The sequence below is a fragment of the Bufo gargarizans genome, chromosome 6 (assembly GCF_014858855.1).
Source record: "Bufo gargarizans isolate SCDJY-AF-19 chromosome 6, ASM1485885v1, whole genome shotgun sequence".
Classification (NCBI taxonomy): domain Eukaryota; kingdom Metazoa; phylum Chordata; class Amphibia; order Anura; family Bufonidae; genus Bufo; species Bufo gargarizans.
This window is the reverse complement of record NC_058085.1, coordinates 370067670-370921923: the sequence shown is the minus strand read 5'-3', so window position 1 is coordinate 370921923 and position 854254 is coordinate 370067670. Positions and strand designations below refer to the sequence as shown.

Below are 854254 nucleotides of genomic sequence, written 5' to 3'. Positions count from 1 at the left end.
AAATCATCAATATTAAAACAATAAAAGGCTTGAACTACTTCAGTTGGTGTGTAATGAATCTAAAATATATGAAAGTCTAATGTTTATCAGTACATTACAGAAAATAATGAACTTTATCACAATATGCTAATTTTTTGAGAAGGACCTGTATATACTGAGGGTGGAGGAGCTGTGTATATACTGAGGGTGGAGGAGCTGTGCATATACTGTGGGTGGAGAAGCTGTGTATATACTGTGGGTGGAGGAGCTGTGTATAGACTGTGGGTGGAGGAGCTGTGCATATATTGAGGGTGGAGGAGCTGTGTATATACTGTGGGTGGAGGAGATGTGTATATACTGTGGGTGCAGGAGATGTGTATATACTGTGGGTGGAGGAGCTGTGTATATACTGAGGGTGGAGGAGATGTGTATATACTGTGTGTGGAGGAGCTGTGTATATACTGTGGGTGGAGGAGATGTGTATATACTGTGGTCGGAGGAGCTGTGTATATACTGTGGGTGGAGGAGCTGTGTATATACTTTTGAAGGAGGAACTCTGTATATACTGTGGGTGGAGGAGCTGTGCATATACTGTGGGTGGAGGAGCTGTGTACATACTGAGGGTGGAGGAGCTGTGTATATACTGAGGGTGGAGGAGCTGTGTATATACTGAAGGTGGAGGAGATGTGCCTATACTGAGGGTGGAGGAGCTGTGTACAGTACAAACCAAAAGTTTGGACACACCTTCTCATTCAAGGAGTTGTCTTTATAAAAAAGTGTGAAACAACTGAAAATATGTTATATTCTAGGTTCTTCAAAGTAGCCACCTTTTGCTTTGATTACTGCTTTGCACACTCTTGGCATTCTCTTGTTGAGCTTCAAGAGGTAGTCACCTGAAATGGTTTTCACTTCACAGGTGTGCCCTGTCAGGTTTAATAAGTGGGATTTCTTGCCTTATAAATAGGGTTGGGACCATCAGTTGCGTTGTGGAGAAGTCAGGTGGATACACAGCTGATAGTCCTACTGAATAGACTGTTAGAATTTGTATTATGGCAAGAAAAAAACAGCTAAGTAAAGAAAAACGAGTGGCCATCATTACTTTAAGAAATGAAGGTCAGTCAGTCCGAAAATTTGGGAAAACGTTGAAAGTGTCCCCGAGTGCAGTCACAAAAACCATCAAGCGCTACAAAGAAACTGGCTCACATGCGGACCGCCTCAGGAAAGGAAGACCAAGAGTCACCTCTGCTGCGCAGGATAAGTTCATCCGAGTCACCAGCCTCAGAAATCGCAGGTTAACAGCAGCTCAGATTAGAGACCATGTCAATGCCACACAGAGTTCTAGCAGCCGACACATCTCTAGAACAACTGTTCAGAGGAGACTGTGTGAATCAGGCCTTCATGGTAGAATATCTGCTAGGAAACCACTGCTAAGGACAGGCAACAAGCAGAAGAGACCTGTTTGGGCTAAAGAACACAAGGAATGGACATTAGACCAGTGGAAATCTGTGCTTTGGTCTGATGAGTCCAAATTTTAGATCTTTGGTTCAAACCACAGTGTCTTTGTGCAGGGTGAACGGATGGACTCTACATGCCTGGTTCCCACCGTGAAGCATGGAGGAGGAGGTGTGATGGTGTGGGGGTGCTTTGCTGGTGACACTGTTGGGGATTTATTCAAAATTGAAGGCATACTGAACCAGCATGGCTACCACGGCATCTTGCAGCGACATGCTATTCCATCCGGTTTGCGTTTAATGGACCATCATTTATTTTTCAACAGGACAATGACCCCAAACACACCTCCAGGCTGTGTAAGGGCTATTTGACAATGAAGGAGAGTGATGGGGTGCTGCACCAGATGACCTGGCCTCCACAGTCACCGGACCTGAACCCAATTGAGATGGTTTGGGGTGAGCTGGACCGCAGAGTGAAGGCAAAAGGGCCAACAAGTGCTAAGCATCTCTGGGAACTCCTTCAAGACTGTTGGAAGACCATTTCAGGTGACTACCTCTTGAAGCTCATCAAGAGAATGCCAAGAGTGTGCAAAGCAGTAATCAAAGCAAAAGGTGGCTACTTTGAAGAACCTAGAATATGACATATTTTCAGTTGTTTCACACTTTTTTGTTATGTATATAATTCCACATGTGTTAATTCATAGTTTTGAATCTACAATTTTCATAGTCATGAAAATAAAGAAAACTCTTTGAATAAGAAGGTGTGTCCAAACTTTTGGTCTGTACTGTGTATACTGAGGGTGGAGAAGCTGTGCATATACTGTGGGTGGAGGAGCTGTGCATATACTGAGGGTGGAGGAGCTGTGTATATACTGTGGGTGGAGGAGCTGTGTATATACTGTGGGTGGAAGAGCTCTGTATATACTGTGGGTGGAGGAGCTCTGTATATACTGTGGGTGGAGGAGCTGTGCATATACTGTGGGTGGAGGAGCTATCTATATACTGTGGGTGGAGGAGCTGTGCATATACTGTGGGTGGAGGAGCTGTGCATATACTGAGGGTGGAGGATCTGTGCATATACTGAGGGTGGAGGAGCTGTGTATATACTGTGGGTGGAGAAGCTCTGTATATACTGTGGGTGGAAGAGCTCTGTATATACTGTGGGTGGAGGAGCTCTGTATATACTGTGGGTGGAGGAGCTGTGCATATACTGTGGGTGGAGGAGCTATGTATATACTGTGGGTGGAGGAGCTCTGTATATACTGTGGGTGGAGGAGATGTGTATATACTGTGAGTGGAGGAGATGTGTATATAGTGAGGGTGGAGGAGCTTTGTATATACTGTGGGTGGAGGGGCTCTGTATATACTGTGGGTGGAGGAGCTCTGTATATACTTTGGGTGGAGGAGATGTGTATATACTGTGGGTGGAGGAGCTGTGTATATACTGTGGGTGGAGGAGCTGTGTATATACTGTGGGTGGAGGAGATGTGTATATACTGTGGGTGGAGGAGCTCTGTATATACTGTGGGTGGAGGAGATGTGCATATACTGTGGGTGGAGGAGCTATGTATATACTGTGGGTGGAGGAGATGTGTATATACTGTGGGTGGAGGAGCTGTGTATATACTGTGGGTGGAGGAGATGTGTGTATACTGTGGGTGGAGGAGATGTGTGTATACTGTGGGTGGAGGAGATGTGTGTATACTGTGGGTGGAGGAGCTGTGTATATACTGTGGGTGGAGGAGCTGTGTATATACTGTGGGTGGAGGAGCTGTGTATATACTGTGGGTGGAGGAGCTGTGTATATACTGTGGGTGGAGGAGCTGTGTATATACTCTGGGTGGAGGAGCTATGTATATACTCTGGGTGGAGGAGCTATGTATATACTCTGGGTGGAGGAGATGTGTATATACTGTGGGTGGAGGAGCTGTGTATATACTGTGGGTGGAGGAGATGTGTTTATACTGTGGGTGGAGGAGATGTGTATATACTGTGGGTGGAGGAGCTATGCATTTACTGTGGGTGGAGGAGCTGTGTATATACTGTGGGTGGAGCAGATGTGTGTATACTGTGGGTGGAGGAGATGTGTATATACTGTGGGTGGAGGAGCTGTGTATATACTGTGGGTGGAGGAGCTGTGTATATACTGTGGGTGGAGGAGCTGTGCATATACTGTGGGTGGAGGAGCTGTGCATATACTGTGGGTGGAGGAGCTGTGTATATACTGTGGGTGGAGGAGATGTGTATATACTGTGGGTGGAGGAGATGTGTATATACTGTGGGTGGAGGAGATGTGTATATGCTGTGGGTGGAGGAGCTGTGTATATACTGTGAGAGGAGGAGCTGTGTATATACTGTGGGTGGAGGAGATGTGTATATATTGTGGGTGAAGGAGATGTGTATATACTGTGGGTGGAGGAACTGTGTATATACTGTGGGTGGAGGAGCTGTGTATATACTGTGGGTGGAGGAGCTGTGTATATACTGTGGGTGGAGGAGCTGTGTATATACTGAGGGTGGAGAAGATGTGTATATACTGAGGGTGGAGGAGCTGTGTATATACTGTGGGTGGAGGAGCTGTGTATATACTGTGGGTGGAGGAGCTGTGTATATACTGTGGGTGGAAGAGATGTGTATATACTGTGGGTGGAGGAGATGTGTATATACTGTGGGTGGAGGAGCTGTGTATATACTGAGGGTGGAGGAGATGTGTATATACTGTGTGTGGAGGAGCTGTGTATATACTGTGGTCGGAGGAGCTGTGTATATACTGTGGGTGGAGGAGCTGTGTATATACTTTGGATGGAGGAGCTCTGTATATACTGTGGGTGGAGGAGCTGTGTACATACTGAGGGTGGAGGAGCTGTGTATATACTGAGGGTGGAGGAGCTGTGTATATACTGAGGGTGGAGGAGCTGTGCATATACTGAGGGTGGAAGAGCTGTGTATATACTGAGGGTGGAGGAGCTGTGTACAGTACAAACCAAAAGTTTGGACACACCTTCTCATTCAAAGAGTTTTCTTTATTTTCATGACTATGAAAATTGTAGATTCACACTGAAGGCATCAAAACTATGAATTAACACATGTGGAATTATATACATAAGAAAAAAGTGTGAAACAACTGAAAATATGTCATATTATAGGTTCTTCAAAGTAGCCACCTTTTGCTTTGATTACTGCTTTGCACACTCTTGGCATTCTCTTGATGAGCTTCAAGAGGTAGTTGCCTGAAATGGTCTTCACTTCACAGGTGTGCCCTGTCAGGATTAATAAGTGGGATTTCTTGCCTTATAAATGGGGTTGGGACCATCAGTTGCGTTGTGGAGAAGTCAGGTGGATACACAGCTGATAGTCCTACTGAATAGACTGTTAGAATTTGTATTATGGCAAGAAAAAAATAGCTAAGTAAAGAAAAACGAGTGGCCATCATTACTTTAAGAAATGAAGGTCAGTCAGTCCGAAAATTTGGGAAAACTTTGAAAGTGTCCCCGAGTGCAGTCACAAAAACCATCAAGCGCTACAAAGAAACTGGCTCACATGCGGACCGCCCCAGGAAAGGAAGACCAAGAGTCACCTCTGCTGCGGAGGATAAGTTCATCCGAGTCACCAGCCTCAGAAATCGCAGGTTAACAGCAGCTCAGATTAGAGACCAGGTCAATGCCACACAGAGTTCTAGCAGCAGACACATCTCTAGAACAACTGTTAAGAGGAGACTGTGTGAATCAGGCCTTTATGGTAGAATATCTGCTAGGAAACCACTGCTAAGGACGGGCAACAAGCAGAAGAGACTTGTTTGGGCTAAAGAACACAAGGAATGGACATTAGACCAGTGGAAATCTGTGCTTTGGTCTGAGGAGTCCAAATTTGAGATCTTTGGTTCCAACCACAGTGTCTTTGTGCAGGGTGAACGGATGGACTCTACATGCCTGGTTCCCACCGTGAAGCATGGAGGAGGAGGTGTGATGGTGTGGGGGTGCTTTGCTGGTGACATTGTTGGGGATTTATTCAAAATTGAAGGCATACTGAACCAGCATGGCTACCACGGCATCTTGCAGCGACATGCTATTCCATCCGGTTTGCGTTTAATGGACCATCATTTATTTTTCAACAGGACAATGACCCCAAACACACCTCCAGGCTGTGTAAGGGCTATTTGACCATGAAGGAGAGTGATGGGGTGCTGCGCCAGATGACCTGGCCTCCACAGTCACCGGACCTGAACCCAATTGAGATGGTTTGGGGTGAGCTGGACCGCAGAGTGAAGGCAAAAAGGCCAACCAGTGCTAAGCATCTCTGGGAACTCCTTCAAGACTGTTGGAAGACCATTTCAGGTGACTACCTCTTGAAGCTCATCAAGAGAATGCCAAGAGTGTGCAAAGCAGTAATCAAAGCAAAAGGTGGCTACTTTGAAGAACCTAGAATATGACATATTTTCAGTTGTTTCACACTTTTTTGTTATGTATATAATTCCACATGTGTTAATTCATAGTTTTGAATCTACAATTTTCATAGTCATGAAAATAAAGAAAACTCTTTGAATAAGAAGGTGTGTCCAAACTTTTAGTCTGTACTGTATATACTGAGGGTGGAGGAGCTGTGCATATACTGTGGGTGGAGGAGCTGTGTATATACTGTGGGTGGAGGAGCTGTGTATATACTGTGGGTGGAGGAGCTGTGTATATACTGTGGGTGGAGGAGCTGTGTATATACTGTGGGTGGAGGAGATGTGTATATACTGTGGGTGGAAGAGATGTGTATATACTGTGGGTGGAGGAGATGTGTATATACTGAGGGTGGAGGAGCTGTGTATATACTGAGGGTGGAGGAGCTGTGCATATACTGAGGGTGGAGGAGCTGTGCATATACTGAGGGTGGAGGAGCTGTGTATATACTGTGGGTGGAGGAGCTGTGTATATACTGTGGGTGGAGGAGCTGTGTATATACTGTGGGTGGAGGAGATGTGTATATACTGTGGGTGGAGGAGATGTGTATATACTGTGGGTGGAGGAGATGTGTATATACTGTGGGTGGAGGAGCTGTGTATATAGTGTGGGTGGAGGAGCTGTGTATATACTGAGGGTGGAGGAGCTGTGTATATACTGTGGGTGGAGGAGATGTGTATATACTGTGGGTGGAGGAGCTGTGTATATACTGTGGGTGGAGGAGATGTGTATATACTGTGGGTGGAGGAGCTGTGTATATACTGTGGGTGGAGGAGCTGTGTATATACTGTGGGTGGAGGAGATGTGTATATACTGTGGGTGGAGGAGCTGTGTATATAGTGTGGGTGGAGGAGCTGTGTATATACTGTGGGTGGAGGAGCTGTGTACATACTGAGGGTGGAGGAGCTGTGTATATACTGTGGGTGGAGGAGATGTGTATATACTGTGGGTGGAGGAGATGTGTATATACTGTGGGTGGAGGAGATGTGTATATACTGTGGGTGGAGGAGCTGTGTATATACTGTGGGTGGAGGAGCTGTGTATATACTGTGGGTGGAGGAGATGTGTTATAATGTTGCTGTCACTATTATGCAGTATTTTGTGCTCCAATGTGGTATGTGGTACTGTTGGGGTTAGTATGCTGTAGTATTCTTTTGATAAGACATGCTGCCATTTCCCCCCACTTTTGGGAGAGGAAAATGTGTGCGATATATACATGGGCCTGTGCCTCTGATTTTTTAATACCCTAGCAATGCCCCTGCCATAACTACATGGCATCTTGAAGTAATAGAACAAATTCCCTAAATTTGTATTCTAATGCAGTTACTGCAGTAAAGCGTGTTCACTAGCACAGGTATAGTAATGCGTTTTTTGCAGTAAAATGCTTTTATTGTAACTGATCGCCATCTTGCAGTAATACAGTGTGTTCAATAACCCGAGTATATTGATGCACTGAAATGTGCTGAAAATGCCTAATTATAAACAGTAAATTTAGGTTTTTAAGGTCCTTTTAGGCAGGACATTTAGCAGGCGATTCTTGGGAAGGAAGCGTTCCTTCACGGCGATCGCTAATGCCCTCGCTTGTCCCCATACAGACTCGCTGCTTGCTGGCAGCAGATCAGCACAATCTGCTGCTGGCAAACAATGATTTAGGAGCCCACAAGGGATGAGCGAACCCAAACTGCAAACTTCGGGTTCGTACCGAATTTTGCGAGTTCAGGTACCTGGACCCGAACCCAGACTTTTTCACTGAAGTCCGGGTTCGGTGTTCGGGTGAATTTATTAATTTTCTGTTATAACATGGTTATACCGGAAAATAATAGTATTCTAAAGACAGAGTGCAAAGGAATATGGGTATTTAGGGGTAAAAAAACAAACAACTCACCTAATCCACTTGATCGCACTGCCGCAGTGTCTTCTTTCAGTGGGAACTTCAAAAGGACCTGTGATGATGTCATTGCGCTCTCCACGTGGTGAGCGTGGTGACGTCATCGCAGGTCCTTCTATCTTCATACAGCAGGACCTCCCAAAGGACCTGCGATGACATCACCATGCATACCACGTAGTGAGCGCGGTGGCGTCATTTTAGGTTCTTTGGAAGGTCCTGCTGAAAGAAGATAGAAGACGCGTTCAAGTGGATGAGGTGAGTTGTTTTTTTGTTTTGTTTTTTACCCCTACCCCCCTATATTCTTTTGCATTCTGTCTTAAAAATGCTATTATTTTATGCTATAACCATGTTATAATGGAAAATAATAAAGTGAAGTTCGGGTCGACTTTGACCTGAATGGGGTTCGGGTTCAGGGTCAAGTTCGGGTCCCGAACCCGAACAATTGACCTGAAGTTTAACCGATCTTCAACGGGTTCGCTCATCCCTAAAGCTCACACAAACGATTCAATTACCTGATGAACAAGCATTTCCCTCGTTCATCAGGTAATTGGTGGCACCTTTTTGTGAAATTGGTAACAAATCTGATCAGTTTAGAATCGAGTCGTTCATCTCGAGTCCCCATTGCCCTGTCCATTGTGTCTATGGCCCATGTAGCTGTTCATAAAAGACAGAAGGTCTTAACATGCCTTGTGGCCAATGTGAATTTAAAAAAAAAAAATTATGTTTTCTAGAAATTACCAAAAATTCTTATAAAATGTGTTTAACATACAAAAGTGATTTAAACAATAAGTTATTTTCTGATGACACATTCCCTTTAATGATAAAATATTCAAATATAAGACAATAAGTTAAAGTGATGTGAGAAGAACCAGAAGTAAGAACACAGGAAGAGGATCTCAGGAAGCCGAATGACTAAGGAATGAGTTACATGAGATGAAAAGAGCAACGAGTGACTAATATCAGGAGAAAGCATGAGACAATAGAGTACACAGTGTAACACAGTGATCATTACCAGTCAATGAGTGATGAGATGCAAAATATAAGAAAAACAAGTAGGAAAAGTGAAGCCAAGCAATGTGATAGGAAGAAAGAGGCAGGGTGATATACTAATATGTGACGAGGCACAGTATGGGAAAAACAGGGGGTGAAAATGTAAAATCAATGAATTAGAGGATACAATAGGTGATGCATTCAAGAAACCACAGGAGACAACAGAACATTGACTGAAAGACAATGGAACAGGACAAAAAGAGCCAAAAAGTAACAGAACAATGAGTGAAAAAGACAAAGTAACCGTGCAATGAGACAATTAGGGTACAGGCACACGTTCAGGATTCACGTGCGAAGTATCCGCACTGAAATCCGTAGGTGTTCGCAGGCAAATCCGTGTGGTCAATTGATGCGGATTTGCCTGCAGATTTGGCGTGGAATTTACTAAGTGAATGGAGAAAATCCGGTCAGGAGAAATAAAATAAATTGACATGCTGCAGATTTTAAAATCCCCACCGCAGGTCAAAATCCGCACAGAATTGTGTGCATTGAGAATTTCAAATTCTCATAGAATACAATGTACATGACCTACGGTGCAGATTTTCCGCACGCAAATCCACGCTGAAAATCCGCACACTATCCTGATCGTGTGCATTTAGCTTTAGAGATGATCGAATTTCTCAAAAATTCTATTTGGTGGGTTCGCTGAATTTTCCAAAAAGATTTGATTTGACTCTAATTTATTCGGGGCGAATCGTGTAAAAAAAAAAAGGTATTTCCTGGCTGCAGAGAGCCTTTATAGCGGTGTAGAACACTGTGCCTTGCAGTAACACGCATAGGGAGTCTGCTGTGGTAGTGAAATAATACTGCGAGTCCGTATGACATGCAGATGACAGGCGTCGCTCTTAGAATCACTGCACAAGTCATTTATTTGGGCAGTTACGGGGCCAAAACTGACCAAACAACTCAAGTATGAACTCAGCCTTACAGGTCAATGTTAGCGCCAGGTATAAAGAACTGTGCAGAGGCCGAAGATCCTACTATAGCGTGAAAGAGCACAGTCCTTTTACACCGTCGTCAGATGATTCCACATAGATGTCTACAGAACCTGTTCTATTAAACACTTATACAAGTAGAGCCCCCCGACAGAGTGGAGAGGGGGTCAGCAGTAAGTTTGTATTGATGTCACTGATTATGTTGCCCTTCCTCTGATCCGTCAGAACAATAACCCCACAAAAAACGGATCCTGTTTGTGGAGCATCCGCCTTCACTCGGTCAGCATTTGGTCAGTAATCCATCAGTATTGCTAAAGCCCCCCCCCCCCCCAAAAAAAACTGGAGTGTATCCAAAACAATTCAATGGGCTTCGGGCGGGGAAAGATAGTATCCGGGTATGACGGATACAGTAAATTCTGGGAGGCTGTTACTCTGCAGATTTTAGCACTAGTGTAAAACTAGTTTGACAGAACAATGTGAGACAGTGAGAAAAAGGAGACAGTGTAAGAGACAATGAGTAAAAGAAGTCAAAGCAACAGAACAAAGAGATAGGGGACATTGTAGCAAAACAGTGAGTGACAGAAGACAATGTAACAGAACAACGAGAGGCTAGAAGTTAACAGAACAATGAGTGACAGAAGACAATGTAACAGAACAACGAGAGGTTAGAAGTTAACAGAACAATGAGTGACAGAAGACCATGTAACAGAACAACGAGAGGCTAGAAGTTAACAGAACAATGAGTGACAGAAGACAATGTAACAGAACAACAAGAGGCTAGAAGTTAACAGAACAATAAGTGACAGAAGACAATGTAATAGAACAACGAGAGGCTAGAAGTTAACAGAACAATGAGTGACAGAAGACAATGTAAGAGAACAACGAGAGGCTAGAAGTTAACAGAACAATGAGTGACAGAAGACAATGTAACAGAACAACGAGAGGCTAGAGGTTAACAGAACAATGAGTGACAGAAGACAATGTAACAGAACAACGAGAGGCTAGAAGTTAACAGAACAATGAGTGACAGAAGACAATGTAACAGAACAACAAGAGGCTAGAAGTTAACAGAACAATAAGTGACAGAAGACAATGTAATAGAACAACGAGAGGCTAGAAGTTAACAGAACAATGAGTGACAGAAGACAATGTAAGAGAACAACGAGAGGCTAGAAGTTAACAGAACAATGAGTGACAGAAGACAATGTAACAGAACAACGAGAGGCTAGAGGTTAACAGAACAATGAGTGACAGAAGACAATGTAACAGAACAACGAGAGGCTAGAAGTTAACAGAACAATGAGTGACAGAAGACAATGTAACAGAACAACGAGAGGCTAGAGGTTAACAGAACAATGAGTGACAGAAGACAATGTAACAGAACAACGAGAGGCTAGAAGTTAACAGAACAATGAGTGACAGAAGACAATGTAACAGAACAACGAGAGGCTAGAAGTTAACAGAACAATGAGTGACAGAAGACAATGTAACAGAACAACGAGAGGCTAGAAGTTAACAGAACAATGAGTGACAGAAGACAATGTAACAGAACAACGAGAGGCTAGAAGTTAACAGAACAATGAGTGACAGAAGACAATGTAACAGAACAACGAGAGGCTAGAAGTTATCAGAACAATGAGTGACAGAAGACAATGTAAGAGAACAACGAGAGGCTAGAAGTTATCAGAACAATGAGTGACAGAAGACAATGTAACAGAACAACGAGAGGCTAGAAGTTATCAGAACAATGAGTGACAGAAGACAATGTAACAGAACAACGAGAGGCTAGAAGTTATCAGAACAATGAGTGACAGAAGACAATGTAATAGAACAACGAGAGGCTAGAAGTTAACAGAACAATGAGTGACAGAAGACAATGTAACAGAACAACGAGAGGCTAGAAGTTAACAGTACAATGAGTGACAGAAGACAATGTAACAGAACCGTGAGATACAGTCGACAATATAACAGAGTACGTAGAGACAACAGTTAGAGACAAGAGACTTACAGGACAATGTGAGACATAACACAGAGAAAGAAGAAAGTATAACAGTGTATGTGACAGGAAACAATTAATAAGAACTATGGGTGACAGTAGACGACATAATACAGCAATGATTGATGAATGTGATGGATACAATGTAACTGAGGAATGAGTGACAGGAGATGATATAGATGAACGTGGGATGGACCTTGGTGTGCAGTAAAAATGAAACCGCAGGAGACATTGTAACGAAACAATGAATGAGGAAAGACAATGTAGCTGGGAATGTGATGATACAACGTAACAGGACAATGATTGATGGGACAGAATGCTTCCAAACAACGAGAGGCGGGAAGTTGTATGATGGAACAATGAATGGTTGGAGACATGGTGACAGAATAACGAGTAACAGGAGACTGCATGACAGATAAATGAGTACAAGTAATGTAATGGTGAATGACAAGGACACGTTGACAGCACAATGAGTGGCAGCGCGGGAACAGATCTTGCAGGTGAAAAGAGATTCATTGTTGTGGAGATGGCTTTAGCCTTTACTACACCAGGCATGTGAGGGCTGATGTGATAAAGTGAAGCATTTCCATTTAACGATCCTATATAGAGTTACCGCATCCTGAGTGACAGAACCGTGACTCAATATCAATGGGTTCAGATGAATGGCTTTGAAATTCCAGCAGTTTCCTGATGAATATCTGTAGATCCATCAGTCCTGCAATAAGTCACGGGACCCAGGGCACCAATTTTTCCTTTCCGCTACAAGTTCCAATTTATCCTCCTTACCTCAATATACATTGTTCCCAATATCTCTCAAACTGGGCGCACCATCTGCATAGAGAGACAAGGAGTTTATTGTGAAATCTAGCACTCAGTGGTGGGTCCGGTGCTTTCTCCCTTCACATAGACATTTCTCTCTTTCCCCTGCCTTACAAAAATAACATTTCAAATCAAGCAAGCCCTGACGGTATTGTAAAAAGTCTCCACCACGTTGAGCAATAATTGGGCAGCTGGTAAATTTCCCTAGAGGCAGGTTGAAGAATATATTTCTTATCTGGAAATGGAAACATCATCTTTAATGCTTGTTACAGCCGGGGGTTGGCATAGCCCACTGCAAACTACAGCGGAGACTTTTAATCACCCTCCATGCTGTAAATATCTAATATATAGCTCAACTTGCTTTTTCTCTTAGTTCCTATCCAAATGGATAAAGGACAATGTTACAGGAGACCTGACCATTGTATAGATGGCGCTTGTTTATTCAGTACTCATTCTGGAGTTATCTTCTGGGGGCAGAACCTTAATACAACCTTCTATAGAATTACATTTGAAGAGCAGCTCCTTATAAAAAGAACTTCTCCGGTAAATACCACTCCTTGAATTTGCCACTTTAGTCAAGACTTGCAAACTGTTAACTGAACAGACTGCAATTCACATCACAACCACCAGGTGGCTGCTTTTAGACACATTCAGCATAAACAACTCTTGACAAAGTACCCAAAAAGTGTGTTTTTTCTCCTTTTTTTAAAAACTGATAATCTTTTCATCTGTAAGGAGATGTTGAATCATGAGAAAGCACCAAAGAACACATCTGTATCTGTACATGTCCATCAGAGATGCCGTGACTGGGCAAGACCACCATCATGGCCAACCAAAAATTCTGGTAAACATCTGAGAAACAGTCAGAGCTGACTTGAGTAACAATCAAAGTGAGCCCCTCCGCTCTTTGATATCATATAGGAGACACCAGGTTTGGAAAGTCCCTGCAGCTATACCAGGGGGTCTCAGCTGCCAGATCCACGGTAAGTTCCTGGAATTTCTGCATTTGGACAGAGAATTGTCCTGGTAGGACCATACCTTTAAAGTACATCCATGGACTATACCAGCCGATGAATTCTGCGGTTTTCATTGGCAGGACAGGAATATATTTATCATCACAGATAGACATACAGAGGTGTCTATCCTTACCGTACGTAAGGACTACAATTTCTCACAATATAATTTCAGTACAACCATTGAAAGGCTGCAGTTTACACCGTAAGCACTGGATGGCCACACATAGACACATATAGCATAAGCATCTCCCAACAGAGTATAGCAAAATCATGTTTTTTTTCAAAATGAGTCATCTCACACCATTCATCTTGTAACGATAAGGAAGACACATCTGTATTATCATCCTGATAGCAGAATTATCCATGCGTCCACGGCCTCGCTGACCACGCCTCACGTCCACCTCATTCCACTGTAGTAGCGGGAGTTATCCAGTAGAGCAAAACCTGCTCGATAACAAAGTGATTTTTTTTCTCTTCAGCCTTTACATAAACAGTTAGAATTATAATTTCTGACAATTTTATAAAATTGCAATAATTCAAGGCCAGCTCTAGAATAGAGCGTAATCACACAAAACAAGAGCTAGCAGGTGATATTTATAGCAAACCCATTTCCCTGAGAAAAAAGCAGCGCATATTCTGGCGGTGAAACTTCACATCAGATTTTTATATGTTTTATTTTTCCATTTTAGCAGAAAATTGGTGAAATAAAGCTGGCCGGGTGTAGAAGGCACGTTTCTTTTATCGCTTCATAAAGCCATGGGAGGTGCACAGTAAGCAAGACGGCGCCTTCCATGTTTTTATTTGCAGTTTTGCTGTTGTGCAGATATGATGCTATTTCACGGGAATATTTTATCATAATATATCAGGAATAGATAACCGCTGATGCCTGGGAATCACGTCGAGCTGTCTGGAAAAGTCGCCGTGCTGTTATGCCTCACGGGTATCTTCTGAACAGAGATACAAGCTCTCTACATAGACGCTAATATAATTGTCATCACAAGTATTGATTTTATTTTTAATCACAAAACAAACAAGGCTAATAACCTGTCCATGGATATAACAATATAGGCATTGATATACCCCCCCAAAAAACTGGAGCTGTGCCTCACTAGAACTGGATGAACCATTAGTTACTTCAGCCACCTGTATATCATAGTGGCTGAGGGAATGTATGGCGCGGACGTCTGCGCTGAAACCGCTCCATATGTGGCGGATGCCAGCTGTATAATACAGTAGGCACCTAGCCACAATGACTGGGGCCAGCGATGATGCTGAAACCGGTCATTTGACCCCTCAGATGCCGCATTCAATAGTGATCACAGTATCTATCAGGTTAGGTAGAGGGATGTGGCTCTATATGCCTTCCGATCAGAGCCCCCACAGTGAAATCGCAGGGTTTCAATTGCTTACTAGTGATGTCCCGAACTATTCGGCGGCGAACATGAGTTGTTCGCGTTCGCCGCGGCGGGCGAACATATGCGATGTTCGGTCCGCCCCCTATACATCATCATTGAGCAAACTTTGACCATGTACCTCACAGTCAGCAGACACATTCCAGCCAATCAGCAGCAGACCCTCCCTCCCAGACCCTCCCACCTCCTGGACAGCATCCATTTTAGATGGATTCGGAAGCTGCATTCACAGTGAGAGGAGGGACAGTGCTGCTGCTGCTGCTGATTCAATAGGGATAGCGTTAGCTAGGGCATTGTTCTGTGTCCACAGACTCATCTGCTGTAAGGACAGCGTCCTGACTGCACCCCAAAAAGCCCTTTTTAGGGCTGGTACATCAGTCTGCTTTTTTTTATTTTTATGTATATATATTGCAGTTGCCTGGCTGCCCGTGTGTGAGAGGCTGCAGGCTCAGTCACAGACAGCACTGTGTGCACACCATTCATACAGGGTGTCACAATACCTTGCAGATAAAACTAAAGTCAATTTTTTTTTTCTCTGTAATAAATATACTCGCAGTTGCCAGACAGTGACTCATATCGGGTGTGAGAGTAAATTGCACGGCGCAGACTCAGTGACCGTGGATTTAACCATCTCCCCATTCGAAAAATCAATTCAATTCACCTTTTGGGGACCCTTGGTGTTGTACGGGGCTGGGTGGAGGAAGAAACCTTCAATGACATCAACGGGACATGGCTAGCTTGGTATCCAACCTTGTGCAAATGGGAAGTTTGCGGTTGGGCAAATGGACTGTTTGCGGTGCATTAAAAGGGGAGTTTGGTCTGTCACTGTGAAGCGGGTGTAACCCTTACACTACCTGATCGATACAACATCATACCTGATCGTATACACACACTGGATGTTTTAAACCACGTTGTTCAAAAATTTTTTGGAATGTTAGGTGATTTATGCCCTTTATGGATTAAAATCCAACTCTGCGTCAACTAGGTAATTTTCCATGGGAGTTTTGCCATGGATCCCCCTCCGGCATGCCACAGTCCAGGTGTTAGTCCCCTTGAAAAAACTTTTCCATCACTACTGTGGCCAGAAAGAGTCCCTGTGGGTTTTAAAATTCGCCTGCCTATTGAAGTCTATGGCGTTTCGCCCGGTTCGCCCCTTCGCGAACATTTGAGGAAATTCGCGTTCACCGTTCACGAACTGAAAATTTTATGTTTGCAACATCTCTATTGCTTACCATGACAGCCTGGAGCCTGCTGAATGTTCCCAGGCCTGTCGTGGTAATCTGCCTGTGTAATACCCCAGAGAGGCATTACCACCTCCTCTATACCCCCTACTATCTTGGTTGGTGCCACAAGTGTCATCTCATATACTGTATATTTACTGCCATTTCCTTCAATGTTAACATGTAATGTGCCTGGTTCACCAGCAGGTCAAAGTGCTTCACAATGTAAAAGAATATGGCACCGGCGGACATAGCCATATGTTCACCCGTTCGGCGAACAGCAAAGTTTACCGCAAAACGACTGCCGGGTGAGCCGCTAGGCCAGTGATGGCGAACCTTTTAGAGACTGAGTGCCCAAACTGTAATCCAAAACCCACTTGGTTATCATGAAGTGCAAACACGGCAATTTAACCTGAATCCTACAGTCCAGTGTAGTATATCTTCCATGTACTTGATCATTTAGCTATAATATCCTGCCTACATTCACTGCGCTGCCTGTGCTGTTCATAGTGCGCCCTGTGCTGATGAATGGCAGGAAAAGGCATATTGGTACACCACACTATAGACTTTTTCAAGGGTGCAGGTGCCCACAGAGAGGGCTCTGAGTGCCACCTCTGGCACCCGTGCCATAGGTTCGCCATCACTGCGCTAGGCCATCTCTAATGCCTAATGTTCGGGACCTGTACTCCACTGGCCTGAAGTAAAATTGTTATTTAATGACCGCCTAATGTACCTCCAGCCACATAATCAAATGTTCTTTTCTGTCAGATGAATGCCTAATTTTTGGGACCTGTACTCCCCTGGCCTAAAATAAAAAATTTCTAGGCTCCAACAGGGCACATTTTTTGAGAGTTTCCCTTTAAGATGCATAAAAATGGCCCCTGATTAAAATACATATTTTTTGTGGGAATTTTTGCCATTAATCCCTCTCTGGTATGTCACTGTCCATGTTGTGGGACTATTTGTGCACTTCTAGTAAGTATTTGGTGGCTGCTAATATCTCCTGAAGGTTTTTCAGGTTCGTCTGCCATTAAAGTGAATGGGGCCCACCGCAAACACGCGGTTCGCGAACATTTGATCGCAAATGCGCGTTCGCGAAACGTCCCGGCCGATGTTCGTCCATCACTAGCCACCATCCTCCTCCAAGCTAGCGGCCATCTAGCAACCCATGTCCTCAGCTCTATACCCAAAATCCAGATGACAGGTTCCCTTTAAATGACAAAAAAAACACATTACCCTAAAGTGGCTTCACCTGGAATGGTGGATGTAAACGTCTGGGTCTTTCTCCACTGAAGTCTGTTAGAGCTACTCCCATAGACTTTAAGAAATCGGCAAACATGATTGTCTCCTATTCCAACACCTACTGTTATAAAAACAATAATCACATTCATGAAAATAAGAAAAAAAGTCTATCTGACATACATAGCAGCCAAAACAAACATAAAGAGTAACCTACGTACAGATGTGTTCTTCTTTACCTTTCCTCTTGGCCTCACATATCCTGAGATGTTGGGATGTGACAACCAGCTTTGAGAAAAAAAAAAAAGATTTCATGATATCCTGTTGGTAGATGTTTATGCTATATGTGTCTATGTGCGGCCACCCCGCGGTTGTTGTGACTGTCAAGTTAAACTCCCCTGGTGGTCCGGACCTGCCTCCTGCTCTGATCCTCCAGGAGGACCTGGCTGCTGGGCAAACTCTGTCACTCCACAGAGGCCTGCTTGCCAGCAAAGCCCCTCCACCCATGCCTGTAAGGCATGTGCGCGTTGTCTTCTGCTCCCATAGGGTCAGCGTGCATGATCCCTTATCTTTCCAGCCAATGGCTGTCAGTCTTTGTGTACTTAAGGCACTTTCCCTAGCATTAGGGTACTAAGCAATAAGGTTCCTTAGTTTACTAAAGTTCCCTACAAAGGAGTCGCTCCAAGTCAAATCTATTGGTTAACACAGTTGTGTACTGACCTCTGCCTGTTTTCCCACATTGCGTCTGAATTACCTGTGCTTGTTACCATACTTATCCCTCACTGCTGCCCTGACCTCGGATTGTTTAGCGTATTACACATCCTCCACCAGCCCTGACCTCAGCCTGTCTCTGACTACGTAATCCTTCCTGACCCCTTAGTGCCCTGCACCAGTGTCTGACCCCGATTTGTCAGCTGTTAAAGGGATTCTGTCACCAGTTTTTGACCCCCACATTCAAAAATATGGTTATGTGCATGGTGCCCTTGTGATTTCTAATGTGGTCTTATAAGCTAAATCTGTAGGCTCATTTAGTGTAAAAAACGTTTTATCTAACCTGTCATTCATCAGATTAAGGTGCCCAGGAGGACGCTCATGTCTCCAAGATGCCGCCCGCCGCTGCCGCCGTTCGTGCCCAGCTCCTCCTTTGCTTTCATCAGCGATGTGCCCAGCTCCTCCTTTGCAGTCCTGCTCCAACGGTCTTCAATCTGCCCAAGGGGCGGCGTTTCACCTCTCTTGCGCCCAGCCAGCCTCCCCCAACTGCCGCTTTGAAGCGCCGCCCAGCTCATGAATATTCAGTTTGCTGGGCGGCTTCTGCGGTCCCCGCTCTGAAGCGCTGCGCTGAACAGTGCCCGGCGCATGCGCCGGATCTTGTGAAGTCCGGTACAGTAAGAGCCGCCCAGCTCATCAATATTCACTTCGCTGGGCGGCGCTTACTGTCCCTGACTTCACAAGATCCGGCGCATGCGCAGGGCACTGTTCAGCGCAGCGCTTCAGAGCGGGGACCGCAGAAGCCGCCCAGCAAACTGAATATTCATGGCGCTTCAAAGCGGCAGTTGGGGGAGGCTGGCTGGGCGCAAGAGAGGTGAAATGCCGCCCCTTGGGCAGATTGAAGACCGTTGGAGCAGGACTGCAAAGGAGGAGCTGGGCACATCGCTGATGAAAGCAAAGGAGGAGCTGGGCACATCGCTGATGAAAGCAAAGGAGGAGCTGGGCACGAACGGCGGCGGGCGGCATCTTGGAGACATGAGCGTCCTCCTGGGCACCTTAATCTGATGAATGACAGGTTAGATAAAACGTTTTTTACACTAAATGAGCCTACAGATTTAGCTTATAAGACCACATTAGGAATCACAAGGGCACCATGCACATAACCATATTTTTGAATGTGGGGGTCAAAAACTGGTGACAGAATCCCTTTAACGACATGGAGACTATTCCAGAAGGTAGAAGCCTGATTGTTCGCCTGCAGCAAAGTCCAGATCCCTGCATAGGGGATTAATGGCTGAAAACTGCTAAGATGACATTCTTAGGAGTAGCCTCTGGTTAACACAGTGGTTTTACACCCACTGCTGTAACAGCTGTGATGTGAACTGTAGACTGTCGAGGGTTTGATAGCTTATTGCAATATTGCATTGAATGAGTTCGTAAAGAAAATTAAGGAAAGTTAAAGCCTACCTGCTGTTTCACTTGACTTTTCAGAATGTGTCAGTGAAGGATAACACATTATATCTGTCACTTTTCTGCCTGTGCGTGCTTCATTTTTAATTCTCAGTGGGTGTAGAATTGCTTCTATCATGTTTCTTAAACACAAAGAGAAGAGGAAATCCTACTCCCCTGTCTAAGCAATCCCCGGTCAGAAGGAGCAGCAGCATGGAGGACATTACACAGCAGTACTGAGCAATGTAGCTTTCAATCCAGCACTGAGGTGAGATAGAAAATCTACTAGAACCAGCAGCAGCTTTTCTTCATTTCTCGGCCTCTGTCTCCTTCCAGCAGGTCCATCCTCCCCTTCACCTCTCAATAGACTTCCATGGGTACTGTAGCTTAATCCTTCAGTCAAATGATATTTAGAGATGGGCAAATCTATTCCACATTTTTCAAATAATTTGGATTCTATACAATCAGAATTTCTAGTCACTCAATTTAAGAGAATTCTTGTAGAGGTTTAACGAACCAGCGGGTGTGTCCCACTGTGCCACTGACTGGCAATACTCTGGAGGGGTGTAACTAAGCAACACCAGGTCTTCACTAGCACCTCTGGTGGTGAGGATAGACTTGAGCCACGGTAGTTGCCAGGGGCGACTCCAGAACGTAGTGGCAGCTGGTCCAGCAAACCAGAAGATACCAACAATGGTATCAGCAGAGTCAGACAGCGATACCGATACAGATTCAGATACAGATACCACAGACAGGCAAGGCATAACAAAGGCAGAAGCAGTTACCTGCGCCGCAAGCGATAGAAGCTAAGCGGCCCCAAGCAGAGCTGCACACAGATGGACAATTCCCCCTCCGGGGAAGCCAGGGACCCTCTTCCGAAGGTGGCCATAAAACAAGCAGAGACAGAAACTGACATGAACAGAACAGGAACAGAAGCCAGAGAAACAACAGGACAGACATGGGACAGGATACATCGGAAGCAGTTAAGCACTGCCAGGCTCTCAGATGCAGTTACGCACTGCTAGGTGAGGAGCGAACAGACCAGGAACATAACAACATAATAAAGGGCAGGTACAGACAGAACAGGACATGGCATAAACATGATACAAGATACAGAATACAACAATGAAACCTAGGCGGAACCATACAAACAGATGGTAAGACCCCTTGGGTCAGCAGCAAGGAGCTACACCTAAAACGGAACAGGACAGACTGACAAAGACTGACCCCCAGAACCACAGCTACAGGTCTATATACTGTAGCTGGGTAACGAGGCATCTGAGAAGACACACCCAGGCACAGCAGACAGGGGAAGTTAACCCCAACAGAACCGGAGCTCAGACAGCCAAGACACACAGGAACAGAATTGGACGTTGCCCCTGACAACCAGCATACGCAGATACAGAACTGGGCTTTGCCCTTGGCAACCAGCATACATGGATACAATACTGGGCGTTACCCTTCGCAACCGGGAACACTGAACAGAATACAGATACAGTCAAAGGGTCACACACGTACATGGGCAGGTTCATACCAGATACCGCAGCCAGCATGTAGCCCCTAGCAACCAGCCTGCACAGGATTTCAGCCTGCAGCCAGTACGCAAGGGCGCATGCACCCAGCCTGCACGGCAACACACTTCACGGTTAACCGCACTTTGACATTACCTCCGCCCTGCCTCCGAGGGTGACATGAACGCCAAACAGAACATGCTGAAATCCTCTTAGCGAAGGTTAGACTGGAACACAGGTACAGGTGAACAGAAGCAGATAAGCTCTGCTAGGCTCTCAGACGCAGATACAGCTCTGCTAAGCTATACAGATCACAGATACAGGAACAGAACAGAGTGGTCTCAGGTTTTGCATTCTGTCACATGCCGAGGGTCCAAGGCAGACCTCCGAGACATACTACGAGCAGGACACAGGCAACCAGAACAGACATGACAGAGATCGTTAAGGTGAGAGGAAAATAAACAGCGTTGCGGCACTCACCAGGATAAAAAATCTTTATTGTGGCTTCCTTAGAAGAAGATACATGTGGGTCCAGAGGCGGATACACTGTTGCGGGCGGCGACGGCCGTTTCGCGCGTAGGGTCGCGCTTCCTCAGGCCGCTGAATACGTCATGACGCTAGTGCGTTTTATATAGAGGCAGACAGGGTTCGGCCGGCGCCGTCATCCACAGCTGTTCGCCCCTGGAAGTAATGACGTCTAAAAACAAGCGCACAGCAGTGACGTGATAAGTACCAACAAGGTAATAGCACAAATACATGATTCAATGTGTTGATCTGCATGCATCTCCACAGAACGGGGGATGCACGTAGAAATCCGGATGCTTAAAGAGGACACGTATTAAGACAACATACATTATATATCCCTGCGCTAGGGGAGAGGGGGCGCACAATATAAGTATGGGATTCCATGCATTACATAAATAGAGGGATCGAACACTATATCACAGACATGGGATGAGAGTAAAAAGAAAAGAAATATAGAGATAAAGGCCAACTCGTGACTAAGCATAGAGGGACAAGGACATGAGAACGTATATATCAGTGATGCAAGTTGTTGTTTTTTACAGGAAGACAGACATGTCATTTCTGTCATTCATGCCTGCTGGGCCCATTGCGCCTGTCTGAATGATCCACCTTGCCTCCCTCTGCAGGAGTAGACGATGCCGGTCCCCTCCACGAGGGATAGGACGGACATGTTCCACCCCCGCAAAGGAGAGGCAACGCGGTTGAGCATCATGGGCGGCCCGAATATGATCAATAAGGCGGGGGCTACCTCTTCCTGATCTAATAGACCCAACATGCTCGCGTATCCGTTCAAAAAGGGGACGTATGGTTTTACCCACATAAAAACGTCCACACGGGCAGAAGATCACGTAGACAACATAAGGGGTGCGGCAATTAATGAAATCTCGCACTGTGTGCGTGATACCTCCAAAAATTAAGTACTTGCTGCATATATTGAGTGTACAAAACGAGCAATGACCACATTTAAAGTTGCCCTTAGGTTTACCTAACCACGTCTCGTTCTTAGGTGTGGAAAACACACTATTGACGAGTTTATCTTTTAAAGTAGGGCATCTCTTAAATGCAATCAGGGGTTTCTCGCTAGTTACACTGTCCAGGGAGGAATCCCCCTTTAAAAGGTCCCAATTCTGATTGATCACTTGCTTAACCATGTCTGCCGCTGCACTATATTGAAAAGAAAATGCAAAACGTGAAGGTGCAGAATTGACTGTTCTCTCTTTAAGTAGGGAGGCACGATCCAACTTAGCCGCCTTACGCATGGCTGTTGAAACATCGTTCGACGGATAACCCCTATCCAGGAGTCTCCTACGGAGTTCCAATGCCTGTTTAAAGAAACTTTCATCTGTGTCGTTAATCCTACGGAGACGAATAAATTGACCGTAAGGAACAGCACGCTTGACTGAGGTTGGATGAAAACTGGTCTGGTGGAGGAGGGAGTTGGTGGCAGTAGATTTACGATGGCCACTAGTATGTATAGTGCCATCCTTAACGGTAACTTGTACATCCAGAAAGTCTAGGGATTCATTGCCAAATTTGGCAGTGAACCTCATATTCATCCGGTTGTGTGTATTTAAATATTCTACAAAAGCCCAACACAACTCCTCACTCCCCCGCCAGACCATAAAAATGTCATCCACATACCTCAGGAGAAGGTGGATATGGCATAGATAGGGATTATCCGTCGAAAAGATGTATGTCTCTTCAAATACCGCCAGGTACAGGTTTGCAAATGTGCACGAGACCGGGGTGCCCATTGCAGTACCTAGTACCTGGCGGTACCAGAGACCATCAAATTGGAAAACATTATTGCTCAGAACTAAGTCTAAAGCTTCAAGAACAAAATCAATAAACATAACACTTTTATCAGTTTTTTGTAGGACCGTATTAATCGCCCGGAGGCCTAAATCGTGCGGAATACGGGTGTACAAGCTCTCGACATCAAGAGAGACTAGGTGAAGGTCCTCCTGCCACTCAAGATGATTAAGTGCGCGGAGGAAGTCACCTGTGTCTTTTAAGTAAGTAGGAGTGCTACTTAACAATGGCCTCAAGAGCCAGTCCACGTAGCCAGAAAGGGGCTCCATCACTGAACCGATCCCCGCAATGATGGGACGGCCGGGGGGTCGGGTCAGTGATTTATGTATTTTCGGTAGAAAATACCATGTGGGAGTTATGGGGAACGTTGGTATTAAGCGGTCTACCATGTTTTTGGGGAGGAATCCATTAAGAATATAGCGATTAATGAAAGCATATAATTTTGATGATATCTCAGGTATTGGATTTCCCTTCAATTTAGAATAAACCGAACAATCGCTCAAATGCCGGAACGCCTCCTCCTGATAATACTCCCTGGGCATCAGGACCACATTCCCTCCCTTGTCGGCCGGCTTGATGACCATACTGGTCTGTTTTTTCAGCCACAACAGAGCCTGAGATTCCTCTATCGAGAGATTAGAGGATGCTGCCGGATACACCAGCGCACGAATATCTTTTAACACTCTTTTGTGAAAAAGGTCTATGGGAGAGCCGGCCGGCATGGGAGGAAGGAAGGTGGACCTGACGCCCCCTGTGTACTTATTCAAATGGCCCCCAGTGGCCACTGGTTCATCAAATCCAGTATCGGATAAAAAGTGTATGCACGCAATTTCTTCCTCAGTGAATTTACCCGACAGATGGAAGTCGGTAAGGGACATGGTTGCTGGAACCTCTCCCTGTAAAGGGTTAATGCAGCAAGAGGAGCTTTCAGCAAACATTTTCTTGAGATATAACTTACGAATAGATAAAAAAAGGTCAATCTCAAAATCAACAAGGTTGAACTGCCCTGGTAGGCTGTATCCCAGCCCTCGATTGAGGAGTGGGATACAGCCCAGTGGCAGTTCAGAGCCCGTAAGATTGATGACAATATTATGAATCGGTGCATCATTGAGCAATTCAGTCTCATTTATTGTCGCCAAGTCACTTGACGCCTCCTCCGTGTGGACTTTCGGGTCTCTCTTGCCGTTCCTGGAATGTCGGCCACGCCCCCTTCTCATCCTTTTTCTAAAGGGGCTGTCTCTTCGCCCGAATTCCCTTCATTGCCCTCGGATAAACTGGATTCGGAGTCAGTGGCCCAAAAGTTGTTACGGCCTCTGCGAGGTGTACGTTTAGGGCGGATCTTTCTTTTGCTCCAATCAAATACGCGGTCTTGATCATAATCTGTTTTGTCACGGATAAATTTGTCCTTTTTATGGTCTTTGACCTCTGCTTGTGTGGCTAATAATTTTTTATTTAATCTCCTCTCAAATCCTGCCATCTGTGATTCTAGGAGCCGTTTCTGAAGCTCCTCCCGTGCTTTAGCTAGCTCCTCTATAACCGCTGCATATTCCCGTTGATCACGGGCTAAAACGAGCTCCATGAGCTCCATAGAAAAACGCTGGTGTGCAGCTTTCCACTCCCCTGTGAATTGGGGGTCATCTTCATATTGAACAATGTCCTTAAACAGACGCAAGCCCCTAGGGACTCGTCCGCTTTCTTTGTATGACTTAAAAGACTCAATCGTCCAGAAAAGTCTTACTTCTTTGTCCGCTAATTGAAATATTCAGACATGACAGAGAAGCAGGTAAACAGAAGTGGTTATGGTACCACAGGACTAAGAGTACCGGAGGACCACAGCAAAACCCAGAGGGCGGAGCCAGTGAGCCCCGTACTTCACAGAGCCTCGGATGGTGGTGATGACTGAGCCGAGGGCTCACTGGTCGCACCACCTGGAAGGTCCAGGTACACTTGGCCCCTACCTGCCAGGAACAGGCTGGTGAAACCTCCAGCAGGACAGGCAACCAGAACCAGAGGTACACAAAGGTTAGCGATTCCCCCTCAGGGGAAGCCAGAAACCCCCTTCTGGAGGAAACATAAAACAAACATACAGGGCAGAAACAGATAACGGATGCAGTTACGTACTGCTAGGCGCTCAGATACACTCTGCTAGGTGAAAACAGGGAACATGTAACATAATACAAGATAGGCAAGTACAGAACAGGACATGGGAGAAACAAGATACAAGATACAGAATACATGAATGAAACCTAAGCGGAACCATACAAACGGGCAGATGGTAAGATCCCTTGGGTCAGCAGCAAGGAGCTACACCTAGAACGGAACAGGACGGACTGACAAAGACTGACCCCCAGAACCACAGCTACAGGTCTATATAGCTGGGTAAGGAGGCACCTGGGAAGACAGACCCAGGCACAGCAGACAGGGCACGTTAACCCCAACAGAACCGGAGCTCAGACAGCCAAGAAACACAGGAAAAGAACTGGACATTGCCACTGGCAACCAGCATGCACGGATACAGAACTGGGCATTGCCCTTGGCAACCAGGAACACTGAACAGAATACAGATACAGTCAAAGGGGTTCACAAGTACACGGGCAGGTCCATCTCTTCTCTCAAGATGGATTTCATTAGTGAATTGAGGATGAATGATCAGTTTAGGAAGCAGGGAAAGGAGAAAAGATGTCTGATAAGTGGAGAAAGAGGCATTTTCTGTAAGATAAGATATATTACAAAGTGTCTTACATATGCTTGTATTTTTGCTAAGTTTGTTGAAAGCACATCGCCCATTTAAGGATGGAAACATCTGTAAATGTAATACTGATAATAATAATATTCAAAATAACCGTTTTGGGTCATAGAGAAGTGGAGGTGGCTTCTTATTCATATAATCAGTGACTTTTGTGCAAAAAATGTCCCCAATCTCCTAGCCAGTGTTGAATATGCACCACTAGCTGATAATATATAAGGCCATGATTAATTAAGATTCATAAAAAAACAGACGAGAGTTGTAAATTTTATTGGAAACAGTCGGTGGATAAACCACAACGTATCCCTGGAGCACCTCCATTATTGTAAGTAGCTTCTATATTGTTTTATTCCACAGTGACAGTGAAATAGTTAAGTAAGACTCCAAAAATATATTTTGGATGCAGGCAGGCGTCAGAAAGCTGGCACTCATCTCCTCTCCGCCTGCTCGGGCTTCGTGTGATTGCAGACATGCTCTAACAATAGTAATATGACACATTTCAAATTAACGTTATGCAAGAAGATGGCTGCCCGGGGAGCAATGCGCAGGAGTGTCACGAAACAAGGCGATGTATTTGCACACGTCTTGCAACAGGTACAGTGCATCATTACAATGTATCAATCTCATCCAGAGAAAAACAAAGGAAAAATGGGGGAAAAGTTTTGTTTTATTTTATTTCCATTTTGTGTTAAAAAATACTGGAAAATTTTGCCATTTGTCTAATGAACAAAAAAATTCAAAAATAAGAAGGATCCTTGTATGATAAACCATCAGTCTGTGTAACTAGTCATCTTAAAAGGGAACTCTTCCCATTGTGTTAATGGATACTGCTATGGACATTTAGAGTGTTAGGGATCACAGAAAATGGTAAAAGAACACGTGGAGAACATAATGCGATTTGAGCTGAGACTGACAAACTATAAACTGCCCGTGGTGCTCGGTCACTGGCCACACAAGGTGGTACCCCATTTATTTTGGGTTCTACATGTTGAGGCAAGGGCACATTAATACTGCGAGGCATCTCCCTTTATTGCAGCCATACAGGCTGCCACTCTGGTATGGTGACATCATACAGATGCTGGATATCCTCTTGTGGTCATTCCAAGCTCTTTCATCTTGGAGCCGTAGTTCAGACAAGGTGGTTGTTGGCTGCTGTACATGGGAGATCGGTCACCCCATCCAGTCCCAGATATTCTCCATGGGGATCTGATGATGAGGCTGGCCAGGGCATCAGTTGGAGACCATGTAGAGTACATTGTGTTGCATGGACATGTGACATTGTTATCTTGTTGGAACTTCACATCTCGTGAGTCAAAAAAGTAAGTAGTACTGGACCCACAATGTCCTGAACATACCAACAGCTGGTCAATCTTCCCTCCCAGATAAGAACGGCCATAGGAGCTAATGGTGCCCCACATTATGACTCCAGTGATTGGCCCTGTGTGTCTCTGCACTATGCATGACGGCAGAAGGACTAATTCCACAATGTCCTGGACATGCTGAAGGCGAGTCAATGTTCCCACCATGAATACCCGACAGGTAAGGCTATGGAAGCTAATGTCGTCCCTCAACAGGACTCCTGATGTTGGTCCTGTGCATCTTTGTGCTATGCATGATGGCAGAGGACACTCTCCAGCTCTCCTGAGAATTCTGATGTGGGCATCTTTAGTAACAAGGCAGAACTTGCTGTCATCACTGAACACTATGGCTTGCCACTGATAGCCACATTAGAGTTCAGAGGAAGTCTGGAGAGCATCTACTGCCATCATGGTAAGTTCTCACCAAGAAGAAATATTACTTATACCAGTCGTTCATATGTATCGTCTACAGAGACACCTAGATGCAGAAGCACCTTACTGTGATGGTTAATGGTAACTTGAATGTACTGCGACCCAGTAACACCAGTTTCATCTGCTCGTGCATTATATCTGTCAGGCAGGAATCAACTCTGGTCCTCTACATCTGTTAGGTTTTCTGTTGATGTGGAATGAAGCGGTGGCTGTTGGTGCGATGCAGTCCACAGTCACAGCTACAGCTTCTCTCTGCAGCAAAACAACTGCCATATGAATTACTGACCTGCACTTCTTGATTCTCTGGCCAAAAGTTCATCAAAACCCAATGAGCAATCATCAGACTTTTACCAGAGTTTGAGTACTAAAAATAAAAAATCTGGATAAAAGCAGAGGTAAAAAGGTGCAATATGGCGCATCTCTACAATACAAGTGACATCAGATCAGTCACATCAGGAAATAAAAATATATTCTTGTACATAGAGAGCAGTATTATAGTAGTTATATTCTTGTACATAGGAGCAGTATTATAGTAGTTATATTATTGTACATAGGAGCAGTATTATAGTAGTTATATTCTTGTACATAGGAGGCAGTATTATAGTAGTTATATTCTTGTACATAGGAGCAGTATTATAGTAGTTATATTATTGTACATAGGAGGCAGTATTATAGTAGTTATATTCTTGTACATAGGAGCAGTATTATAGTAGTTATATTCTTGTACATAGGAGGCAGTATTATAGTAGTTATTTTCTTATACATAGGAGGCAGTATTATAGTAGTTATATTCTTGTACATAGGAGCAGTATTATAGTAGTTATATTCTTGTACATAGGAGCAGTATTATAGTAGTTATATTCTTATACATAGGAGCAGTATTATAGTAGTTATATTCTTGTACATAGGAGGCAGTATTATAGTAATTATATTCTTGTACATAGGAGCAGTATTATAGTAGTTATATTCTTGTACATAGGAGCAGTATTATAGTAGTTATATTATTGTACATAGGAGGCAGTATTATAGTAGTTATATTCTTGTACATAGGAGCAGTATTATAGTAGTTATATTCTTGTACATAGGAGCAGTGTTATAGTAGTTATATTCTTGTACATAGGAGCAGTATTATAGTAGTTATTCTCTTGTACATAGGAGGCAGTATTATAGTAGTTATATTCTTGTACATAGGAGCAGTATTATAGTAGTTAGATTCTTGTACATTGGAGCAGTATTATAGTAGTTATATTCTTGTACATAGGAGGCAGTATTATAGTAGTTATATTCTTGTACATAGGAGCAGTATTATAGTAGTTATATTCTTGTACATAGGAGGCAGTATTATAGTAGTTATTTTCTTATACATAGGAGGCAGTATTATAGTAGTTATATTCTTGTACATAGGAGCAGTATTATAGTAGTTATATTCTTGTACATAGGAGCAGTATTATAGTAGTTATATTCTTATACATAGGAGCAGTATTATAGTAGTTATATTCTTGTACATAGGAGGCAGTATTATAGTAATTATATTCTTGTACATAGGAGCAGTATTATAGTAGTTATATTCTTGTACATAGGCGCAGTATTATAGTAGTTATATTCTTATACATAGGAGCAGTATTATAGTAGTTATATTATTGTACATAGGAGGCAGTATTATAGTAGTTATATTCTTGTACATAGGAGCAGTATTATAGTAGTTATATTCTTGTACATAGGAGCAGTGTTATAGTAGTTATATTCTTGTACATAGGAGCAGTATTATAGTAGTTATATTCTTATACATAGGAGCAGTATTATAGTAGTTATATTCTTGTACATAGGAGCAGTATTATAGTAGTTATATTCTTGTACATAGGAGGCAGTATTATAGTAGTTATATTCTTGTACATAGGAGCAGTATTATAGTAGTGATATTCTTGTACATAGGAGCAGTATTATAGTAGTTATATTCTTGTACATAGGAGGCAGTATTATAGTAGTTATATTCTTGTTCATAGGAGCAGTATTATAGTAGTTATATTCTTGTACATAGGAGCAGTATTATAGTAGTTATATTCTTATACATAGGAGCAGTATTATAGTAGTTATATTCTTGTACATAGGAGCAGTATTATAGTAGTGATATTCTTGTACATAGGAGCAGTATTATAGTAGTTATATTCTTGTACATAGGAGGCAGTATTATAGTAGTTATATTCTTGTACATAGGAGCAGTATTATAGTAGTTATATTCTTGTACATAGGAGCAGTGTTATAGTAGTTATATTCTTGTACATAGGAGCAGTATTATAGTAGTTATTCTCTTGTACATAGGAGGCAGTATTATAGTAGTTATATTCTTGTACATATGAGGCAGTATTATAGTAGTTATATTCTTGTACATAGGAGCAGTATTATAGTAGTTATATACTTGTACATAGGAGCAGTATTATAGTAGTTATTCTCTTGTACATATGAGCAGTATTATAGTAGTTATATTCTTGTACATAGGAGGCAGTATTATAGTAGTTATATTCTTGTACATAGGAGCAGTATTATAGTAGTTATATTCTTGTACATAGGAGGCAGTATTATTGTAGTTTTTCTCTTGCACATAGAGCAGTTTTGTTCTTGTACATAAAGGTCAGTAATCTAGAAGTTTTTGCACGGTGTCAGGCTGCATTGTATAATCTTGTCAGCTTTGCTCTTATTCTTTGGTTTTTGATGTTGCTGCTTTATTCCTTTCTCACTGATCATTATGAGGCAGAAAACTCTGTGATTTGTTAGGATTGTGATTGCCGGGATTCTGCTAGAGTCTCATTGTACAATATGAAGCTTTCTGCCTTTGACATCAATGTAATTATGTTCTTTAAGATCCTGTGACTTTTTCATTTTAAACCTCAGCACGTTTGAAAAGATATTACTGTTACCATCTACTGTCTGTAGAAATTAAATAAATTGAAAGCTTATATATGATAGAAATGACGGGTGAGGAATCTTGACTGGGTAATCCCAACACAGAATACGAAGAATAAAATAAGCCCAGGATTTACTGATCTCTGATTGACATCTTCCCATGGATTGTATATGAGCAATACAAGTGATTGTACTTGACAATGTTAACAGTATTCTGCTGTTGTTCTGAAATGAGAACTCCCATCATCCTCTGAAATCGCAGCATCTGGAGACCACTAATGTAATCTCCTAATAACTGTAAGACTTGAAAGGGTTTTCCAACTCTTTTCAAAGACAGTCATCAGTATCTGATCGGTGGGGGTCCGACACACCGGACCCCCTCCAATCAGCTGTTTGAGATGGCACTGACCCTCCTGGTCTTCTCGGTGCTCAGCAAACACAGCGCCGTACATTGTATAGCGGCCGTGCATGCACCGATGAATGCGTCGGCCAAGGAAAAGCTGAGAGAAGGCTGTGGCGCTACTGTGAGCACCGTTGCCTTCTCAAACAGCTGATCGGCGGGGGTCCCGGGGGTCAGACTCTCACTGATCAGATACTGATGACCTATCAAGAGAATATGTCATCCCTTGTAAAGTCCCTGAAAACCCCTGTGAGTCTTTGCAGCAATGTAGGACAATTTAAACCATGTTGTATTCCAAGATTATGGACCCTCGAGATCCATTTACTGCATCGTAATTTGTGGCATGATGGATGGAATCTCATTGTTCTAGTCCCTAACCTCTCATAGTCTTCAGAGGTTCTAAGGTGTTGGCTTCTAGTTATGTCTTTGGCCGGGTACAGTTCCTGGAACATTAGACAGAACAGAAATCGGGCGCTAAATCTTCAATTCTCGTATCCTTTAGTTCATCTTTGTAACAATGTAACAATGGACACATTTGTAACAATGGAAACGTTTCGGCCCATCCAGCCTTCGTCAGGAGCTGACGAAGGCTGGACGGGCCGAAACGCGTCCATTGTTACATTGTTACAAAGATGAACTAAAGGATACATGAATTCAAGATTTAGCGCCCCCCTGGGATTTCTTTGCTATATGACATATCCTAGCGTTATGCCATCAATGTCCTAGATGGGAAAACCCCTTTAAACCTCTGATCATAACTCAATGGTTTAGAAGCTCATTCTGTATAAAAGTATTTCTAGTTTAGCTTTTTTACTGCATACATGAGACTTTCTACAACTTCTTTATATAACTAACCTTTAAATTCTTTACAATTCTCCAGATATTTGATTGCTGTCAGTGAATTAGACATGGATAAGACCTCATGCACATGACCGTTCAGTTTTTTGCGGTCTGCAAACCGCGGATCCGCAAAAAAAAACGGAAGCCGTTGTGTCCCTTCCGCAATTTGCAGAAAGTAACGGTCGGCCCATTGTAGACATGCCTATTCTTTTCCGCAAAACGGACAAGAATAGGACATGCTATAATTTTTGGCGGGGCCTCGGAACAGAGCAACGGATGCGGACAACACACAGAGTTCTGTCTGCATCTTTCGCGGCCCCATTGAAGTGAATGGGTCCGCACCAGAGCTGCAAAAACTGCGGCTCGGATGCGGACCCGAAAAACGGTCGTGTGCATGAGACCTAAAGTTGTATCCCAGTCTACACAGTGCTCTATTAGCTATACAGCCTTGGACTCCAGACTGATACATTGTAGCAGAGACACAGTTCCTGCCCAGGTTCTACACACCAAATAGAAAAAGGGATAAGACCAATATGGACTTGACCATCTTCCTTCAAGGGCTTCATAGCAGCTGCACCATGTGATCTTGAGACAGCAGAAGACCCATGTTTCAGGAAGACTAGTATGACTTGCACATTACTTTTTTGCTTATCCTAGAAAACTTTCTTAGTTGCTCCTTTGCAAATCCCTTAATAGTTTGACAATACTTTAGGTGGGTCACACTGACCTAATTAGCCTCAGCCATTATGTCCGTCATTAGTGCAGTCCCATGGCAAAGTGTTAGTGGACTTCCTTGTCTGCTAGACAGGTGGCATATCCGCCTCGGAGCTTGCCGCCCTTTGCTAACTATACGGATGAGGGAACCTCATTTGGACTCAGATGACCATTGTCTCAGTCTCTGTAAAACTTCTGACCAGAACAAAGTTTCTGGAGACAGTGAAGCACAGTCCAGAGGGTTGGTAGACAGAGCTTGATGACTGCTTTCTAATGGTAAGTCTGTTCTTTGTCTTGCCAGTAGGCACTGATTAGTTAAGAAGTAGACCGGAGGGTGTGATAAGGAGTCAACAGAGCAGTTAGGACTCTTCGCACCAGCTGTTCTTTCTCCTAACAACAAACCTGTCCAACATGCTTATATTAATACTCTGCTTACTGCCATCTTGATGGCTCAAGCTCGTGAAATAGTCCATTTCTAGGTCTGTAGAACAAAGCCTCGAGCAGCAGGATTGCTTTATTAATGCGACAAGGATCAGATTCACTTGTTTGCAAATTTGTGAATGAAGAATGTGCGAATAAAATTGACTATATTTTCATTTCCCTTTCAGAAGATACAGATTCTGCTTGTGGAGATTGAAATGTCTTTAGGATAATGCTCCCTGGGAAAAATATGCAGAACAGAACTTCTCCAGAAGGACGGAAACTGTCTCTCTAGTGGTCACAAAATCTAAGTCAATGACTATAAGAAAACCAGAGTTGCAATGACGTCAGTCAGTCTGCATCTGTCAATGTCTGGACTGTGGACTGAAATTCTTGTCGTATAGTCCAGTCAGTGTCACACGCCCAGGCATCCAGTAGCAGAGGTCCTTAAACCCTACAAAGACTACAAAGAGTCCCCTATTCAGAAATCCATGAGCGTAACCAGCAGGAGGGACAACAGATGATCTGCTATGGGGCCCAGTAGAAATGACGGCACTCTTGTCTACTGGTCACATCTGGTATTGCAGCTTTGCTCCATTGAATGTTCCATTTAAGGAACATTCTGAGCGGTCATAATGGCATTTAAAAAATACCAAAGTAACCAAAATTCTCTTCTGCTGGCAACCAATATGGCCTCGTTATAGATCCTACAGAGTTTGTCAGCCATCCTTCTTATAGCTCTTTGTGGCCATGCGTTATTCAAGAGTAGCTGGTGGACAACCCCTCTCGGAGAAGCAATGGCGACCATATCAGTTACCCACCAATTTTTCATGAAAGATAGTTAAGAAAATTCAGAACAATCTGACAGAAGAGGATGAGCCAAGTTCTTATGAATATCGGAGGTTTTGTACATGGACGCACAAATACTATCAGAGTTTTTTTTTAAAGTTTGTGCCTCCTCTTCCTCATTTGCATTCTGTATTAAGGGTGAGACGGATCTGATTTAATTAGAAATCTCTTATCAGGCGCCGGAAAAATAATCTTCCCTCACTAACATCAGATCATGAAGTGTCTACAGTCCAGGTAATATATTCCGGTGTTATCTCAGGTCAGGATGATGTTCTACAATATAATGATAGAGTCGAAAAAGAGAAATCAAGCAGGAGCGACAGCGATATACGGCTGCTTTTAAGTGGATACTGATGAGGGTGGTGATTCGAGATTTACAATAAAAGGAGGTGTGAAGTCCTTATCCTGCGGTGAATCTGTATTGTGTTGGAACAGGTACAGGCTTTGTAAGGACAGGGAGGGGGGATATATTGCTGGAGGTGCGCGGTATAAATCAAGGGTGACGGTTTTATGTTTTGAGGCTCCAGTAAGACCTGACAATGAGTGATGTGCTCAACTCTTGTCACTGGACTCCAGAACTTCAGTAATTGCTCTTAAGAAGAGGCAGGGACGGCAGAAAGATGTGATGTCAGCCTGGAAGGATTACAGTCCAGCAATAAACAGAAGGTACAGGCTGTACCTCAGGCTGTCAGCAAAGACATAGAGCAAGAAAATGTAGCACCCATTTGTCACATTATCTGCATTTTCCAAAACTTATGCTCCATCAGTTTTCCTGCAAGTTGCATATAACAGCCTAGTCGGAGGCCTTGGCTTGTAATGGCCTAGTCTGCATGCGGTGGACAGTCTTTTTAAATGTAAGAGCCTACTTTTAAAGCTTTGTGGTGGCCTAATTGGAAAGTGTCTCTTTGGATAACCAACTTGGAAAATGTGCACATGAGAGTATCTGTTTGGAAGGTCTCTGCTTGCGATGATCTGTTTGGAAGAGAACACGTAGAGCAAGAACATGTAGCACGTTTGTCATGTTTGTTTTTTACATTTTCCACTCCATAGTTGTTCCTTTAGTTTACTTATAAAAGGCTAGTTGGAAGGCTTGGCTTATGATGGTCTAGTTTAAACCTATTTGGAACCATCAAGTTGGAAGGCCTCTTTAGAAGTCATCTGCTGGCAATGATCTAGATTGCATGTGGTGACCTTGGTGGGCAGGCTTTTGCTTGTAAACGTTTAGTTTTAAAACTTTGTGGTGAGCTAATTGGAAGGTATCCCTTTGGATGATCTAGTTTGGAGACATCTACTGGAAACAGTCTATTTGGAATACATCTGCTTGTGATGGGCTGGGCTTATGTTTGCATAAATCAAGCTGGAAAACCTCTTTTGATGGCTTAGCCTAGGTCAGAATATGTAAAAAAAAAAAGTTATTTCCCCAGTTTTAAAACGCAAGAAAAACTATACATATGTGGTATCCATGGGTTCGTACTGACCTTGAAAATGAAGAGGACAAGTCAGTTTTACTGAATAGTGAACCCCCTTTAAAAAAATAAATAAAAATTAAAAATAAAAAAGTTACACTGTGGGGGAATTGCGTTGTTTTACAATTTCACTACTTCCTATGAAATATTAAACGGTGGCATTAGAAAGTACAACTTGTCCTGCAAACAGGCCCTTAAACGGCTATGTGATTGGAAAAATAAAAAAGTTATGATTCTGGGAAGACAGGTAAGAAAAAAAATTAAAAAAAAACTAAAAAGCCTCCGATATCCAAGGGGTTAAAACCATAACACATTGTGATATTGGGATAAATTCTGAAAAATGATTTATCTCTGCTACGTTGCATGAACTTGGTGATGGAATTGATTCATCCATTGGTTCCAATAGGGGGTCAGGAAAACAAATTGAAGTGATTACTCTTCTTCAATAAGCCCGGGATTGAGAAACATACGGTAAGTAGGAGAAGTCCACGAGTTTCCCTCTCAAGTAAAATCTTTTAATATTCTATTCAGCAATATTCTATTCAGAGTTTTACAAATGCTGATTTTGCAAAGTTGCCAAGTACTAATGGGAGCCATTAAGGTGCCCATAGCTTCCATAGACCTTGACTGGCACGAAGGTCTATCACCCCCCCAAGTCTCTCCTGCATCACTGCTCACTGCAGTCATTGTTCATGTACTTAGTCTATGGATTCATGGCAAAAATGGGGTGCCCTGCACCTACAACCTCAATCATTTCCTACTTGTCCGAAAGTGCCAACCACTTCTCCAATATTAGGTGCACAACGTCAAAGCCAGCCATACTCAGTGATATCAGGCTCTCTGTGCTGTGGGGTACAACCGGCATCTCTTCTCTTCAGGCTTTGTGGAGCAGCAACCCTCTGCTGTGATGTGCTGCCCCCAGGATTAAAATCTAGGGGTGTGAAAAAAACCCACAATCAATGGTATACACAAAGGATTACCTATATAAGTAAATAAAAAATAAAAAGATGGTGGCAGCAGAGGAATAAAAAACCAAGATTGGATCATCAAATTATTTCAGAGTCCAGATCATACCACAGTAGTAATTCAGACCCCAGACCAGACCACAAAACTAATTCAAATCCCAGATCAGACCCCAGACCAGACCAATAAAATTAATCCAGACCCCAGACCAGATTACAAAATTAATGCAGACCCCAGACCAGACCCTACAATTAATGCAGACCGCAGCCCCGACCCCTCATATAAATGCAAATTTCTGACCAGATGTTCTAATTAATTCAGAACTCAGAAGAGACCCCACAATTAAATCAGATCCTAGACCAGACTCCAGAATTAATTCAGATCTCATACTAGACTCATACTGACCCCCATTTAGTTTAGAGCAGATCCTTAAAGTAATACAGACTTCAGCCTAGACCATGTAAATAAATCAGACCCCAGAGCAGACGATGGTAGTTACATGGCAGTGCTCCTCTGTCCTGAGTCCTCTTCACCTCTGGGTGGCACCGCACCAAATACTGGCTAGTGTCAGGACCTTGTGTACTGGGCCAGAATGTGGAGCTCAGCCCCCTTAGGACCACGGGTCTCATAGCAGTAGTTATCGTTGCTATGGCCGCCCAATTGACTATGGGAACATTCTTGTTTACATCCAGAAGCTGAAAACCCACCCCAACTTATGGCTTCTCAAAGCTGTTCTCCAAACGGATACATTTTATCTGCACTGACATATTGTAGCAAGCTACTAAGGCAGAAGATATATTTGCATCGCTGCTGTGTTTAGCTCACACAGGATTATATATTTGTATACATATGATACAGGGTGATGTTTGCACATGCAGCGGGATATGAACTCATGACCAGTAAGCATCAGTGCCCAAAAAGCTTTAAAGAGGCTCTGTCACCAGGATCAGCCCTATTAAACCAGACATACTGTCTAGTGGGGCTCATCATGCTGATTAAAATTACACCTTAATTTTGTCTGTATAAATAAATAGCTACAGAGATGTCTGTGTTTTTATTCATATGCAAATAAGAAGTTCGAGCACCAAGAGGCGGGGCTGAATCCTCTGAGCACTGCTTTGTAACACTCCCTGTTCTCTGCACACTCCCCCCTCCCCTTGATTGACAGGGCTAGACATGCTGAGGGCAGAGCTGTGTCCTAGTATCTACAGATCATATACACTATGTACTATAGCTTTACCACACTGAGATCTGCTCAGAAAGATAATCTACATATTACTGCTTTATTAACAAGCAGAATTTATGACTATAGACCCCAGTGATATGTGATAGCTTATAAGCATAGAAAAAACATGCTTTTCTATATTTTTTCTCAGTATGGTGAAGCTATAGTACATAGAGTACATCATATGTTGATGCTAGGTCACAACTATGCCCTCAGCATGTGTAGTCCTGTCAATCAAGGGAAGGGGTGTGTGTGCAAAGTAGTGCTCCAATGATTCAGCCCCATCCCCTGGTGCTCAAACTTAACATTATGAATAAAAAGGCAGATTTCTCTGTACCCTTTTATCATACAGACAAAACATATCATTTAACCCGTAGGAACCGGCGCATTAACCCTCAGAGCTGACCATGGCATGTGCGGTGCCCCTGTTGGATCCCCGTGTCCATCGGGTCCTTGCACTGCGGGGTCAGGGACCTGGTGGCTGGGAAGGCAGCCTGTTGCCTTCCATAGGCATTATGGCTGCCTTCCCTGTAAGCCTGTGAGACCCAGCCCCCTTGATCTCACAGGCAGGAAGCTGTAAGTGTATTACACTGGTAATGCACGTACAGCCAATGCATTACAATACAGATGTATTGTAATGCATTGTAAAGAGGATCAGACCCACAAAAGTTCCCACGGTGGGGCAAAAAAAAAAAAGTAAAAAATAAATAAAAGTTGTCCCCAAAATTAAGTTAAAAAAATTGTCAAAATCAGGGAAAAAAATAAAAGTAGACATATTAGGTACTGCTGCGTCTGTACCGACCAGTTCTATAAACACACCCCGTCAGGTGAACGCTGTAAAAAAAAAAAGAAATTTAAAACAGTGCAATTTTCTGGTCACCTTGCCTCACAAAAAGTGTAATACCAAGCAATCAAAAAGTCGTATGTACCCAGAAATGGTACCAATCAAACCGTCATCTCATCCTGCAAAAAATGAGACCCTTCCTAAGACAATCACCAGAAAAAAAAAATATGTATGTCTCTCAGAACATGGCAACACAAAAAAAAGATTTTATGCTATTCAAAAATGCTCCCACTGTTTAAAACTTAACAAAAATAAAAATAATAGAGACTCTGGGCATCGACATGTCCGTAACAACCTGCTTTATAAAAATATCACATGATATACTCTGTCAGGTGAACGCTCAAAAAGTCATATATACCCCAAAATGATACCAATGAAAATGTCACCTCATCCTGCAAAACATATGAGCTCCCACATAAGAAAATCACTCAAAAATAAAAACCAATGACACCCGTATACTAATCCATCAAAATCTGCGCTGCAAAAGCCATATGGTGCTCCTTCCATTCTGAGTCCTACCATGTGCCCCACCAGCAGTTTACCACCACATATGGGGGCCATAGTCAGGAGAAAATGGGTAACAAACTATGGGGTGCTTTTTCTCCTGTTACCCCTTGTGAAAATGAAAAATTTGTGGCTAAAGCAACATTTTATTGGAAGAAATTAAACTTTTCATTTTGACAGCCAAGTGTTTCCAAATTCCGTAAAACACATAGGGGGTCAAAGTGCTCAGTACACCCCTTAATATATTCTTTGAGGGGTGTAGTTTCTAAAATGGGGTAACTTTTTGAGGGTTTCCACTGTAGAGGTATGTCAGAGTCTCTTTAAATACAAAATGGCAACTAAAAACTCTAGCAAAATCTGCCTCCAAAAACCATATGGCGCTCCTTTCCTTCCGACCACTGCCACGTGCCCGTAGAGCAGTTTACCATCACATATAAGGTATTTCTGTAAGCTGCAGAATCAGAAAAATGTATATTAAGGCTTATTTTGCAGTTAACCCTTGCTGTGTTGCTAGAAAAAAAAAATTAACAAACACATTCCCCTCCATTTTCCTTTAATTCGAAGGGTTAACAAAGTTTGTAACATCAGTTTTGAAGAATTTGAGGGGTGTAGTTTCTAAAATGAGGTCATTTATGTGAAGTTTCCATTACATAAGCCCCTCAAAATCACTTTATAACTGAATTGGTGCTTAAAAAAAAGGTTTGGGAAATTTAGTTTCAAATTTGAAAAATTGCTTCTAAAATTCTAAGCCTTCTAACGCGCTAAAAAATTAGAATGACATTTACAAAATTATTCCAATATAAAGCAGATATGTGGGGAATGTTGATTGATATCAATTTTATCAATTGAATACATAAGATGACATTTTATTAACCATAGAGGAGATAGTAGCAAGGCGCAAAGGTGGTAACGGCACTCTGGGGCGTTAGAGGTTATTGGACAGAGTCAGAAACACCTGTTACTGGAAACACCGAGCAGTACCTTTACTGCAGACTGCTGGAAATGTATTGGTATACTTCTAGCAGGAATAATAAGAATGGCACAGCACAGAGTCATAAGAATAGATTCTTCAGAATGGTTATTACATGAGGGAAGCAAGCAGTTACTAAAAAAGACATGTCAGGAGAGGTGACGAGTCCTCTTTACAGAGGCGGACTGGAAACTTAATGTGGCCCTGGAAAAAAAAAAAACGGCCCCAAGTTGTTGGTGAGCCCAAATTGACAAAAGTAGGCGGGGCCAGCACAAGTCACAAGTAGGCGGGGCCAGCAATAGAGTAGTTCAGCATAAAATACTGCCCCAGCAGAAACAGATACCATAGTGCAGCACAATATACTGCCCTATCACCATACCGAGAACGGGGATACCTTCCTGGGCATCGCCCCACCAGGAAATTTTCCCGTAGGGTCTATGGCCAGTCCACCCCTGCCTCTTTTAATGAGAGAACAAGCTCTGCTACATCTATATTATCCTAAGTTCACACTATGGGCATCAGTGATTGTTTGCCGTCCATCTACCACTGCTGATGGCTGAAGTATTGGAAGCTACCAGTGACTACTGGGCATGTCACCGTGGCCATTCACCTCTATGGAGGACGAGTGGGGGTAATCCGCATGCTCATGCCACTACTACAGCACAGAAGCCGAATACACTGCTCTATGTGAAGAACGAGGCTTCAGGTGACGTTTCCGCCGATGACAAGTGAAGAGATTGCTCTATCAAACTAATTACTTTCTTATAAATGGAACCCACCGAGGAAATATCAGTAAACTAATAGGGAATAGACGCCACGCTGCCATTTATGAGACGACTGGTGAGCGGGACGAGGCAGTCAATAAACGTTAGTCTCCGTGGAGCATCACTTCATAATTTAAAGACTTCATGGGGGAGGGGAGGACGGGGTGACATAATAAAATTTTGTGCAATCAACTTGTAAAGCGTTTTATCAGTTTTACCTAAGGTAACGGACCAGCAATTAGCATTATATTTCATCTGCATCCTGCACGTCAGACACTAGTGAAGCTTAGAGGGGGGCACTGTGGTGGGCATCGGGCAGTTCGGCTTAGAAGTGAACCATTTTGGCTGACAAAGAGAACATAGTACCTGCTTTGATGTCAGCTCCCAAGGGGCACATTGTGGCTGTCATGGGGCATTGTAGCTAGAAAGGGGGGTAAAGTTGCTGCCATGGGGGCATGGTGGCTGTTATAGTTGCATAGTGGCAATCTTAGGGGTCATTGGCTGCTATACGAGCATTGTGGCTGGTATAGGTGGTATTGAGGGCATTGTGACTGCTATAGAAAGTATTGACAACATTATGGCTGCCAAGGGTTCATTATGGCTGGCATAGGGCATTGTGGCTGACCTAGGGCATTTTAGCTAGAAAGGGGGTCACTGCCATTGGGGTATGATGGCTGTTACAGTTGCATAGTGGCTATTATCATAGGGTCATTTTGACTGTTATGGGAGCATTGTAACTGACTTAAGGGGTATTGAGGATATACAGGGTATTGACAGCATTGTGGATGCCAAGGGGTCATTGTGGCTGTCATTGGGACAATCTATAGCTTTTATGGGAGGTACATGTGGTGTAAAAGGAAGCCTTCATACCATTCTAGGATGAATGGGGCCCCCATATGAACCAGAACTGAAGGCCACTCTTAGCTTGGTAGACCCATCATCCCATGTATTACATGGCCAACATGCAATTCTACCTTTCTCTTGCGGTAATCATACGATCAGCAGCAGGGGCTTCTAAAGTTTGACCTGCAACAACCAGCTGCGGGTCTGGCTATCTTGACATGGGTAACGGGTCATTGAGAAGGAAGAAATCCACAATGTAGCAAGAAATTCCCAGCGGGCGCTTGATCTTTAATTCATGTATCCTTTATTTCATCTCTGTAACAATGTAACAATGGATACGTTTCGGCCCTTCCAGTCTTCTTCAGCTCGAGCTGAAACGCGTCTATTGTTACATTGTTACAGAGATGCAATAAAGGATACATGAATCAAAGATCAAGCGCCCGCTGGGATTTTCTTGCTACATTGTGGATTTCTTCCTTTCCGTGTGGGCGTCCCACGAGGTTGTAAGTGCTGAACACTCTTGACTACGAATTGAGAAGGAAGCGTCATGGACAGGAGGCAAAATCACTTCTTATGTTCTCCTAATGGGAAATGATAGAGCTGGCGGTGGTAGCTGCTATATACATCATGTAATAGAGCCCCCTGCCCCAGCTTGGATAGACTGTCATACAGATGACAACCTCGAGGCAAATCCCCTTTAAATATCGAATAAACATCGTAAAGAACTAGAATGAATACGAGCAGGCACACCTCTATATACTTATATACTCAACCTGAAAAATGTCCAATGCAGGTGTTTGGAGCAGCATGCAGATTTTTGCAGTAATAACATTTGATGGGAACATCTGTAGATTCCTCTCTAAAACTAAAACCTCTTCAGGTCTTTACCGAAGAGCGAATCATAAAACAGCAACAAAATCTAACACCAAAGACGTAAAACAAACACAAACGGGAAACAAAGCATCAACGATGAGATGCGTCCATCATGTGGAGTGCGAGTTATTCTAAAATAACAAAGTGCAGTCAATGTTATAAAGCTACAAAACATCTCAGAATAATTCTGGGTATCTAGTCAAAAGTTTTTATACACAAAAACATTATAAAACAATCTCCCGGGCCCCCACCTATTTCCTGCTCTTGGCTCTTTGTATAACTCCAAGCTCAGAAACCTAGTCATTCAATTCCATGGGGGAAGATGACCTTTATTAGGGAATGAGGGTGACAAAGCCTAGTTTCTCCCAATATGTGAGGGCCCTAGAGGTGTGACCCACCCCTATCACGTAGTTATAGCATATCCTGTGGATATGCCATAAATCATAAATGTTATGATGTAACACCCCGTTAAATGTTGTCACCATGTCCCGAAAAGATATAAAAAAACACACTCCCACAGGGGACGTATTCCTAGCTATATACATAATATCCAGCTTTTGTTTTTTATTATTCTGATTCTCTTAAGCTGTTCTGGCGACACTCGCAGCAGGAACTCCCAGCACTAAATTTGCCAAGTAGTTGAGTTACATGCAGCCCAGTAACTGCCTTTCAACTAAGCCTTGTCTCTCAATGTTTGGGCTTCAAAGGGCGATCATTTTAACTTACTACACATTGGCAACAGAAGGAAAGTTCCAGGACTGTAATGGAAATGGTGGTGAGAAGTAGTCTAGTTAAGACTTCATTGAAGGAAGCAGTCTCCTTAATGCAACCTATCTATTCCATCACCTGGAGGAAGAGAAATGTCTTGCGTCAAGGACTAATTAGTATGGACTATGGAATTTGATATTTTTCATGCCTATACTGTATAATGTGTGTAATCTACATCTAAAATGTGGAATAAAGCAAATCTTCAGATTCTTGGGAATAATGTAGATCTACTTTTAATAGAAATGAACTACCTATACTGTAGGTGGAGGAAAGATCAACAACCTCCTGCATCATCCATCAACTACTGATTCTGCCTAAGAAGGAAAGTGTAATGAGGTCCCCTTCCCAAAAGAAAGATGGCTCCATGTGGTGCCCACTGCGTGTTGTGTTGAATACTTTCCCATAGGTATGTTCATTTCCAGCGGGATCCTCAATCAAGATGGTGGCGCCTGACTCTTCGCTCAAACGGATGAGGTAAGTATGATTTGTTTTATTTTTTTACCGCTATTCAGGGAAAACTGATTCGTTACCATGTAGCTTCGCAGCAAATTGAATTTTCCCTGAAATTCGTATCGATTTGCTCAACCTTAAATAAGACCATTAGCGGGGGTGTGGCTAGGCTGCCGAGAGTGATGGCTGCATGGATGCTCCAGCATCAAGCGTCTGAAAATCCAGCTTATCCCCTACCAACAAAGGATATTTTTCCCTCTACAAACACCCAACCACCATCTAGAAGCTATGGGAAAGCCAAAGAGACAGCTACCTTGACTGAACAGCAACAGAAAACTATTTTGAAAAAGACAGAACCAAAGATGGCGCCGAAGCAAATTGCAAACCAGCATCACCATCATCCATCCGCAGCATATCTCCCCTGCGGTCACCGAGATCCCCATCTCCTCTACCGAATCCGGATCCACCACTGTTGTTTGAAACCTCATCCCCACCTTTACCACCGACACTGGATGACGTCAGTTCTTCTGCCGGGACGAGGCCCGAACTCCAAGATGGCGCCCACTCTCACAAGTCACCGGACTCTCCTTCAGGCAGCCCGCAGAAGCAAAGACCGTGACTAGAGATCCCGGGTCCCCTAAAGGTTAGTGCACCCTCCTGCACTCCTCCACAGGGAACTGCTGACACTGACCCCTTCCATAATTACCCCAAATCTGATAAACCCCTCTCAGAGGATACTCTAAAGCAAATTCTTATAGCTCTCAAGGCCTACCTCCACACCAACATAGCGGTGCTGATAAACCCAATTTCTGCCAGAGCGCAAGAAGTGGAGGACAGGGTCCTCCACATAGAAAAAAAAAATGGATGAATTTGCCGCCTCTCAAAACTCCATTATTGACGCCCACAATGACATGGTGGACGAATTAGAAGCCATAAAGTTGAAAATGGCGGACTTTGAAGATCGATCACGGCGAAATAATATAAAATTTAGAGGCATACCCGAGGATATCACATCTCAAGAATTACAATCATATTTGAAAGGCCTGATGTCTGTGCTTCTCCCAAATCTCTCCCCTCAAGATATGATTATTGACAGGGCCGACAGAGTACCGAAACCTCAGCACCTAGGCCCTAACATTCCGTGTGATACATTTGCTGCGCATTAATTTCTTTCATATAAAAGATGCAATGATGGCGGCTGCAAGGAATAAAGGAATCACATAGTTAAAATGTATGCAGATCTGTCAGCGGCGACCCTTCGCCTACGCCGAGTACTACTACCTATCACTGCTGCCCTCTGGGACCACAATGTTGCATACAGGTGGGGATACCTCCTTAAACTGCTTGTTCAAAGAAATGAACAGATCCACACTATGAAGACCTTCGAAAGTGGGAAAGACTTACTACAAACTTGGCAAATTCCTTTGCTAACCCAGGATCCTGACAAAAGACCCTTACTAAAGCCTGCCAAACCCATGTGGCAGATAGTGAACTCACAGTGAGACCATAATGTTCACTAACCAACACTATCCGGACAAAGAGACTTTCATCAACATTCTAACACTAAAGCGTCAAGCCTCTCTTGGGAAGACCTATATTTACAATCTCACCAGGGGATGAAGACTACACCTCACTTTCTGGTGCAGACCCTCTACCAGTGAAAAACTATCTTTATGCCATCTGCTCTCAACCTCATTAGTGGACTCTTGCCCCATGCTGCTGTAAGCGATTTATGGCCGTTTTGTTTTTCAGATGTGGTTTATATTCAGTTAACCTGTTAATATGTTCCTCTTTATTATGCACTTTATACGCTCTTACAGACACTGTAGAATCAATCAAGCGGTCCTCTTTCCATCACCATGCGGCTTAAGATCATGTCATTGAACGCAAAGGGGCTCAATTGCCCTCAGAAATGGTCCTATACATGGAAAGAAGCATTGTCATCTGGTGCTGATGTCCTTTGCATCCAAGACACTAATTTATTGTAAACTGATGCCGCTAGAATGCACCACCACCTTTTCCCTAACATTTTTCATTCCCATTTCAGCAAAAAGTCCAGGGGAGTCTTCATAGCCGTTAAGAATACAGTTGCTTTTACCCTCATCGCCAGCAGAGCTGACCCTGGGGGCAGATACTTTATTTTGATATGTTCCATCAACAATATCACATACACACTGGTCAGCATCTATGCACCCAATACACACATCAACTGTCTTTCTCACATAAAGTTATGCGACACACTAACAAATAGAAGACAGGAAAGGTTATATTATGTGGAGATTTTACCTCCATAATGGACCCTTCCCTGGACTCCACCTCCTCCACAAGGCGATCTGAGACAGGAGTGGCCTTTTTCTTGCAATCGGAGGGTCTTATTGATGTGTGGAGAGCTCAACATAGTCAGGAGAGGGACTTTACCTTCCCCCCCCCCATTTATCCTACTCCTGAATTGACGTGTTTATGGTGGACCATACAACGCTACTCCACACCTCTTCCACAGATATTGGCCTTATTCAGTGGTCCGACCATGCCCGATCACTATTACCTTGAACAAAATATTTCAATCTCACTTAGGCCTTATCTGGAGAAACAACACATTCCAACCCTAAACACATTGATGAGCTTACCACTGGACTGAGAGAATACTTTTAGCTCAACATAGGTTCCGTTTCAGACCCCTTCATCCTATGGCAGGCCCACAAAGCCTACATGAGGGGTTCCTTAATTAAGTTGGGCCGTAAAGTGAAAAAACTTAGAGAAAAATAATCTGTCTCCCATATACTTACATGAATAGCCTACTTGAAAAGAGCCAATAAAAACTACCCAACAACCCAAAGATCAGAAGAGCTTAGAATTGAAAGAGACAAATTCAGAGAAGTCATACTCCACAATTATAGTAAGTCTCTTCTCAGGCTTAAATCCAAGTATTTGTCACGCTTCGGTGAGGGAGGGAAACCCACACCGAATGTAGGAGGAAAAGGGGTAAGGGGAAAAGGCCTGGAAACTAGGGAAAGGAGCAGGTCACCTCCTGGAGAAACCCTAATTTAAGTCTTGACTGACTGCAAGTATGAACTGACCCCAGAGGTAGGAGAGTTCATACACAGGACCCTAGAGTCCTAACTCACCCTGAAGGACCCTGTTACTAATGTCAGGACAAGAGACAACCTGTTCCTCTAAATGGTAGGATGAACAGGAGTCTCCCTCAGGCCTAAACACAAATGGCAGGGAAAAAAACAACACAAGAAAACCCAAACAACAAAACAACAGGGGAAGGAGACACTTAACTTTAAGTAGCTATGGAAGCACAGGAACTCCACCGAGATCCAAACACCAGCAATCCAAAACAAGACTTAAGCTATAAACCGCACCACATGGTGGGAGAAGCCACAGTAAATAGGGAAGGTAAAAGGACCACATAAGCAACAGCTTTGGCGAGGGGTATGGCCATTACCAGAAGCAACACAGACAAGAATTGATCCACAAGGAACCTATCAGATCAAACCACGTGTTGCCAGTATCACTGATCTCCTGGCACCTGTCACGGGAACATCTGTGACAGTATTATGTCCAAGGCAATAAAGCAGGTGAACTACTTGCTCACCAACTTAAAATCCACCAGTCAAAATCCAAAATACCAAATATATTACATCCCTCTACTAAAGACAAATTAATCGACTCCAAAGGCATCGCAGAACAATTCCGCCTTTATTACAAAGGCCTTTATAATCTTAAAGATAATACTTCATTACCAGATAATTATTAATCCCTTGTTCAGGACTAATTGACAAAGGCTTCACTCCCCACACTTACTTCCTCACAACTTCAGTTTTTGAACGCCCCACCCACAGAATTGGAAATTACTATATTGATTCACTCACTCCACCTAGGAAAATCCCCGAACCCCAATGGCTTATCCAATGGAGGGTACTGTTTTCCAGCAGATATGCTTACAGCTTTAATAGTAACCCTCTCCAACCCAGGAAAATCCCCAGATGTTCCCCAAAATTTCAGACCTATCTCTTTACTTTATTCAGACATAAAGATATTTGCTAAACTAATCACCAACAGGCTATCTCCAATGCTCCCTTCTGTTATTAAAGCAGACCAAGCCGGATTCGTAGCTGGGAGACTTGTAGACTTTTTTAATTACGCTGAAGTCCACCGTTCCCCTATGCTTGCGGTAACCCTGGATGCCGAGAAGGCGTTCAACCGCCTTCATTGGTCGTTCACCTTCTCGGCCCTTCGAGAGATGGAGCTCGCCGGCCACATAATGAAAGTCATTGAAAATCTTTACTCATCCCCTTCTGCTAGAGTGTGGGTCAATGGGGCTGTCTCAGAAAGCTTCCAGATCTCAAATGGGTTCTGTCATGGCTGTACTTTATCACCTCTGCTTTTAATTTTTGCCTTGGAACCCCTGGCACAACATATAAGGAACTCACCAAACCTCAATGGTATCAAGGTGGGAGACCAAACCCACATTATTGCCCTCTATGCCAATGATATTATCCTCACGATGGTGGACCCTGTTAGTTCCCTGGGGAATGCTCTATCCATAATATCACATTTTGTCTCTCTCTCCTATTACAAAATAAATAGCTCTAAATCCCAAGCCCTCCCCATTAACATCCCTCCTAGGGAGGCGTCCCTCCTACAATCCCTATATAATCTCGATTGACAATCTTCCGAATTGCCATACTTGGGAATCAAACTTACATCTCCATGCTCCCTTCTATATAAACATACTGTAATTACAGTATGTCCCAAGACTTCTCCAATTTTGCAATGAAAGCAGTGTCTTGGGTGGGCAGAATTGCATCATTTCAGATGATGACCCTCCCAAAGCTCATATATATATATCTTTCGTGCTCTTCCTATTTCCCTTCCTAATACATTTTTCAAGAGAGCCCAGTCTATTCTAAATACCTTTTTGTGGAGATCTGCTAGACTCAGAATAACTCAAACCTTGATGTTTAGAAACCAAAAAACTGTAGGCGTGGGCCTCCCATCAATTAAAGACTATCACGAGACAATAGGACTTTTATTTATCCGTGGATGGTGGTTATCTAATAGTTCTAAAACATGGGCCCAAATAGAGAGGACCATTTAATACAACTAGTTTGGAACCTACATCTTTCAAAAGCCAAACTACTAACGGCAGCTCACGCGGGAAACCTATGGGCCCAAATCCATAAAACACAAGGGAACTCCAAGTTATTACTTATTTCCCACTGCACTACATATACACTGGAGAATCTTATATCTAATCTTATATCAACCTCTCTGCCTGTTGCACAGGTGGGGTCACAAATCTTGCACAACTTATGGATGCCCACTCAGTCCTTCCTTTTGAAACAAGAATACCTTTTTGTTATCTAAAGGAGAGTTTTACAACTACTTAAGAATATGCCATTGCATCACTAAACTCCTCCAATCCCCCCCAATGATCAACAAAGATATTATTAGACTATATACCAACATCCAACTCTTTTCAAGAAACACTCCACAAGATATATTTATGACCTACTCTGAGATAAAGCTACTTTTGTCAAATCTCCCCCTAATAGAAAATGGGAATCTGAATTGGGAAATTCTTTCCCGGAGGAGGAATGGGCTATAGCAGTGGGCTTCCTCTCTACCAACTTTAAATGTATTACCCATTATGCATTTAAAGTTGGTAGAGAGGAAGACCACTGCTATAGCCCACTGCTGTATTACCCATTATGAAGCAAGGGTGAAGATCCTTTTTCAATGGTATTTTACCCCTCAACGGCTGAGCACAATATACCCAGGAACTTCCTGCTGCTGCTGGAGAGGATGTGGCCATACAGGCCCCCTATATCATATTTTATGGGCCTGTCCCAAACTCGCTTCTTTTTGGCAGCAAATTTTTGACTTAGTATCGGATCTGACCTTAGTGAGAGTAACCACATCCCTGGAGCTAGCACTGTTGTTCCTGGGTATACAGTTAATTAGCCCTACCTATAGAAGTCTTATAGGACATGTGCTACTGAGTGCCAAACTGATAACCCGCCACTGGATTTCCATGCGCATCCAAGGTGAACTGCTCGCTCTAATGACATCATGATAACCCTTGACTGTGAATGAGGTACCTTCTAACTGACCTACTTTACCTATCTTTTGACTCTTAGGCCTCTTTCACATGGGCGTCCCGGAATTGCTCCTGATGTGTCACATGTGCATTGCGGGAAACCCACGCGAGTGCGCATGCAATTTTAGTCAGTTTTGACTGCAGTTGCGTTGCGTTGTTCAGTTTTTATCACGCGGGTTCAAAGCGTTTTGCACACGCATGATAAAAAACTGAATGTGGTACCCAGACCCGAACCCGGACTTTTTCATTGAAGTTCGGGTTTGGGTTAGGTGTTCTGTAGATTTTATTATTTTCCCTTATAACATGTTATAAGGGAAAATATTAACATTCTGAATACAGAATGCTTACTAAAATGTCTATTGAGAGTTAAAAAATAAAAAAAATGTACTCACCTCATCCACTTGATCGCGCAGCCGGCGTCATCTTCTTTCTTCTTCTTTCAGGACCTGCAAAAGGACCTTTGATGACGTAATCGCGCTGTCCCACGTGGTGACATCAGCGCAGGTCCTGCTTAATGAAGATAGAAGGATTACGTCATCAAAGGTCCTTTTTCAGATCCTAAAAGAAGAAGAAAGAAGACGATGCCGGCGGTGCGATCAATTGGATGAGGTGAGTTAATTTATTTTATTTTTTAACCCCTCAATCAACATTTTAGTAAGCATTCTGTATTAAGAATGCAATTATTTTCCCTTATAACCATGTTATAAGGGGAAATAATACAGTAAATTGACTTTAATGGGGTCCGGGGTTGCTCATCCCTATCATCTCCTAACAACCATGAGTGAATATCGCACCACATCCGCACTTGCTTGCGGATGCTTGTGATTTTCACGCAGCCCCATTCATTTCTATGGGGCCTGCGTTGTGTGACAAATGCAGAATATAGAACATTCTACGATTTTCACGCAACGCACAAGTGATGTGTAAAAATCACCGCTCATCTGCACAGCCCCATTGAAGTGAATGGGTCCGGATTCAGTGCGGGTGCAATGCATTCACCTCACGCATTGCACACGCGTGGAAAACTCGCCTGTGTGAAGTTGGCCTTAGTCTTACCCCTGGATTCTCCTATCGTCATCTTGGTCCTTTGGATTGTCGCTTACTGCTCTGAATATTTCATCTCATTCTCTTGCCTTTGCTTCTGTCCAAAATGTTCGTAGCAGCATCTCCATCACCAGTGATTGGGGAATCTGACCAGCTTTAAGAAAACTTTTTTCCGTTCTATATTTGTATATTAGTGTGGTCAACTAGTGGCTGTTATGTGAATTGCAGCCTGTTAAGAGATTTTTAGCATGTTTTTATATTGTATTGAATTTGTATTGAATTGTATTGAAAGTTAATGGTGGGAACCTCTGTAGCTTCTTGTGGGGGTTAAGAGTAAAGAACACACACTTCAGTTTGACCATTGCCAAAACAGTTGGTGGCTGAAGGTTCAACTTCTCCAATAAGGACTATAGGACCATGAGGAGGAGGTAGACAAGCCATTGAGTCAAGGAAAACAAGGACTATAAGACCTTGACTTATAGGGAGCCATTTCCAGAAGATGGCACTAGCGAGATGGTTCTCTTTCTCTAGGAGATGCCTCTTTGCATATTTTTCCCATAGAGCATTGCCAATAAGCCTCCATACACAACTGGTCTCTTTAAGGAAAGACAGCACCCTGCCTAATCTGCATTACCAGGAGGAGAAGCTAGATGCTCTCTTGTGAAGTCAAGGAGACCAAGGACTTTTAAGAAGTATGATTTATAGTGTTCTTTTTTATTTGTATGCAAGTTCTTTTTGTAAAATGTGCAACAAATAAGGTCTTGAGAATCAGGAGAAGACTAGAGATCAGGCTTGAACAGAAAAATATAAATTTAGGTTGAGCTCGGGTCCACCTGGATTTTAGGGCCAAATCAGGAACTTCCACAGTAGTCCAAATTTATACGTTCCTTCCCATAAATCTGCTGGTGCATTGAAGATCAGAAGCCAAAACCTTTTGAAAATTTTCCACATTTTAGAAGAACATAAATCCTGCTGAACTAAAATTGCTCAATTTATTTCTATTTGCAATTAATAACGACATTATTTCATTTTTTACGCTAATTTGTGTGCAGCAACAGTTCTCATTTATCATGGGAGCCGGATCTGCTTATTCAGCCGGTTTCTGCCCCGGTTTATGTGTAACCTTTCTCAGCAAAACCTAGAGGATGAAGTAAAGATGAATTCTCCTTTTTATTACAGAAAAAAGTGGGCGAGACCTGCCAAGAAGCCCATAAAGATATTGTAATTTTCTTCCTCCCGTTCATCAATCTTTTTTTTGTCTGTAAGTGAAACATCCCCTTTCATGCATAACTCAGTCAATTCCATGTGAGCACAAGAAGCCGCTAACTTTTTTATTTTATTATTTTTTTCTTGGCGCGCGTACAGCGACGCCGGGGCTTTTTATTGCTACAATAACACTGGAGCTATTTTTCAAATTGAAAATCAGCAGGGCATCTTTAATAGAAGACATAAATTAGCAGGAGACTGGATGGCAGGCTGTCTTTTTAGGTTTCTATTTTTTTTTGTTTTTGCTTGTTTGTTATGATTTGCAAAAGAGTTGAGAATTTGTGTGTGGATTATGGCTCCTGAGCTGGAGAGAAATAAGGTCATTCACAGCAAAACTAACGCAACAGACAACTGTCCAACTTGTCGATGGTTATGGCATGAAATAAAATCTGAAACTTCACATGACCCACTGGTCAGACAGAAGGTGAAGCTTGTCCAAGGTCTTTTTTTCAATTCCGAAGTCAAGTAAAATTACTTTTGTCGAACCATAGCATCTGGTACAGCCAAATTATTGGATGGTTGCACAAAAATATATAAAGTTCATCATTAAGGGTCAAAAACCTCAAAAAACCCAACTGTTCACATTTTCTTCATCAGAAATGAATATGATTTTTAAACAAATGTTTTTTTTTTTTTTAGTAGTCTTTTCCGATTCTCACTAAGCTTTGTCAGACACTTAGTTGTCCCTTAGTTGTCAGAAGGAGGAATGGACTTTCCCAGGCGGATTCCCAGGTCATGATCCTCAGAGTTTTTACCAAACATTGGATGGCCCACTGGAGCAGAAGCAGAGGTGAAGTTGAGAAGGTTCTCATCGGAGAAGTAGATCCTTGTGCTGCAATTGGTTTAATGCTAGCTTTACTTTGGCGAATAGTCCAATGGAATCTCCATGTTCTTCATCCCTTCATGCAGGTATGTAGTTTACTATTTAGATTCCCAGACTGAGGTGGCCAGTCGCTGCTTGGTGAGGGTATGATGTTAGGAACATCTGGGTAGAAGTAAAGTCAAGAATTGAGTCAAGGGTTGTCACCAAGAGAGCATTCCAGTTGCCACAAGCCAGAGGATGAGACATGCTTAGAAGATGGGTCTCTCAGAACCAGAAAGTTGGACTACAAGTACCAAACGAGAACTTTGAAGAAGCAAGGAGCAAGACAATGACTGAATGTCTGGGTTGTGTAGTAGGAGTCAAGCCTTGTCTGGCTCAAAATGAAATATATTGATTGTTAAATAGTTAACATTTTCCAATTCTTTTCCTTCCCTGTTGTTTGTGCTGCTTTGGGCCATGTACTATGTTGTTTAACGTATGCTCTTATCCTTGAGTTGCTAGTATATTGTACTTGATGAAAAGAAATGTACACCTTGACCTATGTTCACAGTTTTATGTTTTATACCTTGTATATGTTATGTATTATTGAGAAGCCATAGAATTGATTCCCATATATCTTTGTTAAACCATAAGTCTGGGTATTTTTCGTATTCATTTTCCTCCCGTCCTCCATTTAACACCCATGTTTCAAAAACAGAATGACAAAAAGAAGGAATCTGTAGATAGAAGAAAAAATGACTTCCTCTATCTGTTGTGTCACCCATGGGCAATTCAATCAATTCTGCTGATTGAAGCAGAAAGTATTGTAATAGGGCCCCCCTCCCCTTCCCAAACTCAAGTCGACAGTAATGTCCATAATATTCTATGAGATGTTGAAGGAGAAACGTGCCACCCTCCAGTTAATGTCAAACTTTATAAAAACAGAAACCAATGGGCAGGAATACTCCAAGTGGATGGAAAGCTCCTCCAGGTCAACAGATGTTTGAAGTTTATTGAATGACTATTCCTAATCCATTAAAGATTGTTTGAAGAACATGTTTTACGGAATTTACATTGTGAGATGGTTGTGAGACATTTGCATGGTGATATGTCCTCTCCTGTAGTCATTCACTTTGTATTAGATGCTTTTTAAGCTGAATTGTTTTAAGATCATATGTAAAAGGGGTTTTCCCGGCTCTAATATTGATGACTTATCTCCATGAATTTTCATCAATTTCCAGTCGGCAGGGGTCTGACTAGATCTGCCAGAAGAATATTTACCAGTTCTTTATTGCGGGTTGATCCCTAGAGTTGTCCAGTTTTCTTCTAAAACCAGCACCCCTTTAATATTACACCACCCATCTATACCTTGGACCCTGTGACTATTACAATTTCAGTTCATCATAAAATAATCAGAAGATGCATAAACACAGATCATTCAGTTTTTCAAGACTCGTAGCAAATAGTTGCACAAGTGAGAACTTGCCATATCTTAGGTCCTCAAAGACCATCATGAAGACGTATCCTAACCTCTAGTGGAGACCAGCCAAGTAGCCATTGCAAACCAAAAGGTAGAAGCAAAAATATGTAGGAGAGTTGAAGAAAACCATATGAAGGAGGTTATCTTTTTGAATCTTAGCAAGCATTTTACCTGATTTAATGGGATTGATCCTACTGGCTGGTGCCCTATAAGAGTCTGAAAAAGGTCCCCACAAGGGGGTCAAGTAAATTCTTTACCCAACCTCCAACTACAGCATTAAAGCAACAATGAAGCTACGAGCACACCTGTATGATAGGTTCACCTGCCGGCTGGCGTAATACCCTATATTAGACAACACCCCAAATATATGGCACAAAACTGACAGATCCAGAGTAATAGGTGAACTCTACAGGTCCCTAATCCAAAATCAGTATTTGGACCTCCACCTCCCATGTGCCATTGTAATACTAAGTTCTCTTATGAGTTGAGCAGCCTGAGGCACCCAGACCCTGGAGGCACCGGAAGCTCCGCAACTTTTTCCAAAAATATTTGGCCCATACTGCATCTTTACCCATTGATATTCATCTTGTACGAGAAATAATAATTTGAAGTTTTGCAGGATAACGCTACCCTTGGGCGCCATATTTAAGAATAAGCAATGAATGAGGGCGACCCATAGGGAATACCTTCCATCTACATTTAATCTAATAAAGGGAAGCATTTCCCCAGTTGAGGCTTGACAAAGTCATTATAGCAATCGGTTGTATTAACTTAGATGGAATTTCTGGCTGAACCGCTTCCAAGTTCTCTTCATAAAGACCAATTAGAAAAAAGATCCTTTAACGCAATCCCCATGACAGGACTCTGGGAAAATGTCATCATACTTTTCATTTACAATAATATCCAATTCTTTTGATGGAGTAGCCGAATCCGATGCTTACATACATTTCCCGGATGGATCCCCACTTGTCCGACATATTGTAATTTATCTGTATTACGTTCTACCCCTCCGCAAAGTGAATAAGTCAGGCGGCGTGGCCCACAACGGAAATCAGATCTGCTAATCAAAAGCCTGAAATGGAAATGCAATTACTGTGACCTTCACAAATATCAGCTCGTTATTATCTGCTTGTTTTGTCTTTGTTGGCGCAGTTAAGGGTAATTACATTTATTTGGAGTATTGATATTTGCATAGACGGTGTTGCTAGCCAAGCTCCTCCAACCTTCAAACACCTGGTCACCATCTTAATGCTACTCCACCAGGATGTTCCAGTTTCTTCTTAGGTCTTCAAGTCTCTTGATGATGTCCCCATCCTCTTCTTCTCTTTCTTTTAAAGGGATTGCATCAGAACATTGTATATTATTCAACTCAAGTTTTTAGTATGAATATTTTTTTTTTTGTTGTCCGTATAAATTCTGACATATTCCAGTTTTGTTTTGGCCACTAGGGAAGTCACAATAGGTTGCCAATTCCTGTTTTCTGCAGCTCACTTGTCTGCTTTGCTGTATAGATTGGGGTAGGGTACACAGAGTCATCTGAATGACAGCTCTGTTGCACTGTAGGAGGTATAGATAAGGCAGGATAGTAATGCTATATACTATAAATGCAGCAGAGGCTGTGTATGCATCTCTCCCATCACTTTTTTCTGTCTCTGGGGAAGGGCTATACTTCATCATTTCCTGTAACCTGTAATAATCTATGACAATTTTCTGTCAATTGAATCTCATTCATTACAGCTGCCAAAAGGCACATACTACCAAGGCAATCTCCATAAACGGTTATCACTGCAACTTCAATCACTTTCAATGGGACTGGCAAAAATAGCCATGCTCTGCACTTTACTGTCTTCTTCGGTGCCACTGGCAGAGAATGAAGTATTAGTGTACACGTGTGACCTCCACTGCATTTAAACAGAGTATTCAGGGCCTCTGTTCTCATGACTGGTGGGGTCCCCTATTCTGTGAATTAAATGCCAGCAGTCAACATGAGCTGGCATCTTTCCTTTCCCTGTGGTCATGGTCACCAGAGTTCTCACCTCTCCTGCTGCAATCCATGGCACTTGTGGCTGCTCCTGCCTCCTGTTTGTCTGAACTCCTATAGGGCATGGTCACTCTCCCCAGCTCTTAAAAAAACAGTGCATACATGTAGAGATGGCCTTGCGGTTCACCCGGCTGTCGTTTCGCAGCAAACTTTGCTCGTTCGCGATTCGCCGAATATGCAAACATATGGCGATGTCCGCCGGCGCCATATTATTTTGCATTGCGCCAAACTTTGACCCATGACACATCCATCAGGTGGGAGAGGACAGCCAAATGAGACGTTTTAGCACATGGATACACCCCCAAGTCTATAACAGAACCCGATCTGGCAGCCATTTTACATTATGTGTTTTGTCAGTGTAGGGAGAGGTTGCATTTTGGAGCAGGGACAGGCTGTTAGGAATTTAGGGACACCAAACGCTAGCTAATAGGGCCACAAAAGACCTTTTAAGGACTAGTAACGTTGTGCTAGCAATAGATGTGATACACAGAGGGGTGTGATATACTTATAATATACTTTCTAACATAGAAAGTATATTATAGTGCATTTGTATGCTTCCAGAAAATACTGATTGAGGGCTGCAATCTATCAGCTTCCACAAAATAGTGATTGAGGTTTTCCATATACCTGCGTCCACAGAATTACTGCTTGAGGGTGATATACCTACTTCAACTAACAACTGATTGAGGCCTTCCATATATCAGCTTCCACAAACTAGTGATTGAGGATTTCCATATATCTGCATCCTTAAAATTACTGCTTGAGGGCGATATACCTGCTTCAACTAACAACTGATTTAAGCCTTCCATATATCAGCTTCCACAACATAGTGATTGAGGTTTTCCATATACCTGCGTCGCGTCCACAAAATTACTGCTTGAGGGCGATATACCTGCTTCAACTAACAACTGATTGAGGCCTTCCATATATCAGCCCCCACAAAATAGTGTTAGAGGTTTTCCATATACCTGTGTCCACAAAATTACTGCTTGAGGGTGATATACCTGCTTCAACTAACAACTGATTGAGGCCTGCCATATATCAGCTTCCACAAAATAGAGATTGAGGTTTTCCATATAACTGCGTCCACAAAATTACTGCTTGAGGGTGATATACCTGCTTCAACTAACAACTGATTGAGGCCTGCCATATATCAGCTTCCACAAAATAGTGATTGAGGTTTTCCACATACCTGCGTCCACAAAATTACTGCTTGAGGGTGATATACCTGCTTCAACTAACAACTGATTGAAGTCTGCGATATACCTGCTTCTACAAATATTGCTCTTCTCTAGGGACTTTGGCACAGGGTCATTTTGAAAATAACAAGCAGAGGAAGAGGCAGGCCCTTCCACAGGAATGGTAGGGGTCAGGCAGGTGCACCAGGCCGGAGCCTAAGTGGGAAGTTGGAGAAGGTGCGTGCGATTACTTCAAAGGAGGCACCAGAGTTGGTTAAGTGGCTCATTTAGCCTTCCGCTACTGCACTCTCCTCATCCTCTGCATCTGCACCCTCCTCACTCTCTGCTGTGTGCACCCCCAAAGACACCACCACCACCACCACTACCACCACCATAGCCCCTCCACTCGAGTCAGAGGAATTATTTTCCCATCCTTTCCCAGAACTTACCGATGAGCAGCCATTCTTTAGATGAGGAAGAGGAGGTAGCAACGGCCGTCACCCAGCGGTCTGACGACAGTACCCAGATTTCCAAGGAGGGTGGTCCCCGCTGTTGCTGCCTACATTAGATCTATAACGTCAGTGGTGGTGGCGATTATGACGTGTCGATGGATGTCACGTGGGTGCCCACAAGAGAGGAAGAGAAGGGGAGTTCAGAGGGAGAGAGTCGGAGCAGCAGAGAGGGAGGAAAAGGAGGAGAAGCAGGCAGAACTCACAGTGCACAGAAGGCGCGGTAAGCCCAACACTCACTGAGGGACCACCGCCTTAAGAAGGCACCTGGCCTCCCATCACCGAGCCCAGTGGGAGCAACACCATCAGAACCCACAAAGCCACACTCCCGGAGCTCCACGTCCTGCCTCTTCTCCTTCTCCGCTCTCCTCCCATTTGTCCTCCACTCCACCTTCCACCGTGCCGTCGTCATGTTCATCTGGCAGAAGGCAGGCTTCCGTGGCCCAAATGTTTGCGTGTAAAAAAATGATGAAGCCGGATAAGCCTCTTGCCCAATGACTGACTGCTGGCTTGTTGGAACTGCTAGCCCGCCAACTACTGCCATATAAACTGCAATGGAAGGTCCACGGAAGGAAATATTTCTCCCAGAAGAGCATCCCAGAGCAATATGGCCATGTTCAGCGGCAAGTGAATATACCTCTGGCACATAGTGTCGGTGGCAAGATACATCTGACCACAGACACGTGGTCTAGCAAACACGGGCAGGGAAGGTACATAACTTTTACAGCCCACTGGATTAACCTTCTGACTGCCGTCAAGCATGTAACCCGTGGCACCCATGTGGATTTGGTGTTACCGCCACAGATTAAATGCAGGCCTGCCTCTTCTCCTCCTACTCCATCCTCAGTCTCCTCTTCGGCTGACTCCTCCTTTTCCACTGCTACCGCCTCTTCCGCTACACCCCTCAAGCTCCCCAGAACCTATTCGACGTGCCAGGTGAGATGTTTCCATGCTGCGGCTGTTGTGCCTGGAAGCCAAGAGCCACACCGGTCCTACACTGCTATTAGCACACGTCATGAACTAAGTCCGGCAGCAATTTGTTGCCAAATACCCCGGGGTTCAGGACGTCTTGCGGCAGGCCAAGAAAATCTGTGGCCATTTTAGAAGATCTTACACGGCCATGGTTCGCCTTGCTGACGTTTAGCGGCGACACCACTTCCCGTCAGACGTCTGATTTGTGACTGCCCGACGCGATGGGACTCCACATTGTATATGCTTGATAGGCCTGTACGAACTCTGCGGCAGGACAGGTTCTGGGAGCTTGGTTTTTTTACACCGCGCCAGTGGCTGCTTATGCGCGACGCATGCAGACGTCTGTGATCATTTGATGAGATCACCAAACTGGTCAGTCGCAGCCAGGGCGCCATCAGTGACATCGTACCTTACGTCTTCTTTCTGGAGCGTGTTTTGCGTCGTGTCATTGATCAAGCCATCGAGGAGCAGTAGCTGGATGATGAGGAAGTCGCAATGCTGAAAGAATTCCCAGGGGGGGGCTACTCCATCTGAGACAAGTCAGCAGGAGTTTAAAGAGGAGTCAGAGGATGATGGTGGGGAGAAGCAGGAGCAAGAAGAGCAAGCTTTAAACTTTTCAGGGATCCCTGGTGTTGTCTGTGGCTGGGGGAAGGAGACCGAGGACGACATACTCCTGGGCGCTGAGCATGAGCCAGGACGCTCCACCGCTTCCAATTTAGTGCAAATGGGGGCCTTCATGCTCCAGTGTTTAAAGAGGGGCCCCTGTATAAAAAGCATAAAGGTCAAGGACCTGTACTGGGTGGCAATGTACTTAGACCCCCAGTACAAACACAAAATGGTAGACATGTTACCAGCATCACAGAGGGCTTTCAGAATGCAGCATTTCCAGGCCTTGCTGCGAGAAATGCATTCTGCTTTTGCGGGCACTGGCAGAAGAATTTCCACCCACAGCAAAACAGGTGCGGGTACCAATCCTACTGTGCCTGGAAAAATAAGGCGGTTTGAAGATGTGTTGGTCACTTCGGAAATGAGATAATTCTTGCAGCCAACGCATCGACAGCCTCCCTCTGGATCCAGCCTCAGTGAAAGCCTAGACCGAGAGGTGTCGACTACATTGGTTTAACGGCCGATGTGGACGCTCTGAGAAGCGAGAAATCCCTTGACTACTGGGTGTGCAGGCTTGACCTGTGGCCAGAGCTGGCACAATTTGCCGTGGAACTCCTGGCTTGCCCCTCATGAAGTGTCCTGTTCGAAAGGACGTTCAGTGCAGCAGGGGGGATCATGACCGATAAGTGCACTCGCCTAGCTCACATTTATAAAAATGAATGAGCATGGATCTTGGAGGAATTCAACACCTGTGATGACCACTTGTAATGGAATTTCCTCATGCCAGCCCACACATATCCGCCACGATCCTGAACAAAGAATGGTTCTTGCCTTATGTATATACAGCAGCATCAAAGGCCTTTTATGTTCGTTGAATGCCTTATTTTTGGGGCCTATACTGGCCGAAGTTACATATCCTGTGACAGCCTAATGTACCTCTAGCCACAGAATCCAAAGTTCTTTGCTGTCAGGTGAATGCCTATTGGGTAATTTTTGGGGCCTGTACTGGACGACAGTTACATTTTTTATCTCTAGCCACATAATTACACCCCTGTCTCACTCCTCTGCCTCTCATTATGGTGGCGTATGAACCGAATTTACCATAAGGACCTTCTAATGTCACAGGGTCATGTGACTGTGCCCCCCACCCCGTACTGTGTCCCTCACCCCGTACTGTGCCCCCTTATACCCTGCATTGTGCCCTCTTACCACACCCTGTGCAGTGCCCCTAGTCATTCCCTGTTCTGTGCCCTCTTATACCCTTTTATCCGATATGGCTGTGTTATCGGGTCACTGTACAGAGGTGTTATCCGGTCAATGTATGGTGGTGGTATCCAATAACTGGATGCCCATAACTGTATCCCCTTCCCTGCCCACACCATCCTTTTTTAGACCTGGCATGAGCGGGAAAAATATGCAGATTGCGGTGCTAAGGACCTTTGCGCCACAATCTGTGTCAGAAATACGCCTAACATAGACGCATTTCTATATAATAAATGATCACCTAATTGTATTATTATTCGAGGTAGGGCTAATATCTTCATATTATATAGATTCTAGTGTATTATACTGTGCCCTGTATTTCCCAGTAGAAAAATGATCCTTGGGAAACACAGTCCTCATCCCTGACCACCAGGACCAGGCAGCGCTGTGTCAGTACATGGCGGCCTCCCCTCTCCGCCACGCTGCTCCGCTGTGTACTGGGGCTTATTCTGACACTAGGGCTGGGTTCACATCCTATTTTTGCCATCCATTTAATGCATAGCAAAAATTTATATGTTAACAGATGCCTCATACTAATGCCTTACAGCGGCGTCCGTTCACCATACAGTTCCATGGTAGAAAAAAATTTACGTTAACATAGTAACATAGTACATAAGACCGAAAAAAGACATTTGTCCATCCAGTTTGGCCTGTCATCCTGTAAGTTGATCCAGAGGAAGGCAAAAAAAAACTGTGAGGTAGAAGCCAATTTTCCCCACTTTAGGGGAATAAAAAATTCCATCCCGACTCCAATCAGGCATCAGAATAACTCCCTGGATCAACGATCTCCCTCTAGTAGCTATAGCCTGTAATATTATTATGACCTGAAGGTTTTTCATGTTCGCCTTCCATTAAAGTGAATGGGGCACGCCGCAAATGTGCGGTTAGCAAACATTTGATCGCACACACACATTCGCATTTGCAAAACGTTCCGGCCGATGTAAATATGTCCCTAGCCTAAAAAAGAGGCTCCCTGGGGTATATATGGAAGTGTACCCTAGGTGCATGAGCAATAGGGTTCCTAGCTTGTCTAGTTCCTGTGAAGGATTCCACTTGTATGTGTTCTGGCTTCCTGTGTTCTGACTTGTGCCTGATAATCGTATTAATTCTGTGCAGCTTACCCTGACCTATTGCTTGTTTTACTGTGTGCATGAACTCTGCTTGTCTTAACCTCAGCTTGGCTTTGCCCAAACTTTTGCTTGTACCCTGAAAAGCCACCCAAAGACTTCGGAAAAGACAGTGAACAGCATTCAGGTTATTTACGAGCACAGTCCTAGAAAGTTGACCAGGCTGACTAGTATGGAACTACAAGTGCAACTAAGCACAATATATCAAAGAATAGGAATAACTAGAGAACTCCATGTTGTCTTCAACGAGCAGATACATCTTTATGCACCAAGCTTTGAAACGTTTCAACTATCCTGAAAAAGACTGAAGTCAAAAAGTTGCAACACTTGGTGAATAACGTCGTATCTGCTCTTTGAAGACAACATGGAGTGCTGCGGTTATTCCTTTTCTTTGATTTACTGGAGCCTGGAAGCTACAACCTAACGCTACTTGCACTACCACAAAACAGGATCATCTTGAATATTACCTACTGAAGTAGTAACTAACAAGCGTGCGCAGTATTTTTTTTAGCATGGACAAACCATGGTATGGCGTTTCTTTAAAAACGTATTCGTCCTAAGCCATACAGATTACTGGGGCTGAAACTGGATGACAAACTGAAGCACTGTGACTTTTGCATTGACTTGCGGGGCCGACTGGAAGAGGACACATTTGCTGACAGGCTGGTGTTCAGCGATGATGCTGCCTTTCACCTCTGTTGGAAATTTGTGCAATGAGCAGGGCCAAAGTCTATGGTCCCTTCTCCATCTATGGAAATGTTAAGGAATAGCTTGTACCACAGATAGAAAAATATCTGCCAAACATAGTCTATCAGCAGGGTGGCACTCCTCCTCATTTCCATTTGGATCTTCACTGATTAGAACTCTATGGTTACGTTGGATTGGCTGCGCTGGAATAAACTATTCTCCAACGCTGTGGCGGCTCCACGATCACCAGATCTAACACGTTGGGAGTTCTTCCTGTGGGGCTACATCAAGAACTAAGTAAATTTTCCCCTCTTCCCCCAGCCATAGGATATGAACAACCTGAAACAACGAATCCATGGAAAAATGTAGTCAATATCCAAGAAAATGCTGGCACGCGTCTGGACAGAACTGGACTACCGCCTAGACATCTGCCGTGTCACCAGTGGAGCTCACATTGAACATTTGTAGCGTATAGATAAAACTTGGACAGATAGTGTGTCTTTCTATGTTTCTATGTCAGATTGTGTTATGTTCTCTGTTATGAATACCGGGGCTGTAATTTTGCGCCATTCTTTTCGAATCACCCTGTGTAACCTTTAATTCAATTGCTGAACAAACCGCAGTGATGTTAATGATATGTACGGAAGAGCCTGATATACACAGCAAACAGATGTCGCTGATCACTTAGGATATGTCAGGGGAGTGTTTTCTCCAATAGCAGGGGATCCATGTAATCCATTGTGCTCTACTGATGCTTACATAGTAGCTCAATGGTACGATGAATGCTGCACCAGGTTTGTAATATTGTACTTATCCTTATACTCACCCTACCCGGTCTACCTGTGGAGCAACCACCCGGAAATGAGCAACCCAATGGCTTCCTCTGTTAATCTGGTGTAAAACCCTTAAGCACACGTCCTGCCAGTATCTCAAACAATGGCGCACACTTTGCAATTTAACTCCACAGTTGTGCTCCCTCTCTCCTCGCAGCACATGGTATTACATGTGGTTTTGTTCGAAGTGAGGCACCTCTGTGCTGTGTATGTACCTGCTGGCAGGCTAGCTTGTCTTGGTCACAGACCTGGTTTAACTTCAGGTCTTTGGTGCTCTTACCCTTTGTCTCTACTCCTCAGATTCATCTTTTCCCAATCTATGCAGCACCTGTATGGCTAGTGACATTCACTTCCACTGCTAGCTAGCTACATGCAGGAATCTGCAGCGTCTCCCAGCGTACACCAGTGCTTTATGTCTCTTTCCAGAGTCATTCTTCTGCGTCTCCCCACAAGTCTCTTCCTGCACTGCTTGCTTGCATGAAAATGCTGGTCTAGTGACCCTTATGCTGACCTCTAACTCAGCCCGCCTTTGTCATGTTACCAGGAAGTTAACCCTTCATCACCACCAATGTTTGAAAAGTAGTCAGTGCCCCTTCACACCCTGTCCAATGAAAATCTCTCATCTAAAGAGAAGGCTGTGGATGGCTATATGATTGCTTTGTAGCAGTTGTTGCTGGAGAAAACTTTCTATCACACAGTATTCATTCAGACAAATGGGGAGCTATTCCAGAGGTGCACCTAGGGGTTCAGCATGGGATGGAAGGGGGTTTTACAGGGACACGTCAGAGACCTGAATGGGCCTCCAACCCAGGGAATGCCACACTATGACCACTACCAATACCACTAAATAGTGACAATAATATCATACCATACTATTACTGAACAGACCACTATACAATGACCAGTATTACCCCCATACAGGGACCATAGAGTGGTAGATACTCACTCTACACAAGAGGTCTGAAGAGCTTATAAGTGATTACAGTGCAGTAAATTCCACTGGCAGTTGACAGTACATGCTCTCCAATTGGAGTTGTTCACTTTTACCATTTTTGTCCATCCGACCCTAACCACCATGAAGATTTCTTACAGCCACAACTTGTGTCAGCAAAGCTTGTAACAGAGATATCCTTGACTCCTCACTTTTCCGGCAACTGCCCTACCTTTTCCCAACCTATACAAACTCCCCTTCCTGCTGATACATCTAATTCTTTGCCTATTGCTACAGTACGTCATACGCCAGCCACAGATTCCCAAAAATAATAAAAGCTGTACTCACTTCATAAAGATCCCTCAACGAGCAAGTGGTAGGGCATGAAAGTCCATTCACTTCTATGGGGCTGACGTGGACATGCACACTACCGCTTTATTTAGAGAGGGGATTCCAGGACCCCTCATTCTTGGGGTCATGGGGGTTCCAGTAGTCAGATCGCCCACAATCTGTTTATTATTCGTGGGATAACCCCTTTAAAGCAGTGCATTGCAATGACAGTTATAGGAATGCTTATGGAAGAGGAAACCAAGGTCATGTTCCTGGGGCCAAAATACAAGATGTATTAATCCAACTAGTATATTTCCCATGGAATCACAGCAGAAATTGGAGGCTCACCCTCATTTTCAGCTGCGGTTTTCAGATTGCACTTCTGCATAATCCGCTTGTGGATTATCCGAGGCTCATCCACATGTGGCTGCAGTTTCGCACCCCAGAGAAAAAAATTCAGCTGTAAAGATTTTTTTAAGTGGATTTTTGTGTGGAAAACAACAACAAAATCTGCATACAAATTCCTCTGCGCTACAAGGGGTATATGCCATCGATGTCAGATAGGCGCGGGTCCCAGCTCTGGGGCCTGCATCTATCTCCAGAAAGGGGCTTCAGAAGTGAAATAATTTTTAACTATTTTCTGAAGTTCTGCAGCAGTGAATGAAGGGTGCACCATGCATACATGGCCACCACTCCATTCACCACTATGGTCCTGCTAGAAATAGCTGAGCTGATGAAGGGCTATTTTCAGAACTCCCAAAGGTGGGACCCACTCCTATCTGAGATGGATGGCATGTCCTAGCAATCAGGGGCATAGCTAAAGGCTCATAGGCTCTGGTACAAGAGTTCAGTTTGGGGCCCCCCTACCTTCAATATCCCTTCACACCTCAGCTTCAGCTTTAACCTCAACCTCAACTTCTTATCTCAACACATCTTGTACGTTCCAGCTCTACTCACACTGTAGGCCACCCGCGCGCCCCTCTGCAGGCAGGCTCCATGCTCTTCTGGCAGCTTACCTGCATCTCTGGAATCACTCGGCACGGGCTATCTTCTACACCGCATGTCCTCACTACATCTGGTCTGGAAGTTCCTATTCGCACTTGCTGCAAGACCATCACATGCACTGCGGCCCTGTTCATGCATTCTAGGCAGCCTGCGCATCTTGCTGCATGTCCAGTGTAGGGATGAGGCTGTCCGGGAGCAAGAATTCATCAATAGTGCGGTCAGTCCGTCAGTGCTTTGTGACAAGGGGCATGGCTGCACCTAGCGTTTCTGCTGCCTAAAAATGTAAACGGCACCCTCCCCCTACTCTTAAAGACATACTAGGAAAACATTACAGCATTACAACACAACATAATTGTGCAAAGCTGATACTTTCCTAGGGTGCCCCCACAGTAATAGTGCTCATGCCATATGAGGGCTTGTTTTTTTTTTTTTTGCAAATCTTTCTAATGGAAATGTTTGTATATGATGTTGTGGGAAGGTGGAAAAAATTCAAAATGGAGTGGTTCAGACCTGGGTTGGGATTCTCTAGCAGATCTCACCTCAGTCCCAACATTTATATGACTGCCGCCGGTAGTTTGAAGCTGTTCGGCTGAAGGCATTTGGGACCGGCTTCTATCTGCCTCTTGCCTGTGCAGGCCCTGAGGAGCCAGTGGAGAGAATGGGAGCATTAGTGGCCTTGATGAGATGAGAGGTCACGGTTTACTCCCTCGGGCTATTGCTCTCTGGTGATCAGTGCAGTGAAAAGGTGGTATAAGGAATCAGTCCAGAAGTAGAAGAAGAAAAGTCTCTTTTTACAAAGTGAAAATTGAAAATTTCGAGTACATCCAGTCATAGTAGTTTGTACACAGTGCAATTTCTCTCCCAGATGATGAGATATGGTGGCTGGCAAAGTGACAGATGATGGCACCTCTGGTATGCTATCTTGAACATTTATCTCTCCTTAACTTCTAGATAACAGCTGAAAGCTGGCCCTTCTGGCTGTAGGTGTTCACTATGTAATGCAGGCCTTTTTTTATTTGGCCTGGCCTGGATATTTTCTAAGGTGATGGGTGTCTGAGTCGTAGTCCCTCACCTGCAGCAAAGTCTGGACAGTTGTGGTTGCTGGTCACTCTGATAACTGTAACACTGTCATTTTTCAGAATATCTATTGTTTTGGAATCCTTCGGTCTTTCTGGAGTAGTGGTCTCACAAATGGGTTTATTATCTGGTCCCTAAGGCCCTAGGAGCAGGAGCAATAGGATCTGCTTCTTTACTCCTCACAGTCCTAGCTAAAAAAAAAAAAGCCCCCCCCCCTTGACAGGAATCAGGACCAGCCCACTCCTACCAAGAGTGGTTAGCCTCATTCCTGATGTCAACCATACCTGCTGGTGTAGAGTGAAAACATCAAATAACATTACAAACCAAACATTTGCTGATACCCCTGTACTGGGGTACTGCACATGTGGAGTGGTGGAACTCAATAACGTCTTTGTCCCCTGTAGGGGACATTCTCATGGTCATCATCAGTCTCAATTTCGGGGACAACTTCTGATCCTTTGGGACCTCAGTCTTCCATCAGCAAAGGCTAGAAAGAAACAAGAATATAATAATGAGAGTGCGAGATAGAAATGGAGCTACAGTCTACATAGGATATCCCACCCAATTTAACTGTCCCTAAAAATTCCCCTTACCTTCATCTCCTGATTGGTTCATCCATGAGCTCTGGTCAATGGCCAGCTGTAGGAGATCCCAGTCGCTCATTGCTCCTTGTAGTAGGTGGTTATATAGAAGATTGTAGATACCCCAAATAAGATGGAATCTACCATCCAGAAGTTGTACCGATGTTACGTGCACTGAACAAGTGGCTTGGCACTAGCCTCCGCTTAGGAAATGGTCCTGGGGACCAATAGGTTTTTGAAGTTGCCACCGCTTAGAGAATTTTCGTCAGAGCTTCTGCTTAGAAAATGGTCCTTAGGAGGTTTTGGAAGTAGCCTACCAGAAAAAGGCATTGAAGTGACTGTGGATGGGGTTCTTTATAGATATATGTCTTTGTGATATCATCACTAGTGATACCACATCCTGCATTATGACATCACATGTGTTCCATGATGTGACATCCCTTCCTGCTGGACTGGGAATGGGAAAGATTGTTTTTTTTTCAAATTTACCCCAAAGTGGGAGGTTTATGGGAGCTTACTAGGAGTTTTGGGGTGGTAGTGAGGGCAGAGCTTATTGGTCTTGGGGTAGGGCTTAAATATCCAGGGGTATGTTGGACTTAGAGTTGCCAACCAGCCTTTATCTCACCAGCAAGGCCGGTATTTTAGTGGCCCTGCCGGTGGTTTTCCTAACAGGACTACTACTAATGAGCGCTTCCATTGCGGAGCGCTAATGCCTTTACTTCATCCCCTCCCCCCATGTTAATAAAAAAAAAAAAAAAACACTCGCCTCCTCCAGTATTTGCTCCCGCTACTGACTGGAGGGCAGGACCTGCGAGACGTATTCACGTTGGAGCGCAAGTCCTGTCCTGAGCTTCCAGTCAGAAGGGGGCGTTCACAGCGGCGCGAGCAAATGAATGAGGTGAGTGTTATATTTTTTTTTTTTTGCAGAAACAGAGAAGGGGGCACTAATGGGGGCATTATTCTAACTGGGGGCATTAATAGGGGGCATTATTCTAACTGGGGGCACTAATAGGGGGCATTATTCTAACTGGGGGGCACTAATAGGGGGCATTATTCTAACTGGGGCACTAATGGTGGGCAATATTCTAACTGGGGGCACTAATGGGGGCATTATTCTAACTAGGGGCACTAATGGGGGCATTATTTTAACTGGGAGCACTAATGGGGCATTATTCTAACTGGAGGCACTAATGGGGGACATTATTTTCCCTAGGGGAACAAATGAGGGGCATTAATTCCGGGGTGCACTAATGGGGGCATTATTCTTACTGCAGGGCACTAATGGAGGGCATTAATTCTGTGGTGCACTGATGGGGGCATTACTATTACTGGGGGCACTGATGGGGGCATTAATATTACTGGAAGGCACTAATGTGGACAGTATTAATTCTGGGGAATGCTAATGGGGCATTACAATTACTGGGGGCACTAAAGGGGCATTATTAATTCTGGGCGGCACTAATGGGGTCAATAATATTATTGGGAGTCACAGTATGATAGCGACTTTACACCCTGTGTTAAGCCACCCCCTACAGCTTAACGTGGCCGGTATGTTTTGTTGGGAACGGTGGTAACCCTAGTTGGACTGTGCACAAAGTTTAGGACCCCAGGGAAGCCCTTCCCAGGTGCAGATTAGTAATAAAAATGCCGTGGGCACACTGAGAACAGGAGCTCAGGGGTGGTGCTTAGCAAAATTATAGGGTGGAGCTTATCAGTGAAGACAGAGATTAGCAGTGCAGTGCAGGCCCCTAGACATAACTTTCCTTGGGGCTCCAGAAATCCGAATCTGCCACTGTAATTGACCCTGGTATTCAGTTAACCCTGTCCAAGTACATAACAGGTGAACAGTAATTTACTGAGGAGTAGAACTTTACAAGTGAGACCTCATGTGAACATGGTTTCTCCGCGTGATGTCACCCGTACAGTATTACTGTTCATAGCAGCTCATCATGTCGGTCAGTATCCATGGAGATGCCGCTATAACAGTCTTCTGTGTGTTTTTTTTAACATTTAACTTTTTGATCTCCAGTAATTTTTTTTTTATTGTGAAAATCGGCAATCGGAAAATTGTCGATACAAAAATTCAACACTACTCCTAAAGTCAAAGATTTTGCAGCCTTCTCATCGGCCCACAAGCAAGAAGCAGGGAGGGATCATGGGTACTGATGAAAAAAAATCTAGAATATTTGCGATTACGAAGATATAGCACTATATTCTAGATATTCGCGAATTCTCGAAGTGCCAATATTCGCGATAAAAATTAGCGATTAGAATATTTGCGATCAACACAGTTTTTTAACAACATAAAGGTGTTACCAAGAGGTTTTTAGCAAACTTTACTAACCCCATCCTGATACGGCCACATTTTGCAAAACTGCTATGTAGCACTTTATGTGGTAACTTTAGAATGCTTGTATCTATCCAAGCCATCCTGAGAATGTTTTCTCGTGACACATTGCACTTCATGATAGTGGTGAATTTGAGTCGATCTGTTTTAACTTTAGTTATAAAAAAAAAAAAGTTTGGAAAAGATTCTATTTTTTAAATTGGAGTTTTTTTGCTTTGCTTTTAAGATGGATAGTGATACAAGGGTGCATTCACACAACCGTATGTATTTTGCGGTCCCCACAGATTTGCAAAATAAGGATGACTTCCGTGTGACGTACGCATTGCACCTATTTTTTTTTTTGCAGACTCATTGGCTTCAGTGGGATCTGAGAACCGCATTTTGTGGCCAAGCAGAGGACATGAAGCACATGGACGTCTTCCGTGAACTTTCCACATCCATATGTGCATTTCGCAACAGGTAGAACATCTTCAATTCTTTGACGCAAATGCAGACCACAGACCCATTGAGTTAATGGATGCAACACAGATCTGATCCATATTTTTCTGATCAGCATTTTGTGGACCGCTAAATACATACAGTCGTGTGCATAAGGCGTAAAACCATATGCAGCCAGCCAGTCGCAGGGGGTACACGTGAGGTGCACGGTGGACCGATGAGGGGCCAACTGGTATAACACACAGTTCATCAGTTACTCACGATTAGCAGAAAGCCTCCCTGGGCTGGCAGCACAGTGTTGAGGTGGACAGCACGAAATCCTCCGGGGCATGCTCTGTGGTAGGAAGCATCAGCCAAGGTGGTGGTTGAGGTGCCCTTGATGTTAGGGGTGCTTAGGGTGCTTGTTGCGGCTGAGTCCCTTGATGGTTTTTGTCGTGACGCCAGTACCGTTAATGGTGGTACAACCATAGGTAGTGATAATGAGGTAGAGAGTGGTAAGATGCAACTCACAACTTTTACTTTGGATGTCTTTCAGTTGCAGTAGTACAATAATGCAGTCTTTAGATGATACAGAGGCAATTCTACAAATCCACTGTTGTAGGCTTGTCAGGTTTTGTGGTTTTGGAGCAGTGGGTTAGGTGTACCTGGTTCTTTTAGATGCGCTGGATCCTATTCCTTGTCTTTCCCTACAAGCTAAATATTTTTAGACAGGAAAACTCAACTGTCCCTTAGAAGGTTGGTGTGGCTGTCTGAAGCTATAAAACCTCCACCAAGGTGTCTGTGGCCCTCAATAATGGCTCTTATCACCGATTAATTCCTAGGAAAGCTTGTTTCTTTTCCAGGGAGGCAAACTCTTCTCCTACTGGTCAGGGATGCAAGTCTATAGTCCGGCTACAGAAGGAAAATGCTCTTCTACACCTCACATCTGAGTATCACTTACTAGCAAAGTTGGCTCCACTCACTAATCTGTGTTGCGAAGTCTTCACTCTATCTTTCCTCCCACTAACTTGGTCTGACTACCTCAGATCTGCTCTCTTCTGACTACATTTTCAACTGCCTAATCTCCTCTCATCTCCACAACTCATTAACTAGGCCTGACCTAGGTATATATATATATATGAACTAAGCTCTATCCCCATCTAGTGGTGGGATGTATAAATTACACCTAATAGGCCTGTTAACAGGGATTTTGCAGTTACACAAATGCAAAATTATACATGACAACCTAGTGCTTATAATAAAGTAAAAAGTGCTTTTAAGCAGTGCCCACACACACGTAGTGGGACGCTACACATATATCTACTTTATGGCGGCATCTGTAATAAACATACCTGTCTGAGCTCCAGCGGCGCAATCCCCAGCCTCGGCGCTGTCTTGCAGGGAGAGACGCGATGCTGAGCCATGCTTCCTGGTGACACGATCCTTAGTAACAGGATGCAATGCTCTGTTTTCCCTTCAGCGGGCATGTACTGGAGGAGTCTAGCGGTGGGCTGATTGCTCAGCTGCTCTTTTACTGTGTGCTAGTGTTCTGACTAGTGGAGGGCAGAGTCATGGACCTATCAGGTTCTGATCCAGGGACTCAGCGCTCTATTTAAACCCCTTCCTGGCCAGATATCAGTTTTTTTTGGCTCACTAGCCAGGTTCCCTGTTTCCTGTTCCTGCATTTGCATACTGAATACTCTGTGCTTCTGACTCCGGCTTGTCTTCTGCCCACACTCTGTCTCTCGTTTGGTACTGCGCAACCCTCCTGGTTCTGAACCATTTCTGTACAATTCTGCTTTGGTACGTCTCTGCAATTATTTAGAGTAGGGGCCGTCGTCCAGTTGCGGTTCTGCCCAGTAGGGCTAATACTGGAAGTCGGAAGGGAAAGCAGGCTAAGTTCTAGGTTAGTGCTCACTGTGCTTGTCTGTCCCTACCACAGGTGTTACAGCATCATTTTGTAAGTGTCATTTTATTTTTTAGGATGTTAGAAGGCTTAGAATTTCAGAAGAAACCACTTTTTTAGAGACTGATTCAATTATCAAGTGACTTCAAGGGGTTGACATGATAGAAACCACCCACAGAAAATGACTTCATTTTATAAACTACTGTACACCCCTAAAATTGTTCAAAACAGATTTTACAAACTTTGTTAACCCTTTAGATCTTCCACAAGACTTGGAGGTGAATGGACGTGAAATTTCAAAATCTAACCTTTTTTGGGATATTTTCCATTTCAATCATTTTTTCCGGTAACACAACAAGGGTTAACAGCAAAACAGACATCAATATTTAATACCCTGATGCTGCAGTTTGCTGTAACATCCCATATGAGGTCATAAACTCCTGTATGGACGCACCGCAGTACTCAGAAGGGAAAGAGATCCATGCAGTTTTTAGAGGGCAAATTTCACTGGAATGGTTTTTCGGTGCATGTCACATTTGAACAGACCCTGGGGCACTTCATACGTTTCAAAGAGTAATACATTTATGCAAAGAGTCAGTGTTTGCAGTGTTGGCCCTTCTTTTTCAGGACCTCTGCAATTCGACTGGGCATGCTCTCAATCAACTTCTGGGCCAATTCCTGACTGATAGCAACCCATTCTTTCATAATCACTTCTTGGAGTTTGTCAGAATTAGTGGGGTTTTGTTTGTCCACCCGCCTCTTGAGGATTGACCACAAGTTCTCAATGGGATTAAGATCTGGGGAGTTTCCAGGCCATGGACCCAAAATGTCAAAGTTTTGGTCCCCGAGCCACTTAGTTATCACTTTTGCCTTATGGCACGGTGCTCCATCGTGCTGGAAAATGCATTGTTCTTCACCAAACTGTTGTTGGATTGTTGGAAGAAGTTGCTGTTGGAGGGTGTTTTGGTGCCATTCTTTATTCATGGCTGTGTTTTTGGGCAAAATTGTGAGTGAGCCCACTCCCTTGGATGAGAAGCAACCCCACACATGAATGGTCTCAGGGTGCTTTACTGTTGGCATGACACAGGACTGATAGTAGCGCTCACCTTTTCTTCTCCGGACAAGTCTTTTTCCTGATGCCCCAAACAATCGGAAAGAGGCTTCATCGGAGAATATGACTTTGCCCCAGTCCTCAGCAGTCCATTCACCATATTTTCTGCAGAAGATCAATCTGTCCCTGATGGTTTTTTTTGGAGAGAGGTGGCTTCTTTGCTGCCCTTCTTGACACCAGGCCATCTTCCAAAAGTCTTCGCCTCACTGTGCATGCAGATGCGCTCACACCTGCCTGCTGCCATTCCCGAGCAAGCTCTGCACTGGTGGCACTCCGATCCCGCAGCTGAATCCTCTTTAGGAAACGATCCTGGCGCTTGCTGGACTTTCTTGGACGTCCTGAAGCCTTCTTAACAAGAATTGAACCTCTTTCCTTGAAGTTCTTGATGATCCTATAAAGTGTTGATTAAGGTGCAATCTTAGTAGCCCCAATATCCTTGCCTGTGATGGCTGCACGCGTTTCTTTGCAGGTCACCATGGTTAACAATGCAAAAACAATGATTTCAAGCATCACCCTCCTTTTAACAGGTCAAGTCTGCCATTTTAACCCAATCAGCCTGACATAATGATCTCCAGCCTTGTGCTCGTCAACATTCTCACCTGAGTTAACAAGACGATTACTGAAATGATCTCAGCAGGTCCTTTAATGACAGCAATGAAATGCAGTGGAAAGGTCTTTTGGGGATTAAGTTAATTTTCATGGCAAAGAAGGACTATGCAATTCATCTGATCACTCTTCATAACATTCTGGAGTATATGCAAATTGCTATTATAAAAACTTAAGCAGCAACTTTTCCAATTTCCAATATTTATGTAATTCTCAAAACTTTTGGCCACGACTGTAGGTTTTGAGAAACCGATGAAACACAAGGTTGAACACGCGGGCTAGGCATGGGATGTGTCTGAGCTTGCCGAGCTCCAAAGCCGCCACCAAGTTATGGCCATTATCAGATACAACAATGCCTTGTTCTAGGTTGAGTGGTGAGAGCCACAGCTCAGTCTGGTCTCTTATACCCTGCCACAGCTCTGCGGCGGTGTTCTGTTTGTCCCCTAAGCATATCAACTTCAGAACGGCCTGTTGCCGCTTCCCCACTGCAGTGCTACACTGCTTATAGCTACCAACTGATGACTGACTTGTACTGCACGCAGATAATTCGGAGGTGGAAGTGGAGGAGGCGAAGTGGGGGTTGGTGCTGGTGGAAACCCTGATCGACATAGGGCCCACAATCCTTGGCGTTGGTAGTACCTGTGCCATCCCAGGGTACGACTTGCTCCCGGCATCCACAACATTCACCTAGAGTGCCGTCAGGGAAGTGTAGCGTCGCTGGCTGAATGCACTTGTCTATGTGTCCATGGTTAAGTGGACCTTCCCAGTAACTGCGTTGGTCAGGGCACGTGTGATGTTACGGGACACATGTTGGTGTAAGGCGGGCACGGCACACCTTAAAAGTTTAGTGCTATGGCCTGTGGGTGGGTGGCTGGGTATTTGCACTTGCGTTCAAATGCCTGGGGTAAGGAAATTTGTACGCTGCGCTGGGACACGGAGGGTGCTTGCGAAGGTCCCGGTGCAGAGCGGGAGGCATCCGGACCTGCACCTTCGACAGGGGATTGGCCAGCACATAACAAAGGGGAAGAGAAGGCAGTGGTGTGACTTGCAGACACAGATTGTGGATCCAGGCGTTCGGCCCACCTATTACGGTGCTTTGATGCCATGTGGCGGATCATCAACCTCTTGAGACAGTAATTGCCGTTAAGTTATTGGCAACTGTGTCTCATCATCATCCACCTCATTAAACAGTAATTGCTGTTCCCCACCGTCATCTTCTTGTGATTGTGGATGTTCAAGAGTTTGGGAATCAGGGCACAAGATCTCATATCCCTCTTCAAGCGGGCTTGGTGAGAGGGCCAAATCAAGGAATGGTACTGAAAAGAGCTCCTCAGAATATCCGAGTGTGGGATCACTTGTTTGCCTAGACTCTCCATGGTGGGAGGAAGGAGGATCAGGCTGAGAATTGGGTTGAACAGACTCTTGGCTACTGAGACTGGACTTGGTGGAAGACAGGTTGGTGCTTAACCGACTGGAAGCATTATCTGCTGCAATCCAACCGACCACCTGGTCGCACTGGTCTGACTTCAAGGGTGGTGTCCTGTGCCGCCCTGCAAACTGGGACATGAAGCTAGGTATCGTGGATGATAGTTTTTCTTGTGCTCTGGCAGCAGGCACAGTTTCACCGTGTCCAGCAGCATCACGGCCACTGCCCCGTCCCTTACTGCTCGCCTTCTTCATATTAAATGTTATATATGATTGAAAGTCTGTCACACGTACAGTAGCGTAGGATTTGGAAGTGTATGCGCAAACAAATTTAAAAAGGTATTTTGGATTGGTAATGTCACTGTCCGCAGCGTCTACGCAAAAAAGTTAAAAGTACACTGTATGTCACAGAAACATTTTTGAAACGCACGCGTTACAGTGCAGATGTGGCCCTGGTAATGTCACTGTAAGGAGCAGACACCATATACGGAAAAAGTACACTGTACAGTCAGGTCCATAAATATTGGGACATCGACACAATTCTAAAATTTTTGGCTCTATACACCACCACAAAATGAAATGAAACGAACAAGATGTGCTTTACCTGCAGACTGTCGGCTCTACCTTGCAGACTGTCAGCTCTAATTTGAGGGTATTTACATCCAAATCAGGTGAACAGTGTAGGAATTACAGCAGTTTGCATATGTGCCTCCCACTTGTTAAGGGACCAAAAGTAATGGGACAATTGTCTTCTCAGCTGTTTCATGGCCAGGTGTGTGTTATTCCCTTATTATCCCAATTACAATGAGCAGATAAAAGGTCCAGAGGTCATTTCCAGTCTGCTATTTGCATTTTGAATCTGTTGCTGTCAACTCTCAAGATGAGATCCAAAGAGCGGTCACTATCAGTGAAGCCATCATTAGGCTGAAAAACACCACAAACCCATCAGAGAGATAGCAAAAACATTAGGCCTGGCCAAAACAACTGTTTGGAACATTCTTAAAAAGAAGGAACGCCCCGGTGAGCTCAGCAACACCAAAAGACCCGGAAGACCACGGAAAACAACTGTGGGGGATGACCGAAGAATTCTTTCCCTGGTGAAGAAAACAACCTCCACAACAGTTGGCCAGATCAAGAACACTCTCCAGGAGGTAGGTGTATGTGTGTCAAAGCCAACAATCAGGAGAAGACTTCACCAGAGTGAATACAGAGGGTTCACCACAAGATGGAAACCATTGGTGAGCCCTGAAAAACAGGAAGGCCAGATTAGAGTTTGCCAAACGACATCTAAAAAAGCCTTCACAGTTCTGGAACAACATTCTATGGACAGATGAGACTAAGATTAACTTGTACCAGAGCGATGGGAAGAAAAGAGTAAGGAGAAGGAGAGGAACTGCTCATGATCCTAAGCATACCACCTCATCAGTGAGGCATGGTGGTGGCAGTGTCATGGCGTGGGCATGTATGGCTGCCAATGGAACTGCTTCTCTGGTATTTATTGATGATTTGACTTCTGACAAAAGCAGCAGGATGAATTCTGAAGTGTTTCGGGCAATATTATCTGCTGATATTTAGCCAAATGCTTCAGAACTCATTGGACGGCTCTTCACAGTGCAGATGGACAATGACCCAAAGCATACTGCAAAAGCAACTGAAGAGATTTTTTTTAAGGTAAAGAAGTGGAATGTTCTGCAATGGCCGAGTCAATCCCCGGACCTGGATCCGATTGAGCATTTCACTTTCTGAAGACAAAACTGAAGGGAAAATGCCCCAAGAACAAGCGGGAGCTGAAGACAGTTGCAGTAGAGGCCGGGCAGAGCATCACCAGGGATGAGACCAGCGTCTGGTGATGTCTATGCGTTCCAGACTTCAGGCTGTAACTGACTGCAAAGGATTTGCAACCAAGTATTAAAAAGTGAAAGTTCAATTTATGATTATTATTCTGTCCCATTACTTTTGGTCCCTTAACAAGTGGGAGGCACAGATGCAAACTGCTGTAATTCCTGCACCGTTCACCTGATTTGGATGTTAATGCCCTCAAATTAAAGCTGACAATCTGCGGGTAAAGCTGACAGTCTGCAGGTAAAGCTGACAGTCTGCAGGTAAAGCTGACAGTCTGCAGGTAAAGCTGACAGTCTGCAGGTAAAGCCGACAGTCTGCAGGTAAAGGACATCTTGTTAGTTTCATTTCAAATCCATTGTGGTGGTGTATAGAGCCAAAAATGTAGAATTGTGTTGATGTCCCAATATTTATGGACCTGACTGTATGTCACAGATACATTTTTGAAGCGCACACGTTACACTGCAGATGTGGCACTGGTTATGTCACTGTCAGAAGTAGACACCATCTGATGAAAAAGTACACTGTTTGTCACAGATATTTTTGGGATGCGCACACTTTACACTGGAGATGTGGCGCAGCTAATGTCACTGTCTGCAACGGACACCATCTACGGAAAAAGTACACTGGACGTTAGATTTTTTGGGGATGCGCACACTTTTACAGATGTGGCGCGGATTATTTAACTGTCCGCAGCAGCCTATTAGATGCTATTTAGCACTAAAAATATAGATTGCTGCTGTCACACACAATAGTCCTTAAAAGGACTTTTGGGTCTCTGAAAATTTCTGTTTTTCAAATAAATATCTTCCAATAACACTCCCTACACTGCCTTTTCCTTCCTACCCTCTGCTCTCCCTGACTAAGACTGAGCCGAACACGTGTCATTGGGTGCTATATAGCACCCGATGGCGCGTTCCGGCCAGCCAATACGGTAATGCCATTAACCAACATGGCTATGGCATTATAGCAAGGGCAGCACTTACCTGCACGTTTATTGGCTGCGTAGCAGCCAAGAAACGTGCGGGGAGGAGACTCGAGCATGGAGCTCGAGCACATACGGTACTCGGCCGTGCATGCTCCATCAACACTAATAGATACATATGAGATAAATAGTGAATAGATAGATCCAAAATAGATATATACTGTAGATAGATAGATTAGATATGATAGACATGTGTCTGTACATGAAACCCATCTTCAGCGATTAAATGTTCCTGAGGATAAATATCGTTATAATAAAGTTAGAATAATCTTGGGTATTGATGGTAATAACTGACTAGAGTTACAACCCACCAGTGGAGACGAGAGAATTCTCCTCCTCCGCTGGTTCACCAGATCAGTAATGACAATCCATCAGTGAATCACAGTAATGAGAATGACCTAGAGGTCGCCTCATGATTACAGTCACGTCTGCCTATGCGCCTGCTCTCCTGTAGTAACTGTATGAGACATGATCTGGCACAACCCTCTGCATTCTAACTTGGTCAACCAATCATTGGCTGACTGATAGATATATAGATAATAGGTAGATTTGAGATAGATAAATAGACAAGACTAACTTGAATACATAACCAAAAAAAGGATTTACAATCCATCATATATCTGTAGAGAAAACATGATTGTAATGAAATGCTGTGAAGTACTAATTACAGAAGGTAGTTTTACTATCTGCAGTGCAAAACGGGCAAAAAGAGGGGTAGCTGTAATGTTAACTAGCAGGATTGCAGATAGTATCAACAGTGACCGGACTGCACCTCCACTATGTCTGTAACATAGTATATAATAGCAAACTATGGATATATGTGCTGTGATCACAGCAGCATAGACACTGCTATAATTAAAACAAGTTCCTTTTCTCTCTGCAGTCTAAAAGGGGTAAGTAGAGGGGGAGAAGAAGGTAGATGTAATGTTAACTAGCAGGATTGCAGATAGTATCACCAGTGACCGTTCTGCACCTCCACTATGTCTGTAACATAGTATATAATAGCAAACTATGAATATATGTGCTGTGATCACAGCAGCATAGACACTTCTGTAATTAAAACAAGTTCCTTTTCTCTCTGCAGTCTAAAAGGGACAATAAGAGGGGGAGAAGAAGGTAGATGTAATGTGAGCTAGAAGGATTGCAGATAGTATCACCAGTGACCGGACTGCACCTCCACTATGTCTGTAACATAGTATATAATAGCAAACTATGAATATATGTGCTGTGATCACAGCAGCATAGACACTTCTGTAATTAAAACAAGTTCCTTTTCTCTCTGCAGTCTAAAAGGGGTAAGTAGAGGGGGAGAAGAAGGTAGATGTAATGTTAACTAGCAGGATTGCAGATAGTATCACCAGTGACCGTACTGCACCTCCACTATGTCTGTAACATAGTATATAATAGCAAACTATGAATATATGTGCTGTGATCACAGCAGCATAGACACTTCTGTAATTAAAACAAGTTCCTTTTCTCTCTGCAGTCTAAAAGGGGCAAGAAGAGGGGGAGAAGAAGGTAGATGTAATGTGAGCTAGCGGAGTTGCAGATGACGAACTGTACCTTCACTGTGTCTGTAACATGGTAGACAATAATAGCAACCAATGGATACATAGATCTAACTTTAACATGGTAGACGATTATATCAACAAATGGTTTAGATATGACGGGAAAGACTTCACAAGGTTCTGTGTGATCTAAGAGAACTGTGGTGTTTTTCTTTTTTTCACTGGACATTCAGTACAGCAAGCAGAGATCTTGAAAGCTATGAGCTTTAACTACAGATATACTTTTCAGTACACAGCGATTAAGCTTTCTCATGGAGTATCCACAAAAAATCCCGAAATCTAAAGGGTGTTTCAATCACGAGGAAATCTTCATTTCATGTGCAGGATTAGATCCACAAAACTACAAAGTGCGTAATTACGGTGATTGAACCTCCTTCTCGCCTCCAGCAGGTGACCGAGATAAATGCCCCCCGAAATAATCGCTCATAATTCATGCTTCACAATAAGGATTCAGGTCATGTTCCAGGAGAAGCAACGAGAACAACGGTTAAGAGTTATATTTATTTCAGGACATTTTATGCCAAGTTTTTTTCTACATTTCTTTTTTTATTAAAATAATAGTTTTAAAATAGAAAAATTTCTATATTCATTCAGATTTTGAAAACCATAAAAAATGAGAACAGATTTTTTTTATGAAAATATTTCCACTTTTTCTTTTTGTTTTTTTTTTTTAAATTAATGATATTTAATGCATGAAAATCACATTATTTTTAGCCTCTGAATAATTGTTTGTGCGACTTTGAAAACAGTTCTGCTCTCTACAGCAACTTAGCTGATGTGGGATTATTATTGGATTCATGTAGAATTCCTCTGCCCCCCCCCCCCCCCAAATACATTATGTGCAATAATGCATAAAAATGCAGATGGATGTGTAAGAGCAAATGTAATAAATGTAAACTCGGAGCAGGGGAAGATTATGCCTCCTTTTTACCAGGACTGTTTGTAATTTTTCTAATTATAGGGGACCCACTGGGATCTAGACATGCCTTCAGTGTTTGTTCAGTGAGGGTCTGACCGCCAGAATGAGGGTGCAGGTCGGACCTCCACTGATTAAACACTGATGTGAAGAAAGTCTATTATGAAGCTCAGTAGCCGGAGTGCAAAGTAAAGCATTTTTTAAATGTAGGCAAAAGTAGATAATAGATAGATAGATAGATAGATATGAGATAGATAGATAGATAGATAGATATGAGATAGATATGATAGATAGATAGATAGATATGAGATAGATAGATAGATAGATAGATAGATAGATATAGATAGATAGATAGATAGATAGATAGATATGAGATAGATAGATAGATAGATAGATAGATAGATAGATAGATATGAGATAGATAGATAGATAGATAGATAGATAGATAGATAGATAGATAGATAGATATGAGATACATAGATAGATAGATAGATAGATAGTTGACAAAAAAGGAATTTGCATGACATACATCTGTGGAGAGAACAAGATTGCTAATAAGCTCCTGTGATCACAGCAGCATAGACACTGATTAAGGGCTTTTTCACACGACCGTATGGCTTTTTCAGTGTTTTGCGGACCGTTTTTCACGGATCCGTTGTTCCATTTTTTGTTTCCGTTGTGTTTCTGTTTCTGTTCCGTTTTTCCGTTCCGTCTTTCCTTATGGCATATACAGTATACAGTAATTACATAGAAAAAATTGGGCTGGGCATAAAATTTTCAAAACGGAATGGATATGGTAGACCTATGGATGCATTTCCGTATGTGTTCAGTTTTTTTTGCGGACCCATTGACTTGAATGGCGCCACGGAACGTGATTTGCAGACAATAATAGGACAAGACTCAAAATGTAGTGGAACAGAAATACGGAGTACGTTCCTTTTTTTTTTTTTTTTTTTGTGGACCCATTGAAATGAATGGTTCCGTATACGAACGTATACGGAACGCGATAAACGGCCAGTATACAGAACGCAAAAAACATTCATGTGAACAAGCCCTAAAGCAGATAGTTTTTCTCTCTGCAGTGTAAAGGGGGCAAGAAGAGGGGGAAAAGAGGGCAGATATAAAGTGAACCAGCAGAGATGCAGATAGCGTGACCTGTGACCGGACTGCACCTCCACTGTGTCTGTAATATGGTCGATAATAATGGCAACATATGGATAGATAGACATGAGATAGATAATACACTGACGATCAAAAGGAGGACGATGTTTTTGCACTTCTGACTTTCAGGCTCCATATCTCTCATCCACTACAGCTCCAGACGTGAGACTCCCATCATTGTACAGTCGTCTCCGCTATCTCACACATACACTGGACTTGTAACTATTCAGCATATGGTCAGTTCTGCAGATTCTTCTCATGTAACTGCATTGTGACTGTTCTGCTCCTGGTAGTGGAACAATCTTTTTCTTCTTATATAATACAAATTACAACCTGTTCTCACATTCCCTAATAGCTTTGTGTGTTTTTGGGTTGATTCCCAAGTGAAAGGTCACTGGTCCGAATCGAGGAGCAGCCATGAAGATTTCCCAAGAAAAAGAGAAACGGACTCATCCAGCTCATCGATAACAGTATCTCGGCCAAGAAAATTGCCAGACGTAGTAGGTTGACAACTTGTGTTTTACACTAGAGAAATCTTTTTTGTCCTCCCAGAGTCAGAATGTGAGTTTTTACAGCACCAGCTATCTGGCCAGAAGTAGCAGTAGTAGTAGTAGCAATAGGAGTAGTAGTAGGCCATAGTTCTCCCTGGCTTCGGAAAGGTGCTACATTCTCGTTGAGGAAAAACAGGATGAGATTGTGGATTGGATGGCTCACTCCTGTTCTTATCCACAGCCGGATGACATTGAGGTGACTTCAGAGTCTGGAGCCAGAGGTCACAGCATTCCTCCTACTCCCCCTCTTTGCAGCCACAGAGAAGCCTTTCAGTGCTATCCTCTCTGTCTTGCCTCGTCATAGGAAAAATGAACGCACCCCACCAGGTGAGGACAGTCAACAAAAGCCCACCATGCCGTATGGCAGACAGTCAAGAGAGTCTCCCTGTTGATGACTTGTGTGAGAGCAGTCAGAGTTTGGACTGCCCTGAGGAGGAGGTTCAGGAAGAGACTGGGGTCTCTATACATAGCTGTATTGGTGGTGGTAATAGTGGCACTCGTAGGCACGGTAGTGGTAGTAGGGGCAGTGGTCGTGAAAGTAGCACTCCGTTCAAACAAATAGCTGGGAGTTGGGAGGGGGCCAAGGAGCCTATCATGAGATATCACAGTCTGACAAAAGTGGCGCGGAAGATGAGGACTATGACGATGATGGTGTGTTGGATAGGAGCTGGATCAGGGTGCTGAGGACAAGGTAACATCAGAGGAGGAGGGCGCTCGCAGTGGCAGCAATACAAAAAAATAAGCAATGTATGGCTAGAACCTCCAAAAGCACTGCCAGGGCCAGATCTGCTTAGGGAACTGGGTAGATGCTGTGGGTCATTAGGCCAAAACATGCCAGGGCTAAGGCAAGCCTGGTGGCAGCTAGCTCTTGTTGCGAGTATCTCCCGTCTTGCAGTTTTTCTCCACACTGTTGGAAGAGAGAAGCATTGCCCTGTGCAAGCTCTGTAAGAGTAAAGTAAGCTGTGGGCAGGCAAACACAAACATAGGCACTATAGCTTTATTAAACAACATGAAGTGGCATCACCAACAGAGGTGGGCACCAGCTACCACAACAGGAGTTTCCTCGTCTTCATGGTCTCCCTTGCGGCAGCCAGGCCCCATCCACGGGCAGTATGGTGTCTTTTACATTGTCATCTTCATTTTCTGCCTCTCCCGCTCAGACTCTTCCTCCTCCACTCTATCATCTGCCATCAATTATGTAATGCATGGCCAGGAAACAACTGTACATGTCCACAAATCCGCTCATGTGTTAGCTTAATTCCCACCTGGCCAAGTTGCTGACGGTGCAGTTGCTGCCGTACCATTTAGCTGAGTCTACTGCCTTTAGGGAGATGATGGCGTGTGCCACCACCACCACCATCATGCCACTACTGTAGCCTGTTTGCCAACATGTGTTATATGACTGCTGCAGCAGCAACTGCCCCCAGCTGGCACTCCTTGCTGCCAATCCCATACTGCCACCACTATTAACACATCTGCCACTACTACTACTACAGCATAGACAGCTGACCTACTGCCTTGCATGTTCCCTGCTGTGCCACTTCTGCTGCCGCTATTTTTGCAGCCACGTGCTTCTTGTTACCCTACCCTTTCCACATCCACACTGCACTGCTGCTGCTTCCAATTAAAAGTGAAACATTTTTTAGGCTCGTTCTACAGCGAGACACTTTTTCTTCTGACAATCAACATTTGTGCGCGTCGTACGGGCAGCATTCCAACTCTGACAAGGCATCATTTTTGGTCGCCCAAGCCACTTTTTTTTATCCATCCCATAACACAGTGTGTGTTTAAACTTCATCTGTCCCCCGATAAGGGACAATTTCTGGAAGCTTTGGAATATGAAAAACCATGAGACATGTGGCCGGCGCAGGGTGATATTAAACACGTTGCCTGTTAGCGCTGTCAAGAGTGCGTTTACCCACAGCGACGTATGTCAGTGCCACTCAGACAGCATTTACTATTGCTGTCATTGAGGGGAGGGGATAGAAAAAGCAACAAATTCATAAGATAGAAAAAGAGAGTCTTAGGAAAGTAGAGGGTGTTATATACCTATTTCCAGGAAATTGGAACAACTTTGGGTTGGTTAGAATTGATTTGGGTACAAATTAATATTTTTTTATTTGACAAACCTGAACCGAACTCAAAGGTTTGCTCTGTTACAGCTGAGAGCTAACTAATGCTTTGGGACATTGTATTTTCTTTACCTGGAGATAGGGTTGTGTTTGTGACTACATTTGGCTTCCTCTGCTAAGATTCAGTGACTCAAAGGCTTGAACTACTGAATATTACAGTGAATATAGATAAAATGCACAAATAAATTGAGGCACCCTTTGTAGTTTATGATTCATATTGATCCTGAGGTACATCTTGTATTATGCTCCAGAGCTGCACTCACTATTCTGCTGGTGCAGTCACTGTGTACATACATTACTTATCTATACTGATCCTGAGTTACATCCTGTATTATACTCCAGAGCTGCATTCACTATTCTGCTGGTGCTGTCACTGTGTACATACATTACTTATCCTGTACTGATCCTGAGTTACATCCTGTATTATACTCCAGAGCTGCACTCACTATTCTGCTGGTGCAGTCACTGTGTACATACATTACTTATCCTGTACTGATCCTGAGTTACATCCTGTATTATACTCCAGAGCTGCACTCACTATTCTGCTGGTGCAGTCACTGTGTACATACATTACTTATCCTGTACTGATCCTGAGTTACATCCTGTATTATACTCCAGAGCTGCACTCACTATTCTGCTGGTGGCAGTCACTGTGTACATCTATTACTTATCCTGTACTGATCCTGAGTTACATCTTGTATTATACTCCAGAGCTGCATTCACTATTCTGCTGGTGTAGTCACTGTGTACATACATTACTTATCCTGTACTGATCCTGAGTTACATCCTGTATTATACTCCAGAGCTGCACTCACTATTCTGCTAGTGCAATCACTGTGTACATACATTACTTATCCTGTACTGATCCTGAGTTACATCCTGTACTATACTCCAGAGCTGCACTCACTATTCTGCTGGTGCAGTCACTGTGTACATACATTACTTATCCTGTACTGATCCTGAGTTACATCCTGTACTATACTCCAGAGCTGCACTCACTATTCTGCTGGTGCAGTCACTGTGTACATACATTACTTATCCTGTACTGATCCTGAGTTTTACAGCCAGACACGGAGGCGAGTATTGCTATCTCCTTCTTTACTTTCCACCAATAGCAGCAAAGAAGAAATTTACATAATCATAACAACAAAGGCCCCTCCCCTCTCAGATCCTATATCAATCGGCTCCTCTTCAGAATCCTCCTCTTTCTTTGCTGCTCCACCAGCTAAGTACATCTGCATTTCTCTTGTCATGTTGCTATATTGCTGTGTTTCTTGTAGGATTGTTTGTCTGCGCTGCTTCATCTAGGGTGACTAACCCTTATGTGCAGCGCTTCCTGGTGGGTTATTTCCCCACTGTTTTTTATCCCCCTTTAGGTTCTGTATTTGCCTTCAGTTTTCACTGTCCCCATTTTGGCCTGTGTTTCATTTTCATCCCCTTGCCACACTCCGTTTCTGCGCAGCGTTCCCCTTCAGTTTTCACTGTCCCCATTTTGGCCTGTTTTTCATTTTCATCCCCTTACCACACTCCGTTTCTGCGCAGCGTTTCCCCTTCCCGACCGCTTGTCTCTACATCGGGAGGCGGGGCCTCCCTCCCCGTCTTCCTCGCTTCACTCTGCCCGCGATTCGGGCCTTGCTCCCCGGCCGGCCGCGAGATCTCGCGACATCTCGGCGGCCATCTTGGATGACGCGATTGTCCCGCGAGATCTCGGCGGCCATTTTCGTTTTCTTGGTCGCGATTTCTTGTGGGCAGTTCATACCCTGCGTTCCCTGCTTGCTGCTCCTGCCGCCCTCGTTCTTCTAGCTGCGCCCCCCCCCCTGTATTGTGGTACCTTGCGCTGTGCGTTACTAGGCTAGTCATTGCTTAGTTACGTCCCCCTTACTTGCGGCCAGTTATTTTCAGGTCTGATTACCTCATCATGTCCCACCCTGCCCAGTCTCCCACTAATGCCCCCCCCCTCTTCTCCTGAGGATCATAGGGCACCTGGGGAGGGTGCACAGGCACAGGATTTTCTGCGCTCTGTGTCTGATGCTGTCATGGCTGCCATGGGCTCCATGACCACCATTCTGTCCCAGAGCATTACCTAGGCGCTATCTGCGCAGCCTACAAGAGTAGCTCTGCAGGATACCCAGAACACACCGCAGCCTACCTGTATTGAGCCTCCTGTTTCTCAGGAGAACTTGACTGGTGCGCATCCTGCCACCCAAGGTAACGTGCATAGTTCACGTGCAAGGGCCTCATCACGCCAGGCAGAACGGGCGCGAACATGGAAGTGCGCTAGAGCACAATCCCCTAATATGTCTGACTCAGACAGAGCATCGGACGAGGAGGCTTTTGCGGATGTGGATTATGTGTCAGAGGAGGATATTTCTCCCCCATTTGAGGGCCCCTCAGTTTCCGCTCCTGCGGCCTCCTCTGCCAAGGACGTTGCGTCCTCCTCCGCCATGTGTCGGTCAGACATTCTGCTGGACTCAGCGGGTGAACCTATGTTCAACCCCGACACTTTGCATCATCGGCGGAGTGGCTTCCCACTGAACAGGTGGGTAGCTATTTGGAGCACTGGGTGCGTCGCCCCCTGAGCTGTGAAACACGGAACAAACTTAGGGCCAAGTGCCCCAGGCCACTAGACCCCATTAAGGTGTGTGACACCCCTGTGGTGGACCCCAAGATGTCTCAGTTTTTGGCCAAAACTGGTTGGAACCCTTAAAAGGGCCTGGACTCAGCCCTGCACAGCTGCCAGGATAAAGTGCTGGATATCTTCGGCCCGCTGGCCGAGATTTTCGAACTAGCTGAGGTAGCTAGGACTGAGGGCTCCCCTATTGACCCTGAAGAGTTGCGGGGTTGGACCCAAAGGGCGATCTGCATCTCTGGGAATGCCAACACCACTTTGGCAATCAAAGGCGTAAGGCCATTTTGTTTAAAATTGATCCCAAGTTGTCAAATTTGGCGCGCACAGAAGCGGGTAAGGACGCCCAGGGTCTCCTGTTCGGCGATTCCTTTATTAAGATATGGGGCAATTTGTTGGCACCTTCACCGTGCTAGACAAGGCCCAATAATCCATGCGCAGGGTATTTCAGGGACGGGTCTCTAATCGGGCCGGCAGTAGCAGGGGCTACCTGTCCGGCCATGCAAACTTTCAGGCCCGTGCCGCAGGTAGAGGTTCCTTTGGTCAGCGACCTCCCTTCCAGGGTCAACGCGACCCATCTCCTTTCTTCTCGTCCAGAGGAGGCCAGTGGCGATCGCGCTCCTTCAGAGGCAACCCGACCTCTCGCAGACCCTTCGGTAAGTTCTCCTCTGATTGGGGATTCTATGGCCCCTTGTGTAGGGGGCAGACTCCATCTTGTTTCTCATGTTTGGAGCCTCATCACATCAGACCCATGGGTGCTGACCACAGTCAGTTTTATTTTTATTTTTTTGTATAGAGCTCACGGGGTCCCGTGCATGCTTCCCCTCCCCCCCTGCCCATACCAATGTCGCGCCCGGATTGCGCACTAGTAGATTCGGAGCCCTGTATACGGTGGTGCGCTACCGTCATTTCAAAATGGAGGGGATTCACCTCCTTCGAGATCTTTTGACACCAGGAGATTGGATGGTAAAGCTGGATCTAAAAGATGCTTACCTGTCAGTCCCGGTGGACCCTCGTTCCAGGGACCTTCTCCGGTTCTTTTGGAGAGGAGGGATCTGGAGGTTCACTTGTCTCCCGTTCGGGTTGTCTTCGGCTCCTTGGTGCTTCACCGAACTGCCGCGTCCGGTCGTGTCATGGTTGAGAAGTCGGGGTGTTCGCCTCATCATTTACCTGGACGACATCCTCCTGATGCACGAATCCAGGGCGGGTCTTCTGGAACATCTGCAGTGGACGGCGGACCTACTGACGGACCTCGGTTTCCTCCTCAACGCGGAAAAATCATGCCTCATCCCATCGCAGAGGATGGAGTTTCTGGGCTTTAGGGTGGATTCGTTCTCGGAATCCCTCAGCCTTCCAATGACGAAGTTACGTGCGATCCGCAAGGAGTTGAGACATGCTCGTCTTGTCCCTCACCTTTCATTATGTCACCTGGCCCGCATCATTGGACTCCTAGCATCTTCAATTCGGGCCGTGTTTCCAGCGCCGTTGCACTACCATGCTCTCTAGAGGCTGAAGATTGCGCATCTTCGGATCGGTGCCTCCTTTGCGGACGTGGTGGTCTTGGACTCGGAAGCCCGGGAGGAGTTGCGTTGGTGGATCGCCAATCTGTGTGGAATGGCAGGGCGATCTTCGGCTTCCTTCCGGAGTTGACCATCGAGTCGGATGCGAGCCTCCAGGGATGGGGGTCTCATTGCAACGGAGTCTCCACGGGAGGATCTTTGTCGGCGGAGGAGTCTCTCCTCCACATCAACGCCTTGGAGCTCCTGGCCGGTTCCTTCGCGGTCAGGAGTTTTTCCAGTGGGATCGCCAATGCATGCATCAGGCTGCGGATGGACATCGTCTCGGCAGTCCGTTACGTCAACCGGTTGGGAGGTACCCACTCGGCAACCTTGGCGCGGTTAGCCAAGGAGTTTTGGTCGTCTTGCCTCTCCAGGGACATCAGGGTGCAGGCGGAATACCTGCCGGGTCTGAGCAACGTCTGGAACTCTCGCTACCTGTCGGATGGCAGCGATTGGCAGTTGGATCCGGAGGTGTTCTCGGCGATTTCGGACATGTGGGGCCTGATGACCATCGATCTCTTTGTTTCTCGGCTCAACCGGCAACTCACCCGGTTTTACAGTTGGCGTCCGGATCCGGAAGCAGTGGCGGTGGACGCGTTCCTCCAAGACTGGTCGACTTCCCGCCTTTACGCTTTTTCCCCGTTCGCAATGATCCCGCGGACTCTCCTTCGGGTTCGTCGCCGTCGGGCGGATTTGGTACTGGTGGTCCCGTTCTGGGGGTCTCAAGTCTGGTATCCTACGTTGCTGGGGATCCTAGTGGAGGTACCTGTTCTTCTCCCGTCTCTCGTGGACCTCCTTCGCAACCCTCAGGATCTTCTCCTGCTCGGCGGTTCCCTTTGGCTGTTGGCGTGCCGGATCTCAGGACACCTGGAGCTGTCGATGGCATTTCGGAGGCGACTCGACAGTTACTGGACAACGCATGGGCTCCCGGCACCAGAAAGTGTTATCGGGCAGCCTGGAGAAATTGGGCTAGCTGGGGCTTGGAACGGGACTTGGATCCCGTTTCGGCACCTGTAGCTCACCTTTTACAGTTCCTCACCTCCCTTTTTGAGGCAGGTAAGGCGTACCGGACCATCAACCTCTTCAGGTCAGCTATTTCCTCTACCCATCAGGGTTATAAAGGCGTCCCTGCGGGTCAACATCCTTCGGTTTCTCACCTTTTGAGGGGTTCTCGGTTGGTGCGCCCTCCTCGGCCTCGTTTTTCGACTACCTGGGACGTCTCTCTGGTGTTTCCTTTTTGTCCTCTTGGCCGGAGAATTCGGCTCTCTCTTTGAGACAGTTGTCCGCTAAATTGTTGGCGTTGTTTTGTCTTATTTCTTGCAGACGGGTCTCGGATGTTCGGGCCCTCGACTTTGGCGCACGTTCTTTTACCCCGGAAAGGCGTCACTTTCAACATTTCGCGTCGCACCAGGACTTACATCAATTCTGTCTCCTATCCCAGTTTTCCTTCTGCTCTGATTTTGTGTCCTGTGGCTTGTCTGAGAGAATATGCGTCCAGGACTAGAGCCCATCGTTCTTCGATTGGAGGACGTTTTGCGGTTGGCTGATTGGTCTCATGTTACCACGTTTAGGGAATTTTATTTTCGTCCCCAGTCTCATTTGTTTTCTTCTATTATAGATCGGCTTTGAACTTGCAATATGAGCCTCCGTGTCTTGCTGTAAAACTTAATGATTTTCCTATTCCATGACGTAAAGTCATAGTTTTATTAAAGACACGGAGGCGAGTATTGCCCACCCTATTCCCGCCCTTGGGTCTCCTCACGGTTTTTTATTGCAGTGGATTTTTTCCTTGTTTTTCTGATGATGGTCGTTTTTTGTTAATATTGTTATTGTTATGGTTGTACCTTTTAGTGTTACTGTTATCAGATCTTTTATGCTCTTATTATTTATATTATTATTATAATGCTTATTATTATTATCGTATATTGTTGATCTGTCATTTTATCCCTGTCATGTATGTTTGAGTACTGGGATTTCCGGATGTGACAGGGTCTTGACGTGTATGTTTCACCTGGGCCTATGGTCTGTTCTCTTTTTCAGGTTGAAGGTCGATTCGGAATTCGGTGCCGTTTTTCTGGCTGAGTTGCCACGGTGTCTATGGTTCTACGTCGTTCTGAGTTTACAGAAGTTAGCCAGGGTGGCTCGATTTTGCGGTTTGGTGGACCTGAATGGTGGTCGTTCCTCGGGTCCAGTTCCGGTTCCAGTTTCAGTTACGGTGTTATGGATGGTGTCGGATACAAAGAAAGAGGAGGATTCTGAAGAGGAGCCGATTGATATAGGATCTGAGAGGGGAGGATCCTTTGTTGTTATGATTATGTAAATTTCTTCTTTGCTGCTATTGGTGGAAAGTAAAGAAGGAGATAGCAATACTCGCCTCCGTGTCTTTAATAAAACTATGACTTTACGTCATGGAATAGGAAAATCATTAAGTTACATCCTGTATTATACTCCAGAGCTGCACTCACTATTCTGCTGGTGCAGTCACTGTGTACATACATTACTTATCCTGTACTGATCCTGAGTTACATCCTGTATTATACTCCAGAGCTGCACTCCCTATTCCGCTGGTGGAATCACTGTGTACATCTATTACTTATCCTGTACTGATCCTGAGTTACATCTTGTATTATACTCCAGAGCTGCACTCCCTATTCCGCTGGTGGAATCACTGTGTACATCTATTACTTATCCTGTACTGATCCTGAGTTACATCTTGTATTATACTCCAGAGCTGCATTCACTATTCTGCTGGTGTAGTCACTGTGTACATACATTACTTATCCTGTACTGATCCTGAGTTACATCCTGTATTATACTCCAGAGCTGCACTCACTATTCTGCTGGTGCAGTCACTGTGTACATACATTACTTATCCTGTACTGATCCTGAGTTACATCCTGTATTATACTCCAGAGCTGCACTCACTATTCTGCTGGTGCAGTCACTGTGTACATACATTACTTATCCTGTACTGATCCTGAGTTACATCCTGTATTATACTCCAGAGCTGCACTCCCTATTCCTGCTGGTGGAAGTCACTGTGTACATACTATTACTTATCCTGTACTGATCCTGAGTTACATCTTGTATTATACTCCAGAGCTGCATTCACTATTCTGCTGGTGTAGTCACTGTGTACATACATTACTTATCCTGTACTGATCCTGAGTTACATCCTGTATTATACTCCAGAGCTGCACTCACTATTCTGCTGGTGGAGACACTGTGTACATACATTACTTATCCTGTACTGATCCTGAGTTACATCTTGTATTATACTCCAGAGCTGCATTCACTATTCTGCTGGTGCAGTCACTGTGTACATACATTACTTATCCTGTACTGATCCTGAGTTACATCCTGTATTATACTCCAGAGCTGCACTCACTATTCTGCTGGTGCAGTCACTGTGTACATACATTACTTTTACCTTACTGATCCTGAGTTACATCCTGTATTATACTCCAGAGCTGCACTCACTATTCTGCTGGTGCAGTCACTGTGTACATACATTACTTATCCTGTACTGATCCTGAGTTACATCCTGTATTATACTCCAGAGCTGCATTCACTATTCTGCTGGTGCAGTCACTGTGCACATACATTACTTATCCTGTACTGATCCTGAGTTATATCCTGTATTATACTCCAGAGCTGCACTCACTATTCTGCTGGTGCAGTCACTGTGTACATACCTTACTTTTACCTTACTGATCCTGAGTTGCATCCTGTATTATACTCCAGAGCTGCATTCACTATTCTGCTGGTGCAGTCACTGTGTACATACATTACTTGTCCTGTACTGCTCCTGAGTTACATCCTGTATTATACTCCAGAGCTGCACTCACTATTCTGCTGGTGCAGTCACTGTGTACATACATTACTTATCCTGTACTGATCCTGAGTTACATCCTGTATTATACTCCAGAGCTGCACTCACTATTCTGCTGGTGCAGTCACTGTGTACATACATTACTTATCCTGTACTGATCCTGAGTTACATCCTGTATTATACTCCAGAGCTGCACTCACTATTCTGCTGGTGCAGTCACTGTGTACATACATTACTTATCCTGTACTGATCCTGAGTTACATCCTGTATTACACTCCAGAGCTGCACTCACTATTCTGCTGGTGCAGTCACTGTGTACATGCATTACTTATCCTGTACTGATCCTGAGTTACGTCCTGTACTATACTCCAGAGCTGCACTCACTATTCTGCTGGTGCAGTCACTGTGTACATACATTACTTATCCTGTACTGATCCTGAGTTACATCCTGTATTATACTCCAGAGCTGCACTCACTATTCTGCTGGTGCAGTCACTTTGTACATACATTACTTATCCTGTACTGATCCTGAGTTACGTCCTGTATTATACTCCAGAGCTGCACTCACTATTCTGCTGGTGCAGTCACTGTGTACATACATTACTTATCCTATACTGATCCTGAGTTACATCCTGTATTATACTCCAGAGCTGCACTCACTATTCTGCTGGTGCAGTCACTGTGTACATGCATTACTTATCCTGTACTGATCCTAAGTTACATCCTGTATTATACTCCAGAGCTGCACTCACTATTCTGCTTGTGGAGTCACTGTGTACATACATTACTTAGGGTACTTTTACACTTGCGTTAGAGGATTCCGGCAATACGTATGCAAACGAATGGCATTTGTTAGACGAATCCGGATGAGGATCTGTCTTACAAATGCATTAAAATGCCGGATCCGTCTCTCCGGTGCCATCTGGAAAAAAAACGGATCCGGTATTTATCTTTTTCATATTTTTAAAGGTCTGAGCATGCGCAGGCCAGATCCGGCATTAATGCATTTCAATGGAAAATAATGCCAGATCCGGCATTCTGGCAAGTGTTACGGAATTTTGGACGGAGAAAATACCGCAGCATGCTGCGGTATATTCTCCATCCTGAAAAGGTAAAATTACTGAACTGAAGACATCCTGATGCATCCTGAACGGATTGCTCTCCATTCAGAATGCATTAGGATAAAACTGATAATTTTTTTTCCGGTTATTGAGCCCCTAGGACGGAACTCAGTGGCGGACAAGAATAACGCTAGTGTGAAAGCGCCCTTATCCTGCACACTTTGTGCTTTGATGCTTCTATTCAGACATAATGCAGACTTTGTAAAATGCAGAATAAAACTTTGTGGTTGGTAATAGCCAAATTAAGGAACTCTGCACTTTGGGTTTATGTAAAGTGTAATGAGTGCACTTACATTTCTGTCAAATCCCTCTCAAGCCATCAGCGGGATTGTCTTTGATTTGCCATCTCCATCATGGGAAGTTTCATGTGGGAGTTTTGTGAAGTCAGAGCTTTGAGCTCCCATCAGGAAGGAGCGTGTGGTTGGCAGTAATGCCGCCCGTAAATCTGGGAGGAGTAATTATTCCAATTTATTAAGAAAATGCTGTGGATTAGAAGTCGCTGCAGTCATTTTAGTATTAATCAGGCTTGTATTCTTCAGCTGAGCTCTGCTGCGATCATGAGGGACTTAAAGTTTGTTTGCTTCATTTTATTTACTAATTAAAAATAAATAAATAATGAAAGCGGGTGTGAAGAATTCTGCAACAGGAGGATACAGAGAGGAATACTGGCAAAATGCATCACTATTCGTGGCCTGATTTCCCACATCTATGAGGTGACGAGGAGATGTCCAGCAGGTCATGAGCACTTATCATCTCAATCACCATTTTAACACATTTTGGCAAATTTCGTTCGCTGGTAGAGGAGAGAAAATTGATTCTATAGAATCCGACTTTGCCTCAATTTTTTGAGAAAATTTCGATTCTGTAGAATGAGAATTATTGGTGGTTCAATTTAAAAGCAAGAATGAGAGAGTCGGACCCTCCTATCACCCCCCCCAAAAAAACTGCGGTCACTATTCTAACGCACTGAGGTCTGGGGCTCTCACTTCTACTGCTCACTCTTTTCTCCTCTCTCTATTGTCCCTCCCTTTTTTGCTCTACCTCTCCTCTCTCTCCTCTCTCTCCTCTCTCTCTCTCCTCCCCAGTTCTCATTATCCCTCCCTTTCTGTCACTCTCTCTTGCTTTCAGTGTGGTCTTTCTCTACCTTCATCTCTATTTCCATCCCTTCCTCTGTCTCTCTTTTCCTCTCTCTAGCTCTCTGTCCTCTCTCTTTCTTTCTCCTCTCTACAGACTACACCTGTCGCTCTTCTTTATTCTCTCACTCTTCCTCCCCTTACTCTGTCCCACCTTCTCTTTCTCACTTTACCTCTGCTCTTACTTTCTCTACGCTCTCTCCTCTCCTCCCCACTCTCTTAGTCCAGTCTCTCTTTTTTATACCTCTTCTATCCCCTCCTGTCTCTTACTCCTTGCACTCGCTCACTCCTCTCTGCATCTTACTCTCTTTTCTTCTATCCCCTCTCTTTCTCCTCTCCCCTTTTCTCTCTAGCCCTGTCTGTCATTCTCTCCTTTGCTTTCAGTCTAGTCTCTCTCTCTCTTCTCTCCCACCTCTCTATCTCTTACCCTCTCGCTTTCTCTAAATCTCTGCTCACTTTTTCTCTTTCTCTCACTCTTTTCTCTCTATGCCTCTCTTTGTCTCTTAATTTTTTTAACATATTTTTTTTTAAATCTTCCAATCAGCACATATAATCTGTTTACTACCCCCCCCCCCCCCCCCCCCCCACCAACACCTCTTCCCACACTTGACTAGCCAGGTGGGAGAAAAAAAACATATTAAACCTCTGATTCAGGAGTCAGGACTAAGTCTCCCAAAATCTGTCCATTTTTTTTCAACTGGCCATTGTTAATATCATAGATCTTCTTATATCTGTTGTCAGCCATTCAGATATTGTTGGCGCATACATTGAAATCCATTTATTTTTATAAAATTAACTTTTGCCAAAATAGAGTTCTTTTATTCACTATTCATAACCAAACCCAAAGGTACAGTTCATAACACCTACTTCCACTGTGAAATGTATGTTTCATTTATTCTTCTTTCATTCTTAGAGAAAATCCCCAGTGGATATTTATTAATTGTCTCCCACTCTTCTCTCTCACTTTCCCAACCTCTATGTCTCTCTCCTCTCTCTTGTTCCTCTCTCTCATGTAGGTAGGTAAATATTTAACCCTCAGTCACCGCTTAAACCACTGTCCTTACCTACTTGGACAATCTGCTGTAAACTGTGGCCTCCAACTGGTCGACGGTCCCTCTCCTGACTAAGTGCTCAGAACCTAAGAGGGGTAAACGGACAAACACAGAGTCAGACATAAACAAAGTCAAAGCCATGAGATCATGACAAAGACAAATAACAGGCAGCAGGTCAAATATCAGGAGGTGACATCAGCTGCAAAATCGGAAAACAAAAAGGCAAAGTCACAACACAACAGAAAGGTATGAAGACCTATCACAGTCCACAGTGGCTAGTAGTTGCCTGTTTAAATACCCTGCCGACAGGAAGCATGTGATGCCTGCATTGAGCCTGATTGGCCCAGCATCTCTGCTCCGTGATCGGCCAACCACCCGTACTGACAGCAAGTCTGATTACCATAGCAACAGAGCAACGCTGTTGGCACAGTGGCGCAAGGACTGGATTCGTTGTGGGAGTGCAAACAGGTGAGTACGGGACATTAACCTTCTTCTCTTTGTTATATTTGGCATAATATTCAAGAATGTGCATTTTCTATAAATATTTATTTTATGTTTCTGGTGTTTTTTCAGACATTGCTGTGCGATTTAGTGTAATGTTGTTTGTATTGCCATGTGAGTCTACCAAATAAGGCCACGTCATGGGCTACATCTTACTAATGTGTGTTTTAAGGCTAGGACTTCGAGTTGCCCGTTCTCCACAGTACAATTTTCATGTACTTACCTGTCCATGCTCCTGCGGTGGGTCCGGCCTCTGTAATGAGATGCCCCCAGCTTCATTCCATTACTGTAGCAACCAGCCAAACTGACATTGGGACTGATTGCCTTCCAAGGAGCAAGGAAGTTGGGTCAATTAGGCTCAGTGCCGGCGTCATGTGCTGCTGGCCATAGTTGCCTGTGATTGGTCTTCCTGTCTCGCAAGGTTTTTTGTATGTTCTCTGGATTCTGGCTCTCGTACCTGCTGCATGTTTGTGACCTCGCCTCTTTCTGTTTACTTTGCCTCTGATGTTATCTCCTGGGTTTGACCCTGCTTGGTATTTGACCTGTGTGTTATCTCTTTTTTGGTACCGTGATGTGACTCTCAGGTTTTTACCCAGATTGTCAGTCTACACATTGTACCTTAGATCCAGTGACCTTAGTCAGTGTCACATTAGGGTGTGGGAGGGAAGCACCACACCGAACATAGGAGGGAAAGGGGTGAGGGAATAAGGCCAGGAAAGTAGGTAAAGTAGATGGACACCTCCTAGTAAAACCCTAATCAAAGTCCTGACTAACTACCAGTATGAACAGACCCCAGAGGTAGGTGAGTTCATACACAGGAATACCTAATGTCCTAACTCGCCCTATAGGACCCTGGTACTAATGTCAGGACTGAGACAACCTGTTCCTCCAAAAGGAAGGACGAACAGGAGTCCACCTCAGGCCTTAATACAAATGACAGAGAAATAAAACACACAATATAACAAAATATAAAAGGGAAAGAAAACACTTAACTTCAAGTGGCTATGGCAGCACCAGGAACTCAGCCGCGATCCACACACCAGCTATCCACAACTCCAACTGAAGCTATAAACCACACAGCATAGTGGGAGAAACAACAATAATAGAGAAGGTTAAATTACCATAATAGCCACACCTGGGGAAAGAAGGTGTGGCAAGTACCAGAAACAATAAAGATGTCATTTGATCCAAACGGAAAACATGTCAGATCAAACCACGTGTTGCCAGTCTCACCGATCTCCTGCCAGCTGTTGCGGGAACATCCGTGACAGTACCCCCACCCCTTCTACGGGAGACCTATGGGCACCCAGGACCAACCTTATCCAGATGAGACCTGTAAAAGGCTTTCACCAAACGACAGGCACTCATGTCAGATGCCGTTACCCACATCCTCTTCTCTGGTCCATATTCCTTCCAGTGAACAAGATACTGAAGAGATCTACGGAGAACTCGAGAGTCAATAATCTTGGCAATCTGGAATTCCAAACTGCCATCCACCATGACAGGAGAGGGTGGCAAGGGGGACGACTCCAAAGGTTCAACATATCTTTTACACAAAGATTTATGAAACACATTATGAATTTTTAGAGCCTGAGGGAGTTCAAGACGAAAAGCTACAGGATTAATAATGGCAGTGATCTTATATGGACCAATAAACCTTGGACCCAACTTCCAAGAAGGAACCTTCAACTTAATATTTCTTGTGGACAACCACACAAAATCACCCACAGTTAGGCCCGGACCATTCATACATTTCCTGTCAGCCACACGTTTAAACTTGTTGCCCATATCCATCAAGTTATTTTGAATTTTCCGCCATGTAGAAGACAAAGATGACAAAAAACATTCCTCCTCAGGGATACCGGAAGTATCCAAACCAGAGAATGTGGCAAATTGCGGGTGAAACCCATATGCCCTAAAAAATGGCGACTTACCAGTGGACAAAAACAAGGAACATTCCTCCTGCGTCTCAGAGACAAAACATCTTAAGTAAGTCTCCAGACTCTGATGAGTGCGCTCCGTCTGTCCATTCGTCTGAGGATGAAAAACAGAAGAAAAAGACAGTTGTACCCTCAGCCAAGTACAGAATGCCTTCCAAAATCTGGACACAAACCGAGTCCCAAGAACCGAGACCACGTCAGAGGGAATGTCATGAAGTTTCACAATGTTGTCAACACTTGTGCAAGTGTTTTAGCATTAGGTAGGCCAGGCAATGCTATAAAGTGCACCATTTTACTAAAACGATCAACTACCACCAGAATAACAGTTTTTCCAGACGAATTAGGCAGATCAGTAATAAAATCCATAGGCAAGTGAGTCTATGGTCTGGACGAGATGGGCAACAGAAGTAAAGATCCAGAAAGTCGAGTATGTGTCACCTTAGCGCGTGCACAGATACTACAGGCCGACACATAGTCCTCAACACACTTACGCAACCCCAGCCACCAGAATATACAAGAGATGAGGTCGGCAGTGGATCTACTCCCAGGGAGTAGCACTCCTTAACCGCATAAAAAAAGGCTTGCAATGCCGAATCAGACAACACTGAGACATCTGTCCCTTTCTTAGTCATGTCAGTTATGGGTTTCACCACTGTTGAAAAGTTCTGAATACATTTTTGGTAATAGTTGGTGAACCCCAAAAACTGCATAGGAGCCTTCAGATTTTCGGGTTGATCCCAGTCCAATACAGCACGGACGTTCTCTGAATCCATTTGAAAACCCGAAGATGACTTCAGGTAGCCTAAGAATTGTACTTCATGTACAGCAAAAACACACTTCTCTAATTTTGCGTACAATTTATTATCTCTTAGGATCTGTAACACTTGTCTAACATGATCCCGATGAGTCTCCACTTCTGGAGAATAAATTAGTATGTCATCCAAATACACAACAAACCTCCCCACCAGGTGATGAAAAATGTCATTCACAAAATGCTGGAAAACCGCAGGAGCATTGGTCAACCCAAAAGGCAGGACCAGGTTCTCAAAGTGACCCTCTGGGGTATTAAAAGCCATCTTTCATTCATCCCCTTCCTTGATCCTGACCAGATTATATGCCCCTCTTAAGTCCAACTTGGAGAGCACGTTGGCACAACAATCTGGTTAAACAAATCAGGAATCAAAGGAAGGGGGTAAGGATCATGGACAGTAATCCGATTGAGCTCACGGAAATCCAGACATGGCCTAAGGGTTCTGTCCTTTTTTTTTTTAACAAAAAAGAACCCTGCAGCCACTGGAGATTTGGAAGGTCTTATGTGTTCTTTAGCTAAACTCTCGGTAATATACTCTCTCATGGCCGTTCTTTTGGGGTTCAGAAAGGTTATACAACATAAATTTTGGCAACTTAGCTCGGGGAATAAGGTTGATAGCACAATCATATTCCCGATGCGGAGGTAAATCCTGGCATCCACTTTCAGAAAATACATCTGCAAAATCAGATATAAAAGAGGGTAATGTTTTTGCGGTTAAAGCAGAAAAAGATGTATTCAGACAATTGTCAACGCAATAATGACCCCATTCCAGAATCTGCCTAGCTTGCCAAACGATGGTTGGATTGTGCTTGCTTACCCACAGTAAACCCAGAACCAATGCAGCAGGGAGACCCTCCAACACAAAACACAAGATTAATTCCTGATGAAAGTCCCCCACTCTTAATCGGATATCATGCACCATCTGAGATAAACACTTCTGAGTTACAGGTGCAGAATAAATAGCAAAAACTGAAATATTTTTCTCTAATGTACTCGGTGACAACCCGCGCATACGGACGAACTGAGCATCAATCAGGTTCACCCCAGCCCTGCTGTCAATAAACACTTCAATCCCCACAGTCTTGGACTCTAGCTCCACCTCGGCAGTCAGGAGAAATCTGGTACTACCAGTCAAAGACAAAGTCACGTTCTCTGCTTCCCCTCTCACCCCTCCAAGAGTCAGATGAGAATTAGACGTCCCCTTTTTTTTTTCTTTTTGATGCTGAATGCATGGACATACATCAATAAAATGTCCCTTTTGTCCTCAGAAAAAACACACTCCCTTCTTACGACTAATACGCTTAAAAGCAGATCCAGGTGTAGCTCCCCCTAACTGCATGGGTTCGCCCCCAGACATAAACCCAGGAGTAGCTTCACCCAAAGTGTCAGAGGAAGACGATACGTTATGTGATAGTACATCCTGAGAGTGAGGGTCCCTAGATCTCTTTCTCAGGCGTCTATCAATGCGTACTGCAAGAGACATAGCAGCTTCCAGAGACTCAGGATTCTCATGAAAGGCCAAAGCGTCCTTCAGCCTCTCTGATAATCCCTGACAAAACTGACTACAAAGAGCAGGATCGTTCCACTAAGTATCCGTCGCCCACCTCCTGAACTCAGAGCAAGAGATCTCAGCAGAACGCTCTCCCTGACTGTCATGGAACCATGAACCAGACGTACAACAAGAGATAAGTGGAAATAAGAAGGCTTTATTGAAAATCAAGCCGTAAGGCAAAAGTCCAAACGGATGGCTAAACCGAAGCAGGGTCTTGCGAAGCCAGAGGTCAGGAACCAGAAGGGTAGTCAGACGAAGCCAGGATCAGGAACCAGCAGGGTAGTCAGACGAAGCCTGGATCAGGAACCAGCAGGGTAGTCAGACGAAGCCAGGATCAGGAACCAGAAGGGTAGTCAGACGAAGCCAGGATCAGGAACCAGAAGCAGCTGCAGTCTTTGAAGCATGTGAACACAGGAGGACCAAGCAAGGAACTGAAGCCACAGACCTCCTATATATATGAGCTAGGCATCCAGCTCCTCCCAGTGGGAAGGAGAAGCCGCAGGGTGGGAGGCTACAAGAAACCCAGAAACCAAGATGGCCGCCAGCACATGTCAAACGAAGGAGAACAGCAAGAAGGTAAGACCATGACAGTACCTCCCCCTCAAGGGCCCCTCCTCCGCGGAGTAAAGAACGGTTTCTGAGGGAAGCGTGCGTGGAAGGCTCGGAGCAAGGCAGGAGCATGGACATCTGCGGAGGGAACCCAGGAACGCTCCTCTGGACCATAACCACGCCAATGGACCAAAAACTGCACCCGACCGCGGACCAGGCGTGAGTCCAGGATATTGCTCACCTCATACTCCTCACGATTGCCCACTTGGACCGGACGAGGCCGAGGAACCGAGGAAGTGAAACGATTACACACCAGTGGCTTCAACAGGGAGACATGAAACACGTTGGAGATCCGCATGCCAGGAGGAAGCGCAAGGGCATAGGCAACCGGGTTTACCCTGCGAAGCACTCGGAAGGGACCAACAAAGCGAGGCGCCAGCTTGGGAGTGGGCACTCGAAGGTTGAGGTTGCGGGTGGACAACCATACGCGGTCTCCGACCTGGTAGGAAGGAGCGGGCGCTCGTCTGCGATCAGCCTGGAGTCTCTGGCGCTGCGCAGAGACCTCAAGGGACCTCTGGATCTGTACCCAAGAAGCACGTAGGACGGAAAGGTGATCCTCCACAGCCGGAATATCCTGGGGAGAGAATACCTCCGGTAACACGGCAGGTTGGAACCCATAATTGGCCATGAAGGGAGACGTCCCTGAGGAAGAGTTCACCGCCGTGTTCCTGGCAAACTCAGCCCAAGGCAGGAGGTCAACCCAATTGTCTTGGTGATCGGAGACATAGCAACGAAGGAATTGCTCCAAGGCCTGATTGGATCGTTCTGCGGCCCCATTGGACTGAGGGTGGTAGGCCGAGGAGAAAGAGAGATGAATCCCCAACTGGGAGCAAAAGGCGCGCCAGAACCTGGACACAAACTGACTCCCCCGATCCGACACAATCTCCTTGGGCAAACCGTGCAACCGGAAGACCTCCCTGGCAAAAATCGAGGCCAACTCTTGTGCAGAGGGTAACTTCTTGAGAGGAACACAGTGGCACATTTTGGAAAACCGATCCACAATCATGAGAATGACCGTATGGCCTTGGGATGCAGGGAGGTCCACAATGAAATCCATCCCCAGGTGTGACCATGGACGCTCCCCGGTGGCTATGGGTTGCAAAAGGCCCAACGGAAGGTGCCGAGGGGACTTACTCTGGGCACAAACGGAGCATGCCGCTACATATGCGGCGATGTCGGAACGTAGAGAAGGCCACCAGAACAGACGTGAAACAGCCCAGGACAGCTGATTCTTTCCAGGATGCCCCGCGGGCTTGGAGTTATGGTAGGTTCGCAACAACCGAGTGCGCAACTCCTCAGGCACAAAACATCTGCCGTTGGGTCTCCCAGAGGGAGCACCAGATTGAGCCGCCAAAATCTGCTCACCCAGGGGAGAGGTCAGGCTGGTGCGAATGGCGGCCAGGATCTGATTCGGAGGTATGACCGAAGTCGGAATCGACTCCTCCCCGGACAGCTCGGAGTACTGCCGTGATAAGGCATCCACTCTGATGTTCTTGGAACCGGGTAGGTAGGAGACCACGTAATTAAAACGTGACAAGAACAGAGCCCATCTGGCCTGACGTGGTGTCAATCTCTTGGCCTCAGAGAGGTAGGTCAGATTCTTGTGGTCCGTCAGGATGAGAACCGGAACCACCGAGCCCTCGAGCAAGTGCCTCCATTCTTTAAGGGACTGCACGATGGCCAATAACTCCCTGTCACCAATCTGATAGTTGCACTCCGCGGAAGACAGTTTCCGGGAGTAAAACCCACAAGGAAGCAGAGGACCCTCTGGTGTTCTACGCTGAGACAGAAGGGCGCCTACTCCCGTCTCAGACGCGTCCACCTCGAGGACAAAAGGCAACCCAGGGTTGGGATGCGACAGAATCGGAGCCGACACAAAGGCGGACTTTAGAGCCTCAAAAGCTCGGATGGCCTCGAGCGGCCAGACCTGGGGATTACTGCCCTTCCTGGTCAGATCCGTGAGAGGCTTGGCTAGCATGGAAAAGTCCCTGATGAACTTCCGATAATAATTGGCGAAGCCCAAAAAGCGCTGCAGGGCACGAAGACCACTGGGCTGGGGCCACTGTAAGACAGCCGAAACCTTCTCAGGATCCATGGAGAACCCCTCAGCGGAAATGATGTAACCTAAGAAGGTTACCTGGGATCGGTGAAATTCGCATTTCTCAAGCTTACCGAACAGCTTGTTCTCTCGTAACCGTTGCAACACTCGTCTGACATCCAGAATGTGGGCCTCCATGGATTCAGAATATACCAAGATGTCATCCAAATAGACCACCACACACTGCTGCAACAGGTCACGGAAAACATCGTTGATGAATTCCTGGAAGACTGCGGGCGCATTGCACAACCCAAAGGGCATAACCAAGGATTCATAATGACCGGTCCTAGTGTTAAACGCGGTCTTCCACTCATCGCCCGCCTTGATCCTTACCAGGTTATATGCCGCCCTCAGGTCGAGTTTGGTAAAGACCGTGGCCCCTTTGAGGCGATCGAACAGCTCGGAAATCAAGGGTATCGGGTAAGCGTTCTTGATCGTGATGCGATTGAGACCCCTGTAATCGATGCAAGGCCTCAACTCACCGCCCTTCTTTTTCACAAAGAAAAATCCAGCCCCTGCCGGGGACGAGGATTTGCGAATGTGTCCGCGTGAAAGCGCCTCCCTCACGTACTCCTCCATGGCCTCATTCTCCGCTACCGACAGTGGATAGACTTTGCCACGAGGAGGAACGGCACCAGATTGTAACTCTATGGCACAATCGTATGGGCGGTGCGGAGGTAGGGCAACCGCACGCACCTTATCGAATACATCCCGGTACTCCTCGTATTCAGGAGGCAACAGAGAGTCCGAGGAAGTACACAGCAACTTGACAGGCCCATGGATGCAACTAGCCCCACACTGCGGTGACCACGAGAGGATCTCGGCCGATCTCCAATCGAAAGTCGGATTATGCCTCTGGAGCCAGTGGTACCCCAAGACCACCGAGTAGTGTGGAGACGAAATAACCTGGAGACAGACCGACTCTCATGTCATGTGCTGCTGGCCATAGTTGCCTGTGATTGGTCTTCCTGTCTCGCAAGGTTTTTTGTATGTTCTCTGGATTCTGGCTCTCGTACCTGCTGCATGTTTGTGACCTCGCCTCTTTCTGTTTACTTTGCCTCTGATGTTATCTCCTGGGTTTGACCCTGCTTGGTATTTGACCTGTGTGTTATCTCTTTTTTGGTACCGTGATGTGACTCTCAGGTTTTTACCCAGATTGTCAGTCTACACATTGTACCTTAGATCCAGTGACCTTAGTCAGTGTCACATTAGGGTGTGGGAGGGAAGCACCACACCGAACATAGGAGGGAAAGGGGTGAGGGAATAAGGCCAGGAAAGTAGGTAAAGTAGATGGACACCTCCTAGTAAAACCCTAATCAAAGTCCTGACTAACTACCAGTATGAACAGACCCCAGAGGTAGGTGAGTTCATACACAGGAATACCTAATGTCCTAACTCGCCCTATAGGACCCTGGTACTAATGTCAGGACTGAGACAACCTGTTCCTCCAAAAGGACGGACGAACAGGAGTCCACCTCAGGCCTTAATACAAATGACAGAGAAATAAAACACACAATATAACAAAATATAAAAGGGAAAGAAAACACTTAACTTCAAGTGGCTATGGCAGCACCAGGAACTCAGCCGCGATCCACACACCAGCTATCCACAACTCCAACTGAAGCTATAAACCACACAGCATAGTGGGAGAAACAACAATAATAGAGAAGGTTAAATTACCATAATAGCCACACCTGGGGAAAGAAGGTGTGGCAAGTACCAGAAACAATAAAGATGTCATTTGATCCAAACGGAAAACATGTCAGATCAAACCACGTGTTGCCAGTCTCACCGATCTCCTGCCAGCTGTTGCGGGAACATCCGTGACAGTACCCCCACCCCTTCTACGGGAGACCTATGGGCACCCAGGACCAACCTTATCCAGATGAGACCTGTAAAAGGCTTTCACCAAACGACAGGCACTCATGTCAGATGCCGTTACCCACATCCTCTTCTCTGGTCCATATTCCTTCCAGTGAACAAGATACTGAAGAGATCTACGGAGAACTCGAGAGTCAATAATCTTGGCAATCTGGAATTCCAAACTGCCATCCACCATGACAGGAGAGGGTGGCAAGGGGGACGACTCCAAAGGTTCAACATATCTTTTACACAAAGATTTATGAAACACATTATGAATTTTCAGAGCCTGAGGGAGTTCAAGACGAAAAACTACAGGATTAATAATGGCAGTGATCTTATATGGACCAATAAACCTTGGACCCAACTTCCAAGAAGGAACCTTCAACTTAATATTTCTTGTGGACAACCACACAAAATCACCCACAGTTAGGCCCGGACCATTCATACATTTCCTGTCAGCCACACGTTTAAACTTGTTGCCCATATCCATCAAGTTATTTTGAATTTTCCGCCATGTAGAAGACAAAGATGACAAAAAACATTCCTCCTCAGGGATACCGGAAGTATCCAAACCAGAGAATGTGGCAAATTGCGGGTGAAACCCATATGCCCTAAAAAATGGCGACTTACCAGTGGACAAAAACAAGGAACATTCCTCCTGCGTCTCAGAGACAAAACATCTTAAGTAAGTCTCCAGACTCTGATGAGTGCGCTCCGTCTGTCCATTCGTCTGAGGATGAAAAACAGAAGAAAAAGACAGTTGTACCCTCAGCCAAGTACAGAATGCCTTCCAAAATCTGGACACAAACCGAGTCCCAAGAACCGAGACCACGTCAGAGGGAATGTCATGAAGTTTCACAATGTTGTCAACACTTGTGCAAGTGTTTTAGCATTAGGTAGGCCAGGCAATGCTATAAAGTGCACCATTTTACTAAAACGATCAACTACCACCAGAATAACAGTTTTTCCAGACGAATTAGGCAGATCAGTAATAAAATCCATAGGCAAGTGAGTCTATGGTCTGGACGAGATGGGCAACAGAAGTAAAGATCCAGAAAGTCGAGTATGTGTCACCTTAGCGCGTGCACAGATACTACAGGCCGACACATAGTCCTCAACACACTTACGCAACCCCAGCCACCAGAATATACAAGAGATGAGGTCGGCAGTGGATCTACTCCCAGGGAGTAGCACTCCTTAACCGCATAAAAAAAGGCTTGCAATGCCGAATCAGACAACACTGAGACATCTGTCCCTTTCTTAGTCATGTCAGTTATGGGTTTCACCACTGTTGAAAAGTTCTGAATACATTTTTGGTAATAGTTGGTGAACCCCAAAAACTGCATAGGAGCCTTCAGATTTTCGGGTTGATCCCAGTCCAATACAGCACGGACGTTCTCTGAATCCATTTGAAAACCCGAAGATGACTTCAGGTAGCCTAAGAATTGTACTTCATGTACAGCAAAAACACACTTCTCTAATTTTGCGTACAATTTATTATCTCTTAGGATCTGTAACACTTGTCTAACATGATCCCGATGAGTCTCCACTTCTGGAGAATAAATTAGTATGTCATCCAAATACACAACAAACCTCCCCACCAGGTGATGAAAAATGTCATTCACAAAATGCTGGAAAACCGCAGGAGCATTGGTCAACCCAAAAGGCAGGACCAGGTTCTCAAAGTGACCCTCTGGGGTATTAAAAGCCATCTTTCATTCATCCCCTTCCTTGATCCTGACCAGATTATATGCCCCTCTTAAGTCCAACTTGGAGAGCACGTTGGCACAACAATCTGGTTAAACAAATCAGGAATCAAAGGAAGGGGGTAAGGATCATGGACAGTAATCCGATTGAGCTCACGGAAATCCAGACATGGCCTAAGGGTTCTGTCCTTTTTTTTTTAACAAAAAAGAACCCTGCAGCCACTGGAGATTTGGAAGGTCTTATGTGTTCTTTAGCTAAACTCTCGGTAATATACTCTCTCATGGCCGTTCTTTTGGGGTTCAGAAAGGTTATACAACATAAATTTTGGCAACTTAGCTCGGGGAATAAGGTTGATAGCACAATCATATTCCCGATGCGGAGGTAAATCCTGGCATCCACTTTCAGAAAATACATCTGCAAAATCAGATATAAAAGAGGGTAATGTTTTTGCGGTTAAAGCAGAAAAAGATGTATTCAGACAATTGTCAACGCAATAATGACCCCATTCCAGAATCTGCCTAGCTTGCCAAACGATGGTTGGATTGTGCTTGCTTACCCACAGTAAACCCAGAACCAATGCAGCAGGGAGACCCTCCAACACAAAACACGAGATTAATTCCTGATGAAAGTCCCCCACTCTTAATCGGATATCATGCACCATCTGAGATAAACACTTCTGAGTTACAGGTGCAGAATAAATAGCAAAAACTGAAATATTTTTCTCTAATGTACTCGGTGACAACCCGCGCATACGGACGAACTGAGCATCAATCAGGTTCACCCCAGCCCTGCTGTCAATAAACACTTCAATCCCCACAGTCTTGGACTCTAGCTCCACCTCGGCAGTCAGGAGAAATCTGGTACTACCAGTCAAAGACAAAGTCACGTTCTCTGCTTCCCCTCTCACCCCTCCAAGAGTCAGATGAGAATTAGACGTCCCCTTTTTTTTTCTTTTTGATGCTGAATGCATGGACATACATCAATAAAATGTCCCTTTTGTCCTCAGAAAAAACACACTCCCTTCTTACGACTAATACGCTTAAAAGCAGATCCAGGTGTAGCTCCCCCTAACTGCATGGGTTCGCCCCCAGACATAAACCCAGGAGTAGCTTCACCCAAAGTGTCAGAGGAAGACGATACGTTATGTGATAGTACATCCTGAGAGTGAGGGTCCCTAGATCTCTCTCTCAGGCGTCTATCAATGCGTACTGCAAGAGACATAGCAGCTTCCAGAGACTCAGGATTCTCATGAAAGGCCAAAGCGTCCTTCAGCCTCTCTGATAATCCCTGACAAAACTGACTACAAAGAGCAGGATCGTTCCACTAAGTATCCGTCGCCCACCTCCTGAACTCAGAGCAAGAGATCTCAGCAGAACGCTCTCCCTGACTGTCATGGAACCATGAACCAGACGTACAACAAGAGATAAGTGGAAATAAGAAGGCTTTATTGAAAATCAAGCCGTAAGGCAAAAGTCCAAACGGATGGCTAAACCGAAGCAGGGTCTTGCGAAGCCAGAGGTCAGGAACCAGAAGGGTAGTCAGACGAAGCCAGGATCAGGAACCAGCAGGGTAGTCAGACGAAGCCTGGATCAGGAACCAGCAGGGTAGTCAGACGAAGCCAGGATCAGGAACCAGAAGGGTAGTCAGACGAAGCCAGGATCAGGAACCAGAAGCAGCTGCAGTCTTGGAAGCATGTGAACACAGGAGGACCAAGCAAGGAACTGAAGCCACAGACCTCCTATATATATGAGCTAGGCATCCAGCTCCTCCCAGTGGGAAGGAGAAGCCGCAGGGTGGGAGGCTACAAGAAACCCAGAAACCAAGATGGCCGCCAGCACATGTCAAACGAAGGAGAACAGCAAGAAGGTAAGACCATGACAGTACCTCCCCCTCAAGGGCCCCTCCTCCGCGGAGTAAAGAACGGTTTCTGAGGGAAGCGTGCGTGGAAGGCTCGGAGCAAGGCAGGAGCATGGACATCTGCGGAGGGAACCCAGGAACGCTCCTCTGGACCATAACCACGCCAATGGACCAAAAACTGCACCCGACCGCGGACCAGGCGTGAGTCCAGGATATTGCTCACCTCATACTCCTCACGATTGCCCACTTGGACCGGACGAGGCCGAGGAACCGAGGAAGTGAAACGATTACACACCAGTGGCTTCAACAGGGAGACATGAAACACGTTGGAGATCCGCATGCCAGGAGGAAGCGCAAGGGCATAGGCAACCGGGTGTACCCTGCGAAGCACTCGGAAGGGACCAACAAAGCGAGGCGCCAGCTTGGGAGTGGGCACTCGAAGGTTGAGGTTGCGGGTGGACAACCATACGCGGTCTCCGACCTGGTAGGAAGGAGCGGGCGCTCGTCTGCGATCAGCCTGGAGTCTCTGGCGCTGCGCAGAGACCTCAAGGGACCTCTGGATCTGTACCCAAGAAGCACGTAGGACGGAAAGGTGATCCTCCACAGCCGGAATATCCTGGGGAGAGAATACCTCCGGTAACACGGCAGGTTGGAACCCATAATTGGCCATGAAGGGAGACGTCCCTGAGGAAGAGTTCACCGCCGTGTTCCTGGCAAACTCAGCCCAAGGCAGGAGGTCAACCCAATTGTCTTGGTGATCGGAGACATAGCAACGAAGGAATTGCTCCAAGGCCTGATTGGATCGTTCTGCGGCCCCATTGGACTGAGGGTGGTAGGCCGAGGAGAAAGAGAGATGAATCCCCAACTGGGAGCAAAAGGCGCGCCAGAACCTGGACACAAACTGACTCCCCCGATCCGACACAATCTCCTTGGGCAAACCGTGCAACCGGAAGACCTCCCTGGCAAAAATCGAGGCCAACTCTTGTGCAGAGGGTAACTTCTTGAGAGGAACACAGTGGCACATTTTGGAAAACCGATCCACAATCATGAGAATGACCGTATGGCCTTGGGATGCAGGGAGGTCCACAATGAAATCCATCCCCAGGTGTGACCATGGACGCTCCCCGGTGGCTATGGGTTGCAAAAGGCCCAACGGAAGGTGCCGAGGGGACTTACTCTGGGCACAAACGGAGCATGCCGCTACATATGCGGCGATGTCGGAACGTAGAGAAGGCCACCAGAACAGACGTGAAACAGCCCAGGACAGCTGATTCTTTCCAGGATGCCCCGCGGGCTTGGAGTTATGGTAGGTTCGCAACAACCGAGTGCGCAACTCCTCAGGCACAAAACATCTGCCGTTGGGTCTCCCAGAGGGAGCACCAGATTGAGCCGCCAAAATCTGCTCACCCAGGGGAGAGGTCAGGCTGGTGCGAATGGCGGCCAGGATCTGATTCGGAGGTATGACCGAAGTCGGAATCGACTCCTCCCCGGACAGCTCGGAGTACTGCCGTGATAAGGCATCCACTCTGATGTTCTTGGAACCGGGTAGGTAGGAGACCACGTAATTAAAACGTGACAAGAACAGAGCCCATCTGGCCTGACGTGGTGTCAATCTCTTGGCCTCAGAGAGGTAGGTCAGATTCTTGTGGTCCGTCAGGATGAGAACCGGAACCACCGAGCCCTCGAGCAAGTGCCTCCATTCTTTAAGGGACTGCACGATGGCCAATAACTCCCTGTCACCAATCTGATAGTTGCACTCCGCGGAAGACAGTTTCCGGGAGTAAAACCCACAAGGAAGCAGAGGACCCTCTGGTGTTCTACGCTGAGACAGAAGGGCGCCTACTCCCGTCTCAGACGCGTCCACCTCGAGGACAAAAGGCAACCCAGGGTTGGGATGCGACAGAATCGGAGCCGACACAAAGGCGGACTTTAGAGCCTCAAAAGCTCGGATGGCCTCGAGCGGCCAGACCTGGGGATTACTGCCCTTCCTGGTCAGATCCGTGAGAGGCTTGGCTAGCATGGAAAAGTCCCTGATGAACTTCCGATAATAATTGGCGAAGCCCAAAAAGCGCTGCAGGGCACGAAGACCACTGGGCTGGGGCCACTGTAAGACAGCCGAAACCTTCTCAGGATCCATGGAGAACCCCTCAGCGGAAATGATGTAACCTAAGAAGGTTACCTGGGATCGGTGAAATTCGCATTTCTCAAGCTTACCGAACAGCTTGTTCTCTCGTAACCGTTGCAACACTCGTCTGACATCCAGAATGTGGGCCTCCATGGATTCAGAATATACCAAGATGTCATCCAAATAGACCACCACACACTGCTGCAACAGGTCACGGAAAACATCGTTGATGAATTCCTGGAAGACTGCGGGCGCATTGCACAACCCAAAGGGCATAACCAAGGATTCATAATGACCGGTCCTAGTGTTAAACGCGGTCTTCCACTCATCGCCCGCCTTGATCCTTACCAGGTTATATGCCGCCCTCAGGTCGAGTTTGGTAAAGACCGTGGCCCCTTTGAGGCGATCGAACAGCTCGGAAATCAAGGGTATCGGGTAAGCGTTCTTGATCGTGATGCGATTGAGACCCCTGTAATCGATGCAAGGCCTCAACTCACCGCCCTTCTTTTTCACAAAGAAAAATCCAGCCCCTGCCGGGGACGAGGATTTGCGAATGTGTCCGCGTGAAAGCGCCTCCCTCACGTACTCCTCCATGGCCTCATTCTCCGCTACCGACAGTGGATAGACTTTGCCACGAGGAGGAACGGCACCAGATTGTAACTCTATGGCACAATCGTATGGGCGGTGCGGAGGTAGGGCAACCGCACGCACCTTATCGAATACATCCCGGTACTCCTCGTATTCAGGAGGCAACAGAGAGTCCGAGGAAGTACACAGCAACTTGACAGGCCCATGGATGCAACTAGCCCCACACTGCGGTGACCACGAGAGGATCTCGGCCGATCTCCAATCGAAAGTCGGATTATGCCTCTGGAGCCAGTGGTACCCCAAGACCACCGAGTAGTGTGGAGACGAAATAACCTGGAGACAGACCGACTCTCTGTGAACGGCACCAATGACCATCCCCACTGGAAGGGTCTCCTGAGTCACGTGTGGCGGCAGAAGGGGTCTGCCGTCTATCGCCTCAAGAGCCAGTGGGGAACCTCGAGGCTGCAGAGGAATGGAATTGGCGGCAGCGAACACACTATCAATGAACAAACCACCAGCACCAGAGTCCACCAACGCCTGGGTCGTCACCGAGCCCCCGACCCAGGAGAGGACAACAGTAATCAGTGGTTTGTCAACACGGGAAACCGGGGACGAGGAGACTCCACCCAAGATCTGCCCCCGACAGGATCTCAGGTGCGAGCGTTTCCCGGACGGTTCGGGCATGCCAACCGAAAATGCCCACCGAGACCACAGTACATGCATCGGCCCTCGCGTCTCCGGAGTACCCTCTCCCCCTCGGACAGGCGAGCAAACCCCAGCTGCATGGGTTCACCCCCAGACAAGTCATCCCCAGGAGGCGTGGGAGGAGAGGGAGGCACGGGTGGGACAGCAAACGTAGGCGCCAATCTGTTAGAAGACCTCCGCAGGCTCTCCTTAAAGGAAGGTCTCTCCCTGAGTCTGGTGTCAATCAAAATCAGGAAAGAAATAAGAGACTCGAGCTCCACTGGTAGGTCCTTAGCTGCAACCTCATCCTTCAAGGCATCCGAGAGACCATGAGAGAAAGCAGCGACCAGAGCCTCATTATTCCAGCCCACCTCTGCTGCCAGGGTACGAAACTCAATGGCGTATTCAGCTACGGATCGTGAACCCTGTCTGATGGACATAAGGAGCTTCGCAGCAGAGGCAGCACGAGCCGGCACATCGAATACCTTCCGAAAAGAAGCAACAAAACCGGAAAACTCGGCAACCACCGGATTGTTGTTCTCCCATAAAGGGCTGGCCCAGGCCAAGGCCCTGTCCGAGAGCAGCGAGATCAAGAAGCCCACCTTTGATCTCTCAGTAGGAAAGGCATGTGGCAGCAACTCGAAATAGATGCCCACCTGGTTAAGGAAACCTCGGCACTGAGTTCGCTCTCCCCCAAAGCGCTGTGGAAGGGGGGCAGAACCGGTCATACCCCGAAACACCGCAGGCGCAGCAACAGGTGTCGGGGTAGACTCTGGCGCAACAACCGGAGCGGCAGTAGGAGCGGGCCCAGGAGCGACAACCGACCCATCGGCAACGGAAGCTAAATGAGCCGTGCGTTCAAGCAGGGTTTGCAACGCCACAGCGAACCGACCCAACAGGTGATCCTGCTGATCAAGTCTGGCAACCAGCGTAGGTAGCGAGGATGGCCCTGTACCGTCAGAATTCATGGCTTGGTCCTAATGTCATGGAACCATGAACCAGACGTACAACAAGAGATAAGTGGAAATAAGAAGGCTTTATTGAAAATCAAGCCGTAAGGCAAAAGTCCAAACGGATGGCTAAACCGAAGCAGGGTCTTGCGAAGCCAGAGGTCAGGAACCAGAAGGGTAGTCAGACGAAGCCAGGATCAGGAACCAGCAGGGTAGTCAGACGAAGCCTGGATCAGGAACCAGCAGGGTAGTCAGACGAAGCCAGGATCAGGAACCAGAAGGGTAGTCAGACGAAGCCAGGATCAGGAACCAGAAGCAGCTGCAGTCTTGGAAGCATGTGAACACAGGAGGACCAAGCAAGGAACTGAAGCCACAGACCTCCTATATATATGAGCTAGGCATCCAGCTCCTCCCAGTGGGAAGGAGAAGCCGCAGGGTGGGAGGCTACAAGAAACCCAGAAACCAAGATGGCCGCCAGCACATGTCAAACGAAGGAGAACAGCAAGAAGGTAAGACCATGACACTGACGAAGGCCATGTAACTTGGTCTCGGCCAGGGAGGACCGATCCGGTTCATCATAGATGAGACCCAGAGCTTTGAAAAATTCATCCAACCGGTGAGACTGCGATACGGTCGGCAGAGAAAAAGCCCATGACTGAGTGTCCCCTTTAAGCAACGAAATAACCACACCAACTCTCTGAATCTCATCCCCAGATGAGTGTGGACATAGCCTAAGATACAATTTGCAATTTGCACACATCCCTAAACAAAATGAAATTATCACTTCCCCCAGAGAATCTGTCCGGAAGGGCCACTTTAGGTTTAAGACAGGCCTGGTAACCACCACTAGGACCAGCAGCCTGTGGTCTCAGGATCTGCCAGATGGTCGTACGGAGGTCAGCTACCTCCAAAGACAGCCCCTATAGCTGTCCAGCCAATGCAGCCATAGGATCCATGGCTGTACTGAAACAAGCAAAAATAAATGACAGTTTTGGCAGTTTATAATGTCACGTTCGGGTGTGGGAGGGAAACACCACACCGAACATAGGAGGGAAAGGGGTGGGGGAATAAGGCCTGGAAACTAGGGAAAAGAAGAAGGACACCTCCTAGTAAAACCCTAATCAAAGTCCTGACTAACTACCAGTATGAACAGACCCCAGAGGTAGGTGAGTTCATACACAGGAATACCTAGTGTCCTAACTCACCCTATAGGACCCTGGTACTAATGTCAGGACTGAGACAACCTGTTCCTCCAAAAGAAAGGATGAACAGGAGTCTCCTGCAGGCCTTAAAGGGGGTTGTCCGAGTTACATTTATTAATGACCTATCCTCAGGATAGGTCATCAATATCAGATCGGCGGGGATCCGACACCCAGCACCCCCGCCGATCAGCTGTTTAAAGAGGAGGCACGCATTGAAATGAATGGGACGGCTTGGGTGTAATTACACCTACTCACCACTGCAGATGCAACAGCGAGGAGGTAAACAGTGAAGAGGAGGCAGCGCTGGCACGGCACGTGCCTCCTCTTCAAACAGCTGATCGGTGGGGGTTCCGGGTGTCGGACCCCGCCGATCTGAGGATAGGTCATCAATAAATATAACTCGGACAACCTCTTTAATACAAATGACAGGAAAATGCAACACACAAAATAACCCAAACAAAATACAAAAGGGAAAGAAAACACTTAAAAGTGTTCAGCTCTGAACCCGGACATACCCTTATTTTAACCCAGGCAGCCCCCCTGAGGCTAGCATCGGAACAGTTCATGCTACGATGTGCTTTCTTCCCTGCATTAAATCGCGCAGGGCACGGGCTCTTTTGTTCATCATAACACACTGCCGGGCTGAAGCTTCCGCCCGGCAGTGTGTTCGATGACGTCACCGGCTCTGATGGGCGGGCTTTAGTGCTGCCCTAGCCCATCAGTGCCGGTGACGTCACCAGGCTTCCTGGCAGCCCCATGGAGAGCCCGGTACGTCACCGGATCTCCAAAAAATGCCTTTGCCCTGCGCGATTTAGCGCAGGGCAAAGGAGAGCATCGAAGCATGAACTGCTCCGATGCTCAAGTCAGGGGGATGCCGGGGTGAAAATGGAGGTATGTCCGGGTTTAGCTCTGAACCTGGAAAACCCCTTTAACTTCAAGTGGCTTTGGCAGCACCAGGAACTCAGCTGAGATCCACACACCAGCTATCCACAACTCAAACTGAAGCTATAAACCGCACAGCATAGTGTGAGAAACAAAGCAAGCAGCAAGCACCAGAAACAAAACAGTCGTCGTTTGATAGAAACCACGTGTTGCCAGTCTCACTGATCTCCCGCCAGCTGTTGTGGGGAACGTCCGTGACAGTCAGGCTAGGGACTGTCGCCCAGTTGGAGGCCACTATTTAGGGCGGATCATCCAAGTAGGCAGAGACAGTATTGTGGGTGGAGTTCGGGGCTGCACTGCTCCCTACCTAACAAACAAAAATGCCAGCATTACTGCAACGTGTGCATGACTTCCAGGGGCGGATTAAGTGCATGATAGGCCCGGGGCTGTCTACCCAACTTGGGCCCCCCCTCCATTTTAGTTTAGTTTTTTTTTGTATGAAGAGGCTGCGTTGCTTCATGGGCGCCACAGTCTCTTCTTAGGCCATATGACATCTTCAGACAAAAAAAAAATACCCCAAATTGGGTCCTAAACTGAAAAATGCGGTCGCCAAATTTAAAATACATATAATTGTAATAAAAATGAGATGGAGGAGAATACAGCACCACATACCTCTTACATCCAGTGACATCTCCTGTCATGTAGACCTTCTCTTTCCTCTTCTCCTCCATTTGACCCAGACCACCATGGCAAATTCTTTCAGCCCCATCTCGTCTCTACAGTTTGTAACACAGACACGTTAGATTTCTAAATTTTTCCATCAACCTCCTCATCCTGGTGTCCCCACAGTGTCATCCTGCTGCCACCCCCAATACTGTGCCCGTTGTGCTCCCCAATGCCCCAGGAACTATACTGCTGAAAAAATAGTGACCCTAATAGACATAATTGGGGTCATTTATCAAACTGGTGTAAAGTAGAACTGGATTTCCAAAAGAGCTGTCAAATATGAAAGGTGGAATCTGATTGGCTGCTATGGGCAACTAAGCCAGTCCTACTTTACACCAGTTTGATAAATTACCCCAAATGTTCCTATAGTGTCCACAGCAGCTATAATGTCCCCTAGAGACCCCCAGTAATAATAACACCCTATATTGTGCTCCAGGTAATAATCTGTGTATAGTGTCCCCAAAAATAATAGAATTGCCCCTACAGTGCCTCCCCAATAGCAACACCCCCATATAGTAATTTCCACCACACTGCCCCCACACAGTAATTTCCCCCAAACTGCCACCATATAGTAGTTTGCCCCCATATAGTTATTTGCCCCATACTGCCCCCACATAGTAATTTTCACCACACTGCCCCCACATAGTAATTTTCACCACACTGCCCCCACACAATAGATTTCCCCACACTGCCCCCACACAATAGATTTCCCCACACTGCCCCCACATAGTCATTTGCCCCCACATAGCAATTTCCCCACACTGCCCCCACACAATAGATTTCCCCACACTACCCCCACATAGTAATTTGCCCCCACATAGTAATTTGCCCCCACACTGCCCCATATAGTAATTTTTCCCCACATAGCAATTTCCCCACACTGTCCCCACATAGAAATTACCCCCACACAATAGTTTCCCCCACACTGCCCCATATAGAAATTTGCCCCCACATAGTAGTCCCTCCCATAATAATTTGCCCCCACACAGCAATTTGCCCTCACACTGCCCCATCTAGTAATTTGCCCCCACATAGTAGTCCCTCTCATAATAATTTGCCCCCACACAGCAATTTGCCCTCACACTGCCCCATCTAGTAATTTGCCCCCACATAGTAGTCCCTCTCATAATAATTTGCCCCCACATAGTAGTCCCTCTCATAATAATTTGCCCCCACATAGTAGTCCCTCTCATAATAATTTGCCCCCACACTGCCCCCACATAGCAATTTGCCCCCACACTGCCCCATCTAGTAATTTGCCCCCACATAGTATTTCCTCCCATAATAATTGGGCCCCATACAGCCCCCACATTCCCCCCCCCCATGTACTCGATTTATCTTCCCTAATATGTCCTCCTGTGTCCCCCCCCCCCCCCCAAAGTAGGCATATGAAATAAAAAAATAAAAAATGAACAAAAAATGAAAAGATAAATACTCACCTATGTCCAGGGCCAGGCGCTTGCTCACAGAGGAAGGCGGGATAAGTCAGGCGCGTCACAGTGCTGCGTCCAGGCACAGGCGCGCGATGACGTCATCACGCACGCCTGCGCCAGGATTTCACTACCGCATAGGCCTCAGGCCTACAAGGCCTGAAGCCTATGGCGGTGATCGGCGACGAGACAGGGAGCTATGCGTGCCCCGCCGCAGTATGTGGGCGTTCGGGTCAGCGTTGGACCCCCCAGCGGTGCTGGGCCCGGGACTGCCGACCCGAACGTCCCTATTGTAATCCGCCACTGATGACTTCATTAAGACATAGTCATCTTTCTCCACTTCCAGCAGACTCTAAATCTTCTTTTCCAGCCTGAAGGATCTCTGCAAATTTTTACAAACCTTCTCAGTCCATACAAAAATATGTTTAGAGTAAAGTAGTAAGAAGACAGGAAGGAAGGGAGAAAAGGGGGATGTAGCTGCAGGTTCTTCCTCAATGTGTCCAGGAGACAGTCTCCATGATGGTCCATGGAGGAGATGAAACCTCACCACTGCTTCCTGGTATCTGCCCACAGATGACAGCTACTTGTTCTTCTGATGATGCTTTTCTCCATTATATATATGTAAGAATACTAATAATTGTGATTTTCTTTCTGAGCCTCTTCTATTATCTGTTCCCTCAAATAATTTTTTACAGAATTTCTATTAACACAAATCAAGGAGCTCAAGAAAAAATTCTAATGCTCTTTGTACTTTGCTGATTTCTGTCTCCTGCAGCGTTCAGCAATACTTTAGATGGCTTTCAGGGCGCTGCAATGATAACACATAAAACGAATAAAAGCCACTCGTTGTTTCCTTTGCTTCTTAGGCCTCTTTCACGGGGGCGAGATTTCCGCGCGGGAGCAATGCGTGAGGTGAACGCATTGCACCCGCACTAAATCCGGACCCATTCATTTCTATGGGGCTGTGCACATGAGCGGTGATTTTCGCGTATCACTTGTGCGTTGCATGAAAATTGCAGCATGCTCTATTTTGTGCGTTTTTCGCGCAACGCAGTCCCCATAGAAGTGAATAGGGCTGCGTGAAAATCGCAAGCATCCGCAAGCTAGTGCGGATGCGGTGCGATTTTCACGCATGGTTGCTAGGAGATGATCGGGATGGGGACCCGATCATTATTATTTTCCCTTATAACATGGTTATAAGGGAAAATAATAGCATTCTTACTACAGAATATATAGTACAATAGCGCTGGAGGGGTTAAAAAATTATAATAATTTGACTCCCCTTAATCCACTTGTTTGCGCAGCCGGCTAATCTTCTTTCTTCTTCTTTGCTGTGCAGGAGGAAAGAGACCTGTGGTGACGTCACTGCGCTCATCACATGGTCCGGCACATGATCCATCACCATGGTGATGGATAATGTGATGGACCGTGTGATGAGCGCAGTGATGTCATCAAAGGTCCTTTACCCAGGTCCTGAAGAAAGAAGAGATGCCGGCTGCGCGAATAAGTGTATTAAGGTGAGTTAAATTATTTATAATTTTTTTAACCCCTCCAGCGCTATTGTACTATGCAGTCTGTATTAAGAATGCTATTATTTACCCTTATAACCATGTTATAAGGGAAAATAATACAAACTACAAAGCACCTAACCCAAACCCGAACTTCTGTGAAGAAGTTCGAGTTTGGGTACCAAACATGCAGATTTTTCTCACGCGTGTGCAAAACGCATTAAAATGTTCTGCACTCGCGTGGAAAAATTGCACATTTTCTCGCGACGCACCCGCATCTTATACGGCCCTAATCCATGACGCCCGTGTGAAAGAGGCCTTAGAGACATGAGTTACATATAGGAACATTCGTACATTACTGCCCAGGAGCGAGGCTCCCACCACCATGTGCCTGACCTGGTCACATATCACAAAGAGCAAGGGAACGGGTTACTACCCCCACTAGATCCACTTCTGAAATACTCTGTGCTACGGGGAGACTCAGACCCTATATATTCAACTATGTGACATTTGGCAAGTGACCTCAAAGAAGATCAAAACTTTCCATTCTTGAAACTTCCACAATGAAACTGTAGCTCTCTAATCTCCCATAAGCCTAGCACAGTCTTCTCCTGACATACTCTGTGCTGCTGGGGAACACTGCTCCTTCCTCTATAAAACATCCAGTCTCTGATCTTCCAAAAACTCAGCACACTACTCTGCTGACATACTCTGTGCTGCTGGAAAAACCCTGCTTCTTCCATTATAAAGTTCTCAATCTCTGATCCTCCATAAACTCAGCACACTCCTCTGCTGACATACTCTGTGCTGCTGGAGGCACTTCTACCTCTATGAAACATTCAGTCTCTGAACTCCCATAAGCTCAGCACACTGCTCTCCTGACATACTTTGTGCTGCTGGGGGATACTGCTCCTTCTACTATGTCCGGCAACTTTCAGTCTCTTACTTCCAACAAGACCAGACAGCACACTGCTCTTCTGAAATACTCTGTGCTGCTAGTGGGGCCGATAAGCTGTCGGTTAAGCATCAGTCACACTCATCAGAAGCCGGGTCTGGCAGTGTTATTACTGGAAACCACTGTGCAGTTGTGAAGAGAAGTTACTGTCTGCGATATCTAGAAAATATCTGCTGAAATATTCTGTGCTGCTGTTAAAAATCTCAAAAAGGAGTGCAGGCTGTTCTGCTCCTTGCAGACTGGATAGAAGACCTGAAGAATAAACCAGCCGAGGTCTAAGGACTCATTATATGGTATGTTATAATAGGTGACATAGAGCAACCGCAGTAAACATTCGCAGTCTGTACGTCAATGTTTCCTCGTCCGGATGAATCAGGTCAGGGATCCAGGTTGAGATTTTCAATAGTTGGTTGCACTCATATTCCATACCTGGTTGATTGGAGATCTGCCGTTCACCGACGTTAATCTCATTTTCCTCTTGAATGGAGAGCGGATGCCGGCAATCATTTAATGGATGGGATGGACGCTGCGGCTTTACATAGGACGGGCCCATTATTTCCACTAGTAGTTACATTATCATTCATGAAGCAGCTGGAGATCCTGGATGTGCGGCCCCTATGGAATCTGCATCACTTAATGGTCCAGCAATCAACAGTGGATGTAGAAAGACCAAAGTAGTGTGAAGATGTCGCAAATCAGATATACAGGGGAAACTCGGAAAATTAGAATATCGTGCAAAGTTCATATATTTCAGTAATGCAACGTAAAAGGTGAAACTAATACATGAGACTCATTACAGGCAAAGCGAGAGATTTGTTATAATTTGGATGATTATGGCTTACAGCTTATGAAACCCCAGAGTCACCATATTGAGGTCCCCTTTGCTCAGGGGGTATGGATTAATTAGCGGACTAGAGGGCGACACTTTGAGCCGAGAATATTCAACCTTTTCTTAAAATTCTAATTTTAAGCTGCATTAAAGCAATTCCTTTTAATTTGCATTAGTGAAATAAATGGACTTTTGCACGATATTCTAATGTATACAAAATATCTTGATTGAGACAAAAAAATGAACTGTTAAAACCCTGTATTCAGAAACAACCAGGACGAGGCACTAATTAATAACCTACCAACCCTGCAAGCCCCGTACCTCATTAGTGACCCTGGACCAAAATACTGGATCAAATATCTGTAGCAAAGATGTCCAACCTCATGCTCCATAACACAGCAGAATATAAAGCAGGCACAGATCAGCTGTCAGACATCAAAACTGCAAAATATGTTTAGCCCATATAAAAAAAGCATGCTCTGTTTATCTGGGGACTATATGTTCTATTTATCTGAGGAATATGCACTTATTTTCTCTAGTGACTATATGGTCTATTTATCTGGGCATAATATGCACTCTTTATATGGGCATTATACAGTGTGCACTATTTATCTGAGGACTATATACACTATTTATCTGAGGACTATATACACTACTTATCTGGGGACTATATACACTACTTATCTGGGGACTATATGCACTATTTATCTGGGGACAATATACACTACTTATCTGGGGACTATATACACTACTTATCTGGGGACTATATACACTACTTATCTGAGGACAATATGCACTACTTATCTGAGGACTATATACACTATTTATCTGAGGACTATATACACTACTTATCTGGGGACTATATACACTACTTATCTGGGGACTATATGCACTATTTATCTGAGGACTATATGCACTACTTATCTGGGGACTTCATGTACTATTTATCTGGGGACTATATGCACTATTTATCTGAGGACTATATGCACTATTTATCTGGGGACTTCATGTACTATTTATCTGAGGACTATATGCACTACTTATCTGAGGACTATATACACTACTTATCTGGGGACTATATACACTACTTATCTGGGGACTATATACACTACTTATCTGGGGACTATATGCACTACTTATCTGAGGACTATATACACTACTTATCTGAGGACTATATACACTACTTATCTGGGGACTATATGCACTACTTATCTGAGGACTATATGCACTACTTATCTGGGGACTATATGCACTACTTATCTGGGGACTATATACACTACTTATCTGAGGACTATATACACTACTTATCTGGGGACTATATGCACTACTTATCTGAGGACTATATGCACTACTTATCTGAGGACTATATGCACTATTTATCTGGGGACTTCATGTACTACTTATCTGGGGACTATATACACTACTTATCTGGGGACTATATGCCCTACTTATCTGGGGATTATATGCACTACTTATCTGGGGACTATATACACTACTTATCTGGGGACTATATACACTACTTATCTGGGGATTATATGCACTACTTATCTGAGGACGATATACACTACTTATCTGGGGACTTCATGTACTATTTATCTGGGGACTATATTCACTACTTATCTGAGGACTATATACACTACTTATCTGGGGACTTCATGTACTATTTATCTGGGGACTATATGCACTACTTATCTGAGCACTATATACACTACTTATCTGGGGACTATATGCACTACTTATCTGAGGACTATATGCACTACTTATCTGGGGACTTCATGTACTATTTATCTGGGGACTATATACACTACTTATCTGAGGACTATATACACTACTTATCTGGGGACTTCATGTACTATTTATCTGGGGACTATATGCACTACTTATCTGGGGACTATATGCACTACTTATCTGAGCACTATATACACTACTTATCTGGGGACTATATACACTACTTATCTGAGGACTATATACACTACTTATCTGGGGACTATATACACTACTTATCTAAAGACTATATGCACTACTTATCTGGGGACTTCATGTACTATTTATCTGGGGACTATATGCACTACTTATCTGAGCACTATATACACTACTTATCTGAGCACTATATACACTACTTATCTGGGGACTATATACACTACTTATCTAAGCACTATATACACTACTTATCTGAGCACTATATACACTACTTATCTGGGGACTTCATGTACTATTTATCTGGGGACAATATACACTACTTATCTGGGGACTATATACACTACTTATCTGAAGACTATATGCACTACTTATCTGAGGACTATATGCACTACTTATCTGGGGACTATATGCACTACTTATCTGGGGACTATATACACTACTTATATGAGGACTATATGCACTACTTATCTGAGGACTATATACACTACTTATCTGGGGACTTCATGTACTATTTATCTGAGGACTATATGCACTACTTATCTGAGGACTATATGCACTATTTATCTGGGGACTATATGCACTACTTATCTGGGGACTATATACACTACTTATCTGGGGACTATATCCACTACTTATCTGGGGACTATATACAGTACTTATCTGGGGACTATATACACTACTTATCTGAGGACTATATACACTACTTATATGAGGACTATATGCACTACTTATCTGAGGACTATATACACTACGTATATGAGGACTATATGCACTACTTATCTGAGGACTATATACACTACTTATCTGGGGACTTCATGTACTATTTATCTGGGGACTATATACACTACTTATCTGAGGACTATATACACTACTTATCTGGGGACTATTTGCACTACTTATATGGGGACTATATGCACTACTTTCCTGGGGACTTCACTTACTACTGTATTTATCTGGGGACTTGACGGGGGTGCGGGTTACCTCCTGCTCGACCCCCCCATCGCCCCGACCCAAATTTCCCACACAAAACCTCACTCCCCACCTGAACCCAAGTAACTTACCCCCCACCTTTCTCTTCCCGACTTTCTCCTTAAGAACCACACTGACGCCGCAGCACTGAGGCTGGAATTGATTGGCCACAACAGCCGTTTAGTAAACAATACAACATGTAAGATATATATATAACAGTATATAACAATATATATAACCGATTCCTTGCAAAGGGGAGGTCCTTGAAGCCCCAAAATCCCCAAAATTTCCCTGCTGGGGTGCCACCTTGCTCCCAGCCGTTCTCACCAGTTAGGAAGCACCATTGAATGGCCCCCCAACACTTCGGCCCAAACTGGGAGTCCAGCCCCACCGCGGAGCCCTCCCATCCTCATTACCATAGAACAACACCGACTTCAAGGACCTCCCCCCGCAGCAGCCGCCGTGACAATTGTACCCTCGAGCCAACTTAACCCCGTACTTTACCAATCACCTCACCCGACTGCACCCATAACCATAATAAAGAGAAGCTTGGTGCCCATAACGGGCGGGTGGGTGGGACACTTTCCTGATTTCACCAAAATGGCCCCTTTCTCTCCCCAATGCTAACTATTTAACCCCTTAACGCCACCCCTCACATTTAACCCAACCAATCCCTGACCCCCCCCCCCGCCAACTCTAGCTCCACCCCCACCAACCCCCAGCAAACCCCGGGGGGGGGGGCAGAGAACAACACTGAGGGGAAAGGAAGAGAAGAGGGAGGAGAGGAGAGATGGCAACCGAAATGAGGGGTCTTCCTTGTAACGGCATACAAGGGAATGCTCCAAACTCCGAACGGAACCTCACAAATAGCTGCTAGCAGACGAATAGGAAACGCACCCAAGCGGCTTACACTCCTAGCAATCAGTCTCTAACAGTATACAGTGAATCCCCCCAAGAACGAGACCAAGCTCCATGTTGAGGGTAAAGCAGTGGACAGCCAGAACTTATTGTTCTTATATAACATTGTTACACACTAGTACCACCCACAGGGTTTTGTAAAAACGACCAATAAACACGTACAGTACAGTAAAACACTCCCACACAAAATCCTCCCCTCTGCCTGTGATACAATTACCTTACACAATGGGTTGATGTAACTATCACAGGCAGGAGAATACACAATGTCTTCTGTCCTGGAGACACCTAAGGAGTAATTCAATTATCTCTCAGGACAAAGGAAAATCACCAATACACACGTGGAGACAATAGGACAGACATCACTACTCAAATATGCAATGTCCCAACCATTACAGTACACATAGATATTTAACATATCCCCAGATGGCACGAATTAGACCAGGGGTTCAAAAGTTTGTAAAAGTCCTTTGTGAACAAAGGAAGCATGGCTTTTCTGCCCAAAACCAGTTTTTACAGAGTTAGGCTGTGTGAGATAATTGGCTTAACTGGGTGTGGTAAGCCAACTAGATACAGAAAATACCTCTATTCACAACAGCAAAACTACACAAAAATACATAACTCCTATCAAACTGAACAGAACCCCCACATTCAACTTATCCCCAGATGGCTTGGCTCTGAGCGCTCAATATATCCGAACGGCGCTCAGATGCCACAAACACAGTCAAATCGCCATGGGGTTTAAGTTTAGCATGGGCTGATGAGAGGGCCCATAATCCTGGGGCCAGAGGCTGGCAACCAGACTTCTCCACCACCCAGTGGCGAGGTTGGTTTCGCCACATTCTTGAACCCGACCCCACGTCATGTCGGCCTCCCCCTAAGGCTCCCTCTCTAGTCCATATGCTCTTTTTATCCGAGGACTATAAACACTCTTTATCCAAGGACTATAAGCTCTATTTATCTGGGCACTATATTTATCTGGGCACTATATACACTATTTATCTGGGCACTATATGCTCTATTTTTCTGGGCACTATATGCTCTATTTATCTGGGCACTATATGCTCTATTTATCTGGGCACTATATGCTCTATTTATCTGGGCACTATAAGCTCTATTTATCCTAATGTCCCCAGTATTTACAATGCCCCCTACTGTTATAATGCTCACCCTGAAATACCCCAGTATTTATATCGCCCCCTACTGTTATAATGCCCCCACAGTGTCCCCAGTATTTATATTGCACCCTACTGTTATAATGCTCGCCCTGAAGTGTCCCCAGTATTTATAATGCTCCCTGCAGTGCCCCTTGTAGTTATATTCCTCCATTTACTGTCCTCAGAAATTATAATTCCTCAGCCCCTCCACTATAGAGTCCCATGTAAATAACATCACCCCTAGGGGTGGGCGATATAGGCGATATGCACAATATGAATTTGTGCAATGATACAGATTTTGTCTATATTGCATATATTGCCGGACAGCGATATTACCACGGTCCGCACCGCGCTGTAGTGTCCAGGGCCTGTGTGTGATGTCAGGTCCCGCCCAATGCATGCTGGGAAGAAGACGCGACACCTGCGGACTCCAGCTGCTGCCGAGCACCCTGCAGGTAAGTATAATAACACGATTCTTCTGGGGGGGCTGGAGATCTATTTGCAAAGGATGGCCATGGGGCTGATCTGATGGCACTGGCTCTGGGGAACATGTCTGATGATGGCAAATGCCATGGGGCTGATGGCACTGGCTCTGAGGGAGCTGTATGATGATGATGGCAAATGCCATGAGGCTGGGGGTTACAGAATGCACATATTAAAAATTTCTTGAAAAGTTTTGTAATTTGTATTTTTTGTATACATACAGAAGAAAATAATATAATAATAATCGCAATATCGCACGTGCTTCAAATTAGATCACAATATAGATTTTAGGCCTTATCGCCCACCCCTATAAATATTCATTCCCATGTAAATAACATCACCCCCCCAGACTCCCTCAACATACAGTCCCATGTAAATAAAATCACCTCTTCCCTAGCCACATCCAACTTGCAGTCCCATGTAAATAGCATTACCCCTCACTATTCAGTCCCATATAAATAATATCACTCCTTCCCACAGCCACCTCCAACATGCGTTCCCATGTAAATAACATCACCCCCTCAACTTTCAGTCCCATGTAAATAACATCACTCCACCCACTGTCCTATGTAAATAATTTTCCTCCCTTCAGCCCTAACATACAGTCCCAGTTAAATAACTACAACTCCCGAACATTGCTCTGCCGCTCACACTGAGTAATCTACCCCTCACTTACCTCTCCTCATGTACAGACCTTACCACAGCTTCTTCCCAGGACTTCTCTTCACTGCTGAGCTCTCCTCTCCTGCACTGGTCACATGCTGGTGACTTCATCGCGGGTCCTTTTCAACTACTGCATTAAGAACTGATCACATGGACTGTGATGTCATCACAGGTCCTTCAGCTCTTGCAGGGCATTACATTCAATTGTATTGCCACCCTGAGGATGGCAATACAGTTGTATCTGCCTGGCAGGTAGGACATTCGGTGCCTGGGACAAAACATCAGGGCCCAGGCCCCGAATGTTTGAACCTAGCAACGCCCCTGGTAAGGGGGGCATAATTACTGTGAAACAGATTACCGTGAAGCAGATTACCGTGAAGGGTGCACAATGTGTGCATAACTAATGTGAAGGGGGCACAATGTGGGCATAACTACTGTGAAGCTGGCACAATATGGGCATAACTATTATGAATGTGTCATGGTGGGGAGTGGGGGAAACCCTACACCATACAATGTCAAGTATAAAGGCGGAGCAGCTAGGCCAGGACGCTGGGATCAGGTCGCCTCCTATTGCGTCCCTAATCCTCGCCCTAACTCCTAACCATATGAACGAACCTTGATGGTAGGACGGCTCATACCCTGGATACCTTTGGCCTTGAGTCGCCCTGAGAATCCCTCACATAGGAGCAGGGGAAAGACGACCTGTTCTTCCCAGACACGGAGAAACAGGAGTCTCAAAGGGCCTAGCTGCAGGGAAAAGTGGAAGACTGAATGCAGCAACAGAGTCGGCAAGTAAGAACACCAGACAACACGCTTACCTGCCGCTGCCTCCACGACTGGAACCTGTGCATACGTACAGGAGCCCACACACCAAACAGGACTCCGTACCAACAACACCACACACAGGTATCCAGCACACCTGATACTGCCTGGGCCCAATACAGCAAGGTGCACGGCAGCCCCAGGCAACACTGCATACAGACTTATGGTTCACCCCTCCGGGAAACCAGCCCCCTCACGGAGGTAGACAAGTAAATGTCTAGCAAACATGCTGGATGACAACACCAAACACACCAAACATGGAACAACAAGCTAGACATAACAACACACCACATACCTAACCCCACACCAAATATACACCACATGTAAGGGAGGGAAGACATAGCTGGAGAACTCGGGATGACATCGCTGATGACATCAATGTCCTACAAGGTGGCCCTCAAGGACAGAACACCCTGGACTGGAGCAGAGCTCCAGCACCAACGACGGCTGGAGTACCACTGACTCCAGCCAGGGAGCCACAGGTAATAAAACCCAAGTGACCACACCCAGTCAGGGAGTTAACCCTACCAGCACCAGACAGAGAGAGGAAACCACTAAAAGGGGAAGTGCACACAACAGCCAACAAGCAACACGTTACCACAGGCAACAGCATGCGTGGCAACCATGTCATGGCGCACACAGCAAAAGCCAAGACACTGCCACCACATGCCATAACAGCAACATATTGCCCCAGGCAACTGCAAGTGTGGCAAAAGAATGGGGCACAATGTGGGCGTCTAAAATGCCGGTCTTAGTAAATGACCCCCTACACATGTGTGCCCACCTACCAGCGCCAAGGTGGTCTCAGTCCGGCAGGTCCTACTCTAAAGCTACCTATGGCATTGGGCATCTACATCTCTTTGTGCGCTGAAATGGCGACCAGTAGCGATTATCACCCAGGATATTTGAATTGCAGAGGAAACATTCTAACAATTTTCTTCCTTTATGACAAGGACTTCACTGTGAGTTTTGGCTCCTGAATACAACAAAATATAATTCATTTCATTTTTAATTGTATTTCCCCAGTTAGTTCTGTTCTATAGATGAAGCCAGAGGCATATATTACATATTACGCTGGCATGTCCCATAGTAACTGTGCCTCGTCAGATATCTAAATCTCTTCTCTAAGTATCTATAATAAAATCCACTCTATTAATTTAACAAGGAATCGGCCAGAGCTGGAACAGTATCGTTCCCTTTATTAAGTGCACGTGCATAATCAGCCGGCATTAAAGGCAGCGACGGAGATGATTACTTCTCTTGTTCTGTGCAGAATGGAACTGATAAAATAGGAAAGAGTAAAAAAAGCCTCAAAATCTGCATGCTTCTGCTCTGAAAGGACCTCTAATGTCCTCCTCCCCTCCCCCACACAGCCCATGGTGATGATGGAAATTATATATAGGTTATAGCTACAGCTCAATAACTTTTTCTCGATTAAATATCCAGATTCCACATCTGTCTCACAACCTGCCGAGGGCGGCGTAAGGCTGGGGGTTAATACTTTTATCAGAGGAACATATATGATCAGTGCTTTTATTAAAGGTCATAGATAATGAGTCAATTCACTATTCATATATTCAATATTTAACCATAAAACCTTGGTATTAACATCCAAATATCAAATCATCAATTCCATATCATAAAGGGCATGAAAGACGATGATGATAGATAGATAGATAGATAGATAGATAGATGGATATGAGATAGATAGATAGATAGATAGATAGGAGATAGATAGATAGATACTGTACATAGATAGATAGATAGATACTGTACATAGATAGATAGATAGATAAATAGATAGATAGATAGATGATAGATAGACTGACAAACGGACAGATAGATATGAGATTGTTAGATAATAATTAATTGTTCTACAATGTATAAACCCTCTTTTGTACTGAAATGTGATTTTTGAGTAGTTTGCAGTTCAGGAAGGTAAATTAGTACCTTGCACTGAGCTTTGTCCTGAACGGTGACCCGGCGAGCGAGGTTATGATAACCGCGGTCTTAACGCTTCACATCCGCTTCTGACTTGTTTGCCTGAGCAATTTACCAAAAGTGCCCCATGATTGTTCTCTTCAAACGCACTTCACCTCAAGAGCTTTTCCCTTCAGTAACTCGAAAGTCTGCGGAGAAATCACGAAAATATATCATCAGAAGGACGGTATGCAACAGCAGAACATGGCGGCACTACACAGCAAGATCTGATACAAAAACCATCAACTCACTGTAAGGCCTCATGCACACAACCATTATTTTTTTCCGTTAACGGGCCGTTTTTTGTGTTCCGTATACGGTGCGTATACAGAACCATTCATTTCAATGGGTCTGCAAAAAATAACTGAATGTACTCCGTATGCATTCCGTTTCCGTATTTACGTTTTTTCTGTCCGTTGAAAGATAGAACATGTCCTATTATTGCCCGCAAATCACGTTCCGTGGCTCCATTCAAGTCAATGGGTCCGCAAAAAAACAGAACACATATGGAAATGCAGTCCGTATGTCTTCCGTATCTGTTCCGTTTTTGCGGTAACCATCTATGGAAAATGTTATGCCCAGCCCAATTTTTTCGATGTAATTACTGTATACTGTATATGCCATACGGAAAAACGGAACAGAAACACAACGGAAACAAAAAAAAATGAACAACGGATCCGTGAAAAATTTACTGAAAAACACTGGTCGTGTGCAATAGTCCTAAAAGAGAAAAAAATCTCTTAAAGGGGCTGTCCACAGGTAGGAAAAATATGGCTATTTTCTCCAGCTACAGCACCATTGAAGTGAATGCCGCTGAGCTGCAATGCCACTTGTAGCCTGTGAAGCCAGGTGTTGGCACTGTTATGGAAGAGTCAGTCATGTTTCTTGAGTGATTTCATTGAGCTTTGCAAATGTCGTTGAGTAGCTCCAGTCTAGAGTCAATAACCCCAGGAGAAGAAGAGCCGCGGCTAGATCCAGCAGAGTGGGGTATTGTTGCTGGTTTGAGGAGAGGTAGCACTCATACAGCGTCTCACTACAAAGTAGCCGTATACTACAAAGTGAATCTGCAGCCTTATTGCCCAGTTGTGTAAAGCCCCCCCCCCCCCAGCCGAGCACACTTTCTCAGCAGCTTGATCACCTACGTAGAACAATCCACATCCCACAAAGGGCACTGTGTAAGTGTACGGAAATCTGTTCAAAAGTACAGAACGTAATCTGATGTTTAGGGTCCACCCAGTGATTGCATTACCTAAAGAAAAGTGTGCATGCTTCTGTTCACGTCAGCTAGAGAAGTTCAGTGTAAGGAGACGACCATGCCTGTTACCTACCTCTATCTTGTGTGCTGACTGCCGGTCTGTGCAAGCTAAGAACTGTCCTGATATGTTTGCATTTGAATTCTTCAGGAAAGAACTGTTCTGCTGCACAACTGCCTCCTCATTGCTTCCTGCACCGCTACGCTGCAAAATTTTGACATTGTGAACCGGGATCCTGCCTTGCACCTCAAAACCTTCAACATCAAGAGCACATCAACCATCCTCAGACTGGAGATACCCCGGAACCACAGTGTGTCCAGTATGGAAGAAAGGTGCCCCCTTCCCATGACTGCACGGCCCAGGAAAGCATCAGAGTGAGGGAGTACTACTACCACCATTCTTGTTACTATCACTCTTGTCCTCCTCCTCTGCTCTTCTCCCCTGCACTAACATAAATTCACTGAACACAAGCATAGTTGGATAAAATCAAAGTCCTGCATACTTTAATGGCTTCTAGTTAGACATCTTGTCCAAAACCAATTTTTTTTAATCTTTTTACTCTAATTATTTAAAGAGAAATTGTCTTCTGTTGCCACCTGGAAACCATCAGCAAGCTGCTGCTGATGGATCTGTTATTTGTCCATCAATGATGTCCTGTTGTGAGCCAACGTTATGAACGATAAAGCTTCGCTATGAAGATCTGCAAAACTAAGCAAATGCCCTGAAGAATGCTGCAAAACAGAGTTACAGTAATAAATCCCCAGGTCAGCCAAACATGCCCCAAAATACAAGCCATAGATGCTTCCTCCAGAATTCCATGGATCTCTAAAAGTGCCTGCCACAGAGGTCCCTATAGTACCAGCTACTTCAATCCCACCCAAAAATGTCCCTCATCCCAGTCTTATTTCATGTATTGGGCATCCATTTGAGACCTCTAGTGGAGAGAGCACCATGTAATTCTTCATATCTCCTCTAGAGGCGCTGCAAGAGAATGAATGTTTTCTGTTAGGTTCCTCTACTCCTTATAACTCATCACTGGGGGGTCCCAGAAGTAAAACAGCTTATTATCATCTTATTTTTGAGAACCCTTCCTATAAAACTGAAGTAAACATGTGCCAAGGGCAGATAAAACCACATGTGGGGTCCTCTGCCACCTTAAAGGGATTGTCCGGGTTCAGATCTGAACCCAGACATACCCATATTTTCACCCAGGCAGCATACAATGCTCCGATGCGCTCCCTTGCCCTGCGCTGGATCGCGAAGGGCAAGGGCTTTTTCATTTACAATAATACGCTGCTGGACGGAAGCTTCTACCCAGCAGTGTATTCGGTGACGTCATCGGCTCTGATGGGCCGGCTTTAGCGCTGCCCTAGCAGGTTTACATGCTAGGGCAGCACTAAAGCCCCCCCTATTAGTGCCGGTATGTCACCGGAACTCCTGAAAATGTCTTTGCCTTGCGTGATTCAGTGCAGGGCAAAGGAGAGCATCGGAGCATGAAATGCTCTTCTCAGGTGGGCTTCCTCGGTGAAACTCTGGGTATGTCCAGGTACAGCTCTGAACCCGGACAATCCAAAAGCAGCCAGCAGGATCCCATGGTCCTTTGGATTGCGTGTAAAGAGCTGAGATAATACGTTCCACAATTACAGCAGATTGCTGGTGATGTACAGTATAAGAAGGATGCTACATGAATGAAGAGCAGGGGCCAATACGGAGGAAACAGGGGCCCTCTGCCGCCCATGCCCATCCCTGTGTGCTGCATTTTTTGCATGTTTTCCTTTAGGTTGTATTTTGTTCCATCTGTATTTTTTCCTAACATGCATGTGGAAGGTTGTGGAGCAGTGGGGGCTGTTGGAGACTAGTGATGAGCGGGAGGTGCCATATTCGATTTCGCAAATATTCGATTGAATATTCGTGTTATATTCGTCAAAATCGAATATTCATAATTATTCCAATTACCGCGAATAATATGCGATTTAATTAATCACGTATTGCGATTTTTTTCTTTTTATAGTATAAGGCAACGTTCCTATGACTAATTGACTATGGCTAGGCTAATATGTGTATTTTACGAATATTCTTAATATTGCTCTAACTTCGTCTTTTAGAATATTCGTAATATTCTAAAAGACGAAGTTAGAGCAATATTACGAATTTTTGTAAAATACACATATAGATTGTAATTTAGCTAATAGTTTTTTTTTTCTAATTTTTTTTTGCCTCTTATGAACTTAAGTTTTGTAAAATATGTACACTATTAAAAAAATTACTATAGCAGTATATTAGCTAAATTACAATCTATGTGTATTTTACGAATATTCTTAATATTGCTCTAACTTCGTCTTTTAGAATATTCGTTATATTGCTCTAACTTCGTCTTTTAGAATATTACGAATATTCTAAAAGACGAAGTTAGAGCAATATTAAGAATATACGTAAAAAGTTGAAATCGCTATTTGATTGTTATAACTTGAATTAATCGAATTGCGATTTCAACTTGGACCTGGTTTAGTTGTGATTAAAAATTAGCACTGCTAGATTCAATATCAGTTAAGTTCGTTAATTCTAGACCCATTCCATTAGAGAATGCAGCTTCAAGTTGAAATCGCAATGCGATTAATATAACTCGAAGTAAGTCGAAGTAATCGACTTAATATAACTCGAAGTAATCGCATGGCGATTGGCGATTCGCATGGCGATTTCAACTTAGTACTGCTATATTCCATATTCGTTAATTCTAGCCTAATATGGAATATAGCAGTGCTAAGTTGAAATCGCAATTCGCTTAATTCAAGTTATAATAATCGAATTGCGATTTCAACTTGGACCTGGTTTACTATGGTTGGCTTGGTAGAATTAGCAAATATGACGAATGTATTCGTCATATTCCACAAAACGAAGATAACAAAGTATTCTCCATCTTCGTTTTAGCTACCTATTCATCAACTTCGCTAATTCTAGCAATCATATAGGAAAGTTGACTATAGAGACAGCTAAGTTTAATTCGCTATGCGATTATATTACTTTGCTTTTTTTAAAAATAAATGGAATAATTATAATACCTGATAATTATTATAATTATTCTATTTATAATACAAAAAGCAAAGTAATATAATCTCATAGCGAATTGAACGTAGCTGTCTCTATAGTAAACTTTCCTATATGATTGCTAGAATTAGCGAAGTTGATGAATAGGTAGCTAAAACAAAGATGGAGAATACTTTGTTATCTTCGTTTTGAGGAATATGACGAATACATTCGTCATATTCGCTAATTCTACCAAGCCAACCATAGTAAACCAGGTCCAAGTTGAAATCGCGATTCGATTATTATAACTTGAATTAATCGAATTGCGATTTCAACGTAATTCTCAAATCCGACAGTACATTCTAGTATATCGAGACATCCCCATGGTGATTGGGATGCTCCATGAGCACGGAAGTCGGCAGAAGCGGCAACGGCCACTGACTGGAGCAGCCAGGAAGCCAGGAATCCTAAGGACAGGTAAGAACTACTTTAGGGAAGTGGGAAAGAAAAAAATATAACAATAAAAAAAAAATATAAGAACTATAGTCTAAATATTCGCAAAATCTCAAAGTTACGATATTCGAGAAAAAAATTAGCAATTCGAATATTCGCGCTCAACACTATTGGAGACACAGGTTTGCTTGTAGTTTGTAATCAAAGATTGTGAGTCACGACTATTTTCAAAATTGTTTCCTAGTTGTGATGGTGGAACAGATGTTGTTAAGCCTCATACACTTCCCTTACCCCTTTATGCCCCAGACAACCTTGTTCCTTAGATTTGCAGAGTCGTGTAGATTCTATAGTTATACACAACCTCCACTACAGTGATGGAAAAGTAAGCAGTGCATTAGGGGCTCAGAAAGATGGGGCCAATTCTCATATACAGTATTACACAGACACTGCACCATCTCAGCCAAAGACACTATTTTCGTCCGAGCTAGACCACCAGATATGCTATCATTAATACTTTCACTACCCTAGACCACCAGAGATTTTATCATTAATAATGTTACTGCCCTAGACCACCAGAGATGTTATAATTAATACTTTCACTGTCCTAGACTAGTGTTGATCATGAATAATCGAATTTCGAATTTTTATCGCGAATATAGGTACTTCGAAAATTCACGAATATTTTGAATATAGTGATATATATTCATAGTTTCAAATATATAGATTTTTTTTAAATCTGTACACATGATCCCTCCCTGCTTCTAGCTTGTGGGCCAATGAGAAGGCTGCAGTATATTTGACTTTAGGAGTAGTGTTGTTTGCAAATTTTCGTAACGCGAATTTTTGTAGTGCGAATTTTTATTGCAAATTTTTCAACTTACAACTATTAGACAAAGAAGATTATAGCACTATATTAGCTAAATTGCTCTATATTCGTTTTTTTTTTTTTTTTTCGAATATTCGCTATATTGCTATAACTTCGTTTTTTTTGAATATTCGTAATATTCTAAAACAAGAATATATAGCAATATAGCGAATTTTGTCTAATAGTTGTAATATTCGCTTCATTGCTATGTATTCTTGTTTTAAAAACTTAAGATGAGAAAAAAAATTACAACTATTAGACAAAAAAAAAAAAGATAACATTCCCACTCCCACCTGCAGCTATATGTTAGACAGAAATGCTGGGATCTACAGATTCTGGATAATTTCCTCCCACTGTGTTGGCGGACTCTTTCTGGAGTGATGGCAGCTTCTGGACTCTTAACTGATTATAACTCCTCCTCTACTGAGAAAAAAGAGACTGCCCAGCTGCACCCCCCTCCTCCCGGTGAGGTGTCCTTGGATGGAATGGTTGATGTGGACAGGAGGAGTGCTTAATGGAGGATGTGGGGTTATTCACATTTTGACTGGGGTCAAGCTTTTCTCAAGTTTAGTTCCTTCCTTTATTTGTTTTTTCATTATTTGTATTCCATAAAAAGAAAAAAACACTGGAAAATGTCTAAAAGATGGTAAATTACAATAGGTAATATTCATCTGCACTGGTGCAAGATATTTGATCCTCAGAGCAACTAATCAGATTCCAGCAGCAGCTGACCTACGGGAAACTACTTCACGTTCACTGTGCACTAATCTTCAAAAATTTCCCCAAAAAGTCAGGTTTATTAAGATAATTCCCCCACGGTCATCAAAATACCCAATGGTGGGGACAGAAAAAAAAAAAAAAAACAGGGTATCTTAATTTCCACAAATAAGATGGCAAAATTCTTCTCCTTCCCTTTAATTCTGCATGTACGGTACTACATCACATATTTTTTGATGGTTTGGGGAAACTATTCCAATCATACTAATGGTGGTATAAAGTGGCTAAATGGCTAATATCTAGTATCTCTAGTATCTCTGGTGGTGTAGTGTAAGAAAGGGGTAAATATTTTTACACATTATCCATCAAGGTCTACAGTGGTTAAGAGGTTGATATTTAGTTTTTCTGGTGGTCTAGTGTGATGAAGAGGTTAATATCCATATCCGTTAAGTGGTTAATATCTAGTATCTCTGGTGGACTAGTGTAATGAAAGGGTTATAATTCATACCCATTATCCATGGTATGGTTTTCTAGAGTGTTTATAAGGTCATAAGAGACCCTGGTGCTCTAGGGTGGTGGTTAAGTGGTTAATATCTAGTATCTCAGGCGGTCTAGTGTGTCGTAGGGGTTAACATTGATACGCATTATCCGCGGTGGTCAAGTGCGATTATATGTTTATACGAGACCCTGGAGATCTGGGCTAGTTTAGGATTATATCGTTTAGTTTTTTTTATTTAACCCAATGTTTTCTTCAGAACTGCTTAGATGAGTTAGGTGTTACTCAACCGGGGCCTGAGGCATCCAAGGTCCAAACCTTGTTGAGAATCTTGAAGGTGGAGGATAAGTGTTTTCTTCAGACTCTGCACCTTGGCTTATCCAGTACCACCACTAAGGAGACATGTAGCATTCTCATTTGGATTTGAGATATAGTAGTAAAAGTATAAGCAACCCCAAAGGCCCACGTCTGTCTCTCCTGAGGACAATGTAATATTCAACACAATCTCTCCACCAAAATCATCTGTCAGGAAACCCCCCCTACACATCAGATAGCCGATTGGATACTCCAAAATTGGAGGAATTTGGCTAAAATGAATCTAAAGTCTATGGGCATCTTACCCCTTTCAAGACCGGATGATTTTCTGTTTTTCAGTTTTAATTTTTCCACCGAAAGCCATTTTATTTTCGTTCACATAGCAATATGAGGGCTTGTTTTCTGCAGGACAAGGTGTACTGTCACAACCAGACAGCTGAGAAGCTCTGACAGAAGCCTTTCAGAACCTCCTCCTTGAGTTTTCTTTGTTTTGAATTTCAGTTCCTCATCTCGTTAGCCTCTCTCAGCTGTCATGTAGTTGGACTGATTGCATCCCTTTAAATTCCTCCCCATAATGCATTAGTGTGCGGCTTATACAACTTCTTGGAGTGTGTGTGCATGCTGATCCTATTTTCCAGCCTTCTACAAGATAAGTGCTGTACATTTATTTGTGATTTTCTGTTTGCTGGATCCCAGGTGACCCTGACTCCCTCTGTGTCTAGTGTAGGGAGCCGGTGGTCGTGTCCCCTCACTATTGTAGGGTGTTCAGGTGGTATATAGTCGAGGTACGTGGATATGCCATCATCCACCATTGGGATTTTCGCATAAGCTGAGCAGACAGGGAGAGAGCCAGGTCTGATGCAGGGGTCTCCCTTTTGTTCCTTAGTTTTGGATCCAGTGAGTCATATATTCATTTTTCATTGTCTTGTTTCCTGTACACCTTCCGTGACATGTACTTTTTAATGGCACCATATACGGTTGCATACAATGTGGTGGGAAGAAGATGAAATGCAGTAAAACATTATGATTACAACAATACGAAACAACCAAAAACTTTGGAAAAAACTTATTTTTTTGTATTGCCATATTCTGACCCCAATAACTTGTTTTTATGTGTACAGAGTTGTGTGAGAGCTCATTTTTTTGTGGGATGATCTGTACTATTCATTGATACAATTCTGGGGTGTGTGTGACTTTTTGATACATTTTCATAAAAAAATTTATGGGAGGTGAAGCGACCAAAAAACTGCACATTGGCCATTTAGACTTTTTTTCGGCTTTACCATTTGCCGTATGGGATAAATATTTTAATATTTTCATAGTACGGACGTTTTCGCATGCAGCGTTGCCAGTGATGTTATTTTTTTTAATTATGCATGTATTTTTATTTTTATTTTGGGAAAAGGGGGTTGATTTCATCAGGGTAGCCGGAGAACAGCCGTCTTCTCTATCGCATACATTAGTCCTGGGTGCCTGCTGTTTAAATGCCCGACCACAGAAGTAAATTTTCATTGGGAGGTCGGGAAGGGGTTAAGACTAAAGTCTTCAACTTTTGGTTCTCCAGCTGTCTCCAAAACTACAACTTCCAGAATACTGAGGACCCCTGGTCTGATGTTGGTTATACCCTCCTATAAGGGGAAATCATTGCCTTCTGCAGCCGGTCTATTGTGCAGAGGAGATACATTCTCCATGCACTCATCAATGTTTCTGTGAAATAATGAGCTGCCGTCCCAGAAGAATCGCAATATGAATGAAATGTGTCTCGACTGCCGGCAAATGAGCTGATTAGTTTATACTTAATTAATGCTTTGGCATAAAACAATTTAAACAAGTATCCTTGTAATCCTAACAGACACGACTCTGCACAGAGAATGCACCGCCACCGCCGCCGCCGCATGTTCTTCAGCCGCAGGACCGAATAATTGAGGGAACTTTATAACAACGATAATGTAATGTCATTAAACCCCAGCCACAGTATTACATCGTGACCCCGATGACTCAACCAGGATGATTTTGAATCTCAATATCACTAAAATGCTCAAAAAATATTTAATACATTAGTATAATAAAAATGGTATAATGTACAGTGGTCCCTGAAGTTACAATATTAATTGGTTCCAGGACGACCATTGTATGTTGTGTAATTGGTTCCAAAGCCCTAAAATGTCATCCAAGATAAGAGAAAATGAAGATTTAAGAAAAATAAGCTAATACAGATAAAACAAGTCCTTACATATAATAGCTGCTAACTAATACAGATATGTGGCCTTTATTGGTTGGATCTGGGTCTGAGACATTGGATGTTGAGTCTAGTTTCAACTTACGAGTCAGCAAAGACCATTGAATGTTGAACATATTGTATCCTGAGGCCTGATCTAATACATTGTAATATAATACAATATAAGATGATTAGCCCTTGGGTCTTGCCACAAGAGAGAGTAAAAATTCTTCCTCTGCTGCCCCCTACAAAAAGAATCTCAGAGGCTACTTTTGGGTAGTGTACCTCTTAGTGAGAATCACCTTATAGCAGTTTAATGTGATCTATATGCAGTTGTGTTATGCATGCATGCATTATACAGTTATGCTGACATCTTATAGCAGTGAGCAGCCTTATGTGGCATTATGTGGATACTGCATTATATCATCATGTAGAAACCTCTTGCTAAACCTATGTGATCCCTAAATGCAGCACCCAGATTTCTGTAAAATGCTCCGTGCAGGTTTGTCTCAGTAAGATATGTAAATCATCACAGCTGTGGTCTGATTAGACACTGGGTCTTGCCACAAGAGGCCATGAAATTGCTTTCCTCGTTGCCTTATAAAAAGGCTCTCAGAGGCTACTTTGGGGTTGTTTACCTCTTGGTGACAGATCATTGACTGCTAGACATACCTCTACAATGAACTGGAAGACATTTTGCCCAGTTGAAAGACAATGGACTGAGAGAAGAAGAATAGTCTTTTCGACAAACTGCCTGCCATCTATGCCGTCCTGACCTAGCTGTTATGAGGTGTTGGGAGCAGTGGTTATGTGAGGGCACACACAGTGAAAATGCTCTGGATGTCCCAGACAGAACATCAGTAGTTAGGATCGTGTGATCCACCGACAAGCATTAGCATGGTGGGGATGAGTATGGAGGCCTTATGGTGAACGTTCCAATCCTGCATTTCCCAAATGCTGGTGTCATGATCTGGGAAGCCATCGCATACGACACTAACAGCTCAGCGATATGCGCAGGACGTCCTGCCGCCACATGTGTTCCTCTCATGGCAAGGCTTCCAACTGACATTTCTCAGCAGGATAATGCTCCTCCACACACAGCAAGGGATTCCCAAGAAAGTCTCCCCCAGATTACAGTGCTTCCTTGGCCGCCCAGTCACCAGATTTATCACCAATCCAGCATTTATAGGTCCAGCTGGGACTTCAGCAAATTACGAGTGTGCAGGATCCACAGGCCGAACTGTAACAACTGTGCGCAAATGTGCTGCATGATACTATATGGAACCTTTATGCCTCCATGCTTAACCATATCTCATCTGTATCCAGTCTAGAGGCTGAATCTAATCTTGTATCCAGGCTAGAGGCCATTTCTCATCTTGTATCCAGGCTAAAGACTGTATCTTATCTTGTATCCAAACTACAGGCCATATCTCATCTTGTATTCAGGCTAGAGGCTACATTCCATCTTGTATCCAGGCTAGAGGTTGTATCACATCTTCTATCCAGACTAGAGGCTGTACCTCATTTTGTATCCAGGCTAAAGGCCATATCTCATCTTGTATCTAGGCTAAATGCTGTATCTCATCTTGTATCCAGGCAAGAGGCCATATTTCATCTTGTATCTAGGCTAGAGGCTGTATCTCATCTTGTATCTAGGCTAGAGGCTGTATCTCATCTTGTATTCAGGCTAGAGGCCATATTCCATCTTGTATCTAGGCTAAAGGCTGTATCTCATCTTGTATCCAGGCTACAGGCTTTATCTCATCTTGTATCCAGGCTAGAGGCCATATCTCATCTTGTATTCAGGCTAGAGGCCATATTCTATCTTATACCCGGGCTAGAGGCTGTATCTCATCTTGTATCCAGTCTAGAGGCTGTATCTCATCTTGTATCCAGTCTAGAGGCCGTATCTCATCTTATATCCTGGCTAGAGACTGAATCTAATTTTGTATCCAGGATAGGGGCCATTTCTCGTCTTATATCCAGGCTAAAGGCCGTATCTCATCTTGTATCCAGGCTAGAGGCCGTATCTCATCTTGTATCCAGGCTAGAGGCCGTATCTCATCTTGTATCCAGGCTAGAGGCTGTATCTCATCTTGTATCCAGGCTGGAGGTTGTATCACATCTTGAATCCAGGCTAGAGGCCATACCTCATTTTGTATCCAGGCTAAAGGCAATATCTCATCTTGTCTCCAGGCAAGAGGCCATATATCATCTTGTATCCAGGCAAGAGGCCATATCTCATCTTGTATTTAGGCTAGAGGCTGTATCTCATCTTGTATTTAGGCTAGAGGCTGTATCTCATCTTGTATTCAGGCTAGAGGCCATATTTAATCTTGTATCCAGGCTATAGGCTGTATCTCATCTTGTATTCATGCTAGAGGCTGTATCTCATCTTGTATTCATGCTAGAGGCTGTATCTCATCTTATATCCAGGCTAGAGGATGTATCTCATCTTGTATCCTGGCTATAGACTGTATCTCATTTTGTATTCAGGATAGAGGCCATTTCTCGTCTTGTATCCAGGCTAAAGGCCGTATCTCATCTTGTATCCAGGCAAGAGGCTGTATTTCATCTTATATCTAGGCTAGAGGCCATATTCCAACTTGTACCCAGGCTACAGGCTGTATCTCATCTTACATCCAGTCTCAATGCTGTATCTCATCTTGTATCTTGTATGCAGGCTAGAGGCAGTATCTCATATAAACCTACAGTGTTGTTAATCGACAAGCAGCAACAAAAAATGCCCAAAGTAATAAAAAAATATAGTTCATTTTATTGTAATAAATAAATAACATATCATGATATACATAAAAATAAAGATAACAGGGAAGAGAGCCAGCAGAAAGACACATGCCGCAATCCACTGGCCTATACCGCTGTCACCCACCAAAAGATGTAAAGCATGTCAGGTATACAGATGGTATATATAAAAATAATAATAATCCAGTCGCTGAAAAGCAATAATAATAATGCTACTATTGCTTAGTATAGGACATTAGATCATCACCGTCAGAGGGGACACAGCTCTAGAGTGAAATCTCAATAAGGATAATAGAGATGAGAGACACTAGCCAGAGACAGGAATTCAGCAGAGGCTAAATCTAGAGGCAAGAGGGAGGATTAGTCCCTCAAAGAATAACAATCAAGACCCTATAGTAAAGGGTAAACTGAGCCCAGCAGAAAGTCATAATCAAATCAATGTATTCCGCAGGACATGATGGGGGGGTGAAGACAGCAGCACAAGTCAGGATAGGAACCTCGACGCGCGTTTCGCCTCAGCTTCGTTGGGAGGTAAATAACATGTAGCCATAAGCCCCTATTTATATCTCCCATAAATACCAGGTGCATATGATGTAAGTAAAAATCAAAACAGCTGATGCCTAGTACCGAGCGCTTCATACCTGGTGATGCACGCCGAGCCAGCAATGGCGACGACGCACTCGTCAAGAGGAGAGGTGGAACGCACGCCATGCGTTCCAGCCTGCCTTCCAAGGAAACGTAGCAGCGTCCCCACGTGACCCCGCGCACAGCGCACCACGGCAGAGCACTGCATCAGCTGACCTGCTAACCAGGACCCCCGGGTAAATAGAAATATGCCCAGAGCATCAGCCCCAACAATATGTTTACCCTTTACTATAGGGTCTTGATTGTTACTCTTTGAGGGACTAATCCTCCCTCTTGCCTCTAGATTTAGCCTCTGCTGAATTCCTGTCTCTGGCTAGTGTCTCTATCATCTCTATTATCCTGATTGAGATTTCACTCTAGAGCTGTGTCCCCTCTGACGGTGATGATCTAATGTCCTATACTAAGCTATAGTAGCATTATTATTATTATTGCTTTTCAGCGACTGGATTATTATTATTTTTATATATACCATCTGTATTGAACACCAGATACATCTTTATTTAAAACCTATTTTTATTATATCTTTTAACATATGTCCAGATAATTTTTATACATATAAACAATTAAAAATTAGAAATTAAATAAGCCAATAAAATACCCAACTGAAACTAATAAATACTATTCATCCAACCAAATGTGAGTGTGCCATCACAATTCTGTTTTCCTATACAATACATTCTCGCGGTTTTTAGGTGTACCGGTGATTGAGCACCTCTATCCATATTGACCAATTGGTGAGCCTCAGTAACACTATTCTATACCATCTGTATACCTGACATGCTTTACATCTTTTGGTGGGTGACAGAGGTATAGGCCAGTGGATTGCGGCATGTGTCTTTCTGCTGGCTCTCTTCCCTTTTACCTTTATTTTTATGTATATCATGATATGTTATTTATTTATTACAATAAAATGAACTATATTTTTTGATTACTTTGGGCATTTTTTGTTGTTGCTTGTGGATTAACAACACTGTAGGTTTATATTGGTTTCCAATTGCCCAGACTTATAGCTTTGTATATTGAGACTTTTTTCTTGGTTTTATAGAGGCAGTATCTCATCCTGTATACAGGCTAGAGGCCATATTCCATCATGTATCCAGGCTAGAAGCTGTATCTCATCTTGTATCCTGGCTAGAGGCTGTATCTCATCTTGTTACCAGGCAAGAGGCTGCATCTCATCTTGTATCCAGGCTAGAGGCTGTATCTCATCTTGTATCCAGGCTAGAGGCTGTATCTCATCTTGTATCCAGGTTAGAGGCTGTATCCCATCTTATATCTAGGCTAGAGGCTGTATCTCATCTTGTATCCAGTCTAGAGGCCGTATCTCATCTTGTATGCAGTCTAGAGACTGTATCACATTTTGTATCCAGGTTAGAGGCTGTATCTCATCTTGTATCCAGGCTAGAGGCCGTATCTCATCTTGTATCCAGGCTAGAGGCTGTATCTCATCTTGTATTCAGGCTAGAGGACATATTCAATCTTGTATCCAGGCAAGAGGCTGTATCTCATCTTGTATCCAGGCTAGAGGTTGTATCTCACCTGTATCCAGGCTAGAGGCTGTATCTCATCTTGTATCCAGCCTAGAGGCCGTATCTCATCTTGTATCCAGTATAGAGGCTGTATCTCATCTTGTATCCAGGCTAGAGGCCGTATCTCATCTTGTATCGAGGCTAGAGGCTGTATCACATCTTGTATCCAGGCTAGAGGCCGTATTTCATCTTGTATCCAGGCTAGAGGCTGTATCACATCTTGTATCCAGGTTAGAGGCCGAATATCATCTTGTATCCAGGCTAGAGACCGAATATCATCTTGTATCCAGGCTAGAGGCTGTATCACATCTTGTATCCAGGCTAGAGGCTGTATCACATCTTGTATCCAGGTTAGAGGCCGTATCTCATCTTATATCCAGGCTAGAGGCTGTATCTCATCTTGTATCCAGGCTAGAGGCTGTATCACATCTTGTATCCAGGCTAGAGGACATATCTCTAGAGCCTCCTTTCAGTTGTACAGTTTTTACCAAAAACCTTCTCTTTCCTCTAGTATTGGAATCTATTACATTTATCATCATTACATTCGCATTTCAACAATTCCTTTTCGGTGCAGGATTTTTTTGTCAATGGTTGTAATTGTCATGGTCTCTATGGATGCAGCCAACACACACACTGTTCCTATATTAGATTTGGCTTAGGACTAAACTGGGGGTAGAGTCGAAGATGTTTTGCAATTTTTCCTTTAAAGGGGTATTCCTATCTCAGACATTGGGGGCATATCGCTAGGATATGCCCCCATTGTCTGATAGGTGCGGGTCTCAGCTGTAAACTAAGCCATATGAAGCTCAAAGTTATTCTGTTAGGACCCCTTTAAATTTCTTTATCCAGTCCCAGCTCTTTCCCCCAGTAGATGGTCAATATCAATATATGTAAGTGCTTAGAGAGAGAAAGGGGGCTCCAATGACACCTACCATTGCAATAGCAAGGTACCTATGGGTTTCCATGGCAGTGAAGTTCCTTTGTAGTCCAATACGGTTAAGTCTGTTAGTTAGACAAAAAAAAAATTGAAAACAATAATTGGTATGTTAAAAACTTTTTATAAAAAGAAGAAAAACTATAAAAATCCTTTATTATAGAAAAACTATAAATTAAAAAAGTACAAACTTTTGGTAATGCTGCAACTGTAACAGCTATAAAAATAACGCTTTATTCATCTCACACAGTGAAAAACCCAAACAAAAGAATAGTTGCTTTTTGTTGATTCTGCCTCGTAAACAACAGAATAGTCATAAAGTACTATGTAATTAAAATAGCACCAAAAGAACTACAAAAAAAGGCCCAATGAAGCTCCCTCCGCAGAAAAAAGTAATAGGTATTTTAATGCAGTGACCCGAAAGCATGTTTAAAAAAGGAAAAAGTAGTAAAATACTAAAACAATAATACACATTTGACATTATCGCCATTGTACAGACCCATAGAATAAAGTTATCATGTCTACTATACTAAACAGGAAATGTAAAAACAAAACTCAAAATCAATCAGTTGTTGTTTTTATTCTTAGCCCCTCTCCTACCAAAAAATGATAAAAGTTATATAATGCACTATACACGTACAATGCAATAATATGCAATTATAGTGTTGAGCGTGAATATTCGAAGCGCGAATTTTAATTGCGAAGATCGCCACTTTGAGAATTTGCGAATATTTAGAATATAGTGCTGTATATTCGTATTCGCGAATAGTGTTGAATATTCTAATCGCAAATTTATCACAAATTTATTACATTGACAATTTTCGCAATCAAGTAAACAATAACCAGATCACGAATTCTCAAATTTTCTAATTTATGGCTAATATTTGCCCAAAAATTCACGAAATTTTGCAAATTCGAATATTGCCTGGACAAATAATAAAGTTATGGCTTTCAGATGGCAGAAATAGGAAAAAAATGCCTTTGCTAGATTGTATTACTATTCCACTACTCACCGGTCTGCTCCTTCATGGACAGTATAGAGAAGATCCGATGACATCATCGGATCAGTGGATACATTTTATATGAGAACCGTTACGGAGAAGTTGGGAAATATTTTTGGTAGGAGACGTCAGAAGGGACGAGATGTCTCTGGCATTTGCAGGGTTTGATAAGGGTTGCTAATTTTAGTGTCTAGTTAAATTTTTCCTGATTACTTTAAGATGCACAAAATTAATGTTTGTACGTGGAGTAATTATGGCACTTACCTCTGTCTAACTAGGAGTCAGACTGACGTGTGAGGCAGCGAGAGCGCTGCCATACAGGTTCAGAGGAGGACAATGAAGACTGAGCATTAAAAAATAAAGAAAATGAACTACGAGGATTACTGCGGGATAACTTTAGAATAACTAAAAGGAAAGGGTTAAACAATCAAAGGGAAGCTCCACTTATAATTAATATTGAGTCTATAGTCAACATATGCCATCTGTTTAATAATTTTCACTTATTTTTTGCCAGTTTTCACTTATTTTATGCCAATATTGCTACAAGGAAACCATCAATAAGCTGCTGTTGACAGATATGTGTCTATGTTTGCTACGTTAATTGTATAAGTATTTAAGTTTTAATATTAATGTAAAATGAGGGTTAGAGATTTATGTATTGGTGAGCTGAGGTGTTCTGGGTAGTTACACAAGGCATCATTACAATTAGATCTGTCAGCAGAAGCTAGCCTGCTTGTTGACTGTTTTCAGGCACCAACAGATTTTTTTCCCCCTACATTGTACATTATACAAAGTTGCTGTATTTTCCCTTTACTATATAGCTATTGTTAGTCAAATTAGCATATAAAAACTTTGGTGTTGCCCCCAGTGTTGCGCCCAGTCTGAGTATCTAAATGTGGGTGGGATCTGTAGTAAGACTGACAGCTCCACTTTCAGGTCTACCGCAGTCAGACCTAATATCACAGGGAATCAGACGACCCTGAACAGCCAATCTCAGCTGCAAATCATCTCTCCTGCAGAAGAAATAAAACTGCCTCCCTAGCACCACCTACAGGAGTTACTCCGTAAGTCACTGTCCAGCCTGTTAACCCTTTCAGCTCCGGGTGATCTTCCATTTTTGCTTTTTCCCTTTTTTTTACTCCTTGCCTTCCCAGAGCCGTAACTTTTTTATTTTTCCACTCACTTTTTGTGTGGGACAAGTTGTCTTCTCTAATTACACCATCTAATGTCACATACAGCGTAGCGAGAAGCTGAATACATTTTTTTAATGCGGTGGAATCAGTAAAAACTGACCTGTTCACTATATTCTGTGGGTCAGAAAGATTATAGCAATACGACAGTTATCGTTAATTTCTAACGATAATTTGTTTTCCCTTAGTCCTAACAGCAGCACAGATGGGGTTAACTGCCCCTGTGGACTGGTAGGACCGGCGGAATTTTAATGAGCCCAAGAACCAATAAACGATCTTCAGCTCCCTGAAAGGGAGGAGATCACCCCCCAGCCCACCGTGTCTTTAACAAGTATGATGTAAATTAGGGAGGGATATTTGTGTGCTGCTGTTAGGACTAAGGGAAAACAAATTATCGTTAGAAATTAACGATTCCCTTACGTCCTACCAGCAGCACAGATGGGGAGATAGCAAGATAAAACCCCTAGGGAGGGTCCTCATGCCTGGCAGAAGTAAGAACTGTCTGCCCGAAAGCCGAAAACTCTGCCATCCTAGCATCTATCCTATAATGGGAGATGAAGGTTGACTCAGAGCTCCAGGAGGCCGCCTTACAGATCAACTCTAAGGGGAGAAGGCTTCTTTCCGCAACCGAGGTGGAGACCGCCCTAGTAGAATGGGCTCTCACAAACTCGGGAGGATCTAAGGTTTGGGAGACAAAAGCTTCCTTAATGGCCTCCTTGATCCAGCGACTAATGGTGGCTTTAGACGCTTTACGGCCTTTAGACTTACCGGCAAACAGGATAAGGAGATTCTCATCTATCCTGAACTCTCTGGATCTATCCACATAGATCTGGAGGCATCTAGAAATATCCAGCGGATCTCTAGCTGGAGTATCAGAGGAGGAGGCTGTAAACAAAACTGGTAAGGAGATTACCTGGTTGATATTCTGAAAAGTAGGCACCTTAGGTCTGAAGTATGGTAGAAACTTCAGGAGTACTCAGTCCTGTAAGAAAATAATATATGGATGAATTGCAGAGAAAGCCTGCAATTCAGAAACTCTTTTGGCTGAGGCTATAGCCAGAAGAAAAACCATCTTTAAAGTCAAATATTTGAAATCAACCTCCTCCAAAGGCTCGAAGGGGGAAGATGCTAGACCCCTGAGCACTACTGAAAGATCCCACTGGGGAATGGGTTTCAGTATAGTAGGCTTTAGTCTTTCCGCCCCTTTCAGGAAGCGTTTGATGAGTGGATCCCGAGAGTATGGCCTGTTGAGACAGGCCGAGATGGCACACATTTGTACCTTCAAGGTAGCTGGAGATAGGCCTCTATCTAATCCGTCCTGAAGGAAATGTAGTATCGCAGGAAGGGGCGGATCTGCAGACGCCACCTGTTTGGAATCACACCATGCCACGAAGATTCTCATGATCCTGGAGTAGGCCTTGTTTGTAGACTCTGCTCGGGAATGCGACAAAGTTCTCAGGACCGACTCGGAAAGCCCTTCTATGTTGGGAAGGGGCTGATCAACCTCCAGGCTGTCAGGTTGAACCTGTGCAGATCTGGGCAGAGGTGAGTGTCCCACGACACCAGGGTCTGCTCCGGGGGGAGTCTCCAGTATTGTCCCCGACTCATCTGAATGAGCTGGGTAAACCAGGATCTTTTGGGCCAAAACGGTATGATGGCTATTACCGAGGCCTGATCCTGACGGATTTTCATCAATACCCTCGGTATCATGGAAAAAGGAGGGAAGATGTAAGCCAGCCTGAACCTCCACGGTATCGACAGAGCATCTATCGCCAGGGGGTTGTCTTCCCGGTACAGGGAACAGAACCTCAGCACCTTGGCGTTGAACCTGGTTGCCATGAGGTCCACCTCTGGCATACCCCAACTGTGAACTAGCTGCCTGAAGACCTCCGGATGCAGAGACCACTCCATGGTCGGTAATCCTCGACTTAAGCGGTCTGCTATCATATTGAGGGAACCTCGGATATGAACGGCAGATAGATGGGAAAGGTTCAGCTCTGCCCACCGAAGAATCACCCCGATCTCTGATAGAAGGGGTAATGACCTTGTGCCTCCCTGCTTGTTTATATAGAGAACCGCAGTCATATTGTCTGACTGGACTTTCACCGCTTTGCCCCGAATCTGAGGGGCGAAGTGAAGGAGGGCTAGCCGGATAGCTCGCATCTCGCGAAGATTGGAAGAAAGATGCCGCTCCAGGGGGGACCAAGATCCCTGCACTTGGGATCCGTCCAGGTGAGCGCCCCAGCCTACAAGGGACGCGTCTGTAGTCAATATAACCCAAACTGGTTGGGTCATAGACTTCCCTGCTGGCAGTCGAAACCACCATCTGAGGGAATTCCGGGTTTGACCGGACAGGGAGCACAGGGAATCTAGCCCCGCAGGGCTGCCGTTCCATAAGTGTAGGACCTCCGACTGAAGAGGACGGAGGTGCCATAGCGCCCAAGGGACTGCGTCCGCAGCCGCTGACATGAGCCCCACCATCTTCATGAGAGTCCGAATAGAGACTCGACGAGGGACATGAAGGACCTTTGCCAGGTCCTGAATCCGCGCTTTCCTTTCTTGAGTCAACCGGAGGGACATCTCCACAGAGTCGACCACGAATCCTAAATATTGGATTGAAGATGATGGGCTCACATTCGACTTCTGCCAGTTGATGATCCAGCCTAGGCGGAGAAGAAAGGAGATTGCGATCTGAAGATGGTGGGTAAGGATCGGAACTGAAGAGGCTATGAAAAGCCAATCGTCCAGATAAGGAATGATAGTCAGCCCTTGGAGTCTCAATGCTGCCACCACCGATACCACCACCTTGGTGAAGATAAGGGGGGCAGAAGAGATTCCGAAGGGGAGCGCGGTGAACTGAAAGTGCCTGCGAACCCCTGAAATCTGGACCGCGATCCTGAGAAATTTCCGGAAGGCGGAATGGATCGGGATGTGAAGGTAAGCATCTTTGAGGTCCAGGGTAGCCATGACATCCCCGAGGTTGAGGATATGGGTGACTGACCTTATGGTTTCCATACGAAACCTTGTTTTCCTTATAAATCGATTGAGAAATCTCAAATCGATGATAATCCGGAGGTCTCCCGTCTTCTTGGGAACCAGGAACACTGGTGAATAAATGCCTAGGCCTCTCTCCCCTGCCGGCACCTCCTCTAGGGCTCCCTTGGAGATATAGTCCTGGATGTAAGATTCCAGGACCACTTGTTTGGCCGGCCCGAAGTTTCGTGTAGCGACGAATCTCTCTGGGGGGAGAGAGAGAAAGTCTACCCGGTACCCGATGGAGACCAAGTTCAGAACCCAAGGGTCTGCGATCAACTGACTCCAGGAGTCTTTGAAAAAGGAGAGACGGCCCCCCACGGGTGTTTGGGGGAGTGGTATGGGAAAGTCTAGAGGAGACACTGCAGGGGCAGCAGGGCTTATCCAAGAGCCTCGAGGAGGCCCATAGTCAGGAGGGTTTTGCCTCCTTGGCGGGTTTACGGGAGCGCCTCGAATACTTACGAGACGGTCCCCCCCAATCTCTGCGCCTAGATTGCTGCCCCGGGCGTCCTTCGCGCCTCTTTCCCTGCCTGGGGCGTCCCCGAAAGGGCTGCTGGGGGAGGCTCTTCCCCTTTTTGTCGGAGAGCCCCTCCATTATCTTGTCCAATTCGGACCCGAACAGCCTGTTTGGTTCGAAGGGGAGCCCACAGAGGTTGAATTTGGACGCGTTGTCCGCGATCCAGGGTTTCAGCCAAAGTGGTCTGCGGGCAGCCGAAACTAAGGCCATAGTTTTGGCGGCCAGCTTCAGCTGTATCTGGGTGGAGTCAACTAGGAAGTCCATAGCCAGGTTGGCTGATTTGAAGGCTGCCAGGATATCATCCCTGGATACGCTCTGGTCCACGTCTGTTTGGATCTGGTTGAGCCTAGAGCGTAAATAGGTGGCCACTTCAGTGGCCGCGATTGAAGTTGACGCGGAGGCAGCGGCCGCCGCATAACTCCTCCTAAGGGTGCACTCTGCCCTCCGATCAAGAGGGTCCTGCAGACTAGACCCATCGTCTGCGGGGACTAGAGTGCGCCGGGACAACTTGGCTATAGCCATGTCCACCTTGGGAACGGAACCCCACGATTCCACCAAGGGTTTAGCCATCGGGTACATGAGTTTAAACTTTCTGGTGAGAACTGGGCCTTTCTCAGGTTTGCGCCATTCTGTGCGCATCACAGAGAGAAGGGTCTCATCCGCTCTGAAGACACGCTGTGTCCGTACGGCGGGATCGGAGGACTCCCCAATGTCAACATCCTGGTCCCCCGACCTGATGGACTTAAGTAACTTCTGCGTCTTTTCTGGAGGGAAAAAGCAAGAAGTATTTTCTTCTTCCTCAGAAGAAGACCCCACCGGCACCACTCCCTTAATGGAATCATCCACGTATGTCTTCGTCCACTGAAACATTTCCTGCATCGTGGGTTCCGTGGATGTCGTGCGACAACTCTCACACCTAGAATAGGGACAGCCGTCGTCTAGGGGCGTGTTGCAATCAAAACACGCCAAATGCTTCCTCTTGGCCCCAGACTTTCGCTGATCCGGATCCCTGGGGGAAGCCATAGTCTGTAATTGGAAAGAAAAGACAGGTCATAACTAGAGTTGAGCGAACACCTGGATGTTCGGGTTCGAGAAGTTCGGCCGAACATCCCGGAAATGTTCGGGTTCGGGATCCGAACCCGATCCGAACTTCGTCCCGAACCCGAACCCCATTGAAGTCAATGGGGACCCGAACTTTTCGGCACTAAAAAGGCTGTAAAACAGCCCAGGAAAGAGCTAGAGGGCTGCAAAAGGCAGCAACATGTAGGTAAATCCCCTGCAAACAAATGTGGATAGGGAAATGAATTAAATTAAAAATTAAATAAATAAAAATTAACCAAAATCAATTGGAGAGAGGTTCCATAGCAGAGAATCTGGCTTCCCGTCACCCACCACTGGAACAGTCCATTCTCAGATATTTAGGCCCCGGCACCCAGGCAGAGGAGAGAGGTCCCGTAACAGAGAATCTGTCTTCATGTCAGCAGAGAATTAGTCTGCATGTCATAGCAGAGAATGAGGCTTCACGTCAGCCACCACTGCAACAGTCCATTGGCATATATTTAGGCCCAGCACCCAGGCAGAGGAGGGAGGTCCCGTAACAGAGAATCTGTCTTCATGTCAGCAGAGAATTAGTCTGCATGTCATAGCAGAGAATGAGGCTTCACGTCAGCCACCACTGCAACAGTCCATTGGCATATATTTAGGCCCAGCACACACACAGGCAGAGGAGAGAGGTCCCGTAACAGAGAATCTGGCTTCATGTCAGCAGAGAATCAGTCTGCATGTCATAGCAGAGAATGAGGCTTCACGTCAGCCACCACTGCAACAGTCCATTGGCATATATTTAGGCCCGGCACCCAGGCAGAGGAGAGAGGTCCCGTAACAGAGGATCTGGCTTCATGTCAGCAGAGAATCAGTCTGCATGTCATAGCAGAGAATCAGGCTTCACGTCAGCCACCACTGCAACAGTCCATTGTCATAAATTTAGGCCCAGCACCCAGGCAGAGGAGAGAGGTCCCGTAACAGACAATCTGGCTTCATGTCAGCAGAGAATTAGTCTGCATGTCATAGCAGAGAATGAGGCTTCACGTCAGCCACCACTGCAACAGTCCATTGGCATATATTTAGGCCTAGCACACAGGCAGAGGAGAGAGGTCCCGTAACAGACAATCTGGCTTCATGTCAGCAGAGAATCAGTCTGCATGTCATAGCAGAGAATGAGGCTTCACGTCACCCACCACTGCAACAGTCCATTGGCATATATTTAGGCCTAGCACACAGGCAGAGGAGAGAGGTCCCGTAACAGACAATCTGGCTTCATGACAGCAGAGAATCAGTCTGCATGTCATAGCAGAGAATGAGGCTTCACGTCACCCACCACTGCAACAGTCCATTGGCATATATTTAGGCCTAGCACACAGGCAGAGCAGAGAGGTCCCGTAACAGACAATCTGGCTTCATGACAGCAGAGAATCAGTCTGCATGTCATAGCAGAGAATGAGGCTTCACGTCACCCACCACTGCAACAGTCCATTGGCATATATTTAGGCCTAGCACACAGGCAGAGGAGGGAGGTCCCGTAACAGACAATCTGGCTTCATGTCAGCAGAGAATCAGTCTGCATGTCATAGCAGAGAATGAGGCTTCACGTCAGCCACCACTGCAACAGTCCATTGGCATATATTTAGGCCCAGCACCCAGGCAGAGGAGGGAGGTCCCGTAACAGAGAATCTGTCTTCATGTCAGCAGAGAATTAGTCTGCATGTCATAGCAGAGAATGAGGCTTCACGTCAGCCACCACTGCAACAGTCCATTGGCATATATTTAGGCCCAGCACACACACAGGCAGAGGAGAGAGGTCCCGTAACAGAGAATCTGTCTTCATGTCAGCAGAGAATTAGTCTGCATGTCATAGCAGAGAATGAGGCTTCACGTCACCCACCACTGCAACAGTCCATTGGCATATATTTAGGCCCAGCACCCAGGCAGAGGAGGGAGGTCCCGTAACAGAGAATCTGTCTTCATGTCAGCAGAGAATTAGTCTGCATGTCATAGCAGAGAATGAGGCTTCACGTCAGCCACCACTGCAACAGTCCATTGGCATATATTTAGGCCCAGCACACACACAGGCAGAGGAGAGAGGTCCCGTAACAGAGGATCTGGCTTCATGTCAGCAGAGAATCAGTCTGCATGTCATAGCAGAGAATCAGGCTTCACGTCAGCCACCACTGCAACAGTCCATTGGCATATATTTAGGCCTAGCACACAGGCAGAGGAGAGAGGTCCCGTAACAGACAATCTGGCTTCATGTCAGCAGAGAATCAGTCTGCATGTCATAGCAGAGAATGAGGCTTCACGTCAGCCACCACTGCAACAGTCCATTGTCATAAATTTAGGCCCAGCACCCAGGCAGAGGAGGGAGGTCCCGTAACAGACAATCTGGCTTCATGTCAGCAGAGAATTAGTCTGCATGTCATAGCAGAGAATCAGGCTTCATGTCAGCCACCACTGCAACAGTCCATTGGCATATATTTAGGCCTAGCACACAGGCAGAGGAGAGGTTCATTCAACTTTGGGTAGCATCGCAATATAATGGTAAAATGAAAATAAAAATAGGATTGAATGAGGAAGTGCCCTGGAGTCCAATAATATATGGTTATGGGGAGGTAGTTAATGTCTAATCTGGACAAGGGACGGACAGGTCCTGTGGGATCCATGCCTGGTTCATTTTTATGAACGTCAGCTTGTCCACATTGGCTGTAGACAGGCGGCTGCGTTTGTCTGTAATGACGCCCCCTGCCGTGCTGAATACACGTTCAGACAAAACGCTGGCTGCCGGGCAGGCCAGCACCTCCAAGGCATAAAAGGCTAGCTCTGGCCACGTGGACAATTTAGAGACCCAGAAGTTGAATGGGGCCGAACCATCAGTCAGTACGTGGAGGGGTGTGCACACGTACTGTTCCACCATGTTAGTGAAATGTTGCCTCCTGCTAACACGTTGCGTATCAGGTGGTGGTGCAGTTAGCTGTGGCGTGTTGACAAAAGTTTTCCACATCTCTGCCATGCTAACCCTGCCCTCAGAGGAGCTGGCCGTGACACAGCTGCCTTGGCGACCTCTTGCTCCTCCTCTGCCTTGGCCTTGGGCTTCCACTTGTTCCCCTGTGACATTTGGGAATGCTCTCAGTAGCGCGTCTACCAACGTGCGCTTGTACTCGCGCATCTTCCTATCACGCTCCAGTGCAGGAAGTAAGGTGGGCACATTGTCTTTGTAGCGTGGATCCAGCAGGGTGGCAACCCAGTAGTCCGCACAGGTTAAAATGTGGGCAACTCTGCTGTCGTTGCGCAGGCACTGCAGCATGTAGTCGCTCATGTGTGCCAGGCTGCCCAGGGATAAGGACAAGCTGTCCTCTGTGGGAGGCGTATCGTCATCGTCCTGCCTTTCCCCCCAGCCACGCACCAGTGATGGACCCGAGCTGCGTTGGGTGCCACCCCGCTGTGACCATGCTTCATCCTCATCCTCCTCCACCTCCTCCTCATCCTCGTCCTCCTCGTCCTCCAGTAGTGGGCCCTGGCTGGCCACATTTGTACCTGGCCTCTGCTGTTGCCAAAAACCTCCCTCTGAGTCACTTCGAAGAGACTGGCCTGAAAGTGCTAAAAATGACCCCTCTTCCTCCTCCTCCTCCTCCTCCTCCTGGGCCACCTCCTCTTCCATCATCGCCCTAAGTGTTTTCTCAAGGAGACATAGAAGTGGTATTGTAACGCTGATAACGGTGTCATCGCCACTGGCCATGTTGGTGGAGTACTCGAAACAGCGCAACAGGGCACACAGGTCTCGCATGGAGGCCCAGTCATTGGTGGTGAAGTGGTGCTGTTCTGTAGTGCGACTGACCCGTGCGTGCTGCAGCTGAAACTCCACTATGACCTGCTGCTGCTCGCACAGTCTGTCCAGCATGTGCAAGGTGGAGTTCCACCTGGTGGGCACGTCGCATATGAGGCGGTGAGCGGGAAGGCCGAAGTTACGCTGTAGCGCAGACAGGCGAGCAGCAGCAGGATGTGAACGCCGGAAGCGCGAACAGACGGCCCGCACTTTATGCAGCAGCTCTGACATGTCGGGGTAGTTGTGAATGAACTTCTGCACCACCAAATTCAGCACATGCGCCAAGCAAGGGATGTGCGTCAAATTGGCTAGTCCCAGAGCTGCAACGAGATTTCGCCCATTATCACACACCACCAGGCCGGGCTTGAGGCTCACCGGCAGCAACCACTCGTCGGTCTGTTGTTCTATACCCCGCCACAACTCCTGTGCGGTGTGGGGCCTGTCCCCCAAACATATGAGTTTCAGAATGGCCTGCTGACGTTTACCCCGGGCTGTGCTGAAGTTGGTGGTGAAGGTGTGTGGCTGACTGGATGAGCAGGTGGAAGAAGAGGAGGAGGAAGCCGAGAAGGAGGAGGTGGCAACAGGAGGCAAAGAATGTTGCCCTGCGATCCTTGGCGGCGGAAGGACGTGCGCCAAACAGCTCTCCGCCTGGGGCCCAGCTGCCACTACATTTACCCAGTGTGCAGTTAGGGAGATATAGCGTCCCTGGCCGTGCTTACTGGTCCACGTATCTGTGGTTAGGTGGACCTTGCCACAGATGGCGTTGCGCAGTGCACACTTGATTTTATCGGATACTTGGTTGTGCAGGGAAGGCACGGCTCTCTTGGAGAAGTAGTGCCGGCTGGGAACAACATACTGTGGGACAGCAAGCGACATGAGCTGTTTGAAGCTGTCTGTGTCCACCAGCCTAAATGACAGCATTTCATAGGCCAGTAGTTTAGAAATGCTGGCATTCAGGGCCAGGGATCGAGGGTGGCTAGGTGGGAATTTACGCTTTCTATCAAATGTTTGTGAGATGGAGAGCTGAACGCTGGCGTGTGACATGGTTGAGACGCTTGGTGACGGAGGTGGTGGTGGTGGTGTTGGTGGTACATCCCCTGTTTGCTGGGCGGCAGGTGCCAACGTTCCTCCAGAGGCGGAGGAAGAGGCCGAGGCGGCAGCAGCAGAATAGGCCGAGGCGGCAGCAGCAGAAGAGGTAGCAGGGGGAGCCTGAGTGACTTCCTTGGTTTTAAGGTGTTTACTCCACTGCAGTTCATGCTTTGCATGCAGGTGCCTGGTCATGCAGGTTGTGCTCAGGTTCAGAACGTTAATGCCTCGCTTCAGGCTCTGATGGCACAGCGTGCAAACCACTCGGGTCTTGTCGTCAGCACATTGTTTGAAGAAGTGCCATGCCAGGGAACTCCTTGAAGCTGCCTTTGGGGTGCTCGGTCCCAGATGGCGGCGGTCAGTAGCAGGCGGAGTCTCTTGGCGGCGGGTGTTCTGCTTTTGCCCACTGCTCCCTCTTTTGCTACGCTGTTGGCTCGGTCTCACCACTGCCTCTTCCTCCGAACTGTGAAAGTCAGTGGCACGACCTTCATTCCATGTGGGGTCTAGGACCTCATCGTCCCCTGCATCGTCTTCCACCCAGTCTTGATCCCTGACCTCCTGTTCAGTCTGCACACTGCAGAAAGACGCAGCAGTTGGCACCTGTGTTTCGTCATCATCAGAGACATGCTGAGGTGGTATTCCCATGTCCTCATCATCAGGAAACATAAGTGGTTGTGCGTCAGTGCATTCTATGTCTTTCACCGCTGGGGAAGGGCTAGGTGGATGCCCTTGGGAAACCCTGCCAGCGGAGTCTTCAAACAGCATAAGAGACTGCTGCATAACTTGAGGCTGAGACAGTTTCCCTGGTATGCATGGGGGTGATGTGACAGACTGATGGGGTTGGTTTTCAGGCGCCATCTGTGCGCTTTCTGCAGAAGACTGGGTGGGAGATAATGTGAACGTGCTGGATCCACTGTCGGCCACCCAATTGACTAATGCCTGTACCTGCTCAGGCCTTACCATCCTTAGAACGGCATTGGGCCCCACCATATATCGCTGTAAATTCTGGCGGCTACTGGGACCTGAGGTAGTTGGTACACTAGGACGTGTGGATGTGGCAGAACGGCCACGTCCTCTCCCAGCACCAGAGGGTCCACTAACACCACCACGACCATGTCCACGTCCGCGTCCCTTACTAGATGTTTTTCTCATTGTTATGGTTCACCACAACAACAAATATATTATTTGGCCCAATGTATTGTATTCAAATTCAGCGGGATATAAATTTGAGGCCTAGTATTTAGGCGCTGGGTGACCGGTATGGATTTAGTGACAGAATTAGACTTGGAAATGCACAGAAGCGTGTGTGTGAAGTTATTCTGAATGACCCTATGTGCACCTTCAATATGATCTACCCTTTTAGGGATAGATTTCAAATAGCTCTGATATAGCAGAAACGACTAAATTATGAAATTGCTAAATTGGGAATTGTATTTCAACCCAGAACAAAAAATGTGCTTTGACGGACACTAAATAACTTTCCCAGCCACAACAGGACAGCGGTAACGAGAGATTTAGCGGGATATAAATTTGAGGCCTAGTATTTAGGCGCTGGGTGACAGGTATGGGTTTAGTGCCAGAATTAGACTTGGAAATACACAGTAGCGGGTGTGTGTGAAGTTATTCTGAATGACCCAATGTGCACCTTGAATATTATATACCCTTTTAGGGATAGATTTCAAATAGCTCTGATATAGCAGAAACCACTAAATTATGAAATTGCTAAATTGGGAATTGTATTTCAACCCAGAACAAGAAATGTGCTTGAACGGACACTAAATAACTCGCCCAGCTACAGCACTAAGGACAGATTTAGCGGGATATAAATTTGAGGCCTAGTATTTAGGCGCTGGGTGACAGGTATGGGTTTAGTGCCAGAATTAGACTTGGAAATACACAGTAGCGGGTGTGTGTGAAGTTATTCTGAATGACCCAATGTGCACCTTGAATATTATATACCCTTTTAGGGATAGATTTCAAATAGCTCTGATATAGCAGAAACCACTAAATTATGAAATTGCTAAATTGGGAATTGTATTTCAACCCAGAACAAGAAATGTGCTTGAACGGACACTAAATAACTCGCCCAGCTACAGCACTAAGGACAGATTTAGCGGGATATAAATTTGAGGCCTAGTATTTAGGCGCTGGGTGACAGGTATGGGTTTAGTGCCAGAATTAGACTTGGAAATACACAGTAGCGGGTGTGTGTGAAGTTATTCTGAATGACCCAATGTGCACCTTGAATATTATATACCCTTTTAGGGATAGATTTCAAATAGCTCTGATATAGCAGAAACCACTAAATTATGAAATTGCTAAATTGGGAATTGTATTTCAACCCAGAACAAGAAATGTGCTTGAACGGACACTAAATAACTCGCCCAGCTACAGCACTAGGGACAGATTTAGCTGGATATAAATTTGAGGCCTAGTATTTAGGCGCTGCGTGACAGGTATGGGTTTAGTGCCAGAATTAGACTTGGAAATACACAGTAGCGGGTGTGTGTGAAGTTATTCTGAATGACCCAATGTGCACCTTGAATATTATATACCCTTTTAGGGATAGATTTCAAATAGCTCTGATATAGCAGAAACCACTAAATTATGAAATTGCTAAATTGGGAATTGTATTTCAACCCAGAACAAGAAATGTGCTTGAACGGACACTAAATAACTCGCCCAGCTACAGCACTAGGGACAGATTTAGCTGGATATAAATTTGAGGCCTAGTATTTAGGCGCTGGGTGACCGGTATGGATTTAGTGACAGAATTAGACTGGGATATGGCCAAAAAATAAACAGACTATTGCTGGTTAAATGCACTTGGTGTGACAGCTTCACCCTGATGTAGGCTTTAGCCAAAAAACAACCACACCATTGAGGGTTAAATGCACTTGGTGACAGGCGCAGCTTGCCCCTGATTTAGTATATGGCCAAAAAATGAACAGACTATTGCTGGTTAAATGCACTTGGTGTGACAGCTTCACCCTGATGTAGGCTTTAGCCAAAAAACAACCACACCATTGAGGGTTAAATGCACTTGGTGACAGGCGCAGCTTGCCCCTGATTTTGTATATGGCCAAAAAATGAACAGACTATTGCTGGTTAAATGCACTTGGTGTGACAGCTTCACCCTGATGTAGGCTTTAGCCAAAAAACAACCACACCATTGAGGGTTAAATGCACTTGGTCGCAGCTTGTGCTGGCGCACCACAAGACACAAAATGGCCGCCGATCACCCCAGAAAAATGTGACTGACAAACGGTCTGTGCAGCCTAAAAACAGTGAGCAATTGAGGATCAGCAGCTCAATGATCCACAGCTGCAGATCGATCAGTTAATCAAGTCCTTTGGAGGAGTTAATCTGCCTAATCTCGCCCTACTGTCGCAGCCGCAACCTCTCCCTACGCTAATCAGAGCAGAGTGACGGGCGGCGCTATGTGACTCCAGCTTAAATAGAGGCTGGGTCACATGGTGCTCTGGCCAATCACAGCCATGCCAATAGTAGGCATGGCTGTGATGGCCTCTTGGGGCAAGTAGTATGACGCTTGTTGATTGGCTGCTTTGCAGCCTTTCAAAAAGCGCCAAGAAAGCGTCACAAAAGCGCGAAGAAAGCGACGAACACCGAACCCGAACCCGGACTTTTACGAAAATGTCCGGGTTCGGGTCCGTGTCACGGACACCCCAAAATTCGGTACGAACCCGAACTATACAGTTCGAGTTCGCTCATCCCTAGTCATAACACCTAAAAAAATTGGAGGTGGAGAAACAAGACCTTAAGGGGGCCCACCAGCACTAGAAGAAAAATAGAGCTGCAGCAGAGGAACACACAAACCCACGTCAAGCAATACTACTAAGGATATCACAAGGCGCAGGGAACTCTGGAGCTAGCTTGTCAAAGCGATGCAACCAGAGCACTGAATGACAGGCTCTGGGCGCTTAAAAGGAGAAAGCCCCGCCCCCTGGGCGGGTCCCAGATCGTGAATAGCCCAGATATATAAGAGAGCCAAATACTGGCTCAGCCTGCTGTAGATAGCTCCCCTGGTTCATCCTGGATCCCAGGATGTATATAGGGGAGCAACTTTAATCAGGGAGGTGAGGATAAAACCTCAGATCGCGCTGCGAAGAAACCGGAAGTGACGTAGCGCACCAAGTGCGCGTCACTTCCGGAAGATGGCGGCGCCTATAGAGCCGCATGCATGCGGCGATGGGAAGGAACGGACACCAGAAAAAACTGAAAGGAGAGGGGAGGGGGACACCCCACTCCCCGACGGTCCCCAGGTACAAAAAATCGCCGCAATCAGCCTAAAATAAAGGCAAAGAAAGAGAGCCAAAAAACGGGGCGATCCTATATAGACGAAAGGAGCCCCTGACACTCTCAGCTCCCTGAAAGGGAGCGATACGCCAGTCCAACCTGTCCAAAGGACAGAAAAAAACACGGTGGGCTGGGGGTGATCTCCTCCCTTTCAGGGAGCTGAAGATCGTTTATTGGTTCTTGGGCTCATTAAAATTCCGCCGGTCCTACCAGTCCACAGGGGCAGTTAACCCCATCTGTGCTGCTGGTAGGACGTAAGGGAATATTGTTTTTCTTCTGTTTTAATGCTTAGAAAAATTTAAAACTTTTGAAAAAATGTTTTCTTTGCTGCACCATATTCTGAACCTCACAACTTTTTTTTTATATTTATGTCTATGGAGCTTTATGAAGGCTCATCTCTTTGTGGGATGATTGATAGTTTTCAGTGATACCATATTGGAGTCTGTATGACTTTTTGATCACTTTTTATTCATTTTTTATTTAGGGGGAGGTGAAGCAATTTAGATTCCCCCCCCCCCCCCCCCCAATACTGCGTTCATTGTATAGGAAAAATGTGTTTACATTTTAATGGTTTGGTCATTTTGGGATACGGCAGTGCAAACAATCTTTATTTATTTTTTTTGTTTATTTTAATTATGGGGAATTTTTATATGTGTTTTATATGTTTTCTATTTTTTTAACTTTTTGTAATACATATTTTAAGTCCCCACTTAAACAAGCGATCATTGGATCACTTGTCCCATAGACTGCAATGAATAACCATTGCAACCTATGGGAGTTGAGTTATGTTCCTATCTAGCTATGCCACCTTCAAGCTGTGATAGCCTTGGATCCTTCAGAAGGACCGTGTCTACCACAAGAAACAACATGCATGCATGGCGCTGGTCGACAAAGGTTGAGGAGCCTTGAAACATTACTTCAGATATCATTTCAACCAAACCAGAGAGTCCTCCAAAAGGAAGAAACATTCATCTGCACCCATCAAAGATTGACCAGCAACATACAAGTGCATCCCTTTAAAAAGCAGACACCAGGGCCTAATGTCCTCGACCAGAAGTAATGCCGATCGTGGACTTTTTACCCTTCCGATGTCAAATGTGACCTCGGCATCTGTACTTACAAAAACCCGGAAGCGTACATTTCCATGTGTGCTCCAGCACCCCCCAGTAAGGATTGGGGGGAGATGCAGTGTGCTGCAGCCTCTGTCCTCCTGAGTGACAAGAGGCTGCTGCACATTAGTTCCTATGGAGCGACTGCCTGTGGTAGGGCTCCATAGGAATACAGTGTATTTATTATACACTCCATTGCTATTGCTAGCACCATTTTAGTGCACATGTCGGTGGGAACCAGCAATATGCAAAATAATTGTGGAGCCCCAGTTATGGGTCTTCAACACAGTGAAAGCCAGATATCCCTCAAAGGAAGGAAAACCGAGCAAAGGGGTGTCCCCATTACAGAGATCACCAAATCCACCATATTAAGTGGCCCCTATGTCAAGATCCCGCTCTTTTACAAGCTTTAAGGATGTGACGGGGAAGACCTAAGCCAGTTATCCATCCACAGACAGCTGTTTCAGGGTGTCACCCCTCATCAGTGTGGAGTAGGATTCTGGATAACCGGGAGCAATGCCTTGGAGACTACTCAAACAAAACAATGCTACAGAAAACACTGTTGAGCCTCATTTAAGAGTCTCAACACAGCAATCCAAAGTGCAAAGCTCCCTGGGAAACAGTAATATGCAAAATAATTGTGAAGCCCCAGTTATGGGTCTTCAACACAGTGAAAGCCAAATATCCCTCAAAGGAAGGAAACCCAAGCAAAGGGGTGTCCCCATTACAGAGATCCCCAAAAAAGGGAGGAAGACGGGGTCTCACATGACCATGAGAGAAATTGGGGGGGGGGGGGGGTGCTTGCCCTGATTGGCTCCCAGGCTGAGAGGCAGCCTAGATGAGCCAATCTGTGCTCCAGCAGGAACGCCAGAACGCCATCCTGTGTTGGGCTATGAATGAGGGTGTTGGGTGTTACAGTGTCTGCCAGGAAAATGATCTTAGGGAGTCAGGAAGAGTGAAAAATCAATCAGAAATCAATCAAGCTTATTGCCAGGGAGAGTGAAGGGAAAGGCTAAGATTACACAGAAGAAGAAGAATTTTGTGTGTGTAGAAATGGGACAGGCAGGGCAAGCTGTCAGCCAGGGAGTGAGAAGTGTGGGCTAAGGCTGCTCTGCCTCCTAGCATAATTGCAAATGCTACAAACCTCAAAAGCAGCTACCTGCAAGGAAATTACTGTCATTTTTTTCATTTTGACAGAAATCTTTTTGTTTGGAGGGGCTGAGGGTGGGTGGAATAAGTAATAAGTGAAAACCGTGAAACATGTGTTCTACCATCAGTCTAGCATAGCATGTAGAATACTAGTGAGAACTCCGTGCCAGGGCATCACACATGATTATTTTTTTTATTTTTTTTTACTGTATAAATCAGGGATTGAGAATGAAATATTAGGACTAAATGCATTTATTATCTCCACACACAGTTTAATTCCAATTTTTTTTTTCCGTTTGGGGGGGAAGGTTATTCAATTTAATGAAACCAGCATATAGGTGATCATACACCAATACACACTTGGGTAACAATTTACCTGTGATTGTTAACACAATATGAAGGATCAAGCCTCAATCGTTTCTATATATTCAGTTTCAACACGGTTGGAAATATACAGTACAGACCAAAAGTTTGGACACACCTTCTCATTCAAAGAGTTTTCTTTATTTTCATGACTATGAAAATTGTAGATTCACACTGAAGGCATCAAAACTATGAATTAACACATGTGGAATTATATACATAACAAAAAAGTGTGAAACAACTGAAAATATGTCATATTCTAGTTTCTTCAAAGTAGCCACCTTTTGCTTTGATTACTGCTTTGCACACTCTTGGCATTCTCTTGATGAGCTTCAAGAGGTAGTCACCTGAAATGGTTTTCACTTCACAGGTGTGCCCTGTCAGGTTTAATAAGTGGGATTTCTTGCCTTATAAATGGGGTTGGGACCATCAGTTGCGTTGTGGAGAAGTCAGGTGGATACACAGCTGATAGTCCTACTGAATAGACTGTTAGAATTTATATTATGGCAAGAAAAAAGCAGCTAAGTAAAGAAAAACGAGTGTCCATCATTACTTTAAGAAATTAAGGTCAGTCAGTCCGAAAAATTGGGAAAACTTTGAAAGTGTCCCCAAGTGCAGTCACAAAAACCATCAAGCGCTACAAAGAAACTGGCTCACATGCGGACCGCCCCAGGAAAGGAAGACCAAGAGTCACCTCTGCTGCGGAGGATAAGTTCATCCGAGTCACCAGCCTCAGAAATCGCAGGTTAACAGCAGCTCAGATTAGAGACCAGGTCAATGCCACACAGAGTTCTAACAGCAGACACACCTCTAGAACAACTGTTAAGAGGAGACTGTGTGAATCAGGCCTTCATGGTAGAATATCTGCTAGGAAACCACTGCTAAGGACAGGCAACAAGCAGAAGAGACTTGTTTGGGCTAAAGAACACAAGGAATGGACATTAGACCAGTTGGAATCTGTGCTTTGGTCTGATGAGTCCAAATTTGAGATCTTTGGTTCCAACCACCGTGTCTTTGTGCGACGCAGAAAAGGTGAACGGATGGACTCTACATGCCTGGTTCCCACCGTGAAGCATGGAAGAGGAGGTGTGATGGTGTGGGGTGGCTTTGCTGGTGACACTGTTGGGGATTTATTCAAAATTGAAGGCATACTGAACCAGCATGGCTACCACAGCATCTTGCAGCGGCATGCTATTCCATCCGGTTTGCGTTTAGTTGGACCATCATTTATTTTTCAACCGGACAATGACCCCAAACACACCTCCAGGCTGTGTAAGGGCTATTTGACCATGAAGGAGAGTGATGGGGTGCTGCGCCAGATGACCTGGCCTCCACAGTCACCGGACCTGAACCTAATCGAGATGGTTTGGGGTGAGCTGGACCGCAGAGTGAAGGCAAAAGGGCCAACAATTGCTAAGCATCTCTGGGAACTCCTTCAAGACTGTTGGAAGACCATTTCAGGTGACTACCTCTTGAAGCTCATCAAGAGAATGCCAAGAGCGTGCAAAGCAGTAATCAAAGCAAAAGGTGGCTACTTTGAAGAACCTAGAATATGACATATTTTCAGTTGTTTCACACTTTTTTGTTATGTATATAATTCCACATGTGTTAATTCATAGTTTTGATGCCTTCAGTGTGAATCTACAATTTTCATAGTCATGAAAATAAAGAAAACTCTTTGAATGAGAAGGTGTGTCCAAACTTTTGGTCTGTACTGTATATTTTTTGGGACTTGTTCATTTTAATTAAACCAGCATATATACGTGATTACTACAGCAAAACACAGCATAGGGCAACAATCTATATGTGAGTGTTAATGTGAAATTGAGTGTTAAGCCTTAATTGGTAGTTTTCGTGAAATCCATTTCCACGCGGTTAGAATTATATTTTCCTCGGGGGGATTGTTCAATTCAATTAAACCTGCATATATATGTGATTACTCCAGCAATACACAGGGCAATGCAGCAATCTACTTGTGAGTGTTAACGTGAAATTAAGCATCAGGTCTGACACGTAATCATCTGTTTACATTCATTTATTTGGGGACTTGTTCAATTTAATTAAATCAGCATATAGGTGATCAGTACACAGGCCAGCATGCAAAAGTATCTGAGGGATAACAAATTTAGACCAAAATCCATTTCCCTTAATTTCAGTCTTCATATGTTTTCAAATTTTTTTTTGGGGGGGGGGGGGGGGTTATTCAAAACATCATATATGTTACTACACCAAGAGGGTAGTGCGCAACATAATCTGAGAGGCCCAAAAATGTCAGGGTTACGGAAGGATTCCAAACGAAAAACCCAGAGTCAGAATGCAGGTAGTAACGGCACCAACTATCCAGCCAGAAGTAGTGGTAGTAGTAGGCCGCAGTTATCCATGCTGGCTTTGGAAAGGTGCAACAATAAAGTTGAGAAGAAAGAGGACGCGATTGTGGATTGGATGGATCACTCCTCTCAGTCGCAGCAGGATGACATGGAGTCAGAGTCCGAAACCATGTTGTGGAGCCAGGGGTCACATTGTTCCTCCTCCTCCTTGCAGCCCAAAAAAGAAGGCTTTCAGTGGAGTCCTCTCTCTCTTTAGTGCCTCTTCCTAGTTAAGCTCCTTCCTTTTTTCTAAGAAATAGCAAGTAAGCCCCACCACACCCTACAGCAGATAGTCAAGAGAGTCTACCTGTTGGCAGCTTGAGTGAGAGCAGTCAGTTTTTGTTCTGCCCTGAGGAGTAAGTGGAGGAGGAGGCTGCAAAGAACCCACCATGATATCCCTCAGTCTGATAGAAGCAAAAGGGAGGGTGAGGACTCTGATGATGATTGTGTGCTAGACAAGACCTGGGGGTCAGCTTTGGGTGCTGAGGAGGAGGCAACTTTAGAACAGGAGGGTGATAGTTGCAGCAATAAAGAGAAAAGGCCACGTACCTTCCAAAGAACAGCCAGAGCCACGTCTGCTTCGGGATCTGGTTATGCCACTGGAGCAGTGGTTGTGTTAGGCCCAAAACGTGCCAGAGCTAAGGAGAGCTTTTCTGCTTCTACCTCTGATGTGCGACTATCTCCCGTCTGGCATTTTTTTCTCCATGCTGCCGGAAGACAAAAGCATTGCCTTGTGCAAGAGCAGAATAAGACAAACACAAACGTAGTGACCACAGCTTTATTAAACCACATGATGGGGCATCACCCCATCCCGTGAGCAAACAGAAATATCAGCCAGCCATTGCAGCAGGAGTTCCCTCTTTCTCCTGGTCCCCCTGTGCCAGCCAGGCCCCATCTGCGGGCAGTACGGTGTCTTTCACAACGTCATCATCCCTTTCCACTTCTCCCGCTCAGACTTATCCTCCACTCCATCATCAGCCATCGATAACAGAATGTGTGGCCAGGAAACGACTACAAGCCCAACAATCGAATGGTGCGAAAGCTTAATTTCCAAGTTGGCCCAGTTGCTGGCGGTCCAGTTGCTGCCATACCATTTAGTTAAGTCTGTTGCCTTTAGGAAGCGAATGGAGTGCGCTCAGCCTTGCTGGAAGCTTCCCAGCCTGCATTATTTCTCCCAAAAAGCCATCCCTACCCAATACTCTCAGGTAGCGGACAACGAGAGCTGCATTTTAAGCTGTGCAGCAAGGTTCATGCCACGGTGGACACCTGGAGCAGCTCTTACGGGCAGGGACAGTACATGACTTTCATGGCCAACCGGGTCATTGTTTTTTCCAGCAGCGGAAAGACAGCACCCCGGCAATGAGTCCTTTTGACCCCTTCCCCCAATTGTGTCGGCCTGGTTCACACATTAGGCACATTCCCGCCTCCTCCTCCATGGACACATTCCCATATCCAACAGCAGCAGGGCACAGGTTTGCTCACACTACCCCTCCTTCCTATCATGTGTCACACAATGGGTTGCCACGCCATGTTGGAACTGATCGGCCTGGGAGAGAAGTAACCACACCGGTGAGCAGTTGCTCAGGTACATCAAGCAGCAAACATCCCACTGGTTGTAATCCCGCCAACTCCAACTAGGCAACGTGGTCAACGATAATGGGTGCAACATCATGGCTGCCCTGAACACATCTGTGCCCGTCTACCAGCACCAAGGTGGTCTCAGTCAGGCAGGTCCTACTTTAAACCTACCTGTGCCATTGGGCATCAATATTCAGGAAAGCAGACCCTGCACACATAGTGTCCTGCTCCTAGTTACCTCTGTCTGCACCAAGCAACCAATGAGAGGAGGAGCACACACAGCTATATGTACCACCTAATCAAGGTCACCTGTGATATGCACACAAAAATGCTACTCCCAAGATAATAGTAGCGCATTTACACATAGGCAGGCCCAGATGTGTTTTGATCAAAATATATTGGCTGAGAGTTTCAGATTTTATATAAAAAAAATCACTGAAAAAATGATAATAATGCACTAACAAACTAGATGCAAGCGTTATATATGGACTAAGCCCTCATTCTGATTCTGATGTTATAAAATTTGAGACTCGAATGAAAACACATCTGTGCCCGCCTACCCGCGCCAAGGTGGTCTCAGGTCAGGCAGGTCCTACGCTAAACCTACCTATGCCATTGAGCATCTTAGTTCAGGATCAGGAGTGCAGACTCTGCACATTTATCGTATCAGAGTGAGGGCTTAGTCCATATATAATGTTTGCATGTATTGTATGAGTGCATTGTTTCTTAAAATGTTATCTTAATATAATTCAGCATGAAAAATGTGTTACCTCTGTAATTTACTTTCTGCTACAAAAATGCTCCCTCTTTATTCTCTTTACTTCATTATATAATGGTTCCCCCTGGTGTTTAAATCTGTATAGTCATGTGCATGTCTGCCAACTGCCACCAGATGTATCTGCTGTTAAAAGCAAAAGCTGCAGCGAAAAGGGCATGCCCCTGAGGTGCAGCAGGAATGACAGATCCTTGAGAAAGGACTCACACCTGAGCTGCAGTAGAAAGGACACACAACTTAAGAAATGAAATGCTCCAGAGCTGCAGCAGAAAGGATACATCCCTGAGAAAGGACACACACCTGCAGTAGAAAGGACACACAACTTAAGACAGGACATGCTTCTGAGCTGCAGCAGAAAGGACACACAGCTTAAGACAGGACATGCTTCTGAGCTGCAGCAAAAAGGACACACCCTGAGAAAGGACACACACCTAAGCTGCAGTAGAAAGGACACACAACTTAAGACAGGACATGCTTCTGAGCTGCAGCAGAAAGGACACATCCCTGAGAAAGGACACACACCTGCAGTAGAAAGGACACACAACTTAAGACAGGACATGCTCCTGAGCTGCAGCAGAAAGGAGACATCTCTGAGAAAGGACTGGCCCCTGAGCTGCTGCAGAATGGACACACCACCTGAGAATGTACACGCTTCTGAGCTGCAGCAGAAAGCACACATTAGATATGCCCCCCTGCTGCAGCAGAAAGGGCACCCGACATGAGAAAGTACACGTCCCTGAGCTGAAGCATAAGGGATATGACATCTGAGAAAGGACATGCCCTTGAGCTGCAGCAGAAAGGACATGCCCCTGAGCTGCCAGCCTGAAGAGAATCCAGCAGAGGAACTGGAGTGATAAATGGGAGATCTCTGGATCCATGTGAGGTCCACCAGGGCTGGTTCTAGCTTTGTTAAGAAGAAATCGTCATATCCTAAATGATGTCTGAGTTCCATTTTTGCAGCAGCCATGTCATGTCCGCTTTAAGCCTTCTCCTGACAGTATATGCAGTATGTATCCGCTATAATTACATTGTTGCGCATCGCTTGTACGTTTTTCATGTAAAGTAGAGAACCTGACACCTACAGAAGAATTCTAAGTGTAATGAACCTTGCGTAACATTAACGGCTCCGGGCAAAAGAGATGTTTCCAGAGCTAATTAGTAAAACATATTAAAAGTAATTAATAACATAGTGTTCTTGTGCACTGAGCTCAGCCTCCTCTCATCCGGCCCAGCGGCGTGTGGCGAAAACGAGACGCCGCTGGAGTCCCCGAGGGCCAACATCAAATTATAATGACAATGTCTTAGTAACCAGTGATCGCAGACAACATTCACAGCGCCTCGTGTGGGACCCTCGGGGACGAGCCGCTCGGACTGTTCCCTTTATAGAGTCCGGTTTTTTTTTCTGTTCCCTGTTGTTTTCATTAATATTTGTTTTCTCTTGCTGTAAAATTGCACGGAGGGAAGAGATTGCGGCGGTACGTCCCAGGTCACACTTGTTGTGCCATAGGAAAGAGTTCATTCTGTCAACAGTTCCGTCTGTTCTATCAGATGCTGCATTTTTCATACATGAGAAAAATGTTTTTTGTTTTTTTTGTTAAATGGGGTTGAATACGTTTGCTGTGTTATTTTACATACATTCTCTCCTACAGAGCTGAGCTGCGATACCGAACACAACCCGCGAACGGGTGCAGAGCTGTTTCTGGAAGAAAGCAGACATGTTTTTTCCTAACCCCATTAAATAAGATCTATCATTTCAATAACAAAAAAATCCCAATTTCCCCTGAGGAAGCTGTAATGTGCATTAGCTGTGGAGCAGACAGACACGCTTCTGCATGTTTTGGATATTTTTCCTTCTCTTTGGAATGTCTGTACATAGACTTTTTCTCCCTCTCTTCTTGCTGATTGAGTTGACCTTCCTTGCTGTGATATCAGATGTGCTATGGACTGTGAAGCAATCAGGACCCCCCTGCTCATCCTTCTACCCTTCCCCTTACACTGTTTCATTAAACTAGTGAAAGGGTTAATAATCCTGGTGGTCTAGGGTAGTAAAGGTATTAATAATCCTGGTGGTCTAGGGTAGTAAAGGGATTAATAATCCTGGTGGTCTAGGGTAGTAAAGGGATTAATAATCCTGGTGGTCTAGGGTAGTAAAGGGATTAATAATCCTGATGGTCTAGGGTAGTAAAGGGATTAATAATCCTGGTGGTCTAGGGTAGTAAAGGGATTAATAATCCTGGTGGTCTAGGGTAGTAAAGGGATTAATAATCCTGGTGGTCTAGGGTAGTAAAGGGATTAATAATTCTGGTGGTCTAGGGTAGTAAAGGGATTAATAATCCTGGTGGTCTAGGGTAGTAAAGGGATTAATAATCCTGGTGGTCTAGGGTAGTAAAGGGATTAATAATCCTGGTGGTCTAGGGTATTAAAGATCTGAATCATCCTGGTGGTCTAGAGTAGTAAAGGTATTATTAATCCTGGTGGTGTAGGTTAGTAAAGGGATTAATAATCCTGGTGGTCTAGAGTAGTAAAGGGATTAATAATCTTGGTGGTCTAGGGTAGTAAAGGTATTAATAATCCTGGTGGTCTAGGTTAGTAAAGGGAATAATAATCCTGGTGGTCTAGGGTAGTAAAGGGATTAATAATCCTGGTGGTCTAGGGTAGTAAAGGGATTAATAATCCTGGTGGTCTAGGGTAGTAAAGGGATTAATAATCCTGGTGGTCTAGGGTAGTAAAGGGATTAATAATTCTGGTGGTCTAGGGTAGTAAACGGATTAATAATCCCGGTGGTCTAGGGTAGTAAAGGGATTAATAATCCTGGTGGTCTAGGGTAGTAAAGGGATTAATAATTCTGGTGGTCTAGGGTAGTAAACGGATTAATAATCCCGGTGGTCTAGGGTAGTAAAGGTATTATTAATCCTGGTGGCCTAGGGTAGTAAAGCGATTAATAATCCTGGTGGTCTAGGGTAGTAAAGGGATTAATAATCCTGGTGGTCTAGGGTATTAAAGATCTGAATCATCCTGGTGGTCTAGAGTAGTAAAGGTATTATTAATCCTGGTGGTCTAGGTTAGTAAAGGGATTAATAATCCTGGTGGTCTAGAGTAGTAAAGGGATTAATAATCTTGGTGGTCTAGGGTAGTAAAGGTATTAATAATCCTGGTGGTCTAGGTTAGTAAAGGGATTAATAATCCTGGTGGTCTAGGGTAGTAAAGGGATTAATAATCCTGGTGGTCTAGGGTAGTAAAGGTATTAATAATCCTGGTGGTCTAGGTTAGTAAAGGGATTAATAATCCTGGTGGTCTAGGGTAGTAAAGGGATTAATAATCCTGTGTCACAAATGTATGGGGAGGGGAGGAACAGGACCTTTTAAATGGCAGTGGACTGGACTTTCGCTGATGGCGTCGGGTTCGCTCAGATTTCCCCTTACACTGTTTCATTAAACTAGTGAAAGGGTTAATAATCCTGGTGGTCTAGGGTAGTAAAGGGATTAATAATCCTGGTGGTCTAGGGTAGTAAAGGGATTAATAATCCTGGTGGTCTAGGGTAGTAAAGGGATTAATAATTCTGGTGGTCTAGGGTAGTAAAGGGATTAATAATCCTGGTGGTCTAGGGTAGTAAAGGGATTAATAATTCTGGTGGTCTAGGGTAGTAAAGGGATTAATAATCCTGGTGGTCTAGGGTAGTAAAGGGATTAATAATCCTGGTGGTCTAGGGTAGTAAAGGGATTAATAATCCTGTGTCACAAATGTATGGGGAGGGGAGGAACAGGACATTTTAAATGGCAGTGGACTGGACTTTCGCTGATGGCGTCGGGTTCGCTCAGATTTCATTAATAATTATTTTCTCTTCCTGCAGGTGCACACACAGGGAAGATATTTTGGAGGGAAGACTCAGCTCACGCTCGTTTTGCTTCCGACTTCGTGTGGCCCTGCCACATGTCGTATCTTTGGCCACATATTGAGCATCGAGGACCCGTTCATCCGATGTGGGGTGCACACAGTCCATGCTCTCCGGATCCGTGGTTTGTGGTCTGCAAAATAGACATGGTCCTTAGTCTTCGTCATTTTCATGCAGATCTGTAGCTGTGCAAATCTGTCATAGGAATCTGGGGGTCAGCCTTAGATTTCTGACACCAAAAGTAGATATATCCATATAGTGTCATACCGTGCAGTATGGTTTCTTTATAGCAGTGCCATACATTGGCTTAATAGCACTTCCTATATAGTGCCACCACCAGCATACACTGTCTACATGATATACTGCTCAAAATAATACCCCCATACAGTTGCCAAATACTACCATACCACATAACAGCCAGATAATATCACTATACTGTGCTCAAATAATACCACTATGCAGTGTCTAAATAATGCTGCCATGCAGTGCCCTTATAATACCACCATACAATGCTCAAATAATCCTGCCATACAGTGCCCTAATACTACCACCTAACAATACTGAAATAATACCACAATACAGTCATCAAATGGAAGCTTTTTACATAAAAGTAATCTAATTGAATACTGCTATGCAATTCTTGTCATGATTTATGGTGATCACAAGCTGAGCCCCCTGGGGTTCCCCTTTTAGTAACCTGCGCAATCGGATAATCCAAAGACCCCCCCCCCCCTCCCTGCATGGACACCCCCTGCAAACAGTCCCCCACATCTCAGTTTCCTGCACCCCTGCAAGTGCAAATTGGTAAGAATGCAACATAAGGGTTATCTGCAGTCAGTGATTTCATGAGAATGTTCAATCTTTTTGTGCTGAATAAAAGTGTTTTTATGGGGCAGGCGGCAGTGAGGGGGTTAATGGATGCAGCGGAGAATAATATCACATCTGGCGAAGTGCGAGTCATCTAATCAAGGGGCCGTTTGGATGCGGAGACACGTAATCTAGGAGTATTGAATATAAAAAAAAAGGCCATTGAGTCCCGGACTGTGGTGCGCACAGTGATATACGCCGAGAGGACTGGGACGCCAATGACTTAAGATGTTCGGGCAGAGAGAAGATAGGCCAAGTGGGGAAGTGTAAAACAAGATCTTCCAGAAGACGTATGTGCTGCACCGGCTCCTATTAATCCGAGCAACAAGCAGAAAAATAGAGAACACCTAAGAGCAGGCTCCAAAAAAACAGCAAAAACACTAATTATTGCCCCAGGCATACATACTGTATATATACATCTATATCTTACTGAGCGAGAGGCTCCAGCTCCTCTGATTGCTGTATCCATCATGTTTATCTCTTCTGCATCATTACTGTCAATAGGGAAGAGCACATTTTTGGATTTCTGAAGATTATTTTAGCCAAAAACAGTCAATATTTTACATTGCTGTCTACTTGCTACAGCATGTAGACAGCATTGTAAGGGGGTATGCATAACGTGAGGGACAAGTGCCAGATTCTGGTCACATTTTGGGTTCTCCGTGGCTTCTCTGTGAAATCCTGGTTTCCCTTATGGAGATCAAGCTGGTAGCAATGCACTCTGGGTAAACATATGCAAATTAGCTCTACTATATAGGGGAAACAACTGACTATTGCCACCTATAGATAGCTACCCTGTAAGTTTTACCCATTGTGGGGCTTCAAACATGACTATGAATATCAGTCACAACGTGGGTTGAGAAACAAAACTTGAGCCTTGCACGACCAGCTTATAGGGAGGGCAAAAGAGGGAACAGAGATCCCTTCCTGACTATTCGGTAGAGATGCATGCTCTTATGAAGGTCAGTTGTCTTGAAATCGACATAACACCCACAGAACTTCAATGGAGTGGGCCACTGCTTGGATGGGGAGTTTTTTTCCATGTGGACCTCCACCAACCTTATTTCTTGTCATGAGCCATCTACTCCATAGATGGGCTTTGGTGGTCAGCCAGTACAAAACAGATGGCCCTTGTTGGCTCCCATCTCACCTCTGAGTCCCAGATTGCAGCTTGTGGCCCTCCCCACTGAATTCCATGGAAGTTAGGAAAGCAGCCTCCAAGTTTCTGGAGGCTCTAGGTTACATTCCCCTTGTGCCCCTCCTGTGACCTGGCCCTGAACTTCCCCTAATACTCCACAAATAATTGCTACAACTTTTGGTATGGTCTGGACAATGGTTAGGTTATGCTGGGAGTTGGGACTGGAATACAATACATTCAGATAGTCTTCAGATCCTTTCACTTTTTACACATTTTGTTGCTCCTTCTGCTAAAATAAAAATAAAAATCCCCATAAATCTGCAATACCCCATAGTGAGAAAGTGAGAATAGAATGTTAGACATTTTTGCAGACTTAGTAAAAAAGAAACACTAAAATATTGCAGGTGCATAAGTATATCTCACATCTGACAATCCATATCAGAGCAAACATAAAGCTATGGGGAGGAAGGAACTGCCTGTAGAGCTCAGAGACAGTATTGTGTGAAGGCACAGATCTGGACAAGGGGACAAAACATTTCTGCTGCACTGAAAGTACCCAAGAGCACAGTGGCCTCCATAATTCTTACATGGAAGAAGTTTAGAACAACCAAGGTCTTCCTAAAGTAATCTAGGGACGAGAGCCTCTGTTAGAAAGGTGACCAAGAGCCCAAAGGTCACTCTGGCTGAGCTCCAAAAATCCTGTGCGCAGATACAAAAAAAACTTCCAGAAGGTCAACCATCAGTGCAGCACTCTCCACAGTCAAAGACACATGAAACGCTTCCTGGCATTTGCAAAAATCACTTAAAGGACTCTGAGACTGTGAGAAACAAGATTCTCTGGTCTAATGAAACCAAGATTAACTTTTTGAACCTCAATTCTAAGCACCATGTTTGGAGAAAACCAGGTACTGCTCATCACCTGCCCAATACGATCCCTACAGTGAAGCATGATGGTAGCAACATTGTGCTGGAGAAGACAGAGAGACCAGTCAGGATGGAAGGAAAGCTGAATTGAGCAAAGTACAGATATATTCTTAATGAGAAGCTGATCCAGAGCGCTCTGGACCTCAGACTTGACCCTAAGCACACAGCGAGGACAACACAGAAGCAGCTTAGGGACAACTCTGTTGAATGCTGAGTGGACCAGCCAGAGCCCTGTACCCAAAGGTTCAGGGAGTCCTGAAAATGACTGCCAACCAATGGCCCCCATCCAACCAGAGCTTGAGAATATCTGCAGAGAAGAATGTCAGAGAATCCCCAAATCCAGATGTGCAAACCAAGTGGCATAATCCCCAAGAAAACTGGACGCTGTAATCACTACCAAAGGGGCTTCAAATAAGTCCCGAGTAAAATATTTGAATACTTATATTCTGTCTAAAGGGGCTGAAGACATGTAAAGGTGATTGAATACTTATGTCCTGAGTAAATGAGCTGAAGACTTACCATATTTTTCAGACCATAAGACAGTGTGTCTTATAGTCCGAATGCTAATGACCGCTTTCATTATGGTACACAGCAAGACCCAAAAGAAGCGATAGAGCCTGGATCTCCAGCACCGTCTGGAGCGAGGTAAGTTTATTGTTATTTTTTGTAACATCTGATCTGAGGTCTGATAGGGGCTGGGAGGTCCGATCTGAGGCCGATTGGGGTTGGGGGGTCCGATCTGTGGCTGATAGGATCTGGTTGGGGGTCTGATCAAAAATATGATGGGGGCTGGGGGGGCTGATGTGGGGCTGATATGAGGCTAATGGAGGCAGGGGGGTCTGATGGGAGTCTGATCTGAGGTTGATGGAGCTTGGCGGTATGATATGAAGTCTGATGAAGAATGGGAGGGTCTGATGAAGATTGGGGGTCTGATGAAGGTCTGATCTTAGGTCTGATGACGAATGGGGATCTGATTTGGAGGTCTGCTCTGAGGTCTGATTGATAATATTTTTTTATTTTCCTCCTTCAAATCCTAGATGTGTCTTATAGTCTGGTGCTTCTTATAGTCTGAAAAATATGGTATGTCCTGAGTAAAGATTTCTAACATTCTGTTCTTACTTTCTCAATATGGGGGACTGTTGGCAGATTGATGAAGGAAACTGATAGCACAAGGAACAAAAGTGAAAAAAGTGAAAGGGGCTGAAGACTTTCCGAGCACACTGTAGTTTGCTTGGAAAGAGAGTGTGGTTGGTGGTGGCCCCTAAGGTGTTGAAGGCCCTGGGATACATTCTCCTTGTGCCCTTCCTGTAATCTGGCCTTGAACTTGATGAGGATTACATTTAATGAGGTGAATGATCTACGACCTGATGATTCTAAACAGGAATTCACAGAACTGCATCCTGTAATCCCCACAAAGCAGGCCCGTGAGCTCAAGCTGACCCCGGCTCGTTGACCACCCTTTTATTTTGACCCTTTTTTTTCCTAGGTTTACAGCTGCTGAATGTTTTCGCTAAAGTTACGGTTTTCTGTTCAAAGCCACAAACATAACAGAGAACAGATCAGAAAACTGCTGTCAGAGCAGATACACATTAAGTGGCAAATAATTGTGAAATTTTTGCAAATCTCTGTTCATTTTGCCCTCTCTGTGCTGCATAAATCAGCAGGTGCCTACCCCCGCTGTCTTCCCTTGGCTCACAAATGGCAGGTAGGAAAGTTTGCAGGCGCATTGTGCTGGAAGGTAAATGAAGGCTTTATTTGTACCACTCGCTGCCATGGTAATTGACCAACTGCAGCTGTTGAGTTTCATAATGGAAAACGTGACATGGGCCTGGGGAAGAAGGGATGTTATTAAACTAGTAGAAGGAGAAGAAAAAATGCGTAATGTGATGGGTCAGGCACCGCAGTCCTATGCAAAACCACAAGCTACCTATTCAGTACCTAAGCTCCACCCACTAGTGGTGGTCCTAGTCCCCAAAGTGGTAATCCATCCTAAAGCATTTATCTATCCTAAAGCATCTGATCTGAGGCTTGGGGTCTGATCTGAGGCTTGGGGTCTGATCTGAGGATGGGGGGTCTGATGGGAGTCTGATCTGAGGCTGGGGGGTCTGATCTGAGGATGGGGGGTCTGATCTGAGCCTGGGGGGTCTGATGGGAGTCTGATCTGAGGCTGGGGGGTCTGATCTGATGATGGGGGGGTCTGATCTGAGGCTGGGGGTTCTGATGGGAGTATGATCTGAGACTGTGGGTCTGATGGGAGTCTGATCTGAGGCTGATGTAGGCTGGGAGGTCTGATAGGAGGCTGATGGAGGTGGGGTGCAGATCTGAGGCTGGGGAGTCTGATGGTGGTTTGATATGAGGCTGGGGGGTTCTGATGGGAGTCTGATCTGAGGCTGGGGGGTCTGATGGGAGTTTGATCTAAGGCTGGGGGGTCTGATGGGAGTCTGATCTGAGGCTGGGGGGTCTGATGGGAGTCTGATCTGAGGCTGATGTAGGCTGGGAGGTCTGATAGGAGGCTAATGGAGGTGGGGGTGCAGATCTGAGGCTGGGGAGTCTGATGGGAGTCTAATATGTACCTGGGGGTCTGATGGGGGTCTAATCTGAGACTTGGGGTCTGATCTGAGGCTAGGGGGTCTGATCTGAGGCTGGTGGGTCTGATGGGAGTCTGATCTGAAGCTGATGTAGGCTGGGAGGTCTGATAGGAGGCTGATGGAGGTGGGGGTGCAGATCTGAGGCTGGGGAGTCTGATGGTGGTTTGATATGAGCCTGGGGGGGTCTGATGAAAGTCTGATCTGAGGCTGGGGGGGTCTGATGGGAGTTTGATCTGAGGCTGGGGGCTCTGATGGGAGTCTTATCTGAGGCTGGGGGGTCTGATGGGAGTCTGATCTGAGGCTGATGTAGGCTGGGAGGTCTGATAGGAGGCTGATGGAGGTGGGGGTGCAGATCTGAGGCTGGGGAGTCTGATGGTGGTTTGATATGAGGCTGGGGGGGTCTGATGGGAGTCTAATATGTAGCTGGGGGGTCTTATGGGGGTCTAATCTGAGACTTGGGGGTCTGATCTGAGGCTGGGGGGTCTGATCTGAGGCTGGTGGGTCTGATAGGAGTCTGATCTGAAGCTGATGTAGGCTGGGAGGTCTGATAGGAGGCTGAAGGAGGTGGGGGTGCAGATCTGGGGCTGGGGAGTCTGATGGGGGTCTGATCTGAGGCTGGGGGGGTCTGATGGGAGTCTGATCTGAGGCTGGGGCGTTTGATGGGGGTCTGATCTGAGGCTTAGGGTATGATCTGAGAAAGGGACAAAGGCAGGGACGGTTTCAAAGGAAGAGGCAGGGACAGTGGCAAGGAGAGTGAAAGCTTGGTGAACCCCTCTCTGGACCCCAGCTTGGCTGCCATTAATGGCAAATAAAGAACTAAATACATAACTTTCTGAACTTAAAAATTAGGCTGCTATGTGTGGTCAAAATGGCACCTGTACTATTTGTAACATACAGTGCAGGCAAAAATACAGCGCTCTAATTTTTGTTTTAATTAAACCACAATTTATGTTACTTACTAAGTCAAATATACAGTATGTTTGACTACATATAGCATTCCAATTTTTACGCTAAGAATTTTGTATGGCCCGCGAACAATGTTACAAATATCCAAATGGCCCTCGGTAGCAAAATGGTTCCCCACCCCTGCTGCATACAGTACACAGTATGTAATAAGCTCCCCCTAGTGGTGAACACAGGAAGTAACATTTATATAATGTAACTATGTGTCTATTATAGATAGATAGATATGAGATGGATAGAGAGATAGATAGAGAGATAGATAGATAGATAGATAGATAGATAGATAAAAATCTCTAAAATGAAATAATCAAGTAGCATTGTAAACAATCTTCATTAAAACTCTACCGTTTCATATATACAGTTGTTTTGTAGACATGTGTCTCCATAGTAACAGACAACAAATAAAACCTTTGTAGTCTGATCCGAGGCACGCAGACTAGAGTTTGTGGTGTAACCCTGGAGTCACATAGGATATTTTTTAATGAAGTCTTTTGCTTATTTGTTTTTGTTTTAGATGCATTAGTGAAGAAAACTATACATACTTGGGACTTTGCAATACCTCAACTCTCAGCATGCTTGAAGCAGTAGGAAAATGCTGGGAGATGTAGTTGCAATGTCTGGAGACCCCCAGCTTGTAAGCGGTTTCTTTATAGGATTGATTTCCTGTGACTCCTGAACCTTGGCGTGTATGGCACGACGGCCGCTCTGCTGGGAAATGTCAGTGCAGCTCAGACTTTAATCATCTTTCTCCATTTGGTCACGGCTTTCACTCCTAACCTGCGCCGTACCTGACCACAGCTGACCAAGGTCACCAGGACCCCAGCCCGGAGCCACGTCATAAGGAAACTCATTTTTGACTCCACAGCGGGGAGTACTGATTACTCCTAGTAATCAGAGCTATTTCCAGTAGCTGCGAGCAGTCCGCGGAAAGTTCTATATATAGATAAAATGATGCTTGTCAATCTTTCTAACTACCCAATCTATCAGGCGGGAACTTGTAAGTCCCAACACGTAAGAGCCCATTAAAGTAATCAGTATTACCCTGCAGCATGGCAGAATATCAACAAGAGCAGGGCAGCCCTGGTTAAACACGCCTGTCAATAGTTCTGTAGTATGGTGATGTATAGATAATTAGGTTATACCTGGGGGGCGGGGGGGGGGGATGCAACGCTGTCCCGGGTGCCCATTATAGCCTATTAAAGCTGGACGGTGACCGCTTACCACCAGATGGCTGTAATGATGGCCTCCTCGCTACCTGCACATCATACGCCTCAAGCGTCAAATCACTTGAGTTGTCCCAAGAATGAGTAATGTCTTTATTTATTTAGAGGACCCCTGAAAGAGACTATTAAGAGCATAACCTCCTGCGGCCCGGCACACGCTTTCACATCCAAAGCAGCAAGTCCAAGAGGTTGATGCTTCTCATGAACTTTTTAGCATCCACTGCCTATAGATACACCTAAAAATATAGTACGGTATATATAATTCATCAATGTAGCCATACAAGAGTTTTATTTTTAGGTCTCTACAGCTAATCAGTGTTGTAGTTGGGTAGAATCAGTCTCCTTTCCCCCCTGGGAGCTGACAATATAGTATTTTCTTACTTCCCCTGTAGGATGAGCTTTCTTAGCTATACTGCCATGTACTTCAGCTCCTTCCTGAGGTCTGATGGAGGTCCGATTTGAGGGTGGTGGGGAACTGACCGGAGGTTGATAGAGTTTGGGGGTTCTGATCTTAGGCTCATGGGTGGAGGGTCTGAGCTAAGGCTTATGGGGTCCAATCTAAGGCTGATGGGTCCGATCGGAGGCTGATAGAGGTCTATTCTGAGGCTGATGGGGATCTGATCCTAGGCTGATGGAGGTTGGGGGGTCTTATCTGAGGCTGATGGGGTCTGATCTGAGGCTGATGGAGCTTGTGGGTCTGATGAGAGTCTGATCTGAGGTCTGATAAAGCTTGGCTGTCTGATGAGGGTCTGATTTGAGGTCTGAAGTAGCATGTGGTTCAGATTTTGGGGACTGATCTGAGGTCTGATGGAAGTCCAATCTGAGGCTAATGGGGGACTGATCTGAGGCTGATGGAGGTTGGATGGATCCGATCTGAGGCAGATGGGGGTCTGAGCTGAGGCTAATGTGGGTCTGAGCTGAGGATGATAGAGGTTGGGGGGTCTGATCTGAGGTTTGATGGTGCTTGGGGATAAGATTTTGGGGTCTGATCTGAGGTCTGTTGAAGAATGGGGGTATGATTTGGGGGGCTGATGAGATCTGCTGAAAAATATATTTTTCTTGTTTTCCTCCTCCCTACGTGTGTCTTATAGTCCTAAAAATACGGTAAATGGAAAACATGGTTTATTCTTTAGACTTAAAGGGGTTCTGAACTTTGTTTAAACTGATGATCTATCCACTGGATAGATCATCAGCATCTTATCGGCGGGGTCCGACACCCGGGACATAGAAACATAGAATGTGTCGGCAGATAAGCACCATTTGGCCCATCTAGTCTGCCCAATATACTGAATACTATGGATAGCCCGTGGCCCTATCTTATATGAAGGATGGCCTTAAGCCTATCCCATGCATGCTTAAACTCCTCCACTGTATTTGCCGCTACCACTTCTGCAGGAAGGCTATTCCATGCATCCACTACTCTCTCAGTAAAGTAATAATTCCTGATATTACTTTTAAACCTTTGCCCCTCTAATTTAAACTATGTCCTCTTATAGCAGTTTTTCTTCTTGTAAATATTCTCTCCTCTTTTACCTTGTTGATTCCCTTTATGTATTTAGCAGTTTCTCTCATCTCCCCTCTGTCTCATCTTTCTTCCAAGCTATACATGTTAAGGTCCTTTAATCTTTCCTGGTAAGTTTTATCCTGCAATCCATGTACTAGTTTAGTAGCTCTTCTCTGAACTCTCTCCAAAGTATCAATATCCTTCTGGAGATATGGTCTCCAGTACTGAGCACAATACTCCACATGAGGTCTCACTAGTGCTCTGTAGAGCGGCATGAGCGCCTCCCTCTGTCTACTGGTAATACCTCTCCCTATACACCCAAGCATTCTGCTAGCATCTCCTGCTGCTCTATGACATGGTCTGCCTACCTTTAAGTCTTCTGAAATAATGATCCCTAAATCCCTTTCCTCAGATACTGAGGTTAGGACTGTATCACTGATTGTATATTCTGCTCTTGGGTTTTTACGCCCCAGTTGCATTATCTTGCACTTATCAACATTAAATTTTAGTTGCCAGATTTTTGACCATTCCTCTAGTTTTCCTAAGTCCTTTTCCATTTGGTGTATCCCTCCAGGAACATCAACCTGTTACAAATCTTTGTGTCATCAGCAAAAAGACACACCTTACCATCGAGGCCTTCTGCAATTTCGCTGATAAAGATATTAAACAATATGGGTCCCAGAACAGATCCCTGAGGTACCCACTGGTAACAAGACCTTGGTCTGAATATACTCCATTGACTACAACCCTCTGTTGCCTGTCCTTCAGCCACTGCCTAATCCATTCAACAATATGGGAGTCCAAGCCCAAAGACTGCACTTTATTGATAAGCCTTCTATGTGGGACAGTATCAAAAGCCTTACTAAAGTCTAGGTAAGCGATGTCTACTGCACCTCCGCCATCTATTATTTTAGTCACCCAATCAAAAAAATCAATAAGATTAGTTTGACATGATCTCCCTGAAGTAAACCCATGCTGTTTTTCATCTTTCAATCCATGGGATTTTAGATGTTCCACAATCCTCTCCTTAAGTATGGTTTCCATTAATTTCCCCACTATTGATGTCAGGCTTACTGGCCTATAGTTGCCCGATTCCTCCCTACTACCTTTCTTGTGAATGGGACCCCCGCCGAACAGCTGTTTATGAAGGCAGCAGCGCTCCAGCAGAACTGAAGCCTTCTCACTGTTTACCGCTGGCCCAGTGTTGTCACGACTTGTATCAACTAGCCTGGGCGGGGCTAAGCTCCATTCAAGTGAACTGAGCTTAGTCGCGCCCAGGCCAGTGTTACTAGTCGTGACGTCACTGGGCCAGAGGTAAACAGTGAGAAGGCTGCGTCTCTCAAAAAGCTGATTGGAGGGGGTGCTGGGTGTCGGACCCCCGCCGATCAGATGCTGATGATCTATCCAGAGGATAGATCATCAGTTTGCACAAAGTGCAGAACCCCTTTAAGAGTGCAGTATTTTTCTTTCTTTCTTTTAATCTCCGAATTCCATAACGTTTTGATTTTCACATTGACATAGACATACAGTAGTTTAGCTTGCTTCTTTGTGAGTCAAGTTTCATTTCTATATGGTACATCTAATATATTATATAACCTTTATTCAATTTTCAAGGGAAACAGCATGGAGAAAAACAGCAATTCTGCCACTGTTTTTCTAGCTTAGTTTTTATGGTATTTGCCATGTGGTATAAGTGACATAATAGCTATATTCTGCAGGTCAGTACAATTACAAAGATACCAGACAGACATAGGTTATTTTATTATGTTTTCTACTTTTAACAATAAGACCTTTATTTTTGTGTCACTGCCTTTAAAAACCCAGAACATTTTTAGGTTTTCATCCTTGAAGTGGTGTAAGGGCTTATGTTTTGCAGGAATAATTGCATATGACTTTTTGATCAATTTTTATAATATTTTTCTGGGAGTTGTAATGAGCAAAAAAAATAAAATTGGGGCTTTTTTTTATAATGTTCACTGTAAAAATGAAATAACATGACTACAGACTGACAAAATAATGCTATTTTACAGATCGTTATGGATGCAACAATGTCAAGTAAAATATATTTGTTTTTACAAAAATAAAGCTCTTTTGTAAATTACTATCGATAGATGGACAGATAATTTTTTCCTGAAATTTTTCCCCTAAAACACTTTTATTTATTTATTCTTCTCAGTAAAGAACTTGAATCAGCGATCCTCTGATCAGCCTTACAATACACTGTAATACTAATGTGTGGCAGTGTATTATGTCAGCTACAATGTACAGTACATACCTGGTAGGCTGCCTATTACACTCTGTCATTGTTTGGCCCCTGACTGATATGACAACCCCTTGGCACCCCATGATCACTTTCTGGGTATGGGGGAGGGGGCAGGGGAGGGTACTGAAGGGGGGTAAGAGATAGAGACCTCTGTCTAACCACTTGTGGTCAACATTAAATATGGCCTCTAAGTGGTTTCTATTAAATACTGAGCAAGTATGCATGATAGGAGTAGTGATCAGTCACCCCACTCGGTGCACAGACTTCTATACTTATAAACATTGTAGCTGGTAAATTCATGGCCTGAGAGCCCCACCCCAAGGACACTCAAAACTGCAAAGAATGCTCTGATATAGGTAGGACTTAACTAAGCTGTGCCAATTTTCAGACCAGGGCAACCTGAATTTGGAAGGACTGTCTCTGAAAATTGGGGACAACCCCTGCATATTCAGGACTGTTGACTAGTGTTGATCGAGCACCAAAGTGCTGGGGTGCTCTGGCCAAACACATCGGTATGCTCGTGTGCTCTACCGAGCACAATGGAAGTCAATGGGAGAACCCTAAGCACCCACTACTCAGAAGAGAAGAAGGTGTCTGGTTCACAAAAATATGTTAGAAATTGATAGAAACCCCATCAAAATGGTTTGGAAACAGCATTAAGAGGATCGCTGGATGCGTCTTGGACTCCTATTATCTATGGCATACAATAGACAACCGCACAAAGGGTATATGCCAAAAGCCAGGTATGTGGAAGCCATCAATCTATCCATGAGACAGATAATAGTCAGCATAGCTTACAATGGCAGCCTTGTGTACTATGAGACTATTCCAAACCAGCTTTCATCTGACTAAAAGCCAGAAAACCTCAAAATTGCTTCACATCTGCTGGGTGGCTTGGGTGGACCTGCGCAACTAAATCAATATCATTAGGGTGACAAAAAGTTTTCTGATTGTCCTAAAATAATATTCAATAACCTTTCTATGCAGTTTTGTCATGCCATATGGGAAAGACATGCAACTGAGCAGAATCTGCCTTGTTTTTCAGCTTAAAAACCATTTACATGGAAAATTTGTGATCTACTCTACTCATGAACAGCGCCATCTATTGGTTTCATAGTCTTACGACAAAATTATTAGTCTTGTCATAAGACTATGAAACCAATAGATGGCGCTGTTCATCTTGTTGTGGCACTAGTAAGTGGGGCACCCTGCTCAACAGAGTCCACACACCGTGTAGCACTCAGCCTATAATAGCCTATGCTAACAGTGAGGTGTATATCGGATTGCTGCTATGATTCACACATCTGCGGTAATATAAGCTTGCTAGGGTGTATCTGACTCATCGACAATGCCTTGCTTGTAATCGACATTGCCTTGCTTGTAATGACTCATCGACAATGCCATCTATTGGTTTCATAGTCTTATGACAAGACTATGAATCCAATACATGGTGCTGTTCATGAATAGTGTAGATCGCGAATATTGTAATGTTTCCATGCAAACGGCTGAGTGCTACACGGTGTGTAGACTCTGTTGAGCAGGGTGCCCCACTTACTAGCGCCCCAACAAGATTAACAGCGCCATCTATTGGTTTTATAGTCTTATGACAAGACTAAACCAATAGATGGCGCTGCTCATGAGTAGTGTAGATCATGAATTTCCAATGCAAATGGTTTTTCAGCAGAAAATTCTGCTCATTTGCATGTCTTTCCTATATACCCATGTTTATGCAAATTCGTTTTTACATGACAAAACTACATAGAAAGGTTATTAAATATTATGTTAGGACAATCAGAAAGCATTTTGTCACCCTAATGATATTGATCTAGGTGCGCAGGTCCACCCAAGCCATCCAACAGATGTGAAGCAACTTTGAGGCTTACTGGCTTTCAGTCAGATGAGAGCTGGTTTGGAATATCTCATAGTGCACAGGGCTGCCATTGTAAGCTATGCTGACTGTTATCTGTCTCATGGATAGATTGATGGCTTCCACATACCTGGCTTTTGGCATATAGCATTTGTGCGGTTGTCTATTGTATGTCATAGATAATAGGAGTCAAAGACGCATCCAGTCATCCTCTTAATGCTGTTTCCAAACCATTTTGATGGGGTTTCCATCAATTTCTAACCTTTTTTGTGAACCAGACACCCTCTCTTCTTCAGGGCAGGGGGTACCTGGTTTAATGCTTGGGTCTCCCATTGACTTTCATTGTATTAAATTGTACTCGAGCACCCGCAGTATTCCGCCGAGCGCTGCAATGTGCCGAGCATAGCGATGCTCAAGCCAAACAGCAGTTCGGCCGAGCATGCTCGCTCAACACTACTGTTGACAACTATGCTTCTGCCTGTCTGTAGGAATTCTCTTTGGCAGGAGCGCAGAGTGAGAAGAGTCTGGAGATTAATCTTTTATTCCCGGTTACTGTGCATAATACTAAACTGTTAACCAGTTTAATCGATACAGAAAATTAGAAGAAGAGGATGTTATTGACAAGCGAGAATCCACACATGGATCTGTGCCCTTCATCACTCAAAAGAATCACATCCGAGCATTTACCCATCTGAACAGCCATTAACTGTTCAATATCTGCACTCACAATGACTTGTGGTGCTTAATTATACCACTAATGAGCTGCAGGTGAAATACATTCATCAAACCCTCCCAGCATGGTAATATTGCCCCCTGGATGCCCAATGCCTCACGCTGAGAGTCGGTCACAAAAATGTGCAGCTGCAGTATGCAAAGAGAAATAAAGCTGGAAACTGGAAAAGAGAAATAATGTACAGGAACAAGAAAGACATCTCTACAAAAAGCGGGCGGTATTATAGTAGTTATATACATAGGAGCAGTATTATAGTAGTTGTATTCTAGTATATATGAGGCAGTATTATAGTAGTTGTATTCTAGTATATATGAGGCAGTATTATAGTAGTTATATTCTTGTACATAGGAGCAGTATTATAGTAGTTATATTCTTGTACATAGGAGCAGTATTATAGTAGTTATAGTCTTGTAAATAGGAGCAGTATTATAGTAGTTATATTCTTGTACATAGGAGCAGTATTATAGTAGTTATATTCTTGTACATAGGAGCAGTATTATAGTAGTTATATTCTTGTACATAGGAGCAGTATTATAGTAGTTATATTCTTGTACATAGGAGCAGTATTATAGTAGTTATATTCCTGTACATAGGAGGCAGTATTATAGTAGTTATATTCTTGCACATAGGAGGCAGTATTATAGTAGTTATATTCTTGTACATAAGAGCAGTATTATAGTAGTTATATTCTTGTACATAGGAGCGGTATTATAGTAGTTATATTCTTATACATAGGAACAGTATTATAGTAGTTATATTCTTGCCATAGGAGCAGTATTATAGTAGTTATATTCTTGCACATAGGAGGCAGTATTATAGTAGTTATATTCTTGTACATAAGAGGCAGTATTATAGTAGTTATATTCTTGTACATAAGAGCAGTATTATAATAGTTATATTCTTGTACATAGGAGCAGTATTATAGTAGTTATATTCTTGTACATAGGAGCAGTATTATAGTGTTTTATTCTTGTCCATAGGAGCAGTATTATAGTAGTTTTATTCTTGTCCATAGGAGCAGTATTATAGTAGTTATATTCTTGTACATAGGAGCAGTATTATAGTAGTTTTATTCTTGTCCATAGGAGCAGTATTATAGTAGTTATATTCTTGCCAGGAGCTTGGAGTGTGGCCTGCAGCATGGAGATGATGGAAGCGATAATCTGGAAATGGTGGCTGGTGAGTCAACTGAATCTTGTAGTGCTTCAGGATTGAGTACAATTGTGACAAAGAAAAGTTTATTTAAACTGGAAAGGCACATTTAAGTTAAGAGATCGGATTTAGGCCTCATGCACACGACCGTTGTGTGCATCCGTGGCTTTCAATGGGTCCGTGGAAAAATCGGAAAATGCACCGTTTTTCAGCCGAGACCGTGATCCGTGTATCCTGTCCGTCAAAAAAATATGACCTGTCCTATTTTTTTGACGGACAACGGTTCACGGACCCATTCAGATCAATGGGTCCGTGAAAGAACATGGATGCACACAAGATTGGCATCCGTGTCCGTGATCCGTGGACGTAGGTTACTTTCATACAGACGGATCCGAAGATCCGTCTGCATAAAAGCTTTTTCATAGCTGAGTTTTCACTTCGTGAAAACTTAGATCCGACAGTATATTCTAACACAGAGGCGTTCCCATGGTGATGGGGACGCTTCTAGTTAGAATATACAATGAACTGTGTACATGACTGCCCCCTGCTGCCTGGCAGCACCCGATCTCTTACAGGGGGCCGTGATCCATACAATTAACCCCTCAGGTGCTGCACCTGAAGGGGTTAATTGTGCTATCATAGCCCCCTGTAAGAGATCCGGGCTGCCAGGCAGCAGGGGGCAGACCCCCCTCCCTCCCCAGTTTAAATTTCATTGGTGGCACAGTGTGCGGCCCCCCCTCCCTCCCTCTATTGCATTAACATTGGTAGGCAGTGTGCGCACCCCCCCCCCCGCACCCCCCTCCCTCTATTGTTTTAATACATTGGTGGCAGTGTGCGGCCTCCCCTCTCCCCCCCCCCCAGATCATTGGTGGCAGCGGAGTTCCGATCGGAGTCCCAGTTTAATCGCTGGGGCTCTGATCGGTAACCATGGCAACGAGGACGCTACTGCAGTCCTGGTTGCCATGGTTACTTAGCCTTAGCAGTAGTAGAAGATTCATACTTACCTGCTGGCTGCTGCGATGTCTGCATCCGGCCGGGAGCTCCTCCTACTGGTAAGTGACAGCAATGCGCCGCACAGACCTGTCACTTACCAGTAGGAGGAGCTCCCGGCCGGCCACAGACATCGCAGCAGCCAGCAGCCAGGTAAGTATGATGCTTCTACTCCGCTGCCACCAATGATCGGGGGGGGGGGAGAGGGGAGGCCTCACACTGCCACCAATGCTATTATTACAATAGAGGGAGGGAGGGGGGGGCGCACTGCCACCAATGCTATTATTACAATAGAGGGAGGGAGGGGGGGGCGCACACTGCCACCAATGCTATTATTACAATAGAGGGAGGGGGGGGGCGCACACTGCCACCAATGCTATTATTACAATAGAGGGAGGGAGGGGGGGGCGGGGGGGCGCACACTGGCCACCAACGAGTTAACTACAGGGGAGGGAGGGGGGGGCCCACTGGCCACCAATGAGTTAAAAACAGGGGGGGAAGGGTCTGCCCCCTGCTGCCTGGCAGCACCTGCCAGGCAGCAGGGGGCAGTCATGTACACAGTTTTTTTGTATATTCTAACCTGAAGCGTCCCCATCACCATGGGAACGCCTCTGTGTTAGAATATACTGTCGGATCTGAGTTTCACGATGTAGCTCATATCCGACAGTATATTGTAACATAGAGGCGTTCCCATGGTGATGGGGACGCTTCAAGTTAAAATATACCATCGGATTGGAGAAAACTCCAATCCGATGGTATAAAAGAACTCCAGACTTTACATTGAAAGTCAATGGGGACGGATCCGTTTGAAATGGCACCATATTGTGTCAACATCAAACGGATCCGTCCCCATTGACTTGCATTGTAATTCAGGACGGATCCGTTTGGCTCCGCATGGCCAGGCGGACACCAAAATGACTTTTTTTTCATGTCCGTGGATCCTCCAAAAATCAAGGAAGGGAAACCCACGGACGAAAAAACGGTCACGGATCACGGACCTACGGACCCCGTTTTTGCGGACCGTGAAAAAATACTGTCGTGGGCATGAGGCCTAAGACAGAGACTGATCCAAAGAAAAAAGCTGATGAAGTGTGACTGACTGCATGCATGAACTTGCCATATTGAAAGATAAACTAGATAACGGCACAAACAGAATACCTAAAGTAGAAAGGTGGGCAATGGAGAAAAAGAGGGAGGCCAGAGCCCAGAATGTGGAGATAAAAGAAATCATAGAGAAAAAAGGTACTGATTATGGCGTTGTGTACAGTATGGTGGAGCAAGGAACCCCTCAGAGATGTGTGGGTGCAGCGCCTGGAGCGACACTGCTTTCAGGGTCACTATGTATGGTGTCTGAGCAGTCAGTCTCTGAAAAAGCTGGAAATACTATGGAGCAAAGTGTGTCATCCAACAAGGGGTTATTTGCAATGGACTCAACTTGTAACGCTGGTGAAGTGAATGTGAGCAGCAATCCTGAGTGTGAGCAGGAGAGTGCTTCATGTACGGACATTGTGAATGAGACCCCGCTGAGTGCTGTGGAGGAGACCCCGCTCAGTGCTGTGGAGGAGACCCCACTCAGTGCTGTGGAGGAAAGTAAGCTCTCAGAGGAGACATCTACACAGACTGGAGCAGACATGGAGGTCAATATACAGGACCCTCAGTCGTCCATAGTGTCAGGTACACAGCGGTCTGGAGCAGACACAGGTGGATCTGCAGGACAATCTGGAGTCAGTAAGCCTGTAGAGGAGAGGCCCAGCACTGATCCTCCTGCTGACCGTCCACAATTCAGGAGATTGTTCTCCAATGTCACAAGGCCGGCTAACCCTCCACCTCAGAGGAGGAACGCTGTCAGGATTAAGTATACGGGTCCAGAAGAAGACCTCCCCTCCAGACTGTACATTGGGAAAATTCTTCTAAAGGACTTCATAAAATTTAAAGCATCTGAGGTGTACACCCTGATCCATATCCCCTCCAGCAGGATCTATGACATCAGCTTTAAGCTGCAGTATGATCTGGACTTATTATGGAATATATATAATGACACGAAGAAACAGTCAATCTGGGAGCATCTGCAGGTGATCCAGCTGTCCAAGCCTCAGGTAGTGAGGGCCACCATCTTGTTCCAGTCTGAGGTGGTGGCACTGGCAGATCTGGAGCATTGTCATTCGGAAAAAATCTATGATGAAGAAGACATCTGGAATGGCGGATACACCGTGATGATACAACTAGCGCAGAACAAAGGTGTGACCAGACATCTGCCGCACTCCTTCTACCTGGGCTCAGAGAGAGGGATATGCTACTACCCCGGTCAGCCGCGGCTGTGTCACAGATGTGGGGGCAGGCACCTCTTCATCAACTGCTCCCGTATTAAGTGCTCATTTTGTGGACAGTTTGGACATTCAAAGGACGACTGTACATAATTACACAGTTAATACGTTTGGAAAAAGACAAACGACCATCAAGTTCAACCACGGGATCGGTGGGGACGCGAATCCCAGAAGGAAATGAGACTCAGATTTCTACACGTTTTCATAAGCATTTATGTTTTTTACTTTTAGGAATTTGTCTAAACCCTTTTTGAAACAGTCCACTGTTCCTGCTGTGACCGCGTCCTGAGGAGTCTATTCCACAGATTCACGGTTCTTACAGTAAAGAAGCTTTGACGCTTCTGGAGACAGTACTTTTTCTTCTCCAGTCGGAGGCAGCGCCCCCTTGCCTTTTGAGCACATTTTACATGGAACAGTTTTTCACAGTATTTTTGGTACGGCCCATTTATATACTTGTACAGGTTAATCATGTCCCCCCTTAGACGTCTCTTCTCAAGACTAAATAAATTAAATTCTTTTAATTTTTCTTCATAACTAAGACCCTCCAGGCCCCTTATCATTTTAGTCGCTCTCCTCTGTACTTTCTCCAGTTGCAGGGCATCCTTTCTATGGACTGGTGCCCAGAACTGGACTGCATATTCCAGATGAGGCCGCACCAGCGCTTTGTAAAGTGGTAATCACATCCCTGCCCCACGAGTCCATGTCTTGTTTAATGTATGACAATATCCTGGTGGTCTTAGAAGCAGCTGATTGACATTGAATGCTGTTATTTAATCTACCATCCTCAAGGACACCCAAATCCTTCTCTATAAGTGACTCCCCCATTGCTACATCACCTAGGACATATGAAGCACAGAGATTATTACTACCAAGATGCAGAACTTTACATTTATCCACATTGAACCTCATATGCCAAGTTGATGCCCAATCACTCAGAGGGCTCAAGTCTAGTTTATGGACATCTTCCATAGACTGTACAGTACTACACAGCTCAGTGTCCTCTGCAGAAATAGATATGGGGATATTAATCCCGTCCTCAATATCATTAATTAATAAATTAAATAATAGAGGGCCCAGCACTGAACCTTGGGGTCACCACTTATAACCTGGGACCATTCTGAATAGGAATCATTGACCACAACTCTCTGGACACGGTCCTTCAGACAGTTCTCAATCCAATTACAAACTATACTTTCAAAGCCTATAGACATTACTTTACTTATTAAACGTCTATGAGGGACAGTATCAAAGCCTCAAAGCCTTTGCAAAATCCAGAAACACTACATCCACAGCCGCCCCTCTGTCCAGGCTTCTACTCCCCTCACTACATCCACAGCCGCCCCTCTGTCCAGACTTCTACTTACCTCACTATAACCACAGCCGCCCCTCTGTCCAGACTTCTACTTACCTCACTACATCCACAACCGCCTCTCTGTCCAGGCTTCTATTCCCCTCACTACATCCACAGCCGCCCCTCTGTCCAGGCTTCTACTCCCCTCACTACATCCACAGCCGACCCTCTGTCCAGGCTTCTACTCACCTCACTACATCCACAGCCGCCCCTCTGTCCAGGCTTCTACACCCCTCACTACATCCACAGCCGCCCCCCTGTCCAGACTTCTACTTACCTCACTATAACCACAGCCGCCCCTCTGTCCAGACTTCTACTTACCTCACTATAACCACAGCCGCCCCTCTGTCCAGACTTCTACTTACCTCACTACATCCACAACCGCCTCTCTGTCCAGGCTTCTATTCCCCTCACTACATCCACAGCCGCCCCTCTGTCCAGGCTTCTACTCCCCTCACTACATCCACAGCCGCCCCTCTGTCCAGGCTTCTACACCCCTCACTACATCCACAGCCGCCCCCCTGTCCAGACTTCTACTTACCTCACTATAACCACAGCCGCCCCTCTGTCCAGACTTCTACTTACCTCACTACATCCACAACCGCCTCTCTGTACAGGCTTCTACTCCCCTCACTACATCCACAGCCGCCCCTCTGTCCAGGCTTCTACACCCCTCACTACATCCACAGCCGCCCCTCTGTCCAGACTTCTACTTACCTCACTATAACCACAGCCGCCCCTCTGTCCAGACTTCTACTTACCTCACTACATCCACAGCTGCCCCTCTGTCCAGTAATCTACTCACCTCACTACATCCACAGCCGCCCCTCTGTCCAGGCTTCTACTCACCTCACTACATCCACAGCCGCCCCTCTGTCCAGGCTACTAATCACCTCCTCATAAAAACAAATCAGGTTAATCTGACAACTTCTGTCCTTGGTAAACCCATGTTGGTTATCACTTACATTATTATTTACAGTCACATACTCCTGTATATAGTGCCTTAAGAGTCCTTCAAACATTTTTCCCACAACAGAAGTTAAACTAACTGGTCTATAATTACCTGTGGAGGACCTTGATCTTTTTTTGAATATGGACACCACGTTTGCCTTGCGCCAATCACTTGGCTCTGTACCAGTCCCTAGAGAATCCTTAAAAATTATAAACAAGGGCACAGCAATTACTGAACAGAGCTCTTTAAGCACTCTTGGGTGTAATCCATCTAGACCCGGAGTTTTGTTCACATTTATTCTATTTAACTTCTCTTGGACCATATCTACAGTTAGCCAATTGAGTATATCACTGGATGTACTAACAACCCCGGCGCCACAGATATCAGCTCCTTTCTCTTCTATTGTATATACAGAGCTAAAAAAACTATTTAGGGACTCTGCCTTTTCCTTATCTTCAGAGACTACCGCCTCTTTACCATTATTTAGGGGACCTACCTGCTCAGAACTATTTTTTTTTTTTAGCATTTATATATTTAAAAAACTTTTGGGGATTTGTTTTGCTTTCTTTTTCTACCTTCTGTTTGTTTTGTATCTTTGCTAATTTTATCTCCTTTTTGCAGATTTTATTAAGCCCTTTGTAATCTTCAAATGCTACAGCTGACCCCTCAGATTTGTATTTCTTAAATGCCCTATTTTTGTCTTTTATTGCTCTTTTTACAGTAGCTGTAAGCCATGGGGGGTTTAATTTTAGCCGTTTATACTTGTTACTAGGGTTGGAGCGAACCCAAACTGTAAAGTTCGGGTTCGTACCGAACTTTAGGATTTTTGGACCCCGGACCCGAACCCGAACATTTCCGTAAAAGTTCGGGTTCGGTGTTCGGCGATTTCTTAGCGCTTTTTGAAAGGCTGCAGAGCAGCCAATCAACAAGCGTTTAACTGTCTGACCTTAGAAGCCATCACAGCCATGCTTACTAATGGCATGGCTGTGATTGGCCAGTGTAGCATGTGACCCAGCCTCTATTTTTCATGCTAACCCCAGCCCCTACTAAATCTACACTATCTACCCCCTTATTAGTATGACCCCACCCTCCCCCCCGATCCTAGTTTAAAAGCTCCTTCAGCCGTCTAACCAGTTTTCCCACAGGGTAGTTGTAACCTCCCCATTGAGGTGCAGCCCGTCCCTACTGTAGAGCCTGTAACCGACAGAGAAGTCAGCCCAGTTCTCCATGAACCCAAACCCTTCCTTCCTGCACCAGCTTCTGAGCCACTTATTTAACTCCCTAAGCTCCCGTTGTCTCTCTAGTGACGCTCGTGGCACTGGTAGTATTTCTGAAAACATTACCTTGGAGGTCCTGGACTTGAGCTTCTCACCTAGCTCCCTAAAATCATTTTGTAAGGACCTTCCATCTCCCCCTGACTTTGTCATTGGTGCCAATGTGTACCATGATTGCCGGGTCTTCCCCAGCCCCACCCAGCAATCTGTCAATCTGATCCGCAATATGCCGAAACCCGACCACACGGCAGACAACACACTGTTCAGCATTCACGGTCTCGGCGACAGATGACCCTGTCTGACCACCAGCATCTGTCTAACCTTTGCTGCACTACTTTTCCCATCCTTCCTGTAGCGGTCATCCTCCTGGTTGCTAGGAGAAAAGCCATGCTGCAGTGTAGCTGGCCCTGGGCTTTCATCCCTAATATCAGCCAAACAGGCATATTTACTAGGGCGTGCTAGCTCAGGACTAGTCTCCCTGGCACTTTTCCCTCTACCCCTTCTTTCTACATTAACCCAACTGCTGATCTGATAGTCCTGATCTTGCCCTCCTCCTCCCACCTCCATTTTACTGACCCCAGTCAGCGCCTGCACAGTGAGGTCTAAGCCTCTCTCCAGTATTTCAAATTGCTTATTTAGATACAAGATGTGGGCTTCCAAATATGCAACATTATTGCATCTAGTGCAAATGTATTCCTCCTCGAACGGCACGGACACACTGCACAGGACACACACTTAGTGGCATTGTTCATGGAGCACATGTTTAATGGGGATCAACAGTAAAAAAGTAAAACAGTAAATATGAGTTAGAATTAGACCCCGTCTGCTGTAGTTGAAGGACTAGCTAGAATCAAGCCACCAACACACAAGGAAATTCTATCGAACTTTAGTTTCTTGCTCATTATCTTAAACTCCTTTTCTTTAACTCCACTTAATCAGAAGCCACTTGGTACAGCAAGCCTCAGAAGAGCAAGCTCTGGGAGAGTTCAGTGGTTCAACTTATAGAACCTGGTTGCCCAAGCCACTCTCCTTAATGAAGAAAACAAAAAAGGGAATGAAAGTGGATATCAAGCAGTCTATAATAAGTACCGCCAGGAGACACAGTAATGTGCGGTATATGAGGTATTCTGCACTGAGGCTACAGCTAAGCCGGTTCTATGGCCGGATAAATAGTGGAGAGAAGGTGGACAGTGAGAGCGTCAGCCAGATAAAGCAGAAGATGAGAGAGCTGCAGTCTGACCGCCTCAAGTCTCTTAAGGCAGAGGGCCAGTTTGATAATTGGGGGGTTCACAACTAAGACCCCTATATTGCCTGTAAAAACAGGGTTAGTAAGAATCTTATGACCAGCCTGTTAGATGAGAACGGGACAGAGCAGTTAGAGCAGAAGAAGCTCCAGCAGATCATTGAAGATTACTATGGGAATCTGTTCAGAGGGGTACAGATTAGGGAGGATGACATCAAGTCCTATCTGAAGAGTGTGACTCTGCCCAAGTTAGACCCAGTGCACGCAGAAACCATGGCTGAGCCCATAAGTGAAGAGGAGGTGAAGAGGAACATTGACTCTTTAAAACCCAAGAAGAGTCCAGGGCTGCACGGCCTGACCAGTAAGTTCTATAAAGAGTTCAGGGACTTATTAGCTCCAGACCTGGTGCAGGTTTATAACAGTTGCCTCTCTGCTGGGAAGATGCTGGCAGTCTCACTATAAATCTGTTCTGGTTCTTCTGGCAAAGAAGGGAAATCTAAAAGATATTAAAAACTGGCATCCATTGTCTTTACTGAACACCGATTATAAAGTCCTGGCCAAGATCTTGTATTACAGGCTGAGTGCAGTGGTGGATGACCTGATCATCTCCAACCAGATGTGTGGTGTGAAAGGCCGGACTATAGAGGACTCATTGCTGCTGGTGAGAGAAGCGGTGACATACATCAGACAGCACAGTGGAGGAGCATATGTGGTGGGGTTAGACCAGAACAAGGCCTTTGACAAAGTCCATCATGACTACCCGTACCAGGTGTTGTTGGAGTACTGACTTCCTGCACGCTTTGTACAATGACAGACAGAGGCAGGCCACCCCCCAGGGGCAATCGTGGTCGTGGTGCTGTGATTCCCTTTGGCCCTAGAATAATGCCCAGTGTTCAGAGGCCACGTACCTTGAACTCGAAAAGTTCTGAGGACATAGTTGACTGGCTAACACAGGACACCCAATCTTCTACAGCCTCCGCTCGGAACCTTGACGCACCATCCTCCTCCAGCTTAGCTTCGGGCACCTCTCAAGTTACCACTCGTCCGCCTGCCGCCACCACCAACACTAGCACCACAGCCGCTTCACTTGATCTGTCAGAGGAGTTATTTACACATCAGTTGGAAGAAATGAGTGATTTGCAACCATTATTGCCAGGGGATGTAGATAACAGGGATATGTCTCAGTCAGGCAGCATTACACACATGGACGTACAGTGTGATGATGATGATGATGTTGTACCCGCTGCTGCTTCCTTTGCTGAGTTGTCAGATACAAGTGAAGCGGTTGATGATGACGATGTGTCCGTGGATGTCACGTGGGTGCCCGCTAGAAGAGAAGAAGAACAGGTGGAAAGTTCTAATGGGGAGACAGAGTGGAGGAGGAAACGAGTTGGATTCAGGGGGAGGTCGTCGCAAGAAGCTAGTGGCACAGTCAGACAGCATGCATCGGCACCCGGGGTCAGCCAGACAGCAAGCCAATCAACGCATGCTGTTGCCACCGCCATAAAGCAGTCATTGCAGAGCTCAACAGTGTGGCATTTTTTTTTGTGTGTCTGCCTCTGACAACAGTGATGCCATTTGCAACCTGTGCCAAAAGAAACTTAGTCGTGGGAAGTCCAACACCCACCTAGGTACAACTGCTTTGCGAAGGCACATGATCGCACATCACAAACGCCTATGGGATCAACACATGAGTACAAGCAGCACACAAACTCAAAGCCGCCATCCTCCTCCTGGTCCAGCATCTTCAGCCACGTCAACCACTGCTGTCCTCCTTGCCCCCTCTCAACCATCCGCCACTCCGTCTCTCGCCTTGAGCAGTTCCTGCTCATCTGCCCACAGTCAGGTGTCTGTCAAGGACATGTTTGAGCGTAAGAAGCCAATGTCACAAAGTCACCCCCTTGCCCGGCGTCTGACAGCTGGCTTGTCTGAACTCTTAGCCCGCCAGCTTTTACCATACAAGCTGGTGGAGTCTGAGGCCTTCAAAATATTTGTAGCTATTGGGACACCGCAGTGGAAGGTACCCGGTCAAAATTTCTTTGCACAAAAGGCAATCCCCAACCTGTACTCGATTGTGCAAAAGGAAGTAATGGCATGTCTGCCACACAGTGTTGGGGCAAGAGTCCATCTGACCACTGATACCTGGTCTGCAAAGCATGGTCAGGGCAGGTATATCACCTACACTGCGCATTGGGTAAACCTGCTGACGGCTGCCAAGCATGGAATGCAGTGGTTCTGCAGAGGAGTTGGTGACACCGCCACGACTTGCAGGCAGGCCTGCTGCCACCTCCTCTACTCCTCCTACTCCATCCTCTTCCATAACCTCCTCGGCTGAGTCCTCTTCTGCTGCTGCGTCTTGCTGCACATCAACTGAATCCCCCCAGCTCTCCAGGGGCTATTCCACATCCCGGATACGACAGTGTCACGCCGTCTTGGGGTTGACTTGCCTGAAAGCAGAGAGTCAAACCGGACCAGCACTCCTGTCCGCCCTAAACGCACAGGTGGATCAGTGGCTGACTCCGCACCAACTGGAGATCGGCAAAGTGGTGTGTGACAACGGAAGCAATTTGTTGGCGGCATTGAATTTGGGCAGGTTGACACATGTGCCGTACATGGCACATGTGTGTAATCTGATCGTACAACGCTTTGTTCGACCGCCTGCTCCAACATGAAAAAGCCATCAACGAGTATTTGTATGACCGGGGTGCTAGGACAGCCTCTGCGGAGCTGGGATTTTTTTTGCCACTTTACTGGACGCTCATGCGCAAAGCCTGTAGGTTCATGCGTCCTTTTGAGCTGGTGACAAACCTAGTCAGTCGCTGCTGAAGGCACCATCAGCGACATCATCCCATTTGTTTTCTTCCTGGAGCGTGCCCTGCAAAGAGTGCTGGATCAGGCCGTAGATGAGCGTGAAGAGGAAGAGGAAGAGTTGTGGTCACCATCACCACCAGAAACAGCCTTATCAGCATCGCTTGCTGGACCTGCGGCAACACTGGAAGAGTAGTCTGAGGAAGAGGAGTCAGAGGAGGAATGTGGCTTTGAGGAGGAGGAGGAAGACCAAACACAGCAGGCATCCCAGGGTGCTCGTTGTCACCTATCTGGTACCCTTGGTGTTGTACGTGGCTGGGGAGAAGAACATGCCTTCAGTGAGATCAGCGAGGACGAGGAACGGGACATGAGTAGCTCGGCATCCAACCTTGTGCAAATGGGATCTTTAATGCTGTTGTGCCTGTTGAGGGACCCTCGTATAAAAAGGCTGAAGGAGAACGCTACTAGACCCCCGGTATAAGCAGAAAGTGCCTGAAATGTTACCGAATTACCGGAAGTCGGAAAGGATGCAGAAGTTCCAAAATAAATGAAAAAGTATGCTTACACAGCGTATAAGGGTGATGTCACAGCACAACGGGAATCTAACAGGGGAAGAAGTGAAAGTAATCCTCCTCCTACCACAACCACGCCGGCAAGGACAGGACGCTTTAAAGACGTGTTGTTGATGGAGGACATGCAGAGCTTTTTAAGTCCTACGCATTGCCACAGCCCTTCGGGGTCCACCCTCAGAGAACGACTCGACCGTCAGGTAGCAGACTACCTCACCTTAACTGCAGATATCGACACTCTGAGGAGCGATGAACCCCTTGACTACTGGGTGTGCAGGCTTGACCTGTGGCCTGAGCTATCCCAATTTGCGATAGAACTTCTGGCCTGCCCCGCTTCAAGTGTCCTGTCAGAAAGGACCTTCAGTGCAGTAGGAGGTATTGTCACTGAGAAGAGAAGTCGCCTAGGTCAAAAAAGTCTAGATTACCTCACCTTTATTAAGATGAATGAGGGATGGATCCCGAAGGGACTGACAGTGGGCGATACATTCAACTAAAAAAGGCCTGATGACTGAGATGAGCTGCCTTGGGCTAAAAATGGTCCACACGCTGCTGTATTTTATCTCTGAATGCCGGATGACTTGCGTGACTTATCCGCCACCAACTAGGGTACAAGACGCAATGTTTTAGGGCACTTTCTGCCTGGGAAACATCGATTTTTCTGGATGCTGCTACAGCAGCGGCTGCAACAATACCAAAGTTTTCAGGCATGTGTACATGCCTAATTTTTCTGGCCTCTGGTGCTGCACTGTGGCTTCAAAAGCCAAACAAAAAAAAAGGCACATACATTTGTCAATTCCCCTTCGTGATCGTTACCTTGTTGTGGTGAAGGGGCTTGCGTATCACAATGAAGCCACCACCTCTATGAGTGTGTTGGTAATGGCAATGTTAGCACACCCCAGATGATAAGGTCGTTGCTTCATTGTGAACAGACCAAAAGCGATCGGCTGGATAATTTTGCATAGAAAAAACATTAATTTTCTTTGTGATCATCTAAGGTGATCATTAAAGCTTACTAGGCCAACAATAGATTCACACTGAAGGCATCAAAACTATGAATTAACACATGTGGAATTATATACATAACAAAAAAGTGTGAAACAACTGAAAATATGTCATATTCTAGGTTCTTCAAAGTAGCCACCTTTTGCTTTGATTACTGCTTTGCACACTCTTGGCATTCTCTTGATGAGCTTCAAGAGGTAGTCACCTGAAATAGTCTTCCAACAGTCTTGAAGGAGTTCCCAGAGATGCTTAGCACTTGTTGGCCCTTTTGCCTTCACTCTGCGGTCCAGCTCACCCCAAACCATCTCGATTGGGTTCAGGTCCGGTGACTGTGGAGGCCAGGTCATCTGGTGCAGCACCCCATCACTCTCCTTCATGGTCAAATAGCCCTTACACAGCCTGGAGGTGTGTTTGGGGTCATTGTCCTGTTGAAAAATAAATGATGGTCCAACTAAACGCAAACCGGATGGAATAGCATGCCGCTGCAAGATGCTGTGGTAGCCATGCTGGTTCAGTATGCCTTCAATTTTGAATAAATCCCCAACAGTGTCACCAGCAAAGCCCCCCCACACCATCACACCTCCTCCTCCATGCTTCACGGTGGGAACCAGGCATGTAGAGTCCATCCGTTCACCTTTTCTGCGTCGCACAAAGACACGGTGGTTGGAACCAAAGATCTGAAATTTGGACTCATCAGACCAAAGCACAGATTTCCACTGGTCTAATGTCCATTCCTTGTGTTCTTTAGCCCAAACAAGTCTCTTCTGCTTGTTGCCTGTCCTTAGCAGTGGTTTCCTAGCAGATATTCTACCATGAAGGCCTGATTCACACAGTCTCCTCTTAACAGTTGTTCTAGAGATGTGTCTGCTGCTAGAACTCTGTGTGGCATTGACCTGGTCTCTAATCTGAGCTGCTGTTAACCTGCGATTTCTGAGGCTGGTGACTTGGATGAACTTATCCTCCGCAGCAGAGGTGACTCTTGGTCTTCCTTTCCTGGGGCGGTCCGCATGTGAGCCAGTTTTGTTTGTAGCGCTTGATGGTTTTTGTGACTGCACTTGGGGACACTTTCAAAGTTTTCCCAATTTTTCAGACTGACTGACCTTCATTTCTTAAAGTAATGATGTCACTTGTTTTTCTTTACTTAGCTGCTTTTTTCTTGCCATAATACAAATTCTAACAGTCTATTCAGTAGGACTATCAGCTGTGTATCCACCTGACTTCTCCACAACACGACTGATGGTCCCAACCCCATTTATAAGGCAAGAAATCCCACTTATTAAACCTGACAGGGCACACCTGTGAAGTGAAAACCATTTCAGGTGACTACCTCTTAAAGCTCATAAAGAGAATGCCAAGAGTGTGCAAAGCAGTAATCAAAGCAAAAGGTGGCTACTTTGAAGAACCTAGAATATGACATATCTTCAGTTGTTTCACACTTTTTTGTTATGTATATAATTCCACATGTGTTAATTCATAGTTTTGATGCCTTCAGTGTGAATCTACAATTTTCATAGTCATGAAAATAAAGAAAAACTCTTTGAATGAGAAGGTGCGTCCAAACTTTTGGTCTGTACTGTATATTAGAGAGGATATTGTGTTGTCAGGGGATAGTCAGATGTCACTGCTGTGTATCCGCAGGAAGGTGTGGATTGGGCTTGCGGTCTATCTCAGAGGAATCTGTCCCTTCAGAAGTACAATATTTTGAAAAATGGAGTCGCATGGCAAAATTGCGCATTTTAATTAGAACTTGATGTCGGGTCCGTACAAACCTCTTGTATTCTGTAAGTGGCTCCATTATTTGATTTATTTTCACTGCCCTAATTTGTGAAATTGCTTCAAGATAAAGTCAACATTGTTCGCCTCCCGTCCTGCTTTGCTGAATATTAAACCCACGTCTTTGCGGCCGAACAGGAATAAAATATTTAGAAGGCTGCTTATTGTAATTCTTCACTTAAAGGTTCATGGTGGAAAGCCATAAATATTCGTGCATGCCAGATGATGAGAAGTTTCCAGCAAAGTTTTTTTTTACATTATTGTATCCGCCTTGATTATTTCTTAGAGGGTTAGACCACTGGATCGGACCTGTGAGGAGGGACTATGGACTTAGGGAAAGGTCATTCTGAGCCCATGATGTAAAAGAAAGGGAAGGTCAAAAGTCTGATTCATAAATTGTGGAGTCGAATCTCTGGGAGCCAGCAGATAAAATATGCAAATGATGCATCTAAATAATATTTATCATATATATATATTTGTATATGCATGGACAAGAACCTGACTGCAAAACTTTTAAGAAGATTGTGCCCACATTTACATGTTTTTTTCCAAAAACAGTCTTTTCCCATAATGAAAGCGACAAGACATTTGGATGCAGGTCTCCAAAGTAATTTAATTTATTAAGAAAGTCAGAAAAAGGCACAAATTGTGGTGAAATCTGGTTTTGATGTAGATTTGATTGTCTGATTTTTATATACAGTGGGGGGAAAAAGTTTTTGATACACTGGCGATTTTGCAAGTTTTCCCATATACATAAAATGGAGAGGTCTTTAATTTTTATCATAGGTGCACTTTAAAGGGCTTCTGTCACCCCCAAAACTAATTTTTCATTTTTGGGCATATTAAAATCCTTATTGGACGACTATTCCCTATATAGGGCTCTTACCTTGTTCTGTGTCTTTGTTTCACTAAAAATCGATCTTTTAAAATATGCACTTCACTACCAGCAAGTAGGGCGTCTACTTGCTGGTAGCTGCCGCATCCTCCTTTAAAAAAAACACCCCCTCCACCTGCTGATTGACAGGGCCAGCGAGCGCTCTCCTCCTCCGGCTGGCCCTGTCTGCAATTCAAATCCCGCGCCTGCACCTCATTTGGTGCAGGCGCTCTGAGAGAAGGACGCTCGCTTCCTCAGCACTTCCTCAGTGCGCCTGCGCTGATGACGTCTTCTCTTTCGGGTTTAGAGGTGATGTCATCGGCGCAGGCGCACTGAAGGAGTGCACTCGCTGTGTTTGAGGAAGAAGAAGGGATAAGTAGAACCCCAAGAACACTGTCCCAACCGTGAAGCATGGGGGTGGAAATATCATACTTTGAGGGTGCTTTTCTGCAAAGGGGACAAGTCGACTGCACCATATTGAAGGGAGGATGGATGGAGTCATGTATCGCAAGATTTTGGCCAACAACCTCCTTCCCTCAGTAAGAGCATTGAAGATGGGTCGTGGCTGTGTCCTCCCGCATGGCAATGACCCGAAACACACAGCCAGGGCAACTAAGGAGTGGCTCCATAAGAAGCATTTCAAGGTCCTGGAGTGGCCTGAACCCAATCAAAAATCTTTGGAGGGAGCTGAAACTCAATGTAGCCAAGCGACAGCCCCGAAACCTGAAACATCTGGAGAAGATCTGCATGGAGGAGAGGGCCAAAATCCCCGCCGCAGTGTGTGCAAACCTGGTGAAGAACTGCAGGAAACGTCTGACCTCTTTAAATGCAAACAAAGGTTTCTGGACCAAATGTTAAGTTCTGTTTTTCTGTTGCATCAAATACTTATTTCATGCAATAAAATGCAAATTCATTATTAAAAAATCATACAATGTGCTTTTCTGTTTTAAAAAAAATTTAGATTCTTAGTGTACAGTACCTACAATAAAATTACAGATCTCTCCATTCATCTTAGGTAGAAAAACTTGCAAAATCACCAGTGTATCAAATACTTATTTTCCCCACTGTACCTCTAAAAGAAAGTCTTGTGGACAGAGGCCAGCTCCTCTTGCCCCTGACATCCGCCATCATTTAATTCATATCAAGCACCAATATTAAAGAGATTATCAGTAGAGTTGAGCGAACACCTGGATGTTCGGGTTCGAGAAGTTCGGCCGAACATCCCGGAAATGTTCGGGTTCGGGATCCGAACCCGATCCGAACTTCGTCCCGAACCCGAACCCCATTGAAGTCAATGGGGACCCGAACTTTTCGGCACTAAAAAGGCTGTAAAACAGCCCAGGAAAGAGCTAGAGGGCTGCAAAAGGCAGCAACATGTAGGTAAATCCCCTGCAAACAAATGTGGATAGGGAAATGAATTAAAATAAAAATTAAATAAATAAAAATTAACCAAAATCAATTGGAGAGAGGTTCCATAGCAGAGAATCTGGCTTCCCGTCACCCACCACTGGAACAGTCCATTCTCAGATATTTAGGCCCCGGCACCCAGGCAGAGGAGAGAGGTCCCGTAACAGAGAATCTGTCTTCATGTCAGCAGAGAATTAGTCTGCATGTCATAGCAGAGAATGAGGCTTCACGTCAGCCACCACTGCAACAGTCCATTGGCATATATTTAGGCCCAGCACCCAGGCAGAGGAGAGAGGTCCCGTAACAGACAATCTGGCTTCATGTCAGCAGAGAATTAGTCTGCATGTCATAGCAGAGAATCAGGCTTCACGTCAGCCACCACTGCAACAGTCCATTGTCATAAATTTAGGCCCAGCACCCAGGCAGAGGAGAGAGGTCCCGTAACAGACAATCTGGCTTCATGTCAGCAGAGAATTAGTCTGCATGTCATAGCAGAGAATGAGGCTTCACGTCAGCCACCACTGCAACAGTCCATTGGCATATATTTAGGCCTAGCACACAGGCAGAGCAGAGAGGTCCCGTAACAGACAATCTGGCTTCATGACAGCAGAGAATCAGTCTGCATGTCATAGCAGAGAATCAGGCTTCACGTCAGCCACCACTGCAACAGTCCATTGTCATAAATTTAGGCCCAGAACCCAGGCAGAGGAGAAAGGTCCCGTAACAGACAATCTGGCTTCATGTCAGCAGAGAATCAGTCTTCATATCATAGCAGAGAATCAGGCTTCATGTCACCCACCACTGCAACAGTCAATTTTCATAAATTTAGGCCCAGAACCCAGGCAGAGGAGAAAGGTCCCGTAACAGACAATCTGGCTTCATGTCAGCAGAGAATCAGTCTTCATATCATAGCAGAGAATCAGGCTTCACGTCACCCACCACTGCAACAGTCAATTGTCATAAATTTAGGCCCAGCACCCAGGCAGAGGAGAGAGCTCCCGTAACAGAGGATCTGGCTTCATGTCAGCAGAGAATCAGTCTGCATGTCATAGCAGAGAATGAGGCTTCACGTCACCCACCACTGCAACAGTCCATTGGCATATATTTAGGCCTAGCACACAGGCAGAGGAGAGGTTCATTCAACTTTGGGTAGCCTCGCAATATAATGGTAAAATGAAATAAAAATAGGATTGAATGAGGAAGTGCCCTGGAGTCCAATAATATATGGTTATGGGGAGGTAGTTAATGTCTAATCTGGACAAGGGACGGACAGGTCCTGTGGGATCCATGCCTGGTTCATTTTTATGAACGTCAGCTTGTCCACATTGGCTGTAGACAGGCGGCTGCGTTTGTCTGTAATGACGCCCCCTGCCGTGCTGAATACACGTTCAGACAAAACGCTGGCTGCCGGGCAGGCCAGCACCTCCAAGGCATAAAAGGCTAGCTCTGGCCACGTGGACAATTTAGAGACCCAGAAGTTGAATGGGGCCGAACCATCAGTCAGTACGTGGAGGGGTGTGCACACGTACTGTTCCACCATGTTAGTGAAATGTTGCCTCCTGCTAACACGTTGCGTATCAGGTGGTGGTGCAGTTAGCTGTGGCGTGTTGACAAAAGTTTTCCACATCTCTGCCATGCTAACCCTGCCCTCAGAGGAGCTGGCCGTGACACAGCTGCCTTGGCGACCTCTTGCTCCTCCTCTGCCTTGGCCTTGGGCTTCCACTTGTTCCCCTGTGACATTTGGGAATGCTCTCAGTAGCGTGTCTACCAACGTGCGCTTGTACTCGCGCATCTTCCTATCACGCTCCAGTGCAGGAAGTAAGGTGGGCACATTGTCTTTGTAGCGTGGATCCAGCAGGGTGGCAACCCAGTAGTCCGCACAGGTTAAAATGTGGGCAACTCTGCTGTCGTTGCGCAGGCACTGCAGCATGTAGTCGCTCATGTGTGCCAGGCTGCCCAGGGATAAGGACAAGCTGTCCTCTGTGGGAGGCGTATCGTCATCGTCCTGCCTTTCCCCCCAGCCACGCACCAGTGATGGACCCGAGCTGCGTTGGGTGCCACCCCGCTGTGACCATGCTTCATCCTCATCCTCCTCCACCTCCTCCTCATCCTCGTCCTCCTCGTCCTCCAGTAGTGGGCCCTGGCTGGCCACATTTGTACCTGGCCTCTGCTGTTGCCAAAAACCTCCCTCTGAGTCACTTCGAAGAGACTGGCCTGAAAGTGCTAAAAATGACCCCTCTTCCTCCTCCTCCTCCTCCTCCTCCTGGGCCACCTCCTCTTCCATCATCGCCCTAAGTGTTTTCTCAAGGAGACATAGAAGTGGTATTGTAACGCTGATAACGGTGTCATCGCCACTGGCCATGTTGGTGGAGTACTCGAAACAGCGCAACAGGGCACACAGGTCTCGCATGGAGGCCCAGTCATTGGTGGTGAAGTGGTGCTGTTCTGTAGTGCGACTGACCCGTGCGTGCTGCAGCTGAAACTCCACTATGGCCTGCTGCTGCTCGCACAGTCTGTCCAGCATGTGCAAGGTGGAGTTCCACCTGGTGGGCACGTCGCATATGAGGCGGTGAGCGGGAAGGCCGAAGTTACGCTGTAGCGCAGACAGGCGAGCAGCAGCAGGATGTGAACGCCGGAAGCGCGAACAGACGGCCCGCACTTTATGCAGCAGCTCTGACATGTCGGGGTAGTTGTGAATGAACTTCTGCACCACCAAATTCAGCACATGCGCCAAGCAAGGGATGTGCGTCAAATTGGCTAGTCCCAGAGCTGCAACGAGATTTCGCCCATTATCACACACCACCAGGCCGGGCTTGAGGCTCACCGGCAGCAACCACTCGTCGGTCTGTTGTTCTATACCCCGCCACAACTCCTGTGCGGTGTGGGGCCTGTCCCCCAAACATATGAGTTTCAGAATGGCCTGCTGACGTTTACCCCGGGCTGTGCTGAAGTTGGTGGTGAAGGTGTGTGGCTGACTGGATGAGCAGGTGGAAGAAGAGGAGGAGGAAGCCGAGAAGGAGGAGGTGGCAACAGGAGGCAAAGAATGTTGCCCTGCGATCCTTGGCGGCGGAAGGACGTGCGCCAAACAGCTCTCCGCCTGGGGCCCAGCTGCCACTACATTTACCCAGTGTGCAGTTAGGGAGATATAGCGTCCCTGGCCGTGCTTACTGGTCCACGTATCTGTGGTTAGGTGGACCTTGCTACAGATGGCGTTGCGCAGTGCACACTTGATTTTATGGGATACTTGGTTGTGCAGGGAAGGCACGGCTCTCTTGGAGAAGTAGTGCCGGCTGGGAACAACATACTGTGGGACAGCAAGCGACATGAGCTGTTTGAAGCTGTCTGTGTCCACCAGCCTAAATGACAGCATTTCATAGGCCAGTAGTTTAGAAATGCTGGCATTCAGGGCCAGGGATCGAGGGTGGCTAGGTGGGAATTTACGCTTTCTATCAAATGTTTGTGAGATGGAGAGCTGAACGCTGGCGTGTGACATGGTTGAGACGCTTGGTGACGGAGGTGGTGGTGGTGGTGGTGTTGGTGGTACATCCCCTGTTTGCTGGGCGGCAGGTGCCAACGTTCCTCCAGAGGCGGAGGAAGAGGCCGAGGCGGCAGCAGCAGAATAGGCCGAGGCGGCAGCAGCAGAAGAGGTAGCAGGGGGAGCCTGAGTGACTTCCTTGGTTTTAAGGTGTTTACTCCACTGCAGTTCATGCTTTGCATGCAGGTGCCTGGTCATGCAGGTTGTGCTCAGGTTCAGAACGTTAATGCCTCGCTTCAGGCTCTGATGGCACAGCGTGCAAACCACTCGGGTCTTGTCGTCAGCACATTGTTTGAAGAAGTGCCATGCCAGGGAACTCCTTGAAGCTGCCTTTGGGGTGCTCGGTCCCAGATGGCGGCGGTCAGTAGCAGGCGGAGTCTCTTGGCGGCGGGTGTTCTGCTTTTGCCCACTGCTCCCTCTTTTGCTACGCTGTTGGCTCGGTCTCACCACTGCCTCTTCCTCCGAACTGTGAAAGTCAGTGGCACGACCTTCATTCCATGTGGGGTCTAGGACCTCATCGTCCCCTGCATCGTCTTCCACCCAGTCTTGATCCCTGACCTCCTGTTCAGTCTGCACACTGCAGAAAGACGCAGCAGTTGGCACCTGTGTTTCGTCATCATCAGAGACATGCTGAGGTGGTATTCCCATGTCCTCATCATCAGGAAACATAAGTGGTTGTGCGTCAGTGCATTCTATGTCTTTCACCGCTGGGGAAGGGCTAGGTGGATGCCCTTGGGAAACCCTGCCAGCGGAGTCTTCAAACAGCATAAGAGACTGCTGCATAACTTGAGGCTGAGACAGTTTCCCTGGTATGCATGGGGGTGATGTGACAGACTGATGGGGTTGGTTTTCAGGCGCCATCTGTGCGCTTTCTGCAGAAGACTGGGTGGGAGATAATGTGAACGTGCTGGATCCACTGTCGGCCACCCAATTGACTAATGCCTGTACCTGCTCAGGCCTTACCATCCTTAGAACGGCATTGGGCCCCACCATATATCGCTGTAAATTCTGGCGGCTACTGGGACCTGAGGTAGTTGGTACACTAGGACGTGTGGATGTGGCAGAACGGCCACGTCCTCTCCCAGCACCAGAGGGTCCACTAACACCACCACGACCATGTCCACGTCCGCGTCCCTTACTAGATGTTTTTCTCATTGTTATGGTTCACCACAACAACAAATATATTATTTGGCCCAATGTATTGTATTCAAATTCAGCGGGATATAAATTTGAGGCCTAGTATTTAGGCGCTGGGTGACCGGTATGGATTTAGTGACAGAATTAGACTTGGAAATACACAGTAGCGTGTGTGTGAAGTTATTCTGAATGACCCAATGTGCACCTTGAATATTATATACCCTTTTAGGGATAGATTTCAAATAGCTCTGATATAGCAGAAACCACTAAATTATGAAATTGCTAAATTGGGAATTGTACTTCAACCCAGAACAAAAAATGTGCTTTGACGGACACTAAATATCTTGCCCAGCAACAACAGTACAACGGTGGGTAACGAGAGATTTAGAGGGAATTAAATTTGAGGCCTAGTATTTAGGCGCTGGGTCACCGGTATGGATTTAGTGACAGAATTAGACTTGGAAATACACAGTAGCGGGTGTGTGAAGTTATTCTGAATGACCCTATGTGCACCTTCAATATTATATACCCTTTTAGGGATAGATTTCAAATAGCTCTGATATAGCAGAAACCACTAAATTATGAAATTGCTAAATTGGGAATTGTACTTCAACCCAGAACAAAAAATGTGCTTTGACGGACACTAAATATCTTGCCCAGCAACAACAGTACAGCGGTGGGTAACGAGAGATTTAGAGGGAATTAAATTTGAGGCCTAGTATTTAGGCGCTGGGTCACCGGTATGGATTTAGTGACAGAATTAGACTTGGAAATGCACAGAAGCGTGTGTGTGAAGTTATTCTGAATGACCCAATGTGCACCTTCAATATTATATACCCTTTTTGGGATAGATTTCAAATAGCTCTGATATAGCAGGAACCACTAAATTATGAAATTGCTAAATTGGGAATTGTATTTCAACCCAGAACAAGAAATGTGCTTTGACGGGCACTAAATAACTTTCCCAGCTACAACAGGACAACGGTAACGAGAGATTTAGAGGGATTTAAATTTGAGGCCTAGTATTTAGGCGCTGGGTGACAGGTATGGGTTTAGTGACAGAATTAGACTTGGAAATACACAGTAGCGGGTGTGTGTGAAGTTATTCTGAATGACCCTATGTGCACCTTCAATATTATATACCCTTTTAGGGATAGATTTCAAATAGCTCTGATATAGCAGAAACCACTAAATTATGAAATTGCTAAATTGGGAATTGTACTTCAACCCAGAACAAAAAATGTGCTTTGACGGACACTAAATATCTTGCCCAGCAACAACAGTACACCGGTGGGTAACGAGAGATTTAGAGGGAATTAAATTTGAGGCCTAGTATTTAGGCGCTGGGTCACCGGTATGGATTTAGTGACAGAATTAGACTTGGAAATACACAGTAGCGGGTGTGTGTGAAGTTATTCTGAATGACCCTATGTGCACCTTCAATATTATATACCCTTTTTGGGATAGATTTCAAATAGCTCTGATATAGCAGGAACCACTAAATTATGAAATTGCTAAATTGGGAATTGTACTTCAACCCAGAACAAAAAATGTGCTTTGACGGGCACTAAATAACTTTCCCAGCTACAACAGGACAACGGTAACGAGAGATTTAGAGGGATTTAAATTTGAGGCCTAGTATTTAGGCGCTGGGTGACAGGTATGGGTTTAGTGACAGAATTAGACTTGGAAATACACAGTAGCGGGTGTGTGTGAAGTTATTCTGAATGACCCTATGTGCACCTTCAATATTATATACCCTTTTTGGGATAGATTTCAAATAGCTCTGATATAGCAGAAACCACTAAATTATGAAATTGCTAAATTGGGAATTGTACTTCAACCCAGAACAAAAAATGTGCTTTGACGGACACTAAATATCTTGCCCAGCAACAACAGTACAGCGGTGGGTAACGAGAGATTTAGAGGGAATTAAATTTGAGGCCTAGTATTTAGGCGCTGGGTCACCGGTATGGATTTAGTGACAGAATTAGACTTGGAAATACACAGTAGCGGGTGTGTGTGAAGTTACTCTGAATGACCCTATGTGCACCTTCAATATTATATACCCTTTTTGGGATAGATTTCAAAGAGCTCTGATATAGCAGGAACCACTAAATTATGAAATTGCTAAATTGGGAATTGTATTTCAACCCAGAACAAGAAATGTGCTTGAACGGACACTAAATAACTCGCCCAGCTACAGCACTAGGGACAGATTTAGCTGGATATAAATTTGAGGCCTAGTATTTAGGCGCTGGGTGACAGGTATGGGTTTAGTGACAGAATTAGACTTGGAAATACACAGTAGCGGGTGTGTGTGAAGTTATTCTGAATGACCCTATGTGCACCTTCAATATTATATACCCTTTTAGGGATAGATTTCAAATAGCTCTGATATAGCAGAAACCACTAAATTATGAAATTGCTAAATTGGGAATTGTACTTCAACCCAGAACAAAAAATGTGCTTTGACGGACACTAAATATCTTGCCCAGCAACAACAGTACAGCGGTGGGTAACGAGAGATTTAGAGGGAATTAAATTTGAGGCCTAGTATTTAGGCGCTGGGTCACCGGTATGGATTTAGTGACAGAATTAGACTTGGAAATACACAGTAGCGGGTGTGTGTGAAGTTATTCTGAATGACCCTATGTGCACCTTCAATATTATATACCCTTTTTGGGATAGATTTCAAATAGCTCTGATATAGCAGGAACCACTAAATTATGAAATTGCTAAATTGGGAATTGTACTTCAACCCAGAACAAAAAATGTGCTTTGACGGGCACTAAATAACTTTCCCAGCTACAACAGGACAACGGTAACGAGAGATTTAGAGGGATTTAAATTTGAGGCCTAGTATTTAGGCGCTGGGTGACAGGTATGGGTTTAGTGACAGAATTAGACTTGGAAATACACAGTAGCGGGTGTGTGTGAAGTTATTCTGAATGACCCTATGTGCACCTTCAATATTATATACCCTTTTTGGGATAGATTTCAAATAGCTCTGATATAGCAGAAACCACTAAATTATGAAATTGCTAAATTGGGAATTGTACTTCAACCCAGAACAAAAATGTGCTTTGACGGACACTAAATATCTTGCCCAGCAACAACAGTACAGCGGTGGGTAACGAGAGATTTAGAGGGAATTAAATTTGAGGCCTAGTATTTAGGCGCTGGGTCACCGGTATGGATTTAGTGACAGAATTAGACTTGGAAATACACAGTAGCGGGTGTGTGTGAAGTTACTCTGAATGACCCTATGTGCACCTTCAATATTATATACCCTTTTTGGGATAGATTTCAAAGAGCTCTGATATAGCAGGAACCACTAAATTATGAAATTGCTAAATTGGGAATTGTATTTCAACCCAGAACAAGAAATGTGCTTGAACGGACACTAAATAACTCGCCCAGCTACAGCACTAGGGACAGATTTAGCTGGATATAAATTTGAGGCCTAGTATTTAGGCGCTGGGTGACCGGTATGGATTTAGTGACAGAATTAGACTGGGATATGGCCAAAAAATGAACAGACTATTGCTGGTTAAATGCACTTGGTGTGACAGCTTCACCCTGATGTAGGCTTTAGCCAAAAAACAACCACACCATTGAGGGTTAAATGCACTTGGTGACAGGCGCAGCTTGCCCCTGATTTTGTATATGGCCAAAAAATGAACAGACTATTGCTGGTTAAATGCACTTGGTGTGACAGCTTCACCCTGATGTAGGCTTTAGCCAAAAAACAACCACACCATTGAGGGTTAAATGCACTTGGTGACAGGCGCAGCTTGCCCCTGATTTTGTATATGGCCAAAAAATGAACAGACTATTGCTGGTTAAATGCACTTGGTGTCACAGCTTGACCAACCACACTACTGAGGGTTAAATGCACTTGGTGACAGGCGCAGCTTGCCCCTGATGTAGTATATGGCCAAAAATAAACAGACTATTGCTGGTTAAATGCACTTGGTGTGACAGCTTCACCCTGATGTAGGCTTTAGCCAAAAAACAACCACACCATTGAGGGTTAAATGCACTTGGTGACAGGCGCAGCTTGCCCCTGATTTTGTATATGGCCAAAAAATGAACAGACTATTGCTGGATAAATGCACTTGGTGTGACAGCTTCACCCTGATGTAGGCTTTAGCCAAAAAACAACCACACCATTGAGGGTTAAATGCACTTGGTCGCAGCTTGTGCTGGCGCACCACAAGACACAAAATGGCCGCCGATCACCCCAGAAAAATGTGACTGACAAACGGTCTGGGCAGCCTAAAAACAGTGAGCAATTGAGGATCAGCAGCTCAATGATCCACAGCTGCAGATCGATCAGTTAATCAAGTCCTTTGGAGGAGTTAATCTGCCTAATCTCGCCCTACTGTCGCAGCCGCAACCTCTCCCTACGCTAATCAGAGCAGAGTGACGGGCGGCGCTATGTGACTCCAGCTTAAATAGAGGCTGGGTCACATGGTGCTCTGGCCAATCACAGCCATGCCAATAGTAGGCATGGCTGTGATGGCCTCTTGGGGCAAGTAGTATGACGCTTGTTGATTGGCTGCTTTGCAGCCTTTCAAAAAGCGCCAAGAAAGCGTCACAAAAGCGCGAAGAAAGCGACGAACACCGAACCCGAACCCGGACTTTTACGAAAATGTCCGGGTTCGGGTCCGTGTCACGGACACCCCAAAATTCGGTACGAACCCGAACTATACAGTTCGGGTTCGCTCATCCCTAATTATCAGCCAATTCTGCCAAAATCCAAGAGTTTGGATGATTTTTCCTTATGTACCATTGAACTCAATGTCAAGAAGCAGCTGCAAAAGCAAGTCTGAATTTAGGATGTATTAGAAGAGACATGATAACTTGAGATCCAAAGGTAATACTGCCATCCCTTAAACTCCTTATGAAGTCTAATCTTGAATAAGGCATTGATTTTTTGGGTTCCTCTCTGTAGAAAAGTCATAGAAAAGCTGAAGGCTAGATTCAAATCTAGGTCGGGAGGACTTTCTTACATTCAGATGGACATACAGTATGGTACCTTCATTTAACAGTCCAGATTTTGGATGCAACACCTGGACTCTGCTGAACTTACAGCACCATTGACCCCTTTTCAGGCAGTTGTACTCAATGGCAAAAGGGTTGCTTACTCCATTGCTGCCTGTCACGAACCAGCGGGTGTGAACCCACTGTGCCACGGGTCCTACCTCCTCTAAGAGCGTTGTCTAAGTGAACCCCTGGATCTCCACACTACCCCTTATGAAGGGGATAGACTTCCCCAAAGGGAACACCAGATCGCTACCTCTTGAGGAGGATAGGCTCATGAGTCAGCTGGTCCAGGCAGGCAGGAGGTACAGGGAAAGGTACCAGAGGTGCAGAACCGAAGGATGAGGCAGAGCCGTAGTCAGACAGGCAAAAGTTCAGGGCAGGCGGCACAGGTACAGGTCAGGCAATCCGGATCGGCAACAGGAGAGTCAAGGCAAGCAGGTAGGGATCTAACAGGTAGCAGAGTCCAGGAATACAGATACGAGTCGGTAACACAAGCGGAAAACAGGAACCTTAGCAGGACACAAGGACCTTGACACTGAGGCATCTGGAAAGTGGGCTGAGCCACTTATATATGAGCTGGAGGGCTAGGATTGGTCAGCAAGGTCACATGACCTAACCCATAAAGCCCAGGAAGTGACATGCACCAGCCCTTAAGGAAGTGCTGCAGGAAACAAGCAGCAAGCATGCTGTGGCCAGGGCTGAAAGGAAACTGTGGAGCGGATCCTAGCACAACAGCACCCTCACAGACAGAGCCCGGGACTGCCTTGGTGAATGGGAAGCAGCGGCCGCAGATCACCGCTGAACATGACGCCCGGGACCGTGGAGGGAAGCAGGGGAACAGCGGCGCACAGCAGTCGCTGTTACACTGCCTTACCTGTTTACCAGAGTCTTTGTTAATTAATGGTTCATTTTTATATAATTTATATTTGTAACCAATTTATATCCATTAATACAGCATCTAATCATCTAGAGAGACCAGTGCCCATTGTTTTCTCATTCCCGGTCATTTCTACCAAGAGGGAATTGCATATTAAGCCATTGCCCAGCATGTTCAGAAGCTCAGGGTCACCGCTAGGCCACACGTTGCACTCAGGATTTGTCTGTCCTTTGTGTATTTGTGCTGTTCGCGGTGCATTATAAATCGCTTGCTGTGCAGTAATTCTGTCTTGTTAAAATATGTATTAAAACAACATGGCTTGGCAGCGGCTGCGGGCATCGTCTCCTGCTCCTGACACTGCTCTTCTCTGAATTCTTGGATCAGGTTCTGCTCACTTGCCTTATCTGCACTTTGTCCCACCTGCATTGTCCCCGGAGCCCTAATTAAGGACGGGTGGGCGGGCAGGAATGGGGGTAGGCTTTTGGTCCAAGCTGCTCAGTTGGCAATGCGTTAATTTTCCAGAAGCGTTCACCCATCCGGGGAAGGATTTAAACATCCAAGCCAAGATTACTCAGCGGAGAGGGAATGAAGCGAGGCGACTCCTCCAAGTGACCATCCACGTCTGGAGAAAATCAGAACTGTTTTATCTCATCAACTCATAGTCACATTTTGAAGGTTAGGTCTGGATTATTGCATTGCAGATCCCTTCTGTCCCACAATGTGCACTAATATATGGGATTTACACTGGCAGGGCTAGCCTCTGGTTGGATGCTACCCGATGCAGAACCTTCTATTGACTCCCACCTCTCCTGTATATTAATATAGTGCCTAAATAATACAGTATAGAAGTAACCAGTTACCATTCTATATAGTGCCTACATAATACAACAATACAGTATACAAGTAACCATACTATACAGTACACACATAATAAAACAATACAGTATACAAGTAACCAGTTCCCATACTATATAGTGACCAAATAATACAATGATATAGTAAACTAATAACCATACTATACAGTACACACATAATACAATACAGTATACAAGTAACCAGTTCCCATACTATATAGTGACCAAATAATACAATGATATAGTAAACTAATAAACATACTATACAGTACACACATAATACAATTCAGTATACAAGTAACCAGTTACCATTCTATATAGTGCCTAAATAATACAACAATACAGTATACAAGTAACCATACTATACAGTACACACATAATACAACAATACAGTATACAAGTAACCAGTTCCTATACTATATAGTGCCTAAATAATACAATGATATAGTATACAAGTAACCATACTATATAGTACACACATAATACAATGATACAGTACACACCCTACGCCATCACTACTATCCATAACCATACTACCATATATATATTTTTCCCAGAAACCCAGAGGAACATTGACGACATTGTTGACAGTACTTACAATACTCCTCGTCCATACTTGGTGCCTTTCATCAAAATCATACCCCAACCAAGGCCTCTCAGGCAGCCAAGTACATTTTCTTTGCTGTGCCCTGTTAAAGGGCAGTTACCCGTAAAGAGCTTGACTCCTGATAGGAAACACTCAATTTTCCTTTCCGGAGAACTATTATGTGCGGACACAAGCACAGCTGTACATAAAAAAATTCTTATCATAAAAAAGCACTTATTGAACAGTTTGAGGCAAAGACTTAGGGTGTCATTTCCGATTAGTAATACACCTATATTAGGCGAATTTCTGGTGCAGATTGTGACACAAAGTATATTTACGCTGCAATATGCGACTGCGACTTTTCCCCACTCGCCCCAGGTGTATAAAAGTAGGGGGAAATGAATGCATGAAGCACCGGAAGGTATGTACAGTATAAAAATACATACTAGAAATGAGCAAATCGGTTTTAATTATTTGGAACTCATCACAAATTTCTACGTTTCTAACACACCTGAATTTTTTGTGATTCATTTTAGGAAAACCAAGAGCAAGATCTGCATGTGACAAACATGCAATTCAGCTTTTTACCAAAGTAATTAAAAAAGCTGGGTGTTTTGTACCAGCAGATACAGCACAGTCATCCAATAATTGCTCTTTTTGTCTTGTCTTTCAAACAGCCCAACATCGTGCAGGGTGATTGGCATTTGCCTAGAGAACACCAAGATTGGCAGATTCAACATTGGCACCCTGTGCTCTTCACGGATGAGAGCAGGTTCTCCCTGACCACATGTGACAGACGTGACAGAGTCTGGAGACGTCGTGGAGAACGTACTGTTGTCTGCAACATCCTCCAGCATGACCAGTTGGCAGTGGGTCAGTAATGATGTGGGGAGGTTCTTTGGAGGGCAGCACAGCCAGAGGAACCCTGACTATGCCATTAGGTACCAGGATGAGATCCTCAGACCCATTGTGAGACCATATGCAGGTGCAGTGGGCCTTGGGTTCCTTCTGATGCATGACAATGCTAGGCCTCATGTGGCTGAATGGTTTCAGCAGTTCCTGCATGATGAAGGCATTGATGCTATGGACTGGCCTGCCTGTTCCCAAGACCTGTATCCAATCGAGCACATCTGGGACATCATGTCTCGTTCCATCCACCAACGTCACGTTTTACCACAGACTGTCTAGGAGTTGACTGATGTTTTAATCCAGGTCTGGGAGGAGATCCCTCAGGAGAACATCCACTGCCTCATCAGGAGCATACCCAGGCATTGCAGGGAGGTCATACAGGCACGTGGAGGCCACACACACTACTGAGCCTCGTTTCCTTGTCTTGAGGCATCTCCACTGAAGTTGGATCAGCCTGAAATTTGATTTTTCAATTAGATTTTGAGTATCAAAAACCAGATCCCCATGGGATATTAATTTTGATTTACATTGATCATTTTGATGTTTTATTGTCCTCGACGCATTCCACTATGTAATAAATCAAGATTTTCAACTGGAATATTTCATTCATTGAGATCTAGGATGTGGTATTTTAGTGTTCCCTTTATATTTTTGAGCAGTGTAGATTGCTATGTATTTGGTTGCTTTATATACTTATGTTATGTAATTGTGTGCTACGACTGTCAGTACCTGTAAGGTTATCGATGGCAAAGGTTAACCAGGAACAGGGCTAACCATGCTGTTCTCCCCTCTTGATAGGAGGGGGGCTGGTCCTGCTTTCTGCCAGGAGTTGGAGTTCCTGCTGAGACACTGGAAGGAGAGGAGGAACATGTCTAGGCTCCTGCTGTTACTAAAAAATCTCTAGAGAGATGTATCCTAAACCTCAAGTGCACCATTGAGAAGACAGGCAGCAAAGTGAACAGTAACATCCAACATTTGAAGACACTGCTGTGAGGCGAGGGACTACGGCTAAGACACCCATCGCCCAGAACATTACTAGGCCAGTAGGACCTGAGTGCTAAAGTGCAGCTATCCAACCTGCATCTAAAATCTACTGCTATTAAATGTATTTGAAGTTCTATGTTAATTCTGGTCTCATTTTTTAATACTACATTTCCACTGCACCGATCCCCAGGGAGCCAAGCCTGAGGAAGTGCGCCAAGACCCAGCACATCAACAGGGCAACTACCACTCCCATCATCTGCACCAGCTCCTCCAGGGTTGGATTCACAATCTGTACACATCTGACTACACAATGAGCAATGACCCTAGGTGCCATTTAAAGCAGCCCATTAGAACAACTGTCTTGAAATCTCCCCCTTACTAGTTGGGACATCTCCTAAACAACGCACTCGGTATTGGAATGTACATTCTCGGAATTCAGAATCTGTTTTGCAGAAAGGCCAATTCTTTCTAACTGCATTCCTAATAGTATCGGCCATAAGACTAGATGTAAGAGGGGAAAAAACATACATTTAGGTCCATAAATATTGGGACATGGACACAATTCTAACATTTTTGGCTCTATACACCACCACAATGGATTTGAAATGAAACAAACTAGATGTGCTTTACCTGCAGACTGTCGGCTGTAATCTGAGGGGATTTACATCCAGATCAGGTGAACGGTGCAGGAATTACAACAGTTTGCATCTGTGCCTCCCACTTGTTAAGGGGCTAAAAGTAATGGGACAATTGGCTTCTCAGCTGTTCCATGGCCGGGTCTGTGTTATTCCCTCATCATCCCAATTACAATGAGCAGATACAAGGTCCAGAGGTCATTTCCAGTCTGCTATTTGCTATTTGCATTTGGAATCTGTTGCTGTCAACTCTCAAGATGAGATCCAAAGAGCTGTCACCATCAGTGAAGCCATCATTAGGCTGAAAAACACCACAAACCCATCAGAGAGATAGCAAAAACATTAGGCCTGGCCAAAACAACTGTTTGGAACATTCTTAAAAAGAAGGAACGCACCGGTGAGCTCAGCGACACCAAAAGACCCGGAAGACCACGGAAAACAATTGTGGTGGATGAGCGAAGAATTCTTTCCCTGGTGAAGAAAACGCCCTTCACAACAGTTGGCCGGATCAAGAACACTCTCCAGGAGGTAGGTGGATGTGTGTCAGAGTCAGCAATCAGGAGAAGACTTCACCAGAGCGAATACAGAGGGTTCACCACAAGATGTAAACCATTGGTGAGCCTCAAAAACAGGAAGGCCAGATTAGAGTTTGCCAAACGACATCTAAAAAAGCCTCCACAGTTCTGGAACAACATCCTATGGACAGATGAGACCAAGATCAACTTGTACCAGAGTGATGGGAAGAGAAGAGTATGGAGAAGGAAAGGAGCCTGCTCATGATCCTAAGCATACCACCTCATCAGTGAAGCATGGTGGTGGTAGTGTCATGGCGTGGGCATGTATGGCTGCCAATGGAACTGCTTCTCTTGTATTTATTGATGATGTGACTGCTGAGAAAAGCAGCAGGATGAATTCTGAAGAGTTTCGGGCGATATTATCTGCTCATATTCAGCCAAATGCTTCAGAACTCATTGGACGGCGCTTCACAGTGCAGATGGACAATGACCCAAAGCATACTGCAAAAGCAACCAAAATAGTTTAAGGGAAAGAAGTGGAATGTTCTGCAATGGCCGAGTCAATCCCCGGACCTGAATCCGATTGAGCTGCATTTCACTTGCTGAAGACAAAAATGAAGGGAAAATGCCCCAAGAACAAGCAGGAACTGAAGACAGTTGCAGTAGAGGCCTGGCAGAGCATCACCAGGGATGAGACCAGCGTCTGGTGATGTCTATGCGTTCCAGACTTCAGGCTGTAATTGACTGAAAAGGATTTGCAGCCAAGTATTAAAAAGTCAAAGTTTGATTTATGATTATTATTCTGTCCCATTACTTCTGGTCCCTTAACAAGTGGGAGGCACAGATGCAAACTGCTGTAATTCCTGCACCGTTCACCTGATCTGGATGTAAATACCCTCAGATTACAGCTGACAGTCTGCAGGTAAAGCTGACAGTCTGCAGGTAAAGCTGACAGTCTGCAGGTAAAGCACATCTTGTTTGTCTCATTTCACATCCATTGTGGTGGTGTATAGAGCCAAAAATGTTAGAATTGTGTCCATGTCCCAATATTTATGGACCTGACTGTACCAATAGTCTTACTTCTTGTGATTCCCCAGTACCGAGGATCGCCTCTCCGGCCGGGCTTGAAGCTCTAGAAAAAGTTTATATGGAGTATTCACCATATCCCCTCAGTCTCCATAGTTCTAAAAAAATCACTCCATTCATTGTTACTCCTACCTAGCCTTAGGCCCCTTTCACACGGGCAAGAATTCCGTGCGGGTGCAATGCGTGAGGTGAAAAGTGTTGATCACGAATATTCGAATTTTTATCGCGAATATAGGTACTTCGAAAATTTGCGAATATTTTAAATATAGTGATATATTCGTAATTTCGAATATTCTTTTTTTTTTTTTAAATCAGTACATATGATCCCTCCCTGCTTCTAGCTTGTCGGCCAATGAGAAGGCTGCAGTATATTTGACTTTAGGAGTAGTGTCGTTTGTGAGATTTCGTAATGTGAATTTTTGTAATGCGATTTTTTATTGCGAATTTATCAACTTACGACTATTAGACAAAAAAGATTATAGCACTTTATTAGCTAAATTGCTCTATATTCGTTTGTTTGTTTTTTCGAATATTCGCTATATTGCTATAACTTAGTTTTTTCAAATATTCGGAATATTCTAAAACAAGAATATATAGCAATATAGCGAATATTCGAAGAAAAAAACCCGAATATAGAGCAATTTAGCTAATATAGTGCTATAATCTTCTTTGTCTAAGGCTACTTTCACACTTGCGTTCGAAGCGGATCCGTCTGCATTATACAGGTCCTTCTCAAAAAATTAGCATATTGTGATAAAGTTCATTATTTTCTGTAATGTACTGATAAACATTAGACTTTCATATATTTTAGATTCATTACACACAACTGAAGTAGTTCAAGCCTTTTATTGTTTTAATATTGATGATTTTGGCCACAGCTCATGAAAACCCAAAATTCCTATCTAAAAAAATTAGCATATCATGAAAAGGTTCTCTAAACGAGCTATTAACCTAATCATCTGAATCAACTAATTACCTCTAAACACCTGCAAAAGATTCCTGAGGCTTTTAGAAACTCCCAGCCTGGTTCATTACTCCAAACCGCAATCATGGGTAAGACTGCCGACCTGACTGCTGTCCAGAAGGCCATCATTGACACCCTCAAGCAAGAGGGTAAGACACAGAAAGAAATGTCTGAAGGAATAGGCTGTTCCCAGAGCGCTGTATCAAGGCACCTCAGTGGGAAGTCTGTGGGAAGGAGAAAGTGTGGCAGAAAACGCTGCACAACGAGAAGAGGTGACCGGACCCTGAGGAAGATTGTGGAGAAGGACCGATTCCAGACCTTGGGGACCTGCGGAAGCAGTGGACTGAGTCTGGAGTAGAAACATCCAGAGCCCCCGTGTACAGGCGTGTGCAGGAAATGGGCTACAGGTGCCGCATTCCCCAGAAACAGCGGCAGAAGCGCCTGACCTGGGCTACAGAGAAGCAGCACTGGACTGTTGCATGTCATTCGGAAATCAAGGTGCCAGAGTCTGGAGGAAGACTGGGGAGAGGGAAATGCCAAAATGCCTGAAGTCCAGTGTCAAGTGCCCACAGTCAGTGATGGTCTGGGGTGCCATGTCAGCTGCTGGTGTTGGTCCACTGTGTTTTATCAAGGGCAGGGTCAATGCAGCTGCTATCAGGAGATTGTGGAGCACTTCATGCTTCCATCTGCTGAAAAGCTTTATGGAGATGAAGATTAAATTTTTCAGCACGACCTGGCACCTGCTCACAGCGCCAACACCACTGGTAAATGGTTTACTGACCATGGTATTACTGGGCTCAATTGGCCTGCCAACTCTCCTGACCTGAACCCCATAGAGAATCTGTGGGATATTGGGAAGAGAAAGTTGAGAGACGCAAGACCCAACACTCTGGATGAGCTTAAGGCCGCTATCGAAGCATCCTGGGCCTCCATAACACCTCAGCAGTGCCACAGGCTGATTGCCTCCATCCCACGCCGCACTGAAGCCTCCTGGGCCTCCATAACACCTCAGCAGTGCCACAGGCTGATTGCCTCCATGCCACGCCGCATTGAAGCCTCCTGGGCCTCCATAACACCTCAGCAGTGCCACAGGCTGATTGCCTCCATGCCACGCCGCATTGAAGCCTCCTGGGCCTCCATAACACCTCAGCAGTGCCACGGGCTGATTGCCTCCATGCCACGCCGCATTGAAGCCTCCTGGGCCTCCATAACACCTCAGCAGTGCCACAGGCTGATTGCCTCCATGCCACGCCGCATTGAAGCAGTCATTTCTGCAAAAGGATTCCCGACCAAGTATTGAGTGCAGAACTGAACATCATTATTTGAAGGTTGACTTTTTTTGTATTAAAAACACTTTTCTTTTATTGGTCGGATGAAATATGCTAATTTTTTGAGATAGGAATTTGGGGTTTTCATGAGCTGTGGCCAAAATCATCAATATTAAAACAATAAAAGGCTTGAACTACTTCAGTTGTGTGTAATGAATCTAAAATATATGAAAGTCTAATGTTTATCAGTACATTACAGAAAATAATGAACTTCATCACAATATGCTAATTTTTTTAGAAGGACCTGTATTTCAGAAAAAAGTCTAAGTCCAATTTGTATTCAGACGGATCCGTCCAGACTTTACATTGAAAGTCAATGGGGGACGGATCCGTTTGAAATTGCACCATATTGTGTCAATGTCAAACGGATCTGTCCCCATTGACTTACATTGTAACTCTGGACGGATCCGTTTGGCTCCGCATGGCCAGGCGGACACGAAAACGCTGCAAGCAGCGTTCAGGTGTCCACCTGCTGAGCGGAGGACAAACGGTGTCAGACTGATGCATTCTGAGCGGATCCGCGTCCACTCAGAATGCATTGGGGCCGTACGGATCCGTTCGGGGCCGCTTGTGAGAGCCTTCAAAAGGAACCCACAAGCGGAACCCCGAACGCTAGTGTGAAAGTAGCCTAATAGTTGTAATTTTTTTCTCATCTGAAGTTCAGATTGGAAAAAAATTACAACTATAAAAAAAAAAGATTACGAATATTCGAAAAAACAAAGTTATAGCAATATAGCGAATATTTGAAAAAAAAATAAAAAAGAATATAGAGCAATATAACTAATATAGTGCTATATATTTGTTTTGTTTATAGTTGTTATTTTTTTCCAATCTGAACTTCAGATGATAAAAAAATTACAACTATTAGACAAAGCTGATTATAGCACTATTTTAGCTAAATTGCTCTATATTCGTTTTTTTTTCTCGAATATTCGCTATATTGCTATATATTCTTGTTTTAGAATATTACGAATATTTGAAAAAACAAAGTTATAGCAATATAGCGAATATTCGAAAAAAACGAATATAGAGCAATTTAGCTAATATAGTGCTATAATTTTCTTTGACTAATAGTTGTAAGTTGAAAAGTTTGCATTACTGAAATTCGCATTACGAAAATATTACATGATCATTACCTTGTTGATTTTTCGAGTAAAAAAAATCGTAGAATATAACGAATATTCAGTGAAGAAGTCCGGGTTCTGGTCCGGGTACCACATTCAGTTTTTTCTCACGTGCGTGCAAAACGCATTGCACTCGTGTGGAAAAAACTGAACAACGGAACGCAATCGCAGTAAAAACTGACTGAAATTGTGTGCCTACTCGCACAATTTTCCCTGAACGCACCTGCATTGCATCCGGCCCTCACACGTGCCGCCCGTGTGAAAGAGGCCTTAGAAACTGACTATACGGTGTAGCCTCTTTACCATGAGTTGATGAAAACTGTACTGGAAGAGAGCATTCGGGCCGTGGGCTTCCTGCAAGCCATGGGCATGAGTTCTCCATCCTCCACCTTTATGTGGATATCAAGAAACTCTATATTTGAACCACCACATTTTGCACTGAATTACATATTCAGAGGTTATCCCATGATTGATGTAAACAAATGAAAATCGTGCATCATCTAGTACAGTGATGGCTAACCTCCAACACTCCAGCTGTGAAGAAACTACGACTCCCAGCATGCTCCATTCGATTCTATGGAGTTCTGTGAACAGCCAAGCAAGTGTGCATCTTGGGAGTCGTAGTTTTACCACAGCTGGAGTGCCGGAGGTTAGCCATCCCAGTTCTAGTACATGCCAATCTCTTTCTAACAAAGCTAGAACCAGCCCTGCACCTCACATGGATCCAGAGATCTCCCCATTCATTGCTCTGCTAGATTTATATCAAGCTGACAGATCAGGGGGGTGTCCTTTCTGCTGCACCTTTCTCCCCATCACAGCTCATTAGGCAGTAGAAGGATGAAACTGAGCATGTGCGGCCATTCTCAGTGAGCAGGTACAAAGAAATAAGAAAAAGAACAAATAGCAGGAGGCGCTCAACAGATACAGTTATATTGAATAACATACTGGTTATGTTGAAATTTTAAAGGGAATCTGTCACAATGAAAATGCTAAGTAAACTGCAGACAGCATGTTATAGAGCAGGAGGAGCTGAGCAGACTGATATGTAGTTTTATGGGAAAAGGTTCAGTAAAACACATCTCTTTTCTCTTATACTGTATATAAAAATGAGTTTCTGTCTGTCTGGACGTTCTTTATGTGCAACCAAATCTCTAGGACTTACTGTTCCTGAGATATTCCCAAAAAATGACCTGCATTAGCCAATAGAAGCCAGCAACTGCCATTTACACGGTCACATGTCCCTTATTAGCCAATAGAAGTTCACAGTTCCTAACAACTGATCACAGTTTTTAGCAGGTCCTTAAATCTTCAGTCATATAATGTATGACGACACAACTACACTGCTACATGCATGGGGGGCAGGGGCCACTATTAAAGGGACGGGTGCTGTGGAGGTCACTGTTAAAGGGGCGGGCACTGTGGAGGTCACTGTTAAAGGGACAGGCACTGCGGAGGTCACTGTGGAAGTCACTGTTAAAGGGGCAGGTACTGTGGAGGTCACTGTTAAAGGGGCGGCCACTATGAAGGTCACTGTTAAAGGGGCGGGCACTGTGGAGGTCACTGTTAAAGGGGCGGGCACTGTGGAAGTCACTGTTAAAGGGGCGGCCACTATGAAGGTCACTGTTAAAGGGGCGGGCACTGTGGAGGTCACTGTTAAAGGGGCGGGCACTGTGGAAGTCACTGTTAAAGGGGCGGGCACTGTGGAAGTCACTGTTAAAGGGGCGGGCACTGTGGAAGTCACTGTTAAAGGGGCGGGCACTGTGAAGGTCACTGTTAAAGGGGCGGCCAATATGAAGGTCACTGTTAAAGGGGTGGTCAATGTTAAAGGGGCGGGCACTGTGGAGGTCACTGTTAAAGGGGTGGTCAATGTTAAAAGGGCGGGTACTGTGGAGGTCACTGTTAAAGGGGCAGGTACCGTGGAGGTCACTGTTAAAGGTGCGGGCACTGTGGAGGTCACTGTTAAAGGGAAAGGCACTGTGAAGGTCACTGTTAAAGGGGCGGGCACTGTGGAGTTCACTGTTAAAAAGGCAGCCACTTTTTATTTTCTTGTGAGGTGAAGGTGAGGCTGGGTGGTGATGAGCAAATAAAATATCTGTATAACGGAAGTTAAGTTATATTGTGTATTGTATGTATTTTTTGGAAAATTAATAAAGAGAATTTGTAAAAAAAAAAAAATATTGTTATTGTTAAAGGAGCGGGCACTGTGGAAGTCACTGTTAAAGGGGCAGACACTGTGAAGGTCACTGTTAAAGGGGCAGCCACTATGAAGGTCACTGTTAAAGGGGTGGTCAATGTTAAAGGGGCAGGCACTGTGGAGGTCACTGTTAAAGGGGTGGTCAATATTAAAGGGGCGGGTACTATGGAGGTCACTGTTAAAGGGGCAGGTACTGTGGAGGTCACTGTTAAAGGGGCGGGCACTGTGGAGGTCATTGTTTAAGGGGCGGGCACTGTGGAAGTCACTGTTAAAGGGACAGGCACTGTGGAAGTCACTGTTGAAGGGGCACACGGAAACATTAAATGAAATACATGAAATATACCCATGTGAAGCCGGGTCCTCTGCTAGTAGATATATATATAAAAATGAGTTTCTGTCTGTCCGGCTGTCTGTTCTTTATGTACGACCAAGACACTAGACCAGTGATGGCGAACCTTTTACAGACTGAGTGCCCAAACGGCAACATAAACCCACTTATTTATCTCAAAGTGCCAACACAGCAATTTACCTTGAATACTACAGTCCAATATAGAATATCTTCCATGTACTTCATTTATTTACAATATCCTGCCTACATTTAGTGTGCTGCCTGTGCTGATCATAGTGCGCCCTGTGCTGCTGAATGGCAGGAAAAGTCTAAGGCATATTGGTACACCATAGACTTTTTCCAGGGTGTGGGTGCCCACAGAGAGGGCTCTGAGTGCCGCCTCTGGCACCCGTGCCATAGGTTCGCCATCACTGCACTAGACCAAACTTCACCAAATTTGGTACACGGGTACATCAGGTATCCAGGAAGGTTTTAGACCGGGTCTCAGCTCTCTAGGGCGTACCGTTCCTGAGATATTCCCAAAAAATGACCAGCATTAGCCAATACAAGCCTGCAAGTCTTTCACTTCATATCCCAACTGCCATACACTCGGTCACATGTCCCTTATCAGCCAATAGAAGCTCGCAGGCCCTTAGTCTCCACACACACACAGCTTTACTCCAGGTTTCCATAACAACCCAGCCATTTTTCTTCACTGCTGTAGGTCAGCTTTAGGCTAGGGCTACACGACACATAGGGCACAACTACACTACTACATGCATCCATCGTGTAGCAGTCGCAGTGTGACACCATAGCCTATCATTATAAAAATTGTTGCGCGACACATGTCGTCCTGTAGCCCTAGCCTTAAAGGGGAAGGGTACTGTGCAGGTCACTGTTAAGGGAGCAGAGGGACACTATTAAAGGGGCATCTGCTGTGGAGGTCACTGTTAAGGGGGCAGGGGCCACTATTAAAGAGGCAGCTGCTGTGGAGGTCACTGTTAAAGGGGCGGGCGCTGTGGAGGTTACTGTTAAGGGGGCAGGGGCCACTATTAAAGGGGCAGCTGCTGTGGAGGTCACTGTTAAGTCAGCAGGGTACTGTGAGGTCTCCGTTAAGGGAACGGGGTACTGTGGCAGTCACTGTTAAAAGGGACGAGTGCTGTGGAGGTCACAGATAAGGGGACGGTCACCTATGGAGGTCAGTGCTAAGGGGAGCGGTGCTATATAGGTCACTGTTAAGGGGGTGGGCCCCTAAGGAGGTCAATGTCAACAGAGTGAGGTGTTGTGAAACTCACTGTTAAAGGGGCGGGCTGCTGTGAAGGTCAAAGTTAAGGGGATTGGCTGCTGTGGAGGTCCCATTTTAAGGAGGCAGGGCACTGTGGGGGGTCAGTGTTAAGGGGTGAGGGGCCGTGGAGTTAACTGTTGAGGGGACGGGGTGCTGTAGAGGTCACTGTTATACTGTCTATATCTTTTAACGACACACACAAACATTAATTGAAATAGATTAAATATACCCGTGTGAAGCCGCGTCCTTCTGCTAGTATTTTATATATTTAAATTCTTTGCAGTCCAGGAGGCGGTCCTATCAGTGATTGACAGCTCTCTGTATGCACAGTCATAGTGGGAAGGATGTCAATCACTGATGGGACCGCCTCCTGGACTTGAAAGCCCAGAATGAGCTGGAATTTAAATGTATAAAATATATGTTTTACTGAATCTTTTCCCATAAAACTATTTAACAATCTGCTCAGCTCCTCCTGCAACATGCTTTAGGCTAGGGCGACACGACGACAACAAGTCGCACTGAATATTTTTCACAGGACAACCCCTTTAATAAAATCAATGAACTTGATGAATTGATCTTCACTACCTGACCATACTACCAGAACATCATTAATAAACCGTCCCCAATAAAAACTAGGTTTTAGAGGAGGAAAATTAATCAGTCCTCAGATCAGACTCCCATATTAGATCTTCAGATCAGACTCCCATATTAGATCCTCAGATCAGACCCCCATATTAGATCCTCAGATCAGACCCCCATATTAGATCCTCAGATCAGACCCCCATGTCAGATGTTCAGATCAGACCCCCATATCAGATGCTCAGATCAGACTCCCATATTAGATCTTCAGATCAGACGCCCATATTAGATCCTCAGATCAGACTCCCATATTAGATCCTCAGATCAGACTCCCATATTAGATCCTCAGATCAGACCCCCATACTAGATCCTCAGATCAGACCCCCATATTAGATCCTCAGATCAGACCCCCATATTAGATCCTCAGATCAGACCCCCATATCAGATGCTCAGATCAGAACCCCATATTAGATCCTCAGATCAGACTCCCATATTAGATCCTCAGATCAGACTCCCATATTAGATCCTCAGATCAGACCACCATATTAGATCCTCAGATCAGACCCCCATATTAGATCCTCAGATCAGACCCCCATATTAGATCCTGAGATCAGACCCCCATATCAGATGCTCAGATCAGACCCCTATCAGATCTCAGATCAGACCCCCATATCAGATCCTCAGATCAGACCCCCATATCAGATCCTCAGATCAGACCCCCATATCAGATCCTCAGATCAGACCCCCATATCAGATCCTCAGATCAGACCCCCATATCAGATCCTCAGATCAGACCCCCATATCAAACCTCAGATGACACTCCCATCAGACCTCCATGTCAGACTCCCCATACAAAACCTCAGATCAGACCCCTTTTGGACCTCCATGGTAGATCCCTCATATGAGACCTCAGATCAGCCCTCTTTTAGACCCTTCATGTCAGACCCCCATTTCAGATGTTAGTTCAGACCCAAAATAAATAAGCTTGCCTCTCCTGCTCTATCGCTACTCTGCAGGTCCAGTGATCTCCCCGCACTCTTCACTCCCTGGTCTTCCTCCTGGCATCGCGCTGCACTGTTCTGATTTCAGACAGCTGACACAGTGTGCGCACTATATCCTGACGTTGTACGCAGTAAGGTCACAGTGCAGCGTCCGCCCGGAGAAGACCAGGGAGTGGAGAATGGCAGTGTGTTTTATAAAGCCAATATTAGTGAGCGCTTTCATTAGTGCTCACTAGTATGCAGACGTTACAGGGAGCGGTAAGTGAAGCCCTCAAGCTCTGCCTGTATTCACTGCTCCCTGGTCTGCCTCCTGGTGCTGCGCTGCACTGTCCTGACTGCGAACAGGACTTAGCGTGCACACTATGAACTGACGTTGTACGCATAAAGGTCACTTATGCTTGAAAGGCATCACTTACTGCTCCCTGCACAACCTGCTTACTAGTGAGCACTTCCATAATGAAAGCGCACACTAATATGCGCTTTATAAGATGCATTGAGGTTTCCCCCCCCAAAGTGCGTGAAAGTGCGTCTTATAAGGCGAAAAATACGGTAACTCCATCAATGTCTGTTTATCCTACTGTGTTATATTATCACCTAACAAAACCCAAGAGGACCTATATTGGCAAGTGTATTCCTTGCTTCATCCTGCAGCATATTCCTTGATTGAAGCATCCTGTGCAAATTTAATTTTCTCAATGCTTTACTTAAGTCCACTATAAACTCACTCTCATCAAATGCCTCAGTGATGCAAAAATTAAATCCCATAGACAGCAATGCGATAGCATCTCCAGGCAATGTTATAGGAGATAAATTAATGATATCACTGGTAACATGTGACTATGAGATGCATAGTATTAAGGCCAGCAGCCACTACTAGGGGGAACTCAGGGGCTTACTGCATCTTGTCTTATTATTGAGGCCTGCAGTCACCACTAGGGGGAGCTTGGGAGCTTACTGCATACTGTGTTATTATTGAGGCCTGTAGCAACTACTAGGGGGAACTCAGGAGCTTACTGTATCCTGTCTTATTATTGAGACCTGCAGTCACCACTAGGGGGAGCTTGAGAGCTTACTGCATCCTATCGTATTACTGAGGCCTGCAGCCACCATTAGGGGGAGCTCAGGTGCTTTCTGCATACTGTGTTATTATTGAGGCCTGCAGCCACCACTAGGGGGAGCTCCGGAGCTTACTACATACTGTGTTATTATTGAGGCCTGCAGCCACCACTAGGGGGAGCTCAGGAGCTTGCTACATTGTGTCTTATTATTGAGACCTGCAGCCACTACTAGGGGGAGCTCAAGAGCTTACTGCATACTGTGTTATTATTGAGGCCTGCAGCCACCACTAGGGGAGCTCAGGAGCTTGCTACATCCTGTCTTGTTATTGAGGCCTGCAGCCACTACTAGGGGGAGCTCAGGAGCTTACTGCATACTGTGTTATTATTGAGGCCTGCAGCCACCACTAGGGGAGCTCAGGAGCTTGCTACATCCTGTCTTGTTATTGAGGCCTGCAGCCACTACTAGGGGGAGCTCAGGAGCTTACTGCATACTGTGTTATTATTGAGGCCTGCAGCCACCACTAGGGGGAGCTCAGGAGCTTGCTACATTGTGTCTTATTATTGAGGCCTGCAGCAACTACTAGGTGGAACTCAGGAGCTTACTGTATCCCGTCTTATTATTGAGACCTGCAGCCACCACTAAGGGGAGCTTGGGAGCTTACTGCACCCTATCTTATTACTGAGGCTTGCAGCCACCACTAGGGGGAGCTCGGGAGCTTGCTACATCTTGTCTTGTTATTGAGGCTGCATCAACCACTAGAGGGAGCTCAGGGGCTTACTGCATCTCGTCTTATTATTGAAGCCTGCAGCCACCATAAGGGGGAGCTCAGGAACTTACTGCATACTGTGTTATCATAGAGGCCTTCAGCCATCACTAGGGGAGCTCAGGAGCTTACTACATACTGTGCTATTATTGAGGCCTGCATCCACCACTAGAGGGAGCTCAGGAACTTACTGCATACTGTGTTATCATAGAGGCCTGCAGCCACCATTAGGGGGAGCTCAGGGGCTTACTGCATCTCGTCTTATTATTAAAGCCTGCAGCCACCACTAGGGGGAGCTCAGGAGCTTACTGCATACTGTGTTATCATAGAGGCCTGCAGCCACCACTAGGGGGAGCTCAGGAGCTTACTGCATACTGTGTTATCATAGAGGCCTGCAGCCACCACTAGGGGAGCTTACTGCATCCTGTCCTATTATTAAGGCCTGCTCCGGAGCTTAATGCCTTTTGTGCTATTATTAAACCCTGCAGTTCTGGAAACCACCAGCTTGTTGCGTTTGACTGATCTGGTATCTTGGTAATTACCAACAAGCAACTGCTAACAGATGTAGGATCTTGGAAACCACCAGCATGCTGCTGTTAACTTATCTGGCATCAAGATGGTGTTGACTGATATGATATGTTGGACACCATCAGCATGCTACTGTTGACTGATCCGGTAATATTGGAAAAGATCAGTAATCCTGAGTTGACTGACTGGTCACCTGGAAACCATCAGCAAACTGCCATTGATTGATCTGTCCTTCTTATCATGTACCCTCTTTAGTCCTTTGAGTGTATATTGTTTTTCTGTTGTGAACAGGCTCATTAACCCTTAATTCCCTGTGACGGTTTGCATGCCTCTTATGTAACACCGAGGACCAATGGGCCCTCCAGGACTAATGACATGGTTGCAGCTGGCCCTTCTTTAGCTATGGCATTACATGGCGTAATCTCTTCCGAGAACTTAAGACGTGCGGCGCTGCTCGCTTTAAGGGTGAAGAATGAATGTGTTACGAGGAACATTAGGTGCGGAATGGGAACACAAGCAGACGAGCGGAGTCTCCGCCTCACGCCATAAACGCAGCCATGAGATGATGAGACGAGATGATGCTGTGGTTACAATGTCATTTCTATTCATCAGACCAAATTTAATAATCCCTCAGCCACATGAAAATCTGATGGAACGGGCTGATTACCGATGCGCGGACAGGCGGCAGACACACATTACAACATCCATATTTACATCCGAAACAGCGGCTTTATTAAATCTGGACCCGGAGAACAGACAGTTTAGGGGTCACGTCTACGAGCGCACCAAGTGTTAGCTCATCCCCCGAAACAGCAGAATGCAGATTTAAAGGGGATGTGCATTAAATAAATAATAGCCCTGCATCTAGGAATGTAAGATTGGAAAATATTTCCTTCACTTTTCCACCATTAGGTGGCGCTGTTTTAATGTTACCAGTTGCTGAATATCATGAACGCCGAGCTATTAAACAATTCTAGACACTATCAATGTTAGGCCTCATGCACACGACCGTTGTTTTATTCCGCGTCCGTTGTTCAGTTTTTCGTGATTTTCTGCGGACCCATTGACTTTCAATGGGTCCGTTAAAAACTCGGCTAATGCACCGTTTGTCATCCGCGTCCGTGATCTGTGGTTCCAGTCCGTCAAAAAAATATAACCTGTCCTATTTTTTTCGCGGAAAATGGTTTGTGGACCCATTCAAGTCAATGGGACCGCTAAAAAACACGGAGGCACACAAGATTGTCATCCGCGTCCGCGTCCTTTTTTCCCTATCATTTGCATCGCAAACCTGTCTTAGATTTTTTTTTACTTTCCTTCATGTCTGGTGATCCTCCAAAAATAAAGGAAAAGACACACGGAAACAAAAACGGAAACGGATCACGGAACAACGGAGCCCCATTTTGCAGAACGGAACACAACAACGGTCGTGTGCATGAGGCCTTAAAAGCAGGGGCGTAGCTAAAGGCTCATGGGCCCTGGTGCAAGGGTTTAGCTTGGGCCCCCCTTCCCTTAGTGCTCAGTGCTTTGTGGCCAGGAGCAGGGATGCAACCCCTTTCCAATGCCAAATTCTTGACCTAACCCCTTCCCTGCAGCCAGAGGTATAACTTGACCCGCATGCATTTTCTATAATACTGGTATATATATATATGTTATATACTATAATGCGGCACAGGGGTCTTGGGCCCCCCTCAGGGTCCTGGGTGAGGTAGCGACTGCTACCTCTACACCCCCTATAGCTATGCCCCCAGTTAAAGGGCTTGTTCCGAGTTAAAATAAAATAATTTTTTTTTCCAAAAACAGTGCCACATTTGGCTCAGGCAGCAGTTCTGACCAATTTACGACAATGTGGCCAAGCTGAAATAGCAGCAACAACCCCTAGGCTGGTGAGGTGCCGTCTCTAGACAGGATTTCCAGGAATATCAATTGACAGGATAGCTTATTAGCGCTGGTACAGCCTAGCTCCATTAAAATGAATGGGGGATAGTTCGGGCTCAGTGCAGTACCAGACACTGCCACATCTGAGACATGGCGCTGTGACAGCACCAGCTTTGCCTGATCGTTGGTGATCCAGGGGAACAGCTAGCCTCAGCTCTTCATGTGATAAAAACTTAAAGGAATTCTCCAGTCAATATAAAGAAATAAAATGACGGCAGTAAAGTGACAACGGCTAATGCAGGAAAAAAAAATCCAGTTTTTTTGGCCGCATCTTGATATTTTCACCTGTTTCTTGCTTTACATCTTTGCAATGTTGGAAAATGACTCCACAGAAACCATCAATAACCTGATGTTGACAGATCTGCATTTCTTAGTATTGTATTGGGTCTTCACCACATTCATGATGCTTCCACCTATTTCTTAATCCAGTTCTTTACAGCATAAAAAGTTGACCTGTGGAAACCACCAGCAAGCTGCTCCTGCCAAGTTGCTTTAGTACCTTGGAATCACTCACAGGCTGCTGTTGACTGACCTGAATTTTATTATGTTACATCTTTTAGGAACATGAGTCTAATGAACTCTTAGGCCCCTTTCACACGGGCGAGTATTCCGCGCGGATGGGATGCGTGAGTTGAACGCATTGCACCCGCACTGAATCCTGACCTATTCATTTCTATGGGGCTGTGCACATGAGCGGTGATTTTCACGCATCACTTGTGTGTTGCGTGAAAATCGCAGCAAGCTCTATATTCTGCGTTTTTCACGCAACGCAGGCCCCATAGAAGTGAATGGGGCCTCGTGAAAATCGCAAGCATCCGCAAGCAAGTGCGGATGCGGTGCGATTTTCACACATGGTTGCTAGGAGACGATCGGGATGGGGACCCGATCTGTATTATTTTCCCTTATAACATGGTTATAAGGAAAAATAATAGCATTCTGAATACAGAATGCAAAGTAAAATAGTGATGGAGGGGTTAAAAATAAAAAAATAATTAACTCACCGAGTCCACTTGATCGCGTAGTTGTGGATCTCTGTCTTCTTCTGTAATGTTGAGCTGCCGGCTAAGGACCTGTGGTGACGTCACATCACATGATCCAATCAGATGGTCCCTCACCATGGTGATGAACCATGTGATTGGACCATGTGATGAGCACAGTGATGTAATCAAGGGTCCTATTCCTGTGCACAGCAAAGAAGAAGACAGAAGGAGATGCCGGCTGCGCGATCAAGTGGATTAAGGTGAGTTAAATTATTTTTAATTTGTTTTTAACCCCTCCAGCGCTATTTTACTAAGCATTCTGTATTAAGAATGATATTTTTTTTCCCTTATAACCATGTTATAAGGGAAAATAATACAATCTAACACCTAACACCTAACCCGAACTTCTGTGAAGAAGTTCGGGTTTTGGTACCAAGCATGCCGATTTTTCTGACGCTCGTGCAAAACACATTACAATGTTTTGCACTCGCGCTGAAAAATCGTGCATTTTCCCGCAAGCACCCGTACCTTTTCCTGCAACGCTCGTGTGAAACCAGCCTTAGACTGACAGATTACCATAGGAATGTTTTACAGGTTGCTTATAAAAACATCACTGCCTGTATACATACTAAAATAAAAAATAATAAATCTTAGAAAAGTTATGAAATTCGTTCACGCTTCGTTTACTGGAATTGCGTTATGGATTCCGTTACGCAATTCTATGACGGAATGCTTAACGGAATGCTTTTAGAGGCATTCCGTTATTCATTCCATCATAATAGAAGTCTATGGGCTGCAAAACGGATCCGTCCCGTTTCCGTTATGCAGGGGAGGACTTCTGTCATAGAATTTCGTTATGGTCCGTGGTAACGGAATCCATAACGCAATTCACCTTTTACCAGTAAACGAAGCGTGGACGAATTTCAAAATATGAAATTTGCTCATCTCTAGTCTTACCCTTTGTTGTTCAATTTAGAAAGTCATTCTATGGAATGATACATATGTATCTGCTATTGACATATGTATCATTTTTTTGCTTTTTTTTTTAGTACTTTTACTGGCAGAAAATCATAAATAAGCTGCTGTTGATGTACCTACTATATTTCTGTAGTGACACCTTAATATCCTAACCTTTTGTATTTTTCAGTGTAGAAAACCACTGCATGGAAACCATCAGCAAGCTGCTATTGACAGATGCAGAATTTTTGTGCTTATTTAGAACTTTTACTGTCTGGAAACCATTAGCAAGCTGCTATTGACATATACATATTATTTTTTCTTATAGTTTTTTTTTTCTAGTACTTTTACTGCCTGGAAACTACAAGCAAGCTGCTATTGACATATATGCTTTATTTTTTTAGGTTATTTGCATTTTTACTGGCTGGAAATCATTACCAAGCTGCTGTTGACTGATCTGCCTGGTTATAATGGTGTTCTGCGGTGACTGGACTGTGAGTGTAATTACATTATTAACTCTTCGTGCCCCACGTAGCCTGTGCAGGTATTCGATGCTTATGTGCTTGTAGGTTTTATTATGTGGTCCCAGCGGTTTACACCTGATGAAGGGGAAATACCTCCCCGAAACGTATTGTAATATCTGCAAATAAAAACAGAAGATCTCTTTTCAATGCTTACGGACAATTTGGCTGGTTCCTTGCGCCGAGGGATGTTTTTTTCCTGACCAGCACGGGCCTTAGCATAGTCAATGGCAGTGGGGTCTTGGGCCGGGCAGGCGGTGTATATTGTAATCTGGTTTATTGGTCTTTGTTTTGATAAATCATGACAAGGAGCCTTGGAAATGTTAAGAAGCGAAGGCTCCGGCAGGAGGTGATTATGACAGTGCTGCGAGCATTGCTGCTGCGTACTCTGTCGATGGAGCAGCAGCCTGCGCGCCGTAGATCACTGCTTTCTAATATCAGCCAGAATAAATTGTCCCTTTAAGGATATATGTATAAATCAGAGCTGACAGTCCTACAAAAGAACCTGATGTAGTGAGCGCGCTCCACAAACTCACGCTGATCCGTTCCCCTGTAGCCTGTAAAGTAAAATTAAGTGTAAGCCCGAGACACATTCCTCTTCCCGATCCGGCTCCCGCACTCCTTACATTTTTTGCCTTCATTGCAGAAGATGCTACATAATTATCTTGATTGGTGGCCAAAGAAGTTGTAATTGGTTCCAGGGGGGATATGGAGCTGCAATGAGACGCAGTGTGACAAACCGCGTCATTTACATAGAGGGGAGAGCGTCTTTCCATCTGCAGTGGTTAACCCTGCACATCCCGGGTAGGTCTACGTGAAAGGGGGATTCAACTTTAAATGAGATCTTAGAGATGAAGTCTGTATTATACTTGGTGTTATTTAGTAAGAAAAAAATGGCCGCCTCAATTCACACAGTAGGGTAGGTCTACGTGAAGGGGGATTAGCCTTAACTAATACCGATCACAGACCAAAACCTCTAAACTAATACAGACCCTAGACCAGACCCCCTAAACTAATACAGATCCCAGACCAGACACCCTAAACTAAAACAGATCAGAGACCAGACCTTCTAAACTAATAAAGACCCCAGACCAGACCCTCTAAACTAATAAAGACTCCAGACCAGGCCCTCTAAACTAATAAAGACTCCAGACCAGACCCTCTAAACTAATAAAGACTCCAGACCAGACCCTCTAAACTAATAAAGACTCCAGACCAGGCCCTCTAAACTAATAAAGACTCCAGACCAGGCCCTCTAAACTAATAAAGACTCCAGACCAGACCCTTTAAACTAATAAAGACTCCAGACCAGGCCCTCTAAACTAATAAAGACTCCAGACCAGGCCCTCTAAACTAATACAGACTCCAGACCAGGCCCTCTAAACTAATACAGACTCCAGACCAGGCCCTCTAAACTAATAAAGACTCCAGACCAGACCCTTTAAACTAATAAAGACTCCAGACCAGGCCCTCTAAACTAATAAAGACTCCAGACCAGGCCCTCTAAACTAATAAAGACTCCAGACCAGGCCCTCTAAACTAATAAAGACTCCAGACCAGGCCCTCTAAACTAATAAAGACGCCAGACCAGACCCTTTAAACTAATAAAGACTCCAGACCAGGCCCTCTAAACTAATAAAGACTCCAGACCAGGCCCTCTAAACTAATAAAGACTCCAGACCAGGCCCTCTAAACTAATAAAGACTCCAGACCAGACCCTCTAAACTAATAAAGACTCCAGACCAGGCCCTCTAAACTAATAAAGACTCCAGACCAGGCCCTCTAAACTAATAAAGACTCCAGACCAGGCCTTCTAAACTAATAAAGACGCCAGACCAGACCCTTTAAACTAATACAGATCCCAGACCAGACCCCCTAAACTAATACAGATCCCAGACCAGACCCCCTAAACTAATACAGATCCCAGACCAGACCTTCTAAACTAATACAGACCCCAGACCAGACCTTCTAAACTAATACAAACCCCAGACCAGACCTTCTAAACTAATACAGACTCCAGACCAGGCCCTCTAAACTAATAAAGACTCCAGACCAGACCCTTTAAACTAATAAAGACTCCAGACCAGGCCCTCTAAACTAATAAAGACTCCAGACCAGGCCCTCTAAACTAATACAGACTCCAGACCAGGCCCTCTAAACTAATAAAGACGCCAGACCAGACCCTTTAAACTAATAAAGACTCCAGACCAGGCCCTCTAAACTAATAAAGACTCCAGACCAGGCCCTCTAAACTAATAAAGACTCCAGACCAGGCCCTCTAAACTAATAAAGACTCCAGACCAGGCCCTCTAAACTAATAAAGACGCCAGACCAGACCCTTTAAACTAATAAAGACTCCAGACCAGGCCCTCTAAACTAATAAAGACTCCAGACCAGGCCCTCTAAACTAATAAAGACTCCAGACCAGGCCCTCTAAACTAATAAAGACTCCAGACCAGACCCTCTAAACTAATAAAGACTCCAGACCAGGCCCTCTAAACTAATAAAGACTCCAGACCAGGCCCTCTAAACTAATAAAGACTCCAGACCAGGCCCTCTAAACTAATAAAGACGCCAGACCAGACCCTTTAAACTAATACAGATCCCAGACCAGACCCCCTAAACTAATACAGATCCCAGACCAGACCCCCTAAACTAATACAGATCCCAGACCAGACCTTCTAAACTAATACAGACCCCAGACCAGACCTTCTAAACTAATACAGACCCCAGACCAGACCTTCTAAACTAATACAGACTCCAGACCAGACCTTCTAAACTAATACAGACCCCAGACCAGACCCCCTAAGCTAATACAGATATCAGACCAGACCTTCTAAACGAATAAAGCGCCCAGACCAAACCCCCTAAACTAATACAGACCCCAGACCAGATCCTCTAAACTAATACAGATCCGAGACCTGACCTTCTAAGCTAATACAGACCACAGACTAGACCCACTAAACTAATACAGACCACAGACCAGACCCCCTAAACTAATACAGATCAGAGACCAGACCTTCCAAACTAATACAGACCCCAGACCCCCTAAACTATACAGATCCCAGACCAGACCCTCTAAACTAATACAAACAACAGACCAGACACCCTAAACCAGGCATCCTCAAACTGGGGCCTTCTAGCTGTTGTAAAACTACAACTCCCACAATGCCCTGCTGTAGGCTGATACCTGTAGGCTGTTCGGACATGCTGGGAGTTGTAGTTTTGCAACAGCTGGAGGACAGCAGTTTGAGGATGCCTGCCCTAAACTAATACAGACCCCAGACCAGACCCCCTAAACTAATACAAATCCCAGACCAGACCTTCTAGACTAATAGAAACCCCAGACCAGACCCCCTAAACTACTACAGACCCCAGACCAGACCCCCTAAACTAATACAGATCAGAGACCAGACCCCCTAAACTAATACAGATCAGAGACCAGACCCCCTAAACTAATACAGATCAGAGACCAGACCCCCTAAACTAATACAAATCAGAGACCAGACCCCCTAAACTAATACAGATCAGAGACCAGACCCCCTAAACTAATACAAATCAAAGACCAGACCTTCTAAACTAATACAGACCCCAGACCCCCTAAACTATACAGATCCCAGACCAGACACTCTAAACGAATACAGACAACAGACCAGACACCCTAAACCAGGCATCCTCAAACTGCGGCCTTCCAGTTGTTGTAAAACTACAACTCCCATAATGCCCTTCTGTAGGCTGATACCTGTAGGCTGTTCGGGCATGCTGGGAGTTGTAGTTTTGCAACAGCTGGAGGACCGCAGTTTGAGGATGCCTGCCCTAAACTAATAGAGACCCCAGACCAGACCCCCTAAACTAATAGAGACCCCAGACCAGACCCCCTAAACTACTACAAATCCCAGACCAGACCTTCTAGACTAATAGAGACCCCAGACCAGACCCCCTAAACTACTACAGACCCAAGACCAGACCCCCTAAACTACTACAGACCCCAGACCAGACCCCCTAAACTAATACAGATCAGAGACCAGACCCCCTAAACTACTACAGACCCCAGACCAGACCCCCTAAACTACTACAGACCCCAGACCAGACCCCCTAAACTAATACAGATCAGAGACCAGACCCCCTAAACTAATACAGATCAGAGACCAGACCCCCTAAACTAATACAGACCCCAGACCAGACCCTCTAAATGAATACAGATCAGAGACCAGACCCCCTAAACTAATACAGATCCCAGACCAGACCCTCTAAATGAATACAGATCAAAGACCAGACCCCCTAAACTAATACATACCCCCGACCAGACCCTCTAAATGAATACAGATCAGAGACCAGACCCCCTAAACTAATACATACCCCAGACCAGACCCTCTAAATGAATACAGATCAAAGACCAGACCCCCTAAACTAATACAGACCCCAGACCAGACCCTCTAAATGAATACAGATCAGAGACCAGACCCCCTAAACTAATACAGATCCCAGACCAGACCCTCTAAATGAATACAGATCAAAGACCAGACCCCCTAAACTAATACATACCCCAGACCAGACCCTCTAAATGAATACAGATCAGAGACCAGACCCCCTAAACTAATACAGATCCCAGACCTTCTAGACTAATACAAATCCCAGACCAGACCTTCTAGACTAATACAGACCCCAGACCCCCTAAACTACTACAGACCCCAGACCAGACCCCCTAAACTCCCCAGACCAGACCCCCTAAACTATTACAGATCCCAGACCAGACTTCTAAACTAATACAGACCCCAGACCAGACCCCCTAAACTAATACAGACCCCAGACCAGACCCTCTAAACTAACACAGAGGCAAGACCAGACCCTAGGGTCCAGTTAAAGGGATAATAAGAAGAGGGTTTGGGGGTTTCTAAAATATTATGTTATATAATGCAACTTCAAAATATTAAAAAATGAAATTGTGGGATGCTTTAATGACATTTGCTAGAACATTTCCAGAACATTCGGTAATCCATAAACTGTCAGGTCCGCTAGCTAAGGAGTCTGAAGGGGCGTTTGCCCCGGGGTCTGGTGGTGCCTTTGGCCGGAGCATGGTACTTAGATGCAGGGAAATGGATCTTTGCCCCGGAAATCCCAGCTCCGGCTCCTGGCCCCTCATATGCCAGATTGGAGGAATTTCACTGCACAAATCTCCGAGTTATAAACTTCAAGCCCTTTTCTCAGAGGCTCATAATCTTTTCTGTCATGTTCCTCCCCTGAGAAATCTAAGAACACAGAAGTTTTATTTTTTTCTTGCTCTGTTAAGATCTGGAGACTCCGGATATTTTAATGGTCCTGATCAGTTCAGATTAGACCCAGAGCGATGACGACTCATCCATATGGAGGAGGACTATGGAGTCATGAGACGCTCTGTCAAACAATGGGGCTGAAGATCTGCACATCAGAAGACGGCCCCGGCCAAAAAACTTTCTAATTGTCATCTTCAATGGATACATTCCACCATCTGGAGACCTCGTGGGGGAAGGAGGAGACGCTCAGGAGAATTTGGGGTAACAACTAGCGAAATGTATGAAGTCGGATAGCAGAAGCTAGGCTCAGCTTCAGATTTGCCTCCAAAACCATTGGCTTGATCCACGATGCAATTTTTTTAGGTCAACCTTCCCCTGTCCTTATCCCTTAGGCCTCTTTCACTCGAACGTGTGCGCTCCGTGGCCATATTGCAGACCTGCAATACACGGGCGCCATTCCGTAGGCATTCCGCATCACGGATGCGGACCCATTTACTTGAATGGGTCCGCAAATGCGGAGATGCGGAATGGTGCGGAACGAAAGCACGGAACGGAACCCTACGGAAGCACTACGGAGTGCTTTCATGGGGTTTCGTCCCGTACTTCCGTTCCGCAAAAAGATAGAACATGTCCTATCTTTTTGCGGAACGGGCTGATCGCGGATCCATTAACCTCTTAGGGACATAGGGCGTACAGGTACGCCCTTGTGCCCTGGTACTTAAGGACACAGGGAGTACCTGTACGCCATGTGTATTTTTTATCACCGCCGCGCGGCCGGCGGCGATCGGAACCCCATGCCTGCTCAAATCATTGAGCAGGCACTTGGGGCAAATGCGCCGGGGGGTCCGGTGACCCCCCCATGTATGCGATCGCAGAAAACCGCAGGTCAATTCAGACCTGCGGTTTTCTGCGTTTCCGGGTTATTCGGGCCTCTGAAGACCCAATAACCCGGAACAGGATGGTGATGGTCGGGTGATTTCACCCCACCAATCACCATCCAGCGATCCTGAGTGGTGATAGTGACATCATCACTCAGGATCGCTTTCTGATTGGTCTGTGGGCGGTCCGGCGCGATATTCAAAAGAGGCAGGCGCTCCTCTCCTCCTCCTTTTGTGTTCCGGAGCCGAGGAGAGAGGAGCTGCTTGCACGTGTGTCCGCCATTGCTGCCAGCACCCCGATCTGTGCCCTCAGGACCCGATCTGTGCCACCAGCACCCCATCAAGAACATAGGGACAGCATAGGGAAAGTTTGGGTTAGGCAGGGAAATAAAAGGGAAAGTTAGTTTTTGCAGTTTATTGCATCACCCTAAGTTAGGGTGTCTGTGTGACCCTAGACCCCCCAGGGGTGCTGCCGCTTGCCACCCCTGCCCCCCCCACACACTTTTTTGGGGTGCATTATTATTATTTTTTTTTGTGTACGCTGACTGTGGCCGGCACTCTTAGCGTCCGGCCACTGTTAGCGCATCGCACACCCCACCACTGATCAACTTCGGACAGTTGATCAGCGGTTTTGAATTTTTTTCCCCACATTTTTTGCCCTTTTTTTTAGTTAGTTTTTTTTTTATAAAGATTTCCACACACGCACATATACACGTAGACACATGACCAGAGTGGGGGGACATTCTGGGGGTTGAATCCGGAAATTTATTAAAAGTAGACATATTAGGTATAGAGTTGAGCGAACACCTGGATGTTCGGGTTCGAGAAGTTCGGCCGAACATCCCGGAAATGTTCGGGTTCGGGATCCGAACCCGATCCGAACTTCGTCCCGAACCCGAACCCCATTGAAGTCAATGGGGACCCGAACTTTTCGGCACTAAAAAGGCTGTAAAACAGCCCAGGAAAGAGCTAGAGGGCTGCAAAAGGCAGCAACATGTAGGTAAATCCCCTGCAAACAAATGTGGATAGGGAAATGAATTAAAATAAAAATTAAATAAATAAAAATTAACCAAAATCAATTGGAGAGAGGTTCCATAGCAGAGAATCTGGCTTCCCGTCACCCACCACTGGAACAGTCCATTCTCAGATATTTAGGCCCCGGCACCCAGGCAGAGGAGAGAGGTCCCGTAACAGAGAATCTGTCTTCATGTCAGCAGAGAATTAGTCTGCATGTCATAGCAGAGAATGAGGCTTCACGTCAGCCACCACTGCAACAGTCCATTGGCATATATTTAGGCCCAGCACCCAGGCAGAGGAGAGAGGTCCCGTAACAGACAATCTGGCTTCATGTCAGCAGAGAATCAGTCTGCATGTCATAGCAGAGAATCAGGCTTCACGTCACCCACCACTGCAACAGTCCATTGTCATAAATTTAGGCCCAGCACTAGTGTTGAGCGGCATGTCCCATATTCGAATTCGCGAAATTTTGTGAATATTCGAAAGAATATTCGTAAAATATTCGCGATTATTCAAATTCGTTATTATTTCGCATATGCGATAATTCGAATTTTCGCATCGCATAATACATATATTTTATGCAAAATTCACATGTGCGCTAATGAAATCGCCTTACGAAGATTCGCAACTCAATTCAATCACTAATGTATGAATGCAATGCCCTTTGCCTCTGTTCTGGGACAAGTGTAGATATTCGCATGTGCGCTAATAAAATCGCCTTACGAAGATTCGCACCTCAATCACTTTCTAGGGAATGTGAGACTTTTGGGAATCAATCGAGATACAGTGGGGGGTGATGACAGTAGTTGACAGAGTACAGATCAATGTAATCTGTAAGGTGGAAAGTAAAATAAAAAATACGAATTTTCGTTAATCGAATTTTACGAAGTTCTACGTATTCGCGAATATGGTGCTATACTATATGAATGCACAGGCCTTTGCCTCTCTGTTCTGGGGACAAGTGTAGATATTTGCATTTGCGTTAATAAAATCGCCTTACGAAGATTCGCAGCTCAATTCAATCACTAATGTATGAATGCAAAGCCCTTTGCCTCTGTTCTGGGACAAGTGTAGATATTCGCATGTGCGCTAATAAAATCGCCTTACGAAGATTCGCAACTCAATTCACTAATGTATGAATGCAAAGCCCTTTGCCTCTGTTCTGGGACGTGCCGATATTCGCATGTGCGCTAATAAAATCGCCTTACGAAGATTCGCGCCTCAATCACTTTCTAGGCAATGTGAGTAAGATCTGAGCTGTTGGACCTTTGGGAAACAATCAATTATATGTGTACTGTAATTTTGTGGGGGGGGGGAAAAAACAAAAAACGAATATTCGTTTTTACGAATATATAGCACTATATTCGAAATATTCGCGAAATCGCGAAGTTGCGATATTCGCGAAAAAAATTTGCTTTTCGAATATTCGCGCTCAACACTACCCAGCACCCAGGCAGAGGAGAGAGGTCCCGTAACAGACAATCTGGCTTCATGTCAGCAGAGAATCAGTCTGCATGTCATAGCAGAGAATGAGGCTTCACGTCAGCCACCACTGCAACAGTCCATTGGCATATATTTAGGCCCAGCACCCAGGCAGAGGAGGGAGGTCCCGTAACAGAGAATCTGTCTTCATGTCAGCAGAGAATTAGTCTGCATGTCATAGCAGAGAATGAGGCTTCACGTCAGCCACCACTGCAACAGTCCATTGGCATATATTTAGGCCCAGCACACACACAGGCAGAGGAGAGAGGTCCCGTAACAGAGAATCTGGCTTCATGTCAGCAGAGAATTAGTCTGCATGTCATAGCAGAGAATGAGGCTTCACGTCAGCCACCACTGCAACAGTCCATTGGCATATATTTAGGCCCAGCACACACACAGGCAGAGGAGAGAGGTCCCGTAACAGAGAATCTGGCTTCATGTCAGCAGAGAATCAGTCTGCATGTCATAGCAGAGAATGAGGCTTCACGTCAGCCACCACTGCAACAGTCCATTGGCATATATTTAGGCCCAGCACCCAGGCAGAGGAGGGAGGTCCCGTAACAGAGAATCTGTCTTCATGTCAGCAGAGAATTAGTCTGCATGTCATAGCAGAGAATGAGGCTTCACGTCAGCCACCACTGCAACAGTCCATTGGCATATATTTAGGCCCAGCACCCAGGCAGAGGAGGGAGGTCCCGTAACAGAGAATCTGTCTTCATGTCAGCAGAGAATTAGTCTGCATGTCATAGCAGAGAATGAGGCTTCACGTCAGCCACCACTGCAACAGTCCATTGGCATATATTTAGGCCCAGCACACACACAGGCAGAGGAGAGAGGTCCCGTAACAGAGAATCTGGCTTCATGTCAGCAGAGAATCAGTCTGCATGTCATAGCAGAGAATGAGGCTTCACGTCAGCCACCACTGCAACAGTCCATTGGCATATATTTAGGCCCAGCACACACACAGGCAGAGGAGAGAGGTCCCGTAACAGAGGATCTGGCTTCATGTCAGCAGAGAATCAGTCTGCATGTCATAGCAGAGAATCAGGCTTCACGTCAGCCACCACTGCAACAGTCCATTGTCATAAATTTAGGCCCAGCACCCAGGCAGAGGAGAGAGGTCCCGTAACAGAGAATCTGGCTTCATGTCAGCAGAGAATCAGTCTTCATATCATAGCAGAGAATCAGGCTTCACGTCACCCACCACTGTAAGAGTCAATTTTCATAAATTTAGGCCCAGAACCCAGGCAGAGGAGAAAGGTCCCGTAACAGACAATCTGGCTTCATGTCAGCAGAGAATCAGTCTTCATATCATAGCAGAGAATCAGGCTTCACGTCACCCACCACTGTAAGAGTCAATTTTCATAAATTTAGGCCCAGAACCCAGGCAGAGGAGAAAGGTCCCGTAACAGACAATCTGGCTTCATGTCAGCAGAGAATCAGTCTTCATATCATAGCAGAGAATCAGGCTTCACGTCACCCACCACTGCAACAGTCCATTGGCATATATTTAGGCCTAGCACACAGGCAGAGCAGAGAGGTCCCGTAACAGACAATCTGGCTTCATGACAGCAGAGAATCAGTCTGCATGTCATAGCAGAGAATCAGGCTTCACGTCAGCCACCACTGCAACAGTCCATTGTCATAAATTTAGGCCCAGCACCCAGGCAGAGGAGAGAGGTCCCGTAACAGAGGATCTGGCTTCATGTCAGCAGAGAATCAGTCTGCATGTCATAGCAGAGAATGAGGCTTCACGTCAGCCACCACTGCAACAGTCCATTGTCATAAATTTAGGCCCAGCACCCAGGCAGAGGAGAGAGGTCCCGTAAAAGAGGATCTGGCTTCATGACAGCAGAGAATCAGTCTGCATGTCATAGCAGAGAATCAGGCTTCACGTCAGCCACCACTGCAACAGTCCATTGGCATATATTTAGGCCTAGCACACAGGCAGAGGAGAGAGGTCCCGTAACAGACAATCTGGCTTCATGTCAGCAGAGAATCAGTCTGCATGTCATAGCAGAGAATGAGGCTTCACGTCAGCCACCACTGCAACAGTCCATTGTCATAAATTTAGGCCCAGCACCCAGGCAGAGGAGAGAGGTCCCGTAACAGACAATCTGGCTTCATGTCAGCAGAGAATTAGTCTGCATGTCATAGCAGAGAATCAGGCTTCATGTCAGCCACCACTGCAACAGTCCATTGGCATATATTTAGGCCTAGCACACAGGCAGAGGAGAGGTTCATTCAACTTTGGGTAGCATCGCAATATAATGGTAAAATGAAAATAAAAATAGGATTGAATGAGGAAGTGCCCTGGAGTCCAATAATATATGGTTATGGGGAGGTAGTTAATGTCTAATCTGGACAAGGGACGGACAGGTCCTGTGGGATCCATGCCTGGTTCATTTTTATGAACGTCAGCTTGTCCACATTGGCTGTAGACAGGCGGCTGCGTTTGTCTGTAATGACGCCCCCTGCCGTGCTGAATACACGTTCAGACAAAACGCTGGCTGCCGGGCAGGCCAGCACCTCCAAGGCATAAAAGGCTAGCTCTGGCCACGTGGACAATTTAGAGACCCAGAAGTTGAATGGGGCCGAACCATCAGTCAGTACGTGGAGGGGTGTGCACACGTACTGTTCCACCATGTTAGTGAAATGTTGCCTCCTGCTAACACGTTGCGTATCAGGTGGTGGTGCAGTTAGCTGTGGCGTGTTGACAAAAGTTTTCCACATCTCTGCCATGCTAACCCTGCCCTCAGAGGAGCTGGCCGTGACACAGCTGCCTTGGCGACCTCTTGCTCCTCCTCTGCCTTGGCCTTGGGCTTCCACTTGTTCCCCTGTGACATTTGGGAATGCTCTCAGTAGCGCGTCTACCAACGTGCGCTTGTACTCGCGCATCTTCCTATCACGCTCCAGTGCAGGAAGTAAGGTGGGCACATTGTCTTTGTAGCGTGGATCCAGCAGGGTGGCAACCCAGTAGTCCGTACAGGTTAAAATGTGGGCAACTCTGCTGTCGTTGCGCAGGCACTGCAGCATGTAGTCGCTCATGTGTGCCAGGCTGCCCAGGGATAAGGACAAGCTGTCCTCTGTGGGAGGCGTATCGTCATCGTCCTGCCTTTCCCCCCAGCCACGCACCAGTGATGGACCCGAGCTGCGTTGGGTGCCACCCCGCTGTGACCATGCTTCATCCTCATCCTCCTCCACCTCCTCCTCATCCTCGTCCTCCTCGTCCTCCAGTAGTGGGCCCTGGCTGGCCACATTTGTACCTGGCCTCTGCTGTTGCCAAAAACCTCCCTCTGAGTCACTTCGAAGAGACTGGCCTGAAAGTGCTAAAAATGACCCCTCTTCCTCCTCCTCCTCCTCCTCCTCCTGGGCCACCTCCTCTTCCATCATCGCCCTAAGTGTTTTCTCAAGGAGACATAGAAGTGGTATTGTAACGCTGATAACGGTGTCATCGCCACTGGCCATGTTGGTGGAGTACTCGAAACAGCGCAACAGGGCACACAGGTCTCGCATGGAGGCCCAGTCATTGGTGGTGAAGTGGTGCTGTTCTGTAGTGCGACTGACCCGTGCGTGCTGCAGCTGAAACTCCACTATGGCCTGCTGCTGCTCGCACAGTCTGTCCAGCATGTGCAAGGTGGAGTTCCACCTGGTGGGCACGTCGCATATGAGGCGGTGAGCGGGAAGGCCGAAGTTACGCTGTAGCGCAGACAGGCGAGCAGCAGCAGGATGTGAACGCCGGAAGCGCGAACAGACGGCCCGCACTTTATGCAGCAGCTCTGACATGTCGGGGTAGTTGTGAATGAACTTCTGCACCACCAAATTCAGCACATGCGCCAAGCAAGGGATGTGCGTCAAATTGGCTAGTCCCAGAGCTGCAACGAGATTTCGCCCATTATCACACACCACCAGGCCGGGCTTGAGGCTCACCGGCAGCAACCACTCGTCGGTCTGTTGTTCTATACCCCGCCACAACTCCTGTGCGGTGTGGGGCCTGTCCCCCAAACATATGAGTTTCAGAATGGCCTGCTGACGTTTACCCCGGGCTGTGCTGAAGTTGGTGGTGAAGGTGTGTGGCTGACTGGATGAGCAGGTGGAAGAAGAGGAGGAGGAAGCCGAGAAGGAGGAGGTGGCAACAGGAGGCAAAGAATGTTGCCCTGCGATCCTTGGCGGCGGAAGGACGTGCGCCAAACAGCTCTCCGCCTGGGGCCCAGCTGCCACTACATTTACCCAGTGTGCAGTTAGGGAGATATAGCGTCCCTGGCCGTGCTTACTGGTCCACGTATCTGTGGTTAGGTGGACCTTGCCACAGATGGCGTTGCGCAGTGCACACTTGATTTTATCGGATACTTGGTTGTGCAGGGAAGGCACGGCTCTCTTGGAGAAGTAGTGCCGGCTGGGAACAACATACTGTGGGACAGCAAGCGACATGAGCTGTTTGAAGCTGTCTGTGTCCACCAGCCTAAATGACAGCATTTCATAGGCCAGTAGTTTAGAAATGCTGGCATTCAGGGCCAGGGATCGAGGGTGGCTAGGTGGGAATTTACGCTTTCTATCAAATGTTTGTGAGATGGAGAGCTGAACGCTGGCGTGTGACATGGTTGAGACGCTTGGTGACGGAGGTGGTGGTGGTGGTGTTGGTGGTACATCCCCTGTTTGCTGGGCGGCAGGTGCCAACGTTCCTCCAGAGGCGGAGGAAGAGGCCGAGGCGGCAGCAGCAGAATAGGCCGAGGCGGCAGCAGCAGAAGAGGTAGCAGGGGGAGCCTGAGTGACTTCCTTGGTTTTAAGGTGTTTACTCCACTGCAGTTCATGCTTTGCATGCAGGTGCCTGGTCATGCAGGTTGTGCTCAGGTTCAGAACGTTAATGCCTCGCTTCAGGCTCTGATGGCACAGCGTGCAAACCACTCGGGTCTTGTCGTCAGCACATTGTTTGAAGAAGTGCCATGCCAGGGAACTCCTTGAAGCTGCCTTTGGGGTGCTCGGTCCCAGATGGCGGCGGTCAGTAGCAGGCGGAGTCTCTTGGCGGCGGGTGTTCTGCTTTTGCCCACTGCTCCCTCTTTTGCTACGCTGTTGGCTCGGTCTCACCACTGCCTCTTCCTCGGAACTGTGAAAGTCAGTGGCACGACCTTCATTCCATGTGGGGTCTAGGACCTCATCGTCCCCTGCATCGTCTTCCACCCAGTCTTGATCCCTGACCTCCTGTTCAGTCTGCACACTGCAGAAAGACGCAGCAGTTGGCACCTGTGTTTCGTCATCATCAGAGACATGCTGAGGTGGTATTCCCATGTCCTCATCATCAGGAAACATAAGTGGTTGTGCGTCAGTGCATTCTATGTCTTTCACCGCTGGGGAAGGGCTAGGTGGATGCCCTTGGGAAACCCTGCCAGCGGAGTCTTCAAACAGCATAAGAGACTGCTGCATAACTTGAGGCTGAGACAGTTTCCCTGGTATGCATGGGGGTGATGTGACAGACTGATGGGGTTGGTTTTCAGGCGCCATCTGTGCGCTTTCTGCAGAAGACTGGGTGGGAGATAATGTGAACGTGCTGGATCCACTGTCGGCCACCCAATTGACTAATGCCTGTACCTGCTCAGGCCTTACCATCCTTAGAACGGCATTGGGCCCCACCATATATCGCTGTAAATTCTGGCGGCTACTGGGACCTGAGGTAGTTGGTACACTAGGACGTGTGGATGTGGCAGAACGGCCACGTCCTCTCCCAGCACCAGAGGGTCCACTAACACCACCACGACCATGTCCACGTCCGCGTCCCTTACTAGATGTTTTTCTCATTGTTATGGTTCACCACAACAACAAATATATTATTTGGCCCAATGTATTGTATTCAAATTCAGCGGGATATAAATTTGAGGCCTAGTATTTAGGCGCTGGGTGACCGGTATGGATTTAGTGACAGAATTAGACTTGGAAATGCACAGAAGCGTGTGTGTGAAGTTATTCTGAATGACCCAATGTGCACCTTGAATATTATATACCCTTCTTGGGATAGATTTCAAATAGCTCTGATATAGCAGGAACCACTAAATTATGAAATTGCTAAATTGGGAATTGTACTTCAACCCAGAACAAAAAATGTGCTTTGACGGGCACTAAATAACTTTCCCAGCTACAACAGGACAGCGGTAACGAGAGATTTAGAGGGATTTAAATTTGAGGCCTAGTATTTAGGCGCTGGGTCACCGGTATGGATTTAGTGACAGAATTAGACTTGGAAATGCACAGAAGCGTGTGTGTGAAGTTATTCTGAATGACCCAATGTGCACCTTCAATATTATATACCCTTTTAGGGATAGATTTCAAATAGCTCTGATATAGCAGAAACCACTAAATTATGAAATTGCTAAATTGGGAATTGTACTTCAACCCAGAACAAAAAATGTGCTTTGACGGACACTAAATATCTTGCCCAGCAACAACAGTACAGCGGTGGGTAACGAGAGATTTAGAGGGATTTAAATTTGAGGCCTAGTATTTAGGCGCTGGGTCACCGGTATGGATTTAGTGACAGAATTAGACTTGGAAATGCACAGAAGCGTGTGTGTGTGAAGTTATTCTGAATGACCCAATGTGCACCTTCAATATTATATACCCTTTTAGGGATAGATTTCAAATAGCTCTGATATAGCAGAAACCACTAAATTATGAAATTGCTAAATTGGGAATTGTACTTCAACCCAGAACAAAAAATGTGCTTTGACGGACACTAAATATCTTGCCCAGCAACAACAGTACAGCGGTAACGAGAGATTTAGAGGGATTTAAATTTGAGGCCTAGTATTTAGGCGCTGGGTGACAGGTATGGGTTTAGTGACAGAATTAGACTTGGAAATACACAGTAGCGGGTGTGTGTGAAGTTATTCTGAATGACCCAATGTGCACCTTCAATATTATATACCCTTTTAGGGATAGATTCCAAATAGCTCTGATATAGCAGGAACCACTAAATTATGAAATTGCTAAATTGGGAATTGTACTTCAACCCAGAACAAAAAATGTGCTTTGACGGACACTAAATATCTTGCCCAGCAACAACAGTACAGCGGTAACGAGAGATTTAGAGGGATTTAAATTTGAGGCCTAGTATTTAGGCGCTGGGTGACAGGTATGGGTTTAGTGACAGAATTAGACTTGGAAATACACAGTAGCGGGTGTGTGTGAAGTTATTCTGAATGACCCAATGTGCACCTTCAATATTATATACCCTTTTTGGGATAGATTTCAAATAGCTCTGATATAGCAGGAACCACTAAATTATGAAATTGCTAAATTGGGAATTGTATTTCAACCCAGAACAAGAAATGTGCTTGAACGGACACTAAATAACTCGCCCAGCTACAGCACTAGGGACAGATTTAGCTGGATATAAATTTGAGGCCTAGTATTTAGGCGCTGGGTGACCGGTATGGATTTAGTGACAGAATTAGACTGGGATATGGCCAAAAAATAAACAGACTATTGCTGGTTAAATGCACTTGGTGTGACAGCTTCACCCTGATGTAGGCTTTAGCCAAAAAACAACCACACCATTGAGGGTTAAATGCACTTGGTGACAGGCGCAGCTTGCCCCTGATTTTGTATATGGCCAAAAAATGAACAGACTATTGCTGGTTAAATGCACTTGGTGTGACAGCTTCACCCTGATGTAGGCTTTAGCCAAAAAACAACCACACCATTGAGGGTTAAATGCACTTGGTGACAGGCGCAGCTTGCCCCTGATTTTGTATATGGCCAAAAAATGAACAGACTATTGCTGGTTAAATGCACTTGGTGTCACAGCTTCACCCTGATGTAGGCTTTAGCCAAAAAACAACCACACCATTGAGGGTTAAATGCACTTGGTGACAGGCGCAGCTTGCCCCTGATTTTGTATATGGCCAAAAAATGAACAGACTATTGCTGGTTAAATGCACTTGGTGTCACAGCTTCACCCTGATGTAGGCTTTAGCCAAAAAACAACCACACCATTGAGGGTTAAATGCACTTGGTGACAGGCGCAGCTTGCCCCTGATTTTGTATATGGCCAAAAAATGAACAGACTATTGCTGGTTAAATGCACTTGGTGTGACAGCTTCACCCTGATGTAGGCTTTAGCCAAAAAACAACCACACCATTGAGGGTTAAATGCACTTGGTCGCAGCTTGTGCTGGCGCACCACAAGACACAAAATGGCCGCCGATCACCCCAGAAAAATGAGACTGACAAACGGTCTGTGCAGCCTAAAAACAGTGAGCAATTGAGGATCAGCAGCTCAATGATCCACAGCTGCAGATCGATCAGTTAATCAAGTCCTTTGGAGGAGTTAATCTGCCTAATCTCGCCCTACTGTCGCAGCCGCAACCTCTCCCTACGCTAATCAGAGCAGAGTGACGGGCGGCGCTATGTGACTCCAGCTTAAATAGAGGCTGGGTCACATGGTGCTCTGGCCAATCACAGCCATGCCAATAGTAGGCATGGCTGTGATGGCCTCTTGGGGCAAGTAGTATGACGCTTGTTGATTGGCTGCTTTGCAGCCTTTCAAAAAGCGCCAAGAAAGCGTCACAAAAGCGCCAAGAAAGCGACGAACACCGAACCCGAACCCGGACTTTTACGAAAATGTCCGGGTTCGGGTCCGTGTCACGGACACCCCAAAATTCGGTACGAACCCGAACTATACAGTTCGAGTTCGCTCATCCCTAATTAGGTATCGCCGCGTCGGTAATAATCTCCTCTATAAAACTACCCCATGACCTAACCCCCCAGATTAACACAGTCCAGAAAAAAAATAATATAAAGGTGCAAAAAAAGTTTTTTTTGTCACCTTACATAATAAAAAGTTTAATAGCAAGCGATCGAAAAGTCATTTAGCCCCCAAAATAGTGCCAATAAATCCGTCATGTCATCCCGCAAAAAATGAGCCCCCACATAAGATAATCGGATAAAAAAAAAAAAAAAAATGACACAGACTTTAGAGATACAAAATTATTTTTTTGGTATCAAAAACGATAATATAGTCAAGAACCTAAATAATTGTAAAAAAAGTAGACTTATTAGGTATCGCCACGTCCGTAAGAATCTCCTCTATAAAAATACCCCATGACCCAACCCCCCAGATTAACATGGTCCAAAAAAAAAAAAAAAATAGGTGCAAATAAAAAAAATTTTTTGTCACCTTACATAACAAAAAGTTTAAAAGCAAGCGATAAAAAAGTCATATAGCCCCCAAAATAGTGCCAATAAAGCTCATCCAGCAAAAAATGAGCCCCCACATAAGATAATCGGATAAAAAAAAAAGACACTTAGGCCCCTTTCACACGGGCGAGTATTCCGCGCGGATGCGATGCGTGAGTTGAACGCATTGCACCCGCACTGAATACCGACCCATTCATTTCTATGGGGCTGTTCACACGAGCAGTGATTTTCACGCATCACTTATGCATTGTGTGAAAATCGCAGCATGCTCCTCTTTGTGCATTGCGGTGCGATAATCCACGCAACGCAGGCCCCATAGAAGTGAATGGGGTTGCGTGAAAATCGCAAGCATCCACAAGCAAGTGCGGATGCGGTGGGATGTTCACACATGGTTGCTAGGAGACGATCGGGATGGAGACCTGATCATTATTATTTTCCCTTATAACATGGTTATAAGGGGAAATAATAGCATTCTGAATACAGAATGCATAGTAAAATAGCGCTGGAGGGGTTAAAAAAAATAAAAATAAAATTGAACTCACCTTAGTCCACTTGCTCGCGCAGCCGGCATCTCTTCTGTCTTCATCTGAGCTTTGTGCAGCAACAAGGACCTTTGGTGACGTCACAGTCATCACATGATCCATCACATGATCTTTTACCATGGTGATGGACCAAGTGATGGAACATGTAATGACCGGAGTGACGTCACCACAGGTCCTGTTCATGTATTTAATGCTCACCCCAGGTCCTGTTCAGCAAAGGAGCCAGAAGGAGATGCCGGCTACGCGAGCAAGTGGATTAAGGTGAGTTAAATTTTTTTATATTTTTTTTTAACCCTTCCAGCGCTATTTTACTATGTATTCTGTATTCAGAATGCTATTGTTTTTCCTTATAATCATGTTATAAGGGAAAATAATACAATCCACAGAACACCGATCCCAAGCCCGAACTTCTGTGAAGAAGTTTGGGTTTGGGTACCAAACACGCGCGATTTTTCTCACACGAGTGCAAAACGCATTACAATGTTTTGCACTCGCGTGGAAAAATGGCGGGTGTTCCCGCAACGCACCCGCACATTTTCCCGCAACGCCCGTGTGAAAGGCGCCTTAGACTTTATAAATACAAAAACTTTTTTTTTTGTATCAAAAAGGATAATATAGTCAAAAACCGAAATAATTGTAAAAAGGTATCGCCGCGTCCGTAAGAATCTCCTCTATAAAAATATCCCATGACCTAACCCCCCAGGTTAACACGGTTAAAGAAATAAAAAAAAACTGTGCCAAAACCGCTATTTTTGGCACTTTTCCATTTCAATCCATTCTTCCAGGTAACAAAACAAGGGTTAACAACCAAACAAAAGTTAATATTTATTACCCTGATATTGCAGTTTACAGAAATGCCACATTTGTGGTCGTAAACTGCTGTATCAGTAAAAGGCAGGCCGCAAAAGGAAAGGACCGACATGGTTTCTGGAAGGCCGATTTTGATGGCCTTTTTTATTGACACCATGTCCCTTTTGAAGCCCCCCTGATGCCTCCTAGAGTAAAAACTCCCTAAGGCCTCCTGCACACGACCGTTGTGTGCATCCGTGGCCGTTGTGCCATTTTCAGTTTTTTTTCGCGGACCCATTGACTTTCAATGGGTCCGTGGAAAAATCGGAAAATGCACCGTTTTGCAGCCGAGGCCGTGATCCGTGTATCCTGTCCGTCAAAAAAATATGACCTGTCCTATTTTTTTGACGGACAACGGTTCACGGACCCATTCAAGTCAATGGGTCCGTGAAAGAACACGGATGCACACAAGATTGGCATCCGTGTCCGTGATCCGTGGCCGTAGGTTGCTTTCATACAGACGGATCCGAAGATCCGTCTGCGTAAAAGCTTTTTCTGATCTAAGTTTTCACTTCGTTAAAACTCATTTCCGACAGTATATTCTAACACAGAAGCGTTCCCATGGTGATGGGGACACTTCTAGTTAGAATACACTGCAAACTTTGTACAAGACTGCCCCCTGCTGCCTGGCAGCACCCGATCTCTTACAAGGGGATATGATAGCACAATTAACCCCTTCAGGTGCGGCACCTAAAGGGGTTAATTGTACTATCATATTCCCCTGTAAGAAATCAGGGCTGCCAGGCAGCAGGGGGCAGACCCCCCCCCCTCCCCAGTTTGAATATCGTTGGTGGCACAGTGTGCGCCCACCATCGCCCCCCCCTCCCTCCCTCTATTGTAATAAATCGTTGGTGGCACAGTGTGCCAACCACCATCGGCCCCCCTCCCTCTATAGCAGTAACAACATTGGTGGCAGTTTGCGGCCTCCCATTCCCCCCCCCATCATTGGTGGCAGCGGAGTTCCGATAGGAGTCCCAGTTTAATCGCTGGGGCTCCGATCGGTAACCATGGCAACCAGGAAGCTACTGCAGCCCTGGTTGCCATGGTTACTTAGCAATAGTACAACAGTAGAAGATTCATACTTACCTGCTGGCTGCTGCGATGTCTGTGAACGGCCGGGAGCTCCTCCTACTGGTAAGTGACAGTTCTTTAAGCAATGCGCCGCACAGACCTGTCACTTACCAGTAGGTGGAGCTCCCGGCCGTTCACAGACATCGCAGCAGCAAGCAGGTAAGTATGAATCTTCTACAATTGTACTATTGCTAAGTAACCATGGCAACCAGGGCTGCAGTAGCGTCCTGGTTGCCATGGTTACCGATCGGAGCCCCAGCGATTAAACTGGGACTCCGATCGGAACTCCGCTGCCACCAATGATGGGGGGGGGGAATGGGAGGCCGCACACTGCCACCAATGTTGTTACTGCTATAGAGGGAGGGGGGGGCCGATGGTGGTTGGCACACTGTGCCACCAACGATTTAATACAATAGAGGGAGGGAGGGAGGGGGGGCGATGGTGGGTGCACACTGTGCCACCAACGATATTCAAACTGGGGAGGGGGGGGGGGGTCTGCCCCCTGCTGCCTGGCAGCCCTGATCTCTTACAGGGGAATATGATAGTACAATTAACCCCTTTAGGTGCCGCACCTGAAGGGGTTAATTGTGCTATCATATCCCCCTGTAAGAGATCGGGTGCTGCCAGGCAGCAGGGGGCAGTCTTGTACAAAGTTTGTAGTGTATTCTAACCTGAAGCGTCCCCATCATCATGGGAACGCCTCTGTGTTAGAATATATTGTCGGATCTGAGGTTCACAAAGTAGCTCATATCCGACAGTATATTCTAACATAGAGGCGTTCCCATGGTGATGGGGACGCTTCAAGTTAAAATATACCATCGGATTGGAGAAAACTCCAATCCGATGGTATAAAAGAACTCCAGACTTTACATTGAAAGTCAATGGGGACGGATCCGTTTGAAATGGCACCATATTGTGTCAACATCAAACGGATCCGTCCCCATTGACTTGCATTGTAATTCAGGACGGATCCGTTTGGCTCCGCACGGCCAGGCGGACACCAAAACGACTTTTTTTTCATGTCCGGAAGACCCACGGACTAAAAAACGGTCACGGATCACGGACCCACGGACCCCGTTTTTGCGGACCGTGAAAAAAAACTGTCGTGTGCAGGAGGCCTAAAAGTGACCCCATCTAAGAAACTACACCCCTCAAGGTATTCAAAACTGATTATAAAAACTTTATTAACCCTTTAGGTGTTCCTCAACAGTTTATGGCAAATGGAGATGTAATTTTAGAATTTCAATTTTTGGTAACCTTGCCTCACAAAAATGGAATATAGAGCAACCAAAAATCATATTTACCCTAAAAATAGTCCCCCAAAAAATGCCACTTTATCCCGTAGTTTCCAAAATGGGGTCACTTTTAGGCCCCCTGCACACGATCAGGATTGCGTGCGGATTTTCCGCGCGGATTTGCGTGCGGAAAATCCGCACCGTAGGTCATGTACATTGTATTCTATGAGAATTTGAAATTCTCAATGCACACGATGCGGATTTTTTCCGCGCGGATTTTGACCTGCGGTGCGGATTTTAAAATCCGCGACATGTCAATAAATTTTTTTTTTCCTGACCGGATTTTCTTCATTCACTTAGTGAAATCCGCACGAGGAAAATCCGCACCGAATCCGCACCAAATCCGCATGCAAATCCGCATGCAAATCCGCACCAATTACTGCGGATTGACCGCACGGATTTGCCTGTGAACACCTGCGGATTTCAGTGCGGATTCTCCGCACATGAATCCTGAACGTGTGCATGTAGCCTAAGGGAGTTTCTACGGCCACATATTGGGTGTTTCTGTAAACGGCAGAGTCAGGGCAATAAAGATACAGTCTTGTTTGGCTGTTAACCCTTCTTTTGTTAGTGGAAATATTGGGTTAAAATGGAAAATTAGGCAAAAAAATGAAATTCTCAGATTTCATCCCCATTTGCCAATAACTCTTGTGCAACACCTAAAGGGTTAACGACGTATGTAAAATCAGTTTTGAAAACCTTGAGGGGTGTAGTTTCTTAGATTGGGTCATTTTTAGGGCGTTTCTACTCTAGGGGTGCATCAGGGGGGGATGAAACAGGACACGGTGTAAATAAACCAGTCCATAAAAATCAGCCCTCCAAAAACCAAACGGCGCACCTTTCACTCTACGCCCCGCTGTGTGGCCGTACAGTAGTTTACGGCCACATATGGGGTGTTTCTGTAAACGGCAGAGTCAGGGCAATAAAGGTACAGTCTTGTTTGGCTGTTAACCCTTGCTTTGTTAGTGGAAAAAATGGTTTCAAATTTCATCCCCATTTGCCAATAACTCTTGTGCAACACCTAAAGGGTTAACAACGTATGTAAAATCAGTTTTGAACACCTTGGGGGGTGTAGTTTCTTAGATGGGGCAATTTTTGGGTGGTTTCTATCATTTAAGCCTCGGAAAGTGACTTCAGACCTGAACTGGTCCCTAAAAATTTAGTTTTTGTAAATTTCTGAAAAATTTCAAGATTTGCTTCTAAACGTCTAAGCCTTGTAACATCCCCAAAATATAAAATATCATTCCCAAAATAATTCAAACATGAAGTAGATATATGGGGAATGTAAAGTCATCACAATTTTTAGGGGTATTACTATGTATTACAGAAGTAGAGAAACTGAAACTTTGAAATTTGCAAATTTTTCCAAATTTTGGGTAAATTAGGTAATTTTTTGCGCAGAAAATATTATTTTTTTTACTTCATTTTACCAGTGTCATGAAGTACAATATGTGACGAAAAAACAATCTCAGAATGGCCTGGATAAGTCAAAGCGTTTTAAAGTTATCAGCACTTAAAGTGACACTGGTCAGATTTGCAAAAAATGGCCTGGTCCTTAAGGTGAAATAAGGCTGTGTCCCTAAGGGGTTAAAGTAAATGGGTCCGCGATCAGCTGCGGCTGCCCCGTGGTGGGAGTTCGTGCATTGCGGCCCACAATTTACGGGCCACAGCATGGCCATGGGGTGTGCACGTTCGTGTGCAAGAGGCCTTAGACTGTAAGCTCCTGTGCTCAGGTTTCTTTCTCCTACTGTTCCTAATTAGATGATTTAACCCCTAAGCCTTAATGTTATATATTATGTCCTGCTTGGGCACCTTGACCTACTATTTTTATATTATATCAAGGTGATCCTATGGGTGCTGCCACTGTGCCCACGGACCACAGCCATGTATCTACCAGGTAGGTAGATATAGTAGGTTTGCTAACTTATTTTTTATTTTTTAAATGTAGCCAAAAATGAAATCCCCAGCCTGCCCATTGGAAAGCAAGAGGTCCTCACCCTAGCTCCAACTCCATTGTCTCACCAAGACCATTTCTGTCCATATGCCCTATTAGGACACATAGATGCCATAAGGCCCCTTTCACACGGGCGAGTATTCTGCGCGGATGCGATGCGTGAGTTGAACGCATTGCACCCGCACTAAATCCGGACCCATTCATTTCTATGGGGCTGTTCACATGAGCAGTGATTTTCACGCATCACTTGTGCGTTGCGTGAAAATCGCAGTATGCTCTATTTTGTGCATTTTTCACGCAACGCAGGCCCCATAGAAGTGAATAGGGCTGCGTGAAAATCTCAAGTATTCGCAAGCAAGTGCGGATGCGGTGTGATTTTCACGCATGGTTGCTAGGAGACGATCGGGATGGGGACCCAATCATTATTATTTTACCTTATAACATAGTTATATGGGAAAATAATAGCATTCTTAATACAGAATGCATAGTACAATAGCGCTGGAGGGGTTAAAAAAGAAAATAATTATAATTTAACTCACCTTAATCCACTTGTTTGCGCAGCCCGGCTTCTCTTCTTTGCTCTTCTTTGAGGAAAAGGACCTGTGGTGATGTCACTGCGCTCATCACGTGGTCTGTCACATGATCCATCACCATGGTGATGGATCATGTGATGGACCATGTGATGAGCGCAATGATGTCATCAAAGGTCCTTTACCCAGGTCCTGAAGAAAGAAAAAAGAAGAGATGCCGGCTGCGCGAACAAGTGGATTAAGGTGAGTTATATTATTATTATTTTTTTAACCCCTCCAGCGCTATTGTACTATGCATTCTGTATTCAGAACCATGTTATACGGGAAAATAATACAATCTACACAACCTTGAACCCAAACCTGAACTTCAGTGAAGAAGTTCGGGTCTGGGTACCACATTCAGTTTTTTATCACTCGCGTGCAAAATGCATTGCACCCACACGATAAAAACTGAACAACGAAACGCAATCGCAGTCAAAACTGACTGAAAAATTGCGTACCTACTCGCGCGGGTTTGCCGCAATGCACCGGGACGCATCCTGAGCCAAAACGTGACGCCCGTGTGAAAGAGGCCTAAAGGTGTGTGGTGAACACCCATAGTACCCCCTCTATGTTCCAGAGTAGATCCGACTCCCAGTATGACCATGCATTATCTAGATGACCACCACATAGCCGGCAAGTTATTTTTTTCGTTTACGGGCAGTTTTTTGCGTCCTGTATACGGTCCGTATACGGAATCATTTATTTCAATGGTTCCACAAAAAAAACGGAATGTACTCTAAATGCATTCCGTTTCCGTATTTCCATTTTTCCGTTCCGTTGAAAGATAGAACATGTCCTATTATTGACCACAAATCACGTTCCGTGGCTCCATTCAAGTCAATGGGTCCGCAAAACGTATGTCTTCCGTATGTCTTCCGTTTCCATTCCATTTTTGCGGAACCATCAATTGAAAATGTTATGTCCAGCCCAATTTTTTAAATGTAATTACTGTATACTGTATATTCCATACGGAAAAACGGAACAGAAACGGAAACACAACAGAAACGGAACAACATATCCGTGAAAAACTGACGGCAAAACACTGAAAAAGCCATACGGTAGTGTGAAAGAGGCCTAATGCTACATGTCCTATGCAGGCTGATCGCTGCAGGTCTAACGTCTTAGGGTCCATTCAAATGTCCGCAATTTCGTTCCGCATTTTGTGGAACGGAATTGCGGACCCATTCATTTCTATGGGGCAGCACTTCCGGGTCCGCAATTCTGTTCCCGAAAAAAATAGAACATGTCCTATAGGCATATTCTATTAGTGCCGGCAATGAGCTGTCCGCAAAATGCACATCACCGATGTCCGTGTTTTGCGGATCCACGGATTCGTGGATCCGCAAAACATACACAGACGTGTGAATGGACCCTTAGGGTCCATTCACATATCCGTGTGTGTTTTGCGGATCCACGAATCCGAAAAACACGGACAGCGGCAATGTGCGTTCCGCATTTTGCGGACAGCACATTGCCGGCACTAATAGAATATGCCTATTCTTCTCCGCAATTGCAAATTGCTATTTTTTTCGGGAACGGAATTGTGGACCCAGAAATGCGGGTCCGCAAAAAAAAAGGATGACATTCCGTATGGCATCCGTTTTTTTTGCAGATCCCTTTTTTTGGCGGATCCATTGTAACAATGCCTATCCTTGTCCGCAAACTAGAACAAAATAGGACATGCACAATTTTTTTTGCAGTGCAACGGAACGGACATACTGATGCGGACAGCACACGGTGTGCTGTCTGCGTTTTTTTGCTGACCCATTGAAATGAATAGGTCTGCATTCTTTCTGCAAAAAAAAACCGTAACGGACACGGAAACAAACAGCGTTCGTGTGCATGTAGCCTTAGGCCTCATGCACACGACCGTTCCATTTTTTGCGGTCCGCAAATTGCGGATCCGCAATTTACGGAATTGCGGATCCGCAATTTACGGAACGGAATGGGTGGCTCGTTGTAGAAATGCCTATTCTTGTCCGCAAAACGGAGAAGAATAGGACATGCTATATTATTTTTTTGCGGGGCCACGGAACGGAGCAACGGATGCGGACAGGACACGGAGTGCTGTCCGCATCTTTTGCGGCCCCATTGAGGTGAATAGGTCCGCAACCGAGCCACAAAAACTGCGGCTCAGATGCGGACCAGAACAACGGTCGTGTGCATGAGGCCTTATTGTCAGGGTTTAGAGAAGCTGGGCCCACCACAATCAGCAGCTTTTTGGAAAAACTGGATATAAATGGGTTTCACCTCAGATCTTTCCTTCACCCACTATAATGAATTGCGTGCTCACTCATTTTACCTGCACCTCAGAAACATGTCCAGAATCTGCCCCTGATCCATCTCCAGAATCTGCCCCTGATTCATCTCCGGAATCTGCCCCGATCCATCTCTGGAATCTGCCCCAATCCATCTCCAGAATATGCTCCGATCCATCTCCAGAATCTGCCCCTGCTCCATCTCCGCAATCTGCCCCTGATCCATCTCCGCAATCTGCCCCTGATCCATCTCCGAAATCTGCCCCTGATCCATCTCCGAAATCTTCCCCTGACCCATCTCCAGAATCTGCCCCTGATCCATCTCCGGTATCTGCCCCTGACCCATCTCCAGAATCTGCCCCTGATCCATCTCCAGAATCTGCCCCTGATCCATCTCCAGAATCTGCCCCTAATCTATCCCTGGAATCTACCCCTCATCCATCTCTGGAATCTTCCCCTGATCCATCTTCGGAATCTTCCCCTGATCCATCTTTGGAATCTGCCCCTGATCCATCTCCGGAATCTGCCCATGATTCATCTCTGGAAAATGCCCCTGATCCATCTCCAGAATCTGCCCCTGATCCATCTCCGGTATCTGCCCCTGACCCATCTCCAGAATCTGCCCCTGATCCATCTCCAGAATCTGCCCCTGATCCATCTCCAGAATCTGCCCCTAATCTATCCCTGGAATCTACCCCTCATCCATCTCTGGAATCTTCCCCTGATCCATCTTCGGAATCTTCCCCTGATCCATCTTCGGAATCTTCCCCTGATCCATCTTTGGAATCTGCCCCTGATCCATCTCCGGAATCTGCCCATGATTCATCTCTGGAAAATGCCCCTGATCCATCTCCAGAATCTGCCCCTGATCCATGCTCTTTCTTGATTCCTGTAACTCATTCATATTCCTCTTCCATTCACTAAACTCTCCCCTCTCCAATCTTCTCTGAACACAGCAGCCAGGCTGATCTATCTGTCCAACCGCAACACTGATGCCTCCACCCTGTACCAGCCACCGCACCGTTGCCTCCACCCTGTACCAGCCACTGCACCGTTGCCTCCGCCCTGTACCAGCCACCGCACCGTTGCCTCCGCCCTGTACCAGCCACCGCACCGTTGCCTCCGCCCTGTACCAGCCACTGCACGGATGCCTCCACCCTGTACCAGCCACCGCACCGTTGCCTCCACCCTGTACCAGCCACTGCACCGTTGCCTCCGCCCTGTACCAGCCACCGCACCGTTGCCTCCGCCCTGTACCAGCCACTGCACCGTTGCCTCCGCCCTGTACCAGCCACTGCACTGTTGCCTCAGCTCCATCCGGTACCAATCACTGCACTGATGCCTCCACCCTGTACCAGTCACTGCACCGTTGCCTCCATCTTGTACCAGCCACTGCACCGTTGCCTCCACCCTATGCCTGTCCATATATCATATTTAGCACAGCAAGGCCCTTGGGGTCATCTATGGACTTTCAACCTGCCCTTTGTTTGCAAGGCCCAATCCTGTGGTCATCAGCTGCCGATAGACACATCTGTTGGCTTTAGGTAATGTGATGGAAAAGGAATCCAGAGAGGAGACCCCATTAATAACTCCCCCTAAGGGCTCATGCACACAACAGTATGGATTTTTCAGTGTTTTGCGGTCCATTTTTTATGGATCCGTTGTTCCGTTTTTAGTTTCCGTTGTGTTTACGTTTCCTTTCCATTTTTGCGTTCCGTTTTTCCGTATTGCATATACAGTATACAGTAATTACATAGAAAAAATTGGGCTGGGCATAACATTTTCAATAGATGGTTCAGCAAAAACGGAGCAGGATACAGAAGACATACAGATGCCTTTCCATATGTGTTCCATTTTTTTGCGGACCCATTGGCTTGAATGGAGCCAAGCACCGTGATTTGTGGACAAGAATAGGACATGTTCTATCTTTTCATGGTACGGAAATACTGAAGCGGAATGCACATGGAGACACTTCAGTTTTTTTTTGCTGAACCATTGAAATGAATAGTTCAGTATACCGCATACTGAACGCAAAAAACGGCCAGTATACTGAACGCAAAATACTGTCGTGTGCATGAGCCCTAAGAGTCAGAACCGGCTTTATGCTGATGGATACAATGTTTCTGTTTTCATCCACATCTGAGACATCTTGTATCACTGTGCTGGACATGTTTTACAGTGGAGGACGTGAATACTGTATCAGCCAGGGGAAAGTAGTCACTAAAATCCCTGGAGATCATTTATTTTTTACAATGAAGGACAGAGATTTTTAAAGGAACATTAAACCTGAAAACGCATGATACAAGTAAGGCCTCATGCACACGACCGTTGTTCTGCTGCTGCAATGGATTCATCTCGAACGGGTCCGTGATCCATCCGCACCGCAAAAAAATGTATTCTTTTTTTGTGGTGCGGAGGAACGGACAGAAACCCTACGGAAGCACTCCGTAGTCCTTCTGTGGGGTTCCGTGCCTCCGTTCCGCACCACACCTTCCGGATTGCAGTCCCATTCAAGTGAAAGGGTCCGCAATCCGTGATGGGGTGAGCACACGGCCGCTGCCCGCATATTGCGGACCCGCTGTCTGCGAGATAATCTTGTCCACAGGATTGTCTGGATTTTCTGCAAACTCCCGAAACAGTCTTGTGGAAATCCTGCAGAGAACACAAGGGTTAATCCACTGCTGATGTGTGCCATTTTGGACTGGTGAACAGATAAGGGGCGGGGCTTAGTTAAAGGGGTTGACTATATGTCCCAACACAGACAGACAGAGCAGAGAGGGGGGGGGGGGGCTCCTGCTGCAGCCAGACACTGAACAGTAAGAAGGGAGAGGAGGAACGTGGCCGGGAAATCTACAGGTTTTTTCTAGTATTTCTCAATTTTTCATGAAAATGGGACATTTAGGATGAAAAAAAAGAGTAAGGAAGGGACTGCTGAATTTATTTTAGATTTTTTTTTTTTATGCATTTTCAGTGTTTAGTTTGACCTCGAGCGATTGAGATGTTTTCACTTTTCCAACCCCAAAAACAGTTTCTTGGCACTTCCTTTTCCCTGTGGCCCTCTGTCGTGGCATTGTTTTGGAAATTGGGAGTCACTTGGAGGTTCATGAACTTCGTCTAACAGCAGTTGCTTTGTTGGTGATTATAAATTTGTATTGATATTTGTTTCAATGACGTACGATTCAGGATGGAGCGCCATTAACCACTTCCTGACCAGGAGATATATTTTTTTTTCTCTAGTACATTGCAACTTTGAAAGCCATTACTTTTAAATAAATAAGTAAATAGTTTTTGCAACTTGTGACACATTTTTATTTTAGTATTTTTATTTTTTATAACCAGAAAAATGTGAAAAAACAAATGGGGGGGTAGTCTGTTTTTCACGTTTTTTATTCATTTATTTTTAACTAAAATATATATTTTTTATTATGTTCCTTTTCCATAATGATTGTTGTGGTATATGGGATGTATAGTTTATAGCGACTGGGGGCGGGGCTAGAAGCTGTGGTTCAGTGTACTGCGACAATTTTTATTTTTTATCTTTTAATTTTTTATTTTAAATTCTGCCTTTGTTTTTTATTTATTTTACATCAATTTTTTTTCTTTACTATTGCTGATTTCTCCTGTAACTGGGACTGACAATTCCGACCCCTGGCGACTGCATGACTACCGGGATCGGAGCCGCTGTCTGATCTAAACACACAGCGCTCAACGAGTAGGGACAGTAAAAAAAACACATCCCTGCCATCCCCGCTCCCCGCTCCAGCAGCTGCAATCTCTGCAAGGACATTACATTTTGGGCCCAATGCAAATTTTGCAACATGCCCGCCACTTACCATGTTACATTTATAATAGCGGAGGGGCATTCGGGCACCAAGGCTAAGAATTGACCTGCTCTGGTTACCTCTGCGCCCATCGCCATTAGGAGTTGGAATACCCCTTTACCAGTTGCCCAGGATCTGCTCGTTAAATCTTTATTCTGTCTCCATACTCATTTAATATTTTTTTTCCTCGATTTCTTTTTCTGCAGAAAAACCAAAACCCGTCTTGAACTGTTCAATTGTTAAAATCTGCTGAAGACCTTTACTCAGGATGATAATCAATAATGAAGACAAGTTCTGCATTATTTAGCAACTTTTGGTGAAACAGCTCCCCCTCCTCTTACAGCTTCTTTTTGTATAAGACACCGGACCTAAGGCTTTGGACAAAGAAGAGTCTCCCGACAATAGGCTGATCAGTGGGGGAACCCAGCAGTAAGGCCCCTTTCACACGGGCGAGATTTCCGCGCGGATGCGATGCGTGAGGTGAACGCATTGCACCCGCACTGAATCCGGACCCATTCATTTCTATGGGGCTGTGCACATGAGCAGTGATTTTCACGCATCACTTGTGCGTTGCGTGAAAATCGCAGCATGCTCCTCTTTGTGCGTTTTTCACGTAACGCAGGCCCCATAGAAATGAATGGGGTTGCGTGAAAATCGCAAGCATCCGCAAGCAAGTGCGGATGCGGTGCGATTTTCACGCACGGTTGCTAGGTGACGATCGGGATGGAGACCCGATCATTATTATTTCCCCTTATAACATGGTTATAAGGGAAAATATTAGCATTCTGAATACAGAATACATAGTACAATAGCGCTGGAGGGGTTAAAAAAATAAAAATTTAACTCACCTTAATCCACTTGTTCTCGCAGCCGGCATCTCTTCTGTCTTCTTTTGTGAAGAATAGGACCTTTGATGACGTCACTACATTCATCACATGGTCCGTCACATGACCCATCACCATAGTGATGGATCATGTGACGGACCATGTGATGAACGCAGTGACGTCATCAAAGGTCCTATTGCTCACAGATGAAGACAGAAGAGATGCCGGCTAAGCGAACAAGTGGATTTAAAAAAATAATAATTAACCCCTCCAGCCCTATTGTACTAAGCATTCTGTATTCAGAATCCTATTATTTTCCCTTATAACCATGTTATAAGGGGAAACAATACAATCTACACTACAACTAACCCAAACCTGAACTTCTGTGAAGAAGTTCGGGTCTGGGTACCACAGTCAGATTTTTATCACGCGCGTGCAAAACGCATTGCACCCGCGAAATAAAAACTGAACAACGGAACGCAATGGCAGTCAAAACTGACTGCAATTGCGTTCCTACTCGCGCGGGTTTGCCGCAATGCACCGGGACGCATCCAGACCTAATCCGGACACGCTCGTCTGCAAGGGGCCTAAGTGTTCCTCAACAGCGCCTCCACAGAAGAAGTGAAATGAACGGGAGGTGCAGATTAATGTTCATGTTCTGGGTCCTCCAAAATGTAAGATGCTTTGTGTAGCCGATCTCCACTTGGCCCATAGAGACTATGCCGCAACATGTCCTTCAGACACATCCCATGAGAAGGATCTGAATAGGCATCATGTGCAGGAGTGTGTCACAGCTCCATACAACCTCCATGTGTGGTCATGCTAGAGGTCCATGATGGTACCATGCCAAGCACCACAGAAGGTCATAACTCGGAAATATTCTCCACTAGAGCCTTGCATTTCAGAGAATAACCCCACACTATGTAATAAGCGGCACGATTTGGTGGCCACAGGGTTTCTGTGCCACTGTCCTGCCTCCTGCACAATGCTCTGCCCTACCTAGGATCCAGACAACCTCCTAAATGCGCTGATCGAATGGCGACCAACTATTGTCCCAAAAAGTTGAGCAGCACAATTTTTCTTACAATATGTCAATTTGGATCTTTTTTATTTTATTTTTTTAATCTCTTTTGTTCCATCACACGACCGTATGTCTTTTTCAGTGTTTTGCAGGACATTTTTCCTGGATCCCTTTTCTTTTATTTCAGTAGTGTTTCCGGTTCCGTTCCGTTTTTCCGTATGGCATATACAGTATACAGTAATTACATTTAAAAAAATTGGGCTGGGCATAATATTTTCAATAGATGGTTCCGCAAAAACAGAACGGATACGAAAGATATACGGAGTACATTCCGTATGTGTTCCGTTTTATTTTTTTTGCGGACCCATTGACTTGAATGGAGCCACGGAATGTGATTTGCGGGCAATTATAGGACATGTTCTATTTTTCAACGGAACGGAAAAAACTAAATACGGAAATGGAATGCATATGGAGCGCATTCAGTTTTTTTTTATGCAGGAATCATTGAAATGAACGGTTCCGTATTCGGATCGTATACGGAACGCAAAAAAAAGCCCGTATACGGAACTAAAAAAACGTTAGTTTGAGGACTCATTCACACGAACGTGTGCTGTCCGTTGCCGTATTGCGGATCGCATTTGCGGATCCGCAATACACGGCCACCGTTCCGTGTGCATTCTGCATCACAGATGCGGACCCATTCGGTACACTACGGAGTGCTTCCTGCGGTTCCGTTCCGTGCCTCCGCACCGCAAAAAGATAGAACATGCTCTATCTTTTTGCGGAATTAAGGGATCACGGACACATTCAAGTGAATGGGTCCAAGATCCCCATGCGGCTGCCCCACGGACGGTGCCCGTGCATTGCAGACCGCAATTTGCGGTCCACAGCACGGGCACGGGCTTCACGCGTTCATGTGAATGAGTCCTGAACGAGCCCTGACAAAAACACAATTCCAAGTGGATTACCTGTAAAGTGAGAGGCGCTGACGGAGGAAGGGGGCGCCCGTCCATTCTCCTTCCCATGCCCTCTGAATGTTCAGAACACCGAGCAGCGAGGGTCATGATCTCAGCGCCATGGTCATCAGCTTGAATGGTTTCACAACTGAGAACCAGTCTGCGGCTCCCTGATCACATCCGTCATGTGTCGCCATCGAATGGCCTGGTGAAAAAAAATCCGTCATGGCGTACGCCAATACGAGGGTCGCAGCCGGACTTTCCTTCACCTGGGGCAAGAGGTCAGTTTCCCTTCCCTAGACCTGTATCTAAATGCCCTGGTCTTGGCAGAGTGCCATTGGGAGCCGCCTCCTCCTCTACCAACTGGGCACATGCCGAGTCTGGCCAGTTAACCCTTTAAATGCCATAGTCCGTGACACGATCCAAGGTGATTCACCCCTTTGATGGTGTCACACAGTTTCCCAATACCTGAATAAGAGTCTAGGGGTCACCCCGCTGCGAGGGTGCACTACAGTAAGTGCCAGCCTGACAGCAGCCTGTGTCATACAGACGCAGGGAATAATGGGTTAATACAGAAGAGTAAACTAATTGTAGAAATAAGTTACTAAAATAGTAAACAAATTAGTAATAACAAAAATTAAAAAAAATTAAAAAAGGCTGCAAAAATTACTTTTTATTGTGCATAAATCACACAAAATCGAACAAAACTGAACCCTCTCTCTTCCAGTGTCGCTGTGCCCCCTGCTGCGCAGCCACTGCATACTACAAGTGACCACTGCAGCCAGCCATTGACCTCAGGGGCGTTCCCCGCACTGTGATGTATGGGCTGGTGGTGAGGAATGCGGGGCAGCAATGATATCTATAACTATATCCCTGTGAGGCAGTGATCCAGCTGCTGCAAAAACCACAGCTCCCAGCATGCCCCGGGAGTGGGGTAAGGTCATCAATGTTCATGGACTCTTGGAAAGCAGTAATAAATTGAGTAATTCTGGCTGCCTGCAGTCACCACTAGGGGGAGCTAACTGCACATGAATCCCTACAGCTGTCATAGAACTCAATGGAGGGATTTTATCAACCTATGTATGCTGCTATTCTGCTGCAAATTCTGATGCCATTTCATGAATTTTTGTGATTCTACACCTTTGAAAATACCAGATTTATCAAATGCAAATTTTACAGGCCGCCAGAAAAAAATATATATAAAAATGTTACAATCCCACTCTGATGTGGAGGTGGCAAAAAATTGGAGCGACGCCTCTAGATCAAAGTGTTACTTTTAGAAAGCGTGGAACATTTGAACATTTTTCTTTTTTTGCAAAGTGCTGCAAATCGGACTCCAAAATATCCCCTTCCTCCATATGAGTAGTCAGTAAATGAGAATGTAATGCACCTCTATGCAGAGAGCTCCCCTAGTGGCAGCCGGAGGTACTGCTCTGAAAGCATCAGAGCCAGAAGTTCAGTGCCATGCCCCACCACCAGGTGGCTCCACAGCAGTCCTGTGCCCTATGGTAGATATCAATAATCTTCCTAGGAGAACAGAGGAGACATACTCATTATGGTGGAAGGACGTATTAATGTTAACAAAGACCTCACCAAGCACAATAGCTCCCCCTAATGGCTAGGGTCATGTAAGGATGATGGTGACATCATCACAGGTCATTACCACTTCTCCTCTCCGGCCTGCACTGATCACATGATGGTGACATCATCACAGGTCATTACCACTTCTCCTCTCCTGCCTGCACTGATCACATGGTGGTGACATCATCACAGGTCCTTACCACTTCTCCTCTTCTGCCTGCACTGATCACATGGTGGTGACATCATCACAGGCCCTTACCACTTCTCCTCTCCTGCCTGCACTGATCACATGGTGGTGACATCATCACAGGTCTTTTGCCACTTCTACTCTCCACTGCTGAGCTCAGGTCCCACCTGCACTGATCACATGATGGTGACATCATCACAGGTCCTTACCACTTCTCCTCTCCACTGCTGACCTCTGGCCCCACCTGCATTGATCACATGATGGTGACATCATCACAGGTCCTTACGACTTCTCCTCTCCACTGCTGAGCTCTGGCCCGCCTGCACTGATCACATGATCTTGACATCATCACAGGTCCTTACCACTTCTCCTTTCCCGCCTGCACTGATCACATGATGGTGACATCATCACAGGTCCTTACCACTTCTCCTCTCCACTGCTGAGCTGCACTGATCACATGATGGTGACATCATCACAGGTCCTTCAGCTCTTGCACTGTAGCAGATTATAGTGCAGGCCCCGCAGCAGCATACCTTCCCCCCTCCCTTAAGAATCCCGGCCATTTTTAGTAATTTATAAACCCCGGCTGGACAACATTTTTAGGCCCCAGAACGAGGACTTGTTCGGAAAAAAGAGATTGCATGGTCACCCTAAAACAAAGCCGTAGCTGGGATCCGTTTACTGCCTTAGTCCAGCATCTAAATGCCCTGAGGGAGGCAGAGTGGGCGTTCTGTGCCCTGGGGTGGTGCACCCTCCTGGCACCCAGCACCCGGGCACATGAACCACCTCCTCAGCGGCTCCCGGTTGCACCTCTGTGTATGTTACAGTATGGTTTCTACAATGTAGCAGCTTGTGGCCATGCAGATATGTGTCAGGCTCCACCCCTCCCAGATGTCAGTCATGTGATATCTCCGCTTCGCCCAGACAAGGAAAGACAATGGACGTTTGAAAATAATGTGCATGATGGGACATAACTTAATAAGGGACCACAAGGACTAGGGTTCCTACATGGAGGAGGGGTATTAATATAACATTGTATGGTGACTGGAGTTCCCCTTTAACTATAAATAGTTATTACGTTGTGGAGGATGGGGGTTGTGATCCCATCCATGTCTATGGAAGGATTTGGGATCTGCCCATTGCCCTTGTGATGTCTGTGCAGCTGTACGCGAGGAGGGGTCCTGACGCCGGAGCGGCTGATGCACGATTTCAGCGGATGATAGACAGCTGTGTGCTGCAGGCGGGGGGGGGGGGGGGGCTCCTGCGGGAGAACTCTGACAACCTCCCGCCTGACATTTAGCCAAGAAAAAATCACCATGACTGCAGAGCCGCCTGTAGTGTGCAGGAGCGGGACGTCACTGGCATCAGGTCAACCGAGGGTTAAGAAAAAAGATTTACATGTCTATACGAAATCTCCAGGACTTATGTTTGCTGTCAGTGAATGGAAACCTATACAGACCTAACACTTCTCACAGCTGACTGTTTGTTACAATTGTATTAGGTCCAAGCAACCTGGACTCCGGACTGACACATTTCACCTGCGCTGATACATTGTAGCTAACGTTCTTATGATTGTCTAGGCTGCGTACAACTGTAACAAACCCTCAGCTGTGAGAAGCATTAGGTTAGGCCTCATTCACATGACCATATTTTGCATCCATGTCCGATCCTCACCCTTTGCAGATCACACACGCAGGATCCATTATTTTATATGGATTCACAAAAAAACGGACAGCGCGCGGATCTCATCTATGAGCTGTCCGCTCCGCAGATTCTAGAACCTGTCCGGTTGTGTCCGTATTGTGGATGAGAGTAGTCATCTATAGTGATGGGAGTGAGAAGAATGCGGAGTGCACACGGACGGGGTCTGATGCGGATCCGTGGTTTGCGGACCACAATAGGAATACGGTCGTGTGCATGAGGCCTTAGATAGTTTTTTTTATCTTAACCCTTGGTTGACCTAATACTAGTGATGTCCTGGTAAGTAAAATCCTATCTATCTATTTCATATCTATCTACCTCATTTGTTTTTCAATTATGCAGTATGTTCAAGATCTATGCTTGCTTTCAGTGAATGGAAAAGGAATGAAAACCTTCCCAGCCCTAATCTCACAGTTTAGGGTTCATTACAATTGTATCCAGTGTAGTGTAGACAATCCTCTATGAGGAAATTGGTTTGGACTCCAGACCGATACATTGAACCTGTGCTGATACATTGTAACAGACTTTGTGCTGCTGATTGTCTATACCATTGTAGCAAACTCTCAGCTGTGAGAAGTATGAGGTCAGGATGGGTTTTAAGCTTTGAAGGAGGGGGTAAGTTCTGCCGTTACTTAAATAAGTTGTCCACGATTAGAAACTCACGGCTGTTTTCTTCCAGAAACAGCGCCACGTCTGTCCACTGGTGGCGAATGGTATTGCAGCGCAACCTAATTCACTTCAGTGCATCTGAGCTGCAGTACCAGGCACGACCATGGACAAGTGCGGCGCTGTTACTGGTAGAAGGCAGCCATGTTTGGGGTTGGATACTGGTCAGTACAGGCATGGTCAGCTTGTCACCGGGGCTCCGCAGGAACGCACAGCCCCCTCTGAGCGGTGCAGGGTTCCTCCAGCCTCTCCAGACACCTGGATTTACACCCTACTCAGAGAGAGACATCGGGCACAAGGAAGTCTTCACGGATCCAGACCAAAACACGACCCCTAAGGCCCCATGAGGGTATCAGATATAGCAGAGCTGAGTTTGTCAGATGTGTCTCCGCAGAAGCGAGGTTGTCAGATGTAACAATGTCTGAGGTTGTCGGATCAAGCATATTTGAGCTTGTAAGCAGAGGAGAGGGCCCGTCAGATGTGGTAGAGTAAAAGAATGGGCTCTGTCAGATGAAGCAGAGCTAAATATGACGGTGAGAAGTAACATAACGGATTATACCAAATGTAGATGAGTGTGGTTATAGTGTAGCAGTAATGTGTTTGTCAAGTGGTTCAGTCAGAAACAGCAGGAGTGAATTTGTGCCATCTAACAGAGATGTGATTATTGGTGAAGCAGAGACGAGTTTGTCAGATGGACAGAACTTGCCAGGTGCAGCCAAGCTAACAGCAGCGGGTCTGTCGGATGTAGCAGTGCTGTGTCGGATTATCAGCGTGGGTTGTCAGATGAAGCACGGCTCACTTGTCAGAGGCAACAGAGCAGGTGCTAATAAATGTAGACAAATAGGGTTGTCAGATGCAGAAGAACCAAGGTAGTCAAAGGTGACATTATCAGCGCTGCAGGGCTGAGTTTGTCTGGTGTCACGGAGCTGACTTTGTCCTTTGCCATATTTCATTTTGATTTTGAAGGTAAACTCTCAACGTGCCCCTGCTACATCGACCTCTCTGGCACGGGCAGGGTTAATGATGGCAGCCAGTGCTTCAGATGGGTTTTTAACCTCTGCGCTGCTGCCCCCCAGTGGGTGAGAACAGGTGCATGGGGAGAGCCTTGCATTGGTGCTGCATGGAGCAGTCGCTGAGCTCTGCAGTCTCGCAGCGCTCCCTCCTCCTCCCTCGCTGTCTCTCTCTCAAGCCCTCAGTTCCCACTTCAACTTTATCTCCCCATATCCATTGCTCCCTCTCTCCATCCTCCCCTCTCTCCGTCCGCTCTCCTCTCCATCCAGCTCCACCCCTGTCTGCCAGATCCTTCATCAAAACCCCGAGCGGCACCATCAGCTCTGCAAGAAGACTCCCTTTTTTCCATCCTTGGCTGCTCCATCCAGAGCTGAGAAACTTCTATGGAGTTGGAGTGAGAGGGGAGAACCTCGAGGAGCTGCTGGCATGGGGGGTCGCCCAGACTGGGGGCTGCTGCTCTTACTCATCACTATTTTAAGGATTGCAAAAGAGGGCAAAGGAGACCTGACCTGCTCATCCTGTCACCATCACATTCGTCTGCAGGGCACAGGCGCTGGGCACATTGTCAAGAGGGTGCAGGGGGGTGCACCAGGTGACTGGCCGGAGACTTTCGCCAATACTGGCCACCTGACGGTTAACGGTCAGATGCAGGATCACTGGGACGATGGCCGGGATCTCGGAACCTGGAGCAGGACGGGGGGAGGGGGCGATGGCAGATATTGGGCTGATGGGTATGAAGGGGCCGGTGACAGGTTAGGGGATGCCAGTGCCAGCTTTTTGGAGACTTGGGTTAATCAAGAGGGTCAGGAGAAGAAAGGGCGGCAAGGAGAACATGTGGCTGCAGAATACTTCATGGATGTAGACAGTGATTTGAGTGGCAGGACCGATCAGATTGTGGATGCCAATGAAAGGAATGTCCAATTGGTGGGTGAGGGTCAGGATTGGGGTTCCCAGACCAGTGACACGATGCAGACTGACCAGTTTGGAGGGACTAGGAATGATGAAGGTGACAGTGTGAGTGGAGCGATGGCTACTGACCCCCTCGCAGGTGCAGCGTTCCCGACACACAGCCATATGCCAAGTGGGCACTCTGCCAGAGACTCTCGAGAGATGCCCAGCAGGACAGGGAGACGGATCAGAGAAGCCGAGGGACACAGGGTGGCCCGAGCACAGGCCGGTGACCCGGACAGGGTGAGCCGCTTTCGTGTGGAGGAACTGAAGTTAAGCAGCACAACGTTTGCTCTGACCGGAGACTCTGCTCACAACCAAGCCATGGTGCACTGGTCCGGACACAACAGCAGCGTGAGTACTGGGCATGCATGTACCCTCAGCACACGGGGTGGGAGGAAGGATGATGATGAGAGGAAGAGTACGGCCACACGCTCAGGTCTCCTGACGCCGTTTTGGAAGTAAAAATCAGGAGTGGATCATAAAGGAGAGAAAGTATAAAGGACGGACACAACTGCTCCACTTATTTATTTACTTAAATTCACTTCTGATTTTGGCTTCCGAAACTGCATCAGGAAACCTGACCGTGTGGTCAACTCTCAAGGTGTTTGGGCTCCTGGTGGCCATACGAGCAGGGCTTCTCCACTAAGTCCTGTCTTGGGTTTGGGTGACCACCAAGCATCTGTAAGGAATGTACTAAACAGTAGAGAGAGCCTCAGTCTTCTTCTTGTCAATTGTAACTCCAGGTGACCACATGACCCATGCTTCTTCAAAAAGTCATGTTTGGGTCACTCATCTTCTTAATGTTATTTGCTTATGGCTTCATCATCTTCTCCTTGTGGCTTCTGGTGACCACATATGACCGGTGTCTTCAAGCTTCTAACTTTAGCTTATTTGTGACTTCATCTTGCCAAAAAGTCATACTCGTCTTCATTTCTTTCTATCTCTCATTCCCTTTCTTCTACTTCTGTCTTTCTCTCCCTTTTCTTTGTCTTCTTTTTCTTCTATTTTCTTCTTTCTTCTCCTTCCTCTTCTTCTTCTTCTTCATTTTCTTCTTTCTTCTCCTTCTCTATCTTCTTCTTCCTTTTCTTCTTTCTTCTCTCTCTTCTTCTTTCTTCTCCTTCTTTTTCTTTCTTCTCTCTCTTCTTTTTTCCTCTCCTTCCTCTTTTTCTTTCTTCTTCCTTTTCTTCATTCTTCTCCTTCCTCTTTTTCTTTCTTCTATTTTCTGCTCCTTCCTCTTCTTCTTTTCTTCACTCCTGCTGGCCATATGGACATTGTTTCTCCTCAATGTCTAATCTTCTCCTTGTGTCTTCAGGCTTCTAGATGTAAAGTACAGTATTTATGACTTCATCAAACAGTAGAATAATCCATAATCTGCCTTTTTCCCTCTTCCTCTTTTCTTCCTATTCCCTTTTTCCTTCTCCTTCACTCTTGAAGATATCAGTGTTCCTCTTTTCCTACTGTATTTTGCTCTTGGGTCTTCAAGCTTCTCACTTGTGGCTTTATTGACTATACATATTTCCTCTGTGACATTTTATGTGTAGTGTCACTTTACAGTCAGATTAATACCAACTCTGCATCCATCAGTGAAACATCACTTACATGGAGAGACGGAGTTCTTCCATCTGCCATGTTACACAGTCCCTGAGGTTCTGTTGGCTCTTCTACAGTGGGGTTGCATATAATCTTCTGTGTAGAGGGTCTGGAGGTTATTACGTCTCATGTAGCGGGATGGAGTATAATCTCTGGCTGTGTAGAGGGTTTGGGGGTTATTACCTCTCATGTAGCGGGATGGAGTATAGTCTCCTGGAGTCTGGGGGTTATTACCTGTTATGTAGCGGGATGGAGTATAGTCTCCTGGAGTCTGGGGTTATTACTTCTCATGTAGCGGGATGGAATATAGTCTCCTGGAGTCTGGGGGTTATTACCTCTCATGTAGCGGGATGGAGTATGATCTCCTGGAGTCTGGGGGTTATTACCTCTCATGTAGCGGGATGGAGTATAGTCTTCTGGAGTCTGGGGGTTATTACCTCATATATAGCGGGATGGAGTATAGTCTCCTGGAGTCTGGGGGTTATTACCTCTCATGTAGCGGGATGGAGTATAGTCTCATGGAGTCTGGGAGTTATTACCTCTCATGTAGCGGGATGGAGTATAGTCTCCTGGAGTCTGGGGGTTATTACCTCTCATGCAGCGGGATGGAGTATAGTCTCCTGGAGTCTGGGGGTTATTACCTCTCATGTAGCGGGATGGAGTATAGTCTCCTGGAGTCTGGGGGTTATTACCTCTCATGTAGCGGGATGGAGTATAGTCTCCTGGAGTCTGGGGGTTATTACCTCTCATGTAGCGGGATGGAGTATAGTCTCCTGGAGTCTGGGGGTTATTACCTCTCATGTAGCGGGATGGAGTATAGTCTCCTGGAGTCTGGGGGTTATTACCTCTCATGTAGCGGGATGGAGTATAGTCTCCTGGAGTCTGGGGGTTATTACCTCTCATATAGCGGGATGGAGTATAGTCTCCTGGAGTCTGGGGGTTATTACCTCATATATAGCGGGATGGAGTATAGTCTCCTGGAGTCTGGGGGTTATTACCTCTCATGTAGCGGGATGGAGTATAGTCTCCTGGAGTCTGGGGGTTATTACCTCTCATGTAGCAGGATGGAGTATGATCTCCTGGAGTCTGGGGGTTATTACCTCTCATGTAGCGGGATGGAATATAGTCTCCTGGAGTCTGGGGGTTATTACTTCTCATGTAGCGGGATGGAGTATAGTCTCCTGGAGTCTGGGGGTTATTACCTCTCATGTAGCAGGATGGAGTATAGTCTCCTGGAGTCTGGGGGTTATTACCTGTTATGTAGCGGGATGGAGTATAGTCTCCTGGAGTCTGGGGGTTATTACCTCTCATGTAGCGGGATGGAGTATAGTCTCCTGGAGTCTGGGGGTTATTACTTCTCATGTAGCAGGATGGAGTATAGTCTCCTGGAGTCTGCGGGTTATTACCTCTCATGTAGCGGGATGGAGTATAGTCTCCTGGAGTCTGGGGGTTATTACCTCTCATGTAGCAGGATGGAGTATAGTCTCCTGGAGTCTGGGGGTTATTACCTCTCATGTAGCAGGATGGAGTATAGTCTCCTGGAGTCTGGGGGTTATTACCTCTCATGTAGCGGGATGGAGTATAGTCTCCTGGAGTCTGGGGGTTATTACCTCTCATGTAGCGGGATGGAGTATAGTCTCCTGGAGTCTGGGGGTTATTACCTCTCATGTAGCGGGATGGAGTATAGTCTCCTGGAGTCTGGGGGTTATTACCTCTCATGTAGCGGGATGGAGTATAGTCTCCTGGAGTCTGGGGGTTATTACCTCTCATATAGCGGGATGGAGTATAGTCTCCTGGAGTCTGGGGGTTATTACCTCTCATGTAGCGGGATGGAGTATAGTCTCCTGGAGTCTGGGGGTTATTACCTCTCATGTAGCGGGATGGAGTATAGTCTCCTGGAGTCTGGGGGTTATTACCTCTCATGTAGCGGGATGGAGTATAGTCTCCTGGAGTCTGGGGGTTATTACCTCTCATGTAGCGGGATGGAGTATAGTCTCCTGGAGTCTGGGGGTTATTACCTCTCATGTAGCGGGATGGAGTATAGTCTCCTGGAGTCTGGGGGTTATTACCTCTCATGTAGCGGGATGGAGTATAGTCTCCTGGAGTCTGGGGGTTATTACCTCTCATGTAGCGGGATGGAGTATAGTCTCCTGGAGTCTGGGGGTTATTACCTCTCATGTAGCGGGATGGAGTATAGTCTCCTGGAGTCTGGGGGTTATTACCTCTCATGTAGCGGGATGGAGTATAGTCTCCTGGAGTCTGGGGGTTATTACCTCTCATGTAGCGGGATGGAGTATAGTCTCCTGCTGGGATTAGTGACCTCTGAATATTTCTAGTGTTTATTATATTGTTACAAAGTATCTCTTTCAAGTTCAAATTGTTATTATGAAACACAGTATCAGTTATGACATAAAGTTGTGTGACCTCATCTCCCTGTGACAGCTCCACCGCTGAGCGCTATAACACACGTATGTATCATGTCTTCCATGTGTAACGCAGGACGTGTGTCTTTACCGTGTAATCATCCTTCATCGTGCTGCATGCCTCTGTTCTCACAAAGTGCCATCGAGCCGGACCGCCTGGTGCCTGGACTGCGGCTGCTGTGGTCACAGCCCCCCAGGCTTTACCGTCCCCCCGTCAGCTTCACGCCATACTATGCAGTACCTGCAAGGGTTAACCGCACGCGTGAGCCGTGATGACATGTGCCTGTGGTTATGGGCTAACAGGCCCCCAAGGAGTCAGGATAGCGCCAGATTCAGCACCACAGCCAGCTACCGTGCACTGTGATACCTGGGCTGAACTGCTGTGGAACTACAAGTGCCAGCATGCCCTGACATATCATAGGTGCTGGAACAGAAAACCATGTAGACTAGTTGGTTCGCCTGCAGTGTGTATACCCCAAGGGGAAACGCCACCTACGTGGAGGGTGAGCGCCATCTCTCCAGGGGACATATGTATATACATGCCTTATCTGCATGTTATCTCTCTAAGGGCTGCACACCACGTCTACAGGGGTGCATGTCACGTCTTTTGTGGAACTTTGCCTCTCCACCATACTTTACACTGAAGCTCTCCTTGTTGAGACTGGCTGCTATGTATACGCACAACCTCACAAGCGGTCAGCACATTGTGACCTGATACCCCATGCATAATGATCATCAGGAGGGGAGGGGCCTCTATAAGTGGGAGGGGACTGGAGAGATTGGGCAACAATTGCAGCTCCGCCTCCTTCACAGTCCTTCTCCTCATTTATCCAAACTGTGGTGTTTTGCTGTAATTGGACATGTAAGAAAAGCCTTGATATGACAGCGGTGTGTGAACAGAGCCTAGAGGGGAACATAAATAAATATATATATATACACACATTACTGGATCTGGCCAGAAGGGGGCGCTGCACAGGAATAATCTGTGTCCATAATCCTCTCATCCCTCATCTATACATATACATGTATATCTGTGAAATCATCAATCATCACAGCGAATCCACAGCTGTGTGCTGCAGAGCTGAGAGGGTCAGATATAGCAGGGCTGAGAGTGTCAGATGCAGTAGTGCTGAGTGGGTCAGGTATAGCTGAGCTGAGATTGTGTGATGTAGTAGGGCTGAGAGTGTCAGATGCAGCAGAGCTGAGAGTGTCAGATGCAGCAGAGCTGAGAGTGTCAGATGCAGCAGAGCTGAGAGTGTCAGATGCAGCAGAGCTGAGAGTGTCAGATGCAGCAGAGCTGAGAGTGTCAGATGCAGCAGAGCTGAGAGTGTCAGATGCAGCAGAGCTGAGAGTGTCAGATGCAGCAGAGCTGAGAGTGTCAGATGCAGCAGAGCTGAGAGTGTCAGATGCAGCAAGGCTGAGAGTGTCAGATGCAGCAAGGCTGAGAGTGTCAGATGCAGCAAGGCTGAGTGGATCAGGTATAGCAGAGCTGAGATTGTGTGATATAGCACGGCTGAGAGTGTCAGATATAGCACGGCTGAGAGTGTCAGATATAGCACGGCTGAGAGGGTCAGATATAGCACGGCTGAGAGGGTCAGATATAGCACGGCTGAGAGGGTCAGATGCAGCACGGCTGAGAGTGTGAGATATAGCAGGGCTGAGAGTGTCAGATATAGCAGGGCTGAGAGGGTCAGATATAGCAGGGCTGAGAGTGTCAGATGCAGCAGAACTGAGAGTGTCAGGTGCAGCAAGTCTGAGTGGGTCAGGTATAGCAGAGCTGAGAGTGTCAGATATAGCTGGGCTGAGAGAGTGTCATATATAGCAGAGCTGAGAGTGTCAGATATGGCAGTACTGACAGTGTCACATAGCAGTGTTGAGAAGCTCAGGTATAGCAGTACTGACAGTGTCCTATAGCAGTGTTGAGAGTGTCAGGAATAACAGCACTGAGAGTATCAGATATAGCATAGTTGATTGTGTCAGATGTAGCAGTGCTGAGAGTGTTACAGGGCTGAGAATGTCAGGTGTCCCACAACTGACTGTATCACAGATATTGCAGCACTAGGAGGGTATGATGCAGTTGATATGAGTTTGTCGGACGTAGGAGAACAGTGTTAGATGTAGCAGGACTGAGAGTGTCCCATGAGGCTGAGCTGAAATTTTTATAATGTCACTTAGTGGCAGTGGGAGGGTCAGCTATAGCTAAAGTCAGGTTAGTTGTAGTATAGCTGAGTATGTCAGAACTAAAAGAGAAAGATATAGTAGCACGCACTTTAGTTGAACTGAGATTGTCAGCAGATCTGAGATTCAGCAGAGATGAGATTGTTTGATGTGGCAGAGCTGAGATTGTCAAGTGTAGCAGAATTACTGCACTGCATTTCAGACTGGTGGAAGCAGCAGCACAGAGGATTACAGGAGAGGAGTGTGCTGATCTTGTGAGAGCCAGGGACCTGTCCAGTCATCTGATAAAAGGTAGTGAAGGCAGGAGTGCACTTGACAGGGGAATGAGGTAGGTAGAAGACTAACACAGTCACAGCAGCACAGAGTATTTCAGGAGAAGAATCTGCTGTTCTTGTCGGGGTAGTGGACCATCCATGCATCGGATGATATCAGTGAGGACAGGGCTACCGGTGAGAGGTGCAGTTGTAATGTGAGGAAAAGTATGGAGAGCTTTATAGTGAAAGAAGCAGGGTCTCCAGCAGCACAGAGTATTTCAGGAGATGGGTGTGCTGACCCTTTGGGATCTGACCATGTGACAGATGTGAGAAGTGATTGGCAGCCGTTGTCACACAGGACTGTGCCGTCAGCGATCCCTGTGGCCGTCTATGATTGATGAGGTAGCCCACAGAGCTCTGCTGCATCCACACCTACATCCCAGGCGGCAGAGAGAGCAAGGCATATTCAGTACTAGGTTCTGTGAGGCATGCTGGGAGTTGTAGTTCACCACCACCGCTATAATATATGAGTAGTGTACAGATGTAGCCCACTTGCCGCCATGACACCTGCACACTCCATAAAATGCATTTTTAAGGACCGGTGACCACATCCTTTACGGCATTCGCTGCGAACGCGGAGTTAATTTCCGTACGGCGAGGACTTCACCCGACGAGTGGCGATAAAATAAAATCATATCGTTAAACAAACACTTAATGAAATAAGTGGACGCGGCCTAATGCAATTATAGGATATTGTTCCTGGAGGACTGCGGGTCGGAGCGGCACCCCCAGGCGACTTGGCACCGGATTTCCGCGCGAGCTCTCCACGACCTGGCTCATCTTTAAATAATGAAGGCTGTTATTTTCCAGGGCATTTAATAACTTTGCAGCAGAACGTCCAGTCAATTATGCAGGAGATCGCAGCACGTGGCGCGGCCTGACCGATCAGCAGCCTGCCACATACTCCTCTCTGCTATGTCATGCACCAGGAATACAGTGCTCATCGTGTAGGAGATCTGTTATCAGTCAGTAGACATCAGATAGGGTCCTGATGCAAATGGATGCAGACTACAGATGTAGCAGAGCTGAGTGTGTCATTGATCATTTTATGACTGGCCTAGAAGCCCTGCTCATCCCCACGGATCGTTTAATCTTAGACGTATCTTCATTCAGCAGGACCTGCGCTGATGTCATCAAAGGTCCTTTTGCAGGTCCTGAAAGAAGAAGAAAGAAGACGATGCCGGCTGCGCGATCAAGTGGATGAGGTGAGTTAATTTTTATTTATTTTTTAACCCCTCAAGGCACATTTTACTATGTATTCTGTATTAAGAATACAATTTTTTTTCCCTTTATAACCATGTTATAAGGGAAATTAATTAAATATACATAACACCGATCCCAAACCCGAACTTCTGTGAAGAAGTCTGGGTTCGGTTCTGGATATCACATTCAGTTTTTTCTCACGTGCGTGCACTCGCGCGGAAAAAACTGAACATCGGAACGCAATCGCATTCAAAACTGACTGCAATTGCGTGCCTATTCACGCGGGTTTCCCGCAATGCACACGCGCGACGCATCCGGAGCAAATCCGGGACGCTGGTGTGAAAGAGTCCTAAAGAGATAGGAGTAGGTTCCAGAGGTAGAGACCCCACCTTAAAAGTCCTTATTTATACCATCAGATGACTCTCTATATGGAGCTGTTATGTGGTCACTGTATGGCAGCATTATTTATACCATGTATAGCACTATTAGATGGCTCCCCTTTATATGAATCTATTTGGTCACTGTATGGCAGTATTATTTATACCATGTATGGCACTATTAGATGGCTCCCCTTTATATGAATCTATTTGGTCACTGTATGGCAGTATAATTTATACCATGTATAGCACTATTAGAGGACTCCCCTTTATATGAATCTATTTGTTCACTGTATGGCAGCATTATTTATACCATGTATAGCACTATTAGAGGACTCTCCTTTATATGAATCTATTTGGTCACTGTATGGCAGTATTATTTATACCATGTATAGCACTATTAGATGACTCTCTATATGGAGCTGTTATGTGGTCACTGTATGGCAGTATTATTTATACCATGTATAGCACTATTAGAGGACTCTCCTTTGTATGAAGCTATTTGGTCACTGTATGGCAGCATTATTTATACCATGTATAGCACTATTAGAGGACTCTCCTTTGTATGAAGCTATTTGGTCACTGTATGGCAGTATTATTTATACCATGTATGGCACTATTAGATGACTCCCCTTTGTATGAAGCTATTTGGTCACTGTATGGCAGCATTATTTATACCATGTATGGCACTATTAGATGACTCCCCTTTATATGAATCTATTTGGTCACTGTATGGCAGCATTATTTATACCATGTATAGCACTATTAAATGACTCCCCTTTATATGAATCTATTTGGTCACTGTATGGCAGTATTATTTATACCATGTATGGCACTATTAGATGACTCCCCTTTATATGAATCTATTTGGTCACTGTATGGCAGCATTATTTATACCATGTATAGCACTATTAAATGACTCCCCTTTATATGAATCTATTTGGTCACTGTATGGCAGTATTATTTATACCATGTATGGCACTATTAGATGGCTCCCCTTTATATGAATCTATTTGGTCACTGTATGGCAGTATTATTTATACCATGTATAGCACTATTAGAGGACTCCCCTTTATATGAATCTATTTGTTCACTGTATGGCAGCATTATTTATACCATGTATAGCACTATTAGAGGACTCTCCTTTATATGAATCTATTTGGTCACTGTATGGCAGTATTATTTATACCATGTATAGCACTATTAGAGGACTCTCCTTTATATGAATCTATTTGGTCACTGTATGGCAGTATTATTTATACCATGTATAGCACTATTAGATGACTCTCTATATGGAGCTGTTATGTGGTCACTGTATGGCAGTATTATTTATACCATGTATAGCACTATTAGAGGACTCTCCTTTGTATGAAGCTATTTGGTCACTGTATGGCAGCATTATTTATACCACGTATGGCACTATTAGATGGCTCCCCTTTGTATGAAGCTATTTGGTCGCTGTATGGCAGCATTATTTATACCACGTATGGCACTATTAAATGACTCCCCTTTGTATGAAGCTATTTGGTCACTGTATGGCAGCATTATTTATACCATGTATAGCACTATTAGAGGACTCTCCTTTGTATGAAGCTATTTGGTCACTGTATGGCAGTATTATTTATACCATGTATGGCACTATTAGATGACTCCCCTTTGTATGAAGCTATTTGGTCACTGTATGGCAGCATTATTTATACCATGTATGGCACTATTAGATGACTCCCCTTTGTATGAAGCTATTTGGTCACTGTATGGCAGCATTATTTATACCATGTATGGCACTATTAGATGGCTCCCCTTTATATGAAGCTTATTGGTCACTGTATGGCAGCATTATTTGAGCACTGTATGATGGTATAGATTTGTGGCATTGCTACTAAGTTGCAGCTATTCAATCGAATGTATCGAAATGTTTCAGTATTGGGCCACATATGGCGATATTACTTGGGCACAGCACTGCATGCTGCTTATAATGGGTGTTTGGTACAATATATGACGGCGCACCATATGGAGGAGGTACCACACGGAGGCGACACCGCTTCCTAATATTGTGTACCAGGTGGCGGTACATGCGTTCTGTAAACTTCCTATTATCTGGAGGTTCGGGTTTTATGTTTTCCACTGGTTTATGTAGAGGACATGTTACTGGAGGCTTCGGAAAGTGCTAAAAATGTCTGGAATCTGAGAGCAGGCGAATCCTGGAGGAGAAGGTCAGCCAACTCCAGCAGATGGCCGGAGCGAGCGGCGGCGGCGATTTAGGCCGGAGCGTATAATACACACGGAGCAAGAACACAAATATAAATGGATATTAAAATGGCGATGGATGCAGGGACACAAGAGCTTACAAATGGGGGGCGAGGGGGCCCCCTTTATACAGTCACAATTATGGATTACAAATATGTCTTTGTGTTTTGCTGTAACCTTTGACAGGACAAGGAAACTGTCGTTCATCTGATTCCACAGGTGGATACCATCAGCATGCAGTATGTCAAAATACACCCCATCCTCCTTTACATCCTCAAACTGCGGCCCTCCAGCTGTTGCAAAACTACAACTCCCAGCATGCCCGAACAGCCTACAGCAGGGGATTGTGGGAGTTGTAGTTTTACAACAGCTGGAGGGCCGCAGTTTGAGGGTGCCTGCTTTGGGCTAAAGGGAAATGGTCCCTGTCTGCTGGGAAGGGGGTGTAATACCTAATTTCCCCTGTGGTGGCGCTGCAGTGAAATGGAACACTTACAGTCATATTAAAAGACGATCACTGGGGAGATCCCCTTTAATATGCACAGGGCTATTGCCTTACAGAGACCACCGTCATCAGTACAGCCCAAGTCCGCTGGCATTACTAAATGGAGCCATTGTTTTTCATTGCGAATTCTTCCCTGCAATCAGGATGCGCGATGTCATCGCCCTCTCTTGTAGGTTTCCAATAATAAGATATCAGGCAGGCTGTGTCTGGAGAGTCCAGGAATGCACTGCTTTTCTGTATATCTCTATATACTGTATATATAATCTGCTGTTATCCCTGCATCTTCCAGGCGTCCTCCTGTATTGCATGTGGCATGCTGCACGCTGCTGCGCAGAGCGCGGTCTCCGGCCTCTCCTGGGCCTTACACCTGAATATACAGCTCTGAAGCACAGTGTGATCCCTAAACCCACAGCTTCAGGTACAGATGTGATCCGGCCACTATTCCTGGGACGTGTAGTTATCCCCTGCAGACACCACTCTCTATAGTCACGATGGCAAGTTAGTGTCGCCATAGGGAAACCTGTTACAATGTAGACAAGGTGAGAGTGATTTCAGGTGTTTGGTTGGAGTTCCCCTTTAATGTAGCGTTTATTAAGTTCTATACATTGTTTCAATAGTTTGATAGCAGCAGATGTCACAATCTACGGCTGGAGCTCGTCCAGGTCAATGACATTTCCTGCCTCTTTCTGGGATCCACACGAATTCTCCGTTCTCAGCTTTATTATTCATTATTCATAATTAGATGAAGAAGTAAACTGATTGTTTCTTGGTGTTGGCAGACATTGAGATCATTGAAGACTATCCAATTAATTCATGTTCCTCTGGAAAGCCTACTCCATAATCACATTAGCCGCACAAGGTCACCCCCCTGTTTACTCATCGCTTCATACATACGAATCCCAGGCAATTTCTCAAGACGCGTCCAGCGAGAGAGGTTTATAGAGTTAATAAAGCGGCTGCTGGGAATTCTGCTGTAATTACGCGGAGACCACTTGACGGGATCCGGGGCACCTCAATCTCAGGAGGTCAGGAGATGGGAATTACCTGACCCAGGTTCCAAATACCTCCATGTAGTCAAGATTCTAATTTATGACTGAGATTGAAAACGAAGGAATTTTACTGATGGGTTTCCGATCTCCTCTATAAGGCCCCTCGCACACGACCGTATGTATTTTGCGGTCCTCAAAAGAAGGATTTGCAACAACAAAAAAAAAAACGGATGACGTCCGTGTGCATTCTGTATTAGCCGGCCCCTAATAGAACAGTCCTATCCTTGTCCGTAATGCGGACAACGATAGGACATGTTCTATTTTTTTGCGGAATGAAAATACAGACATATGGAAACGGAATGAACACAGAGTAACTTACGTTTTTTTTTTTTTGTTGACCCATTGAAGTGAATGGTTCCGCGTATGGTCTAAAAAAAAAAACAGAACGGACACGGACAATCTGTGGGGGACACTTCCTCCTGAGCTCCGTGTCGCCCTCTGCTGACTAATGCATTGTGTGTCATCTTGTAGTCTAGAAGGTGGGAGTGACGCTGTTTTATCCCTGAAATGCATCTTTTTGGGGTTGTTTGAATCTTTTCTGCCGCTGCCATCAGATTTCTCTCCACTCCTGAAATTAATATTATTAAAGCCCTTGTTTGAAGAAGACTTTTTTAATTAAATGATTTGCTTGGGACAGTGTGTTTCTAGATAAGTGCGCGACATCCTCAGCTTATTTTAATTTCTTTAATTATAAAAATCTCAGTCTGTTCCAGAAATTAGACAAATCCGAGCTCGGTGGAGACAATGTCCCAGTTTGAGGAGGAGAAGGAGGAGGGAGAGGCTGAAGGTGGACACGGCTCATATCAATCCTCTTAACTCAGGTGGTTTGGAAGTATCAGAAATGTGTTCTACATGAGATGCAGAATCTGGGGCACGCGGAGCTGGGAAGAGGAAAATACATGAACTGTCTTGTTTTTAGTAAAATGTTTTAAAATCCTAAGTTTTATACAGTGAAACTTATTCATATATATATCACCTTCTCAATACTAAGGAAATCCTGAAAACATGACCGGCTGGTGGTCCCTAAGGACTGGAGTTGAGGAACACTGCTCTAAGCCAAGTTTGAAGAGTCTTCAGATCTTCTCTTCATAGTAAGGCAAGCACAGCACCATATATTGTATAGTGGCCGTTCCTGGTATTGCAGCTCTATCCCATTCACTTGGACAAATGGACAGACAACCATCTAATATCACCATAACCCTCCACCCCACTCCTACTTCTACCCAGCGTCCTATACCTATCCACTACTCCACTTATTCTATGACTGATACCCTTCTCACCGCTGCTCTCTAGCCCTGGGCCTCCTTGCTGGTGCTCTCTTCTGGGACCTCTGGTGCTGTATCTTACACTCATGCTTCTAGCTACCTACTTCTTAAAGGGTCAACATAAGCCAAAAATTTCTTCTTCAGTTAATGCCAAGCCCCCCTCCGCCAAAGCTTCTTAAGAGCCCTTCTCCAGTGACCAGAGCCTGAGCAAAAAGGCCCATTATGTACCAGTAAGGTATTCTCCTGGTCCATGTCTTCTGACCATGACTACCTGTCTCCTGCTGTGCTATTCAGCCTGCCTACCATTGTGAATATACGCCTTTGTAGAACTTTCCCTTTGTCTTCTGCCTGATGCCTTAGGACCACAAATTGGTGTCTCCTGTCCATGCAGGTTTCTAGCAGAGACTTCTCTGAGAAGAAGCATACTGGGATAAGACCTTCATGGGAAAGTTCATGCCTCCTGGTTCTAAGGTGAAGAACGCACCATCGCTTAACCTCCACTCATTGGTTTCCCTCATGTCAAGCAACCCAATGGGTCCAAAACTCCAAATCATCTCCAGTAGGGTGTAGGACAGATGCCATCAACGTGTCTATGGTCTCATCCACAGATGACATTAGTGGGACCCATGGAGATGAGCTTGTTGCTAGCTATGAGCTCTTGGGTTTGGAGGTCCTACCTGATGCGTGGCCTCATCTTCCCTTTGATAATATTTGCATAGTTCTTACATTGTAACATGATGGAATTGTTTCAGAATGCCTCGTGTAGTCTTACATGGGGGGTTTACTCTTGAAGGAAGACGTTGGTCTTGGGTGCCATTTCAGCCTGTTGCCAGTTATGGGCTCTTGGGTTTGGAGGTCCTACCTGATGAGAGGTCTCATTTCCCTGTTGATTATATTTGCATAGCAGTTCTGTTGTAAACATGATGGATTTGCTTCATAACGTCTCGTGCAGTCATACACGGGGGATTCACTCTTGGAGGAAGACGTTGGTCTTGGGTGTGATTTCTTTAAGTCTTTTCCGGCCGTCCAATGATTTACACATGGCCATTGAGATGCAGGCAGCGGTGTGACTTGTAGAAGATGACTTTGCAGCATCTTTAAGTAATGTATTTTTTAAGCCATCATTCCTGACTTCGCAATGTGCCTGGCGGCCATCAAACATGCTGGTCTTTTAGAATATTTTAACCTCGATATTACGAGGGCCAGTGGCATAATGGAGGGATGACAGATGCACAGAGTAAAATGCCGCCTTTGTAGAACTTTCCCTTTTTTTTCTATACCAACTTTGAAAGTGTTTTACTTGGCTCTGAGGCGGCCGCTGTTTAAACGATTCCCCGTAGGATATGAATGAGCCACTTAAGAGGACTGGAGGCAGAATTTCTGGAAATAATAATAATTTATGTTTTATGGGGAGTCGCAGATTAATAGAACGCGGGAATGAAGCCGCTCGGTTCATTTTGGGCTTTGTCTTCTCCAGACATCACAGAAGTGGATTGATAAATCAGAACTGATGGCGAGGACACCAGACAACAAGCTCAATGTCACCGCAAGAAGACGAGTGCATTACTGTCATCATGCCTTGTTTAGGACTTTGCTGGTGTCTTTAGCGATGTAGCTGAGCTGGACATGCTAACTTCTCACAGGCCTGCAAGTAAGCTTAGTGCAATGTCTTAAAGGGATTGTCCATGATTGAGCTGATTGTCAGGGGTCTCACTGCTGCAGTACCCAGTGATCGGCTGCTTTCAGAAGAAGCTTGTGGTGCCTTCACATTTCAGTGGGCAACCATGTAATATATTATATGGCCATGCTGCCTCCTTCAAAGCAAGAGCTCCCAAAGGTTGAACTTGAGTGGAGTAACTCTTCTATGATGTCTACGTACCCTAAAAATCCATATGAACTGGGGTGTCTTGAAGTGACCACTCCTTTAATCTGTCGTAAGCCTTATACACCATGAGCTCACCCTTAGCTCCAAGAGAGGACAGACCTACCCTGTGCGTCATGCCGCAAATGCCGTCATGGGGAGGTAGATGTTTGTTATGGACCCCCTCCCCCTATGGACATTTCTGTCATACCCCGAAGAGTTAAATGACAAGTTGTGCACTTCTATATCTGAAGATCCTGGAGGATTTTTCTGAAACCCAATGGAAAACTGCACCCATGTTATTGCCGTTGGTGGCCATAGAGACGTCTGATTTTATCGCGGTTCCGGCAATGCAAAAGTGTCAAAATGTATCAGCTCATAAATGGCCCCATTGTGTGGAAATCATCATAATTCCCCGTCTCCCGCTCTTCTAGTCTGGGAGGAAAAACTATTAAAAATAATCTATCCGTTTACATCTCTGACTCCTTGTGTCTGACCTCACCCGGGGCACACGAGGTAGTCTAGTGATCTAAAGAAAAAAGGGTTAAATTGGCAATAGACCACTAGTTTTTGGTTGCCCTACACACGGTGGCTTGTGCTGCGCTCCGAGAACCACGCTGCAAAAAGTGCACCGCTGCGCGCAGTTTTATTGTGAATTGCAATGGTTCTGCAATGCAGTTGGCACTGCCCAAATATTACAAGCACAATGCCCAAGCAACAAAAATGGCAAAGTAATAATGCCATACAGTACCCTAATAATACCCCCTGCACTGCCTGTAGACCAATGCTATGCAGTATTCAAATAGTACACTGCCTACAGAACAATGCTATGCAGTATTCAAATAATACCCCCATATACTGCCTATAGAAAAGCATTGTACAGTACCATAATAATACTGTCCTAAACTGCCTAAAGAGCAGTGCTATATAGTGCCCAAATAATATCACTAGTGTCGAGTGAATCAAAGTATTCGAATTGGACTTCGGTCTGAATTTCAGGAAATATTTGATTTGTCATGAAGTTAAATTTCCTTGTGCTTCGTGGTAATGAATCAATTTTTCCTAAAATGGCAGTAAAAAAACAAAAACAAAAAAACATACTCACCTCATCGATTTGCTCGGGGAGAGGCTGCCGCGGTTATCTTGATTGAAGAAAACGCGCCAAATCTTGTGCACGCTGACATGTGATGTCACCGCGTCATCGCACTGTCCGGACGCATCAGTAATGATTCACAAGCAAATGGTTGAGGTGAGTATGTATTTTTTTTGTTTTTAACCCCTTAAAGGCCTCAATGTGACTGTCAGATGCCGCGATCAGCATTGAATGCGGCATCTAAGGGGTTCAATGATGGGGAGGGTGGGGCGGCGGTGCGATCTCCTTTCCCTGTCATTGCGCTCGCTGCATACAATAATTCGTAACACATCTAATTTCTTTGTGAACTTTGGTGAAGCACAAATAATACCGCCATACACTGCATATAGAATAGTGCAAGATAGTGCTGAAATAATACCACCATGCACAACCTACAGGACAATGCTATACAGTGCCCAAATAATACCGTTAAACGCTACCTTAGTGCTGGACAGCGGCAAAATAAAATCACCATACACTGCCTATAGAGCTTTGCTACATAGTGCCCAAATAACACCACCGTACACTGCCTACAGAACAGTGCTATGCATCACCCAAATAATACTGCCACTTACTGCCAATGCTATATAGTTCCCAAATAATAACACCATACCGTACACTGCTATAGATAGTGTACAAGTAATATTGCCATACACTGCATATACAATAATGCTATATAGCGTCCACCACACACTATAAAGTGCCCACATAATACCACCACACGTTTGCTTTGGAAGAATGCTATAGATAGTGTACAAGTAATATTGCCATACACTGCATATAGAATAATGCTATATAGCGTCCACCATACAGTATAAAGTGCCCACATAATACCACCACACATTTGCTTTGGAAGAATGCTATAGATAGTGTACAAGTAATATTGCCATACACTGCATATAGAATAATGCTATATAGCGTCCACCATACATTATAAAGTGCCCACATAATACCACCACACATTTGCTTTGGAAGAATGCTATAGATAGTGTACAAGTAATACTGCCATATCCTGCATATAGAATAATGCTATGCAGTGCCCAATAATACCACCATGTACCATCTATAGAACAATGCTACTGTACATAGTGTCCAATACACTGCCTATAAGATAATACTATATAATGCCAAAATAATACCCCCATATACGGCCTATCTAACAGTTCTGTGCATTGCCCGAATAATGGCCCCATCTACCCTGTGATGTCATCGTGATGTCATGACAGATGCCTCACTTGTCCTCCACCTCGCGGCTGAACATTTTCCCCTCTTCCTCGGATTGTTTGGTTCTTTCGCCTACGTCTTCCCGCCACGTTCTGAATCGTCTCCCCTGTGATTTGCTTGGCCCGTTTTCACGCAGAGCGATTTGTCTGAGAATGTGTTGTTTCCTGTGTTTTGTAAGCAAATTAAATATTTAGCTCATTTCTTCAAATCAAATTAAATAATTTTTGATAAGACAGATCTCATTTGGCGGCGCGCGGTGAGATAATGAGCTCCTGTTACTTTCTGACTGCCAAGGAGACAGTTTTATCACCAAACAGAGCGCTGTACGTCCCGGATAAACAGCTCCTGTCCGGGCGCCAAGTTCAGGGGCGTTCAGTCAGGGGTATCGGGCTCCACGCAGGCTCGGAACCGGCGGCGCAGGAACATTATATAGAGGTTACACAGTAAGGGCGCATTCACACGGATACCGGCTCAAGTGCGTTCCACAATTCGCGGAACCGCACCTGTTTTGCAAAATATCTAGAATGGATGCGGGCACATAAATACGGTGATGTGAATGAGCCCTCACATAGCTGATGAGGTCCGTCATATCCAGCCTATAATCCTGGAGAAACTCCTACGTGGAATACGCCAAACGCCTCCGTATTCCGTTCTGGCTGCAAATCAGAATGTATCCAAATCAAAAATCCCTTTCTGTCTATAGGTTCAAGCACACAAACGTATATTTTATTTTCCCCGCGGGTCGGATGCGGACCCATTCACTTCAGTTGGGCCACTGTGACCGTCCGCATCCCTATGTCCTATCCGCAGTCCCACAACAAATATAGAGCATGGCCTATCCTTCTCTAACGGACAAGGCATTGTTACAATGGGTCCGCACAAAAAAACGGATACAACGCGGACTGAGATACCCAGTGCTGTACACAACGCTCCATGTGTGACCTCTATAGTATGTCCTATCAGGAGCAGCTTTTCCTCTTCTGTTACATCCCTTTATTGTATGTGCCTTGGCAGCAGCTGCCTGGCACCGGTCACTATCGCTGAGTTTACAGTGAGACAATATCTTTTTCAGTCTTTTTCGGTAAACCCGAGGGTTTTACCGCTTAATACACAATTGTACATTTTCCTCTGACCTTATAAGATTCCAGATTGACCTTTCTCTGTCATTTCTTCATCCGAGCCTCCAGCTTCCTCAAATCCCTCCACAATATTATTCTCATCCTCAGAGCTGGTGACTGTTCAGAGCTTAGAACTTTCCCTCTGTGAGCCCCCTACAAAATCATAAAGTCCAACATGGACCCCACTGGTAACTGTGACCCCCTCCAGTACCAACCCCTGCGGAACCCTACTACTCTGGAGTATAATACAGGATAAGTAATGTATGTGCACAGTGACTCCACCAGCAGAATAGTGAGTGCAGCTCTGGAGTATAATACAGGATGTAACTCAGGATCAGTACAGGATAAGTAATGTATGTACACAGTGACTGCACCAGCAGAATAGTGAGTGCAGCTCTGGAGTATAATACAGGATGTAACTCAGGATCAGTACAGGATAAGTAATGTATGTACACAGTGACTGCACCAGCAGAATAGTGAGTGCAGCTCTGGAGTATAAAACAGGATATAACTCAGGATCAGTACAGGATACGTAATGTATGTACACAGTGACTGCACCAGCAGAATAGTGAGTGCAGCTCTGGAGTATAATACAGGATGTAACTCAGGATCAGTACAGGATAAGTAATGTATGTACACAGTGACTGCACCAGCAGAATAGTGAGTGCAGCTCTGGAGTATAATACAGGATGTAACTCAGGATCAGTACAGGATAAGTAATGTATGTACACAGTGACTGCACCAGCAGAATAGTGAGTGCAGCTCTGGAGTATAATACAGGATGTAACTCAGGATCAGTACAGGATAAGTAATGTATGTACACAGTGACTGCACCAGCAGAATAGTGAGTGCAGCTCTGGAGTATAATACAGGATGTAACTCAGGATCAGTACAGGATAAGTAATGTATGTACACAGTGACTGCACCAGCAGAATAGTGAGTGCAGCTCTGGAGTATAATACAGGATGTAACTCAGGATCAGTACAGGATAAGTAATGTGTGTACACAGTGACTGCACCAGCAGAATAGTGAGTGCAGCTCTGGAGTATAATACAGGATGTAACTCAGGATCGGTACAGGATAAGTAATGTGTGTACACAGTGACTGCACCAGCAGAATAGTGAGTGCAGCTCTGGAGTATAATACAGGATGTAACTCAGGATCGGTACAGGATAAGTAATGTGTGTACACAGTGACTGCACCAGCAGAATAGTGAATGCAGCTCTGGAGTATAATACAGGATGTAACTCAGGATCAGTACAGGATAAGTAATGTATGTACACAGTGACTCCACCAGCAGAATAGTGAGTGCAGCTCTGGAGTATAATACAGGATGTAACTCAGGATCAGTACAGGGAAGGTAATGTAAAGTATTTGGAAAGTGATTATATATATAATGTTATGTTGGATCCTTTTTAAAACATTCCTGAATGGCAACTAAGGAACCGCATTGACTTATAATGAAGTACAGTGGGTTTTAAAAAGCAAGAATAAGGCTGCATGCTGCTCTGTTCTTCCTGTAAAAAAGTACAATAAAAAAATCATGTAAGAAGTTAGGCCTCATGCACACGACCGTTGTGTGCATCCGTGGCCGTTGTGCCGTTTTCCTTTTTTTTTCGCGGACCCATTGACTTTCAATGGGTCCGTGGAAAAATCGGAAAATGCACCGTTTTGCAGCCGAGGCCGTGATCCGTGTATCCTGTCCGTCAAAAAAAAATATGACCTGTTCTATTTTTTTGACGGACAACGGTTCACGGACCCATTCAAGTCAACGGGTCCGTGAAAGAACACGGATGCACACAAGATTGGCATCCGTGTCCGTGATCCGTGGCCGTAGGTTACTTTCATACAGACGGATCCTGAAAATCCGTCTGCATAAAAGCTTTTTCAGATCTAAGTTTTCACTTCGTGAAAACTCATATCCGACAGTATATTCTAACACAGAGGCGTTCCCATGGTGATGGGGACGCTTCTAGTTAGAATACACTACAATCTGTGTACAAGACTGCCCCCTGCTGCCTGGCAGCACCCGGTCTCTTACAGGGGGCCGTGATCAGCACAATTAACCCCTTCAGGTGCGGCACCTGAAGGGGTTAATTGTACTATCATATCCCCCTGTAAGAGATCAGGGCTGCCAGGCAGCAGGGGGCAGACCCCCCCCTCCCCAGTTTGAATATCATTGGTGGCCAGTGCGGCCGCCCCCCTCCCTCCCTCTATTGTAATAATAGCTTGGTGGCCAGTGTGCACCCCCCATCGGGCCCCCCCTTCCTCCCTCTATTGTAATAAATCGTTGGTGGCACAGTGTGCGCCCCCCCCCGCCCATCGGCCCCCCCCCCTCCCTCCCTCCATTGTAATAAATCAGTTGGTGGCACAGTGTGCGCCCCCCATCGGCCCCCCTCCCTCTATAGCAGTACCAACATTGGTGGCCAGTGTGCGGCCTCCCATCTCCACCCCCCCCCCCCGATCATTGGTGGCAGCGGAGTTCCGATCGGAGTCCCAGTTTAATCGCTGGGGCTCCGATCGGTAACCATGGCAACCAGGACGCTACTGCAGTCCTGGTAGCCATGGTTACTTAGCAATAGTACAATAGTAGAAGATTCATAGTTACCTGCTTGCTGCTGCGATGTTCGTGTCCGGCCGGGAGCTCCACCTACTGGTAAGTGACAGGTCTGTGCGGCGCATTGCTAAATGAACTGTCACTTACCAGTAGGAGGAGCTCCCGGCCGGTCACAGACATCGCAGCAGCAAGCAGGTAACTATGAATCTTCTACTATTGTACTATTGCTAAGTAACCATGGCAACCAGGGCTGCAGTAGCTTCCTGGTTGCCATGGTTACCGATCGGAGCCCCAGCGATTAAACTGGGACTCCGATCGGAACTACGCTGCCACCAATGATCGGGGTAGGGGGGGGGGGGAGATGGGAGGCCGCACACTGGCCACCAATGTTGTTACTGCTATAGAGGGAGGGGGGCCCGATGGGGGGCGCACACTGTGCCACCAACGATTTATTACAATAGAGGGAGGGGGGGGCCGATGGGGGGTGCACACTGGCCACCAACGATTTATTACAATAGAGGGAGGGAGGGGGGGCCGCACTGGCCACCAATGATATTCAAACTGGGGAGGGGGGGGGGGTCTGCCCCCTGCTGCCTGGCAGCCCTGATCTCTTACAGGGGGATATGATAGTACAATTAACCCCTTCAGGTGCGGCACCTGAGGAGTTAATTGTGCTGATCACGGCCCCCTGTAAGAGATCGGGTGCTGCCAGGCAGCAGGGGGCAGTCATGTACACAGTTTTTCAGTATATTCTAACCTGAAGCGTCCCCATCACCATGGGAACGCCTCTGTGTTAGAATATACTGCCGGATCTGAGTTTCACGAAGTAGCTCATATCCGACAGTATATTCTAACATAGAGGCGTTCCCATGGTGATGGGGACGCTTCAAGTTAAAATATACCATCGGATTGGAGAAAACTCCAATCCGATGGTATAAAAGAACTCCAGACTTTACATTGAAAGTCAATGGGGACGGATCCGTTTGAAATGGCACCATATTGTGTCAACGTCAAACGGATCCGTCCCCATTGACTTGCATTGTAATTCAGGACGGATCCGTTTGGCTCCGCACGTCCAGGCGGACACCAAAACGAAGTTTTTTTCATGTCCGTGGATCCTCCAAAAATCAAGGAAGACCCACGGACTGAAAAAACGGTCACGGATCACGGACCTACGGACCCCGTTTTTGCGGACCGTGAAAATAAACTGTCGTGTGCATGAGGCCTTAATGTTTTCATTATATAAAAGTCTAGAAATAAAATCTATTGAATTCTACATGGATGAAATCTCACAATCCATTACAGGGATCTGATCCTCTTTACTTTATAACTTTCTGGGGAAAACCGGTGACTGTGTCCTGAATCCAACCTGAAATCACCAGTATTATCTGACCTCACGTGATGGGGACTGATACAAATATCTGACGTGAGAGGATTGGTTATAACGGATTCTCTCTATAAATATGTATAAATAAAATAAATTACCAATAAAACGGTTATCGAAATACTTTGTAAATATTTGACTCCGGGGATTGTTATTCATAATTTAAGAGGTTTCTGGTTTGGATAATTTGAAGGTTTTTACTTTATTAGGCAGATCACAAAGAGCGTGATTAACGGCAGCAGAAATCTGAGGCTGGAAGTCGGATTCGCGCCATCCGATCCACACTTGGATTGGCCCCGCTCTCTTTCGATGAGGTTAACCTGCAGTTTTTTCATGCGGCATTGCCTCTAGAGATAGCCTTGCGGTTCGTCCGGCGGTCGTTTCATGGCGAACTTTGCGTGTTCACTGTTGTGAATGGACGAACATATGGCGATGTTCGCGCCTGCCATATTTTTTTACATTGTGAAGAACTTTGACCCATGACACATCCATCAGGTGGTACAGGACAGCCAATGGAGACGTTCCAGCACATGGACACCCCCTACCTTATAAATAAACCTGATCTGGCCGCCATTTTACATTCAGTCTTTTGCCAGTGTAGGGAGAGGTTGCTGTGTGGAGCAGGGACAGACTGTTAGGGAAACCAAACGCTAGCTAATAGGGCCACAAAAGTCATTCTAAGCACTGGTATAGGTGTGCTATCGATAGGTGTGATATAGAGGGGTGTAATATACTTATAATATACTTTCTAACATAGAAACTATATTACGGTGCATTTGTATTGTGCGGCAGTTGTGTGCGGTTCTGCTGCGATACCGCAGCTAGATAGAGGGACAAGCGTTATTGGGACAAATCATTTCTACTGGTGTGATTTATCAGTCGCCCCCCCCGAAAAAACGGATTGAAGCAGGGGTGTTGTATACCAATAATATACTTTCTATATAGCGCATTTGGGTAGTGCAGCATTTGTCTGCGGTTTTGCTGCGTTCCCGCATCTACAGAGTGACAAACGCTATTTGAAGAAATAATTTCTACACACATATCCGCCACCACCCAGAACAAATCATGGTCCCTGTCTTATGTATATACAGCGGCAGAAAAGGCCTATTATGTCCGTTGAATGCCTAATTTTTGGGGCCTGTACTGGCCGAAGTTGCATATTTATCCTGTGACCGCCTAATAAAACCTCCAGCCACAGAATCCAAAGTTCTTTGCCGTCAGGTGAATGCCTATTGGGTAATTTTTGGGGCCTGCACTGGCCGATAGTTACATTTTTTTATCTCTAGTCACATAATTACACCCCTGTCTCACTCCTCTGCCTCTCATTATGGTGGTGTATGAACCGCATTCACTATAAGGACCTTCTAATGTCACAGGGTCATGTGACTGTGCCCCTCACCCCGTACTGTGCCCCCTTATACCCTGCATTGTGCCCTCTTACCACACCCTGTGCAGTGCCCCTAGTCATTCCCTGTTCTGTGCCCTCTTATGCTCTTTTATCCGGTCATGGTATGGCGGTGTTATCCGGTCACTGTACAGAGGTGTTATCTGGTCACGGTATGGCAGTGTTATCCGGTCACTGTATGGCGGTGTTTTCCGGTCACTGTGCAGAGGTGTTATCCGGTCACTGTACAGAGGTGTTATCCGGTCACTGTATGGCGGTGTTATCCGGTCACTGTATGGCGGTGTTATCCGGTCACTGTACGGTGTTATCCGGTCACTGTACGGCGGTGTTATCTGGTCACTGTGCAGAGGTGTTATCCGGTCACGGTATGGCGGTGTTATCCGGTCACTGTATGGCGGTGTTATCCGGTCACTGTATGGCGGTGTTATCCGGTCACTGTATGGCGGTGTTATCCGGTCACTGTATGGCGGTGTTATCCGGTCACTGTATGGCGGTGTTATCCGGTCACTGTACAGAGGTGTTATCCGGTCACGGTATGGCGGTGTTATCCGGTCACTGTATGTCTGTGTTATCCGGTCACTGTATGGCGGTGTTATCCGGTCACTGTATGGCGGTGGAATCCAATAACTGGATGGCCATAACTGTATCCCTTTCCCTGCCCACACCATCCTTTTTTAGACCTGGCATGAGCGGGAAAAATATGCAGATTGCGGTGCTAAGGATCTTTGCGCCACAATCGGTGTCAGAAATCCGCCTAACATAGATGTATTTCTATATAATAAATGATCACCTAATTGTATTATTATTCGGGGGTGGGGATGATATCTTTATTATATAGATTCTAGTGTATTATACTGGGCCCTGTATTTCCCAGTAGAAAATGATCCTTGGGAAACACAGTCCTCACCCCTGACCACCAGGACCAGGTAGCGCTCTGTCAGCACATGGCGGCCTCCCCTCTCCGCCACGCTGCTCCGCTGTGTACTGGGGCTTATCCTGACACTAGGGCTGGGTTCACATCCTATTTTTGCCATCTATTTAATGCATAGCAAAAATATATGCTTTACCAGATGCCTCAGACTGATGCCTTACAGCGGCGTCCGTTCACCATACAGTTCCATTGACGTTAACGAATGCATTTTTTTAATGGACTCTGCAGGATACAAAAACGTGGAGTGCTGCACATTTGTATACATCAAACCGACAGGAAAAATATATTTTAGTTGTATTTTAGTTGTATTTTTCTCTGCTTTCTGTTTGCATTCTTGTGTACTGTACTTGTATTTGATTTATTAATTTGTTTCTTTAAATATAAAATAATTATTAATGATATTTCAGGGAATATGTATTCATTTTATTTTTCTGGTGTCTTACTTTATGAATATAGAATGCAAAATAAAAAAATAAAAAATAAAACTTGCGATGTGAATGAGGCATAAAGCGCCATTCATCATGACTGAGGGGCCCTGCCGCACTTGTTGGACCCTGTGACCCTTGTACTTGTGTCCAACCTCTTTGTAACTGCTGAGAGCTTTATTCGCCCAGCGCTTAAATTGCTAAAATGACCCCCTGCCCCCCTCTGGAGCGGAGTGTTGGCCCACAGGAGCCCCGTCTATTGTTCCCCTCGCAGCATCAGACCCTTAACATTCCTGCCCGTGGTTAGAAAGCACGGAGGTCATTCTGTGGCTTGCAGATTGCTGTACACAAAGATAAGGCTGTTTACCGCCAGTGGTTATGGGTTATGAAAACTGAGCTGTGATTTGGCCGGAGCAGCGCTCTCCCCGCAGTATCCGCTTATTCTGTGTGGCCCGCCGGGTTAACCCATTCATAGCCACACTAGTTTAGCCCAAAGGCTTGCACTGATGTTTGAGTTTCTGGCTATGCTCCTATCAGAAATGGCTATGTTTTCATAACTTGTATCATTATTTTTGTTGTTTTGTATATTGTTTATTATGATTTATTACTTTTTTTTTTGTGTGAATTTTTTATTTATTTAAAGGGGTTGGCCACTTTGCTGCCTAATTACAATAATGTAATATGCCAGCATGTGATGGCACTAGCATCTGCTAATTGGCCACTGGGCTTCCCTTAGTCTGCATGGAGGTGGCCCTACTCGATGTCCAGGGTAGCGATGTAAACAGTCAGTGTAGGTGCAGATACAAGACATCATGGAAGCACTGGACATCCTGTTTCTGTGCCGGTACTGACTGCAGGGACACGTGCACATTACACCAGTAAGGCTGGTTTCACACGGGCGTTGCGGGAACATGCACGATTTTTCCACGCGAGTGCAAAGCACTTTAATACGTTTTGCACGCGCATGAGAAAAATCGGCACGTTTGGTACCCAGACCAAAACCCGGACTTCTTCGCAGAAGTTTGGGTTTGGGTTCAGTATTCTGTAAATTTTATAATTTTCCCTTATAACATGGTTATAAGGGGAAATAATAGCATTATTTAATACAGAATGCTTAGTAGAAGGTCAATTGAGGGTTAAAAAATAAAATAAAAAATTTATTCACCTCCTCCAATTGATCGCGTAGCTGCCGGTCTCCTGTTCTTTCTTCAGGACCTGTCAAAGGACCTGTGGTGACGTCACTAAGCTCATCACATGGTCCATCAGCCATGGTGATGGATCATGTGATGAGCCTAGTGATGTCACCACAGGTCCTTTGACAGGTCCTGAAGAAAGAACTGGAGACCCGCAGCTACGCGATCAATTGGAGGAGGTGAGTTAATTTTTTATTTTATTTTTTAACCCTCAATTGACCTTCTACTAAGCATTCTGTATTAAATAATGCTATTATTTTCCCTTATAACCATGTTATAAGGGAGAATAATACAGTGAATAGACTTTCATCCTAAGCAACCATGGGTGAAAATCGCACCGCATCCGCACTTGCTTGCGGATGCTTGCAATTTCTACGCAGCCCCATTCACTTCTATGGGGCCTGCGTTGCGTGAAAAACGCACAATATAGAGCATGCTGCGATTTTCACGCAATGCACAAGTGATGTGTGAAAATCACCGCTCATGTGCACAGCCCCATAGAAATGAATGGGTCCGGATTCAGTGCGGGTGCAATGAGTTCACCTCACGCATTGCACCCGTGCGGAAACTCTGCCCGTGTGAAAGGGGCCTGAAGTCTTTGTCCACTACGGAGCAAGGTGTCGACTTCCCAGTGCACGTCAATCAACTGCACATATAATGGGTTAGAAGGGTTTACATCCGAAGAGTCAGGACAGTTCACAGTTTTAGGAAAAGCCAGCGGATACTTCTTTTCCTATTTGCATTATCACATGGGTTCATGAAATGCCATTTTCGTGAAGTATGATTGGTGGCTGTTAGGAGCAAAAGAGGCCTCCTTCCTTAATTTGGACAGTTCCTAATGCTGCTACCTTGCATTTGAATCTGGGATGGATATCTCCGAGTTTTGCCTAACTGATTAGGGTGGAGTTGCTGATTGTTGAGCCTTTATATATCCAGGCCGTACTCCATTCTGTATCTTGCTCTCGCCTCTTGCTGTGTTTGGGATTTGTTTGTTGCTGTGCTGTTGCAGTCTCCAGGCTGGTTTGTTGACTTGGTCTCAGATAAGGTCAGTTCAGTATTTTCCCATTTCTATTCACTTTCATTACCCACCATGCCATACACCTGCCATACCCTCATTTACTGGAGTATCTCCTTCTTCTGTGACCCTCAACACTCGGTTCCTGACATCCAGCGGTGCGTTAGTTTTAGTGTCTTTTTGTCTTCCAGTGTTGATGAATGCTTCATTTATGTGGTTATTGCGCAGTGCAGCCCTGCTGTAAGTCCTGGGGGTATCTGCGTACCATGAGCCACTGTTAGGACTTGGGAAAGACGACTGCTATAGGTGAAGTCCAGTTTTTTGTGCCCACCGTCTTTACGTTGGCATAGGTATATTTATACTTGACTCCACAAGATCAGTGCAGCAGAGTTTGCAGTTTGATGGGCTTGAATGGGCACAGTAATTTCATATACAGCATGAATGATTTTGGCTTCACACACAGTGGTATATATATATATATATATACAGTCACTGCTTTCAGGGTAGGATATCTATGTAATGCAATGGGGAAAGCATCGTAACACATTGGGGGTTATTTGCTAACAGAAATACGTTTATATTAGGCATATTTATTTGCACTGCAATCTGCAACTTTTTCCCTCTCGCGCCACGTCTAAAAAAGTGTGCGTAGCATGGGCGAGGAAAGGGGATGAGCCGGTAGGCCCGTCTCATTCATCATTTTCTACACCTGTTTACACCGGCGCCTCTACTGCCACTGCCACCACGGGGCCTTATTAAGACCGTCATCTAAAATGGCGGTCTTAATAAATGAACCCCATTATGTCTAGTACTACATCCAGCTTGGCTCTTTATTCTTGGCCATTTTTGCGTCTATGACTGTTCTTTTTGGCATCATGGTATAACACAATCCATGGCGGTGTACCTACTGATCCACATAGAATGCATGGCTCCTCATGTCCAGGAGCCATCTGGAGGAAAGTTTCCATTGTCCTGCTTTAAAGGGGTTCACTTGTATTATAATGGCATTTTTTTTTATCTGCCCAGAGTACCCCAAACACTGCATATGTCTGCCTCATATACCAGATTTTCTTGTCAGAACTTTCCTTCCCCTGTTCTCGGCATCAATGCATCCTGGCACAATGTTTACATGCAGAACTTCCTGTTATCATCAGCTTCCTGTTGTATTTTCTTTGGAAGCAGAGACCCATTTTTGGCCCAGAATATTTTAGACAATCATTGTGACGGTTTTTGGAGGGGCCTGTTTGCCAGCCTCTTGCCTCAGGATTATGGCCCATATACAAACTTTGAAGGAGAACTTTGTGACTTCCATGTCAATTCGGGAACCCCTGCTCAGATCTGGGTGATTTTTGGATATGTTGTTCGCCCAGATCAGATCTATCCATGAATGTATGATGGGGATATGTGGGGTTTTGAGGTGTTTTCTGTGTTTTGGGAAAAATGTGTGTTTTCTGCCTGTGAGTGATTAAGTTAGCCCATTGTATTTGGTAATTATATCACAGGCAGAGCCTATTGTGTTTTGTTAATTGTGTTTGGTAATTGTATCACAGGCAATGCCCATTGTATTTTGTTGATTGCATCACAGACAGAGGGGGAGGGGTTTGTGTACAATTGCTGGGAAGGTTTAAAAACTGTAAATGCATGTGATTGGCTAAAATATAAACTGTCACAGTCTTCCACAAGGTCCCCAGGGGGAGTGTCCCTTGCTAGGAGACCTGCATAAAAGGCTGAAAAATAACCCATTAAAGAGTTCCTGTTTTACCCTCAGCATAGAGCCTCGTCTCATGTGTGGGGGGAAAGATTGCATCTACACTGGGGATTGCTATACGCTGTATACTCCCCTGGCTATAATCACTGAGCTCTTTTAAGAGCTTGTTCCTGGTTCCTGTTCTCTGGATTTAGGAGAGGTTCGCCCATTGGAAGCTGAGCTTGGGTCCAGGGTGGGTGGAGGACGGCAAGACCTCAACCAAGCTTCGGCGGTTCGTGGGGTCTGTGATGGTTACGGTGTCGAGTGGAGTGCTTAGAGTCCTCGGGAAGCACTAGGAGCATCCATCAACGGAGGTACCCAGTTGGGGTGCAAGGAGATCTGTTATATTCATATTTTAGACAATATTGCCCCAAGAGGAGGAAATCTGGATAAGAAACCTCTACATAATGAGTCTCACTGGATTTATAAACTGAACACGATGAGTCCCATAGGTTTGAATGAGGGTTTTTCTTACTCTGGGAGAATTTACTGATAATAATAAATACAACTATATTTAGTGTTATTTAGGACACCACAAAAATGAAAAGCCAAAAATTGCAAAGCCTACCAAAAACCTATATAAATGTTAGACAAATAAAAATAATAGAAATTAATAATATGGAAGGGATCACTATAATTAAAGCATATAGCCTTAATTGATACCAGGAGGACATATAGCTATATATATATAAAAAGACAGTAGATAATTTAGGAACTACACTACGTGCAGAATTATTAGGCAAATGAGTATTTTGACCACATCATCCTCTTTCTGCATGTTGTCTTACTCCAAGCTGTATAGGCTCGAAAGCCTACTACCAATTAAGCATATTATGTGATGTGCATCTCTGTAATGAGAAGGGGTGTGGTCTAATGACATCAACACCCTATATCAGGTGTGCATAATTATTAGGCAACTTCCTTTCCTTTGGCAAAATGGGTCAAAAGAAGGACTTGACAGGCTCAGAAAAGTCAAAAATAGTGAGATATCTTGCAGAGGGATGCAGCACTCTTAAAATTGCAAAGCTTCTGAAGCGTGATCATCGAACAATCAAGCGTTTCATTCAAAATAGTCAACAGGGTCGCAAGAAGCGTGTGGAAAAACCAAGGCGCAAAATAACTGCCCATGAACTGAGAAAAGTCAAGCGTGCAGCTGCCAAGATGCCACTTGCCACCAGTTTGGCCATATTTCAGAGCTGCAACACTACTGGAGTGCCCAAAAGCACAAGGTGTGCAATACTCAGAGACATGGCCAAGGTAAGAAAGGCTGAAAGACGACCACCACTGAACAAGACACACAAGCTGAAACGTCAAGACTGGGCCAAGAAATATCTCAAGACTGATTTTTCTAAGGTTTTATGGACTGATGAAATGAGAGTGAGTCTTGATGGGCCAGATGGATGGGCCCGTGGCTGGATTGGTAAAGGGCAGAGAGCTCCAGTCCGACTCAAACGCCAGCAAGGTGGAGGTGGAGTACTGGTTTGGGCTGGTATTATCAAAGATGAGCTTGTGGGGCCTTTTCGGGTTGAGGATGGAGTCAAGCTCAACTCCCAGTCCTACTGCCAGTTTCTGGAAGACACCTTCTTCAAGCAGTGGTACAGGAAGAAGTCTGCATCCTTCAAGAAAAACATGATTTTCATGCAGGACAATGCTCCATCACACGCGTCCAAGTACTCCACAGCGTGGCTGGCAAGAAAGGGTATAAAAGAAGAAAATCTAATGACATGGCCTCCTTGTTCACCTGATCTGAACCCCATTGAGAACCTGTGGTCCATCATCAAATGTGAGATTTACAAGGAGGGAAAACAGTCCACCTCTCTGAACAGTGTCTGGGAGGCTGTGGTTGCTGCTGCACGCAATGTGGATGGTGAACAGATCAAAACACTGACAGAATCCATGGATGGCGGCTTCTGAGTGTCCTTGCAAAGAAAGGTGGCTATATTGGTCACTGATTTGTTTTTGTTTTGTTTTTGAATGTCAGAAATGTATATTTGTGAATGTTGAGATGTTATATTGGTTTCACTGGTAAAAATAAATAATTGAAATGGGTATATATTAGTTTTTTGTTAAGTTGCCTAATAATTATGCACAGTAATAGTCACCTGCACACACAGATATCCCCCTAAAATAGCTAAAACTAAAAACAAACTAAAAACTACTTCCAAAAATATTCAGCTTTGATATTAATGAGTTTTTTGGGTTCATTGAGAACATGGTTGTTGTTCAATAATAAAATTAATCCTCAAAAATACAACTTGCCTAATAATTCTGCACTCCCTGTATTGACATCAAATAAGTAAGAGTGAATATAAGGTTTATAATTATCCTCATGATTATTTTTATTAGTTTTATAATAAACCTCTAAGGTAAAAACATCAACAGGATCTAAAATAAAAATGAATGTCTTAAGTATCAAAATAAAGTGAATATAGGGTTGAAAAGATAGAAGTCTAAGGATATGCACAGGATATCACAGGAATGGACAAATAGGACAGATTTGGACCTAAGTCCAAAGACATGCGCACTGAATAGATAAGAAAAACAGATAAAGACATGATACATGCACTGTGTTGGAGAAAGAACACAGCGGCCAATTTTGGAACTAAGTTCAAAGACATGCGCAAGTGAGCAGACAAGAAAAAACCACAAAGACGCGAAACATGCGCTGTAAAACAGAAAGGATCCCGTCTCCCTCTAAGTTCTAACGTAAGCGCAAGGTAGGAAAGCTGATAGGCTAAGAATACAAAAGCTGGCGCTTCTAATAGGAACAGAGACATAGAAGGGCTCGCCTCCTCCTTAAAGACATGAGAAATGGAGCGCTCATGTTAGGCTACTTTCACACCCGCGCTTGGTGCGGACCCATTTATGGATCTGCTCAGACGGATCCATTCAGATAATACAACCGTCTGCATCCGTTCAGTACGGATCCGTTTGCATTATCTTTAACATAGCCAGGACGGATCCGTTTTCTATGGTGTCAGAGAAAACCGTTCCATTGACTTACATCGTGTGTCAGGACGTTTGGCTCAGTTTCGTCAGACGGACACCAATACGCTGCAAGCAGCCTCCAGACCGGAATGGAGGCGGAACGGAGCAAAACTGAGCCAAACTTATCCATCCAGAATGCATTAAGGGCAAAACTGATCCGTTTTGGACCGCTTGTGAGAGGAGAGCCCTGAACGGATCTCACAAAAGGAAACCAAAAACGCGAGTGTGAAAGTAGCCTTAGGCCCCTTTCACACGGGCGTCATGTTTTTGTCCCAGATAAGATGGGGGTGCGTTGCGGGAAAATGCGTAATTTTTCCTGCGCGAGTGCAAAACATTGTAATGCGTTTTGCACGCGCGTGAGAAAAATCGGCATGTTTGGTACCCAAACCCGAACTTCTTCACAGAAATTCGGGTTTGGGTTAGGTGTTCTGTAGACTGTATTATTTTAACATGGCTATAAGGGAAACTAATAGCATTCTTAATACAGAATGCAAAGTAAAATAGGGCTGGAGGGGTTAAAAATAAATTAAAAATAATTTAACTCACCTTTATCCACTTGATCGCGCATCCCGGCTTCTATTCTGTATTCTTCTTTGCTGTTCACAGGAATAGGACCTGTGATGATGTCACTGCGCTCATCACATGGTCAATCACATGATCCATCACCATGGTAAAAAAAAGATCATGTGATGGACCATGTGATGGTGGCAAAACATGTTTTGGGAAAAGTCCTGTTAATTAAGTGATACTTGTTATAGATACACAGGAGAACTATTAACTCATGATCTAGGAAGTGTTTATCTGTAACAGATACTAATGTTGCAAACAAAAATAACAAAAAACAAAGTGATCTGATTAAGATACCAAAAGAAAGTTAATATATTTCCTAACAGCTACACTAGTAAGAAACAGATATCTCTCTGTGTGTATTATCTATATAAATAATATAAAATGATTTACAAAAACGTATAATCTAATAAGAGAGATGGTGTGAAAGAAAACATATCTACTGTTTAGACACAGAATTGATACACCACCATTACCTGTAGAAGTCAGTAAAAAACAAAGAAAGAAAAGGGAAATAATAACACTAATGTCCTTTGAATATTTTATTGTCACTAAAAGGCTTTTTGGAAAAATGAACACATATCTTATTTTGTTTATTTTACTTTTAATATAAAAAAAAAAGGTTATTTTTTAGAAAGACAATAGGCCATAAACAGAATTAATATAGCCTTTGGCAATTGAAATCTGACCGTTGTATTTTCCAACCAATTCCAATGTGCGGGGCTCTGTAGTGTTTCTCTGGGCTTGCTCCACCTAACTATCTAACATGGAGAGGGGAGGTGTAAGGTGTGTGACTACTGCAGAGAGAACTGTGCAAGCCCAGAGAAATATGATACAGCAAGCTGGGATTAGTTGGAAAACCTATCAGGAATCTGAGGTAAACGGGACGTTCTGCATGTAAACCTCCAGTCAGGATGCACTGATGCCGAGAACAAGGGAAGGAAAGTGCTGACAAGAAAAACAGGAATATGGGGTAAAAATATGCCGTGTTTGGGGCACTCTGGACAGATAAAAAAATAATCATTATGAACCCCTTTAAGGTTATTTCACCTCAGTCTGCATTTATGAGGGCTTCCTGACATGTACTATACAGTTTATATTGTGTTTGTATAGGTTTTTATGTTCTTTTCCATTTTTCGCCTCTCCCAAGACTCCAGGTGTTGACGGCTGCCTGGAATCACATTGACTAAACGTACATGTTGTGGAAATCACGAGGCGGCAATGAGCAGGGAGCAGAAGTAATGTTTACAGAAGGGTGTGAATATTCGGCGTACTTGCTGATAGAAATCACAGGGCACGGGTGTCAGTTTATTACTGTTTTTCTCGCTTTTCATTCGGGTTGAGATGGCGGATAAGTGGCAGCGGCATGGTGCAGGCGGTCTGTTATTATAAGGTAAGGTGACCGGATCTCCCGACTTGAATCAAGGCTCATAAAATATTCATCCCACCGGCTGTATTAATATCCAGATAATGGGAATTATGCAGTAGCGCGCGGCTTGAGCGTAGGCACGGCTCTAGTGCTGTTAAGTGTGCATTTACTCCTTTGAATGATTTTTATTTTATTTTCATCTGATTATTCCAGTGATCACGCAGTTTCCTGTTTTCGTGGCGTTCCCTCTGACTTTTAGAGCTGAGAAAAAAAAAGATGTGAATGATTTCCATGAGCTCGATAGGCCGGAGGCGATAGAACAAGCTCCTGACTGAAGGCTCTGCAAATGATATCAATGGCTCGTCAATGCAAAGCATAACCCGGCTTGTAATAGACGCGTACGGTTGGGGCTCTTGCATACGTTTTGTATGGAACCATAATAGGGCCACCACTGGGGTTCATGAGTCCTCTACTTTACCTTCGTATGCCTCCAATCGAGGTTGCATGCTCAGTCAGACCCTGAAGGAAATCTTCTAGAGGACAATGCTTCCACATTCTCACAAAGTGTCCCCTAAGGTCATTCTCACTACTGGCATACACTCCTTTATTAAAGGAGGTGCCCAGAATTTTGATATTGACGGATTGTTCTCAGGATCCATCTGATTGGTGGCGGTCGCGCTTGTCAACTGCGTGAAGAGTCTGCGGTGCTCCAGTGACTGCGGCGACCTCCTCCTAGGCCAGTCACATGGCCTATACACAACTCCTATTTAAAAGGATTATCCAACCCAAAAAATTACCTTCCAAATGATCGGGCCCCGCAATGCTAGGGAGGTTCGTTCCGGTCACTGCCTGCTATTGACTACTTCCCCTCCATCGCCGGATATATTGATCCGCGTGACAGGGAGATGCAGCGGTGGCTGCGTGGGCATCAGAAGCAACGCGGGTTCCGGGGAGCAAGGTAAGTACAATCTGTGTGAGGGGCTGGGGCATTTTTGGGGCTGGATAATCCCTTCAAGTAAATGGGCCTGGACTGCAACGGACAGCGCAGCCACTATCGTATGTATGTGTTTGGTTAACACCAGAGCGCCGCAGCCTCTTCAAACAGCTGATCGGCAGGGGTGCCGGGAGTCGGGCCCCCACAATCAGATCTTCGGAGCAGATTTTGAGATCTACTGATAATTTCTCATCTCTAGCGACGTCTGATGGTCGCATACACTCAGCGGGGTCGTGGTGGTTCAAAAACCTTTAGTTACTCGACTTTCATAACGTCGGAATACCATTCAGACTTTTTCTTCTTCATTCCTTCTGAAGCCAGGTATGAAAGAGTCCGTCCTGTATGCATCCCCTTACAGCCTCTTCTTCCAATGCCGACGTGAAAAGCATTTCTCCAAGGAGGTTTTGTCTGTATCGTGGCTGAGAGGCTTCACACTGCTGCTCATTGTTAAACCTGCTCATCTTGAAGATGTGTCCTTACAAAGGAGAACTAGAGAAAGGAAGAGATCCTCTGTGGTGGTAGGACAATGGAGGCCCCACAGACTCTGTACTGCTTATATTATCATTTATATTCGGTCCTCCTGCAATACCATCCACCGATTCACCCCTCTGTCTGACAGGGACCTAATGCCCTATTCATCCTGGGGCATGAACCTAATTCCAGAACAACTGTAAAGACTGACACCCAAGTAGAACAGTGATAGGATCGGAGTATGGAATCTACACAATGGAGATTTTCCTACCTCCATAACATGCATAAAGCAATCCCTGAGGCATCTTGTGCCTCACAATAGGAGGAGAAGCATGAATTCTTTTATGTTTTTCTTTTCATATTATCTGAGTTTACCTGGTCTTTTGTAGACACTGAAGAGCTTGAAGAATTCCAAATGCAGCTCTGCACTATGATGCGCATAAGTCCAAAGAATGGCGCCATAACTGTCTAAAAACAACCTTTTTTAAGTAAATCTACACAAGCCACGCCTCCTTGTGGTGCAGGGACCTCCCATGAAGAACCAGTTTGTTGAAAGGTCTGATAATACAGACTGAAAAAGACAGCTCCTGCTGTAGAGGACCTGATGCAACCATGTAGTGCATGCCAAAGAGATGTGTGGGAGGAGTGGGGCCTCAGATGTCCCCTGATTATTGGGAGCGAGAGGAGAGTTTTATAAGTAGGGGTTGTCCTAAGGGAACGTCTGTATATTTTCTGGCCACCATGTTTGTGAAACTGCAGCAATTGTGTGCAATATCGTGACATACCTGCCATCTGCCCAGACCGTGGTGCCCGTAAACTGTGGGTCTGCAATACATGGGCACTGACCGTGTGAACTCCATTGACATCAATGAGTCCACGATTAGCAAGATATGGCAAAAGATAGGACATGTCTCGAAAGGGAAGGGCTTCTGAGTGTTTCCGATCCATGCCTCCGCTCTGCAAAACATTGGACATGTCCTATCTTTTGCCGTATCTTGCGGATCGCGGACCAATTCAGGTCAAATTGCTGCATTTTACCTCTCCCCGTTCATTGACCGCCCCCTAGGACTCATTTGCTTAGTAAATAGTTTCCTCCATTGTTTCCCGTTTTGTCCCCTCAAGGTCAGTGCAGTCAGAAGACATGAAGCAAAATGCTGCTTTCGTATCTTATATCGAACACGTCATTTATTTCCAGCGTACCGGTTCTTTGATCTCCTTCCCAGAATGCACTGCTCTTGTTTCGCCCTCATTGAGTAATGATTCCTTCCCGAGAAAGACTCTGATAAAAAAGCGAGTGATATAAATACAGGCGCCTGGTTTATAAGGCATTTGCTCGGGTAGCGAATGTTTCCACTCGTATATCTGCGCGTTTATGGGGATATATCGCTGCCGCGCAGTATGGCCTCCCGTACAGTGGTTTATTACAGATCTCTCACTACAGGAATAAGCGCAAGAACCGATACAGAATATATGAAGCTGAGACCGCTCGCCCTGCTCCGTGATACAAGAAATCCCTGGGTCTCCAGAGCAGGATAACTCATTCTCGTCCTGCAAATGTTTGGTGTCAAAAAGATGGAAGGTCCATTACCGGAATATTCATACTGATGGATGGACTGGAGATTCCCTTTAAATTGACTGTACTACATCTAGAAGGATTACCGAGCTTTATGTGCAGGTCGGCGTTCTGAGAAGTTGTGCGGGGAACATGCAAATAATAGGAAAATGAGACGTTGTGCTGAGCAGAATCCTGTCCACTCTGAGACCTCCAAACCCCAACGGCACAACATAGTCAAGATCTAAAATATCAAAGACAATGTTACAAAATGTTACAACATCTGTCAAACAAACAATATTCTGTAGTACTATTGATTTGTTTTCTGATCCTTCTTTCGTAAAGGAGTGGATGAGGAGGATGATGGAGAGACAGAGATTCAGTTTATATAGAATTGATTAAATGTATCTGGTTTCCTTAGGTGGGTCCTGCTGAGATTTCCTGCTGAGAGAGGAGGAGATAGAGCTGCTTGGTTCAGGCCGGACACAGAGCTGTTCACAGGGCGCCTATACAGAACACACACTGTGACATATCGGTATTTGTAGTGATGTCTGTGTAAACTATGGAGATTTATGAAAGGGTTTTAATAAACAAAGTCGAAAGTTACAGGAGCGAGGCGGAAGACGTGTCCCTGGAGCGGACAATTCTTCTTCATGCTACATCTGCTTCTTAGATAGATAGATAGATAGATAGATAGATAGATATGACATTATAAAAGAAATCCACCGCACTCCTCTGTAAATGGTGAAAAAACAAGTGTATTTATTCACACGTCACAGCGACATTTCAGTCCCCTCGTGGAACCTTTCTCAAGCCAAGTTATGAAATATGTTATGAGTTATGAAATTAGATAGATATGAGATGGATAGGAGCAGGGCCGTCTCTAATATTGATTGGACCCTGGGCAAGAATTCACTTGTCTGAAAAGGCAGCGTTTACATTAGAAAGCTTGCAGAGACGCGCTATATACACCAGAACTACGACGTTTAGCTGTTGTGGTTCTGGTGACTATAGTGTCCCTTAATATAGAGGAAAAAAAAGAATCAGCACAAAAGTATCAAATAAAATGTCTGTATCATTATTCTAAAAATTAAAAAAGCGCAGCTTCTAACACAAATATATGGTATTTTGCAGATTACGTTTTAATTATTTTTTACAATGCGCAGATAGTACTGTACTACTAACCTCTCCCCCCCTTCTCCATCCCCCCTTCCTTCTCCAACCCCCCAGCCCCCTTACTCACATAAAACAAGCAATATATAATACAGCTTACAGTGAATTCCTGTAAATACTTAGTCCTGAAGACTCCAGCGGCTCAGGATCAGTGCTCTGGGCAGCTGGGCTCAGGCTGGAAGTGGGCGCCGCTCTGCAGGAAGGAAGGAGACCGGGGCTCGGCTCACCCTAGCGTTGCAGTGTCTCCACGTGACATCATGCGGCGTACGCAAAGAGCAGGGGAGGTCGGGAGGAGGAGCAAGCAAGTACCATATTTTTCGCCCTATAAGACACACCAGCCCATAAGACGCACCTAGGTTTTAGAGGGGGACAATAAGAAAAAAAATTCATGACACCTCAGGTCAGACCACCAATCAGACCCCCAATGTTAATCAGAGCTCAGCTCACAGCCCCAATAAGATCCCCAATGTTAATAAGACCTTCAATCAGACCTCAGATCAGACCCCCAATCAGACCTCAGCTCAGACCCCAATGTGAATGACCCCCAATCAGACCACAGATAAGAGCCCCATGCCTCTCATCAGCCCCCATATGCCTCATATTAGCCCCCATATGCCTCATATCAGCCCCATATATCAGCCCCATATGCCTCATATCAACCCCCATATGCCTCTCTTCAGCTCCAATATGCCTCTCTTCAGCCCCATATTCCTCTCTTCAGCCCCCATATTCCTCTCTTCAGCCCCATATGCCTCTCTTCAGCCCCATATGCCTCTGTTCAGCCCCATATGCCTCTGTTCAGCCCCCATATTCCTCTCTTCAGCCCCCATATTCCTCTCTTCAGCCCCATATGCCTCTCTTCAGCCCCATATGCCTCTCTTCAGCCCCATATGCCTCTGTTAGCCCCATATTCCTCTCTTCAGCCCCCATATGCCTCTCTTCAGCCCCCATATGCCTCTCTTCAGCCCCCATATGCCTCTCTTCAGCCCCCATATGCCTCTCTTCAGCCCCCATATGCCTCTCTTCAGCCCATATGCCTCTGCTTAGCCCCCATATGCCTCTCTTCAGCCCCCATATTCCTCTCTTTAGCCCCCATATGCCTCTCTTCAGCCCCATATGCCTCTCTTTAGCCCCCATATGCCTCTCTTCAGCCCCCATATGCCTCTCTTCAGCCCCCATATGCCTCTCTCAGCCCCATATGCCTCTCTTCAGCCCCCATATGCCTCTCTTCAGCCCCCACTATGCCTCTCTTCAGCCCCCATATGCCTCTCTTCAGCCCCATATGCCTCTCTTTAGCCCCCATATGCCTCTCTTCAGCCCCCATATGCCTCTCTTCAGCCCCATATGCCTCTCTTCAGCCCCATATGCCTCTCTTCAGCCCCCATATGCCTCTCTTTAGCCCCCCATATGCCTCTCTTCAGCCCCATATGCCTCTCTTTAGCCCCCATATGCCTCTCTTCAGCCCCATATGCCTCTCTTTAGCCCCATATGCCTCTCTTCAGCCCCCATATGCCTCTCTTCAGCCCCATATGCCTCTCTTCAGCCCCATATTCCTCTCTTCAGCCCCCATATGCCTCTCTTCAGCCCCCATATGCCTCTCTTTAGCCCCCATATGCCTCTCTTTAGCCCCCATATGCCTCTCTTCAGCCCCACTATGCCTCTCTTCAGCCCCACTATGCCTCTCTTCAGCCCCCATATGCCTCTCTTTAGCCCCCATATGCCTCTCTTGAGCCCCCATATGCCTCTCTTTAGCCCCCATATTCCCTCTCTTCAGCCCCACTATGCCTCTCTTAGCCCCCATATGCCTCTCTTTAGCCCCCATATGCCTCTCTTCAGCACCCATATTCCTCTCTTCAGCCCCCATATTGCCTCTATTCAGCCCCCATATGCCTCTCTTCAGCCCCCATATGCCTCTCTTCAGCCCCCATATGCCTCTCTTCAGCCCCCATATGCCTCTCTTTAGCCCCCATATGCCTCTCTTCAGCCCCCATATGCCTCTCTTCAGCCCCCAGTGCCTCCATCAGCCTCATATAAAGTAAAATAAATAAAAGCACTTACTTTTCCTGCTCCGGCCAGCTGCCGCTCCTCACCGCCCGCACTCGGTTTTCCTCCTCTTTAGTCTGCTGTGCATTGAACTGGCGCGCACAGCGTGAGGTTACAGCGCGACATCACATCTGCGCAGCCTTCACAGCGCAGAGCCGAGGACCAGCAAGAGGTGAGTATAGAGCTTTCACCGCTTCCCGTTCAACAGGTAAGTCCTTCACTATGCGAGCCATGCCTGGTCGCATAGTGAAGGATAGGATCGGGACACGGGGCCGGTGATTGTGGGCAGTGGCCAGCCGGGCTCAGGAGCAACTGGGTCCGGGGCAGCTGCCCCTTTTGCCCCGCGTTAAAGACGGCTCTAGATAGGAGATAGATAATTTGGTCACATGATATCCTACTCCAAATTCACACCCAGAATCCTCCTGTGCAGTATAACTGTTAGGATGATGTGAGAGCTCATTTCACAATTGTCTATTTCCAAAGGATTTTGAAGATTTCTGGAGATTTTTAGAAGCAGCTTTAGATGTGACTGGAGTATTAAGCAGCACCAGGGTTCACCCTTAGTTTAACATGCTGTAGCCTGGGGTAAAAGTAGTCAACTTGTAAAGTTCTAGAACATGTAATATTATATTATTTTTTTCTCATTTTAATGTATCAGACCCCAGAAAACGTTGTAATTTCTACTCAATTCTTATATATTATCAAAAAAATAATTTCCCGAGACATTTATTCCAAGGCAGAACTCTATATTAATCTACCAAACATTGACAGTCGCCATATCAAACTTCCATTCCTCAGGCTCGGCCTCCACCGCTGCAGTCATTATGGAAATGGCTGAAAAAAAATGATGATTTCAGCTCTTTTACTTCCACTGATCAAAAAATAAATACAGTAAAAAAAAAAAATAAATCTCCTGCAGAAATTTCCAGCTGCCTGCCCATAAATGAACCGTCCTGGCATCAGGGGCCTCAGTCACCGGCGGTGATACATGACAGATCTATACATTATCGCTGCTGCTGCTGATTATTATTATTGTTACTATTTCCTATAATTGATACTTTGGTTGCTCTTGTTATTAGGATTATTTCCATCCCTGTGTCACACTCCTCCTCCTCGGGTCTAGTAGGACATTGGAGAATGTTTACTAATCCTGTCTAATATTAAGGGGGAAACGTATTCCTTGTCATCAAAACAGTCGAACATTTTTGCAGCACCTTTTTGTGATTTTACGCCATTGTAGGCAAAAAAATGTGAAAAGTGTAGCAAAATGTGGAATAATACGTGCAGAATTTGCAGTGGACAGGTCAAAGGACTAAGCAATGTAGCTGTCAACTCCAAACTGGACTGAGATAGAAAAGCGCCTCTGTGGGTCTGTGCCTCTATGGGCAGCTATAACCTGATTCCTCAGTGAGCTGATGACCCATCTCATGTCTCAGGAAGGATTTTGGCAGTGAATTGAGGGTGAATAAACGGTACAAGAGGCAAATGGAGATGGAGTGGCTGTTAAGTGAAGAAAGAGGCATTTATCTCTAAGAAGATATCGTGCAAATTTTATTTTATTCACATGTGTTAAAATACATTTTTGTATTTGTTTTTTTTGCATTGATTTATTCGCTTTTGTTATGTTTCGCTGTCTAGACCTCGGTTTCTGAACGGTCATTTAATTAGCATACATTTGCATATCGTGGAGGGGCAGCAATTCAGATAATAGCGCACAGCAGCGGGTGTTTAGCCTGTAACATGCAAAATGTGGGAACAGATGCTCAATGTTTGTTCTCTGGCAAAAGAAGAAAGTGAAGCGGACAAAGCGAAAAATAAAACCGAAATAAATCCTGCGACTCTGGTGAACAATGGGAGGGAGCTCCGGGCGCAGTATTGTCAAGATGCAGCAGCACAGAGTATTTCTGGAAAAAGGTGTGTGCTGATCTTCGAAGAGGTCATAAACTGAGAGGGAAGAAGTGCTCTGGTCTTCTAGGAGGTCACCAATTGAGGGTCACATAGTAGAAGAAGTATGGTCTCCCAGCAGCACAGAGCATGTCAGGAGAGGAGAGTGTGGATATTGTGCAGGTCATCACATAAGAGTCACATAGTGGCAGAAGCAGGGTCCCCCAGCAGCACAGAGCATGTCAGGAGAGGAGAGTGCTGATCTTGTGGGAGGTCACAGACTGAAAGAGAGGGGGGGGGGGGGGCCAGAAGCACAGAGTATTTCAGCAGAGGATTGTGCTTATCATGTGGGGGATCACAGACTTCATGGTGCCCAGATGTGCAGAGTATTTCAGGAAATTTGTATGCCAATCTGGTAGGACACCACAGACTGATTTCATGGGAGATCACATACATCAGGGTCCACAGAAGCACAGAGTATTTTAGGAGAGGAATGTGCTCGTCTTGTGGGAAGTCACAGATAGAGCGTTTTTTATATGAAGTGGAAGCAGCAGTGTCCCCAGAAGCACAGAGTATTTAAGGAAATATATAATGCAGATTTTTTTTTGGGGGGGGGGGGGAGAACAGAGACTGGGAGTTACATAGTGAAGTGATCAGGCACCCAGCAGCACAGAGTATTTTAGAAGTGAGGCATGCTGATCTTGTGGGAGATTGCAGATCGCCTCAGCTGGCCTCATCGGTGGTGCACCCCTGGTGTACTGACCTCTGGGAGATCAGACTGAGAATGCTATAGCAGCACAGAGTATTTAAGAAGAGGTGCATGCTGATCTTGCAGGAGATTTAATTGTCTACAGCAGCACAGAGTATCTCAGGAGAAGAGTGTGCTCATTTTACAGACTGAGAGTTATGTACTGGAAGGTGTAGGATCTTCAGAAGCACAGAGGATTTCAGAAGAGGAGTGTGCTGAGGGTCACAGCGTCCTCAGAAGCACAGAGTATTTTAGGAAAATCCAGGTGTAGCCGGGGACGTGTGACATCAGTGGCTTTTACAGTGCTGCTGACGTCCCTGTCACCGTCGCCTGCTTATGGTGACAACATAATGTAAATCATCATTTAATCTAGCAGGAGGGTGTCGGGCACCTGCGGCCCCCTCCCCCCGGGTGCCATCAGATTTCCATTTTACTGCTTGCTGATGAGGTGTCCAGGTGCTGCGGTCACACATCTGCGCAGCGTTATTGATCGCCACCACTCCGGCGCTGATAATGTGATGCAGACATGATGGATGACATCGCACTCTTGCATCTTGTTTGGCTCGCAATCTCCTCCAGTCAGACGTCCTCTCCTAAATGAGCTCGATCCAGGGGGGGTGGGGGGCACGGGTCGATCCATGGGCTGGAAGAGTGCCAGCTCTGGTGATTACACCACGCTGCGAGACCACCATACCCCTTATCTCAGCCGAATATAGGAGAGGGTCCTCTCCAGTGATGTCTATAGGAGCTATGGAGCCACATGCATGGTCACCGCGCCATTTCTCCTCGGCTGAATAGGATCCCCAGCCTGATGGGGACCTCGAAGGGAGCAGTGACTACTCACATAGACGCTGTGAAAACATTGTGAAACCTTTGAGGCTCCCCCCTTCTGCTGTAAATGAAAGGACCTCTTCTTGTACACAACAGACTAAGCAGAGCTGCAGTGTAAAGCATGGCAAAGGAGGTGAATTTTAGAGTTGGGATCACTAATCATAGCACCACTAGGGGGCGATTAGGAGTTTACTGCAAGCTGGAGATGTATGTACGAACAGCATGCAGGGAGCTCCCCCTAGTGGTGGCTGCAGGTAGAGAGAATTTTATCATATAAAAGTTTATATCTCTATGTCTGTCCCTTTAAATGCTTTATGCTCAGCAGAGAGATGGTGGCGGTGACGGAAATGTTCTTTATGTTAATCTTTGGCTAACTGGAGTCGTATTGATTTGCGAGCGGACAATCTATGAGAAGTCTGGTGGGAATTAGATTTTATAACCTCAATAAATTCTTTTGATGGATTTCTCCGAGATTCCTTCACTTCACTTGTTGTATTTATTTTACATAATATCCTGATTATCTGGATAATGGATGATAACGAGCGAATCTGAAGAATTTATGGAGGAGGCATCCTGAGATGAGAGCCCGAGATGCGAAGGGGCTGTAGATAATTCCAGACATTACTTGTGTCGGTTTTTCATGTTCTTTCTTGTTGACTTTTATTTACAAATGTAGCGAATGTTCTGCATGAAAAACATTGTTGCTTATTAAACGGGTCACGTGACACTGAGCAGATCATAAAGTTTGCCCCCATTGATCAGCTGGCATTAAGTTGTCATTTTCCCTGCAGCACCCCCACAGGTAAAATGAAGTACTGCATCACCCATTCACATCAAGGTGATATCTGTGTAATGCAGGACAGGTCCTCCAGACTTTATAACTGCTCTCGATTCAGGCCAAGAGATGCTGATCTTCCCATAAGTCATCAAGGTGTAGCCCCTGGTGCCTCTGTGCCGCTATTCCCCGCTCGGCCCTATTCACTTATATGGAAGACCTGCCGTAGCTAGTACAACACTGAAAAGGCCACAGATAGAGGATAGCTATTAGACTGGTGAGGGTCCGACCGCTGGGACCTATTATGAGAACAGGGGTCCCATGCCCATTGAATGGAGCGAGGTTGAACTTGCTCACCACTGCTATATTCCTATATTAGAAAATCTATGGGACTGCTGGAGATATCCAACCTCTGTACAGGGTGAGTCAAAAGTCTCAGGACACCATTTTATCTCAGAAATGAAAGGGAAAGATAAATATCTGAAAACCCCAGGAAGTAATGGGTGAAGGAACCTATCTTTTAGGCTATGTCGGGACATGGCCGCCATCTTGAAAGCCGCCATATTGGATCAAGAGAAACATTTCCAATGGGAAGGGGATCATGCAGCATATCAAAGAGCAGAATTTTCTCAGAAATCAATTGCCTTATTCAGATTTGCAATATCTCTTCTTGTGGTTCAAAAGTTATCAACACAGAAAGATCAAAACTTCAAAGTTGAACAAGTCAAATAGCTGTGCATCACCGTTCCCAACTTTTTGCTGAACCACAAACAAGAGATATTGCAATTCTGATTGCGGCAATCGATTTCTAAGAAAATTCTAGTCTTCTTTGATATCCTACATGACCCCCTTCCCATTGGAAAAATTTGCCCTTGATCTAATATGGTGGCTTTGAAGATGGAGGTCATGTTCCAGACATGGCGTAAAAGATAGGCCCCTTCACCCATTACTCGCTGGGGTATTCAGACTTCATTTTCCCTTTCATTTCTGAAATAAAAGGGTGTGTACTTCTGCTATACACAGCAATCAGAAATGAATTGAGCATACAAGACCTGCGCTCTATTCAAATAGGAGACACAGGCCCCCATTCTCATGATCAGTGGGGTCCCAGAGTGTCCCAATCCAGTGGAAAGGGCGTAACTAACACCCCTGAAATGAAAATTTTATGTATGAAATTTTCCAATTTCTCAATATCTCTGTTTGCTGTTATAGAATCTGATCCTTTATTTTCGATGTCCTGAGGATGACAATTTGTCCAGGTCATGTGATGGGCGCACAGCTTCACCTCATTACAAGAGAGAGCTCTGACTGTAGAGAGCCGTGCACCTGTGGGATATTATCACATGACTGCGGGCGGAGATGAATGTTCTCATTTATTGACTGCAAGCAGAGATCTTGAAAATTATGTAATCGTGATACACAAAATGTATCCAATGTCTATTAAAAGTGTCCATTGATGTGTGCAGTCCCAAATGACTGCAAGCAGAGATCTTGAGCGGAATGAAGAATTGATACAAAGTATTCGAAAATAGCAACACGATCGGTGATTCTTTATGCCCCTCCCAGAACCAGTTTACAGGAGAGGTGGGCGGAAGCTTGGGAAACCATAGAATGGGGAAGGCAGCGATGCTGGATTCAGAGCGCCAGAGGCCCTGGACTGTTCACAAGATCTGCACCCCAACAAATCTATGGTCAGCAGCAGGCGGGACAAATCATTTCCACCCTGGAGATCAGGTGCCCCTCTCTACATACTCCGGTTTGGGAGCCTCAGGCCCATATTATAATCTACTCGTGGAAAGCAGTGCTGGAACGCTGTGAGAGCTGGAGCAGGCGCCAACCTCACCGCTGACGCCTGCTATATCACCTGTCGGAAGGTGCAGGCAGTGCATTATTACTGGAGCAGTGCCACCTGCTGGGGGATCATGGAAATGCAATCAAATGCAAATGTTATAGGGGTGCAAAACTAAAAGTTTCACCAGAGCCCCCCGGCCACATAAGGACACCAGTAAAGAAGTTTTTGGCACAAGTAGCCGGTTCGCTTGTTGGTTTGGCTGCTGTCCTATAGGGCACCTAATGAAAAGATCAGAGACTTGGAACCTTCTCCCCCTGATATGTCGGTTCATTAAAGGATTTTCTAACATCTGCTGAGGCCCTTTTTTTCTCTGGGAGTAATAGAGCCACGCAGACCCCAGTGTACAATCAGTCAAGCAAAACCAGAGCTGGGAGGAATGTCCCGGAGATTAATCTCGGGGAGGATGGACGTGAATATAAAACGAGGATGTCGGCTATAAATCCTGCTCTGGTTTGGATTTCTCCAGCCGAGGGGGAGAATTTACCGCCCTGAAGACACGCCGAACCATGATTCAACATCGCTTACAAAACCCCAAATAAATCTTGACTGCAGATGACATCTTCCATAGGTATTATATTTTATTTTCATTTTATGACGTTGTCATCTTCCAAGGCAAGTGAAGCCAAAACAATTCCTGAAATACTCTGTGCTGCTGCTAACATGCCTTGTCTTGTATTTTACGCCCCTGTGCACTTGGCACACACTGGCTCAGGCCGGTGTTCTAACAAAAAACCCAGTGTCCACACCGGACATGACGAAGATCAGCTGGAGGAGGGGGTGTGCGCAACAGCGCAAGCGCACTACCACGGGTAAGGTAAAATTACAGGCCGCGATGTACTCCTGTCGGCCACAAATGTCGGGATTACACTGCGTGTGCGCTCCATCGGGCAGGGATCGCTCGCACAGCGAACCACCATCCGAACTTCCTACCCCTCAGTGCGCAAGCGTGGAGCCAGCACAGCCTGACTTTTGTGGCCGATGGGCTGTACATGGCGGCTTGCACCCCCCCTCATATCGCAGCTAAGGCTCCATGCGCAGGCGTAGTGTCTCCCAGAGCCTAGCTGTTGGTGGTCGCGCATGCGCATTTGATGGCCGCTTCTCTCGCAGCGCTCCCTGTAATTTTACCTTACCCGTGGTAGTGCGATTGCGCACCCAGTGGTAGTGCGCTTGCGCTGGGGCGCACACCCCCTCCTCCTGCTGATCTTCGTCATGTCCGGTGCGGCCGCGCCACCGGAAGTCACAAGGGGTAAGGGATTTTCACGGGTTAAGGTTTTTTATTAGAACACCGGCAGTAATGGCTGTAGACGCCTCCTCCGCTCTCCATGGTCCTGAAATATCAGACCTTACTTCCAATATAAAGAGGACCTCTCGCCTCTCCTGACAAGTCTTCTCTCGCCAATTCTGGGGCGTTTATTCTTATAACTCTCTGCTGTGCCTTCCTTTATTATTCCTGCTAGAAGTAAATGCATTAATTGCCAATAAGGGTCCATTTGGGCGTTACCAGTTTGGGGAGGGGGGTCTGCACAGTTTGACACTATCCAACCAGTGCTGCCAGGTATCATACTGTGAAGGGACCCATCCCCGAATTGTAACACCCAGATGGGCATTTATTAGTAATTCATAAGTTCTAGCAGGAATAATAGAGGAACAACAACACAGAGTCATAAGAATAGATGCTCCAGAATTGTTATTACACGGGACAAACAAGTCGTTACTAAAACAGACGTGTGTCAGGTCCTGACAGCTGGGGCCCCATGTTCCCCACACTGAAGGGGTCGCCCCTGTGCAGGAAGCTACATTGCAGCTCCACAGATTTTCTAAGAGGACGTCTGTTCCCTCCTAAGCGGAATCTGAAATACAATGTGCAACGGATACATAGTAATTATCATGTACAATAATAACACATGATGGTAATAGGACACTCAAAGGGTTAATAAGAAAACCTACTCCGGTCTGTAAGGTTCACATATCCCGGGGTAGAGGCCCCTTAAACAGTCCTCAAAGGGATTTTCCTAAAAACAAAACGTATTCTCTATCCATAGGATATGTAAGTGTCTGATCACTGAGGGAGTGACTGCGGGACCCCCACTAATCATGACGAGGGTCTTGTTTTCCCTAATTTGAATAGACCAATCATCACACTGAATCTATAGGACTGCCAGCGACAGCAAGCACTGTACTGTCTATCCCATAGAGATGAGTGACATGATAGCAGACATGTGCGACCACCACTCCATTTGCTTGGTGGAGGTCCAAACCTGATGCTTACCACTGTTTACTCAGATACACCAGACATCTGGCACTGCAGCTCCGGTGTATTCATTGCGAGGACTACAGCCCCTTCCTTCTATTAACTGTAGCGTCTGCTCCTGATCCCCAGTCTGCCCTCAGACAAACTGTCTGCTGGCACCACTAGGGGAAGATCACTTCATACAGATTATACAGCCACCACTAGAGGGAGCTCACTGCATACAGATTATACAGCCACCACTAGAGGGAGCTCACTGCATACAGACTATACAGCCACCACTAGAGGGAGCTCACTACACACAGATTATACAGCCACCACTAGAGGGAGCTCACTACATACAGATTATACAGCCACCACTAGAGGGAGCTCACTGCATACAGATTATACAGTCACCACTAGAGGGAGCTCACTGCATACAGATTATACAGCCACCACTAGAGGGAGCTTACTACATACAGATTATACAGCCACCACTAGGGGAAGATCACTTCATACAGATTATACAGCCACCACTAGAGGGAGCTCACTGCATACAGATTATACAGCCACCACTAGGAGGAGCTCACTACATACAGATTATACAGCCACCACTAGGGGGCGCTCACTACATACAGATTATACAGCCACCACTAGGGGGCGCTCACTACATACAGATTATACAGCCACCACTAGAGGGAGCTCACTACATACAGATTATACAGCCACCACTAGAGGGAGCTCACTACATACAGATTATACAGCCACCACTAGAGGGAGCTCACTGCATACAGATTATACAGCCACCACTAGAGGGAGCTCACTACATACAGATTATACAGCCACCACTAGAGGGAGCTCACTACATACAGATTATACAGCCACCACTAGAGGGAGCTCACTACATACAGATTATACAGCCACCACTAGAGGGAGCTCACTGCATACAGATTATACAGTCACCACTAGAGGGAGCTCACTACATACAGATTATACAGCCACCACTAGAGGGAGCTCACTACATACAGATTATACAGACACCACTAGAGGGAGCTCACTACATACAGATTATACAGCCACCACTAGGAGGAGCTCACTACATACAGATTATACAGCCACCACTAGGGGGCGCTCACTACATACAGATTATACAGCCACCACTAGAGGGAGCTCACTACATACAGATCATACAGTCACCACTAGAGGGAGCTCACTACATACAGATTATACAGCCACCACTAGAGGGAGCTCACTACATACAGATTATACAGCCACCACTAGAGGGAGCTCACTACATACAGATTATACAGCCACCACTAGAGGGAGCTCACTACATACAGATTATACAGCCACCACTAGAGGGAGCTCACTACATACAGATTATACAGCCACCACTAGAGGGAGCTCACTACATACAGATTATACAGTCACCACTAGAGGGAGCTCACTACATACAGATTATACAGCCACCACTAGAGGGAGCTCACTACATACAGATTATACAGGCCACCACTAGAGGGAGCTCACTACATACAGATTATACAGCCACCACTAGAGGGAGCTCACTACATACAGATTATACAGCCACCACTAGAGGGAGCTCACTACATACAGATATACAGCACCACTAGAGGGAGCTCACTACATACAGATTATACAGCCACCACTAGAGGGAGCTCACTACATACAGATTATACAGCCACCACTAGAGGGAGCTCACTACATACAGATTATACAGCCACCACTAGAGGGAGCTCACTACATACAGATTATACAGCCACCACTAGGGGGAGCTCACTACATGCAGATTATACAGTCACCACTAGAGGGAGCTCACTACATACAGATTATACAGCCACCACTAGGAGGAGCTCACTACATGCAGATTATACAGTCACCACTAGAGGGAGCTCACTACATACAGATCATACAGTCACCACTAGAGGGAGCTCACTACATACAGATTATACAGCCACCACTAGAGAGAGCTCACTACATACAGATCATACAGTCACCACTAGAGGGAGCTCACTACATACAGATTATACAGCCACCACTAGAGGGAGCTCACTACATACAGATCATACAGTCAACACTAGAGGGAGCTCACTACATACAGATTATACAGCCACCACTAGAGGGAGCTCACTACATACAGATTATACAGCCACCACTAGGAGGAGCTCACTACATACAGATTATACAGCCACCACTAGAGGGAGCTCACTACATACAGATTATACAGCCACCACTAGAGGGAGCTCACTACCTACAGATTATACAGCCACAACTAGAGGGAGCTCACTACATACAGATTATACAGCCACCACTAGAGGGATCTCACTACATACAGATTATACAGTCACCACTAGAGGGAGCTCACTACATGCATATTGTAGTGGTATCTCTGTTCTCAGTGATTAGTCTATCTTCAGTTAACTCTTAACTAGGGATGAGCGAACTCGAACTGTATAGTTCGGGTTCGTACCGAATTTTGGGGTGTCCGTGACACGGACCCGAACCCGGACATTTTCGTAAAAGTCCGGGTTCGGGTTCGGTGTTCGTCGCTTTCTTCGCGCTTTTGTGACGCTTTCTTGGCGCTTTTTGAAAGGCTGCAAAGCAGCCAATCAACAAGCGTCATACTACTTGCCCCAAGAGGCCATCACAGCCATGCCTACTATTGGCATGGCTGTGATTGGCCAGAGCACCATGTGACCCAGCCTCTATTTAAGCTGGAGTCACATAGCGCCGCCCGTCACTCTGCTCTGATTAGCGTAGGGAGAGGTTGCGGCTGCGACAGTAGGGCGAGATTAGGCAGATTAACTCCTCCAAAGGACTTGATTAACTGATCGATCTGCAGCTGTGGATCATTGAGCTGCTGATCCTCAATTGCTCACTGTTTTTAGGCTGCACAGACCGTTTGTCAGTCTCATTTTTCTGGGGTGATCGGCGGCCATTTTGTGTCTTGTGGTGCGCCAGCACAAGCTGCGACCAAGTGCATTTAACCCTCAATGGTGTGGTTGTTTTTTGGCTAAAGCCTACATCAGGGTGAAGCTGTCACACCAAGTGCATTTAACCAGCAATAGTCTGTTCATTTTTTGGCCATATACAAAATCAGGGGCAAGCTGCGCCTGTCACCAAGTGCATTTAACCCTCAATGGTGTGGTTGTTTTTTGGCTAAAGCCTACATCAGGGTGAAGCTGTCACACCAAGTGCATTTAACCAGCAATAGTCTGTTCATTTTTTGGCCATATACAAAATCAGGGGCAAGCTGCGCCTGTCACCAAGTGCATTTAACCCTCAATGGTGTGGTTGTTTTTTGGCTAAAGCCTACATCAGGGTGAAGCTGTCACACCAAGTGCATTTAACCAGCAATAGTCTGTTCATTTTTTGGCCATATCCCAGTCTAATTCTGTCACTAAATCCATACCGGTCACCCAGCGCCTAAATACTAGGCCTCAAATTTATATCCAGCTAAATCTGTCCCTAGTGCTGTAGCTGGGCGAGTTATTTAGTGTCCGTTCAAGCACATTTCTTGTTCTGGGTTGAAATACAATTCTCAATTTAGCAATTTCATAATTTAGTGGTTCCTGCTATATCAGAGCTCTTTGAAATCTATCCCAAAAAGGGTATATAATATTGAAGGTGCACATAGGGTCATTCAGAGTAACTTCACACACACCCGCTACTGTGTATTTCCAAGTCTAATTCTGTCACTAAATCCATACCGGTGACCCAGCGCCTAAATACTAGGCCTCAAATTTAATTCCCTCTAAATCTCTCGTTACCCACCGCTGTACTGTTGTTGCTGGGCAAGATATTTAGTGTCCGTCAAAGCACATTTTTTGTTCTGGGTTGAAGTACAATTCCCAATTTAGCAATTTCATAATTTAGTGGTTTCTGCTATATCAGAGCTATTTGAAATCTATCCCAAAAAGGGTATATAATATTGAAGGTGCACATAGGGTCATTCAGAATAACTTCACACACACCCGCTACTGTGTATTTCCAAGTCTAATTCTGTCACTAAACCCATACCTGTCACCCAGCGCCTAAATACTAGGCCTCAAATTTAAATCCCTCTAAATCTCTCGTTACCGTTGTCCTGTTGTAGCTGGGAAAGTTATTTAGTGTCCGTCAAAGCACATTTTTTGTTCTGGGTTGAAGTACAATTCCCAATTTAGCAATTTCATAATTTAGTGGTTTCTGCTATATCAGAGCTATTTGAAATCTATCCCAAAAAGGGTATATAATATTGAAGGTGCACATAGGGTCATTCAGAATAACTTCACACACACCCGCTACTGTGTATTTCCAAGTCTAATTCTGTCACTAAACCCATACCTGTCACCCAGCGCCTAAATACTAGGCCTCAAATTTAAATCCCTCTAAATCTCTCGTTACCGTTGTCCTGTTGTAGCTGGGAAAGTTATTTAGTGCCCGTCAAAGCACATTTTTTGTTCTGGGTTGAAGTACAATTCCCAATTTAGCAATTTCATAATTTAGTGGTTCCTGCTATATCAGAGCTATTTGAAATCTATCCCAAAAAGGGTATATAATATTGAAGGTGCACATAGGGTCATTCAGAATAACTTCACACACACCCGCTACTGTGTATTTCCAAGTCTAATTCTGTCACTAAATCCATACCGGTGACCCAGCGCCTAAATACTAGGCCTCAAATTTAATTCCCTCTAAATCTCTCGTTACCCACCGGTGTACTGTTGTTGCTGGGCAAGATATTTAGTGTCCGTCAAAGCACATTTTTTGTTCTGGGTTGAAGTACAATTCCCAATTTAGCAATTTCATAATTTAGTGGTTTCTGCTATATCAGAGCTATTTGAAATCTATCCCTAAAAGGGTATATAATATTGAAGGTGCACATAGGGTCATTCAGAATAACTTCACACACACCCGCTACTGTGTATTTCCAAGTCTAATTCTGTCACTAAACCCATACCTGTCACCCAGCGCCTAAATACTAGGCCTCAAATTTAAATCCCTCTAAATCTCTCGTTACCCACCACTGTACTGTTGTTGCTGGGCAAGATATTTAGTGTCCGTCAAAGCACATTTTTTGTTCTGGGTTGAAGTACAATTCCCAATTTAGCAATTTCATAATTTAGTGGTTTCTGCTATATCAGAGCTATTTGAAATCTATCCCTAAAAGGGTATATAATATTGAAGGTGCACATAGGGTCATTCAGAATAACTTCACACACACGCTTCTGTGCATTTCCAAGTCTAATTCTGTCACTAAATCCATACCGGTGACCCAGCGCCTAAATACTAGGCCTCAAATTTAAATCCCTCTAAATCTCTCGTTACCCACCGCTGTACTGTTGTTGCTGGGCAAGATATTTAGTGTCCGTCAAAGCACATTTTTTGTTCTGGGTTGAAGTACAATTCCCAATTTAGCAATTTCATAATTTAGTGGTTTCTGCTATATCAGAGCTATTTGAAATCTATCCCTAAAAGGGTATATAATATTGAAGGTGCACATAGGGTCATTCAGAATAACTTCACACACACGCTTCTGTGCATTTCCAAGTCTAATTCTGTCACTAAATCCATACCGGTGACCCAGCGCCTAAATACTAGGCCTCAAATTTAATTCCCTCTAAATCTCTCGTTACCCACCGCTGTACTGTTGTTGCTGGGCAAGATATTTAGTGTCCGTCAAAGCACATTTTTTGTTCTGGGTTGAAGTACAATTCCCAATTTAGCAATTTCATAATTTAGTGGTTTCTGCTATATCAGAGCTATTTGAAATCTATCCCTAAAAGGGTATATAATATTGAAGGTGCACATAGGGTCATTCAGAATAACTTCACACACACCCGCTACTGTGTATTTCCAAGTCTAATTCTGTCACTAAATCCATACCGGTGACCCAGCGCCTAAATACTAGGCCTCAAATTTAATTCCCTCTAAATCTCTCGTTACCCACCGGTGTACTGTTGTTGCTGGGCAAGATATTTAGTGTCCGTCAAAGCACATTTTTTGTTCTGGGTTGAAGTACAATTCCCAATTTAGCAATTTCATAATTTAGTGGTTTCTGCTATATCAGAGCTATTTGAAATCTATCCCTAAAAGGGTATATAATATTGAAGGTGCACATAGGGTCATTCAGAATAACTTCACACACACCCGCTACTGTGTATTTCCAAGTCTAATTCTGTCACTAAATCCATACCGGTGACCCAGCGCCTAAATACTAGGCCTCAAATTTAAATCCCTCTAAATCTCTCGTTACCCACCGCTGTACTGTTGTTGCTGGGCAAGATATTTAGTGTCCGTCAAAGCACATTTTTTGTTCTGGGTTGAAGTACAATTCCCAATTTAGCAATTTCATAATTTAGTGGTTCCTGCTATATCAGAGCTATTTGAAATCTATCCCAAAAAGGGTATATAATATTGAAGGTGCACATTGGGTCATTCAGAATAACTTCACACACACCCGCTACTGTGTATTTTCAAGTCTAATTCTGTCACTAAACCCATACCTGTCACCCAGCGCCTAAATACTAGGCCTCAAATTTAAATCCCTCTAAATCTCTCGTTACCCACCGCTGTACTGTTGTTGCTGGGCAAGATATTTAGTGTCCGTCAAAGCACATTTTTTGTTCTGGGTTGAAGTACAATTCCCAATTTAGCAATTTCATAATTTAGTGGTTTCTGCTATATCAGAGCTATTTGAAATCTATCCCTAAAAGGGTATATAATATTGAAGGTGCACATAGGGTCATTCAGAATAACTTCACACACACGCTTCTGTGCATTTCCAAGTCTAATTCTGTCACTAAATCCATACCGGTCACCCAGCGCCTAAATACTAGGCCTCAAATTTATATCCCGCTGAATTTGAATACAATACATTGGGCCAAATAATATATTTGTTGTTGTGGTGAACCATAACAATGAGAAAAACATCTAGTAAGGGACGCGGACGTGGACATGGTCGTGGTGGTGTTAGTGGACCCTCTGGTGCTGGGAGAGGACGTGGCCGTTCTGCCACATCCACACGTCCTAGTGTACCAACTACCTCAGGTCCCAGTAGCCGCCAGAATTTACAGCGATATATGGTGGGGCCCAATGCCGTTCTAAGGATGGTAAGGCCTGAGCAGGTACAGGCATTAGTAAATTGGGTGGCCGACAGTGGATCCAGCACGTTCACATTATCTCCCACCCAGTCTTCTGCAGAAAGCGCACAGATGGCGCCTGAAAACCAACCCCATCAGTCTGTCACATCACCCCCATGCATACCAGGGAAACTGTCTCAGCCTCAAGTTATGCAGCAGTCTCTTATGCTGTTTGAAGACTCCGCTGGCAGGGTTTCCCAAGGGCATCCACCTAGCCCTTCCCCAGCGGTGAAAGACATAGAATGCACTGACGCACAACCACTTATGTTTCCTGATGATGAGGACATGGGAATACCACCTCAGCATGTCTCTGATGATGACGAAACACAGGTGCCAACTGCTGCGTCTTTCTGCAGTGTGCAGACTGAACAGGAGGTCAGGGATCAAGACTGGGTGGAAGACGATGCAGGGGACGATGAGGTCCTAGACCCCACATGGAATGAAGGTCGTGCCACTGACTTTCACAGTTCGGAGGAAGAGGCAGTGGTGAGACCGAGCCAACAGCGTAGCAAAAGAGGGAGCAGTGGGCAAAAGCAGAACACCCGCCGCCAAGAGACTCCGCCTGCTACTGACCGCCGCCATCTGGGACCGAGCACCCCAAAGGCAGCTTCAAGGAGTTCCCTGGCATGGCACTTCTTCAAACAATGTGCTGACGACAAGACCCGAGTGGTTTGCACGCTGTGCCATCAGAGCCTGAAGCGAGGCATTAACGTTCTGAACCTGAGCACAACCTGCATGACCAGGCACCTGCATGCAAAGCATGAACTGCAGTGGAGTAAACACCTTAAAACCAAGGAAGTCACTCAGGCTCCCCCTGCTACCTCTTCTGCTGCTGCCGCCTCGGCCTATTCTGCTGCTGCCGCCTCGGCCTCTTCCTCCGCCTCTGGAGGAACGTTGGCACCTGCCGCCCAGCAAACAGGGGATGTACCACCAACACCACCACCACCACCTCCGTCACCAAGCGTCTCAACCATGTCACACGCCAGCGTTCAGCTCTCCATCTCACAAACATTTGATAGAAAGCGTAAATTCCCACCTAGCCACCCTCGATCCCTGGCCCTGAATGCCAGCATTTCTAAACTACTGGCCTATGAAATGCTGTCATTTAGGCTGGTGGACACAGACAGCTTCAAACAGCTCATGTCGCTTGCTGTCCCACAGTATGTTGTTCCCAGCCGGCACTACTTCTCCAAGAGAGCCGTGCCTTCCCTGCACAACCAAGTATCCCATAAAATCAAGTGTGCACTGCGCAACGCCATCTGTAGCAAGGTCCACCTAACCACAGATACGTGGACCAGTAAGCACGGCCAGGGACGCTATATCTCCCTAACTGCACACTGGGTAAATGTAGTGGCAGCTGGGCCCCAGGCGGAGAGCTGTTTGGCGCACGTCCTGCCGCCGCCAAGGATCGCAGGGCAACATTCTTTGCCTCCTGTTGCCACCTCCTCCTTCTCGGCTTCCTCCTCCTCTTCTTCCACCTGCTCATCCAGTCAGCCACACACCTTCACCACCAACTTCAGCACAGCCCGGGGTAAACGTCAGCAGGCCATTCTGAAACTCATATGTTTGGGGGACAGGCCCCACACCGCACAGGAGTTGTGGCGGGGTATTGAACAACAGACCGACGAGTGGTTGCTGCCGGTGAGCCTCAAGCCCGGCCTGGTGGTGTGTGATAATGGGCGAAATCTCGTTGCAGCTCTGGGACTAGCCAATTTGACGCACATCCCTTGCTTGGCGCATGTGCTGAATTTGGTGGTGCAGAAGTTCATTCACAACTACCCCGACATGTCAGAGCTGCTGCATAAAGTGCGGGCCGTCTGTTCGCGCTTCCGGCGTTCACATCCTGCTGCTGCTCGCCTGTCTGCGCTACAGCGTAACTTCGGCCTTCCCGCTCACCGCCTCATATGCGACGTGCCCACCAGGTGGAACTCCACCTTGCACATGCTGGACAGACTGTGCGAGCAGCAGCAGGCCATAGTGGAGTTTCAGCTGCAGCACGCACGGGTCAGTCGCACTACAGAACAGCACCACTTCACCACCAATGACTGGGCCTCCATGCGAGACCTGTGTGCCCTGTTGCGCTGTTTCGAGTACTCCACCAACATGGCCAGTGGCGATGACACCGTTATCAGCGTTACAATACCACTTCTATGTCTCCTTGAGAAAACACTTAGGGCGATGATGGAACAGGAGGTGGCCCAGGAGGAGGAGGAGGAGGATGAGGAAGAGGGGTCATTTTTAGCACTTTCAGGCCAGTCTCTTCGAAGTGACTCAGAGGGAGGTTTTTTGCAACAGCAGAGGCCAGGTACAAATGTGGCCAGCCAGGGCCCACTACTGGAGGACGAGGAGGACGAGGATGAGGAGGAGGTGGAGGAGGATGAGGATGAAGCATGGTCACAGCGGGGTGGCACCCAACGCAGCTCGGGTCCATCACTGGTGCGTGGCTGGGGGGAAAGGCAGGACGATGACGATACGCCTCCCACAGAGGACAGCTTGTCCTTACCCCTGGGCAGCCTGGCACACATGAGCGACTACATGCTGCAGTGCCTGCGCAACGACAGCAGAGTTGCCCACATTTTAACCTGTGCGGACTACTGGGTTGCCACCCTGCTGGATCCACGCTACAAAGACAATGTGCCCACCTTACTTCCTGCACTGGAGCGTGATAGGAAGATGCGCGAGTACAAGCGCACGTTGGTAGACGCGCTACTGAGAGCATTCCCAAATGTCACAGGGGAACAAGTGGAAGCCCAAGGCCAAGGCAGAGGAGGAGCAAGAGGTCGCCAAGGCAGCTGTGTCACGGCCAGCTCCTCTGAGGGCAGGGTTAGCATGGCAGAGATGTGGAAAACTTTTGTCAACACGCCACAGCTAACTGCACCACCACCTGATACGCAACGTGTTAGCAGGAGGCAACATTTCACTAACATGGTGGAACAGTACGTGTGCACACCCCTCCACGTACTGACTGATGGTTCGGCCCCATTCAACTTCTGGGTCTCTAAATTGTCCACGTGGCCAGAGCTAGCCTTTTATGCCTTGGAGGTGCTGGCCTGCCCGGCAGCCAGCGTTTTGTCTGAACGTGTATTCAGCACGGCAGGGGGCGTCATTACAGACAAACGCAGCCGCCTGTCTACAGCCAATGTTGACAAGCTGACGTTCATAAAAATGAACCAGGCATGGATCCCACAGGACCTGTCCGTCCCTTGTCCAGATTAGACATTAACTACCTCCCCATAACCATATATTATTGGACTCCAGGGCACTTCCTCATTCAATCCTATTTTTATTTTCATTTTACCATTATATTGCGATGCTACCCAAAGTTGAATGAACCTCTCCTCTGCCTGTGTGCTAGGCCTAAATATATGCCAATGGACTGTTGCAGTGGTGGCTGACATGAAGCCTGATTCTCTGCTATGACATGCAGACTAATTCTCTGCTGACATGAAGCCAGATTGTCTGTTACGGGACCTCTCTCCTCTGCCTGGGTGCTGGGCCTAAATTTATGACCATGGACTGTTGCAGTGGTGGCTGACGTGAAGCCTGATTCTCTGCTATGACATGCAGACTGATTCTCTGCTGACATGAAGCCAGATCCTCTGTTACGGGAGCTCTCTCCTCTGCCTGGGTGCTGGGCCTAAATTTATGACAATTGACTGTTGCAGTGGTGGGTGACGTGAAGCCTGATTCTCTGCTATGATATGAAGACTGATTCTCTGCTGACATGAAGCCAGATTGTCTGTTACGGGACCTTTCTCCTCTGCCTGGGTTCTGGGCCTAAATTTATGAAAATTGACTCTTACAGTGGTGGGTGACGTGAAGCCTGATTCTCTGCTATGATATGAAGACTGATTCTCTGCTGACATGAAGCCAGATTCTCTGTTACGGGACCTCACTCCTCTGCCTGGGTGCTGGGCCTAAATTTATGACAATGGACTGTTGCAGTGGTGGCTGACGTGAAGCCTGATTCTCTGCTATGACATGCAGACTGATTCTCTGCTGACATGAAGCCAGATTCTCTGTTACGGGACCTCCCTCCTCTGCCTGGGTGCTGGGCCTAAATATATGCCAATGGACTGTTGCAGTGGTGGCTGACGTGAAGCCTCATTCTCTGCTATGACATGCAGACTAATTCTCTGCTGACATGAAGACAGATTCTCTGTTACGGGACCTCTCTCCTCTGCCTGGGTGCCGGGGCCTAAATATCTGAGAATGGACTGTTCCAGTGGTGGGTGACGGGAAGCCAGATTCTCTGCTATGGAACCTCTCTCCAATTGATTTTGGTTAATTTTTATTTATTTAATTTTTATTTTAATTCATTTCCCTATCCACATTTGTTTGCAGGGGATTTACCTACATGTTGCTGCCTTTTGCAGCCCTCTAGCTCTTTCCTGGGCTGTTTTACAGCCTTTTTAGTGCCGAAAAGTTCGGGTCCCCATTGACTTCAATGGGGTTCGGGTTCGGGACGAAGTTCGGATCGGGTTCGGATCCCGAACCCGAACATTTCCGGGATGTTCGGCCGAACTTCTCGAACCCGAACATCCAGGTGTTCGCTCAACTCTACTCTTAACATCCCCAAGTGATGGCTGCATGTAGCCATACGTTGATCTTGTAACTTTGGAGGAAAGCTGGAAATTTGGAGCTCTACAACTATTTTGGATCTATTTAGATAAAAAAAAAGTCATATAATCAGTGCTGTATACGAATCCTGTAGATCCAGCCATCTCTTCCTTCTCTTCTCCTTGGCCCAGAACGGGGGCTCCTTACAGCCCTGTAATATACTGACATTACATACATAATGAGGCCCACTTTGCCTACACCCCGCCTCGCCTCTCATATTCTGGATATGCTGACCTTTGGAGACATATTACCATCCAGTTCGGTCCAAGTCATTTCCTAGAGCTGTAAAGCTGACAGATCTCATCTGAAAGCCGGGTAATGACATTGAGCTCTAATGAGAGATAGAAGAGAAGTGATGGCGGAGGGGGCTGGGTTGGGGGATGACTAATATACGCCGGACTTATTGCAGGCAGGGGTGTGGACCGAATAAAACTCTGCGTCTTACTTCCAGTATAGAGACCGGTCACTGGTTGCTTGGTTATCAGTCTCCCCCATTAGTGTATTATTAGGAGACTGTTCAGACTCGTGCCTCATGTTAACCTTTATGGGAACACAATTGGCTACTTTTAATTTCGTGTTTTGAGAAACTGAAACAATGTTTCAAATAGTAATGGATTACTTTTTCTTTCATTAAAGGAGCTGCCCCGATTTAGAAAACCATTTCCTTTCACCGTATTACGAGTTATTAGAGGGGGTCTTATGTTCAGGACCCTCCTCTTTAGATGAGAATGGAGAGTGGTTACAAAGAGTGGCTCTTCCTCTGGAGGATCTGACCATGTAATGCTTAGGTTCCCCTGAAGGGGAGCTGTAGGGAAACTGATCACATACTGACAGGTTTGTATAGATGTTCGCTGGGGGGTCCCAGCACTGATCTGATTATTGTCAAGAGACCCTTGTAATAAGTTGGGTTAATCCAAGTGGGGGGAGGCCCTGCTGCTTCCAGCCGCCTTCCAGCCAGACAGATGTGACTGAAGTTTGTCACAAGGCCCCTGAGGCTGATTTCCTCGGTAAAGAAGAATTCTTTGGATTTTTTCTCATAGTTTTGATTGTAATATGAGACGGAATATGATCCCAGCAGATTTTCTTCTGTATATCTTATAATAAAGGAGTATCCAGAGGGAGAGCTCCGCATGAAGAATTACAGCAATACCTGCAGATCTCGATTAACGTTGCGTGTTCATTCATCTACTATTGATTAGCCTTAGCATGTTGGCGGTGGCCGCCTCCGTACCCGGGCGCTGGATTCTATAGATGTCTTCTCAGCGGCCCGGTATGACTTCCCATGTCACCTTGTTCTGTTCACAATCAGATCTGAAATGTATTCAGCATCAGGCTGATATGTAAAATAATTATGTTCTGCGTGCGCCGAGCTTGAAAACCGCTCTCCCCGGCATCACAGGCGGCTTTCTTCTGCCTTGCAGCAGCGAGTCGCAGCCTTTTATTGTATTTAGAGCCTTTTACTCGCTGTTCTGTCGCTTTCAATGGGAGAACAGTTATAAACCTGATTTTTAGACATCAGCGATGAAATAGGCCGGGCCCCGCAGCACCAGCCGACTCAAAACTTTTTTTTGTCTTTTGGAGACCTTGAGCGTGACGGCGCCGGTCTGTAACTAAAATATAAAACATTTGTTCTGGTGCTGTTTATCACATTATGGATATACCATGGTGGCTCAGTGGTTAGATGCCATGGTGACTCAGTGGTTAAATGATATGAAGACTCGATAGATGCCATGGTGGCTCAGGGCTTAGAAATTATGGTGGTTCAGGGATAAGATACCATGGTGGCACAGTGGTTAGATGCTGTGGTGACTAAGTGGTTACATGCCATGGTGACTCAGTGGTTAAATAACATGGGGGCTAAGTGGTTAGATGCCATGGTGACTCAGTAGTTAGATAACATCGTAACTCAGTGTTTAGATGCCATGGCTCAATGGTTGGATACCATGGTGACTCAATAGATGCCATGGTGGCTCAGTGGTTAGATAACATGGTGCCTCAGTGGTTAGATACCATAGTGGCTTAAGGATAAGATACCATGGTGGCTCAGTGGTTAGATGCCATGGTAACTCTATAGATTCAAAGGTGGCTCAGCAGTTAGTTAACATGGCTCAGTGGTTAGATACCATGGTGGCTCAGGGATAAGATACCATGGTGGCTCAGTGGTTGGATTCCATAGTGACTCAGTAGTTAGATGCCATAGTGACTCGAGAGATGCCATGATGGCTCATGGGTTAGATAACATGGTGGCTCAGATGCCATGGTGGCTCAGTGGTTAGACTGCATGGTGGCTCAGTGGTTAGATGCCATGGTGGCTCAGTAGTTAGATAACATCGTAACTCAGTGTTTAGATGCCATGGTGAATCAATGGTTGGATACCATGGTGACGCGATAGATGCCATGGTGGCTCAGTGGTTAGATAACATGGTGCCTCAGTGGTTAGATACCATAGTGGCTCAAGGATAAGATACCATGGTGGCTCAGTGGTTAGATGCCATGGTAACTTTATAGATTCAAAGGTGGCTCAGTGGTTAGATACCATGGTGGCTCAGGGATAAGATACCATGGTGGCTCAGTGGTTAGATTCCATAGTGACTCAGTAGTTAGATGCCATAGTGACTCGATAGATGCCATGATGGATCATGGGTTAGATAACATGGTGGCTCAGATGCCATGGTGGCTCAGTGGTTAGACTCCATGGTGGCTCAGTGGTCAGATGCCATGGTGGCTCAGTAGTTAGATGCCAGGGCTTACACAATATGGTGGCTCAGGGATAAGATGCCATGGTGGTTCAGTGGTTAGATGTTATGGTGACTAAGTGGTTACATGTCATGGTGACTCAGTGGTTATATAAATTGGTGACTAAGTAGTTACATAACATGGTAACTCAGGGATAAGATATCATAGTGGCTCAGTGGTTAGATGCCATGGTGACTCGATAGATGCAAAGGTGGCTCAGGGGTTAGTTAACATGATGGCTCTGGGATAAGATACCATGGTGGCTTAGTGGTTAGATTCCATAGTGACTCAGTGATTAGATGCCATGATGACTCAATAGATGTTACAGTGGCTCAGGGATAAAATACCATAGTGGCTCAGTGGTTGGAGTGACTTAGTGGTTAGATGCCTTGGTGGCTCAAGGGTTAGTAATGTCGCTCTGCAAACAAGAGGTCATAGTCCAACAGTGGTCAATAGTTTCATGGTGATTGGTGTCGGTAGGGTCTACCAATGCTTGTATGACCCCCTGATACTCTAAAACCTGAGCTGACCGTACACATTAGATTTATGTTGTCTGAAGTTGCCAATTTTGGCAGGATGGGCTGACCAACTAAGGTGTGTGCGGGACTCCTGGCTCTTCCTCAATGGCAGAAGTTTGGGGAGAGATGGGGTGGGCATGTTGGATTTCAACAAGACAATCCTTTTGTTCTCCGGGCAAAGAGGTAACTCGCATTGTCTTTCCCCCGTGTCCCATTCAGAATATATGCATGCTTTGCCGAGAATCAATGTGTATGGCTGTAAGGCCAAATAAAGTTATCTCATGTGTATGGCCTGATTTACTGATAGGACATCCTCTGTCCATAAGAAAGGGTAATCAGATTGTGAATTGATACGGGTGACTGGATACTGTACTTCATGCTTCTGTCACTGAGCCACTGGAGATGAGGAAATACAGTCGCTTCAACCCATCAATCTGAAGTGATTTTAACTCTTAGAGTCTACAAAATCATCTGCCTGGGTCTTCATGATATATATGATCATCTCCATCCACCTTCTTCCACCTCTACCTGCCAGTACTGGTCTTCCCAATGAGTTAGGTCTTCTCATTATCCATCCCAGGTCACATAATGTATTAGTCTTGTCATTTTCAGTTATAACATTTTCCAGACCCTCAAACTGTTCTCTTTGTATATTTTCTCTTGGCAATGTTAAATTGTTACGTTGTATCTAAACTAGAAATGTATCTAAAATATAAAACAAATTTTTGTTTTATAGTTATACTTTTAGGATGTTTCTAGCATGGTTGCCCTTTAATCTGGAGGTCATATGCTCAAATTCAACTGTGGCCAATATCAGTATGGAATTGGTAGGGTCACCCAATGCTTGTATGAATGTTTCCTGAATGTCCAAACTCTTATGCAGCATTTACACCGCCCGACACTGCAGGCAATTATTGGGAAGTAAGCGTCCCTGATATCTGCCTGCTCATCAGTGGAGGTGAGGAGCTGCATTTACAATCAGTAATCCCCTCCACCGTATAGGGATGAGTGATGGCTGCTGCTATTGATCATCCTCATACTGATTAATTGTCTCTGGGCAGCAGAGCGCTGTTCACACAGCATAAATCTGCTTCCCAGAAACAATGATTCAGTGTGCTGCAGAAAAGATCATTTCACCCACTTTCATTCCCAATAATCATCGTGAAAATCGGGCGAAGCACATGGCTATGGGATAAGGAAATGAGATTGTGGATGACTGCCATCTGCTTACAGATCATTGACTTATGTTGGCGCTACTGTATATGAGCCATGAGGGACGAAGAACTTGCTTCAACATATCAATAGATTTTTATTCTTAAAGGGATGGTCCAGGATCTTTATGTTGATGGCCTATCTGCAGGACACTCAGATATTCTGAAGTAGCTCCACCATTGTTCAGCTTCATCCATTGTGTAGTGGATGGAGCTGGTTACTATTCACTTTAGGGCTCATTCAGACAAACGTATCTGTTCTGCAGTCCACAAATTGTAGATCCACAAAACATGGAAACCGGCCGCGTGCGTTCCGCATTTTGCGAAATGGAACGGCCTGCCCTATGATAGAAATGCCTATTCTTGATTGCAAAAACAGACAAGAATAGAATATGTTCTTTCTTTTTTGTGGGGCTGCAGAACGGAAGTACGTACGCTGTGCTGTCCGCATCTTTTGTGGCCCGATTGAAATGAATGGGTCCGCATCCGTTCCGAAAAATGCGGACACAAATATATGGTCGTGTGAAAGAGCCCTTAATTGGAACAGCACTGCAGCTGTGTGGGTCCGGTGCTGACTTCTGGTGCTACTGGTGCTGCTTCGGAACAGCTGATCCGTGGGGGTGAGGGATGTCTGAACCATAGGCCTTTCTTCCTCTGTTTTTGGAAAATTCAGATGGAATTGACAAATTTCATAATCGATTTGCTCATCTCTGCTCCTAACTGTTGCCTGGCAGATGATGTCTGGAGAGATAAGGATCAGGCATGTTGAATTTCTCTTCTGTCCTTTTGTTCTTCAGAGGGAATAAATGTACATGTATGGAGGTGTCGGGAGAGATAGCTGTCAGCTAAGTGATTAGCCACCAGCTATTGAAGGAGAATGGCCCAACATTTGCTCAGCCGACAGCTATCACTTCCACTCTCCTCATATGCATGCTTGCTTAGCTTGGCCAAGCCAACATATTCTTAGTAGGAAGCGGGGGAGGAAGCCATCGCCAGAATGCTCTGGTAGCAAGAACAAAAGGATTGAGCAGTTGAAAACCAACTGTCCAATCTTTATCTCCCCTGACATTTGCCATCAGGGAAGAGTCAGGAGGCCCCCATAGACATTAGATGGTCTGACGGTTCTGCCAAAATTGGTGAGTTTGGCTGCATACATATAATATGTATAGCTAGCTTTAGAGTCACCAAAATGACCCAACTTCTGTTCGGTTTTGAGGTTACTTAAAGAGGTCCTCATGGTCCATACCTCTATCCATATTGTCGATAGTTGTGCTCTTATTCCACCAACTCTACCATCCATAACTGGTGTTTCCAATTAGCTAAGTCCCCTCATGATATGTCATCTGAAACCTGCCTCCCTGCTCGTTGGTGCTTGAAGGTTTATCTTGACATAGTCAAGGACCCTTTGGTTTTCTCCCAATGTCTACATTTCATGATATTTATAAAAGTTACCTTCTGAAGCTAGATCTGTCTTCACTAAATTTCTATATTCAGCTATAATTGCCGAACTGGTCCTCTGATATTTGGAAATTATAGTAACATGGTAACATAGTTTAGAAGGCTGGAAAAAAAAACTCCGTCCATCCAGTTCGGCCTGTCATCCTGCAAGTTGATCCAGAGGAAGGCAAAAAAAACCTGTGAGGTAGAAGCCAATTTTCCTCACTTTAGGGGACAAAAATTCCTTCCCGACTGCAATCAGAATAACTCCCTGGATCAACGACCCCTCTCTAGTAGCTATAGCCTGTAATATTGTTACACTCCAGAAATACATCCAGGCCCCTCCTGAACTCTTTCAGTGAACTCACTAGTGTTGATCGAGCATGCTCTTCACATTGCGGTATTCGGTCGAATACCGCATGTGCTCAAGTTGCAATGATCAAGTCTCCTCCCCGCACGCTTTTTGGCTGCTATGCAGCCAATAAATGTGCAGGTAAGTACTGCCCTCACTGTATTGCTGTAGCCATGTTGGTTACTGGCATTACAGTGCTTGGCTGGCCGGAACGCGTCATCGGGTGCTATATATCACTCGATGACACATGTTCGGCTCAGTGTTAGTTAGAGAGAGCTGTGCTGTAGAAGGGACAGAGTGTAGGGAGAGAATAATATATATTTTTTTAAGTTGAAAAACTTGTCAGAGACCCAAAAGTCCTTTTAAGGACTATTGGATGTGGCAGCAGCACTATATATTTTTAGCGCAACCTGCGCTAAATTGCTAAAACTTTACAGACCTAAAAGTCCTTTTAAGGACTATTGTGTGTGGCAGCAATATCTATTTTTAGAGCATCCTGTGCTAAATAGCGTGCAATAGTTAGACTGCTGCAGACAGCGACATTATCTGCGCTAAATCTCCTGTGTAACGTGTGCCCGTCCCAAAAATATCTGTGAAATCCAGTGTACTTTTTCCGTAGACGGTGTCCGCTGCAGACAGTGACATTACCTGGGGTTCATCTCCTGTGTAACGTTTCCACATCCCAAATACCTGTGACATTCCCTGTAATGTTATATTAGCCGCTGCTGACATCAGCGACATTATCTGCGGTATTTCTCCTGTGTTTCCACATCTCAAATACCTTTTTTAATTTATTTGCGCATACACTTCTAAATCCTACGCTACTGTACGTGTGACAGACTTTCAATCATATATAACATTTAATATGAAGAAGGCGAGCAGTAAGGGACGGGGAAGTGGCTCATCCACGATACCTAGCTTCATGTCCCAGTTTGCAGGGCGGCGCAGGACACCACTCTCGAAGTCAGACCAGTGCGACCAGGTGGTCGGTTGGATTGCAGCAGATAATGCTTCCAGTCATTTAAGCACCACCCTGTCTTCCACAAAGTCCAGTCTCGGTAGCCAAGAGTCTGGTCAACACAATCCTCGTCCTGATCCTCCTTCCTCCCACCATGGAGAGTCTTGGCAAACAAGTGATCCCACACACGGATATTCCGAGGAGCTCTTTTCAGCGCCATTCCTTCATTTGGGCCTCTCGACAAGCCCGCTTGAAGAGGGGAATGAGGAGATCGTGTGCACCGATGCCAAAACTCCTGAGCATTCACAGTCACAAGAAGATGATGGTGGGGAACGGCAATTAGTGTTTCGCGAGGTGGATGCTGATGATGAGACACAGTTGCCAATAAGTCAATGGCAATTAGTGTCTCAAGAGTTTGATGATGAGGATGAGACACAGTTGTCAATAAGTGAGGTTGTTAGGTGAACAAGTCAGGAGAATGAGCAGAGTGAGGAAGTGGAAGAGAAGGTGGTGGACGATGAAGTCACTGACCCAACCTGGGAAGGTGGCAAGCTAAGCCAGGACAGCAGTACAGAGGGGGAGGGATCCGCAGCACCGCAACAGGCTGGAAAAGGCAGTGGGGTGGCAAAAGGGAGAAGGCGGGCCACACCAAACAGGCCCGCAACTGTTCCCCGGTACACCCCCTTGCGGAAATCTCCCTTGCCAAGGGGTAGGTGTTCCGCATTCTGGCACTTTTTTTTAGGAAAGTGCAGATGACAAAAGGATTGTAATTTGCAACCTGTGTCATACAAAAATTAGCAGGGGCATGAACACTAGAAACCTCACCACCACCAGCATTATCCGCCACATGGCATCAAAGCACAGTAATAGTTGGGCCGAACACCTGGGTCCACAATTTGTGTCTGCGGGTCACACCACTGCCTCCTCTTCCCCTGTGTTTCATGCTGGCCAATCTCCCTGTTGAAGGTGCAGGCCCGGATGCCTCCCGTCCTACACCTGGACCTTTGCAAGCACCATCAGCGACCAGATCCACTTCTCCTCCTCTGCCTCATCCTCCACTACCACCTCAGAATAATCCGCGTGCAACCCCAGTCAGCCATCAGTCGGTAGCTGGAAGCAGTGTAGCACTGCAGCGGGGAAGCGGCAACAGGCCGAGCTTAAGCTGATCTGCTTAGGTGACAAACAGCAAGCCACCGCAGAGCTGTGGCAGAGGATGAGAGACCAGACTGAGCTGTGGTCTGGCCACTCAACCTAGAACATGGCATGGTTGTGTATGGTAATGGCCGTAACTTCGTGGCAGCTTTGGAGCTCGGCAAGCTCACACACATCCCATTCCTAGCCCACATCTTCAACTTCAGCGGTTCAGCGGTTTCTCAAAACCTACCCCAATTTGCCTGAGCTACTGGTGAAGTTGCGCCATGTGTGTGCCCATTTCCGCAAGACATCAACAGCTTCAGCCGGTCTGTCAACGCTGCAGCAGCGCTTACAATTGCCAGCTCACCGACTGTTGTGCGACGTGAGCACGCGCTGGAACTCCACGTTCCACATGTTGGCCAGGCTTTGTGAGCCGCAGAGGGCAGTAGTGGAATACCAGCTGCAACATGGTTGTCGCCTTTCCAGTCAGCTTACGCTACTCACAAGCGAGGAGTGGGCATGGATGTCTGACCTCTGTGAGGTTTTAAGAAACTTTGAGGAATCAACACAGATGGTGAGCGGCGATAACGCTATTATCAGCGTCACCATCCCACTTCTGTGTCTACTGAAACGCTCGCTGCTCACAATTAAAGCCGACGCTTTGCATGTGGCAGAGGTGGAAATGGAAGACATTAGCGTGGAAGACATTACACAGGGTGATAGTAAGACTACCTTCAGTTTGTCATTTGAGCGCGAATTGGACGATGAAGAGGAGGAGGAGCAGGAGACGGTTGCCTCCACTACAGAGGGTAGTACACATGGAAGTTTAATTCCATCTGTTCAGCGTGTATGGGCAGAAGAGGAGGAAGAGGATGAGGAGATTAAGAGTCATCCTCCTGATGACGACAGAAAAGTCTTGCCTGTTGGGACTCTGGCACACATGGCTGACTTCATGTTAGACTGCCTTTCCCGTGAACCACGCATTTTGCGTATTTTGGACAACACCGATTACAGTATACTGTTCTCTGTAGTATATACAGACGTGGACAAAATTGTTGGTACCCTTTGGTCAATGAAAGAAAAAGTCACAATGGTCACAGAAATAACTTTAATCTGACAAAAGTAATAATAAATTAAAATTCTATAAATGTTAACCAATGAAAGTCAGACATTGTTTTTCAACCATGCTTCAACAGATATATGTAAAAAAATAAACTCATGAAACAGGCATGGACAAAAATGATGGTACCCCTAACTTAATATTTTGTTGCGCAACCTTTTGAGGCAATCACTGCAATCAAACGCTTCCTGTAACTGTCAATGAGACATCTGCACCTCTCAGCAGGTATTTTGGCCCACTCCTCATGAGCAAACTGCTCCAGTTGTGTCCGGTTTGAAGGGTGCCTTTTCCAGACTGCATGTTTCAGCTCCTTCCAAAGATGCTCAATAGGATTGAGGTCAGGGCTCATAGAAGGCCACTTTAGAATAGTCCAATTTTTTCCTCTTAGCCATTCTTGGGTGTTTTTAGCGGTGTGTTTTGGGTCATTGTCCTGTTGCAAGACCCATGACCTGCGACTGAGACCAAGCTTTCTGACACTGGCTAGTACATTTCTCTCTAGAATTCCTTGATAGTCTTGAGATTTCATTGTACCCTGCACAGATTCAAGACACCCTGTGCCAGACGCAGCAAAGCAGCCCCAGAACATAACAGAGCCTCCTCCATGTTTCACAGTAGGGACAGTGTTCTTTTCTTGATATGCTTCATTTTTTCGTCTGTGAACATACAGCTGATGTGCCTTGGCAAAAACTTCGATTTTTGTCTCATCTGTCCACAGGACATTCTCCCAGAAGCTTTGTGGCTTGTCAACATGTAGTTTGGCATATTCCAGTCTTGCTTTTTTATGATTCGTTTTCAACAATGGTGTCCTCCTTGGTCGTCTCCCATGTAGTCCACTTTGGCTCAAACAACGACGGATGGTGCGATCTGACACTGATGTTCCTTGAGCATGAAGTTCACCTTGAATCTCTTTAGAAGTCTTTCTAGGCTCTTTTGTTACCATTCGGATTATCCGTCTCTTAGATTTGTCATCAATTTTCCTCCTGCGGCCACGTCCAGGGAGGTTGGCTACAGTCCCATGGATCTTAAACTTATGAATAATATGTGCAACTGTACTCACAGGAACATCTAGTTGCTTGGAGATGGTCTTATAGCCTTTACCTTTAACATGCTTGTCTATAATTTTCTTTCTGATCTCTTGAGACAGCTCTTTCCTTTGCTTCCTCTGGTCCATGTCGAGTGTGGTACACACCATATCACCAAACAACACAGTGATTACCTGGAGCCATATATAGGCCCAATGGCTGATTACAAGGTTGTAGACACCTGTGATGCTAATTAGTGGACACACCTTGAATTAACATGTCCCTTTGGTCACATTATGTTCTGTGTTTTCTAGGGGTACCATCATTTTTGTCCATGCCTGTTTCATGAGTTTATTTTTTTACATAATTCTGTTGAAGCATGGTTGAAAAACAATGTCTGACTTTCATTGGTTAACATTTATAGAATTTTAATTTATTATTACTTTTGTCAGATTAAAGTTATTTCTGTGACCATTGTGACTTTTTCTTTCATTGACCAAAGGGTACCAACAATTTTGTCCACGTCTGTATACACAGTATACTGTCCTCTGTAGTATACAGGTGAAACTCAAAAAATTAGAATATCGTGCAAAGTTACAGCTTATGAAGCCCCAAAGTCACAATTTTGAGGTCCCCTTTGCTCAGGGGATATGGATTAATTCGCTGACTAGAGTGTCACACTTTGAACCTAGAATATTCAGCCTTTTCACAAAATTCTAATTTTAGGCTGATTAATGCAATTCCTTTTAATTTGCATTACTGAAATAAATGGACTTTTACATGATATTCAAATTTTTTCGAGTTTCACCTGTATATACACAGTATACTGTCCTCTATAGTATATATATACAGTATACTGTCCTCTGTAGTATATATATCCAGTATACTGTCCTCTGTAGTATATATGTACAGTATACTGTCCTCTGTAGTATATATACAGTTTACTGTCCTCTGTAGTATATATATCCAGTATACTGTCCTCTGTAGTATATATGTACAGTATACTGTCCTCTGTAGTATATATACAGTATACTGTCCTCTGTAGTATATATATCCAGTATACTGTCCTCTGTAGTATATATGTACAGTATACTGTCCTCTGTAGTATATATACAGTTTACTGTCCTCTGTAGTATATATATCCAGTATACTGTCCTCTGTAGTATATATACAGTGTACTGTCCTCTGTAGTATATATATCCAGTATACTGTCCTCTGTAGTATATATGTACAGTATACTGTCCTCTGTAGTATATATACAGTATACTGTCCTCTGTAGTATATATGTACAGTATACTGTCCTCTGTAGTATATATATCCAGTATACTGTCCTCTGTAGTATATATGTACAGTATACTGTCCTCTGTAGTATATATACAGTTTACTGTCCTCTGTAGTATATATATATCCAGTATACTGTCCTCTGTAGTATATATGTACAGTTTACTGTCCTCTGTAGTATATATACAGTGTACTGTCCTCTGTAGTATATATATCCAGTATACTGTCCTCTGTAGTATATATGTACAGTATACTGTCCTCTGTAGTATATACAGTCATGTGAAAAAATTAGGACACCCTTTGAAAGCATGTGGTTTTTTGTAACATTTTTAATAAAAGGTTATTTCATCTCCGTTTCAACAATACAGAGAGATTAAAGTAATCCGACTAAACAAAGAAAACTGAAGAAAAGTCTTTTCAAGATCTTCTGTAAATGTCATTCTACAAAAATGCCTATTCTAACTGAGGAAAAAGATAGGACACCCTTGCCCCTAATAGCGAGTGTTACCTCCTTTGGCTGAAATAACTGCAGTGAGACGGTTCTTGTAGCCATCTACCAGTCTTCGACATCGGTCTGAGGAAATTTTACCCCACTCCTCAATGCAGAACTTTTTCAGCTGTGAGATGTTTGAGGGGTTTCTTGCACGTACAGCCCTTTTCAAGTCACCCCACAGCATCTCAATGGGATTCAAATCTGGACTTTGACTTGGCCATTCCAGGACTCTCCATTTCTTCTTTTTCAGCCAATCTTTGGTTGATTTACTAGTATGTTTTGGGTCATTGTCATGTTGCATGGTCCAGTTCCGCTTCAGCTTTAATTTTCTAACTGATGGTCTCACATGTTCTTCAAGCACCTTCTGATACACAGTAGAATTCATCGTGGATTCTATGATGGTGAGCTGACCAGGTCCTGCTGCAGCAAAGCAGCCCCAAACCATGACACTTCCACCTCCATGCTTCACAGTTGGTATGAGGTTCTTTTCTTGGAATGCTGTGTTTGGTTTACGCCAAACATGTCCTCTGCTGTTGTGTCCAAATAATTCAATTTTGGACTCATCTGTCCAAAGAACATTATTCCAGAAGTCCTGGTCTTTGTCAACTTTATCTCTGGCAAATGTCAGTCTGGCCTCGATGTTTCTCTTGGAAAGCAAAGGTTTCCTCCTTGCACACCTCCCATGCAAGTTAAACTTGTACAGTCTCTTTCTGATTGTAGAGGCATGTACTTCTACATCAACAGTAGCCAGAGCCTGCTGTAGTTCTCGAGATGACACTTTAGGGTTTTTGGAGACCTCTTTTAGCATCTTGCGGTCTGCTCTTGGGGTGAACTTGCTGGGGCGACCAGTCCTGGGCATGTTGGCAGTTGTTTTGAAAGCCCTCCACTTGTAGACTATCTTCCGGACAGTGGAATGGCTGATTTCAAAATCTTTTGAGATCTTTTTAAATCCCTTCCCAGACTCATAGGCTGCTACAATCTTTTTTCTGAAGTCCTCTGACAGCTCTTTTGCTCTCACCATGGTGCTCACTCTCACTTCAACAGTCAGGAGCACACCAAACTAAATGTCTGAGGTTTAAATAGGGCAAGCCTCATTCAACATGCAGAGTAACGATCTACTAATTATGTGCACCTGGTGTGATATACCTGTGTGAGATCTGAGCCAATTTAAGAGGGAATACATGTGAGGGTGTCCTATCTTTTTCCTCAGTTAGAATAGGCATTTTTGTAGAATGACATTTACAGAAGATCTTGAAAAGACTTTTCTTCAGTTTTCTTTGTTTAGTTGGATTACTTTAATCTCTCTGTATTGTTGAAACGGAGATGAAATAACCTTTTATTAAAAATGTTACAAAAAAACCACATGCTTTCAAAGGGTGTCCTAATTTTTTCACATGACTGTATACAGTATACTGTCCTCTTCTGTGTCAATTACTTTGCACAGTTTAGTGTCATCTGCAAAATTTTTTATTTTACTGTGCAAGCCTTCTACAAGATTATTAATAAATATATTGAAGAGAATAGGGCCCCATAATACTGACCCCTGAGGTACCCCACTAGTGACAGTGACCCAATCTGAGTGTGTACCGTTAATAACCACCCTGTTTTCTATCACTCACTATCACCAGTTACTTACCCACATACAGACATTTTCCTCTAGTCCAAGCATTCTCTTTTTATATGCTAAACTTTTATGTGGTACAGTGTCAAATGCTTAAAATGTTAAAAAAAATTATGCTTAAAACATGCAAAAAATGCAAATGCTAAGCATATAAATAATCTATGACAAAATACCAAACAGTAGTCCTAAATTAAATACTTCAGACATAAATAATATACTACTGTTGATGCCGTCCTTCACATTTCCTTTCCTATGAATATTCATTCGGCTCCTCGGATGACCATGGGGTATAATTTACTTTTTTATGTTAAAGTTTTTTCATTACAGAAATAACCAAAAATCAATCATTTCCGTCTTCTCAGTCCAGTTTCTACTATTCCCCCCACGTTTGTAGATCCTTCCTGTTCTTTAGTTTTTTATTTCCAGCTAATTGACCTCATTATTTTCTGCTACCATCAACTATGAAACTCCAGATCATTAACCGAAACAAACCTTCTGCTTCAGATAATGTCCTCCTGTCTGCATCTGTCACACAGCATCACTACCTGTCTCAATGACCACAGAGTCTGGTCCCCTTACAGCACTAACTATTGTGGTCACAGGTAATGATTAAATAGAGATTTGGGAGGGAAAATAAATGGAAAACTCCACCCATGAAGAGAATAGGGCAGGAAAGCTCCACTTATATAGACAACAGAACAGCAATGCCCCCATCAAGAGAACGGGGCAGGGAGGCTCCATCTTTGAAAAGAACAGGGCAGGAAGACTCCATCTTTGAAGAGAACAGGGCAGGAAGGCTCCATCTGTGAAGAGAACAAGGCATTAAGACTCCATCTTTAAAGATAACAGGGCAGAAAGGCTCCATCTTTGAAGAGAACAGGGCAGGAAGGCTCCGTCTTTGAAGAGAACAGGGCAGGAAGGCTCCATCTTTGAAGAGAACAGGGCAGGAAGGCTCCATCTTTGAAGAGAACAGGGCAGGAAGGCTCTATCTTTGAAGAGAACAGGGCAGGAAGGCTCCATCTTTGAATAGAACAGGGCAGGAAGGCTCCATCTTTGAAGAGAACAGGGCAGGAAGGCTCTATCTTTGAAGAGAACAGGGCAGGAAGGCTCCATCTTTGAATAGAACAGGGCAGGAAGGCTCCATCTTTGAAGAGAACAGGGCAGGAAGGCTCCATCTTTGAAGAGAACAGGGCAGGAAGGCTCCATCTTTGAAGAGAACAGGGCAGGAAGGCTCCATCTTTGAAGAGAACAGGGCAGGAAGGCTCCATCTTTGAAGAGAACAGGGCAGGAAGGCTCCATCTTTGAAGAGAAGAGGGCAGGAAAGCTCCACTTATATAGACAACAGAACAGCAATGCCCCCATCAAGAGAACGGGGCAGGGAGGCACCATCTTTGAAGAGAACAGGACAGGAAGGCTCCATCTTTGAAAAGAACAGGGCAGGAAGACTCCATCTTTGAAGAGAACAGGGCAGGAAGGCTCCATCTGTGAAGAGAACAAGGCATTAAGACTCCATCTTTAAAGATAACAGGGCAGAAAGGCTCCATCTTTGAAGAGAACAGGGCAGGAAGGCTCCGTCTTTGAAGAGAACAGGGCAGGAAGGCTCCGTCTTTGAAGAGAACAGGGTAGGAAGGCTCCATCTTTGAAGAGAACAGGGCACGAAGGCTCTATCTTTGAAGAGAACAGGGCAGGAAGGCTCCATCTTTGAATAGAACAGGGCAGGAAGGCTCCATCTTTGAAGAGAACAGGGCAGGAAGGCTCCATCTTTGAAGAGAACAGGGCAGGAAGGCTCCATCTTTGAAGAGAACAGGGCAGGAAGGCTCCATCTTTGAAGAGAACAGGGCAGGAAGGCGCCATCCATTTAGAGGCCGCACCCATGAGGAGAATATGGCAGGAAAGTTCCAACTATCATGTCTTTTTTCCCCAGTCACGGACTGATTTAGGAGGATCAGAGCGTAAACTAGAGGATACAATACCAATAAACCGAAATAAACTGTCATAAAGTGCAAGAATTTTTCAAAGGGAACTCTTACTCTCGAGGGTGTGGCAGGTTGGTGCATCACACGGACAGCCTAACAATTTAAATAGGCATTGTAATGCTTCACTTGCCTTGCGGTGGCGCTGCAGGGATATCAAACACACGGTGCCATGTGCCCCTACGGATTGATGAGGGTTCTAGCCACAGGAAACCCCACGATCATCATAAGAAAAAATATTGTCCATGGCAGACACACCCATTTAAGGGAAATTTCGGATTTTGATTTGCTTCCAGAATCTGCAGTGCTGTCAGCTACTCAATAAACATCTAAAGGATCACCATGAGAGCTATAGAATAGTTTATTCTGTTTCCAAGTTCCTTCCATATGACATCTCTGAATGTTGATGTAGCAGGGTTGGGATTATTGCTGTAGATATGCAGGTCATACTCAGAATGCCAGCGGGGTACCTGACACATTCCTAGGCTCCTCGCCGATTTCTCAAGATGTCAGGCTAATACTGGTTTGATCAATAATCCTTAATGCCATGGAGAATAGAACTAAATGACTGACTGTATCTCGCATGAAAGGTGAGGATCCATCCAGAAGCCACGCTACACGCACTTTCCATCTGTTCGCTCCATAACACATCTGAGAATCCTTTAATCAAGGTTTTCAGACTTGAAAAGGCTTTTTATCTTCCAAAGGACTGACCTATTGGGATTCTCTTGTGCCTGTGAGGACTTTGAGGAGGGTTTGCAGTAGAAGCTGATTCCATATTGGACACTCCACCAATTCACCGTCAATACATAGTATATTATATAAAACGTTCAATGGAATTTTTCTCTTACTCTCTCAATTTTGGTTGCCACAAGGAATAGAAAGATGATGGTCTTTAGGGATCAGCTTCTTCTATTTCCCTCATATCATTTGGAAGATTGAGAGACCGGGCACCAAACTCTAAGGTTTCATGCTCGTCTTTGGATATCTATCACAGTAATGAAAATTTTGAATTTCTCGATAAATGTTTGTCCACAGTTGTGGCCTTGCAGGTGGCCACTAAAAATTGCATTGAAAAAATGGTCTTCTAGTGTGATGGTCTTCTCACATAGCAAATGAAGGAATTGCAATTTGAAAATCCATCACAGAAAATCAGGTCTAGATAAAGAAGTCTCACTGTCTAATCTGCACGAGGACTGTGTCAAGGATTTCTGATAAATGATTCACATCTTGGAAGGTAGACAAGAATACAATGTGAGAGTGAATCAAGAGCTGAGAAGGTCGACCCCTACGGAGGTGTTTGAGGTAGGTGGACCAATTATACAGTGCCGACTTGTAAGAGGCGCCATGAATACTTTATTAATAGGAAAGCAGACTTTTTAGTCTTCACATAAGAAAGAATAGACTTAAGTGGGAAAGCTCAACCACCCAGCCGACAAGTGAAGTTAAAAATGAGCTTTGAGATTCAGTGTTGTCAAGAGAAGATACTAAGGAAAGGGAGGTGTACGCCAGCAGAGTCTTGGAAAGCAGTCAGGGGAATATAGAGAATTCTTCAAAGTTTATCCACTGAATCCAAAAGATGCTGGATGCATAAATACATGATACTAAGTCAGAAATAGTATCCAGAATAAAAGGTAAGGGAATGAGATAGCATCTAATGACTAATCAGGAGTCTGGAGGAGCATTGTCTTTAAACATCCCAACAACATAGACTAGACCAGAATCAGCTCTCATGTTCTGATGTCCTCAAGCTCTGCACATTAAAGGCTTCATGGTTCTATTAGTCGCCGTTACAGTATGGTTATCACATTGTAGCGACCTTTATCTCCATGTTACATAGTTTCTCAATGGTATAATTTAAATAATAGCATAGAATGTATGAATTTTTAATGAAGAGAACGGAGCAGGGAGCCTCTACCCAAGAGTACAGAGCAAGGAGGATTATTATTTATAATATTTAGGTGCATTTTACCAAGATAATAGGGCAGCAAAGCTTCACCAATGAAGAGAAAAGGGCAGGGATGCTCCAACTATTAAGAGAACAGCAAAGCAAGGCCCCCATGAAGAGCACAGTGCAGGGAGCTCCACCCATGAAGAGCACAGTGCAGGGAGCTCCACCCATGAAGAGCACAGGACAGGGAGCTCCATCCATGAAGAGCACAGGGCAGGGAGCTCCACCCATGAAGAGCACAGTGCAGGGAGATCCACCCATGAAGAGCACAGGACAGGGAGCTCCATCCATGAAGAGCACAGGGCAGGGAGCTCCACCCATGAAGAGCACAGTATAAATTACTTTGTCATGAATCGCATTCCATTGTATGTAGCGGGCGCAATGTCGGGGAACGGCAATCATGCCACCCCTGGTCATCATTGCACCCTTCAGATGCCGTGTTCATCGCTGATTGCAGCATTTGACATTAAAATTAAGGACAGAAAGAGTATTTTCCCAGACTCCTCTAACATTTAGGGACTCTTCCATCTGCAAGTCAAGAGATGTTTAAGTGAACAGCCAAAAATACAAGACTTTTAATATAATTTGTTTTATTAAATGTCTTATTAAAAGGAGACTGTCAGCAGTTTGGACTTTGCTAAACTGCTGATAGCACTAGGTTGAGAGGAGCAGTACAAACATACCTTTTTGAGTTTGTATTAGCAGAAGTAGTGAGAATATAAACTTTTATTCCGACCCTCAAGTGCCCAGGAGGTGGAGCTTTCCTGCTCGCTGCCTTGAGATTCTGCAAAGCCCCTCCCCTCTGCTCTGAGTGACAGCTGTAGTGGCCTTCTGGTTGGATGCTACGGGTGTCACTCAGAGCAGGGGGAGGGGCTGTGAATCACTTGCAGTTACAGAACCTGAGAGAATAAAACTTCATATTCACACTACTCCTGATGATACAAGCACCACACAAGGTATCTTTGTACTGCTCTCATCAGTCCATAGCTAGGGCTGTCAGCAGTTTACCATGTTCAAAACTTTTGATGGATTCCACCTAATATTTTGTACTTATAGTCAAAACTTCTTGCATGAAGTTCTGATGCAGTCGTGTGCAGTTTTATTGCTATGGGGGATAGTAAAAATTGGCTGCTTATCTCCTGGCTAAACAAAGGATCGGGTTTGTTGGACATTAGTTTCCCCGACTATTGATCAAGATTGAGGCAATCTAATGTTTCCATGGTCATGTCCAGCTCAATGACATTAATGTCTCATCTTCATGATAAGCCATCAGTTGTGTCTGGTGGGTTACAACGAAAAATACCCCAACCGATGAGCAGAGAAATGGTCCATGCTGTGGTACACCAGATCTGGTTAGACATGAAGAGTCTACTGATCATTGAAGATCCTGGGGTTCATTAATCCATCAATCACACATTTATGTCCAGTTCCAAAGACAAATCAATCTCTTTTCCCAATATCTACTGTTGAAGAACCTTACACCAACATTTTAATCTAAGATCTTTCACAAATCTTGATTCATCTCTCCTTCACCCCTCTGTTTGGGATCCACTATTTGTATACAGTAGATGGAAGACTGTGAGCCTCCCAAAACCACCAGTCCCTTGGCATATAAGTCTACAAACTTTATTGGTAGAAGATTTATTGTCGCATGTTGACAATTCGCAGGGTTGTCCACCCTCGTCCAAACCATATACAACAAACCAATAAAGAAGCCTAAAGCAGCACCTGCCGAGATGACTACAAGAAAAAGTGCCTTGTTTTTTTATGTCAATAACCCGTGGTGTACGCGGAATAACAATGAATTTTTGGTATTTGTGAACGTTTGGATACATTGAGGTAACAGTGAAGAATAAGCAGTAAAGAAAAAAATACCAATTGTAGATATGAACCTGTGCGCTCCCCGGAGCCGCCCGCAGATTGACAGCTGTGCCATATTGTTCTGCCCAGATTAGATTGAGATCGCCGGAGTAATTGCTCTTTGGATATGACCGGAATTTGAAGCGTGGAGCTCGGGTGGGGAAGTGAACTGTCAGCTTTCCTCCTGCCGCACAGATAGCTGCAAACTTTCTGGATAATTAAAAAGAGATTGTGGGAAAAACCTGCAGAGGGTGGAAGATGAGTTATGGACAAATCTATAAAGTTCTACCGCAATTCACACAGTGTATAGGCAGAGGCATTGCCAGGGTCTTCCAGGTCAGGGGCACAAGCCCCAAGTGTATGATAAGTCAAGATACACCGGCCCAGCAGTAAGATGTCTCCAGATATTACTGCAGGATCTGGAACCTGTATCCAAAGAAGTTATAATTTGTAAGTAATAATTTGTGCTGTGCTAAAGGTTAATCTATATATGATAGCCTACCTCTAAATAGTACAGCCATATAGTTACCATGTAATACCACGGTACAAGATTCAAGGAATATTATCACCATGTGGCCATTTAGCAGTAGATACCGGTTCTACACAGGACTGCAGACCATAAATGTGATTACAGTGCAGTTATATCCAGTGACTTCTTCACTGATTGGAGCCGTTCACCTTCGTGATTTTTTTTTCTCTCTGATCCAGACCGCCATGACAACATCTCCTGATCATGATTTGTCTCTGCAGAATTTGATACCCAGACATCTTTGACTCCCTGCATTCCAAGCACCCTCCCTATCTATTTTTCACCCTCCTTGAAAGTTGTCTATTCCCTTAAACAATACTATTCTGCTGCTGCCCTCAATACTGTGCCTGATGCTCCCCTAGATGCCCACATAACTGTACCTGGATTGTAGTGCATTCTCCTAAATAATGTACATACTGTTAGAAATAATGATGTCATGTCACTGCAGCGTATTAATGACCCTCTCTGTGTTGCCATACAGTAATATTGCCCCTTAGTGTCCCTTCACAGTAATGATTTCCTCTTACTACCCATACAGAGTGATTGTGCCCTGTTAGTGACTCCCCAACATAGTAATGGTGTCATTATAGTGCCTGTTTATAGTAATAATGTTCCATTTCCTTAGTAATCCTATACAGTACTAGAGCCCTTTGATGCCCCATTCACAGTACTAATGCCCTCTTACTGCACCCAACCAAGTAATAGTGCCCCCTTAGTACCTCCTACAAATTATAAGAGCCCCCTTATTACCTCCTGGAAAGTATTAGTGTCTCCTTATTACCTGTTAAAAAGTATTAGTGCTTCCTTAGTACCTTCTAGAAAGTATTAGTGTCCCCTTATTACCTGTTAAAAAGTATTAGTGCTCCCTTAGTACCTGTTACAAAGTATTAACGCCCCCTTAGTACCCCTTAAAAAGAAATAGTGCGCCGTTAACTTCTCCTACAATGTATTAGTGCCCCATTAGTACCTCTTACAAAGTAATAGTGCCCCCTAGTACATACCTCCTACAAAGCAATAGTGCCCCCTTAGTACCTCCTACAAAGTAATAGGGCCCCCTTAGTATTGCCTACAAAATAATAGTGACCTCTTAGTGTTCCCCAACAGTAATAAAGCCCCTAACTGCTGTAAGGTCCAACACAGTACAATTGCCCTAACTGCCCCCTCAAAGTAATAGTGCCCCCTTAGTTCCCTCTACAAAGTAATAGTGCCCTCTTACTGCCTTTTACAAAGTAATAGTGCCCCCTTAGTGTCCTCCACAATGTAATAGTGCCCCTTTAGTGGCTTCTACAAAGTAACAGTGCCTCCTTAATGCCCTCTGCAAAGTAATAGTGCCCCCTTAATGCCCTCTACAAAGCAATAGTGCCCCTTAGTGCCCTCTACAAAGTAATAGTGCCCCCTTAGTGCTTAGTGCCCTCTACAAAGCAATAGTGCCCCTTAGTGCCCTCTACAAAGCAATAGTGCCCCTTAGTGCCCTCTACAAAGTAATAGTGCCCCTTAGTGCCCTCTACAAAGTAATAGTGCCCCTTAGTGCCCTCTACAAAGAAATAGTGCCCCATAGTGCCCTCTACAAAGAAATAGTACCCCCTTAGTGCCCTCTACAAAAAAATAGTACCCCCTTAGTGCCCTCTACAAAGCAATAGTGCCCCTTAGTGCCCTCTACAAAGAAATAGTACCCCCTTAGTGCCCTCTACAAAAAAATAGTACCTCCTTAGTGCCCTCTACAAAGTAATAGTTACCTTGCAGTGTCCATAAAGAGTGATAGAGCCTCTTAGTACTGTTAGCTCCAAAAGAGTAGAATTGCCCCTCACTGCCCCCCCCAAAAAAAAAAAAAATAGGAGTGATAGTGCCCCTAACAATTATTGCTCATCTATTCCCATGATATATCTGGCGGCTCAGGCTACATGTCTGTTATGTCCTGGGACCTGGCATAGGTAAGTGCAAAGCCTTCAATGCACCTTCACCGAGGTCCCAGTGCTGCAAGGACGGCGGACCTGAAGAGTCCATAATATCTGACAGTAATCAGCTGTATCTCAGACCTGCAGATGGAGCGTGCTCAGGCTACAGCATGTGAAGCAATTATGGTGGCTGAATGCTTCAACTGATTAACCTAGAGTTTTAAGGGGAGCGATTAGTGACCACCCATTGTGAACATCCTAATGAGCTCTCCAGTTCTGGACCCTGCGCAAAGGCTGCAAAGAACGTCACTTGCTCTGAAGGAACCAGGCAAAGCATTGATTTCAATGGATACTGTGCAATGGCTAATTTCCCCTGGTGGTGGGATTACAGCCGATCACTGGGCTCACAGGAATGATTTCTAAAAATCCCTTTAAGGCGTTAGAACTGGAGGGAAGAGTGAGGCCATCCTTTAAGGCCCTAGAAGAGCGCCCTCCAGTCACTTGTAAGATAATGTGGAAAATATTTGGTGAGGCTAAAATACAGAGCATCTCTCATCCGGCTCCACACGCACTGCCTGTTTCAGCCATTAGGGGGCAACCTGTTCCTGTTTAGATGGTCAGACTCTGTATACAGATCACACCCCCTAGTGGCAGCAACAGGAAGAATAAATGTTCTAAGTGTACAGAGTAAACCAAACAGTGTGCCATACAGACACCACAGCCTTATCAAATGTATAGGGGAAATGCCCCAGATCCTCTGTGCTGCTGATTTTTGTATTTTTTTTTAAAAGATGCAAACAGTTGTTACACTTTAAGCATCGTTGCCAGATACGGATGCACATGGTCTTGCGTACAGGCAGTGGCCGAGACCCAAGCAAAGTTTGTTTGGGGGTCTCTATTGCACTGCTCATTTCTGCCCCCATCAGCCCCCTAAGCTGTACCCTTATCTTAGCAGTATAGCCTGGGCACCTCCGCTAATGCTGTACAGCATACAAGGGCCCCCCCCCGGGCCCCTCTGCAGCTGAACCGGCTGCACAGGTCTCTTTGCAGCCCCTGATCTCCAGAGTTCGGTTTTGCTGGTGGTAACAGAGTATTTTTTCCCCCCTTCGTTAACTTGAAAATGTTAAGTGAAGGCAAGCGGCTCCGTTTAGCGCTGGAAACCTGTCAGCTCGGGTCGTGTTCTGACTCATGCAGACATGGATCCTTTTCCTACCAATTAAGTCCTTGCTCTTTTTTTCAGTTTTTTTATCCATTAAGCTATTTCCTGTCACAGTAATCCTCGATGCTGCAGTAAAAGGTGGGAATAGGTCTCACGAAGCCGTCTGTAATTCAACATCCCCGGCAAATTAATTTCTTGCTCGTCTTTTAGAGCAGTATTGTAGCTCAATGAAGTCTGCAATACCAGGCACAACCCAGGTGTGGCGCTGTTTCTGGTAGCAGCCATCGCTGTCTAATCCTGAACAACCCCTTTAAGGCTACTTTCACACTTGCGGCAGGACGGATCCGTCCTTCCGCGAACTGCCGTACTACGCCGGAGCTTCTCCCCGTTCCCATTATAGTCAATGGGGATGGAGCGGTGGTCCGGCGGCACGGTGAAATAGCGGAAGGACGGATCCGACAGGGTGAACAGCCTGTCGGATCCATCCTGCCGCAAGTGTGAAAGTACCCTTAGGCCAGTGTTCACTTCTTATAATCTATCCTCCCTTCCCATAGATTTCAATCTTTGGCTTGGTGGCCTCTTGCCCTACCAGAAATGTCCCCCATTTCTCACCCTAACCACACCAAGCCCCGGCTACTAACCGAGCGCTATCCCATTAAAGGGGCTTAAAAAGTTGTATGTACCCCAAAATAGTACCAATAAAAACTACAAGGCGAAAGAGAAAAGTCCAGAGCTGCTCTCACCTGATTCCACTTGAAATGGAGGCACGGACTGCGCTGGGATTGGAAGCGCACTTAAAAATGTAGAAAAAAAACCATAGAGAGTCCAGCTTCCAAAAAAGTGTCGTACCAGGTTGCCATGTCGGATTTTAATATATTTTTGGAATAAAGTACGACACTTTGTTGGAAGCTGGACTCCCTATGGTTTTCTTTCTACAATAGAAACTACAACTCACGGGCAAAAAACAAGCCTTCATGCAACTATGTCGATGGAAAAATAAAAAAGTTAAGGCTCTAGGAAGGCGGGGATGAAATAACAAAAAAAGACGTCATCTAAACTGGCTTTGTCCTGAAGGGGTTAAGCCTCATTCACACATCCGTGTCCGTGCTCAAATCTGTGAGCAGGTGGTCAGTGATGCATCCGTGAAGCTGTCCGTGAAGGATCCGTGTTGGGTCCGTGTTGCATCCGTGTTTCACTGACTCTGAACAGCTGAAAAATAATTTTCAAAGAATGTCTTCTTAATGATCCGTGAAACACGGATGCAACACGGATGGCATCCGTGGTTTTCATGGACCCATGCACTATAATGGGCTTGATGGATCCGTAAACACAGAAAAATTAGAGCATGCATCCGTGCTAAAAAAAACTGACCCAATGACTGTGCTGAAACACTGATGTGTGAATGAGGCTTTAAAGGGGTTCTGCAGTTTTTTTAAACTGATGATCTATCCTCTGGATAGATCATCAGCATCTGATCGGCAGGGGTCCGACACCTGGGACCACCGCCGATCAGCTGTTTGAGAAGGCAGCGGCGCTGGCAGTAGCGGCGCGGCCTTCTCGCTGTTTACCGCTGGCCCAGTGACGTCACGACTAGTATCAACTAGCCTGGGTGCGGCTAAGCTCCATTCAAGTGAACAGAGCTTAGCCGCGCCCAGGCCATTGATATTAGTCATAACATCACTGGGTCTGCGGTAAACCGCTACTGCCAGCGCCGCTACCTTCTCAAACAGATGATCGGCGGGGGTCCCGGGTGTCGGTCCCCCGCCGATCAGATGCTGATGATCTATCCAGAGGAGTTTAAAAAAACTGCTGAACCCCTTTAAACCATTTTTTGATCTTGCTCGAAGGTGTTAAATCACCGTAACGCTAGATGTGTCTGTGATCTCCCCGATGATTTATGATTGATAAAAAAAGAAGGTTTCCTCACTCTTCCAATTTTCAAAAGAGGAGATGAAGAATTCGGAAAGGCTTATCAGCGGGGGCCATTAGATTGTCAGCTCTTTGCCCATTAATCTTTTGCAAAGTGGAAGTGAGCGGGATGAAATATGAGCTTAGCGTGCACTTCCTATAGTCTCGGGCTGCGGGTAAAGTGGCTTCTGAAGGTAATAACTGTTAATGGGAGCATTCACCTATATTTAATTAAATCTGTGGATGGCCCGGTAATTAAAGGTAATTGAGAACTGGGTGTATTAAAGAAAGAAATCAATGAGAGATTGGCAATGATAAGCGGCGAGGAGAGAGAGTGAGCGCTGCTTCATCAAATCTAACCTTGGGGAACACCGTGGTGAGCGGCCAGGAGAGACGAGTTTTTGCATATCTTGTGAAGGTGTTAATGGACGCCAAATTCTTGGAAGGAATTGAATGACCTCCATAATATCTTGTAGACTCCACATTAATCATAGACGGGATCTGATACAAAGAGGGGTCTCAAGGGTATGTGAAGGAGGCATCTCCATGATGAGGCCAACTCTTGATGAAGTCTTTGGGATGTCCTTGAAGTGGCATGGCCGGAGAGGAGCACAGGTCGTACTTCAGAGCCTGAGAAAGTCCCACTATTATAGGTGGCACATGGTTCTCCTTCACCTTAGCTCAAATTTGGTTAAAGACTCCAACTAGAGATAAGTGGACCTTTTGAGATTCGGTTTAAAAAAATTTGGTTCGGACCTGAATCGATTCTGCCTGAACCAAAGTAGCACAAAGAGAAAGTCAGACTGACTGATAGTGTTGTATATTACACCTTCTAAGTATACGAATCCTAGTCTAAATATTAGATTAAAGGGGTCATTTATTAAGACCAGCGCTGGTCTTAATACCCCTGCACTGGCAGTGGAGGCACCTAAGGGTGGGTTCACATCACGTTTTATGCTGCCGTTTGACATATGCGTTAGAAAAAAATGATACAAAAACCAGCAGACCACATTCTTGTATCTTGCACAGTCCAGGAAACAATGGAACTCTATGGTGATTGAACGCCACTGTACGGCATCAGTCTGAGGCATACACGGAAAACGTGATGTAAATCCAGCATAAGTTATGTAGAAGTTGCGCCTTTACATAACTTAACTTTGGCGCTTGTTCCTACCAGCCGTGCAACATGGTTTAAACTATGCCAGCTCCTTTGCTGGCGCAGTTTAAGACCATTTTCCATGCCATAATGTGGTGTAGAAAATAGTAAATGAGACGGCCCACCTTCTTCCCTGCCCATGACCCCCCCCCCCCTTTTTCCCGCCACCTTAGAAAAGTAGCGTGAGTGGGGAAAAGATGCTGATTTTGCGGAAAAACCTCTTCGCCAAAAAATCTATGCCTAAAATACGCTAAAAAGTGGCATCTATTTCTTCATAAATTTACTATTCTGGCACATGGACCTTTGTAAATTAGGAATATTTTAAATGATGTGCCAGATTTGCCGGATTTGCGCTAGAACTCCGTTCAAAAATGTGATCAAACTCCAGAATTTTGTCCGTGCACCCAAAAAAAAGTGTCTGTATGGCAAAAAAAAACCTCTCTAGTGTAAGTTTAGGCTGCCTATAAGTTGGCACATGGAGGTACATTTAGTAAATGCCCCCTTTTTCATGAAACAGCCCCCTTTTCTCGTGAAATCACGCCCTCTGATTGGACGAAGCGTAAGATGCTTAGAAAAGAGTTGTCATTGTGTTATATTTGATTGAATGGAGCGGACGGCAGCCAATGGGGGGGGGGGGGTATAATTCCATTTTTTTGTATATTAACTGTGAACTTATAGTGATTTGTATAATTTAGGCAGGGGTCTGCCTTCCTTTATAGGGTAAGGTGCTTGATGTCGATAATTGCTATATTATGTAGACTGATTTGATCACTATAATGTATCGCGTATTTATGTTGTGGTTTCTAAAATAAAAATAAATATTTAATGTAAATAGAAAATAGTGTAAAACAGTAGCTTTTTCTGGGTATCTACCTGCTATTAGTGCTAAGCAAAGAAACTTGGCTTGGCTGCCTGAGAGGCCTTGGTTGGGGTGCTATTTCTTCTTATGCAGGGCGCTGAGTACACATGAGGAGTATCATATGCCAGTCAATGTTCTTCTGGGTTTCTTAGAAAAATATGTAAAAATTAGCACATCTTAGGCTACTTTCACACTGGCGTTTTGGCTTTCCGTTTCTGAGATCCGTTCAGGGCTCTCAGAAGCGGTCCAAAATGGATCATTTTTGCCCTAATGCATTCTGAATGGAAAAGGATCCGCTCAGAATGCATCAGTTTGCCACTGTTCAGTCTTAATTCCGCTCCGGAGGCGGACACCAAAACGCTGCATGCAGCATTTTTCTGTCCGTGATGTGGTGCGGAGCAAGCCGGATCCATCCTGGCACGGAATGTAAGTCAATGGGGACCGATTAGTTTTCTCTGACACAATAGAAAACTGATCTGTCCCCCATTGACTTTTAATGATGTTCATGACGGATCTGTCTTGGCTATATAAGACATAATACATCCCCGGAAGAAGCCAGGTTTACTGGCGAAACGGCGTTGGGTCAGGAGTCGGCCGAGAGTTCGATACACCATTCAGGGTATGCTTATTTTGTTCTTTCACCAGACCTCAATATTTCCACAATTGCCTCTCTTGTACTTTGTTTGGGGCGTTATTGCCATGAGGCTCTTTGGCATGTTTTTCCAGCTAGCATTCTTTTTCCCTGTCTTTTTGGTGTCTGATCTCCCGGCCTCTCCTTGGGTCCCGTTACTCATCTGCGTGTCCCGCCTTGTGCTGCCTTTTTTTTATTATTATGTATATATGTACTGTTTATGTATATTTACAATAAAGCTTTTTGGGATTTTCATATATAAGAAAGTCGTGTTTATTTTTTGGCGATAATTGTGGCTCCGTGTGGGTCGTTTTTTTTTTGATTCATTCTGTGCGGTCAATATTGGTTTACAACAATAAGACATAATACAACCGGATCCATTCATGATGAATGCATGGGGTTGTATTATTGTAACGGAATAGTTTTTGCAGATCCATGACGGATCCGCAAAAAACGCTAATGTGAAAGTAGCTTTCCACCTGCTGGCATCAGATAGGATTAGGAAAGCTAATTTAATGTTTTAATATAAACTTTGCATTGTGATGTCATTGGAAACTATTAAGCAGTATTATTTTGCAGTATAGGACTTTAGAAGTAGTAAAACCAGCAAAAGATGAGGATGGTCATCATTAAGACCTGTCCCCCCTAAGGGGTACAGACTGGATGGTATTAGTTGGCATGCTGGCATCAGAATTATAAAGGCTTCCATCTTATTGGTATTGAATTACTTGCTGTTGTAGAAATAAGTAAATGTATGAATAAATAAATAAACCTGACACAGAATAAGTCTCCCTGCACTTTATCTGAAGTCTCCCTGCACTCTCCCTGCAGTTTCCCTGAAGTCTCCCTGTACTCTCCCTGCACTCTCCCTGCAGTTTCCCTGAAGTCTCCCTGCAATCTCCCTGCAGTTTCCCTGAAGTCTCCCTGTACTCTCCCTGCACTCTCCCTGCAGTTTCCCTGAAGTCTCCCTGCACTCTCCCTGCAGTTTCCCTGATGTATCCCTGTACACTCCCTTCACTCTCCCTGCAGTTTCCCTGAAGTCTCCCTGCACTCTCCCTGCAGTTTCCCTGAAGTCTCCCTGTACTCTCCCTGCACTCTCCCTGCAGTTTCCCTGAAGTCTCCCTGCACTCTCCCTGCAGTTTCCCTGATGTATCCCTGTACACTCCCTTCACTCTCCCTGCAGTTTCCCTGAAGTCTCTCTGCACTCTCCCTGCAGTTTCCCTGAAGTCTCCCTGTACACTCCCTGCACTCTCCCTGCAGTTTCCCTGAAGTCTCCCTGTACACTCCCTGCACTCTCCCTGCAGTTTCCCTGAAGTCTCCCTGTACACTCCCTGAACTCTCCCTGCAGTTTCCCTGAAGTCTCCCTGTACTGTCCCTGTACTCTCCCTGCAGTTTCCCTGAAGTCTCCCTGCACTGTCCCTGCACTCTCCCTGCAGTTTCCCTGAAGTCTCCCTGTACTCTCCCTGCACTCTCCTTTCTCCAATATTCTTCTATTAATGGGTTTCAGCAACACTGTCCCTAGCACGTGAGCACTTGCCCCATATCTCCCTATGCTCAGCTTACAGGACAATGGAGGGGACCGCGCAGGATGAGGGATTTATATGGCTGTGACATCACAGGGGATGCTATCTGTGGATTGGCTAACTGCATAGCATTATGATGTATCTTGCTTTTCCGGGCTTGTGTCTTTTACTTTCATTTTGCTCTGTAACACGTGCTGCCGCCATTTTAGGAAAACCTGATTCGTTACCACGAAGCACGAGAAAATTCAGATTCGTTGTAAATCAAAGTTTTCCTAAACTTCAGACCGAATTCCGCTTCAGATGCTTCGCTTCGCTCAACACTGGTTGGGAGGTATTACACAGAAGAAGCCGTTATGGCACTATTATATGGCAGTGTATGCTATTGTTATTTTGGAATTGTTTGGCACTATTATTTGGGCAATTATGGTACTGTTACAGGCAGGCTCCGACTGGCCCACAGGGGTACAGGGGAATCCCCCGGTGGGCCCCTGAGCAAGGTGGGCCCCTAGTCTCCCACCCCCTGCACAAGTGGCACATAACACATTAGATTTAGTGCACTACATACATATATTCAGTGTACAGCACCTCAACCAGCTTATGTTCATATAAAAGTTAGATTATTTATTATATTTGAATGTATCCATACGGTGGGGCCCCAAAATACATTTTACTGGTGGTCCCTAGGTACCCCAGTCCGACACTGGTTACAGGGCAATGTATGATTTTGTTATTTTGGAACTGTTTAGCACTACTATTTGGTGCGGCATTATTATTGGGCAGTGTATGACATTATTTGGGAACTGTTTAGCAGTTTGGGCAGTGATGGCAGTGTTATTGCATGGTGTACAATATTGTTATTTGAACTGCCAAGTACTGTGGAGGTAGTGTATGGTAAACTTATTGGGTAATATAAACTATTAGTAGTTAGGGATTAAATGGCATACTTACAGTATTTGGGCACTGTACAGTAATTGTACGGCAATAATCAGGTAATTATTTATGGCATTTTTCAATGCAATGTAAAGACATATTCTCTTTTCTACGATGCGCCTTTTTGCTTATAAATAGAGTTAATTTTGATAGAGTTGATACTATGCACTCTATGCATAAATTGTGTCAGGTACTTTCTGCAGCATTGGCTGCATTGTATCAAGCACTGAACATCGGCATATGTAGATAGTGGCAGTGTTTAGTACTAATTCGTATTACTTATATAGAATTATCACTTTATATTTTATATATGTTCCGTTATATGTGTCAGTCTGTATATTCATTCCTTGTTATATTTCAGTCATGTCAGTCTCCCTTCACTGTCTGATTTATTATTTATCCTGTAACATATATTCAAAAATAGATTTTTATTTTCATAATTTCGTGTTGAAGCAAGTTCTAGCCTTCCGTTATGTGTACGCAGCACCGCCTAGATGAAATGCTATAAGTGTTCTTTAGCAAAGAAGCTTTTTCATTCTTCTTTTTGTTGTATAATGAGGTCTCCCGGAGCAATGAATCTGTGACTAAATTACGATGTGATGAGGTCCCCGCAGGCTCATAATTAGATATATGGCTTTTTGGAGCGTCATGTGGAATTCACACACAAACATAAAGATGCCTTCATCATGGAGGTAAATTGTACAACCAAAGGAGACAACTTCACCAAGTGAGAAAGTGATGAGCGTGATGGGAAATTTCCTTGAGGATAAACATTTTGCACAGGAATAAGAAAAGTCCCTGAGTCACCCCCCCCCCCCATACGTTAAAGGCTATGTACACCGTCAGAGGGTATTTTTATTTTATGATTGCATGTTACCCATTTTTGCCTAAAAATCTTTTTTTCAAGTGTGGCCTTTATTAAAAATATTGAGCCGTTCTGTCACAAAGAGTTTCCTGTTTATTTAGCTGTGTGACTGGTACTTTCACTTTGTGCTGTCATCTAATAAACCTTATCTCTAAACTACTGAGAGGGCATAAACACTCTGTACAGAAAAAAGGAAGCCATATTTTTTATAAAGTTATTTTAGTTCAAAATGAGTACAATTCAATAATAATAAAAAAAATCCCCCCAAAGATATTTATAGCCTTTAAGCCCCATGCCCCCACTTCTAATTAGTCCAGACGAGTGTTCTCCGAACCTTGGCTTATCAAAATGTTTGAAATTACAGGGTGCCAGGCCAGTTGTTATGTGGAAATGGGGGAAGAACAATAGGTGGGAGATTGTTGGACTAGAAAACCCAAACTAACAGCTTTTACAGTAGCCACAGAGATGGTCACCAAGCTTCCCTTTCACCTGTATAAGCCTGAAGCCATTTTTTCTGATTCATAGCTCCAAACCTGCATAGAGATAAACTTCTTGACCCATAATGATTACCAATATAGGTTTTTTCGGTGGTCAATACTAGGATTTATTCTAGACCGGCCAAGAATAAGTGTTGCTTGGATCTCCTCTGGTGTGAAATGCAGGAGCCCGGCTGTCACATGCTCTACTCTTTATGCTCTAGGCCGTTCAAACCTTTAAATGCTGAGGTCAATAGCAACTGAGGCATCTAAGTGGTTTAGAGGGAGAGGTTCCCTCTGTCAGGCATTGGCACCATGCGAATGAGATCGTGGGGTGCAAATGTCTTACCATAGAAAGCGTGGGGCCTAATAAAGGCCCCCTAGTCCGCCTGCCCTTTATGTATCTATATGCCAATTAAAGGGGTATTCCCATCAACAGTTTTCATACTTACCTGTGGCGAGCGCGACCTTCACTTCCTGGATTCGGCTGGGCGGGCTCAGTCAGCTTCATTGACGTCCTTCTCCCGGCCGGGCTGCGCAATGTCCTGAACGCGCGCGCCGCTGCGCATGCGCCATGGTGACTTATTTTATGGCCTGTATAGTCCAGAGCCGGCGTGCGCGTTTGCGGTTCTGTACTATACTGGCCAGGAAGAAGTCACCATGATGCATGTGCGGCGGCGTGCGCGTTCAGGACATTGCGCAGCCCGGCCGGGAGAAAATCTTCAGTCTTCTGCGCAAGCGCGGCCACAGGATTCAACAGGCAAGAGGTGGCTGTAACCAGGGGAGACGAAAGACAACAATCAGGGTGGGAATTGGGTAACAAAATGTATTTACAAAAAGATCACTGTCAAATCATTAACAGATTTAACAGTGATCATTGTGATGGGAATACCCCTTTAAAGATTGCCAGACCGCATGAAATATAAATATAATTTATTAACACGATTTATAAATGACAATCCATACATAAAACCAAGTGCAGGGAAAAGGCGACATCCACATCAGGAGACACAAATGGTGACTCAATCCCTCATATACATAGTAATAAAGTGCAAGTGCATATAAATATCCAATACATATAATACATATAATACATAAAGTCTATTTACCCATTATGTGTCTCCTCTGGGATGGCGCCAGCCCCAACGAGCGTTACGGCGGACCTTCATCTGCGGGTCACCTTCGTCTGGGGGTCCTGTATGTGTGACTATCAGGCTGTGTCACTCTAGTATGGCCTTAGAGTGCTTAGAAGTATAGCACTGACATTTTAATACACTTTACAGTATGAGCAGTAAAATGTATTTTAGAATCAATCAAAGGATAGCCTGTCAAAGTTCTTTTGTGGGAATACTAAAATAAAGAATGAAAGTTTTATTAAAAACAAAATCTCCAATTTAAAAAAAAGACATCCGTAGCAAGCTGCACTATATAAATAGCATGTAATTTATCGAGCACAGTGAATGCCAAAAAAAAAAATACAGTGGCAGTATTAAACAAAAAGAAAATTAAACAAAAAGCAATCAAAAAATGGTGCCAATAAAAAATTATAAGTTGTCCCACAAAAATAGAGCCCTCACACAGCTCCAAAGAAAGACAAGCAAGATAACAAAAGCTATGGTTCTTCTATAATACTACCTCCTATGTACAAGAACATAACCAGGGGCAGATTGGCCATAGACCCTACAGGGAAATTTCCCGGTGGACTGATGCCCCAGGGTGCCACCCAAGTCCTCCTCTCTGCTGCTGACTGGGTACATAAAGAGCTCTCAACAGTAACTAATGCTGTGAGAATCGGGTAATCATGAATCTGCTCGGTGATCACACATGTCCTTCTGAATTCAACCTCCTAAGCTCCCTGCTCCATAGACAACTGGAAGAGGAGGACAGAAGATGGTAGCCATTGATGGCCACCAAAGAAGGTCTGCTTTTGGGCAATATACTGTTCTACACTCTTATTTGGTTTAGATGGGATGGTATTTTTGCCCTATGGTATTGTTGCCCCGCCTTTTGTTGAATTGGACCTGGCTACAAAATAGGGCAACTTTATTTTTTTCAGGTCCACTTTAAGTTCCCAGTCCAATCCTGAATATAACTACTATAATACTGCCTCCCATGTACAAGAATATAACTACTATAATACTGCTACTATGTACAAGAATATAACTACTATAATACTGCTCCTATGTACAAGAATATAACTACTATAATACTGCTCCTATGTACAAGAATATAACTACTATAATACTGCTCCTATGTACAAGAATATAACTGCTATAATACTGCCCCCTATGTACAAGAATATAACTACTATAATACTGCTCCTATGTACAAGAATATACCTACTATAATACTGCCTCCTATGTACAAGAATATACCTACTATAATACTGCCTCCCATGTACAAGAATATAACTACTATAATACTGCTACTATGTACAAGAATATAACTACTATAATACTGCTCCTATGTACAAGAATATAACTACTATAATACTGCCTCCTATGTACAAGAATATTACTACTATAATACTGCCTCCTATGTACAGGAATATAACTACTATAATACTGCTCCTATGTACAAGAATATAACTACTATAATACTGCTCCTATGTACAAGAATATAACTACTATAATACTGCTCCTATGTACAGGAATGTAACTACTATAATACTGCTCCTATGTACAAGAATATACCTACTATAATACTGCCTCCTATGTACAAGAATATAACTACTATAATACTGCCTCCTATGTACAAGAATATACCTACTATAATACTGCCTCCTATGTACTAGAATATAACTACTATAATACTGCTCCTATGTACTAGAATATAACTACTATGATACTGCTCCTATGTACAAGAACATAACTACTATAATACTGCTCCTATGTACAAGAATATAACTACTATAATACTGCTCCTATGTACAAGAATATAACTACTATAATACTGCCTCCTATGTACAAGAATATAACTACTATAATACTGCTCCTATGTACAAGAATATAACTACTATAATACTGCTCCTATGTACAAGAATATAACTACTATAATACTGCTCCTATGTACAAGAATATAACTACTATAATACTCTCCTATGTACAAGAATATAACTACTATAATACTACCTCCTATGTACAAGAATATAACTACTATAATACTGTTCCTATGTACAAGAATATAACTACTATAATACTGCTCCTATGTACAAGAATATAACTACTATAATACTGCTCCTATGTACAAGACTATAACTACTATAATACTGCTCCTATGTACAAGAATATAACTACTATAATACTGCTCATATGTACAAGAATATAACTACTATAATACTGCTCCTATATACAAGAATATAACTACTATAATACTGCTCCTATGTACAAGAATATAACTACTATAATACTGCTCCTATGTACAAGAATATAACTACTATAATACTGCTCCTATGTACAAGAATATAACTACTATAATACTGCTCCTATGTACAAGAATATAACTACTATAACACTGCTCCTATGTACAAGAATATAACTACTATAATACTGCTCCTATGTACAAGAATATAACTACTATAATACTGCTCCTATGTACAAGAATATAACTACTATAATACTGCTCCTATGTACAAGAATATAACTACTATAATACTGCTCTTATGTACAAGAATATAACTGCTATAATACTACCTCCTATGTACAAGAATATAACTACTATAATACTGCCTCCTATGTACAAGAATATAACTACTATAATACTGCTCCTATGTACAAGAATATAACTACTATAATACTGCCTCCTATGTACAAGAATATAACTACTATAATACTGCCTCCTATGTACAAGAATATAACTACTATAATACTGCCTCCTATGTACAAGGATATAACTACTATAATACTGCTCCTATGTACAAGAATATAACTACTATAATACTGCTCCTATGTACAAGAATATAACTACTATAATACTGCTCCTATGTACAAGAATATAACTACTATAATACTGCCTCCTATGTACAAGAATATAACTACTATAATACTGCTCCTATGTACAAGAATATAACTACTATAATACTGCCTCCTATGTACAAGAGTATAACTACTATAATACTGCTCCTATGTACAAGAATATAACTACTATAATACGGCATCCTATGTACAAGAATATAACTACTATAATACTGTGTTCAGCCAAGACAATGATTTGCCTTCTTGGCTGTCTTGGTTGCAGAGAGTTCATACAGTAGTTTGCTTTGTCCATCATTAATAAAATGTCTGCCCAGTGATGCAGTCTGAGAGATTATTTGGGGTCAGTTCACATGGATTTAGAGCTCAGACATGGCAAGAGCTTTATGGAAAGCACAATTTAATCATTAACTTCAAGTTAAATATTAAAAAATGTATGTGGTCATCCTGGCGGTGTCTGCCTGTCACAGAACCTTGTGTATTCCCTGAAGATGGCTGACATCGTTACTTGAAACAGAAGACTAAAAGGAGATCAGAATGTGAAGTTCTAAAACCGATCACAGTGAGAACTTCAGCCCCTTACATCTTCTGTTATTTAGCATTAATAATCAGTGTATTATTGCTCCGGTATAAACACAAATCATAGATGTATAGAACTGCGTATACTCTAAAGTACAAGTTTTTACCAGCTGTACATATATAATTATATACAGGAGATGCCCAGGTTATACCAGCATGCTCCATATCACTATATACAAGAAGATGTATAACTTATACCAGCTGTACATATATAATTATATACAGGAGATGCCCAGGTTATATCAGCATGGTCCATATCACTATATACAAGAAGATGTATAACTTATACCAGCTGTACATATATAATTATATACAGGAGATGCCCAGGTTATACCAGCTGTACATATATAATTATATACAGGAGATACCCAGGTTATACCAGCATGCTCCATATCACTATATACAAGAAGATGTATAACTTATACCAGCTGTACATATATAATTATATACAGGAGATGCCCAGGTTATACCAGCATGGTCCATATCACTATATACAAGAAGATGTATAACTTATACCAGCTGTACATATATAATTATATACAGGAGATGCCCAGGTTATACCAGCATGGTCCATATCACTATATACAAGAAGATGTATAACTTATACCAGCTGTACATATATAATTATATACAGGAGATACCCAGGTTATATCAGCATGGTCCATATCACTATATACAAGAAGATGTATAACTTATTGTGCATATAAAATATTTGAGATGAGCGAATCAAAGTTGACGAAGTGGATTTCGATCCGAATTTCAGGAGAAATTTGATTTGCACCGAAGCCGAATTTTCTCACGCTTCGTGGTAATGAATCACATGTTTTCCTTAAATGGCTGCTGCACTAGTGAGGACATGGAGCAAAGAACTCTGGGAAGGTGGGATCACCCACAATGCCATGCATACGGCCAATCAGTAGTCAGCTAGCCCGGTGATGTCACAGCCCTATAAATAGCCTCAGCCATCTTGGATTCTGCCATTTTCCAGCGTACTTAGTGCAGGGAGAGACATCAGCAGGTGCTAGGGACAGTGCTAGGAAAGACTTCATTGTAAAACAATTTATGAGTTCAGGGATGGATTATTCAAGGTACATCAGTAATTTCAGCAAACCTTGCTTTTGATTGGGATGCAAGTTCTCTGTTCTACAGCCATTCACGGGGTGTATTAATAGAAAAGATAAGTACGTCCTATTGTCACGGATGGTGTTGCAGAAAACAAGAAGTAACAAATAAAGATCCGACTGACTTGATCCCAAACTAAGGCACAAAAGGGTGCTCAGCCCATGCAAAGATCTCTGTGATAGAAAGTTGCATGTCCACGTACCTAGATTGAGTGACACCTGAAAACCCTATAATAGTGAGGGGACACGACCACCGGCTCCCTGCACTTAATACGGGGGGAGTCAGGATCACCTAGAATCAAGCCAACAGGAAAACACAAATAAAGGGGTTGACTTAACTGAGAAACCAGCAGCAGCAAACTTCTAGCAGTGAGCACAATCCAGGAAGTAGTATAAACCGCAAAGTGAGGCAGTATGGGAGGGGATATAAAGGGAGGCAATCACTGCTAATAGATGACAGCTGGGAGAGGGAGAAGAGATGTCAAAGCGAAACCAAAAGAAAAGAACATCATGCAGGAGGTACTGAAGAACGTCTTTCAGAACTTCTCAGATATCTGGCGGTGACACCTATTAGCCGATCTGCGTTGATTTTACATTGTTTTACTTTTTTTGGGGGGTGTAATAATAGCAATAAAAAAAAGGAAATATTATGTCATAATTGCTGTTCAGCACTGAAGTTACATTGTACTACAGCCATTTAAATGGTATATTAAAAGGAAATATGCGTATGTCCCATTAGCCGTTCTGTGGTGAATTGTGATTGTTATATTTCTTTTTTTGGGGTGTAGCAATAGGAAAAAGAATATCTTATTTTCTGTTCTGCAGTGAATTGTGATGGTAATTTTTTTGGGGTGAAAAAAAAAAATATATGTCTTAATTGCAGTACAGTGAAGTTACATTGTACTACCTCCTTTTTTGGGGGGTACTATTTAAATTGAATTATTTTATTATACAGTATGTTAGACAGACAGGTGACAGGCCCTTCAAAGGGAACAGGCAGTGGCCAAAATGTTTCTGTCCCAGGCAGCAGAAGAATGGTGTGGGGGGGGGGGGGGGTGGGTGGCAGCAGGAGTCGCAGCGAGACTCCTGGTGTCATCTAGTTGTCGTGTCTTGACCAGCAACCCAATGGTTCTTTAATGGTTGACTTGGTACAAGAAGATGTATAACTTATACCAGCTGTATATATATAATTATATACAGGAAATGCCCATGTTATACCAGAATGCTCCATAACACTATATACAAGAAGATGTATAACTTATACCAGCTGTATATATATAATTATATACAGGAAATGCCCATGTTATACCAGAATGCTCCATAACACTATATACAAGAAGATGCATAACTTATATTACAAGTAGTGTTGGGCGAGCATGCTTGGCCGAACACCAGTTCGGCTCGAGCATCATTATGTCTGGCCGAATATCGCGTGTGCTCGAGCCTCGTGTATTTAAATCTAATTTAGCCTCTATTTCTGAAAATTTTCTGGCAGGATTCAAACTCACAACCTTCTACGTTACAGCCCAGAATGTTAACCACTACACTTTAGAGCTACATAGCCAGTTACTAATAAAATAAAGAGTATTCCTATTCAGCAGAAGTCTATTTTTTTTTTCTTTTACGCACCTGGCCATGCAGCTCTATAGTGTAGTGCTTAACATTCTTGGCTGTAATGTAGGAGGCTGTGAGTTCGAATCCTGTCAGAAATTTTTTAGAAATAGAGGCTAAATTTAATTTATATATTTTATATTTTTTTTAGTAATTGTAAAAAATGTGTAATTACTAAAAAAATTTAAATAAATCAAATATATATATATATATATATATATATAAAATCATACTTCTGATATATATGAATGCATAATATATGGGAAACTACTACTGATGTTTTAAGCCATAATATATTTACATATGTTATAATATATTATATATTAGAAATATATAATAATATATGTAAATATATTATGGCTAAAAACTTATATATATGTTTAAATTTAATTTAGCCTCTATTTCTGACAGAATTCAAACTCACAACCTTCTAAATGACAGCCCAGAATCTTATCCACTACACTATACAGCTGCATGGCCAATTGCTTAAAAAAAAAAAAAAAAAAAAGGAAGTATTCCTAAACAGCTACAGCAGAGGACTCATATTATTATTATTTTTTTATTTATTTATTTATTATTATTATTATTTTATTTTTTTTTTATTTTTTTTATAACTAACTGGCCATGCAGCTCTATAGTGTAGTGGTTAACATTCTTGGCTGTAATGTAGAAGGTTGTGAGTTTGAATCCCACCACAAACTTTTCTGAAATAGAGGCTAAATTTGATTTAAATACACTGGGTGTCCCCAAGCACTGACTCCATATATGGACATAGCTATATATGGAGTCAGAGCAGGGACTTCTAAGCCAAACTAGAGTCCTGACACCCTCCCATCTTCAGAGCAGGGGGTGCCTGGTTTAATGCTTGGGTTCTCCCAATGACTTCCATTGTGCTCTACAGAGCACCTGAGCATCGGGAAGTGTTCTACTCGAGCACACGAGCACTTTGGTGCTTGACCAACATTAATTACAAGTCATTTTTGATGAGAGATGTTTGTGGTTGTTCATAAGGATGAGTGAATTTCTTGAACTTCATTTTGTTCTGACAAAGAAATTCAATTCAGGTACAAATCAATTCTACCTCAATCAAACATACTTTTAATGAGTGGGAGACAAGACAGATTGATCTGCTTCTTATGGAGAATTCCTAATTGGTGTGAGGAGTTGATGCTAAACCCTCTGGGCCCCCCTGGCTTAGGCGACCGCCGCAACCCCTATAGTTAGTGCTCCTCTAGCGTTCTGGGAAAAATATAATAATTAGCTTTCCTTCCAGAAAGCTAACGGCTAATTCACATAAACATACTTGGTAGGGGAAACATGGGTGGTGTGTCGGTCGCATCTCCCGGATCAACCACAGCTCCCCTGACTCGAACTGCCTGCATCATATTAATTTATGATACAGTCACTTCCTTGCTGATCATAGCTCTATTGTACTGACATGATGTGTGAATTAGCCCTTAGCTTTCTTTTCCTTTTGAAAGGAAAGCTATTTTCTCAAAAACATAAATAAGTGTTTTCTGGCCTGTAAGATTCCTCATGTAAGAAGAAATAGTACCCTCCTAGATCCTGACCAAGGCCTCTCACCTAGTGAAGCTAGTTATTTCTGTTCTACACTGGTGAAGGGCAATCACCCCAAATCCACTGTCGGCAGATGTAATGCTGTCTTAGCTCTTTGTCACGCTCTAGTGTGGGAGGGGAACCCCACACCGAACATAGGAGGGGAAGGAGAATGGAAAGAAGGCCTGACAACTATGGAAGGAAGATGGAAACCTCCTAGTGAAAGCCCTAACCAAAGCCTTGACCCCAGAGGTAGGTGAGTTCATACACAGGAATACCTAATATCCTAACTTACCCTGTAGAACCCTGGTACTAATGACAGGAATGAGACATCCTGTTCCTCCAAAAACAAGAATGAACGGGAGTCTCCTGAAGGCCTAATACAAAACAACCAGGAAATGCAACACACAGAAAAGCCAAAATACAAAGGGAAAGGTAACACTTTACTTCCAAGAAGCTATGGCAGCACCAGGAACTCAGCCGAGATCCAAACACCAGCTATCCACAGGTCCAACTGAAGCTATAAACCGCACAGCATTGTGAGAGAGACAGCTATAAATAGGGAAAGTTAAATGACCACAATAGCAAAACCTGGAGGTTAGGGTGCGGCCAGTACCAGAACCAACACAGCCGCCTATTGATCCACAATGTAAACATGTCAAATCAAACCACGTGTTTCCAGTCTCAAAGATCCTCCTGCCACTCACAGTTGCGGGGACGTCCGTATGTCTTGGTATACCCGTGACACTCTTATACAAATTATGCTTCAAGGACTGTTTAAAGGGTTGAGCATTGACTTCTCACAAACAAGGCACTCTCCATAAGCAAAAACTCTCTCTCTCTCTATTCGCCCCAAATTTTTCAGAAAGAAATTCTCATTCTGATGAATCAGAATATTTGGAAAAATTCTGGTAAAATTCGGATTCTATACAGTGGCGTGCCTTGGGTGTTTGGTCCCGGGGCAGGTCCTTTCTCTGCCCCCCGCCCCCCAATACTTTGTACTAATTGTACCTCCTCACAGTAGTATTGCCCTCATTGTACAACTATAGTTTGTACAGATGTGTGCCCCCTGACAGTAGGTATGCCCTCTCTGTGCCCCTTTTACAGTTGTAATGCCCTCTTTGTGCCCCCTTCATAGTAATAATCCCCATTGTGTCCCCTTTATAGTAATAATGCCCATTGTTCCCCCTTAATTGTAGTAATGCCCACTGTGCTAGTAATGCCCTCTGTGCCCCCTCGATAGTAGAAATCCCCATTGTGCCCCTTCACAGAAATAATGCCCTATGTGTCCCCTTCTGAGTAATAATGCCATCTGTGCCCCCTTCATTGTAGTAATGCCCATTGTGCCCCCTTCACATTAGTAATGCCCTCTGTGCCCTCTCCATAGTAGTAATGCCCTCTGTGCCCCCTCCATTGTAATAAAGTCCTCCTTTACCTCCTCTGTATTAAAAAAAAAAAAGCAACACAGTAACTACTCACCTTGTCCCGTTCCTGAAGCTCACAGTCCTCTCTTCCCTGCAGACACAGATCGCTCTGCAGCACGGTGTGGGAGAAGCTTATGCAGATTAACGGGCTGCAGGCTCCGCCCACACAGGCCGGCAGCACAATCTGAATGGTGGAGCACGGAGAAGTCTTCCTGCTTCACCATTCAGAGCGCCGCCGGCCTGAAGGAGGGGAGGAGCGCGGGGAGCAGAGCGGTGAGTGACAGGACATCAGCTTCCTGCGCTCCAGCAATGAGCGCTTCTATCTGTATTGATGGAAGCGCTCATTGCTTCTAGAATCCTCCTGAGAGCCGGCACCCAGGATGGACCGCCCCTCACGCTGCTCCTTAGTTCGCCACTGATTCTATAGAATCGATTTACTAATCCCTAGTTTGTCACAATTGTTATATTATTGCAAAAATTTGCAATAAGCCATTTTAAAGGTCGGAATTTGATACAATGTTTGGGTAAACTCTGCAGATTGTTTCGCCTCCGGTTGGCTGAGTTCATCATTTTGGATGGGCGAATGCTCTAATAAAACGCCGCTGTGAGATGATTTCCTACGTTATGCCTTTTCTTTGTCTTTATGTTTCATATATTTAGATGTGGACGTTTGTTGTTACCTAGGATCGAGTGTGAGTCACGTTATTGCAGAAAGTTTCCCTCATCTGTCTACATTCGCGTCTAATTTAATAGTTTTATCGGCCTCAAAAATGACTTTTTGCAATGTTTAATGTCTTCTGTGGGTAATAAGCGCCGCACAGATCCATCCTGCTGCATAATAATCCAATGGAGACCTAAATATCTGTGCCCTTAAGAGCTTACAGCCTAATTCCACCGCAGGAGAGACAATGAGTGGCCCAGAGACATGGACCTCTATTACTGAGCTAATCCACATAAATGAAAGGAAATCTCCACTTTTATACAATCATTTACATTTTCAATTGGACCGTAAATGCGATATCACTCAGTTAATATTCTGCTCTTCTGCAACATTATGTTTTCTGCTCCAGTCACCTCCAGAGCTGTGTTCTCAATAATGTATTTACATTCAGGATATTTTTGCTTTATAACATATGCCAAATTTTTATAAAGTGTCATCCAGGAGTAGTGATGAGCAGCAAGGGCAATATTAGAATTTGCGATATTTCGCGAATATTTGGGTGAATGTTTGCTTTATATTGGAAAATTCGTGATCCCCAGTCATTATTTTCTTGATTGCGAAAATTGGCATTACGAAAATTCTCAATCAACACTACTCCTAAAATCAAAGATACTGCAGATCACCACCAGATCTTTGAGAAGTTCTGATAGACGTCCTTCAGTACCTCCTGCATGATCTTCTTTTGTTTTGCTTTCGTTTTGACATCTCTCCTCCCTCTCCCAGCTGTCATCTATTAGCAGTGATTGCCTCCCTATATATCTCCTCCCCATACTGCCTCACCTTGCTCACCTTGCGGTTTATACAACTTCCTGGACTGTGCTGATGCTAGAAGCTGCTACTGCTGCATCCACAAGATAAGTCTGTTCCTTTATTTCTGTTTTCCTGTGGTCTTGATCCTAGGTGACCCTGACTCCCTCCGTATTTAGTGTAGGGAGCCGGTGGTCATGTCCCCTCACTATTATAGGGTGTTCAGGTGTCATACAGTCGAGGAACGAGGGCATGCAATTATCTACCATAGAGATTTTTGCATAGGCTGAGCAGTAAGGGAGAGAGCTAGGGCTGTTACAGGGCTTACCCTCTTGTTCCTTAGTTTTGGATCAAGTCAGTCGGATCTTCATTTGTGTCTTCTAGTTTTCTGCAACACCATCCGTGACAGCAGCCTTCTCATTGGCCCACAAGCTAGAAGCAGGGAGGGATCATGTGTACTGTTTAAAAAAAAAAAATCTTGAATATTCGAAATTACGAATATACATCACTATATTCTAAATATTTGCGAATTCTCGAAGTGTAAATATTTACATATTCGAATATTCGTGATCAACACTATCCATGAGAATCTGAGAAGCAATATAATAAGATGCTTACTGAATGCTGTGCGCAGATAGAGAATATAAAACTGGATGCACAGAGCATGCCCACTACACTCCCATAGTAGGAATGGAGCCTAAAGCAGCGACTATACATGCTGCTCTGTTCGTTATATCCCAAGTAGCTACAGTATCTTCCTTATTACAACATTATGGATGAAATATGTGAGGCCATTTTTTTTAAATTTAATTTTCATTAAATTTTTATCTAATTCTTTCCTCTTCCAGTTCACTAAACCCTTAAAGGGATTGTCTAAAACAAGTGTATTTTTCCCCCTCCTCTTGCCCATAGACTGGGTCTATTTTTTCAGCTCATTTCTATTTAAAGGGGTTGTCTCATTCTAGACGCTGGTGGCATATCGCTAAGATATGCCCACCTCTGGTAGAACAAAGACTGATCAGAGCACTGATGAATTCAGGCTTTGAATACACTCCGAAGTGACAAACAGGCAATGGGCCCCTATCCAGAGGAGGGGGGGAGTATACTTATTTAAAATATAGCTTTTAATATATATTAAAGTAGACAGGATAAAAAGGACTCACTAAACATAAGAAACATACATACACGAATAGGACCAAATTAGTGATACCCAGCTGGTGCAGATAAAAAATTCTGCTCCGTCGGTGAGGACGCGAGCAGTCTTACCAGACCCTTAGTAGATAGTGGGTAAGGTTCCTTGATGACAGGAGACAGGAAACACTGGGTGTGTGCCGGCGGGATGGAGGTGCTTCTCCTGTGTAATTGGGTGGATCAGGAAGTAGGAGGGGTCCTATATATCCCTATCAAGATGAAAGGGGCTATTATGCTACTACCTGTCTACACAGAGCACTCGCCTTGGAAAAGGCGACCCCGTCCGGTAGCCTGTCCCTATATTGGACCTGTACCCTAAAACTACAGAATTAATTTACCAGTGATGGATGGATGGTGATACTTCCAGTGGTCTCCCGACGTGGCACGTTTCTGTCCGTGACTTCTTCAGGGGAATGACTGCAGGAGGTAACAGTGTAGCCGCAGGTATCTAACCTAAGGCTAATTTGACACTGGGGAAAAAAGAACAGGCTATAAAGGCCTGTGGTCTGCTAAACCCAGGGTGGGATGCAGAGTCTGCCTAATCCAGGGTGGGATGCAGAGTGGCACAGGAGGGGTGGTCCTGTGCAGGACGGTCTGGGGGATATAATAATCCCAAACTAATGAAACCCCTGTGGTTGGGGGTAACAGTATGATAGACCAGCCGCAAATGTGTGCTTCAATAGCGAGTTTAAATGGCCGCGCTCCATCTCAGTCGCCCCTCCCTCCCAGTGACGTCATCGCCGCGCGACGCCATCCAGGAGCACCGCCGTCCGCCCGGTCACGTGACCCAAACACCAGGGAAGCCTGAGGAGAGTCACCGCACACAGGGCAGAGGGCGGAGACAGCCAGTGACGCCACACGCCGACAGTATCACATGGGAAGGGCGGGATTGCGGCGGGGGGCGGGCCAAAGTAGTGATCACTCAGCCAATATTTTGAGATGGTCTGGTGATCACGTGGGACGCAAAGTGTATGCGTCACCTAGGTAACCTAGTAAATAGAAATAAAGCCTAAAAGCGGCTAGTGGCATTTAGTGCAGAGTTAACTTGGTGCGGGACAGGATGCAGATGATGCTAGAGATCTTGCTAGCTAGGCCACATGAAATCAGATAAACGTATGTGGGTGCGCTTGTGTAGTGGACAGGGGTGCACTGTACTATCAGCCAGGGATACAAGTACACCACACAGCGCAGACCCCTATGCGGCATGGATTGCAGTCAATTGATAGCTGCATCAGACCCAGAGAAATTATGCTCAGACGTATAGATACGGAAGATACGGGAGTGGCAATGGGGAAGCTCTACATGATATGCATGTATACCATAATGCGCACCAGCGGTTTAGAGGGCGCAATCATCAGTGCACATCAAAGTACCACATGCTTCCCCAGGGGGAGGGCCATGAGGGAAAAGCACAATTAGATTTGTATTTATGATGGATACACAGAGTCTTTTTTCTTTTTTCAGAGGAAGCAGGCATAATTTAGCCGTTCATTCATGCCGCCTGGTGCTGCTGTCTTCAGATTAAAAATCCAGCGTGCTTCACGTTGGAGTAGACTCTTGTCCCAGTCCCCCCCTCTTGGTGGGGGCTTCACCAGGTCAATGCCCATGAACTTTAACCGGGCCTTGCCATTGTGATTGGTGTGCACATGTTTGGACAGAGGGGTGTCCCTCTTGTGTGTGACATCCCCTATGTGCTCACCAATCCTCCTCCGAAATTCCCTTATGGTTTTGCCGACGTATTCCAAACCACACTCACATTGGATGCGGTATATCACACCTCTAGATTTGCAGTTAATGAAGTGTGGAATGGAATACGTCTTGCCCGTCACCGAGCTAGTGAAGGTTTTAGTGGTCAGGATGTGTTTGCAGGCTACACACCTGCCGCATCTATGACTGCCCACGATGGTGGACCGTAGCCATGTTGAGTGTGTAATCCCAGGAACAAAATGACTGCGGACAAGTTTATCACGCAGGTTAGTGCCACGTCTGTATGTAATTTGTGGACTGTCTCCTAGTATATCCTGGAGGTCAGGGTCCATCTTGAGGATCCCCCAGTGGCATTGTAAGATCTTTCTGACCTGGCTCGAACCTCTGTCAAACGTCGTGATTATACGAGACAGTTTAGTTGTCGAGGCGATCGGCTGTTTTGTCATTAGTAAGGTGGGTCTCTGTCGTGCAAGAGCTGTTTTGTAGGCAGATCTTAGAATATAATCGGGGTACCCCCTTTGTAGAAATCTAGCCCTTAGGTCAGCTGCCTGAGCCACAAAATCCTTCTTGTCTGAGCAATTTCTGCGCAGACGGAGATATTGCCCTCTTGGTATTCCCCTCCTGAGTGGGAGAGGGTGACTGCTCTCCCATCTCAGGAGAGAGTTAGTGGCATTAGGTTTCCTATGAATCGAGGTGTCTACTTCTCCCTTGGAGTTCTTGGTGATTTTGATATCCAAAAATGGTAGGCTAGTTGGATGCGTCTCATGTGTAAATCTCATGCCTATCTCATTTCGATTCAGTCGAGACACGAATGAATCAAACTGAGAAGGACTACCATTCCAGGTGATGAAAATGTCATCAATATACCGCGCCCACAATCCAATTCTAGATAGATCATCCGGATTCATCTCCCCGAATACCAGGGTCTCCTCCCACCAGCCCAGGAATAAATTAGCATACGCCGGGGCACACGGACTCCCCATCGCAGTACCCCTGAGCTGGTGGTAGATTTTGTTGTCAAAGGAGAAGAAGTTCCTGTTGAGGGTAAATTCCAGGATCCGGATGATGAATTGGCTGTGGGCGCGGTATTGACAACCTCTAGATTTTAGGAAAAATTCAACCGCCACCAATCCCAACTGGTGTGGTATAGAGGAGTATAGTGCCTCTACGTCAATGCTAGATAGCAGGCATTCATTCTCAAGGCATAGACCCTCCAATTGTTTGAGGAGGTCCGTAGTATCCCTGAGATGAGACGGTAACGTAGAGACAAAGGGTGCTAGGACTCGGTCAATGTAGATCCCCAGGTTTTGATTCAAATTGTCTACCCCTGACACTATAGGCCTCCCTTTCAAAGGGGTTGTCCCCTTGTGGATCTTGGGGAGACAGTAGAATGTGCATCTACGGGGAAATTGGGGTAGTAAAAACGCGTACTCATCCCCCGAGATGACTCTGGAGCCCTTGGCTTCATCAAGGATGGATTTGAGTTCACGCTTATACACATCAGTGGGGTCCCTTTCCAAGATCTCATAGGTCTCTGTATCGGATAACAGATTCCTACACATGTCCCTGTATTGCCCAGAGTCCATGACCACAATGTTACCGCCTTTATCAGCCGGTTTAATGACGATTAGGGGGTCGTTGGCGAGGGAGGAAATCGCGGTGGCCGTGGACTCTGTGCAATTGGAGTGATGCGAGGAGATCTGGAGATTTTCCAGGTCATTGGTGACCATGTTACAAAATACATCTATGCATGAGACTTCGCTGGAACTGGGTGGCATCTTGATACTTTTACATTTAAGGTCTGTAAAAGGGCCAAGGCCAGAAGCTGGTAGCCACACGTATCTCCAGAACAAGACTTCCGAAGTGAGGTCCCCGAAGTGGTCTCTATTCATTTCTATGGGAGTTCCAAAAAGAGCAGAGCGAGTGCGCTTGGATATTTTTAACAGTCCCGTAGAAACGAGCGGGGGGAGTGCACAGCGCATGCATGGCTGGCTGCTCTCTGCTCACTTTGGAGGTCTTGTTCTGGAGATAGAGGTGGGACCTCCTGCACCTATCTTAAATTGGTGGCGTATCCTAGCAATATCCCACCAGTGTCTCAGATAAGAAAACCCCATTAAGTGAAAGAGGCAGCGATGCAATACCAGGCTCCATACGTGGCGCTGTTTGTGGAATGACTGTGCCCACAGGGGTGGTCGGCCACCTTTCTATAGACCCTGAATAGCGTGTGAATCTCTTATAGCTCTTTACTGAAGTTCTTGCATTTAATTTAGGAACCCAGAGGCTCTGACTGAGCAAATCCATAGGAAGTAGTGGGATCATCGGTTGTGCAACCTCAAGTTTTAATGAATTTTTTATTTTTTTATTTTGTTGGTCTTTAAGGGGTTATGTGGAGGTCCTTCATGCACTGGTTATTTTTTGCATAGATTATTGTATCTCTTAATGAAGTCGCCGCAGTTTTCTTCAATGTTGTGATGCATGAGCCCAAAGCAGCTCCCAGGGGATGAGGTCAATTTAAATGACCCTCGTGAGGGGACGGGGGGGCAGATAATTAATGCTACGTAATTGACTAATGGTAAGAACTGTTAATGAAGCGGCAGGAAGGGCGAGGAGCGGAGGAAACAAGTTCACTGTGACATTTCTGGCGACCACAGCGCTCACCGGCTGCAAAGCTTTTCCATCAATAACTTTACACGCCATTGATCCCGTGAAGTGCACAATAAAACTCCACCAAGATTGTCCTCCCTGCTTCCGTTTCTTCTCGAGAGGGAAGAGTGACAAACCCCCCCCACCATACCATAAAACATAACGAGAGGCGCAGCTCCAGACATTACGTTGCGGTGGATAGCTTCGCCATTTTTACTTGCGCCTGTTTAAATTAATGTCATCTTAACAAAGGCATTAACCGCACATAACGCGCCGTGCAGCCGACCGTAAACATCTCATAAGTAGATGGCGGGGACACTCGGCAGGTCCTTATGTGCAGTCCTGTAACAACTTCTATGCAGTTATGGGTTGATTGATGCACGGTGTGGCGGCATTGTGGCTCCTGCTGTTCTCTTGCGCTGTAGGAGGGGTTTGTGCTTCTTCCCGCTGGATCCACTTCTGGCTTCGGCTCAAAGAATATCCCTCAAACTGTACGGAAGTCCTTCGTCAGTCCTGTGGCACTTGCTGGGAAACGGCACACAGCACCATCCATAGCAATGTGGCGACGTCTGGTACTGCATTTCAGGGGACGGACAAGCTCTCTTGGTGTCAAGGGCAGGATTTCCAGAATGCACCCCCTAATGTGCTAAAAAAAACACCCACTGGACTCCGGCGCCTGTTATCAGCACTTTGGTCAGTGTCTAGTGGCTTGGACAAAGAGTTTTAAAGGTTGCACCTAAAGGGAATATGTCAGCAGGAAAAACTCTGTTATACCAGATATGCCGCCTGGTGGGGTAAATGGTACCTGTCTTGTGAAAACCTGTTTCAGCAATTCTGAGAAAATTGACTTGTATTCTTTATGCAAATGAGGACTTTAGTGAACAAAGAGTTTGGGGGCGAGCCCCTTCGTGCACCTCAGTTTTCCAATGCTGGCTATGCCCCTCGTTACACTGAAACCTTCATTTGCATCGGGAAGACAACAACCGATTTTTACAAGGCAGGTATCCTTTTAATCAGCAGCATCAGTCCTACTAGGCAGAATATTTAGTTTAATAGCATTGATCCTGCTGAAAGATGCTCTTTAAATTTCTCCCCCGGACCTCAATGGCAGACTAGCATGTCACCCACTCTGCTTACCCCACATCTCGTTCTCTTGAATGGGGCTAACAGGTAAAAGGAACTGAGCTGCAGTACCAGAAACAACCACATGAATGAGAGTGGTGCTGCACTTAGTACACATGGGGGTATTTGGGTTCAGATGCCTAACCCTTTGATGTTCATCTTCCTATCCTGGAAAGCAGCGCCATTCCTGTTCTGGAGAGCAGCGCCATTCCTGTCCTGGAGAGCCACGCAATTCCCATTCTAGAGAGCAGCGCCATTCCAGTCCTGGAGAGCCACGCAATTCCCATTCTAGAGAGCAGCACCATTCCTGTCCTGGAGAGCAGCACCATTTCTGTCCCAGAGAGCAGCGCCATTTCTGTCCTGGAGAGCCACGCAATTCCCATTCTAGAGAGCAGCGCCATTCCAGTCCTGGAGAGCCACGCAATTCCCATTCTAGAGAGCAGCACCATTCCTGTCCTGGAGAGCAGCACCATTCCCACCCTGGAGAGCAGCACCATTCCCACCCTGGAGAGCAGCACCATTCTCGCCCTGGAGAGCAGCACCATTCCCACCCTGGAGAGCAGCGCTTTTACTGTCCTGGAGAGCAGCACCATTCCTGTCCTGGAGAGCAGCACCATTCCTATCCTGGAGAGCATCGCCATTCCTGTCCTGTAGAGCAGTGCCATTTCTGTCCTGGAGAGATGTTCCATTTCTGTCTAATTCCTGTCCTAGAGAGCAGTGCCATTTCTGTTCTGGAGAGCAGCGCCATTCCTGTCCTGGAGAGCAGTGCCATTCCTGTCCTGGAGAGCAGCGCCATTCCTGTCCTGGAGAGCAGCGCCATTCCTGTCCTGGAGAGCAGCGCCATTCCTGTCCTGGAGAGCAGCGCCATTCCTGTCCTGGAGAGCAGTGCCATTCCTGTCCTGGAGAGCAGTGCCATTCCTGTCCTGGAGAGCAGTGCCATTCCTGTCCTGGAGAGCAGTGCCATTCCTGTCCTGGAGAGCTGTGCCATTCCTGTACTGGAGAGCAGCGCCATTCCTGTCCTGGAGAGCTGTGCCATTCCTGTCCTGGAGAGCAGTGCCATTCCTGTCCTGGAGAGCTGTGCCATTCCTGTCCTGGAGAGCAGTGCCATTCCTGTCCTGGAGAGCTGTGCCATTCCTGTACTGGAGAGCAGCGCCATTCCTGTCCTGGAGAGCTGTGCCATTCCTGTCCTGGAGAGCAGTGCCATTCCTGTCCTGGAGAGCTGTGCCATTCCTGTCCTGGAGAGCAGCGCCATTCCTGTCCTGGAGAGCAGCGCCATTCCTGTCCTGGAGAGCTGTGCCATTCCTGTCCTGGAGAGCAGCGCCATTTGTATCATGACTGTAAATACAGTAGGTCATATTCACACAGGTCCATGAAGCTGAGATTTAAGGAACTGTTTGTTTTATGGTTCTCAGTACTTAAATTATCCCTGTGCTTGTCATTGCAAGATAAGCTCTACAGGGTCAGACATAGATTTGTTGACCAAGCTCGGGGCATTTCGAGATGTTTTGTGGAATTCTGGGAACAATATTATGGTTGGTCTCCATTCTACAGTACTGACTAATGAGTCTTTATGTCATGCGGCCACCTCTTGAGGGGTTAATGCCGCAGAGGGGGAGGTTGATTTGGATTTGGCTGAGGTGGCTTTGTGCCCGACTTTATATACAATAGAGGAATGATTAATTAATCATTACTTCTCTGTAAATTATTGATACAGTAAGACCGCCAAAAAACTTAATGGAAAAAAAAAATCGCCTTTATGTATTTAATTCTCTGCCCTGTCTGAGCTTATAAATGTATTTCAAGAGATTTGATAAAAAATTGCTCAAGACTGAGGCTTAACAATGCTTTGTATACCGCGGTTGCCACTTTGGATAATTATTTTTTGTTTAAAGGGTCCCCAAAAATAAAAGTTGATCACAGTGTATCCTGCTACTGAGATCCCCAGCGATCAGCTATGATCTGTGTGGGAAAAAGTGACACTCTTTATAGCTGTTCTTCACTCAGGCTAATGAGATTCCTAAGCAGAGATCTCTACTCATTGAGAATTAAAATGAGAAATTATCTTTTTCTTCCATCTCTTCTAGTGGGGTAAAGCAAAAAAAAAAAAACAAGGCTTCTTTTTTTTAGAAACAACATCCCACCTATCCATAGGTTATGTCTATTATTGCCAAACGTATGACCTGCAATACCACACATCACCTGTGGTCTGTTGTGGTGCTGTTACAGTATTTCTCTGGTATACATCTCCACTGAGGGATGTGATGAGGAACTAAGGTCAACATATCCCAACAAAAGAGCAGAGGATGCTTCAGGGGGCCCAAGTAGTGAGATCAGAATGGCTCCCCAGAAGACCAGAGAATGCTCCAGTGGGCCCAAGAAGCAAGGTCACAGTGGCTCACTAGAAGACAAGAAAATGCTCCAATGGGCCCAAGAATCAAGGTTAGAATGGCTCACCAGAAGACCAGAACATGTTCCAATTGCCCAAGAAGTCAGAAAGCTTTATGAGAGGATGCTCCAATGGGCCCAAGAAACAAGGTTAGAATGGCACACCAGAAGATCAGAGGATGCTTTAATGGCCAAGCAGCAAGGTCAGAATCGTCCACCAAAAGACCAGAGGATGCTTCAATGACCCCATGGCCTACTTATGATACAGCTTGTATGTCCAAAGATAAGGCTCTTTTTACATAATGTGTCCCCTTCTCCTTTTCCCTGTGCACCAGGAAACTGTACCCATGAGCTCTCATTATACCGATGAAGACCAGAAGAGTATTTTGTTATCCATTGGGCAGTGTACACAATAAAAAAATGTATTACATGGATTACAAATAAAACTGGAAAAGTGACCCCTTTGATTTCCACCAGTGGACCCAAGATACTTGAGCAGTGTTAGACTAAAGTTCCTTGTGCCCATTCGAGGAAATTATTCTTGGGGTGCAACCCCTATATCATCAATAATGACTATGTTTTGAAACAAAGAAATAGATCCTAGTGGCGAGTGATTGGCTCCAAAGGCAGCCAAATGGATTTTTTTTGTCCTGGACCTTTGGGGCCCATTATGATATTAGAGCCGGGACCCACCAGAGGATCTTCTGTCACTCTGGTTAGCCTGTCTGACCCTGTACTTGAGTCCGGCTCTGGTGGATGGGTTTCCTCATAGTAATTGCCAGGGAAAACTAAAAGGAGGAAACAGACTGTATGACTAAAAGGCACCTCCATGAGAACCAATATGGCTGACCACAGTACCGCAGGTGTGAGACAACTACCTCCTGCCCCAGAAACTGAAGGCATTGAAGTTTAGGGCTCATAGAGCTGAGCTTAGAAGAGAAAGAGATGGCAGATAAGGATTCAGGAGCTCAGGCAAGTTTCCATTTTTGGCTGGAAGTACGCTTTGAGTGAAAGCCTCTGGATTCCCGTGCGTGTCCTCTATATTCCTAATTAATTGGAGCAGTACTTCAGTCGTGTATCTGCCACTGACAAGTTCTTTATGCTACTTTGTAATTTGCTGCTGGAAAAAAAAGGAAAAACATTTTATTGACGGCATCTTCAAAGGTTAATGAGAAAATTGCAGATCTTTTTGATCCAGTTGAATCCGTGTGAAGAGCTTGTTCTGCAGCTGGCGCTCAACTCCACTTCTTGTGGCTTCTTGCAGCTCTGTCGGGGTTATCCTGTAAAAATAGGTTGAAAAAGGAGGAAGTAAAACTACTTTGGCGCCCGTGAGGAGAAGGGCCGCAAGACGATTGAGCCACTCTTTGCTGTTGGTCGTCAGTGGCTATGAGTCGTGTTGGGATGATTTATGGTGTCGTCACCCACCTTCCATTGTCCTGTCTAATACTGGGATGGATATAACTGGTTCCCTCTCACTAAGTTAGATGGAGTCCAATCCAGTCCAGTCCAGTCTGCATCAACCACAGAGTGACATACAGCATGCCATTAAGTCAAATAGCATCTGGTCCCTAGGGTAAGGCCAACTGGAGCAACTGCTGGGTGCTAGAAAACCGCTCTGGCATGCTATTAGGTGCTGTTTGCAAATTAATTGTTTTCAGGGGAAAACCGCTATTTACCTGCAAAACCTTTTTTTAAACCAAGTACACTCTCTAGTAGAGCTGCTTCTGCTAACTGAAGTGATTCCTGTCTTGAGAAAAATGGTGGTGAAGTTATTGAGAAAGAAGATTGGGCAGCATCGCGACAATCTGGGAAACCTTACCCTTCATGAACTTTGTCTGAATACTCATCTGTACCAACAGGCCTGACCTGTGACCATGCTCATGGGGCACAGTGTTAGAGGAGGTGAGCTAAGCCACCTTGTGTGGTCTATAAGAACCTTCTGCTGTGGAGCATATTCAGGGTCTCCAGAATGTAGATTACGGTCCCTACCCGTGGACAACTCTTTTAACTTTAATGGGTGGAGCATGACTTATAGTATGCATGGCTGTATGGGAAACATGGGTGATTTAGCTAATGATATAAGTTGCTACAATGTAGAAACCATTCTGTAACAAAACGGAGGAAATACAGATACATACCAGTATGCTGGAGATTGTGGTTGATAGTTTTTTTTTAGTTCCCCTTTAAATCAAATTGCATGTCCATGTTTAGCCTCAATCTGTGCTAGTCATCATCACGCTGCAGAAATTTGAATAGAAAAAGATATTTACTATGTAAACTACAGGGTTGTGCAGGCTGTAAATGGGCACAACAAAGGATGCATTACACAGAGTCTCCTATAGTGATATTGAGACAAGTCCTGTGCAATCATCTTCTCGGCACCATTCATGAGATGAGGCAATCTGATCAAATCAAGGTGACAACGTGTCCTGCTCTCATCAAATACGAAGTAATCACTGCACTGATTCTTGTTTATGTGATTGCCTCCATACAGCTCAATATCAGGATATCTCTGGCCCCACAATCAGATCCTGTAGTAACCACATACACACCCCCTGCAAAATCTAGAATGAGTTTTCTTTAGTTGACATATGGTATAAGTCATGGCATTTATCTATCATGGTCCTTATCTATCACAGTACTTCTATCACGTTCCTTATCTATTATTGCACTTATCTATCATGTTCCTTCTATCATTATAGCACCTATGTGTCAACCATAAACCTCATGTCCAGTTTCTCGTCAGGTTGATGCTATCAGCCACATCATTTATCTAACAATGTAATTAGGTGTCAGCAATGTCTGACATGTTCAGTCTCTTTTTACATTGATGCCATGATGCTATGTAGTGTGGTCCCTGACTGTCAACCACGGCATATAGGTGTCAAACAGATTGCATATGTTCAGTCTTTCCTTTGGTTCATGGTATCAGTTATGGAACCCATCTTACCTGGTACTTAGGTTTCAATCGTGGCATTTATGTTCAGTTTTTTTCAGTTAATGCTACAAATCATGGCACCCATCTCAGTCAGTACTCAGTTTTCAACCATGGCACTCATCTCTATTTTCTTCTAACCTCCTATCTTACTTGGTACTTCTGTGTCATGACACTTATCGTGGTATCAGTCATGGCTCCCATCTCATTTGGTACCTAAGCATCATCCATGGTGCTCACTTTAATCGCTAACTGGAGTAGGTGCCATGGCACTAACATTTAGCTTTTTAGCTGATGGTATCAGACATGGCACCCATCTCAATTTGCACTTAGGTGTCAACTGGTGTTGAGCGAGCATGCTCGGCCGAACTGCTGTTCGGCTCGAGCATCGCTATGCTCGGCCCATCGGAGTGCTCGGCCGAATACTGCGGGTGCTCGAGTACAATTTAATACAAAGAAAGTCAATGGGAGACCCGAGCATCAAACCAGGCACCCCCTGCTCTGAAGAAGAGATGGTGTCTGGTTCACAACAAAAAGGTTAAAAATTGATGGAAACCCATCAAAATGGTTTGGAACTAGCATTAAGAGGATGGCTGGATATATCTTGGACTTCTATTACTTACGACATACAATAGACAACCACACAAAGGCTATATGCCAAAAGCTAGATATATGCAAACCATCAATCTATCCATGAGACAGATAACAGGCTTAGTCAGCATACCTTACAATGGCAGTATTTGTGCACTATGAGATATTTCAAACCAGCTCTCATCTGACTGATAGCCAGTAAGCCTCAAAGTTACTTCAGATCTGTTGGATGGCTTGGGTGGACCTGCACACCTAGATCAATATCATTAGGGTGATAAAACGTTTTCTGATTGTCCTAACATAATATTCAATAACCTTTCTATACAGTTTTGTCATGTAAAAAATAATTTGCATAAACATGGGTATATGGAAAAGACATGCAAATGAGCAGAATCTGCCTTGTTTTTCAGCTGAAAAACCATTTGCATGGACAATTCACGATCTACACTACTTATGAACAGCACCATCTATTGGATTCATAGTCTTATGACAAGATTATTAGTCTTGCCATAAGAATATGAAAGCAATAGATGGCGCTGTTCATCTTGTTGGGGCACTAGTAAGTGGGGCACACTGCTCAACAGAGTCCACACACCGTGTAGCACTCAGCCTATAATAGCCTATGCTAACAGTGAGGTGTATATCGGATTGCTGCTATCATTCACACATCTTCTAGCACTTTATCTGCGGTAATATAAGCTTGCTAGGGTGTATCTGAGGACTATTGCCCTGCTTGTAATGACTTATGAACAGTGCCATCTATTGGTTTCATAGTCTTATGACAAGACTATGAATTCAATAGATGGCACTGTTCATGAGTAGTGTAGATCTCGAATATTCAAAAAATATGTAGATCGCAAATTTTTATTGTGAATTTTCCATGCAAAAGGCTACACTAATAGTCTTGTCATAAGACTATGAAACCAATAGATGGCGCTGTTCATGAGTAGTGTAGATTGCAAATTTTCCATGCAAATGGTTTTTCAGCTGAAAAACAAGGGCAGATTCTGCTCATTTGCATATCTTTATCATATGCCTATGTTTATGCAAATTAGTTTTTACATGACAAAACTGTATAGAAAGGTTATTGAATATTATGTTAAGACAATCAGAAAACCTTTTGTCACCCTAATGATATTGATCTAGGTGTGCAGGTCCACCCAAGCCATCCAACAGATCTGAAGTAACTTTGAGGCTTACTGGCTCTCAGTCAGATGAGAGCTGGTTTGGAATGTCTCATAGTGCACAAGTCTGCCATTATAAGGTATGCTGACTAAGCCTGTTATCTGTCTCATTGATAGATTGATGGCTTGCACATACCTGGTTTTTGGCATATAGCCTTTGTGCGGTTGTCTATTTTATGTTGTAGATAATAGGAGTCCAAGACACATCCAGCTATCCTCTTAATGCTGGTTCCAAACCATTTTGATCGGGTTTCCATCGATTTTTAACCTTTCTTTGTGAACCAGACACCTTCTTCTCTTCCGAGCAGGGGGTGCTAGGGTTCTTCCATGGTGCTCGGTAGAGCACATGAGCATACCGATGTGTTCGGCCTGAGCACACAAGCACTTTGGTGCTCGATCAATACTAGTGTCAACCATGACACTCATCTCCAGTTTTTTCTTTGGTTGATGATATTGTTGATACCTCATATCTTGCTTGTTACTTCGATGTCATGACACTTATAGTGGTATCAGTCATGGCTCCCATCTCATTTGGTACTTAGGCAGCATCCATGGTGCTCACATTACTTGCTAACTGGAGTAGCACTCATGTTTAGGTTTTGGCTGAAGGTATCAGACACGGCATCCTTTTCAGTTGGCACTTATATGTCAATCATGGCATTCATGTCCAGTTTATCCTTTGGTTGGTGGCATCAGCCATAGAAAAGATTCAATTTTGTATTTTTGTTCAATAATACAGGGACCTTAGTCTTTTTTCTCAACCAAATGACACAATTTGATGTTTTATGTATGACTTTTTTTTTAAGCATGATCTCGGACAAGTAGAATCATTAGTGAAAAGGTCCTTCTGTCCCAAGTTTGCTGGGTGCCTGGGAACTTGTTTTCTTCTAAATATGCTTCATTTGAAATGGAACAATGACCTCTGAAAAGTCAATTTGTCACATCATGAATTCTATACACAATTCAGCATGACACGACTTGACAGACTGAAGACCAAACCAAGACGGTTACATAAAGAAAGCAAATACAACTCTCAAGAGTGCGGCTGCAAACAAACACACAAGTTGAAATCCTGCCCAAAAGTATTTAATTGCTCACTGAAAAGGTTAAACGCATCTCCTTGACCTTTCCGGTCTCGGCATCGGTTGGCGGCTTAACTTCTGCTGTGTATGTCAAATGTTGCAGCCTTGTTCTCAAACAGGCCTCACAATAGCCAATATCTTGATAAAACTCAAGGAGCGATCAATGGCCAGTCAGTTCACCTTCAGCATTGTATTAACCAGGATCAAAGGCCATCCATTGACTTTTATCATCGGATGAAAGATGTCTGAGAACAGAGTTTCTAGGGTCGCATTAAGAAACGTGAGAAATTTTCAAACTTCTATTGAAGTTGCTTCAATGTGACATTTTCTCCGGTATGGAAATCAAAAATGTAATTTTCCTGATTGTTTCAAAAAATTAACCTTTTTGTTCCTCAGCTGCTTTGACTTGAGGCAATCATGATTTCGAGAATTCTTTTTTTTTCTTGTTATCCACCAAATACAAACTGTAATGTGCCGGGGGGACAAGGCAGAACAGCCCCTAGCAACATAGTGAGAGCTGTAACCAGACAAGCAGAAGTATGTGCAGACACACAACATGGAACAGCGGGAGTGGACCCACTGTGCCACTGACTTGCAATACTCTGGAGGTGCATAACTAAGCAACTACCTGGTCTTCACTAGAGCCTCTGGTGGTGAGAATAAGCTTGAGCCAAGGTTGTTGCCAGCGGCGACTCCAGAACGGAAACCAAGTCAGTGGCAGCTGGTCCAGGCAGACCAAAAGGTACCAGCGATGGTACCACAATTACAAGCAAAGACAGCAGGTACAGATACAGGTACAGATTGAGTGGACATTCTCCCTCCGGGGAACACAGGGACCCTCTTCCGAAGGCAGACAAGAAACAAGCAGATACAGACATGGACAGAACTGACATGAACAGACGCAGATGAGCTCTGCTAAGCTAACGGACACCGCAGGACAGACAATAACAGGCAAATACATCAGATGCAGATAAGCTCTGCTAGGCTTTCAGACGCAGATGATCTCTGCTAAGCTAACGGACACAGCAAAACAGACATGGGACAGGATAAAGCAGAAACAAGATACTAAATACAGAATACTCTTTGTTTCTAGTACACTGTGCCACTGACTTGCAATACTCTGGAGGTGCATAACTAAGCAACTACCTGGTCTTCACTAAAGCCTCTGGTGGTGAGGATAAGCTGGAGCCAAGGTAGTTGCCATCGGCGACTCCAGAACGGAAACCAAGTCAGTAGCAGCTGGTCCAGGCAGACCAAAAGGTACCAGCGATGGTACCACATGTACAAGCAAAGACAGCAGGTACAGATACAGGTTCAGATCGAGTGGGCATTCCCCCTCCGGGAACACAGGGACCCTCTTCCGAAGGCAGACAAGAAACAAGTAGATACAGACATGGACAGAACTGACATGAACAGACACAGATGAGCTCTGCTAAGCTAGCGGACACCGCAGGACAGACAATAACAGGCAAATACATCAGACACAGATAAGCTCTGCTAGGCTATCAGACGCAGATGAGCTCTGCTAAGCTCACGGACACAGCAAAACAGACATGGGACAGGATAAAGCAGAAACAAGATACTAAATACAGAATACAACATTATAAACCTAGGCGGAACCATACAAAGGGGCAGAAAGGTAAGACCCTTTGGGTCAGCAGCAAGGAGCTACAACTATAACGGAACAAGACAGACTGACCCCAAGTCCCATTGCTCACAGGAACTTAAAGGCACCAGAGAGGCCCCACCCAGCCACAAAACAGGGGAGTTAACCTCAACAGAACAAGAGTCCCGAACAGACCATAACAGACAGACTGCAGCACACATCGTTACCCCTGGCAACCGGCATACACGGAGACACCCGCAGCAAGTATGACAGAACACAACCAACCCGAGACACCGCTGACACAATCAGGGAGGGAAAACATACACAGGCGGATCAACCACGGATACTGCAGATGGCATGCAGCCCCTAGCAACCAGCCTGGACAGGATTGCGGCCTGCAGCCAGTACGCAAGGGCGCATGCAGCCAGCCTACACCGCAACTCAGGTACAGAGAAGCGCACTGTGACACAGACATAGCAGAGAGGCGACCGCTTGGCTCTCATGTTGGCTCCTTCTTCCCATCCCATAGATGCATCTTATCAGGGACCTTCTCTACAAGAATCCCAACTTACACAAAGCATTAAAGGCAAACTTAACACTGACCTTTGGGTTTAGTAGGGAAGCATACAGCCTGGGTAATAGGAACAATCCTATTACACCTTGCTGCACTGACTGCAGATCCAAATTGCCATTACACAGCTCTGTAATTCCAGCAAATCGTATTAGGGTGCAAGTGCTGTGTGATACAGCCATAAACAGGGTTTATTATTAGGAAAAATGTATATGTCTTATTAGCCCTTGTGCGGTGTAGGTATATGTTCTAAAGCCTTCTTTGGTTGTATTTGTGGAAAAAAATAAGTGCTTATTTGCTGCTTTGTGGTGAAGTGAGAAAATGACAGCCTTTTTTTGTGGTGTATTAATTTCCTTTTTATTTATTTATTTTATCTAACAATATGTCAGACAGAGAAGTGCCAGACCCTGCACAGGGGAGTGTCAGAGGCCTAAATGTTTCTGGCGCAGGCAGAGGTCGCAGCAGAGTAAGGGGCTGTGACAGCAGGAGTCGCAGCGAGGCCTGAGCTCCCGGTGTCAGCTAGCAGTCGTGTCTTGACCAGCAACCTAGCGGTTCTTGAATAGTTGACTCGGTCATCCACTTTATCCCAAGTGACATCAGACACTCCCAGCCAAAAGTTAATGGGTTCGTCAGACACAACCCTTGACCGTTGAGGAGGACATCAGTGACGTGCAGACAGTACTTTATGATGATGTAGCCGATCACAATTGGGAGCCAGGTGATGAAAGGGCTTCATCATCATCGGGAGAAGAGGGCGGCAGCTTGCGCTGGAGGCAGCGGCTGAGTCAGCAAGTCAGTAGTGTGGCCGGAAGTCAGCAGGGTGGCAGCAGTGGGAGGTCGGGAGCCAAACGTGCCCGGGGTAGACCACCCACTTCGCAGGACCCTACCTACCCGGAAAGTAGTGATGCAGGTGCTCACGGAAGCAGCGGCTGTAGCAGTCAGTCAGTGCGGCAGTTTTTTGTTAAGCTGCCGGAAGAGGTGAACATGGCCATTTGCCGAATCTGTGTGCAGAAGGTGAAGCGTGGACAGGGTTCCAATGTTGACACCACGGCCCTGTGTCAACATATGCAGCGTCACCATAAAGGGGCCTCATCCAACGGCACAGAAGCTGAACGTGCTACTGGCCAAGTTGCTGCTGCTGCAGTCCCTACCTTTCCAAGTGGTGTACTCTGCACCTTTCAGAGAACTGATGGCTTGTGCCGAGCCGAGGTGGAGAGAACCAGTACCATCCCTGCACAAATATGTAGAACAAAAGGTGGGCCAGTCCTTGAGCTTGTCGGTGTCTGCCGACGTCAAGGACAATATAAGTCCTTTATGGCCCACTGGATAAATGTGGTTCCTGCCCAGCAAAACCAGCAACTTGGCCAGGTGACACCGCTTCCGCCTCCATGTTCTCACGCCATTGGTTCTGCAACAATGTCCGCCTCTGCCTCCTCATCCACCACCGTGTCCTCAGCCTCCACTGCAGGGAAAATTCACAGTGCCCCTCCAGGATACCACATGTGCAGGGCACGGCAGTGTCACGCTGTCCTACACCTCGGCAAACGAGGTCACACAGGGGAGGAACTGCTCCGTGCCCTTCATCACAAAATCTAATCCTGGCTTTCTCCGCAAGAATTCAAAGTTGGAACCATGGTGACCGACAATGAGAAGAACATAGTGTCGGTGCTGCATCAAGGAGGGCTTAGCCATGCGCCCTGCATGGCACACATGTTCAATCTGGTTGTCAAGCGGTTCCTGAAGTCTTCCACCCATCTGCAAGACATCCTAAAAATGGCCAGGAAACTTTGCATGCACTTCAGCCACCACAAAGCACACCCTCCTTGAGCTGCAGTGGCAGAACGGCATCCCCCAACATAGGCTGATATGCGACATTTCCACCCGTTGAAATTCCACCCTCCTTATATTGGACCGACTGTACGAACAGAGAAAGGCTCTAAACGATTTATTGATGATCCAAGCGGACAGAGATACTCCCCTGTATAACTTCAATGTCAGCCAGTGGCAGCTCATGCGTGACACCTGCCGTTTGCGCTTTGAGGAGGCCACGTGTTTTGTCAGTCGCCAGGACTACAGGATAAACAATGTCATTCCACTGCTTTATGTCCTGGAACAGATGCTGGTAAATCTGGCTGGTCAGAGGACTAGAGACGTGGCACCTATATCTCACGGCCACATGAGCCCTGTGAGGGCTCAACTGGAGGAGGAGGAGGACATTGGAGCACAAGCAATATGCAGCAAAATAGGTGGTTTTTCTACACAGGTGACAGGAGAGGAGGAGCAGGAGCAGCCGGAGGAGCAAGAGGGAGATAAGGAAGATGAGGCAGATGACCCAGGCACACCGTGGCAGTATGCAGTGGAGATGGAGGAAGGGAGTCTCTCTGAGTCACTTGCGCAAATGGCCCGCTGCATGCTCACTTGCTTGGGTAGTGACAGTCGAAATGTCACAGTTCGGCAGAGGAATGACTTCTGACTCTCCACCTTGTTGGACCCTCGCTACCAGTCCAAAAGGGGGCCTTTTTATACCCTCTGAGAGGGAGGACAAACTGAACTATTATAGAGACATCCTATGTAGTCAGTTGGCTGCTGCCTATCTGCACCATTGTCCATCCTCTCCCAGGTCTGAACGGGGGGGGGGGGGGGTGTAGGAGCAGTACCAGCTCCATCAGCAGCAGACTGAGTCTAGAGATGCTGATGAGCAGCTTTCTTATCCCGCCTAGTAAAGAAACTACTCACCAGCAGCAGCAGCTAGACCTGGACCAGTATCTGAACCAGCAGGTGGTGACAAACTTGGACAGCACTCTGCCACCCCACATTGAAGATTTCGCTGGACTGCTGGGCAGCAAAACTGGATCTGTGGCCGCAACTAGCAGAGTTTGCCCTGGAAAAGCTGTCCTGCCTGGCCAGTAGTGTGCCATCAGAGTAGGTGTTTAGTGCGGCGGGGACCATGGTTACCCCAAGAAGAAATCGCATGTACACCCAAAATGTGGAGAGACTGACCTTTGTCAAGATGAATCAGGAGTGGATCAGCAAGTATTTCCACCCACCAATGCCTCACCCAAACCTTGACAAAAGAGACTGGTTTCTTCTGGCTACCTGCCTCAGCTACTATTCGGATGCTGCCACCCACCTGATGCCACACATCTGATGCCAAGTGCTCCTTCTTATACCCACCATCGTCAGTGGGTACTGTTAGTGCCACCCATCTCCATACTCTGTCACCAGGTCACTCTGTGGTCTCCTGATGCTGTTGCCACCTCACCACTCAGGTCTCCTCATGCTGCTGCTGCCACCTACACACTGTCATTGTGCCACTCTGTGGCCTCCTCATTCTGCTTATAACTCAACACTATGTCACCTTGCCACTCTGTGGCCTCCTCATGCTGCTGCTTCTGCAACCTCCACACTCTGTCATTGTGCCATTCTGTGGCCTCCTCATGCTGCTGCTGCTGCCAACTCTACACTATTATTATTTATTATTAAAGCGCCATTCATTCCATAGCGCTGTACATATGATAAGGGGTGCACATACATAATACAGACAATTGCACTAATCATAAACAAAATGAGTTACAAACTGGTACAGAAGGAGAGAGGGCCCTGCCCGTGAGGGCTTACAATCTACATGGTATGGGAGAAGGACACAGTAGGTGCTACTTCTGCCACCTCCACACTATGTCACCTTGCCAGTCTGTGGCCTTCTCATGCTACTGTCACCTCCATACTATGTCACCTTGCCAGTCTGTGGCCTTCTCATGCTGCTGCCACTTCCCCACTATGTCACTGGGCCACTCTGTGGTCTCCTCATGCTGCTGCTACCTCAACACTATGTCATTGGGCCACTCTGTGGAATTCTCAAGCTGTTCTCCCACCCTCCCCACTCCATGACTGGGCCACTATTTTGCCTTTTTGGCCTGGTTGACATCATTTATTTGACCCTTCTTCTGATCTGTCAGACACACACCAGATCCTGTCTGTGTAGCAGCTGTAAAGCCTATATGGTCCCATCAGAATTGCCTTATGATTTGGTAGCCAAAACCAGGAGTGGGTACAAAACACAGAAGACATGCAAATATTCCATTCATGTGTCATCTCTGTTTTAGAACCACTACTGTTTTGTTTTTGACTTTAGCAATACTGATGGATTACTGACCAAATGCTGACCGAGTGAAGGCGGATGCTCCACAGACAGGATCCTTTATTTGGGGGGTTATTGTTCTGACTCCTTAATATTTCCTTCGGTCTGGTATGAGTCGTCCTCGGTAACAGATGATAAATTGGGTGGGAGTTTAATGGGATAAAATTGCATTAATCATTTTGACGAGCACAAAGCGACCTCTGCGCATCAGGAGCGAAATTGTAGTTTGGGAAAAGATAACATTTCGATTCAGGCCGGCGGGCGGGGGCTTTGTGCACATGAAAGCGGCGCTGTCCCTGCCTCGGATGATTATTCATCTGAAATTACTATTTCTGTCAGAATTGCATTACAATCAGCGTCTGATGTGTTTATTTGTGACGGCGGAGAGTTTATAAAGCCTAGAATTATCCTGCAATATTCGCAGCCTCCGGAGGAAAACAGTACCATTACTGAGATGGATAGGTTATAAGTGCTATACTGAATTAGAAAAACATGGCATTGGGTCAAAAACAGCACCTCTCCTCTTCTCAGGTTGTGTCTGGAATTGCACCTCATCTACATTCACTTCAATGGAGCGGAGCTGCATTACAACACATAGACAGTGGTGGCGCTGTTTCCTGTTATCCTGTACGGCAAATGTGAAATCTGACATTCCTATACATGTAAACCTGAAGAAGGACAATTATATCTCCAAAACACGTTGTTTTTTGCAATACATAGATCCAATGATCGCATGACAGTTGATGGGGTCCTTTTGTACCTGACGGTCCACCATTCTCAACTCTACTTATCTCCTTGGAAGACTGGGCACCTGTTCCTGAAGTTCATGTGACTGCGGCTGCATCCCATACAACTTTTGCAATCCTGATCCGCATAAATTAGGCCTCTTTCACACGGGCGTCCTGGATTTGCTCCCGGGTGCATTGCGGGAAACCCGCGCGAGTGCGCACGCAATTTCAGTCAGTTTTGACTGCGATTGCGTCGCGTTGTTCAGTTTTTTTCCACGCGATTGCGATGCATTTTACACATGCGTGATAAAAAACTGAATGTGGTACCCGGACCAGAACCCGGTCTTCTTCACTGAAGTTCGGGTTTGGGTTCGGTGTTGTGTAGATTTTATTATTTTCCCTTCTAACAACAAAATATTTTCCCTTATAAAACAAAATATAATTATAAGGGAAAATAATAGTATTCTTAATACAGAATGCTTAGTAAAATGTGCCTTGAGGGGTTAAAAATAAAAAAAATTAACTCGCCTCATCCACTTGATCGCGCAGCCGGCATCGTCTTCTTTCTTCTTCTTTCAGGACCTGCAAAAAGGACCTTTAAAGAGGTAGATCCTTCTATCTTCATTCAGGTGAGCATGATTACGTCATCAAAGGGACTGTACCTATCGGCAATGGAGCTCAGCAGCTCCCATTACAGTTGAGCCCCGCTCCTGCCTGAGCTCCTTTACTCCACCTCCTCCGCTCCCAGCGCCTCCAGGTCACCATTGGAAATCTCTGCTCCTATAATGTCTGTGCCCTTCTGTGGACTGCACTGAGCATCCTTCTCGCACATATGCACTTCAGTTTCTGGTTCCCCTGCCCACAGAAGGGCACCGACGGTGGAGGTGCAGACTAAGCGGAGATGTACGCCTGCGCAACATTTCCAGTGGTGGCCTGATGACGCCGGGAGTGGAGGAGATGGCGTAAAGGCGAGTAGGGGAGGAGCGGGGCTCAATGGTAATGGGGGCGGCTGGGCTCCATTGCCAATAAGTATGGGGCTCTTTTATATTAATTTGCATATTGATCAAAAACTTTTTTTTTTTTTTTTTTTTTGGGGGGGTGGAAACCAGGAAAACGGAAAACCACAGGGTGCTGGGAACTGTTTCAAATGCACCCCAGTGGTGACAGACTCATGCACACGAATGTAGTTTCGGTCCTCATCCAATCTGGATTTTCAGCGGAACAGATACAGACCCATTCATATCAATGGGGCCGCAACGCACCGTGTGCTGTCCTCATCCATATGTCCGTTACGCCGACCACCGTGTGCTGTCCTCATCCATATGTCCATTCCGCACGACCACCATGTGCTGTCCTCGTCCGTATGTCCGTTCCGCCGACCCACAAGAAAAATAAAGCATTTCTTATTAGGTATTCGAAACATACTGCGGAATCATTGTCTTGGATGAATCACTACAGTTTAATTGTCGAAGTAAATTTATTGAATGCACTGAATAATTATTTACACTGCGGGTGACGCCAAGGTTTTAAAACCTGCTCCGAACCAAGATACGGCCAATTTAACCGCGTCGGCAATAGAGTAATAGATCAGATTGCAGTGGAAACAAGTCTTCTCCATTGATAGGGGCGGGGGGGGGGGGGGGAGCTCTTGGACGGGAAAGATTGACGTTTGGTTGATTTTAATGATAAGGTTGGGGATCCTTTGTGATGCTCACCCATCCACGCGCGCTCCCATGCATCCGTCCGCGGAGAAGTCAACAGCTATTTGTCTATTTCAGGATCCGTGTTTAATGAACAGTTTGGATGAAATGAGTCGCGCCATTTACATTCCATTTAAGTGCGAAGCAAAGTAGCAGAGATCTAGGGTGAAATCATGTGGAAGTTATGGAGCCGACAGGTGCCGCTCAGATGAATGTCACGCCATCAAGGGAAACCAGGCGGCTGTGGTTTACGTTAGGAGATCCCGCAATGTTGTGTGAAAAGTATTTTTTTCATGTTTTTTTGTTGTTTGTTTTTTGCTTTGCTTTGTTAGTATATTCACCGGATGTGTGGAACTGGAACCGAAAACACGGATGACAGGGTAGAGCAATAGCTGCCGATGGAAGGGAATATGCAGATGTAGCAGAGCTGGCAGATGGAATAGCGATATTGAAATTTCAATTTTCTTCTGTGTTGCAGCTTATTTCCCAATTTAACTCCACCCTTCAGCTATCTGCGCCTTATATTTTACATCTTTGATTCCCTACATGTCCTCCAAACTTACCCCAGGACTGAAGGTTATTTTTCAACAACGTACACGGATCTCATATCCCCAACTCCCAAGTGAGATGTCTGAAAAATATATATTTTTTTTTTAATTAAGTGGAGGCTTTTTTAATTAAAAAATATGAGCCCCTTCTTACCCACTTGTAGGTCAGATATAATGGAACAGGTGCTTCATAAATATAATGACTGACATAGAGACCCTGATAAATCTCCAACATACAGATCTAAGTGCTCTGCCTCCTTTCATCTGTAATATTACAAAACTGGCTACTTGCAGCCACCACTAGGGGGAGCTCAATGTATAGGAATTTATACTGTTATCACTGAACTGAATGGAAGATGTAGAAGAAGCTCTACACACGGTGCCCCCCCCCTCATCCCCCATATCCCCCATATCCCCCATATCCCCCATCCCCCATCCATCCTTAGTGGCATCTGCAGGATAATGCTGTGATTGTAAATCAGGAACAGGAGAAGCTCCCCGGACTCCATAGCAGTCTAATGATCTGCCTTCATGGCAGGAACACCAATGTATGATTCATGGGTTCCCTTAGGATAGGACATCAATGTTTTGATGAGGGCTCAACCTCAGGCACAACGCCAGTCAGTACAATGAAGGATCTCCCTTATTCTTTATACAATCGCAACACCTCCTCCATAACAGAGGCCGTGCCTGGTATTGCAGCTTGTCCCATTCATTTAAATTATGCTAAATAGGACTGAGGGGCAGTACGAGGCACGGCCTATGATGAGCTGTGCAAACGTGAAATGGGCCAGCTGGTGGGGCAGCTGGGGTCTCAGATGCTGGATTGCTTGTCTGCCTTGTCTTCTTTTTTTTTGTCTGGAGAGCATCTTTCTTGTTGCTTTTGGATTGTAGATAAGAGGTCATCCATGGGACACAGGTTCCTGTGTCCCATGGATGATATATGGCTCTGTAAGGCCAATGATCTCTGCCCTTTCCTGGAGCAGGCTCAAGATTGCCCTCTGCTGCACCGGGCTCAGTCCACAGCCTCTCCTGGGCCTTAGACTTACGTTGATGTGTCTCTCCAGTATCCTGCTCACTATTTGGAATGATCTACGTAACTATACAATCTCATAGATGTGAGGACTCGACAAGACATCATGAGACATGGAGATGCCAATGATGCTCCCTGAAGGCTTTGGATTGTGTTCATCGTTGCATCGGGAAAGGAATGGGGTGGGAATTATGTCGTGCCTCTGTTGTAATATGTCTAGGAGGATCAATTTGTCATTATTAATCGCCTTTTAGGCAATTTCTGGCACAGTGCATGAAAGGGACTGTTCATCCTTGAACACCAGTGAACACCATGTAAAGAGGTTCACAATTTTTCAGAAATTAATTTCTTCTTACATCGTTATGTCGGTCAAAGCTCAGTTTTTTTATGATACAAAGTTCTCTGCATGGACATAGCTATGAAATATCATTCTAGCTGCCTGCTGTCACCACTAGGTGGAGCTTAGGAGCCTACTGCATACAATGTATATATTGTACTATCTGGTAATACTGTATGCAGTAAGCTCCTAAGCTCCCTCTAGTGGTGGCTGTAGGGAAGGAGAAATGTATTATGTCTCTGCAGGGGACGCAGGGGATTTGGAGCTCTGAAAAACATATTAAGAAATAAATCAACCAAGAACACTGAGCCTGAAAATATCATTACATCAGTTTCACCTATCCCAAAATATACATGTACATATATTTCGGCTATATCCAATAGAGGCTGCATGGAAAGTCACTGCATGAGTCACAGAACCAGCAGGGAGTTTTGGCCTATTTCTGAATACAGCTCTGGATGTGATTGATTTACCCACAGTCCAGTTGTCCAATGGCCAAAGGTGGCGCTATTCTTTACAATGGCCGCTTCCGCTTTCTGCTTGCAGCCACAGCAGCTCAATCCCTTTAATTAGTGTCACTCATTAGATCATGGCAGTAATGTGAAGAAGAAGATTTCCCGCTCCCATCTATCCCTGAGCATTGTGACTCTTCTGCTCAGTCGTCTCCAGAAATCTCTGTCTGGCAGATATGCATGCGCAAGGCTGCAGCTGCGCACCCATTATGTATCCCAATCCATTACACATCGTCTATTGTCAGAGTGTCAAGTGAGATTAAACAATTTCGGGGATGCAGTTTTCAAGCTTTTGATTCCGCCTGGAGGAAAGCAGTCATTAACCATCGGAGGTTACGGTAAACTTCACACGCCATTGTGCGGAGGCGCGTCTCGCTGTGGGATGTTCTCGTCTGTGGAGAGCAGTCCTTGTTATTGCTGACATTTATGGGTCCACCATTACGAGGTTCATAGAGGTTCATTCTGCGGAGCTGATGTTCCTCAGTTTTATCTTAAAGTGTAAATCCAGTTGTTTTTTTTTTTAAAGAAATATCAGCGAGTTGTTTTGTGAAGCTTCCTTATATCATGTTCTCATCGGAATTGGCTCCTTTTATGTAAGATCATAGACGTGAGATACATGGACCAGCTATAACATTAAAACCACTTGTGTAGGTCTGACTGGTCCAGGCCTGGACTCCACAAGACCCCAGAGGAGTCGTGTGGTCTCTGGCAGCAGGTCCTGTAAGTTGCTCGGCACGACCTCCATGGATCCCACAGATGACTATTGGATTGAGATCTGGGAATTTGGAGACAAGTCATCACGTTCTTCTCACGTCATGTTCCTCATTCCAGTGTTTGCAGTGTGGTCGGGACATTATCCTGCTGAGACAGGGCACTGCCATTAGGGGGCGCTACTGCCATGGAGGTAGTACTTGTCTGTACATTACCCAGAGCCTCATACTCCTCCACCAGTCTTCTTCTCATAGTGCACCTGGTGCTATCTCCATAGATAAGACTACCTCCCAGCCACCCCATATCCAGTGGCACAGTCCTGAATTTCCAGCACTTTCCCACTCTACAGTTAAATTCAACGATGATGTCCCATCCATAGACCAGACCAGAAACCTGGTAAAGGACATGACATTCTCAGATGCAGAACATTCAGAAGTGGAGCCTCATGTGAACGAGTTCCCGAGTGGCCGATCCACACAACTTCAAGAAGGTGGAAGCTCTCTTATATAGGTGGAACATAAGCAGTTAGGGAGGGTTTGCAGCCCCGATGAGTAAGTGTGGTCTTACCCTAAATGAAACGTATGATGACCTTCTGGAAACTTCCATCATTAGACCCTAAAAGTAAAAACTGATAATAACTGGCTCTACACGTGACATCTGTCCCAACGTAGACCAGACCACAGAAGATGGTGAGAGATGATGGGAAGCTTTGTGGACAGCAGTGCATCCATTATATTGCGCTGTCGCCCTCCACTGTCCTACACCCCCCCCCTTATATCTCGTTTGAACCTTTGCCCTTTAGATACAAGGTGGAATCCATTGTCATGTATAAATGTCCCAGAAGCAGAATTCTGCCGTGTACTGGAGAGCAGTGGGGTCACCACAGGGGACTTCACCGCTCGTCTCCACATAGGTAATAGGCAGAAGTATTCTCATTGTAATTGCAAGCTCTTCAGGTTCACTCCTGCAGCCTATGGAGGTTATCTTGTAAAAATAAATGAGCAAAGATGACAAGATTTCTCAACGTTGGTACACCATGTGATGTCATGGGCCCCTAAAGTAATAGTAAAAGTACCATTGATTGTGTCAGTATAGAACCAGGCACAGTGCCCATATAATAATGCCAACCATACCGATCATAAAATAGTACTAGATATCACTATATCACTACTAATAGCCATAGTGCCCATATAGTATAACCCCCATAGTGCCCATATAGTATAACCACCATAGTGCCCATATAGTATAACCTCCATAGTGCCCATATAGTATAACCTCCATAGTGCCTATATAGTATAACCACCATAGTGCCCATATAGTATAACCTCCATAGTGCCCATATAGTATAACCTCTATAGTGCCTATATAGTATAACCTCCATAGTGCCCATATATTATACCCTCCATAGTGACCATATAGTATAAACCACCATAGTGCCCATATAGTATAACCTCCATAGTGCCCATATATTATAACCACCATCGTGCCTATATAGTATAACCTCCATAGTGCCCATATATTATAACCACCATAGTGCCTATATAGTATAACCTCCATAGTGCCCATATAGTATAACCTCTATAGTGCCTATATAGTATAACCTCCATAGTGCCTATATAGTATAACCTCCATAGTGCCCATATAGTATAACTGTCATAGTGCCCATATATTATAGCCTCCATAGTGCCCATATAGTATAACCTCCATAATGCCTATATAGTATAACCACCATAGTGCCCGTATAGTATAACCACCATAGTGCCCATATAGTATAACTGTCATAGTGCCCATATAGTATAACCTCCATAGTGCCCATATAGTATAACCACCATAGTGCCCATATAGTATAACCTCCATAGTGCCCATATATTATAGCCTCCATAGTGCCCATATAGTATAACCTCCATAGTGCCCATATAGTATAACTGTCATAGTGCCCATATAGTATAACCTCCATAGTGCCCATATAGTATAACCTCCATAGTGCCTATATAGTATAACCACCATAGTGCCCATATAGTATAACCTCCATAGTGCCCATATAGTATAACCTCTATAGTGCCTATATAGTATAACCTCCATAGTGCCCATATATTATACCCTCCATAGTGACCATATAGTATAAACCACCATAGTGCCCATATAGTATAACCTCCATAGTGCCCATATAGTATAACCTCCATAGTGCCCATATAGTATAACCTCCATAGTGCCCATATATTATAACCTCCATAGTGCCCATATAGTATAACCTCCATAGTGCCCATATAGTATAACCTCCATAGTGCCCATATAGTATAACCTCCATAGTGCCCATATATTATAACCTCCATAGTGCCCATATAGTATAACCTCCATAGTGCCCATATAGTATAACCTCCATAGTGCCCATATAGTATAACCTCCATAGTGCCTATATAGTATAACCTCCATAGTGCCCATATAGTATAACCACCATAGTGCCCATATAGTATAACTGTCATAGTGCCCATATAGTATAACCACCATAGTGCCCATATAGTATAACCACCATAGTGCCCATATAGTATAACTGTCATAGTGCCCATATAGTATAACCACCATAGTGCCCATATAGTATAACCTCCATAGTGCCCATATAGTATAACCACCATAGTGCCTATATAGTATAACCTCCATAGTGCCCATATAGTATAACCTCCATAGTGCCCATATAGTATAACTGTCATAGTGCACATACAGTATTCTCTGGAAGGCACTGATAATGGGGCACTCTAGTTCTGTTAATGGGGGTCTTCTGCTGCCATATCCCATCCTTGAGCATTTTCTGCAGGTTGTTAGGTGCAGATACTGCTGGACCCTACATATCATGTGTTTTTTGTTTTTTGGTCCTGACAACTTTGTTCCCAGGATCTGAGGACAGGCAGCGCCCGGAGAGGGACGCTCTCCTGTGATGGTGGAGGAGCACGGATCAGCACAACCTCCACAGTCTGGAGAATAAAGCAAATTCCAATCCCAAGACTGAACCCCAAATCTGCACTAAATCTGCCGCCTATTCCTCGGCGCCTGTGAAGCTGCGGGGAATGTGAAGCAGAGTTTTTTAGATAAATGCACACATTTATTTTTAAAGACCTTCAAAAGTAAAGTAAAAGAGCATTATTTAACAGTGAGAGAGCGGAATGGAGCTTCTGCATTTCTTCCAGATTCTTTTTCATAATTCACGGCCCTATATGCAGTATATATTGCTGACACTTCAGAAACCTGCAGCCGAGGTGCAGATGGAGCAGAGATGCTGGAAGCTGGAGCCTGCAGATGTTCTTCTATAATGCTCCTGATAAATGAGGCGTGTGCCAAAAAATAATAGTAATTATAAACTGGCCCCCTCAACATATCGCCTTATGCATTCAGTTTTTTTTATTTATATTGGTCCCCTGCATGGGTAGCGTAGGGTGGGTGGTGGTGACAAGAACCTCTACTGGCTGCCGGTGCAGGTCTTCACCCGGTTTTACATGACTTCTTATGGCTTCTTACCCACTTACATACTTACTCGGCTGTTCTTGTAACTCCCATAGAAGTGAAAGGAACATTCTGGGAGTTGTAGTTTCAGAACAGCTGGAGTGTCGGAGGTTGCTGATCCCTGTGGCAGTTACAGGGAGAGAGTTGCAGCAGAAAGGACATGCCTACTGAGCTGCCGGGCTAAGGATGATCTAGCACAGAATTGATTGAGGAGATCTCGGGACCCATGTGAGGTACAGGGCTGGTTCTAGCTTTGTTAGAAAGGTATTGTCATGTGCTAAACTATGTATTATTTTTATTTTTTAGATTAATCATGGCATAACCCCTTTAAGAGGGCATCTATGGGGGCCACCTGCTCAGCCTTTCCCATTACTCCCATAGACTTCAGTGGAGAGAGCATTGAGCAAACATGGTCCCTTCTCCATTAAAGTCTATGGGACGCACTGGCTAATAGGAGTCATGGGACCCTCAGTGTCCTGGTAAGTGAACATCCCAAAGTTGGACCTGTAGCAATGATACATTCATGGTATATCCTTCTATACATTTGTGACCATTTTACATCCATTGACACTGAACTGAAATTAGGGGACAGAAACAAGGGCCGGTTAAGCTTTAGATCTTGAGAGCTGACAATCTCTGGGTGTGTAGGTATCTTCTTCAGATAGCCTCTTGTTACAGGGTTGGACAGACCCAGAGGTTCCTCCAGTCAACAGAGGTTCTGAAACAATAATGGACCAGGAGAAGACAACCCCACTTGTAGGTGACTTTGGAGCAGTGATTGACCATGAGGGTTTACTTCTAATGGGGGGATCACAAATAACCTTATTGTTATGTCCAAATATAATGATGCAGTTAAATGAAGACGTCATATGTTCGATATGGATGGAGGATGGACCTGCATCGTCTCCTCCAGTACTGCCTTGATAGGACGTGATCAAGGAGCAAAACTGCAGCCCCCCCAATGAATATAATGGAGGTGATAGGTGGCCTGATGGTTACTCCCCTGTGATCTGCCTCATGAGAAATTGTCCAGATTACATGCCTATTCAGAGATTATATTATTTTATAGTTTGAGGTCTTCAGCCACCTTCAGGTTGTTGGATGGCCACCATACATCAGTGAAGGGATGTACAATGTTCCCCAGTATCTCTTATTTTTCGTTACATTTGCAAACAATTCAATTATGGAAATGAAACAACGTTGTATCCAATATTTCGCCCGTGAGCGCGAGGATAATGAGCTCCACATCTTCCATAAAGTCTTGGTAATTAGATCTGGGGAGTCCGCCATTGTATTGGAGCTCAGCATGGTTCACGCTAATATCACATGAAGTGGTTGTTGCTGTGCCAGGCGGAAACGCGTGGAACATTGCTTCACTGTAACATGCTGAGTAAAATGTCCCTGTAATGGATCATCAACCGCGGCTCATTTAGAGAAAAGCCCCAACCAGTTGTGATATTGATGCTGTTCTCATAGATTTACTGGTATGGTGGTAGCTCATGAGATGGGAGAGGGGGCTAAAAAATGACAATGGTATTAGATAACATTTTATTTGGTGCAGCTGTCGCTTAACTATTAGGAGAGAAGGGAATAAGTCGAAAGTGAGGTCTATAGACAAGGCAAAGTCACAGAAGAACATGATGGGCCAACAGAGGTGGATCCCACACATCGGTCCCTTCAGGAGGAGCTGAAAGCCATTGCAAGGTCATCTGTTCATCTGTGGCAATACCTGTGGTTAAGGCTGAACAAATCGTGTGTGGATAGAGCAATCCGAACCACTGGCGTGCCTAGGGTGTTTGGTACCCGGGGCGGGTCCTTTCTCTGGCATCGCCCCAATACTTTAAAAAAATTGCACCCCCTCACAGTAGTATTGCCCTCATTGTACAACCTTCACAGTAGTTATGCCCACATTGTGCCCTCTCACAGTAGTTATGCCCACATTGTGCACCCCTCAAAGTTGTAATGCCCTCTTTGTGCTCCCTTCATAGTAATAATCCCCATTATGCCCCTTTATAGTAATGCCCACTGTGCCCCTTCATAGTAATAATGCCCATTGTGCCCCCTTCACAGTAATAATGCCCATTATGCCCCCTTAATAGTAGTAATGCCCACTGTGCTAGTAATACCCTCTGTGCCCCTCCATAGTAGAAATCCCCATTGTGTCCACTTCACAGTAATAATGCCCACTGTGCCCCATTCACAGTAATAATGCGCACTGTGCCCCCTTCGTAGTTATAATGCCCATTGTGCCCTCTTTACAGTAATAATGCCCATTGTGCCCCCATAATAGTAGTAATGCCCACTGTGCTAGTAATGACCTCTGTGCCCCCTCCATAGTAGAAATCACTATTGTGCCCCCTTCACAGTAATAATGCCCACTGTGCCCCCTTCACAGTAATAATGCCCACTATGCCCCCTTCACAGTAATAATGCCCTCTGTGCCACCTTCATTGTAGTAATGCCCTCTGGCTCTGTGCCCCCTCCATAGCAGAAATGCCCATTGTGCCCCCTTCACATTAGTAATGTCCTCTGTGCCCCCTCCATAGTAATAAAGTCCTCTGAGCCTCCTCTGTATTTAAAAAAAAAAAAAAAAAACAACACAGTAACTACCCACCTTGTCCCGCTCCTGAAGCTCACAGTCCTCTCTCCCCTGCAGACACAGATCGCACTGCAGCATTATGTGGGTGGAGCTTATGCTGATTACCGGGCTTCAGGCCCCACCCACACAGGCCAGCAGTGCAATCCGTGCCTGCAGGCTGAATGGTGGAGCACGGAGAAGTCTTCCTGCTTCACCATTCTGTGCACCGCCGGCCTGAAGGAGGGGAGGAGCGCGGGGAGCAGAGCGGTGAGTGACAGGACATCAGCTCCCAGCGCTCCAGCAGTGAGCACTTCCATCTGTATTGATGGATGCACTGATTGCTTCTGGCACCCCCCGGAGAGCCGGAACCCGGGGCGGACCGCCCCCCCCTTAGTACGCCACTGATCCAAACCCGATTCTCCCTAGCCTACCTGTAGTATAACCTGGCCTTCTTAAGTTCCATGAGTTGGCCATGTCATGCAAAAGTGAGAGCAAGTGCCTTGTAGAGAAAAGTCCCCTCATCAAGTACATCCATAGACCCTAACAGAGCATAAGATCTCACAATATCTATGAGGACTGAGTTGCATCGATCCAAATTTCAGGAAAAATTTGATTCGTCGCGAAGCCGAATTTCCTCGTGCTTCGTGGTAACTAATTGATTTTCACTGAAATGGCGATAGAAAAAAAATTAAAACCCATCTTAACCCATCTATTTGAGTGTAAGGAGGCTGCGGCCATTTTGCTTGAAGATCCCGTACGAAATCTCATGCACTGTGATGTATGATGTCACCACAGCGTCCGACGTGATGATGTCATCACGTGCAAAGAGAGATTTCGCCCTGGATCTTGAAGTAAGATGCTGCGGGTGCCTCTTCAAACTCAAATGAATAAGGTAAGTACAATGACATTTTTTTTTAGTTAGCAAACACTAAAATGCCTTAATGTGGATCTCAGATGTCGCGATCAGCGGTGAACCATCATCTGAGGGGTAGAATGACAGGGAGAGGCGCAATCACCGTTCCCTGTCATTGCAGCCGCTATTTACAAAGAACTGACCTTCGTGACAAAGTAATTTGTCACAAAGCGAATTTGTTTATAAAGTTCGGCGAAGCAGCTGAATCCAATTTTTGAGAACTTTGCTCAATTCAATCGCAATGAAAAATCTCCTCCTGCGTGACTGGAACACAGCACCCTACATGCAGGGGAAGCTCGTGGCTCAGTGGTGCCTTGCAGCTCTGGGGTCCTAAGTTCGAATCTGACCAAGTAGTTTGTAGGTCCTCCCTGTGTTTGCGTGGGTTTCCGCCGGGTTCTCCGGTTTCCTCCCGCACTCCATAGACAGACTGATAGGGACCTTAGAATGTGGGGACAATTTGATGCTAATATCTGTAAAGTGCTGCGGAATATGTCAGCGCTATATAAGTGCATAAAATAAATAAATATATAAAATGTTTCCACAAATACCACCATACACTGCTCGGATACCTACAAACAGTAACCAAATTACAGCTCAATGCATAAAGTAACCAGATAACTCCGCTATACACATGTCATAAGCCAGAGGTGCCAGAGGTATTTCCTCTTTCAGCAGGGACGGCTGATGCACCCTCTGGTCACGTACCCCTGGTTCTGAGCCTCATACTTCCTCAACCATGAAGGGCCGCGTGTCATGCACTTGGTTTTCCGTGTTGGCGATTATGTAAGGAATGTCAGTTGTATTTCTGTAGAATCGCCTTTTGCAGGACTAAGGAATTGTGAGATAATCCTTCTTATGTAACAATTCGTACTATAGACTAGTGTTGATCACGAATATTCGAATTTCGATTTTTATTACGAATATAGGTACTTCGAAAATTCGCAAATATTTCGAATATAGTTATATATATTCGTAAATTCGAATATTCAAATTTATTTTTTTTTTTTTTATTAGATTTTTTTTTTTTTTTTATCAGTACACATGATCCCTCCCTACTTCTAGCTTGTGGGCCAATAAGAAGGCTGCAATATACTTAACTTTAGGAGTAGTAGTGTTTGCAAATTTTGCTCTATATTCGTTTTTTTGGATTGGAAAAAAATTACAACTATAAAAAAAAAGATTATAGCACTATATTAGCTAAATTGCTCTATATTCGTTTTTTTCGAATATTCGCTATATTGCTATATATTCTTGTTTTAGAATATTACGAATATTCGAAAAAACTAAGTTATAGCAATATAGCGAATATTCGAAAAAAATTAAATATAGAGCAATTTAGCTAATATAGTGCTATAATCTTCTTTGTCTAATAGTTGTAAATTGCAAAAATTTGCATATTACACAATCATTACCTTGCCGATTTTTAGAGTAAAAAAAATCGCGAATTCTCGAATTTTTAATATTCAACGAATATTCTACTAAATATTCGCGAAATATCGCGAATTCGAAAATGACCCCTTCCGATCATCACTACTATAGACCCGTAAACCCATCAACAGATCACACGGTACCTACAGCAGTTTCAGGGACATGATTGCGGCCCCTCATGACCACATCATTTCTGGCCACCATCAACACTACACATTGTGCTTTTAAAACAGAAAGTGATAGCTCAGGAAATATTTATTACTTAACATTCCCCACATGTCTACTTTATGTTGGCATCATTTTGTAAATGTCATTTTATTTTTTTCGGACGTTAGAAGGCTTAGAATTTTAGAGGCAATTCTTAATATTTTTAAGAAAATTTCCAAAACCCACTTTTTAAGGACCAGTTCAGGTCTGAAGTTACTTTGTGGGGCCTACATAGTAGAAACTACACCCCTCAAGTTACTCAAAACTGATTTTACAAACTGTATTAACCCTTTAGGTGCTCTGCAAGAATTAAAGGAAAATGGAGATGACATTTCTAAATTTCACTTTATTGGCAAATTTTCCATTTTAATAAAAAAAAATCTTAAATACATCAAGGGTTAACAGCCAAACAAAACTCAATATTTATTACCCTGATTCTGCGGTTTTCAGAAACAGCCCACATGTGGTCGTAAACTGACGTAAGGGCACAAGGAACACCATATGGTTTATTAAAGGCAGATTTTGCTGGACTGGTTTTTAGATGCCATGTCCCATTTCACCTGAGGGGTTAGGTCATGTGACATTTTTATAGAGCAGATCGTTGCGGACGTGGCAATACGTAATGTCAACTTTTTTTAATTCATGGTATTTCACTCTAACACAATAATAGAAGTTTTGAGAGTCATAGTTTTTTTTTATCTTTTGACCGATAGTCTTAGGTAGGGTCTCATTTTTTGCGGGATAAGGTGACGGTTTGATTAGTACTATGTTGGGGGGCATATGCCTTTTTGATCGCTTGGTGTTGCAATTTTTGTGATGTAAGGTGACAAAAAATGGCTTTTTTTGGCACTGTATTTTATTTATTTGTTTCACAGTGTTCAGCTGAGGGGTTAGGTCATGTGATATTTTTATATAGCTGGTTGTTACGGACGCGGCGATACCTAATATGTATACTTTTTTTTTATTTCAATTTAACACAATAATAGCATATTTGAAATAAAAAAAAATATGTTTTAATGTCTCCATGTTCTGAGAGCTATATATTTTTTTTTTTATTAGCGATTTTCTTATGTAGGGGCTCATTTTTTGCGGGATGAGGTGACGGTTTTATATTGTTTATCGGATGGGGTGGATCATGTGATATATTTATAGATCCGGTCGTTACGGACGCGGTGATACCTAATGTGTGTTTTTTTCTTCTATTATTATAAAATCAGGGGAAAGGGGCATTTTTTTCTTTTTCTTTTTGCTTTTTTTTTTACTTTACTTCTGTCCCTGTCTGGGACTTCAACTTTTGGGGGTCTGATCTCTTCTGCAATGCATTACAATACATCTGTATTGTAATGCATTGCCTGTTAGTGTATTACACTGAGTAAACACTTATAGGTTGCCTAGGAGACGGGCCTGGGGCTATACAGGTTGCCTAGAAGATGGGCCTGGGGCTGGACAGGTTGCCTAGGAGAGGCTGGATCTCCTTGGCCCTCGTAGAAGGCAGGTCCCGATGCCGTGCAAGGCATTGGGTAGCCTGTGCATGGCATCGAGCTACCTTTTCATCCATCAGGTCCCTGCCACAGCAGCGCGGGGACGCGATGGGCTCTCTCACCCACCTCATGCACCTTATATGCCGCGGTCAGCGCTGACCATGGCATAAAAGGGGTTAATCCACTGGCATCGGCTTTTACAGCGATTCCCGCGGAAACAGCATGGGCCCGGCTATCAGGGACTGCCGGGCCCCTGCAGTGATCGAGCGCGCACTGCTCCAGTGCCCACCCGATCACCATAACGTAATAGTACGTCAAAATGCGGCAAGTCACTTGCCGCCATAAGGTACTATTACGTAATATGTCGGGAAGGGGTTAAAAGGTCAGGCTGTCTGCTTTTTGGTGGTAAATAAGTCTGGGTTTTTCCCTTCAAAACATGGTCTTTTTTAAACCCTATGGCAGCTGTGGAAAATTACTAGCTTCTCAATCAAAGCCCTAACAGTCTCTCAGTATTCATTCACCATTTCCACAGAGCATGTAAATACAGTGATAATGAACAAGATATATATATATATAATGCAGTTACACAGTAATAAACAGTATAAGTTAACCCTTTCAAGAGAAATAAAGTAAGAAGTTTTAACTTTGCATAGGGGATATAGATAAATGTCCACAAATGTCCAAATGTCAAAGTACTCCCTGCTCAAGGGCACTTCAATTGCAATGCATTTCATACATCTGCGCAGCAGATGGGATCATATAGGGTGAAAATCGAGAATGACAAAGGAGGTGAATGGCAGCTACCATGGAGATACATATACTCCAGCTACAACTCCTGCCATTAATGCCGCTTCTGATACATTATCATTAGAGCACCTCGCTGTTCCCAGCACCAGCGTGACTTCCATTGTCAAGAACGGAGACGCTTGCAGTCGAAGTAATCATGAGCCACGTGGGTGTTAAATAACATTTCGCATGAATGCCAGGATGCCTACATCGCCTTATGTTCTCCCAGATAATGTATGGAAATACAGAACAAGGAGCCGACGCTTAACAAACGCCCTTTCATGGCTCGAAATCCGAGATCCCAAACACAGGATCCTCAGTGAGAGGGTTTTAGTAAGTAACATGTCAAAGACAACGCTAGCGTCCAGAAGGGCGAGAAATTCCTGTGGCGCCCATAGTCCTTCCAAACAATATGCTAATTTTATAGCTTAAAATCAACCCAGTCCCTAAAGATAGTTAATCCTAATTTAGCTCTTTTATTACCCGGAGTAATTAACAGACATCATAGCTGTGTGCACGCCCCCCCGGGCGAGGATTAGAGGCATCACTTTAAGTATACTGACGATTAAAAAAAAAATATAAAAAAAAATATATATATATTACAAGCATATAATCCGGGGGTGGATACGCTGTCCAGAGTCCGCTCCCTGTGGAGCACCTGTCCTGTCATGCGTTACACAGACATGAATAGGTACTGTGCAATACTTCATTTCTCCTGTGGGAGCGCTGCAGGGACATTCTACAATTGCTGGTAAATTTTCCTTGAACTGGTTGTTGAGGGGTCTCAGCAAGGGGACACTTTGTGATTATCTTATTGATACTACTACTTCTGACAAGTGGAGAATCCCTTTAAGCTTTCATGCCTTGATGATTGGGAAGTGCTGGTTCTGACCCCCACCCCACACGAACTACCTTCTGAATGTAACAAATGTTTACATATAGCAGTTTTAGTCTGAGACTATATTAACTTTTTGCCCCCTCCCCATACTGACATCACATGATTATCAGAATATATTACAAATCTTTTGATACATTTATAAACAATCCCTTTAATTCCTCAGTTTATAATGAGATCTCCTTCATGTATGGCACCTATAGATCCTGATATGACTGAAAACTCTAAAAGGAGTTCTCCGGGACTTTGATATTGATAGCCAGGGGCCACATTGTTCAGGCAAGTGCTTTGTTCTCTTTCCTACAGGCGCAGGGGCTTGTCCGTACAGACAGTCTGATCCCGAGCTCAACCCATTAAGTCTTATTTAGTGGGCATCTCTGGGATGGGTCCACCCATCAATACAATTGTCTATCAGTGTTGAAGCCTTTAAGGGGATTGTTGATGGGGTAAAATGACCTGGGGGGCAAATACAAGAAGCAATAGTAACCCTCATTGACCCCCAGCCATTCCTGTTCTGATGCTTGCCATCTACCCCACTGGTCTCCACTTCCTGGTTCCAGCTCCACCCACGGGAATTGCCTGAAGATGCCTGCTAAGCCAATCACTGGCCGTAGTGGTGACCCGCCTCAACCACTGATTGGCTGAATGGGCCTCTACTGGCATTTCCTGCATGTTGAGACATGGTCAGGGAGAGGAGACTATTGGGAGCCTGGTAGGCAACAGAATGTATGCCTTCTCATATTTCTTACCCTATTTTAGGGCATTTTCCCTCCTGGACAGGGGTTAAATGTTAGTTTAGGGGGTATCCCATCTCACAAAGTGATGGCATATTGCTACGAAATGCCATCATTTTATGACCGCTGGAGCCCCTCACTGATTTGAGAATAGGGGGGCTACATCACTGCTTTTGTCCTGTGTCTACTTCCTCTGCACAGTGGCGCCCCCACCCACCTGGCTGTGCAGGGAAAGGCATCTGATCCCATTTGAAGGTAGTTTCATTCTCCCGCACATCGGGTGGCCAAGGCGCTATTTTGTTCAATGACTGTAAAGGGGCCACAGCCCTAAATAAGCCCTGCAGTCCCTTAATTCCCAGGATCAGTCAAGGTCCCAGAGGTTGGATCACAACCCATCATAAAGTTATAGCATTTCCTAGTGATATGTTAAGTGCCTCTCTATTATCATCTAAGTCAGTGTTTCCCAACCAGTGTGCCTCCAGCTGTTGCAAAACTACAACTCCCAGCATGCCTGGACAGCCTTTGGCTGTGCGGGCATGCTGGGAGTTGTAGTTTTGCAACAGCTGGAGGCAAACTGGTTGGGAAACACTGATCTAAGTGACTCTAAACAGGATGGTCCCCTTAAAGGGGCTTTAATTTTATTTTTAAAAAAGGGGGTGGAATGGGTTGAAATAAAAAGAGTCTCCACCACTATTGTCCCAATGCTTCACTGCTGCTTTCGGGTTTGACCTACAAGAACTGGATTACATTTCCTGTTTAGACAAATGCCGGCTGGTCACCAGTGAGGCCAGTGATTGGCTGAGTTAAAAATCTAAGCCATTTCCTGTGTGCTGAGCCCAGGGACAGGAAGTGGAGAGCAGCCGACACTGGAGCAGAAAGGCAGTGATGGGGATCTGGTGGAGTCAGTTATCATTCTTTTCTTTTTTTAACCCATTTCAAACCCCTTTAAGAACTGACATTCTCACTCTTACCCAAATAACGCAAAGATATTACCATGTACTAATCACCCTGCAAAGCAGAACCCAGAAGTCAAAAACTCTATGGAACGAGGTGCTATGGAGGCAGCAGAGACATTGACCCCTTACAGAGGTGAGCAGATTCTGCTTCCCATAACTGCACTCACTCATGGACCCTTGACCTCGTACAAAGAGGACACCCTCTGAGACCAGCGGGGCAGGAATTTCTGTCTGTCTTTTCTGCAATGGTACATTAAGTGCTTTACAAAGCATCATTATCCTACCGAGCCGTTCTGCTGACTCTCCGAATATTATCTCTGCAGGTCACATACCGGCGGAGCCAAAAAACTGATCATCTTGGCCGGGGATTGGTTGTAAACACGGTCATTTTTGCACACAAGAGTTTTTATTTATTTAGATTTTTTTGGAAAACCTGCCGGACTGGGCTGTAGGACAAAAACTCAAAAAAAAAACCTGATTTATGAAATATTTGGAACTGATGACAAATTGATTTCACTTTGAAGGTTGAATAAAGAGAAATTACAAGCTCCAGCTCATGTATAGTACCAAAGACTGATGGCACTTAAACTTTGATAATACTTAGTAAAATTATTTGCCTTGTTTACCAGGAGCTGTCGCTCCTGCAGGACAGCACTGGGAAGAAAAGCAGAAGATTGCGCCGTTGATGATTATACGTCTTTATAATGGAGGTCTTTGTCATTACTTAAGTTCTTCTAATCTTCACGTCTTCGGTGATGGCTTTTTAATCTGTGCAAAGTTTTCTTTTGATGACAGAACTTTGACTCTACATTTGGCAGAGAAGGATAAAGCTGAATATATGGGGAAGGGATGCCTAAAAAGAGACACTCACAATTCATATGAATTTATGCTTAGGTGGCATCTTGAAGGACTGGAGGAATCAAAGTGATTATGTGGACTCAAAGAACTGGATACTCTTTGGGTGCAGGGAATCACCAAGACATCTAAGACCACTCCAAGCCAGGGGAATAGTGAAAATGTTACTTTCACATGCAACGTGTTTCAGGGCTATTGCACCTTTAATAGGTTTGAAACATGAAGTCAAACTTTACTTGGTTGGAGTGATCTTAAATCTCCTGGAGATCTTCTGTTCCTTCCAGTTTTTGGAGTCCAAGGTCTAAGTGAGTAAATAGAAACCTCCAATCCTTCAAGTTACAGAGGTTCAGCACAAGAATAAATAGAACATGGTGGTTGATGAAGCACCTTCAAAACCGCCCCCCCCCCAACTGATCTGATGTTGATGACCATCATAAGTATAGACCATCAATTTGGTACTTTCAGGGACACCTGTGACATCTACCAGGAGGTGACCAGTGATGATTGCACTTGGAATGGAAATGTATAAGTCCCTTATTTTCTGGTATAATTTGTCCCACCAGGCAACATTTGCCACCAATCTAGAAGGAGCTTACAAGTCACATGACGTATGGGCAGAAGAAATGAGCATAAAATCGATTCATTTCAGGCACTTAGATAACATGTATCATGGGTATAGCTATAGAGGGTGCAGAGTTGTACCGGGGCCCCAGGGTCACAGGTTATGTAAAAAGATGCCAATATTGTGGGTCCCACTCCAGATTTGGTATTAGGGCTCATGAGCTTTAAAGAGGCTCTGAAGAGGCTCTGACGTCAGGATCAGCCCTATAAAACCAGGCATATGGCCTGGTAGGGTTGATGTAGCTGACTAACTCCTGTATTACACCAACAGATTATCTGAACAATATCTGTCCAATCAAACCAATAGTTGGTGTGTATAACAAGTGTATAAGATCTGTGTGTGTAATTGGCCATCTGACCAACGATTGGTCAGAAAATTAATACAAATAAGTAATCAGTAATTAATACAAATAAGTCACAGGGGCCTGATGGGATACACCCAAAGCTATTAAAAGAGCTCAGCGGTGAACTAGCAAAACCATTAACAGATTTATTTAACCAATCACTGGCAACAGGAGTCGTGGAAGATTGGAAATTAGCAAATGTTGTGCCCATTCACAACTATAGGCCAGTAAGCCTGACATCAATAGTGGGGAAATGAATGGAAACCATATTTAAGGAGAGAATTGTGGAACATCTAAAATCCCATGGATTGAAAGATGAAAAACAGCATGGATTTACTTCAGGGAGATCATGTCAAACTAATTTTGAATTTTCTGATTGGGTGACTAAAATAATAGATGGAGGAGGTGCAGTAGACATCGCTTATCTAGACTTTAGTAAGGTTTTTGATACTGTCCCACATAGAAGGCTTATCAATAAACTTCAGTCATTGAGCTTGGACTCCCATATTGTTGAATGGGTTTTGCATTGGCAAAACCCGGCCTGTAACGTGGGGAGCAGTCACCCACCCAACTCTTTGACTACTCCCAGTAAGAGCCGTCCCGGATCAGCTATTACAGCCATGCTAAATCCCAAGGTGTCAAACAGCAACTGCTGCTGACACATAAAAACCGGCTCTTACTCCACCGAGGCCAGGAACCTCGGTGACACGTACCTATCATCCACGATGATTCCTTGTACCTTCTTACATAGTTTTAATGAGACGTCTAAGGGAGGGACATGATTAACCTATACAAATATTTAAATGGGCCATACAAAACATATGGTGAACATATGTTCCATGTAAAATGCCTTCAAAAGACAAGGGGGCGCTGCCTCCGACTGGAGAAGAAAAAGTTCAGTCTCCAGAAGCGTCAAAGCTTCTTTACTGTAAGAACCGTGAATCTGTGGAATAGACTCCTCAGGACGCGGTCACAGCAGGAACAGGGACAGTTTTAAAAAGAGTTTAGATGAATTCTTGAAAGTAAACAACATTAATGCTATCTCACACTGTGTAAATCTAAATCTCACAACCTAGAAGGAATCCTTGAGAAGCCCAGAATCCTTGAACATGTCAGGCCGGTAAAATCTCATTATTTATATCTTTTTGCAGAATCCTTCACAGGCGGCCGTGACTTAGTGCGGTCACGGTGAGCATTAGCTGCGTTTATTTGATGGAAGCGCCTTTCATAGTTTTATTAGGAATAACAGGACGGCGGTGATTCTGCTTCTGTCAGCTCAATGAATGAGATGTTCCGGGCCTCTGAGTAACCCCATCTATAGAAGAGTGACCCCGAGTTTTGTATTGTCCCTGGGAAGATGCTGAGGGATGTTACACTGTAATATGAACGGAGAGGCGTCCTGCTGTGCAGGTGATATCCTTCATTTCCAGGGAATTTCTTTATAAAGTTATTATTGCTGCAAATTACCCGCGTAAGCCGCTTCACAGGCTGCAACCACAGGGCGGCTATTAACTCTTTATTATCTGACCAGCCCAGAGAAGTAATCCTTCATTTACCAGAACCATCCAGTACAAGAGAGGTGATAGGAAGCAACTGCTCAGAGACAAGGGCAGACTCATGCTCACTGTAGGATATATTTGGAATGATATGTAACATTTTATGGTGCAAGACAAAGTAAGTGAAGTCTTTGGAATAACCTTGATTTCTGCACTGATTACTAATAAATTGTGATCTGATTGTTATCTAAGGCCTCTTTCACACTTGCGTTGTCCGGATCCGGCATGTACTCCACTTGCCGGAATTACACGCCGGATCCGGAAAAACGCAAGTGAACTGAAAGCATTTGAAGACGGATCCGTCTTCAAAATGCGTTCAGTGTTACTATGGCAGCCAGGACGCTATTAAAGTCCTGGTTGCCATAGTAGTAGTGGGGAGCGGGGGAGCAGTATACTTACAGTCCGTGCGGCTCCCGGGGCGCTCCAGAATGACGTCAGAGCGCCCCATGCGCATGGATGACGTGCCATGCGATTACGCCATCCATGCGCGTGGGGCGCCCTGACGTCATTCTGGAGCGCCCCGGGAGCCGCATGGACGGTAAGTATGCTGCTCCCCCGCTCCCCACTACTACTATGGCAACCAGGACTTTAGCGTGCCGGCAGCCATGGTAACCATTCAGAAAAAGCTAAACGTCGGATCCGGCAATGCGCCGAAACGACGTTTAGCTTAAGGCCGGATCCGGATCAATGCCTTTCAATGGGCATTAATTCCGGATCCGGCCTTGCGGCAAGTCTTCAGGATTTTTGGCCGGAGCAAAAAGCGCAGCATGCTGCGGTATTTTCTCCGGCCAAAAAACGTTCCGTTCCGGAACTGAAGACATCCTGATGCATCCTGAACGGATTTCACTCCATTCAGAATGCATTAGGATAAAACTGATCAGGATTCTTCCGGCATAGAGCCCCGACGACGGAACTCTATGCCGGAAGAAAAGAACGCAGGTGTGAAAGAGCCCTAAGACACAATTATAGATAAACAAAACATAATTAAACTATTTATATTGAGCACACTGAGTAGCCGCCCGCAGTCCAGGGAGAAGAAGTAAGTGAACCCTTAAATGAATCAAATTAATAACCTGTAGATCCCCTTTAGCAGCAAATACATCCATCAAAGATTTCCTGTAGCTGCAAATCAGATTTGTACAACATTAATGGGAAATGTTCAACCAGTCCATTCCTCCTTACAAATGTGTTTCAGGTCGTGAATATTTTTGAGATGCCTTTCATGCTTAGTCCTCTTCAGGTCGGGCCACAGCATCTCCATAGGGTGATGGTCAGACTTTGGCCATTCTAAAACACCATTTTTTTTAAAACTATATTTAAGTTAATTTACTTCTGTGCTTTGAGTCATTGTCTTGTTTCATCAGGTCATGGGTGCTTTCTTTATACTCTCTTTTTAAAATAACTTATACTTTATTGTTCATTCAATGATTCAACAAGACAACCAGGACCTGAGGCAGCAAAGCCACCCAAAACCATGTTGCCCCCTACACCAGCCCCAAACCATGATGCTTCCTTCACCAGCCCCAAACTATAATGCCCCCTCCACTAGCCACAAACCACGATGCTTCCTTCTCCAGCTCCACCCCATGATGCTTCCTCCTCCAGCTCCACCCCATGATGGTTCCTCCTCCAGCTCCAAACCATGATGCATCCTCCACCAGCCCCATGCCATGATGCTTCCCTCCACTAGCTTTGAACAGTGATGCATCCTTCACTAGCCCCAAACCATAATGCCTGCTCCACCAGCCCAAAACCATGATGCTTCCTCCTCCAGCTCCACCCCATGATGCTTTCTCCTCCAGCTCCACCCCATGATGCTTTCTCCTCCAGCTCCACCCCATGATGCTTTCTCCTCCAGCTCCACCCCATGATGCTTCCTCCTCCAGCTCCAAACCATGATGCTTCCTCCTCCAGCTCCACCCCATGATGCTTCCTCCTCCAGCTCCACCCCATGATGCTTCCTCCTCCAGCTCCACCCCATGATGCTTCCTCCTCCAGCTCCACCCCATGATGCTTCCTCCTCCAGCTCCACCCCATGATGCTTTCTCCTCCAGCTGCACCCCATGATGTTCCCTCCTCCAGCTCCACCCCATGATGCTTCCTCCTACAGCTCCAAACCATGATGCATCCTCCACCACAATGGTTTTAATGCCAGATCCGTCCTGGCTATTAGATGATACAACCGGATCCATTGCAGGCAGTTGTATTATCACAAACGGAAGCGTTTTTGCTGACCCATGACGGATCAGGCAAAAAACGCAAGTGTGAAAGTAGCCTAAGGATGATAATACCGTGGACCAGTGGAATTCAACACAACAACTGGAAAATCAAAGACAATCCACTGATCCACTGTCCTCAGGAAAATCCTGTATTAACTCCTATTGTGGAGTTAACACTCTGAAAACTCAATCCTAATATAAACTAATAACCATAGTAACCAATATTACAGGCACTCTCTGAAATGATACATTCCTGACACAGTGTAGCGACTCGCCTGCCCTGACGTAACTCCGATCTCCTCGCCCTTATTTCTCAGAGTCATGTATATTTATCGAGGCCACATAATTACATGCAGACCCCCACGGCACAGAGCTGACAATTATTTATGCGTCTTCCACCCAGGAGCTGTGAAGAACACATTCTGCCCCACGTTTTATCCAGAAATTGATTTAATCCGTCCCTGAGTTTTATAGTTTACAGACCATAAAAGCTTCATGATTGCCTTGATCTCCTCCTGACACCATCAGCGTAGGAAAGAGCTAGAGTCCCGCACAGGGCTGCAGTCAGAAGGGGTCACACTATGTAGTTGCTGGGTCCCCTGAACAGAGCAGAAGAAGAAGTACCTCCCTATGGGGTGGAGATGCTGTATAGAACCGCTATGGGCACTGTATAGAACCGCTATGGGCACTGTTTATGGTACAGTGGGGCTCTGTATGGAACTGTTAGGGGCAATATATGGAACCATTATAGGCATTGTATGGAACTGCTAGTTGAACTGTATGGTACAGTGGGGCACTGTATGGAACTGTTAGGGGCACTGTATAGAACCGCTATGGACACTGTATGGAACTGCTATGGGCGGTGTATGGTACGGTGAGGTTCTGTATGGAACGGTTAGAGGCACTATATGGAGCTGCTATGGGCACTGGATGGTACATGTGGGCAGTGGATGGAACCACTATGGGCACTGGATGGAACTGCTGTGGGACTCTGTATAGCACTTAAAGCTACTATGTTGCATTATGGGGACTGTATAACATAAGGAAATGTATGATGCTAAAAAGATACTCTCTTGCCCTTATTGGCACTGTGTGGTAGGACAGCGTAGCCCTCATAGTGCACTTTATACAGAGTGAGGGATGTACAGCATCTAGTATAGGATAGTTTTATGTATGTACTGTATGACAGCTGTGTAATAAATGTGTACAGCATTGATGTAAAAGCTTCATGCCACCATTTATGTGGTTGCTATATACACAACATCAATAGAAAACCGCTGCAAAATAATTTGCATACTGGATACAGGCTTGGATTTGGGAGCTGACACGTTGCATTAGGTGCATTAGCAGAGCTTCATTGTCACGGATGGTGTTGCAGAAAACTAGAAGACACAAATGAAGATCCGACTGACTTGATCCAAAACTAAGGAACAAGAGGGTAAGCCCTGTAACAGCCCTAGCACTCTCCCTTACTGCTCAGCCTATGCAAAAATCTCTATGGTAGATAATTGCATACCCTCGATCCTCAACTGTATGACACCTGAACACCCTATCATAGTTAGGGGACACGACCACCGACTCCCTACACTAAATACGGAGGGAGTCAGGGTCACCTAGGATCAAGACCACAGGAAAACAGAAATAAAGGAACAGACTTATCTTCTGGATGCAGCAGTAGCAGCTTCTAGCATCAGCACAGCCCAGGAAGTTGTATAAACCGCAAGGTGAGGCAGTATGGGGAGGAGATATATAGGGAGGCAATCACTGCTAATAGATGACAGCTGGGAGAGGGAGGAGAGATGTCAAAATGAAAGCAAAACAAAAGAAGATCATGCAGGAAGTACTGAAGAACGTCTAACAGAACTTCTCAAAGATCTGGTGGTGACATTCATTTTGAGCATTGAGCTTTATTTACTATAAAAATACACAGTAAAATTGAAGGGATTTCCTCAGGATAGGTCATCTATATGAGATCGGTGGTGGTTCCGGCACCCCCGCAGATCAGCTATTTGAGGAGGCAGGTGAGCACCGCAGCCTCCTCGCAGCTTACCAGGCACAGCGCTGCCCATTACATAGCGGCTGTGCTTGGTATCGCAGCTCAGCTCTATTCACTTGAATGGGGCCCAAGCTGCCACGTGACTGATGACCATGACATCACATGGCCTAGGTAGATTACGGAGCGCTGCGGCCTCTTCGTACAGCTGATCGGCAGGGGTGCCGAGTTTTGGAGTCCCACCTATCTGAAATTGATGACCTATCCTGAGAACAGGCCATCCGTATGAAAATCTCAGAAAACCCCTTTAACAGTAAGAACTAAATACATAACAGTAATATGTAAATATGATAAAATAATACATAATAATTACATACTATAATAATATAATAATAATATAGAGTACATAAGAGTAATAAATAATATTTTGGCTAAGGGTGTGTTCACACCACCACTATAAATCTCCATTAGAAGAGCAGAACAACGAAAATGCAGTAACCGAAGTGTCGGATTCAGCACAGAACAGAGCCAAACAGACCTCATTGACTGCAATGGAGTCGGCTCAATTTCCTTTTGGGATCCTGTGTTTTATTTTATTTTTTACTGGACAAAAAAGTCCTGCAGGAGTTTTTGTCTGGTCTTTTTGATGGAATCTGCAACAGAGGCCCCAAAAGGAGCCTTCAACGTAGATGTGAACAAGCCCTTACTTTTGTCGCATGATTGGCTGTGAAAAGACAAACTCAGGTCTCTGCCTCTTTGGGCAGGTCAAATTCTGTCGGCTGATGCTAAAGAAATAACATTTTCCAGCTTCTTCCAACAAGATGGGGCAACATGCCGAACCTCGCGGGAGTCACTGGACGGGTTAATGGAGGAGCGAACTGTGAGCGAGGGGTTAAGGCCGCCATGTTCCCCAGACTTGTCCGCATGAGATTTTTTTCTGTGGGGAAATCTAAAACAGAAAGGGGAACATTTATTAAGCCCTATACGCAATTGTGGGGTGCACCTTAATTTGTGACTTTTTGAGCTTCTCTGCACTTTTCTGAAGTGCAGAGAAAAGGGAGCATGGCTTAGTGGAAGGGGGCATGGCTTCATGGAAGGGGTGGTGGCTTCCTGGAAGGGGGCATGGCTTCATGGAAGGGGGCATGGCTTAGTGGAAGGGGGGCATGGCTTAGTGGAAGGGGGGCATGGCTTTGTGGAAGGGGGCATGGCTTAGTGGAAGGGGGATGGCTTCCTGGAAGGGGGCATGGCTTCATGGAAGGGGGCATGGCTTAGTGGAAGGGGGGCATGGCTTCATTGAAGGGGGCATGGCTTCTGTGGAAGGGGGCATGGCTTTGTGAAAGGGGGTGTTGCTTCGTGGAAGGGGGCATGGCTTAGTGGAAGGGGGCATGGCTTCATGGAAGAGGGAATGGCTTAGTGGAAGAGGGGCATGGCTTCATGGAAGGGAGCATGGCTTAGTGGAAGGGGGGCTTGGCTTCAATGAAGGGGGCATGGCTTCGTGGAAGGGGGCATGGCTTCGTGAAAGGGGGTGTTGCTTCGTGGAAGGGGGCATGGCTTAGTGGAAGGGGGCGTTGCTTTGTGGAAGGGGGCATGGCTTAGTGGAAGGGGGCATGGCTTCATGGAAGGGCGCATGGCTTAGTGGAAGGAGGGCATGGCTTCATTGAAGGGGGCATGGCTTCATTGAAGGGGGCATGGCTTCATGGAAGGGGGCATGGCGTCGTGAAAGGGGGCGTTGCTTCATGGAAGGGGGCATGGCGTCGTGAAAAGGGGCATGGCTTTGTGAAAGGGGGCATGGCTTCGTGGCAGGGGGCATTACTTCATGGAAGGGCGCATGGCTTAGTGGAAGGAGGGCATGGCTTCATTGAAGGGGGCATGGCTTCGTGGAAGGGGGCGTTGCTTTGTGGAAGAGGGCATGGCTTCGTGAAAAGGCGCATGGCTTCGTGAAAGGAGGCATGGCTTAGTGGCACCGCCGCATTTGCTTAAGTTTCGCCAGAAAGTGGCCAAAGTTATAGCTAAAGTCTACGCCAGCCTGTAGCATGCGTTGGTGTAAACTTCAGTTTCTGGCGCACGCCAGGGCACAGATGCGTCTGATTTGTTACTGCCTCTTAACAAATCAGGTGCATCTCACACCGACGCAGGATGGATTGGCCAGTCTTGATATATCTCCCTCGATGTGTCCGCTTACAATTCCCATCCCCTAGATGAAGTCAAGGAGAACATCACAAACACCCTCTGCAGCATCACAAGCTGAATCTGACCTGCCCAGAGATGCGGGGACCTGTTCGGGGACCACTTTCATCGTCTTTTCTGACTTGGTAATTAAAGAAAAACAATCCACTTGCTCGTTTATCTTCTGATACCATCGCTGGAGGCAGGGTCCAATGCCAATTTGTAATGGCCCATTTCTGCGTCTGGAGCGCGGAGGTCTCTGATCCGTCCTTGCATTTAGTACAATAAACCCGCACCCTTCTATTAATTAGCAGGGAGGAGATGCATCCTCGACTCTTGATCTTTAAATCCAGTGGCGGACGTCAGGTAGCTTTCTGTGTAGATGAGCTCTCAATGTGCAGCACTTGAACGGCCTCTCGGATGTCAGTTACATTCCTGGCGTTCTTCAGAGCCGCTCGTGTGCATTAATAGAACCTGTTCCTTGATAGAGAAATTAATGTAAAGGAAAAGAAATGACTTAAGACAGAGGAATCGATATTTAAGTTGCAAATTCTAAGCAATTTTAATTAAAAAATTCCACTTCTATCCAACCAGGCCCGGCCATGACAGCAGAAGGAGAGTCAATGGTGATGGGGACATCGGACCTGCTGTCCAGCGTCTGCAGTGTCAGTAGTGTCTAGTCCTATTCCATCAGGGCACAATTACCGTCAGTGACTCCAGCTTACCCGTTCTGTCTGCTGGAGTCTCCGGTGGTCTGAGATCCATTTCCTGTCATATCAGAGGCTCAGGATTCTGCTCTGATTTTACCCTATGCTTTATACCGCAGCTCTGCTTGTTCATATTTGGCTACCGTGTATTCAGGAAGACAGTGATGTGGTCCTAAATAGGGAAACCATTCAAGGCAGAATTGTACATTGATGAACTGATCCTTAAACAGAAACTTTGCAAGAAGCTTACAACAAAGTAGGTAGGTGACTACCAAACTTAAAGGGGGATTCCAGTGACAATTAGGAGGATGGCATCCTCATAAGGAATGAGTCCCAAGATTCATAAACTGAAAGGTGCCCAGTCATGCCCAATATTAATCTTTTCCCTCTTTGTATTAATGAAAGCTTAATTATATTGACTGAAATATCTCCTCTCACAGCAGGAAATCCCAGCACAATCGCAAAAATGATGCAGCAGTTATCTGCTAAACTAAAACCCTTGGAAGCCAGAGAAAGAAAGCTCAGCTAGGAAGATGTAGCTTTTATTAATAGATAAGTGTTTGTCTTCGTTACCGGCTGAGGGTCAATCATATTAATGCTCTGCTTTGTACAACCCTTTTATGCTGTAGATGCTTCATCTGAGAATGATCCAGAACATCTTAGTTATTTTAAGACCCGTATTCTAAAAAAAAGTATCTTAATGGAATTAAATAGCATTTTTGAAACTTGCTCCTTGCACCAATCCATTCGAAAACTCCATTTCCTTTCACAATCATCTCATTATCATCACTGACAGGATTACAGTGACAGGTGACACCTCTATAGAGATAACACAGGATCTACCATTCACAATAGGTGATATCACAGCTCATCTACTCCCCCTCCTTTTACAATAAACTTCTGCACAAGAAAAAGAGCATCCCCCTATAAAAGTGACTGAGTCGCTTCCAGACTGCAGATTCCCACAGTTCATGCAACACTCACAATGCTATTAAGAGCCGCTGAGGCAAGATGGCCGCTCGCATAATTAGGTGCAGAATTAAAAAAAAAACTGATGAAAAGCAATCTGCAGTCAGAAAAAATGAAATGGCAAAATAAATTGGCATTAGTCTGCAAAAATGGCGTTACCAACTGGGTGGGTGTCCCTGCATAGTCTGACACTATCCAGTCAGTGCAGGGACATGGCACCAACTGGTAAAACATAGCTGAGGCTTCTGTTATTCCTACTTCTAGTAGGAATAATAGAGGAGCAGCACATCATAAGAGTCATAAGAATAAATCCTCATAGATTGTAAGCTCTTGCGAGCAGGGCCCTGACTCCTAGTGTCTCAGTTGCATATTAGCCAGTTAGTTTTGTTTCGTACATGAACCCTATGAATTTGTAATGCGCTGCGGAATATGGTGGCGCTATAGAAATACATTTTATTATTATTATTATCCTCCTCCAAAATTGTTATTCCATGGGGAAAGCAAGTGCATGTCAGGAAGCGTGAGATGTCCTTGTTACATTCAAGACTGGCGAATTTTTTAAGATTGGAAAATCCCATTAGTGGAGAAGGCAAAATATTTTGATATTTTGTATCAAAATATTATGCAGTAGAAAGAATAAAATGGATCAGTATCTGATTGTAAATAATGTATCGGTTCTCCTCCATTCTGCTCATTCTATAAGTTATCTTGAAAAGGTGAGTAGCATTAGGTTCAATTTCGAGGTCACCGCACATTTTTTACATTAATGTTCTTGCCTTGAAGTGTCCCTGAGAAATGGCTCAATTACTGCTCTGCCAAAGCTTTAACCTTTTCCCAGGAACGAAGCAAATGCCTCGTTGTTTCTTCCTTCAGCTTCAGAATTCCGAATGTGTGCAGTCCGAGAGCAGGACTTACAACATTCATTAGATATAATTACACCTCCCATTACTGTCATGTAGCTGTTAGAAGGCCCTGAACGCGCTCTGTATCTCGCGCGGCGTGTGTCATACAGTAGTTTTATCTTGGTTTTCCCATTGACTTCAAATATTTATTCTAACGTCACTAAAGCGGAATCATCGTGTAACGAAAAGTTCTGCAACTTTCTAATATACTTTGTGTTTCATTCTCTCAGTGGTTTGGGGATTTCTGCTTGCCGTCAGTGAATGGTAGCGTTCAGGTCCATCACAGAGGATTGTCTCCACTGGATACAATTGTAACAAACCCCCAGCTGTGAGAAGTATTTGGCCTCTACAGGTTTTTAGCCTCCGGGTCTAAATCCTGCTGCGAGGGGGGTGATTTGGCTTATTGCACTGCTTTGGTTATTTTGTGATATAATATGATGAATTTCTATAGAAATGTTGAAGCTTCTTGGTTTTCTATTGCGTGTCCCAGTTAACCGTGCGGAAGGAATCTGTGGCTTGTGATGACACCGCTGCTCGGCTTCCCCTGCGGCCGTGACACACACTCATCGCACACGTCATCGGCATGATATCCCCGCCGGTCACCATGTGTGTTAGGACACATGTATAAGACGTCGCTGGAGCCCACAATCACAGATCAAACAGATCCTGTTGTTCTGCAACCAGTGAGGCCGGGTTCACTGTCACCGGTTATTTTTCTGGAAAAATAGTCGGTGATGCGAACCTGGTCTAAAACAATATAGCGGAAATCCCCTGCACCGAACCCTTAAATCACAGCATTTTGGTGGGAAAGTGACCTGAATGCAGTAAAGACGAGAAGAAGGGGCAGATATGAGATCTGATTTGGGTTCTCCTTAAAATGTTACATACCTCCCAGGTTTCAAGGAAAGCAAAGAGGGACAAGTCCTGCATTTTTTTATTAACTTTAAACTACATCTTTAAAGGGGTGTTCTGGTTGTTTAAAGGGGTATTCCCATCTCAGACAATGGGGGCATATCGCTAGGATATGCCCCCATTGTCTGATAGGTGCGGGGAACGCTGTGGCTTGAGGTCCCCGGATTTCCCAGGGTCCGTCTATTACCAAGCGCTGCTCCCATAGAAGTGAATAGGAGTGTACCGCGCATGCGCGGCCCATGCTCCCATTCATTTCCATGGGGCAGACGGCGGCCCCATAGAAATGAATGGAGGGTGGCTGCGCATGCGCAGTGCGCCCTCCGTTCATTTCCTCACTCCGTTCTCATTGTATCGATATGCCCCTATCAGGGGCGTACACAGAAATCATTGGGCCCCATAGCAAGAATTTAGATTGGGCCCCCATGCCCGTTCCTAGTCCCTCCTACTATGCACCCTGGCTCCTCTTACTACCCTCCCTAACTTCTCCCCTGCCCCACCTCATGCAGAAGTATTTTGTTCTACAAAATGGCAGTACTCATGCCGGATCCCAACAGACCCATTAGGGTACTTTCACACTTGCGGCAGGACAGATCCGACAGGCTGTTCACCATGTCGGATCCATCCTGTGGCTATTTCGCCGTGCCGCCGGACCGCCGCTCCGTCCCCATTGACTATATGGTGGACGGCGAAAGTCGCCGGACTAAAAAGTCAGACATGCAGTACCTTTTAGTCCGGCGGCTTTCGCCGTGCACCGCCATGCTGCGCCAGAGCTCCGCCCCCGTTATAGTCAATAGGGACGGAGCGGCGGTCGCGCTAAATAGCCGCAGGACGGATCCGACATGGTGAACAGCCTGTCGGATCCGTCCTGCCGCAAGTGTGAAAGTAGCCTTATAGAGAATGGGATCTGATAGGTCCCGGCGGTGTTCAGCATATATTGACAAGAATCTGGGGCGTTACATGATGTAATACCACCCAACTTTCCTGCTGTCCAGCATGGCACATGCGCATAGACATGAGAAAAGTTTGAGGACGTGAGCGCCCCCCTTCCCATATCCTCTGTGTCATGCAGGACAGCTGGGAGACAGTGTCATTACTCGCTATCCTGCATGACACATGTGCAGAGACAGGAGTCTCCGGGAAAGCTGGGTGAACCCCTCCCCCCGGCCTTTCCATGTTCTTATTATCCGCATTTATGCCTTGCAGGATAGCAGGAAATCTGAGGGACATTGCATGATGTAGTAGCACCCAGCTTTTCTGCTGTCCTGCCTGGCACATGTGGAGAGACATGAGAATAATCTGAGAAAGCTGAGTGACACAGCTCCCACCTCCCCTCATATCTTCTCCTGCCTCTGCACCTGTGCCATGCAGGACATCAGGAAAGCTGAACATTACATAATAGCCCCCAGCTTTCCTCCTGTTCTGAATGACATATGTGCAGAGGAATAGCCTGGGAAAGCTGAGTGACCCCCCCCCCCCCCCGCACTGTCCTCACCTACAAGTGGTCACTTACTTCATTACTGGTGGGGTAGTGGCAATCCAGAGAGGAATCAGGCATAATGGAGCTAACAGGCGGGAGGCGGAGCTAGCCGGCGGGAGGCGGGGCTAGCAGACGGGAGACAGTTAGGAAGATAGACGGGGGCGGGGCCTCTCCTCCACTGCGGGCCCCTCTTCCTCACGGGCCCCATAGCAGCTGCGTGGTCTGCCTATATGGTAGGTACACCACTGGCCCCTATTGTCTGAGATGGGAAAACCCCTTCCACTGAATAGGGGATAACTATTAGATCGGTTGGGCTACTACTGCTGAGACCCCCATCAATAACAACAATGGGGGCCCCATGCCCCCTTAAGCTCCCCTGAAATGTACAGAGCGGCCGGTCGCACATACATGAGAGTTCCGGAGATGGCCGAGTACTGCGCTCAGCTATCCCTGGAATACCCTAGAAATAAATGGAGCAACCAAACACAGGCCTGACTGGCTACTCCGTTCATTAAAGGGGTACAGCTCCCCAAGTCTCGTGATCAGTGGGGGGCCCAGCAGAAGGACTGTGAAGAGGGGATAACTTCAAACAACCAGAATACCCCATTAATCCAGTCCCTCTCCATTAATACCTAATCCTGCTTAGTCTCCTTTCTGTTCCCACAGTAACAGAGCCCTCGTTTATGTAACACACAGAAAAAGGTACCCCCACCACAATGAAGATACCTCCTTGATTTCACTAAGGGTAATTATACCTTCTCAGTACCCTTACACAGTAAAATGCCCCTTTAGTGCCCCTCACACAGTAGAATGCCCTCTTAGTGCCCCTCACACAGTAGAATACCCACTTAGTTGCCCCTCACACAGTAGAATGCCCTCTTAGTGCCCCTCACACAGTAGAATACCCACTTAGTTGCCCCTCACACAGTAGAATGCCCCTTATTGCCCCTCACACAGTAGAATGCCCCCTTAGTGCCTCTCATACAGTAAGAATTCCACATTAGTAACCCACACAGTAAAGATGTCCCCTTAGTGCCCCTCACACAGTAGAATGCCCCCTTAGTGCCCCTCACAAAGTAGAATACCCCCTTAGTTGCCCCTCACACAGTAAAATGCCCTCTTAATGCCCCTCACACAGTATAATACCCCCTTAGTTGCCCCTCACACAGTAGAATGCCCCTTATTGCCCCTCACACAGTAGAATGCCCCTTATTGCCCCTCACACAGTAGAATACCCCCTTAGTTGCCCCTCACACAGTAGAATACCCCCTTAGTTGCCCCTCACACAGTAGAATGCCCCCTTAGTGCCTCTCATACAGTAAGAATTCCACATTAGTAACCCACACAGTAAAGATGACCCCTTAGTGCCCCACACACAGTACAGATGCCCTCTTAGTGCCCATTAAACAGTAAACATGCCCCCCAGTACTCCTCACACAGTAATGATTATTATTATTATTTATTATTATTATTTTTTATTAAAGCGACATCCATTCCATAGCGCTGTACATATGATAAGCTTAATTGTGGGTAGTTCTCTTCTATCATATACCATAATAACAGTCTGGACATGATGGGTGCTGTACTTCTTTGATATTATAATTATTATTTATTATTAAAGCGCCATTCATTCCATAGCGCTGTACATATGATAAGCGGTGCACATACATAATACAGACAATTGCACTAAGCATGAACAAGACGAGTTACAGACTGGTACAGAAGTAGAGAGGGCCCTGCCCGCGAGGCTTACAATCTACATGGTATGGGAGAAGGACACAGTAGGTGCGGGTGAAGCTGTTCATGGTGGTATAGAGGCAGCAGGGTCACGGGTAGTAGGCTTGTTTGAAGAGGTGAGTTTTCAGGTTTCTTTTGAAGGATTCCACTGTAGGTGAGAGTCTCATATGTTGGGATAGCGAGTTCCAGAGTGTGGGGGATGCACAGGAGAAATCTTAGAGGCGATTGTGGGAAGAGGTGATAAGAGCAGAGAAGGAGGTCTTGTGAGGATCGGAGATTGCGCGTGGGGATGTATCGGGAAAGTAGCTCAGATGTAGGGAGGGGACAGGTCATGGAAGCCTTGTATGTATTTGTTAGTACTTTGTAGTGAATTTGCTGGGCAATAGGGAGCCAGTGAAGGGATTGGCAGAGGGTAGAGGCAAAGGAGTACCAGGGCGAGAGGTGGATTAGTTGGGCAGCAGAGTTGAGGATAGATTGGAGGGGTGTGAGAGTGCTGGATGGAAGGCCACAGAGGAGGATGTTGCAGTAGTCTAGGCGGGAGATGATGAGGGCATGTACAAGCATTTTCACAGACTCACAGTTGAGGAAAGCGCGGATGCGGGAGATGTTTTTGAGTTGGAGGCGGCAGGTGGTGGAAAGGGCTTGGATGTGCGGTCGGAAGGAGAGGGCAGAATCCAAGGTCACTCCAAGGCAGTGGGCTTTGTTGACCGGGGAGAGTGTGCAGCCATTGATCGTGATAGATAGGTCTGTTGGGGGGGTTGAGCAAGATGGGGGAAGATGATGAATTCTGTTTTATTCTGTTTTATCCAAGTTAAGTTTTAGAAAGCGAGAGGAGAAGAAGGAGGATATGGAAGATAGACATTGTGGGAGTCTGGATAGTAAGGTGGTGATGCCCCCTTAGTGCCTCTCATACAGTAAGAATTCCACATTAGTAACCCACACAGTAAAGATCCCCCCTTAGTGCCCTACACACAGCAGAATGCCCCCTTAGTGCCCCTCACACGATAGAATGCCCCCTTAGTGCCCCTCACACAGTAAGAATGCCCCCATAGTGCCTTAGTGTCTCCCCACAAATGAAGGATGTCCCCTAACAGTAGTGATGTCCGTTTAGGGTCAGACTCTCTTCGGAATATTGTTGCCCCCTTGCTATTTGATCCCCCCTCCTCCCCCCACAACCTTGTGATGTCTCATTAATTCTTCCTCTCAAATTAAGAATGCACCCCTCACAGTAGTGATGCCCCTTAGTGCCCCCTTACGACAGTGATGTCTCTACGTGCACCCTGCCACTAGTGATGCCCTCTCACAGTGATTCCCCATATTTTTGAGCCCATGATGAGCAGAGTTCACCATTCACAGCACAAGCTGGGGCTCCCTATTTGGGACCCATCATTGAGTCAAAGCCTGGCCTCCAGAGCGGATCCCTTAGCATTCAGGGGGGTCGCTCCAGCCTGAATGATAGGTACGTCTGACTTGTCCTGCACAGTTACATCCTACTCATTCTGCCTAGAAATCTCCCAAATTTCCAGCAGAGCAGAAAAAAAACTCATGTAAGAGCTACTGATGGCCCCCACTAGGGGGAGCTGGCTGAATATGTGTTTGTACAGCTTCCATTGACTTTAGGGTTTTCCGAGATTTTTTTTTTTAGAAAAAAGAAAAGGCTGCAGCACTCTCAGCCACGCAGCTGCTTCTCAAACAGCTGATCGACAGGGGTCCACGGTGTAGGACCCCCACGATCAGATACTGATGACCTATCCGTAGGAAGGGTCATTGGTATAAAAATCTCAGAAAACCCCTTTAAATGGGAGGTGAGGCTAATAAGCTCTCCCTAGAGGAGGTCGGAGGCATTGAATTCTATGATTGCAAGATGGTGGGCACAATGCTGTTCGTGAGGGGGCACGCCACTATCAGTGTTTGTGTGGGATACCCTAATGTATGTGGGGGGCTACCTATACTGGATACACTGCGAGCTGGAGGTTCACACATTTGATATATTTGTATTATTTAAACTTCTTCCTTCTTTTTATTCTGAGAGTCAAGTCAGTTTCTTAGAGCTCGAGGCAAATAAATATAAAACTACTGACCGAAGCATCAGGTTCCGAGCTGTCAATCACGGTAATCTCATCACTGTCAGCGCAATGTTGTATTATTGATTGTGCGGCGTCTCGGGGGAGATATTACTATTATTATATCACTAGAATACACTTCAGCTCTGAGCGGCCAGAGTCGTGTAGAATGGAGCTCGGAGAAGCCGTGTCAAGAACTTGGTGGAGCGCAACTATATGTTTATATACAGTGTATCTATATATATCTGCAACGGCAAGGATAGCCGATCATGTGTATGGGCGCAGTATGTCACTGTCAACTGAAACCTGCACCAAATTCACAAAATCTGATTTAGAAAAACCATCTGCAGTGCAGAACTGTTCTGACCTGGCAGATGTATTGTAAGTAAATTATACATTTGGCAACGCATTTACGATAAAAGTCTGCACCCCCCCCCCCATTCAAAATCTATCAACCACATGGAAGGTGCCACAAATGGCTTACAAATGCTTTAGAAATTTAGACCACGTATTTGCTTTATTATCAGCTCCCAAAATATTCCTTGCCCCAAGATCTAACAGTTTGCTATATACAGTATATCTTAGTTACCACATATGTTACCCTCCTGTCCGATAGTCTTTAACCTTTGTCTCTCCAGATGGTGCACCCCTTACATGATCTGATGGGAGTTGAAGTTTCATAAAGGGTGGAGAACCATGTTCTCATCCTTTCTACTATTCTGCTGGTCAAAGGCACAAAGATTTACCCCTGATTAAATTAGAAAATGAAAAAATAAAATTTAAAAAAGGAATAATTCTCTCCGAATAGACGCTTACAATCTAAAATGGGCCATACACATTAGACAAAACCCGCCAATTTTGGTGGGAACGACCATCCAATGTGGATGGGGCCCTCCCAATTCTCCTTTGAGGACAGATGTTAGGAAAGAAGGATCAGGTATGTTGGATTTCAAAAATAATGAAAAATAAAAATAAACAATATAATATAAACAAATAAAATAATATAAACATAAAATGATGCAAATTAAATATAATAAAAGAGATAACAAAAGAAAACAATAATACATTTCATGTCATGTCTTCTAGTTTTATTTCTACTTGCGCCGAATTCCCCGGCCACTTGTTACGGAATTGCATTCTCCGACCTCCTGAGCTCAAATAAAACCTTTTCCAGTCAAAGTTCGACCAGTCGTTGAGGAATGGTCCGAGTATTACAGGCCACATGAGACCCCAAATCCCAGTAGGAGGCCAGGAAAATCTGACGGCTCCTAACAGCTGTGAGTCTAACCTGCCATCATTGACAAAGTGCGAAGCCAAATCAAAATTACTACATATAAAAAAAGCACATCAAATTTGACCTTTATCCCACCCCAATTAGTGTCAAGTCACCTTTGGCTGATGCAGAACACTTCTGTAACAAATGTGGATGGATGACAATCCTACATGGACCTTGTACTGCTGCCGTTACTGCTGTGTAGTGGGAATTCACTTGATTAAAATTGATATATTTTATTTTTTATTATATATATTATACGTCTTTTATGTTACTTTAAATTTTTGTATTTTATGCTACTTTATGCCTTAAAAAGAATAAAAACAACAGCAATACATTGCAAATAGACCATCTACTAAGGATGCTTATAGCAGCAAGGGGGGCATGACAAACGCATTTGGGGGATACGGGCCCCTAGAGGCAGGGGCGGATAAAGGCCCCTTTCACACGGGCGAGAATTCTGTGTGGGTGCAATGCGTGAGGTCAACACATTGCATCCGCACTGAATCGGGACCCATTAACTTCAATGGGGCTGTGCACATGAGCGGTGATTTTCACGCATCACTTGTGCGTTGAGTGAAAATTGCAGCATGCTCTATATTGTGCGTTTTTCACACAACGCAGGCCCCATAGAAGTGAATGGGGCTGCAGTGAAAATCGCAAGCTTCCAAAAGCAAGTGCGGATGCAGTGCGATTTTCACACATGGTTGCTAGGAGACGATCGGGATGTGGACCCGATCTTTATTATTTTCCCCTATAACAGGGTTATAAGGAAAAAGAATAGCATTCTTAATACAGAATGCAAAGTAAAATAGTGATGGAGGGGTTAAAAAATAAAAAAAACAATTAATAAAGTCCCCTTAATCCACTTGAACGCTCAGCCTGGCATGTCTTCTTTCTTTTTTGATGAAAAGGACCTGTGGTGACGTCACTGCGCTCATCACATGGTCCATCACATGGCCCATCACCATGGTGATGGACCATGTGATGAGCACAGTGACGTAATCAAAGTTCTTTTAGCCAGGTCCTGAAGAAAGTAGAAAGAAGAGATCTACTACGGGACCAAGTGGATGGGGTGAGTAAAATTAGTTTATTATTTTTAACCCTTCATAACCCTTCAATGGAAATTTTAGTAAGCATTCTGTATTCAGAATGCTATTATTTTCCCTTATAACCATGTTATAAAAGAAAATAATAACATTTACACAACACCGATCCCCTGTATACAAAAGGCTGCGGTTAGAGTTCAGCGAACACCTGGATGTTCGGGTTCGAGAAGTTCGGCCGAACATCCCGGAAATGTTCGGGTTCGGGATCCGGACCCGATCCGAACTTCGTCCCGAACCCGAACCCCATTGAAGTCAATGGGGACCCGAACTTTTCGGCACTAAAAAGGCTGTAAAACAGCCCAGGAAAGAGCTAGAGGGCTGCAAAAGGCAGCAACATGTAGGTAAATCCCCTGCAAACAAATGTGGATAGGGAAATGAATTAAAATAAAAATTAAATAAATAAAAATTAACCAAAATCAATTGGAGAGAGGTTCCATAGCAGAGAATCTGGCTTCCCGTCACCCACCACTGGAACAGTCCATTCTCAGATATTTAGGCCCCGGCACCCAGGCAGAGGAGAGAGGTCCCGTAACAGAGAATCTGTCTTCATGTCAGCAGAGAATTAGTCTGCATGTCATAGCAGAGAATGAGGCTTCACGTCAGCCACCACTGCAACAGTCCATTGGCATATATTTAGGCCCAGCACCCAGGCAGAGGAGGGAGGTCCCGTAACAGAGAATCTGTCTTCATGTCAGCAGAGAATTAGTCAGCATGTCATAGCAGAGAATGAGGCTTCACGTCAGCCACCACTGCAACAGTCCATTGGCATATATTTAGGCCCAGCACACACACAGGCAGAGGAGAGAGGTCCCGTAACAGAGAATCTGGCTTCATGTCAGCAGAGAATCAGTCTGCATGTCATAGCAGAGAATGAGGCTTCACGTCAGCCACCACTGCAACAGTCCATTGGCATATATTTAGGCCCAGCACACACACAGGCAGAGGAGAGAGGTCCCGTAACAGAGGATCTGGCTTCATGTCAGCAGAGAATCAGTCTGCATGTCATAGCAGAGAATCAGGCTTCACGTCAGCAACCACTGCAACAGTCCATTGTCATAAATTTAGGCCCAGCACCCAGGCAGAGGAGAGAGGTCCCGTAACAGACAATCTGGCTTCATGTCAGCAGAGAATTAGTCTGCATGTCATAGCAGAGAATGAGGCTTCACGTCAGCCACCACTGCAACAGTCCATTGGCATATATTTAGGCCTAGCACACAGGCAGAGCAGAGAGGTCCCGTAACAGACAATCTGGCTTCATGACAGCAGAGAATCAGTCTGCATGTCATAGCAGAGAATGAGGCTTCACGTCACCCACCACTGCAACAGTCCATTGGCATATATTTAGGCCTAGCACCCAGGCAGAGCAGAGAGGTCCCGTAACAGACGATCTGGCTTCATGTCAGCAGAGAATCAGTCTGCATGTCATAGCAGAGAATGAGGCTTCACGTCAGCCACCACTGCAACAGTCCATTGGCATATATTTAGGCCTAGCACACAGGCAGAGGAGAGAGGTCCCGTAACAGACAATCTGGCTTCATGTCAGCAGAGAATCAGTCTGCATGTCATAGCAGAGAATGAGGCTTCACGTCAGCCACCACTGCAACAGTCCATTGGCATATATTTAGGCTCAGCACCCAGGCAGAGGAGGGAGGTCCCGTAACAGACAATCTGGCTTCATGTCAGCAGAGAATCAGTCTGCATGTCATAGCAGAGAATGAGGCTTCACGTCACCCACCACTGCAACAGTCCATTGGCATATATTTAGGCCCAGCACCCAGGCAGAGGAGGGAGGTCCCGTAACAGAGAATCTGTCTTCATGTCAGCAGAGAATTAGTCTGCATGTCATAGCAGAGAATGAGGCTTCACGTCAGCCACCACTGCAACAGTCCATTGGCATATATTTAGGCCCAGCACCCAGGCAGAGGAGGGAGGTCCCGTAACAGAGAATCTGTCTTCATGTCAGCAGAGAATTAGTCTGCATGTCATAGCAGAGAATGAGGCTTCACGTCAGCCACCACTGCAACAGTTCATTGGCATATATTTAGGCCCAGCACACACACAGGCAGAGGAGAGAGGTCCCGTAACAGACAATCTGGCTTCATGTCAGCAGAGAATCAGTCTGCATGTCATAGCAGAGAATGAGGCTTCACGTCAGCCACCACTGCAACAGTCCATTGGCATATATTTAGGCCCAGCACACACACAGGCAGAGGAGAGAGGTCCCGTAACAGAGGATCTGGCTTCATGTCAGCAGAGAATCAGTCTGCATGTCATAGCAGAGAATCAGGCTTCACGTCAGCCACCACTGCAACAGTCCATTGTCATAAATTTAGGCCCAGCACCCAGGCAGAGGAGAGAGGTCCCGTAACAGACAATCTGGCTTCATGTCAGCAGAGAATTAGTCTGCATGTCATAGCAGAGAATGAGGCTTCACGTCAGCCACCACTGCAACAGTCCATTGGCATATATTTAGGCCTAGCACACAGGCAGAGGAGAGAGGTCCCGTAACAGACAATCTGGCTTCATGTCAGCAGAGAATTAGTCTGCATGTCATAGCAGAGAATGAGGCTTCACGTCACCCACCACTGCAACAGTCCATTGGCATATATTTAGGCCCAGCACCCAGGCAGAGGAGGGAGGTCCCGTAACAGAGAATCTGTCTTCATGTCAGCAGAGAATTAGTCTGCATGTCATAGCAGAGAATGAGGCTTCACGTCAGCCACCACTGCAACAGTCCATTGGCATATATTTAGGCCCAGCACCCAGGCAGAGGAGGGAGGTCCCGTAACAGAGAATCTGTCTTCATGTCAGCAGAGAATTAGTCTGCATGTCATAGCAGAGAATGAGGCTTCACGTCAGCCACCACTGCAACAGTCCATTGTCATATATTTAGGCCCAGCACACACACAGGCAGAGGAGAGAGGTCCCGTAACAGAGAATCTGTCTTCATGTCAGCAGAGAATTAGTCTGCATGTCATAGCAGAGAATCAGGCTTCACGTCACCCACCACTGCAACAGTCCATTGGCATATATTTAGGCCCAGCACCCAGGCAGAGGAGGGAGGTCCCGTAACAGAGAATCTGTCTTCATGTCAGCAGAGAATTAGTCTGCATGTCATAGCAGAGAATGAGGCTTCACGTCACCCACCACTGCAACAGTCCATTGGCATATATTTAGGCCTAGCACACAGGCAGAGGAGAGGTTCATTCAACTTTGGGTAGCCTCGCAATATAATGGTAAAATGAAAATAAAAATAGGATTGAATGAGGAAGTGCCCTGGAGTCCAATAATATATGGTTATGGGGAGGTAGTTAATGTCTAATCTGGACAAGGGACGGACAGGTCCTGTGGGATCCATGCCTGGTTCATTTTTATGAACGTCAGCTTGTCCACATTGGCTGTAGACAGGCGGCTGCGTTTGTCTGTAATGACGCCCCCTGCCGTGCTGAATACACGTTCAGACAAAACGCTGGCTGCCGGGCAGGCCAGCACCTCCAAGGCATAAAAGGCTAGCTCTGGCCACGTGGACAATTTAGAGACCCAGAAGTTGAATGGGGCCGAACCATCAGTCAGTACGTGGAGGGGTGTGCACACGTACTGTTCCACCATGTTAGTGAAATGTTGCCTCCTGCTAACACGTTGCGTATCAGGTGGTGGTGCAGTTAGCTGTGGCGTGTTGACAAAAGTTTTCCACATCTCTGCCATGCTAACCCTGCCCTCAGAGGAGCTGGCCGTGACACAGCTGCCTTGGCGACCTCTTGCTCCTCCTCTGCCTTGGCCTTGGGCTTCCACTTGTTCCCCTGTGACATTTGGGAATGCTCTCAGTAGCGCGTCTACCAACGTGCGCTTGTACTCGCGCATCTTCCTATCACGCTCCAGTGCAGGAAGTAAGGTGGGCACATTGTCTTTGTAGCGTGGATCCAGCAGGGTGGCAACCCAGTAGTCCGCACAGGTTAAAATCTGGGCAACTCTGCTGTCGTTGCGCAGGCACTGCAGCATGTAGTCGCTCATGTGTGCCAGGCTGCCCAGGGGTAAGGACAAGCTGTCCTCTGTGGGAGGCGTATCGTCATCGTCCTGCCTTTCCCCCCAGCCACGCACCAGTGATGGACCCGAGTTGCGTTGGGTGCCACCCCGCTGTGACCATGCTTCATCCTCATCCTCCTCCACCTCCTCCTCATCCTCGTCCTCCTCGTCCTCCAGTAGTGGGCCCTGGCTGGCCACATTTGTACCTGGCCTCTGCTGTTGCCAAAAACCTCCCTCTGAGTCACTTCGAAGAGACTGGCCTGAAAGTGCTAAAAATGACCCCTCTTCCTCCTCCTCCTCCTCCTCCTGGGCCACCTCCTCTTCCATCATCGCCCTAAGTGTTTTCTCAAGGAGACATAGAAGTGGTATTGTAACGCTGATAACGGTGTCATCGCCACTGGCCATGTTGGTGGAGTACTCGAAACAGCGCAACAGGGCACACAGGTCTCGCATGGAGGCCCAGTCATTGGTGGTGAAGTGGTGCTGTTCTGTAGTGCGACTGACCCGTGCGTGCTGCAGCTGAAACTCCACTATGGCCTGCTGCTGCTCGCACAGTCTGTCCAGCATGTGCAAGGTGGAGTTCCACCTGGTGGGCACGTCGCATATGAGGCGGTGAGCGGGAAGGCCGAAGTTACGCTGTAGCGCAGACAGGCGAGCAGCAGCAGGATGTGAACGCCGGAAGCGCGAACAGACGGCCCGCACTTTATGCAGCAGCTCTGACATGTCGGGGTAGTTGTGAATGAACTTCTGCACCACCAAATTCAGCACATGCGCCAAGCAAGGGATGTGCGTCAAATTGGCTAGTCCCAGAGCTGCAACGAGATTTCGCCCATTATCACACACCACCAGGCCGGGCTTGAGGCTCACCGGCAGCAACCACTCGTCGGTCTGTTGTTCTATACCCCGCCACAACTCCTGTGCGGTGTGGGGCCTGTCCCCCAAACATATGAGTTTCAGAATGGCCTGCTGACGTTTACCCCGGGCTGTGCTGAAGTTGGTGGTGAAGGTGTGTGGCTGACTGGATGAGCAGGTGGAAGAAGAGGAGGAGGAAGCCGAGAAGGAGGAGGTGGCAACAGGAGGCAAAGAATGTTGCCCTGCGATCCTTGGCGGCGGAAGGACGTGCGCCAAACAGCTCTCCGCCTGGGGCCCAGCTGCCACTACATTTACCCAGTGTGCAGTTAGGGAGATATAGCGTCCCTGGCCGTGCTTACTGGTCCACGTATCTGTGGTTAGGTGGACCTTGCCACAGATGGCGTTGCGCAGTGCACACTTGATTTTATGGGATACTTGGTTGTGCAGGGAAGGCACGGCTCTCTTGGAGAAGTAGTGCCGGCTGGGAACAACATACTGTGGGACAGCAAGCGACATGAGCTGTTTGAAGCTGTCTGTGTCCACCAGCCTAAATGACAGCATTTCATAGGCCAGTAGTTTAGAAATGCTGGCATTCAGGGCCAGGGATCGAGGGTGGCTAGGTGGGAATTTACGCTTTCTATCAAATGTTTGTGAGATGGAGAGCTGAACGCTGGCGTGTGACATGGTTGAGACGCTTGGTGACGGAGGTGGTGGTGGTGGTGTTGGTGGTACATCCCCTGTTTGCTGGGCGGCAGGTGCCAACGTTCCTCCAGAGGCGGAGGAAGAGGCCGAGGCGGCAGCAGCAGAATAGGCCGAGGCGGCAGCAGCAGAAGAGGTAGCAGGGGGAGCCTGAGTGACTTCCTTGGTTTTAAGGTGTTTACTCCACTGCAGTTCATGCTTTGCATGCAGGTGCCTGGTCATGCAGGTTGTGCTCAGGTTCAGAACGTTAATGCCTCGCTTCAGGCTCTGATGGCACAGCGTGCAAACCACTCGGGTCTTGTCGTCAGCACATTGTTTGAAGAAGTGCCATGCCAGGGAACTCCTTGAAGCTGCCTTTGGGGTGCTCGGTCCCAGATGGCGGCGGTCAGTAGCAGGCGGAGTCTCTTGGCGGCGGGTGTTCTGCTTTTGCCCACTGCTCCCTCTTTTGCTACGCTGTTGGCTCGGTCTCACCACTGCCTCTTCCTCCGAACTGTGAAAGTCAGTGGCACGACCTTCATTCCATGTGGGGTCTAGGACCTCATCGTCCCCTGCATCGTCTTCCACCCAGTCTTGATCCCTGACCTCCTGTTCAGTCTGCACACTGCAGAAAGACGCAGCAGTTGGCACCTGTGTTTCGTCATCATCAGAGACATGCTGAGGTGGTATTCCCATGTCCTCATCATCAGGAAACATAAGTGGTTGTGCGTCAGTGCATTCTATGTCTTTCACCGCTGGGGAAGGGCTAGGTGGATGCCCTTGGGAAACCCTGCCAGCGGAGTCTTCAAACAGCATAAGAGACTGCTGCATAACTTGAGGCTGAGACAGTTTCCCTGGTATGCATGGGGGTGATGTGACAGACTGATGGGGTTGGTTTTCAGGCGCCATCTGTGCGCTTTCTGCAGAAGACTGGGTGGGAGATAATGTGAACGTGCTGGATCCACTGTCGGCCACCCAATTGACTAATGCCTGTACCTGCTCAGGCCTTACCATCCTTAGAACGGCATTGGGCCCCACCATATATCGCTGTAAATTCTGGCGGCTACTGGGACCTGAGGTAGTTGGTACACTAGGACGTGTGGATGTGGCAGAACGGCCACGTCCTCTCCCAGCACCAGAGGGTCCACTAACACCACCACGACCATGTCCACGTCCGCGTCCCTTACTAGATGTTTTTCTCATTGTTATGGTTCACCACAACAACAAATATATTATTTGGCCCAATGTATTGTATTCAAATTCAGCGGGATATAAATTTGAGGCCTAGTATTTAGGCGCTGGGTGACCGGTATGGGTTTAGTGACAGAATTAGACTTGGAAATACACAGTAGCGTGTGTGTGAAGTTATTCTGAATGACCCAATGTGCACCTTGAATATTATATACCCTTTTAGGGATAGATTTCAAATAGCTCTGATATAGCAGAAACCACTAAATTATGAAATTGCTAAATTGGGAATTGTATTTCAACCCAGAACAAAAAATGTGCTTTGACGGACACTAAATAACTTTCCCAGCCACAACAGGACAGCGTTAACGAGAGATTTAGCAGGATATAAATTTGAGGCCTAGTATTTAGGCGCTGGGTGACAGGTATGGGTTTAGTGACAGAATTAGACTTGGAAATACACAGTAGCGGGTGTGTGTGAAGTTATTCTGAATGACCCAATGTGCACCTTGAATATTATATACCCTTTTAGGGATAGATTTCAAATAGCTCTGATATAGCAGAAACCACTAAATTATGAAATTGCTAAATTGGGAATTGTATTTCAACCCAGAACAAGAAATGTGCTTGAACGGACACTAAATAACTCGCCCAGCTACAGCACTAAGGACAGATTTAGCTGGATATAAATTTGAGGCCTAGTATTTAGGCGCTGGGTGACAGGTATGGGTTTAGTGACAGAATTAGACTTGGAAATGCACAGTAGCGGGTGTGTGAAGTTATTCTGAATGTCCCTATGTGCACCTTCAATATGATCTACCCTTTTAGGGATAGATTTCAAATAGCTCTGATATAGCAGAAACCACTAAATTATGAAATTGCTAAATTGGGAATTGTATTTCAACCCAGAACAAGAAATGTGCTTGAACGGACACTAAATAACTCGCCCAGCTACAGCACTAGGGACAGATTTAGCTGGATATAAATTTGAGGCCTAGTATTTAGGCGCTGGGTGACAGGTATGGGTTTAGTGACAGAATTAGACTTGGAAATACACAGTAGCGGGTGTGTGTGAAGTTATTCTGAATGACCCAATGTGCACCTTGAATATTATATACCCTTTTAGGGATAGATTTCAAATAGCTCTGATATAGCAGAAACCACTAAATTATGAAATTGCTAAATTGGGAATTGTATTTCAACCCAGAACAAGAAATGTGCTTGAACGGACACTAAATAACTCGCCCAGCTACAGCACTAAGGACAGATTTAGCGGGATATAAATTTGAGGCCTAGTATTTAGGCGCTGGGTGACCGGTATGGATTTAGTGACAGAATTAGACTGGGATATGGCCAAAAAATAAACAGACTATTGCTGGTTAAATGCACTTGGTGTGACAGCTTCACCCTGATGTAGGCTTTAGCCAAAAAACAACCACACCATTGAGGGTTAAATGCACTTGGTCGCAGCTTGTGCTGGCGCACCACAAGACACAAAATGGCCGCCGATCACCCCAGAAAAATGAGACTGACAAACGGTCTGTGCAGCCTAAAAACAGTGAGCAATTGAGGATCAGCAGCTCAATGATGCACAGCTGCAGATCGATCGATTAATCAAGTGAAGTCCTTTGGAGGAGTTAATCTGCCTAATCTCGCCCTACTGTCGCAGCCGCAACCTCTCCCTACGCTAATCAGAGCAGAGTGACGGGCGGCGCTATGTGACTCCAGCTTAAATAGAGGCTGGGTCACATGGTGCTCTGGCCAATCACAGCCATGCCAATAGTAGGCATGGCTGTGATGGCCTCTTGGGGCAAGTAGTATGACGCTTGTTGATTGGCTGCTTTGCAGCCTTTCAAAAAGCGCCAAGAAAGCGTCACAAAAGCGCGAAGAAAGCGACGAACACCGAACCCGAACCCGGACTTTTACGAAAATGTCCGGGTTCGGGTCCGTGTCACGGACACCCCAAAATTCGGTACGAACCCGAACTATACAGTTCGAGTTCGCTCATCCCTAGCTGCGGTGCTTCGTGAGCGCCACAGTCTCTTCCTCGGCCATATGACATCGCATTCATCGTTCACATGGTCTTGGTGCAGCTCTGTCCCATCTGAGTGAGGCTTTTTCCACCAGACTTTAGTGTCAACATCAATGAACATTATGACCTGTATAGTAAAGATATGTAAAATACAGATAACCAATATCCCCCCCCCATCATGTCCCAGGACGAAGAATGGTTTCCCGTTCTCTTTATCCTGGGGAGGAGCTTTCTCCTAAGCTCATGTTTGCCCCCTGCTGGAGAAGTAAACTAACAACCGCACTGACCATGTTAAGGACTTCTTTTTTTCTTAGCACAGCCTCCCATAGGCATGAGCTGTATTCCCTTTAATAAGGATGAGCTGCAATACCAGGCACAACCACTCGATAAGAGAGGCGCTGTTTGTGAAAAACAAACAATAAAAAACTCCAACTTAAAGGCCCTCACAAAGTGTATGCCTTGACAGTGATATGCTGCTACACTAAAAGGTACCACCACCACCTTCCACCGCATATGCTAACCTTCTCAGCAGTGGCTACTGCTCCTCACTGTTTCACCATTTCAGCTTCATTTAAGTTTTTGTAAAACTCCTCCTCTAAAAGAGGTTCTGCAGCATCTGTGCAATAGTATAATATATCTGTAGAAAATTGGTGCAACAACAGGAGGAGCATCTCCGTATTGCACCATCTGCATATCTGCTCATGTTTATAATAGAAGATACAATGTATATTTGTGTTACCTTGATTTTAGACTATATTTATCAGGAGCGCAGGATGTTCTCTACTTCATAAGTGCATTCAGTTGTGCGGTAAAAGTGAACATTACGGAGCAATTACCGGATAGAGTCTCTGGAGACCATTGCCATACTGAACATCACTCACAGCCCACAATACACTCCTACATATAAAAAGAACCATAAAAGTAAAATAAAGAAATACCAAAGTGCTGTGACTATCCCAAAAATTTCAAGTCACCTGGAAATATGACAATCTAAAGATGACAGCAAAATCTACACTGTCATAGAGGAGCGAGCAATATAGAAGAAAAAAATCTATACTATTCCTGAGAGCAAAAAATAAAATCACAAACTCCCTGATGGCTACCAGTACTAATTATATACTATTTATGTCCTGGTACATGGGGGATGGTATAATACTAGTTATATTCCTGTACATAGGAGCAGCATTATAGTAGTTATATTCCTGTACATAGGAGCAGTATTATAGTAGTTATATTCTTGTACATAGGAGCAGTATTATAGTAGTTATATTCTTGTACATAGGAGCAGTATTATAGTAGTTATATTCTTGTACATAGGAGCAGTATTATAGTAGTTATATCCTTGTACATAGGAGCAGTATTATAGTAGTTATATTCTTGCACATAGGAGGCAGTATTATAGTAGTTATATTCTTGTACATAGGAGGCAGTATTATAGTAGTTATATTCTTGTACATAGGAGCAGTATTATAGTAGTTATATTTTTGTACAGAGGAGCAGTATTATAGTAGTTATATTCTTGCACATAGGAGCATTATTATAGTAGTTATATTCTTGTACATAGGAGCAGTATTATAGTAGTTATATTCTTGTACATAGGAGCAGTATTATAGTAGTTATATTCTTGTACAAAGGAGCAGTATTATAGTAGTTATATTCCTGTACATAGGAGCAGTATTATAGTAGTTATATCCTTGTACATAGGGGCAGTATTATAGTAGTTATATTCTTGTACATAGGGGCAGTATTATAGTAGTTATATTCCTGTACATAGGAGCAGTATTATAGTAGTTATATCCTTGTATATAGGAGCAGTATTATAGTAGTTATATTTTTGTACATATGAGCAGTATTATAGTAGTTATATTCTTGTACAGAGGAGCAGTATTATAGTAGTTATATCCTTGTACATAGGAGCAGTATTATAGTAGATATATATTTGTACATATGAGCAGTAATATAGTAGTTATTTTCTTGTGCATAGGAGCAGTATTATAGTAGTTATATTCTTGTACATAGGAGCAGTATTATAGTAGTTATATTCTTGTACATAGGAGGCAGTATTATAGTAGTTATATTCTTGTACATAGGAGCAGTATTATAGTAGTTATATTCCTGTACATAGGAGCAGTATTATAGTAGTTATATCCTTGTATATAGGAGCAGTATTATAGTAGTTATATTTTTGTACATATGAGCAGTATTATAGTAGTTATATTCTTGTACAGAGGAGCAGTATTATAGTAGTTATATCCTTGTACATAGGAGCAGTATTATAGTAGATATATATTTGTACATATGAGCAGTAATATAGTAGTTATTTTCTTGTGCATAGGAGCAGTATTATAGTAGTTATATTCCTGTACATAGGAGCAGTATTATAGTAGTTATATTCTTGTACATAGGAGGCAGTATTATAGTAGTTATATTCTTGTACATAGGAGCAGTATTATAGTAGTTATATTCCTGTACATAGGAGCAGTATTAGGCTACTTTCACACTAGCGTTCGATCGGATCCGTCTGCATTAGAACTTAGAAAAATTTTCTAAGTGTGAAAGTAGCCTGAGCGGATCCGTTCAGACTTTACATTGAAAGTCAATGGGGGACGGATCTGCTTGAATATTGAGCCATATGGTGTCATCTCCAAGCGGATCCGTCCCTATTGACTTCCATTATAAGTCGGAACGGATCCGCTCGCCTCCGCACGGCCAGGCGGACACCCGGACGCTGCTTGCAGCGTTTAGGTGTCCGCTCACTGAGCGGAGCGGAGGCTGAGCGCTGGCAGGCGGATGCATTCTCAGTGGATCCGCCTCCACTGAGAATGCATTAGGGCCAGACGGCTGCGTTCAGGGCCGCTCGTGAGCCCCTTCAAACGGAGCTCACGAGCGGACACCTGAACGCAGGTGTGAAAGTAGCCTTATAGTAGTTATATTCTTGTACATAGGAGCAGTATTATAGTAGTTATATTCTTGTACATAGGAGGCAGTATTATAGTAGTTATATTCTTGTACATAGGAGCAGTATTATAGTAGTTATATTCCTGTACATAGGAGCAGTATTATAGTAGTTATATTCTTGTACATAGGAGGCAGTATTATAGTAGTTATATTCTTGTACATAGGAGCAGTATTATAGTAGTTATATTCTTGTACATAGGAACAGTATTATAGTAGTTATATTCCTGTATATAGGCGCAGTATTATAGTAGTTATATTCTTGTACATAGGAGCAGTATTATAGTAGTTATATTCCTGTATATAGGAGCAGTATTATAGTAGTTATATTCTTGTACATAGGAGCAGTATTATAGTAGTTATATTCTTGTACATAGGAGCAGCATTATAGTAGATATATTCTTGTACATAGGAGCAGTATTATAGTAGTTATATTCTTGTACATAGGAGGCAGTATTATAGTAGATATATTCTTGTACATAGGAGCAGTATTATAGTAGTTATATTCTTGTACATAGGAGCAGTATTATAGTAGTTATATTCTTGTACATAGGAGGCAGTATTATAGTAGATATATTCTTGTACATAGGAGCAGTATTATAGTAGTTATATTCTTGTACATAGGAGCAGTATTATAGTAGTTATATTCTTGTACATAGGAGCAGTATTATAGCAGTTATATTCTTGTACATAGGAGCAGTATTATAGTAGTTATATTCTTGTACATAGGAGCAGTATTATAGTAGATATATTCTGGTACATAGGAGCAGTATTATAGTAGTTATATTCTTGTACATAGGAGCAGTATTATAGTAGTTATATTCTTGTACATAGGAGCAGTATTATAGTAGTTATATTCTTGTACATAGGAGGCAGTATTATAGTAGTTATATTCTTGTACATAGGAGCAGTATTATAGTAGTTATATTCTTGTACATAGGAGCAGTATTATTTTAATTGTTTTCTTGTACATAGGAGCAGTATTATATTATATTAACTTTTGTCCATTATTACATTACCTCACCTGTTAATATTGATAGCTACGTGTAATTCTCTTAATATCGCAGTATTGTGAGATGGCATAAGATGTGGTTATTTTATGCAGTAATTAGATGTGGACAGTCATTCTGCTGTTTCCCTCATTTGCTGTGTTTCTCCTTCTGCACGCTTGTTCTTGCTTCACTTAGCAGTGAGGTGGTTGAGCGCTCTGAGCACGTACATTGGATGTTTTCTGATCAGAGACATGCTTCTTCTCTGCTTCTTTCTTTCGCTGATTTTGAAAGCATCAAATTTAAGCCCACATCAACCATCGCTCCGACACAGACACAAGCTTTCGTTCTCTTATATTGGCTCTTTAACCCTGTCTGTTCTCCCAAGTAAAGTGAAAAGGGAAGATGGTATCTGGGTTACCAACCGTTCAGAAATTTCTTTATAGTCCGTAGAAATAGGCAACTTTTTTCCTGTGTCCTTTAATAAAAGTAGATGCTTCTGTGAATTTTTTGAGGCTGGTAAAATCTGACTAGATGATTTTGGTGGTAATTATCATCATTTTGCAGCTCCCAGTAAATGCTGGCAATGAGTTTTTTCAGTATATTGAGCTGTAGTCGTGTATTAATTATAATCTTTATTATTCATTATATCTTTTTTTATTTGTCCGTTGACTTTTTTTTCCGTCATGTATAATGGTACCTTTATTTGTGCCCATAGACATGTATTAGGATGGACAAAATGGAATGCCTCTTAAACTGAACACTTAACGGAAGTCCTAACGCTGGTGAGAACCCGCCCTAAGGGCTCATGCACACGACCGCGGATATTTTTTAGTCCACAAGACACTGATCTGCAAAACATACGGATGACGTCCGTGTGCATTCTGTATTTTGTGGAACGGAACAGCTGGCCCCTAATAGAACAGTCCTATCCTTGTCCGTAATGCGGACAATAATAGGACATGTTCTACTTTTTTGAGGAAAGGACATGCGGGCATTCGGAAACGGAATGCACACAGTAACTTTTTCGTTTTTGTTTTGCGGATCCATTGAAATTAATGGTTCTTCATACGGTGAGCAAAACAAAAAAAATGGAACGCACACAGAAAGAAAATATGTTCGTGTGCATGAGCCCTAATTCTGTACAAGTAAGGTCACCCAGAGACACACAGCATTATAAATCATCATAATGCCGTGTGATCCTGTGGAAATGTACAGTGTCCATGACGGAAAATCATGCTCCCACAAGGATTGTGTTTTCCGCATTGGACACTTTTGTCTGAAAGAAGCCTTTAGCTTGGAGTAAGGCTGAGCTCACACTTCAGTTAGGCTGAGTTCACATCACTGTTCAGCCTTTCCTTTCTTCTGCTCCATTATTGGAGCAGGGCAACGGAAAAGACGGATTTGGTACATAACTGAGCCGAACGGAAACGAAAGACCCCATAGATTATAATGGGGTCTGTTAGTTTTCCCTTTAGAGGAAGATTTTTGAAGCGGAGACAAAAGTCCTGCATGCAGTAGTGTATTTTCAAGTTTCTGGTATTTTTAGTTTTTTTAAATGCAGCATTAAGACCCCGTCTCTGCAATAAAGACCACTGCAAATGCACTTTAAAAACGGCATGCAGTGTGGAAAAAAGTCATGAGCAGTTTTGATGGTGTTTTTTCAGCAAGCAAAACATGACAGACTAAAATTGTATGTGTAAGACCCAGGGGCGGACTGGTAATATAGACCCTATAGGGAAATGGGCCGTCATCCAGGGGGTCACCTGAGCCCTCCTCATGGCTTCCAGCCAGGTACACAAATAAATACATCAATAAATGCTAGGAGCATCTGGGACTTAGCCTGCAGCTGCAAGTGCCTTCCTGAATTCAGCTGTGTCACTGTTCTCAGGACAGTGATGCAGTTGAATACTGCAGCGGGGGCGGCAGTATTTTTGCGCTATTTGGTTCTGCTAGGGAGGTATTTTGTGCTGCGCTTAGGCACTGTTGGCCCTGCCTACATATGTGTGCCCTGACTACTTGTGTTGCCCCCGCCTTCTGTCAGTTTGGACCTTCCTATGACATTGGGACACTTTTCGTTTTTTTCCAAGGCCATTTTAAGTTCCCAATCCCCACTTGGTAGGGCTGTTATTTCGGCCCATACCCCTCTCCTGGCTTCACCAGTAGCTAACTGATCCTAAGGGGGAGGGAAATAGGCAGCTGACAGAGGGCTTATCTCCAGAAGGAACACAGGAATTGCCATTAAGAAATTGGAAAACTCTGACAACTTTTTCCTGAGTGTCATGCCTAACTTTGGAAGCCCTGCAAGACCTTAAAGGGTTGGGGTTATTAAAGGGGTTGACATCCACATGTCCATTTGCCATATAAAGTCAATAGGACATCATGGTGGGGAGTACCTCACTTGGGAACCAAATCGATGAGCCGTAAATGAGAGCTGCTGTATAAGAGGGACTGACATGTAATGCTAGATTTCTCCTGAAGCCTCCAGTGTAGAGGAGAGGTCTAGTCAGAGAGAATGGCTTCTCATGCGAGCTGGGTGTTTGTCATGAGAGTCATGTGTTTGTGATGAGTGCCGAGTGTTTGTCATGAGTGCCGGGTGTTTGTCATGAGTGCCGGGTGTTTGTCATGAGTGCTGGGTGTTTGTAATGAGTGCCTAGTGTTTGTCATGAGTGCCGAGTGTTTGTCATGATTGCCGAGTGTTTGTCATGAGTGCCGAGTGTTTGCCATGAGTGCCGGGTGTTTGCCATGAGTGCCGGGTGTTTGTCATGAGTGCCGGGTGTTTGCCATGAGTGCCGGGTGTTTGCAAAGAGTGCTTAGTGTTTGTCATGAGTGCCGAGTGTTTGTCATGAGTGCCGAGTGTTTGTCATGAGTGCCTGGTGTTTGCCATGAGTGCCGGGTGTTTGCCATGAGTGCCGGGTGTTTGTCATGAGTGCCGGGTGTTTGCCATGAGTGCCGGGTGTTGGTCATGAGTGCCGAGTGTTTGTCATGAGTGCCGAGTGTTTGTCATGAGTGCCTAGTGTTTGTCATGAGTGCCGAGTGTTTGTCATGAGTGCCGGGTGTTTGCCATAAGTGCCGGGTGTTTGCCATGAGTGCCGGGTGTTTGTCATGAGTGCCGGGTGTTTGCCATGAGTGCCGGGTGTTTGCAAAGAGTGCTTAGTGTTTGTCATGGGTGCCGAGTGTTTGTCATGAGTGCCGGGTTTTTTCATGAGTGTCAAGTGTTTGTCATGAGTGCCGGGTGTTTGTCATGAGTGCCGAGTGTTTGTCATGAGTGCCGGGTGTTTGCCATGAGTGCCGGGTGTTTGCAAAGAGTGCCTAGTGTTTGTCATGAGTGCCGAGTGTTTGTCATGAGTGCCGAGTGTTTGTCATGAGTGCCGGGTGTTTGTCATAAGTGCTGAGTGTTTGTCATGAATGCCGGGTGTTTGTCATGAGTGCCGAGTGTTTGTCATGAGTGCCGAGTGTTTGTCATGAGTGCCGAGTGTTTGACATAAGTGCCGGGTGTTTGTCATGACTGCCGGGTGTTTGTCATGAGTGCCGAGTGTTTGTCATGAGTGCTGGGTGTTTGTTATGAGTGCCGAGTGTTTGTCAAATTGTCATGAGTGCTGAGTGTTTGTCATGAGTGCCGAGTGTTTGTCATGAGTGCCGAGTGTTTGTCATGAGTGCCGTTTTTTTTCATGAGTGTCGAGTGTTTGTCATGAGTGCCAGGCATTTGTCATGAGTGCCGGGTGTTTGTCATGAGTGCCGGGTGTTTGTCATGAGTGCCGAGTGTTTGTCATGAGTGCCGGGTGTTTGTCATGAGTGCCGAGTGTTTGTCATGAGTGCCAGGTGTTTGTCATGAGTGCCGGGAGTTTGTAAAATTGTCATGGGTGCCGAGTGTATGTCATGAGTGCTGAGTGTTTGTCATGAGTGCCGGATGTTTGTCAAATTGTCATGAGTGCCGAGTGTTTGTCATGAGTGCTCGATGTTTGTCATGAGTGCTGAGTGTTTGTCATGACTCATGAGTGCCGGATGTTTGTCAAATTGTCATGAGTGCCGAGAGTTTGTCATGAGTGCCGGGTGTTTGTCTTGAGTGCCGGGTGTTTGTCATGAGTGCCCGGTGTTTATCTTGAGGAGTAGAGATGGACGAACATCTGCCGGGACGATTCGCAAACGCGATTGAGCGAACGCGATGAAATGTTCGCGAACCGCAAGTTCGCAGCGGGTCCCATTCATTTTAATGGCAGGTGAACCTGAAAAACATTCAGCTCATATTTGCAGCCAAGAAATAATTACTAGAAGTGCACAAAAGGTCCCACAACATGGACAGTGACACCAGATGTAGTATTCCAATTTGCGATCTCCATTCATAATTTTTTCAATGCAAAATATCGGCAATATAATTTTCGCGTACGCGCATGAGCAAATGCGCTATACAGTACCCAAATGCACTATAAAGAAAGTATATTGGTATATAACACCCCGCTTCAATCAGTTTTTTGGGGGACGACTGGTATATCACACCAGTAGAAATTATTTGTTCCAATAACGCTTGTCCCTCTATATACCTGCAGTATCGCACACAACTGTCGCACAATACAAATGCACTATAATATACTGTCTAACATAGAAAGTATATATAACATTGTACACGGAAGGCAATCCATTAGAATATACATGAAGATAAAACGTAACCTTTAATAATGTTACTATGAGGGTCCATTCACACGTCCGTAAGTGTTTTGCGGATCCGCAAAACACAGGCATCGGCAATGTGCATTCCGCAATTTGCGGACCGCACATCGCCGGCACTATAATAGAAAATGCCTTATCTTGTCTGCAATTGCGGACAAGAATAGGACATGTTCTATTTTTTTGCGGAAATGGAAGCACGGATGCGGAAGTGCGGATCCGCAAATGTGGATGTGGATCCGCAAATGCGGATGCGGACAGCACATTCCGGCCCCTCTGAAAATGAATGGGTCTGCACCCGTTCCACAAAATTGCGGAACAGATGCTGTCCCATTTTGCGGACGTGTGAATGGAAAAGATATCCCTTCAAAAGAAAAATAAATGAAATTATTAAAGTTAAGCAAAAAGCATAGATGTGGTCGGCAATAACAAGTGCTCGGCGGCACTAAATCAGAAACCATATGTCCGACCACAATCCGGGGGGTTCCAGTGCACATCCATGAATCCCGGAGGGAAAGCAAAAAACATCCATCCCTGGGCTAGATGATGATGTGGTATTGAAGGACAGGGTGGGCAAAGAACTGTCCCTGATATTGCCCTACAGGGGGTGCTATTCTGGCCCTGATAGCCTAACCACAGACCACCCGCCCTGATAAGAGCGACCCCGTCCGGAATCTTACCCTATATAAAAATGGCCCTAGTAAGCCCCTAGCCCCTAGGCCCCTGACTTCCAGGTGAAGGTAGGGGGTATGTCCATAGGCTGAAACGTCTCAATTAGCTGTCCTGTACCACCTGATGGATGTGTCATGGGTCAAAGTTCTTCACAATGTAAAAGAATATGGCGAGCGCGAATATCTCCATATGTTCGCATGTTCGGCGAATCGCAAACACGCAAAGTTCGACCGCCGGCCGAACCGCAAGGCCATCTCTATTGAGGAGCTAATGTAACGCCCCAGAGTGCCATTACCACTCCTACACCCTGCTTCTATCTGTATATGCTAAAATCATGTGATCTTGTGTATTTATTTCAGGTCCACTACACTGTGCATTCCTAATAATGTTTGCAACTGTTATGTTCAAATGTAATATACCGGGTTCACCAGCAGGTGGCAGCAAACACGGCAGAGCTACAGTTAGGTCGAATGGAGCTTCCCATTCCATTCTAACCCCCTCTGTACAGGAGTGGGCGAGTCCCACTTCCTGCAGGAAGGGTGGGGATCAGTTTTAGTTAGTCTAGCTTACCCCCTGCTAGGGGAAGGAGGGTGTGCTGGGCACAACTCTGCTGGATGTGAAGGCAACAGCTTAGAGCCTCAGGAGCCAGGAGGAGAGTTCCCTGGCATAATTAAGAGACAGACTACAAAGTTGCAGCATAAAGAAACAGTCATACAATCAGCCTGTCAGTACAGCAGAGCCAGTGAGCAACAGATGTAGCAGAGACGAGTTTGCCTGCCAGAGTTTTAATGCCAAAACCTGCTGGGACCAAGACAAAGTTGTAAGATTGTGTCTGATGGAAGTTCATCAAAGTAAAGCTGCTATTCAACTTTATCACAAGGTCTGGACTCAATTATTTTTTCAAATTCCTCAACTATTCCCCCCTATTTGTTTGCTCCGGATCCAAAGCCTGGGGTAGAACCGTATCCAGGTAGTAGCACCGTGACACTCACTCATGCAACATAAAGGGACATTTTAGGTCACCCTAGTCTACTCGGCGATTCCTACACCTGGGTACCGCCACCATTACAAAAGGGGCCTTTGGTGTTCGTTGCACTTCTTAATGGTGAGGACTGTATCACAGACTTCAGATTAGGACAAGGGTTGTTGTGTTTTTCGAGGAATTATCTTACCTTCTTGGCTACAGAATTTAGCAGCACTGTCACCTTCATGGCCTACGATTCTATGTGAGATTGGGTTGACTGAGTTTCTTCTCTCCAAAGCCTGGAAACATGGTCCCATTTTTTGACAGGGGCCTGCAGGAGAGATGGACAATCAGTCAGACACCACTGATCTCCGTTGATTGGATTACCATTGTTATGGTCCACAGGCACCTCAATGAGGCTGATACCAGCACGAGAAGGTGGAAAATAGAGCGTATCTCATTTTATCCCATTCTTACCCAATCTTGTGTTTCTTAAAGGCACCCAGGTGCCCGCCACCCACATCTTTTTATGGAGGTTCCTGTGTGGGCATTGAATTGAGATCTGATCTGTATAATGGAGTAGAACCGTTGTAATGTCCCTCGGGTCCTGGGGCAGACAAGAACGCAGCCTCCCCTCTCCCTCTCTCTTCCATACTGTTCTCACTTTATAACTATTCAGCCTTATAATTGCTGCTCAGCCTCTTGCAACAGTTTTTCTAAAAGATGTTGTCTTCACTAGCTCATTGAGATAACTGGAAGTATTTACCTGCAGTCCTATGTAAAAAACCGAGTGAAGCCAAATTCAGCTCTGCGATTTGCTAACTGTACATTCTAACACAGCCTTAAAGTTTAGATTAATCACTACATTAATGAAAAGGTCTTCAGCTTTCTAATAGTCTTCATGCTTCACTTCCTCTCCATTTTCAAGATCTCTGCCTGCTGTCAGTGAATGAGAACTTTCTAGTACACTGCTCCATGGGCCTCAGCTGAGAAGTGGATGCAACTGTATCTAGGCTAGACAATGCACTGTGAGCTGTACACATCAGCAGCAGCTGCACTGACCTTTTGTTACAATGTATCAGTGTGGACAACGCTCTGTGAGTTGTACACATCAGCAGCAGCTGCACTGATCTCTCTGTTACAATGTATCAGTGTAGACCAGGGATGCTCAACCTGCGTCCCTCCAGCTGTTGCCAAACTACAACCCCCTAGCATGCCCTAATAGCTGTAGGCTGTCCAGGCATGCTGGAAATTGTAGTTTGGCAAAAGCTAAAGGGCCGCAGGTTGGGCATTCCTGGTGAAGACAATGCTCTGTGAGCTGTACACATTAGCAGCAGCAGCTGCACTGATCTCTTGTTACAATGTATCAGTGTAGACAATGCTCTGTGAGCTGTACACATTAGCAGCAGCTGCACTGATCTCTTGTTACAATGTATCGGTGTAGACAATGCTCTGTGAGCTGAACACATCTGCAGCAGCTGCACTGATCTCTTGTTACAATGTGTCAGTGTAGACAATGCTCTGTGAGCTGTACACATCAGCAGCTGCACTGATCTCTCTGTTACAATGTTTCAGTGTAGACAATGCTCTGTGAGCTGCACACATCTGCAGCAGCTGCACTGATCTCTCTGTTACAATGTATCAGTGTAGACAATGCTCTGTGAGCTGTACACATTAGCAGCAGCTGCACTGATCTCTTGTTACAATGTATCAGTGTAGACAATGCTCTGTGAGCTGTACACATCAGCAGCTGCACTGATCTCTCTGTTACAATGTATCGGTGTAGACAATGCTCTGTGAGCTGAACACATCTGCAGCAGCTGCACTGATCTCTTGTTACAATGTGTCAGTGTAGACAATGCTCTGTGAGCTGTACACATTAGCAGAAGCTGCACTGATCTCTTGTTACAATGTATCAATGTAGACAATGCTCTGTGAGCTGTACACATCTGCAGCTGCACTGATCTCTTGTTACAATGTATCAGTGTAGACAATGCTCTGTGAGCTGTACACATCAGCAGCTGCACTGATCTCTCTGTTACAATGTTTCAGTGTAGACAATGCTCTGTGAGCTGTACACATCTGCAGCAGCTGCACCGATCTCTCTGTTACAATGTATCAGTGTAGACAATGCTCTGTGAGCTGTACACATCTGCAGCAGCTGCACTGATCTCTGTTACAATGTATCGGTGTGAACAATGCTCTGTGAGCTGAACACATCTGTAGCAGCTGCACCGATCTCTCTGTTACAATGTATCAGTGTAGACAATGCTCTGTGAGCTGTACACATCTGCAGCAGCTGCACCGATCTCTCTGTTACAATGTATCAGTGTAGACAATGCTCTGTGAGCTGTACACATCTGCAGCAGCTGCACCGATCTCTCTGTTACAATGTATCAGTGTATACAATGCTCTGTGAGCTGTACACATCTGCAGCAGCTGCACCGATCTCTCTGTTACAATGTATTAGTGTAGACAATGCTCTGTGAGCTGTACACATCTGCAGCAGCTGCACCGATCTCTCTGTTACAATGTATCAGTGTAGACAATGCTCTGTGAGCTGTACACATCTGCAGCAGCTGCACCATTCTCTCTGTTACAATGTATGAGTGTAGACAATGCTCTGTGAGCTGTACACATTAGCAGCAGCTGCACTGATCTCTTGTTACAATGTATCAGTGTAGACAATGCTCTGTGAGCTGTACACATCAGCAGCTGCACTGATCTCTCTGTTACAATGTTTCAGTGTAGACAATGCTCTGTGAGCTGTACACATCTGCAGCAGCTGCACCGATCTCTCTGTTACAATGTATCGGTGTAGACAATGCTCTGTGAGCTGTACACATCTGCAGCAGCTGCACCAATCTCTCTGTTACAATGTATTAGTGTAGACAATGCTCTGTGAGCTGTACACATTAGCAGCAGCTGTACTGATCTCTCTGTTACAATGTTTCAGTGGAAACAATGCTCTGTGAGCTGTACACATCTGCAGCAGCTGCACCGATCTCTCTGTTACAATGTATCAGTGTAGACAATGCTCTGTGAGCTGTACACATCTGCAGCAGCTGCACCAATCTCTCTGTTACAATGTATCAGTGTAGACAATGCTCTGTGAGCTGTACACATTAGCAGCAGCTGTACTGATCTCACTGTTACAATGTTTCAGTGTAGACAATGCTCTGTGAGCTGTACACATCTGCAGCAGCTGCACCGATCTCTGTTACAATGTATCAGTGTAGACAATGCTCTGTGAGCTGTACACATCTGCAGCAGCTGCACCGATCTCTCTGTTACAATGTATTAGTGTAGACAATGCTCTGTGAGCTGTACAAATCAGCAGCAGGTGCACTGACCTTTTGTTACAATGTTTCAGTGTAGACAATGCTCTGTGAGCTGTACACATCTGCAGCAGCTGCACCGATCTCTCTGTTACAATGTATCAGTGTATACAATGCTCTGTGAGCTGTACACATCTGCAGCAGCTGCACCGATCTCTCTGTTACAATGTATCAGTGTAGGCAATGCTCTGTGAGCTGTACACATCAGCAGCAGCTGCACTGATCTCTCTGTTACAATGTTTCAGTGTAGACAATACTCTGTGAGCTGTACACATCTGCAGCAGCTGCACCGATCTCTCTGTTACAATGTATCAGTGTAGACAATGCTCTGTGAGCTGTACACATCTGCAGCAGCTGCACCGATCTCTCTGTTACAATGTTTCAGTGTAGACAATGCTCTGTGAGCTGTACACATCAGCAGCTGCACTGATCTCTCTGTTACAATGTTTCAGTGTAGACAATGCTCTGTGAGCTGTACACATCTGCAGCAGCTGCACCGATCTCTCTGTTACAATGTATCAGTGTAGACAATGCTCTGTGAGCTGTACACATCTGCAGCAGCTGCACCAATCTCTCTGTTACAATGTATTAGTGTAGACAATGCTCTGTGAGCTGTACACATCTGCAGCAGCTGCACCGATCTCTCTGTTACAATGTATCAGTGTAGACAATGCTCTGTGAGCTGTACACATAAGCAGCAGGTTAACTGACCTTTTGTTACAATGTATCAGTGTAGACAATGCTCTGTGAGCTGTACACATCTGCAGCAGCTGCACCGATCTCTCTGTTACAATGTATCAGTGTATACAATGCTCTGTGAGCTGTACACATCTGCAGCAGCTGCACCGATCTCTCTGTTACAATGTATCAGTGTAGACAATGCTCTGTGAGCTGTACACATCAGCAGCAGGTGCACTGACCTTTTGTTACAATGTATCAGTGTAGACAATGCTCTGTGAGCTGAACACATCTGCATCAGCTGCATTGATCTCTTGTTACAATGTATCAGTGTAGACAATGCTCTGTGAGCTGTACACATCTGCAGCAGCTGCACTGATCTCTCTGTTACAATGTATCAGTGTAGACAATGCTCTGTGAGTTGTACACATCTGCATCAGCTGCACTGATCTCTTGTTACAATGTATCGGTGTAGACAATGCTTTGTAAGCTGTACACATCAGCAGCAGGTGCACTGACCTTTTGTTACAATGTATCAGTGTAGACAATGCTCTGTGAGCTGTACACATCAGCAGCTGCACTGATCTCTCTGTTACAATGTATCGGTGTAGACAATGATCTGTGAGCTGTACACATCTGCAGCAGCTGCACTGATCTCTCTGTTACAATGTATCAGTGTAGGCAATGCTCTGTGAGTTTTACACATCTGCATCAGCTGCACTGATCTCTTGTTACAATTTATCAGTGTAGACAATGCTCTGTGAGCTGTACACATTAGAAGCAGCTGTACTGATCTCTCTGTTACAATGTATCAGTGTAGACAATGCTCTGTAAGCTGTACACATCTGCAGCAGGTGCACTGACCTTTTGTTACAATGTATCAGTGTAGACAATGCTCTGTGAGCTGTACACATCTGCATCAGCTGCACTGATCTCTTGTTATAATGTATCGGTGTAGACAATGCTCTGTGAGCTGTACACATCTGCAGCAGCTGCACTGATCTCTCTGTTACAATGTATCGGTGTAGACAATGCTCTGTAAGCTGTACACATCTGCAGCAGGTGCACTGACCTTTTGTTACAATGTATCAGTCTAGAGTCGGGGCTGTTCATCTCAGAGAGTGCCCTGCTCCTGATGGATCAGCTCCTGCGCAGACGCATCCCAGCGCTCTTATCTCTGCTGTACTGGCTTGGCGGTCGTGCACACGATTCAATAATCCTGTCAGGCTTGATCTGTGGCTGGTGACATCCTGCTGTGAGGTGATTTATGGCGCCGCACACTTTGCTTTCATGGCAGCGATTTGTTTAAACAGTACAAAAGTCTTCAAATAAATGATTCCTCCCATGTTCATTTACGACTTCACGCGGCCACAGGAAGAGCGCAGCGGACGAGGCTTTTATATGCCGCATTAATCCACATCATCGCTTCTGACCATAGCGCCACTGTATATGTGTATCATCCAGCTATAACCCAGGCACTGCCAGAGGTGGATACACACTGAACAGCGGAAGAGATCAGATCTAGGGTGGTCTTCAAAAGAGATCTGTATCTAATCCTATCCTGTGTGATACTGCCTGCTGAGCTGTGTATCTAATCCTATCCTGTGTGATACTGTCTGCTGAGCTGTGTATCTAATCCTACCCTGTGTGATACTGTCTGCTGAGCTGTGTATCTAATCCTATCCTGTGTGATACTGCCTGCTGAGCTGTGTATCTAATCCTATCCTGTGTGATACTGTCTGCTGAGCTGTGTATCTAATCCTATCCTGTGTGATACTGTCTGCTGAGCTGTGTATCTAATCCTATCCTGTGTGATACTGTCTGCTGAGCTGTGTATCTAATCCTATCCTGTGTGATACTGCCTGCTGAGCTGTGTATCTAATCCTATCCTGTGTGATACTGTCTGCGGAGCTGTGTATCTAATCCTATCCTGTGTGATACTGTCTGCTGAGCTGTGTATCTAATCCTCTCCTGTGTGATACAGTCTGCTGAGCTGTGTATCTAATCCTGTCCTGTGTGATACTGTCTGCTGAGCTGTGTATCTAATCCTATCCTGTGTGATACTGTCTGCTGAGCTGTGTATCTAATCCTATCCTGTGTGATACTGTCTGCTGAGCTGTGTATCTAATTCTATCCTGTGTGATACTGTCTGCTGAGCTGTGTATCTAATCCTATCCTGTGTGATACAGTCTGCTGAGCTGTGTATCTAATCCTATCCTGTGTGATACTGCCTGCTGAGCTGTGTATCTAATCCTATCCCGTGTGATACTGTCTGCTGAGCTGTGTATCTAATCCTATCCTGTGTGATACTGTCTGCTGAGCCGTGTATCTAATCCTATCCTGTGTGATACTGTCTGCTGAGCTGTGTATCTAATCCTATCCTGTGTGATACTGTCTGCTGAGCTGTGTATCTAATCCTATCCTGTGTGATACTGTCTGCTGAGCTGTGTATCTAATCCTATCCCGTGTGATACTGTCTGCTGAGCTGTGTATCTAATCCTATCCTGTGTGATACTGTCTGCTGAGCTGTGTATCTAATCCTATCCTGTGTGATACTGTCTGCTGAGCTCTGTATCTAATCCTATCCTGTGTGATACCGTCTGCTGAGCTGTGTATCTAATCCTATCCTGTGTGATACTGTCTGCTGAGCTGTGTATCTAATCCTATCCCGTGTGATACTGTCTGCTGAGCTGTGTATCTAATCCTATCCTGTGTGATACTGTCTGCTGAGCTGTGTATCTAATCCTATCCTGTGTGATACTGTCTGCTGAGCTCTGTATCTAATCCTATCCTGTGTGATACCGTCTGCTGAGCCGTGTATCTAATCCTATCCTGTGTGATACTGTCTGCTGAGCTGTGTATCTAATCCTATCCTGTGTGATACTGTCTGCTGAGCTGTGTATCTAATCCTATCCCGTGTGATACTGTCTGCTGAGCTGTGTATCTAATCCTATCCTGTGTGATACTGTCTGCTGAGCTGTGTATCTAATCCTATCCTGTGTGATACTGTCTGCTGAGCTCTGTATCTAATCCTATCCTGTGTGATACTGTCTGCTGAGCTCTGTATCTAATCCTATCCTGTGTGATACTGTCTGCTGAGCTGTGTATCTAATCCTCTCCTGTGTGATACTGTCTGCTGAGCTGTGTATCCAACACTATCAGTCATGTATGATGCTGCCTGCGCAGCAATATATATAAGCCTATTATGTTTGGTTCTATTCGCTAAACTGCTGTATCTAAGCTTTCTCCTTGTATGATACTGTCCTGAGCTAAGTCACGTCTTCTATCATGTGTGATACTGTCTTCTGGGCTGCTGTATCTAAGCTTATCATGTGTGATAGTGTGGCCTGGGTGACTGTATCTAATCCTACCGTGTTTAATGCTGTCTCCTGGGCTGCTGTATCTAACTCTATCATGTGTGATACTGTCATGTCGGAAATCTACTCCATACTGGGGCTATCAGGCAGGGGCTGGAGCAGTGTTCCCTCCAGGTGCACGGACTGGCAGAGGATGCACCGAATATATGATGTGTCTGATCAAATAGGCGCATCCTCAGGCAGAGACTATTGAGACCAGGGTAGATCGCCGTGTGTGATAAATGACCCCACATGTCCTTCCTCACTGACATATGTACTGTATGTAGATAGATAGATAGATAGATAGATAGATAGATAGATACAGAGATAGATAGATAGATAGATAGATAGATAGATAGATAGATACATAGATAGATATGAGATAGATTTCCGTTTTCCATAGTTCATGTAGGTATATAATCTTTCTTCTCCGCAGCTTCCTGTCTCTTTTTTTTTCTTGCTGTCACAATAGTTCAGGTATTCTAGCCATGAACCAGGAGGCACAGGATGAATATATCACTGTAGGCCACTCCCAGATAGGGATGCGCTGCAGTGCGCAGCATTGTGAGATATTATGGCAATCATCAGAACGGACATCTGGGAATATCCCTTTAAGAGAAGTATCACATTATGCTAAAGCCCTGGTCACCATAGAGAGATCAGAATTTTACACTGTGCAGCATATTTTATTTTTTATTTTTTTTAAAAGCAAAAAACGAGGGAACTTTGAGCCAAGTCCAACTCATTATTTCCGCCTGGCACCCCTGCGGTGCTGCCGAGCTCCCGAGTACACAAGACATAGATCAAGCTGTTTGATGTTACTGGCAGCGGTTCCGAGCGCATCCGAAATATCACATAGATAATAAATATCATCAAATTATAACGAGCAAAAGTAAGTGGAGGAGAATGGCGCCCACTGTGCAGATCGCTTGTATTTATAGGGTATTGCAGCACATTATACAGTCAGGTCCATATATATTTGGACACTGACACAAATTTTGTTTTTCTTACCTGTTTACTAAAACATATTCAAGTAATAGTTCTGTCATAGACAAGGACATGCAGTCCAGACTTGTAGCTTCCATTTGACGTTATCCACATTAAAACTGGATGAAGGGTTTAGGACTTTCATCTCCTTTAGGCCTAGTTCACACAATCGGTTTTTTTGCGAGTGTACTGTGACGGAATGGTGTGTCCGCCTGCGGTCCTGCTCCTATCTGACCCCCTGGTTGGTGATGTCTCGGACGTCTGCGGAGGGGATGGGGCACCCACGGTGGAGATCAGCCCGACTGCCGAGTGGCCCGGCCTTCTTGGTACAATGTGTTGCGCCCTGGAATCACTCACCAGACGTTGCTGTATGACTTGAAACAGGGACTGACTGACTTATTTAGGGTCTTGGACACAAGCATTTATACACACACTGCAAGTCTTATGTAACCCTAGACATGTCCAGGCTGGAATCAGACCATCGGATTTGCATACAGATGGCCTTCTTACAACCTCAGATTACACAGCCCTGGAGAGGTGAGGTACACAGTAATTAGCATACAATTGCATTTCAACCAGGCCATTCCAATCCTTACAACAAAGGGAAAAGAGAATACATTTAAAAGCACAACACCAGTAACCAAATCTAGCACGAAATAAGATGTCCATACACTTAAACGCACAACCGAAATATAAAAGGAAGGAAAATGGTCTTTCAAATTGTTATTTGTCACGTGGCCCGCTGGACGGCGCGCTCAGGGCCGTTTCGTGACATTTCTCCCCCCCAATAAAGTCCGACGACACGGTTGGACCCCAACGGGTCAAATAGGGGGAGTCGGTGAGCTCGGGTCTCCGGGTTCCCGGGCAGATTGCCGTGATAGTCCATCAGCATTCCCATTCTGAGACCCGGGCCGGTACTGGACCGTAAAATTAAATGGTTGGAGGGCCAGGCTCCACCGCAACAGGCGTCCGTTTTCCCCCGCCACCCGGTTGAGCCACACCAGTGGATTGTGGTCGGTCATAACGGTGAAGGACCGCCCGTAAACATATGGCTGAAATTTCCTCAGGGCCCAGACCAAGGCCAAACACTCCTTCTCCACCGCGGCGTATCCCACCTCCCGGGGTAAGAGTTTGCGGCTGATGTACGCCACCGGATGATCCCCCCCGTCCTCCCCCACTTGGCTTAGCACGGCTCCCAGTCCGAACATTGAGGCGTCTGTATGGACGATAAAACGTTTGTTATAATTCGGAGCTGCTAAGAGGGGGGCTTGGGTTAGGGCGGTTTTCAGCTTCTGGAAGGCTGCTTCACACTCCGGGGACCACAGGACTTGGCGGGGTAGGGATTTCTTGGTCAGGTCTGTCAGGGGTTTGGCAAGGTCGCTGTAGTGGGGGACAAACTTCCTGTAGTACCCCGCGGTGCCCAAGAAGGCGAGGACCTGGGTCTTGGTCACGGGGGTGGGCCATTCTAGAATGGCTTCTACCTTGGCGGGTTCTGGTCGCTGGGTCCCACAGCCCACCCGGTGGCCGAGGTACTGCACCTCGGACATCCCTATTTTAAATTTTTCCGGTTTAAGGGTCAGGTTGGCGTCCCTGATTCGATCTAATACCACCCCCAGATGGTGAAGGTGTTCCTCCCAGGTCTGGCTGTATATGGCTATGTCATCCAGGTACGCGCAAGCGAACTCCTGTAGGCCATCGAGGAGGCGATCGATTAACCGCTGAAAGGTGGCCGGAGCGTTCTTCATCCCGAACGGCATGACCCGGAATTGGTACAGGCCGAACGGGGTGATGAAGGCCGACTTCGGGGTCGCCTCCTCTGCAAGGGGAATCTGCCAGTACCCCTTGCACAGATCGACGGTGGTCAAGAAATGGCCCTGGGAGATCTTGTCTAACAGCTCGTCGACTCGGGGCATGGGGTAAGCATCAGTGATGGTGCAGTCGTTTAACCTCCGGTAGTCGACGCAAAATCGAGTGGTACCGTCCTTTTTGGGGACCAGGACTACGGGCGATGCCCAGGGACTGGCCGAAGGCTCGATCACCCCCAGCTCCAGCATTTCCCGGATTTCAGCCCGCATGGGTTCGCGTACTGCCTCCGGGAGTCTGTATGCTGGTTGCCGGAGGGGTCTCTGGCCGGGGGTTTCTACTTGGTGCACGATCTGGAGATCAGCCCGACTGCCGAGTGGCCCGGCCTTCTTGGTACAATGTGTTGCGCCCTGGAATCACTCACCAGACGTTGCTGTATGACTTGAAACAGGGACTGACTGACTTATTTAGGGTCTTGGACACAAGCATTTATACACACACTGCAAGTCTTATGTAACCCTAGACATGTCCAGGCTGGAATCAGACCATCGGATTTGCATACAGATGGCCTTCTTACAACCTCAGATTACACAGCCCTGGAGAGGTGAGGTACACAGTAATTAGCATACAATTGCATTTCAACCAGGCCATTCCAATCCTTACAACAAAGGGAAAAGAGAATACATTTAAAAGCACAACACCAGTAACCAAATCTAGCACGAAATAAGATGTCCATACACTTAAACGCACAACCGAAATATAAAAGGAAGGAAAATGGTCTTTCAAATTGTTATTTGTCACGTGGCCCGCTGGACGGCGCGCTCAGGGCCGTTTCGTGACATGTACGGGCTGTTTTTTTGTGTTCCGTATACGGTCCGTATACGGAACCATTCATTTCAATGGTTCCGTATTAAAAACAGAATGTGTTCCGTAAGCATTCCTTTTCCGTATTTCCGTTTTTCCGTTCCGTTGAAAGATAGAACATGTCCTATTATTGCCCGCAAATCACGTTCCATGGCTCCATTCAAGTCAATGGGTCCGCAAAAAAAACGGAACACATACGGAAATGCATCCGTATGTCTTCCATATCCGTTCTGTTTTTGCGGAACCATCTATTGAAAATGTTATGCCCAGCCCAATTTTTTCTATGTAATTACTGTATACTGTATATGCCATACGGAAAAACGGAAGCGAAACGGAAACACAATGGAATTAAAAGACGGAACAACGGATCCGTGAAAAACCGACCGCAAAAAAATATAAAAGCCATACGTTCGTGTGAACTAGGCATGTGGCACCCTGTTTTTAAAGGGACCAAAAGTAATTGACAATCGACTCTTGGCTGTTTCACGGGCAGGTGTGGGCAATTCCTTCATTATTTCATTCTTAATTAAGCACATAAAAGGCCTGGAGTTGATTTGAGGTGTGCTGCTTGCATTTTGGAGATTTTGCTGAGAAGTAAACATGCGGTCACAGGAGCTCCATGCAGGTGAAACAAGCCGTCCTTCATCTGCGAAAACAGAAGAAACCCTTCCGAGAAATTGCTACACTATTAGGAGCGGCAAAATCTACAGTTTGGTTCATCCTGAGAAAGAAAGAAACCACTGGTGACCTCAACAATGCAAAAAGACCTGGACGCCCACGGAAGACACCAGGGGTGGATGATGGCAGAATAATTACCACGGTGAAGAGAAGCCCCTTCACAACAGCCGACCAAGTGACAACACTCTCCAGGATACAGGCGTATCAGTATTTAATTCTACCATAAAGAGAAGACTGCATGCAAGTAATACAGAGGGTTCACTGCACGGTGCAGCCAATCATCAGCCTCAAGAATAAGAAGGCCAGATTGGACTTTGCTGAAAAACATCTAAAAAACCAGCACACTTCTGGAAGAACATTCTGTGGACAGATGAAGCCAAGATCAACCTCTACCAGAATGATGGAAAGAAAAAAGTATGGAGAAGGCTCGGTACAGCTCATGATCCACATACCGCATCATCTGTAGAACATGGCGGAGGCAATGTGATGGCTTGGGCATGCATGGCTGCCAGTGGCCCCGGGGCGCTAATGTTTATTGATGATGTGACACAGGACAGAAGCAGCTGGATGAATTCTGGGGTTGTCAGAGACAGACTGAGCGCTCAAATCCAGCCAAACTGGTTGGTCGGTGTTTCATAATACAGATGGACAATGACCCAAAACATAAAAAAGCCAAAGCGACCCAGGAGATTATTACAGCAAAGAAGTGGAATATTCCTGAACGGCCGAGTCACCGGATCTGAACCCAATAGAGCATTTCACTGGGTAAAGACTAAACTTCAGACAGAAAGGGCACAAACAAACAGCAACTAAAAACCACGGCAGTGAAGACCGAGCATTAAAGAGGAGGAAACACAGCGTCTGGTGATGTCCATGAGGTCAGGACTTCAGGCAGTCATTGCCAACAAAGGGTTTTCAACCAAGTATTAGAAATTTACATTTATTTTCAATTATTTAATTTGTCCACTTACTTTTGAGCCCCTGAAATGAAGGGATTGAGTTTAAAAAAAGCTTTAGTTCCTCACATTTTGAATTAAAGCTGAAAGTCTGAACTTCAACTGCATCTAAATTGTTTTGTTCAAAATCCATTGTGGTGATGTACAGGACAGAGATGAGAAAAATGCCGTCTCTGTCCAAATATATATGGACCTAATTGTATATGTTACAGTATATAGATTATAGTACTAGCTGTGCTTAAAGGGTTAAACCACTAACTGGCAAAATGTACCCGTGTAGTTTCTATAGTCTCATTACTGGAGGTAAAAGGGGTAATTAGCAAGTGACAGATGTTAGAATTGTTACTTGAAACTTCTGTGTCCTAATATACAATCTGTAACAGGGTCACCACCTGGTGGACATTGGCCAGCCACTAGCTCCAAAACCCAGCTAGCACTGCTATCACCGCACCCCCTATAACTACACCTTGTCATATTAAATGACCAGTCTCTACAACGGTGTACAATGCTGTGAACGCCTAGCCAGCAGCGTGTATAACAGATAACGAGCAAGTGACCGATGGGTAATTTGTTAATATAGTTACATGGTTGCACAATAGTGATGCCTTAAACAGAAAAGCTCAGAGACAAAGGTTCTACCATCAACATATAATATGTCTATTAGTATTATGTTTAGTTACCATTGTGTAGTTGGCTTATACTTTATTTTTCTAATAGGCAATGAGCGAGTGACAGATGTGCTATTTGTAACATCTGCCTGGAGCACATGAACCACATGAAAAACTAATATCCTTTATTACTACATACATATCATACATACAGCATGTATAATGATGTCATACTGCTATAGTGGGGCCTGCTTGTGTCTTGTTTCATAAATGCAGACACCGGTTCTGTGGTCTGCGCCCTTCTACACTGTCCCACTACTCAACAGCACAGCTCAGCTAAAGCCATCCACCACACCCTGTGCCTATCAGAGATCTTTGGCCTGACCTTTTGGTTTCCATACATGTTTTAGATGGGAGCCTCCCTTGTAGATAATAGAGTAACGAGCAAGAGACAGATGTATAGTTTGCTAAAGTTGCTTAGAGCAATGTCATCATTTGTTAAATTGACATCTTTTAAGGCCACCAGGATACTGTCATGTATTAAACGGGGCATGGACTCGCGGGGCAGGGATGTAGTATTACCACTTTACAAAGTGTTGGTGCGGCCTCATCTAGAATATGCAGTTCAGTTCTGGGCACCAGTCTATAGTAATGATGAGCGGCAGGTGCCATATTCGATTTCGACGAAATTCGCGAATATTCAATAGAATATTCGTTTTATATTCGTCGAAATCGAATATTCGTCATTATTCTTGTTATCGCGATTAATATGCGATTTAAATAATCGCGTATTGTGATTGTAACTTAAAGGCTACTCTCCTATTGAAATAGCAATGCGATTAATTTGTTATAAAAATCGAATTTCGATTTTAACTTAGCACTGCTATATTCCATATTAGGCTAGAATTAACAAATATGGAATATAGCAGTGCTAGGTTAAAATCGAAATTCGACTATTATAACTTGAATTAATCGAATTGCGATTTCAACTTGGACCTGGTTTACTATGGTTGGCTTGGTAGAATTAGCGAATATGACGAATATATTCGTTATATTCCACAAAACGAAGATAACGAATGTATTCGTCATATTCCACAAAACAAAGATAACGAAGTATTCTGCATCTTCGTTTTAGCTACCTATTCATCAACTTCGCTAATTCTAGCAATCATATAGGAAAGTTTACTATAGAGACAGCTAAGTGTAATTCGCTATGCGATTATATTAATGCTTTTTTTTTATAAATAGAATAATTATAATAATTATCAGGTAATATAATTATTCTATTTATTTAAAAAAAAAAGCAAAGTAATATAATCGCATAGCGAATTAAACTTAGCTGTCTCTATAGTAAACTTTCCTATATGATTGCTAGAATTAGCGAAGTTGATGAATAGGTAGCTAACATGAAGATGCAGAATACATTTGTTATATTCGTTTTGTGGAATATAACGAATATATTCGTCATATTCGCTAATTCTACCAAGCCAACCATAGTAAACCAGGTCCAAGTTGAAATCGCCATGCGATTAATATAACTCAAAGTAATCGCATGGCGATTTTAACTTAGTAATGCTATATTCCGTGCTCATGGAGCGTCCCCATCACCATGGGAACGACTCAATATACTAGAATGTACTGTCGGATTTGAGAATTACGTTGAAATCGCAATTCGATTATTTCAAGTTATAATAATCGAATTTCGATTTTTACTCTCCTATTGAAATAGCAATGCGATTAATTCAAGTTAAAAAATTCGAATTTCGATTTTAACTTAGCACTGCTATATTCCATATTCGTTAATTCTAGCCTAATATGGAATATAGCAGTGCTAAGTTAAAATCAAAATTCGATTTTTATAACTTGAATTATTCGCATTGCGATTTCAACTTGGACCTGTTTTACTATGGTTGGCTTGGTAGAATTAGCGAATATGACGAATATATTCTTGCTTATTATATTACTTTGCTTATTTTTAAAATAAATAGAATAATTATAATATTCAACTGGATTGACACAGCCTGATTATTATAATTATACTATTTATAAAAAAAATATGCAGTCATATAATCGCATAGCGAATTAAACTTAGCTGTCTCTATAGTAAACTTTCCTATATGATTGCTAGAATTAGCGAAGTTGACGAATAGGTAGCTAAAACGAAGATGCAGAATACTTCGTTATCTTCGTTTTGTGGAATATGATGAATATATTCGTCATATTCGCTAATTCTACCAAGCCAACCATAGTAAACCAGGTCCAAGTTGAAATCGCAATTCGATTAATTCAAGTTATAATAATCGAATTTCGATTTTAACTTAGCACTGCTATATTCCATATTCGGCTAATTCTAGCCTAATATAGAATATAGCAGTGCTAAGTTAAAATCGAAATTCGAATTTTTTAACTTGAATTAATCGCATTGCTATTTCAATAGGAGAGTAAAAATCGAAATTCGATTATTATAACTTGAAATAATCGAATTGCGATTTCAACGTAATTCTCAAATCCGACAGTACATTCTAGTATATGGAGACGTTCCCATGGTGATGGGGACGCTCCATGAGCATGGAAGTCGGCAGAAGCGGCAACGGGCACTGACTGGAGCAGCCAGGAAGCCAGGAATCCAAAGGACAGGTAAGAACAACTTTAGGGGAGTGGGAAAGAAAAAAATATAACAATAAAAAATAAAAAAAATAAAAATGAATATTCGAAATATCGAATTTATATCACTATATTCGAAATATTCGCGAATTAGCGAAGTGCCGATATTCGCGAAAAAAATTCAATATTCGAATATTCGCGCTCAACACTAGTCTATAGAAGGGATGCCCTGGAGCTGGAGAGAGTACAGAGGAGAGCGACTAAACTGATAAGGGGCCTGTAGGGTCTTAGTTATAAGTAGGGTTGAGCGAACACCTGGAAGTTCGGGTTTGGGACCCGAACTTGACCCCAAACCCCATTGAAGTCAATGGGGACCCAAACTTTGGGGCACTTAAATGGCTCTAAAAAAGTCATAGAAATGGCTAGAGGGCTGCAAAAGGAAGCAAAATAGGGGTAAGAGCGGGACAATTGCCTTGCAAACAAATGTGGATAGGGAAATGAATTAAAATAAAAACATTTTTTTTTAAAGTAACAAATAATGATCTAGGAGGCGATGTCCAAAGTAAAGTAGGAGGTTGAGGTAGCCAACACTATTTTTGTAGTTTTTTATATTTTTTTTATAAATTTGGGAAGACCCTAAAACATTGGGAAATATAAAAAAGAAAACAAAGAGAAAGTGCGCTGGAGTCTAACAATGGCTGGGTGTGGCCGGTATACATGTCTATTCTGCACAAGGTACGGACAAGTCCTGAGGGATCCATGCCTTGATTTTAATGAACGTGAGCTTGTCCACATTGGCTGTGGACAGGCGGCTGAGCTTGTCTGTAATGACGCCCCCTGCCGTGCTAAACACACGTTCAGATAATACACCGGCTGCAGGGCAGGCCAGCACCTCCAAGGCGTAAAGGACAAGCTCAGGCCATGTGCCCAATTTGGAGACCCAGAAGTTGAAGGGGGCAGACCTGTCATTCAGTACATGTAGGCGTGTGCACACATACTGCTCCACCATGTTGGTGAAATGCTGCCCCCTGCTAAGACGTTCCAAGGAAAGGAATGCCATACGGTTGTGGAGGGCAGATTTTGCTGGACTGGTTTTTTGACACCATGTCCCATTTGAAGCCCCCTCATGAAACCCTAGAGTAGAAACTCCAAAATAGTGACCCCATTCTAGAAACTACACCCCTCAAGGTATTCAAAACTGATTTTACAAACATTTTTAACCCTTTAGGTGTTCCACAAGAATTAATGGAAAATAGAGATACAATTTCAAAATTTCACTTTTTTTGGCAGACTTTCCATTTTAATATTTTTTTTTCAAATACAAAGCAAGGGTTAACAGCCAAACAAAACTCAATATTTATGGCCCTGATTCTGTAGTTCACAGAAACACCCCATATGTGGTCGTAAACTGCTGTACGGGCACACGACAGGGCGCAGAAGGAAAGGAATGCCATACGGTTTTTGGAAGGCAGATTTTGCTGGACTGTTTTTTTGACACCATGTCCCATTTGAATCCCCCCTGATGCACCCCTAGAGTGACCCCATTTTAGAAACTAAAGGATAGGGTGGCAGTTTTGTTGATACTATTTTAGGGTACATATGATTTTTGGTTGCTCTATATTATACTTTTTGTGAGGCAAGGTAACAAGAAATAGCTGTTTTGGCACCATTATTATTTTTTGTTATTTACAACATTCATCTGACAGGTTAGATCATGTGGTATTTTTATAGACCAGGTTGTCACGGACGCGGCGATACCTAATATGTATACTTTTTATTTTATTTATGTAAGTTTTACACAATGATTTTATTTTTGAACCAAAAAAAATCATGTTTTAGTGTTTCCACTGTCTGAGAGACATATTTTTTTCAGTTTTTGGGCGATTATCTTGGGTAGGGAATGATTTTTGCGGGATGAGATGACGGTTAGATTGGCACTATTTTGGGGTGCATATGACTTTTTGATCGCTTGCTATTACACTTTTTGTGATGTAAGGTCTTACAAAATTGTTTATTTAGCACAGTTTTAATTTTTTACTTTTTACAGTGGTCATCTGAGGGGTTAGGTCATGTGATATTTTTATAGAGCCGGTCGATATGGACACGGCGATGCCTAATATGTATACTTTTTTTTATTTATTTTTATTTATGTAAGTTTAACACAATAATATTATTTTTTAAACAAAAAAAAATCATGTTTTAGTGTCTCCATATTCTGAGCCATAGTTTTTTTTATTTTTTGGGCGATTAAGTCAGGTAGGGGCTCATTTTTTTGCGGGAAGAGGTGATGGTTAGATTGGAACTATTTTTTACGGTGTTCATCTGAGGGGTTAGGTCATGTGATATGTTTAAATATTTAACTTTTTTTACTTTATTTGGGGAAAATTACGTTTTTGTTTATTTTTACTTTAAACTTTTAATTTTTGGGGGGGGAAACTTTATTTTTCAACTTTTTTTTTCACTTTATTTTTTTTCCCACTTTGGGACTTTTTGGGGTCTAATCCTTTACAATGCATTCTAATACTTCTGTCTTGGAATGCATTGGCTGTATGAGTAATACTGTGTGTATTACTCATACAGTTTCCGGCTTGTGAGATCCAGGGGGCTGGATCTCACAGGCACGTCACAGGAAGGCATCGCGCTGCCTTCCATGCCATCTGGTCCCCCCTACAGCCCAATGAGGACCTGATGGCACCGCCGCCGCCCGCAACATAAAAAGGCGCAAACCGCAGGTCTGAAGTGACCTACGGTTTGCGGCGATCGCCGACGCAGGGGGGGACACAGGACCCCCCCCGCACATTTAGCCAAGGTGCCACCGAACGGCGGTGATCGGAAATACACATGACGTACCGGTATGTCTTGTGTGCTAAAGAGGTTAAAGGAGTTTATTTCACTTCAACAATTGTGATTCTCCATATTGCCTCCTTTGCTGGCTGGATTTATTTCTCCATCACATCATACACTGCTCGTTTCCAGGGGTTATGACCACCCTGCAATCCAGCAGCAGTGGTCGTGCTTGCACACTATAGGTATAAGCACCTCCCTCTCTTATGGCTGGGACCATGGGGGCACGCATAGGAACACATGCACAGCTGCTCCCATCCTGACCACCTCTACCTGTGCTGAAGGATGGTCGTAACCATGGAAATGAGCAGAGTATAATATAATGGAAAAATAAATCCAGCCAGCAAAGGAGGCAATATGGAGAGTCACAATACATTAGTAAGTGCCTTGTATTAACTTTCTCTACATGATAAATGCCATTTGCTGAAGTCAGACAACCCCTTTAAGCAGGGGCGTAGCTATAGGGGGTGCAGAGGTAGCAGTCGCTGCCGGGCCCAGGAGCCTGAGGGGCCCAAAGACCCTTGTGCCACATAAGAAGACACTGGTATTATGGAAAGTGCATGCAGGTCAAGTTGCACCTATGGCTGCAGTGAAGGGGTTAGGTATAGAATTTGGCATGAGGGGGGGTTAGGGGGTGGCATTTAAATTTTTACATTTTTGCCTCCCTGGTCACAAAGCACCGAGGGAAGGGGGGCCTAAGCTGAAATCTTGCACCAGGGCCCATGAGCCTTTAGCTACACCCCTGCCTTTAAGGACCATGTTTGCAACCAAGAGGTCTCAATCAGAGACAACATCAGCTTGGAGAATGCATGTCCATTCGGTGAAAGGTTCCTCCTGTGGCCCCCTGTTGAGTAAATTCCAGGGCCAGCAAGAAGAAGAGAAGTATAATGTCAATGCATCATATTGCCCCACTGCAAACTCCTGTACCCTTAGGTTGCAGGTTGGATCTAAGGGGACCCAATGTTTTTCAAGGGGCCACATAACTCTGGAGCAGGCCCTCTCCTGAAGTATTAAAATAGTTGCCTAGAATTACAAAAAGATACTACTTTCTTCTAAAATCAGCACCACATCTGTCCATGACTTGTGTCTGGTAACACAGCTCAGCTCTATTGTAAATCGGGCTGATGCCGCAATACCACACACGACCTGTGGACAGGTGAGGCGCTGTGTTTGAAAAAAAAATCATCCTTTTCTAAACATTTGCCGTCCTGAGTGATTTGCTGTACTCTAAGGGCTTATTGTTTGTTCAGTTCTGTGCATTGGGGACCGCAATTTGCGGCCCCCAATGCATGGGCAACGTCCATGCGGCGGCCGGGACAGATCGAGACCCATTCAACTTGAATGGGTCTGTGATCTGTCCGCACCGCAAAAAAAAATTAGCAAGTTCTATTTTTTGCGGTGCGGAGGCACAGACAAAAACACAGCTGAAGCACTCCGTAGGGCTTCCGTGGGGTTCGGATACGTGCTTCCGTTCCGCATCTCCGTGATTGAGGACCCCTTTAAGTGAATAGGTCTGCATCCGTGATGCGTAGTGTACACGGGCCAGTGTGTGAACAAGCCCTAAGGGTGAGAGCCCCTATAATACCTGCAGTATATGACACCGCTGCGTACCGCCAGACACTGGGATAATAGGAGTGAAGATAGAAAATGTCTCCTGCGCACAAAAGAGAATTAGAGTCATTTCATGTGTAAAATTTTGACAATGTCCCTTAAACCAGTCACAATGGGAAGTCCTTGTCATTCACGTCACCCGAATGTTCAATTCAGGAAAATCAGTGTCGCCCTAATCATGGAGCATTCAGCCGTCGACGCTACGGGGTGTTTAGCGGGAAGTGTTACGGAGGGCGAAGAGCGAGCAGAATAAACGGTCCTCACTGCGGTTCTTGTGTAATGTCAGCAGGGTCCATGTAAGTGTAGGGGGTGCAGACAAAGACTGGCAGGCTGTTCTGGAGAGGAGTAGCGGGCACTATCTTAAGGAGGAATACAGCTCAGCTGCAGGATCGACAGACACACCCGGGCAGAGCTTTATGCCAATTGTGGACTAAAAAACTAAAGCGCAGGCCGTATTTGTGCCTTTTTTCTCGTTACCACTTTTAAAAAAAGGGAAATACAGAGGGCTTAGCGGCCTGCTAGATTTAATATAATTAACATAATTACAGCAGCTAACAGCTGGCATGAATTTCAGTTTGATGCGCCAAATTTGTTAAGAAGCCTGTGTTTAAAGACTGGTGAGGGCACTACAGCGTCATCCTTACTGTGTGAGGGCACTACAGCGTCATCCTTACTGGATTGGGCACTAAGAGGGCATCCTTAATGTGTGGAGACACTAAGGGGCATCCTTATTGTATGGGGGCAGTATAGGGGCATCCTTACTGTGTGAGGGCACTACAGGGGCATCCTTACTGTGTGAGGGCACTACAGAGGCATCCTTACTGTGTGAGGGAACTACAGAGGCATCCTTACTGTGTGAGGGAACTACAGAGGCATCCCTACTGTGTGAGGGCACTAGAGGGGCATCCCTACTGTGTGAGGGCACTACAGGGGCATCCCTAATGTGTGAGGGCACTACAGAGGCATCCTTACTGTGTGAGGGAACTACAGAGGCATCCTTACTGTGTGAGGGCACTACAGGGGCATCCCTACTGTGTGAGGGCACTAGAGGGGCATCCCTACTGTGTGAGGGCACTAGAGGGGCATCCCTACTGTGTGAGGGCACTACAGGGGCATCCCTACTGTGTGAGGGCACTAGAGGGGCATCCCTACTGTGTGAGGGCACTACAGAGGCATCCTTACTGTGTGAGGGGACTACAGGGGCATCCCTACTGTGTGAGGGCACTAGAGGGGCATCCCTACTGTGTGAGGGCACTACAGGGGCATCTCTACTGTGTGAGGGCACTAGAGGGGCATCCCTACTGTGTGAGGGCACTACAGAGGCATCCTTACTGTGTGAGGGCACTACAGGGGCATCCCTACTGTGTGAGGGCACTAGAGGGGCATCCCTACTGTGTGAGGGCACTACAGGGGCATCCCTACTGTGTGAGGGCACTAGAGGGGCATCCCTACTGTGTGAGGGCACTACAGAGGCATCCTTACTGTGTAAGGGAACTACAGAGGCATCCTTACTGTGTGAGGGAACTACAGAGGCATCCCTACTGTGTGAGGGCACTAGAGGGGCATCCCTACTGTGTGAGGGCACTACAGGGGCATCCCTACTGTGTGAGGGCACTACAGAGGCATCCTTACTGTGTGAGGGAACTACAGAGGCATCCCTACTGTGTGAGAGCACTAGAGGGGCATCCCTACTGTGTGAGGGCACTAGAGGGGCATCCCTACTGTGTGAGGGCACTACAGGGGCATCCCTACTGTGTGAGGGCACTACAGGGGCATCCCTACTGTGCGAGCGCACTAAAGGGGCATCCCTACTGTGTGAGGGCACTACAGGGGCATCCTTACTGGATGGGGCACTAAGAGGGCATCCTTAATGTGCGGAGACACTAAGGGGCATCCTTATTGTATGGGGGCAGTATAGGGGCATCCTTACTGTGTGAGGGCACTACAGGGGCATCCTTACTGTGTGAGGGCACTACAGAGGCATCCTTACTGTGTGAGGGAACTACAGAGGCATCCTTACTGTGTGAGGGAACTACAGAGGCATCCCTACTGTGTGAGGGCACTAGAGGGGCATCCCTACTGTGTGAGGGCACTACAGGGGCATCCCTAATGTGTGAGGGCACTACAGAGGCATCCTTACTGTGTGAGGGAACTACAGAGGCATCCTTACTGTGTGAGGGCACTACAGGGGCATCCCTACTGTGTGAGGGCACTAGAGGGGCATCCCTACTGTGTGAGGGCACTACAGGGGCATCCCTACTGTGTGAGGGCACTAGAGGGGCATCCCTACTGTGTGAGGGCACTACAGAGGCATCCTTACTGTGTGAGGGGACTTACAGGGGCATCCCTACTGTGTGAGGGCACTACAGGGGCATCCCTACTGTGTGAGGGCACTACAGGGGCATCCCTACTGTGTGAGGGCACTAGAGGGGCATCCCTACTGTGTGAGGGCACTACAGAGGCATCCTTACTGTGTGAGGGCACTACAGGGGCATCCCTACTGTGTGAGGGCACTAGAGGGGCATCCCTACTGTGTGAGGGCACTACAGGGGCATCCCTACTGTGTGAGGGCACTAGAGGGGCATCCCTACTGTGTGAGGGCACTACAGAGGCATCCTTACTGTGTGAGGGAACTACAGAGGCATCCTTACTGTGTGAGGGAACTACAGAGGCATCCCTACTGTGTGAGGGCACTAGAGGGGCATCCCTACTGTGTGAGGGCACTACAGGGGCATCCCTACTGTGTGAGGGCACTACAGAGGCATCCTTACTGTGTGAGGGAACTACAGAGGCATCCCTACTGTGTGAGAGCACTAGAGGGGCATCCCTACTGTGTGAGGGCACTAGAGGGGCATCCCTACTGTGTGAGGGCACTACAGGGGCATCCCTACTGTGTGAGGGCACTACAGGGGCATCCCTACTGTGCGAGCGCACTAAAGGGGCATCCCTACTGTGTGAGGGCACTACAGGGGCATCCTTACTGGATGGGGCACTAAGAGGGCATCCTTAATGTGCAGAGACACTAAGGGGCATCCTTATTGTATGGGGGCACTAAAGGGGCATCCTTACTGTGTGAGGGCACTACAGGGGCATCCTTACTGTGTGAGGGCACTACAGGGGCATCCTTACTGGATGGGGCACTAAGAGGGCATCCTTAATGTGCAGAGACACTAAGGGGCATCCTTATTGTATGGGGGCAGTAAAGGGGCATCCTTACTGTGTGAGGGAACTACAGAGGCATCTTTACTGTGTGAGGGCACTACATGGGCATCCCTACTGTGTGAGGGCACTACAGGGGCATCGCTACTGTGTGAGGGCACTACAGGGGCATCACTACTGTGTGAGGGCACTACAGGGGCATCCCTACTGTGCGAGGGCACTACAGGGGCATCCCTATTGTGTGAGGGCACTACATGGGCATCCTTACTGGATGGGGCACTAAGAGGGCATCCTTAATATGCAGAGACACTAAGGGGCATTCTTATTGTATGTGGGCAGTAAAGGGGCATCATTAATGTGTGAGGACACTAAGAGGGCATCCTTACTGTGTGTGAGGACACTAAGAGGGCATCCTTACTGTGTGTGAGGACACTAAGAGGGCATCCTTACTGTGTGAGGACACTACAGGGGCATCCTTACTGTGTGTGGGGCACTGTTATGGTATGCCAAAATGAAAGTGTGGGAGCACATCGAGGCATTATAACTGTATGGGGACACCAAGGAGACTGGAATGGATTGGGTACTGCTTGAGTTCTTCCTCTTTGGTTTCTTTCTAAGTTGGGTGGTATGGGGCAGTTTATACAACGCTCTGCTCAGGGACCTCCGACCTCTCAGCGGGGATTCCCTGATGGCTCTGAGGCGCTGATGCCTGTGTGTGACACTCTTTCAAGTCTAAGGGAGTCATTGGCTTGGCTATCTCCATACCTCCAGTAGACTTTGCATGTATGGTCACCTCTCCTAAAAAGGGGAGATTGGGGGGGTCACCATTTTGAATACTGTATCCTGGGGTACCATATCAGATGTACAAAAGGCCACTGCCAGTTCCCGCTATGGACTTTTATGGCAGAAGGTCTGATTGGGTCGATCTGACTGTTGGGACCTACACCGATCCCAGGGGTGCATGATCCCAGTTGCGTGTGGAGATCTGAACCTGAAAGGGTCACTCACTTGATATTTCCCAGTCAAGCACTTGCTCTCCCCAGCCTGGAACGGGGATCGGTAGGGATTCTGGTACTCAGAATATCCAGTCACTATGTCTAACCCGTTCCTATGTTTGGTTGTATCTGCCATCCAGTAGCCTGCCTCCCCATTCCGCACAGGTTTCTCTCTATACTAGGTGTTGTGGACACAGGAGGGTCCCTCAGCCGCACAAGTGATTCCTAGGAGGGTCTTCACATTCCCGTTATTGGCCACAGTTACAGCCGTCACCCCCAAGATGGCCTTCACACCGTTCTTCCTGACTTCTGATCAGACTCTTCTGAAGGAAATGGCCATTTTTTCTAGTCGTGAAATCCACTCATTTTGCATCTCATTAGAATACTTTACCCATAATGCCCCTGTCTTCTCCCACTTGCTCCCTAGCCTTCGGCGGCTTTGCGCTGCTCCGTATCTGACACCTCAGCTCCACGTTGACAGTCGCCCCGGCAGAAGCGAAGCCTCTTCCTTCTTGTGATTTAGCGCCTGCGACCATCCCAGTCGCTCTCTGTTAGCTTTATACGTCCCGCTCGCTTGTAATACGCGCCCATTAAGACAAATGCTAACGCTCCCCTAGGGTCAGCTCCATTTTTTGCTTTCACCAGACAGTAATTGTTTCAGACTAATCTGAGATTGTCTTTCTCTCTCTGTCTCCTTCTCGCCTGCAGGTGATACTAATTCTGACAAAGCTGTACGATTACAACCTGGGAAGCATCACGGAGAGCTCTCTTTGGAGGTACGTGCGTACACCCGGCTTCTAATTGCTCAGATACTTAGACGTGAACTCGAGGGCTTTAGACTTGGCACAATTGCACATGTGGGATGTCGGATGACAGCCGTCCCAGGGCTAAACCCAGTGTCTCTTCTCATATGTGATCGGAAGTTTCCAACGGGTTCATCCTGCACTGAGATCTTTCATACCAGAGACACCGGTCTTGTTTAATCTTCTTCGTTAGTTTGTTGTGGTTTAACGATGTTTGATACAAAAGGTTCTCACTTTAACAATTTACTCAAAAATTCTGCACTGATTCATTTCCTAATATAGGAGATGGGGCTTCATACCTATTTGTTTCCATTCAAAATACCATAGAATTACATGGATGAGCCACTAGGGGGAGCAGTGGAGTAGGATTTAAAGGGACCTGTAGAAATCTATTTCCAATAAGCTCCCCCTAGTGGTGACCAAACACAAGAAACATTTTATCATTCAAAACAACAAGACTGTTTGAATGGGCGCAGGGGATTTGGAGCCATGACCCCTGTGAAGTAATCAGCCCGTAATCTAAAAAATAAATCACTTTGAAGAGCAGACGGGGAGCAAACAAAGCACAGCGTGCACAGAGTATGTTGTGCTTTCTAATAGGTGCTGCAGGTCGCTATTGTCCAGGATTAGAAGAAGCATGGCCACTCTATTTAGGAACAGCGCCACACCTGCCCACAGGTTGTTTGGGGTATTGCAGGTCAGCCACATTCACTTCAATATAGCAGAGCTGGGACTGTTTCTGAGGCAGCTATATTTTAGTAATCTGGTGCAACCCTTTTAACCATTTCCTGACTCAGACCTAGGGGGGATGGGGTGTGGTGCTATGTATAGTAATATGAATTGCGTTACTTGTGATAGGTTTCTTCTTTTGAGACTGAAGGGCTCGGGTGACAGCCACAGAGTTAGAACTCTGTTCACATTTGTTCATTAAGGGAAGTGATGCACCAGATCCATCATACTACAGATACAGATGGTGCCCATTAAATTATAAGAGCAATATTCGGGTCCTAAAAAGTGCCATATGCAGTGCTATTCCTGCCATGAAAAGTGGTGGAAATCTTGATGGAAGAACCCCCCCCCCCCCCCCCCCCGAAGTAAATGCCAAACACCCATCCAGCCCTGCAGGTGCGATCCTCTCTCCCCATCCAGTACATTCACTATGCACTATTATTTAAGCATTGTATAGTGGTATCATTTACGATTTGTATAGTGGTATAAATTAGGCACTGTATAGCAGCATTATTTGGGCTTTGTATGGTGGTATTACTTATAAATTGTATAACAGTATTTTTATTTTAGGCATTGCATTTTGGTATCAGGCATTGTATAGCAGTATTACTTAAGATGCAGATTATCAGGAACAACGGTTCCTGTGAAGGTCATTCCCGACAATCTAGCCATGTAAATGTGCTGCCGATCACCTGATGAACGAGCAAAACGCTCGCTCATCGGGTGATCCTGTCGTCCATGCGAGCACCACCGATCATGGCCTCTGGGAGCGCTCAGGAACTATGGTTCTGTATGGGGACAAGCGATAGCAATAGCGACCACTCGTCCTCATACAGTGAAGGAGATCGTGCAAGGAAATGTGTCTCCTTCACTGAGCGAGCAGCGGACTATTGGGAAGGAAGACCTCCTTCCTAACAGTCAGCCTGTTTACATCCAGTTTTACGCTTTGCATGGTGTAAGCATTGTGTGTTGCTGTAGTCGTTAGACATTGTATGATGGCAGTATTTTCCATTTTAGGTATTGCATGTTGGTATTTTGGCATTGTATGGCAGTATTTTCCATTTTAGGCATTACATGTTGGTATTATTTAGGCGTTGTATGGCACAATTACTTATATGCTGTATGTAGAAAGAAACTCTCACCTAGAATGGTTAGGACACCATATTTTAGAAGGATATCACTTCTAACCATCACTGTCCTAACCACTCTTCTGGGCGACAGCACCTCCGGGAGTTTCTCTCCATATTCTAGCCTCTCTACTGGACCTCGCTTCCAGCATTCCCATAGTGTATACTTGTAAAGACGCATCAAGTGTTGTACCGCAAAATAAGGCATACTGCCCTATGAAGTGCTGTCCCTATTATTCACAGTACCACAGATTAGGGTACTTACAAACTGTTCCCGTTTTATAATGTTATTTGATGTGTAAATAACATATAATGGATCAGCATATCTCTGTATGGATCAGTCGGGGTTAACAATCCTGACTCTGCCACTGCAAAGAGTTAGGAGATGGACTAAGGAGTTAGAGGAGGAGGAAGGGAATGCTGTGACGTGTCCCACTCCTCACAGGACCAGACAAAGTTCTGGTGAATCACCGTCTTTGAGGATTACCTCACCATTTCTACAGAGCTCCAGAAAGAGGTAAAAAGAAAGGACTAGAAGGTCCAGAATCTTCATGGCTGAGCACTGGAGCTGTGACAGGGACATTGTTAAGACAACCTTCACACTTGGACACGGTCTGGCCCATCAGATCTTAACCCCTTCAGCTGCCATCCCTAGAATATTAATGCCTGCCTTAGATTCTGCAGAGGGAGAAAGAGGGAAGGAGTACTACTATTCCCATCCTGGCTCAAATCCATACATTGCTACCTGGGAAGATTTGCACTGTGAATTATTTGGAATTGTGTGTTTGATACCATTGGATGTACTACAACTCCAATTCTGCACATAAGTAAAGAGAAACTTGTTAATTTTCTACAACTGGCCTGGGTACTGACTCCAGCACCATTTCCTGGTCACTGCACCGACATGCACTGCCTTGTGCCGCACCAAACCCACAGCACCAAGAGCACCATAACTACCATCAGCCAGGAGCCCCAACATCAGGATGTGCCCCAAGGATATAAAGGGTACACCCTCCTATCACTGCCCGGCCCCAGGGAGCATAGTTGTGAGTATTGCCACTGTGAATGATTACTGCAGCCTGAACCACTACAACTACCATCCTCCGCTCCACTTTTAATGTGTATATATGCTATATGGCAGCATTATTTAGGCTTTATATGGCGATATTATTTAGGTGCTGTATTATTTAGACATGATATTGCACTATTTTGGGTATTATTTCTCACCTTTTTGTTTCCTTCCACAAAAATGTGTGTTTTCACGGTGTCTTAGATGCAGCTCTGGGAACATTGCTTAGTTGATGCGGGATTATCCGACCCAAAATATCACCGCACTCCTCAAATAGTACAGTTTCATGAAGTATGTATGTGGATACTGACATCACACCCAGTGCAGTCCTATGTGTATGTCCCGTATTTTATACAAACAGCATATGTTAGGAGAAAGCACGTAGCAAAACTTGCGTCGGAGAGTGCGGAGGAGGGCAGCTCATTACCATCACTCGCTTGGGTCGGTATTATATATTTTTTATGATATTGAGCTCGTAATGACTTAAAGAAGACCCATCATCACCCCTCCTGATTTGCATTCCAAATGTAATAGCAATTCAGGAGCATCGTCTCATATATTTTTATGTTGTATCATTCCTCTATTACTCCTACTAGAAATGTATTAATAAACTGCCAACTAGGTCTTACTGGTCCTCTTCTCAGAGGGGCGTGTCCGTGCACAGTCTGACACTGACTAGTTTCAGACCTCATGCACATGGCCGTTGCTCGGCCGTGCCCGTATTGCAGCCCGCAAACAGCTGGTCTGCAATATGCGGGCACCAGCCGTATGCTCACTGCATCACGTATTCGGACCCATTCACTTCTGTGGGATTTCTCTCCGTGCCTCCACACTGAAAAAAAAATAGAACATGTTCTATGTTTTTGCTGTGCGAATGGATCACGGACCCATTCAAGTTGATGGGCCTGCATCCATCTGTGGCAGCCACACGGAAGGTGCCCGTGCATTAGGGACCGCAAATTGCGGTCCCCAATGCACGAAACAGCCAAGCAATGGTCGTGTGCATGAGGCCTCAGACAGTGACACACTCCCGACTCAGATAGCAATTTCTAAATTAGCTTCAGCTAGCTCGGGCAGAAGTGGAGGGAGGAGGCTGCTTTAGATGCTGATATCTCCTGATTGGTAGCAGATAGAGCAAGGCTGGCAGTCCATACAAGACCAAAACGACTGCATTAGCCCAAGATAACCAGGAGATATCACTGCTAGAAATCAAGTCGGGAATAATCGCAGGTAAAACCTGCTTTTACCTTCACTTTCAGCTTCATTCACTGCATTCCAATTTCTAAAAGTGATATCTTCTCATGTAGTGAAGATATTGCTGTCATTCTGGTATTGTCTGAAAGCTTAGAATCTCAGTTCTCAAACAATACAAAGCCCATATCTCTGGCAGAGATATGGGAAGTTAAAGCAGCTCCCCTGCTGGGGAGGAGAGGGGGAGCAGGTGCAGAGCTGATGGCCTGCAGGAGGAAAGGAAATACAGTAAAAAATGCATAGAAATGTGGTATCATCATCACTGTACTGACCCACATAATAAAGTTATGTTATTTTTACCACACAGTGAACACCTTAAATAAATCCCACAAAATGTAAAATTTGCAGTTTTTTTATTCCCCCCCTAAAATTAAAAAGATAAAAGTTATTTACTACACTATATATACCCCAAAATGGTTTCTAAAAAACTAATCCAGCAACATAAAATAAAAATTAGAAGACAAAATTAAAAAGTTATGACTGCAATAACACAAAGGGGAAAAATATCATTGGTCATTAAGGCTAAAATGAATGATGTCACTAAGGGGTTAAAAATGCAATGGTGTCCCCTGAGTTGTGCGCGATTAAAAATCTATAATAAAAAAAGTGACATTTTTGTGACGGTTTTTCCAATTTTAACGTGACTGTTAGGAGGTTAATGTGATTGACATTGGGAATACTGTATTGGAATTCTTTGTATTCATTGCATCACATTACAGTGTCAGTATAAACTGTCTCTATTGCATTAGATGTAAAATATTTTAAAAAAAGAACTGGATCGCACATCCTCAATACTATGCTTTTATCTAACTGCTTCTCAGCGCAATTTGTCGTAGACCTACCCCTATGCTGCATGCTGTACATGAGGCATTAGCATACAATTTGTTCAAAAAGCATAGGCCCACTCACCGCGACAAGGTTGCCTCTTCGAATTCTAAATTTGGCGCAGCACTGCACGGTGACCACCAACGCCACAGCACCACCCCGGCAGGCAGCGGGACTCAACAGTCAACTCGAACTGAGAGGTAGGAATGTATACCCTTAGGCCCCTTGCAGGCGAGCGTGTCCGGCTTAGATCCCGATGCGTCCCGGTGCATTGCGGAAAACCCGCGCGAGTAGGAACGCAATTGCAGTCAGTTTTGATTGCGATTGCGTTCCGATGTTCTTTTTTTATCGCGCGGGTGCAATGTGTTTTGCACGCGCGTGATAAAAAACCGACTGTGGTACCCAGACCCGAACTTCTTCACAGAAGTTCAGGTTTGGGTTAGTTGTAGTGTAGTGTAGTTGTAGTACAGAATTCTTAGTACAATAGGGCTGGAGGGGTTAAAAAAAATAACTCACCTTAAAGAGGACCGTTCACCGATTCTGACACTGTGAACTAAGTATACAGACATGGAGAGCGGCGCCCGGGGATCTCACTGCACTTACTATTATCCCTGAGCGCCGCTCCGTTCTCCTGCTATGCCCTCCGGTATCTTCGTTCACTAAGTTATAGTAGGCGGAGTCTTCCCTTGTTCTGCTGTAGCGCTGGCCAATCGCATCGCAGAGCTTACAGCCTGGGAGAAAATAACCTCCCAGGCTGTGAGCTCTGCGCTGCGATTGGCCAGCGCTACAGCAGAACAAGGGCAGACTCCGCCTACCATAACTTAGTGACTGAAATCTCCGCCTACTATAACTTAGTGACTGAAATCTCCGCCTACTATAACTTAGTGAGCGGAGATACCGGAGGACATAGCGGGAGAACGGAGCGGCGCCCGGGATAACAGTAAGTGCAGTGAGATCCCCGGGCGCCGCTCTCCATGTCTGTATGCTTAGTTCACAGTGTAATAATCGGTGAAAGGTCCTCTTTAATCCACTTGTTCGCGCAGCCCGGCTTCTCTTCTGTCTTCATCTGTGAGCAATAGGACCTTTGATGACGTCACTGCGCTCATCACATGATCCATCACCATAGTGATGGACCATGTGATGAGCGTAGTGACGTCATCAAAGGTCATATTGCTTACAAATGAAGACAGAAGAGAAGCCGGGCTGCGCGAACAAGTGGATTAAGGGGAGTAAATTAAAAATAAAAAAATGTTTAACTCCCCCAGCCCTAATTTACTTAGTATTCTGTATTCAGAATGCTATTATTTTCCCTTATAACCATGTTATAAGGGGAAATAATAATGATCGGGTCTCCATCCCGATCGTCACCTAGCAACCGTGCGTGAAAATCGCACCGCATCCGCGCTTGCTTGCGGATGCTTGCGATTTTCACGCAACCTCATTCATTTCTATGGGGCCTGCGTTACGTGAAAAAAACACAAAGAGGAGCATGCTGCGATTTTCACGCAACGCACAAGTGATGCGTGAAAATCACCGCTCGTGTGCACAGCCCCATAGAAATGAATGGGTCCGGATTCAGTGCGGGTGCAATGCGTTCACCTCACTCATCGCACCCGCACGGAAATCTCACCCGTGTGAAAGGGGCCTTATGAAGACTCCTGCTGATTAAAAACACCTGGGCCGAATGGGGAGGAGTGCTGATACCAGGGGGAAAAGAGCATAGATTCACAGGTGGGTTGGTGGGACCCAGTGCCAGGGTGGCTTAGTCGGACAGCGGCGGCGCTGTTTGACTGCTGGGTCCCGCTGCCTGCCGGGGTGGTGCTGCGGCGTCGGTGGTCGCCGTGCAGTGCTGCGCCAAATTTAGAATAGGGTCCCATTCGAAGAGGCAACCTTGTCGCGGTGAGTGGGGCTATGCTTTTTGATCAAATTGTATGCTAATGCATCATGCACAGCATGCAGCATAGGGGTAGGTCTACGACAAATTGCGCTGAGGAGCAGTTAGACAAAAGCATAGTATTGAGGATGCGCGATCCAGTTCTGTTTCTTATATTTCACATCTATTGCATTAGATTCAGGATTTTGGGACAAATTGGGACAAATTTATAAAAAATCTCAGGCCTCTTAATAAATTTGGTGCATATTTGACGAGTCTTTGTGCCAGAAACTCTGCAGCCGCTCAGCCTACAGTATGTAATCAGGGAATGTACTGCTGACAATATGCAAAATGAATGGGGGAAGAATGATCGTAAGAAGGATCGTTCACCTCCCTTATCACTCTACATCAGTCCAGAAACCTCAGGATACCCGTTACCACCAACAGTCAGCTTCTACCTGCACCCCCGGGGCAGGAACTACCACTTTAAATGGAGCCGGAACACCGTGTTATGTGAACGAGAGCTGAGCGCAGCCACATGGAGCTGTCCTTCCGCCTCCATTCAAAGTGTTAGCTTTGGTGCCGACAACAGCGCGCAGAGAACAGCAGTGACCACTAGGGGTGCCGGGGGTCGGACCACCACCAATCTGATGTTGGTGACCATGCTTGATCAGCGCTCGGCATAGACCCAGAAATGGTCTGTGTAAAGGGACTGTAAGGCCTCATGCACACGACCGTTGTTTCATTCCGTGTCCGTTGTTCCGTCTTTCGTGATTTTCTGCGGACCCATTGACTTTCAATGGAAATTTGGCTAATGCACCGTTTGTCATCCACATCCGTGGTTCCAGTCCGTCAAAAAAAAAGAACCTGTCCTATTTTTTTCACGGAAAACGGTTCGCGGACCCATTCAAGTCAATGGGACGGTGAAAAAACGCGCACAAGATTGTCATCCGCGTCCGTTTTTTCCTATCATTTGCATGGCAAACTTGACTTCGATTTTTTTTTACTTTCCTTCATGTCTGGTGATCCTCCAAAAATAAAGGAAGACACACGGAAACAAACACGGAAACGGATGACGGAACAACGGAACCCGGTTTTGCCGAACGGAACACAACAAGGGTCGTGTGCATGAGGCCTAAGTCTAACTATAATAAGAGAGTATTGAAAACCTGAATATAATGCAAACTTCAGTGCATACTGACACACCTGAAAAAGGAAAATATGATAGATACCATAAATGTGGAGGAAACACTCCCGAAAGATGCCCATGGTGAAACGCTGCTCAGAGGGGTCAGTGGAGGTTTTCGTGACCACTGGTGCCGTCTGTTTGGAAGGGCATGGACAGGACGCTTTTTTTATGTGGCCAGTGCAATCACGTTTATTGTATCTAGCGTGTATTCTTTTATTCTGGTGTGTCAGAACACACTGAATTTATTGCATTACATTCAGGATTCAACCACTCTCTAATTATGGCTTGACTAACTCTCTGCTGCCCTTTGCTTTATATCATGCCTTCTTTAGCTAATATGTCTTATTGTCTGGTACCTTCTGTGGTGGCTGTGTGTACAGTAGCTCAGTTTTCGCACTTAAACTTAAAGTTTGCATTTTACTCTTGGTTTGATGGTGTGTCATTACAAACTGCTGAAAGTTCTATTCATTTTGCAGTACTTGTCTTTTACCGAGACCTATGAATAGAACAACAGAGCTGTCATCCTGTCATTCCAGTCCTGCACACACTATTGTAACGAGGATTACCTTGGAGATAATCTGGATCAGACACTACTGTGTCATTCTCCGTCATATTAACTTATAAACCCCAAATATTTGTCCAAACCCCCTTTTGCAGCCCTGACAGATCTGCCTCCAGTAGGTGCGCTCTCGATGTAATCCGATTTATGACACTGGCGGATCTGCTGCAGATCCGTCTGGGTTTGCTGCTATAATCTATGCTTGACATCCTGCAATAAAGTAGATACGGATCACGGGAACCCGCTGCTCAGAAGAAACACGAAGAAAAGTAAAGATCGAGATTAGAGAGGAGCGAATCGAAGCTGGCAAAGTGGAATTTGTTCTGAATTTCAGGAAAAATTAGATTCGCTCCGAATAACGAATCGCATTTTTTTCCTAAAATAGTGTAGGCAATATACATGTGTGAGGACATGGAGAAAGGAACTCTGGGAAGGCGGGATCCCCCATAATGCCATGCATGCAGCCAATCAGCAGCCAGCCCTGTGATGTCACAGCCCTATAAATAGCGGCAGCCATCACGGAGGAGCACAAGATTGTCATCCGCGTCCGCGTCCGTTTTTTTTTGATCATTTGCATGGCAAACTTGACTTAGACTTTTTTTTTACTTTCCTTCATGTCTGGTGATCCTCCAAAAATAAAGGAAGACACACAAAAACAGAAACGGATCACGGAACAACGGAACCCTTTTTTGCGGACCGCAAAAAAATACTGTCGTGTGCATGAGGCCTAAGTTGTAGGGAAAGGATAGGGAGGAATCATTCCACAGCATTTATGTAGAATAGGGATCAGTAGGGGAGGTTACAGCCTGGGGAATAGGAACAATCCTATTACACCTTGCTGCACTGACTGCGGATCCAAATTACCATTATACAGCTCTGTAATTCCAGCAAACCGTTCTTATTAGGGTGCAAGTGCTGTTTGATACAGGCATTAACAGGGGGTACTACAAGGAAATATTGATATGTTTTATTTGCCCTTGTGCGGTCCAGTTATATGTTCTAGAGCATTTTTTGGCTTGTATTAGCAGGAAAAAAAGGGCTTATTATCAGTTGTGTGGTGAAATGCGAAAATTACAGCTCTTTTTTCCTTGTATTAGTGGAAAAAAATATATATATTTGCCACTCAGCGGTGCAGTTATATGTTTTAAAGCCCTTTTCTAAGTGTATTAGTGGAAAAATGAAAAAATGTATCTGTGGCTCAGCGGTGCAGTTATCTGTTTTAAAGCCCCTTTTTGTGTGTATTACTGTGTATTAGTGGAAAAAGGAAAAATATATTTGCCGCTCAGCAGTGCAGTTATCTGTTTTAAAGCCCTTTTTTGCGTGTACTAGAGGCAAAATAAAAATATATTCGCCGTTCAGCGTTGCACTTATCTGTTGAAAAGCATTTTGTGTGAGAGTAGAAAAAAATTACGGCCTAATTGCCGTTCTGCGGTGCAGTGAAATATTCTAAAGCCCAGTTTGCCATGTATTACTGGCGAAATAAAAATATATTCGCCGTCCAGCGTTGCACTTATCTGTTGAAAATCCTTTTGTGTTCTGTAAAAGTTTAAAAAAAATGAGGGCCTCATTGCCATTGTGCGGTGCAGTGCTATAATCTAAAGCCCAGTTTGCCGTGTATTAGTGGCGAAATAAAATAATATTTGCCATCCAGCGTTGCACTTATCTGTTGAAAAGCCTGCTGTGTTTTGTAAAAGTTTCAATAAATTATATATATAATTGGGACAAAACTTGGGTAAGGTTTATTTTAGATACTTTATTTACAGATGCCTAAACAGGCGTTGAACCTATCTTGCCCCAGTAATAAATTAATACTTCGCTTTTATTAGTATTGGAGTTAAAAACTATATGGGAACATGATACACTTATTTAATTGTAATTAACAAACCAAAATAACAAAAATGGTTAAAAATCCAGTCACCACTCCACTGATAGATGAAAAATGTTCAGTGAATTGGGGGGGGGAGAGCATGTGCACTAACTCTCACCCTTATCACTATATAAGCAGTTTACTGCCCACACTATGCTTGCAGTGCTGCTACCAGTTAGGCAAGGTTGTCAAACCAACCAAGTAGCTGTGGACGCCGTGGTGCATGAGGCCACTATGCAATCAGCTCTTTGACTCATCAGGTGTGCCTAAGGTACAGCCATTGCAAATGCTTGCTGTGCTTTTAATAGTTAGATAGGGTTGTGAATCCAACCGTATTCTGTGGGAGCCGTGGTGCATGAACCCACTATAAGAGCCACACTTGGAGTCAACAGATAAGCTTGAATGCTTGCAAATGTCCTAAAGGCAGCAGTCTCTGCAAGCTAGAGTACAGCACGGTTTTGATGCCGTGCCTATAAGCTAGGTGAACCTAACAGTGAAAAGTAGGCCAGCCGGACTACTAAGGACTAGTTTTCAGTAGAATGAAGTGCTGAGTTTAAAAACTAAGACTGCTCTCCGACATGTTTCGCCAGATCACTGGCTTCTTCAGGGGTCAATGGGCAGCATTGAGTGACCCTATGCAGGCAGTGGACTATATACATTATGTTTGGATTGACAGGCTAGGCAACCTGTCAAAAGTTGCATCAAATAACAGCCGGCCAATTATGTCTGAGGACACCCCCCCCCCCCCAGGAGGTACGATGCGCCAATCAGAGACTTCTGCTGGACTCACCATCTATAGAGCGCCGCCATCATCACGAGTGCGCCGCCAGAGTCGCCCACAGTTACGCAAACACTTAGTGGAGGACGTCCTATCCTCCAGGCTTCTGCGCAGACAGAGTGTCGGAGCTCAGGTGGTGGGACTGCGCATGCGCGCAGACTTACAATCTGTAAGACAAAGATGCTATACATATTGCAGTTGCGCAAATACTTAGTGGAGGACGTAGTGGATAGTTTAAAAACTCCACTATGGATACACCGCTCCGGGTTTGACATCACATGAGTGGGGGATATGTATACACTACCTGGGTGCTCAAATGGCCATCTGGGCTGGCCAGATAGTTCACCCTAGTGGTTTGTCTTTCATGCGCAGTGAAGGTGCCTTAAAGGGGCTACCCACTACATTATATGCAGCATGAGATGGACAGATCTATAATGTCAATAAATGTCACAATAAACCACACTATTTGGGTGATGGCATAATTAGTTAGAGTGATAATACATGTTCTCTCTTGCCAGACAAAGTGGCCGTATATTACAACACCCTTATTTTCCATAGCTGCAATATTATTAAAGTCATAGTATTATTTTTTGGTAATTGCTACTTTTAAGCGGGGGCTGTACCCTTGTGGTCATATCAGGTAATTTTACACCATGTCTTCTGGTTAGGGACGTAATCAGTCAGGTTAGTGCATAGGGAACACTGAAATCTTGGCTCTGTGTGTATACATTTGGTTTCCATCGACTTTGGAAGGTAGAAACCCTGAGATAAAGTGCATTGATGCACTCAAAATGCCACCTAGAAACCCCTCCTTGGTTTCTCAAAGGAAGGCCGTTCACCTTCACTGCCTTCCTTTGAGAAACCAAGGAGGGGTTTCTAGGTGGCATTTTGAGTGCATCAATGCACTTTATCTCAGGGTTTCTACCTTCCAAAGTCGATGGAAACTGTAAAATAAAAATATATTGGCCGTTCATCGTTGCACTAATCTGTTGAAAAGCTTTTTGTGTAGTGTTTGTCTTCATACACGGTCACACAGTGTGCAGTCTGACATTCAGCATAAACCATTCCTGTCTTCCAAGTACGATGACTGTTTTCTGTAGTCTAACTTGTTTATTGGTCAACAGGATTAAGAACTGGTAAAACTACAAGAATACAAAAACTTGTATAAGTAAAACATATAGAATAGCATGTACTATAACATTACATTAACCCTGGGCACATGTTCAAAATGGCTGCCCATCCATGGATTGCATGTCTGGCATCTAACAGTTACAACCTCTTCCCCTAAGTTACACTACAACTACTTGAACAGCTCAGCATAACATACTGTCCCTGAAACAAAGGTATATGTCTACTTGCAGGATGGTGGAGTTTATGAAGAAGATATGCAGGAGACAGCTCTGCTGACGTCCTGTAACATGAAGACTGGTCTTCTCTTTCCCAGAATGCACTACACTCCCACAATGCTTTGCACCTCCCAACAATACAATAATCTTTTTTAACAGACAAACAAAGTGTAGTACATTTTTAAGACCGCTAGATGGTGCTATTACCAAACTAATAACTACAGAAATATAATAATTGCAGCAGAATGAATTAGAAATGAAATAGACGTGATCTGAAATGAATCTCCCTGTGCTGGGGCAGAACACTCCCCGTCTGGTGTCAACAGACACCACTACTGGGTCCTTCTCTCTTAGCCACCCATTTTGGTCAATGGTGGGATCAAGCGTCTTCAAAGCGCTATCTTTGAAGACTGTTTGGCCCTTGCTGAGGTAGTCTATTTCGTTTGCATGACATTCCCGTTGTTTTGTGTGAATTATTATGTTCTTGGACCTTTCCAGACTAGAAGCAGTAAAGGCATGTTTGCAGTGATGCCAACCTTTGCAGGGCTTCTGGCTCACAGGTAATGTCTGAGCTATATGAACTCAGGCTATAGCACAAAAGAGTAAGATCCAGGTGGAGAACCTGTTGAAACAATGAGAGTTGGTGGTCAAAAGTCACTGTACGTAGAACAGATACTTCAGGTCGGATTTCTTCATCCGCATCTGGGTCTACCAATTCAAACGTGTCGGATCCGATACTGCAAGACAGGATACAGGAATGCAGGACCCGTAAACCAGGTTGTGTCTTTAAGGTGGCTGACTGCGACAGATCTAGTCGCGTGGTCTGCAGGATTATGCTGTGTAGGCACGTAGTGCCACTGTTTAGGACAAGTGGATCTCCTGATCCTTAGCACCCGATTGCAGACGTAGATCTAAAGGGGCCGGTTTCGTTGCAAATATATCCTAGGACTTCCTTGCTGTCCGTGTAAAACTCAACTTCTTCAATTTCCAGGTTGATTCCTGATGTTATAAGTTCAGCCAACTCCACTGCAAGCACAGCAGTGCAGAGTTCCAACCTGGGAATCGTGTTTTCATGGAGTGGCGCCAGTTTCGTCCGGCTCATGAGAAATCCTATATGGAATTGTTCTTTGACATCAATGGTCTGTAGGTATACTATGGCAGCAATTGCCTTGACTGAGGCATCGCAGAAGATATACAGTCTTTGCATCTTGACTTCAGTTGATGGCACAGGAGCATAGGGTCGTGCCACGTGAAGTCTGGTCAAAGCTTCGAGAGACTTCTTCCAACCTGTCTACAGGTCCTTTTTCTCCATGGGAAGCGTATCATCCCAATCAGACGTCTCTGTGGTGAAGTCCCTTAGCATCATTTTACCTTGGATGGTAACAGGCGCTACGAATCCCAGAGGATTATATAAGCTGTTTATGGTGGACAGAACTCCTCTGCGTGTAAAGAGCTTATCTTCCTTGCTGATTTAGAAGGTGAATGTGTCTGCCTTTACATCCCAGAGCAAATGGAGACTCCGCTGCATGGGAAGGGAGTCGGTGCTAAGATTCAAGTCCTTTAGATCACTTGAATGGTTTTGGGGTGAGAAGGCTTCCATTAACTCACGGCTGTTGGAAGCTATTTTGTGCAACCTCAAATTAGAAAAAGCGAGCATCTCTTGAGCCCTTTTCAAGAGACCGATTGCGGTCTCATTCGTGGGCGTGGATTTCAAGCAGTCATCCACGTAGAAATCTTTTTCCACAAAGGATCTGACATCAGATCTATACTTTGCTTCACCCTCTCGGGCTGAATGTCTGAGACCGTAGATAGCTACTGCAGGGGAAGGATTTTTTCTGAAGATGTGCACTCTCATTTGGTACTCTACAATGTCTCCATTGGGGTCGTTGTTGCAGTACCAAAAGAACCTCAAGTAGTTTCTATGTTCTTCCTTGATGAGGAAGCAGTGGAACATCTGTTGTATGTCGGCCATAAATGCTACGTAATCTCTGCTTCCAGTGCCGCTTGCAAGCGTGCTCTCTCTTCTTCCAGTACCGCTTGCCGGTGTGCTCTCACTTCTTCCAGTAACGCTCTCTCTTTTTCCTTTGATACTTGTAGGCATGCTCTCTCTTTTTCCCTTGACGCTCTCTCTTTCTCTAGTTGCATCTCTTGTGCAGCAAAGGAAGACCTTACTTTTGCAGCCTCAGCTTATGCACGGGCGAGAGCAGCCTTTTCTTTTATTGAGGACTTGCTAGAGCAGCTTGCTCATGACCTGGTCCCGTATAATTATGCCCGGCTAGCAGACATTGCGTGCCTTTTGCTGGCTGCTTGGTGTCTCTGTGCGGACTCAGTCTATATAGAAACGGACTTCAGCGTGGTCTGGATCGTGCTGCACTAGCTGGGGCTGCACTCTCACTTCTTGTGACTGTATAGCAGCCGCTGCAATCTTATACGCAGGACCGCGTGTGTGATGGCGGCTCTGTGTAGTCAGATCCACTATCGCTGGTGACTAGCATCTGTTTTACTGATCTGTCTTCATACACGGTCACACAGTGTGCAGTCTGACATTAATCATAAACCATTCCTGTCTTCCAAATAAGAGGACTGTTCTCTGTAGTCTAACTCGTTTATTGGGCAACAGGATTGTGAATTGGTAAAACTACAAGAATACAAAATCTTGTATAAGTAAAACATATAGAATAGCATGTACTATAACATTACATTAACCCTGGGCACATGTTCAAAATGGCTGCCTATACATGGATTGCATGTCTAGCATCTAACAGTTACAACCTCTTTCCGTAAGTAACACTAGAGATGTCAAGTTCTTGAATGAATCGTTCTTTTGAATTGATTCCTTTCACTGAACTGGAGGAGTCGATTCATCTGACTGGTCTGCATCCATTTTAATTATATTAATTATATTAATTACCCCTCCCCCCCCCCGACCCAGGTTTCGCCAAGAAAGCTTCATCAGGGGCACCTGTTTTGATTGAACTGTTGTTTTGATGTGAATTGAGCCCACTTCACATGGAGGTCTGAATAACGCAGTGGTGACTTTTTGATTTTTTATTTGTTTTAATTTGTTTTTATATTGGTATTTATTAGTCAGGCATGTCTGACATACAATCGCCTTTAGACCGAAGAAAGGAAGGTCGGTGCAGAGATGGAGGCTTTAATGTACAGTACAGACCAAAAGTTTGGACGCACCTTCTCATTCAAAGAGTTTTCTTTATTTTCATGACTATGAAAATTGTAGATTCACACTGAAGGCATCAAAACTATGAATTACCACATGTGGAATTATATACATAACAAAAAAGTGTGAAACAACAGAAAATATGTCATATTCTAGGTTCTTCAAAGTAGCCACTTTTTGCTTTGATTACTGCTTTGCACACTCTTGGCATTCTCTTGATGAGTTTCAAGAGGTAGTCATCTGAAATGGTCTTCCAACAGTCTTGAAGGAGTTCCCAGAGATGCTTAGCACTTGTTGGCCCTTTTGCCTTCACTCTGCTCGATTGGGTTCAGGTCCGGTGACTGTGGAGGCCAGGTCATCTGGCGCAGCACCCCATCACTCTCCTTCATGGTCAAATAGCCCTTACACAGCCTGAAGCTGTGTTTGGGGTCATTGTCCTGTTGAAAAATAAATGATGGTCCAACTAAACGCAAACCGGATGGAATAGCATGCCGCTGCAAGATGCTGTGGTAGCCATGCTGGTTCAGTATGCCTTCAATTTTGAATAAATCCCCCAAAGTGTCACCAGCAAAGCACCCCCACACCATCACACCTCCTCCTCCATGCTTCACGGTGGGAACCAGGCATGTAGAGTCCATCCGTTCACCTTTTCTGCGTTGCACAAAGACACGGTGGTTGGAACCAAAGATCTCAAATTTGGACTCATCAGACCAAAGCACAGATTTCCACTGGTCTAATGTCCATTCCGTGTGTTCTTTAGCCCAAACAAGTCTCTTCTGCTTGTTGCCCGTCCTTAGCAGTGGTTTCCTAGCAGATATTCTACCATGAAGGCCTGATTCACACAGTCTCCTCTTAACAGTTGTTCTAGAGATGTGTCTGCTGCTAGAACTCTGTGTGGCATTGACCTGGTCTCTAATCTGAGCTGCTGTTAACCTGTGATTTCTGAGGCTGGTGACTCAGATGAACTTCTCCTCCGCAGCAGAGGTGACTCTTGGTCTTCCTTTCCTGGGGCGGTCCGCATGTGAGCCAGTTTCTTTGTAGCGCTTGATGGTTTTTGTGACGGCACTTGGGGACACTTTCAAAGTTTTCCCAATTTTTCGGACTGACTTAATTTCTTAAAGTAATGATGGCCACTCGTTTTTCTTTACTTAGCTGCTTTTTTCTTGCCATAATACAAATTCTAACAGTCTATTCAGTAGGACTATCAGCTGTGTATCCACCTGACTTCTCCACAACGCAACGGATGGTCCCAACCCCATTTATAAGGCAAGAAATCCCACTTATTACACCTGACAGGGCACACCTGTGAAGTGAAAACCATTTCAGGTGACTACCTCTTGAAGCTCATCAAGAGAATGCCAAGAGTGTGCAAAGCAGTAATCAAAGCAAATGGTGGCTACTTTGAAGAACCTAGAATATTACATATTTTCAGTTGTTTCACACTTTTTTGTTATGTATATAATTCCACATGTGTTAATTCATAGTTTTGATGCCTTCAGTGTGAATCTACAATTTTCATAGTCATGAAAATAAAGAAAACTCTTTGAATGAGAAGGTGTGTCCAAACTTTTGGTCTGTACTGTACGTATAAGATTTGTTGAAAACTGTGGTACACAAAATGCCGGGCTGAGAACTTTAGCAGAAAAAAAACATCTATGTTAACTTTTTTAATATACAGAACAACTCATGCAGGGATGTAGTACATCAGATCTTATGTCAAGATCCCTTTAGGAAGTACATATTTCTCTTAAGAGCTAGGATAAAAGTATCTACTAGATTTATCTATCTATCTATCTATCTCTCTTGTGTGCTGGACAAAAAAATGGCAAATTTTCAATAGTAAATCTGCCCCATTGTGTCTTAGCGCTCCAGTCGCGGTGGTGGAGAGAAGCATGTGCACACGGCAGGACACAGCCGTCACATCCACCTCTGGACAAAAGGCTGGGTGTCAGGGTGTCCGGCCACTTGTATTGTGCTATGGTTCATTGTTTAGGTAGAGGCAGTGGAGTATAACTGCCCTACCAATCCGCAGACTGTAGTCTGGATCGGGAGCAGTTTATTCCTGCTACTTCACACCATTGCTATATTTTAGCTACATCGTAGAGATGTATCTTCAGGACTTTTTATGAGTGAGTGTAGGCTTGTAGGTGATTTTACTCTATGTGCAGGAATTGCACAGACTCTACAGCAGCAACACTGTTGGATATGTTTAATGACGATTTTTCTTTAAAAGTTACCCACTTTTGATTTTATAAAACATTGACAAGGAAACATTTTTACTGTAATTAGAGCTTTGCACGACTACTGTTACTAGACCCTCAGCTCTACTGGCTTTGCTTATGTTTCACCCCATAATCGTATGTTAAAATATGTCCTAATTGTGTCATGACTGATCACTGCCTGGCCACACTTCTGTTACCCGTCCCTTGTTGCACCCTTCCTGGGAAGTTCAAAGACTTTTTTACATGTGTCATTGCGCATAGTGATCTTCAGCTACTCCCATTTAGTCTGATTCCCAAGGAGCCAGGGAAGAAACCACTAGATGTCCTGGGGTGATATGAGCACCTTGACCCTAACCAAAGTCATTGGAAGTGGGGGGGCTGTCAGTTATATTGTGTTTTCCAACTAGTTCTCTTTTATGAGTTTCACAGAAATAAGATCATTACACCGGCCAAAGATTTGCAACATAAAGTCCTTGGCTTTTCAATGGGGCAGGCCCAATTTTTGGGCAGATTATCGGAAACGACTTGCCGATCACCCAATGAATGATCGAAGCGTGCGTTCATAAGGTGATCCTGTCGTTCGCTGCTCACTGTTTCTGGGTAGCAGATCGTGCTGTCTAAACAGTGATCTGCTGCCCAGAAACAATGATACAGCGGTATCCACTGAACGAGCAGCCGACTGTCAGGAAGGAACGCTTCCTTTCCCACAATCGGCTACAACATCATGCAGTGTAAACCTGCCTTTAAGGGTTCATTCACACAACCGTTTATTTTTTCCGTTTCCATTCCGGGTTTTTTGCGGATCGTAATAGGAACCATTCATTTCAATGGTTCAGCAAAAAAAACTGAATGTACTCCGTGAGCATTCTATTTCCGTATGTCCATATTTCAGTTCTGCAAAAATATAGAACATGTCTGCATTACGGACAAGAATAGTACTGTTCTATGAAGGACCAGCTGTTCCGTTCAGCAAAATAAGGAATGCACATGGATGTTATCCGTATTTTTTGCAGATCCATTTTTTTGCAGACCGCAAAATACATACGGTCGTGTGAACAAGCCTTAAGGCTGTATAAAGCCGCATTCACATGTCAGTGTTTTGATCAGTGATTTCCATTAGTGATTGTGAGCCAAAACCAGGAGTGGAGCCTCCATAGACATAAGGTATAAGGGAAAGATCTGCTCATGTTCTGTGTTTAGAGCCACATCTGGTTTTAGCTCAAAATCACTGATGGAAATCCCTGAGCATTCGTAGCAATCATCTGGCAGTCTAATACTGCAGCCGATTATCCTATTAAAGAGCAAATGCTCGTTCATCGGGCATTCATGATCTTTCAAGAATGGATTTCACTTGAATGGATTGTGCTGTCTAATCACGATTTGCTGTCGGCAAAACCACTAGACAGTATGGAGATGAGCGATGGCATAACGATCCCTCTTCCCCATGCTTTGGAGAAGATCGCTGCATGTAATTGCAGCGATCTCCTCCGTTAGTGAGACAATCGCCTAAGGAATTGGCTGGTGTAATACAGGCTTTACATTTTTTTTATCTAAGTAACCAGTAGCTAAGATTCAAGATACAATGAATGTCTTCTTCTAGTCCACACATTTCAAGGATATGGAGAAGTTAACTTGTCTCTTGCAGTGGAACTGAGTCTATGACTGTATTTTCAATAGGTAGACCTCCTTTGTCTTCTCCAATGTTCGCTCGTCAGCATTGTAAAGCCGAGAGTCTGACCACGAGGGAGACGGGCTGGTGGCACGCCTCCTACCCGCTGTTATGCATTTAGCAATTGCACTCTTTGACATCACAATCTGCCTGTGCAGAGGATTAAAGCTTCCGAGCCTGAATGGGCAGAAGATGGAAAACTAGATCAGCCGGTGGAGACATTTAGACATCTTAAATAGCAATTTGTGAAAGAGAAAATGTGTTGAAAGACACCGACGACTTACAAAGATTCATTCTGAAAGGTTACATGGCTGAAGAAAAATGTAAAACCCAGGAGGTCATGTATGAAGGGGAGAAGATGACCCCTCAGAGCCGAAAAACAGCCCAGAGGATTACATTTAAGCTTGGGAAATCCAGTCAAAGTTAACTTTAGGAAGTGCAAAATCTCCTATCTCCACCGCATGCTGGGTTGCTCTGTAAGATCAATCTATAGATTTGTAGGGAAGACATTAAAGTATCCATAGACCTAAAATACAGGATGAATGGAGCTGAAAAGTCAGTGGAAGGTTGAGGAGATATCAGGGTAGAGATAAGTCTTAGGGGGGGATTAGTTTTATGCAAGCAACAAACTTGAAATGGTGAAACTTTCCTTTTTCTCATGACAGGAAGAAAGCTCTTAGCTAGAGTGGGAAGTTCAGCCATTATAGAAGACATGGAGACCTGGTTTTGGTCACCCAGCCGCCCAACCTGGATACCAGTACATTCCTTAATCTCTCCTACCACAGCTTCTCTCCATTAGTCCTGTATACATCACATTCATAGTCAGGACCCTGTATCTTCTGTGCTTGCTTGGATTATAAAATAGGGGAAGCTTCTCCTACAGTGAAGCTGGACCAGCACATATGCTGAAAGCCAGGAACACAAACCTATTTCAATGACATTTTAAAGACAGGCTTCTCGTCTTTGGGTTTCCATTTATTTCACAGGAGGTCACATCTGGATATGTGCTAGAATGACAAATTTCTCCTCTTAGGGATTCTTTTAATGTCAAAGGAGGTTACAGCCTGTCACAAGAGCAGCACACATGCCACCTAAGAGCTAGGAAGGCAAACTTCTCTTCTTAGGGCAATACTTTAATTTCAATGGAGGTTAGAGTTTTGGACAAGAACAAGAATGCACGTATCTTAGGGTTAACCTTCATCTCAATGGAGGTGACAGCCTGAGAAAATACATTGAGCTCGAAATTCAATCTGCTTCTCTTGGGGTTTTCACTCATTTCAATGGAGGTCACAATCTGGGACAAGAACAGTATACCTGTGAGATAGGCATTTGGTCCTTTCCCAAGGGTTTGCATGCATTTTAGTGGAGATCATAGTGTGGGACAACAAGAACAGCACAGATGCAATCCAGAATACATGATATCAACCTTCTCTTCTTGAGGTTCCCATTCATTTAACATGAGCAGCACACATGCAACTTTATGGTCAACAAATGCAAATTCCTCATCTGAGGGCTTCCATTTTTTCATAGATGGGACAAGAACAGTCCACATTCACCCCTTGCAGCCTAAGAGCTTGGAATGCAAATTTCTCTTCTGAGGGTTTCCGTTAGTTTTAATGGAGATCAAAGTCTAGGACAAGAACAGTGGGCAAACAACTAATGAACTAGGAATGTGCTTCTTGCCTAAGGTTTCACATTCATTTTCATGGAGATTACAGCCTGTGACAAAACAGATGTAACCCATGATCAATGAATGCAAACTTAGGGTTTCCATTCATTTCAATGGAGGTCACCGTCTAGGACAAGAACCGTGCCCAAGTAACCTATGAGCTAGAAATGCTCTCCTTGCCTAAGAGTTTGCATTCATTACAATGAAGATCACTGAATGCAAACTCTTCCTCCTTTCATTCATTTCAATGGAGGTCACAACATGGCACAAAAGGAGAAGACATGCAAACTTCCCCTTTTAAGGTTTTCATTAACTTTCCTGTAGGCGTCTCCTTATTCTTCTTTCTCCTTCCTCTTCTTTCTCCTTCTTTTTTCTTCTTTCTTCTTCTTGTTTCTCCTTCTAGTTCTTCTTTCTCCTTTTACTTCTTCTTCTTCTTCTTCTTTCTCCTTCTACTTCTTCTTTCTCCTTCTTTTTCTTCTTTCTCTTTCTTCTTTCTCCTTCTACTCCTTTCCCCTTCTACTTCTTTCTCCTCCTTCTTCTTCTTCTTCTTCTTCTTCTTCTTTCTCCTTCTATTTCTTATTTTTCTACTTATTTCTTCTTCTTCTTCTTTCTCCTTCTTCTTCTTTCTCCTTCTTCTTCTTTCTCCTTCTTCTTCTCTTTCCTTCTACTTCTTTCTCCTTCTTCTTCTACTTCTTTCTCCTTCTATTTCTTATTTTTCTACTTATTTCTTCTTCTTCTTTCTCCTTCTTCTTCTTTCTTTCTCCTTCTTCTTCTTTCTCCTTCTACTTCATTCTCCTTCTACTTCTTTCTCCTTCTTCTACTTCTTTCTCCTTCTCCTTCTACTTCTTTCTCCTTCTTCTACTTCTTTCTCCTTCTTCTTTCTCCTTCTCCTTCTACTTCTTTCTCCTTCTAAATCTTTCTCCTTCTAATTCTTCTTCTTCTTCTTTCTCCTTCTTCTCCTTCTTTCTCCTTACTTTGTTCTCCTACTTCTTCTTTATTACCCCCCCTATATCAAGGCAATTCACCCATTTTTTACTTGGCAAAAGCTTTCTGCTGTGTTTACTAACTGGATGAATGGACTGAAAATCAATCAACTGTGTATCATTAACCATGTTTCCCTTCACCATCAGAACTTTTCAAGTTTTAAAGTTTTCCTTCAGTAAATATCATTAGAGACACTTTGGGATCAGCCCCACAGTTTAATGATCTTTAATGACTATTTACTTAAATCCTAAGTCTGGATTTTTTATGTTTTCCTTGTAAAAGTCACCCATGTTCAAAGTCTACAGTAGGTTGGTGCACAGCGGCGTCTCATCACTCGTTTACGGGCATTCATGACTAATGAGGATGCAGATTTTTGAGCTTTAACAACGTACATCTAACGAGTTTCACTTGCACTGTTCCGGGAGCTAATGAACCTGCCATGTAAATCTCCCATTCATTCCTTTAACATCTTAAAGCAAATATGTAAATGAGGCCCAAGCATTTTAATGCTGATTAATATTATCAATATTCACTGCTGTAACTACTGGATAATATGGGCTGCCTGGAAAGCAGGGTAATTATTCAATAAATCAAAAGTGCAAGCTTTGTCGTTACTTTCCGCCTGTGAAAGGGGAAAAAAATGACTTTATAATTCCCCATTAAAAATGTATCTGTTTTTCGCAGTTTATAATCAGAAGCGACGCGTGTGAGTGTGCCTGCTTTCCTTATCGCTATTAAAGGGGGCATGCATGGCTTTGAACTGACACTAGTATAATGACTTCTTTCTACAGCATGCTTGCTTAAGCATGGTCGCATATCTGACTAGGGTTTGTACACTTTTGCAAATGACTCCATTGTATCTAATGGATACAATGTTTCAAATTTGCGATTTAATTTTTATTAAAAAAACTTTGACTATTTTGTGTAGGCAGTTTCTTTGGAGATCTATGCGCCTTAATAGATACAGACTACAATCAAACAAGGGTGGACATACCAAATATGCCACCTGTGTAGCTGCAGAAGAGGCCCTAAAACCCTCTTCCAACTGTACATTAGATTGCATGGAAGGGACTAAAATTATTTTATGGCTTATAGTAACTAATGGATTGTTAGAGGGATATAAGTAGGCTCTGTATTATGAAGAATTAAAGGGATTGTCCCATCTGAGAGTTTGATGGCATTGTTTTACAATGGATACTAAGATATAGCAATAAAATAGGCTTAACAAAGCAAAGTGAATAAAAAGTTCACTGAGTAAAAAAAAAATCACTTAATCTTCTCTCAATGGGCAAGCTCGTTGTCAACCGCCTCCCAGGCCCAACATGGCCGACACCCAATGGTGACTACAAAGAGAGGAAGTCACAGACATCTTTTTAGCTTAAAGGAGGTGTCTCATTTGAGACAATGGGGGCATACCGCTAGGATATTCCCTCATTGTCTGACAGGTCCCATTGCTGGGACCTGCACCTATATCGAGAACGGAGACGGTCAAAGTGGTGGCTGGAGGACTCTGGTCCGGAGCGCACATGGCAATGGGTAGCATGCTCTCAATTCATTGTTATGGGATTTCCAAAAAATACGCTTTCAGAAGTCTCATAGCGGTAAACGCAAGGTGCACTGCTACTTCTCCATTCACCACTAACAAATAGGAAAAACCCTGGTATTTTCAGAACTCCCATTGTGATGAACATAGGACGGCATGTGTGGCTGCTCTCTGTTCACATTGGGGGTCCTGTTTTGGAGATAGGTGTGGGTCTCAGATATGAGACCGCACTTATCTAAAAATGATTGCATATTCTAGTGATATGCCATCAATGTGCCGGGTGGGAATACCCATTTAAGATCAAGGGGCCCCCATATGTGATTTTTGCACAGGGGCCCTCTGCTGTCTGTTTCTGCTCTTGAGTCAAACCTACAGTTATTAATTATGCTCTCTACTCTACTGTCTGTTAGGGGAGGGAGTGAAATAAGACATACCAACATGGATCAGACTACACAGGGTTTATTTGCAGTCTGTTACCATGGTGATACATTAGTCTACTTAGGAAATGAATGCACAAGGGCACAACTGTCTTCCCTTCGAAAAAGTTTTGTATCTTCCTGTGCAACTTCTTTCTTGAATTACATTGAGCAGATGCAGCTATAGGCTCTTAAAAGAAAATAAATTGACCAGTCTTTGGATGGGAAGGTATGGGGGCACCTCCTGGTCGGTCACTCATTATAGGGTTGCTCTGAATGTGGGGGTGGTCTTTTAAATCTATCTAGGCATTTATGAGTTAATATCACTGACAATAATGGTGATGGATGCATGGTGACAACCACTAATGGCAGCCATTCCAGTCCCTGTAGGGTACACAGCTATCTACGCTCTCCCTCCCCCACCCATGTAGCCTTTATTCATTCATAATGAGCTTTCAGTTTACAATTATAATAACTAAAATCTTTTTCTCTGGAGTTTTTCAGACATTTGCATTTTGTTCTTGATGTTTTAGCCAACCTGTTCGAGAAGACTCATCGGGTCGATTAGCACTGCTCAACCTGACAAAAAGTCTCCTAAAAGTTTGTCTGTAAATGAGCTGTTACCGGAAAAGAAATAAAGCTACAAAAAAATGTAAATTATGTACAGAGTAAAAATGCGCAAGAGTGATTTAAGCGGGTCGTTAGTAATTTTACAGCCACGTCCATGATAAACTCCGCTACGGCTCCATTCATACAAGGTCAGTAGAATGGATTGCAGTCATTAATATGCAAGTTAAGGTTTAATTAGAGTCATCTTTCTAAATGACGTAAAATATCTTCATTACTGTTCAGACTACTTTACCTGCTCCCCCTAAAATTTATAGTAAATATAGATCTAGTCATAAAATAAGTTCATTACTTAGAAATGCTGCTAAAAGTGTGATTACCAAAATGGTTGCCCTTACATCTTTCACAGATGTCGTCACCAAGCTTTTCCAGGATCCTGAATGGGAAATGTAACTACATTTATTCCTTGACTCTGTATAAACAGTAAAGAAAGCTCTGAAGCTCCCCCTAGTGGTGTCTGCAGGCTGGCAGAATATTATTATTTAAGGGGACTTAGAGCTCAGAATAACAGATATCGACAAATATATTGCTAATTATTGATCTATTTACCATTGACTTTAAAAAGCAAAATTACATTCAAGGCTTGACAATCACAATTCCATATTGAAAATGTTGTCATCATTACTAGTTTTCTAGAGAATCAATAAGGTTTTGCCACTAAAAGTCACCAAGTGCACTGAGTCATATAACATGTAACACGTTATTATGCATCTTATTTTCCCTTTTCTCCCCTTCCATCCTTTTCCTACCTCTGTTCTTCCACTTCTTCCCTTCTCCTTCATTACTTTTTTTCTAATTAATGAGGGCCATCACAAAATGTAGTACAATCTGCAGGCATACGGTTGCATAGGAGGAGCTGAGCGGACTCATGTATAATTTTGTGGTAAAAGATTCAGTAAAATTTGTAATTTATACATTTATATGTCAGCTTTTTTTGATTTCAGTTGGACACAGGGCTTGTTATCAGTGATTAATATCATTCTCTGTGTAAGTGTGTATACATAGATAGCTGTCGGTCACTGATAGTTGTACACAAGGAGGTGTTATCGGTGATTTATAGTATTCTCTGTGTAAGTGTGTATACAGAGATAGCCGCCAGTCACTGATAGTTGTATACAGGGAGGTGTTTATCAGTGATTGATATCATTCTCTGTGTAAGTGTGTATACAGAGATAGCTATCGGTCACTGATAGTTGTACACAAGGAGGTGTTATCAGTGATTTATAGTATTCTCTGTGTAAGTGTGTATACAGAGATAGCCGCCAGTCACTGATAGTTGTACACAGGGAGGTGTTTATCAGTGATTGATATCATTCTCTGTGTAAGTGTGTATACAGAGATAGCTGTCGGTCACTGATAGTTGTACACAAGGAGGTGTTATCGGTGATTTATAGTATTCTCTGTGTAAGTGTGTATACAGAGATAGCCGCCAGTCACTGATAGTTGTATACAGGGAGGTGTTTATCAGTGATTGATATCATTCTCTGTGTAAGTGTGTATACAGAGATAGCTATCGGTCACTGATAGTTGTACACAAGGAGGTGTTATCAGTGATTTATAGTATTCTCTGTGTAAGTGTGTATACAGAGATAGCCGCCAGTCACTGATAGTTGTACACAGGGAGGTGTTATCAGTGATTGATATCATTCTCTGTGTAAGTGTGTATACATAGATAGCTGTCGGTCACTGATAGTTGTACACAAGGAGGTGTTATCAGTGATTTATAGTATTCTCTGTGTAAGTGTGTATACATAGATAGCCGCCAGTCACTGATGTACACAGGGAGGTGTTATCAGTGATTGAGATCATTCTCTGTGTAAGTGTGTATACAGAGATAGCTGTCGGTCACTGATAGTTGTACACAAGGAGGTGCTATCAGTGATTTATAGTATTCTCTGTGTAAGTGTGTATACATAGATAGCCACCAGTCACTGATAGTTGTACACAGGGAGGTGTTATCAGTGATTGATATCATTCTCTGTGTAAGTGTGTATACATAGATAGCTGCCAGTCACTGATAGTTGTACACATGGAGGTGTTATCAGTGATTTATAGTATTCTCTGTGTAAGTGTGTATACAGAGATAGCTGTCGGTCACTGATAGTTGTACACAGGGAGGTGTTATCAGTGATTGATAGTATTCTCTGTGTCAGTGTGTATACATAGATAGCCGCCAGTCACTGATAGTTGTACACAAGGAGGTGTTATCAGTGATTTATAGTATTCTCTGTGTAAGTGTGTATACATAGATAGCCGCCAGTCACTGATGTACACAGGGAGGTGTTATCAGTGATTGATATCATTCTCTGTGTAAGTGTGTATACATAGATAGCTGCCAGTCACTGATAGTTGTACACATGGAGGTGTTATCAGTGATTTATAGTATTCTCTGTGTAAGTGTGTATACAGAGATAGCTGTCGGTCACTGATAGTTGTACACGGGGAGGTGTTATCAGTGATTTATAGTATTCTCTGTGTCAGTGTGTATACAGATATAGCTGTCGGTCACTGACATTTGTCCTCTACCTTTTTTATTTTCTCCTCCCCTTTTATACCATCCAGTCATTCCTCTCCTTTGCCTTTCTTCCCTTTCTTCCCTTCATCTCCCTTCCATTTCTTTTTCTCCACTGCCTTTTCTTCTTCTCTTTGCAGTTCAATTTCTTCTCCTTTTCACTTCCCTTCATTCACATTCTCTGTTCTTGACTTTCGCTCCTCTGCTTTATTTTTCTTCTCTTCTTATGCTTTCCTTTCTTTTACTTCTCTGCTTTTCTTTCACCTCCTCCTCTGCTTTCCTTTCTTCTCCTTCACAACCTTCCCTTTCTTCCCTTCCTCAGCTCTCCTCTTTTTTTCCCTTCCTCTCCCTTCCTTTTATTCTCCTCCTTTCCATTCTTCTTCTTCCCCTTCTTTACCTTTCCTTTCTTCCCATACCCATCTAATGCATCCTTTGCTTAATTCTTTGACTTCCCCTTCACTGGCTTCCTCTTCTTTCTCATCATTTTCTTCCTTCATCTTCCCTTTTTTCTCATTCTTCTGCCATTCTCTTCTTCTCCTTCCCTTCCTTTTTGTACCGTCCTCTCCCTTTTCTTTCTTCTCCCTCCTTTGTCTTCTTTTGTTTCTTTTCCTCTGCCCTCCATTTTATTTCTTTGCCTCCCTTCCCTTTCTTCAATCTCCCTGCTCTCCCTTTCTTTTCTTCCGCTCCTCTGCTATTCTTTTCTTCCTCTCCCACGCTCTCCATTTCCTTTGTTCCCCTCCCCTTTTCTCCCTTAGTTTTCTTACCTTTCTCTCCTTTTCTTTTCTCCCCTCTTCACTTCCCTTTCTCTGCTGTCATCAAATGGTAAGACAATCAAAAGAGATTTGCAGTCATTCACTGATGTACTACTCAGTGGTAATGCAGGGTAATATTACATGGTGCATGGTATTTTCAGAAATACTGGTCTTAAAAAGTGGTGAAATCTTTTATTAAAGGGGTTTTTCCAGTCTCCTGATATTGAGGAGCTATCCTCATGGTAGGTCATTAATATCCGATCAATGAGGGTCCAACACCTACATCCTCATTGACCAGCTGTTCCCTGCAGCCTTCAGTGCTGGAACTAGAACACTGAATAGAACAGCAAGCACAGCTCCATTCACACGGTGGTGGTGGTGCCACATTACTGCACCTCATCTTCTATTGACTTTAATGGGAGTTGAGGTGCAGTAACCCAGAATGGTCACTACTCTTTGAACTGGGCTGTGTTTCCCGTCCCATTCACAGTGCCAGTTCCAGAGCTCGAGGCTGCAGAGAACAGCTAGGTTGGGGTTTGAAGTGTCAGACCCTCACTGATCTGATATTAATGACATCCTGAGGATAGCTCATCAATATCATGACCATGGAAAGCACCTTTAAATCATTTTCCCTATGTATGTCTTGTAAACTAAGCCCCCAAGACAATATGGCAGCAGAGATCCAGCATTGTACTTCACACTTCATCTACTAAGCTGTATGTCCAAACATATACAGTTCTTATTATACGGTGTGACCATGGGGAACATGGTTTTGACCATAATACCATCTCTCCTTATTTCTTAATGTTTCATTGTACAATAGTGAACAGTGGACTTTATTTTCCAGGTTTCCTACTGACTCGGCTTTGAGTAGAGTTACTGATCCTATTTCCCAGGGTTTCCTGAAAATACTCTGCGAACAATGCGCTCAGCAGCAAAATTCTGGTTAAAGTGCTTTATTCAGCAAATGATAACTACTGGGTGAAATTCTCACCTCTAGATAATAACTACTCAGAAAATATCTTCCATTTTTGAATTAAACCCAACCTTTGATATCCACCTCCCAGGATCAGCTTTATAAATGATCCCTGTTTTTATCACTCAGATCTTACCATTTGTCAGATATGCTTTGATATCTGAGTGGGCATAGATGACAGCTGCAAAGTAAGACATTTCTGAAGGAGCCTCTTAAATGTACAGTTGCATGAAATAGTAAGTAAACCCTTTGGAATGCTCTGGATTGTTCTGTTCATGTCTTTTATTTAGGACATTGAATAAGCATGCACGGTGCATAGTGAAAAAGTATCTGTACCCTTGCATTTAATAACCTATAGATTCCCTTTAGCAGCCATCACCTCCACCAAATGTTTTCTGTAGCTGCAAATACAATTTATACAACACTGAGGTGGAATTTTTGACCATTCCATCCTGCAAATGTTTTTTAGCTCATCAATATTCCTGGGATGCCTTGCACACACCTTTCTTCGTGTCATGCCACAGCATCTTGTGGGTTAAAGTCTAGACTTCACTGCACAACACTACGTTTCTTCAACCTGAGTTCATGGATGACTACCCTTACATGCTCCTGTAAAATGTTTTTATATACCTTAAAATTCATTGTTTCCTTATTGATTGCAAGGGGTTCATGCCCCAAAGCAGCAAAACAGCCCCAAAGCATTATGCTCGCTTCACCTGGCCCAAAACAAGATGAATCCTCTACCAGTTCCAAATCATGATGACCCCTGAACCAGCAACAAACCATGATGCCTCCTCCACCAGGCCCAAACCATGAAGACCTCTTCACCAGCACCACATCAAGATCCTTCAGCCACACACTATGATGCCTCCTCCACTAACTCAAATTATGATGTTCCCTCCACCAGGCCCAAACCACCATGCATTATCTCTGAGCTTTCATGCTTTTCAGCCTACAGAGGCACCGCCTGAATCCATCCTACCAGCAAATTTCTTCGTAGCAGCCTTAACCCAAGATATCTCGGCTCTCATTAAGGCTGAACAACATCTGGGACCGGCAACCACCCGAACAGATAAGTTGTTTGTCCCCATACAATTTCATCTCCAGCTGTTGGGTGAGTGTCATGATTCTGCCTTTTGTGGACATCCTGGTTTTGAGGGCACTAGAGAGCTGGTTTCTAGATCCTATTGGTGGCCCACTCTATTTAGGAATGTCAAGTCCTACGTGTCAGCCTGTGAGGTTTGTGCTAGGTCTAAGACACCTAGCACTCGCCCTGCTGGCAACCTACAACCCCTACCCATTCCCAGTAGACCCTGGTCCCATATCTCGATGGACTTGATAACTGACCTGCCGCCGGCGGAGGGTAAGACTGTGGTTTGGGTAGTGGTTGATAGGTTTAGCAAGATGGTTAATTTCATTCCTCTGTCTAAACTCCCAAATGCCAAGACCCTGGCATATATTTTTGTGAAAGAAATTGTGCGGTTATATGGTATCCCGGAAAATATTGTATCTGACAGGGGTGTGCAGTTTGTGTCCAAATTTTGGAGGGCTTACTGTCAAAGATGTCAGATTTTGTTGTCTTTTTCCTCCGCCTACCACCCTGAGAGTAATGGGCAGACTGAACGTCTTAATCAGTCTGTGGAACAATTCCTGAGGTCGTATGTTGCTAATGAACAGCAATTATGGGTTAAATACCTTCCGTTGGCTGAATTTGCTTTGAATAACTGTGTTAATTCTTCTGCTGGGGTCTCCCCTTTCTTTTGTAACCATGGTTTTCATCCCCGTTTTCATTCTGGGTCATCCGTCTCCTCCTCTAACCCTGAGGCGAATAGGCTCTCTTCTGAACAGTGCACAGTTTGTGCCCGGGTTCTAATGAACCTAGAAAAGGCTCAAAGTTCTCAAAGACAATAGGAAACGTTCAAGAGCGCACATTTTCTCTCTCAAGGTAGATTCTAAAAAATTTGCTCCTTGTTTTATTGGACCATATAAGATCATGGAGGTGATTAACCCAGTATCGTTTAGGTTGCAGCTGCCCGAGTCCTTCCACATTCATAATGTGTTCCATAAATCTCTACTTAAAAGATATGTTAAACCAGTAGTACCATCAAAAGCCTCGCCTCTGCCGGTTCTTGTTAATGATGCTGTCGAGTATGTGGTGTCTAAAATAGTGGATGTCAGGAAGGTGCGTAATTTCTTGCAGTACCTGATTCACTGGAAGGGGTATGGACCTGAAGAGAGATCTTGGGTACCTGCCAGGGAGGTTCATGCTCCTAGACTAGTTCGAAAATTTCATTTAGAACACCCTGAAAGGCCATCGCCTGAAGTCTTGGGTCCGGTAGCCCCTCGTAAAAGGGGGGGTACTGTCACGGGGTGCCGAAGGCGCACTCTGTCTCCCATCGGCCACAGACCTGCTGCTTAGCTTTGGGAGCGAGGATCTGTGTTTGGTCTCGTTCCCAGGGCAGCTTTGCTAGCTGGGAGTCTCCCTGCTCCTAGGTCTGCCTTGAGTGCCGAGCTGATCACTCGGTGCTCGATTTGTCTGTCTGTCGGTCATGTGACGCTGGCCACGTCACATGACCCTCACTCCCCACTATAAATACAGGCAGCCTGCTGGCCACAGGTTGCCTGTTAATTTTAGGTATCTGGCACGATAGAAGTCAAGGGGGTAGCCCTTCCCTCACTCCAGGCTGTAACTCCCCTGCCCTAACCCCGCCTCTATGCAGTCTAATTGACACCCGGCTCAGTCGCCGGGACCGCGCTTGTACAGGCGGCCCAATGCGCCGCCGGCCTTAGTAGCAGCGCGATCCCGTCTATCGCGCGGACTCATCCCGTCTATCGCGCGGACTCAATCCCGTCTATCGCGCCTGTACAAGCGCGGTCCCGGCGACTGAGCCGGGTGTCAATTAGACTGCATAGAGGCGGGGTTAGGGCTGGGGAGTTACAGCCTGGAGTGAGGGAAGGGCTACCCCCTTGACTTTTATCGTGACTTGTGGAGCTGGAGAAGAGTACTTTATAAGGCGATTTTTTTAGGCATATACCTGGCAGAAAAGCGGGCCAAGACTGTATGATAACACAATGAGGATGATCTATAAGGTACTTTTGATAGTTTATTAAGTGAAATGCAGGTGAAAGGTTCGCTTTAAGTGGGAATTACATCTATAGTATGGCACAGCAGTCGAGCTCCATAGAGCATGGGTGTGACATTATGGCTTTGAACAACATACAAGTCTATTAATGTTATTAGTACTTAATGTACTGTAGTATTTTTTCTTTTTTTCTTCACTAGTTTATGTATTATTTTGTTATTTCGCATATCATTTTATCTATCATCATATTGTATGTACCATTTGATGTTTTTATTATCTGTATTATTTAGTATTTTAATCACATAGTTTTTTTTATTTTAGCTTAGATTTTTTCTTCACTATTTTCTTACTTTTTTATTTCAAGCATTATTTGTTCTTTTATCTATTACATGTTTTGCATTATTTTATGTGTCATTTTATTACTGTATGCGCTATTTTATGTATGATTTAATATTTTATTATTATAGACTGCACTATGCATTATTTTATATTTATTTTATGTTATTTTAATTCAGATGTCTGTATTATCTTTCATCAATGTTGTATGTATTATTTTACACTATTTTAGTATTTTATGAATTCTTCGTAGTAGTAGTAGTAGTAGTAGTAGTAGTAGTAGTAGTAGTATCATCATCTGAATACTATACAGGCACAAATTAACAACAACAAAAAAAAAGTGAACATATTATTCTATGGGTTTTGTTGGAGACTTATTTTTTCTGCTTTCATACAGGATATGCCATTTGTTTTTTATTCTTTTTTCCCCATAAAAAAAACTGTCAGCCATTGTGCTTAATGTCAAAAAATGTTGATAGTGCTTGATACCAAATATTCAAGTTTGTACCCTAGGAGAGAAATCCATTTCATTGCCCACCTGCAGAGATTATAAATGTAAGCTTTTTAAACCTGGGGTTTGTGTTTCGCTGTGACTTTTATTCGCTGTCAGCGCCCAATTAGAGAAACCTCTCTATACTGTTATCATCTGCACTGCGCACCATTATATCGTACTCCCTCACAGCTCATTTTTTCATTTTTTTTTTTCAAGCAATTGCTAAAAACTTTGTCTATTTTTTTTCTTTCCAGTGGCTTTTACTTGATAAGGAGAATTACATTTCAAACGCTCTTCTCCATCTGTATCTTTTTTTTTTTTTTTTTACTGGGTTCAGGAGATTTCTGCATATTTTATCAGAGGAACGATCTGAGTTCCAAGTCACACTTCAAATAGATAGTTATAATGACGTCTTATCTGTGAACTTTTTTTTTTTTTTTTTTTTCTAATCCTAAAGGGTACGTACGTGTTCTGGGTGAGGCTGAAAGAGAATAGCTGATATACACAGAGGTTGGAAGAGTTTCGCTCAGAAATAATGATAATCCCATCCCACATAAAGTGCAAGACCAGACTTTTGACTGAATTTTTTTAAAAAAAGTTGCTTTTGATTCCCAAAATGCATTTCATTTGGGGGATTTTTCAGATATTACACCCTATACAGTAAATCAGGGTTTGTGGGCGTAAAATAATCTTATAGCAACCATAATAATAACATTACAGTGTATTTACAAATAGAGATGGCCTTGCGGTTCACCCGGCTGTCGTTTCGCGGCAGACTTTGGGCGAACATATGGAGATATTCGCGCCTGCCATATTCTTTTACATTGTGAAGAACTTTGCCCCATGACACATCCATCAGGTGGTACAGGACAGCCAATGGAGACGTTTCAGCACATGGACACCCCCCCTACCCTATAAATAAAACCGATCTGGCCGCCATTTTACATTCAGTGTTTTGCCAGTGTAGGGAGAGGTTGCTGTGTGGAGCAGGGACAGGCTGTTAGGGACACCAAACGCTAGCTAATAGGGCCACCAAAGTCCTGTTAAGGACTGGTATAGGTGTGCTATCGATAGGTGTGATACACAGAGGGGTGCGATATACTTATAATATACTTTTATAATGAGTCCAAAACACATAGATCTATATAGTGATCACCTGGAAGTCAGGGGTCTAGGGGTAGGGGCTTACATTATTATATAGGGTAAGGTTCCGGACGGGGTCGCTCTTATCAGGGCGGGTGGTCTATGGTTAGGCTATCAGGGCCAGAATAGCAACCCCCCTGTAGGGCAATATCAGGGACAGTTCTTTGCCCACCCTGTCCTTCAATACCACATCATCATCTAGCCCAGGGATGGATGTTTTTTGCTTTCCCTCCGGGATTCATGGATGTGCACTGGAACCCCCCGGATTGTGGTAGTACATATGGTTTCTGATTTGGTGCCGCTGAGCACCTGATTTGGTGCCGCCGAGCACTTGTTATTGCCGACCACATCTATGCTTTTTGCTTAAAGGGGTTCTGCACTTTGTTTTAACTGATGATCTGTCCTCTGGAGAGATCATCAGCATCTGATCGGCGGGGGTCCGACACCCAGGACCCCCACCGATCAGCTGTTTGAGAAGGCAGCGGCGCTCCAGGAGCACCGCGGCCTTCTCACTATTTACCGCTGGCCGAGTGACGTCATGACTAGTATCAACTAGCGTGGGCGCGGCTAAGCTCTATTCACTTGAATGGAGCTTAGCCCCGCCCACACTAGTTGATACTAGTCGTGACATCACTCGGCCAGCGGTAAACGGTGAGAAGGCCACGCCGCTCCTGGAGCGCCGCTGCCTTCTCAAACAGCTGATCGGTGGGGGTCCTGGGTGTCGGACCCCCGCCGATCAGATGCTGATGATCTATCCAGAGGATAGATCATCAGTTAAAACAAAGCGCAGAACCCCTTTAACTTTCATAATTACATTTATTTTCATTTTGAGGGATATCTTTTCCATTCACACGTCCGCAAAATGAGTCCGCATCCGTTCCGCAATTTTGCGGAATCGGTGCAGACCCATTTATGTTCAATGGGGCTGGAATGTGCTGTCCGCATTTGCGGATCCGCACTTCCGCATTTGTGCTTCCGTTTCCGCTAACAAAAGAATAGCAATTGCAGACAAGATTAGGCATTTTCTATTATAGTGCCGGCGATGTGTGGTCCGCAAATTGAGGAATGCACATTGCCGGTGTCCGAGTTTTGCGGATCCGCAAAACACTTACGGACGTGTGAATGGACCCTCATAGTAACATTATTAAAGGTTACGTTTTATCTTTATGTATATTCTAATGGATTGCCTTCCTTGTACAATGTTACAATATACTTTCTATGTTAGACGGTATATTATAGAGCATTTGTATTGTGCGGCAGTCGTGTGCGGTTCTGCTGCGATACTGCAGGTATATAGAGGGACAAGCGTTATTGGAACAAATAATTTCTACTGGTGTGATATACTAGTCGCCCCCCCCAAAAAATAGATTGAAGCGGGGTGTTATATACCCCCCCCCCCCCCCATATGCCGGGCCCCTCACACTGAATCTGGCTCCCCATACCCTGTGCTGATCCTGGTCCCCGCACCGCCGCAGCTCTTTATACCCGTGCTTGGGGGAAAAAGCCAATGGCAGGCGATGATGGTGACGAGCCTCCCTAGCATCGCGGATGACGCTAGGGAGGCTCGTCCCCATCTGGGCAGTCTCTTATAACCACTTTATTCTCTTCCCTCAGACTCTAATAACAGCATTTCTCTGTCAATTGACTGCCATTCATCACAGCGGCCATAAAGCATACCCCAACATGGTCATATTGGCCATAGACCCTACAAGGAAACTGTGCCAATATCCAGGATGCCGCCTGGCTCTCCTCACAGCCACTGACTGGGTACACAGTGATCTGATGCTCTCAGCATTAATTAATACTGAGAGCATCGGGTACTTATGCACGATGGCTGCAGGGTTCCTCCTGAATCCAACTATATCGCCGTCCTCAGCCTGTGGGTCTCTGCCCTGCTTTCCACCTTCATAGGGGACTATGTGAAGCAGTGTACAAATGGCACATGGATGCAGCCAGGCATATAGGCCGCAGGCTGGAAGAGTCTTGTGCCCTGCACCAGGGAAGGCAGTGGGAAATGGAATGGGTATTTTATTTCTTTTTTCATCTGCCACTTAGCGAGCATTCTACTGGGGGCATTATTGAGGTCATTATTAGGATCACTATAAGGACCATTATGGAGACATTTTGTAACACTGGGGGCAGAGTAGGGAGTATTACTGAGGGCATTACTATTGGGGTACAATAGGGGAGTTAATATTGCTGGCTTCACTATTACCAGTCATTATTACCAGTGGCATTATTATTATTAGGGACTTTATAGAGGGCATTATTACTACTGTGGGCATTATTATTACTGAGTCCACTGTAGGGCTCACCTTATTATTACAGGGACATTACAGAGGGCATTATTACTACTAAAGGTACTATTGTTTCTGAATATACTATTTAGAAGAACTGGGAAACAAGGGCCGGTATTGGAAATGGCAGAAGAATGGGGAGTTTGTGTCAAGAAGGTTAGGAGGATTATGAAAAAGTGAGGAATCTAAGATGTCTGTGTGGCATACTCAGCAGAGATGAGACATGGCACAAATAAGTCATCATGGCGGTCTGGGGTGAATGAAGAAGATGATAAAAGTGAGCATCTACAACAGAGGAGACATCACTGGATGATATAGATATGTAGTGATGTATTCTCCTGTATGTTTCGTAGCAGTAAAAGATCCAGTAGAATGCTGGCAGTAGTAGTGGCTAGCGGCTGTGGTTGGTGTCTCATCTCCTTAGCCCATTGTTGCAAATTTTAATAAGAGACAACTGGAGGAGGTGGAAGACAGAATGTAGCAGCTGGTGCTGGAAATCACTATAGGGCAGCTTCTGAGGGGGTATTTTTTGCTGAACTATGATATTACTGACCACGCCTAATTGTGTTGCCCTGTCTTCTGTTAATTTAGACCCACCTGAAACATGTGGCCATGTTTTTTTTTTTTCAAGGGCCAATTTACCGTAAGTTCTCAATTGTTCCCTGCAATGCAAAACAACAGAATCAAAGGAAGGGTGTACCTAAAAAATAACCACCCTAGGGAAGTTTTAATTAATGAAAAACATTTAAAAAAATATTTCCAGTCTTCTTGGGGATGATGGCACAGGATTTGTAGACCTTGATTTGGGGATTCTTGCATTCTTGTCTTAGATCCTTCCAAGCTCTTACAGGTTGGATAGGGGCAGTCAGTAGACAACAATTTTCAAGTCTCTCCAGAGATGTTCCATTGGGTTCTGGGCTCTGTCCGGGCCACTCAAGGACATTCACAGAGTTCTCTCTAAGCATCTCCTGTTTTGTATTTGCTGTATGCTTGAGGTCATTGTGTTGTTGAAAGGAGAACCTTCGGCCCAGTCTGAGGTCCAGAATTCTGGATCAGATTTTCATTAAGAATATCTCTGTACTTTGCTCTATTCAGCTTTCCTGACACCCTGACCAGTCTCCCTGTCCTCTCATCATGATGCTGCCACCACCATGCTTCACTGTAGGGATGCTATTGAGCAGGTTATGAATGGCACCTGGTTTCTTTCAGACATGATGCTTGGAATTGAGGCCCAAAGGTTCAATCTTGGTCTCATCAGACCAGAGAATCTTGGTTCTCACAGTCTGAGAATCATTTAGCTACTCCACACAATTTAATTTATTTTACTGGGGAGAGACTTCTTTCTAATCACTCTGCCATAAAGCCCAGATTGGTGGAGGCTGCAGTGATGGTTGACATCCTGGATGTTTCTTTCATCTGCACACAGGATTGTTGGAGCTCAACCAGATTGACCATTGGGTTCTTGGTCACCTCTCTTACCAAGGCTCTTCTCCCCTGATTACTAGTGTTGATCACGAATATTCGAATTTCGAATTTTTATCGCGAATATAGATACTTCGAAAATTCGCGAATATTTCGAATATTGTTATATATATTCGTAATTTCGAATATTCGATTTTTTTCAGATTTTTTTTTTTTTTTTTTATCAGTACACATGATCCCTTCCTGCTTCTAGCTTGTGGGCCAATAAGAAGGCTGCAATATACTTGACTTTAGGAGTAGTGATGAGCGGCAGGGGTCATATTCGAAAATGCACGATTTTTGTTTCTTGAAAAAATCGGCAAGGTAATGATTGTGTAATATGCGAATTTTCGTAATTCGAATTTTCGGATTCGAATTTTTATTGCGAATTTTTCAACTTTTAGACAAAGAAGATTATAGCACTATATTAGCTAAATTGCTCTATATTAGTTTTTTCGAATATTCGCTATATTGCTATATATTCTTGTTTTAGAATATTACAAATATTCGAAAAAACGAAGTTATAGCAATATAGCGAATATTCGAAAAAAAAACGAATATAGAGCAATTTAGCTAATATAGTGCTATAATCTTCTTTGTCTAATAGTTGTAATTTTTTTCTCATCTGAAGTTCAGATTGGAAAAAAATTACAACTATAAAAAAAAGATTATAGCACTATATTAGCTAAATTGCTCTATATTCGTTTTTTCGAATATTCGCTATATTGCTATATATTACGAATATTCGAAAAAACGAAGTTATAGCAATATAGCGAATATTCAAAAAATCGAATATAGGGCAATTTAGCGAATATAGTGCTATAATCTTCTTTGTCTATTAGTTGTAAGTTGAAAAATTCGCAATAAAAATTCGAATCCGAAAATTCGAATTACGAAAATTCGCATATTACACAATCATTACCTTGCCGATTTTTTTCAAGAAAAAAAAATCGCGAATTTTCGAATTTTCGAATATTCGACGAATATTCTAAAAATATTCGCGAAATATCGCGAATTCGAATATGACCCCTGCCGCTCATCACTACTGATTACTTATTTTGGTGGGACGGACAGTTCTACAAAGTGTCCTAGCTGTTCCAAACTTCTTCCATTTAAGAATTATGGAGGCCACTGTGCTCTTGGGAACTTTCAGTGCAGCAGACATTTTTGTCCCCTTCTCCAGATCTGTGCCGCCACACAATCCTGTCTCTGAGCTCTACAGGCAGTTCCTTCCTCCTCATGGCTTGGTTTGTGCTCTGATCTGCATTGTCAGCTGTGAGATCTTATATAGACAGGGCTGTGTCTTTTCAAATCATATCCAATCACCTGAGTTCACCACAGGTGACTCCAATCATTGTGGATAAACATCTCAATGATGATACAAGGAAATGGGAGGCCCCAGAGCTAAATGTCGAGTGTCATGGTACAGGGTTTGAATACTTATGTCCAGGCCAAATGTTAGGTTTTCCTTTTTAATACATTTTTTAAAAATGGGGTATTGAGTACAGATTAATGTGGGAAAACTTGAACTTTTCATTATTTTAGCACAAGACTGCAACATAACAAAATGTGAAAAAAGTTAAAGGGTCTGAAGACTTTGCAAATGTATTGTCTGTATACTAAAAACATTGAAAAACACAACTACTCCTACAAAAAAATAAGCCATCATAAAGAGGCTGAATAATGGAAGAGTTATTACCATCAGACTGCGAGGATGAAAAAAAGAAAACAAAATCGGCTATGACCTTAAGGGGTTAAGGAGGCTAGCGCACTGTATGCAGAATATACAGACGTGGACAAAATTGTTGGTACCCTTTGGTCAATGAAAGAAAAAGTCACAATGGTCACAGAAATAACTTTAATCTGACAAAAGTAATAATAAATTAAAATTCTATAAATGTTAACCAATGAAAGTCAGACATTGTTTTTCAACCATGCTTCAACAGAATTATGTAAAAAAATAAACTCATGAAACAGGCATGGACAAAAATGATGGTACCCCTAGAAAACACAGAACATAATGTGACCAAAGGGACATGTTAATTCAAGGTGTGTCCACTAATTAGCATCACAGGTGTCTACAACCTTGTAATCAGCCATTGGGCCTATATATATGGCTCCAGGTAATCACTGTGTTGTTTGGTGATATGGTGTGTACCACACTCGACATGGACCAGAGGAAGCAAAGGAAAGAGCTGTCTCAAGAGATCAGAAAGAAAATTATAGACAAGCATGTTAAAGGTAAAGGCTATAAGACCATCTCCAAGCAACTAGATGTTCCTGTGAGTACAGTTGCACATATTAATCATAAGTTTAAGATCCATGGGACTGTAGCCAACCTCCCTGGACGTGGCCGCAGGAGGAAAATTGATGACAAATCTAAGAGACGGATAATCCGAATGGTAACAAAAGAGCCTAGAAAGACTTCTAAAGAGATTCAAGGTGAACTTCATGCTCAAGGAACATCAGTGTCAGATCGCACCATCCGTCGTTGTTTGAGCCAAAGTGGACTACATGGGAGACGACCAAGGAGGACACCATTGTTGAAAACGAATCATAAAAAAGCAAGACTGGAATATGCCAAACTACATGTTGACAAGCCACAAAGCTTCTGGGAGAATGTCCTGTGGACAGATGAGACAAAAATCGAAGTTTTTGCCAAGGCACATCAGCTGTATGTTCACAGACGAAAAAATGAAGCATATCAAGAAAAGAACACTGTCCCTACTGTGAAACATGGAGGAGGCTCTGTTATGTTCTGGGGCTGCTTTGCTGCGTCTGGCACAGGGTGTCTTGAATCTGTGCAGGGTACAATGAAATCTCAAGACTATCAAGGAATTCTAGAGAGAAATGTACTAGCCAGTGTCAGAAAGCTTGGTCTCAGTCGCAGGTCATGGGTCTTGCAACAGGACAATGACCCAAAACACACCGCTAAAAACACCCAAGAATGGCTAAGAGGAAAAAATTGGACTATTCTAAAGTGGCCTTCTATGAGCCCTGACCTCAATCCTATTGAGCATCTTTGGAAGGAGCTGAAACATGCAGTCTGGAAAAGGCACCCTTCAAACCGGACACAACTGGAGCAGTTTGCTCATGAGGAGTGGGCCAAAATACCTGCTGAGAGGTGCAGATGTCTCATTGACAGTTACAGGAAGCGTTTGATTGCAGTGATTGCCTCAAAAGGTTGCGCAACAAAATATTAAGTTAGGGGTACCATCATTTTTGTCCATGCCTGTTTCATGAGTTTATTTTTTTACATAATTCTGTTGAAGCATGGTTGAAAAACAATGTCTGACTTTCATTGGTTAACATTTATAGAATTTTAATTTATTATTACTTTTGTCAGATTAAAGTTATTTCTGTGACCATTGTGACTTTTTCTTTCATTGACCAAAGGGTACCAACAATTTTGTCCACGTCTGTATAAGTGCCCATAACATCTTATATTGCATCTGTCTCGTTTGAGGTAGCAAATAAAAGCTATTTAAAAAAAAAAAAAATAATCTGTTCATCTCTTTACACATTTTTGCAAAGAAGGTTTCGAAAATGAATTTCTATCAAGCAATGATGTTCTCCCGGCTCATTATGAATAGTCATTATCCAGCAAACATGAGGGTGCTCACCCTGTATAAATAGGATGTTTGAAGCCTTCGCTGCCCGAGCTTTCCATTCTATTACCGAAATGGAAGTCAAGTTGTTTTTTAGGGTTGAGTCTGCAGACAACAACTTTTATAACAATCCCTTATGCACAGCTTCTCAGAGAGATTACTCTGCCATACCGATGTGAAGGTTCAGGTCAGACTGTCAGCTCATTAATGGCAGCTGATTGGAAGTGTTCAGGCAGCCGAAAAGCTAATTAACCCCTTGCCTTTCTGTACAGTAAGCAATTAAGACTCAAAAATTAGTCACGCGACAGGGCAGATCTTTGGAACAGCAAGTAAAATGTAGCGCGAGTGACCAGATTGGGAAAAGAGATGATCATCAGTAATCTGCATCTGGTGCTGCTGGATCATGAAACCATTTGGGGTTTAGTTGCAAGAAAATGTAAAAACGAATTAAAAAGGATATACTTATAATAAAATGAACACGTCCACGATCAAACGGTTTGTATGCGATATAATGCCCAAAAGCTCCACCTAGTGGCAGGAATACATTGTGCAATAATATAGATTCTCCCTGCTGTACAAAACACTAAGGGCATGCTGCCTATTACCCTTCAGTATGTATTGGGGCACTTAAAGAGGGCCTCTCCAAACATGTCTAGTATAGAAATAACTTGAAATCCCAAAAAAATGACAATTTGGCAGCATATTTATTTATTCTCAGAGCTCTATGATTCTCTGCTATTGCTCCTAAAAATTTATAAATACATTGAAAACTGTTGTCATTGTCCTTGTCAAAAGGGCGCGTCTGCGGAAGCGCTCCGTAGATTTCGGTCAGTTCCTCCATACAGTAAAATATAGAACTTGTCCCATTTTTTGGCGGAGGAAACTGAATCTTGCGGATTGCGGACCCATTCAAGAGCATGAGCCCTAAAGGAGGAATAACAGAGAAAAAGAACAATGTAGAGATACATGCAAGACAAGATTCTCCAGAATTCAAGTATTTATTTACAGTGACATGGCAGTGGCGCTCCAGACTACACCTCCAGACTGGTGTTATAGGGGGCGCTCCAGACTACACCTCCAGACTGCTGTTATAGGGGGCGCTCCAGACTACACCTCCAGACTGCTGTTATAGGGGGCGCTCCAGACTACACCTCCAGACTGCTGTTATAGGGGGTGCTCCAGACTACACCTCCAGACTGCTGTTATAGGGGGCGCTCCAGACTACACCTCCAGACTGCTGTTATAGGGGGTGCTCCAGACTATACCTCCAGACTGCTGTTATAGAGGGCGCTCCAGACTACACCTCCAGACTGGTGTTATAGAGGGCGCTCCAGACTACACCTCCAGACTGGTGTTATAGGGGGCACTCCAGACTACACATACAGACTGCTGTTATAGAGGGCGCTCCAGACTTCACATACAGACTGCTGTTATAGGGGGCGCTCCAGACTACACATACAGACTGCTGTTATAGAGGGCGCTCCAGACTTCACATACAGACTGCTGTTATAGAGGGCGCTCCAGACTTCACATACAGACTGCTGTTATGGGGGGTGCTCCAGACTACACATACAGACTGCTGTTATAGAGGGCGCTCCAGACTTCACATACAGACTGCTGTTATAGGGGGCGCTCCAGACTACACATACAGACTGCTGTTATGGGGGGTGCTCCAGACTACACATACAGACTGCTGTTCTAGGGGGCGCTCCAGACTACACATACAGACTGCTGTTCTAGGGGGCGCTCCAGACTACACATACAGACTGCTGTTATGGGGGGTGCTCCAGACTACACATGCAGACTGGTGTTATAGAGGGCGCTCCAGACTACACATACAGACTGCTGTTATAGGGGGCGCTCCAGACTACACATACAGACTGCTGTTATAGGGGGTGCTCCAGACGATACACATCCAGACTGCTGTTATAGGGGGCGCTCCAGACTACACATACAGACTGCTGTTATGGGGGGTGCTCCAGACTACACATGCAGACTGGTGTTATAGAGGGCGCTCCAAACTACACATACAGACTGCTGTTATAGGGGGCGCTCCAGACTACACATACAGACTGCTGTTATAGGGGGCGCTCCAGACTACACATGCAGACTGGTGTTATAGAGGGCGCTCCAGACTACACCTCCAGACTGCTGTTATAGGGGGCGCTCCAGACTACACATACAGACTGCTGTTATAGAGGGCACTCCAGACTACACATCCAGACTGCTGTTCTAGGGGGCGCTCCAGACTACACCTCCAGACTGCTGTTATAGGGGGCGCTCCAGACTACACATACAGACTGCTGTTATAGAGGGCACTCCAGACTACACATCCAGACTGCTGTTATAGGGGGCGCTCCAGACTACACCTCCAGACTGGTGTTATAGAGGGCGCTCCAGACTACACCTCCAGACTGCTGTTATAGGGGGTGCTCCAGACTACACATACAGACTGCTGTTATAGAGATGCTTCAGACCACACATCCAGACTGCTGTTATAGGGGGCGCTCCAGAGTACACATCCAGACTGCTGTTATAGGGGGGGACTTCAGACTACACATCCAGACTGCTGTTATAGGGGGGGACTTCAGACTACACATCCAGACTACTGTTATAGGGAGCGCCCCTGACTACACATCCAGACTACTGTTATAGGGGGCGCTCCAGACTACACATCCAGACTACTGTTATAGGGAGCGCCCCTGACTACACATCCAGACTACTGTTATAGGGGGCTCTCCAGATTACACCTCCAGACTAATGTTATAGGGGGCTCCAGATTACACATCCAGATTTCTGTTATAGGGGGCTATCCAGACTACAAATCCAGACTGCTGTTATAGGGGGTGCTCCAGACTACACATCCAGACTGCTGTTATAGGGGGTGCTCCAGACTACACATCCAGACTGCTGTTCTAGGGGACGCTCCTGACTAAACATCCAGACTGCTGTTATAGGGGGTGCTCCAGACTACACATCCAGACTGCTGTTATAGGGGGCGCTCCAGACTACACATCCAGACTGTTGTTATAGGTGGGCACTTCAGACTACACATCCAGACTGCTGTTATAGGGGGCGCTCCAGAGTACACATCCAGACTACTGTTATAGGGGGCTCTCCAGATTACACCTCCAGACTAATGTTATAGGGGGCGCTCCAGACTTCACATCCAGACTTCTGTTATTGGGTGCGCTCCAGACTACACATCCAGACTACTGTTATAGGGGGCGCTCCAGATTACACCTCCAGACTAATGTTATAGGGGGCTCCTGACTACACATCCAGACTGCTTTTCTAGCACGGCCTGTGTTGTGTTTGTCTATAATATCTAGTTACTGATCTGTTCGTAGAGGGATTAAACCTTTGAGGTTTTCCTTCCGTTATTACTAATTACGACTCTTACTAATAATGTGTTTGTCTGAATGGCCATAAATCGGATGTATGTTTGCTCTTCTGTAAGGAATAGCGATGTTCTCACCGTGTAAATTAATTAGCACCATGAGCTACAACGACGTGATATTAATTTCATCATTAGAATGCCTCAAGCGTGAAATTTACGCTTGGGTGAAGAGTTTTATTGAACACATAATTTGCACCCTTTTCTTTCGCTGGGTCTTTGCGCTAAGCATTTCTTATTTGCTGACTAATTGAGGAAAGTTGCTGACGCTCATTGGAAGATCCCCAAGATTGAGATGGTCAGAGCACCCACCCCTCCCTCTCTTCTTCTTCCCTTTGGAGTCAGGCTACAGGGTCCTGACAAACCATCCAGTGCAGCTACGGATAGCGCCCAGGTTAATCTTCTGTACTTGGACGCTCTGGATGTGGCTATTCACCCTGTGATAATCCATGTCAGATTAAAGTCAATTCTGCTGCTCACAGGAGTTTGTCTAAATAATATATGCCTACTAATGCTTCATTTCATCCAAAATGGCCCATATCAGAGAAAATGGCCCATTGGAACGGGCAATTACACATGAATGGACCTCATTTATTAAATCCAGCACATTGAATCTGCTGCAAGTACAGAAGCTTTGCATAGATTTCCACAGAGCTACAAAAGGAGCTGTAAAACTGTATGCCTTTTGCCATGGCAACACTTAATACCTACTGATATCCCGCTATCTGTGGGAGGGCACATGCGCCCAATATCTTATTTAGCTTCTGACTGGGGACAGCCACCAGACTCCTGTGTCCTATACTGTAGGCTATCTGCTAGTTCACTTTCTATGCTTGTATATCAGTATCTATTCATTTGACCTCTCTTTGCAGTTTTGCAAGGGTTAATTCCCATTGGTGTTCTGTGTACAGCTGATTAATAAGCTCATTAGCCCTTCTATATATCCCGGGCTGTTTGCTCGAGCACTGTCTTGGGCAATCCTTTACAATTCCTTTAGTTTTTTCTTGCTCACTAGGCCCAACAAAATACCTATAATTCATGTATGGGAGGGCACACTAGGTGTATTCAAAGAGGTAGTGGGCTGGTGGTTTTCCTAAACCGAAGTCTAGATCCTTTTTTAGGAGTTACAGGCCAAAAACCAGAGGACTGCCAGGGTAACACCCTCAGGACCAGCACAAAGCCCATCTGGTCAGTTGGCGCAGTGGGTTCACACTTACTGCTCATAACACCACTATTTATCTTGGTAACACATAGCACTGCTTATCTGGTGAGTGTATGCTTCTGTTTATCTGGGCAGCATATGGCACTACTTATCTGACGACTCTATGCTTCTATTTATCTGGATAACATATGACACTACTTATCTGATGACTATGCCTCTATTTATCTGGGTAACATGACACTATTTGTCTGGTGACTGTACGCCTCTATTTATCTGGTTAACATATGGCACTATTTATCTGTTGACTCTATGCCTCTGTTCATCTAGGCAGCATATGATACTACTTACCTGGAGAGTATATGCCTCTGTTTATCTTAGCAGTGGATGATACTACTTTTCTGGTGACTCTGTGCCTCTGTTTCTTTGGGCATCGTATGGTACTTTTTCTAAGCTGACAATATGCCTCTATTTATCTGGAAAGCGTATGATACTACTTATCTGATGACTCTATGCCTCTATATATCTGGTCAGCGTATGGTACTACTTATTTGGTGACTGTATGCCTCTATTTATATGGACAACATATGGTACTACTTATCTGATGACTTTATTTCTCTGTTTATCTGGGCAGCATATGGTACTACTTATCTGATGACTCTGGCTCTAGCTGGGCAGTGTATGTGCCATCTGATGACTATGCCCCTATTTATCTGGGAAGCTTATGGTACTACTTATCTGATGACTCTGTGGCTCTATCTGGGCAGTGTATGTACTCTCTGATGATTATGCCTCTATTTATATGGGCAACATATGGTACTAGTTATCTGATGACTCTATGGCTGTATCTGGACAGTGTATGTACTCTCTGACGAATATGCCTCTATTTTTATGGGCAACATATGGTACTAGTTGTATGAATGACTCTATGGCTTTATCTAGGCATTGTATGCATCATATGATGACTATGCCTTTTTTTATCTGGGCAGCGTATTGTCACTGCGCAGTGAGGTAAATACACTCCACACTGAACACAGAAGGGAGGGGAAAAGGTATTAGGCCTGGAACCTAGGGAAAGGGTAATGGTCACACCTAGTGAGTCCCTACTCTGAGCCCTGACTGCTATCAGTATGAACAGCCTTGATGGAAGGAATGTTCATACGCAGCAACCTAAACCCAATCTCACCCTAACAGGGCCCTGCAGATAGTGTCAGGACACGGATGCCCTATTCCTTCCCAGATGAAAGATTAGGAGACCCCCTCAGGCCTAATATCAGCAGGTAGGGGAAAACAACAAAGAAGATAAACTTAGCTTCTAGAAGTATGCGGACAAGCAGGAACTCAGAGGGAACCAACACCAGGACTTCCACAAACAAGGTGCTATAAAACGCCTAGCATGAAGGGTAAGGCCAGACTAAATAGAGGAGAAGGAATGACACCTAAAGCTACACCTGAGACAAGAGGTGTGCTCATCCCCAGCAGCAACACAGAAAAGTGAAACCAAAGGGGCTGTCAATCACATGCAGCCAGTCTCCTTGATCTTCTAGTCCCTGTCATAGGGGGTACCGTGACAGTACCCCCGCTTCTACGGATGGCCTCCGGAAACCCAGGACCGCCTTTATCCGGATGAGCCCTGTGAAAAGCTTTCACAAGATGATTAGCATTAACGTCGGCTGCTAGAACCCTCATTCTCTCCTCTGGTTCATAACCCTTCCAGTGGACGAGATACTGGAGGAATCTACTGAGAATTCGGGAGTCCACTATCCTGGCTATTTGAAATTCTAAATTACTTTCCACCATGACAGATGCGGGAGGCAAGGAGGACGGTTCAACAGGTTCGACATATCTCTTCAACAACGACTTATGGAATACTGTACATTATAAATCTTCAAAGCCTGAGGGAGTTCAAGACGAAAGGCAACCGGGTTAACAATGGCAATGATTTTATATGGACCAATAAGCCTTGGACCCAACTTCCAAGAGGGTACTTTCAACTTAAAGGGGTTATCCCATCTTAGACAATGGGGAAAACTGCTCTGGGACCCGCACCTACAAGGAGAACGGAGCGGAGAAAGTTGAGGAGGGCGCACTGCACATGCCCAGCTGCCCTCCGATCATTTCTATGGAGCCGCCGAAAATAGCCGAGCTCTGGCTTGGCTATTTCCGTCGGCCCCATAGAAATGAATGGGAGAGGTGGCCGCGCATGCTCGGTGCGCTCCCTTTCACTTTAATGAGAGAGACGGGGAGCTGCACATGGTCCAGCCACAACTTTTTCACGTGCACAAGTGCTACAAGCAGACATATAGTCCTCAACACTCTTACGCAACCCCGGCCACCAGAATCTATGAGAGATAAGATCCACAGTGGATCTGCTCCCAGGGTGGCCTGTGAGAACCGTACAGTGATGTTCCTCGAACACCTTATGACGTAATTCAGAAGGAACAAACAACTTCCTCGGAGGACAAGAATCCGGTGCATCTCCCTGAGCCTCCAACAACTCTGCCTCAAGGTCAGGATATAGGGCGGATATGACTACCCCTTCAGACAATATCGGACCAGGATCTTCCGAATCACACCCCCCCACTACGCAAAAAAGCATTAGCCTTGATGTTCTTAACCCCAGGGCGATAGGTGACGATGAAATTAAATCTGGTAAAAATCAAAGACTATCTAGCCTGCCTAGGGTTCAGTCGTTTAGCCAACTCCAGATAAGCCAAATTTTTGTGGTCAGTAAGCACAGTAATTGGTTGAACCATTCCTTCCAACCAATTACGCCATTCCTCAAAAGCCAACTTAATGGCCAGCAACTCTCTATTACCCACGTCACAATTCCTTTCTGCAGCCAAGAGTTTCTTAGAGAAGAAAGCACATGGGTGCCATTTACTAGGTGAAGGACCCTGCAACAAAACTGCTCCTACCCCTACCTCGGATGCGTCAACTTCCACAATGAATGATTGTGACTAGTGTTGGACGAGCATGCTCGACTGAACACCATTTTGACTCGCGATGCTCGAGTCTCCTCCCCGCACGTTGTTGGCTGCTACACAGACAATAAACGTGCGGGGAAGTACTGGCACTCACTGTAATGCCGTAGCCATGTTGGTTACTGGCATTACAGTGATTGGCTGGCCGGAACGCGTCATTGGGTGCTATATAGCACCCGATGACACGTGGTTCGGCTCAGTGTTAGTCAGGGCGAGCTGCAGAAGAAGGGACTGATAGTGTAGGGACAGGAATAGTTTGGTTTTTTTTAAGGCAGGGTTTACTGTTGAAAGATGTTAGAGACCCAAAATTCCTTTAAGGACTATTGTTTTATCTGGATGCAATATACATTATTAGCGCAACCCGCGCTAAATTCGGTGCAATTGTTTGGCCACTGCTGACAGTGACACAAACTCTGCTACATCTGTTGTGTTACATTTGCGCATCATAAATATCTGTGACATTCAGCACAATTGTTTGGCCGCTGGTGACAACAGCGACATTACCTGTGCTACATCTCCTGTATAACGTTTGCGCATCCTAAATATCTGTGACATTCAGTGTAATTTATTTGCCTGCGCTACTGTATGTGTGACATACTTGCAAGCATATATACCATTTAATATGCTCAAGGCGAGCAGTAAGGGACGGGGAAGTGGCCGTGCTGCTGATGGTGCACGCAGATGCCGTTTCCCTGAGCACGGAGAAACTGTGCCTCATGCCAGAGCACAAGAAACACACTCATCCACGATACCTAGCTTCATGTCCCAGTTTGCATGTCGGCGCAGGATACCACTCTCGAAGTCACACGAGTGCGACCAGGTGGTCAGTTGGATTGCAGCAGATAATGCTTCCAGTCGGTTAAGCACCACCCTGTCTTTCACAAAGTCCAGTCTCAGTAGCCAAGAGTCTGGTCAACAGAATCCTCTCCCTGATCCTCCTTCCTCCCACCATTGAGAGTCTTAGCAAACAAGTGATCCCACACTCGGATATTCCGAGGAGCTCCTTTCATTGCCATTCCTTGATTTGGGCCTCTCGCCAAGCCCGCTTGAAGAGAGACATGAGGAGATCTTGTGCACTGATTCCCAAACTCTTGAGCATCCATAGTCAGAAGAAGATGACAGTAGGGAATGGCAATTAGTGTTTCACAAGGTGGATGATGATGATGAGACACAGTTGCCAATAAGTCAACGGCAATTAGTGTCTCAAGAGGTTGATGATGAGGATGAGACCACAGTTGTAAATAAGTGAGGTTCTTATTAGGTCAACAAGTCAGGAGGATGACCAGAGTGAGGAAGTGGAAGAGGAGGTGGTGGACGATAAAATCACTGACCCAACCTGGGAAGGTGGCAAGCCGAGCCAGGACAGCAGTACAGAGGGGAAGGGATCCGCAGCACCGCAACAGGCTGCAAAAGGCTGTGGCGTGGCAAAAGGCAGAAAGTGGGCCACACCAAACAGGCCCACAACTGTTCTCCAGAGCACCCCCTTGCGGCAATCTCCTTTGCCAAGGGGTAAGTGTTCTGCAGACTGGCGCTTTTTTGAGGAAAGTGCGGACGATAAAAGAATTGTAATTTGCAACCTGTGCTGTACCAAAATGAGCAGTGGAGTGAAAACTAGCAACCTCACTACCACCAGCATGATCCGCCACATGGCATCAAAGCACCCTAATAGGTGGGCTGAACGCCTGGGTCCACAATCTGTGTCTGCGGGTCACACCACTGCCTCCTCTTCCCCTGTGTTACGTGCTAGCCAATCCCTTGTCGAAGGCACAGGCGCGGATGCCTCCCGCCCTGCACCTGGACCTTCGCAAGCACCATCAGCGACCACAGCCACTTCTGTGTCCCAGCACAGCGTACAGATGTCCATACCCCAGGCCTTTAAACGAAAGCACAAATACCCAGCCATCCACCCACAGACCATAGCACTAAATGCGCACCTTTCCGAATTGCTGGTCCTGGAAATGTTGCCATTTAGGCTTGTAGTTACTGAGGCTTTCACCAGCCTGATGGCAGCAGCTATCCCTCGTTACTCAGTCCTCAGATGTCACTATTTTTCCCGGTGTGCCATCCTTGCCTTACACCAGCATGTGTCCCGTAACATCACCCGTGCCCTGACCAATGCAGTTATTGGGAAGGTCCACCTAACGACTGACACATGAACAAGTGCTTTTGGCCAGGACGCTATATTTCCCTAATGGCACACTGGGTGAACGTTGTGGAGGCCGGGAGTGAGTTGTACCCTGGGATGGCACAGGTGCTAGCGACGCTAAGGATTGTGGGCCCTACTTCCATCAGGATTTCCGCCACCACCTACATTAGTGGCTGCAACCCCCCCTTCTCCTCCTCCACTTCCACCTCTGAATTCTCATCTTGCAGCACCAGTCAGCCATCAGTAAGTAGCTGGAAGCAGTGTAGCACTACAGTGGGGAAGCGCCACAGGCCTTGTTGAAACTAATATGTTTAGGTGACAAACAACACACCGCCGCAGAGCTGTAGCAGGGTATAAGGGACCAGACTGAGCTGTGGCTCTCGCCACTCAACCTACAACCAGGCATGGTTGTGTCTGATAATGGCCGTAAATTGGTGGTGGCTTTGGAGTTTGGCAAACTCACACACATACCATGCCTAGCCCACGTGTTCAACTTAGTGGTTCAGCGGTTTCTCAAAACCTACCCCAATTTGCCTTAGCTAGTGGTGAAGGTGCGCCGCGTGTGTGCCCATTTCCGAAATTCATCAATAGCTGCAGCAGCGCTTGCAATTGCCAGCTCACCGACTGTTGTGTGACGTGAGCATGCACTTGAACTACAAGTTCCACATGTTGGCCAGGCTTGGTGAGCCGCAGAGGGCAGTAGTGGAATACCAGCTTCAACATAGTCGTTGCCTTTTCAGTTAGCTTCCACTCTTCACAAGTGAGGAGTGGGCATGGATGTCTGACCTCTGTGAGGTTTTAAGAAACTTTGAGGAAACAACACAGATGGTGAGCGGTGATGCCGCTATTATGAGCGTAACCATCCCACTTCTGTGTCTACTCAAACACTCGCTGCTCACAATGAAGGCAGACGCTTTGCATGTGGAAGAGGTGGAAGATATTACACAGGGTGATAGCCAGACCACCCTCAGTTCGTCTTGGATGATGATGAGGAGGAGGAGGAGGAGCAGGAGACGGTTGCCTTTGCTACAGAGGGTAGTACACAGCAGGTTTATTCCATCTATTCAGCGTGGATGGGCCGAAGAGGAGGAAGAGGATGAGGAGATTGAGAGTCATCCTCCTGATGAGGACAGTGAAGTCTTGTCTGTTGGGACTCATGGCTTACTTTATGTTAGGCTGCCTTTCCCGCGACCTGCGCGTTATACGCTTTTTAGACAACACGGATTAAGAGTTGTTCACCCTTCTCGACCCCCGCTAAAAAGAGAACTTCTCATCTCTCATTCCTGTGGTGGAGAGGACAAGCAAAATGGTGCAATACCAGAAGGTCCTGGCGGCAGAGTACGTAGTTCCTTAGGCAACCGAGGAGGGGAGACGAGGGGAACACACAGCAGTTCCAACAGAGGGCAACATTCTCCAAGGCCTGGGACAGTTTCATGACACCCCGCCAGCACCCTCACCCTGATGCACGGCCTAGTGTCACAAGGAGGGAAAACTTTTGGAAGATGGTGAAGGAGTACGTAACAGACCATGTCAGCATCCTCAGTGATCCCTCTGTGCCTTACAACTATTGGGTGTCCAAGCTGGACATGTGACACGAACTGGTGCTTTACGCCTTGGAGGTGCTGGCCTGCCCTGCCGCCAGCGTTTTGTCAGAGCTGGTATTTAGTGCTGCTGGTGGCATAATAACTGATATTGCTGACAGGTTGACTCCTCTAAAAATGAACAAGGCCTGGATTGCCCCTGACTTCTCTACTCCATCAGAGGAACGCGGCTGAACTTAAAGGCACTTTAAATGGGGCTTTTATGGTGTATTGAATACACTGTATTCCCATGCACCCCTTTTCCATCACAAAGAGTATATGGTTCAAATTTTCTTTTCTCGTCCTCCTCCATCATATCAACATGCTTATTAGGCTGCCCTCACTCCTAATGTTTTAGATGGTCAGCTCAGCAGCAGGCCCTCACCCCTAATATTTTAGAGGGTCACCAGCAGGCCCTCACCCATAATGTTTTAGATGGTCAGATCAGCAGCAGGCACTCGTGCCTTATGTTTTAGAGGGTCAGCTCAGCAGCAGACCCTCACACCTAATGTTTTAGATGGTCAGATCAGCAGCAGGGATCAGCAGCAGGCCCTCACCCCCACAGGGACCTTCTGGTATTGCACCATTTTGCTCGTCCTCTCTACCACAGGAATGAGAGATGAGAAGTTCTCTTTTTAGCGGGGGTCGAGAAGGGTGAACAACCAGTAATCCGTGTTGTCTAAAAAGCGTATAATGCGCGGGTCGCGGGAAAGACAGCCTAACATAAAGTAAGCCATGTGTGCCAGAGTCCCAACAGACAAGACTTCACTGTCCTCATCAGGAGGATGACTCTCAATCTCCTCATCCTCACCCTCCTCTTCGGCCCATCCACGCTGAATAGATGGAATAAACCTGCTGTGTACTACCCTCTGTATTATGGGTTCTCACACTTTTTAATGGATTTATAGTAAAAGTTACGTTTTATTAACACTACTGCACTTTTTTTTATTTAAGTTATAGACATAGCAGTGGTTTGTGTAGACCACACCTGCTCTCACAGATGAGATTTAAAAAAATGTATATTTCTAAGATGTTTCTAATAGGATTCAAACTCACAACCTTCTACATTACAGCCAAGAATGTTAACCACCACACAATAGAGCTGCATGGCCAGATACTGGTCAGATATAGTGTAGTGGTTAAGATTCTTGGCTGTAATGTAGAAGGTTGTGAGTTTGAATCCCGCCATAAACTTTTACAAACTAGAGGCTAAATTAGATTTAAATACACTGGGGTGTCCCCAAGCACTGACTCCATATATGGACATAGCTATATATGGAGTCTGAGCAGGGACTCCTAAGCCGAACTAGAGTCCCGACACCCTTCCCTCTTGAGAGCAGGGGGTGCATGGTTTAATGCTCAGGTTCTCCTACTGACTTCCATTGTGCTCGGGTGCTCTGTAGAGAACCCGAGCATCGGAAAGTATTCTACTCGAGCACACAAGCACTTTGGTGCTCGACCAACACTAGTTGTGACACATTAGGTTGCACCAGTATACTTTGTAGAAGCAGAAGCAAAACATTCCGGCGCAGCAGAAAAGGCTTGTAATGCCGCACCAGACCACACTGAGACATCCAAACCATTCTTAGTCATGGCCGTCAAAGGTTTGACCACAGTAGAGTAGTTCAAAATAAATTTACGGTAGTAGTTGGTGAATCCCAAAAACTGCATAAGCGCTTTTAGATTTGCAACCTAAAGATGAGAGTAGGTAACCCAGGAATTGCACTTCCTGAACTGCAAATACACACTTCTCCATCTTAGCATACAATTTATTCTCTCTTAGGATCTGTTACAGCTGTCTCACTTGATCCTGATGAGTCTCCATGTCTGGAGAATAAATGAATATGTCATCCAGATACACCAAACAAATCTCCCCACCAGATGATGAAAGATATTGTTAGCAAAATGCTGAAAAAACGCAGGATCATTAGTTAATCCAATCGGCATGACCAGACTCTCAAAATGACCCTCTGAGGTATTAAATGCCGTCTTCCATTCATCCCCTTCCTTGATCCTGACCAGATTATATGCCCCCCCTAAGGTTCAACTTGAACACCTTGGCACCAGCAATCTGATTAAACAAGTCAGGAATCAAAGGAAGGGGGTACGGATCACGGACTGTAATCCAATTGAGTTCATGGAAGTCCAGACATTGCCTAAGAGTTCCGTCTTTCTTCTTTACAAAGAAAAACCCTGCTGCCACTTGGGACTTGGAAGGTCTAATATGTCCCTTAGCCAAACTCTCGGCAATATACTCTCGCATGGCTGCTCTTTCGGGTTCAGAGAGGTTATAATAACCTAGATTTCGGCAACTTCGCTCTGTGAATAAGATTGATAGGAAAATCATATTCCTGATGTGTGCGTGTAACCCCTGGCAACCACTCTGAGAATATACATCAGAAAAATCTGAAATAAAAGAGGAAAAAGCATTAGTGGTCAAGACAGAAAGAGATGTATTAAGACAGTTGTCCATGCAATAATCTAGAATCTAGAATATGTCTCGCTTGCCAGTCAATGGTAGTATTATGGTAAGCCCAGAAACAATGGAGCAGGCAGACCCTCCAGCACAAAACACAAGATGAATTCCTGATGAGTCACCCACTCTTAAACGGATGTCCTCCGCCATCTGTGACAAAGATTTCTGAGTAAGTGGTGCGGACACCAAAACATTTTTCTCTAATGCACTTGTCAACCCATGCATATGGACAAACTGACTATCAACTAGGTTAACCTCTGTCCACTGTCAATAAACACCTCAATTCCTACAGTTTTGGACTCTAGCACCACCTCGGCAGACAGGAGAAATCGGGTACTACCAGTAAATGGCAAAAGTAAGTTCTCTGACTCCCCACCCACACCACCAAGAGTGAGATGCGAAAACGTTTGCTTCTTGTTTTCACCTTTATGCAGGACGTAAGGACAAACATTAACAAAATGTCCCCTTTTTCCACAGAAAAAACATACCCCCTTCTTATGACTAGAACTCTTGCAAGCAGGCCCAGTGGTAGCTCCCCCTAGCTGCATAGGTTCGTCACCAAGCATAATCTCAGGAGTCTCTCCTCCCAAGGTGTCAGAGGATAGTTCGTCCTGAGAGTGAGGGACCTTTGATCTCTCTCTCAGGTGTCTATCCATATGCACGACAAGGGACATAGCCACTTCCAGTGACTCAGGATTTTTGGGAAAGGCCAAGGCGTCCTTTAGCCTCTCATACAATCCCTGACAGAATTAACTGTGGAGAGCTAGATCATTCCACTCCGTATCCGTAGCCCATCTCCTAAATTCAGAGCAATAGATCTCCACGATCCGGTCAGAAGAGAAAAAGCAACAAAATAATAATATCAACTCTTTGACTCTCATTCCCAGATGAGAGCGGGCGTAATTTAAAGTACTACTTACCCGACTCTTTGAACCTAATGAAGTTGTCACTCCACCCCCCGAAAACCTGTCTGAAAGTGCAACCTTAGGTTCAGGACAGGTCTGGTAACTACTACTGGCACCAGCAGCCTGTGATCCCTGGATCTGCGTGCGGAGGTCGGCTACCTCCAAAGACAGACCTTGCAATTGTCCAGCCAGTGCAGCGAAAGGATCCGTCGCCCCACTGACACAGACAAAAATGACGATTTGCGGCGGTTGATAATGCCACGGCGCAGTGTGGCAAATACACTCCACACTGAACACAGAAGGGAGGGGAAAAGTCCTGGAACCTAGGGAAGGGGAAATGGTCACACCTAGTGTGTCCCTACGCCAAGCCCTGACTGCTATCAGTATGAACAGACCTTGATGGTAGGAATGTTCATGCGCAGGAACCTAAGCCCAATCTCAACCTAACAGGGCCCTGCAGATAGTGTCAGGACACAGATGGCCTATTCCTTCCCAGATGAAAGAATAGGAGTCCCCTTCAGGCCTAATATCAGCAGGTAGGGGGAAACAACAAACAACAAAGAAGATAAACTTAAAGGGGTATTCCCATCTTCACTTTTCATATTTACCTTTGTTGAGCGCGACGTTCACTTCCTGGATTCGGCTGCGCTTGATTGACGACTTCTCCCTGCCGAGCCGCGCTTGTGCAGAAGATTTTTCTCCCGGTTGGACCACGCAATGTCCTGAACGCGCACGCCGCCGCGCATGCGCCATGTTGACTTATTCCTGGCCTGTATAGTACAGAGTTCGCGGCTCTGTACTATACTGGCCAGGAAGAAGTCATCATGGCGCATGCGTGGCGGCGCAAGCGCAGCTCGGTGGGATTCGACGGGAGAGGTGACCGTAACCAGTGGAGACAAAAGACAACGATCAGGTAAGAGGGGACTTATTTTCTCAAAAATTTTGGGGAATTGGGTAATTAAATGTATTTACAAAAATGATCACTGTCAAATCATTAACAGATTTAACAGTGATCATTGAGATTGGAATACCCCTTTAACTTCCAGAAGTATGCGGACGAGCAGGAACTCAGAGAGAGAAAACACCAGGACTTTCACAAACAAGGAGCTATCCACCGCATAGAATGATGGGTAAGGCCAGACTAAATAGATAGAAGGAATGATCACTTAAGCTACATCTAAGACAAGAGGTATGGTTATCCCCAGCAACAACACAGAAAAGTGAAGCCAAAGGGGCTGTGAATCACATGCAGCCAGTCTCCTCGATCTTTTAGTCCCATGTTGGGTATTTGTGCATGCATGTGTCTGGGTATATTCTAGTGCATGAATATGCATGCTCTGCTACCACAGATAAGAGGGTCCTGAGATTACCTGATACCCCCTAACTTTGAAATTACAAGTGTAACGTATTCCTTTCCACACGTTTTCTGGCTGGAGGACGGCTCGCTAATGTAGACGATACCCATATCATTGACATTCAACACTCTCAGCAGTAATGCAATTTGCTGAAAAAACCAAAGTAAAGTACCTAGATTAGATTGTATGATCCAAAGCGAGGAGATGAGATAGGTGAGCGGAGAGTCTCGTTCTAATGGTCAAATATTGAAAGACACGGTACTGAGTCACTGAGCACCGTAGATAACTCTCAGTAAAACTCATTTCTATCACACATTACAGTCCGTTCCTGATATAGAATACCCAGAGCTCTGTACCTCAAGCCACTTTGGCTACGTGATGGAACAAATTGATTCTATTTCAATAAACTAGTTTCTCCTAAGCTTAATTAAAAGGAGACCATCAAATGCAATATCGATTTTTCTGGTACAATGGGGAGGGCTCACAGGGTGCCCATAGTTTGGGTTTGAGTGACATTGTCATGTGTCTCTCTGAGAACTTTGCATTGTGAAACGTTACTAAAATAGAAGAAAAATATTTATATAGGGCCGGGGGTTATTCTCTTATTATATGCTAAATATTTTAAATTTTTGTGAGGAAAGGAGGTTGTTTGCATCTTTCCAGCTCATTACTAAACTGAAAATGTTCCTTAAAAGGGGTTATCCCATGACTAATGAAAAAAATTAAAATCAGAGATCATATAGTAAATGACAATCTCTTTCTAAAGAAGCCAGAACCAGCCCATTGCCAAAGCCAATTGAAGGATGAAACTGAGCATGTGCGACCATCTCAGTGAGCCGGACAAAGAAATAAGAAAAAAATAATCAGCAGGGGGCGCTATACAGATAGATTTTATTGAATAACTCAGCGGCTATGATAAATGTTTAATTAAATACAATTACAAAATAATTCAGATCCAGGGGCTGGTTTGAAAACTGTAGAATATTTTTTGTGGGACAACCCCTTTACCTAATCAGTCAGTCATTTTGATTGTGAAGATTCCACTTTACCTAAAACCTCCACCTATAGCACGTACATGTACTCCTGGCCAGAGGTCCGAAATTTGGTCCACAGTCATAGACCCAGGAATCAGAGGTAGAATAAAATCATAATGTTACAGATGTTACAGAGCAGTTACAGATCAGTGAGCGTGGACTCAATTTGCCAACGAACTGGTTTGTCTTTGGGCTAAATCCTAAGGGCGTTATTCTAGTGCTCCCCTGGTATTCACCGTTTATCGCCAAAACAGAAGATGGCTTCAGTGAATAAAAGCAAAGGACTCTTTATTTACTCTATTAAAATCATGTACAAAATATCCCTCCTGTAAGAAATCAGCCACTTTTCAACAGGTCTTAGTCATAGATCAAATAGTGTTAACCCCAGTACAAGGATCTGGCCTTTGCTGCAGGGATGCAACTAGACCACTACCTCCTTGTCCCAGTATAATTGGAATTTAACCTACAGGGGTCAGTGACTCTGGTACCAGGAGCTCGGGATATAGAAAACTGACCAAAAATGTAAGAAATACAGGTATAGCCTGAATGCAGGATTCTGAGATCTAGACAGCACACTTGAAGCATAGATGGTGCGAGACACAGGATAAACAGTCATGCAGGGTGACGGTGAAGCTACAGACAGGGTTAACTTAAGCACAGACAACTGAAACTGGAAGTTGTGGAACGCACAGACAGAGCAGGTACAATCTGCAGCAGAGACAGGAGTATACGCAGGATAAACGCAGGTTAAACACAATAGCACAAGATTAGAAGAACACATTTGCCTTTGCTGGTCACCAGGGAATCTAAGCTCAGGCAATCTTCAGTTGGAGAGGAGCGCCATAAATACCCAGGTACAAAAACCATAGGCTGGGAAAGGATTGGGTCTTAGGGCGACAAAGGTTGAGGCACAACTCAGAAGCATGGATGCAGCAGCATGGTGAGTAGAATGGGTATCATGCCCACAAAGGAGACCAGGGCAGCTGCGGACATAGACAGCTGTCCTAACATATAACTGATGGATCCATTTATCTATTCCACAAGTAGTTAGCAAGAATAGAATAATCGATGAGAAGGTCTGCAGTGTGGTTGGGTATGACAAAGTCAAAAAGAAAAGTCAATGAAGCTCGCCCTGCCCTAGGTGTTCTCCGAATGTATTTTTAAAATAATTTCAAAAATACCTCTTAGCAATCCTGACTCCCACTGCAGATTATTGCACTTCAATTTATGTATCTATGAACCATTATAGGTAGGTGTAATGAAAGCCACTCGCTATGATCTGTCTGTACCCAAACCCATCACTCTGATATTCTGCACACACATATTAGGATGAAGCAGACGTTCTGTAGGTTTTATAAACCCATTACTCATAACTGACTATTGTCCAACTCCTAAATATTTAATAGATGATTGCAACTGATCCTTGGGTGCTTCAGAGCAGGTGATTAAGTCATCCGTAGTATATAATGGTCACTTCCTCTGCCTAGCCTCTCATTAACCCACTGCAACAGGCTTGACAAGTAATTAGATGTAATAATTACCTGGAGCATTCAAATGAATAATAGTAATTCTATTAGCTTTTGCTTTGGTTTTTCTTCTATTTGTAAACCAAAAACTGTAACCTAGACATATTTTTGACAAAACATACCGACCAAGTACGCCTCTAAAGCCCACTGATGACAGTACGGGTGCCGTAGAAGAAGTTTTTCATGGATGGAATCAGGGGTTATGACTTGAAACTCTGTGGCCCACGTCTACCATGTGCTTTTTATAATACTGGTGCCTTCTTTTGTGACAGAGGGGTCTTTGGGTCTTGTGCACCCTCTGTAGCTTCAGCCTTGGGCAAATTAAACTTGTGCGAGAACCTTCCTCGCCTCAGTCAGCAAAGTGCCAAAAACAAGAGCACAAGATTTGGACCAATAGAAAGACTTCTGTCCTTGTCCATGACCCCACTATGTGTATGGCACACTCTTCGATGGATACACTGCGACTTCTCTGTGTTACACCAAAGGTGTCTTTTTTCTCATAGGTAGAATCAGTGGTTGTGATTTAAAACTTCATGGCCTCCATCAGCCATGTGTCATTTATAATACTGGTGCCTTCTTATGTGAAAGGGTCTTTGGGTATTGTTCACTCTTATAGCTCCACCCATGGACAGAACGTACCTGCCCAAGAACCTTACTCACCTCAGACAACAAAGCATCAAAAATAGGGACACAGGAATTGGACCAAAAGAACAACTTCTCTCCTACCATGAACCTGCCTTGTGTGTGGCACCCCAGTTCAGGTTGTCTTCTTCTTTGGGTTAAATCCTAAGAGTAGACTACATAGCCGTTGCTACACAGTGAGAGGTTTGGTCTGAAAAAAACTGGTATTTTCCTCCCAGCATGTGCTGCTGGACTGATTTACAGCCATGTGAGGTCAAATATCGGACTGGATTTAAAATGCCGGTCAGGGTTTTGGCAGCACCTGGCTGTCATTAAATAGGCAGCTGGGCTCAGAAGCCAGGTCTCTGTGTTGGGATCTCAGAGCCTTGTGTCTGAATGAAGGCTTGCTACCTGTTTGGCGTAAAAACAGGTTGGTGCTGCTATCAGCAGTACCCTTTTGTGGGTTCCAAAACAGAAAAATACCGGGCTTGTCCTAACCTCTCAATAATCTCATCCACCCGGGGCATGGGATACGCATCAAATTTGCAAACCTCGTTAAGTTTTCGAAAGTCGTTACAAAACAGCAACGTCCCATCCGGCTTGGGTATCAATACTATAGGACTGGCCCACTTACTTTTTGACTCCTCAATGACATCTAGCTGCAACATTAGCTGCACCTCCTCTGATATGGCTTGTCGCCAAGCCTCGGGCACCCGGTATAGTTTTAATCGGACTTTTGCCTGAGGCTCAGTGACAATGTCATGCTGGATTATGGAAGAACATCCAGGGAGGTCCAAGAACACATCCGTATTCCGACTAACGAACTCCCTGGCCTCCTGAGTCTTTTTAGAGGAGAGGCTGTCAGCAATTTTTACTGTGGCAGTCGCCTCTCTTGTATCATACAGAGGGGCCGGTACCTCTCCTCTTAGAAAACCTGGCCGTGGGCTGTCTTCGTGTACAGGTTTCCCTATCTTTCCACAGTTTGAGTTAATTCACATGGTAAACCTGCTTTGGCTTTCGCCTCCCTGGCTGGTGTACCTTGTAATTTTCTCGAGTACCTCGTAGGGCCCCTGCCACCTAGCCAGGAACTTACTGTCCATGGTGGCACCAGAACCAAAACCCGATCACCCGGTTTAAAGATCCAGACCCGAGCCTGACGATTATAGACCCGACTCTAGGCTCGCTGAGCTGCTTCCATGTGCTCCTTAACAAGAGGCAACACTGTCTCTATCCGATATTGCATCTGGGTAATGTACTCAATTACACTTTTATGTGGAGTGGGTAGTTGTTCCCACGCCTTTTTGGCCACGTCCAAAAGACTGCAAGGGTGTCTGCCATATAGCAGTTCGAAGGGCGAGAACCCAGTAGAGTCCTAGGGTACCTCTCGCACTGCGAACATTAGATAGGGGGAAAGGAGGTCCCAGTCCTTCCCATCTTTAGACACTACCTTTTTCAACATATTTTTTAATGTTTGGTTAAGCCGTTCTACCAGATCATCCATTTGCGGAGGGTAAATGGACGTCCGTAGTTGTTTTATGTGCAGCAACTTACAGAGTTCCCTCATCACCTTGGACATAAAAGGGGGTCCCTTGGTCGGTCAGAACCTCTTTAGGTAGTCCTACTTGGGAAAACATCTCCATTAACTCCTTAGCTATGAGTTTGGCCGAGGTATGTCGCAGTGGCACCGCCTCCGGTTACCGAGTGGCGTAGTCTAGAATGACTAAGATGTTTTGATGCCCTCTGATGGACTTCAGTACTGGGCCTATGAGATCCATAGCTATTCGGTCAAACTGTACTTTGATAATCAAGAGAGGTACTAGGGGACTACGGAAATGTGGCTGGGGGCTAGTTATCTGGCAGGTCGGGCAATACTTAAAAAACTCTTCCACTTCTTTGAATATGCTGGGCCAGTAAAAACCACTGTAGAATACGATCCTGAGTTTTATGCAGCCCCAGGTGACCCCTGAGAACGTTTTGGTGGGCTAGATCTAACACAAGCTTGCGATAAGCCTTGGGGACACCCAACTGTTCAATAGGTTCACCCTGTAGTTGGTTTACCTGATACAACATATCCTGATGAACTACAAAACAGGGAAACACATACTCTGCCCCAAGTTGTTGTGGTTCACCGTCTACTATTAACACATTTTACCAGGCACGGAATAGGGTTGGGTCCTGACGTTGGGCGGTACCAAAATTATCCCCGGAGACATTGAGGTCTGCCAATTCAGGACCCGGCGGCAAGCCCTCCACTTCTCCCACCATCACACTTTAGCGGGGTGGTCTCCCTCTCTTCCACCGAAGTGGTGGCCACCCCTACTCCTGGCCCTTCGGTCTCAGGTTCCCAGGGTTCTGGTCTCCCCCCTGAGCCAGGCCACTCTGCTAAGGTTACCCCTGTCTCATGGGTTTCAGTCACTCTCATAGCAGGCCACAGTGTCGGAGTTCACAATGTAAATTAGTGGCGACAGCCACCTCATGAGTCGACCTGCCGGCCACTATAGACAGAGACACCAGGGCAGTGGGATAGTCCTTCAAGTCTCCATGGATGCACACAACCCCGACTTTTCAGCCAGTATACTCAGCGGGCTGCACCAGGGAAGCTCTTACCAGGGACACCAGACTCCCTGAGTACAGCAGAGCTACCGCCAGAGTGTCTCCCACTTCCACCTGGCATAGGTGGCTATTGTGTATAGTCTCTGGGGTACCTGTTGTTGCACACAGCTTCCTGACATACAAGGAGTGGCGGTAGCCATATTTAGTATCCATGGGTTCGCTCCGATGGGGACAGTCGGCCCTTATGTGGCCAGGCTCCTGACACCGCCAGCAGACTATCGGAGCTCGGTCTGCAGGGGTATATCCCAGGCGGGTTTTGCTGGCACCAGTCGTTGGGTCTGGGGTGGAGATTTCCTGGGTTTGACTCCCAAAATAACCCCCCTATAGAGTCCTGGTAGCCTCATAGCACTAGAAGACACCTGGCCGATCCAGTGCTGGAGAGGGTATGGCAAACCCACCCAGAATACATCAGCCAACAGACAGTCCAGCATAGCAGTGGAACTCAGCACGTCAGGCTGCAGCCATTTTTGCAACCGGTGTAATAGAGTATAATACTGGGGCCTCACTGGCTCAGCCGGGTTAAACTCCCACTGATGCACCTGCTGGGCCCGGACCAACACATTCACCCCCAGTCTTGCCAGAATCACACCCTTTACTGTCGTGTAATAGGCCGCTTGATCATCTGGTAAGTCGAAAAACACCTGCTGGGGTCCAGATGCCAGGAACAGAGCGACAACCTCACGGCCACCTTCTCGAACACCGCCAAATAGGTCTCGAAGACGTCTGAGGGGTGTCATCTTAGGGATCACCGCACGGACCGCTTTTCGAGCATCGTGGATGCACTGGAATGCTCCCGCTGCTTGTAAAGCCATCACATGTTGCAATAGTAAATGGTTGGTTTCCTGCTGCTGCTTATTAGCCTCCCGCTGTTGCAAGTTAGCCTCCACAAGGGCTTTCACAACAGCTTACATTTTGTCTAGAGACACGGGTTGTAATCTCGCTGGTTTGATGTAAGACAACCGTGCCCGGGAAAACAAAAAAATTTCGGCCTTCACACCAGCCTCACTGCACCTGCACGCATCCTCCACCAATTGTGGGGATTAGTTCTAGTAGACAGGATTAGCGGTCGCAGTATAGCGGCAACAACAAGTTCTTTGGATCAAACAGTTTAGTGTTTTATTCACACTTTAGGCAAGTGACAAAACAAAAAGTCACCTAGCGGTGTTGGTGGTAATTCACACCATGCGACAATTCTGCCTCAAATAGTCATTGCTGATAGCAGCACCAACCAGTTTTTACGCCAAACAGCGAGCAAGCCTTTGTCAAGACACAGATCCCAACACAGAGACACCCAACATCCTAACACCCAGATCCCGACACAGAGACCTGGCTTCTGAGCCCAGCTGCCTATTTAAGGACAGCCAGGTGCTGCCAAAACCCAGACCGGCATTTAAAATCCGGTCCGATATTTGACCTCACATGGCTGTAAATCAGCCCAGCAGCACATGCTGGGAGGAAAATACCTGTTTTCCCAGACCAAACCTCTCACTGTGTCACACCGTCCATCAAATATAGGGGAGAAGGGAAACAAGCAGCTGGACACTCCTATTGCTGGATGGGTGTGGTGACAGGAACTAGCATAATTAAACTTTTTTTTACTTTTTTTATATGTTTTTATATTATTGATTGGCTTTGAATACATCAATTTTCACATGATATAAAATCATTATCTTCTCATTAAGAATGCGATCGTTTGTGTAATGAGTACTTAAAGTTCGATTAGCAGAGCTCAACGTCACAGGGCCATAAAGAATGAGAACCGAGCTTGGAAATATGGAGCTATAACTGTCTGACAATGCCAAAAATGTTTCATTAAGAAGAAATTTTCAGAGCAAACAACTTACAATGTAGGATGGAAGTGGTGACAGGACGTACCCCCAGGGCGGCCATTGTCACTTTCGCTATTGAACCCCTTCTATTCTGTCCCTTTCAGTTACATGTATCTAATGAAGGATCATTTGCTGACACCCACTGCAGTTGCTATGAGGTCTGGTCATGTATTTGTGCATAGGACTTAATGAAAAAGCACTAAAGCACTAGCAAGCAAAATAGGAACAAAGGGCAAAAAAAGGCATCAGACCCTCTCTCTCGGTGATGGGGAAGAGTGTAGTGATACCCTGAAGAAGCTAAAAAGAAGAGCTCTTCTTTTCACATCATGCCCTATAGGTGCCCTATTTTCATATCACACTTAGAGGAGCCCTATTTTCACCACACACCTTAGGAGAGACCTGTTTTCCAACAACATCATTTCTGTGCCCTGTAATCACACCACACCCTAGAGGAGCCCTATTTTCCCACAACAGCCAACAAGAGCCCGATTTTCATATTACATTACACAAGATCCCACCTTTCATAACACATTTCAGAGGAGCTCAATTTTCATACCACCCTCTAGATGAGCGCTATTTTCACACCACATCCTAGACATGCTCTATTTTACACCACACCCTAGAGGATCCCTATTTCTATATCAAACCCTAGAGGAGACCTATTTTATATCACTCCCCAGATGGGCGCTTATTCCATACCACAGCCAAGAAGAGCCATCTTTTTATACCACACCCTAGAGAATCCCTATTTCCATATCAAACCCTAGCAGAGCCCTATTTTCATATCACACCCCTAGAGGAGACCTATTTTTATACCACTCCCTAGATGAGCGCTATTTCCATACCACACCCTAGAACAGCCATCTTTTCATACCACACCCTAGAGGAGCTCTATTTTCATATAAACCCTAGAGGAGCCCTATCTTCATACCACACCCTAGAGGAGCTCTATTTCATATCATAGGGTACCTTAGAGGAGTCCTATTTTCCTACCACACCCTAGAGGAGCTCTATTTTCATATAAACCCTAGAGGAGCCCTATCTTCATACCACACCCTAGAGGAGCTCTATTTCATATCATACGGTACTTTAGAGGAGTCCTATTTTCCTACCACACCCTAAAGGGGGCCCTCACACCGCACCCTACAAGTGCCCAACTTATATTTTTGCCATTGTCTCCTCAAATGCTTGCAGGATACATTTATCCATATAATACAAAGAAATCCAGCACAGTCTGAAAGCTATTTCTGTCTAATCCCTATATGTATACACACACACGCACACACAAGTGATTAATTGAGTTTATGTATACAAGCCTTTAGTAGATTCGCCAAGCGTCATATATACACTTGAAAATATGAATAAATATGAAGATTAGTGTTGAGCGTGAATATTCGAATTGTGAATTTTTTTCTCGAATATCGCAACTTCGAGATTTCGCAAATATTTAGAATATTGTTCTATATATTCGCGAAATCGAATATTTTTTTTTTTTTATTGTTATATTTTTTTCTTTCCCACTTCCCTAAAGTTGTTCTTACCTGTCCTTTGGATTCCTGGCTTCCTGGCTGCTCCAGTCAGTGCCCGTTGCCGCTTCTGCCGACTTCCGTGCTCATGGAGCGTCCCCATCACCATGGGAACGTCTCCATATACTAGAATGTACTGTCGGATTTGAGAATTACGTTGAAATCGCAATCCAATTAATTCAAGTTATAATAATCGAATTGCGATTTCAACTTAACACTGCTATATTCCATATTCGTTAATTCTAGCCTAATATGGAATATAGCAGTGCTAACTTAGCTAAGTTGAAATCGCAATCCGATTAATTCAAGTTATAATAATCGAATTGTGATTTCAACTTTCTACGTATATTCTTAATATTGCTCTAACTTCGTCTTTTAGAATATTCGTAATATTCTAAAAGACGAAGTTAGAGCAATATTACGAATATTCTAAAAGACGAAGTTAGAGCAATATTACGAAATTTCGTAATATACACATATAGATTGTATTTAAGCTAATATACTGCTATAGTAATATTTTTAATAGTGTACATATTTTACAAAACTTAAGTTCAGAAGAGGCAAAAAAAATTAGAGAAATAAAAAGGATTATAGCACTATATTAGCTAAATTACAATCTATATATGTATTTTAAGAAATTTCGTAATATTCTAAAAGACGAAGTTAGAGCAATATTACGAAATTCGCGTAAAATACACAAAGTAGCCTAGCCAGAGTCAATTAGTCATAGGAACGTTGCCTTATACTATCAAAAGAAAAAATTGCAATACGCGATTAATTAAATCGCATATTATTCACGATAATTGGAATCATTACGAATATTCGATTTCAACGAATATAACACGAATATTCAATCGAATATTCGCGAAATATCGCAAAATCAAATATGGCACCTCCCGCTCTTCACTAATGAAGATATTGCTGCCTATGAGGCCTTAGTCATGAGGACGATGTCACCAGGTATTGTGATGTCCATGATGTCACCAGGTTCTGACATAATAATCTTCCACAGTTCAGCATCATTCATGGCTACTGTGAATATTGTGTAGATTCAAGGTTTCCTCAATTTTCGATGATTTTTGAGTTTTGAAAGAAATCCCTTCATCTTGGTGCTTCTGTGATTGATGCATGACTGGATAGGGCTCCTGTTACAAATTTATCCTTGGTGGACAGAAGCTTTAAGTGATGCTGGGCATTAATCCCCTATAGCCCCATGATACAATACAGCCCCATATAAATCCTGTAAGCTTTTGGGCTCCCGTCATTTTTTATTTATTTATTTTTCCCAATATTATTGCAGGGTCATAAATTAATTAATTAAGATATGAAATAAAATCATTACCTTCTCATTAAGAATGCGATCGTTTGTGTAATGAGTACTTAAAGATCGATTAGCAAAGCTCAACTTCAAAGGACCATAAAGAACGTGAACCGCGTGTGAAAATATGGAGCAATAGCCGACAGACGATGCTGAGGATTGATCACGAAGAGGACATTTTTCAGAACACAATTTACAATGCGGGAGGCGATTTCCTGGCTGTGCCAAACGCTCCTACAAAACAAATGGAAAGTGAGAGATCTTCCTTAAAGGGCCAGCACTTCAGTGATTATAATGCTCCTGGCGGAGCGTTTTAGGAAGAGCTGCTGATATCAGTCACACATATGGAGGGGAGTGGAGATGTGTGACATGCTGGTTTCTGTACTTTCGATCACTCCCCTCATCTTTGAGCACTGCAGCCAGCTGCTCCACAATATCAAATGGCTGATAGCAGGAAGCAATAGCTCGTATTCAATTTTGCTCCAGACAGTTTTACGGATTCTCAGCCTGTGTAAAGACATCTCTTCTCAAGACTAAATAAATATTGTTTAATCTTTCCTTATAACCAAAGGTCCCTTTACACGGGATAGTACAGCAGCAGATTGTGGAGAAAAAAACTTTCTGAATTGAGATTGTTACATTTACATGGGGAGGAGCGATCGCTAACGCCATTGCTCATCCCTATACTGACTAATTGTTTGCCGGAAGCAGATGCGCTGCAGGCAAACAATAATTTTTGTGACCGCACTATTAACCAATCAACCAGCCTTTCACTTGCGCATTGGGTAATCGGCAGTACATTTACACCGCCAGGTAATTTCTAACAGGTATTTTTATGAACGCTCATTAGCAGATATCTGCGGGATTCTTGGCCCATGTAAAGGGCTCTTAAGACCCTCCATGCCCCTTATCAGTTTAGTCGCTCTCCTTTGTACTATTTCCAGCTCCAGGGCATCCCTTCTATGGACTGGTGCCCAGAACTGAACTGAATATACCAGATGAGGCCGCACCAAAGCTTTGTAAAGTGGTAATATTACATCCCTGCCCCGCGAGTCCATGACAATATCCTACTAGCCTTAGAAGCAGATGATTGACATTTCATGTACTGTCATGTAATAAACGAAGCATGGACTTGAGGGGAAGGGATGTAATATCAGCAGTTTACAAAGCTTTAGTGCGGCCTTATCTGGAATATGCAGCTCAGTTCTGGGCTACTACCACTATCGCATACATATTCTAATACGCATGAGTAATATGGAGAAAAATTCCCTTAGCTTGGTATCTGATAATTCAGGACCAGTTCCTTCCTGCAGCGCATATCATGCTTAAAGGAGTCTTCTGGGACTTTTTGATGACTTATTCTCAGGATACTTCATCAATGACTGATTGGAGGAGGTCTAACTAGACAATTGCTAAAGCACCTACATCATGTACCACAGCGCCATGCATTGTATAGTGGTTGCGCTTGGCATTGCAGCTAAGTTTCACTAGAATTGGACTGATCTGTAGAAAGGTAATGTGACCAAATAGGCAAGATGTCACAGGTGAGGAAGAGGACACAACACTTGCCTGAGTGCCACACTCTTTTTAAAGTGCTGATAGGTGGGGGTGGTGGGAGTCAGAGCCCAACTGATCAGATATTGATGACCAATTCTGAGGATATCATCAGTACTTTATTGTAAGTGCATTTTTAAGTACTGATTGGTTCTGTCCCTTTAATTCTGTTCCCTTTTATTATTACCATTCTGTGTAATGATGTTCCTTGTAATCTAGTACCCATCCCCCATTTTGCTGATAAGACCACATTCCTGAGTGATCTCAAAGACATGTGTGCTGCACACTGGAGGAAGGGCTAAAAGGCTTAAACTCTGTGGCACACATACATTCGGGTCAAACCATTGAAGACTTCAGTCAGTATTGATTTGCCCTATCTCTTGTACACCCTGGGGTGTCATCCTGGTGCTACGACATGGTGAACGGAGTTTCCCCCCATATTGCATGGCCGGGGTTGATTATTGACTTTTTACAATTCTGTATGTGATTTCTCAGTTTTATCTTAATCAAACGTAGAACATATATTTATTCACTTAGCCTGCGTAAACTTACTAATTCTCAAATCTTTTGAATTCACATTTTGTTACAAGTATAAACCCCTTTAATATACTGTATATATGTGTCACATCCATTATCACATCGTGTGCTGGTAAGTCAAGACCAAAGGTTGCTGCAATGGAATACAATTCATCAAAAACTCAATTCTGCTAAAATATTTCTACAACTACTTTTTGGGGAATTGTGAATTATCAGAATCAGGCCTCATGCACACGACCGTTGTGTGCATCCGTGTCCATTGTTCAGTTTTCCGTGATTTTCTGCGGACCCATTGGCTTTCAATGGGTCCGTTGAAAACTCGGAAAATGCACCATTTGTCATCCGCGTCCGTGATCCGTGTTTTCTGTCCGTCAAAAAAATAGGACCTGTCCTATTTTTTTGACGGACAACGGTTCGCGGACCCATTCAAGTCAATGGGTCCGTGAAAAAACACGGATGCACACAAGATTGTCATCCGCGTCCGTGATCCGTGTCAGTTTTTTTCCTATCATTTTCAAGGCAAACTTGACTTGATTTTTTTTTCACTTTTCTGGTCTGGTGATCCTCCAAAAATCAAGGAAGACACACGGAAGAAAAAACGGACACGGATCACGGAACAACGGAACCCCGTTTTGCGGACCGTAAAAAAAAAATACTGTCGTGTGCATGAGGCCTCAGGATTACATGCTTAGGTTTTAATAATCAAATAACCAAAAGTTTTGCAGACTTCTCTAAATCAAACAAATAAAACATTACTGGTAAAAAAATGAAAAGCCTTCAGGTTTCATTTACAAACTATTTTCAAGATCTCTGCTTGCTGACAGTGAATGAGAACACAGTTGTTTACAATTAGAGGCAGTTTACAATCACAGCTGAGAAGTGGATACAATTGTATCCAGACTAGAGATAAACATCCTGAACTCCAGACTGATACATTGTAGCAGAGAGATCAGTGGATGCGTTCAGCTCACAGAGCATTGTGCACACCTATGCCATATTTGACTGGCGCACAGCCACACTGAGTCGCAACGCACTGCACCTTTAATTTAAAAAAAACTCAGGAGTGCCACAAAGGGTGCCTCTTCTAGGCCTGCCCCTCGTGCTTCCTGCAGTGCCAGCTGGCTATAAGACTCACTGCCTCATGGGTGAGCTGATGTGCCACACAGGAACCCTCGCCAAGGCACGATCCCATTGTTTCCCGCCAGCTTCAGACTCCACTACCCCACAGGTGGGCTGTGAACTACAGCTGGACTGTCTATGCAAAGAAAGTGAGGCACAAGGGTCGCAGTGAATGGTAAATTAAACTGATTATTAGTTTTTTGTCCCATTTTTCTGTATTGCCCGGCACACTGATTGCTTCAGCGTAGTTTTTTCGTTTGTTTTTTAATTGGCACTCCGTCCAAAAAGTGTCTACATTGATACTGTTGTATTCATTTCACAGATGAGAGCAGGACTAGCTATGGACAGGGATTAAGCAAGAAATCCTTCATTGACTGCAAGCAGAGATCTGGAAAATGCTGAGGAATTGAAAACACAAAGTTGTAGAATGCAATGATGAAGCTTTTTTAATAAACTTGTGGAAACCCCCTTTAAGATTGTGTCCGTCTCCCAGCGGACAGCGTCGCTCTGCGGTGTTTGCTCACATGTCAGGCTTTTGCAGAGTGACGCGGAGAGACGAGCCAGGTATCACTAATGATTAGATTACAATCCGGCTCTCTTAAAGTTAATTAAATCTGTCAAATGCCCATTGAATAAGCAAAACGCTGCGGCGCACAGATACCGAGGTTCCAGAGTATCAGACATTGAAGGGAAGGACAGGGTGCCAGCCGCCCGCTGACAGCGCCATTAATCAGACGCTGTTTACTTTGTTACAAGTAAGCAGAAAAAAAACACCGTTAAAAACTTTTCCGGCAAAAGAACAAAGTTGTAAAACAAAATTTCAGACGCAGCGACGTAAATCAGCCGGATTCTCCCAGTGATATATATGACGCCAATAAATTTGTATGGAGGGAGGCGGGTGGAATTATCTGGCAGAGATTATGTATTGTCTTTGGAAGGAAGTTCTGTGTCAGAATCGTATTCATCTTCCCCGGTTTAGTCTTGTTAAGTGCCTATTAGTTTGATCGGTAAAATTATTTTATGGCCGGAGGAGGAGGAGGAAATTAGACATTTTATATAAGTAGTAAATTACTGAGAGAATCACTAAAACATTGTATTATCTATCTATCTATCTATCTATCTATCTAGCATCTATCTATTATCTATCTATCTATCTATCTCCTATCTATTATCTATCTCCTATCTATCTATCTATCTATCTATCTATCTATCTCTATCTATCTCCTATCTATCTATCTATCTATCTATCTATCTATCTCTATCTATCTCCTATCTATTATCTATCTATTATCTATCTATCTATCTATCTATCTATCTCCTATCTATTATCTATCTATTATCTATCTATCTATCTATCTATCTCCTATCTATTATCTATCTATCTATCTATCTATCTATCTATCTATCTATCTCCTATCTATTATCTATCTATTATCTATCTATCTATTTATCTATCTCCTATCTATTATCTATCTCCTATCTATCTATCTATCTATCTATCTATCTCTATCTATCTCCTATCTATTATCTATCTATTATCTATCTATCTATCTATCTATCTATCTATCTCCTATCTATTATCTATCTATTATCTATCTATCTATCTATCTATCTCCTGTCTATTATCTATCTATCTATCTATCTATCTATCTATCTATCTATCTATCTATCTATCTATCTATCTCCTGTCTATTATCTATCTATCTATCTATCTATCTATCTCATAGCTATCTATCTATCTCCTATCTATTATCTATCTATCTATCTATCTATCTATCTATCTCCTATCTATTATCTATCTATCTATCTATCTATCTATCTATCTATCTATCTCATATCTATCTCATATCTATTATCTATCTATCTATCTCTGTATCTATCTTCTATATCTATCTATCTATCTATCTATCTATCTATCTATCTATCTATCTCCTATCTATCTATCTATCTATCTATCTATTTCATTATCTATCTAAATAAAATAAAATAAATACAAAATGGCAGCCCTCACCAAAAAATGAAAAAAAAAGTTTTATCTTTCACCAAGGGAGTGATCCATAGTCAGATTGTGTACAAATGGAGGACATTCAAGACGATGAGTACCCAGTCCAGGAGTGGTCGACCAACCAAGATCACACCAAGACCAAGGCATGTAATAGTCCATGAGGTCACAAAGGAACCCAAGCTGACCTCTAAGCAACTAAAGGTCTTTCTCACATTAGATAATGTTAATGTTCATTAGTCCACCATCAGGAGGACACTGAACAACAATGGTGTGCATGGCAGGACTGCAAGGAGAAAGCCACTGCTCTCCAAAAAGAACATTGCTGCCCGTCTGCAGTTGTAAAGATCACCTGGAGAAGCCAGAAGGCTATTGGGACAATTGGGACAATGTAGCGAGAGTCAAAGAAATATGCGGCACTCACCGAAGCATACAAAACTGTGTCTTTTTATTCAATCCTTAACATCGGACGAACAGGTGGGGTTGTGACGCGGACAAGCTCCTGCAGATGGATCTGAGCGGCCAGAAGAAGCGCAACACATTGCGCGAAACGGCCGTAGCCGCCATCCATCTGCAGGAGCTTGTCCGCGTCACAACCCCACCTGTTCGTCCGATGTTAAGGATTGAATAAAAAGACACAGTTTTGTATGCTTCAGTGAGTGCCGCATATTTCTTTGACTCTCGCTACATTGTCACAATTGATACGGCTTCCCTTCTCCATGCTGAGCACCACATATGAAGCACGATTTGCTACATTGCTGTTACTCTAGCCAGTATTAAGGACCGGAGCTCTTACCTGTCGCTTGCAGTGCCGCTGTGTTCCATTTCTGTTTATGCATAGCTATTGGGACAATGTTCTGAGGACAAATGAGACCAAATCAAAGTCTTTGGTGTAAATGAAAAGGGTTATGTTTGGAGAAAGGAAAACCCTGCATCCAGTATATAAGTGGGTGGGGGGCACACTGTGGAGGAGGGGGGCAGAGGGCATACTGTGAGGGGGCAGAGGGTGGGGGGATACACTGTGGGGGAGGGGGGCAGACGGGGTGGGGGGCACACTGTGGAGGAGGGGGGCAGAGGGCATACTGTGAGCGGGCAGAGGGTGGGGGGCACACTGTGGAGGAGGGGGGCAGAGGGCATACTGTGAGCGGGCAGAGGGTGGGGGGGGCACACTGTGGAGGAGGGGGGCAGAGGGGGTGGGGGGCACACTGTGAGGGGGCAGAGGGTGGGGGGATACACTGTGGGGGAGGGGGGCAGACGGGGTGGGGGGCACACTGTGAGGGGACAGAGAGGCGATACACTGTGGGGGAGGGTGGCAGACGGGGTAGGGGGGATACAGTGTGGGGGAGGGGGGCAGAGGGTGGGGGGATACACTGTGGGGGAGGGGAACTGCCTAGGATTCTTATTAGAGGTTTTAACTTTCATCAGCTTTTTATACAAAGCCAACTATAGGATATAGGCATATGTGATGTCACTGAGGGGGCGGCGGCCTGTCACATGCGGTTCACCCATGGGTGACCTCTAATGTAAATTATATACAGCAGGGGCACATTGTACCTTATGATGCAGACTCCAGCTGCTGCAGAACCTCTCTGAAAAGAGAACTTGGAAATTCATGTTTGTCAATTAATAAAGCACCATATGCATCATAAAGTAGAGGTTCTGCAGCAGCTTGTGTCAGTATTGTATCGCTCCTTGTCTAAGCTGCGAGCTTCGTGTCCGTCTGGTCGCTATAGATGGACATAAAGTGACTGGATCTTAAAGGAGAACTGACAGGCGAGTAGCAGCAGGGTGAGAACGTCGAAAGCGTGCACAGACGGCCCGCACTTTATGCAGCAGCTCTGACATATCAGGGTAATTTTTAAGAATTTAGCACATGCGCCAGGCAAGGGATGTGCGTCAAACCGGCTAGTCCCAGAGCTGCTATGAGATTTCGCCCATTATCGCACACCACCAGGCCGGGCTTGAGGCTGACTGGCACCAACCACTCATCGGTCTGTGGTTCAAGGCCCGTCCACAGCTCCTGCGCGGTGTGGGGTTTATCCCCCAAACAGATACGTTTTAAAACTGCCTGCTGTCGTTTACCCCGGGCTGTGCTGAAGTTGGTGGTGAAGGTGTTACGCTGACCGGATGAGGAGCTGGTACAGGATAAGGAGCTGGTAGAGGATGAGGAAGCAACAGGAGGCAAACTAAAGCGCCCTGCAATCCTCGGTGGTGGACGGACATGCACCAAACTGCTATCCCCCTCAGGCCCAGCCGCCACTGCATTTACCCAGTCTGCTGTTATAAAGATCTAACGGCCCTGACCGTGCTTACTGGTCCACGTATCCGTAGTCAGGTGCACCTTGCCACAGATGGCATTGCGCAGTGCACACCTGATTTTGTCCCCCACTTGGTTATGCAGGGAAGGGATGGCTTGCCTTGAAAAATAGTGGCGGTTGGGCACGACGTACTGTGGGACAGTCACTGCCATAAGGCCTTTAAAACTCTCCATCTCCACCAGACGGAATGACAGCATTTCAAAGGCCAGTAATTTAGAAATTCAGGGCCAGGGGTCGCAGGTTGGTAGGGGGGAACTTCCTCTTCCTCTCCAGTGTTTGGGAGATGGAGAGCTGAACGCTTCCGTGGGACATTGTGGAGATGGTGCTGTTGCTGGCAGATCCTCTGTTTACAGGGTGGCAGGTGGCACTGTCACTCCAGAGGTGGATGAAGAGGCCGAGACCTCAACAGAAGAGGAAGCAGGAGGAGCCAGAGACCTTTCTTGGTTTTTGAGGTGTCTACTCCACTGCAGTTCATGCGTTGCACTTAGATGCCTGGTCATGCAGGTTGTGCTCAGGTAGAGAACGTTAATGCCTCGCTTCAGGCTCTGATTGCACAGCGTGCAAACCACTCGTGTCTTGTCGTCAGCACATTGTCTGAAGAACTGCCACGCCAGGGAACTCCTTGGAGCTGGCTTTGGTGTGCTCGGTCCTTTGCTGCGGTGGGCAGTAGCAGGCTTACTGTCTAGGGGACGGCCGCTCCGCTTTTGCACCCTGCTCCCTCTTCTGCTGGGCTGGTGCCTCTTTGCGACCACCGCCTCTTCCTCCGAACTGCACATGTCACTCGCATGACCTTGATTCCATGTGGGGTCTAGGACCTCATCATCCTCCACATTATCTTCCACCCATTCTTTACCCCTGCCCTCCTTGTCAGTCTGCACACTGCAGAAAGCCCCAGCAGTTGGCACTTGTGTTTTGTCGTCATCTGAGACGTGCTGCGATGGTCCTCCCATGTCCACGTCCTGACACATAAGTGGTTGGGCATTGGTGCACTCAATCTCTTCCACTTCTGGGGCAGGGCTAGGTGGATGGCCCTGGCAAACCCTGCTAACAGAGTCATCAAAAAGCAGAAGAGACTGCTGCATGACTTGGGGCTCAGACTGCTTGGCTGATTTGCAAGGGGGTGAGGTAAAAGATGACTGCAGGTGCCAACTCTGTGGTTTCAGCAGAGGACCAGATGGGAAACAATGTGAAGGAACTGGAGGCACTGTCAGCCATCCAATCTACTATCGCCTGTACTTGTTCAGGCCTCACCATTCGTACACCGGTATTCAGGCCTACAAAATAAAGCTGAACGTTCTGTCGCCTACTCGCACCTGAGGAAGGGGTTTCACTTGTGCTTGTAGCTGGCACAGATTGACCACGTCCTCTCCCTGCAACAGGAGCTCCACCAGAAGCACCACGACCTGGGCCACGTCCCTTATTTGATGCTCTCCTGGGAATATGTCACCCACCAAACTAACATACAGATTAACTATATTAATTTACCTGTCACGTATGCAGTGCAGGTGTACCTCACACCAAAAATGGGTATATGTCACCCACCGAACTAACAGACCGATTAACTATTATATTTCTGTGTCAGGGGTGCAAAGCTGGTGTATTGCACCCACAAAAAAATCATTACAGGTCACCCACAAAACAAATAGCCAGATTCCTAACACTTTCCCTCACTTCAGCTGCTTCCTGTCCCTGCACTACTCAGAGCTGATGGGCGGTGCTACACGTGATCCAGCTTGTATAGAGGCTAGGTCACATGATGCACTGGCCAATCACGGCCATGCCATTACTAGGCATGGCTGTGATGGCTTCTAAGTGCCCACACCTTAAAAGCTTTTGATTGGCTGCCCCGCCACCCAAACATTTTCTGGCAAAGTTCGGGTTCGGGTCTAGGTACCCAAAGTTCTGTACGGACCCAAACTTTACAGTTCGGGTTCGCTCAACACTAATCTTGGGATTTAGAGGGTCCTAGAGGTCATACCTCCATTGATATTTCAGCTATGTCATATCCTAGCGATCCTGGAGATGGGAATACCTCTTTAATAGCCTTCACATCAGTTCAATGCTGAAGACAGAAGTATACGATATACTGAAGGTGTCCTCAGCTTGTACAGGACTTGGTAGGATCTACGTATTCAACAGGCTCTATGCCGGTGTAATCCATTTCCAGGGTCTATGTGCTATCAGTGCTTGTGTGCTGAGAACATCATTGTAATTAAAATGTGATTATAAATGCATTTGTCATGCTGTCGCCTGGTGAAGTTGCGCTACCTTTTATTCTTCGGCGCCCTACTGAGCAAGTCAGCCCCGAAGAAAAGCAAACACTAGACTCGAGGCTAATTATTTCAAGTTGCTGCAGACTTTTCTTGTTGTTTAATTATTACTGCGTAGCGTTTGGAGCTGACAGAAAAAAATAACTAATGAGGGGATCGCACAGGGAGGCTCCTAGTCTGGAGATGTGGGGGGGGGGGGGGGTTTCTATTAGCTCCAGCGTTGGTTGTATGTCAGTCAGTAAGTAGAACGTGGCCATTGCCCGTCCAACACACACTGTGCCTTGGCAGCCTAACAATTCTGCCGACACCTGGAGAAGCAGATGTATCGTAAAATGATAGTGCTGTAATTTGGGTTTCTTGAGGCCATATTCTACTTCTAGCATCTTCTTCTACCACACTCTGCTCAGAGTTCAGGAGGCCTATGGGCTCTACAGCTACAAGGTGCTACTGACATCATCAGGGTCAAGAAGACTTTTCTATTGACTGATATGAAAGCTCGTAGTCTGGGGATCAAAGAGCAATTGTATTTCAGCACGTATGTTGTAATGTGGTCATCACTACTCAACTATTCATTAAGAAGGTCTGCCCTGGTTATCGTATACATTAAAGGGTTTCTGTCACCACAATTTTTGCTATCAAACAGGCCGACATTATACATGTGCAAATGTCATCAGAATTTAACTCTGCTATTATTTTTTTTTCAGTGTGCCCCTGTTTTTGTGCAATTATTACTTTTATTATATGCAAATTAACCTCTAGGAGAGGGTGGGGGGGCGTTGCTCCTGCTCCTAGAGGCTCCGTTCATCCACCTCATGTCACGCCCTTCTACTCTTGATTGACAAGGCCAGGCCAGCGTTGGTCTCCTTCTGCCGGGTCTTCATTGGCCATTGTATACGTACATTGAGCCAGTCTGAATTAGTCATCATGTGCATTGAGCAGGTGTGTTTGGGCCATCAAATAAATTGAACAGGTCTGCATTGGCCACCTTAAAGTTTTGTCATTTACTCAAGGAGTAGATGTATGACATCCTGGTTTGATCTGGGTTTCTGGGGCCAACAGTCTACTTTTAGGGTCTACTGCCAACATCTATTGACAGGTTGAGAAGTCTATAGGCTATGCACTACAGGATGCTACATGAGTATCAAAGATGGTGGGACTGTTTACTCTCTCCCCATAGGAAGCGGTTAGATCTGAAGCATTCAGTGTAGAGACAGCTGATGTCTAGACAGTGCAGGCAGCAGAACACAGCCCTGAAGAAAGCTAGCCAGCAAAAAAGCTTAACACCAGTCATAGAGGAGAAAGAAAGCATTGAAAGCGTGCCAGTGTGAGAGGAGGTGCGCCTAGATGCTCTGTGGAGATAAACTGCTTACAAGAGAAGCATATAGGTTTCCAGGCCTGGACAAGCCTTTAAAAAAGGGAGAATCCAAATATGCCCACCATACTACATCCTGTAATGGAAACCTGTAGTAACATTAACTGAGAGTACGTCAACCTGTAAAAAAAAAAAAGGTGCTGAACTTAGTTTGATTTTGAGGTCTGCCCTGTGGTTGCATTGAGAAAATGGAGCAGTGTTGCACCCCTATTTTGCTATTTCTAGATGCTTATGTGAAAGTCAGCTAGAGAAGTGTAGTGCAGTTTAAAGAGACATCTAGGGCTTACTAACTATTACTGGAGCCATGTAACCTGTGAGATCTGTGGGAACTGCACCTGTATAAGAACTGCTAGTCCATGCATGCTGAGAACTGGGACTGATGTGCCTGAACTTAATCCTTCAGTAAAGAACCATTCTTCTGTTAAGGTGGCCTCGTTATTTCCTGCACAGCTACACTGCCAAGGGGACCCTGGCTTGCACCTCACAGCAGCCCTCCACAAAGCAAGTCAGTCCTTGCTTTGTTTGCCTGCACCAAATCTATGAGCTGGTGCACCTTAATAATATATCTGAAATGAGTGCAATGCGGTTTACACCTGTATATGTAAAAGTGCTCCAAGGAAATGCCTGGCGCAGATTGAAAATGTTGTTGCGACTTTTGCAAATGTTGCACACAGTCAATGAGCCATAATCCGGTCTAATCTCACTTTTAGCCATAGACATAGACCACATTGAAAAGTGGCAAGGAACACCAAATTTAGCAAAAATTGACCAAATGCCGCAGAAAATTGCGCAGTTGCCATGACTTGTGACTTATTTAAGCCACAAAATGTATGTATCTGATTTGTCCCCCCCATAGAGTGGGTCTGCATTGGAAATCTTTTCACCATTTCTTGGCAGATTTCTGTTGTGGTGATGTCGCCATTGTAATAGTCACCATTTCTTGGCAGATGTATACTGTGATGAGGTCACCATAGTAATTTTCACCATTTCTTGGCGTATTTATATTGTGGTGATGTCACAGTAGCATTTTTCACCATTTTTTGTAGGATTTCTATTGTGGAGATGTCTTCCCATTGCAGAATCCCACTCTGATGATGTCATCATAGTATTGTTTATCATTTCTAGTCAAACTTGTGTTGCGATGATGTCACAAGAGTACTTGTCTTTAGTTCTTAGAAGAACTCCATTGTGATGATGTCATAATAGTGGCGGAGATCTATCAACAGTATGTTTCTTGGCAAAATGGTACAAATTTAGGGATGAGCGAACTCGAACTGTATAGTTCGGGTTCGTACCGAATTTTGGGGTGTCCGTGACACGGACCCGAACCCGGACATTTTCGTAAAAGTCCGGGTTCGGGTTCGGTGTTCGTCGCTTTCTTCGCGCTTTTGTGACGCTTTCTTGGCGCTTTTTGAAAGGCTGCAAAGCAGCCAATCAACAAGCGTCATACTACTTGCCCCAAGAGGCCATCACAGCCATGCCTACTATTGGCATGGCTGTGATTGGCCAGAGCACCATGTGACCCAGCCTCTATTTAAGCTGGAGTCACATAGCGCCGCCCGTCACTCTGCTCTGATTAGCGTAGGGAGAGGTTGCGGCTGCGACAGTAGGGCGAGATTAGGCAGATTAACTCCTCCAAAGGACTTGATTAACTGATCGATCTGCAGCTGTGGATCATTGAGCTGCTGATCCTCAATTGCTCACTGTTTTTAGGCTGCCCAGACCGTTTGTCAGTCACATTTTTCTGGGGTGATCGGCGGCCATTTTGTGTCTTGTGGTGCGCCAGCACAAGCTGCGACCAAGTGCATTTAACCCTCAATGGTGTGGTTGTTTTTTGGCTAAAGCCTACATCAGGGTGAAGCTGTCACACCAAGTGCATTTATCCAGCAATAGTCTGTTCATTTTTTGGCCATATACAAAATCAGGGGCAAGCTGCGCCTGTCACCAAGTGCATTTAACCCTCAATGGTGTGGTTGTTTTTTGGCTAAAGCCTACATCAGGGTGAAGCTGTGACACCAAGTGCATTTAACCAGCAATAGTCTGTTCATTTTTTGGCCATATACAAAATCAGGGGCAAGCTGCGCCTGTCACCAAGTGCATTTAACCCTCAATGGTGTGGTTGTTTTTTGGCTAAAGCCTACATCAGGGTGAAGGTGTCACACCAAGTGCATTTAACCAGCAATAGTCTGTTCATTTTTTGGCCATATACAAAATCAGGGGCAAGCTGCGCCTGTCACCAAGTGCATTTAACCCTCAATGGTGTGGTTGTTTTTTGGCTAAAGCCTACATCAGGGTGAAGCTGTCACACCAAGTGCATTTAACCAGCAATAGTCTGTTTATTTTTTGGCCATATCCCAGTCTAATTCTGTCACTAAATCCATACCGGTCACCCAGCGCCTAAATACTAGGCCTCAAATTTATATCCAGCTAAATCTGTCCCTAGTGCTGTAGCTGGGCGAGTTATTTAGTGTCCGTTCAAGCACATTTCTTGTTCTGGGTTGAAATACAATTCCCAATTTAGCAATTTCATAATTTAGTGGTTCCTGCTATATCAGAGCTATTTGAAATCTATCCCAAAAAGGGTATATAATATTGAAGGTGCACATTGGGTCATTCAGAATAACTTCACACACACCCGCTACTGTGTATTTCCAAGTCTAATTCTGTCACTAAATCCATACCGGTGACCCAGCGCCTAAATACTAGGCCTCAAATTTAAATCCCTCTAAATCTCTCGTTACCCACCGCTGTACTGTTGTTGCTGGGCAAGATATTTAGTGTCCGTCAAAGCACATTTTTTGTTCTGGGTTGAAGTACAATTCCCAATTTAGCAATTTCATAATTTAGTGGTTTCTGCTATATCAGAGCTATTTGAAATCTATCCCTAAAAGGGTATATAATATTGAAGGTGCACATAGGGTCATTCAGAATAACTTCACACACACGCTTCTGTGCATTTCCAAGTCTAATTCTGTCACTAAATCCATACCGGTGACCCAGCGCCTAAATACTAGGCCTCAAATTTAAATCCCTCTAAATCTCTCGTTACCCACCGCTGTACTGTTGTTGCTGGGCAAGATATTTAGTGTCCGTCAAAGCACATTTTTTGTTCTGGGTTGAAGTACAATTCCCAATTTAGCAATTTCATAATTTAGTGGTTTCTGCTATATCAGAGCTATTTGAAATCTATCCCTAAAAGGGTATATAATATTGAAGGTGCACATAGGGTCATTCAGAATAACTTCACACACACGCTTCTGTGCATTTCCAAGTCTAATTCTGTCACTAAATCCATACCGGTCACCCAGCGCCTAAATACTAGGCCTCAAATTTATATCCCGCTGAATTTGAATACAATACATTGGGCCAAATAATATATTTGTTGTTGTGGTGAACCATAACAATGAGAAAAACATCTAGTAAGGGACGCGGACGTGGACATGGTCGTGGTGGTGTTAGTGGACCCTCTGGTGCTGGGAGAGGACGTGGCCGTTCTGCCACATCCACACGTCCTAGTGTACCAACTACCTCAGGTCCCAGTAGCCGCCAGAATTTACAGCGATATATGGTGGGGCCCAATGCCGTTCTAAGGATGGTAAGGCCTGAGCAGGTACAGGCATTAGTCAATTGGGTGGCCGACAGTGGATCCAGCACGTTCACATTATCTCCCACCCAGTCTTCTGCAGAAAGCGCACAGATGGCGCCTGAAAACCAACCCCATCAGTCTGTCACATCACCCCCATGCATACCAGGGAAACTGTCTCAGCCTCAAGTTATGCAGCAGTCTCTTATGCTGTTTGAAGACTCCGCTGGCAGGGTTTCCCAAGGGCATCCACCTAGCCCTTCCCCAGCGGTGAAAGACATAGAATGCACTGACGCACAACCACTTATGTTTCCTGATGATGAGGACATGGGAATACCACCTCAGCATGTCTCTGATGATGACGAAACACAGGTGCCAACTGCTGCGTCTTTCTGCAGTGTGCAGACTGAACAGGAGGTCAGGGATCAAGACTGGGTGGAAGACGATGCAGGGGACGATGAGGTCCTAGACCCCACATGGAATGAAGGTCGTGCCACTGACTTTCACAGTTCGGAGGAAGAGGCAGTGGTGAGACCGAGCCAACAGCGTAGCAAAAGAGGGAGCAGTGGGCAAAAGCAGAACACCCGCCGCCAAGAGACTCCGCCTGCTACTGACCGCCGCCATCTGGGACCGAGCACCCCAAAGGCAGCTTCAAGGAGTTCCCTGGCATGGCACTTCTTCAAACAATGTGCTGACGACAAGACCCGAGTGGTTTGCACGCTGTGCCATCAGAGCCTGAAGCGAGGCATTAACGTTCTGAACCTGAGCACAACCTGCATGACCAGGCACCTGCATGCAAAGCATGAACTGCAGTGGAGTAAACACCTTAAGACCAAGGAAGTCACTCAGGCTCCCCCTGCTACCTCTTCTGCTGCTGCCGCCTCGGCCTATTCTGCTGCTGCCGCCTCGGCCTCTTCCTCCGCCTCTGGAGGAACGTTGGCACCTGCCGCCCAGCAAACAGGGGATGTACCACCAACACCACCACCACCACCTCCGTCACCAAGCGTCTCAACCATGTCACACGCCAGCGTTCAGCTCTCCATCTCACAAACATTTGATAGAAAGCGTAAATTCCCACCTAGCCACCCTCGATCCCTGGCCCTGAATGCCAGCATTTCTAAACTACTGGCCTATGAAATGCTGTCATTTAGGCTGGTGGACACAGACAGCTTCAAACAGCTCATGTCGCTTGCTGTCCCACAGTATGTTGTTCCCAGCCGGCACTACTTCTCCAAGAGAGCCGTGCCTTCCCTGCACAACCAAGTATCCGATAAAATCAAGTGTGCACTGCGCAACGCCATCTGTGGCAAGGTCCACCTAACCACAGATACGTGGACCAGTAAGCACGGCCAGGGACGCTATATCTCCCTAACTGCACACTGGGTAAATGTAGTGGCAGCTGGGCCCCAGGCGGAGAGCTGTTTGGCGCACGTCCTTCCGCCGCCAAGGATCGCAGGGCAACATTCTTTGCCTCCTGTTGCCACCTCCTCCTTCTCGGCTTCCTCCTCCTCTTCTTCCACCTGCTCATCCAGTCAGCCACACACCTTCACCACCAACTTCAGCACAGCCCGGGGTAAACGTCAGCAGGCCATTCTGAAACTCATATGTTTGGGGGACAGGCCCCACACCGCACAGGAGTTGTGGCGGGGTATAGAACAACAGACCGACGAGTGGTTGCTGCCGGTGAGCCTCAAGCCCGGCCTGGTGGTGTGTGATAATGGGCGAAATCTCGTTGCAGCTCTGGGACTAGCCAATTTGACGCACATCCCTTGCTTGGCGCATGTGCTGAATTTGGTGGTGCAGAAGTTCATTCACAACTACCCCGACATGTCAGAGCTGCTGCATAAAGTGCGGGCCGTCTGTTCGCGCTTCCGGCGTTCACATCCTGCCGCTGCTCGCCTGTCTGCGCTACAGCGTAACTTCGGCCTTCCCGCTCACCGCCTCATATGCGACGTGCCCACCAGGTGGAACTCCACCTTGCACATGCTGGACAGACTGTGCGAGCAGCAGCAGGCCATAGTGGAGTTTCAGCTGCAGCACGCACGGGTCAGTCGCACTACAGAACAGCACCACTTCACCACCAATGACTGGGCCTCCATGCGAGACCTGTGTGCCCTGTTGCGCTGTTTCGAGTACTCCACCAACATGGCCAGTGGCGATGACACCGTTATCAGCGTTACAATACCACTTCTATGTCTCCTTGAGAAAACACTTAGGGCGATGATGGAACAGGAGGTGGCCCAGGAGGAGGAGGAGGAGGATGAGGAAGAGGGGTCATTTTTAGCACTTTCAGGCCAGTCTCTTCGAAGTGACTCAGAGGGAGGTTTTTTGCAACAGCAGAGGCCAGGTACAAATGTGGCCAGCCAGGGCCCACTACTGGAGGACGAGGAGGACGAGGATGAGGAGGAGGTGGAGGAGGATGAGGATGAAGCATGGTCACAGCGGGGTGGCACCCAACGCAGCTCGGGTCCATCACTGGTGCGTGGCTGGGGGGAAAGGCAGGACGATGACGATACGCCTCCCACAGAGGACAGCTTGTCCTTACCCCTGGGCAGCCTGGCACACATGAGCGACTACATGCTGCAGTGCCTGCGCAACGACAGCAGAGTTGCCCACATTTTAACCTGTGCGGACTACTGGGTTGCCACCCTGCTGGATCCACGCTACAAAGACAATGTGCCCACCTTACTTCCTGCACTGGAGCGTGATAGGAAGATGCGCGAGTACAAGCGCACGTTGGTAGACGCGCTACTGAGAGCATTCCCAAATGTCACAGGGGAACAAGTGGAAGCCCAAGGCCAAGGCAGAGGAGGAGCAAGAGGTCGCCAAGGCAGCTGTGTCACGGCCAGCTCCTCTGAGGGCAGGGTTAGCATGGCAGAGATGTGGAAAACTTTTGTCAACACGCCACAGCTAACTGCACCACCACCTGATACGCAACGTGTTAGCAGGAGGCAACATTTCACTAACATGGTGGAACAGTACGTGTGCACACCCCTCCACGTACTGACTGATGGTTCGGCCCCATTCAACTTCTGGGTCTCTAAATTGTCCACGTGGCCAGAGCTAGCCTTTTATGCCTTGGAGGTGCTGGCCTGCCCGGCAGCCAGCGTTTTGTCTGAACGTGTATTCAGCACGGCAGGGGGCGTCATTACAGACAAACGCAGCCGCCTGTCTACAGCCAATGTGGACAAGCTGACGTTCATAAAAATGAACCAGGCATGGATCCCACAGGACCTGTCCGTCCCTTGTCCAGATTAGACATTAACTACCTCCCCATAACCATATATTATTGGACTCCAGGGCACTTCCTCATTCAATCCTATTTTTATTTTCATTTTACCATTATATTGCGATGCTACCCAAAGTTGAATGAACCTCTCCTCTGCCTGTGTGCTAGGCCTAAATATATGCCAATGGACTGTTGCAGTGGTGGCTGACATGAAGCCTGATTCTCTGCTATGACATGCAGACTAATTCTCTGCTGACATGAAGCCAGATTGTCTGTTACGGGACCTCTCTCCTCTGCCTGGGTGCTGGGCCTAAATTTATGACAATGGACTGTTGCAGTGGTGGCTGACGTGAAGCCTGATTCTCTGCTATGACATGCAGACTGATTCTCTGCTGACATGAAGCCAGATCCTCTGTTACGGGACCTCTCTCCTCTGCCTGGGTGCTGGGCCTAAATTTATGACAATGGACTGTTGCAGTGGTGGCTGACGTGAAGCCTGATTCTCTGCTATGACATGCAGACTGATTCTCTGCTGACATGAAGCCAGATCCTCTGTTACGGGACCTCTCTCCTCTGCCTGGGTGCTGGGCCTGAATATATGCCAATGGACTGTTGCAGTGGTGGGTGACGTGAAGCCTCATTCTCTGCTATGACATGCAGACTAATTCTCTGCTGACATGAAGCCAGATTGTCTGTTACGGGACCTTTCTCCTCTGCCTGGGTTCTGGGCCTAAATTTATGAAAATTGACTCTTACAGTGGTGGGTGACGTGAAGCCTGATTCTCTGCTATGATATGAAGACTGATTCTCTGCTGACATGAAGCCAGATTGTCTGTTACGGGACCTTTCTCCTCTGCCTGGGTTCTGGGCCTAAATTTATGAAAATTGACTCTTACAGTGGTGGGTGACGTGAAGCCTGATTCTCTGCTATGATATGAAGACTGATTCTCTGCTGACATGAAGCCAGATTGTCTGTTACGGGACCTTTCTCCTCTGCCTGGGTTCTGGGCCTAAATTTATGAAAATTGACTCTTACAGTGGTGGGTGACGTGAAGCCTGATTCTCTGCTATGATATGAAGACTGATTCTCTGCTGACATGAAGCCAGATTGTCTGTTACGGGACCTTTCTCCTCTGCCTGGGTTCTGGGCCTAAATTTATGAAAATTGACTCTTACAGTGGTGGGTGACGTGAAGCCTGATTCTCTGCTATGATATGAAGACTGATTCTCTGCTGACATGAAGCCAGATTGTCTGTTACGGGACCTTTCTCCTCTGCCTGGGTTCTGGGCCTAAATTTATGAAAATTGACTCTTACAGTGGTGGGTGACGTGAAGCCTGATTCTCTGCTATGATATGAAGACTGATTCTCTGCTGACATGAAGCCAGATTGTCTGTTACGGGACCTTTCTCCTCTGCCTGGGTTCTGGGCCTAAATTTATGAAAATTGACTCTTACAGTGGTGGGTGACGTGAAGCCTGATTCTCTGCTATGATATGAAGACTGATTCTCTGCTGACATGAAGCCAGATTGTCTGTTACGGGACCTTTCTCCTCTGCCTGGGTTCTGGGCCTAAATTTATGAAAATTGACTCTTACAGTGGTGGGTGACGTGAAGCCTGATTCTCTGCTATGATATGAAGACTGATTCTCTGCTGACATGAAGACAGATTCTCTGTTACGGGACCTCTCTCCTCTGCCTGTGTGTGTGCTGGGCCTAAATATATGCCAATGGACTGTTGCAGTGGTGGCTGACGTGAAGCCTGATTCTCTGCTATGACATGCAGACTAATTCTCTGCTGACATGAAGACAGATTCTCTGTTACGGGACCTCTCTCCTCTGCCTGTGTGTGTGCTGGGCCTAAATATATGCCAATGGACTGTTGCAGTGGTGGCTGACGTGAAGCCTCATTCTCTGCTATGACATGCAGACTAATTCTCTGCTGACATGAAGCCAGATTGTCTGTTACGGGACCTCTCTCCTCTGCCTGTGTGTGTGCTGGGCCTAAATATATGCCAATGGACTGTTGCAGTGGTGGCTGACGTGAAGCCTCATTCTCTGCTATGACATGCAGACTAATTCTCTGCTGACATGAAGACAGATTCTCTGTTACGGGACCTCCCTCCTCTGCCTGGGTGCTGGGCCTAAATATATGCCAATGGACTGTTGCAGTGGTGGCTGACGTGAAGCCTCATTCTCTGCTATGACATGCAGACTAATTCTCTGCTGACATGAAGACAGATTCTCTGTTACGGGACCTCTCTCCTCTGCCTGGGTGCCGGGGCCTAAATATCTGAGAATGGACTGTTCCAGTGGTGGGTGACGGGAAGCCAGATTCTCTGCTATGGAACCTCTCTCCAATTGATTTTGGTTAATTTTTATTTATTTAATTTTTATTTTAATTCATTTCCCTATCCACATTTGTTTGCAGGGGATTTACCTACATGTTGCTGCCTTTTGCAGCCCTCTAGCTCTTTCCTGGGCTGTTTTACAGCCTTTTTAGTGCCGAAAAGTTCGGGTCCCCATTGACTTCAATGGGGTTCGGGTTCGGGACGAAGTTCGGATCGGGTTCGGATCCCGAACCCGAACATTTCCGGGATGTTCGGCCGAACTTCTCGAACCCGAACATCCAGGTGTTCGCTCAACTCTATACAAATTGAATTAAAAATGGTGAACCTTAAATAATAAAATTGTCCCAACTTGTTCAGCATATCAAGCAATTTCCTTTTCTTTATGCCACCCCAACACTGGCATATGTTACACCAATATTTTGCTCTTAAAAAAGGGAGTAAGAAAAGTACGAAAATGAGTTTAGCGCACATAACAGTTTGGAGGGCGGCATGGACGCCAGTAAGCAGCGGGAGACGTAGCGTCCTGGAGTATAATGATGTGAGCTGATCGTCCTTTGACTCCTTACATGTTGTGTGAGTTCTCCGGCCTCCTCGGACTTCTGTGGTGGAAACAAGCAGAGACGAGCCATGTAACTATTGCCCCCGACCGCATACAACACGTGTTTATTACAGATGCTTGATGCGTCTTTGCTTCTTTAACCCAGCATGAAAAACAAGGCTTGACAAGCTAGCGGCAGCGGGAAGAAGACTCATTGTGAACTGTAAATCAAGTTTTATGTTCCTGATCTTCCTCTGCTTACTGGATATGAAATATAAAAGCAACACGAGTCAGAAGAACAGCTGGGATTTAATGAAATTTACATGGTTCTGCTGGAGCCGCAGAGCAGCAGATGTTCTCTAACCGGATCTGTGTCATAGAATATTACTGCAGCCAATTTAAAGGGGAATTCTAACAGATTGTGATTACACATTGCCCAATAGAAAAAAAAAAATTTTTGCTTTTGCTAAGCGGGGGCCGGATTAGACTGGGCGGGTGTGTGGCTATGAAAGTGGGTGGGTGTTCGTCATTTCCTTGCTGGTGGTTTCCTGTTCTCCCCGATCCAGCGCCGCTCCTTTTAACATCCTCCAAACCTCTAAGCTCCAGACTTTTAAGCTGTCAGATTTTGATGGCAATCGGCACAACCAAATAATGTCTAGTGTTGAGCGCGAATATTAGAATTACGAATATTTATCTCGAATATCGCAACTTCGAGAATTTGCGAATATTTCAAATATAGTGCTATATAGTCGCTATATCGAATATTCATCATTTTTTTACATCTGAAAACATGATTCCTCCCTGCTTCTTGCTTGTGGGCCAATGAGTCACTGGCCCACAAGCAACTTAAGCAGGGAGGAATCATGACTTCAGATGGGAAAAATGACAAATATTCTAAAAAACAAATATATAGCACTATATCGAATATATACATTTTTTAGAATATTCGTCTTTTTTTTTTTTCAATCTGTACCGTTGTTCCACTTCTGCACAACCCCCAGGCGTTCCCATGGTGACGGGACACTTGTCGGGGAGGAGTATGCAGAAGTCAAACTACTGTACAGATTGAAAAAAATATATACGAATATTCTAAAAAACTAATATATTCAATATAGTGCTATATATTCGTTTTTTAGAATATTCGTAATATTCTAAAACAAGAATATATATATCAATGTAGCGAATATTCGAAAAAACTAATGTAGAGCAATTTAGCTAATATAGTGCTATAATCTTTTTTGTCTAATAGTTGTAATTTTTTTCTCATCTGAAGTTCAGATTAGAAAGAAATTGCGACTATTAAAAAAAAAATTATAGCACTATATTAGCTAAATTGCTCTATATTTTTTTTTTATATTCGCTATATTGTTATATATTCTCGTTTTAGAATATGACAAATATTCTGAAAAATGAATATAGCACTATATTAGCTATATTGCTCTATATATTCGTTTTTTAGAATATTCGTCATTTTTTTCCATCTGATGGAAAAAAATGACGAATATTCTAAAAAACAAATATATAGCACTAAATTCCATAGTGCTATATATTCATTTTTGACCCACGCCTGTATTGATCGCGTAATATTTGCAAATTCCGCGATCATTACCTTGCGGATTTTTCTAGTTAAAAAAATTGTAGACTATAACGCATATTCGAATTTGCGAATATTCAACGAATATTCTAAAAAATATTTGCGAAATATTACAAATTTGAATATGACCCCTGCCGCTCATCACTAATAATGTCCTTATAGGCAGAATATGTAAAGAGATATTGTCCTCCAGACCACGGAGGTATCCTATTGGCTGTCACAGTTATACAGGGATATCTATGAGCTATCACTGTTATATGGGGGCATCTATGGTCTGTCAATGTTATATGGGGGCATCTATAGGCTATCACTGTTATATGGGGGCATCTATGGGCTGTCACTGGTATATGGGGGCATCTATAGACTGTCACTGGTATATGGGGGCATCTATAGGCTGTCACTGGTATATGGGGGCATCTATAGACTGTCACTGTTATATGGGGGCATCTATGGGCTGTCACTGTTATATGGGGGCATCTATAGACTGTCACTGTGATATGGGAGCATCTATGAGCTGTGCCTGTTATATAGGGGCATCTATTGGCTTTCATTGTTATATGGGGACATCTGTAGGCTGTCACTGTTACATGAAGGGCATCTATGGGCTGTCACTGTTATACGGGGGCATCTATAGGCTGTCACTGTTATATGGGGCATCTAGGCATCTGTAGGCTGTCACTGTTACATGAAGGGCATCTATGGGCTGTCACTGTTATACGGGGGCATCTATAGGCTGTCACTGTTATATGGGGCATCTATGGGCTGTCACTGTTATATGGGGGCATCTTTGGGCTGTCACTGTTATATGGGGCATCTATAGGCTGTCACTGCTATATGGGGCATATATGGGCTGTCACTCTTATATGGGGGCATCTATAGGCTGTCACTGTTATATGGGGCATCTATGGGCTGTCACTGTTATATGGGGGCATCTTTGGGCTGTCACTGCTATATGGGGGCATCTTTGGGCTGTCACTGCTATATGGGGCATCTATGGGCTGTCACTGTTATATGGGAGCATCTATGACCTGTCACTGTTTCATGAAGGGCATCTTGGGCTGTCACTGTTATATGGGGGCGTCTATGGTCTGTCCCTGTTATATGGCTCATGTGAAGCCTATCCTCGATCTCCTGATCTCATAAACACTCATTCTTATCAGTTTGATATTGAGCTATGATGAGTGTCTATGAGGTCTGTAGATCAGAGATAAGGCTTTACATGAGTCATCAGCTGACGAGACTCAGAAGTAATAGTCTGCAGACTGATTTTTTTACCCCTGTATCTAAAAAACGGCTGAAAATCTTTAATAAAGACCAATTGAAAAAATTATTTTTAGCTTAAAATGAGTAAAATGCAATCATTAAGGAGTCTATAGCCTTACAATCTTCAAAGTGACTCTATTTCAGTGCTCCCCTTTAAATGCCTCCTTTTAATCCTCCTCTGTTTATAACGAATCTATAAACATCTTTCTTGCATAACGTATGACGCATGTCATAAGACCGCCATAGAGTGTAGAACGCACACATGCAAAATGTCTCGTGTCAATTAACCTTATTTTGCGCATTTTCTCTTCTTTCAAAATGTCAAAAATTACAATTCCTAGTAGAAAGGTTCACTCACTTTTCCTGACAACCGACTAAATGAAGGTATTAAAATACTTTGAGCAGAGGCGGAATAACTCTAAGAAAATACAAGTTTTTCACCCTCTTCCTTCCAAGACTTAAGACTATGAAATTTTCTCCTTAAGAAGAGACAGAGTAAATTGGGCCGGGATGAATTGCAGAGGGAAATGTTAGAAGCTGACATTTTCTGCAGGACGGTAAGTGAGGCGGCGTCTCCAGCCGGCGCTGTCGGTAAGACATGATTAAATTCACTTAAATGCACATCAGCAGCAGTTAGTATTAATGAAAATTGAAATTGGACATAATGGGGCTCATAAATAAAAAAAAAAAAGGAAAAAAAGGGAGACGGATAAGGTGCCTTATACTGGTGTATACCCAAGGAACGAGACTCGGGAGATGGCAGCAGAAGGCGATATTTGTTTTAGAATTTAACCCTTTAGCTTCCATTCTGTCTCTCGGTCCTCTTCTAAAAGATGCGATGACATGTTGAGCTCTTCCAGCCCGAGCTGAATTTCCCATGAGTTATACCGATAGGCTTAGGACTAAGCAAAATCAATACAATGTAGCAACATTGCAAACAAAACCCTTGGCAGACTGCAATTCACATCACAGCCACTGGGTGGCCATATATTAAGTTATAAGGGCTAAACATCTCATGACAGAGTATCACAAAATCGTCAAGGAAAGGTAGAACTCGTGCAGCTAAACAGGATTGACTCCAACACCTGATGGTCCAGGAATCCTGAAAATGTATAATGGAACAAAAATCTTCCCTTGGTGGTAGGAGCGTATCTCATAGTCCAGGACGTGTGTGTGGGCACTTCAGATCTAGAACAATCCAAAGTGGCTAGATAGATAGATATGAGATAGATACATAGATATTGTATGCAGGGGCGGACTGCAAACTTAAAGTGGCCCTGGAAAAAATACTAAAAGTGGAGGAAGACTCAGGCAGCCCCCTGGGCATCGGCCCACCGGGATATTTTTCTATAAGGTCTATGGCCAATCGGTCCCTGGCTGTATGTAGGTAATGTTCCCTGCCATATTAGCAGGATTTCCAGACCACTGGGTTCCAGATAAATGGACTTCTGTTCTGTGTCCTTTTAACCCTTTGCTTAGCGCCTTCCATTGTCTATGGTTAAGCAATCTGCAGCGATCGCGCCCCCCCCCCCCCCCCCCCACCCGTGTCATGTGACCTGAGGTTAAATGTCAGGGGAAAAAATTACCGGATCTCATTGTAATTCGGGAAAGGGCTATAAATAGCGGTTTTATTGGCGCTTTGCTCCCCAGATGCGGATGATAAATACGTCTCTGGGAGGATATACAGCCGCCCCGGATTCTTGAGCTTCAGTGGATATCAGAAAGCGATGAAACAGCGTTGTGCTGAATTATTCATCTGAAGTCCTCCGATGCCGTAGGTACAAGGTGTGTTTAGATGCATCACTAGATTATCGCTGTCATTTTGAGCCGCTGACAGTTAATTTGTTTCCAGTAGCAAAAATGCTGCTGTTGGCAAGTACAGCAATGGGGAAGGTGACTGGGGGGGCCGGGGGTCCTGATACAATGTAACGCTGCATGTATAGAGGGGGGAGGGGTCTAAAGGGGATTCACTATGTATGATGATAGTGCAGGAAATATAGTCACAGCTTCAGATCCCTTCTAGGGTGCAGATTAAATGGCTTCTACCATGCTATGGTAGATATGTAGCAGAGCTGAGTTTAAAGAGGACCTCTCCCCTCTCCTGTTTTAATAGCGTCATGCATTCCCCATGTAATAACAATTCGGGAGCATCTATTCTTATGTCTCTATGTTGTTCCATTCCTTTATTATTTCTACTAGAAGTTATGAATGAATTGCTAGCAGTCTGCAGTAAGGGTACAGAGGGGAGGTAACTAGTTGGGGGTGTGTCCTTGCACAGTCTGACAATGGCAGCACTGATTGGATAGAGTGAGACTGTGCAGGGACACACCCCCAACTGGTGACCTCCCCTCTGTACCCTTACTGCAGACTGCTAGCAATTCATTCATAACTTCTAGTAGAAATAATAGAGGAACGGCACAACATAGAGCCATAAGAATAGATGCTCCAGAATTGTTATTACATGGGGGATGCATGAAGCTATTAAAACAGGAATGTCAGGAGCGGGGGGAGGTCCTGTTTAAACTGTTCCTCCTGGGCACTGTGGGAACTATAGATCATAGGACTAGCTTTACTGGTCCACAGGATGAGAAGGGGGCGCCACAGATAAGCTGGCCCACAAAGTTTCTGAACTGTCATGAATTATACAGCATTGTTATTGGATTACGTTCTGTATGGAGCTGTTGTTTCGACACTGCACTGTATGTTGGTAGTATTTGGTCACTGTGCGGCAGTATTATTTGATTAGTGTATGGTGGTATTAATTGGTCACTGTAAGACTGTATTATATGGTCCCTTTATGGTGGTAATGTTCGGACACTCTATTATAGTTGTATTGGGCACTGTATAGTAGTATTATTTGTGTATTCTCTGTTAGCATTATTTTTGCATTATATGGTAGTATTATTTAGGCACTATGGGGGTAATTTACTAACAGTTTTACGGCATATATCTGTCGCAGATTGCGGCGCCAAGGTTATTTGATCCGCAATCTGTGACTTTTCCACGCTCACACCAAGTCTAAAAAGAGGGGATGTGGTGGGGAAGCGGGCGGGTCCGCTTGGTGGATGCGCCGAAGTTATGTAGAGCCCGGCGTCTCTTTATAACTGCAGCCGATCCACCACCAGATATAGGGGTTATTTACGCCGGCGTCTAACACACCAGTCTTAATAAATGACCCCCTATATGATGATATTATTTGGTCACTGTATGGTGGTATTCACATTGTGACATTTATAAGCAAACACTGTATAATATATCATTTCTGCAGTGAACTGTATATTGCACTGATATATACAGTATGTTGTATGAAAGTAGTATTTCACCAATGCATGGCCATCATAATGTATTGTGCCTATAGTGAGGTATTATTTTATAGTCATTTGCATGCACCATGTAGAGGTGAGGACATACCGTATGCAGAAGGTACCGCACAGAGCATCATCCAACATAAAGTCCATTGTAAGTATCGATTATATAGTAGGTTTATTTACAGTCCTAATGTAACAAATTGTAATGTAGCCATAAGTTATGTTAGATGATTGATCGGGCTCTGCTACATGGCAAAACTAATCTATGCACAGGAGCAGCAGAGCTGGATGCGCCCTTGATCTGCACTACTGTTCTGCACTGTGAGGATATACTTGTTTGACCTTACACCTGTCATCCCTCGTGGGCTGCCCCCAAGCTAGCTGCTCATGTATTTATATTGCCACATTGACCTAAATGGAAGCTGTGTAACTATATTGATAGTGAGCTCCCCCTAGTGGCGACCACAGAATTACATCAGTGAAGTATATTGTAGCGTGCTGGCAGTATTGCGTACTGTGGCCATTTTGCAGGCCCTGTTCATTTTAGGCACTTTGATGCCACCGATGTCTATGGTGTAGTCTGTTTATGGGTGCACTCTGCTGGCACGTTTTATGGGTGCACTCTGCTGGCACATTTTATGGGGGCACTCTGCTGGCACATTTTATGGGGGCACTCTGCTGGCACATTTTATGGGGGCACTCTGCTGGCACATTTTATGGGGGCACTCTGCTGCCTCATTTTATGGGTGCACTCTGCTGGCACATTTTATGGGGGCACTCTGCTGGCACATTTTATGGGGGCACTCTGCTGGCACATTTTATGGGGGCACTCTGCTGGCACGTTTAATTATGGGTGCACTCTGCTGGCACGTTTAATTATGGGTGCACTCTGCTGGCACGTTTTATTATGGGTGCACTATGCTGGCACATTTTATGGGTGCATTCTGCTGGCACGTTTTATTATGGGTGCACTCTGCTGGCACATTTTATGGGTGCACTCTGGGTGCACTCTGCTGGCACATTCTATGGGTGCACTCTGCTGGCACATTCTATGGGTGCACTCTGCTGGCACGTTTTATTATGGGTGCACTCTGCTGGCACATTTTATTATGGGTGCACTCTGCTGGCACATTTTATTATGGGTGCACTCTGCTGGCACATTTTATGGGTGCACTCTGCTGGCACATTTTATGGGTGCACTCTGCTGGCACATTTTATGGGTGCACTCTGCTGGCACATTTTATGGGTGCACTCTGCTGGCACATTTTATGGGTGCACTCTGCTGGCACATTTTATGGGTGCACTCTGCTGGCACGTTTTATTATGGGTGCACTCTGCTGGCACGTTTTATTATAGGTGCACTCTGCAGGCACGTTTTATGGGTGCACTCTGCAGGCACTTTTTATGGGGGCACTCTGCTGGCACGTTTTATGGGGGCACTCTGCTGGCACGTTTTATGGGGGCACTCTGCTGGCACGTTTTATGGGGGCACTCTGCTGGCACGTTTAATTATGGGTGCACTCTGCTGGCACGTTTTATTATGGGTGCACTATGCTGGCACATTTTATGGGTGCATTCTGCTGGCACGTTTTATTATGGGTGCACTCTGCTGGCACATTTTATGGGTGCACTCTGGGTGCACTCTGCTGGCACATTCTATGGGTGCACTCTGCTGGCACATTCTATGGGTGCACTCTGCTGGCACATTCTATGGGTGCACTCTGCTGGCACATTCTATGGGTGCACTCTGCTGGCACATTTTATTATGGGTGCACTCTGCTGGCACATTTTATTATGGGTGCACTCTGCTGGCACATTTTATTATGGGTGCACTCTGCTGGCACATTTTATGGGTGCACTCTGCTGGCACATTTTATGGGTGCACTCTGCTGGCACATTTTATGGGTGCACTCTGCTGGCACATTTTATGGGTGCACTCTGCTGGCACATTTTATGGGTGCACTCTGCTGGCACGTTTTATTATAGGTGCACTCTGCTGGCACGTTTTATGGGTGCACTCTGCAGGCACTTTTTATGGGGGCACTCTGCTGGCACGTTTTATGGGGGCCCTCTGCTGGCACATTGCATGTATGTTAGCTGTGTGTGTATAGGGCCAGTCTGATGGTGCTGCTATGTTGGGGTGGCCCCATACACACTGAGCTCTGCTTTATCTGATGTTTCTCTCTGCTGCTGCATCTGACTTTCCCCGAGTCACAAATTCCACAAATTCACCACCAGCTTGGTTTATAGCAGTGGTCTACAGCTACTGGGACACTACAACTCCCAGCATGGCCAGACATCTGTCTCAGTATATGGTTCTCATTAAATACCCCGGGTACAGAATCTGTGCACCATTGTTGTTGTGTGACCTATTTATGTGACAGCTACAAAACTTCTAACACTTCCAGCAATCAAATATTAATAAACCTCGAACAATAAAGGAAAAGAACGTCCTGAGCCATTGCCAGAGCGCTGCGGGTCCTCCTGACGAGCCTGAAACTGGTAATAGGTGCAATTCATCCCGATTATTGCCCCTTCTCCTCCGGTTTATAGATAATCGGGATGGCCTGATCATGATATTAAAAGCTTAACCTCGGTATAAATGTTCTACAACTTTCTAACAGATTTTGAGTTAGAATTTTTGCCATTTTCTAGATATTTGCTTGCTGTCAGTGAATGAGAACAATTTATAGGCAGTAACCCTGTACACAACTAGTATCAGGAATTCACTTGTATCCAGTCTAGACAATACTCTGTGAGCTGTACACATCTGCAGCAGCTGCACTGATCTCTTGTTACAATGTATCAGTGTAGACAATGCTCTGTGAGCTGTACACATCAGCAGCAGCTGCACTGATCTCTCTGTTACAATAGACAATGCTCCGTGAGCTGTACACATCAGCAGCAGCTGCACTGATCTCTTGGTACAATGTATCAGTGTAGACAATGCTCTGTGAGCTGTACACATCAGCAGCAGCTGCACTGATCTCCTGTTACAATGTATCAGTGTAGACAATGCTCTGTGAGCTGTACACATCAGCAGCAGCTGCACTGATCTCTCTGTTACAGTGTATCAGTGTAGACAATGCTCTGTGAGCTGTACACATCTGCAGCAGCTTCACTGATCTCTTGGTACAATGTATCAGTGTAGACAATGCTCTGTGAGTTGTACACATCAGCAGCAGCTGCACTGATCTCCTGTTACAATGTATCAGTGTAGACAATGCTCTGTGAGCTGTACACATCTGCAGCAGCTGCACTGATCTCTCTGTTACAATGTATCAGTGTAGACAATGCTCTGTGAGTTGTACACATCAGCAGCAGCTGCACTGATCTCCTGTTACAATGTATCAGTGTAGACAATGCTCTGTGAGCTGTACACATCTGCAGCAGCTGCACTGATCTCTCTGTTACAATGTATCGGTGTAGACAATGCTCTGTGAGCTGTACACATCTGCAGCAGCTGCACCGATCTCTCTGTTACAATGTATCAGTGTAGACAATGCTCTGTGAGCTGTACACATCTGCAGCAGCTGCACTGATCTCTCTGTTACAATGTATCAGTGTAGACAATGCTCTGTGGGCTGTACACATCTGCAGCAGCTGCACTGATCTCTCTGTTACAATGTATCGGTGTAGACAATGCTCTGTGAGCTGTACACATCTGCAGCAGCTGCACCGATCTCTCTGTTACAATGTATCAGTGTAGACAATGCTCTGTGAGCTGTACACATCTGCAGCAGCTGCACTGATCTCTCTGTTACAATGTATCGGTGTAGACAATGCTCTGTGAGCTGTACACATCAGCAGCAGCAGCTGCACTGATCTCTCTGTTACAATGTATCAGTCTGTCCAGGATGTTTATCTCTAGACTGAATACAATTGTAGGAGGACCAGCTGTGGTATATATACGTTTACTGCCTCTGAATAGAAACAGGAGTGTTCTCATTCACTGACATCTCTACATATAGTGAAAATGGCGAATAATCAAAATGTGATAAAGCTATAGTTTTATAAAACTAGAAAACTCCTTTAAAGTGGGAATGATTGCCTTGATAGACTATTCAGGTGTGTAAACCTTTGGATGCTTCAGAGGTCCCTTACATGGCACCTGTCAGCAGATTTGTACCTATGCAATGTTTTTACTGCCTGTTCTTCACAATCACAGTGCAGAGGGCGCGGCAGTTGCAGAGAGAGCGGAGCCTCTAGGTGTAATGGTAACGCCATAGGGACAGATCTGCTGACAGAGGTAAGTTTAGGGGAAAAAATGGCAGTACTACCGGGGCGCTAGGATTTAACCACACTTTATTTTAGTAAAAAACTAGACATAAACACAGTGATCGGGTCTTAGTTTAGGCGACTTTCACATTAGCGTTTTCAATTCCGCTATTGAGATCCGTCATATGATCTCAATAGCGGATGAAAAAGCTTCTGTTTTGTCCCCATTCACTTCTAAACTGAACTCAACTAAACTGAATGCTACAAAATGCATTCCGATGGTTGCGCTCCCATCGCGGACAGAATAATGCTGCAAGCAGCGTTTCTCTGTCCGAGATGTGGTGCGAAGCAAGACGGAGCCGGCATGACACACAATGTAAGTCAATGGGGACGGATCAGTTTTCTCTTGGTGTTCATGACGAATCCATCTTGGCTATAGAAGACATAATACAACCGGATCCGTTTATGACTGATGCATGCGGTTGTATTATTGTAAGGGAAGCGTTTTTGCAAATCCATGACGGATCCGCAAAAAAACGCTAATGTGAAAGTAGCCTTAGCTACGCTTTTCAACGACGCTCCGTCAGCTTCTATCTGTGGGACCGCCTCGATGGTCGTGTTCTCTCTATGGATCCCCCTCCAGCATCTGTTGGATGCACTGCAGTCATCATGGCTCCAAATATCGGTGACAACCTACCAGGACCTTATGGAGTCACCCCCAGCCAATCTAGCTGCTCCCCCCCATGCTGCTGCTCAGACTAATGGGACTCCTCTGTGTATAGCCACGAGGAGCACTTGTAGCACTTGTCTATTAGTGGCCTTGATGTCAACTAGATATAACACTTTGTATGCGTAGACCAAGTGTGAAACCAAGACACTAAGATATCACTGACCTGTAAAAGTTACGTGGAAGAGTTATCCAGAACTAAAATGAGATGAAAATGGAAGCTGACAACTTCATGGTTGCCCCATAGGTCCAAGAGTAAAACCGTTGGTCCTCATATATTCATTCCTGTGTTCAAAATGTGGAAAAAAATAATAATAAATTATCAGACCCTTTTCCTTTTTGCAACTTGCTCTCTGCTGGGGTGCACTTTTTGGTTTGATATTAATTGAATCATATACATCGACTTTTTTAAATGTCTTCTGATTTGTCTAAAAAATATGTCATACACTTTGCAAGGCCAGATCAGGAGCTACGAGGTTTCTGGAAAGCATGTCTTTTATTGTTACCATAGACTGCCATAGAGTGCATATTATAGTAGTTCCATATAGTGTACACATGGCTCGCAGGGTGGCAGAGGTCCTGGGACAATTACCCCCGATGCCCATGTTATAATTCATTAGAGATCATATTGTTTCCAGGTAAACAATGTTAAAGCTCCAACAACAATTACATTCCAAAATATTTTTAAAATTTTTTTAAAAATTCTTAAATCTTAATTCCCCCTCCCACCCCACAAACCTCTTCTCTCCATCTCCTTTATAGTTGAAAACATCCCAATTCACTTTTATCTCAAAAGATATATAATCGATGTTCTTAAGACTTCTTGAAGGAAAGTCATGGAACATTTTATAGACAAATTTATATTTGCCAGCTCTACGTTCCTTTGTATAGCGCGGGCGAGGGGAGAAACTAATAGGATTCGGCGGCTTTGCCTGAGCAGAACAAGTAAGATTACTGTGTTAGAAATGTCATTTGCAACAGGAATAGTAAAATCTGTCAGCGCCTCATAATGAAGTAATTTAAATACCAGCGGGTCTTAAGCATTTGATAAAATTGTGTCTCTGGCGGTTGTAATGTTATACATCCCAGCTTTATCCGGAAGGTTGCATTTCAGCTCCGGCATGAATAGATGATTTTATTCACAAAAGAACTCCCACTAATGATTTTCTAATAAAAGTTTGCTTTTTGGACTCTTGCTAATACCTTGCGTGCTTATTACAGTCGGATTCTTCTTGACTTTAAATTATGAGCTCTAATCGTAGGTGTCAGACTTTGGGAGGAGACTTGAATAAAGATGTTAGGAGGTTGTGAGAAAATCGATGAGTGAGGTATCAAATATAAATAAAACTGAAGTTTTCAAAAAGTTTTTTTTGTGTTTTACTTTTTATTGTTTTATTTTTATTATATAATTTAATAATAAAACTGGCATTCGAAAACATTTGCTAGATTCCTTTCACACTGCCTTGAATTTTTGCTTCCAGTCAAGGGTTCTGGTAAACTGGAGGCCAAAATATAAAGTATGTAGCAGTATTTCTACTCAAAATAGCAGGAACCAAACACAAACCTGACCAAACCCATTAAAATGCACAAGGGTGGTGAGAGGAAGTCAGAATTGCAGAGGAGATCAAAGACGTGGCCACCTGATGTGGGATTACCTTATATAAGTTACCAGACTATCAACAATTAAAAGGGTTGTCCAAACCTATAAAAAGTTATTTCAGTGTGCTTCAAGATTAATTGAACATACCAATACAATCTAATTAAAAAAGCTCCAACAATGTCCCAGTTTTAATTCATTGCCAGTCCCACCAGCTCCATTTTTACATTTATTCTGCTCCCATGTACAAGAATATAACTACTATAATACTGCTCCTATGTACAAGAATATAACTACTATAATACTGCTCCTATGTACAAGAATATAACTACTATAATACTGCTCCTATGTACAAGAATATAACTACTATAATACTGCTCCTATATACAAGAATATAACTACTATAATACTGCTCCTATATACAAGAATATAACTACTATAATACTGCTCCTATGTACAAGAATATAACTACTATAATACTGCTCCTATGTACAAGAATATAACTACTATAATACTGCTCCTATATACAAGAATATAACTACTATAATACTGCCTCCTATGTACAAGAATATAACTACTATAATACTACTCCTATGTATAAGAATATAACTACTATAATACTGCTCCTATGTACAGGAATATAACTACTATAATACTACCTCCTATGTACAAGAATATAACTACTATAATACTGCTCCTATGTACAAGAATATAACTACTATAATACTGCTCCCATGTACAAGAATATAACTACTATAATACTGCTCCTATGTACAAGAATATAACTACTATAATACTGCTCTTATGTACAAGAATATAACTACTATAATACTGCTCCTATGTACAAGAATATAACTACTATAATACTGCCTCCTATGTACAAGAATATAACTACTATAATACTGCTCCTATGTACAAGAATATAACTACTATAATACTGCCTCCTATGTACAAGAATATAATTACTATAATACTGCTCCTATGTACAAAAATATAACTACTATAATACTGCCTCCTATGTAGAAGAATATAACTACTATAATACTGCTCCTATGTACAAGAATATAACTACTATAATACTGCCTCCTATTTACAAGAATATAACTACTATAATACTGCTCCTAGGTACAAGAATATAACTACTATAATACTGCTCCTATGTACAAGAATATAACTACTATAATACTGCTCCTATGTACAAGAATATAACTACTATAATACTGCTCCTATGTACAAGAATATAACTACTATAATACTGCCTCCTATGTACAAGAATATAACTACTATAATACTGCTCCTATGTACAAGAATATAACTACTATAATACTGCTCCTATGTACAAAAATATAACTACTATAATACTGCCTCCTATGTACAAGAATATAACTACTATAATACTGCTCCTATGTACAAGAATATAACTACTATAATACTTCTCCTATGTATAAGAATATAACTACTATAATACTGCCTCCTATGTACAAGAATATAACTACTATAATACTGCTCCTATGTACAAGAATATAACTACTATAATACTGCTCCTGTGTACAAGAATATAACTACTATAATACTGCTCCTATGTACAAGAATATAACTACTATAATACTGCTCCTATGTAGAAGAATATAACTACTATAATACTGCTCCTATGTACAAGAGTATAACTACTATAATACTGCTCCTATGTACAGGAATATAACTACTATAATACTGCCTCCTATGTAGAAGAATATAACTACTATAATACTGCTCCTATGTACAAGAATATAACTACTATAATACTGCTCCTATGTACAAGAATATAACTACTATAATACTGCTCCTATGTACAAGAATATAACTACTATAATACTGCTCCTATATACAAGAATATAACTACTATAATACTGCTCCTATGTACAAAAATATAACTACTATAATACTGCCTCCTATGTACAAGAATATAACTACTATAATACTGCTCCTATGTACAAGAATATAACTACTATAATACTGCTCCTATGTACAAGAATATAACTACTATAATACTTCTCCTATGTATAAGAATATAACTACTATAATACTGCCTCCTATGTACAAGAATATAACTACTATAATACTGCTCCTATGTACAAGAATATAACTACTATAATACTGCTCCTATGTACAAGAATATAACTACTATAATACTTCTCCTATGTATAAGAATATAACTACTATAATACTGCCTCCTATGTACAAGAATATAACTACTATAATACTTCTCCTATGTATAAGAATATAACTACTATAATACTGCCTCCTATGTACAAGAATATAACTACTATAATACTGCTCCTATGTACAAGAATATAACTACTATAATACTGCTCCTATGTACAAGCATATAACTACTATAATACTGCTCCTATGTACAAGAATATAACTACTATAATACTGCTCCTATGTACAAGAATATAACTACTATAATACTGCTCCTATGTACAAGAATATAACTACTATAATACTGCCTCCTACGTACAAGTATATATCTACTATAATACTGCTCCTATGTACAAGAATATAACTACTATAATACTGCTCCTATGTACAAAAATATAACTACTATAATACTGCCTCCTATGTACAAGAATATAACTACTATAATACTGCTCCTATGTACAAGAATATAACTACTATAATACTGCTCCTATGTACAAGAATATAACTACTATAATACTGCTCCTATGTACAAGAATATAACTACTATAATACTGCCTCCTACGTACAAGAATATAACTACTATAATACTGCTCCTATGTACAAGAATATAACTACTATAATACTTCTCCTATGTATAAGAATATAACTACTATAATACTGCCTCCTATGTACAAGAATATAACTACTATAATACTGCTCCTATGTACAAGAATATAACTACTATAATACTGCTCCTATGTACAAGAATATAACTACTATAATACTGCCTCCTACGTACAAGAATATAACTACTATAATACTGCTCCTATGTACAAGAATATAACTACTATAATACTTCTCCTATGTATAAGAATATAACTACTATAATACTGCCTCCTAGCTGTGAGGACGTGTGTCAGTAGCTCTCCTGAGGCTTTGGATGTCTGGAGAAAGCCCAGGGCGGGGCCACTCTGGGTGGGAATGCTCCCCAAGCAAGGCCCAGGCTTCAAGGCCTATTCTGGGAAACAATTCCCAGACCTCTCACACCATGGATAATTATCCAAAAGTTTCTTTGGAAGAAAGGAATGTTCCGAGTGCTGCCAGTCCCAGTGCAGCAGGAAGAAGCAAAGAAGAAAAGAAAGTGTTTGAAGTAAAGAAGGAGACATCACTGAGTGAGAGCATGGCTGCAGGTGTGCAATCCACCCCACCCGCAGTCAGACAGAGGAGAACATCGCTGGAGAAGCAGACCATGCAGGAGAATCTGCAACAGTCTGTCCTGATGCGGTCTGACCGCACACGCTATGGAAGTGGAAACAGCGCAAAAGTCGCCAACACAACAGATGAGACCAGAGGGAGTACTGCAGGAAGGCTTCATGGGGCCACAAGTGCGGTCACTGGGAAGAACCAGGGGCCCAGTCACCAATCTGGAGATAGTGACCTTGCAGCAGTGACCACGGCTGCACCAAGTCCAGTGCAAGGACCAAGCAGAGGGACGCCTGTAAGGAGCCATTCTGTGAGTACACTGCCGACACAGCCCCCCAATACTCAGCGTGCACCAGAACTATGTCTGGCCGAGCGGATCCCAGCTCTGGTCAAGAGACTAGAGACTTTAAAAAAGACTAAACTACAGCTGCAGAAACAGATAGATTGTGTCTATAAGCTAAAGGCAGCAAACCCCAACAATCAGGCTGTTCACGACAAGAAGCTGAGCTCCCTCGCTGTGCAGCTCGCTGACACTGTGCAGGACATGGAGGCTGTACTGGAGCAGATGGGACCAGTCGCTGAATCCTTCAGAAACCAGCAAAGGCTTGAGGGACATGAGGAAAAACCTGCGCCAGAACCATCTACATCTAAACCCAGGTCTCCAACCTGTCCAGATGACACCCAGCAGGCCTGTGCAAGACCAGTCCTCAGACCAGCCAGCTTCCCTTTTGAGAAAGGGAATTTGTACAGAGAAGTGGGAGAAAGTGTCCAGCACCAGCAAAGACCTGCAGAGACTCCTCAAAAGGTACCACAAGTTCCAGCAGTTTGTACTGTGAAGCAGGACTATGGACTCCAACCAGAAGGTAACTCTGCAGTAGCAGTGCAGTCACCACAAGCGCTGGGGGGCAGTAGAGAGCAGCAGGACTGTGGACTCTCGCCTAAAGGTAACTCTGCAGTAGCAGTGCAGTCACCACAAGGCCTGGGGGGCAGTAGAGAGCAGCAGGACTGTGGACTCTCGCCTGAAGGCAGCAGTGCAGCAGAGAGCTCACATGTCATGGCTCAGCAGGACTGTCGGGGCTCTGTACAGCAGGATCATACTACCAGTGACTGCGTTGATATGACTGCATGTGATGTTACTGATGATGTTTCTGCAGAGGGGAGCGCTTCACAGTCTGTGTGGGATGTGGGGTCATCTCTGGAGTCGGGTCCACCATTAGATCAGCCTTCAGAGGCTTGTGACCCGCAGAGTATAAAGGATGGTGGTGGGGAGGGGGCTGTACAGTCTGATGCACTGCACTTCCCCCCTTTAGTTACACCAGAAGTGTCAGACCCCCATAGTGCAGGTGGTCAGCAGCCACCACAGCGCCCCCAAGTTCAGCAGGAGGGTGGAACTGGTGGTGTCTCCTCTGGTAATGCCTGGAGTCGTGGGTCACCATCCTTCACATCTAATGTGAATTATACAGGTCAGGCTTTTAAGAGGAGGAACGTGGTCAGGTTCAGGCATAGAGGGGCCAAGGAGGAGTTGCCTGACAGGAGGTTTGTGGTCCGTGAACTTCTGTGCCACCAAATGGGTTTCCTGCCATCTAACATCCTGGCAGTGATAAACCTTCCTGACAGGCAGGGGTATGACGTCAGCTTTAAACTCATGTCTGACCTGGACCGCTTCTGGGCTCATTTCTCCCGGGTGAGAGATGCTGATGGCTGGAATAAGTTCAGCCTCATCCCCATCTCTAGACCAGACACAGCAAGCGTCACCATAATATTCTGGAATGAGTCGGTACCCTACCAGGATATTGTTGTATGGCTAAAAAGACACTGTGACCTAATGTCAGATCTCACCAAGACCAGGGACGAGGATGACATATGGACTGGGGGGTGGAAGGTCCTGGTAAAGTTACGGCAGGTTAACAACATTACCCAGCATCTGCCCAACTCATTCTTTATTGGCCGGGAGAAAGGGGTATGCTTCTATGCGGGTCAGCCTAGAAAATGTTTTAAATGCGGAAAGGCCGGTCATATTGCGAGTGTGTGCACCCTGGTAAAATGTAACTTATGCGGGGAGATCGGCCATGTCAGCGCCACCTGCCAGAACATCCGGTGCAACCTCTGTGGTAGGATCGGTCACTCCCACAGGGACTGTCCAGACGCCTGGCATAATGTTTGTAAGGACTTCCCTGATGAGGACTTGCTGGAAGGGGCAGATGACCTAGAGGAGGAGACGCTGTTGTCAGGGTCAGCAGTGACACCGCCCGAGCCTCAGCACAATATGGGTGACAATATAGGTGACATAGTGCCTGACCAGTCCCAGCCAGGAGCCACTGAGGGGAACGGGGAGGTCACTGAGCAGGTTGTGGGCATGTCGTCTTCTGCCCCAGCGTCAATAAATCCACAGAAAAGACGGAAGAAGGACAAAACCAGCCGTAAGCCTGAGGGGGAATGGACCACTGTCCAAAAACCTTCCAAAAAGAAAGTAGACCCCGGGTCAGGTGTCATGACCATAACAAATAGGTACGGTGTCCTATCAGAGTCAGACGCTGAGGAAGAGATGGAGAGAGAGTTAAAGAGAGTGATAGATGAATTTAATGAGGACCAAGAGGGCGACCCCCCCACAAAAAGGAAACCCCCGCGAGCTAAACGTCTGTCCGAATCGGACATGGAGACAGGTGGTCGGCAGGTGGACTCAGACTCAGATCTATGATGATGGGGGTAATATCTCTGCTACTTGTGCTTTGCTTTGCTTTGATGGCTGACTTCAACCTTAAAGTGTTCTCCAGTAATGTGAACAGTGTCAGAGTGAGGAGGACCAGGCATGCGGTTTATGAACATCTAAGGTCTCTTGATGCTGATGTCTTTTTCTTACAAGAGACACGTTTAAATACGTTAGGACTCTTACGGGAAGCCGAGCGTGAATGGCGGTCTGGTCCATCCTTTTGGTCACTGGCTGTAGAACCAAGTGCCGGAGTCTCTATCCTCTTTAACACCAATGATGTAACTATACATAGGTTGACAGAGGTATTGATGGGAAGGTGCCTAATTCTGGAAGTTACTATTCGGGGTAGGAGGCTCCGTCTCATCAATATCTATGGTTCGCAGACAGTGACTGAAAGGATTAACCTTTATAATGAAGTGAAGCCATATCTCTTCACATCTATCCCTATCATCATGGCTGGAGATTTTAATGCCGCCAGGGCATCTAGTGACAGGACCTCTAATAGGCCTCTTACCAGGGACTCCAAGGTTCTAAACAGAATCATTCAACAGGCCGGGTTGTCAGATGTGTTTGTGCAGGGTGGTCGTAAACCAAAATTTACTTATTTTTGTGGTGAAAGAAGAAGTCGGATAGATTTAGCTCTGGTGAGTCCTACAGAGACCATTGGTGAGAAAGATGAGAAGATCGTCCCTTATTCAGACCATCTGGCCTTATATTTCTGTTTGGGTGTCACAAAGTGTTCTGGGACAGGTAGAGGGTTATGGAGACTTAATTCCAGTCTATTAGAAGACCCTTCGGTTCAGAGTCATGTTCACTCTCTTATACAGAGTCAGCTAGAGAGAGTGGACTTTTATGGCAATATGGCCGACTGGTGGGAGGATGTCAAGGATGAGATCAGATCCCTCTTAAAGAGACTGTCAGTTATAAAGGGGAAGAGTAAGTATGGCCAGTATCTCAAGCTGCGGAAAGAATTGGAGTCACTCTATTCGGCGGGAGGGGGTGACCAACAAAGGATTGACCGGCTGAAATCTGAGATGAGGCAGTATCAGTACAGCAGGTATACCTCCCTGGTTCTTGAACGGGATTATGGGACCTTAGGGTCTCCTGATCCCTTTGAGAATTGCCGGGAGCGAGTGGCAAATAAATCTGTCACCGGTCTCACTGACCCCCAGGGTGTTTTGCAAGAATCTCGGGAGGGTATCCTGGGGGTGGTGAGATCTTACTATGCTGACTTGTTTCAGAGGAAGGTTTTGGATAGTGACAAGATGACCCAATTCTTGGAGGCAACTCCGCTCCCTGATACTAATGATTTGGACTTTTCTCCTTTGACAGCAGATTTGACGGTGGCGGAGGTTAAAGAGGCCATTGATAAGTTACATCTGAAGAAGGCACCAGGTCCAGATGGGATAACAGCAGAATTCTATAAGACATTCAGAGACCTCTTGGCCCCAATCCTCGTGGATGTATATACAAATTGTCTAGAAAGTCACCTGATGCCTCCATCCATGAGAGTGTCCTCGCTGATTCTGCTGTCCAAAGGTAAAGAGCCGACCGACATCAAGAACTGGAGGCCGATTGCCCTCTTGAATGTCGACAGAAAGATTCTGGCAAAAATTCTGTTTTCTAGATTAGTTTGTCTGTCCTCAGCACTGTTGTCAGGCTGTCAGTTTGGCACAGTAAAAGGGCGGAACATCTCTGGAGCAGTCCTCTCGATAAGGGAGATGTTTGAGAGATGTAAAGCTCTGAGGTGTGGGAGATATGTCGTGAGTCTTGACCAGGCTAAAGCCTTTGACAGAGTAGATCATGAGTATCTATGGGCCACTTTGTCAAAGTACGGTATTCCGGGGCAATTCATCGATTGGCTGAAGACTTTGTATTGCGAGGCTGAGAGCTTTCCTCTGGTCAATGGTTGGCAGGGTGATACCTTCAGGGTTGAGGCAGGGGTGAGACAAGGTTGCCCACTGAGTCCACTGCTGTATGTATTTGCCCTAGACCCATTCCTGAGGTCACTGCAGGAGTGTGATTTTCAGGGGGTGCCGGTCCCCCATTGCCTGCCCCTGAGTGTTGTTGCCTATGCGGATGATGTGACTGTAGTGATATCTGAGCCTCGTGAGGTGGAGATGTTGTCTGCAGCCATCAGAAGTTACTCGGAGGCCTCAGGGTCTCTGGTCAACCTTGAGAAGAGTCAAGCTCTTTGGATATCAGACAGTGATCCAGATTTTGATCTGCCACAATTTGTGAGAGCCTCCACCTATATTAAAATCCTAGGGGTCAAATTTGGGAGGGATGATAACGCCAAACTAAATTGGGAAGAGAAGTTGGAAGCCGGAAATGCAAAGGTTCAGCGATGGAAGAACTGGAGGCTGACCTATAGAGAAAGGGTTAAAATGTTGAAGACTTACCTGGTCCCTGTCTTCTTGTATGTCTCTGTCGTTTTTCCTTTGCCAGAATCTTTCTCCGCTAGGCTCTTTAGCCTGTTCTTCCAACTGTTGTGGGGGAACAGGTTGAACCTGATAAAAAGAGGGATCACCTACCTACAGAGGAGAGAGGGTGGGTTGGATATGCTGAATCCAAGGGTGTTCTTTGACTCCATGTTTCTAAAAGTTAATTTTGGTTGCCTGGACTCAGAGAACAGCTCCCTGTGGGTGAACAGTGTCAGGGACTGGATATTGCCTTTTGCAGAATCTTGGGTGCGAGGCGGCAGTCTCAAAAGGGGTCGATGGACGAGTGACTACCTCCCCCAGTACCTGGACTATGGGCTGAAGTGTGTGAGAAGGTGGAAGATAGAGAAGTCCTACATTGAGGGTAAGCCAAGGAAAGATCTATATGTGAGGATCTGCAGGGCTTTCTTTTGTTCTCCACTAGTCTTGAGGGATTGTGTGACTAGCACTTTACAAGAAAGTCTGAAGCTCCTCAATGGGAAACGTCTCCCCGCCAAATTCTTTGACATATCTTGGTTGTCATTACATGGAAAGCTATTTGTTAGGGGTAACCTAAAATTTTTGAGTGTTTCAGATAGGAACTGTCCTCTCGGTTGTCAGCAGGAGGAGACGATGGAGCACTTCATATCTGACTGCAGGGGTGGGAGGAGAATATGGGAAGAGGTGTCACAAAAGCTAAACATCCCATTACTGCAGTCCCTGACTTATCCTGACATCATCTATGCTGTTCCATCCAGAAATAAGAATGTAGACAGGGGGACAATGTACCTGATCATTTCTGTCATAAAATATTACCATTGGCACATGAGAACCCGCGTGTCTATACACAATGAGCCATTCCACCACACCACAGCCGTAAACCAAATAATGTCTGAGCTCCAGTGGGTTAAGTCATTAGAGATAAGGAGTAACCCGAATAATAGGAAATTATGGAGGAATGTGTCTTTGGTTTAAAACAGAAAATATGTTATTTTGTGTTGTTTTGTTTTTTTGTTCCCCCCCCCCCTCTTCTTTTTCCTCCCCAGCAAATGTGGACTTTATCAGTTTAATATAATTCTATAGGCATTCTAGCCGAGTAGTCTTTGTGTGTACAATGCCTGTTATTTTTTGGGTTTTGTATTGTAAGAATGTATTTTTATTGCATGTTTTTGTTTGTTTGTTTTCACAATAAAAATTGCCTCCTATGTACAAGAATATAACTACTATAATACTGCTCCTATGTACAAGCATATAACTACTATAATACTGCTCCTATGTACAAGAATATAACTACTATAATACTGCTCCTATGTACAAGAATATAACTACTATAATACTGCTCCTTTGTACAAGAATATAACTACTATAATACTGCTCCTATGTACAAGAATATAACTACTATAATACTGCTCCTATGTACAAGAATATAACTACTATAATACTGCTCCTATGTACAAAAATATAACTACTATAATACTGCCTCCTATGTAGAAGAATATAACTACTATAATACTGCTCCTATGTACAAGAATATAACTACTATAATACTGCCTCCTATTTACAAGAATATAACTACTATAATACTGCTCCTAGGTACAAGAATATAACTACTATAATACTGCTCCTATGTACAAGAATATAACTACTATAATACTGCTCCTATGTACAAGAATATAACTACTATAATACTGCTCCTATGTACAAGAATATAACTACTATAATACTGCCTCCTATGTACAAGAATATAACTACTATAATACTGCTCCTATGTACAAGAATATAACTACTATAATACTGCTCCTATGTACAAAAATATAACTACTATAATACTGCCTCCTATGTACAAGAATATAACTACTATAATACTGCTCCTATGTACAAGAATATAACTACTATAATACTTCTCCTATGTATAAGAATATAACTACTATAATACTGCCTCCTATGTACAAGAATATAACTACTATAATACTGCTCCTATGTACAAGAATATAACTACTATAATACTGCTCCTGTGTACAAGAATATAACTACTATAATACTGCTCCTATGTACAAGAATATAACTACTATAATACTGCTCCTATGTAGAAGAATATAACTACTATAATACTGCTCCTATGTACAAGAGTATAACTACTATAATACTGCTCCTATGTACAGGAATATAACTACTATAATACTGCCTCCTATGTAGAAGAATATAACTACTATAATGCTGCTCCTATGTACAAGAATATAACTACTATAATACTGCTCCTATGTACAAGAATATAACTACTATAATACTGCCTCCTACGTACAAAAATATAACTACTATAATACTGCCTCCTATGTACAAGAATATAACTACTATAATACTGCTCCTATGTACAAGAATATAACTACTATAATACTGCTCCTATGTACAAGAATATAACTACTATAATACTTCTCCTATGTATAAGAATATAACTACTATAATACTGCCTCCTATGTACAAGAATATAACTACTATAATACTGCTCCTATGTACAAGAATATAACTACTATAATACTGCTCCTATGTACAAGAATATAACTACTATAATACTGCTCCTATGTACAAGAATATAACTACTATAATACTGCTCCTATGTACAAGAATATAACTACTATAATACTGCTCCTATGTACAAGAATATAACTACTATAATACTGCCTCCTACGTACAAGAATATAACTACTATAATACTGCTCCTATGTACAAGAATATAACTACTATAATACTGCTCCTATGTACAAAAATATAACTACTATAATACTGCCTCCTATGTACAAGAATATAACTACTATAATACTGCTCCTATGTACAAGAATATAACTACTATAATACTGCTCCTATGTACAAGAATATAACTACTATAATACTGCTCCTATGTACAAGAATATAACTACTATAATACTGCCTCCTACGTAGAAGAATATAACTACTATAATACTGCTCTTATGTACAAGAATATAACTACTATAATACTTCTCCTATGTATAAGAATATAACTACTATAATACTGCCTCCTATGTACAAGAATATAACTACTATAATACTGCTCCTATGTACAAGAATATAACTACTATAATACTGCTCCTATGTACAAGTATATAACTACTATAATACTGCTCCTATGTACAAGAATATAACTACTATAATACTGCTCCTATGTACAAGAATATAACTACTATAATACTGCTCCTTTGTACAAGAATATAACTACTATAATACTGCTCCTATGTACAAGAATATAACTACTATAATACTGCACCTATGTACAAGAATATAACTACTATAATACTGCCTCCTATGTACAAGAATATAACTACTATAATACTGCTCCTATGTACAAGAATATAACTACTATAATACTGCTCCTATGTCCAAGAATATAACTACTATAATACTGCTCCTATGTACAAGAGTATAACTACTATAATACTGCTCCTATGTACAGGAATATAACTACTATAATACTGCCTCTTATATACAAGAATATAACTACTATAATACTGCCTCCTATGTACAAGAATATAACTACTATAATACTGCTCCTATGTACAAGAATATAACTACTATAATACTGCTCCTATGTACAAGAATATAACTACTATAATACTGCTCCTATGTACAAGAATATAACTACTATAATACTGCTCCTATGTACAAGAATATAACTACTATAATACTGCTCCTATGAAGAGTCATTGGCTTCTGCGTGTTTGGAAACATTGTGTTCTGTTTATGGAGTCTCCTGGTTTTCCGCTCTGTATATACTGGACACGTTCTCTCGGGTTGTAATTCCGCTCTTCTTTTGCTTTCAGGTCGACAGACTACGGGACGACTTACGAGAAGCTGAATGATAAAGTCGGATTAAAAACAATCTTGAGCTACCTTTATGTCTGCCCTACAAACAAGCGTAAGGTGAGAATACCCCATAAATACAGACGTGGACAAAATTGTTGGTACCCTTTGGTCAATGAAAGAAAAAGTCACAATGGTCACAGAAATAACTTTAATCTGACAAAAGTAATAATAAATTAAAATTCTATAAATGTTAACCAATGAAAGTCAGACATTGTTTTTCAACCATGCTTCAACAGAATTATGTAAAAAAATAAACTCATGAAACAGGCATGGACAAAAATGATGGTACCCCTAGAAAACACAGAACATAATGTGACCAAAGGGACATGTTAATTCAAGGTGTGTCCACTAATTAGCATCACAGGTGTCTACAACCTTGTAATCAGCCATTGGGCCTATATATATGGCTCCAGGTAATCACTGTGTTGTTTGGTGATATGGTGTGTACCACACTCGACATGGACCAGAGGAAGCAAAGGAAAGAGCTGTCTCAAGAGATCAGAAAGAAAATTATAGACAAGCATGTTAAAGGTAAAGGCTATAAGACCATCTCCAAGCAACTAGATGTTCCTGTGAGTACAGTTGCACATATTAATCATAAGTTTAAGATCCATGGGACTGTAGCCAACCTCCCTGGACGTGGCCGCAGGAGGAAAATTGATGACAAATCTAAGAGACGGATAATCCGAATGGTAACAAAAGAGCCTAGAAAGACTTCTAAAGAGATTCAAGGTGAACTTCATGCTCAAGGAACATCAGTGTCAGATCGCACCATCCGTCGTTGTTTGAGCCAAAGTGGACTACATGGGAGACGACCAAGGAGGACACCATTGTTGAAAACGAATCATAAAAAAGCAAGACTGGAATATGCCAAACTACATGTTGACAAGCCACAAAGCTTCTGGGAGAATGTCCTGTGGACAGATGAGACAAAAATCGAAGTTTTTGCCAAGGCACATCAGCTGTATGTTCACAGACGAAAAAATGAAGCATATCAAGAAAAGAACACTGTCCCTACTGTGAAACATGGAGGAGGCTCTGTTATGTTCTGGGGCTGCTTTGCTGCGTCTGGCACAGGGTGTCTTGAATCTGTGCAGGGTACAATGAAATCTCAAGACTATCAAGGAATTCTAGAGAGAAATGTACTAGCCAGTGTCAGAAAGCTTGGTCTCAGTCGCAGGTCATGGGTCTTGCAACAGGACAATGACCCAAAACACACCGCTAAAAACACCCAAGAATGGCTAAGAGGAAAAAATTGGACTATTCTAAAGTGGCCTTCTATGAGCCCTGACCTCAATCCTATTGAGCATCTTTGGAAGGAGCTGAAACATGCAGTCTGGAAAAGGCACCCTTCAAACCGGACACAACTGGAGCAGTTTGCTCATGAGGAGTGGGCCAAAATACCTGCTGAGAGGTGCAGATGTCTCATTGACAGTTACAGGAAGCGTTTGATTGCAGTGATTGCCTCAAAAGGTTGCGCAACAAAATATTAAGTTAGGGGTACCATCATTTTTGTCCATGCCTGTTTCATGAGTTTATTTTTTTACATAATTCTGTTGAAGCATGGTTGAAAAACAATGTCTGACTTTCATTGGTTAACATTTATAGAATTTTAATTTATTATTACTTTTGTCAGATTAAAGTTATTTCTGTGACCATTGTGACTTTTTCTTTCATTGACCAAAGGGTACCAACAATTTTGTCCACGTCTGTACATGCTGTTATTTAGGGCGGCTTTGCTTGAGTAACCTCCTCTGCTCCCGGAGTCTATTACTGTTGACACAAACCTTATGACTGGAGGGAAAAAACGGCTGCAGAAAAACAAATGGACGTGGAAGCAATTCTCCCTGTGCCCGGGCGCCGCTGATAGAACGGCTCGTTAAGATCTCGGAAGTGGTGCCATAAATAGATGTTTCTGGAGGTTTCCACATTTACTCTGACACTCAATTACAAGGAAAATGGCCCTTTAGGTTTTCCTCTTGATGAAAATGTTACTTTGTCTTCCTTTTTTCTTCCCCAACTTTCCGATAATGAGTTCCTACCGTCCTGAGAATTAAGTGAGACCCCTCTCTGTATAATCTGCCATATGCGAGTTTTGTTACTTTGTATTTTTTATTTTGTCACTTTACGTTGTGTTATTTCTTTTCTGTATAAATAGACTGGGGGGGGGGGGGGCATTTATCATCAGGGCGGGGGACATCTGAAGTCAGTTCTGCTTGTTTCTCCGTTGTTGTACTTTATGCCATATTTATCAAATGTCTCGTGTTACTTGATAAATTTGTCTTATCCTTAAACCTAAAAAATGTGTCTAGAAAAGCTCCTCCCGTTTCCTCCTCCACCCCCTACTGGAGTGCGACTATTGCGAGTTTTCAAAAAAGTCTCAAGGAGTGTAAATGGTCACACTCAGCGTTATAAATGGTTACACTCACTCAGGCTACTTTCACACTAGCGTTAATATTTAGCAGTATTGAGATCCGTCATAGGGTCGCAATACCGGTTTTGTCCCCATTCATTATCAATGGGGACAAAACGTAACTGAACAGAACGGAGCGCTCCAAAATGCATTCCATTCCGTTCTCATATCGCAGAGCAAACCGCAGCCCCCCTAAGGGGGGGGATGTTAAAGAAAATTTTAAAAAATTTAAGTTTTAATCACCCCACTTTCCCAATTTTACATATTAACATATATAAACAAAAAAAAAACACGTTAGGTATCGCCTCATTTTAAGTTGTCTGAACTATTAAAAATATTTATTTTTAAAAAAATGTGCGTAGCTATAGGGGGTGCAGAGCCCTGGAGCCTGAGGGGACCCAAAGACCCTTGTGCCACATAAGAAGACACCGGTATTATAGACAGTGCATGCTGGTCAAGTCTCTGGCTGGAGGGAAGGGGTAAGGTCAAGAACTTGGCATGGGAAGGAGGGGGGGGGGGGGGGTTGCCGCTTTAATTTTTACCTCACAAAAGCTACGTACTTCCCTGCCCCTGACCCCAAAGTACTGAGGTAAAGGGGGGCCCAAGCTGAACTCTTGCACCGTGGCCCTTGAGCCTTTAGCTACTGCCCCGGCCCCCCAAAAAATTTTAATAACGTGATCAAAAAGTCATATGTACCACAGAAACGGTACCAATAAAATCTCAATTTTGTACCGCAAAAAAAAAACGCCCGCATATAGCTCTGTAGAGTGAAATATAAAAAAGTTATATCTGTCAGAAAATGGTGATGGAAAGAAAATTTTGATCTTTATTTTAAAGTACTGGATCCAAAAAATATATATTCAAGTTTGGTATCGCTATAAGGATGTTATGACATTTTTAGTGCAAAATGAAAGCCGTGATGTCAAACCCCCAAATACCTTAGCTGGATTTTTTTTTTTTTTTCCTCCGCAACAATTTCTCCCCCCCCCCCATTTTCCAGTAATAGACATTAGTGATGAGCGGCAAAGGCAATATTCGAATTCGCGATATTTCGCGAATATTTGGGCGAATATTTGCCATATATTCGAGAATTCGCGAATTCATGATCTCCAGGTATTATTTTCTTGATTGCGAAAATTCGCATACAAATTTTCGCATAAAAATTCGCATGAACTGGTATTTTCAAAAAAATCGAATATTCGCAATTACGAATATATTTTGTGAAATTCAAAATATTCGCGAATTCTCGAAGTGCCGATATTCACGATAAAAATTTGCAATTCGAATATTCGTGATCAACACTAATAGACATGGTTAATAGAATGGTACCCTTAAATAGTACAACTTATTCCCCAAATAATAAGCCCTCATGTGGCTATAGGAATGGAAAATTAAAAACGTTATGGCTATTTGAACGTTGCAAGGAAAAAACGAAACCTCAAAAACAAAAAGTCATTCCTCCCTCATTCTGTTGATTATTGGCAGCACGTTCCTGATTACACGGGGAGAGGTGCTGACAATAATTGTACATCTTTCATCCTGATAAAACATGCAAATCAGCCGACAAATAAGTGATCGCTTGTTTACCAGCTGATCAGCGGCACGATTATACCGCCAGATGTCAGGAATCAGCGCTCCTATGAAGACTTATTCCCAGTAATTGCCCTGAATATCGTGCATTGTAATGATTTTTGACACATTCCTGCAGCATGGCCTTGAAACAGAAGATTCATACCTACCTGCTCCCTGCCTCCACCTTCCGGTCCCCGTGCTGTTCACATCCAGCTGGCGATGGGTACAGTCACATGCTCCTCTCCAGCCAATGACTGGCTTCAGTGGTGATGTGGCCACAAGCAGTGTTTCACCGCTGAAGTCAGTCATTTGCTGGAGAGGTGCCCAGGGACCGGAAGATAGAGACAGCGAGACAATAACCAGTAAGAATTTCCTTCACTGCAGAGGACGGCGCTCACTGGTTATTACTATTGTTGATCAAGCACCAAGTGCTTGTGTAGAACACTTTGCGATGCTCGGGTGTTCTACCGAGCACCCGAGCACAATGGAAGTCAATGGGTGAATCCCAGGCACCTGAGGGTGTCAGGACTCTAGTTCAGCTTAGGAGTCCCTGCTCTGACTCCATATATAGCTATATCCATATATGGAGTCAGTGCTTGGGGACACCCAGTGTATTTAAATCTAATTTCTGAAAAGTTTCTGCCAGGATTTGAACTCCCAACGTTGTACATTAGAGGCAAGGACCTTATCCACTCATCTATAAAGCTGAGCGCTAAACTGTGTCAGAAAAACCTCACAGTAGTTTATGATATAGTGACTATTCCTATTCAGCAGAAGACTTATTTTATATTTGTGTGCAGGTTAACATGTAGCTGTATAGTGTAGTGGTTAACATCCTTAAATGTACAAGGTTGGGAGTTTGAATCCTGGCAGAAACATTTCAGAAATAGAGATTAAATTTATATATTTAATATTTTTTTAAATAATTGTAAAGAATGTATGGCACAAAAAAATACATATATACTGTATATATATATATGTATAATCTTCTTCTCAATAGGAATACTCACTACATCAGAAACTACTATGAGGTTTTTCTGACACAGTTTAGCATTCAGCTTTATAATGTCCTTGCCTCTAATGTACACGGGGTTGAGAGTTCAAATCCCAGCAGAAACTTTTCAGAAATAGATGCTAAATTACATTTAAATACACTGACTCGAGCATCGCGCTCAAGCACACGTGGTGTTCGGCCGAGCATGCTCGATCAACACTGGTTATTACTGCCTCCTGGCCCCAGTTATAGGGGCCCTACAATAACCAGCAAGAACTTTCCTTCTCCACAGAGGACGGCGCTCACTAGTTATTACTGCCTCCTGCACCCCAGATATACTGTAGGTGCCCTACAATAACAAGTAAGCACTTTCCCTGAGGAGCACACGACCGTTGTTTTGGTCTGCATCTGTTCTGCATTCACTTCAATGGGGCCGCAGAAGATGCAGACAGCACTCTGTGCGCTGCCCGCATCCGTTGCTCCGTTCCGCAGAACAGTTCTGCAGAACACACAAGGCTGGTATCCGTATTTTGCAGACCACAAAACACAGTACGGTCATGTGCATGAGGCCTTACTAGTGGGGAAAACACTTATTGGTAACTCTTTAATCACCGGGCCTGAAAAGGCCTTAATGACCAGTCACTTATTTGTGGTTTAGTTACAAACACTTGTAACTTTTTAGTTGTTAGACTACCAAAATAACCTGCAGCTTTTTATTATATGACACGGGGCTTTTTAACATATTTTTTAGTTTTATATTAGTTTATTTTATTTATTTTTTTGTACAGGAAACTGTACAATTATTTTTTTTAAGTCATTTTTATTCAAACTATAACTCATTCTTTAAATATGCAAATTATTATAATTAGTTCCCTATTTAGTTTTGGATCGTTTTATTATATAATATGTATAGTTTCATGTGAATGGGGTGGTTTTGGTTGATGTGGCCATTTTTTTTTTCTTTTATGTATTTTTTTCTTTTTTCTTTTTTTTAAACTTATTTTTAAATATATTTCTGCTACAAAAAGACCTTTGGGGGACACTGACTTTTTAGTTTTTAGTTTCCTTTTTTTCCCTTTAATTTGTATTCATTTTTTTTTTTTTTATATAATCCCTTTATAATTATTTTTCAAATATATTTTTGCCACATATAATCCCCAAAAGAGGTAATAAAAAGGCCGTTGGAGGACAATGAACAATTTTATTTTGCACTTTTTTCTTCTTATTGTATTTTTTTTTTTTACATGATTTGTTAATTCATTTTTTTATATATATACATAGATATATATTTGCAACACTGTATTTTTTTGCAACACTGTATGTATGTTAAAAAGACCTCTGGGGACACTGACTTATTTTATTTTTTGTCCTATTACCTTTTTTTTCCTTTTTTTTGTATTTTTTTATTTTGTTGTGTTTTCAATTTTTTTTAAACTCTCTCTCACTCTCTGTATATATATATATATACATGTCGCAACAATATAGAGAAGATGAATAAGGATGTGCGGCACTTACCGAGGTTGCTATTCAGTTACTTCTTTATTGTTTCTTCATCGGAAACAGTTACATGCGGGATCCTGGGGCGGACACTCTGTTGCAGGTGGTAGCGGCTACGGCCGTTTCGCGCTTGTAATTGTGCTTCCTCTGGCCGCTGTAGACGTCATTGCGCGCTCCTTGCGCTTTATAGGGGCGGCGCAAGGAGGTGCGATAATGGCAGTGCCGCTATATTCATTCCTCATTTTATATTATACATATATGCAAAGGACTACAGGGGCAATTCAAGTTGGTACGGTGCAATTCAAGTTGGTACTAGTGTAAGTTCACTTTAACTGGAGTATGGCCGCCTATATCAAAAATCATAAGGGGCTTCCTTCCAGATGCTGGCTCATGCCGCCATACCCAGCCCCTGTATATAACGGTCGGCCTTGTTTGCCTGTGCCCCTCTCTTAGACCTTTTTGCAGGGTAAAGTGGTATAACCATTGGCAGTTTTTCCTGCTTTGCTCACCAACATGCCTTCGCAGGACTATATTCAGTGGTGCACTACCCACTGGAAAGCAGGAGGCAGTCTCAGATGCCCCCTATCTGCCCCATAGCATGTGACGTGAGTGCCTCTATTGTGCTGTACATAAACCTGTAGTGTATATACACTGCTCAAAAAATAAAGGGAACACTAAAATACCACATCCTAGATCTCAATGAATGAAATATTCCAGTTGCAAATCTTGATTCATTACACAGTAGAATGTGTTGAGAACATTAAAACACAAAAATGATCAATGTAAATCAAAATTAATATCCCATGGGGGTCTGGATTTGGAATGATACTCAAAATCAAAGTGGAAAATTAAATTTCAGGCTGATCCAACTTCAGTGGAGATGCCTCAAGACAAGGAAATGAGGCTCAGTAGTGTGTGTGGCCTCCACGTGCCTGTATGACCTCCCTGCAATGCCTGGGCATGCTCCTGATGAGGCGGCAGATGTTCTCTTGAGGGATCTCCTCCCAGACCTGGATTAAGGCCTCTTTCACACGGGCGTCATGTTTTTTGCCCGGATAAGAGGCGGGTGCGTTGCGGGAAAATGCGCGATTTTTCCGTGCGAGTGCAAAACATTGTCATGCGTTTTGCACTTGCGTGAGAAAAATCGCGCATGTTTGGTACCCAGACCCGAACTTCTTCACAGAAGTTCGGGCTTGGAATTGATGTTCTGAAGATTGTATTATTTTCCCTTATAACATGGTTATAAGGGAAAATAATAGCATTCTGACTACAGAATGCTTAGTATAATAGTGCTGGAAGGGTTAAAAATAATAAAAAAGTTAACTCACCTTCTCCTCTTGTTCGCGCAGATGCCACTCTGTTCTTTAGCTGTGGGCTGAATGACCTGAGGTGACGTCAGATCACATGCTCCAATCACATGGTCCATCACCATGGTGATGGAGCATGTGATCTGACGTCATCAAAGGTCCTTTAGCCACAGCTAAAGAACAGACCGACATCTGCGCTAACAAGAGGAGAAGGTGAGTTAACTTTTTTATTATTTTTAACCCTTCCAGCACTATTATACAAAGCATTCTGTATTCAGAATGCTATTATTTTCCCTTATAACCATGTTATAAGGGAAAATAATACAGTGAATAGACTGTCACCTAGAACCCATGCGTGAAAATCGCACCGCATCCGCACTTGCTTGCGGATGCATGCGATTTTCACGCAACCCCATTCATTTCTATAGGGCCTGCGTTACGTGAAAAACGCACAAAGAGGAGCATGCTGCGATTTTCACGCAACGCACAAGTGATGCGTGAAAATCACCGCTCGTGTGCACAGTCTCATAGAAATGAATGGGTCAGGATTCAGTGCGGGTGCAATGCGTTCACCGCACGCATCGCACCCGCACGGAAAACTCGCCCGTGTGAAAGGGGCCTAAAGCATCAGTCAACACCTGGACAGTCTGTGGTGCAACGTGGCGTTGGTGGATGGAACGAGACATGATGTCCCAGATGTGCTCAATTGGATATAGTTCTGGAGAACGGGCAGGCCAATCCATAGCATCAATGCCTTCATCGTGCAGGAACTGCTGACACATTTCAGCCACATGAGGCCTAGCATTGTCATGCATCATAAAGAACCCACTGCACCTGCATATGGTCTCACAATATGTCTGAGGAATTCATCCTAGTACCTAATGGCAGTCAGGGTTCCTCTGGCTAGAACATGGAGGACTGTGTTGCCCTCCAAAGAAATGCCTCCCCACATCATTACTGACCCACTGCCAACTGGTCATGCTGGAGGACGTTGCAGAAAGCAAAACATTCTCCGTGGCCTCTCCAGATCCTGTCACATCTGTCACATGTGCTCAGTGCGCAGGGCGCCAACGTCGAATCTGCCAATCTTGGTGTCAGACTGTCGGCCCTCATACCACCCTCATGGAGTCTGTTTCTGACAGTTTGAGCAGATATAAGTGGCCTGCTGGAGGTCATTTTGCAGGGCTCTGGCACTGCTCCTCCTGTTCCTCCTTGCACAAAGTTGGAGGTAGAGGTCCTGCCGCTGGCTTCCTGCCCTTTCCTGGTGTACTGGCCTGTCTCCTGGGATCTGCTCCATGTTCTGGACACTGCTAACCTTCTTGCCACAGCTCTCATTGATGTGCCATCCTGGATGAGCTGCACAACCTGAGCAAGTTCTGTGGGTTGTAGACAACTCCTCATTCTACCTTCTAGGGGTGAGAGCAATGACAAAATGCAAAAGTGACCAAAACAACAGCCAAAAAGGATGAGACCAGAGAAATGGTTTGTGGTCACCACCTGCAGAACAGCTCCTTTATAGGGGTTGTCTTGCTAATTGCCTATCATGTCTACCTGTTGTCTGTTCAATTTGCACAACAGCAGGAGAAATGGATCCACAATCAGTGTTGCTTCATAACAGGTCTGGTTGATTTTACAGAAGTCTGATTGACTTGGAGTTACATTGTGTTGTTTAAGTGTTCCCTTTTTTTTTTTTTTTTAGCAATACATTATGGTGCCATCTATCTCCACCGACCACCATAAGGCGCTGCATAATCACCTAGTCTCTGTACCATGTAAATAACCTTGTCTGTGCTGCAATCATATACAGCCAGGTCCATAAATATTGGGACATGGACACAATTCTAACATTAATTTTGGCTCTATAAACCACCACAATGGATTTGAGATGAAACGAACACAATGTGCTTTACCTGCAGACTGTCGGCTTTACCTGCAGACTGTCAGCTTTACCTGCAGACTGTCAGCTGTAATCTGAGGGTATTTACATCCAAATCAGGTGAACGGTGCAGGAATTACAGCAGTTTGCATATGTGCCTCCCACTTGTTAAGGGACCAAAAGTAATGGGACAATTGGCTTCTCAGCTGTTCCATGGCCGGTGTGTGTTATTCTCTCATTATCCCAAATACAATGAGCAGATAAAAGGTCCAGATGTCATCTCCAGTCTGCGATCTGCATTTGGAATCTGTCGCTGTCAACTCTCAAGATGAGATCCAAAGAGAGGTCACTATCAGTGAAGCCATCATTAGGCTGAAAAACACCACAAATCCATCAGAGAGATAGCAAAAACATTAGGCGCGGCCAAAACAACTGTTTGGAACATTCTTAAAAAGAAGGAACGCACCGGTGAGCTCAGCAACACCAAAAGACCCGGAAGACCATGGAAAACAACTGTGGTGGATGACCGGAGAATTCTTTCCCTGGTGAAGAAAACACCCTTCACAACAGTTGGCCAGATCAAGAACACTCTCCAGGAGGTAGGTGTATGTGTGTCAAAGTCAACAATCAGGAGAAGACTTCACCAGAGTGAATACAGAGGGTTCACCACAAGATGGAAACCATTGGTGAGCCTCAAAAACAGGAAGGCCAGATTAGAGTTTGCCAAACGACATCTAGAAAAGCCTTCACAGTTCTGGAACAACATCCTATGGACAGATGAGACCAAGATCAACTTGTACCAGAGTGATGGGAAGAGAAGAGTATGGAGAAGGAAAGGAACTGCTCATGGTCCTAAGCATACCACCTCATCAGTGAAGCCTGGTGGTGGTAGTGTCATGGCGTGGGCATGTATGGCTGCCAATGGAACTGCTTCTCTTGTATTTATTGATGATGTGACTGCTGACAAAAGCAGCAGGATGAATTCTGAAGTGTTTTGGGCAATATTATCTGCTCATATTCAGCCAAATGCTTCAGAACTCATTGGACGGCGCTTCACAGTGCAGATGGACAATGACCTAAAGCATACTGCATGAGCAACCAAAGAGTTTAAGGGAAAGAAGTGGAATGTTCTGCAATGGCCGAGTCAATCACCGGACCTGAATCCGATTGAGCATTTCACTTGCTGAAGACAAGACTGAAGGGAAAATGCCCCAAGAACAAGCAGGAACTGAAGACAGTTGCAGTAGAGGCCTGGCAGAGCATCACCAGGGATGAAACCCAGCGTCTGGTGATGTCTATGCGTTCCAGACTTCAGGCTGTAATTGACTGAAAAGGATTTACAACCAAGTATTAAAAAGTGAAAGTTTAATTTATGATTATTATTCTGTCCCATTACTTTTGGTCCCTTAACAAGTGGGAGGCACAGATGCAAACTGCTGTAATTCCTGCACCGTTCACCTGATTTGGATGTAAATACACTCAAATTACAGCCGACAGTCTGCAGGTAAAGCTGACAGTCTGCAGGTAAAGCACATCTTGTTTGTTTCATTTCAAATCCATTGTGGTGGTGTATAGAGCCAAAAATGTTAGAATAGTGTCCATGTCCCAATATTTATGGACCTGACTGTACTTAAAGGGGTTGCCTTGTCTCAGACATTGATTGCATATCACTATCAATGTTAGGCCTCATGCACACGACCGTTGTGTGCATCCGTGGCCGTTGTGCCGTTTTCCGTTTTTTTTCGCGGACCCATTGACTTTCAATGGGTCCGTGGAAAAATCGGAAAATGCACCGTTTTGCAGCCGAGGCCGTGATCCGTGTATCCTGTCCGTCAAAAAAATATGACCTGTCCTATTTTTTTGACGGACAACGGTTCACGGACCCATTCAAGTCAATGGGTCCGTGAAAGAACACGGATGCACACAAGATTGGCATCCGTGTCCGTGATCCGTGGCCGTAGGTTGCTTTCATACAGACGGATCCGAAGATCCGTCTGCATAAAAGCTTTTTCTGATCTAAGTTTTCACTTCGTGAAAACTCATTTCCGACAGTATATTCTAACACAGAAGCGTTCCCATGGTGATGGGGACGCTTCTAGTTAGAATACACTGCAAACTTTGTACAAGACTGCCCCCTGCTGCCTGGCAGCACCCGATCTCTTACAGGGGGATATGATAGCACAATTAACCCCTTCAGGTGCGGCACCTAAAGGGGTTAATTGTACTATCATATTCCCCTGTAAGAGATCAGGGCTGCCAGGCAGCAGGGGGCAGACCCCCCCCCTCCCCAGTTTGAATATCGTTGGTGGCACAGTGTGCGCCCACCATCGCCCCCCCTCCCTCCCTCTATTGTAATAAATCGTTGGTGGCACAGTGTGCCCCCACCATCACCCCCCCCCTCCCTCTATAGCAGTAACATTGGTGGCAGTGTGCGGTCTCCCATTCCCCCCCCCATCATTGGTGGCAGCGGAGTTCCGATCGGAGTCCCAGTTTAATCGCTGGGGCTCCGATCGGTAACCATGGCAACCAGGAAGCTACTGCAGCCCTGGTTGCCATGGTTACTTAGCAATAGTACAACAGTAGAAGATTCATACTTACCTGCTTGCTGCTGCGATGTCTGTGACCGGCCGGGAGCTCCTCCTACTGGTAAGTGACAGTTCTTTAGCAATGCGCCGCACAGACCTTTCACTTACCAGTAGGAGGAGCTCCCGGCCGTTCACAGACATCGCAGCAGCAAGCAGGTAACTATGAATCTTCTACAATTGTACTATTGCTAAGTAACCATGGCAACCAGGGCTGCAGTAGCGTCCTGGTTGCCATGGTTACCGATCGGAGCCCCAGCGATTAAACTGGGACTCCGATCGGAACTCCGCTGCCACCAATGATGAGGGGGGGGGGGAATGGGAGACCGCACACTGCCACCAATGTTACTGCTATAGAGGTAGGGGGGGGGGGCGATGGTGGTTGGCACACTGTGCCACCAACGATATTCAAACTGGGGAGGGGGGGGTTTGCCCCCTGCTGCCTGGCAGCCCTGATCTCTTACAGGGGAATAGGATAGTACAATTAACCCCTTTAGGTGCCGCACCTGAAGGGGTTAATTGTGCTATCATATCCCCCTGTAACAGATCGGGTGCTGCCAGGCAGCAGGGGGCAGTCTTGTACAAAGTTTGTAGTGTATTCTAACCTGAAGCGTCCCCATCACCATGGGAACGCCTCTGTGTTAGAATATACTGTCGGATCTGAGGTTCACGAAGTAGCTCATATCCGACAGTATATTCTAACATAGAGGCGTTCCCATGGTGATGGGGACGCTTCAAGTTAAAATATACCATCGGATTGGAGAAAACTCCAATCCGATGGTATAAAAGAACTCCAGACTTTACATTGAAAGTCAATGGGGACGGATCCGTTTGAAATGGCACCATATTGTGTCAACATCAAACGGATCCGTCCCCATTGACTTGCATTGTAATTCAGGACGGATCCGTTTGGCTCCGCACGGCCAGGCGGACACCAAAACGACTTTTTTTTCATGTCCGTGGATCCTCCAAAAATCAAGGAAGACCCACGGACGAAAAAACGGTCACGGATCACGGACCCACGGACCCCGTTTTTGCGGACCGTGAAAAAAAGGCCTTAGATAGATGTGGGTCCCACCTCTTGGACCCGCTCCTTTCTCCAGAACAGGGCCCCTAAAGTGAAGGAGCAGCGCACACCATTCATCGCTATGGGAGTTCTGGAAATAGCCAAGTTTCTTTTGTTTTCAGAAGTCTCATACCAGTGAATGGAGAGCGCGCGGCACTGTGCAAGCGCAGCCACCGCTCGAGTCACTGTGACGGGAGTGTTGGAAATAGCCAAGGCGGCGCGCAGCTATTGTCTGAACTCCCACAGCTGTGAATGGAGGGAGGTTACACATGTGCAATGTGCTCTCCTTCACTTCGGGGACCCATTCTGAAGATAGGAGCGGGTCCAAGAGGTGGGACCCACATCTATCTGACGTTGAAAGTGATATGCCACCAATGTCTGGGATGAGGCAACCCCTTTAAGGGTTATTTCTAGTATAAGGTGCTTCAAGGATAACAAGGTCAAAACCACCGGATGGTGACATCATTCAAGACTCATCCATGGCCGCTTCAGCCGTCTATTAGATGGTGCCATGACCTCCGCGCTGTCGGATTATGATTTACCGTCGATAATGAATATGTTTGCAGACGCGGATTTGGCCTTTAATCGCTGAATGTCGTCTCCTCCAGCAAATAGAAAGCCAGTGGGACACAAGGACGTTTAAAGCGAAAAACATTTGAAGCTGCGTTCAATCCGCGCATCAGAAATATAGAGGGAAAAAGCGCATTTATCACATGATGAGAAGATCTGACAGCACGGAGCATCGTCCCTGTGCAGGAGCCAGGCTAAAGAAATCTGAAAAATGGCACCAAATACAGTGGGATGAGAAAGTTTGGGCAACCTTGTTAATAACAATAACAAGGGGCGTTATGCATGGAGGAAAAAGACCACAGCATTCCAAGAAAAACACCTGCTACCTACAGTAAAATATGGTGGTGGTTCCATCATGCTGTGGGGCTGTGTGGCTAGTGCAGGGACTGGGAATCTTGTCAAAGTTGAGGGACGCATGGATTCCACTCAGTATCAGCAGATTCTGGAGACCAATGTCCAGGAATCAGTGACAAAGCTAAAGCTGCACCGGGGCTGGATTTCAACAAGACAACGACCCTAAACACTGCTCAAAATCCACTAAGGCATTTATGCAGAGGAACAAGTACAACGTTCTGGAATGGCCATCTCAGTCCCCAGACCTGAATATAATTGAAGATCTGTGGTGTGACTTAAAGAGAGCTGTCCATGCTCGGAAGCCATCAAACCGGAATGAACTAAAGAGGTTTTGTAAAGAGGAATGGTCCAAAATACCTTCAACCAGAATCCAGACTCTCATTGGAACCTACAGGAAGCGTTTAGAGGCTATAATTTCTGCAAAAGGAGGATCTACTAAATATTGATTGTATTTCTTTTTTGTGGTGCCCAAATTTATGCACCTGCCGGATTTTGTTTAAACAATTATAGCACTTTCTGTGAATCCAATAAACTTCATTTCACTTCTCAGATATCACTGTGTGTGTCTCCTATATGATATATCTAACTGACATTTTTTATCGTAACAACCAACGATTTATACATCAAAATCATGACGATTAACAAGGTTGCCCAAACTTTCGCATCCCACTGTATCTGAATAAGGCCGGGTGCATTCGGCCTTATTCAGATATTTGGTGCCATTTTTCAGCTTCGTGCCTCCGCTGCACTACAGTATTACACTCATATAGATCATACCGGTTTATTACTGTAGTGCAGCGGCGGCATGAAGCGCATAGCGTCATAGCAACCAATGACGCAGTGTGCTCCTGCTGTCAGCAGGATGCCAGACCGGGATACCACGGACCGCTCACGCCCGTGTTCCACGGCCGGGTGCATTCGGCCTAAGAGCTCAACTCTAGATAACTTTGGAGCAAGATTAGCACCATTTACCAACCCCCCCAATTATACCACTTGAATTAAATCACACCCACTAGTATTAAACCACGCCCATGTTTCCAATTTTGTAAGTTGAATAATTTTTTTTTAAACCCTTAAATTTCATGTTAGGCGTCAATTTCTTCTTTATTCTTTCTTCTTATTTCTCCTTCTTATTCGTTCTTTCTTCTTCTTCCTTCTATCTTCTTCCTTCTTTCTTCTTCTTCCTTCTATCTTCTTCCTTCTTTCTTCTTCTTTCTCCTTCTTTCTCCTTCTTTCTTCTTCTTCCTTCTTTCTTCCTCCTTCTTTCTTCTTCCTTCTTTTTTCTCCTTCTTCTTCCTCCTTCTTTCTTCTTCTTTCTCCTTCTTCTTCCTCCTTTCTTCTTCTTTCTCCTTCTTCCTTCTTCGTCTTCTTCTTCCTTCTTTCTTCTGCCTTTTCTTCCTCCTTCTATCTGCTTCTTCTTTCTTCTTCTTTATACTTTTTCTTCTTCTTCTTCTTCATTCTTTCTTCTTCTTCCTTCTTTCTTCTTCTTCTTTCTTCTTCCTTCTTTCTTCTTCTTCTTTTCTTTCTTCTTTTCTTCCTTCTTCTTTCTCTTTATTCTTCCTTCTTCTTTCTCCATCTTCTTCCTTCTTCTTCTTCTTCCTTCTTTCTCCCTTTTCTTCCTCCTTCTTTCTTCTTCTTTTTTCTTCATTCATTCTCCTTCTTCTTCTTTCTCCTTCTTCTTTCTTTTTCCTTCTTTCTTCTTATTTTTTCTTCGTTCTCCTTCTTCTTTCTCCTTCTTCTTTCTTTCTTCTTATTTCTCCTTTTTTTCCTTCTTTCTATTTCTTCTTCTTCCTTCTCATTTTTCTTCCTCCTTCGTTCTTCTTCTTCTTACTCCTTTTTCTTCTTCCTTCTTTCTTCTTCTTCCTCCTTTTTCTTCTTCCTTCTTTCTTCTTCTTTCTCCTTCTCCTTCTTTTTCCTTTTTTTATTTTTCTTCTTAATTTTCCGTCTTTCTTCTTCCTTCTTCTTCTTCTGTTATTATTTTCATTTTATGAAAAATCTGAGGTGCAAACTGCATAATTAATTCATCCCTAGTGTATGAAGGATCAGAGTATAAGGCTTAGTTCACACTCAGCTGGCCACCTACCAAGGCCAGGGGCAAAGACAGACATGAGGGATGCCATGGCACCACTGGTGCCAGCTCACGCCCTGTTAGTGCACCCCAGGTGCCCGAGGGTCCCAGCTGGCCAAAGTGTGACCCCAGTGAGATGCAGAGGTGGTGGCTGCAGGTAGAAGCAAAGAGACGCAGAGGCTCGAGAAAACCTGAAAAGTGCTGATAAAATTCGGACTGCAGCTTTGGATGCATCTGAGTATCACATAATTTAAGCAAAGCTTTTGCAAAGTATCCAAACACTTAATGTCAGATTAACCTGTGAAATGTCATTAGGAGCTGGAACGCTGCGGTTTCTGTACATTTCGCTGCTTGCAGATCCGTAACCTTTAACGCAGAAATGTCAAACTCCGGCTTTATTCATCCCATAAATGTGGTGAAGATGAAGCCTGTGGACAACAGTTATATTCTGGGTAAATAATTTTCAGCCTCATTGCAGGCGCTGAGGACAATTAGGCCTACGAAATGCGTCCGTACGGAGGGATGACCGCGCAGCGCCATTGTTTTCGCGCAGAGTCTTCTAGATGTGCAGATGAATGGGCCTTGAAAGGTCATTCCTCCAAATGCCATTTGACAGTTGAATTCCAAACCACATGAAAATGCAGGTTGACGTGGGAGCGCACATCCGGCAAATGTTAAATTCAATCAATTCAATCACAACGGGCGATCGCCCCATTAGCGCCGAACGCAGCTGATCCACCAGCAAAAAGGTCACATCAGGACAGCCATTAACGCAGAATCTCACTCGACTGGGTTGTATCTGATTAATTGTAAACTCAAATAGTTCTTATCAGGAGCACAATGCAGGTACAGATGTAGCAGAGCTGAGTGTGTTATCGTCTGTTGTGGTTTATCATGGAAAATCTACACAGAGTTTTAAAGGGTCACTATCATTTCATGGTCTCTGCATTGCTGCTGGACGGTCGAAGCCACGGCAGGAGTTGAAGACCACCATGATGACCAGTGGGGCTCCTTGGGGCCAATATACAATGGAAAAAGTAGAGATGTCTCCAAAATGAAACCCTTTCTGCCATTATCTACACAGGCTTCCCAAAATGTATTTAAAGTCGAAACCCCACTGCAAACTTATTCTCCATGATCATCAGACGTGTCATCCATAGTGACCTCGCCATGATGGGCTTCGATTGTCCACTGAGACCTGATGACATCATCAGGATAAATGACTCATTAACACTGAGAATCATGAACAGCAGAAATGTTTTATGGACCCCCCCCCCAAAAAAAAAAAAAACAGCCCAAATGTCCAAAATAGTGCTGGACCCTTCTTAACCCTCTCAGTAATTTAGAACATAATCTACAGAACCCCCAAATGAACTAAGACCCCAGACTTTAGTCCCCCAAATGAATTCAAGCCCCAGACTTTGGACAGTGGTACAGACCTGCGCATCCTGAAGAAGAGTGCATGTTGTAGTTTTGTGCATGTGACCGAATGGTGTCAGGACATGCGCCGCCATTACTGATAATCAGTCCAGAGACCCGCGTGTATGTGGGGCCCACTATAGGATACATTGGTCTAAAAGACCCCTACACTCTGGGGGCTAATTAGTGGTTGCAGACTTTGGACAATCCTTACTTGACAGAAGGGTCCCTCGATCATTTCATCACAAAGCCTCTCTTTGCTGGGATCCCCAGCGATCAGTTGTGAACTGTGGAGAAACATGGAAGAGTTCAATTTTCCTGCAGTGCCCCCACAGGGGAAATGAAGTATTACATGGTGTCCATACACATCGAGGAAAGGGCAGGTCCTCCAGAGCGAAAGACACTTTGTAACTGTCCTCCATTCAGTTACTTTCACACTTATACATTTGTTTTTTGCGCAGTTTACTCCTCGCTCTATAGACAAACGTCTCGCTGTAATATTCATGGATTATCCAGGTACTGGGATTCCCCCCGATCCTATACCTCATTCGGTTAATGGACCCCAATGTTACACAGAGCAGTGACTCAGCGCACTATAATTCCCATCTCAGTTAATGGGGTAAAACATTAGGCGACATCCATCTTTGCGATCGTGCGCGTTCCCCTCGCACCTGATGGGAGACAATCAATTTACCGGTGCAGGTAATGGGACGTAAAAATTCACTTGAACGATGGAAAGGGATGGATTGATCTCCTTTTAGATGAAATGACTCAGATCCATCGCCTCGCCGTCCTGCACTCAATGAAGCTGCACAAAACGCTTTCATAACTTTACCTAAGGCTGAAAATCTAATATTCCCAGAGACTGTCGGATCCGATTCCAGCAGAAGCCTCCAATTAGACTAAGGGTGGCCCCATGGAAGAGAAGCTCCATGCATTACGTGATATTACATTAATAGCCTCCTGCACCAGATGGAGGACAGGGAGAACTGCACAGTGGAAATACATGGCGGCGCATAAATTGGCATAGGAGCTGTATACACAAAACGGTCGTAGAGTTTTAATCAACACTATGTGCAAAGTTCCTTAATTTTTTAGTTTTAAGGTAATAAAGGTGGTTCCGGTGTGGACAGTAGAAAGGGGAATCCAGTTGTAGACGTGAACTAGAATGTCACATGTAACCTGCAGATTTTGCGCCATATTTCTTCTCTCTGCTGGTTTCTGTAAGGCCCCTTTCACACGGGCGAGATTTCCGCGCGGGTACAATGCGTGACGTGAACGCATTGCACCCGCACTGAATCCGGACCCATTCATTTCTATGGGGCTGTGCACACGAGCGTTGATTTTCACGCATCACTTGTGCATTGCGTGAAAATCGCAACATGTTCTATATTCTGCATTTTTCACGCAACGCAGGCCCCATAGAAATAAATGGGGCTGCGTGAAAATCGCAAGCATCCGCAAGCAAGTGCACGGTTGCTAGGAGACGATCGGGATGGAGACCCGATCATTATTATTTTCCCTTATAACATGGTTATAAGGGAAAATAATAGCATTCTTAATACAGAATGCATAGTACAATAGGGCTGGAGGGGTTAAAAAAAAAAATATATATATATATAACTCACCTTAATCCACTTGTTAGCGCAGCCGGCATCTCTTCTGTCTTCATCTTTGCTGTGCACAGGAAAAGGACCTTTGATGATGTCACTGCGCTCATCACATGGTCCATCACATGATCCATCACCATGCTGAAAGATCCTGTGACGGAGCATGTGATGAGCGCTGTGACATCATCAAAGGTCCTATTCCTCAAAGAAGAAGACAGAAGAGATGCCGGCTGTGCGATCAAGTAGATTAAGGTCAGTTATATTATTTTTTTTATTTTTTTAACCCCTTCAGCCTACTTACTGTTTGGGCCTCCACTTGGCAAATGAGGTTCAATCTAGATAAATGTAAAGTTCTGCACCTGGGGGCTAATAATCTGCATGCAGCATGTCCTAGGGGGAGTAACACTGGAAGAGTCACTGGTTGAGAAGGATCTGAGTGTATTAGTAGATCATAGACTAAATAACAGCATGCAACGCCAGTCATCTGCCTCTAAGGCCAACAGAATGTTGTCTTCTATTAAGAGGTATGGACTCCCGGGACAGGGATGTAATATTGCCACTTTACAAAGCGTTGGTGCAGCCTCATCTGGAATACGTGGTTCAGTTCTGGGCACCAGTCTGTAAAAAGGATGCCCTGCAGTTAGAAAAAGTACAGAGGAGAGCGACTAAACTGACAAAGGGCCTGGAAGATCTCAGCTATGAACAAAGATTAAATGAACTAAAGACGTCTAAGGGGGACATGATTACCCTGTACAGATATATAAACGGCTATTCTGTGTTAAACCCCCTAAAAAAAAGGGGCTGCTCCCGACACCTCGTGAAAAAAAGATTCAGTCATAAGGGGCGACGAGCATTCTTTACAGTAAGGGCTGTGAATCTCTGGAATAGCCGCAGGATCTGGTCACAGAAAATATAAGAGAAGCTTCAGAGAAGGTTTAGATGACTTTTTAATTCAAATTAACATTGAGGCCTCTGACAGTGTATAGGAATCTTGTCCTACGCCTCCTTTCCCTTTGGCCCAACCTTTTTAAAAAGAAGATCGACCTTGATCCAGGGATTTGTTCCATGGATCAATATAGCAGGATTACGGGTTAGACTTGATGGACTATTGTCTTTTTCCAACCTTAACATGTATGTAGATTGGTGGGTATCTGACCACCTATTGATCCCTGCCCCATTCATGTGATGGACCTCACCCCCATGCATAGGTGATGACATGCCTCTAGCTGAAATACCCCTTTAAAGGGGTTGTCTCATCATGGACAATGGGAGCATATAACTCGGATATGGCCCCCATTGTCTTACCGTTGGGACCTGCACCTATATCGAGAACGGAGCCCCGCAAGTGAAAGAGGGCGCACTGTGCATGCGCAGCCACCCTCCATTCATTTTCTATGGGGCCAGCAAAAATAGCCAAGCTTTTTGTCCGTCGGCCCCATAGAAATAAATGGGAGCGGGGGCCGCGCATTCACCTCTATAGGGAGTCGGCTTGGTGGTGACTGGACCAGAGTCCTCCAGCCACCACCTTTCGGGGCTCCATTCTCTATTTAGGTGCAGGTTCCAGCGGTGGGACCCGCACCTATAAGACAATGGGGGCATATCCTAGCCATATGCCCCCATTGTCTATAATGAGACAACCCCTTTAAGGATAGAAGCATTCAAATCCGTTCAGCCCCCGATCACTCTTTTAAGATCCTAGTCATCAATTTTGCTGTTTTCGCACATATACTGTATCCATGACGTTTCAGAACATCACCTTCACTGGATTTCCCCTTGACGTGGGTGGAGCCTGACACATTTTCGCCAGGATGATAGGAAATTTTGGTCTCTATCATGGCATGTTTATTCAGCAGGCGTCCTAACAGAAATTCCCCTATGCAGAGAATTCACCCGGTAAATGATATTTTAATGAATTTGGATACATTTTATTTTTGTATCATTTGCAGAAGATTGCAGGTGGGTAGAGACTTTGTACTTGAGGGCGGTAGCAGCGCATGGACATGGTGTCCAGGAGATCAATATTGCATCATGGCCCTTTCTTTTCAGGGGACCTGGAAGTCGGTTCAGAAGATGTAGCAGAGCTGAGTTTCCATTTGAGTAAAATGTTTTATTTATTTATTTTTTACCAATTTCTTTGTCAAAATCGAGATTGCAGGATATTTTTCTATTATTTATTCCTTATCTGCTGGTGTTCGGATGTAATATATTAGTTCAAGCGTCTTGGACAAATGTTAGTATGGAGATAATTAAGTCAACAACGGCGAGCAGTAATGCATTCGTTACCTGGTCCAGGCTTGGATCTCGCAGGAATCGGATCTATAAGAACCGGCCGCTCTGAAGGTTAATTAAAGCAACGTTGTATTTGTGCGGTTTAAGTTCCATTTCTTCGCCCGTGTTGTTTCTGCAAATGTTGACAGATTGTGTTCATGCCGAGATTCCGCCGCTTTCCGTGTCCCATCAGCCGGGGCTTAACTTACTCTTCCCCTCCAAGTGTTTTGCTTATATCCATAGAGATGGAAAATTATTCTGCGGCACCGTGACTTCCAATCTTCCGAGAACGTAGAGAGCGATACAAAGTCATTGCGTACGGAGGGGCGGAGGTCGACTCAGGGAAAGTTCTAAAACAATTACCTAAGAGATTATTTGTGTTCTGCTGCTTAATGCACATGTGGTGAATATGGGGGAAAAGACAACGCGGCTGCTACAGACACAAGAAAACCAAGAGCAATGCAGAAGGAGAATCCTCCAGCGTATGGGGCAACCCCCTCCTAAAGTAAATCAGAGGGGGTCCTCTTAATGAAGCCCTCGTCTATGAGCCAGAGCACAGACTAAAAGGAGCGCCTCTGTGTCTCTGGAGGGCTAACGCATTGACTTCAGAGACATACAGTATGTGTAATACTTCAGTCCTCCTGTGGTGGCGCTGCAAGGAAACTGAACACTTGCTTCCAGATTCACCAAAGATTAATGGGATTGTGCTAAGTCTTCAATGTATCTTCTATCCACAGGACTAACTGATCGGTAGGTGTCTGACTGCAGGGACCACCACTGATCCTAAACCAGGGGTCTCGTTCCCCTGATCTGATGGAGCACCAGGTAGAGAATGAGCCCCGCCGCTTCATTTATTCTCTATGGCAGGCATGGCCAACCTGTGGCTCTCCAGCTGTTGTAAAACTACAACTCCCACCGTGCCCTGCTGCAGGCTGCTAGCTGTAGGCAGTCTGGGCATGCTGGGAGTTGTAGTTTTGCAACAGCTGGAGAGCCTCAGGTTGGCCATCCCTGCTCCATGGGAATGCCAGAGATAGTCAGCGCCCGGCAGAGTCAGCGCTCGGCAGTTTCTGGTGGTCCCTTAATGAATGGAGTGGCAGGACTGATGAGTGAGTATTTCAGGGGAAGCGTGCACAAGCGTATTGTGTTAGCAGAGCCATGATGTGAGAGTTATAGTGTGGATGGAGAAGGTTCCTCATCAGCGCAGAGTATTTCAGGAGAGGAGTGTGCTGATCCTGTGGCAGGGCAAAGACTGAAAGATAAGTAGAGGAAGGAGAAGGGTCTCCAGCAGCACAGAGTATTTCAGGAGAGGAGTGTGCTGATCCTGTGGCAGGGCAAAGACTGAAAGATAAGTAGAGGAAGGAGAAGGGTCTCCAGCAGCACAGAGTATTTAGGAGAGAAGCTTGTGGTAGCTCGAAGACAGCGTTAAAGCATTATAACCCCTTGCATATCCATAGATAATGCCATCAATGTCTGACAGATAGGGGTCCCTTGTGGACATGCTATAAACATCTACCCCCTGAAGCAGTGGAAGGAGTAGAGCTTCCAGCACCACAGGGGACTTTCAGAGAGGGGTGTTTGGATCATGTAGGAGTGTTACAAAGTGACAACCCCAGCACAGAGTGTTTCAGGAGAGGAGCATGCTGCTCTTGTAGGAAGTCACAGGCTGAGAGTTACATCATACAAGCAGCACTGAGTATTTCAGGATATAGATGCCTCGTAGAAGCCTGAAGAAGGAGAAGGATTCTGGATGAGATACATTGCATTTGTTGCTTTGTATTTGATACTTTGTATCTGCCTTGTGTATTCCGCTTCTCCTTGATATGATTCGGAGGAGCCTGACCCCTAGAATCCGGCCTGTTTGTAGTCAGCCTGTTGTCAGGACAATAGATGCAGGAAAATTAAGTCATTGAATGCAGCTCCACGCCACGTACCCCAGTTAATGCGGCGGCCGCGTACGCGGCACGTCTGAGGGCAGCAGAAGGCCTTTCTCTGCTCCATCCAACCCTGGTCCTCAGCAGATACCTGATATCCTGTCATCTGAATGCTCATATTATTATTATTATGCTGCCTTGTGATTCTGGAAACTTTCTCTCCCCTTGTAAAACTTCCTTCCCAATTAGCGAGGGCCGCGGCGGTCTGCGGCAGATTAAAACTGTAATTGGAGCCAAAAGTCAAAGATCAGCATTGGAGGGGCAAAGAGATCTTTAGGAGTTATTGACTGAAGTGTCTGCAAGGGGCTTATAAATGTCAGGAATCTGCTTATAACGCTTCACCGCCCGTAATAATAATGCTGCTCCATTCAATGAGGGCGTCCGTGGGGCGGGTGGGTGTACTGGTGCAGCGCCGCCCTGTGGGCCCATTACCTCCCTTAAAGCGGACGTCTTTTTATACATATATGACATTTAATAACGCTTCTCATATACTATTTTTATACAGTTTTCAAGATCTCTGCATCCTGTCAGGGAATATGAATATTTGTTTTTTACATGTACAGACCTGACACTTCTACAATTGTATCCGGTCTAAAGAATCAGATTCCTCATACATTGTAGCAGTCCGGCTGTCACGAGGAGCATTGACAGCGATTACTTCTAGATGCAATACTTTGTGACGTCTGCCACTTATGCTTGATCCCGACACGCAGACCAGAACATTTATGGCATGTCCTATGTAAAGGTGTATGATGAGAAAATCTATGTAAGATGGGTTATCTGTGCGGCTCTGTTCATGCTGAGCCTGCTGATTCATGGGTATAATGCCAGAACGACATAGGGTGCATCAGAGAAGACATATGGTCTGCATGTAAAGGAAGATTAAGATGTCCTTCAGGGTCATTGGGAAGTAAGATCACAACCTGTGACGTCTATACATCATGGGCCCCTATGGTGGGGCGTCGGGTACTCACACACGGTACCCCAACCACATTGTGCTTATTCATTTCATCCACCAGATGTCCTTTCCTGGAGATGTCACTTGCCTGTGTCCTCCAGCAGCATTGTGGCCTGTACACTCCTGGGTTCCTCTAAGGCCTCTTTCACACGGGCATAACATGGTTATAAGGGAAAATAATAGCATTCTTAGTAAAATGTGCCTTGAGGGGTTAAAAAAAATGATAAAAACATAACTCACCTCATCCACTTGATCGCGCATCGTCTTCTTTCTTCATCTTTCAGGACCTGCAAAAGGACCTTTTATGACATCATCGCGCTCCACGTGGTCCTTGTATCTTCATTCAGCAGGACCTGCGCTGACGTCACCGCGTGGTGAGCGCGATTATGTCACAAAAGGTCCTTTTGCAGGTCCTGAAAGAAGTAGAAAGAAGACGATGCCGGCTGCGCGATCAACAGGATGAGGTGAGTTATGTTTTTATTATTTTTTTAACCCCTCCAGCGCTATTGTACTATGTATTCTGTATTCAGAATGCTATTATTTTCCCATGTAACCATGTTATAAGGGAAGATAATACAATCTACAGAACACCGATCCCAAACCCGAACTTCTGTGAAGAAGTCCAGGTTCGGGTCTGGGTACCACATTCAGTTTTTTCTCACGCGCGTGCAAAATACATTGCACTCGTGCGAAAAAAAATGAAAAACGGAACACAATCGCAGTCAAAACTGACTGCAATTGGGTACCTACTCGCGCGGGTTTCCCGCAATGCACACTGAACGCATCCGGCCCCCACCCACCTCGCCCTTGTGAAGGGGGCCTAACCCTTTCCAGACCTACGCCATACATATGCGACGGAAGTCCGATCTTTAAAAATGGTGCCCACTCGCCAGTGCAGCGTGTACCGTAACCCCCAAGGTTTTAAACAGCAGACACCCGGGACTAAAGTCTGCAATCGGCAATAACGCAGATCGCAGATATTTAACCTCCCAATTATGCTTTCCAGGGGGAGTGCTGCATTCCCAGGGCATGAACGGCTCTCCTGTGCGGCGATCCGGGGAGCCGTTGGTTACGTGTTAACTTTCTTTAACCCTTTCAGCCCCAGAGGTTTTTTCATTTTTGCCCTTTCATTTTTTATTCGCTGCCTTTCCAGAGCCATAACTTTTTTATTTTTCCATTCACATAGCAGTATGAGGGCTTGCTTTTTGTTGGACAAGTTGCACTTTTTAATTCCACCATTTAGTATTACATACGATGTAGTGGGGAGCTGGAAAAAATATTCTGAATGGGGTGAAGTTGGAAAGAAAAAAAAACGCCATTCCGCAAGAGTTTTATAGGTATTGTTTTTATGGCATTCCCTAAGCAGTAAAACTGACCAGTTACTTTCATACTACAGGTCAGTATGATTATGGCGATACCACATACAGCGCTGCCCATAATTATTCATACCCCCGGAAAATTTTTACTTAAAGTTAATTTTATTCAACCAGCAAGTAATTTTTTGATAGGAAATGACATAATAAGATAATAAGATGATGTACAAGAGGCATTATTGGGGGGGGGGGGACGGGGACAAAAACATTTCTCAGCTTTTATTTACATTTGAGTAAAAAATACAAGATGTTCCGCACTGTGGAAAATCTCTGAGGTTTTGGTTGGAAGCCAAAAGTGACACCTGTGCTGCCAGGAGGATAGTTAGAGAGGTGAAAAAGAATCCAAGGATCATCACCGAGGCCATCCTGGAGAATCTGGTCTCTGCTGGTGGCAGACAATCCAACGGACACTGCACACTTCTGCAGATAAGGCACACAAAAGCTGGTCTTCTGTGTTATGGTCGGATGAAACAAAAATTGAATAGTTTGGTCACAATGATGTTTCCTTCATTTGGCGTAAAAAAAGGGAAGCCTTCAACCCAAAGAACACCATCCCCACTGTCAAACATGGTGGTGGGAACCTAATGCTTTGGGGGGGGGGAACCTAATCACAGTAAACGGCGCCATGAAAGAAGAGCAATACATGAGGATTCTCAATGACAACATCGGGCCGTCTGCAGAGAAACGTGGCCTTGGGCACCAGTGGACATTTCAGCAGGACAATGACCCAAAACACAAAGCAAAAGTGGTGAAGAAATGGTCAGCAGACAACAACATTAACGTTTTGGAGTCCAGACTTGAATCCTATTGAGAATCTGTGGAGGAAGCTAAAGATCAGGGTGACGGCAAGAAGACCCTCCAGCCTGAAAGATCTGGAGCTCATTGCTGAATGGGCAAAAATACCTGTGGAGACCTGCAAAAAGCTGGTCTGCAATTATAGGAAGCGTCTGATCGCTGTAATGGCCAATAAAGGCTTTTCTACTGATTATTGAGAAGGGTAGGAATCATTTTGGACTGGACACTTTTTGCTCAAATGTAAATAAAAGCTGAGAAATGTTTTTTCCCCACAATAAAGCCTCTTGTTCATCGTCTTATTATCTTTTGGGACACACCGATCATTTCCCGTCAAAAAATTACTTGCTGGTTGAATAAAAGTAACTTTAAGTCAAAATTTGCCAGGGGTATAAATAATTATGGGCAGCACTGTATGTATAGTTTTTCTTGAAAATAAAAACCTTGAATTTTTTTTTTCTTTTTGTCGCCATATTCCACTAAAACTTTTTTAGTTATGTGTATGGAGCTGTGTGCGAGCTCATTTTTTGCAGGGCGATATGTACTTTTCATTGATGCTGTTTTTGGGTGGTAGGACTATTAGACCATTTTTTTTTTTTTTTAAATTGACTTAAAAATGGGGAATTGACCATTTTAACTTTTTTTCCGTTTCACTGTTTTCCATTTGGGATAAATATTTTTTACATTTTAATAGTACGGGTGTTTTCTCACGCAGTGATGCCCATGATATGTATTATTTTTGTATTTTTTTATGTTTTTTTACTTTCATATTGGGGAAAGGGGGTGATTTTGAATTTTTATATTTTTAAAAACATTTATTTATTTTTTTAAACTTTTTTATAGTTCCCATAGGGAACTATAACAAGCATACTTCTTTCATAGACTCCATTGCATTAGCATTGGAGTCTATGGGGATTATATGTTCCTATGGGATCCTGTCACATGGGAGGACAAGGGCTGCCGCACACACAGCGCGCGCTTCCGGGTTTTAGCGCGCCCAGATGCTGTGGTCACATTTGACCACGGCATCTGAGGGGTTAAAAATCCGCAACCAGCATTAACACCAGTCGCAGACATTAACCGCAGGTGTCTGCTGTATGAAACAGCAGGCATATGGAGCCTGCTCCACTCCGTACATCACATGTCAGGAAGGGGTTAAAGAGACAAGGGCTTTTACAGCTGTAGTTCATATGGAAAAATCGCGCATGTTTGGTACCCAAACCCGAACTTCTTCACAGAAGTTCGGGCTTGGGATCTTTGTTCTGTAGATTGTATTATTTTCCCTTATAACATGGTTATAAGGGAAAATAATAGCATTCTGAATACAGAATGCATAGTAAAATAGCGCTGGAGGGGTTAATTTTTTTTTAAACATAATTTAACCCCCCTTAATCCACTTGCTCGCGCAGCCAGGATCTCTTCTGTCTTCTGTGCTGTGTGCAAGAAAAGGACCTGTGGTGACGTCACTCCGGTCATCACATGGTCCATCACATGATCTTTTACCATGGTGATGGATCATGTGATGACCGGAGTGACGTCACCACAGGTCCTGTTCCTCCACACAGCACAGAAGACAGACAGAAGAGATGCCGGCTGCGCGAGCAAGTGGATTAAGGTGAGTTCAATTTTTTTTTATTTTTTTTTTAACCCCTCCAGCGCTATTTTACTATGCATTCTGTATTCAGAATGCTATTATTTTCCCTTATAACCATGTTATAAGGGAAAATAATAATGATCGGGTCTCCATCCCGACCGTCTCCTAGCAACTGTGCGTGAAAATCGCACCGCATCCGCACTTGCTTGCGGATGCTTGCGATTTTCACGCAACCCCATTCATTTCTATGGGGCCTGCGTTACGTGAAAAACACACAAAATAGAGCATGCTGCGATTTTCACGCAACGCATAAGTGATGCGTGAAAATCACCGCTCATGTGCACAGCCCCATAGAAATGAATGGGTCCGGATTCAGTGCGGGTGCAATGCGTTCACCTCACGCATCGCATCCGCGCGGAATACTCGCCCGTGTGAAAGGGGCCTAAGGGAACAGATCAGTTTCACTGCATAGGGAACGTCGTAAAAACAACATCCATAAAACTGTGGTAGAATTGTGTTTTTTTTCCAATTTCACCCCATTTTTTATTTCCAGTTTCCCACTACATTGTATGCAATATTAAATGTTGTCATTAGAAAACGTGTCCTGCAAAAAATAAGCCCTCTTACGACAATGTAAATGGAAAAACAAAAACGTTATGGCTTCGGGAAGGCAGGAGTTAGAAACAAAAATGTAAAGGGGTTAAGTTTCACTTCTTACCAGCTGTAGTGGTATCTGGTTTGTTGTGAAGCTGTGCTTCAAATCACTGAATAAAGTGGCCTAAGGGCTCGTTCACACGAACGTTTTTTGCGTTCCGTATACGGTCCGTATACGGAACCATTCATTTCAATGAGTCCGCAAAAAAAACAACAGAGTGTACTCCGTATGCATTCCGTGTCCGCATTTCCGTTTTTCCGTTCTGTTGAATGATAGAACATGTTCTATAATTGCCCGCAATGTTCCGTGGCTCCATTCAAGTCAATGGGTCTGCAAAAACAAACGGAACACATACGGAATGTACTCCGTATGTGTTTCGTATCTGTTCCGTTTTTGCAGAACCATCTATTGAAAATGTTATGCCCATGTCCTTCATGTCTCCTCATGGACTCCATTCCCACAGAGATTCAGCTGAAGATCTCATCAGCTGAATTCAGGATCATAATCCCTGACAAGCAGAGCAGAGAGGAGGATGAGGCAGCTCTTTAGCTCAGTGTTCTGCAGTAACTTGTCCTCCTGTGTGATTAGGACAGGTTCTGTGTGCACTAATAGGACGGCGGCCATTTTATTTCTCCTAATGACTGCTCCCCAGACAAAACCAGCCATTATAACTAATGAAAGGTATTTGGGAATATATTTATAATTTAGTAATATTTAAGTATTTTGATTTTCCTAATTCCTGGCAAACGCCTTTAAGGAAGCAGCGGGCCCCGTAGCCTATAGGGCTGTACAGCTGCGCTGGTGGCATAATCTTTATGACTTTGTGTCTGTAGCACTAACAGCTTGTGCAATATATTAGTGTTAATGGAGGTGAGTACTTAACCTCTCCCACAGCAAGTCCCAGCACAACTGGAGGTCTGATAGGTTTAAGTGGAAGTGACATTACCTGAGCAGGTTGCTCTGTTCAAGTTGTTGCCTGACCAGAAACTTAATGATCCATAAATGACGTCTCCTAATGGAACAGTTGACGAATACGGTTGACTGTGCCGGGCTGAACCGTGGGCTACGTCTGGTTATAGTGATTAACGTGCTGATAGCAGAGTAATGACTGCAGGGGGAATATTACACACACCTGTCTGTAGTCATTACCGCTCTGTCATTATTACTAATATTAGTAGTAGTATATGTATTACTATTATCTGGTAATATCGCGATCAGTATCATTAGTATTTTTTATTAGTAGCAGTAGTATCTATTAGTCAGTCCCAGTAGATTCTACAGCACATAACGTAACAATGTAAAGGGATACTAACTATAAGTAAATAATAATGCAACATACTGACTAGTGTTGAGCGAATCGAAGTCCAAGAAGTGGGCTTCAATCCGAATTTCAGGGAAAATTTTTTTGCCACAAAGCCGAATTTCCTTGTGCTTCGTGGTAGCGAATTGATTTTCCATGAAATGATGTAAAAAAATAAAAAAATAAATCATACTTACCTCATCCATTTGCTCTTGATGGGCCAGCTGCCACCATCTTGCTTAAAGATCTCGCATGAAATCCCGTGCGCGGTGACGTATGACATCACCACTCCAGCTAATGAGATGGCGTCATCACGGGCCACTCGAGTTCTCGCTCTAGATCTTCAATCAAGATGATGGCGGCCGACCTGTCGCAAGCAAATGGATGAAGTAAGTATGATTTTTATTTATTTTTATATATTTTTTTTACACTATAACTTATTACTGGCTATGAACGCGGCATCTGAGGGGATCCATGACGGTCACTGCACCCACTACTTGCAAAGAAATGCGCTTTGTGATAAAACAATTTTTTTTGTAAGATTTGGCCAAGCAGCTGAATCACATTTTTTAATACTTTGCCCATCACTAATCCTCCTGATTCTCTCTATATACATACATATCAGCTCTGAACTGTTCCATCTGGCAAGTTCCCTTCACTACTCTAGACCACCAGGAAAGCTGACATTAACCCTTCTGCTACTCTAGACAACCAAGGATATAGATTTTAACCTTTCTATTAGGCCCCTTTCAGATGACTCCCAGCGTAAGTATGCAACAGCTCCCGTCCCGACCTTCCAGCACTGCCAGAGTATAGTTGCATAGCATTATATTGATTGATGATGCTATGTAACCCTTAAAGTTCTGGAATGTATTGGATAACACTGACAGCATTATGATCTAGACCACCACAGATGCTGATTTTAAAGGAGGGGGGGGGGGGGGGGGTTGTGTCGAGTTTTCATGTTATCCCCTATCCACAGGATGGGTTATATCTAATTGATTACTCGGAGTCGACCACTGGGACCACCACAATGACAAGAAGAGGGGTTCCATTCCTTGGCACAACCCCTTCAATCCCTCTATTACACTAGACTACTAGAGATACTGTCATTACCCCAAGGATTACAACAATAACCCCATTATTACTCACCAACCTTAATATTACTCTAGATCACCAAGAATTCTGACAAACCCTCTACTACTCTGCACCATCAGTTATACAGACATTAACCCCATACTACTCTAGGAGCCTGACATTCACTCCTCTACTACTCTAGACCACTAGGGATACTGACATTAACCACCAGGAGTACTGATATTACCCCACTACTACTCTAGACCACCAAGGAGACTGACATTCACTCCTCTACTACTCTAGACCACTAGGGATACTGACATTAACCACCAGGAATACTAATATTACCCCACTACTACTCTAGACCACCAAGGAGACTGACATTCACTCCTCTACTACTCTAGACCACTAGGGATACTGACATTAACCACCAGGAATACTGATATTACCCCACTACTACTCTAGACCACCAGTGATGATGATATGAATCAATCTACTACAGGGAAGTTACTATTAACACATTTTTCTACCCCAGATTTTTAGGAATGTTGACATTAACTCCTTCATTGCCCTAGACCTATTAACTAGTTGGCTAAATATGTAGATGTTTTTGGCTTGTGAATGGAGTTAGATTTTTAGAGAACTCCACCATGTCATCTCCTTTGACATAATGTAATGTAAGGGCTCATGCCCATGGCTCCCTGTACTACCGATCCATAATAAAGCTGCCATTAGATGTGCATTGAAACTTTCATACAGAGGCATAGGGAGGTCGGATCCCATTGCTTTTAGCCCAGCAATATGGCCAGCACCAGGAGCCCATTAGGCTCCATACTCGGAAGTCGCATGGCGTCATGCCGTTTGCTCCAGCCCTAAAGGTTATTGGAGTAAAACCCATTTAAAACCACCCAAAAAGAAATAAAGTGCAGTCAACAAATAAATAGGGGGAAACATCAAAGCTCATCTGTTATAAGCCAGAAATCATGTCTGCACTAAATCCTGCCATTTTCGATGTGCTCGGGAAGAAATGGACTTGGACGGCATGCATGACGGGCCAAGGAAACGGCCCATTCAGCCTGAATTATTGCTCCTAATTTGTCCACGGTTATCTGGAAACCATGAAGCTTGTGTCTCCCTGGCAGAAATATATCGAGTGTTTAGCACAAGATGAGTTTAATGGGGTTTTTATAACCTTCCATTTACCAAGTTTAGGAATTGTCTTCTATGAAGGAAGAGATAACAGAAAATACCAGCTCCTCGGCTTGGAGGTATTAAAGCCCAGAATCATGGGGGTTTTCATCATTTATTGTTGGCCTTTGTCTCGCCTCAGTATTACGTTGCCATGTGCCTTTAATAGTTGACATCTCAATGCCCGTTCGGCCGGCAGTTGTTCTTCTCGACTTCCCCATACAGGTACAAATACCCCACCTGAAATTTGACTTCGGCCATGATCTATAACCCAATAGTCAGCTGCAAAATGTTCTGACCCATTGGTAAAGTCCTATTGAGTGGCTTCTCTTGTGTAGCATTCGTCATAAGGCAGTTATAACCAGAGGCTCCAGCTTAAGGACACTCTTTATGGGAGCCTGTGGTGGTCTGAAAGCCACCTCCTGTCTCATCAGAGGCCCTAGATGCAGTTCTAGCTGTCTCTCATACTTTGTACTGCAGCTCTGCTTCTCAGATTGGCTGCTGTTTATGTGCACAAGCCCAACACAATTTGCGATGAAGCTCAGGATGCACCTTCAGTATGATTTTTGTCACTGGTCCCTGATGTGATTGCTCCGAAGATGCCACCAAATGGGGTTTCCTTCTGCTGGATAATTGTGTCAGGATCCCATGGTTTCCTATAGATCCTACGATTCTCCGGCTGTTCGGTCAGTAGCTACTGTATCTATTCTGAGCCCTCTATACACATGCAAGCTCAGCTCAGAGTATGCACCTGCCTGGAGCAAGGAGAAAGCCACTGCCAAACACCTCTGGTGGTGGCTTATGTCCCTGAGAACAGAAGGATTGGTCACGTTGAAATCCAACTGCCTGATCCTTATTTCCCCTGACATCTGTCATAAGGGTGAATCGGGCAGCCCCCCTACAGATTAGCACCCCCTATGTCCACGGGTTGTGTCTGATACTGTAGATTGAAGCTCAGCACTGAAGTGAATGGGGTTCAGCTGCAATACCACATACAGCCTGCAGGTAGGTGTGGCACTGTTTTTGGAAGAAAGCAGCCATGTTTCTCACATTGCTTGCAAGAATTATTCAGATGGCCTTCCAGAGGACCTTGTAATGACTCACTGGAAAGCTTCTTTAAGAATACATTACTTGCATCTAACTTTAGACACAAAATTTCCAAAAAACTGGAACATTGAAAGCCTCATGTCTGCAGGCTAGAAAGTGGATCATAATCAGAATTAATCTTCTCTTTTGTGAGTTGCAATGGAAAATGAAACATGGACCCTGCAGCAAATGCCTACTGACCGCTGGACGCCAAGAATGGCCAACATACATAAAGCCAATCTAAGGTAACTTTAGTAAGATCTTCAAAATAAAAATTACATTTGGTAACTTTTTACTTTGTAAAGTAATAAAAAAAATGCTATTTTTTTAGAAACTTTTTGAAGATTTTTAAGGATCAGGATCCATATTTTCCCAAATTGCTTCCCCCACATTGCTCAGTCAGCCGGTGGCATCCACCATCTGCGGAGGGTGCTCGATGTGCAGCGTATCTGCTCCGCATCACTTCTTGTAATGCCATTCACTGGAAACAATAGGAGGCGACAGCTTAGTAGACGCGCGGGTCTCCTGCCAGGACTGGTAGACAAGGAGCTGGAGTCACCGTGTTCCCGGAATGAGCTGAGACAGTCCAAGTATTGAAAGCACTGTTACTATTCCCGATCCCTCAGGTGAAATATGAGGTCTGGGAATTTTATTTCTATGTTTTGAAATGTTTTTTAAAATGGTGCCTTGTGGTTCTAATCTATGGCCTCCTATATTTTCAGACTTTAGTGATTGTTCTTTATCCATCTCATTACACAGAATATGCTACACATTTTAAGCTGATGGGTTCCCACCCATAGGACTGAAAACAGGGCCCCCTGACCACCATTCTTCAAGGTTTGGTCAGTAGACTTCAAGGTACTGCCTGGCCACCTCAAACTTCTGTCTCTGCCTGGATTGCATCAGTAGGTAAGGGTCTAAAAGGTGGCAATGCATAGCATTTTATGGTTCTTCAACATGGAATCCATCCAAAAAAAGGATCTACCAGAAGTCACCCACACAAGCCATATAATCAATAATGTTATTTGTGAATTCAAAACGATACACCCTAGAGGCAAGTTTTTGCCTCCCAAACTCAACCAAGATCTGATAGAAATGTCTTCTGCTGGAAATGGTCATGATAAGACTTGACCCCTTGTACATGTCTCACGTTGAAATGAATATGACATTGCAGAAACATGGAGTTGAACAAATTGCATGACTCAATTTTCTTCTTTGGAAGCTTCCTTTGTGCAACCAAAGTCATCAAAGATCCAGCTTCAGAGCAAAGGAAATTGGCCATGTGGTTGATTTCAAGGACCTACATTCCACAGAGTAGTTATGAGACCTATCAAGGAATGGACACAACTTTGGTTGACCATATCAGTCTGTTTCATAGGTGGTTGAAGTCTATGAAGGTCTAATTCTCCAGTGCATTGCAGGTTGAACAAAGAAGGGATTTGCCTGAAGAGGGTCACCACATTTCCAAAGACTAAGACCCAAACCTAAGCAGTCCTGAGCCAGAGGGTCTGGTGGTGGTGTGAACTTTACCCTATAACCTGGAGATGATCACAACTCTAGTGAGGTGGAAGACACAACATTTTATTGCTCTTCAAAACTTTTCAAACTAAAACTAAAAAGTTGATCATTCTTTCAAAAAAAAAATTTCCCTCATTTTGAAAGCGCTGAATGACATTGTACGATTCAGTTTTCCGTAGATAAACATTTAAAACCTATCATTTCCTTCTTCTCATAACATGCGGAAAATGCATTGTTTTTGCACCTCGCCTTTGCTGAAGAAACATGGTGTGACAGTTTCGCTTCAAACCACCTACTCAAACTGTCAGTTTGATGTGGGCCATTGTCTTCAGACATCTTGATTTACAAGGATTTTCTGGAATATTTCAGAGTAAACACAATAGGGTCCAAAAACTGCCAGTCTTACTGCCAATGGACATAATACCCAGTGCAGAAGCTTACAGATTATAGAGGCACCCAGAAGACCGACTGCGGCCAAACACCAGCAGAAGGAATAGTTTATGATGGTAACTGAATTGCAAATGACTAAACCATGGCTGCATATACGAGAGCAGCTGCTTCTGCAGACACCGTGGCCCGCAGGCAGATTTTTAAAGCTTGGCATTGCACACGTTGCCATATAACATTTAAATCACGTTGCAAAAATACATAGAAGAGACCCAGGAGTGGCCGGAGAACAGAGGAGCGATGTGCTTTTCCACAGTAGGATTTATATTTTCGCACTCCATTGCATTGTTTCCACTTGAGTGAGATCTTGGTCATCAACATGAGACAGTTGTCTCTAATTCCTGATATATTGTACATGTGCCTTAAAGGGGTTCTTTGCTGGTATCTCCCAATTAAGACCTCTACTTGTCCATTCATATGGCTTTCCGCAGTGTGTTTTCTTCATTGTACAGTATATGTGGTAATATGACACTGTTTATTCCTGCATTTATTACATGAAGGTACATCTGCAATGTTTATGGTGGTGGCCACTAGGTGGCTCTGCAGAGCCACAGATAAAAAATAAAAAAAAAGCCAGAGTGCGTAGCTGAGACCACATGGTGTGCATGGGAAGTCTATGCAGCTCAGACAACAGACTGTAGACTGCAAGAAGGTGGAAAAGAGAGGCCCTATGAACATTCACTATGGAAGACAAGCAGAGTGTTAGGAGTACAGAAAGAGAGCGAGGCCGGTGAGAAGTCAGTGGCAGTCTCACAGTCCCATTACAATTCACCGATGCTACAGTATGTCCAGGAGATATAGGAAGCAAAAGTGGACATTGTAGAGACTGGGAGAGTCCCTGCACATATCACATAAAGCTGAATTACAAGCACAGGACTAGAACTGACAGGATATCCAGGCACCATCCGGCCACATATTCATTATAACAAGCTGCAGGAGCAAATATATTGTACCCCCAACGACTGAAGGCTGATGGCCAACCTAACAATGTGCCATCAGTGGTTTTAAGGGAGGAACCCTTTAACTGACATGCCCCACAGCATAGCTGCATGTTGTTGGTGTGGTGTAAATGTATGGAGCTGGGCTCACTGCATACACAGCCGGTGTTGGCGTGTCATACAGCAGACACCTGGCCACAGTCACCAGGATTGGAAAAAGTGCCGATCCTGGTGATTTAACTGCTTAGATGCAGCAGTCAATAGCAACCACAACATCTGAGAGTTTCAATAGAGGGAGGAGGCTGTGACAATGCCGAGTTCTGATTGGTCGATATAGCAGCCTCTCTGAAGGCTCCCAGGCCTTCCATAGTAAGCCCTGCCTCCGACAGCCAGTGGTCATCCCATATCCTGCAATAGTATACTGTGGTATAAGCAGTCAGAGGATGGCATCTATAAGCCCCCCAAAAGGGACTGAAAAGTACAGTTAAAAAAAATGTCAATAAAAAATGTAAAATCACCTTCTTTCCCTAATTTTAGACATAAAAATAAATAAATAAATATAAAAGGCATTGACACATCTTTTATATATAAAAAGTATAAAAATATTTATTGGTGCGGTAAATGCCATAAGGGCAACAACTTAAAATGTCTGATTTACTGTTTTTTAAGTCACTTCATTCCCCTCCCCTCAAAAAATACAAAATTAAAAGTGATCAAAAAATCGGCAAAAAAAAAAGGATATTCCCTGGACAGCATCACCCCCCCCCCCCCCTCCACTGCCCCTCCTGGCAGGAAGCTATAGGGGGTGCAAAAGCAGGTCTTGTACCAGGGCCCTGGTGGCTGAGGGGCCCCACACACCAGTGTTATAACTGACACCTGGTTCTTCAGTTTACGGCCCTGCTTTTCATGATCACCAGGGGCTCCAGAGGTTGGATCTTAAAGGGATACTCTTGTCAGAAGCAGCACTTAGTACTTATCCACTGGATAGGTCATACACGCTATAGTGAGGGGGGTCTGACAGCTGGCGCCCCCTAGAGGCGATCCAGTGGCTCAGAGGACACGCACCCTGCAGTTCCATTCCAAGTCTATGGCACGGACGGAATCCGAGGCGCAGATTACACGGGGAATGTCCCTTTATGCAGCTTTCTGAAATAGTAATGCACTTTTTTTTTCTTCTGGCTTGTGACCCTCGGGAGAATACACAATACAAGTCATAGTCAGGGCTCATGTAATAATTACGGCCGCGGGTGATCGGCGAGACGGGCTCGGCGCTGGTGGTCGCGCTCGGTAAACTCCATTAACAAGGAACATCGCGGCGGAGAGCAGTGAATCTCTATTTCCCATTGATTTGTTCTTCTAAATCCCGCGCTCCTATAAAACGGCATAAAAACCAGCATAAATATCAAGGCCTGATAAATAAGACAGTAATTGAACGAAAATGCAGCGGCGCGCAATTAAAAATAAATCAGGCCGCCATCGCGCCCGGCTATGGATTGTGCTGCGCTCAGTGAATTCCTCTGCGTCTTAATTGCATTTATGTCTCCGCGTGGAGCCAGACTGTCACAGGAGCTAATATTCATTCCGATGAAATACAACATGGAGCCCTTATCGGTGACGCGCGCGCTGCCGGCGTCATATCGCTACCGGTTTATCGCACCAGAAATGACTGTATGCTGAGGATTAAAGGTGATGCATGAATTGGCGCCATATCCAGCCGCCGGACCGCAGACGGAGTCGTCTCCAAGCGCGCATTATACTGGATAGCCAGCAATCTGCGCCTTCAGGACTACTTATCCATCATTTGCCATATTGACAGGCGCCGGATGGGCGATGCATTGAAGCGAATGGAAACCCCAGTGGAGGGAGTCTGTATGACTTCCATGCAGGGTGGATGCGGGCTGTCATCACCTGGACGTACGGTGCTCATGGAATGGGATATTATGCAGACAGACAGGAAAGTGTTAATGGACATAAACTGATTCCCGTCACCTATAAACACCAGGGAAGCCATCAAGGCTGAACAGCTGGTACCGACAGGAGGAACTATAGAGGGGCGGACGTTGCACTTGCACCTGGACTCTGGAGCCTCAGCCCTACTGTGAGGACATACAAATGATGGAGGGTCGACGGGAGTTCATTGGGACCCAGAAGCTTCTGTTAGGCCTCTGGATACTGGTGTAAGGGGCCCGGTTCTAATAGGGGCCCATCTTCTCTCACCTTCCCTCAGGCCTGTATGTGGAACATAAGATTACAGGCATCAGATTATCACATGTTCTGGATTATCAAATGTTCTGGATTATCAAATGTGCTACATTATCTGATGCGTTGGATTATTTGATGTGCTAGATTATCTCATGTTCTGGATTATCAGATGTGCTGGATTTTTTGAAGTGTTGGATTGTCAGATGTTCTGGATTATAAAATGTTTCGGATTGTCAAATGTCTGGATTATCAGATATTCTGGATTATTTGAGGTGTTGGATTGTCAGATGTAATGTATTATCAGACATTCTTGATTTTCACCTGGGCTAGGTTATAGGATGTTCTGGATTATTAGATGTGCTGGATTATTGTGTTCAGGATTACCACGCATGTTCTGGATTATCAAATGTGTTGGATTATCAAATGTTCTGGATTATCTTGTGCGTTGGATTATTTGATGTGCTAGATTATCAGATGTGCTGGATTTTCAGATGTTCTGGATTGTCAAATGTGCTACATTATCTGATGTGGTGGATTATCTGTTAGATTATCTGGTTGGATTATGTGGTAGATTATCTGATGTTCTGAATTATAGGATGTTCTGGATTATAAAATATTTTGGATTGTCAAATGTCTGGATTATCAGATATTCTGGATTATTTGAGGTGTTAGATTATCAGATGTATTGTATTATATTAGATGTTCTTGATTTTCACATGGGCTAGGTTAGCAGATGTTCTGGATTATTAGATGTGCTGGATTATTGTGTGTTCAGGAATACCACACATTCTGGATTATCAGATGTTCATTGGGAATTCTATCAAATGTAAATTTAAGGGTCCATTCACACGTCCGTTGTTTCTTTCCTGATCTGTTCAGTTTTTTGCGAAACAGATCTGGACCAGATCTGGACCCATTCATTTTCAATGGGTCCTGAAAAAAAGACATTGTGCTGTCCGATTTTTTTTCTGGACCCATTGAAAATGAATGGGTACAGATCTGGTCCAGATCTGTTCCGCAAAAAACGGAACAGATCAGGAAAGAAACAACGGACGTGTGAATGGACCCTAAGAGTAGAGATTATATAAGAAGAAGAAATTCACATATCATGATACTATGTTTGGGGATATTTCTGCTGTATGTGTCTCTGTGCTGCCACCCGGTGGTGATGGTGGGAGTTGCAGCCTGTCCGGGATCACAACGTCACAATATCATATTGAATTTGTTTGTTGAGAAGCCGAGTTCTTACCACATTTGGGGACAGGTTAGTGTGGACTCATCCGGGACGCATCAGGATGATTAGAGAACGGCAGCACAAAGATCAGTAAACTTCATCTTATTGGAAATTCATCTTCAATGAAATAATCTCATAAATGTAATTACAAGAGAGTAATCAATGGTGACGCTCGCTGATGGGATAAATTAAATGTTAATTAGGAGTAAAGGTTGTTTGTGGCTCAGGGTTCAGGAGTTCCACCTGCTCAGAGCCCCTGGAGCGCCCTCTGGTGGCGGGAACTCACTGATACATGTTAAGCTAGAAGCTTTTTGAAATTGCAACAATGAAAAATTTAAACTTCTGAACATCAGTTTGCATCTCCATATTATGCCAAGTAACTTTGCTTCACCTGTCTTGTATTGATCCTGTTATATGACCATTCCTACACCAGTCACATCCAAAGCTGCATTCAAAAATTCCATTTACATCCAGAACTGCATCAACACATCTGACAAATGCAACTTAAACATCTTCAGAACTTTGGAGAATTGATGATTCAGATTCTATGATTCAGTGCACTCAACTGCCTTGCATTCAGGTTGAAGTACAGTAGAAACATTACATCCTGATATTATCTTCAGAGAACATGACGTAAATAAGTAGATTTTTGTCTTTGGCTCTTGTATTGATCCTGAGTCACAGTGCCTTGAAAAAGTGCGGTATTCATACCGTAAAAATTTTATGCGATAGACCAATACAAAGTACAAGTATGTGTGAAGTGGAAAGGAAATGATACATGGTTTAAAAATTTGTAATAAATTGAAATCTGAAAAGTGTGGCGTGCATTAGTATTCAGCCCCCTGTACTCTGATACCCCTAAATAAAATCCAGTGTTACCAATTGCCTTTAGAAGTCACCTAATTAGTAAATTGAGTCCACCTGTGTGTAATGTCTTCAGTATAACTACACCTGTTCTGTGAAGAACATTAGTGATCAAACAACATTGTGAAAACCGAGGAACACACCAGACAGGTCAGGGAAAAATGTTAATATGGTGGGACCGCGCTGCTCCTTATTCACACACAAAGCGTTTTTCCAGGAATGCAGGTGTTCACTTTTAGTGTTGATCACGAATATTCGAATTGCGAATTTTAATCGCGAATATCGGCACCTTTGAGAATTCGTGAATATTTAGAATATCGCAAAATATATTCGTAATCGCGAATATTAGATTTTTTTTTAAAATACGCACATTTTGTGCAAATTTTCGCAAACAAGAAAATAATGCCTGGAAATCATGAATTCGCAAATTCGCGAATATATGGCAAATATTCGCCCAAATATTTGCAAAATATTGCGAATTCGAATATTGCCCCTGCCGCTCATCACTATTCACTTTATCTGGCTCAAGACAGACACCCGTCAGTTGGATCGCAGTGTACTTCTACGCAGATTGGAACTCTATGCTGAATCGTCGTAGGCTCCTCTGCAAGATGTCATAAACCGCACAATAGTGAGAACCTCCGGCACAGTTAAAAGGTCTGCTTTATTATACTCACAGAAATTAAAAGTTTTTTCAGCATATCAATATAACAATATTCTTTCCGCACAGCCCGACCCGGGTTTCACATCTAGCTTCGTCAGGGGCGAGAATCTACCATGCCTAGGGTGGGCGGTTATTTAACCCTCTTCCCCCCATATGGCACAGCTGATGATTATATTGCCCATCCAATTGCACAGAGGATTTCTCCAAAATGCTCATATTCCAAATAAAATACATAAAGCACAAATAAAAAATACATTCCATTCATCATTTAAAATGTCACATACAAAATATCGCAATTATATCGCTTTTCCATGCTGACTCTCCCCTTTGGGAGTTATATTACAAATACGGCTAGGTCAACCAATGACTGACTTCCAAGTGCTTCATTCATGAAATCACACGTCCAGGTAAGTTCCCCCACCCCCCCCCCCCCCCCCCCCCGCTGGACAATTCATTACTCCACGCTTTCATTGCGCAGTACAATGCCAATCTCCCAAATATATTCAAACTAGGCAGGGCTTGAGATCGAATTCTATATTCATCCCTTTAGGTTGGAGGGTGCTTAGTTTATATATCCATTCGATCTCTCTTCTATTTATTTGCATGACTGGGTCACCACCCAGCACCACCCTGGTTTGACCAGTTCCACTCCAATGAATTTCAACCCCCTTGGGTTCTTCTCATGGTGCTCCTTAAAATGCATAGAGACACTATGGGTAGTTAGACCTTTTCTAATGTTGCGGATGTGTTCCTGTATTCTAACTTCCAGTTTCCTGAGGGTTCTTCCTACGTACTGGAGGCCATAAGGACACTCCAGTACATATATCACCCCCTAATTCTTACAGGACAGACCCCCTTTCACTTTAAACTCTTGTCCACTTACTGTGGACTTTACTGCCCCCACATGCTGCGTTCTCTCTCTCAAGATTCTATTTTTGCAGCCTATACAAAAACCGCACCATGTGAACTTCTGCGTATCATTTTTTTGGGGGACAGTCGAAATCGCGCTATGAACTAAGCGTGTATTCAGATTAGGGGCCTACTTATATATTATTTCTGGCCTGGTGCCTGGTGACAGACTGTCCTTTACCTCCGGACCTGGTGCTGGACTGTCCTTTACCTACGGGCCTGGTGCTGGATTGTCCTTTACCTCCGGGCCTGGTGATGGACTGTCCTTTACTTCCGGGCCTGGTGATGGACTGACTTTTAGCTCCAGGCCTTGTGCTGGACTATTATTTACCTCTGGGCCTGGTGATGGACTGTTATTTACCTCTGGGCCTGGTGCTGGACTGTCCTTTATCTCTGGGCCTGGTGATGGACTGACTTTTAGCTCCAGGCCTGGTGCTGGACTGTCCTTTACCTCCAGGCCTTGTGCTGGACTATTATTTACCTCTGGGCCTGGTGATGGACTATTATTTACCTTTGGGCCTGGTGATGGACTATTATTTACCTCTGGGCCTGGTGATGGACTATTATTTACCTCTGGGCCTGGTGGTGGACTGTTCTTTACCTCCGGGTCTGGTGATGGACTGACTTTTGCCTCCAGGCCTGACGCTGGACTGACCTTTACTTCTGGGCCTGGTGATGGACTGACTTTTACCTCTGGGCCTGGTGTTGGACTGTCCTTTACCTCCAGGCCTGGTGCTGGACTGTCCTTTTACCTCTGGGCCTGGTGCTGGACTGTCCTTTACCTCTGGGCCTGCTGCTGGACTGTCCTTTACCTCCGGGCCTGGTGCTGGACTGTCCTTTACCTCCGGGCCTGGTGATGGACTGTCCTTTACCTCTGGTCCTTGTTCTCCCCCACGTTCTCCTTCTTTTATACCAGTTTTCCAGCATAAAGGAAGACTAAAATCTATAGATTTCAGTCTAGGTGCATGGACTTTTGGAGGATGCTCCTAATTTATGAGGAGGCCTGCACCTCACCGTCAGCGCAGGGTATATCAGCGTAAAATGCCGGTCCATGGTGAATTTCCTCATGTGCCGTTTTTTTAAGTGAATTTCCTGGTGACCGACTCCCTTTAAGGCACAGTTCTAATGTTGCAGAAATGTCACAAAGATTTATTGTGGATTCTGCACCAAAAATCTGCAAAAACGTACAGAACAATTTATGTGGACGGAGTCCTGAAGATCAAATCTGATCATCTGAACCTGCTGGGAGTCCATTGTGTCACATTGTGCAGAAAATTGTTATTGCAGATTTCAACCTTTACAATTCAAAATCTGCTGCAAAAACGTGCAAAATTTACACCGGGAATCCTTTGTGATATGTGAATGAAGACTCGCTACAAATAATGGACTGGTTTGCGTTACCGTAGAAAATGAAACAATGATTTATTATGTCATGAGCCTTTTCTCCTGCGCTCATTAATGCCACATCCAGGCCTCCCCACAGTATAGCTCTTCCCATTGCCCCATCACCCTTACTTCTTCCTAAAATACCGTCTGCTGAAGGTTTGTTCATACTGTATATGATAGAAGCAACACCCTCCTTCTCACACCTGAGCCGGACTGAAATACCCGCGTGTTCCACCACAAAATAGTTTTAACAAGTCATTTTCAATAAAGTTTATGATATGTGAATGACCCCTAAGGCCTCTATCACACGAGCGAGTTTTCAGCACGGGTGCAATGTGTGACGTGAACGCATCACATCCAAACTGACTCCTTTGTTCACCTCACGCATTGCACCCGCGCGGAAAACTCGCCCGGCCTAAGAGTATCTTCACACGTTACGTACATGCAGATTTTCTGGGCGGGATTTTATGCGGAAAAAACGCAGCATAAGGGCTCATGCACATGGCCATGGCTGTATTGTAGCCCGCAAACATCGGGTCCGCAATAGACGGGCACTGGCCACGTGCACCCCACATCATGGATGCAGACCCATTCGCTCGAATGGGTCCACAATCCGGGAGATGCGGTGCGGTGCCGAATGGAGGCACGGATCGGAAGCCCACAGAAGCAGGGCGGAATGGACAGTCGGGTGCGGATTGCGGACCCCATTCAAGTGAATGTGACCACGATCCGTATGGTCGGTGCCCGTATATTGTGGACCGCAATTTGCGGTCCACAGCACGGGCCCGGCCGGCATGAGCCCTTATACAGTATCAGCAGAGATCAGACAAATCTCATGTCCGTTTTGAAATCCCTAGTCAATTGTTTGTGGCGACTTTTTAATGCAGATTTCACCCTTCGCTGCGAAACCTCATCAAATCTGCAACAAAGCAGGCAAGTAACACGTGCGATTTTTGGTGCACATTTGATGAAAAAACAAAAAGAAATCTGTGAGGATTTTCTGTTTGTAACCAAAAAACGCAATTTCCAATTGAGGCTTTTGATGTGGATTAAATGCGTTTTTTTCTGCAGATCTCACCCTTCCTTTGCCGCACCTAAAACGGCAAACATAATTGAGGTGCTGCAGATTTCTAAATCCACGCGGCCGGTCATTTTCCGCGCAGAAAAAATCTGCAATGTGTACGTGAGATTTATCCATTCCCATACACTTTTCTGGTACTGCACAACGCTGCCGTTTTTCTGTACATACCCGTAAATCCACGTGGAAAAAACCTGCGTGAATTCACACGTCTGTGATAATTTACAGACTGCAAATGGGGGTTTTGTGAATCCTATGCACATGTAGCAGGAAAAAAATCCTCCCAGAATCCCGGGGCGTGAAATCTGTGGCAAGTCTGTGGTAAGTCTGTAAGGAATCTGCTGGTAACAAAACACATCCTTGCAAATTGGTAGAAGATTTGTTGCAAAATTAGCAAAGTAAAGAAGAGGCCGGCAGTTTTAGAGTCTGGATCATCCCTGATGCCGCCTCCGTTTTCTCGTCTCACCTGCCAGGCTACTCTTGTATATTCCGATGATACATGGGACTATTACATACAATCTCCTGTTCTTTTCATGTAATGAATAGACCTAATGACTGGCTCTCCACAATCAGCCGCACGCAGCATTAGGACAGGGCCGCTTACAATGGTCTTTAAATTCCACAGTCAGATGATTACAGGGGGGGAAAATTGGGTAAAAGGCAGTTAATTAGGAAAATGTACTGACAAATAAGTATTTATGACGTCAGATGCTTGGATCCATTTCTAGCTTTTCAGGGAATAATCTGAGAGCAGTTCTGCAACTTCCCATGTGAATGGGAACATAGACACCCACCGGCTAAGGCTGCTTTCACACTAGCGTTCGGGTTTCCGTTCGTGAGCTCCGTTTGAAGGAGCTCACGAGCGGACCCGAACGCAGCCGTCCAGCCCTGATGCAGTCTGAATGGAGGCGGATCCGCTCAGACTGCATCAGTCTGGCGGCGTTCAGCCTCCGCTCCGCTCGCCTCCGCACGGACAGGCGGACAGCTGAACGCTGCTTGCAGCGTTCGGGTGTCCGCCTGGCCGTGCGGAGGCGTGCGGATCCGTGCGGATCCGTCCAGACTTTCAATGTAAGTCAATGGGGACGGATCAGTTTGAAGATGCCACAATGTGGCTCAATCTTCAAGCGGATCCGTCCCCCATTGACTTTACATTGAAAGTCTGGACGGATCCGTACTAGGCTATTTTCACACTTAGCTGTTATATGCTAAAATAATGCAGACGGATCCGCCCGAACGCTAGTGTGAAAGTAGCCTAAAGCCTTACACTTCTCACAGCTGAGGGTTTGTTACAGTCCAGTTGTATCCTGTCTAGACATATGTTGGCAGCACAAAGCTCTCTCCTGTCCTGATTGTTACAATGTATCAGCCTGGAGTTCAGCTCAGACTCCATTGTCTAGACTGGATACAAATGTAACAAACTGTAAACTTTGGGATGCATTTACCTCCTTTAATGAAAGTGAAAGTAGCCTTAGCTCCCAAAGCTGTTAAAGGGGTTGTCAGGATAAGGGCCCTTTCACACTTGCGTTCTTTTCTTCCGGCATAGAGTTCCGTCGTCGGGGCTCTATGCCGGAAGAATCCTGATCAGGATTATCCTAATGCATTCTGAATGGAGAGAAATCCGTTCAGGATGCATCAGGATGTCTTCAGTTCAGGACCGGAACATTTTTTGGCCGGAGAAAATACTGCAGCATGCTGCGCTTTTTGCTCCGGCCAAACATCCTGAAGACTTGCCGCAAGGCCGGATTCGGAATTAATGCCCATTGAAAGGCATTGATCCGGATCCGGCCTTAAGCTAAACGTCGTTTCGGCGCATTGCCGGATCCGACGTTTAGCTTTTTCTGAATGGTTACCATGGCTGCCGGGACGCTAAAGTCCTGGCAGCCATGGTAAAGTGTAGTGGGGAGCGGGGGAGCAGCATACTTACCGTCCGTGCGGCTCCCGGGGCGCTCCAGAGTGACGTCAGGGCGCCCCACGCGCATGGATGACGTGATCGCATGGCACGTCATCCATGCGCATGGGGCGCTCTGACGTCATTCTGGAGCGCCCCGGGAGCCGCAAGGACGGTAAGTATACTGCTCCCCCGCTCCCCGCTACTACTATGGCAACCAGGACTTTAATAGCGTCCTGGCTGCCATAGTAACACTGAACGCATTTTGAAGATGGATCCGTCTTCAAATGCTTTCAGTTCACTTGCGTTTTTCCGGATCCGGCGTGTAATTCCGGCAAGTGGAGTACACGACGGATCCGGACAACGCAAGTGTGAAAGGGCCCTAAGCCACCACTGTCTGACACACTTCACCCCCCTGATCAGTTGTTCCCAGGTACTGATCCCGAGGATAGGTCACCAATAGTAAAATCTTGGACATCCCCTTTAAGACATATTGATGTCACAGAAGGGGTGGCTGTATAAGGCCTAGTTCACACGATCGTTTTTTTGCGAGTGTACGGGCCGTTTTTTTGTGTTCCGTATACGGTCTGTATACAGAACCATTCATTTCAATGGTTCCACAAAAAAAACTGAATATACTCCGTATGCATTCCGTTTCCGTATTTCTGTTTTTCCGTTCCGTTGAAAGATAGAACATGTCCTATTATTGCCCGCAAATCACGTTCCGTGGCTCCATTTCAGTGTTTTGCGGTCTTTTTTTTGTTTCCGTTGTGTTTCCGATTCCTTTCCGTTTTTCCGTATGCCATATACAGTATACAGTAATTACATAGAAAAAATTGGGCTGGACATAACATTTTCAATAGATGGTTTAGCAAAAATGAACGGATGCATTTACGTATGTGTTCTGTTTTTTTTGCGGACCCATTGACTTGAATGGAGCCAAGCACTGTGATTTACGGACAAGAATAGGATATGTTATATCTTTTCACGGTACGGAATTACTAAAATACTGAAACGGAATGCACACGGAGACACTTCAGTTTTTGTACAGTATATGGTTCAGTATATGTACCGCATACTGAACTAAAAAACGGCCAGTATACTGAACACTGAATACTGTCGGGTGCATGAGACCTTAGACAGAACCCAGACAAATGAAGAAGGAACTGCCAGGGTGTGAGCTGTCGTCAGCTTGAGAACCATCACCACCGAGGGCGCTCTGGTGAAAAATGACGATACAGCGAGGGGCGAGAGACATTCTGCACTTCTGTAATTATGTTCTCACTGCAGGAGCTGAAACCAGCAAAGAACAAAAGTTCCTGCAACACTTATACGTTCAGTGGCCATGTGGGTGTAACAGCGGCCTACAGGACATGTTGTGGACCTGCTGGGTCACTAATGGATTTGGCATAGGGTTCAATAAAGGAGTAAATTCCTAAGGATTGTGAGTTCTTCACTATTAACCCCCTTGCTACCCTCAGGGTAGTCTCAGTTGCAAAATAAGGCCCTTATAGTGTAGTTGCTGCATTACATTGGCAATGAGAACTATGAAAATACAGTTCCTTAAAGGGGTAGTCTTATCAAGTCGATCAATTAGTAGATATCATATCATAGAGGGAGGTTTCCTACTCAGAACCCACAGCTACCGTATTAGCCACAGCAGAAGTTTGCTGGAAAAACAGACTCTTGCTCAAGTAGACCCAGCAGAGTTTCTCTGGAAAAACCTACCCTTGGTTTACCAGACCCAGCAGAGGCTCACTGGAAAAAAAAAATGACTCTTGCTCTCACAGACTAAGTAGAACTTCACTTTAAAAAAAATGACTCTTGCTCAAGCAAAGCCAATAGTGGCTCTCTGGAAAAAATGACTCTTGCTCTAGCAGACCCAATAGAGGTTTATTGGAAAAAATAAACAGCTCGTGCTCTAGCAGACCCAGTAGAACTTCACTGGAAAAAAATACTCTTGCTCTAGCAGACCTAACAGAGGATCACTGGAAGAAAAACTACTCTTGCTCTAGCAGACCCTACAGAGGATCACTGAAAAAATGACACTTGCTCTAGCAGACCCAACAGAGGTTCTCTGGAAAAAAATTACTCTTGCTCTAGCAGACCCAGTAGAACTTTACTGGAAAAAGACGACTCTTGCTCTAGCAGACCCAATAGAGGTTTACTGGAAAAGATAAACAGCTCGTGCTCTAGCAGACCCAGTAGAACTTCACTGGAAAAAAATACTCTTGCTCTAGCAGACCTAACAGAGGATCACTGGAAGAAAAACTACTCTTGCTCTAGCAGACCCTACAGAGGATCACTGAAAAAATGACACTTGCTCTAGCAGACCCAACAGATGTTCTCTGGAAAGAAATTACACTTGCTCTAGCAGACCCAGTAGAACTTTACTGAAAAAAGACGACTCTTGCTCTAGCAGACCCAATAGAGGTTCACTGGGAAAAAAAACAGCTTGTGCTCTAGCAGACCCAGTAGAACTTCACTGGAAAAAACGACTCTTGCTCTAGCAGACCCAAAAGAGGATCACTGGAAAAAACGACTCTTGCTCCAGCAGACCCAACAGAAGATCACTGGAAAAAAGGACTCTTGCTCTAGCAGACCCAACAGAGGTTCTCTGGAAAAAAAAAAGACTCTTGCTCGAGCAGACCCAGTAGAACTTCACTGGAAAAAACGACCATTGCTCTAGCAGACCCAGCAGAGGTTCTCTGGGGAAAAAAATGACTCTTGCTCTAGCAGACCCAACAGAGGATCACTGGAAAAAAAATGACTCTTGCTCTAGCAGACCTAACAGAGGATCACTGGAAAAAAACTACTCTTGCTCTAGCAGATCCAACAGAGGATCACTGGAAAAATTACTCTTGCTCTAGCAGACCCAAAAGAGGTTCTCTGGAGAAAAAAAAATATTACTCTTGCTCTAGCAGACACAGTAGAACATCGCTGGAAATAATGACTCTTTCTCTAGCAGACCCAATAGAGGTTCACTGGAAAAAATTACTCTTGCTCTAGCAGACCCAACAGAGGTTCTCTGGAAAAAACGACCATTGCTCTAGCAGACCCAACAGAGGTTCTCTGGGAAAAAAAATGACTCTTGCTCTAGCAGACCCAAAAGAGGATCACTGTAAAAAAACAACTCTTGCTCCAGCAGACCCAACAGAAGATCACTGGAAAAAATTACTCTTGCTCTAGCAGACCCAATAGAGGTTCTCTGGAAAAAACAACCATTGCTCTAGCAGACCCAACAGAGGTTCTCTGGGAAAAAAAATTACTCTTGCTCTAGCAGACCCAGTAGAACTTCACTGGAAAAAATGACTCTTGCTCTAGCAGACCCAACAGAGGTTCTCTGGAAAAAAAAAAGACTCTTGCTCTAGCAGACCCAACAGAGGTTCTCTTGAAAAACACGACATTTGCTCTAGCACAGGGATCAGGAACCTCTGGCACACCAGCTGTTCTGACACTACAACTCCCACAATCCTCCTTTTACTTCTATGGAAGTTGCAAGAACAGCTGAGTAAGTGTGCATGTTGGGAGTTGTAGTTTCACAGCAGCTGGAGTGCTGAAGGTTGCTGATCTGTGCTCTAACAGATGTACGGATGTGTCCATCTTTACATAGACTCAACATATCCAACACATTTTTTCAAGAATTTATTGTCCATTATGAATTATGTTGACTGGATGGACTGGATCGCCGCTGATACAGAGATGTTCTATTTCTAATATGGCGGCTGCAACCAGTAAAATGGACGCGCTGGATCCATAAATTGAGTTTTATGCTCATTTATCAAAACGAGGCAAAGCAAATAAAGTTTCTTCCTCTTCCTGCCGCGGATGATGAATTGCCGCCTGGAGTTGGGTTTCAGGGGTCCGTGTCGAATTTATTGACTTTCTATGAAAAGTGATTAATCAATGGGACGGAGTGTATTGTACATGGCAGGATGGCGGCAGCGCATGAACAGGGCGAGGACTGCCCTGGAAGGGTGGGAGTGCTCCTTGTATTACATTTACAGGCAGCAGCTGGTAATATTCTCTGAGCTCATAGAGGATGAGACCACCGAATATAACAGAGACAGTCTATATGTAAGGGGTGGTAGTGAATGGTCCATGGCATAAGAGGCCAACCTGCATCACTGTGGGGGCCACATAATATACACAAAGGGAAGGCACAATGCACATAAAATTAGCTCTTTATGTATATGTGTAAAGAAGGACCCCCATAATAGACCCAGTGACTGTACTCCATAGCAGAATCTGTCTCCGCTTCTCATAACACAGCCAGTCACACTTCTCCTACATAACAGAGGCGCTTACAGTGCCCCCCACAGTAATTACAGTACCCCATCATAAAGCTAATTAGCCCCCCCATAATAGAGCTGATTACTGTACCCCATAATAGAGTTACAGTACCCCCATAATAGAGCTGATTACTGTACCCCATAATAGAGTTACAGTACCCCCATAATAGAGCTGATTACTGTACCCCATAATAGAGTTACAGTACCCCATAATAGAGCTGATTACTGTACCCCATAATAGAGCTGATTACAGTACCCCCCTAATATAGCTGATTACAGTACCCCCATAATAGAGCTGATTACAGTACCCCATAAAAGAGCTGATTACTGTACCCCCATCATAATGCTGATTACACTACCCCATAATAGAGCTGATTACGGTACTCCCATAATAGAGCTGATTACTACACCCCCATCATAGAGCTGATTACTACACCCCATAATAGAGTTACAGTACCCCCATAATAGAGCTGATTACTGTACCCCATAATAGAACTGATTACAGTACCCCCATAATAGAGCTGATTACTGTACCCCATAATAGAGCTGATTACAGTACCCCCATAATAGAGCTGATTACAGTACCCCCATCATAGTGCTGATTACACTACCCCATAATAGAGCTGATTACGGTACCCCCATAATAGAGCTGATTACTACACCCCCATCATAGAGCTGATTACAGTACCCTATAATAGAGTTACAGTACCCCCATAATAGAGCTGATTACTGTACCCCATAATAGAACTGATTACAGTACCCCCATAATAGAGCTGATTACTGTACCCCCATAATAGAGCTGATTACTGTACCCCCATAATAGAGCGGAATACTGTAACCCCATAATAGAGGTGATTACTGTACCTCATAATAGAGCTGATTACAGTACCCCCATAATAGAGATGATTACTGTACCCCATAATAGAGCTGATTACAGTTCCCCCATAATAGAGCTGATTACTGTACCCCCATAATAGAGCTGATTACTGTACCCCATAATAGAGCTGATTACAGTACCCCCATAATAGAGCTGATTACTGTACCCCATAATAGAGCTGATTACTGTACCCCATAATAGAGCTGATTACTGTATCCCATAATAGAGCTAATTACAGTACCCCCATAATAGAGCTAATTACTGTACCCCATAATAGAGCTCATTACTGTACCCCCATAATAGAGCTGATTAAAGTACCCCCATAATAGAGTTGATTACTGTACCTCATAATAAACCTGATTACAGCACCCATATAATAGGGCTGATTACTGTACCCCATAACAGAGCTGATTACTGTACACCATAATAGACCTGATTACTGTACCCTATAATAGAGCTGATTACAGCACCCATATAATAGAGCTGATTACTGTACCCCATAATAGAGCTGATTACAGCACCTATATAACAGAGCTGATTACTGTACCCTATAATAGAGCTGATTACAGTACCCTATAATAGAGCTGATTACTACTGTCATGGTTGTTTCTCGGTCTGGTTGTTGTACGCCGTGACACGTTAGCCATGCATGCTGGTTGCCACGGGCAACCTGTTGTTTTGCAACATGTTTGTTTTTTGCTCCTTCCTCAGGGTTCCTTCCCTGTCTAATGCTGGAGGGGTTAACTACCTGGCTGGGTGAGGTCACTAGGTGATTACATTGCCTGTTGCTTTCAGGATGTAGTCAGTTGTAGAGTTGAGCGAACACCTGGATGTTCGGGTTCGAGAAGTTCGGCCGAACATCCCGGAAATGTTCGGGTTCGGGATCCGAACCCGATCCGAACTTCGTCCCGAACCCGAACCCCATTGAAGTCAATGGGGACCCGAACTTTTCGGCACTAAAAAGGCTGTAAAACAGCCCAGGAAAGAGCTAGAGGGCTGCAAAAGGCAGCAACATGTAGGTAAATCCCCTGCAAACAAATGTGGATAGGGAAATGAATTAAAATAAAAATTAAATAAATAAAAATTAACCAAAATCAATTGGAGAGAGGTTCCATAGCAGAGAATCTGGCTTCCCGTCACCCACCACTGGAACAGTCCATTCTCAGATATTTAGGCCCCGGCACCCAGGCAGAGGAGAGAGGTCCCGTAACAGAGAATCTGTCTTCATGTCAGCAGAGAATTAGTCTGCATGTCATAGCAGAGAATGAGGCTTCACGTCAGCCACCACTGCAACAGTCCATTGGCATATATTTAGGCCCAGCACCCAGGCAGAGGAGAGAGGTCCCGTAACAGACAATCTGGCTTCATGTCAGCAGAGAATCAGTCTGCATGTCATAGCAGAGAATGAGGCTTCACGTCAGCCACCACTGCAACAGTCCATTGGCATATATTTAGGCCCAGCACACACACAGGCAGAGGAGAGAGGTCCCGTAACAGAGGATCTGGCTTCATGTCAGCAGAGAATCAGTCTGCATGTCATAGCAGAGAATGAGGCTTCACGTCAGCCACCACTGCAACAGTCCATTGGCATATATTTAGGCCCAGCACACACACAGGCAGAGGAGAGAGGTCCCGTAACAGAGGATCTGGCTTCATGTCAGCAGAGAATCAGTCTGCATGTCATAGCAGAGAATCAGGCTTCACGTCAGCCACCACTGCAACAGTCCATTGTCATAAATTTAGGCCCAGCACCCAGGCAGAGGAGAGAGGTCCCGTAACAGACAATCTGGCTTCATGTCAGCAGAGAATTAGTCTGCATGTCATAGCAGAGAATGAGGCTTCACGTCAGCCACCACTGCAACAGTCCATTGGCATATATTTAGGCCTAGCACACAGGCAGAGCAGAGAGGTCCCGTAACAGACGATCTGGCTTCATGTCAGCAGAGAATCAGTCTGCATGTCATAGCAGAGAATGAGGCTTCACGTCAGCCACCACTGCAACAGTCCATTGGCATATATTTAGGCCTAGCACACAGGCAGAGGAGAGAGGTCCCGTAACAGACAATCTGGCTTCATGTCAGCAGAGAATTAGTCTGCATGTCATAGCAGAGAATGAGGCTTCACGTCAGCCACCACTGCAACAGTCCATTGGCATATATTTAGGCCCAGCACCCAGGCAGAGGAGGGAGGTCCCGTAACAGAGAATCTGTCTTCATGTCAGCAGAGGATTAGTCTGCATGTCATAGCAGAGAATGAGGCTTCACGTCAGCCACCACTGCAACAGTCCATTGGCATATATTTAGGCCCAGCACCCAGGCAGAGGAGGGAGGTCCCGTAACAGACAATCTGGCTTCATGTCAGCAGAGAATCAGTCTGCATGTCATAGCAGAGAATGAGGCTTCACGTCACCCACCACTGCAACAGTCCATTGGCATATATTTAGGCCCAGCACCCAGGCAGAGGAGGGAGGTCCCGTAACAGAGAATCTGTCTTCATGTCAGCAGAGAATTAGTCTGCATGTCATAGCAGAGAATGAGGCTTCACGTCAGCCACCACTGCAACAGTCCATTGGCATATATTTAGGCCCAGCACCCAGGCAGAGGAGGGAGGTCCCGTAACAGACAATCTGGCTTCATGTCAGCAGAGAATCAGTCTGCATGTCATAGCAGAGAATGAGGCTTCACGTCAGCCACCACTGCAACAGTCCATTGGCATATATTTAGGCCTAGCACACAGGCAGAGGAGAGAGGTCCCGTAACAGACAATCTGGCTTCATGTCAGCAGAGAATTAGTCTGCATGTCATAGCAGAGAATGAGGCTTCACGTCAGCCACCACTGCAACAGTCCATTGGCATATATTTAGGCCCAGCACCCAGGCAGAGGAGGGAGGTCCCGTAACAGAGAATCTGTCTTCATGTCAGCAGAGAATTAGTCTGCATGTCATAGCAGAGAATGAGGCTTCACGTCAGCCACCACTGCAACAGTCCATTGGCATATATTTAGGCCCAGCACCCAGGCAGAGGAGGGAGGTCCCGTAACAGACAATCTGGCTTCATGTCAGCAGAGAATCAGTCTGCATGTCATAGCAGAGAATGAGGCTTCACGTCACCCACCACTGCAACAGTCCATTGGCATATATTTAGGCCCAGCACCCAGGCAGAGGAGGGAGGTCCCGTAACAGAGAATCTGTCTTCATGTCAGCAGAGAATTAGTCTGCATGTCATAGCAGAGAATGAGGCTTCACGTCAGCCACCACTGCAACAGTCCATTGGCATATATTTAGGCCCAGCACCCAGGCAGAGGAGGGAGGTCCCGTAACAGAGAATCTGTCTTCATGTCAGCAGAGAATTAGTCTGCATGTCATAGCAGAGAATGAGGCTTCACGTCACCCACCACTGCAACAGTCCATTGGCATATATTTAGGCCCAGCACACACACAGGCAGAGGAGAGAGGTCCCGTAACAGAGAATCTGGCTTCATGTCAGCAGAGAATCAGTCTGCATGTCATAGCAGAGAATGAGGCTTCACGTCAGCCACCACTGCAACAGTCCATTGGCATATATTTAGGCCCAGCACACACACAGGCAGAGGAGAGAGGTCCCGTAACAGAGGATCTGTCTTCATGTCAGCAGAGAATCAGTCTGCATGTCATAGCAGAGAATGAGGCTTCACGTCAGCCACCACTGCAACAGTCCATTGGCATATATTTAGGCCTAGCACACAGGCAGAGGAGAGAGGTCCCGTAACAGACAATCTGGCTTCATGTCAGCAGAGAATCAGTCTGCATGTCATAGCAGAGAATGAGGCTTCACGTCACCCACCACTGCAACAGTCCATTGGCATATATTTAGGCCTAGCACACAGGCAGAGCAGAGAGGTCCCGTAACAGACAATCTGGCTTCATGACAGCAGAGAATCAGTCTGCATGTCATAGCAGAGAATGAGGCTTCACGTCACCCACCACTGCAACAGTCCATTGGCATATATTTAGGCCTAGCACACAGGCAGAGCAGAGAGGTCCCGTAACAGACAATCTGGCTTCATGACAGCAGAGAATCAGTCTGCATGTCATAGCAGAGAATGAGGCTTCACGTCACCCACCACTGCAACAGTCCATTGGCATATATTTAGGCCTAGCACACAGGCAGAGGAGAGAGGTCCCGTAACAGACAATCTGGCTTCATGTCAGCAGAGAATTAGTCTGCATGTCATAGCAGAGAATCAGGCTTCACGTCAGCCACCACTGCAACAGTCCATTGGCATATATTTAGGCCTAGCACACAGGCAGAGGAGAGGTTCATTCAACTTTGGGTAGCCTCGCAATATAATGGTAAAATGAAAATAAAAATAGGATTGAATGAGGAAGTGCCCTGGAGTCCAATAATATATGGTTATGGGGAGGTAGTTAATGTCTAATCTGGACAAGGGACGGACAGGTCCTGTGGGATCCATGCCTGGTTCATTTTTATGAACGTCAGCTTGTCCACATTGGCTGTAGACAGGCGGCTGCGTTTGTCTGTAATGACGCCCCCTGCCGTGCTGAATACACGTTCAGACAAAACGCTGGCTGCCGGGCAGGCCAGCACCTCCAAGGCATAAAAGGCTAGCTCTGGCCACGTGGACAATTTAGAGACCCAGAAGTTGAATGGGGCCGAACCATCAGTCAGTACGTGGAGGAGTGTGCACACGTACTGTTCCACCATGTTAGTGAAATGTTGCCTCCTGCTAACACGTTGCGTATCAGGTGGTGGTGCAGTTAGCTGTGGCGTGTTGACAAAAGTTTTCCACATCTCTGCCATGCTAACCCTGCCCTCAGAGGAGCTGGCCGTGACACAGCTGCCTTGGCGACCTCTTGCTCCTCCTCTGCCTTGGCCTTGGGCTTCCACTTGTTCCCCTGTGACATTTGGGAATGCTCTCAGTAGCGCGTCTACCAACGTGCGCTTGTACTCGCGCATCTTCCTATCACGCTCCAGTGCAGGAAGTAAGGTGGGCACATTGTCTTTGTAGCGTGGATCCAGCAGGGTGGCAACCCAGTAGTCCGCACAGGTTAAAATGTGGGCAACTCTGCTGTCGTTGCGCAGGCACTGCAGCATGTAGTCTCTCATGTGTGCCAGGCTGCCCAGGGGTAAGGACAAGCTGTCCTCTGTGGGAGGCGTATCGTCATCGTCCTGCCTTTCCCCCCAGCCACGCACCAGTGATGGACCCGAGCTGCGTTGGGTGCCACCCCGCTGTGACCATGCTTCATCCTCATCCTCCTCCACCTCCTCCTCATCCTCGTCCTCCTCGTCCTCCAGTAGTGGGCCCTGGCTGGCCACATTTGTACCTGGCCTCTGCTGTTGCCAAAAACCTCCCTCTGAGTCACTTCAAAGAGACTGGCCTGAAAGTGCTAAAAATGACCCCTCTTCCTCCTCCTCCTCCTCCTCCTGGGCCACCTCCTCTTCCATCATCGCCCTAAGTGTTTTCTCAAGGAGACATAGAAGTGGTATTGTAACGCTGATAACGGTGTCATCGCCACTGGCCATGTTGGTGGAGTACTCGAAACAGCGCAACAGGGCACACAGGTCTCGCATGGAGGCCCAGTCATTGGTGGTGAAGTGGTGCTGTTCTGTAGTGCGACTGACCCGTGCGTGCTGCAGCTGAAACTCCACTATGGCCTGCTGCTGCTCGCACAGTCTGTCCAGCATGTGCAAGGTGGAGTTCCACCTGGTGGGCACGTCGCATATGAGGCGGTGAGCGGGAAGGCCGAAGTTACGCTGTAGCGCAGACAGGCGAGCAGCAGCAGGATGTGAACGCCGGAAGCGCGAACAGACGGCCCGCACTTTATGCAGCAGCTCTGACATGTCGGGGTAGTTGTGAATGAACTTCTGCACCACCAAATTCAGCACATGCGCCAAGCAAGGGATGTGCGTCAAATTGGCTAGTCCCAGAGCTGCAACGAGATTTCGCCCATTATCACACACCACCAGGCCGGGCTTGAGGCTCACCGGCAGCAACCACTCGTCGGTCTGTTGTTCAATACCCCGCCACAACTCCTGTGCGGTGTGGGGCCTGTCCCCCAAACATATGAGTTTCAGAATGGCCTGCTGACGTTTACCCCGGGCTGTGCTGAAGTTGGTGGTGAAGGTGTGTGGCTGACTGGATGAGCAGGTGGAAGAAGAGGAGGAGGAAGCCGAGAAGGAGGAGGTGGCAACAGGAGGCAAAGAATGTTGCCCTGCGATCCTTGGCGGCGGAAGGACGTGCGCCAAACAGCTCTCCGCCTGGGGCCCAGCTGCCACTACATTTACCCAGTGTGCAGTTAGGGAGATATAGCGTCCCTGGCCGTGCTTACTGGTCCACGTATCTGTGGTTAGGTGGACCTTGCTACAGATGGCGTTGCGCAGTGCACACTTGATTTTATGGGATACTTGGTTGTGCAGGGAAGGCACGGCTCTCTTGGAGAAGTAGTGCCGGCTGGGAACAACATACTGTGGGACAGCAAGCGACATGAGCTGTTTGAAGCTGTCTGTGTCCACCAGCCTAAATGACAGCATTTCATAGGCCAGTAGTTTAGAAATGCTGGCATTCAGGGCCAGGGATCGAGGGTGGCTAGGTGGGAATTTACGCTTTCTATCAAATGTTTGTGAGATGGAGAGCTGAACGCTGGCGTGTGACATGGTTGAGACGCTTGGTGACGGAGGTGGTGGTGGTGGTGTTGGTGGTACATCCCCTGTTTGCTGGGCGGCAGGTGCCAACGTTCCTCCAGAGGCGGAGGAAGAGGCCGAGGCGGCAGCAGCAGAATAGGCCGAGGCGGCAGCAGCAGAAGAGGTAGCAGGGGGAGCCTGAGTGACTTCCTTGGTTTTAAGGTGTTTACTCCACTGCAGTTCATGCTTTGCATGCAGGTGCCTGGTCATGCAGGTTGTGCTCAGGTTCAGAACGTTAATGCCTCGCTTCAGGCTCTGATGGCACAGCGTGCAAACCACTCGGGTCTTGTCGTCAGCACATTGTTTGAAGAAGTGCCATGCCAGGGAACTCCTTGAAGCTGCCTTTGGGGTGCTCGGTCCCAGATGGCGGCGGTCAGTAGCAGGCGGAGTCTCTTGGCGGCGGGTGTTCTGCTTTTGCCCACTGCTCCCTCTTTTGCTACGCTGTTGGCTCGGTCTCACCACTGCCTCTTCCTCCGAACTGTGAAAGTCAGTGGCACGACCTTCATTCCATGTGGGGTCTAGGACCTCATCGTCCCCTGCATCGTCTTCCACCCAGTCTTGATCCCTGACCTCCTGTTCAGTCTGCACACTGCAGAAAGACGCAGCAGTTGGCACCTGTGTTTCGTCATCATCAGAGACATGCTGAGGTGGTATTCCCATGTCCTCATCATCAGGAAACATAAGTGGTTGTGCGTCAGTGCATTCTATGTCTTTCACCGCTGGGGAAGGGCTAGGTGGATGCCCTTGGGAAACCCTGCCAGCGGAGTCTTCAAACAGCATAAGAGACTGCTGCATAACTTGAGGCTGAGACAGTTTCCCTGGTATGCATGGGGGTGATGTGACAGACTGATGGGCTTGGTTTTCAGGCGCCATCTGTGCGCTTTCTGCAGAAGACTGGGTGGGAGATAATGTGAACGTGCTGGATCCACTGTCGGCCACCCAATTGACTAATGCCTGTACCTGCTCAGGCCTTACCATCCTTAGAACGGCATTGGGCCCCACCATATATCGCTGTAAATTCTGGCGGCTACTGGGACCTGAGGTAGTTGGTACACTAGGACGTGTGGATGTGGCAGAACGGCCACGTCCTCTCCCAGCACCAGAGGGTCCACTAACACCACCACGACCATGTCCACGTCCGCGTCCCTTACTAGATGTTTTTCTCATTGTTATGGTTCACCACAACAACAAATATATTATTTGGCCCAATGTATTGTATTCAAATTCAGCGGGATATAAATTTGAGGCCTAGTATTTAGGCGCTGGGTGACCGGTATGGATTTAGTGACAGAATTAGACTTGGAAATGCACAGAAGCGTGTGTGTGTGAAGTTATTCTGAATGACCCAATGTGCACCTTGAATATTATATACCCTTTTAGGGATAGATTTCAAATAGCTCTGATATAGCAGAAACCACTAAATTATGAAATTGCTAAATTGGGAATTGTATTTCAACCCAGAACAAGAAATGTGCTTGAACGGACACTAAATAACTCGCCCAGCTACAGCACTAAGGACAGATTTAGCTGGATATAAATTTGAGGCCTAGTATTTAGGCGCTGGGTGACAGGTATGGGTTTAGTGACAGAATTAGACTTGGAAATACACAGTAGCGGGTGTGTGTGAAGTTATTCTGAATGTCCCTATGTGCACCTTCAATATGATCTACCCTTTTAGGGATAGATTTCAAATAGCTCTGATATAGCAGAAACCACTAAATTATGAAATTGCTAAATTGGGAATTGTATTTCAACCCAGAACAAGAAATGTGCTTGAACGGACACTAAATAACTCGCCCAGCTACAGCACTAACGAGAGATTTAGCAGGATATAAATTTGAGGCCTAGTATTTAGGCGCTGGGTGACAGGTATGGGTTTAGTGACAGAATTAGACTTAGAAATACACAGTAGCGGGTGTGTGTGAAGTTATTCTGAATGACCCAATGTGCACCTTGAATATTATATACCCTTTTAGGGATAGATTTCAAATAGCTCTGATATAGCAGAAACCACTAAATTATGAAATTGCTAAATTGGGAATTGTATTTCAACCCAGAACAAAAAATGTGCTTTGACGGACACTAAATAACTTTCCCAGCCACAACAGGACAGCGTTAACGAGAGATTTAGCAGGATATAAATTTGAGGCCTAGTATTTAGGCGCTGGGTGACAGGTATGGGTTTAGTGACAGAATTAGACTTGGAAATACACAGTAGCGGGTGTGTGTGAAGTTATTCTGAATGACCCAATGTGCACCTTGAATATTATATACCCTTTTAGGGATAGATTTCAAATAGCTCTGATATAGCAGAAACCACTAAATTATGAAATTGCTAAATTGGGAATTGTATTTCAACCCAGAACAAGAAATGTGCTTGAACGGACACTAAATAACTCGCCCAGCTACAGCACTAACGAGAGATTTAGCAGGATATAAATTTGAGGCCTAGTATTTAGGCGCTGGGTGACAGGTATGGGTTTAGTGACAGAATTAGACTTGGAAATACACAGTAGCGGGTGTGTGTGAAGTTATTCTGAATGACCCAATGTGCACCTTGAATATTATATACCCTTTTAGGGATAGATTTCAAATAGCTCTGATATAGCAGAAACCACTAAATTATGAAATTGCTAAATTGGGAATTGTATTTCAACCCAGAACAAGAAATGTGCTTGAACGGACACTAAATAACTCGCCCAGCTACAGCACTAACGAGAGATTTAGCAGGATATAAATTTGAGGCCTAGTATTTAGGCGCTGGGTGACAGGTATGGGTTTAGTGACAGAATTAGACTTGGAAATACACAGTAGCGGGTGTGTGTGAAGTTATTCTGAATGACCCAATGTGCACCTTGAATATTATATACCCTTTTAGGGATAGATTTCAAATAGCTCTGATATAGCAGAAACCACTAAATTATGAAATTGCTAAATTGGGAATTGTATTTCAACCCAGAACAAGAAATGTGCTTGAACGGACACTAAATAACTCGCCCAGCTACAGCACTAACGAGAGATTTAGCAGGATATAAATTTGAGGCCTAGTATTTAGGCGCTGGGTGACAGGTATGGGTTTAGTGACAGAATTAGACTTGGAAATACACAGTAGCGGGTGTGTGTGAAGTTATTCTGAATGACCCAATGTGCACCTTGAATATTATATACCCTTTTAGGGATAGATTTCAAATAGCTCTGATATAGCAGAAACCACTAAATTATGAAATTGCTAAATTGGGAATTGTATTTCAACCCAGAACAAGAAATGTGCTTGAACGGACACTAAATAACTCGCCCAGCTACAGCACTAAGGACAGATTTAGCTGGATATAAATTTGAGGCCTAGTATTTAGGCGCTGGGTGACAGGTATGGGTTTAGTGACAGAATTAGACTTGGAAATACACAGTAGCGGGTGTGTGTGAAGTTATTCTGAATGTCCCTATGTGCACCTTCAATATGATCTACCCTTTTAGGGATAGATTTCAAATAGCTCTGATATAGCAGAAACCACTAAATTATGAAATTGCTAAATTGGGAATTGTATTTCAACCCAGAACAAGAAATGTGCTTGAACGGACACTAAATAACTCGCCCAGCTACAGCACTAAGGACAGATTTAGCTGGATATAAATTTGAGGCCTAGTATTTAGGCGCTGGGTGACAGGTATGGGTTTAGTGACAGAATTAGACTTGGAAATGCACAGTAGCGTGTGTGTGAAGTTATTCTGAATGACCCTATGTGCACCTTGAATATTATATACCCTTTTAGGGATAGATTTCAAATAGCTCTGATACAGCAGAAACCACTAAATTTTTAAATTGCTAAATTGGGAATTGTATTTCAACCCAGAACAAAAAATGTGCTTTGACGGACACTAAATAACTTTCCCAGCCACAACAGGACAGCGGTAACGAGAGATTTAGCGGGATATAAATTTGAGGCCTAGTATTTAGGCCCTGGGTGACCGGTATGGATTTAGTGACAGAATTAGACTGGGATATGGCCAAAAAATAACCACACTATTGCTGGTTAAATTCACTTGGTGATGGGCGCAGCTTGCCCCTGATGTAGTATATGGCCAAAAAATGAACAGACTATTGCTGGTTAAATGCACTTGGTGTCACAGCTTGACCAACCACACTACTGAGGGTTAAATGCACTTGGTGTGACAGCTTCACCCTGATGTAGGCTTTAGCCAAAAAACAACCACACCATTGAGGGTTAAATGCACTTGGTCGCAGCTTGTGCTGGCGCACCACAAGACACAAAATGGCCGCCGATCACCCCAGAAAAATGTGACTGACAAACGGTCTGGGCAGCCTAAAAACAGTGAGCAATTGAGGATCAGCAGCTCAATGATCCACAGCTGCAGATCGATCAGTTAATCAAGTCCTTTGGAGGAGTTAATCTGCCTAATCTCGCCCTACTGTCGCAGCCGCAACCTCTCCCTACGCTAATCAGAGCAGAGTGACGGGCGGCGCTATGTGACTCCAGCTTAAATAGAGGCTGGGTCACATGGTGCTCTGGCCAATCACAGCCATGCCAATAGTAGGCATGGCTGTGATGGCCTCTTGGGGCAAGTAGTATGACGCTTGTTGATTGGCTGCTTTGCAGCCTTTCAAAAAGCGCCAAGAAAGCGTCACAAAAGCGCGAAGAAAGCGACGAACACCGAACCCGAACCCGGACTTTTACGAAAATGTCCGGGTTCGGGTCCGTGTCACGGACACCCCAAAATTCGGTACGAACCCGAACTATACAGTTCGAGTTCGCTCATCCCTAGTCAGTTGTCCTCCAGCCTCTGTTTATGCTGGAGCCTTGCTCTTGTCCTGTGTTTTTCATCTGCCCAGTCCTTGAGGGCTACCTAGGTGGACATCAATGTCTTCCCCATGTCTCCTCTTTGTCTGTTACACTACCTTCCCTATTCTATGTGTGGTGTGGGTTATGTTCCAGGTTGGTGTTGTTATGTCTAGTTGTTGTTACATGTCTGGTCTGTTGGTGTTTGTAGTCCAGCATGTTTTCATGTCTGTAACTTCGGTGAGAGGGCCCCAGGGTTTCCCGGAGGGGGAACAATAAGTCAGTGAGCAGCTTTGTTGGGGGCTCCTTTGCACCCTATCAGCATGGTGGTCCAGGCAGTTAGTGGTTTCCTGGATTCTGTGTTTGTTGTTTTGTGCTGCGTCCTGTTTGGTGTTCGGGTTCCAGTACAGATGCATGGGTTCCAGTCGTTGTTCTGGGCTTTTACCTGCTGATCCAGTGGCTGTTCTCTGTGTTTCCCTTTCCTTGCATCTAAGCCAGTGGAGACTCCTGTTGCATCTAGGCCGGTCGAGACTTCCGTCTTGGAAGAACAGGTCGTCTCTGCCCTGTCTCTATTCTAGGGATCGTTCGCGTTAGTTGGGCCCTAGGTTCCTGTGTATGAGCCGTTCTACCATCTGGGTCTGCTCATACGGCTAGGAGTCAGAGCGAGGATTAGGGTAGCATTAGGAGGTGTCCTGATCCCTGTCCTCATTGTCTAGGCCTGGTTGTCATCCCTATTTCCCTTCAGTGTTCGGTGGGGAGTTTTCCCCGACTCCCCACCGTGACAACTATTGATAGAGCTGATTGCAGTACCTCCATAATAGAGCTTATTACAGTACCCTAATATAGAGCTGATTACAGTACCCCCATAATAGAGCTGATTACAGTACCCCCATAATAGAGCTGATTACAGTACCCCATAATACAGCTGATTACTACACCCCCATAATAGAGCTGATTACTTCCCCACACCCTATAAAATAGCTGATTACAGTACCCCATAATAGAGTTGATTACTGTACCCACATAATAGAGCTGAATACTGTCCCCCCATAATAGCTGATTACAGTATTCCTTACGGTATTCCCATTATAGAGCTGATTATGGTACCCCTTTAATAGAGCTTTTTACACGACCCCCTACAGTAGCGCTAATTACTCTCATAATAGAGCTCAATGCCATACCCCTTTAATAGAATTAAAGAGTACCCCTATAACAGAGCTGATTACAGCACCCCTACATTAGAACCAGTTACAGTCCCTCATAACACAAGACAGCCGCAGAACCCTCCAGTCCTAGTGTCCCCACCACAGAGCCGGCCTCACAACCCCCTCCCATGAAATACACTTTATATTGAATAAGTTCTGAATAAGTTTTCCGGATGTGGAATGAAACTGACAAACAAACAATGAAGTCACCAAACACAGTAAGAGTATGCGGGTTTACCCTGCCGGTGCTGTATGGCCAGAGGGGAGACCATGTGTTTTAGGGGCTTGACAGCCATTGGCTTAGTGCTCATGAAGAGGATCCGTCCCCTGCCCTGACTGACCACTGGTGGTGATAAAACCTGATACCATGGGCTGGTATCTCCATAACTATCCCTGACCACTCTGTTCATCCTATGACTTGTGATGTGGGACGTTGGGTGTTTGATGACCCGACAGGAAAGTGGCAAACACAAGGGTCCTTTGAAAATCAAAACTCTTCACCCCAAGGAGGCACAGAGCTTACTGGTTACTCTCAGATGAGGCACAGAATACAGACAGTGCAGTATCACCACGCCTGTTGGCACAGTCAGTGATGGCTATGGGCATTCAACTCTGTTACGCCCCTCTCTGAACCAGGTCTTCTCTGCTGTGTCACACCCCTGGGGGACCCAACCAGCATGGGTCTATGCTGAACAGAGGTTCTGGAGCCAACTAACCCTATTAAGACTTGCTTCCCCGCCAACAAGAGTGCCATGGGGCAAAGTCGATGCACCACTATGCTCTCTGATGTCAACTCGTGTTGCCAGGCTGCAGTTGCAGAATGGTGGCCATGTCCCAAACTGCTGGCCAGTTCCACCACTGTCACTGGGAAGAAGAAAGAAAAGAATGCATGTACTTTCAGTGCCCACTCATGGTGTATCTTGTCCTACCCCTGGGGCACACTCTTCCAGATGCCCCTCGCTGGCCTCCTTCTCAGATCTAGCTGGCCTCGTGAAGTGTGACAGCTGCTTCTTATCTGTGTGCCGTCCACTCCGCACCGTCCACCCTCCTGACCTCCAGTTTCTTGTTTACTATGGTGCTCACTGGTTGAGCATTGGCGGCACTTCTCAGTAACGCCGCCCGCCCCATTTATCGTGCCACAATACTAAAAGGTAGTTTTATCACCCGGCTAAAAGCACTCAAGAGTTTTCTGTATAAATCTTTTTATTGAACATTAAAGTATAAACACTTTAATTGCACATGTAGATTACAATGTATAAATCATCAATGAAAAGCATGACATATGCAGAGCTAAGGAAGAGAGGAGTATTTAAATAAAATACAATTACATAAAATATGAATAATTAAATAGATATGGATAAATAACTGGTTAAATAAACACATAGATTAGTAAAAAGTAAAAATATCAAATAATAGGAGTAGTATTGGCGAAGGTCACCAGGGCGAGTACACATTAAAGCTAGGTTGGGTAATTAAACCCATTCTATTTATGAGCTGTCCATGGTACACCAAAGTCCTTCTAGCCAAGCAATGGTCATGTGTGGACCAAATACTTTAGGACTTCACAAGAACCCTTCACATAGACATCTCAAGACGGGGATCCGACCACATCAGGACCTTGGTATCTTTTTATGTAGACTGGTTGCTGGACCTGAATATTTTCCAAGGTTGCCACAATTTAGAATATAAAGGATGTGTTCTTTGTTCTTCTCCTCCAGATTTTGTCTATTTCCGACTAACCTCGTCTCTTTTTGGGGGTCTCCATCTCCATCTGTTCAGCAGGTCTGTCTTTGCCTATTTTCACCATATCAGCGAAGTTATAGCAAGTTAGCAGTGGGTTTGTGGAGCAGCAGCTCGAGCTCAAGCGTCCACCATGCAGGCAGTCAGGCTCCTCATCCACTCGAGAGTTTTAATGAAGCCTTGTGTGTATCTGGAAGGCTGGGTTCGCCCGGCGGGTTTAATGCATCAGACGAGGCTCTTTCTTCTGGTTTCTTGCTGGGGGGGGGGGGGGGGGGGTTTGAGGTTCCTTATGGTGGCGCATTGAGAAGCTGATGAGGTACTTACACAATGAGAGTCATTTATGAAAACAGCCGCCTTGCTCCAGAGCATAACTCCAACTGGGTAAATGTTTTTTGAAAGTTCTTGTTTGGGAGAAGGTTTAACCCATTAAAGGGGTGGTCTGTTTTAGAAAACCCTTTCTCATGCACCACATGCTAAGTTAATATAGCGGGGGTACTCGGGTTAGGACCCTCACCTCATGTCCAGAGCAGTTCTAGAGGACCGGTCCTGTCCTGCATTACACAGACATCCCACGGATGTGAATGGACACTATGTAGTACCTCATCTCTCCTGTAGTGGCGCTGCAGACAGAGGGAACACTTCCTCACCGATTACAGTCCCAGGAGGAGACACTTTATGATCAGCTTATTGTAAAGGGACGTTTCTAACAAATAGGGACCATCCAAAACACTGAGTCCCTTTCACCATGTCACTACTTTGAACCTATTGTGGCTCCTTGTGAGTGTCCATTTTTGTCTTTTTTACATATTTAGGTGGGGCCCTTCGAAGGGCCTCTCAAGGCTGTCCTGTGATAATGCACGTATCTCATCATTGCCAACAGTAATAATTTTTCGGGGACAATCCTGGCAAATTTGGACTGTGGCAGGCTGAAAATGGGTGGGGCCACTATGTCTAGAAGTGGGCGGACCAGGCAGGTTTGGGGTAAGCCCAGGGGCGGGGCTTAAATGCTCTGGAACCAACAGACAAAAAGTTGGTAAATATGGGGGGGGGGGCACATATACTGCCGAATTTAACCCCTTCAGTTCAATATTGGCCTTAAAGGGGAATTCTCACCCACCACATTTATGGCTTATCATCTGGGAATTCTTGCATGCAAGTAAGGCCTCTTTCACACTACAGTATGTTGCATTCAGTGTTTTGCGTTCCGTTTTTCACGGATCCGTTGTTCCGTTTTTTGCTTCCGTTGTGGTTCCGTTTCCGTTCCGTTGTTCCGTTCCGTTTTTCCGTATGGCAAATACAGTATACAGTAATTTCATATTAAAAATTGGGCTGGGCATAACATTTTCAATTGATGGTTCCGCAAAAAACGGAACGGATACGGAAGACATACGGATGCATTTCCGTATGTGTTCCGTTTTTTTTGCGGCCCCATTGACTTGAATGGAGCCACGGACTGTGATTCTCGGCCAAATATAGGACATGTTCTATCTTTTCAACGGAACAGAAAAACGGAAATACGGAAACGGAATGCATACGGAACACATTCCGTTTTTTTGCGGAACCATTGAAATGACGGACCGTATACGGAACGCAAAAAACGGACCGTATACGGAACGCAAAAAACTGTAGTGTGAAAGAGGCCTAATGGAAAGATACTATCAAGATGGACATAGACATTGCAGTAAATATATGCCATCCCTCTCCCCCCCCCCCTCCATCTTTTACATTTCCCTCTAAACTGCATTAATATATGGAGACCTAAGGCTGTCGGCAAACTACAAGTCTCAGCATGTCCTCGTGTCCTTGATCTTTTTCTCCTTGATGTGGAAGCTGAAACGCGATTGACCTCTATATATGGGGAGAACATTGCAGCTCGGCTGCTGTTGTGACTACAACTCTCAGCATGATCTCTTCTTGATCCTGAAGATCAAATGGTGTGAACTGCTGTTGTCTTGTGGGGAACTACAACTCTCAGCATCACCTCAGTGCGTTATTTCTTAAGAGCATGATGGTGGCCGCTTCTTCCGTTTCACAGAAGTTTGTGGCTTTGATGCGGTTGTTGAACTACAAGTCTCAGCGGTGACGGATGGACGGTGATCTGGGCCTCGTGAACAGGGTCGCTTCTTGGTCCCTGGCAGTCAGTGGTGCATGTCCAATGGGCTTGGGTTGTGCAAAATCCCCTTGTTGCTTGACCACCTCCACTGCTTCCTTTGACAGGTCATGGGTTAACTGCTGCGATTTGCGTTACACCGTGTTCACAATGGACAGATTGTGCAGTGCAAGGGATAGGAGTTTTTAAAGCCCCATTGACACATTGCAGAGAAATCAGTGGAGAATTAAAGATCACCCATCAGCAGGATCAACCCCAGCAGACGAGACATGTCATGGGGTAGGGTTGATCCTGCTGATTAAAATGATGCCTGTCTTGTGAAAATCGGTTGCAGCGTTCCTTAGAAAAAAAGCCTTTTATTCTTTAGGCCTCATGCACACGACCGTATTTTGTTTCTGTGTCCGATCCGTTTTTTTTGGGCGGATAGGATGCGGACCCATTAATTTCAATGGGTCTGCAAAAAACGCGGAAAGCACACCATGTGCTGTCCGCATCGTTATGTCCGTTCCGTTGCTCCGCAAAAAAAAAATAGCGCATGTCTAGTTTGTGGACAAGGATAGGCAATATTACAATGGATCCTCAAAAAAAAAAACAGATGCCATACGGAAAGTCATCAGTTTTTTTTTTGCGGATCCGCAATTTGCATGTAGCCTTATGCAAATGAAGGCTTCAGTGCACTGAGGGGCGTGGCCAGCACTTGAAAGCTGAGGTGCACTAAGCAGCTAGGCCCCACCCCTCAGTGCACTTAGGGGCGTGGCCGACACGTGAAAGCTGAGGGGCACTAAGCACGTGGACATTCATCTAATGTACATCGCATCAAAAAAGTTTGGCACATGCCCCGCTTGCACAATATTTTGCAACTTTTTGGGGATTTTCCAAAAAAGTGAGTGAAGCGGAGAGTGGGCAGTGCTGGGTTCGGGCATAGCCAGCCTGGCATTATTTATTATAAGGGACCTGGTGCAGATTATACCAGAATGCTACACGAGATCTCTTGCTGGCGTATAATTATCACGAGTCGTTTATATCTTAATTGTGACTAATCTGATTGGGGGGGGGGGGGTACATTAAAATCAATGCTGGTTCTTCTTCTTCTTCTAAACAGCCCCCTATGTGTCCGTGTGCATCTGCATGTCTATGGTGGGCGTACATACTTGGATGCATGCAGTGCACACGCTTAGGTGTAATCATGCGTGTAACTGGCCACGTGGATGTGCATGTGCCACGTGTAGTGAGTAAGTAGTGATGACACGCATGTGTCTGTAGACGTAGGAGGCGTGTACATGTGACACCTAGAACGTAGATCAGCTGAGTTACTTGAAAGCAGGGCGACAACCGCTGTATGTGCAGGGGTGTCAGCCATATCAGTTGTCAGCCTGTATTACATGCTGTGAGGCAGGACTTCTCAGGCTTGCCCCTTTCTGGGGTCCTGGAAAGCTGAGTGACAGCTCCTACGGGGTTAATGTCAGAGGACACATCACTGCTTAAAGGGTCCGTCTCATGAAGACATAAATATAGGCATCTATCAAACCGCCGATTATGAACCGCCCCTGCTCCTGACATTGTATTCCACACCTCTCTATTTTGTGCCATCCCTTGATTATTCCTACTGGAAGTTTATGTCTAAAGGTCTTTGAGTGTTACCAGTTGGGGGTGTGTCCCTCCAGGGTCTGCTTGATAAAGACCAACTGAGGTCGAAACGTCGCTGTATACTGGCTGCTTGAGTGAATAAATCACCACTATTTTCATTATTCACCGGCGAGTGCTGCGGATTATTGAATTGTCTGGATGAGTTGGGACCCCCAGCCAGGATCCCTATCTGCGCGCACCATTTGGCTTGTAAGCCATTTCCTGGTCAGTACCCAAAGGAGTGGGATGAGTAGTGCTGCCAACCCCTGAATTTCCTCCAGGGTCTGACACTGTCCAATCAGTTCTAGCAGCGCCCCAGGACACCCCCCAACTAATCACACCCAGTTGGACCTTTATTTGTAAGCTTTTAGCCGGAGAGGGGACCGCTCCTCGTTAGGGCTCGTTCCCGCAAAAGTTTTTTGTGTTCTATTTACAGGCCGTATACGGAACCATTCATTTCAATGGTTCCGCAAAAAAAAAAAAAAAAAAAACGGAATGTACTCCATATGCATTCCGTATTTCCATTTTTCCGTTACGTTCAAAGATAGAACATGTCCTAATATCTCCCGCAAATCACGGTCCGTGACTCCATTCAAGTCTATGGGTCTGCAAAAAAACGGAACACCTACGGAATGTACTCCGTATGTCTTCCGTATCCGTTCCGTTTTTGCGGAACCATCTATTGAAAATGTTATGCCCAGCCCAATTTTTTCTACGTTATTACTGTATGCTGTATATGCCATTCGGAAAAACGGAACGGAACTGGAAACAGTACTGAAACGAAAAACGGATCTGCTAAAAACGGCCCGCAAAACACTGAAAAAGCCATACGGCGGTGTGAACGAGCCCTTACATCGGGAGATGTTCTACAGGGGAAATGCAATATGGACGGGATGCATTCAGCATAGTCTCCCCACTTTGGCTCCTTGATGGGGCCCCCGGGCCCCCTGTACAGCGTCCTTATGCCCTATTATTAGTCTTTATCAGACAACCCCCTTTATGTTACCCAGCTTGCTTGTTGGGACTTGTAGTTCTACAAAAGCCAATGAAGGGTTACATTAGAGGCTGACTGGTTTTACCATCGTCCATATCCAGTGGACGCCATCCCCCCCATACCCGCTATTGACTCCTCGCGGCTTCTTCTTCTTCCTGCACGCCACGTTCCCTCCAGGCGTTTACTTGTCCCAAACTTTCTGCGCAAGCGTCTTGAGACCATGATTTATGTCATTAGCGTCAAAGTAACCGATCCGATCGTTAAAATTAGGATAACCACCATTTTACGCATTTTAAAGTGACAGCGCACTTTTTATTGTGAAGCAAAAGTCCCCGACTAACCCAAAATCTGTAATATTTCATTAATATGCACAGTTCTAACGAGGATTTGGAAGCTAAGTCCATTTTATTAATGTTTCCATCCGTTACACCATGCGAGCGGCACAGCGCCATCAATAATGCAGCGCGGGATTATCCGATAATTCCTGCTTGCGTCTGATCAGAATTCTAATGCCAGGAACGGTTCTTATCAATTCGTCATTGTGTCGTTGGGTTGGAAACATTGTAGCAGCGTTTATATATCCAGGACATTGGACACGGGTGACAGGTCTCCAACGTTCCTGCTGCTGCTCCAATGTTGGAATCAAAATCTCCTTCCGTTTTGGGTATACAGCTCCCATGCAGATCTATGCAACTCCACGTTAAAGGGGTTTTCTGAGATTTTTATACGGATGATGACCTGTCCTCTGGACCCCCGGGACCCCCGCCGATCAGCTGTTTGAGAAGGCACAGGAGCTCCCACTAGCGCTGCAGCGACGTCACATGACCTAGGCAAAGCTACCAGTACGCTGCGGCGCTACAGCGAGCTGGTGGGCGGCGGTCCCAGGTGTCGGACTCCCACTAATCAAATAGGTCATCAATGTTAAAGTTTCAGAAATGTAGACAGATCTGGACCCCCTCCAATGAGAAGTTGTGACCAGGAGATGGGGCTCCGAAGTAGTGGCCCCTGTGCGTTCAGTTTCCTCGTAGCCATGGCCTTACCTCTCATCTTCTTCTTCATCCCTCTTGCAGATTATGCTCCTGACCGACCCAGAGATCGAGAGCAGTCTGATGATCAGCTCGGATGAAGGGGCCACCTATCAGAAATACAGACTCAACTTCTTCATCCAGAGCCTGCTGTTTCATCCCAAGCAAGAGGACTGGATCCTGGCCTACAGCCAAGACCAGAAGGTAATGGAGTCCATAAAGAATCTTGAAGGAATGTGCTGATCTTGTAGGAGGTCGCAGATTTAAAGGGGGTTTTCACTAGGATAGGCCCCCATTGTGTGATAGGTGTGGGTCCCACCTCTGTCGCAAACCCAGCTTGCAAAGTGGTAGAGGGCGCACTGCGCATGCGCGGCCGCCCTCCATTCATTTCTATGGGGCCGCCGAAAATAGACAAGCGCTGGTTCAGCTATTTCCGTCGGCCCCACAGAAGTGAATGGAAGCGGTGGCCGTGTAAGCGTGTGCGCTCCCATTCATCTCTATGGGGATTCCGAAAATAGGCGAGCACGCCGCTCAGCTATTTTCGGAGCGGAACGATTGGTGGTGGCCAGACCCGGCACTGCTGGCCAACACTTTGCCGGCTTCATTTTAAAGATAGGTGGGGGTCCCGGGACCTATCACACAATGGGGGCAGGTCCCAGCACAGATTATATCAGGAAAGGGGTATGCTGATCTGCAGAAGGTAACAGACTGAGAGCCATACACTGGGGGAGAAGCACAGAGTATTTCAGGAGAGGAGTGAACTGACTGTGTGGGATGGTTACGCAATAAGAGTGGAGTCCCCAGCAGCACAGAGTATTTCAGGAAAGGATTGTGCTGACCCCCTGTCCATTCATGTTGTGATGTTAGTGGGGACTGACCTACCTATGTCAGAGTCAGATGTGAGAGGGGGGACAATCAGGTCGCAGACTGAGCGTTACATAGAGGAGGGAGCAGGTCCTCAGGGTGGTCACTGGTAGGTACTTGATTAGGTAATTCTGGGTTAATAGTGGGGTCAGGTGTGAGGTCCAGGACTTGCACCCCTTAGTCAGAGCAGACGGTGTCTCCTTCTGGGGGATATCTCACATTCCTGCATTAAACCCATTCTTTTGAATGGACACGGCGCAATGCTCCATTTCACCTGTGGTGGCGCTGCAGTGGAGCTGATCACTTGCTGCCAGGTTTCTCCACCACCAATCACTTCTGATCACTGAGGATCTCAGCATCAGGACGCCATATGATTATCTCGGGGAGGGGGGGGGGGGGGTTTCTTAAAGGGGTTGATCTGGTCCTTTAAGGGACACCAGATGGACTTTCTTGAGTCTCGGAGGATCTAGAGCTGCCCCCCTACTATGGTGAGTGTTACCTCCAAGGCCATTGATAACTCATTTCTTATGTTTATCTCCCCCCAGTTGTACAGCTCCTCAGAGTTCGGAAGACGTTGGCTGCTTCTCAGTGAATCGGTGGCACCAAATCGGTTTTACTGGTAAGATTTCAGGTCACCGCGACCAGCGATGATCCACAGATGGACAATGTGATCACACAGAGGTCTGCATCTATAGGGATGGACACTGACCATCACACACACTGGGCGTCACAATGGTCTCCAGTCTCAGACTACAAGCCTGTGTGATGATGATGATGATGGCAGCAGAACGGAGCAGAGCCCACAATGTGAGGGATGGATCCTGCTCCACAGCAAGGACTGCTGGGAAATGTAGTTCTCTAGTCATGTATTTCGGCTGGACGGTTCTGGCAGGGTAGTACCTAGATGTCTCCTATTATATAATCTAGCAACATTCAGTCGCACTTAAGTAATTGCTTGCATTCCCCATTTAATAATTTTGGAGCTTCTATTCCTCTATTATTCCTATTAGAACCATTTCTCTATTATTCCTATTAGAACTTTATGAATGAAATGCCAGCATGTCTGCAATGAAGGTCGTCTGCATGTTACCAGTTGTGGGCGTGTCCCTGTACTGGCAGCACTGAATGGATAGTGTCAGGTTGTGCAGGGGCACACCCCCAAGTGGTAACACCCAGGTGGACCTTTATTGGTAATTCATTCATAAACTTCTAATAGGAATAATAGAAGAATAGCACAGCATAGACACAAGAATTGAAGCTCCAGAATTGTCATTTCATGAGAAATAAGTGGTTACTAAAACATATCAGGAGAGGCATTGGGTCCTCTTTGCCCCCTTCCACCATAAAAAGCCAGCAATGTTATAAATGACATGTACTACTTAGGGGCCCCAGTGGGGATAATACCACTCAGGGGCCCCACTAAATGGTTGAGTCATGGATGGTGGATTAGCCGGGAGTAATGTTACTAATCTGGGGTTCTGGTCCCCGTACAGAGTACAGTACATACAATATATTTTTATGCCTTCTTCCAGTTGCAGGTTCTCATTCCACCAGTGCATTACCCCACCCATGAGCACCCCCTGCAGCCACCACTAGCGGGGACTTATATTGAAGCTTCCCCTGGCTGCAGCTGCATATATTTGTATTCAGTAAGCTACTGAGCTCCCCCTAGTGGCGGCTGCAGACAGGGGGAATTTTATCACTTAACTATGATCTCCGGTGCCCAGTAAGGGGACATTTAGGAGTGCACTATTACTGAGAGGGGGCACAGTGGGGTCACTTTGACCCTGTGTTGGACACCATAACTAACTGGGATCACTAAGGGACACCAGTACTGAGAGAGAGGAAGCACTATAACGGAGTAGGGGGGCAATAAAAAGGTGTGATTACATTATGGACAGAACAAAGTAGGTCAAAAGAAAAATCACAGACAATAATGCACTAACACAATAGATGCAAACATTATACATGGACTAAGCCCTCACTCTGATATGATAAAATCTGACACTCTCAGTCAATATATTTTGAGCAAAACACATCTGTGCCCACCTACCAGCACCAAGGTGCTTTCGGTTAGGCAGGTCCTACTCGAAACCTATCTATGCTGTTGGACATCTCCACTCAGGAGGGTAGTAAGTTGGTCCCAATACTAGAGGGGGGCATGATCTTATTAGATCCTATCAGCACCTCTGTAACTCTGGCCAGCAGGGGTTTTGGACCTCTGAATCAGAGAAACTAATATTCATACAGAGTGGAGTCCTATTATTCTGAGCAGCAGCTAATCTCCAGAGTAACCGCCGAGTGCAGCACGGACAACAACAATATGGGCCCAGAGTGACTGCTTAAGGTCCTGGTAGGTTGTCACAAGGATCTAGAGCCATGCTGACTGCAGTGCATCGCACAGCTGCTGGAGGGGGCATGGGGGAAAGGGGGTCCATGGAGCGAACATGACCAGCGAGGTGGTCCCACAGATGCTCAATTGGGTTCAAGTCTGGGGAACTAGGGGCCAGGGTAGTACTTGGAAGTCTTCCAACCAATGCCGTACATTTTTAGCCATGTGACATCTCGCATTGTCTTTCTTGAAGATCTCATCAGCTCCAGGGGAGACAGCATTTATTGGTGTATGTGATCTACTGTACAAGGATGGATTTATACCAAAATTGTCCCCCACCAACTTGTGTTCTTCCAGCAATGGTTGCAGAGATGCATATGTGTGCAGAAAGCCTATTACACACACTATATACCCACCGAGGGATATGTGTGCAGACAGCCTATCACACACCTTATATACCCACTGATGGATATGTGTGCAGACAGCCTATCACACACCTTATATACCCACATAGGGTTATGTGTGCAGACAGCCTATCACAAACCTTATATACACACAGAGGGTTATGTGTGCAGACAGCCTATCACAAATATTATATGCCTATAATGGGATATGTGTGCAGACACCTTATATACCTACCGAGGGATATGTGTGCAGACAGCCTATTACACCCTCTATACCTACCAAGGTATATGTGTGCAGACAGCCTATTACACCTTCTATACCCACAGAGGGATATGTGTGCAGAAAGCCTATCACACCTTATATACCCACCGAGGTATATGTGTTCAGACAGCCTATCACACCCCTTATATACCCACCGAGGGATATGTGTGCAGACAGCCTATCGCACACCTTATATACCCACAGAGCGTTATGTGTGCAGACAGCCTATCGCACACCTTATATACCTACCGAGGGATATGTGTGCAGACAGCCTATTACACCCTCTATACCTACCGAGGTATATGTGTGCAGACAACTTATTGCACCTTATATACCCACAGAGGGATATGTGTGCAGAAAGCCTATCACACCCCTTATATACCCACAGAGGGATATGTGTGCAGACAGCCTATTAAACCTTATATACCCACAGAGGGTTATGTGTGCAGACAGCCTATCACACTCCTTATATACCATTGAGGGATATGTGCGCAGAAAGCCTATCACACCTTATATACCCACCGAGGGATATGTGTGCAGACACACTATCGCACACCTTATATACCCACATAGGGTTATGTGTGCAGACAGCCTATAACAAACCTTATATACCTACCGAGGGATATGTGTGCAGACAGTCTATTGCACCCTATATATCTACCGAGGTATATGTGTGCAGACAGCCTATCACACCTTATCTACCTACCGAGGTATATGTGTGCAGACAGCCTATTATACCTTATATACCCACCGAGGGATATGTGTGCAGACAGCCTATTACACCTTATATACCCACCAAGGGATATGTGCGCAGACAGCCTATCACACACCTTATATACCCACCGAGGGATATGTGTGCAGACGGCCTATCACACACTTTATATACCCACAGAGGGATGTGTGTGCAGTCAGCCTATCATACACCTTATATTATAATATTATATACCCACAGAGGGATATGTGTGCAGACAGCCTATCACAAACCGTATATACCCACCAAGGGATATGTGTCCAGACAGCCTATTACACCTTATATACCCACAGAGGGATATGTGTGCAGACAGCCTATCACAAACTTTATATACCCACCAAGGGAAAGGTGTGCAGACAGCCTATTACTCCCTATATACCTACCGAGGGATATGTGTGCAGACAGCCTATTACATCTTATATACCCACCCAGGGATATGTGTGTAGACAGCCTATCACACACCGTATATACCCACAGAGGTATATGGTGTGCAGACAGCCTATTACTCCTTATATACCCACAGAGGGATATGTGCGGAGAAAGCCTATCACACCTTATATACCCACCGAGGGATATGTGTGCAGACAGCCTATCACACCTTATATACCCACCGAGGGATATGTGTGCAGACAGCCTATCACACACCTTATATACACACCGAGGGATATGTGTGCAGACAGCCTATCCCAATCCTTATATACCCACCGAGGGATATGTGTGCAGACAGCCTATTACACCCTATACACCCACCGAGGGATATGTGTGCAGAAAGCCTATCACATCTTATATACCCACAGAGGTATATGGTGTGCAGACAGCCTATTACACCATATATACCTACCGAGGGATATGTGTGCAGACAGCCTATCACACACCTTATATACCCACCGAGGGATATGTGTGCAGACAGCCTATCCCAATCCTTATATACCCACCGAGGGATATGTGTGCAGACAGCCTATCACACCCTATACACCCACCGAGGGATATGTGTGCAGAAAGCCTATCACATCTTATATACCCGCAGAGGTATATGGTGTGCAGACAGCCTATCACACACCTTATATACCTACCGAGGGATATGTGTGCAGACAGCCTATCACACACCTTATATACCCACAGAGGGATATGTGTGCAGAAAGCCTATCACACCTTATATACCCACCGAGGGATATATGTGAAGACAGCCTATCACACCTTATACACCCACCGAGGGATATGTGCGCAGAAAGCCTATCACATCCTATATACCCACAGAGGTATATGGTGTGCAGACAGCCTATTACACCTTATATACCTACCGAGGGATATGTGTGCAGACAGCCTATCACACACCTTATATACCTACCGAGGGATATGTGTGCAGACAGCCTATCACACACCTTATATACCCACAGAGGGATATGTGTGCAGAAAGCCTATCACACCTTATATACCCACCGAGGGATATGTGTGCAGACAGCCTATTACACCTTATATACCCACAGAGGGATATGTGTGCAGAAAGCCTATCACACCTTATATACCCACCGAGGGATATGTGTGCAGAAAGCCTATCACACCTTATATACCCACCGAGGGATATGTGTGCAGAAAGCCTATTACACCTTATATACCCACAGAGGGATATGTGTGCAGAAAGCCTATTACACCTTATATACCCACCGAGGGATATGTGTGCAGACAGCCTATCACATCTTATATACCCACAGAGGTATATGGTGTGCAGACAGCCTATTACACCTTATATACCTACTGAGGGATATGTGTGCAGACAGCCTATTACACACCTTATATACCTACCGAGGGATATGTGTGCCGACAGCCTATCACACACCTTATATACCCACCCAGGGATATGTGTGCAGACAGCCTATCACACCTTATACACCCACCGAGGGATATGTGTGCAGACAGCCTATCCCAATCCTTATATACCCACCGAGGGATATGTGTGCAGACAGCCTATCACACCTTATATACCCACCTAGGGATATGTGTGCAGACAGCCTATCCCAATCCATATATACCCACTGAGCCAGCTCAGCACACGTGACTTCCTTTATGAGCTACACTCTGCCTACATCGACAGTAAGAAGTTGTCAAAATAAAGGGACTTGACTGTATTTAAAAAGAATTACTGTAGGGTGGAAGTTTGGTTTTAATAACCAGACGTAGTGAAATTATTGTATTTGGCTCCACGCACAAGTTTGCAGTATAGTAGAAATAAATATGGGGTAACTATGTGTAGATTTCCCCAGAGTCCTCATACAAAACATATGGTTTATTGGTCATGGGTCTCGGATCCGCAGGCTTATGTGACTTTAGGGGATCCATTTACTAATTATAAAAGCTTTTAGAATATGAATCCAATATAAAATGAGAAAAAGCTGAGTATTCATGTCATTGTTTACCAGAACTCGAGGCCCTAACGACGAGCGGCACGGGCAGCCCCTAATTAATGTACAATGCAAGTCAATGTGAGCATTGTGCCGGAGCAGGGAAGTGTGCTTATTACGAGCAGCCCATTGATTTACATTGTGTGAACCTTGCATCCAGGAAAATGGAAACATATGTAACATTGTTGCTGGGGATGAACAAAGTTCTCACCCACGAGTTTGGAGCTTGAGATTGTAATTATGGAAATATTCCTTGAGAAATGAGCAGCGTCTACTTTCTCCATGAAGAAGGGGAAATGTTCTGTCCAAATTTTTTTTTTTCCACCGTGTGGTTCTAATTGGGCTGCGCCTCGAGTGGCGTGAAAATATCAATGTAATGCAGTGCACTGAATCCTGGGAGGTCAGGACGCGTTTGATCTATGTAATCCGCCCAATGTTTCTGTAAAGCTCGGGATTGATCTCTGCTCATACACTGGCGTTGGATTCTGACATTGAGGTCAACGCTAGAATAGATATTGGAGGCAACCAACCGAAAGCTTCACAGGAACACAAATAATGCAAAGATGTTCTGCCAGAGATAGGATATCGGGATATGCAGATGTAGCAGTGCTGAAGTGGTAACTTAGTTATAACACGGCTACTCATCTCTGCCCGATGCAGCATTGATCTCCGGCGGGTGCTGCTCCCATGCTTTCACCCACCAGTCTCATTAAGTTGCAGTAGTAATGGGTGCACTCTAATGGAGTTGGGACCAGTGCCATATGTAAAGGGGTTATCCCATCATAACAACATATCACCTATCCACTGTAATTAATCAGTAGTGAACCGACTGCTGGGGTCCCCACCTAATAACATTTGGGGTCCCTGAGCGAATTGAGGGATGGTCGCTCCATTCATGCGCCGTCCTTGGCTTCTTCGTTGAGTTGAATGAAGCAGTAGCGCGCATGTGTTACCATCACTCCATTCACTCCAGGGACTCAAGGATCTTATCATCATTGGTAGGCTTCTCAGCAGTTGGACCTCACCGACCTAATCTGACACTAGCAACACTGATATTGTCAGACTGTGCAGGGCCTTCCGCCCCCAACTTATAAAATCTAGAAGGACCTTCATGAAAGACTGCTAGCAATTCATTCATAGACTTCTAGTGGGAATAATAGAAGAATGGCACAACATAAAGTCATAAGAATACATGCTCCAGAATTGGTATTACATTGAGAATAGAAATAATTAGTAAAACAGACATGCCAGGAGAAATCACCCCGGTGTTATCCAGGGAGGAGGAAGCATGACTAATCTTTTTGGTGCTCATATAATTATAAATGGGCAGATTCATGGGGTGTTCCCATCGGGGTAAATTTATCATAAATGTCCAATAGGTGCAGCCTTCCCCCCCTTTGGGACACACTCCTGTCTCAAGAACGGGATCTCAGTGAAGCCCTCAAGTGGGGCCCTAATTTAAATTTTTGAACCCATTAACAATAGCATGTTATATATTTGAGATAGAACTGGCCAACACAGGAATGGTAGATCAGAGGTGGTGGAGACCCCAAGACATTTCCCCTGTCCCCTCCCAATAGTCCAGCCCCGCACACTCAGCTGATCACCTTCTATTGGCCTGGAAGTAAATCTGCAAAATCATCCTAGCTCCAGTGCACCAAAAAGACAGCTGCAAAGACAAACTCAGCTCTGCAAAACCGCCGCATGAACGTCTAAATCTAACGACTGTGAATATTGCACCAGGAAGCCGAAGAGCCATCTTATCTGCTGGAACAAACCCTATAAGAGAACTTCTAAAACTTTTGTAGTGCAAGATTTCTTTTTCTTGTAGAGCTTGTGAAATCCCCCGAGCGCGGTTCTCGTCCAGACGTTAAGTCAGTTCTCTGTATTTGTAGGACGGTTCGATTTCCCCGAGCAGCAACATGTACCTTATGACAGAAGAGTGCAGCTTCTAAGTGCAGCGTTCAGCGGAATAATGTCGTTCGGCGCAGAAGATTTATGGCCGCAGATTCGCACCAATGCAGATATTTGCAGAAGATAAATGCCTCAATACAAATAGCAGCTATAATTGAATTACAAAGCCATTATCATGTGTGCCGGAGAGCGGCGGTATGGCGGTATTTTGACAAGATAATGTTTGCTAAAGTATTTCTGCTCATCCAGTTATCCTGCTGTAGGTACCTAGCAAAACATGTTCTCATTCTGCTTATTTTTATGGGATATTACCTCTGTAGATAGTGTCAGGGACTCACTAAATGATGGCGTCTTCTACTCCTGGCTTCTCTCGTCCGATTGATTTCTGTATAATGTTTAAATTAGGGACCAATCTTTAAAGGGTTTGTAAGAGATTAGGAAACATAGCTACCCGTTCTCCAAAAACAGCTTCACCATGTGCCTGTAGTTCACTTGAATGGGGATGACCTGCAGTACCAGTCATAGCCACATGAACAAGGGAGGCGCTGTTTGTTGTAGACCAATTATTTTTCTGACCTCATACAACCCTATTAAAGTATAAATGTAACACAACACCAGTGCTAAGTCCTAGATCAAATGTACCAAGACCACCAGGCACCGCCAGACTGAGACCACTGAGACCACTCCACTGTATTACAACCAGCAGGGACTGCCCTACTAAGACTACTTCTCTGAGCTGAGACCACCAGGCACTGCTCTAGTGAGATTACCCTACTGCAAAACAATCACCAGGCACTGCCCTACTAAGAATACCAAAATGTAACTGTCCTACTGAGACTACCTCTCTGTACTAAGACCACCAGGCACTGCCCTACTAAGACTACCTCTCTGTACTAAGACCACCAGTCACTGCCCGACTAAGACTACCTCTCTGTACTAAGACCACCAGGCACTGCCCTACTGAGACTACCTCTCTGTACTAAGACCACCAGACACTGCACTACTAAGACTACCTATCTGTACTAAGACCACCAGGCACTGCCCTACTGAGATTACCTCTCTGTACTAAGACCACCAGGCACTGCCCTACTAAGACTAATTCTCAGTACTAAAACCACCAGGCACTGTCCTACTGAGATTACCTCTATGTACTAAGACCACCAGGCAATGCCCTACTGAGACTACCTCTCTGTACTAAGACCACCAGGCACTGCCCTACTAAGACTAATTCTCAGTACTAAAACCACCAGGCACTGTCCTACTGAGATTACCTCTATGTACTAAGACCACCAGGCAATGCCCTACTGAGACTACCTCTCTGTACTAAAACCACCAGGCACTGTCCTACTGAGACTACCTCTTTGTACTAAGACCACCAGGCAATGCCCTACTGAGATTACCTCTCTGTACTAAGACCACCAGGCACTGCCCTACTAAGACTAATTCTCAGTACTAAAACCACCAGGCACTGTCCTACTGAGACTACCTCTTTGTACTAAGACCACCAGGCAATGCCCTACTGAGACTACCTCTTTGTACTAAAACCACCAGGCACTGTCCTACTGAGATTACCTCTATGTACTAAGACCACCAGGCAATGCCCTACTGAGACTACCTCTCTGTACTAAGACCACCAGGTACTGCCCTACTAAGACTACCTCTCTGTACTAAGACCACCAGGCACTGCCCTACTGAGACTAACTCTCTGTACTAAGACCACCAGGCACTGCACTACTGAGACTACCTCTCTGTACTAAGACCACCAGGCACTGCCCTACTGAGACTACCTCTCTGTACTAAGACCACCAGGCACTGCACTACTGAGATTACCTCTATGTACTAAGACCACCAGGCAATGCCCTACTGAGATTACCTCTCTGTACTAAGACCACCAGGCACTGTCCTACTGAGACTAATTCTCAGTACTAAAACCACCAGGCACTGTGCTACTGAGACTACCTCTCTGTACTAAGACCACCAGGCACTGCGCTACTGAGACTACCTCTCTGTACTAAGACCACCAGGCACTGCTCTACTGAGACTATCTATCTGTACTAAGACCACCAGGCACTGCGCTACTGAGACTAACTCCCTGTACTAAGACCACCAGGCACTGCGCTACTGAGACTAACTCCCTGTACTAAGACCACCAGGCACTGTGCTACTGAGACTACCTCTCTGTACTAAGACCACCAGGCACTGTGCTACTGAGACTACCTCTCTGTACTAAGATCACCAGGCACTGCAAAACTGAGACTACCTCTCTGTACTAAGACCACCAGGCACTGCACTACTGAGACTACCTCTCTGTACTAAGACCAGCACTGCACTACGGAGACTACCTCTCTGTACTAAGACCACCAGGCTCTGCACTACTGAGACTACCTCTCTGTACTAAGACCACCAGGCCTTGTCCTACTGAGACTACCTCTCTGTACTAAGACCACCAGGCACCGTGCTACTGAGACTACCTCTCTGTACTAAGACCACCAGGCACTGTGCTACTGAGACTACCTCTCTGTACTAAGACCACCAGGCACTGCCCTACTGAGACTACCTCTCTGTACTAAGACCACCAGGCACTGCGCTACTGAGACTACCTCTCGGTACTAAGACCACCAGGCACTGCGCTACTGAGACTATCTCTCTGTACTAAGACCACCTGACACTGCACTACTAAGACTACCTATCTGTACTAAGACCACCAGGCACTGCCCTACTGAGATTACCTCTCTGTACTAAGACCACCAGGCACTGTCCTACTGAGACTAATTCTCAGTACTAAAACCACCAGGCACTGTCCTACTGAGATTACCTCTATGTACTAAGACCACCAGGCAATGCCCTACTGAGACTACCTCTCTGTACTAAGACCAACAGGCACTGCCCTACTGAGACTACCTCTCCGTACTAAGACCACCAGGCACTGCACTACTGAGACTACCTCTCTGTACTAAGACCACCAGGCACTGCCCTACTGAGACTACCTCTCTGTACTAAGACCACCAGGCACTGCACTACTGAGATTACCTCTATGTACTAAGACCACCAGGCAATGCCCTACTGAGATTACCTCTCTGTACTAAGACCACCAGGCACTGTCCTACTGAGACTAATTCTCAGTACTAAAACCACCAGGCACTGTGCTACTGAGACTACCTCTCTGTACTAAGACCACCAGGCACTGCCCTACTGAGACTACCTCTCTGTACTAAGACCACCAGGCACTGTGCTACTGAGACTACCTCTCTGTACTAAGACCACCAGGCACTGGCCTACTGAGACTACCTCTCTGTACTAAGACCACCAGGCAATGCGCTACTAAAACTAACTTTTGGTACTAAGACCACCAGGCACTGCCCTACTGAGACTACCTCTCTGTACTAAGGCCACCAGGCACTGCACTACTGAGACTACCTCTCTGTACTAAGACCACCAGGCACTGCCCTACTGAGACTAGCTCTCTGTACTAAGACCACCAGGCACTGTGTTACTGAGACTACCTCTCTGTACTAAGACCACCAGGCACTGCCCTACTGAGACTAGCTCTCTGTACTAAGACCACCAGGCACTGTGCTACTGAGACTACCTCTCATACTAAGACCACCATGCACTGCCCTACTGAGACTACCTCTCTGTACTAAGATCACCAGGCACTGCACTACTGAGACTACCTCTCTGTACTAAGACCACCAGGCATTGTCCTACTGAGACTATCTCTCTGTACTAAGACCACCAGGCACCGTGCTACTGAGACTATCTCTCTGTACTAAGACCACCAGGCACTGCGCTACTGAGACTACCTCTCTGTACTAAGACCACCAGGCACTGCCCTACTGAGACTACCTCTCTGTACTAAGACCACCAGGCACTGCGCTACTGAGACTACCTCTCTGTACTAAGACCACCAGGCACTGCCCTACTGAGACTACCTCTCTGTACTAAGACCACCAGGCACTGCCCTACTGAGACTACCTCTCTGTACTAAGACCACCAGGCATTGTCCTACTGAGACTACCTCTCTGTACTAAGACCACCAGGCATTGTCCTACTGAGATTACCTCTCTGTACTAAGACCATCAGGCACTGCCGTACTCAGACTACCTCTCTGCACTAAGACCACCAGGCACTGCCCTTCTAACACTACCTCTCTGTACTAAGACCACCAGGCACTGGCCTACTGAGACTACCTCTCTGTACTAAGACCACCAGGCACTGCACTACTGAGACTACCTCTCAGTACTAAGACCACCAGGCACTGCCCTACTGAGACTACCTCTCTGTACTAAGACCACCAGGCACTGCACTACTGAGACTACCTCTCTGTATTAAGACCACCAGGCACTGTGCTACTGAGACTACCTTTCTGTACTAAGACCACCAGGCACTGCCCTACTGAGACTACCTCTCTGTACTAAGACCACCAGGCACTGTGTTACTGAGACTACCTTTCTGTACTAAGACCACCAGGCACTGCCCTACTGAGACTACCTCTCTGTACTAAGACCACCAGGCACTGTGTTACTGAGACTACCTCTCTGTACTAAGACCACCAGGCACTGCCCTACTGAGACTACCTCTCTGTACTAAGACCACCAGGCACTGTGTTACTGAGACTACCTCTCTGTACTAAGACCACCAGGCACTGCCCTACTGAGACTACCTCTCTGTACTAAGACCACCAGGCACTGCACTACTGAGACTACCTCTCTGTACTAAGACCACCAGGCACTGCACTACTGAGACTACCTCTCTGTACTAAGACCACCAGGCATTGTCCTACTGAGACTACCTCTCTGTACTAATACCACCAGGCACTGCGCTACTGAGACTACCTCTCTGTACTAAGACCACCAGGCACTGCCCTACTGAGACTACCTCTCTGTACTAAGACCACCAGGCACTGCGCTACTGAGACTACCTCTCTGTACTAAGACCACCAGGCACTGCCCTACTGAGACTACCTCTCTGTACTAAGACCACCAGGCATTGTCCTACTGAGACTACCTCTCTGTACTAAGACCACCAGGCATTGTCCTACTGAGATTACCTCTCTGTACTAAGACCATCAGGCACTGCCGTACTCAGACTACCTCTCTGTACTAAGACCACCAGGCACTGGCCTACTGAGACTACCTCTCTGTACTAAGACGACCAGGCACTGCACTACTGAGACTACCTCTCGGTACTAAGACCACCAGGCACTGCGCTACTGAGACTACCTCTCTGTACTAAGACCACCAGGTACTGATGTGCTGAAACTACTCCACTGTAACACAACCTTCAGGCACTGCCCTATTAAGGCCACCCTATTGTGGTCACTAGTGTTGATCAAACACCAATGTGCTTGGGTGCTTGAGTAGAACACTTTGGGATTCTCGGGTGCTCTACAGAGCACAATGGAAGTCAATGGGAGAACCCGAGCATTAAACCAGGTACCCCCTGCTCTGAAGAGGAGAATATGTCTGGTTCATAGGAAAAGATCAGAAATTGATGGAAACACCACTGTAATGGTTTGGGAACAGCATGGGGAGGATGTCTGGATGCATCTTAGACTCCCAGGTCGCTGCTGGAAACGATGCTGTCCGAGTAGTACGCCACTTTTACAGACTGACAATAATACGCACAAAACCGAAGATAAAATCTATTTTAGAGGAAAAATTGTTAGGAAACATTCTTTCCTGTATATTTACTTGTATATAAAGCGCAAGTGCTGCCAAAAATTACAAGGAAGAGGCACTCCGATACAACCTGTATATCACACAAAGGAGGGCCTCATTCACATTGTGGTACAATTGTTCAGGTAGTGGGACTCCTACACTCATAAAGCCTCTGCACTAAGTGAAAGGGCTGCCAAAAATTACAAGGAACCGGTACTCCAATACACCCTTTATTACACATAAAGGAGAGCATCATACACAGCCTTGAAAAATAATGATTGATGGCCTGCTGGTGACCCTCTAAGGCCTCTTTCACACGGGCGGCCCTGGATTTTTTCCGGATGCGTCGTGTGTGCATTGCGGGAAACCCACGTGAGTAAGTACGCAATTTCAGTCAGTTTTGACTGTGATTGCGTTCCGATGTTCAGTTTTTTCCACGCGAGTGCAATGCGTTTTGCGCGCGCCTGAGAAAAAACTGAATGTGATACCCAGACCGGAACCCGGACTTCTTCACTGAAGTTCGGGCTTGGGTTCGGTGTTCTATTCATTTTATTATTTTCCCTTATAAAATGGTTATAAAGGAAAATAATAGCATTTTTGATACAGAATGCTTAGTAAAATGTGGCTTGAGGGGTTAAAAAATAAATAAAAAATGAACTCACCTCATCTTCAGCAGGACCTGCAGTGATGTCAGCGCAGGTCCTGCTGACCTGGGTGCTTACTTACTCAGACCAGTGAGCAGCAAAGACTAAGAATTGGAGCACTCTCCATAATTAAGGTATCTTAAAGGGTTATTCTGGAGGAACATCAGTGGGGTCAAAACCAGTAGTGGGGGATCGGTGAGTGGAAGTGTGGCTTAGGTTTATTTATTTATTTTAACATTTTGTGACCTTTAAAAAAAAAGAAACTTTAAAACCCCTTTAAGATACTGATCAGCAAAGAATTTTGGAATGTTTGATACAGGTAAAACATCATAGTGGAAGCCGCATATGTACAAGGTGAAGCCCCTGTAGTCCTGCGTTACGGAGCCACCGGCGCTGTTGGCGCCTCCCCCAATATTTCTAGTAGAGATGAGCGAAGTTTCAAAAACTTGATTCGGCTGCTTCACAGAACTTTGACAATAAATTAGATTAGTAACAAATTACTTCATAACGAATCGCTTTCTATTGCATTGAGAGGGCACAATGGCGATTGTGCCGATCCCGTCATTTAACCCCTCGGCATCTGAGAGTCACATTCAGCATAATAGGGGGTTAATTAGGGGTTAAAACAAACAAAAAAGACATACTCGCCTCATCCACTTGATTTCGGAGAGGCTGTTGCGGAAATCTTGATTGAAGAAAACGCACCATTTCTCGATTGCGCCGGCGCGCTGACATCACCGCGCCCACCCAGAGTGATGTCACACGTGTACACCAGAATTGACACGTTTTCTTTCATCAAGATTGCTGCGACGGCCTCTCCGCAATCAAATGGATGAGGTGTGTATTATTATAATAATTTGTTTTTACTGACATTTCAGGAAAAATTGATTCATTACCATGAAGCGCCAAGATATTTCGGATTAGTGGCGAATTAAATTTTTCATACAATTCGGATCAAATTCCACTTGGTTAACTTCGATTCGCTCAGTGTTAATTTCTAGTAAACACAAAAAAAAACGTCTCCATTACATGAACGGAACCTTCTTGATGGATTCTGAGGTACAGCGTGAAGCTATTGATTCCTATGGTCCCAGCACACCGCGACCTGCCCCTGCCGGCATACGTGAAGCTATTGATTCCTATGGTCCCAGCACACCGCGACCTGCCCCTGCCGGCATACGCTGCATATTACAGGTCGCCTGTGACTCCTGACAGGAGATCTGCAGCATGTGAACCAGGTCCAGCCTCCGCTCTAGTCTTTCCAGTTTCTCTCTATTAGGAATCATTTAGAAACATTCATTTTTTTTACGTTGACAACCCAAAGAATTCTTCCACTTAAGTCAAGTAAATCGCTTTCCAGCGACGAAACAACTTTGCATCTAGAAACAATGTTTTTTTTATTTTTGCAATGAATTGCGCAGCCCTCGCCGCCCCCGTCCTGTAAGAACTTGGTATTCTACTTAAATATTCCCGCACTTAGTGCAGCCATCAAACACAAATCGGCTACTCTGCGGTGATTTTCTCTGTGGGAGACGCTTGTTCTTAGCAGAGTGCGGCGGAGATAATAGCGAATGTCTTATTAATAACGCTCGCTCCAGAGTGTGTCTGGTACAATTACCAGGACTGGGTCCCGAGACGTCTTCTCTGCCCAGGAGGACATGTGCAAGACTTAATGCGATTCATAAGAAAGCCCAAGAATAAGATGAGATTTCTGGGCCAAGCGGCTGGGATTCTTGGTGGCGCTGTCCGCGGTCCTGAAATGGCTTCATGCAATGATTGCTGGGGATTTGCACAAGGCAGTTTCTTCCCTGTTGTATGCCCGCATAATATAAAGGGCGTTCTGAGACTTGTAGTTCCACAGACTAGAGAGCATTGCTTTACCTACCCAAACATTATTAAAATGAATGCCGCTCTTCATATCCACTGTCCGGGATCTATGAAGTTGCTACAAAATAACATTTCTTCTCCTGTTGAGATAAAAAAGTTCAGATCAGAAGGAAGTTTGTCTGAGTCCCCATGACAACACCTCCTGATCTTGGGTGGATCAGAGTCTTCATGCATTGGGTCTCATTGCAACTAATCAGGACACATTTTCATTCGGAAGAGACCGAATTCTGATGCTTTGATAACCCCATGATAACACTGAACTGACAGAGCACCTTCCCAGGAAGTGTTATCATATGGACACCCTCCCAGGAAGTGTTATCATATGGACACCCTCCCAGGAAGGTTTATCATATGGACACCCTCCCAGGAAGGGGTATCATACGGACACCTACGCAGGAAGTGTTATCATATGGACACCTACGCAGGAAGTGTTATCATACTGACACCATCCCAGGAAGTGTTGTCATACAGACACCCTCCCAGGAAGTGTTATCATACAGACACCCTCCCAGGAAGTGTTATCATACAGACACCCTCCCAGGAAGTGTTATCATACGGACACCCTCCCAGGAAGTGTTATCATACGGACACCCTCCCAGGAAGATTTATCATATGGACACCCTCCCAGGAAGGGTTATCATACGGACACCCTCCCAGGAAGTGTTATCATACGGACACCCTCCCAGGAAGATTTATCATATGGACACCCTCCCAGGAAGTGTTATCATACGGACACCCTCCCAGGAAGGGTTATCATACGGACACCCTCCCAGGAAGTGTTATCATATGGACACCCTCCCAGGAAGTGTTATCATACGGACACCCTCCCAGGAAGGGTTATCATACGGACACCCTCCCAGGAAGTGTTATCATATGGACACCCTCCCAGGAAGGGTTATCATACGGACACCATCCCAGGAAGTGTTGTCATAGGGACACCCTCCCAGGAAGTGTTGTCATACGGACACCCTCCCAGGAAGTGTTATCATATGGACACCCTCCCAGGAAGGGGTATCATACGGACACCCTCCCAGGAAGTGTTATCATACAGACACCCTCCCAGGAAGTGTTATTATACGGACACCCCCTCAGGAAGTGTTATCATATGGACACCCTCCCAGGAAGTGTTATCATACGGACACCCGCCCAGGAAGTGTTATCATACAGCCACCCTCCTAGGAAGTGTTATCATATGGACACCCTCCCAGGAAGTGTTATCATACAGCCACCCTCCTAGGAAGTGTTATCATACAGACACCCTCCCAGGAAGTGTTATTATACGGACACCCTCCCAGGAAGTGTTATCATACGGACACCCGCCCAGGAAGTGTTATCATATGGACACCCTCCCAGGAAGTGTTATCATACAGCCACCCTCCCAGGAAGTGTTATCATACGGACACCATCCCAGGAAGTGTTATCATACGGACACCCTCCCAGGAAGTGTTATCATACGGACACCCTCCCAGGAAGTGTTATCATACGGACACCCTCCCAGGAAGTGTTATCATACGGACACCCTCCCAGGAAGTGTTATCATACGGACACCCTCCCAGGAAGTGTTATCATACGGACACCCTCCCAGGAAGTGTTATCATACGGACACCCTCCCAGGAAGTGTTATCATACGGACACCCTCCCAGGAAGTGTTATTTATCATACGGACACCCTCCCAGGAAGTGTTATCATACGGACACCCTCCCAGGAAGTGTTATCATACGGACACCCTCCCAGGAAGTGTTATCATACGGACACCCTCCCAGGAAGTGTTATCATACGGACACCCTCCCAGGAAGTGTTATCATACAGACACCCTCCTAGGAAGTGTTATCATATGGACACCCTCTCAGGAAGTGTTATCATGTGGACACCCTCCCAGGAAGGTTTATCATATGGACACCCTCTCAGGAAGTGTTATCATGTGGACACCCTCCTAGGAAGTGTTATCATACGGACACTCTCCCAGGAAGTGTTATCATAGGGACACCCTCCCAGGAAGTGTTATCATACGGACACCCTCCCAGGAAGTGTTATCATACAGACACCCTCCCAGGAAGTGTTATCATACAGACACCCTCCTAGGAAGTGTTATCATATGGACACCCTCTCAGGAAGTGTTATCATGTGGACACCCTCCCAGGAAGGTTTATCATATGGACACCCTCTCAGGAAGTGTTATCATGTGGACACCCTCCTAGGAAGTGTTATCATATGGACACCCTCTCAGGAAGTGTTATCATGTGGACACCCTCCCAGGAAGGTTTATCATATGGACACCCTCTCAGGAAGTCTTATCATGTGGACACCCTCCTAGGAAGTGTTATCATATGGACACCCTCTCAGGAAGTGTTATCATGTGGACACCCTCCCAGGAAGGTTTATCATATGGACACCCTCTCAGGAAGTGTTATCATACAGACACCCTCCCAGGAAGTGTTATCATAGGGACGACATCCCAGGAAGGTTTATCATACGGACACCCTCCCAGGAAGTCTCGTCATAAGGAGACCCTGCCAGGAAGTGTTATAATATAGACACCCTCCCAGGAAGATTTATCATACGGCCACCACACAGGGACGGGAAGTGTTGTCATGGGGATAAAGGTAAAGATGAAGCTCTTTTCTAATGGACAGTCTAATAATTTAATATCAGAAATGCCCACTTGTCCTCCATTTATAGTGGAGTCTAAAGGGTTAAACAGCCAAGATTGGAGGTTAAAGGGGTTGTCCGGGTTCAGAGCTGAACCTGTACATACCCCCATTTTCACCCCCTGGCCCCTCTACCATGAGTATCAGGCCATTTCATGCTCCAATGCTCTCCCCTGCCCTTCGCTGTATCGCGCAGGGCAATGGCTTCTATATTTATACACTGCTAGGTGGAGGCTTCCGCCTAGCAGTGTATTCGGTGACATCCCCGGCTCTGATGGGCGGACTCTAGCCCTGACATAGCGGTAAAGCCTGCCCATTAATACCGGTGACATCACCGGGCTCACTGCTAGGGGGAAGGCTCTGCCTAGCAGTCCTCATGGAGAGCCCGGTACGTGTCCGGATCTCCAGAAAAAGGCCTTGTCCTGCGCGATTCAGCACAAGGAAAGAGAGAGCATCGGAACGTGAAATGCTCATATCGCAGGGCCCGTCTGGGGGAAAATGGGGATATGGGCAACCCCTTTAATGCCGCAATGTGACCGTCAGCTCCCGTGTATATAGCCATCCTGGTGCAGGACAGGGACTAGTGCTATAAAGTCTAAAGCTGCATTTACACGGGCAGAGAATTGGGCATGACCGTTCCTGGGGGCAATCTGGCCATGTACAAGTGTCGCCGATGAACAAGCAAAACGCTTGTTTATCGGGAGATCCCATCGCTCTTGCAGGCACCACCGACCATGGCTTCTGGGCAGCAGATTGTGCCGTCTAAGCAGTGATCGCTGCCCAGAAACTATGATCCTGTATGAAGACGAGGGATCACGGTCGCGCCCACTCATCCTCGTACTGTGAAGGAGATCGCTGCATGTAAATGTGTCTCCTTCACTGAGCGAGCAGCTGACCGTCGGGAAGGAACATCTCCTTCCTGGACAATCGGCCGCTCAGTCGGCCCGTGTAAATCCAGCTTATTGCCGATGTAGCAGCGCTGAGTTTGTCATTGTGCCTTATCACTGGACACAGAAGAATGACACTCTCAGCTCTGCTACATCTGTATATGTGGCACAACAGAATAGCAATTGAGCAAATAAGATTTTGAAGATGATGTCAACTCAGATGATGAGTTTCCCGAAATAGTCCTGCTTCCAGTACAGCCTGTGCCCGCGTGTAATCATCTAGACCTATTGTATGTGATCCCACAGAGCGCCCGGGAGGGGTGTACAGGTCACCGTGATCCGAGAATTAGAAAAAAAAGGAGGTTGGCAGAAAAAAATATAATAGGATGAGGATTATTGAAATGGTCAATCTCCCTCCTGTGTTATATCTCAGGAGCAAAGCCTGTTCTGTACATGGGAGGGGGGGGGGGGCCGCCCCTTTAAAAGTTAAATCTAGCTCTGCTACATCTGTGTTAACGTTGAGCCCTAATCTCAATCTATTAACCCCTGGATGTCGCAGTAAAAGGCTGTAAATCTGTAGACAGAACAGTTTTGGGGGTTGTTACTCTTTATAGCAGGCATCCTCAAACTGCGCCCCCTCCAGCTGTTGCAAAACTACAACTCCCAGCATGCCCGAACAGCCTACAGGTATAAGCCTACAGCAGGGCATTGTGGGAGTTGTAGTTTTACAACAGCTGGAGACCCGCAGGTGGAGCATGCCTGCTTTATAGCAATGTTCCTCAAGCTGTGGCTCTCAGGGCATGATGTGAGTTGTAGTTTTGCAAAAGCTGGAGATCCACAGGTTGGACATAGGGTTCTGTTTGACTGTGTAAAAAGGCATGGGCAGATGGCAGTGCCCACTGGGCTTGGGTGGCCCTAGTGTTGGGCAGTGATGAGCGGCAGGGTTCATATTCGAATTTGCAATATTTTGCGAATATTTCGCGAATATTTTTTTTTTTACTCGAAAAATTGACAAGGCAATGATCACGTAATATCCAAATTTTTGTAATGCTAATTTTTATTGCAAATTTTTCAACTGCCGAGTCAAAACACGATTCCTCCCTGCTTCTTGCTTGTGGGCCAATCAGTCATAGCACTATATAGAATATATTAGTTTTTTAAAATATTCGGAATATTCTAAAACAAGAATATATAGCATTATAGCGAATATTCGAAAAAAAAAAACAAATATAGAGCAATTTAGCTAATATAGAGCTATAATCTTTTTTTTCAATAGTTGAAATTTTTTTCGAATCTGAACATCAGATGAGAAAAAAATAACAGCTATTAGACAAAGAAGATTATAGCACTATATTAGCTATATTTGTTTTTTTTAGAATATTCGCTATATTACTATTTATTCTTGTTTTACAATATTACAAATATTCGAAAAAAACGAATATATTTGATGTAGGACTATATATTGAATATTCATCATTTTTCCCATTTAAAGTCATGATTCCTTCCTGCTTCTTGCTTGCCGGTCAATGACTCATTGGCCCACAAGCAAGAAGCAGGGAGGAATCATGTTTTTTACTCGGCAATTGAAAAATTTGCAATAAAAATTAGCATTACGAAAATTTGCAAAAAATAAAAAATCTTGAATATTCGAAATTACGAATATATATCACTATATTCTAAATATTCACGAATTTTCGAAGTACCTATATTCGTGATGAAAATTTGCAATTCGAATATTCGTGATCAACACTAGTGTTGGGTAGACAAGGGGCCCCAAACTGAACAGTTTCTTCTGCTCTACTACCCCCTCCCCCCATTCTCGTAGTTAAAGGTGCCTCAAGGAGAAATTTTAATTTTCTGCCGTTTTCTGTCTGACCTGTAAGCTTCTTTTTTTTTTAAGTCACCCTCTGTTGGTGTCCGGATGAATCAGCACCAGCTCATAGATCCTGGGGATTGCAGTTGGCGCGGCCCAGCTGTGCCATCCCAGAGCCAGCTGGGTCCTAGTGCAGCCGAAAGAGGCATCTGCGTCTCCTTCTGCGCCCACGTCCGGGGCTTGTACTTCACACTCTCTTAATACCCCAGATAGGAGTCTGTTGCCTGGTGCAGATACAGACTCGCTTATCCACGGATTTCTGCCTTCTCTCCGCTGGACGTTGTACGACGTCCCCTCCGGCTGGAATATTAATCGCACTGTAATCTGATATAATCCAGACAGATGCAACCACAGAGGAAGAGGCAGCTCATGCAGTCGGGGTGATGAACACATGTTCTTTCTCTCCCTTTTATGTCTCTTGTTAACCTTTTTAAAGGGACTGAGAAATGCAGTTTGCAAAACTTTTAGCACCCCTTTGCTTGCCGCTTGCAATTTGGTCTAATACAACATTTCATTGTATTGTACATTGTAATACATTGTATTGTACAGTGACAATAAAGGCATCTTATCTTAATGCACGCTAGTGTATTACTCCTGCCTGTACATTCTGAACAATGCAGAGATGTAATATGATGGTAGTGTTATCCTGCAGGGTTCTCCGTACCTTCGTGTACCGCAATATGGCGTTTTTTTTTTGTTGTTGTATGTATTAGCTGTAAATGTAAAGATTCCATTTGGGTGCCGATGACCCCAATGGAACTAGATGGAAAGTGAAATGTTACATTTCTATATATAAAACTATATCAATAAATAAATAAATAAAATAATTCTTATAAGAAAAGCCGTATGGAATAACAGGAAACTCATGGCAGCAATATCGCCATGTACACCGTGTGGGACATGACATGACGTACAGTGAACTATACTGTACCCACAGAGAACACCGCCCTGAAATAATACTCAAACAGTACCCTTTACAATACATCATGGAAGTACTTACAACTCATACAATACATATAGAGAACACCATACCGAAATACAGTGAACTATACTGTACCCACAGAGAACACCGCCCTGAAATAATACTCAAACAGTACCCTTTACAATACATCATGGAAGTACTTACAACTCATACAATACCAGTGCAGAAAACCGTAATGAAGTATACAGAACTCTAGTGTTGAGCGCAAATATTCGAATCGCAAATTTTAATCGCAAATATCGCCACTTCTAGAATTTGCGAATATTTAGAATATAGTGCTATATATTCATATTTGCGAATAGTGTTGATCATGAATATTCTAATCGCAAATTTATCGCGAATATCGGCACTTAGCAACATCCCTAGCAGCCAATAGGAAAGTTGCCTGCCCCTTAGTGTTGATCGTGAATTTTTATCGCAAATATATTACATTGCAGATTTTCACAATCAAGTAAATAATGACTGGAGATTACGAATTCCCGAATCTGAAAATTGACAGCGAATATTCAGCCAAAAATTTTCAAAATATTGAAAATTCCAATATAGCCTATGCCGCTCATCACACCAGAACTTATACAATATACATAGAGAACACCATACCGAAATACAGCGAACTCATACTGTACCCACAGAGAACACCGCCCTGAAATAATACTCACACCGTGCCCTATACTATACATCATGGAAGTACTTACAACTCATACAATACATATAGAGAACACCATACCGAAATACAGTGAACTATACTGTACCCACAGAGAACACCGCCCTGAAATAATACCTATACAGTGCCCTATACAATACATCATGGAAGTACTCATACAATACTCATACAATACCAGTGCAGAAAACCATAATAAAGTATAAAGATCTTGTACAGTACCCTACAAAATACATTATCAAAGTACTTTGAAGTCATGTAGTACTAGTTCAGAAAACCATAAAGAAGTATACAGAAGGCATACAGTACCCCATGCAGCACATGATGAAAGAACTTGTAACTCATACAGTACCAGTGCATGACACCATGGAGAGGTATGCAGAATTCATACAGTCCCCTATGCAATGCTTCGTGAAAAAATTAATTAGAATTCATACAGTACCATTCACAATGCTTTATGTAAGTACTTACACCGTATATAGTACTCAAAATTTCAAGTAAGTACTTAGAATTCATACAATACCCCGCACAGTGCCTCATGGAAGTAATTAGAACTCTTACAGTACCCATAGAGAACACCATGCTGAAGTACAATGACTGACACAGTACACACGGAAAAAGTGTTGGTACCCTTCCGTTAAAGAAAGAAAACCCCACAATAATCACTGAAATAACTGACAAAAGTAATAATAATCAGCAATGAAAATCAGACATTGATTTTGAATTGTGGTTCAACAGAATAATTAAAAAAAACAAACTAATAAAACTGGTTGGACAAAAATTTAAAAGATTCAAAAGTATTTAACCACAGGGACATGATCACCTAAGGTGTGTCCTGCAATTAGCATCACAGGTGTCTCCGAACTTGTAATCAGTCAGTCTTCTTAGGTAAAGAGTGAAAAGTAGTCCTCCTGCTGTTTGGTAGCAGGGTGGGTACCACACTGAGCATGGACCAAAGAAAGCTAAGGAGAGAGTTGTCTCAGGAGAGACAAAGATGTGAAAGGTAAAAGCTATAAGACCATCTCCAAACAGCCTGATGTTCCTGTTACAACCAAAGTGTAAGGTCTACAGGACTGTAGCCGACCTCCCTGGACATGGCTGCAAGAGAAAAATTGATGACAAATTGTAGAGACGGATCATACTAATAGTAACCAAAGAGTCCAGAACAACTTCCAAAGAGTGGTGAACTCCAAGGTCAAGGTACCTCAGTGTTAGATCGCCCCATCTGTCACTGTCTTAGTCAAAGTGGACTTACCACTGTTGAAAGCAAATCATAAAATAGCGAGACTGGAATTTGCCAAAAAACATGTTGACAAGCCACAAAGCCTCTAGGAGAAGGTCCTTTAGACAGATGAGACAAAACCGGAGCTTTTTGGAAAGTCATATAAGCTCTGTGTTCACAGACATAAAAATGAAGCTTTCAAAGAAAAGAACATTGTACCTACTGTGAAGCATGGAGAAGGCTTGGTTTTTGTTGCACCTGGCTCAGGGTGTCTTGAATCTGTGCAGGGTACAATGAAATCTCTAGACCATCAAGGCATTATGGAGCAAATTGTGCTGTCCACCTTTGTCTCAGTCGCAGGTCATGGGACCCCTAATAGTGTAATGACCCAAACACAGCTAAAAACATCCAAGAACCGCTAAGAGCAAAGCATTGGAGTATATTGAAGGTGTCCTTCTATGAGCCCTGATCTAAATCCTATTGAACATCTGTAGAAGTAGATGAAACATGCAGTCTGTAGAAGGCACCTTCAAACCTGAGACAGCAGGAGCCGTGTTCTCACGAGGAGTGGCCAAAATACCCGAGGACAGGGGCAGAAGTCTCATTGGGAGTCACAGAAATCGCATGATTGCAGGAACTGCCTCAAAAGTTTGTGCAACAAAATAGTAAGTTAAGGAACCATAGTTTCTGTCCAGGCCGGGGTCATTGGTTTGTTTTTTAGGACAATATTAGATTTTCTTTAGTTGATTTTCAGAACATTTTTATTTATTCTTACTTTTATCAGTTTCAAGTTATTTCAGTGACTGTTGTGGGTTTTTCACTCTTTGATGAATGTGGACCAACAATTTTGTCCATGTGTGTATCTACACAACATACCCTGCAGAAGTGCATTGCAGGACCTTATGGAACACCTTATTGAAATTCTCAGAACTTATACGGTACCCAGAGAGATACAAGGGGTGGATACAGAACCCTACATAACGCCATTTGGCAGCACACAGAACTCGAGTCTCCTTAGAGAAAATCAAACTGAAATGTAAATCACCAATATGGTGCCCATATGATCCACAAAATGGGATACCAAGAATTACCACGACCGCTGATCAGAACATCACATGGCAGTACATTATTTTTACCATTAGAGACAAATGATTGTTTTTTCACCCAGTTCCCTTCACATCAATTTGCAAATCATTTCACCTGGTACCAACCATGAAGATGCTTTGGCCAATCGATTTTCCATCGGTCAAGATTCCCTCATCTCTAAATTGGATGCTAGTTAATGAGGAACCTTGCATGGAAACATGTATGAAATGAAGTCTGAAGACAGTGGGCGTGGACTCACTGTGCCAACTAAACAGTTTGACTTTGGGCTGAACCTAAAGACAGTGTCCAGGCAGTTCCCTGGTTTTCACCCTTTAACCCCTGTATGGGGATCTGGACTTTGCTGCAGAGAATCAACCAGGCCGCTACCTCCTGGAGTAGTCCTGCTGTAGTTGACAGCTGACCCACAGAGACATTGATGTGAAGCACGAAGGTCATAGTCTAAACACAGCCCACATTCAGGGCAGGATGAGTTTGTGCATATTCCAGATAGCAGTTCCAAGATCGGGCAAGCAGCAGAATTGATAGGCAGGCAATGTATGGTAGACGGGTAGTCAGAAAAGAGATCAGATCTTTGCTGGTTACTAAAGACTAGAAAACCTCGAAACTCTGGCAAAGCTAAAAAGGGAGGCTGATCAGCGCCTCAGTGATCGGCTGGACATTGAGCAAAAGGGAAGGATTAACCACTTCAACCCCGCTAGCTAAAACCCCCTTAATGACCAGGCCACTTTTTACACTTCTGCACTACACTACTTTCACTGTTTATTGCTCGGTCATGCAACTTACCACCCAAATGAATTTTACCTCCTTTTCTTCTCACTAACAGAGCTTTCATTTGGTGGTATTTCATTGCTGCTGACATTTTTACTTTTTTTGTTATTAATCAAAATGTAACGATTTTTTTGCAAAAAAATGAAATTTTTCACTTTCAGCTGTAAAATTTTGCAAAAAAAAACAACATCCATATATAAATTTTTCGCCAAATTTATTGTTCTACATGTCTTTGATAAAAAAAAAATGTTTTGTAAAAAAAAAAATGGTTTGGGTAAAAGTTATAGCGTTTACAAACTATGGTACAAAAATGTGAATTTCCACTTTTTGAAGCAGCTCTGACTTTCTGAGCACCTGTCATGTTTCCTGAGGTTCTACAATGCCCAGACAGTAGAAACACCCCACAAATGACCCCATTTCGGAAAGTAGACACCCTGAGGTATTCGCTGATGGGCATAGTGAGTTCATGGAAGTTTTTATTTTTTGTCACAAGTTAGCGGAAAATGATGATTTTTTATTTTTATTTATTTTTCCTTACAAAGTCTCATATTCCACTAACTTGCGACAAAAAATTCAAAATTCTAGGAACTCGCCATGCCCCTCACGGAATACCTTGGGGTGTCTTCTTTCCAAAATGGGGTCACTTGTGGCGTAGTTATACTGCCCTGGCAATTTAGGGGCCCAAATGTGTGAGAAGTACTTTGCAATCAAAATCTGTAAAAAATGACCGGTGAAATCCGAAATGTGCACTTTGGAATATGTGCCCCTTTGCCCACCTTGGCAGCAAAAAAGTGTCACACATCTGGTATCGCCGTACTCAGGAGAAGTTGGGGAATGTGTTTTGGGGTGTCATTTTACATATACCCATGCTGGGTGAGAGAAATATCTTGGCAAAAGACAACTTTTCCAATTTTTTTATACAAAGTTGGCATTTGACCAAGATATTTCTCTCACCCAGCATGGGTATATGTAAAATGACACCCCAAAACACATTCCCCAACTTCTCCTGAGTGCGGCGTACACTCAGCCGGCTTCAGTTTCGCTACTGCGCATGCGCCCGCCAGCCTTACATACTAGCGCAGTTACAGAAGATGCCGGGCACATGCGCAGTAGCGAAACTGAAGCCGGCTGAGTGTACGAGCCGGAGCCGGGATCGCGCTGCAGCAGCCCTTTACTGCGCATGCGGGCTGGGATCGCGGTCCCGGCACTGAGATCCGGCGTGTCAATAAAGGCGGCGGGAGGTGGGGAGAGCAGGATTGGAGACGCATAGGCCGCTGCCCCCTTGACTTCAAACCTGACATGAAGCAGGGGGCAGCGGCTGAATAAAACATCGATTTCTCAAGGAGGCCAGATGCGGCTAAACGATCAAAGAGTGCATTAGGAAACTACTCTGCAGCACTATAAGGTACTATTACCAGCTTAGTAAGCGATTTTTTGGTGACAGGTTCCCTTTAAGGTGTAAACAAAACTAAAAGTTTAATCCCGAAATTACTATTGGTCGTGTGGGTGGGGAGCAAGAAAACGTACTTTTGTCATTTACTGGTACTACCCGATTTCTCCTGTCTGCCGAGGTGGCGCTACAGTCAAGAACTGTGGAAATCTAGGTATTTATCAACAGTGGGGCAGGGATTAACCTGATTGATGGACAGTTTGTTTGTATTCATGGGTTGACTACTAGTGCACTAGAGAGAAGCATTTCTGTCTTTGCAATTGATTATGCACCTCTTACCCAAAAATGCCTGTCCCAGGTGGTGAATGACCTTCATCTAAAGAGTGGGTGATTTCCATCAAGAATCTGTCTCCTGTTATGTGTTGGAGGGTCTGCCAGCTCCGTTGGTGTTGGGTCTACCATGTTTAAGCAGACATAACCCTACAATCAACTGGCATGCGAGACAGATTCTCGATGGAGTGATTTTTGCATGGACAGCTGTCTTAATGCGTCTTTCTCTGTGGTCACCACTAAACCTGCACCCTCGTTCATTTCCGAATTTTCTGATGTGTTTTCCGAGAGTGGAAACCAGGAGTTACCCCCGCGTCGGGAGTATGATTGTCCCGTTAATATCATTCCTGGAGCTAAACTGCCCAAATCTCGGTTGTATAATCTTTCGGAGCCCGAAAGAAAGGCTATGCAAGAGTATATTACTGAGAACTTGGTGAAGGGTCATATCAGACCATCCAAATCCCCAGTGGCTGCTGGATTTTTCTTTGTAAAAAAAAAAGGTGATACCCTTACACCATGTCTAGACTTCCATGAGCACAACCGTATTTCTATCCGCGATCCTTACCCCCTTCCTTTGATTAGTCAGATTGTTGATGCCAAGGTGTTCTCTAAGGCCTCTTTCACACGGGCGAGTATCCCGCGCGGATGCGATGCGTGAGTTGAACGCATTGCACCCGCACTGAATCCGGACCCATTCATTTCTGTGGGGCTGTTCACATGAGCGGTGATTTTCACGCATCACTTATGCGTTGAGTGAAAATCGCAGCATGCTCCTCTTTGTGCGTTTTTCACGCAACGCAGGCCCCATAGAAGTGAATGGGACTGCGTGAAAATCGCAAGCAAGTGCGGATGCGGTGCGATTTTCACGCACGGTTGCTAGGAGACGATCGGGATGGAGACCCGATCATTTTTATTTTCCCTTATAACATAGTTATAAGGGAAAATAATAGCATTCTGAATACAGAATGCATAGTAAAACAGCGCTGGAGGGGTTAAAAAAATAAATAAAATAATTTAACTCACCTTAGTCCACTTGATCGCGAAGCCCGGCTTCTTCTTCTGTCTCCTTTGTTGAATAGGACCTGTGGTGAGAATTAAATACAGGTAAAGGACCTTTGTTGACGTCACTCCGGTCATCACATGGTACGTCACATGATCTTTTACCATGGTGATTCACCATAGTAAAAGACCATGTGATGACCGGAGTGACGTCATCAAAGGTCCTTTACCTGTATTTAATGCTCACCACAGGTCCTATTCAACAAAGGAGACAGAAGAAGAAGCCGGGCTTCGCGATCAAGTGGACTAAGGTGAGTTAAATTATTATTTTTTAACCCCTCCAGCGCTGTTTTACTATGCATTCTGTATTCAGAATGCTATTATTATTTTCCCTTATAACCACGTTATAAGGGAAAATAATACAATCTACAGAACACTGATCCCAAACCCGAACTTCTGTGAAGAAGTTCGGGTACCAAACATGCGCGATTTTTCTCACGCGAGTGCAAAACGCATGACAATGTTTTGCACTCGCGCTGAAAAATCGCGCATTTTCCCGCAACGCACCCGCCTCTTACCCGGGCCAAAAATAAGACGCCCGTGTGAAAGAGGCCTAAGGGGGGGCATATAATCTGGTAAAAATCAGGGAGAGGGATGAGTGGAGGACGGCATTTAATACCCCTGAGGGTCATTTTGAAAATCTGGTAATGCCCTTTGGGTTAAACAACGCTCCAGTGTTTTTTCAACACTTTATCAATGACATCTTTTATCATCTGTTGTTGTATATGTGGATGACATACTAATTTATTCTCCAGACATGGAGACTCATCAGGATCATGTGAGACAAGTGTTACTGATCCTAAGGGCTGTTTCACACGAGCGGATGGCGTGCGTGACATCCGCTCCGTGAAAGAGTGCCAAGACCCGATGCAGACTGCAGTTGTCACTGTGATTTCGTAGTAAAAAGGTCACAGAGAGGCACGGAGCATTATCAGTCATGTTACTGCTCCGTGCCTCTGCAGTCTGCATCGGGTCTTGGCACTCTTTCACGGAGTGGATGTCACGCACGCCATCCGCTCGTGTGAAACAGCCCTAAGAGAGAATAAATTGTTTGCTAAGATGGAAAAATGTGTTTTTGCTGTTCAGGAAGTGCAGTTCCTGGGTTACCTGCTCTCTACCTCAGGTTTTCATATGGATCCCGAGAATGTCCGTGCGGTGTTGGAATAAGATCGACCCGAAAATCTGAAAGCCCTTATGTGGTTTTTGTGATTCACCAACTACTACCGTAAATTCATCTTGAACTATTCAACTGTGGTTAAACCTTTAACAGACATGACTAGGAAGGGGCTCGATTTCTCTGTTTGGTCTGAGGCGGCATTACTAGCTGTGAAGGAATGTTTTGCTTCAGCCCCTATTCTGGTGCAACCGGACGTGTCTCAGCCATTCATTGTAGAGGTTGGGAGCAGTTTTGTTGCAAGGTCCTTCACCCAGTAAATGGCGCCCATGTGCTTCGTTCTCTAAAAAAACTTTTGACTGCTGAAATAAATTACGATGTGGGTAATAGGGAACTGCTGGCCATTAAGTTGGCTTTTGAAGAATGGCGCCATTGGTTGGAAGGAGCAATTCATCCTATTACGGTAATTACTGATCACAAAAATCAGGCTTAACTTGAGTCGGCTAAACGACTGGATCCAAGGCAGGCCAGATGGTCGCTGTTTTTCCCCAGATTTAACTTCATTGTCACCTACCGCCCTGGGGTTAAGAACATCAAGGCGGATTATCTTCATAGGGGTGGCACTATATTTACAAAATATATACACAAAAGTCATACGAGCTCTTGTAGCAGAGACGTAGGAACTAGCCACAGGGCCCCATAATGCTCGGATTGATGTGACAAAACAGTTATAATGATCACAGTGATGTCACAGTACAGAGATAATAAACACAGTGATGTCACAGTACAGGGATAATAAACACAGTGATGTCACAGTGCAGGGATAATAAACACAGTGATGTCACAGTACAGGGATAATACACACAGTGATGTCACAGTACAGGGATAATACACACAGTGATGTCACAGTACAGGGATAATACACACAGTGATGTCACAGTACAGAGATAATAAACACAGTGATGTCGCAGTACAGGGATAATAAACACAGTGATGTCACAGTGCAGAGATAATAAACACAGTGATGTCACAGTACAGGGATAATAAACACAGTGATGTCACAGTGCAGGTATAATACACACAGTGATGTCACAGTACAGGGATAATAAACACAGTGATGTCACAGTACAGAGATGATAAACACAGTGATGTCACAGTACAGGGATAATAAACACAGTGATGTCACAGTACAGGGATAATAAACACAGTGATGTCACAGTACAGAGATAATAAACACAGTGATGTCACAGTACAGAGATAATAAACACAGTGATGTCACAGTACAGGGATAATAAACACAGTGATGTCACAGCACAGGGATAATAAACACAGTGATGTCACAGTACAGGGATAATAAACACAGTGATGTCACAGTACAGAGATAATAAACACAGTGATGTCACAGTACAGAGATAATAAACACAGTGATGTCACAGTACAGAGATAATAAACACAGTGATGTCACAGTACAGGGATAATAAACACAGTGATGTCACAGTACAGAGATAATACACACAGTGATGTCACAGTACAGGGATAATAAACACAGTGATGTCACAGTACAGGGATAATAAACACAGTGATGTCACAGTACAGGGATAATACACACAGCGATGTCACAGTACAGGTATAATAAACATACGATGTCACATGACAGGGATAATAAAGACAGTGATGTCACAGTAGAGAGATAATAAACACAGTGATGTCACAGTACAGGGATAATAAACACAGTGATGTCACAGTACAGGGATAATAAACACAGTGATGTCACAGTACAGAGATAATAAACACAGTGATGTCACAGTACAGAGATTATAAACACAGTGATGTCACAGTACAGAGATAATAAACACAGTGATGTCACAGTACAGGGATAATAAACACAGTGATGTCACAGTACAGGGATAATAAATACAATAATACAATCTACAGAACACTGATCCCAAACCCGAACTTCTGTGAAGAAGTTCGGGTACCAAACATGCGCGATTTTTCTCACGCGAGTGCAAAACGCATGACAATGTTTTGCACTCGCGATGAAAAATCGCGCATTTTCCCGCAACGCACCCGCCTCTTATCCGGGCCAAAAATAAGACGCCCGTGTGAAAGAGGCCTAAGGGGGGGCATATAATCTGGTAAGGATCAGGGAGAGGGATGAGTGGAGGACGGCATTTAATACCCCTGAGGGTCATTTTGAAAATCTGGTAATGCCCTTTGGGTTAAACGACGCTCCAGCGGTTTTTCAACACTTTATCAATGACATCTTTTATCATCTGTTGTTGTATATCTGGATGACATACTAATTTATTCTCCAGACATGGAGACTCATCAGGATCATGTGAGACAAGTGTTACTGATCCTAAGGGCTGTTTCACACGAGCGGATGGCATGCGTGACATCCGCTCCGTGAAAGAGTGCCAAGACCCGATGCAGACTGCAGTTGTCACTGTGATTTCATAGTAAAGAGGTCACAGAGAGACACGGAGCATTATCACTCATGTTAATTCTCCGTGCCTCTGCAGTCTGCATCGGGTCTTGGCACTCTTTCACGGAGCGGATGTCACGCACGGCATCCGCTCGTGTGAAACAGCCCTAAGAGAGAATAAATTGTATGCTAAGATGGAAAAATTTGCTTTTGCTGTTCAGGAAGTGCAGTTCCTGGGTTACCTGCTCTCTACCTCAGGTTTTCATATGGATCCCGAGAATGTCCGTGCGGTGTTGGAATAGGATCGACCCGAAAATCTGAAAGCCCTTATGTGGTTTTTGGGATTCACCAACTACTACCGTAAATTCATCTTGAACTATTCAACTGTGGTTAAACCTTTAACAGACATGACTAGGAAGGGGGTCGATTTCTCTGTTTGGTCTGAGGCGGCATTACTAGCTGTGAAGGAATGTTTTGCTTCAGCCCCTATTCTGGTGCAACCGGACGTGTCTCAGCCATTCATTGTAGAGGTTGGGAGCAGTTTTGTTGCAAGGTCCTTCACCCAGTAAATGGCGCCCATGTGCTTCGTTCTCTAAAAAACTTTTGACTGCTGAAATAAATTACGATGTGGGTAATAGGGAACTGCTGGCCATTAAGTTGTCTTTTGAAGAATGGCGCCATTGGTTGGAAGGAGCAATTCATCCTATTACGGTAATTACTGGTCACAAAAATCAGGCTTACCTTGAGTCGGCTAAACGACTGGATCCAAGGCAGGCCAGATGGTCGCTGTTTTTCCCCAGATTTAACTTCATTGTCACCTACCGCCCTGGGGTTAAGAACATCAAGGCGGATTATCTTCATAGGGGTGGCACTATATTTACAAAATATATACACAAAAGTCATACCAGCTCTTGTAGCAGAGACATAGGAACTAGCCACAGGGCCCCATAATGCTCAGATTGATGTGACAAAACAGTTATAATGATCACAGTGATGTCACAGTACAGAGATAATAAACACAGTGATGTCACAGTACAGGGATAATAAACACAGTGATGTCACAGTGCAGGGATAATAAACACAGTGATGTCACAGTACAGGGATAATAAACACAGTGATGTCACAGTGCAGGGATAATAAACACAGTGATGTCACAGTACAGGGATAATACACACAGTGATGTCACAGTACAGAGATAATAAACACAGTGATGTCACAGTACAGAGATAATAAACACAGTGATGTCACAGTACAGGGATAATAAACACAGTGATGTCACAGTGCAGAGATAATAAACACAGTGATGTCACAGTACAGGGATAATAAACACAGTGATGTCACAGTGCAGGTATAATACACACAGTGATGTCACAGTACAGGGATAATAAACACAGTGATGTCACAGTACAGGGATAATAAACACGGTGATGTCACAGTACAGAGATAATACACACAGTGATGTTACAGTACAGGGATAATAAACACAGTGATGTCACAGTACAGAGATAATAAACACAGTGATGTCACAGTACAGGGATAATAAACACAGTGATGTCACAGTACAGGGATAATAAACACAGTGATGTCACAGTACAGAGATAATAAACACAGTGATGTCACAGTACAGAGATAATAAACACAGTGATGTCACAGTACAGGGATAATAAACACAGTGATGTCACAGTACAGAGATAATAAACACAGTGATGTCACAGTACAGGGATAATAAACACAGTGATGTCACAGTACAGGGATAATAAACACAGTGATGTCACAGTACAGGGATAATAAACACAGTGATGTCACAGTACAGAGATAATAAACACAGTGATGTCACAGTACAGAGATAATAAACACAGTGATGTCACAGTACAGAGATAATAAACACAGTGATGTCACAGTACAGGGATAATAAACACAGTGATGTCACAGTACAGAGATAATAAACACAGTGATGTCACAGTACAGGGATAATAAACACAGTGATGTCACAGTACAGGGATAATAAACACAGTGATGTCACAGTACAGGGATAATAAACACAGTGATGTCACAGTACAGAGATAATAAACACAGTGATGTCACAGTACAGGGATAATAAACGCAGTGATGTCACAGTACAGAGATAATAAACACAGTGATGTCACAGTACAGGGATAATAAACACAGTGATGTCACAGTACAGGGATAATAAACACAGTGATGTCACAGTACAGAGATAATAAACACAGTGATGTCACAGTACAGAGATAATAAACACAGTGATGTCACAGTACAGGGATAATAAACACAGTGATGTCACAGTACAGGGATAATAAACACAGTGATGTCACAGTACAGGGATAATAAACACAGTGATGTCACAGTACAGGGATAATAAACACGTGATGTCACAGTACAGGGATAATAAAGACAGTTATGTCACAGTACAGAGATAATAAACACAGTGATGTCACAGTACAGGGATAATAAACACAGTGATGTCACAGTACAGGGATAATAAACACAGTGATGTCACAGTACAGAGATAATAAACACAGTGATGTCACAGTACAGAGATAATAAACACAGTGATGTCACAGTACAGGGATAATAAACACAGTGATGTCACAGTACAGGGATAATAAACACAGTGATGTCACAGTACAGGGATAATAAACACAGTGATGTCACAGTACAGAGATAATAAACACAGTGATGTCACAGTACAGAGATAATAAACACAGTGATGTCACAGTACAGAGATAATAAACACAGTGATGTCACAGTACAGAGATAATAACACAGTGATGTCACAGTACAGAGATAATAAACACAGTGATGTCACAGTACAGGGATAATAAACACAGTGATGTCACAGTACAGAGATAATAAACACAGTGATGTCACAGTACAGGGATAATAAACACAGTGATGTCACAGTACAGGATAATAAACACAGTGATGTCACAGTACAGAGGATAATAACACACAGTGATGTCACAGTACAGAGGATAATAAACACAGTGATGTCACAGTACAGAGATAATACACACAGTGATGTCACAGTACAGGGATAATAAACACAGTGATGTCACAGTACAGAGATAATAAACACAGTGATGTCACAGTACAGAGGATAATAAACACAGTGATGTCACAGTACAGAGATAATAAACACAGTGATGTCACAGTACAGGGATAATAAACACAGTGATGTCACAGTACAGGGATAATAAACACAGTGATGTCACAGTACAGAGATAATAAACACAGTGATGTCACAGTACAGAGATAATACACACAGTGATGTCACAGTACAGAGATAATACACACAGTGATGTCACAGTACAGAGATAATAAACACAGTGATCTCACAGTACAGAGATAATAAACACAGTGATGTCACAGTACAGAGATAATAAACACAGTGATGTCACAGTACATGGATAATAAACACAGTGATGTCACAGTACAGATATAATAAACACAGTGATGTCACAGTACAGGGATAATAAACACAGTGATGTCACAGTACATGGATAATAAACACAGTGATGTCACAGTGCAGAGATAATAAACATACAATGTCACATGACAGGGATAATAAAGACAGTGATGTCACAGTAGAGAGATAATAAACACAGTGATGTCACAGTACAGAGATAATACACACAGTGATGTCACAGTACAGGGATAATAAACCCAGTGATGTCACAGTACAGGGATAATACACACAGTGATGTCACAGTACAGAGATAATAAACACAGTGATGTCACAGTACAGGTATAATAAACATAGCGATGTCACATGACAGGGATAATAAACACAGTGATCTCACAGTACAGAGATAATAAACACAGTGATGTCACAGTACAGGATAATACACACAGTGATGTCACAGTACAGGGATAATACACACAGTGATGTCACAGTACAGAGATAATAAACACAGTGATGTCACAGTACAGGATAATACACACAGTGATGTCACAGTACAGGGATAATAAACACAGTGATGTCACAGTACAGGGATAATACACACAGTGATGTCACAGTACAGAGATAATAAACACAGTGATGTCACAGTACAGAGATAATAAACACAGTGATGTCACAGTACAGGGATAATAAACACAGTGATGTCACAGTACAGAGATAATAAACACAGTGATGTCACAGTACAGAGAAAATACACACAGTGATGTCACAGTACAGGGATAATAAACACAGTGATGTCACAGTACAGGTATAATAAACATACAATGTCACATGACAGGGATAATAAAGACAGTGATGTCACAGTAGAGAGATAATAAACACAGTGATGTCACAGTACAGAGATAATACACACAGTGATGTCACAGTACAGGGATAATAAACCCAGTGATGTCACAGTACAGAGATAATAAACACAGTGATGTCACAGTACAGGTATAATAAACATAGCGATGTCACATGACAGGGATAATAAACACAGTGATCTCACAGTACAGAGATAATAAACACAGTGATGTCACAGTACAGGATAATACACACAGTGATGTCACAGTACAGGGATAATACACACAGTGATGTCACAGTACAGAGATAATAAACACAGTGATGTCACAGTACAGGATAATACACACAGTGATGTCACAGTACAGGGATAATACACACAGTGATGTCACAGTACAGAGATAATAAACACAGTGATGTCACAGTACAGAGATAATAAACACAGTGATGTCACAGTACAGGGATAATAAACACAGTGATGTCACAGTACAGAGATAATAAACACAGTGATGTCACAGTACAGGGATAATAAACACAGTGATGTCACAGTACAGAGATAATAAACACAGTGATGTCACAGTACAGAGAAAATACACACAGTGATGTCACAGTACAGAGATAATAAACACAGTGATGTCACAGTACAGAGATTATACACACGGTGATGTCACAGTACAGGGATAATAAACACAGTGATGTCACAGTACAGGATAATAAACACAGTGATGTCACAGTACAGAGATAATAAACACAGTGATGTCACAGTACAGAGAAAATACACACAGTGATGTCACAGTACAGAGATAATAAACACAGTGATGTCACAGTACAGAGATTATACACACGGTGATGTCACAGTACAGGGATAATAAACACAGTGATGTCACAGTACAGGATAATAAACACGGTGATGTCACAGTACAGAGATAATAAACACGATGATGTCACAGTACAGAGATAATACACACAGTGATGTCACAGTACAAGGATAATAAACACAGTGATGTCACAGTACAGAGATAATAAAGGATAATAAACACAGGATAATACACACAGTGATGTCACAATACTTGGATAATTCTCACAGTGATGTCACAGTACAGTAATAAGACTTAGAATGATGCACTATAACACTAATGTAGTACTGTGCACAGTGATGTCACAATAGTCGGATAATGCTCACAGTGATGTCACAGTACAGGTGTAAGACTCAGAATGATGTAGAATGCACTGCAGTGTCTTTTCCATTTGTGATCTTTCCTGCTCCCTCTGTTTGATAACCCTAAAGACAGTAGAAACACACATGACTACAGGTCTGTTTGTAGTCTGTCACCATGGAGACATAAAGGTCTATAATATAGCAGCTGTATGAAAATGAATTGCCAATGACATCCTTACATTATAGCTCAATTCTTATTAAACTGACAAGAATATGACTTTAATAAGTGTTTATAAGGTCAGGAGACCAGAGATAAGAGCTACACAGATGACGGGCTTGCAAACAGACTGATTTTTAACCCCTGTTTCTCTGAAACAGCTGAACATTTTTGATGAAGCCCAATTGAATAAATGGTTTGTAGCCCAAAATGAGTAAAATGCAATCATAAAACACTGCCCTCGAAGAAAGATGCACATAGCCTTTAAGCTTTTTTTTTTATGTAATAGCAGACGATGCAGGGGTTAATGGGATTTAGCGCTCTCTCGTGAGCCTGCTTAGGTCTGTATAATGAATGAGCGTAGATGCAGCGTATACTGGGAGCTGTGGGTTTATTCTTGGCTTCAGAGTTCTTTGACTGGTTCGCACTATTCAGATGAAATGGCTGGCTGGCGAGGCACTCGGGGGATCATCCCGCTGCCAAGTAAAGTCGTTCTGTTCGGATGCCGAGATACATCTGTAATCTTGTCTTTTGTGATCAACAATGGGCATGCGAGGCTGACTAGTAACTTATTATTTATTGTGCATCCCCGGCCTCTGTGGGGACCGAGTCTGAGAAAGAACAAAGCTCCTCGCATCCAGCAGAACTGCAATAACTGCATTTTTAAAGAATCTGCAACTGGCGGGCTAAGTGCAGATGTCGAGAGAGGGGCGAAATTAGGTCATAACAAAGCAGACTTTAAATGTAAATTGCGTCTTCTGGAAAAAAAAAAACAATCTCATCTGTTACAAAGTCCAGGAGAATAGTGGAGCTGGTGGAAGGAGAAAACTGCGCCAGAGAGGGCGGAAGATTGATGCTCATTATATTATCAAGCAATACGGGGAATCATAAGACAATAAAATAATGTTACTGCGGCTAAATGAAAAGGAAGAGAAAGCGGGAGGTTTTACTGGGGAGGATCGGTGGTGGAGAGGTCTGCAACAGGAGGAGGAGGAGAGTGGTCTACACATAGAGACAAGCCATACACATCCTACACACGACCATACAGACCGCTACATAGGGGCACATATACACACATACAGGCAGCCATATAGACCGCTACATAGGGGCACATATACACACATACAGGCAGCCATATAGACCGCTACATAGGGGCACATACATATACATACAGGCAACTATACAGACCGCTACATAGGGGCACATATATACACATACAGGCAACTATACAGACCGCTACATAGGGGCACATATACACACAACCATATAGACCGCTACATAGGGGCACATATATACACATACAGGCAACCATATAGACTGCTACATAGGGGCACATATACACACATACAGGCAACCATATAGACTGCTACATAGGGGCACATATACACACATACAGGCAACCATATAGACTGCTACATAGGGGCACATATACACACATCCTACACCATACAGACCGCTACATAGGGGCACATATACACATACAGGCAGCCATATAGACCGCTACATAGGGGCACATATACACACATACAGGCAGCCATATAGACTGCTACATAGGGGCACATATACACACATACAGGCAACCATATAGACTGCTACATAGGGGCACATATACACACATACAGGCAACCATATAGACCGCTACATAGGGGCACATATACACATACAGGCAGCCATATAGACCGCTACATAGGGGCACATATATATACATACAGGCAGCCATATAGACCGCTACATAGGGGCACATATACACACATACAGGCAGCCATATAGACTGCTACATAGGGGCACATATACACACATACAGGCAACCATATAGACTGCTACATAGGGGCACATATACACACGTACAGGCAACCATATAGACCGCTACATAGGGGCACATATACACACATACAGGCAACCGTATAGACTGCTACATAGGGGCACATATACACACATACAGGCAGCCATATAGACCGCTACATAGGGGCACATATATATACATACAGGCAGCCATATAGACCGCTACATAGGGGCACATATACACACATACAGGCAGCCATATAGACTGCTACATAGGGGCACATATACACACATACAGGCAGCCATATAGACCGCTACATAGGGGCACATATACACACATACAGGCAGCCATATAGACTGCTACATAGGGGCACATATACACACATACAGGCAGCCATATAGACCGCTACATAGGGGCACATATATATACATACAGGCAGCCATACAGACCTCTACATAGGGGCACATATACACACAACCATATAAACCACTACATAGTGGCACATATACACACAACCATATAGAGCGCTACATAGGGGCACATATACACACATACATGCAACCATATAGACCACTACATAGATACACATACGAGCAACCATATAGACCGCTACCAGATGCACATATACACACATACAGGCAACCATATAGACCGCTACATAGGGGCACATATACACACATACAGGCAACCGTATAGACCTCTACATAGAAGCACATATTACATACATACACGCAACCATATAGACCGCTACATAGATGCACATATATATACATGCCATATACACACACGGATACAATTGCAAACCAACCTAAATCAGACTTGAGATAACGTGTGGTACTTTTTAATTTTCCATGATCTTTTCTGTGACTTTTCTGTTTCTTTGATTCTTTTTCTTTTGTGCCTTTAGGACGGTGACCGTGTCTAACCGAGATGCCGACCTCGTCCACTTAGAGACTAAGACCCCGGAAGGACGTAAGTGACATTTGCTTGCACATTGATGCCATGTATTGTGCATTTCTGCATCTTACACAACCAATTTACTACAACTCTGCAAACCCCAGCCTTGCTGTGCCTAACTCACTAACCCTAGTAACCCTAGTAGGTCTATGCATGTAACCATTCTAGTACTTATTCTACTAACCCTAATCCTGCTATCCTTAACTCGCTAACCCTGGTCAACCCTACTTTACTAACTCCAGGCATGTACCCCTACTACTCCTAACAATACTAACTCTGACCCCAGATCATGAGTAAGAACCTTATGATTGGAAACATGCCGATCTGACGGGAGGTATCGGGAGGTTTTGCGCCTTCATTGTTGCGAGTGCCATGGAATAAAGACAAAGCAACCTTTTATACCTACTACGTGACGGAAGTTTTTCTTAGAAGGTTTAACTCTGACCCTGCCATTCCTAACCCACTAACCCTAGTAAGCCATATCCTAATAACCGCAAACCTATAAATACTAATAACTCCTACCCTACTAGACCTAACCCTGATATCGCTAACCTACTAATGGCAGTAATGATTATCCTCTTTACCATAACCCTCCAAACCTAATAACTCTTACCCTACTAACCCCAACCCTGATATCCCTAACCTACTACCCTCACTTTAATAACTAACTATGCATATATCTCTACTTTCCCTAGCCCTACTAGACCCAACCTACTAACCCTCGTCACCCTTATCCTACTAACCCTAACCCTGCTAAACCTACTTCTACTACCATGATTATGCTATTTCTAACCTACCAACCTTAGTAACCCATATTCCTTAACCCTAATCCTATTAATCCTTACCCTACAAACACTAACCCACTTGAAACACTAACCAGCCTGTGGACTGGTTTGGCGCTATTTCTGGAAGAAAGAAGACATTTGTATCTAATATTAGAAGGATATGGATTAAAATCAATGTTGGGACTTTTTCATGGTCCCAGATGACTGGACAATGGACTGAACTTTGCTGTCCTTGTTTTAATTCTTCTATACTTGCTTCATAACAAGTCCATTCCAAACCTTTTACACCATGCTATACCCATTGCAGGCTCTGCGGGGGTGGAGCCTGACACTGCTCTTCATACAACACTAATGATAGTGGTCATACCCTTGGACCATTATGCACATTATGCTGCTTATCAGTTTTGCCTGGAGTGATCCTTTAACTCTTGCATCTGTTTGCATTGACTCGTTAATTGGCTTATTATAGATGTGGTTTATAAAGTCATTGTCCTCCCCGAACCTGCCCTCCCCCCCTTCCGCTCATTCTCCACATCCCCTCTACGGCCGTCCCGCTCGAGTGCAGTGAAAAGCAAATTAATTCTTCTCTTTCTTATGTTAATTGGAAGCATTTGAAATAATTTATAGGAACCTTTTTTAGAAGCGTCTTCCTTCTCGGAGGCAGATTTAGAACTCGTACAGTGCAGCATTATATGATTTCCAGCCCTAGATCTTCAGATATTAAATTCAATTAAATAACTAATAGGGACGCAGCTCCTTCAGGTCAGGGCTCGGAGCAGAGAACCCTCACACAAAGACTGGGCGGCAGATTATCGGGGAAATCCATTATTGACGGTAGGGGTCAGAATGTTTCCCCAATCTTGTGCTGTTTTAACCTTTCTTGGAGGATTTAAAGGGGGAGTCCATGAAAAAATTGATTAAGACCGCCATTAGTCCCAATATACCCCTCTTCACATTTTTACGTGATCATTCGTCCATGTCTAGTTTGGCACAGGAATGTCCTGCAAAATGGGCCTTAAAGGGGTTTTTATGCAAATGTGCAATGAAAATGGGTGGAACTAATTGTGTTATAAATGGGAAGTAATAAGTCTTAAGTCATAAGGTATGGAGCTGAAATGTAAATAATCAGGGCTGGAAAATCTTCGGTGACCACAGCATTCCCTCCATGCCACAAGAAGGTCATTGCAAGCTAAGGTAGATCTATAGGAGGTCCCTGCAAAGAGCTCCTTATTTCTCAGCTTCCTTAAAATAATGGGATCTCGTAGCAGCAGTCACCCTTGTATTTTCAGATTTGGCTTGATGAAAGATGAAAAGTTGTTTGATCTAAGTTTTGCCAAATTTACAAATTGGGTTGCAAATTATGGGGCAAAAAGGCAACAAAAATTAATTTGCAACTTTTAGTCCTACAAGAAACATGACTAGTTTGATTCATTAACACCACCCTGATACAACCTCAACACTTCCTTCTGCAAATCAAAGACTTGTCAGAGTCCTCGCCAACCCTCCACCAAAAATGTCTCCGACAAGACCAAAAATTACTGGCCTCGGTGGTATGACACTAGACCACTGAGACTAGTGATTGGCTGCACCATTATATGGGGGGGAAAAAAGGACAACCTCCTAAAGTTGGGGCAATACTGTTAGGTCTTACTTGTCTTCATGAGTTCTGTGATGGTCTCCATTCATCTTCTTTGTTGGTCATCCTATCTCCACCTTTTTGTTTCTAGTCTTCTGAGAGTACTTTCAGGACTGTGTAAAATACAAAAGGAAAAAAGCCAACATCCATCGTGAAAAAGTTTACCAGAATTTTTTAAGAGAAGAAGCCAAGAAGAAAGTTTTTAGAGAGGATTCACCACCTGTGCACGAAGGGAGGGAAATGTGCTTTCTTCAATTTACATTTGCGCATACATTCTCGTCACGGTATAATAACATCACTTATCCTGTAATCCCAAAGGAAGCATTATGGAAAGCTTCCAGGAGCCAGAAAGTATACATAAAATATTCTAAAGAGGAAACAACAGCAACAAATTGCGTATCGATGACTATTTCAAGGGTCATACATTAAAATAACAATGAAAGGATTGCGACGCTTTTGGGCAACCCCTCAAGAATTCCCTATTAAAGTGCAATCCCATGTTTGGGACAGGCTGAAGAGTGTAGCCTTTGTTCTGAAGAACATCAGTGAATACAAAAATGTGTGGCCACTAGTGTTGAGCGAATCAAAGTCAAACTAACTGACCTGGATCCGAATTTCAGGAAAAATTTGATTCGCAACAAAGCCAAATTTCCTCATACTTTGTGGTAACAAATACATTTTTCCTGAAATGACGGGAAAAAACAAACAAAACATACTCACCTCATCCATTTGCTCGCGGAGTGGTCAACCTGATTATCTTGATTAAAGAAACTGCAAAATCTCATCAGTGATGATGTCACCACGTCCGGCCAGTGTGATAACCTGATGACATCATCACATCACCACGCAAGATTTCGTGAACAAATGGATAAGGTGAGTATGTATATTTGTTTTACCCTTATTAACCCTTGAAAGACCTCAATTTTAATGTCAGATGCCACGATCAGTGATGAAGGCGACATCTGAGGAGTTCAATGACCGGGGTCGGCGCGATCGCTGTTTCCCCTCACTGCTCCCACTACATACAATGGAATGCGATTCATGATAAAGTAATTCGTAACAAATCAAATTTCTTTGTGAAATTCAGCAAAGCAGCCAAATCAAATTATTGATAGCTTCACTCATCACTAGTGGCCACCAATCACTTCCACCTGCTGATCATAATGGGATCTTATTTAGGTTTCCAAATTAGAGCACTAGAAGCTTCATCTACTTAGATCCTTAGACCTGGCTTGAGAGGGGTAGGAGAAAGCTTTAGCGTGGTCATTTATACTCCATGACATAATGCTAATTACGTACTTACTGGCAAGGGTCAACTGGACAAGTTGGCACCTACTACATCCAGATACAAGTACATTATTCTCATGGATATCGTAACATCTCATTAATTCGGTGCCTTATTCTCCAAAAATTCCTGCAAATCTAGTCTCCAACAAAAATAAACCCATCAAGGAATTTAATCAGCTCTTGACTTTTTTGGTGGCCACGTAACCAACGGTAGCTATATTTTGGATCTATGTCATCTCTTTCCATGTTGTGCTAATTCTCACGTGTCATTGATGATATGCCAGCACCAATATGTCACCTGTTATGGATAGGTGTGTGGACAATGGATATGGAACCACTGTGCCAACTAACCTGTCTGGCATTGGGCAGATCTAAGACTATTATCCTGGCAGGACCTTGGTTTACACCTTTTAACCTCTATACAGAGATCTGGAATTCACTGCAGGGAAGCCAGAAGGTTGCTACCTTTTGGAATGGTCATGGTTTAGTTGTCAGCTGACTAATGGAGGTCAGAGACACTATTGCAAAGCACCAAAGGCATAGACAAAGCACTAAGTCAAAACCAGGTGGCGTACAGGTGAATCCAAGTCAAACACCGATGTCCTGTCTTGGGGAAAGGTGTTCCAAAACTACTGCTACACTAATGTATCATGTATTTTCAAAACCAACTGCATCATTCCAGCATTAAAAGATTTTTTTTTAAGGTTTAGGCCACTGGCAGATGGAACAATAAGGAACCCAGACTTCAAGAACCAGACATACAGAACACAGGACCTCGTACAGACAGCAAATACTGGACAGCGGTGGTCAAGACGTCTAGACCAGGGATGTGCAAACTGCGTCTCTCCAACTGTTGTAAAACTACAGATCCCATCATGCCCAGTCTGCCTACAGCTATCAGGCTACAGCAGGGCTGTAACTTTACAACAGCTGGAGAGCCGCAGTTTGCCCATCCTTGGTCTAGAGGGAAGGAAGCACCAGATGCTCACACTGTCATTACAGGACATGATTCAGACACAACTCTTACAGAAATTCAGACAGAAGCCGGCACACACAGACAGACGGATTAAGCTCTTCATCCAACACCAAGACAAGGGCAAGCAAACAGGGTATATAGTAATGTATAGCACAGACACAGGGTAAAGGCATATGGAACTAGGTCAGAATTCGGACATGGACAAAACTAGAATGATCCAGACACAGGACACAGACAGAATCTCAGCAGGTTCAAGCACAGCATGTTGCACAACCAGGGCAGGTCACAGAACTCAAGAAACACATATGAGACTGACATAGAACTCAGGAACTATATGGCAGACTTAATAACCTCATTAGACGAGCAGATAGAGGCACACACATCCAGGGAATGAATAACCCTTGCAATATAGAACTGAGAGGAGATACAAGCACACAGGCACTAATTCACATAGCAACTAACCGAGGCCAGAACGCATGGAACAGTGGCGCCATGAACAGCCATTGAACACAACCGTACAGATGCAAACCCACAAGAAGCCGGTGCCTCAGCGCGCAGAACAACGGCACAAGTGAAATGTCTTTGTAACACCACCAATGTCAGGGGGACGGGTATGTTCTCTTTGGATTGTGTCTTCCTTGACAACATTGGCAATTCAATACCAACCCTGAGTTGCTGAAATGCAAAGAGTTGACTTGTTGAGCAGGTATAAAGCTGAAGTATAAAGTATAAATCCAAACATGCAGTAGTTCAGAATGCCCCAACATCCATAAGCACCTCGTGAGAATGATGAATTATGTGAAGTTGGATGTGATGGAAGACAATTGGAAAGTTCCTAGTTCTACCTTCAGGACAACATGAGGCACGTCTAATTGGATTCAACCATGGAAATGCCTTCAGTTATGGAATGCTGTATCTGACACTAATGAGGCTCAGATTTAAAAAATGAAGCAAAGGGATAAATTAATTTCTCTTGGGCTCCTGAGCGTCTCATAAAATGATCACAATTCTGCCATTTACCATTAGTTTTTTTTGCCAATGGCTGCAAATGAGGCCAAGATAGAGGGGAGACTGGAGGAAGAATTCAATTGTCTCCTACAGGCAATTACTGCTCATAGGCAGCACTGCAGAGACCTCGGCCTGTGCCGCGTCAAAGTGTTGAATCTTGTCTTCCTCACTCCCAGGTTCATGTCTGACACAAGTCGTCTCGTCTCCCCTGGAATTTCTCTGATTTGGGTAAATGTACATGATTGCCGCCATTTCAATTACCGAGGTGAAGATCTTTGGTGAATTAGCATATTTGCAAATGTCAAATCGAAGATGATGTGAAAAGTTAACAAGGGAGGAAAACTTTGTTGCCATTTACATTTCTATAAAATATATTCTTGGTCAGGTTTTTTTCCTGACACATTGCAAGTTTCGGGAACAGATGGTGCGGAGCTGGTGACTGCATTGTGTGAAACTCTAATCAGTGAAAGAATTCACATCACATATACTGAAGTCAATGGGAATGGGTGCTCTGGACAATTAAAGGGAAACTGCCCCAATACATGTGACCATAGCCACACCTCTAGTGGATTCATCTGAGGGTGTCCAGTGGGGCAACATTTCTGCTATAAATGATCTTGACCTGCAGTAAGCTTTGGAACGGCCTCAGTGAGGACCAGTGAGGAGGAGTATGAATACCTTTATTTTTCCACCTCATTCTTAGCATTACTGTGCTAGAAAATGTGTCCCTTCTGGACCCCTTTAAGATAATTAGCAAGTGACACTATAAAAAGTCACTTGCTGATTATCAAATGATTTAGAAATAACAGCCAGTCCCAAAAACTGCATTTGTAGCTTCAAATGGTACATCTAGAACATCTGGTTTGCAACATGCAGATCTCTAGTTTGCAGAAAGCGACAACATCCAGTATTGTATATCCTGATAATTGTGAATGATAGTTCCCCACCAGTTGGAGAGTTATAGAATATAGAACACTGATCAAGACCACCAGGGAAATGGACTTTATCCTCACAAGTACTCCAGACCACCAGGAAAATAGACGTTTACCTCACCAGTACCCTAACCAATAGGGAAATTAAATATAACCTTACCAGTACCCTAGACCATCAAGGGAATGTATTATAGCCTCACCAGTACTCCAGACCACCAGAATAATATATTTTAAACTAACCAGTACCATAGACCACCAGGGAAATGGACTTTGACCTCACCAGTACTCTAGACCTGGAAATAGACCTTTACCTCACCGGTACCCGAGACCACCAGGAATATAAACTTGTACCTCACCAGTACTCTAGACCACCAGAATAATATATTTTAAACTAACCAGTACCATAGACCACCAGGAAAATAGACTTTGACCTCACCAGCACTCTAGACCTGGAAATAGACCTTTACCTCACCAGTACCCTAGACCACCAGGAATATAAACTTGTACCTCACCAGTACTCTAGACCACCAGAGTAGAAAGCAGCTGTAAAGAGCATCTCTCACTCTGGAGGACCTGTCCTGTCCCTCTATACTTGTATATACCATTGACGTGAATGGACTCTGTGCAATGCTTCCTTTCCCCTGTGGGGGTGCCGCAGCGGACTTAAACATTCACAGCCAGATTTCCCCCTAAATTACAGCTGATCACTGGGAATTCCAGCAGTAGGACCCAATATGGCCTCCCTGATATCAAAGACCCTTGGGATTGCCCAAAGTGGAGAGCCCCTTTAAGGATATGTTTTCCTTCATTTTAAGCTAAATTTCCTTTGTACAAACTAATAATTCATAGTAAGTGGAATTAGCATCAGGAGTAATAGACGACTAGAGCGACTGAAAGGTCTTAATTTATCTTGGCATTTTTGTAATGATGACATTTTTGAGAAGTAAAAATAGATGTGAGAAAGAACAACTGATGTATATGCTGTAGAGCTTCCTGCTTATGCAGTTTGATGATGACTCCCATTATCCCTGCTGATGGTGACAAAAGGCAAAGGTTCAAGTTCAAGCTGTTATTTACAAAAATTAGATCAATCTAGAAGAGCGCCATACCTGTCCACAGTTTGTGTGTGGTATTGCAGCTCACTTCCATTCACCTTAATAGTGTTTAGCTGCAATACCAGTCACGTCCCATGGACAGGTGTGGCGCTATTTGTGAATGATAGCAGCCATGTTTTGTTCATCCTGTACAACCCACAACCTCAAAAACCTTTTGGTTTTCAATTGTAACTTGAAACTGATATTCTGAGGGCCTAATGAAGTTGAAGGTGCAAATAAATAGACACCAGACTGTCTACTAGCCCCAGTTCGGATCTTCCGGTATTTGACCTCACCTTGCTGGAAACTAGCCCAGCCACACATGCTGGGAGGAAAATACTTGCCTTGCCAGACACACGAGGGGTTGGACACACACCAGACAATGCACTCAAGACAGGGCATCCGCGTTTCCCTGCAACCGGCCTGCTCTGTGTTCTACCGAGAACTTAATGTTCTGCAGAGACAAAAAAACATCTGGTGACCCGGGCATTCCTGTCTTTGGCCTGGCTCATCCACTTGAGAGGGGAGTGGTCGGTCACCAGGCGGAACTTTCTAGTAGCGGAGAGACTGGAGTGCCCACTTGATCGCCAGGCACTCTCTCTCCACTATACTATACCGGATCTCGGCTGGGGTGAGCTTGATGCTTAGGAAAACAATGCAATGCTCCTCCCCGTTGACTTCCTGAGACAGTACAGCACCGAGTTCTACTTCGGAGGCATCTGTCTGTACCACGAACTTCCTCTTGAAGTCACCAAAACCGGTGACCCACACAGGCCCGACTTCAAAGCGGCAAAAGCCTCTTCCGCCCGACCATCCCAGCGAACCATCACTGATTTTCGTCCCTTCAAGAGCCCTGTCATGGGCGCGGCTAGAGTAGCAAAGTGGGGAACAAACCTCATGTAATAGCCCACCATTCCAATGAATGACTTAATTTGCCTAGTGGTGACAGGTCTGGGCCAATTCCGTATCATCTCAATTTTGTTCACTTGGGTTTTGATGACTCCGCGCCCAATGACATACCAAAGGTACTTAGTCTCTTCTAACCTTATCACACATTTTTTTGGTTTAGCGGTTAGGCCAGCTTTCCGAAGGAAGTCCACTACAGCCTGCTCTTTGGGAAGGTGACTTTCCCAGTCTGTACTGTCGATGACAATATCGTCCAGGTAAGCCGAAGTGTACCAACGATGTGGACGAAGCACAATGTCCATTAGTCGCTGAAAAGTGGCGGGGGCGCCATGCAGACCAAAGGGTAAGACCTTATATTGATACAGCCCTGAAGGCGTGATGAAGGCAGTTTTCTCTTTGGCAGCCTCTGTTAAGGGCACCTGCCAGTACCCTTTCGTGAGGTCCAAAACAGAAAATACTGGGCTTGTCCTAACCTCTCGATGAGCTCATCCACCAGGGGCATGGGATACGCATCGAATTTGGAAACCTCGTTAAGTTTTCGAAAGTTGTTACAAAACCGGAATGTCCCGCCCGACTTGGGTATCAATACTATAGGACTGGCCCACTCACTTTTTGACTCCTCAATGATGTCTAGCTGCAACATTAGCTGCACCTCTTCCGATATGGCTTGTCGCCGAGCCTCGGGTACCCGGCATGGTTTTAATCAGACTTTTGCCTGAGGCTCAGTGACAATGTCATGCTGGATTATGGAAGTGCGTCCAGGGAGGTCCAAGAACACATCCGTGTTCCGACTAACGAACTCCCTGGCTTCCTGAGTCTATTTAGAGGAGAGACTGTCAGCATTTTTTACTGTGGCAGCCACCTCTCTTGCATCCATCAGAGGGGCCGGTACCTCTTCTCCTAGAAAACCCGGTCGTGGCTGTCTTCTGTACAGGTTTCCCTATCTTTCCACGGTTTGAGTAAATTCACATGGTAAACCTGCTCAGGCTTTCGCCTCCCCGGCTGGTGTACCTTGTGGTTTACATCTCCAATTTTCTTGAGTGCCTGGTAGGGCCCCTGCCACCTAGCCGGGAACTTACTATCCACGGTCGGCACCAGAACCAAAAGCCGATCGACCGAGTTAAAGATCAGGACCTGAGCCTGCTGATTATAGACCCGACTCTGGGCTTGCTGAGCTGCCTCCATATGCTCCCTAACAAGAGGCAACACTGTCTCTATCCGATCATGCATCTGGGTAACGTACTCAATGACAGTTTTATGTGGAGTGGGTTGTTGTTCCCACGCCTCTTTGGCCACGTCCAAGAGACCGCGAGGGTGTCTGCCATATAGCAGTTCGAAGGGCGATAACCCAGTAGAGACCTGGGGTAGCTCTCGCACTGTGAACATGAGATAGGGCAGAAGGAGGTCCCAGTCCTTCCCATCTTTAGACGCTACCTTTTTCAAGATATTTTTTAATGTTTGGTCAAACCTTTCTACCAGGCTGTCCGTTTGTGGATGGTAAACGGACGTCCGTAGTTGTTTTATGTGGAGCAACTTACAGAGTCTGAGTAGCCTTGTAGCACTCTACCAGGTCCACTATTTCTAGGGCGTTGCCAGGAGACTCCTGGCCAATCCAGTGCTGGAGAGGGGGCGGCAGAGCCCTTCAAAACATATCAGACAATATTCTATTCAGCATAGCCGTGGGACTCAGCACATCAGGCTGTAGCTACTTTTGCTAGAGGTGGAGTAAGTCATAATGCTGGGTCCTCGCAGGCTCAGCCGGCTTAAACCCCCACTGATGTATCCGCTGGGCCCAGACCAACACATTCACCCCCAGTCTTGCCAAAATCTCACCCTTTACTTTTTGGTAGTCCGCCGCTTGATCGTCCGGCAAGTCTAAATACACCCTCTGGTAATTGGATGCCAGGAATGGAGCAATGAGCTCAGCCCACTGGTCACGGGGTAGCTTTTTCCTGATGACCACTTTCTCGTACATCGCCAGGTAGGTTTAAATTTCGTCTGCAGGGGTCATCTTAGGAATCGCGGCACAGACTGCTTTCCGGGCATCGTGGATGCTTGGGGTTACTCCTGCTGTCTGCAAAGTCATCACATGTTGTAGCAGCAACTGGTTAGTCTCCTGCTGCTGCTTATTAGCCTCGCGTTGCTGCAGGTTTGTCTCTAAGATTAGCCTCCATGAGGGCCTTTACAACAGCCTCCATTTTGTTGTAGGGCACTGATTGTAATACAGCTGGTTTAATGTACGACATACAACCGTGACTGAAAAATGCAGAAACCAAGAATATCTGCGTTTACGCCAGCCTCACTGCTCCTGCACGCATCCTCCACCAATGGTGGGGTTTTGCTCTGGTAGATAGGGTAAGCGGGCGCAGTACAGAGGCAAAATACAAGTTCTTAACTCAAAACATCAGTGTTTATTCACACTTGAGGCAATTGCACAAAACAGCAGGTAACTTTGCAGTCTTGGTGTTAATTCACACACAATGGAAAGTTCATATAACACAAGTCACCTTGCTGGCAGTTCTGCCTACAGTAGTCCACAGCAGGCTTTAGGGAGCCTGTTTCCCCAGCATGTGGCTCTCAGCCCTCCAGCATGGCACAAAGCCTCAGATCCCAAAAACAGAGACATCTCTGCTGAGCCCAGCTGCCTATTTAAGGACAGCCTGGTGGTGCCAAAACCCAGACCGGCACTTAAACTCTGGTCCGGTATTTGACCTCACCTGGCTGAAAACCAGCCCAGCCGCACATGCTGGGAGGAAAATACCTGCCTTGCCAGACACAACCCCTCTCTGTGTCACACCCGCTATACACCTGAAGAAGGACTGCTATGTACACGCCTTATACTATATCTTTTGAAACAATGATGGCACCAATAAACGTTCACTGTAACATATGGTCCTTTCTCTCTGATATCCATCGTTTTATACAATGTTTTGCTTCGCTAACCAAACACTCAACACAGTGTATTGTGCGTCCTCTTAGGCAACTAAGGATGTAGTCATTTGTCCACTAACTACTTCCCACCTACAATCCCATGGAGCTTCTCCTGCATTTTTGTTTTCTAGCATCTGCTGAAAACCAAATTGAAAGACTGAGTTGTCACACAGTTGTACAGGATTGGCACACATCCCCTCCTCCCCTCTGCTGCTCCAGATCCCGTCCTCTGCCATAGCGCTGCTCGCGTGGACTTTCCTCTTGTGGTTACAAGGGAGTATTTGGTTTCTAAAGCACCCAGGACCCAAAGATGGCTTTGCCTACCACCCAAAGATGCCAGCCTTTTTGAAGGGGAATTGTCATGCCATACTTTTCCTGCTGACTGGAGATGTTCTTCTGTCCTAGCTCTTGGTCCTTGTGCTACTGCTCCTAATTTTAATGCCTGATTGAGCCACTTTCTATCTTCAGCCTTGATTCTGCTTCATCCTTGGGACTGTTAATCAGGTACCTGTTGTTCTACCCCCGATTCTGACCCTTTACTGAGATCTTCTCTGGCCTGTCACATCCTGACTGTTAACCTAATGATGACACTTGGCTTTGTTTGTGACCATGTTACTACTGATTCTGCCACCAGCCCATGACTATTGGGGATTTGGGGATCATCTTACAGCAAAGACCTTGCCTCCTTGTGATGGTTTAGAATGAAAACCAGGGGTCACCTTAGACTTGGCACCCCAGTCTAGCCCATGCCAAACAAATTAGGGATTAGAGAATCTGCACCTCCACTACATGACCACAATAATCAGTGACCAGCAGCGGCTGTCAGACATTTTTCATTCATTCCAATTAAAGTATGACCCAAGAGCAAAAAGTTGCTCTTGCTGTTTTACATACAATGTAAAAGTCACAGAACTTATTTTGGGTCTTAGAATCCCCTGGAGCTCTGGACCAATGGCTCATTTCATGCAGCCCTTGTAGCAGGCCTGAATATGTACAAGAGATTTGGAGGAACTTTCCACCAAGCAGATTCATAAAAATCTGATCTTTGAGGCAAAATGATCATTATGAAGTTAGTTTCCCTGGCTCTAGGATTCTCTTCTCTTCATGAATCAGATTAGGCCATAGAAAATGTTTCCTCTTCCAGTTGGCTTGAAGTTGATGAGATTATCTCTACGTTACCTTGAATATAAAATACTGAATTTGACGAGTTGTAGGATTTTGATGGCGGAGCTGTGAGGACTCGAGAAATTGTGTTTCCTGCCAGAGAATTAGCAGCAAAGGAGAGCAAGCTGTCGGCGGACACAAAGGTGTTAGCGAGTCTGTCTGCAGCAGCTGGTAGAACATTTATCTTGTCTGAATTCCTAGCTGGGAGGTCATGGCTCGAATATCTCCATCTGTCTACAGAGCTGATCCCAGATTTATTCCTTCAAGGAACCATTGGCACCAGAACAACTGAATGCCTGTTCACCTGCAATTATTTGCTCTTTTCCTATGTCTCAACACACCGAGGGCACCATGAAGAAGGTTTTTTGTTCCGTTGACGGAAGGAAGTGTGAAGGGAATTGTTGCAGTAACAAACTTATTATTTGACTTGTAGAGTCCTTCGCTTGAAGTGTTTTGTATGGGCTTTCATGTTGTGGAAGGAAAGCTTATTAATAGCGATAATTAGCTAAAAGATAAAAATGTTACGGTCAAGAATCAGAAAATAGATTCTCTATGATGTCATCTGTTTGGAACAGGTATGAAGAATAAGGGACCCCCTGGTCTTCACCTTTAACAACAAAGGAGAGGCTGACTTTTCTGCATAATGAGTCACTGTTTGCTGTCCCCTGAACACTGATGCTGTTTCGGCAATGCACCATTAGGAACAGAGCCAAAAATGATCGGCAGGATAGTGGTTTGGATGCTCCAGGTCAACGGAGGAGACAGAAATATATTCAGGAAAAACCAGGAGTCAGAATGATAATTAACACTACAGGTACCAGGAACGGTATCCAAGCCAGGATTGTAGTCAGAAATAGTGAGGAGTACTACAGGTACCAGGTGTTGTATCTAGGGTCAAGCCAGGAATGTAGTCAGAAGTCAGCACTAGGACTAAAACTAGAGCATAGTATCTAGGGGTTAAGACAGGAACACCGCCAGGAACAGCCAGGAGTCAGCACCAGGAGTAGAACCATAGGTACCAGACAGGGTTGTTACCACAGTTAGGATTATGAACAACAGCAATAACAACAAGGAGGCAGCACTTTATTAATTCAGCAGCTAGGAGGACCCTACGCCGGGCCTGATGTCCTCAGGAGGTTCCTTAATGGCCTTGACACCCAATGACAAAGACAATGTGACACCCAATGACAAAAAAAATAGCTGTGGCCAGGATGTGCAGACCTGTGATCAAAAAGCAGTCTGGAGTGGAAGGAAGGCTGTAACAGGAAAATAACAGACCTGTCACACCAGCGGTTGTGGGACAACAACTTTTTTTTTTTATAAAGGTGTCATCGATCACAGGCAATCTCTTTTTGTTAGATAGGTTTCATAATGATCAGCTGTGAACAAGTGCTCAATTCACCTGCAGCACCACCGCAGGGGAAATTAGGTACTGCATAGCTCTTATTTAAATCAATGAGCTCTGTGCGAAATATCAATGTGCCGGGTCCTCCAGAATGAGAGATGCTTTGTTCAGTTGTTCTAGCTAAAAGATGTGGATTCTCAAATGGAAGCCGTCCAAAGTTTCTAATATGGTATATGAAGTGGGTGTTCTAAACAAGCCAACTACAATTGGGTTTGGACTTTCCCATAAGAGATTATTTTTTTCCAATTATCTTTATTTCAAATCAAGAAACTTAGCCAATTAAAAAAAATATCTATAGAAGAAAGAAAATAAGAAAAAGCCAATATCCAACTCGACAATATTTTTGTTGCATGGTCAGCAAGCAGAGGGGGGGGGGGGGGCTGGACATATCCAACGACTTCATATCCTCTTCCACTGATGTAATTGATTCTTGCTTTGATAATATATTTTCTCATAACTTTACTTGCCACAGATTCCCATTCACCCTTCAGGGGCACTTTGTCAGAGCGCCACAATCCAGTGAGAATGATTCTGACAATAAGTAGAACACGTAAGATCCGGGTGTGCTTTCCCCCTGATTACAACATGCCATAAGAGAAATTTCGGGAAACCTCCATACATATTAGCAGGTTGACTGGTCCAGTATTGGCTGGCGCTCATTCAATAGGCTTTGTCACCTTAAGGGAGGGAGAAGATTTGGAGGAAGAGCAGCAGGGCCAGACTGGCCATAGACCTTACAGGGAAACTTCCCGATGGGCTGATGCCCAGGGGGCTGTCTGAACCCTCCTCATGGTTGACAGCCAAGTAAGTAATGATCTGATGCACCCAAAGCTGAGCGCTTTAAGTACCCAGCTGGTGGCTACAAGTGTCCTCCTGACTCCTGAATTCAACTGTCCTGCCATCCTGAGGCAACTGGAGTAGGAGGAAAGAATTTGGTGCGGGCCAGGAGGGGTTGCTGGTGTGGGAGGGGTCCCCGTTGAATAATTCACTTTGGGGCCCAGTAATTTCTAGTTATGCCACTGGCCCCACCTACTTTTGTTGACTTTGCTTTATATCAATTTGGACCCGCCCACAACATGAGGCTACTTTTAGTTTTTACCTGGGCCACTTTAAGTTCCCAGTCCACCCCTGAAGAGCAGGGACACCTGCAGTGACTGAATAAGCCGCGGTTTGACAGCACAGATACATTTTGTTTTACTTTTGTCTTTTTTCTTAGTTTGTTTCTATAAATATTGTTCTGTAATGTAACAATTTCACAACTTTTCTCTCCAGTTCTGCCAGAAAGTGATGACGCTCAGCAAGGGGTATTGGTATTGATAATCTGCCAGCGGGAATATGAATAGCATCGCTTATGATATCTTGTGTCAGGATTGACTTTATGAGCCGGTCTGCACTGTATATTCTGAGGACGATGTTCCTCACAGAATAGACTGGGGCACTTTGATTTCATCCTCCAAAATGACAATGTAGCATATGCAAAGTAAAATGCTTTGATTGCAACAATGTGTATTTAATTGACTCTTGTTCTGGTTTGTCAGATGCTCAGTACATCGTCTGTAAAATGAACAACTGCTCGGAGACAGTGAGGACAAAGCCCTTCGCAGGATACATCGACACTAACTCCCTCATCGTCCAAGATGAATATGTCTTTGTCCAGGTGAGTCAATGCCGGATGTTCCCATAGGATGTGTCATTCTCATTATTTGTTTAGCAGATAATTTCTTATTGGTAATTTGTGAATATGTGGTGGGTTTGTGCATACAGTGGCATGCAAAAGTTTGGGCACCCCTGGCCAAAATTACTGTTAAGCAAGTTGAAGATGAAATGATCTCCAAAAGGCATAAATGAGCGGGTCCCAGTGGTGGGATCTGCGCCTCTCTGATATTGATGGCATATTCTAGTGACGTGCCATCAAAGTCTGAGATGGGAATACCCCTTTACTAGTCTTTGTATTATATGAAAAATAAAACCTTAACTAATCATATCATTAGTATATAAGACTGAACATCCATTAAGTAGTCATTAGATCATTCAAAGGACTAACAATCCCTTAACTATTGTATCATTAGACGATTCATAAGACTAACCAAACCTTGAACTTGTCATATCATTAGAACATTCATAGGATTAACAATCCCTTAACCAGCTGTATCATTAAGCTATTAATAAGACTAACTAACTCTTATTTAGTCATATCATTAGACCATTCATAGGACTAATCAACCCTTAACTAGTCATATCATAGTACTATTCATAGGACTATAACGGCCTTAAGTCAGTCGAGGCAATAGACCTTTCCCAGTACCAACAGCAAAACCCCAAAAAATGGATCAAAGCAAAGGACTCGCTTACTACTAGGCCAGGGTGTAGTAGCATCATCTATGGAGATCCGCACTGTTCTGTCCAAGAAGAGCAACAAGCAAGTGACAGAGAAGATATTGAGCAGGTGGAACAGTCAGGATGCAGCCGTCAATGAGCGAAAGTTACTTTGTTAACATTTTAAAACAAATCAGATTTTCTGCACATAGAACAATAGGGCATCCAGATTTCAGCCTCGTACATCATATGTGCGGTCACTATGGCTACTCCTATCTACCAGTGGACGCACAGCCGCCGGTACAGTATGTGGTGTGTATTAAGCCGCTACATTTCAGTTACTTTTAGTGTCTGTTGTGGTGGCAGAAAATCAAATCTGTGCTGTCGGGGACCTGAGGATAAAAGGTTTTGTGGCTGCTTATTAAGCACTGGTCAATTAGAGTTTATCGAGCATTAAGTCATCAGAGAAAAAGTAACATTAAAATAACGAGCGGAAGAGTCCGGTAATTGTAACGAGGGAAAGTAGGAAGAGAGAGGGGAAGAGAGAAAAATAGAAGGAAAACCTTTGACAGAAAGGTGTCAGGACACACATTGCAGCTGGCTGTGTATGAGGATATGTAGCTGCAGACTGGTCAGAGTGCCCATGCTGACCCCTGTCCACTGCTACAGGTGCCTACTATGGACCTGTAAGCCTCAGAACTGGACCATGGGACAATGGAAGAAGGCGGGCTTGTCTGATGAATCAGGTTACATCACCGCAGATGGCCGGGTTAGCGTGCGTCACTTACCTGGGGAGGAGAAGGCACCAGGTGACCTCTGGGAAGAAGACAATGGGTGCGCAAGGCTCTGGACAATGTTCTGCTGTAAACCCTTGGTTCTGGCATCATGTGGATGTGACCCATACAACCTACCTAACTATTGTACAGACAAGTACCACCTCAATGGCAGCAGAGCCCCCCCCCCCCCCCCGCCCCCCAATGGCGGTGCCCAACTACACTGCAAATTCTTACCAGGAATGAGGAACATGACAACAAGATCAAGGTGATGACTTGTCTCCAAATTCCTAGAAGTCAATTCGAACATTATCTGTGGGATGCGCTGGAGAAAGTCCAATCCATGGAGGCCGCAGCAAGCAACTTACAGGATCTGCTTCCAGAGACCACAGGACTCCTCAGAGGTCTCCTGCAGGCCCGTCGCTACCCAACAGGCAAAACAAGCAATTGCTTGGGGCCCCGAGCTGGTTGGGGCCCCGAGCTGGCCCGGGGCCAAGCAGAGCCGGTGCCCGATGGTATATTCTAACCCCCAGGCGTTCCCATGGTGACGGGGACGCTTGCCTGCGGGTTAGAATATACCATCGGATCTGAGTTTTACGAGCTCAGTGAGATTGTAAAAACTCAAATCCGATGGTATATTCTAACCCCCAGGCGTTCCCATGGTGACGGGGACGATTGCCTGGGGGTTAGAATATACAGGGCCACGCCGCTCACAGCAGTATATTTATAAACTAATCAGTAACTACTTTAACTTTAATCATTGCTCATTGCTGAGCTCTTTACTTGGATTATTTGGATATCTTACTTTGTCTTAGCTCCAGTAATAGCACACAGTGCGGGGGGCGGCGCTCACTCACTGACCGACGTCACGCGCCTGCTCCTCCCACTAGGCGGCGCAGGCGCGTGACGTCAGTGAGTGAGCGCCGCCTGCACTGCCTGCTGTTACCGGAGCTAAGACAAAGTAAGATATCCAAATAATCCAAGTAAAGAGCTCAGCAATGATTAAAGTTAAAGTAGTTACTGATTAGTTTATAAATATACTGCTGTGAGCGTCGGGGAGGGGGATCTGTGGATGGCAGTGCCATCCACAGATCCCCCTACAGTGCCATCCACAGATCTCCCCCCTAAACAGTGCCATCCACAGATCTCCCCCCTAAACAGTGCCATCCACAGATCCCCCCTAAACAGTGCCATTCACAGATCCCCCCTCCCCTAAACAGTGCCATCATGGCACTGTTTAGGGGAGGGGGGGATCTGTGGAAGGCACTGTTTAGGGGGGATCTGTGGATGGCATTGTTTAGGGGGATCTGTGGATGGCACTGTTTAGGGGGGAGATCTGTGGATGGCACTGTTTAGGGGGGATCTGTGGATGGCACTGTTTAGGGGGGAGATCTGTGGATGGCACTGTTTAGGGGGGAGATCTGTGGATGGCACTGTTTAGGGGGGAGATCTGTTGATGGCACTGTTTAGGGGAGGGGGATCTGTGGATGGCACTGTTTAGGGGGGATCTGTGGATCGCACTGTTTAGGGGAGGGGGATCTGTGGATGGCACTGTTTAGGGGAGGGGGATCTGTGGATGGCACTGTTTAGGGGAGGGGGATCTGTTGATGGCACTGTTTAGGGGAGGGGGATCTGTGGATGGCACTGTTTAGGGGGGATCTGTGGATGGCACTGTTTAGGGGGGAGATCTGTGGATGGCACTGTTTAGGGGGGAGATCTGTGGATGGCACTGTTTAGGGGGGAGATCTGTGGATGGCACTGTTTAGGGGGGGATCTGTGGAGGGCACTGTTTAGGGGAGGAGATCTGTGGATGGCACTGTTTAGGGGAGGAGATCTGTGGATGGCACTGTTTAGGGGAGGAGATCTGTGGATGGCACTGTTTAGGGGAGGAGATCTGTGGATGGCACTGTTTAGGGGAGGAGATCTGTGGATGGCACTGTTTAGGGGAGGAGATCTGTGGATGGCACTGTTTAGGGGGGAGATCTGTGGATGATACTGTTTAGGGGGGAGATCTGTGGATGGCACTGTTTAGGGGGGAGATCTGTGGATGGCACTGTTTAGGGGGGAGATCTGTGGATGGCACTGTTTAAGGGGGATCTGTGGATGGCACTGTTTAGGGGAGTGGGATCTGTGGATGGCACTGTTCAAATTTCATGCACATTAAATGCAACAGTAGTATTTGCACTGTAAACCTCCTTTTTTATTTATATAAAGTGTGGGTGAACTTAAACTGTATGGCTATACTGTGGTTCCTGTAGGCTTTGCGTGCGTAAGGTGTGGAGGGGGGGGGGGGCCCTCTATGTCTATTTTGCTTGGGGCCCCCAAATTCCTTCAAACGGCCCTGGTCTCCTGATGTCCATGGCAGATGTTCTACAAAGTCCCCAGCAGTTATACAGTGAGGATTGTGTCACCCGATCTCAGCCCCATGTATCATATGTAATATCAGCTCGCTATATGATGAGCGCCCTATGGTTGGACCCAGTTATTACTTTCTATCTCTTTACATAAGTTCTTTTCTAACTTAGTCCCGAGTGGTGTCCCCGTCACACAGATCACATTCATTGCCAGTGTCTTCTCCATGGGCCTCCTGCAGAATTCTGGCTTCTGTCATCCCAAGATTGGAACTTTGCCATCTTTCCTAAGTACCTGTGGCGTCCACCATCCTTTGTCTTGGCTCGATGTAGATGGGACTGGCACTTGGCCCTTGCCAGCTGAATGCCGCCTGATCACGCACGGATCCTGTGCCCTGTAATAACTCACTGGAGCCTTCTCATGCCTTGGTTTCTTAGTATCGCCTACACCAAGTAATTAGGTTTTCTTCAAGTAAATGAGCAATATGCTTATCTCTTCTCCACTAATTGTATCCCCTGAGTCTAATTGTTTGCTTCACGCTGGAGAATGGAACAAGCTTTTGGCTGAAGAACGGCTGGAGCCTTCTCAAAGTATTTATTTGCATGGAGCTTCTTTTGGTGCAGAGATGTGGCAGGATTGAGCTAATTTTAGTGCTTTCAGATTAGATTACTTTGTGTCATTAATTAACGATATCTTTTAACAAAAAATAATATTTACATTTTACATAAAAAGCCATTATGAATTTAGGTTGTAGTACCATGCCCGACCACATGGTGTGCTGTTATAGGGAAGCATAGTATGTAGTGTACTCATTGCCACCCTGTGGTAGAATTAAGTAATGCAGCCCTTTTTGAAATCCGGATACCTTTTCTTTATCAGCTCCTTTTCTACCAGGACTAGGTCTCAACAGAGTTGTCTAAAAAAAAAACATTTTTATTTGAGTCAACACAGAGGGTTCACCCCTTAAGACCCTCATCTGTTAGTCGGATGGAGAGAGGCTACAAAGAGGAACTCTGTCTTTCTCTGGAGGACCTGACATATCCATCCATTACACAGACAATGATCACTGTTAGTCGAGCACCAATGTGCTCTGGTGCTAGAGTAGAACACTTCCGAATGCTCGGGTGCTCTACAGAGCAACCGAGCACAATGGAAGTCATAGGGAGAACCCAAGCATTAAACCAGGCACCCCCTGCTCTGAAGAGGCGAGGGTGTCAGGACTCTAGTTCGGCTTAGGAGTCCCTGCTCGGACTCCATATATAGCTAAATGCCCATATATAGAGTCAGTGCTTGGGGACACCCCAGTGTATTTAAATCTAATTTAGCCTCTATTTCTGAAAAGTTTCTGGCAGGTTTCAAACTCACAACCTTCTACATTATCGCCAAGAATCTTGACCACTACACTATAGAGCTGCATGGCCAATTACTTAAAAAAAAAAAAAAATCAACCTCTTGAAGCTCATCAAGAGAATGCCAAGAGTGTGCAAAGCAGTAATCAAAGCAAAAGGTGGCTACTTTGAAGAACCTAGAATATGACATATTTTCAGTTGTTTCACACCTTTTTGTTATGTATATAATTCCACATGTGTTAATTCATAGTTTTGATGCCTTCAGTGTGAATCTACAATTTCTATAGTCATGAAAATAAAGAAAACTCTTTGAATGAGAAGGTGTGTCCAAACTTTTGGTCTGTACTGTATATTACACATTTTTAACAATTACAAAAAAAATATAAAATATATAAATTTAATTTAGCCTCTATTTCTGATGGGATTTGAACTCACAACCTTCTACATTACAGCCCAGAATGTTAACCACTACACTATAGAGCTGCATTGGCAGTTACAAAAAAAAATGAATAAATATGAGACTTCTGCTGTATAGGAATACTTACTACTAGTAAGTGTACAGCAGAAGTCTCATATTTATTAATTTTTTTAAGTAACTGCCCATGCAGCTCTATAGTGTAGTCGTTAACATTCTTTCTGGGCTGTAATGTAGAAGGTTGTGAGTTCGAATCCCGCTAGATTAGATTTAAATACACTGACTTGAGCACACACAATATTCGGCCGAGCATGCTCGCCCAACACTAATCACTGTGCAATGCTTCATTTAACCTGAGGTGGCGCTGCAGGACAATTAAGCATTGGCTTTGGGGAGGATGTTAAACAAGGCCATTTTTTTTTTCAGAATAGGGGTGGGGCTGTGACAACTTTTAATTCATTCCATGAAAAGAATGGAGGTTTGTCACTGCTTCAAAATATGTTACTGTGGTATGACTCATGGAGAAGGTATCCAAACGGGGACTCAAAAGTGAAGGCCTGCAAAGACCAAATATTGGGTGCTACTACAGCAGGTGGACTCCCGTAGTCTACAGAGCCGGCATCTCTGGTTCACATGCTGTAGTAGCTCCAGGTATTGTCTATATTATGACCTCAGCATCATTATAGAGGTCTCCTGGCCTTAGACAAGGGGTTATCTCACCCGGACCACCCCACACTTTTTCAGTTGGATCTGGCCTGACAGTCACCTGATCACTTTGGGGCCGGCATCTGATACTTTAGAAAAAAAATTTAGAAATTAAAGTGACCCTGGGAAAAAAAACGTAAAAGTGGCCCCATGTTGTCGGTGGCACCAAACTAACAGGAGTCGGGGCAACACAAGAAGGCTGGGCCTGCAATACCGTAGTGCAGCACAAAATACCGCCCCCGCAGAACCAAATACCACAGTACAGAACAAAATACTGCTGCCCGAGCCACAGTGTTCTAATTATTCACCATCTTGGGTTCAGGTCACCTGCGGCTGTTGCCCAGGTGCATGAGTACCTGATGCTCCTAGCATTAATTAATAATTAAAGCTTCTGATCGTTATGTACCCAGCTGGTGGCCGAAAGGAGGGCTTGGGCGGTCCCCTGAGCATTGGCCCAACAGGAGATTCCCCTGTAGGGTCTATGGCCAGTCTGCCCCTGTAACAATCTGCTTCCTGAAAGACAAAGAGCCAAACGGCAGCATTTCACCCAAACTTCTGTTGGGGTGGAGGTGCTCTAATGGTTCCATAAAGGGGCTCCCTGCCCCCCCCAGTAGCGCTAGTGCCAGTAGCGCTAGTGTATAGTGCTTCTTCACCCCTCCCCCCTAGTTCCAGTATATACAATGCCTCCCTGCCCCCTCCCGTAGTACTAGTATATAAAGGACACGGACACGGACACGGTCAGCTCTGCTACATCTGTATGTAGATTTAAACTATAAACTGCCGCCCTTGGCGCAGTCCTTGGTAAATTCTTGGGGAGATTCTCCAGCAGCCGGGGCCGATTTACAGGAACGGATCCCTAATATCCGCGGCCCATTTCTGCAAATTGAATTTGCGACCTCTTCAAGTTCAGGCATGTTCTAAAACGATGACCAGAGGGAAATAATCCCGTAATCTCCCAATTTACAGATTGTCAGAAATATGACTTTCTGTCTACTGGTTCTAGATTGCTCACTACTGGGCAGTAATTACAGGTAATCCTCAAACCTGCCGATGTAGCAGAGCCGATGACCCGGTATAATGGCCTCTGCTCACCTTGCTAAACCAAAGACAGAAGAAGCCTGAGGTTTTCTGCAGTTTGATGTGATCTGAGTAATGGATGTAGCAGAGCTGGGTTTGTCAGCTGTAGGAGGTTTGTTTGCAGCTCCTATAGGGGTTGTCACCTCGCGTTTTCCGAAATCTGAATGGATATTGCTCCATAACTGGGTGGCTATAGCTTTCCGGACTGTAGAAAAACGGTGGGATGGCCGCAACGGTGGTCGTGAAACATCATCCCATAATAACCACTCACTTCCACTCTGTCTTGCTCTGTGTTGCAGCTCACCTCTGGAGGACGCCCACACTATTACGTTTCCTACAGACGAGAGCCCTTCGCACAGATGAAGCTGCCGAAGTACGCTCTGCCCAAGGTACAGTACCCTCCAATCATTTCATCAGTCACAGTCACTGGCTGCTTAAAGGATTTGTCAATTTTGTAGAAATCTCTTTAATTTTACCATGATTAGCTCCTCGGGGGAAGTCCCCACTGCTGGCACCGCCCCTGATTAACTGTCATTATGGGGCTAATGCTCCATATCAATGACTATTCATTGAATGTCTCAGCACTGTTCACTTCTTGCTTATTTAAAGCGGTGGTGGTGATATGATGCAGCACAATGAGGGGCCCCATTGTGATTTTTGCTATGGGGCCCCCTTTTGTCCACGTACAAACCTGGAATACTGGGAAAAGACTGCATTATGTGAATGAGGCATGAAGCGTGTTGCATTCTGTATAAGTTCTTCATCCTCATCTACCCTGGAGTTATATTACCTGGAGGAATGAGTCACATGCAATAATCCTGTGCCTCGCACCTGCCGGGTCGCAGCGCTCCGCTCCGGGTGACCCCTCGTTCCATCATTTATCAGCAGCGGAGGCTGCATCTGTGCCCGCATCATCCATTACCAAACATTAGAGGAAAATATGTTCAGGTGATGCCTCCTTCTCCAGGGATGGAGGCCTGTGATTAATCGAGGCGCCGTCCACGGTGCATCCTCAGCCCATCCCCCCCCGCCACCTGGTATAGCTTCATAATCACAGCAGTTTTCTGCCAGGCTGTGCCCTCCATGGCCATGAATGGAAGTTGTAAGGGGAGAGGTTGGCGTTGCTTGCACGCAGGGTATATCTGGCTATCGTCTAGGCTGCCCCAGCGAATGAGACCCCTCGCCTTGTATACTAGACCACCCATCCATAGGTCGGCACTCAACTTTCCTGTCTAACCCTTCTCTCCCACTGTTTCTCCCTGTGTCAGTCTTTTCTGCAGTTCTGGTATTCTATTCCAGAATACGCAGACATATATATCCTAATCAGACAATCTAACAAACCCCCACCACGTGCCATGTATAATACTTGTGTCTTCTTATGGTTAGCGGGGGGGGGGGGGGGGCTAATTTGGCTCCAGGACTTTAGCGCACCCCTATCTCCGCACCCCATTCCTATAGCTGTGCCCAAATCTTAGTCATCGTCCATAGAGATTATCAGTATCCAAGGTACATGAGTGGCCTAGCACTCTGCTTACTCTGTGTCTGATACTCTTCCAGTGTGTCAGTCTTTACTGCAATTCTTGTATTCTATTTATGAACCAGGAGGATCAGGATGAACAGAATTATAGGTCCCATTCAGTAGCAAAAAAGAGGGAGCTATCACTAAGCTTACCATAGTGCAAGATTGGCATGAAACTCTGTCTTTCCCTCCTCTCTTTCTACTCCTGTGGTGTGTCAGTCTTTACTGCAGTTGTAATGTTCTATTCATGAACCACAAGGCACTGGATGAACAGAATTATAGGTCGCAGTAAGTAGCAACAGGAGTTACTATGAAGCTTACCACAGTATCTGAATGGCATATAAATCCGCCTACCCCTTTTCTCCTTCTACTCTTCTGGTCTGTCAGTCCTCACTGCAACTCTGGTATTCTATTTACAGTATGAACCAGAAAGCTCAGGATATATAGAATTATAAGTCCCAGGAGTTATCTGGAGTCTGCCCCTTCTCTTTTTCTTATGTGTCATACTTATATGCAATTCTGGTATTTGGTTCCTGGACCAGAAGAATCAAGAGCAGAATAGATGTATCACAGTATGTGAACGGCGTGTAAATCTACCTGCCCCTTGTCTCCTTCTGTCCCTCTCATGTGTCAGTCTTTACTGGAGTTCTAGTATTCTATTCAGAAACCAGGAGCATTAGAATGAACAGTATTATAGGTCCCAGTCAGTGCTAAACAGAATTATCACTGCATTTTACCACTGCCTGTCCTATCCCTCCTTCTATTCTTTCCATGTGTCAGTCTTTACTGCAGTTCTGGCACTCTATTCATAGAATTCTAGGTCCCAGTCTGTGCCAACCAGAGGGAGCTATCACTAAGCTTACCAGAGTATCTGACTGGTGTGTTAATTCCCCTTCCCCTTCGCTCCTTCTACTCTTGGGTCAGTCTTTACTGCAGTTCTGGTATTCTATTCATAAACCATAAGGATGACAAAATTGTTGGCCCCTGACAATGCCAACCAAAGTTATCACCAAGCTTACCATAGTAACTGAATGGCATGGAAATCTGCCTGTCCCTTCTCTCCCTCTACTTTATGTGTCAGTCTTTACTGCAGTTCTGGTATTCTATTCGTGAACTAGGAGGTTCAGGAGGATTGCTGTCAGATAAGACCGCTTTGTAAGAAGTAAATGAATGTGACTGATCAGATGAGAATGTGATGATCGCGGCCAGCGGTTGCGATCTTTGAGGCCCCTCGGAATAGAACTGTAGTATGTAATCATTCCTGCCGGCGCGCTGGGATTGTGACGACTCCCGGAGCCGCTCGCTTTCCTTCTGTTAGGGCGAGCCTGGAAATAACGCGTCTTCATCTCCCAATTGTTCGCTATTCATTCTGAGTAAACGAGCTTGATACTTGTGAATTTCCAGCAGCCGACACAATTATTTGCTCATTTCTGCTCCTTATAGAATCCAAGCACCTGAATCTCAATGCATCGCGCGCCGCGTGTTTGTATAATGTCACCTTCAAGGCATCTCGCTAATGTTCTGGGATCGGAGCCAGGATTCGCCATAGAAACCGATACAATTAAAGGAAACATATCAATATCTATTGTATTTCATCCTGAACAAGCGGAGGAGGAGGAGGGGGCAGGAGCGCGCCGCGTACAAGGGCCTCAGTACAACACTGCCGGGCGCAAGTCAAGGAGGATGTTCTAGAACGTTCCAGAGCATCATAATATATAATAATTGGGTTCTCCATAGGAATAGTCCTGCTTTATCACCAGTTGGTCAATGATCTGATACAGAGCTCCAAACCCTCTGCGTAGACACAGAGAAGACGAAAACATTCTGCCCGCAGCCGCCACTAGAGGGAGCTCAGGAGCATACTGCGCTTGGTATGTAGCCCCCTAGTGGCAGTTACGGGCAGGCAGAATTTTATCATTTAAAGGGATATTCCGGGAGTTAATGATGTATTCTTGGTCAAGGGTATTACGGACAAGGAGAGGACAGTCCCATTGTGGGCCGGACGTTACGAATTTTGTGCACAACGCGGATCCCCAATCTGCAGACCACAAAGACGGCCACGGCTGCAGGAGCCCTTAGTGTGATGGTTAAGCCTGCCACATGCAGTCCATGCCTCCTGAAACACTTTGTGCTGCTGTGCAGCCAGCTTTTTGCACGGTTTAGCTCACAGGCTGTGACCTCCCACAAGATCAACCCATTGTGCAGCTAAAATACTCTGTGCTGCTGGGAACCCTATTTTTTTCACAATGTCTCTCCCAGGTCGTTACCTCACACTTGCCTCTATTCCCCCTCATCACATCATGGCCGTTAAATGCAGCCCTGTCCCTAATGACATCATCACGTGTCACTGCCTTCCAGGAGGTCACCCCCACCTCGCCTAAAATACTCTGTGCTGCTCCTTTCACTATGCAATTCCCAGTCAAATAGGAAACTCACTTCCTGAAAACTCCTTCTTAGCTCAGTTTTTGACCTTCCAAAATTGGCATGTTTTCCCCCCTGAAATACTTTGTGCTGCTGTGGAGCCAGATTTTTCCACAATCCTTTCACGCGACTGTATGCACTTTGCCAAAAATTAAGGAGGACGTCTGTGTGACAAGAACAGGACATGTTATATCTTCTTTGCGGGGCTACAGAACGGAAATACGGATGCAGACAACGCCATTTTTACGCACCCATTGAAATGAATTGGTCCGTATCCGATCCGCAAAAATGTGAATTGGATGCGGACCAAAAATACGGTCGCACCCTAAGGCCTCTTTAACATGAACGCGGTCCCCCGTGGTCCACAATACACGGGGCACCGGCCGTGTACATTCCGCATCACGGACGCGCACTCATTCACTTGAATAGGTCCACAAATCCGGGAGATGCGGAACGGAATGGAACCCTACGGAAGCGGTACGGAGTGCTTTCTGGGGTTCCATTTCGTGCCTCCGCACCGCAAAAAGATAGAAATTGCTCTATCTTTTTGCGGAACGGAGGGATTGCGGAACCCATTCAAGTGAATGGGGTCGCGATCCGCATGCGGCTGGCCCACGGTTGGTGCCCATGCATTGCGGACCACAATTTGCGGTTCGCAGCACGGCCACGGGGGACACGCGTTCGTGTTAAAGAGGCCTAACACAAAGTCTTTGACTTCCCGCAAGATCAGCACGCAGTACTCACCTGCTGAAATACACTGTGCTGCTGGGGCCCCTACTTCTTCAGCTATATGACTCCTACTTGCATCCATTCTCCTCCTTACGGGCTCATGCACGCGACCGTATTTATTTTGTGGTCCATAAAAAAAACGTTTGTTTTTTTTCCGGATCCATTGTAACAATGCCTATCCTAGTCCGCAGATCGGACAAGAATCGGACATGTTCTATCTTTTTTGCGGAATGGCCATGTGGACATACGGAAACAGAATGCGCGCGGAGTCATTTCGGTTTTTTTGCGGACCCATTGAAGTGAATGCTTCTGCATACAGGCCGCCAAAAAACAAAACAAAAAGAAAAACGGAACGGACCTACCTCTGCAAACCTGTCTTTCCTGTTGCTCCCTACAAATCGGACAACTATCCTGAAATACTCTGTGCTGCTCATTCCACTATTTAACAATCTATCCACTCTCGAAAAAATAAAAATAAAAAATACATCCTGGACATTGTTCTAAAATACTCTGTGCTGCTCATTCCACTATGTAACAATCTATCCCCGATCCAAAAAATCAGCACATTGTTCTGAAATACTCTGTGCTGCTCATTTTACTATATAACAATCTATCTCCTCTCAAAAAAAAAAAAAAAAAAACATCCTAGACATTGTTCTTAAATACTCTGTGCTGCTCATTCCACTATGTAACAATCTATCCCCGATCCAAAAAAATCAGCACATTGTTCTGAAATACTCTGTGCTGCTCATTCTATTATATAACAATCTATCCCCTCTCAAAAAAACAAAACAAAAACATCCTGGACATTGTTCTACATTGTTCTTAAATACTCTGTGCTGCTCATTCCACTATATAACAATCTATCCCCGATCCCAAAAATCAGCACATTGTTCTGAAATACTCTGTGCTGCTTATTCTAATATTTAACAATCTATCCCCTCTCCAAAAAATTAAAAATAAACATCCAGGACATTGTTCTTAAATACTCTGTGCTGTTCATTCCACTATGTAACAATCTATCCCCGATCCCAAAAATCTGCACATTGTTCTGAAATACTCTGTGCTGCTCATTCTACTATATAATAATCTATCCCCTCTCAAAAAAAATTAAAAAAAATAATCCTGGACATTGTTCTTAAATACTCTGTGCTGCTCATTCCACTATATAACAATCTATCCCCGATCCAAAAAATCAGCACATTGTTCTGAAATACTCTGCGCCGCTCAGAATGCAACAAAGCAGAACGTCCACATAATGGGCTCGGACATAGGAATCGCCTGACCCTGCTGTGTACGGTAATGAGGTCGCCCTCTGTATTTTCCAGTTTACAGCGGTCACATCCCGCCGTAGCCGCCTGCTTACAACCCTCGTCACATCCAGCAGGAGCCGCAGCAGAACGAGAGGGTCGTGGTTCTGGAATCATCAGCTGAAGATAAAGAGAGGTTTCTTCCGTCTCTTAAAATAAACCGTGCCTTCTAATGAGAGGGCCGGATGCGGATCCGATACAAGGGAGACTGCAGAGAGCGCAGCCAAAAACAAATTTAATTGCGCTGCTGACATTTGCATGCGTTTTCAAGAAAATGAGTTCTGCTCGTACAGGAAATGGCTTGTGATTGATGTCTCGTTAATCTATAAACAGATTACCATAAGGTTACATTATTATCCCCGTTCCCGCTGAGTGATGTGCCGCGCTCTGCAATGTGACTGCGTATTAACAGTCACCTCCAGTAATAATTTATAATCAACTCCATGTAATAACATTTCCAGACGCAATCGTATCCACAGTTTTTAGGAGGATGAAATACTGTAAGAGGAGCAGTTTGCAATTTGGGATTCCTTGCACTGGAGCTGCATTAGCTGCCCCTGTACCTGCCCGAATCAGCAGGTACCGATCTTTGGAACAAAGATTGTCAGAAATCGATTGCCAGTGAGAGGCAGAGACAGGCCTCGTGTATGAAGGACGGTACCGGTATGTATCCCCCAGACTGGTGCAGCAAACCTGTTAAGGAGATACATATTGTGGTTTGCTGTGGTGCACCTGAGACGTGCCACCAAGGTACCACTTGGAACCGAACTCGAGTTCGGGAAATGGCTTTTTACAGTAAAAATCTATTTCTGAAGTTATTATGCGAAGTCTCAAGAGACTTTGTGAAGTAATAAATTCGGCTCATCGGAGCCAATACATTCTAATATTGTACAGAGCGCTTGCTCCGTACAGTATTAAAACAAATGTTTCATCCGAAGTCGATTCGCTCATTCCTAATATAATTACGTAGGCTTGTAATCAGAAAACCGGGACACCAGAATGCAGCCAAATGAGATGTGAAGTTTTTATTACTATAATACTGCTCCTGTGTAGAAGAATATAACTACTATAATACTGCTCCTATGTACAAGAATATAACTACTATAATACTGCTCCTATGTACAAGAATATAACTACTATAATACTGCTCCTATGTACAAGAATATAACTACTATAATACTGCCACCTATGTACAAGAATATAACTACTATAATACTGCTTCTATGTACAAGAATATAACTACTATAATACTGCTCCTATGTACAAGAATATAACTACTATAATACTGCCACCTATGTACAAGAATATAACTACTATAATACTGCCACCTATGTACAAGAATATAACTACTATAATACTGCTTCTATGTACAAGAATATAACTACTATAATACTGCCACCTATGTACAAGAATATAACTACTATAATACTGCTTCTATGTACAAGAATATAACTACTATAATACTGCTCCTATGTACAAGAATATAACTACTATAATACTGCTCCTATGTACAAGAATATAACTACTATAATACTGCTCCTATGTACAAGAATATAACTACTATAATACTGCCTCCTATGTACAAGAATATAACTACTATAATACTGCCTCCTATGTACAAGAATATAACTACTATAATACTGCTCCTATGTACAAGAATATACTACTATAATACTGCTCCTATATTCAAGAATATAACTGCTATAATACTGCTCCTATGTAGAAGAATATAACTACTATAATACTGCCTCCTATGCACAAGAATATAACTACTATAATACTGCTCCTATGTAGAAGAATATAACTACTATAATACTGCTCCTATGTAGAAGAATATAACTACTATAATACTGCCTCCTATGTAGAAGAATATAACTACTATAATACTGCTCCTATGTACAAGAATATAACTACTATAATACTGCTCCTATGTACAAGAATATAACTGCTATAATACTGCCTCCTATGTACAAGAATATAACTACTATAATACTGCCTCTTATGTACAAGAATATAACTACTATAATACTGCTCCTATGTACAAGAATACAACTACTATAATACTGCTCCTATGTACAAGAATATAACTACTATAATACTGCTCCTATGCACAAGAATATAACTACTATAATACTGCTCCTATGTAGAAGAATATAACTGCTATAATACTGCTCCTACGTAGAATAATATAACTACTATAATACTGCCTCCTATGTACAAGAATATAACTACTATAATACTGCTCCTATGTACAGGAATACACTACGTGCAGAATTATTAGGCAAATGAGTATTTTGACCACATCATCCTCTTTATGCATGTTGTCTTACTCCAAGCTGTATAGGCTCGAAAGCCTACTACCAATTAAGCATATTAGGTGATGTGCATCTCTGTAATGAGAAGGGGTGGGGTCTAATGACATCAACACCCTATATCAGGTGTGCATAATTATTAGGCAACTTCCTTTCCTTTGGCAAAATGGGTCAAAAGAAGGACTTGACAGGCTCAGAAAAGTCAAAAATAGTGAGATATCTTGCAGAGGGATGCAGCACTCTTAAAATTGCAAAGCTTCTGAAGCGTGATCATCGAACAATCAAGCGTTTCATTCAAAATAGTCAACAGGGTCGCAAGAAGCGTGTGGAAAAACCAAGGCGCAAAATAACTGCCCATGAACTAAGAAAAGTCAAGCGTGCAGCTGCCAAGATGCCACTTGCCACCAGTTTGGCCATATTTCAGAGCTGCAACATCACTGGAGTGCCCAAAAGCACAAGGTGTGCAATACTCAGAGACATGGCCAAGGTAAGAAAGGCTGAAAGACGACCACCACTGAACAAGACACACAAGCTGAAACGTCAAGACTGGGCCAAGAAATATCTCAAGACTGATTTTTCTAAGGTTTTATGGACTGATGAAATGAGAGTGAGTCTTGATGGGCCAGATGGCTGGATTGGTAAAGGGCAGAGAGCTCCAGTCCGACTCAGACGCCAGCAAGGTGGAGGTGGAGTACTGGTTTGGGCTGGTATCATCAAAGATGAGCTTGTGGGGCCTTTTTGGGTTGAGGATGGAGTCAAGCTCAACTCCCAGTCCTACTGCCAGTTTCTGGAAGACACCTTCTTCAAGCAGTGGTACAGGAAGAAGTCTGCAAGGTAAGAAAAACATGATTTTCATGCAGGACAATGCTCCATCACACGCGTCCAAGTACTCCACAGCGTGGCTGGCAAGAAAGGGTATAAAAGAAGAAAATCTAATGACATGGCCTCCTTGTTCACCTGATCTGAACCCCATTGAGAACCTGTGGTCCATCATCAAATGTGAGATTTACAAGGAGGGAAAACAGTACACCTCTCTGAACAGTGTCTGGGAGGCTGTGGTTGCTGCTGCACGCAATGTTGATGGTGAACAGATCAAAACACTGACAGAATCCATGGATGGCGGCTTTTGAGTGTCTTTGCAAAGAAAGGTGGCTATATTGGTCACTGATTTGTTTTTGTTTTGTTTTTGAATGTCAGAAATGTATATTTGTGAATGTTGAGATGTTATATTGGTTTCACTGGTAAAAATAAATAATTGAAATGGGTATATATTTGTTTTTTGTTAAGTTGCCTAATAATTATGTACAGTAATAGTCACCTGCACACACAGATATCCCCCTAAAATAGCTAAAACTAAAAACAAACTAAAAACTACTTCCAAAAATAATCAGCTTTGATATTAATGAGTTTTTTGGGTTCATTGAGAACATGGTTGTTGTTCAATAATAAAATTAATCCTCAAAAATACAACTTGCCTAATAATTCTGCACTCCCTGTATAACTTCTATAATACTGCTCCTATGTACAAGAATATAACTACTATAATACTATCTCCTATGTACAAGAATATACCTACTATAATACTGCTCCTATGTACAAGAATATAACTACTATAAGGGTCCATTCACACGTCCGTTGTTTGTTTCCTGATCTGTTCCGTTTTTTGCTGAACAGATCTGGACCAGATCTGGACCCATTCGTTTTCAATGGGTCCTGAAAAAAAATCAGACATTGTGCTGTCCGTTTTTTTTCAGGACCCATTGAAAATGAATGGGTCCAGATCTGGTCCAGATCTGTTCAGCAAAAAACGGAACAGATCAGGAAACAAACAACGGCTGTGTGAATGGACCCTAATACTGCTCCTATGTACAAGAATATAACTACTAATAATACTGCTCCTACATAGAATAATATAACTACTATAATACTGCTCCTACGTAGAATAATATAACTACTATAATACTGCCTCCTATGTAGAAGAATATAACTGCTATAATACTGCTCCTATGTACAAGAATATAACTACTATAATACTGCTCCTATATACAAGAATATAACTACTATAATACTGTCTCCTATGTACAAGAATATAACTACTATAATACTGCTCCTATGTACAAGAATATAACTACTATAATACTGCTCCTATGCACAAGAATATAACTAATATAATACTGCTCCTATGTACAATAATATAACTACTATAATACTGCTCCTACGTAGAATAATATAACTACTATAATACTGCCTCCTATGTAGAAGAATATAACTACTATAATACTGCTCCTATGTACAATAATATAACTACTATAATACTGCTCCTATGTACAATAATATAACTACTATAATACTGTCTCCTATGTACAAGAATATAACTACTATAATACTGCCTCCTATGTACAAGAATATAGCTACTATAATACTGCCTCCTATGTACAAGAATATAGCTACTATAATACTGCCCCTATGTACAAGAATATAACTACTATAATACTGCCTCCTATGTACAAGAATATAACTACTATAATACTGCCTCCTATGTACAAGAATATAGCTACTATAATACTGCCTCCTATGTACAAGAATATAACTACTATAATACTGCTCCTACGTAGAATAATATAACTACTATAATACTGCCTCCTATGTACAAGAATATAACTACTATAATACTGCCTCCAATGTACAAGAATATAACTACAATAATAGTGCTCCTATATACAAGAATATAACTACTATAATACTGCTTCTATATACAAGAATATAACTACTATAATACTGTCTCCTATGTAGAAGAATATAACTACTATAATACTGCTCCTATGTACAAGAATATACTGTAAGTACTATAATACTGCTTCTATGTACAAGAATATACTGTAAGTACTATAATACTGCCTCCTTTGTACAAACCGGATTCCCAAAAAGTTGGGACACTATACAAATCGTGAATAAATACTGAATGCAATGACGTGGAGGTGCCAACTTCTAATATTTTATTCAGAATAGAACATAAATCACTGAACAAAAGTTTAAACTGAGAAAATGTACCATTTTAAGAGAAAAATATGTTGAATCAGAATTTCATGGTGTCAACAAATCCCCAAAAAGTTGGGACAAGGCCATTTTCACCACTGTGTGGCATCTCCCCTTCTTCTTACAACACCCAACAGACGTCTGGGGACCGAGGAGACCAGTTTCTCCAGTTTAGAAATAGGAATGCTCTCCCATTCTTGTCTAATACAGGCCTCTAACTGCTCAATCGTCCTGGGCCTTCTTTGTTGCACCTTCCTCTTTATGATGCGCCAAATGTTCTCTATAGGTGACAGATCTGGACTGCAGACCGGCCATTTCAGTCCCCGGATCCTTCTACGCAGCCATGATGTTGTGATTGATGCAGAATGTGGTCTGGCATTATCTTGTTGAAAAATGCAGGGTCTTCCCTGAAAGAGATGACGTCTGGATGGGAGCAGATGTTGTTCTAGAACCTGAATATATTTTTCTGCATTGATGGTGCCTTCCCAGACATGCAAGCTGCCCATGCCACACGCACTCATGCCACCCCATACCATCAGAGATGCAGGCTTCTGAACTGAGCGCTGATAACAACTTGGGTTGTCCTGGTTCTCTTTGGTCCGGATGACATGGCGTCCCAGATTTCCAAAAAGAACTTTGAACCGTGACTCGTCTGACCACAGAACAGTCTTCCATTTTGCCGCACTCCATTTTAAATGATCCCTGGCCCAGTGAAAACGCCTGAGCTTGTGGATCTTGCTTAGAAATGGCTTCTTCTTTGCACTGTAGAGTTTCAGCTGGCAGCGGCGGATGGCGCGGTGGATTGTGGTCACTGACAATGGTTTCTGGAAGTATTCCTGAGCCCATTCTGGGATTTCCTTTACAGTAGCATTCCTGTTTGTGGTGCAGTGTCGTTTAAGGGCCCGGAGATCACGGGCATCCAGTATGGTTTTACGGCCTTGACCCTTACGCACAGAGATTGTTCCAGATTCTCGGAATCTTTGGATGATGTTATGCACAGTTGATGATGATAGATGCAAAGTCTTTGCAATGTTTCGCTGGGTAACACCTTTCTGATATTGCTCCACTATCTTTCTGCGCAACATTGTGGGAATTGGTGATCCTCTACCCATCTTGGCTTCTGAGAGACACGGCCGCTCTGAGAAGCTCTTTTTATACCCAATCATGTTGCCAATTGACCTAATTAGTGTTAATTGGTCTTCCAGCTCTTCGTTATGCCCAAATTTACTTTTTCCAGCCTCTTATTGCTTCTTGTCCCAACTTTTTTATGATTTGTTGACACCGTGAAATTTTGAATCAACGTATGTTTCCTTTAAAATGATACATTTACTCGGATTAAACGTTTGATCTGTCATCTACGTTCTATTACAAATACAATATTGACATTTGCCATCTCCACATCATTGCATTCAGTTTTTATTCATAATTTGTTTAGTGTCCAAACTTTTTTGGAATCCGGTTTGTACAAGAATATAACTACTATAATACTGCCTCCTATGTACAAGAATATAACTACTATAATACTGCCTCCTATGTACAAAAATATAACTACTATAATACTGCCTCCTATGTACAAGAATATAACTGCTATAATACTGCCTCCTATGTACAAGAATATAACTACTATAATACTGCCTCCTATGTACAAGAATATAACTGCTATAATACTGCCTCCTATGTACAAGAATATAACTTCTATAATACTGCCTCCTATGTATAAGAATATAACTACTATAATACTGCCTCCTATGTACAAGAATATAACTGCTATAATACTGCCTCCTATGTACAAGAATATAACTACTATAATACTGCCTCCTATGTACAAGAATATAACTACTATAATACTGCTCCTATGTACAAGAATATAACTACTATAATACTGCCTCCTATGTACAAGAATATAACTACTATAATACTGCCTCCTATGTACAAGAATATAACTACTATAATACTGCCTCCTATGTACAAGAATATAACTACTATAATACTGCTCCTATGTACAAGAATATAACTACTATGATACTGCTCCTATGTACAAGAATATAACTACTATAATACTGCCTCCTATGTACAAGAATATAACTGCTATAATACTGCCTCCTATGTACAAGAATATAACTACTATAATACTGCCTCCTATGTACAAGAATATAACTACTATAATACTGCTCCTCTGTACAAGAATATAACTACTATAATACTGCCTCCTATGTACAAGAATATAACTACTATAATACTGCCTCCTATGTACAAGAATATAACTACTATAATACTGCCTCCTATGTACAAGAATATAACTACTATAATACTGCTCCTATGTACAAGAATATAACTACTATAATACTGCTCCTATGTACAAGAATATAACTACTATAATACTTCTCCTATGTACAAGAATATAACTACTATAATACTGCTCCTATGTACAAGAAAATAACTACTATAATACTGCTCCTATGTACAAGAATATAACTACTATAATACTGCTCCTATGTACAAGAATATAACTACTATAATACTGCCTGCTATGTACAAGAATATAACTACTATAATACTGCTCCTATGTACAAGAATATAACTACTATAATACTGCTCCTATGTACAAGAATATAACTGCTATAATACTGCCTCCTATGTACAAGAATATAACTACTATAATACTGCCTCCTATGTACAAGAATATAACTGCTATAATACTGCCTCCTATGTACAAGAATATAACTTCTATAATACTGCCTCCTATGTATAAGAATATAACTACTATAATACTGCCTCCTATGTACAAGAATATAACTGCTATAATACTGCCTCCTATGTACAAGAATATAACTACTATAATACTGCCTCCTATGTACAAGAATATAACTACTATAATACTGCTCCTATGTACAAGAATATAACTACTATAATACTGCCTTCTATGTACAAGAATATAACTACTATAATACTGCTTCTATGTACAAGAATATACCTACTATAATACTGCATCCTATGTACAAGAATATAACTACTATAATACTGCCTTCTATGTACAAGAATATAACTGCTATAATACTGCTCCTATGTACAAGAATATAACTACTATAATACTGCCTCCTATGTACAAGAATATAACTACTATAATACTGCCTCCTATGTACAAGAATATAACTACTATAATACTGCCTCCTATGTACAAGAATATAACTACTATAATACTGCCTCCTATGTACAAGAATATAACTACTATAATACTGCCTCCTATGTACAAGAATATAACTGCTATAATACTGCCTCCTATGTACAAGAATATAACTACTATAATACTGCTCCTATGTACAAGAAAATAACTACTATAATACTGCTCCTATGTACAAGAATATAACTACTATAATACTGCTCCTATGTACAAGAATATAACTACTATAATACTGCCTGCTATGTACAAGAATATAACTACTATAATACTGCTCCTATGTACAAGAATATAACTACTATAATACTGCTCCTATGTACAAGAATATAACTACTATAATACTGCTCCTATGTACAAGAAAATAACTACTATAATACTGCTCCTATGTACAAGAATATAACTACTATAATACTGCTCCTATGTACAAGAATATAACTACTATAATACTGCCTCCTATGTACAAGAATATAACTACTATAATACTGCCTCCTATGTACAAGAATATAACTACTATAATACTGCTCCTATGTACAATACAAGAACACTAATGTAGGGTAACTCTCTTATTACTGTTAGGCCTTTTGCACACTAACGTATTTTCATTCCGTTTCCGTATATGTCCATATTTCCATTCTGCCAAAAAATAGAACGTGTCCTATTACGGACAAGGATAGTACTGTTCTATTAGGGGCCAGTTGTTCCCTTTTGCAAAATATGGAATGCACATTGACGTCATCCGTAATTTTTTTGCGGATCAGTTTTTTGCGGACCGCAAATTACATACGATCGTGTGCATGAGGCCTTACTGTGTGCATTTGCTTTGGGCCTCTTGCACACGACCGTATGTATTTTGGGGTCCGCAAAAAACCTGATTTGCATAAATTACGGATGACATCCGTGTGCATTCCATATTTTGCAGAACGGAACAACCGGCTCCTAATAGAACAGTATTATCCTTGTCCGGAATTCGGACAATAATAGGACATGTTCTATTTTTTTGTGGAACGGAAATACGGAATGCACACTGACTACCTTCCGTTTTTTTTGCGGACCCATTGAAATGAATGGCTCCGTATACGGTCCGCTAAAAAAACGGAACGGACATAGAATGAAAACACGTTTGTGTGCATGAGGCCTTAGAAGAAGTCATGATAAACAGCCTCACATGAGTTGATATTTAGTTTACTATTATTGCCTTTTAGATCTCGGAGCGGCGGGATACGGATGACACGCGGCGGGAGGTTTGCGTTATTCATACCTGCTTCGCTCAGTCTCTTGAGCTCCGCTTTCTTAAACCATTTTTCAGACTCTTTAATAAAATAGTGATCGGTTCCCTTTAAAGAAAGGATAAAAAGCGGCGGCAGGAATGCTAAGTACATCTGAAGGCCTGTGTAAGACTCGTGTTTTTCTCCCCGCTCCCATAAATCTTTTGATGCTCTTCAGATATTTTTCTTGAAAGAATTTAATAAGACAAAAGAATGCGATGGCGGAAGAAAGTTGTCTAAATCTGTTTCATCCTATTAGAGGAGGAGAGAGGCGGCTGTAAATGAAGTCGCAGCATCCACACTTACACCAACAATTCCCTTTAATCTGTCTCCGTTGACGCCATGCCGGCGCTTGCCTTACAGTCATGTCAAAAAATAAATTGTAGCGCTAGAGACAAACTCTGACTGTAGAAAATTCGGGGAGGGCCAGCGGGTTCATAAAGTGAGAATTAGGTCACAGGAAGAACAGCGGCCTAAATCAGAGAACTCGTTAGTGTTTGTTTAGAGATTAAATATCGATACATTGTTTCAGCTGGCCATGGAAGCTTGATGACCATCGGCCCCAATGCAGGAGCTACGGCAGAGCCCCAAGCTATGAACTATATTTCTACTGTCCCCATCTATAGCAGACGGGCCTTAAGGCCCCAGGACTTGTTCTGACTCCTAAAAATGACATTCAAGTGGATAATAATGTCTATTATAATTACTTCTGAAAGGTCTCGGTGGAGAGGTCTGTATGGAAGACACTTCATGACTCTATCTAGGGACTGTCTGTCACCTATATGGTTGATTTGATAGAAATTGAGGTCTACTACGCTCTCGAGTTGCTCTGGGGCTCATAAGAAGCAAGGGCTCTGAGCAGTCTACGCTAATTAGTTTCTTAATATATCTGTGTAATAGGGCAAAACTTTTTATTTTTATGATACAGGCGTTCAAAACATCTGCAAAGATTCAGATTATGCCATGCTGGCTACCTACAGTCACCACTAGAGGGAGCTCAGGAGTTTACTGTCTACACATTGAACTCAATTATAATACAGCATACAATAAGCTCCCTCTAGTGGCGGCTGCAGGCAGTTGCTTGTTATATTTTTATATATATGGCTTTGCAGGAGGCATGGAGCTCAGTATCAGATAAATCAAAGTCCTATAAAGATATGTAAAAAATTAGGACTCAATTTTGGTTGTAAAAATAAAAGGTGGAGAATCATTGAAAGCGGTTGTCTCGCCACACCTCTGGGACCAGCACTTATCTCTCGATTGGTCCCATAGAAATGAATGGATGGCAGCTGTGCATGTGACGTGTGCTCCCATTCAGGTTGGAGATGGGTGTGGGTCCCAGAGGTGGGATTCACACCTATCTGACATCAGTGGTATATCCTAGTGATATACCACCGGTGTATGAGCTGAGAGAGCCACTGATATTAGATGCTTGTTTTTTGTTTTTTCGTTTTCTCATTACCATTTTGAGATTAAAGTAATTTTTAGGGGTCAAAAAAAACCTTTAAACCCTTATTAGTTTTGCAGACGTATGGCTTCTGTGAGATAGAGGGTGATACAGCAGATGTAAAATATTACTACTGGTTCTCTATTGGTAAAGTGCATTTCTTTTGGGGGTCTCTCATATTCACCCATAGGTGTGCACAGGGGTGCACCACTAATGAGGCCAGGGGAGGCCATCGCTCCAGGCAGCACCAGGTAGGGGCAAGAGGGGGGGAGGCGGAAGGGCCATGGATAATGAGCGCTTTCATTGTGGCAAAGGGGTTAGGTTAAGAAATTGGCATTGGGAGGGGGGCGCCGCTTAAATTTTCGCAGAACAACATTGACGCACTTTGGGTGGTCTCCATCCAGAAAACACTTGGAAGGCGAACATTATGACATTTGCACAGAACAGATTCCTTAAATTTCTGATAGAAACCATTGGCTATTGGAGCTTTTGGGTCCCAATGGAAAATCAAAGCACTTTCCATGTGCCCTTTATAATGCTAGTGTCCTCAGAGGATTTTGGGCCCTGTAACGGACCGTTTCAGCAGACAAGGGGTTAAAATCCGTTTAGGCGATATGCCCCTTTCTGAGAGGCAGGCACAGCTACTGCAGAACACCAAACTCCCGAACTGGATACAAAATAGCACTCCAAACTGGAACCTCGCGAATAGCTGCTAGCAGACGAATAGGAAAAGCATACAATCAGCTTACACTCCTGGCAATCAGTCTCTAACAGCATACAGGGAATCCCCCCAATAACGAGACAAGGCTCCGTCTTGAGGGTCAGCAGTGGTCTGAAGTGCTGGCACACTCAGCCTGGTTTTTATTACAGTTCTTGCAAATACAGGACAGATACAACACATCCCCACAATGCATCATGGTTTCCTCCTCTCTGTCCCGGAGACAACCGAGGGCAATCCAATTATCTCTCAGGACAAAGGGAAGTCGCCAATATACATGTGGAGACAACAGGACAGACATCACCATTTAAACACACAATGGGACAATAGAAACACACCCACACAAAATCCTCCCCTCTGCCGGTGATGATTATTGAACACAAGGGCGAATATAATTATCAAAGGCAGAGAAATACAGTTTTATAAAACACATCACAGGAACCCCAAAACATGCAATAACCCCATAACCAATATATCCTCGGAACCGGGGGATCTGGGTGAACCACATGTCCAAAATTTACCCACATCCGTTCAGTAGTTTGGAAGATACAGTTACACTGAAAATGTACAAGTTATACAGAAAATAGTCACTAATAAATGTGTCCCCTGTTTGGTAGTTTCAAACTACTGAATGATGTCTCTGTGCACCAAATACAGGCAAGATAGCCCCGTGTGGGAAAGTCAGAACAGTGTCTGTGAGCTAAAATGGCCGCTATCTATTGTTCTCCCCATGTGCTCCATCCAAGCAAGTAAGGCAAATGATGCAATCCAGGGACAGAGGGCTCCGTCCCAAGTGCCTTAAGACCCAATAACTTAAGGGACCATAATCCCAGGGCAGGAGGCTGGCAAACAGCCCCCTCCAAAACACTGTGGCGAGGTTGGTTTCGCCACAGGCCCCTCGGGACCTGAGTGCCCCTTTCCCCTCTGGGGATACCCCTAGCCACACATATCCTTGTACCGTTTCCCATGTTTAAAAATAAAACGTGTGATCTTAAATGCAAACAAAATGGGAAATGGAAATTAAATGCAATTTTTCACTTTAAAAGGAAAGAGGAACTGCTGAAAGATTTGCGTTAAAGCCACTAAATAATTAATCCGGGTCGCCCGGAAGGTAACAGGGTTTTTGAGGGTTTCCTCTTACAAGGTTCGGATTTTAAGACCAAGTATTTCATAAAGATATTAATCAAAGCGCTTTACTGCTCCACGTGTGAACCCCAAAACTATTAATTATGTTGTAAGCCGTAAATTAAATGCTATTAATAACATCCTTGATGATCCTAGATTTTCGACAGTCCCGTCAGGCTTTTTCCCTTTGCTGTTCTTCGCAAGGAACCAGCGAGCGGCAGCAGTTTGTCGGAGAGACTGATATTCTTGGTGGTAGAGGATAAAATAGTGATAATTATAGGTCGTTTTTATTACAGTTTCATTTATTTACAGGAGAGACAATAGGAATGGATACAATGTATTATATCAGTGGTAACATGGGTACTTGCAATTGTTTAGGACTGGATAGGACACACCCCACGGTTCCATAGCATGTTTGTAATATTTTGACATTGTTGACGTATTGATACAATGTTTCAGCTGATATTACAGAGATCAATAAAGCTTGAAGAGCATGGACACAGTTGGTGCAGGTCTTCTGGCTGCATTGTAAGAGCTTATAGGAGCCATAAGGAGATGGGTAGACTGTGGCCATAAGGCTTACTCATGCTAAACATTACTGAAGTAGCCCGATGGTCATTTGGTATTAAGAGACAGTCATTGTGGCAAGTAGACATTCCCAATGGAGATGAACAAATCGATTCTACTGATTCGGAATTCGTCCCAAATTTCCCAAATTTATTGTGAGACTATGACAGACTAGCATGCTATATATGCATTGTCTGGGGGGTACTCTTTCTAATTTTGGAGAGCACCTTGTATGTGTAAAGAGTATTGTAGGCCAGGCAATGCTGCTCTGGGCTTCCGGGAGAAATATATGCAAATTATAATTTCTAACTTCACTGGCATCAGACAGGCTTCACTTTCCTTTCCCTTTGGAAGGAAAGCTAATTTGAAGATTTTTAACAGAAAACCAAAGATATGCAATTTAGTTTTCCTTCCAAAAGGAAAAGAATGCTAAGCCTGTCTGATGCCAGCAGAAGTAAGACATGCTAATTTGCATATATTTTTCCCAGGAATCCACAGCAGTATTGCCTGGCCTACAATGCTAGTCACACATAGTAGGTACTTTCCGAAATGAGAGAGAACACAACAAATGCCTCTCAGATAATGAAGTCATATTTCTCTGCTATGATAAAGGGTGATCACCTGGAAAGAGCTGTGTGTGGAGCTGAGATGCTGGTTTAGCTAAGTTATGGTCTCTATCTCTCAACACAAATTTCAAGAAATTTGCTCATCTCCAATTCTCAACCATTGATGGTGGGTTTTATCAAACTACGTATGTGAAGTTCTGCTAGTCTTTAATTAGCTAGTTTTGGTGACTTTGGCCACTAGAGACTGAGGTTTCCCTTCTTAGCTAACCGGCACCGAGCAAGTATGGACTTTTATGATCCTCTTGGCAGTTTTCCTCCGGCCTCTCTCATTAACAAGGCATTTCTGCTCAAAATGCGCCATATCTACTAATGTATAGTACAGTCACACTCTTTCAAATACCAGCTTTACTCTCCCCTGTTACAGTGGCCGCTGCTGCTCTGCTCATCGGCTCCAGCTCTTTTGTCCCCTCTCTCCTTCTTCCCAGTAGGTCAAGCCACCAGGGTAGCTCTATCCTTCCACACTGCTTTAGACTTCCTTGCTCTACCTGTAGGGCAAACGCCTGCTCTTAAATGGTCAGGGCATGCACATAAATCTTCCCTAGCTTATGGCCGGCCACCCAGAGGTACTTAAAACACCTTCCTTCTGTGGAAGGGTTCCTGGGCATTAGGTTCTAGCCCACTAGTGTCCTGCAAAGATGTGCCATACTACTCTTTTTCTGTCCATGTACTGACTTCTGCCTGTTTCCCGGACTTGACCCCCATTCTGACCCTGATCTGCCTGCATTGGCCTCAGATTGTTTATGAAATCTCAAAAACTCTTGCTGTTCTGACCTTGGCCTGTCCCCGACTATAGTTTTGTCTTATCCCTCAGAGCTTAATATCTATGTCACATGTGTGTCAGCCGTTACTTAAACAGAGACTACTACATGAGGAAGAAGCCTCCTTGGATCCTCACTCTTTTCTCCACTCTTAGATACACCATGTACAACATCCTCCCCCTCACTGCTGCTGTCTAGAGAACAGGAGGAGCAGAGCACAGAGACTTTTGAAAAGTAGCAGAGCTCTGACTGACTTGCATATTCAGCAGCACTGGCAGCTAAGTGAAGGTCTTGCACACACTTTGCAGAAGCCAAGGGCTGTATTAGATTAAATGATGTGGCTGACAATTGTCGGGAGGAAAGCGTTCTTTCCTGGCAATACCCTGCTAGCTAGTGTAGGAGATCGCTGCTATTATACGTGCAGCGATCTCCTCCACATACTCTTCCCCATACTGACTAGTTGTTTTTCCGGCAGCAAATGATGATTTTTAAGCATGCTTAAAAATTTGTATTGCCCGATGAATGAGCATTTTCTCGTTCTTTGGGAGCATTAGACTGACAGATCCTCGCTAAAGAGCGTTCCTACGAAAGCTCGTCAACAATGAATTGGTCGACAAATGGCCAGTCTAATGCAGGCTTTAATTTTAGGAAATATTTATGAAGCCTATTTAGAAACTTGCTTAATTTAGCATTTAGGGTACTTTCACACTTGCGGCAGAGGATTCTGGCAGGCAGTTCCGACGCCGGAGCTGCCTGCCGGATTCGGCAATCCGGATGAAAACTGATGGCATTTGTCAGACGGATGCGGATCCGTCTGACAAATGCATTAAAATACCGGATCCGTCTCTCCGGCATCATCCGGAAAAACGGATCCGGTAATTTTTTTGCATTTTTCAAGGTCTGTGCATGCGCAGACCGTAAAGCCGGATCCGTTTTTCCGGAACACTTAATGCACTAATACACATCAATGTAAATTAATGCCGGATCCGGCATTCCGGCAAGTGTTCAGTATTTTTGGCCGGAGAGAAAACTGCAGCATGCTGTGGTATTTTCTCCGGCCAAAAAACATAAGAGGGACTGAACTGATGCATCCTGGACAGATTGCTCTCCATTCAGAATGCATTAGGATAAAACTGATCCGTTTTTTTCCGGTATTGAGCTCCGGTGACGGAACTCAATACCGGAAAACAAAAACGTTAGTGTGAAAATTCCCTTAGGAAGCAAATGAAGAATAAAACAATCAGGAATGATCAGCCTTGCCTAAAGACTTTCAAGCTGTCGTCATGCAGTGGTAACTAGCACAGAGACAAAAGAAGTTTTTGATTTTGAAGCTGAGTCGGTGATCAATGTAAGACCTATTCCACGGATCTACATGAAGACAACATGAAGTTCAAATGACCGTTCACGCTTTCATTGGGAAGGGAAATAAATCTTCTCTTCATTACCCTCTGGCCCCTTCTATGATCATGGGAAGCTCGGCGCAGCAATGCAAGGATCAACGCTTCTGTATTCCCTTCATTCTGAGCATTTCATCAGCGGAGACGTTTAGGTCTCACCCACCAGCTCGTTACTAGAACATTTGCCAACCTATTATAATGACTGGCAGCTCATTGATGCTTCACAGATACCGACCCATTTCGACTCCTGCCAAGCCTGTTCTATAATAACCTTTTGCAGAACCGATCTCTTTGCTTTTTCACTGTCATGTTAACAGGTTGCAATTAAACACCACGTGCCGCTGCCTCACCGCCAACCTCTTTTCATCTTGCAGTGTAAGCGCCTCTGTGCAGCTCTCTGCCACATGTGCCTCTGCGGTCTATCCTGTCTCACACACGGAGTCCTCCAGCTTTAGCAGCACCTGCCTTCTGCTTTCTGAAAGACCCCTCTGGCTCTGTGGCTGTAGGCTACGTCTACACGACAATAAGTCGCGCGACACATAGGGCACAACTGCACTGCAACATTTCTAGCGCAACATTTTGTTGCACTAATGTCGCCCGACTATTTTTATAATGGCAGTCTATGGTGTCGCACTGCAACATGCAACATGCTGCGACTGCGACGCAACAGTCGCAGAAAAATCCATCTCGAATGGATTTTCTGCGACTGTTGCGTCGCAGCATGTTGCAGTGCGGCACCATAGACTGCCATTCTAAAAATTGTCGCGCAACATTAGTGCAACAAAATGTTGCGCGACAAATGTCGCCGTGTAGACGTAGCCGTATACTTAACATATGGTTTAATGGGTGCCTTTTTTTGCCATTTTTTCTAACCCCTAAACAAATTTTAATCAGGGTTGGGAAAGTGTTAAAATAAAAGTAAAAAGGGACTCGCTTAGTGAGCGCAATTTCAGTCCAGCGGTGAGGATCCTTCCAGTGGTCGATCCGTGGTGATCTGCACCGCTGCAGCCATTCACTGGCCTCAGTGGTGATGTATACCCTGACACAACATGACCGCAGAGGCTCAGAGGTTATTGGGACTCATTACCAAAGTTCTTCTTTTCTAGGGTTATAGTAGTTGAAGGGTCACTATTCAAAAAATACTTTTCATATGTCCTAGAGAGATATAAAAAGTTTGGATTGGTGGAGGTCTGAGTGATGCAATCCCCGCGATCCCTAGGACGAGGGAAGAAAAGCACGCACATAGCACGCTCTTTCCTCGCATAAACTTGCATGGAGCCATCTTGGGCAGGGAGGAGAGAGAGCTGTGCGTGTCCTTCTCCCGCTCAGTCTAGGGATCGATGGGGGTCTCAGCGCTCTAAACCTATATACCCAAATTTTTTGAAAAGTTAGTGACACTTTAAGGATTGCGTTGCCCACATGTTTGAATGGGAGGAAGCTGCCATACTGTCAGTGGAGCTGTCCTGTTCCGGTGTCGCAGCGCGCTGCAATCAGTCAATCGTGGAGTCGGACTGACCTGCTATCAATATCAGGTCCAAAATGTGCTGGACGCTAAGAGGAACAGCCGGATCCGTACTAACGCTAGCACACGTGTGCCGCCGGAAGACAGCTATAGTCCATTATAGTGAATGGGGCCGGAGCAGACTACCGGCGGCACACAGGCGCTAACGCTAATGTGAAATAGGCCTAAGGGGCACACGTTTTAGACCACAGTCTTAATAAGCCAATACGCTGGCGTTGGATCGCTGAAGTTATGTAGAGGCGCCGGCCTATCCTACCGCCGATTCTAAATGTAAGTCGGCTCCTGAGATTCCTTTCTGTCTTACATTTAGACCATTTTCTATGCCTAAACCAGACTTCGAGTGAGCGGGGAAGAAGTCGCAGATTCTGCCACAACATGGCGTGAGACAGAATCTGCGCCAGATATACGCCACTTACTGTATCTGTTTTCAAATGACCCCCCCAAGTGGTTAGACGTTTGAGATGCATTGCAGTCGCAGTAGACTTTTATGTGCATCCCTTGTCACTACAATCAGTTACTGTCATAGGAATGTGACGCCCCCTGCAGGGTGAGAAGCCGATGAACACGCCGCGCTGCGTCAGCCGCCCCTTGGAAAGGTTAATGTTTCGCTGACCGTGCACTTTCCCATAGTTCGGGCCCGATGTGTTAAATAATGTTCTAATACCTTCTGTCACCAGTGAAGCCAAAACACTAAATGCTTTTGTATTTGCAAAAAAGCAACAAAGAAACAAATCTATGGTGAAATCAATGCAATAAACTCCACTCCAACTGTGCATCCCTGAGAGTGATTCCAGAACCTGCTACATAAGTAATAAGAATGCAGCTTTTTTCCCCCTCCCGCAGGACATGCACGTGATCAGCACCGATGAAAACCAAGTGTTTGTTGCCATCCAAGAGTGGAATCAGAATGAGACGTACAATCTGTACATCTCCGACACGCGAGGGATATTCTTTACACTCGCTCTGGAGAACGTGAAGAGCATCAAGGGTCCGGAGGGGAATGTGATGATTGACCTCTATGAGGTATGTCACGGCGGCTCATGGGTAGGTAAGGCCTTTTGTCTCAGAAGTGTCATAAATGAATGACAGAGTGATTCTCCAACTGGAGAGAGAAATAGTCACATGATGCCCGGATCAACAAGAAGGGTTAAAATAATAATAATAATAATAATAATAAATTAGCAGCTGGGTAGCAGAGCAAACCAGGAAAGGGTTAAATTCCATGTCAGCCAAATAGTATGATGGCTCCTATTTGAGGGGGAGTTTAGTGGATGTTTTTAAAGTGCAGCGGCATTTCAAACAGCCTGCCCCCTAGTGGTGGCTCCAAGTATCTGCACTGTCTATTTGATCAAATGCTGAACTAATGGGTCACATAATGGCAGGATCCTAGTTTACATAGATGGAGGCATAACTTGAACCCCCTGAACTCTGATTCAAATTCTGGAACAGTCCCTCAGCACCTTATCATGTACCGTGTTTAAAATATCGGCACCTTCATATGGGATGGGGGGGGGGGAGGGTCTGGGCACCATTGACACCAGGGCCTGGGTGGGATATGTTCCTCTGCACTCTCTATAGCTACACCTCTGAATCCAGATCAGCTCTGAAGATACCGGAGCCTATAGCGGGAGAACGGAGCGGCGCCCAGGGATAATAGTAAGTGCAGGGAGATTTTTTATTGTAATGAAAGGTCCTCTTTAACTCTCTTGCTCCAACTTCCAACTCCACTTCTCAATTGTCAACTCCTGACTAAAGCTTCCTCCAACCCCTTCCTTGGTAGGAAGCAGGACTGGCCCACTTCTGCCCAAAAGGGGAGAATGGAATGGCAAGTTCTAGTTTGACTAAAGGTACTTTCTGTAAGGTACACTGCCACCTGCTGGACAACCTGGCACATTACATGTAGTAACAGTTACATAGCAATATTATTAAGGCACAGTATCAGAGGGCCTGGAAATAAATACACAGATGACATTCTCTGCTAGCCATTAAAGACAGTAGCTAGGTGGTGCCCCCTCTGGGGTACTACAACAGTATAAGGACTCATGGACATGAACGTGTGCCGCTCGTTCTGCACGGATGCAGATCCATTCAACTTGAATGTTCTATTTTTTTGTGTTGCGGAGGCCTCGACCAAATTGCCACGGAAGCACTCTGTAGTGCTTCTGTGGCCTTTCTTCCAGAATGCGGACACATTCAAGTTAATGGGTCCTCCTCATCCATGAAACCGTGCACACATGGCCGATGCCCGTATATTGCGGACCTGCTGTTTGCACGTTCGTGTGTATGAGCCCTAAAGGAGAGTGCATCAAGCTAGGCTTTGCTTAATAGATGCTGCAAACCTGATGTACCTGGGAATAATAACGGTGAGCCCCTGATGCACAGTAACAATGTCGGTTATATTCCCGGACGCATTGTATATGTCTTCATGGTTATTTAGCATCTCACTTGCTTCCTGTATTCACTAGTGGAATCCACCCTTTATCAGCCCCGACGCGTCTCAGTCATCCTCGGGATCAACTCTGCAGGATAATGGACTGAGCGGGATGGATGATTGTCTATTTTCAGCTTCACAAACTGTTACTATATGCGTTACTTTGTTACTATGTTTTATAACCTTGTTTTTGTTTGTGTTTGGGACAGTTGTCCTTTTTAACCTCTTAATGACCAGACACTCTTATTTTTTTAATTTAGCGCACTTGGTGGTTTAATGGTTGTAACTTTTTTAATTTGACTTCCAAAGTAATTTTTGTGTTGTTGTTGTTGTTGTGAAAATTGTGCTTTTTATTAATGTTTTTTTAGTGTTTCTTTTACTTTTATTTGGGGGAAAAAAACATGCAAAGTTTAAAAAGTCATTTTTTTTAAACTGTAGCTCTTTAGTCTTAAAAATATCATAACTGACACCAAAATAAATCATTAAAATAGGTTTCCTATTTTGTGCTGCTCATTGTGATGTATCCAATGTATAGTAATGGTAAAAATTTGGGTTGGCATGGGTGTTTCGATTTTTATTTTTTAACTTAATTTTATTATATTTTTAGACTTATTTTTGGCACATAATATTCCCCCCAAGAAGACACTAATGCTGTTTTTTTGTGTTTATTTTTTATTTTTTTTATTTTGCACTACTATCACTGTAACTGGGACATTAAAATGAGCCCCAGTCACAGGAGAAAACAGCCCTCTGTGGAGACATTGTACACAGGCAGAGTTGGTCAGGGTCTTCTAAGATCTGGCAGCTCTCCTACGTCCAAATCACCCGGTGATTGCTTTATTGGACGCTCACTCATTGAGCGTTATGCACCGAGGAAAGAAGAAGGCAGAAGAGCTTGGAAACAATCTCTGTCTTCTCCTCGGAGAGAGATAGAAAATACATGTCTGAGCTCCTACTCAGCTTTAAAGACCCTGCTGCATATGAGGGACTATGGCTCAGACACCCATAATTCCAAACCTATATCACACAGTGGACACCTATATCCATAAGTGCCGTTTAATTGCCACAAACCCTAGCCATCATGCCTCATCATCTGGAGACCGGAATTGCACTTTGTATTTAATACTGCTGAATGTATCATATGTTATGTTTTGCAGTAGAAAGAGATTTTAACTTTTGACCTCATTCTTTAAACCTCCTTTACACTGCACAGATCCCGATGGGGCAGTGGCCTGAGGGTGTACACCGTGACACAACATCTCATCAGGGCCACTACCACTCCCATCCTCTGCACCGGCTCCTCAAGGGCCCGCTGCACATGTAGATGAGATTTATTCAAATCTCCTCCACTTTGCTGCTACTATTAAATGCTGCAGATTTCCCGCATACAAGTTAGTGGCGAATCCTCAGCATATCCTTCCCAGTCTGACTAACACTGATTAACTCTAAACTCCGGCGTCTCCATCCCCACCTCCATGCTACATAATGAGTAATCTGAGTGTTTGTAGCATGAACTTTCCTTCCCCTCCTCTGGCATTCATCGCTTCCACACTCCGCTGCGATATTGACATCTGACCGATTCTATCAGCGGCCAAAACATCTTCCCCGCCGGCCTGACAAGCTAAAAAAGCCGCTCTGATTGATCTGTTTTTCAGCTGCATCCATTTTTCCTAGGTAGCAGGGATAAAGGGGATGTTCCTGGCAAACAAGAGGACTGACAACCAGGTGAAGACTTTCATCACGTACAATAAAGGACGAGATTGGCACCTGCTGCAGGCTCCTGACGTGGATCTGCGAGGAAATCCCATCAACTGCATATTGGTGAGTGCTGCCCAGAGGGGGGCAAGAGCTAACACTTTAATGTGCATACTGTGATCCAAAAAGGTGAACGTGTCGGGGTCTCCAAAAGGTAACGAAGAGTAAGGGTAGGATCACGCCTCCGTCTAGAGAATGTAATGGATCCATGCTGCCGTTCACTGCCGGATCTCATTGACATCTATACCAGGATGTGGCTGGGATCCGGCATGAGGGCTGGGTTTTGGCTGGACAAAAGCCACTGCATGCACCGTTTTTGTCCGGACGAATCTTGGCACACTTTCCGGAAACAGGACGGATCCCATTATAGTCACCGGGTTGCAGAGGTGGACGGCAGTTTCCGGCTAGTCCATATCCGGTGAGAGCTCCGGCCGGATCAGTTACACGGAGGTGTGAACCTACCCTAATAGCTCCTAAATTAAGGTGCCTAAATCATATCACCATATGGTGCCCAAATAAAATTCCTATCAGGTGCCTATATAATTGTACAATACAACGCCTACATAATACCACATATAGTACCCACATACAACTGCTATAACATCCCTATGTACTGTCTATAATACCACATATAGTGCCCACATACAACTGCTATAACATCCCTATGTACTGTCTATAATACCACATATAGTACCCACATACAACTGCTATAACATCCCTATGTACTGTCTATAATACCACATATAGTGCCCACATACAACTGCTATAACATGCCTATGTACTGTCTATAATACCACATATAGTGCCCACATACAACTGCTATAATCTGCATATGTACTGTCTATAATACCACATATAGTGCCCACATACAACTGCTGTAACATGCCTATGTACTGTCTATAATACCACATATAGTGCCCACATACAACTGCTGTAACATGCCTATGTACTGTCTATAATACCACATATAGTGCCCACATACAACTGCTATAACATGCCTATGTACTGTCTATAATACCACATATAGTGCCCACATACAACTGCTATAACATCCCTATGTACTGTCTATAATACCACATATAGTACCCACATACAACTGCTATAACATCCCTATGTACTGTCTATAATACCACATATAGTGCCCACATACAACTGCTATAACATGCCTATGTACTGTCTATAATACCACATATAGTGCCCACATACAACTGCTATAATCTGCCTATGTACTGTCTATAATACCACATATAGTGCCCACATACAACTGCTGTAACATGCCTATGTACTGTCTATAATACCACATATAGTGCCCACATACAACTGCTATAATCTGCCGATGTACTGTCTATAATACCACATATAGTGCCCACATACAACTGCTATAACATGCCTATGTACTGTCTATAATACCACATATAGTGCCCACATACAACTGCTATAATCTGCATATGTACTGTCTATAATACCACATATAGTGCCCACATACAACTGCTGTAACATGCCTATGTACTGTCTATAATACCACATATAGTGCCCACATACAACTGCTATAACATCCCTATGTACTGTCTATAATACCACATATAGTGCCCACATACAACTGCTATAATCTGCCTATGTACTGTCTATAATACCACATATAGTGCCCACATACAACTGCTATAACATGCCTATGTACTGTCTATAATACCACATATAGTGCCCACATACAACTGCTATAACATCCCTATGTACTGTCTATAATACCACATATAGTGCCCACATACAACTGCTATAACATGCCTATGTACTGTCTATAATACCACATATAGTGCCCACATACAACTGCTATAACATGCCTATGTACTGTCTATAATACCACATATAGTGCCCACATACAACTGCTATAACATCCCTATGTACTGTCTATAATACCACATATAGTACCCACATACAACTGCTATAACATCCCTATGTACTGTCTATAATACCACATATAGTGCCCACATACAACTGCTATAACATGCCTATGTACTGTCTATAATACCACATATAGTGCCCACATACAACTGCTATAATCTGCCGATGTACTGTCTATAATACCACATATAGTGCCCACATACAACTGCTATAACATGCCTATGTACTGTCTATAATAGCACATATAGTGCCCACATACAACTGCTATAATCTGCCTATGTACTGTCTATAATACCACATATAGTGCCCACATACAACTGCTATAATCTGCCTATGTACTGTCTATAATACCACATATAGTGCCCACATACAACTGCTATAACATGCCTATGTACTGTCTATAATACCACATATAGTGCCCACATACAACTGCTATAACATGCCTATGTACTGTCTATAATACCACATATAGTGCCCACATACAACTGCTATAACATGCCTATATAATTGTACTGTCTATAATACCACATATAGTGCCCACATACAACTGCTATAACATGCCTATATAATTGTACTGTCTATAATACCACATATAGTGCCCCCATAAGGCTGGTACTAGATGTTTAAATAATTGTACAATATGGTATCTACTGAACATAATACTACATATAGGAATCACATAGGACTGCTATAAGGTGCCTACACAATAGTACAATACATAACATCACATATATTCCCACTTATTGTTCACTTCTGCAAGCATCTTTGTGCAATTCAGGGTCTACCTAATTTCACCATATAGCGGACTGCCGTAGATTACCTACATAATAACACCATACGGGGACCACATAAGGCACCTACATAATTGTGGAATACAGCGCCTACTAGACACGAGCAAATGAATCGACATTTGACCTGAATTTTTTTATTTATTCTGATTTGGTGAGTATTTTTGTTGGCGTAGATTTTTTCCACATACACATAAATATATAGAAAGAAGAGAGACAGGCTTTGTTTTTCCTTATGCAGAGTGCCTAGAAGCTGTGAGGGGTCTTTTAGGCCAGACAATACTCTTCTGGGAAAAGAGATATGCAAGTTAGCCTTTCTTCCAAAAGAAAAAGTCAATGCTTGACCCTTTTAAACAGGATATGCCCCCATTGTCTGATAGATGCAGGTCCCACCACTGGGACCTGCACCTATATCGAGAACGGAGTCACGGAAGTGGTGGAGGCCACACTGCGCATGCGCAGTCGCCCTCCATTCATTTTCTATGTGGCACCGAAAATGGCTGAGCGCTGTTGGGCTCATAGAAGTGAATGGGAGTGTTGGCCGGTCATGCGCTGTGGACAGCGCTTGTTGGTGGCCGGACCGGAGTCCTCCAGCCACGGGAGCTCCGTTTTCAATATAGGTGTGGTCCCAGCGGAGGGAACAATGGGGGCATATGCTAGTAAGATATGAGATGAGACAACCCCTTTAAGAGAAAATATCTTTTTATTTCTCACTTTTCTCTAGCAATTAAAAGTATTTTCAAATCAGGTAGAATCGATTCGGATGGTATTGAATTTATTTGGTGGTTCGGACTAATCGAAGGAAATTGTAAGAAGTTCGCTCATCCGTAGTGCCTACATAATGCCACCATATAGAGCGCACATAAGACTGCTGTAAAGTGTCCACATAATGCCAGTATACAGTGATCACATAAAACTGTTATAAGCTTCCTACATAATACCGCCATATCTCATCCACATAACACCGCCACGTGGTTTGTTCACTAGACGTTTAGTGTGACTTTCTGCTGATCAGCAAAGATCCCCATAACCTCTCCCCTCAGTTTACTGTAAATGTTATTTTCTGCTTTTATGATCATATTTTATTGCCTTTGATTAAAAAGCTTATGATATTTGCCATAGATAAGACACAAACTATATCTGAAGAATCCAGTAAGTAAAGGAAGGAGGGGGGTAAGATAATGCTTTTTAGCATTATGCTTAGGCTTCTTTGTATATTTGGGCTATACTCCCGTCTGGACACATTAAACCACCCAAAATATACATATCTATTATACATAGACTCTGCAGGACGCGTTAAAACTGGTGTGTAATTCCACACACGGCCACTAGATGGAGGAAGGGCGCTGCAGATGATCTCGACACTTTAATAAGCTATTACATTAACCGCACTATTTTTAGTATAATGATGTGGGAAAATGAAATCCAGGTCGCAGGGGTAACGTCCTACCGAGAAAATAATAGCAGAAAAGCAGCGACGGCTTCAAAACAACTTTCTTCTTAATAGTAAATATACACAAAGTTAAAGAAAAACACTTTAGATATTGTGCGGTTATATCCTAACGACAAGGCTCCGAGCCTGGAAATGCGAAAGAAGAATTTATTAGACAAAATACTGGAGACTTTGCATGGGGTCGGGTATCTACTCTGCTGATGCGGTGCCCATGGAGGAGGCGAGATCCCCTGGCACAGGGCGCCAGGGTGATAGCCACATTCTGTGAGATAAAAGGACTCGCCATACGGTATTACATAGTTATTTTCCCATACAAGCCTTGCTTATTGAGGCACCATATGGCGGCACCCGGATTGCTTAGGGGTCGGAAATATGAACATGCAGGGAAGTCTGCTGAATGCACATGACTTTAAAGGGCATCTGTCAGCAATGACACCGGCCGACCTGTTCCATGTGCACTTGGCAGCTGAAGGCATCTGTGTTGGTCCCATGTTCATATGTGTTTGCATTGCTGAGAGAAATGATGTTTAATATATGTAAACTAGCCTCTAGGGGGCGCTGCCATTACACCTAGAGGCTAAGCTCTCTGCAACTGCCGAGCCCCCTGCACTTTGATTGAATTGACAGGTCCAGGTGCAATGACGTTTTCGCTGTCTGGTCCTGTCAATCAAAGTGCAGGGGGGCGCAGCAGTTGCAGAGAGAGCAAAGCCTCTAGGTGTAATGGTAACACCCCCGTTGCTCCTAGAGTCTCATTTGCATATATTAAATCATCGGTTTTCTCAGCAATGCAAACACATATGAACATGGGACCAACACAGATGCCTTCAGCTGCCGAGCGCATGTAACAGGGCAGCCGGTGTCATAGGTCGGGGGTTCTCCTTTTTGCTCCACCTTTTTGGAGCCTATGGGCCAACAAACCTTTTCATTTCCCGGTACAAGGTAAAAAGACACTTGTTTTAAAAAAAATGGAAATCTGCTCAATGTTACTTGATGGCATCGTATGTAAGTTATTAGAGCGCCATCTGGAGGCCAAAGCTGCAAAATGATAGCAATGTCTGTGTTCTCACTGTAGTCACGTTACCTGTTCACATGGAGACAAAGGTTTGGAAAGTGATACATTGTGTTTATACATTTACTTCTGTAAAAAAAGCTGGTGACAACCTACTTGCTGTTCCCTGTATTTCAAGGGATTGTCTTAGCAGAACAACCCCTGTCCGTGTGCTCTGTTAGGGCATATGGTCCTCAGGTAGGAAGGTCCTCTGCTCAGGACCCCCCTCTGTAACAGAAGCTCCTGATCTGGCACCATGTTTTACATGTACAGTCAGTCACGTGAGGCGGCACCAGTTTTGACTCGCCATAAAGCACCCGTTTAAGTTACCAGATCGCCACCTGATGGTCAAATATACAAAATCACTGTGGGTTATTGATTACCTTTATTGGCTATGGACTCATTTAACTTAAGGGGTTTTGTCACTTCAGTAAATGGCATTTATTATGTAGAGAAAGTTAATACAAGGCAGTTACTAATGTATTGTGATTCTCTATATTGCTTCCTTTGCTGCATTAACAGCACAGATATGAGGAGGCAGGGGTGGGAGATGCTGCGCATGCGGGCCTATGTGCGCTTCCACAGTCCCAGCCACTACAGTGGCTGTAAGATGTTCTGTAGCGTGCAAGCACAACAACTGCTGGCGGATTGGGATAGAGCGTTTTTAGATTGGGGGGGTGGGCAGTGGGAGGGGGCGTGCTGTTGGGGGATAGCGGGCTGTTGAGGGATGGCCAACTGTGGAGGGATGGCTAGCTGTGGAGGGATGGCGTGCTCTGGAGGGATGACATGCTCTGGAGGGATGGCGTGCTCTGGAGGGATGGCGTCCTCTGGAGGGATGGCGTCCTCTGGAGGGATGGCGTCCTCTGGAGGGATGGAGTCCTCTGGAGGGATGGCGTCCTCTGGAGGGATGGCGAGCTCTGGAGGGATGGCTTCCTCTGGAGGGATGGCGAGCTCTGGAGGGATGGCGAGCTCTGGAGGGATGGCGTCCTCTGGAGGGATGGCGAGCTCTGTAGGGATGGCGAGCTCTGGAGGGATGGCGAGCTCTGGAGGGATGGCGTCCTCTGGAGGGATGGCGTGCTCTGGAGGGATGGCGTGCTCTGGAGGGATGGCGTGCTCTGGAGGGATGACTTGCTCTGGAGGGATGATGTGCTCTGGAGGGGTGACGTGCTCTGGAGGGATGGCGTCCTCTGGAGGGATGGCATCCTCTGGAGGGATGGCGAGCTCTGGAGGGATGGCGAGCTCTGGAGGGATGGCGTCCTCTGGAGGGATGGCATCCTCTGGAGGGATGGCGAGCTCTGTAGGGATGGCGAGCTCTGGAGGGATGGCGAGCTCTGGAGGGATGGCGTCCTCTGGAGGGATGGCGTGCTCTGGAGGGATGGCGTGCTCTGGAGGGATGGCGTGCTCTGGAGGGATGGCGTGCTCTGGAGGGATGGCGAGCTCTGGAGGGATGACTTGCTCTGGAGGGATGGCATGCTCTGGAGGGATGGCGTGCTCTGGAGGGATGGCGAGCTCTGGAGGGATGGCGAGCTCTGGAGGAATGGCGAGCTCTGGAGGGATGGCGAGCTCTGGAGGGATGGCGAGCTGTGTAAGGACAGCGAGCTGGGCGGGGCTAGGCTACTGTAATAAAGTATGCTAGCTGGACGCTGGCTGAGTGCCTTGCTCTGGTCCCAGAGTAGTAGCTAAAGGGGATCTGGTTTGTGCATGTTAAAAAAACATATTACTATGCTAACTGTGATATGGCAGAAACAAATGAAAAGAGAGCTCATATTACCAAAAATATATAAATTTTATTACAATAAGTTAAAAATAACAGAAAAAGGAGAAGGATAAATTAGTACATAAGATGCCGTGAAACAAGGTGATGGGAGCGGAGAAGAAACAGCACCACCCTGGGAGGAAGGAGCACACGGTTGAAACAAATGGAAAGATGTAATATACATGATATCTGACATGGGAGTAAGCGATCTTGGGTACAGTGCCCAGCCCATGCACAAAGTAAATGGAGAAATAGAACCATACAGTATCAGGTAAAGCACGGTCAGCTCATGCACCCCCACTAGATACAGACATGTAAGGATGGAAATGTGTATCATACAGGGCAAAGTGCCGGTGGACAACAATTGACCACACAATCAGCGGGGGGCAATGGGAGACCAGAGCTTACCTGAAAGAACCGTGTGCAAAGAAACCCAGGGTGGCGCTACCCCAACGCGCGTTTCGGCGTACCTTCGTCAGGGGGTAGCGCCATCTCTGTGAACCAGGTTTAAGTGGGCTCTCTTAGCCAATAGGAATGAGTACTTACTCGTCCCCAGGTGTACATGTTAACGAGGCACGCAGAGATCCTGGCGATTCACATCCGGCCGCCCCACAGCCGGCGTCCCGCCAGCACGCCTAACCCACGTGATGAAATCACATGATCGGGCGGCACTGGCGTGAGGACGCACGGGTGTGAGGCGCCGGAGGCGGCACCCAGCCTGCTCAAAGAAGAGATGAGGGAGAAAACAGAAAAGAAAGAATATGTATGTAGGTGTATGTGGATGTGAAAAAATAATAAAGTGCAGGTGCAGAAATAATGGAATTCAAAAATTGTGAATGAGAGATGTGTGACGTATATAATGGATGAAATAAAAGTGTAGAAGACGACAACTGGTGTTGACGTAAAAGTGTAGAAGACAACAGCTAGTGTTGACATAAGCACAACTGTATATGGCAAATGCCAGAAAAAGTGGGTGCGAGGCACAATGCTACAAGTAAGGAGCAGAGGGCAAATAAAGGGGGTGCAAAGAGGTGTGAAAGAGAACAGGCCGATACATGTAAGATAAATGTATCCATAGATCAGTCCCACAAATGAAAAGACACTAAGATGAAGCAATAAAACATCATGTTGGAGATGATCCATTCCTGAGGAAATTGGAGGCACATAAGGACGCTGGGTATCCATCAATGGAAAAGCTAAAGAGAGAACAAGGAAGGGAATAATCAATGAATAAAAAGTGAAAAAAGTGAAAAAATGAAGGACTCATAAAGAGTACAAATGGATGGAATTATATGCAAACAACAGTTAAAAGAAAAAGGTCCACAGTGGTGGGCCCAGCGGCTAAAGAAAAGAAGAGAAGCCCAGATTCTCATTAAGGCCCCTGGGGCGCAATGTCCCCAGGGTCCATATCCAGCGGCTCTCCTTTTGGGCAAGCCGCTTGGATGTATTGCCTGCACGCAGGTCTACCTGGATACAATCTATGCCTCTGACTCTGAGGCATCTCGGATTACAGGAATGAAATTCCTTAAAATGTCTAGGGATGGGTTTTAGGGTCTCAATTTCCTTCACCTCCTGTGCACTGATGATACCTCTCACGTGCTCCCGCACACGGACCCTCAACTCACGGGTCGTCAGACCAACGTAAATCTTGGGACATGGGCACACCGCGTAATAGACAATTCGTGTGCTGGAGCACGTGAGGGGCTGAAGGATTTTAAAGGATCTCGCTCCAGATGAATCCACAAAATCAAAAGAACGCTCCATGTTTGGACATGCGGCACATCTGCCGCATGGTCTAAAACCAGCCTTGGGGCTACCTTGTCCAATACAGAGTTGAGATGGTGTAGGTTGAAGATAGCCACGGACCAAACTATCCCGTAGGGTATTAGCCCTACGTGCCGTGACCAAAGGTCGTGTGAGTAGAAGCTTTTCTAAGATGGGATCCGTCAGTAGAATGGCCCAATGTGAGGCCAGGATCTCCCTCATTCTTGTCCACTGTGAGTGGTATGTGCTCACAAACCTAATTTTGTTATCCGGTATCCTATCTCCCTTGATTTGCAGTAGAAGAGCCTGATCCTGAGTTTTAGCACGCCAATAGGCTTTTTTAATTGCCCGATGGCTGTAGCCCCTGGCAAGAAAGCGATCCTTCAGTTCACTGGCCTGTCTTTCAAAAGTGGCATTATCCGAACAAATTCGACGGATACGCAGGAACTGGCCCACAGGAATGGCAGAAATGGTGCTACTCGGATGCAAAGATGTAGCATGTAAATAGGCATTGACGGCCGTCTCTTTACGAAATACATCCGTCCTGAGAAGGCCGCCAACATCCCTAGACACAGAAACATCCAGGAAATCAACCCTCTCTCTACTGTAAGTATAAGTCAGTTTGATGTTCCTGGAGTTGGTATTGAGTAGTTCAAAAAAAGTGTGAAGTTGTTCCTCATTACCCTGCCAGATCAGAAAGACGTCATCTATGTACCGCGCCCAAAGAATGGCGCGGTCCATGATGACGTGTCTGTCTGACAGGAAGAGGTCCCTCTCCCACAGCCCCAGGAACAGATTGGCATACGCCGGCGCACATGCCGCGCCCATAGCTGTCCCCTGGAGCTGCAGGAAAAAGGACCCATTAAACGAGAAAAAATTCCTCGTCAAAACAAACTCAAGAAGTCGCAGCAGGAAGAGGGAGAACTCCCTGGGTAGGTTACCGGCAGAAAGAAAAAACTCCACTGCCCTTAATCCATCCACGTGTTGGATGCTCGTGTAGAGAGACTCCACATCACATGTTACCAGAATATTATCCTCCTCAAGAGTAATACCCTGTATCCTTTGCAGGAAATCAGATGTATCTCTAACATGTGATAGTAGAGTCTCCACAATGGGTTTAAGATGAAAATCTAGAAGCTTACAAATGTTCTCTACCATACTGTTGCATCCGGATATAATGGGCCTACCTGGAGCTCTGGAGGGATGGCGAGCTCTGGAGGGATGGCGAGCTCTGGAGGGATGGCGAGCTCTGGAGGAATGGCGAGCTCTGGAGGGATGGCGAGCTCTGGAGGGATGGCGAGCTGTGTAAGGACAGCGAGCTGGGCGGGGCTAGGCTACTGTAATAAAGTATGCTAGCTGGACGCTGGCTGAGTACCTTGCTCTGGTCCCAGAGTAGTAGCTAAAGGGGATCTGGTTTGTGCATGTTAAAAAAACATATTACTATGCTAACTGTGATATGTCCTGGCAGGGCACTTTAGTTTTCACAGCAAATGGATAGGTAAAGAAAGACCGAGTAATATTTTGGGGAAATATGATGCATGAGGAGCCTGGTGTAAATCTTCCATGGGGCCCATAATACTCTAGTTATACCACTATATCTTACACTGAAAGAAGGGAGGGGAGAGCAGAGAGAGCTGTCAGAAACAGGATGTATCTATGTCTGTTTCAGCAGCACCAGCCGCTAGGTGAAGGACTTGCGCATACCGTGCATTTTTTAGGTAAAACCATTAGTTGCTTCATTTTTCATTTTGGAAGCAAACAGGCAATAAACAATTTATTGTAAAGGTGTCCATAGCCTTTACCAGAGATGATGTATATTTCTTACAGAAATAAGGCTACATGCACACAAACGTTGTTAGTTTCCGTGTCCGTTCCATTTTTTTGGCGGATAGGATGTGGACCCATTCATTTCAATGGGTCCGCAAAAAATGCGGACAGCACACCGTGTGCTGTCTGCATCAGTATGTCTGTTCCGTAGCCCCACAAAACATGTCCTATTCTTGTCCGTTTTAGGCATTGTTACAATGGATACGCAAAAAAAAGGATGGCATACGCAATTTGCGGACCACAAAACACATACGGTCGTGTGCATGTAGCCTAAGGCTACTTTCACACTTGCGTTGCTTGATTCCGGCAGGCAGTTCCGTTGCCTGAACTGACTGCCTGATCAGGCAAACTGTATGCAAACGGATGTCATTTTTTCTGACTGATCAGGCATTTTTCTGACTGATCAGGATCCTGATCAGTCAGAAAAATGCCTGATCAGTCAGAAAAATGCCTGATCAGTCATAAAAATGCATTGCAATACCGGATCCGTTTTTCCGGTGTCATCAGGCAAAACGGATCCATTTTTTTTTTTTTTTCATTTTTAAAGGTCTGCGCATGCGCAGACCGGAAGGACGGATCCGGCATTCCGGTATTTTGAATGCCGGATCCGGCACTAATACATTCCTATGGAAAAAAATGCCGGATCCGGCGTTCAGGCATGTCTTCAGTTTTTTTCGCCGGAGATAAAACCGTAGCATGCTACGGTTTTCTCTTTTGCCTGATCAGTCAAAACGACTGAACTGAAGACATCCTGATGCAAACTGAACGGATTACTCTCCATTCAGAATGCATGGGGATATGCCTGATCAGTTATTTTCCGGTATAGAGCCCCTGTGACGGAACTCTATGCCGGAAAAGAAAAACGCAAGTGTGAAAGTACCCTAAGTCACAAATAACCTATTTCATTTTACAGGCGATGTCTCCGGATTTCACTAATGTCCTGTGCTCCTTCCTTTTCAGCCATATTGTTCTTTACATCTACACTTGAAGGTATCTGAAAATCCCTATACAACGGGTAACATCGCCAGCAGGGATACAGCGCCCGGAATCATCGTGGCTTCAGGTACTTGTTCCATATAACTATATACTGTGTATACTGCAGTAGCTGTTTGTCATTTTGCACACTTCATGGTATTACCCTATGACAAAGGACAAGCTCTAGTAATCTGGTTGACTCTGTGACTAAATGATAGCTCCACAGAGGCCTATACATGGTCACAGTCGTGGGTTACCACAGGTTTTATAAAATGGGTTTTCCACCTGTTTTGGCGCCTTAATATCATTAGTGCTCTAAGGTGATGAAAGAGTTAATATTGATATACCTTATTCATGGATTTTGCCGTGTCCCCTTCCATTCTTTGGATAACCACCCTGATCTCCTCCGCCTGTCTCGGGACACCAAGTTCAGCCACTTCCAGGTATCTCGGGCCAGGTCTCCTGCTGCTGCACCGCGTGCTGACTCCCTGGTTCTTAAAGGGCTAATGTCCAATTAGTCAGCCAACTGCCAGCTGACCCAGATTTCTCTAGAACCTTTCCCTTAGATTCTTATGACTGCTATAGTTCCTTTTTGGTTCCTGCATCTGCTTAGGTCTCCTGCTGAATTGTACATGAACATGATAAAATTATGCCTGCTTCCAGCCACCACTAGAGGGGGCTCACTGCACAGGGCTCCTATAGAACTTAAACATGATTTCATATGGAGTCAGTTGCCCCTAGTGGTGAGTTTCTTATAATTATATGAGGAGGCTTGGAGGTTTTACACACATATATATTGTAGGGTTTCGCTCTGGTCGACAGTATTAGCGGACACAGTATAGAGGCAACAACAAGTTCTTTAGATCAAACAGTTCAGTGTTTTATTCACACTTTAGGCAAGTGACAAAACAAGCAGTCATATTCAAACAAAAAGTCACATTGCGGTGTTGGTGGTAATTCACACCATGCGGCAATTCTGCTTCAGAGTCCTTGAGCATAGCAGCACCAACCTGTTTTCATGCCAAGCAGGTAACAAGCCTTCATCCAGACACAAGGCTCCCAGATCCCAACACAGAGACCTCGCTTCTGAGCCCAGCTGCCTATTTAAGGACAGTCAGGTGCTGCCAAAACCTGGACCGGCACTTAAAATCCGGTCCGGTATTTGACCTCACCTCGCTTTAAATCAGCCCAGCAGCACATGATGGGAGTACAATACCTGTTTTCCCAGACAAAACCTCTCACTGTGTCAAGATAAATATATTGCAAAAAGGTGCAAGGGTCCGTCGTTGACGGAAGGTATGTGTCACCGAGGTTCCTGGCCTCGGTGGAGTAAGAGCCAGTTTCAATGTGTCAGCAGCAGTTGCTGTTTGGCACCTAGCTATTTAGTATAGCTGTATAGCTGATCCGGGACGGCTCTTACTGGGAGTAGTCAAAGTGCTGGGTGGGTGACTACTCTCCACGTTCCAGGCCAGGTCTTGACTGGCCTATAAATAAAACAGCCAGCGGTGTCAGCTGGGTGTGATTACCTCTCTCTGAGCTGAGTTTGGGAGGTTTGCTCTGTCCTGAGCAATGCCGATTGGGTGTAAACTAACACCTAGAATAACGGGTGACTGTGTTGCTGTATGAACTGTCTAGGTGTGAACGAACACCAAAACTGCAAATGGACTGTCGCACTGTTTTGTTGCCATAAGTGTGAATAAAACACTTACGTTTTTTTGTTACAAACTAGTCTTTGCCTCCTCTATATTGCGTCCGCTTCTCCTGTCTACCAGAGCGAATCCCCACTATATATGTATATATTTATATTATAGAGCCCCAAGCAAAGTTATGTTTGGGGTCTCCTCCACCCCTATCCATCCACTAAGCCCCAGTCTCAGCTCAGCGGTGCAGCCTGGTGGCTTCTTCTACTGCTCTACAGCAAGGAAGGTCCCCCTCCTCCAGATTTCTGTGCAGTTGAACCATCTGCACAGGTGCTATGTCTGCTCTCATAGTCATTTTTTTTTCTAGTAGACATCTTGTGGCCAGCAGGGCCCCCCTGGCCTCTAGTCTGGGGCCCCAAGCATTTGCTTGTTTTGTGTGGTGGCTAAGAAATATATAGATATATACTGTTGTGTCATATGAAGCAGATGTCCTTAGCATCTCATCTCCAAAAATGTCTTGTCTCCCCAGGGAACATCGGATCAGAGTTAACGGAGACTGATATCAGCATGTTCATTTCCTCGGATGCCGGCAATACATGGAGACAGGTAACTATAATGCTGACATATGATGTCTGTAACAAACAGTTCTCGGGTGCTGACCCCGTGAATGACAGGAACTCTGCAGGGCAAGTGATGGCTGTCACCAGCTCCAGACGGGGGCAGCTGAATAATGCCGTGCTGCCAGAAAACTAAGTCTAATGAAGACATAGAGAATGTGCAGCGGGGGCCCAGGAGTACCAGGGGGAGCGCTGCCTGGGTACAGTGCCTAAAATGAAATAATAGTGGAATATCCAACCTGCAAACACCAAGGAGAACGCAGAGTATGTAAAGATAAAGGAGTTCAAAAGTATCACAGGACTAACGCTGGAGATGATAGGAAGACATTATGTAGCAAAGAATGATGCGTTAATATTCCACTGTTTTGTAGCCTAAAAGATTTACATGATTTCATCTCTGGATGAATCCCTGGTTCTTCTGATCTCTCCTCCATTAATGCTGCGATCACAGCCGCCTTCCCACCTCTGCTCCAGACACGTCTTCTTCATGTACGATCTCAGTTACGTAACAAAGGCCACCTAGATCTCGGCGTGGCTCCGGGGTCCACAGTGGAAGCGTGTGCATTGATTTGCCATAAATAGGCATTTTTTGTTGTTCTTATTTTCATTTTCTTGCCTGGGGCTTCTTCCAGATCCCACCTGAAATTCCTCTGTGCGTCTGCAGATCACATAGACAGTGAAGGGAACCTTGGGCTGCATCACTTTGAACCAAACTGGGAACATGAAATGTTTTGATACTTTATCAAACTATATCAAAATGTATCTCTTGTTTTTGATGTTATTGAACTTTTTGTATCATTTAGATCTTTGACGAGGAGCACAGCGTCCTGTACCTGGATCAAGGTGGAGTGCTGGTGGCCATGAAGCACACCTCTCTACCCATCCGCCACCTATGGTAAGGAGTGATGCAGAGAACCTAAAGTCAAGATGATTTTTAGTAGCTACTTTGTCATCTAAATATAAGCTTCAGTAATTGTGCTTATACTTTGCATTACCGGTTTTCTATCGATATTGATTTTCTTTACATCAAATCTCCAGCTGCATCCAAATCTGCATTCAGAATCCTGCTGGAACCAGTCGAGATTCTTTTTGGGTCTGGTTTGGCAAATTTTTGAAAAAGTTTGGTTCAGACCTGAATCGATTCAGTCCGAACTGAAGTTGGTCTAATTGCCCTGGAAGTTTGTATAAACCCTCTAGCCGCCTAGGACTCATAATTTCATATTTTATCATGATTCCCCCCTTCTCCTCAAGCTCTGGAACACAATGACGGCAATAGTAAAGGATGTATGAGTGACACTGACATACATAGCTGTGGGGAAATGTACAGGGAAATGTATTGGCATTAACAAACAGAGTTATCAGATGTTTAAACACACATGTTATGTTATGGGATAAAAAAAATGTAAAAGTGCCTTGGGGGGACCAAGCACCCAAAAATGATGTCTTGACAGGGTCGGAATGCTGCCCGTACGACACGCACAAGCGTTTATAATCAGAAGAAAAAGTTTCTCGTTGTGAAGGAGCCTAAAAAAAGTCTCCCTTTTAATTTGGAGCAGCAGCAGTGTGGTGTCACCGCCAGATATCTGAGAAGCTCTGACAGACGTTCTTCAGAACCTCCTGCTTGAGGTTCTATTGTTTTGCTTTCGTTTTGTCATCTCGTTTCCCTCTCTCAGCTGTCATCCCTTTAAATCCCCTCCAATGCGGTTTATACAACTTCCTGGAGTGTGTGCATGCTGGATGCTGCAACTGATGCTTCTACAGATAAGTCTGTTCATTTATTTGTGTTTTCCTGTTTGCTTGATCCTAGGTGACCCTGACTCCCTCCGTATTCAGTGTAGGGAGTCAGTGGTCGTGTCCCCTCACTATTATAGGGTGTTCAGGTGTCATACAGTCGAGGTACGAGGGCATGCAATTATCTATCATAGAGATCTTTGCATGGGCTGAGAAGTCAGGGAGAGTGCTAGGGCTCTTACAGGGCTTACCCTCCTGTTCCTTAGTTTTGGATCAAGTCAGTCGGATCTTCGTTTGTTGTCTTCTAGTTTTCTGCAACACCATCCGTGACATGTGGATGTGGAAAGGGTACGATACAGATATAGTGGCATCCGCCGGAGGAGAGTGAAACTCCTCCTGAATCCAGGCTTGGCTCTTTTTGAAAAAAATTATGTTTTGGACACTGGGGAAGGACAACTTGGTCCATTTGAGTGTAACCACATCTTCCGCAGCGCTAAAAACCTTCTCCGAGATAACACTGGAGGCCTGGCAAGAAAGAAGATAGAGAGCGTGCTTTGCCAGTTCAGGCCACTGTTCCGGGTCTGCTTACCCAGTAATCCATGGAGTCAGGGAACAGGGTATGCACCAGAGACTGGGCAGAGTTTAGGTAGGTCTGAACCTGGGCATTGAGGCGGGAGTTTTCGGCTTGCTGACTGGCCTCAGCCTGGCACAGGACGTGGAAAAACTGCTCCATCATGTTGAGGAGACTGAAATGGCTGCTGCTCATGGTGGCGGGAGGGGAGTGACTCTGCAAGGGGCAAAGAAGGGGCGTGCTTTTTATATAGTGTTACCTGGTAAAAACGCAATTTGTCCTGCCTTTCTGCGAGAGCATAACGGAAACGGGACGGATCCTTTATGCAGCCCATAGACTTCTATTATGACGGAATGAATAACGGCATTCCGTTATGCCTTCCATCATAGAATTGCGTTATGGTCCGTGGTAACAGAATAGAATCCATAACACAATTCTGCTATCACCAGTAAACGAATCGCAAAATAATTTCATAAGCGGAAATTCACTCATCTCTAGTTATTTCGCCCAGGTACAGGGCGGCCACAATGTTGCAACCATTGTCGCTGACCATGTTGCCCAGTTGGAGTTGGCGGGGTGACAGCCAGAGGGATGTTTGCTGCTTAATGTACTTGAGGAACTACTCGCCAGTGTGGCTACTCTCTCCCAGGCCGATTAGCTCCAACATGGCGTGGCAACCCATGACCTGACACGTGATAGGAAGGAGGGGTAGTGCGAGCGACCCTGTGTCCAGCTGCTGTTGGGAACGTGTCAATGGAGGAGGAGGAGGCATATAAGTGTCTGGTGTGGGAGCCAGGCCGACATAATCATGGCCTCATTGCCTGGGTGCTGTCTTGCTGCTGCCGGTAAAAACATTGACAGAGTGGACCATCAATGATGCTGGCTAGGACTCTTCCAGCGAGGCTGAGCACGCGCCATTAGCTCCCTAAAAGCAGCAGCCTTGACTAAATGTGGCAGCAACTGCACCGCCAGCAACTTGGCCAGGTGGGAATTAGGCCTGCATACCATCGGATTGTTGGGCTCGTAGAGTTGTTTCCTGGCCACGCATTCCGTTATTGATGGCTGACGATGGAGCTGTGGAGGAGGACTCTGAGAGGGAGCAGTAGAAAGAGATGATGATGATGTGAGATACTTGCGCAGCCGAGATACTTGCGCAGAGAGATACTTGCGCAGCCGAGCTGTGCTTAGCTGTGGCACACTTTGGGCCTAACCCACCCACAGTGTCAGCGGCATCACCAGATCCCGAAGCAAACATGGCCCTAGCATTTCTTTGGGAGATACGGGGCCTCTGCTCTTTATTGCTGCCACCACCAGCATCCTCCTTAGCACCCCAATCCAGCTCCCAGGTCCTGTCCAGCTACCACCACCAACACAGCTATGCCTGGGGTCTTCAGTCCCCTTCTCAACATCCTTCTCAGGGCAGTACACACGCTGGCTGCTCTCACACAAGTCGTCAACATGGAGACTCTCCTGACTATCTGTCGGGCATGGTGGGGTTTTCTTGCCACTTCTTAGGAAAATGGAAGGCACCCCTGTACAAATGGGCAGTAAAGATGCAGAGGATTCCACTGAAAGCCTTCTTAGGGGCTGCAAGGAGGAGGAGAAGAAGGAACACTGTGACCCCTGGATCCATGGAACGGTGTCAGACCCTGAAGTCATTTCCACATCATCCTGTTGCAACTGAGAGGAAGAATGAGCCATCCAATCCACAATCTCATCCTTATTCTCCTTAACTATATTGTTGCGCCTTTCTGAAGCCAGCAGGGACAAGTGCGGTATACCACTACCACTACTTCGGGTTGGATAGATGGTGCTGCTACTTCCCACATTCTGGCTCTGGGTCCTTCATTAGGACTCTTCTGTAGCGTGGACATTTTTGGGCCTCTCAGATAATATTGTGCACACCCTATGTATTGGTGTAGTAATCACTTATATGCTGCTAGTTTAAATGTAATCGCCAAAAGAAAAAAAAAGAAATGTGTGAGTAAAGGGAAACAGATTTGGGCATAAATTCTTTATCACTCCGAGATACTTTTGTGTGCTACCCTGTGTAGTAGTCACATGTGTATATATGCTGCTAGTTTGAATATAATCAACAACCCCAATAAAAAAATAAATGACTGGAAATGTGTTTGTGAACACGGAAATAAAGGGAAACTGACTTAAGCCTAAATTTGTTATCCCTTACAGATACTTTTGTGTGCTGGTCTGTGTATTGGTGTTGATCACTTATATGCTGGTTTAATTAAATTGAACAAGTTCCAAAAAATAAAATTTCAACCATGTGTAGAATTAAATTAATTTTAACAGATGATTAAGGGCCACACACACATGTAGACTGCTGCTATATCTTGTGTTTTGCTGCTGTAATAACACGGTTTCATTAACTTGAACAAGTAAAAAATATATATTATTCCAACCATGTGAAAACTGAATATATGGAAGTAGATGTTTGAGGTATAACCCTTTATATCACGTTAACACTCCCAGTTAAATTGTTACCGTACCTCGTGTACTGATCACTTGCATTCTTGTTAAATTAAATTAAATTGAACAAGTCCCAAAAAAATGAAATTGCAATCGCGTGTGGAAACTAAATAAACATAAATGGACGAAGGAGGTCTGATGCTCAATTGCACGTTACCACTCACTGGTAAATTGCTGGCCCACCCTGTGTCTTGTAATAATCACATATATGCTGGTTTAATTAAATGTAATAATCTGTAAAAAAATGAAATTCCAACTGTGTGGAGATGGAATTCACAGAAACGCATGATTGAGCCCTGACACTCAATTTATCGTTATCACTCACAGGTAGATTGCTGCCCTACCCTGTGTCTTGTAGTAATCACATACACTGGTTTAATTTAATTTAACAATACCGCAACAAATTTAATTCCAACAGTGTGGAAATGGTATGAACCCCACTAGAAAAAAAGGATTTCTGTGAAAATGGGGTGGGGGGGGAAGTATTTCCTTGCAGGTAGTTGTTTTGAGGTCTGAACTGCAGCAGTTTTGCTAGGGAGCACAGCAGTGACAGCTTCTGTCTTCTCTCTCCCTGGCTGTCAGCTTTCCTGCTTGTCACTATTCTCCACACACTATTGTTCCTTTGTAATCCTAGCCTTTCCCTTCACTCTCCCTGGCAATAGAATACAAGCTTGATTGATTTTCACTGTCCCTGATTGATTTCTGACTGTCCCTGACTCCCTAAGATTGTTTTAGGCAGACACCTTAACACTCAACCACCCTCATTCACAGCTCGGCACAGAAGGCATTCTGCTCATTCTTCTCGGGCACCTACTGAATGCTGCAGCATCGATTGGCTCATCCATGCTGTCTACCAGCCTGGGAGCCAATCTGGACAAGCCCTCCCACCACTTCCTCTCGGGGTCATGTGAGAGCCCTTATTCTTCTGTCGTAGTGCTTTTTTCCCGCTGGCATGTGCACTCAAATGGCACTACAAGCAACATAAAACAGAAAGGAGGGCAAGGAGGGGAATGGAGCTGCAGTTTCTTTATGTTTCTGTGAGTCTGCAGGCTGTGAGAGTGGAGGAGGAGCAGCAACGATGAACCATGTTATCGGATTGCAGCACAAAACACAGCTCTGACACCATGAAGAGAACACCCACTCAGAAACATGTCTTCTTAGGACAACAGGTACTCTTCCTGAACCACTAGTTTCAAAGCATCAGCTTTTCAGAGAAAGGTGGGGGAACATTCTCATAATCCCTAATGACTACTTTCAGAGATGTGAATTTTCTAAGCTGAAATCAGTCTGGAGCTAGATCTTGGTTCAGAGTTTAAGGGATCCCCTCAATCTTCACTCTAAATCTATGCAGGAACATATAGATGTTCAGAGTGGTCACTGAGTGGTGGCAATAGCATTGATGCAGCAGTAGCATTGACAGGAATGGCACCAATGGTCATCACCAGGAGAGTTGTTTTAGGGCAAGAAAGGAGATGAAAGCAAAGTCAGGAATGGAGCCAAGGGGCAGAGCCAGGAGTAGAACAAAAGGTACCAGCTGAACAATCCCAATTGGAAAGCAGAAGTATCCAAGAACAAGATTGAACTTAAGATCAGGATCAGTCAAGAGTCAGAATTAGCTTTTAAAGAACAGTGAACAAGAGACAGGAAAGGGTAAGTACCACAGTCAACAAACGTAGACTTCATGGCAGCCTTTCCTTTACGTTGACCTCAAGCCTCAATCCCCCAGTCCATTTTCAGGCCCTGATCTCCTTTCAGCCCCACACCATCTTGTAGCCAGAACAGGAGAATAGTGTCCCAATCTAGCAGAGCTGTGGAAGAAGACATGAGACATTGCAGTAGGAGGAGGTTTGTCTAGCTGGAACCATGACCATCCTCTGGGAATTGACACTGAAATCAGGAGAGGTGAGTAGCAGAAGCCTTCATATCTAAGCTTTCCTTCATCTAGGGCAAGGATTAATTTTGCCCTAGCCTTGAATCTGAATATTTTTCAAGGTTGGTGCTCCCTCTGGCACATGATCTACCCATCCAAGGTAGATGTATTGTTGGTGTTACCTCTGGCACATGACTCACTCATCCTTAGTTTTGCCCTGTATAATGTGGAATAGTTTACAGCAGAAGTAACCTGGAGAACGTGGCCCAGCACTTCCATTATCAGCAGGTGGCAGGTGCAAGTTAAACTTTTAATTAGTTATACCGAGACTGAAGACTGTATCCTCCTCCATCTTTCTTTTTGGTTAAGTAGTCAACACAAAGGTGTCAATCAAACTGTTCTTGTAGGAGCTCTCATCTGCTGCCGCCACACACTGCTTTGTGCTGAGTTCCTCGAACACCTTATGTCTGAAACGAACCCTTATTAATTTTTGTTCTCTTCATGGCATAAAAGAAAAGTAATACTGATCTTGGAGGAGGATGAGTGAAGCCTCCAGGGTTCTTGTACGCTCTGAGAAATCTAATCAAATACCTCATCCATTATATACACACAATAAGGCGCCGTCTTCAGACGTGCTGCTTCTTGTAGTTTTTTTGTTTCTGTTGTTCTTTCTTATTTGACACCTGAAGAATTTTCTAAATCTGCAAGAAGCAGTCACTTTTAGAGTAGGTCAATAGTCAACTTTTCCAATAAAATCTTTCTGCACCTTTCATCAATCACATCTCTCACAGTCTTTCAAATTTTTGTATGACGAAAGCACTTCTGCAGTCATTCTGGAGTACAGGAAACATATTTCCATAGTTTGTTGCACATTTCCAGAGAAATAAATGTGGAAGTGGCACTAATTTTTACATTGGTCACCATCTTGTATGCAATGTTATCTTTAAAGGGAACCTGTCACCAGTTTTATGGTGTCCTAACTAAGGGCAACATACATAAGTGACTGATTCTCTTAGCAAAATGCTGGGTCACTTTCTTTAATTGACCCAGTCACTCTGCCAACATCTTGTATTGAAAAGTTCCAACTGATAATGATGAGTCATGAATATTCATGAGCTCCTGACTCTCCCCGCCCACCTGCTGCTGAATGACATTTTTTTTCCCATATGAATCAGCAGCAGGTGGGCAGGGGAGTGGCTATAGCTCTGAATTAAATATACGCTGGACTCAATGACATCACGCTGGACTCAAATCAGCTCATTAGCATGCGGCATGCGGCATCTTTGTGTGTATATTATGAGGTAACCATCTGTCACACTAGTAAGTGAATACATCTAAGGTACTTTTTAGTAGTTAATGATTGTATATAATTAGTTAGATTATAATCAAATATCCACATGACAGGTTCCCTTTAAGCCTATAGGCCTGGCCCCTCCGGTATTATACAACTCCCAGCTTACACAGTATCATATATTTCATAACATTGAGCTACATGTTACTTTGTATCTTTGTATCCTAACTTACTTTGTATCTGGTGCTTTATTATTATTTGTATTGTTTTATACTATACTTTTCAAAATATAGGAAATTTGGGCCGTCACCAAGGTTTCTTTGCACATCTTTATATTTAGCAGTGGCTCATATATTTCTATATTGGTCATGAAAATCCACATTTTGCCCTCCAACCTTAAATTTATGGACCGTAATCATTGTTCACTTTCTTTTTTTTCCTGTTCCAGGCTTAGTTTTGATGAAGGGAGAACCTGGAGTAAATATACCTTCACATCTAATCCTCTTTTTGTGGACGGCGTTTTGGGAGAGCCAGGGGAAGAGACGTTGATCATGACGTAAGTTTACAGAAATTTTTTCTAAGACTTTGAAATCTAATATTTTTTTAATTTTATTTAATTTGATTTTTTATTTGCCCGGGGACATTCATATTGGAGGAATACTCATCCTTCCTGTATTATCTGTAAAGAGTACGCTTTATGACAGATGCATCAAGTTAAAGAGAAATTGATATAGTCTCCAGGAAGTGGTGGCATACAGCCCCTCACCCAGAGACCAAGGAATGACAGGGGAGCTGCATACAGAGCCTCATTTGTGTGCATAATGTTATCATTCTGCCTTATCTAGGTCCCATGAGTACAGTGGAAATGTTATTAACTCAGTTTCTGCATGATGACTCTGCTCTTTCTGGCACAGTCTATACAGCAAAGCCAAAAATGTAGCTACATGGAATGTCAGCTTATTGTGTGAGCTCTAGTGGCCACAGTGAAAACTAGAATATTTCAAGACTAATGTGATATAAAAAATAATAATCTATTTTAAAAATTCAAAAAAAAATAATATGATGATAGATGTATGGAATCTGCCCAATGCTTCTAGAGTGGGAGCGGCTGATAACAAGTACTGTATCTGGTATACCGCTCCTGAAGGGAAGATAATTGTGGTGACTGGAAACACAACTGAGCCCAGTTTTGACTTTTTTTTTTTTATACAGAACCCTAAAGCCCCTTTCAAAAGAGTCTGACTTAGGTCCGGATGCGTTCAGGGTGCATTCAGGAAAACTCACACCATTTTGTTTTGTCTGCGATTGCGTTCAGTGGTTCAGTTTTTTCCGCGCGGGTGCAATGTGTTTTGATACATTTTTCACATGCGTGATAAAAAACGGAATGTTTACAAACAACATCTCTTAGCAACCATCAGTGAAAAACTGATCCGCACTTGCTTGCGGATGTGATGCGTTTTTCACGCAGCCCCATTCACTTCTATTGGCCCGCAGAATATAGTACATGCTGCGATTTTCACGCAACGCACAAGTGATGTATGAAAAACAACGCTCATGTACACAGACCCATTGAAATGAATGGGTCCGGATTACGTGCGGGCGCAATTCGTTCGCATCAAGCATTGCACCCGCGTGGAAAACTCGCTCGTGTGAAAGGGGCCTGAAGGAACCTCAGGAAATTTAAAGGGGAACATAGCGATTGACTGAGTTGAGTTTCATAGTGAAAATAAAATAATTCCATGGGCAGTAATAAAACACAACTACTATGTCCAATAACAGTCTTATAGGCAGTGCCAAGGTTGAATGTGATCCTGTAGGACATAGAAATGCATCTGACCCTGCTCTTTAATAATAAACACATTCTAGATGATTGATTTTCCAATGGACACAATTTCCTCCTTAAGACTATTTCCTATCCATGTCTGGGATAGGCTGTTGGCATTGCTAACAGTGCTCCTCCCCTGAGGATCCAGTAGTATCCCACCTACGAGGACTTCATCATAAAACACAGCTGTGCAAATTAGATAGCTAGATAACCATGATGTACTGATATCATGAAAGTCACATTAAGGTCTCATTCAGACAACCGTAGTGTTTTGCGGATACGTGAAACACAGATACAGGTCGTGTGTGTTCTGCAATTTGTGGTCCTCACATGACTGAAACTATTATAGAAATTACTATTCAACAAGAATAGGACTTGTTCTATCTTTCTTGCCGGGCCACGGAATGGAACTACAGATGCGGACAGCTCATGGTGTGCTGTCCGCTTATTGGCGGCCCCATTGAAATGAATGGGCGGAACGGACCCATCCATACCGCCATCTGAATGAGCCCTTAGTAACAGATGAGGACAAAAATTCCATGTCGGATCACAGCTGCTCGCAGTGGCGAACCCCTTAATGTGGTGTTAATAATTATGCCCCCCATGACTCATTCTACTCATTCTACATAAGAAAGAGGCCAGTCCTTCAGAGTGGACAACAAAAACCGCTCCCAAAGCATTTAAAAAAAACAGAAGGAAATATGTACATTAGCCATTTGCAGCCCCCTTGGGGTGTTTGGTCAGAGGATTCTTCTAACCATTTGAGGACATGGTGATTTTTTCCATTTTTACAATTACATTTTTTACTGTTTGCCTTCCCGGGGCCAATTCTTTTTTTATTTTTTTATGTTCACATAGACATATGAAGGCTTGCTTTTTGCAGGACAAGTTCCATTTTCTAATGTCACCATTTAATATTGCATACAATGAATAGGGATGAGCGCAAATATTCGAATAGCGAAATATTCGTACGAATATTACATCTTCGTAAATTTGTTATAACGAATATTCGTTTTTTTCCATCTGAACCCATTAGTCATATTAGTAATTTACTTTAATATCACTAAATTAGTGCTAGTAACTTACTATCACTAATTTTGTGATAGTAAAAATTACTACTATCACTAATGGGTTGGCTTGGAAGAATTGTCGAATATAGCGCTATATTCTCTATCTTCGTCTATTTGACCAAGCCAACCCAATAGCAAATAGTAGCTTAAAGCCCTTATGCGACGCGATTCACGCGTATATTTAATTGCCGATTTATCGCATAACATAAACTATCTTACATGAAGAGGAAAATTATAATTTTCCTCTTCATGTAAGATAGTTTATGTAATTTTCCTCTTCATTTAAAATAGTTTATGTTATGCGATAATCTGGCAATTAAATATACAAGTGAATCGCGTAATATAAACTATCTTACATAAAGAGGAAAATTATAAATCAGTAACGATTCTCATTAATATTAGTAATAGTAATGAGAATCGTTACTGATTTATAATTTTCCTCTTTATGTAAGATAGTTTATATTACGCGATTCACTCGCATATTTAATTGCCAGATTATCGCATAACATAAACTATTTTAAATGAAGAGGAAAATTACATAAACTATCTTACATGAAGAGGAAAATTATAATTTTCCTCTTCGTGTAAGATAGTTTATGTTATGTGATAAATCGGCAATTAAATATGCGAGTGAATCGCGTCGTATCAGGACTGTATGCTATTGGTCGAATAGACGAAGATAGAGAATATAGCACCATATTCGCTATATTCAACAATTCTACCAAGCCAACCGTAAGTAACGGTTGGCTTGGTAGAATTGCTCAATGTCGAATATAGCGCTATATTTTCTATCTTCGTCTATTCGGCCAATAGCATACAGCCCTTATTCGACGCGATTCACTCGCATATTTAATTGCAGATTTATCGCATAACATAATTTAACAAATATCACACAATAACTTCGTATTTTTAAATATTACCAATATTCTAAAATACAAAGTTATAGCGATATAGCGAACATTCGTATAATACACATAGACATAGTGCCATAGCCAACAAAGTTGCCTTTATACCTTATACAGTTAAAATAAAATCGCAATACGCGAATAATTAAATCGCATATAATTCGCGATAAAAAGAATAATGACGAATATTCAAACTCGACAAATAAAAAAAAAGGAATATTCAATCGAATATTCGCGAAATATCGCGAAATCTAATATGGCACCTCCCGCTCATCACTAACTATCACATGGAAACTGGAAAAAGAACACAATTCCACCATAGTTTTATGGGTTTAATTTTTACGGCGTTCACTATGCAGTAAAAATGACCTGTTCTCTTCATTCTCCGGGTCAGTATGATTACAGATATACCACATTTATATAGTTTTTCTTGTGTTTTAATTTAAAAAAAAGTGGAAAAGTTTTTCTTCTTAAATTAATATAACCATATTCTGAGCCCCATAACTTTTTTATATTTCCATCCACGAAGCTGTGGGGGGGCTAATTTTTTGACAGGCGATCTGTAGTTTTTGTTGATACTTTGGAGTGACCTTTTGATAACGTTCATTCATATTTTTTGGGGGAAGGTGAAGCATTGAAAAAAAGAATTGGTCATTTTTTATGGAACAAATATTTTTATATTTTAATAGTATGGGGCGGTGCAAATTATATTTTTTATAGATTTTTTTAATATGGGAAAGGGGGGGTGACTTGAATTTTTATATAATTAAGTTTTCTTTACCTTTTTACTTAGGGGACTTTAATAATCGCTTGTCCCATAAACTGCAATGAATTATTATAGCAGCCTGTGGGAGTTGTCCTATGTTCCTATGGAGCCCTGCCACCTGCAGACCTCCATAGAAACTAGTTCTGTGATAGCCTTGGATCCTTCAGCAGGAAAACAAATGTCTCTCTCTGTATGGGTAAGTCATTCAGGCCCAAGGACCGCAGAGCTCCAGGGGAAAGGCATCTCAGATGCAGTGGTCACAATTGACCATGGCATCTGAGTGGTAAATGTCTGTGATCGGCGTTATCCCCATTCACAGACGTTGGCTTCAGGTGTCTGTAATGTGAAACAGCCGACCGGTACGGCACCTGCTTTGCTCTGGAGCGGGCACCATCTTTAAAGAGACAATGTGTCATCAAGGGGTTAAGTTGAGATGTGATGCACCTTATGGGATCTGTTTCTATGCAGTATGCTTTGTTTTAGCTCTAGTGTTTCTGTTCTTGTCACTTGCTCCTCATCATCTCAACATCACCCATCATCTTCTGCTCTATTTCAGTAAAACATAAGGAGGTCATATAGAGAGAGAACATATTGTTTCTGTGATATTCCATATTGCTCCGAACTTTTATACTGTATATACTGTATATTTCTGTTTCCTTTCCTGCAGAGTCTTTGGACACTTTGGTCACCGGTCAGAGTGGCAGCTTGTGAAAGTGGACTACAAGTCAATTTTTGACAGGCGTTGCAATCCTGAAGATTATCTTCCCTGGCAGCTTCATAGTCAGGTACAGAAATGCGTTATGGGCCACGCTGTATACAGTGGCATAGATAAGGGGAGGCAGAGGTATAGCTGTGCCCTTCCTTACCTATTATCTTGGCTCAGAGTATCCTAAGATGTCTAGTGGAAGATACCCAATTTTAGAAAAAGCATGATTTTGCGATACTCTGTCACAAGCTGTTTATATGTATCTGTGAGGCCATCAATTGGACGTGATGTGAACTGCAATCTGTCAGAGGTTTCGCTACATGTTGCTACATTGTATTAAATTTGTTTAATTACAGTTGTTAACCAAATTAAAGCTCATGTATATGTGACGCACAGCAACGGCCATGGGTCCCTTAAAGCAAATGTTTTTCGTGACGCCAGTTGCAATAAAGCAACAAGGGCACAGGGACCCTTTTAGTGATGTAGTAGATGGTACCAAAGTGTAGGAATGACAGAGTGGTGTAATGAGGTCTAAATATTAATGTTTGAGCATGTGTCACGGTGCTCCAACCTGGATATTCTGGAACCCAGGCATAGGCATCCAAAGCAGAGCAAATAGGGGGAATAATCGAGGGATTTAAAGAAATAAATTGAGTTCAGACCTTGTAATGAAGTTCAATAACAGCTTTACTTGAATAAACGTTTCTCCAACAGTTTCAGGCTTTGTCTTGGTTCCCAGCAGGCGTTAGCATTAACTCTGGCAGGCAAAAAAACTAAACTCTGCTACATCTGTTGCTCTCTGGCTCTGCTTTGCTGACAAGCTTACTGTACAACTTTGCTTCTTTCTTTATGCTGCAACTTCTCTCTGTAGTCTGACTCTAGATTAATCGAGGGAATCTATACCTCCTGGCTTCAGGCTTGGGCCTCTGTGTCCAGCTGAGCTGAAGGTGCTCTAGCTGGCTTAGGCAGGACACATCCAGCAGGGACGTGGACCTGCTTCCTTCCCCAAGCAGGGGGTACTCTTCACTGACCTCTAACTAACTAAACTCCTCCTTAGAGGGAGAGAAGAGAATGGAAAGAAGGTTCCATCCTCTGCAAATGTAGCTCTGCCATGCTTGCTGCCACCTTCTGGTGAACCAGGTACATTATATGAACATTAACAGTTACATAGGAATAGCAGTGCAGAATGTATAAGGCTGAAATAAATGCATAAGATGACACTGTGTTAGCCCATAGGAGACAGTAGCGGAGTGGTAATGGCTCTCTGGGTCATTACAGATAGTGAACATATACTGTATGTAGTAGTCACACCTGGGCCCTTGAGAGCCCCTCTATCACATTGGAAGTCATTGGAATTGCAAAATCAGAAATTTTGCATTAGGGCCCATGAGTATCAACCTCTGACTGTATATTGTATGCATCAATATAATAGACATAATATAACTAGGGTACGGATTGCACATTTATCAAATCAGGGGGTCATTTATCAAATCAGGTCAGTTTTATGGTCTAAAAAAGTTGCAAGTTATGGGAACCGTGAAATTTTCTGCGTCATTTGGTTAAATTTTAATATATTTCACGATCTTCACCACTATGTGGTCTATGTTTAAGGGCTAAAACTGAGATGATGGCTCATTTATTATGTGCAACGTTTGTAAGCGTATGTAACCTATGACAGGCAACCCCTTGGTCTTCACATGTAGGTATAAACCCCGGTCACTTACACCAGATACACTATTAAGGAGCAACAGTTCATACATTTGGTGCAGGCACAGAAAGCAAAGACTGACTGAAAATTGACACAAAAACAACCTCAAATGATAAATGTCACCCTAAATGTTTGCACAGTAAATTGCATTTTTTCACGTAAGATAATTTTCTTTGTGACATCAGATATTGGACCCAAATAAAAATGCTAAAATGAAATTCATTTTTTATTTATTTTTATTCATTTCTAATAGATTACTAGATTTTTCTAACTTTAGGATTCTCAAAGTTTTGGATAACATGTCCTGATATGTGTGTCACGAGATGACCAGCTTTAAGAAACAACATGATATTGATTTCATGTTATTGTATCACGAGATGTCTATCCTCTTTGTGTCTATTCACGGCCACCCAGTGGTCTTGTTGTGAATTGCTTTCTTTCTAGTGTTTAGACAACATGTTGCAATATTGGAATAAATTGGCTTGAACTGGAGTCATTAACCAAATCAGATATAAGGTAGGGGGGCTCATCTGTATTAGTTAACGCTTCTCTAATGGAGTAAGGAAGTGGAGGAGTTAATGTTACTTGAATACAGGGTAGAGCTTCTCTTTTTGATGGTCTAGCGTAGAAGAGGGGGTTCATACAGTATGCTATTGCCTGAGTAATATAGAAGAAGGTGCTCATACCTTTGATCTAGAGTAGAAGAGGAGTTCATATTTTATTCTCTAATGGCCTTAGATAAAGGGCTCATGCACACGGCCGTTGCCCGGCCATGCCTGTATTGCAGGCCTCAAACAGGGGTCCGCAATATATGAGCACCAGCCGTGTGCACCCCGCATCCAGAACGGAGGCACGGAACTCCACAGTAGCACCACGGAGTACTTCCCTGGGGTTTTCTCTCTGTGCCGCCGCACCGCAAAAAATTAGAACATGTTCTATTTTTTCTTTTTGCGGTGCGGACGGATCACAGACCCATTCAAGTTGAATGGGTCTGGATCTGTCTACAGCAGCGACACGGATGGTGCTCGTGCCTTGGGGACCGCAAATTGCAACGGCCGTGTGCATGAGGCCAAAATTAGCGAGGCATACCTGGTGGTCTGTGGTATGCTGGGAGAGTCAAAAATTTTTCCCTGGAGGCCAAGTGTAAATTAGGGATTTTTGCATGTTAGAGTTTGGCAAATTAATGGGAGTAATATACTGTATTTTGTCCTGGTGGCCAAGTGTAAATGAAACCTTTGTGCATGCTAGTGCTTGGTATATTAAGGGGGAGAGAGGGTAATATATTTTGTCCTGGTGGCCAAGTGTAAATGAGGGATTTATGCATGCTAGTGCTTGGTATATTACGGGAGGTAATATATTTTGTCCTGGTGGCCCAGTGTAAAGGAGTGAGTGATAATTGCTGGTGCTTGTTAATATATTTTGCCTTGGTGGCTAAGTGTAAATTGGAGGTTTAAACCTTGTGGTTTACTCACCTCCTCAGGTTCTAGAAATGTTCCAGAGATCTGTCCTATCAGGAAGCTGCCGGCACTGATCGTACAGATTAGCAGCAACAGGGGTGGCGCTATAAAGGCTGCAGAGCTAACGCTATCACCGGGGCCCCTGCTGCCTGAAAGGACCCCAAAAGCCCCTCTACTACATAAGAAGACATCAGCGTTAGTGATGAGCGGCAGGGGTCATACTCGAATTCGCAATATTTCGCGAATATTTTGTAGACTATTCGTCGAATATTCGCAAATTCGAATATTCGTTATATTCTATGATTTTTTTTTACTCAGAAAATCGGCAAGGTAATGATTGTGTAATATGCAAATTTTCGTAATTCGAATTTTCAGATTCACATTTTTTATTGCTAATTTTTCAACTTACAACTATTAGACAAAGAAGATTATAGCACTATATTAGCTAAATTGCTCTATATTCGATTTTTTTTTTTCGAATATTCGCTATATTGCTATAACTTAGTTTTTCGAATATTCGTAATATTCTAAAACAAGAATATATAGCAATATAGCGAAAAAACTAATATAGAGCAATTTAGCTAATATAGTGCTATAATCTTTTTTTTATAGTTGTAATTTTTTTCCAATCTGAACTACAGATGAGAAAAAAATTGCAACTATTAGACAAAGAGGATTATAGCACTATATTAGCTAAATTGCTCTATATTCGTATTTTTTCGAATATTCACTATATTGCTATAACTTCATTTTTTTGAATATTCGGAATATTCTAAAACAAGAATATATAGCAATATAGCGAATATTCAAAAAAAACGAATATAGATCAAAAATTTGCGAACACTACTACTCCTAAAGTCAAGTATATTGCAGCCTTCTTATTGGCCCACAAGCTAGAAGCAGGGAGGGATCATGTGTACTGATAAAAAAAAAAAATCAAATAAAAAAAAAAAAAAAGGGAAAAAATATTTTGAATATTCGAAATTCCGAATATATATAACTATATTCAAAATATTTGCGAATTTTTGAACTTCCTATATTCGCGATGAAAAATTTGAAATTCGAACACTAATCAGCGTGATACATGACACATAGTGGGTGGGGAGCCTGCCTCAGAGTCCATGCCTCCTGCAGGAGACGGAGGACTGCACCCACTATAACCAGCCGCAGTCCGATTTATGATGGAGCCGAGCCCTTTACCAGCACTCTGCCCGATCATCAGTAAAGCAGTCAGGGGCCTCAGTGTCTGCACAGAACCAATTGAAGGTACTTAAAAACGCTTAGGATTTATGTAACTTGGAGAATCATTTCCATATGAAAATCAACTGAATTGCAGCATCGGGAACCTTCCCGTTCATCATTCTAATCGTGTAATAGTATAATTATCTATTCTCTCTGCTCAACCACTTTAACTACACGTGTTACCGGTCCCGTATTCTCTCCCAGTCCTCCCGGGAAGTAAAAAGTGTCACTGAAGAGAAATAAAGCGAATGTGTCACTATGCAAAACACCAGCCCTACAGGAGAAGTCCCGGAGGAGGGAGAAGATTAAAATAACAGGATTGGAGACGTTGCGGGGGTCTCAGCTGTGGTTATGGGGTTAGCAAAAGGCCCCGTGGGACTGTAGATGGAGAAAGCATGTAAAAGACCTATACTTCCAGTTGTTTAACCCCTAATGCAGAGAGATCAGTATGGAGGCACTCCGTATAACCAGTGCTTAGGTTGTAGACGAGGAGATAAGCTGGATGGAGGAGGGGGCATAAATGACATACATACAGAACAGGAAGGCGCGATGCTTAAGAACCATGGCAAACATGGATTCAGTCTCTCAGTGCGGGCACATCAGGCTCGGCAGTTGCAGTCTCTTAAGGGCACATACCCTTAATGGTTCTCGTGGAGAGGCACACTCTCTTAAAGACACAGGGGGGGCAGTTATTAAGACTGGCGTTTTCCACACTGGTCTCAAGTCCTTCTGCGTTGCCGGGGGAAGTACCGAATTTATGTAGAGGCGCGGACTGCGCGACAGGCTTGACTCTATGCCAGCTCTCTTGCTGGCTTAGATTTGTCTTTTTTCATGGCAAAAATCGTCGTGGAAAATAATAAGTGAGCCGGGCCTGCCTGCTTCCCTGCCCACACCACGACCCTTATTCTTGTCATTTTGGAAAAGTAGCATGAGCAGGGAAAAGTCACAAATTATATGGCACAAATAGTGTGTGGCAAAATTTGCAAATTTGCAACGTTTACAGGCCAAAAACAGAGAGAGAGTCCAAAAGAAATGCCTCCTTATAATGCCCCCAGTTGAGCTAATGTCCCCATAATGTGTGCCAGTATAAAATACCTCTATATAATACCCCCATAGTGCTCCTTTCCCGTAGTGCCTCCATATTGTACTAATATAAAATGCCCCATATATAGTGCCCCAGTAGATTCCCTCAGTGTCCCCCATAATTTGCCAGTATAAAATACCCCTTCTTAGTGTACCCATTAGATGCCCTCATAATGCTCCTCTTTCCCCATAGTAACCCCCATAATGTGTCCCAGTATAAAATGCCCCTATACAGAGCCCCCATATAAAATACCTCTTCTTTGTGCCCTCAGTAGATGCCCCCCAATAATGTGCCAATAAGAATTGCCCCTAGATGCCTCCATAATATTCCTCTTCCCCTTAGTGGCCACCAGATAAAATACCACTTTTGTGCCCTCCATAGTGCCCCCCAATAATGTGCCAGTAAGAAGTGCCCCTAGATGCCCCCATAGTGCCCCCCATATAAAATACCACTTTTGTGCCCCCCAATAATGTGCCAGTAAGGAGTGCCCTAGATGCCCCCATAGTGCTCCTCTGTGCATTGTGTGCCATAAAAAAATAAATAAACACTAATACTGACCTCCATGACACTCAGTGATGTGATGCGGGCCTCTTCTGACCTGTGTCCCACGCTGTATGGCTCAGGCAGCGCAATTACATCATTGCGCCGCCTGCACCGGCCTCTGATAGGCTGTAGGCACTAGGTCTGCAGCCTATCAGAGGAACGGGGATGGGAGACGCCTCTCCCCGTAGCACATCCATCTGTATCGCTCTCCTGAGGACAGCAATACAGATTAATATAGAGATGAGCGCTTCCATAATGGAAGCGCTCCTCTCCACTGCCGCCCCCCACTTGTCACCAGGGTCTTCGCTGCCTGAGGCGATCGACTCACCTGTAGATCCCAGGTGTACAGATAAGTGTCTCCAATCATTTGCAGTCACATCACCTGTCCAAGGCATTACACCTCCCGCTGCTCTAGTGGTCTCTGCTTCTTCCTCGGGCCCCAAGGTCTTCTCACCACTGCAACTGTTGTATCTACAACTGCCTAATCCGCAGGCCATGCCATCTCAATGCCCTCTCACCTTGCGGCATCACTATGGCCATCAACTAAGGTCACTGCAACCTTAGGGACTCTATTATCCGCTCATTTGCTGCCGCAACTCCTGCAGCGGGGTCTGTTTTACACTCACCCCCAGCAGGTAGATGAGTGGGGCCAGCATTGGTTCCTTCTCTGCACTACTTAATACTTAAAGAGTCTTCGCTGCTCCATCGCTCGATGGTGGGAGATGCTCCCCAACCTTACAAGGTGACCATTAGATAAATGTTCTCTGAATCCGCCAAGTATCTAATGTGTACAGAGGTCCGTCTACTCCCATTGCTCCTGTTCCGAAATCTCCCAGGTTTTCCTGTACATCTTGATCCCTCGCGACATTAAATTTGTGACCACTCAGCCAATCACTGGCCGCTATATCCAGTGACTGGCCGAGCGGTCAATGTCTTTTAATGGAGTCCGTTGGGGTTCTATCAAAGTCCTAGTTCTTTTGTCAGCAAGATATTTATACTGCAGACTGCGCCATTATGTACCAGAGAGACTGATGAAACCCCTGAGCCGTCATGTGAACACGGCCTTTACCGCAGCTTTCATGGGACTGTCTTTATCGTTTGAAATGTTCAACCCATAATTATTATTGCCCTGCACCGCTTCTCCTCTTCCCGCAGACTATAAAATCCAGCACATTCCTGCTTTTTACCTTCTTTTTCACATCATTTTGTAACTAACAAGCCGGCGCCCAAATAAACAATCCGAATGACCCTGTAAAAGCAATAACAAGAGGGAAAAAAAACAGGATGAAAACCTCAAAAATTAGTTTTCGTGCTGGAATATTGAAATTATACATCGTGGAAAACCAGGTAATTGGGTTGGGTGCCTTTTGAATCACTTCAGATCATTACATTAGAAAGCCAGTAAAAAAAAAAAAAAATCCTAAAAAGTTTGCACCCTCATCATTTTTGTTTATTGTGCTATTTCTTTAAGGGCATCTGTCATCAGAATCAACCCCAAATCTGGTTGATCGTGCTCAGCAAAACAATGCCTTATGTATTACTTGTAGAGTTATATCCGTTTTTGTTAGCGCTGTGGTGAGGGGTGGCCTGACCCACCTCAGAGCACCCGATCATCACTGTCCTGCACCTATGGCCACTCCTGCCTTCCCTTTGATTGACATCTCACCCTGCAAACTGGCGCCTGCACTGTAGCCTCTTGTATTAATGCATGTGCAGTACTCATCTGCTCCGCGGGAAAAAAACAGAAGCGGCTGCACAGCGCATGCGCCCATTTAGGAACCTACATGGCAGGCGCTGGATTACAGGGCGGGTAGTCAATGAAAAGAGATAAATAAGGCATTGTTTTACTCCGCAGAATCAACCCTACCTGGCATTGATGCACCAAGATTCTTTTTAAAGGGGTTATCCCATGATTGATGTAAAAACTGAAAATCAGACACGATCTAGTCCATGACAATACTTTTCTAACAAAGCTAGAACCAGCCCTGTACCTCACATGGATCCAGAGATCTCCACATTCCCTGCTCCAATTGCTCTGCTAGATTATCTTCAGCCTGGCAGCTCAGGGGGTGTGTCCTTTCTGCTGCAGCTCTCTCCCCGGCACAGCTTCTTACCCTGGGTTCACACCTGAGCGTTTTACAGCGCGTTCCTACGCGCTGTAAAACGCACAACAAGGAGAAACCAATGCTTCCCTATGGGAATGGTTCTCACCTGGGCGTTTTACAGCGCGTACGATCGCGCTGTAAAACGCCCGACGCTCAAAAAAGTTCTTGAGCTTCTTTGGGGCGTTTTGTCGCGCGTTCCCGTACATAGACTTTCGGGAACGCGCGACAATGTGTGTTCGCTTGTCTCTGTATGCGCGATTGTAAACGCCAGTACAATCGCGCATACAGAGCGCTCCATCGCGAACGCTCAGGTGTGAACCCAGGGTAACACAACATATGGCTGGAGGCAGTTGAAGATTTAGGCCTCTTTCACACGGGCGAGATTTCTGCACCGCGGATTCAGTCCGGATGCAATGCGCTCACCTCACACATTGCACCCGCATTGAATCCGGACCCATTCATTTTCATAGGGCTGTGCACATGAGCGGTGATTTTCACCTATTGTGTGAAAATCGCAGCATGCTCTATATTGTGTGTTTTTTACGCAACGCAGGCCTCATAGAAGTGAATGGGGCCGCGTGAAAATCGCAAGCATCCGCAAGCAAGTGAGGATGTGGTGCGATTTTTACACATGGTTGCTAGGAAATGGTCGGGATGGAGACCCGATCTTTATTATTTTCCCTTATAACATGGTTATAAGGGAAAATAATAGCATTCTGAATACAGAATGCAAAGTAAAATAGGGCTGGAGGGGTTAAAAAAATAAAAAATTATAATTTAACTCACCTCCATCCACTTGTTCGGCTTGTCTTCTGTCTTCTTCTTTGCTGTCCAGGAGGAAAAGGACCTGTGGTGACATCACTGTGCTCATCACATGGTCCGTCACATGATCCATCACCATGGTGATGGATCATGTGATGGATAATGTGATGAGTGCAGTGATGTCACCACAGGTCCTTTCCCTCAAAGAAGGAGAAGAAAGAAGAGAAGCCGGGTGGCCCGAACAAGTGGATTAGGGTGAGTTAAATTATTATTTATTTATTTTTTAACCCCTCCATCACTATTTTACTATGCATTCTGTATGAAGAATGCTATTATTTTCCTTTATAACCATATAATAAGGGAAAATATTAAAATCTACAGAACACCTAACCCAAACCCAAACTTCTGTGAAGAAGTCCGGGTTCGGGTCTGGGTACCAAACATGCCGATTTTTCTCACGCATTAAAGCGCTTTGCACTCGCGGGGAAAAATTTGTGCATGTTCCCGCAACGCATCCGCATTTTTTCCCACAATGCCCGTGTGAACCCAGCCTTAAACTAAGCGCGTTCGACCAGCTCAGTGAGATGGACAAAAAAAGAAGGAAAAGAGCAAACAGCAGGTGGCGCTGTACAGATAGATTTTATTGAATAGCTGACCGGCTATACAAATTTTTTAATTCGATGCAATTACAAGAGTATTGAGAATAGAAGATGTTGCTTTCCTGCTGTGGCATCTCGACCCCGGCTCCAGGGAAGCTCCCAACGTTGGCGCTGATTATTATAATTTGTATCTCTTCACAGAAGCCGGGAGAAGATGATTTTTTATTTTCCCCAGTGTCCTATTTTTGCCCTGTGTTCACTCAATCGTTGACATGAACACGCAGAAGAGGAGCAGGACTTGTCAGCGTTTGATTGCGGGTTGTCAGCTGCCAGAGGCTAGCGTCAGACCGAATATTGTACCGGCTGGCATTGATGGATGGGAGCGCGTCTTATAAATAACAAAGCGCATTTATGTCACATTTTGAAGATTTTTTAATAGAAAACTTTTACATGTAAAATTGTGTCTAACTCCCCGGGGGGCCCCGTGGCCCCAGCTCGCCTGTCTTGTTATAACCTCAACTATTCGGGAAGAAAAAAATAAAAAGTTGAACATTATTTACAGTTTTGAGATGATCGGAGAAGTGAGATGATCCTGCGGATGGTTTCCATACATACTCAGGCGGAGATTACGGGGAGTAAATCAGTCCGGCGCAAAGATCACGGTAATTTCAAAGACAAATTCCCGCTGGAAAGGACGAAGAGAAAATATGAGCCGGGTGGCAATTTAGATCCTGCAAGAATTATTGCACCAAGCTGAAGTCCATTATTGCACCGCTGGTAAAAAAAAAAAAAGTGAACTACGTTGCCCCATTCAATGACGGCCAGCGTGATTTACTGTAAATATAGACACAAAGCACCTTCCCGGGCGGCAATAACTCACGTTCCATCTGATTAACTCACCTAACGAATGCACAAGCTTGAAAACGAGGACATCACGCGTCCAGCAGAAAAGCCGGAGTGAACGCGGGGCTTCCCGTTCAGACTAAGGGCTCATGCACACAAACTAATTTTATTTGATTTTATTGCAGACCATATGCAGAGCCATTCATTTCAATGGGTCCTCAAAAAAAACGGAAGCTACCTCCGTGTGCATTCCGTTTCTGTATGTCCGTTCCGCAAAAAAATAGAAAATGTCCTATTATTGTCTGCATTACGGACAAGGAGAGGACTGTTTTTTTTAGGGGCCAGCTGTTCTGTTAAAAAAACTAAATTTGGAATGCACATGGACGTCATCCGTTTTTTTTGCGGATACGTGTTTTTCGGACCGCAAAATACATACTGTCGTGTGCATGAGCCCTTCACACGTCTGTAGTGCATCAAGGATCTGCAATACACCGGGCCGGCACCCCCATTAAAATGCCCAATAGGACATGTTCTATTTTTTTTCTGAAGCCGCGGACCAGAAGATCGGCGGCGCGCTCCAGAAATGCGGACGCAGAGAGCACATAGTGTGCTTATCCATTCCGTTCCCATAGAGAATGAATGGGTCCGCACCCGTTCCGCAATTTGCGGAACGGATGCGGTCCCAATATTAGAGCCTAAGTAGGTCATTTACAAACAGATATATGCTATTTCTGTGGGTCATATTTGGCGCAGATTCTGTTGCAGCAGAATCTGCGACTTCCTCCCCACTCACGCCAGGTCTAAAAAAGAGGGGCGTGGCATGGCCAGTGAAGGGTCGGGTCGGCAGGCTCAACTCATTCATCATTTTCTGCGCCTGGTTTAGGCGTAGAAAACGGTCTAGATGTAAGACAACAAGGAGGCTCTTGCACTTAGAATCGGCCGTAGAGTAGGCCTGTGTCTCTAAATAACTTTAGCGATCCACCATCAGCTCAGGGGCTTTATTGACCACAGCGTACCTTTACCTATTCTAGCTGGCCGAAAAGCTGCCGAAACTAAAAGAGGAGAGTGATCCGTCAGCTGTCGAGGAAGGTACTTGATGTCACGTACCACTGTTCCCATTTCTGCAGTGACTAACGCCAGATCAATTCTAGACAACGAGTGAAATGTACTAGAACAACACGAGTATTGCCTGACCTGCGGATTCCGCTCCCTCCAAATATCTACTAAAGAAACCTCCCGTAAGAGTCTACCAAATGCCGTACAGTCTCCCGAATCCCGTGTCTGTATCCCCATCCTATCCATCTCAGGATTTATCACATTGTTAAAATCTCCCAACACGATTGTTGGCACTCCAGGGTAGTCCATCATAAAGGTAAGAACTTTCCTAATTACCAGTGGGGAGTATGGGGGGGGGATATACACTCCACATATCACACAGGGCTGGTTATATAGGGTACCGTAAATACATACATAGCACCCATCAGCATCCACCTTGCTAGCATGGCAACAGAACGGTATACTCTTATGTACCAAGATACTGACCCCTCTAGCGTACGTAGAATACGTGGAGTGAAATCCCGCCCCCACCCATGCCATTCCAAGCAAATGTACCTGTTCCGGCAACAGGTGTGTCTCCTGAAAGCAGCATATGAGAGGATGTAGCGGACGAACGCTTTCCAGAATCGCCTTTCTTTTAACCTTGTCTTTGATCCCACGAACGTTCCAGCTAAAGAAGTTAACACAATCAGCCATTAGTATTACAGTACAATCTCATATCCACAAAAAGGATCTCACCCTTTACTCCGACACTTCTGACATTGTGCTCTGGAGGACGGAACTTCCACATCCATTCCCCACCCATCCCTACATGCATCCACTCATACCGCAACTTGTCTTGTCCCGAACCCCGCCCCAGAACTTCCCCAAACTGTAAATCCGCCATCAGGTGGCAGCACCTCAACTGTAACCTTCAATTCACTGGGCTAACCGATTGGCCCCACACCACGCCTAGCTATTAGGCCCGTGGGAGTATACTGTACCAAACGGTAAGTCCAGCAATAATCCCCAGCTATCCGCCGGAGGGACGTAGCCTAAACTAGCTACCTAACTCGTCACTGGTAGCCTAGAAACTGTCACTTACTTCTAGAAATAGCTAATATCCCTTTAGCTTCCCCCATCTCACCCGGATGTAAACCTTTCGTTTAGATCAGACATATATACCCCTCCGTGATACACAGGATAATCTACTGATTCACCCATATTATCCCGACCCACAATCGGATTGCAAACAGTTAAAAGCGTCCCCTTCTACACCTGTGATGAATACATTGTCACATACATTCAGTGCAGTATGATTACATATCGCCCATAACCCAGCACAGTTTCTCCCCCATCTCCACCACTCTCTTAATTGGGGCACACAATGCTGCAGAATAAACCAACGTATAACTCGTAAAAGAAAACTGTATGCAATTAAGGCAGTGGTGTCAATATCCGCCAGACAAATGCAAAAGTCTCCTCAGGCAGGCGGCTGGAGATCCAACCTGATTTGACGTTCATTTCTATCCAGCCATCTGGTCGCCTCTCTGGGGTCCTCAAAGAAGCTGGTGGTATTCAAAGCCACAACACGCAACCTGGCTGGGTATAGCATAGAATAAGGAACCTCCAGGCCCCTCAGCCGTTTCTTGACGTCCAAAAAGCGAGCCCTCTTCTTCTGGACCTCCATAGAATAGTCCGGGAACAGCGAGATCCGATGACCGTCAATGGATAAATCCTGCAGCTCTCTAGCTTTACGCAGTAGAATGTCCCGATCCCTATAGTGTAGCAGCTTAGCCAGGACTGTTCTCGGAGGTGCACCGGGAGGTAGAGGCCTAGTCGGCACCCTATGTGCGCGTTCCACCGCGAACAGCGGCGTCAGAGTATCCTGACCCACATGCTCTTTCAGCCATGCCTCAAAATATTCAGTGGGATTTCTCCCCTCCACTTTCTCAGGCACTCCAACAATCCGTACGTTATTGCGGCGCAGGCGGTTCTCCATATCGTCTTGTTTTGCCGCCAACACGCTCAGCAGTCTGGTATGCTCTGCGGTATCTCTTTTCAGAGGCTGTACTTCATCCTCCACCTCCCCCACTCTATCTTCCAACGCTGTAGTGCGCTCCGCCAACTTTCTAAAGTCATGTCTAATAATAGAAATGTCCTCTTTAATAGCGCCTACTTGGACAGTTAGTGCACTCAAAGACTTGCCACATTTGGAAATGGCTTGCAGTACGTCCTTGAGAGTGGGTTCCCCGGAGTCTGACTCACCAGTCTCTTGCTCCAGCTCCTCTCCATTCTCTCTCAGAGCTTTATATCTGTTGGCGCTCTGGTGCGTGCTCACGCCAGTAACCGACCCATCAGGATCCGATTCATCCCCCTGGTCCACTGACCCAGTGTCTTGGATCTCCTTGCGTTGTCTGCTGTTACTGGCCTGCGAGGATCGCACAAATTGGCTCAGCTTCACTGCCGCCTCCTTCTGCATCTCTGCAGCACGTTCCCGCCGCTTCGGCGTGCTGATCCCGGCGCCATCTTGGAGCTCCTTATCTGTGCCTCTGCCCTCTCTTTTCCGCGACATGGTGGCCGATTCTGCACTCCAGCACCCTAAGGTCTGTCTCCGCACTGCTCCCCAACTGTTCGGGCCGGTGAATATTATAAAACTCGGGGTGAATACAGGATAAATAGCCGGGCAGATGCGGGAGCTCTCACTGCGTGCGTCCGCTCACATGCCTAGCTAGCCACGCCCCCCCTCAGGGGCTTTATTAAGACCAACGTCCAAAACGCCGATCTTAATAAAAGTGCCCTTAAATCTTCTTGAATTTGATTAAAGGGACAAGTTTCTTCTAGGTTTAAATTTTTAAAAAACTTTTAAAAACTATTCATTGAAACATTGTCAAAGAGAAGTTCTTCGTCGATCAGCTGATTTTGCCAAAGGAAGCCATCTAAGAATTTTTAGCACAGCGGTCACTACAAGGGAAATGTAGTATTGTATGGGGATCATTCAGATGGATGACGCGAAGGGCACCAGAGTTGGAGCTGCTCTTGGTTCTTCCCTCTGGCTCATAGATGCTGCAATATACTTGGCATTTGGCCCGGCGTCTCCATGCCCCGTGCAAGACAAGTGGACATGTGCATTGAATCTCTAGACGGTGAGCTAACACCTTGTTTCCTCCTTGCATATGGCAGCCTGGAGCAGGCCCGTCGCTACCCAACAGGCAAAACAAGCAATTGCTTGGGGCCCCGAGCTGGTTGGGGCCCCGAGCTGGCCCGGGGCCAAGCAGAGCCGGTGCCCGATGGTATATTCTAACCCCCAGGCGTTCCCATGGTAACGGGGACGCTTGCCTGGGGGTTAGAATATACAGGGCCACGCCGCTCACAGCAGTATATTTATAAACTAATCAGTAACTACTTTAACTCTAATCATTGCTCATTGCTGAGCTCTTTACTTGGATTATTTGGATATCTTACTTTGTCTTAGCTCCGGTAATAGCAGGCAGTGCGGGGGGGCGGCGCTCACTCACTGACCAACGTCATGCGCCTGCTCCTCCCACTAGGCGGCGCAGGCGCGTGACGTCAGTGAGTGAGCGCCGCCTGCACTGCCTGCTGTTACCGGAGCTAAGACAAAGTAAGATATCCAAATAATCCAAGTAAAGAGCTCAGCAATGAGCAATGATTAAAGTTAAAGTAGTTACTGATTAGTTTATAAATATACTGCTGTGAGCGTCGGGGAGGGGGATCTGTAGATGGCAGTGCCATCCACAGATCCCCCTACAGTGCCATCCACAGATCCCCCCTCCCCTAAACAGTGCCATCCACAGATCTCCTCCCCTAAACAGTGCCATCCACAGATCCCCCCCCCTAAACAGTGCCATCCACAGATCCCCCTACAGTGCCATCCACAGATCCCCCCCTCCCCTAAACAGTGCCATCCACAGATCTCCTCCCCTAAACAGTGCCATCCACAGATCCCCCCCCCCTAAACAGTGCCATCCACAGATCCCCCTACAGTGCCATCCACAGATCCCCCCTCCCCTAAACAGTGCCATCCACAGATCTCCTCCCCTAAACAGTGCCATCCACAGATCCCCCCCCTAAACAGTGCCATCCACAGATCTTCCCCCCTAAACAGTGCCATCCACAGATCTCCCCCCTAAACAGTGCCATCCACAGATCCCCCCTAAACAGTGCCATCCACAGATCCCCCCTAAACAGTGCCATCCACAGATCCCCCCTACCCTAAACAGTGCCATCCACAGATCCCCCCTAAACAGTGCCATCCACAGATCCCCCCTAAACAGTGCCATCCACAGATCCCCCCTAAACAGTGCCATCCACAAATCCCCCCTAAACAGTGCCATCCACAGATCCCCCCTAAACAGTGCCATCCACAGATCCCCCCTCCCCTAAACAGTGCCATCATGGCACTGTTTAAGGGAGGGGGGGGGGATCTGTGGAAGGCACTGTTTAGGGGGGATCTGTGGATGGCATTGTTTAGGGGGGATCTGTGGATGGCACTGTTTAGGGGGGAGATCTGTGGATGGCACTGTTTAGGGGAGGAGGGATCTGTGGATGGCACTGTTTAGGGGGGAGATCTGTGGATGGAACTGTTTAGGGGGGAGATCTGTGGATGGCACTGTTTAGGGGGGAGATCTGTGGATGGCACTGTTTAAGGGGGATCTGTGGATGGCACTGTTTAGGGGGGAGATCTGTGGATGGCACTGTTTAGGGGAGGAGGGATCTGTGGATGGCACTGTTTAGGGGGGAGATCTGTGGATGGCACTGTTTAGGGGGGAGATCTGTGGATGGCACTGTTTAGGGGGGAGATCTGTGGATGGCACTGTTTAGGGGGGATCTGTGGATGGCACTGTTTAGGGGAGGGGGATCTGTGGATGGCACTGTTCAAATTTCATGCACATTAAATGCAACAGCAGTATTTGCACTGTAAACCTCCTTTTTTATTTATATAAAGTGTGAGTGAACTTAAACTGTATGGCTATACTGTGGTTCCTGTAGGCTTTGCGTGCGTAAGGTGTGGAGGGGGGGGCCTCCATGTCTATTTTGCTTGGGGCCCCCAAATTCCTTCAAACGGCCCTGGCCTGGAGCCTTATGCAGTCTCCTAGGCCTGCCACAGTAAAGTTATTATTAAGCCCTGCCTTTGGCAGAGCTTAATAGGAACATAACAGTTTTTCCATAGACTGCAATGGTAAGTATTGGGGTACATGAATGGGAAAGTAATAAAAGGTATGGCTTTCGGAAGGCAGGGAGTGAATAGAGGTGAACAGGAAATAACCGTGCACCCTCTAGTGTGGCGGAGTGCTGGATGTCACCGGAGCCTCGGGAATGTTCTTTACTATTGGGATTTAGAAACCCATGGACCAAGGTGTGGTGCTGTTTTCAGAAAAAATTCACCATGGATTTCACCAAAGCATAGCAACATGGAGAAGGGAGTGCATGCAAGACCACTATATGTAAATGAGCAGATGAAGCCTGGTATTATTTTGTGACTTTTGCTGTAAGTGACATATCTTCTTCACCAGGGAGAGGCCTGTATTATGGGAGCTAGGAGAACCTACATGAAACGAAGATCAGAAAGGAAGTGCATGCAGGGAAAATACGCTGGGGCCATGTCTTCAGAGCCTTGTGTCTGCACGGAGGCAGATTTTGAGTGGTGAGTAGATGCAGCAGATCGACAGAGTCATCTGCAGAGTATTACACTTTTTTCAACTCTGTAATCAATAATGAACAGAAATGATCAAATAAAGCTCCATTACAGTGTTCACATAAAAATGCTATACATTGCCCATACCAGTGATAGATAACCACCGCACTCCAGCTGTGGTGTAATTACAACTCCCAGCATCCTCCATTCATACAGTGCCCATAGAATAGTGCCCACATGATACTGTCATACAGTGCCCATAGAATAGTGCCCATATGATACTGTCATACAGTGCCCATAGAATAGTGTCCACATATACTGTCATACAGTGCCCATAGAATAGTGCCCACATAATACTGTCATACAGTGCCCATATAATAGTGCCCACATGATACTGTCATACAGTGCCCATAGAATAGTGCCCACATAATACTGTAATACAGTGCCCATAGAATAGTGCCCACATATACTGTCATACAGTGCCCATAGAATAGTGCCCACATGATACTGTCATACAGTGCCCATAGAGTAGTGCCCACATAATACTGTAATACAGTGCCCATAGAATAGTGCCCACATAATCCTGCTGTACAGTGCTTAGAAAATAGTGTCCATGTAATACTGCCATACAGTACCTATAGAACAGTGCCCACGTGATACTGCCATACAGTACCTATAGAACAGTGCCCATGTGATACTGCCATACTGTGCCTATAAGAATAATGCCCATGTTATATTTCTATAAAGAGCTTACAAAATAGTGCTCACATAATACTTTCGTACAGTACCTATAAAATAGTGCTCACAAAATGCTGCAAGACAGTGCATATAGACCAATGCTCACATAATACTGTCATACAGTGCCTGTAGAATAGTGCCCATGTAATGTTGCCATACAATGCCTATAGATTAGTGCCTGCATAATACTGCCATACAGTGCCTTTACAATAATGGCATACTAACAACACATGACAATGCCTTTTAGTGTGCAGATACCAGTGGCATGAGTATAGACAAATTGCTATGCCTTTACCTAACCACTGGGGGTGCTACAGGATCAGAGAATGATCTACTGAGAAGTAGCCATCAGTAAAGTAGAGATACAGTGTTGAGCTATAGGTATGATATACGTCCTGCTCTTTATATTAGTTGGGATACAGACTGTAAGATTCTTGAGATCCCATCTTTGCTGACGGTCACCGACTATACTCCCGCTCTGCTGCATAAAATAAATCTTTACAATCCTGAGCAATATGATTAATACAAGAACATCACTTCCCCGTGTGTCGATAAATCCTGCAGTGCCGCGGTGTCTGCTGATATCCTACTTCTGTCTGATAAATCCCCTTTTAAATCATGCTGTAGTGCGGAGAACTCATCTAGACGGAACTCCAGATGTGACACCAAAGTGACGGACGTTTCAGGCATTAATTCAAATAAAAAATGGGCTTGCATCGGATCAGAGTCTCCATGTGTCAGATGTTACCACCATCCAACTGAGCACAACCATAGAAACCATAGGAGGAGCAGTTCTTAGATGTGTGGTTGGGGTGTGTTTCTGTAGGATGAACCATAGAGCTGGCCATACACCTTCTAGAGCTGGTAGACTGACCACTGTTCCTACCCACATCCACACATGTAGGCCGAGCTACAAGTATCCACAACAGGGAGTGCGGGATAAGCTGCTGCCAGACACATCTTGTGGCAGCTTATCTCTGAAGAGGAAAAAGGATCAGGCATGTTGAAATCCAACAGTTGGACTCTTCTTTTGCTCAAGATCTACTATTGGGGATACCCAATATCCAGTGAATGGTTGGCTGGTGGTGGGTTTGACCAACATTCATCTAATGTGTATTGCCACCTTAAGTTATGAGCCTGTTCCTGAAAGGCCTCAGGAATGACTATCAATATTTGATTCTTGGGGTCCCTGCACTTCCCAACGATAGCTACAGGTGAAGTGAACATGTCCCCATTATTCTGCTGACTGGTGGGTATGCAGAGAGCTGGACCCCCACTGACGAAATGTTGATGTCCCATGGTAAGTTTGGGCCATGATATTAACGCCCCACAAACCTATTTTTTTAGTTTGGTTAGGATAGACCACCAGAGTTTGATCATTAGGGGACCAATCCTAGTATGAGCAACAATAAGGGGCCCCGGCACTTTCTGGGTGGTTGTACACGGTACTGAAGCTTAGACTCACTGCTTAGACCATCAATGCTTAAAGGGGTTGTCCCACCGTAAACAAGCTGTCCACAGAATTAGTGATAAGCTCAGTGGGGGTCCAACTGCTGGGACCCCCACCAATACAAGTGAATGTTCCAATTTGTATGGCATATTGCTAAGAAATTCTCACCTCTAAACCTTGCTTCTGTGGGCGAATGCAGTGCCTCACAGGGGGCACCACATGGCGCCCAGTGCAGTTCCTACTGCTCCATACTACAACATTTTAGGGACAATAGGGCTGTATAATGGGCAGCACTCTAAGGCTACTTTCACACTAGCGGCACGGACCTCCGGCAGGCTGTTCCGTCGGGTGATAATCTCAGTGCCCTTAAAGGGGTATTCCCATCTGGAGATTTATGACATATATTGATAAGATGTAGACACCGTAAATGTTAACCTTCTTTAGGTTTCATGGTGGGTGGACCTGCTAGTGCCCTCAATTTTATGAGTGCCTCATACCTGTACATAACCTTCCTAAGGGTTGCATGGTGAGTGCACCTCCTGGTGCCTTCATGTTTGTAAGTACCACATAGTTGACTTTCTTGAAGTTACATAGTAGGTGGAGATCCTTGTACGCTCATGTTTGAGTGCCTCATAGATGATCTTCTTGAAGCTGCATGGTGGTTGGACCTTCTAATGCCCTGAGTGCCTCATAGATGACCTTCTTTAGGTTGTATAGTGAGTGGACCTCCTAGTGTCCTCATGTTTATCTGCACCTCATAGATGACCTTCTTTAGGTTGCATAGTAAATGGATCTCCTAGTTTCCTCATGTTTATCTGCACCACATAGATGACCTTCTTTTGGATGTATGGTGTGTAGACCTCCTAATGTCCTCTTGTTTGAGTGCCTCATAGATGACCTTCTTTAGGTTGTATAATGAGTGGACCTCCTCGTGTCCTCATGTTTATCTGCACCTCAGAGATGACCTTCTTTAGGTTGCATAGTAAGTGGACCTCCTAGTGTCCTCATGTTTATCTGCTCCTCATAGATGACCTTCTTTTGACTACCTTTCAAAATGAATCTCATAAAATACCAAGGCAGAACCAAAAAAGAAAGATAAATGTTTTTGCATAATTCACATTCTTTCCACTGTTTCACTGTATTATCAAAGTCAATCAAATCAATGGTGAATTAAAGGCATCCTGCGCGCTCCGTGTTCTTCTGTTCAATGTAATTTGAGAAGTAAAATATTATGTTATCCTCTCTCTGGCAGTCTGCAGACTCTTACCGGTAAAATGCGCTGTTACAATGATATTATGGAGTCCCCCGGGCACCGTGTTACTGAGAGAGAGATTCTTGCTTTAGTAATTTGTCGATAAATGCTATTATGTAGACTGAACGCTCAGATTCTCTCGGCCTCACGACTTGAAGAAACACGTTTAAAACTTTTCTGCCGGTTTTGTCAGCATTTATAATTTGATGCATTCCTTAAAGGGGACTATCAGGAAAAAGTTATAAACATGATGAATAATGCAGAAGCTTACTGTACATTTCTAGGAGTGGACTCACCTACACCCAACCCCTGATGGGAGCAGCAGAAGGTACATGTCCAACACCAACCTCCGTCTGGATATTTCTGAGCCTCCAGTGTGGCTGGGGTAGTAGTTTTATGGAGTCAGTTTCCTAGAAAAGGCAACATGGCTGCGGGGTGCCCAAATGCCAATTACCTCATCACCAATTATACATTTGCAGTTTGGCGGAAGAGCAGATGAATTCTAAATCTTTTCATTTCTATTGAAGTGGTTATCCAACAGTATCCATCTAAGGCAATGTTACATATCATTGTCCACTCTTTCTACAAACCAGCTCAATACATTTCTTTTAGGAGATGGCCAGTATTTCAGTTGTTACCCACATTATGTCTTCTCTTGCCGAACAAAGAACAGACTGACACCTTTCAAGATGTTCAATACACTGCCATTAGATGAAAGCTTTTTTCTCTACAAATCTGCTCTATTTGTCCCTTTACTAATGTCGTAATGATCGGTGATGCCCAGTAGAACAATCAACCAGATGCCCAATTCACCTATAGGACCCTCTGGTTCTTGATACTTGGATGGAGCCAAGACATAGGTGACGTAATCTGGTTGTGTGACTCCTTGAATAATGTCTAGAGGAGGTAGGATCAGACACAATGGAAATGGGTTGCCAACAGTCAACATCACAACATGCCAGTAGGGGTAGAACAATATGGAGTGTAGTCACCAGACCAAGGGTCTGGAACAGAGGTGAAGCAGAATCTGGGAATGGGTTCTGTGGTGATTATAGTCAGGAAAGTCAGCTCAAAACAGGTTATGATATATACTGTACAAAGAGCACACAAGCCGTTCAGGATACTGGCAGCTATAATTGGCAAGGAGTCCAAAATAATGGAGGTTTAAATAGTCCACTTGGGATTTTGCACCTCCCAGTATCCCTAAATGGCGCTGGAGCGCAAACAGGTAAATTGGTCATAAATACTAACACTACTTTAATAGGCTCCCACCCTATATCCAACCTATACTCTGCCTATGAGCTTCTCCTCTCTTCCTCTATAATCTCATCTGGGACCCAGAACTTCTCCTTAGTCTCACTTTTTCTCAGGAATGCCATCCATCAAATATTTTTTCCAAAAAGCTTAGAACATAGACTGTGTCCTCAACTGCTGCCCCAATACAATGTTCACCTCATAATTCTACAGTTATTATTTACAGGGGTCTGACTATTATAAATGAGATGTTTACACCCACAAACTTATATGTAAAGTATTGGGATGTTATGTGATAGACCAAAACATAGTAGCAAGTATGTGTGAGTCAATACTTGGTAGGACCACCTTTCTCTGCAATCATAGCTGCAAGTCTTTTGGGGTACGTCTCTACCAACTTTGCACATCTGGAGGACGGATTTTTTGCCCATTCTTCTTTAAAAAACAGCTGGTGCTCAGTCAGATTGGATGGAGAGCGTCTGTGAACAGCAATTTTCAAGTCTTGCCACCGATTCTCAATGGGATTTAGGTCTCGACTGAGCCATTCTAACACATGAATGGGCTTTGATCTAAACCATTCCATTGTAGGTTTGGCTGGATGTTTAAGGTCGTTGTCCTGCTGGAAGGTGAACCTACGTCTCAAGTCTTTTGCATCCTCTACTAGGTTTTCCTCCAGGATTTCCCTGTATTAAACTCCATCCCAGGGGAGTTACTAGGGTCTGAAAACATCCGGGGCACAAGCCCACTATGTTGAAATTGCACATTAAAGGCATGCTTAAAGGGGTGTTCTGGTTTACGCATATGAAGTGCAGTCATTATATAATACAACATTCGGTAACTTTCCAATATCTGTTATGTTTCATTTCCTCACCACTGCAGAAGTCTTTGCTTGGGCCCTTTAATATTGATGGGAGTGGACCCTGGGTAACCCCACAGATCACCCCCCCGCCTTGTACTTGTTTCACTGATCTGCTACTTGCGGGCTGCGCGGGCATGAGTTCAGTCACTTCGGTGCGCAATCCCGTCCTGCAGCACATGATCCCGCGAGACCTGTGACCTCTCGCGGCAGGTTTCGCGGGATCACGCGCCGCAGGACGGGATTGCGCAACAAAGTGACTGAACTCATTCCCGCACAGCCTGCAAGTAGCGGATCAGCGGAATAAAGTACAAAGGGGGGTAGAGGGATGATCTGTGGCGGGTTGCCCAGGTCCAATCAATATTAAAGTGCCCTGGAATAGCCAAATAAAATAAAAAAATTGCTCAAGTCCCGAATGTTTTGACCTAACGACAACCCTGCTCCATCCATCTTCCCATCACCATGACCGGCTTCCCTGACCCAGCTGAAGAAAAGCCTTCCCCAGCATGATGAGGCCACCGCCATGCTTGACAGTGGGGATGATGTGTTCAGGGTAATGTGCAGTGTCAGTATTCCACCACACATAGTGTTTTACATTTAGGCCAAAAAGTTCACCTTTAGTCTCATCTGACCGGAGCATCTTTTTCCACATTTGCTTTGTCCCCTATATGGTTTGTGACCAACTGCAAATGGGACATCTTATGGCTTTCTTCTTGTCACTCTTCCATAAAGGCCAGATTTGTGGAGTACATGACTAATAGTTGTCCTGTGAACAGATTCAACCACCTGAGCTGTGAATCTCTGCAGCATCTCCAGATTCACCATGGGCCTCTTGGCTGCTTCTGTAATTAGTGCTCTCCTTGCCTGGGCTGTCAGTTTAGGTGGACGGCCATATCTTGGTAGGTTTGCAGTTGTTCCATACTCCTTCCACTTTTGGATGATGGATTGAATATTGCTCAGTGAGATATTCAGGGCTTGGGATATTTTTTATAACCTAACCCTGATTTGCACTTCTCCACATTTTTACACCTGACCTGTCTGGTGTGTTCCTTGGTTTTCATGATGCTGTTTGATCACTAATGTCCTTTAACCTCTGAGGCCTTCACAGAACAGCTGGAGTTATACTGAGAATACATTACACACAGGTAAACTTGATTTACTAATGAGGTGACTGAAGGCAAGTGGTCACACTGAATTTTTTTTAGGTGCAGGGGGATGAATACAAATGAACACCACACTTTTCAGATTTTTATTTATTAAAATTTTTGAAAACCATGTATCATTTACTTTCCCCTTCACACATACTCTCTACTTTGTGGGGTCAGAGCAACCTTTGGCACTTCAGCTGTTGTAAAACTACAATTCCCAGCATGCTCCATTCATTTCTTTGAGAGTTTGAATAAGAGCAGAGTAAGTATGCATGCTGGGAGTTGTAGTTTCACAACAGCTGGAGGGCCGGAGGTTGCCTACCCCTGGTCTATCACATAAAATCTTTAAAAAATACATATAAGTTTGTGGGTGTAACGTGAAAAAATGTGTAAACATTCAAAAAGTTTGAGTACTTTTTTTAAGGCACTGTAAAACCCAAGAAATCTTTTTTAACTGGTACAAGTCATCCAAAGGGGAGCTCTGGGATAATATAAATATTAGTGAAAATGCTGGAAATTATCAGCGTTTCTATATAAATAAGCAGCACACAATGTAAATTGAAAAGAAGGTGGCCAAAATATGTTTAGGCTCGATTTATATTAGGAGATGAAGTGATTTTTTGTATACTGCACATGCATAATGTTCTTGTCAATTATCTGCTTTTAGTGATTACGGCTATGAACGGCACAGCAATGGTCAATGCCTGCCTGCATTCTGGTACAACCCATCGTCCTTGTCCAAAGACTGCAGTCTTGGGCAAAGCTACCTGAACAGCACCGGGTAGGTAAAACTCGCTGTGTGCAGATCATTGTGTTTATGTTTGTTTGCTTGTTTTTTACACTGAACTTAAAAATGCAGCGTATTACAGAAATTGTATTAACCCTTTCACCCCCGGAGTTTTTTTTCTTTTTTTTCTTTTTGCGTTTTTGTTTTCCGCTCCCTGACTTCCCGGAGCCATAACTTTTTTTATTTGTCTGTTCACATATCTATATGAGGGCTTGTTTTTTGCGGGACAAGTTGTACTTTCCAACGCCACCATTTAATATTGCATATGATGTAGTGGGAAGCGGGAAAAAATTCAAAATGGGGTGAAATTGCCCAAAAAAAAAAGCAATTCCACGACAGTTTTACTTTTTTTATTTTTTATTTACGACATTTAATGTGCGATAAAACTGACCGGTTACTTTTATTCTACAGGTCAGTATGAATCTGGCTATTTTTTTTTGCATTTTCATAGTAATTGAAAAAATGTAAATGTTTAAATTTTTTGTCGCCATATTTTGACCCCTATAACTTTTTTTTTATTATGTGTACGGAGCTCTATGGGGCTCATTTTTTGCGGGGCGATCTAAACTTTTCATTGACTCTGCGGTGTGTATGACTTTTTGATCACTTTTTATAAAAAAAATTGTAGAAAATAAACCGGCCACAAACGGCGAATCAGCCATTTGGACGCTTTTTTCCGTTTTGCTGTTTGCCGTATGGGGAATATATATTTTATACTATGGGCGTTTTCGCACATCCCAACACCCAAGATGTGTATTTTTTTTAACTATAACATGCAATCATCTGATTGCTGTTATCATAGACTCCAATGCACTAGCATTGGAATCTATGATGATTTTACTGGTTTCCTATATGCTGCACACACGCTCCGGCTCCTCCAATCGCCACACGGGGGAACCGGAGCATAACCCAAAGTGCGCGCTTTCGGCTTTCAGCGCGCTCAGATGCCGTGCTCAGGATTGACTACAGCATCTGAGGGGTCAAATGTCCGCGATCGGTATTAGTGCTGGTTGCGGACATGAGCCGCGGGTGTTTGCTATAACAAGCAGGCGGCCACCTGCGACTATGGCACCCGCTCCGCTCAGGAGCGGGCGCCATCTTAAAAGACCCGGCCAGCTCTGTACTATTACGGCGCTGGGGGTGAAGGGGTTAAATCTCATCCAGAAGAAGTCCATGTGGAAATTGACATGCCGTGCAGTTTGGCTATTTTTCTGCAGATGTTCCTCACCGATTACAGCCTTTTTGGTAACAGGGTGAAATCCAAAGTGAATTTGTTATGAAATACGACTAATTTTGCCATACATTTGCCACTGTATTTAAGCCAAAATCTACTGTACTTTTTCTAGTTCGTTTGCATGTCCCCTGATGTTGAGGCGACTTTAGGGTTGCCCCCTTTTCTTAAAGCCAAACCCGAACAGAAGGAAGGGAGGGTGGGCGTGTCTGAAGTCAGCTCCGCCCTGGGCTAGCATCGCATCACTCCCAGCTGATCGCTGTTCCCAGGTCTGAGAAAGGCTTGTACCCAGGCACAGGACATTCCCGTACGGGTGGCAACCCTAGGCGACTTGTCAACCAACAGCAAGCCTCAGAAAAGTTGTGCAACCAAAACACTTTGTGAGGCTTGTTAATAAGAGGACCTCTCCCCGCTCCTGACATGCCTGTTTAACCCCTTAAGGACCAGGCTCATTTTCACCTTAAGGACCAGGCCATTTTTTGCAAATCTGACCAGTGTCACTTTAAGTGCTCATAACTTTAAAACGCTTCGACTTACCCAGGCCGTTCTGAGATTGTTTTTTCGTCACATATTGTACTTCATGACACTGCTAAAATTGGGTCAAAAAAGTTAATTTTTTTGCATAAAAAAATACATTTTTTACCAAAAATTTTGAAAAATTAGCAAATTTCAAAGTTTCAGTTTCTCTACTTCTGTAATACATAGTAATACCCCCAAAAATTGTGATGACTTTACATTCCCCATATGTCTACTTCATGTTTGAATTGTTTTGGGAATGATATTTTATTTTTTGGGGATGTTACAATGCTTAGAAGTTTAGAAGCAAAATTTGAAATTTTTGAGAAATCTTCAAAATCCCACTTTTTATGGACCAGTTCAGGTTTGCAGTCATATTGTGAGGCTTAGATAATAGAAACCTCCCAAAAATGACCCCATTCTAGAAACTACACCCCTCAAGGTATTCAAAACTGTTTTTTCAAACTTTATTAACCCTTTAGGTCTTCCACAAGAGTTGATGGCAGATGGAGAAACAATTTTGAAATTTCTATTTTTTGGAAAATTTTCCAATATAATCAATTTTTTCCAGGAGTAAAACAAGGGTTAACTGCCAAACAACACTCAAAATGGGTTGCCCTGATTCTGTAGTTTGCAGAAACACCCCATATGTGGTCGTAAACTACTGTTTGGCCGAACGGGAGCACATAGAAGGAGGGGAACACCATATGGGTTTTGGAAGGCAGATTTTGCAGGACTGGTTTTGTTTATACCATGTCCCATTTGAAGCCCCCTGTTGCACCCCTAGAATAGAAATTTCAAAAAAGTGACTCCATCTAAGAAAGTACACCCCTCAAGGTATTCAAAACTGGGTTTACAAACTTTGTTAACCCTTTAGGTGTTCCACAAGAGTTAATGGCAGATGGAGAAACAATTTTGAAATTTCTATTTTTTGGAAAATTTTCCAATATAATCAATTTTTTCCAGGAGTAAAACAAGGGTTAACTGCCAAACAACACTCAAAATGGGTTGCCCTGAATCTGTAGTTTGCAGAAACACCCCATATGTGGTCGTAAACTACTGTTTGGCCGAACGGTAGCACATAGAAGGAGGGGAACACCATATGGGTTTTGGAAGGCAGATTTTGCAGGACTGGTTTTGTTTATACCATGTCCCATTTGAAGCCCCCTGTTGCACCCCTAGAATAGAAATTTCAAAAAAGTGACTCCATCTAAGAAAGTACACCCCTCAAGGTATTCAAAACTGGGTTTACAAACTTTGTTAACCCTTTAGGTGTTCCACAAGAGTTAATGGCAGATGGAGAAACAATTTTGAAATTTCTATTTTTTGGAAAATTTTCCAATATAATCAATTTTTTCCAGGAGTAAAACAAGGGTTAACTGCCAAACAACACTCAAAATGGGTTGCCCTGATTCTGTAGTTTGCAAAAACACCCCATATGTGGTCGTAAACTACTGTTTGGCCGAACGGTAGCACATAGAAGGAGGGGAACACCATATGGGTTTTGGAAGGCAGATTTTGCAGGACTGGTTTTGTTTATACCATGTCCCATTTGAAGCCCCCTGTTGCACCCCTAGAATAGAAATTTCAAAAAAGTGACTCCATCTAAGAAAGTACACCCCTCAAGGTATTCAAAACTGGGTTTACAAACTTTGTTAACCCTTTAGGTGTTCCACAAGAGTTAATGGCAGATGGAGAAACAATTTTGAAATTTCTATTTTTTGGAAAATTTTCCAATATAATCAATTTTTTCCAGGAGTAAAACAAGGGTTAACTGCCAAACAACACTCAAAATGGGTTGCCCTGATTCTGTAGTTTGCAAAAACACCCCATATGTGGTCGTAAACTACTGTTTGGCTAAACGGCAGGACATAGAAGAAGGGGAACGCCATACGGTTTTTGGAAGGCAGATTTTGCTGGACTGGTTTATTTACACCATGTACCCTTTCAAGCCCCCTGATGCACCCCTAGAGTAGAAACTCCATAAAAGTGACCCCATCTAGGAAACTACGGGATAAGGTGGTTGTTGTTTTGGGACAATTTTTGGGGTAAATTAGATTTTTGGTTGCTCTATATTACTCTTTTTTGAGGCAATGTAACAAAAAAATTTAATACTAAAATTGTTTCTACATTCGCTATTTAGTTTTGTGGAACACCTAAAGGGTTAACATAGTTTGTAAAGTAATTTTTGAATACCTTGAGGGGTGTAGTTTCTTAGATGGGGTCACTTTTTTGGAGTTTCTAGTCTAGGCTACATCAGGGGGGGCTTCTAATGGGACATGGTGTAAAAAAAAAAAACTGTCCATCAAAATCTGCCTTCCAGAAACCGTATGGAGTTCCCTTCGTTCTATGCCCTGCCGTGCGGCTATATAGCCATTTACGACCACATATGGGGTGTTTCTGCAAACTACAGAATTGGGGCAATAAATGTTTAGTTTTGTTTGGCTGTTAACCCTTGCTTTATTACCGGCAAAATGGATTTAAATTTAAATTTTGCCCAAAAATAGGTGTTTTGGCACCGTTTTTATTTTATATTTTTAACACCGTTCATCCGAGGCGTTTGGTAAAAAGTTATTTTTATAGCGACGACTTTTACGCACGCGACGATGCCCAATATGTATGGCTCTCAGACTTTGGAGACACTAAGCAGGCATCCTAAAACTGCGGCCCTCCAGATGTTGTAAAACTACAATTCCCACCATGCCCTGATGATGGCTGTAGGTTGTCTGGGCATGCTGGGAGTTATAGTTTTACAACATCTGGAGGGCCGCAGTTTGAGGATGCCTGCACTAAAACTAATATTTTTTGGGGAAAGAAAAATTGTTTTCGTGTCTCCAAAGTCTGAGAGCCATAGTGTTTTATGTTCTCTAGTGAACTGTTGGGGATTATAAAAATTTAGTACTCCATGGAAGTGTGATACTCCCTGAAGCAATCGATAATGCAGAGGCCCGGATGATCGGGGCACGTGTCACATTGAGTTGTGGTGTCCTTCCGTATCCCCCTCTTGTGACACACTCTGCACTTTTTTTGGGTTCGTCCCTTCTTTCCAGTATGGGGGACCACACCTGGAAAGTGTTGGCCAGGGACGATCCGGGCGCCTCCAGTTCCCGAGGTACTCCGGCCTGCTCTTTCCCGGTCCGAAAAGATCAGGTCTTTGAGGACTGCCTCATAGAATTGGAGGAATGTCCCTGTGCTGCCAGCGCTTCGGGATAGTACAAAAGAGTTGTACATGGCAACCTGCACCATGTAGACCGCAACTTTTTTGTACCATGCCCGGGTTTTGCGCATGGCGTTATATGGCGTGAGGACTTGATCAGAGAGATCAACTCCTCCCATATACCGATTGTAGTCGACGATACAATCGGGCTTGAGGACCGTTGCCGCGGTACCTCGCACAGGGACTGGGGTGGTGCTGTTACCGTGGATTGTGGACAGCATAAGGACATCCCTCTTGTCCTTATACCTGACCAGCAACAGGTTTCCACTGGTAAGTGCACGGGTCTCACCCCTGGGGATAGGTACCTGGAGGGGGTAGGCAGGGAGGCCGCGTTGATTTTTCCGCACGGTCCCACAAGCGAACGTGGATCTGGCGGCAAGGGACCTGAACAAGGGAATGCTGGTATAAAAGTTGTCCACGTACAAGTGGTAACCCTTATCCAGCAGTGGGTACATAAGGTCCCACACGAGTTTCCCGGTAACACCCAGAGTGGGGGGACATTCTGGTGGTTGAATCCGGGAATCTCGCCCCTCGTACACACGAAATTTGTAAGTGTACCCTGAGGTACTCTCACAAATTTTGTATAGCTTCACGCCATACCTCGCCCGCTTTGTGGGAATGTATTGGCGGAAACTGAGTCTCCCCTTGAACGCAACGAGAGACTCATCAACCGCGACCTCCCTTCCAGGTACGTAGGCCTGCTGAAATGTGGCCCCAAAGTGATCGATGACCGGCCGTATCTTGTACAGCCGGTCATAGGCAGGATCACCTCGGGGGGGACATGCTGCATTATCGGAATAATGCAGACATTTCCGGATGGCCTCAAACCGGTGACGTGTCATGACCATACTGTACAGTGGGGTCTGGTATAGGACGTCCCCACTCCAGTATTGCCTGACACTGGGTTTTTGGACTAGACCCATATGCAGCACGAGGCCCCAAAATGTCCTCATCTCGGCTGCACTGACCGGCGTCCAGCCACCGGGTCTAGCCAAAACTGAGCCTGGGTTTTGAGCGACGAACTGTTGGGCGTACAGATTCGTCTGCTCCACCATCAAATTCACCAGTGGGTTACTGAAAAAAAAACTAAAAAAATCTATTTCAGTAAACCCCACTGTGGGAATCTGGATTCCAGGATTGCCAGCGAAATCCGGAATCTCAGGCTCAAAGTCCACTGGGGGACACCAGCTAAGTTCATCGGCAGGGGGCTCCGGTGAACTTATTTGGTGGGCCGGGAAACCAGTACGAACCCCAGGGCGGCTCGTACTAGGGTGGGCCACAGGATCCCTAGCATGTGTGGCCCCTGGCTCCGCCTGGCGGCGTCTCCGCTGCCTTGGTGGCTCATCGTCATCCGATGATGATGAGGAGGATGCGGATGGTGGTGGTGGGGGGGATGCTGGGGGGGCAAGTGGCGTGGGGTCTGGGGTCTGAAAGTTGTAAAAAAAAAAAGTTTGGAATAAATGTGCTTTTTTTTTTTTTTTCTAACTTTTCCCTTCTTTCCCTGCCTAACGGTGCCTCTCCCTCACTGACCCTAACCTACCTGGGTGGCGATGGGTGCAGGAGGGTGATGGATGCCGATTTAGGGGGACACAGGAGCTGGTGCTGGACGATGCTGCACGGTCAGGGTGCTGGACAGGAAGAGGAGGGGAGAGAGGAGCGCAGGAAGTTTGAATCTCGCGCCTCTCTCCCCTGCACCAATCAGCACCCTGGACAGCGGCGTTCAGCACCAGGGCCAGCTCCGCCTCTGCAAATCCTCGGACTGCGATTGGTGGTGTAAAATTACGCCACCGATCGCAGTCTTTTTCCGGTTCATCGGGTCACAGGACACCCGAATGGACCGGAAACGCAGAAAACCGCAGGTCTGAATTGACCTGCGGTTTTCTGCGATCGCCGATACGGGGGGGTCCAATGACCCCCCCCCTGCGTTGTTACGGGATGCCGGCTGAATGATTTCAGCCGGCGTCCCGTTCCGATTAACCCCTGCGGCGCCGGAATGCAGATTTTAAGTCAGGACGTACCGGTACGTCCTCGGTCCTTAAGGACTCGGGAAATAGGGCGTACCGGTACGTCCTCGGTCCTTAAGGGGTTAATAGCTCCATGCATTCCCCATGTAATAACGATTCTGGAGCATCTATTCTTATGTCTGTATGTTGTGCCATTCCTTTATTATTTCTACTAGAAGTTATGAATGAATTGCTAGCAGTCTGCAGTAAGGGTACAGAGGGGAGGTCACCAGTTGGGGGTGTGTCCCTGCACAGACTCACTCTGTCCAATCAGTGCTGCCATTGTCAGACTGTGCAAGGACACACCCCCAACTTGTTACCACCCTTCTATACCCTTACTGCAGACTGCTAGCAATTCATTCATAACTTCTAGTAGAAATAATTCAAGAATGGAGCAACACAGAGCCATAAGAATAGATGCTCCAGAATTGTTATTACATGGGGGATGTGTGTAGCTATTAAAATAGGCAAGTCAGAAGTGAAAGATCCTCTTTAACCATGACATATGTCTGGAAACCAAAGATCATGATGTAGAGGGGCAGCCATTGAACTGATGGGGTTGCAATGCAACTTACAAGCTGCCACTTGTGACTCAGAATTGCAAAAAATCCAACATTTTTCTGCGATTCTGGGTTGACGGTCACGGCAACTTGTGAGTCGCGTTGCAGCCCCATTCACTTAAAAGTCTGCACTGTTACACCATGATCTTTGGCCACTAGATGGGTGTCTTGGCCAAGATCACCATGTAGTCACAGCCTTAAAACTAGCCACATCACAGGAAAGATACAGGCAAGGCACAGGACTTACTTTGGGAAAAGTTACATGCAATGTCACAATCTTCATATGACCGTTAATGGTGGTGGCCTGACTACTTCCCCCTTTTGAGGGCTCATCACTGCAAGAATAGAGGCTCTGAGAGTCTTCAGGGTTATAGATGGACTCTGGCTTAACAAGAACATCTTACAACCTTAAAGGGGTATTACAGGGTTTTGCTATCGATGACCTATCTTCATCATCATTATCTGACTGGTAGGGATCCAACACTCTGCACCCCGCGGATCAGCTATTACCACTTCACTGGGAGCAGCTCTGCAGCAACCAGCTCCTTTCACTACACAATGGGACAGATCTGTGTATTTTAGGACCTGACTTCTGGCACTAGTACTACTACAGAAAAGCTGATTTGTGAGGGTTGAGGGTGTCCGACCCCTGCTGATCAGATATTGATGGCCCACTTCAAAAGTAAAAGCCTAGAATACTGTGCCTCTTTAAAACAAGAAAAGATGAATGTGCAATTAAACTCACTAAACAAACCATTAATGGGGTTATTTTGTGGGTCAAAAAAAGTGACCTTCATCTTTGAAACTTGATTGGGCTGCATCAAACTGGGGGTTCCATAATTCAGTGCTGTTCAAAGCTATGTCCACCTACAGTATTGTCCCAGGACATCTCAAACAGTAAATGTAGCAAATTTGCAATAGATCTTGATACATAATTGTGTCTCCATAGTAACAGACTACAACCCTGGGTAGTCTGAGTCTGTAGTCATTTTATTTTAGTTCCAAGGGAGAATCTTATCTAGAGGTGGGAGCTTGGACCATGTTTGGGACATTTTTTCTCGATAGCTTTGTATTGTATGTATTCTCATGTATTGTACTCTGTTATTTCAGTTACAGGAAGGTCGTGTCCAACAACTGCACAGATGGTGTTAGAGAGCAGTACACCGCCAAACCTCAGCAGTGTCCGGGGAAAGCTCCACATGGTCTCCGAGTCACAACACTGGACGGAAAGTTGACTGCAGAACAAGGACACAATGTCACATTTGTGCTGCAATTAGAGGAGGTACGAGGTTATGATGACGGCCCTGAGTACATATTGTCACAGTAGCCTCCACCAATTCCAGTATAGTCCGAAGTCATTGCGACTTTCCCAGTGCAACCACTAAATTATAGTCAGGATTCACGAGCCCTTGTATTAAGATGGCAGCAAAGATGAGATTTGAAAAAAGTCCAAAAACACCTAAATGGTCCTGTTTCCAAGACTTTGCAGGATTGTAAAAACAAAAACAGCGCCACCAACAGTCCACAGGCTGTGTCTGGTATTGCATCTCAGCTCTATTATAATGAATAAGACCAAACTGCATTACCATACACAACCTGAGGACGGATGTGGTGCTTTTCCTCTTTGGCGGGGATGTGTGCCATTAGTAAATAGATTTTGCTCACGTTACAGTGCCACTCTTGCCCTGTGGTTGTGTCTGGTATTGCATCCCCATTCACTTACATTACAGACACAACCTATGGTGGGTTTTTATTGTATACTTTTTAATGAAGTGCAGCAGCCCTTTAACTGGAAGAAGAGACAGAGAGTTAGGGCACAGCGAGTTTCCAAAATGCTTTACATATTTAATAGCTCTATACTGATTACAGATTAATAACCGTCGTGGCGATTATTAACCGTCCAGTAGGAGTTCATTGGCAGCAGATTTATTTCCATGATCATTGGAAATATTAAAATGGATGGATCCAGAACTGCACAATTAAAATAAGGGCCAGTCACCGTACGTGATGTGCTGAGCGGGGGAGGGGGCCTCATCGTCCACAGCTGTTACTTATGCAGTCAGACTCGCTAATCAATGACCAATTGCTGCACTGAGAAATAGCGGCCTGAGATAACCAGACATGTAGCGGAGGGAATGAAGATTAATGGGAAACTAAAAGAGATTAATATTAGTGTCATTGGAGCTGAGTCTGCAGAATCCAGAGCTAAAACCGGCGGAAAACTGCAAAAAAGGTAGAACAGATCAGAAATATGAAGAGGTTTGTCAGGAAATAGCGCCACACCTGCTCATGGCCAGAGGGGGTACTGCATGTCAGACCCATTGATTTTAAGAGTTCTTTCACATCAGCGTTTTTATTTCTGTTATGGAGGCAGAAGAGCTGAAATCGGAAGGGCCGGATTCAGGAAATAACTGACGGGAATGGAGCCTAACAGATTCCATTGACTGTAATGCGATCTTTTAGGTATCCGTTCAGAAAACTTTTATTTAGTGGAGAAAAAAGTCCTGACACTTGGGGTACAGGATAATGACGGTGACACTTGGGGCACAGGATAATGACACTGACACTTGGGGCACAGGATAATGACACTGACACTTGGGGCACAGGATAATGACACTGACACTTGGGGTACGGGATAATGACGGTCACACTTGGGGTACAGGATAATGACACTGACACTCGGGGTACAGGATAATGACGCTGACACTCGGGGTACAGGATAATGACGCTGACACCCGGGGTACAGGATAATGACGCTGACACTTGGGGTACAGGATAATGACGCTGACACTTGGGGTACAGGATAATGACACTGACACTTGGGGCACAGGATAATGACACTGACACTTGGGGTACAGGATAATGACGGTGACACTTGGGGTACAGGATAATGACACTGACACTTGGGGTACAGGATAATGACACTGACACTCGGGGTACAGGATAATGACACTGACACTCGGGGTACAGGATAATGACACTGACACTCGGGGTACAGGATAATGACACTGACACTTGGGGTACGGGATAATGACACTGACACTTGGGGTACAGGATAATGACGGTGACACTTGGGGCACAGGATAATGACACTGACACTTGGGGCACAGGATAATGACACTGACACTTGGGGCACAGGATAATGACACTGACACTTGGGGTACGGGATAATGACACTGACACTTGGGGTACAGGATAATGACGCTGACACTTGGGGTACAGGATAATGACACTGACACTTGGGGCACAGGATAATGACACTGACACTTGGGGTACAGGATAATGACGGTGACACTTGGGGTACAGGATAATGACACTGACACTTGGGGTACAGGATAATGACACTGACACTCGGGGTACAGGATAATGACACTGACACTCGGGGTACAGGATAATGACACTGACACTTGGGGTACGGGATAATGACACTGACACTTGGGGTACAGGATAATGATGCTGACACTTGGGGTACAGGATAATGCCCCTGACACTTGGGGTACAGGATAATGACACTGACACTTGGGGTACAGGATAATGATGCTGACACTTGGGGTACAGGACAATGACGCTGACACTCGGGGTACAGGATAATGACACTGACACTCGGGGTACAGGATAATGACGCTGACACTCGGGATACAGGATAATGACGCTGACACTTGGGGTACAGGATAATGACGCTGACATTTGGGGCACAGGATGGTGACACAATGACATTTTAGGGTCCCTTCATGGGTGTATTGTAGTGTGGGCGTGCTCTTGCTGCTGCAGTCAGTACAAGTAGAGGGATGACTGCGTCCAGTAAATATTGATCGTCTGAATATTTTACGTTTTTTCCCTCCGGTTCTGACCAATCAGGAATCTAGGTTTCGTGTCTTTTAAGAAGAAAATATTCAGTTTCAAAAATACACTTTCTCTTTTTCGGGAATATTTCAGGTGCTCTGATTGACAATGGCGTTCCAGGAGAAGAAATCTATAATTTTTATGATCAATAAAGATTTCTTTTCTTATATTTGCGCTCCAATTAATATTCGCGGCACCAAGGGAGGACTCGCCAGTTTTGTTCTTGGCAATCCGTGTGCATCGCCAATAATAAAAGCGGGGACTTATTATTTCATATTGACATTCATGCTCAGGAATCCTTTATTATTTCTGCTGCAAACATATAAAACGTATCTGCATTGCTGCAGCATTAAAAAGGAAAGAGCCGGAGCAAGGAGTGACAAGGTATTGGTGGAAGCCCCCCCCCCCCCCCCCAAAAAAAAAAAAAGTTATCTCTGATGTTGGGGGATGGACAAAATGATGACTAGAATAGAATAGAAATGTATTGTTATCCATCCTGGATTTAAAGAATATACCTTAAATGAAGGGCCCACAGATATCCCCTCCTTGACCTCTCTCTGAAAACCAACCTTTTCCTCCTGGATTGTGCTCTCCAATGTAACTCGCTGCTTGAAGTCTATTATGTATGTGCAGTGTGTCCTAAAGCTGGCCCCAAACATGTAATAACTGTCGGTCCAACAAGTCTCGATTCAGCATATACTGTATGGGAAGAGGGGTGTAAGCTGGTGCCAAACACTACCTGTCTTCTCTAGACTCCGCTGTCCCCTCCAGACTTCATTTTCTCCTCCAGACACCTCTGTCTTCTTCAGACTCCTCTCTCCCCTCCAGACTCCATTTTCTCCTCTAGACTAGATTTTTCCCTCCAGACACCTCTGTCCTCTGAGATGTCCCGAACTATTCGCCGGCGAATAGTTCCCGGCGAACATAGCTTGTTTGCGTTTGCCGCGGCGGGCGAACATATGCGATGTTCGGTCCGCCCCCTATTCGTCATCATTGTGTAAACTTTGACCCTGTACCTCACAGTCAGCAGACACATTCCAGCCAATCAGCAGCAGACCCTCCCTCCCAGACCCTCCCACCTCATGGACAGCAGCCATTTTAGATTCATTCGGAAGCTGCATTCTTAGTGAGAGGAGGGACAGTGCAGCTGCTGCTGATCTAATAAGGAAATCGATAGCTAGGCCAGTGTTCTGTGTCCACTATAGTCCTGAAGGACTCATCTGATCTCTGCTGTAAGGACAGCACCCCAAAAAGCCCTTTGGTCTGCTTTTTTTTTTTTGTGTAATCTAATTGCAGTTGCCTGCCAGCGTGTGTGTCAGGCTCACAGCGTATACTGTGCCCACTTGCCCAGTGCCACCACTCATATCTGGTGTCACAGTAGCTTGCATTTAAAAACAAAATATAATATCTGGTGTCACATTCGATTAGATTTAAAGAAAAACAACAATTTTGACTGAATAAATAGCAGTCAGTTGCACACGTGTTTGTGTGTTTAAGGCCCAGCTGCAAGTGCATAGTGATAGGGGACGTAACAGGGATTAAACTGATAGGAATAGTACTACTTAACACACCGCTCCTATCTGGTGGCACAGTATATTGCACGCGCAGTGCCCCAAATTGGAAGTAGGAGGACCGACCAAGCATCTTTTTCCATCTCCCGGTTCCTAAAATCGATTCCATATGCACGTCCCCTGATAGGGGACGTAACAGGGATTAAACTGATAGGAATAGTACTACTTAACACACCTTATAATAACGCAGAGAGAGGAGTCTGAAGAAGAGGAGTCAGAGGAGGAAGGAGGCTTTGAGGAGGTGGAAGACCAACCACAGCAGGCGTCCCAGGGGGCTTGTTGTCACCTTTCGGGGACCCTTGGTGTTGTACGTGGCTGGGTGGAGGAAGAGACCTTCAATGACATCAGTGAGGACAAGGAACGGGACATGGCTAGCTTGGTATCCAACCTTGTGCAAATGCGGAGTTTGCGGTAGGGCAAATGGACTGTTTGCAGTTGTTTGCGGTGCGTTAAACAGTTAGCTTGGTCTGTCACTGTGAAGCGGGCGTAACCCTTACACTACCTGATCGATACAACATCATACCTGATGTTTTAAAGCACATTATTCCAAACAATTTAGGAATGTTAGGTGATTTGTGCCATTTATGGATTAAAACCCGACTCTGCGTCAACTACGTAATTTTCCATGGGAGTTTTGCCATGGGTCCCCCTCCGGCATGCCACAGTCCAGGTGTTAGTCCCCTTGAAACAACCTTTCCATCACTATTGTGGCCAGAAAGAGTCCCTGTGGGTTTTAAAATTCGCCTGCCTATTGAAGTCTATGGCGGTTCACCCGTTCGTGAACATTTGCGGAAATTCGCGTTCGCCGTTAACGAACGCAAAATTTTATGTTCGCGACATCTCTAGACACCTCTGTCCTCTCCTTGCTCCTCTGTCTCCTATAGACTCCTTTCTCTCCTAATGAGTCTTCTGTCCCCTCCAGACTGCTCTGTGCCCTCCAACACCTGTCCCCTTTAGGCTCTTTCCCCTTCCAGACTTTCCTGTTCCTTTCAGAGCTCCCTCTGTCCTCCCCATACCCCTGTGTCCCCTCCAGACTACTCTGTGCCTTCCAGACTACTCTGTCCTTTTCAAACCCCTCTGCCCACTCCAGACATATTTGTCTTCTATAGACTTCTCTCTCCCGTTCACACTTCTCCAGAACCCTCTTATCTTCCCAGATTCTTATGTCTCCAGAATCCTCTGTCTTCTCCAGACTCTTCCTTTGTCTCCTCCACACTCCCCTGTTTCCTCTTGAGTCTTGACATCTTTGTCTTCTCAAGATATCTGTGACCCTCCAGACTTTTCTGTCCCCTCCAGGCTTCTTTTTCTCTTTCAGTCTTCATTAGACTTCTTCATAGATATCTGTCTCCTTTAAATTATTACCACCACCACCCACCCCGCCTCTTAAATTATCCACCCCTTTGTCTTTTCCAGACACCTTTCTTAGTGGTTTATCTCCAGTGGGAACATAGGGTTGACATGTTGAAATCCTATATGTTAAGCATGCATGCTAAGCTCTCTGCTTGTCGTTTACCAGGTGACTCCAATACATGTACTTTTTGAGGTGATTTCTCTAATTGTAGTCTCCTAGGCACCTCCTCCACGTGTTTGCCATTACTGTAGTTAACTTCTCCACTTGTAGTTAACACCTCTACTTGTAGTCTCCTAGGGAACTTCTCCACTGAGATGATCCTCCTATTGTAGATATCTCCTCTACTTATGTCCTCCTACTGTAGGTAACTCCTCCTCTTGTAGTTTCCTAGGTATGGTAACTCATCAACTAGAGACATTCAACTGTAGATAACTCCTCTGCTTGAAGTCTCCTAAGAAAAGTCTCCCAGGTATTGCATCCACTTATAGTCTTCTAGGTATTGCTTTCACTTGTAGTCTTTTAGGTACCGCTTCCACTTGTAGTCTTCTAAGTACTGCTTCCTCTTGTAGTCTTCTAGGTACTGCTTCCACTTGTAGTCTTCTAGGTACTGCTTCCTCTTGTAGTCTTTTAGGTACTGATTCCTCTTGTAGTCTTCTAAGTACTGTTTCCACTTGCAGTCTTCTAGGTAATGCTTCCACTTGTAGTCTTCTAGGTACTGCTTCCTCTTGTAGTCTTCTGGGTACTGATTCCTCTTGTAGTCTTCTAAGTACTGTTTCCACTTGCAGTCTAACTACTGCTTCCACTTGTAGTCTTCTAGTAATTGCTTCCACTTGTAGTCTTCTAGGAACTGCTTCCACTTGTAGTTTTCTAGGTACTGCTTTCACTTGCAGTCTTCTAGGTACTGCTTCCACCTGCAGTCTTCTAGGTACTGCTTCCACCTGCAATATTCTAGGTACAGCTTCCACTTGCAGTCTTCTAGGTACTGCTTCCACTTGCAGTCTTCTACAATAATACTCGCCACATCCACTTGCTCGTTAGTGATCAGTGATGATATCACTGTGTGCGCCCAGCATGATCACCTGGTGATGTCATCACGCTCACCGCAGATCATTTGGCAGGCATTCTTTAATTAAGACGGGAGAGGATGGCCTCTCTGCGAGCAAGTGAATGAGGTGAGTAATTTTTTATTTATTTTTAACCCCTAAAAGGCTGAGTGAGAGTCACAGATGCCGCGATCAGTGTTGAACTCGGCATCTGAGGGGTTAAGTTATGGGGGGTGGCACAATCGCCGATCCCTGTCATTGCGCCTGCTCCATACAATGGAAAGCGATTTGTGATGAAGTAATTCATAACTAATAGAATTTCTTGTTGAAGTTCGGTGAATCCGCCAAATCGAATTTTTCAAAACTTTCAAAACTTTACAGGTGGTTGCCACCAGTGAGAAGATGGTCTCTATAACTCTGTAGGCACGTACTGTCTTTATTACTCCACAAACCGTCAACCAAGTCATGGCTATCAGTCTTAGACCTACGTTACAGTCTCTTGGACAGAACTGATCCAATCCATGGCAATCTTTTCCCTCATTCACTCCAATAGACCCAATTTTCCCTCGTTATTGTTTCTCCATTCTTGTATCTCCTCTGTCCCTTCCCATCTCTTGTTTTCCACCCCCTCCCATTGCTCCTAGTCTGCAATGTAAGATCCGACCATGGTCTTCTGGATCCATCACAAGTTGCTAATAATTCTGCTGTCTACTTAGGCTAGTTTTACATACGTGGCAAAGATCTGGCAGGCAGCAAAGAAAATCGTGCCCTAGCTCTCTGGAACCAGCATTGCCAGATGGCACCGGAAGGCCCACTGGCCCATTAGCTATACCGCCACTACCTGGCATATATGCTAAAAATTGTCTGCACAAAAACTGCTGCCCATGTGGCAGAGACCTTACATAACCCCCCTCCCCGGTCGCTAAGACCCTGTTAGGGCCAGAGCTTCTGCATCCACCATTTCTTTCAAGGACCCTCTTCAGTCTCCTCACCCCACTAATAGCTCCCTTCCCACCATTCTTTAGTCCAGGTGTGCTAGGAGGAGGCACATCGGGCGTCTATATTGTGTGTAGTATTACTTATCTCAATTATTCCTTTTTTTTTTTTCAGGGTGATATTCAAAGAACTAACATTCAGGTTGACTTTGGTGACGGTATAGCAGCTTCTTATGCTAATCTCAGTGCCACAGAGGATGGCATCAAGCATGTCTATCAGAACGTGGGCATCTTTAGGGTCCTGGTGCAAGTAGACAACAGTCTAGGCTCTGAAACGTCTGTGCTTTATCTCCACATAACAGGTAGGTGTAGAGGACTATGTGTACTGTGCTCAAATACATGGCAACGTTCAGAGAACATGGCACCAGAGGCAAAGCTATGAGAAAGCAATCTCTTTACCTAGGTGTTTCCATCAGCTTCATAGATACTGCCTGGAGCAACAGGGCGCCATTGACCACCAAATCATTCAAACCCATATTCACTGAAATGATAGGTGCAGGACCTTCAGTCTAGGGTCAGTGGCGAGCCTAATGGTGGGGCCCCACAATCAGATATTTCTCACCTGTAGTAGACAACATGTTACAGTGAAAAATTAAAAAAGGGTTAAAAAAGATAATCAGGACAAAGCAGTAATATTCCAGATCTAATAAACTGTAATAAATATAAAAGTGGCACTGTACCTTCATTAAAGGGGTTGGCCACTCTCCATGTATTTGCTACTACTGTGTGGGAGGCAGGGACAAAGTTAATTTCCTAATATATGTCATTAGGCCCATCTGCCTGTTTATTCTATTATCTGAAGCCGCGCCCCCTGAGCCACAAGCTCGTCCATGCCAGATGTGCGCAGCCTGTCCGCGCCTGCGCTCTTCTCCCTCGGCTGTAAGGGCAGAGCATGCACAGTCTGCTCCTGTCAGTGGTGCCCTCAGAGTCTGAAAGAAATCAGCAGCTAGTGGAGGATGAGGATGTGCTTCTCTGAAGTTCCCTGCCATAAAACCCTCCCGAGCCCCTGCATACAGTAGGCATTTAATAGATTTTTTTCGGGTCGCTGTCCCGGGCATATATATATGTACAGTGGATATAAAAAGTCTACACACCTCTGTTAAAATGTCAGGTTTCTGTGATGTAAAAAAATGAGACAAAGATAAATAATTTCAAAAAATTTTCCACCTTTAATGTGACCTATAAACTGTACAACTCAATTGAAAAACAAACTGAAATCTTTTAGGTAGAGGGAAGAAAAAATATAAAAATAAAATAATATGGCTGCATAAGTGTGCACACCCTTAAACTAATACTTTGTTGAAGCACCTTTTGATGTTATTACAGCACTCAGTCTTTTTGGGTAGGAGTCTATCAGCATGGCACATTTTGATTTGATAAGATTTGCCCGCTCTTCTTGGCAAAAACCATCCAAACCTTTCAGATTGCGAGGGTATCTCCTGGGCACAACCCTCTTCAGATCACACCACAGATTTTCAATCCGATTCAGGTCTGGGCTCTGGCTGGACCATTCCAAAACTTTAATCTACTTCTGGTGAAGCCATTCCTTGGTTGATTTGGATGTATGCTTTGGGTCGTTGTCATGCTGAAAGATGAAGTTCCTCTTCATGTTCAGCTTTCTAGCAGAAGCCGGAAGGTTTTGTGCCAATATTGAATGGTATTTGGAACTGTTAAAAATTCCCTCTAGTTTGGGGGGGCGGAGCTAGCGCCTGAACTGAATGGAAGCATCCGGTTAGAGCTCCTGCTTTCAACCTGCTGAGGGAACGGCTATCCTTAACACAAAGAGCTCAAAATGGTCAAATATGGTAACCAGAAGCAGTGTGACCAGGCTGCACAAGCTAAATCTTCGTCTGCGGTCTCGGACATGACGAAGTATCTAAAAAAGCAGCAAGCAGCCGGCCCGGCCAAAGAACCCAAGATGGCCGCGGCTCCCGGCGGCGCCCCACGAGGCCGCACTTCAAGCCTCTCTGAAGGTGAGGAGGACGCGGAGGAAGAGGGTGAGTCCCGCAACCTCCCGGTTTCACGTCGCTTCATTAAGCAAGCTTTAGAGGAAGCAATGCACCCGGTGATTTCGAAACTACAGGAGGTGGCTCAGGACATTCAACAGATAGGCCACAGAGTGGATGCGCTAGAAACTGCGCACGCAGCGACGCTTGATCACAACGCTGCAGTCACTAAATCGTTATCTGCCTGTCAGTTTCATTTTAATCAGTTATATTCCTCCCTGGAAGACCAGGAGAATAGAGGAAGGCGTAATAACCTCCGATTTAGAGGGATCCCTGAGACGATCTCCTCCTCAGACATTCCGAACGCCATTACAAAAATTGTCACTTCCTTGCTGGGAGAATTTGATCCAGCCATGCTGATAATTGAAAGGGCACACAGAGCTTTACGCCCTCGTCCTAAGGACTCTGATCCCCCCAGGGACGTGATATGTCGTTTCCTAAACTACCAAGATAAGGAAGCAATATTGAAAGCTGCCAGAATTGCACCATCGATTCTACTGGAGGAGTCACAGATACAGATATACCAGGACTTATCACCATCTACCCTGCAAAAAAGGCGATTTTTGAGGCCCCTTACATCATTGCTTAAGGAAAAGAAGATCCTCTACAGATGGTCCTTTCCGTTTGGGCTGTCCTTCCTAGCGGATGGAAAGAGGATCATGATATCATCCCACTCTGACTTATCGGAAGCTTATTTAGCTTTGGACTCTCCTCCTTTGAATATTCCAGATTGGGACAAAGTTCAAGATGTTTCAGCCCTACCAACTCTACCAGTCCCCCAGCTTTGGGAGACTGCTGCAACACCGAAGAAAATGAGGTCCAAGAAGTCCAGAGATGTCTCAACGCCAAAAAAGACCCACTTCTCACAGGATAGCTCCTGAACTCTTGGTGTCATTTGTCTGTGATTTTTCTCTTTATTTCTTTTTTATTCTCCTATTGTCCTGTCAGTCCCTCTCTATTTGTAGTCCGCTATGCTGTCCTCATTTACTGTTATTTTAATTCAGCTTTAATGTCTCCTTCCTTTTACAGATTTGATCTATATTTTTGTCTCTTATGATTTTATGCTTTATATTTTAGGCCGGTTCCCTCCCTGATGCAGGTTACTTGTGAACTTGTTTCACTCTCCCCCTACCCCACTTGATAGTTGCTGTACGAGCGACTTCACATGTTGTTGTTATACCACTTAGTGTGGTCCTCAGTTACTGTTTATATGTTAATATGGTATAACTTAGGGCCTATAGACTCTATTGTGCTCATTAAGAGTAGCTATGCTCCGTATGTTATTGTGGTCAAGAAATGTCTGAACTAGTAATTGTCTCTTATAATGTGAAAGGGTTAAGACCCCCCTCTAAACGCAGTCAAATCTTTTCTCTCCTCTGGAAGGAAAAAAGTGCAGTGATTTTCCTACAAGAAACTCATTTTAAGCAAGATAACTTTCCGAACCTAACATTCACTAAATACCCTACTTGGTATCATTGTGGCGCAGATGGGGCGGCATCTAGAGGGGTCAGCATTGGTTTCAGGCGTAACACCCCATTCACCTATCTGAGTCATATTCAAGACCCAGAGGGTCGTTATATTATATTGAAAGGAAAAATCGGTCAAACCCTGTACACTTTTGTTAATGCCTATGCCCCTAATGCTGACCAAACTAGATGGATTGCCAACCTTCTGTCTTTAGTTGAGGAACATAGGGAAGGTATATTAATATTAGCAGGAGATTTGAATATGCCTCTTAATCCCCTTTTGGATACGTCTTCAAAAAAATCAGCTCTCCCCTCTAAGGCAATCAAAGCTACTCTGGCTAGAATGTTCAAACTTGGTTTGGTTGATGTGTGGAGATGTCTTAACCCTAATAATATTGACTACTCTTTTTTTTCTGCAGCCAACAACTCATATAGCAGAATTGATTATGTATTAATCTCCAAAGAACATTTGCAACTTTGCTCTTCGGCGAAAATAGGGTCCATGACGCTATCAGACCATTCACCAGTCTTCTGCTCCATCCGCCCTTCACAAGGTATGGGTAAGAAATCTGGTTGGAGGTTCAACGAGTCCATCTTGGAAAATGCCAAACACAAGAATAAAATACTATCTCTCCTAAAAGAATACTTCCAAATTAATCATACTTCTGACACTTCCCTGAATACCTTATGGGATGCCCATAAAGCCTATATAAGGGGACAATTGATAAGCCTATGCTCTTATCTGAGGAAAGAGGCTGACAAAAAAGTAGACTCCCTTCTTTCCAGAATTAATAACTTAGAGAAGACTCATAAAATTTCTTTGTTGCAACTTCACTTATCTGAACTTATTTTACTCAAAACTGAACTTAAAAACTTACTAAATGAGCGCTCTGCGAAATATTTTTTAAGCTCCCAGCAAAAATTTTTTGCTCATGGCGATAAAGCAACAAAGTTTCAGATGCAACGGATTAAACGTAGAAAACTGAATGGCTTTATACACAAAATTACCTCTCCAACTGGTTCAGTTGTGCTCAAAACAGAAGAAATAGCAGAACAATTTAGGTTGTATTATGAGTCCCTGTATAATCTTCCCCCCTCCCATCTTCCTGATCCCGGACTAGATAAGGAACAAAATATTTCTTCCTTTCTTAGCTCGCTTCATCTCCCTATTCTTACAGGTGACCAGCATGACCAGCTGGCTGCTCCGTTTACTATAGCGGACATCCAAGAAGCACTTAATTCATCCCCAGCCGGAAAATGCCCCGGTCCAGACGGTTTACCTCTGTCCTATTATAAAGCTTATTCCGAAGTCCTATTTCCCCACCTACTTCCAATATGCAATAATGCTCTGCATAATTCCCCTGTGTCATCCGATATGTCTAGAGCTACGATAACAATAATTCCCAAACCAGGTAAGGATCATTCCATTTGCTCAAATTACCGTCCTATATCTTTGCTTAACACTGACCTTAAACTACTGGCTAAAATGTTGGCTACTAGACTGCAAAAACTTCTCCCCTCTCTGATCCACCCTGACCAGGTCGGATTTGTTAAGGGAAGAGAGGGTAAGGACAATGTTATGAAAGTTCTAAATGCATTGTACTTCTCCTCTTTTAAAAAAATACCCATAGTTCTCTTAGGTACCGATGCCGAGAAGGCGTTTGACAGAATTGACTGGCTATATATTAGTCTTACACTAGCTAAATTTAATATCCCTGCTCAATTCTCAAATGCAATCAGGGCTATGTATCACTCCTCCTCGGCATCGGTATTAGTTAATGATACCCTGTCCTCCTGCTTCAGTATAAGGAACGGCACAAGACAGGGCTGTCCCCTGTCCCCGCTCATTTTCGTATTGGTTATGGAGACGCTTTTACAATCCCTGAGACAGCAAAAAGATATTGTAGGACTTAAAGTGGGAAGTCAAGAAATCAAATTGGCTGCGTTTGCTGACGACCTTTTGATTTGCACAACCAATCCGAAAAAATCTCTTCCTGCTATCTTATCGTTGTTGGATTTATTTGGGTCACTCTCTAATTTCAAGGTAAACCCTTCTAAATCTCAGCTCATTCATAGTGGGTTCCCTCCCTCAACAATTAGAATTCTTAAACTCCAATCTCCCTTTAACTGGTCCACACAAATGTTGACGTACCTGGGAGTGAACATATCCCCTAATACTAAAGACTTATACAAACTAAACTTTATCCCTCTTTTAAAGTCGGTTATTGACCAGATGGACTCGTTGGACCTTCCTTTCCTGTCTTGGTTTGGCAGAAAGAATATGGTATCGGCATTGATTCTACCCAAATTGACATATGTCATGCAAGTTCTGCCTATTAAAATACCAAAATCCTTCTTTAATAGATTTAATAAAGCAGTACGTCATTTTATTTGGAGGGGGCGCAGACCGAGAATTGCACTGGACACTCTCACCAAACCAAAGGAGCTAGGTGGGATCAATCTCCCAGATCCTGAAACATACATGAAAGCCATACATCTAGCCAGAGTAGTAGATTGGATTAGAGCTCCCCCCCATAAATGTTGGGTCCAGATGGAAAATAGCTTTCTTCTCTCCTCTCCCAGAGCTGTTCTGCTTGCTGGGAAATCCTTTCCCCTACTTACTCAAATCCAAAATCCCATGATAAGATGCTCACTGGCAGTTTGGGAATGGTTCTCCTCTAAGGGTACAATGCTTACTACTCCTTCCTCACTTTTGACTTTGGGGGATGTCATCGATTTAGCACCCTTAGATTTAAAAGAGACTTGTAGCCCAGTGATTAGGCAGTCTAACTTACTCGTATCAGATATCTTAAAAGAGCACGGCATTTCCCCCCCCCTTCCTCTCCTTCTTCCCAGTTTGAAAGAATCTATGTCTCTTTCATTTGTACACAAATATATACTATCTGAAATGGCTTCGGCGGAGAGCCTTCCTAAGGTTACACCTTTGTTCCCATGGTTTGAAGGGCTAATTGGATCTAAACAAACGCCTAATAGATTAATTTCAATCATATACAAAAGGATCAAGTCACAGGTGACTGACATTAGACCAGCCATAGTGAGAGTTTGGGAAAAAGATCTCAACCGATCCCTAACCCCCATTGAAATCAAGAATATGTTTTCTGTTCCACATAAAATTTCAAGGTGCGTGCGAGTTCAGGAAAATGGATACAAGATCATGATGCGATGGTACAAAACTCCAGAAAATATTGCGCAATACTTTCCCAGTGTTTCAGACTCCTGTTGGAGATGCAAATCTTCCAAGGGCACTTTTTACCATATTTGGTGGGAATGCCCAACTATTCAAACATGGTGGCATTCCATAATACTTAAATGTAATACGATTTGTGGCACTTCTTTGGTATGTTCTCCTGAACTGACTCTCCTTGGCCTGGGGCTGGGTGAGATCCACAAAAAGGTCAGGTCCTTATTACTTATGCTATTAGCTGCGTCCAGAATTTTAGTTGCCGCTGCCTGGCTTTCTACAGAAGCCCCAGAGGAGGCTAAATGGACACAAAAGGTGGACCAACTGTACAGATTAGAGGAACTCTCTCATTGGGAAACCCGCACTAGAAGCACCTTCCTGGACATGTGGGCTCCTTGGAAGATGTTTAGGGGCCTTCCTTGATATTTATTTATTTACTTATTTTTTCTAACCTTCTTTTCTTATTGCTTCCATCTCACCCTTTCTCTAATGTATAAGGCAAATACTTGACTTAATGCCATACCCTATTGCTATAACAAGTGAGCTATAACCTATATTTATATCCTACCTGATTTATACCATGTGTTTTGTTGATGTTTTCTCCACTTCCCCTTCCCCTTTTATGTTAATATATGGCACTGCTTTCTGGCTTGCTGTGTAATGATGTGCTGGTATGACTTAATACCGTATATTTATATTTTTGTATTTTCATACTGGCGCTACTCCCCGCCATTGTCATTTGTATTTTATTATTATTTGAAAAACAATAAAAATTGTTAATAATAAAAAAAAAAAATTCCCTCTAGTTTAACTAAGGCCCCAGTTCCAGCTGAAGAAGAACAGCCCCTTGGCCTGATGCTGCCACCACCATGCTTCACTGTGGGGATGGGATTCTTTTGGGGATGTGCAGTGTTGTTTTTGCGCCAAACATATCTTTTGAAATTATAGCCAAAAAGTTCAACCTTGGTTTCATCAGACCATAACACCTTTTCCCACATGCTTTTGGGAGACTTCAGATGTGTTTTTGCAAACTGTAGCCCGGCTTGGATGTTTTTCTTGGTAAGAAAAGGCTTTCGTCTTGCCCCTCTACCCCATAGCCCTGACATATGAAGAATACGGGAGATTGTTGTCACATGGACCACACAGCCAGGACTTGCCAGATATTCCTGCAGCTCCTTTAATGTTGCTGTAGGCCTCTTGGTCGCCTCCCAGACCAGTTTTCTTCTCGTCTTTTCATCAATTTTGGAGGGACGTCCAGTTCTTGGTGATGTCACTGTTGTGCCATATTTTCTCCACTTGATGATGACAGTCTTCACTGTGTTCCATGGTAGATCTAATGCCTTGGAAATTCTTTTGTCCCCTTCTCCTGACTGATACCTTCTAACAGTGAGATCCCTCTGATGCTTTGGGAGCTCTCTGTGGACCATGGCTTCTGCTGTGGGATGCGACTAAGAAAATTTCGGCAAAGACCAACTAGAGCAGCTGAACTTTATTTGGGGTAAATCTTTTGAATGTCATTGCTTAATTCTGAACACAGCTACATCCCCAGTTATAAGAGGGTCTGCACACTTATGCAACCACATTTTTTTTGTTTTTTTTGTTTTCTTCTCTCCACCTAAAAGATTTCAGGTTTTTTTTTTCAATGGAGTTGTACAGTTTATAGGTCACATTAAAGGTGGAAAGAGTTCTGCAATGATTATCTCTCATTTTTTTACAGCACAGAAACCTGACATTTTAACAGGGGTGTGTAGAAGACTTTTTATATCCATTATATATTTTTATATATATATATATATATATATATATATATATAAAATGAAAAAATTATGTATATTTTTTCTGAATTTTATGTATGTATATATAGTGTGTGTAATCTGCCACAGTGTAATTACAGTGATGCCACATTTGCAATCTTTTTGCTTTTAATACTAAAAAATATAATTAAAAAAAATATATTCTTTTCTTTGCATCTCCATATTCTGATCCCCATTTCTGTTTTAGAATTATGTCTACGTTGATGACCGAGGGCTCATTTTCTGCGTTGTGATCTGTAGTTTTATTATTTATACCACTTTGGAGTGTGTGAGTGAGTGGGTTTTAGATCACCATTTATTCTTTTTTTAGACTGATGTGAATTAGCATTTGCAGTCTATGGGCTCATGCATGCACACAAGTGTGTGTGCCCCGTTCCTGTATTGCGGACAGCAAACATCCTATTGACTTGAATGGGTCTGCAATCTGCGAGATACAGAGTGGTATGGAGCGGAGGCACGGATCAGAAGCCCACAGAAGCACTACACAGTGCTTCCAAAGAATTTCTCTCCGTGCTTCTGCACCACAGAACGTGTTCTATCTTTTTGTGGTGCGGAACGTATCCTTCGGATCGCAGACCCATTGAAGTGAATGGCTCTACATCTGCAAACTGCCTGCACACGGCTGGTACCTGTGCATTGCGGACCACTATATGTGGTGCAGCACTCTTGGGGAAAGCCACCACAGATGCTGTGGTCACAAAAGACCATGGCATCTGTCTGTGATCGGCATTATGGTCAATCATAGACATTAGAGCTGGGTCTCTTTAAAACAGCAGAAAACCAGAACAGAATCTAAACAAACCTGTTTCGGCAAACTACACTTTGCTGAAACCACTGCAGCTTTCTGGATTTCAGTTATCTCACCCAGCTGAGGTATCTGGGTGAGATATACACACCTTCCACCACAGTAGATATAGATAGATATAGAGATGTAACTAGATACAGTAAATGTTGATAGATAGATATCTCTCCATCTTTACACACATATTATATATATATATACACACACACAGGGCCGTCTTTAACGCAGAGCAAAAGGGGAAGCTGCCCGAGCCCAGATGCTCCTGGGGGTCCCAAGGCAGCTGCCTCTTTAGCCCTGCTGGCCACTGGAGGACCTTTCATGGGTTCATACTTTATTAACTAAGTAGCAGGACATGTAGGGCATACATGGGGGATGTCCCTGCACTTGGTATTATTTCTGGGCGCCACTCCGTTGCGCCGCCGTGGCCCCCGTTACATTCTCCTGCGCTGTATGCTAACTAACCGCATCGGAACACCAGGGAGGAGACATCAGCTTCTCTCCCTGGCTGTGATTGGACAGCGCTGCGATTGGACAGCGCTACAGCCAGGGAGAAGGAACGCCCAGGGAGAGAAGCTGATGTCTCCTCCCTGGTGTTCCGATGCGGTTAGTTAGCATACAGCGCAGGAGAATGTAACGGGGGCCACGGCGGCGCAACGGAGTGGCGCCCAGAAATAATACCAAGTGCAGGGAAATCCCCCATGTATGCCCTACATGTCCTGCTACTTAGTTAATAAAGTATGGACCCATGAATGCGGCAGTGGCACTTGTTCTCCCTCTTGCCCAGGGTCCCATCAATATTAAAGACAGCCCTGCACACCTATGTACATATCCACCTATGTGCACCCCAACCATCTGTAGTACGGTGTAGGACTTAGGGTGTTCTCTCTCCTCGCTGCACGAGACAAGCCCATAGACTTTCTATTGAGTCTGTCTTTCTTCCTTTTCTGCAGTAAGGAGGCAGAATGCGCCAAGTGCAGGATTCTCTCCATCGTCCTGGAGATCGGTGGAGGTGTCAGCGCTTAGGGCCACACAGATATAAACTTTTCATATATCCCTATACTAAAAGTTTTGTAACATATGGTGCCGCTTTAAAACTTGCACTGAAAAAAATGGGTATATGGTGATATGGACCATGCTGGTATAACCTGGGCATCTCCTGTATATCATTATACTATGTAGGAAGGCACAAGGAACCATCGTTGGTGGTAGATACGTGTCACCAAGGTTCCTGGCCTCGGTAAAGTAGGAGCCAGTAGTTCAGGTGTTTCAGCGTCAGTAGGTGGTTGACATTTAGTTTATTTAGTATAGCTGTGAATAGGTGATCTGGGACGGCTCTTACTGGGAGTAGTCATAGTGCTGGGTGGGTGACTACTCCCCATGTTCCAGGCTGGGTCTTGACTGGCCTACAAAAAACAGGCAGCAGTGTCAGGTGGTGATGATTACCTCTCTGAGAGTGGAGCTCTGTGGGGGGCTGTGTGGGATCAGAGTCTGAGCTGGAGTTGCAGTGCCAGAAAGACTGAGGACAAAGCGAAGTCCACATACACCCTGTGGGGTTACGGTACTGTGCAAAACCATAGCTGTGTTGTGCTATAGATACGGGACTTTATCTGCCGTTTACTGCCTTATTGTTTTTTCAAGAATAGAAGACAACCTTTGCTTTGCTTTCACTGCTAGAAGGCTGCTGCTGTGTCCTTATCTGAAGGCTACCATTGGGGCAGATCCCTACAATATGCACAGCTGGTATAACCTGGGTATCTCCTGTATATAATTATTTATGTACAGCTGGTATAAGCTATACATCTTGTATATAGTGATATGGAGCATGCTGGTATAACCTGGGCATCTCCTGTATATAATTATATATGTACAGCTGGTATAAGTTATACATCTTCTTGTATACAGTGATATGGAGCATGCTGGTATAACCTGGGTATCTCCTGTATATAATTATATAAGTACAGCTGGTATAAGCTATACATCTTGTATATAGTGATAAGGACCATGCTGGTATAACCTGGGCATCTCCTGTATATAATTATATATGTACAGCTGGTATAAGTTATGCATCTTCTTGTATATAGTGATATGGACCATGCTGGTATAACCTGGGCATCTCCTGTATATAATTATATAAGTACAGCTGGTATAAGTTATACATCTTCTTGTATATAGTGATATGGACCATGCTGGTATAACCTGGGCATCTCCTGTATATAATTATATATGTACAGCTGGTATAACCTGGGCATCTCCTGTATATAATTATATATGTACAGCTGGTATAACCTGGGCATCTCCTGTATATAACCATATATCTACAGCTGGTATAAGTTATACATCTTCGTGTATATAGTGATATGGACCATGCTGGTATAACCTGGGCATCTCCTGTATATAATTATATATGTACAGCTGGTATAACCTGGGTATCTCCTGTATATAATTATATATGTACAGCTGGTATAAGTTATACATCTTCTTGTATATAGTGATATGGACCATGCTGGTATAACCTGGGCATCTCCTGTATATAATTATATATGTACAGCTGGTATAAGTTATACATCTTCTTGTATATAGTGATATGGAGCATGCTGGTATAACCTGGGCATCTCCTGTATATAATTATATATGTACAGCTGGTATAAGTTATACATCTTCTTGTATATAGTGATATGGACCATGCTGGTATAACCTGGGCATCTCCTGTATATAATTATATATGTACAGCTGGTATAACCTGGGCATCTCCTGTATATAATTATATATGTACAGCTGGTATAACCTGGGCATCTCCTGTATATAATTATATAAGTACAGCTGGTATAAGTTATACATCTTCTTGTATACAGTGATATGGAGCATGCTGGTATAACCTGGGTATCTCCTGTATATAATTATATATGTACAGCTGGTATAAGTTATACATCTTCTTGTATACAGTGATATGGAGCATGCTGGTATAACCTGGGTATCTCCTGTATATAATTATATATGTACAGCTGGTATAAGTTATACATCTTCCTGTATATAGTGATATGGACCATGCTGGTATAACCTGGGTATCTCCTGTATATAATTATATATGTACAGCTGGTATAAGTTATACATCCTGTATATAGTGATATGGACCATGCTGGTATAACCTGAGCATCTCCTGTATATAATTATATAAGTACAGCTGGTATAAGCTATACATCTTGTATATAGTGATAAGGACCATGCTGGTATAACCTGGGCATCTCCTGTATATAATTATATATGTACAGCTGGTATAAGTTATACATCTTCCTGTATATAGTGATATGGACCATGCTGGTATAACCTGGGTATCTCCTGTATATAATTATATATGTACAGCTGGTATAACCTGGGCATCTCCTGTATATAATTATATATGTACAGCTGGTATAACCTGGGCATCTCCTGTATATAATTATATATGTACAGCTGGTATAAGTTATACATCTTCTTGTATATAGTGATATGGACCATGCTGGTATAACCTGGGCATCTCCTGTATATAATTATATATGTACAGCTGGTATAAGTTATACATCTTCTTGTATATAGTGATATGGACCATGCTGGTATAACCTGGGCATCTCCTGTATATAATTATCTATGTCCAGCTGGTATAAGTTATACATCTTCTTGTATATAGTGATATGGACCGTGCTGGTATAACCTGGGCATCTCCTGTATATAATTATATATGTACAACTGGTATAAGTTATACATCTTGTATATAGTGATATGGACCATGCTGGTATAACCTGGGTATCTCCTGTATATAATTATATATGTACAGCTGGTATAACCTGGGCATCTCCTGTATATAATTATATATGTACAGCTGGTATAAGTTATACATCTTCTTGTATACAGTGATATGGAGCATGCTGGTATAACCTGGGTATCTCCTGTATATAATTATATATGTACAGCTGGTATAAGTTATACATCTTCTTGTATATAGTGATATGGACCATGCTGGTATAACCTGGGTATCTCCTGTATATAATTATATATGTACAGCTGGTATAACCTGGGCATCTCCTGTATATAATTATATATGTACAGCTGGTATAAGTTATACATCTTCTTGTATATAGTGATATGGAGCATGCTGGTATAACCTGGGTATCTCCTGTATATAATTATATATGTACAGCTGGTATAAGTTATACATCTCCTTGTATATAGTGATATGGACCATGCTGGTATAACCTGGGCATCTCCTGTATATAATTATATATGTACAGCTGGTATAAGTTATACATCTTCTTGTATATAGTGATATGGAGCATGCTGGTATAACCCGGGCATCTCCTGTATATAATTATATATGTAGAGCTGGTATAAGTTATACATCTTCTTGTATATAGTGATATGGACCATGCTGGTATAACCTGGGCATCTCCTGTATATAATTATACATGTACAGCTGATATAACAATGCAGTAGATTGAGACGCTGCCTGGGTCTTGATTCCATCCGGAGCGAGGCAGTGCCACCTACTGTTCTGAATGATGAATAATTCATTACATGCTCCTGACATGTTCATGCGCTCTGCTTTGTGCACACAGTCTGCGTTAATCGGCGCACGGCAGGGGGTCTCCTCCGTTCAACTTTTAATACCCTGACACCGCATGCTTCCGTGAGTTTTAAAAATGCTGAGAATGCTGAATGTTGACTTCAGTAAGGTAATTCTTTTCAGCTTGTGCTGATGGCTGCATTAGGTAAATTTACTGACAATTTGACAGCAGAACTCCATAGGAAGGAGAGAGATTGGAAATAATGTCTTCTAGTGAATGACACCTATCCTGAGATCAGGGCTTCCATAGGTGTGGCGAGGCCTGCCTCTACAGTGAGCTTGTTAGTTTGAAATGGACAGGCTATCTATTTGGTTGTGCCTGCGGCCATCTTGGATATGGCTTAACTAGGATAGATTCCCCCAGGAGCAAAGAAAAGTGCACTATGCAGGAAATCGGGCTGTCCGTTGCACTTAACCTGGCACAGTGCAGAAATTTGCAACTGGACAATTATGGGACAAATAACATGGGCGCTACGAGAACTATGAATCATCTGAGGGGAAGGGAAGAAAGTGGAGAAGAAAAGTAGATGGTTGCAGGAAATAACACAGGGACAGAGCAGTGACCATGAAATCATTGCCTTTCACTTTTTTGGATGGTGGTCATTGCTGAATGAAGCACCCTTAGGGGTTTTAGGGGTTAATGCTGGTTGCCTGTGTCCACCTCTGCTCTCATCTGGTTCATATCTTGGATATAAAGCAATGCAACATGTCACTAATTGTCACAATGTATCCAGATGCTTCCTGATGTAGCTGCACATTGCCCCCACAAATCTGTACACATACATTGATGAATGGCATAGTTTGGGGTTTTGCATGATCATTTAATCTCTTTATGACTGTGTTGTGATGAATACATTTTACTGTGATGAATATTTTGCATGAGGCTTCGATTGTGATGATTATTTTACGCTTCTCTACAGTCTGTAGTAATACAACAGAGAACACAATGTTCTGACCATGAGCTGTACCACATGAGCTCTGCTACATCCTCATATGCACCAGCACGCTCCTTAATCAAGACACTAGCTTGTTTGGACAGACTGCAGTTTTCCAGATTTTCAGCAGAGGGCAGTATTGTTACACAGTAGGCGGACGGTTACTTCTCTTCATGTTAATCTTTGTCACTTTGCTCATTTCCCTCACATTTCTGCAGATACAGTTGAAACCAGAAGGTTACATTCACTATATAAAGACACATCTGCATGTTTTTCCTCAATCAGAATAAACCTTTCCTGTTTTGGTCATTTAGGATTGCCATAATTATTATTTTCCAAATGCCAGAATAAGGAGAGAGAGAGAGAGAATGTTTTAAGACATTTATATTACTTTCTGCAAAGTCAAAAGTTTACATACATTTCATTAATATTTGGTACTATTGCCCTTAAACTGTATGATTTGGGTCAATCGTTTTGGATTTCCTTCCACAAGCTTCTCACAATAGTTAGTCGGAGTTTGGGCCCATTCCTCCTGACAGAACTGGTGTAACTGAGCCATGTTTGTTGGTCGCCTTGCTCGCACCTGGCTTTTCAGCTTTGCCCATAAATTTTCAATAGAATTGAGATCAAGGCTTTGTGATGGCCAAAACACTGACTTTGTTATTCTTAAGCCACTCTGTAACCAGTTTGGCGGTATGCTTCGGGTCATTGTCCATTTGGAAGACCCATTTCCGCCCAAGCTTTAACTTCCTGGCTGATGTCTTGAGATGTTGCTTCAGTATTTCCACATAATCTTCTTTCCTCATGATGCCATCTATTTTGTGACGTGCACCAGTCCCTCCTGCAGCAAAACCACCCCACAACGAGATGCTGCCACCCCCGTGTCTCACCGTTGGGATGGTGTTCTCAGGCTTCCAAGCTTCTCCCTTTTTCCTATAAACGTAACGATGGTCATTACGGCCACAAAGTTAAATTTTGATTTTGTCAGACCACAGGACATGTCTCCCAAAATGTAGGTCTTTGTTCCTGTGTGCATTTACAAACATTAATCTGGCTTTTTTATGTTTCTTTTGGAGTAATGGCTTCTTCCTGGCAGAGTGGCCTTTCAGCCCATCTTGATACAGTACTCGTTTTACTGTGGATACTGACACAATCTTACCAGCTTCAGCCATCATCTTCACAACGTCTTTTGTTTTTGTTCTTGGGTTGACATGCACATGTCGAAAGCACGTTCATCTCTGGGACACAGAATACGTCTCCTTCCTGAGGGGTATGATGGCTGGACATTCCCATCTTGTTTGTACTTGCGTATAATTGTTTGTACAGATGAACGAGGCACCTTCAGGTATCTTGAAATTGCACCCAAGGTTGAGCCAGACTCGTGCAAGTCCACAATTCTCTTCCTAAAATCTTGGATGATTTCTTTAGACTTTCCCATGATGCTACACAAAGAAGCATTGTGTATCAGGTGTGCATTTAAATACATCCACATGTGTTTCTCTAATTAACCCAGCTGTTGCCAACAAACCTAACCGAAGCTTCTCAACACATGACATCATCATATGGGCAGTCCAGAATTGTTTAAAGGCATAGTAATCTTAGTGTATGGAAACTTTTGACATTGCAGAAAGTAATAAAAATGCCTTAAACCATTCTCTCTCTCTCATTATTCTGGCATTTGTGAAAATAATAATAATTATGGTAATCCTAATTGACCAAAAACAGGAAAGGCTTATTCTGATTTCATGTCAGATATTGAGAAAACCATGCAGATGTGTCTTTTTATATAGTGTATGTAAATTTCTGGTTTCAACTGTACATTGATCTGCTGCTCCACATCTGAGATGTCTTTGTTGGTTTAGTGATGTACGGATCAGTTTGACGAATATGGACCTTTTTTTTTCCACAGCCCCCCTGGAACACATTCACTTGGTTTTGCCTTTTGTCACCACAAAGAACAAGGAGGTCAATGCTTCGGTGGTACTCTGGCCAAGCAACGTGGGGACCCTCACCTATGTATGGTGGCTCGGAAATAACAGTGAGGTGCTTGTAGATTTCTACTTGGGTTCAATAATGAAAAAAATGCAAAGCAACACATTTTTTACTTTTTGCTCCATGTGACCCTGTAGCTTCTACTGGTGTCCATAGACATTAGATATGGACTCAACAATTATCTTGGTCAAAAGTTATTAGCTCCATCCCCCAATAACATACTGTAAATCTAGTACGATCAATTCGCTGAAGATCGGGGTCCACAACCAAAAAAGCTAAGTAATATAATCGCATAGCGAATTAAACTTATCTGTCTCTATAGTAAACTTTCCTATATGATTGCTAGAATTCGCGAAGTTGATGAATAGGTAGCTAAAACGAAGATGGAGAATATCTTCGTTTTGTGGAATATGACGAATACATTCGTCATATTCGCAAATTCTACCAAGCCATTGAAGCCAACCATAGTAAACCAGGTCCAAGTTGAAATCGCAATGCGATTAATATAACTCGAAATAATCACATGGCGATTTCAACTTAGCACTGCTATATTCCATATTAGACTAGAATTAACGAATATGGAATATAGCAGTGCTTAAGTTGAAATCGCAATTCGATTATTATAATTTGAATTAATCGAATTGCGATTTCAACGTATTTCTCAAATCCGACAGTACATTCTAGTATATGGAGACGTTCCCATGGTGATGGGGACGCTCCATGAGCACGGAAGTCGGCAGAAGCGGCAACGGGCACTGACTGAAGCATTATAAAAAAATTAAAAAAAACGAATATTCGTTTTCGCGAATATATAGCACTATATTCTAAATATTCGCAAAATCTCTAAATCGCGATATTCGAGAAAAAAATTTGCAATTCGAATATTCGCGCTCAACACTAATAAACAGTAGAATCCATCCTAAAAATGTTTGCTTGAGCTCAGTCCTAGAGCTCCTCCATGATGGGGCACATGGGCTGGTCTCATTGAGCTTTATGTCAGCAATGTCCACCTACGTGATCTATCTACAGCTCAAGAGAAATATGGATATTGAGGAGATGAATTGTAAGTTCCTTTGGTTCTCTGTCTAGTCATTATCATCCATATCTATATAAAATGTCCATATTAAAGATCTGCTGTCTAGCTGAGTGCACTGGAATAAGATTATATCCCATCAGAGTCTTAGGAGTGACCCAAAAACTTTGGAGGAGTTTAGACTTCAAAAAGATTCTGATGACAAATTTATGGTGCCCCCAGATGGCTCAAATTGTGCTAAAAAATCTTTGTACTGTACATGTCACCATCTAGATTTTTACACCTCACAAAGTCCCTAAAATGTGTTGTCTCTGAGAGGAGTTGTAAAGTAAGACAGAACTATTAATGTCGTACACCATGAAATATTGTGCCGCATTTATGACCACGTGTGCCATATGTGCCATCACTCTACAGATCACTACCAATCACGTTTACACTTCCTAAAAATGTGTCACTTTTCCTACACCCGTGTTTGTGTGGGGTGGAGATCTGACTTCTTTGCCATTTGCAATTTATTTTAAATAATCACCATAACAAATATCTATCATTCTTTAATAAATTATTCCTGGTGAAAATGTTGGTCCATCCGCTTTACATATCCTGATTGTTTAGCTTTTTTTTTTAAGCAGTTAAGACGCTATTAGAAGAAAAGCTCCAATGCATTATGAACCGTTCCCAAAGATTTTTGCATAAGTACCAGCGTGAGATATTGTCATGATCAAATGAAAACAAACCACATTCTTGTGAACTCAAACTTTTTGAAAAATTTGGCTCAGAATTGGCAGTTGATTCACTCCCTTAGGCTGGGTTCAGACCTGAGCGTTCTGAAACGAGCGCTTTGTATGCGCGATTGTACGGGCGTTTACAATCGCGCATACAGAGACAGGCGTGCGCACATTGTCGCGCGTTCCCGAATATCTATGTGCGGGAACGCGCGACAAACGCCCAAAAAAAAGCTCAAGCACTTGTTTGAGCGTCGGGCGTTTTACAGCGCGATCGTACGCGCTGTAAAACGCCCAGGTGAGAACCATTCCCATAGGGAATCATTGGTTCTTGCCTGTTGTGCGTTTTACAGCGCGTAGGAACGCGCTGTAAAACGCTCAGGTGTGAACCCAGCCTTAAAGTTTTGGCAGTTGAACGCTGCAGTTATATTTTGGCAGAATTCTGGTGGGGAAAAAATGTGTATTTTGCAACTTCTTGTGATGTTATGCAATTCTAATCTTTTAAGAAATGTGTGTAAAACTGAGCATTAGTGCTGAGCAAATCGAACTGCGTGAAGTGGAATTTGATCCAAATTTCAGGGAAAATTCGATTCACCACAAAGCCGAATTTCCTCGTGCCTCATGGTAACAAATCGATTTTCCCTGAATGGCGGTAAAAAAAAAAAAAAAAAATCATACTTACCTCGCCCATTTGAACTTGAAGAGCCGTCTGCCGCCATCTTGATTAAAGAACCCACGTGAAATCCCATGCTCGGTGATTGCGCACTGGATTTACAATCAAGATGGTGGTCGTCGGCTCTTCGCGTTCAATCGGATGAGGTAAGTAATGTTTTTATTTTTTATTTTCCCCGGTATATTGATGCTGTGATCAGCTATGAACGTGACATCTGAGGGGTACAATGACAGAGAGCGGCGCAATGACCATTGTACCCAATACTTACCAACTACTTACCAAGAAATGCGCTTCGTGAAGGAGTAATTCTTCACAAAGGAAATTTGTTTGTAAAATTTGACGAAGCAGCCGAATCAAATTTTCCAATACTTCACTCATCAGTCACTACTAAGCATAGTTAACTATGTTAAAGGGCATCTGTCAGCAGTTTTGTACCAATGACACGGGCTGACCTGCTACATGTGCACTTGGCATCTGTGTTGGTCCCATGTTCACATGTGTTTGCATTGCTGAGAAAAATGATGTTTTAATATATGCAAATGAGCCTCTAGGAGCAACGGGGGCGTTACCATTACACCTAGAGGCTCTGCTCTCTCTGCAGCTGCTGTGCCCCTGCACTTCGATTGACAGGGCCAGGGGTGACAACGTTTTCACTGCCTGATCCTGTCAATCAAAGTGGAGAGGGTACGGCAGTTGCAGAGAGAGCAGAGCCTCTAGGTGTAACGACAACGCCCCCATTGCTCCTAGAGGCTCATTTGCATATATTAACACTTCATTTTTCTCAGCAATGCGGGCACATATGAACATGTGACCAACACAGATGCCTTCAGCTGCCAAGTGCACATGTAACAGGTCAGCCGGTGTCATAGGGACAGATCTGCTGATAGATGCCCATTAATTAGGTGCACATCAGATGTATCAAATACCTCTAAGCAAAAGTGTTCTTTGTGAAGAAATGCCAAATTTTGAAGAAACAAGCAATGTGCAAAGTCTGATAAGTTTGGCACAAATTACATCAACAACTAAAACAAAAAAATAAAATTAGAATCCATGATTTTAAAAAGTATAACATTACTCTGGCCATCAAGACCCAAAACAGTCAAAAAAAGGGTTATGCTGATATTAATTTTTAAATCATTAATGTTGTCCATTCTGCCAAATTTTCATCAATTTTTTTTTTCTTACAATTTGTTTTTTAAATAACTTTCTCTTTTTTAATTTCCCCATCTACCTCTAATCTCTGCTTTTAATTCTCTTGCATTCTTTGCTCTGTTCTGAGCTCAGACAATGCTCAGGCTAAGACTGATTAAGATCCAAAAATAAAATGTAAAAAAAAATAACTTTGATTCCATATACAGTATTTCATTTCTGTGAGGTCCCAAAGTTACAATATGTCATTTTCTGGAGGCAGCTTGTGGCTCTGTCCGGCTGTTTATCTCTGTCGTAATGAGAGGCACATCCTCCCTCCAACAAATAGTCCCATGCCAGATTCTGCCCAAAAAAAAAAAGTCTGGAACATCAATTATTCTCCTCAGTACAATGTTTTTATAGAAGATAAGAGCACAAGTCCCAGGGCGGTCCTTCGAGCCGCTGCCTGAAGGTGACTGCGAGGCCAACTTAATACACTCATTTTAATCTTCACTTATAAAAATGTCTGGCATGGATTTTGAGTAGGTGCCTCAGCCTCATTTTTGCATTCTTCTTTCCTCTCTGTAGCCCTTGATCACGCTGGATCGGAGCATCTCATTTACGTTTGCAGTAGAAGGGATGAACAGCATCACTGTGCAGGTGTCTGCTGGGAACACCATCCTACAGGACACCAAGACCATTGCAGTGTATGGTAAGCACCACACAGTCTACTCATCCACAAGCATTCTCATGGACCTGGAGCTGATCAAAGCTGGCCTACAATGCACAAATACTCTAAAAAAAATCCACATTTACTAATCCAGATGTTTCTGAGTTCTGATGAAATTTGCATCAACATTTGAAATATTTTTGGTGTAATTTGGTGAATCTTAGGCTACTTTCACATCTGCGTTTTTGCTGAATCCGTCATGGATCAGCAAAAATGCTTCCGTCATGATAATACAACAATCTGTATCTGTCATGAACGGATCCGGTTGTATCATCTTTAAAATAGCTAAGGCGGATCTGTCATGAACACCTTTGAAAGTCAATGGGGGACGGATCCGTTTTCTATTGTGTTAGAGAAAACTGTCCCCATTGACTTACACCGCGTATTATGACTGATCTGTCTTGCTCTGCACCACATCACGGAATGCATTCTGAAACATTCCATTTTGTTCAGTTCAGTTTTGACGATGAATGCGGACAAAATGGAAGCGTTTTTCTCCACCATTGAGATTCTATGATCGGATAGCCTTACCCTCAGGGGTGTGACTTTGTGTGAAAGGGGGTGTAGAATAATCTGCAATATTTTGGACCAAACTTTTAGCACAAAATTCTGTTGCAAAGTAAGCCAACCAATAAGTGTCTAGCCGTGTACTAAAGTTTTCATCCAGCCTGAGCCACTGTGATGAATCTCCTGCAGGCTCGGACTGGCCAACAGGGGAACAAGTAAATTCCCCAGTGGGCCCCTGAGCAAGGGTGGGCCTCTAGTAGAGTGACTGTACTATATACAAAGAGTAGTCCTCCAGTAGACTGACTGTACTACATACGACGAGTGGACCTCCAGTAGACTGATTGTACTACATACGAAGAGTGGGCCTCCAGTAGACTGACTGTACTACATACAAAGAGTAGTCCTCCAGTAGACTGACTGTACTACATACGAAGAGTGGGCCTCCAGTAGACTGACTGTACTACATACGAAGAGTGGGCCTCCAGTAGACTGACTGTACTACATACAAAGAGTGGGCCTCCAGTAGACTGACTGTACTACATATGAAGAGTGGGCCTCCAGTAAACTGACTGTACTACATACGAAGAGTGGGCCTCCAGTAGACTGACTGTACTACATATGAATAAGCAGTTTACATAATCTCAACCAGCCTGCGGGTCCCTGTAGACAACTTGGTAGATTATTTAAGAAACCACCCAGTTTATTGTAGATGCATCGAGTGGTGGATTAGACTTCTAAGAAGAGAGGCCGCCAACCAGTATTCTCTTAACCCAGGAACCTGCCTAATCATCAATAATCTTGACATCTTGTTGCAACCTTCCACTGTGTCAGCAGGTAGTATTTGCATGTAGCTATAAGTGTTGAGCGCGAATATTTGAATTACGAATATTTATCGCGAATATCGCAACTTCGAGAATTCACAAATATTTTGAATGTAGAATATAAAGAATATTCGAATTCGCGAATATTCAACGAATATTCTACAAAATAGTCACTAAATATTGCAAATTCATATATGACCCCTGCCGCTCATCACTAGTAGCTATAGATTGGGCCCCAGAATGATTTTTTCTGGTGGGCCCTAGGCACCCCAGTCTGACACAGGTGGATCTTTAGGGTGCCTACGTTTACACTGTCTACATTTTCAATAGATCTCTTGTGGCACACTGCAATTTTTAATGGGTGCTTAGAATAGGAATCCCACACCAGAGCATAAATCATGCAATTCTAGCACTCCAAAGGTCCAAATGCAAAACAAGTCTTTATTTAAATGCGGATGCACATGTGACGTATATCCACATTATCGTTTGCGCTAAGATAATGAGGATGCACTTTTCCCTGGCGCCATTCTTCCTACCTACTCAGATACAGCAGCAACAGTTTGATGAAGGTGCTTCCTGACCAAAACATCACATGTGCAGCCGCATGTAAATAAAACCTGGATTTGCATTTGGATCTTTGGACTGCCAGAACTTCCTGATTTTACATTTTAAACAATATTTCATTAGTAAATCTGCCCAATGTTTATGCTACTTCTTTTTATTCATTTTCTCTTCTTTTTTTAATTCCTCTTCTCCTTATTCCTCTTCTTCTGCTCTTTTCTATTTTTTCTCTCCCTTCTTCCTATTCTCCTTCTTCTTTCTCTTCTTCTTCTTCTTACCCTTCCTACTTATCTTTCTTCTTCTATTTTTTCTTTCTCATCTTCCCATTCCTCCTCTTCTCCTCCTTCTTCTTCCTCTTCTCCTTGTTAATCTGCTTCTACTTCCTCTTCCTCTACACCCTCC

The 854254-nt window shown here is 44.7% G+C and overlaps 2 protein-coding genes across 2 annotated transcripts; both read left to right on the top strand.

Moving 5' to 3' along the window:
* Positions 1-189946: 189946 nt before the first annotated feature.
* On the top strand, positions 189947-190732 carry LOC122942246 (zinc finger CCHC domain-containing protein 3-like). Its single transcript, XM_044299748.1, has one exon. The coding sequence runs from the start codon at positions 189947-189949 to the stop codon at positions 190730-190732; it is 786 nt and encodes a 261-aa protein (XP_044155683.1).
* Positions 190733-274025: 83293 nt separating this feature from the next.
* LOC122942245 (VPS10 domain-containing receptor SorCS1-like) lies at positions 274026-852052 on the top strand. Its single transcript, XM_044299747.1, has 21 exons — positions 274026-275058; positions 483717-483784; positions 597770-597869; positions 669881-670039; positions 671245-671318; positions 711749-711813; positions 727461-727579; positions 735209-735298; positions 759683-759862; positions 762945-763091; positions 774521-774623; positions 776705-776781; positions 777596-777687; positions 785191-785298; positions 789976-790093; positions 806927-807057; positions 814414-814527; positions 823171-823342; positions 830979-831165; positions 847595-847728; positions 851822-852052. The coding sequence occupies exons 1-21, from the start codon at positions 274183-274185 to the stop codon at positions 852050-852052; spliced, it is 3345 nt and encodes a 1114-aa protein (XP_044155682.1). The 5' UTR covers positions 274026-274182.
* The last annotated feature ends 2202 nt before the right edge of the window (positions 852053-854254 follow it).

What these genes read in the sequence shown, in the direction of transcription:
- LOC122942246 (XM_044299748.1), top strand. Translation starts at nt 189,947, where the DNA reads ATGGAGGTCAATATACAGGACCCTCAGTCGTCCATAGTGTCAGGTACA.
- LOC122942245 (XM_044299747.1), top strand. Translation starts at nt 274,183, where the DNA reads ATGGGGGGTCGCCCAGACTGGGGGCTGCTGCTCTTACTCATCACTATT. An exon ending in GAAGAGACGTTGATCATGAC is followed by an intron (nt 785,299 to 789,975) that starts GTAAGTTTACAG and finishes CCTTTCCTGCAG; the next exon opens with AGTCTTTGGACACTTTGGTC. An exon ending in ACGGAGGCAGATTTTGAGTG is followed by an intron (nt 807,058 to 814,413) that starts GTGAGTAGATGC and finishes ATCTGCTTTTAG; the next exon opens with TGATTACGGCTATGAACGGC.